The 1,109,032-nt window shown below is 47.2% G+C and overlaps 15 protein-coding genes, 1 long non-coding RNA gene, 1 other non-coding gene and 4 pseudogenes across 103 annotated transcripts; 12 read left to right on the top strand and 9 right to left on the bottom strand.

Annotated features, from left to right (window-relative positions):
- Positions 1-11,359: 11,359 nt before the first annotated feature.
- Positions 11,360-18,358, bottom strand: LOC113268544 (SCAN domain-containing protein 1-like). Of its 4 annotated transcripts, none has more exons than XM_026517113.4 (3): positions 15,428-15,575; positions 13,528-13,613; positions 11,360-12,300 (listed from the first exon to the last, which is right to left on the bottom strand). In XM_026517113.4, exon 3 carries the CDS (start codon positions 12,266-12,268, stop codon positions 11,816-11,818), a length of 453 nt encoding a protein of 150 aa, XP_026372898.1. In that variant the 5' UTR covers positions 12,269-12,300; positions 13,528-13,613; positions 15,428-15,575; the 3' UTR covers positions 11,360-11,815. The 4 variants fall into 4 exon arrangements, with proteins under 4 accessions (XP_026372898.1, XP_044246492.1, XP_026372897.1 ...); XM_044390557.3 differs by lacking the exon at positions 15,428-15,575 and adding an exon at positions 14,017-14,121; XM_026517112.3 differs by lacking the exon at positions 13,528-13,613 and having other exon boundaries at positions 15,428-18,358.
- LOC113268223 (proproteinase E) lies at positions 15,751-28,109 on the bottom strand. The gene is made up of 8 exons (XM_057305505.1): positions 28,067-28,109; positions 26,857-26,942; positions 25,666-25,763; positions 25,409-25,543; positions 24,128-24,264; positions 23,640-23,782; positions 22,876-23,028; positions 15,751-15,792 (listed from the first exon to the last, which is right to left on the bottom strand). The coding sequence occupies exons 1-8, from the start codon at positions 28,107-28,109 to the stop codon at positions 15,751-15,753; spliced, it is 837 nt and encodes a 278-aa protein (XP_057161488.1).
- A 24,030-nt stretch (positions 28,110-52,139) lies between these two features.
- On the top strand, positions 52,140-52,427 carry LOC113268616 (cytochrome c oxidase subunit NDUFA4-like; annotated as a pseudogene).
- Positions 52,428-55,208: 2,781 nt separating this feature from the next.
- LOC113268617 (uncharacterized) lies at positions 55,209-56,166 on the top strand. Its single transcript, XM_026517211.4, has one exon. The coding sequence runs from the start codon at positions 55,265-55,267 to the stop codon at positions 56,111-56,113; it is 849 nt and encodes a 282-aa protein (XP_026372996.1). The 5' UTR covers positions 55,209-55,264; the 3' UTR covers positions 56,114-56,166.
- Positions 56,167-66,097: 9,931 nt separating this feature from the next.
- Positions 66,098-163,366, top strand: HSPG2 (heparan sulfate proteoglycan 2). 6 transcript variants are annotated; one of them, XM_044390572.3, is made up of 98 exons: positions 66,098-66,230; positions 98,759-98,894; positions 99,459-99,503; positions 105,549-105,658; positions 105,764-105,822; positions 106,101-106,261; positions 107,320-107,370; positions 107,800-107,928; positions 108,186-108,440; positions 108,526-108,645; positions 110,448-110,579; positions 110,721-110,865; positions 110,958-111,109; positions 111,202-111,348; positions 113,780-113,943; positions 114,429-114,608; positions 114,705-114,901; positions 115,010-115,157; positions 115,870-115,997; positions 116,475-116,561; positions 116,652-116,710; positions 116,889-116,956; positions 117,828-117,968; positions 118,099-118,275; positions 118,453-118,632; positions 118,754-118,872; positions 119,526-119,637; positions 119,816-119,929; positions 120,013-120,140; positions 120,473-120,559; positions 121,026-121,075; positions 121,401-121,495; positions 121,808-121,948; positions 122,325-122,516; positions 127,607-127,699; positions 127,976-128,056; positions 128,272-128,502; positions 130,158-130,271; positions 131,906-132,033; positions 132,141-132,227; positions 133,204-133,262; positions 133,450-133,617; positions 133,769-133,879; positions 135,480-135,580; positions 135,684-135,864; positions 137,003-137,128; positions 137,278-137,430; positions 137,511-137,653; positions 138,003-138,138; positions 138,221-138,375; positions 138,609-138,759; positions 139,433-139,602; positions 139,687-139,834; positions 140,230-140,381; positions 140,561-140,696; positions 140,793-140,944; positions 141,668-141,803; positions 141,945-142,096; positions 142,528-142,666; positions 142,757-142,908; positions 143,526-143,661; positions 143,780-143,931; positions 144,187-144,325; positions 144,897-145,048; positions 145,265-145,412; positions 146,463-146,614; positions 147,056-147,197; positions 147,457-147,608; positions 147,969-148,110; positions 148,227-148,367; positions 148,731-148,865; positions 149,109-149,290; positions 149,889-150,084; positions 150,342-150,521; positions 150,833-151,093; positions 151,278-151,482; positions 152,028-152,125; positions 152,526-152,792; positions 153,299-153,408; positions 153,610-153,757; positions 153,847-153,963; positions 154,604-154,715; positions 155,399-155,543; positions 155,636-155,735; positions 155,899-156,008; positions 156,112-156,220; positions 156,780-156,878; positions 157,209-157,430; positions 157,926-158,170; positions 158,512-158,683; positions 158,786-158,908; positions 159,013-159,069; positions 160,820-160,895; positions 160,973-161,051; positions 161,196-161,266; positions 161,442-161,525; positions 161,907-162,010; positions 162,142-163,366. In XM_044390572.3, the coding sequence occupies exons 1-98, from the start codon at positions 66,168-66,170 to the stop codon at positions 162,312-162,314; spliced, it is 13,263 nt and encodes a 4,420-aa protein (XP_044246507.1). In that variant the 5' UTR covers positions 66,098-66,167; the 3' UTR covers positions 162,315-163,366. The 6 variants fall into 6 exon arrangements, with proteins under 6 accessions (XP_044246507.1, XP_044246506.1, XP_044246505.1 ...); XM_044390571.3 differs by having other exon boundaries at positions 117,807-117,968; positions 133,453-133,617; XM_044390570.3 differs by having other exon boundaries at positions 117,807-117,968.
- Positions 163,367-163,697: 331 nt separating this feature from the next.
- LDLRAD2 (low density lipoprotein receptor class A domain containing 2) lies at positions 163,698-171,644 on the bottom strand. Its single transcript, XM_026517212.2, has 5 exons — positions 171,563-171,644; positions 169,378-169,821; positions 165,225-165,356; positions 164,060-164,227; positions 163,698-163,927 (listed from the first exon to the last, which is right to left on the bottom strand). The coding sequence occupies exons 1-5, from the start codon at positions 171,642-171,644 to the stop codon at positions 163,698-163,700; spliced, it is 1,056 nt and encodes a 351-aa protein (XP_026372997.2).
- Positions 171,645-192,249: 20,605 nt separating this feature from the next.
- On the top strand, positions 192,250-282,490 carry USP48 (ubiquitin specific peptidase 48). Of its 8 annotated transcripts, none has more exons than XM_026517121.4 (27): positions 192,250-192,664; positions 220,122-220,242; positions 221,196-221,352; positions 225,737-225,864; positions 226,450-226,574; positions 227,076-227,184; positions 229,247-229,380; positions 230,068-230,150; positions 235,208-235,387; positions 239,096-239,224; positions 240,434-240,583; positions 244,784-244,981; positions 246,126-246,240; positions 247,114-247,244; positions 250,063-250,134; positions 256,481-256,605; positions 256,764-256,886; positions 257,160-257,221; positions 257,458-257,568; positions 258,897-259,027; positions 259,380-259,486; positions 267,692-267,796; positions 271,896-272,051; positions 276,577-276,702; positions 278,156-278,204; positions 280,838-280,864; positions 281,944-282,490. In XM_026517121.4, the coding sequence occupies exons 1-27, from the start codon at positions 192,531-192,533 to the stop codon at positions 281,964-281,966; spliced, it is 3,111 nt and encodes a 1,036-aa protein (XP_026372906.1). In that variant the 5' UTR covers positions 192,250-192,530; the 3' UTR covers positions 281,967-282,490. The 8 variants fall into 8 exon arrangements, with proteins under 8 accessions (XP_026372906.1, XP_026372907.1, XP_026372908.1 ...); XM_026517122.4 differs by having other exon boundaries at positions 192,313-192,664; positions 239,099-239,224; XM_026517123.4 differs by having other exon boundaries at positions 192,318-192,664; positions 247,117-247,244.
- LOC123002006 (guanine nucleotide-binding protein G(I)/G(S)/G(O) subunit gamma-5-like) lies at positions 206,141-209,077 on the bottom strand (annotated as a pseudogene).
- Positions 223,549-224,128, bottom strand: LOC113268548 (60S ribosomal protein L23a-like; annotated as a pseudogene).
- Positions 282,491-291,578: 9,088 nt separating the features above from the next.
- On the top strand, positions 291,579-356,109 carry RAP1GAP (RAP1 GTPase activating protein). 10 transcript variants are annotated; one of them, XR_008956779.1, is made up of 26 exons: positions 307,060-307,090; positions 309,088-309,123; positions 327,938-328,031; positions 334,210-334,245; positions 335,256-335,303; positions 336,266-336,304; positions 336,789-336,974; positions 339,289-339,392; positions 339,673-339,751; positions 340,105-340,158; positions 341,230-341,313; positions 341,544-341,644; positions 341,777-341,906; positions 342,965-343,120; positions 343,578-343,649; positions 344,309-344,395; positions 344,835-344,972; positions 347,039-347,170; positions 349,014-349,091; positions 350,062-350,171; positions 351,146-351,259; positions 352,671-352,794; positions 353,785-353,887; positions 354,205-354,339; positions 354,610-354,651; positions 355,077-355,358. XR_008956779.1 is itself a non-coding variant. In XM_057305365.1 (26 exons), the coding sequence occupies exons 4-25, from the start codon at positions 334,228-334,230 to the stop codon at positions 354,616-354,618; spliced, it is 2,070 nt and encodes a 689-aa protein (XP_057161348.1). In that variant the 5' UTR covers positions 307,063-307,090; positions 309,088-309,123; positions 327,938-328,031; positions 334,210-334,227; the 3' UTR covers positions 354,619-354,651; positions 355,077-355,358. The 10 variants fall into 10 exon arrangements, 6 of the variants coding, with proteins under 6 accessions (XP_057161352.1, XP_057161350.1, XP_057161348.1 ...); XM_057305365.1 differs by having other exon boundaries at positions 307,063-307,090; positions 354,236-354,339; XM_057305369.1 differs by lacking the exons at positions 307,060-307,090; positions 349,014-349,091 and adding an exon at positions 291,579-291,659 and having other exon boundaries at positions 354,236-354,339; positions 355,077-356,109.
- Positions 356,110-368,701: 12,592 nt separating this feature from the next.
- On the bottom strand, positions 368,702-420,146 carry ALPL (alkaline phosphatase, biomineralization associated). Of its 4 annotated transcripts, none has more exons than XM_026517131.4 (12): positions 419,977-420,146; positions 385,733-385,899; positions 383,172-383,291; positions 382,690-382,805; positions 381,369-381,543; positions 380,397-380,572; positions 377,196-377,339; positions 375,219-375,288; positions 373,059-373,193; positions 371,035-371,226; positions 370,397-370,516; positions 368,702-369,694 (listed from the first exon to the last, which is right to left on the bottom strand). In XM_026517131.4, the coding sequence occupies exons 2-12, from the start codon at positions 385,791-385,793 to the stop codon at positions 369,429-369,431; spliced, it is 1,575 nt and encodes a 524-aa protein (XP_026372916.2). In that variant the 5' UTR covers positions 385,794-385,899; positions 419,977-420,146; the 3' UTR covers positions 368,702-369,428. The 4 variants fall into 4 exon arrangements, with proteins under 4 accessions (XP_026372916.2, XP_044246520.2, XP_057161362.1 ...); XM_044390585.3 differs by lacking the exon at positions 419,977-420,146 and adding an exon at positions 396,701-396,805; XM_057305379.1 differs by lacking the exon at positions 419,977-420,146 and adding an exon at positions 392,866-393,158.
- A 58,526-nt stretch (positions 420,147-478,672) lies between these two features.
- TRNAE-CUC (transfer RNA glutamic acid (anticodon CUC)) lies at positions 478,673-478,745 on the top strand. The gene has a single exon. It is a non-coding gene; the product is annotated as a tRNA-Glu (tRNA).
- A 9,715-nt stretch (positions 478,746-488,460) lies between these two features.
- ECE1 (endothelin converting enzyme 1) lies at positions 488,461-611,506 on the top strand. Of its 5 annotated transcripts, none has more exons than XM_026517133.4 (19): positions 488,461-488,622; positions 541,711-541,797; positions 550,416-550,557; positions 555,364-555,576; positions 569,857-569,978; positions 571,688-571,834; positions 572,947-573,012; positions 574,084-574,275; positions 580,043-580,185; positions 581,463-581,577; positions 586,253-586,363; positions 587,928-588,026; positions 588,510-588,587; positions 590,093-590,196; positions 594,696-594,806; positions 595,508-595,575; positions 596,372-596,562; positions 598,851-598,946; positions 599,630-602,159. In XM_026517133.4, the coding sequence occupies exons 1-19, from the start codon at positions 488,620-488,622 to the stop codon at positions 599,804-599,806; spliced, it is 2,265 nt and encodes a 754-aa protein (XP_026372918.1). In that variant the 5' UTR covers positions 488,461-488,619; the 3' UTR covers positions 599,807-602,159. The 5 variants fall into 5 exon arrangements, with proteins under 5 accessions (XP_026372918.1, XP_048077778.1, XP_044246517.1 ...); XM_048221821.2 differs by lacking the exon at positions 599,630-602,159 and adding an exon at positions 608,321-611,506 and having other exon boundaries at positions 488,475-488,622; XM_044390582.3 differs by lacking the exons at positions 488,461-488,622; positions 599,630-602,159 and adding exons at positions 495,051-495,352; positions 608,321-611,506.
- Positions 611,507-625,207: 13,701 nt separating this feature from the next.
- EIF4G3 (eukaryotic translation initiation factor 4 gamma 3) lies at positions 625,208-959,048 on the top strand. Of its 50 annotated transcripts, none has more exons than XM_048221828.2 (37): positions 625,208-625,516; positions 625,862-626,042; positions 714,236-714,311; positions 744,779-744,907; positions 791,728-791,823; positions 793,223-793,336; positions 796,781-796,813; positions 807,557-807,736; positions 808,318-808,432; positions 816,612-816,709; positions 818,898-819,020; positions 835,455-835,563; positions 841,289-842,128; positions 867,855-867,955; positions 872,368-872,614; positions 882,589-882,722; positions 884,289-884,408; positions 884,793-884,903; positions 890,392-890,562; positions 897,222-897,419; positions 909,057-909,203; positions 909,644-909,880; positions 911,112-911,216; positions 913,001-913,133; positions 915,972-916,066; positions 918,305-918,398; positions 919,945-920,005; positions 922,093-922,313; positions 924,010-924,128; positions 929,104-929,276; positions 935,280-935,405; positions 936,938-937,019; positions 938,881-938,979; positions 949,043-949,189; positions 954,368-954,449; positions 956,174-956,320; positions 958,258-959,048. In XM_048221828.2, exons 5-37 carry the CDS (start codon positions 791,794-791,796, stop codon positions 958,437-958,439), a joined length of 4,974 nt encoding a protein of 1,657 aa, XP_048077785.2. In that variant the 5' UTR covers positions 625,208-625,516; positions 625,862-626,042; positions 714,236-714,311; positions 744,779-744,907; positions 791,728-791,793; the 3' UTR covers positions 958,440-959,048. The 50 variants fall into 50 exon arrangements, with proteins under 50 accessions (XP_048077785.2, XP_048077795.2, XP_048077781.2 ...); XM_048221824.2 differs by having other exon boundaries at positions 625,319-625,516; positions 867,855-867,943; positions 919,888-920,005; XM_057305219.1 differs by having other exon boundaries at positions 625,320-625,516; positions 835,458-835,563; positions 867,855-867,943; positions 919,888-920,005.
- Positions 959,049-972,652: 13,604 nt separating this feature from the next.
- HP1BP3 (heterochromatin protein 1 binding protein 3) lies at positions 972,653-1,007,147 on the top strand. Of its 7 annotated transcripts, none has more exons than XM_026517151.4 (13): positions 972,653-972,785; positions 978,101-978,296; positions 978,741-978,840; positions 981,660-981,813; positions 983,620-983,779; positions 986,099-986,242; positions 988,158-988,238; positions 989,303-989,457; positions 996,589-996,679; positions 1,001,481-1,001,640; positions 1,003,033-1,003,144; positions 1,004,765-1,004,878; positions 1,005,331-1,007,147. In XM_026517151.4, exons 2-13 carry the CDS (start codon positions 978,201-978,203, stop codon positions 1,005,623-1,005,625), a joined length of 1,662 nt encoding a protein of 553 aa, XP_026372936.1. In that variant the 5' UTR covers positions 972,653-972,785; positions 978,101-978,200; the 3' UTR covers positions 1,005,626-1,007,147. The 7 variants fall into 7 exon arrangements, with proteins under 7 accessions (XP_026372936.1, XP_044246354.1, XP_044246355.1 ...); XM_026517152.4 differs by lacking the exon at positions 972,653-972,785 and adding an exon at positions 973,159-973,359; XM_044390418.3 differs by lacking the exon at positions 972,653-972,785 and adding an exon at positions 973,538-973,956.
- A 12,508-nt stretch (positions 1,007,148-1,019,655) lies between these two features.
- SH2D5 (SH2 domain containing 5) lies at positions 1,019,656-1,025,939 on the top strand. Its single transcript, XM_026517155.3, has 9 exons — positions 1,019,656-1,019,742; positions 1,020,086-1,020,166; positions 1,020,659-1,020,733; positions 1,021,803-1,021,949; positions 1,023,184-1,023,432; positions 1,023,594-1,023,768; positions 1,024,040-1,024,148; positions 1,024,626-1,024,785; positions 1,025,636-1,025,939. Exons 1-9 carry the CDS (start codon positions 1,019,656-1,019,658, stop codon positions 1,025,837-1,025,839), a joined length of 1,287 nt encoding a protein of 428 aa, XP_026372940.1. The 3' UTR covers positions 1,025,840-1,025,939.
- A 3,265-nt stretch (positions 1,025,940-1,029,204) lies between these two features.
- KIF17 (kinesin family member 17) lies at positions 1,029,205-1,071,400 on the top strand. The gene is given in 16 exon segments (XM_057305102.1): positions 1,029,205-1,029,456; positions 1,035,157-1,035,303; positions 1,036,342-1,036,443; positions 1,040,830-1,041,019; positions 1,043,889-1,044,341; positions 1,046,939-1,047,048; positions 1,050,974-1,051,121; positions 1,052,567-1,053,120; positions 1,054,470-1,054,568; positions 1,055,186-1,055,397; positions 1,056,879-1,057,110; positions 1,066,825-1,067,083; positions 1,068,079-1,068,146; positions 1,069,321-1,069,438; positions 1,070,526-1,070,539; positions 1,070,541-1,071,400. Coding segments are annotated over 16 exon segments (3,102 nt in total). The 5' UTR covers positions 1,029,205-1,029,225; the 3' UTR covers positions 1,070,706-1,071,400.
- Positions 1,065,418-1,073,114, bottom strand: LOC130542265 (uncharacterized). The gene is made up of 2 exons (XR_008956709.1): positions 1,070,920-1,073,114; positions 1,065,418-1,067,223 (listed from the first exon to the last, which is right to left on the bottom strand). It is a non-coding gene; the product is annotated as an uncharacterized LOC130542265 (long non-coding RNA).
- A 214-nt stretch (positions 1,073,115-1,073,328) lies between these two features.
- Positions 1,073,329-1,081,780, top strand: DDOST (dolichyl-diphosphooligosaccharide--protein glycosyltransferase non-catalytic subunit). The gene is made up of 11 exons (XM_026517162.4): positions 1,073,329-1,073,618; positions 1,073,830-1,073,940; positions 1,077,533-1,077,619; positions 1,078,593-1,078,696; positions 1,078,832-1,078,926; positions 1,079,240-1,079,333; positions 1,079,768-1,079,916; positions 1,080,287-1,080,434; positions 1,080,954-1,081,074; positions 1,081,180-1,081,286; positions 1,081,377-1,081,780. The coding sequence occupies exons 1-11, from the start codon at positions 1,073,468-1,073,470 to the stop codon at positions 1,081,524-1,081,526; spliced, it is 1,317 nt and encodes a 438-aa protein (XP_026372947.1). The 5' UTR covers positions 1,073,329-1,073,467; the 3' UTR covers positions 1,081,527-1,081,780.
- A 980-nt stretch (positions 1,081,781-1,082,760) lies between these two features.
- On the bottom strand, positions 1,082,761-1,102,579 carry PINK1 (PTEN induced kinase 1). The gene is made up of 8 exons (XM_026517161.4): positions 1,102,122-1,102,579; positions 1,091,920-1,092,201; positions 1,089,911-1,090,011; positions 1,086,547-1,086,729; positions 1,085,951-1,086,114; positions 1,084,876-1,085,003; positions 1,084,277-1,084,513; positions 1,082,761-1,083,449 (listed from the first exon to the last, which is right to left on the bottom strand). Exons 1-8 carry the CDS (start codon positions 1,102,515-1,102,517, stop codon positions 1,083,192-1,083,194), a joined length of 1,749 nt encoding a protein of 582 aa, XP_026372946.1. The 5' UTR covers positions 1,102,518-1,102,579; the 3' UTR covers positions 1,082,761-1,083,191.
- LOC113268190 (distal membrane-arm assembly complex protein 2-like) lies at positions 1,098,970-1,101,915 on the bottom strand (annotated as a pseudogene).
- Positions 1,102,580-1,109,032: the final 6,453 nt, after the last annotated feature.

The following is a 1,109,032-nucleotide window of genomic DNA, read 5'->3' as shown; positions in this document are numbered from 1 at the left end:
CCAACCGCTTGGCTTTTCCTGCCTTTATTCTGAGAACAAGGACTCGCTTAGCACTTTGTCTTTTCTCTTGTCAGGTTTTTGTCAAAATGGCCCTCCGCAACCTTTTCACAGCCCCAAAAGGCAGTAGCGTTACTACTAGACCCCAGTCTACCCCTTCCCTTGCTGCCAGCCTCGACTCCAGACTCCTAGGGCCTCCTCCCCACCACCCTTCCGGCTGCAGCTGCCTCATACTAACGGGAGGAGCAGCCCCTGGGTCTCCAGCTCCATTTCTCCTGTGGGTACCAGCCCAATGTCCATTCCTCCTTCCGGTAACAGCACTTCCGTTTCTGCAGCAGCCCCTCCCCCCAAATTCTCAATGCCTGTGGCTCTAGAGTTGACTCTACCCCTAGGTGCAGGGATAGACACGTGACCCAAGTTTAGCCAGTCAGAGAATTTTAGCAGCATTTCAGCGATGGGCAAATGACCCAATGAGAACCAGTGAGATTCAATTCTGGAACTTTGGTCAGAACTGTCCACTTAATGAATTTCTCTGCTGAGGGCAGGATGTCACCATGGCCCTGCTGGCAGCCATCACCCTGCTGCAAGGAGAGATACTGCCTGAGAATGGGACCACAAGAGAGGGCAAAAAGAGAGCAGAGACATAGAGACGGTCAAACCAAGTTCCACTGGCATTGTTTGAGCCCTTGGATCTAGTCTTACTTTAATTTTCAGTCACATTAGCTGATAAATTCCCTCTGCTGCCTGAGTCGGTTCCTGTCACTTGCAACTTCAAGATTCTGCCACCACGCCCCTCCATGTCCACCCTGGGATCGTACTTAACACCACCTTCTAGATTATTCCCAAATCTCTTCTTTCTCTAGGCCCTATTCCCACCCCCATTTCCAAATTTCCAGGTATTCACAATCCCATCAGTGCCACTGACACCATCTCCATTTCCCACCTGTTTCGGGTTCCGCCGTGCCTCTATCTCCTTTGGGCCGCTGCACCCTTGTACGTCCAGGGACTCCCAAACTTTCTGCATCATAGGTCCCAAAACTGCAAAGTTAATATCCCATTTCTAGAGGCTTACTTTGACAATCTCTGTTTTAATTCATTTTATGCAGCACAACCTTCACCTTCCTAGATCTCGGCTCTTATTAAGTCCCTTTCCAGCTCAGGAACCCCAATGTTTTTAGCTTTGCCTTCAAAATAAAATTCAAAGTCCTTTAGCCAGGCATTCTGTGTCCTCTGTAATCTGGCACCAACTTGCCTTTCCCAAGTTATTTCCCTTTCCCCTCTGTATTAGTCAGGGTTGTCCAGAGGAACAGAAGCAACAGAAGGAACAGGGTGGAGGGGAGGGAAAGAATGGGAGAGAGAGATTGATCTGTATTGGTTTGTATCTACCTATCTAAAAAGATTTATTCTGGGATGCCTGGGTGGCTCAGTCAGTTAAGTGTCTGTCTTTGGCTCAGGTCATAGTCCCAAGGTCCTGGGATGGAATCCCATATCAGGCTTCTTGCTCAGTGGGGAGCCTGCTTCTCCCTCTCCCTGCTGCTCCCTCTGCTGTGCGCTCTCTCTCTGACAAATAAATTTGTTTTTCAATCTAAAAAGATTTATTCTAAGGAATTGACTCACACAATTAGAGAGGTTGATAGGTTCCAAGATTGTATGGCGAATAGACCTGAGACTCAAGAGAACTGATGGTATGGGTCCAGTCCAAGTCCTCAGGCCTGAGAATAAGAACTGATATTTCAGTGGCAGTCCAACAGGCAGCAGGCTCAAGACCCAAGAAGAGCCAATGTTTGAGTCCAAAGCCAGGAAAAATCTCTGTTACTGGACGGAGGGTCAGCCTTTTTTGTTCTAGTCGGGCCTTCAACTGATTGGATGAGGCCCACCACATTAGGGAGTGCAATCTCTTTTACGTGGTCTACCAATTCAAATGTTAATCTTATTCCAAAACACTCTCACAAACAGGTACACCCAGAATAATGTTCAACCAAGTATCTGGGCCCCCATGGCCCAGTCAAGTTGACATTTCAAATTAACCATCCCACCTTCCATCACACACCTTGACAGTGTGTGCGTGCTGCAGCAAGACTGAATTACCTAGTATTGTGCATGTAGGTACCATGATTTCTTGCCTCCATGCCCCTTCTCATGCTGTTCCCCTTACCTAGAACACCTTTCCCGCTCAACCATGCTACCTATCAAGTCCCACTCACCTTCCCACCATGAACTATACCTTTTGCCAACAGTGACCCTTGCGTCCTTTCCCACTTCTGTGCTTCTGCACAACCAGCAGTTCCCTTCCCCATCTGCCAAACTCCTATTCTTCTCCCCTTCAAGGATTAGTGTGGACCTCAGCTCCTAAGCCTTGCCTGATGACCCCAGGCAACCAATCATTCCTATTACACTTTGTATTTAAAGCATACTGTATTAAAATCCTTTGTATCTGTGCTAATTAAACCATGAAGCCATGAGCAGGCAGGGATCTTACGTATTCCCTTTTGTATCCTTTTACCTAATTTCCTGGCACACTGCCAGCCCTCAAAAATGTTTGATAAATACTGCATGAATGAGCATACTGCCACTTCTTCCACAAAGCCTGCTGTGCTTCTGGCTGCTAAAGCGATCTCTGCTTCTTCGAAACTCCCACAGCATTCACCTGAGGATTTCTTCAGGCTGTCGCCTGGTGGGTCATGTCGACCCACGCTTTCCCCGCCCTACTGTAAGCTCCCAGGGGCGGGCTCAGTTTTGGGTGCATTTGTGCACCCCTCACAGTGCTCTTCAGGTGCCTTACACATAATGAGGGAGAGAAGCCTCAACACTGCCTTCTCTGCCAAGCGCCGAAGACCGCAATCCACCACCACCTCCGCAGGGCCTGCCAGGATTTACTCGAGGGGGGAGGATCGTCATTAAGGAGGCTCTCCTTTGTGGTCCTCGGTCTTCGGATTTACATGAGAAAGTCCTAATTTAAGACTTTCCATGTGATTCATAGGCGATAAAACTATAAAGCAAGGAAGTGATTATTATAAAAATCCGGCTGCTGGCACCCTCTAAAGGAGCGTGCAATCTGGAAGGGGTGGGGGGGTGTTGTTGGCGGTGGTCTATTTCATGACCTCGGTGGCGATTACTTGGATGTCTGCTTTATAATCATTCGTTGTGCTATACGTTTGTTTTATGTGCTTTTCCTCATGTGTAATATTGCATAAAAATAAAGGTTGGAAATAAACAAAAATTAAGTCTCACCGTTGTAACTAAAGGGTTGCTGTTGTGTACGTTCCTATCACTGAGATGCAAGCCTACTCTTCCCTCCTGATTTACTGGCCGGGTCTTCCCCTCCTTTGGCTGGTCATGGTCATGGCTCGGGCCGTGCCAGCAGTTCCACTCTGCTGCCAGGACTCCAGCAGGGCTCCCAATCTGGCCTGCCACACCAGAGGGGATAGGCCCTCCCAGGCCCTCAGCTGCAGCTCTTCTCCATCAGCTCCAACTTAGGGACTTCATCCCTCTGAGCCCCTCCTGCTGCTCAGCCTCCCTCCTCCACTTTGTGCCACATCATTATGCTTGTCCAGGGACCTGGACCCTTCTTGGAGTCAGAGAAAGGACAGGAACTGACCAAACCTGTTTCCTACCTGCCTTTTCTCTAACTGGCCCAGGCTTGCCTCCTTCATCTCTGTTGCAATCTCTGGTGGAGACAATCTGGGTCACTGAAGAAGGGTGCATGAGATAGGATAGGGGAGAGGAAAGTCTAGAAATGACTGAGCAACTCCATCTACACTGGTAGGGTTTAGTAAGAACCCAGAGGCACATGGTATGGTGATGAAGTTTTAATGTGAAAATGATCTGAGAATCATTCATGTGAACCAATTGGTCATGAGTGTGTCGTGACCAAATTGAACAGTGTATTACACGCTAGGCACCTCGGATGTGAAGATAACTGATATCCCCTGCTTAACCTCTTCAGTGGCTTCTCCTGGCTCTTGTCCACCTCTCCAACGTCCTCAGAACAATGCACCCACTCACTGGGCTACAGCCATGCTGCCTCCTTTGTCATTCCTCATACAGAACTGAGCTTACTGTGCCTGCCTCAGGGCCTTTGCACTTGCTGCCCTGAGCATTCCTGCTCTGCATGAGCCTGCTCCTTTTCATCCTGCACGTCTTTGCTCAAATAGCAACTATTTAAGGAGACCTCCTCCCCACCCAGCTTAGGGTAGCAGTTCCAACCCACTACCAAACCATGCTGCTTTCTTTCTTTCATAGTCTTATCACTCTCCAAAATGATCTCACCCTTTCAGTATTCTTACTCTCTATCTCTCCCCATTAAAAAGAAAATTCAAGGGCTTCTTTCACCACGGTACCCTCAGTGCAAGAATGTAGTGTATACTTAATAATTACCTGTTGAAGAAATACAATGAATGAAGACATAATCTCTTCTCAAGGAGCTAAGGTCTCATGGTGAGACAAACAGTAATCAAAACTAGTGCTAGGACAGGGGTTTGTACAAGTATCTAGGAGAATCAAAGAAAAGCAGAATATTCATAAGGGTTATACTTAACGTTTACTAAGTACTTCCTATGCTCCAGGCATTGTTCTAAGTATTTAATATGTATTAACTCACTTGAAATTCACAAGAACTCTGGAATATAGAAATTATCACCTTCAACAAAAACGAGGCATGAAGAGGTTAGGACCACTTGCCTGAAGTCATATAGCTGGCAGGTGGAAGAGCTGAAATTCAAACCCAGAGCCGATAAGGGAGGTTTCCCAAAGGAGCGAGGTCTGATCTAAATCTAGAGGACCGGCACAGGCTGGCCAGGCCAGGGTGGGGCGTGCTGACCACTGGGGGAAAGAACAGGCATGTCCAGGCACGCAGGCATGGAAAAGCAGGAGGCTCAAGAGGTGGATGAATCTCGTAGACGTAATGTTGAACACAAGAAAACAAACACGGAAGAGTATACACCGTGTGATTCCATTTGGTTCAGAAACAGGCAACAGTACTCTATGGCAGTAGAAATCACAGTAGCTTACCTTCCAGGAGACTGGAGACTAGGAAAGGGCCTGAGGGAGACTCCTGGGATGCTGGCTATACGTTGTATCTTCATCTGGACAGTGGTTATGGGGATACGCTCACTTTGTACAAATTCATCCAGTCATACAATTTCCAGGATGCATGGTACACTTAAATTTTAAAAATTAAGGGTCACCTTGGCAACAGTATTGGCCCCCAAACCAAAACCCTTGTGATTTTTTAAAGAGGTGTAGAATATTTGTGAGCCTCGATGGTGAGGTTTAATGGCTGTGGATAAGGAAAGCAAAGAAGGGTGCCTGGCTGGCTCAGTCGGTGGAGCGTGCCGCTCTTAATCTCGGGGTTGTGAGTTCGAGCCCTAGGTCGGGCGAAGAGATTACTTAAAAATAAAATCTTAAAAAGAAAAAAGCAGAGAAATGGGATGGAAGAAATAAGAAGCTAAGAACAGGATTTAATGTGTAGAAATTAGAAATGGGAAGATGGAGAGCTCAAGAGAGGCGCTCAGAAGAAAAGAACAAGATCAAAGGGTCACCTGAGAAAGCATCACTAACTGAATCTTCCCCTATCCGGCATATTCAGCTACATCAGCAGCTGCTGGATGTTTCTGTGCTTCCGGTGCTGTGGGAGGGTGACCCTAGCTGGGAATAAGACAGGAAAAAGACAGGTGTGGGAGCTGAAGCTCAGGGAGGTGACATGACTTGGTCTGAGATCACACATCTTGTAAGCACTGGAGTTATCTTTTCCAGAGCCTCCAATTTGTGCTAAGACAGGCCTAAAGCTAAGTATTGGCCCCACTTGGAGGCGGGGTTTTGGCTCAGAGGAAGTGAAGGGGAGGCCCTGGCTGCTTTGGTGGTGTCGGTGGCTTCCTGCCCATGAGACACACCCAGCTTCTAAATCACCATTCTGGGCAGTCAGGTTGTTGCTAGGCACCCAGGGGGCCCTTGAGCTTTCAAGCAGAGCCAGCCAAGGGCAGTTAACTTCACCTCATCACAAGGTCAGGTGCAGAACAGAGAGGGAAGCCCGCCACCTGAGTGAAGCCTTTCCTTTTTTGTTTACCTCCATCCCCAGCCCTCCCACAGTCCCCCTCCCATGGTCTCCTGTGAATTCTAGTTGTTTGCGCTCTCTAGAAGGAAGAGCCTTCAACCAGGCAGCAATCAGGTGTCTCCTACAAAAATCAAACTGTTCCTTGAGGATCCACCATGGGCAGGCCCTGCGTTGGAGGCCAAGCACATAGAGATTCCCTCTTGATGGAGCCCACAATCTGCCTAGGGACACCGACTGGACGCCGCACCACTGTGATCCCTAGAACAGGACGTGGCATATCGGGCACACCACATACATTCGCTGAATGAACAGGGACTGTAACTAAAGCTAAGGTGTTAGAGGGGCTCACAGGAGGGCTTCTGATGCCAATTGGAGGCAGAAATCAAAGAAGGCTTCATGAAGGTGACCATGCCCCTCTGCGTCATAAAGAATGAGTAGGAGTAGGCCGGCAAAGACTGGGGGAGGCCTAGGGGAGAGGCATTCCAGGCCAAGGGAAAATGTCCAATTAACGCCTGACCGTGGGTGGAAAATGCTGAGCAAAATAGTCAAGCCATTGTCAAGAGCGTTGAACTGAGCTGCCCGTGGAAAGTGACCACACATGACGCTCCTGGAAGGGCCAGTTACACTGGAGTGCTCCAGCCATCACCGCCATCCCAGTGGACTCCTCATGGCCCCCACAGCCCACGGAGCTGGCCTCCTCCCCGGCAGCCAGGCCCTGGCACCCACTCACTGCTCAGGGAGGAGCTGCCCAACGGATGACATATTTTTCCATGACACCAGCCAGTTGCTAGGAATCTCGTATTACCTTGTGGTCCCGACACTGGTTTTCACCAGCGGCCATCTGGCAGCAGCATTTTTCAATAACTAGATGAAATTATTCTTTTGCAGAACTTGGGAGCCAAAATAATCACAAAGAGAGAATTAGACACAGGACACAGTTGAGAAGGACTTCCCTCTGGCTCTTCTGCATTTTCCTCCTCCTTCCTCTCACGGAACTAAAAGCGTTTGGGGTTCTTCAGAACTAGGCTCTAGATGGACTCAAGAAATGACCATGACAGACGTTAGTGGTAGCTGGGTCGTGCCGACTGCAAAGAGAAAGCACAGGCATCATCTCGGAGAGCGGCAAGAGAGCTAGGGAATGACTGTCCTCTCAAATCCCCACAGAGCTCCGGAAACACTGGACTCGGTCTGCTCTTTGAGATCCAGGCGGTGTAACCTCAGGGCAAGGGCATGGGGCTGGAGCCAGATGAAAGGGAGATGGACTCCAACCTCTCCTCTTACCGGGTTTGTTTGGGACAAGGAACTCATCTGTAAATTCACTTCCATGGGGAAGAGCTGGGACCACAGGGCTGCCAGGAGACAGGGCTGGGCAGCTGTGAATTGTACCAGTTCTGGTTTCAGGATGTGGAGGTTGAGGGGTTGAGGCGTGGCTCCATCACTTACCTCTCTAAACCTCTTATGCTTTGGAGGCTTGACCCCATACCTAAATCCTCTCCCTTGCGTTTTTTACTGAAAGTATAAGGCTAGGTATTAGCCATATAAGGAACTACTCTGCAGCTGCTTAAAATTTTTTTTTTTTTAAGATTTTATTTATTTATTTGACACAGAGACAGCCAGTGAGACAGCCAATGAGAGAGGGAACACAAGCAGGGGGAGTGGGAAAGGAAGAAGCAGGCTCCCAGCAGAGGAGCCTGATGGGGGGCTCGATCCCAGAACACCGGGATCACTCCCTGAGCCGAAGGCAGACGCTTAACGACTGAGCCACCCAGGTGCCCCCCCCTTTTTTTAAATTTTTTTAAAGTTTTTTTTTTTTTAAGATTTTATTTATTTATTTGACAGAGATAGAGACAGCCAGCGAGAGAGGGAACACAAGCAGGGGGAGTGGGAGAGGAAGAAGCAGGCTCATAGCGGAGGAGCCTGATGTGGGGCTCGATCCCGTAACGCCGGGATCACGCCCTGAGCCGAAGGCAGGCGCTTAACCACTGTGCCACCCAGGCGCCCCCCCCCTTTTTTTTTTAAAGATTTTATTTGACAGAGAGAAATAGCCAGCGAGAGAGGGAACACAAGCAGGGGGAGTGGGAGAGGAAGAAGCAGGCTCCTAGCGGAAAAGCCTGATGTGGGGCTCGATCCCAGAGCGCTGGGATCACGCCAGATGCTTAACAACTGCGTCACCCAGGCGCCCCTAAAATTTTCTTTTTAAATAAAGCAAATCTCTGTATGTTGATAGCAAGAGACCCCAAGACATCCTGGGCAAGAAAAATGTATAACCTAAACATACATGGTATGTATTTCATGTAAATAAAAAAGGGATAAATGTGTGTGCGCACACGTAAGTGCTTACATCTGTGTAATTCATGTTTTCTGGAAGGATACATAACAGTTAATGGGCAGAGAGACTTTAAATTTTCCTTTTATTCCCTTTTACACTGTTGGATTTTTCTAACCTCATGCAAATTTATCTTTTGCTTTGAAAAATGTCAATGGGAGTTCCCTAGAAAGTGAGATTATGGGCCATTTTTGTTTTCATACTTATTCTGTATCAAATGAAGCTAAGAAATTATTCTAAATTGTAAGCTAAGGCTCAGGCCAGGATGCCAGGGTCTTGGGATGAGTACTCAGCAGGCAGTCTGCTTCTCCTCCCTCTGCACCTCCCCTTGCTTGTGCTCTCTCTCAAATAAATAAAATCTTAAAAAAAAAAAATTGTAAAGATGAAAAAAAAAAGTAAAAGAAGAAACATCTTGCATGCAGGAGATTCTCAAGAGATGCTTGTTAAATTCCTACTTCCAGACACTATAGAAAAAGCCTGAGACTAGGGGGACAGAAATCCCAGGCTCAGATCCCCCTCCCCCATTTCATTGGCCATACTGTGTAACTGGTGAATCTCAATTTTCTTATCTGTAAAGCAGGTGGATTTATACGAATAGGTAAAGTCGGATGCCGATAAGGATTAAAGGAATCACAAATGCATCTATCCTAGCACACAGTAAACCATCTGAACAGAATGCTGGCGTTGGAGATGTAATTTTCATCTTTGTATCAAAGAACTTAAGATTTGCCAGAGTAGGTGGGTGACATTACGCAAACATATACAGGGAATATGAAACCCAATTTTTTAAAATTTTAAGTAGGCTCCATGCCCAAAGCGTGGCTTGAACTCATGACTCTGAGATTAAGTCGCATACTCTACCAACTGAACCAGCCAGACGTTCCAGTATGAAACCCAACTTACACCACTTCTCTTACAGCTTTCTCAATTCAACACTGAGCTTGAGAGACCAGGGATCCAAAGGCAATCTGTGGCAGATCTGTGATGAACTCTCCCATTAAATCAGTAGTTCTCAACTCAAGGCCAGCTTGCCCCCAAGGAACATTTGGCAATGTCTGGAGACATTTTTGGTTGTCACATCAGGGGGGTGCTACTGGCATCTGGTGACGAGAGACCAGGGATGCTGCTGAATGTCCTATAATACATAAGACAAGCCTCCACGGAAGAGAATTCTCTGGCTCCAAACTGCCCACGTTGAGAAAATCTGTGCTAAGTCCACCCAGCTCAGGACACCTCGGCTGTCAAGCCATAAAATCCCTAAGGTGCTAACTTCTGGGTCCACCTGGAAAGTCGGCTCCTTTACTTGCCCACTATATTCCAGATCATCCAAGCAGCTGAGGAACTGGCATAGGACAGGAAATTCTTCACATCAGGAGTTCCTGATCTTTGCAGACTAAAGGAAATACCATCATAATGCTCTGAACAAACAGAAGTATTGGAGATACTCCGACCCTACCGTGGTTACTAACTTCTTTGCCAATGTTAAACTTTACTCTCAGAACTAGGAATAGAAAAGCTTCACCTATGGGGCGCCTGGATGGCTCGGTTGGGCTATGACTCGAGCTCAGGGTTGTGAGTTTGAGCCCCACATTGGTTGAGATGACTTAATAAAAAATAAAATCTTTAAAATAAAATGGTTTTAGGGGCGCCTGGGTAGCTCAGACAGTTAAGCGCCTGCCTTCAGCTCAGGTGTATTGGGATCTCAGGGTCCTGGGATCGAGCCCCGCATCTGGCTCCCTGCTCTGCAGGGAGCCTGCTTGCCCCCCTGCTTGTGCTGTCAAATAAATAAATAAAAATCTTTAAAAAATAAAATAAAATGGTTTTAAAAAGAAAGAAAAGCTTAACCTAGTCAATAAAAGGCACAGTTTACCTTCTGTAAGTTTGCTGCTCCCCAAGCATTCCCACACTTCCACTCAAGGTGGGGTTCTATCCAGTGACCTCCCACTCAAGTTCAATTAAAATCTCACTTCCCTAACTTGCCTATTTCCTCTCTCCTCTGCTTTTAATGGATTTTTTTTCTAACAGGAAATGTTTTGGGGGTGCCTGGGTAACTCAGTCAGCTAAACCTCTGACTTCAGCTCAGGTCATGAACTCAGGGTCCTGGGATTGAGCCCCACATCAGGCTCTATGCTCAGCAGGAGAGAGATCTGCTTGTCCCTCTCCCTCTCCCACTGCTCCTACCCCTGGGTCGTGCTCTCTCACAAATAAAATCTTAAAAAGAAAAGAAAATGTGTTTTCTTAGCGCTATCTCAAGATCAGATACCAAAAGGAAGACTAGTTTTACTAATGATCCTACCCACAGAGCTCAACGTCTTCCTCTCTCTTCCAAAACTATACACTTCTCCTTTATACTGGGTCTGGTATTTGTATCCTAACATCTAGACCAGTCCCGAAGGCACAGGAAGTATTAACACACCAGGAGAATAACCATGAGTTCCAGCTTGGAGCTAACTGGTCCCTCTACCAAAGGTTAGCTTCCGAACTGGCACCAAGTTGGTTACAGGAGCAGATGTACTAATCCAAGAGCCAGGCCAGAGGCAGAAAGGTTCCTCGAGACTGGGTCACACTGATGAAAAGCAGCTGCTGTTTACTCTTTGCCTGTCACAACCACAGCTACTGACCGCTCTGTCTCGGCGGTCAAATAAGCACAGGGCTTCACACACAGAAAACCAGGATGACCTGTTTCAGGAAGAGCAGGAGACAATGGTCAAATGGCTTTAAAGTGAGTCCTCTTGTGGGGGAGACAAGCTGTGGAACACACGCCATGGACACGGGAAAAGAGAAAATCAAACAGATCTAAGAATTACTTACCTCTGAGGACCCTGTTTTATCCCCTTCTCAGTTTTATTTTAAATTCTGACTGCACACAAAGGCCCGGCCTGTTCCTATCTTATCTCTAGCTCACATCTACTCCTGATAATTATCTCAACTTTCTCAAATGCTGAGTAAAAGCTAAACTGGTAAATCACCATGGGACACTGTGATGAAGGACCAAACTTTAATATTTCAAGGACATCTAAAATGAGTTACTGGTGGGGTTACAGAAGCTTCCATTCATGCCACCACAGCCAAGAATCAAGAATTCTGGAAGTTGAAGCAATTACCTCTTTGGATACATAACAATATATTAAAGCAGGTCAGAAAGTGCAAAAAAGGAGGCATTCAGCAGAGCAAGAACAAGCAACAGGCTGATTGTCCTAACAGGACAGTCCTAACAGAAGCTCTTTCTGGAGCTCAATCCTGGGAATTAGAGCTGCCTCAGCCAGAGAGAGGTCCAAACATGGGTTTTGATGGATTCTTATTACAACTAGTCAAAGGCAAGCTATAAAAACAAACAAACTGAGGTTCACTTTTCCCCCATGACTGTCATTGGCTCTTGCAACAGAGAGAACGTTTGGTTACTTCTCACATGTAGGCTGGGCAAGAACCCGTGGCAGGACTTAGCCAGTGATTCTGACCCCAGGCTGACATCTCTGGGCCCGAGCTCGGAGCTCCTCGGGCAGGACAGCCTGGAACTGCTCCTGCACCAGCATCTCCACAATCTGCTCCTTCGTGTGAATGTCGGGTCTCAGCCACTGTCCAGCAAGCTCCTGGAGCTGTCTGAGGACATCCCTGGGCCCCGCCGCATCCTCATAGCGGAATTTTCGGAACCTCTGCCTGGAGGCTGCCGCGTTGGGAGGATTCCCTCGTGGCATGGTCTCAAGGTCTTCAACAGAGTCTTCATCGAGGCTCTCTGGCGGAAGCCCAGAAGGCTCTCCTGGAGCCTGGACCTCGGGAGCCGATATTAGGACAACTTCTGGCTCCTCAGCTATCATCTCATTTGACGGTGACCTTATTTCATCATTCTGGACTTCTCGATCTGTGTGTGTCTCTAGGTACCCTTCAGCCTCCATTCTGGAACTCTGGAAAAGGAGGTCGCAGACTCCTGAACACAGAGAAAAGACAGGCTCAGCACAAACAGACCAGAGACCGTTAAAAACAACTTCCTCTCATGGATCTGATCCAGACCCAAGTTCCATCAGCTTTCCAATCTTTGCAGGCTTTCTTAATAAAGCTACTAGGAATTCTATTTTTGTTCCTCTGGATCAATTGACACAATTGAGAAAAATGTGTCAGTGGTTTACCAAAACCAAGAATGTAGATTCTCAAAGCAGGAAGAATGAAGAACACTGGCCTCACTAACCAGAGAATCTTCTAGAGGATCTTTCATCCATTTTCCCTGCATCACAAAGTATTTTACACATTATGCTAAAACAAAAAAACTATGTATGCACATGAGTTATGGGGGGGGGGGGCTATAAAATCACGGGTGTTTGCTTCTTCCAATGCCTTTTATGGAGTTATGTCCAAAAGCAAGTTATGAGAAAGTACTAAAATATAAGAGATAAAGGTCTGTTCATTGACATCTACTCTGCTGTCTTCTCTTACCCCCCTCATCTCTTTCATGATGAAAGAGTAATAAGTGTTAAAAAGTACTTTAGGGGCTGCCTGGGTGGCTCAGTCAGTTAAGCATCTGCCTTGGGTTCAGGTCATGATCTCAGGGTCCTGGGATCAAGCCCCAGGTCAGGCTCCCTGCAGGGACCCTGCTTCTCCTTCTCCCCCTCCCCCTTCTTCATGCTCCTGCTCATTTGCTTGCTCATTCTCTCAAATAAAATCTAAATAAATAAATAAATAAATAAATAAATGAATAAATGTACTTTAGGAGCTACCATCACAGTTAAACCTAAGCCCCCCCTTTACAAAAAAGAAAGAAAAGAACAGAAAAGCTTCTATGTTAAGATCAAGATCCTAAGTTCCTCTAATCAGTCTAATCAGGGCCGCCTGGGTGGCTCAGTTGGTTGAGCGTCTGACTCGATTTCGGCGGCAGGTCATGATCTCCATGCTCAGCAGGGAGTCTGCTGGAGCTTCTCTCTCTCTTTCTCTCTCTCTCTCTGCCCGTCCCCTGCTCGCAGGTACGGGCTCAGGTGTGCGCACGCGCTCTCTCCCTCTCTCAAATAAATAAATAAAATCTCTAAGTTCCTCTAATCAGTATACGGGAAACTGAACTAGTCGGAATCCTAGTAGCGTATGTGCCCAACTCTTTGGATGCTTGTCAGCTCTAGGATTAGGAAAACAACTGTAGTGGGGAGGGGAGGAGGGGCACACTAAATACCTGTAAAATCCCAGAAAAAATGGCTTTGCTTCACTTGGGTTAGGGCCTCACTCCGAGAGAAAGGTTATGTACAGGAAAACCACAATCTATGTTATTAAAAAAGAGAGAGAGACTTCAAGTGACAGTACAGAAATGATAAATTTACACATCAGGGTATGTCCAAAGAGTTACAACCCCTACCATGGGGTCAGTTTTCAAAGGCCATCTTTTTTCATTAACAAACCCCCTCCCCCAATAATTAATTCCTCCCTAGTCCATGAAGCAGGAGTGTTGACATTTAAAATCCCTCCCACCTCAGGGAGTTTCTCAAATCTGTTCCCTGGGTAACAACCAACAGAGGCCAACAATCACCAACACTGACCAGCTGCCCTGCATTAACTAGTTCTCAGCTCCTAGTCACCACTTCTTCAAATGTTTCATGACCTATTTTCTAGGAACTTTGAATTGATTCTAGACCCTGCAGTTTGGATATTCTTGGAACACACTTACTCTTCTCATATTATCTGGGTTTTTGCTCAATCAACAGCATGCTCTCTTCCCCAAAAGTACGCTGTCACTAATCGACAGTGATGAAGCCCAAAATATCCCCAGAACTCAGGGGTACCTTGGAGAAAAAGGAAATATTTAGTCAAGGAAAGGTTGGCTGAAAATGTGAGAAAGCAAAATCCTGGGAACCTAAGTGACCATCAACAGGGAAATAATTAAAGTACTGTCAGCCATTCGGCAGAGTAAATGCAGCCTAATGAGGCATGAACTTGGCCTGTGAGCGCTGACACAGACAGACGTGCATAACACATCACCACCTGACTAAAGGCGCAGTATGATCCCACCTGGGGAAATTAAAATACGTACACAAGCATACATGACCCGATCTATGCACAAAACTACCTTCAATTGTACTTACTTTTGAAGAGCAGAAACAGAAGACACATTTTTCATGCCATACCTTTCTATGTTGCTTTCTTTTTAACTACAACTACGTATTACTTTCCTAATTCAAAAGGAAGCAAACATTCTCCTCCTGCCCAAAACCTTTGAGTGAAAAACCCCTAACACAGTTAGGAAAACACCCTTTTATTACTTCTTCTAGCTCCCAGTCCCGGAGGTCTTTACAGCCCCGACTTCTAAGAATAGTCTCAATTGTCAGGAGGCCAGTTCTCAAGGCTAGATCTGAAAGATGGACCAACTCCACGATTTGCCCAGCTAATAAATCCTATCAGTTTTAGAAGACCAATGATCAGACACAACGCTTACCCTCATCCGTTAAGAATGCCGACTCATTGAGCACTTACTTCCTAGCTGACACTGTGCTGAGCATTTTACACTCCGCTGTGTGATCCTCTCAGCCACTCTATAAACTCTCGATACGACTCTCTACTGCCCCAGCAGTCTCTATTAACAACAGCAGCAAACGATGCTATTGAGTTTTACACGCCAGACACTCCGCGGAACATTTCCCTCATCCAATCCTCCCGATAACCCAGTAGGACAGTTACTGTCATTTCCATTCACACGGGAACAAACTGAGGCCCGACGAGAGGGGATTTGCCCAAGGTCACAAGGCCAGGAGGTGATGGGGCCACCCCGCTGAACAGAAAATTCCCGGCGTCTAGGCGGGGTGCTGAGCCGGGCTCCTCCCACCATATGGGCGCGGCTCCGAGGGCCTCGGGTGGACTGGGAAAAGTCTGGCGCTCCAGACCAGGACCTCCTCCTCCCGAGCTGAAGCGAAATCCAAGACCACGCCAGCCCGAGCGGCCCGCAAAGTCCCGGGACAGGGCTTCTCCGCTCCGAGGGCAGCTGCCACCACCGCCGCCGCGGCCCCCAGCTCCCAATACACCGTGCGCCGGGAAAAGAGAAGCGGTCGGGAGGGATGGAGGGAAGGAGGGGAGGGGGCGTTCACCTGAGCAGGTGCCACCTCCGAGGGTGGGGGGAACGGGGGCGGGGGCGCCTCGCGAGCCGACTCGATGCCCGAAACCGACTCCAAGAAAAGGAAACCAACTACCCGGCGCAGAGCTTTGTAGCCCGCCGCCGGAACCGGAAGTGGCGCCCCGCCCGGAAGTTGGAAGTGAAGGGGGAAACAGGGTAGAGGGGGCGGAGTCTCTCTAGGCCTCGGCGGTGCTCCCAGCTCCGTGGTTTTAACCCGTGGTGGGCTTTGGGCCTTCCTCAGTGCTCAGTTCTCCCTGCAGTGCGGAGCTGTTGGTACCGCCTAGGCAGCTTTTCCGCCTAGGGGAGGTTCTCTGATTTTTCAAGCCGCAGTTTGCCCAGCTGCAAAGTGGAAAGAGGTCGAATTGGGAATTGAGACACTCCAGGAGCCCGCCCGCAGCTGACTCAGCGCCCCACCCTGAGGTTACACCCTTGAGCCTTTGCACCACCCGGAGGAAAGAAACCAGAATAGAGGGCTGGGTGGCGGCTGTTTGGAAACGGTGGTCCTGTGTGGCACCCCGTGGAATCATTTCACGGGCAGTGGGCACGGTCTTTTTGAAGTACCCTTGCCTCACTGTACCCAGACAGAAGTGGGCAGTGTCCGCGTGGCTTTGTCAGTCTGTCTGTCCTGTGTATGGAAGGCTCAGTCTTAGCCCTGTATGCCTCTTCCCCGAGACTTTCCAGTTGCGGATGGTTAAGAACTGAAGATTTGAAGTCACGCTTTGCTGGTTTGAGTCTGGGTTTAGGCTGGATTTGAGTCGGGAGCACACATGTTAAAATAGCACAGCCTGTGAGAGGAAGTGCAAAGATGCTAACCGAGGCAGCCCTCCCACGTCCTTGCTCTCAACCCTGAAGGGGAAGGGACTTGGCTGTTAGGGACAGGCGCTCAGGTGGCCCACCCATCTCTCCTCCCATTTGCCCTATCCAAATGGGACAGGCTAAGGAATTAAGAGGGGCGCTCCGAAGACCCCTGCTGGGTTATCACAACCCTCCCCCCAACCTTCCCTACCCTCCACCCTAACCTCCCACACCCCCCACTCCACCCCACTTTACCCCCAGCCAGTGTCCCTGGTGAAGAGAAGATGTGCCTTTTGTCTATCCTGCCACTGTGGGTCAGTAAACCTCTAGATTGCCAGATACTCCAGCTGATGGTTGGATAACCAGAGCTCCTTGCTATGCTCCTACTCCTACCTCTGCTAGTGACTGTGGCCCTTCCCCCACTCACTCCTACAGGGCAGTTTCCACCTTTCCCCTCCTCTCAGCCTTGGTTTCCCCATCCGTAAGGGAGAGGGTTGCACTACATTAAGGACTTCTAGTTGCCCTCCCCCCCCCCATCCAATTCTTAGGTTCCTTAGGAATGCTTCAGGAAAACTCCTGGAATGGGGTGGGGGTCGGAGACTGGGCAGTGCTTTAGGTCCCAGAGCAGCTCCAATTTCACAGGTTTATAAATTTATATGAAAAGTATATATGTTGTGGCTCTGTGTAAGATTATCCTATCATTCAGGATAAAAATGTAAACTTCGTACTTTGCCCACATTCCTCATCTGTCCCCATCCTCCTGTTCACTCACTATGCTCCAGGCACGCTGGCCTTCTAGTTATTTTGCAAACCCAAGAAGCTCCTCATCACCTCTTTGGTGATCTCTGCTTGTGGTGCCCTTTCCTGACATCTGGTCATCCCGGTTCCAGTTCAAATGGAGCCTCTCTCGAGCAGCCTTTACTGTCCAACCTCCGCCCTTTCTAAAGGCATCCATGCAGTCCCTTTGTAGCCTGTTACTCTGTATTGTTATTATCTGTTTATTTTCTATCTCACCCACTCGAAACAGTGGCCACAAGGCCAAAGATCTTGACTATCCCGTCACCATGTCTCTGGCACCTAAAACTGAACATAAACTAGATAAATATTTATCAGATGAATCAATGAGTGAAGGAATGAACAGAGAAGGCTTGACTTTTATGATAATGTCAAACTGGTAAAGACCATGAGGGACACAGGTGTAGTTTAACAAAGTTAGGATCATTAACTTGATGCATCAAGCACCCAGAGAAAGCATGGGTGTCTCATGAAATAAAGGAAGAAACAGGGTTACTGTAGGATTTGGGGGAAGATTGGAATTTAGGAGAAATTGAAATGAGGCCATGTTGATAGGCTCAAGGCAAACCTGGACCTGTAGAAAGGGGTTAGCATCTAGCTTGAGGTGAGAAGTAGATTCATGGTCCTGTATCCTTGGATACCACAAAGTTAAGATAAATATGGACTGTTGTGTCCAAAATCCTCTTATTAGAAGCTCTGCATCTGGCTTGGTAATCCAAATATGGCTCTGACCCACTGGACAAGAGTGCAATTTTTCATCTCACTGACATGGTCTCAAACAGCAGAGTTTCTCAGCACTGTATCTTTGCTGTTCATTGACAAAAGGTTTGATAGAGTCACATTTGACAGAAATCACTCGATGCCTCAATCATTTGGATATAAGGCCCCTCTAGAGCTCAACTCTTCCCATCCCGAAGTGACTCCAGCTCCTTGGGCCCCACATCACTCTGGGCCTTCATCAGAACACCTCCATCCCTGCTTGGGTGTACCTGTCAGCTTTCCAGCCAGACTCGGGGCTCATCAAGGGCCTGGCCCAAGTTTGGGTCATTTTCCTCTGTCCATGCCTGCCACGGAATACCCATAGCTGCTCAATCTATGTCCATCGATCTAACCATTGATGGGTTTTCTGAATGTAAAGAAGAGGAAGTGGAAGGAGGCATACCAAGATGATAGCAGTAGCTGTGTAAGAGACAAGGGAATGATGTGGGTGGTTGTTTAAAATCTCCCAAAGGGGAAGTTCGTAAAATGTAGCCAATATGAATGTTATGAAAAAGGAACAGTGAACGGAATTGCTGACTCTTTTAAGATTAAAAAAAAAAAAGAATTATCGACATGTTAATGAGTTTTAAATGAGAACAAAATTATTGACACCTTGTGATTAAGGAGAAGGCAACACAGCATTGATCCTTTATATTTTCCAAAGGGGATAAAGTGTTGATGGGGCGCCTTGGTGGTTCATCCAGTCAAGCCTCTGCTTTTGGCTCAGGTCATGATCCCAGGGGCCTGTGATCCAGTACCGCATTGGGCCCCCTGCTCAGCGGGGCGTCTGCCTCTCCCCCCACTCATGCTCTCTCTCACTTTCCCTCTTTGAAACAAATAAATACAATCTCTAAAAAATTATAAAAACATAAAGGTTGACATTGTGCTTTTTCAAAAGGTAGATTTTCTTCATGATTTAGAAAACAAAAATAAAAAGCTGTTGGCATTGACACTCTAATCATTACTCAAAAAATTAAATTATTTGGGGGGCACCTGGGTAGCACAGTCGTTAAAAGCGTCTGCCTTCAGCTCAGGGCGTGATCCCGGCGTTATGGGATCGAGTCCCACATCGGGCTCCTCCGCTGGGAGCCTGCTTCTTCCTCTCCCACTCCCCCTGCTGTGTTCCCTCTCTCGCTGGCTGTCTCTCTGTCACATAAATAAATAAAAAATAAAATCTTAAAAAAAAAATTAAATTATTTGGGCACCTGGGTGGCTCAGTTGGTTAAGCGGTTGCCTTTGGCTTGGGTCATGATCCCAGGGTCCTGGGGTCAAGCCCCGAGTTGGGCTCCCTGCTCAGTGAGGAGTCTGTTTCTCCCTCTCCTTCTGCCCCTCCCCCTGCTTGTGTTCTCTCTGCCCCTCTCTCTCTCTCTCTCAAATAAATAAAATCTTTTAAAAAATTAAATTATTGACTATATGGTTTTTAAAGGATTTGAATCATCAAGACTTGGAAATTTAAAAAGGAATATTGAATTATTGATCAAATTGTTGACGCTTCTAGGCAAGATTTCCAAACTCCCTGTTGCTCACCCGTGAGGAGGGTGTCAGCAGCTAGCCTCCCACTGAGGCTGGGCGGAGGGCCCCTGAGGGCCTGTACCCAGCCACAGGGTGGAATTTTACAGGTCCGACTGCCCTTTATCCTAAAACTATTTGGGGAAACTGTCCAAGGGTCCTTCCCTGACCCAATAGGAAACGGCAGATCCTCAGCTTTGGCACCCCTGCTGTGGCCTGAGAACACCTGTTACACGTCACCTGGGACTACCCGGCTGACTCAACACCACTGAGTACCATATGCTGATTCCAGAAGTTCTCTCATCCTCCCCCACACCCTTGTCATGCAGAGGTCTCTGCTCTGCTTGAGTCAGTTCCTCCCTTGTCCTAACTCTGGCCTTGCCAGACCAGTTCTTGGGATTTAGTAGCAGCTGAAGTGGGGAGTATGGGCTGGAGGAGAGTTTCCATGGGGGAGGGTTCAGGAATGGTTATGGAGAAAAGTGGGGAGGCAGTCGTAATGCATAGGGACAGTGGATGGGAAAGGAAAAAAGAAGAAAGAAAATTTTATGAAGTATGGTTGATATAATCACTTTGGAGAGCAACTTGGCAATTGAAGCTGAAAATGAGCACACCCTCCTACCCAGTAATTCCATTTCTTGGAATATACCCTAGAGAAACTCACACATTTGTACCTGGAGATATGTCCAAGGACATTCACTGAAGCACTATTTGTAATAAAAAAAAAAAAATTGGCCCTGCTGTGAATGTCCCCCTGTAGGGTGAAAAGGGTAAGTAAATAGTGTTGTGCAAGAGGATACTCTTCAGAACCAGCAGCAATGAGCTAGAGATGTATAAAGTAGCATGGAGAGCCCTCAAGAGACAATGTTGTGTGAAAGAACCCGGTTGCGGAATAATACATACAGCATGAAGCCATACCTGTACTTTTTTTTTTAAAGATTTTATTTATTTATTTGAGAGGGAGAGAGCATGAACAGGGGGAGAAGCAGACACCCTGCTGAGCAACGAGGACTACGTGGGGCTCGATCCCAGGACCCTGAGATCATGACCTGAGCTGAAGGCAGATGCTTAACCCACTGAACCAGCCAGGTGCCCCACTATGTGTGTATGTCTAAAAACCAAAACAATGAATACGTCGTTTAGGGATATTATATATGTGCTTTAAAAAATATATAACAGCATGGAGTGGAAGGATAAATGCCCAATTCATTTCATTAGTAAGTATAAGTTAGGTCAATGCCACCGTAACAAACACCCCCAATCTTAGTGGCCTTATAACAACAGAGTGTATTTGTTACTTGTGCTACGTGTCCATCAGGGGGCACAGGGGGCTCTGCTCCATGTCTCCGCACTCTGGAACCAGGCTGACCTGCCCTTACCATGGCAAAAGGAAAGACAGCTCTGCAAACGGTCCCACCTCTCAGATCTTCACTTGGGCCAGAGGGAGCCACATGGACCAACCCACCTTCACGGGGCAGGCAAGAACGATCCTGCTATGTGCCCCAAAGGAAAACCAGGGCTATTGGGTGAACAACCCCACAGCTGTGAGGATGTCCTCTGAGTACAAAGGGACCTCCACCTTAGTAATGTAGTTATTCTTCTAGAAAATCTGAAGCAAAAATGTGGACTTTGTTAATGCTGGAGGGAGGCTACATGGGTGTTTCCTATATTATTCTCCATGCTGTATCTTTTAAACGTTTTTAAACTAGAAGTGTAATTTTTAAGAGGAGGGGCAATGGGGCAAGAGCAATATTAAAAATGATAAACATGGAGCGCCTGGGTGGCTCAGTCGGTGGGGTGTCTGCCTTTGGCTCGGGTCATGATCCTAGGGTCCTGGAATTGAGCCCGCCTTGGGCTCCCTGCTCAGCAGGGAGTCTGCCTCTCTCTCTCTCCCTCTGCCTGCTACTCTCCCTGCTTGTGCTCTCTCGCTCTCTTTCTCTGTCAAATAATAAATAAAATCTTTTTTAAAAATTATAAACATATATCCTTGCTGAGCACATGTTTGCCTCCATAGTACCCAGGAGGAACACGACTGAAGGACTTCAGTTGTTTCTATGTTGCCCCTGGCTGTAGGGCAGCAATGTTTTGGCCCTCAACAACAGCCCCGTGGGCTCCGACCCTGTTGGGCATTGTGTGTGCTTCTGAGTGTGTCGGCTCCCAGCCACAGCAGGGCTCCGGACGTTGTTTTCCTCACGTCTGTACTCCCGGCCCTGAACTTGCCACGAAGAAGGTACCTCCTAAATGTTTAATGAATGACTCTGATATGCTCATTTCTATCTCAATAATGAGCTGTTTCAGGGCAGGAACGATGTCGCCCTCCCCCTCTGAGCCCACCTCAGGAACAAGGTATGAATGCTTGTTGAATGAATGAATGAATGAATGACCACAGCCCTCTTTCCCTAGCTCATCAATGGAAGCAGAAAACATGTGGCCCTTGGCACTCCACCAAGAGCCTTCCAAACGGCCGGCAAGGGCGGTTTGTCTACAGCCTCTTCCATGCTTTTCTGCCCGCATTGAAAACCCCAAGGCGATATGTGGCTGTACAGGATGGCCAACTTCTCGGGACTCGCCTACTTTCACCGCCGCAAGTCCTGTGTCTCGGGCACTCCCCCAGTCCCAGGCAAACCGGGACGGTTGGTGACTTGATAGCAACTCCTCTCTTCTCTCTGGACCTCGTGTTTTTCTCATTCTCATGAGAGGGTTGAATCTGGGCTCGCCTCTTACATATCAGCTCTCAGATTTTAGGAATAGCCTGGAAGGGAACAGGTGAGTCAAAGAAAAAAAGAGAGACTCGTGTTGGGGTTTTCTGAGAGATCTTTATTTTTTACAAAGAATGTGGATCAGCACTGCCACCCAGGCCTTGGTTTTAGTGGCTTGATATGACCTAGAAAAAGCGGGGAGACCCAGAATAGTCTGGTTAGGGGCAGATTCTGAAGCCATATGGAACTGAGCTCGATTTCCAGCCATGCCACTCATCAGCTGTGTGACCCTGGGAGAGTGACTCGACCTCTCTGAGCCTCAGTTTCCTCGTCTGTATGATGGGATGTAATCATAGCACTCATCTCACGGGGGCGGTTGATGAAACTGTTAACTAAGGATGTTTAAGTAGTTTATCAATGGTGGCTATTACTGCGATCAGGCACGATATTAACCCTCCCTGACCAATCGTTCCCAGGTAAGGTTAACACTTTCACTAGGGCCTGAGCATCTCAGTCACAGCTCTCCCCACATTTCATGATTATTGCTCATTTAATCGTCTCTTCCCCACAAGGCAGCCCTTTGACATATTATCGCTCTATCTTTCAGGACAGGAAAAGACTTGGACCAAAGAAGACATTTCATAAACACTTGTTGAAATAAGGCAGTTCAGCCATAGTTCAAAGCTCCATCCAGAAGCCACTGAAGTTGTTGGGGCCACACCGTAGCTGAAAACATCCCCAAAACCCTCTGAACAGTGTCTGAGGGCCCCTCTGCTCCTGACCTTCTGGGATCCTTCCAGCCCCTCCTCAGGATCTGAGCCTCTCCCAGCCCAGCACGGGGGCCTCCCGCTCGCCCTACCCCGCTCACCTCCTCAATCCAGTCATTGAAGGCCGAGACCCGTGTGAACACTGTGGGCTTCTTGATGGTGTTGCAGCCGAAGGCAGACACAAAGCTGGTCACACCGTGGACCTGCCAGGAGCCGTCTGCTGCGGGGCAGTTGAGGGGTCCCCCAGAGTCACCCTAGAATGGTCAGAGAGCAGTGGAGAGCTGAGCCATCTCTGAGATGGAAGGAACTGGTTCTGACCATGGGGGTTTTGAGAAGCCGCTGGGTGACTTGACCTCTCTAAGCTCCCATTGGCTTCTTTGGGATGGGAACTAAGATCCGTCCTACAGGATCTTGTGAGAACAAAGTGAGATAATAAATAGATGATCTGTTTATTAGCCCAGGACCTAGCAGAGGAAGCAATCGATAAATGGCAGTCCCCGTTATTTTTACTACAGCCAATTATCCTATTCTTAATCCTGCTCACTCCTAATGCAATGACAGTACTGTTCTATCCTAACTTCAGGACCATGGAGTTGAAGGTGACTTGAGAGATCATGGTGTCAATGTCCCTTGCTGGGCTTCAGGGGAAGCCCAAGGACCCGGTCACATGATTTGCCCCAGGTCAAGTCCGTGTGAGCTGGGACCAGAAGCTGGAGGTCAGGCCGATGTGTCTGGACCACACTGACTCCCTCCAAGTCCTGCCTGGTCTGGAGGTTTAGTGGGGCGAGCAGGTAGGATTTCTCGTCCGCCTCCTATAGGCAGCTGGTGGAGCTTCCCCCAGGCCCTGCACTGCGAGCTGACTCACGTTGCACCCGGAGCGGATGTCCCCGCCGGCACACACCATGGTCTTCTTCACGGAGAGACCCCACCAGTCCAGCCTGGAGCAGTGCTCATAGTCCACCACGGGCAGCAGGGCCTGCTGCAGCTTGTCTGGGAGCGGCCCACCCGCTGTGGGAGACACGGTGCTCAGTGGGGTGCCGTGGGGGAGCCGGGCTGGGGCTGGGGCCTGCGAGTAGGGCTGGGAGCCTCCGAGTGGGGTGGGGGGTGGGAAGGCAACACTTCTAGGCTGATGGGGACTCTCCTCCCACCAGAGGGTCCTGCCTGCTTTGTCCACCATAATATCCCCAGCACCTGGCACACAGGAGACACTACAAATACTCAATGAACCCACTGGTGTTTGGGCAGATGGGGTGGGTGGGGGGGAGAAGGTGCTCCTGCAGGAGGAATGGCGGCCCCCAGGCCCTGTCTTCCTGCCCACAGTCCCTGGGGCTGGCAGGAGGGGTCAGCACGCACTGTAGAGACGGCCCCAGCCACTGATGTAGCAGGGTGCCCCGTTGGGCAGGATGTCCCCGGCCGGCGGGAGGCAGGCGAGCTGGACAGTGTCCCCCAGCTGCGCACTGCGTGAGAGCTTGATGAGGGCGATGTCATTGCTGGGGAGGAGGAAGGAGTCAGGAAGAGTCAGGGGAGCCTGGTCCTCCAGCCAGACCAAGCCCCACCTGCTGGCTTTTGCCGCAGAGAGTTCACCTCTAGGATGTCCCGCTGTTTCTTTCCCTGTCTCCAAATCGCATGTGTTTTTAGGGCAGAACAACCACCCACCCGACCCTTGAGCCATGCTGACCCTCGGCCTTCCTAGCTGTTGTCAGCTTTTATGCTGAGGTTTGCACGCCTCAACTGTGTCAGGACCGTGGACGTCTGGTTAAAACACAGGTTGCTGTGTCCCACCCCGGGTTCCTGATGCAGTGGGTCTGGGTGGGTCCTGAGGATTCACATTTCTAACAAGTTTCCAGGTGATACTGGTGCTGCTGGCCTACGGACCACACTTCGAGAAGCCCTGCTATCAGTCTTCATCTGCTTGCTTGTCACTCAAGTCATTGCACCTGGGTCCCCTTCACTCTCCCATTCCCCAGGGTCCCGTGAGGATTGGTCAAGGTCATGACCATCACGCCCCTCTCTCCTGCCCTGCACTTGCAGGTGTTCTGCTCCCTTCTTGACCCTCACCAGAAAAATGCTGAGCTACCCAGACACATGATTTTGCACATGCTTGAGGGTCTTAGGAAGCCCTGCTTTAGTGTTCTGACCCAGTGATCATCTCCCTGACCTTCAAACCACCCAGGAGGGTCAGCAGGTCACCCTTGACATATGGTATAATTGAGGCCCCAGAAGGGCAGTGACTTGCCCAAGCCGCACAGCAACTTAGTGCTGGGGCCTGATTTTCAGTCCAGGGCTCCTCCCTTTGCCCACAGTGCTGCGAACCCAGGATGCACTGGACGAATGTTGGCTAAATGGCGGAACCCTTGGGAGAGGAGATGCCAGAGATGTCCTGGGTCCAAGTCAACTAGCCAAGTGGACTTGGGGGAGTTCCTGGCCCTCCCGGAGCCCTGCTGTCCTTCCATAAGGAGAGAGGTTTAATGTAGATGGTCCTTAAAGGCTCTCTTGGCTCTGACCCTCAGTGTGTGGGACCAGGGCCCAGGCTGCTGGATCCAGCCCCACCGTCCCTGGGAGTCTCCTCAGAATCGTCTTTGGGTCACGGGGGGACCAGTAACCTCTGGGTCCTAGGCCTAAGCATCCACTCACCCACAGGCCACGCAGTTGGAGTTCCAGAGTGGGTGCACGAAGAGGTCCCCAGCATTGATGGGGATCACCTGTTCGTAGCCTTCTTCTTCAGCCCGGTTATACTCGCCCAACACCACCTGGTAGGTCAAGGAACTCCTGCCGGTGGAAGTCAGGTCAGTCTGGGCCTGACTGGCCTGCCTACCTCCCCTCCCACATCTGCCCACTGCCCCAGCCCTCCTGGTTCTCATGCGGAGACAGGGGTAAGCAGAAGAACTTACGAGACACAGTGGCCTGCAGTCATGACCCAGTCGGGGGCGATAAGGCTGCCGCCACAGGTGTGATGGAAAGCTCCATCCTTCTTGTACTGCAGGGAGACCTGGAGGCAAGGGAGGGAGGAGCCTAAGTGGTCTGGGCCCCCAGTAAGGGCTGATATCCATGGCTGTATAGGTTGTGCACTGCACAACTCTAGAGGGCATCGTTCATGCAGAATGGCGTCCTCTAGAAATGCACAGAGTTCCACCTACACGACCGTATCATCCATGGCTGCTTTGATACTACCACGGCAGAGTTAAGTCATTGCAATAGAAAACATACGGTTGACGAAAGCTAAAATATTTACTCTCTGGTCCTTTACAGAACAAGTTAGCTGACCCCTGCTGTAGACCAATGCTATCCAGTAGAACTTTCTTTTTTTTTTTTTTAAGATTTTATTCATTTATTTTTGCAAGAGAGAGAGAGCATGAGCAAGGGGGGATGGGTAGAGGGAGAAGCAGACTCCTTGATGAGCAGAGAGCCTGAGGTGGGACTCGATCCCAGAACCCTGGGATCATGACCTGAGCCTAAGGCAGATGTTTCGCTGACTGAGCCACCCAGGCGCCCCCTAATAGAACTTTCTGTGATGACGGAAATATTCTGTATCTTGGCTGTGCAGGGTGGTAGCCACCGGCCGTATGCAGCCATTGAGAATTTGAAATGTGGCTAGCATTGAGCAACTGAATTTTTAACATTATTTTAAGTTAACATTAAGTTAAACAAATACATGTGGCTAGTGGCTCCTGTGTCAGTGCAGGGGGTCTGGCCCTCTGTGCCCCACTGACCCCTGTAAAGCACTTCATTCCTTTAGTGCTCTCAGACCTTGTAGCCTTGTTGTATAATTCGAGGAGTCTAGCTAGAAATGTCTACCCCAAACCTCCCTCCCTAAACACAGTGCCTGAAATTCCACTATTCGTGCACCAAATAAACATTGCCTTCTCCCCAGATGCCACTTCTGACTTGCCAACAGCCCAGGGAGGGTTACGGATCGGGTGGACAAGACTTCCATGTGAAGTCGACTGTCCAAGAGTCTCCTGGGCTTTGGAAGCTGAAGAGGACACCGTAAGTGAAGCATTGTGGTCAAGACTGAATCCCTTGCAGTCAGAAGAGGGTGCAGAGCCCATGGTGAGAAAGAGCGCCACTCGCATTGCTCTTACCTGCCAAGGCCAGCTGTAGGGGACTGCGTCCTCACCATTGACAACGCGGGCAGAGGGCTGGTAGGAAGGTTGGCCACAGCCCGAGGCTGGAAGGGAGAGTGGAGACGTCAATCAGCCAGAGAGTCCCCCCAAAACATAGAAAAGGCCTGGGTCCCAGTTCTAGGTGCACCACACGCTGATCGTGTGACCTGGCGTAAGCGCTGTCCCCTCTCTGGACCTCTGCAGCCACATATGAACAGTGAACATTTGGACTAGAGCGGGGGTTTCCTGAGTCCCAGGAGGCTAGGAATGGAGATGTGACCTCCTTCCACGGCAGGATTGAAGGAGCTGATGCACTTAGAACCGTGTCTGGCGCCCAGCGAGCCCTTGCGAAGTGATAGCTAATTGTCATGAAAAGCGGTGGCTTTGGAATAAGACTGCCTGCCCCTACCTCTAGCGTGGACTACTTTACTTCTCTGGGGGTCAGTTTCTCCATCTGTAAAATGGGGATAATAATAGTACTTATCACATGGGCCTGTTACAAGAGATAATATAAGAAAAAATCCTTAGCATTCCCTGGCATACAGTCAGCACTCTTACATTACAAGAGATAATATAGGAAGAGGATAACAAGAGATAACATATACAGGATTACAAGGATTACAAGAGATAATAGGAGAAAAAATCCTTAGCATTCCCTGGCAGGGATTACAAGAGATAATATAAGAAAAAATCTTTAGCATTCCCTGGTGTATAGTAAGCACTCAATAAGCATTATCTGTTATTATTACAGTCAGTCAAGGGAGACTGCTTGGAGGTGGCCCTGAGCTAGAATATAATATGGTGAAGAGACTAGGAAAAGGCTAGACCACAGAATATGGAGTGGGGTAGGGGGAGGGAGAGAAGCATTGGAGGGTTACGCAGAGGAAGAGAAATTCCAACCCAAGTAATCTAACCGTAGAGCCCAAACTCCTCACAGTTAGACTTTCTTCACCGTCCCCAATGAGGAGTCCCACCACAGTGCTTTGGGTACCCCAGTCTTTCTCCTGAGCTGTTCCATCCATGGCTCCCCCTCCATTGTCCTGCCCCAGCACCAAGCTGAACCCCCCAATCATGCCCAGTTACAAGCTGAGATCCCGTCCTGTGGAGCCAGGTGTCGGGATCATGAGACTCAGGGTGGGTGACAGATTTCAAGGGTCCCTGGCCAGTGCAGCACAGGGTGGGGTCTTACCAAGGGCCACAAATAGGAGGGAACTCAGCAGCCGGAGCATCATGAGTTTTGAGACGATAGGAAAGGCACACATAGCCTGGGACTCTAATATAGGGCAGAAAGCAGATGAGGGGGGCACATTGGGACCCATTCCCAGAACAGGTGGTGGAACGCCAGCTCTCTCATGGTCCAAGGCCATGGCCCCCACCTGCTGCACATGGGGCAGTCACAGCCAACAGGAAGACCCAAGGTTCTCTCCAACTTGTGGCTACACAGGTGGCACTGAATGGCCAGCTGATAACGGGGGAGGGGGAAGGAGAGGTCTCAGCAGAACAAGCCAACCTCTTCCAGAAGAGAACATGGGCTCTGGAACTGGTCAGACGTGGGTTCAAATCCTAGCTCTGCCACCTCCAGGCTCTTCATTGTTGGGCACATGGCTTAACCTCTTCGGACCTCAGGTTTCTCATCTCCAAGTCAGGAGCTATATTAGTGTCTACCTCAAAAAAAAAAATTGTTGAGTGTTTTCTCCATATCAGGATGTTATAGGGGATGGAGCCATGAGCAAGACATGGTCCCAGTTCCCCTAGAGCTTGAGTCTAGTAGGGGAGACAATGACAAATCAGCAAAAAGAAATAAAGGCTACTTTGTGTGTGTGTGTGTGTGTGTGTGTGTGTGTGTGTGTGTGTGTGTAGTTTAAAGAATAATAGTAAAATAGGGGCGCCTGGGTGGCACAGCGGTTAAACATCTGCCTTCGGCTCAGGGCGTGATCCCGGCATTCTGGGATCAAGCCCCACATCAGGCTCCTCCGCTATGAGCCTGCTTCTTCCTCTCCCACTCCCCCTGCTTGTGTTCCCTCTCTCGCTGGCTGTCTCTGTCTCTGTCAAATAAATAAATAAAATCTTAAAAAAAAATAAAATAAAGAATAATAGTAAAATAAATACCTTTATTCTCACCACCTGGCTTCAGAAATAAAACATTATAATTCCTCTGTGTATCTCAACCCTATGACATTCTCTTGCTTTCATTAGATTTCCACATACATGTGTATTCCTGATACACACATATGTATTCCTAATACATTGGCTTTCCTTTTTGGCCGTCTATGTGAGTAGAATCACACAGTGATCATTCACTTGTGATGTCGTTTTTACGTTGTGTTCCATATTGGTTTCTGAAATCCATCCATGTTGATGCATGCAATTGATTTTACTATTTAGTAGTCTATACTCCAAATATTCCAAAATCTAACCAATCTATTGTTAACGGATATTATAGTGTTCCTCATTCCTTGCTTTTATGGAAGTGGTTCACATATATCTACTCTACGCCTTGGATAAGAACGAACGAAACATGGGGTATGCAACGGTCCGGCTGTACTATGTAATGACAAAGAGTCAACAGTCTCATTAACAGGGAATGATGGTTCCCTGTATTGCACTGCTGAGCCAACTTCTTATTGGCATTCTTAATTGTGTGCCCAGCTGTGAGGTGTGAAATGGTGTTTCACTGTGATTTTAATTTACATTTAATTTATCACAAATGAGGTTGAGCATCTTTTATTTTCTTTCTTTTTAAAGATTTCATTTATTTATTTGACAGAGAGAGAGAGTGATCGCAAACAGGGGGGAGTGGCAGGCAGAGGGAGAAGGAGAAGCAAGCTCCCCTCGGAGCAGGGAGCCTAATGTGGGGCTTGATCCTAGGACCCTAGGATCGTGACCTGAGCTGAAGGCAGACACTTAGCCGTCTGAGCCACCCAGGCACCCGAGATTGAGCATTTTTTTAAATGTTCATTGGACATCCATATTTCATCATCCATGAAAGGCCTATTTATGTCTTTTTGCCATCCTTTTAAAACATTTTTTTGTTTGATTTATTTAAATTAAAAAAAAACCTGTTCACTCATTTCTCCTACCCCCACCCCCACCCACTCTTGCAACCACCAATCTGTTCTCTGTATCTATGAGCCTGGGTTTTCTTTGTTAAGAGTCTATGTATAAAATAGACCATATGGTATTTGTCTGTCTCTGTCTGACTTATTTCACTTAGCATGATGCCCTCAGAGTCCATCCATGTCACAAATGGCAAGATTTCATCCATTTTTATGGCTGGATTATATTCCATTGTACGTATCTCACATTTTTATTGGTTCATCCATTCATAGGTAGAGACTTAGGTTGTTCCTACATCTTGGCTACTGTAAATCTTGCAGCAATGAACATGAACTGCATATATCTTTTTGAGTTAGTTTTTTCATTCTCTTTGGATAAATGCCCAGAAATGGAACTGCCGGGTCATATGGTAGTTCTATTTTTGATTTTTTAAGGAACATCCATCCTGCTTTCCTTAGTGGCTGCACTAATTTACATTCCCACTAATAGTGTGCAATGGTTCCTTTTCTCTGCATCCTCGCCAACACCTGTTATCTCTGTCTTCTTGATAATAGCCATTCTAAGTGCACCTGGGTGGTCAGTTGGTTAGGCATTCAACTCTTGATCTTGGCTCAGGTCTTGATCTCAGGGTTGTGAGTTCAAGCCCTGTGCGGGGCTTCAGACTGGGCACGGGGCCTACTTAAAAAAAAAAAAAGCCATTCTAACAGGTGTGAGGTGATATTTCACTGTGGTTTGAGTTTGTATTTATGGTGATTAATGGTGATTAATGATTAATTAATTCTGGTGATTAATAATATAGAGCTTCTTCAAGATGCTTACCACTTATGTTTTCTTCTAGGACTTTTATGGTTTCAGGGCATACATTCACGTCTTTAATCCATTTTAAGTCAATTTTTGTGTACGGTCCAGTTTCATTCTTTTCCTGTGGCTGTCCAATTTTCCCAGCACCATTTATTGAAGAGACTGTCCTTTCCCCAGTGTATATTCTTGGCTTCTGTGTCATAAATAAATTAATTGACTGTATATGCATGGATTTATTTCTGGACTCTCTATTCCATTCCATTGATCTACGTGTCTGCTTTTATGCCAAGTCCATACCGTTTTGATCACTACAGCTCTGTAAGAGTTGAAATCAGGGAGCTTGATGTCTCCCGGTTTGTTCTTTCTCAAGATTGTTTCCAGTATTTGAGTTTTGTGGTTCCACACACATTTTAGGATTATTTATTCTGTTCTTGTAAAAAAATACCATTGGCATATTGATAGGGATTGCCCTCAATCTATACATTGCTTCGTGTAGTATGGACATTTTAACAGTATCAATTCTTCCACTCTATGAGCACAGAACATCTCTCCATTTATTTATGTCTTCTTCAATTGCTTTCATTAATATCTTGTAGTTTTCAATATACAAGTCTTTTGCCTCCTAATTTATTCTTGGGTATTTCGTTCTTGTTGATGCAGTTTTAAATGGGGTTGTTTTCTTAACTTTACTCACCGATAGTTTTTTGTAAGTGTAAAGAAATGCAACAGATTTTTGTGTACAAATTTTGCATCCTGAAACTTCATCGAGTTCTTTTTTTGATAGAGTCTTTAAGATTTTCTATATATAATATGGTATCTGCAAATAGTAACAGTTCCATTTCTTCCTTTCCAGTTTGGATGCCTTTTACTTCTTGCCTGATTTCTCTGGCGATGACTTCCAATACCATGTTGAATAAAGTGGTAAGAGTGGACATCCTTGTCTTGTTCCTGATCTTAGAGGAAGAGCTTTCAGCTTTTTACCGTTGAATATGATAACCACTGAGTTAGCTGTGGGCTTGTCATATATGACCTTTACGATGTTGAGAAAAGTTCCCTCTACACCAGCTTTGTTGAGAGTTTTTATCACAAATGGATGTTGAATTTTGTCAACTGCTTTTTCTGCATCTATTGAGATGATCAATACCTTCAGAAGGATCAATTTTTACCCTTCATTTTATTAACGTGGTGTATCTCGTTGACTGATTTGTGGATGTTGAGCCATTCTTGTATCCCTGGAATAATCCCACTTGATCATGATGTATGATCCTTTTAATGTATTGTTAAATTCAGCTTGCTAATATTTTGTTGAGGATTTTTGCATCTATGTTCATCGAGGACATTGACCTCTAATTTTCTTTTTTTGTGACATCCCCGTCTGGTTTTGGTATCAGGTTATGCTAGCCTTGTAAAACGTGTTTGGAAGAGCTCGAGAAGGATTGGCATTGATTCTTCTTTGAATCTTGAGCAGAATTCACCAACGACATCATTTGGTCCTAGCCTTTGGTTTGTGGGAGGTTTTTGATGACTGATTCAATCTCCTTGGTAGTCATTGATTTGTTCAGATTTTCTATTTCATCGTGATTTGGTCTTGGTAGGTGGTATGTATGTTTTTATGGCTTTATCCATTTCTTCCAGGTTGTCCAGTTTGTTGGCATATAATTGTTAATGGTAGTCACTTATGATTTTGTTTTTCTGTGGTATCAGTTGTAACATCTCCTCTTTTATTTCTGATTTTATTTATTTGAGTCCTTTCTCTTTTTCTCTTGGTGAGTCTAGCTAAAGGTTTGTCAACTTTATCTTTTCAAAGACCTGATTCAGTTTCTTTGATCTTTTCTATTGTCTTCTAAATCTCTATTTCTTTAAATTTCTATTTCTGCTCTCATCTTTGCTATTTCCTTCTTTCTACTAGCTTTGGACTTCATCTGTTCTGCTCTTTTCTAGTCCCTTGAGGTGTAAACCTAGGTTGCTTGAGGCTTTTCTTGTTTCTTGAAGTAGGCATTTATCACTATGAACTTCCCTCTCAGAACTGCTTTTGCTGCATCCCACAAATTTTGGTACGTTCCATTTCCATTTTCTTCTGTCTCAAAGTATTTTTTTTTATTTCTCTTTTGATTTCTTCTTTGAATGAATCCATTGATCCTTCAGTAGCATGTTGTTTAATCTTCACATATTTGTGAATTTAACAGTTTTATTCTTGTAATTGATCTCTAGTTTCATATGACTGTGGTCGGAAAAGACATTTGATATAATTTCAATCCCTTTAAATTTATTAAAACTTTCTTGTGACCTAACATATGATCTGTGTTCCATGTGCACTTGAGAAGAATGCATAGTCTGTTGCTTTTGGATGGAATGTTCTGTAAATATTGGTAAAGACCATTTGGTCTAACGTGTCATTTAAGGCTGATGTTTCCTTATTGATTTTCTGTCTGGATGCACTATCTATCCATTAACCTAAGTGAGGTACTGAAGTCCCCTCCTATTATTATATTACCATCTATTTCTCCTCTTATGCCTGTTAATATTTGCTTTATATACTTAGGTGCTCCTATGTTGGATGCATACCTGTTTACAGATGTTATATTCTCTTTTTGGGTTGGCCCCTTTATCATTATGTAATGCCCTTCTTCGTCTGTTCTTACACTCTTGGTTTTTTTTTTTAACACTCTTTATTTTAAAGTCTATTTTGTCTGTTGTAAATATAGCTACTTCAACTTTCTTTCAGTTTCCACTGGCATGGAATATCTTTTTCCATCCCTTCACTTTCAGTCCATGTGTGTCCTTACCTCTAAAGTGTGTCTCTTGTAGGCAGCATATAAATGGATCTCGCTTCCCCCCCCCCATTCATCCACTCTATGTCTTTTGACTGGAGAATTTAGTCTATTTACATTTAAAGTAATTATTGATAGATATGTACTTATTGCCATTTGTTAATTGTTTTGTAGCTGCTTTTATAGTTCCTCTTTTCCCTTTCTTCTCTTGCTCTCTTCCTTTGTTATTTGATTACTTTTTTTAGTAACATGCTTATATTTCTTTCCCTTTACCTTTTGTGTATTTACTACAGGTCTTTATTTTCTGGTTACCATGAGGCTTACATGTAATAGCTTGTATCTATATCAGTCTATTTTAATTTGATAACAACTTAAGTTTTATTCCATTCTAAAGCTCAACGTTTTTACTGGCAGCAGCCAGAACATCATGAGCTATGAGACGATAGGAAAGGCACACATAGCCTGGGACTCTAATATAGGGCAGAAAGCGGATGGGGGGGCAGATTGGGACCCATTCCCAGAACAGGTGGTGGAACGCCAGCTCTCTCATGGTCCAAGGCCATGGCCCCCACCTGCTGCACATGGGGCAGTCACAGCCAACAGGAAGACCCAAGGTTCCCTCCAACTTGTGGCTACACAGGTGGCACTGAATGGCCAGCTGATAACGGGGGAGGGGGAAGGAGAGGTCTCAGCAGAACAAGCCAACCTCTTCCAGAAGAGAACATGGGCTCTGGAACTGGTCAGACGTGGGTTCAAATCCTAGCTCTGCCACCTCCAGGCTCTTCATTGTTGGGCACGTGGCTTAACCTCTTCGGACCTCAGGTTTCTCATCTCCAAGTCAGGAGCTATATTAGCGTCTACCTCAAAAAAAAAATTGTTGAGTGTTTTCTCCATATCAGGATGTTATAGGGGATGGAGCCATGAACAAGACATGGTCTCAGTTCCCCTAGAGCTTGAGTCTAGTAGGGGAGACAATGACAAATCAGCAAAAAGAAATAAAGGCCATGGCTGTGGTGGTAGATGTTCCGAGGAGAATGAAATGTGGGGGGCTGGGGAGGGAATTGGAGTAACACTTGTGGGGGGGGCCAGGGAGAGGGACGTTCTGGCTGAAGGGTAGTGTCTGATCGAGTTTTAAAGGGTAACTAAAAGCCAGCCATGGGAAGCCCTGAGGGAAAAGCACTCCAGGAAGGGAGGACAGCCAATGCAAAGGTCTGGAGGTTGAAATGGTTTGGCTTGTTCAAGGAGAGAGGGAGGTCAGAATGGCTGGAGCAGAGCAGAGAAAGCCGAGTGGTAGGGGGTGAGGTCAAAGAAGAAACAACTCCTAAAGCTGAATTCACAGGTGACCCAGCACTTCCGCTCCCGGGTATGGACCCTGGAGCAAATCCTTCACATGTGCCCCCAGGAGGCGGGGACAAGAGTCTTCCCAGCCCTGTCTTCAACCTTCAACAGGGAAATCGTAGAAACAACTCAAATGCCCATCACGGTGAATGGATGAATATATGTGGGACAGTCGCAGGACGGAATATTGATCAGAAGTCCAAGAGAATGAATCACAGTGACATGTGCCACAATGCAGACCATTTCTAGGAATATCGGTTAAGAAGAAAGAAAACAGTCCCAGAAAGTTAAATGCTGCTTAAAACCCCTACTACAGAGTTTAAGACAACTAAAAATAAAAATATACATTTTAAAGAATGCCAATATTGGGTGAATAAAACTGTAGAAAAAGGCAAGCAAAGGCGTGAGGGGCACAGGGTTCTAGATAATGGTTGACTCAAGCCTGTGGTGGGCACAAGGATAGGCTAGCTGTTGCCGGAGTTCTAGCTTTGCTTTGGTCATTTTTGTTTTGTTTTGTTTTTTAAGATTTTATTTATTTATTCGACAGAGATAGAGACAGCCAGCGAGAGAGGAAACACAAGCAGGGGGAGTGGGAGAGGAAGAAGCAGGCTCATAGCGGAAGAGCCTGATGTGGGGCTCGATCCCAGATCGCCGGGATCACGCCCTGAGCCGAAGGCAGACGCTTAACCGCTGTGCCACCCAGGCGCCCCTGGTCGTTTTTGTTTTGTTTTGGCTTTCTTGAAGGTTAGTTTTCATACAATAAACCTCACCAGTTTCAACTGTAAAATGAGTAAGTTTCGGCAAACATATACGGCTAAGAAACCACAACCACGACTAGCATGACCCAAAATTTCCCTCCCACCTAGCTGCTCTCTATCCCACCCCCACACCCGGCCCCTGGCAGCCAGTGGTCTGCCGTCTGTCTCTTTAGTCTCACCTTTTCTATAATCTACATACAAACCGAAGCATACAATACGTACCTTTCGTTTCTGGGTGTCTTTCGTTTAGCATAATGCTTTCAAGTTTCATCCACGTGAGTATGTTAGATGTGCTAACATATTATTTAAAATAACTGTATGTCTAACCAACTAAAAGTAGCTCACGAGTAGCCTGAAACTATGATGAGAGTATGTCATGGACTAAGGCTTACGATTAATCCAATTTTATTACCTGAAATCCAAATGGCGAGAGAAAGAGAGAGTACGACAAAAAGAGAGAAAGAGGTGGGTGAGAGCTGGACCCTGCAGGACCTCTTAGCAGGTCTAATAATGAAGAGTTGGGTATTTATTCTAAGTATTAGGAAAAAGCCACGGGGCAGGGGGAGGTGATTTCCACTCTGAAACAAATCTCTTTCTGGGCGCTGCGGACAGTGGAGGATTGTGGGATGAGAGTGAGCGGGGCCAGCTGGAGCTATTTTGGTCACCCAACAAAGTGGGTGGGGCCTGGGGTGGTGGAGATGGAAATGGAGAGACATGGGTGGGATCAGGGTATATTTTGGAAATAGAGCAATCTCTGAGATCACCTCCATGAAGAATGAAGGACAGTGCCTGGCACTAAATCAGTGAACTTACTTCACATTAATTTGCGGAAAAGAGGTACCTGGGTGGCCCAGCTGGTTAAGCGCCGGAATCTTGACTGTGGCTCAGGTCATGATCTCAGGGTGGTGAGATGGAGCCCTGCATCGGGCTCCGTGCTGAGTGCGTGGAGCCTGCTTGAGATTCTCTCTCTCCCTCTCTCTACCCCTCCCCTCCCCACATGTGTGCTCTCTCTCAAAAAAAAAAAAAATTGTGGGGCACCTGGGTGGCTCAGTCGGTTAAGTGTTTGCCTTTGGCTCAAGTCATGGTCCTGGGGTCCTGGCATCCAGCCCAGCATTGGGCTCCCTGCTCAGCAGGGAGTCTGTTTCTCCCCCTCCCCCTCCCCCCTGCTCATGCTCTCTCTCTCTCTCTCAAATAAATAAATAAAATCTTTTTAAAAATTTCAGGAAAGGCTTAGCACACCCTTACTGGCTGTTGGAAATAGCCCAGGGCTTGCACTTAGTAGGTGCTCAGTAAATGTTTGCTAAATGGGGCACCCTGGCTCTGCAGACTTTCCTGAGTAATCCTTAACATTCCCCAGTGCCCCGCGCTCTAAGAATTGCCAGACTCCCTCCTGCTAGCATTACTGACTCAGTGCAGGGGTGGAGGGCAACGCTCAGTAGCTTCATGGATTCGTAAGGGCGGAATGTCAGGCGTGAGCCGGGCAGGTTTCCTCTCAGGAGGGTGCCCCCTGCCATCACAGCCGCAATCCCGTCCGCTGCTCCAGGAGCCTGGCTCCTGGAAAGAGCGTGGGAGCAACGGGAGCAGCTGTGAAAATCCTTCAAACTGGGATAAAAATAGCCATGGCCTCCCTTACCCCCTGTTCCTATGGGCCTGGACATGTTTGTTTGCTCAGCTTTGAAGCTCAGAGCCTTTCCCCAGACCCTGAACTGAGGAAGAAAGAGGGAAAGCCGAGGAGGTGGCCGGGGAGCGGGAGGGGCAGGTCAGAGACTCCAGATTCAGCCAAAGAATGTCTGAAACAGAGCCTGCAGGATGATCTGACCCTTCTCTTCTCTTCTTTCTGGCAGACGGGGACATTGAGACCCAGAGAGCTGTAAGGCCTGGCTCAAGGCCCCTGGTTGGTCACTGCTTGGCCTGGCAGAGGGTCACCAATGGTCTGGGGAAGCCCCCCCCACCCCCGCCGCCGCCGCCACGCTTCCCATGACAAACCACCCAGCCTCTATCCCGCTGGCTTTGAGCAGCTCCCACCCCTCTGTCAGCCCTGCAGACAGACATGCAACCACCCTGGCCCTCTGCTTGGTCCCAAGGGAGATGGGCCATCGACCCCCATAATCCCTGTCGGGGCATCTCGCCTTCAAGGCCCTGTGGACTCTGTCAGCTTTGCTGCTGCTGAACCTCTGGAGGCTTCTGGTCTAGAAGCAGCTGGAGCAAAATCCCAAAAGATGACCCTCCTTCTGACCCCTGGGAAGGGCCAGATCTCCCTACCTTAGGCCTTTGCAAGCCATGTCCTCAATGGGAGGTGGATGGAAATGGGTGTGTAGGAAAATACGGGGAATTGGGAAGTAGGTTGGGGGGGTGCTGCTGGGGAGACTTTTTCTTAGGAGGAAGGTGTTTCCATTATTTCTGGTTCCCATGAAGGTAAAACTTTCTCTTATTCATCTTTGAAGTCCCAGAGGCACCTGGCACATAGTAGGTACTCAACAATGTACGCATTACCTTAAAAGAGGCAAAGAATGAATGAATGAAGCTGAAGGACTCTTCAAATGCCTGACTCTTCCTACCCTGAAGGTGCCGAGGACCCTGACATTCGTGAAGGGCACATCTGGAAGCCGTCGCCTCTGTGTGTCCCAGAGACGCTCCGTGGCAGTGTTTGGATGGTGGTTCTGAGGACCAGCGTTCTAGAGGATATTAATAGATATTCCATGACAAATGGGCCCACGAGAATGGAGCCCCATGAGGCAGGCGTTTTCGTCTGCTTTGTTCACTGCTGTGGGTTCAGCTCTCAGAACAGAACCGTAGCGGGTGTACAACAAAGAATCAAAGATCAGATGGGATCGGGAAACATGAGATCAAACAAAATTCAAACGGTTCTTTCCTGCAGGACTTTTTAGAGCCTTTAAGGTGCCAGTGTTAACTGTTGGTCACACATAATGATCTTAAGTCCAGACTCTGGGGCTTCATCCCCTTGTAGTTTCCCAACTACCAGCCCCATCCCTCTAAGATGGGACAGCACAACCTCGGGGAGGCCCAGGGCAATGGCGCCAAGAAGCCACTGAGGGGACCCAGGGCAGGAATGGCATGTAGGTGTCTCTCGCCCCAAGTAAGCCACTGCCTTAGCTGGGACCTGAGAAGACTGGGGACAATTGCACTGGTGAGAGGTAGGGAGCTGGGACAGCCTTCTTCCCACAGCCAGCGCCATGCCTTCCTGGGGTGGAGCAGGGGTGGGGTGGGAGAACCCCCTGGCCCCTGTGGGAGGGGGGTGGGAAGGGGAGGCTGGAGGTGGGAAGCTCCCTCCCTCCCTGCCCTGCTGGCACATACACATGCAGTGAGTATTTGTGGAGCACATTCTGGGTTCCAGGCACTGTCCCGGTCCCCAGCAATCCTCCTGCCAAGGTGACGGCTCACGGCCAGCAGGGGTGGCCTGGTGGCGGGAATGAAGCATCAGTCCGCTGGATCCTGGATAGGCTCCCTCTGCTCTCTGCCCGGCCCCACCCTGTTCCGCTGGCTGGCCTGACAGATGGCATCAGCAGGCTCTTTTGTCCTCTGGGTTTGGTTCAGTCGGGGGAAGCTACCAGCAGAGACTGAAGGACAGGAAGAGAGAGCAGTTGGGGTGTCGATTCGCTAGCCCCCTTTCTGCAGGTTTGCAATGGCCACGGTCCTCCACCAAAGGCCAAGGCTCCCAGCAGGGGGCCTCCTTTTCCTGCGGCTACTGCCTCGGGTCTCTAAGAACCGCCTCCTCCCTCTGCCCCTTCAGGCCTAGGCTCAGTATCAGCTCCCCGTTGTTGCCGGCCTTGGGGTGCCTCACCATCTCTTACTAGTTTCTCCAATCCTGCCTGCTCTGCGATTAAATATTCCTCTATTACCCCTTGGGCTTGACCTCTGTTCCCTCCCAGACTTTGGTTTGGTTGAATGTAACAGAGATCCCAAAGAGCTGTGCAGAAGTTAAGATAGAAATGCATTCCCCTCTCACCGCCAGTGCGAGCTGGCAATGCAGCTTTGCTCTGTGAAGCCATCTGCTCTTTCCATCTCGGGGTTCCTAGAGCGTGCCCTCATGCGCAAGGCATTTATTATGGGTTCAGTTGTGGCCCCCCCAAATTCCAAGGTTGAAGTCTTAACTCCTAGTATCTCAGAACATGACCTTATTTGGACATAAGGTCGTTGCTGATGCAATTAGCTAAAATGAGGTCATTTGGGTGGACCCTACTCCCAACATGACTTGTCCTTATAAAAGGGAAATTTGGACACAGAGACAAACAGACACAGAAGGAAGACAACCATCTACAAGCCAAGGAGAGGGGCCTGGAACAGCTCCTTCCATCACAGCCTCAGAAGGAACCAACCTCACTGACATTTTGATTTCAGCCTTCCGGCATCTAGAGCTAGGAGGATACGTTCCAATCACCGAAGCCGACCAGGGAGCGGCCCAGGAGCCTCACAGGCAGTGACAGCTCCTATCCCCCCCCCCCATTCCAGACGGAGAAAGGGCAGGGCACGCCTGTGCTTTATCTTTAAGCACCCAACCTAGAATTTGCATCCATCTCTTCTGACCCAGGTCAAAAAGCAGTGCTTGGCCTCCCCTGGCTGCCCAGGAGCCTGGGAATACCCTGCACACAAGGAAAACGTCTGTTATCACTAAAAAGAAGAAAGAAAGAAAGAAAGAAAGAAAGAAAGAAAGAAAGAAAGAAGAAAGGAAGGAAGGAAGGAAGGAAGGAAGGAAGGAAGGAAGGAAGGAAGAATGGTATTGGGGACAGCTATGGGTCTCCGGCACCAAATGCCACAAAGGTTTTCAGATCTGAGCGCCAAGAAGCTCTAAGGTAACAATTAGGAAATGCACTCTCTCTCTCACAGGACTTGACTTTGAGTCCAGAAGCAGAGGGAGCACGGAGAGGTACGCCAAGGCTGGGGTTCATCCCTCTGCCCTTCCCGTGGCTCCACGCTGCACAGGCTGCTGGCTTCCTCCTCAGGCCGGAAGTCAGAAGGCTATCCGTGTCTGTCAGTGTCAAGCCAGGAAGCAGAAATCGCAATTTCATTTAGGGACGTGGTTACTGAGGTGAGGGAAGTGCTGAGAAGCCAACAGGGAAGGTGGACAAACCCAGAGATTCGCCAAGCTACTCCCAGGACGAGGGATGGAGGAAGGGGATGCTGCTAACGGGAGCACAGGAGCCAGCGCCGCCCAGCAGAAGCGGGACCCAGCCCCGGCCTGTCCAGCGGGAGCCATGGAGGAGGCGTTCCTCCAGCCCTCCTGTCTCCCACCAGTGCCTCCCACTGGCTGAACCCAGCTGGAAACCAGCGGTCACAGGGGAGGGGGGAGGGGGAGTCCGGCCTACAGGAGTCGATCTCCCCATCCCCCCTGCTCAACCTCGACACTGAGAAATAAACCCAAGGCTGGAGCTTCTGCGGAAGGGGAGGAGAGGAATGGAACTGGAGGCCTCGGTAGGGCAGGCACCTCAGAGCAACAGGGGCCTTGGAAGGGTTTTTAACAAGAGAACAACACGATGCAATGTATGTTTTCAAACTCTAGGTCTTTTTTTTTTTTTTTAAGATTTTATTTATTTATTTATTCGACAGAGATAGAGACAGCCAGCGAGAGAGGGAACACAAGCAGGGGGAGTGGGAGAGGAAGAAGCAGGCTCACAGCAGAAGAGCCTGATGTGGGGCTCGATCCCATAACGCCGGGATCACGCCCTGAGCCGAAGGCAGACGCTTAACCACTGTGCCACCCAGGCGCCCCCAAACTCTAGGTCTTTCTGACTGCTGAGCGGAAAACAGTCCGAAGAAGAGCAAGAATACCCTCTGGGAGACTAGCTGGGCTTCTGCAGAGGTTGTCCAGGTAACCAGGATGGGGGCCACGGATAAGCAGATGGCCAAGGACAGGGAAGTGCTCAAGAAAGACGGAGCCGGGGACTCACAGGAGAACCACGCGGGACACGCACAAATATGCCAGCGACCCAGTTCAGTGTCCCAGATAAACAGCCGCTACACGGGGCTTTCACCAAGCAGGCGCTCGCTCGGCGCCTATGGTGTGCAGTGCAGCCGCCACGTGCACACGCGCGCGCGCGCGCACACACACACTCGGCAGTGCCACACCGCTGGGGCTTGACCTCGCCTGGTTGCCGGCCCGCCCTTCACATGGGTACACCCCCGAAGACTATAGATTCTTAGAGGGCTTTCAGCCACAAGTAACAGATGACTCCATTCAAAGCCACGTAGCGGGCGCCCGGGTGGCTCAGTCAGTTAAGCGTCCAACTCTTGGTTTCGGCTCAGGTCATGATCTCAGGGTCGTGAGGTCGAGCCCCGCATCAGGCCCTGCGCTGGGTGTGGAGCCTGCATAAAATTCTCTCTCCCGGGGGTGCCTGGGTGGCTCAGCCATTAAGCGTCTGCCTTCGGCTCAGGTCATGATCCTAGGGTCCTGGAATCGAACCCCACACTGGGCTCCCTGCTCAGCGGGAAGCCTGCTTCTCCCTCTCACACTCCCTCTGCTTGTATTCCCTCTCTCGCTGTCTCTCTCTGTCAAATAAATAAAATCTTTAAAAAAAAAAAAAGATTCTCTCTCCCTCTGCCCCTCCCCCCTTGATAAATAAATAAATTAATTAATTAAATGTGACTTAAATGTAGGGCTTTTCTCACCTACCCAGAAGGGGGGCTGGGTGGGACACTTACCATCGGCACAGCGATGACACAGCGGACCCAGGCTCTTACGAACTTGCACTCCACCAGCACCTCCCCTCTAGGGCTGCCTCCTTCACTGTCCCAGGAGCAGACCCTGAGACAAGGATTTGGGTGCAGGTAGTTGAATTAGGAGGTGATCCTGAGAAGCATGGGTAGGGAGCAGGGAAGTGAGACAGGGAAGGGAAGGAGGCCTAGACAAGGTGTGGTGGTGGACAACTGAGACCCGATCCCATGGGGAAGTCTGGGAGCCAATGCCTCAGAGCCGACCCGTCTGCGTGTGAGGAGTCTGCGTGTGGGTCTTCCCACTCGTGTCCCCAGAGAGCACCTAGTGTGCCCGGGTTTAGATAACTCACACGCACAGCTCCACCATGCCTGGGCCGCGGTATGCAAGCACGTGCTCGGAAGCTGAGCACGTACACACACTCCCACCCCGCACACACCAGAGCACACACGTGTGGGATTCACACGCATGCGAGAGAGTGTACACCCCCCCGCCGCCCCGTTCAAACAAGCATCTGGGCCTCAATCTGCTGGAATCCTGTAACAAAATACCATAGAGTCCGTGGCTTCAACAACTTCGGAGTTCTGGAGGCTGCCGAGTCCAAGATCAAGGTGCCTGCAGATCCCACGTCGTGATTTGCGGACTTCCGGCCATCTTCTCGCATCCTCATGTGGCAGGAAGCTGCCGTGGACCTTCTTACAAGAGCACCAGTCCCACTCATGAGGGCTCTACCTTCATGACCTCGTGACCTCTGAAAGGCTTCACTTTCTTTTCTTTTCTTTTCTTTTTTTTTTTAAGATTTTATGTATTTATTTGACAGAGAGACAGCCAGCGAGAGAGGGAACACAAGCAGGAGGAGTGGTAGAGGAAGAGCAGACCCCGAGAGGAGGAGCCCGATGCGGGGCTCAATCCCAGAACCCCGGGATCACGCCCTGGGCCGAAGGCAGACGCTTAACTACTGAGCCACCCAGGAGCCCCAAGGCTTCACCTTCTAATAGCATCACACTGAGGAGTAGGATCTCAACATATGAATTCAGGGGAGACATCAACGTTCAGTTCATAACAATCTCTCACTGCTTCTTGCTCTGGTCTTTGGCTTGGGCAGGGCAAAGCCAGGAGCATTAAACATTTCTGATAAAAAGCCCACCCTTAGGAGCCCCACCTGAGTCAGAATTGGAGGGAAGTGAGGGGAGCCACAGCAGCCCCTCCCAGGCGGCAAGCCGGGATTCTCCAGTCTAGGACGTAATCTCTCAAGTTACCAGCAGGGGGTGCCCAAGAGCCATGAGCGTGTTTCAGGTTTTTTCTAATAGGTTTCCTGGTTTGTGGAAGGCTGTGTTTGTCTCTGGGTGTGTTTGAGGGAGAAGATAGGTCTCAGGAGTTCCTCGTGGGAGGTGAGCTGAGTGTGATGGATGCAGTCACCACCAATGCTAGGGACTGCATCACCCAGGCTCCAATGCCCTGGCACACCATCGAGGCTTATTTCGTGTTTGATGAATAGCTGAGTAAATGGGTGGATGACTGGGAGAACAGAGAGCAAAGAGGACGACTCAGGAGGAAAAGGTAAAGAGAGGAGAATCAGGAAGAAGGGTGAAAAGCAGAGAGAGAACGGTGGACTCGGGGGAAAGAGAAATACTAAGAAGGTAGGCAGGGGAGTCGAGGAGGTGAGTGAAGGAGGGTAGTGCCTACCTCGGACATTTGACCTGACACGTCTCTTCTCCCAGAGGCCCCCCATGCTGCCCGCCACAATGCTCGCCATCTTTCCAGGCCAGCTGGGGTTGGCACTTTCTTCAGGAAGGCCTCCCTAGCCCCTCCGTGGCGATCTGTCCCTCTTGCCTTTATACTCCCACGGCTCTGGGAGATGCTACTTGGGACCTCTCTGGTCTGGTTAAAATATGGGAGGTGGAGTCGGACAGACCCAGGTTGGGTTTGAATTCAAGCTCAACCAGTGCTGTGTGACCTTAGCCAAGAGACTTAACCTCTCTGCACCTCAATTTCCTCAGCTAGGGTAATACCGGTCGCTCCCTCGCAGGGTTTTAGTGAGCAGTTGAGCTAAACACCACTGCGCACCGGGCTTGGCATATAGGAAGCATTGAACAGAAGGCGGAATTATTATTCTTGCTTCCAGAGAGTCCCAACCTCAAATGGTCTGCCTTATTGTCAAGTTGTGCGCCTTGACTTGGGTTCAGAAAATATCGTCATCGAAACGAATAGTGAATATGTGAGCTCCCTGAAACGCTCATCTCTGCTTAATTCATTTTTTCACGTGTACAAGATTATCTGTTACAGTGTCGCTGGAAATAAAACATAACTGGAAACAACCTGAATGTACAGTAACAGGAGAGTGGATGAGGTGTGGTCTATCTGGAGAGTGCGATACCAAAGAGTGGAAATGATTGAACTAGAGCTCCATGTATCCACATGGGTAGATCTCAGAGGCGTTTCACTGAATAAAAAAGCGAATTACAGAATAAGGCATTCACCATACTGTAATATATATAGCATTTGGAAACATGCAAATGGACGATACGCCATCTGGCAACGTGTAGGGACAGAATAAGCAGGAAGAGCAATGATCATCAGAGATGGGGATGGCGGCCCCCTCCCAGAAGGGAGGGAGCAGTGTTGGCAAGGTCTTTGTGTGGCTTCAACTGTACCCGTAAGCTTATTTTTGAATTCCTTGAATATGGGATGAGACCTTCTCTGTTCTGATCTTCACGACCACCCTGAGCATGAAGGATGAGGAAGAGGTGCAGGGAGGGAAGGTAAAGTGCCCATGTTTACTCAGCCTCCTGAAGGGAAAGGTGGAAATTGAACTCAGATCTCCTGAGCCCAGCTGCCCTCTCTGTCACGCAGGCTGCTTGGGGTTTTACTGAACTGTCGGCAGTGATCTCAAGGACAAAAAAAGAAGTGCCAAGGAGCCAGGGCAGAACAGCTAAACTCCGCTGGGCTGGACGAGGAGGGTGGGCTCTGGTCCACCGGGCTCAGGGTCTGGCCCAGGCCTGGGAGGGGTTTGAGCCCAGGCCAACCAAGGGGAGGTGTCCCACCTTTCCGTCTTTCCTGGTGCTCTCCTGGTTGGGGCAGAGGTCAGAGTCAAGCCAGCCTTGGGTAGGGTCTCTGTAGTAGAAGGTAGAGGCCTCCTAGTATCTGAACTGGCTCTCCTTCTGCTCCCACAGCCTCCCCCACTTCCCACCCCAGCACAAGCAACCTAGGGGCCCAGGCGGGAGGCTCACCACCAAGGGAGCTCTAGTCCCAAAGACACCCCAGAATGCCCAACCAGGACCTCAGCCGCAGGCTCCAAATCCTCCAGGGGCAGAGATGTTCCAGCTCTTCCAAGACATGGCCTGGCATTCATTCATTCTACCCTTTCCTTCCTTCTTCCCTCCCTCCTTCCCTCCCTCCCTTCCTGCCTTCCGAAGAAAACCTACCAAGTACTGGGGCCTGTACTGGTCACTGGAAGACAGGGATGAGGGACAGACCCTCATTTCCAGGGGCTCAGTGTCTGCTTGGGAGGTCAGGTGTATGAACGGATAAGCACCCAATAGACGTTCAATACATGTTTGGATCCAAGTAAATGAGACTGGCCCATGTGGCCCAGAGAAGGGCCGTGACTGGCTCGGGTCACAGAATGGTCCAATGGCATATCTGAAATTGGGGCCCAGGACTCCAGACATAGTCTAAGCTCTTTCTACTGCACCCCACCTTTCTTGTTTGTTTTTCAAGTTGATGATTGTGAAATATTTCAAGTATACAAAAAGGTTTCAAGAGTGGTATCATGCCAGGGCGCCCGGCTGGCTCAGTTGGTAAAGCATGAGATTCCTGATCTCCTGGTTGTGAGTTTAAGCTCCATGTTGGGTGTGGAGATTACTTAAAAATAAAATCTAAGGAAAAAAAAAAAAAGCAGGAAAGAAAGATTAGCACCATGCGCCCCAGGAACCCGCCATCAAGCTTTGTCACGTCTTCCCATGACCGCTGGTGCCTCCCTTCCCAGCCTGAATCAAATGCTCTCCTTGCCTCCTGGGACATGTTTCTTTTGCAGACTCTACGTATGAGCTTCTTTAAACAGGGGCTGTGAGGTGTTTTCTGGCACCAGCCAATTCTCTGATACCCGCTGAGTATCCAACAATTCGATTCATTTCTGGCACTTTCTATCTGGTACTAGCGTCAGACCCCACCAGTGAAAGGGCTCTGTTCCATCTGACTGCCCCCACTTCAGACACAATCCCACCACCCCCTCCTCTGGTTCGATAATTTGCTAGAATGTCTTGCAGCACTCGGAAATACATGACTCATGTGTTTTTTGGTTTATTTGTTTAAAGATTTTATTTACGTATTTGTCAGAGAGCGAGCGCACAAGCAGGGGGAGCAGCAGGCAGAGGAAGAGGCAGGCTCCCCGCTGAGCAAGGAGCCTGATGCAGGACCCGATCCCAAGACCCCGGGATCGACCTGAGCCATAGACAGACGCCAAGGGACTGAGCCCCCCGGGCGTCGCAGACACTACTCAAGTTTGCCGGCTTATTATATAAAGGATTCAGATGGACAGCAGACGAAAAGGTATACAGGGCGCGCCACGTACTCGCGGATGCCGTTCGTGAGAACAGCAGATCTGGAACGGCCGTTAGAGACCATTCTCTTCCTCCAGCGGGGCAAACTGAGGCCCAGGCTGCGTAGCAAGTTCGTAACACAGCTGGGCCTAGAACCCAGTTTCCTCGTCTGTCAGACAATGAACGGCCAGTATTTACTGAGAGTCGAGAACATGCCAAGGGATCAGCCTTGTGGGGCGAGTGTTCTTATTATCCCCCGTTTACAGATGAGCAATCTGAGGCCCAGATAAGGGAAGGAAGCTGCCCGAGGTCTTACAGCTGCTAGAGCCGGTCCCGGCAGAAGCTCGCTGGGAAGTTGCTCTCCGGGAACGCAAGGCGTTTACTTCGCTCTGTAATTGAAAGGATCTGAGTCATCTAAAGCAGATTTACAGGGAGCAAGAAATTGTCAGCAGCTGCTTCCACGTCTCAGTGGGGGCCGGAGGGGGGAAAACCCCTTCATATGGAAGGTGACCTCCCCCCACCCCAGCTGAGAATCAAAGGAGCAGCTTTAAGGGGTACAGCCAAGAGCCGGAAAAGTCAACCCTGCCATTAGCAGCCCAAGGGGGGAGGCCGGAGTGGGGGAGGTGCCCCAGGATGGGGGGAGGGGGAGGAGGTGAGACAGAGCCGGGTCTCCCTCTAGCTTCTTGGCCGGAGGCCTGAGCCTGAGGAGAGAGCAGGCCAAGAGACATGACGTGAGTCATCACTATTTATTCCAGGTGGGCTGCCTTTCATCCTGTGATGGGTTGTCACCCTTCTGTCACCCTGTGCCTTTAGGGAAGTCTGTCACACACAGTCGCTGCATGTCTGTGGTGGCTGGGGGGACGGATGAGGAGTGAATAGTGGTCATGGTGGCCAGATGAGCGGGGGGTGTCCCAGAGAAAAGGTGATAGTCGCAGAAGGTGGGGCAGCAAGGGGGGGGGTCTGAGAATTCATCCAGAAGCAGGGACCCAGAGTGCATGGTGACAAGAGACCACAACAGCCCCCTGGGCTTCCTCAGAAAAAGTGGGAAAGGCTCCAAACTTCCCACGGCACAGGGAATGGCGGTTTGAGCTGTCTTATTTGATGATTAAAGGAAAAGGTACCCCAGCAAGCTGAGGCCTTGGGGGCGCACCTGTTCCCTGTGCGGAATGCTCAGCTCCGGGTCTCCGCTCAGTAAATGTCATCAAGGACAAAGCGAGGATGGCCCTGGTGGCAGTGGGTACGGCCGCTGGCCGGCAGATCGGAGCCAGATTGCTTGGGCTCATAACCCTGCCCCTGTTCCTCCAGGTGACTTGCTGCACCTGGGCCCTTCAGCTTCTCATCTGAAACATGGGGGTGCTAGCCCTATCTACCTCCGAAGGTCGGAACGAGTGACCAATGAGTGAATGCACACGAAGCACTTCGCACAGGATCGTAGCCAGCTTCCCCGGAGCAGCAGAACCGGTAAGAAGAAACACAGAGACGTCTTAGCCTGCGTTCGGGTTGCAGCACTAAAATGCCACAGACCGGGGGGCTTAAAGTAACAGCCTTTATTTCTCACGGTGCCCAAGGCTGGCAGTCTAATCGAGCCGTTGGCAGCCTCTGTGTCTGATAAGAGTGTGCTTCTGGGGCGCGGAAGCACTTTCTTGCCGTGTCGTCACGTGGAGGAAGGGGTGAGAATGCTCTCTGGGGCGCTAACTCCATGAGGGCCCCACTCTCACGACCTACTCACCTCCCAAGGGCCCCAAACACCACCATACTGGGGGTTAGGTTTCAACATATGAATTTTGGGGGGACACGAATTTTTAGTCCAAAGGTGTATAAATACATATATACATATGAAGCAATTTATTATGAGGCATTGCCTCATGCAATTATGGAGGCTAAGACCCAGGAAGGCAGGTGGCGTGGTTCCAAGAACTGAGCAGCAGACAGTCAGTCGTGTAGACGGCAATCCAGGTCTGAAGGTCTAAGAACCAGGACTGATGATGGATTGCTAGCCCAACTCAGGCAGTCAGAGAACAAATTCAACCTTTTTGTTCTATTCTGGCCTTCAACAAATTGGATAATGCTGACCCACACTGGGGTTTGCCTTGCTCAGCCCACCAATTCAAATACTAATCTCTTCCAGAAACACCTTCACCGACACACCCAGCAATAAAGTTTAACCAGACATGTAGGCACACCCATCCAGGTGACCCAGCCAAGTTGACACAGAAAGTTACCCACAGCAGCTGGGACACGGTCCGCACTAGACACATACAAGCCATTATTATTATGATTTTATGGATAAGGAAACAGAAGTTTAAAGAGGTTCAGTCTCTTGGCCACAGTCGCACAGCTTCGATGGTAGGCAGGTGAGCTGGGTCGCAGCAAAGACACACACACAGAGAAACACACCTGATGTGCCGCTTTGCCAATCCCCATGATGTAAGGATCCCCAGCATGGCTGATCTCAAGCTACCAGCGGTGTAACAACCTGTTCCCCGAATTCTGGACTATTTAACAAACCGGCTCTTGCAAGCCAGTCCGAGAGGACCCCAGCACGCCCCTGCTGCTGCCCCGAGCCTGCCGCGCACGAGGGCGTTTCACAAACATTAGCTCGTCCTGCAAGCCAGTCAGTCTACAAGGTCCCCTGAGGACCCTCCTTGTCCCTTTTACAGAACAGCAGATGGAGGTTTGGAGAAGTTCAAGCACTTAGCCAAGGTCACAGCATGAGCCAGTTACTCGCTGTCCTACTTCCTACATCTTCTCCTAGCAAGGGGGTAGATAAACCTACATATGGATATTGTCCCCACCCCCCTTAGAGGGAGTTTCCCAGGCCCCATGAAGACAGGAGCCCCTGTCCCCTCCCACCTTGGCTGCTCTACCCCCAAATCCCTAAGGTGGCTTGGCAGGAGGGAAGTTCTCGTTGGCTGGGGCTCCTGCCAAGCCATACCTGCCCCGATGCTTCTGAGCTCAAATCTGTCCTGGCTTGTACCTGCCACATGTGGGCTTGGGGAAGACTGTTTCGGCAGCTGGTGAGCAGAGGGCCTTTATCCTTGAGGGTGCTGGGGGGTGAGGGTGTGTGACTCACTGTGCTTGGGTGGGTGAAAGGCTGTAGCTAAGGGGAGGGCCAGAACCCAGCCCAGGAAAGATTTTCAGCCCTGCAGTCAAGCTGGTCCCATGCCAGGTAAGAGCTCAGGTGAGTCACACTGCTAATAGTGGCCTGAGGCTGGGCACAGATGTCTTCCAGGCGGGGTGGGACAGCCAAGAATGTTTCATGGCCCTTGGCTCTCGCTGTCCCCTGAACTGACGTGGGGGTCTCCCGCCTGCTGCTGCTGAGCTCACACTCCGGGCTGCCAAGCTCTGCTTGCTCCTTATCTTTGATGCTTCCAGGAGCCATGTGACTGAAGGGACGTGGGAACACGCCTCCCGCCATCTCAGGTCTCAGGGGAGAAGGGTAACTGCGGAGTGGCAGGTGTGGGGGTAGGGCGGGTGGGGGGCGGTTAAAAAGCAGCATATGTGCTAATGGGGCAGGGTCCTCAGGTCTCTGGAGAAGGAGGCTGTTCCCTCCATTCTGGGAGAGCCCAGAGGGATGAGATGCCCTCAAACTCCTCATGCCTGGGGTAGAGAAAGGGCCCCTGATGGATGTGGTGGGACACCAGAGGGGATAGGTAGAACTGCTGGTGGGAGACAGGGGGATGTGAGGGGGAGGGAGGGGCAGGGGATGATGCAAAGCCCAGCCGGTTTGGTAATGGAGCTAAGGAGCCAAGGTTGGAGATGGGCCCGGTGGGGCAAGGGTAGGGGGCTGCTGTGGCTGGAGACTGTGCGGGGCACCCACCCAGGACGTTCTGAGACCCTGGCAGTCATCTCTGCAGGGCTAGGGAGGGAGAGGCAGCTGGGCTTGCTGGGTGGTGGAGGATGGGGTTTGGTGGGGGACAGGGCTACAGCTGCCCACCAGCCTGTGTCTCCAGGCTGGACCCCTCCCAGCGCCACTCAGTTCACAGGGTCACTTACTGTGTCCTCACTGAGTGAGAGGAGTGGCCCCCTCGGGATAGAGCCAGAACACCAGATTCTAATTCTGATTGCCGGGTGAGCTTGGGTAAGTCTCTTGCCCTTTCTGTGTCTCAGTGACCTCATTGGGAAAACCAAATACCTACCTCTTCAGGGCGCTGTGAGGATTAAATGAGAGGGCGGAAGGTGCCGACACCTAGCACGTGCTCTACCCATGTCAGTTTCCTGGGGATGGGGCCGGGCAAGAGGTAGGGCAGGCAGCTTCCCCATCCCCCCCTCCTCCTGTGTCTTCATGCTTGGAGTCAGCTGGACCCTAACCAGCTGGCCTGACTCAAGACTGGACCCTGAAAGCCCAGGGTCTAAGGACAGAACCTCCCCTCCCCACCCGGGGAAAGGGCTTTCAGTCTCCTTGACCCCACTTCTGGCTCTAAAGGCCTCTGTGGCCCCCAGAGTACTTAGAGATCCCCTGGAGTTGGGGAGGCTGGAGAGGGACATTCTTGATCTTCTGGGACACAGCCTGGCTTTCTGGGAAGATGGAGGAATAGCACATTCCTCCTAAAATAATTGTCCTGGAGCTATTTCCAGAGGCTCTTAATGCCCAGGCCAGAAATGGCCAGTGATCTCGATGCCTGGATACCTTCAGGACAAACGCCACAGAGGCCCAGCCCTCCCGCTGGCTGCCTGCCTGCCTGCCCGGCCCCCAGCCCAGAGCAGATCCGGGCCAGGCTGAGGCCCCACAAGGGAACTGTTAACACCACTTCCCTGGTCCACTGAGTTCCCCACACCTCTTTCCTCCTTCTTGGGGGCCCTCTGATCCCTCCTCTTGGCTCCCTGGTTCAGCAACCCCACCCCAGGGCAAAAGGGCTCAGTGGCTGTGGGCTGGGGAGGCCCATGCAGAGGTTTCCATGTCACAGCACTTCACGATCCTGGGGTCGATCATTCAGAAACATCAGATTAAACCCGGCCTGGAAAGCCCACTCCAAAACAGCATGCCTGAGCCCCTCAAACACGTCCAGGTCACGGAAGACAAACAAGGGCTGGAGAACCGCTCCAGGCTGAAGGAAACCGAAGACAGCTGAGAACAAAGGCCACACGTGCTCCTGGCTCCTCGCGCAGGAGGAAGAGTCGGCATGAAGAGGGGCAATCGGTGAAATGTGGGTGTTGGCCGTCTGTAGATGATTGTGCTCTCCCACGCCAAGCATCTGTATTTGGTCCCTGTAGTGTGGAAGCATGAGATGTCTGGATGTCCGTTCATGCTCGGTGTAGGGCCTACTTAGGGCCGGGCCTCGCAGATGTGATCCGCTCTTCTCCCGGACCCACAGCCTCTGCCGCAATCATGGTCCGGCAGATCCTGGGTCAGGCCACGAAGCATCCGAGCTCGATCCTCCTCTTGGTCTTTACTGGTGAAGGGGGTCCTGGAGCAGCGCTGTGTGTCTTGTGCCTGGCATTGTTTGATCCCGATGTCAGTTGGGGTAGGAAGAATAACCCAGAACCCTAGAACGGACTGGGTCCCTGTGATCGGTACAAGTTCCACTCAGTGAATGTAGATAACAGCAAACTAAAGAAAGAAGGTCCAGACTTCCGAATGAAACTTTCACTAAAAATCCGCTTAGAATGAAGCTCTTCCAGAAACCATCTGCACGACTTTCCGCTTCTCCAGGGAATCCTTCCCTCTAAGTGCATGAAATCATGTTGGTGGGTCATGTTGGATTTACACCTATTAATAAATATCTAAAACTTGAAAGAAAAAAAAATGTCCCTGTTCGCTCAGTATGTAGGAGACACCCACCCAAGTATTCAGGGTTAAAAGATGGCTGTTGTAGGCAACTGCCTCTCAAAATAATAACGTGTGTGCGTGTGTGTGCGTGTGCGCGCTCGTGTGCGTGCGCGTGTGTGCGTGTGTGTGCACGTGCGTGTGTGCATGCGTGCGTATGTGCACGCGTGTGCGTGTGTGTAGTGATAAACGTGGCAAGAGCATTAGTAATTTGTGGATTTGGATAAGGACTACATGGGAGTTCGTTGTGAGTTTTCAGGAAATTTGAAAATTTTTCAAAATAAAAAGTAAAATTATATTTTTAATATTTGAGAGAAGGACGTGATGGAGGGAGGCTTTTCTTGGCAAATATGTCCTGGGTGCCCCTAGGGACCAGGGCGGGGTGGAGGGCGCGAGCTTCCGAGAGTGGCTGAAGAGTCCTCAGGCTCTGGCCAGATCCCGCCGCGTAGGACAGACTCTACACCGGGTCGCTGACCTCGGCAGGGAAGGAGAGACAGTGCAGTTATGTTCAAGAATGGGTCACTCGAGGGGCGCCTGGGTGGCACAGCGGTTAAGTGTCTGCCTTCGGCTCAGGGCGTGATCCCGGCGTTCTGGGATCGAGCCCCACATCAGGCTCCTCCACTATGAGCCTGCTTCTTCCTCTCCCACTCCCCCTGCTTGTGTTCCCTCTCTCGCTGGCTGTCTCTATCTCTGTCGAATAAATAAATAAAATCTTAAAAAAAAAAAAAAGAATGGGTCACTCGAAGTGACGGCACCCTGGGGAGATTCAATAAATGTTTGCTGAGCCAGTGAGAAAAGAGAAGTGACTGATGCTGACCACGGCCAATGGGAGCTCTATCAGGACCAGCACAGAACTTCCTGACTCTCTGCATAATGAAACACCAGAAAAACAACAAGGAACGCTGGAAAACATCCACCCCAGTCTCGTTTTAAAAATAGGGCTCATCTGTCCTGGAGGGCTTAGAGCGGCGCGGGCCCTGAGGCAGGAGCTTGGCCAGGATGACCTCTGGAGGCCCCTCCCAGCTGTAGGATTCCATGATTCTATGACATGGCCAGCAGTCTGGAGTGGCGGCATGAAGGTATCCCCCGTGGAGAGCAACAGGAGGGCTAAGTCATCTACCTCCTAAAGACAGAGTGAGCGTGGGAGAGGGCCCTGATGGCAGATGGGGCCCAGCCAGGGAGGGAAGGGTGGGTAACTGTGGGGGTCAGCCCTCAGTCACCTCCCGTATTTCTGGAGGAGGAGACAGGGTGGGGTTGGACCTGGAAGGAAAGAGGCAAGGGTCTGTACATTCCACTCGATTCAGACCCAAAGGACAAGGGCAGCTGAGGGCCGTAGGCTGGAAGAGGGGCAGGCAGCTGTTTTCTGGGTGGGACAGGCTCACATACTGCTCTGTGCTCACTGGGCCAAAGTGGAAAACGAGTGTCAAGCTGGCACTACTAGGGGAGAGAAATCAGAGCCTTCCCTCTGGGGGGGGGGGGAGTAATGGGGAACCGAGGGACAGTGGGGACAAGGAGGGGAGGACTCCACTGCCCTTGGCCGGAACGGCAGAGGGGGTTAAAGGGACTGAGAATCTTCTTGGTCTGGGCAGCCCTTAGTCTCAGTGACGTGCCCACATTCAGGCCACAAGGAATAGGAATCCCAAAGCCCCCTCCTCTGGTGGAGTGGACGAGGAGACTCCCCCACGGCCCGAGAGGGTCGAGACCAGATATCCTGGAAGGCTGTGACCTTACAAGTGCAGCCCCATTGGTAGACTTGTCGTACTATCTCCCCGCCCGTCATTTGGGATTCCTAAAGTCAGGATCAACTTAGCTATGGGGTTTAGCAAGCATTCCTGCCCATCTGGTTCTCCCCATGAGTGCCCCCATCCAGCAGGCAGAGCAGGTGTGGGGAGAACTCTTCCTTAAGAGACTGTGAGGGGGGCCAAAGTCACTCCGATACAGCACTGTCTTTCAGAGGTCATCAGACACACCCAGGATAGTACCTTGGCCCCATCACTTACAAGCCGTGGGATCTGAGGCAAGTCCCGTCATCTCTCGGAGACTGAGTTTCCCCATCTGTCAACCAGGAATAGAATAGTGACCACCTCCTTGATTCGTAGCAACAAGTACATGCAAGACACAAGCAAAGGGCCAGGGGCGGAGAGAGGACGGGTAATATTACATCACTTCCCGGGTACATTTTTTTTTTTTTTTTTTTTTTAGTATCAGGTACGTTGTGTTGTCATTGATTAGCTATTTAGTATTACCTGGAAAGAAGGTCCCTCTCGGTGCTTGGAATTTCCCCATTAGAGATTCAGTCCTTGGCTTTTGTGGTCTCCTGGAGTCCTGCCTTAAAAGGCAAATGGGAATTTCAGAATATGGGCCAGAGCTCACAAGGAGACTGCCCCACTTTTCCCTAAGGGTCCTCTGGCCTCGGGGTTGTTCTTGGGGTCTTGCCTTCCTCCCCATCTCTTGCTTTCTGAGGAATAGGATGTCTGTTTTCCAGTTTGAAAATCCCTGGGCCCAGGAGGAGGAGTGGGAGAAGGCTGGTGTTGGGGAGGCAGAGGGAACACGTGCGGAGAAAGCGTGCAAGGAGGGGGCAGGGAGCGAGGAGAGCTGACCCACTGTCTTCACAGGCCTCGGTAGCCAGCCTCCAGGTGAGCTCACAGCGGGTCAGCGCCACGAAGCTCTTCTGCCCCGCGGGGACGATGTCTGGACGTCTGGTGAGCCGTTCCAACACTTCCAGCCGTTTGAACCATGCCAACACTGTGTCCTCCTCAGCCCAGACTCCAGGCTGGCCCCACGGCCCCAGCGTGACCCGGGCCAACAGTCTCAAGCGCCCCCGCACCCCGAGTGGCTCGGAGTTCAGCAGCTGTGGCAGCCCCTCAGAGCAGTCCGACGGCCCCAGCTCCCCCAGGCTTCCAGTGAGGAAAATCTGCATGGGCCGCCCCTACAACGCCAAGTGTGTGGAGACCAGCCACCTGGCGAACCACCCCAAGGTGTCCAGGAGGCCCGCTGGCCACGGCAGCCCCCACTGCCTGCTCTGTACGGATCGTCCCTCGGACCCCTGTAGTCCCACCTTCCTGGACCAACTCATCAAAGGCATCAACTACCTTGACAGATCCACCAATGCCTTCTATACCACCTGCCCCAAATCATCCCTGAGCCTGCCGAGGCTTGCAGCGAACTACCTGGAACGCGCCGCCAACTCCATCCACCTGGACCACCCAGACCACTCCCTCCCCCGCAGTTACTCCCACCCCATCAGCAGCGTGGCCGCCTTCGACAACTACGCCAACACGAGCATCGTGCCGTCCAGCAGGGGTGTCAGCGCCCTGCAGTGTGTGGACGGGTCTGCCAACACCAGTTGCTCTCGCCGGATTCAAAGCCAGAGACTCCCGCCTGAGTCGCCACAGAGGCCGGGAATGAAGCTGCCCGAGCTCCCCTTGTTCAGCAACGGGATCTTTTCCTTAGGCCGGCTGCCCAAGTTCTGGGAGGCAATCCGCTCGGGCTGGAGAGCCCCCGAGCCCATCTCCAAACCCTGTAGCTGGTGGTGACATCGACCGTGAAATGGCTACATGTCCATCAGGCTGCAGTTGTAGAAAATAAATTGTCTGTGGCGAAATGCTCCCTCCGAGGCTCTGTGGGGGGGGGGCAGCCATTTAGATTGGGGGGTTATAAACTCAAGGACCTGTAGGGCCAGGAGGGTAGAAGTGAACGGGCGAACTGGGCTGGGTGGGGAGGAAATACTTGGTCTAAACCCAGCTCTCCACCGGGTTGTTGCTTTTTCAAGAGAAGCCAGGAATCTCGTGTTTATATGCAAACAACAAATTCAAAAATGTCATAGGGCTCTGTGGGCTGCAGAAAAATACTTGCAGGTGGAATGTGAAGCTCACAGGCCTCAGTTTGGAATCTCTGGTTCATATCTTGAATGGGTCACTGGGGAGTTTCCCCATGGGAAGGAAGAGACTAGCTATTCACTCCCAATCCCTATTCCTCCTCTTCTGATTTCAGGATCGTCGTTGGTGTTGATTTCAGCCCCCCTGCCCAATATGAGGAGAAATGATGATGATGATGGTGGTGGTGATGATGATGATAGCAGAACTTTCTAGAGCACTAACTATGTGGCAGGCACTGTTCTAGGTGCTTTATATATATTCTTTAAAGGATGTGGTTTTAATGACCAAGGATTAAGGTGGATGTAGAGGAACACTTTAGGATAGCAAGTGGGAGAGGCCACCAGGGCTGGTTGCCACTGGAGGGACAGCCCTTCCTGGGAAATCTCTGAAGAGTGGTTCTATCCAGGCCAGAGGAGGGCCAGAGGGTCAGAATGAAGAGGTCCCAAGTTTCTTGCTGCAAATGTCTGAGAAAATGTTCCCTGGGCCACCAAGGGCTTCAAACCTTCAGAGACTGAACTGATCTGGTTACTGAGAAGTCAGGCCTTACAACGCACCCAGTTCTCCACCATCCAGCTGGCTGAGGGACTGTGGAGACCGGGGTTCCAGCCTGGTTCTACCACTAGCCTACCGTGGGATCTTGGGTCCATCACTTCCTCTCCCCGGGCCTGTTTCCCCTTCTGTAAATGAGTAGGGTAGTTTTGATGGGCTTTAAGGGGCCCAGACTCCGATATTTCTGAGTCTGTCCTCCTAGACCCCAGCCAGGCCTGGGCTGCGAATCGAGAGTGTCCCCCCCACCCCCTCCCTTGGCCCTCAAGAACCGAGGCCTCCTGAGTCCTGAGCCAGCTGCCCATTTCAGGCCTCAGGGCCATTTCTGCGTGGCTCTGAACTTCAGGCCCAGGCCCTTCTTGCTGGAGCTTTCCTGTCTCCTTGGAAATATGAGGGCCAATGGCAGGTCAGAGTGTGGAACGGGACTGGCCTTGAAATAATGCAGAACCTGCAGTTCCACAAGATTCCATGAGTCTTGGAGGGAGTGGCCTGCTCTGGCCCAGCTCTGTGGCCAAACAGAGAAAGTGGCAAGCTTGAATATCCCGACCATGAGGTCACCGTGGTAGTCCTAGGAGAGGAGGAAGGAAGGGGGTACGGGACCCTTGGTTTACTGATTTCACACCCACTTCTATTTCATCTCTGGAGAACAAGAGATATCCTCCCTGGGTCCAAAGCTCAGCAGTGTAGTACATTCCTTTCCTCGTTTCTTGCATCCCTTCCCTCCTGAGGGAGAAGACTTTGGCCTTTGTCTGGTGGGTCTTCAGTTCTCCAGTGACCCATTCCAATCCACGTGCACATTTGTAGGAATATAGCTTATTAGAATCCACTTTGGCCCGACTCAAGAGAGGGTGTCCTGATTCCCAAATCCTCTGTCTGGCCACTCAAAGCCATCCCCTTCCTGCTCTGGGTGCATATTTGCATAAGATTTGTCCCTGACTCTCCTGGAGATGCCCACTTCCAACACAGTTTCATTTCCCCTAACCCGAGTGTAAGATCCTTGTCTAGGACGGTGTTCTTAAGGTCTCCATGGTCTAGCCCAGTTCCGGCTCACGGCAGGGACTCCGTTACTAAGACTGATTATAGGGCCGTGTGCCCAGCAGGTGCTCAGCAGTGGTAACTATCACTGTCTGGAGGATAGTTAGTGTCTTGCACGCAATGGATGTTTAATAACTGTTCATGATGGTGGCCAACACTTATTAAGCTCTTACCTATACGGCAGGCATTGTTTTAAGTGCTTTCTATGTATTAAATCATTTAATCCCCACGCCAATCCTTCAAGGAAGGTATTATTGTCCCTATTGTATGGATGAGAAAGCTGAGGCACAGAGAGGTCAGGCGTAAATGACAAGGATAAAGATGATTACAGTGTATCCAGCACAGCAGCTCTTCTAAAACTGGACGGCAGGGTCATTCTAGAGTGTTATGTGCACAGTAGGTGCTCAAGAATTATCTTCGTGGTTATAACATCTTGCAGGTAGTAGGTGTTCAGCAAATGTGCACAGTGGATGCCCAGCAAATATCATTACAGAGCCCAATACACAGTCGGTGCTCAAATGAAGTTTGCCCATCAGTGGGGGGTTGGCTTGTACTTGGAAGGGACAGAATCTCTGTGTTTTGGCCCCCCAAAATTGCTTTTTTCTTAGTATTTATTTACTTGGATACTCACAGCTCCCAAATCCCTTTCAGCAGTCACTTAGCCCAAGTCCAGAGAAAATAAGGCTCTTAGCTAGAGAAGGCTCTCTGTTCCCCGTGGCCACGCAGAGGCCACCGGAAGTCCTCCATGTCCACTGTTCAAGCCATGCATCTGCAAGGTCTGTGTAAACAGGAAGCAGCATGCTGGCGACAGAACAATGCCACGGCCCTGGTGTGCTGTCCGGCTTGTCTACAGAAGAAGCTAGGTGTCCCCACAGCAGGGGGCGGCCGGGGAAAGTCCTTCACGCCTGCAGAAGTACCTCATCATTTCTAGGGCACCCATCCTATGTTCCGGGCATGCCCCCAAGGCCTGAAGTAGAGGCTCTCAGCCCTCTCTGCTCCCTGCGAGGCTAAGTTTTAGTATCCCATTTTGCAGAGGGGGAAACTGAGGCTCAGAGAGACAAGGTGACATGCCCAAGCTCCTCCAGGGGGCACGTAGCAGAGCTGGGAGTCCAACCCAGGGCTCTGACCTTTAGCCAACGCCTCCTCTATCCAAATTGCTTTTTTTCTTAGTATTTATTGAACGGACTCCAAGAGAAAGAGGGGTAAATCTTGATATCCAAAATATGCAGTAAATTAGACAAAGCAAGGGTGGTGTTTAACTCCAGGGGTTTGGGCTGCCCCTCAACACCAGTGTTCTGAACAGGGCAGTGTTAACCTGGAATGTGCTCTCTCTGGGAAGCAGGAAACAAAGGGAGAAATTTCCTCAAAAGTCACCCGTGGTCTTCATTGCCCAATCCACTGGTCCCTGGGTCACACCGGGGATAGGTGCGTGACATTAGAATTATTTTTGTATGTTTTAAAAAAAGCTGACATAGCCCTTTTCAAACGGATCACTTGATACCACCATTCTATGATTCCAGAAAATACATGAGTGTTGCCAAGGTGCGTGTTGGAGCGACACAACGTCCTACTTCCAACTCTCACTCCCCCACCCACTTTCCCCATCCCTGAACCTTAGGAAACTTACTCTCCTCCCCCTAGCCCTCCCCCAACCCCCTCCCCCATTGCCTAGGCTCACCTCACCCCTCACTGTCTTTTCTGTCTGCCCCTGACTGGTTGTGCTGACTCTATATAGAAAACAGAAAACTAGGAGGGGGATTTCCTCTCCCCCTCAACTGCATCCACATTGCCCTCTTTTAAGGTGAAACCTCAGTAGAAGCAAAGAGCCTCAGCCGTGTGCCGGGCCTGAGTTGGTACCACCATGTTTGGCAAACTTAACAGCCTCCTGGGCCCCTCCCAACAGGGCAGGAATTTATCGTGAACAATTGAACAAAGCCGGGAACTCGGAGGGAGAAGGCACAGGACATTCCAAGAGGATTTCTCTCAAGCTCCCAAAGACAACATGTGGGAACACTGCAGAAACCTCATAACCTAGCAAAGAAAAGCATGAAAGGATGGAAAATCTGCCCAGTAGGAAGGGCCCTTCGGGCTGGAGGAAGGAACAAGGGGCCGCAGGTCAGGAGGCCAGGGTGGGAGGCCTGTCTCCGTGCCACTCATGACCCTCCACTTTTCTGGCCTCAGATCTGTGGTCCTTAAACACCGAGGGAACCGCAGAAGAAAGCACACGGATGCATACATATCCGTTGGCGGCAATGCCTTATTAGTCACAACGACCTGGAAACAGTCCAAGTATCGAACAACAGGATAGGGTTGATGAACCATGGTGTGTCGAGGAGCCACGATACCAAATAATTATTAGAACTACGATGTGCAAAGCCAATATGAGTGCTAGTCAAAGGAGCTGGCCCACAAATCGCTGACAGTTGCCATCTGCAATCAAGAGCGCGTAGCCAGTATGTACGTCTGTGCGCTGCTTCCAATATGGAGCCCGTATGGCAAGAAAAAAGTTGTCAGCTGAGGGAAACGGAGTGCTTGCCCATACAGTTGATTTACACCCTAAGCCAGTTTCTTATCTCATCTCAGACTGCTAATAAACAGTTTGGGGACTGGCACGGAGCCACAGAGCCATTTGTAAGTAGCCCTGGTCTTTTCTGACACATAGAACAATGTTTCTGGAAAGAATGTTAGGCAGGAGAAGCAAGACATGAACGGGTGCACATTACAGGGATCCCATGAGGTAAAAAGCATGCCGTGTATCGTAACGAAGGAAGGGAAATGAACATTCATGGAACACGAATGTGTCCCTGCTCAGAAGTCTTCTTTCCATAGCTGAAGCAAGAGTGCGTGGGCAGGAATGTGAGGGGGGTGTATGGAGGCCATAAGAATTCCAGCCTGGCTGGAGGAGGGGGAGCTTGAGTGACAAATTCAAATTATAGAGACCATTTATGGTCAGCTCAGGAGTGAGCTCGGAGGCAGTATTTGCAAAGCGTGTTATGAGAAACACCAGTCTTGTGAGATGTTAAAAGATTTTTTTCATAAAAGCAAATGGGCTCCTTTCTCAAGTGTCTTGAGGAATGCTGGATTTAATAGAGTTGGACAGGCGACTCTACTGGAGACCTGTTCAGGAACTTTCCTGTGTTGGTGTCCCTTGAGACGGCCAACGTGTAAGAAAGAGCACAGAGTTCCCAAACTTCTTGAGCAGGGAACCCCTTTTTGAAGGAGCATCTCAGAGGGCAGGTGGTCCATGAAGCACAGGGTGGGAACCCTGCCCCGGGCCTGAGACCCAGGGTGAGAGCTCAGCAAGGAAGTGATTGATAACGACAAGGGGTGGTGGGAAGATATCTGGAGGGGGCAGAGGGACCAGATCCAAGGCTCTTTTCAGAGAAGTCACATGTCTGCTTGGGCAGAGTTGAGAACCCAGGGGGAGGCAGAATTGAATGTGGTTGGGAATGTGGGTTCTAGAGTCAGACAGACGTGGGTATGAATCCTGGCTCTACGTCCTCCTGACTGTGTGTGATCTAGGTAAGCCACTTCGCGCCCTGGGGCCTCAGTTTCCTTGTCTTAAAAAGAGCAGTAACAAAATACTCTCACTTGCCCACTTTCCAGAACTGTGATAGTCATCAAATGAGATTCGGTGTTGCTCCACCAGTGAGGGTAACTCATCAGCCCCAAGTACAAACCAGAAGGGGGACATTCACATCTTACGCCATGATTCAACCAGCCTGGTCTTTCATTCGAGTGAAATTATTCAAACGCCCGCTCCCTGCCAGGCACCGCGCCCTTCACAGGGGATGTAGCTGGGAGCAAGACAGAAGAAGCCAGACCATCACGCTCCCTGCCTTTGTTATGCCTCCTAATATATTTTTTAAAGATTTTATTTATTTATTTGAGAGAAAGAGAGCACGAGCAAGGGGAGGGGCTGAAGGAGAGGGAGAGGCAGGCTCCCCGCTGAGCAGGAAACCCGATGATAACGATGATGAATGGGGGTGATGATGATGATGAAAATGCCGGGTCATATCCCAGGATCCTGACCTGAGCGGAAGGCAGACACTTCACTGACGAGCCACCCAGGTGCCCCGTAGTCCTCATAATATTAAATGATCTTCCAAATTATTGCATTTGTAAAAATGTCGAGAGAGAAGTTTGGGGAAGGCAGGTTGTGGGAAAGTACAGCGGGGGACATCACCTAGCCTGGGAGGGCAGGGAAGCCTCCTGCGGTGGCCTGATCTAGCTAAATGCTGGAAGATAGTAGGATGAAGGGAGGGGTAGGTATTGGGTGGGAAGTGCCCTCAACGAGGTGGAGAAGCAGGTGTAGAGAGACCAGGTTGGGCGAGGGATGTGGCTGGAGAAATGGGCAGGACTCTATCTTGCCAGGCCTGGAGGGTCCTCTCCCTCTCCACAGGAACTTTTACTGCCTGTTTAGACCTGTGTCCTCCTCTTCTTCACATCACCTCCAAGTTTCCCCTCCCCCATCTCCACCCCCTTTCGGTACCAATTTTCCAGTTCTACATTCTCACCCAAGGACACATCCTTGCCCTGCCAGCATCTGTTTGCCCACACAGGCATTGGAACCTTTGTACGAAATAGGTGTATATTTCATAATTGAATGAATACAAGTCCACAGCTAGCCCAAAGGATGCCTTTGCTCAAATGAGCAAAAGGTCCCCCGTCGGGGCAGATATAGCCCCAAAGCAGGGCCCACTTGGCTGCATACCTTTGTTCAGTGAACAACCTACCCAACCATTCATTGCAGCTCGGAAGGAAGGAAGGAAGGAAGGAAGGAAGGAAGGAAGGAAGGAAGGAATGTGAAACAAGTGAGAGGCTCTGAGGCAGAGAAAAGATTTGGAGTGGAAGTGGAAGCCAGGAAAATTTGAGTCCTGTCAATTTTGAAGTCGACCCACAAACTCTGGCTCTTGGTTCCAGAAGGCACCCAACTCCTGTCTTGTAGAAGCCAGATTTTGGCTGCTCTTACCTATCCAAACTCCTGTTGTCTCTCCTTATCTAAGGCACCTTGTGCAAGACTTGAATTGTTTCTCTCCAAGAGGATGACGAGCACCCTGAGTTATGAGTACGTACAGTGCGATTTCAGGCGCCTCCAAGACTCAGCAAAGCCCAAAAGCCCTGCCTCTGCTTCTCTTCGAAGCCATATGAGGAGATAGCCAGGCCCTAGACAAAGCAACTTGAGAACATTTACTAAAGATATCGAGGACTGCAAAGGAAAACAGAGCTGGCCAAATCCCTTAGTGGGAAGAAAAGGATGCAGAATAAATAGGTGGATGACCAGTCCTCCGGGTGGGTGGGGTCACTTTGGAAGACTTTCTAGACAGGCCATATTTTCCTGCCCTCTGTGTCAGCCCAGCTCCTTCCCGTCTCCAGTCAGCTTTACCATCTCTCTCCCCAACCTCTTTTAGTAAGCAAGACTTATAGCTCGGGTCTAGTCTTGACCAGACCTCTACAAAGGGCTGCTTGTTCCCCTTTTCCCCTTGCTCATGAGCAAATCGTCCGAGAAGCCAAAGCTCTGGGACTTAAAGGGCCCGAGGTGGGGAAAAGACACTGAGGCAGCTCACAAAATGTGATTTGTCACGGATGCTGACCCTCCACGGACAGGCAAGGCCTTGGAAAAATCCTGCCACGGAGGCTGGCCACCCGCCAACGCTGAAGTCAGTGGAGTTTTGTAGCCTTTTTTACCCGAGAGGGAGTTTCCCAGCGCCGTGCTCGCGCATCAGACTGGCGATCCCTGGGGTGAAGGCTGCACGTAGCGCTCAGATTAGACGCAGCACACTGGGTGCAGAAGTGGCTCCTCCATCCCACCGGAGCCCCCCGAGGGCACAAGTGTGTCCCCCTCTTCAGATTGGGAGCTCACCCGGGGACAGCAGTAGGAGAAATGGTACCCTCTATTGAGTGCTTCCTATGTGCCTGAAACTGTTCTTTTTTTTTTTTTTTTTTTAAGATTTTATTTTATTTATTTGACAGAGATAGAGACAGCCAGCGAGAGAGGGAACACAAGCAGGGGGAGTGGGAGAGGAAGAAGCAGGCTTCCAGCAGAGGAGCCTGATGTGGGGCTCGATCCCAGAATGTCGGGATGACGCCCTGAGCTGAAGGCAGACGCTTAACGACTGCGCCACTCAGTCGCCCCCCTTTTTTTTAATAAACACGATGATTCATTTTAGTCCTCAACAACACCGTGAGAGAGGTCTTAGTATTATTCTCCTTTTCCTATTTTCTAGCTGATGAGACGAGGCATCAAAACGTCGACGGATTTGCTCAAGATTGCACAGCGAGGAGGTAGAGGCAGGATTCTCCACCAGTCTGAGAACAACGTGAGGACAGGGACTATATCCTGCCCCTTGCCTCCACCAGATTAGGGGTTCACTCAGGGCCAAGATCAGACGTCCCTCTTCTGTCTACCCGTATCTCCCTGTTTGCAGCAGTAATAGCCCTTACTCAGTGTTGTGCCTGGCATCTGGGTTGGGGCCGGGGAGTTGGCCAAACCCTGTGGATGTAGTTTCTGCCCCTTACAGCCCTGAGCTGGTCCCCCAGAAATACGCCCCACAGGGTAAAGAACCCAATCTTTGGGGGATGGAGCATCTCTCTGGGCTGGGGGTCAGGATGCCAGCATTCTCTCAACTCCCCCCGGTGCCTGGATGGGAGGCCACAGAGTGCCCGGGAGCCTGCAGGCCCCTATCACAGGGAACACGCCTTCCGGAGCCCGGCCTGGTGCCGCCCAGTGAGCTGGGCATTTCCTTCTGTCCACAGCTCACCTCACTCCTGGCCTCAAACCCAGCCCTGAGTCTCTGGAACCTAGCAACTCTCACAGGAAACAATGGAAACTTCAGGTTTTTTTTCTCCTCCCTCTATCATTACTCAAAAGGTTTTCCTCTAAGCTACATGCACACACGCACACACACGCCGGTTTTCTCTCCACCCATCAGCCTGGGTTGCCCTGGAAATTTTCAGGCAGAAAGGAGACCTGAGCTCAGGCGGGGAGGCCCAGTGGCACGGCCAAGTGTGCTGTCCATGGGTCTACGTCCGAGGTGGATCATCAGGGACTGGGATTTCCCACCCAAGCATCTGTGACTGGGGCCTTGGCGGGGTCAGGGTCTGGGCCTGCGAGCCGTGTGTCTCTGGCACCCGGGCTGTGATTCATGTCAATCCAAGTCGGTTTGTGAGTGGTTTACGGGGAAAGTAGTGCGCGAGAGGGGCCACTTTCATTCTCTAGTGCCCACTGTAAGGCGCTGTGGTTAGTGCCGGAGAAAATGTAAAAAAGACAGGCCAACATGTGCGCGAGCAAATTATGTCTGCCTGTGTGTGAACCGGGAGCGCCTGTGCGGAATTTGTGTGTGAAAACACGTCCTGACGCTTCGGGTCTGGGGATTCACACGTGTGAGTCTGTGTAAAAACGTGAATAGGAACGTGAGCGGCCGAGTGTGTGAAAGTCGTGTCCGCCGTGTCACCTGCAGGGTGACAGTTTTGAAGATTGATAGAGTCCGAGTAGGTGAAGTCTGTGGGTGTGCGCCGTTGCAGGTGAGTGCCAAGTGTGAACGGTGGTGGGGAGGCCAGCGTGGCGTGCGTGCGTGCGTGTGTGTGGGGGGGTGAGCGTCCCCAGGTGCGCGTGTACAGGCTGCGTGTGAGAGAGCGTGGGGAGCTCTCGCGGCCCGAGTGAGGAGTCACGGCGCGCGGTGTGAAAGTGGGGTCCGTGCCGGGGTCGCGTGCGCGGGGAGGGGCGGCGGGAGCCCGCGCGCAGGGCCCCGGCCCCGTCCCATCCCACACTCCAGGCCGGGTTTGGCGGGGAGCCGGGCTGGGCCGCGGCCCGCGCCGAGGGGGCTGGGGGGCCCAGACAAAGGCCCAGTTGGCTGCGCGGCCGGCTCGGGCTCGGGCAAGCGGCACCCGCGATCCGGGGGCGGTCCGGGGGCGGGGCCTGGCGCCGCGGGGCGGGGCGGTCCGGGGGCGGGGCCCGGGGCCCGGGGGCGGGGCGGACGGCCGCGAGGGCGGGGCGGGGCGGGGCGGGGCGGGCGGCGGGAGGGGTGGGGGCGGCGGGAGCGGGCCGCGCGGTCCCGAGGACTCCGCAGGCCGGCGAGCGGGCGGCTGCGGGCGGGCGCCGAGCGAGAGAGCGAGCGGAGCCGGCCGGGCCATGGGACAGCGGGCGGCGGGCGCGCTGCTGCTGGTGCTGCTGCTGCACGGGCGGCTGCTCGCGGTGAGTGTGCGGGGCTGGCAGGGGGCGCGGAGGGGGCGCCCCGGGCCCCGCTCGCTGAGCCAGCCAAACTTGGCTGGGACTCTGGCTGGGGACTGGGGGCGCCCGCCAGGGACCCTGGGCCGGCACAGGCCGGCGCCATCCTCCGCCTTGGGGCTGTCCCAAGAGGCGCCCAGGGAACCCTGAGTGGGGCCGGGGGCGGGGCCGCCCCGCGTGAGAGCCCGTGGGTCGCCCGGCCACGTTGCTGAGTCTCCAGTCGCGCTAGGCATGGCCCGGCCTGCCATTCCTGGGGACCAGGCGGAGAAACTTCGAGCAGGGCGGGAACTTGGCCGGGCAAGGGCACCCCTTTCTGTGCCAACTTGGAAAGGGGGCACTCACTGGTGATGGGGAGCCTATCAATCCTCGCTGGAACTTTACCAGGCCGTCCGGCCCTTTGGGGAGCTAGTAACCAGGCAGGCACAAGTAAAAAGCGTTCCGGACACAACTGAGGTTTGTGTGGAACACCCACGGGCCCTGGAGTCCTACAGCCCGGAGCTTGAAGCCATCCCTGCTCCTCACTGAGTAGCTATGTGACCTCGGGCAAGCCCAAAGGGAACTCAAAATGCAGAATCTCAAAGTGTATAGCTGGAAGCTGGTTGGCAGGACTGCATGGAAGGCGCGTGGAAGTGCCTGGTACTGGACCTAGGTCTGTTTCCTAGCTATCCTCTTCCGGGGTCCTCAGGTGCAGGGGGAGCCTGCTGCTACAGCCCACTTCCCTGCTTTGAGCTTGGATGGGGCCATGCAGAGAAAAAGAATGCTTGACCAGGAGAGGCTCTGAGGACCTGAGTGAACTCAAGAAGGGTGGGGCAGGGTCAGTGGGCAGGCAGCTGGTGGCAGATGTGGGTGGGGGCACATCTGAGGAGCTGGTCCTGCCCTGGTGAACCACAGAGCCGCCCCCACCCTCTTTGAGGTGGTCCTAGGCGGTCTCTGTCCCTGCCCGCCGCCCCCCACCCCTTCTCAGAGCCAAGAGAGGAACTTTTCTCTAAGCCAGTGTTTACCCAGTGACTGAATCCCTATCCTCGCCTGGCCGGCTCTGTCTCACCTCTGCCCTCTTGAGTCACTCCTTAACCCCCAGCCCAGACCTGACCCCTCAGCTCTCTTGCCCCGCCCACCTGGAACCTCTCCGCCCCAACTCCCCATTTGCACAGGTTCCTTAATCCTCTCTCCAGCCTCTCACCCCAGCAGGTCCAGCAGGGCCCATCCAGCAGGGCCCATCCAGTTGCTTCCCAGTCTTGACCCAAACTTGACCCACATTTTTCCAAAAGTAGGCACCAACCTAGCACATGGGATGTCTTCCTTTTCTGAAACTCCCCCAGCCCTGCCCTCTGCTGAGGGGCTTCTGGATGCTGGGTCCTACCTTGGCCGGAGTGTGCAGGAGGGTGGAGTTATTGGCCGGGTGCAGGAGGAATTTCCATGGAAATTCCAGATTGCAGCCAATCATCTCGCTCCCTTGTTCATTCAACATATCTTCATTGAGCAGCATTCCATGACAGTCAGTGGGAGTCCAGGGGTTCATTCATTTGGCAGATATTGCTAAGCACCTACTGTGTACACACTGCATCTGGCACTGTGCTAGAGGCTGGGGTTTCTGGGTGAGCAAGAACAGGCCCTGTCTTCGCTTTCCCAGAACTGAGATGGGTAAATAGGCAGTTCCAATCCTGTGGGATTATAGAGTGTCCTCAGCAACCGCACCGAGGTCTTCACGGTCCCACCCCATGCTGATGATGGAGAGCTGGAAAGAGTTTGGACCCAAGAAGTCTGAATCCCAGCTCTGTCCTTTCTGAGCCTGTGATCTGGGCCTGTTTCTTCTTCCTGAGCCTCAGTTTCCACATCTGTAAAATGGGGTAAGAAGTTTATTGTACATTTTCAGTGACGTCAGGTTCCTAGCCCAGTGCTCCAGCAAGCCTTGGGCTCCTCCGCACCCACTGCCCTTTATCTTTTCTGCCCTTTGGTTCACATCCTCAAGCCATAGAGGACACAAGAGGAAGGTAAGGTGGTCCTTAGGGAGCTCAAGACCTCAATAGGGGCAGGAGACAGAGGAAGCAGTGGTCTGTGATTAAGTGTGGGAGTAATTTCAGTTCAGAGGAGGTGGTGAGGCTTGCTGGGGGTGGGGGCCAGGACTGGGTGACTCAGTGCCTGCCTTGGCCTGCTGATCCCTTTTCTTCCTGCTGGGGCCTTAGCCCTTCCTTTCTTGGGGCCAGCCGGGCCAGGAGACAGGAATCTTGAGGGGGCTGCCATGATTACGGTGTTTTTCAGGGCTGAGGAGGGAAGTCACTGAGATACCTGTTTCCTGCCTCGCCTGGGTTTCCTCACTAGGGAGGCTGTGGACGGACGGGAAATGGAGGAGCTGGAGGAGCCTCCCCTTCCCTCAGGGGCAGCGCTACTTCAGCCCTCCCCTGGACATAAGTGGCTGTCCGACCCACCCCCTGCCCCCCAGCCCCCAGCCCCTCTTGCTCTAGACCTGCTTGGGGGAGGGGGTGTGTGCTTGTGAGTGTGTGCCTTGGGGACTTTGGAGGGAGGGCTACAGGCCATAGAGGGAGGTGGAGGCTGGAAGGGGCAGAGATGGACCCCCCCCCATACACTAGGCCCAGCTCCCTATGTCTGGGGAGTAGTGGCCCCCACCTGGCTTGGCCCAGGCCTGTTCTTAGGCTGAGCGCAGGCATGTTGGGATCTGTGGATCTGAGGCACAGTTGGGGAGAGGGGTGGAAGGAAGGTGGCAGAAGGTGCCTGGGTTCAGGGCTTGGGGTGGTAGGAAGGGAGGTCTTGGGGTGTCAGGCCAGATGATGACAAAATAATATGGACAGTTCACATTTATTGAGTGCCCACTGTTTGCCAGGCACAGAGTTTCTCAACAAATTCTCACATGGCATTTCCCCTGCTCAGCTCCTCCCTGCACTCCCCTTGTTGCTCACAATCCGACTCAAGCCCCTGACCTAATAGAGCCCACAAGGCCCTTTGGGACCCAGCCTCCCCCGCTCCCTCTCCAATCTCTCCTCTTGCCAACTTTCCCTTTGCTTACTCACTCCAGCTACACTGGTCTTTGTTTCTTGACTATGCCAAACACACTCCCACCCCAGGGCCTTTGCATCTGCTGTTGCTTCTACCTAGAATGTTTGTCCCTCAAATATCTACGTGACCCTCTGCCTCCCTTCTTTTATGTCCCTGACTACTCTGTCCAACATTCTCTGTCCCCTTAGACTGCTTTATTTATTTTTTTTCTTGTTGTTATCTGGTATTTGTTTACTTATTTATCTTTCTCCTCCCGCGCACCCCCCCCCCACCAATTTAAGCTCCATGAGAGCAGGACCGTGTGTGTGTGTGTGTGTGTGTGTGTGTGTGTGTGTGTGTTCGCTGCTGCTGTCTCTTTAACGTCTGGCAGGTAGTAGTCAATAGATCTGTTGAATGCATTAAGCCATAGCTCCTGGTGTGGTCCCCATTCTCTAAGCAGAGGACACTGAGGCATGAGAGGTTTCATAACTTGCCCAGTGGCTCACATACACACATCCTCGGAGGTCCTGTGAGCCAGGCTTTGAAGGCAGACAAAGCTCTCCTCGCCACTCTGCCTAGTGCCCCACTTGCTTGTAGCTGGCGCTGACGTTGATAAAACTGTTGTCCGTGATGTTGATAAAAGTAAGAACTCAGGTCTGAGGTTGTACAGAGGCTGCCTCAGACAAGGGGTATCTAGGTCTGGCTTCGGGGACCGGGGCACTCGAGATGGGCGTGCCTTGTCCATGGGGCCTCCTGGGATGCCTGTCCTGGCGGGAGCCTAGAAAGGCCTAACTCCAGGGTGGCCATTTGTAGGATCACCTGTTTATTTGTAGGTTTGTTAGTTAATTTCCTCATCAAATATTCCCTGAGATCCTATAAATGGCTGAGTTAATCCCAGGGCCTTCAGGCCGAAGGGGGCCAGGCCGGGCCCTATCCTGTGTGGGAAGTGAGGGGGAAGAAAGGCTAGCCGCTGTGCGTGGAGCCCTCACTGGGTTCCCCTGGTTGTCCCCTGGGGGCTCAAGGTTTAGGGTGAGTCTGCAGAGGCTTCAAGGCTGCTTGGCCTTGTGGGGACACTCTCAGGAGGGGGAGTGGGCGGGGCCGCCCAAGATGTGGAGAGATACAGAGCCGTGATTCAGAGGCCACTTGGAGGCCAGACATGTAGGTTCTGGACCCTCTACCACTTGGGACCTATAGGGAGGGCTCTCAGCTCTGGCTCAGGGCCCCCTGCCCAGTCCATCCCAGCTGTGAGGGGTCAGGCTGGAGAACGAATGGGTGAACTTGACTCCATCCCCCAGCAGCTTCCCCAGGATATGGCGAGCACAGTGCCCCCTGCTCCCAGGGCCCACCCTGGCCTTGCCCCGCTCTCCCTTCTTCCAGGAAGAGGGAGGTTGGGCTGAGGATCCTAGCCCTGCTGGAATGTCGCCCCAACCCAGGCGTTGGCCTCTTTGGCCCTGCTGCCCCCTCCTGCTCCCAGGGCCCAGCCAGGGCCTGCTGGCCGCCCCAGCGCCCAGAGCTGGCTGACTGAAGCCTAGAAGAATGTGTGGAACTCGCTTCGTGGGGAGCCGCCAGCCTCACTGCTGGCATTGGGTTGGGTCCGTGTCAATAGTGGCCTCGAGAGGGGAGTGGCTTGTGGCTGCCGGGGGTGGCTGGGCTAGGGGCACCATCACGAAAGCCCGAAAGCCCTGGGAACAAGGCAGCTCTTTGAGGCCTGGGAATGTGGGGCCTTCAAGTGTCAGCCGCCCTTAGAACGCACCCTCCCCTGTTTTCCCCACGCCCGCCTGTGCCAGGGTCGCAGGGACATTAGAGCATCCCTGAGATGTCCTTAGGACAGCTTCTAGCTACCTACCAGAGCCCTTTCCCTGAGGCACGGAGGAGGGCACCCTGTTTCTCTGTTGCTCTGGATTTTAGGCGGGGGCATCTGGTGCAGAAAGGCCTACGGTGTGTGGCGAATGAATGAATGGACCAGTGATGGACGTGATTAAATATTCCACAAACTAAAGTCCCCTACAGGTGCGTGTTAGGCGTAAAATTCATTCAGCAAGTATTTACTGAGTATCTTCTAAGTGCCTGACCTTGTTTAGGTGCTGAGGTCACAGCAGGGAACAAAAAGTCCAGTTCCCTCCCCTCACATTGCTTGCATTGTAGCTACTGCGGGAAGACGGGAGGTCAGATGGCGATAAGTGCTCGCAAGGGAAGGTAAAGCAGGGAAGAGGGCGGAGAGAGTGATGAGGTGGGATGGGGCGGGGCGGCCAGGAAAAGCCTCTGAGAAGATGATGCTTGAACAGAAGCATCTGAAGGAAGTGACAGTACAAGCCCTACAGATGCCTGGGGACAGGGCATTCCAGGCAGAGGGCACAGCTAGTGCAAAGGCCCGGGGGTGTCCAGCATATCTGCGGAAAACAAGGAGGCCCGTGTGTTTGGAGCAGGGTGAGAACCTGGTCCATGTGCTGAGGGGGGACCTGGTCCATGTGCTGAGCGTTGGGGGAACCTGGTCCATGTGCTGAGCGTTGGCCATGAGAAGACCTTTGGATTTGCTTCTGAGTGAGAAGAGAAGTCACTCTGGGTGCTGTGCAGAGAAGAGGACGTGGAGGGTCAAGGGCAAAAGCAAGCAAGCCGTGATCCAGGCCAGAGACAAGGGGAACTCATACCAGGGCGATGGAAGTGGGAAGAAGCAGTTGATTCCTGAAGATATTTTGGAAGCTAGGGCTGACGGAACTTGCGGATGGATCGATCGGGCATGGGGTGGGACAGAAAGAGGAATCAGGGAAGGCTCCACAGTCTGCAGTATGAGCATCTGGAAGGATGGAGCAGACACTGATTAAGATGGGAAAACTCCAGGAGGTCTTGGAGGGGAAGGCCTAGGGATGGGGGCAGCATTGGACTGACTCAGAGCTATGGCAGTAAGCACCCCCCCTCCCACCCCCTGACCCTCAGCCCAAGCTGGGGCCTCTACACGGGCCTGTGGAGTGGGTGCAGGGGGGTCTTGCCAAAGGTGCACCTAAGGAACCACAGGCACTGGCCCCTTAGGAGCCCACAGCCTGAGCTCACGCTTAGGTATTTCTGTGTTTATTTAGAAGGTCCTGTCTTCCCCCCAGTCTAACAGGGAAGCTCCATGAGGACACAGACTCAGAATTTGTTCATTGCAGTTTACCTGGTGCTAGGCAACAGGAGGTGAACATTTATAGAGTGAATCCATTAATGGCCTTGGGAGAAGCCAGCAGGCCTAGAAGGCCCGGGCTCCTTGCTGAGGATTGAGAAGGGGCTGCTTTGGCCCCTGGGCACAGGGGAGCTGTCCTTCCCAGCCGCTGCTCTCTGCAGAGACCTGGAGAATGTGGCAGAAGCTGGGGCACCCACACTGCTGTCTTCGCCTTGTCTGTTTCCTCACTGGACTCGGAGCCCCTTTCCCCGGGCACCGTGATCGAGGGAAAGTGTGAGCTCAAAGGGCCCTGCCTTCAAGTCTTAGCTCAGCCCCAAATGGCTATGTGACCTTGGGCAAGTTGCTTTGTCTCTCTGAGCCTCAAGTCAGAAAAAGGGATCGTGAAGCCTGCTTGCTGGGTAGGCATGAGACCCTGCTCAGTGTGTGCAGTGTCATAGGTGTTTGACAAATGGTGGCTGTCCTGTGAGTAACCGTTCCTCCTGAGGGCAAGGCCAGAGTGGTATTTGACTAAGGGTTCCGAGGGCCCAGCACGACACACCCTCTCCTGATCAAAACTGCTGCCAGCTACTGACCCAGGACCCGTGCGCGGGGCTTGTGGAATGAATGACCGAGCAGGCGAAGGCCGTTGCTTCTCTCTTCTCTCGTGGTCCAAGAGCCCTGGATGTAATCGCGTCTGATCCGTCACTGCCCCCCTCCCCCCACTGCGGCCACAGCTGCAGGACAGAGTCCACCCTTCTACCCTGATTGCTCCTTCCTGGTGGGGAGCAGGAGGGGGGCACACCCCAGGGTGTGGCCTGGGAAAGGCTTGAGCCTGTGGACGCATTGTCCCCTTCCCAGATGTGTGCAGTCGGTGGGCTCGGAGCAACACGAGGAGTGGCCAAGTAACTCCCACGGGTGCAGAAAGGATGTTCGTGCAGCTTAACGGGAATGGTGAGGGGGGCTTCCTGGGACCCCATCCCAGCCCGTCCTCCTTCAGGCCCACACTGGAGGAGATAAGACCTTGCCCAGGGAGGTCCCGAGGGAGCCTGTAGCAGGTCACTTGCCAGGGCTGGCGGGGCTGCACAACCCTTACTCTGACCCCTGTGGGCTCGCAGAGAAGCAGCAGGACAAAGGGAAAAAGACACAGGAGTGCGTGGTGACCCGTCCCTCCACCCTGTGCCTTGGGCGTGGGCTGCTAGGTAGAGACCTGCCCCTTCCCCACAAGGGTGTGTTGTGACCAGGTGTTTCATTTTTTCGCATCTGGCATCTTTCCCCATCTTTCCCCCAGTCCCAGTCTGTGGGCAGGGGGAGGCAGCCTGGGGCTTGGCAGGGGGAGGACTTCAGAGGTGGCCTTGGGTGACCTCACAGATGGTCTCCTGGCATGGGGCTGGGAATTCCCAGCTGCCTCTGGTCCCTTCCCAGCCCACCTCCGGGTCCCTGACCCCACCTCTCCCTTCCCCACCTCCCCCTGCTCACCCCCCAAGCAGCCAGCTCTGGCCCCCACCTTCTGCTGCTTCTGGCCTCCCCTCCTCACACCAGCTGACTCATCCCCTCTCCTTGTTTGGCGGTTCCAGTTTTCAAATAGTTGGGAACTGGGATCATGCCTCTTCTTGGATGCCTCGCCGGGCTGGAGGGATTGAAATTCTGGCTTCATAAATCCTGGCCCCAGTGGCCTCTGTCACTTCACAGGCTCTTCCCCTTCTCCTGCTGTTTGCCTTCCTGTGACCCTTGGTCCAGAAGAACAGAGACCTCGGAGTTTCCTGATGGCAGACCAGTGTCATCTCTGCCCTGGGACCTCCGGGGTCTCCTCCCCAGTGACCTCAGTCACCTAGATCACGAGCCAGTGCCCAGTGAGCACGCACATCTTCTCTCAATTAAAACCCGCCACCTTACCTTGCGCCCAGCCCCACCCGGGGCTCTCTCCCAGCAGGCACTATTGCATAGAATCCTCCCAGAAATCTCCAGGTTGGCATTATTATCTCCATTTTGCAGAGGGGGAAACTGAGGCACAGGAGGGGCATGGCTGGCCCAATTCATCCATCACATATGCAGTACAGGTGGGAGTGGGGCCTGGGTTGTCTGCCTCCAAAGTTGTCATCCCTCCCTCTGGGGGTCCAGGCCGTTGGGTGGAGAGAGAGGGCAGTCAGGGAGGGCTGGCATAGTCAGGACAGGCTGCACGGAGGAGGCGGACTGGGCTGGCCTTGGCAGGGGGTACAGCAGACTGCATATCTGCCATGTGGGCTTATCTCGTTCCTACTTCGCAGGCTTGGGTGCCTTTTGCCCCTTGGCCTCCATCCCAACTTAGTGATAACATTCCCCCGGGAGATGGATTTGGCTTTCCCTGGGATTGAGACCCCTGGGAGCCTGGATCCTTCTCAGTCAGGTCCCAAGCTCCTTGTGGGACCTGTGGGTTTTGCCATTTGGAGTCAGTGAATTTTTGCCAAATGGGGCCTGCTTGGAGCCAGTTGCATGCCCACCTCCATCCCGGGAACCTGGGTGAAATACAAGGCACAGAACCACATGGCCCAGCTGGGAGGCGTCATCTACATATAAGTCCCAAATTGTGTCGTTTGAGCATCCCTGTGCAGTGGGAGAGTCAGGAATTTTTCCACCCATTCATTCATTCATTCATTCATTCATTGCCTGAGGACCTACTGTGTGCTAGACATCACACTAGGTGTTCTGTCTGCTTTGTCACCTCTCCCGCGTAGTTAGGATCATACCTCCATTTCCCATGAGAAGCAGCTCAGTGGGGAGCCATGACTTGCCCAAGATCACACAGCCAGGTGCAGAGGAAGGTGGAAGCTGAATCCACATCTGTCGGTCCTCGGGGAGAAATGAGAGGCAGGGTCCCTCCTCTCCAGGATCTCAGGGTCTTGCAGAAGCAGGACCCATGAACCAGAAGCACCCAGTACGCCTCCAAGTGCAGACAGGAGCAGATTGTCAGGGAAGGAAAAGCTGGACCTGGCACGAGGTACCTGGAAGACTTTGTGGGGGCAGCGGGGCCTAAAGAGCATAGAGGATTTGGCTGGTGGAGGAGGAAGGCATCCAGGGCAGGGGGCCAGAAGTCATCTGTCCCCATTGTCCCTAGATTCACATTGTTGTCCAGTGTGTGGGCAGGAAGGCCCAGGCCTGCTGCTGGAGTCGTTAACACGAGGAAAAGAATGAGAGGAAGCCACCAAGATAGCTGAGGTGACATCCATCCTGGTCCCCCACCCTCTACCTGGCCAGACCAGGAGGCAGGAGGTCAAGGCTCTGGGCTGCCACTTAGTTGCTAGCCAACAACTGACCCTCTTTCCTGGGCCTTGATTTTTCTACCCACAAAATGGACTCCTGTCTTTCTCTTTGGCTCCCTGCCAACCCAGACGAACGGGAAGGTTGAGTTCTTGGAGAAAACTGCTGGTTCCCCTCAGGGAATGGTGGTACGCCATTCTTTGGAACCTACCACGTGACCAGTCCCACGTCTTCTTTCACTGATGCTACCAGCCCCCAGGTGCCAGGCCCCGAACGAGGGACCCAGATGGACGACGTGGCTGCCTGCTCCCTTACACCTAACCTCTCCTCCCCTGTGCACCTGGGAGCCCTCCCGCTGCCGTCTGCCCACATGGGTCTCCCTCTGTGCCCCTCGGGGACCTGCGGTTGAGCTGACAGCTGGGGTGCTGTCAGTGTTTAGGGTCACGAGATTCCAATACTCCTCCTGGCCCTGTCTGTGTGATCCAGGACAAGTCGTCTGACTTCTCTGAGCTTCATTTCCCCCAGATGCAGCCCTAGGCCAGGCCCTGTGTTAGGTGTAAACCAGCAGGGGTGGATGGAGCTTTCCAGTCTGATAGGGAGGCCAGCTGGGCGGCAGACTAGTCCATACAAGGTGTGGGGGCAGGGGGCCAGGTGTGTAAGAGCAGGTTTTCAGGGAGATAATCTGGAGTCTTTGTGACTTCGTCTAAGGCCCCATTTGTTAGTAGTTACTTCATAGTCTATTCCCCTTGTGGGAGGAGGGGACCTGGGGACATGGCCCCCCTGGGCTAGGGCAGGAGAGAAGACCCACAGGGCTGGAGAAGAGAGCAGGCTGGTTTTGTTGGGAGTCTCAGATGAGCTCATGGGTGTGGAAAATCACCGGGGCTATTTATGCTGAGCCTGATTATTTTAATTTAGGAGAAATGGAAGCTGCGCACGGAGTTCGGGTGTAGGGCTCTGTGACGTTGAGTTGAGGGTGGGCCCGAAGCTCCTGTTTTCCACCTTCACCCTCCTTCTTCTCTCCCCAATCCTCTGGGGGAGGGGAAGGGAGGCAGACACCAGCTCTGGCCTGGATTTGATTTCGGGAAGTGGAGGAAAGGGTTAAGTCAGCCTGGATTTCCACCTCCTGGGTGGGGGGAGGTGGGGAGCAGGGAAGGGATGGCTGGGGCAGGAATGTGTGATAAGATCAAAGCTTTCAGCCTGCCGGGCCTCACCTTGGTTTCACCTGAGCAACTGAAGGGAATTCTCTCCGTGGAGGAGGAGGATGGAGAACTCTTGGGGGAGGGGGTTGCAGGTCCCACCCTCCTCCCTTGGGTACTCCAAAAGAAGTCCCACCCCCCTTGTTCCAGAAGGCTCAGCTCTTGCCCTGACAGGTGCTGGAAGCCCCAGGGACCACCTTTACTTGGTATATCCAGATTGGAGGGGGGGTGGTGTGCCCTCCCTACTATCCCCACCCCTACGGCTCTGTCACCCTTGGAGTTTCTGGCCAGGACTCGGGGGGCTCTTTCAGTGACCTCTTAGCCCCCCATCCGTTATTTCTGCTCCATTTAACTCCGCAGGTTATACTTTGGGATAGTGTCATGGGTAGGAGGCACAGCCCTGAGTCTAGTCTTAGTTCCATCACTTACTGCTCTGTGATGCTGGGCTAGTGGCTTAACCTCTCTGAACCTCATCTGTCAGCTGGGAATGGCGACACTTTCTTGGTGGGATTTTGGGGAAGATTAGAGATCATAGACCTCTCCTACAACCAGAAGAGGCAGTTGACAAGTAACAGGAACGATTATTTTGTGATTTCTTTTTCTCCCTTTGAAGATTGCCTCCGGTACTGGGTCCTAGGTAAACTTGGAGGCTCCATTTTGTTCTGTCCCCTCCTTCCCCGCCCTTTGAGAAGGTCCCAAGCCCCAGGGTCCATCCGTCTGTCCAGCACGCGTCACTTAGAGGTCTTTGCAGTGTTGAGAGGGGAGCACGGCAGGACAGGTTGTGAGGGAAGAGGGGCCTTGGGCTCTCGTAAATGCCCCCAAGACACCGCCCTGGCCAACTGCCCTGGTAAATACCAGGTTAAGCTGTCCGGCCAGCCTGAGTAAGCCAGGTGGTCTAAGCCACCCCCCGAGTACCAGGCCCCTCAGCACCCCAGCCGCCGCCAGGGCTCCTGCCTCAGCTCTCTGCCTTGGCCCTGCTACAGTTAATGATTATTCTGAGCAGCAGGGGACAGGGAGGCCCGCCCTCGCAGCTCCTTAACCACTGGTTGCACCCAAGGTATGTTAGCAAGCGGCTTGGGTGTTCCCCGCTTTAATGTGGCAGCCCAGCTCTGAGGCACATGGGCAGGGAGGGGGGGAGCAGGGAGTAGGGTCTTGGAGTCATAGATTGACAGGCCAGCCTGTCCTCCTGGGGCCCTGGAGACAGACTTAGGGCCCATAGGATCTCGGTGAAATGTGAGCTAGACATAACAGGCCCCTGTGGTTTGGTGCCAGCCATGTGAGCAGACCCTACAAACATACACCAGGTGAGCAAGGCCCCCTACCCCCCAGCACAGAAGAACCCCTGTGCTCCTCCTCACCCAGGCTCAGACCCTGCCAGGGAGTCCCAGCAGGAAGGGGGTGTGAAGGTTAGGGCTTTGGGGCAGCTGGGCTTGGCTTCTCACCCCCACTCTGGCACTTCAGGCTGTGTGACCCTGGGCAAGTCACTTTACCTCTCTGAGCACCCATTTCCTCATCCGAAACAAGAGAATCCTAATCCCTACTTTGCAGGTGTCAGCAGGCCGAGGTGTGGAGAGTATGTAGCTCATAGTGAGTACCCGGGAAATGGAAGAAATTATTACTGTTAGAGCTTTTGTTATTAGGAGAAAGTGAAAGTTGAATCCCAGTCTTGGGTAAAACCAGGGCGGCGGTGGCCCGTGGGTGTTGGGCCCATGGCTGGGGGATTTGGGAGGAGGCGGGGCACGGGGAGATCCCAGGAACATGTTTGAAGAGAGCATGTATGAGAAGGCTGGCGGGCTGGCTGGAGAGAACAGGGCTTTGGCAGGCTCTCTGGGTCTCCCCCAGAACCCCTCAGTGGCCCCCCCCCAGCTTCCCCCTGCCCGGGGCTGGGTCCTGAGGTTGGTACAGGCTAAGTGGGGGAGGAGGGAGAATTATGTATTTTGATAACATTAGGGCATATTCTCCCCACTGGCAGCTGCTATTTTGAGAGCCCCGGAGAGCAGGGGCTATGGTTAAATTAGGTAATGCTGCTCCAGAAGGAATGTGTGAAGCCGTGGGGCCGAGGCCGCAGTGAGAGAGGACAGTGGGTTCACTCCATATAAAATTAACTGCAACTTGGAGAAGAGCTGCTCGGGTCACTTTATAAGGTGACGGAAGGGGGAGGCCGCTGGGGGAGTGGAGGTGATGGGCCAGGGCCTCGTTTGGGGGAGCCTGGGCCCCTGCCCGGAGGCCTGGCTGGCCCAGCAGGGGCTGGCCATGTGGCGGAGGGGCAGGGCCGCTGTGTCCTCAGCTCTGTGCCTCTGGCTGCTGCTCCAGGCGGGTGGGGCCTGGGGATGGCGTGATGCATGGGGAGGATGGAGCCGCAGACTTGGCCTCGAATCCTGCTTCTGCCTCCTGCTAGCCTTCTGTGCTTGGGCAAGTCATTCAACCTCAATGAACCTCAGTATTATCAGTGGTGAAAATGGTGCCAACCCCCTGGAGATGTTTCTTTCTTTTTTTTTTTTTAAGATTTTATTTATTTATTTGACAGAGAGAGAGACAGCCAGCGAGAGAGGGAACACAAGCAGGGGGAGTGGGAGAGGAAGAAGCAGGCTCATAGCAGAGGAGCCTGATGTGGGGCTCGATCCCAGAACGCTGGGATCACGCCCTGAGCCGAAGGCAGACGCTTAACGACTGAGCCACCCAGGCGCCCCTGGAGATGTTTCTTAAGGATTAAATCTCTAGAAGAAAAAGCAGAGCTAACTTTTACTATAACCTATGCCAGGTGGTTTTCTGACTCCAAGGATGGTCCATGCACTAGCCGCTGGGGCCTCACCCAAACCCACTGAGTCAGCGTGGGTGTGCTAGCAGGATTCCCAAGAGATCTTCTAGGAGATTCCCGTGCAGAGCGAAGCTGGTCTCATTTGATCTTGAAAACCTCCCCTGTGATGTGGGAATTACTGTCATGTGTAGTGAAAACGGAGGCGTGGAGAGATGGCCAGCATAGAAGCTCCATCCATGTTCGTTCTCTTTCCCAAGTCTGCCCCTTCCTCCCCTCTTTTGGACTGGGCTAGGGCTGGGGAGAGGGATGGCTAGACTGAGAAAGTCAAGAGTATCTCCTGCATTTGAGATTTAATCACTCTCTTATCTCCATGCACCACTGGGGTCAGCACAGCTAGGCAGAGGTCATTCCAAAGTCATTCCGTACTTCCCGTCCTTGTAGAAAGATAGGGGCAGGAAAGGGGTTCTAGCCGTGTGCCCTGGAGAACAGAGAGTGGCCGCGGTCCGACAGCTCGGGGGAGCACAGCAGGGGCCGCCCAGGGTTCATTTGAGACTGAGTTCATCTAACAGCAGATATTTACAGGTTCAGTACTATGGGCCCAGCCCTGGGGAAGTATCCTCAATTTCCCCCAATTCTGTAGACTCTTTATTATCCAGAAATAAAAACGTTACGACTATTTATTTACCACTTACCACACGCCACACACTTGCATTGTCTTTCTTATCTATTAAACGCCACTGCCTGTTTCTTCCTCTTCTATAAAATGGGGCTCGTGATAATAATACCTATCTCATGGGGCTGTCATGAAGGTAGTATCTGTCACGTGCCGGGCACACAGTGTGCGTGAAAGACCTAGAAAAAGTACAAATCATCTCCCAACAAAGCGGTGCGATTACTGCCTTCCATTTTACAGATGTGTAAGTTGAGGTCCAGAGTAAGAAGGGGACTCGCCTGTTGGGATCACAGGAGATGAGAGCAGAGCCATAAGAAATGGAGTCCCCAGACTCCTAAGCCGCTGTTATAAGTCAGCTCACTTTGGTACGTGTTTATTTATTAGCCGCTAGTTGCTGCTCAGCATTGGGGTGTATCTGAAGGTTAAAATATATGCAGAAGGTGAGAAAACCCGTCCTGGTGTTTGTCCCCAAGGAGCTTTAGTTCCCGCAGGAGAGTCGAGACATTTACTCAAGTGGCTGTAATTAAGACCAAATCTCTCGTCCTATAAAAGGTAGAAATTAAGTTCTCTGGATGTGTGGGGGAGAAAGATGTCTTTGCGGGGGGGGGGGGGGATCCTGGAAGACTTCAGAGCGGAGGTGGTCATTTAGCTAGGCCTTGAAGGACGGATGAGTAGATTAGATTGGGAGGCACAGGACTAGCATTCTAGAAGGAAGGAACAACCTTCATGAAGGCCTGGAGGCAGGAAGTGTGCCCTGTAAGAGGGAGTGGCATTCAGGGGCCAGGGGCCGCGTGAGGTCTGTGGTGATAAGGCTGGGAAGGCCAAGTCCAGCTTTCTTGTCATTGAAGATTTCCAGTTTTCTCGAACACTGGCTCCTCAACCGGCCGGAATTTTTCCATCATCGTTTTGCCTTTTCTTCATGTCAAGAAATCAAAGACTTTTACAAATGGCCTGTCTGAGCTCCTGGTCCATGTGTGATAACGGGCATAGCTGACAGAATTCGGGCCAAAAGCAAGAGACTTGATGTCCTGATTAACTGGGCAGCCTTATTGCCCACACATGTACAGTTTCCGGGAGTCTTTTCCAGCATTGACAATAACCCTGGGTGGGGAGCACGGTGAAAGGGCCAGGCCTGGGTTCTGATTTCCCCTCTGTGGCTTACCGGCTGTGTGGCCTTGGGCAAGCCTCAGTTTCCTTCTTTGTAGGGTGGAGACAGCTCTACCTCTAGGCTTGCTTTGAAGGATCGGTGACGGTATAATCTGCACTGTCCACCATGATGGCTCTAGACACATGTGACTATTTAATAAGTTAAAGATTTAATTAAATAAAATAACATTGAAAGTTTTGGATAAAAAATTTAGTTTCTCCATTGCCTCAGCCACATCTCACGTGCTCAGTAGCCACAGGTGGCTAGTAGCTACCTTACTGGACCGGGTAAACAGACCATTTCCATCACTGCAGAAAGTTCTATTGGGTGGCCTTGCACGCTCAGTAAAGGGTGGCTGTTGTCATGGTTGCTGGTTCCCTGTCCCAGCTTGGAACCCCCCAGGTTGTGGAGGCCAGAGAGACCTCTGAGCCTTGATGGAGGCGGACAGGATTGTCCCTCTGTGCCTTCCCTACTTTCTCCTCAGCCCCTGGGGAGCTCTCCCTCTCCCTCCCGTGACTCCACCCATCATGTTAAAAAGGCCCCCCTTCCCCCTTAATTTCCCACCCACTCCCCTCAGCTGTCTCTGCAGATCCGCCTGGTCAGCTGCTGGCATTTGGAATCTCCATGTCCAGCCTCCGAGACTCCCACTGCCCATTCCTAGGGCGTGGAGGTGGGGGGGAAGGCCTCCCCTGGCAGTCCCCTGCTCCCAGCGGAGGTGCCTGGGCCCCTCTCGGCAGGACGGAGATGATGGTTTGTTGTGACGGGGGCAGTGGGCAGCCTGCCCGCTCTAACACTCTCGTATCTGGGCGCCAAGCGTGTTGTTTGCACTTGGCCGGGCCTCAGGGTCTGGCCCAGTGCCCTCGAGGACTGGCCTCATTTGGCACCCCTGGTTACAAAGGCTGATCGTGGGCCTCCGCCTGGTCAGGACACCAGGAGATGTCCTGGGGATGAGGGGCATGTCTGGAGCTGGAGCGCAGGACAGATTCCCAGCGGTGGCTGGGTCATGGGCGCTGAGTGGGGACAAGGCCCAGGCAGGCATAGGCAGGGTGGACACTCTTGGGGGCCAGGCAGGAGGTCACCCTGGGTGGTTCAGGTTGGTAGGGTCTCCAGCGCTCGGCATTCACACCCGTCTGGGGAGGAGCATTAGGTCTGACATGCCGGAGAAGCTCAGGATCACCTCTGAGCATCATATTCTGTCCTCCCTGTCCCGTCGGCCCCCTCCCTCATCAGCTGGGAGGTGGACAAACAGGCCTCTCAAGTCCACGAGTGCTGAGGCCACTGAGGCCCAGCAAGGCGGCATGACGCCTGCCATCACACAGCCCGTCTGCAGGAGGCGGAACTCGGACTCGGACAGCTTAGGTGCTTTTCCCATCCTGCCCCTCCCTGTGGGAGCTCTGGGGACAGTAGCCCCTGGATAGCTTGTGAGAAAGCAGGTTGGAATCCTGGCCCTGTCACTTTTTCCGTGACCTTGGGCAAGCCTCTCTGAGCCTCCTGGGCCACATCCGGGGAATGGGGATAATAATTATACCTCATTCTCAGGGCAGTGGTGAGGGTTAGGTAACTGGCCTCCTGGCTGTTTTCAGGACATTCTAAGGATGCTCCTGCCTTGGGGCCTGTACAGCCACTCTTCCCTGTCCCCTGAGTGCCCTTTCCCTGTGCCCTAGCTTCCGTCCCATCGCCATCCCCTTCCCTAAGCAGCCCGTGAGAAATAGCAGGCCTCACCACCGCAGTCCCTGTCCCCCTCACCCTGCCGTATTTTTCTTCATAGCTCTCTCGCCATTCGACAAATATTAGCTTATGGTCCTGTTGGCTCTCAAATCGAATGTCGGCTCTGGGAGGGCAGAAACCATGCGCGGCGCCTAATACCTGCGCACGTAACGGTTACTGGTTCCCTCCCCTTCTCTTCCTGGTCCTTCCGATCCCCGCCGTTAATCCGGCCCTGGCTCTGTGCCAGGCCCTGTACTCGGCAGCTCATTCTCAGCTCCGAGGATTTCACAGGGTCCCCGTCGCAGCTTTGTCCCTCGTCAGAGATGAGCAGCAGGAAGTGCTGCGGGGACTTGCCCAAAGCTAGCCGGCTGGAAGGTGGCAGAGCCGGGCTTCCAACCGGGTTAGTCCTGCCCAGAGCTCCCACTGCACCACTTCCTGGGTTGGGTTAACAAGATCGGAACTTTCACCTGGATTGGGAGTTCAGAATCTGCACTTGACAGGAGTGAGGGGATCAGATTTAAAGGTGGTTCTCAATCTTTTTGGGGTGCCCCTTCCAGCCCTCTCTTCTCCTGTGGTCAATTACAACCATTCCCACTGCCCCAGAATGACAGGTACCCTTTGACTGGGGAGCCCCAGAGGTCAACTGGACACCCCAGGGGTAGGGTAGGCCCAGGTCCTGGGCTGTCCCTTGGCTGTCTGGGGGTAAGTGGACAGGATGTTCCTGCAGGCAGCAGACATTCCTGGTCCGAGGTGGCAGGCCAGTGGGAGATTTACCATTTCCGGTAACCCGAGTCCCTGGGAGATTGAGTTCTCCCTGCCAAGGACATGCACCCTTGGCTTGCCAGCCCTTCCTGCCCTTTCCTCAGCCTTGGTCTGCCTGGGGCTTAGGACCGGCTGGAGGGACCAGCTGTTAGTCCCAGGGGTTGAGATGGGGGTCTCAGGCCCTGATCAGCCCCTGACAAAGACCCAGCCTAATGCCACCCTCCCGGAGTCCTCCTCTGTGGAGCCCCACATCCCATCCGGGGAAAGGGGGGAAGGAGGTGACATGATGGAAGGAGAAGAGCCCTGTGTAAGGAGTCAGAGACCTGGGTCCTGGGTCTGCCTCTGCCATCAACTTGCTAGGATTTCTCTTCTTGGACGTCCTTCCTTCCCCTCTCTGAGTCTTTTTTTGGCTTCCCCTTCTGATAAGCAAAGGCTTTGGGCTAGGTGATCCCTCCCAGCCCTGGCAGCACGGGACCCAGGAATCTGTTGGAAGGCTTCCCAGGCAGGTTTCACTTGAGCCTTACCTTGCCGGCGGTGGGGGCGGGGGGGGCGCATAGAAGAAATTATTCTTTTGCAGGAGTTTCTGGAGAGCTCACTCTCTGGGCCTGTGAGCTCTTGGATAGGGCAGGGGGTGGAAGGGAGGAAAGGGAGGAGGTGACAGGTTGTCCTGTTAAATCTTCATAGCAGTCTTGTAAGGTGGTCATTTTTATTCCTCTTTTACAGATTGGAAAACAGAGGCTCAGAGGGGTCAAGCGATTTGCCCAGGGCTACACAGCTAGGAAGTTGCCAGGCTAGGACGTCCAGTCAGCTCTAAGTGGTGTGGAGTGGCATGTGACCAACACACATTTCCTAGGATGGCTTTGATTTATTAACAAAATAAAAATAGTAGTCTTCCAGAAAAACCGTGAACATGCCCCAGGCTTTAAATACCTGTGCGTCCAAACTACATCTCCCAGGCTGCCTCTGACACCTGGAAGCAGCCCAGGGATCCTTTGTTAAACTGTTTCTCCACATACGCCTCGGAAACTCTGGCCAGGCGTAATTATAGGGATGCAAGAGTTCAGAGGAGCGGGAGCCGCGTGGGCTGGAGCGAACTGGAGAGGGTTGGCGCTGTGCTGGGAGCAGGGCTGTGGGCCTGAGAGGGGCCCGGGGTGGAGCTGGGCAAGGCCAGGTTCACAGGCTCCACGAAGGCTCCCTGAAGGGCCTGCAACCCCGGCCATTAGCCAGGAACACCACAAGGCCTCTCCCGGGACCCCCTGCCCACTCGACCCTTCCCATCCACCCCTCCCAGCCAGGGTCTCTGAGGCACCCAGGCTCCAGGCAAGGCATCTTCGGCCCACAGACCTTTGCTCCAGTCCCTCCCCCTACCCCCAGACTTCCTCAGGAACTGGGTAAAGGGCTGTAGGAATGAGGCCTGTGGCCTGGCCAGTGGGCCCTGCAGGCCCAGGGACCCTGGGATTGGAGCAGTTGGCAGCATGAGGACTGAGATGACCCCAGCTGGGCTGCTCCCACCCTCCTCCTGCTGTGGGGCCCTTGGCCCTGAGGCCCCAGCAGCTGTCAGCAGGGAAGGGTGACAGAGGAGGGCCAGAGGTGACTCTTCAGCCCGCCCCTTCTCCCCCTGCTTGGACCAGGCCCAGAATTCTTACCAGCTGTTGCCAGCAGCTGCTGCACTTTGTTCCAGAGCCAGCACCGGGCACCCCCCTCTTCCCGAAGGACATCTTCCCACCATCCTTCACAGTCACTGCCCCTGGGGAGGGGTTGGGGCTAATATGGGGGACGTGGTCATATCCCTGAGTTCCTTTGATCCTACTAACAACATGAAGAGATAGAAATTAATGCCCCCATTTTTACGGAAGAGAAAACAGATCCAGAGAGGCCAAGTGACTTGCTCAATATCACACAGCTACTGAGTGGCTCAGTCTAGGCTCCTGGCTCCCAGCTCAGTGTCCACCCCACTGCCTTCTTCCGAGTGTGTCGTGCAGGATGTTAGAGATGTTGAGGTTCCCGTCACCTTGGCCACTTAGTAGTTTTAGGACCCCAGGCAACCTCCTTTTTTTTTTTTTTAAGACATATTTATTTAAGTAATCTCTACACCCAGCGTGGGGCTCAAACTCACAACCCTGAGATCCCGCGTTGCACACTCCAACGACCGAGCCAGCCAGGCGCCCTTCCAGGCAAACTCACTTGGAGTGGAACGCTCATTTTCTTGCGTATGAAATAAGAATAGGACCTACCTCTTGGGCTTGTTGAGCAAATTACATGAGAGAATCAATGTTAAGTACTTAGCATAAGGCCTGGAGTGTTCTAAGGACCCAAAATGAGATCTGGCAATGTTGTCATCAAGAAGTATTAGCCACCTGTGCACCCAGCACGTGGCTGGCTCTCGGGGGGTTATGGACACATTCCACAAATATTTATATCGGTCAATAAATATTTGTTTGGTACCTACTGTGTGCCAGGTGCTAGCAAAAGAGCAGTGACAAAATAAAATTCCCATCCCTGCTTACATTCTACCCCACGTGGTGGCTGGGGAGACACATCTCATCTTAACCACAGAAGCCGCCAAGCCCTTGTACACACGTTGCTACATTAGCCACGTTTTCAGATGAGAAAATGGGCTGAGATCAGTGGGGGAGCGGAGCCCAGGACCCAGCTCTCCCGAGAGTCTTGGGCAGTAGCCCCGAGGGCTTTCTGGAGGAGGCGGCACTCACAGGGCCTCAAGACCTGGCAGGAGAGGTTGGGACGCAGCTACCACAGTCTGGGCAGCAACAATTTCAGGAAGGTCTTGCCTAGGTCAAGGCCTCTTGTTCCCCAGGGAAGAGGCCCAGCCAGAGCTTTAAATACCCCTGTGCAACCCAGAATAGCCCCCATTGTCTTGGCCTGCAGCTGGGGGACCCTGGAGGATGCTGAGGGGAGGCTGATCCTGGAGCAAGAGGAGGTCTTCCCTATATGGTAGGGGTGGTGTTTCTGGGAAGACTTTTCCATTTGGCTCCTGCAAGCAAGCCTGCCCGTGGGAAGGGTGGGAAGGGCGGAGTGCTGCCTGGTCCTGCGTGAGCAACGTGCTGGCTGCAGGGGGAGCTCCGTGGGTGGGGGACTCCCAGGGAGGGCTGTGTGCCTGAGTGAAGGTGCTCCTTTTTGTGCCAGGGATGTGTGTGCGTTGGCCCACGGGGCCCTCCATGGTGGGCAGGCCTAGCCACGTCCCCTGCCCGGGGCCTCCTGGCACCCTCTGGTGCTCCGGCTATTTTGGGCATTGGCTGTGTTCAGGTTTGGGGAGGGCTGGGTAATCCTGCCCAGGCCAAGGATGCTGGGGGCACACTCTGGACGGCCATTCCAGCCTCCTGGATCTTTGATGGCTGTAGCCTCTGCCCCTGACTTCAGCCTCAGGGGGTCATGGGCAGTGGACCCCTACGGGATGCCAGCCCCACTGGCAAGGTCAAAGAGGAGCGCCAGACAAACCTTGCCCTTGGGACGTTCCCTGCTCTCAATATCAGAATAGTTGTGCTTCCTCTAAGCAACCGGTTTATTTTGACCTCATTGGGACACGGAGTCCAGGGACTGGTCAGGTTTCCTTCCTCCCATTGGCCACTGAAAAGCTCAGAGCCAAATGAACTGTTGCTTTCCCAGACCTCCAGAAATCGGCACGTACTTTCTGTCTCCTCACCGCACTCCAGACTGTCGGTCTGCGTTTGTGTCTCCTGTGTATGTTTAATTCATCCTCTCCTGCCGTTCTGGGTGCATCTTTGTAAGCTGCTTTCAGTTTTTCTGGAAGAGGGTGGCAGGGGAAGTATAATGGTGATGGTGATGGTGATGATGGTGACCCCGCGCGGGGCAGTCCCCTGCAGCCCGATCCTGCAGGCTTGCTTCTCACTTTGTGACCCCCTCTGCGAGCCCCGCCCCCTTTGCTGGTGGAAGTCATAGCCTAGAATTCTAGAAACCTAAGGTTTCAGGATGTCAGTGTCCTAAAATGTCAAAGCCAGAAGGAAGCTTTGGGTTCATCCAAGTTGAGAGCTTTCAAACTTATTATTGAGCAGGGAAACCTTCATGCCAATCGAAATAATAGTATTTTGGTTAAATCCTGCAGTATTTTGATAAATAACGGCAAACATGGGACACTCACCATGTGCTAGTGCTATTTGTAGCATTTTACCTTTTTATCTAATCCTTACAACAGTCCCATCAGGTAGATGCTATTAGTATGAACTATCATGCCCATTTTACAGATGAGGAACAGAGGCACTGAGGGGTTAAGTGACCTTGCTCTCAGCTAGCCAGGGGCTCAGCACCAGATGTATTATGTAGAAGGTCATCATGCAAAATGGAAAAGGGGGGATTTGTTTTCACTGAAGCAAGTATTTGGGAGAGGGGGCCCAAGTTCTCTCTGTCCCCCTGACCCCCTCACCCACTCTCTGCTGAGGCCAGACTGGAAAGCAGTGATCTAGGCCTACTTCATCATTTGACAGAGGGAACCTGAGGCCTGGAGAGGGGAAGGGGCTTGCCCCAGAGAGTGGGGTGAGCTGGAAGCCCTTTCTCAGTCCCTCCTGGCTCACTCTGCTGCCTGGAAGAGTGCCGGCCGCTGAACTTCCCCTTAGAACATTCCACTCCCTGCCTCTCATGGGCACAGGGACCCTCTGAGCTTCTGCATGGTCCTAGGGGACCAGGAGTGACCAGGCACGGGGCCACCCTCTGTGTGTCCCCTCCGACAGGACTCATCTCCTGGGAGGGCAGGCTGGTGGCCAGGGAGGAAAGGGGCAGCTTCTGTCTGGCTTTTCTCAGACTCTGACAGTGTTTCTCCCCGAGGAGAGAACATACCCTTCCTGTCGCCTACCCTGGCTTTCCTCTATCGGTCCTTTATTGCATGGTGCCTTGGGGCTTTCTGTCTTCAAGAGCTCCCTTTTCAAAACCCCTGTGGCGGCGGTGGCGGCGGTGGCAGTGGTGGTGGACCGTATTTTACACTCCCTGAAGGAGAGCTGTTTGGCAGCTAACCAAGGGAAAGGGGTAGGTTTGGTGTGGGTGCTCCCAATATGTGCCCTGTGGAACCCTAGTCCCATGAGCATGAAGAAAGGGTTCCAAGTTAAGCAAGTCTGGGAAACAGTAAATAGTTGCCCCCTCCCTCGTCGTGGTGTTCAGGACCCTGAGGACTCAGGGAACCAGCTCCGCTTTGTGTAACCAGCCTTTCCCTGATGCGTTTGTCTGCAGGACCCTCCCGCCGTGTCCAGAGTTACTGTGCCTTGGAATGGACATTAGTCATGAGGAAAGGGGACAGGGGCACTTCAAAAGGAAGGGTCCCTTCCTTTTATTTCCAGCTCTGTTGCCCACCCCCCCACCCCCAGCCCAGGCCTGTCTTCAGTCATGGGCTTGGCCCTGCGGGCCCCTTCCTCCCCCTCCAGGAAGCAGATGAGAAAAGCCCTGGGGGGCAGAGGGAGCTGGCCTGCTTGGCCGCAAAGAGCAGCCGTTCCAGCCTGTTTTTTCCTGTTGCCGATGCCCACGGGAGCAGGCAGGAGTAGAGTCACCGAGGCCCGAGGCCCGGCGGCCTGGCTGCCTGGGGCAAGGCCCTTGAGCTGGAGCCACCGCCCTGCTTGCCTCTGAGACACCTCCCCCCCCAATCCCTGGGATGCTGGTCTGGGCAGGGAGCAGGTCTCTGCTCAGTGACCAGGGGCAGTGTCTTGTCCCCTCAGAAATGGGCCCCCTGGCTGGAAAGCCTGAGCCATCAGAGATGGCAGGAGGAGGGCTCGCGCAGTACAGAGTTCCTGGTTGGGAACCAGGGAGGGGTCTGGCTCCCAGTCTTGGCTCTTCCAGCTCTGTGACTCCGGCCAAGCCATCTTTCTGAGACTCAGTCTCTTCATTTGTAAACTCCATCCATTCATGAACTTAAAAGGCGTTACTGAGCAGCTACTCTGTGCCAGGTAATTGGAGGTACTGGGGACATGGACAAAGTCACTGCCTTTGTGGAGCTGATGTTAGTGGGGGTGACAGACGATAAACAGATAAACATGTGAACATGGGTAGAATGTAGGTGGTGAGATGCTGTGAAGTGACAGAGAGCTGACAATGGATTCTGGACCTAGGATGTGGTCTAGGTCTCTGTAAAGGTGACATGTGAGCAAGGACAAGAGGAAGAGGAGGAGTGGGCACATCTTGGGGGTGGTGTCCCAGGTGCAGCAAGTGCAAAGGCCCTGAGGTAGGAGAGTTGAGTGTGTTTGAGAACCATTGAGATAAGTGTGGCAGGGAGTGGGGAGAGCACAGATAGAGATGAGGGTGGAGATGTGTGTATAGGGGGTGTGTGTGTGTAGGTAGGTCACACAGGACCTGGTTACCCAAAATAAGGGTGTTTCTTCTCATCCTTTGGTGAACGAAAAGTAATGGAAAGGCCTAACCCAGCAGGTCCAGGAGGTGGTCATTGTTGTAACTGGTGTCTCATTTCATCAAAACTTTGTGGAACATTCCCCCCATCCTCCTGTAAGCCTGGCACTGTGCTAGGGGCTTCATTCATAAAATCTATGGGTAGCAACCCCAGAGAGAAGGGGCCGGCCCAGGCAGGTTGGTGGGGCCTTGAAGGCCCACAGACACTCCAGCGCGCCCTGGCAGCAGGGCCTCCTGGGTGCCAGAGAATCTGAGAACCACGCCGGGCTGCAGGCAGGAGGCAGGCACGTGAACACCGCAGGCGCTGTTGGCACCGACGGTGCTTGGCAGATAATGTTCAAGCCCTGGGGACCTTCTTGTTGGGCGGCCCAGCGCGGAAGCCATTCCCACTCGCCACCCGCCCCCCCCCACCGCCTTGGCGGCACCTGGCGCTCGGGTGGGGCGGGGGCATTTGCCGGTGACTTCCTGCTGCTTCCCTCTAGGCTGGCAGGCAGCTCAGTCAACGCCAGGGGAGGCCCATTCTTGGGGTGTCTGTGGGGCAGGAGGAGAGTGCAGGGACTCGGGGGGTGCTGAGGGACTCGGGCTCTGTGACTAGCACCATGATACCAAGGTAGTCAAGGGACAAAACACCAGTTTTGTCAAGGGACAAAGAAAGGGCTTGTTTGTGGAAAAGCCCATTCAGGGCTGGTCCCTTGACCATGCTCTGCACGCTCCCACCTCTGGGCCTGGGCATGTGCCCTTTCTTCTGCCTGGCGTACGCACTCTGCCCTTCTCCACCCTACTTAGGTGAGACCATATCTCAGAACCAGCTAATTGTCCTTTCCCCTGGGAAACCTTCCCCAGACTCCCACCTGCCTCGGTCAGTGAGGGGACCCTCCCCTGGGCCCTCCCAGCCCCCTGTCCTTCCTCTGTACAGCTCTCCCTGCACCGTGTCCTCATCACTCGGTTTAACGGTATGTCTCTCCCTTAGGAACACAGAGTTCTGTGTCTCTTTACTTCCCAGTTTTATCCCCAGGACCCAGCACATAGTAGGTGCTCAAGAAATAAAGGTCCAAGCGACTTGAATTGAACCTGATAGGACAGGATGGATTGATTATCCTTTTTTTTACAGGGAGGAAGCTGAGGCTGTCCAGCTAGGAAGTGGTCGAGGCGGCCTGGAATCTGGGTTGTCCGGCAGAGTCTGCCCTCTGCCCCTCTGGCCGCATCTCTGAGACTCATAACGTGCTCCTGCTTGGGCTGTAGTGGTGGCAGCCCCGTTCGGGTGCAACCCCAGCTCCGTGCAGAGGGACCTTGAAGGCAGAGACCGTGTCAGGTCCACCAGGGAAAGGGCCAGGCAGAGTTCTCTGGCTGCGCTCCCCAGAGCAGCTCCCCCCTCATTCCACCTGCCCCTCCCAGCAGCCCCGGGGCAGGAGGCGAACCAGGCAGGGTTCTTGTACCTGCTTCACCACCGAGAAACCCGAGGCCTGGAGGCAGTGTTATCCGTTTCAGGGAGCGTGGAGTTCAGGCCCCTTTTTCTCTTGGGACCAGGTGTCGGGGCCTCCGTTTTAGTGATGGGAAACTGAGGCACGTGGCTCTTGCTGTGCGATCCCGAGCAAGTCCTTATTTTCTCTTTCGGAACTTCACTTTCTTCTTCTGTCGGAGGGCTAATTCTCACCTCAGGGCTGTCGGGCAGGTTCGCTGGTTCATTCGTTCATTCTGTCGGCGTCGGCAGATGTTAACTGAGCACCTAGTGTGTGTCTTCTGTCTTGAAGATGCAGCAGTGATCGAAACAGGTGAACGTCACTGCCCTCCTGCCCCGTCTGTTCACATCACCAGAGATGGCTGGTGTGGAAGCCTAGCGCATAGAGCGGGCTCGCTGCAGTTCGCTGAAAGGGAAAGGTGTCGAGGGGCTTGTCCAAGGCCACATGGTGAGTTTGGGGCAGAGCTGAGACGAGAGACCCCAGAGCTCCACGTTCCCCCTCCCTTCTTCTCTGTTGAAGGCCCCGACCGGACCCTACACGGCCCTGGCTGGAATGCAGGCTTTACAGGTCACGGGCCTCGGAGTTGGAAGCAGGGGCTTGCTGGCTGCTGGGCCTCCAAGCTAGAGAGTGCAGAAGAGGGGGCCCTGCTTTCAAACTGGATTAGCTGTGTGACCTTGGATAGGTGACTTCACTTCTCTGAGCTGCTTTTCTTATCTGTGAACTGGGGACGGTGGGGGGGGGGCGGGGAGAGGAACCAGTATCTGCTTTACGGGGTTGTGGGTTTGCCTTGTGAAAACCTTATCTCGGCACCTGTGTCCTGGGAGCACTTGCTGTGCGTCTGCCATTCTTATTCGGGGGCTCCTGGTTCTTCCCGGCCAACCGGCTGGCGAAGGTCCTGCACCTTGGGAGCCTGAGTGTGGGAAGCTGGCAGGCCTCCCGAGTGGCACGGGCAGGAGAGGCATGCCAGAGGAGGCCGTGGCCACCTCCTTTCCGGCCCGGCGCCCCTCTTAGCCTGCCAGGGGATTAAAGGCCTTTTGGCCTTTGTGTCGGGCTCACCCGCCCCTGGCAGTTTGCACAACAAAGTGCTGCCCTGTCAGATTCCTTCCACTTTGCCGTCTGCTGCCCATAGACAGGGCACTGGGCAGTCTGGGGGTGGGGCAGGGCACCTTGACCCTGTATCTGGGGCCCGGGCTGTCGCAGAGCCAGGGAGCTCTTGTTGTGAGGTGACCTGGGAGCCTGTATCGTAACAGAGGGGGAGGGGGAACTTCTCCAGGTGTGTGTCCTTCCCTGAAGATCTGGGAGCCACGGATGGGGGAGGGGACACTGAGGCAGAGTCTGCGCTGGCAGGAGGCAGGTGGGCAGGCAGGGGCTCGCTTCTCCCCCGCCCCCGCACAGTCTCTGGATTTCGATGCGGTGAGCTCACTCCAGCCCAGATGCCTGGAGCCTTGCCCTGGGCAGCTGCAGCCACCCTGGGGACTGCGGTGCTCAGACCTTCCTGCCCAGCTGCGGGGGGCGGGGGGTGGTTCGTGGTGGGCTCAGCCCAGGCCTGGGCCATGGGGAGGGGGCGATGGGTGGGCTGCCCAAGTCGTATGTGAATCATGTCTCTGGAGCAGCCCGAAGCCCCCTGTTGTCCCAGAGTCCGCCTCAGAGCCAGAAGATCTCTTGAGCTTCAGCACCAAGCTGTGTCGTCACCCCCCTGCCTGGGCGCCACCCCTCTAGCTGGCCCAGAGCTTAGGCAGTAGAGCCAGACCCTTCCCTTCATCCCAGACCTGGAGGCTGACCTGGGCCTGAGCCCACTCCCCGCACTACCGGGCATCACCTCTTATCCATACCCACCTCTCACCTCTCCTCTGTGCCCACTGCGTGGTACTGATTCTAACACATACTGAGCACTTACTGTATACAGGGCATCAAGCGGAGCGCCTGGCACGCCTTTAATTTCATTATTTTCATGTGAGCCTCCGTGTGCTCCTCTCCCAAATGGAAGTAATACTGCACCTGAAACCCTGGGAGTCGGAGGTGCTTTGGAATTCAGAAGTTTCCAGAACCCTCCAGAGAAAGGTTACGCAGAACACGTGAGAACACTCAGTGGCGTCTGGGGCAGCGCCCCATGATGAAACACAGTCACACTGCGGCCGCAAGTGCTACAACTCCTCACCCCTGAGTGGAGTAAATAGGATGTTAATCGCTTCCTGTCCCTTCAGGTCAGGACTTGGCTCCAAATGTGCTTGTTATAAACTCATTTAAAAAAAAGAAAACACTCGGAGTTTTCAGAGCTCTTTGGATTTCCCTGACTACGGATGAGGGATGATGGCCCTGCCGAGCTGGCCCCGCCCCGGTCGGTCGTTGTGAGGATTCACGGAGGGGGTCCACGCGGTGCTGAGGATGGGGCCCGGCCCGGAGAGAGCCCTCGATGGAGTTGGCCGGCTCCTGTCGTCTTCTCCCTGAGCCACTGCCTTCCTCTAGCTTTGATTTTAGCAACACCAGGAACTCTTGTCTGCACACGTGTCCTTTGCAAGGCCCGCAATCCTCACTTAAGATCTTTAAAAACCCCAGGCCCCGGATCCTATATCCGTAGGGGGCACCTCCCCCTGCAGCCCCGACCTTCTCTCCCTGCTGTGCCCTCTCTAATGGCTCCACCTTTCACCTCCGTGCTGACTTCTTCCCGGCTAGCCTTGGATCTGCCCACATCCTCACCCAGGCCAGGAGAGGAGGGTCCAGCCTCTGCCCTCCCACAGGGCAGGACCCAGAGCCTCATGTGCACCCTCACCCCTACCAGGAAGGCCTGGACACAGCCCAGCCTCAGGGAGCTGTCTCCCAGAAGTTCCCCGCCTGTCTGGTATCCCGCCTGTCTGGGTACCCCCTGCCCCCCGCCCCCCACTGGGGGGCCACTGTGCCCACACCCCTGCTCCAAGCAATTGTTCCCAGCACACTAGAACAGTCCTTTGGCCTTGGCTTGTATGAGTCAGCTGCTTCTACTTCCCCCACCAGGAACCTGCCAGGTCTGGAAAATCCCCCTCTCTGCTTGGCTCCTTCCTCTCTGGCCCAGGTCTGCTTTCTGGACCCCTCCTCTCAGGCCCCGCCATCCGGCTCCAACGCCTGCCTGAGTACTGGGTTCCTCTGGGAGGAAGCCGGGCTTTCTCATCGCCGGAGATGGGCTGCAGGGCAGGAAACCTGGGTTCTATTTCTGCCTTTGACCTTGGAGCCACCCATAGCCCTCCTTGGGAGCTTGGGCACACATTGCATGGGTTCAGGCCACTGGCAGCTCAGGTGTCCCATGGGCCATCCTGGGAGCCGGTTGAGTTGGGGATGGGAACTGGCCAGCCCTGGACATCCTGGCCCTGCCCCCTGCTTAGGCCTCAAGGCCAGCCTGGAGGCCCAGCGTCAGCCGTGCCTCTTTCCTGGTCAGCAGAGGCAGAACCTAGAGGTCCTGGGTCTGTCCTGGCTCTGCTGGCCACTCACCTGGGCAAGGTATGTGGGAAGCAAGGTGCTATTCCCTCCTCTGTGAAAGGCGACCTTTCACACCTGCTCAGCCACCTCAGGGGTCATTGTCAAGGTCCAATGACACTGAGATTGAGGAAATGCTCTGTAGACTGTGAAACAGCACTGTGGTTGAAAGGTTTTGTGGAGTGACTCTCAGTGACTTCATTCAGTTCTGGCTCAGTGGCAAAAGCTTAAACATTGGAACCAAACCACCAGAGGTCAAATCCCAGCTCTGCCACCTGCTAGATCTCCAAGCAGATGACCTGGCTGCTCCATGTCCCCATTCCTGTAGTGGGCCGGTTAACATCTATAACCTGGGTTAGCATTTATAAAAATCCTTAAAGGCGTGCCTAGTATATAGTAAGTGCTCAATGCATGTTAGCGCTCTCTATTCCCAAGTAGACCCCAGACTTTCCAGATCTGAATCCAAGTTCCCTTCTATGGTCAAGTCTCAGGCTCCTTTGGGTTCTTTCCGGGAGCCTCTTTCCGGCCTGGCTCCTTCTCTCCTCCCAGATGTGAAATACAGCTGCTAGAACCTTTTGATCTTCAGCTTTTCACAAATGAAGTCTCTGCTCTTGCTGGGTTGGCCCTCTCTACGGGCCCTGATCTGACCCGGGAGCCTCAGGCCCTGGGGAGGGGGCTACAAGCAAGGGCAGGCTGGCATGTGGAAGGGCCCATTCCCTGGAGTCCTTGGGGTGGGAGGTCTTCTGTCCGGGCCCGACATGCTCTGGATTCTCTCACCCCTCTCACTGCAGATGTGTGTTCCTGACATTTTTTCCAAGTTGAATCTCACTTTGCTATTTCCTGTCCAGTCCTGACACCGCCCCCCCCCCCCACAACTCCAGGCCTGGGAGAAGCTCTGGACCTTGCTCACCACCAGAGATTTTTCCTTTCCAGACAGCAGTGTCTGGGGGGGCGCTGGGAATCTCTGTGTCTCATGCAAGCCCCCCACGGCCTGGCTTGCATGGGGAGAGGGAAGGTGTGGCAATGACCCAGAGGGAGAGCCCTCCCCAGGTGCAAAGGATCCAAGCCTGCCCCTCTAACCCCTTCTGCCCAGTGTCTATGCTCCTATGCCAGTCTTAGCCTCAAACTCCCCTTATGTCAGTCAGGACCTGCTCTGAACTCCCCTCCCACCCACTGGGAACATTGCCCTCCACCCGCAGCCAGGGAAGGAGGGAGAACCCCTCATAGGGATTGACCTTGTGGTTCTTACCCAGTGAGTCAGAGTTCTCTGTGGACATGCCACTCCATCCCTCCCACCTGGATGAGAAGGGGCCCAGGAATCTATTTCTCACCAGCTCCTAGAAGTTCTAAAGTTGATTCCTGGGTACAAACCCTGTGGACATGGCCCAGAAGTCTACCGGCCACCTAGGAGGGGGATGGGCATTGGTCCAGAGAGAGGGTGGGGAAGGAAAAGGAACAGGAGGAAGGGTTTGCCCCAGGATTGGAGGGGAAGGGGCTTTAGGCCATGGCAGGGAGTAAGTCGTGGGCAATGCAGACCTTGCACAAGTCTTGGTAGCACTGTAGACACAAAGGTGACCAAATGGCACCCAGTCCCTGCCCCCAAGTTGCTCCCAGCCTAGGAAGAGAGACTGCAGATAGACTGCATGGGACAGGTGGTACCAAAGCAAGTCAGGTTCAGGAAGCAGCTAGAATTAGAAGTGATGACATTTTTGACCATTCATTCATTCATTCATTCATTCATTCATTCATTCAAGTAGTTATTAAACATGGGGTCCCTGCCTTCAGGATGCTTCCATTCCGGTGGAGATACAGGTGATTAGAGTGTGAGCCTAGGAGTGCCCAGAACTCAGCCTGGGCACAGAGGGAACTGTGAAGGCCAAGGGTCAGGACAAAGTCTCCCAGAGAAGACTGTGTTCTTTTTTTATTTTTATTTCATTTTATTTTATTTTATTTGAGACTTTTCTTTTTAGTCATGTTTCTTGAGGTGCAAATTACATACAATAAAATGTACCCATTTTAAGGGTACGGTTCAATCAGGAGACGTGTATAGCCAGGGAACTGTCACTCCAGAAGATTCCCTGGTGTCCCTGCCCGGTCAGCCTGCCCCACCCCTGGTCCCAGGCAACTAGTGACATCTCTGTCACTGTAGGTTAGACCATTCCCCCCTAGAGTTGCCTATCAGTGGGGTCACACGGTATGTCGCCTTCTGTGTCTGGCGTCTTTCACTCATCACGTAGGCTCGAGCTTCAGCTGTGTTGCTGTGAATACCAATAATTCATTCCTTTTTTCTTACCGAGAAGTTAGAGGAGGTGAAGGTTAGCTGAATTTTGTCAGCCAGATAAACAAAGGGAGGAAGGGCATTCCAGTGGAGGGACTAGCGCGAGAAAAGGCCAGAGGCTGCAGGGACATGGGCTGGGCGAAGTCGGGGGGTGTAGGGAGGGAGAGAGACTGGCCGTCTCATTGTTTTCCTTCTCTTCCTTGGGCCTCTTTCCTGCTGCCATCACCTTGTCTAGCCAGTGAGGGCTGGGTCTGGTTTTCAAAAGCGAGACCATTTCCTTCTGGCTGGGCTGGGCTCCCCAGAGAGGGCCAGGGCCAGGGCAGGGCCTGAGACACTCATGCCAGGTTATCTGGGGCTGGACGTGCATTACGGGGCCACAGCACATCCGTGCACGCTGGTGCTTGGGGGCGCTGGGGTTCCCTTGGGCTCCCCCGGGCTGGTGTTTTCCTCTATGTTATCTGATAAAACTCCTTTGGAAGCATCTTGATCTTGTCTGATGGGCCAGAGGCATGCACTGCCCCTACCCTGAGCTGAGAAAGGCAGGTACGATGGCCGCTGGGGCCCCTCTGCTCTGGCCGGCGGGGTGCAGGGTCTCGGCAGGCCCACCGCGGCCCAGGGGCCTGAGGTGGAACTTGTGCTGGACTCAGCATCAGCCTGAGGTCACACAGAGTTGACACCACGCCTGTCCTGCCTCCGTTCCGCCCAGCCGCTGGGCTCCACCCCAGCCGCTGGGTGCACAGATGAGCTTGTCAGTGTGGCCACGAGCGAGCGGTCCAACATGGCTGGAATGTGTTTCCTGTGGCTTGGAGCTTTGGAGGCCAAGGACTGAGGCTGAAAGAGGTGGCCAAGATGGCCTGGTGGGAAACTGTCATTAGAGACAGCAGCTTCCGTGGACTCAGCCCTGATTTCCGTCTCTGTCCCCGACCCATCCTGACCCTGGCCACCCTTCCTGCCCGTGGCCCCCATCTTTGCTGGCCCAGGTTCCCCTTTACCTGCCCGTGGCCCCCTGTCTACCACCTCATGTCCTGGATGACCTTGCCTTCAAAGGAAGACAAGTCTGTCATCACTTACCAAAGTGATTTTAATTGTATCGTCTGTTTGTTTGAGGGTCCATTCAGACTCGGTGAATTTGCAGGGTCGTGCTCTGAGGCCTCCAGGGGGCTTTGGGGAAACGGAGTCAAAAGTAGTGGTTCAGCCCCAGCCTGACTCTCTTAGCCAAACCACATCTGACTTAACCACTCCAGAGCTTTGGGGTGGGACTCTGGGTCCCCCTTGAAGTGAGGGGAGGGGTCCTGGGCTTGGCGGGGGCTGAAGAATGTGACCGTCGGCTGTGTGATCTCCCTCAGGTGACCCACGGGCTGCAGGCGTATGATGGCTTGTCTCTGCCTGAGGATGCAGAGACCGTCACGGCGGGCCGGGCTGGCTGGAGGTACTCGGACCTCTCTGATGACGAGGACTTGCTGGCTGACGAGGCCTCTGGAGGTGAGCAGAGGGTTCTGGTGGTGGGGAGTGGAAGAGGTAAGGGGGTGGAGGCAGGGTTCTTCCCACGGGTCCTTAAAGAGGACCCAGGAAGCTGGCCCAAGGGGGCACCTCAAGGGATGGGCATCCTAAGCCCTGGTCCCAGTGACCCCCAGATCCTCCGCTTACAACCTGTGTGACCCTGTGACCCTGGGATGGTGGCTGCACCCCACAGCACGGGATGATGAGGACCGACGGGGAGGTGGCAGACAAGGCACAGTAGAGGACAGTCACCGCCCCTTACCGCACCCCTTCCCGGCCTCACCTGGTGACCAGTGTGCCCGGGCCCCTCCCACCAGCATGGGCAGACAGTCAAGTCCCCAGAGTGTGCGGCCTTGGTCCGTGCCCTCTCTGATGGAGGCTTCTGAGCGGACTTTTACCGGCCAGCCTCCCTAGGCATGGAGAGAGACGACAGTTCTCAGCTTTTATGACCTGGCCCACTACGTGCCAGGTGCCCCGAACCTTGCCCGACACCCAGTAGGTACTCAACAAATACCTGGTCCTGATACGTCTCTCTCCTGCTTGCAGACGGCCTGGGGAGCGGGGACCTGGGCAGCGGAGACTTTCAGATGGGTGAGTTGCGGAGGGCATAGCCCTCCCCCATTCCTGCCCCCCTGCAGAAGCCCCAGAGCAGGTCTTCCCCACCGCAGAGGTCCCATCTCAGAGGCTGAGGGCCTCAAGGGCTCCGTGGGCCTGCCTTGTGGGTGGCTTCATACTTGCCGAGTGACAGATGTGTGGCCTGATTGGCAGGTCCCTGAGGGGTAGGGGTTGGCCGGGCTCTGTGGCTGTCTGTGCCCCAGGGACAAGGCTTAGGGCCACAGGCAGGAAATGCCCAGTTATAATAGGTACTGAAAGCCAGACCCTCAGCAGTCAAAGCAAAATTCACATCTCCCAGGATGGCTCCACTGTGGAGTCCTTCCCTAGATCCCTTCTTGGGGGTGCAGAGCTGGGGACCCCGGGCAGGGGTGGCCAGGTGGAGGTGCTGTTTGGCATAGGGCATTTGGGCAGGCCAACTGAGCCGGCAAAGGGTGGAATAGCCTCACCCTGGACCCGGGAAGGACCCCGCCTTTAGTTCAGGTCACCTGCTGGGAAGCCAAGGGTTCCTGGGGTGGGAAAGAGGGCTGGGCTTTGTGGAGGGAAGAGAATCAGGCCTTCATCAGCTGCTCGCGCTGCCAGCACTCAGCGCACGGTGGAGCCGGGGCCAGGCCAGCACTGGGCCTCAGAGTCCCTGCTTCTTCTCACCCCAGGACTCTGGGCCGAGAAGGAACTACCGGGTGACAAAGCCCAGCAGCTTCGTATGGTTCCTGCTGCTTTCTCTGGAAGCCAGCGCTGAGCACTCTGTGGTCAGGGCCAAGGGTGGAGCTCGGCTCAGGCGGACCACTGGGCAGCCGCACTGCCTCCAGTGTCTCCCACAGTGGTGGGTGTGCGCCTCTCCAGGGATGGGGTCACCTCCCTTTGACTGGTGCATTGGGGGCATCCGCATGCCAGAGGGTGGTGTCCTACCTGGGCAAGTGCAGACAGGAAGGTTGGCACCTAGGTGTCCTGGTCCTGACTGTGACCTTCCAGCCGTTGGGACTCAGATCCTGCCTGAAGCTTTTCCACATGTAGGTCTTTCTGGGGCTGCAGGATGCCTGGGAGCTGCCTCTTGCTAAGCTGGGCCTGTCAGCTGTGGCCCTGGGCCTGTCCCTACTGTCCATTTGGAAACGTCTGCAGCCCCTCCCCTGGGACTGTCCACCGCGGCAGCTCTGCCCTCTCTGAGGAGTCCTTGCCAGCCCACCTCCCCTGTGAGATGCAGCTGTGAGGGCAGGAGGGGTCAGAGGTGGGGGCAGGGGTGGGGAATGGGGAGCAGCAGCTGGGCAGGGCCGGCTAGCCAGGCAGAGGCCTGTACTTGTGAGTGGGGCCTATCCGTGGGAAGACACAGGGCCTCAGACCCTCCAGGCCTGACCTGGCACCGGCCCGCTACCCTTGGGTCAGGTTCAGGCAGCTGGGCTGAGTCTGAGGCCTGGAGGCAGCGAGCGTGTGTCTCATTCCCAGGGGCTCCGTGTGCTCACTTCAGCCTTGCCCGAGGCCAGTGCCCTCCCCGTGCTGGGAAGCAAGGCCCATCCTGACCGAGTTGGGGCCACGCCGGCCATGCCCCTTGCCTGGGCTCTGGCCCAGCCCCACACCCTGGAGCCTAGCCCCTGAGATGGTGCCACCTGCCCCTCAGACAGGGCTGTGGCTCCCGCAGCCTCTGCCCCAGCCCTGTCCCACCACCCTTGTCTTTTGTGTGCCGTTACCCTAACCTGGCAGACAGCCCCTGGCTCTGACTCCCTGTCTCTGGGACTCCCCCCCACTTCCCCTCACCTGGTTTCTTTCCATCTCTAACCTGTCTGGCTGCTCTGACACCCGTCTCGGTCTCCTGCCTTGGGCTGTCTCTCTCCTCTTTGTCTTATCTGTGCGTCATCCTTCTGTCTCCTTCTCTGTCTTTCTCCGTCTCTTTCTCCCTCTCCCTTCTCCTGTGTCTCGAACCTTGCTCTCCTTCTTCCCCACTTTCTCTCTGTGTCTCTGTCATTTCCTCCTGTCTGTCTGTCTGTTTCTGTCTCTTCACATCTCCATCTCTCCCCCTGGTCCCCTCTACCTCCCTTGCTGTCCCTCCCGGCCGTTCTCTCTGCGGCTCTACTCTGCAGGCCCTGGGCCGCTCTCCTGTGGCTGGTGAGGAGTCTCCTGCCAGCGAGGCCAGGCAGCCTGCGGGGCTCCGTCTGCCTCCCTCCCCATTCCCTCTCCTCCCTCTCCCTACCTTGTCCTTTCTCCCTTTCCCCGTCCTCTCCAGCCTCTATTTTGTCACACACAAGGCTCCGAGGCTCTTTCTTTTTGGGTCTGGGGGGCCGGCTGGCCCCTGCCCAGGACCTAGCCAGGCCCCATCTGGGCATCCTGCTCTAAACACAGTGGGCGGAGCCCCTGGTCTTCCCCGACCCCAGGCGCTGCTTGGACAGAGATGAGTACAGCAGCCCCTTGGGGAAAAGCGTCCTAGAGGCTGCAGGCATCTTGTACCCACCTCAGGACTTGCTGATGCTGGGCCCACCCAAGGGACCCAGGGGCCCTCGGGGCTGGGGTTCAGGGGCCTGGGTGTGTGGCAGAGGAGTTCTGCTGAGCAGGGAGTTGGTGGGATAGTCTCTTTCGGGGCAGGGGGTGGTCACGTGGGTATTCCCCACCCCCACCTGGGTGCAGGCAGCTCCCGGTCTTCTGCCCCTCCAGCCTCTGGCTCCAAGTGAGCTGTCTGAATGGGGTCAGATGAGGGCCAGGAGGGAGAGGGCTGGCCAGGGTAGGCACCCAGAAAGCACACGCACCCCAGGCAGCTTCACTCAGTAGCAGTACCCTCAGCTCCAGGTGCTGGTTCCTGGAACAGACAGGGCTTTACCTTCTGCCCCAACCCTCAGACACTGGCCGTAGGGAGGCAGTTCAGGGTGGAAGAGAGAGGGTGCTCGCCCTGACCTACCCCTGGTCTGGGAGGAGGCAGGGGTCGGGTCAGGCTGGAGGGTCCGAGCCCTTCCCAGGGCCTCGGAGAAAAGGGCTTTGTGGAGCCCCGGCCCCCTCCCCCGGGAGCGGGCGCATTCCTGGGCAGAGGCCCGGCCTCCTCGCCCGCGCTGGGCCATGGGGCTGAGGCCAGGGGCTGGGGTGGGGGACTCTCAATGGGCCTCTGTGCCTGCTCACAAGGGGCCTCTGTGGCCCAGCTCACGGCCTCCACGCTCCAGCCACAGAGCCCCACCCACCAGGCACCCAGGAGCCCAGCCCAGCACCGTCCCTGTGTCTCTGAGCAGGCAGCCCTGCCATCACAAGCACCCTCTCTCAGTGTAGAAGTCCCCTTCTGCCCCATCCGGACATCCCAGGGCTTGCTTAGCCTAAGCCACAGAGGAAGAGGGTCCTTGCTCAGGGGGGCTTGTGCACCTGTGGGCCTGACCGAGTGAAGTGGCAAGAGGACGGGCCTTGAAGTCAGGCCCAGCCAGTACCACTCCCTGCTCTACCAGCTGCACCCTGTCATTGGTCACCTCTCTGAACCCACTTCTGCCTCAGGGACTTTGAAGCTGCTGTACCCTCTGTCCAGAATACTCTTCTCGAGATTCTTCTCCATGGCTCACTGTCTTCCTTCAAGGATCCCCTTTGAGGAGAGTCCTTGCCTGGCCACCCTGGGAATGTAGCAACCTACCCCTACCCCAACACGCCCTCTCCCCAGCCCCTGTTCTTTCCCCAGAGTCCATATATTTCTTGCTCATTGGTTCCCTTTCTCTTCCCACTAGAAAGTGATCTCCGGGGGCGCCTGGGTAGCGCAGTCGTTAAAGCGTCTGCCTTTGGCTCAGGGCGTGATCCTGGCGATCCGGGATCGAGTCCCACATCAGGCTCCTCCGCTGGGAGCCTGCTTCTTCCTCTCCCACTCCCCCTGCTGTGTTCCCTCTCTCGCTGGCTGTCTCTCTGTCACATAAATAAATAAAATCTTTAAAAAAAAAAAAAAAAAAAAGAAAGTGATCTCCGTGGGGACAGGAATGGTCATTTGTGGAGTTCACGGCCAGACCCTCTGCCCTGAGAACACCACCAACCACATAGTAGGCCCTCAATATAGATTTGTTAAAGGAATAAATGCCTCTCTCAGATGAGAGGTAATAAAACCAAATCCACCCCTCGGGTGTGTTGTAAAGACCAGAGACGATAATTACAGCTCAACCAGGCAGCCCCTAGTATGCCCCCGGCACTGTTATAAGTACTTTACATTTCTGAACTTAATCCTTACAGGAACCCTCTGGGGCGGGCACCACTGTTACCCCCATTTTACACAGGAGGACACCGAGGCTCACCCTCGGTGGTTAAGTACGTCGCCCGAGGTCACAGAGCTGTGAATGGCAACTTGACTCCACAGCTAAGCTTTTTTTTACACTCCGCTGGCTCTCCTGTAGTAAGAGCTCACGTTATATGGCGCCTCCTATGGCCCAGGGTCTGTCCTCGGCACTTGTACGCATTTAAACATTTGTAACTCATTAACTTGGCATTTATAATTCACACCTAAATTCGTGATTCATTATAAGATTTAATGCCGAAAAAACCTCGTAGATAGTAGGGGCTCGAGAAAGTGTGTGTGTGCACGCTAGTCTGTGTATGTAGTGAGTGTGCACACACCCGTCTGTGTGTACCGTGAGCGTATGATACAGACTGGTCTGCGTCTAGCACGTGCCAGGCTCTGTTCCAGGCACCGCGCGTGTGTGCCTGTGCGTGCCCGTGCATGCGTATGACTCGTGCACAGTCCTGTCATCTTGTATGTATAACTGCTACGTGAACTCATGAACATGATATTTAACGTGTATGAAACATTATACAGGGGCGCCGGGGTGGCTCAGTCGGTGAAGCGTCGGCCTTCGGCTCAGGTCATGATCCCAGGGTCCTGGGATCGAGTCCCACATCGGGCTCCTTGCGCAGCGGGGAGTTTGCTTCTCCCTTTGCCTCTCCCTGTGTGCTTTCCCTCTCTCTCTCCTCCTCTCTCTCTCCCTCTCTCTCTCTCTCTCAAATAAATAAATAAATCTTTAAAAAACAAAAACAAAACATTATACATATTATATGTATATGTATATATTTGCATAGTATATAATGGGTGGTCAGACAACAGTCGTGTATGTATGCTCACACCCATCTGATATGAATTTGTTCAGCCATCACTTCTTAGGCACCAACCACGTGCCAAGCACTCCCCTGGCTCCGGGGATGCAGGGGTGAATGAGTTCCAGGATGGCTGTCCTCATCAGGTCCACAGTGGGTGCAGCAGGAGAGAAAGGGGGCACCAGCTCCCGATTCTCTAGCACTTGCTCTGTGCCAGGTGCCGCATCTAAGTGCTTGGGGAGATGGTGCGTGCAAGCATGATGCCATTTATTCCCTCCAGCTCCCCAGGGTGGTCAATGTAATTAATATCCTCATTTGACCGAGGAGGAAACAGAAGCTCGGAGAGGTGAGGTCAGTGCCTGCGGTGTGGCTGACCTCAGAATCCATGGTTTTCACCATGATATCCTACAGCTCGTGTGTAACCGGGAAGGATCTGTGCAGTGCAGGGAGGAAGGTGCTCTGATGGGGGGAGCCCGGGGGCTGGGGGATCCAGAGGAGGGGGTCTCTAACCCAGCCAGGCTTGAGGGAGAAGGGCAGTTCAGGTGGTCTTCTTGGAGGAGGTGATGGCTGAGCCGGGCCCTGAGGGATGACTAGAACCAGCCAGGGAAGAGTGGGGAAGCACGTCTCAGTCACTCGTGGCAGATCCCTGTGCCAGGCCAGCCTCTTCTGGAAGCCAGCCCTTCCTGTCCAGCATCCTCTGTGCCCCTGGGAGCCTCTTCAGCACTGTCGCTTACCTTCTGGGTCAGGCTACTTCCCTGATGGTTGAAGCCCCTCACTGGAGGGTGGGGGCCTTGGCTTTGACCCTGGGCAGGCCTGCCAGGGCCACTGCAACAAGGGCTCATACGGGCAGTGCTGGGCATGGCTATGGGCACACAGGTGTCAGCCTGGGCCGGAGGCCACTAGAGACCATCCCTGAATTTCTTCCCACTGGCCCAGCTGCCTGAGGCCACCGCCTACCAGGCCAGGCCCCTCATGGTGACACTCCACTCCTCTCTGCAGTTTATTTCCGGGCCCTGGTCAACTTCACCCGCTCCATCCACTACAGCCCTCGGCTGGAGGATGCGGGCTCCGAGGAGTTCCGGGAGGTGTCCGAGGCGGTGGTAGACACGGTGAGGGGAAGAGGAAGGGGCTCGGGAGCTCCCCGAGTATGGGGGGTGCGGGACTGCCCTGAGGTGAAGGTATCTGGAGGCTGACGGTGCTGTGTCACTCTCCAGCTCGAGTCGGAGTACTTGAAGATTCCTGGAGACCAGGTTGTCAGTGTGGTGTTCATCAAGTGAGAAGGGTCCCCTGGGGGCCGGTGAGGGACGGGGTGGTGGGAGGGGGGTGACAAGGAGGGGAAGTAAGAGAAGCCAAATGGAGTGGATCTCTGTTGATGGAATTTTAGGAGTTTGGGGAGACAATTTCAACCTTAAATTGCCCCACTTGGGTCCAGGCTGTGCAGGAATAGGGAAAGAGGAGAGCAGGCCTGGGCTTCAGGCAGGGGGCCGAGGGAGGAGCTGAGTCTGCGGGGGTCGACCTCACCCTGCTCCCCTGCCCCATCCCCATCCCTAGGGAGCTGGACGGCTGGGTGTTTGTGGAGCTGGACGTGGGCTCAGAAGGGAACGCGGACGGGGCTCAGATTCAGGGGGTGCTGCACACGGTCATTTCCAGCGGCTCCATTGCCTCCTACATCACCTCCCCCCAGGGCTTCCAGTTCCGTCGCCTGGGCACAGGTAAGCCCATCCTGGGGCCTGGGGCACTTCCTCGTTTCTCAGACTCATGTGGGTCCCCTTCCAGGGTTCCCCCATGGGCTCTTCTAGCATGGGACCAGTACACCACTAGGGACTGGGAGCTCACTACCCCACGAGTCTGCTCCATCAGTCTCTCTGCAGCCCTGGCTGGGTTTGGGTGTAATCTGTTTCCTTGAACATGTGTCCAATTAGACCCAGTTTCTGCTCTCCCTCTCTCTCTCTAGACTTCTATACGCTGACAGTAGGTAATCATTCCCTTCTGCATACGGTACGTTCAGATCCAAACACTTCTGCATTTAATAATAACCAACAAATGTTTATTGAATGCTGACTAGGCACTCAGTGAGGCCCGTATGTCCAGCCTCCCATTCAACCTTCATCATTCCTGTGAAGTAGATATTCCTCCTGTTTTAGAGATTAGGGGACTGAGGCCCAGAAAGAACACGTGGCTTGTCCAGTCACACAGGCAGTAGTGGAAAAGCCAGAACTGATGCCAAACCATGTCTGTGCCGGTCTTGCCAGAACCTGTGATGAGAGGTAGTGAGAAACCGAGGCTCAGAGAGGCCAAGAAACCAGCCCACAGTCACACAGCTATCAGATACAAGGACTGGCCTTCGCTGTTGGTCAACCCGGGTTTCTCTGCACGGCACCCTGTCTCCTGCTAGGACTCCCAGACCAGTCAGGCCCCATTCATTCCCCCACAGGCTCTGCTTCTCAGCCCCGATTCCATCCCTGTCTCTCTCCTGGGAAAGCCCCGACACGTCACCGTCCCTGACTTGGGGGAACCCAGAACTGAACACACTCTTTCCCTACCATGCCGTAGCCCAACCAGAAAAAACAGTGAAACCATCACCTCTCTCATTCCACACATAAAACCCCAATGAATGCGCCGAAAGATCGGGTGTGCTCTTTTGGCATCCCCAGCTCCAGATCTGAAGATTGCTGGGCGCCCAGCCCTCTTCTCCCCACTTTTTAGGGAGCCGCCCTGGCTAGGTCCCAGGCCCCGGGTGGGCTGGTGCTGATCACACCTTCCTTTCCAGCACAGACACCCCCGCCCCCTCCGGCTGCCGTGGCGGCCGCAGTGACACCGGGTGAGAGTATAAGCCAGACCTAGGCCCAGTCAGGTACCTGGATGAGTTCCTGGAGGGAGGGGAAGGAAGGAGGAGGGTCAGATGGCTGGGCAGAGCCCACCAGCCGCCCCTTCGGCCTTTCCGCCCGTCCTCTCTGGGCCAGCTTGCGGCCTGCATGTGATGTGATGTGGTGGCCGCATGCGTGTGGCTTGTTAACTGTGTGCGGGGTTTCTGGAAGGGATGGGTGAGGCCACCGCCGCACGTTCCATGCCCTGTGTATGCTGTGATGTGTCCACCGTGCGCTCTTCTGCCTCGCGGAAGTCTGCCAGAAGCCAAGTAGCCAGACACAGGGCCCCAAAGCCTGCTCCCAGCCACGCAGTGCCTGTGCCGCCCATGCCTTCCGACCCGCCCATCCCCGCCCGCCCCACTGACCCTGTCCCACCTCTGCAGTGCCCCAGGTCTCGAGAGTGTGCACCGAGGCCGAGTTTGCCTGCCACAGCCACAACGAGTGCATAGCCCTGGAGTATCGCTGCGACCGGAGGCCTGACTGCAGGGACATGTCTGATGAGCTCAATTGTGGTGAGGGGCCATCCGGGGCCACAGGTGGCCTGCAGACACCAGGCGGGGCCAGGGCGCCCCGGGGCCTCCAAGTTTACCGGGAGCCGTGAGGGTCTGGTGCAGGCAGGGGCTCTAAGGGAGGTGGGCAGGGATACGGGAAGGACGGGGGCAATGCATGTGGCAGGGAGGTACAGGGAGGGCCAGCAGAGCGTGGGGGTGAGGGATGAGGAGCCACGTGCCGCCACCCTGTGCCAACACCAGGAGGGCTCTGTCCACAGAGGAGCCAGTCCCGGAGCTCAGCTCCGTAGCCCCTGCCCTGGCGGAGACACCACCCTTAGCGCCGGAGCCGGAGGTAACCACTCCACAGCCGCTCCCAGGCATGCCTGCTCCCCAGCTTCTGGTCCCCAGTCCAGGCAGGCCTTTGCCCTGTGGGCCTCACGAGGCCACCTGCCACAGCGGGCACTGCATCCCCAAAGACTACATCTGCGACGGGCAAGAGGACTGCAAGGACGGCAGTGACGAGCTAGACTGCGGTGAGGACCGGCAGGGTGGGGGTGGGAGGGGGCCAGGGGAGTGGCTGGGGGAGGGCTGCTGGTTGAACCTGGCCCGGTCCCCCAGGCCCCAGTCCGCCCTGCGAGCCTAATGAGTTCCCCTGTGGGAACGGGCACTGCGCCCTCAAGCTGTGGCACTGTGATGGGGACTTTGACTGTGAGGACCGCACCGACGAGACCGACTGCCGTGAGTGTGCTGCCCCCCCCCCCCGGGCCCAGCCCCCCTGCCCCAGCCCTGTGTGTACAACCGTCTGCTCTCCCTGGCCAAGCGCAGAGGCCCTGGGGACAGATTTGAAGGTTCCTCTCTCTCGGACCCCAGCGGTGAGGGCTCTTGGCTCTGAGCTGAGCTTTGTAGGAATCCGTGTGGCCAGACTGCCTGTGGCTAATGTCTCCTTGTTTCTTTTCTGTCCCTTGTTATAATAGCTCTTCTCTGTGTTATTTACACTTGGGTAAAACTCAGACAAGTGGCCGAGAGGGCTTGATAGCCTGGTGTCCCCTAACGATCTGACTCTTGGCTTATGTGGGAGTCAGAGCCTTTCCCTGATGGGCGTAAGGCTTCTTCACATAGAGCTAGTTCTGAGTTTTTTGGGCACCCATCTGCCCAGCTCTTCATCGTCTCCCCATTCCGTCGGCCACTGTTCATCTCTCCATGCACCCATTCACCCAACTCTCGGTCCGCCCGCTGTCTGTCCACACAGCTCTTCCTCCAGCTCTCCACCCACCAACCTAACACCCTTCCTTTCTCCTAGCCCGGCCCATCCACTCAACTGACATCCACCCAGCCCTCCAGACAATGTTAAAGACATTCTGACGTTAAGTGGGTGAGGCTGGAGAGTCAGACGCCCTATCAGGTAGCATCTTGAGTGCCCTGCCCTGTAGGTGAATCCGGGCATTGGTAGTCTGAGATTGAGGATAATCTTCAAATCACTTCTCTGTGATCCCGGGTCACGAGCCTGGGCGCATGCTGACATTCCTTCTGTCCGCGGGTCCGGCTCCTCCCTGCCTTCCTCCGCCTTCCCTGCCCCTCATCGGTGCCAGAGAAAAGCAGCAGCATGCCGCATACTGACAGTTTTATGGTGTCCTTCCTGTGGCTCTAAGCTTGCCTGACGAGACAGCCCCTTGGGAAAGAGAAGTAATTGAGGGCTTTAGTTGAAAAGCCCTTCTCAGCTGGGGAAAAATCAAAGGAGACCGAGTCCTTGTTGGCAGAGCGCGGGACAGAGAATGTGAAAGCTGAGTGGCCTTGGGAGGTCCTAGAGTGTTGGGACAGAAGCCCCAAGCTGGTCAGTAGATGGCTGCCTCCTGGCCTCCTCTCACTTCCTTCCCCGTGGCCTCCTCTCCTACACCACTCTGCCTTCTCTGTCCCTGTATGTGTGTCTGTCCCAAAGTCAGTCTCCCCAAGGAAAGATTTCGGTCACTGTCTCCTAGAGATGCCCAGCTGGGGCCCAGCCCTGGTGCCAGGCCAACCCCGGGCTTCTGGCCAGTCCTCAGGCGGCGGCCTCAGGCCAGGTGGCCCCCCTGGGCCAGTCAGAGGGGTACAGAGCAGCGAGGTTCGGGCTGTGGCAGGCCGCTTGTAAGGCCTTCCTGCTAGAGAGCCCCGCACCAGGCATTACCTGGTGTCTAGGGATGCCAGTCACTTTGCCTGTGCCTTTGACAGAGGTCTTGTGCTTCTGAGGCCGGCTGAGTGTGGAAGGAACTGAGTGGCTGTAGTGTGCCAGGTGTGTCTCTGTTTGGGGGAATGCAGGTGCAGCGAGTGGTGGGGACAGGGTGATGTGATGAGCCATTTGATGGCCGGCTGGTGACAGCTGGCAATGTTGTGGCAACAGTGTGTGGGTCTCATCAGGACAGCTGTGTGTCATGCGGGCGAGGAGAGTGACCCTGGGGACACCAGGGGAACGTAGGCAGGGTTGACTGTTGGGTGTAGGTGGGAGTGGGGGTGATCCTCCCTGAGGGCAGTGCAGGCTGCCCACACCGCCTGGCTCTGTCCCCTAGCTGCCAAGCGCCCCGAGGATGTGTGCGGGCCCACGCAGTTCCGCTGTGTCTCCACGAACACGTGCATCCCGTCCAGCTTCCACTGTGACGAGGAGAGCGACTGTCCCGACCGCAGTGATGAATTTGGCTGCAGTGAGTGGGGGCCGGGGTTAGGGGATGCAAGCCACGGGCCCTGAACCCTAGGGTGGGTGGGTTCCCATGGCCCTGCTCTCCTCCCCCACTCCTCCTCCCTTTGCCCTTCACACCCCTCACTCCTGTCTCCGGTCTCCCCAGTGCCCCCCCAGGTGGTGACCCCACCCCAGGAGTCCATCCAGGCTTCCCGGGGCCAGACAGTGACCTTCACCTGCGTGGCCATTGGCGTCCCCACCCCCATCATCAACTGGAGGCTTAACTGGGGCCACATCCCCTCTCATCCCAGGTATGGCTCTGAGCCCGGGCAAGGCCTGGGGATCTGGGGGACACTGGGCAGTGGCCCTGGCCTGACCCCACCTCTGTCTCGGGGCCCTCCAGGGTGACAGTGACCAGCGAAGGAGGCCGTGGCACGCTGACCATCCGCGATGTGAAGGAGGCAGACCAGGGTGCCTACACTTGTGAGGCCATGAACGCCCGGGGCATGGTGTTCGGCATTCCTGACGGTGTCCTGGAGCTCATTCCAAAGCGAGGTACAGTCGGTGGGCAGATGGGCCCTGGTCGTGGTGGTCGAGCTACCACGTGCTGGTGACCGGCTACAGCCCGCTCCCGTGCCACCCGGCAGGGCCCTGCCCCGACGGGCACTTCTACCTGGAGCACAGCGCCTCCTGCCTGCCCTGCTTCTGCTTTGGGGCCACCAGCGTGTGCCAGAGCAGCCGCCGCTTCCGGGACCAGATCCGGCTGCGCTTTGACCGGCCCGATGACTTCAAGGGTGCGTTGGCGGGCGGACAGGTGGGCGGGTGCTGCGGTGGGCAGGAGGGCGGGGGTGGGGGGCACCAGGCCTAGAGAGAGGGCAGAGAGGGGAGAGCAGCATGGGTGGGCGGGTGGGGCCAGGTTCAAGGACAGGCACAGGGTTGCCGAAGGAAGGCTGAGCCCTGCGAGAACAATACTTCGGGGAAACAAACATTTTAGGAAAAGCCAAGTCCACCCTTGACGTCTGCCTGCTTGGGTGATGAAGAGGGCGGGCTCTGGCGCCAGACGCCTTGTGTAAATCCTGACGCTCCCTGACTGCCTGTGCCCTTGGTCAAGGGACGGTCTTGTGTTTCCACTTCCTCCTCTACAAAATGGGGATAAAAGAACGACCTCCCACCTTGCTGGAAGGACTTAACAGGCTAACGTATATAAGCCATGCAGAATCGTGCTCAGTCCGTGCTAAGTGCCCCGTACGTACTCCCTGATGTCCTCGTCGTCATCCGCAGCAACCCCATCCCCAGAGGCGGAGAGGTGCCAGTGTCCCCAGAGCCCGGCTTCGGCATCTTCTCAGCCTGGGCCTGACCTGTCTGGGGGACCCTTGGCTTCTTCAGGCCTGTGTCCCCAAACCTAAAGGCCGGCAGCTGGACTCCGCTCTCTCTGGCTCTGAGAGGCAGAACGGCATGGGCCCAGATAGCACACGGACCTGGGTTCAAGTCCCAGCCCCTGTTTACTGCCCCGCATGGAGCTGCATCCCATCTCATTTTCTGCATCACAAAGGATTAAATGCAAGGAGAGGACTTAGCTGCCTCCATAGTAAGCACTCAGCCGGTGCTGTGGCCCGACACACAGTCATCAGATAGCCGGTCGTCCTCGCAGGGTTGGGGCTGTTTTTACTCTTTTCCGACGGGGAGCCTGAGGTCCTCTGAGAGGCTGTGTGGCTTCCTTAGGGTTACACGGCTGTTTAGAGGATGTTGAGAGCTGGACCCCGGGCCTGTCTGATCGGGGTCGGAGCAGTCAGGGTGGGCGGGGCTTCCAGGCTGAGCAGGTGGCCTGTGCCTGGATGGTGACTAGGATGCGGGGGACACGAAAACATCCCTGCAAAGGAGGGAGGAAGGCAGGCCTGGGGGAGCGTGGCCTGGTCTTGGGGGCTCCGCGTGGTTATTCTGCGGACGTGGATGTGGACTTCTCCATGGTTACAGGGGTTACATTTAAGAGGAAGGGGGGAAGCTGGTTTCACACAGATGTAGTCTTAGCACAAAGAAGGAATTTCTAAGAGTCAAACCTGTCCAGGGTTGGGAGGCAACGAGCCCCCCACCCCTTAGAGCTGTTCAGCGCGGTAGCCACTAACAACATGTGGCTGTTTAAATTAAAATTGATCCACTCGCTGGTGCGCCTGGGTGGCTCAGTCGGTGAAGCATCCAACTCTTGGTTTTGGGTCAGGTCATGATCTCAGGGTTGTGAGATTGAGCCCCACGTCGGGCCCCGTGCCCAGCAGGGAGTCTGCTTCGATTCTCTCTCTCCCTCTGCCCTTCCCCACTGTGCACGCAGGCTTTCTCGCTCTCTCTCAAATAAATTAATAAATCTTTTAAAAAAACATGATTAATCTCTTTCTCAGCCACATTAGCCACATTTTGAGCACCCAGTAGCCACATATGTCTAGTGGCTACTGTATTCGAGAGTACAAGCACAGGACACGTCTGTCCTCACCAACATTTTCTTGGATGGTTAGTGCTGCCCTAGGGATCTGGAAGCACGCTGTAGAGAGAAATCCTCCGTGTGTGTGTGTGTGTGTGTGTGTGTGTGTGTGTGTGCGCGCGTGCGTGTATGTTGTGGGGGGGGGGCCCTGGCGGGCTAGACAACCATCATAATGACAACAGACCATAAACAGCTGGTTTTGAGCGCTGCTTTTGTGCCACACTCTGTTTTAAGTACTTCCTATCTATTTGCTCATTTTAGCTTCCTAATAACCTTCTGAAACAAGCCAGTATTGCTTCCACTGTATAGATAAGGAAACTGAGGCCTTTGTGCAGACTCACACATCAGTGGAACCAGGACTTGGCGGCTGTTCTTCAGCCCTGGGTAGCTCTCTACTGCCCCCTGAGGGCCGTTCCAACCCTGACAGTCCGTGGAGCTGTCCTCAAACAAAAGGCTCTGAGAAGTCCTGCTACAAAGAATCCCCGTGACCTTTTCTTGACCCTGTGGTTTCCCAGATGGTTCCCAGCCATCATTCTCCAGCATTGACTTCCCCACAGCGTGCTTTGGGAAAGGCTACTCCAAAGAAGAAAAAAACTGCTTCTTTTTTTTTTTTGACTTGGGGAAAGACACTGAAGTTCTCTTTAAGTCAGATTTCTCCCAGAACTTTCCCATCTTTCTGGATAACCGCCTTTCAAGGCGGGTGTCTCGGGCAGACATGCGCTGTGGCCCTCACCCCTCCCTCTTGCTGCCCTCAGGTGTGAATGTGACGATGCCCTCGCAGCCCGGCATGCCACCCCTCTCCTCCACCCAGCTGCAGATCGACCCTGCTCTGCAGGAGTTCCAGCTGGTCGACCTGTCCCGCCGCTTCCTAGTGCATGACTCTTTCTGGACTCTGCCCGAGCAGTTCCTGGGCAATAAGGTGAGGGACGGGACTGCTGCTCTGGATGGGGAAAAAGGCCAAGCCCCACTCCCATGCCCAGAACCCGCCTGGGTCCCGCTCCCTCTGAAGCTGGCAGGCAGCAGGACAGACTCCACTCTGGGGAAAAGGGGGGTACTGGCTTATTCGTTCAGAGTAGGGTGTCTGGCCACCACGCTCAGGTTGGAAGGAATGCCGAGTCAGCTTTTAGAAAGGGGCTCCTGGACCATTCCCCCACACCAGGGATGGGATCAGTGCTCCTCCTTGGGCCTCCCTGGGCACCTTTTAGTCTACTCCCCGTGTTGGACCGAGTACCCCCAAGGCAGAGCCAAGTTCCCCCCATCTCTGCTTCGCCGTGGCCAGCTCTGTGCCAGACATACAGTGAGCTCCAGGCACCCAGAGGGAAGGAGGAAGGGCCAACTGGGCCCAGAGCAGGCATCAGGTCGTGCCCCCGGCTTCCCTGCCCTGATCTGCCCTGTCCCGACCAGGTGGACTCCTACGGTGGCTCCCTGAGCTACAAGGTGCGCTATGAGCTGGCCCGTGGCATGCTGGAGCCAGTGCAGCGGCCGGATGTGGTCCTCGTGGGCGCCGGATATCGCCTTCTCTCCCGAGGGCACGTGCCCACCCAGCCTGGCACTCTAAACCAGCGCCAGGTTCAGTTCTCCGAGGTAGGCGGTGCCTGAGCTCTCAGGGCTGGGGGGAGGGGCTACAGGCCGGGCAGGTGCTCACGTGTGACGCCTCCACACACCGTTGTTCGTATCCAGGAGCACTGGGTCCACGAGTCCGGCCGGCCAGTGCAGCGGGCTGAGATGCTGCAGGTGCTGCAGAGCCTGGAGGCCGTGCTCATCCAGACGGTGTACAATGCCAAGATGGCCAGCGTGGGCCTGAGTGACGTCGCCATGGACACCACCGTCACCCACGCCACCAGCCACGGCCGGGCCCACAGCGTGGAGGAGTGCAGGTACCTGACCTGGCAGGGCTCGAAACCACAGAGTCCCCAGCAAGGATAGGGGAGAAACAGCAGGGCCTCACGGTTCCTGTAACCACTGTCTTCGTCCTGCCCCCACAGATGCCCCATTGGCTATTCCGGCTTATCCTGCGAGAGCTGTGATGCCCATTTCACCCGGGTGCCTGGCGGGCCCTACCTGGGCACCTGCTCTGGCTGCAACTGTAATGGGCACGCCAGCTCTTGTGACCCCGTGTATGGCCACTGCCTGGTGAGTAGTGTCAGTTGGCATTCAGACTCTGGCTGGGGCAGGGAGCACAGACAGGGTGCGGGGCCCAGGGTGAAGCCTCTTGGTGCCCACAAGCTTAGCATGAGTGTCTAGAATGACTGTCATGGCTGCTGGATAAACTGTCATGACCTCTGGATGCATTAACAGAGGTATAACGTCTAGATAAGGGAGGTGAAGGTCCTACTCTCTTCCACCCTGGTCAGAACAGTCCTGGAGAATACTGTGTTAAGGATGGTCCTTAGCAAGGCAGCCCTAAGGGGAGGAAGCCTGGAAATCATATGTATTTCTAAGGAATAGTGGAGGGGGCTGGGATTATGGAGCTGACAGAAGACAAGGCTCAAGCAGAGAAAGCTACCATCTTCAAATTCCTCAAGAGCTGCATAGGGTAAGAAGAAACAGATTCCAGAGGCCTGAAATGGCCAGTGGATACAGGTTAGAAAAGGGAGGCGGGTTTAGGTCCGGATAAAGCAGGCATTTAGAACCTTCTGTGGAACAGACTGCCCGTGTGAGGTGACGAATTCCCCATCAGGATGCAGCTGGATTCTCCCCAGGCTGCAGAGCTGTGAAGTAATTCCAGCATGATGGAGGACTGGGGCAGCCTCACGTGGCCACGCTCGGAATCCAGTGTGGCCCTACACTGGGGGCGGAGGGCCTGCTCTGTAGGACCTGAACCATTCCTTCCCCTTCCTCCCAGAACTGCCAGCACAACACAGAGGGGCCGCAGTGCAATAAATGCAAGCCTGGCTTCTTTGGGGATGCCACAAAGGCCACAGCCACTGCCTGCCGGCCCTGCCCTTGCCCATACATTGACGCCTCCCGCAGGTCAGAGCCGGCTCAGGGTGGGGGAGGTGTGTTGGGGGGCGGTGGGCAGTACAGCAGGCAAGGGGCATACTCTGGGCAGGGAGGTGGGAGACCCGGGTTCAAATCCTAACCTGGTCACTAAATTGTTCCATGCCCCTTGACCTTTCTGGGCCTCAGCTTCCTTCCCCATATAATGGGCCCATCTGTCTTTCTGGTGCTACTATGAGGCTGCAGATGGAGAATAGGTGGGCAGGGGCTCAGTAAAGCATGCGACTCTTGATCTCAGGGTTGTAAGTTCGAGCCCCATGTTGGGTGTAGAGATGACTTAGAAATTAAAAAATCTTAAAAAAAAAAAAGGATAGGTGGGCAAAGATGGCATCATGTCTCATGGCATACTGTGCCATGTGGGCAACAATCATTTCCCAAGGTGGGAGTGTAAGCCCTGGCCTGACCCATCGCTGCAGCCCTGCCCCCTGTCCCGCCACTTGATACCCACAGATTCTCAGACACCTGCTTCCTGGACACGGATGGTCAAGCCACGTGTGATGCATGTGCCCCAGGCTACACAGGCCGCCGCTGTGAGAGGTGAGGGAGAGCCAGCGGGGACCGGGGGAAGCGATCTGTCCTGGGTGGGGACACGGAAGTGCCGCTGACGACCCTCCCTCTCTCCACCAGCTGTGCCCCTGGGTATGAGGGCAACCCCATCCAGCCCGGCGGGAAGTGCAGGCCCACCAGTGAGTATCACAGCCGCCATCCCCGGGCACCTCCCCAGGCTGCCCACCGGACCCCAGTCCTGGAGCCTGGCCCCAACCCCATGATCCTTGGGGAGCCATCCCTTTCTGCCACCTGTCTGGCCAGACTGGGTCTATCCCATTCCCCCCTGCCTTGCTGACACCCACTTTGTGCTTCCAGACCAGGAGATTGTGCGCTGCGACGAGCGAGGCAGCACGGGGACCTCTGGGGAGGCCTGCCGCTGTAAGGTACGCAGGCCCTCCCCTCCCCCACCCCAGGGGCCTCCCGGGACACAGCTGGGAGAGGGAGGAAGGAGGCTCCACCTTCTCCCTAGCTCCTTGGCTGGTGGGTGACAGCTTAGCTAGAGGCTCCCCCTCATGAGAGGTGGTCTGGCAGCGGGAAGGAGCTTACACTGGGGGGTCAGGTAGCCTGGGCTGAACTCCCAGGTGCTTTGCCCGTCATTCTTTGTGTGACTGCTGTCTCTGTGTTGTACCTTCGCCTTTAATGTTCTCACGCTGACGTGACCATATGGGTATTAGTGTCCCCAGTTTACAGATGAGCAACGGAGGCTCAGGGGAGGGACATCATTTGCAGTAAGAGTGGGAGAATCGAGAGTCAGTGGAAAAAAGAACTGGGCAGATTTTGGAGTTAAGCACTCCAGATCTTAAATCCCAGAATGCATGAGCAAGCCAAGGGACCTGGTGTAAATCATTCCTCCCATCCCTGAACCTCCGTTTTCTCATGGGAAGCACGGAGGTATCACTCACTTCCGAAGGTACTCAGAAGAACTGAATGAGCTGGTGGTCGAACAGAAACCAGCACAGTGCATGAAACACTCCATAGAGAGTAGCAGTAACTTTTAACCAAGTTGCTCTATTTCAAATCTACGTGTGTTTGTGAGCCCCCTATCAGCCCAAGTGAAAAGGGGGAAAAGATTCGTTGCTTAAGCTCCTCTTAATTGGGAATCACTGTTCACATGGTGGCAGCCCTGCTTATAAGTGCTTTTTCCATGGCTTTCCCGGCCTTGGGTCCCCATCCAGAAGGTGGGCAGATGAAGCCGGAAGCTCCAGGCAGCCCCTCCTGTGGGCCGTCCTGCAGCTCCCAGCTCTGTGCCCGCAGAACAACGTGGTGGGGCGTCTGTGCAACGAGTGTGTCGCCGGCTCTTTCCACCTGAGCGCCCGCAACCCTGACGGCTGCCTCAAGTGCTTCTGCATGGGGGTCAGTCGCCAGTGCACCAGCTCGTCCTGGAGCCGCGCCCAGGTACCTGTGTGGGCGGGCGGGGAGACGGCAGGCAGTGGGCGGGGCGGGGGGGGGGAACCCTGAGCCCAGGGTGGGCCACACGCCAGGGCCAGCCCCCAGCCCCCATGCCGGCCTCCTCTCCCCCTCCCAGGTGCGTGGGGCTTCTGAAGAGCCCGGGCAGTTCAGCCTGACCAATGCTGCGGGCACCCACACCACCAGCGAGGGCGTCTCCTCACCCGCGCCCGGGGAGCTGGTCTTCTCCTCCTTCCACAACCTCCTGGCCGGACCCTACTTCTGGAGCCTCCCCCCACGCTTTCGCGGGGACAAGGTGGGCAGGGGGGCGGGGAAGAGCAAAGGAACTCTGGGCAGCAGGGACAGCACAGGCAAAGGCTCGGAAACAAGAGCGTCAGGGTGCCTTTGGAGAAAAGAGGGAAGGCGTGACCGGAGCGGTGGCGGGGCCGGACCTTGGGGCCTCCGCTGAGCACCTGTCTACCCTGTGTCCCAGGTGACCTCCTATGGAGGAGAGCTGCGCTTCACGGTGACCCAGAGGCCCCAGCCTGGCTCCTCACCCCTGCGCGGGCAGCCCCTGGTTGTCCTGCAGGGCAATGGCATTGTCTTGGAACATCATACTTCCCAGGAGCCCAGCCCCGGGCAGCCCAGCACCTTCACGGTGCCCTTCCGGGAGGTGAGCCGCACTGCCTGGAGCCTGGCGTGGGGAGGGGCGGGCCCCTGCTTTTCTCTCGCTCAGGGGCATCAGTAGCCTGGGAGGTCAGGGCTTGGCAACACACGTGTCCTCTCCTTGGCAGCAAGCATGGCAACGGCCTGATGGGCAGCCGGCCACACGGGAGCACCTGCTGATGGCACTGGCGGGCATCGACACCCTCCTGATCCAGGCGTCCTTCACCCAGCGGCCAGCTGAGAGCAGGTGTCTGGGGCCAGGGCAGGAGGACGCAGGGACCTGGGGCAGTGGTTCCAGTCTCAGCAGCGTGATGCAGTGTGGCCAGAGGGCCAGCTCTCCCACATACAGGCTGTGGGGCCTTGCGTGCCTCATTTTCCCCGTCTGTAAAATAGAGATCACGGGGCTGGTCTCAGGTCGGGTGCCCTAGAAGCAAAGCCTGAGATGGGGACTGGGGAGCACACAATTCAGTGAGAACGTGGGCGAGAGGGAGAGGGAAGGACAGACGAACAAAGGAAGGGGAAGTGGGCAGGCAAGGAAGTGGTTTCTGATCCAGATTAGCCTCAGCCTCACCCCACAAGGAGCCCTGCAGAGTCATTCTGCTTCGAGGCAGAGAGGCTTCTGTACCCTAGGTCAGGCTGTCATTGGTCACCCCGGGAGAGCAAGCTCGTGTGCTCTGTCCGGCAAAGGAAGGCTCATTCTCTGGAGAGAGTTGTAGGTATAAGCCATTCGCCACGACCCTTGCAGCAGCTGGGAGATGACACCCAGTTGGGGAGCCAGATGGGGCCCCAAAACATCACAGCAGGGCCGTTGGGAGAATTAACGACGTAATCTCACGCAGAACTCCAGGGACGCCTGGCACGGAATGTGTGCTCATTCGTGGTGCGTCTTGTCACTCCCAGGGTCTCTGGTATCAGCATGGATGTGGCTGTGCCTGAGGACACTGGCCAGGACCCCGCGCTGGAAGTGGAACAGTGCACCTGCCCAGCCGGGTACCGTGGCCCCTCCTGCCAGGTGAGCCCTGGGCCCCGCCCACCTGTCCTCCAGCAACCTCCTTGATGCTTCCAGGCTCCTCCCCCTTAAGCTCTCCCATCCTCCCCAGGCCCACCCCAGCCCCACCACCCAGTGGGCATGGCCCTGAACCGGCCCTGCCCAGGAAGGCCCTCCTACTGCCCAATCTTCTTGCCTGTAGGACTGTGACACAGGCTACACACGCATGCCCAGTGGCCTCTACCTGGGCACCTGTGAACGTTGCAGCTGCCATGGCCATACGGAGGTCTGTGAGCCTGAAACAGGTGCCTGCCAGGTGAGTCCCGCCCTCCTTCCTTCCTGCCCAGGGAACGCTGGCGTCCAGGGGCCCAGCCTTAACCTACGCTCTGCCCCCTCCAGGGCTGCCAGCACCACACGGAGGGCCCTCAGTGTGAGCAGTGCCAGCCCGGATACTACGGGGATGCCCAGCGGGGGACACCGCAGGACTGCCAGCCATGCCCGTGCTATGGAGCCCCCGCCGGTGGCCAGTGCGTCCTGTACCTGCCCTTTCCCGAAATATCCCCTGCCCCCTTCCAGACTCCCTTCTTCCCAGGCCCTTTTGAGAGGCAGTGGTTAAATCCTGGCCTTGCTGCCGCCTCACTGTGTCGTTTTGTATAAGGCACACTTCACTCTCTGGGCCTCCACCTCCTCATCTGTGAAATGGAGATAAAGAGACACCCCACCTTGTTCACTCGTGTGAGAATTGAATGAGGGCTCTGAGCACAGAGCTCGCTTGCCCACGCTTCCTCTCCCTTCTCCCCTGATCCTAAAGGAAGGGCTACTGACTTTCTAACTAGACATTTGCCCCCCACACCGTCAGGGCTACCCATACTTGCTTTCTGGACACCGACGGCCACCCCACCTGTGATGCGTGCTCCCCAGGCCACAGCGGGCGTCACTGTGAGAGGTGAGGCGGGTGGTGGGCTGGGTGGGGAGTGCTCAGGAGGGGCTGCCCCAGAAGCCTCCCACTCTCCCCTTATGCCAGTCCCCAGAAGACACTCAGTTGTCTCCCCTGAGAGCCTGAATCCTCAGAGATCCAGGCCTGCAGTTCACTTCCAACCCCAGCACCCCGTGCCCAGTGAGGGCAGGGACTTCTCAGAAAACCCTCATTCTTGCTAAAGGTCCTGGGTTCAAAGCCCAATCATGCTCATTCACTGGTTCTGTGGCCTCAGGCCTGTCCCTGCTCTTCTCCCACCTGTCTCCCTACCTGTAAAATGGGTGAGTTGGGCTGATTCATTCCTTTCCACACTGTGAGGCCTGGTTCCAGTCTGAGTCTGATATGGGAGGCGGCCCCCAGCACAGTCCTGGGCTCACAGCAGGCTCACCAGGATTCCGTGGTTCTGCCCTCCCTTCATCCAACGCTTTCTCCTTAGGTGTGCTCCAGGTTACTATGGCAACCCCAGCCAGGGCCAGCCATGCCGAAGTGAGTAGGGTTGGGGAGGCTTTTGGGGTCGGGCTGCCCGGTCTCCCCCAGGGGTGGAACTAGGACAGAACCTTAGTTCTCCTTCAACCTGCGACAAGTGACTTTACCTTTCTGAGCCTCAGCTTCTTTATCTGTAAAATGGGTACAGTAAAAACCTCACCCACTCCAGAGGGCTGCTATGAATAGGTGTAATGCCTACATAGGGTAGGTGTTCAGAAATAAACACTCCCTCTCTTGGTGGTGAGTTCAATGCCCAGAGGGTGGTGGAAGTGAGGGTGCTTGGACTCGGGTTTGGGCTTCCAGCTGTGACTTCCCTCCACCTCAGGAGATGGCCAGCTGCCAGAGCCGATCGGCTGTGGCTGTGACCCCCAGGGCAGCATCAGCAGCCAGTGTGACGCTGCTGGCCAGTGCCATTGCAAGGTTAGTCCAAACCCCCCTCTCTAGGAGGCCCCGAACCACAGCCATGGTGGTCACCCTGGCATTCCCTCTCACTGTACCCTTGGGGCTGCCCCTGAGCCCCCATCACCCTTCCCCAGAGGCCCCATCGCTGCCCCACTGCTCGGGCCCCGTGGGAAATCAGGCAGCAGCGAACTGGAGCCGGGCTTAGGCATGGGGGCTGCAGAGGCTCCCCCAGAATTGCTGGAAGTGGCTGGGAGGCTGGCCTCAAAGGCTGCTGGAGGTGCAAGAGATCCCCTCGAGCTCCCACAGCCACCCTTCCATCCATCCTCCTAGGCCCAGGTGGAAGGCCTCACGTGCAGTCACTGCCGGCCCCACCACTTCTTCCTGAGCGCCAGCAACCCCGACGGCTGCCTGCCCTGCTTCTGCATGGGCGTCACCCAGCAGTGCACCAGCTCCTCCCACTCCCGCCACCTGGTAAGTGCGCATGCCCGTGCTCCGCTCCTCTCCGCGTCCTCCCTGGGGCCCGTCAGAGCGCCGGCCCAGTGGCGTCCCCTCTGCCTATGAGGATACCCATCCCCATGCCCGCGTTACGGCCCCCGTCAGCACAGATCCCAGCAACCCTCGCCCCTACCCTAACACCCTCCCTGGGACCCCATTGTCGCTTGTGTCAGCACTGAGCCCAGCACGCCTGTCTTCTCCCCGGTGGCCTCCCCATTCCCCCCTTACTTCCGTCCTAGCCCTGTTCTCAGCAACCTCCCATGACCCATCCTGATGCCGTCCCCTGCCCTACCCCCACCAAGGTGCCCACCCCTGAGCCCAGGCTGACACCCCATCCTCTCTCTGCTACCAGATCTCTACCCGCTTTGCCCCTGGGGACTTCCAAGGCTTTGCCCTGGTGAACCCCCAGCGGAACAGCCGCCTGACGGGAGGCTTCGCCGTGGAACCTGTGCCTGAGGGCGCCCAGCTGTCCTTTGGCAACTTTGCCCAGCTCGGCCACGAGTCCTTCTACTGGCAGCTGCCGGAGGCGTACCAGGGAGACAAGGTGTGATGTGCAGTGAGGGCTGGCAGGCCCTCCCCCGCTGCCGGTTCCCAGCTGGCCCTGCTGAGCCCCACGGCCAGGGGGGACTCAGAGCAGGCATCGGCCACATTGCGGTTCAGTGTATGGCCTCTGTCTAAACCCAGTTGTGCTGCTGACCAGCCAATTGCCTTTTGATAAACCTCAGCTCCAGGGCGGCTGGAGGATGAGAGATCGCGCCCGGCACATAAGACGTGCCCTCCTGTCAATGATTATTAGCCTTCGTGCAACAGATAGGTCCTGGGCGAGGCCCCGGAAACACAGACACAAAGGAGACAGCAGTATCCAATTTCATCCATTTGCTCCCTCCACCTTCCCTCATGCAGGCTGTCCGCTCTGTGCTCGGCCCTGGGCGTGATTCTAACTCTGATGATAGGTCGTATTTCTTGAGCTCTCACTGTGCGGGCGCTGTGCTAAGTGCTCGTACGTGTTGTAAGTCACCACTCCTGCCCCCGCCCTGTGAGGAAACGAAGGGGACACCCAGAAGGTGGCAGTGCTGGCCTTCAGAGCCAGGTCAGAGGCTGCTCTCGGATACTCCACTGGCCAGAGATGAGCCGTGGTTTGGTGGTGATGGGGAGGGGCAGGGGGCAGCATCCGAGGGGCCGACTCCAGAGCAGCCGGCCCAAGCGGCGTTCCTTAAGCGGTCCATGCCACCCAGTGGCACCCAGGGAAAGACCCCTGCTGGCCGAGGTCAGTGCTCAAGCAGATGTGTCCCCTCACCCCGGATCCCAAGGAGGTCAGGGACACAGGAGGGGTGGTTCCCAAGCTGCCCTTCCTTCTTCCTGGGACAGGTATCCCAGCCTCCTCCCAAGGCTGACCTTCTAGTCCTTTCTCCCTCTCTGGCTCCTCCCCTTCTGGCTTCCCCGTGTTCCTCTCTGCTGCCCTGGCCTGCATGTCACAGATGTCTCTCTCTCTCTCTCTCTCTGACTCCCTCTCTTGGCGTTTCCCCGTGCCCCACAGAGGGAGGCGTATTTTGCACGGGTGCGCTGGGCTCACCAGGTAGGCCCGTGGTCTGAGTGGCGTGAAATGGATGTGGCACGGTCGCGGTGTTCTTGGATGCTGTCAGTCCCGCATGGAGAGATGGCCAGGTCCCAAGGAAGTGTGGGTCTGCATGAAGCCAGGCAGTGCCCGATGGCCCCACAGGCAGGGCACCAGTGTGCCACAGCCCTGCGGTGCCAGGAATTTGAGCTAGGAGGGTGGGTGCCCCATCTGCTCTGTGGTCGGGTCCTGGCGCCGGCTGTCGGTGGCCAGAGTGGTGGCCGAGATGGCAGGGAAACTAACTTGATGCTGAACCACGTGTCTATACCTGGCCCATCAGGTTACCCTGGCACTGCCTCCCCAGCAAGCTCCATTAACTCTCCGTGTGCGTATGCCCCTTCAGCAGCCTGGAGTTAACCCCTGTGTGCCAGCCTGGAGGGGGGAGAGTGCGTCTTCCTCCCCAGTCAGTGTGGGCCTTTCTAGCCACAGTATCCATGGGCAGAGGACACTCCCCGGGGCTCCCACGCTGGGGCCCTGGGAGGTCTGAGGTGGCTTGTGCCCTCCACCCATCAGAACCTCACGTCCCTCTCAGAGGAGCAGTTGCGGACAGCCGTGACAGCTGGGAGGACCATGGGGCCCCCAGAGGGCAGGGGCCGGGCCCAGCGGCTATCACAGGTAACTCAGGGCCGGGACAGGCTGTGTCTGGGGCCCCATGCAGACCAGAGAGTATAGTTCAAGCACGAGCCCTGAGCTGAGCCCCTGGCCTTCCTGAGCCATTTGCCCCCAGGCCAGGCCTCAGCCTAATGCCCAGTCCACTCCAGTGTTGCCCTTGGGAAACATTCCAGAGCTGTGAATGGCTTGGGCTGGCACCACGGGCATGGATGACAAGTGAGGCCTAAGGAGCGGCCTCCCCAGCCACAAAGGCCCCTTGGGCCGCCTCTAGCCACTCTAGCCTGAGCTGGACAGAGCCGTCTGCCTATGTCTTGCTGCCGGGTATCCTCTGTATGGGCTTCTCCCCACAGTCATCTGGGCCCATCCCAGGAGACCCCCCGGCTCAGGAGGAGCAAGAGGACATCCGGAACAAGGGCCAGAAGGCCAGGCCCTCGTGAACAGTTAGCACAGAAGCAGACGGCCCACTGGGCTTGCTGCGGCCTGCCGGGAGGCAAAGCGTCATGGTGTCCTCTCTGTCCCTCTCTGCTCCTTTCCTCTGTCCTCCCTCTCCCGGTCCCCCAGGTGGATGAGGCCCAGAGGCGGATGGATGCTGAGATCTGGCAGCTCCTTTCCAGCTTTGCTGCCCGCCCGCACCCTCCCGCCCCGGGGCTCTTGCGCCATCCCCAGCCGGCAGCTGCTCTGCAAGCAGCCCCGCTTTCTTCTTCCTCCTCCTCCTCCCCCTCCTCAGCTTCTGGGCCTTCCTCAGCGGGCTCGCAGGTATGTGCCAAGGTGCCCGCCGAGAGACCCCCCACCCACCGTGTTTTCTAGACGTCAGTTGTTTCTGAACCAACTTCACAAAATCTGCCATTTCTGCCCACTCCCTCAACTATTATTTACTTCAAATGTCCCTTTATTTTATTATTTTTTTAAGATTTAATTTTTTTAAGTAATATCTACACCATGCAGGGCATGAACCCACAACCCCAAGATCAAGAGTCTTATGCTCCCCTGACTGAGCCAGCCAGGGGCCCCTCAAAGTTCCCTTTAAATCAATCACATACCGACTCATTTGTGCTAGTCATACATTTTCCAATACACAATACCCACGACATCTTAAAATGTTTTCTGCTGTACCGTGTAAGTCATCGCAGGGTCCCCAAGAGGCACACAGCAGACGCGAGGACACAGCAGCCCAGCCATGCTCCGTGAGAGCAGTGGAGGTGGTGTCTGCGTCCAGGGATGGGGAGCAAGTTGTCCCAAGAGCAGGGCCAGAGCTTGAGCCTTGGGCTGGGGGCTTCTATCCCTCCGCCCCCCTGGGCTTCCCTGGAGGGTCTGTGTGTGCGCGTATGCGTGTGTATGTGTCCCTGCCAGGACTGTAGCTGTGCTCTCGCGTTCCCCCACCCCCACTTCTCCTCCCCCCCCACCCACCCAGCAGCTCTCACCACCTGTCCTTCTGTCCTAGTTCTCTCTCTCCTATGAAGGCTTCTCTCTGCTTCCTGGGAGCCTCTATTATTGGCAGCTGCCCCAAGCCTTCCTGGGGAACAAGGTAACAAGGAGTTGGGGGGTAGTAGGGTATCATCGAATCCCAAAATAGTCGAGAGCCCTTTGTCAAAGCCTTTTATGACACAGACGGGTAAACCAAAGGCCAGAAAGGGAAAGGGACTTGCCTGGGGTCCCACGTGGGGCTGAGACAGTCTCACCCACGAGGCTTTACCCTGTATCCGGATCACTGACCTAGCCCTCAGCTCTGCATCCATTCCTTCGGGGGGCATTGATTTAGCCCTTCCCATGCGCTATGCTGCGTATGGACAGAAGACGACCCTGGCCTCCCACAGCGCACTGTTCGTCTGGTTGTCGGTCCTGTCATCACCAGCGTCATCCATATCCTTGCTATTACCTTTGGCGTTAATGTTAGGATTGGCATCAGCTCTGTCTTGTTCCAAAAACAAGAGTGCATCTGAAGAATACGTATAATAGGCAGTAAAATATTCAGAGAAGCAGACAGGACAGAACGTCGTCCAGGAGGAATGAGACTAAGAAAGATGGGCGAAGGCCGAGGGTCGAGCCGGGAGTCATGAGCTGGCAAGCCTGCAGGCCGGGTGCTCGCGGGCACTCTGTTCAGGGCAGGGCTGTGCACAGCCTGTGTTACTTCGTCTCCATGCTACCCTTCAAGCTACTTCTTACTGCCATTTCCATCTGAGGAAAGTAGGGCTCAGAGAGGTTAAGTGACTTGTCCAAGGCTATCCAGCCAGGACAGCTGGACTTGAACTTGAGAGATGGCTCCCTGAGCCACCCTCCTGCACATGCCTGCAGCTTGGTCCTGGATGTGGCAATGAACTTGCCAGCATCCCAGGCAAGCAGGAAACTAGTTGTTTCGTGGTTATCCAGTTACACCTCTGAGTTCCTTACCTCACTCTGAGCTTGTAGAGAACATGCTCAGGACCGATGTAGCTCATACCCAGCCTGGCATGTAGTCAGTAGGCATTTAATAAGTGCTCACCAACTGCATGAACACATAGGCCAGGCCCGACACACGGGTGTTGATCTGAACACCTGCCCTGGTGGCAGACGAGAGAAAGTCCTGGGGCAGAGCCAGGGCCTTGGCTGCCCCGTGAAAGCCCTCAGCAGGAAGCCCAAGGACTGTTCCAGTTACGAACAACAGAAAACCCAAGTCCAGATGGCTTGCATGCGACAGAGAATCTATTGGCTCCCATAACTACAGAATCCAAGGACGCTGGCATCAGGCATGGCTGGGTCCGGGGGCTCCTTGGGACTTTCACCTCAGTTGGCATCATTCTCTGGCTTCCAGTCTGTCTAGTAAAGGGAGTGTCTCTGTTCCAGTAGAAAGAGCAGACGTGCCAGGTTTTCGTGACCATCCTGCCTGGAGTGGAAGGGAGAGTAGTAGAAGACACACCTTGACCAGACTGGGCTCTTGCCTGCCCTCGCACCACATGGCTTCCCTGTAGGACAGAGTTACCTTTAAAGGAAACCAGGGCTACTGTTTGCAGAAAGCGGGGAAGTGGAATCCAAGCAGACTAAAACCACCTGCCCGAGAGACAAGACCTCCGAAGGCCCACCCTCAGCCCTACCCCCATGGCTGGGAACTTTTGAACTTTCTGCGGCCTGGCAGTGATGGTCACTCTCAGTACCCCTGTCTACTTTGTGGGAAGTTTCTTCAAATGGAAAGGGGCTTGAAGCTCGTTTGCTGAGTCATCAAGCCTACTCAGGGTCCCCACCAGCAGCTCTAAGACTGTGAAGGAACTGAGGGATGTCCTGTCTCCTGGGCCACCAGAGGCCATGCACAGGGGCCTCTGGTTGAAGGGAGGGGACAGCACAGGTGAAAACCACCTTGAGAGGCTCTGCCCACTGGCCAGTAGGGTCACTGAAGGCAGAGTCAGGCTGTGACTACAGGCCTTGCCTCTTTGCAGGTGGCGGCATATGGCGGGAAGCTGCGCTATACCCTCTCCTACACGACAGGGGCGCAGGGCAGCCCACTCTCTGACCCCGATGTCCAGATCACGGTGAGCACATGAATGCCGGCCGGGAGGGCACCCTCGGTGTCCTTTCAGCCCAGCACTCTGCTGGCCCGGCACGAGCTGGGGGGCAGAGGCACATGCCCTCCACCCCCACCGCCCGGTTAAACACTACCCAGCTGCTAGAAGGGGGCAGTGAGCGCGTACCTGATTCCTTTGGGCACGTGAGCTTGGGAAATCGGAGACGTGGGAGGCTGGTGGAGGTCTCCCCTGTCCCTGAGAGCCTCTTGGTTCCCCTTCCCAATCCCACTGCTCTCTCCCCAGGGCAACAACATCATGCTGGTGGCCTCCCAGCCGGCGTTGCAGGGCTCCGAGAGGAAGAGCTTCGAGATCACTTTCCGAGAGGTGAGGGGCCCCCAACCCCACCGTGGCTGACCCTCTCGTACTGCCCACCCCACTTTGGAGCCTGACTCTGACGCCAGCTACCCCTGCCTATCCCCAGCCAGTGCCTGGAGGCCAGGGGTTAGGGTAGGGGGTGCTGCGGGAATAGCACACGAAGCCCAACACCCCTCACCCGCACTTGTTGTTGTCCGCCCTCCCCCCCCCCCCCCGCCACCCAGGAATTCTGGCGCCGGCCTGATGGGCAGCCGGCCACACGGGAACACCTCCTGATGGCGCTGGCTGACCTGGATGAGCTCCTGGTCCGGGCCACATTCTCCTCGATGCCACTGGCAGCCAGCATCAGCTCCGTCAGCCTGGAGGTGGCCCAGCCCGGGCCCTCCGAGGGACCCCGGGCCCTGGAGGTGGAGGAATGCCGTTGTCCCCCAGGCTACGTTGGTTTATCCTGCCAAGTGAGTGTGGCCAACCCCAGGTGCCTCCGCTTTAGTCCAGCTGGGTCAGCAAGCTGGCCAACTGGCGTCTCCGTGGCCTGTGACAACTGCCATAACGGTCATGTCCTGGGTGGTGTCCTGTTTATTCCTCCTGACACCCCTGAGGGATGTGGAATTACCCCCTTTGAACAGATTCTTTTTAAATAGAGGTTCTGAAGGGTGAGTGGCTTACCCAAGGGCATCCAGCTACACTCAACCAGGGCTAAGACCCAGCTCTGGCTCCCAGGGTGCCCCCCAGAGACAGGGAGACAATACCAGACACGAATTAGCCGGGACCAAAGCAGAGCATAGACATGCCTCAAGGAGGTAAACAGCGTAGAGCAGGGTAGGGTTCTGGGCGGGAGGGCAGAATTAGCAGAAGCTCAGAAGGAGGAATGTATGGGGAAGTAGCCTGCAATGCAGAAGGGACCCCCCCCCCCGGAAAGCTGGGGGGGCAGGGTCCACTTCCTTAGGCTCAGAACAAGGCTCCGTTCAGTAGGGAATGCCAAGCTGTGAAGGGAGTGCTGTGATCTGTGCTGAGCCTCAGGAAAATTCCTCTGGCCTGGTGAATGACCCCAGTGGGGGAGAGACGGGGAGTCCTATTTAAAGGGAAGTCAGCGGGGGTGGAACAGAGGGCTGTCAGTTGCAGAGAACCCAATGGCATCCTCCGGGTTTGGCTGGAGGCCGTGCCACCGAGTTTCTAGGCATATAGCAGGTGACCGGTCCACACTGGATGAGTGAGCTTGGAACTGAGGAAGGGGGATGGAGGGAGGGGAGGGGGCAGAGCTGCAATGCCAGGTGGGCGGCCTGAAGGTCAAGTAGGGGACCAGCCAGCTCCCGGACTCAGGAACTCCCCGGTAGAAAGTCCACGTCTCCGCCGTTTCACATCTGTGCACCTTTGCTGTGGCCACAAGAACTTTCAAATCCAAATATATGAACTTCGCATCCTTTGAAGTGAGAAAATTTAACACATTTTGAAGAAGCCCTGGGGAGGGTAGCATAATCCCATGTGCACATTTTCTGCAGCAAAGCAACACAGATTTCTAAACATCCCTTTGAAATAGTTGGGGAGGGAGGGCCTGGAGGGTTTCAAAGGAGGAGTAGTGAATAAAAATTCTTTGTCTTCAGAAGCCATGATTACTCACTTAGGATGTGTAAAAACTTCCTCCAGCGTATGTATGTGCCTCTTTCACTTTATTTACTGAGTATATAGGTGAAGGTGAAGACCTCCAAGGGATTATTCCAAACCTGGGTCTCCTGAACCTTGTGTTTTCATCAGAGTTAAGTTTGTCAGTAGAGACCCTGCCACAATTTTCAGGCACCAAAAGGGCAAATGGAGAAGGGTTCTCTGTTAAGGGTGAACTGCGATTTCGGTAACTCCAGAGTGCCTGGGGTACCAGGCAGGATGGGGACAGACACGGTCCCAGCTTCAGGAGTGTGGAGAAAGTGAACACAAGGACAGGGAGGAAGGTTCCGGAGAGAGGAGGCTGTCGGGGAGGGGAGCTGGGCCTGGCATTTTCCCAGCCTAGAGCCAATGGGAGTCTAGACTGGACAGATGCTGGAGGGAGAGGATTCTGGTCTGTAGGCTCCAGATGGGACCGCAGTGGAGATAGAGACCAACCCTCCTCTCTCCCCAGGACTGCGCCCCGGGCTACACGCGCACGGGCAGTGGGCTCTACCTCGGCCACTGTGAGCTGTGTGAATGCAACGGCCACTCAGAACTGTGCCACCCAGAGACTGGGGCCTGCTCGGTAAGCCGCACGCGGGGCAGAGATCGGTTTGTCCGGGCCTGGGTGGGGCACCGGGGCTGCCTGGGAGGCAGGGAGAGGTGGGCTTGGTAAAGTAGGCCTAGGTCCAGGGGCGAGGTCGTGGAGCATGGCCTGTGCGACACAGCGCCTGGACCAGCAGTTCTGGGGGGGGGGGGGGCAGAACGAGGGAGTAACATCTTTATAAAGAAAACTTTGGTTCCTGCTCTGTCTCTATCACCAGAGTGACACTTGTTCTCTGTGGAGGCATCAGGCTACAGAGACAAGCCAAAAAGAGAGTAAAAATCCCCTATAATCCTACCACCTGGAGGTAATCACTGTCCGCATTAGTGTGGGTGGGACTCTTTTGTTCTTTTTCTGGGCAAATATTTACACATATCAATATGCCTTTTGTTTTACAAATAAACATAGCATCATTGTGTTTGATGATCAGCTTTTTTGCTTACAAGTTCATGAACGTCTTTACAGATCATTAAACACTTGTCTGGGAATTTTTCAGAGTGGCGCGTGCGTGTGTGTGTGTGTGTAGAGCCCCCCAGGGTCAAGGACTGGGTGGTTGACAGACCCACAGCTAAACACAGAGCAAGGAACAGGCTCTGTTAATAAAACAAACATGAACCTCATTGGAGGAGAACATAAAACACAACACATATTTTTATGATGAAGCATGAATTACAAAGCTCTGTCCCCACCTACCCAGGTGTATACCTTTACTTTTCTGTGATGTCAGAGGTTTTTGGGTAGAAAAATGTAAGGAGTACAATCAAGGGAGTCTGCTTCTCCCTCTCCCCCCCCCCCCTCGTGTTTTCATTCTCTCTTGCTCTTGCTCTCTCTCAAATAAATAAATCTTTTTTAAAAAGTGCAATCAACATCATCCTTTAAAAAAATTTTTTTTACTGGGGCACCTGGGTGGCTCCATCGGTTGAGCATCCAACTCAGCTCGGGTTGTGGTCTCGGGGTCACCGGATTGAACCCCACATGGGGCTCCGCGCCCAGCACAGGAGTCTGCTTGGGATTCTCTCTGTCTCCCTCCCCCACTGCCCCCTCACTGCTCACCTATGCTCGCTCTCTCTTTCTCTCAAATAAATAAACCTTTAAAAAATTTTTCGATTAAACTTTTAATTCCAATATGGTTACCATACACTGATATATTGACCTCATCCTTTTTTTTTTTTAAAGATTTTATTTATTTATTTAACAGAGATAGCCAGCGAGAGAGGGAACACAAGCAGGGGGAGTGGGAGAGGAAGAAGCAGGCTCATAGCGGAGGAGCCTGATGTGGGGCTCGATCCCATAACGCTGGGATCACGCCCTGAGCCAAAGGCAGGCGCTTAACCGCTGTGCCACCCAGGCGCCCCGACCTCATCCTTTTTGATAGCTATGGAGGTAGATGTTAGTTTTCATTTATGCGGTTCTCTGTTCTGTTTATTTCCAGGATTTTGCTGTTATAAACACCACTGAGGTGAACATCCTGTAGTGAGATCTTTGTGCCATTCTACAATGATTGCTTTAAGATAGGCTCACAAACAAGGAATTTCCAGACCAAGGGATTACAGAATTGTACAGTTTTTTGTCAATGTTGCCAAATGGCGAGTGGCCAACATTCTCGTGCCTTGCAGCAATGCCAGCACAACGCCGCCGGGGAGTTCTGCGAGCTGTGTGCACCTGGCTACTATGGCGACCCTACTGCGGGGACACCAGAGGACTGCCAGCCCTGCGCCTGCCCACTGACCAACCCGGAGAACATGTGCGTGCCCTCACTCAAGGCCCAAGGAAGCATTCCCACTGGGGGGCGGAGAGAGCAGGGTGGAGAGTGGGCATCCCATGGCCTGACCTCTGCCTCCCCTATCCCAGGTTCTCCCGCACCTGTGAGAGCCTGGGGGCTGGTGGGTACCGCTGCACGGCCTGCGAACCTGGCTACACTGGCCAGTACTGTGAGCAGTAAGTTTGCAAATAGGATGGATGGGGGGGGTTATGGTAGACTCACAGGTGAGAGCCCTGGATGGTGTTGCCCAGAAAGGTCCCTGCTGGGATCATATCTCTCCCCTGCCCAAAACCCTTCCAAGATTCCCCATTATCCTTGGGCCAAGCCCAAGCTCATCCCACTTTTGACACCCAAACCTACTCAAGGTGGGCTTAACCTCTTGACTTCTTGATGTTCGGGTCTTTCCATGTGCTGTTCCCTCTACACGGAACATTCTTCACCGTCAAACCTCCCCTTTCTGGCTAACTCCTGTTTAGCCTTCAAAGCTCAGCTTCATTCACTCATTGAGCACGTTTTTATTGAACATCTACCGTATGCCATGTAGCGTGCCAAGGTGTTGGAGATAAAGTGGTGAACAAAACAGATTCAGTCCCAGGCTGTAATGGAAAACGGGCAGCAAGCATCATACAAATACATCATTACGGGCGGTGGGGGGGTTCTCGGGAGTGCAGTCTGCTCCGAAGGAATGTAACAACTCAGCAGGGCCACCTCTGGGGAGCCCCTTGATTCTCCAGGCTGGATCAGTGCCCCTCGTCTGTGTCCCTCACTCTCATTTACATAGTTTCCATATTGGTTTCCCCACGACTGAGTTCTTTAAGAGCAAGAGTGTCATCATGTTCACGGTCGTATTTTTGTAACCTAGCATCGTAGTTGCTTAATAAATGTTTGTTGAATGAATGTTTCCCTGGAGAGTAAAGGCCTTGTTAACCCCGTTATCCAACCTGCTGACGTTGCCCTGTGCTCCCCTTTCTCAGCTCAGTGAGGCCCTGTGTTGGGGCCTCTTTGGTCTCTAAAGTCCTTCCAGAGTTGTGAGCCTCCCCACCCCACACTGGGCCCACCCCCCATGGGCTACTGGCTCCCCAAGTCCACCGTGAGGCACTGAGTCCCCTGGGGCTGGATCCTGACAGAGCTGGGCTTTGCTTCTCCTCGCAGATGTGCTCCGGGTTACGTGGGTAACCCCAATGTGCGGGGGAGCCGGTGCCTGCCACAAGGTAAGTGGGGTCATGGCCTCGGATGAGGGGGATGGGCAAGGCAGTGAGCCTAGGGAGTTTGAGAGCTACTATGTCCAGGGGAGAGAGGGCTGAGGGTGGGCATGCCAGTCTTTGGGGAGACAGACTCAACACAATGCCGCCTGTTGGGAGCCTCCTCTCTGAATGATCTCTCCTGTCCTTCCTCCAGCAGATGCAGCCCCACTGGTGGTCCAGGTACATCCGGCTCGGAGCATAGTGCCCCAAGGTGGCTCCCACTCCCTGCGGTGCCAGGTCAGCGGGAGCCCACCCCACTACTTCTACTGGTCTCGTGAGGATGGGCGTCCCATGCCCAGCAGCAGCCAGCAGCGACACCAAGGTACCCAGGGCCCCGGGCCCCTCAGCTCTGTGAGCCACCCTAGCGGGAGAGGAGGCACAGGCCTATTTACTGGGATCCTGTCCTTACACCCAGGACCAGGTGGGAGAAGGGGTGCCTTTGCCCTGATGAGCTCCTACCCGCTCCCCACCAGGCTCTGAGCTCCACTTCCCCGGCGTCCAGCCCTCAGATGCCGGCGTCTACATCTGCACCTGTCGTAATCTCCATCACGCCAACAGCAGCCGGGCAGAGCTGCTGGTCACTGGTGAGTCCCTGTTCCCTGCCCCCCCACGCCTGTCTTGCACGGCTGGACTGTGGACACAGGCAGCGGGCACGTTCCTCTGCTGGAGGGGGTGGTGGTGCTTGGACAGGGGTGCTGGCCGTGGACATAAAGAGATGATGGAGTAGAGGCTAGTTTTAGGGGCAGGATTGGCAGGACTTGGTTGTGGTCAATGAGGGAGCAAGAAAGGGTAGGCTAATGCCCAGGGGTCTGGACTCCAGCAGGTGGGCAAATGAAATGCCATTTACTGCGATGAATAGGCTTGGTGGGAGAGTGTCTTCGCTGGGGCTCCCCCAAAGCTGAGTCTGGGGTGAGCATGTGCCTGCCAGTGGTTTATTTGGGAGGTGAGGTGGGGCAGGAAAGAGAAGGCATCCCATAAAGGGCACGTTACCAAGCACATTCCCACTGGGAGCCCTTGTTGAATGCAGCCAAAGAAATTCTGCACCTTGGAGTTACCCCATCCCAGGGCTGATTGACTGAGGCCTCTTCTGGGAGCATCAGGTCCCCTTCATTCTACACCACCTCAGGGGCGGGCAGGGTAGTCTTCAGGGGCCTGAGAAAGACCTCAAGCGTAGAAATGCAGCGGCTGGCAGAAGTCAGGCAGGCGGGCTCTGAAGTGACAGGGCAAGGGGACGTGGGCAGGGCGCCAGCAGCACCTGCTACAGACAGGTCAGAGGGCATCACAGTGTTGGTCTGGGACTTGTTGACATTCGAGGTATTTGAGAAAACATCTAAGCAGGTACATCAGGCAGACATTTGGGGATGTGAGTCTGATATTCAGGAAAGAGGCCCTAGCAGAGAAATGAATTCGAGAACTATTGGCATAGAGATGGTGTTGAAAGCAAGTATAGACAACGTTATCAAGAGTCTTGGCTCTGAAGGAAGGCCAAGAAATGGGGCAGTAGCTAAGGAGAGTATCAGGTCAAGGGAGTGTTTTTGAAGGTAGAAAATTCTAGAATGATCCATGGAGGGGGAGAGAGGACGGACTGATGTAGTAAGAGAGAGCACAGCCCCGGGAGGAAGTCCTTGGGAGGGGATGGAAGGACAGATGGGGCTGGGTGATGGGAGGGGAGGATCTCATCCTGCGGGGACCAGGCAGAAGTGAAGGTGGGTAGGTTTGGGAAGATGGGCAAAGTCCTGCTTAGTAGTTTCAATTTCCTCAGTGAGTGTGAATTGAAGCCCTTAGCTGTGGAAGTGGAAGGGGATGAGGGCGGGTGGAGAGGTTGGCAGGAGGTGAGAAATCTTTGGGGAGGATGGAAACTCCAGCCAGGCAGAGGAGCCCAGCTGGAGCAAAGCAAGAAGTGTTAAGAGCGGTTTTGTGGTCTGTGATCCTGAAGTGGAGCCTGGTGGACTCGTGGCATGGTGCTGTCTGATCACAGCCCGTGGCTGCTCAGTGACCGCAGCAAGAAGGTGGACCATGGGGTTGAGCCAGCTGAGGGAGGGAGGCATCAGGGAACACAGTGGAATCGAAGCTAGCCTGGGAAGGAAGCACCTCCCAGACAGGAGGATGGAGAGAGAGAGAAAGTGGCCACAGGACAAGGGCCCGGCCAGCACCCAGCTCATGGGGGCCCTCCTGTCCCCGCAGAGGCTCCAAGCAAGCCCATCACAGTGACGGTGGAAGAGCAGCGGAGCCAGAGCGTGCGCCCCGGAGCCGACGTCACGTTCATCTGCACGGCCAAAAGCAAGGTGGGCAGAGCAGGGCCTGGACCTCAGGGAGGGAGGCCCCGCCTTCTGGTGTCTCCCGGCTTCACCTCTGACCTCCAGTCCATCCCCCCGGCCCCTCCCACAGTCTCCGGCTTACACCCTGGTTTGGACCCGCCTGCACAACGGGAAGCTGCCGGCCCGGGCCATGGACTTCAACGGCATCCTGACCATTCGCAACGTCCAGCCGAGTGACGCGGGCACCTACGTGTGTACCGGCTCCAACATGTTCGCCATGGACCAGGGCACAGCCACGCTGCATGTGCAAGGTACACGGGGCATTTCATGCCTGCCCCCCCCCCCCACAGCCTTCCCCCGTGCCCGCCAGGACCAGCGACCATGTCTTCGTTCAGCTGACAGTTCATCAACATCCACGGGGTGCTAGGTCCTGGCCAGACTGAAGAAATGGGGGAGGGGACAAACAAGAGCTCCACCCTCCTGCACTGCACATTCTTGTGTGGGTTTTTTTTAAAAGATTTTATTTATTTGACAGAGAGAGAGCGCACAAGTAGGGGAAGCAGCAGGCAGAGGGAGAGGGAGAAGCAGGCTCCCCGCTGAGCAAGGAGACTGACCCTGGGATCATGACCCGAGCTGAAGGCAGATGCTCAACTGACTGAGCCGCCCAGGCGCCCTGCACCGCGGGTTCTGATAGAGATACAACAAGCCTGGGAACAAATGAACAAGCAGCGTAATTCCACATGGTGACGAGGGCTGGGATAGGAATAGACAGTGAGCCAGGAGAAGGGTGGCTTCCCTCCGTGGGGTGTTCAAGCTGGGCCTCTCTGAGGAGGTGACATCTGGGCCGAGAGCTGAAGGAAGAAAAGGTGTTCAGCCACTTGAAGAGCTGGCAGAGTGTTCTTGGCGGAGGAAGCAGCATGTGCAAAGGCCCTGAAGCAGGAACATTTTGATGTGTTTGAGCACCAGCAGGGCCAGCGTAGCTGGAGCGATGGAAGAGGGGGCAGGTGAGGGGCGCTGGGGTGGCTCAGTCGGTGAAGCATCTGTCTTTGGCTCAGGTCAGGATCCCGGAGTCCCAGGATCAAGCCCCAAGTCGGGCTCCCTGCTCCGCAGAGGAGCCTGCTTCTCCCTCTCCCTCGCTCCTCCCCCTGCTTGTGTGCGCTCTCTCTCTCTCTCAAATAAATAATTTTTTTTTTAAAAGTGGGGGTGGTAAATGAGGAACTTGAAGATGTGAGCCAAGGTGGATCACAGCAGGAGTTCGGAATTTACCCCAAAAGCTCTAGGGAGCCACGGACGGGCCTGAAGTGGGGAGGCATGAAGATCCCATGGATGCTTTCAAAGCTCCCTGTGGCCACTCCGTGAACAGCCACAAGGGGCTTGAGTAGAGGCAGAGAGAGCAGCAAGGGGGATGCTCCCCACCCTGACCGCATACTCCCTCTCCTCCCCCGTCAGCCTCGGGCACCTCGTCCGCTCCCGTGGTCTCCATCCACCCGCCGCAGCTCACCGTGCAGCCCGGGCAGCTGGCCGAGTTCCGCTGCAGCGCCACAGGGAACCCCGCGCCCACGCTCGAATGGACAGGTGAAGCCATGGCAGGACAGCCCCCAGGGCCCGCCGCTCCTGGAGGTGGGGGGGTGGTCAGGGGCCGGACTCGAGGCTGTGGGGTCTGCAAGCCAGGGGGTCCGGCAGTGCCGGTCCCAGTGGGTGCTGACCCCACCTCTCTCCGTCAGGGGGCCCTGGGGGCCAGCTCCCTCAGAAGGCACAGATCCACGGTGGCATCCTGCGCCTGCCAGCCGTCGAGCCCTCGGATCAAGCCCAGTACCTATGTCGTGCCCATAATAGCGCCGGGCAGCACGTGGCCAGGGCTGTGCTCCACGTGCACGGTGAGGGGACAGGGCTGAGGGCGGAGCTTGGGAGCACCTGGGCGGTCCAGAGGGATGTTCTCACAGGGTTCTGTGTATAGGAGGCAGTGGGCCCAGGGTCCAGGTGAGTCCAGAGAGGACTCAAGTACACGAAGGCCGCACCGTCAGGCTGTACTGCAGGGCCGCGGGGGTGCCCAGCGCCACCATCACCTGGAGGAAGGAAGGGGGCAGCCTCCCCCCACAGGTGAGGAGATCCGTCTGGGCCAGGCTCGCGGTCTCAGCAGAGTCCCAGCACCTGCCACCTTCTCTTCCCACCTTCCCACCTCCACTTCTTTCCCTGTTTCCTCTCCTCCTGGTTTTCCTCACTTCCAGAAAGACAGCCTGCTCAGACCTGCTGTCGGGCGTACCCTGGCAGCTAGCAGCTGTCGGCCTCTTGCTTTGCAACCTGGCTGTGCCCTCTGTGTCCAGTTGGGCCCTAGTATTGGCTCTGTGCTTGCCTCTACCTTTCATGCCCCCCTACCCAGCCTCACTGGCTAGCCCTCACCAGGCCGCCTCGCCCCCTCGGGCAGCTGACCCTTCTTACTGTGCGGCAGGCCCGGTCCGAGCGCACAGACATCGCCACGCTGCTCATCCCGGCCATCACGGCTGCCGACGCCGGCTTCTACCTCTGCGTGGCCACCAGCCCCGCGGGCACTGCACAGGCCAGGATCCAAGTGGTTGTCCTTCCAGGTGCGGGGCCTCTGGGGACTAAAGGAGTGGGGAGGGCAAAGCAGGGCTCCCCAAGGCTGACTCAATCCCCCTCTGGCCCCAGCCTCAGGTGCCAGCTCCCCACCAGTCAGAATTGAGTCCTCATCACCGTCTGTGACTGAAGGCCAGACGCTGGACCTCAACTGTGTGGTGGCAGGGCTAGCCCACACCTCCATCACGTGGTACAAGCGAGGAGGCAGCCTGCCTCCCCACAGCCAGGTATGGGGGTCCCTGAGCCTGTGGCAGGGCATCTGGGGGTGGTCCTTCACACAGCCCGGATGCTCTCCACAGGCAACAGCCATCCCTGATTTCCCTCCTTCTCCAGCTTCTGTCATGGGGCAGCTCAGGGCCGAGCCAGGGAGAGCTTGATGAATGACTCACCAAGGCTCAGAGGGAGTGGTGACTACAGCCCACCCCCGGTCGTCACATCCCTCTGTCCTACCCTGTCCCAGGTGCATGGCTCCCGGTTACGGCTTTCCCGGGTTTCACCAGCTGATTCTGGAGAATACGTATGCCGAGTGGAGAATGAGTCAGGCCCCAAGGAGGCCTCTATCATCGTCTCTGTCTTCCACAGCACCCATTCAGGTCCGAGCTACACCCCAGGTGAGGAGGGTCTCCCCACTGTTCCCAGGGAAGGTGCCTGTGGTCTCCTCGGTAACCTCAGGACAAGAGGGGGCGCTCTAGGCAGGCTCTGGGGATGTGAGGGGACTGACGGTGAGGATAAGGTTGACCTGGCTTACCTGGGGCCTCACGGTGAGGATACTGTCTCAGGAAGTGGCAGAGTCAGGATTAAGCTGAGCTGGGAGCCAGGCCGACCTGGATTTAAATCCTCCCTCTACCCTTCATCGGCCTTGAACTAAGTTATGTCACATTTTAGGGTTCAGTTCCGTCATCTGTGAAATGGGGACAATAGCACTGCCATGTGGTGTGAGCAGATGACAAACACTGTCTAGAAGAGAGTTATGACGTAACTGTCTGCATCTGTTGACCCGGCCTGGGCACTGAAGGGCTTTGGTTGCCCGCCGGCCAAAGCAGCTCATCACAGATCAGGAAGTCATAGGTGGACAAATGGGCCTCAAATTCGAATTTGGAGGTGGGTGAGGGATGGAGGGGCCTGACTGACCGTGCTGAGGTAGAAAAGCCTGGTCCCAGCCTTAGAAAGGCTTCCCATCTGCCCTCCCAAGCTAGGGCCTGGTCCTGTCCCAGGGCGCTCTGCCCCAGGGCTGTGGGACTGGGGCTCGGGAGCCCAGGCCCCTTACTGGTTCCTCTGTGTCAGCTCCTGGAGGAGCCCCAGCTCCGGGCGGCGCCCAGCCCATCCGCATCGAGTCCTCCTCCTCCCATGTGGCTGAAGGGCAGACCCTGGACCTGAACTGCGTGGTGCCCGGGCAGGCCCACGCCCAGGTCACATGGCACAGGCGCGGGGGCAGCCTCCCCGCCCGGCACCAGGTACAGCAGCCCCCAGGACCAGCCTGCTGGAGGGGTGGAGAGGGCCCCTCCGGCCCCCTTCCAACCCTCCTTGTTTGCACTCAGACCCATGGCTCGCTGCTGCGGCTGCACCAGGTGTCCCCAGCCGACTCAGGCGAGTATGTGTGCCGCGTGGTGCTTGGCTCCGGGCCCCTGGAGACCTCTGTCCTGGTCGACATCAAGGCCTCTGTTTCGCCTGCGGGCTCCATCCCTGGTGAGTAACTGCCAAGGACAGGGCATGCAGGAGGGGCTGAGGGCCTTCCAAGGTGCTGAGGTCCTAGCGACTGCCTGCCATTGGGAGGGTGGGAGCAGGAGCTGGCGACTGCGCTTCTCTGAGTGACACGCTGTCTTCCGGTCACTTTGCTCTGGCCACACAACTGCCTCCTCTTTCTCTCCCCCAGCCTCAACCACCCTCTTCTCCCCCACTTCCTTGCTCCCTTCTGCAAGGCTTGACCCCTGCCCTGGCCCTCTGCTCAGGGCGGCTCAGCTGAGGACATCAAGCCCAGGCCACCAAACCCCCAAACACATGAGAGCTTGGCCGGACTCTGAGGTGGACCCCCTAGCCCTCTCTCCTGGGGGCACGTGCTACCTTTGCTTCTTTCCCCACAGCCCCAGGACCTGTCCCTCCTGTCAGGATCGAGTCCACATCCCCCACAGTGGCCGAGGGGCAGACCCTGGATCTGAGCTGTGTGGTGGCAGGGCAGGCCCACGCCCAGGTCACGTGGTACAAGCGAGGGGGCAGCCTCCCTGCCCGACACCAGGTGCGCCATGGCAGAAAGGCGGGAGGGGCTGGCCTGGCTGAGCTCTGGGTAGTGAGTTGAGGGGGTCCTGGCCCCTGAGCTGAGCGGCTGGCCGTTCCCAGCTCAGAGGAGCAGCACAGAGGGGCACCTGCTAGGCTGTGGGAAGCCCCGCTCTCACACCCCTGCCCCTGGCTGCCCAGGTCCGCGGCTCCCGCCTGTACATCTTCCAGGCCTCGCCAGCTGACGCAGGCGAGTACGTTTGCCGGGCCAGCAGTGGGATGGAGGCCTCCATCACAGTCACAGTAACCAGGACGCAGGGGGCCAACTTCGCCTACCGTGAGTGGCGCCACCAGGCTGGGCTGGGACAAAGACAGGGGTAGGCGGGGGCAGCTGTAGAGAATTGGAGTGACCGGTGACCATCTTCTCCCCCAGCTCCGGGCAGCTCCCAGCCCATCCGCATCGAGTCCTCCTCCTCCCATGTGGCTGAAGGGCAGACCCTGGACCTGAACTGCGTGGTGCCCGGGCAGGCCCACGCCCAGGTCACGTGGCATAAGCGCGGGGGCAGCCTCCCCGCCCGACACCAGGTACAGGCCTGGAAGATGGGCAGGCCAAGAAGGGGACGGGAGGGAGGCCCTGGGTGCTGGAGGTCAAGGATAGAGGCTGGCTCTTCGGAGTCAGGGAAAGCCTTGGAGCCCATCGCACAGGTGTCTAGTACAATGGTTAGAACCCAGACTCTAGGACTGGCCGGCCTGGGCGTGAATGCTGCCCCCACCGCTTACCAGCTTGTGCCCTTGAGCAGGTTTCTTAACTTCTCTGTGCCATAGCTTCAGCGTCTGTAAAATGCCATCTGTCTTACAGAATTGTCTTCAGGGTGAAGGCACTTCACATATGTGCAGAGTGCTCCGAGCTCTGGCAGGCAGAAATCGCTGAGCTCTTGTTCCCCTGATACCGTGGTTAGTCGTACTGTGTGTTATGGAGTTCAGGTGCTATCAACTGCAAGATGCACTGGTAGTTTTTATACCGCTAAGGAATCAAAGCTGCCACTTGCGATTGTAAAACTATTCACTGTAAGACACGTCTTGATTTCAGAGGCATTAAAAAGTGTGTCTTAGAATCGATGGAAGGTGGTATTAGCCCAGTTCACCATGGCTCCTCCTGGCCACCTAGTACTCTTGGGACGAGTCTCTCCCTAAGCAGGACGGAGCTGATGGTCAGGCCCCAGGGGTCAGAGGGCGAGGCAGACATGCAGGTTACGGGTGCAGGGGTCCCATGAGGGCCCCCTCTGAGCTCACCTCCATTCCGGCCAGACCCACGGCTCACTGCTGAGACTACACCAGGTGTCCCCAGTTGACTCGGGCGAGTATGTGTGCCGCGTGGTGGGTGGCTCGGTGCCCCTGGAGGCCTCTGTCCTGGTGACCATTGAGCCTGCAGGCTCTGTACCTGGTAAGCAGTCCGGGGGGGTAGGGCAGGGCTAGGGGCCCAGCCGTGGGAGATACTGGCAGGATCCCACGAGACCAATAGCCCTTACCTTCACTCACAGCCCCCCTCCTAGCCAGGGATTGACCCTCTGCCCTCTGTCCCCAGCGCTGGGGGTCATCCCTCCTGTCCGGATCGAGTCGTCCTCCTCCCACGTGGCTGAAGGGCAGACCCTGGACCTGAACTGCCTCGTTGCCGGGCAGGCCCATGCCCAGGTCACGTGGCACAAACGCGGGGGCAGCCTCCCTGCTCAGCACCAGGTAGGAGGCATGGAGCTAAGGGGGAGCCTGAAGGACCCTGGTGACTACAGAGGGAAGCACCCAGGCTTTGAATTCAGGCATATCTGAGTTCAGACACTGTACTGCCACTTTGCCTGCTGTGTAACTTTAGGCCACTCATTTCATCTCCCCGATCCTCAGTGTCCTCCTCCGGCAAGTGGGCTCACACTGCCTACCTCCCCAGCCCCATCGCACGTCAGTGAATGTTGGTCACCCACTTCTTTTCATTGGACCCAGTCCCGACATGGGGGCAGGGGAATCAACTGGTCATGAATGGTGGTCTTTCCAGGAAGAACTCCTCTCTAGTCCAGTTGACCAGACCGGGCTGGGAGCAGGGCCAGGGAAGGGAGCAGGAGCCTGGCTGGGAGCCCCAGGGCCTGACTCTGAGCCTGACTTCCTCCTGCCCTGCCCAGGTGCATGGCTCAAGGCTGCGCCTGCCCCAGGTGACCCCAGCCGACTCTGGGGAGTACGTGTGCCGTGTGGTGAGCAACTCGGGCACCCAAGAAGCCTCGGTCCTCGTCACCATCCAGCAGCGCCATGGCCCCTCCCACCGTGAGTATCTCAGGGGTCATAACAAACAGTGGGGGGCCACTAGGGCCACTCAGCAGCTCCCACACCCTGCCTCCTGTCTCACCCTCCTAGCCCAGGGTGTGGTGTACCCCGTCCGCATTGAGTCGTCCTCGGCCTCCCTGGCCAATGGACACGTCCTGGACCTCAACTGCCTGGTGGCCAGCCAAGCCCCCCACACCATCACCTGGTATAAGCGTGGAGGCAGCCTACCCAGCCGGCACCAGGTATGAGGCATTGGGTGGGGGCGCTAAAACTGGGCACACTGGCCCTGACCGGATTCAGGAGGGCTGTCAACGTCTTTTCGGTGCTCATTTAGTCATTCAGCAAACATCGAGCATTCTTACTCGATGGGCTCTGGACCAATGCTGAGGATACGTAGATCTGCCCCCGTTGGATCCCATCTTTTAACAGAACATTCTAGGATTTACTCACTCACTGAATGTCCCTGAGACTCTGCTCCAGGCCAGGTCTGGGCCTGGCACTCACTAAGGATTCCAAGTGGAACGAGGCAGTGCCTAGCCTCAGGAGCTCATAGACTAGCGGACGAGGCCGACACGCCGTGTGGCGGCAGCATAATAGAAACCACAGCAGGGCACTGCGGAGGCACCAGGGATGGCCTCAGCAGGCTTGTGGCCCAGGTGACCGGTGAGAACAGTACAAAGGCTAGAGGCACTGTCCACCCCAGCCCGGAGCCTCAGGAAGGCTGCTGAGGGAGTGCTGAAGGACGCCCAGGTGGCGGCCAGCCCAGGCAAGGCCACGAGGCTCCTGGGGTCCAGGGCAGCAGCACCCACAATGCGGAGGCATTGCCCCCACCCACTGACTGACACGTGCTCCCCCTCAGATTGTGGGCTCCCGACTCCGGATCCCCCAGGTGACACCTGCCGACTCGGGCGAATATGTGTGTCACGTCAGTAATGGTGGCGGCTCCCAGGAGACCTCACTCATTGTTACCATCGAGGGCAGCGGCTCCTCCCACGGTGAGAGGGCACAGGGCAGGCGGTCCAGGCAAGTGAGTGCAGGGGGAGGCAGACAGGGCCCTAGCGCCGTCACTGTTGCCTGACTCTGGCTGTGTGGCCTGTCCATCTCTGTCTCCAGTGCCCAGCGTCTCCCCACCAATCAGGATCGAGTCCTCATCCCCCACAGTGGTTGAAGGGCAGACCTTGGATCTGAACTGTGTGGTCACCGGGCAGCCCCAGGCCACCATCACGTGGTACAAGCGTGGGGGCAGCCTTCCTGCCCAACACCAGGTACAGAGTGGAGCCGGGACCACGAGGGCAGAACCCCTGCCCGCCGGGGCAAGCATTGTGGGGACAGACCCCACAGGCAAAGAACTGGAAGTGAAGCCCTCAGTGGCAGTCCCAGGGCAATCCTCCTTCCTGCCCTGGGTAGACAGAGGGTGGCCTCAGCAGGTCTGATGAGGGAGGCCAGGGAGGAGGCCTGAACCAGCTGGTGACTTCTTGGCCCTTGGACCCCTCTCCTGCTCCTTCCCCATCTGCCCCCAGGCCCACGGCTCCCGCCTGCGGCTGAACCGCATGTCTGTAGCTGACTCGGGCGAGTACGTGTGCCGGGCCAACAACAACATCGATGCCCAGGAGGCCTCCATCGTGGTCTCAGTCTCCCCCAGCGCCGGCAGCCCCTCTGGTGAGTCTGACAAAGGCCCAGGAAGGGACCAGGAGACGCAGGAAATGGTGCTCCCTGGGGAGTGGGTAGTCAGAGCTGTCACGTGAGGGTGGCAGTCCGGGGCAAGGGCTCTGCAGCAAGGTGCTTGGGTTCAAATCCTGCCTGTGCCACTAAGAGACTTGAGGGACTTCCTCTCCTCCCTCGGCTTCGTTTTCTCGTCAGCAGCGTGGGGATGCTGGTCATTCCAGCCCCACATTGCTGTCACTATGGTGACCACTGGCCACACGTGGCAATGACAGTTGAAGTTTAACATTCACGTCATCACATTTCGAGAGCTCCAAAGCCACATGCAGCTAGCAGCCGCCGTAGTGGGCGGTGCAGAGGAGAGAGTGTGTCCATGGTCAAAGGCAGTTCATGAATTCTGTGAGGAATAAATGAGTTCACACACACAGAGTGCTTCCAAGGGCGCCTGGCACGCTGTGAGCGCTTAGTAGGCGTTAACTGTCGTTACTACCTTGGGCGACAGGGGTTTCTATGGCTGAGACTCCTACCACCCCAGCCAGTCGTTCCCAAATCGCTTCTGTGCCTGCAGTCCCTGGCGGTGCTGTGCCCATCAGAATCGAGTCCTCCTCCTCCCACGTGGCCGAAGGTCAGACCGTGGACCTGAATTGCGTGGTCCCTGGACAGGCCCACACCCAAGTCACATGGCACAAGCGTGGGGGCAGCCTCCCCACTCACCACCAGGTATGGGAGTTGGGGGGCTGGACGTGGTGGGAGGGCTGCTGAATGTGGGGGCCCTAGCTGGTGGCCCTTCCCCCAAGATCTACTCAGGAAGAAAGCGTGGGAGCCCCTGGGGGCACAGGGCCTGCCCAGGTCAGAGGTTAGATCTTGGCTCCAGCCTTCCAGGATCCTGGCTGCTCTTTCACTCTACTCCTGTTTCCCTGGCCTGCCCTGGCTTAGACCCACGGCTCCCGGCTGCGGCTGTACCAGGTGTCCCCTGAGGACTCGGGCGAGTATGTGTGCCAAGTGGTGAGCGGCTCAGGCCCCCTGGAGGCCTCAGTCCTGATCAACATCGAGGCCTCTGGCTCCAGCGCTGTTCCTGTCCCTGGTGAGGATTCCTGTGTTGGGGCTAGGAGGCTGGAGAAGGGAGGCAGCCGGGGAGAACCAGCAGGCAGAGGTCGGGAGCCAGGTCAGGTGGGATGTCTAGGGCCTGAGAACCAGATTTGGGAGGGAGCCTGGCCTATGTGGGCTGGAGGCCCAGCTCCTCTGTCCGCACTCTGAGATGTTGCACAAGGGACTCCGTGCCTCACCTTCCTCCTCTGTGAAATGGGGAGAGCAGAACTCTCGCAACAATAGGGCTGTTCCCTAAAGGCTGGAACTGCACCTCTGCGGGTACACAAGGGTGATCTGGAGGGGGGGCCCTGATGAAAATCTTCCGCATTAGCGGGGGTATATTAGAGAAAAATAGCCATATACAAAACCTGCTATGATTTCAGGTTAATCATTGCCTGTGATGGGGCTAAGTATTTACAGGTCTGTTAAGTGAATCAATCGACAGGAAAACGTGAGTAATTACTACGTGGCTGTAGCAGATGCAATCATAGTGTGGGAAGCGCTAACTGATAAACGTGGTCTAGCATTTACGAGATGCTGGGCCCTGTTCTGTTTACGTGTTTAACCCATTTCATCCGCACGATAACTGTTCGAGGTTGGTGTGACTGTTCTCCCCATTTTACGGGTGGGAAACTGAAACACGGAGAGGTGAAGTCGCTCTTTGAGGGTCCTACAGCTAATACATGGCAGACCTGGGTTTTGAACCCAGGTAGTCTGGCCCCAGAGTCTGGGTTCTTAGGCACGCATTGCTCAAGTTTGAGAAAAACAAGTGACCTGTTTGGAGGCTCCTGGCCCTGGGCCCTGGCCACCGGTGGTGCTGGGAGCACAAGAGGAGATAGTGGGGCAATGGTCTGGGGCGTGCCATTTCCCCCAGGCCAGCCCAGCTGCCCCAGGCTTCAGAGGAATGGGCAGTGGGGGGGTGGGATCAAGGCCATCTCTCCGTATGGGGTCTGGCCCCTGGTCTGAACATCTGGGCACCCAGGAATCGGGACTGAGGGCAGAGGGATGGGAGTTCCAGCTTACTGACCTCCTCCTGTGCCCGCAGCCCCAGGCGGAACCCCGTCCATCCGCATTGAGACCTCCTCTTCCCACGTGGCCGAAGGGCAGACCCTGGATCTGAACTGCGTGGTCCCTGGACAGCCCTACGCCCAGGTCACGTGGCACAGGCGCGGGGGCAGCCTTCCTGCCCGGCACCAGGTACGGGGGCTGGAGAAAGCAGGATGTGGGCACTCCCCACCCCACCCCACCCCTGCCCAATAGTCCTATCTCATTCTAGTCAGGAGGGAAGGTGGCTCCAACATCCAGGGCTTCGGGAAAATTGCAGCAGGAGATCACTGGGAGTCAGGAGGTCAAGAACAAGCTGGGCACAGCAGAGCCACCCCCGGGCCGCCCAGCACCTGGGTGCAATTAAAAAAAGGCACCTGTTACTCAGGATGTTAGACTTTGTCCTACCACAGAAAAGTCATAAACGTGCGCGGCAGTGTCTAAGGTCTCAGGGGGTCGCCCTGCACGGGATGCAGGCCTCACAACTATACGTGACAGTCCTGGGGTGTATGTACCAGAGGGCTCGGGCATCTGAAGGCCGTGGCTGCCAGCCCTCTAGCTCACTGTCCCCGCCCTTGCCCTGATGCTGGCCAGGTCCACGGACCCCTGCTGAGGCTGAATCAGGTGTCCCCAGCTGACTCTGGAGAGTACTTGTGCCGAGTGACCAGCGGCTCAGGCACCCTGGAGGCTTCTGTCCTCGTCACAATTGAGGCCTCCAGCCCAGGCCCCATTCCTGGTGAGTGACAGGAGCAGGGGGTGATGCTGGGACACAGGCTCGGGGAATCCCTTCCTGGTCTTGCTCTCTTCCCTGCGTTTCCAGCAGGGCTCTGGCTCTCTGCTCCACGAAGGTCCTCCAGCCCCTCTCCCCAACCACGGGGGACCAGCCCTGGGTCTGGGTGGCATGAGCCCATGGCATCTTGTCACTGCCACCACCTTCAGTCCCCGCCTTCCTCCCTGGGAGCCTTGCCCTTCTCACCCACTCCCTGTGCCCCCAGCCCCGGGACTGGCCCAGCCCATCTACATCGAGGCCTCCTCCTCCCATGTGGCCGAAGGACAGACCCTGGACTTGAACTGCGTGGTGCCCGGGCAGGCCCATGCCCAGGTCACATGGTACAAGCGTGGGGGCAGCCTCCCTGCCCGGCACCAGGTACAGGGGCCTTATGGGGAGCGTTCCAGGGCAGGCAGGGTTCGACCTGCATTTGCTTTCTGCACGGCAAACATGCGCAGCCCAGGGGATGGCATGCTTTGGGAGCAGAGCTGCTTGGCGGAGGAGGGACCTGAGTGCTCTGGCCCCGCTGCTGAGTTGTCCCCGAGGCAGCTTCCTCCTCCATAAAGCAGTCCGGTGGGACATGGAGGATCCGGGAGATGAAGCTCCCTCGTCACTCCCAGCTGGAGCCCTGAGCTCCTGGGACGCAAGGGAGGACTGGGCCACTGGCCCCACGGGCTTGGGGACTCGCCCGGACCCCAGGGCTTTGGCGTGATGGCTGTCCCCTCCTCACTACCGCAGACCCACGGCTCCCGGCTGCGGCTCCCCCACGTCTCCCCTGCCGACTCGGGCGAGTATGTGTGCCGTGTGGCCGGTGGCTCGGGCCCTGAACAGGAGGCTTCCTTCACAGTCACCGTCCCACCCAGTGCGGGGTCCTCCTACCGTGAGTGTGGCAGACGCCACGGGCGGGGGGTGGAGGGGAGACCACGGAGCTGAGGCAGGGGGGTCATGCCAAGCCGGCCCTCCCGAGCCCAGCCCCCTGCCTGCCTCGTCCCGCAGGCCTCAGGAGCCCCGTCATCTCCATCGACCCGCCCAGCAGCACCGTGCAGCAGGGCCAGGACGCCAGCTTCAAGTGCCTCATCCACGAGGGGGCAGCACCCATCAGCCTCGAGTGGAGAACTCGGAACCAAGAACTGGAGGGTGAGCCGGGGGCGGGGGGTGGGGGGGGGCGGGGGGTGGGGGGATGCGGGGAGGATTCTGGAGGCAGGTATGAAGGTGTCATCCCCGCTGTGGGTGGGGCAAAGGCTGAGCGTGGCACCAAACTCAGCGTGTGAGTCTGGCTGAGGCCCCTCCCCTCTGGGGCCTCACTGTCCCCATCTGGATGGTGAGGGGGCTGAACGCCAGAGTCTCCAAGGACTCTTCCATCTGCCACCTGAGACCCCGTGAGCTAGACACACCCAGGCTGGAGGGGTTGGGGACACAGGGCCAAGCTATGCCTATTGGCAGCACAGAAGCATGAGGAGAACCTCACTGACCCTACCCTGCCCAATGCCAACTCCGCAGACAACGTCCACATCAGCCCCAACGGCTCCATCATCACCATCGTGGGCACCCGGCCCAGCAACCAGGGTGCTTACCGCTGCGTGGCCTCCAACGCCTACGGCGTGGCCCAGAGTGTCGTGAACCTCAGTGTGCACGGTGAGCAGCGTCGGCCCGCGGGCTCTGCCTCCCTGTTTCTAGCACTGATTCTGAGCACGCAGCCTCCAAGTTTAAACCCTGCCTCTGCCGATGCCTCCCCCTTGGGCATTCTCCCTCTCGGCCTCAGTTTCCACATCGGTGCAGCACAGTGCCCACCAGGCGGTCACTGAGACAGGGACCGTGACGGTGCACGTGACAGGCGGAGCCCTGCACGCGCATCAGCGATGCCATTCCTCTGGGCAGGGCCCCCTACTGTGTCTGTGCTCCCCGAGGGCCCCGTGCGGGTGAAAGTGGGCAAGTCCATCACCCTGGAGTGCGTCAGTGCTGGGGAGCCCCGCTCTTCGGCTCGCTGGACCCGGATTGGCGCTCCCACCAACGTGGAACAGCGGATGTATGGGGTCGTGGACAGCCACACGGTGTTGCAGGTGAGGCCCCAGAGGCCGGGGCCATTTCATCTGTGGGTCTGAGGCCCAGTCAGGGCTCATCCTTGAGCAGATGCTTGGAGGAAAGGGTCATGGTTGGGCAGGTGGGTGATGAACGGATGGAGAGAGAAAGAGAGGCGTGGCATAAGTGGTTGGTGGGTAGATTGGAAGACGGGCAGGAAGAAAAAAGGTGAAAGGAAGGAAGGAAGAATGGCTGGAAGGATGGATGGATGGGTGGGTGGGTAGGTGGGTAGATGGGCGGATGAATGGACGAAGTGGATGGGTGGGTGGATGGATAGGTGAGTAGATGGGTGGGTGGGTGGAAGGGTATGTGGGTGGGTGGGTAGACAGTTGGATGGATGGATGTGTGGTAAGTGGATGGGTGGGTAGATGGGGGCTGGGTAGGTGCGTTGATGGACGAGTGGATGGACAGACTAGTGGGCTGGGTGCCTTGAGTGTGAGTTCTCAAGCAGCCAGTCAAACAGGAGACCTGAATGCAAAGGGAAGGGTGGACAGAAGAGGTGAAAGCAAGCCAGACCTGGGGGCTGATGCCCAGGTGCCCATCCGTGCCCACCTACCCAGCATCCTTGCTTTCTTCCAGATCTCATCAGCAAAACCATCAGATGCGGGCATCTACGTGTGCCTGGCTCAGAACGCACTGGGCACAGCACAGAAGCGCGTGGAGGTGATTGTGGACACAGGCGCTGTGGCCCCAGGGGCCCCCCAGGTCCAAGTCGAAGAAGCCGAGCTGACCATAGAGGCTGGACACACGGCCACCCTGCGCTGCTCGGCCACAGGTGTGGACGGGGGCTGGCACGCAGGGCAGGCAGAGCGGTGCCGCCCTGGGGCCTGAACGGTAGACGCGAGATCTGAAGATGGTATCGTACCCAGGGAGGGGACTTTGTTGCTGGCACCACCCAGTGATGGCTGAGGTGCCCACGTAGGGACCCCCATGAAGGGCTGAGATCCCCCAGTCGCTGCCTCACCAGCCTCATGCCCAGCTCATTCCTACGGCAGCCCAGTGACCTCTGTGGTCTTTCACTCCACTCCGCAGGCAGCCCCGCACCCACCATCCACTGGTCCAAGCTGCGCTCCCCGCTGCCCTGGCAGCACCGGCTGGAAGGTGACACACTCATCATCCCCCGCGTAGCCCAGCAGGACTCAGGCCAGTACATCTGCAATGCCACCAGTCCCGCCGGCCACGCTGAGGCCACCATCGCCCTGCACGTAGAGAGTAAGGCCCCTCCTTGGGCTATCCTCTCTGCCCTGCATGGAGGTCTGAGCCCCCAGTCGGGCTACACCCTGGACAGAACCCCGGGAGTACCGTGCAGAGGGCCCCGTGCCCCTCAGCCCCCTAGATCCTGCCCTAGTCTGAGACCCACCTCCCCTCCTGGGCCCCTTGCTTCCCTCATCCCCAGTCCTCCGCTTCACCATTCAGCTTCCCCGGTCCTTCGGCAAGTCGCCTGCATCCAACACCTGCTCCCGCCCTGCTCTGCCCCGCCCTGCCCTGCCCTGCCCTGACCTCTGTGTCCGCCCCCATCCCAGGCCCACCGTACGCCACCACAGTCCCGGAGCACGCCTCGGTGCGGGCAGGGGAGACAGTGCAGCTCCAGTGCCTGGCTCACGGGACACCCCCGCTCACCTTCCAGTGGAGCCGAGTGGGTGGCAGCCTCCCCGGGAGGGTGACCGCCAGGAACGAGATGCTGCGCTTTGAGCCTGCGGCCCCCGAGGACTCGGGCCGCTACCGTTGCCGGGTCACCAACAAGGTGGGCTCGGCAGAGGCCTTCGCCCAGGTGCTCGTGCAAGGTGAGCAGCCCGGCTCAGGCAGGGCGGAAGAGGCTCCTAGGAAAAGCGTCCCTTACACGTCAGGAGGGTGTTTTCTGGGTCCTGGGAGGGGGAGGTATCAGGGATCTCTCTCTCTCTCTTTCTCTCTCTCTCACACACACACACACACACACACACGCACAGAACCTCATACATGTCCCCGCAGGCCCCTCTGGCTCGGTCTCGGCCACTGCCATCCCAGCAGGATCCACGCCCACCGTTCAGGTCACACCTCAGCTGGAGACCAAGAGCATAGGGGCCAGCGTCGAGTTCCACTGTGCCGTACCCCCTGACCGGGGCACTCAGCTCCGTTGGATCAAGGAAGGGGGGCAGCTGCCTCCTGGCCACAGTGTGCAGGATGGGGTGCTCCGGTGAGTCAGGGGGACAGGCCAGACGGAACTTGAGCACCCCAGCCCAAGGGGCAGAAGAGGGGCGGTTAGGATACCTGTCTTGGGGGGCTCAGCATGAAACCGTGTCCTTGGGCAAGTCACTTCCATTCTCTGATCCTGAGTGTTCTCAGCTATACAATGGGTTATATGAGACTACATGAGATTATCCAAAGCACTCGAAAGGCCTTCACTAAACAGTGGCTCATATTTGTATCCTTATCAGCAGTACAGGGGGGCGGGAACAGGCTCCGAGGCCGGGTATAGGCACATGACCCAGATCTCAGCTCTGCTGCTCGGTAACTGTGTGATCTTGAGATCTGACCATAAGGTCTTGACCTAAAATGGGTGTGGTGACATTGGTCTGCCTGCCTGCCCTATCTCACCGCCTACCTACCTCATGCGGTTAGTGGGAGACCAGAAGCTTCCATCATGTGCTAATCTCTGATGGCTTTGAACTTCCCCGCCATCGCAAAGCATTCTTGTCAGTTGTTTTTATTCACTGATGTCTTACTATTTTTTCTTTACAGGATCCAGAACTTGGACCAGAGCTGCCAAGGGACATATATTTGCCAGGCCCATGGACCGTGGGGACAGGCCCAGGCCAGTGCCCAGCTGGTTGTCCAAGGTAGGATGGTGGCTTCAGGCCTCTTCTAAGAGCGGGAGACAGAGATGACGGGACACAGGGGCTGTGTTCCCCGGAAAGCCCCTTAAATGTCTATGAATAAAAAGAATTACTTGATTGTAACTTGCTTGTGTCCAGCATAGCACGAGGGGGCTTGACAAATACTGCAAGGGAGGGAGGAAGAAGGGAGATGGGTGGAGCGAGTGGGTGCTCAGACCCACCAAGGAAGCAGGACAGCAGACCCCCAAGTGAGTGAACCTACGAGCAGGAGCAGACGAGCGCGTGTGTTCCTGAGCGAATGCGTGAGAAAGCACATGGGGGGGCCAGGCGCCCCGGGGCTCACGTCCTTGGGCTGGCCCGCGGCAGGCTGGCCTCACTCTGCCTCTGCTCCCCTCCTCCCCAGCCCTGCCCTCTGTGCTCATCAACATCCGCACGTCCGTGCAGACCGTGGTGGTTGGCCACGCCGTGGAGTTCGAGTGCCTGGCCCTGGGCGACCCCAAGCCTCAGGTGACATGGAGCAAGGTCGGGGGGCACCTGCGGCCCGGCATTGTGCAGAGCGGCGGCATCGTCAGGATCGCCCACGTGGAGCTGGCGGACGCGGGACAGTATCGCTGCACTGCCACCAACGCCGCCGGCACCACCCAGTCCCACGTGCTGCTGCTTGTGCAAGGTGAAGGCCGGCAGGGACCACCACGGGGACAGGGGCATCGGCAAGCAGATGTGTAGTCCTCGCCCGCCAGAGCACCTGCTCTGATGACGGAGCCCCACCGCCCAGTCTGATGGCAGAGGCGACATGAACACAAAACAGACATAGGAGAGTGAGAAGGAGCCGGGGACGCAGGGCCAGCACGCATCTGCGCTGTCTTCAAAGGCAGCTCCTTTTCACCCCAGCCTCCATGACCTGCCCCCAGACTTCCCGCTGCATACTGTCCTGGTGCCGCCTCCTCGGGTCCCCAGGGGGTGGCACAACTTTCTGCCGGGGTGTGTTGAAGAGTCCCGGGCTGCGGAGTCCAACGGACCCATCGCTGAGCCCTGACTGCCCAGTTCCATGTGTGCAACCTCATCTGGGACATGGGGACGCAGCGCCTCCCTTTGGGGGCTAGTGTGAGGATGGAACGAGTCAGGACACAGGCTGGGCTCTCAAATGGTGGCCATTGTCTCCTTCCCTACTCTTAGCCTTGCCCCAGATCTCAACACCCCCAGAGGTCCGTGTACCTGCTGGTTCTGCAGCCGCCTTCCCCTGCATGGCCTCTGGCTACCCCACTCCTGACATCACCTGGAGCAAGGTAGGTGCTGGGTAGGGGTGCAGCAGGCATGCCTGAGGGGCAGGGACCAGGCCTTCACGGTCTCGGTGCCCCCGGGACCTGGACCGGGCTTGGCACAGAGTCCGTGCTCGGTGTTCAAGGGAGGGCCTGAGGCGAGACGGGAGGCAGGCCCTGCGGAGGTGCGGGCCAAGGCCAGGCTCCAGAGCGCGCGTGTGTTTGCAGCTGGATGGTGACCTGCCACCCGACAGCCGCCTGGAAAACAACATGCTGCTGCTGCCTTCCGTCCGACCCCAGGACGCAGGCACCTACGTCTGCACGGCCACTAACCGGCAGGGCAAGGTCAAAGCCTTTGCCCATCTGCAGGTGCCGGGTAAGAGGACACCTTCCAGACTCCCGCCTCGGCAGTGCGCTGCCCGCTGCCTGGGGGGCATGATTTCTAGCCGCGTTCTCTGCCCGCAGAGCGAGTGGTGCCCTACTTCACGCAGACCCCCCACTCCTTCCTGCCACTGCCCACCATCAAAGACGCCTACAGGAAGTTTGAGATCAAGATCACCTTCCGGCCCGACTCCGCCGATGGTGAGCGGGAGAGGGGCTGCCGTGGGGTGGGGATCTCCCGGAGTAACCGCCGCCACTGTCTGAGATATGGTGGCCCCCGGTCCTACCCACCTCCCTCAGCTCCCTGTCCTGGGACCCCCAGGCCTGCCATCTGGGCCTTGTCTCGTGCCTCCTCCTGTCTCTATGCCCCACTCCGCAGTACTCCCACCACTGACGGGCGCACCCACACCCAGCCTCCTGTCCCGGCTTCCGGTTCATTCTGTCCTCCTCCTTCCCTCTTTTGTCTCCGTCTCTCAGCCTTCCCTCCTCTCTCTCTCTCTCTTATTTTCTCTCTCTCTCTCCCCTCCATCTCCTACGGCTCTCTGACTTTCACTATCCAGGCCTCCTTCTCTACTCCGGTGAGTCTCTGCCTCCCTGTCCTCCTTCAGGTGGGCCCCCCAGTGTGAGTAAAGCAAATGCCGTATCTTTAGGGGCTCTGAGCCAGTCCTGTGTAGGGACATCCAGAGACAGTGAGAAGGCCCTGGCTGTGCGGGGCGTGCGGAGGGAAGGACGGGAGCCGGGGAGTGAAGGCTCCCTGGCTGTGGTCACTCACTCCCGGGGCTGGGCGGACAGGGAGCCCGTGGCTGGCGGGAGGCTCTGACACGGCTGTGCCCCTCTCCAGGGATGCTGCTGTACAACGGCCAGAAACGGATCCCGGGGAGCCCCACCAACCTGGCCAATAGGCAGCCCGACTTCATCTCCTTCGGCCTCGTGGGGGGAAGGCCCGAGTTCCGGTGAGACCCTCGCCCTCCCCATTTACAAGGGAAGGGGGCTGGGGGACTGGACTGCAGGGCTTTGGTCAGGCACACACCACCCCGGACCGAGTTGAATGAAGGAGGAAGGAGGCCGATACGGCGGTGACCCTCGGTGACCGCCTGATCTGCCGGAGCGGGCACAGTGTGTCGACCAGGCGCAGGAGGCCGCCGCGCAGACTTGCACAGACCCACGGCCAAGATGCGCAGTGATGTCGGGGCCTCTTTCCCGGGTGGGGCTCCTGCAGACCAGACTCGTTCATTCACTGGCTCAAAAACTATTTGCTGGACACCTACTCTGTGCCGGGCACTGATAGATCACGTTCTGGCCTTGGGGGGTAGATACTGCGGTTGGGGGAGAGCAGCCATAAAGGAAGAAAGCAGCAAGGTGATCTCCAGGGCCATGGAGCCAAGGGCGGTTAGCGCCCTGGGGCTGCTCTGGATAAGCTCTGGGGATGGGGGGGGTGAGGGGGGGATCTGGGGAAGGGGCAGGGATGGGGCGAGCTGGGCATGGGTGATAGGGTGGGAGGACAAGGCAGGGACAGGAACTAGATCAGATCTGCAGGAAACGGTGTCATTACCTCTCCCCAGGCTGGGCCTCCTGCCCGGCCCTTCTGACCAGCCCGTTATGCTCTCTCCCGCCCTGGCTCCACCCCGGGGAGCAGGTTTGACGCAGGCTCGGGCATGGCCACCATCCGCCACCCCACCCCGCTGGCACTGGGCCAGTTCCACACCGTGACCCTGCTGCGCAGCCTTACCCAGGGCTCCCTGATCGTGGGCAGCCTGGCCCCAGTCAACGGGACCTCTCAGGTGAGACCCCACCAGTCCCCCACCCCGTTTCCAGCCCCCTTCCCACCTCTGCCCAGCCCCTGCCCGCCACCCCCCGCTTCTCCACTCCCCAGGGCAAGTTCCAGGGCCTGGACCTCAACGAGGAGCTCTACCTGGGTGGCTACCCTGACTACGGCGCCATCCCCAAGGCAGGGCTGAGCAGCGGCTTCGTAGGTGAGCCCCCCCCTGGCCCCCATGCCCGGCCAAGCCTTGGCTGGCTGGCTGGCTGGCAGAGCCCCTGGGAGCCTGGGCGAGCGCTGCGGGGTGCGGGATGGGGCTGGGCAGGCCTCCTGGCACCGCCCCCCCCATCGAGGCTGCTCCCGCCCCCCCGCCCCAGGCTGTGTCCGGGAGCTGCGTATCCAGGGCGAGGAAATTGTCTTCCACGACCTCAACCTTACTGCGCATGGCATCTCCCACTGCCCCACCTGCCGGGACCGGCCGTGCCAGGTAACCCCACACCGCACGCGCCGCCTCACTGCAGGGGCCGCCCCGTGGGAAGTGGGGGAGAGCCGGGGGGTTCTCTGCCTGACTTCCGGGGGCGGCTTCACAGAACGGGGGCCAGTGTCAGGATTCGGAGAGCAGCAGTTATGTGTGTGTCTGCCCGGCCGGCTTCACCGGGAGCCGCTGCGAGCACTCCCAGGCCCTGCACTGCCACCCAGGTGTGTGACCCCCCCTTCTGATCGCCGCCACCCCCGGGCGCTCGCCTCTGCCCGTAGCCTCCCCTCCATACCCACCCACCCCACTGCTGACCGTACTCACCACACTGTAAGTACTCGCCCCTCCTCCCAGATACTGACTTCCGTCCCTGCCACCCTAACACCCACTCTGCTCCCCAAGTTCTCACCCCGTCCCTGGTGCCCAGCTACTCATCCTACCCCCGTCACTGCAGCCAGGCAACCCACCCCCCCCAACACCCCAAGTACCTACCACCTTCCCATCTCTCACCAAGGCACTCAAACGGTGACCTGCCTCCCGGGTACCCAGCACCCCACACTGTTCCCCCATCACTCTTGCACTTCCCTCCCATGCTGTCCCCCGCCCAGCCTCCTTGGTGCCCCCCTACCCTGCTGTCATCCATTCCTCCTGCCCAGTCCCCTGATGCAATCCTTCCAGGCTGGCCGAGGCCCTCAGGTGGCAGTAGGTAGGGCTGAAACATCAGGACCCCACCCTCTCCCAGGCCACTTCAATGTCCTTCTCTCTGGCCCTTGTGTCCCCCAGAGGCCTGTGGGCCGGATGCCACCTGTGTGAACCGGCCTGATGGCCGAGGCTACACCTGCCGCTGCCACCTGGGCCGCTCAGGGGTGAGGTGTGAGGAAGGTGAGTGGGGCCGGGAGGGACGGGGAAAGCTGGGCGGTGACACTCTGAGACCACAAAGGGCCCTGTGGATGCTTACATGAGTCCGGAGCCAGAGGGCCTCAAAGTCACCTGGCTAAGCCTCTCCCCGGTCTGAATCTCTCCCATGACGGTCCGTGAAGGGCACCCCCCCCTTCCTGGAGACCCTTCCAGCATGGTCTGTGGTGCCCGAGGGCAGGGCCTCCTGTGCGGCTGCAGCTACGAATCAGCTGCTGCTGAGCCCCGGGGTCTGCAGCGAGCCGGGCAGGGACGCCGGTACCCCCACTGCCCCTGGCTGAGCTGTGGCTGCCGCAGGTGTGACGGTGACCACCCCCTCCATGTCGGGCACCGGCTCCTACCTGGCACTGCCCGCCCTCACCAACACACACCACGAGCTGCGCCTGGACGTTGAGTTCAAGCCGCTGGCGCCCGACGGCATCCTGGTGTTCAGCGGGGGCAAGAGCGGGCCTGTGGAAGACTTCGTGTCCCTGGCGATGGCCGGCGGCCACCTGGAGTTCCGCTACGAGTTAGGGTCAGGTGAGCACGGGACGCCAAAGGCAGATGGGCTCCAGGTGCCAAGCTCTGCGCCCCCCTGGGCTCCCTGAGGAGGGTTGGAGGAATAACTTCAGAAGTCAGACAGACCGGGGCGCCTGGGTGGCGCAGTCGTTAAAGGTCTGCCTTCGGCTCAGGGCGTGATCCCGGTGTTCTGGGATCGAGCCCCACATCAGGCTCCTCCGCTGGGGGCCTACTTCTTCCTCTCCCACTCCCCCTGCTTGTGTTCCCTCTCTCGCTGGCTGTCTCTCTGTCAAATAAATAAATAAAATCTTTAAAAAAAAAAAAAAAGAAGTCAGACAGACCAAAGTCCTCTGTTCGTTCACGTTCCTTCTCTGCATGTGTGACTCTAGGCAAGTCCCCTAGGCCTCTGTCAGGCTCCTCCCGGAATACCCTACTGGCTCAAGTCCCTGGGCGGGGGGGGGGGGGGGGGGGGGGGGGGCCTCCGCACGCGCCATCCCCGTCTGGCCTCCTCCCCAGGGCTGGCTGTGCTGCGGAGCCCCGAGCCGCTGGCCCTGGGCCACTGGCACCGAGTGTCTGCCGAGCGTCTGAACAAGGACGGCAGTTTGCGCGTGAACAGCAGACCCCCCGTGCTGCGCTCCTCGCCGGGCAAGAGCCAGGGCCTCAACCTGCACACCCTCCTCTACCTCGGGGGCGTGGAGCCCTCCGTGCGGCTGCCCCCCGCCACCAACGTTAGCGCTCACTTCCGTGGCTGCGTGGGCGAGGTGAGGAGCAGGCTCCGGAGGCCAACAGGGGAGGGGAAGGGAGAGGACAAGCTGACCCTACCCCCCCTGACCCACACCCCCGCGGTGAGCCCAAAGCTTCCCGTCGAGCCCGGTTCCCTCCTCTGCGAAACGGAGAGAATTACACCTCCTTCGAGGAGTGACCGCGCTGCTGGACATCCCTGGCATGCAGGTTCCTCCCTCGCCTGTGCTGGAATCCCACGTCACCACTCATGTTCCCACCTAGGCTCCCAGCTACCCTCCGCGGCCTCCTGCCCTGCGCTGGGCCCCTTGGCCTCTGCCCCCAGCATGCCCGGAGCCCCTCAGCGTCCCTGTGCCCACAGGTGTCAGTGAACGGGAAGCGGCTGGACCTCACCTACAGCTTCCTGGGCAGCCGGGGCATCGGGCAATGCTATACCAGCTCCCCGTGTGAGCGCCAGCCTTGCCGGAACGGCGCCACGTGCATGCCGGCCGGCGAGTACGAGTTCCAGTGCCTGTGTGCGGATGGCTTCAAAGGTGTGCGGGCCTGCCTGGCTCCAGCGGGGGCGGAGAGGGGGGGCGTGGGGTGGTCAGCGAGCCGCTCTGGCCCACACCCGCTCACTGCGCTCTGGCCCACAGGAGACCTCTGTGAGCACGAGGAGAACCCCTGCCAGCTCCGTGAGCCCTGTCTGCACGGGGGCACCTGCCAGGGCACCCGCTGCCTCTGTCCCCCCGGCTTCTCTGGCCCCCGGTGCCAACAAGGTAATTGTCCTGGCTTCTCCCCACCTCCCTCTCGGGGCCCTGGGAGGGGGCACACGGAACCCACAATGTCTGTGCCCACCGACTGCACCCGCCTTTCCTCCTAGGCTCTGGACAGGGCACAGCCGAGTCTGACTGGCATCTGGAAGGCAGTGGGGGCAACGGTACGTACTTGCTGTGGCGAGAGGCCTGTCTCCTCCCTGGTTTCCCATCTCAGCCCCTCTCCCAGGGAGCCCACACTCTTAGTTCTGGCCTATGAGCAAGACAAGGCCACGTGAGAGGCTCACCGGGCTTGGAGGAGCAGAGTGAAGGAGCCCAGCAACACAGCTGGGTCCTGCCCTGTACTTACGGGCTGCCTGAGCTGGCTAGGTGGCCCCGGGGTGAGTCCTTGAGCCGCCCTGACCTCAGTTTCCTCCTCTATATTCACACATCCTGTCAACAAACTCTTGGGTGCCCGTCCTCGGCCTGGAAGCAGGAAGTAGGTGATGAACAAGGCAAGACCTTCCTTCTCAGGGGTTCCACGGTCTATTTAAAAGCAATGATCGTTTTTAAAAAATCAGTGTTTACTGAACATTTGCAGACGCTGGGCTAACTGCTTATGGATACCCATCTTCTCGTTTCTCATTAATGTGATAGGAGAGTTAGTGGTAGAGTGCCTAAGAGCATGGGCTCTGGATTCAAATCCTAGCCCCGCCACCTATTAGCTGTGTAACCTTGGGTGAGTCCCTTACCCTTCTGGGCCTCAGTTTCCTTACGTGTGAAATAAAGAGACGTAACATTCTTCCACGAGGGTTAGATAAAGGTTTGCATCAGGATACAATTATTAACGTACTCAAAATGCTTAGAACAACATCTGGTCTGCAGTGGGTACAGAATGTTAGTCTTTGTTAACGTTATGTCTAAGCTATAGGATTATTGTAAGGATCCAGTTAAATGAAAGGATGCTTGCAGCTGGCTGTGACACTCCCCTCACGTCGATTGGCACGTAGTAGGTGCTTGGGAAATGTTCACTGTTCGCATCACTGGGCGGAGGGTGGCAAAGTGTCCCCTAACCTTGTAGGCCCGCAGGGACCAGCACTGGCCTGTGGGACGGGTCTGAGCAGGTAGGGCTAGCAATGCTGGAACCACACACAGTGTGGACGTTGGGGCCTAAAGGTCTGGGTTGCCATTGCTGGCTTCCCACTTTCTGGGCAGGTCACTCACAGACCACCCCCCCCCCAGCCTATCTTCACCTCTGTAGGAAAGCAGGAACACAAAGGCTCTGAACATTTTATGTGCCACGGACCTAGGTGACCAGCTCTCCCGGATTGCTCAGGACTGAAGGGTTTCTCGGGATGTGAACTTTAGGAGCTAAAAACAGGACAGGACTCAGCCGATAGGGACGATTGGTCACCCTATCTAGACCCACTGACTACATAAAATAAGATACATAGGATTTCAAAGGGAACCAATTGTGCTGAAATAGGTTCTGAAAATATTATAAAATGTTCTGATTTGTAACATACGAGCTGCTTGTATGAACACAGTACGTAATGAGATCGAGTGGTGGCCCTAACGGCTCCCACAATTTCGGGAAGCTCTGAAGCATCTGTAACCAATGTCACGTGATAAGGAAAAGTGTTAGTGACAAGTGCAGGTCCCACTTCGGCTCCTCGGGTCTGCGGCCCCCACGCAGAGTGGAAGCAGCTGCTACGTTTCAGTGAGAAGTGAGTGAAGGTCGAGCGACAGTGTCTCCCCGTCCAAGTTCACAGGCCCCTGACTTATGTCCATAGCCCCCTGGGGTCTCTGGAGACTGCAGGCTCAGGGCCCCCCTAGGCGCACACGTTGGGGTGCAGGTGGGGGTCCTGGAGCCCGTACGGTGGCCGCTCCGTGCAGGCGGGCAGGGGCCTCACCATCCCCCACGTCGTCCCACAGATGCCCCTGGACAGTACGGAGCCTATTTCCACGATGACGGCTTCCTAGCCCTCCCTGGCCGCATCTTCTCCAGGAGGTGAGACGGGTGGTGGGGGAGCCGGTGGGTCCAGGGAGGGGACCAGGAATCTGCAACTTCTAACTCCTCGCGCACAGCCTGCCCGAGGTGCCGGAGACCATCGAGCTGGAGGTTCGGACCAGCACGGCCAACGGCCTCTTGCTCTGGCAGGGCGTGGTGAGTGCGGGCGTCCGGCCCGGCCTTAGGGTCCCCAGCCTCCTGGTGGCCAGGGCCGTGAGAGCGAGGAGGGCGGAGGCCACAGCGGGAGGGGCCTCAGCTGTCCAGACCGGGAACCCCAGCGACCCTGTGCTTCCCTGGCAGGACGTGGGAGAGGCTGGCCGTGGCAAGGACTTCATCAGTCTCGGGCTTCAGGACGGGCACCTTGTCTTCAGGTGGGTCCGGGCACCTGGCCCTTCCTCCCCATCCCTGGCCCCCCACACCCCTCCAGAGCTTCCCCTCTGCTCAGTGCCACGGCTCCTCCCATGAGAAGCTGCAGCCCCCGGCACCCCAGCCCCACACACCAGCACCGTCTGCCCCGCTCACGCTGTCCTGGGCCTGTGACTGCAGCTACCAGCTGGGCAGCGGGGAGGCCCGCCTTGTCTCTGAGGACCCCATTGACGATGGCGAGTGGCATCGGGTGACCGCACTGCGGTAAGAGAGCCCGCCTGGGCCCTGGGGCGAGGGGTGCAGAGTTCTGAGGTGGGACGGGACGCGGCCCCCCGTGTGCAGGGAGGCAGGCTCCGAGCTCTGGGAGACAGAACTGGAAGCCAGGGTGGGCAGAGAGCCCACCAGCCCGAACACAGACTTCAGGGAGGGACTGAACACTGTGGGGGGCGGGGGGATAAGCACCCAAGGGGACGGGTGACAGCTGGGGGAGGTGCTAGGAAGCCGTGTTTGTGGGGCCAGATCTCATCCAGTGGGGAAAGGAAAGAGCTGCGAGCAGGGGCAGGCTTTCCTGTCTGGCATCTCTGCGGCAAAGGAGAGGGACTCTTGGAACTGATGGGGAGGGCCCCGCCCCCATTCCACCAACAGAGAGGGCCGGAGAGGCTCCATCCAGGTGGACGGCGAGGAGCTGGTCAGCGGCCAGTCGCCAGGCCCTAACGTGGCCGTCAACACCAAAGGCAGCGTCTACCTCGGTAAGTCCCGGTCTCGGGCCTCGGTGCGGGGCAAGGGCGGGACTGGGGCCCCTGCAGAGCTAGGACATGCAGCCTTCCTCAGCCCCTGGGCTCCGGGAGCTGACAGGCCCCGTCCTCCCCCGTCCCCGCAGGCGGAGCTCCCGACGTGACCGCGCTGACCGGGGGCCGGTTCTCCTCGGGCATCACGGGCTGTATCAAGAACCTGGTGCTGCACTCGGCCCGGCCCGGTGCCCCGCCCCCGCAGCCGCTGGACCTGCAGCACCGCGCCCAGGCCGGAGCCAACACCCGCCCCTGCCCGTCGTAGGCAGCCGCCCGCCCCAGACGGACTCCCGGGCAGCAGCCCGGCCCCACAATGTCGAGTATATTATTAATATTATTATGATGAATATTTTGTAAGAAACTGAGGCAATGCCACGCTTTGCTGCTGCTGCCCTGGGCTGGACTGGAGGGTGGGCACGCCACCCCCCACACACGAACGCCCCCGGGCAAAGCCGCAGGGTGGTAGGTGGGGCAGGTGGGATGAGAGCCGGTGCCTCAGAGGGCCGCCAGGACTCGGGGTCAGACATGGTGGCCGAGGGGGCTCAGAACTGTCACCACCGATAGCCCCTCGCCCCGCAGAGCTGGGCTGTCCAGTCCGGCAGCCCTCGGGCAGCCCTCAGTCCTACAAGAGCCAACCGCAGCCCCCAGCCTGGTGCCTCACCAGCTCCCTGGAGCAGGGGGCGTCGCAATTGCCTTTGCCACCCTCCTCCGGGTGGGGAAAGCCCTTTAGTCCGACTGTGGAACAAAAGGCAGCTCACCCCTGGGCAGGCCACCCCACCCCGCCAGCCCACGTCCCTGCCTCTTTCACCTCTGCCTAGCCAGCCGGGCCACCTGCCCCTGGCAGCCCCCCCCCACCAAGCCCTCCTGGCCTGCATCCCCCCATCCCGCCCTCCCCCAACACCTCGCCCAGGGCCCCTGCCCTCCGGGGCGGCAAGGGAAACTCTCCCCCAACCCTTCCCAGGAGCTGCTACAGGCAGAGCCCAGCACTGAGAGGGTCTCCCCGCCCACACCAGCCCCTATCCCTCCACTGATCTGGAAGTGAAGGCCCAGGGGACATGGAGGGAAGAGGGCACTGGTGGTTGAAGAGAGTTAGTGCCTTGGGTGGGGGATGCCAGGACTCATGACTGGGAGGGACAGGAAGGGGACATGACAGCCCTGCCCCATCTGTGGGAGCCTGAGGGCCCAACTGGGAGCACGTGCCCGCCCCACCAGCAGCCTGCAGATGTGGGGTCAGGACGCCTGGCCCCTGTGTCCTAGAAGGGACCCTCCTGTGGTCTTTGTCTTGATCTTTCTTAATAAACGGTGCTATCCCCGCCAGAGTGGTCTCCCGGGCCTCTGACTGGGGCTGGACTCGGTGGCACCTGAGGGGGGCCGAGGGGGGCAAAGCCGGGCAGGTGAGTTCTGGGAGTGGAGCAAAGCCCCTGCCTCCCGCCCCTCCCAGTTCCAGCAGAGTGCCAGCGGCCTCCCGAGCTGCGGGGCCGCTTAGCTCCCGTGTACCTCACGATGACCATGAGGCAGGAGAGGAGCAGACTGAGTCTGAGGGTTTGGTGACGTGTCCAAGGTCAGGTGGGCCTCCTGGGGATGGGGTAGAGAACCCTAAGTCCGTCTGACCCCAGAGCCCGCCCTCCTGTGTCTGAAACCGCAGCCTCTAGGGATGTCCCCCCTGACCCTGGAAGTCCGGCCCACTGGGCTGCAGCCCCCCAGGAGCCACCCGGCCAGGACATGCGTAACAGGTGGTGCAGCTGGGGCAGAGGCCGTGGGCACCAGCCCGCCAGGCCAGCCAGTGGGACGAGCAGCAGCACCAGACGAGACCCACGAGGAGGCCAGCAGAGGCTAGGACCAGCGAGGAGACCAGCGCCACCCCTCGGAACCGGGGACCTGCAGAAAGAAAGGGAAAGCCCACTCAGGCCCCAGCCTGGGCCTGCTGCCCTGTCCCTGTCACGTGGGGGGGGGGACACGTATGACCTTGGTGGGAGGAGTGGGAGCAGGTGGGAACCAAGAGCTATCTACCTCCCGGAGGAGCTGCTGCATCCTGCTGTTCAGGGGTCCGGCCTGCGAGGAGGGTCCTCTGGGCAGCCATCTGGAGGGTTTCTGCAGACCTGAGAGCCGGGGAGAGCGTCAGGGGCTTGGACGCAGGGCCATCTGTACTCCCTGCCTGGCTGGACACCAGAGAGGGACCTGCAGCGGGAAATAATAGAGGAACACACAGAACTTTCCAGGGCTTGACTTGGGCTCATTGAAGCCTCCCCAAGCCTGTCTGAGTTTGTTACTATTAGTATTTCCATTTCGCACATAAGGGAAGTGAGGCACAGAGAGGTGAAGTCGCTTGCCCAGGTCACAGAACAGGAAGTGCAAGGGGAGGACTTGAGTTCATGCAGTCCAGCTCCAGCGCCCGAGGTTTACTGATATTGCTACTTCTCAAGAAGGAGAATGTGTCTGTACTGAGCATTCTCTGGGCACCAAGCACCGTGCTGGATGCTGGGCCCTTTACCTGTGGTATTTCACTTAGTTTAAGACAACTCCAAAAAGTTAGGTTTATCAGCCCCTTCAGCCAGGTGTTTTTTTGCAGTAAACAACCTGTTCAACAGTACATGGCAGCCCTGTTTGCAGGATGTGGCATCTTAGATTCCCAGGAAGGAGCTTCCTGGGTGGCCTATTTTGGTCCCCCCTGTCCACAGAGGTCATTTCTGGTTATGCTACTCCCTGACTCTATGACCTTGGGCAAAACATTTCTCCTCCCCTAGGCCTCAGTTTCCCCCATACATAAAATGTAGGAGTCAGACTGGACAATGGTTTCCAAAGTAAGTCTTGAAGGTCCAACTCAGGTCCCTTGGTAGGACATCCATCAGCCAGGGCCTGGGCCTCAGGGTCCACTTAGAGCATTTCTCCTTTTGATGTCTTAGTCTCTGCGAAGTTCCACTTAGGAAAACTTCTATCCCTGAAGTATCATTTGGAAGCAGCTGGATTAGATCATCTCCAGCATCATTCGGGCTCTAACTTGCTCTGACCCTTGAATAGTCCGGCCTACACAGAGTCCCCTTTGTTTCACCTTATTCTCTCCCGCCATGCCCCTGCCTCCGCACCCCCCCGCCCCCGCCCGGAGGTCCTGCCTTGGGAGTTAGCCCCAGTTTCCCTCCTAGCTGCTCAGCACGGCCGGGCCTCACCCATCACTGACCTCTGCAGTCTGCTGGTGGCCAGGAAGCCAGGTCACTACCGTCACCGCAGTTGTCCACACCCCAGCGATCGCACACCAGGCTCGGGGGAATGCACCTGCCATTCTGACAGCGGAAGTAGGCACCACAGGCTCCTGGGGCCAGGAAGGGAGGCATGAGATGAGGACCCTGAGCCAGCCCGTGACACACAGGGATGCATAGCCCTATCGTGAGGGAACGTGGGAGCCGTGAGCCGCAGAGCGCTGCTTCCGTGTGCGTGCAGATGAAAGCACGCGTGGTGTTTCATGGGGGACAGGTGTATGGTCATCAGGCTGACGCTGACGGCTGACATTTACTGAGTCCCTATCCTGCGCTGGGCAATGGCTCTAAGCACTCCACTCATACCCCAGCTCCTGAAGTTCTCACGATAATCCTATGCGATACACACGGTTACTACCCCCATTTCAGAGATCAGAAGACAGGCACAGAGAGCTTAGGTCCCTTGGCCAAGGCTACACAGCTTGCATCAAAGGAGCAGAGGAGGAATCCAGTCCCGCGCTCATAAACACTGGCAGACAGCGGGGGTGAGCGTGTATCTCCAGTGTCCCAGCGAACCCGCCCACTCCCAGCAAATCCTCGCTCGTGGCGTGCCACTGCCGTCGGCCCTGCCTGGCCTTCTGTCCTCAAAGTAACTGCATGGCTCACTCCCTTCAGGTCCACACCCAAATGTTACCTGACGGGGGGCCCCTGAGCTCCACGTGCGAACGGCACGCTACCCCCCCCCCACCAGCGTTCTGGTCCTCCTTGTCCTGATTTCCATCCCTCTGCAGCACTCCTCACCCTGGCAGAACATGGATTCACGTGATGATTTGTTTATGGTCTGTCTCTCCCATCGTAATGTCAGCTCAGAGAGGGCGGGGGCTTTTCCTCTGTCCATGGCTGTCTCCCTGGAGCCTAGAACAGCCCCTGGCACACTGCGGGTGCTCCCGTAACATTCGTTAAATGAATGAATACGCACGCAGGTGAACGAATTGTATGACTTGATGCGCAGGGTGTGCAGAGAGGTTGACTTACCCAGGATCCCATTCTGTGGAGAAAAGCTGGTGCAGGTGGGGTTGCCCAACACCCTGATTCAGGGGTGGGCGTGGGAATCAAAGTGTTCCATTTCCTGGCCACAGAAATGGACACATGACCCACATGACTAATCAGATTTGGCCCTGGGACTTTTGCTAGGACCATAAGAAAAGTTGCTCGCTCTCTATTTTGTTGAGGTTAGAGCTATGATGGTGACCATGGACTTGGAGCTGCAGGGTCATCTTGCTGCCGGGTAGAAAGAGAAGCTGCCTGGGGGGGGCGCCTGAGGGGCTCAGTCCGTTAAGCATCTACCTCCGGCTCAGGTTATGATCCCAGGGTCCTGGGATTGAGCCCTGCATTGGGCTCCCTGCTCAGTGGGGAGTCTGCTTCTCCCTCTCCACCTGCTTGTGTTCTCTCTCTCTCTCTCTCTCTCTCTCAAATAAATAAAATCAGAAAGAAAGAAAAAAGGAAGGATGGAAAGAACGAAAGAAGGAAGGAAAGGAGGGAGGGAGGAAGGGAGGGAGGGAAGTGGTCTGAGATGGAGGCCAAACATACGCCCATAATGCGAAGACAGAGAACAAGGAGACAGAGCCCAGGTGTCACTACTTGAACTGCTGGATCCAGCTATACCTGAACCCACATCTTAAAATCCCAGTTATAGTAGTCCCTCCCCATTCTCCTTTGGCTAAACCAACTTGAGTTGGGTTTCTTTTGTCTACAAATGAAAATGAAGAGTATGTAGAGGTATGCAGGTGTAAGAGTGAATGTGAGAGGAAACATGACCAGAAGTAGGGTTGTGCGCGGGCAGTCGTATGCGGGTGTCGAGGTAGGTGTGCATGAAGCAGGCAGGCTGTGCCTGCTGGTGTGAGTGATGGGGACTGCGTGTGGCCTGAGGATGAACCTTTCTTCACTCAAATGACAAAACTGATCTAAAGAAGCCAGAGCTGCGATAGGGCTTCGCCACTGCCTCCTTCTGTCGGGAGTCCAGTCCTGCTAACACAGAGCAGCGGCAACATCCCCAGCTCCCTGGCTGACAGCTGCACCTTGCAAGCAGGCAAGGCCACAGGGAGAAAGGGAGGGAGCAAGAAAGAAAGACAGGGAGAGAGGGGTTAATTCATCAGCCAGGGAGAGCTGTTTGCAAAACGTCATGGGCCCCTGGCGGGCTACAGCCTACAGGAACCAGAAAGGAGACCCCAGGCACCACCAGTCTTGGCCCTAAGGATTTAGTGTCCAAATTTCATACAGTTCCTCCCAGAGCCAGAGACTAAAGGGGAAGAGAGAAAGAATCTAAAATCCAAAATTCAGGGGCACCTGGGTGGCTCAGTCGGTTAAGCATCGAACTGTTGATTTTGGCTCAGGTCATGATCTCAGGGTCGTGAGATCGAGCCCCACAACGGGCTCTGAGCTGGGCCTGGAGCCTGCTTAAGATTTTCTCCCTGCCCCTCCCTCCCACCCCTGCTCTTGCTCATGCACACACGCTCTCCCTCTCTCCCCCCAAAACAAGTAAAAATAAATTCTTTTAATTAAAAAAATAAAATCCAAAATTCAGACGAGGCACCAGGCCAGGAGAGAAGAAGGTGGGCCTTGTCTAAAGAGACCATGAAGCGGCCCAGGAGCTCTGCCAACCCAGCTCAGTGTTCAAGGGCTGTCCAGGGCCTGGCACGTTGAAGTCTAGCTCCTGGTGAGCCTGCGCCGGCCTGCAGACAGCCCCGCGCTCTAGTCTCCAAGTGCTCGCAATCCCACGTTTAAGTCCCCAGCCTGGATAGCTTGCCAGCGTTGGCAATAAAGCTTCTCTGTGCTTCTGGAGTCTTCTGGGTTTTGGCAGCTCGCCTGCTCTCCATCACCGGACACAGCCTCCACTGCGACACAGGGGAGTGTCTCCAAGCCTGGGGGCGCCTGCGGGGGCTAAAGCCTGGAACTCAATTGGAACAAGAGCCGCTAAAATCCCGCTGCTCCACTTGTAAGCAGGGAGGCCTGGGAGCCTTACCTACCCTCCCCGAGCCGTTTCCCATCCAGCAATCCGAGGGCGAGAAGACCCGAGCGGTGCGCCTGCGAGGAGCAGACAGATCTGGCATGCGGAGCGCGAAGGCGAAGCTTAAGAAACGCTCCCGAATTACTACGATCAGTTCCCTTCCCTGGCTGGCCCTTCCCCAAGAGTCCTCGCTGGGCCCCTCTGCGATCAGAGGCTGGGCCGGGACGGAAGAGCCGCGTGTGAACTTGAGAGTGCGTGCATTGTATCTCAGTGTGCAAAGCGGTACTGCCTGTGGACGAGGTGTGTGATGTGGACCGTGCGTGCGTGTGCAGTGTGTGAGGGGCGTGGGTGTGTGAGGTGTGTAAGTGAACACGAAGTTGTGGGTTGTAGGCACATACAGTGTGTGTGAGTGTGGGGTTGTGTGAATGTGTGCAGGGTGTGAGTGTGGGTGTTGGGGTACGACGTGTGTGAGTGTGGGGTCACGTGAAGGAGTGTGCACGGTGTGTGGGGTGTGTCCAGTGTGTGGGGGTGTTGAGGCATGAGATGTGTGAGCAGGGGTCAGTCGTGTGAGTGTGGGGTCATGTGAAAGAGTGTGCACAGTGTGTGAGCGCGGGTGTTGGGTGTGAGGTGTGTGAGTGGGGGGGGTCGCGTGAGTTAATGTGCAGGATGTTGGGGCCGCTGGGTGTGAGTGTGGGAGTGTGGGGTGGTGTGAATGAGTGTGCAGGGTGTGTGCGGTATGCGTAGTGGGCGTGGGTGTTGAGACGTGAGGTGTGGGAGTGTTGGGGTCCCGAGAATGAGGGTGCAGGGTGAGTGTGCTGTCGGGTGTCAGGTGTGGCAGTGTGTGGGAGTGGGAGTTGGGAACGGGTGAGTGTGTGCGGGCGTGCATCAGGCACTGGTAGGGGGGCTGCCACACGCGGCCCTGGGAGTCAGATTTATGAGGTTGGCTCTGGGGTCCCGAATGGCCCCCCTGGGACCGAGCTCAGCCCGGAGCCAGTCCCGTCCCCCCGCCCCCCGCGCCCAGGCCCCAGCCCCTCCATCCTCTTGCGCTGCAGGTGCCACACCAGTGACCCCAGGCCCGCAGCTGCCCCCGGCTTGGGGGCCCCCGGTCCCGGCCAACAGCCCCCACCCACCCAGCCGGAAAGAGGTGGCCTCGCCCACGAAGTCCACGCGGGGCTGCCGGCCTCTCGTGAGCAGGCGGAGGCCCAGGAAGGGCCCGGAGGACGCCACCGGGGCGGGGATGGTGAGGCCGCAGAGAGGGGCCCCCAGGGGCCGCGGCGCCCCCGGCGGGCCCTCGTAGAACTGCAGGTAGGACCCGGGGGCGCACGGGTCGGCGGGCTCCGGGGAGGAGGCGTTGGGCGCTGGGGACCCTTGGGGCGCCCGGGCCGCCAAGGCCAGACTGTAGACCAGGAAGAAGCGGAACTGGAAGCGGATCCTGTCGCCGGCGGCCGCCGCCCGCATCCAGAGCCCGCAGTCGGTGTCCGGGGTCGCGAAATAGAACTTGCGCGAGGCGGCGTGCGAGCGCAGCAGCAGCCCGGCCCCCTGCCACGTCTGCCCGCAGAGGTCCACCAGGTCGGCTGCAGGGAAAAGCACGGACCCTGGAACCGCGCGGCCCGGTTCCGAGCCCTGCCCGCTGTGTGACCCCAGGTAAGTCGCTCACCCTCTCTGAGCCTCGGGTGCCTCCCGGGTAAAATGGAAGGATTGCCCAATCTCAGAATTTTTGTGAGGGTTGAATAATTTAATTCAGGGCCTCAATCTCTTACTCAAAAACTCTAGGATGTGTTTCAGAATTTTCCAGATTTTAGAAAATACCGTGGCTAATATAGGAGATTATGTTGCAGTCCTCCGTGATCACACACACTTTCTAGAGCAAGTCTACAGACATAACCCTAAGCAGGACAAATAAAGACAAGAAACGGCCTCCTTTCAGTTCAAGTCAGGTGTTGCCAGTAAATTAGTTAAGGAATTTTGGTTTTCAGAGCTTTTCACATTTTGGAATTGAAACTCAAGGATTGTGGGCAGGTAAGGCTCAGTGCTTAGGACAGTGCTGTGCATTTAATGACTGTCACAGAAGCGTTAGCTATTTTTAGTGTCTTCTCTGAGGATGGTAAGACTCAACCAGGCACCTGCCCACCCCACAGCCTTTCCCTGTTGCTCCTTGCTAAAGAACCCTTATATCTCTCAGCTGCGGGGGAGCCCCTACCAGCCCTCTGGTCATTGGCCTCAACCAAGCTTTGTAATTCTAATTCTATTTGTGGGATTTAGGGATTGGCATGCGACCTGATTCTGGCCAATGAGATTGAAGAGGTTTGCTGAGGGCTCCTGGGAAAGGTTTTCCTCTCTGATTAAAGAGAAAAAAAAAGAAAAGGGAGAGCGGTGTGATGAGGAGCTTCTTTCTTCCTGCTTTTGAAAGTGGTTGATTGAGGATGTAATGGCCGGCACCATAGCAGCCATTTTGCAAGGATGAGGTCATGAGCATCATGGAAACCATTGACATGGTTGAGCTGCTAAATTAACCATTTCTGGAATCATCTATGGCCACTCTTCTTAAGTGAAATAACAAATGTCCTTATGGGTTAAGCTCTGTTAGTTTGGTATCTGTTACTTACATTCTGAAATATCCTCACTGCTACAGAGTTGTTGTGAGGATTGAATGAGATAATGTGTAAATAAACTAGCTCTGATTTTTGTAAGGATGGAGAAGAGGATTTGGCTTTTCTGGTGCATGGTGGGGGCACCTGTGGGTCTAAGGGACCAGCCAGAATGTGGGTCTTTGGGGAAGAAATTCACCATCAGGGCTTGGGATGTGGGAGCATTTTCTCAAATCTGCATAGACCTAGTAAAGCCAGAACCTGCCCTGGAGGCCCACGGGGGAGGAGGGAGGTTTGGAGAGTGAATGAATTGAGCACCTTCTATGTGCCAGGCGCTAAATATCTTACACATGTATCTCATCTTACATGCACAGTAATAATAGTCCCTTAAGGAGCAAGGGCCCTTATTCCCACTTTGCTGCTGAAGAAACAGACCCTGAGACGTGAAGCAGTGATATAGCTGAGAGTGTGGACACAGACTGTCTGACCCCAAAGCCCACGGTTATGTCCGCTGCCCCCCCCCCGACATGCACACGCCAGACCCCTGTTTCTGGGTGACTTGGAGCTCCAGCCTCCCAGGGGGTTTTGGGGTACCAAACAAGACCAGGCACAAGGCTTCCCAGCCTCCTCCAAGTCAAGGGGTCCCAGCCCATCATGAGGAAACCGTCTCAAAGGGTGGTAGGACCCGCCTCTCCTGCGCACCCCTGCCAAGCCCCCTCGTGCTCACCTGTCTCCAGAGCAGACGCCGCCAGGGCAGCCGCCCCCAGCAGAAGCAGCGTTTGGGGCAGCTGCGCAAGATGGGCCTCCATCCAGGCCCTGCTGGGCCCGGCAATGGGGCAGACGTGCAGAATCCTCAGTTTGGGGTCCTTGGGGAGACTAGGGTGTGGGGGCTGGCAGACAGGCTGGCAGGACACAAAGAGCAAGCCCACCAGCCCTCTGGTCTCTTTATAGTGATCTTTGTGCTCCAGATCCTTCTTCGATCAGGATTGTGTCTAGGGTTGCCATGGAGATTTGGGGCTGAGGCTGGAGCCTGGGGAAAGAAGGCGGGGAAGATGTCCGCTCAGCCCCTGCCAGACAGGAACCAGGAAACTCAGATCCGGTTCACCTCCAGCTCAGCTCTAAGGTGTCAACTTATCCAGGGAGCAGCAGCTCTCGGAGGCCCAGGACATCAAAGGGAACTCTGAGGGCCCTAAAGAGGCAGCAAGTGGCGAAGAAGCACTGGACCAGGAGTTCCTACCCCAGGGCCTTTGCACTCACAGTTCCCTCCACTTGGAATGCTCTTCTCCCATGTCATTCTGTGGCTGGCTTTTTCAGGTCACTCAGGTTTTGGCTCACATGTCACCTCCTCAGACCACACTTCCCAGACCACCTCTCAGTCTGCAATGGCGCTCTCCCTCCTTGTCACTCAGTCACATCTCCCCGAATTTATTATCTCAGCACTCACTCAAATTACTTGGCTAACTGATGTCTTGTGTGTATTATCTATTGGCCCCACTAAATGGCACAGGGCAGGCATCCAGAAAATAAGAATAAATGTGTAGTATTGAGCACATGACCTCTCTTTTGCTGGGTTCAACTTCCCCATGTATAAAAGAAAGGGCTTGGACCGTTTTAGGCTTTTCCAAACCTTGTTATTAGACCAATGTTTTTCATGGGGCACAGGGCTGGCTCAGTCAGTGGAGCATGTGACTCTTGATCTCGGGATCGTGGGTTTGAACCCCACATTGGGTATAGGGATTACTTAAAATTAAATATTTTTTTTAAAAGAAAATTTTTTTCTAAAGTTTTCTTACATGGAACATTTTTTTTAAAAGATTTATTTATTTATTTGACAAAGAGACAGCCAGCGAAAGAGGGAACACAAGCAGGGGGAGTGGGAGAGGAAGAAGCAGGCTCATAGCGAAAGAGCCTGATGTGGGGCTCGATCCCAGAACGCCGGGATCACGCCCTGAGCCGAAGGCAAACGCTTAACGACTGCGCTACCCAGGCGCCCCTACATGGAACCTTGTTAAAAAGATTTTATTTATTTATTTGAGAGCAAGCACGTGTCTGAGCAGGGGAGAGGGGCAGAGGGAGAGCCCTGTTGAGCAGGGAGCCCAAAGTGGGGCTCCATCTCAGGACCCCGAGATCATGACTGAGCCTGCCGTGGGGTTTGATCCCAGGACCCTGAGATCATGACCTGAGCCAAAGGCAGACCCTTAATCGACTGAGTCACCCAGGTGCCTCTACATGGAACCTTTAATATATAAATGATAGTTCCCACTTCATAGGTTCGTTGTAAGGATTGAGTCGCTTGATACGAGTGGTATACTTAGAATAGTGTCTGTCACGTAGTAAAGGGCCAAGTGCGTGCTAGACTGGATGATGGCGCCTAACGTCATTATTATTTAAACAGAAGTGCACCCTGTTTCAAGAAGTCCCCACTTGTAGCCTTTGAGACACCACCTCAGAGTCCCAAGACTCTATGGGAAGGTTGAAACCAGTGGCCCTGGGGCACCTGGGTGACTCATTTGGTTAAGCGTCTCCCTCTTGGTTTTGGCTCAGGTCATGATCTCAGGGTCATGAGATCGAGTCCCGTGTCGGGCTCCACTCTCAGCACGGGGTCTGCTTGACCCTCTCCCTCTGCCCCTCCCCCCACTTGTGGGCTCGGGCTCTCTGTCTCTCTCTCTTCCTCTCTATGAAACAAAAGCAAAGAAACAGCCGCCAGGCCCAAAGCTGTCTAACGGCTGTCCCTGCCAGAGCCGACATTCGAGCTGCTCTGTATGCCGCCCGAGGCTAGGCCTGGGGGCTCAAGAGGACCCGAGTGGGCTTCCGCGGGAGCTGATTTACCATGAAGCCTGTGAAGATTAAGCTTTAGGACACAGTACTTGCATGGCGTTATATGTCTTTATAAAATTTGCAAAAGTGAGACTTTCTAACCACGGTCAGACCACTGTCTCTTTCCACCCCGTCTGCTCCGTCACACCTCGCTTCAGTGCCACGGGCGTGTTTGCAATCTTGCTCGCTAAAGGAGGGTTGGTTTGGGTTTGGGAGGATATGTGAATGGGGTTCTGGCTGTTTCGGGTCTGGTTTTACTATTTCTGGATGCTCCAAAACGCTTCCGGGAATATTCCTCAAGCCCGTTGTGCTGTCCTCCCTGCTCTTGTGCCGTGAAGGTGCAGAAGCAGAGACCCTTGTCACCCCTGGCCCGCCTGCTGGGAGCATGTTGGAGGAGAAATAAGGTTTGCAATGTACGAAGCCGGAAGCTACTCTGGAAAATCCTTCCGAACCTCATAGCTCACCTATGTAAGACGCTTGATAGAGGTTATCCCAAGTTTGACAACAATCCTTTTTTTTTTTAAGATTTTATTTTTAGGGGCGCCTGGGTGGCTCAGTCAGTTAAGCATCTGCCTTCGGCTCAGGTCATGCTCTCAGGGTCCTGGGCTCGAGTCCCACATCAGGCTCTCTGTCAGTGGGGAGCCTGCTTCTCCCTTTCCCTCTACACACTCTCTCAAATATTTTTTTTTAAATTTTAAATAAATAAGTAATTATTTTATAAGAAAGCTTTAAAAAATTTTTTTAAATAAAAGAAGGATATCATTTCCTTTTTCAAATATCACTAACCTCTGTTACAGGCATTGGAGATATTTCAGGGAACAAAATGAACAGCACTACTCGTATGGAACTTACATTCCAACAGAGAATAAATGAGCAAAATGTGTAGTGTATTGAATAGTGATAAATATTTTTTTAGCCTGTGTTGTTCCTGATTTTATTAATTTTTAAAATTTATTTATTTTTATTTAAATTCAATTAACATATAATGTATTATTGTTTTCAGAGGTAGAGGTCAGTGAGTCATCAGTCTTATATAACACCCAGTGCTCATTACATCACGTGCCCTCCTTAATGTCTATCACGCAGTTCCCCATCCCTGAATAGTGATAAATATTAAGAAGAAAAAACATAAAGCAAGGTGGGGAGATGTGAAATGTCAGAGAGCTGCTGAAATTTTGATAAGATATTCTGGGAAGGTCTCATGGAGAAGCATCTTTTGAGTGAAGGTCTGAAGGAAATGAGGGAGCCAGCCATGTAGTTATTTGAAAGAAGGGGGAAGAGCAAGTGCAAAGGCCCTGAGGCAGGAGCATGCCTGGCACTAGCGACAACGGCAGGGAGGGAACGCAGTGACAGGGAGAATGATAGGAGATGAGTTAGCTCAGTAAGGCCCTTAGTGGTCCTTGTAAGGACTTTGGCTTTTTCTCCAGCTGAGACAAGAGCCACTGGGCAGGGCCAAATGAACCAGAGAGGAAACTATTTTAATAATTCTAGAAATGATGGTAGCCTGGACTAGGATGGCAAGAGGTGGTCAGATTCTGGACATATTTTGAGGGTGCAGCCAGTAGGATTTGCTGACAGGTTGGACTTGGTGTGAAGGAAAGAGGAGTCAAGGATGGCACCCTGGGTTTCAGCCTGGCATCTGGAAGGATGGCGTTGCCATAACTGGGATGGGGGTGGGTGAGGATCTCAGCTTAGGACACATTCTGATGGAGATGAGCGTTAGACTTCCCAGGGGAGATGACAAGTGGCAGTTGGATCTCCAAGTCTGGAGTTCGGGGGGGAAGTGTGGGCTGGGGATATAATTTGGGGAGCAGTTGGCATGTGGATGGTATGTAAAGCCACATGGTGGCCCCAATCCTTTTCCTGGAGGAATGCAGCTGGCAGCATGGGTCTGGAGAAAACGGCCCCTAGGGGGCAGTCAAAGCCAATACGAGGATGAGGAACGGCGCTGTGCATCCTAGAAACAGCCGCTGGGTGGCAGTGGGATGCCCCTCAGCTTAGAGGCCAGCTATGGTGGCACCTCCATCTGGAAGCCAGGGGCTGGGCATTTCAGGTCTGAGTCCTAGATGTCTTCCCTACACGTCCAGGGAACTATAGAAAAGGACAGTTTTCCTGCCCAACTGCTGTGTCCTACTTTTTCTGTCCAGTGGGTCAGCAAGCCTGGATCATCTCTAAGGGCTCTTTCCCCCAGACCCGCTCTGAGTCTGGAATATAGGCTGATTGCTTCTGCACGGAGGATGTCACATCTCCTCTGTCATTCTTTCCTGCAACTGACAGTCTGATAAGCTACTGGCAAATAACTGCTCATTGATGCCAATTCCAAGCCTGGGGCCTTGAACACCTTCACTCCAGAAAAGCCCGGAGGCTATAACCATCTCCTTTTATAGACGAGAAGCCCAAATCCAGAGAGAAGAAGGGACTTGTTCAGAGCAGCCCAGGAAGCAGGAGGTAGATCTAGGACTGCCCGTTCCCTTGGCGCTCCAGACCCCAATTTTCTTCTTATTACGTCATCCCTTGAGTCATAATTTGATTCCTGGCAAGGACCTTGAGTCCTACTAGATGCCGGTGTAGAGCGGTAAAGGACACACTTCTGCCTCTAGGCAGCTCAGAGCGCAGCAGGCAAGCAAAGCGAAGTACAATTCAGCATCATGAGAGCCAGGGCTATGGGAACAGAGAGGGCGAAGCCAGCCTCAGCCGGAGCAGAGAAGCCAGAGAACAATAAAATTAGCAAGGATTAATAAAATGAATAAATGATCATTATTACTAACAAAAATTAGTATTAATAATAATTTATCAATGCTTTCTATTTGCCAGGGATTGTTTTCATGTATCCATTCATTCATTCTTCACAGTAGTGCCACGAAGTGGGTATTAGGGTCGTCCTCATTTTACGGACACCTGGGTGGCTCTGTTGGTCAAGCGCCTGCCTTGGGCTTAGGTCATGATCCCAGGGTCCTGGGATTGAATCCCGCATCAGGCTCCCTGCTCAGCGGGGAGCCTGCGTCTCTCTCTGCCTGCCGCTCCCCCTGCTTGTGCTCTCTCTCTCTGACAAATAAATACATAAAATCTTTTTAAAAAAGAGAAGAAGAAAGAAAGAAAGAAAGAAAGAGAAAGGAAGAAAGAAAGAAGCAGCCTGGCATCCCAGAGGAGGAATTGTCTGAGCTGAAATCTGAAGTCTGAATGGGACCTAAGCAGGTGGAGAGAGGGTCAACAGTGTTCTCAGCAGAAGAGTCAAGAAGGCTTGGGAGAGCCCACCCTTGTACCTTTTACCAGGCAACCTGGGACAGTGCCCCCTTCTGGTCACAGCAGGTGCAAGTCTCCTCAAGCCAACCTGGTGTTCAGGTTCAATACCCAGCCAAGAGACAGAACTCAGGGTCTTTCTGACATCCAAATCCGTGTTCATTCCATGACTACAGTGTCAAGCAACCTTCCTCAATATCGAGTCATGCAAAGAGGTAGTTCTTCTCTTTTGGTTACCCATATTATACCCCCATATATTATTCATACTCTGCAATACAGAACTCAAGGATGAAGCAGTGAGGTCACAATCATTGTTACAGGATTCGAAAAGAAGGCATAAATAGGTGGACTTGAACCCCTGTAAGTCATCAGTGTGGCCAGAGGGAAGATGCATACTGACAGCTGAAACAGAAATAAAAATGAAATATAATGTGCAAAATTAAAATGTACAAGATTACAAAATAAAATGTATGGCGAGCCCTCATCTAACACATTAGAAGTCCCAGGAAAGAGCTCTGCATATCCAAGAAAACACATGTCTTCCACAGGTTCTAGTGACATGTTTTTTTGCAATACCAATACGTCCAGATCACCAGATCACTTGGCAAAGAAAATGATAGACGTTTCAGAAGCGAGTCCAGAGACATATAAATAGCCTTGTACTTGCAGGGATTTGAGAGTGTTTAACTCCCTTATACATTACTACAAACATGATATTATAATTAGAGGGACAGATAGAAAACATACAATAAGTTGAACGGATAAAATCATAAGATACTTAGAAATAAAAGAATGGACAGTTGCCCACCATAAAATTGTAAAAAAGAGTATCTTAGGGGCGCCTGGGTGGTCAGTCGGTTAAGCGTCTGCCTTCAGCTCGGGTCGTGGTCCCCGGGTCCTGGGATTGAGCCCCTCGTGTTAGTCACCCTGCTCCGCAGGGAGTCTGAGTCTCCCTCTCCCTCTGCCCCTCCCCCTACTCTTGCTCTTGCGCTCTCTCTGTCTCTCAAATGAATAATAAAAAAAAAAAGAGTATCTTAGTTCACACTGTAGGTAAATTCTAGTCATTAGAGGGAGCACCGCACCAGAGTCAATTAATGAATACATAAAGGACATAGCCTAGGATTAAAAAAAAAGAGAGACCCTAAAATTGATAGGATCATTTGGCTACTGGGGAAAACAGACTCCATGTTAAATAATCTTTTACAATATATCAGATCACTAGGGGGAAAAGCCTAAGACTTTCCACAAGGCTCAAACAACACACGTCCTTAGATGAACTAGAGAGGGCCACGTGGCATCATTATCCTGAGCACCTGTACCACCAAAGAAAACAAGAGATTTCCATGACTCATGGTCTTGCTGACGGGTCACTCTGGGTTAGATTCTGAGAATCAGGCATAGCACTCTTTCTGCCGACTGGGCAAAGACATTTTCTGATACAGAAAACTAGCCCAATAGAGAAAAGGGGGTGGGGCGCCTGGCTGTCTCCATCAGGGAACATGTGACTCTTGGTCTCAGGGTTGTGAGTTCAAGCCCCACATTGGGGGTAAAGGTTACTTAAAAATAAAATATTAAAAAAAAAGAAGAAAGGGGCAGCAGTCCACCCTTGCATTACAGGATACGGTGGGACCAATGGTAGCCCCAAAATAAGAACCAAGTAACTCATCTTGGTATGAGCTCGATTCAGTGCTGACCAAACAAAGCGGGTCACACGAGGTCTTATTCACCTCAATGGAAATGATACCTAAGGGAAAGGGCAAAGCAGGGTCCTCCATGGAGAAGGCAGTGTCTCAGCCTTTACTAGACTTGCCCCATGAGCAGAGGGGGTGGGGAAGACCTGGACCGCCACTCTTCTGGTCTGAGCTGACACCAGGGCATGGGTGATGTGATGGCCCAAGAATGGGAGTGCCCCGCTCATACCGCAAGATATCCCGTGGAAAGCAGCAGCCCTAAATGCAACCACAGGAGGAACCCTGGCAGGCAGAGGGATGGACAAGGCAGCTCAGTATGATGAATCAAAGTCAGTACAGTGGCCAATAAGTCAGAACTTACGCAAAGGACATCCTGAAGTTATCTTGAAATATGATCCACGGGCAGTAGCCAATGGCCTAATAATTCGGTGCCCCAAATGGAAAAATAGATAAATGTCTAATAAACAGACAATCAGTGTGGAGAAAACCAATATACACCAGGTCTGACAGTCATAAATAACAAGGGATCCTGTCTTAGCACCTAGAAATGTAAAACTCAAGAAGCGACATACAATGAGAAAGTAGAGAAATTAACTGGGAATATAACATCGAAAATGGTTAATTGACAGAATTCTAGCTAGATGGGGCCCCCAAACAAATGCACAGTTGGGCACAAACCCATCAATGAAATGATGAAGGGAGAAAGGTGGTCCTGAAACAGCACATACTAAAACATTGTCAAATCTGCCAGCCTTTTCTAGGTCAGTTGACAACAGAAAAGAAGGGCACACAATTTGAAGAGCTAGCAGAAGAAAAATCTGGTGGACAGAGTATGCCGAAGCCATGACTGGGTCACCAGGAGACCAGAAATGGCTGTGGCGGATACTTCTCAGGACTGGGGTTTACATAGATGCTAATGGCACAGTGCCAGACATACAGACACTTACTAGTATCGATGGAATCCCCCCACCGCGCCCCGGGGCCACAGAATCAAACCAGGAAACTAACTTTACAGTAAGGCCACGGGTCTAGGCCAGTAAGAAGAAAATCTGATGCCTCATAATCCTACAGCAGCAGGAATGGTAGAAAGTTTAACGGGGTTACTAAGGAAACACCTAAATCCAGCCTAGGGTGAAATAAATAGAAAACAGAACAGTGTTCTGGCAGAATAAATTGTCTAAATTACATAACAACCAACTATCCTGACACCCTCGAGCTATGCAAACAGCCAAAATACAGACCTCTAGGGGCACCGGGCTGGTACAGTCAGTAGAGCATGTGGCTCTGGGATCTCAGGGTTGTGAGTCTGAGGCCCATGCTGGGTGTAGAGACCACTTAAAAAAAAAAAAGGAGGTGCCTGTGTGGCTCAGTTGGTTAAGCATCTGACCCTTGATCTGAGCTCAGGTCTTGATCTCAGGGTTGTGAGTTCAAGTCCCATTTTGGGCTCTGCACTAGGCATGGAGCCTACTTATAAAAAAAAATTTTTTTTAAGATTTTATTTATTTATTTGAGAGAGAGAGAGACTACCCAAGGGGGGGGCAGAGGGAGAGGGAGAAGCAGGCTCCCCGCTGAGCAGGGAGCCGGATGTGGGGCTTGATCCCAGGATCCTGAGATCATGACCCGAGCTGAAATCAGACACTTAACTGAGCCACTCAGGTACACCCCCACCCCCCCAAAATTTTTTTAATCTTAAAAAAAAATAAAGAGGCAATGAATGGAGCTATGTCTCTGTCTTCCTGCTTGGCAAAACTCTGTGCCATGGACACTTTATGGGACTCTTTTTTTTTTAAGATTTTATTTATTTATTTGACACAGAGAGAGACAGCCAGTGAGAGAGGGAACACAAGCAGGGGGAGCGGGAGAGGAAGAAGCAGGCTACCAGCGAAGGAGCCTGATGCGGGGCTCAATCCCAGAATGCTGGGATCACGCCCTGAGCCGAAGGCAGATGCTTAATGACTGCGCCACCCAGGCGCCCCACTTTATGGGACTCTTGATATAACCGCGGGGATTGGATACATTGCAATGCTATCAAATACTTAAAGAATATGCTTGTTTGCTATGATTCTGATACTGATTCAGGTCTGTTGTAAAGCATAAGTGTAACTAACAGTCAGGGTGTGAACTCTAGAGCAGATGTGTTTGTAAATTATGTCTCAGTCCTGGACGCAGCTTCTTATCTTTTTGAGTAAAGTCTACCCTCAACGTGGGGCTTGAACTCAGCACCTCAAGACCAGGAGTCACGTGCTCCAGCAGCTGAGCCGGGCAGGCACCCATGCCACAGCTTCTAATGGATTCCAGCTGTGAAAGGCTGCCTGCATCCCACTGAGGGCCAGCTCACACCTCTAACAGTGTCAAAATATTCATGTAGTTCCGTAAAACCTACAGTCCGGTGGCGAGGTGACAAGAGCCAGCATGTAAGGTAATCGTAGTAAGGATCGACATATTAGGGCTTGCTAAATTGCCCATAACCAATCAGAGCAAGAGTGTGAACAGCACAGAGAGCACGATTATAAACAGTCTAATGGGTTGGGTGGTGTCCACGCAAACTCCATGCCCCTCCCACCCCAATCTCAGAATGTGACTATTTAGATAAAAGATGTTTTCCAGATGTCAGGACTTTAGATGAGATACTGGATTAGGGTGAGCCCTAACCTCAGTGACCAGTGTCCTTGTAAGAGGAGAAGCCACACGGCGACATACACAGAGGAAAGATGGAGGCAGAGCCAAGGAACATCAGGAGCCGCCGGAAGATGGAAAAGGCCAGGTGGAAGCCTTCCTCAGAGCCTGCGGGGGGTGCATGGCTGTGCAGGTAGCTTGATTTTGGACTTTCAGACTCCAGAATGGTGCGTGAGTTTCTCGTTTGAAGACGCCCAGCTTTAGTCATTTATTATATAGCAACCCTCGGGGACGAGTCTGCACAGAAAGGGAGGTCTCCCTTATGAGCTTCCTGACCCTGATGCCCCTTGCTCCCACCCACAGCAGAGGGCACACTGGGGGCGCCTGGGCTACGCATCTGACTCTTGGTTTGGGCTCAGGTCATGTTCTCAGGGTCATGGGATCGAGCCCCATGTTGGGCTCCACGCTCAGCACAGAGTCTGCTTGAGATTCTCTCTCTCCCTCTGCCCCCGCCCCACTCTTGTGCTTGCCTCAAATAAATAAATCTTTAAAAAAAAAAGAGAGAGAGCCCACACTGTCCTTCACTCTCCAGATACTTGAGGGTCCGACTCTCGTCAATGGATCATGCCAGATCCAGTCCACAGCAGTGGTCTAGGTAGTGGCTGAGGAGGAAGAGAAGGAACACGGAACATTCATACTGAGAAGGCAACCGCCACACTCACCGCCGAGGGGTTAAGACACCGTGGCCTTTTACCCTACCCAGTGTGGTGTCTCTCCCGAGTGGATGGGGGACCCCGAATGTGCGGCGACTTGATCAGGTGGAAGCCGGTCGCGCTGGCGGCTGAAGAATTCAAGGGAGGTGAAAGAATTCGCTGGAGGCAGAACAGACGAGCCGGAAGTTTATTAAATGCACCACAAGGGAGCAAAGGAGAGACTGTGCAACTGAGGCAGCGGCTGAGGGCTGTTTTTAAAGAGGAAAGGTGAAGAGGTAAGGCCTTTTCCCTTATTGGTGACTGTGCCTGGTTTAAGTAGCCCATTGGTCAGTTAGGGCCCATGGATGTTTTGACGTGAGTCCTCTGATGGGCCTTTCTGTATTCAGGCAGGGGGGTCACTGCGCCCCCCCCTACATTCCATTGCTCAAGCCTGTTGACTCAAAGCAGCTTCTATACCCAGAAGAATATGTGTGGCTGGGGGCTGGTGTATTAACAGGGAGGTTTATTCTAAGTGGAGAAGATACTATTATATTAGGCAACCCTTTATTATATTGAATAATTCTGTAGTAAATATACTTTTCAAAAGGCTGCCTCCAGAGGTGCCTGGAGGGCCCAGTCAGTGAAGTGACTGACTCTTGGTTTCGGCTCGGGTTACAATCTCAGTCTCGTGAGGAGTCCCGTGCGGGGCTCCACGCTCAGTGGGGAGTCTGCTTGAGATTCTCTGTCCCTCCCGCCTCGTGCACGTGCTCATGCATACACGTGTGCGCTCTCTCTGTCTCAAATGTATCTTCAAAAAAAATTACATTCCTTAAAAAAAAAAAAAAAGGCTGCCTCTGGTCAGCTCCCACATTACTACATTAAAGCCAGTGGAGTTCAAAGAACATGGTTCACAGAAGGTCTTGGCTCCTCCCCCCACAATAGTTGTCAGTGAATAACCTCTGGGTATACCAGTTCGCACTGCAGATGTCGAAGGGAGACCCAGCTCTAGGATGTGGTCATACCCATGCTGATCCACAGTGGTGATGAGGAAAAGTGTCAATATAGCGTCTTCAGGGCCCACAGGAATGGTACTTCATGGATGAGGCAGCCCTCACTCCACCCGTCCTCCTCTTCCTCTGGTGGTGAGACATTCCAACCCTTCACTTCCCTTTTTGGCTTGGTGTTTTCCCCTCTCTTCCCAGTATTGGAAAATGATGACATTAAAAATCTGCTTGTGCTTTATACCTACGTTGTGAGTCTGCCTAGATTTCAAGCCTCTCTCATCTCAGAAAAAGAATTTACTTTTAACCACAGCGCTGGAACTAAAACAGTAATCCTTCGGGCGCCTGGGTGGCTCAGTCAGGTGGGCGTCTGCCTTTGGCTTGGGTTGTGATGCCAGAATCCCGGGATCCTCAGATTGAGCCCCACGTTGGGCTCCCTGCTCAGCGGGGAGTCTGCTTCTCCCTTTCCCTCTGCCCCTCCCCACCATCATGCTCTCTCTAGCTCTCTCTCTCTCTCTCTCTCTCAAATAAATAAATTAAAAAAAAACCCCAGTAATCCTTATTCAATCTGATACACATTCATTATTTAGCAAGTATTTCTTAAGCCTTGTCTACTATGGGCTGGGCACTGTTCTGGGTGCCAGGAACATAGCAATGAACGAGGCGATATGGTTCCTACTCTTGAGAGCTGACAATGCGGGAGGACCTCAATGAGCAAGTAAACAAGATCAAAATAAACACAATCACTTTTTTTTTTTTTTTGAGTAATCTCTATACCCAACGTGGGACTCCAGCTCATGACTCCGAGATCAAGAGATGCGCGCTCTTCTGACTGAGCCAGCCAGGTGCCTGAAACACAATCACTTTATTTAGAGAGAGGAAGCACACGAGCTGAGTGGGGGAGGAGAGGGAGAGAATCCCAAGCAGACTCCCCATAGAGTGCAAAGCCTGACATGGGGCTCGATCTCACGAGCCAAAACCAAGAGTCTGACGTTTAACAGACTGAGCCATCCAGGCACCCCCCACCACCTTCTCAAAACAATCACTTTAGATATTGTGGTAAGTATTAGGAGAGAAATAAACAAGGATGTGACAGTGAGGGTGCGAAAGGGAGATCTACTCTTGACACGCTGGGCCAGGACGTCTTCTCTGTAAAGGTAACATTCGAAGGGAACAGTGCAAAGGCCCTGAGGCAGGAAAGTACTTGGATACTGGGCTAACTCACAGTGAATGAGGGAACAAACAGTACTATAAGGTTGAAGTGATGAGTGGCCAGATCATGGAGTGCCCTTAGTTTTACTTTTATTCTAACCAGGGCACAGGAGCGCAAGAGCACCTGGCTCCAGAGTCCCAGACAGATCAAGTTCAGCCACTCACCACTGACAAAATCTAAAGGCAGAGAGACACAAGTGGTAGTGAAACGAGAAAGGATTTCCGTGAGGCCCACACTGGGAAGACCACAGACTGGTGTCTCAAAGACTGTCTCCAAGGTGCTGAAACTACTTCTAGGTTTATAGAAAGAAAATGTGGGACAAAGGTCAGGTGGGTACATGTGGGTGGGCAGTGAAGGTCAGATCAGTCGTAGTCTTGGGGTCAGTCACCCCGGTCTTGCTGGCTCGGGGCAGTCCTCGTTGCTTGAGGGGGTAATTGTGGCTCACATCTGGGGATGCCTTGCCTGCGTGGTCTTTTGTCTGAGTTAAGAGATAAGCTGGAAAGAACTTAATCAATTAAAAAGTACAGACTGAGGTCAGAATGGAGGTAGTTCTCTTTCATTACTACTGTAATTACCACACTTAGCAACTTTGAACAGTTTACAATTCTGGAGGTCAGATGTCTGAAGAGGGTTTCTTCGAACTAAAAATCAAGGTGTTGGCAGGACTGCATTCCTTGTGGGCACTCCACCAGTGCCTTTCCCAGCTTCTAAAGGTGCCTGCATTCCTTGGCTTGTGACTTCTTCTTCCACCTTCAAAGTCAGCTGGGTAACATCTTCTCGGGCTCGGACCATTCTGCCTTCCTCTTACAAAGACCTTTGTGGTTACATCGGGCCTATTCAGGTAATCCAGAATAATCTCCCCATTTTAAGATGTTTAACTAAATCTCATCTGCGAAGTCCTTTTTGCCACATAAGGTAACATATTCACAAATTTGTGGAATAGGACGTGGGCATTTGTCTTCCTCTCTTTGGGCTTCTATAACAAAAATACCATACCAAAATAGAAAAAAATAAAATCCCTTAGACTGTGTGGGTTTACCAACAACAGAAATGTATTCCTTACCGTTGTATAAGCTGAGAAGTTCAAGTTCAAAGTGCTCACAGGTTTGGTCTGGTGAGAACTCATTTCCTGGTTCATAGATAGTTGTCTTCTCAGTGTCCTCACATTGGTGGAAGGGGCAAGGGAGCTCTCCGCGGTCTTTTTCTCTTTTTCTTTTCTTTTTTTTTTTTTAAAGATTTTATGTATTTATTCATGAGAGACAGAGAGAGAGCAGAGGGAGAAACAGGCTCCCCGTGGAGCAGGGAGCCTGATGCGGAATTCGATCCCACGACTCTGGGATCATGACCTGAGCTGAAGGCAGACATTTAACTGACTGAACTACCCAGGTGCCCTCTCTGGGGTCTCTTACGAGAGTGCTAATCCCACTCATAAGGGCTCCTCTCTCATCATCTAAGACCCCCAAAGGCCCCACCTCCAAATACCATGACACTGGGCATTAGGATTTAACATGTGAATTTTTGGGAAATGAAAACATTCAGTATACGGCAAGAGCTTTGGGAGAGGGCATTATTTTGCCTACTATATAGCCCTATAGGTCATGAAAAGGGGGTTAGATTTTATTTAAAGTGTGAAAGGGAGCGCCTGGATGGCTCAGTCGGTTAGGCATCTGCCTTTGGCTCAGGTCGTGAGCCTCGGGTCCTGGGATCGAACCCTACATCGGGCTCCCTCCTCGGTGGGGAGTCTGCTTCTCCCTCTTCCTCTGCCCCTCCCCCCAGTTTTGTGCGCACTCTCTCTCAAATAAATAAAATCTTTAAAAAATATATAAAGTGTGAAAGATGACAAAATGGAGTAACATAATCAATTTATGTTTATATTTTTTTTATTGACTGATAGAGAAGTGGGCTCAGGACAAAGGCTGGCAAAATTCCAGCTGTGATGCTGTGATTTTTAAGAAATAATGCTGGTGTCCCTCCATGCCTCCCAGGGTTCCTAAACCCTTGGAATTTCCTAAGTAGTTAGAGTGATAAAGTTGTCTTTTGTTATTTGTAACAAGTGCCTTCCGACCACACCTAACTTTATGTTAATGAGGTGGCTTTTGGAAAGCCCCTGGGTCATGTAAGAACCCGGCCTGGTTGCCAGGAAAACCAATCATGATGAGACGGCTGGAATTACCATCCACACTCCCATTTCCTACCCCCCCCCCAGCCTGGGGAGTGGAGATAGAGATCAATCATCAATGGCCAATGATTTAATAACCCTGGTTGTGTAATGAAAACTCTATAAAAACCTAAAAGGGTAGGGTCCAGAGGACTTCTGGGCTGGTGAACAGTGGAGTTGCTGGGAGCTTCATGTGTCCAGAGAGGGTATGGAAGCTCTGTGCCCCTTCTTAACATCCCTGTCCCTATGCCCCTCTTCTCTCTGGCTGTTCCTAAGTTACATCCTTTTCTAATAAACTGGTAATTAGTAGGTAGAATGTTTTCCTGAGTTCTACGAGCTGCTCTAAGCAGATCAGTCAAACCTGATGAGGGGGAGATGGGCACCTCAGACTTAGCCAGTTGGTCAGAGACACAGGTGAGAACCTGGACTTGCAGTTGGGAGGGATGTGTGTGTGTGTGTCTGTGTATGTGTGTATACAGGCTTGAAGGACGGAACCCTCAGCCTGTGTGATCTGGTGCTATCCAGGTAAATAGTGACAGAATTGGGTTAAACTTGTAGGACATCCTGCTCGTGTCACAGAATTGCTGGATGTGTGGAAAACCCATACCTCCGTGTGAGAAGTGAAGTGGGAGTGGCATGTAGGGGGCACACATGGGAATGAGTGTTTACCTTACATGGCTTTTCGAAAACCAATAGAGGAGGAGGCAGCAGCAAAGAAGACCAAGAAGGAGCCGCGACTGAGGGAAGTGGAAAACCAGGAGAGGATACTGCCTAGAAACCAAGAGAAGGACATTTCAAGTCTGAGGGCTGAGAGAAGACCCCTGGAGTAGGTAACATGGAAGCCACGCCAACCTTGATGAAGGCAGCGGTAGAGGAGTGATAAGGTCATAAGCCAGATTGGAGTCGGTTGAAGAGTGAACAGATGAGTTAAATCGGGGCGCCTGGGTGGCTCAGTCGGTTATGCGATCAGCTCGCGATTTCAGCTCCGGCCATGATCTCATGGGCTGTGGGCTCACGCCCAGGCTGGGCTCCCCGTTGAGCAGGGAGTCTGCTTGAGATTCTCTCTCTCCCTCTACCCCTCCTCCCGCCATGCGTGCTTTCTCTAAAATACTTAAAAAAAAAAAAAAAAAGATGATTTAAGTCAAGAGTCCTGGGCTGTCCACCACAGTAGCCACGCCCACACGTGGCTAATGAGCCCCTGAATGAGGCCAGCTTAAACTAACGTGAGCTGTAACTGCAAAATGCACACGAGATTCCTAAATACAGTGTGAAAAAAGGGGAGTAGTTCATCAATATTTTCAATACTGATTTCGTGTGGAAATGTACACATTTTGGATATATTGGGTTAAATACATTGTTAAAATTAACTTCACCTCTTTTTACTTTCTCTTAAAAGATTTATCGAGAGAGAGAGAGAGAGAGAGAGAGGACTCATGTGACAGCAAGCATGCAGGGAGGGGCAGAGGGAGAGGATCCCAAGCAGACTGTGCTGAGCTCTGAGCCCAACGCGGGGCTCAACCTCAAGACCCTCAAAGCATGACCTGAGCCAGAATTAACAGTCAGACGCTTGAGTGACTGAGCCACCCAGGTGCCCCAGATTCTCCTTATATCTAACAGTTGTTCCTTCTGACCTTCTTTCTAGGGTCCTCCTCCTGTTCCCAAAACTTATTAGGTGAAGGAGCAGGCCATGGGGCTGTGCAGAAGAGAGTTCCAGGCAAAGGAAGCAGCCAATGCAAAGGAGAAGGCAGTGGTGTTGGAGCAAAGTTGGGGAAAGGGAGAGTAGTGGGAAATGAGGTCTGGGCAGTAAGGTGTGGAGGAGATGGCCTTTGTCATTTATTCTGAGGGAGACAGGAAGTTTAGGAGGTTTTTTAAGCCAAGGAATGGCCATTTGGTTTACATGCAGACTACAAAGAGGCAAGGGTGAAACTTGGAGACGAGTTAGGAAGCTTTTGCAATAGTGGTTGTATTCTGTATAGATTTTGAAGGCACAATGGCAGGATTTGTGAAAGGACTGGGTGGGGATGTAAGAGAAAGATAGGTTAAACCTGTCTCTAAAGTTTCTGGCAAGATAAGAGTTGCCATCTGCTGAGATAGTAAAGTTTTTGAAGGATATTTGGGGGCAACTGTTAGTAGAATAAGGATAGGTTTTGGACCTGTGAAGTGCAGAAGACTATTGCATATGGGAGATGTCAAGGAAGTAGTAGGGGATGTACACATTTGGCATTAGAGGAGTAAGGTCAAGTCTGGAGATACAAATTTGGTAGTCATCAAGCCACAGCTGGTATTTAAAGCCATAGGAGATCAGATCATCCAGGGAGTAAATGTATTAGAGGAGAGGTCCACGGACAACCCTATGCCACTCAAGTTTACAGGTTAGAGAGAACGAACCAGCAAAGGACACTAAAAAAGAATGACCAGTGAACCATGGAGAAAGCATGAGGTCTTGCAACTTAAGGACAGGTTGCAGGGGAAAGAGTGAAAAATGGGTCAAACGCTTTGGATAGATCAAGCAAAATCGAGTGTGAGCTTACCACTGGATTTCACAGTGTGACCTTCATATGAGTGGTTTTGGGGGTGATAGAGGCAACAGCCTGATTTGGAATGGGTTTAACAGGGATAGGAAGAGGGGAACTGGAGAAAAGTAAAGACAACTCTTTCCAGTTCTGCTATAAAGGGAGGAGAGAAATGGGACAGTAGCTTGAGGGGGATGTGGGAGTCAAGAGAGTGTGAAACTGGGGAGAAATCACAGCATATTTGAATGCTGACGAGAATCATCCAGCAGAGACTGAAAAATTCATAGCGCAGGACAGTATATCCTGCAAGACTCGGAGTCATGTCTGCTGTCCTGGCCTGGATGTCCCTGATGGGTCTGAAACTGCTTGAAAGCATAAAGTTGAATAAAAGTCTAAATGGCTGTACTAATGCTTCAGCAAAGCTCAATTTTAAAGTAACCTTTTTCCCCTCTTCCGCAAACTTCCCCTCCTCCCTTACCATCCTGAAGACAGGATGAGGGAGGCCGGCAGCACAACACAACTGCTGTCACACCCAGCTAGATCCTGTATTTCCCTGTAACTCTCCCAGCCCCTTCCTCCAGGGGTGGGGGGCTCGAATTTTTTAAAAGATTTTTAAATTTATTTGAGAGAGAGAAAATGAGCAGGGAGAGGTGCGGAGGTAGAAGGGCAAGCAGACTCCCTGCAGAGCGCAGAGCTTGCCATGGGGATCTGCAAGAGGCTTGATCCCAGGATCCTGGCACCCTGACCTTGAACTCAACCTACAGAGCCATGCAGGCGCCTGGAGGGCTTGCAGTTTTTGAAGGCCGTAGCCTGCTGTGGGGCCTCCTTTGCCTGGCAAAGCAATAAAGCTATTGTTCCTCTTTATCCCCACTCTGTCTTCCTGTTCTATTTGGGCTCTGAATCCTGGAGATCGTTTTTTGACAACACACCTAAAATGCAATACAGCTGAGCCTTGAACTGTGTGGGTCCACTTTACTTTTTTCGATAAATACAGTACAGTACTGTAAATGTATTTTTCTCTTCCTTACGATTGTCTTAGTAACATTTTTTCTCTAGTTTAAGAATACGGTAAAAAAATACAGTCTATAATACATAGAACATACAAAATGTGTTAAAATTGTTATCGATGAGGCTTCTGGTCAACGGCAGGCTATGAGTAGTTAAGTTTTTGGGGAGTCAAAAGTTACACCCAGAATTTCCACATCACCGGAGGTCAAGGTACAGCACCTGGTTCAAGGGTCTACTGTATATTAAAAATTGAAATCATCATCTCCCTCCCTGTCCTGCGCTATGAATTTTTCAGTCTCTGCTGGATGATTCTCGTCAGCATTCAAATATGCTGTGATTTCTCCCCAGTTTCACACTCTCTTGACTCCCACATCCCCCTCAAGCTACCATCCCATTTCTCTGCTGCTGCTGCTGCTTTAGTTCTATCTCAGTAGGTAGAAACTCTTAATTACCCAAGTTAGAAAACTTAACATAGCAGTGACTGCATGGTGAATAATACGACACAATTTCATTGTGTGCAAAGTGAAACAATGAATGTCACAGGCAGTTACAAGCACCAAGGAAAGGGCTATGACCCATACTTGAAGGTCAAGTAACACAAAGGTGAGTAGACACTGATTAGACCAACATCAAGTTGTAGCAATTCCACGTCCTAAATATCTCTCAAATTTGTCTTCTCATGCCATATCTATTAAGAAATAGGACTACCCCCATTTTGACCTCAGTCTGTACTTTAAGTTCTTTTCCAGCTTACTAACACAGGGAAAAGACCCTGCAGGCAAAGCATCCCTTGATGTGACCCAAAACTACCCCCTCAAGCAACAAGGACTGCTCTGAGACAGCAAGACCCAGAGTGATTGACCGGAAGATTCATCTTCATTGCCCACCCAGATGTACCCGACATTTGTCCCACATTTTCTTTATATAAACCTAGATGTATTTTCAGCACTTAGGAGACAGTCTTTGAGACACTGGTCCATGATGTTTCCGGTATTGGCCTCACTGAGATAAATTCCTTTCTTATTTCACTACCGTTCATGTCTCTGCCTTTGGATTTATCAGTGGTGAGTGGCTGCACCTGGTCTGTTCGGGACCTCCAGAGCCAGGTGCTTTGACACCCCAGCCAGGTTACAAGTACATTACCCCAGTTGAAGTCTTCATTATCTCTGGCCTGTGTTATTTCAATAGTCTTGTAAGAGGTTTCTGGGCCTTTGACCTTGACCCAGACTGAGGAAGTCATATAAAATGCAAATCTCCACTGTCTCTCTCACCAGCTTTAAACCTTTCAAGGCATCTCTCAGAAAAGGCAAGCCTGCTCCCCATGGCTTACCTCTCACCTCTCCCTGTCTCAGAATTTGTTTTCTCCCACCAAGAAGTTTGTAATGTGCCTTTGCTCCTTGGGATTCCCTTTGTAATGGTGCCTTTTTTCTCTCCTGGCTAAGTTCTCATCTTTTAAAGATGTGGAAATAACCTCTTCTGGTAAGCCTTTTCCCAAGTACTGCAAACCTTCCAAGGCTGGGAAGGGTATCTCTGTTTCTACTGGTCTCCCCTCACCCACCTCCAATGGCGGGGACCACGTCTTATCTTCGTCATGCTTTCAGCAAATATTTGTCTAATGACTAGCACACTTTAAGCATCAAGTCCAAGGTTACCCAGCTGGTAAACTGCTGTGTCAGAAGTTAGTGCTTAGACCCCTGGAGGGCTCACATTCAAATGTAAAGTTCTCAAAAATCTTCCCTCTAGCAGTGCCCTTAACAGTTTGCAAAACATTTCGTTAAGGCTAGTCTTTGTATCCTGGGGCGGGACTTGTAAAAAGGCAATGTTTCTCAACCCGGGAGCTAGACAGGAGCTTCAGGAAAAGACTAAGAAATCATCAAAAGATTAACAGCAATGAGGAGGATCAGCCAGCTGCAATGAAGACCCTCCCAGCCCGAGAAACCCCACCCAGGACCCCCCCAACGCCCCACTCCACTTCGAGGACTACAAATCCCAGCATGCTTAGCATCCAGTGAGTGACAGCACGGAACGCACGCCGGGACACGTAGTCCAGTTCTAGTTCAGGAAAAGCCCAGAACGTCCCGTGACGTCAGGAGGGCTCGGGAAAGGAGTCGGAACCGGTCCAGGCTCAAGTTTAATCATCCTCTAGAGAGCCGACCGTGGTTGTTTTGGTGACCCGATTTCAGGTCCTACCCCGCAGTCCAGCGGCCCTATGGTGTGCGTTGGGTAGCTTCTCGCGTGACTCCTTCAAGGTTAAAGGGGAAGTACCAAAGAGCAAGAATAGGCAGGCTTCTGCCCTCGAGCCGCCGGTTTGTTAGGGTAGTGGTACGCAGGACGCTAGCCTAGCCAGGAGCTGAGACGCTCCTTCCCCAGCAGCGCCGGTGAGGACGTGGCAACACCATCCCGAACAGCCGCTTCCCTTTCCTCCTCCCGGCGGGCTGGAGGCGCGGGGAGGCGCAAAGGCTGCTGGGAACGCGCATGCGCCCACAGCGACGGGGAAAATACATCTCCAACGTCTGCGGGCGCGGGGAGTGTCGGGTGTCGGCGGCGGCGCTTTGCGGCCGGTCGTGCGGGTCGGGCGCGGGCGGGCGCGGCGGCAGTGGCGCGCACAGGTGATTGACTGGCCAGCTGGCTGAGGAATCGCCTGGTCCCCATTGCTGGCAGGTGGCGGAGCCCATTTGGGCGGCGGCAGCAGCAGCAGCGGCAGCAGCGACGGCCCGGCTCGGGAGGCGCTTCTCGGGCCAAGGCCATGGCCCCGCGCCTGCAGCTGGAGAAGGCGGCCTGGCGCTGGGCGGAGACGGTGCGGCCCGAGGAGGTGTCGCAGGAGCACATCGAGACCGCCTACCGCATCTGGCTGGAGCCCTGCATCCGCGGTGTGTGCAGGTGAGGCCCGCGCACCGGGCCTTGCGCCCCCTCTCGCTTCGGACCTTGGAAAACCGGACCGGGGGCCGGGGGTCATGTTGGGGGAAAGAGGACGGCGGCCAGCTGTGTGCATCTAGCAGGCGCGGAGAGGAGCAAGGTGGAGGCTTCCTCCTTAACGCGTCTGGGCGACCTGAGCAACGCAGCCATCCCGGGCTCGCTGCACGGAGGTGATGCTGCTGAAAGCCCTTCAGAAAAGGTTCTGGGTTCTTATCTAGAAGATGGCGGTGGAAATGGTTGAAGGCAGGAGCTGAGAGCTTAGCAAACGTTGTTGATTGTTGTATTTTGGCCACGGCTCGGCTTTTTCCATTGTAGAAAGGGAACTTCGTCGAAGTGAGTTTCATCACAGTGTATGTTTTATTACTGTTGACGGTGAAGGCTTGGTCATCTTAATATTAGTTTTGGATAGGGCAGATTTAGAAGAACGTATGGTTAGCCTACGTCATCGGTATCCTTCACCCCCAGTTGACCTCCCGTCTCTTGTTAATCTGTTTTAGCCTTTTTTTGGGGGGGGGGGTCGTTTAGACTGCACCACTTTACCAGGTACGAAGTTTGAGCTGTGTAAGTTCTGTCCTTCACTTCTGCTTAGCCCTTGAACCTTGCCTTTCCTTTTAGTTCGAATTCTTAGGCATTGTTCCTGTCTCTTCTGTTTTTCCACCTTTTAACGCGGGAACTATAGTTTTTGTTCTGGAATGTTGTTGAATTGACTTGGCCAAGCCGGGCATGCTCAGTAACCATACTTCAGCAGGCATTTAGTAAAGGCTTTCTGGAGTTTTTATACTCGGCGGCGGGATCCAGGAGGAATGGAAGTCAAGGTCTCAGCTTTGGAATTAAAGTCGAGTTTCAGAAGTGATTGCAGTTAGGGAGCTTCCATAAAGCAGACGAATAATTCCAAGCTCTTGGGTGTCTGGCGCACAAGGAGGGCACATGAGACTCCAACAGTAAGTACTGGAATGACAGAGTCTGTGTATAATAGAATTTATTAAGCGTCAGTTAGTTTCTCAACATAAGTAGATTCCAGAGTAACCAAAAAAATACTTTCACTGTTATAATTCTGATTTTAACACAAGTAAAGGAGTAGAAATTGGCTGGGATCGCTGTAAGGGTAATGTCATAGTTTTAAGTTACAGTTGCAAGGTTTGTATCCAAGCAGGGTTTTTGTCTTTTGGGTTTTTTTTTTGGCATTGAGATATAAGGCACATATTGTATGATTCACCCATTTAAAATGTACTGCCCAGTGTTTATTTGTGTCTTCACAGGGTTGTTCAGCTATCACCACAATCTGATTTTAGAACATTTTTGCCCCTTCCCACCCCCATGCTCTTTAGCCATTAGATTGGCACTAGGTCCTCCCCTGTACACCACCACCCCAAGCTCCAAGCAACCACCTATCATCAGCTTTCTACCTCCTAATTTGCCTATCTTGGACATTTCATGTAAATAGAATCATAAAGCAAGTGGACTTTTGTGACTGACTTTTTTCATTTAATGTTTTCAAGGATGGTGCGCGTTGTAGCACGTGTTGATATTTAATTTCATTTTTAAAAATGTAAAATATGCAACAAAATGTAATATTTTAAAATATACAGTTAAGTGCCATTAAATACCTTATAAGTGGTACACCTGTCACCATTGTCTAGTTCTAGGGCTTTTTTTTTTTTTTTTGACCCTGGGATCCTGACCCGAGCTGAAGGTAGATGCTTAACTGACTGAGCCACCCAAGCCCTCCCGCTAGTGCTTTTCTGTCACTTTAAAAGAGACTCCATATCCATTAAACAGTCACTTCCCATTTTCCCCTCCTGTCCCCCCCAGCAACCACTGATCTTTCTGTCTCTGGGTTTCTCTACTCTTAATATTTCATATGACTGGAATTCTACAGTATGTAGCCTTTTTTGTCTGGCTTTCACGTAACATGTTTTCCAGTGTCTTCCATGTTGTAGCATTGATCAGTACTTTATTCCTTTTTGTGGCTGAATAATAGTCCATTGTTTGGATATATACCATATTTTATCTATTCATCAGTTGCTGGACTTAAAAAATTCCTCCCCCCCAACTTTACTGAGGAATACTTGACGAATAGATTTGCCTGTATTTAAAGTGTACAACGTGATGATTTGATATACATACACGTGGTGGAATGAGTGCTAAGATCAAGGTAGGGTGGTTTTGTTGTTGTTGTTGTTTTGTGTGTGTGTGTGTTTTAAGATTTTGTTTGTTTGACGAGAGAGGGAGAAAGCACAAGCAGTGGGGAGTGGCAGGCAGAGATGAGAGAGGGATGAGAAGGGAGCCCAATGCAGGGCTCCATCCCAGAACCCTGGGATCATGACCTGAACCAAATGCAGACGCTTAACCGACTGAAGCACCCAGGCACCCCTAAGATCAAGGCAGTTAAACACATCTGTCACTTCACATAGTTAACTTGATGAGCGTTTTTGTTATATCTACTTCCTGGCTACTGTGCTGCTATGAACATTTGGCTACAAGTCCGTTAGAACACGTGTTTTCAGTTCTTTCGGGTGTCTACCTAGGAGTAAAATTGCTGGGTCATGGTAATTATGTTTACCTGGGCAACTGCCACACTGCTTCCTACAGCTGCTGTGCCGTTCAGTTTACATTCCCACCAGGAACACATGGGGGTTTCAGTTTCTCTCCATCCTTGCCGGCACATGCTACTTTCTGTTGTTTGCCTTCCTAGTGAATTTGAAGTGGCATCTCATTGTGTTTTTGGTTTGCATTTTCCTAATGACTAAGGAATTGAACAGCTTTTCATGTGTCTGTTGGCCACGTCTCATTTTTTAATTTCCAGATAATATTCCATTTTATGTATGTACTTTCCACATTTATATATCCATTCATCAGTTGATGGACATTTGGGTTGTTTCCACTTTTTGGCTACTATGAATAGTGTAGCCAAGAATATTTGTGTAGGGGTTTTTGTGTGGATGTATTCATTTATCTTGGGTATATCTGTAGGAGTGGAATTGCTGGGTCATAAAACTATGTTTAACATTTTGAGGAACTGACAAATTATTTTCCAAAGTGGCTGTGCTACTTTACATTCAGTGTATAGGGATTCCAATTTCTGCCCATCCTTGCTCTTGTTTCTTTTCTCTTACACCCATGCTAGTGGGTGTAAGTGGTATCTCATTGTGGTTTTGATTTGCATTTCCCTGCTGACTAAAGTTCAGCATCTTTCATGTGCTTCTTGGCCTTTTCGTGTGTATTTGGAGAAATGTCTGTTAAAGCCCTTGGCCCGTTTTAAAATAGGGTTGTTTTTGTGTTATTGAGTTGTAAGAGTTCTTTATATTGTATACAAATTCCTTATATTTGTAAATACTCCCATTTCTGTGGGTTGTGTTTTCATATTTTTGATGGTACTGTTTGTAGTAGAAAAGCTTTTAATTTTGATGTAGTCCAAACTTTCCTTTCTTTTTTTTTTTTTTTTTTTTTGGTTGTGCTTTTGAGACCGTGCATAATCTGAGGTCCAAACAATTTTTATCCATATACTTTTTTATGCTTTACATACACAATTGCTAGGAGATTCCAGAGCTGAAGAGGTGTTTAGTTCTTCTCAAAGAGTAAATGAATTAAGACTATTTACATTTCTGAAACTGCTTAGTAAAATCATGATGAAAGGAATCTGTACTAAATCTTATACCTACAGAGTTCTGCAAATATTATGTATCTTACTTTTTTTAAGATTTTATTTGTTTATTTGTTTATCAGAGAGAGAGAGAGAGAGAGAGAGCGCACAAGCAGGGGGAGCGGCAGGCAGAGGGAGAAGCAAGCTCCCCACTGAGCAGGGATCCTGACCTGAGCTGAAATTGAATCAGAATATTAACTGACTGACCCAGCCAGGTGCCCCTTAATCACACTTTTTGATCTGATAGGTGTCCTCTGTTAATTTGTTTCTTTTTGTGAAAGTTAGAATTTTGATACAAAAGTTTCAGTCTGGACTAACTTGTACCAGTGTATATAGGAGTATAATGTCTATTTAGCTCTCATTAGAGAAACAGTACCGATGACTTATAAAATTAAAGCATAAAGAAATGTAACACATTCTAGAAAGTCAGTATCATGCCAGTTGACTTCTCAGCTCTAGTCCAAAACCCTTGGGAGGGCTGCGAGGCCTCGCTCCGAAGCTTCCTTCGTCCAGCTGTTCTTCATTGATGTTGTTCAGCGGCAACTCCTTTCTCAGTTGGCTCCCGTTTCCTCACTTTAGTGGTATTGGCCCCCTGTGCCTTGCTAACTTTCCCTGACCCTCAGGGCAAGTTAGGGGACCGCTTTTTAATTAAAACAAAACAAAACAAAACAACCTTAATGCAAATTTTATAAAATTTTTCAAAGATTTATTTGGGAGAGAGTGTGCCTGCTCGCAGGGGGAGGGACAGAGGAAGAGAACGTCCAGTGGACTCCCCCCTGAGCAGAACCCAACACCACCAGCCTTGGGGGGGGGGGTGTCTCCATCCCACAACCCCGAGATCACAAGCTGAGCTGAAACCAAGAGTCTTTAGCTCAACTGATTTCGCCACCCAGCATGGTAAGCAGAGAGGGTGGTACCATAAATCGCTCCCCCTTATCCAGCTTCAACGGTTGTTGACTGATGATCGATCACTTGTTTTATTCCCATTGCATGTTTTTTTATTACTTAACACAACTTTAATCTAAAAATTGCCGTTTTTATGCATCTTATTGGTTTAAATAGGTGTTTTGTGTTCCATGAAATTTGGGTCCTTATCTATTCTTGTTCATGGTTATGTATTTTTCTGCTGTCTGGCATTTTAGCACTTAGAGACTACTGAGTCCTTAATGTTTGTGCAAAGTCAAAGCCCTCCTTAATCTCAGGCTGACTAACCATTGTTAAAACAGTATGAATACTGTTTTTTTTTTCTTCTTCTTTCTGTATGTCTTTTAAATTCAAATATTTGAGTATCTGTTGTATATCTTACTGGAGTAAATATTCATTCTTTTATTCAACAGATAATTTTGGCACCTACTATGGGTTTGGTTAGCATTCTGGAGTGGCTCTGGGATAAAGCCTCAGAAGATGAAGTTCCTTCCTTCATGTCTCATATTTTACAGATAAGGCGGAATATAATCAATGTAATTGTTATTTTAGAAAAAGGGAAAATGTCACACTGCATACTTTCTGCCGTTTGTTTTTATTTGCTAATATACCTTTTTTCCATATTAGTGCATCTAGAAAATTTACCTTATTCATTTTAATAGGTATGTAATGTTTCATCGTGTAGAGCTTGATGTATTGCGGTTCAGCCAGTTCCCTGTTGGACCTTCAGATTCTCAATTTTTGATATTATACAGATAGTGCTTCTGTGAACATCCCTCTGTATGTAGCTTGGTTGAGTGAATGTTTTCTTTTCTTTTTTTTTTTTTTTAAGATTTTATTTATTTATTTGACAGAGAGAGAGACAGCCAGCGAGAGAGGGAACACAAGCAGGGGGAGTGGGAGAGGAAGAAGCAGGCTCATAGTGGAGGAGCCTAATGTGGGGCTCGATCCCAGAACGCTGGGATCACGCCCTGAGCTGAAGGCAGACGCTCAACCGCTGTGCCACCCAGGCGCCCCTGAGTGAATGTTTTCACTTAGGTTGCAAGATGAGAAAGAGAAAAAGGGCATGATGATCATTTAAATTTTGATAGGTGGTAAAGGTCATAGTATTTAATACTGAGTTCTTTTTTTTTTTAAAGATTTTATTTATTTATTCGACAGAGATAGAGACAGCCAGCGAGAGAGGGAACACAAGCAGGGGGAGTGGGAGAGGAAGAAGCAGGCTCATAGCGGAGGAGCCTGATGTGGGACTCGATCCCATAACGCCGGGATCACACCCTGAGCCGAAGGCAGACGCTTAAGCGCTGTGCCACCCAGGCGCCCCTAATACTGAATTCTGTGTCACCCTGTTTCCCACCCCAGGCATTCTTATTTCAAACACCAACTTTAATAGTGAAAGCATGTTCTTTTCCTATGCCTTTTTTCCCCCCTGGCATTGAGCATCTTTTTTATATGTTGGCCATTTGTATTACTCCTGTGAATTGTGTGTCCTGGATTGTTGGTCATTTTCTTACTGATTTTCAAGAGCTTATTGAATATTTCTACTGAAGATCCTTTTTCCTCACTTTTTTTTTTTTGACTGCTGTGTTTTTGTTTTTTTCCTTTTCATACATTAAAACTCATTTTTATGTGGTCAAATTAATCAATGTTTTTCTTTATGGTTTTTGAATTTCCCGATTCCAGGATTATAGAAATATTCACTCATGTTTTGTTTTAGTATTGATGGTTTCATTTTATGTATTCAGTCTTTGTCCTTTACAGTTTAATTTGATTTAGGGAGTGAGATTGGGATCCAGCTTTATTTTATTTTTTAGCCAAATGGCTACTCAATTTTTTTTTTAAAAGATTTTATTTATTTATTTGACAGAGAGAGACAGCCAGCAAGAGAGGGAACACAAGCAGGGGGAGTGGGAGAGGAAGAAGCAGGCTCCCAGTGGAGAAGCCCGATGTGGGGCTCAATCCCAGAACGCTAGGATCACGCCCTGAGCCGAAGGCAGACGCTTAACGACTGCGCCCCCCAGGTGCCCCCCTACTCAATTTTTTTAAACCATTTATTGAATAAACTAGTCTTCCCTCACTAGTTAAAAAGGCCATCTTTATTATATGACAAATTATTACATTTACTTGGGTTTCTCTTTCATTTATTTTTATTTTTTAATTTATCTTATTAATTTGACTCATTATCTCTGTATTATAACCACAGTTCCAATTACTTAATATTTTAAAAATATCTGATAAGGTAAGACCCTTCTTAATTCCTCTTAGAATTTTTCTAGTGTTCTTATTTAATTAAAATTTATGTTTTTACATACAGAAAAGTACACAAATCATAAACATTACACCGGGGTAAATTATCACAAGGGAAAGCATCTGTGTAACACCAAGATTAAAATGTTGCTAGCTTTCCAGAACACACCCATCTTTCATTTACGGCCTCTTACTGGTCTTCCTCAAAAGTAACCACTACCCTTACTTTGTACACCACAGATTATTCTACCTATTTTGAACTTTGTATACAATTAATTATACATTGTAGTTCATTCTGTGTCTGGCTGCTTCTGCTCAGCATTGTGTGATTTGTCCATGTGTGGGTAGCAGTAGTGTGTTCATTTTTAACACTGTGCAGTATTTCATTGTGTTACAGTATACTTGATCCTTTCTGTTGGAATGTTCATTTGGAATTTTTCCAGTATTTGGCTGTTATGAATAAAGATGCATCTTTTGGTGTCTTTTGGTACCATATATATATACACATTTTTTTCCATATACATTTTTGATAAAAGAGGACTTCCTGGGTCATAAATGTTTATTTAGCTTAATAGATAATGCTGGACTGTTTTCCAAAATGATTATATCACATTCCACTCTCCTGAGTACTGTGTGAGAGAGTTCATTTTCTACAGATCCTCACCATAATTGGTTTGATTTTAGCCATTATGATGGATGTGTCGTGGTATCTCATTGTGGTTTTAATTTGCATTTCTCAAATGACCAGTGAAATTGACCTTTTCATATTCAACTATTTACACATCCTCCAGTGGGGTGCTTGTTTAAGTTCAATTTTTTAAGCCTCATTGAAATTTTTTTTAATTTATTTTTTAAGGATTTTATTTTTAAGTCATCTGTACACCCAACGGGGGGCTCAACTTACAACCCCGATCAAAAGTCGTGGTCTACCAGCTGAGCCAACCAGGTGACCCACCTTATTCTCTTAATAGCATCTTTTGATGAACAGAAGTACTAATTTCATTATAGTCCAATTTATCAATATTTTCCTATATTATAGTTGTTGCTTTTTGCATGTGTTCTGTTTAAGAAATCTTCACCTTTCTCCAGGTCCTAAAGATACCATCCTCTGTTATCCTCTACGAAGCTGTATTGTATTGTCTTTCAGAATGAAATCTGCAGTCCACCTGGAATTGATTACTTTATTCTTGTCATTTGGGAAGTGAGGGCCTGGGAGAATTTAAGGGTTTCCTGTTCTCTGTGACCTTAGCAATGTAGAAGAGTGTTGAATGACTGCTAGTGGTAAAGATCTTTGATGATAGAAAAAGTAGCGATTCCAAGGGAAAGGGAGGACATACCTAGGGAAAAATAAAAATTAACCAAATGAGACTTTTCTTTTGAGAATCCTCTGTACCTCATATATTTTCTCTTGGCTTCCAAGGTAATTCTGTAATTATTAAGAAAAAGTTATTCTTCTCTTTGGGATGGTCTTACAAAGAAATAGAAGAAAAAACCCATTTCATCTAAAATTCTTGTTTTCTCTGTAATATTAAAAAAAATTCCTTTAACTTTTTTTGGTAAAAGTAATTGAGATTTAGAGTCCAGGACGGCACAGGGTGCTTTTCCTGTGGCTTTGTTTATTACACATCACTGATGTGCACTCCAGTGTGAGAGGTATGGATACGCTAAAACGAAATGCAGTTCCATTGAGCTTCTACGGAGCCTGAGCTCCCTGCTGACTTGAACTCATCTCAAATAAAAGTCACCACCCAGAGAACAAGATTGAAATATTTTATTTTTTATTTTTATTTTTTTATTTTTTATTTTAAAGATTTTATTTATTTATTTGACACACAGAGAGACAGCCAGCGAGAGAGGGAACACAAGCAGGGGGAGTGGGAGAGGAAGAAGCAGGCTCCCAGCGGTGGAGCCTGATGTGGGGCTCGATCCCAGAACACCGGGATCACGCCCTGAGCCAAAGGCAGACGCTTAACGACTGAGCCACCCAGGCGCCCCAAGATTGAAATATTTTAATATAATTCCTTTTAATTTTTCTGCAGATACGTAAAAACAATGCCATCATGTTGTTACACGCATTTGGAAAGGTACTTTTTAACTTAATACTAAGAATGTGTCCCCAGGGCGTTACAGAGTTTATAAAAGAACTAATTTCTAATCATTGCATATATTTCATTTTACATGCCCCCAAATTTAATTTTTCCTTTTGGGCCTTTATTTGCCCGCCTCCCTTTTCCTCCCCCCTTCTTTTGTTAAGCTCTTTTTTGTTAAGCTCTTTCCGAGCACCCTTATAACTAAAGTGTCTACTTTGTTTACTTTCTTGGAATAAAGATTGTAAAAGTTACATGAACATCCCTTTTCTTTTTTTTTTTTTAAGATTTTATTTATTTATTTGATAGAGAGCCCTCACGAGTGGGAGGGAGAGAGAATCTGAAGCAGACTCCGCGCTGAGCTCTGAGCGCTTGATCCCACGACTGAGATACCAGGACCTGAGCTGAAAGCAAGAGTTGGACAGGTAGCTGACTGAGCTACCCAGGCTCCCCAGAAGTTAGATGAACATTCTTAAGGTTTTTGGTATTTGCTCCCACCATCTGTGTACGGTACCTGAACATCCCCGTCCCTCTGTGTCCTTGCCATTGAGTATGAAATTTTAAAAACTTTGTGAGTTCTGGGGCACCTGGGTGGCTCAGTCAGTTAAGCATCTGCCTTGGGCTTGGGTCATGATCCCAGGGTCCTGGGATCGAGCCCTGCACTGGGCTCCCTGCTCATCAGGAAGCCTGCTTCTCCCTCTGCCATTCCCCTGCTTGTGTTCTCTCGCTCGGCTCTCTCAAATAAATAAAATCTTAAAGACAAAAAAAAATTTTTGTGAGTTTATAAATGATATCTTTTGATATCAAAATGATATCTTTTGATTATCAGTGACATTTGAAGATACGGTTTTTTTCAGACGTGAAGCCTTATTTCCCAAATTGTATAAAGCCTGAGAAACTAAGTCCCACTGTAGGAGGGGAAATTTTTTTCCAAGTTTTAATGGTTAAATAAGCCTATCCACATAGTTGGAAAACTTTTGACTTGCCAGTTAGCACCTCTGTCCTACCTCCCGGCATTTTTCCTTTAATACCAATTTGGGGGATATCCTATTAGAAAGTAGATTCATAATTTCTGAGTTGGCTCACTTTTTAAATCCCTTTTGCGTGGCTAATTACCTTTCTCCAATAGAAATTTGAATTTTAGGGCAACTGACTTAATATGCTAATTACAAGAGTATTTGGTATATTGATCATTTTTATAGGTTGCAGTTTTTGAATCCCAGGTTAGTGGGGTATAACTTTTGAGGTTTGGGAAAAGGAAGATACTTCACTTTTGCTAGGTCGCAGAGCCTCAAAGGTTGATTGGATTCTGAAACTTAAAAAATATGTATTTAATTTTTTTTATATCCAATAAACTATTTAAAGGACTGTCAGCACTCCCGTCCATGATATTGAACGTAAGGTTGGTGTTGAATTTTATTGACTTTGTCAGTAGCTGCTCAAACTTTTTTTGTCCAAGACTTGTATATGTATGTCAGAGAACTCCTAGAAGAGGGACATACGTGCCAAAGGACCTGTTTTGGGCTGTTCTGTTTTTATTTTTGCTTAAATCTTGCATGCCTAATACCTGAGACTTGGATACAATAATGCCTGAAGAAAAACACTAAAATTTTCAGTCATTAGAACCTAGAGTTCAGGTTATCTTGTTTCTCCTTTATTTTCACTGCGTCAGGAAAATAGGTGCTTTAGTAACTTAAGTAAACAAGTTTCCTCTTCAATAAAAATTTAAAGTAGAATAATTTTATGTGAATAGTTGATAGTCATAGAGTTTAAATAGGAAAATGATTTTTAAAAAGTATACATTGAGAATGTGCATTCCCATGGCTGCCCCCATCAGCCCATTCATTCACATCCTCTTTAAGGAACAACCTTTATTACTTCCCGATTATTCTTTCAGTGTCTCTTTGTGTACGTAAAAGCAAACAGATATTTTCTTACTCTTCCCCTTTCCTACACAATGTAGCATACTGCATACGCTCTTCTATACCTGTAGACATTTCTGTATTAGTAATTAAAAGCTTTCTAGTTTTTTGTGTTTTTTTTCTTAAAGATTTTATTTATTTATTTGATAGAGCGACAGCCAGCGAGAGAGGGAACACAAGCAGGGGGAGTGGGAGAGGAAGAAGCAGGCTCATTAGCGGAGGAGCCTGATGTGGGGCTCGATCCTAGAACGCCGGGATCACGCCCTGAGCCGAAGGCAGACGCTTAACGACTGCGCCACCCAGGCGCCCCAAAAGCTTTCTAGGTTTTTTTCGTTAAGTCAAAAGGTTTAAACAATTGAGGTAAAAGTATATACACTGAAATGTTCCTATTCATTCAGATTTTTACAGTAGACTCTATTTTTGTATTTTGTATTTAGGGTCATCTGGTTTTTTTGTTTTGTTTTGTTTTAAGTATGCTCCATGCCCAGTGTGGGGCTTGAACTCCCGACCCCAACATTGAGAGTCACATGCTCTACCGACTGAGCCAGCCAGGTGCCCCCTAGACTTTATTTCTTAAACGTTTTAGGGTCACAGCAAAATGGAGTAGAAGTATAGAGATTTCCCAGTACCTCCTGCCCCCACACATGCCTGGGCTCTCCCACTATCAGTGTTCCCCACCAGAGGATTACATTTGTTTTTGTTCTTGTGTTTTAAGATTTATTTATTTATTTTAGAGAGAGCCCACCCAAGCAGGGTTGGAGGGATCTGGGGGGAGCGGCAGAGGAGAGGGAGAGTCTCAAGCAGACGCCCCACTGAGATTGGACACTCAGCTGAAATGAAGAGTTGGACACTCAGCCCACCCAGGCACCCCCAGAGGGTTACATTTGTTAAGTCGATGAAACTCCGTTCACACCTCATTATCACCGAATGTGTATGGTTTTGGTTTTTAATTTTAGGTTGGTGGTTTTTTCTTCCCGACACTTACTTACTTAATTTTTTTTTTTTCTTCTCTCTCCCCCCAGTGTGGGGCTCAAACTCATAACCCCAGGATCAAGAGTTGCATGGTATACTCACCAGCAGGCACTCCAGTTTTGTTTTGTTTCTTAATACTGGAAAAAAATAAGTGGCATTTGGTACTATTCCAATTTTTCCCCCGCTGGATTTTTTTTTTTTTTTTTTGGTTTTTATTTAAATCCCAGTTGGTTAGGGGCGCCTGGGTGGCACAGCGGTTAAGCGTCTGCCTTCGGCTCAGGGCGTGATCCCGGCGTTATGGGATCGAGCCCCACATCAGGCTCCTCTGCTATGAGCCTGCTTCTTCCTCTCCCACTCCCCCTGCTTGTGTTCCCTCTCTCGCTGGCTGTCTCTATCTCTGTTGAATAAATAAATAAAATCTTTAAAAATAAATAAATAAATAAATAAATAAATAAATAAATTCCAGTTGGTTAACATACAGTGTATACTAGTTTCAGGTGTACAATATAGAGAAATAAATGCAGTCCTTAATCCCCAACACCTAGTTAAACTGCCCCCCCCCCCCCCCCCCCCCCCCCGTTTCTGGTAACCTTCACGATGTCTGTAGTTTACATTAGGGTTTGCTCTTCTGGGTGGTGTGTACATGCTCTGAGTTTGGACAAATGGATGATGACGTAACATCCACTATTACAGGTTCATAGAGAGTAATTTCACTGGTTAAAAGTACTCTGCCCTCCCTATTCATCCTTCCCTCCTTCCTGACATCCCCCAGCTATACTTTTTAACTCTCTCCATAGTTTTGCTCTTCCCAAAATGTAATATAGTCAGTACGTGCCATTTCATACTGGCTTCTTTGAAATAGTAGTATGCAGTTAAGCTTTTTTTCGTGGCTCGGTAGCTCGTTTCTTTTTAGTGCCGTATAATATTTCATCGGCTGTACTATGGTTTATTTGTTCTTTATCACCTACTTATCCTTTATCACCTATTTATCACCTACTTAAGGATTTCTTAGGTACTTCAGAGTTTGGCAGTTCAGTGCAGAACTGCTTTGTAAATATTCGTGTGCAGGCTTTTGTGTGGACATGTTTTCCACCCCTTTGGATACATACCTAGGAGCACAATGAATATGATTGTTGTGTTGTATGGTATAAGAGTACGTTTATTTTTTTAAAAAACACTAAGTTTTATTGTATGCTGCTGCCTGTGTATGTAAAATAATTACCTTTGGGAAGTAGAAATTTATGGAAACTCTGAGAGGTAGAGGTTAAGGACTGACAAAAGTAGAAGTTATATATATATATATATATATATATATATATATATATATAGCAAGTGTTATAAGGATTAGCGTGTTTTAGAAGTTTTTAAAAAGATTTTTTTTTTTGTTATTTGAGAGAGCGAAAATGAGAGCACAAGCAGGGGGAGAGGCAGAGAGAGAGGGAGAAGCAGAAGCAGGTTTCCTGCTGCGCAGGGAGCCTCCCAGGACCCTGGGATCCTGACCTGAGCGGAAGGCAGACACTAACCGACTGAGCTACCCAGGCGCCCCTAGGGATAAGCTTTTGTACAGGCTTCAAATTTAGTTCTCCTTTGAATATTCACTGGTTCATGAACAGTGGTTTAGAAAACTATCCAAAGATTCATTTTACTACAAAAAGCAACAGGCTTTCTGGGGTCTCAAGGGATTCATACTTGAAGATACACCAGTTAGCAGGGTGTCGGGCGTTCTGCAGACAGAGCTGTTCCAAGTCTGCAGCTGGCTGGGAAGCCTTCCTGTGGTTCAGCCCGGGTGGAAGGCTTCCAGCCAGAGCTTCTGAACCGCTGTCTTCATAGTGGCAGCGCTGCAGGAACCGGATGTGGTGCCCCCAGCAGTGCGGCAGGTTCGTCCGCGTGTGGATGGGTAGGGTCGTGGGTCTGCGGGGCCAGATGGTGGGGCAGCCAGGAGTATGTTTAATTTTGTACAACTGAGCAGAACACCAGACAGTCTTCCGAAGTGGCTGTATCGGTTTGCATTCCTGCCGGCGACGAGAGCGCCTCTGGATCCACATCGTCACCCCCATTCGGTATTACCAGTGTGGGGATTTTGGCCGTTGTAATGAGTGTGTGGTGGTATTTCATGGGTGTTTTATTTTATTTTATTTTTTTAAAGATTTTATTTATTTACTTGACAGAGATAGAGACAGCCAGTGAGCGAGGGAACACAAGCCAGGGGAGTGGGAGACGAAGAAGCAGGCTCATAGCAGAAGAGCCTGATGTGGGGCTCGATCTCATAACGCCGGGATCACGCCCTGAGCCGAAGGCAGACGCCCAACCGCTGTGCCACCCAGGCGCCCCTCATGGTTGTTTTAATGTGCATTTCCCTGCTGACATATGACAGGGGGCATCTTTTCATATGCTTATGTCTTTGGTGCTGTGTCTGTTAAGGTCTTTGGCTCATTTTTTGAAATCAGGTTGTTTTTCTTTATTTTTGAGGTTTGAAGAGTTCTTTGTATTTTTTTTTTTTAAAGATTTTATTTATTTATTTGACAGAGATAGAGACAGCCAGTGAGAGAGGGAACACAAGCAGGGGGAGTGGGAGAGGAAGAAGCAGGCTCATAGCAGAAGAGCCTGATGTGGGGCTCGATCTCATAACGCCGGGATCATGCCCTGAGCCGAAGGCAGACGCCCAACCGCTGTGCCACCCAGGCGCCCCTCATGGTTGTTTTAACGTGCATTTCCCTGCTGACATATGACAGGGGGCATCTTTTCATATGCTTATGTCTTTGGTGCTGTGTCTGTTAAGGTCTTTGGCTCATTTTTTGAAATCAGGTTGTTTTTCTTTATTTTTGAGGTTTGAAGAGTTCTTTGTATTTTTTTTTTTAAAGATTTTATTTATTTATTTGACAGAGATAGAGACAGCCAGCGAGAGAGGGAACACAAGCAGGGGGAGTGGGAGAGGAAGAAGCAGGCTCATAGCGGAGGAGCCTGATGTGGGGCTCGATCCCGTAACGCCGGGATCACGCCCTGAGCCGAAGGCAGACGCTTAACCGCTGTGCCACCCAGGCGCCCCTCTTTGTATATTTTGAGTAACAGTCCTTTATCAGATGTCTTCCGCACGTTTTTCTCCCAGTCTGAGGCTTGTCTTTATTCTCTTGACAGTGTCTTTCATAGAAATTTTAATTTTAATGAAGTCCAGCTTATCAGTTCTTATTTTCGGGGATCTTGTAGTGGTGCTGTATCTAGAAAGTCATCACCAAACCCAAGGTCATCTCGATTTTTCTCCTGAGTTATCTTTGGGGAGTTGTATTGTTTTGTGGTGTTCTGTATTTAGGTCTGTGATCCATTTTGAGTTCACTTTTGTGAAGGGAGTTCGTGAAGTTTTGATACGTAATCACCATCCTAATAAGTAGAACATTTCCATCACCCCAGAAAGTTCTTTCTTACTGTCTTCCACCTCGTTTCCGTCCCCCTTTGGTAATCACTAGTCTGATTTCTTTCTACATAGATTCGTTGTGTCTGTTCTTGAACTTTGTATTAATGGACTCTTCACGGCTCCATTACTTTTTTGTGTCTGGATTCTTTTGCTCAGTATCATGTTTTTGAGAACCACCCACGTTGCGTGTATCAGTAGTTTTTTGAGGGAGAGGGGCTGACTAGTATTCTATGATACAAATTCATCCTAATTTGTTTATTTTATTGATGGACATTTGGCTCATTTACAGCTTTTAACTGTTTAAAAATTGCATATAAACTTTCATGTACAGTTCTTTGGATATTTGCATCCATTTCTTTTGGGTCCTCATTCTTACAAATAGTCACATCGTATACCACTCTTTGGATTTTCCATAGCTTATTCAACCAGTCCCCTATGAATAGACAGTGGGCTTGTCTTCAGTCTTTTGCTGTTAATAACAATGTTTCGATATATACCTTTGATTTTAAATTGTTTTTGCGTGTGTGCGGTAATCTGTAGATTAAATATCCATGTGGGATTACAGGATGTCAAGGGTAAATGCATTAGTCATTTCAGTAGATGCTGGAAATTGTTCTCCGTAGAGATCATTCCATTTTTTAGCCTCCGTAGCAGTGTATGAGAAGCTGCCTGTTTCCCCATGGCCTTGTCAGACTTTGCCAGACTGATAGGCGAGGCAAGATGCATCTGGGATGAGCTAGGTTATGCCGTGGGAATAAATAACTGCCCGATCTCAGTGATTTAAGACGACACACGCTTCTATCTGGCCCAGGCTATGTGTGGATTACAAACTGGGGGCAGGTTGAGTGGAGGTGAGGTGGCTCCTCCTAGTCGCTTGGATATCTGCTACTTGGTTGTAGCCACCGTTTGAAACACTGTCAGTTCCTCTGGATGGTTTCAGTGCCAGCAGTTAAACGCGTGCCTCATTTTCTGCTCACAAGTCATTGCCTGGAGCTTGTTTCTCAGTCCCACCAAAGATCCAGACAGTATCTAGAGGGAGAAAGGAATAGTGGGTGAACTGCCCGGGTGGTTACCATACAAGGTGTTTCCGTCCCCTTTCATCTTGTGTTCCTCTGACAGCAGAGATGGAGCTTTAGGGCCATTTGTATCTTCTTGAACTTCCTGGTATGTCATTTCTCCGTTTTTATATTTTTAGTTTTTGTTAATCAGTTTGTAGGAATTCTTTGAGATTTTTGTGTGTTCTTGACAAGAGTTGCATAAACCTTTTTTCAGTTATTTTTTGGCTTTGCTTATGTATTTGCTATGCAGAATGTTTTTATGAGATTGGATTAAGGTAACTTTTCTTTTATGGCTTCTGAATTTTGAATCCTAGTAAGGTCTTTCTCATTCCAAGATTATAAAGAGATTTGTTGATGTTTTCTGTGTTGTTATGATTTCAATAAACATTTGCATCTTTGATTCATTTGGAATTTGTACTGAAGTGTACTGTGAAGTGTGAGTCTAACTTGGTCTTCTGCAGAAGCTACCTGGTTGTCCTAACCACCATTTGTTAGAGGTCCTATCTTTATTTCCACTGATGTGAACGCCTTTATTGAATACTAAATTACCGTATGTATTTGGGTCTGTTTCTGAGCTTTTTTTTTTTTTTTTTTTTAAGATTTTATTTATTTATGTGACAGAGAGACAGCCAGCAAGAGAGGGAACACAAGCAGGGGGAGTGGGAGAGGAAGAAGCAGGCTCATAGCGGAGGAGCCTGATGTGGGGCTCGATCCCAGAACGCTGGGATCACGCCCTGAGCCAAAGGCAGACGCTTAACAACTGCGCCACCCAGGCGCCCCTGTTTCTGAGCTTTTTATTCTATTATGCTGTTTTGGGTTTTCAAAAAATATTTTATAAGTAGGCTCCACGCCCAGGGTGGGGCTGGAACTCCTGACCCTGGGATCAAGAGTGGGTGCTGTACCTGCTGAGCCAGCGAGGTGCCCTCTATTATGCGGCTTTGATTTGGGGGACGTCATCTTATGATTCAGTATCTAGTAGGGCTTAATTTCCCTCCTGATTATCTTTTTAGGAGTTTCATTTCTGTATTTTTGCTCTATTCCGTACTCTGCTTGATTTAATAAAATTCTTCTAATCATCGTATAAAACTTACAGTCCGTGAAGGTGCACCGTGTGTATCTCATGGCCGAGGATGATGGGAGTTTGAGAAGTGTGTCATGAAGTGTTGGTGGTTTTGTTTTGTGTGTTCTGTTTGGGTTTTTTTGTCCAGCAGGAGCTAGTACCTTGAGGTTCTCCCTGACTCCCTTCTCAATTTGAAATCATGATGATGGAAGGAAGAGGGGCTCTCTTTAGGGGTCTGGTAGGCTGCCTTTGGTGACCTTTGGAACTGTGCTTGGACACTGAGCTGTACCTTGTAAAAGAAGATTTATTGACATTGTTGTAATAGTTAATTTGCTTTGTGGATTTTTTTTGTAATCTACTTTATTTTTATTTTTATTTTTTAAAGATTTTATTTATTTATTTGACAGGCAGCGAGAGAGGGAACACAAGCAGGGGGAGTGGGAGAGGAAGAAGCAGGCTTCCCGCTGAGCAGGGAGCCTGATGGAGGGCTTGATCCCAGAACGCTGGGATCATGACCTGAGCTGAAGGCAGACACTTAACGACTGAGCCACCCAGGCGCCCTTGTAACCTACTTTAAGAAATTGAAAACTTTGGGTGAAAGTTTTATTATTTTATTTATTTATTTATTTTAAAAGGTTTTATATATTTGTCAGAGAGAGAACACAAGCGGGGGGGTGGGGAGCAGCAGGCAGAGGGAGGAGGAGGCCGATGCAGAACTCCATCCCAGGACCCTGGGGTCATGACCTGACCCGAAGGCGGACGCCTAACGACTGAGCCCCCCAGGCGCCCCGAAAGTGCTCATTTTAATACTGCCAAATGTTTCAGAGCAAGCTTACATCTTAGAAGGATGAAAGAGAGAAACTTTGGTGAAAGATCTAACCTTCAGACCCTCTCAAAGCAAAAAGCTGCTAGAGAGCCAGTCACTCCTCCTCAGGGTGGTAACTGCACTTCAGGAAACGCGGCGAGCCAGGATCCGGATACCTTGTCTGTCCTGTCTGCCGCCTGCTTATTTTCTCTTGGCTCCTTTCGGTCAGAATTCAGGATTTCACATGAAATGAGGTTGTTAGATGAATGACCATTTTATGAAATTCTAGATGTGAGTATTCTCAAAGCATTTATTTGTGATTTCCATTTTTCCTTTAAAAGCAAAAGATTTTAAATGCAACTGCATTCATAAAAACCTGGTTTCTTTTTCCCCTCACCACACCAGAAATGATCAGTGACAAGTGCTGTTGATTTGACCTCTTACCAGAATTAGCATCTTATATTTCCGTTCCTCATTTCTTATCTAACAGCATTCCCTTTAAATTTCCCTCACTGGTGTCTCTCTCTTGCGTGCACTCTCTCTCTCTCTCTCTCTCTCTCTCTCTCTCTCTCTCACACACACACACACACACACACACACACACACACGAAGAGTCAGGACTTAACACTGAAAAAATACCTTAGGGGCTTAAAACTTGCCTTATTAAGAAACAGGAGGAGCCTTATAAGAATCATGTTTATTGACAAAGCAAAACTTGTAGAATTTTCAGGTGATTCTTAGAAGCATAATTAGAGGATCTTTCTAAAGTGGAAATCCTATTTCTTTTCTTTTTTTTTTCCTTAAGATTTTATTTATTTGAGAGCAAGAGAGAGCGTGAGCGGGGTGGAGAGGGAGAAGCAGGCTCCCTGTGACAGGGAGACCGATGTGGGCCTCCATCCCAGAACCCTGGGATCATGACCCAAGCCCAAGGCAGACGCTTCACCAACTGAGCCACCCAGGCGCCCCGCAATTATTTTTCTTCTAAAAACCTTTTACTGGCTCCTTGTTCTTCCTGGACGAAGTCCAAGCTCTTTTCACGGTATTTGCGGTCTCCTGCGAGCTGACCTAGCCCCTGACTGCTGCAGCTTCCTTGGCCTTCCCGCCTTCCTCTCGGCAAAGCCGCCGGCTATGCTGCGCCGCCAGCTGCGGGAAGGCTTCCTACCCCCTTGGAGATGGCAGGGGAGCCTGCATTGATTTCCCCTTGCTTGCTCCTCCAGCCTTCTGTGTCCATGAGCACTCTGCCCCGAATGCTCTTTAGTTCGCCTCCCACGTGGGCTGAGTTCCTGAGCGCCCTTGGAGACTTTCACCTTCACAGCACTGCCTCCCTTGCTGTGGGATCTCTGCTGCGGAGTCCCGTGCTTGATGCCACCACTGCATTTATGTCTCTGAAGCTCTCCTTTTACCTGTCACCTCCTGGGCCGCGAGCCCTTGTTTGATGCCTAGGACTTGGTCTTTCATTTCAGTATTCTCAGGCCCTGTAATTATCTGGGCATCTCCGTGTGACAGAATGTGTCACCCTGTGAAGTCTGGTTGCTTTTATGAGATGGTAGGTTTGGGTTATATAAAATGATAGTGTTTACTCTTAACTCCTGTGTGTTGTAACCTATCTCGTGGACATTTATTGTTGGTGACTTGAAAGCGCCATGCAGCAGCTCTCTGCCATCCGGACTGGTACCAGTCACTGTCCCTTCCACCTTGTTTGCATTGACTTCTGCTCTCACCAGAGGTTAGAGAATCAGAATGGTCTTACTGCCACACGTGTTACTCAGATGTTCTGAGGGGATTCAGATTAACCAAAATATAAAGTATGTGCCAAAATTTGCTGGTTTGGTGTTCCTGGAATTTGTGATAACTACAAATTAGGGTAAATATGGTTTGAAGCTGGTTTTTGTTTGTTTCTGTTTTTTGATTTTAAGTAAACTGTACCCCACACATGGGTCTCAAACTACCAGCCCGCGATCAAGAGTCTTGTACTACCGTCTGAGCTAGCTGAGGACGCCAGAGGCTGGTTTCTTAACATTTCAATCGATCAATTGATCGATCTAAACATTTAATGCTATAAATTCCCCTCTATCCACTAATTTAGCTGCATCTCACAACTTTGGTATGTTTTATTCATTTCAGAGTGTTTTGTAATTTCCCTTGTGGTTTCTTTTTTCATTGAAAAAAATGTAAAAACATCACTCCCCACCCTTAGAAAAATTAAACTCATAATGGGTAACTTTGTATCCTGTTTATTTAGAATTCTGTCTTGAGCAGGGTCACATGTCTGAAAGTATCGCTTGAAAAGAGTTTTAATGGCTGCATAGTATTCCATCATATCACTGTACCACACTTTAACATTGTCACTGTGGTTGGGCAGGTAGCTTGTTTCTAAACAGTTTTCTGTTACAAACAACACTGACAATTTTCCTGTGGTCGGGCATGTAGCTTGTTTCTAAATAGTGATGATTGTCTTTGAAAGTGTTTGTTGACATCTATGTTTGCTTAGGATACATTCTTTAAAATGGTGGTTCTGGGTCAAAGGATGCGAAGACCAGTAAGTCTTTATTATATATGTATTCGGATTGTTTTTCAGAAAGTTTGTGATGCATTAGGCAAAGCTTCGGTATAGTCAGATCTTCACTTGACGCAGGAAAGTTAGCATGCCTGGGCTGTGTGTGAAGTGATGTTCCTAAGAGCTAAGAAAGTAAAAGGTGATGAGGAAAAGCAAGGAATAGCTCTTTAAATGACCACTGAGGGGGTGGGACTCTCCCACCCCCTCTCCCATTCAAATAATGATTTTTTCCCAACTGTATAGCAACTGTGAAATCACTGGCTATGAATTTTTGTCCATTGTGTTGGAAGATACTCTTAAATGACAGTTCCTTGGAGATCTCAAAATGGCTCAAACTTCGTCTCTTGGCTGTGGTTAGTACCAGAGGAACGTAGTGGTTTGTACTCTAGACGCGTCACCGGTGGTTTTCCAGTCCCCAGCCAAACAGTGTTTGATTTGTGGAGAATTGTTTTCATTCTTTACAGTTTTGGCCATCACTGCAGACCTTTCCTCCCCTCCCCCTTAAAAAAAAAGATTTTGTTTATTTATTTATTCATTTATTTTTTTGAGCTCGAGAGAGTGCACGAGCAGAGGGAAGGGCAGAGGGAGAGGAAGAAGGAGACTCCCCACGGAGCAGGGAGCCCAATGCAGAGCTCCATCCCAGGTGCTGGGATCATGACCTGAGCCGAAGGCAGACGCTTAACCGACTGAGCCACCCAGGCGCCCCCTCTTTCCCTTCTTTCGCCCACCATCTAAAGGGTCCCCAAGTCTTGTTGATTTCCTCTCATTGATAAACTTGAATTCAGCTTTCCTGCATTCTCATTGCCACTAAACCGGTTTAGGATGGCATCCTCCACTAGGATTGCTGGCAAGGTGTTTTGCTGGCCTAAAATCACAGCAAGTCATGTCACAGCTGCTTAGCATGTCATACCAAACATTTGGGAACCTGTCCGTTGTCAACCAGTTCAGCCACTTGGTGTTCTGCTATCACACGGTTCTGGAAGAAGTACCCATTGGGATTCATCATTGTTTCATTGCCACAGTGTTGTGTATTCTGTGGATATATGCCCAGGAGTAGAATCATTGAAACAAAATATTGGTGTCATTTAATATTTCGAGACATTTTCCACATTTTCCCAAAAGGGTGTGTTTAGTTATTCTTCTTGCGGCCAATGAGTGCACAACGGCTCTCACTTTACCTTAGTTCATCCTTGGAAAGGTTTTGCTGATTGGGTAAGAGAAGACATCTTTCATGACTGTTTTAACTTTGCTTTTCTCTGGATTTGAGTGTTTTCCCCTGTGTTTGTTAGCTAGTCTTATAGAAAGTTTAGAGGAAGAGAGACAGTCACTTTTAAGAATTAGGTCTGACAGAGACTGAAGTGGCTTTTGGAGTGTTGGTAACAGGAAGAGCTTTAGTTAGTATTTGTTACTCCTCGACACAAGTGATAGAAACTTGAAACTAGCATAGGCATCAGGAAAATGGCTCAGTTAAGAAAGGTCAGGGTTTTTGTTTTCTGTTTTTTTTTTTTAATTCAGGGAAGCTTAGACAAATAAGTCATGGGTAAGGCAGGGATATAGTTGGGCCAAGGAGTGTTTCTGGAAACTCCTTCTGTTTCTGCTGCTTCTACAAAGCATGTTGATTTAGCGTGTTGATTCCTTCCTAGACAGCCAAGCTTCCCAAGTCCCACTAACCAACGCCCCCCCCATCCCTCACTTCCCATTTGAAATATCTTGAGAGATTTTTGTGTTTCAGTGACAGATTGGGGCCGCATCTTACCAGCTCTTGCTAGTGTAGCCAGGGTGCAGGGGCGCAAGAGTGCCTGGCTCCAGGGGTCCCAGACAGACCAGGTTTGGCCACTTGCCACTGACAAAATCCAAAGGGAGAGACCCAAGTGGTGGTGAAACGGGAAAGGAATTTATTTCAGTGAGGCCAACACCGGAAAGACAGGGGACTAGTGTCTCAAAGACTGTCTACTACGTACCATAAATACTTCCAGATTTATATAAGGAAAACGTGAGGCAAAGATTGATGGGTAGGTGCAGGTGGGCAGTGAAGGTCAAGTCCGTTGTCATGGGTGGCGTTTTGCTGGCCTTGGGCAATTTTTATTGCTTGGGTTGGGGACTGGTTCCCATCAGGGGATGCTTTGCCCACGGAGTCTTTTGCCTGAGATAGACAAGATGGAAAGAAGGATTTTATCAATTAGAAAGTTCAAGGTCAAAATGGAAGTAGTTGAAATCCTTTTGCTGGAACTATAGGACCTGAGTAAGTTTGTTCTCAGAAAAAAGGGCCTATAGGGCAGGGGTAGATGAGTGAAGAAACTTAGCGCATACAGTAACACAGTAGTAGGCATCTGCCACATAAAACAAAAACTTATTATTATTTTAATCTCTAGACCCAGTGTGGGGCTTGAACTCACAACCTGAGATCAAGTTGCATACTCTACCGAATGAGCTGGCCAGGAGCCCCTTCTTCTTAAGCCAACAAATGTAGAAGTGTAAATGAGATGGGAGAGGGGGAGAGAGCCAGAGGAAGAACCAGGTTGACTGATCTTCAGGCTTGGTTTTTGTGATTTGGTTCTCTGATACCCCTGTAGGCAGAAGGAAGGATTTCTGGGAAGAAGACCTGTGGGGAGTGGGTAGAGGATACAGTTGTTATAAGGTTGTAGAAGTTTCTATTTCAGAGAAAGTGAGTGGCATCACTCTAGATTAAATCAGGGACACTTGTGATGTGGAAAAGAGTTATTTGGTTTCTAAGCAGCGGTTTCTTGGGTCAGGTAGGTAATATAAGTGGGTCAAGTTGGCCGGGATATTTACACAGTAAACAGGTTAGGTCTTTACATGCAAACATGTGTGCCTGTCTTTTATCTTAGAACACTCAGCCTTCTTGATTTCTTTTTACCCTTTGATAGAAATAAGTACGCAGAAATATTTTTCTACTGTAAGAAAATTGGTACAAACATGATGAGAAATGATACTTGACAGCGTGGCCTACTCCTCCCGTGGATAAAATGAAGTTCAGGGCATTGGAGACTGATGAATGGGAGAGGTGTTCTTCTGTAGGGGGATGCTAGCCTTCTGTATTGGTATTCTCCTTTGCTGCTTAAGTTGGCTTGGGAGTAATAGCTTGTAATTAGAAACGTTTTTACGACTTACGCCTCTTAAGTAGATTCTGTACTTCTCCAAACAAGACAACAAACAAAATACTGGGCTCACGTACAGAAGGCTTAGCTGATATTTGGAAAGCTTGAATCCATTAGCTTAACTGCTTTCATTGCAAAGCACTGCCATTGGCTTTTTGAGTTCTTACCTGAAAGTGTGGCCCTAGAGACCCATATAGTACATGGGCTCTTCCTGGGGCTGGTGCGTTGTCACTGCTTCATCTCGTCTACACAGTGATGGTGTTCTAGCCGATTGAACACTTAATTCACTAATACCTAGCCAGCAATTAACGTAAGAAGATGTGTACAAACAAAAAACAGTGCCAGCGTTCGAGAGGAAAATAATGCAAATTGCTTTCAACTTCTCACATCTGTTTCCAAAGTCTTCTCAGAGTTAAAGAAACCCTGTTGTGGAATTTTTAGGTCATGTCTGGAGCCAACTTTGGACCAAGTTGAGTGTACAAGATTTTGGGGCGGGGAGGGGGGCAACGGGGACAAGGAGAGAGTACTTTTTTTTAAAGTTCAGAATCACCAGAGAGAGAGAGAGAGAGAGAGATTGGGAGAGAGAATGAAAGGGTTTTTAGCCTGGAGAGGTAGGTAGAAGATGTCGCTGATTCTGGAGGCAAATTAAGGTGTTTTTAAAAATTACGTACTTTCAGTAAACTCCGTGCTCAGCATGGGCCTCAAACTCACGACCCCCAAGATCAGGAGTCACGCACTCCTCTGACTGAGCCCGCCAGGCACCCCAGGACAGCCTACTTTCATGTTTCTCTCTTGCTGTTGGGAACAGGAAAGTAAAACCCAAATGGTTCCATGAGAACAGTCTTCTGAGAATGAGGTGTGGGTGGAAGCCATAGGAGAGTGCTTGTCCCCACAGCCAAATCCTGTGAAAAGTCTTAGCACATTCTTGTTCAAGAGCAGAAGGAACAAAGGAGATTTGACATCATACTTTTGAAAAGCAGATTTAAAAGAATAAGTACCTACTGATTTTGAGAGGTGTGTTTTTACTCTAGTTGGCAGTACTGTCTTTTCTGTCCTAAGGAACGTGAGTCCAGGGCTGCTTAGCTGTCATTTTCTTTCTTCCTTCCTTCCTTCCTTCCTTTTCTTTCTTTCTTTCTTTCTTTCTTTCTTTCTTTCTTTCTTTCTTTCTTTCTTTCTTAATTTTTATTTATCTGTCAGCACAAGCGGAGGTGGGGGAAGGCAGAGGGAGAAGCGAGCTCCCCGCTGAGCAAGGAGCCCGACCCGGGACTCAATCCCAGGGCCCCAAGATCATGACCCGAGTTAAAGGCAAATGCTTAACTGACCACACCACCCAGGCTGTCCCTAGCAGTTCTTTTCTTTTCTTTTTTTTTTTTTTTTTAAAGATTTTATTTATTTATTCGATAGAGATAGAGACAGCCAGCGAGAAAGGGAACACAAGCAGGGGGAGTGGGAGAGGAAGAAGCAGGCTCATAGCAGAAGAGCCTGATGTGGGGCTTGATCCCATAACGCCAGGATCATGCCCGGAGCCGAAGGCAGACGCTTAACCGCTGTGCCACCCAGGCGCCCCTGTAGCAGTTATTTTCTTGTTAAATCCTTGCCCTGCTTCAAGGAAAAGATTCTAGGTTACTTTCCAGTTTTTTTTGTTTTGTTTTGCTTTGCTTGTTTCTTCGTGTCTCTTGCTAGAAGAGAAAAATTAATTTTTGTCTACAGGAAGAATGATTTTTTTTAAATTTATTTTTTAAGACCAGGAAGACAGGATGTTTAAGCAGAACACTTAAGAAAATTCCTTACTTTGGAATATGTAGTACATTCCATAGCTCAAAATCTTAAAAGTACAAAAGGTGATGATGGGGGAATAAAGAAATAATGGAAATTATTGGGCCCTAGAATGCTGGCATTGTGTTTGTTTGTACCTGGTCTCTGAAATTAACTGCTGGCCAGGTAATTTAACGGCAGCTAGCAAGTACAGAATTAACCTCCTTAGAGATAGGGTGGTTTCCATTTTATAGTATATCCTCCTGTCTAAATAAACATGTGTACCACACCCATTTTTAAACATTGTTTTTGTACCTTGTCTTTTCAACTAATGACGTTGCGTATCATAACATAAAAAGTTTCCTCCATCTTCTCCCTTGACTACAGAGTGGTTTCCATTGTTTGGTATTGGTGATGTTTCCAGTCTTTCACTGCTGTCTGTAAAGCTTTAGTGGCTAAGCTTCTGAAACTTTTGGAACATAAAGATCTAATAATTTCCTTTGTAGCAAAAATCCAAGCTCGTGTGCTGCAGCCATTTGTCCCTTTAGTCCTTTTTAATCTGAAAGGATCACTCAGTCTTTGTTCATTTCATGACATTGACATTTTGACATGTAGAAAGCTCATCAAGGTGTTTTTGTGTGATGCTGCCTCATGGTTAGATTGAGGCTGTTGATGTTGTCAGGAGCGTCCCAGAAGTAAAGCCGTGCTCAGTGGGTCATACCCGCAGGGACCCACCACTGAAACTTGATCTATTGGTGAAGTGGTGTCGGCCAGCTTTCTCCACTGAAGCGTTCTGTTTTTCCTTCAGGGATTAATAAACACCCGGGGCTAAGATACTTCGAGACTGTGTAGGTATTTCATTACTCCCTGTACTCGACTCTGCACACTCACCTGTACCAGCATCCATCCATGGTGATTGCTTGATTTGGTGTTTGAACCTTTCATCTTTACCCTGAGGACACTGCTAAAGGAGCTTGCTGATGACTGCGTGCAGTGTACTTGGGTTCTTCCTCACCCCCCTTGCCTTCATTGTGGAGATGTTATATAACTGAAATGTGTTTGTTTGTGTTGGATTTAGGGTCCCCCCATCCTTACTTGTGTGTGTGCGCATGCGTGTCACATTCCCAGAGGCCCCCCGTTTCCGCAGCGTATGTATATTCAGAAAAGTGTCACACACCCCTCCAGTTTTTACCTTGAACCCACTCGTGTTCTGAAGGTTCTGAAGGTGACCACTTTTACTGGTCTCTGGCTTAACCTTTTGGTTTCTTTTTGTTCAAATGAGCAGACACATGTATATTTTCTTATGCCCCCATCTTTCTTACGCAGGAAATAGCGTACTATACATACTGTTCTGCACGTTGCTTTCTTACCGATACATCCATCCGTAGAGGTTTGTCCTGTGGTTCTCCTGTTACAGTTGCGTGGTACTCTGTTGTGCCCAGGTACCGTGTCCGCTGTTGGGTCATCTGGCTTCCCAGTGTCTCACAGTTACAAACAGTGCTGCGATGACTAACTGGGGGGCTATTTGCGCAGATACATCGGCTCGGCTAGAGGTGTGTCTTCAGGGTGAATCCTTAGAAATGAATTGGCGTGTGAAAAGGAAGCTGTATGTGTTGTTTTGTTAGAGATTGCAGAAGTCCTCTCCCTGGAAGTGCTGTACCACTTTGGATTCTCGCAGCAGTAAATGAGTTCTGTTTCCCCACAGCCTTACAGTTGAGCGGGGTGTTACATCTTCTCAGTTCTCCTCATTTTATAGATGAGAAATAGATGAAATATGGTATGTCATTACAGTTCTAATCTGCATGTTTCTTACGGAACTATGGCATTTCTTAATCAGACAATAACTTTTTTTTTTTTTTGTAGAAGAAACTGCAAAGGAAATCCGAATTGCTTGGTTGGGATTGGTGAGCATATTTGGTTAGGAGAAATAGATGAAAATAGTTTCCATAACATTGATGATCCCAACTGTGAGAGGAGAAAAAAGGTAAGTCGTCCTTTTTTAAGTGATCACTATGGGGTATTCCTCTGGGTTTTTTGTTTATTTGTTTTGTTTTTTTTTGTTTTGTTTTGCATCTGTGATCAGAAACTGTTACTGACTTGGGGGAACCCATGCAGCTTGCAGATAAGCAGTGGAACTTAAACTGCTTGAATTGGAACGGTTCTTAATGGTAATGCTTTAAATCAGGTGGCCATATATCCCAGCAAGCCTATAGGTGATAATTGTAGTTTAAATGCTGATTCTGCGTTGGCTTTCGTATTGTTCATTTTATTTTGAACTCGTTTTTAAACGTCTCTTTAAAGGAAGTGGTAAGTCAAGGAAACAAGCTCCCATTAGTGCTATTACCACACTTTCTTGGGCTTGTATTTTTACGTATTATACATATAACTGATAGTTTTACTTTTTTTAGAATCCACATTAAGATTTTCTAACCAAAAAGCGTGGTGTTCACAAAATAGTCAGCTATATAGATATTTTGTATATTAAAAAGAATGATTCTTTGTAAGTTCAGGAATCCTCAGTCTTTGGAAAAAGTTGCAGCCAATTCCCCCTGCTCCGTTTCTCTCTGATGTATAGGATAGAAAGGAGCTTTCGTGGAAGTTTTGCTTTATCATTCTCCTCAATGTTGACAGTTTAGGACTACAGCAAATGAAAACCCTCTGTACACAGGTTTAGAACGGATCTGGCCTGGAGCCCGCTGTTTTAATTTTAGATGTTAAGTGGCCAGAGAAGACTAGAAGACTGGGGATGCCAACCCAGATGGGGCTTTCATGAAATTATGTCCTACCCATGGCCAGGAGAGCCTTATGTGGTTATGCCACGTTGGTTGGGGTGCTGTTAACACATTTTTTAATCTGAAATTTAAAAAATAATTCCTCTTATAATTTTTTTGTGTAAAGGGAAGTTGGTTTGTAATTGTAAATTTTGTATTTTTATAGAACTCATTTGTGGGCCTCACTAACCTTGGCGCTACGTGTTATGTCAACACATTTCTTCAAGTGTGGTTTCTCAACTTGGAGCTGCGGCAGGCACTGTATTTGTGTCCAAGTACCTGTAGTGACTACATGATGGGAGATGGTATCCAAGAAGAGAAAGGTTAGTGGGGTGGGGGTGGGGCCGGCTCCCTTCACAGCGTTTTGCCAGCTAGAACACTTTGCAGATGCAGGAAACTAACTTCTGAGTGCTCGTTATGTGCTGGGCCTGGCGGGAGGAGGTCCTTTGTAAACATTGTCAGGATTCAAGATCGGTTTCCTTTTTTTCTGTAAATTTATTATTTATGTACCGAAATGGCTCATATTCAAGTGAAGGAAATCCATTTGATGATTCTTATATAGCTTACAGCTACAGTTTCTCTACGTAATACGCCGTGATTGTAGTCCATTAATTTGTAGTGATTGGTAAGAATCAGTTAATAAAGCAGACAAGGATACTCTTTTCTCCCTGGTTTGAGAGAGTTAATACTTCATTGTGACCACAGGTAGTCTTTTGTCCTGATTCCCAAATACGCCGACTTCATTGATACCCTCTAAAATTGAGGTTAAATTCCCACTAACCTTGGCAAAATCAATCACCAATAACAGCTACACTCGTTTAGAGTGTTTTTAGACTGAATCAGTGTCAAACTATTTCCATTGCAGTTACTTAGTTTATTTCATGAACAGTATGTGGATTATTATTCCTGATTGATACTTTCTATTTAGAGATTATTCTCTTTAAGATGGAACTTTCATGGAATAAACCAGATTTTTCTCTTTCTCAAAGCTGAGGGATGGAGGGCAGTGAATGTCTGAGGTTACATAGGTCTGAGAGCTCCAAGTTGGGGACTTTGGCTCTTGCTTCCATCTGTAAATCCTGTGCTGTGTCTTATATGATCGGGTTTGGGCACATGCTCGTGTCTTTGACTCTGAGAGGGAATAGGTAGAGCCCTGTAGACAATGGGTAATGCTTTAGAGTCTTGGTCCTTGTTAATAGTGGTCTGCTTCAGAACACAGTGCTTACGGGGCACTTGGCTGGCTCAGTTGGTAGCGCATGTGATTCTCGATCTTGAGGTCATGAGTTAGAGCCCCACGTTGGGCGTGGAGCCTACTTAAAAAACAACACAGGGCTTAAAAAAAATTTTCCCCACCCCCCCCTTACAAATTCATAAGATTATTTCCCCAAAACTTTACTTTTATAGTTCTGAATATTTAAATCTAGATTAATAATATATTAAGTGTTTAAAGTAGTACGTATGTAAAGGATGACTAATGTAAAATGGATCCTTTTTGATTTTTAGTTATTTTGCTGAAGTATATATTTCCTAGTGAGATGACAGTTTCATAACAAGTGAAAACTAAATTTCTGTTTTATAAAATGATGTATCATGGCCTCTTTTGGGTATTGTGAGTGTAACGTGATCTTCAAAAAAATACATATTTTTAAAAATTTCCAAACACATGAATTTTTATATTTTACCAAAGGTGTTCCTCACCTTGTTCTCTGATAAGAGTGTGTATTTTCTGCTCCTATTTTAATAGGTACAGTGAAAGTGGGGTGGAAAGGCTTTGTGTTGGATTTGATGGGATCTGAGTTCTGCTTCCAGTTCAGTCACTCCCTTATTTTACAGATAGGAAAGCCACGGGCCCCTGGGTAGTACAGTTGGTTAAGCTTCCGAATCTTGGGTTTGGCTCAGGTTGTGATCTCAGGCTCATCTAGGATCGAGCCCCACGAGAGGTTCCGTACTTTGTGTGAAGTCTGCCTGAGATCCTCTCCCCCATCCCCCTGTCCCTCCTGCTCCGTCTCTCACTTTCTCTAAAATAAATATTTTTAAATTTTTTTTTAAAGGAAAGCCAGCAGAGGAGAGGTTATTTTATTACTATTTTTTAATTTTAAGAGAGAGAGCATGTGGGAACAGGGATGGGAGCAGAGAGAGAGAGAGAGAGAGAGAGACTCAGGCGGATTGCATGCCAAGTGCAGAGCTGGTTGTGGGGCTTGATCTTATGACCCTAACAGCCAAAATCAATAGTTGCAACCTCAACGGACTGAACCACTCAGGTGTCCCAGAGGAGGAGTTATTTTGGAGTTAAAAGTATGAAGTATCTAACCTGTAAGATAGGAGCGTTGGAGTAGACATAAATTTAGCTTTTAATGGCCCTCAAAGCCTTTGCACCCCAGGAAGTAAGATTTTTACATTTATTTTATAAACGAAATGTTGACCTACGGAAATTCACAGTTGGTAGTAAAGAGAAACCATTCGGAGTCCAAATAAGAGACAGAAACGACACAGTAAATTGAACAGAAAGAATAGGGAATTATTATTTTATACACACACACACACACACACACACACACATTAAGGTGTTTTTTTTAATGGTGAATTTATATTTGGACTTAGCCAGCTGGACTCAGTTTAGATGATCCCGATTTTGTTGGCAACATCCAAAGCATCATAGTCAGGAACCAGTCGAACATATGCTGCCTTTCCTCCATCAGGCCCGATCAAGGTGTTGACCTTGGCCATGTCGGTGTCCTAGAGCTTCTTCACAGCCTGTTTGATCTGGTACTTGTTGGCCTTGACATCCACAGTGAACACAAGTGTGTTGTTGTCTTCTATTTTCTTCATGGCTGACTTAGTAGTCACGAGGAAGTTGATGATGGCATAGTGGTCAGGCTTGTTTCTCCTGGGGGTGTTCTTCTGAGGATATTTGGGCTGCCTTTGGAGAGTCAGAGTCTTGGGTCGCTGGAATGTAGTGACATGCGGACCTTTCTTCTGCTTTTTTTGTGTGTGTGTGACTGTGGACGCCTTTCAGCACCGTTTTTTGACCTTCAAAGCCTTTACTTTGACTTCAGTTTTGGGAAGAGCAAGGGCCTCCTTCTTAGCATTTGGTGCCATCTTTGTGAAAGGGGTATATTAAGTTTTTTTGGATATTAAGGTGTTTCTTTTTTGTTAAGTAGTCTCTGCACCCACTGTGGGGCTTGAACCCCGAGATGGAGTCACATGCTCTACCAACTGAGCCAGCCAGGGGCCCTGGATTGTTTTTATATCCTACAAGATAGACTGTATTTTTAATTTTGAAAACATACATATATTACTGGAAGGTTTTTTTGAAGGGATTTTTTTAAAATTGAATTATAGTTGACAATATATTAGCTTCAGGTGTACAGCATAGTGATTCGACAATGACATATGTTACAAAATGCTCCCCAAGAATAGGGAATTATTAATAGGAAATTAGAGTAATGGGGTGAGTGGTTAGTAAGAATTAAAGAGGACTTGAAAAAATATAGGACTAGCAGATGTAGGGAGCAGTCACTACCCCCAGGGCAAAAAAAGAACACCCCAGGGGTCTCTTCCTAACCTTTGCTCAGGCCTGAAATCTGGACCTCTGGAGAATGCCCTGTGCAGGCTCACTAGACGGCTGAGAAGGTGCTGAGATGCTTCCTCCGTAGGGACCCCTACTTGAGACTGTCTACAGGGAGATCCTGGGTCTCATAGTAAGTCACCTGCGAGGGTGCTGAAGAGGTCATTTGTGAGGTGGTCATTCCAGAGGAAGTGCCTCACCAGAGGCAGCCTGCTTTGGCCACTGCCAGAGGTGGCGCTGCAGGAAACTGCTGGATGCTGTTGGCTGCAGGAGCCTGGTGGGGCCGGCACAGCTGAACCCTCCAGTGCCCTCTGCTGGCAAGACGTAGCCTTGCGCAGGCTGGTAAAGGAGAGGTGTTGGCCTAGCTGATCCGTGTTATCACAGTGAGTAAAGCAGGCTGGTGAAGCACAGAAGATAATGCTCGAGTCTTTTGGGGCTCTTGAGATCCACGTTTCCTATTTAAAATACCTTCCCGACACACTAAGACTTGCCGCTCTAAAATTGTAGGATTTTAAAATACATCATTATATTCATTCAAGTTTGAATTCTGTCACTTGCTTAACTTATGATAAGTTTACATTAATGAGATTATATTAAAATATTTTGCCATCTTACATGAATGGTAAATACAGTCTGTGGTTTTTATATTGGACTGAACATTTCAGTGTGATTTGACACTAGAAAGCTATAGTCACGGTAAGGCACAGTATAACTCTTTTTTTTTCTTTTTTTTTTTTTTAAGATTTTATTTATTTATTTGAGGGAAAGAGAGAGTAGCCAGAGAGAGCACAAGCCAGGGGAAAGGCAGAGGGAGAAGCAGACTCCCTGCTGAGCAGGGAGCCTGATGCGGGACTCAGTCCCAGGACCCTGGGATCATGACCTGAGCCGAAGGCAGAGGCATAACCACCTGAGCCACCCAGGCGCCCCGTAATGCATGTATGACTCTTGCCATGAGCCATGGCTGCCTCATTACTTCCAAAACAAATGTGATTACTAATTCGTTTCTATTAAAGCTTTAGAACTATAATAAAACACTAATATGCTGTAAATGTAAGGGTGCTTAATTATGATCTCATGTAAAGAAGTACATATTTTAAAGAAAAGTAGCAGTTTTCTAAAAACAACATGTTTTTTAACAGATTATGAGCCTCAAACAATTTGTGAGCATCTTCAGTACTTGTTTGCCTTGTTACAAAACAGTAATAGGCGATACATTGACCCATCGGGATTTGTTAAAGCCTTGGGCTTGGACACAGGGCAACAGCAGGTAAGAATCCTTAAATTCTATTGATCTTTTTTTTTTAAATTTATTTATTTATTTGAGAGAGGGAGAGGCAGCACAGTTGGGGGTGAGAGGCAGAGGGAAAAGGAGAGAGAGAGAGAATCCTCAAACAGACTGCCCACTGAGAGCGGAGCCCGATTTGGGGCCCAGTTCCAGGGCTCTGAGATCGTGACCTGAGCCGAAATTAAGAGCCAGACGTTTAACCTACTGAGCTGTCCAGGTGCCCCAGAACCTTTGTTTTTGTTTTTTAAATATGAAAAGGTACCCAGGCGTTCCTTAGAATGTTTGTAGGAGGAAGTGAAATGAAAGGCTTTTTTAAAAATGAACTTTTTTCTATGTTGAATTAGAGCATTTATTTAACTGTCCAGCATATTACACATTTTCCTTGATTCCATTTCTGAAAACTCACATGTGAGTACAAACTGATTCAACATAGCTCTAGTCCTTATTTGAAAATGCTAAGTTCAAAATAGAGCTAGTTTCTGGAACATGTCACTTATTGCTGTTTGTATCAGAAGTTGAAAAGCAAGGTGTGGTTTTTCTTTTTATTAATCCAAACTTGCATTGTAGGATGCCCAAGAATTTTCAAAGCTTTTTATGTCCCTTTTGGAAGACACTTTGTCTAAGCAAAAGAATCCAGATGTGCGGAACATCGTCCAACAGCAGTTCTGTGGAGAATATGCTTATGTAACCGTGTAAGTGTGTTTCAGCTTTCCCACCATGCATTGTCTTCTAAGACTGGTACTCACACGTTATCTGATTTTCAGTTCAGTTCCAAGTTACAGCTTTCATGGGCCATGATGGGGCCAGTAATATTTATAGTAATTCCTTTCCATGGGAACATGTAAACAGCTGACGTGGTAGATGCAGTTGAACCCATTGAGATATTGAGAGCTGTGTGTGGTTGAGCTCTCACCGTGCACTTTATGGCTGTGGTGTGAGCTCAGAGAGGGAGATTGGAGCCAGTAGAATACTGAAAGTGAATGTAAAAATGCCTCTTGAAATTTTTCCTAATCATAAACTACATGGCTCACCAATCACTTCCTGTTTTTTATTTTTAAGATATAGTGTAAATAATTTCTATGAAAGAAAAACAAGGTAATAGATGCTTCTTTTCATAGTTCTAGAGTGTAATACAATGGAACTGGATTGTTTTCCCACTCTGATCTTAATTTTATCGCTCTGTTTTGTTATAGTTGCAATCAGTGTGGCAGAGAGTCTAAGCTTTTATCAAAGTTTTATGAACTGGAGTTAAATATCCAAGGCCACAAGCAATTAACAGATTGCATCTCAGAATTTTTGAAGGTATTCGAATTTTGGCGTATATGTTTCTGCTCATTAACCGTTAAATACTACTCTGAATGTTTTTGATTTAATGGCTAAATTCATTATTAGCCTTTTCCACATATGAAGTGTCTGTTTCTGTAACGATCTGGGAGAATCTTTGTAAATTTTAAAGTGCTGAAGCAGGCTCTGCAAATAATGTGTTAAAATAATTGGGGCTCTTTCCGTTATTTTACATGTAAAGTTACGTGTTAAACCTTGGATGATTAGGGGTGGTAGAGTGTTTAAGGAAATCTAAACTCTACTACCATCTGGTTAATTTCATTTAAGGAGAACTACAAGGTGTGGAACGCACATCACTATGATCATTCTTCAGCCCCTCTGCTCCGTATCTCTTCTTGCTGTGTATGTGGATGCATGTGGAGGGAGGGGAGGGGCTCCCTTTCATTCTGAGTTGGGAAGGCTGCTCGGGGAAACCTTTGTACCAAGTGGGAACAAGCACATGGCATAATAGACGAGTTCATCCTATAGCTTAAAATATTTTTGTACCTTTTTCCTTTCTTAGCCTGCTTCAAATACTCATTTACTGAATTCATTCAGCTAGATACTGCTGGAGTGCTTTACTGTGTTTACACACTGATTCAGTGCTTGGTGATAACCCTGGCGGGCGAAACCGAAAACTTTTGCCTTGTAATGTAGTGGTGTGGGGACTGGGGACGACAGTAAAATATGCAGTGTGTCACCTAGAATAAGTACTAGAGAGAAAAATAAATCTGGGAAAGGGGATGGAGAATGTGGTAGGGATGAGAGTAGGGTTGGTTGCAGTTAGAAATAAAATGATGGAAGGTGAAAGAGTGAGCCATGGAGGAAATGGGAGGAAGTACAGGGCTTGAGACAAGAATGTGCCTGGTGGCTTGTGGAACAGCGAGGTCAGTGTAGTTGAAGTGGATAAGCAAGGGGAGAAAGATATGTAGAGGTAACTAAGGATCATACCCAATGGACCCTGGTGGGCCTTGGCCTTGACTTTGAGTACCGTGAGATGCCATCGGGGGATGGTAAGCATAGAACTACATCGGTTTGAACAGGATAGTTCCGGGTGCTGTCTTGAGAATTGCCTGAAGGTGGGGCAGGGGCAGGCAAAGGATTGATGCTGGCTTTGACCAAGGATCATCTGAAGAGGTGATAGTAGTGTTGTTTGGATTTTCGATGTATTCTCAAAGGAGGGCTGATACCCTTTGCTGACTGGACATGGAGAGAAGGGGAGGAGTCAAGGATTACTAAATTTTGACCTGAGCGCCAGGTAGGATGGAGTTTCCAAAATTGCTCTGGGAAGGACTGTGGGAGGAATAGGCTTGGGAGAGAGATTGGGAGTTTGCTTTGGGGTGTGTTAGATTTGAGACATGTGGTTCAGGGGTTTTAGGGCTGGATAAAATCAGGATTGAGAGAGATGAGGACCGAGGACTGAGCCTTCAGCCATTTCAGACACAGGGAATCAGGGAGATAGGAGGAGCTGGCAAAGGATGCTGAGTGGGAGGACTGGCCAGTGAGCTAAGAGGACGTAACAGGAAAAATTTAAAAAGAAACCACTAAGCTATACCACTGAATTTCCCAAGATCTTTTAGCTTTATCTCGTCCGCATGATTCAGCAGTTTTAACTGTGTGTGTGACTATGTATGTGTGTGTCTGTGTATGATTTTGTATATATGTAGTTTTGTGTTCTCGTGCCCATATGTAATCTTAAATTAATTTTGTTGCATCAAAGTACATACAATTTTTTTCCCGTAGAGAATCTACTTCCTTAGATTTCCCAGAAGTGGGATTATCAGGACAAAGTGTCTTTGAGGATTATTTTTAAAAATCATACATTTTGGAAAGAGGCACAATTTTAAATCACCGTATGCAAATTAATATCACTGCTAAGTCGTGCCTTTTCTGTGTCCTTCATTACTTGGAGTGGCTTGATCGTCAACAGGTGGGGGGGCTGTTACTTGAAATTATGCTATATACGTCAGAGATTTGATCACTTTTTAAAAATCTTTCCATCTTCTAATTTTTTTTTAAGTAATGTCTTGTTTCTGATCAGGAAGAAAAATTAGAAGGAGACAATCGATACTTCTGTGAAAACTGTCAAAGTAAACAGAATGCCACAAGGAAGATCAGACTGCTGAGCCTTCCCTGCACCCTGAACTTACAGCTGATGCGGTTTGTCTTTGACAGGTAGGTTCTAGGAGCAGCCCTGTCTGTTGCTCGTTGGGGACTCGTGTGTGCAGGTTCTGCCATAGACAGGTGAAGTCCTAGAATGCCTTTACAGTTGGAAACTCTGGCTTTGGGAATGAGAGTTGTAGGTGGGACCTACCGTTTTGGTTTTATCACAGTTCTTAAGGAAGCCAGCCATATCTGAGCGAGGACTAGAAAAGTAGGGAATCCTTAGCTTTATCCTATTAATTATTAAACACTGCAAAGGAAAACAAACATGGGTAAGAACTGAATTATCTTGATGTTCTGTATTTTTGAATAAGAACTAGAGTAAACTTCTACTTATTACAATCTTCTACCCCACCCGACCCCCATGGGAATATATCTTTGATTTTGTAATTAAAATAAAGGCAATGTTTGCACATGCGCGTTACTTCTATGAAGCAGGAGCGTCTGTGGTTCTCTCGTGATTATATTAAAACTTCTGAACATAAGTTCGGAATCAGTACTTTAAATTCATACTTCTAACTTCTTCTTTTCCGCCAATTGTAAGACAGCATTATGTTGATAATCGTACAAATTTTTGAGCAAGATTGCTGAGTGAAACCTACCTAGGTACCATTGAGTTTATTAAAATAGCTGGTAGAGCTTATACATTGTTTTATGATTGTTTTACATATAAGTATAATTAGCTTTCCTCTTGGTTAGGCAAACTGGACATAAGAAAAAGCTGAATACCTACATTGGCTTCTCAGAAATTTTGGATATGGAGCCTTATGTGGAACATAAAGGTAATATTTTTACCGAGCAGTGATCATTGTAATGCTCAGAGACTGTAACTTGTGATCAGCTTGTGATGAATACAGAATAGCATTTGATAACTATTCTCTGCTAACTCTTGTCTGGGAACAAAGGCTTTTTAGGCGAGCCGAGATGTTACTTTCATTTTCCATGAGTAAGTACACTGCAGAGATTAGATGGTTCATCAATACCTACAAAAGAATAAAAGGGGGAGAAGGTATTTTACTGTCTGAACCCACGCGTGGTCCCTTCGTGTCAATACCATGTCTGTAGTTCCTCATAAAATGAAGTCTCTCTGAGTTGCCTCCATTCGTGTTTTTTTTTAACTTTATCAAAAACTCTGGGTGGCATAATCCCAATATTTATGCTGTAATTCTCCCTGTCTGTGATGACTGATGAGTTCCAGGATGCTGTGACATAGTATCAAGAAGAAGTAATTTACAACACCTGTTCCTTTTGGTTGTCGTCACCTTACCATACAGGGCGGTGCTTGATAGAGAGAAAAAATGTGGCCCTTTCGTGTCTCTTGCCCTGACTGGAAGGACTGTTTCCCTTCCTTTCTCAGCTTGATCTTACTATTTATTAAATTTTTAATATAGAAATTATATCATCATTTTTGTCTCTTTCCATAAAAAGCTTCTGGAGGCAACTTACAGTAGCAACAAGCCCTAAAAACCTTTGAAAGAAACACTTGGGGAGGTTGGGGAATGATGTTAAGTATTTCAGCTTTAAAATGTGTGATGTTCTCAATGCTGTGGTTTGAAATTTGCACTCGGTGGAGGAGGCAAACGGCTGGAGACTTGGCCCCTGGGCTTGGTTATTATTATATCTGATTGAATAATAAACTTCGCTGTAGTTCACTTTCTGTAGTGATTTGCTTCCTGCCTGCTTTGTTCAGGTAGTTGTTTGAAATTAGAGATGTCTGCTAGCTTAGTGGTGTCTCAGGGGCCAGAAACTTAGATGTAAAATTAGCACTTTCCTTAACTCCACTGCATGATTTCAAATAGTTCTTATTATTGTTACTAAGCTTATTATGTATTTGTCCAATTTGTACTGTAAGGAAAATAAGATGATTAGGAAGTAGACATGGTAGGTCAAAAAACCTGTAGAAATGTTTAAATTTAGTGTCTTTGTTGACTAAATGTAATAAACTTTTATTTTTTTTATTTTTAAATAATTTTTTAAAAGATTTTATTTTTAGATAGAGCTTGCAGTGGGTGGGAGAGGTAGAGACATGGGGTTCATTCCCAAGACCCTGAGATCATGACCTGAGCCAAAATCAAGAGTCAGATGGACGCTCAACTGAGCCACCCATGCGCCTCTAAGATTTTAAGTAGTCTCTACACCGAACATAGGGCAGAGTGTGCAGCTCTTGATCTCAGGGTCATAAGTTTGAGCCCCACATTGGGTGTGGAGCCTACTTAATTGAAAAGACAGAGAAGGGGCACCTGGGTGGCTCAGTTGGTTGAGCGTCTGCCTTCAGCTCAGGTCGTGATCTCAGGATCCAGAGATAGAGGAGTCTGCTGCTGCCTCTCCCTCTGCCCCTCCCCTTGGCTCCTTCTCTCTCTCTGTCTCTCAAATAAATAAATGATACCACAAAAAATAATTAAAAAAATAAAAAACAGAAACAAACAAAAAAAACCTGTAATTCTATCGCCCAGACTGCCAGTATATATATTTTCCTATATTCTAATTGATACATGTCTGTACACACATATCCACATAAAGCTGAGAAGATAGATCTAAAAGATGCTCTTTTTTTTTTTATTTTTTTTATTTTTATTTTTTTAAAGATTTTATTTATTTATTTGACAGAGATAGAGACAGCCAGCGAGAGAGGGAACACAAGCAGGGGGAGTGGGAGAGGAAGAAGCAGGCTCATAGCGGAGGAGCCTGATGTGGGGCTCGATCCCGGAACGCCGGGATCACGCCCTGAGCCGAAGGCAGACGCTTAACCGCTGTGCCACCCAGGCGCCCCAAGATGCTCTTTTTTTAAAAAGGAGAATTCACTTGTTTCTTTAAATCGTGCACCTACAGATCTACATGGATCTGTAAACCAAGGGGTTCCTGTTCCTTGAACCTTTAGCACCTGACTGACTGAACGGCCATATTTTGGGGGGGATTTTAATAGTCTTGTAGGTCACGTTGAAATTTGGGAACTGACTGAAATTCACGGAATTTCCAAAGAAACCAATTATATTTAAATACAGTTAGCAAAACACTAAGACAACCTTATGATCCAATAATACAGGTGCGCATTAAAGAACAGGTCCCACTGGCTGTTTTAAACTACCAGAATTCTGAAGTTGTTAGTATAATGAATGGATGCGTGTAAATTCAGGTGAACAGTGGTGTTGTGACATGAAAATTTTTGTGTTGTCTCTTGGTAATTCCGTCACGGTTACTGCTTCTACGAATTGTGTGGTTTGTTGTGACGATTTAATTTAGGGAATACTTCTGTGGTCTTGTCTTCACCCTCTCGCAGACACCCGACGGCGGGCACACCCTCACTCGTCCTGCCGTTGTCTGCACCATACGTGTTGCTCTATCCACTTATACCTTTTTATAATAAAATATAATGCATTCATCATAAGAGCCCAGAATACAAACGTGTGTGAGTTGCAGAATTCTCACAAAGTGGCCGTCTGCGTGGGCAACATCCAGCTCCAGAAACAAAACTTTCCCACGACTCCAGAGTCTTTTGTGCCCCTCCCACTAACAACCCTTCTCCGTCCCCCCAAATCATAGACATTAATCTGGGTTTTATGGCAGTCAGGTCCTTTATTTTTATTAATTTTTATTTTTTAATCAATTATTTTTTGCTTTAGTGTTTCACAATGTAAGCTTGCATTCCTAAACCTTACAGTTGAGTTTCCCTGTTTTCTCCTGGGACAGTGCGGGGTGAAACCTAACCCATGACGAAGTCTTGCACCGTCTGCTTCCGCTGCGCCCTCATCCGGGTTCTTGCTGGAGCTAGGCGGAGAAGGCCCCGTCATACGTGTGTGTCTGTCTGCCTCTCTAGCTTTTCATTTTGAGGAATTTCAGATTTATACCAAAACACTGAATCCCAGCCTAGATCTTTAAACTGGATCAGTTAGTACAGTTACCCTTAACGTAAATGCCGGTACTTCCTCGGATTCAAAATTGCATCACTTTTTATGGTTCTCTGTTACTTGACCCGATAGATCTTCTTTCCTTCCTTCCCTTCCTTCCTTTCCTTCCCTTCCTTCCTTTTTTTTTTTTAGATTTTATTTGAGAGAGAGCACAAGCAGGGGGAGCAGCAGAGGGAGAAGGAGAAGCAGGCTGCCTGCTGAGAAGTGAGCCTGATGTGGGACTCAATCCTAGGCCCCTTGGGATCATGACCTGAGCCGAAGGCAGATGCTTAACCGTCTGAGCCACCCAGGCGCCCCTGAATAGATAGATTTTCAAGCTTCTCATTTCTTGAAACATAGAAAGCCTGGTTTTGTAATCCATGACTGATGTTGGAAGATTATGCGGGCTGATTTTTGCTCTCTGGGTGGGTTCTTTTAATGTTGCTGTGTTTCTTCTGTACTTGGTTATCTTTGATTGCATGTTGGTTATTGCATATGGAATTTTTTTTTTTTTTAAGATTTTATTTGGGGGAGAGGGGGAGAGAGAGAATGAACAGTCGGGAGGGGCAAAGGGAGAGAGAGAGAAGCAGACTCCCTGCTGAGCAGGAGACCCTCTGTGGGGCTCCATCCCAGTACCTGAGCTGAAGGCAGACACTTAATGGACTGAACCACCGAGGCGCCCATATCCTAGTGTTTTAAATTATTTTCAGCTTGGGTGGTTTAGGTGGGTGTTGATCTGTATCACTGAATCCCCCACTGAGCTTCAAGAATGCAGCGGCTTTGTCCTTCTACTCAGCTGCCGTACCCTGTGTTCCTACAAGTGTGCGGCATGTTTGTTGAATGAGTGATTGGCTCTGCCTTGTGACTCACCTCTTGACGTTTGAAGGAAGTTACGATGATGAAATCGTCAAGGATATGTGCACAGATTTTTTGCCACAAAGGTAGTAATTATTGTTTAACGTTAATAAAATGCTTCCGGTTTAAATGTCCATCGGTATGGGAGTGGTTCAATACATTGTGGTACATTACGATAAATTTCAGAACAGTGTTTAATGATGTGAGAAAGATGTGAATGATTTGTTAGAAAAACCTGCAGGTTTCATTTTTAATAGTGGTTATGTTTGTATTGTGGGGTTGCTAATGAATTACTTGCTTTCTCATTTTTAATAATGTGTAGAAGTGATGTTTCCCAGTACATAAATAATTTCCCCCATAATTTGTTTAGAAGATTTTTTTCAAATTATATCTGGAAATGTCAATATTCATTCATTCATTTAATGTATGGGTAAAGTCTTCTCTTGCATAAATCATGTGCATAATATATAGACTCTGACTTGTCTTTGGTTATTTCAAGTGAAATAAATAGGAATTTTAAAATACGAAGAAATCTCAGTGCAGAATCATTCTAGATTTTTAATGTTTTCTCTCCTGGTTGTTTCCAGTTATCTTGGCTTATTTTGGTAGCCATTTTTTTTAATGACTTACCTCCAGTTGTTCCTAAAACATTTTTCTTCTTTTTTTCCTAGAAACAATAGCTTTTTAGTTTCACACTCCTACCTGGTTAGTTTGTGTAAGTAATTTTATAACAAGAATACAAACAGTTGATTCTTGGAAGGCGTACAGCTCAGCCAGTTTGCAGAGGGGCAAAGCCTGCAGCAGAATAGCTTTGTAATCCTGACCTGGGTGCCCAGAGTGCCAGAGCTTTCTTTCCATCTGTATATTTTGCAGAGAAAATGGAAAACTAATGCAGTGAGCAGCTTAAGACGTGTTTACTACATTACTTCGTAAAACTAAATTAAAAAATCTTAGGTGACGTGTATTTTGTTGTGTTGTTTTGTTTTAGGGGACATGTTTTGAATTCTCTGAAAACCGTTTTAATCATTACAGTTCAGACTCAGGATATAAGAAGAAATACTGTTCTGCAAACTTTCACTTTCTCCCTTCTCTTTTTCCAGGTGGGTCCTATGTGTATGAACTCAGTGCGGTCCTTATACACAGAGGAGTGAGTGCTTACTCTGGCCACTACATTGCCCATGTGAAAGATCCACAGTCCGGTGAATGGTATAAATTTAATGACGAAGATATAGAAAAGATGGAGGGGAAGAAATTACAACTAGGGATTGAGGAAGATCTAGGTAAAACCTTTAAGTTGTGAGTGCCCTTTTAAAATATAAATTTTTCTTTTTTTTCTTTTCTTCTTTTTTTTTTTTTTTTCTTTTCTTTTTTCTTTCTTCTTTTTTTTGAAACTGGAGATCTTTGTGATAAATTCTTATGGTCCAAGATTGGGTTCTGGGTTAGCAAGGATATTTGCATTTCTTAAACACACATAAAATCTCTGAACATCTTTTGTTAGCAATGCCTGAATTTTAAAAAAAAGTTTTTTTCCCCCGGAGATGGTTTCAGTAATGTTTTCAGTGCAGTTTGAAGGCAAATATTCAATAACCAGTTTAATTTTGGGTAAGAGGGGATGGAAAGGGGAGAGGGTAGCAGGTATTAAGCTTAAAACGATGAATAGTAGAGTTAAAGTAGTAGGATTTGTAGTCCTTTTCTTTGTGTTAGGAGATTTATGTTAGGGAAATAACTCTAGCAGGGGACCATTGCTGTGAGAACAGTGCCTACGCCTTCCTGTGAAGTATCTTTTCCCTTCCCTGGAATGTGAGCAGGGCCTCGGGGGGGGGGGGGTAAGCTGCTTGCTGTTTTGTAGTGATGAGTTCTGCCATTGAGAGTACTTGGTGAATAGCTGTTATCACGTCCATGTTCTTGGGCCGGAGTGCCCCCTTATTCCCTACAGAAGTGAATGGTTCTTCCAGTAGGAGGCATCGCGGCTGAGCTTCTCATCACTTTATTACCGTGTGTGTCATTTTGGGGTGAGGTTTGGACTGTGGGGTCTAAATAAGAGAAAAGATTGGGAATAGATGTGTGTCTCCTGCCATTGTTCTTTCTTAATGAATCAGAGCCACTTTCCCAAGGTGTCAGGAGAATGGCCGTTGGAGTTGGCTTGTGAAGCATATGGGGAATCTTTCCGTGGGTGGTTAAATGGGACCAGGTTTTTGTAATTTAGAGAGAGAGTTTCTATTTTTAAATCACATTTAGGTGTTTATAGATAGGTATTCAACTATGTTACTCCCACTTTTAATACTGCGGTTCTTAACATTTGCCCATATATATATATATATATATATATTTTTTTTTTATTAGACTCTGGGTACAAAACTGAGAATGTGGCTTTAACTGTTCTTTACTGAGGTTTATTTGATTTGTCTTAATTTTAGTCAGAGTATTGTAGGATTAAAAGCATTGCTAAGGCTGTTTTGTTTATCTTCTACATATAGACAGTCCTAAATTTTAAAATAGTTCAAGAGAAAGAGACTCCACCCTATCAGGATCCCATCCCAATGTTTTAATACCTCTCACTGCTGTATGCAATGTACATGGCAAATTTCATCTGTTTGATCAAAAATAGAAATTCCATGAGTCACTTATTCTTGTATTCTATCATGAACTTCTTTGAATTGGTTTATATTCCATCTCACACAAAATGTCGAGCATGTTGGGGCGCATGGGTGACTCATTCAGTTGAGGGTACAGCTCCTGATTTTGGCTCAGGTCATGATCTCAGGGTTTAGGATCAAGCTCCGCATTAGGCTCAGCGGTCAGTGTGGATTCTGCTAATCCCTCTTCCTCCCTGTGTTCCTCCCCCTGTTCCTCCCCCTGTTCCCTCATGGGTGTTCTCTCTCTCCCATAAATAAAATCTTTTTTATTTTTTTAAATTTATTTTTATTTTTTATGTTTTTAAGATTTTATTTATTTATTTGAGAGAAAGAGACAGCCAGCGAGAGAGGGAACACAAGCAGGGGGAGTGGGAGAGGAAGAAGCAGGCTCCCAGCGGAGGAGCCTGATGTGGGGCTCGATCCCAGAACGCCGGGATCACGCCCTGAGCCGAAGGCAGATGCTTAACGACTGCGCCACCCAGGCGCCCCTTGCACTAAATCTTTAAAAAAAAAAAAAATAACAAACATGTTAAATCTTAATACGTTTTAGTTAGAAATGCCCGACCTCCTCTTTACACGCTCCTGACATTGTTAATTCCCTGTAGTGGTAGTCTTCAAACTTTTTGTCCTGTGTTCCCTACAAGAATATTGAACAAAGTTGTGTTCCTGAACGTTTTATTTTTTTGAAGATTTTATTTATCTGAGAGAGAGTGCCTGTGGAGAGAGGTGCAGAGGGGGAGGGAGAGAATTCCAAGCAGGCTCTGCATGCAGCCCAACACAGGGCTCAATCTCAACCCCCTGAGACCATAACCTGAGCTGAAACCAAGAGTGAAGTGCTTACCTGACTGAGCCACCCAAGTGCCCCTCCCTGAACATTTTAAAATCTGATATTTTTTATCATAATTTTAAGTAGCTACAGATGATGTGATTTCTGACAAATAGTGAAACTGCAACATCACTCTTTTAAGAGAGTCCAAATGTAATTAGTAACATAGTACCAACTTTTCAGAGACAAATGTATGGATGGATCTTTCTTTAGAGGAAGACATTTTTTAACCCTTACCCTTTCTCCTGGTAGTATTTACATTATAGCTGACCATATGGGATTTTTTCCTAATGGAATATACTTAAGATTTCTGTAACCATAAGTCTCTAAATAGTTCGAAAGTTCTTTTGGATTGAGCTTTTTAAAATTATAAATATCACCTCATACTCGATCAATATAAGTATATTAATAAACTTTTGAATTAAACACAAAGCAAAATTTTATTGTAAACATTTCTTCTAATGACATGGCTAAAACTTTTAATCTCTGGGTGAGAGGTTATGTCTTTCTTTCGTTAAAGTGGGAGGATAACTGAGAGAGGAGAGGCAGAAACCATGAGTGGAACCGCAGTGTGGAGGTGGGTTGATTTTAGAAAAGAACATAGTGAATTGAAGATCTGGTCATTGATTTCCCCAGAACTAAGCAGGATCTCACCCCCCTCCCCCAGAAGGTTACCCTGGCATCCTCAGCACCATTTTGAAGATCACGTTCATCTGATAGACTTGACATTCAGAACACTTAATGTTTCTACTTGCTACTGAATTCACAGATACTAGTGGCTAATCTTTATGCTCATTACAATAGCATTTCATTTTAACGAACATGCCATTTTGTTAAGTTTTTATTTTAATTCCAGTTAACCTACAGTGTTACCTTAGTTTCAGGTGCACAGTATAGTGATTCAACATTTGCATCATTCAACATTTGCATCCGACACCCGGTGCCCACCACACCAGTGCACTCCTTAATCCCCACCACCCATTTAACTGATCGGCCTACCCTCTCCTCTCTGGGAACCGTCTGTTTGCTAAAATAATCTGGATTTATTTTTATAATCCAAGACCAACATTAAAATAAACTCGTTGCAGTAGTACCTTTTTTCTGCTTCTAGGTTTGTCTTCATGAAAAATAGTACTTAACCATCTTTTAAAAATGGAATATGGTACACAAGGGGGTAGGGCATAAACCTGTTTAAATATTCAGACATCCAACAAGCATCCTGAATTTGTATTGCCGTTTAGTGTTCTAGATCCCTGTTAAAGTATCTTAAATGTGAGGGCGCCTAGCCAGTTGCTAGGGCATCTGGCTTGTGGTCTCGACTCAGGGTTTGATCTCAGAGTCATCAGTTGAAGCCCTCTGTTGGGCTCCACACTGGATGTTGACCTACTTAAAAAATAATAAATAAGTATCTTGAATGTGTATTTGTAAGAATTGTGTCCCGTGGCCCTTCTCCTGCCCCTCCCCTGCAAAAGCATCAACTGACCATAGACATTCTAATTTAGTTACCTTTTATTCCTCCACCTCAGCAGAACCTTCTAAGTCCCAGACGCGTAAACCCAAGTGTGGGAAAGGAACGCACTGCTCTCGAAATGCGTATATGTTGGTGTATAGACTACAAACTCAAGAAAAAACCACCACAACTGTTCAGGTACCAGGTGAGCAATTTCCCAAGATGATAGAAGGCAAGTACTGTAGCATACCGGCGCTCACAGGAAATCACTGCTTTAATTTGTCAAGATAGGTTCATTGCATATGGTAGATGTTGATGAAAGTAGATATAATCACAAATTTGCTTTAAAGTAGTGAGTTTTAGGGCATCTGGGTGGCTCAGTTGGTTTAGCATCTGACTCGATTTCAGCTCAGGTCTTGATCTCAGGGTCATGAGTTCGAGCCCCGTGTTGGGCTCCACATTGGGCATGGAACCTACTTAATAAAGTAGTGAGTTTTGGGGGCACCTGGCTGGCTGTGTTGTGGGTTTGAGCCCCATGTTGGGTGTAGATTACTTCAGTATTTATTTATTTATTTGAGAGAGAGTTGTTGGGGGGGGGGGTCTCCTCCTGAGAGGAAGCAGGGACGAGAGGGAGAGAATCTTCGAGCAGACTCCCGGCTGAGCAAGGAGCTCAGTATCATAACCCATGAGATGATGACCTGAGCTGAAACCAGGAGTCGCACACGTAACCAGCTATGCCACCTAGGTGCGCCAAAAATGAATTCTTTAAAAAAAAAAAAAAAAAAAGTGAGTTTTCAAGCTAAAGGAGCCTTTAACGGAACTATTCCACTGACCCCTCCCCTCCCAAAGACAAGCAAAAACAGTTTAAATTCTATAGGTAAGCAAAACATGTATTTAAAGAGCCATTTGGTTTTATTTGGTTTAATTTGTAAAGCATACAAATGTGTTTTAGCCATTTTAATTAATTTTATAGATCATCTTTTTAAAAAGAACAGTTGTAGGCTGCCTGGCTGGCTCAGTTGGTAGGGCATGGGACTCTTGATCTCAGGGTCGTGATTTTGAGCCCCACAATGGGCGTAGAGCGTACTTAATTTAGAAGAAGAAGAGTTGCTACTGGCCTGAAGGCAGTCTTCAGTTGTCATTTTACCTAATACTGTCTGTGCTCTGTGGCATCCTCAATTTTGAGTAGTATTTCTGAGCCATTTGATGGCCCCAGTTGGCTGGTGACATCATGGAGACCAGGTCGGGCGTCACCCAGCATTATTCTAATGGCTGTTACCAGTTTTACTTTGCCATCAGGAGGAAGTTGCCACCAGAATCCTAGCCAGTATTTGGTATAATTCAGACGTTGGCATGGTTCTGTGTGTTTGAAAACAGGCAAGCGTTATTTTTTTGTCTTTTCTGTTTTGAATAGCCTTTCTTCAAGAGCTGGTAGACCGAGATAATTGCAAGTTTGAGGAGTGGTGTATCGAAATGGCCGAGATGCGCAAGCAGAGTGTGGACAAAGGAAAAGCTAAACATGAAGAGGTTAAGGAGCTGTACCAAAGGTTACCTGCTGGAGCTGGTCTGTAAGATATTCTGGGACAGCACTGTTGCCATGATGTGCCTTGTTTCTTTCATGTTCACAGATGTGTATGAACAGACTTGCCCCTCCCCTTTCCTATAACCACTCATGCCAGCTTAATGACTACAAACTGTGTAAACCAGCAATAATCTGATGTGTAGCATTCCATAGAATCTTCATTATCATGTACTTTTAAGAACGGGAAGCTCTTAATAAATTACAAGGTTTAGGTCAGCGCTCTGCATATATATATATATATGTGAGTCTTACAGATGTTTCTGTTCTGTGAGATACTAATTTGTTCTTAACAAAAGATCTGATTGGGTTACTATGGAAGCATCTCACTATGTTGTTTCCTTGCACAGTTTGTGCTCTGGCCGTATTAACTGGCATTCTTTTCTGAGTGCTATTTTTTACGATACTATTAGACTAATTTGAAATTTAATATCAATATTCTAAGAATAGGAGAGCTTTCTGCTGACCCCTAATTTCTTAAGAATTATCCCACGTGAGCCAGCCCATCCCTTTACTGTGTATGTTTAATGCAAGTTTACCTAGTGCCTCAGAAAGAAAACCCCAACTTTTCCAGGCTGCTATGCCATTAGTAATGATACACTGTCTTTGTCGTTTCATAGACAGAATTCCCCAGGCCCAATTCCTGCATAAAGAAGAGGCAATTTAATCCTAATTTTAGAAAATAAATACTCAAGCATAATTGTACTTGTGGCTTGTCTTTTTCATATCTTAATTTTGTATTACTGGTGTAACTTTAAACAAAAGATGAATATAAATTGCTAAATCTGTAAGAAAAGCTCTTAAAAGTTCTTTCTGAGCTACATCTTTGATTCTGACCTTTCTTTGTAACCTGTTCCTCTCACTCTGTCCTAAGGGTTGGGATTATTCTGAAGAGTTAGACTGACCTTAATTTTACTGGAAATGATTTGGAAATGAATATGATTCAAATCTCTAAATTTATTCAAAGGAGTTGAGACCTAGAAATCTATTTTTTGAACTGTATTCCCAGTTTCCTGCATTCATTAGACGAGAGAAGGGGACTTCCTGAATCTAAAGTAAAATGCTGTTTTTGAACCACTCTTTAAAACTACTGCGTGGCCCAGAGGTGTGACGTGTCAGGTTAACTAACACATACTTGCACTTCTCTTGGCTGTTTCCCACAGAACCAGTGCTTATGTTCTTAGAACATGTCTCTGTATCAGTACTTTCACCAGTTATGAACTTCATAATTTTCTTTTCCCATTTGCAGTAAACTTACAGAGTAGAAAATCTATGTTGTGCTAAAACGTTGAAAAATCCCAAAGCAGATGATTGTGGTTTTGTGCTGCCAATGCAAGTCTTTGTTATACATTTTCTAAATCCTCTGTGTGTTTGTGAATATATTTAAAGAAGAGTCACTTTACCTGAAGTAATAAGCCTCATTGGGAACACAGACCCTTTTGGTCCTTTTTATTAAAATAAATGCTCTCTAAATAATCTTAAATTTTATCTCTAGGTGGAGTGTTACAAATATTTTTGATGCCACAGTCTTTCCTGGACTTTTATAACTCCCCCCAAAGAAAATTCCTATGTTCAATCCAGGCATTAAAAAAAATAAAAATAAAAATAAATTTACGAGTAACTTTCACCAAAATGTACATTTCCTTCACTAAATATTTTAACAAGTGCTTTCCTGTTTTGCCAAATGCCGAGATTTTAAACACTTCGGTATCTCCAACTTGGCAAATAGAGTTCTCATTCCTTTTTGGTGGTTGATTACCATGCCTTTGGAAGGCGGTGCTCAGATGGTTTTTGGATCACAGTTCATAGAGAACCTGCCATGAGTCTTTGTCTAGAACAGAAGCATCTGCAGTATAAAGATATCCCAGAAGCAAATCTGCCTTAACCGTTGAGACTTGTGCTAGACCCAGGTCCTCAGGGATACTCTTGGCAGAGATTGATACCAAACTCTTTTTAGTAATGGAAATTGAAAATGAAAGAAAGAGAGACCTATGTGACCACAGTCACTCTTCCTCCGAGAGGTCCTTCAGCATACTAAATCTAGAAAATGGGCAGAATGAATAATAACGGTATTACATCAGAATCCCAGGCCCACTCTCTGCTCTCCTACTCCTCTTACCATAAAATCAGGCATTTTTCTAATTTTCATATCTTACATTTAATTCATGTGAAACTGCCCCAAACCAGAATACGCTTCACTTGGAAGTTTTCTGTATGACTCTAGTAGGGGATCGGAGCATGTCGTCTTGAACAGACTGCCTTTGAACCACGTTGTTGTCATAGCGGTCCCGGGCATGGCCGCCCTGGGCATCGAATCCCAGCAGACAGCCCTTGGCCAGCTGTGCTTTGTGCACATGCAGTTTTCCTAGATTCCTTTCCTTGTGAGGGTCTGGGTCCTTACGTGTATTCTTCCAGTTAGCCATAGCAGGTGTTGTCTGCTCTGCTCTGCTCCCCTCCCCAGCTCCTGGGGAAATGAGAACACCTGCCGAATTATTCTCGAATGTGGCTCTGTGTCACAGTTCTGTTTCCCCTCCTTTGATGGCCTTTAGATTAATGAAGATTTTAATCTACGTGACTGTATTTGGGAAAAGATGAGATACGCTCAAACTTTGATTTCCCTTTCTTGGGTAGAGGTCATTTGTCTTTGCATTCTTAAGATACCCAGTGTACTCTGTCCCTGGCAGATTAAACGTGATAATTGGCAAATAAAATTGGGAAGTATTTTGAATTTAACGAACCACGCCATTATATATTATAAAGTGCCACGACCATGGTAATCTATACTGAATGTTAAGGTCTCCTCTTTATATATTGTGTGAATGTATGATTAACTTTTCTATATCTCTTTTCTTCCAAAAAGCTCAAAATGCTTCACTTATCTTATCTTTTACATTCAACAACATCCCCGTGAGGTAGGTAGAAGGCAGGTATTATTACCTTCATTTTACAAATAAAAGACCTGAAGCATAGAGAGTTTAAGTGACTTGCTCAAGTTCAGTTTCTTGGTGGCAGAACTTGGATTAGACGTTGGTCTCAGCTTGCAGTCATGAGCTCTTTCTCTGCGGCTGCATTGGGGCTGACCGCTCGGAAGGCTCTCAGTTGGCAACGTACAGTCTTAGCACAAATAAGGGATGTGACGATGCCGAAACTTGGTTTTGTAAAAATTGAAATGTCTCAAACTAAACTTGAAATGGAAATTAGTTTTCTAGACTTGTAGTATAAAAGTGGTCAAAATGGGCTTTGAGTTGAATTGTCTATCCCTCAGATCTCATCAGCAGTAGTACATAATACAAATACGTAAATTCAATTTCTGTATGTTTTCTTCTATGTTTTATGCTGGGACTCACTGGAGATCTTTGTAAGTAATCAAAGCTGGCCCTTTGTCTTTAATTTTGACTTTTAGGGAACTCATGGACTCTGTTTTCCCAAATGAAAACTCAGTTTGAGGTGGTTTGGTTTTGTCTTAATTTTTGCAACTTCAAAATCAGTAACAATTGAATTCTAGTGTACTTCATCCTGAAACTTGTTTAAAATAGCTTACTTTCTTGAAATACACAATAATGTCATGAATAGCTCATGATACAGATTGGGGAGGGGAAATCAAATACGTTTTAATTGACATCAGTATCCTCTTGGATGGAGAAAAGTTCAGTGGTTGAAACTGGCTTATGAAAGTGTGGTTATAGCTGATGAGGTTATTCTAACTTAGAACTCAGACGTTTCATTTTCAATTCCATGTGTATATCACATATTGGTGAAAAGTGTTTATGAAAATCATTTATGAAATAAACATAATAGGGAATGAGGTTATGTGATTTGCGAGCTGGCGTGGAGCATGGCTTTATAGTTAACAGTCGTGGGTGTCCTGATCAGAGCTCTTCTGTGCTGTCAAGCAAGACACTTCTCTCTGTGGATGCCTCTTTTGTAGAATGTGGTTAATAATACCAGCCGATCTCATAGGGCACTGTGCCGATTCGTCCCTATCGTACACAGCTCCTTGAACTAGAAGAGGGGTAGTTAAATGGAGCTTTGTGTCACAGTCCTCAGACATTTTCCCTGAACAGTGATGCTTCTGATTCTGCTAACTTTGGACAGAGTTTGCATTGTCTTTTGAGGAAAATGAATGTATCACTTAGTCAAAAAGCTGTAAAAATACATAGACTCTTTCCTTTCCTATCTTCTCAGAACCCTATGAGTTTGTCTCTCTCGAGTGGCTTCAGAAGTGGTTGGATGAATCGACACCCACCAAGCCTATCGATAATCACGCTTGCCTGTGTTCCCATGACAAGCTCCATCCTGACAAGATCTCAATTATGAAGAGAATATCTGAATATGCGGCTGACATTTTCTATAGTCGATACGGGGGAGGACCAAGACTAACTGGTAATTCGGGGTGTCTTCTCTGCGTATGAAGTAATTCATGAAGCCTCACCCTGTGGTCTCTGATCATCTGACCCAGACTGTGCCAGCCGGTCCAAATGTTCTGTATGCTTGGCAGACAGGATTTGCTAACTAAAGAAGTTACGTAACACTATACATCGCTTTTCATTGAGTTTCCATGTTTTCCTCCCAAAGGAGACAGAATTTTCTTCTTTTGAGAAAACCATCTGGTAGTAATTTGTTACTTTGTTCAGTATACTCTTCAGAGTACTTGAACCTTGGTCTGGTTGATGGCACGTCTTCTGTAGATTGTTACTTAGCTTATGAATGGAAGCTGCCTGATTCTGCTTTGAATTTAGACCTTTAGATAATGACATAGTATCCATAGTGTCTTTGGTTCTGGTTGTCTCGCCTCAAAACATTTTTCTTTTTAATGAGCAACATAGGCCCCACCTCGTATCCATAGGTGAGTCTAATAAAAATTGTGTGATCACCCTCCCTCCTTTCCCAAATTAAATGCCGTTTTCTGAATGTGTACAACTTAGAGCATAACAACTGGCATTTTAACTGCATGATCCAGGCCTTCTCTTGTACACACCTGGAGTTTTGCTTTCTAAGTTTGTTTTTGATTCATGATCAATGAACTAAGCTGTGATAAGATCTTTCATAGAATCACATTTCATAGGATTCCTACAACTGTGAGTTTTAAATCGGCCCTTGGTGGGTTTTTTCCCTCTTTAGTGTTCCGTGTTTTGAAGTGTTCCAATATTTCATACTCGCATGAAGCTTTCAATTAACATTACATTTGTACTTGTCAGGTAATGTTGTCTCCCCCAACCTTAGAGCCTCAGTTATTTAACTCTTGTAAAACATGCATCTAAACCTTGGAGAATACTGTGCTTCATGGCATGGCCTGTTTTAGGGTATTTAGACATTTCATCTCTCATTGTTCTTTCTTTATGCAGATAAAAATTTGCTGTCTTGAAATCTGTATCACCTAAATAATTTAGGATATGTACCAGTTTTCTCTGTTGTCAAAATCGTGACTTTGCTTTAGAACTGTGTTCTGTGAAGTCCTGACACTTTGCTCACAGGTAATCTGCGTGTGAACGAACTCCCGTTTGCTCTCCCTCTCTCTCGCCTCTAGTGAAAGCCCTGTGTAAGGAGTGTGTGGTAGAACGCTGCCGCGTGTTGCGTCTGAAGAGCCAACTAAATGAAGATTATAAAACTGTTAATAATCTGCTAAAGGCGACGGTGAAGGGGTATGTTACACAGTGTTTACTGTTGATGATAAACCGAACTAGTTGGAAGAGGTAATAACCGAATGGCTCGTAATTTATAGACAGTAGGAGTTAGGGTTTTCGAAGGAAGAAGAGTAATGATGTGGATGACAGGGAGGTTGGATGTTTTCAAAGATGCCCAAAGCCGAGTCACCCAGCCTTTGGGACTGCATTCCATCCGTTAGAAAAGTAGAAGCAGAGGTGCGGAGCTGAGGTCTGACCAGACCAAGGCAGCGTGTTAGTGTGTGTTCATACGTGGGGTGTCCCTCTAGAGAGGCCGGAGTGTATTAACGCAGGGTACCCAGGGGAGCATCCTTGGCAGAAATACCCAGCAGACCTGGAGTCTGTCGAGTGCCGCTCCCTAGCGGGCCTCTGGACCCAGGAACCAGTAAGCTCGGATGGCATCTGTTACGGCACTTGTTACATCTGGGTTTAACTTCCGTTATATATTTTCCAAATAAAGATTAACCTAGCTCACTGTTTTTGGTCATTCTGCAAACAGCCTCATGACCCTTTAAATGTGTGTTTGTACGTGGACGTGGATGTATATACGTGAGGACCTGTACGTCTTTGGGAGTGGACGTCAAGGGAAGGAAAGTAGCCCGTTGAGTTGTGTTCGGCCTGAACATAATTGAGGAAGCAGGATAAGATTTGGGATAAAAGCAGCATCTGAGATACCCGCATTTCAGTAGCGAAGAGTGAAAATGGCCAAAACGTGGGAGTGGGTTAAAAAATCATGTGGACCGTAGCAGATTTGGAATGTTTGTAGTTCATTTTAGTTCATGACCCTCACACGTAAAGAAGGGCCGTTAGGAAATGTGCCTTGCGTGATTTCACGTGGTCTCTGTTCCGCAGCAGTGATGGATTTTGGGTGGGGAAATCCTCCCTGCGCAGTTGGCGCCAGCTCGCTCTGGAACAGCTAGATGAGCAAGATGGCGACGTAGACCAAAGCAACGGGAAGATGAACGGCAACACCTTGAACAAAGGTAGTGCGAAAAGTCTGTGTGTGCGTGCTCGTGGACGGCAGCGCAGAATTCCCACCCGTGCAATTTTAGGGGCCAGTTTTATTAAACCCGAAGCTCTCCGGTGTCTCGGAACAAATAAAAGATTGTTAAGTTACTGAAATTGAGCACGGGCTCAGCAGCTCACATGAGGAATTCCGGGTACCCAGGCATCCTTTTTGCTCCCGGTCTCTCTAGTTAATCACGTGCAGAATTCTTTTTAATTCTGCTCCGGGCTAAAATTCTTAAGAAAGGTGAGTCTGCCACCAGTCACATAGTATATCGTCAGCTCAGTATGTTTGGTTATAGACTATCTGCCACATTTACAGGCTGCCTTTGGCAAATAAAATGAGCCTGTGCTTCTGTGGTTTTCATCCAGGAGGGAAGGCAGCTTCTGAATAGCGTTTTGCTTATAAATTCTTCTCAGTTTTCTGAAGCTATGCTTTCAAGTAGGAAATTATGTTAATATAGGTCAGCGACTAAATTGAATTTTATAATCAGTGTTTCATAAGATACAAGGGGAATTAAGGCTCTAAAATTATTCGTAGGTTTAAAATGGAAGCTGGTGGTTTGATCAGTCTATTCAAGTACAATTAGTGACCCTGAAGCGATTGTCTCACCTAGTGTTCTTATCCAAATATCAGGATCTACGTACATAGGTTTTTAAAAATTATCCTTTGAATAACGTTAACATTCTTACTGAAATACTCTGAATTTTCTTGGTGGGGTCTTCCGATAAAACTACCTTTTAATTTTTTGTATATTTTTTTATTTTAATAAATGTACTATGATTTTTTTTTTGAAGGGTAGTTAACACAGCATTGTATTACTATCAGGTATACCACACAGTAATTCAACAAGTCTTAACTTTTTAAGAAAATAAAAACCCCAAAGCCACTATTTGTGGCTTTTTAACATTTTCAAATTTAAGAGTTTTTTTTTTTTGGTTAAAAAAATCTTTTTTAAGATTTTATTTATTTATTTGATAGAGAGAGAGACAGCCAGTGAGAGAGGGAACACAGGCAGGGGGAGTGGGAGAGGAAGAAGCAGAGGAGCCTGATGTGGGGCTCAATCCCAGGACCCTGGGATCACGCCCTGAGCCGAAGGCAGACGCTTAACCACTGAGCCACCCAGGCGCCCCTGGTTAAAAAAAATCTTGCTCTGCTATACAATTCATGAACTTAACTTTAGTTTCAGTGTTATTGCCCTGTCATTTAAAAACCGTATTTTTAGTAGCATCATGTGACCCAGTGTGTTAAATATTAACTTGGTGCTCTTTTAAGCTTCTTGATGTGTTAGTGGTCCTTTTTCTTTTCTTTTCTTTTCTTTTTTTAAGCTTTTAAGTAATCTCAACACCCAACATAGGGCTCCAAATCAAAACCCCGAGATCTGAGTCGCACACTCCACCAACTGAGCCAGCCAGGCACCCCAGTGATGCTTCCTTTTACGTAAAGTCAGATGCCGTAATTGAAAGTATCTTGATGCTGGCCTAGCTTGAAAATCGTTTTCATGTTGGTTTGAGAGTAAAATGCTTCTCTTCTCCCCCTTCCTCCATTCAGAGATTTTAAGAGCTTAAAGCAGTACAGAAGGAACAAAGTAAAATCTCTGCAAGCCTTTCCTCCAGATACAATCATTCTAAATAAGGTTTTGTTTGTTTAATATTGGCATTCCTGTAGATGCAGTTGTACAGTTTCCTCTGTTAAAGTATATGGTGCTTTTTATTTAGTGGCTGTATTTCATTGTGTGGACGTATTCTTTTTATTTAACTGGTTCTTTTTTAGTTTTGTACAGTTAATGTGTACGAACAGATAAAGTGAGCGTCCTTATGTATGGTCGTACGTACCTCTTTGCATAAATTCCCAGAAATTGTTGGATCAGAGGATTACACCCATTTATAATTGCCATGTACTGATACGTCTTGGTAAATTTTCTCCAGAAAGTACACGGGGGCTTGTTTTTCCATGCTTTTGTCAACATAAAGAGTATACCTTTCACATCAGCTTTTACTAGTCTGATATATGAAAAGTGACTTAGCTGTGTCAGGGCTTTGCCTTTCAAAATTACCATCGAGATCAACCACGGTCCTTTATTTGAGAAGTTAGTTGTATTTGTGTGTGTGACCGAGAGTGTCCTTTCTATGCCCAGTTTTCTACTGAGCTTTTTAATGATTAGTAAATATTCTTTAAATGTCTTATGTACTTAAATTAAAACCCATGGGTAACTATTCTAATCTCCTTAGACTTAAGACTTTCTATTTGACTGTCTGCCTGGTATACACAACTACGAATTCATGGTGATACAGTGTGGACAGATAGGAAAAGTGGATATTGGAAGAGAAATGTTAACGGGAAAAGCTCAGTTCTTAATATATATTTTTGATGTTAAAGGTTAAGTCCTTATTTCTCATTAGTCTTCTCTGAAGCTTTCTGTTCAACCCCAAAAAGAATAGGTGGGTGAAAATGACATGACATGTAGATGATTAACTTGGTTTATGATCCCGTATTCTGAATAGCTTGACTAGAACTAATAGAAGGATATGTATTTTTCAGTTTGAAAAAAGGAACATGTTCTTGCATAATCTAAATCTTGAAGAAGTAAAACTGCCATTCAGGGATTTTTTTCTTTCCTTTTAAGGGAAAGAAATATAACACTTCCTAGCAGGAGCATGTAGGAATCACTTGGGTCTAATTTTTAGAATGTTTTAAGTTTTCTTTGTTCAAAATTGCGCACAGTCGTATCTCTGCTACTTTGAACTTCAAATGTAACAGCTAGAGTGGTTATTATCTGTATTTCTTTTGATTAGATGAATCAAAAGAAGAAAGAAAAGAAGAGGAGGAGGAATTAAATTTTAATGAAGACATTCTTTGTCCACATGGTAAGCTAGAAGCGTACCTCTTCCGTTGCTAGTCTGACGTCAGCGTATCATAAATGTGTTGTTCAGTTTTTTGCCACGTTTCTTAGGGATTAGGCCCTGACGTTGAGTAACTGGCTTTCTAACCTGTGCTTGAATGTTAATGTTTCCTTTCTTTTACCCTTTTTAGTGGCAGTGCCTCTTACATCTTTGTTCTTTCCTTGCAAAAAATTTTTTTAAAAAATAGGATTTTCCCATATTTAAGAGCAGAAACTTTTTTGTCACTTGCAAGGACTAAATGAGTTTTAAAAATTTCAGTTACATCCCATGACTGTGAGTCTTTGTTCTAGTACATTTTCAGAACAGTGTTTATACATTTTTTAATATTATTGGAGCTATTTCTGGTTTCAGTTCTTATTCGTTCATTGACCAGCTGCTGTGTGCTGTGTACTCTAAATAATACTTTCCGGGTTTTCATTAATCTTATGTATCTGGTTACATATTTCTTGTCGTAGGGAGTGCTCACTTCTAACGAGTTACTTTTTGCAAGGGACTCATTGTATATGAGATGTGGTTTTCCATTCTGTTAACGCTCTGAAAGTCAAACAGGCATCTGCTTTTCAAAGCCGCTTACTACGTAAGTGTCCCCCCAGCCCCTGCCCCCAAATGTGTCCAGTTCTTGTTTCATTAGTTCATTATGAACCAGTGCATGGTATCTGAACACCTACCCTCCAGCACACTAAAATCCTTTTATATCAGGAGTCCCTGAGGATGCTAGTGATAGTAGTCGTCACTGGAGTGGCACTTGTATGCTGTCTCTTGGACATCGTAGCACTACTTTAGCTGACTAGTTGAGGGACCGCGCTTGCTTGTTTACTGGCCATCTAGCTGGGAGGGGGGATCTGTGGGTCCCAGGCCCATCTGTCCTTCCTGTCCCATCAGCCTGCCTCCCGGTCGGCCCCGCTTGCACCGTAGCGCACAGGAGGAACACAAATGCAGAGAAGGTACGACCTCATGCGTGGTCGACGGACTGAGTAGGTAGAAGAAGGTGAAGTGAGTAGCCAAGAGTAGATCAGTTTTTCCTCCTGATGCTTTCATACCAGCTCTTCTTTTTCCTTTAACCATCACAGTATGGATATAGACAGTGGGGTACGTTTCTCCCTTTTGAGAATAGGGGAGTCTGTGGCACAATGCTGACTTTCCTGCTCAGCGCCTCCCAGCTGCTGGAAACAGCGTCAGAACTCGGACCGTCATCTTACTCCTTAACTCACTGACCTTTGCTCTGTCTTCCCACCTCTTGTCTCATCTTGTCGTTTCAGGATTACAGTTGTGACAAAAAGCATGGCACAGCTGAATGTGGTTTCAGGACTTGTGCTGCACTCCTCAGCAGAAAATTTGCTCACGAGAGCTGGTTTTTAGGTCTTTAGCTTGATCTCAACTCAGTGGCTATACTTTATCTCGTATTTTATTTTATTATTTCTTTATGGAAGTTGTACCCTCAGCAAGGGGCTTGAACCCACGACTGTGTGATCAGGAGTTGCACGCTCTACCCACTGGGCCAGCCAGGCGCCCCTACTTTATCTAGTGGTTTAAAAGGGTGGTTCTCATGATTGTTTTTGTGGACCTCACTTTTCAGTGTACTACGCACATGGGACCTGGGTTTTCAGGTGCAGGATATTGGATCTTACTTAGAAACCCACTTCACTCATTAGGTTTATCTTAAAACTCACTCTTGGGGCGCCTGGGTGGCTCAGTCGTTAAGCGTCTGCCTTCGGCTCAGGGCGTGATCCCAGAGTCCTGGGATCGAGCCCCACATCAGGCTTCTCCGCTGGGAGCCTGCTTCTTCCTCTCCCGCCACCTCCCCCCCGCCCGTGTTCCCTCTCTTGCTGGCTGTCTCTCTCTGTCAAATAAATAAATAAAATCTTTAAAAAAATAAAATAAAATAAAACTCACTCTCGAACTGTGGTGGTGGTGGTGGTAATAGCACTAATCGTAGTAAGAGGGTAGTGGACATGAACTGAATGTTTACCTTGTATCCAGTAGTTCTGTATGTGTATAGATATTAACTCGTTTAATCTCTACAACAGCCCTGAGTTGTATTACTGTCAGTCCACCGTACTGATGAGTGAGTACATTGAGGCTCAAGGAGGTGAGAATTATCTACTCAAAGTCACCACACTTGTTGGGTAGTTTTGCAAAGCCTAGGTATGTAAGTGTCTGTTGGAAATTATTTTTCGTCAAAAACAGGAAGGAATTGCTTTTTTAGCGTAACGATTGTCCAAAGCCATTCTTTTGTAGGTTACATTTTGTCTTCCATTTCTGGCAGCTCCTAAGATTTTTGTCTCCAGCATTGTGACATCTCACCTCAACCTGCCTTGGCGCGGGGGCCCTCCCTCATCGGTCGTGTGAGATGCTCTCTGGATGCCGTGCGCGTGGCTGCGGCTGGTGCCAGCGAGCTTTGCTGTTGGGCCCTGGCTGGGCTGTTGTTCTGGGGGGTTGCTCTTCATCTTCCAGTTTCCTGCTTGGAAAGTGCAGACTGGGCTGTCAGTGCTCTGGGGTCATGAGAGACCAGAGGGTTTGGGAGTCTCTGCCTTCTGTGTGGAAACCTTTACTTAACTCCGTCTCGGCTCATGACCACATTCATCCGTGCACTTTGTTCCCTCGTGCATAGGCCAGGGGCTGCATGTTGTCAGAGAAGCCTGGGCTGTTCTGTGGATAGAGTGGCTGTTATCTATAGGGCATAGAGGCATGAACTGAGAATTTCACTGTCTCCTAAGTACAGGCTTTTGCTCTGTTCTCCCATTTTTTAATGCCATCTGTACTTCTGTGTGCTCCCAATTCCTGGGTCACTGGGGGGCAGTTGTGCAATGTAGTAAATCTGCTTACTTCCTGAATTTTGCCAATTTAAAATTCATTTTTCTTGTGTCTCATCCATTTCCTTTTAAGCTTCAAAAATTTTTGTTGGCATTGCTCCCTCTGTGTTCTCTTTATCCATCATTATGATTTTATAAATTTTTTAAAAAATCCCTTTACTCTGGGGGCGCCTTGGTGGCTCAGTCAGTTAAGCAAGTATCCAACTCTTGATTTTGGCTCAGGTCATGATCTCAGGGTTGTGAGATCGAGCCCCGTGTTGGGCTCCACACACAGTGGGGATTCTCCTTGGGATTCTCCCCAGAGAGAGAGAGAGCTCTGCCCCTCCCCTGCTGCATGCACACACATTCTCTCTCTCTCAGATCCTTTTTTTTTTTTTTTAAATTAAATCCCTTTACTCTGGGTTAATGTTATTTAGGAGGCACTGAAAGTCCAGTTTGAAAATTTCATTTTTATCAGGATGTCCTTATTTTGAATTTGCAGGTTTTTTAAGTCCCCCATATATCTATAAAGCCCTGCGTATATTTAATACATCAGAGATTTATGTGAGTTAATCACTGGATTACATTCCATTAGGAGATTTACTGAAGCTGTAGGGTTCAGTATTTACTGCGGATACTGTTTATGCATCAGGCTCTCTTACTCAGTTCATTTTGTATTCATTTAAGTGGATAACCTTCCTATAACCTTTTTTTTTTTTTTTAAGATTTTATTTGTTTGACAGAGACACAGTGAGAGAGGGAACACAAGCAGGGGGAGTGGGAGAGGGAGAAGCAGGCTTTCCACTGAACAGGGAGCCCGATGTGGGGCTCGATCCCAGGACCCTGGGATCATGACCTGAGCTGAAAGCAGACGCTTAATGACTGAGCCACCCAGGCGCCCCTTCTATAACCCTTTTTTAAAAATAAAATTTATTTATTTGAGAGAGACAGTGCCTGCATGCTAATGAGCTGGGGAAGGGGCAGGGAGAAGCAGACACCTCCCCACCCCCCGTGAGCTGGGAACCATCCCCCTGCCCCCAACATTGGGCTGGATCCCAGGACCCTGAAATTATGATGAGCCAAAATCAAGAGATGGACACTTAACCAGCTGAGCCACCCAGGAGCCCCTAAACCTTTGTTACTACACAATTTGCTTGGCAATTGGGCAGTTTTTTTGTTTTGTTTTTATAAGTTCTTCAGATGCTCTGTACCCCAAGTTACTATAGTTTGAACTAGACTTTGTGGGTGAGGGTATTTATGCACAATCTAAATTCATTGTTTACTAGATTCTGTGTTGACAGGAAGAATCCTCTGGGCTTAGGTTATCTAGTGTGGTTGCTGAATTTGATCTCTCATGACTGATTTGATCTTGTGTTGGGAGATGTTATCCCAGGATGAATTTCATTGGTTGGTCTTTTCTTTTCAAATTTAGGAAGGTGATACTTATTACAGGATACAAGTCTAAAAATTCATATACCACAGGTAAAAGTTAGTGGTTGTGAGGTCATAAACAAGATTTAGATGCGTCGTCATGGCGACACTAAATTTAGAGACCTGACAAGTACAGGGGAGGACTTTGTTTATTCAACGAAACTGCAATGAAATGATTTATTGAAATACTCTTCTGACTTCAGAAATAAATCTAGGTGGTTCTTTATACACATCCAGCATTATAGGTCATTAAGTAGAAATGCCCTTCCATCCCATCAGAACAAGGGCAGCACGTCCCCAGTGACAGGAAGTCCCATTCCAGCGTGTGTCTGTGTTACTGTTCCTTTGTTCACCTACCTTTTCTGAACCACATGCACATGGAGACAGCAGGTGCGTAGTCTCAGTCCTTGGCAGGGGGAAGAAAGAAACCACTTTAAAATCATAATTGCCTTAGAGTTCTTTAAAATCAGATTGTGGAAATCTCCTGTCATCTTTTTTGTGGCTGCATTATATTTCACAATCAGGATACACTAAATTAGAATCTGATAATCCAATTAACCTTAAAAAAAAGTTCCCCGGTTGTCAGAGGACAGACGTATGGGAGTTAGGTCTTCATGACCCGAGGAAATTTAAGTCAACAGTCTACTCAGAAAGAAAGTTAATTTTTACAGTGGGACCTATTTTCTCTGATAATAAGTTTTCTAAAGCAACCTTTTCTTGGAGCGTTCAAAGCTACTAAATAAGAGGTGGAACGTAAGATGATGCATTTTGAGGTGTGAGACATTTTGGGGTTTGGATGAGACAGACCGGAGGTCATATCCCAGCTTCCTTACAAACAGCCTGTGGTGGTGACTGTGTACGTCAGGGTCACCGATGCTCAGTTTATTTTGTAGAACCCGTAAAGCAAAAATGATGATACAGTGCTTTAAAAGTCACTGGCTTTATTTTTCTTAGTCGCAGGGGTAGAAACAAATGTATGGCTTTGAAAACTTAACGATGGTTTTTTGGGTAATGACTGCACCTAATAACGGAAGTGCAGGTCACTAATTTATCGACCGGGGGCAGCCGAAACAACACGGAAGTAGAAACAGAAAGGGAGCGAGGGGTAGAGAAGGGCAGACAGGACCCCTGAAAGCTGGATTTGGGCAGGCAAGCAGTAAACTGATGTGGGGCGCCTGAGATGGGGAGCTGCTGCCGCCTGGGCATTCCTGGGATCAGAGAAGAGGAAGGGGGGTGGTGCTGACTAGTATTCTCCTCTGAGATTTTTTTTTTCTTTAAAATTGATTTATTTCACAAAAAGCAAGTGTGTGGGGGTGGGCAGTGTGAGCGGAGGAAGAGAGACTCTCCCGCAGACTCCCCGCTGAACGAGGAGCCTGACGCAAGACTCGATCCCACGACCCATGAGATGATGACCCAGTCCAAAACCAAAAGTTCAGGGCTTAACTGATGGAGCCACCTGGGCGCCTGGTCCTCTGCAATTTTCAGAGATCCCTGGGGATTGGGGTGACAGCAATAGTAAGCAAGCCAATTGGATTTTGACAGGAGATGGTTTTGTGATTGAACAGAGCTTCCTTTATTAAACTTTGAATTGATAACGTAAGAGAGCGGTTCTGGTAAGGTTGGACCCAGCCTTAAAAATATTATTTGGGTGGGGGGGGGAGAAACCTATAGGCAAGTGTGGCATTTGAGTGTGAGTGGGGGTGCATTGCTGTTGAACAGCCTCTCCGGGTGGAGGGTACCACGATCCCCAGAAGCCCTTTTCATTGCTTCCTTCACTGGCAGGAAGAAAGATGGGAAGTGCCCGGCTCTAGTCTCATACAGTTGTTTTTTTTATTGTCTAGTTTTTCAACCACAGACCTCGAATAAGGACGTGCAGGAACGGCTAGTTCCTTTAGAATGAAATAACCTTAAAGATGATATTTAAGAGCTTTGAAACTAAGGAAAGAGGGAATTGCAGGAAAGTCGGAAGAATATCTACAGATATTTCTTAGGTCGAAGGAATATGAAATAGAGTTTTAGAGGCTCTCTGCTGACCTTTTAGCTTTTTTTAATCCCCCAAATATAATTTTTTTTTTTTTTTAACTCAGGGGAGTTATGCATATCTGAAAATGAAAGACGACTTGTTTCTAAAGAGGCTTGGAGCAAACTGCAGCAGTACTTTCCAAAGGCTCCTGAGTTTCCAAGTTACAGAGAATGCTGTTCCCAGTGCAAGGTACTGAGGCTGTGCTGCCATCTGGGGAAGTCATGCCGCCTCCCTGGATTGCCTGCTCTGGAGAATTGACATTGTACTTCCGTGGGGGGAGTAGGGAGGAGGCAAGTGGTGCTGTCAGCGGGGGGTGGTTGATTGCTTCTTGCTTCATTGTCTTACAGATTTTAGAAAGAGAAGGGGAAGAAAATGAAGCCTTACATAAGATGATTGCAAATGAGCAAAAGACTTCTCTTCCAAATTTGTTCCAGGACAAGAACAGACCATGTCTCAGTAACTGGCCAGAGGTATAGTGATCCCCACACAGGAGGATAGACTTCATCTTACCTTTTTAGGGCTCTTGCCAAAATCCCAGTGAACTGTTTCAGACCAGCCCAGAGTGTCTCTGATTTTCGTGGTTTAGTTGTCTAATTGGAGGATTTACTCTAGCTTACGGTTTCTTGGCGGAGGGCTATATTTGCATTATGTTTATAAAACTTGAAAACGGAGAGTGACAGTATATTATTTATGTTATGGGTACAGTGAGTTAATGGGCATTTGCATGTTATTCTCTGTTCTAGGAAACGGATGTCCTATACATCGTGTCACAGTTCTTCGTAGAAGAATGGCGGAAATTTGTTAGGTAGAGCCCTAAACGTTCTATTTTCTTTTTCTCTTGTTGTTGATTCTAGTATTTTTAAGAATTAATAGATTCTGATCACAGTACCTTTGATGGTTACTTTTTTAGCATGTACTAAAATTTTCTTTTGTTTACATTAAATGGATTAAATATATTTCAAATGTAAAAATAATTATCTGAAACATCTTGAGTGATTGCCTTAGTGAAATATATTGATCCTCCTTGTCTCACTTGAGTAGAAAACCTACAAGATGTAGTCCCGTGTCGTCGGTTGGAAACAGTGCTCTTCTGTGCCCCCATGGGGGACTCATGTTTACATTTGCTTCCATGACCAAAGAAGATTCTAAACTGTGAGTTTCTTCTCTTCATGTGATTTTTCTAGTGATTAATAATGAATGTTTAGGTAGTTTTTATCTGACACAAACAGTGTATTTGAAGGTTCTAGGCCTTTTCTGAATTGTGGGTTTTGTCCTTTCATAAGCTCTACTAGAGAGAGCACTTCCCTTAAAAAAAAAAAAAAAAAAAAAAAAAAAAAAAGGCAAGACTGTTTGTCTATAGAAGGGGAGAAGCTGCCCAAGGTTGCCTCGCTCTTTGTCTCTACCTTGTCCTTCCCAGAGCCCTGCTCTTCTTCCAAGCTGCCGGTTCCGGTACCACCTCTCTAGCGGACCTCTTCCAGCATCCCATAATCCCAGGGGCTCTCCTTCCTTGTTTTTCCTGCAGCCACCAGGCAGGCTTCAGCAAACAGATGAGGAGGAGGAAGGCATTCTGCACCAGAGCAGAGCCACTGAGCTGGTCATCTGCAGGTCTCGGGTCTTAAAGTCAAAATTTTTGTCCCACTCAATCTTACGTGCTTCTAAAAGGGCTCATGTCTGAAATGCACCTGTGATGTTGCCATTTTATCTTTTCAAAGAATTGATAACTATGTAAGAGAACATAGAATGGCTCTGACGTTGCTTATAAACCGTGAACATTGGAACTCATAAATAACAGTTCCTTTGTGACTAAGCGTAGAGGTAGGGAGTTTACTATTCATGTTAACACTTTCACATCATTTAGGGAAGCTTACAGTTAATATATTTTTCCTTCTAGCTTCTCCCCTAGCTCTTTTTTTCCTTCCTTCCTCTTTGTGGGGGTGGGGGAGTGTTGTAAATGTTAGACGTCAGGAGAGTATCTGTGATAATACAAATGTGTGTACGGGGCAGCTTTAAAGTTAAACAATTCAAATAAAACCTAAGGCCCCTCAGTGTTAACCTCTCTTCTCTTCTTCCTCTTCTCTGTGCCTTTGTTCACTCACAATAAGCACAGGCCGGAAGTTGAGGGTTACCATGCTCAAAAAGTACTACTTACAAAGTAATACTTTGCATATTAAAAAAAAAATTTTTTTTTTTTTTTTACAAATGGACATCATACGATATTTATCCTTCTGCAGCTAACTTCATTCAATTTTAGTCTGTGAGATTTAGACGTGTTGATTCGTGTAACGTGAGTCTTGACGTTTCACTGCCCTAGCCACCCTCCTTTTGTATGAAGAAAACTGTTCGTGGTTGACGATGATGTATCTTTACCTTCTTGAATATTGGTCTTCGTGATTTGGTGATTTGGGTTTAGGAGACCAATGGATTCTGTTAGTTCTGTTAATTTCCATGTGTCTTAAGGCATGTTGTGTTTTTTTGCACAGTATAGCTCTCATATGGCCCAGTGAGTGGCAAATGATACAAAAGCTCTTTGTCGTGGATCATGTCATTAAAATCACGAGAAGTGAGGTGGGAGATGGAGACCCTTCAGAAACACAGTATATTTCTGAACCAAGTAAGTTGTCATGTTTGTTCATATAGTTAAGACTTGACATCTTAAGAGAGAAGGAGAATGTGTTACTGTTGTATTCCCTATTTAAAATTAACGAATATGTGTTCAGGTCCTAACTGGTACACACCAGGTGGGAATTACTCTATACCCCTCTCATTATTTGTATGTTTACTAGTTGATAGTAAATGAATTTCCTCGCCGGCATTATTATTATACAACAGAATAGAACAATTAATAGAAAATAAGAGCAATAGTTACTTAATGAATACTCACTGGTAACTTTGCTGTGTGTTTATAGGTTTTTGGTTCTTTTACATTAATTCCCCCGCCACTTCTGTTTTACTTTGTTTTTCAGAACTCTGTCCAGAATGCAGAGAGGGCTTATTGTGTCAGCAGCAGAGGGACCTACGTGAATACACTCAAGCCACCATCTATGTCCATAAAGTTGTGGATAACAAAAAGGTACCGGTCCCTCTCGTGGCCATGACTAGTAATGATCAGTTTTGCTTTTTGACTCACTGATGGATTTTCACGGATGCCTGCCTTAGATCACATTTTTATTTCCTTGGAGCTACTTGGCGTAAGAATTCACGTTGGATAAGAATTCAGAGTGAATACTTGTGTGATTATACGTGGATTTAGTCAGTTATTAATTTGATACGGAAGTAATTATTGAACGTCAGCTGTGTGCCAGGAATGGTCTTGGTGTAGAGGGAATACAGTGGTAAAGAAAACAGACCAGGTATCTGCCCTCAAGAATATTTGTACCTAGTGAGGAAGATGAAGAACAAACCCAGAAAGGGAGATGGTTCAGTGTGCCAGCGTAGGAAGGTTGTGAACATCTCCTCCTCCCAGGATCCAGCAAATCTGCAGCATATACGGAATAATTACCTCTGAAAAGAACTTGAGAACTAGCTAAACAGCTGCTCTGCAAAGGATAAAAGGGTCTCATCAAGATGGGTAGGAGAAGCAGAGATACGATCTCACCAAAAACACTACCCCCCAACACAGCAGCCCACCATGGGGAGGGGTCTCACAAATACGGAACTGCTTCCTGAGGAGAGAACAGTTTGTGCCCCACATCAGGCCACCCAACCCTGGGACCTACACCAGATCGAAGGCCCCAAATGGCTTTGAAACGAAGGGAGCTTCCATCCAGGAGAACCATGCAGCTGTAGAGAATGGAGATTATGCTCTTTAAAGATCTCGTGTGCAGGATGACTTAGTCTGGCACCCCATGCAAAAGCTGCAGTTTGCCAAAGGCCTAAATTATATGTGAAGGAAATTCATTTGCTAATCTTAAAGCATCTGCCAGAGGAGTTAAAGCTTGTTGGGACTCTCTTCAGGGGCTGGAGCCACTGTGGGGCACCATTTTTAAATTCTCCACCTTGCTAGTGCCCACAGTGGTGGGTACCAGTTTTGTACTCTCTTACCTGCTAGTGCGCTACGCACTTGCTGTAGACTGCCACAGCCCCACCTCCCTGGGGTACCCCAAAGCCAGCAAGCATCCAGTTTGTCAGTGGGATGCCCACTGGGCACTGGATTCTTGTGGCCAGAAGGGATTTGCATTTCTGGCCCAACACGCCCAACAGTCAGACCGTTTCACAGACAACCTAGAAGTCGAGAGTTAAACAGTAAGGTTCAGTGCTTATACAGGGCCACCCATTCTTGAGACTGGGAGTGAGAGTTTCACCTAACACATAAGAACAAATGGTCAAGCAAAAAGAGGAAACACAGGAATATGTTCCAAATGAAAGAAAAAAGATAAAACCCCCAATCAAAACCTTAACAAAACAGACTATAAGTAATTTACCTAATAAAGTGTTCAAAGTATTGGTCATAGAAATGCTCTCGGAGGGGCGCCTGGGTGGCACAGCGGTTAAGCGCCTGCCTTCGGCTCAGGGCGTGATCCTGGCGTTATGGGATCGAGCCCCACATCAGGCTCTTCAGCTATAAGCCTGCTTCTTCTTCTCCCGCTTCCCCCCCCCGCTTGTGTTCCCTCTCTCGCTGGCTGTCTCTATCTCTGTCAAATAAATAAATAAAATCTTTAAAAAAAAAAAAAAAAAAAAAAAAAGAAATGCTCTCGGAATTTGGGAGAATATGGATGAACACAGAGAAAATCCCATCCAGCGAAGAGATAGAAAATATAAAAAGGACCAAACAGAAGTCACAGAGCTAAAGAATGCAAGAACTGGTCAGAAAAATACAGTACAGGGTTTCAACAGGAGACCAGATCGAGCAGAAGGAAGGTAAGTGATCTGGAAGACAGCGGGAGAACTCAGCCAGAGCAGTAAAAAGAAAAAAAGAATTTTTTTTTTTTTTTTTAAGTAGGCTGCATGCCCAGCGTGGAGCCCAACGTGGGACTTGAACTCACGACCCTGAGATCAAGACATGAGCTGAGATTTAGAGTCGGATGTTTCACCTATGGACCTACCCTACCCAGGCACCCAAGGGAAAAAGAATTGTAAGAAATGAAGCTGGCTTAAAGGACCTGTGCCACAGCATCCAACAACATTCATCTCACAGAGGTCCCGGAGGGGGCAAGGGAGGGATGGGCAGAAAACTTCTTTGAAGAAGTAATGGCTGCAAATTTCCCTAATTTGGGGAAGAAAATGGACACCTGGATCTAGGAAGCCTAGAGAGTTCCAAACAAAATGAACCCAAAACGTCCCACACCATGACACATTATAACTAAAATGTGAAAAGTAGAGAATCTTAAATGTAGCAAGGGAAAAACAACTTTTTCATACAAGGGGAACCTCTGTAAGACTTCCAACAAAAACTTCTCATGTCAGAAGGGATTGATAATGACTTATCTGGAGAACTGAAAGAAAAATACTTCTAAGCAAGAACACTCTACCTGGCAAGGATATCATTCAGAATTAAAGGAGCGATGAACAGTTTTCCTGACAAGCAGAAGCTGAAGGAGTTCATCACCACTAAACCAGCCCTCCAGTGAACAAAAAGGGTACCAGTTAGTAATAAGAAAACATGTGACAGTAAAAATCTCACTGGTAAACATAAATACGTAGTAAAGTGGATTAATCACTTATAAGGCTAGTCTGAAGGTTAAAAGGCGTAGTAATGAGTATAACTGCAATAATTAGTTAAGGGATAAAGAAATAAAAAGATACAGAAAATGACGTTAAAAACAAAACATTGGAGGATTAAAAAGACAATTATGTGATGAAGTTTAACTTGCTATCAATTTAAAATACACTGGTATATTATATGTAAGTTGTTAATGTGAGTCTTAACGTTAACCAAAAGCAAAAATGTATCATATATACACAAAAAATAATGAGAAAGATCTAAAAAAAGTCATCAAACCACAAGGGAGGAAAGCAAGAGAAGGAACAGAAAGGAACTAGAAAACAGTCAAATTGGCAATAAGTATATACCTATTAATAATTACTTTAAATGTAAATGGAATAAATTCTCCAATCAGCCGACAGAGTAGCTCACTGGATTAAAAAAAAAAGAAACACAAGATCCATCTTCCCATCTATATGTAACCTATAAGAGACTTATGTCAGATATAAGGACACACAGAGACTGAAAGTAAAGGGATGGAAAAAGCTGTTAACATGCAAATGGAAACCAATAGAAAGCTATGTATATCAGAGAAAAGAGATTTTGAAACAAAGACTGTAATAAAAGACAAGGAGCATTTGTAAATATGCACCCAACATAAGGAGTACCTAAATATTTAAAGCAGATGTGAACAGAGTCAAAGGGAGAAGTTGACAGCAGTGCAGTGCTGCTGGGGGCCTTTCGTACCCCACTTTCATCAATGAATAGATCATCCAGACAAAAAAATCAGTAAAGAAACTGATCAGTAAAGAAAGTCTTAAATGACACATTGGACCCCGAACTTAATAATAGATACATACAGAACATTCCATCTGAAAACAGGAGAGTACCCATTCTCAAATGGACGTGGGCCATTCTCCAGGGTAAGTCATACACTGGACCACAGGTCTCAGTAAATTGAAGAAGATTGAAATCATATCAAGCATCTTTTCCAGCCACATTGGTATGAATCTGGAAATCAATTACAAGAAGAAAACTGGGTAAAAACCTAGACGAAATGGTTGTATTTTTGGAAATACACAATTTTCTAAGACTGAATCGTGAAGAAACAGAAAAACTGAATGGACCGATTACTCGTAAGGAGATTAGTCATTAATCAAAACACGCCCAACAAAAATCCAGGACCAAATAGCTTTACTGGTGAACTCTACCAAACATTTGATGAAGATTTAATACCAGTCCTTCTCAAACTCTTCCAAAAAATTGAGGATGAAGGGATGCTCCCAAACTTATTTTACAGGGCCAACAAGGATACTGCATAAAAAAACAAATCACAGGCAAGTACCCCTTTGAACACAGATGCAAAAATTCTCAACAAAATATTAGCAAACCGAATTTAACAGTACATTAAAAGGAACATACGGGGCGGCTGGGTGGCTCAGTCAGTTAAGTGTCTGCCTTCAGTACAGGTCATGACCCCAGGGTCCTGGGATTGAGTTCCACATCGGGCTCCCTGCTCAATGGGAGCCTGATTCTCCCTCTCCCTGTGCCTGCTGCTTCACCTGCTTGTGTGTGTGCGCTCTCTCTCTCTGTCAAGTAAATAAAATCTTAAAAAGGGAGGGGGAAGCATACCCTGTGATCAAGTGGGAATTCTTCCAGGGATGCAAGGATGGCGGATCTGCAAATCAGCGTGACACACGTTAATAAAGCGGATAAAATCATGATCCTCTTCATAGAGGCAGAAAAGGATTTAACAAAATTCAATATCCATTTACTTACTTAGTGAAGTTGGAGGGCACAAAATAATACATAAAAAATTTGCAGAGCGCCTGCCTAGCTCAGTCCTAGAGCATGTGACTCTAGATCTCAGAGTTGTGAGTTCAAACCCAACTTTGGGCATATTGCTTACTTTAAAAAAAAATTAGTTCCATTTTTATACATCTAGCAACGACCTATCAGAGAAATTAAGGAAATAATCTCCTTTAGAATTCCATCAAAAAGAATAAAATACGGGGTGCCTGGGACGTTGAGTGTCTCTCTTTAGCTCAGGTCAGGATCTTGGGATTTGGGGATAGAGCCATGCTTCCAGCTGCTTCTCCCTCTGCGCCTCCCCTGGTCATTCGCTAGCTCTCATAAGTAAAATCTTAAAAAAAAAAACAACTCAGGAATGAATTTAACCAAGGTGGTAAAAGATCTAAACGTTGAAAACTACGGGACTAATAAAATTGAAGAAGATACAAATGGAAAGATATTCCTTGCTAATGAATTGGAAGAATTAATACTGTAAAAATGTTGATATTACCTAAAGCAATCTACAGAATCAGTGCAGTCCCTATCAGAATCACAATGGCATTTTTTAAAACAGAAATAGAATAAAAACAAACAACTCTAATTTTTGTATGGAAACAAAACAGATCTTTAATAGCCAGAGTAGTCTTGAGAAAGAAGAAAAAAGCTAGAGGCAGCACTCTTGGTGATTTCAAACTCTATTACAAAGCTACACTAACCAAAACGGTATGGTATGGGCATAAAATCAGACATGTTAATTAGTGGAATAAACCCAAGCATATAGGGTCAGGTATTTTGCCACAAAGGAGGCTAGAATATACACTGGGGAAGGAATAGTCTCTCCAGCAAATGGTGCTGGGAAAAGTGGACAACCATACGCAAAAGTACGAAACTGGACCACTGTCTCACATCTCATATAAAAATCAACTCAAAATGGATTAAAGACTTGAATGTAAGAACAGAAACCATAAAACTTCTAAAAGAAAATGGGCAACAAGCTCCTTGATGTCCCTCGTAGTAATTTTTTCGATTGATTCCAAAGGCAACAAAAGCAAAAATCAGTAAATGGGACTACATCAGTCTGAAATCTTCTGCACAGTAGAGGAAACCATGAACAGCCTACATGGGAGAAGATATTTGCAAATCGTATATACCATAAAGGGTCATAATCCAAAATACATAAAGAACTCATACAGCACAAAATTGGATACAAAATTGGCAGAGTCTGAATAGACATTTTTCCAAAGAAGAAATACAGATGGCCAGCATCCTCGTGAAAAGAAGCTCAGCATCACTAATCAACAGGGAAATGCAAATCTAAACCACAATGAACAGTCACCTCACATCAGTCAGAATGGCTGTGAAAGGGGTAAGAGAGAAGCATTTGTGAGCCTGTGGAGATAAAGGGAACTTTGTGCACTTTCGGTGGGAATGGAAAATGGTGCAGCCACTATGGAAACAGGATGGAGCTTCCTTGAATTACTATATGATCCAGCAATTCTGCTTCTGGGTATTTATCCAAAGAAAACAAAAATGTTAAATCTAAAAGATATATGCGCCCCTGTGCTCAGTGCACCATTATTTGCAATAGCCAGGATGGAAATAACCTAAATGTTCGTTGATAGATGAAGGGAAAATGAAGTTCTACTTGTGTGCCCAATGGAATACTATTCAGCCGTAAAAAATAATGAAATCTTGCTTTTGGGACCACATGGATGGACCTTGAGGGTAATGTGCACATTAAATAAGTCTGAGAAAGTAAATACCGTATGATTTCACCTGTAGATAGAATCTAAAAAAACAAATAAAACTCATCGATACAGAGAATAGATTTGTGGTTGCCAGGGTGGGTGTGGGAGGATGAGTGAAATGGATGAAAGGGATCAAGAGATACAGACTGCCAGTTATAAAATAAATTGTGGGTTTATAGAGTATGTATGTGTATAATGGTGGCTCTGGTCAATAATATTATTGCAAATTTGAAAGTTGCTTAGAAGTTCTCATCAATAAGGGGCGCCTGGGTGGCACAGCGGTTAAGCGTCTGCCTTCGGCTCAGGGCGTGATCCCGGCGTTATGGGATCGAGCCCCACATCAGGCTCCTCTGCTATGAGCCTGCTTCTTCCTCTCCCACTCCCCCTGCTTGTGTCCCCTCTCTCGCTGGCTGTCTCCATCTCTGTCAAATAAATAAATAAAATCTTTAAAAAAAAAAAGTTATCAATAAGTTTGCAACTTTATAGGGTGGCAAAGGGTAATTAGCATTATTTTGGTGATCATTTCACAATGTGTACAAATGTCAAATCATTGTACACCTGAAACTGATGCAGTGTTGTATACTAATTACATTTCTATTTAAAGAAAGATCTAGAACATCCAATCAAAAAAAAAAAAAAAACAGGAAAAAACCCCATGAATTCATAAGATGATGACACAGGAATGAGTGTTTTTGAAGGAAGCCTAGCAGGGTAACGTGGGAGACCGGCAGAGGTAGGGTGGCAGTGTTAGATGGGAACTGGACAAGAAACGGGTCTTGGAGGAGTTGTTCACCTGAGTGTCCACTGCAGACGTCCAGCCTGTGAAAGGTACTTCAGGCAGAGGGATGAGCCTTGTGGGCTTAAAGCGGTAGAGTCAATCATGTGTAGAGCAGTCCTGTCCAGTAGAGCTTTCTGTAGCGATAGAAATGTTCTGTGTTTCCACTGTTTGCTGTGGTAGCCATTAGCCGCATGTGACTGGCTATGGTGACTACGGAAGTGAATTTTTAATTCATTTCATTTTAAACAGCCACACGTACCCACTGGCTACCACAGCGCTAGCCCAAAGTGAGGTCTCTTCCAACAAAGGGTAGTGATACGGAGCAAGGGACAAGTCCTGTCATGTTTTATACGTCATACCAAGGATTTGGGCTTTTATTCCGTGTATAGATGTAAGCCACTGGAGAGATGCAGGCAAGATCATGGTGTGAATAGATTCATGCTTTAAAGACGTGACCCTGGCCGTTGTGTCTGGAGGCCAGTTCAGAGCCTCTTGCCCTGATCTCTAAGAGCAGGTGAAGGAGAGTTGGTTGTGTTTTGGGAGCAGGGGTGTTAACACTTGCTGTGGATTGGATTGGCAGTATTTCTGTTAGGAACGGATGGCCCTTAGGTGGATCCTGACCTAGATCTCTGGGCATGTCATTAATTTGATTCCAGGATTTTGGGAATTAGAGAATAAACTACATTTTATTTGACGCTTGTTACCAAACACATTGTTTTAGGAGGATAATTTACAGATTTTGCTCTTAAGGTCTTGGGCTTCACAGGTTGAACTAAGGCCTTTATTTCCTCATTTGCTGAGAAAGTGCAGTTAAACAGTATCAATTCTGTGTTTCCTCCTCAAGTTTTAAGTCTTTGTGCCTATTCGTCCATGTATACACTGGTATCTAAAATAGTATCCAACTTATCTAAAGTTTCAGTATTTATTTTGAGTTTTTAACGGTATTTCATAATGTAAAAGAGCATTTCCTCCATCCTTCCTTTTCTTAAGGAGGTATTGTGGCTCCCGCTGTCTGAATGGTTTGACAGTCCTCATGCTAGGGAAAATTTAGAGCATCTTTGAACTTCCGCAAAATAACATCATTGTAAAAGCTCAATGATAATAACTCGTTCTGCAGATACTGATTACGTTTATGGTGACCACATTACACACGAGTAAATCCTAGGATAAAAGCTAACATGTTAAAAGAGCACAGGAAACAGCCCTTGAGTCTCCATCCTCTGCCAGGTCTATTATCCCACCGTTGATAAAGCCACAGCACCAGCCATAGCCTGCCCTGCAAGGGTCTGACCATCTTGTCTCTTTGTTTGCATTCAGGTGATGAAGGATTCAGCTCCAGAGCTGAATGTGAGTAGTTCCGAAACGGAGGAGGATAAGGAAGAAGCTAAACCAGATGGAGAAAAAGATCCAGATTTTAATCAAGTATGTGTCGAAGCTGCTTTTTATTGTCCTACCTTCCGCCGTTCTGAAAGCAGCCAGTCCACGTCTGCAGACATTTCCCATCCCTTCCATGGGATATTGGTTCTCAGCTCCCTTCTTTGTTTGCCCTCTTTGCTTCATTTTCGTGGCACGCAGTTGCAACCCTGATTTCTCTCAAGAAGCCGTGAACTGCATTATTCCAGAATTAATAATACATTTGTTGCTACTGAGTAAGAAAGGTTAAAATACAATACAATTTTTTAAATCTCTTGCCTGAAAAGAAGACTAAAATGAGATCCATATCTTGGTTTGTTGTTTAATCTTGGATTAAGTATGAAAAAATTAACTCAGTTTCCATCATTACAAACAAAATATGCTATGGTCTTACCAATGGAGTTTATAGAAGAGATTTCTGTGTCTCTTAAAGTGTTAATCAAATGACCAGGTCAGCATTCATCTTTCATATTTCATTATGATACATTTAATTTTTTTCTTCTTAAACTGTCTGTTTTCTGTGTATTTTGTTATGATTTTCTATCCCACTTATTTAGTTACTTGAATATATTCTGCATATTCATAGTGTTATTGGAGAAAAGTAACTTAAGAACAGGAAATAAGTTGGGAATATGGTTGATATATGGTGTGGGTAAGTTTCAGCTTCACAAAAAGTCAGACCACTGTATTCCAGGGTATTCTGTGGATACCTTAAATTCATGGAATTTGTACTTTAATTAGAGTTTAGTTTTAACAGATGAGACATGCATTTTCTTTCTTCACTGCTAAAATACAGTAGTCAAATTATGGTTCACCTTCTCCCTGAAGGACTGAAAGTGTTATCGTGGCCGTCTGCCCTATCTGTGTCTGTTACAGAGCGGAGCTGTCTGGGCTTGTTGGGCTGTCTCTATACACTGATACTGTTACTTCATTTTCAGCATCTGAAAAGCCCCCTTGACTTGAGTCTTGGTCTCCCTGAGGCAAACGTTACTTGTCGATTTCCACCTGGTACAGAGAGATATTCCATTTGTTTTCCATGGCCTGTTGGAGCCCCTCACATGCTCGCTACGCATACCTGTGGAAAAGGACAGAATCGGGCCCTTTGTGCACCACCCTGCTGACCATGATTTGCCACTCAGTCAAATGTGCGCTGTAGTCGGCCAGCCCCGGAGGGCCCCTTGGCTTCAGAAATAGCCAAACCTGTACATGTTACAGGAATGCAGACTGAACTTTGACGGGACATTGTAAATCCTGTGCTTACTCAGACCTTTGTAGATGTAGGCCTAATGTTTCTTGGGATGGTTTTTGAGATGATCTCTTGTTTGGAGTTGGCGAACATATCTTTGTGGGCAACTTCTAACCGTGTTTGTCGTGGCCCCATCGCCTCCGACCATCCATCTTGCAAGGCAGAGATGCACAGACTAGTTTATGTGCTCATTCGAGTTGCTACATTCAACTCAGTGGGTACTGGGCCGTGGACATACCCACCAGACTTAGGGCACTGTTCTCTTGCAGCGCTCGGCTGGCAGTACGATATCGTTTCAGTGATTAGGTCTTGGAAGTATGGTTTACTGATCAGTTGGAAATCTCTTTTTTCCAAGTCCGTTGTCACTGACTCATTTTTTGTTCTTCTGGTAAACTTTGTAAAGTTACTTTGTGAAGCTTGATATGTATCTTCATACTGTCCTTAGCTTCTGTTATTTCAAGGTTTGCTTTTCAGCCTGAGTTATTTAGAAAACTCTTTGTATTTTCAAGTGATTTAGATTTTTGGGAAGCCGGTTTTTTTGAATGTCTGGTTTTGTTCATTGTGGTTATAACCACAGCAATTTTTAAAGAGTGGATGTGGAATTACTCTTCTCAGTTGTGGATGACAACAGATTCCATATTTACAAATATGATAGAGAATGATGGGAAACATTGCCTTTTATGCTGTAATTTCTTTTATCTGTACATTATAATTTTCTCCTGTCTTCCCTCTCCTTGTTTGGATATTATAATACTCTAGAATGTTTTAAATATTTTCTCCCTCAAAAAAATCTCAAGTGTGACCTTCCTTTAGAAGAGGAGATGGTCCCAGAAGAATGTCATGCCTTTCAGAACTTCAGCATGCTGACATTTTCTTTGTAACGTGTTTTGGTATCTCAGTAGATGGAGAGCATCTGCAATTGCTGCTTAAATCCCTGTAACAGGAAATGATGCATCTGCGCTTGTCCTTAATGGGGAGGAACAAATCCCCTTTTTTCCTCTAAGCTAGATCAACCCGGTCCCTTTGACTTTGACCTTCTCTACAGTTCAGGTTAATGATGCACCCAGTGTTGGATATCACTTAGGTCACTGAAAGCCGTCTAAAACCAGTGGGCTGTTTTTTGTCAGATAAGTTGGATTTAAATTCTGTTTTTTGTTTTTTGGGTTTTTTTAAAATCTGGGAAAAGCTTTTAGACCTATTTAAAATCAGAGCCATTAAAAAAATATATAATAGCTTGTTCAGTGTCTAGGGATTTATTATTTGGTTGTGTTTTGTATGTCTATAGTAAAATTTTATTTCATCGTAGATATTTTTATTCTTCCTAATTGTGGGACTTCGGTGCAGCTTGACCTTTCCTTTCAAACAGTGGAGATTGAGGAAAATGATTCACTTTATTTATTTTTAACTCCCCTTTCCATGTAACTTTTTCTTAATGACGGTTAGAACCACCTGTGTGTCTCCGTAGACTCAGGGCTAGAGCTGAACCTTGCTTTGTGTGGTGCCTAGCCAGCGGGTGTCACCCTGAGCCAGAGCTCTTCTGTGCTTGCATCCTAATCCTCTGCTTTGTAAACCTCTGGAGCTCTGTTCGTAATGAGTATGCGGCATCTGTGTCCATAATGACCCCTAAACCGCTCTGCTCATGCCCCGCGAACGCTCAGTGGCAGCTGCAGAAACCAGAGCCGGGGCCTGGGGGTTACCTCATCCAGATGTAATTAACGCAGGGAAAAATTGTTTTAAGGAATCTTGTTTCTCTCACTCCTTGGCCTGGTTAACAGAAGACTCTTGACTGTTAACCTTCTTATGAGGCTTTTATGGGAGTGTCATAGAAAGGCATTTGGTCCTTATCTAAATTTTTTTCTGAAGACTGCTGCATAATTGAATTCTGTACCCGTCTATATTCCTGTACATTTTGCCAAACTATCTTTAGCTAGATGCTGTCCGTCATGACTTTCTACCTCTAAATACTTAAACCAACAAATAATTAAGACAGTGTCTAATTACCTGGACTCAAATTTTTCCAGGTATCCCAAATACGTCTAAAATAATATTTTCCCCTCAAACTAGCATGCCGTCAAGGTATGCATTTATCGTTTCTAGAACATTGGTCCCACCTCCTCACCCCTTTTCTTTTTGCCTTTGATATTGACTAGACACCAGTTTGATTTCTTATAGATTGTCCCACATCCTCGATTCAGCCGATTACCTCCTTATATTGTTGATGTTCCTTTGTTTCTCTGTTCTCTATATTTCTGTCCTTTGGAAATTGGGTCTAAATGCTTGAGATTCCGGTTTAACATTTTTGCAAGAATATTTCACAGTTGAAGTGATTTCATGATCCTGTCAAGAGGCACAGTGTGTCATCCTGTTTTTAGTTAAACCAAGTTTGATGTCTTTATTAATACTGTCTTTTGTTTTAAACTTCTCAGCTGTTTCCACTTAGCTTCCATGCAGTTCTCAAAGGAAGAAAATGTGTAATACAGACATTAGGATTCAGGTTGTTTATGGATTAAATGTAGCAATCTTAAAGTTCTTTAGTTTATCACATGTGTTTTTCTGATTTAAGGTCAGACATACCACTTTGCTTTTAAATGTCCTTTTAATAACAATTTTTTTTTAAAATCCTGGAGCTTACATGCAGTGAGAGGTAGATCTCCCTTATTTCCTCCCCACCCCCCCCCGCCCCGTTTTCTGTGGACCTGCTAAGAACGAATCTCCGGCGAGTTTCTACTGACTGTTGACACTGAACTTCAAATGGTCAAGGGACCAATAAGTAAACCGGTTTTGCCTCCTTGATGAACGTAAGTGCATGAGTCACAGAGTGGATAATTTCGGTGCCTTGTTTGTTTTGGATCTTTATTATAGAGCAATGGAGGAACAAAGCGGCAAAAGATAACCCATCAAAATTATATAGCCTATCAAAAGCAAGTCATTCGGCGCAGTATGCGACATAGAAAAGTTCGTGGTGAGAAAGCACTTCTTGTTTCTGCTAATCAAACATTAAAAGAATTGAAAATTCAGGTGAGGAAAACACAACTTTCATTTAAGTGTGCTCTGGACCTCAAGGACCTTCACGAGTTCCTGCTTCCCCCTGTCCATCTGCGTCTCTCTGTTTTCTTTCATCGCCGGCCATTTTAACCTCTTATCTGCTCATAGTATTAATCCATTGAGAGGGGATTCTTTTGATTTCACAATAATGCCTAAATGGAAATAACTCTTTTTTGGAAAGACTTAAAGTTTTTAAAATAGCCGAGAATCAGGGGCGCCTGGCTGGCTCCGTTGGTAGAGCATGCGACTCCTGGTCTCAGGGTCATGAGTTCAAGCCCTTTGCTGAGCATAGAGACCATGTAATTGAAAAATAAAAAGTTTTTTAAACCAGACAAAATAACCAAGAATCTTTCTGTGAAGGTGAAGGTGGTTTGGATCGTGAAAACGTGAGCAGGTTTTGAGTAGCTTTCCAGTGATGAGAAGCAGTGAAAGCCATCTCACTTGCTGCGCACCGAGGTTGTTCCAGAATCATCGTTCCCTCGCTTTATCGTGCCCTATGTTTTCCTTTGACCACTTGATAGGTATTCGCGCCGATTACCAAGATGTGCTGTGAAACGGGAGGGGAATTAAAAGGCAGCTGCTTCGTTGTTGATTCACTCCGATGAGTCAGGATTCTGGCACAATATTTTTGGTGTCAGATAAGTCTCCTTGCTAGAATTTTAAAGTTACCTTTTACCACCTCTCTTTATGGAGCGGTGTTTTCCAAACTGGTTTTTGAAGATTCGTTTTAGATCATTTTCTTCCCCATGCCTCCCCCCCGCTCCCTCCAAACAAGCATTGGTTTGCACGTCAGTTCCGTGAATGCAAAGTAGGCGTTATGAAAATGCCTCGTGATTTTGTTATTTCTTGGTATCAGTACAAACGTGGTATAAGTGAGCATGGCAGTGGTGTGTCCCAAACCTAGGCAAGAGGGGCTGATAAGTTCAAGATGTCCATGAAGAAAGTCTGGCCCCTCATCTGTTTCAGGCACTGATACATATCCAAAAAGTTGACCAGATTTCCCTCTTTGCCGCTTTCATGTGGCGTAGTTTACTGGTTATGCATTTTTTTCTTGCTGCTGATATTTATCATTGTAATTGAGGCAAAAGTACAGGCTTCCTTTGAGGGTGTTATATGTTCCAGATTGTCCTGGGAACAGTATTTCCCTTGGTTGAACCCGTGGCTCTGAAAATAAACGTGTTGGCATAATATCTTTACTCTGTTATTGTACCTTTTACGTCTGAGAAAGCTTGTTTCTGTCACCGGCTTTTTGCCTGTCAGTGGTAAACCTCGAACATTCAAAACCTTTAAATTAACAAAAAGAGCCCCTGTGGATAAAGACATTCAAAAGGCCTATGCTGCTTTCTGCTTTTATTATGGACTACGATTTTTGAAGAACAAATCAAAAGTCAGCAGAAATATCCTCTGTGTAGGAGCGTGTTACCTGCCCCGAGCTGCTGTTTGAAGCGAGCCACAGTTCAAATGAAACCCCCGATGTGCTCTTCCTGGATGGGTCCTTTGCAAGCGTCCTTCCTCCACCCCCCACCCGGGCTTTGAGGCCACTGTGATCCAGAGTCAAAACAAAGGGCAGTGAGATGTAATTTTCCCTCGCTGCTCAGTGGTGGTGGCTTTGAATGCTTCCACTAGACGTGACCTTTTGCCTGGCAGCCTGGCCAGCGTTGGGGTTTGTAGTGGGCATGCGTGTGACCCTCAGTTAGTGGTGGTGGGTGAGGCTTTTTTTTTAAAGTATTAATGTCTTTTTTTATGTGTGACGGAGCCTTTCCTCTAAGGAATATTATATTTCCAAGTTAATAGGAGGACAATCTTTGTAAAATTGTAAATGTTTTATTCTGGACAAGCCCATTTACAGTTGCTTAAAACCTTAAGTAGCTTGCTTTGCCTGATTATTAATTCATCCACCTCTGATACCGTAAAGTAAATGGAAGTACAATTGATTCATTTCCTTTTGCAGAAGATATTCGATGTTTAATTGTTATTATTTCATTTTCCCAAAGATAGGCTTTGAGCGGGCGATGTTGCCTGCCTTAGAGAGGAGGAAACGTTTTCACAGAGGTTAAATGGCTGGCAGCTAAAGTCACTGCCCCTGGGTTCCCTTATTTTAGCCACCCCCACCCGACACTGTAGCAAGCAGTCCAGAGCCGCTCCCCGTTAGGGAACAGGCTCTCGTTGTTCCTTGTGTGCTCCGTAGGTCAGGGGCGCTGCACCTGCTTGATGAAGCAGGCCCATACGAGAGTAATTATACTCAGGCGTCTTTATGGTTTATGAATTACTATACCAGAGGCCTCCGTGCCTTTGATTGCCCCGTTGCCTCGTTCTGAAAGAGCGTTTTCTCCTCACTAGTGAGTACTTGTTTATCTTCCATAGCACCCCCCCCCCCCACAGACCTGTCTATGCCTCCAGCTGTCGAACCCTTTCCTCTGTCCTCCCCAGATCTGACGTGTACCTTCTGCCACCATCTAGGCCACACTGTTTTGTCCTCGCTCTCTGAACCCCTCCAGGGTGGGATTACTCACCGGCTTTTATATTTCCAGCACAGAGCAAAGCATCCGACTCTTGGTGGCTTCGTGATAAAAGCTTCATTAGTTGTTGAATGAAGTTAACTAAATGTCCTTGTCTGTGTCCTCAAAACCTAAAGTACTAAGCATCAGCCCGTCAGTGAAGGGTGCTCGTGGCTGGAGGTGTTTGCTTTGTCCAACCTCATGGCTTTGGGGATGTGAGCACGCGTTCCTACAGTCCTGAAGCTGTGTCGTTGCCCTCATTAAACTGGCCCTGGACACCTCCACTGGAACTCTGTCTTCCTCCCGGGTCCCCTTTGATACCCTGGGGCTGGTTACTTCCACCTGATGACTGTGCCTGGGTGGCTTGGGTAGACGTGTCCTGGTGTGCTTCTTACCCACCAGAAATACATCCGTGGATGCCCAGACAGATCAGTGACGGTATCAGTGCCCGTTAGCCACAGATCCAGCTCTGTTTTGTTTAAGATTATTTACTTGACACAGCACGAGAGCACACACAAGCAGGGGGAGCGGCCGGCAGGGGAGAAGCAGGCTTCCTGCTGAGCATGGAGCCCGATGTAGGACCGATCCTAGGACCCTGGGATCATGACCTGAGCTGAAGGCGGATGCTTAACAAACTGAGCCCCCCAGGCGCCCCGATCCATCTCTGCTTGTTTCTCGGGAGCTGATGTCCTTTTGCGAAGGCCAGTTAAGATTCTGGCCTAATAGGGAGAGGGCCAGTGTTGTTATCCTGGTTCTTCTTTTTCTGTGTGCCATTATTAAAATCACATTTCTGGTCATGATCTTCTCAGCTTGGAAAGCTCTTGGGCCCTGTGATACGCACAGTCGGCTCAGGACTGCTCTGTCTTTCCAGATTCAGAGTAGAGGGGTAGAGTGCGTATAAAGGTAGAATAGTGTTCCCACAACATCATGGATATTGGTGTAATAAAACATACATGTCCTAAAATACACGAAGCATTGAATAAGTTATGAAGCATTATAAAATGAATACTGTTTTTAAAGATTTATTTTAGAGAAGGGGGAGGGGCAGAGGGAGAGGGAGAGAATTTTAAGCAGACTCGTAGCACAGAGCCCAATACAGTGCGCGATCTCACGACCCTGAGATCTCAGTGTGTGCCAAAACCATGAGTCACTCAACTGACTATGCCACCCAGGTGCCCCTAAAATGAATATTCTTGAACTCACCCTCCAAGTTACGAATTAGAACTTACCATTGAAGGTGCCTGTGTGCTCCCGTCCAAGGCCAACTCCTCCTTGCCTGCCCACTGGTAATTACTATCTAGAAATGATAAAAATAAGACATTTTTGTGATGTTGACAAAATGTTTATTATGCATAACAGTGTTTCTGAATGTATTTAATTTTTTTTTTCTGAATGTATTTAATTTTTAACAATTGTCTTGAATTAGGATGGGGTATACATGGTCCTTTCCCTAAGAAATTCATAGTTTGATTCCTGGAGACAAGACTGTCTAAGAATATACAGCGGTCTCAAGAGCTGAATTATACAGTCTAGGCTTGCTAATGGAATCAGAATCGAAAGAAAATCCAAATAGCCTGCTGGCTAATTTACAGATGGTCTTATGAAAGAATCTGGACTTGACAAAAGAACGTGGGGCCCGGACATGATGAGGGTGACTGTGATTTCCTTGCCCAGGCCTTAAAACCAGAGGAGCTGTCGGCATGGTCCACCTTCTCCGATTTCCCCACACCCCACTCTGGGGGAGGTGGCGAGGTGCCGAACAAAAGGCTCTGTGGATCTAATTGTTCTCTACCAGACCTCCCAAGGATGTTCCCAGATAGGCTGGGATTTTAGTCTCAGTGGGAGTGTAGCCAGTGGGCTGATTGTAAAGAGTAGTATCTTTTGTAGTCTGAAGACTTGTTTGTGTTTTTTTTTAAAGAATCCATGTGTTCATTTATTCAAATAGGGTGTAAGTCTCAGTATTTTGCCTTATACAAGCTATTTTTTTTTTATTGGCACAGATCATGCATGCATTTTCAGTTGCTCCTTTTGACCAGAATCTGTCAATCGATGGAAAGATTTTAAGTGACGACTGTGCCACCCTCGGCACCCTTGGCGTCATTCCCGAATCTGTCATTTTGTTAAAGGTAGGTAACGGCTCCTTACCTGAGGAAATTCTAGAAAGTTTTGATGTCCGGCACCTACGTGCAAACCACTGGCAGCGATGGTTAAGATTGCCTGTGTTCCTCGGCAGGGTGTGGTGATAAGCAACCGTGGTGAGTTCTTGCTGGCCTCTGGATCGCGCGGCGCTGGCTGAGCCACAAGAGACTGAGAGGAGGTCCAGACGTCGTTAGTTCTTGTGGGGTTTTCATAATTGTTGTTAAAAATAATAGATATAGATTTAGCCTCTGCCCAAACTTCTAGATCAGCAGAATTACTTAACCATACTTCTGTTAAAGCATCGTCTCTTTTCCTTCGTCTTAGAAGTACCAGCCAGTCAAGCTGGGAAGCGAATATAAGACACGAGGTTTGGCCACGACAGTCAGAATACTTTTGGTTGTCTTAATGGGATTCTTGTGCAGGCCATGGAGATTGACTTCGGATAGAGTAGATTCAGGAGAGGTAGAAAGTGTTTCAGGAAGGAGGGGTATCTGAGCCAGCCTCATCAGCCCAGTGCTCCCCTTTTCCTCTCCCTAAGGGCTGGGTTTCATCGCTTCCCTTTGCCTCTTTGGTTTCTCGGCTAGAGGTATCCCCACTATGCCAAACACCACTACGTCACGCGGTAGAAGATTTGTTAGGGTTTTGAACTGTGAAATATATGCGTTTCATACCCTGGAGCCTCGGTTCTGGGGAGATCCAGTTGGGCCCTGGAAACGAGAAGCACATCCATTCCCGCTCCTCCACACGTCCGCGCAGCCTCCTCCTACCACCCGCCCCCTCCCTCTGTTCACTTTTCACCCAACTGTAGGTTTTGGGGAATTACTTTGAAAACCTAAGGTTGCCAAGTCCTTAGGGACTCTACGTCCAAAATTCTCAGAACGGCCCATGTTAATCAAAGGGCTTGCACTTAAGACGGGCAGCTAGAGTCCACGCTGGTCATGGGGCAAAGAGGCCTGCGCAGCTCCCCCCGCCACCAGCTCGCACTCCGTGCTGGCTTCCGTCCTGAGAAGGCAATGGGTGTTTTGTTCCTAGTGGCGAGAAGGGACACAGATGTCTTTTAAAGCTAACCTATTTTTAGGGGACCAGTCTGACTTGGTTTCAACTCACTCTGTCACCGTCACCGCTGGCTTCCTAGCTCATATAATTCATCTGCATTTAGTAATCTGGGGATCTAAACATGTCCACGTCGAGAAGTGTTTTGAGGAGCAGGAAAAGAGTGCCGCACATAATGGATGGTTTCGGAGGTGACGGGTCTAGACCTACGTCGTTGTTGGCCGGGGCATCCCCTGTGAGTCCTGGACATCGCTGGCTGTGCTCGAAGCCTGTTCTCTGCTACACAGTGCTGCATCTGGGCCCGACGCGGGTGAGGAGGGTCTGGCCTGCTCCTGCTCCAGGCTCCCGCTCCCTGAGGTTTTGAATTGTCTTCCTTTGTCTTTCTAGGCTGATGAGCCAATTGCGGATTATGCCGCAATGGATGACGTCATGCAAGGTAAAGACAAACTTATTTGAGGAATTTGTTGCTTAACTCGTTAGAATGAGGGGCAGTTACACCTAGTGAAGCTTTTACTTTTAACTTTGAAAAGGTTCTAAGTGTTGATAGGGCGGGATCTTACAGCATGTGTCTTAGAAGCTCAGAGAAAGAGAAAGGTGCGTACAAAAATTGGGGAAATGGAAAGCCAAGAAAAGAGTAGTAATTATTTAGCTGACCTGAGGAAACCGGCATACAGGGGAGGTCTGCAGATGGAAGAGGTCTGCAAGAAGCAGTTAACTCAGATCGCAGAGCCTGAGACCAGAAGCAGGGAGACCGCTCACAGCCCCTCCCGTGACAGCCCGTCACTGCTCCTTTCCCCACCTGCGCCTCATGTGGCCACCAGGGGTGTGTGTCTCAGCGCTTCGAGCAACTTAAACCACAAAGGCGAGAGCGAAGCTGTGAGTAACACATAGGAAGGGCAGCCCTGGCTTTTTGTTCGGATGATGGCAGCCACCTCTCCCTCCCACACAGGAGGGAGGAGATCCCACTTGGGGGATAGTGGCCAATTCAAGAATGTCACCTGCAGAAATCTATTTTTCTTAAGTGGTTCATCTTCGTGCCCTTCAGGGAAGCCCCCCCCCCCCCAGCGCCCCCTGAACAGAGTCCTCACGCTTCAGTAGGCAGAAGGGGCAGCTCCAGGCCACCGGGCAGTGGAGGAATGAGAGCATGGAACTGAAAGGTGTCTGTCAGCAGACTAAAAAAGAAAAGGAACCATAGAAGCAGTTGATGCAGGACACGTAAGAAAGCTTAAAAATTATCTACGCATAATACAGAGAGACCACACAGCGAGGGGACTAGATAGAAGGAACATTCAGAGAACAGAAAGGGATTTACGAAATTAAAAAATGATTTCACCAAGGGCCCGATACCGTAAGTGAAAATCTAGGGATGGGAGGACCCTAAAAGCATCCAGAGATGCGAAGGAAAATGAGTCCCGTTCCTAGGATGAAGAGTCAGAAAGGCAGGTGCATAGAGCTGTGCCCAAAGGATCCTGAGGAAAATTGAATTCCAGTCAGAATTCTACAACGAGACACGTTATTCTAGCCTCACGTGAGATGGCTCTTTGTGAACACGCGGGAGGCCTCAAAACACTTCCCTCCAGCGCACCGTTCCCAGGTACTGCGGGAGGGTGCACTCCTCTTAAACAACAGTGTAAGCCAAGGAGGATTTTAATGGTGGAACCAAAAAGTAGGGGTCCAACATAGGAAAAATGCCCTAGACGATGGTGAAGGCAAATCCCGGGAGAGGAGCTCTGTGGCGGGAGGGGTGAGCACCCCAGTCCAGGTCGCAGCCGGGGGCGCAGGCGGTGGCGGAGGATGTCCACAGGGCAGCATGGAAATGACGGCTGCCTGCCTGGACGTCTGCACGTCTTCAAAAGAGCTTCTGCTTGAAGCGGAGATGGTACAGAGAAAGTGGAAGTCATAAATAACACAGCAGGTACCAAGACCAACAAAAAGTCCTACAGAACAGGAAATACAACCAAGTACGCAACGGGGTTCGGCTGTGAGTGCTGTACATGGAGTAAAAATAATGTGAATACCGGAGACCCACGCTTAGAAATGATCTCTGTCAGGAGGATAGATGGGTTAGGGGGCAGGTGGCGCGTAAGAGCTGGTAGAACTAAGTGTTTATCTTTCGTTGAGGAAGTTGGTAGAGATCATCTAAAGTTAGGAAGTAACAATACAGTTGACCCTTAAGCAACATGGCTTTGAACTGTGCAGGTCCACTCATACATGGGTTCTGGTTTTTTTTCAATAAGTGTATGTACAGCACCGTGAATGTATTTTCTCTTAAAATTTTCTTATTTTTCTCAGGGCTTCTTGATAGCTCAGTCAGTTAAGCGTCTCTTGATTTCAGCTCAGGTCACGATCTCAAGGTCCTGGGATCCAGCCCCATGTCGGGCTCCCTGCTCAGCGGGTGTCTGCTTCAGGATTCTCTCTCTCCCTCTGTCCCTCCCCCACTTGCTCTCTTAAAAAAAGAAAAATAACTTTTTTTTCTTTAGCTTACTGGATTGTAAGGATACGGTCTGTAATACAAACAACATACAAAGTATGTGTTGAATGACTGTTGGTGGGTAAAGCTTCCAGTCAACTTTTGGGGGAGTCCAAAGCTATATGTAGATTTTTGACCATGCAGTGAGTCAAGTGCCTCCAACCCCGAGGTGTTCAAGGGTCAGCTGAATAAGCACATTATCTGGAAATAAAGTCCAGAAGAAAGGGCTACCCGAGTTCAAGTGGTTCGTTCTGGAGTGTGGGAATGGGGGGAAGCGGGGGAGACACGGCTCCAGGGGGCATGGGTCACATGGCTTTCTCCAGGCCTGCCTCCCCCGGTGTCCTGTCTCTCCAGTTACAACCATTCTTGTACTGTGTTTGACTTTTCAAACGATGCACGTGTGTTGCTTTGGGGAAAATAAAAACAAAGATCATCATCTGTTTATTCTCACCCAAACCTTCAAAGGTAATCATGGGTGAGTAAGGTACTTAGAAGTTATTTTAGACTTATTGTCTTTAGGCATCGAAGTGATATTACCGTTGTCTGTCCCAGCAGTCTTTTCATTTTGGATTTTTTTTTTTCTCTTTCTTTTTTTCTAGTATGTATGCCGGAAGAAGGGTTTAAAGGTAAGTTACATTTGTCATGTTTTGTTCATGAATGCCAGAGTCCTACTGTAATTTTCTCTTAAAGCGAAGGCTATAATTTGATTTTAAAATTTAATTCAATCTGAGCCTCATGACTGAAATTAATTTTCGTTAAATGCATTTTTTATTCAAGCTTCTTCATTATCTTTTTCAGCACTCAGGCCTCAGAGAGGGCCTGTGTGTTCGAAATACAGCTGCCAGATGCCCATTTGCTTTCCCTTTCTCGTTTGAGGGGCAGGGCGGATGGGGAGGTTGGGGGATTAGCTAGCGGCATTTCGACCTTTATATTGACCTGTTCCCAGTTCCTTCTGTCAGTCTCATCTTAGAGGAAAACAGTGTGTGTATCACTGGTAAGAATTCGAGGAAAGGAATTTGCTGAATTATAGCCGGTTCAGTGAAAAGGTTTCCTCTATCTGTTGAGGATTCAAGCATTTCTTGGATTATTATTCTGGACGGAGGCGCGGTGGTGTGTAGTCACCTCACGGCCGCTATAGTTAGGTACGCCAATGACGTGGATTAATTTGTCAAATACAGACCTTTGATATTTACAGATTTAACCGTTGCCATCATGAATCTTTTTGGCCTACTCCAGAGGTCCGTGGCAGCTTGTGGTTTTGCCAAGGAGTGAGTCTGAATCAGATACCGGGGGTTCTTTGCTAAAGCAAATGAGTGAGCAAAGCTACTGGCCTAAATAAAGCCTTCGTCTCAGTGCAGCTTTGTTGTCTGCACGTTTCCACTCCAAAGAAACTCCTGATGTGGTCAAAACAAAACAAAACAAATTCTTTATGACAAATGGCCATCAAATGAAAGCGTCAATAAAATCTGATTAACGTGTGTGAAGATAACCGCGTAGGAAACACGTGGCTTTCAGCAGAAATGTGATTTAGCTGAAAGCCTGGAGTCTGCTGATATTTTTTCCTACCCTTCAACGTCAAGGGGCTGCTGCGCTCGTTTGTTAAATTTGGATATTCCCTGTTGATGATGCGTTCTTGGCAAGTGGAATACATGAAGTCTTACCTTTCGGTTCACAACTGTACCTCCACGTGTGTTTCTTTTCCCAGGTACTGGTCTACTTGGACATTAATCTTTTGAACACTTGCTGACTGCTAACGAAATGACCAGAAGGGAAGAGAGGAGTTTGGCATGTTAGGGCATTACCGAAAACGTGGATTTAAGAATTAAACCATTCTGTGACTCTTCCAAAAGGCAGAGAACTATTCCGAAGCGACTGTCCCAAATGCCTTATGTCAAATAAAGCAGATTGCACTGAAGGACATCAGACTTGAAGGAAATGTTTCAAATTTTATATTGAAGGGAGGGTGGTGGGTGGGCGGGGGCAAGTACAGATCGAAGCAGCTTAGTAGCAGTGACAGTAAATCATGTTTACATACGAGATTTATAGTCACGGGAGGGAATAAAGTTCTGTTCTATCTCCTTGCTCGAGTTTCATACCAGATGCATTGGTCCATAAAGGATTTGTACCACAGTAGATGGGACAACATTCTGCTCTGAACTAAAAAGTAATTCTTTAGAGACATAACCTGCTTACCAATACCTGTCTTTGATTCATATTTTACTTTCAATAAAGCATGAAAGTGAAGAACTTGCTGTAATCGTGGAGAAGTGTCTTCAGATTAGCCCCCTCCCCGCGTCGGCTCCAGCGCACCCGCCCTACGCACGGCCCAGTGGTCTCTGTCTTAGTGTTGGGTCAAGGAGGGGGCACCTGCATGTCTCCTGCAGGGAGCAAGGGTTGGTGTCTCAGTTTGGGCTTCAGGGCCTTGGCTTTCCTGCATTCAAAAAAGATGCCAAACTGTATACGTGTGATAGCACCTTCCTCCAGTTCCGCTCTTGGTTCAGAATTGGGAAATCAAGTATACCTTGCACTTTCGAAAAACCTGACTACCTTATCAGAAGAGTATAGTGGACTGAAGTACGTTTGGATAACACAAGGTTTTAAAAAACGTATTCTGCCCATTCTCCCAAGTCTACCGTTTTTTGGATCTCGCTTCTCTCTTTGAAAGCCTTCCTCTGAAATGCCCAGAAAGGAGCTTTTAGATCACTTCGTTTAAACAAGGGGAAAAAAGTGTATGGATGGGGTGTGTTGTTTTATCCAACTCAGGATTATTAACAGCACATAACCAAAGCAACATACTTAAGAATATTGCGGGGGGGGGGGGTTAAATGGGACTTAAGATGAGTGGGTTTCACTGTTTTCTGTTGAGTGTATGTTCATGTTTGGGGCAGTGATGCTGACTCAGGCGTCTCTCTGGCAAACACTTTTTTTAAGCCTTGGGGTTGTGCTAGGCTCCACCCTCCCCCCATTTACTCGCCTGAAGATTTAAATTCAAATAATGGATGGGGGAGGCAGGTTTCAATTTGAGGACTGGTAACCTCGGCAGATCCCTTTTGAATAGCTCCGAATAATTATGGCTGTTTGGTAAAATTACAACTTAATGCTTGTGTTTCCCCTCTGCGTTTGCAATGTCTCCAGTCTATGCCCCCCTTACGAGGTGGGGGGGGGGGGCATCTAATGAGCCTGTGTGGGCGAGTGAGAGCTGCACACAGGACCCTTGAAAGCCGTCCTAGGAACCAGCTGTTCCTGTGTTCGGTCAGCATAGGGAGTAGACTTGGGAGTTGAGATTGCCGATAGCTAATGCTGAGTTTTAGGTCCCAGTCTTTTATTTCATTCCAAAGAAATGAAGCTGGAACGTAAAAGTATTAACACACCAAGCAACTTATTCTTTCCCAAGGTCAAGACTTGTGAGCAAGTTCACTTAGTGCTCAACGGAGCTGCTTCCCTTTCCCTGCAAAGAAGCTGTTCGGCCGAAAGTTCTTTCTGGGGACTGACACAAGCATGTCATGTTACCCCCAGAAATCTGATTCCTTTTTTCCAATTTGCTGTTTTTAACAGTTTTAACATGTATTACTTGAGTCTTTTCCCCTTATGCAATGATACAAAATAACAGCCTCTGGAAGTCTTTTAATATGACCACCCAGTCTCTGCAGTGGCTCCTGTATTAACCTGCGGGGGGTGGGGCGGCGCTGGGTCCGCAGGAAATGGCGAAGCTGCAGGCAGTCTTCCTCTGCCCCGCACAGCTCACCTCGTCCGGCCAGCGCTACTCATCGCGGTGCCGTGGAGCTTTATGGGAAATGCAGGAGGGGCGCCTGGGTGGCTCAGTTACGCGTCTGCCTGCAGCTCGGGTCAGGATTCTGGAGTCCTGGTATCTGAGCCCCACGTTGGGCTCCCTGCTCAGTGGGGAGTCTGCTTATCCCTCTTCTACTCCCTGGGCTCATGCTCTCACACGCTCACTCACTCAAATAAAATCTTGGCGGGGGCGGGGGGAGCGGAGGATACCCTGGCTGGCTCAGCTGGAAGAGTGTGTGACTCGACCTCACGGTGGTGATGCCGTGGCCCATGTAGGGTGTAGAGATGACCTGAAAGAAATGCAGGAGCGCAGGCCCCAGACAACGAGACGGCATCCACAGGCCGCACCTATTCTCCTGGAGGTTTAGAAGACTCAGCCTGGGGCCTAGGGCTCCCAGCCAGGGTGAGCAGTTACAAAGAGCTGTATGCGTGTATTCAGTGTCCTTGCACTGCCACCCTTGCCCCTTTGCACCGGGAAAACAGGTACAAGGTATAACCCAAAACCCAGTTCTTGCTTCACATTTATAAATAGGTGGAGACCAATTGTCTTGCGGGCTTTGACCACATTGAAGTGCAGAGACTATCAGGTTTTGTTTTTTGTTTTTTAAGATTTTACCCATTTATTTGACAGCACAAGCAGTGGGAGCAGCAGGCAGAGGGAGAAGCAGACTCCTCACTGAGCAAGGGGCCCGGTGGGGGACTCGATCCCAGCACCCTGGGATCATTACCTGGGCCAAAGGCAGTCGCCCAAGCGCCTGAGGCACCCCGGCGTCCCTCCGTGAGGTTTTTACGCCATGCACCAGAGCAGTTCTTGGTAGAAGGTGTTAGGAACTCTGAGATTTTCCCCCTTAACGTTTCTGACCACTCCTTAAGACCAAACCACTGTGTACTGCAGGCCATGCTGGGACAGCTTGTTGACATTACCTGAAATACGGGTTGCCATTTGGACATCTTCAGTCCCTGGGGAAATCTTCCTGTGTATTAATGAACCTGGTTGTTGAGAATTACTCTTACCTTTCTGCAAAATTAAAAAGAAATGAGTGTCCCTTTATTTCCATGAAATCCTAATCCAGAGTGAATTTGTTTGACTTTCAGTCTCCAGTGAGTGGTCTGTGCAGTCACGGACTTGTTGATCAGACCCTGGTTAATATTTGAAGCTGATTCTGGTTCTGAAGAACCTGTTTCAGATGCCCGGGGGATGATTGATCTCTGTCCAAACAAGCTACTGAAGTGAAATGAGCATGAGCTTTAAAGCCTGTCCTTCCTGTTACTGAATCATGGAGGAGTATCACATCCTTTCTCTCTGGCCTCGTAACGTTCTGTTTGCTCAGTGTTGCAGGGGACTGTGAACAGAGTTCAGTCCGATGAAAAGCCAGCATTTTCATTTTAAGGAGATTATCACCCATTTGTCAACACCCTGTGTCCCACACCCACCTCCAAGGCACACGGTTTTGTCACCAGCTACATCTCTGATTCTAAAGGCTAACAGTTCACCGCCCCCAAGCCCCAGACATCGTGTGCACACGGGTATTGCTGGGGATTTGATCAACATTCTTGGGATGCGTTGTTCATGAAAATGCAAACTGTAAACATTCGTACATGGTACCACTTAGCTATTTCCCTGAGTCCATGCCAGGGCAAGAGTCTAGTAGGGCCACAAAACCACCTCTCCGTCTCCTACACCCTCAGACCTTTGGTCTTTAAGGCTGGCTGTTGGGCCAAGGAGTCTGCCAGCTGGTCGGTACGGCACATCCATGTGTAGGTGGGTGTTGAAATGGCAAGTCTGAGAAGTCGTGTCACCTGTTTCCAGATAATTCTACCATTTACCGTGTAACTAAGCAAAGTTGCTTTGCTTTGTCTTAGTTTCCTTGTTTCTTAGAAGGAGGCCATATTTGCTGCCTTGTTTACCCTCCCACACTGAAGATCAAGCGGTAGTAAATGTCGTTGGGGTAGAGTGCTGTGTATTATTCTTTGTAATTAGAATAACTCTAGTCCTTGTGAGGGAACGCCATGGAATCTTCCCACAAGTCTTCTAGAAGGAGTCATGGAGCCACATTGCTAAGCCTCCCCGCACCCCTTCTCTCAGAACTTCAGCGTGCACCTTATGCTGGAAGCCCTTAGAGCTGAAATCGTGACTGGACAGGTGTTCAATCATCCTGTTACATAAATCTTTCCTCTTGGCCGGTAAGGAAAATGAAGCTAATGGCCAGACCGTAAGCTGCCTTGATTCTGTTTACAGGGTCATGTTGAAAGGTATTTGAAACACGTTTAGAATGTGTGTTGAAGATTTATGTCTTTGTGATGGTCAGGTCCTGCCCTAGAGGGGAGCTTCCGATGTTTTGATTGTCATTGCCAAGATCGTGGGGAACAGGTGCCGTGAGCTGCAGAGGCAGGGCTGTGGGGGCACCGGGGAGCGCGGTGCAATGCGGAGGAATCACGTGCTTTTCATTTTTTATATACCTCTTGAGACTTGAGCGAAAAATATTATTCACGAGTGGAGTACGTGGAGAAGGCATTTCTGTGCTTCCCCTTCCCCAACAAATACGCCACAGACCGGTTTTACCAAACGTGTACAGCATACGGCTCACCAAAGCACATCAGTTTTAAAAACGCATACGTTTCAGGCGAATTGGTGACATTTCTTCATATGGTAAGATTTAAGTATCTTTTCGGAGCTTCGTGAGATTTTGGGAAGAAGGGGGTTGCAGATTTCATCTCAGAGTGACTTGCTAGGAGCGGTATGACCTCTTGTAGGTGACACTGGTCTGCCTTCCATACTGGGACCTCCCGTTACTGCCCGAGCCTTTGCTGTATCCCGCCCAGGAGAGGCCAGAGCACGATCCCCGAAGCAGCAGCTCCTGTTGCCAAATGCCATCTCACAAGCATAAGTGACATGTTGGCTCTTCCCATACTGTGTTTTCACACTTTCTCATTCATGAAGCTGTCTGAATTTTCCCTGAAGTTAGTCCTAAGAGCTTGTCCGACGTAATTACTGTATTGATCTCAAATAGAGGGCATCGTCTGTTCCCACCCCTCCCCACAACACGCTGAAGGAAAAAAAAAAAAAAACAAACCAGAAATCCCTGCTTTCAAGAACTTGGCTAAGACTGCCTAGGCCCGGGCCTGTGGAGTGAAACCGTCTCAACCAGAGCAGGAGCCAGGCTTCTAACAGCAGCTGGAATGGCAGCTTGAGTTCCAGATCTGTGTTCTTCCTTGCCAGGGGAGGCAGGCCCTGGGCCGCAGGAAGTGGGGGACACACCCCAGGGAAACTGGCAGGCCTAGGCGGCCACTGCCTGGGTTAAATCATTGCTCGTTGGCACACTGACTTCTGCACACTCATATCTTGGTCCCCCTCCTCCCTTCCGTTATTCTTCCGGTTTATTTGTATATAGAACCAAGGGAACACTCAAGTGCTACTAGCTCTTTCTATGTTCCTGGACAAATGTGTTCCCCTTGGGGCGCAAGTGTTCTCCCTGAAAGGAAGTTGGATGTGTCTAAGTTGTCAAACATGACCTAGCTGGGGGGAGACGCCGGGCCCTGTCTCTGCGGCTCCACTCCCACACCCACCTACCCCCTTGAGGACGCACTAGGGAGTGCATTTGGAAAAGCACCCGGCTAGACCCCCTCTAAGGACTTCCCTCCTCTTACCAGTCTGCAAGCTGCCTCTTTGGCTGGTTTATACCCCTTTTTTCGCGGCGTCTTCTCCCGTGTGCAGCATGTGCTGCTTCTCCGGCTGAACGAGGACCCAAGCAGTGCTAGACTATCTAGACTTCTGGAGCTAGAGGGAAATGTTTATTTTTGTCTTACTGGGAGCCAGAGGTAGGGCTGGGCTGGATCTTTCTTAGGTCTGCACCAAAAACTGCTCTGGGCGCAGAAAAGGAATCAACCTATTTAGTGCCTGACTGTTGTCCCTGAGTGTGGGAGCTCGAGCCATCTTCGTTCTCACTGTCGCCACGGTAGCCACATGATATGTTCTCAGCAAGGAAAAATGAATGAACACCAAGATCTGCTCTGTGCCGGTAAGACCCCTAGAGAGAGCTTTCTATTGCCTTGGTGTGACCAGGGCTGCCCCCACCTTTGGGCTTGTCTCTTTTGTCCTCAAAATAAGGACTCCCTGGCTATGTTCACATTCATGAGCCAAAGACTTCTGTAACCCCACAGTGGGGCCCCCGGGGCAGCCAGCGTCAGCATGGCAGCCCCCCCCCCCCATCCTGTCTTGTTCTCAGTGGGGTGGAGCTGTGCCCCCAGCCATCCCTGCAGCTCTTGTTTCCCAGCCCCTCCTAGACTTTACTCCTGCTCCATGCATAGCACACCTTAGGGACCCACCGCTTTTGAGGTTTCTTCCCCTGCTTTTCCTGCTGGGCAGCCCCTATCCCCACTTTTCTCCCCTTTGATCTGGTGCAGGGGAGGGGGACGGAGAGCGGGGTTCTTTCCAGGAGGCAGCTGCCCCTTTTAGGACTCCCTCGTGCATTATTCTGAGTTTACTGTTGTGCCACCCACGTTTTCATTCTCCAGCCTTCTTAGATGTCAGATTTTTTGAAGCCAGCTTTCATTTTTCAGCAGTCGGGAGGGCAGGGGTGGCGGCTAGGTTGCAGTGTATTAAGTGTTTGAAAAAGAAAAGGCTTGTGCCCAGAGGCAGCCATGCGTGAGCGGTCAGTCCTGAGTGGTTTGGATTGAAATAGGCCAGGGAAAGGAAAGCTCTGGGGCCTTTGTCCAATCTTCCCTTCAGTCCCCCGGCTCCATGCCAGGCTGCGTGCCCAGCCCCCTATGGCACGTGTTGCCTTCACCCCAGGGGCCCTGACAGTCTCAGAATGGTACCCCCCAGAACACAGTGGAGATTATAAGCCTCTCGCACTGAGGTTTTCTGTAAAGAAAAACGCTGTAATCGAAAGCTCCTTGATTATAAAGAAGGAATAGAGAGGCTTGGCACAGCAGAGCCTTCGTTCCGTGGCCTACTCAGCCAGGGTCGGGTATAGGCCGTCCCCCTGTGCCAGTAGGACCTTCTTAGGCCCTTGGGGACCTTGGAGTCTGCCAGTCCAGACCATGAAAGGTCACAGCTGCAACTGCTCACTTAGTGTGTTTTCGCACCACTGCTGCCTCTGTCTGCCCCTCTTGTGCTGTCTCAGGTCTCCACTCTGCCTCGGCCTCCACTCACAGTCTGGAGTCGTACCATTAGCCATGAGCTAATTACCATTAGCCAGAGTTAGGAGCCCATGGCCTCACTGTTTCACAACATGGAGGGGGAGTAGTCGAAGCAGGAAAAAGACACAGGGACTGTGATCCGAATTGAATTCAAGGATCCATCTGGCCCGGGGTACAAAAAAGCTGGAGGATGGGAGGCGATGTGGTGCTTCTGAGAACTCTGGAATCTCTGTGTCCTTCCTGAGGTGTGTGAGCCCAGCCGTACTGTAGGCCAGCCAGGCTTCCAGTCCTGGAAGGCCATTAGGCGTTCAGCCAGCCTGTCTCAAATGGGATTTTATTCCACCAATCATCTGCCGCTACCTGTGCCCTAACGAACACACCTGTCTGGGGCAGTCGGTAAGCCACAAGTCCCTTCTGCACCGCCATCCCCAGCAGTGCCTTGACCAACCTCATTTCACTGCTGGTTCATTACAGCTTTGAACCCACTATACAGCGCTCATGGATCCTGGGGGGGATCCAGGTGCAGTGCTGGGCAGGAAATCAAGGGCCCCCTGGGGTGGGGGTGGGGGGCTCAGAGTCAGCAGGTGATGTTCCAAGCCTCTGGCCTCTGGCCTCAGTCCCAGCAGTTGTCTTCCTCTTGCCCTGACAATCTCGTCCTACCAGCGCTGCTAGAAGGCTTGCCTGTGGCCCAGCAGCACCAGCCACACTGCTTGGCTTCATTAGAAGGAGCTTGAGCTCCAGACCCTCTGCACCAGGCTCAGGCCACGCCCATGCTGTTCGAAGTCTGAGAAGCCCTGGGCTGGGGCCTCTTTCCCAGCATGGCTGGCGAGAGCTTGCAGGAGGGAGAACTGGACGCAAGGACTGATCACACTTCCCCTCTGCCTGTTTGCATTTGCAGGTGGCGTTGGAGGTGGCATGAGCATGAGCCATGTCCTCATTATTAATTACATTCTCTTCTTGGTTGGGTGAGAGTCTTGGTGGAGAAACATGGCCCTGGTCCCAGCACCCATGGGACTGAAAGCTCAGGGGCCTGTGTGTCCTGGTGCAGAGGCTAGCGTAAGGGTTGCTGTGGTCCCAGATCTTCTCCTTAATGAAATGCAGTCCTTGTGGCTGGAAGGATGGAGGGTGGGTGGGAGGTGGAACTGACAATCCCCTGTTAAACACAGCAGGTGCTCAATACAGAGGTTGAATAAGTGAAGACAAGGCTTGAGTCCTCCCTCACTTGTCTGTGAAGTGGGCCTCCTGGCCTCTGACCTCAGAGGGTCCCATTGGCTTGGTCCACTAATTCTAAATGGTTGCTGAGATGGAGGTTTGTCTCCACCTTTTGCAGACTCCGTTTCCCCAGTTATTAGAGCAAGGGAGTGAGATCCAGAGGTCTCAAAGGTCCCCTCTAACATCAGTGTTATATGTGACTCGGGGCATGATCGTGGGGTCACCAAGCATACCCCCGCCCATGGTCCCCCAGAGCTCTGGCCCTGAAGACACACAGCCCATTCCCTCCATTCATCCAGGGTTGCTCTTCAAAGAGGAGCCCAGGGGAGAAGAAAAGGGAGATGTGTGACACAAGTGGAGTTCCCCCAGCGAGGCCAGGGAGCTGCTGCTGCTGACTTGCATGTGACCTTGGGCAAATCTCTTCCCTTCTCTGGGTCTCAGCAGGTGAACTAAAGTGATGCTTGTAGCCCCTATCTGCCTGAGCTTTCAACTCTCATCCTGACCCCACCTGCCCCTGCCGCTGGTCCCCCCACTTCTTCTTTAGAGGCCAAGGCTCGCCTCCCCCTTTCCGGCTTAGGCTGGGAGTGGGGAGCGAGCTGCCCAGTCCAGGGAGGATGTCCAAGAGCCGCTAACCGGCTGGGGGTGGAGTGGTCACGACGCGGCTGGCTGTTGGAGGACTCACACTAAGCTTCCCTGTGCGGAGGACGCGATGTTGGGGCACAGGCTCCTGGCCCACCTAACCCAGCGCTTCTTCCTTCCTCCCTGCCCCTGCAGACACGCGGAGCACATGGGGGCCTAGGGCGTGTCCCCCACCTTTCCCGTCACCCCCACTGACCCCAGAAGCTGTCCCCCTCCCCTTTGAGCACCAGCTATTGGCCGGATCGCTGGGTCCTCGCCCGGGCCCTGCCACAGTCTAGCCACGTAACCTTGAGCCAGTCTTTGCGCTCTCTGGTCCTCAGTTTCCCCACCTGTGAAATGGGGGCACAGAGCGCCCGCCGCCGGGACCGCTGTGAGGGGCGCCGGGCGCGCGGGGGCCGGCAGGGCGGGGGCCTCCGCTGCTCCCGCTCCCTCGCCCGCGGCTCGGGCTCCGCAGTGACGGGGGGAGCTGCGCCGGGGAAGCAGCGCTCCGCGGTCACGTGACGCCCCCCCTCCCCGAACTGCGGCGGCGGCGGCGGCGGCGGCGGCGGCGGCGAACGCGAAGCCGCGTCCGAGCAGAGCTGCAGCGGCCGCCGCGGGCACCGGAGTGCCGAGCCCAGGACGCCCGGCCCAGGCCCGCGGGTGAGTCCGCCCCGCCCGGGTGCGGCCCGGGGACGGGGAAGGGACGGCAGTACCGCGGGCTCCCCTCGGCCGGCCGCCAGGACCCCGCGCAGGCGGGGACCCGGGGCCCGAGGGTCGGCGGGAGGGGGCGCGGGCCGGGTTGGCCACGGCCGGAGGCGGGCGTGGGGGGCCAGGCCTGGGCTGAGCCGGCTGAGCGCCCCCACCGCCTGCGGGACTTGGTCCAGGAGGCCGCTGAGGGGGCGCGGGTCCCACCCCCTGCTTGGGTGGGAGTCCCGCTTGCCCTCGGCCTGGGGAGGGGGCGCCGTGGGTGCAGGAGGGAGAACTGGACGCAGGGGCCCGGGCCTTAACGCCCCGCAGGAGGCGCTCCGGTCCTCAGAGGACGGAAGTGGGGGTCCTCAGGGCCACGACCCTGAGCTGAGAGGGCGGTGATGTCCTTGCTTCCCCGGGGACAGGGCGCACTCCCCCCGCCCCTGTCTCTAACCCGCCGCGGAGCAGGGCACCCGCGTCACGCAGTCGGGCGCCCCCTCGCCGCCTCCCTCCCCTGGCTCCGCAGGATCTGAGGACTCGGTGGGAATCCACAGGGCGGTCCCTGCGCCCCGCAGACGCTTTGGTGCCAGCCTTGGGGTGCCTGGGCTTGGGCGCGCGCGCCAGCGCGCGCACACGCGCGCACACACGCGCGCACACACATACAGACACACACACACACCCCAGCTCAGGAGGCGAGAGCCCTCTCTTCGTGGCGGTTAGACCCCAACCTGTGCGTGACCCCCAAGTCCTCGCTGGGGCCATAGCACAGGCCTGGGGGTGGAATCAAGAAGGACACCCCACCCCTCACACATGGCACATTGGCATCTGTCCCCGTGCTTCACTCCGTCCCTGGCGTAGTCAGAGGCCAGCAGGAAGGGCCACTGAGAGAAGCTGGGTCAGGACAGAGAGAAGGCAGAGGGGAAATGAAGTAGGAGGCGTCATTTCCTTCCAAAAGGGAGCTGGGTCCCAGGCTCTTCGCTCACCCTACCAGGCTGGCAGTGGTCCCTCCTTCCTGACCATGTCTGGAAGAAGAAGCTGGGGGGTGGGGGTGGGGGAGAAGGGTCTGTTTTCTGGTAACGGGAGAACATCAGCTAAGTTGATCCTGAATGGGAAGAGGGCAGCCACTGAGTGGGGGTGGGGGGTGGTCTTGCCCAGCTGGCCCCAGAAATCCCCCTATTTCTTCATCCAGGCCTCAGCCACCCCCTGAGCTCCCCTCTTGCAGTTGGAGGGTCTGGGGAAGTGGAGGGGTGCCTTAATGGCCTCAGAAAGGATTCTAGGTAAGGATTAGTCCCCAGGGGGCACGAGCACCTTTCCCATGCACAGCAGTGTCAGGTGGGGCGTGTGCGCGCGTGCATGCACACTGAGGTCTCCATTGCGCAGATGAGGAAACTGAGGCTTCGAGAGGCTAAATAAACTGCCCAAGGTCACGCAGTCGCCTCTGCTGTGGTTAGCATCAGTCATCTGACTCCTGATCGAGGTGGATCTTTGGGGGTGAGGGGGTGGGGTCTGTGCCGAGTGGAGTGGTCCGCTGGTGCCCTGTGCTGCTTGGGGCGGTGAGGGTGCATCTGGAGGGAGGTGGGGAGGCTGGCTCAGGTTAAGGAGAACCCCTCCACCTTTCTTCAGGGGCCAGAACTCAGACCTTCCTCTTCTCCCAGACCCGGCGCTTGCTTGGCTGCCCCTTCCCACAGCCAGATGGTCGTTCCCAGCCTGGGACTCACAGCTTTCCTTGGGTAAAGCCTGCTCCCCTTCTCTGTGATGCCTACCGGCAGGGGTCTCAGGAGACCCCTCTCCTGGCACTATGCACCTTCCATCCCCTATGAGACAAGGAGGATTCTTCCTTTGGCCTCTCGAAATGCAGAGGGTCTGCTTGGCCCCCCGGGGGGTCTTTACCGCTCAGGCCTCAGGACCCCGCGGCGTCTGTGCTGGCCTGGAGTAAGGGAGCCCTGAGCCCCTGCGTTAGCTCCCTCTCAGCCCACCCCACCCCCTGCCCGGCTGCCACGTTCCAGAGCTGAGAGGACTCCTGGGGCAGGTCTGTCTTCCACACCACCTGTCTGTCTGTGGAAGCCTTTGTCCGGCAGCCACACAGGCTGCGGAAGCAGCCAGACACCAACGAAAACACGGCGCGACTCACACAGACCCCGAGACCCAGACCCAGGCACATGCACGCACAGGCCGAGACCCCTGCCTCCCGCACTGGCGGACGCTGCAGACCCCAAGAGACACCCTGCCCAGCACGCAGACACACAGAGATGGAGGTGGTTGTGGCAAGGAGAGCCTCCTTAGAAGCCCTCGTCGGACTGACAGCTGCTTCTGTGAACCCCTCCCGGGCACACGCGTGAGCCCTACACGCACACGGGAAAGAGCACAAGAAAGCCTCACGCCCTTAAAAACACACCCGGCAGATATGCACCCACCCACACCCGGGCCACCACGGGTGCACACACGTGTGCATTACATCAGTTTCCTACGTGTGGGACGTGAACTCCTCATCACCCTGGGAGGGGGTGGCAGAGGGCCCTCTGACCGCCCCCCCCCCGCCCCAGCAAAGCCTCCTCTTCCTTCTTTTCTGCTTCACGTGAACCCCGCTCGGCTGACCCTAAGAATGCTGGGAGGGTGCCTGGTGTTTCCCCCTCCATGTACCCTCCTCTCCTGCCCCCCCCACCTGCCAGGTTGCCACAGGAGCCTCTCCACCCTGCTGCCCTTCGGCTGTCCCTGAAAGTGCTGCTGCACAGGCCCCTCCCAGGACAGGACACCCCGCAGCGCAAGAGGCCCTGGAGTTCCCTTTCCTTTGCCACTTTGCCAGGAGGCCTCGCCAAGTGCTGGCTTCTGCTTTGCCCTCCCAGCAAGGCTGGGGGCCAGCTGGTGCGAAGGGAAGGGAATCCTCCGAGATCCTCCGCCAGGCCGCGCCCCGGCACCCTGGCTGTCCCCCCGGAGGGGCGAGGATCGCTGGGGAGCAGCTTCTGAGAGATGCGTGTGTGGGCTCTGATAAGGTCTCCAGGGCGGACAGAGGCTGCGTGGGGGCGGTAAGGGGCTCTGGGCTTTGCCATTCTCATTCGGGCACTCAACCTCGGCTTGCCAGAGTGCTGGTTCTGAGGCCAGGCCTGGCCCTGCCTCTTGCTGGCTGGGTAGTCCGGGCAAATCAGCTCCCTTCTCTGGGCCCAGCTCCAGCTCTGGCACGCAGCTCAGCCTGGCCAGCGAGGGTGAGGTGTGAGGTGGCGGCCCTTCTGCCAATGAGGAAAGGAAGTTTGGCTCTGCTGGACATCGTGGGGCGAGATGGGGGCCCCTGGCTAAGGACTTCTAGCAGATTGAGAACTCTAGGTCCACACTAGGTGCAGCAGGGGCTGTCAGCCCTGGGACTTCCTGGGATGGCCACGCCAGGGCCAACAGAGGGGCACTTGCGCGCAGGCAAGGGGCTGCCATGGTAGTTTAACATCTGGAGGGATTTGTATGCCCCCAAACGTGCTCTATTTTTAGGGCTAAGACTAGCACTTACAGGCAGTGACTCAGAGGAGGAAGGGAGAAGAGGCAGAGGGGTGCTAGTGGAGAGACACCCCAAAACAGGGGAGTCCCACTGGAAGAAAGGAGCCAAACCTAAGATCCTCGTGCCGTGAGCTGGCACAATGGCAGGGATCTCATTGGCGCACTTGGTAAGCATTCCCTGAGCCTGTAGTGTGTCCTAGGGACTGTGACAGGCACCAGGGCCACCAGAGATGAGCTGAGTGTGGCATCATTTGCCCCCTTCCACAGCCCAGTGTGATGTTACTGTGACCACATCTCAGAGGAGGAAGTAAGGCTCAACGAGGTGGAGAGCTGTGCCCACCCTACTAGTAAATACCTTGCCAATAGGAGCCCCCCGCCCCTGCGCAGCCTTCTGGAAGCAGACCACCTGACTTAAGGCAAGTTAATTCATCTCCCCTAGCCTCTTTTTCCTTTTTTTTTTAAAGACTTTATTTATTTATTTATTTGAGAGAGAGAGTGGCAGAGAGGGAGCACGAGCAGGGGAGGGGCAGAGGGAGAGGGAGAAGCAGACTCCCATACTGAGCAGGGAGCCAGACGTGAGACTCTTTCCCAGGACCCTGAGATCATGACCTGAGCGGAAGGTAGACGCTTAATGGACTGAGCCACCCAGGCGCCCCCAAGGCTCTGTTTCTTTATCTATAAAGTGCGATCACCCACTTTATTCACGGATGGGGCTGTTTCAAAGGTTAAAAGAGCCTGATGGAGGCCAGTACTCAAGGCAGTGCCCAGCTGCTCATGGCGGGGATTTGTTGAGAACTAAAAGGAGGTGGGCTGGGAGTCATCAGGGATCCAAGTCCAGTCTCTGCTGTGTGACTTCGGACCAGCCACTTAGGCTCCGTGTGCCTCCTTCCTTCTCCATAGACCAGGGACGCTGAGCCCTTGTTCGCCTGCCTACCTGGGAGTGTTGTTTGTGCAGATCACACATGACGGCTGGGAGCCGCTTTGAAAAGCACAGAGCTGAGCGCAGAGATAGAAATGCACGGAAGGAAAACCAAACACCAGGAAAACATGAAGAACAATCTATTTTAAAAACTTCAAATATTTTATTACATCGAGAAAAATATAAGGCTTTTCTTCAAGGTTTTGGGGTAGTGGGGATTTTTTTCCCGTGACTCCACATTTCCAAGGCAGTTGGCATTGCGATCCCAGGAGGTGGCTGGCTCCCCCAGGAGGGGTCAGTGCCTGACACACGGTGGGCAGTCGTAAGTGGTAACGGGGGCTCTTCGTGGAATTATGAGCTGCATAGGGACAGGGGAGTGATGGTGCTTCTGGTGGCGTGACTGGCTACAGCATGAGAGGTGGGTATCGGGACACCAGCTTGGCTCCCGTGGAAGGGGCGTGTAGGGATGAGCTGGAGTCAGCGCATGGAAGGCCTTGAATGCCGGGCGGAGGAGTTTGCGTTTCCCTGAAAGCCAGTGGGGAGACCCGCAGAGGGACCGGCTGAACCTTCCATGGGCAGGCCTTGGGTACTTTCTCACCAGTCCAGAGGGAGGGGCTGGCCTGGCACAGTTCTCTGCCCTGCCCCGCTGTGTAAGAATGGCTCCATTGGCTGTTGCCCTGAGTCTAGTTTTCCTCGTGTGTGCAAAGAGCATCTTTCCATCTCTGAGACAGGCGAGAGGACCGAGGCACCAAATGCTCAGGGAACTAGGGGACTGCCATCTCTGCTGGAAACCAGGAGACCCATGTTCCCCTGCTCACCCCACCCCACTAGTTGGGTGATCTCAAGCAAGTTGAGCCCCCCTTTCCATCTGTGGAATGGGCGGCTGCGGTTTCTGCCTTTGTAGCGCGGCTCTGATGAGACTTAGCTGGTAAGACGATGCGATAAATCTGTGGCTCAGCTGTGTTGTGTCTCTGGGGGAATCGTGCTGTTTCTTGTAACTACCTGTTCCCCAGGCTCCCCTGAGAATTTGGGGCTGCTGAGATTTGGGGTGGACAGTGGGCAGGGACAGACTCTTGAGCCGCCAGAGAGGCCGTGACCTGCTCAAGGCCACAGGAGCCACACGCCTGCCGCAGCCCGGCCGTTGTGGGAGGTGGAAGGGGCAGCCATGTGGGTCCAGCCCTCTGCTCTGCTCCTGAGTTCTTGGCCTCAAGTCTGTGAGGGAAAGCTACCCTGACCCCCAGCTCGGAAGACAGCCTTCTCCAAGGTCCCACTCCTCTAAGTGAGGGCTTTCGGGGTGGGGTGGAGGCGGCCGATGGAAGGTGACCTCGAGAACTTTTCTCTTGCATGCTTGGTGCTGGAACTGCTGGGGCAGCCTGGATTCCCTCATTCTCAAGAGTAGGCTGTGCCATCTACCTGCAAGGGACTGCCCTGACGAGGCCCCCTGGTGGTGGGCAAACCTCCACCCTCCTGCCTTTTCCTGATCTCGGAGGTCCAAAGAGAGGCCATCCAGCCCTGGCAGACTGCTCACGTCAGCCCCGGCAGCAGGCTGTGGATACCACGGGCTGAAAGCTCTGCGTGTGTGGCTCCAGCCTTGTCCCATTCACCACCTGCTTCTACCTGAGATATTGGAGCTCTTCCAGGTGCATACAGGTGTCCTTGCAGTCTCTCCTCTAGGACCTCATGCCCCTAGCCACAGGACAGGACAGAGCCCTTGGGGCAGAGCCTTCACTTGTCCCAGTCACCAGGCAGGCCCCCGCACTTCCCTGGCTGGGGAGGTATGGCCTGCTGCTGTCCCCTGATGGGCAGGAGAAACCTGGGACCTGGCCCCTGCCCCTGCCCCCGTGCCACATTGTTGGAGCCTACCCTAGGTCAGCCAGGGTGGGGACTAGTTAGCCAGCTCAGAGATAACATAACAACCACCAGGAAGGTTCTAGCAAGGGAGAAGCAGAATAGAGGCTGAGTGATAGAACACAGGTGGGGGGCATGAATTGAGTCCTTTCAGTATGTGGGCCTCTATGCTAAGGAACTCATTGCATGGATCTCATTTAATCCTCAGAGCAACCGTTACTAGACCCACTGAGACTCAGAGAGGTTAAATGGCCTGCCCAAGGTCATCCAGTTGGTGTGTGGCTGGAGCTGAGATTTGAATTATGGGCTGTCTGACTCCACTTTTAACTGCTTTGGCCTACTGCATGCAGAATTAGATGGGGCTAGGGGAAGGGTGCAGTAGAGAGGAACAGGCCGAGCCCTTAGGGAATGGTGGCAGTTCTGGGCAGGGGTGGGGAAGGGTGTTCACACTCTGGGGCTGTCCCCACACCTTGAAGACACAGCCCTGAACCTCCCAGGTCCTCCTTCCTCCTTTTCCCCTTCGCTGTGGCCTGTCCCTGGGGCTCAGCGCCCAGGCTGGGTTGGGAGAAGAAGATGAATGGGGAGATTTTTTTGCAGAGGTTCCCGGGGATGTACAATCCCACAGACCCTGGCATCTCCTGGCCTGTGTCTGCATAAATTCCCAGCTTAGAAACCGAGAAATCCTCAGCATCAGAGCTGGAGAGGAGCCCATGGGATCAGCTGGTCCAACCCCCTTGTTTTACAGATAATAATTATTATGATTACACCCGATGGTAGCAATTCACAAAGGGCTTTCACATCTGGGGTGCCTCTTATGCACGCCAGAGCCCTTGGGGCTGGCAGAACTCGGGGGGTGGTTGTTAGTCACCTCCCCACTTGGCAGCAGAGAAAAACTGAGGCTTAGGGAGGCCAAGAGATGGGCCTCAGAGCACACAGCTAGCTTTGGTCCTGGGCTCCAAACCCAGATCTCTCCTCCCCCTGGGCCCATTGCACCATCCTGGGACCGCCGAGGCTCAGAGCTCATGTGATGTGGCTCCAGGACTATCTCTGCATTAGGGGCAGGCCAGGGGGCAGTGTCTTGGGGGGCTGGTTCTGTTCTGAGATGTGTGGAAGCGGGAACAGGGCGGGTATCAGTGATGCCCGCCTTCCTCCCTGTCATGGGAACACACTTTCCTTCTCTGAGCTGAGGGGCAGAGCTGTTCCCTGGAGGTCTCCTGCCCGATGTGTCTGGCTGCCCCAGAAAACCAGACTGAGAATGTGCCTTGGAGAGCCCTCATTATACAGAGAAGGAAACTGGGCCCAGAAAGGTAGGGGCCTGCCCACAGTCACACTGAGCCAGTGGCAGAGCTGGGCCTGGGACCCGGGTCTCATGACTCAGTGCATGGCTATGCCAGCACATGTCCAGTAACAGTACCAAAGATAACCTCTACTTATTGCATGCCTATTGTATGCCAGGGCTGAGCACTTTACATTGAATCCCAAAAACAACCCTGTGAGGTAAGTGCTTTTATTATCATTACCATCCCTTTTACAGATGAAGAAACTGAAGTTTCAAGAGGTTATGAAAATGGCCCAGAAGGTGACAGAGGCGAGAGTTCAAACACAGGTCCATCTGACTCCAACCCATGCCTATATCAACCCCCAATGTAATACGATAGGAATAAAATTGCTTTCATCTTTCTTTTTGTTCGATAGCCAACCTAAGACATCATTCATTCATTCACTGAACATTTATGGAGTGCCTACTGTGCTGAGGAGACCAGGGAGCTGATCCGGAGTCCGCGGCAGGGAGCCGAGGCTCAGAGATGAGGCAGGGAGGCTGTGGGTCTCCAGATTTTCCTAAACTCCCAGCCTCCATGCATGATGGCTGCCTCTCCCCCTCCTCCTGCCCCCGACCCCGCCACAGACTGTGCATTTTTCCACCTCTTTCTTTGCTCTCCAACTCACCTGTGGAGCACGCTGCAGCCTGATTTACCCTGTGGAAATGGGGGCATGACTCAGCAGGGGCCTCTGGATTTTGTCCATCCCCAGGAAGACCCCGCTGACAATGGCATCAGCAGCCACCACCGTGCATGCCCTCCGGGGGCACAAGGCACTGGGCTAAGTCCACTCTGTGCACCACCTCTTCTACCAAGCGTCATCGCTCTGTGAGCTTCCAGCTAGTGTATCTCCGCTCTCTGGAGGCGGAACTGAGGCTTAGGGTCCCACAGCTCAGGAGTGGGCTGGAGCCCCACTCTCTGGCTCTCATGTCTGTGCCCTTACCCGATGGCTCACGCTGCCCTGCTCCGTGTCCAGGCTCTGTGCCCAGGCTGTGTGGCTTTGCATTTAGAAACCAGGTTCCTGGAAGGCAGGGCTTCAGCCAAACAACAAGTATTTATGAAGCACCTACTTTTGTGCCTTGGGGAAGTACTTTGTGAGGCTAATTCTGCGGGGATGGGGAGATAAGAGTTCCCCTGTGAGGGGGGGGGGTTCCTGTGCAACCACCCCATCCAACCCCTGACTACAGGAGGCTTTCAGGCCTCCAAGGGTGTCACGGCAGAGCTGCAAGTGCTGTTCGAAAGGCTTTCTTCTTGGCAGGAGTCCCTGAGCAGGACTCAGAGTAGAGTTAAGACCTCAGAGGGTCTTATAGTCACTTCTACTTCTACTAACCCTGGGGCAAGCCCCTCAGGGCCTCAGTTTCCTGGTCTGTGAACAGGGGGTGATAATTGCACCTAGTTTACAGGGTGGTCAGGACGACTGAATCAACAAGAATGCTTGGTACAGGGCCTCGGGAACTATCGCTGCTCTTACTGAGCTGGGGTGCCTGCATATGTGATGGGGGCGTCAGAAGCTGGCTCTGCTCTGTTTACAAGCCTCAGTTTCCCCATCAGTCACCGCTGACATAGAACTCTTGCATGATCTGGGGCTTTTGTGGGGATCATAGAGGATCCAGGGCGCGTAGGTGCGGCCCTATGATCTGCACACGAAGAGGAAACGGGTCCCGGGGGAGAGGGGGCGGCGGGAACACGGTGGGCGGCGGCACAGGTGCCGCCATTGTGGCGCGCAGGTGTGCCATTGTGGGCCGGGAGAGGCGCGGCAGTTCGCGCTCGGGAGAAGGGAGAGGGCAGTCTCTGGGGGCCACCTCCGCACGAGGGGAGGAGTGAGGAGTGCGGGGGGTGGCAAATGCGCAGCCGAGAGCACAAGACGCTTCCTTCCGGCGCCCTCGGGGCCCTCGCTCGCCCCAGGAGAGACGCCCGGGGCGCTGTCCCTGGTGCTGGAGGCCGCGTAGCCCTCGCTCTGCAGTTCCCAAGATAGCCAGCTGAGGGCGCCCGGGACCGCGGCGGACTCCTCAGGCCCAGTTGAGAACACGGTTTTAAAACGCGTTCTTTATTTTCCTGTGATGGTATTCCTAGATAATAAGCCTAGCTACACACCTAATTTCAAAAGCCAAACAATATACTGCCCTAAGAGAGGTAAAGGCCCTCTGCTTCCATAGATAAATACTGTGGCATGATCACACCACAGGAATTAATTAAGTAACCAAATGCTTGCACCCATATATATATCTCCTTTACATTTAAGGGCAGAAAATATTATTGCTATACCTGATTGCTAGTTCAGAATGGCTTCAGTAGTTGCATCTTTGGAAGATTCAGTATGTATTAAACCCACACTAAAAAATATTCGAATGTAGAGGCCCCTGGGTGGTTCAGTTGGTTAGCCCGACTCTTGATCTTGGCTAAGGTCTTGATATCAGGGTCATGAGTTCAAGCCCTGCATTGGGCTCCACGCTGAGCATGGAGGCTACTTAAAAACAAAACAAAAACACCTCGTATGTAAAGGATGGGATAAACAGGCTTTTCAAAGGATATTCAATGCACGACAGGTCTTTCTTAGGTGGGACTGTCCTGACAAAGGTGTCCTGGCACCCACCCACTGAATGACAGTCGTGATCCCTAGTAATTGCTAAAGACCAAAACCACCCTCTTGTATCTCTCTAATGCCCTTTAGGGGGCAGAGCCACCCGCATTGAAACCACCGTTGTGGTGGGGACCTTAGCCAGGTGAAGAGGGGTTCTCAGAATCCCAGACTGGCTGGGTGGGAAGGGCTGGCACTTTAGGGGATTGTCAGGGTATCCTATCTCCTGTCGTCGTCGTCTTCTTCTTCTTCTTCTTTTTTCAAAGATTGTATTTATTTATTTGACAGAGAGAGACAGCAAGAGAGGGAACACAAGCAGGGGGAGTGGGAGAGGGGGAAGCAGGCTTTCTGCTGACCAGGGAGTCTGATGCAGGGCTCGATCCTAGGACACTAGGACCATGACCTGAGCCGAAGGCAGACGCTTAACAACTGAGCCACCCGGGCACACCTAACCCCCGTCTTAAAGATGAACCGGTGTAGGTCCCAATTGGGAAGGGCAGAGCTGAGGGCCACAACCCAAGTGCTAGGCAGAGCTGAGGGCCACAACCCAAGTCTCCTCCTGGTACAGGGTTCGGTCAGCCCAGCTGCCCTGGGTGGAGCTCTGGGCATCAAGCAGTCTCCCTTCCACTTCTGCCTCCCTGCCCCTGAAAATGCCCTTAGCAGGGGGGTGGGAGAGGGAGGCTGGCTGGATTCCAGCCTGTAATGTATGAGACGGTCCTTGGCCTCCCCTCTCCTTGGGGATGCAGGAATTGCACACCTCTGGACCCCCCGCCCCCCCAAAAAACCATCCTCTCTCCAACCTCTGTTTTTTCCCAATAGTTAGCTGGGCACGCTGTGTGTGTGAGTGTGTGTGTGTGTGTGAGATGTGTGTGTGTGCATGTCTGTCTGTATGTGTATATTGTGGGAGCATAATGTGATCTAAGGGTGTGTGGGCCTGTGATGTCTGTGCATGACATGTTGTCCTCGGTGTGTGTTCACAAACACACGCATGTGTATGCAAACGCACCCACAGTCAGTAGGTGAGTGCACACTGATTTGGGGCCTGTGCGTGAGTGTGATTTGACCTTTGTGTGTGTGTGCGTGTATGGGGGGGCTTTGCAATGTAGAGCTTGATATTTACGTAAGCACATCTACACGCATGTGATCTTGATATGATCTCTCTAGGTGCGAGCCAGACATCTCTGTGCACAGTACAAGGGCAAGTGCACACATGACCTGGTGAAGGTTCTGCGCAGGTGTGCAGACCTTATCTGTCTTGTTCATCCTCTATCACTGGTGCCCCAACAGCGTCAGTCACACTAGGTACTCAATATGCACTTGCTGCGTGTTGGAAGGAAGGAAGGAAGGAAGGAAGGAAGGAAGGAAGGAAGGGAAGGAGGGAGGGAGGGAGGGAGGGAGGGAGGGAGGAAGGAAGGAAGGAAGGAAGGAAGGAAGGAAGGAAGGAAGGAGCACCTTCATGTGTGTCTGTTTTTTCCAGAAGGCTTTGTTCTCAAGGCCCCTCGAGGCCCATGGTCCATAGGGTGAACAGAGACACATCCTCAATGGTGGGGACCCCCCAGGAGACTCCTCTGGGAGTTCAGGGTTTATAGCATCTTGGGATTGGGTGCATGTGGCTTGGCTAGAATAATGATGCCTAGAGTCCATGGAATTCTCTCAAGACAAATGCATTTTTCCATTATTATGTCTTTAACCCATCAAAGTGAGAGTGGGTGTTTTAACAGATGAGCAAACTGAGGCTCAGAGGGAAACTGATTAATGCAGAGCCACACAGGAGGCGGCCTGGCTGGGCAGGACGCCCAGGAGGTTCCAGGCAGATATCCTGAATGGGGAACAAGAATTGACCCTCCAGCTCCATCTGGAGCCTGGGCTAGAGATCCTCCCAGGAGTCTGCCCCTCCCTGTTCTCTAACATGTCCCTGCTGAGGGTTGAGAAGGGGGGGTTGGAGGCAGGTGGGTGGAACTCCCAGAGTTCAACCCAGGGTGAACTTGGAAAGGGAGCACTGCAACCCTCCACCCCTGCACCCCTCCCTCCTCCTTCGCACAGTCTGGCACCTGTTGGAACAACTTGGGTACAAATCTGAACTGAACTGTGGAGGGGGGAAGCCTGGCTCTGGTCTCTAGGTTAGAGGCTGGAGGGGAAGGAGGAAGGGAGCTCTGTCCCACCCCAGGGGTGGCAAGGACTTCCCGGTGCGAGTTAGGGAGCCTTAGCTCTGTGCTCACCTGAGACTATTGCATTCCCAGTGGAGGCTGGACGTTTGGGGGGCTTTAATGATGTGTTTGAGGTTATGCAGCTAGGAAGCGTCAGAGCCTGGTCCAGCACCGACACCCTTACTGCACTGCATCTGTGTGTCTATCTGTCTGTCTGTCTTGGAGGTTGTGCCACTTGCCCGCACAGAGATCTGCCTCATTCTTTCCGGCAGCTGCATGACACTGCATGGTATAAATGGACCTTAATTTACTTATCCGGTTCCCTCTGGATGGCCTTTAGTTTTGGAACTCCTACTGAGAAATCTTCACTACCTCTACAAAATCGGTGACTTCATGTCCTTCAGACCAATGACAAAAATGATACGCTGCAAGTGTTATACTTAACAGACACGAGCTCTTCAAAGACTATTCTCAGTGCTTTGTAACTATTAACTTAGTTAAGCCTTGGCAAAACCCTCTGAGGCGGGTACTGTTATTTTTGTCATCAACCCCATTTTGCAGGTGAAGAAATGGGGGCACGGAAGGATTAAGTGACTTGCCCAAGGTCACGCAGCTGACAAGTGGGCGAGCTGGGATTTGAACCCTGGGAGGGGTGAAGGATGAAGATCTAAGCACCTGTCTCCCTGTCCCTTTGTCCTCGGCCATCTATCTTCAGGCTTACATGCTGTGATGTGGCAGAGGGTACATTCTCGGCAGTGGTCTTGCAGGTTAAGAAAGCGCATTTAAATTCTGCTGTTGCTTGAGGGACCAGAAGCCGGCCAGGGAGTGTCCTGTGCATCCCTGGCTGAGCGCACGTGACCCCCACCCCCACCCCACCCCCAGCTCTTGCCAGTGAGCCAGCTGCAGCTGGTCGGAACCCAAGAGCCCGGAGCCCACACTGGGCCCTTTGTCTTCGGTGGGAATCCTGCAGCCCCCACAGCCCCTCTCAAGGGCCCACTGTCCCAGCACCGGCAGGGCCTCCCAGAGGCCAGGCCCGGCTGGGAAACTTGGCACATTGGAGACTCCTTGGCCACCCTGCCAAGTGGACATGCGGAGTCCACTCAGGAATTATTCCCACTGAAGAGACAGACTGACAAGGCTGAGGGCCGTGTCCAAGGGGGTGCAGCAGCCTGGATAGGGCTGGGGTCTTGGGTCCCAGTCCTAGCACTGTGTCTACCCCACCATGGCCCAGGCCCAGCTCCTGGTCCCGCATCTCCCCCAGCTCTCTGGGCACCCATGTGCTGCTATCACTTAGGAAGGGAAGACTTCCCCCTCCTCAGCTTGCATGCTCCTAGGGCTTGCCTCCCGGGGGGCCTCCTGGATTGCCCTGTGAGGAGTGGGCTTACCTACACTGGCCTGGCTGGTCCCTCCACCCAGGAACCTGAGGCCCTGCCCAGAGCAGAAGGGGCCCAGCCTTGGCTCCGGAGCCCCCTGCCAAGAGGGAGCCAGATGCTCTTCTAAACACCAAACCGAGGGGATAGTTCTAGGCCCGAGGAAATCTCTCTTGCCCTGCCTGGCCTTTGAACAAGGGGCTCTTGAAGGCTCCTTTGCCCATCAGAGTGTGTGGAGAGAAGGGGTCCAAGGTGGGGGCAGGGAGGGAAGCTGGGGGCTGACCCCAAGAGAGAAGTAATTGCTGTGAACCAAGGTCTCGGTTTCTTCATGTCTGAAATGGGAAGACCAGCGTTTCTCTGCCCGTGGGAGGCCAACTGTGAAGGTCGGTTCGCAGACCAGTCGTTTCCCAGGGGAAGCTGGGGCTACCAGCCCTGGCCCGGGGCCCAGGTGAAATAATTCCTGAAAGGATTCTGAAGAATCCCTGCCACCCTATCGCCCTGCCCTATTGTTGTACCCTTTGTCGTCCTTCCTCCCCCTGCCTCCTCCCCCCACTTCTGTTCTCCGTGCATTCCCTTAGTCAGAAAACCCCACAGAATACCTCAAGCCTCTGAGGGCTGCCCTGGGGTAATCCCTTCCTCTGTGGGGGCCAGACTGGGCATTCTGGAAGGGGTGGATGAGTCCCGGGGGGCATGACCAGTATCCCATGTGTCCTGACACATCTTTAGCTGGGGGCGGGAGAGACAGCTTGCTGTAGGGTGGATCACTGGACAGGATGCTCTGGGTGAGCAGCATGCGGGGTGGGGGGTGTTCACAGTGTTTGTTGAGTGAGTGAGTGACCTGCTCTAGGATTCAGAGCCCAGTTCCTCCTCAGAAGCTTTCTGAGTGAGGGAGGGAACCTAGTGGGGCATCTCCATTCCTGCCCCTTTGCTCCTCCGCCTCACCGGGCAGTGGGGGGCACCTAGGAGAGCGGGATGAGAGTGGGCAATAGAAGGGCATTCTGGAGACTGTTCCTTCCTTCACCCATCCATTTCCCGGAAAAGCAGAGCTTTTGACTTACAGCGCGAGACTCATGTAGCAGCCTTTTACTGAGCACTTACTGTGTGCCAGGCCCGGGCTGAGCACTCTGCAGGAATTAACTCCCTCCACCACCACACGGGTGTGTGTGTGGGGGGGGGGATAGCTCCATCTTACAGATGAGAATGTTGAGGTTCAGGAAGGGCAAGGACTTGCCCACAGGGCAGACCATTTAGACCCTGGATTCCAAGTTCTTGACCCGGCCCGCTGCGAGCTTCCCCCTGGCGATGGCCAAACAGACCCGCCGCCACCGCCTAACGGCTCCGGAGGCGCTGGAACGGGGTGTCGCCCGCAGAAGCGGGTCTGTAGCTCCGTGCGCCCGGGTCTGGGGGTGGAGGATCGCTCTAGGCCAACCAGGGCCGGTCGCCCCGCATCCCGCATGCCCCCCTCCGAGGTCCCCACTCGGAAAGTCCCGCGAAGCCCCCGCCCCCGGCCCGCGGGCTGCGCGAACAAGCGGCCCTTTCTGCGCGCGGCGGCCCCCGGCAGCTGGCCCGCGGCCCGCGGGGGCGCGGACAATCCCGGGGCTTGTGGCCGGGGCGGGGCGGCCCGAGTTGCCAAGGTGACCCGGGCGCGGGGAAGGCGGCCCCGGCGCGGCGCGGGCTGGCGGGCGGCGGCGGCGGCACCATGAGCGGCCGGAAGCGCAGCTTCACCTTCGGGGCCTACGGCGGGTAGGTGCGCCGGGCGGGGGCGCCCGTGTGCGCGCGGAGGGGCCGGCCGGCGGCCGCCGGGGGGCGGTGGGGGGGGCTCCGTCCTCGCGGGCTGGGGTCTGCGTGTGAGGGCGGCGCGTTGGCGGTGAATCCGCGTGTCTGCGTGCGCGCCTGTGGGTGCCGGCCGGCTGTCCGCGGACACCCGTGGGCGCGAGTGCACGGTGGGCCGCTGCGTGCGTGAGCGCGCGTCTGCACGTGACTGGGGTGCGGACCCGGTGTGTGTGCGCGCTCCCGAGTCAGCGGGAGGCCCTGCGGGAACCTCTCCTTGGCCTCTGAAGTTGCGGGGCCCCTTCAGTGAGGCTTTGGAAGAAGAGAACCTAGAAGCCATCAGCAGGCCCATGCCCACCTCCCCTTGTCCCCCGCCCCCCGCCCCGAACTCCGGGGCAGCCGAGCTGCCCCTGTCTCCTGCCACCTGGCTCTCAGAAACCTCCTCCTCCCGGGGCTACTGGCTGTCTGGGCTTGGAGACCTAGGGCCCGGGAGGCGGAGTGGTGGCTGGTCCATCTTAGGGTCACTGTCCCTCCTCACCCCAAGTGTCCAGCTAAGAGAAGTGCAGAGGAGGGCTGGGGGGATTCTTGCCTTAGGCAGAGATCTGGTGAATTGGAAGGAAGACTGGGGAGAGAGACGGGCTGGAACCCCTTCCCTGGCCAGCCAAGTCCGATGACCTTCCACGTGGCTCTGCCTCCTTGTGGTCAGGGAAACACACAGGACCAGCCTTTGGGGTGCAGAGTGATTCGCGCTCACACACGTAATGCTGCTGGCACAGAGCAGGTGCTCTTTGAGCTGTGGGATTGTGTCCTTAGGGCCACTCCTTGCTGAATGCCCACCCTCCCAAGGGACCCTGGCAGAGGGGCTGCGTGGGGTGGGAGACAGGCTTCCCTCCCAGTCTGGGGCCCTGCTAGCTGCCAGGTGATGAGAGGAGGCTGGGGAAGTCCCTTGTCACTGACATGGATGGGGCAGGCCAGGGAGTGGGGCCAGGTTCTGTTGTGGGAGCTCGGGCAAGCCCTGGCCTCTCGGGCCTCCCTTGCCTTGTCTGCAGGGTCCACATGAGCTGATCCCTAGGAGACCCCAGCCCTGCCTCCCCTGCTGGCAGAGTCTGGTTTGGGGCCCCTCCCCCATTCTCCTCTGGCCCCTGGGCAGGAGGCAAGAGTTGTTTGTTGTCCCAACAGCTGCCCAGCCTCTTGGCCCCCAGCTGGGCAGGAGGGTGGAGCTCTCTCCAGCCCTCCCCAACCTCAAGGTGCCCTCAGAAGGCAATGTCTACACCCTCCCTCTGACGCTGAACTTGGAGGGATTTGGGGAAAACAAAGTCTGGGGGTAGCCCCTGAATGCCGGGGCTTACGTTCCTCCTCTGGCTCTGCTTTGAGGGGCAGGGTGTGTGTGTTTTGGGGGTAGGGGTGGGAGAGGAAGCCCCTTATGATCTCCTGCTCCCAGATCTCCAGTCATGTGTCCCCTGGGTGAAAACGAGTGAGCTCCAGCTCTGGGAGGGAGGCAGGCCGCCAGGAAAGGGGGGGCAGTTCTTCCTGCCCCCATAAACCATAAATACCCACATCCTTCGGTCCTGTCTGGAAACACTCTAGCTGTCCTCTGCTGCACCCCTACATCCCTGCTCTGACCCCAAACTGCTGTAGTCACTGTCCCACTCCATCTGTTCCAAAACCTCCCACATTGACCCCCACCTCTGCCACCAGTCTGGTCCTGGGCCCCTGCTCCCCTACCCCTGTGCCCCCAATCCTGCCTTTTCCCCTTACTCTTTCACCCCACACCTTCCCGTGTCCCTAACCTGACACTGGGGCCCCTGCAGCCTATGGGGGATGGCGACAGTGCATCAGGCACCCAAGAAACTCTACCTCCTCCAGGCCCCGCAGGCAGGGTGGTGGGCGAGTTGGGATTGGCCTGGTGTGCTAGGTAAGGCTAGAAAAGGGCTTCCCCCTCATTGGCTGCCCCTCTTGCTGTGTTTCAGAGTGGACAAGTCCTTCACCCCTCGCCGGAGTGTGTGGTGAGTACTGGGAGCTCTCGGGAGGGGCTGGGTGCTTGGCTGAACCTTGGGGACATTCCCAAAACATTACCACTCCCTATAATGACAGACCAGACCCCAGCCACCCTCTCCAGGTGATGGAGAGGGCAGACCCTCTTACCGGTTAGTTCTTCCTCCGCCTGTTTTCCCTACAATTTTTCTAGAGCTCCAACTTGGAGGCAGGCAAATCAGGTTAAATCTTAGCTCTGTCCAGTACCCGTGTGACCTTAGTGATTCACTAACCTCTCTGACCCTGAGTGTTCTCATCCGTGAAATGGGGGTTAAAATGACCACTTAACAGAGTGTAAAATTGTAAAAAACAAACAAACACCTAAAAAACAAAACTAGGGCCTGACATACGTTAGGCCCCCACTGAAAGTGCTTTCTTCCTTCTCTTCTCTCTTCCTTCCCACCTCATGGCTCCTGGGGGGTTGCGGGTGCCCTTAGCCCCAAATCCTCTAGTTCCAGCCCTTCAGCCCCCCCACCCTGCAGCGCATTGCCCAAGCCCAAGGCTGCCCTCCCTTTGGAGGAAGAGGGGCCGCTGTGTCTGCAGCTTCCCCAACAGTGAGAGCAGTGGGTGTAGATGCAGCCTCACCTCGGGATTCACAGCGCCCCCGATGCCCAGCGGGGGGGGGGGGGTCCTCCCAGCTGCCCTGGTGCCAGCGGCACACGGGCCCAGCTGGTTGCTCCGGCTGCCCCTTCAACTCCAACGGGAGAGCTCCCACTTCCTGCCCCTGCTGGGGGCTTCCCGGGGTCCCCAGGCCCTGCAGCTACTAGACAACTCCTGTCTAGCACCATTGCCCCACCTGCTGCAGAGCCCCCCCCCCCCCCGCCCTTCCCAGGAAGCCACACCTGGGGTGGGAGGCACACAGCTGCCCAGGCTGAGCTCCAGGGCCTGCCCTTTTATCTTCCTTTGAGGCTCTCTGTGGAACCGAGGGCCAGTCACTCCCCCTCTCTGGGCTTTATCTCCTGCTGCTGTGCCCGATCAATTTGAGCCTCCAGTAGTGCGAGACCACATGCTAAGCCCAGAGCAGGGACGGGGTGGGGGGAGATACAGATAAAGTGAGGCAGATGCCATCCCTTTCTTCAAGGGCTTCATTAAGAATGTCCTAGCAGCTGGTGCTTGTCAAGCACCTGCTGTGTGTACCAGGTGCCATTAGTATCCTCTCACATAATCTCTACCCCATCCCTGAGTTAGGGACTGTTACCTCTAATTACAGATAAGAACAGTGATGCACAGAGCAGGGAAGCGACTTGCCCAAGGTCACACAGCTATTCAGGGGCAGGGCTGGGATCTGAATCTTAATCTTTCAGATACTGCAGAGCCTCGAGTCTCATGCACTCTGTCCCAGGGCCTCAACACCACCGGGTGGGTCTGAGCACTTGAGGGGGGACTTGAAGATGGAGAGGTAACCCAGAACACCTGCTCTAGGGAGCCCTGAATGAAGCGTCAGAGATGAGGGCCCGGGACCGATGGTAACGGACCATCTCTGTGACTTTGGGCGAATCCCTTCCCCTCTCTGGGCCACTGGTGACAAACTTCTGGAGTAGGATTTTGGAATCACCAGGATTTGGCCATTGCCCGCAGTGCCCCGCCCCACACCCTCCTCCCTGGAGATGCTGTCCAAGGTGCTAACCCCTAAGGCCCTCCCTTCTAAGCCGATTGATGAGCTCCCAGCCCATGCCGGGCATGTAGTTACTGCTCTGTAAATGGGGGTCATTTTGATGGTGAATTATGACTTCCTGGCCTGTGATTCAAGGCCTAGATCCACCTCCCCCTTCCAGTCTGGGACTCACTTCTCTTGTGACCTGCATTTCTGATCCGTGGGAACACGGCCTCTGAGAGCCCCACCTCCGTACCTTTGCTCACGTTTTCCCATCCCCTTGGCATGTCCTCCCCTCCCATTTCCACAAGCCCTCACCACGCCTCCAGCCTACCTTTATCACTGTGCATTGAGTGTTTTCTTTCCTGATCCCCACGCTCTGTCTTTCTCTCCTTAGAATAGCTGCCCCTGCGTAATGTGTAGAGAACACATTAGTGCTCATCCTGGGGTAGTGGAAAGAGCATGGCCTCGAGTCTGACAGATGTGGACTTGCATCTGCCTCACATGTCAGTGGTGTGACTTCGGGCAGGTCACGTCCCCTCTCTGAGCCCCACTGGCTGTTCAGTAAGTGTGGAACTGGATCTCTCGGTGAGCTGAATGTGTCCATATAACGCTGTGGTACAAGGCAGGCTCTGAGGACCTTGAAAGCAGGGGTTCCTTGAGTTACTTTTGACGTAGGCCCATCTTCTAGCACGAGTCACCAAAAAGGTGGGCTCTCTTCTTCTCATCTCGCTGTCCTCTACACAGCTCCCCAAACCCAGGAAATGCTTAACAAGTGTCTGTGGAGTTGAATTAATTGTGTCCAGAGAGTGGAACAGTTGAAACTGAAAACACTTGAAAAGGCCGGGAGGGCTTCCTGGAGGAGATGCGGTTTCCTCCACCCTCTTTAAAAAAAGGATGAAGAAGTTGGGGCTTAGATTGGGGAGCAGCGAGGACAGATGTGATCATGGCTGGACTTCCCTACCCCTCGCCCCTCAGCAGCAGGTTACCTGCTGTGGAGAAGCTCAGAACAAGTGTGAAAAAAGGATGAGGCCCAGCGGCAGGATTACGAGCTGGTGGGACAGGTGGTGACCCGGGTTCTGCAGGCCTAACGGGGTTTGGACATTTAAGGTGGATTCAGATGGTGGGGCGAGGAAGGAGCTGGAGCGGTGTCAGGGTGGGGGAATGGCTAGGTAGAGTTGTGCAGGGGGGCGGTTCTGGAAGAGGACCTTAAAGCTGGGAGCCCGAGAGGGGGAAGCAGGACCCAGCAAGGATTAAGTGCCAGCAGCATGTCAGGCACTTTCTCAGGTGGTCTCGGTTGTGATGACAGTCTTGCAGGTTGGCCTTAGTGTCCCCATTTTGGAGGCCAAAACCAAGACTAAGAACTGGTGAGGGCTGGGTTTGAATCCAGCCTTTTTTTCCTGCCAAGGAAGGGGCCTTGGCCACACGAAGAAGTCACAGGAATGAGGGAAGTTCTAATTACAGGGTGAGGAAGTAGAGGAGAATGAGATGACCCTGAGCACCCTCAAAACAGGGGTCACTGCCCAGTCCCACGTGTCCCACCAGGAAAGCCCTTCTGGTTGCCCAGATATCTCCCATTGACAGTAATGGTACCAGCTGCTCCCATATATGAAGCTTTTCCTGGGTCTCAGACCCTGGGCCAAGCACTTCAGCTGAATTATTTCATTCCATCCTTATACTAGCTTTATGCAGTAGAGACGATTGGAGACTATTACCATCCATTCCCCATTTTACAGATGAGGAACCTGAGGCTCAGGGAGGGCACGGGGCTGGCCCCGGGGCACACAGTGAGTGACAAACCAAGACTGGCAGCGTGGTCAGCCTGGGCCCATCGCTTTAGCCCTTGCTCTCTCGGATGCTGCGTGTGCTGAGTGTGGGGCTGGGGTGGGTGGCCCCTGTCCTCAGGTGGCTCTGCTCTGTAATCACTGAGCTGGAAGCCTCGGGGGCCTGTGTGCTGCTGCAGGAAGCATGAGGCTGGCCTCATTAGTGGCTCTGAAATGCCAGGCAGGCACAGCCCGCTGGGCCTCCTCATCTATTATGCATGTGGTGGGCAGGCCCCCGGCGGGCAGCTGGCAGAGCACAGGATGGGGGAGCCAGCAGCTGCTTCCTGAGTCCACACCTGCCACCATACCTCTGGGCAGGGATTCCCCCAAGGCATGCCAAGGCAGCTCCTGCCTTACCCTCCCTGGCCCAGCTTGGTAACGGAGACCTACTGTGCCGATTGCCCGTGCATTGGCCTGCCCATCCCAGCAGCCACTTCTGAGAGAGGCTGCGACCTTGACTGCACTGGGGGTCACTTGGGAGCTAGGGTGGGCAGAGACAGGCTGAAACAGAATCTTAGGTGCACAGGCTCCTGGCGGCCCAGAACCTCAGAGCGATAAAGTTGCCGTCACTTATTCACTCAGCCACAAGTAACTGGCGAGCAGCTGCCGTAGGCCAGGCCCATTTCTAGGGACTGCGGATTCAACAGGAAATGAGACAGGCCCAGGGCCGGTCTTCGGAGAGCTTGGTTCAGCCAGAACTTCCCCTCTTGGAGCCTCAATTTCCTCGTCTATAAAACGGGGACCAGAGGAGACAGGCTATAAATAGACAAGAAACAAACCATGATGCTTGTGCTGAATTTTAAATTTAAGCAATCTCTACACCCCGTGGGGCTCGAACCCACAACCCTGAGATCAGGATTCCCACACCCACTGACTGAGCCCTCCAGGCGCCCCCGGCTGTGCTGAATTTTAAAGCAAGGGTTCATGCTACCAAGAGCTGATCCTTACCTAGATCTTACTGCATGAGGGGCTGTGTTCCAAAACACTTTCTGTGGATTGATGGATTTAATCCTCACAACTGCCCCATGAGGGAACTACTGTTATTACCCCCGGTTTAGGGCAGAGGAAACTGAAGCAGTAGAGGGTTGAGTAGCGTGTTCAAGGTCTCTTGGCAAGACTGAGATTTGAACCTAAGCAGCCGGGCTCCAGTCTGCATAGCACCTTGTGCTGTGAGGCTGAAGGATGATCCAGGGAGTCGTGGAAGGCCTTCCTGAGGGGGTAGCATTTGAACCAAAACCTGAAGAATAAGAGGAGCTGGATGTGGGAAGAGTTAGCCAGGGGAAGGAGGCATTCTTGACAGAGGGAACAGCAGGCGCAAAGGCCCTGAGGCAGGAAGCTTAGGGTGTCTTGGAAACAGGGAGGAAGCCAGTATGGCTGGAGGGATGAAGGAAAATGAGGTCGGGGTGGTTTTGGAGAGAGAGGAGGAGGTAGATCGAGCAGGGCCTGCCAGGGGTTCGGATATAATGTCAGTGACTGACATGCAGAACGATGGAGTCTCAGATCCTGGCTTTGTGAAATCTTAGAATCAGAGAATTTGGGCCTTCTGGAATCTTTGGAGGTGGAAGAGACCTTTGAGATACCCTCCTATGACCTCCCACTTAGCAAGGAGACTTTGCTTTGGTTCATGACCCCTTTGAGTATTGGGATGAGGTTTTGGGGGTCCCCTGAGAAAAATGCACTTTTATTTCAAGACCTCCCGGATCCCTCCATCCCTCATTGAGACCATCATGATCTCCGAGCAGCTCCTTGACTAGTCCTTCCTTGCTCACTCCTACTGACAGGAGGTTCATTACCCTCGAAGCAGCCCATTCCATTGCTGGATATCAAAAATTCTTCCACACTTACTACCAGTTGCCTGAGCCTAGATGTAGCCTCTGGGGCCTCTGATCGCCCACAGTGGCCCTTTAATGAGATAAGGATGGGGATTATGTCTCCCCAAGTCTGTTGTTTCTAGACTCAACAGCTACTTGTCCCAGCCCTTTCTCATTTTCATCCTCTGTTCATCTCAGCTCTTGCAGGCCTTGAAGCCCTTTATCTTCCTCTGGGGCCAGGCAATGCCCCCTTCTAAGGAAGGCCATTCATTTCCTTCTGGGGAGGGGGAAACTCCTGGGAGTGAGCCCAGACCAGAGAGACCCCCTCTTCCAAGAAAGAGCCCTGCTAGCTTAGGAGACAAGAGAAGATCCCCTCCAGATGGGTTTTGGTCCAGGGACTGCTGCTGTTTTCCTGTGTGATCTTGGGCGGTGAGTCCCCATTTCTGGCAAGTTTCCCCATGCCTCCCCTTGGGCACAGTGAAGCGACAGAGAAGGTCCGTAAGCTCTAAGGTTCTCAGTCTGGTGGGCCCTGCTTGCCTCACCATCCCAGCAATGCTCAGACTCAGGTCCCCGCCTAGGTGGTGCACGGGAAGGTGTGGGTTCTGTTTTGAGGCAGCCCTGAGTTCAGATTCCGACTTCCGTTTTTCTTACTTGCTGTGTGGCCTTGCAGACGCCAGTCCGACTCTCTGAATCTCAGATTGGCCATAATAATAAGAACTGTATTGCTTACCCCACGGGAGTATTAGAATGAAATAAGTCCAGTGTGTATACTCAGTGGATGTTTTCCCTCTCGCCGAGCATTTGCATTTTGAGAGAAAAGCCTCATTACACCAAAGAGAGACTCATTAAGATTCTAGTACTGGAATCTGAGGCACTATTGAGGTGGTTTGGTTGAGAAGCAGTGGGGACTTTTCTAATATTCCCAAATCCCCTAAAGGCTTTCCTCAGTTCAGGGTCTCCCTCAAGGCAGTCATTCATTCATTCAGCAAATTAATTCAACAAATATTTAATGTGGGGATTCCCTCTGAGGGCCAACCAGACACTGGGGACGTGGCATTGGAGATGACAGACAAGGCCACTCCCCTTATATAGTTCCCGGTCCAGAGCAGGAAATGAGGAAAGAGTTGGTTCAAACAGCGGTGATAAGCGTCCATTGGGAAGATGTGGGGAGTTCTGAGAAGGACTTCTTCCCCACATCAAGGAATCGGGGGTGGGGGGCTTCCTGGAGGAAGCAGCCCAGCAGCACTGTGGAGGGAGAAAAGCATGTGATAGCATGTGCTGGACACAGGACAGAGCTGGACCTGGCAGCTGAAGGTGGGAGAGGTAGCCATCAGGTCATGTCCCCGCAAAGCCCCACTGGGACTTCCTGTGGGTGCTCCAGAGGGTCTGAACCCCCAAGCCACCACTGGGTAGAGGCCTGCCAGGGCCCCCCTCACCCGCTTTCCTTTCTGCTCCTGGAACTGCTCTACACTGTGCTGCACACGGTGTAGGTTTGCTTCTCTGGGGCTCATTTTTTTTCACCTGTAAAATGAAGAAAACAAAAGTACCTCCTTCGAAGATTATCGTGGGGATGAAACGAGATTGTGTGTGCCAAGGTGGAAAGCCTCTGCTGGCCTGGGGGGATGTCAGCGATCGTGGTTATTGCCATGTCGTTCTTATGTGCTGGGCCCTGCAGAGGGGGCAAATTGTGTGAACTCTGCCCTCTGGAAGCTCACTAGCTGCCAGGAGGGGAGAGCCATGTGCATATGAACGAGCATGCTCTCCGGCCACGGGCACCAACCTGAACTGGCCCTAAGAACTGGCTGATGCAGCCGGACAGGCCTGCACTGAGTCCCGGCTGGGTGACCTTGCGCAGTGCTTGCCCTCGCTGATCTGTGGTTTCTTCCTTTGCTCAGTGGGGGTGTTCATGGTCCCCACCTCAGTGACAATGAGAGCAATCACAAGGTACTTTGGAAGGGCTAGCCGGTGCATCTGCTTCAAGCCGCATGCTTCAGGAGGGATGAAATGTTCTGGGCCCAGGTGACCTGGAGAAACATAACCCTCACTCTCTGAGGCTTGTTTTCCTGCCCATAAAATGGGAAGATTAGATACAAAACACTCTGATGTGCTGGGTTTCTAGCAGAGTCAGATAGTCCTAATCTTGACTGGGTCTGACTGTTTTGCTGTGTGATCTTGGGCCAGAGACTTAACCTCTCTGAACCTCAGTTCCCACACCTATAAATAGGGACAATCTTCACCTCACAGGGTTCTTTCATGGCTTCCATTAGCCATTTGTTCATTCGACAACTACTTACTGAGTCCCTACCATGTGCCAGGTAGTGTCTAGGAACTGGGCATACAGCAGCAAGTCTGACGGACATGATGTCCAGCCTTGTGCAGGTTACCTTCCAGGGCAGAAGACAGGTGCAAAATGAGCTAACAGACAAATTAGGTAATTTCAGATGGGTAATGGGTAATGAGTGATGGGTGGGTGGGAAGGGGACCCCCTCGGCTGAGAGTATGAGGGAGGGCCTCTTGAGGCCTGAGTGGGAAGGAGCTGGCCATGGGAGGGGTAGTCCAGAAAGACGGCAGAGTGAGTGTGTGTAAAGGCTTTGAGGCAGGAGCAAGATTCCTTGCCCCACCCCAAATCTGGAACATTCCAGATACTCTCCTGGCAGCGGCTGGAAGGCAGCTGAGCAGCCAGGGGCGTTGGAGGCCTACCTTCTCTCAGATCAAGAACTGTTGCTCACGAGGCAGGGCTGGGGGAGGGGTGGGCACTGTGGGCAGGCATGCAAGACAGGCTTGGGTTGGGCTCCGAGTGAGCAGAACGTCCTCTGAGCTGGCAGGGGTGGAGCCCGGGCCCACCTGGCTGCCCTCCTGCCCTGAAGTATTGTGGGGTCTGGCACAGACACCCTGTGCCTGCCTATTTGGGGAGGGGTTTGGGACAGAGGGCAAGGGAACTTACGCTTACTTTCTCTCTCACCCCAGCCAGCCTGGGTCTGGGCACTGGCCACAGTGGGCCAGAGGTTCTTGGAGAGGACCCCCTCATATGCACACGCATGCACACACACACACACACACACACACACACACACGGTTTCCATACTTACGCTCACGGACTTGACTCTTGTCCACACAGCTTCATCATGAACATAGAGTTATACCCAGTCACTCCTGGTGCAGAGCATTACTGAACATCGACTGTGTGCTAGGCCCCCAAACAGATCCCGTCCTCACCTGAAGAAGCTCCATTTCTAGAAGGAGAGATCGGCAGTGATCTGGGTCACGGCGGGACATGTGCAAAGCAAACTGGTCCATCCCTGAGGGCCCAGGACAGGCTTCTGGGGAAGCCAGTCAGGGGAGGGGCGGTCTGGCCCAGTGTGAGGCGGGGGTTCCAGAAAGCCTGGAGAAGAGGGTAGCTAGCACATGCGCTGAGATGGGGGAGCGCGGGGAGCGGGTAACAGGTAGAGGGTGTGGTGTGTGCAGAGGCCTGGAGGTGGGCCAGACACGCAGAGGCCTCGTGGGCCGCGTGAGGCCTGCAGGCGGGGAAGAGCCATGGAGGGCTTTTAGGCAGGCGGGTGACGCGACAGATACAAACGCGCTCGGATGCGAACCCCCACACGGCCCAGACACGAACACTTTCTCTCCCACCCACACTTCACGTTCCTGCCAGGCCTCCGTCGACATCCTCGCCCACGGAGACACACACCCTTTCGCACCACCAGGCAGAGCTGCAGAAAAACCCTGAGCTGGCTTCTGGCAAAAGTGTCAGACGTTTGCCCCACCGGCTTGCTGAGTGTGTGTGGCAGGGCCCTCTGACCCAGCGGGATCGACCTCCGTCCAGTCCACATCTGCACGGCCCTGCGCCTGCCCCCTGCACGCACAGGCACGAGCGTCACCCTCCCCTGCACGTGGAAGGGGGCTTCTAGCTCAGGGAGTACTTCTCCATGCATCCTCTCATCGAATTCTCCCAGCAACCCTGCAGGAAAGAATCATCGACACCATTTTACAGCCAGGGAAACAGGCTCCAGAGAGGTCAAGTGACTGGCCCCAGGCCACACAGCTAGAGCTTGACATTGTCGGAATTTGAACGCAGGTCCATCTAACTTCTAGATGTGTTCAATGGCCCATCCAAACTGTGGGTGTGCGTATCAGCTTTCCAGGCTCTCTTGGAGAATGTGGCAGGCAATCTTCAGTGACAGATTCTTCCAGAAACAGGTTGATGAACATGGAAAGTTATTTCGGGACCCTGTGTGTACCCCCCCCAGTGACCCTCCGGGGGGTGGGGGTAAGGTCAGTGGTGGGGCTGAACACCTGCTAGCCTGCCAGCCAGGGGCAGCCCGGGGCAGAGAGCTGAAGCCCTGAGCGGAGTCTACATTTGCATTTGCAAATGAGGCAGACAGCCCTGTCCCCCCGACAGGCTAACCCCAGCTGGCCTGGCTCCCAGGACATGACAGCTGAGGTCTCGGGGCACAGCCCTGTGCCCAGCTGCCTGGGCTGCTTTTCTCCTGCCTTCTCCCTTCCCTGACCCACAGAGAAGCTTGCCTAATGCTTAATGTAGGGGAAACAGTGTGGGCTTCAGAGTCAGCCAAAACTGGGGATACAGCCCAGCTCTGTCACTCCTGGCTAGGGGACTTCGGCCATAGTCCTTAACCTTCCGCCATGTCAGCTTCTCCTCCTTGGAATAAGGAGTGAAGAGTATCTCCTTCTCAAGGTGACTGAGAAGGTAAGAGTCAGCTACTCAGAGAGCCGACTAGTAGTAAGTGCTCAGATTTCTTTTCTTTTTTTGTTTTTTTAAGATCTTATTTATTTGACAGAGAGAGAGAGCGCGAGAGAGGGAGCACGCACAAGTAGGCAGAGGGACAGGGAGAAGCAAGCTCCCTGCTGAGCAGGGATTGAGCAGGACTCAATCCCAGGACCCTGGGACCATGACCTGAGCCAAAGGCAGATGCTTGACCAACTGAACCACCCAGGCGCCCAGTGCTCAGGTTTTCTTAAAGAAATCTCCCCGCCACCCCGATTACAAAAATAGTTAAGTGTTCATTGTAAAAATCAGAACAATGCAGAAAAATATATCCTTAGAAGGCCAGAGTGCCTAGTGGCCCTGCTTCTCAGAGATAACCCATGAGAACTTTTACATTTCATTTTAAATTTTTACAAGTGAGGTTTTTGTTGGGCAACTTGCTTTTTTCTAACTAACAATTCGCCTCAAACCCCTTTTCCCATCTGGACAAGAGGCCTCCTTTGTGATCGCTGCGTGGCAGTCCATGCTTTGCGTGGGCCTTGACGCATTTATCCAGCTTCCTTTGAATGGACGTTGGGGTGGTTTCCAGATGCTGGCCACTGCACACGCTGCGGCGGTGAATGTCCTTTGTTCATATATTTTTGTGCACGTGTGTATAAATATCTAGAAATGGAGTGGCTGGGCCAAAGAGTACGCACATTTTCATCTGGAACAGGAGCGGCCAAAACCGTGCAGAGAAGTGGTAGCAACCGATGGGCCCCCACAGACTTGGAAAAGCCCACTTGCTCAAAATCATGCGAATTTACCCACTGCCTCTGACACCCACCACGGACATCCTAGAGCCATCAAGAGGCATAGATTCCAAAAGTGGGAGGCCCCTGGAAGGTCCGGGAATACCCAGCTGCATGCTCCCCTTACTCCTCCCGTCCCCACACCTTAGAACTCTCCCCACTACATCCCTGCGTGGCTGTGCCTGCCTTTGCTCAGTGCCTTACACGCTGGATGTTTTACTTTTGGGCAGCTCCAGTCTGCCTTCTCCCAACTTCCACCCAGGAATCCTGCCTCAGTCCTCAGCAGCCCACAGAGGAGGGGAAGAAGGAAGAAAGGAAGAGAGGAGAGAGCCCCGGAAAGGTTCATGGTTAATGCTGATAATCTTTGCACGGATGAACTTATGCAATCCTCATGACAACCCTTTGGAGGCAGGCACTGTTGTTATCCCCATTGTATAGATAAGAAAATTGAGGCTCAGAGACGTTAAGTCACTAGCCCAAGGTCACACAGCCATTAAGTGGCAGAGCTAGGATACAAACTCAGGCAGTCGGGCTCCAGAGCCCACACCTGTGAGGCTACACTGCCTCTCCAGGCAGGAGCCTGTGATTATTGAGCACTACTGTATACTCGGCTCTAGGCTAGTCAGACGGTACATGTACCTCGAACTTCTACACAACCACCTGGCAAGGTAGGTCTTCCTATTCCATGTTGCAGATGAGGAAGCAGGCCCAGAGAAGAGAAGCAGCTTGGAGGAGTCGGCCCCCTCCGCAGCCCCCGCCGGGCAGAGTAAGGCCGCCAGGGTTCTGGTGTACCCAGTTCCCAGCAGACTCAGCTCACAGGGTCTCATTCTCCCATTCATCCCCCTGGAGGATATCAGAGCTGGGCCATAGCACTGTCTAATCGGAGTCCCAGTTGTTCTCCGTGGACTGGAGAGGTCGTGGTGACTTAATCCTGTCCACACGGTGATTAGGGGCAGAGCCAGGGCTCCTCCTTGTCACCTGTTGTTAGGAGATGGTGACCCTGTCCCTCTCTGAGGGGGTTTCACCTTGGCCTGGCAGGGACTTCTGCTCACCAGCTGGGCCTGGGGCCCCCGAGGAGGCGAGCCCACCAGCTAGGGACGGATTAAACAAGGCCGCAGCATGGGAAGGCTCAGGGTCCGGGTGTTGGGGCCCAAGGAATGCTGAAAACAGCTAGAGAACAGTGGGGCGGGTGTCCCTGGGGCTTTGCTTGGAGGTGGGGGAGGTCTGGCTCACCCTGTTCAGACGCCAGCACCCCGACCGCCGTGTGGCCCAGAACAGGGGGGCAGGACGTGAAGCCTGCATGAGTGACTGAGCGTAGGAGTGAAGGGCAAGTGGGGGGTGGGTGGATGATGGAGCGTGTGAGTGAGGGAATGCGTGGCGTGCAGAAAAGGGAGCCCGACCCCCTGGGCTGCAGAGGCAGGGAAGGATGATGAGGTTAATGAGGGAGGGGGGTGTAGGTGGCACTGGTCCCCAGTCCGTGGGGCGGGAACGGCCCAGCTCACAGGCTCGCTGGGCGCTGAGGGTGGCAGCCTGTGGCAGGCTGGTCAGTGGGGCCCATCCTGCGCCCACGGGCCAAGTGGTGGAGCAGCGGGTCGGAGCTTCAGGGGCGGTAGCTAGGGCAAGCCACCACCGCCATGCTGGCTTCAGGGTTCTCCCGTGCGGGACGGAGGAGATAACGTTATCTGCCTTAGGGGCCTCGGGAGGCTGTTGGCAAGGTCTAGCGTGAAGGAGGCAGTCTGTAAACTGTAAAGTACCAGGCTGGGTCAGCAGCTGTTGTCCTTACCCCGGCAGGAAGAGGCCCCGTGGCTGGGTCATCTCGGCGTCACTCCTCCCCCGTGCCCTGAGTGCAGGGAGGAGTCCGTCCCAGGGAGGTGCGGGAGGTCACGCCTAGGCCACAGCAGAGCTCCTGCCAGTTGGGCAGGGGAGGCGCTGGCGTGTGGCCGGTGGATGGGAGGCCCAGGCCCAAGGTGCTGTGCCCCCAGGGTGGGGGCCGGTCCCATGACCTAATCTTGGGGCTGCCAACCTGCTATTTGCTCAGGAGGCCACCTCCTGGCCCGGCTCCGGCATCCGGGTGTCTTGGCGCTCAGCCAGCATGGAGTGAGGGTGGGGGCCCCAAGTGTTGCCCTCCGGCTCACCCCCTCTGCCCAGCCTGGAGACTGAGGCCTGCTTCTCTCACTCCCGGGGGGCCCCGCCAATGCTACCGTTTGGTGGTTGTGGGACCCCTGGCCCATCTTGCAAACTCACTGACCCTCTGCTTCCTTATTTCTGAAAGTCTGTGATGGTAACAGCAGCCCTCCATCAGAGTTGCTGTTGTAAGGACTACATGACATCACAGCGCTTGGTTCCCCCACCCCCATGCTCCCTCTTGAGTCCTGGTAGAGGTCAAAGGTGCCTGGGGTAAGGAGAGCCCGGAGTGGCCATGTCTGTGTTCCTCCCCTCCCTGTGGGCCTTGGGGGAGGGGGGTCAGGCTCCCTGGGCCTGGCTTCAGAAACTTGCTCACCGGGCTGTCCCTGGCCACCTTCCCTGGCACCTTGGCAAGGCCAGGGGCACGCGGAGGGGGGGGGCAGTGCCGGATGGTTGAGCACTGGAGACAATGGGCCTCTGTGGCCCACAGGGGAGGGGGCAGTTCCAGGGAGTCTCTAGTCTCCGGTGTCCGGGAGATTAGAGTCCCCTCAGACCTGATACCACGGCTGGGAGACACAGGCAGCCCACACACCCCGAGGACCTCTCTCAGGGGGGTGAGGGTTCACAGGAGTAGCCCTCTATACCTGCTTTTCCCCTTGAGGTCTGTGCCCTCTGCTGTCCCCCGCGTGGTAGAGCCGGTTAGTTTCAAGGAGACCAGGGAAACTCAAGGGACCCTGGCTTCTGTGCCCAGCGCTGGGCTGGGCTGGGCTGGACCCCTCAGGCCCCGTCCTTCCAGTCCCCCCAGGTCCTTCCCGGCCCTCTGTTCTCTGGCTAGCTCAGCACTCGCTCTTCCCTCTGGTTTCCCAACGTGTGTGTGTGCTGTCCGGCCCCTGTCCGGCTCCCGTGCTCCCTGTCACAGGCTTCCTGCCTTGATGGCCATATGTCACCTGCTCTGGCCACCAGTTTGACCCATTTACAATGAACTTTAAAGCACGAATAGTTCACCAGGCCCCAAAGAAGAAGAAGGGGGCCCCCAGCAGAGGGAACAGGCTGTCCAGAGGCTCAGCAGTGAAACAGTGTGTCTTATTTGGAAAACTGCTTGCCGCCCAGCCAGGCTAGGACAAGGCCACTGGGGCAGGACAGGAAGGGTGTGTGTGTGGCCATGAGGCTAGGACAGTCAGCAGGGACCGCACCCCCCCCCAGGGTCCTCCATCCAGCAACTAGCTTTGGGGGCCACAAGGCCAAGTCATGCCCACAGGACAGCCCAGCCACTGCTCTAGTGCCTTGAAAGGGTGGAATTCTCCAGGAGAGTGGCTGATGATGATGATGATAATAATAATAATGATAATAATAATAATAATAGCAAAAGCTTCTCTAGTGCTTACTCTACTCTGTGGCTCACAGCAGCCTTATAAGGGGGTATATTATTACTCATTTTGCAGAGGGGGAAAAGACAGAACCCTCCCACCAACTCTCCAGCTGATTAACAGGGGGGAAGCAACTCAGGAAGGCATCTGGCCAGCTTTCCTCAGCCTTACCTAGCTCCTTCCACCGTGCCTGGATCTGACCTGCAGTTTGGCAGTGGGCAGAACCACGTGGCGATGCCCTCCGACCCCAGTGTGGCATCTGGAGCCCTGGACTGATGGAAGGCCTGGGTTCTGGTCCCCAATCTGCTTCTGCCTTGCTGGGTGACCTCGAGGTGGTGGTTTAACCTCTCTGAGCCTCGGTTTATCCTTCTGGGGATTGGGGATCCTAGCGACTGCCTTATCTCCCGCTCCAGTTCCGGTGAGACTCCCAGGAGTGAGCAGATAAAGAGCACTTTTGAAAAGTACAAAGAGCTGTACTCACGACAGTGAGATTATTATTGTTACCTCGATGTGGAGATAAGGGATGGGAGGAGGTGCAGTGACAGTTGCCAAGAAACCCGGGAGCTGTCAGCAGTGGCTTCCGGCCTGGCCCATCCCACTCAGGAGCTGGGCCACTGGGCCCCTCCCCAACCTCCTGCTGCACCCTTTCCCTGGGAGAGATGGGTGCTTCGGCGGGGTAGGGAGCTGGGGCCAGCTGGCTGGCGGCCAGGCACCTCCAGGGCCTGAAGGTGACCCTGGAATGTGCCTGGCCCAGATGCCAGCTTGGCTCAGGCTTTCTGTGTGACCTTGGGCAAGTCACCTCCTCTCTGGCTGCCACCTTTTCCTGTGCCCAGGTGTCCTGTACCTGGAGGCAGGTGTTCAGGCCAGACAGGGCACGACTGGATCTGGACCTAGGGAAGATGCTTGGTGGTGGCTGCCGGAGCCGGGAGGGCTGCCACGGAGAAGCCCCTGGGAGCCAAGGCTAGGTGACTGGACTGAGGTCCTGGGTTGAGAGCAGCTGTAATGTGTAGTGGAAGAACCTTGGGCTGGAGTAAAACCTCTGTTCTACCCTTTCCCTCGTGTGACCATGGACTTGTCGCTTAACCTCTCTGAGCCTCAGTTTTCTTATCTAGAGCAAAAGTGGATAATACCCAACTTCACAAAGTTCCCATGGTGCTCGGATGAGATGATAGATGGTACAGTGCTATGCAGATACGACTTTGGTCATGGCAGGGGGAGGGGAAAAGAGGGGCGAGCTCCCCACGTCCCAGCACGCTGCAGGTGCGGGGGAGAATGCAAAGCATTTTAAGCTGAGCCAGGCCATAGGGTCAGGAAAGTTTGCAGAGAAGGGGGGAGGGGCAGACCCCACGTGAACGGAATGGTGAAGACCAGGAGGAGACGAGGGTGGGATAGAGACAGGGCTGGGGGGAGGGGGACTGGGGGGAGGTTCAAGTTCCCAAGAGGGACGAGAGGGATGGAAATGGCCAAGCTGGGGGAGGTCTGCAGAGGCCAGAGGCAGAAGGGGAATGGAGGGGGCTAGAAAGATGGGGATGAGATGGGTACGAGGTGAAGGAGGCTGACAGGGGGAGGGGAGGCAAGGGGACACGGCAGGGTATGGGTGGGGAAGAGACAGGCTGAGTTTATTCATCCCTGCCAAATTATTGATTGAGCAACTCGTATCTACTCAGGGTCAGCAGAGTGTGGCATTAGGGTACCTAGACCCAGATGGTGGAGGGGTCAGATCATCCGTGTTTCCCTTACTGTCAGCGTGACCTTGGACAAGTTGCTTAAGCTGTCTGTCTCTTAGTGCCCTCCTCTGAAAGACTGACGCCAAGCAAAGCAGTTAGAGCAGAGCCTGCCCAGGGCACCTCCGTCCAGTATCAGCGTTAGCTGTCCTTGCTATTACCACTATCATGACCTCTTTGATGCGACCTGCGGGGGCCGCCCGTGCTATGAAGTTCAGACCTTGGGCTCTGGAGGGACAAACCTGGGTTCCAGTGCCTGCTCTGCCTCCTTCACTGTGTGACCTTGGGCAAGTAAACATACCTCGCTGAGCTTCCGTGTGCCCATGTGTAAAGCCGGCAGTTTTTGAGCACCTGCCTCACTGGGTTTCGGGGATGATTGAGTGAAATCATATAAGGCACAGGTGGGCTGTGGCTTTTGTGATTACTGTCCTTCTGTTCCCTCAGGGCTGGGATGGATGGGGGCAGGCAGGGCCCAGAGCCTCCAATTCCTGCTCTGTCCCCATTGTGGAGCCCCTCCTGCCCTTGAGGGCCCCCCAATGACCTTGTAGGTGGAGGAGTTGGCTGGCGGGGGGAGGGGGCTGGGTACGGCCTGGCCAGTCAGGAACTCGAGAGTTGAGGGCCTTGGCGTAGGGTCAGAAGTCAGACCCCACCCCTTGTCTCGAGAGACCTCCCTAGTCCTGTGCCAGCATGAGCAGTCCTGTGTGGGATGGGCACTTGGACATGGGGAAGCTCAGACTGAGAGGGTTCTGGAAGGGGAGTGTGGTAGGGAGCTATTGCCAGGCCGACCCGCAGCAGCCACTGTCTGAGCCTAGGGGCCTGAGAGGGGCAGACAGAAGGACACCACCCCAATAGCTCGATCATGGATAACAACCTCCACGGGGCACCACCCATGGAGGCCACACCACTGTCCCCATGTCCCTGCCACTAAGGGGACCCAGCAACCCCAGCACTTCCTGGCCCCTGGGCAGCCTCTGGTCTCCATCCTACTGGCACTGGCCTTGCTCAGTCAAGGGCGTAGGCTTTACAGGCGGCTCTGTCACCCACCTGCTAGGGGAAGCGGCTTCACCTCTCCGAGCTTCAGTGTCTCCCTCTATAAAAACAGGGATAAATACCGCCAATCTCCCAGCACTGTAGCGAGGGTGTAAAAATGCTTGACACAGTTCCAGGCACATGACCCAGGACTCAACGAAGACTCCTCAGGGCAACCTCAGTGGAATTGGCCTGGACCATTTCTGTGGGCCTCTCTCTACTCCCCTGGCTCCAGTCTCTTCTCAGGTCAGCACCCTTTGCAACCTGCAGGGACCTAAGTTCAGGTATTTCCTTGCTCACACACCTCCAGTGCCTCCCTGCTCCCAAACTCCATCCATTCATTGCTTCTTTCTTTATTTATCCGTTCAACAAATACTGAACAAGACCCTAACTCGGGGACCCAGAATTTACCATGAATGAATGAATACCAAAGAATTCATTGAGTAAAGACCTACTAGCTGCCCCGGCTCTATGAAAATGTTTTGGAAGCAGAGGCTGGAGGGTGTGTCACTGACCCAAGGTCACACAATAGGTAAGTGCCTGGGAATATCTTCCTCACACTGATGCCACGGCTTGAAATGCCACTACCACCATCTCTGTGTTTCTGGGTCAAGCACTGCTTCGTGTAGGCCCCACTTTAAAGATGCCCGCAGCCCTGAGAGGGGGAGAGGCATCTGCTGTGTGCGGCGGGGCTGTGGATGGCTCCTCTGGGCCGGTTCTCCTACCAGAGAGGCTGGGCTGAGGGGAGTCAGCAGGGGGGGCTCGGAGGGTCCTCGGGGTCTCCTTCCTAGGCCAGGTTCCTGCAGGCCCTTCCCCTTTTAGGGTGTGGCAGTCCCAGCTCCACCTGACTCAAGTCCGCCGCTGTGGGCTGCTGAGGATTGTTTGGCGGCCTGAATGACTCACCCTCTCAGGACCAGCCTCAGTGGATGGGACCCGGGCGGGGGTGCAGCCACGTCAGGGTGGCCCTAGGCAGCAGGGAGAAGCCAGGCCTGCTCGCCCAGCCCTGGGCTCCCAGGTCTCCGGAGCCACTGGGCACTTCCTCTCCCTGACCCCGGAGGTAGCCTCCCCAGCAGGCTTTCTAGGGTGACGGGAGCTGACTTCACCCTCACCAGACCTGCTTCCTTTCCTCAGGGAGGGGAATGGGTGTGGGCAAAGAGGCTGAACTTGGAGGCAGGCCTCACGCAGATGCTGGCTCTGCCCCTGACCAGCTGTGTGACCTCTGCATGCCTCTGGGTCCTCATCTGTTAAGTGAGAATACCAGTGTGGTGAGGAGTCTGCCCTCAGGCCTGGAAAGAGGGGCTTGGGACAGGGCCCGACACACAGTAGGCCCGGTGGGTGTCTGCTATTGTTATTGTCATTGAGAACAGTAATAGCCCAAGTATTCTCTCAGTCCTAAGGCTGCGTCTCCCTGAAGGCTCAGGGAGGGGTCTATAGGGGTTGCTTAGTACAGAGGTCAGAGGACTCAGCCCTCTATAGCAACCCTCACTGTCCCCTGCCCCAGTCTACCCATCTTCAAAATGGGCTGTGGACATCCTCTCGGCTGGAGTATGTGTTGGGAAGGGAGCTAACATAGAACTTGGGGAGAGACCCTGTCCACATTTCTGATCTCTGGGAAAGGAGAGCCTGTTTGGCCACCCTGTTCCAGAAACTTCTCCTCTCCCTCCTCCTGGGGAACCCAGGACCCGCCCCCCCCCACCCGTGAAATCTGTCCCCCAACTCAGAGAGCAACTCTTCCTCCCAAAGTTCACCCATCTCCCAGCTTGGGGCTCTCCCTGACCACAGACCCTTTCTGTCTTCCAGGAGGAGTGATGGGCAGAACCAGCGCTTCCCTCAGGCATTAGACCTGCCACGCGCGGACTTGGTTCCCCCCCATCCTGCTTCACTCTACCCCAAGGTAAGTGCCCCCTCTCCACTGCCTCTGCTCTGGAGACCCCTGGGGCCGAGGGGTCATTAAAAAGGGCCACTGGACAGGGTTAAAATGTTCCAGCAGATGCTGCTTAGGGTTTAGCTCCCCAAAGGGACACCACTCCTCATCCCTGGGTGGGTTGGACCTGGGTCTGTGACATTGCTGGGGAGGGGGCCGAATGGCTGGGAATAAACCAGCCAGCCATCTTCATTATCAACATCACCACCAGCCTCCCCATCTGTAGCCCGGGTATAATGATAGTGCCCCGCACAGAGCAATCGTGAGGATTAAATGAAAAAGTCCCAATAACACGTTCCGTGCGCAATATCCGGCACAGGGTAAGAGCTCTATAAATGAGATCGTCAGAATCAAACGTTTGCGCGGCCCTTGATCTGGGTCAGATTTTGTGCTGGGCGCTGCTGGGCCAGAAATCCATCTGACACAGACACTGCCCTCAAGGAGCCAGAGTCCAGGGGAGAGACGAGTAACTGAACAGCTTAGCAGAATACCAGTAGCAACCACTAGCATTTACTGAGATAGACTGTGTGCCAGGTGGGTACTTAATGCTTTACAGGCACCATTTCATTCCATCCTCAAACTACAGGTACTACGTGATAGCTACTGCTATTAGTCCCATTTTGCAGATGAGAAAATCAAGGCTCAGAGAAGTTTAAGTTCCTTGCTTAAACACACAGGTTAGGATACGATGGGGCCGGGACCGGAACTCAGGCCGTGTGACTGGAGTGCCTGGCCTTGTGGCCTCCCTGATACAGAAGGTCATAAGCCTTCATCTCTGCAGTACACTTTTCAGCTTCTAAAGCATGTCCTCAGACATCACGCCTCTTGGTCATTTCATCAGACCTTGGGTAGACAATCTCCAGATGAGAAACCAGATGCTCAGAGAGGTTTTCCCAAGGTCACACAGCCAGGAAATAGCCAACGCAGGGCTGGCCAAGGGCCACGTACCTCTCCTCAGCCAGGAAGGCAGACGGCCAGGGACCTTAATCCTTGTGGGGGACCACCAACTCCAAGGGAGTCCCAAGTGGGTGTCGTAGGGCAACATCAGGGGGTTCCTGAGACCCTTGCCTGCTCCCTGTGTCTGGGCAAGAGCCCATGAGAGGCCCATGTGGATCCTGGGGCTTGGCAGGAAAGGAGCAACTCGAGGGCACCTGGGTTCATGAGGCCCCCAGTCCCTCTCCCCCTACGCATAGAGGAGGAGGTCTTGGTTCTCACCAAGCGCTGTGTGCCCTTGAACCATAGCTCCCCCCCGCCCCCGGCCTCAGTCTTCCTATCAGGAAAATGAGGGTAGGAACAACCTATCACCCTGAGTCCTGCCTGCTCAGACAGCCTGTGGCTGCCTTTCATGGATTAGCTCCGAGCCACCTCCCCTCAGGCTTTCTGGCCTCCACCCAGTCAGACAGAAGCCTCCATTTGTGCCGACACAGCTCAGACAGCAGGCTCCAAACCGATCCGTCCGGACAGCCCCCCTCCCCCAGAAGCAAGATCCAGTCTGTGGATATCCTCCTTTGACACAGAGGGAAACCAGAGTACAGAGACATTGAGTGATCCCCCTGGATGCCCAGCAAGCCTGTGGTGGGGCCAAGGGGACCCAGGCCTATGACACATTCTCCACGCCCCTCCTCCAGCACCCCTAAGTCTGTGCACATTTATCACGTAGGTGCAGCCAATCTGAGGGGCAAGTCAACCCCCTGTGCCAGTGGGCAAGTCCCTGCTCCTCTCTGGATCTCAGTTTCCTTGTGGGTAAAACAGAGGTGACAGTTCCTTCCTACCCACCTTGTCAGCTTTCAGCTGGGTGATGACTATGAAACTGACTTTGGGAAGCAGAAATCAGGAAGCTGAACTGTATCAGCAACGTTACGTTCCCAGGGCAGGATGGAACTCCCAGAAGGGACAGTCCCCTCTCATTGGAAAACCACATTTGTACAGACACTGAGCTCTTCAGGGCTCTCTCACCCTGCCCCCCACTTAGGGATTTCTCCACTCAGGAATTCAGAAATCTACACACGTGTATATCACAGTCTACCCACGCCTGTCCATGGACATGTTCACACGTCTGCAGATGTTTACAGAGACTCGCACACATACACAAGCATATCTATACAGACACACATGTACAAATGCGAATACAGATACCCGGGATGTCCATGCACACACAGCCACAGTGGGCCCCAGAGTCACCCACATACAGCTGCATGCACATGTGAATACACCCACCACTCTGCCTGTCACACAGATGTCTCCAGTGATGCGAGCAGGTCTTACCTCCTCCCAGTGTGGGAATGGATGTTTTCTCTGGCTGCATTTCGATGGGTGCCCGGAAGCGCTCAGGCCTGGAAGTGCCTGCATAAATCAATATTTGCTGCTGTTAATTATTAAAAACAAAGCTACACCGTGTCTGGAACACACATCTCCAGAGTTCCCACTGGCTCCCCAGGCTCCAACCTGACCCAGGGCCAGGTCTGGAGGAAAGGAAGGTCCAGTGCCTTCCTTCCAGGAGACCTTAGCCCTGGAGATGGAGGGCGGTGGGCAGCAGCTGGCAGCTCCTGCGGGAAGCTGAAGAGAGGTTGTGCACTGAGCTGGTGGGCAGCCCTGCTCCTGCAGGGTCCAAAGCAGCTGGTGTTGACTTGGCCACAGCTCAGGAAGCAATTGCTGCTTTGAGGAAGGGGTGCTGAGGGCAGGGCCCTGCTTCTACTGTACAGTGGCAGACACAATGCAGGGTCAGCTGGAAGGGCCTGCAGAGGTAGGAAAACTGAGGGCTTTATATTTTACAGATGGGGAGACTGAAACCCACTGAGGTGGCAGGGACTCACTCAAGTCCGCTCAGCAAGTTGTACTAAGGGCAGTGCTAGAACCTTCATGTCCTGAAGTCCTGGGCAGTCCCTGTTCCCTCCCTCCCCCAGGATCAGGGCAGTTAGGGTCCCGTGTGGGCACAGGACCTGGGGAAGGGAGGGAACAGGCCAGCCACTGGCAGGCGTTAAGGGGTGGGGGGAGATGAGGAGGGAGGGGAGAGCAGCACCAGGCCTTTCCCTGGATTCCCAGTTTCTGCCTTTTCCTTGCTATGTGAACCTGAGCATGATATTTCATCTCTCGAATCAGTTTTCTGTTCCGTAAAACGGCGATAACACCCGTACCTCCTGGACTGTGGGGCGAGGTCACCCTTGCTAAGAGTGCAAGATTAGTAGAGGCTCAAGGAGAGCCCTCTGTCTACGAGGTAACCCTCTCCTCTTCCTGCCTAGCTTCACAGCCTGTCCCAAGAACCCCGTCCTTGAGGCCCTGAGGCGGGGTAGCCAGAGTCTGGGAAGATAGAGAAGGCGGGGTAGGGGCGCGCTGAGTATAGCCTGGGGGCTCCAGGGGGCTCTAAGCGTACAGCGCGCGGGCGAGAGCGCGCAGGCGCAGTGTCCGGGGACGGCGGGCCGGGCCGCGCGGGGGCGGGGCCTCAGGTGTCCCCGCCCCGGAATACTGTGTCCCCGCCCCCGCGCCGCCCGTACCTGGCGCCCCGCCCCCTCCGGGCCCGGCCTCCGGGCGAGCCCAGCTCGGGCAGTGTGCCGCCGGGAGCCCGGAGCCCAGAGCACGGAGCTCGGCGCTGCGGGGCCCGGGCCGGGGCGCGCGCGGGCGGGAGCCGGCCGGGCCAGCTGAAGCGCCGCCGGGGCGGGGGCCCGGCCGGGCCAGGCTCGGGATGGCGCAGCCGCGGCCCCTGGCGCCCCCCGGCCGTCCGCGGAGGGGCTCGCTGCCCGCTGGGGCCGGTTGGCAGGTGAGGACGAGGGCGAGGGCGGCCTGGCCGAGGAGGTCCGCGGGAGCCAGCTCAGGCCGACTTCCTCGAAGCCGGGCAGGCTCTGCCCCAGCCGGGGTGGTGTGCGAGGCTCCGTCATGGAGGGTGTGTGAGCTTCTGGGCTGATACCCGGGCACGGCGGCCACAGAGCGCAGCCCTGCCCTGGGGTCCTGGGCCTTGGGCTCTTTCTCGAGCCGCCCCCGGATCGGAGTGCCCGTGGTGGCACCGTGGCTCTGGGCTACCGTGGCACTGTGCGTGCGTGAGTCCGTGTGTCTGTTAGCCTCGGGACTACTTCACCGTCCCCTGCCCCTTTTAGGAGGGGTCTGAATGTCACAGTGTAACTTTGCGTGGTGCTCCGGGCCACTTTGCTTGCAGCCTGCCATGTGTCGGGGCGTCTGCTGCGTCTGTGAGGCTGTAACTGCGGGTGTCACTTGTTGCTGTGTGTGCTCTCTGCGTGACAGTACCATGTGTCAGTGTTTATGTGGCCGTGACTCCCCGTGCATTGTTCCTGGCCATTGTTCCCTCAGGTCTCCCCAGGTGGGGTGCTCTGGGGGCCAGCAGTGAGCCCACATCACTGCTGGGACTGTGCTGGGCCGAGGCGGTGGGACCCAGGCTCAGATGCCCATGCTGCGGTTGTACAGGATGTTGAGTTAACAGGTGTGTTTGTCTACCTGCAGGTGTGTCAGTGGTTTCTGCTGTGGCTCCTGGGGAATTGTCTCTTCCACGCTCAGAGTGCTGGGTGTGGCCGTAGGTGACCGTGGGTCAGTGTCTCCCGTGGACTCTTGTAGTGCATTTACAGGGTGGGTTTTGCCTCTGGGGGCAGGCCTCCAAGTGTGCACACGGGGTGTTTGTGACTCGTGATCCTCACGCTGTGTGCGTGCGTGTGATGGGTAGTGTGCACTCCAGTGGGCGTGAGGGGGTGTGTGTGAGGGTCAGACCTGTGCCCCACACCCTTGCTGATGAACCACTTCCACAGTAGCTGTGTGCTTTTTTTCACCCTCAAAACTCACTCAGTGTTGTGGGGTCAAGTCCGTCATGTCTGTTACCGGGGTGCACGGCTCTGTTAGGGAAAGGTGAGCTTGTACGTGGGAGTGGGGCTCTGCGGCTCAGTTTCTGTGAACACAGCTGCCCACATCTGCGAGGGCATGTAATGGTGTGTCCCGGCGCACAGACGTGAGAGTGCTTTTGTGGTTTGTGTAGCTTTGTGTTTAATTACTGACGTGCACATCTGCACAGGGGTGGGTTGGCATCTGCGTGTTTGGCTTTGTGGGACATGGACCTGTGTGTGTGTGAGTGGGTGTGCTGTTGTGTGATTTAGGACGCTGACATGTGTATTCGTGTGTTAGCATACGGCTCTGAGGCTCAGAATTGGTGTGTCAGACCCCCTGGGTTTGGAGGGGGGCGGTTTATGTGTGTTTGCTTTCTTTGGTACAGTGAGAGTGTGTTTAAATATTGGTGTACAAGGCTGTGGGTGTTCAAGCAAGAGAGAGAGAGGCAGTACGTGTTTTCTGGTGCACAACCCCATAGCACATGTGTGTGAGCTCAGGCGGTGCCCCACTGGGTGGCAGGAGCCAAATGAGTCGAGGCCTTGGAAGTGCTAGGGGAGGGACACTATCGTGGAGACCTTAGGGGCTTCCCAGGCCCAGCCCCCAGCCCCGCCAACCGGCAAGGATGCCGCCTTCCAGGAAGGCTCGTAGGGAGTTGGCGCTGGAGAGGCCTGAGCTGCCAAGCACAGCTGGCAGATGCCCCGATTAACCCTGCGTGTGCCCTGGCTGGCCTTGGGAGAGGCTGGCTGTAGGGGGAGGGGTAAGGGTAAGGGGATGCGTGTGGACTCACACACAGCTGTTGAGCCAATGGGACATCCCAGGGCTGTCTCCCCAACAGCCCCCCGCCCATACTGCTTGCAGGGGGGTGGGGGTGGGGCCCTCTTCCAGGAGAGGTGGGTGGAAACACAGACCCTCCTGGATCCCAGCTGTCTCCTCTCTGGGGCTGGGACCTGGGATACTTGGCCAATCCTGGCACTGCCAAACTTGCAGTGACATGGGGGACATGTGTCTCTCCCCTAGGGTCACAACCGTCCGTGTCTGAGACAGCAGCCTCCTTACTCTGGGAAGGGGACTGAGTGGGGTGGGCTGCCTGGGGAGGGCTCTGGGCTGACTTCACTGAGCAGTTGGTCAAGCCCTGCGGGTCATCCGCCCGGAGCTCCCTTCTACAATGCCCTCTCCACTCCCTCTTGCTGCTCAGACAGGCCCATGGTGGTTGGTTAGAGTTGGAAGGACCAGGAGGGCAGGGGTGAGTAGAGACTCCTCAGGGGCTTAGCAGGGTCAGCTGGGCCAACCCTGAGGACTGACCTGCCCTCCTCCATCTCTGTTGCAGAACACAGATCTGTTTGAGATGATTGAGAAGATGCAGGTGAGGCTGGCTCTGTTGCCCTTTTTGAGGGGCCGTAGAGGGGACTGGGTGGGGGTGGGGGCCCTTTATGTCTCCAGCTCTACACCTCTCTGATGATGGGCCAGGAGCCCTCAGCAGACTGTTCTGGGAGGAGGTGGTGGCGGTGCATTGTCCTGAGCCCTCAGTCTGGGGGTCCAAGTAGAGGATGGGGACTGGGAGTCTGACCCATGGGCCCAGACCCACTTGTGTCCCCCTGCTCCCATCCCTGTGTAGGTCCCCAGCAGGACTGGGATCGGTGCCTCATCCTACCCCCCCCCCCACATACATACACACACACTCCCACCCCCATGCATTCACACACATTTCCCATCCCCCAAGAGGCATCCCAGACTCCACAGGACCCCAATCTAGAATGGGAGGAGGGACAGATGCCAGGGCGCAGGGCAACCCAAGGCTGTGCCAGGGGCAGGGGGATGTGCCCCACCCCCTCTGCCTGACTCCTGGCCACCTTCCACTCCCAGCCCTAGTCTTCCAGGCCTCTGTCTGGTGCATGGCTGTGTGTTGGGAGGTGGGCAGAGGGGTGGGGCAACTTGAACAAACCTCAGGAGCTTTCCTTCCCATGTCAGTTCACCCTCCAAACCCTTTCTTCTGCCCCTTCCTGTTTCTCTGCCTCTCTCACTTTTTCTGTCTCTACCTCTCCCCTCCTCCTCCTCCTCCTCCTCTCTCGCTCTGTCCCTCTCCTCTCTCTCTCAAAACACATCTTTGTAGATGCAATGGCCTCCACCCCCCACTCACACACTCGCGCGTGCAGGCCACCCCTGCCCCCAGTCCCAGCGGCACACATTTCCCGCACAGAGCCCCCAGCCCTCCCTGCAGAGTCCTGGGTAACCAAGCCAGCCGGCACCCTGCCCCGGGAGTACTCCCACATAGCCGGGCTTTCCCCTCCACAGGGGTGTGAGCCTCTGGTGGGGAGCAGCGCCGGTAGCAGGTGTGGGAGGGGTATAACGGGATGTGTTACCTTCTCTCTGCAGGGAAGCAGGATGGATGAACAACGATGCTCCTTCCCACCACCCCTCAAAGTAGGTCATGCCCCACCCCCCCACCTTCCTGTGGCTGTCTGCCCGTGCTGTCTGCTTCCCAAGCAGCCTTTCCCAAGGGCTTGGGATCTGGAAGGGATGGGGAGACTCCCTCCCCAGGTGCGATCAGCCGTTGCAGGAAAACTCAAACCCAGGACCCAGGAGGCTTCTGCCTGGGAAGGCTGATGGGGAGGGGAGGAGAGGAGGAGAAGGGAGGGGTGGCCTGGTTATCCACCTCCCCCCCCCCCCCCCCCCCCGGCAGACAGGAAGGAGGGGGTGGAAGGAGATGGGAGAAGGCTCCTGTTTAGACTCAGAATTTTCTTGGGGTGGGAGTCGCATCTCCCCTCCAGGTAGGCATATGTTTCTGTGGTTGATTTGGGACCTCGACAATCCAAGACTGGTGGCTGGGCCTGGGAGGCGGGGCGAGGTGGGCCCAGGGCTTCAAGGTGAGGGTTGAAGGGGGAGTTCATGGGCATATGCCTGCTACTTTGTCCAGAGCAGGGGTTCTCAAAGTGTGGTCCTCAGACCAGGAGCATCAGCATTACCTGGGAGCTTGTTAAAATGTAAATTCTTAGGAAAAAAAAAAAAAGAATGTAAATTTTTTGGCCCCACCCAGACCCTGGGAAACTGGGGGTGGGGCACAGCAGTGTGTTTAAGGAGACCTTGAGGCCATTCTGTTGCGCTGAGAACCGCTGGTCCTGAGGTTTCTTCTGGGGAGGCAGTGAACCTTTTTCCCAAGGCAGAAACAGGCCCAGAGGAGGCTGCCAGCACTCAGTGAGCTAAGTTTACCTCAGACTCTGCCTCAAGGGGTCACCCCCAGACAAGCCCTGGGGAGATGACACAGCCCCACCCCCACTCCCAGCCCGGGTGGCTGGCTGAGCGATGGGCATTCTGGGGAGGCTGGAAGTAGGTAAAGGGTGAAGACCCCACCCCAACTGGGTCTCTGCCGTGTTTGTGTTTTGTAGACGGAGGAGGACTACATTCCCTACCCAAGCGTCCACGAGGTAACTGGCTGGTCCCCCTGGGCCCATCCCCGCCCTGAGCCCCAGAGGCGCCCACAGAGGGAGTCTGGATTCTCAGGTCCTCCTCCCTGCCAAGGAGCCTGATCAAAGGCCTTGCTGTGGGCACTAGAGCCTCAGCTTCCAGGCCCAAGTCTTCAGAGCCCCTGTGAACCCTTAGGCTTCTAATCCAAACCTTTCAGCCTCTTGGCCAAGGTCATGCTCCCAACTCGACCTTCCCCCAAGTCCTTATCCTTGGAGACTGGAACGTGGGGTTCCATGTAGCCTGGGTCTGTGCCTGCAGTAGGAAGAGAGGGGCTGGAGCAAGTCTGCTGGAGGGGGTGGATGCAAGCCCTGGGGCCCACGTAGGCTCTGGTTCGTTCCCTGGCACTCCTGAGCCATGGCAGAAGTGGCCCACTCTGAGTTGGGGGGTTGTCCTGGGGCCCTGGTAGGGTGCAGCGCGGTGGCTTTCAGCTGAGTCCTCTTTCAGGTCCTAGGGCGAGAAGGACCTTTCCCCCTCATCCTGCTGCCCCAGTTCGGGGGCTACTGGATCGAGGGCACCAACCACGAAATCACCAGCATCCCGGAGACAGAGCCGCTGCAATCACCCACGGCCAAGGTGAAGCTCGAGTGTAACCCCACAGCCCGCATCTACCGGAAGCACTTTCTTGGCAAGGTGGGTGGCCCACCGGTGATGGGGGCCGGGCCTGGGAGGCAGCCAAATCCGTGGGCTAGGGCTGGGTGATAGTCCCCGAGTCCCGGGTCTCAAAACATTTGTGGTGGATTCATGCATTCATTCAACAAACATTTATTGCAAAAGGCAGTATTATGCCGTAGCGGTTCACAGCAGAGGCTCCTCCACGGCGTCACCCTGGCTCTCTCACTGGCTACATGAGACGCTGGGCAAGTCACTTACCCTCCCTGTGCCTCTGCTTCTTCATCCATAAAAACCGAGATGGTGAGGACACCCACCTCGTGGGGTTACTGCAAAGCTTTAACGAGAACAATGCTTGTAAGGTGTTTAGAATGGTGTCTGGCATTAAGTGAGTGCTCGGTCGAGGTTGGCAAATAGTGAACCAGCTGCGTGCCCAGCCCTGTTCTAGGTGCCAGGTATGCGGCCCAAACAGAACAGACCCAGGCCGTGCCGTCAGGTGAGGGCTGGGAGAACAGTGCGGTGGACGGATGCAAGCCCCTGCCCCATCTCCAGCCCCAGCGCAGGGCTCCTGCCTGGTGACAACCTGTCAGAGTCAGCGGGTGAGACCGTGGGAGCCGGAGGGGAGGTCACATGCTGGGATCGAGTGTGTCAGGTCCCATGCCAGGTGCTCAATCTATACCAGTTTACAGCCCAGGTGGGGAGAGGGGTGTGGGCTCTGGAGTCTCAGGGCCTGGGTGTGCATCTGGACTCTTCCATTTTCTGATGGTGTGACCATTTTTGATGGTGTGACCTTCCTGAGCCTGTTTCCTCATCTGTAAAAACGTGGATCAGAAACGCACGTATAAAGTATAGAGAACGACGCTAGGCACAGAGGGAACACTTCATCAGTGTTAGCTGATAATTACTGATAATCTTCATAATTACTCTGTGAGATCAGGGTCGTCCTAGTTTTTACAGAAGAGGAAACTGAGGCTCCTAGAGGTCAAGTGTCTTGGTCAAGGTCACACAATTACCGAGCTAGGAATTGGACCTAGCTCCGGCTGACGTTCCATGAAGACATGCCGGGAGGGCTCATGCTCCGAACTCAAGGGACTTGAGGACCTCAGTGCAGCCCTCCTTGCCAAGTGCCTGCCACTCCCTGTCTGCACTTGGCACCAAGCATTTGGGGGGTTTCCATCGCTCTGTGCCCAGGCTGGGCTCAGGGGGACTCTTGGCTCCAGGTTGACTCAGACTGTCCTCGAGCTGTGGATTTGTGGGGCACATCTCCTGCCCCTGCCCCTTTCTCCACCTGCCCTCTGAGTGCAGGTGTTCCCGTTTCAACAGGACTTAACTTCCAGGATGACTCCTGGGGCGGGTGTGGCCGGGAGCCAGCCCCACTCCCAGGGCCAGGGCCAGGGCCAGCAGGGGGAGCCAGGGCCAGGCTGGGCTGGCGTATCTTGGCACTCAGGACTTCCCCATCCAGAGGTGCCCGCCCTGGGCTCCTCTCCGGGGGGAACCATTCCTGCCGCAGCCCCCCCTTAGGCCCTCTGCAGGTTTTCTTCCTAGCCCTGTGGCTCGTCCAGGTGAGGAAGGAGGGTGGGAACCTGCCCGGTGAGCTGCCCAGTGTGTTCATGAGATGTTTCACTTCCTGTTTCTCACGGGCCCTGGCTCCAGGGGCCACAGAGCCACAAGCTGAGCAATCAGTCAGAAGATTTTTATTGAGCACCTACTGTGTGCCCAGCCCTGAGAAGGGCAGGGGCTGGGAGATAGGTACGCAGGTACAAATGTGGTCCTGACTTTGATGAGGACCCAGACGGCCCAAGGAACTGCAAACATTCATTGAACACCTACTCTCTGCTAGGCTGTTTAGCTCTTTCAGTCCCTGCCACCATCCCACAAGGTGGTTGGCCTCCCATTTTGCAGAGTGGGAAACTGAGGCACAGAGAGGTGAGGGGACCTTCTTAGGCTACCCACCTGGCAAGTGGCAGAGTGGGGATTTGTTTTAAAGATTTTATTTATTTGAGAGAGAGCGTGTGCGCAAGTGAGCACGGGGGGGGAGGGGCAAAGGGAGAGGGAGAAGCAGACTCTCGGCTGAGCGAGGACCCCAACGGGGGATTCAATCCCAGGACCCCGGGATCATGGCCCGAGCCAAAGGCAGACGCTTGACCAACTGAGCCACCCTGGCGCCCGGCGGAGCGGGGATTTGAATGCAGGTCTATCTGATGTAGAGTCTGCCATTAGCGATGACACCGGCTGCTTGGTGAAGGTCCCCCTCTGGGAGTGAGTTGGCTTTCTGGTCTGGTTTCTGGAAGCCCCAAGCTCAGCTCTCTCTCCCGGCCCCCACCTCCCACCACAGGAGCATTTCAATTACTACTCACTGGACACTGCCCTGGGCCACCTTGTCTTCTCACTCAAGTATGATGTCATCGGGGATCAGGAGCACCTACGGCTGCTGCTCAGGTGAGGGTGCGCTGGGGGGACCCTGGGGCAGCAGGGAGGGCTGAGTTCTTACAGTCTAAAAGCCCATCTCCTTGTACCCGCTCTTCTAATCAAGGCCCAACGAGGGCAGGGATTTGCCTGAGGTTGCTCAGCGAGTTTGCCCCCCAGCCAGGCCAGGCCCCATCATCACCTCTGGTCCTCCCTCCCCCTGGGATGTGTCCCTTCGGGGCTTACTTTGTCCGGAGGGGCTTCCCTCCCTCTCCCGCTGCCTAGCCCCTCAGCGTGGGCTCTCTCCTCCCAGGACCAAGTGCCGGACACACCATGATGTCATCCCCATCTCCTGCCTCACTGAGTTCCCCAATGTGGTCCAGATGGCAAAGGTGAGGCCTGTTTGGGCACCCCAGCTGGGCACAGAGCTGGGTGCAGCTTTGCCTGTGCACATGGTCCTCTTGAGCCCCAGGTCCTAGCCCTGCCTCCGAGGTCCCACCTCCCCTGTGTCCCATGACGCTGCCACACAGCTGTGTGTTCTGGGCTCCTGTTCCTGGCCCGTGTGCTTTTCGATCACTTGAGAGCACCTTTGGATAAGGGGACCCCAGTTCTCTTCACCCCATCCTGAGCAGCAATGAGCCCCCCGTCCTGCTGCAGACTCAGCTACTCCCTCTCCTTCCCGCTGCTGTCCTCCCCAGACGGTGGCCAGGGGGCCCTCCCTTCAGCCCCTCCCTTCTCCCTGCAGCTGGTGTGCGAAGATGTGAACGTGGATCGATTTTACCCTGTGCTCTACCCCAAGGTACAGCTGCATCTGGGCCCCGCGCCCTGGGCCGGGTGGCTAACTAGGGAACTGAGCATTTATGCGGCACCTGTTGTGTGCAGGGTATTCCCCCCAAGTTCTCTCACTCATTCCACATAACAACTGTGCAAAGTCTACGGTTGGCAGAAGAGGAAGCAGAGGCCCAGAATGGCCCTGTGCCTTCTCCGGCGATGCGCTGCAGACGCAGGAGGCCTGCCTGTAACCTTAGTGCCGTCCGCCCTGGAGGCAGGCCTTACTTCCAGGAACTGTCAGTGCCATTTGGGGACCCTCCCAAGGGCAGTCGGGGCTCCTGAGCCAGGGGACTCCACTTGGCCTTGCCTTCGGACCTGAGGGGATTCGGGGAGAGGGAATAACACAGGTGCCTGCACAAATGCTGCCCCACAGACACCAGCTGTGCTCCCAGCTCCAGCGCTGGCTTTGAGGCACTGTGGCCACGTGGCGAAAGGATGGGGGCTTGACCTTAGTGAGTCGGGGTGCTTCCTGGAAGAGGTGGCCCTGAAAGACATGTCAGCCCTTGTGGCTCTGACTGCATTCTGACAAGGCGCGGTAGGTCCCTGAGGGGTGGTGTGGTCCAGGAAGGGGCCTCACAAATCAGATGTTACCTTTCAGGTACAAAAGGGGCAACTGAGGCCCAAGGTAAGGGGAACGCCTCAAGGTTCCACAGCAAGCTGGTGGGACTTGACTCATTCTAGAACGATGCTGTGGGTTTCCAGAGGAGCCAGGGAACAAGTTGGGTCTTACAGAATGGACTCGAGGGGGGACCTGTGGGCAAGACTCAAGAACAGGGAGCTTAAGCTTTGGTTGTGAGTTCAAGTCCCCGCTCCACCACTCGCGAGCGGTTGATCTTAGGCAGGTCACAAGTTCCTTAAGCTCTCTGAACCTTGGTTTCTTCATTTGTAAAATGGGGACAGCAGCAGTGTCTCCCTCACGGGCCTGTGAAGATTAAACGAGGTGACATAAGTAGACCCCACACGGCGCTTAGCACGGAGTTAGAGCAATAAATGGTGGCCTGTCAAAGCGGCCATCTCACCCCTGGTCCTCTGCCCCCAGGCTTCCCGCCTCATCGTCACCTTTGACGAGCACGTTATCAGCAATAACTTCAAGTTCGGAGTCATTTATCAGAAGCTTGGGCAGGTGCGCTCACTTCCTCCTCCCGGCTCCCCCACCGCCTGGCCCAGGATCTGGGGCCTCAGACCTTTGCCGGGCGAGGGCTCCTGCCCAGGGACTGTGCTTCCCAGGAGCTCAGGGTTGGGGGGAGCCCAGAGGTCCTCGTCCTGGCCTGCTCTGGGTGCGAGTGGGGGCTGGGGGGCGGCGGCTACTCAGGAGCGCCAGCTCCGTGACCTCTGCGCTCCCTGTGTCCCCAGACCTCCGAGGAAGAGCTCTTCAGCACCAATGAGGAAAGCCCCGCCTTCGTGGAGTTTCTCGAATTTCTGGGTCAGAAGGTCAAACTGCAGGACTTTAAAGGGTGAGCATTAGGTGGGAAGAGCATCGCTTAATTGGACCCATGCCCTCGGGCAGGGAGGGAGCCCCTGTCCAGGCCCTGTGGAGGCCTGGCTGGGGCTGGAGACTGAGCCGTGGCCTGGGGGGCCTGGGGCAGGTTCCGAGGAGGCCTGGACGTGACCCACGGGCAGACGGGGACCGAGTCTGTGTACTGCAACTTCCGCAACAAGGAGATCATGTTTCACGTGTCCACCAAGCTGCCCTACACAGAAGGGGACGCCCAGCAGGTAGCCTGGGCACCCACCCACCTGCTTCCCCCCGTCCTTCTGTCCCCCCACTTATCTGTCCATTCAGTGTTCACCACACCAGGTTCAGGGGGCCCTGGGATACAGACATGGAAACGATCCATTCCCCCACTCGTGGGCTCTAGTGGGGGCAGGGTGACGTGCTGCGGCGGTAGGGAAAGCCTGTTTCCACATCCATGCAACAGGGATGACACTGGCACTGACCTCGTGGGTGAGCGTACATGAGCGAATGCCCACAGAGCGGCTACAACAGGATCTGGTACATAACAAGGGCTCAACAAATGGGAGTTAGCGTTTTTACAGGGAGGGAGGGGCACTGTGGGGTCACACGGGGCACGTAAACTTGGCAGAGATAGGAGTCAAGAAAAGCTTTTAAGATAAAGTGATTTCTAGGCTGCAGAGGAGCTGGGAGAAGGTGGGGGAATGTTCCAGAGAAAATGGCTTCCACCTTCTGCACAGGGCTGGAGGCGAGGAAGTGCAGGGCATATTCTGGGAGGTGAACACCGAAATTTGTCGACTTGTCCTAAGCTTCCTGCAGGGCTGTCCACCGGACCCCATGCCCCCACCCCAGGGGGATAGATAAAAGGGTAGTGTGAGAAAAATGGAATATTGTGTTTTAGTGTCTTTTAAGTGTCTTCTAAGAGAATCCTGTGTTCATCTCAGCAACATGAATGTATATGCTGAGTGGAAACTCTTTGTTCCGGGGGCGGGGGCATGTTTGGGGTATTGAGACAGAAGGAGGGCTGACAGGTAGAGCCTGGAGCCCAGGAGCCCAGGGTTCGAGTCCTCTAACTCACAGCAGGTCCTTACAAGTCCCTTCTCTCTTGGCCTCCGTTTCCTCATCTGTCACAGGATTCCGAGAAAACTAAAATAATTTTAAGACAAGTTTCTCCTGATATTTTTTGGGGGTGGAAGCGAATCCTCAGACGTGCCCTCTGCGTACCCCAGACCCTCCCACCGTCCTGCGGGCACCTTTCCTTGCCTGCGCCCGGCGAGCCCCTCTCTAGCCAGGTGGTGAAGGCCTGTGGCCCTGTGCTCAGTTGCAGCGGAAGCGGCATATCGGGAACGACATTGTCGCTGTAGTCTTCCAGGACGAGAACACACCCTTTGTGCCTGACATGATTGCATCCAACTTCCTGCATGCCTATGTGGTGGTACAGGCCGAGGGCGGGGGGCCTGACGGCCCGCTCTACAAGGTGGGTGATCACGGAGCCTCCCACGGGTATCAGCCGCAACCCCAGCCCCAGCACCACCCTGAGTCACTGTGAGACCTCCCTGAGCCTCAGTTTTCCCACCTGTAGATAAGGGGACTGTCCAGAGGGCTCTGAGCCCCACTCTTGCTCTGTGGATAGAGGATTCCCATCCTGCCCTCTCTGCCCCCTCCCCAGACTGTCCCTACTCTCCTCCACCCTTTGGCCTCCTTGGCCTTCACTATCCTTCATGACCCCTGAGATCTCCACCACTTCTCACCACTCAAATTCAGGACCAAGGATGGAGGGGCTGAAATCCTGGGGTTCACTCACCCGATCAGCAGTTACGGAAACTTCCCCAGCAAGGGGCAGGCCTGGCACCCAGGAGGGGGCAGGACAGGGATGAATTAGGGGTCTCTGGCTGGGGTGGGGGCTCCACAGGAACTGCTACTCTCCCTTCCAGGTCTCTGTCACTGCTAGAGACGACGTGCCCTTCTTTGGGCCCCCCCTCCCGGACCCCGCTGTGTTCAGGAAGGTGAGGGGCAGTCCCCAGCCACCGTCATGGACAGAGCAAGATGAAATGGGTGGGGGCTGAGGGGGGCACACATTCTGCTGTAAGAGTCCTGAAGCCCCACTGTGTGCCAGGGCCGCTGGGCTCCCCTAACCACGTAGTTGGGGCCTGGTTTTTCCTTCAAACTGATAAAAACTGTGATCTTTACTTACAAAGTCACGGAACAAACTGCACCATTGTTCTAGATTTCTCATAGCAGAGACTCTGTGGCCTTTCCCAACTGCTATTATCTTCTTGACAATCACAGTCTTCTTTCTTCTAAAATGTTTGGGAAGGGGGCACACGTTTCTCTCACCTGTCAGAAGCCACACTTCCAAGCCTTGGCTCCAGACCCCTCTCTTCTCCCCCAGACTGAGGCAGTAGGAGACCCCAGCCAGCCCCGTACATCTGTGAGGTTTGCTCTCCCGAGGGGTGGGCAAGCATGAAGGGCACAGGGGGCCCTCACAGGTACGTAGGCTGGAGAGCTGAGGCCAAGGAGGCGTCCTTCTGGGAGTGAAGAGAACGACCCCAGGGCCCCAGCAGGGCACAGCTCAGGGACTCCAGCCTCTGAGTCACTGGGGCTCAGCCCCTTGCCTCTGTGTTCATCTGAGCCCCTTTCTCCTCTCCACACTGGGGGCTCCCAGGGGCCTGAGTTCCAGGAATTTTTGCTGACAAAGCTGATCAATGCTGAATATGCCTGCTACAAGGCAGAGAAGTTTGCCAAACTGGAGGTGAGGATGGGCTGTTGGGCTGAACCCCTTCCCCCAATCTAGGATTTCAGCCCTGCGCGCCTGGGGAGGGAAATGCCGTATTCAGACTTTGGCCTGAGGGAGAGCTGTCTGGGGTGGGGGCGGATTAACACGTGAGCAGGGCTAGGGTCAGGGGAGAGGAAGTGGGGCACTTCTGGGAATATGTGAGGAATGTCCCAGGAGGCACCCGCAGGTGGGCAGGCTGGCACAGAGGGCACCGTGGGGGAGGGGGAAAACGGGATCAGGACAGGAGGAGCCTTGGGGCCTGCTGGAGCTGCGGAGGGGCCCAGGGGGAGCCAGCGTAGGCTCCGGGGGCCCAGGCCCACTCCCCACTCACTCAGAGAAGGTGGCCAGGATTCTAATTGTGGAACGAGGGTCCGATCACTGGGCTCTCCCGTGATGGCCTCCACCTGGCCCACAGGAGCGGACACGGGCCGCCCTCCTGGAGACGCTCTATGAGGAGCTGCACATCCACAGCCAGTCCATGATGGGCCTGGGCGGCGACGAGGACAAGATGGAGAACGGCGGCGGTGGCGGCGGTTTCTTCGAGTCTTTCAAGGTGAGGGGCTAGGGTCTACCTGGGGCAGAGGGGCCGGGGCCCGTCTGGGGTGGAGTCGTGGGGGTGTGGCCGGAGGCGGGCTCGTACTGGGGGTGGAGTCGGGGCGGGGTTATGGGCAAGGTGTGGGGGTGTGGCCGGAGGCGGGCTCGCATGGGGGGTGGAGTCAAGTAGAGGGCGGAGCTAGGGGTGGAGTCGGGGAGCAGGGAGCCGAGCTAGGAGCTTAGGTGGCAAGTACCTGGGTAGAGTCTGGGTGGTGGCGAGCCTCAGGGAGGACCTAGACTTTAGGGTGGCGCGCTGACTTGGGAGGAGTTAATGGTTGGGGGGGGGGGTGCCTAGGCTTGGGGGTGGAGTCTACTTGGGAGTTCTGCGAAGGTTTGGAGCCTTCTGGGTGGCAACCGGGTGCCTCTGGTGGTGGTTACCAGGTCAGCAGGCAGAGAAGAGAGGAGGAGGTGTTCTCAGAGGGAAAGAAACAGAAGTCTGAGGTGCGGCCTGTGTGACCCTGTGACCTGGCTGTCTCTGGTTTAGCTTACGGTTAAGAGCACTGATGCCCAGTTCTGCCACTTACCAGCTTGAGCATCCTCTGAGCCTCAGTTTCTTTCTTTTTTTTTAAGTTTTATTTATTTAAATAATCCGTGCACTCAACATGGGCTCAGCCTCAAGGCCCGGTGATCAAAAGTCCCAGGCTCTTCCTGCTGAGCCAGCCAGGCACCCCTGAGCCTCGGTTTCTTTGCCTACAGGGTAGGGCAATGGCAGTTTACCGCATACGCTGTGGAGAATTATTTGTGAATGAGTTAGATTAGTGCGACATAAATTCAAAGCAAAATGCAAAACCCTGTCTATCTACCTCAGCGGTTGCTGTCCAAAGTAAGAGGCAGAGGAGGGGGAGTTCCTCCTCGACCCACAGGTCCTAGACTCCCCCAGGCTGCAGGTCCCCAGGCCGTGGCTTCCTTGCCATGTTCTCCTCCACCCACAGGAGGGGACCGGCCCATCCTCCAGGTGCCCCGCTGGGCCTGTTGGACCTCACCCTTAGGGCAGGCAGCAAAGCTGGAGATGTGGGTTTGGAGTGGGTTTGCATAAGGGGATTGGCCCAGCTGTCCAGGCCTGCCCTGGAACTGGGGGTGCCTGGGTGGCACAGCAGTTAAGCGTCTGCCTTCGGCTCAGGGCGTGATCCCGGCGTTATGGGATCGAGCCCCACATCAGGCTCCTCCGCTATGAGCCTGCTTCTTCCTCTCCCACTCCCCCTGCTTGTGTTCCCTCTTTCGCTGGCTGTCTCTATCTCTGTCAAATAAATAAATAAATAAATAAATAAATAAATAAATAAATAAATAAAATCTTGAGACAGGGGCTTGAGGAGAGCCCTGCCTCTGTCCACTGGAGACAGGGAATGGGGTGGAGTGAACGTGGGTCTGGGGTGCCTTGGGGGAGGTGGGGCTCCAGTGGTCCCACATCTCTCATGGGTGCTGGACAGTGGACCTGGATTAAGTCGGAGGCAGCAGAGCCCACAGTTAAGGGCACATGATTTGACATACTGGTTCCAGGCTTGTCTCATATATGTAAAATGGGCATGATAATAGTGCCTACCTCGTAGGGTGGATTGAATGAGTGAACGTAAAGTACCTGGCCCCATAGGAAACATTCAGTACACACTGGCCAAGAAAAGCAAGGAAAAGCGAGAGGAAGGAAAAAAAAGAAAGTAGTAAAGAAAGCCTTACGGGACCCTAAGCGCAAGAAATTGAGGTTTCTGGACGGCTCTCTGTGCACGCTCAGGGTCATGCCCCAGCATCTCCTACAATCCTTGCAACAGCCACATGAGAGTCATAGGAGGCTCAGAGAGGTGCAGTGGCTTGTCCAATGTCACCCAGCAAGTTGGTGGCGGAGCCAAGGCCCAAACTACCCTTAGGCACCATATGGACTTGCCCCTCCTGTGGCCTCACAGACAGGGACTTCCTGGGGTTACCCAGAGTGGTATTGGTGGGGAGGGACCAGATGTCCGGGCTCCTGGGTTTCCCAGGGGAAGGGGGCCTCCTAAAGTCTGTGCCTCCTCCACTCCCACCCCACCTTCACAGCGGGTCATCCGGAGCCGCAGCCAGTCCATGGACGCCATGGGACTAAGCAACAAGAAGCCCAACACCGTGTCCACCAGCCACAGCGGGAGCTTCGCCCCCAACAACCCCGACCTGGCCAAGGCAGCTGGAATAGTGAGTGCCCTCCCCCAACAGGCCTCAGCTCTCCCCCACCTCCGAGGCCTGCCTCCCTCCATTACCCTGCTGTCTGAGTGCCCATCCTGGGTTCTAGACTCAGTCTAGCCATGGCTCTCCATGGGGGCCCAATGTCCAGGCCACGACAGTGGGGTGCTGAGAGCCTGCAGCCCCCTTCCAGCTCCTCAGCCCTTCCTTCCTCCTGGTCCCTTATTCAGGTGACTTTCTGCGGGTCAGCTCTGGGGCTCCCTCTATATGACATTCCTTACTGAGCACCTGCTGTCTATCACATGTTGGGAATTGGGCTGCTTTGCGGGCACCTACTGTCAAGCCTTGAGCTGCTGGGAGCACCTACTGTGTGTCAGGCTGTGGGCACGCACTGTGTGTCAGGACGTGGATTTCTGTGTGAGCGCCTGCTGTGTGCCTGGCCCTGAGATGCTGGTGGGTACCTACTGTGTGTCAGGACTCGGGCTGCTATTTGAGCACCTGCTGTGTCAGGACCCGGTTGCTGTGTGGACGTGTACTGTGTGCGCATCTGCTGTGGGCCTGACCCTGAGTTTCTGTGAGCACCTGCTGTGTGTCAGGTCCTGGGCTGCCGTGTGGGCATCAGCTCTGTAAGTATCCACTGTATGCCCAGCCCTGGGCTCTTGTGTGAGGACCTACCACGTGTCAGGAGATGGACTTCTGAGCACAGGGTATGTGCTAAGCCCTGGAGACCGGGGGATCTTTGCTGCGTGTCAGGAAGCGAGCTGTGGTGGGAGCGTGTTCTCTGTGAGCCCCTTCTTCCGTGTGCCTGGCCCCAGGCTGCTGTGTGAGCACCCACTGTGTGTCGGGGCCTCTGTGGTTATGGCTGCCTGTTGTGTGTTAGGAACTGGGCTTCTGTGTGAGCACCTACTGTGTGACTACTTCCTGTCTGCCAGCCTCTGTGGGATTCTGCTGCTAAGATGGGGGGTGGGGTGCTGGGCACACAGGGTGGATGAGGCCTTCAGCTGTGGGCCCATCTGCTTTCCACCGCCCAGTGACCACCCCTGACACGGCACCCGCCATCTCTCCTCCCCATCCGCCGTCTTTCTTCCATCCATCTGTCCGCCGTCCTTCTGTCCTTTATTGACTGTATGCTGCATGCCAAGCCCTGTGCTCAGTGCTGTGAGGCTGTGTCACATGGCAGGAGGTCCCCCGGCCCCCCAGCCACCCCTGCCCCGTGGTCTGGCCTGGCCCGGGGAACAAGCCGGGGCCTCTGCTGGCCTGCAGTCACCAAGCCCACTGTCACTGGAGAAGCAGGCCCACCCCCTCCCTTCCCGCTGAGTGGCTCAGCCTCCTGTGGGTGCTGTCGAGGGGCCCTGGGGCCGGGCCAGGCCAGCAGCACCCACCATGGCAGTAACCAGACCCATTTCTGTTTTTGTTTTTGTACATCTCTCTCTTCCGCTGTGACTCCTTTTCCTTCTGCGTCTGCATTTTCCCTGATCTACCTTCCCTTTCTCTCCCCGCTGCCCCACCCCCACCGACACCTGTCTCTTCCCTCCTCCCGCCCCCGCCCGCACTGTTCTCTCCCTGCTTTCTCCTCCCGACCTCCCTGTTCTTCTGGCTCTGTCTGTCTGTGTTTCTCTCCGTGATCTCGTGTGTGTTCCCCCATCTGTGTCTGTCCGTGTCACTGTCTCCTCCGTCCGCTGTGCCGCCCCTTCCTGGCTGTGTCTGTCAACCCCTTGACTCACTGTTGGCTTGGTTTCTCTTTGTCCGTCTGTCCTTCCCCCCTTTCCCTGTCTTACCCCTCCCACTGCCTCCATCTCTCTCTGTCTCTCTCTGTGTCTGTCTCTCTCTGCCCTTGCCCTCTGCTGCTTGCCAGTCATTGCTTATTCCTGGGAAAAGCGCGAGTAGATTCGGACGCCGGGGCAGTGCCATAGGCATAGGAACGGTGGAAGAGGTTGTCGTCCACGGGGCCGCCGGCTCTGGAGGCTGCCTGCACGTGCTGTTCTCTGCTCGCTCTCAGGACGGAGGCCATATTGGGGACGTTGCCCCCCCCTTCCCCCTGGGCCCGGCCCGGGGCTGTGCAGGGTGGAGTGCCAGCAGCTAGGATGGCACTCGGCACCTGCTTTGGGGCCTGGTACCTGCGCCAGAGCTGGTGCCCCCCGCCGCCAGGGGCTTCTGGCCCTGCCCTGGCCCTTGGGACCCTGGGCGAGTCCCTGCCAGGATCTGGTACCCAAAGACCCTATGCCCAGCTGCACGTCCCCCAATATCGCTAGTTCTGCATGGAACGCCATCCCTCTCCTGATTCCCGACCCCCCGCCCCGCCCCGCACCATGAACCGGCCTGGGGGTTCCTGCCTCTCCATGCCTCCCTGGGGCCCACCTTCCTGCCTCCCCAGAGAAGCTGGGGCCTGCTTCTGGGGCCTGGGGCCTCCCATCCTACTGTGTTTAATAAACCAGGGGAGGGAGGGTATCTTTCAATGCTGGGCCAGAATCTCCCCCAGCTAGTTTGGAGGTTCCAAGGTGGGGCGGGGGCTTGCATTGCAATCTCCACTCTTTCCCCATGACCCTGAGCCTCCAGGTCCCATGACAACATGGGGGCAGAGAGCTGGGAGCCATTCTGAGGTCTCGGCCTCTTCCCATCCCTGCCCAGAGTGGCTGCCCAGCCCCCTCGGGTTCCTGCCCTTCCCCTGGACTAAGATTCCAGGCCCCATGCTGCTGTGTGATTTTGGGGGCCCTTGCCCTCCCCAGGCCTGTTTCCCTATCTGTGAACTTGGAGGGCTGTCCCTGGAGATGGACATTTCTCTCCTCCTTTCTTGTTCCATTGTCTCTGCTTCAGGGCCTGGGGCAGCAGGGCCCCAGGTGGCATGTGGGGGACAGTGGCTCTCTCAGGGCAGGTGGGCACTGAGTTGGGGCCTTTCCCTGCAGTCACTGATCGTCCCTGGAAAGAGCCCCACGAGGAAGAAGTCGGGCCCATTTGGCTCACGCCGTAGCAGTGCCATCGGTATTGAGAATATCCAGGAGGTGCAAGAGAAAAGGTGGGTGGGCAGGTCCCCTGTCTCCTCCAGCCCCTTTCCTGGCCCCCGTGCAGGGGCAGAGTGAAGCAGGCAGGAGGGAGTGTCCGCTCTTCTGCTTCCTGTCCCTCTCGGGGCAGCTGTACAGTCAGGCGCCTGCTGCGTGCCAGGCACCAGGGCCAGCTTGTCACCTACCGTGAGGGGCGTTCATGTCAGTGGTTCTGCTGGCTGCGCAGGGGGTCACACCTTCCATGTCAAGATGCAGTAGGTGAGAGAGCGCAGGGGCCTGCCCAGGTCACGCAGCCAGTGAGGCGGAGCTGGGATGGACGGCCTGGTCTGCGGGGTCTGCAGGGGTGCATCTGTGTGGGCAGGGCGCAGGCAGCATGCCACAGTAGCTGCAGGACAGCCCCTGGGAAACAGGGCATAGTTTCTAAATGTGAATCCTGTCTCTGCCACACTGGGGCTGTGTGACCCTGGAAGTGTCACGATACCTCTCTGAGCTCCACCGTCCCAATCTGGAAAATGAGGCTAAGAACACAGCCAACAACACGGGCTGCTGTAGAGGTGCGGTGCGGGGCGCGTGATGCAGGGCAGGCGCACTGAGTCCTTGGGAGTGGAGGCGGTACCATCTTCATGGCCACGAGAGCCCGTAATCCTATGAAGCCTGGCTTCAGAGCTTGGCTTTGCCATGGACATAGCTGTGCACCCCTGGGCAGATTCCTTCCCATTCTGGACCCCAGTTTCCTTACCCATGACAAGCATCAGGAGGGGAGGACTTGAGGAGTGTCCCGTCTTCTGTAGGCGCTCCAGCACGGCCTGCTTCTTTCCTTGGCCAGGCCAGCCAGGTTGCTGCAGGGACAGCTCTGGGGTTGGCCCCTGAGGATAGAGGGTATGGGGACGAGGCAGGAGGCACCCGGGACCTCACCACCTGGGCCTCGGTCTACCCTCGATGCCAGGCCCAGTGCTGAATCCCCCCGCTGCCCCCGTGTGCCCCGCAGGGAGAGTCCCCCCGCCGGCCAGAAGACCCCAGACAGCGGGCACGCCTCACAGGAGCCCAAGTCGGAGAACTCATCCACTCAGAGCTCCCCAGAGATGCCCACGACCAAGAACAGGTTGGGGTTCGGGGCACGCCGAGCCAGGGGGCTTGGACTCACCCTTTCCAGTCCCTGCGTTGGCCTGGGGCTGCCCGGGAGCGTTGGCAGGGCCAACGCTGGCAGTCCAGAGGAGCGTGACCTGATGAGCTGTTTCTAGATGGTGACACAAGAGAACAATGAAGCAGGGGATGGAATGGGGACTTACTGGGGGGGGGGGAGGGGATAGTTGGTGCTCTGGAAAGACATCTAGAAACGGGGGAGGCTTAAGCTGAGAGCTGAGTGAGGAACCAGCCCTGCCAAGACTGGCATGGCAGAGGGAAGAGGGCTCTAGGCGAAAAACAGCAAGTGCAAAGGCCCTGAGGCATGCCTGAAAGACAGAAAGAAGAGTGGCGCAGTTGGAGCTGAGTGAGGGGCTGGGCCCAGGCAGACAGTTGTGCTGGGTGTTGCCGGGAATGAGGTCAGGGAGGCACGCGGGGGTTAGATCCCGGCTCCGGAAGCCCTATGAGAACTTCACATTTTACCCTCAGTGGGGCCAGGGAGGAGCCTTTGGGATTTTAGTTAAGAGGAGTGATGTTTCAAACCTGACTGTGGTTGCCACATGAAGAGGTGGGCTGGGGAAGAATGGAAGTAGGGGGAGGCCCTCCAGTGCTGGGGCTCAGCCCCCTCCGGGCTGGCTCTGGGAGTGTCTAGACTCCCAGGCTGTGCTCTCCTGAAGAGTCAGGCAGGTGAACAGAGAAGAAGACACGGACGACAGGGACAGGGAGAGACAGGGCTCGCAGACCCAGAGTGGGGAGATCCATTCCCACCCTGAGAGGAGGAATTGAGGAGGAGACCCTTGGCTGAGTTTTGAAAGATGAATTTGCTTTTTGGGATTTGAGGGAAGGGGTGAGACTCCAGGAGACACAAAGTCCCGAGCTTGGAACAAAACTGAGAGGGTCGAGAGTAGACTGGAGTTGGAAGGCCTGGGTCCAAACCCCTGTTCTCCCACCTTTGGCTGGGTGACCTTGGGCTATGCGCCCACTCTCTCTGAGCCTCGGTGTTTCCTCATCTGTAAGATGGGTCTATGAATGATAACAATGAGGTAACTCTGCTAAAAGCACTTGAAACAGTGCCTGGCACAGAGCAAACACACTGGACCCTAGTTTTTCTGTTAATAGTTACTGTTATTACTGAATACCTCGCCAAGGGAATTAGACTTTACTGGGGTGATGGGGAACCACCAGGTGGTTTTACTCAGGGGAGGGGTGTGCTCAGATCCGTGAATTCGGAAGGACAGTGGTGGGGGGAGGCTCGAGGCCTGGGCAGCTGTCATGGGGGCCACAGAGGTGCCTGGGTGGCTGCAGGCTGGGCCTCCCAGGGCAAGGAAGCGGGGTGTGGCCCAGGAGGTGCCCAGAGCAGACGCAGGCTGACAGGGTGCTGTCTGTGGCAGAGCGGAGACGGCGACCCAGAGAGCAGAAGTGCTGAAGGACTTCTCCCGCTCCTCGTCCAGTGCCAGCAGCTTCGCCAGCGTGGTGGAGGAGACCGAGGGTGTGGACGCGGATGACACAGGCCTGGTGAGAGGCCCAGGGAGCTGTGCTGCTCTCCAGCGGCCTGCAGGGCGGCTCTTTGGTGCCTGTAGATACTCCGGGCAGAAGCAGGAGCCTGGATGTGGCTGAGATGAGATCAGGGGACCCAGCCCAAAGGAGTCATGCAGACTAACCCCCCCTTACTCTGAAGACTTCCATGGCTCCCCAGTGTCGTCCCCAGAGAGCCCCATCTCTGAGGGCTCCATTGAAGATCCAGTCCCTCCCCAGCTTCATCTCTTCCCACCTTAGCCATTCCGTGCTCTTTTGCAGCCCCCCCCCCCCAGCATACCAGGCTTACCCCACCTCTGGGCCTTGCACTTGCCGTCTCCTCAGTCTGGAACACTCTCCCTGCCTCCTCTTTCCCGCTTTGTCTGACTGACTCCTACTTATTCTTCTCGACTCAGCCTCACATCACCTCCTCCTAAAAGCCTTCCCTGATTTTCTAGTCCTAGGGTAGGTTGGGAGCCCCCCTCTTCATGCTCTCACAGACCCCTGGGGCTTTGCCCTTAGCACCCTTATGTCATTCTGCATTCAACAAAGCTTTAGCGGCCCCCTCTTCCTTGCCAGGCCCAGTCCCAGGTGCTACAGTTGCAGCAGGGAACCGTGTGGACCAAGGCCCTGCCCAATGGGGCTCAGAGTCTAGGATTTTAAGAGTCTCTTCACAGGCTGTTTTGCCTCCTAGACCTCACTGTCTGAGGGCAGGGATCCCGCCTGCTTTCTCGCACTGGCTTGGCCCAGGATAACACCAGTGAATGTTGGCTGAAGGAATGAATGGGAGTGTGTGGTGTTTGCCTCCCACTCTGTCGTCCTGTGGTCTCCCTGGGGTAGACATTGCTGGGCCCCCTTCCTCTTCACAGGGGCGCGAGGGTGAGGGGTTGTGGGTTGCAACAAGCAGAGGAGGCTGGGAGACGGGAGGGGAGCCCAGCCAGTGCGTGGATGAGGGCTAACCTCCCTCTTTCTCTCTTCCCCCATCCCCAGGAGAGCGTCTCATCCTCAGGGACACCCCACAAACGGGACTCCTTCATCTACAGCACGTGGCTGGAGGATAGTGTCAGCACCACGAGTGGGGGCAGCTCCCCAGGTACCAGGCCACAGGCAGCTTCCCCTTCCAAGCCCCTTTTGCAGCAGGAGGGGGACAGGGATGGGCACAGAGGGCGGAGACTACTTCTCATGCCCCAGGTGGTGGGTGTGTGATGGGCCTGCCCCTAACAGAGGAGACAGTGGGTGGGATGATTGCGGGCTGATGGCTTCTGGAATGGTCTTGGTGGATGATGGAGGAGGGGTAAAGAAGGGAGGTAAGGGAGGGGTTCCCCAAGGGAGGGACTTGGCACGGGCGCGCAGCCCTGGTGCCCACCGGCCATCCATGCGTCCATCTCCCTGGTGCCTCCCCGCGGCCAGTGAGGTGGCTCCCTCCTGCCCCCCTCCCCAGGCCCCTCACGGTCACCCCATCCCGATGCCGGCAAGCCGGGGGACCCTGCGTGTCCCGAGATCAAGATCCAGCTGGAAGCGTCTGAGCAGCACAGCCCGCAGCTGGTACGTGCCGCCACAGGGCGCTGGCTGGGCCCCTGCGGCCAGCCTAGAAGCTGCCCTGTGGGAACGCTCCCCCACGAGGCAGTCGGCCCTGGGGGAAAGGGGACAGGTGTCCAAGGGGACCGGGGGTGGGCGCCGGGACCAAGAGGTCCCCCGAGCCAGGAGGGGCTGGGTTCATCTGGCCTGGGCACAACCCGTGTCTTCTGCTTGTCTGTGTCTCCTGCCCTGTGTCTTCATCTGTCCTCTCACCTGCGTCGCCGGCACTCTGTGCAGGGCTGTTAGCCAGGCTCCCGCTCTGAAGGTGAAACTGAGCAGGTCAGACCCAGTCCCCGGCTCTTGTTTGGTGGGGAGAGGGCAGGAGTGGGCAGGAAGGGGGGGTGGCTCCTCCCTGTCCCTCTGCCAGTCTCCCCGGGGCTGAGAGCGATGTGTACCTGGATTCAAACCTCTGCCACTCGGATGCTGGGTAGGACTCGGGGAGGGCGCTGGCTCCTCTCTGAGACTCCGTTTCCTTCTCTGTGCAGCGGGGCCAATCCACGCTGCCTTGGCCCACGAACTGCGGGCAGGAGTTGTTGGGAGCCTGCAAGGCGCTTGGGAATTGCGGGGAGGGAGGGGCCTGCTGGGAGAAGATTCCCAGTGGGACCAAAAGACCCAGAGAGAGCCCGGGACTGCAGGGGCGGCCCCTCCCCCTCCCACTTCCGTCTCCCTGCCTCGTGGTGTGTTCACCTCCCTCTCCCCTGCAGACAAGGCCGCAGAAGCACAAGGTGAAGATGCTATCGCAAGTCCAGGTGGATAGGACCTCTGCCCCCAAGGCCAGCACCCGCCTGTGGGCTGCCCCCGCCCCCACCTCGGCCACCCGGCTGGGCTGTCTCTGCGGGGCGGAGCCATCCAGACCTGGGAGGGGGAAGCTGCTGGCATCATCCCCACTCCCGAGGCTGGGGCAGGCCGTGGTCAGTTGAAGCAGAACGCCAGGCCTGGCTTGCCCCCACTCCGGGCCCTTCATCACACCGGGGTGCCCCTCTCGACTCATGGGGAGCAAGATGGGAGGGGAGGATCGAGATATCTCAGTGCGCACAGAGCCGACCGTGGAGGCAGTGGGATGTGAGAAGAGCACTGGGCTGGGAGTCCTGAGTCCTGGCTTCCAATTTGGGTTCTGCTGTGTGACTTTGGGCAAGTTGCTGTCCCTCTCTGGGCACCTCTGCTGCAAATGGACAAGATTATTTCAGAGGTCATTGAAGACTGTGATTCCATGCACCTGCCCCAGAATGGGGGGTTATCCTCCTAGGGCCCCCCCCCATCGCCCTACCTTGCTTCTTGGGTTCCCTGGGACCCCAGGTGGGCTGAGGGGCTGGGAGCTGGCTATGCCCGTTGCCCCTCCTGGACCCTCAAGCTCTACCACAGATCTGCCGATGCCCTGTCCACTGCCTCCACCTGACAGACAAGTGACCCCCCTTAGGGGAAGGGGGACCTCCCTGGCTTCTCAGCCAGCACCCAGCTTAACCCCTGCCATCCCATGCTCTGGGCACTCTAGGTCGAGGGGTCTCAGCTGGCCTAAAGTTGTGGGCTTCGCCTTTGCGCCCCCCGCCCAGCTCCCACGGAGGGGGCAGCCAGGCACAGCTGCTGTGAGCCCACATCCTTGTGTGTGTCTGTCCACACTTTTTAGGCACCACGCCAAAGGCCAGCCTTCCGGCCCCAACACCCATTTTTGAAGCCCCCTGTGGCTGTGTGTATGTCAGTAACAGTTGTACAAAATAAATTCTATTTATCGCTATTGTACCCCGGGTTGGGCCTGGCTTGGTGTGAACCCTGCCTGGACCGACTCCAGACAGACCTCAGTGATACCGAGGTACCAGCCTGTCTGTCCCCCTCACCCCACCCTTCAGAGCTGCTGTTAGGCTCCAGGGGTACCTCCACGGCCAAACCACAGGTTCTGTGACCACCAGGGTGCTTCCTTCCCATCGTGCTGCCCTGCCCCCCACTCTGTTCCCCGTCTGCAAGGGGGGGGGGAGTCCGGGGGGGGGGCGTGTCCTGGTGCCATCTCGTACTAGCTGAGCGGCCTTGAGAAACTTGAGCCATGATTTCCACTTTTGTGAAATGGGAGCAGTAGTATCTCTCCCAAAGGCTTGTGATGGGGGTTCCTCGAGCTGGTGTATATCAAACACCTGGCCCATGGTCTGGCACACAGTGGGAGCTCTGTGATTGCCTTCCCGCCCTCCTTTCTGTTGCTCAATGAAGCCCAATAATTTTCTTAATATGGCCACCAGGGGGCGCCAAGGGATAGCTTACCAGGACTGACCGGACCAGGAAAGGGGCTCACGGTGCTGGACAGTTACAATTAAAGATACTGAGTGACGGGGGTGTGCACAGACCGGGGGGCCCAGCCTGCGTGAGAGAGTCATGGAGAAGACTCCGCAGCAGGGGTGCCCAAGCATCCTGGAAAGGCCGAGGAAATTCCCTGGGGCAGGGAGCGGCAGGTGCAAGTGTGTGGAGGAGAGTGTCTGGAATTGGGAAGATAGCAAACAGGATTTGTTTTTGTTTTTTGTTTTGTTTTTTTCAAGATTGTATTTATTTATTTAGTGCACACGAGCAGGGGTGGGGAGGGGGCAGAGGGCGAGGAGAGAGGGAATCCCAAGGAGACTCTGTGCTGAGCACAAAGCCGGACATGGGGCTCCATCTCACAATCCTGAGATCATGACCTGAGCCTAAATCAAGAGGCAGGCATTCAACTGACTGAGCCACCCAGGGGCCCCGCAAACAGTTCTGAGTGATGGGAAGGTGACAGGGTAGAGATGAGGCCAGGGCCATGTGGCCTTGAATGCCAGACCAAGGGGCCAGGGGTCTGTGCTCAGGGCAGCAGGGAGCCATGGAGGATTTGAAACCCGGATTGCTATAGACAGAAGCTGGGTTGCTGGTGGAGACCAGCTGGGCAGTGCCAGGCAGGTAAGGGAGGGTCAAGGAGACAGTCTTTGGAGACAGAGGGCAGGAGGACAGTGGGCAGGCCTGGAAGGACTAGGGGGCATGAGCGTCTGGGTGAAGGGCCTGATGGGATGTGGGGCTGCGGGAGGGGGGCATCCAGCCTGGGTACTGGGTGAGGGGGTCCCCTCTGAGGTAGGAGTGCAGGACGAAGAGTAACTTGGGGTGGGCACATGCCTTGGCCTTCCCGACAGCTTTGCGGCGTCCCCACTACCTACCACAACCCCCACACCCTCCCCAGGACAGTGGTGAGCGCACCCCCCAGGGGCTGCCATGCTTTTCCTGACAGTGGCGCTAGGATGTCTGGGGCCACCCAGGGGCTGTGACTCACACTCAATCCCTAACCACACCCACCCGGTTTGGCTCCAGTCTCCGTGGGTCCCCTACCAACCGCACCCCCTCCCCTGCACAGCCTCACCCCAGTCGTCTAGCCCAAACTCCCCCTCCCATCTTCTTCTCAGTCTCTTGCCCTGTCTCCTCCCATCCCACCAGCGAAGGGCCGAAGGGCCGGCAGCCACAGTTCAGCACCAAGGTCAAGAGCTTAGCTGAGTGCCTTTACCTCCTCTCTCTGTGACTTGAGGCACGTGATTTTGGCTCTCTGGGCCTCAGTTTCCTCATCTGCACAGTGGGAGTGCTAATAGTTCTGACTTGGGTCCCTTGACATGAGGATTCAGGGGTGCAGCCCCAGCACGTGGTGTGCCCTAAAAACAGTGTGCCTTTTGGGGGGCAGAGGCAATGATGAAACAGGGACCATAGCCATAAGCCGCCTCAGAGGACATGGGGTCGGCTCTCTGTGCGGAAGATAGAGTAGCTGGGGCCGGCCTGACGCTGCTGTCCAGACCTGGGGAGAGTGTGATTGCCAGTGGCTCCCTTGAGCCTCAGCTCCCCGGCTTTGCTGGGACTGCACGGGATTGAGCAATGCACCTGTGCGCTTCCCCACGAGCTCCGCAGCTGAGCTGGAGCGCTGGGGTCGCAGACACGCAACCTTCCCTTGCCTCTCGGCCTGCATGGTCCGTGCCAGACCCCCTCTGTGGCCAGGGCAGGCCTCTGGGCTGAGTGTCAGGCGGGGCCCCACCCATCCCCAAGGTGGGGCCGGGGGAGGCTGAGGATGAATCCAGCCTCCGGGATCAAAGTGTCCAACGCTGTTTCTCTTGTGCCCGCGCCAGCTCCGTGCTCACTCTGGGTTCTGAGGTGGGGAGGGCGGGCCAGGACACTGACCCGAGGCTGGAATTAGGGCTTGGGTGGGGGGCACCGGGCTCCGGGAAGCCGTGGACTCTACTTAGAAATAACTCTGGTGTGGAAATGGCAGCCAGAGGTTCCTCCAGACGCAGGAGGCAAGAGGTCTCCTGTGGACGGACTTGGGCTCCTGACGGAGCTGACACCCGTCTCCCCTGCATCCGAGCTGTTATCTGTCTCTCCAGGGCTCAGCTTCATTGCCTATCAAAGGAGGACAAAGCCTCACCTATCGCTGTGAAGAGGCTGTCATGGCTTCTAAGGTGCCTGGCATAAGACCCGTGCCCACAAGGAGGGGTCCTCCCCTGTCCCGTAGCAGCTGGGGTGCCCATGGCCATCCATGGCTAACCCCGAGGTGACTTTGCCAAAGAGACGGCCACAGGACCAGGCCTGCCCAGTGCCAGGGGACTGGGACCTGGACGTTCTCTACTGCTTAGGCCACAGGGGGTACTTAGCCAGGGACCCTGGAATGTAGAGGTCCCTCCCTCACTCCCTGTACCCGCCCTGCCAAGGGGACAGCCAGGGACGGAGCCTCCTGAAATAACCAGATCTGGTTAGTGAGGCTAATTTTAAAAGCCACTCTGGCTGCCCCATAGGCCCTTCTGGGAAGCCATGAATGTCCCTGTGTTGCCCCTGGGAAGCAGGGTGAGGGGAGAGCAGCAGGGGCTGGGGATGGCCTCCCACCCCTGACTGTTAGGGCGGGAGACCCCGAGCTGCCTCTCACTGCCTGCCTATCCAGGACCCAGAGTCCCAAGTCCAATGTTGGGGTTCAGGGGCCCCAGCCTCTACCCCGATCCACTCAGGAAAAACCCTGGTGGGCTCTCAGGACCCTCCAGCCCCTGAGCTGGTTTCCATGAAGCAGTGCTGGGCAGGGGGCCTTAGGCTCTCTGGCTCTGTCTCAGCTCTCTCCCACTGTCTCCATTGTTCACGCTCCATGTCCCTTTCTCTCTGGATCTCTGCCTCTGTCTCTGACACTCGAGGTCCCTCTTTGCGGGGGCGGCTCTGTCCCCCTCTCTCTGGGCCCATCAGGAAGGAGGCCAGACAGCATTCCTGACAGGCCATAGGCTGGAGTGTGCATACCAGGGGGAAGTGGGTGTCCACCTGGGAACTAGGGGCCTGGTGGGGAGGACAGCAGTCCTGGAGGCGGACAGGAGCTGTAATGGGGCAGGCAGGGGCCATGTCCAGGCACGACGTGGGCCATCTGGACAGGCCAGGTGCCCGCAGAAGGAATGAGCCCCAGGGGTAGGGTTGCCAGATTTAGCAAGTAGAAACACAGAGCCCAGTTAAACTTGAATTTCAGATAAACAAGAAATAATTTTTAGTTTCAGTATACCTCATGCAATATTTGGGACATACTTATACTAAAAAATCATTCCTTGTTTATTTGAAGTTCAAGTTTAACTGGGCATCCTATATTTTATCTGGCAACCCTAGCCTGGGAGGCTCCAGGAGTGAGCCGAGAGGTTTCTCAGGAATGGCAGGTTTTAGAGCCCATGGGAGCCCCAGCCTGGTGGGGAGAGCACAACCATGCCTGGTCTCATGGTGGGGGCACCCCTTCTGCCCACAGGGAGATTTTAATTTTCTGGGGGTGGGGACCATCCTTGGAAGATCGGGGGCAGGAGGGGACCATGACCCTGACACCAGGCACCACATATGGAACCGCAGGCATCAGAAGGCAGGGTCTGTGTATGTTCCCCGCTGAGCCGCAGGGCCTAACGCGGGGCTGACACATAGTAGGGGCTTCATAAATATTTGCTGAATGAATGAAGAATCCACTCACCCCATCCCCACGGGAATGGGGATGCTTGGCCAGCAGGGGGCTCCAGCAGCCTACCTCGCAAGCTCCTAGGAGCTAACTGGTGTGTGCAGGGCCCCCATCCTGGGGGGTCCCCAAAGTGAGCTGCAGAAAGGGAGTGAAGGGCAGAGGGGCTAGAGAGAGGAGGCTGGTGTTTCCCTATGGCATCCGGGCCCCAGACTCCACTCTCAACTCGGAGTTCAGCCTGGGCAAGAGTGTGTTGGGGGGTGGGGACTAGGGCAGGGTGACCTCTGGCTTCTGGCATGGGGGTTGCTTGGGACTAAGGAGGGGCAGGCCACAGAGGTGTTCTCAGGGCTCCTTAGTGCGGGCACTCGGACAGCCGGCGGGATTCCTGGGACCTGGGTATTTGGGGACCCTTGTTTCTGGAGAGCTGAAATTGGCCTTTTCCGGTGGGCTATTAATCTCAGGGGACTCCCTGGAGGGATTGACTATGCTCTCCCACACCTCCCCAAGAACAGAGTCCCTTAAATAGCCTTTTCATTCCCTGATTCATTCATTCATTCATTCATTCACTCATTCATTCATTCATTCATTCTCTAACTCACCCACCATCACCGCTTGCTGCGATGACCCCGCTTGGGATCTTGTGCTAAAAGGACCTTAGCAACTTGTCTGGGCTCAGCAGAAGCACACCTGTTCCAATGCCCGCACTGCCTCTGGCTCCCTGTGCAATCCTGGGCAAGAGACTGAGGACCTGGGCTTTGCCATCCCTGCAGTGGGGATGAGGCCCCCAGCTCCCCGCTGGGGTAGCTGAAGACAGAAGATGGTGCCTGCCCACAGCAGGTGCAAGGTGGGGGGGCTCATCCTGATCGGTGTTATTATCAGTGTCCTCCTCGGGAGGTCCCTGTGTGCCGGGCAGGGAGCTGCCACTGGCCCCGAGGCCCTGGCTTCACGGCCAGTGTCATGCCGAGGTTTCATCATCTCAGCCTCCATCCCTCCTTCTCAGGGAATGTCATCTCTTTCAAGGTACCTCTGGCCTCCAGATGCAACCATGAATCTTTCGGGGGGGAAAACCAGAGGTGGGGACGGAGCTTGGATTGGCCATCGGAAGACAGGGCTTGGGCCCGGCCCCCTCTAACCTGCAGTGTGAGCTGCAGCTTGTCTCTTCCCGCCCTGGGTCTCAGTTTCCCCAGTTGTACAGCAGGGGGGGGGTAGGGCTGGACACCCTCCATGCCCTGGAAGGGGCCTTTCTGTGTGTCATCCTGTTAGTAACGGTTTAGCTCCGAGCCTATAATCACATCTGCCCTGGGAAGAACTAACACAGCGTTTCTTTAAATTGGGCTCTAATTGCGGCTTTTAGTGAAGTCAGATGCTCCCCATCCCCCAGCTGGTCTGAATCAGGGAGGTTGTCCCGACCTGCCCTGCCAGGCCCAGGAGTCCCCTGGGATTGTTCTAGCTGTCATGGAGCCTGTGACGGGTCAGGGACTGATGTCTCCCAAGAACCCACTGTGTGTCAGGCCCTGAGCCGGGCACTTTCCATCCAGAGGACTCTGGGTCACGTCTCTACGTCTGTGGGAGGCAGGGGCCCCTGAAACCACTTTTCAGAGAGGAAACTGAGGCACGGAGAAGTGTAGTCACTTACCCAAGGCTGCTCAGCTAGGATGTGGCAGGGTTCGGATTTGAACCCAGATCTGTTGGATTCCAGGGCGTTGTTCTCAGCCTGAAGCTGAGGAGCCACACCCCACCCCCAGCTCAGTCAAACCTCACTCCTGGGGGGCTCTGCGGGGGCAGCAAGAGTCGCCTGAGCTCCTCCCCTCACCCGGTCGCAGCTTTTTCTGTCCACATGTGACCACAGCCACTCTGCTCCTTCCCCACTGGTTGCGCCTGGAGAACAGGGTGTTGGTGGACGTGGCCAGAGGCAGCTCCCCTCTCCTCGGGTGGGGCAGGGGCCTGTGGTTTCCCTGTTTGTTCTGGAGATCCCAGCCGCTTCCCTAAGGAGACAGCTAGCGGTTCCCAGGCCACAGCCCCTCGGGTGGAGCCAGACCGCGGCTGGCCAGCCCAGGAGCACTGCCCGCCAGCCCCACTGGGCTCTGCCAGGCCCTGGTGCTGGGTGGTCTGGGCAGGGGCCAGTGGGGGCTCGATCCAGGCTGCAGGACAGGAGCCGGGACTGGGGCCAGGCTCAAAGCTGCTCTGCCAGGGACTTGGAGGGGTCCCGAAGGCTGGGGATGGCTGGGCAAGGGGTAGAGACAGGCGTGGGGCAAACGTTGCCTTGTGGGGAGCCCAGAAGGGAAGCCCAGTTCCATCTGAGGCCCTCAAGAGAAACACATTCACCCCCTCCAGGATTATCTCTGTTGGATGGTTTCAACTCAACCACAGAACTGGTTGAGACAGCAGCCTACCTTAGAGCCCAGTGGAGAAGCCCGGGTGGGAGGCAGAAGACCTAGATCCCAGCTCTGCCCTCCTCTGGACCTCAGTGTCTCCATCTGTACAATGGAAAGGGGACAGGAATCCATGCTTGACAAGAGCTCCTCTGCCTGGGTACGTAGTAGTTGAGGGGTGGGTAGTGCAGGCCGGGAGGATTTCAGTTGTTCCCAGATTCATTTCCAGAAGCTTCTGGCATCACCTCCTCCCCGCCCAACACACACCTTGGACGAAACCCAGAGGTGAGCACCTGCCAGAGTGGAAAGAGCTCCTGTGGATTTTGGAGTCTGACAGACCCCAGTTCAAATCCCGGCCACTGGCTGCCTGTCATCTTGGGCACATCAAATTCTGTCTGTGCCCTACAACTTTAAATGCCATCATGACCCTCCTTCTGTCTCCAACTGAACTTCTCCACTGAACTCCAGACTCTTCCTTCCCAACTACCTATGGGCATGTCCGCCCCCAAGTCCAATGGGCATCTCTAAGCTAACGTGATCCAAACCACATCTGTATTTTCTCTCCAAATCTGTTCCCCTATATCCATAAATGGCACTCCACCCAGGTGCTCAGGCCAAAAATTCAGGGGGCATCCCTGGTTCCGCTATTTCCTCTGCTCCCCACAGTGAGCCCATCAGCAAGCCCCGCTGGCTTTAACTCCCAAACATGTCTGGGATCCAGCTGCTTCCCGCCACCACCACACTTAGCTGGTCCAAGCCACCACCACCTCCACCCCCAGCGACAGAAAGTCCTCCAGCCTGCCCTCTAGCTTCTACTCCTGGCATCCCCGGTCTCTCCTCTGCACAGCAGCCAGAGCGATCTTTCCATAGCATAAGCCGAACCACATCTCCCTCTGTGTCTAACCCAATTTACTGTGTGACTTCACACTGGCGTTTCACCCTCTCTGGGCTGTCTTCCTCCCCGGCCTCCAGCCCTGAGCTTTGTCTGGGGGACAGTGGCAAGAGGCCTGTGCCCCAGGAGATCCCTCAGGAGTGGAGAGCAGACAAAGGGCCCACGAAGCGCCAAGACTTGCCATGAGAGTAGATGTCAGGACAGTAACGTGCTCATGCCCGGGGAGCAGGCAGCCTTGCGAGCTGCTCAGGCCTTGGCCCAGGGCTCTGGAGGCAAAGTGGTGAATGGTCACATCTCACACTCCTCCAGATCCTGCCTCTGGACCCCTCCCCACCCCCCCGCCCCCGCCATCCTGGCCAACCGTCCTCAGGGCGCAGCCTCTCCGTTGCCATTGTTTCCCAACCAGGTGACCTGAGTGGGCAGGAGGCTAATTCTAGGGCCCTCAGCCAAAGTGTGCAAGCCTGGGCTGACCCCGGAGACCCTGGAGCCAGCCACTGTGGCCTGGGCAGGTGGAGGCAGGGGCTCTGCTGGAGGCCTCCGGGCATTCCTTACCAGGGTGAGGACACCGGCCCCACAGGACAGGATCTCCGCCAATGATGTCCCACCCCTGCCACCTTTGCAGTTACATTCCTGACCCCTCCTTGCCGCTCCGTACCCTGCCAAAAGGAGCGATGGGGATGATCAAATCCCCCACCCCGGGGCCACAGTGCTGGGCCTCACGCCCTCCATCATCCCCTGTTAGTGGTGTGGCTTTGCATAAGTCACCAATTTCTCTCTGCTTCTGTTTCTTCATCTGAACTGGGGACAGACACAGTCCCGCCCTCTGGGAGGTGGGGGGGGAGATAAATGGGTTCGGTGTGCTGTGAGGCACTAGGAACAGTGCCTGGCTCTCTGGGGACACCATAGAAATGTTGGCGAGTGTGCCCGCAGCTCGGCTTCCAGTGATCCTTGGCCTCTATTCCAATGGGTAGGAGGGACAGGTGGCCCTGGCTGGTGGTGGACCCCAACCTGGCTTGCCCCCCGCTTGGCTGGTGCGGCCCATGTCCACTCCATCTCAAGGCTGGCACAGAGGGCCGAGGAGCCAGAAAAGCGCCTGGAGTCTCGCTCAGGGCAGCAGCACAAGGAGGCCCCAGGAAGCCACCCAGAAACTCCAGAAACTCGGGAGCCCAAATCCCCTTCTGAGAACTTAATCCCTCCAGCCCCCCCACCCCCACCCCCAGATCAGCCGGTGCTAGATCTTGCTGGGAGGTCTCGGGTTAGCCACCAGGGTTAATTATAAACTCCGGTGGCTTGGGGCTCTTACTACCCCATCGAAGGGCTTCTGTGGCTGATGGGGCCTGGGTTGTTTTCCTTGGAGAGATTAGCACCCAGAGGCCAGGGAGGGGACATGGGCTGGGAGTCAGGGGGACCTAGGTGCAACCTGTAGCTGTCACTTTCAAGCCGCGGGCCCTGAGCAGCTCACCGTGCTCTGCCAAGCCTCTCCTTTCTCTGCAAAATGGGGATGACGTCACCTACCTCACAGGGTGATGGGGGGAGCATATGTGGCAAATGTACCCTCAAGGTGGCAACTTCACTGCCACGTCTTGGGGGCTTAGATGGGTGTGTGGTGCATAGTAGGCATGTTGGGCCCTCCTTCCCTCCGTCTCAGAGTGGACAATTTGCTGATGACCTATTCATTCGTGTGCTGGTCTGGCTTCCTCCTTGACAAACAGGATGGCACTCTCAGGCCCCTATTTGGGGTTTGTTTCCCCTCCCCGTCTCCAGGGCCCCGGTTTCTTCTGCCTGGTCTACTCTAGCGGTTTCCTTGGGCAGCCAAGACAATCTTCCAACAATGATGCTCTCCCCCCAGCTCTCCAGGTGTTCATGGTCCACCTGCAGCTTCTTGGAATGGCATCTGAGACTTCCTGCCCATCTGTCCCCATGATGTCCTCTGAAGTCTCCTCTGTACCCTCACGTCCTGCCTCAGTGCTCCTTGGCCTGTCAAGCCCCAGCTCGCCTGTTGCCTTTCCTGTCTCTGTGCCTGCCCCGCTGTGCTCCCCGCCGGTTAGGTGCCCCCTCCCTGCCCCCACAGCTTCTAGCTTCCCCGCTGCACTGGGATGGCTTCTGGTGATCTGTGTCGTGAACAGGAGCTTTCCGAGGACAGAGTCTTGCCCGTTCCCAGAGGAAAGCAGGGGCCGTGAGCTCAGTCTCCACCGGGACCAGAGGGGTAGCATCTGTCCTAAGGTGCTTAGCATAAGAGTACCAAGAGCGCTGGGGACTGTGGCAAACGGGAGAGCCATACCCTTGGATGGGCAACCCCCTCTTGGCTCTGATCAGCCATTACCTTGCAGAAATGTGGGGCAGTAAAGCCAGATCTTCCAGTTTTTTCAAAAAAGCCAGAGACTTCATTTCCCAGCCTCTTGGGCATCTAGATGGGGTCATGCGACCAGTTCTCACCAATGGATCATGAGGGGAAGCGATGTGTCACTTCTAGGAAGAAGTGGTTAAAAAGCATCCCTTCCCCCCAACCCGCTCATCGACGTGCTCTGGTGAGAGAGTATCCAGCCCTTGGACGAGGGCAGAGCCACAAGGTGGAAAGAGCCTGGGTCCCTGTCACCTGACGGGAGGCACCACCAGATGTTTGAGATAGAAATAAACTCTTCATTGTGTTACGTTCTGGATTTATCGTTAACAGAAGACAGGGTTATGTGGATGCATAGAGGTGGATTTGTCAGCTCCTCTTTGTTCTTCCTCCCATGAGAAAGCATCTGAGGGCATGGAAACCCGTGCTGGAGGCAGACGGTCCCCCTTAGCTTCTAATGGGTGCTGGTGGGTGGAGCTGGGACCTCTGCCTACCACCATCCCCGCCCCCGCATGGATTCGTTACAATAAAGGTGACAAGTAACCGGAGAGTCATCAGCTTGGGTGAGGGGAGCATGGGTGCCCGAGCACCACGGATTCATCTTGAAGCCCACTGTGCAGACTCAGGGTGGGAAGAGCTCCCTGCTCCTCGTGGGAGCCAATGCTCATTATACGCTCGAGACTGCACGGGGCACTCTCCGTTCAGAAATAGGAAAGCTAAAGAACTTGCCCTAGTTCATAGAGACGTGCTGCCCCACCTCGCAGACTCCCAGTCCCTGCTTTCCAACCCCCTCCGTGTATCCCAAGTTTAACAGATGCTGTTGGTGCCTTGTTCGTATCCTCTGAGCATTTAATGTTCCAGCACATGCAGGGACGTCGGGGGGAGGTGCTCTCTCAGCCCTTCAAGGGCAGGTTGGAAGTGCCAGGGTGTTCTCTTTCCAGGAAGCAGCCCTTAGCTAATGATGGAGTTGGGGAATAAATGCCCCAGCTCCCTCACTCAGCGGTGGGAAGACTGAGGTGTATCCTCTAGGGGGTCTCCCTGTGGTCCCCAGTGGGCTTGAGCCCCAGTTGCCCTGATGGCCATCTGCTTCATGTTACCTTTGATCAGCTTCCTTCCCTTCCCTGTCCCACTTCCCCACTCTCCGCCTGGGGTCTTCTGGGCTCCTTTTACAAACCACCAGCAGGCACCTCTCAGGGTCTGCCTTTGGGAAACCCAACCTAAGACACGAAGTACGGTTTGCACCCTGAGACACGTAAGTTGATTTCAGGTGGCGCTGGTGAACTGTTGAGACTTGACGGCTCACCTGCACATTTAAACAAGTGTTTAGGAAATAATAGTAGAGATAGGACAAAAATCGGCAAGGTGGTATGAGGGGTCTCTTTGCCCTGGAGGGAATGTGAGCGTGTAGTTTTAATTTTCTGACCCGCCATCGCCATGGCTGTGCCTCCCTTTTTGCCAGGACTGCCGGAAGTTGAGAGAGAAACCTGCTCGATTGCATTTTCTCCCCGAAGGAGGGCCCCCTTCAGACATGGTCTGTCAGCTTTCCGAGCTCACACTTGACCTGTGTGAGTCACCAGCACTGGCTGCGTCACAACCTTGTTGGCAGGAGGTCGGAACTGTATTACAAACAGATGAAGGATGTCACTAAGTATAGGAGCTTTGAAATGGAATGTAGCTCCACAACTTGGGGGACCTTGAGCGATCACACCACCTCTTGGACCCTCGGTCTCCTCATCTACAAATGTGGATGACGGGGGCCTACTTCCTAGTGGGGGGGTCCAATAAAGCATCAAACACAGAGCTTGGCAGATAAGTGATCAACGTCAACGGTTAAGATGATTACCATTATAAGGACTGTCATCCAGTAAGGCAAGGAGCAAACATGGGACCCTGCATACCCCAACATCAGGTGCAATCCTGAGTCTGGGACCCCAGGCCTGATCATCAGGAATGGAAAAGAGATCACAGTCACCAAGCCAGGCTGAAGCTCTGTGAAGGTAAGGGGTAGTCTGTGTGGTTCGCCATAAAATTCTTAAGACCGGCTACAGTGCCTAGCACCTGCCCAACGCAGTTGACCCTTGAACACGGGGGTGAGGGGTGCCAACTTCGTGCGCAGTCAGAAATCCGTGTAGAATTTCTAACTCCCCCCAAATTGAACTATGAACAGCCTCGTACTGAATAGAAGCCTTATTGGTAATATAAACAGTCGATTAACTGATATTTTGTATATTATACGTAGTACAGACTGTATTCTTGCAATAAAGTCAGCTAGAGGAATGAATATGTTATTAGAAATCATAAGGAAAATACCGTTACAGAACTGTACTTATCCAAAAAAATCTGCAAGTGGACCCATGCAATTCAAACCTGTGTCATTCAAGGGTCAACTGGATTTGTTGAATGAATGAATGAATGAATGAATGAATGAACAAATGTACGAACAGCTCCACTGGGCCAAGGCATGTGGCTCCGTCTGTAGGCGCTGTGCGGCAAGGGCGTCATGGGGCCCTTGGAGCCCTTCTTGCTATGCGTTTCAGGGCATTCTTCTCGGATTCTCACAGCAACCCAGGACTGGGCTGTGTCCCATTTTATCATTAAGAAAATGGGGACACAGAGATACAAAGCAATTTGTCCAAAGTCACACAGGTACAGAGTGGATAAGCCCCCAGGTCAGCAGGCAGCCCCTTCCTCCCGGCCCAACGCCACCCACACTCCTGAGCCCGGAATCCAGTTCTCTCCCAGAGAAACAAGGTTGTTTCTTTCTCTTCCTCACTGACCACAAAGACTCAGCTCTGTCCTCAGAAATATTTGGAAAGTTTTATTTAAATGTTTTGTGTTCCCTTTTAACCAACACCAAAAAGAGAAAAAAAAAATTGCAGTTCCAAACAGGAGTGTCCCTTCAGAGAGGAGTGGGCATGCGTGTTAAGAGCTGAGAAATGTCTGCCTGTCCAGGCTGTTCTTCCCAGCCCAGGAAGCCCTGGGGTCGGATGGCCAGTCCCAGTTCACTTCCTGGGAGCCCCCAGTGGCCCTGGCATGCGTGAGCAAACCCCCGTCCTGCGGAGACGAACAGGGTCTCCCCGGCAGGTAGGGAAGTGAGCACGATGGGGCCTGGTGGTTCCAAGAGGGGAGGGGAGTGGGAAGGTCAGATCCGGAATGTTCCATGGAAGCTCCAGGCCTCCAGCTCTGGAGAAGTGTGTTTGCTAGAAAAATAAGAGCTTTGAGAATTCTGCAGTCTGTGTTCTCTGCCTGCCCGAGAGAAACCTACTCTGTTGGCCAAAGGGGCAGCAGGGAGGGAGCAGAGGCCGGAGGCAGGAACTGGTCTGGCCCCAGTGGAGGATTCCAGAGGGGAGCGAGGTGGGCAGCAGACTTTGGTTTCCTGGGTCCTCTTTCTGGCAGCTGTAGAGGCTATGAAGGCCCCCGCCTACCTGGCCCTTGAGGTGCGGGCTCCCAGGCGGTGGGCCGCGCTGAGAGAGGGAGGATGGCTATCTGTCATAGGCTGGTGGGTGCCTGGGCCCTGGGCCCTCAGAATAGGGTGCCCAAGGGAAGCAGGGTCAGCAGGAGGAGCAGGGGGCCTGGAGAAGGGCCACCTGACGAGCTGGCCGAGGCACAGTGGTCCTGGTTGGCACCGACGCAGGCCGCGTAAGCCATCACGTGGGCAATGTAGTTCTGTTCGTGGACGCCATGCAGCAGGTGCGCCATGGGACCCTTGGCGAAGACCGCCACGTCCTCCCCACCGTGGGTCTCATAGCGCAGGGGCACGGCGGACTGCGCCTGGTAGTTGCTGTGAGCTGTGGGCCAGAGGAAACACGGGCTGAGAGCCTGCCTGGGGGCTGGGCACGCTGCAGCGGCTCCTCCCCACCCTTCCAAGCTCGCTCCAATGCTCTCCCTTTATAGAGGAGGACACGGGGGCTCAGTGCAGGGACGTCACTTTGTACAAGGGCCGGGCCAAGTCTGTTCTGACGCAGAAGCCTACCCTCTCGACCCCCATTAGAGAATAAACCCACCTTATCCGGGCTGTTTAGATGAGAAGGGAAGAGTCAACCCAGGAGAGCCTCTCACCGTTGGTGGCATAGCTAGACCCCCAAGGACTACTGGGGCCATTGTGAGTAAATGAACATTCAACAGCATGGGACTAGATGAGAACGCGGAGAAGGCTCAGATTTGGGGAATTACACAGCCAGTAAGAATGCCAGCGTAACAGCGACAGGTGCCGGGTACCACGTTAAGCTCTTCAGACCCACTTAGTCCTTCAGCAACCTTGGGAGGTAAAACTCTTTTGCGGCAGAAAGGGAAGCAGGGAAAGGCAAAACTGCATGCCCGAGGTCAGAGCTGCTCCACGGTAGAGGGGATTTGACTGGAGACTGTTCTGACTCAAGTCCTGGCTCTTTGGAGCCCCCCACCCCAGCCTTGGCCATGAGCCTACGGTGTTCCCAGGCCCATCCCCACGGGGTGCCCTGCCCCCTCCCTGCCTCGGATTCAGGCAATCTCACCGTAGTCCACTGTGTAGATGTTCTCTCGCTCACCGCCTACCACCTTGTAGCCAGGCCCATTGCCGTACAGGATGGCAGTGAAGGGCTTATTGTCTGTGTCGCTCACCATGGGGGCCAGACCTGCACAGGAAGGCATCGGCCCAGGAGTCATCTTGGAGCACCAAAACTATAGTCTGCCCCCCACCCCAGGTCCTAGCTTGGCAATCCCTAGATCCCCTTTGAAGAACCCTGAAACACTCCATGAAGCCACTTTCCAAACCGGATTGATTTCCCATCAACTCCCCCGCTGTTTTCACTGTGCCCACATCCCTCCCTGCTGCTGGTCCACCTGTCCATCCATCCATCCACCCATCCATCTCCTCCCCACGCTATGCGTCTATCCTCTCTCGTTCTTCTATCCACCTATCATCCAGGTAGCCAGCCACCCACCCACCAGAGCACTCACTTTACTCTGTCCCCTCATCCTGTAACTGCCCCCTGCCCCCCCCCCCACAACAGTACCTTCTCTTTCTTACCCGATTCTCAGAGTCCCACACATGCCAGGCCCTGAGCTTGCTGGGTCTCCCAACCCTACTCCTGCTCCCCGATGGCCAGGCCCTGGGAGTGCCCCGTGCCCAGCCCAACCGAGGTCCACCTACCAAAGATAGAGTTGCCACGGGGGGTGTACCCGCCAAAGGTGAAGACGTGAGAGTGGTCCGCAGTGACGATGGTCAGCGTGTCTTCCAGGGAGGTCATGGTGCCTGCCTTCCCAATCGCCCGGTCCATCTCCACCGCCTCATGCAGCGCCAGCTTGGCCTTGCCCTCGTGATGCCCGTGGTCAATCCTGCCTCCTTGAGACACCAAGGCAAAGGCCTTGGGTGAGGGGGAGGGGAAGAGCTGCGCCCCCAGGTCCTGCCACACTGTGTCTGGAGGAACCACTCTTTGATGGGGGCCACATGCCAAGTACCGCTCCAGGCACATCATGCCGCCAGCCGACCTCTACAGCGGCTCCGAGAGGACAGGCTGTGGACCAAGGGCCCACGCGCGGAGAACAAAGTCAGGATTTTAAAACAGACCCTCCTGACTGAAAAGCTGGTGTTCTGTCCACCACTCGGCTTCTTCAGCTGCTCGAACGAGTCTGAGACCTCCGACGGGTGGAAACAGAACCAGCGTGCCTCAGTGCCTACTGGGGGCCAGGCCTAACAAGCTGGTGTCTCGTTTCCCCTTCACAACAGTCCTGGGCAGAGATGGGCACAATCAGCCCCATTTATAGATGGAGCCAACTGAGGCCTTGGGTGCGGAAGTGACATGCCCAACATGGGATGACTGGGATTTGAACTCGGGTGTAACTCATTCTCCGTGCCTGGGCCGTGCACATGACAGGCCTTCGTAAAGGCCTCTGAAGCCCGTGCCACCTCTCCGAGGTGGGTGCAGGAGGCCTAGCTTTGCACTAAGGCCTGCATGACCTAAGGCGACCCCTCCTTGACTCCAACAGGAGGAGGCTGCCCAAGCGGACACTCCCAATTCTGAGGGTCCTGGGCCTGAGCCTCACCACGCTGGCCTGGCGGCCTGGCAGGGTGCGTCCTTCCTTTGTTGCGGTTCTGGGAGCAGTCACAAAGAGGACCGCTCCCAGGGGAGCCCGGGCTCACCACCACTGGTTCCTGGCTGGCTCCTTGGCGGCACAGGCCCGTTCGGGCCAGGCTGAGACTGCCATGCTTGAGTGGGAACCCCGGGGTTTGGCAAGAGAGCCACCAAGCCGGGCGGGCGGCCACTGGCCTCTGGAAGGCAGAGGGGCCCAAGTGTGTGTATATGTGTGGTGAGAGTGTATGTGCAAATGTGTGTGTGTGTGTGTGTGTGTGTGTGTATACAGGGAGAGTTCAGTGAGGCAACATCTGGATCCATGGGAGACAATGGCTGTTAGAACTTTGGAAGATTCCGGAAACTTTATCACTTCCTCACACTTCCTATTGTTATTGACTTAGCTATTGTGTAATCATAATAATGGTAATAATAGAAACACGGAAGATTTATTTTCTGCTGGGCCCTGTTCCAAGTACTTTATGTCTCTGAACGCAATGGATGTTAATAACCCTTCTAAGACCATTTTTGGCCTCATTTTATAGAAACGTACAGACAGAGGTCACACAGTACCAGCAAAGAACCCAAGCCTGACTCCAGGGCCTCCCAACAGCTCTGGGAAACCCCGTGAACGTTGCCATACAGCACTGCCAACTACTGAAGGGACCGGCTCTCCCAGTCTGGGGGGCCTGGGATATCTCAGGGTCATGAATCTGACCTTGACCCCACAAGGGCCTGGTAAGAGCAGACGCCTACCATCCAGCTGAGAGCTCCTGCAGATTGATCAGCATCTGCTGGGGAGGACCCTGGACCTGTCTTTTGGGAGGAGTGAAGCTGAGGGGTCTCAGGGAGGGACCCCCAAAAGGAAGCCTTCCACCTCCTCTTCTGGGAAGCCTTCCCAGACTCCTCGGCCTAACAGGTTATCCTTGTGCCCAAAGGAGCACAGCTTGCTGGGCTGGGAGCTTCAACACCACGCACAACCCATCTTCCCCAAAAGGAATCTCCCCTTCTCCCCAGAAGTGGGCGGTTGTCTGTGAGAGTTGGAACACCCCATCCCCAGACCCAAAAGCTCCCAGGGAAGTGGCCCCACAGCCAGGGGCCCTACCTTCCACCAGCAAGAAGAAGCCTTTGGGGTTCTTGCTCAGAATCTTGACGGCTACCTCCACCATCTCGGAGAGTGACGGGTCCGTCGTGTTGTTCCTGTTCAGCTCGTACTGCAAGTCCCCCGGCTCAAAGAGACCTGAGGAGGAAGTGGATGGTGAGTTTTCCCGTGACCCTGCCAGGGGGACCCCCCGCAAGGAGCCTGGCTGTCTCAGGGAACACAGCTCCCCACACACAACTTGGGGTTAGAGCAAGCAGGGAGGAAGCTTGCCCTCAGGGGGGTCCAAACTGCCCAGCACTTAGGGAGCACTGCCTCCTTTCCCCTCCACAGCCACACTACGGCAAGGGGATCACCACGTCCATTCTACAGGAGCCTGAGGCCCGGGTGCTCAGTAGCTTGGTATTTTCAGCTGCAAAGTGGGCGATCTGAGATTTAAATCCACCAGTGCAGTCCCAACTCTGAAGGGCTCCGGACGCAGCACCACAACCCCCAGGCAGAGGACCATGGACTCAACAGGGCAGCCTGGGTGTGTACTTACACGTCATGTACACGTCAGGCTTGAAAGGCATAATCCCCTGTGCAGGGAAGTAGCAGAAGGTTTGGCTCACTGTCCCTTCTGTTCCCTGAGCTTGGTTTTCTCACTTATGAAATGACTGATCCATTCCTTGCCCAAGTCGTAAGATTCCACATGTACCAGGTTGGTGCTTCCTGCCCTAGATGTTCTTCCAGAACACCTTGCCCCTTCTGGGACCATGTGTGCAGCCAGACGAGAGCGCCAATGATAGAAGGCTCACTGTGTGCCACATGCCCTCCTAACGGCTTCGGAAGCACATAGGCACCAGCCTCCAAGATGGCACCCAATAATCCCTGCCTCCTAGAATTTACGCCCTTGTGTGTCCCCTCCTAGGCTAAGCCTACCCCGCATATCCCACAGAATACTGCAGAAATGGCTTCGGCCTTGCGTATTCTTCTGGAGGAAGCCAGCCGCCCCGCTGTAAGGACAGCCCACCAGCCCTATGGAGAGCTCCATATGCAAGGACCTGAGGCCTCCTGACAACAGCCCGCACAGCTTGCTAGCCATGGGAGCAAGACACTTTGGAATCCCCGGCCCCAGTCGAGCCTTCGGATGACTGCAGCCTCATGGGAGACCCAGCTAAGTGGCTCAATATTCCCGACCCCAAGAAACTGAAGTAATAAATGTTTACTCTTGTTTTATTTTTACTTATTTTAGTCTTTTGGTTTACTCTTCTTTTAAACTGTTAAGTTTGGAGAGAATTTGTTTTGAGATAACAAGTAACTTATACAATACATTGGCTCCTGTGTACTCAGGACAATCCTGAGGTCATTGGCCCCATCTTACAGAACGGTCACTATTCTCACTTTACAGAAGAGAAAACTGAAGCACAGAGAGGAGAAATCACTTGCCCAACGTTGCGCAGCTTATGGATAGTAGAGTGGGATCTGAACCCAGCACTCAGCTCTGAGATCCATGAGCGTGGGAACTTGCACAGTTCTCCACAGCCTGTGTGCGGCATGGGGTGTCTGCTGTGTGACCCAGGCAAGCAGTGTGTGTGTGTTGGGGGGGGATCCTCCAAGGTGCCCAGCTTTGAGCCCATAACCTCCAATGACACACCCAGGACCTAGCGACTGTGCCCCTTGGGGAAGGTTTGCAGGGGACTTTGCCACCACTTGCTGGGCCCAAGAGCCAGGTGGGACAGGGGACCCAGGTGTTGGCATGGTGGGGCTCAGGGCCTCACTCCACCAAGCCAGGGCCCCTCCTTGCTTCCCACTTCTTGGGGGATGACCCCCAGTCAAGACCAGCAGAGACAATCTGGCGGGCTTCTGCCCGGGCCACACAGCAGGGCTGGCTCCAGGCCTCCTGCCCCAGCCAGGGGTCAGAGTGACACACTGCAGTCTCTTCCCAGCCCGAGCTTCTGTTTCCCTTTGTGCTCAATGGAACCATACACTCTTCACAGGCAGCAGATTTCAGGCCCAATTCTGTGAACCAGAACCCCTTCCTCACCTCTCCCAGGTCCTAGAGCCTGAGAGCAAAGGTCCCTAAGTAGGGAGAAGGCCAGGGCCTTGGGCCCCCAGGTGCTGGACTCACAGCCCCAGCCCCAGAGCACCCAGCTGGGTGTCCTCCACTCCACCCACTCCACTTACCCAAGAGGTAGTCCACAGTGTGGGGGTCGAGGGTCAGGAGTTCGGTGCGGTTCCAGACGTAGTGAGAGTGCTAGAAGGAAGGGCCTGTGTCAGCCATGTGGGGCTCGGGGCTTGGGAGGACTGACCCCAGCTGGTCTCAGGGTCTAGGGAATGTATCTGTTTCCTTCAGCCATTTACTAATCCCTCCCTGCGGATCTACCATCTGCCTTCAAGAAATGACAAATAGGCAATTCTAATGCGGGGGAATGAGAATGGAGAGATGGGGGGGGGGTGCTGTGAGCCCAGAGGCAGCATCAGGGAGGGCCTCCTAGCGGAGGTGATGTCCTCATGGGGCCCTGGAGGACAAGAAGCCAGTGATCAGCCTGGGGTCAGGGTAGAGATTTCAAACAGCAGGGAGGGATCATGGAGCCAACAAGAGGAAGATACACGTCACCAGGGGCCTGCAGTGCCCATCAGGAGGTGAGGGCTGGGTGGGTTATGGAAGCTGTGGCAAGCCAGGGAGGAAGTGAAGCCCTAGCATCTGCCCCAGCGACCCCACTGGAGAGGGTGATGAAGGAAGTGTGGCTGCCCCCAGACAGAGGCCACAGAAGAAGCTGACAGACTTATGTGGACATGGCACCACTCAGCACCTGGGCCCGGGACCATGGGACGGCTGGGAATGAGCTGTGCATCCCCTGGACAGCCCCTTGCCTTCTCTGGGCAATGACAATGGGATCTGTGGTTCTGGAGCCTCAGGGGCTGTTATGGGAAGGAGGGGGGAAGGCTGAGGAAGTGGGGGCTTCCCCTGCCCTGCTCTGCTTTGCTGAGCTGGTTCTCTTGTGTCGCCTCATTCGGGTCTCACATCAGCCCTACGAGGGAGGTACTGTTATTCCCATTTTGCAGACAAGGATACCGAGACCAGAGGACAGAGCCACTCAACAGTGAAGGGGAGTCTGGCTCTAGAAGGGTCCAATCTCTCCCTCTTGGAGTCTACACTGAGCTCCGGGGTTAAGCACCTGCCCAAGCTAGAAGGGTTCAACCCTGGCCCCCCTGTTCCACGTAGAGACACCCGAGGCCAGGAGGAGCAGTCTCTCTGCCTTGGGCCGGGAAGGGGCTCAGGGCCAGGCCGGCGCTGACTCAGACGAATGGAAAGGGTTCAAAGCGGCTCAGTCCCACCCTCATGCACCGTGTGGGGGCCATCCTCAGGCCCCTGCCCCCACCTTGCCTTTGGCCCAGCCCCATCCCACAAGGCCCCCCCGGGGGCCCGTCCTGGAACCCTCAGAAACCCAACCCCAGAGTGACATCAAAGTGGCTCCCAGGCCGCTCCCCACCGTCTTCAGTCCTGACCACAGTCATTTCCAGACCCCATCTGCCCCAGGCCCAGCAGCTGCCAGAGCCATTCCAAGGAGCCTGTGCTCAGGCCCTTCCAGTGCTCTAGGCTTCCTTCCCCAGCACGTGCCCTTGGCGGGGCCAAAGCCAAGTCACGATGGAGGGCTTCCACCTCCCACCACGGCTGGCACACTCCCCTCCCTGCCACCTCCACCCCTCCTCCTCCTCCTCCTCAGGGCTTGTCAGCCCCTCCCTTGTGGGCTGTCCCCTCTGGGTTCCCGTAGGGCCTGGGCTTCTCGCCATCCAAGCACAGTGACCCACAGTGACCACAGTCCCTTGACCATCTGATTCATCCTCTGGAATTCATGCCCGGCGAGGGGCCCTGCACACAGTAGGGACTCAAGTGCTCTGAATGTCCATGCAGGTGATTCCGTGGCCCACCCTCCTCACTGCCTAGCTCTCCGGGGTGCCCTCCCCTGAAGGGAGGAATTGATTGATCACCTACTATGTGCCACTCATGTATCTGTTAGACCATTTGGGCCCATCAAGGTAAGAATTACGACCCCCCTCCCCACAGAGGAGGAAAACAAACCGGGATTCAGAGAGGGGTCGCCAGGCCCCTCCCACCACAAGCCAGCCCCGCAGCCACCTGGCCCGTGAATGGGTCACCTTGTGTCTCGGTTTGAAGCTCTTCCAAGTATCGATGAGGTTCAGGCCGTCCAGCCTCGTGCCCCGGGACTTCTCGTCCATCTCATACTCCACATCGGTTCTATTCTTGGGGAACATGTACTTCCGGCCGCCCCCCATGATCACCTACAGGGGACAGGAGCCATCAGTACCCCAGGGTTCCAAGCCTCAAGAGCTGGGCTCCTGGAGGAGCTGGTGATCGTGCGCGGATGCTTTTCCAGCTCGGAGAGTCTTGGTTCGATCCACACTGCCCACCCTGAGCTTCTGCTTTTCCACTTGGGGAGATGAAATCATGACTATATCAGGACCACGATTTGGGGCTTCCAGGTGAAATACTGGAGGTACTGGTAACTTCTCCCACCTGGCTTTCCAGAAGCCTGACTCTGCTCCCACTCATCTAAGAATGACACCGTCTATGGAGCCCTCACGGCGTGTCAGGCTCTAAACACTTCAGATACATTATCTTCATCAACTTCATTACCAAAGCTGCAAGGGACCCGCACGGCCTTAGGCAGGATTCGAACCTGGGGCTTCCCTGAGCCCAGCACGGGGGCCCTGGCACATCTGCAGAGCTGAGGACGGGGACGCCAAGAGCCTCCTCTCTCCGGTGGGAAGCAGCACGCCGCAGGCGAGAGGCCTCTGCCAGGGAGGTCTCGGGGCAGCCCGGCCGGGAGCTTGGGCAAACGGCGGCCAGCGCTCACGTCTGTGTAGTCCCCGCCAGGCTAATTTTACTCACCACGGCTGGTGTGCGCGGGCGGACGGACGCGGGACTGTTTGTTTTCCTTGGGAGTCCATGTTTGAAGTCCTGACTATTTTTAAAATGGGGCCAAGAGCATAACAGCCCACCGCCTGTGGTGACCGCCACACCGGTGTCCTCCTGTCACCGCGGGAGCCGGGCCAGGCCGCCGCCCCTGGACACCTTGGGAGAGCGGAGCCCAGCTGTGGCTGGCCTCAGACCCACCGCCCCAGGCCTGGCATTTCCTAGGTTCCCTGCTCTGTCTTCCGCTTCACTCCCTCCTGAGAACCCAGGAGTCCAGGCGGATGGTAGGGGTGGGGAAGGCGCCCGGGGCCTGCCTGGGTCACAGGGAACTGGAAAGGGCACAGGCTTGGAAGTCAGACTTGGGTTTGACTCCGACTGTCACTTACGGACCGAGGGCCTGTCACTTCACCTCTCTGAGCCTCAGTTTCCTTATCTGTAAAATGGAAGCGACACCCAGCCGCAGGACGGCCGCAGAAGGAAACGCAGTAATACAGTTACTACCACGGACTCCCAGCCCCCGGGCGGCCCCGGCGGAAGGTGTTCCCGCTGGTAGAAGCAGCGGACATCAGAGCATTTCCAAAGAGGCGAGCTCCTCACTGCCGGCCCCAGCCAGAAGCTCTGGGGGCAGGGCAGGCTGTGCAGGGAAGGAGAGGGGACCCCGGGTCACCGGCCCCGAGCTCCCCACCCCCCGTTCCCACAGAACCTGACCCCTTGGCATTTTCAGAGTGGAAAATGAAGCCCCCAATCTTCTTGCCTGGAGCCTCATTTCCAGCCCCAGCAGGGACTTCACACGCTCATTAAACTCCCAAATAACAGACTTGCTGTTGGCTTTGGGGTTTGGGTTTGTGTCTTTCTTTCTTTCTTCCCTTTTTTTTTTTAGCAAAAGATATTTATTTTCAGGGCGGACACCAGGAGTTGTGTTTCATGTGCAGCCTGGGGGCCGGGGGGCTTCGGGGTGGTGGAGAGGCAGGAGTGGACGGGAAGGAGAAACGGGAGAGAGGAGGAGACAGGAACGGGGGCAGTCTTAACCCTGGCCCCATCCCCCCCCCTCATGCCCCCGCTCGTGCCCCAGTGACCCGACGACCCCCGTCCACCCTCGTCCCACAGAGAAGTCTTCCCTAAGCTCCCGTCCCCCTCTGAGGCTGCTCCTGGCACACGTCCCCGAGAAGTAGCCCCGTAATTACACCCCGCACTTGTACAACAAATGTTCTCACATCCATGACCTCATCTCGGCCTCCAGCGTCCCAGGGAAGGGGCAGGTGGGGCTCGCTATCCTTGCTGCACAGGTTGGGGAAACTGAGGCTCAGGAAGGGAAGCAATTTGCCCCAGGATGTGCGTCAGGTGGAGGCAAAGTCAGGACAGAGGCTTGGCCTCAGATACGTGCTCACTAGGAGGGGTTGCCGGGACTGTTTGTCCCGAAAGGGGGTGCTCCATCCACTGCTTGGAAAAGGGAAATCATGGGTGAAAAGAGGGGCCTTGGAAATTGGGGTGGCACATGGGGGACACAGGGTGGGTCTGGGAGCCAGTGCATTTGTCTGGTGGTGGTAGAAACGGGTGAGGGGGAGGTGGGACATGGGGGCTTTCTCTGAGCCTCACTGGACCCCCATTTTAGTTTCAGGGAGCTGAAGTCCCCTCGCCAGACCCCAGGAGTGGGTAACAGAGCCTAAAAAAGGAATAAGCCGGAGGTCCTCAGTTAAGAACAGAGTAGGGACCCCTCTGAGCACCAAGGGAACAGCATCTGGGCTGTGGGTACGCACAAGCCAGCCTGGGGGGCCGGGGCTAGGATTCGGGGCAGGTCTATGTGGCTTGTGCATAATGCCACCACCTTCTGAGAACCCACCAGGCATCAGGCCTGACTAAACTCTTCAGGGCTTATTTCATTTGGATCTTGCAATGGGCCGATGAGGGGAGGCACATGTCCCACACGGGCCGTCAGAGGCTGACCCAAGGTCACACAGCTAGCAAGCAGCAGGGCAAGGATTGGAGGCCCAGAAGTTTAAACACTAGCGTTTGTGCTAACCACTGCCCACACCACCTCTTCTCCGGGCTTCCTGGTTGGGCGTACGGGACGTGTGCCTTTCTGTGCCTGTGGGCATGTGCAGGGCAGGAGCTCCCCTCAGATGGCCACTGTGTCACCCCTACCTCCCATGCGGGCGGGCGGGGGTGGGGGGGCTGGTGGTGCAGCTCCAGATCCCAACTCACAGAATAATCCCTGGGCGCCTGATTCTTGGGGTGTGGTGGCAGCCACATCAGGGCTTATCCCTCAGCCCCACCGTGGAGAAAGCCTCCGAAGCTTCCCTGCCCCAACCGCAAATCCCCTAATGGGCTGGGAGCCTCCCAGGTGTGTGGGGAGCCAGGCCGGCCGCTTCTCCTGAGCCAGCAGAGGCCCCGCCTCGCAAGCCCGCCTGCACCCCCACACTCGCCTCGATGTCCTTGACGTTGTGCATGAGCTGGTAGGCAATGTCCTTGCAGCCCTGGCGCAGGGCCTCCGGGGGCATCTCGTTGTCTGAGTACCAGTCCCGGTCAGCAGAGTGGGCGTAGGCGGCACTGGGGGTGGCGTGGTTTACTCTCGTGGTGGTCACAATGCCCACAGATTTCCCTGGGGTGTGGGATAGGACGGTTGGTGTCGTCTGGGGATGGGGCTGTCTAAGCAGTCTTCTTCTTCCCTCTCCTGACTAAAGACTGGCCCCCCCACCCGTTCCACTGACTGTCTGGGCCTCAGTTTCGCCACCAGTCCTGCGGGGGTTGGGGGGGGGGGGACGGTGGCTTCTGAAAATCCTGGCAGCACAGCTCAGACACTTTGCCTCTGTAGCCTCCCCTTCCTGATGGTCCTTGAGCTGTGAGCACCTGGGCCGGGGTCCTCCCCTCCTTCATGCACCCTGCAGAACAGAACCCCCTCCTACAGGAAGCCCCCTGGGTGCCCTACAAGAACACAGGGGCCTTCTAAGGGCTCTCAGGTGGTGTGGCTCTGTCACCTTGTCAGTCAATCTCATACCCTGACCCCAGAGTTCCCGGGACACAGGCCAGGGCCTCCCACTTCCAGCGATGAAGGGAAAAGCAGACACTGATCTCCCACAGGACCAGCACCAGGTGACGTTCTTTACCTTCCTCATACCATACCGATGAGGGGGCTATGTTCACACCCATTTTACTGTCAAATAAATAGCTCAGGGAAAGGAGCCAGGATCGGAACCCACATCTGAGTAACCTCTAAGCCACTAGCCTTCCCGGTCATGGAAGGGATTCCATGAGTATCTCCCAGGCTCTCAGCCACCAGAGCTTCAAGAGCCCTGGACAGCATCTTTCTCTGCCCTCTCCCCATTATCCAGTGGGATAGACTGAGGCCAAGACAGGTCATAGAGCCGGACCCCACTCCCGCCACTACCCCCACTCACCGGCGTCCTTGGCCCAGTGCAGGATGGAGGTGACCTCGTTCCCCTGAGTCGTGTTGCACTGGCTGCGCTGGGTTGCTGCGCTCACCCCCACGGTGCCCTCATTGGCCTTCACCCCGCACAAGTACGCAGTGGCCGTGCCAGCGCTGTCAGGGACCTGAGCGTTGGTGTTGTACGTCTGCAGGTGGGAAAGGAGCCTCAGGAATCAGCTGGGCCTTGCAGGCAGCCTTCACCTCACCCCCACTCACACCCCGAGGACTGGGGCATGATGGAGACAAGAGAGGCCTCCTGTGGCCTTGGCCAAGCCCCGCTTCCTACCGAGGTCCCCCCAGAGCCACAGTATCACCTAGCTGCTTGCTTCCTGCCCCCACGCCCTGTGCCCTGGCAGCCAGCGCAGCAGGAAGGGGCAAATGCAGCCCTCCAACGTGCAGACCAGTGGGGGCCGGGTCACTCAGGCCTCTCTCTGGGTCTGGGGCTGTAGGAGCCAGCCAGGGGGCGGGGGAGGCAGGGAGTCCAGGCGAAGGGGGGGTTCTTAAAAATGTGACATGGGGGAAGCTGGGGAAAAAGGAGAAAAATGGAGGGGGGAGCAGGATCTAGAATGGGGGAAAAGGGGAAGAGGCCTCCCCTCCCCCATTCAGACCTTTACTTGAGACCCCGAAACTATTTGCCTGCCTTCCTTCCCCACCAGCCTGAGAGCCACAGAAAAAAATCCCAGCCCCCGCCATCCCCCCAGAAGTGAGCCTTGAGCCTGACCCAGAGTGTCCAGAGGATCTTCATTACGTAACGCCCCCACTGCCGCCCCCACCGTCCCCACCACCAGAGACCCCAGCAAGGAGAGCTCCCGCAGGCGCCTAAGGAGGGAAGGAACGCAACAGGACCAGCTCAGAAGCATCTACGCCACAGGATTCCGTGCACAGCAAGGACAAGAGCGGAACAGCTCCTCTGTGGTGCTCGAAGTCGGTGGGGGCCGGGGGGGACCAGGGACTGGAGGAGAGCAGGAGGACAAGGACAGAGCCTTCTGGCTGCTGTCCCGTTCGGCTTCTTAGCCTGGAAGCTGGCCACACAGCCCGGTGCAGCTGGTGAAAACCCGGCTGGGGCACGTGCACTTTCCTCTGCGAGGGTTATACTTCGATCGATTTTTAAATCGACGACTAAGACCCTCCAGATAAAGTCTTGGCAAGCAGCTGTTGCTCTCATTTCACGGTGGGGCCACAGAGACCCCAGGAGGGCAGACCGCCTCGCCCGCGGGCCTGATTCCCCGGCCCTTCCTTGGTGCGGCCAAGCTGAGAGGTGGGCAGCCTGGGCCCGTGCGGCCGGAGCTCACCTTGGACAGGGCCACGTAAGGGAACTTGTCCATCTCCAGCCTGGTCTCCTCCCCGGGGCTGTGGTGGAGCTGACCCTTGAGGATTCGGGTGGCTGTCACCGTGGAGACACCCATCCCTGCAGCAGGGGAAGGGGGGGGGGGTTGCTCAAGTCTCTCAGGCTCTGTGCCTCTCCATCTCGGGCACCTACGATTCTCTGGTTTAGGGCCAAGGCTGGCTGGGGAGTGGGCCCCAGGGCACGGGGCTCTGTAAAGGTGATGCCATGGCCCCTTTCCCCCTCCCCGCCCCAGACCCTCAGGGACTGCCTGGCAGAGAGCAGACAGACCTCTTGGGTCCACAGCCTGGCCCCCCATCCCCTTAAACATGCTCCCCCCCGCCGGGGTCCCAGCCTCTTCAACACAGCCCCCTCTACCGCAGCCTGGCTCCCTGGGCTCTTACCCAGTGCCCCCACCCAGCCGTGTCCTCGGGGGCCCCCAGACCTCACCATCTCCCAGAAACATGATGACATTCTTAGCCACGTTGGTGTTGAGCTTCTGAAGTCTGAGGGCGTATTTCAGGGTCTGCTGAGCTTGGTCTCTCCAATACTTGGGGTCTTTCTCTTTCTCTGCAGAGACAGAGAGGCAGAGTTATCTGGCAGGGGTGGGGGGCAGCTTCCTGTCCCCAGACATTTCGGATACCCCAACTTCTCGTGCCTGAGGGCAGGGCTGCCTGGACTTGGGGGAGGGAGCCGGGGGTGTCTGTCTCTGCCAGCCAATGTGTGGTCTGTAGACCGAGGCCAGTCCAAGGCTCAGAGACACCAACCAGCGTGCCCAGGACCACGCAGCTCGGGCTGCACTGTCCAGAACGCACGCTGTTTCTTTCCACCCAGTAGAGAGACATTCTGCTCAGGCAGCAAACGAATTGTGCAAGCACAATGAGGAGGGTAATGTTTAATCTGTTCAAGAGAACAAACTACTTTCACCTGAAGGAGTCCCCAGAGGTTTCCAGCCATCAATTATAAACTCTGCCTGGCTTACTCATTAAAGCCAGCAGAAACCTGAGTTAGCAACAGTGTTGATAGCAATACTGGAAAGCAAGATTGCCTTTTGTTTAACGAATCCGATTTAAAGGAACCACGCACAATCTCACCCCTGTTAGGACGAATTAGCAAAGAGGGGGGTGTTCTGTGTCCCTAATCTTGAGAAAAACCGGACACCAGGACCGCTCTTCTCCCCCCCCAACCCCCACCCCCATCCCCGTGCGTCCAGCAGTCAGTCCCCCAATGGAAAGAACACCGCTGTCTGCTGACAGACCTCAATGACAACCACAGCTGTGCCAAGGACACCCACGGGGGCAGGTCACACCTCCCCGAACCTCTACTTCCTTCCCTGTCAAATGTGGTTGTTTGTAGATTCAGGGTTACTGTGCGGGGCAAGGTTCAATAAATGACACACTTGGCCCCCAGGAGATCACTGTCCCCCACCCCCAGAATAATTCCACACCAGACCTGGAATCCCTTGTTCCTCCAAGCAGAGGTCCCGCGGACTTGTCCGCACCTCCCCGCTGGCAGCCTCCAGGGCCACCGCTCTTCGGAAGGGCTCTGCTGACTTCAGCCATTTCAGATGTCACAGGCAGAGCCCCCTGCTGGAGTCTGGGGAGACTTGGCCCTCCCATCCAGCTGTGCACCTTCAGGCAAATTCCCACCAACTGAGTTTCTGCCCCCAGGGAAATGGGAGTCCGTAGCTTCCCAGGGGCAGTCTTAGGGTTGAGATCAAATCTCAAGAAACGTCGGCTGGTGGTTTTGATCAGGGCTGGCTCCCATCTCCTTCTGCCTTCCTCCACACCTGCCACAGGGGCAAGGTGTCCGTCGCTCAAGGAGCTTCTCCGGCCATTTGAGTGCTATCTGGCTGGTGACGCACATCTTCCTGTCTTGATTCACCGACAACCAGTCCCTCCCTCCCCTTCTCCCAACGTTCGGGCAGACACCCCCGCCCCGCACCCAGCCAGCGGCTGGGCTGACATCAGCCTGCCCTGCACCCATTCCTTCTTGATTCCAGCTCTGATCCCAGTCTGCCAGGCTCCCTGCTCTGGATGCTCCCTGTGAGACTGGAAAAGACCGGCGAGAGCCCTTGTCTTTTCCACCAGCACCACCCCCCGGGCCTGACACTGAGAAGGGTTTAGTGGGTGTGAAACTGACTTCATTGTCGGAGGACTGGCTTAAGCAATCATGGCTTTAGACACCTGAGTAGCAGGGGGCCATTGTTTTTAGAGAACATTACATGACACGCACAAGTGCTCAGAATATAATGCTACGTGAAGAGTACTCGGCAGTATGTACAATGTAATTCCATGTACCAGAAGTTCCAAACAGGCTCAATTCACGTATGGTGGCAGGAGTAACCTGATCACTTCCCTCGGCTAGGGGGGCGGGCTTGGTTGGGGAGTGCATACAAAAGCCCTTAGTGTCCCATAATTGGAAATGTTCTCTCTTAATCTGGATGGTGCTTGCATGGGGATAAAATAGGTAAGAACTCATGAAGCTCTGCATTTTGAATTGGTGCACTTTCCTATAAGTTATACCTATTAAAAAAAAAAAAGAGGAGGGGCGCCTGGGTGGCACAGCGGTTAAGCGTCTGCCTTCGGCTCAGGGCGTGATCCCGGCGTTATGGGATCGAGCCCCACATCAGGCTCCTCCTCTATGAGCCTGTTTCTTCCTCTCCCACTCCCCCTGCTTGTGTTCCCTCTCTCGCTGGATGTCTCTATCTCTGTCGAATAAATAAATAAAATCTTAAAAAAAAAAAAAAGAGGAGACAACGTTAACACCACTACACACCCATCAGCATGGCTAAAATGGGACAAATACAAACGATCGAATCACTGAATATCTGAAGACGTTTCACGTTGTTGCTTGTTCATCTTTTCACTTTTCATCCACTTACCTTCCACTCAGGTGGGCTTTGAGTATAAAATCCTTTGGATAGTTCTATACCCTGAACAGACATTGCCCTCCTCCTATCCCACCGGCACCAGGTTTCCCCACCCGTCCGCCTGGGTCCTCCAGCCTACCTGGCACGAAGGAGTTGGTAAGGCAGGTGCCAACAGCCAGCACTAAGAAGAGAGAAATCATGGCGCCCTCTCCAAGACCTGTGTTCTCTCTCTGGCCCAGAGGTATGATCAACGTGGGTAGGAGGGGATGGGTTGGCAGTGGTCAGATGTTAATTGATGTTCCGATCCTAGAAATTAAAGGAAAAAAAAAATGTGGGCCACAGCTCCAGAATTCATTCCTCTATTCACTTACACATTCACTAATCCATTCATTATTTGTTGAGCATGGATCACCGGCCCAGCATGGGGCTGGGCACTGGGACGCAAACCCAGGCAGCCCCTGCCTCAGGAAGCTCAATCACACAAACCATCGCGTAAGCATAGTAAGTTCCATGCCAAAAAGTGGTTCCTTCCCCATTTCCCAGATGAACTCCTGCTTCCGGTCCATCTGAGCCTAGAACCCAGAGTTTGGTCTCCCTGTGTAATGCTTCCTAAACTGCAGCATGCACCAGAATCTCTTAGAAGGAAACAGGCCCAGGGTCCCCCTGCCCTTGCCCAGACTCTTGAGTGCATTTCTACCAAGCTCCCAGGTGAGGCTGCTCCTGGTCCTGATTCTGACTCGGCTACAGCCTTTAATGGCCCGTGTCCCAAGCACCTCAGAACAGAATCTACCCTTTCTTATAGGGACAACCACATTTGCCACATTCTCTTCTAGAACTTGGCATTTGTGGTGAGATATAGAAGCTATAGGGAGGAGCACCTGGGTGGCTCAGCCGTTAAGGATCTGCCTTCGGCTCAGGTCATGATCCCAGGGTCCTGGGATCAAGCCCCACATCGGGCTCCCTGCTTGGTGGGAAGCCTGCTTCTCCCTCTCACACTCCCCTTGCTTGTGTTCCCTCTCTCCCTGTCTCTCTCTGTCAAGTAAATTAAAAAAAAAAAAGAAGAAGCAGTAGCAGCAGCAACTATAGGGAACAACACACAGGAAGACTGCCTGCTGAGGCTGCCCATTTCTGGGTGGTGACATTTCAGAGGGCTCGATTGCTTTTTCACTGTCTTTTCTACATTTCCCAAATTTTCTTCTGTGTTGAGATGTTACCTTTAAAATTTTAAAAAGCTGTTAAACACACACACACACACACACACACACACACACACGGGAAGGAAATACACCAAAACATTAACTGTGGTTTTCTCTGGGCAGTAAGACTATGAATGATGATTTCCTCTTCTTTTTATTATTATTATTTTTAATTTTCCAAATTGCCTAAAATGAGCATGTATTCGATAGCATAGGAAAGTTTAAATTGTGGTCATCGTGTCTGGATCACAAGGGGTAACCCCAACTGCAGCTGAGAAATGGACCAACCCCACTGTGTATAAATGCGGAAGAGGAGAGACTTCAAATGGCAAGCGTTTCACAGTAAAATGTTTCCACCAAAACCCGAGGTACAAACGATTATTCCATTTGCTGCGGGAAACAGCGGTGATGTGTATCTCTGCCGTTGAGTGTCGCCACAGATAAGAAACCACTCGGCCACTAGCAAAGGGGATCTCAATTCAACCTTAAAAATGTGCGTGCTGGGGACACTGGGGTGGCTCAGCTGGTTAAGAGCCCGACTCTTGGTTTCTCTTAGGTCAGGATCTCAGGGTCATGAGATCGAGCCCCGCGTCAGGCTCCCGTGCTCAGCGGAGCATCTGTTTAAGATCCTCTCGCTCCCTCTCCCTCCACCCCTCCCCCTGCTTGCGCGCTCGCGCTCTCTCTCTCTCTCTCTCTCAAATACATAAATCTGAGGGAAAAAAAGTACACACTGCATTTCAGTGCCCAGGTGAAGGCTCACTGGCACCCTACCCACAAAACACCGGGCATTCACCAAAATCGCCATCCAATTGCACCCTTATGCTTTCCCGCCCCCTTCCTCATCCACCTGGCTCCTTGATGGGGGGCAGCGGGGCAGGCAGGACCTGAAGGGAAACACTACCTCTGACATCTACCAGCACTTTACTCTGACAGGTATGATTTCTGATTTCTTTGTACTCTACCATTTTCAAATGTTTTTTGTTTAATATTTTATTTATTTGAGAGAGAGACTGAGAAAGAGAGAGAGAGAACAGGAGCGGTGGGGAAGGGGTAGAGGGAGCAAGGGGCCCGATGTGGGGCTCGATCCCAGGACCCTGGGATCATGACCTGAGCCGGAGGCAGACGCTTAACCGACTGAGCCCCCCAGGCACCCCTTTTTCGAATGTTTCTAGAGTAAACCCTAACATCAAAGAGAATGCTATTAAACTGATAAACGATATCAATACATTACAGTATTATTCCAAATAGCTTAAAAACCGAGTCACCTCTTTCAGGAAGCCTCCCGGACGGCCACTCATTCCAGGTATCTGAACTTCATACCACCTCCATCACTGTGTGTACGTCCCTGTTTTAAAAGTAATCCTTTTCTGGTCCATTTCCCCCACCACACTGGGGGTTTCTAAGAGCAGGGACTGCCTTGTCTGTCCATACTTCAGTGCTTGGCAATATTGGTAAATATTGACATCAGTTGAAAGCCAATACTCTAAGGAGGGAGGCAGGGGGAAGGGAAGTATCACCTCCAAATCCTTCCTTTGTGTGTGCAGAGAAGTGCACCTGTTGGCAGGTGCATGGGGTATAACTAGGACATCCGTTCACTGCCAGGGGGTGTAGACTAGTACAACTCCTCCGGAAAACGGGAGGCATCTACCAAAGCTGAAACGTACATATGCCCTCTGACCCATCCATCTCCAACAGAAATGCACACATGAGTTCAACAGAAGACGAGTCCAAGAACATTCGCATCAGCCCTGTTTGTAACCACCTCAGAACTGCTCCACCTTCAGAAGGATGGAGAAATACGTTGTGTGAGTTCACAGAATGGAAATCTACGCACCAGCGAGGATGGATGATCGATAACTCCACGCAACGACGTGGATGAATCTTGCCAAGGGAAGTCGATTGGAGGAAGTCAGTCAAAGAGCACAGAAAGTAATTCCCAAGATACAAAGTATAAGGACAAAGCCAGGTGTTAGAAGACAAGATAAAGGTTACACTTGGGGGCGTGGAGACTGAAGGGGGCACAGGGGACTTGCGACTGATCTGCGGGCTGGCTATGTGGGTGGATTCCGTCTGAAAATCCAACAAGCTGTCCATGTATAATAGACACTTTTCTGCATGAAAAGTGTGTATATTCTACTTCAAGAAGATAAAAACACCACTAAGAGCTTAGGCAAACAATCTGTAAACACAGACAAATGCAAATGACTGCACGTCACTGTTTATGAAGACTTCCACCATGATTTCTCACTAGTAACCCCTACAGCGACAGAGGGGGGCTGTGCTCTCCTTCGCAGGTGAGAAAACCAAGACTCGTGATAGTTTACGACGCACTGAGAAATAGGACTTAAGCCTCTCTGCCCCTCGGGCCCAAAACAAACAGGGAAATGAGGAAAAATAAAAGTCAAGGAAGGGTGGCCCCGGGAGATCTAAAGGGCTCATCCGGCCTGCAGGACTATTCTTATGTCTCTCTTCTCCATCGGCCTGATGCTCGGGAGAGTAAACACCATTTTCCCCATCGTTGAGTCCCCAGCCCTGTGCACACAGACGCAGCTCTGTCAACACTAACTTCATGAAAAGCCTCAAGATTCAGGCTGGAATGCTCTGAATTTTGGCCCCAGGGATGTGGCCTTGAGACCCCCTGTCCTAAAGACAGACAGGTGCCTTCTCCTCACGCTTTCTCCCACTGCCTCTGCTTGAAAAGGAGAAGGGGCTGGAATCTAGGAAACCCTTCAGAAGCCAGAGTCTGCTCTGCTGGCTCCCTCTCTTGGCCCCCACCCCCACCCAGAAGCTCCAAGCCTGCTCTCTGGCAGCCCTGGTGATGGGCACGGTGGGGCCCAGTCTGGGGCTGCAGGGGCCCCGGCAGCCCACCACCCTCTGCCAATACTCTACTAGCTCAGAACGGAGCCTCCGAGTGTGTGCCAGCCCCACCGCCCCCCACCTCCCAGCTGGACCGTCTCTGCCAGGCTCCCAGCTACGTGCTCTGATTACTCATGACACGGACGCAGAAGCCCTAACTGGGCTCTGGCCCCTGGAGAAAGAGCAGCTACTTGGCAAGTCAGGGGAGGGAGCAGAGGGGCTGAGCCTTGGCCCTGAGGACTGACTCAGCATACCGGGGGCAGAGGGCATGGGAGCCCCTTGGAGTCAGGCAAAAAGCCAGTCCTGGGTGGCTGGGTCCCAAAAGGTCCAGGGCAATTGGCTGAGACAATTCACTACCATTCCTTGGGCACTCACATGCTACCGAACACTGAACACCGTGCTAACAATCCATCTGGGTCTGTCTTAATCCTCACAGCCGGTGTCATTAGCCTGTTTTACAATGTAGGAAACTGAGCAAAGGATCTCGGCTAGCCCGTGGCCAAGTGCAATTCAGTCCCCGGCTGACTCAACCTCTCTGGGCCTTGGCTTCCCCACCAGGGGTAGGGAGAGAGACCAGTGCCCACTCTTTCTCTGTCCCACAAGAGCAAACTGTAGCCACATGAGTTTCGCAGGAGGTCCAGGCGGGAGGGAGTCAGGCCCCGCGAGCTCTCCTACCTGAGTGGCCTGGCCAGGCGGCAGGTGAAAAAGCAGAGCAGGCTCAAGGCCAACATCAGGAAGATGAGGCTGAGGACCGCTGTGAGGACCACGTCCAGGGTGGGGGACGGAAGAGCCATGCTGGGGCAAAGAGGGCCCCACGGAGCACCCTGTACGCACCCAGGCACACTAGACTTGGGCACTCACTCCAAAGCCCTGGGTCAGTGGCTGTGACCTGGCTTTGTTCCTTGTGGGTAATCTTTTGGGGATTAGCCTGGGAGGGATGAAACGGGAGGGGTGGGGGTGGGGGGTGGGGAACAGCCCATGAAGCTCCCCTCCCCCCAAGCCCGGCCTCCCTCACCCCATGCTTGCTTGTTCAACTTTGTTCATTCATTCTTCATTCCCAAACATTTAGTGAGCACCAGCTGTGTACCTGGCTCTGGTCTAGGTACTAAGGACTCATTGGGGGAACAGGGTAGACACAGTCTCTGACTGTCCTGGAGATTCCTGACCGGCCAGGGTAAAAAAAGCAGCTACTATGCAGTGGCCATTGTGCTGGTCACCCTGTGGGATAACAGCACAGACGGCAGCGGATCCCCGGCTGGCCAAGGCCATGATCGGTGACTCCTCTAAAGCAGGGACAGTGGCCGTTCCATCCCATTTACAAGCCCAGGAATGAGACTGCCCTGAATCAGCCAGAGGGGGGAAGTGATGTCCAGAGTAAGAGGGACTACCCTTATTGAGCACCCACTGTGTGCCTGGCCCCGTAAGACAGGCATCAGCATCCCCGTTTCAGGACGAAGGAAACAGAAGCTCAGAGGGGCAACGTTAGAGCTGGGCTTTGAACCCAGATCTGCCAGCCTCCACAGCCTGTCACCCCAACCCCTGCACTTCCTCTGAACTGGGATAACATCAGCCCTGCAGGACAGCAGCCTTCAGTAAAATCCCCAGCTATCCCCGGAGAGTCGGCACACACAGGCTGCAGGTAGCTGAAGATAGTGCCTGCCTGAAGGTCCCTTACGGCTTCCGAATTCTCCCTCCCCATCTCCATCTCTCTTGGGTCCCAACAACATCTCATCAAGCCGGGATGGGGTTACAGTTCCCATTTTATAGACTGAGAAACTGAGGCTCAGAGAAGTGAAACCACTAGACATAGCCAGAGCCTGGACACAACACAAGCTGTGTGCCTACGAGACCAGGCCTTTTCTAACTATGCCTCCTGCCACCTGGGACACCTCAGACCACATGGTACAAAGCACCCAAGGACAGGGGAAGAGGCTTTTACCCTTTCATGCCAAGAGGTCCCCTCCTTCTGTTCCCAGAAGGGCCATTAAGCTCACCATGGAAATAGGAAATCCAGTGGTATGACTCCACAAAAGCCTTTGCTTTCTCAACAGGCCCTTAACTCAGATTGCGTCAGACCCTCACAGCATGCCAGTGATCCAGGCAGGGTTGGCTTATTGGCTCCATTGACAGATAGGGAAACTGAGGCTCATGAGTAAGGTCATTTGGCCCAGCTATCACAAGGCCAGCACGTTTGGGCCAGGCCCCAGCCCCACCCCACCCCACCCCCAGCTGTGTGACGCCCGGTCAGTCCCCGTACCTCTGAGCTTACACCCATCGTCCACGTGCTCCAGACACTGAGTGGGACATACCTTGACCTCAGTTTAGCCCCTGTTATCAACCCTGAGAGCGAGATCATTTGTCTCCCTTCCCAGGGGAGAGAAGGGAGGCCTGGGCAGTAGTGGGGGGCAGGGCAGACACAGTGGTGGAGATGATCCAGGCTTACACAGATGGAAGATGTGCAAGAAGGAAGATGACCACACCCTGCATAGAACCCCTCAAGGAACCTACCTGGGGGTCACCCCTGCTCCAGGCTCTCTCCATCACAGCTCACCCAGAGACCCTCCCTGCCCCACCCAGCTCCCCAGGGCCTGGGACAGCTCTAAGACTCCTCCACCCTCCAGCCTCCCAAATCAATAGGAGACCCAAAGAGTGTCACTTATGCTACCCAGCCTTACCCCGCTGGGCCAGAGGGCAGTTCCTGTCCTTAGGGAGCCTCCAGGCTAGAAGTCACAGCCCTGGAAAGTCTGCTTAAAAAAGCAGATTTCCCCAAACCGGGCCATAAGAATCATGTGGGGGCGAATGCAGCTGGGGGCTGGGGCAGGGGGGGGAGTCCTATTCCCAAGTGGTTTCCTGGGGAGGGGGTCAGTCTGGGAAAAGTATGAGGGTGATGGAGGCGTTCTTCACAGTGATCGCGAGGTAGCTAGAAGTGCGTGTTTGTATCTGTACAACTCCAGCCAGGGGCTACGAGCCCCCACCCTGCCTGTATTGCTAGGTGCTGAGGACCAGAGAAGCTTTGCGTGAAGGGAGCATAGAGAAAGAAAAGGGTGTGGCTGATTCAAATATAAAAGGAGATTAAAGAGACACACCAACCCCCAAATTCCCATTCTCCCCACAGGACCTACCGAATCATTCCGTGAGCAGACGAGTTTAGGAAACACTGCTTTGCAGACTGTCCCATTGCCCAGATGGGAAGACTGAGGCCTAAAGAGAAAAGACTTACCCTGGTTGCCCAGCTCCTTCCCACGGACACACACAGGGAACAATCAGAACCAGAACAGGCGGAAGCCAGCGCCCTCTGGGCGTCAAGCTGGGCCTTCCTGGCTCTTTGAAGGAGCTGTGGCCACAGGAAGTGCTGAGTGTTCCCTGAGCTGCCGGCAGGCTGGGGACCGGGGTGGGGGTTGGCGGCCCACTACAGCACCGAACTGGGCTGTAGCAGCTGCCTGGGGAGGAACATCTCAGCTGCAGGGTCAGAGAAAGGGGACATGGAATCCCTCTCTCAGCCAAGCCCAGCGTCTCTGGCAAGCCTTGCTGGCCAGGACTTTATTCATTCACTGATGTGAAGTTATTTATGGCTTCCATGAAACAGCCTCTGGGTGTAGGGCTCAGGAAAGAATGTGTGGTGGTCAAAGTGGGCTGCAGGTCAGACCCAAGGAGGGACTTCCCCAGAGGGCAGTGGGCCAGATGCTGGGGACAGGGCAAAGCTCAGCCCTCCAGCTGCTGAAACACTCCATCTGGACAGAAAACAGATACGCGCGTGCCCGGGGAGGCACAGTGTCAGCCCCACTGGCTGCCAAGCCATTGCGTCTTTAAGGCTCAGCTGAGACACCAGCTGTCCCCTGAGCAATTCCAATCTCAACATCTCTGTACACAGTGTTCCCTGGTCTAGAATGTTCCCTGCTCTCCACTCCATGAAATCTTCCCATCATCCGTCCACCTTGATAGCTCTTCAGAGCTGCCCTGCACCCCACCTAAGCCCATACAGCGGTTCTGGCTCCTTCCCAAGCTCCCAGAACCTGGGGCACTCAAGACCTTGGTCACCCCATCAGTGCCTTAGGGAGCCACTGGTTGTCACCCCCTTACCATGGTTTTGCTGATGGTGGCAGCCCCATGCCGGCAGAGCCGGGCACACAGCCGGGCGGCCAGAGAATGTCGGCAGGTGGGGGTGAGGGTGGTGGGGTCACGGGGTGAGTGGCTGAAGATGCAGCCCAGCAGCAGGAAGAGCGAGTCCTGGAGCCAGGCCACCGGGCTCAGACCCTGCCTCTGCCCCCGCCAAGCTAGGTAGCCAAGGGCCACTGGCCCCACTCCTGTGTGTCTTGGGCTTCTCATCTGCAAAGTGGGAGACTAACAGGAACCACGGGGTTGTTGTAAGGATTGCAGGAGTTAATAGACGGACGGGTTTAAACAGACCACAGGGCATGGTAAGTGTTGGGTGACTGTTGGCCAGCAGTGGCATTAGGAGTGGGGGAGGATGGACGGATATGCAAAGGATGGGCAAGAAGAGGGGCGCGTGAGGGTCTGGAGCAGAAAATGGAATGACCGTTCTCTGAGCACTCGGCCAGGCAGCTAGTTCTCCCAGGGCTTTCCCAAGACCCGCTTGTCTGGAAAGCCCCACCAGAGACCCACTGCACAGCTAAGAGTGGCAGGAGGAGGGGAGTATTTAGTGAAGGGGAAGGGGGCGAGGTTCCAGTTCTTCAAGTCGAGGAAACCACCCACCATGAAGCCTGACGTGTTCTTTTCCTCTTGAAGGGGAAAGACAGAACATTCAGGAATGGCCAGGAAGGTTCCATGGATGGAGTGGGAGGAAGGCCAGGCTGGAAGGATGAGGGGGTTGAGATGAACAGAGACAGAGGGTGCCCCCGACAGGAGAACAGAGGGGGTGGCCCAGACCAGCCACAAAGGGCTCTGCTCGAGGAGCCCGGCCCGGTCGAGAGCACGTCCTGCGAGTTGCTGCACACAGACACGCTAGCCCATCTTCCAGGTGCAGATGTGGAAGCTCAGTGGCATCCGCCACTTGCCCGAGGCCACACAGCAAGCTGGAATCAGAGGTCCCACAGGCCTGGGTTCCAGAGCCAAAGCTTTTCTGGGGCTCCCGGGGGCATCTGGATGGTCTGGATGCCACAAACTGGCTCTGTGGGCAGAGGACTGAAGCCAGTCAAGGTCCAGCTGGTGGGAGGAGAGCAGACAGGGCATGGGGGCGGGGGGATGGCAGGGCCCAGAAACCCATGCCTGGGGCCTGAGGGGTGGCTGAGAGCCTGGGTGGAGGAGGTCAGGGATGGTTGCTCTATGGGCACACAGGCTTCCACCAACCCACAGAGAGGACATGGAAGCGTGGGGGCACGTGCTGTGTCTCTGAGCTGTTTGCCACCTCCCCGTACTTGGGGTACACTCAAGCACTCCTGTGGCAGGAGCCCCTCTGCTACCAGGACACTGGACTGTCCCATCCTCGCTCTCACAATTGACAAGATGAAAAGGCAGGCACAGGGAGGGTACACACCTCCCTAGGGTCACACAGCCCATCAACAGCAGGGACAGGTCTCCACAGGAACCAGCTACGAAGTGGGGACAATGACTACTTGGAATTCCAGACGTTAATGAATTGTGTCACCTGAAGAGAACCATTCCAACTGCGCCCATTCTAAAAAGCCCTCTGTCACACTCTGTCATTGTGTTCCGAATAACGGCAAGCCTATTCACGGCCCTCACCGGCGGCCAACCATTGCTCGCCACACGTTACCTCCATCCACTCGTTTAATCCCTACCACCCCCTGCCACGCAGGCACTGTGACTACCCCCATTTTACAGGTGACAGAGCAGAAGCACAGACAGGTTAAGGTCCCTTGCCCAAGGTCGCAGAGCCGGGAAGGGGCCGAGCCAGATTTCAACACGCCTTGCGGATGTTTCTGTCTCCCAGGGCCAAGCGTCGCGCAGCCGGCCAGCCTGGGAAGGAACCAGGCTTGCTCCAGCTGGGGCGTGGGTATGACGCGTCTGTGGATGAATGGACCATGTGCAGCTACTACCCGGCTCAGGCTCCCTGCACACTCATCCCCTGTCACCCCAGTCCCCTGAGGGCGGGCTTCCCCTTAGCCCCACTTCACAGAAGAGAGGGGAGGGAAGGGGAGGTGAGTTACAAGAGGTCACGTGGCGTGAGTGAGCCTAGACAAACGCCTCCTCCCCACCCCACCGCACCCCTACTCCAGGGGGTCCTCCCCGGCTCTCCCCACTCCCCACCCCCGAGGCCCACGCACCCTGGCCGCCTGCCCCTGGGAGAGGAAGCCGCCAATCCACAGCCCCCACGTGGGCCCTGAGAGGGGCCGCGACAGCTCGGGACGGGGCAACAGGCAGTGAACTTGTAACCCGCTGGGGAGCGGCCAACACAAGCAGCATCCCTGGGTGGCATGTGCAGGGGGCTTGCGAACGGCGTGCTGGCGTCAGAGCCCGGAGTACACGCATGTTCCCAGAGATAGCGCGCTGCAGCTGGCCCTGGGTAAGTGCGTTCCTCACATTCCCAGAGAACCTTCCAGCAGGAGGAGGAGACTCCTGCCCCTGGTGCATTTGCCCGTGACCCCAGGAGTGGCAGGGCAGGGAGACCGCCTGGCCCTGCAGGAAACCCGAGCCCATGGAAGCCAGGGTCCCACCCGAAGGGTGCACAGCTCAGCAGGGTCCCCATGGCATACGGGTTTGGCGACCGGGGGCACGTCACTTCATCTTTCTGGGCCTCGGTATCCTCCCTTGTCCCAGGCAGACCATCGCCGCGTGTGCCTATGTCACTGTACAATTGTAAGCATGAGAATGCAATAAACCGGAAGAGAAAGGCCCAGGGCTTGGCACATTAAAACACTCAGCGTTAGCTGGTAGCAGTGGGCAGAACGAGCATGCCAGGCCCCGTTCGAAATGCTTCACATGCACTGACTCGCCTAACCCGCACAGCAACCCTCGCGTATGTGCCGTCATTGCTCCCACGGTCCAGAGAAGTTCAGCAACTGGGCCAAGGTCACACAGCTACAAACAGGACACAATGGAGATGGACAGGGAGAAACTCTTAATGGAGCACCTACTATGTGCTGGAGCTTTTGGTCCCGCCTTCCAAGGATCCTGTGAGGTGGGAATTACCAGCTCCAGGTCAGGAGACAACACTGAGACTCAGGAAGTAGGAGGGAGGAGCAGGGTCACACAGCCATCGCGTGGGAGAGCTGGGATCTGGGCCAGGCCTGGCTGGCTCCACAGCCAGTGTTCTTGCTACTACCCCCATTCCAGCCATCTGCCAGGACAGCTTCCATCACGGGGGGCAAGAGCCGAGGCCTTGGCCACCCCAGGTACAGGGAGCCCCGTGTCAGTGTGCCAGATGGGCCCATTCTGCCTTTGCACGTGTGTGCACACTGTGGAGTCCCGGCAGTGAGTGCTGCGGGACATGCATTGTGTGTGTGCCCAGCCCCTGCCCCACCATCCCAACCACCACCCTAAGTTAGGCTGCTCCCTCCGCCCCGTGACCAACTCCCCTTGGGCTGCCTCCATAAGGGGAGGGGCTTCCCTTGGTCACATTAGCTCCCTCCCTCCCAGGTCAGCCTTTCCGGGTTTGTAACTCCTCGGAGAGGCTGAGATGGGCAGGGGCAGCCCAGGGGTACAAGTCAGGGTCCCGGCCAAATATTCAAGAGCTGTTTCTTCACCTGTGAAGCAGGGAGAATAAGTGCCACTCTGCCTCCAATATCAGCTTCTTGGGAGGAAAGGGACTTTGCGAACTGTGAAGTGCTGTGCAGACAGCTTTCCTCTGATGACCATAGTGGATATCTGCTGTAATCTCTGGCCACCCGGGATTCATTTCCCCTTCCCGACAATACCGTTGTTTCCTTGGACAGCAACCCTCCCCCTTTCAGCCCTGTGGTCTGAATGGGATTGATCCCCGCCCCCAGCAGCTCCAGGTGGGTCCTGATTGGCTTAAACTAGAAGACGCTCTCCACCTGGAGGGTGTGTTGTAAGGGTGAGGCAGTGGGGAGGAGCACGGCATGGAGCCTACAAATGGAGCAACTCCTTAGAATCTGGAGTCTTGGGTAACACTGCTTGAGTCCCTGGATACAGCCATGCCTGAAGCTCGCCTCTGAACATCCAGGTTACATGAGCCAATTAATTCCGCTTATTGTTTACTTTGGATTTCCTGTTTCTTGGAACACAGTCTGACCTTAGAACTCTAGTTCAGTGAGGTCTTCTGAGGCCCTTATAATGTAAGCAACCACATCGTGTCCTACTCAGCCAGCTGTTCCGACCAAAGGAAAAAGCTTGCAAACAAGTTAAAGATGGGTCAATCAATTTCAAGTGCATGGTTAAATAAGAGTCCAACTGAATACAAGTTAGGGTTTCTTTTTGGAACCTGTAAACTCTTGGACAAGACCTGTCTAACAACCCTACCATAGGCAGGACTGAGACCCTCCCCTTCCAACAGCTGTTGTTAGTGGAGTTTAACTCTTTGACACGTTCCAAGTGTCTACCATGTGCCTGGCCCTATGCTCGGGGCTGCAGGTGCAAACTGTGCCTTGGGGGCCCTTCAGTCTAGTGAACACATTTTTACTGGGTTTTATACAAAAGCCCAAGATCCTTCTGCTGAAGAGGGGCAAGGCCAGGCCATGCTCTGGGATCTGCCCGACTCCAGACCCAGCGCTTTTTCTCCCAGCCGTTGGGGTGCAGAGTTGGCACTGGGGCTGTCAGCTTGTGCTGCTCAGGAGAAGTCAGAGTGGTTTAAAGAGCTGAAGAAGAAGGGGGCGCTGGGCTGGCTCAATCAGTAGAGAGTGTGACTCTTGATCTCAGGGTCATGAGTTCAAGCCCCACATTGGATGTAGAGAGTACTTAAAAAATAATAATAAAATAAATGCAATTTTAAAAATCTAAAGAAGAAAGCCAAGTTATCATGGGCTTCCTGTTTGCCTGAGGCTCTTGGCTCCGTGAGAAGCCCAGTGCTCGACCCATCCAGACTGACTATCCTATGGGACTCTGCTCCTGCAGGCTGTGGCCAGAGAGGGACCAGGCACCCCCCAGAAATCTAGACTCCAAATGCTTTCACAGGCAGCCCCAGGCACCCCAAATGAGCTGTCCCAGCCTCTACCCCACATCTCTAAGATCCAGCTGATACTGACCAAGCACAGCCTACATGCTAGGGCCTTCCCTACTTGTTATTCAACCAATATTCGGGGAACTGCTGTTTACTGAGCACCTACTATGGCCAGAGGATATTCTAGGTGCTGAACAGAACCGCCCAAATCCCTGCTGGGGTAAGCAGACAACAAAGAAGGAACAAAGTCGGCAGGATGCCAGGTGGTGCTAAGCCTGACGGAGAAAAAGGAGGCAGGGAGGATGAAGGGATGGTGGTAGCAGTTTTAAATAGAGAGGTCAGAGAAAGGCTCACGCAGAAATCATCTCGCTGTGGGCCCTGCAGTAATCCCTCGCAGCTGAACATGTGATTCCCAAACTGCAGATAAGGAAACTTCCGGAAGCTTCAGGATTAAATCTGGTGTCCGCCTACATATGCTAATCTAACTGGGAGCTGCTGAGCTCCCCATGCCCTCTCCCCTAACTCTACCAAATGCAGATGCTGTGAGCAACGCTCCGAGAGGCAAAGCCACAAGCCCAGACCCGCAGGAGCACGGAGAGGCCGGGGTGCAGCCCCGGGGCCACCCTCTGCGGCTGCCTCTTCCACGTCCGCAGGCCTCGCCTTCCATCTTCAGCTCTGGGCTTGTTGAAACTCAAGCCTCCTCTTTGCTGATTCCCTGTCCTCCAAGAGTCCCCCTCCCTTTCCCAGAGCCCCTTTGGCTCTCTATCCCAGGTCATATGAGCCCCTGATTAACTTCTGGCCCATCACTAAACCCACATTTGTGTGAAACCTCCTGAAGACATCTGCGCATGGCCAAGGGCGGGCAGAGAGCTGGAATACACGTGTAAGGGGGTGGGAGCTTCTCACTGAGCGTTCCCATCTGGATCTGTCTGGGAATCCCCAAACCCACCGCGTACTCTTCCTCACCACTGGAGCATAGCGGAAAGACCTTGGCCATGGAGGAGGCCGACATGGGTTAGCCTGTGCAACTCTGAAAGTGACTCTGTGTCTGGGGCTGCAGGTTCCTTATCTGTCAAACAAGGTTAGTCAACCCCGTCTTGCAAGGTTGTTGTAAAGATAAGATGCCAAGGAGTATCTGTGAAGAGATAAAACTCAATAGAAAGTGTATTTAGACAACATTTAGCAGGCCTGGCAGACAAACAGCAAGAATTTGTTGAACTGAATAGAGAAGGTTGCATAATGGTGAACCACCACCAGCCGGAGCATAATAGCTGCATTTATTATGCTCCTACCTTCTGAGGTAGGCATCCCCAGGGGGAAAAAAAAGCACAGAGAGGTTAAGTAACTTGCCTACAATCACACAGCACGCAGTGGTAGGGCTGGGACTAGGAACCCGGAAATGTCCACCTGACCGTGAAAGTTTGTACGTGCAAAGTACAAACTTTCAACCATTATGCCAGGTTAGTAAGCTGAGACACTGAAATACAGTGATTCAGGGCTGACCCAGGAAGGGATCGTGGGCAGCCCCACTTCAGAACCTTCGCTCTTAACAACCCCATGAGCCTGTCAGAGCCAAAAGGGACTCCAGGAATAATCTACCCTGACACTCTCGTACTTTTTCCCCAGCACGTTCCAAAGTCCAGAGAGGTAGTGTGACCGTCCCGAGGTCAGCCAGCCAGTGCGCTGAAGAATCAGGACACGCAGGCAGGTTTCCTGACTCCAGAACCCCGTGCCGTCACTGTCACTGAACATCACACTGACCACGAGGGGCCATCAGGGAAGGGGTCTCAAGAATGCACAAGAATTTTTCCAGCAGAAGCGGAAGGAAGGCAGTGTCCGCAGAGGAAACAGCCCATGCGAAGTTCTGGGGGCCGTGAAAGGCTTTTGGTTGGAGAACAGTGAGCTATGAGGTGCATGCAAAGGTCGGGGCAGGGGCAGATGATGGGGTTGGTTTTTCATATTAAATATTATTAAATATTTCCACTTTGTTCTCTTATTATTTTAAAAGATCTTATTTATTTGTCAGAGAGAGTGCACAAGCAGGGGAGCAGCAGGCTCCCCTCCAAGCAGGGAGCCCGATGCAGGACTCGATCCCAGGACGCCAGGATCATGACCTAAGCTGAAGGCAGACGCTTAACTGACTGAACCACCCAGGGGTCCCGCGTTATTTTTGTTTTTAATACTTTCTTATTCTGTTCTATGCTGCCAACATCTTTTTCTTTTTCATGCTTCTAATGCTTATTTAAAATTCTTAGTCCGGGGTTGCCTGGGTGGCTCAGTAGGTTAAGCCTCTGACTTCAGCTCAGGTTCATGAGCTCAGGTCATGATCTCAGGGATGGAGTCCCGCATCCCCGCCCTCTCTGTGCTCAGCAAATCCCTCTGACCCTCCCCGTCTCCTGCTCAAAGCGCATGCTTGCTATCTCTCAAATAAATAAATACAATCTTACAAAATACAAATAAAATTCTCGGTCCATCTACTCTAATATCGCGGACTCAGCGGTAGCCCTCATCACTGCGTTGTTTCTGCCGCAGCCCCTGTGCTGCAGCTGGGGGCGCAGCAGCTGGCCGTGCAGCGGGAGCGGGCATGACACACACTCTTAAAACTAACAGAAGAGAACACATCTGGCTCCTGGACCCTCTTCCTCAAATTAACACCCAAGTCACAAAACAGCAAAACACCAAAACGTCACTAAGCCTAGGAAATTATGAAGAAAACGGAATCTCCTGGGGAGATGGAAGGCGGTTTTAAACTGGTGGATGCAGGGGGTTGGTGCTGCAGCCAGGGAAGGAGTGGGAGATAGTCTTCAGGGTGGTGGAAAATATTACAATAGAAAAGAGAATTGGTTTTGACCTCTGCTCTTACCTGTTTGCATCAAGCCTTCCCCAGCACGCCCACTGCCCTGGAACGACCAAAGCGAGCACTCTTGCTCGGACATGAGCGTCTGCTCAGGCAGATGGCCTGAGTGTCTGCTGGCCTGAGTGTCTGCTGGAGTGAAAGCAGGGGAAGGGGCGCCTGGCTGGCTCAGTCAGTAGAGCACTGGACTCTTTGATCTCAGGGTTGTGAATTCAAGCTCCAAGTTGGGTTCAGAAATTACTTAAAAGTAAAATCTTTTTTTTTTTTTTTTTAAGATTCTATTTATTTGCCAGACACAGAGAGAGCGCATGCACGCACAAGCAGGGGGAGCAGCAGGCAGAGGGAGAAGCAGGCTCTTTGCCGAGCAAGAAGCCCGACGTGGGACTTGATCCCAGGACTCGGATCATGACCTGAGCCGAAGGCAGATGCCTAACCGACTGAGCCACCCAGGAGTCTCAAAAGTAAAATCTATTAAAAAAAAGAAAACCACACCCAACATCCTTGGAGTGAAATCAGGGCAGCACAGCAGGCAACGTGGGACTGCGGGAATCAAGAGGAAATGGACAGGCCTCCAGTCTCTCCACCACCCCCTTCCCTCCAGACCTCTGGGCTGGTGGATTCTGACCTAACCAGATAGCCCCCTTCCCTGCCCGCTGCTTCCTGGGGTGCTGGAAGTGAGGCCCAGTCCCGGGGCACTGGGTTACCTGGGGAGGGGTGTGGCAATGCCAAATTGAGGGTCTTCATTCCAGGACTGTCATCTCCTTGGGCTCACTGGTCAGCAACTAGGGTCAGGCTTAGATTCCAAGCCCAGTACACAGCACCAGACAGAATAGCTGAACCTAACCCCCACGCACACACACCCGACCCCTGAGAAATGAGATCACGGGTTAAAGAACAGGGAATCCAAGGAACACAATGGCTTCAAAACAAACTGATGAGATAGCACTGCCATCAGCTGTATTCCACAGATGGACTAAGAATTTCATATAAGCATTAGAAGCACACAAAAAGAAGGAAAGATATTAGCAATAAGCAGCAGATCAAGTGTTCGAGGACCAAAGCAGGAATATTCTGTATGAAAAACCAGTTGAAATAATAAAGGCAGAGTGGAAACAGGGAACAGATACCAGGCGGGGAACACTTCCAGGAAGCCAGGAAGGATTAAGAAACAGAAAAGATTAAAGAGAGGGTAAAACATCAGTTAAAGTTAAAACATCAACCCCAGCCCTACTCCATTAATTTGAAATGGATCATGAACCTAGTTATAAAAGCCAGAACCACAAAGTTTCTAAAAGAAAACATAGGAGGATTTCTCAGGGTCATGAGATCCAGCCCTGCATCAGGCTCCCTGCTCAGTGGGGAATCTGCTTCTCCCTGAGCCCAAGCTTCCCTCCCTCCCTCCCCTCTCTCTCCCCCTCCCCCACTCACACATAAATAAAATCTTTAAAAAAAATAAGTAGACAAGACACATAATGCAAAAAAACATGTCTAGTACGTATAACTGACAAAGAACTGTACCTAGTAAATAAAGAACTACTAAAGTTAAAATCAAATGATTAACCCCCCAACACACACACGGGGAAAACTGCTCAGCCAAAGACTGTGAACAAACACTGCCACAAACAGATGTATTTCAAAACCATGATGCTACGTGAAAGAAGTTGAACACAGAAGAGTATATGCTGTGCAATCCATCCATATGAGACTCCAGAAAAGACCAATCTAATCTAGGGGGAAAGAAATCAGAATAAAGATTGCACTTGGGAGGCAAAATGGACTGGAAAGGGGCATGAGGGAAACTGCCAGAGAGATAGAAATGTTTTTTTACATCTTGGTTTGGGATCACGGTTACGAGGTGTGTATACTTGTCAAAACACACGGAATTGCGCACGGAACATCTGCACATTTTATTGCATGGAATTATACATCAACACAAAGAGAGAGGAGGGTAAGTGCCAACTAGATATTTCAAGAAATAATGAAAATAACCTTAGAACTATGAAAGATCTCCCCTTCAAAGGGCCCCAGATATACCAAACAGGACAGAGAAGGAAAAATGCACACTTAGAAATATTATAGTATCAAAAAGACAACAAAACATTCTAAAGTCTACGGAAAAACAGGTCACTTACAAAGGAATGTGTGTCAAATTGAATTGACCAAAGGACCAAAGGAAAAGAATTTGAACCAAGAATTTTATATCCAGCTAAACTGTCATTCAGATGCTAAAGATTACATTGAAAGGCTCATGTTGGTCCAAAAAGACATCTTTTTAAAAATTTTTTTAAAGATTTTGACAGAGAGAGAGAGAGCACGCACAAGCAGAGGAGTGGGAGAGGGAGAAGCAGGCTCGCCGCTGAACAAGGGAGCCCAATGTGGAACTCGATCCCGACCCTGGATCATGACCTGAGCAGAAGGCAGACTCTTAACGACTGAGCCACCCAGGCACCCCTAAAAACCTTTTTAGTAGCTATTTAAGTAATAGAAACAAAGTCCACAGGTGATACTAAAGATATGTGAAGGCAGAGCAAATTTTATAATGAATAAAATTTAGTGTTTTTTTTTTAAAGATTTTATTTATTTATTCGACAGAGAGAGAGAGACAGCCAGCGAGAGAGGGAACACAAGCAAGGGGAGTGGGAGAGGAAGAAGCAGGCTCATAGCAGAGGAGCCTGATGTGGGGCTCGATCCCACAACACCGGGATCACGCCCTGAGCTGAAGGCAGACGCTCAACCGCTGTGCCACCCAGGAGCCCCTAAAATCTAGTGTTTTAAAAAATTCCCAGATCAAAGAAAAGAACAAGAACATATAACTAAGAATAACTCAGCGCTAAAAAATCTGGAAAATTGGGGCACCCGGGTGGCTCGGTTGTTAAGCATCTGCCTTCGGCTCAGGGCATGATCCCAGGGTCCTGGGATTGAGCCCCACATCGGGCTCCCTACTCCGCTGGGAGCCTGCTTCTTCCTCTCCCACTCCCCCTGCTTGTGTTCCCTCTCTCGCTGGCTGTCTGTCTCTGTCGAATAAATAAATAAAATCTTTAAAAAAAAAAGTTGGAGGTTCTTCTAAAAAATAAAATCTGGAAAATTTTAATGTGCTGTCACAGGGGCTGAGGGACAAGTCAGTGAATATGAGGGCTTAAGAGAGAGACTGAGGAATATAAGCAAGTGTTCATCTGGTCTTTGTGTGGAAAAACTATAGCTGACAATCTTTTTTAAGTAATAAAACATTAAAATGAAAGAAAAAGCAAGACAAATTGAAATAAAAATGTAGGAAGGCAGAAACAAAAGTACCCAGACATATTCTTTTCAGGAACACTCAAAACATTTTAAAAATTGATCACATACCAGGCCATAAAGCAAGTCTCTTTTCTATTTTTATTTTTAAGATTTTTTTTAAGTACTCTCTACACCCAACATGGGGCTCAAACTCACAAATGCAAGATCGAGTCACATGCTCTACAACTGAGCCAGCCATGTGCCCCAGGTCTCTCATTTTATTTTAAAGGAATAAAGGATTTTAAAGGATGCTTTATTATTTTTTAAAGATGTATTTATTTATTTATTTATTTATTTATTTGAAAGAGAGAAACAGACAGCACGTGGGGAGGAGCAGAGGGACAGAAGCAGACTCTGCTCTAAGTGCAGAGCCCCACTCAAGGCTCAATCTCACAGCCCTGAGATCATGACCTGAGCCGGAAATCAAGAGTCACACTTAACCGACTGAGCCACCCCGGCGCCTCTCCAAGTCTCTCATTTTAAATGACCGGTTTCCACACAGCCCACATTCTCTGACAATGGTACAATTAAGTTAGAAGCCATGTTCTTTTGTTTTATGTTCTTTAGAAGTCATGTTTTTAAAAGGACAAACAATTCCCTATACACTCAGAGATTAAAATAACTCACGCATCAAAGAAAAGTCCTAGTAGAAATTTGGAATGACTCAGAACTGAGCGATAACAAAAATGTTTATATATCAGAACTTACAGAACACAGCAAAGAAAGGGTAAAAATTAATGAGTTAAGGGGCGCCTGGCCTGCGAGCCTGAGTGGGTTAAGCATCCAACTCTTAGTTTGGGCTCAGGTCCTATCTCATGGGTGGTGGGGCTGAGCTCCTCATGGGGCTCCACCCAACAGGGGACTCTGCTTGAAGATACTCTCCCTCTATGCCCACCTCGCTCCTCTCTCAAATAAATAAATGGCTGTAAAAAAAAATATTGGGGGCATCTGGGTGGCTCAGCCGTTAAGTGTCTGCCTTCGGTTCAGGTCGTGATCCCAGGGTCCTGGGATCAAGTCCCACATCAGGCTCCGTGCTCAGCAGGGAGCCTGCTTCTCCCTCTGCCTGCCGCTCCCACTGCTTGTGCTCTCTCTCACACAAATAAATAAAATCTTTAAAAAATAAAAATAAATACAAAGACAGACAGCTAAATTGACCTATATTCAATTTTAGAATGTCAGTTTCCAGAATATGATTAGACTCAGGAATATAAAGAACTACGGCAAACCCCTAAGAAAATGCCAAAAAAAAAAAAAAAAGACAAATAGAAAAATGGGCAAAAGACGTTACCAGAAGAGGACTCACCCATACTCACCCATACTTACTCAACCTTACTGGCAATCCGGGAATTGCCAATCAAGTCTACAGCAAGAAGTTGTTACACTTACTGGATTGGGAAAAATGAAGTCTGACAACACCATGAGTTATAGAAGACGCAAACAGCAGGACTTCTTACACGTTACTGGCGGGAATGCAAAGAGATCCAACCATTTTGCTCTTATCTTGTAATGCTGAACAAATTTTCATGTACTGTATGACCCAGCAATCCGTGGCTAGGTACACATCCGACCTGCATGCATTAGAGAACAGGTACACGAATATTCGTAGGTACTTTTTCTACGCTAGCAAAAACCTGAAAGCAACCCCAATGCCATCCACAAGACATTAAATAAAATTGTGAAATAACTACCTGGTGTATTTATCACATACACAGCAAGCAGTTAAAACACACACACACACACACACACACACACACACACACACACACACACACACCAAAAAACTACTACAGTGCCTGGGTGGCTCAGTCGGTTAAGCAGCCAACTCTTGATCTCAGCTCAGGTCTTGATCTCAGGATTGTGAGTTCAGGCCCTGCGTCTGGCTCCATGCGGGGCGTGGGGCCTACTTCAACAACAACAGCAAAAGAATTACAGCGACAATTGGATCAATTCCAGGAGAAAACCAGGTCCAAGGAGATTATTTATATGAAGTATGGTATACCTCTGTTAAGTACATATAGGGGCGCCTGGGTGGCTCAGTCAGTTAAGCGTCTGACTTGGGGTCAGGTCATGATCTCAGGGTCCTGGAATGGGTGGCAGGCTCTGTGCTCAGCGGGGAGTAGCGGGGAGTCTGCTTCTCCCTCTCCCTCAGCCGCGCCCCCCACCCCACTCGTCCTCTCTCTCTCAAATAAATAAATAACACCTTCATAAATAAATAAATAAATAAATAAATAAATAAATAAATAAATAAATAAAAACTGGGAATGAGAAACCCTAGATTCAGGAGTGATTACCCCACATGAAGAAAGATAGTGGGAGGAGGTTGGAGGAGCTCAGAGAAAGCTGTATATTACGTCAATATCCTACTCCTGGTAGTGGATGATGGTTCCTCGGGGCTTTTTTTTTTTTTTTTTTTTTTTTTTTAAAGATTTTATTTATTTATTTGACAGAGATAGAGACAGCCAGCGAGAGAGGGAACACAAGCAGGGGGAGTGGGAGAGGAAGAAGCAGGCTCATAGCAGAGGAGCCTGACGTGGGGCTCGATCCCGTAACACCGGGATCACGCCCTGAGCCGAAGGCAGACGCTCAACCGCTGTGCCACCCAGGCGCCCCTCCTCGGGGCTTTAAACTGATTTACTTGTTTATTTTGAAGATTGCTGGCGGGGAAGGGGCAGAGGGAAAGAATCTGAAGCAGCCTCCCTGCTGAGTGCATGGGGCTTGATCCCAGGACCCTGAGATCATGAGCTGAGCTGAAATCAAGAGTCGAATGCTTAACTGACTGAGCCACCCAGGCTTAAATTTATTTTTAACAATAAAATAGACAAACAGCCACCATTGTGGACCAGTGAGTGCTGAGAGTGCTTGATACAAGGATCATGTTTCATCCATTGAAAGATCCCAGGGTCCATACAATCACTCAAATGAAAACAAAAATGCTCAGTGCTGGACATACACTCTCTCATGGCATCCTCAACAGTCTATGAGCTAGAAACCATTACTGTCCCCCCTTTATGAGTCAACTGACGTTCAGTCACTTGGCCAGGGCCAATTATATGGAACCCAGTCTGCATGACCCTTCACCAGGTCCCTGTACCACTGAGCCTCACCTTCCTCCTGTCAGACTAGGCAACATATGTTAACTTTCTTGGCAAACACTAGGTGCTTAATAAATGTCTGCCTGAATTCAGAGGGGCTTGTGCGGGCATACTGGCGAAAAACTGGTTGATGGCTATGGGACCTACATCTAGTCCCACCACCTCCCTTTATGATCTGGGGAGGTTCACTTTCCCTCCCCGGGCCTCAGCTGCCCCGTCTGTGCTTGGAGAGGGCTGCAATGGCAAGTCCCAAAGGCCGCTCCGACTCAAGCTTTCTCAGGGGCCATCCAGCAAATGCGAGGTCACCCAACCCCTTATTTGTCCTGGCCGCCCCGCTCGTTCTTCCACAGCTGGTGGGAGGTCTACAAGCTCTGGGTCCTGCCCACTTCTCTGACATCACCTCCTGGTCCCAACCCCGCACCACTCACCACTCACACCTTCTCTGCCCTGCTTTCCCCCCTCGGGGCTTTTGCACCGGCCCAGTCCTCTGCCTGGAAGGCTCTTCCCCCAGGAGTATGCTGGGCTCACTCCTCCTTCTTCAGGTCCAAGGCCACATCTTGGCATCTATTCCTTCCCTGCCCCGCCAGGTGAAGAGGCCCCCAACCTAAGGCCACCTCCTCCAGAAATCCCTTGTGGTCATTCTGCCCAAGGCTTAGTGAGAAGGCCTCCTCTGGTCCCATGGCTCTTGTACTTCCTTCATCCTAACCACCTGGATCTCTGTAGGGGTCTGTTCACATGAGCATCTCCCCAAACACAGGATGTTCTCTGAAGGCAAAAACTAGACCAGAGTCATCCATGAATTCCAGCACCTAGCCCTTGGGCCCAACAGGTGGTTGAGCTAAGAAAATATTTGTGGAATGAATGAATGAATGAATGTCCTCCACGTTCAACTTTTCCCCCTTCCTGACTCTGCTTCCTCCTTTCTCCACCCTGACAGGTGCTAGCAAGTCGACACCCAGGTGAGTTGATGAGCAAGGCCACTCCAGCAGGAATATCCTGAACCAGGGGAAGCCCCTTTCTCCCCCCTTTCCCCGCCAGGAACCACTTGAGGCCGGGAGGGGACAAAGCAGAAGGCCAGCACTGCATCTTACAGGAATCCTCTGGGGCCTGCCCTGGCCAAACCAACAAGACAGGCGTTCTCCCCATATTTCACCCTCCATGACGGGCTGAGGAGGTTGGCGGGCCTGCCTCAGAGCCCCAGCTAGAGGCCTGGCACAGCTGAGCTCTCCGCGGCCAGGTGCCAGCTGGGAAACACTCAATTATTCAAACCACGGTAGCTGCCCTAGAGGAAAGGATCCACTTCCTCCAAAAGGGAGAAGTGGGACAGGCTGGCCAGCCCAGGGATTCGGTGTTGGAGGAGGAAATCTCGGTGCAAAGTTCTCACATAAGCCAGTGCTCTGACATTTCCCAACCCAGGAAGACCTTGGAAGGCTGGGAATAGAAACCCAGGAGGGTCAGGCCGGAGGCCAGCTCCCCGGACCGAGGCTGGGGCCAATCTCCCACTGAGGTTTCTGAGTTAGCAGCGGCTTCAGCCAGGCTAATCGCCCTGGACTCCCCCTGACCCTGGTTCCCAGAGACTCCGGGACTGCCCCGCTGTGCCCCCTACCCGCATCTCCCCCTGCCCCCAGGAATCGCACAGGGGATAGATAAACTTTGCACTCCTCAGCTCAGGGGGCCGGGAAGCGCCATGCAGTCTGTGCCTGCCCTGCGCCTCCTCCCCAAGTCTGGCTCCGGAAGATCCAGGAGGTTCAGGAGTTTACACATCTGGCCTGCAGAGATTTATCTAGTATTAAATGGTTACGGGCCCATACTCTGGAGCCAGGCTGCCCAGGTTCAACTTCTGGCTTAACCACTTAATGAGCTGCTTGACCTTGAGTCCCCTTCTGTGCTTCCATTCTTTCCCTTTAAAACCAGGGATCCGAGTACCTACTCTGTGGGGATGCGAAGACGCCCAGACAGACACGGGCGTGTTGAACACTTACTTCGCAGGGCACGCCACACATAGGGCTTCGGTGAAAGGCCACTCTCACTATCATTATTAAATACACTGAGGTTGTTTGCAGCCAGGCCTGGAACACTCTGGACCAGACATCTCCAGACAGACACCCCAGAGCCAAAACCAACCTGCTCAGCCGACCGGGCGGGAAAGGGGAAAGGCTCCAGGCTCTGGGTCCAAATCCCAGCTCTACCACCAACCGGCTCTGTGACCCTGGGCAGGTTAGTTAACTGCACTGAGCCTCGTTTCTGCCTCTGTGCATTCGAGAGCCCAGCAGTACCTCCCTCCGAGTGGTCACAGTCCTTCCCCACCTGGGGAGGTGCTAGTCCCCATTGCTGCTGGCTGTGGGGAGCGCCGGGTAGTCAGGGAGCTGACACACACTGGGGCTATCCCAGGCAGGGGTGAGGTGACTGGTTGGTTTCCCTTCCTGGAAACCTCTGTGTAGGCCCTGCCTCAGGATGTGATGTGCGAGTATTCCTTCATTCACCAATTATGTATTAAGTGTGCACTATGGGCCAAAAAGCATGGTACACATCGATGTAGCAGATGACGGCCGTTACTATTATTAAATAAATGAAGATTGTTTGGCACTGAGGGTACATCTGTGAACAAAACAGATGAAAAGACCAGTCAGAGGTAATCGTTGGGAGAACCCACACCTGACTCAGGGCCTGAGCCCCCAGTAGGGAAACTGGCTTGTCCTGCTGCCAATCGCTACCAGACTATTTATGAGTTGGTGTCATCAGTGGAGTTTCGAAGACACCAGCGGTGATGTAGGAAGGGCAGAGGAGCTCATCCTGGGGTGGCTCAGGTGTCAAGCCCAGCAGGACAGCCTCCACAGGTTTCCCATGGTAACAGAGTCCAGCTGGGCTGGGGAAAGCCTCGCCAGATGCGGCAGTCTTCCGTTAACCCGAGTAACAAGCACTTGCTGAAGGCAAGCACCTCGCGAGACACGGGAACTCACCAAGGATTCAGATGGGGCTCCTCCCTCCGGGAACTCACACTGCGAGGCAGACACTGCCTAGATGATCAGATTGCTGGAGTCTGGGGAACCCATCTGGGGAAAGACATTAGCCTGGGATCCTGATCGGAATCTGAGCGCTGATTTTTGCCATTGGTTTGACCTGAGCCTCAGTTTCCCCTTTTGCAAAATGAAGACAGTATTTTTTTCTGGGGTGTTTTAAGGATTCAGTGAGGTCATGAATTAATAAAGGGCTTTAAAGGGATGCCTGGCTTGCTCGGTTGGAGGAGCATACAACTTTTTTTTTTTTATTTTATTTTTAAGTCATCTCTATACCCAATGTGGGGCTCAAACTCACGACCTGAAGATGAAGGGTCGCACGCTCCACCGAGCCAATCGGGTGCCGGGGAGCATGCCACTCTTGATCTCAGGGTCTTGAGTTTGAGCCCCATGTTGGGTGTAGAGATTTCAAACAAATAAATGGGCTTTAAAAATGGAAAAGTATGGGGGCGCCTGGGTGGCACAGCGGTTAAGCGTCTGCCTTTGGCTCAGGGCGTGATCCCGGCGTTGTGGGATCGAGCCCCACATCAGGCTCCTCTGCTATGAGCCTGCTTCTTCCTCTCCCACTCCCCCTGCTTGTGTTCCCTCTCTCGCTGGCTCTCTCTCTCTGTCAAATAAATAAATAAAATCTTAAAAAAAAAAGGAAAAGTATGATAGGAACCTGGGCACTGAGGTTGGGAGTATCATAGTGACTCACCCAGGGTCACGTGGCTGATTAGAACAGGAGCTAGGTAGGCCAAGCCCCACCCCACCTCCGTAGGCACCGCTCCTGAGTTCCCGGGATCCTGCCTCCCGCCCTTGCCCCCTGGGGCCAGCCGTCCAGCAAAGCCCAGAACAGGTAGAACACTAAATCCCCCGGTGCAGGGATTACCATTTCTTCCCTTGGGACCTCAGGCCCGATTTTCTACCCTGCCAAAGCGGAGATGCCATTTGCTGGGCTGTCCCCATCGGTATGTGGGAGGCGTCGCACACACGGGGAAGAGCGCTCTCCACAGGTAAAGGCCTGGCACGCTCACAAAGGAAAAGGGAGGATGGTGAGCTGCGAAAGAGCACGGAGCGGGGAGGGAGCCAGCGGCAGGGCTGCACAAACGTGAATTAAAATCTGGGCCGCCCCACTGAGTTCACCAGCCCAGGCAAATCAGGCAAATTGCTTCACTTCTGAGTCATTTCCTTCACTTGAAGAATGGGTTGCTAGAAGGATTAAAAGTGTATATATATATATGGCACTTAGCAGAATGGCTCGGGCATAATAAATATTCATAACATATTCAAAATATATTTAAAAAGTCATTAATTCTTTTTAAATTATTTTTTTGTTTTTTTATTTGAGAGACAACACAAGCAGGGGGAGCGGCAGAGGGAGAGGGAGAAGCAGGCTCCTGCTGAGCAGGGAGCCCGATGCCAGCTCGATCCCAGGACCCCGAGATCATGACCCGAGCTGAAGGCAGACAGACGCTTAACCGACTGAGCCACCCAGGTGCCCCAAACGTTAATAACTCTATTATTAATCTACCATTATTACTACTATTAGTACTATTATAGAGGGTGGGGGAGGGTGAGCCTAACTCTTCAAGACTATCAGCAACTAGCCTCTTTCTTTCCACTCGCACTGTCACTGCATTGTCACCAGCCCTAGAAGCCAGCACCGCCCCCTCCAGGACTAAACATGGGCACCACTGTGTGCCCCAGGAAAGGTCCCCACCCGGCACCCGAGGGGAGTTCTGGCCCAGTCCAGCTCTGAGCGCCTCCTGCTTTCCTATACAAGGAAAAGGAGACAGAGGAGCAGGGGGACACTGACCTGGGAGCCACCCTGGGCCTGTCCCTTCTCCACCCTCCACACAATGACAAGATCCAACAATGACAAGATCTAACTTGGTTCTGGGATATCCTTCGGTCTTGTGTGCCAACTCTGATTTGTTGATAAGGGCTGCCTGGAAACTACATTTAGAAGGAGCCCGAAGTTCAGAAGGAAAAGTAACAGTGGTTGGTTAGTGACATCTGACTTGGGTGTAACTACTTGCCATACATGAACGAGAAAAGCCCGAAGGCCTTGCCTCAATACCGGCCCCGGTTGTCAGGTGGGGGAACTGAAAGCCAAGAAGGAAAGGGACTTGCCCAAGGTCACACAGCAGGAAAAGGGGCAGGGCTGGGATTCAAACTCGGGCTCCCCTGGCTTTCTGAGGATGCTTCCGGCCAGGACTGTCACTTCCTTCCTCTGGACTAGAAGAGGGGGTGTCCAGGCCCATGGAGACCCACAGTCTGAGGAACAGAAGCTGCCACCCAAACAGAACTGCCTACTTGGGTCCCCTCCCCCCACCCCTCAGGCCTCCGACCACACTTTGCAAACCCCAGAGGCAGATGGTTCCAGTGAAAACAAAGGTAGACAGCACCGTCCCTGTCCCCTGAGCGCTTGTATCCAAAGATCTGAATTCAGATGCTAATCTGATTAAGCAAGACAGCATGAGACCTGGATTTGGTTATCTTTCCCCTTTCCAGCTGTGTGTCGTGCAAAAAGTTACAGAGCTTCTCTGAGCTTCAGTTTGCCCCTCTGTAAAATGGAAAAGCGGACAAAAATACAACACGGTCATTCAAAGTGATTAGCTCAGTGTTCCTGACTCAGAGTAAGCCCGTAGACGTTCATTTTCAGGACTGGTTAAAGGGGGGAAAAAAAGAAAAAAACATCATTTTCACACAAAAAAATTATTCAGGATCCAGGCAAGGGTTTGGACGGGCTGTTGAGAGGAGCCCTGTTCATCTTTGATAGCTGGCTAACTGAACTGAAATATTACCAAGTTTGAGGATTTCAAAACAAGTAAGGAACCAGATTCTTCTAGGAAAATGGATTGTGTCATTTACATCACAGAGAAGGAAGCCGCCCTGAGTGGGTGGATTGGCAATGGTAGGGGACAAACATGTCCGCTTCCCACTTCCCAGCCGGGTAACTTCGTGCCTCAGTTTCCCTCCTCTGTAACGTGAGGATAACAGCTCTGGCCACACACGCCTGCTGTTAAGACCAGATGAGCAATTCCAGGTGAGGCACTGGGCCACCCCTGGCCTGGCAATGTTAGCAGGTATTAGTTCGCATTGGTACGCGTGGCGGGGCGGGGGGCACTCACTTAAGGAGGTAGAGAAAACAGCTACAGCAGTGCTAAGTAGGACGGAGGGAGGCGAGGAAGACTCAGAATCCGCCGAGACACTTTCTGCCCAGAACGGTGGCAGGTGGGTAAGTTATTAACTCCCGTATGTTAAGAAGCCGGTGGTAAGTCAACGAGGGGAGGGGTGGAAGGAGAAATGGTAAATGATACTCAGAACGGCCAAGCCGGACAGTTCAGTGACAGCCAACAAGAGGCCTGGGGGATTACAGGACAGAGTCCCTGAGCCTCAGCCTGAGATCTGAGGGGGCAGCCACCCTGTTGTTTCCTAGACAAAGTGAAAAGATGGATCAAAGAAGGCAAGAGACTGACTTAACAAAGTCACATGGGAGACAGATCCTTTTAAAGGCTGGATTTACGGCTTTTCAAATAAAAGCCACCTAAACACTTTTTTAAAGAACACAAAATGTTTGCTGAGCTTTGCCCCGCAGCCTGCACACCTGACCTGGACCACAAACTGAGACCTAGGAGGATGCAGTTACTTCTGTGGAACTCCACCCACCCACCCCCTGGGGTGGGGGCAGGGCATCGCTACAGGGTCAAGGAGGTCTTATTCCCAGAAATAGCCTCCCAGCCTCCCCTCCCCTCTCTTCCCTGGGTCAGAAGTACTGGGGAAGGCTTTGAACCCATCATGCCTACCCTCTGAACCTGTCTCAAGTGCAAAAGCGCAGGAGGTGGGGAGGAGGCAAGGGATCAGAGATAATGCTGAAGGTACCTGGTACCTGGCAGGTACTTAACAAAATGCAAACCCACACGGGGCACATTTCTGAGCTCCTCCACAAGCACAAGGACCCGGGGGCCGGCGGTTACTATCAGGTTGTCAGGTGGGGTCACTGACCTCCTTGTTCATCTTGTACCCCCAGAACAGTTGTGGAGACCTTCTAGCATTTCGCGTCCAGGCAGCAGCTTCCAGACCCTCCCCCCCCGTATTTAACCATGAGGCTTCGTGGCCTCCCACACTGCCCTCGAGCTCAGTCACAGTGACTTGGAGGTCTGTGCTGCCACCACGACCCCTGCCTGTCATGGCTAGGCCTTGGCACTCAGCAAAGGGGGCCCAACAGAGCCCTGGGTTTGGAGTGCAAGATGGTGTTCCCTGTCTCGGAAAGTGAGTGACACCAGCATGCAGGGCTGTTGGGAGCATTTAGACGAGCTGGTACTAGTCCAGGAGTCCCTTCCCTGAGGGAGCTGCATTGTCTGCACCCAGAAGCACCCACAGCTGCCTGTCCCCAAGTGGGTAGGCCCCGGGCCCAGCGACCTGGGTCCTGACAGGCTGCTGCCATCACCCCTCGACCTCTAGAGCCCTTAGGTTCTTCCCGGGGACCATCAGAGCAGGAGGAAAGCTCCCTCCATGTAGCCACAGAAGAGGGACTGATGTCTACGTGTCCCACATTCCTACTGTGCGCCCCCTGAGGGCTGCCCCAAGCCTCATGCAGTCGTTCAGATGAGATCTGAGCCCTTCTTCCAAGGCCTCACAGCACCTCGCCCGGAAACTGCAAACTCAGAAGGGAGGCAGGTCCTGTCCATGAGATAAGTGGGCGTGAGGGCGAAGGGAGCCATGCAGACTTCGGTCAAGTGGACCCAGCAGCAGCTAATCAGCTCCAGCCACGGTGGCCAGGCTGGGATGCGGCCCAGTGTGGCCACATCTTCTGATCTTTCAAGAGAAGTAAAATGAAATCACTGGGCTGAGTAACAGCAACAACTAAATCAATGGGTTCAAATCAGTGCCGAAGTCAACAATCCACCACAGCTGTCCCCTGCCCCATTTGGAGGGCAGTCTGTGACGGACCTGCAAGAACCTAGGCCATAAATATGGGAAAGCCAAGTGACGAATGAGACCCATTCCTAGCCTTGCAGATGTCAGGCATTTGGGCTTACCGACAAGGACGCGAGGCTCAGAGAGGAGAAGTGACTTGCCCAAGGTCATACCAGCAGTGTTACCAACAGCTCAGGACTAAAACCCTGCTCTCCTGCATTGAAGATCTTTTTCCTACCAATCCACGCTGTCTGCATCCTCCCTGAATAACTCTTTCTTTTCAAAAAATAGATACACTACGGATGTACTATGGACATGAGACACCCCAAATTCAAGACAGTGGTTCCTTTTGGCAAAGTCCTGGACCTCAGAGCAGAGAGACTGAATTCCCAGTCCAGCTCTGCCCTAAGCAGCTGGGTGACCCTGGCTGAGCTCCTTCCCCTCTCTGAACCTCAGTCCCCCTGGTCTGCAAGCAGCCAGTTGACCAAGCCAGCTTCTAAACATCTTCCAGCTCTGAAATCCCAGGCATCTATGAGGTATTCTCACTGCTCCGTACTTCGTGGTCGCAGACGAATATAAAAGAATAATAATAATAATAATAATAATAATGGGGAGGGCAAGCCCACATTCGCTGGGAAGGAACACTACAATTTTTAGTGAAACCTGACTCCTGGTTACTGGAATCCAGAAAGAACCATGGTAAGACTCAGGCAGTTTAACCACCATCCAACAGTTAAACAAAAACACATCTGGTTTAACTTCATTTTCCTCATCTCCTCCCCAACCCCCTACCCTCATCTCAAATTTTACCCCTTAATTTGAGAAGTCAAATTAAATGCAAACAATTGATTTCATGCCACAGTGAGGTTGAGAATTTCAGCATGGAAAACTTTAAGCATGAACTTTTTCTGGGAGCAATCATGAAATGTTGGGGGGTGGTATGGGAAGGTGAAAAATATAGAGGCTGTTCTTGAATATTCTTTGGACACTGAACATTCATTCTATCAAAGTTACTAAGGGCCTACTGTGAACCCAACACTCAGAGAGACCAAGTGATTTGCCTCAGGTCGCACAGCGAGGACTGGAACCCAAGATGCTGACCCCAAAGCCAGGATCTCCCTGGCTGTCCGGGCCTTTTTACCTAAACAGAGCCTCTCTCAGGCCCTATGGATCCCCTGCTAGTGGTGCAGGAAAATACCCGGGAACACAGAACTTCTCAGCCACCAACTCTGGTTCATCTCAGTGCTGGAAAACCATTTACGATCTTGCTGGCGCCTCAAAGCAGCTGCAAAGTACACATTATTAACCCACATTACAGATGATTTCCTCTCTGTGGCTCAGAGAGGGAAAGTGACTCGTTCAGGGTCACACAGGAAAGCTGGGAATGAACCTCCAATCTACTGTCCCCAGCAAGCTACTGCCCCCAGTCCTCTAAAAGTCAGGATACCTCTAGAAGGAAAAAAAAAAAAAAAAAATGAAGCCATACGGCCCAGCCCAGCTCCAGCCTGCCTGTGACTACATTGCCCTGGGAAAGCTGAGTCAGCATTCCTGCGGCCAGGCCACGCGCAGATTTCTGAGTGCTGGTTCTTAGCCCAGCTTGCTCACTCTCCCCGAAATGCTCTCTTCGAGCTCTGGGGTTTGTATCGATAACTTCAGTTGGGCCTGTTTCCAGGCAAACTCTGGGCTGTGCTACTGGATTCTACTCCTAGATTAAGAGGACCTTATCCCCAGAGACGGGTAGAACACAGAGATCATTGGACTTGGAATTCTCGCTACCTGGTCCCTCACCCCAGCTCCGCCGGTAGCATCTGTGTGTCCTCGGGCAAATCCCTTCTCCTAAGACCAGTTTCCTCATAGGAAACATAAGGCGAGGCCAGCATCTAGCTTCCAGGGAATGTCGGATATGTTAGCCGCTGGACGGGCAGGGCTTGAGTTCTGTTTCACTCCATTTCCAAGCTAGGACCCAGTGAGGCAGAAGAACAGGCAGAGGGTGGGAGGCCCTGCAGAGAGAACAGCCCCAAACCTGTGCCCAGCACAGAGCTCCAGGCTCCTGACCAAGGCCGTGTCTAGGATGACAGGAGGTGGCTTCTGAGTACGGGCAAAGGCACCGTGCCATCCTCCAGGGCAGCCCATCAGAGACTCGGCAGAGCCCAGGTGAAGGTGGGTGACCAGGAATCAGGGGCAGTGAGTGACATAACCGTACACCCAGGGTTAGGGTTGCATTTTTTTTTGCTGAGATTACAGCTGACCGTAGCCAACATTTTCTGAAGCACAGACACCAGCTAAACACCTTGCACGCATTAGTCGTACCCAGAACTGACCACCGGTAGGTAGTTTATTGATGTCCTCAGCTTAAAGATACTGAAGCACAACAGGGGACAGAACTCGTCTCAGGTCACACAGCTAGGTTGCCTGTTCTATTAGTGAGAACAAAACGCTGGCCAACCAATCTTACATGTGTTATTGCATTTTAATCTCCTTTGTGAATTCCTTGATTCCAATTCTATGTGAATGTCCAAATATCGCTCCGTTCTCTTCATTGCTCTTTGGCCAGCACCTAGAACAGGGCTTGGCGCAAAGCTTCATATTTGCTGGAAAAAAGTATTTTGTTTCTGGCCTCAGTTCAGTTTTATTCCTCCCAGGAGTCTTACACACGAGGCATACTGGACACTCACACCTGTCTCACTCCATGGGCAGGGAAGTTGGGGAGCTGTATTCAGGGACCTCTTCTGCTTAGTGAATTCAGGGGCATGAAGTTCAGGAAGAAAAAAAGGGACAGAGGGCCAAGATGGGCAGGGAGCAGAGTAGGTGGCGTGGGGACAACACAGGTGGGGAGGACTGAACATTTGGAGAAAGCGGGTTTGGAGGGTGGGTAGGAAGAGAGTCGGACCTGAGGCTCTGCTCCTTTGCCTCTTGAGGGGTAGGGTGGAATCGGGAAGCTAAGGTTGGGTGGGTTAGAGTCTGGGTTCGAATCCTAATCTCATCAGTTGCTTAATGTCTGTAAGCCTCAGTTTCCCCCTCTGTAAAACAGATGATGCATGCGAACTGTTGGAGCAGGCCTGGCACACAGCAGGAACTCAATGAACAGCTGTCATCCTGGCTAGTGTGGGAACCAACCCTTGACTCCCTGGGAAGCCTGCCCACCTGCGGCTCCCCCCCCCCCCAAAGCCCTTTCTGGCCTGAGAACGGCCCCCTCTTTTGATCTCTAGCGTTTTCCTCCTCCAGCCAGAGGCCTTTGTAAAGGCCCCCTCCCCATTATGTGTTGGGAAAGGGTCAGAAGGGACAATGACAGGGCTTTTCTCAGCTTCCACTCCCATCATTGTGACCAGGCACTGAACTGTTTTTTAGTTAAACTGGGCATGGGAACCAACTCTGGGCGACCCACTCACCTGAGCACTGCCAGAGGTGATGGCAGAGCCAGAGGGGAGTCGTAGGCTCCCTCGCCTTCGACGGCTCCAGAGTTTTGCCCTCACGGCTGCTGTGTCCACCCCAACTCCCAAACACCCACTCGCGAGATGTCCCCTCTCCCCACACCACCCCCATCATGCGGCTCCCGGACGCCCAGCGCCTCCCTCCCTCTACTCATCCGGGTTCTGGCCCAAACTACTTTTTGGACCCCACAGGGACACACCAGCCTCCTCCCCAGGCGGCAGTGGCGTGATCAGAGGTTCCCCGGTGGGAGGCATTGGCAGGGCACCAGGTTGGTTGCTGGGATTGGCAGCCTGAGTCTCTTGATCTCCCACCAAGGGGGTATCATCGGGGCTGCTCAGTCACGGGACACCCGGGAGAGGCGCGTAGATGCAAGGTGTAAGTCCCGGGCAGAGACCCGGAGGCAGGAGACCCCAGGGCTACAGCCGCAGCCCCGAACACGGTCCCCCTTAGCTCGCGGTCCCCGCGGGCGCCACGTCCAACCTCCAGCCCGGCTCGGCGCGCTGCCGGGAGCCCCGGATGCGCGCGAGACGGTAACGGGACAGGTGCCTGAGGGTCCCGAATGAGCTGCCCTGGGTGGTGTGGAGGCGCGGAGGTCCGCGCCCTGACATTTATATCCATCCTCGCCGCCAACCCCGACGAGCAGAGGATGTAGGAGGGGCCGGGATCGACCACGTCCCCAGGGGTCCCGGAGAGCCGGGGGACGGCACCGAGTCATTACCTGAGCAGAGCTCGTGGGCGAGGAGCTGTCCTGGGACAAGCGACGTGGGGTCGGTGCGCTGGGACCGACGGCGCGGAGTGGCGGGAGCGCAACGCTGCCGGGGCCACCTCCCCCGCGGGCTTATAAAGGCGGCCGAGGGGCCCGGAGAGCAGCCGGGGCAGCCCGCCCCCGCCCCCGCCCCCGCCCCCGCCGCCGGCCCCAGCCCGGGCCGCGGCCCTCCCCGCCCCCGCCCCGCCCCCGCCGGCGTTCGGCCGGCCAACCGGGCCACGCGGCCAGGGCGCCCCCTGCCGGGAAGCGGGCCGCCCCCCCCTCCCCGCCCCCCACGCCCGGCTGCTCCGGGAGGGATGGAGGGGTGCGGCAGCTGCCTGCTCCTTCCCAGTCCCGCGCGCTCCCGGGCCCTCTCCACCTCCAGGCTTCCCGCGGGGCCTCTGCCCCTCCCGCTCTGCGAGGTCGGGCGGATTCCCGCCTCTGCGCGCGTATCCCAGTCTTCTTTATCTTTGGCTCCAACTTCGTTCTCTGTCTCTGTGGTCTTCCTCCTGCCCTCGGTCTTGTCTGCCCCTCTCTGTGTGTCTGTCTGTGTCTGTCTACCTGGCTTTCTTCGGGTCTCTCCATATTTCTATCCATCTTTATCCACGTGTCCTCTGTCACTGTTCACCTGTGTGTCTGACTCTCCCTGCCCTCTCTCTCCTCGCACTTCAGCCCAGACCGCTAGCCCTCTTCCCTGCTGGTTCTCTTCCCTGCCCTCGGACTGTCTCCTTGGCTAGGGCCAAAGGAAGCGGAGGATGACCTAGGAGGGGTGGCTTCCGGAGGGGAGCCTCCGCTGGACAGGGGCTGTTACCTCTTCTCTCCTGAGAGGGAAGGGGCCAGCCAGGGTTCATGCTGACTTGTCCCAGCCAGAGTCCGAGGCACAAGCCTCCTGGGTGACAGAGGAGGAAGCCACACTTTCCAGGCAATGGAGTCAGACAGCCGGGGTTCAACACTCCACCCTGGTGACCTTGGACAAGTCACTCGGCCCCTGTGGATCCCTGCTGCTCAGCCGGCAGACACTGTCCCCCCTGGCTTCCCGCACCACGTGCTGGGAGAGTCATATGAGACAGTGGTTGAAAAGTACACAGGAAACTCTAAAATTCTAGATAAATGTGAGGGGGGTGGACAGCAGCAGATGCTGAGTGCTATAGGCCCCATCCCTGCTCCCCAGGGACCAGCCCCCCCACGCGCAGGTGTGGGGAGGATTTGCACCCTTTCCCTGAGAAGCAGACTGAATTAGAATTCTGATAATCTTCCGCCAAACCCCTAAGCTCGGTTTGAATGATTCCAGTGACAAAGAACTCACAGCCTCCCAAGAAAAGGGTATTCTTAGTGACCCTTAGGGCTGCCTGGAGCAATTTGTGCCTCTAACCCACAACAGGCAGAGATTTGAAGGCAGTCATCTTGGGTCCCCCAGATCCCTGCCATCCTCAGTATCTAAGCCCCAATTTTCCCGCAGCCACCTTTTCCTGAAGGTGAGAAGGGGATCAAGTCCAGAGCCAAGGGGAGACCTTGTCAGCACCAGCAGAACCGATACCAGCCCAGAACCCCGTTATTTGCTCCATGGCAGCTCAGGGCCAGGCATCCTGCATATAGTATCTCCCAACAATCCCATTTTACAGAAGAGAAAACAGAGGCCCAGAAAGAGCAGATGCTTTATCAGTAAGATTGGAGCCAGAACTGGGGCCTGGCACCAGAAACCAGGAATGTCTCTGTATTTGTTTTTCTTCCTGTAGTTTTAGCGATTGATAATGTTTCTTTATTTATAGGAATGATACAAACTTTCTTCCTTTTTTTTTTAAGAAATTATTTATTTATCTGACAGAGAGAGACAGCCAGAGAGAGACAGTCAGCGACAGTAGGGGGAGTGGGAGAGGAGGAAGCAGGCTCCCATCAGGGAGCCTGATGCGGGGGCTGGATCCCAGGACACGAGGATCACGCACTGAGCCAAAGGCAGACGCTTAACAACTGACCCACCCAAGCGCCCCCAAAGTTTCCTTTTTGACATAAGTTTTTTAAAAAGTTGATCAAAACATTGAGTAAATATTATTTATTTATGTATTTCATGGGTCAGGTTATTATGGTGACAATCATGGAGATGGCAAATGGGTGAGGTATAAGAAATACAACACTTTTGCATAAGACGCTGTGGGTGAAAAACATCCAGAACTGAGCCCAGAATCCGGGAGGGGCTCTGTCGTTGCTTACAAACGCCAAGGAAGGGTTTAGTGATACCAGGAAGCTTGAGATGGTGTCATCATCAGTGAGCCGGGGGCAAACCCGCAGGCATGGAAAGTCTGCCTGTCGCAGCCTGGACAGAGGCTGGGAGGCTGAGCCAGCAGGAAATTGGGGGAAGCCCTTCCCACCTATCATGAGTCCCCAGCACCTGCCCCTGACTTCTGATCTCCCCAAAGCCAAGGCAACAGCTCTTCTAGTTGCACCACATGGCCAGCTTTGGGCCCTCTGTGTCTGGGTGATTTTCCCCAAGGTACCACCCTAGCTTGGGAGTCCACTGATGGGTTATCAACAAGAGGAACCGCTGCCTGGGCAGCCCTGCCACCTTCCTCCCTTACCTCTCCTATCCTGCTCCTGGGCTTTGTCCCGCAAGGAAAATTCAACTTAGGTGGGGGCAGGGGACACCCAGCAGCCATCGTTGCCCCTGCTTCCTGGGTACCTCCCCTCCTGGGGCTGTCAGCGTAGCAGCCAGGAGGCCTGGGTGGGAAATCAGGAACCCCACCCTCCAACTCTGCCCTAGCTTTCCGGGGGGGGGCTGAGAAGGTCACTCTTCCTGCCTCAGTTCAGATGCCCTCTGGCTGGTTGGACTGACAATCTCTAAGTCCAGCTGAGATTCCAGGATTCCAGGACCCTTGGCTGGTTGTAAGCAATTCATTACATTAGGTTTCTCCAAATCTATACATACCTTGTCTTGGGGGCTCTGTTTCCTTGTCGGAAAAATAAGCAAATTGGACTGTTTGACCTCCAAGCTCTCTTTGCTCTAAGAACTAATGATCTAATGATCCTCACAACAGTTTTTTTTTGTTAAGATTTATTTATTTTAGAACGAGAGAGAATGAAAGAGAGAGACAGAGCACGGGCAAGGAGAGGGGCAGAGGGAGAGGGAGAGAATCTCAAGCAGACTCCCCGCCTGAGCCCACGCTGAGCCCATCACGCCTGATGTGGGGCTGGATCTCAGGACCCTGAGATCATGATCTGAGCCGAAAACAAGTGTCGGACCCTCAACCAAGTGAGCCATCCAGGCGCCCCCGACGAGTTTTGTGCGGTGGACAAGGCAGGTATTGATAATCCCCACAGATGAGGAAACTGAAGGCCAAAGATGTTATTTACCTGAAGGTCAGGATCAAAGCTGGGGCTTTTTCTATTTTTTTCTACTCATTCATTTTTTCCATATTTATTAAGAGCATGCTTTGAGCTCCCTGCTTTTAGCAAGGCCTGAAGTTTACCAGGCATCAGAAGCCAAGTTTCAGGGGCACCTGGGTGGCTCAGTCAGATGGTTAAGCATCTGCCTTCAGCTCGGGTCACGCTCCCGGGGTCCTGGGATTGAGCCCCGTGTCAGGCTCCCTGCTCAGCGGAGAGCCTGCATCTCCCTTTCCCTCTGCTGCTCCCCCTGCTTGTACTCTCAATCTCTCTCTGTCAAATAAATAAAATCTTAAAAAACAAAAAACGCCAAGTTGGAGGTGAGAAGGCAAGGAGGCCCAGAGTTTTAATTCTCAATTCCACTGCCCCTTGGGGGGCCTCCTGCAGTGGGAAATGCTCTGATGGGGGGCACATGTGGGTCAAGCCCTGGGTGGAGAGGGAGGAAGGAGAAAGAACAGAGAAAGAAGAGACGCCAACTCCGAGGTTTATTTCTTGCCGGGGGGGGGGGGGGGGGGGGGGGGGAGTGAGGTGTCAGCTCTGACACGGGGCTGGGGAAACACTCCCCAAACTCTAGGAGGATATTTAAAGGGGATGGGAGTGGGAAACGCTTTGCCTATTTTGACCCTTGTATTCGAAGGATCGTTTTATCTCAAGCCCAGGCATGACCGAAGTTTCAGCCAGTTGCCTCCCAGCGCCCCCTCCAGCCCCACCTTCGACTCTAGAATAATGAACTGAGAAGACTGAGGACAAGGCACTTTCATTAAACAAACAGGATGCCCAGCACTACTGAAAACTGACTTCGTGACAGGTCCTGGTCTGTCCTTTGTCCCTATTAACCCATCTATTCTTACTCCTCACAACAACCCTATTGAGTGCTCTGGACTTCGTTCCCACGTTACAGGTGAGGAGACGGAGGCATATACATGCTGTCATTGGCGGACGTGCCCGCCAGCCTGGTGGGAAACTCGATCTCTCTTGTTCCTCTCCGCGGCATTGAGGCTGCGTGGTGAATGTCCCTCCTCGCTTCTCAAAGGCAGGAGCTCTCGGATCAGAGAAGCTTAACAACTGGGTTCATTCAACCAATATTTATTAGATGCCTGGTCTGCGCCAGGCACTGTTCTAGGAACTGGGGACACAAGTGAATAAAAGATTTCTGTCCTCATGGAGCTGACATTCTGCTTAGGGAAGACATAATAAACAATAAGCGTTATAGATACGTGTATTATCGAGTACGTTAGATGTTAAGGGAGTGGGTAAAAAGCTACAAGGAGGAACAAGAGTGCCAAGTGGGGGCAGACTGTGCCAGTAAATAAGGTGTCCAAGGGCCAGAAGACGACACCGCAGCAAAGATGAAAGGCAGGAGAGAGCCAGCTGGAGGCCCCCCAGACAGTCAGAGGAGAACCTGAGCTGCCTATGTGTGATGCCGGGGCTTTTGAGCTGTCTGTGACATGCCCTCCCAGGACCCATTCTCCCCTCCAAGCCTCGTCCCCGCCCTGGCTTCCACCCCAGTGCTAGGTTTATTCCCTAATCCCGCCCCAGCCCCTGCCTTAATCCCATCTGAAGCCTAGTCCTTGCTCCAGCCCCCATCTTCTCTTAGTCCAATCTTTCAGGCAGTACTAACCCAAGGTGTCCTTTCACAGCACAGCTCCATCACCAGTTCCAGGTCCCTCCTAGCTGGCAGCGTGCAGCTCAGTACCCTAAGAACAGGCCAGTCCCAGCTGCTCTTAAAGGGAGCTCTCCACACAAAAGGGGAAGCCCGCTTGTGAGAAACCCCATTGTCCAGGGAACAATGTCCCTATTTTGTCCTTTATTTCTAAAAGGACTTGTGAGCAGGCTCTGAGCTCCGAGCTCCCAGCTCTGAAAGGGAGCGTGTTGCTTCCTATTCTCAGCCCTGGAGAAGTCTGCACGCCAAAAGGAAGGGTCAAGGGCATCTTCTGGAGGCTGGATTCCAGAGGCCAGAGTAGATTCAGGCAGGCCCGGCCTTCGCAGTCCCGTGGCACTACCAGAATGGAGGCAAGAGAGAAGCCATCTCTAATAAGTAGTAGAAAAGCTGGCTATCCCCAGGATAGCAAGGGAAAGCGCATTCTCCACACCGCCCCAACACACAGGGTTCTCATCATCTCTCATCAAATCTTCCCTGAAGATTTGTCTGTCCTCCTGCCTGTGCCCCGGCCTATCTACCCACCTCCGTGTCTTCCCTGGACACATCTGAGATGGGACTTGGAGATGTTCCCGCTGGAGGCTGCACCACTTTCGCCTCTCACTTCCTGTTAGATGCAGTCAGGAACCTGAGGATACTTTAGGGCGTGGACAATAGCAGGCCGACATTGGTAGATTGAGCTTTATGAATAAGCAACCTTAAATTCTACATTTAAAGGCTTAGTAAGTGTCTAATCTATTTGCTTTTAGTCAAATACATGGGTTAGTCACCCAAGCCAGAGATTGCCACATCTTTGCATCCAGAACATGGCCTATCTCCTGACAACTGGCCTTGGGCTCAGTGCATCCCCCTGCCCTTGGTTTCACGGGTGGCCTTCACCTTGATATCTTAAAGCCATGGCAAGGGTGGAGAGGTACCACTGATCGGCCTCTTGTCCCGAGGCTACATCCCGGCAGAAGCAAAAGAGTAGGATTGGGCGTGTTTATCAGACAAAGAATGCCTGACAGGATATGCTTGCGAGGGACCTGGGGGGGTTCAGTTTTATCTCCTGCCAAGGCTCGCACTTCCTGGCATGCGCTTACACTAAATACAATTTGACGTAGAAAGTTCCCCTTTTCAACAGGAATTCTGGACCCACCATCAACTTGGATTGTAGGTAGAAAGGGCTTCTCTTGGCAAAGCTCTCACACTTCCTTCCTTCCTTTCCAACAGGCCTATTTCCAAGGAATCCTGTCTCTCTTGCAGGAATTTACTAATGACTACAAGAAAGGAACAACCATTCCAAAATCTGGAAATTTTCCCGCAAGTCTCCTTACAGAGCAGCCTTATAGGCACCTGGCTTGAATTCTAAGATTCAAAGGACTCTGTCACCACCAGCTATTTGAGAAATGCCAGCTTCTCAGCCAAGAGCCTGGGGGCCCCCGATGCTCTCGCTACCTCCTCAGCCCCACAAACTCTGGGGTCTACGACTCACAATGTCCCATCTCTGGCCCCAGTTTCTTTATCGGCTAGGAAGTTGTAACTGACACAAACTCCACTTCTCACACTGGTCCTGAAAACGGAATTCACTGGCACACGGAATGAAAAAGTCTATGTTCAGGAGAGAGGCGTTTCTCAGTGGCCCAGTGATGTAATCGGGACCTGGTTTTCTTTTTCCATTTCTCAGCTCCTCTTCCTCCTTCTCGTCCTGGTCTCATTCTCACCCAGGCCAATGTTGCCAGCTTAGAGAAATCACCTTTAGTATATCCAAAAGAGCAGAAATCTATTTCCCCAAACAGACACAAGTCTTAGGATTGACCCGCCCTCCGTCGTGGACTCCCTAACACAGTCACCACAATGACTGATCCAAGCCGATCCAGGCCCACCGGTGGAGATGGGATGGGATTCAGTTCACCCAGTCTGCTCTGAAAGAAGAGGGGAGTGAGTGCTGGGGAGACAACTCACAAATACCCCCCACGCAGTGGCTTTAGGACTTAGGCAAGTACTCACTCGCTTGCATTTATGGAGGACTTTATACTTGCCAAAGCACTTAGAAGTAAACAATAATAAACGTATTTTATATGTGTGAAGTACAATCTGTTTTAAAATATATAAATCATTACGTTCATGCTAGAAAGTTTATTTTATTTTATTTTAAGATTTTACTTATTCATTTGACAGAGAGAGCGAAAGATCACGAGCACAAGCAGGAGGAATGGCAGGCAGGGGGAGAGGGAGAAGCAGGCTCCCAGCTGAGCAAGGAGCCCAAGGCCGGGGCTGATCCCAGGACCCTGGGACCATGACTAGAGCCAAAGGCAGATACCGAACCAACTGAGCCACCCAGGTGCCCCTATGCTAGAAAGTTTAAATGCAAAAGGAAAAAGTAAATCAAAACACCCTGTAATCTTGTCACACAGAAATATCCCATTTAACACCTTGGTATTTATCTTTCCAGATTTAAAAACAAAACAATACAAAAACTCTAAAGAATGGGATCATAGGGGGCACCTGGGTGGCTCATTCAGTTAAGCGTCTGCCTTCGGCTCAGGTCATGATCTCCAGGTCCTGGGATTGAGCCCCGCGTCGGGCTCCCAGCTCAACAGGGAGTCTGCTTCTCCCTCTCCCTTCGCTTCTTCCTTTGCTTGTGCTCTCTCTCTCTCTCTCAAATTAATTTTAAAAAATCTTAAAAAAAAAAAAAAGAATGGGATCAAAGGATACACACTGAGGGTCCCTGCTATTCTCATGTAATCATGTAAACGTTTTCCCAATCCCTACCAGGATTTTAAACCCCCTGGATGCATTATCTCATTTTTTCCTCTGGATAGGAATTATTATGAATGATCCCCTTCTACAGATAATGAAACGGAGGCTTGAAGAACAAGTCAAGAGCAGGCAGTCGGCACGCAATTCCGAGCCCCTGACCGTGGCGCCTCACGGCCTCCGAGTAGGAGAGGAAGGATGCACTACTGCTCATTCACGAAGTGCCCAGCAAGTGCTCCTGGAAGGTGAGAGTGACCATGTGCCACACTTTCAGGACAGTTCAGTCTCCTTTCCAGCCTCCTCCTTGGTGGTTCCTGAGGGCTCCAAATATTGAGAGGAAGGAAAGCCAGTGGTTTAATCTTTACCACCCCAAAGTGCAGTGTCATGGAAACCCAGGGACTCCAGACTCTTCCTCTATCTCTAAGGGTGGGGGTGGTATTGAGGGGAGGGCAGAGGGCAAACACTTCACCTCAGCTGCCAGCTCCTCCAGCTTGCCTTGTTCTGTGTATGTGTAGAACTGGAGTAAGCATGTGATAGTTGGTATCAGAAGGCCTGAGCCCCTACCTCCCAGCACCTTCTACTGAAAAGGCTGTAGTGATAGATAGTGACCCAGACTCTGAATCAGACTGCATGGGTTCAAATGTGGCTTCACGTATGTGACCTTGAGCAAGTGAGCGGTGTGACCTGAGTTCCTTCTGCTGTGAAATGGTCATAGTACATACCACATCGAATTGTTGAGAAGTTTAAGATAATCTATATAAACCCCTTTGGAAGGGTGTATCGTACATAATAAGCATTCAGTAAATATCAGCTACTACCATTATCATTTTATTAGCTATCTGTAATGAGGATTCTAGTTGCAGGTAACAGAAAACCACTCCCGCTGGACTAACAGAAACGAGGAATTTACTAAAAGCTTTGTCCATGACAGCCAAGGGCAGGGAGGCTGCCAGGCCTCCAGAAGAAACTGGAGGCAGGGATTTGATAAGTCACCACCAGTCCAAACCACTTCCCTTCTCTGAGTTTCTCTGCACCTGCTTCACGTTCCTCTCCCTGAGGACCAGCTTCCCCGCTTCCCTGCTTCCCAGTTTTTGCAGCCGGACCTCGCCTTCCCAAGGGCTGCCTACCAACGTGCAGAAGGCGTTGCAGTGCGGGTGCCCAGGAGAGAGAATCGGATTGGCCCAGCTAGGTCACATGGCCAATCCTGGGCCAATCAACTCTGGACGGGGCGGGGCCACGCCGTGCCGACATGGCAGCTCTTGGCAAAGGAGTGGTGGGCTTGGGAGTGGGGCTAGACACCCAAGTGATGGGATTCCCTCATCCCACTTTGTTCCTTGCAAACCACTTTTACTCCTTGATTCTCAAAGTGAGAAACCATACTCTTGTCCTCACTCCACACTTATGTAGAGGGCCTGCTTGCCATTTCCTTCGTCCTGGGGGAAGCCTGACTGCGGTACCCATTGCTCTAAGTAGCCGGCCCAGGACACCCTGCACGCGCACGCGCAACCCCTGGACACAGCTGACTGCATCAAGTTCAGCCAGAACTTGGACTTGTCTTCTAACTCCATCTGAACTAAGAAACTGCAAGGGGAGGGCAGTCGTAGATCAAGAGAGAGGGAAGGTCAGGTTCCCCTTGGGGGGGCGGGGGGGGGGCATGTGGAGCCGGGCGGAACCTGAGGACGTGGAGCATGACCATGGAGGGAGGAGAAGGGCGCAGTCACTCAGAGAGAAACTGAGGTAAGAGTGACCTGCTGCCTGAGACACTGAGCGAGTAGCTCCAGTCTCCGCCTCTCCCGTCTCTGCCTCCAGCACAAGAGGCCTGGCAGAGTTTAATTTCCTGGGCTCTTGGAGATCCCTGGAATTTCCAGTTACAGCCTCACAATTCCCTCTTACCCCAATTTTTGTTTTGTGTTACCAAAAATGCCCTACCCGGGAAAATTCACTTCCTCATTTCTCCCTAAGAGGAGCCACAAATCATCCAACTTCCTTATTTCTTCAGGGAGCGAAGAGAAGCACCCACCCCCTTATTTCTCCAGCTTAAAGCCACTGGGGGATGTGCAGGCCTGTGCTCATGCATGTGCCTAGAGCGTGCACCAGAATCCCATCCATTTAAGGACACTCCAAATGCTGGTTCGCACCACAATACTCTTCTTGTCTCGGTATCACCTGATCTTCCCAGGAGGGAGGACATAGAAAGCAACTTGCCCAAAATGGCCTCTAGAAAAGAACATTATGGTCTCCCACCCCGGAGCGTGGGCACTGCATTCCTGAGGGCAGCACGGGAGGGTCCTTAGAATGGGGGACCTTCTCCTGGCCTCAGAGTTGGGCTGGTCATGACACGTCAAAGCAGGGCCAGAGTAGGACTTTCAGGAAATGATTTCCTCCAAGCACCAGTCTTGGTGCTTCTGCACTTAGATAAAGGAGCCGATACAGAAGCGAGTGTATACCAGACAACCATTCACCTGCAAACATTCCACCTGCCTGGGAGTGGCTCTACCTAGCTCTCTTCCTCCCCTACAATCTCCCCACCATGCCTAAGAAGCTCAACCTAGATCGGGTGCCGCCCTCTTCTCTCCTCCAACAGGTCTTCAATGAAGAGCTATTCAGATTCAATGAAGATTTTTTTAGCACCTACTGTGTGCTAGGACCTGTCTATAATTAAATTATACATGCACTTAGTCTCCCCCCTTTTTTTTTTTTTCAAGTTGCTCCACAAGGGGCATCTGGGTGGCTCAGCCGGTTGGGTATCCGACTCTTGATTTTGGCTCAGGTCATGGTCTCAGGGTTGTGGGATTGAGCCCCATGTCAGGCTCTGGGCTTCGCAGGAGTCTGCCTGAGATTCTCTCTCTCCCTCTCCCTCAGCCCCTCCCCCTGCTTACACTCTCTCTCTACATCTCTCTGAAGTCAACAAATGAAATCTTTAAAAACATTTTTAAAAAATAAAGTAGGCTCCACGGGCAACATGGGGCTTGAACTCATGACCCCGAGATCAAAAGTCACATGCTCTAATGCGGAGCCAGCCAGATGCCCTGAGTCCCTCCTTTTCAGGAACCGGTGGTAACACTGAAATCTTATTTATGAAATGACAAGGTTGGACAAGGCATGGTCTAGGGCCCTGCCCTGCTCTGATACACTGTGAGGTGTCTCGTCACAACTCTGCATTATGATAATGACTGGTAGACTATTTTCTTCTTCTACACCTGTGTTTCCTGATCTCTCCTTGTCCCCAACACAGAGCGTGCGCGTGGAGTAAACTGGGATTGTTTGCTGAAAATCCAGCTAATCCCGGGACAAAAGGCAAAGTCCTGACTCGCTGCCTAAAAGGCTGATGTCAGACTACCAGCACAGAGTGACCCTGACAGGTGACACACCAACATTCTGATCCTGGGTGCAGCAGCAGTCCCCGGCAGGGCTAGGTCATACTTCCACCCTGCCCCACCCTCCCTTAGCAAGCAGCGTTTAGGCTAATGTGCCCAGGACACCAGGAAGGTAAAAGAATCTCCCCAAATCCAAACAAAACTCAAGAACATGGGGCGCCTGGGTGGTTCAGTCAGTTAAGCATCTGCCTTCAGCTCAGGTCATGATTCCGGGGTCCTGGGATTGACCTTGCATCAGGCTCCCTTCTCAGCAGGGGAGTCTGCTTCTCCCTCTCTCTCTCACTCTCTGTCAAATAAATAAATAAAATCTTTCAAAAATAAAATACAGAAGTATAAACTAGTTTTAATTTTGGTATACCTGTTAGGTATATGTTTGTGGTTTAATGTTATTTATACTTCTAATCTCATGAGAAGAGGTTGGAAAGGGACACCACAGTGCTCAGGCATCTGAAGGTCTAAAATGGGTCCTGATGCTGGGAGTCAGGTCCCTAATCTTGGGACTGGTGGCCCCAAGTCATCATCTTTCTCTGAGTGGAAGGACTTGACTGTTCTCTTATCACTGTCTCTTAAAATATCCTAAGACCTTAGTTGCAAAACAACACAGTATCAACTGAGTCCAAATAGTTTTGTTTCTATTATTGTTTTCCCAGGGGGAGGGGTGGGAGGGAGGAAAACAGTCCCCGCCAAAAACAATAACAAAGTTGTTAATTATTTTTTTTATCCTAAGCTGGTCCTTTGCCACTTGATCCTGGACCAAAAAAAAAAAAAAAAAGAAAAATCTCTAGGGTATTTTGGAAATAGGTGGGACATGGATTCCACAGGATAGTTTTGAGTCTGTGGCGCTGGCTGGGGACAGTGTGTTTCCTCTTGCTGACCTCTAGAGAGCTGTTGGCACGCCGTGTGTCAGCACCCGCACTCCTACTGGCTGATATACTTCTTCAAGGAGATGCACTTTTCCTTTTTTTTTTTTTTAACTCCCATCGATTTATTTTAGAATTAAATCTCTGTGGTAGATGGAAAGCCAATCTCATTTGCCCTAAATAGAAGGTAACCGTGACCATAGATTGAGCGAATTCTAGCTTGAATCTGTTGCCTGCCAAAGACTTTGAGCCAGTGGTAGGGAGGTGTTAGAGATATCTCATAGATTGATAGACTGAAATGAAACTGAAAAAGGAAAGCCTCCTCGATATGTGATTCGAGGTTACTTAAGACCACAGTCTGGGGGCGCCTGGGTGGCTCAGTCGTTAAGTGTCTGCCTTCGGCCCAGGGCGTGATCCCAGAGTCCTGGAATCGAGCCCCGCATCAGGCTCCTACACTGGGAGCCTGCTTCTTCCTCTCCCACTCCCCCTGCTTGTGTTCCCTCTCTCACTGGCTGTGTCTCTCTCTGTCAAATAAATAAAAATAAAATCTTAAAAGAAAAAAAAAAGACCACAGTCTGGGTATCACCCCAAATAGTTTCCTACTCTGGGTTCTATGAGGCTGTGAGCTCCCTGAGGGAGAGTGTGATAGGTGGGTGTCCTTTGTTACCATGGCAGCCCCTGGCCAGCTCTTCCCTTGGAAGTCTAGTCTGCTGGGGGAGGCGGGGCGGGGGAGGCGGGGGGAGGCTGTGCAGAAGAATGGGAGCAGAGTTTCACTGTCTTGAACTGCTTCTGGGTCCTGGGCTCATACAAGCAGGGTGGGACTAGGGACTTTTGTCGCCTTGGTCTGAACCAGAGGGCAGGGTAAGGCAGAGCTCTTCTCTGGGAGCACAAGTCCCCAACACAATCCCTGAATTGGCCTGTTGATATTTGTCATTCTTAAAGAACAATAATTTGTTGCTACTTCTCCCACGGGCCCTGGCCAGTGTGTGCTTTCTCCCTGTTTCCAGCATTCAGTGCTAATTACCTTTGGGGGCAAATTGCCAAGGGTTTGAATGGGATGTAATTATTTTCCCAGTTTAGGAATTTTATCCCCTCCCCATCCTTGGGTGGAGGGTGGAAGGGTGCTTTGAAATTCAACTTTGCCAATTACATCAGCATCAGTTTCCCTTTTTTCCAAATCCCCGAAGCCTGAGGGGTTTTAGAACCAACCTGGATCTCTCTGTTCTGATACCTAGTTTCTGTCTTGCCTGAGGGGTCAGACAGCCACATTGGAACCACACTTTTGCCCTTGAGCAAAAGTACTGCCCTCTCTGAACTTCTTTTTTTTTTTTTTTTTTTTAAGATTTTATGTATTTATCTGACAGAGATGGAAACAGCCAGCGAGAGAGGGAACACAAGCAGGGGGAGTGGGAGAGGAAGAAGCAGGCTCATAGCGGAGGAGCCTGATGTGGGGCTCGATCCCATAACGCCGGGATCACGCCCTGAGCCGAAGGCAGACGCTTAACCGCTGCGCCACCCAGGCGCCCCCCTCTCTGAACTTCTAATGGGAATTCATTTACGCTTCAAGTCAATCTAATAAGTAAATCCTCACAATAGCTGTAAAGGTATCCCAGGCACATAGTAGGCATTCAGAAAAGTTCACTTTTCCTTTCCGTTTTAGTCCTGACACCTAGGCTTTCCCAGTTGAGAAAGGGACCACTATTCCCAGTTTGATCCCTGAAGCTGAGGGAAACAGCGAGTGGGTAAAGCATCCCCTCCATGCCCCCCACCCCCCCATTCAGGTGCTCGGCCGGCCTCAGCAGTCGCTGGTTACTGAGCACCTACTGTATGCCAGGCACCACACACGGTCAGCAGGGCGGCTGCTGCCTCGGATATTTTTGTGCTTTCAGGAAACAGTTTCTTGGCTTCATTCTTGCTGGCTCCGTCTTCCGTATGAGGTATGAAATCCTTTCCAGAATGCCCAGACATGGATGTTCCCAGATCCTCAGCCGTGGAGTATTTCTAACCACCACCTCCGCTCGCTGTCACACACACACACGCTGGAATTTTCCACCAGATCAGCAGGTGCTCAGAGCAGCATCACTACCCCTTCCCACCCCATCCAGCTGTCTGGCCATAGCCGGTCTCTCTACCTAGAACTTCAGGGGAGGTAACAGGACCCAGCTTCTCCCTGACACCTCAGTCCTGGTCTCCTGCGTTCCTGTCTCCCTGGCACTGCCTTTCAGCCATGGTCACACCAGAAACCTGACTGTCCTCCTTGTCCCTCCCTCCCTATGTCCAGACCATCTCCAGCTCCTGTTTGTTTCACATGATAAATCCCTAAGTATGTCTAAATTCTGACCACTCCCCTCCACCTCCCCACCCACCATCCTACTCAGGGCAACCAGTTCCTCATCAGGATGGCTGCAAGGCCTCCCCAGGGGCTCGGGATAGAACACCGCTCTCTCTTCTAAGGGCAGACCTGATCACCTCATGCTCCTACCTCCATCCCTGCCAAAAAGCCACCCATGGCTCCTCCTTGCTCTCACGCTAAAGACCTGATGTCTTCCTTCAGCTGATTGGGCCTATCAAAGTCAGGCCCTCACTGCCATAGCTACACTTGGCTCCTACCCGAGCCTTCCTTTCGTTCCGTGAATGCATCATGCTCTTTTCCTGAAACAGGGCATTTGCACATCCTGTCTTTTCTGCCTGGAAAGCCGTCTTTACTCCCTAAAAGCCTTTCCTCATTCTCTCCTATTTACTCGTTTTCAGCGAAAGGATCATCTCCTCCCAGATGCCCTCTCTGATTAGCAGCCATGAGAGAGTTCAGGTTCCCATTCTACCCTGTTATTGAACTGGGTTCATCATCCTAACTTTAATGTGGTTATTTGTTTTTGGGTTTGTTTTTTTTAAAGATTTTATCTATTTACTTGAGAGAGAGAGCAACCACAAGCAGGTGGGGGGGTGTAGGGAGAGGCAGAGAGAGAAGCAGACTCCCGGCTGAGTGGGGACCCTGATGCAGGGCTCGATCCCAGGACCCTGAGATCATGACCTGACCTGAAGGCAGATACTTACCTAATTGACTGAGCCACCCAGGTGCCCCAGTATGGTTATTGATTACCATTCATCTTCCCTCTTCCCCTCTTGACTGTAACCTTCAGGCAGGCAGGGACAGTGGCTGTTTTAATTCACATTGTTTTCCCAGAGCTTAGCACCTGACACACAGTTGACACTCAGAAAGTGTTTGTTGAGTGACTACATGATTGAACAAAGGTTGTTTCGAGAATTAAGCATGAAAGAAGGTGAAGAGGGAGTTAATATTTGGTAGGCGGCCACGTGGCACCAGGTGCCTTAGATAGTTGTTCTAATTTTCACTAATGATACACTTTACATTTGAGAAAACAGATGCAGAGAGATTCGGTAACCAGCCCATAGTACACAGCTAATAAATGGTAGACTTAGATAAGCGCAGGGTCTATTTACCACCAGTGCTCATGATCTCACCCTTTCCCCAGTCTGCCTCCAAGTTAAAGAAGTGAAGGGAGGGGCAGCTGGGTGTCTCAGTTGGTTGAGCAGCTGTGGCTGGCTCTTGATTTTGGCTCAGGTCATGATCTCAAGGTTCTGAGATGGAGTTCCGCGTCAGGCTCTGCGCTCAGCATGGAGTCTGCTTGAATTTCCCTCTCCTTCTGCCCCTCCTCACTATGGTCTCTCTCTCTCTCTCTCTCTCTCTCAAATAAATAAATAAATCTTAAAAAGAAAAAGACTCAAACTGCCAAAACGGAATTAAAAAAAAAAAAAAGAAAATCTGAATAGACATATAACAAGTAAAGTAGTCAAAAAGTTCCAACAAAGAAAAGCCCAGGCGTAGATGGTTTACTGGTGAATTATATCAACTGCTTAAGGAAGAATTAACAGCAGTCTTTACAAAACACTTCCAAAAAGTAGAGGAGGGAGCGCTTCTCAACGCATTCTATGAGACCAGTATAACCATGATACCAAAGCCAGATGAAGACATTAGGAGAAAACAACAGAGCCAATATCCCTTGTGAATATACATGCCAAAATCCTCAACAAAATAGTAGGAAACCAGGGGTGCCTGGATGGATCGGCTAGTTGGGCGTCTCACTGGTGATTTCAGCTCGAGTCATGATCTCAGAGTCATGAGATCGAGCCTCGCATTGGGCTCTGCACTCAGCGGGCAGTCTGCTTGGGATTCGCTCTTTCTCCCTCTCCCTCTGCCCCTACTTTCTGTCTCTCTCTCTCGAATAAATAAATAAATAAATCTTTAAAAAATTAGCAAACAAAAAAAATAATAATAAAAATAAAAATAGCAAACTAGGGGTGCCTGGGTGGCTCGGTCAGTTAGGTGTCTGCCTTTAGCTCAGGTCATGATCTCAGGGTCCTGGGATCTCAAGCCCCATGTCCAGCTCCTTGCTCAGCGGGAGTCTGCTTCTGCCTCTCCCTCTGCTCTTCCCCCTGCTCATATGTTCTCTCTCTCAAATAAATAAATAAAATATTTTTTTAAAAAGTAGCAAGCCAAATAAAAACAATATATATTATAACCAAGTGGGACTTATCCCAGGAATTCAAGACTGATTTAACATACAAAAATCAATCAATGCAATTTACCATATTATTACAATGAAGGACTAAAACTACAGGATCATCTCAATTGATGCAAAAAAAAAAAAAGCATTCTAAAAGATCCAACATCATTTCATGATAAAAACACTCAACAAACTAGTAGAAGAAGAGGATTTTTCTCAACCTGACAAAGGGCATCTACAAAAAACGCTCAGCTAATATCATATTGGTGATGCTTTCCCCCTAAGATTAGGAATAAGACAAGGATGTCTGTTCTCACCACGTCTATTCAACATTATACTGGGGGTTCTAGACAGAGCAATTAGGCAAGAAAAAGAAATAAAAGGCATCTAGATTGGAAAGGAAGAAAAAACCATCTCTATTCTCAAATATCATGATCTTGTATATAGAAAATCTTAAGGAATCTACTTAGAACTAATAAACAAGTTTAGCAAGACATAGTTTTGCAGGATACAAAATGCAATACAATACAAAATACCAATATACAAACATAAATAATATTTTTTTAAAAGATTATATTTATTTGTCAAAGAGAGAGAGAACACAAGCAGGGGGAGCAGCAGTCAGAGGGAGAAGCAGGCTCCCCGTTGAGCAAGGAGCCCGATGTGGGGTTCGATCCCAGGACCCTGGGATCACAACCTGAGCCGAACGCAGACGTTTAACCAACTGAGCCACCCAGGTGTCCCAACAAACATGAATAGTATTTCTAAGCACTAAGCAATAAATACTCCCAAAAGTGAAGTTAATAAATAATCCCATTTATATTATCATCAAAAAGATTAAAATACTTAGGAATAAATTTAACCAAGGACATGGAAGACTGGTACACTAAAAACTACAAAACGGGGCACCCGACTGGTTCAGTGGGTGGAGCATGTGACTCTTGATCTCAGGGTTGTGGGTTCAAGCCTCATGTGGGGCATAGAGCTTACTTAAGTCAGAAAAATAACATACATACATACTACAAAACATTGTTGAAAGGAATTAAATAAATAAATAGAAAAATATCCCATGTTCATAGTTTGGAAGACTTAATATTTATAAGATGGCAATACTCCCCAGATTGGTGTAAAGATTCAGTGCATTCCCTATCAAAATTCCAGCTAGCATTTTTGCGGAAATGGACAAGCTGATCCTAAAATGTATATGGAAACTCGAGGGACCCAGAATAGCCAAAATAATCTTGAAAAAGACCAAAGTTGGAGGACTCAAATACTGATTTCAAAACTTATTACAGGGGCACTTGGGTGGCTCAGTCAGTGTCCAACTCTTGATTTCAGCTCAGGTCTTAATCTCAGAGTCATGAGTTCAAGCCCCGCATTGGGCTCCACACCGTGCATTGAGTCTACTTAAAAAAACAAAACAAAACAAACCCCAACTTACTATATAATTACAGTGTTCAAGATAGTGTGGTATTGGCATAAGGATAGACAGAGGTCAGTGGAATAGAATTGAGAGTACAGAAATAAACCTATACATTTATGGTCAATTGATTTTTTTCCGAGAGTATCAGGACCATTCAATGGGGAAAGAATAGATTTTTCAAAAAATGGTGCTGGGAAAACTGGATAGCCACATGCAAAAGAATGAAGTTGAATCCTTTCCTTACACCGTATACAAAAAATTAACTGAAAATGGGGGTGCCTGGGTAGCACAGTCGTTAGGCATCTGCCTTCAGCTCAGGGCGTGATCCCAGCGTTCCAGGATCGAGTCCCACATCAGGCTCCTCCGCTGGAAGCCTGCTTCTTCCTCTCCCACTCCCCCTGCTTGTGTTCCCTCTCTCGCTGGCTGTCTCTGTCAAATAAATAAATAAATCATCTTTTTACAAAATTAACTGAAAATGGATCAAAGACCTAAATGCAAGAGCTAAAGCTGTAAGATTCCTAGAAGAAAACATAAGGGTAAATCTTCATGACCTTGGATTTGGTAGTAGATTCTTAGGCACGATACCAAAAGCATAAGCAACAAAAACAAAAGTAGATAAGCTGGACCTCAACAGCATGAAAAACTTTTGTGCATCAAAGGACACCATGAAGAAAGTGAAAAGACAACCCACAGAATGGGAGAAAATATTTGCAAGTCATATATCTGAGAGAGGTCTAGTGTCCAGAATATATAAGAATGCTTACAGGAGCACCCAGGTGGCTCAGTCGATTAAGCATCAGACTTTTGATCTCAGCTTAGGTCTTGATCTCAGGTCCTGAGTTTGAGCCCGACACTGGGTGTGGAGCCTACTTAAAAAAAAAAAAAAGAGTCCTTACAATGCAACAACAAAAAGAAAAACAACCCAATTTTAAAAATGGGCAAAGGACTTAAATAGACATTTCTCCAAAGAAAATATACAAATGGCCAATAAGCACATGAAATGATGCTCTGTCATTAGTCATTAGGGAAATGCAGCTCAAACCCACAATGAGATACCACTTCACACCCATTAGGATGACTAACATGAAAAAGAAAATACTAAGTGTGAGGATGTAGAGAAACCGGAACTCTCACACATTGCCGTGGGACATGTAAAATGGTACAGCTGTTATGGAAAAGAGTTTGGCAGTTAATCAAAATGTTAAGCATTGAGGGGCACCTGGGTGGCTCTGTCAATTAATCGTCTGACTCTTTGTTTCCATTCAGGTCATGATCTCTGGGTTGTGAGATTGAGTCCCGTGTAGGGCCCTGTGCTCAGAGTGGAGTCTGCTTGGGATTCTTTCTCTCTCCCTCTCTCTGTCCCCACCACTCACATGCTCTTTCTCTCTTTCAAAAAAATGTTAAGCATAGAATTGTGATGTGACCACTGATTCACGAGAATTGAAAACAAGTGTTCAAACAAAAATGGACACACCAATGTCCACAGCACCATTTTCACAGTAGCCAAAAAGTAGAAACAACCCAAATGTCCATCAGGTCATGAATGTGATGAGGGAGCAGAAGGCTAGCTGAGGACAAAGCACAAGCTGACACCTTGCACCCCGCCCCCCGGGTGGGATATGTGAGACATTCCTCCAGGAAGCTCCCAACTATCTTAATGTTAATGCCTTGCTAGAGGGAAAAACAACCTGAACTTGACAATGGCAAGGCCTAGGGTGTCCTGTGAGTCTTCTTTAACATATGAAAATCGTTTTGAAACCTCCCTTTCCCTTACCGCCCCCAACCCCATAGTATATAATCAGCCACCCCCCACAACCCAGGGCAGCAGCTCTTTCTGTGCTGTCCCCGTGCTTTAATAAAACCACCATTTTGCACCAAAGACGTCTTAAGAATTCTTTCTTGGTCTTCAGCTCCAACCCTCACCCCACCAAGCCTCACCTATGTTCCGAAACCACATCATATGGCCCCCAACGTGGGGCTTCTGGGTCTTTTCATCTGGACTCAGCTTCAGTGCAAACTTGGTGATTACTTTCTCTTCTCTTCCTTTATTCTCATTTTAGGGGCTCTTCAAGGAGTCCGGTCTTATTGGAACACTTTCCTGCCGACTGCTCAGGCCACAGTCCTCTAGCCCGTGGCTACTCTATGGGGAGGAGAAGGCCTGCCTTTGGGCTGGAAGTTAGTACCCTGGCCGGGATGGTAATAAGACCCAGAAACTTGATGCCCTCTCTTCACTCCTGTCCTTCTACAAAGTCGTCTGTCTTGGGCAGGGGACAGCCACCTAAGTCAGCAGGATGGCTGCCAATCTTAAGACTCCCATGTGAGGTTTCCTCCTGATTGAACTAATGTGATCCTCTTCGCATCCTTGCTCTAGCCACTTGTGGCCGCAGGACCTCTGCTAGGAGCAGCCGAAACCAGTGCCCGACTGAACTAAAGCCCAACTGGGGACTGTTTCCTAGGGAAGCTGGCTGTAAAGACTACCTGTGTTGGAATGTCACTTAGAACCATGATGGATTTCTGTCTTCGGTGTTTTCCATCAATGTCCTCTATTAACCACTAAAATTACAAAAGTGCATAGTTTCCCCTTATAAAACTTTTCTAGTGTTCTCCATGGGTTAAAAATGGCAGGGCGATAACATGGTTTCAGGGCATAAGACGGCATGGCACGGTATCACAGTCCATTCACCAGGCACCCATCCGTAGCCTAGGACGCAATGGGGTAGGGGAGGGACGCCGGCATCCCTCTGGGGCCTTTTACAGCAGGAATGCCTTCTTGGTGAGGGAGAATGGTGATCAATAGTGATTTTTGTTTGAGGGATGCCTCTGGTCGCCTTTGACACACGGACCCTCTGCCATAGGCTGTGTGGGACGCCACCCGGCAGTTGGGGGGGATTTGGTAATGCACCTTCTTTACTCTTCTGGGAACATGGCCTCAGTAGGCTTCTTCTTCTGTTCCCAAGGACTCTTCCATGGAATGCTTTTTAACCCACTGGATACAATTCGGACTGCAAAATTTAGGAAAGGACTGGTCTCCTGTAACACTGTATGGCCTCGGTGGGATCTATCAATTAGATCTCTTCTGCAGGGAAGAGGGCAAATAGAAGTGCCCTAGGTCCATCCAGGCTTTCAGGGCTCTAACTCAGGACCCAGACCTAAGGGCCTCTTGCACAGCGTGTTTGGCTAGTAAAACGCCCTGCTGACATATTGGATGATAATTAGCTGAATAGGCCTCCTCTGAGTAAACCCAGGTTGCTGCAGGAAACACAGGCCATCCCAGAGGAAGGGGACTCTGGACTCTCTCTCACTGCTCTTCCTAAATAGATGTGGGGGCTTTTCCCTCACTCATTTCCCGGGTTAATGGCTATAACTGGAGCCATCTGTGGTTAGTCTCCCTCAAGATGGGCACTTTAAGGAATATTCCCAAGCAGCTGTCAAAACTCCCTTTGTTTTGGGGAAATTCCGTCTTCTCCAGCCTGACATGGCCTGCCTAATTCCACTTGTTGGCAGGGAAACATGGCGTCCGCTCCTCTGTTGAAGCTCATGAGCTCTAGAACCAGGAACCTCAGCCTTCCGGCCTCACTTCACCTCTTCTGCCTCCTCTGCTCCCCCGTCCCGTTTCTGCACCACCTTGGGTGCGGCCTGCAGAACTGGCTTCTAGACCATCCTCGGTGCCTCAGGCACCATGGCTCCTTCTCCCCTCGCTGTCAGGGAGCGAAGAAGAGCACCCCGTGGACCCCACACCGCCCACTCCAGATTTCCCCACCAGTGTCTCAGGTAAAAATAGACCTTGGGGAGGATCCAGGTGGAGCATGTCAGTATTTAAACTGATGTAAGTTTATTGGTTTAAGACAGACATGTCTTTAAGGGTGTCAGCACTAAATGTGAAACTTTGATTCTATCAAGATTTACTGAAGGTCAAATAAGCTCGTGTTATCTTTGTTGCAATTTGTTAGCAAAAAGATGATCTAAAATGATGGTTAGGCTTGTCTGTCTCTAGTTTTCATGGGTAATGGTTAAGATAGCTTTCAAAGTCTTTGGTAACCTGAAACTTTAAAGTTTCGCTTGGATGATACGTGGGATTAAATTCATTGGACGTCTAGGTCTTTTCCAAATAGGATACAATGCTAAGCCTTGAGTACTGGACATAGGTTTGTGCCTTTGACTACTTATTGCAAAAAACGAAGGCTATTTTTCTGTCGATCAGCGTGCTTTGTGCTTAACTGAGTCACAGATTTGCCGTCTGAAGAATTTTTGTGTCACAGTTCACAACCGGTTACTACTTAGTCTTCACTGGAGACTAAGGTTTCTAAGAAAATGCAAAATTCTACTAAACGTAATGAAGACTGATGGAAATAAGGGAAGCAACTCTCTATGTAGGAAAGTAGGAGATATGTAAGAAAGTTATAAGGAATGGGAATGCAATTTAGGTAAAAGAAGGTAATTTTGTCCTAAATAAGATGGTTGTTTGGAGAGAAATGGCTTGGACAAAATCTGAATGCAGAAGAAAGCTGTAGAAGGTTTGTGAAGGGAAATCTTTGGAAAGGAATTTTAGGTGTGGTCAGGACAGACTAAGATTGAAATGAATGGATTTTTTTTTTCAATATTTTATTTATTTGTCAGAGAGCGAAAGCACAAGTCAGGGAGCGGCAGGCAGAGGGAGAGGGAGAAGCAGGCTCCCCACTGATCAGGGAGCCCGATGCGGGGCTCGATCCCAGGACCCTGGGATCATGACCCGAGCCGAAGGCAGATGCTTAACTGACTGAGCTACTCAGGCATCAAGAAATGAATGGGGGGCGCCTGGGTGGCACAGCGGTTAAGCGTCTGCCTTCGGCTCAGGGCGTGTTCCCGGCGTTGTGGGATCGAGCCCCACATCGGGCTCCTCCACTATGAGCCTGCTTCTTCCTCTCCCACTCCCCCTGCTTGTGTTCCCTCTCTCGCTGGCTGTCTCTGTCTCTGTCAAATAAATAAATAAAATCTTTAAAAAAAAAAAAAAAGAAAGAAATGAATGGACTTTGGGGCACCTGGGTGGCACAGCGGTTAAGCGTCTGCCTTCGGCTCAGGGCGTGATCCCGGCGTTCCGGGATCGAGTCCCACATCAGGCTCTTCCGCTATGAGCCTGCTTCTTCCTCTCCCACTCCCCCTGCCTGTGTTCCCTCTCTCGCTGGCTGTCTCTATCTCTGTCGAATAAATAAATAAAATCTTAAAAAAAAAAAAAAAGAAATGAATGGACTTTAAAAGTACATTGGTGTAAGATTGAAAGTCTACTTTCTCTCTGTTAAAAGGACAAAGTTTTTTTGAATTGTTGGTCTGCTTTTTTTTTTTTAAGATTTATTCATTTATCAGAGAGCACGAGAGAGCACAAGCAGGGGAGGGGCGGCAGGCAGAGCGAGAAGCAGGCTCCCTACCGAGCAAGGAGCGGGATGCAGAACTCTGAGATCATGATCTGAGCCGAAGGCAGAGTCTTAACCACCTGAGCCACGCAGAAATCCCGTTGGTCTGTTCTTGATAAGAAAATGTAAACAGTTGTTTTCTCTTTGCCTGCCCAGAAAAACCAGTTTCTATGTTTTGCCTTTGTCGTGCTTGGAACACCCCTAATCCTATTCAGGCATGTGCCCTAAAACTTCTTAAGGTTTTAACAAACTCCCAAGGTTTAAATTGTAAATAAAGTCTCTTTAACCCATCAGGCCTTTTTATTTTGGTCTGTTAAGTCACTCCGGAAGTACTGTTAAACAAATGACAGCCTTATGTTATATTTGGGTAAATGCTATAACCATTCTACAAGTTATATGCAATTCCTAACGTTTTAATGCTTTAATATAAGGTCATTACTTGATATTTTGATTGTTGAAGTGTGTGTGTCACCGACATAACCGGATGTCCTTCCAGCTATATTGTAACCTCTCATCAGATCTCTAACCACGCCCATTTTTGAGTCTTTTGTCATTGATAGTTATTGTTTTTATTCTCTTGTAAAATGGTTCATCTTCAAAGAGATTCCTATAAAGGATTTAGGACAAATACAGGTTTTTAGTATCTTTAAAATTCTAAAACTGAAATGCGTAAGAATTTCCAGAACTAACTAAGGCTTCATTCAAACTAAACAAGAAGTACTAACATGGGACTAAGTGAATTGAGGAAAAAAAGATTATAGTTTTTTGTATCTTTTGGTTGAAACATTGCTGGTTCTCTAATATTTGCTCTTCCAGGCTAAGGAAACTTTCTCTTAAGACATCAGTGACATGCAGAAATAATAAAACAAATTAAAGCATTTAACTTTTCTCTCTACCTGAACTCTCTGAAATTCAAAAGGTCTCAGTAAATATTATTTCTTCCACGGCAACCATAGTCATTTGCCTAAGTTCAATACGAATCTGTTCTTGTAACAGAACACCTTTGGAAACATTGGTCATTTTACCGAGGCTTTGACTGGAATGTCATATTTGAGAGAGACATGCATAGCCTCAGATATGACCAAACAGCTTTCAGGAAGGTTGACTTTATGAAACCTGGAGCCATAAAGCCCCTTGGAAATGTTGGCCTGAGACCTTGCTTCAGAGCTCCCAGCAGCCGCACCAGGTGAGTAGAGCATGTCGCTTCCTGGCAGGTGCAGGAAGCTCAGGGTACTTTGGGGACCTCGTGGAGAGGAATCCGCCCAAATCTACAGGTATCACAGGCACGTCTGATGGCAGTATTTGGCTTGGCTTCTGGCCTGGAGAGGCAACCAAGAGTTCAACCTAAAGATTCCTTAGAAAGTTCTAGCAAAGCAGATTCTGAAAGATCTGTGTGATCGCTCACTATTCTTGCTGAGCTTATATAAATAATTAGGCCAAGTTTGTTAAAACTGGACTAGTTTCGCAAGCAAATTAGTCTTGGTTTGGCTATCTCTGGAAATGAAGGTCATTTTAGAGAAAAAATAATGTTTTAATAACCCACTTTTGTGGATGTTAAATCCTAGTTTTGATTGTCCTTAAATGTTTGCTTAAGCCAGACTACTTGAGTAAACTTCGGAGAAGTTGCCATAAGAGCTCATGTATGGACAATTTTCTTGCTTGTTATTCTGTGGGGATAATAACAGGACCCCATGGGCCTATGATTATTTGAACAGCTGAAAAATGGGACTAATCCCCCAACAACTGAATAACTCAACTATCACCTTGACCAGTTCCATGTAGCTGGGATGATGACATTTTTCCTTAAAAACCAGAGCATACCCCACTCCATGGGGTTCACCGGACTTATGGAGATAATGGATGGCCCCACTTTCTTTAAGATTGGATTGGATAATGCACTTGGGGATGCCCTTATCTCTTGACAAGTTTTCTCCCACTTGCCAGTGATTCCTTATAATTAGGATATTGTTAAGACTGGACCTCAAACAAAGAGGACTTCCTGATGGTTTTATTCCTTAGTCCTATTTGTCCCAGGAACTACTTCTATTAATGTAAAATTACAAGTAGAGACTTTAGCCAAGCATACAGTGATCACCTTTAAGCGTGACATGGCAGTCCATTATATGACTGGCTCCTGGCTAGGACCTGATGGCTATGTGACTCTAACTTGTGTCCCTGGCTTCCCCCAGGCTGGATAGGCTGCTGTATGCTGGGTTTTGGCTGGATGCAGGGATGCATTGTCAAACCATCACCAACCCAGCCAACCTTCCAAATTTAAAATGATGACGGACATGTTCTCCATCTCATTGGTATGGTCACCTAGCATCCATCTTTGTTTCCTCTTTAAGACTGGAGGGTGCTGTTTGGCACATAAGCACATGGTCAAAGCCCTAAATGGTACTCGACATTTCTCTATTGAATACGAAGGTAATACAAATGTGTAAAGCAGCTTTACAAAATAGAATGGCATTAGATGTTTTAACTGTTGCCCGTGGTGGAACTTGCACCATCATAAAAACAGAATGCTGTGTATACATTCCGGGTGCAGAGGGGAACGGGGAGTGACTGCCTAATGGGTATATGGATTCTTGTGGAGGTGATGAAAATGTTTTGGAACTAGAGAGTGGTTCTGGTTGCCCAGCATTGTGAATTTACCCGGAGTCAGTTTAAAGTGGTGAATTTTATGTTATGTGAATTTTATATCACTAATGATTAAAAAAAAAAAAGGAATGAAAGTCTGATGCTTGCTACATGGGTAGACCTTAAGAACGTTATGCAAAGTGAAAGAATGCAGTCACAAAGGGCCACGTGCTGTATCATTCCGTTCATGGATGTCCAAAACAGGCAAATCCATAAAGCCGGGAAGTAGACTGGTAGTTGCCCAGGGCTAGGTTGACGGAGGGGGATGATTGGGAATCAGAGAGGGAGTCAGTGCTAATGAGCACGGGCTTCTTTTTAGGGGGACAAAAATGTTCTAAAGTTAACTGTGGTGATAGTTTCGTCAGAGAAGACCTCCTTCTGCCCTATAGTTCTTCTAGCTAGACCGAGAATCAAATGGCATGAGATGGACTCATAAGAGAAAATCAAATTTAACAGGTATACGTAAGGGGGAATGCACACAGACATGGAAATTCCAAAGACTGGCAACCTGAAGCTTGTATGAGCCTAGGAGAGGGGTAGGGGCCTGTGGATACAAGAGGGGAGGAAGACCATTAGCAAGAAGGCGAAGACAGATGTTTGGAAAAACAAGGGTTGCTGTTAAGTGTCTCGGGTAAAGGGGAGCCTCTGTTAACAGCTCTCTTCCCAGTGCAGGCTCTCCTTCCCAATGTAAATTTAGGCAGCCGAGGGGGAGGCAGAGAGCTTTTTTGGCATCCGTTGGGTTTTGATTACTTTTAACTCAAAATAATCTTTATGCCAAAGTGGCTCATCTTGGGGCAGCCTGCCCTGGGCCTCTACAGTTTCACAGCTCTGTGAATACAGCAAAAAAACCCACTGAATTGTGTACTTGAAGTGGGTGAATTGTATGTATGTGAATTATATCTCAATAACTTGGCTTTAAAAAAATTCTCAGTTGTGATATTGGTACCCTAATTATACAGGAAAATGTCCTTGTTCTGAAGGACTATAAACTGAAGTATTTAGGGGTGGAGTGTCATGATGTTTGCAACTTATTTTCTTTCTTTCTTTTTTAAAATTAAGCTTTAATTTTTAATTCCAGTATAATTAGCATACAGTGTTAATATTAGTTTCAGGTGTACAATATAGTGATTTGCAACTTATTTTCAAGTGGTTCAGCAAAATAAAAGAATGTGTTTACATACGATGTGAGAAACAAAGGCAGAAGAAAAATGATTGAATTTCCTTACTACTTACAGCCCATCGGCTAGTCCTTGAAACAGGCAGAGTGATATTCCTCTAGGGAACTCAACTGCCTTGATATTGACCCTTTGCTTAGGGCAAAAGGCAATCTTAGCCCAACCCTGTGTGTCTACTTTAAACATATACAAACTCCTTTGGAAGCTCCCTTTATCTCTACCCCACCCTTCCAGATACATGTTAGGAATCATCTTCCAAGCATTTGGCTCACTGATATATATCTGAAGGGTCTCATGAATTAGGGTTTACTAAATGAGGTAGGAAAGACAATAGGATTCAAACCTGACGGCCAAGAAAGAATTCTTGAGATGTCTTTGATGCAAAAAGGTGGTTTTATTAAAGCACGGGGACAAGACCCAGGGGCAGAAAGAGCTGCACCAGGGTCATCAACAGTGGCCCATTATATACTTTCAAGTTGGGAGGGGGTTAAGAATAGCGTAAGTCTCTAAGGCATTTTGGAAGCAAGGTTTCCAGGACCTTGAGGGGGCTAGCTATTGTGGGGAAAAGGTCATTTATTACCATCTAAGAAAACCTGAGTCATGAGACCCTTCAGATGACTATTGGCGGGCCATATGCTTGGGGATGATTGCCAACACGTATCTTGGGGGGGGGGGGGTAGAGATAAAGGAAGTTTCCCAAACAATTTTTTTTAAAAGATTTTATTTATTTATTTGACAGAGAGACAGCCAGTGAGAGAGGGAACACAAGCAGGGGGAGTGGGAGAGGAAGAAGCAGGCTCATAGCGGAGGAGCCTGATGTTGGGCTCCTTCCCACAACGCCAGGATCACGCCCTGAGCCGAAGGCAGACGCTTAACTGCTGTGCCACCCAGGCGCCCCCCAAACAATTTTTATATGTTAAAGTAGACTTACAGGATTGGGGAGGGGGGTGTCCGGGCTAGGACTGCCTTTTGCACTTAGCGAAGTGTCAACATCAAGGCAGTTGCGTCCCTAGAGGAATGTCACTCTGCCTGTTTCAAGGACCTGTCAATGGGCTGTAGGTGGTAAGGAAATGTAATAATTTCTTTTCTGCCTCTGTTCCCACATCACTAAACAATAGTAAATGACCTTTCCTAACAATAGCTAGCCCCCTCAGGATCCTGGAAACCTTGTTTCCAAAGTACCTGGGTTATGCTATCCCTAACCCCCTCCCAACTTGAAACTATATAATCAGTCACTCCTTGCAACTTCAGTGCGGCTCTTTCTGCCCACGGGTCCTGTCCCCATGCTTTTATAAAACCACCTTTTTGCACTAAAGACGTCTCAAGAATTCTTTCTTGGCCATGGGCTCTGAACCCTAACATTTTTCCTACATCGCATAAAGCTGTGCGATCCAAAGCAGTAACGGCTAGCTACGTGTGACTCTTTATGCTTAAATTTAAATCAGTTAAAAATAAATAACTCAGTTTCTCAGTTACACTAACCATATGTTAAGTGCTCAGTAACCACCTGTTACTAGTGGCTACAGTATCGGACCGTGCAGGTATAAAACATTTCCATCTCCATGGAAAATTCCTATCAGCCAGGGCTGACATATAGAGAGAGAAAGCAAATGTGGTAAAATGTTAGCAAATGGTAAATCTTGGTAAAAGACGTATAGGGGTTTCTGCGGGACAACTGGATGGGGTGGAGGCCAGTAGCGTGGGTGATGAAAGAATTCAGCCAAGGCAGAACAAAGGACATAGAAGTTTATGGAACACGCGGCAAGGGAGCAGCAGGCGGGACAGCAAAGGAGACTCTCTGCTGGGAGGCAGTGGTGGGGGGCTGCCCCCCTCTAAGAGGGGGAGCGAGGAAGTATGGGAACGTGTGGAATTTAATTTTTTTGATACCTGTGCCTGGTTGTAAGTAGCACATTGGTCAGCGAGGGCCTACGGCTCTTTTGAGGTGGGTCAGCCAATGAGTCTGTTTGCATTCAGCCGGGTGGTCACTGTGGACCCTTGTACCTTACTCAGGCTTCCGTTGCTCAAGCCTGTTGCCTAAAAGCGACCTCGATAGTTTCTTGTATTACTTTTTCAACAGAGGGATGGTAATAACGTGGCAAAGAATTCCCAATATGCATTCCACGGGCCTACCCACCATGTGAATCCAAGTTCTTTGGAAACTTCTAGATCTTTGTCCCCGCAGTCTGTTCTGTTTGTTCAACACTTTGTTCCTAGGATCCTCTCCCTAAAATTTAGTGTGTGATGCTCTTTGTACCCCTGTTCATCCTCATTTCTTGGAGAGGTATGACAGGGTAGTAGTTTTAGAACCAGAGAGACTCACATTTAATTCCCTGCTGTCACTAATTAGCCATCGCTTGTAAAATGAGGCTGAGACTAGCGATTGCCTCTCCTGTTATAGCAGGCTTTTATGGGTCCGAGCACAAAACAAGCACTAATTACGGGCAGCTAAGATCGTTCTAGAGTGAGGAAAAGTTGGGCTGGCTAAGACTGCAGGTGAACCAGCCTAGCTTCTTACTTGGAGGAGTTTCCAGTATAAAATGGTCAGCCACCTGCTGGGGGAGCCATTCTGACTACTGTGGCTCCTGTTGTGTTAGCAACAACAACAAAAGAACAAAGAACAAGTCCTGTGGCTGGTCAGTGAAGTTAAGTGTGCCCCTCTTCTGGTGTTAAATGTCCTTAGTTTCTAGATGATAGAGCTAAGTTGCCAGGAATTGTGATTCTTAACGCCTTTAGTGGTAATTCTATATCCATCCCTGTGTTTTGTCTTTTGATGGCATGCAGGTTTGTGAAACCCCAAGTCTGGGAAACACTCATTCAAGATACACTTGAAGCTGAGGGGTGGGGAGTGGCCAGAGAGAGCCCAGCCCAGCAGTCAATAAATTGAATTGACCCGGACATTTGCATTTTCATAACGAGTCAGGGAAGCAGTGGACATTTGACTTCCAGAGTCCAGAACATATTTGCATTGTATTTTGTTTGAACGATTGCCTGGGGTGGCCAGGAGCTGGCATTTCCTTCCTGCACCTCCAGCTCCGTGTTACCAGATTTGGGATGGAGAAGGGCAAGGGTGAGGTGAGGCTCTAGGCAGCAGGAGAGAGGCAAGGTAGGGGGGACATGGGCTGGGCTGGACCCCTAGGGGTGCTGGAGTGCTCTCTTTCCAATGGGTCTGGATCCTGTCCAGTGACTTCCTTGCTTTGTGACCCCGGGCAAATCAGTTCAACCTCTCCGAGGCTCCATTTTCTCATCCATTAAAATAACATCTCTTCCCAATGTCAGAGAGTTTCTGTTTTTATGCTCAAGTTGAAGGCTTGGTTACTTCAGCTGTAAATGGACATAAGGGAGCCTGGGTGGCTCAGTCGGTGAAGTGTCTGCCTTCGGCTCAGGTCATGATCCCAGGATCCTGGGATTGAGTCCCGTATTGGGCTCCTTGCTCAGTGGGGAGCCTGCTTCTCCCTCTCTCTCTGCTGCTCCCTCTGCTTGTGCTCTCTATCTCTGACAAATAAATAAATGTAATCTTAAAGAAAAGAAAAAAAAGAAAGAAAGAAAGAAAACCATAGACCCAAAATGGTATTCCTTGGGCCAGGCCCAATCACCAAATCAGAGCTTAGCACTTCACCTAATTGCAGTTTCAACCTCCCCCAGAAATGTAAATCTTAACCCATCAATCAGGAATTTCCTTTTTTTTTAAAGATTTTATTTGTTTATTTGAGGGAGAAGGAGATCATGGGGGGGGGGGGGCGGGGAGGAGTAGAGGGAGAAGCAGATTCCTGGCTGTGGGGAGACCAGGACTCGATCCCAGGACCGTGGGATCATGACCTGAGCTGAAGGCAGATGCTTAACTGACTGAGCCACCCAAGCACCCAGGAATTTTCTGATATGCACCAGTGAAGTAACCTGTCACATGGGTCCTCTCCACCCCCTCCCCCCACAAGGAAGAAGAGGTAATCTGCATGATAAGACCCCCTGCCCCTTTTCCTTAGGGAAGGTGATTTTGCTGGAACCAACCTTTCTTTTCTTTTGCTTACAGCTTCCTTGCCCCTTTGCTTCCTATAAAAACTTTGCATTTTGTAAAACTCCTTGGATCACCCCTCTGCTTGCTAGCTGGGATGCTGCCTGACTCATGAATCATTTACTGAAGCCAATTAGATCTTCAAGCTTACTTGGTAGAGTTTTATTTATTTATTTGTTTATTTATTTATTTTTTAAAAGCTTTTATTTACTTATTTGACAGAGACAGCCAGCAAGAGAGGGAACACAAGCAGGGGGAGTGGGAGAGGAAGAAGCAGGCTCCTAGCGGAGGAACCTGATGTGGGGCTCGATCCCAGAATGCTGGGATCATGCCCTGAGCCAAAGGCAGACGCTTAACGACTGCACCACCCAGGCACCCCTAGAGTTTTATTTTTTAACAGATTTTTCTATGGATCTACAATCCATCATCTGCAGTCTGAAGTTTATAAAGCTCTGAAAATTCAAGTGTTTTATAAGTTTGCCATCAAAACACATGTGATAACAAAACCTAATCTAAACTGATGCCAAGTCTTGATGGGTTAACTCATTTATTATGAACATATTTTTTAATTAATTGATTAATTGATTGATTAATTATTGTAGAGAGAGAGAGTGAGAGCAAGGGAAGGAGCAGAGGAAGAGGGACAAGCAGACTCCGTGCTGAGAGGGGAGCATGATGCCAGGCTCGATCCCAAGACCCTGAGATCATGACCTGAGTTGAAACCAAGAGTTAAATGCTTAACCGACTGAGCCACCCAGGTGCCTCCATTTATTATGAACATACTAATGTACTGAATTACTGGATAAAGCCACAGAATATGCACCCAATCGCCTTTCTAAAATCGGAAAATTTTTGAATTCTGAGTCACCTCTGGCCCACAGAGTTTTGGATAGAGGACTTTGAGCTTGTTGTAGGGGCATAAAATGACATGGCTGTGGTCAAAGCCAGGGTTACCTGACTGCAGGGTGTGGGGAGACCCTTGGTGCTGCAGGAGCCTTAGACGGGAGAGATGAGGAGGAGGAAGGGAGACCTATCAGAGGTCATCTTGGTTATAACAGAAACTGACACTGGCTGATTTAAGCAGCAAGGGAACTTGTTGGAAGGGTACTGGTTTGTTCCAGGGTGTTGATATGTGGGAGAACCAGGCTCACAGGCCTCGGGGCCAAGAAGCCACTGTTGGGGAGCAAGAATTCTTGTGCCCTCAAAGATCCTCCTAGCTAGACTAGGGGTCGAATTGACATGAGACAGATTACCAGAACATCAAATTTAATAGCGCATGTACAGGGAATGCACACGGACATGGAAATTCCAAAAACAGTCAAGCAAAATGAGGTATCCATGTCATTCTGAACTAGGAAGGGAGTGGGGGTCTGGGGTTTCAGAGGAAAGGAATGCACTTCGCAGCACAAGAAGAGCGGGTGTTTGGAAGGTAGATGTCTGTCCTGCCATACAGATGGGTCACTGAGATAAAGTTTATCTTCGTTAATAATCCTTATTCTAGGAAAGACCCCCAATTTAGATTCCAAATTATGGTTATGGGAGGAACAAAGTTTGTTTGTTTTTTCAAGACTTTATTTATTTGAGAGAGAGAGAGTATGCGCGAAGGCAGGGGGAGTGGCAGAGGGAGAAGCAGACTTCCCACTGAGCAGGGAGCCTGGTGCCGGGCTCCATCCCAGGACCCGGGGATCAGGCCCCCAGCCAGAGGCAGACGCTTAACCGACTGAGCCACCCAGGCGCCCCAGGACAAAGTTTTTTTTGAGCCTGCAGGGTCTCAAGTGCCTTCAGCTCTAAGTAATCCACGGCCACAGTGGCACATTCAGGAGTGGGGGAGGGCTGTCTTGAACCCCTTCACCACCCAAATCACCCACGGAACTGGTCAGGTGAGTAACCGCCCAGCCACAAGGCCATGGGCTACAATGCCAGCTGATCCACAACTGACACCAGTTGGCAGAGACCACGTTCCAGGGCCTAGCTGCTGGCTGCCCAGTCTGCAAGGAAGCTGCGAAGACAGAGGCATTGGGGTGCTTGGCTGGTTCGGTCGGAAGAGCATGTGACTCTTGATCTCAGGGTTGTGAGTTCAAACCCCATGTTAGGTGTAGAGATTACTTTAAAATCTTTTAAAAAAAAATTTAAATAAGAAATAAAATGGGGAGTGCCCGAGTGGCTCAGTCGGTTAAGCAACCGACTCTTGATCTCAGCTCGGATCGTTGTTTTTTTTTTTTAAGATTTTATTTATTTATTTGACAGAGATAGAGACAGCCAGCGAGAGAGGGAACACAAGCAGGGGGAGTGGGAGAGGAAGAAGCAGGCTCCCAGAGGAGGAGCCTGATGCGGGGCTCGATCCCAGAACGCCGGGATCACACCCTGAGCTGAAGGCAGACGCTTAACGACTGAGCCACCCAGGCGCCCCAGATCTTTTTTTTTTTTTTTAATTTAAATTCAATTAATTAACATATAACGTATTATTTGTTTCAGGGGTACAAGTCTGTGATTCATCAGTCTTATATAATACCTGATGCTCATTACAACACAAACCCTTCCCAATGTCCATTACTCCACCCCCACCCCCTCCGGCAACCTTCAGGCTGTTTCCTAAGACTAAGAGTCTCTTGTAGTTTGTCTCCCTCAGCTCAGATCTTGATTTCAGGGTTGTAAGTTCAAGCACCAAGCTGAAGACTACTTAAAATAATAATAATAATAAAATAAAATGGGAGGCATTACTGCCTCCTGCTATGACTCCAAAGGAAGAGATTCCTCTAGAATAGGAACCAGAATTCAGCTGCCAGTCAAAACAAACAAGAACGGGTAAAGGCTCAGTAGCAACAGCTTCCCAGAGGAGGGGTGGGTTCTCCTAGGGCCGTGAAGGGTGAGCAGACAGCTGGAAGTGTGAAGGAGTTCAGAATCTGGACAGGGGCCTGTAGGCCTGGCTAGACGGTGTTTACTAGATGACAATCACTGAGCTAAACACTTCGTTCTTATTTAATTTCATAACTGCAGGTGACAGAGAAGCTATTATATTAGCATTTTGCAGACCAGACTCTGAGAATCAAAGAGGTTAGGTCAACTTGCCCAAGATCATGCAGCTAGAAGGTGGCAGAGCTGGGATTTGAATGCAAACATGGAAACCTCGCCCCTCACACCTACACTGTACAGGAAGGAAGTAGGTTCCATACGGGGTGCCTATTCCTATCAATTGGTAGTGGCTACTTGGAGCCTGGCATCGGGAAGGATTCTGAGGTTGTCTCTGAGATATAATGTAAGAAGGACTATGATCAATTAGTGCTTTCTTTTAAACAAATTTGACCCAAGAACTCAAAATTCACATGTTTTCAAGTGGACATGCAACATTTATCCCAACTGACCATAAACTGGGCTATAAAAAAAAAAGACAACACTTTTCGAAAGATGGGAATTATTCAGACTATATTCTCCATCCATGAAAGGAGCAAAATTATACATGAATTACTAAAGAAAAGTAGAAAATCCCCAACTGCCTGGAAATTAAACATTACACTGGTCAAAGAAGAAATCAAAATGGAAATCTAAAAACATTTGAACTGAATAATGTAGGTATGACATACTGAAATTGTGGGGTGCAGCCAATACAACTCTTGGAGGAAAAATCATAGCCTTAAAATGTATATGTGTGGGGGTGTGTGTGTATATATATATATATATTAGTGGGGTGCCTGGGTGGCTCTGTCAGTTAAGTATCAACTTGATTTCCGCTTGGGTCATGATCTCAGGGTAATAAGATTGGGGCTCTGCACTCAGTGGGGAGTCAGAGGCTGCTTGAGATTCTCTCCCTCTCCTTCCGCCCCTCCCCCTTCTTGTGTGCTCTCTCTCTCTAAAATAAGTAAATAAATCTTCTTTAAATAATGTATATATTAGAAAAGGAGAAAGGCTTGAAAATTAATGATTAAAGCATCCATATCAAAAGCCTGAAAAAGAACAGCAAATCAAATCTGTGGGGGAGGGAAATAATAATAGAAAAGAGTAGAATACAAATCAACAATGCTGAAAGTCGGTTCTTTGAAAGAATTAATAAAATTGAGTAAGTCATAGTACCATAGGCCAGATCATAACAGAACATGTGCCAGCTAGTATCTATTTCTTTTTTTTAAGTTTTAGTTTTATTTATTATTATTTTTTAAAGTAATCTCTATACCCAACATGGGGCTTGAACCCACAACCCCAAGATCAAGAGTCGCATGCTCCACTGACTGAACCAACCAGGTCTCCAAGTAGTATCATTTCTAGAAACTTCTATCTTTAATATGATATAAAAATAATAAAGTATTAGTTACATTGGGGCACCTGGGTGGCTCAGTCGGTTGAACATCTGACTCGATTTCAGCTTAGGTCATGATCTCAGGGTGGTGAGATTGAGCCCCGTGTCAGGCTCCATGCTCAATACAGTCTGCTTAAGATTCTCTCTCTCTCTCTCTCTTCCTCTGGCCCTCCCCACAGCTCTCCCCCCATTCATTCTCTAAATAAATAAATAAATAAATAAATAAATAAATAAATAAATAAAATCTTAAAAAAAAAAGTATTAGTTACATGGAATTTGAGCAAGGTCAAAGAGACACCGAATGTTTAAGGGATGATGGGTAAGTCAGTTTGGTTGGAGTTAAAATACTATAAAGGCAGATGAACTAGTCTGGACTCTGTTGTAAGTGACAGAAGAGCCCAGATGAAATTGTCTTACCCAGAGACTTCATTTGTTTGCAAAGCTGAAAATCCCAGGGGGGATTCTGGCTTCAGGCACAGTTGACTATACGTGTTCAAATGGGGTTGCAGCGATGGCTCTTGATGTGTTTTCTGTTCTTTCTGCACTCATTGCATTCTCAGGCAGGCTCTCCGGCCTAGGCTGCAAGGGCAGGAGGCTACTCCGGTGTTCCCACGGTGATGGCAGAAGGGCAAGAGGACAAGCTCAGCTGCACAAGCCTTTTTCATGCATCCACATGTGTCTTGCTAACACTATTGGTCAAAGCAATTCTCATGGCCAAGCCTAACATCTAGGGCTGGAGACATTCTCTCTGCCCATCTAGAGGATATGACAAGGATAGAGAGTGAAAAATTGGAACCATTATTCAATCCACACAGATACCAACTCAGTATTGGGCTTTCTGGGTCATAGGGTACATGCATGCTTAATCTCACTTCCATACTACCTGATTGTTCTCCATTCCCTCCCGCAATTCACAAGGGTGGGTATTTCCCTAAGTCTTCACCAAAGCTCAGCATTGTCCAGCTCTCTCGTTTTTGCCAGCCTGATGGATGTGAAATGCTTTACTTTGTGTGGTTCTGATTACGTACGCCTCTAAGCAACCCTCACATCTTGTTGGTCATTCGGATTTCCCTTCTGTGAGTTGCCTGTTCATATCCTTTGCTCATTTTCTCTCATGTTTTGCTTCCTTTTCTTGTTGATTTGCAGGAGTTCCGTGTACAGTCTAGGTATTAATCCCTTTTTGGCTTTAGACATGGCAACATCTCTTACATGTTTTCCATCTGTTAATTTTGTTTTTAGGGTCCTCCACTCAACAAAAACCTTTGATATAATCAAATCCAGCATTTCTTGTCTTATGACCTGTGCTTTGGGTCTAATTTAAGAGGTACTTTCCCCTATGTCTAAATCACAAAGATATTCTATGTTTTTATCATTCACATTTAGGTCTTTCATACATCTGGAATCTACCTTTGTGGTGGGTAAGGGTATGAAGCGAGTTTTCTTTTGTTGTTTCCCATATAGCGAGCCAGTTTTCCCAATACCATCTACTAAAAAGTGTGCTCCTTCTTTGAATTATGGTGCCACCCTTGTTATATATCAGATTTGTCTTCCTACCTACCTGCCTTTTTTTTTTTTAAAGATTTTATTTATTTACTTGACAGAGAGAGAGAGAGAGAGAGAGAGAGAGAGAGGACAAGCCGGGGGAGTGGCAGGCAGAAGGAGAGGACTTCTGGAGAAGAAGAAGAAGCAGACTCCCCACCGAGCAGGGAGCCCGATGCGGGACTCGATCCCAGGACCTCGGGATCATGACCTGAGCCAAAGACAAACACTTAACCGACTGAGCCACCCAGGTGTCCCAAAGATTTTATTTTTAAGTAACCTCTACACCCAATATGGGACTCAAACTTACAACCCCAAGATCAAGAGTTGCACATTCTTTTGACTGAAACAACCAGGCATACCTCTTTAATAGAATTTTTAAAATTTCACCTTAGGGATCTTCTCCATTCCTTAAATTAATTTTTAGATACTTTAATGTAAAGTTTATGTCTTTAAAATTTTTTTTAGGTTTTTAAAATTTTTGAAATAATTTCAAACATACAGGAAAGTTGCAAGAACAATACAAAGAGGTTTTCTTCTTAAACCATTTGAGGTTGCCATCTGATGCCCATTATTCCCACATACTTTATTGAGTATTTATAAACAAGGACAGTCTCATATGTAGCCACAACGTAATTATCAAAGTTGGGAAATTGACATTGATACGTTAGTACCATCTTATCCTCAGACCTCATTCAAGATTCAATAATTGTCTCAGTAACATTCTTTATGGCAAAAGGAATCATGTGTTCAAGACCACACCTTGCATTTGGTTTTTATGTCTCTTTAATCTCCTTCAGTTTGGAACAATCCTTCAGTCTTTCTTTGACTTACATGACCCTGATACTTTTGAAGATCACAGGCAGGTTATCTTACAGAATGTCCCTCAGTTTAGGTTTGTCCGATATTTCCTCACGATTGGATTCGGTTGTGCATCTTTGGCAGGAACGTCACGGAAGTGATGCTGTATCCTTTCCATAGCATCCTCTATCAGACGGCACATAATTTCAACTTGTCCCGTTGCGAATGGTGTTTACTTTGATCACCTGATTCAGGTGGTATCTGCTAGGTTTTGCCATTGTCAAAGTTACTCTTTTCCCCTTTTTAATTAAACGTATTTTATGGAGTGGTGTTTTTTTTAAAGATTTTATGTATTTATTTGAGAGAGATCTGGTGAGAGAGAGAGCACAAATGGGGGGAGGGACAGAGGGAGAGGGAGAGGGAGAAGCAGACTCCCCGCTGAGCAGGGAGCCTGATGCAGGGCTCGATCCCAGGACCCTGGGTTCATGACCTGAGCTGAAGTCAGACACTTAACCGACTGAGTCACCCAGGTGCCCCTGGAGTGGTCTTTAAAAGTATATAAATATTCTATTTTCATCAAACTTTCAGTTTATACATGAATTTATTTATAGCAATATGGAGTCATGGTTTTCTATTTTACTCAATCTGTTACTAATATTTATTTTGCTTTCAAATTGTCTCATTTTTGTGTAGTGGGAGCCCTTACAAGTTGGACATGTCCATTTGACGTGTTCCCATCATTCGTTGAGCACTTCCTCGCTTCTCTTATAACAATATGATCTATGCTTGTTTTCTACTTTCTCTGCCCCAATCCTGGAATCGGTCATGCATCCAAGGAGACCTGGTTCCTTTCGCTGGAGAATGATAGTTAGAAGCCAAGATCTGAGTACCAGGAGTGCTCATTGCTGTTGGAGTGTCACTGCCCCCAAGCCCTCAGTGGACAGAGCAAGAGAATATAGGTCACTCTCTTCACTCCGCTTGGGCTCCAACGTCTCATGCCAGGCATCCCCCATGCTGGATGCCCTCCTTGCCCCACTTGGGCCCCAACACCCCAAGAGGCCACCCCGTCTGCACAGATGTCACCTTGTGCCCCATCCAATGGCTTTAGGACTGAATTTTTTGGGAAGGGAAGGGAAAAGAAGAAAAAGGAAGAAAAAACAAATACCCTAAATACTTCAGTATTTTATTTTCCTTTATATTTTCCAGTTGGTTATTGCTGATATGGAAAAATGCTATTAATTTGTATAAGTAAGTTAGGGCGCCTGGGTGGCTCAGTCGGTTAAGTGTCCATCTCTTGATTTCAGCTCGGGTCCTAATCTCAGGGTTGTGAGATCAAGCCCCACATCAGGCCCTGTGCTCAGTGCTGAGTCTGTTTAAGATTGTCTCTCTGCCCCCCCCCAGCTTGCACTCTCTCTCTCTCTAAAGAATAGAATAATTAATTAATTAATTAATAAGAAATTTAAAAAATTATAGGTAGGCCTTTTATTGGGTTATTATTGTATTATTTTTTCTTCTGTCAGTGACTACGTAGTCTGTGGATAATGACAGTTTTAGCTTTTATCTTGTATTCCTTACACTTCTTCTCCTTTTCTTTGTAATGTCAGCTACAACCCCAGGGCTAAATTAAACAGTAGCTGTGGTATCAAGCATCTTTGAGTTGTCTCTGGTCCTAGAGGCACCTAACGTTTGTCCATTAAGACAAACATATTTTCTCTAAAAGTTTGGTGTATAATTTTTATCAAACGTTATGGGTTCTTTTCTATTCCTAGTTTAAGAATATTTAAAAACCATAAATTATTATTGAATTTATTAAAAGCCCTTTGTGGGTATGTGTGCCTATAATGAATCACCTGTAGTGATTTTTCTCCTTCAGTATATTAATTAACGGAAAATTTAACGATGAGCTTTCTGATTATTAATTCTCCTTTCTTGTCTCTAATAAACCCTGTTTGGCCATAATTTATTTTTAAAAAAATTTTTAATATATATTTTTAAAGGGCACCTGGGTGGCTCAGTTGGTTAAGCATCTGCCTTCGGCCAGGTCATGATCCCAGGATCCCGTTCAGCAGGGAGTCAGCTTCCCCTCTGCCCCTCCCCCCACTTGTGTACGCACATGCACTCTCTCTCTCTAATAAATAAATAAATCTTTTTAAATATTTATTTGAGAGAGAGAGAGATAGCTAGAGCACAAGCAGAGGGAGGGCAGAGGGAGAGGGAGAGAGAATCCCAAGCGGACTCCCCACTGTGTGCGGACCCTGACGTGGGGCGATCCCAGGCCCCTGAGATCATGACCTGAGCCAAAATCACAAGTTGGACATTCAACCTCCTAAGCTACCCAGGCTCCCCTGGCCATAATTTAAAAAACAAAAAACACAGGATTCAGTCAGCCAGTATCCTTTTTAGGATTTTCATCTTTCATCTTTATGTTCGTAGGCCAAATGAACCTGTAATTTTCTTTTCTTGTCTTGTTTATTTTTCCAATTTTGAAAGTAAGATTATACCACCTAATAGAACGTGTCAAACAGCCCCCTCCCCCGCCTCCCTTGATTCTCTAACTTTAGAGTTGAGACTCTGATACCCAGAGGAAGGGACGATTTGACAAAGATGACACAAGGAGGGGGTGAGGGATATTTTCTGTCCTGAAAAGGATCCCTCTTGGAGATGACACTCGGCCCGGCCTCCTTTGTCAGGCAAGAATGCTCCAGACGCTACATGGTTATCTGTTCTCAGCTCCGCCAGTCGGGGAAAAGAACCCTAGGATCTTGAGTTTGGGTCTTTGCTTTGCCACAGGACTTTGCTCCTCTTTAAAATGAGGTCATAGGGTCAGGCAGCTCTGAGGACTGCTCTGTCCTGACTTGGCTGAATTTGCAGCCTGGTATGGATCCCCCCTGTCCGAGAGAAGAGGCTCCGGGTGAAATGTCCACTGAGACAACAGGCAGGGGAGCATAGGGACCTGGGAGAAAGAAGAGAAAAAAACAAGAGGCTGCCTTACCACCTACTGGCAGGGGACTCAAGCCTGGGGGGCTGCAGCCCCATCCCAAGACTTCCCTGGGTCTCCAGAGGCTCCATCTATGGAGAGGAGGGCTTGAGGCCTGCTGCAGGCAGCTCAGCCTGCACCCGGCTGCTGGGTCGGAGACTCTGACATTAGGTTGTGTCCTTGGCCCTGGCTCTCCTGGAGTCTGACTGGTTCTCCCCATCCTTCCTCCCTCAGCCCTTCCACCCCCATGGGACTTCTCTGCCCCAGATCCCCGCTCTGCTTTCCAACTCCCATCCTGCAAAGCCCTCACGCCCATTTCACTTCCCATCTCCCAGCCCAAACCGCGGCCTGAACTCTGCCCTCTTCAAGCCAGCACAGCTCTCTTCCTTTCCCCTAAGCTCAACCGAGTTCCTTTTCTCTTTTTTTTTTTTAAGATTTTAAGTGATCTCTACAGCCAATGTGGGGCTCAACCCTCACAAACTCACTGACCAAGAGTCAAGTGCCAGCCAGGCACCCCAGCAAGTCTCCTTCTTAAGCCGGACTGGGTTCATCCCGTTCTCCTCAGAACAGCCCTGCTCACCCAGCATGGTCTGGCTTTGGGGGCAAGGAAATAGCTAGTAGTTTGTCTATTTTCCTTTTGGCTCATCAAGGCTGTTGCTCCCTTCTGCTCACAAAGCAGCCCTTACTGTTGCCCAAGACGTGCCATGAGCCCTCACACTCCTTGCTCCCCATCCCACCTGAACTGCCCCCCCACTCCTAACCCTGGACCCCACCCAAATGGGGTTCCACGCTGGCCTGGGCTCCCCCTCGAGCCTGCATCATTGCGGGCTTAAGTGCCTAGAACCTGAGTCGTGTACCAAGTCCTTCCCTGCGTGGTCATGCTGCCCCCTGCTGGTCAGTCTGTTATAAAACCGGACAGGTTTTCTAGGTTGTGCTCTTACAAGTTGTAAACACTTAACACACTTTATCTAATTAAATCTTCACAGCAAATTCATGAGGAAGGTTCTGTTATTATCCCCATTTTACATGCTGGAAACTAAGACAGAGACACAAGCCCCTTAACTAGGGGTAGAGCCAGTTTTGAACCCCCTGCAAGGAATAACGAGGACAGCAGCTCATAACCTGGCTCTTCCTTAGGATCCAGAACTGCACTGGGCTCTTTAAATACATCTCCTTAACCCTGTCTCCCACTCTCCACAACCTGGTATCAAAGCTATCAAGGTTCTCCGTTTGCCCCACGCCTTCAACACTCCTTCCACAGACACAGCCTGCAGGCCTCCCCCCTCAGCTGGGGATCCTCAAACGCCCGCAAAACCCCCCACACCTGCCACCTTCCCCAACCCCCCTCCCACCACCCACCCCTGGCCTGTGGGTCCCAGCCCCCTGGTCCCATTCCTTCCTGTCTTCACCTAATTATCCCCTCTCTACAGCGCATTCCACCCTCTAAGCCAGACTGCCCCCAGATGTTTCACATGCTTAAGTCTTTCTCATCTTAAAAGCGCAGGCACACAACCTCGCTCCCCACCCCCACCCCTGGACTCAAGTTACCCTCCTGTTTCTCCTCCCAGCAGAGGTTCAGAAGAGCTGTCTGCGCTCACTGTGCTCACCTCCCTGCTTCCTCCTCGTGCTTGTACAGCCTGGCCCCCTGGGGTCTTTGCCCCCCCCCCCAACTTCACCGAAGCACCCTGAGGTCTCCACACAGTCCAAGTCACCAAACGCGGTGGACATTGCTCAGGTTCAGGCCACTCCAGGTCTTTCAGCAGCACTTGGCACTGTTGGCTACACGCTCCTTCTGGAAACACGCCCTCCCTTGAGGTTTTGGCTTCTGACCCTCCTCCCACCCCTGACCCTCTGTTCCTGGCCTCCTGACAGCCTGCAGTACTGGACCTGGCGTGAACTGCCCGTGCTCCTCCGAGCTGGGTCCTGGACCCTCTTCTTCTGTCCCATTCTCTCTGCCTGGGCTGTCACACCCACGGACAGGCCGATGACTCCCAAATGGACTAGTCTAGCCCAGTGTGTCTCAACTGCTTGGCGTTGACATGTGTGATGGCCACCGCGAGGGAGGGTGCTACTGCCATCTAGTGGCTAGACCCACAGTGCACAGGACGGGCGCCGCGACGAGGAATTACCGCCAAGATTGAGGACCCCATTCTAGCCTAGCCCCTGCTCTGAACCCCAGGTCGGAACATCCAGCCACTTGTACCATATCTCCATTTGCGTGTCTCAAACGTACCTCAAGTCCAACCTATCTGATCGAACTCATTCTCTCCCCCGGTGACCTGATTCTCTTAGTGGTCCTCCCCACCGAAAACCTGGGAGCCATCCTGGAAAGCTCCCTCTCCCTCACCCCACTATGCAGTCCATCACCAGGTATTGTCCGTTCCATCAGCATCTCCAACACTATTCCAGGTACCATCATCTCTGGCCTAGGCTTTTAAGAGAAAACATCCTGTCTGGTCTCCCAAAGTTGCCTCAGGGGCCCCCTCCAGACTTTTCAGCCCACAGCAGTCAGAGTGGTCTGTGTCACAGTGCCAGTCTGATTATGACACCTCTGAGTTTGAAGCACTGATGGCTTCCCATTGCTTTTTGGACCAAACCTTAACACAGCCTGCAAGGCCACATGTTCTGGCCCCTGCTAATCCCCCAGTGTCTCTTAGAGCCCCTCACACACCCCTCTTTGGACTCCCTTCCACTCCTGGGCCTTTGCATATGCTGTTCCTGCTCTGTCTGGACTGCTCCCTCCCACCAGCACTCCTTCACCCAGTTAGCTACAATATATTCACCCGTTAGATCTCACCTCAGAGGTCACCTCCTGAGCGAGACCCTACATGACTCTGGAGTCCAGGTCAAGTTCTATGATAAACTCTCTCAAAAAGCCAGGTCTCAGGGCACCTGTGGCTCAGTAGGTTAAGCGTCTGACTCTTGATCTCAGCTCAGGTCTTGATCTTGGGGTTGTGAGTTCAAGCCCCATACTGGCTCCATGCCTAGCAAAAAAAAAAAAAAAAAAAGCCACATTTCTTTCCTGCCAGCAACTTAGTTCAGCTTGTAATTCGACTCATTCATGCAACAACTTGATTAATGTCTGTCTTCCGACTTGACTCTGTGCCCACCAGGATGAGACCACATCTGTGCCTGCTCACCAGCCCCTAGGGCAGGCCGGTCACATGGAGAGGGGTCAATACGATCTTTGAAGGATAGAGTGAGTGAAATCCGATCTTTCCACCTGGCCACATAATGACCACACCAAGAAGTATCTGAGTCATCATATCCCTCCCCCCCGAAGGGCTTTGCTGCCATTCCTTCTCACGTTCAATTGCTTGTTACTAAAGCAATCCATGCTTGTGGAAAACCAGAGAACACAAACAGGAGGAAGATCGACTCCTATACGATTTTGCAGACTGCTTTCAATCCCTAAGCAATAGAACACGACCAATAGGCATAGGTGGGCTTCAGGAGCTATATTTCTGTAATATTGTTTTTCTTGCAAAGCATCCCACTGTATGCAAAGCATCCCACTCTCTCTCAACAGGCCTGCTGCATTAGAACAGCTGGGAAGCATGTTAAAATACAGCCTTCAAACTCCACGCCCAGGAGACTCTGACTTGGCTCCCAGGTGTTGCTACTTTTTATTTACATTTCCCCTGGAGATTCTGACACACACACCAGGGTTAGACCCCATGGACTGAATCAAATCCTCCATTTTTTTGCCACAAAGGGAGAATCCAAAATTTTGTTATTTCTTATACAACGATTAGAACCTTACGCCGGCCCTAGCAAACATTCTAGATTATTTGGGAAAGCTGATTCCCGAGGTGGCCACTGATAAGGTCGATGGAGCCATACTGCCAAACTGCTTGGAGTTTTCATTCAACTAGGTCTCTTCTCCATAGTTGAGTCCATGTGGACTGGATCCGGAGGGGTGAGGCAGTGGATGGGGGAAGCAGGATTTTCATTTCTTTACTTTGTACCCTTTTGTCTTACTTAGGATGAAATCCAAATCTTGAAGTTGGCCCACTAGGCTCCCCCACAATCTGGCCTCCTGCCTGCCTCTCCTGGCTTACCTCTCTCTGGGCGATGACGGCTCTGGCTTCCATGTGACTCCCAGTGACAGGTGCTGGAGTTGCTTCCCTCCTGAATGGGAGGGAACATCTCTGGAACATTCTTTCACCAAGCCTCACCTTCCTTGTGAGGTGTGACATTCACTTTGAATGCCCCTCTCCAGAGGGGGTTTCTTTGGCCTAATCTAGGGTACAGCCTCCCTCTGTCCTCTCCCACAGCCACCTGTGCTTTCTAACCTTCTGGCTCCATTTATAATATGTTCAGGTGTGTGACCATTGGCTGTTGTTGGCTTCATTCGCTGGAATATAAGCTCCCTGGGAGCAGAGGCAGACGTGGCTCTTTGTTCGCTGTGAACCCAGCACTAGCCTGACATGGTAGGTTCTTAGTACATATTCATTAAAGGGATCCAAAGATGGGGGGCCTGGGTGGCTTAGTCGGTTAAGCATATGCCCTCAGCTCAGGTCATGATCTCAGGGTCCTGGAATCAAGCCCCGTGTCGGGCTCCCTGCTCAGCGGGGAGCCTGCTTCTCTCTCTCCCACTTCCCCTGTTTGTGCTCCCTCTCTCTCTCTGTCAAATAAATAAATCTTTTTAAAAAGTGGGGGGGGGGGAATCCAAGGAGCCGAGGTAAAGGTATTACTCTCCCAATTTTTAAAGAGGGTACAACAGAGGCCTGAAATCCAAAGGGACTTCCCCGATGTCCCCCAGCAAGTCAGTGGAGCTCTGGGATCTCACCCCAGGTCTGGAGACCCCCCCCCGGATACAGTGCTCCCCCACCATCCCCCCTGAGGTCCCGCGTTCTTACCCAAAGTCACTGGGGTCACAAGGGGGACCCTGGATTCACACCCTGGCCTCTCCGTCTGTTCTTTCTACTACAACACACCACAGCACACACATTTTTGTGGAGTACCTACTAAGAGCCAGGCACCATGCTGGAAGCTGGGGGGGCAGAAAGAACCAGCAGACACGTTGCTGCACTCCTCGTGCCCACATCCCGGTGGGAGGAGGAGGAAACAGAGAAGTCCAGTAATAATTATGAATCCTGATATCAGCCTCAGGAACTTAGCAAAGTGTCCTAGGTGTCATCCATGGTATTCCCTGCCTCCAAGCATTTGGAAGTTTATTCTGTCCCCAGCCTGTCCCCGAGGCCTCCCTAGCGGGCTAATGCCGGCCCCTTTCTCAAGGCTGACCTTTTGACCGCATTCCCAAGTGCTCACTCCAGCTCACCACCAGGGGGCAGCTGTGCTCCATCTCCAGCGGTTCCCTTGCCAGCCCAGCTTGGGGGGTCGGGGTGGCTCGTGCCAACCAGAATCTCAGACTTGGGGTTGGCGGTTCGGGGCTTCCGGAAAGAAGCAGGAAGAGGGGAGAGACGGGGCTAAAAGGTGCCCTGGGGTCCACAGCCGGGGAGTCTTAGGGAATGAGCTGTGTCCAGACCCGGGGAAGAGTTTCTCCGTTGTTTTCCCTCCCTTACCCTCGTCCTGCGCCATCATTCATTCATTCATTCATTCATTCATTCATTCATTCATTCATTCATTCAGTAAGCTTTAAAACAGCTTGATGGTGGTAGAGTGTATATGCCATGAAGCCACCCTTACTGAAAGTGGACAATACGATGTCTAGTGCACTTGAGGAGCTGTGCCCCCGGTGCCATCAACCTATAGTGGAACATTTTCATCCCTGAAGAAGCCTGGTACCCATGCAATCGCTCTCCAGCCCTCCACCCCCTGCTCCTCTCCCTCCCCAGCCCCAGGCAACCACCAATCCACTTTCTGGCTCTATAGATTTACCTGTTCTGGGCATTTGCCACAAGTGGAATCACAGAATCTGTGGTCTTCTGGGACTGGCCTCTTTCACTTAATATCAAGTTTTCAAGATTCACCCAGGCTGTCGTATGTGTCAGTACTCACTTCTTTTTACTGCTGAATAACATTTCTTCTCTTTTTTAAAAGATTTTATTTATTTATTTATTTATTTATTTATTTATTTATTTATTTGTTAGAGAGAGTGCACAAGCAGGGGAAGCAGCAGGCAGAGGGAGAAGCAGGCTCCGTACTGAGCAAGGAGCCCACCTTGGGGCTTGATCCCAGGCCCCTGGGGTCATGACCTGAGCTGAAGGCAGACGCTTAACCGACTGAGCCACCCAGGCGCCCCACAGTTCACCTTTCTAAAGAATGCAGTTCGGTGGTTCTTAGTGTATTTACAAGGTTGTGCAACCATCACCTCTCTCTAATACCAGAACGCTTCATCACCCCCCAAAAAGGACCCCATACTCATTAGCGGTCACTCCCCCTCCCTCCCCTCGGGCCCCCACACCCACGCCCTGGAAACCACTAATCTACTTTCTGTCTGTCTCTATGTACTTGCCTGTTCTAGACATTTCATATAATGACATCACATAATATGTGGCCTTTTCTGTCTGGTTCCTTTTATTTAGTACTATGTACTTTTGAGGTTTGCCCGTGTCATAGCTTGTATCATTACTTCATCTCTTTCTGTTGCTAAATAATCTTGCGTTGTAATGACATACCACATTTTATTTACGTATTTGTCAGCTGGCAGACATTTGGGCTTTTTCCCTTCTTGGCAATTATGAACAGCGCTGCTGTGAGCATTGGTGAACAAGTTTTTATGTGGGCATATGCTTTCATCCCTCTCGCGTCTGTACCTAGGAGGGGAATTGCCCGATCATATGGTAACTTTATGTGAAATCTTTCTGAGGAGCTGACAAACTCAAACTGCACTGTTTTGCATTCCCACCAGCAAGGTATCAAAGCTCTCAATTCCCCACATCCTCACTGTTTGTTGTTGTCGGTGTTGGTGTTTTACGGTAGCCATCATAGCAGGATGAAACGTGATCTCACTGTTCACCCGGTAAACTTTTCACTGAGCACCTACGGTGGGCCAGGCCCTCCTCCGGGTGGACAGGACAGAGATGGGCCTGCCCTCCTGGGGGCTCCAGATCTCCTGGGGATTGGGCTATGAAAGAATCGTGCGTACATCGACTGGAGAAGTCCAGGCAGCACCAAGTGCTACGAACCCTGAAACAGACTCACGGATGGGGGGGGGGGGCAGAGCTACATCTTCCAGGGGACCAAGGCAAGGGCCTCTCCAAGTGGTGGTGGTAAGAAGGAGCCACCCCACTGAGCCCTGAGGATGACCATCCCAAGTATGGGGCCAGCACCCTGGAACCCGATGAGTTTGGCATTTTCTGGGAACATCGAGAGCACCATGGCTGGAGCCGAGTGAGCAGAGGGGAGTGGGGAGGAGAACGGGTGGCAGAGGTCACGCAGGCCTTTGGAGGCTGCTGTGAAGAGTTGGAATTTGACTCTGAACTTGGTGAGAAGTGTTTAGGTTCTAAAAATCTCCCTCTTTCTGTGCATAGAGAAGAGGCTCTCGGGAGAGGAGGGCAGAGCGGGGGGAGAGGGTGGGGAGCCCACGGAGGCAGCCCGGGGAGGGGTGGTGGAGGCTTGGAGGAGGGGCTGGGGCTGGATCTGCTTTGGAGGTAGAGCAAAATGATTGACGGCAGGATTGGATGCGAGGTCTGAAGACCGGAGAAACGGCTTCTTGCGGCCGCCCCGCTCAGTTCGGCACACACGCAGTGAGGCCTCCACGTGCTGATGGACTCCGCAGACCCACCCGGACCACGACAGATACTTGTCTGCCGTCAGCCATTCATTGCCCGAAGCCATGCCCCGGCCGGCTCGCCCTGCCCTCCCAGCCTTCATTCCTTCCTGGTGCCCCTCCCAGGGTTTCCAAACCTGAGCCGAAGATAAACAGGCTCTCCCTCTCCGACGAAGGAAGGAGATCCTCCCCACCCGGACGGTGTGGAGTGGGATTGTTTTTATTACGCGGTTCCTGACAACAGACAGCGAGGCACAAACTCCTCGGGCTTCCGTACAACCATCAAACCAAGTTGCAAATGAATCACGAACACAGCTGCAAACCCGGTAACATTCAGATGAGCGCCATTCATTTCGTGTGCTGGGTGATGATGTTTGTGGAATCAAAATCACGCCTTGGAATTACGAGGCTTTTGCTGGCTCTGCCAGGGCATTGTGTTTTCTGCTGGCTTTTGTTTTTACTCTGGAGTTCTACAAAGCTGTGCGGGCTGACTCCTTTGGGTCTTTCCCATTTGGGCAAGGGGAACCCGCTCATCGGGTGAGCCCCTGGGCTCATCATTTGGTCTCCCTTGCTGTGGGCGTGTCATCTTTCTATATTTTAAGATTTAACCAGGACTTTTCTGGGTTTTGTTTTTTTTAAGATTTTACCTATTTATTTGAGAGAGAGAGAAAGCTTAATCTGGGGGAGAGGCAGAGGGACAAGCAGACTCCCTGCTGAGTGCAGAGCCCAACACCGGGCTTGAAACCACGACTGTGAGGTCAAGACCTGAGCTGAGATCAAGTGTCCAACACTTAACTGACTGGACCACCCAGGCACCCTAAATATAATTTTTTTTTTTGCTTTAAAAAGGAATTTATTTTTATTTTTTTATTTTTAAATTTTTATGTATTTTTTTTCAAGATCGTATTTATTTATTTGAGAGAGAGATAACGAAAGAGAGCGCGAGCAGAAGGTGGATAGAGGCAGAGGGAGCAGCAGACTCCCCACTGAGCTGGGAGCCCCACACGGGGCTGGATCTCAGGACCCTGGGATCATGACCTGAGCCGAAGGCAGACGGTCAACTGACTGAACCACCCAGACACTGCAGGAATTTATTTTTATAATCCTACAGTTGAAATTATTTCAGTTAACAGGGTGTGTGTGTTTGTGTGCGTGTGTGTTATTTTGGCGGTGGTTGTTTCAGAGTCAATAAAGTTTATTTTTCAGGTCTGAAAATCTCCTAGGCCCTTGGAATTCTACCAGGCCCGAGGGCTGAGCTCATGGCCCTGGAAAATTAACTGGCTCGTGGCTGGAAAATTAGCAGGCTAAGGCCTGCTTCCTTCTCTCCTCACCCGCCTGAAACAATTAAAGTGGGGTTGTTGGCACTCACCAGACCCTGAGCACAGACCAACGTGGGCACTGAAATAGGGTTGGCGGCTCTGGGTTATGAGGCCTGGGTCATTTGGAGAAGTCAGAATATGATTATACTTGTTTTTACATTATCACTAAAATGAAATTATTAAAATCCTAGTGGAGCCAGGTTCCTGGGATTGCTCCTGACGCTCCCAGTGGCCAGAGAGCCCAGTCTGAGGCCCCACGTCCTGCATGAGTCCTGAGTGTCCTGAGGCTCCCAAGTCCTGCGTGTTGTATGGGTAGTGCCCCTTTCCAGAGGTTTTTCTTCCTTCCCCTCCCCTATCTGGTGCCCAAATGTGCTAGGAGCTTCTCCACAGCCATCCTTTGACCCTACTGTTGTCTCTGCCCAGAGCGCCCTCCCTGCAGGTTTGTAGACTCTTATTTTCTTTAAGGTTTTAAAACATTGCACAGGTAGGGGCGCCTGGGTGGCTCGGTCGGTTAAACGTCTGCCTTCGGCTCAGGTCACGATCTCGGGTCCTGGGATCGAGCCCCACAGCCTGGTTCCCTGCTCGGTGGGGAGTCTGCTTACTCTTCTCCCTCCGCTCCTCCCCCCGCTTGTGCTCTCTTTCTCAAATAAATAAAATCTGAAAAAGAAAAAAAACCCAACATTGCACAGATAATACATGCTCACTATAGGAATATCTAGAGGATATAGGAAAATAAAAATAGTGATCTCGCCAATAGAAATAATCATGATTAACTGATTATTTGCTATATATATATATATATATATATATGCACACACAGTACTCTTTAAATTTTAGTTTTCCCCATATTTAAGATTTTATTTTTAAGTAATCTCTACACCTAATGTGGGGCTCGAACTTACAACCCCGAGATCGAGAGTCACATGCTCTACCGACTGAGCCCGCCAGACGCCCCAACTCCACGTTACCTATTTATATTAACAAAACTTAATGAATGGTTTTTTTTTTAAAAAAGTGTATTTATTTATTTATTTGAGAGAGAGAGAGCACGAGCAGGGGGAGGGGCAGAGGGAGAGGGAGAAGTAGTGTCCCTGCTGAGCAGGGAGCCTGATGCCGGACTCGATTCCAGGATCCTGAGATCATGACCCGAGCTGAAGGCAGACGCTTAACCTACCAAACCACCCAGGCACCCCTGAATGTTGGTTTTTATTTTTTTTTATTTATTTTTTATTTTTTTAAAGATTTTATTTATTTATTTAACAGAGATAGAGACAGCCAGCGAGAGAGGGAACACGGCAGGGGGAGTGGGAGAGGAAGAAGCAGGCTCATAGCAGAGGAGCCTGATGCGGGGCTCAATCCCAGAACGCTGGGATCACGCCCTGAGCCGAAGGCAGACACTTAACCGCTGTGCCACCCAGGCGCCCCCTGAATGTTGGTTTTTAAATGAAGTATGGCAAGCAAACAAAAATATGGAGAATACCGTAACATACACCTATACTCACAACTGGTTTTGACAAATCTTCATGTTTTTAGCCTGTTTGCTTCAGCCTCCCCCCTTTCAAAAAATAACACCTAATAGTTATGGTTGAAGCCCCCTGGGTGCTCCTTTGCAGTCCTCCGCCCCCAGGCACCCCTTCCACCCCAAGTCAGTCTCTCTCACAAGTTTGGGGCTTCTCATTCCCGTGCATGTTTTGGATATTGTTTTTTTTTTTTAAAGATTTTATTTATTTATTTATTTGACAGAGAGAGAGAGACAGCCAGTGAGAGAGGGAACACAAGCAGGGGGAGTGGGAGAGGAAGAAGCAGGCACCCAGCGGAGGAGCCTGATGTGGGGCTCGATCCCAGAACGCCGAGATCATGCCCTGAGCCGAAGGCAGACGCTTAACGACCAAGCCACCCAGGCGCCCCTGCTTTGGATATTGTTAAACTTCAGATGAATAGCGGAGTTCTGCCTACACCCTTCTGCGACTGGCTTCTGGGTTTGTCACATTGTAGAGGTGTGTTCGTGTTGACCCGTCACCCTCGTTTGTCCGTTCGTATTGCCATTCCTGATTCTGGGGAATGAAGAGACCAGTTTCTTTACTACCTCCACTGATGATTGCTTTTGCAAATCATGCTACAGAACATTCTGGCACAAGTCTTCTTGTGTATAGGAACATAAATCTCTCTGAGATAAACACCTATGAAAGCATTGCATAAGGGCACGTGGAGTATCAACCTTCCTTTTGCTTAATTCAACCACAAATTATAAACTCTTTTCCATTTCAGTAAGTATCCTACGTCATTATATTTTTTAAGGTTTTATTTATTTATTTAAGGGGAGAGAGCATGAGAGAGAGCAAGAAAGTGCTAACACGTACCCGCCTGCACACGCACTAGAAGGGGGGAGGGGCAAGGGAGAAGCCGACTCCCCGCTGAGCAAGGAGCCTGATGACCTGGAACTTGATCCGGGACCCTGGGATCACGACTGACTGAGCCACCCGGGCGCCCACATCAATATATTTTTAATGGCTATAGAGATTCTGCCAAAAATTTCTCAACATAATTATGATAGGTATAATTAGTTCCAATAAAATCTCTGCAAGGGACTGTCTTTACAGCTGCGGTTTTGTGCATATCTCTAATTATTTCTGCAGGAGAAATTCCTAAAGGAGGAATTTCTGGATCAAAAGGGATATGAGTTTTCAAGACCGACTTCTCTGAGAATTTTTTTTTAAAAAAACAGATTTGTTTAAAGATTTTATTTATTTATTTATTTATTTATCAGAGAGAGAGCACAAGCAGTGACAACGGCAGACAGAGGGAGAAGCAGACTCCCCACTGAGCAGGGAGCCCGACATAGGACTCGATCCCAGGACCCTGAGATCATGACCCGAGCCAAAGGCAGACGCTTAACCCACTGAGCCACCCGGGCTTCCCGAGAATTCTTTTTTTCTTTTTCCTTTTTTTTTTTCTCTTTGAGAATTCTTGAACCAGATGTTCCTTCCACCAGCTTCCACCTCCTACGAGGCTAAGAGGGCCTGTTTCCTACAAATCTAGCCTGCTTAGCTCCTTACAAGCATTGGCCTCTGGAAATCTTACCTGTCCTTACACCCTCACCTCTCCTGGCCCTTCTCCTGGTCCCCGAGCCAAACTCTCACCTGTGGACTCCTCAGCCCTTCATGACTCCTGTATGGCATCCATCACGTCCCCATTTCCTCTGCAGTCACTGGGTATGTTTTATCTTTCCCTGCAGATGTAAACATTTTAATACCAGGAACTCTGTTTTCTTCATTGTTATTCTTTCATAATTTATATGCCACTAAGTAACATTTACAGCCTCTACAGGAAACTACACATACAGACCGTTAAAAAAAAAATACATGGACCGCTGGATATATTTGATAAAAATATTCTAAGTCAATGAAGTTACTGCATTTCCATTTCATTCTACCCAGCGAATGTTTGCTGAGAAGGTTCCCTGGGACAGGGCTGCCCTGGGCTCCAGGCGACCCGAGGCAAGCAGCCCCAGTCCCTGCCCCCAGGAGCTCACAGTTAACCGAATGCGGCTCTGAGCATCCTCTCAGCCAAGGCAAAAAAGGAAACATAATGTATAGTCTCTGATTGCTGATTGAAGAATGAAGGCCATTGCAGCTGGGAAAGACGCTTTACCCTGGTGTTACGGTACAAGAACGATGTGTCAGATAGGTGCTGCTATGTGGACCTGTGTTTGGGGTGATTTCTTTAGCAGGCTTTTACTGACAGGGCGGTGATGCTCCGTTCTGGGTGGAGTTAATTCCTCTATCATCTTCCAGACAGCCCAGGGCATTGTATTAAGACATCGTTCTGCAAGGGTCCTTCTTGGGGGTGAGGATGGGGGTTCCACCCGTGTAGCTGTGGTAGAGAGTTCTGCCAGTTTAATGTCAACGCCAGAGGAGGACAGCCACTGAGAGCCTCCCACCGCCTCCTAAGCACTGTGATTTGGACAGTGCTAGGCTCCTAGTAGGGACCTGACCACATGCTGATTCAGCCAGCATTTATTTTATTCATTCATTTTATTGAGTACTTACTATATGCCAGCTATTCAGGCTACATCCTGGGGAGAGTTTGGTAAAAAAAAAAAAAAAAAAAAAAAAAAGACATGGTGATACTTCATACATTGCGGGTGGGAATGTCAAATGGTACGGCCACTGGGGAAAACAGCTGGTAGTCTCTGAAGAAGTTGAACAAAAGCTTAGCATATAACCCAGCATTTCCACTCACAGGTCTCAAGATATGTACCCGAGTGAGATGCAATGTCTGTCCACACAGAGACTCGCAGGCTAACGTTCATAGCGACAGATGCTACAGGCAAAAACTGGAAGCAATCCGAAAATCAAAGAGGTGAACGAATGGATAGACGAAACCACATCCACGCCAGGAACACTCCCCAGCCAGAGAAAGGAGCCAACCACCGCCACGCGACGACAGGTCGAAGCTCAAAGACTTCGTGGGAAGAAGCCAGACCCGGCTCCTGTAGCATGTGAGTCCGTGTGTGTGCCGTTTCCAGAAAAGGCGAAACCAGGGAGACAGAAAGCCCAGCAGTGACTGCCTGGGGATGTGGGAGGGTGGGGAAGCAGGGACACCGAGGGAACTTCTCGGGGTGACGGAAATTCGAAAACTGGCTGGCGGTGGTGCTCACACAGCTCCATCGATTTACTAAAAATCACTGAATTATCCACTTAAAATGGGTGCATTTTGTGGCATGTAAGTTTGACCTCGTGAAGAGACGGGACGAAACACAAAAGACGCAGCGGTCCCCACATCTGGAGGCTTTGTAGTCGAACTGGAGAGAGACAATAGGTAAGTCATGGACAGCTAAGCCCGGAGTGGTGAGTTCTGACAAACAGAATGCAGGAAGGACAGGGTTTACGGTGTTGGAGAAGAAAGGGGGGGAAGCTCCGCAGAGAGGGTGGCCAGAGAAGGCTTCTCTGAAGGACAATGGTGGGACTCAGGCCTGCAAGGAAGAGAGATAGGGAAGGTGCTCGGGCGAGGGCCCAGTGTGGTCCGGGGCCTGGCGGGGAGCCTGAGAGCCGTGCTTTGACTCCCATTTGTAGAGTTTTACAAGGGTGCCCTGACCTGTCAAGACCATGTGGCACATGAGTGTTGGGGTGGGTGCTTAAAGACTGTTTTATCAGAGAGAGAGAGAGTAGGGGGAGGAGCAGAGGGAGAGGGACAAGCAGACTCCCCACTGAGTGCAGAGCCCAACACGGGGTTCCATCCCAGGACCCTGAGATCACGACCTGAGCCGAAACCAACAGTTGGACGCTCAACCGACTGAGCCCCCCAGGCGCCCCGGGGTGGGGGTTTAAAACAAGCTCTGCTTGTGCCTTAAGTCAGCGTGTTCTCACAGGCAGTGCCAACACCCCCGGCCACCCACGAGCTGCCCGGTCTGTCCACACTGGCCCGTCGCTGCCCCAGGTGTGGGGCATGGTGGCTAGCGGAGGTGCCTGGGCATGTGCTAGGCAAGGAGATGGCTGAGGTATGGGTGACTTCATGCTGCCCCGAGCCGTGAGTCACGGAGCAGGCATGGCTGTAGGACTCCCCCCCCCCCCACCAACTGAGGGGCCCTGCCTGGGCACAGGCAGCCTGGGATACCAGGGGAGCCACAGGCTCTAAGTGGACCCACCCACACCCCCTGTGCCTGTCCAGAGCCTAATGTTCCCGAGGGAAGACGTGGATTCAAACCCCCACAGTCCACTTCCTGGCTGCATGACTTTGGACTTCACGGAGCCTTGCTGTCCTCATTTCCTGGATAAGGTGTCAGTGTATGGGAAAGGGCGGATCTGGGATCAGAACCCGCACCTGCTTGGTTCCAAAGCCCTGCCGGACGGCGTGGCTTCTTGCGGTAGGCCTCAGGGAGAGGCTGGTTCACTGTTCTCAGCCCTGACCGTGCCATCGAGTCATGTGGGAGTTCTCTAAGCTTTGGGACCCGCTCTCAGGGGTCCAGCCCTGACTGACCTGTGAGGCCCAGGCTACGGTACATTTCAAGAGCTCCTCAGACCATTGGAATGGGCTGCCAAGGTTGAGAATCACTGATCCAGCCCCTTCATTACATAGATGAGGAGACTGATGCCCAGAGATTCCGAGTGACTGTCCCCATCCCCAAGGTCCTCCGGCTCTTTGCAGGGGCAGCTAGAAGCCTCCGAACTCTGCCCTCCACACGGAAGACCTGCAGCGAGCATGCTTGGAGCCACAGGGAAGAGCAGGATCTTTGAAATCAGAGAGAGGTGGGTTCCATCCTGGGTTGTCACTTACAGGCTGTGTGACGTGCGGCAAGTCACTTCACCTCTCTGACCCTCGGGATCTTCATCTATGAAAACCAGGGTTATGTGAAGGCTGAACAAGATGGGGTAGGTGGCGGGGGGCAGGGGTGCTTGTTAAACAGGTTGCTTTCCCCAGCAGAGACCTTTAATACGGTTTGATAGACATTTATTGAGCACCAGCCCCAGCCTGGTTCCTGTTTCTGGCGCTGCAGAGCTGGGGTCAGACAGGGGAGACCGACAGAGTCCACAGAGCGAACAGCCTGGAGGTGCTGTCTCAGCAGTGACGTGGTGTGGGAGCACAGATGCCGCAGCCCGATCGGACTTGAGGCTCGGAAGCGGGTGTGCAGCCCAGGGGTGACGGCATCAAGGGCCTCCCCCCTCGCCCCCAGATTTGGGGAAGGAGCATTTATTTACTAACTACTTTATGCTAAATCTTTTGCTTTTGTTGACTCACCTAAACTTCAAAACACACCTTCAGGGCAGGTAATATCCCTCCCGTTTTTATTTTATTTTTTAAAATTTTTTTAAGGTTTTATTTATTTATTTGACAGAGAGAGACAGCCAGCGAGAGAGGGAACACAGGCAGGGGGAGTGGGAGAGGAAGAAGCAGACTCCCAGCAGAGCAGGGAGCCCGATGTGGGGCTCTGAGCCGAAGGCAGACGCTTAACGACTGAGCCACCCCGGCGCCCCTATCCCTCCCATTTTAGAGATGAAGTTCAGACGAGGAAAGAGCCTGGTCCAGGCTCATTCACATGAGGCCAGAATCCATTCAGAGAGTTTGACTCCGGAGTGGAAGTTCGTCCCACGATCCCCAGCCCTCGTTGGATGGTCTTTTTATGGGTCCTGGCTTAGACCCCAAGTTAGACCCCAAGTTTTCATCCACGGCTCTGACTGGCTGGGCAGCCCCTGGTGAGTTCCCATGTAACTTGGTAGAGCTGAGCAGGCTGGTTCTGCTTCAGGGGCCCCTGGATCAATGCCTGTCTCCTGCCCTCACCTGCCCCGCTGGCCCAAAGGTTGTAGCTACATTGGATAAAGACACCCAGGGGTGGGATACAGCTCCTGGCCTGGGACTGGCAGGCCGTGCCTTGCCTCTGAGGCTAGCTCCCCAGGAAAGCTCCTGAGAATGGGAGAATTCAGGCTTCCGGTTGAAAGCCATTTCACTGAGTGGCAAGGCCTGGCCCAGCTCTCCCCAGTCCCAGCCCCAGCTCACCCACTCGTCCTCACTGCCCTAGGGGCTCCAGCCATGGAAATTTCTTCCTGTGCTCCTGCTCCCTTCCCATGTCTGGATCTTTGCACAGGCCCTTCCCACTGCTGGAGCGCTCTTTCCTTCCTTGCTGACCTGCGTGCTCCTTCCTTCACACTCAGCTCCTCCCTCTTTAGCATCCCTGACCTCCCACCTTGTCAAATATCTTAGCGCCAAGAACCTCTTTATGTAACCGATCACCGTTGCTAAGTTGGTCCTGCCATCCTCTGCCTCCTACCTGATTAACCTTCTGCCACCTTGGCCCACTCATATGTCCTACCCCATTCCTCCGTCTCTCTCTCTTTAGCTGTCAACCATCAAATTCACATTAGGACACGTTTTTGTTTATAACCAACATCTCTTCCATTTGCAAACATACAATGAGGTAGCTGCTCAGTGTTAAAACAAACATTATTAAAAACTCAATTTAAAAAGAGAGATTGAGGGGCACCTGGGTGGCTCAGTCAGTTAAGTGTCCAACTCTTGATTTCAGCTCAAGTCATGATCTCAGGGTTGTGAGCTCAACCCCCGAGTGGGGTTCCACACTGGGTGTAGAGTCTGCTTAGGATTCTCTCTCTTCCTCTCCCTCTCCCGCTGCCCCCTCCCTCTCTTTAAAAATAAAAAATAAAAAGAGAGATTGAAAGCCATTAGAAAGAGATAAGGAGAAATCGACCAGGTGCCTGGACTGAGTTAGTTAATGAGATGACTATATAACTTATCTAAGAGCTTCCTGGCAGCCAGGGCAAAAACGAAAATCTATGAGGTTGTAGTAGTCTGGTTCTGGGGTGATTTGGTTCTTTATAAAAACCCACATTCTTACTTCCTTAAATGAGAGGGGCTGTATATCAGAGTGCGGCTAGTGGCAGGGAAGGCCTTTGAGGACATGGTTTTCTCTGCACTCCTGTCCCCTCTGGCAGTCTCCCTGTGTTCTTCTCAGCTGATTCTCAGGCATTTCTTCTGCTTCGCTGCTCCAGCCTGGCCTACTTTCTCAGCCGTATCCCTCTGGTCTCTGCAAAAATAGAGGGTCTCGTATCAGCAGAGGTGTTCAGACTTTGGCCAGGTGACCTGGGTAGGGGGTGGTGGGGGGTGGGGGGAACTGCCAAGGAGATTCATAAACTGCAAAAGGGACTGGAATAGATCACTTTTCACATCTTGTTCAGGTCCAGCCTTCAGGATCTGTGACTTTGCGCCCGGGGAACTGAGACTCCCACACAGTTCAAATCCCACGACCGCACTGCAAGGAATTGGGGGCGGGTGCAGTGGCAGCGTGTGCCTGCCTTTGTTTCTGTATATCCCTACCTGAGCACAAGCAGAAAGGGGTTTGAAGCTGCTTGGGGGCGGGGGGGGGGGGACACAAAACGGGGGCACCCGGCTGGCTCAGTTGGTAGAGCATGAGACTCTCAATCTCGGGGTTGTGGGTTTGAGACCCACATTAGGTATAGAGATTACTTAAAAATTAAATCTTAAAAAAAAACACAAAACCAAATCAAACACCCCCCAAACCCCAAATAAAACAATTACATTTACCAGAAGATGAAAATAATTACCAAGTATCTCATCTCAGCATCCCCACTTGCTGGCTGTGTGACCTCAGGCAACTTGCTTCGCCACTCTGAGCCTCAGCTGCCTCATTTGTAGAATGGGATACTAGTAGTACCTACCCTCATTAGTTATGGTAGAATGCAATACATTAATATGGAAGAGTCCTTAGCGCAGTTCCTGGCTTATAGTAAGTAGGCAATACACTTTAGCAGGTATTATTATTACATAATCTCACTATTTGCTTCTAAAAAAGTAATCTGGGGGGAAGCTGGACCACCTTAAGTCTCGTCTCAGCCTCCTTTGAATTAGAAATGTCAGGTACCCTCCCAAAAAAACATTGAAAACGAAATTTTTTTTGAAAATCAATTTAAATATGTATTCAATTCATTTGAAAATGTTAAAGGAGATCTCATTTATAATCTCAATAAAGCTTGCTTAAATTCGCTTTCCTCTCCCTTTCTCTTTTTCTGGCCTTCCCTCTTTCCCTCTGTACAGCACAGGGGCCCCCACATCTGTGTTCTGATTCCCTCAAATGCTCCCTCGAAGCCCAGGCTGTGCTGGTTCTTGCCTCGCTGGCCCCCAGCCCCAGCCTCTCCCCAACTTTTTCCAACCCAGCAACTTCCACCCTTGCTCTCCTAGCTTGTTTCTTTTCCCCTCCCTCCACCTGTTCCCCAGATCCGCAGGATAAAGCCAGGCTGTGGCTGCCTGACCTACAGTTTCCTTCCTCAAAGCAGGGGAGGAGGGGAGGCTACGAACAGGTGGGTAACGTTTTTCCTTTCACAGAATGGACACACATCGGTTAGTACAGCTCAAGACAGAATCACGACAAGGAGTTAGCCGTGGTTAATATGAGAGGGGTGGGAAATGGGCGACTTTTTCTCTATTGTATTCATTTCTGCATTATTTTTTTTAAAAAGATTTTATTTATTTATTTGACAGAGATAGAGACAGCCAGCGAGAGAGGGAACACAAGCAGGGGGAGTGGGAGAGGAAGAAGCAGGCTCATAGCGGAGGAGCCCGATGTGGGGCTCGATCCCATAACGCCGGGATCACGCCCTGAGCCGAAGGCAGACGCTTAACCTCTGTGCCACCCAGGTGCCCCTCATTTCTGCATTATTTAAAAATGAGCATGTATTAATTCGATTTGAAATCAGAAAAAAACACAGATTTATTTTATTTTTGAAATTAAGGAAATCAGGGCAAAGGGAGAAAAGAATAGAAAGAGTAAAGCAAACGCAGGGTTAATGTGAGTGTTCAAAAGATATTCTATGGGTCCTGTATTTAAATCGTGTAAAGTACCCAGTAGGGGGCCCAGCGGCCCTTAATAAATAGCACCTATTGTTGCTCAGGTCTTAATAGACCTCCAGTTCCTCCCAGAAACTCAAACTGCCCAGCTGAATTAGAGTAGCTGGTGGCCCAAGGGGAAGGGGTCAGGCTGGGACATCCTTGTCCCCAGGTGACCTCTCTGCAGGGTTAGATGAGTCAAGAAATAGCTTAATTGGATCTGACAAGCTCGACCTGCCCCCTCCCCGGCCAGCATCCTAATGGGCTCCTTGCAACGCGTTCCCGACTCCATCCTCTCTGACAGGCTGGCGCGTGTGCTTCAGGAGAGTCTGTTCTCGGAGGGTCTGGTGTTCTCTGGCAGCTCTAGACTCTAGGAGCTGTTCAGTTATGGAGGAAGAAACAAAATAAAAATTTAAAAGCCCTTATAACGAGTCTCATTCTGTGTGCATGCCCGTGGGCTGTTGAGTTTGTTCAGACTCTTTTTGACTTGGTCCATGGTATCAGTGAAAACACACACACACACACACACACACACACACACACACACACGAAATCAGTCAACCGCTAAGGAATCTTTGGGCACCAACTGTATACTAGACATTACTGAACACCGTTCTGTACAAGATGACGACACAGACAAAGCAAAGAAGAATAATGCCAAAAGCAATCATTACCATTTATTGAAGGACTGTGCAATGTAAGCCTCTCCACAAGTTCTGGCACATCCTTCTTGGACTCTGGTGAATCCTGAAGCTGAGAAACCACAGCCAGACTCAAATGCTAGGTACCTCTGAGGCCCTCACTATCTGTGGCCTGGCCAATCAGAACTGTTAGCCACAGTGATTTGCAGAGGAGTGGACACATGTCTCAATAAGAGCTAATGAGACTCAGTTTTGGGGAATTTTGTTGGTTCTGTTGGGAAAAGAAAGTGCTTATTTCTGCTGAGAGACTAGGATGCATGCCAGGAGCTGCTGGCAGCCATCTTGTGGTCATGAGGAAAGAGAATGAGGCCGGCAGAGAGGAAAACAAAACGTCTTGAGAGATGGGTAGTGACATTGAATCCTGACCATCTCATCTGAGTTCCTCAGTGCAACCATGCCTAAAGCTAGCTCTACCTCTCTATTCCAGTTTAAGTTGGGTTTTCTGCCAGGGTTTTGAGCCCTGAGGCTCTGACTGAGCCATCACAGTGCCCAGGGACCGGAATATCTAGAGGAAACACCCGTCACCACTCAATGTATAGGAATCTGACAAGGGAAACATGTTCTCCTGCCATATAGCCGCCCGCATCTCTGTCAGAGGGCGCAGTGAGCCCGCAAATGCTGAAAAAGCAGCACAATGTCAGCAAAGGGGCAAATCCTCTCAGACTAGCTGTGCCTCTTTGGGGAAGTCACTTCCCTCTCTGAACATTCATTTTCCTCACTTGCAGTGTGGGGTGGGGTGGGAATCAGCATCTACTGCATAGAATTGTTCCAAGAAGGCTGTTAAGAGGAGGCGAGCTGTGGGGATCCCTAAGGAGTTGGGGGTTAGGGTCAGCATTCACAATAAACCTTTTCCCTTGTTCTCCCCTGGGCAGCCTCAGACCAGGGACTGTCTCTCCTGGCGGAATGGAAAGGACTTGGCCACAACATCGGAGGCTTGGTTTCTGTTCCCGGTTCTGCTGCTGCCGGCCTGGGGAGTGAATTTGCCAGGATCCCATCTTGCTCACTGCTGTCTCCCCACAGCTAACTTAGCCCAGTTCCTGACTCGCTGACAGAGCGTTTCAGAATGCCCACTGCGTGACCGAAGAAAATGTGGTCAGGAGACGTGACATTTCTTTTTTGTTTTCGGAACATGTCACAATATCATATACGGGCATACCTCATTTTCTTGTCCTTTGAAGATACGGTGTTTTTCACAGATTGAAGGTTTGTGGCAATCCTGTGTCCAGCAAGTCTGTGGGTGCCATTTTTCCACTGGTATTTGTTCGCTTTGTGCCTCTGTGTTCCATTTTGGTCATTCTTGCAATATTTCAGACTTTCTCATTAATGAATTAACTAACTAATTAATTTTTAACTCAGGGCCCAATCTCATGACCCTGAGATCAAGACCTGAGCCGACATCAAGTCAGACGTTCAACTGACTGAACCACCCAGGTGCCCTATATTTTTTTATTTTTTATTTTATGGGTTTTTTTTTAGATTTTTTATTTATTTATTTGACAGAGAGAGAGAGACAGTCAGCGAGAGAGGGAACACAAGCAGGGGAAGTGGGAGAGGAAGAAGCAGGCTCCCAGGGGAGCAGGGAGCCCGATGTGGAGCTCGATCCCAGGACCCTGACACCGCGCCCTGGGCAGAAGGCAGACGCTTAATGACTTAACCACCCAGGCTCCCCTTATTTTATGTTTTTAAAAGATTTTATTTATTCATTTGAGAGAGAGAGAGAGAGCATAAGAGAGCACAAGCCAGGGGGAGGGGCAGAGGGAGAGGGAGAAGCAGGCTCCCCAATGAGCGGGGTGCCCAGCACTGCTGGCTCGATCCTGGGACCCCGGGATCATGACCTGAGCCAAAGGCAGACACTTAACCAACTGAGCCACCCAGGTGCTCCATCCCCTATATTTCTAAAAAAGTTTTATTTATTTAAGTAATCTCTACACCCCATGTGGGACTCGAACTCACGACCCCAAGATCAAGAGTTGCATGCTCTTCTGAGCCAGCCATGTGCCCCAAACTTTTTCATTATTATATCTATCATAGTGAATTGTGATCAACACTCTTTGATGTTTATTGTAATTGTTTTGGGTCACTGTGAACCGTGCCCATATAAGAGAGCAAACTTTATAAGGCAGGAACATTTATCGATAAACAGTATGTGTGTTCTGGCTGCTCCACTGACCAGCCAGTCTCTGGTCCCTCTCCCTCTCCTTGCGCTTCCCTATTCCCTAAGACACAACAATATTGAAATTAGGCCAATTAACAAGCCTACAATGGCTTTCAGGTGTTTCAGTGAAAGGAAGCATCACGTGTCTCTTACTTTAAGTAAAAAGCTAGAAATGATTAGGCTCAGTGAGGAGGGCATGTTGAAGGCTGAAAGAGGCTGAAAGCTCAGGCTTCCTGCACCAAGTGGCCAAGTTGCAAGTGCAAAGGAAAAATTCTTTTTTTTTTTTTTTAAGAGTTTATGTATTAATCTGGGCGCCTGGGTGGCACAGCGGTTAAGCGTCTGCCTTCGGCTCAGGGCGTGATCCCAGCGTTCTGGGATCGAGTCCCACATCAGGCTCCTCCGGATCGAGTCCCACATCAGGCTCCTCCGCTATGAGCCTGCTTCTTCCTCTCCCACTTCCCCTGCTTGTGTTCCCTCTCGCGCTGGCTGTCTCTCTCTCTGTCAAATAAATAAATAAAATCTAAAAAAAAAGAGTTTATGTATTAATCTGACAGAGAAAGACACAGATAGGAAACACAAGCAGGGGGCAACAGAGGGAGAGGGAGAAGTAGGCTCTCACTGAACAGAGAGCCAGAGATGCAGGGCTCCATTCCAGGACTCAGGGATCATGACTTGAGCCGAAGGCAGATGCTTAACGACTGAGCCACCCAGGTGCCCCCAAAGGAAAAATTCTTGAAGGAAATTCAAAGTGCTACTCCCGTGAACACATGAATGTTGAGAAAGTGAAACAGCCTTATTGCTGATAAGGAGAAAGGGTGAGTGACCTGGACAGAAGATCAACAAGATGCCCTTAAGCCAAAGCCTCGTCCAGAGCAAGGCCCCAACTCTCTTCGATTCTGGGAAAGGGGAGGGAGGGGAGGAAGCTGCGGAAGAAAAGTCTGGAGCTAGCAGGGGTTTAATGAGGTTTAAGGAAAGAAGCCGTCTCCGTAGCCTAAAAGTGCAAGTGGAGGCAGCAAGATCTGAGGTAGAAGCCACAGCAAGCTTTCTAGAAGATCGAGCTCAGATATTGAGGAAGGTAGCTAACCCACAGCAACAGATTTCGGTGTGGATGAAACCACCTTCTGTTGGAAGACGATGCCGTGTAGGACTTCCATAGCTGGAGAGGAGAGGTCAATGCCTGGTTTAGAAGCTTCAAAGGATGGGCGGACTCTCCTGTTAGGGGCTAACGCAGCTGGTGACTTGAAGTCGAAGCCGATGCTCATTTACCATTTTGAAAATCCTAGGTCCCTCAAGAATTATGTTAAATCTACTCCACCTGCACTCCACACAGGGCACAACAAAGCCTGGATGACAGCACACCCGTTTACAACATGGTTTGCTGAATATGTTAAGCCCACTGTTGAGTCCTATTGCTCAAGAGAAAAGGATTATTTTCAAGATATGACTGCTCATGGACAGTGCACCTGGTCACCCAGGAGCTCTGACGGAGATACGTCACAAGATGAATGTCGTTTTCATGCCTGCTAACACCCCTTCTGCAGCCCGTGGATCAAGGAGTAATTTTGACTTTCAGGTCTTATTAAGATTATTCAATGCTGTTTAATATGCTTATTTAATATTTATGATTCTTGAATAATATCCAAATTATTTGGAGCTGGGCAAAGTAAATTGAAAACTGTCTGGAAAAGATTTGCTATTCCAGATGCCATTTAAAAAAATTCTTTTTTAAAGATTTTATTTATTTGACAGGAGAGACAGCGAGAGAGGGAACACAAGCAAGGGGAGTGTGAGAGGGAGAAGCAGGCTCCCAGCCGAGCAGGGAGCCCAATGTGGGGTTCGATCCCAGGACCCTGGGATCATGACCTGAGCCGAAGGCAGACGCTTAACGTCTGAGCCACCCAGGCGCCCCTCCAGATGCGATTAAGAACACTCATGATTCATGGGAAGAGGTCAAAATAGCAACATTCACAGGAGTTTGGAAGAAGCTGAGTCCCACCCTCGTGGATGATTGTGAGGGGTTCAAGACCTCATTGGAGCACATAGCTGCAGATGTGGTGTGAAGAGCAAGAGAGCTAGAACGAGAAGTGGAGCCCGAAGTGGGACTGAATGGCTGCAATCTCATGATAAAACTTCAACAGACAAGACATTGCTTTTTATGGAGAAGGAAAGAAAGTGGTTTCTTTTTTTTATGCTTTATTTTTTAAAAAAGATTTTATTTATTTATTTGACAGAGAGAGAGAGCCAGCAAGAGAGGGAACACAAGCAGGGGGAGTGGGAGAGGAAGAAGCAGGCTCCCAGCAGAGCAGGGAGCCCGATGTGGGGCTCGATCCCAGGACTCCGGGATCACGCCCTGAACCGAAGGTAGACGCTTAACGGCTGAGCCACAAGGCGCCCCAAGAAAGTGGTTTCTTGAGACGGAATCTATTCCTGGAGAAGGCATGGGAAGATTGTTGAAAGGACAACAATGGATTTAGAAGAGTACACAGAAATATTATGTGGTTGATAAAGCAGTGGCAAGTTTGAGAGGAATTACTCTAATTTTGGAAGAATTCTACTGTGGGTAACATGGTATCAAACAGCATCGTGTGCTACAGAGAAATCGTTCACGAAAGGAAGAGCCAATCAATGCGGCAAACTTTACCATTGTCTTATTTTAAGAAATCACCCCAGCCACCCCAGGCTTCAGCACCCACCACCCTGATCAGTTGGCAGTTATCAACATCGAGGCAAGACCATTCACCAGCAAAAGATTATGACTTGCTGAAAGCTCAGGTAATGGTAAGCGTTTTCCAGCAATAAAGTAATAAAGTATCTTTTTTTTTTTAAGTTGGCTCCATGCCCAGCGTGGAGCCCAGCTCAGGGCTTGAACTTAAGACCCTGGGATCAACATCTGAGCTCAGATTAAGAGTCAAATGTTTAACCAACTGAGCCACCCAGACACCCCCAAAGTATCTTTTTTTAAATTAACTTTTTTAAAAAAAGATTTGATTTATTTATTTGCGAGAGAGAGAGAGGGCGTGAGTGTGCAAGCTGGGGGAGGAGCAGAGGGAGAGGGACAAGCAGACTCTGCGCTGAGCGTGGAGCCCAATGTGGGCTCAACATGGGGTTCAATCTCATGACCTTAGGTCATTACCTGACCCGAAATCAAGAGTTGATGGCTTAACCAAGTAAACCACCCAGGAGCCCACCCCAAAAGTATCAGCTAATTAAAGTATATACATTGGGGTTTTTTAATATAATGCTATTGCACACTTAATAGACTACAGTATAGTGTAAACATAACTTTTATATGTACAAGGAAATCAACAAATTCATCTGACTCGTTTTATTGTGGTATTTGTTTCATTGCGGTGGTTTGGAGCCAAACCTGCAATGACTCCAAGGTATGCCTGTATGAAGAAAAATACACAGACCCTCAGGAAGCTTCACAAACTGAGCACATCCCTGTACTCAGCCCCTCTGTACTTTCCAGCACCCAGAAGGTTCCCCCTTGCCAGTTATTTCCTCCCCAAAGATAATAGTAGCCTGACCTCCCAACAGCATAGATTCATTTTGCTTATTGCTGAACTTTATATAAATGGAACAATCCTTAATATTGTCCAGTGGTTTGTAGCTCACAAGGAACCCACATGTACATTAACTTGTTAAATGTTCACATCAGTACAGGGAGGGGGGTCAGGAATTCTGAAGTCCATTTTACAGAGAAGAAAACTGAGGCTCAGAGAAGAGAAGGGAATCCACCACAATCACACTGCTGGCAAGTGGAGCCAGGACAAGTGGGTTCCATTTTTGCGTCTCCCTGGATCTCAGAATGTCTTTCCAGGCATCAAGCTACAATTCCCAGGAAGATGCTTGGCCAGGAATCTGAAACTAGCCCAGTCCTGGACAGCTGATGGTATGTTACCCAACCTCCAGGATGGAGAGAGTGTCTGGGACAGAGAAGGTCTGGTCACCTTTAGGGCAAGACCCAGCCCTCCCCTCTCTACCTTGCTTTCTGTCTGCTGCACTCAATGCACTTTGTGAATTTTGACAAGTGACCCTCCTCCCTATGTCCTTCTTTCCACATTAAGGAACTCATAGTGCTGTTGAATGGAAGGGGAGAGATTTATTTCTACAGAGCCCCCGGTCGCTTCTAGGTTGCCACACACACTGCCCAGGAACAGATGGTCCCCTTTGGAACCTGGCACTGTGTGCCTAGACCTCTCTCCTGCACGCCCGGAGTCATCTGAGCCAGCTCCTGAGCAGGGTTGCTGTCAGTGGTTCCTACACCCTCTCCTGGCAGTCGGTGCCCTCTCTCCCAGAATCCACCTGTCTCCTGCCATTCAACTCCCTTGCCCCATAACCATGGCTGGGAGGCAAGATTCCCCACATCATTCCCTCTTGCCTTAGGAGCCTTATACTTCCTTCAAAGCCCAAACCCCATCTCATCCCAGAGGGCTTTTTCTCTGCTGAACATACACTCATTATGCCTCTTAACACATTGGTTTCTCTCTCTGGACCCAACACAAATATAAGTTATCACAAAGTCATACAAATAACACACTTTCACCACACAGATTTTCATCTCTCTTTCTCACAAACTAGGCTCTATCCACAGTGTACCAAATCACAGCCATGTCCCCCTTGTGTGTGCACATGCACACATGCACCCACAACACCACAACACCACAGGGATTTGGTCTGTTTGTAACAGGGACACAAAGACTGCTTATACCACACGGCAATGCAGTGCGACAGGCCCCATAAGGCACAGGTCACACATCATACAAATACACAGACCCACACCCTTGCACCCTGCCCTCTTTGTCCTTCACTCTCTTACACTACACTCAGTAGAGACAGTTTTTACCCCGGACACACAAAACGCATAGGCACGGAGAGCCATCAGTCCTTCTCTCTGCTTCCCTCCCACCGCCTTCTCTTGCCCCTCTCTCTTACACACACACACACACACACACACACACACACACACACGGAAGCTCCAAGTAACAAACCCCAAATATAGTCAGTCTCTGCTTTTCCGTCACAAATAAACACACAGGCACGCGGGATCCATCCCTCCCCCGCTTTTTTCTGTACTTCTCCCCACCCTCCTCCCCTCCCGCGCGCGCGCACACACACACCCCACATAAACACACGCGCAGCTGCAGCGCCCTGGGTCACACTGCCGAGCAGGCGCCAGGCAGGAGACAAAGGTCGCCGAGGCTCCCGGCGCCGCGCACCAGACGCAGCTGAGCCGCTCCCCCGGCTCCGCCTGCCCCCGAAGCCGGGTTCGGCGAGGTCCCGACCCCGCACCCCGCAGCCCGAGGCCCCGCCTGAGCCAGCCGCTGGGTCCGCACGCAGTCGCGCTCCCAGCCCGGCGCACGGGGGGTTAAGGAGGCGGGGGGCGGGGCCTATGCCGGACTCGGGGCGTGATTGGCTGCGCGGCCCGGCCCCCGCGCCCCGCCATTGGCCCCTCTGCGGGCCCGCCTCCCCGGGACTAGGCGCCGGAGCCGCGCTCGCCCGCGGGGAGCCGAGCGCGCGGCCGGGACTAGCAGCCGCGCCGTCCGAGGATCGCGGCCGGGAGCCGGGAGCTGAGAGCCGAGATCCGGCCGGGGGAGCGGCGAGGTGCGGGAGCGGAGCGCGCGAGCTATGGTGAGTGCAGCGCCCTGCCCCGCCTCGACGGCCCTGGCGGCCGCGCCGCGGTGAGACTCGGCCGGGCTCGCGGGGGGCTGGGCACGGGCTGAGGCTCTCGCTCGGAAGGCGTGGAGTCGGGGGGCGCGCGGGCCGGGCTTGGCTGGCCGGGCGGCGCCGTCTCGGTTCCGTCGGGGGCGGCCGCGCCGAGCTTGGATCTGGGCAGCTGGCCCCGGCCGGGTTTGTAGGGCTCGGGGTGGCCCATTCGGTTCGGGGACAGCTGGGGCAGCTCTAGTCTGGGGCGTCCGGAAGTCCTAGCGGGGAGTGGAGACCCCGGGCATCCGACCTGGGTCCGATACAGGGGTCGGGGGCAATTGCGGAGCGGCCGGATCCAGTTGGACCTGAATGTCCCGGGACGCCGAGGTCGGTCTGGGGCTGAGGCTGGGCTTGGGGCATCGTGGGTGGCCGAACCTAGCGCATTTCGGAGGGCTCCGTAGAGGTCGAAGTACTCGGGGACAGCTTATCCCACTATGGCCTAAGGCAGTGGAGATTGGAGGCAGCTAGGCTGGCGGCTGTCAGAGACCAGGGAACACTTGAGGACCCTGCTTTCAGTGACCGGCTCTCCCCAGCATCTCCCAGTAATGGGTCCTCAGAGGAGGGGATTGCTGAGGGCGTTGGTCAGCGACACCAGGGAGAAGGGACTTGGCAGGGGGATTTCATGGGGGTTTCTGGAGCCCCAGGAAAGAAACCCATTTGGTCGAAGCTGGTGTGTTTTAGGGTGGGGTGTTGTCTCTGGAAGGAAAGCTTGGACCTTTCAATAATCTCTCTAGGGCCTGATGATCACTTCTGCATCATGGGGGTAGAAGCCACCTACTTCTCTTTGCTTTCTTTCCCCTGGATGGGCCCTTCTGATTTTCTCTCCTAGTCCTGTTCTGTGCCCTGTCAAGTGAGTACAAGTCACCAGGTGGGGTCTGAGGAGGGCGTGTGCCAGTGATGATGGCTGCCAGTCCCAGGGATACAGCCACCTCCATTTCTCTGTGATGATGCTGTCAAGCCTGAAGGGGTCCATGTGGGGCCAAGATGGGACCCCTGTAGGCATGAAGAGTCCCCCAGTGATGCCCCAGGACCAACCTCTGCTCTGCCCAAAGCTGGCGTCTCCTTCCAACATCGCTTTTCCCTCCTCTCTCCTCTCCCCACCTATATCTGCCTCCCCCTCTGCCCTTTGCCTGTCCAGAGTCAGTAATAATGAAATTGTTTCTTAGAGACCTTCTTGGACCCAACCTACCTCCTTGGTCAGGAATCTCTCCCCTGTAATGCTCTACTTGGACAGTTCCAGTGGCAGGGAACTCACATGCTGTGGCCTGGCCCTTGATTTAAGGTCTCAGCATATGAGCACTAAAAGGGGGTGAGGCATTGAGGTCATATCATTCACTCTGTCTTCAAACCCACCCTGACCTAAGTTACTCAGAAAGAGCTTTTTCCTCCTTAGAAACCACCAAAGAAAGGGAGGGTGTCTTGCCTTGGAGATACTTTTCAGAGCCTTACAACCTGAGAAACCTTCCAGGCTTTAGCATCAAACAGATCCAGGTTCGAAACCTGGCTCCCCCACTTCCCTGCAGGGACTTGGATCAAGTCGAACTCTCACCTCTGACCATTAGTTTCCTCATCTGTGAGAAGAGATGAAAGGTCTTGCTTGCAGGGGTGGTGTGGGGATTTGGTGAGATAACCCAGGGAGAGTGCTTGCTCAAATAGTTTTATTTCCATTCTTGTACAACCTTGAGCTCAAATTGGGAAGTTCTGTGTGACATCTAACCTATTTGCTAGTTGGGAAGAAGGATTACAGGTTATCATGAGGGGAGAAGAAGGGGACAGTGATACTTAGAGAATCAGTCCTTTCTTCATCATTCAGCGAAGATTTATTGAACACTTACTATATTCCCTATGCTAAGGAGGAAAAACTGTTATCAACACGGTGTTAGGGGAGCTTCTGCGAGTCCATAAATGTCTGTGAGGATCCTCAGGCCAGATGGCATATCTTTGGGAGAGGAGTATGATGCCGGGCGAGGACTTCCTCCTGGCTGGAGAGATGAGAGAAAGCTTCACTGAGCAGGTAGCATCTGAATTGGAAAGAACTTGCAGGTAGGGGAACCTCTGTGAACTGAGGACCAGGGGCGTGAGAGCAACGAGGAATCCTCTTGGAAAGGCCAGAATGGGGCTTGCCTGGCATCTGGACCTGAGAGCCAGAAAAGAGGAGAGAAATTGGGCAATGGACATGGCTGGGGCCAGACGGCGAAATGCTTAGGCTGAGGAGTTGGAGCTCTACTTGGGACTGTCGACCCACCGAGTGTGGGGGTGGGTGGGTGGGGTGGAGGCCGATGTCAGGCCTCCTTGGCCCCTGTCATTTTGGTTTCCCCTAAACACGAGTCCCTGTGCTCATTCCTGAGGTGGGGGTGATTCAGGGCTGCTAAAGAGTTTATTCCTTGGATCTCCTGCTTCATGGGTTTTAAACAAATCCTGCGTTCCCTCCCCTCCAGCGTGGCCAAGTTTCCCCTAGCCCCCAGGTTCCTAACAGGACTCCTTTGAAGAGTGGGTGGGCTCTTTCCTCTTGTCCTGGCTGAGTGTCCCCACTGGTCCCCAGCTCCCCACCCAGGGCTCTAACCCCTTGGTGGGTAGTCAGTGCAGTTTTTAAAGGCCTCAAGTGGACACCCCCCCCCCCCAGTGGAGGCTTGGGATGAAAAGGCTTCTTCTATCTCCTGTCTTCGGTTGTCCTCATACCACCCAGCAACAGGCAGAGAGGTGAAGGAGCTTGCCCAGGGTCACACAGCAAGATAGGGTCAGACCAGGCACAAGCCTCCTGTGTGATTAGAGGGTTACCAGGCAGACAGGTTGGGAGAAAGGAGGCCCAACCCAATGTTCCCTGTCTGCTGTTGTGGCGCCTTGAGAATGTTCCTCCACATTCCAACCTAGGGGCTGAGCTTAAAGCCACAGCCGAGGGTTGGGAATCATCTTTACTGTAGTGGCTGGGTTGAGGACAGGGCCCACGCCTAGGTTTGAACACCGGACATACCACTGGCTTGCTGTGTGACCTTAGGTCAACGCTTCCCCCCTCTCCGCACCTCCTTTCCTACCAAGTGGGGCAGATTTGTTTCCTTCATAGGATAGCATGAGGATACAACCTGGGATACAGTGTAGAAATGTTTAAGAACTTGAGGGAAGGTGTTACTCTTTGAAGATGGGAGGCCAGCCACATGCCCCCTGCACGTGTCCGCTCGGGCTCACTCCGGCTTCCCAGAGCCTGGCAGTACCCTTCCCTCTGCGCGTCAGTGTCTATGCTGGTACCCAGGTCACTCAGCTTTCCTGACATTGCTAAGAGTTTTGGTAAACAGGCGTGTCATTAATTTTTGTTAATGACGAAGTAGATTGTTTCCTAGGCAGAATTGGAGAGACCAGGCCCTGTGGGGAGCAACAAGATTTGAGTAGCCAGAGGGCTGCCTACAAGGTGGGTTCAGCAGAAAGTTTCAGGCATTGGCCATGACATAACCCGCTTGGCTAAAGTCCATACTTTGATGTCTACTGTGAGGGAGGAGCCATCAGCAAAGGTTTACGACTTTTTGTGTTTCCACTCCATTTTTTTCTTTTTCGTCGACTAGGTAAGCACCCCGGCCATGGTCAAAATGCTGTGTTCATTCATTCATTCAGCAAACAAGCCTGCCTGGCACGGTACCAGGCGTCGGGGCTGCCATCAGCATGAAGGAGAGCGATAGAGCTCTCTTCCACAGTCTGGCAGACAGGCAGATAAGGAGCAGGAAATTAGAAGTGGAACTGCGGTTGCCAAGGAGACGTGCGGGGTGCTGGAGAGCAGATAGGGGAACCTCACCTGGGGATCAGACAAGGCTCCCTGAGGACATGGCATTAAAGCCGTGGTCTCAAGAATGCATGGTCTAAAGGATGCATGGATTCCAGGTGGGGGGAGCAGTAGGTGTGAGATGGGACCAAACATGGTGCCTTCAGGAATTGCTGAGTCTGGAGGCTGAGAAGATGATGCGTGGAAGGTGGCCCATGATACGTGGAAGGTAGCCCGGGCAGGTGCATGCAGGGAGGGGCTTGTTAAAGATTCGGGGCCTTGATCCTAAGGACAGTGGGGAGCCACTCTGGAATTCAGAGTATGGGGAGTGATGTGGTCAGAGTTGCGTTTTGAGACAGGCAACAGGCTGCTTCGGGGTAGGAGGGGTGAGGCCAGGAGCTGGAAAACCAGTTAGGAAGCAGGCGGAATGGTCCTAGGAGAGACAGTGGTGGTCTAGATACTAGTTACTGCCTCCTCTACCCGACCCCACACCCCATCATGCTGCCCAGAATGTGCAGTGAAGAGAGGGGAGGCTGTGGCCCCAGAGGTCTCACAAAGCCCCTTTCCCTGTGGACATTGATTGACCGTCCTCCCGACATCCTTTCCTACAAACAACCAGTGGGGCTCCTGTCCTCATGGAACTTTGATCTAATGAGAAGGACGAAATTCCAAATGGCTCTAAAACCAGGTGAAATATGATAGTGCCAATCTGGGGATACAGCTCCAGAGTCACCCTGGCCAGGAGTATGTATCAGGGAGGGCTTCCCAGAAGAGGTGGCATTTGTGCTTCCTATGGCAACAGTTCATGGAATGGGATGCTTCCTAGGAGGCACGTTTTAGAGAAATGAAAATAAGGAAATACTCTCCTGCCCTTAAGGAGTTATAATCTGGGGGTGGGGGTGAAGTTTAATGAACAACCAATGCTGATTGAACCCCACAATCAGTGAGTGGCATTGGGGGTCTAGGACCTCAGAATTCTGCCCTTTCCCCAGGGGTCCCCAAGGGCTTAGGTCGCAGAAAGATCCACAGGCCTGTCTTGGCTCACTGACAAGCCTTGGAACAGCTCCCTCCTCCCCACAGAGCCCTTGGGGGCTTCCTTGGGGGAGATGTAAACAGAGGAACAAGTTCCTGGAGTACATTCAGGAAATTAGCTGAGGGAGGATCTAACTTCAGGGCTCAGAGACAGAGAGGAGGCCCTGGCTGCTAGGTCTTACAACCATAGAGTGCTTGTGTTCTAACCATCGAGTTCAACTTCCCCATTTCATAGGTGGGAAGACTGAGGGGCAACATGAGGACCTACCATGTGCCTGGCACTTAAATGTAAACCTCTCTGACCTTCACGGGAACCCCAGGAAGTAGGTTTATCCCCAGCACAGAGCCGTGGAAGCTGACACTCAGAGATCACTTAGGGAATTAGGGACCGGAACCAGGCCGCGGCCTCCTGATTCCTCAAGATTCTGGCTTCAGTCCTAAGCTGCCACCCACTTCAGCAGAAACTCTGCCTTCCCAGGAAAGCCCCCTGGGGACAGGGATGGGACTGCCCGGCAGCGGCCAGAGGCATTAGGAGCTGACTGGGGCCGGACGTTGACCAGGCTGAAATGTTGTTATTTATCTTTCACCTTTGCACAGCCCTTGACAGTTACCCAAGCCCTTTCCTCCCCATTCACCGACTGTTCTTGGGTCCCACTGCCAATCCGTGGCAGAGCTAGGACTGAAATCCAGGCCTGTGACTCCCAGTTCCCACGCCATCTCCCTGGCTCCTGGCCTTGCCCTGTGGGCCGCAGCCCAGGCCCGCAGCAGCCCCCTAAGATGTCCCAGGCTTCCTGCCCACGGGCCCCCGGGGAGCACAAGAGGCAACCCCTGGCCCATAAGCCTCCTCCCCCCATTCTCCTCCCCACAATCTCCTTTTCCTCCTTGGTCAGGACAGGACGGGTGTGAGGCTGCAGCCCGGAGGAGTAGGGTTACAGTGTAAACACCATCATGTCAATATTTACCTCTGCCTGGAACCAGGCCTCCCTGCCTCCCACACGCTGCCCATCCAGGTGCACGTGGCCCGCTCCGAGGCTCCGGTTGCTGAAAGCCAGGCCAAGGGTAGAAATGTAGCTTCCAGGCCAAGCCCTGCCACGAACCCTTAGTGTGGCTCTGAGCAAGACACTCTTCCTGGGCCTTAGTTCTCCCGTCTGTAGCGCCACGTGGCTGGAGCGGACCTACTCCGGGGGCGCTTGCCGCACTAACGCGCGGGATCACAAGCGTGATGCTGTGGTTCAGGGCCCGGGCCCGAAGCGGGGCGGACCTGGGTTTGAATCCCTGTGCCCCCACTTCCTCACTGTGAGGCCGTGGGAAGTCACATAACCCCTCTGAGCTTCTGTTTCTTCCTGTGTAAAACGCGATGTCCCTATTTTGGAGGGACATTGGTGAGGACCCACGAAACAGGCCCTAGCTCTTGGCACAGGATAAGAACTGAGTACGCAGTGGTGATGGTGGTGGTGGTTGTTATTCCGAATAAACATTTTATGATTCTCTGAGTCCAGACACAGGATTACGTCACCTGTGAGCTGGAGCCAAGGGTGGGGTCTCTAACCTCAAGCCCTCCTGGCCCTCTGGGGCCACGGGCTGGGTCAGGGGAGTTCGGGCGTGGAGAAGGCCCCTTGGTCAACACCACTCCTCGCCCCTCACCCCCAGCACACAGCTGCCCGGCCACTGGGGCTCCTTCTCATCGGGCGGAAGGCCAGGGCTGCAATGACCTCAGAGATCTGTGGCAGTGAGGGGGTGAGGGAGGGTGGAGGGGGTGGAAGGCGGAGGAAGAACGCGTTTCCTAAGCAGCCCTTTCACAGAAGTCCAGTCCACACTTGCTGTCCCCTTCAGCCCTGGAGAGGAGGCGGCTGCGCGGGGACCAGTGACCTCGAGGTATGGGGTGGGGAGGGCAGGGAGGTGGGGACTGGACTTTTTGCTGTGTCCCTTTGGACACCGCGTCACCTCTCTGAGCTTCGTTTTCCTCCTCTGACGTGGAGATATCGGGGCCTCCTCCGTACAGTGGTTGGAGGTGTTCATCAGATGCTGTTCCCGAGGAAGCCGGCTCAATCCCGACACACAGCGGGCCTCCATGGTGCCAGCTTCTCTTAGGATCGTGGTCACGAGAACCATCTGCCTGTCCTGTTCTGTGGGGCTGTGCGCTTCCTAAGGGCAAGACTGGGCATTTTTTAAGTCAGCGTATAATTTCCTTAAGTAAGATGCACACGTCTTGTGCAGCTGTTTTTACAAATGTATACACCTGCGTAACCGCCACCTAGAGCAAAACAGAGAACATTTCCACCTCCCCAGAAAGTTGCCAGGTGCCGCCTTAACCATCACTGTCTGCGACAGGTGGCTGCTGATCTGCTTTCTGTCACCCCAGTTTCGCCTGGTTTTGAACTTTATCTGCATGAATTCATAATATATACTCTCGGGTCTGGTTTCCTTCAGCTTCCATCCACAGCGAACGGTTTTCTGTCTGCCCATGTCATGGCATGTGCCAGAATGTGCTCTTTGCAGGCTGCCTGGCGTCCCACTGAGCAGATGTACACGTGTGTCCATGGACGATGTTCCTGTCTGGGCAGCCGTGACATTCCCGTGTGTCTCTCAGTGGACCTACGCACTCATTTCTCGGGGGTGGGTATTGGGAGGGGGCCCGCTGGGTCTGTGTGTCTTTCACTCTCGGAGAAACTACCAGGCGGTTCTCCAGAGAGGAGTCTATTTTCTGAGTGTATTGTTCACCTCTGCCGACAGGCCCAGCGTCTAGCCTGGAGTAGACTCTTGATGCATGTTTTCTGAAAGAAGAAAGGAATTTGAGACCTTTCTTTGTCTTAATGCTTCAGATCCCCTCTGCTGGCCCTGCGCCTGCCCTCGGGGCCTGGCAGCTCTGGGCAGGCACTCTTCCTAGAACCTGGGCTTTGAGTCTCACTTGTCATTTCTCAGGGCAAGGAGGAGTTCCTGGATCTGGAGACCTTATGCCGTGAGGCTTTACCAGTCCATGTGACCTTAGGTAAACCCCTTCCTTGCTCTGGTCCTCAGCTTCCCCTCCTGCACAACATTGGGTGGATTGAAGGTTTCCCCAGCTCCCCGGTTTCTGGTGGGCTCCCCTCATTTGGGAGGCATTCGCTCATGCTTTTTCACCTCCAGGGTTGTACCTGCTCCACGGATGAGCCCCCGCTGCCCTGTATCTCTGTGGAAAGACCACTGAGGAAGTGGACAGGCCCTTCATTCTTGGTATCCTTACTAAGAACCTCAGTAAATCCGTCCTCTCTGGGTGAGAGCCCTCCAGGTGGGTCCCTGGCCATGGGAGTCTCTCCATGGAGGCCTTGCAGAAATGGCCTGGGTCTCAGGTAGACCCAGGTCACAGTCCTGCCACTTCCTGGCTGTGTGACCTTGGGCAAGTCAGTCTACCTCTCTGAACTCCAGCATCCTCATCTGCAGAGTTGTAAGGACAAAATGAGATCCCACCTCATTGTAGGGACCAAAGTGGATGGGGCAGCGAAATCCTGCCCTTGAGGAAGTGTATCGTAGGGGAGGGAGCCAGAGACCACACAGGCAAAGCAACCAACCAGAAAGATCACTTCAGAGAAAGGAAAGAAAACAGAGTGATATAGTGGAGAGTTAGCTGAGAGGTGGGGAGGAAGCTAGTCAAATGGGTGGGCAAGGAAGGAGGCGACATCATGCCGAGTCCCAAAGGATGAGGAGAGGGCAGCTGGGCAAAGACTTGGGAAAGGAGAGTTCTGAGCAGAGGAACAACATGTGCAAAGGGCCTGAGACAGGGATGCGGGGTTTGGCACGTTTTGGGCAGCAAGAAGGCTGATGTGGCTGGGCGGAGGGAGCAAGGGGCAAAGGGGTAGGAAAAGGTGGACCTGGAGGGGCCAGGTCATGCAGGACCTTGTCAGGCATGGGGACAGAGGCTGGGGGAGTTGGCATTTTGTTCTGAGAGTAATGGAAAACCATTGAAGGGCTCCAAGCAAGGGGGTGACTGGTTTAGGTTTTGCTAAGGCTCTGGCTGCTGTGTGGAGGATGAACTGCAGGGGGCAGGAGTGAGGCAGGGAGGCTGGCGTCAGGTAAAAGGGGAGCGGAATCTTGGTGCTTTTCACCTGTCCTGAGGGGGAGGCTTTTCTCACTCCAGAATCTGGGATTTTAGCAGCTCTTTCAGAGGATAGGAGAGAGGGAGACAGGGCATCCGAGATGCCACAAGGCGTTCCGGCCACAGAGCATGGTGGGCGAAAATTGCCTTTGGCGAAAAACCAGCAAAGGTTTTTGTCCTAAAACCTCCACTTGAACTTGACCTTCCAGAGTGAACTCGGGATTCCCCCAAAGTGACCACATTCCCACCACCCCAGGCCATGGGGACCCAGAGAAACGGTCCAGAAGGGTGCGGAGCCAAAGCCTGCCTCCCCCACTTCCGCACACCCTGCCGAGAAGTGAGGGCAGAGGAAGTGGTGGCTGCGAGGGGTTGCCCGGCCCCTCTGCCCTCGGGGCTCCTGCTCCCACGGCCCGGCTCGAGGGAATCTTGTGGCTTTGTGGTTCTGGGTGTCCTGGCTGGTTTGGAGCACGAGGCAGCCAGAAGAAGGCAATACTTCGTGTTTTTCTGCGGGTGTGGAGTGGGTGGCTCTCTGGCATCCTGCTGGGCTTCCTGGAGTGGTGGGCGGGGAGAGGGCAAGAGGGCATGGCGGTTCTCAGAGTCACAGAAGGTCGAAGTGGAAGTGCGACTTAGACATCATCTAGACCAACCTCTTGGGGGACGACACAGGCTCAGAAGGGGACAGAGATTTGCCTGAGGACAGGGAGTTAGAAGCAGGACTTAGACCCTGGTCTCCTGGACCCCTAATCTAGTGCTCTTTCTGGTTAAGATGTGGGTTTCAGAGCTGGACAGACCTGGGTTCTTATCCCAGCTAGGTGACCTTGGGCCAGTGACTCTCTCTGAGCCTCAGTTTTCCCCCCTGTGGAATGGGGTAATAGTAACATCTTTCTCACGGTGGTGTTATGAAGAATGGTTGAGATGATTCACGTAAAGCAGTAAAGCTCGTGGGGTGGTGCACATAGTAGGTCCTCGGTAATGGACGCCATTATCAACACGATTACTGCTGTGGTTCTGTCATTCTAAGCCTTGTGACATGCTGGAAAGAATGTCTGGGGGCTAGCCTTCACTTGTGCTGATTTCTAGTTCTGGTGAATGCACTGAAGCAGGGGGGTGAGGAAATTGCTTTCGTCAGCCCACCCCACGGCTGCTTGCTTATTTTACTTCCCCATATAGTTGGGAGACCCTTTAACAAGTTCCTTAATTACCAGCACCACCACCCCAACACACACACACACGCACACACACAACTCAGGTGGGCTGGAGCTGTTGGGTCTGTCTCCAGCCTGAGTAAGGGACAGACAGTCAGCAAATACAGGCCTAGGATGGAACGCTGCATGGCTCCCCATCTTCGGCGTCAGGTCCCTGCACTCACTGATTCCTGTTTGTACAATGTGGCCTGAGGCTTAAGAGCGGGGCCTGTGGGATTGACTTGAACTTGAACCCAGGATCCACCACCTAGGTGTCATAAAGGACCTTTTAGCAGGGAAGTTTTCTAGTCTGAGCCTTGGGCTTCCTATCTGTGAAGTGAGGGTAACAACCACCTCCCTGGGTGATCACTAAAATGAAATGAAGCTGATGTGATCGGAGCACGTGGGGTGCGTGTTCAGTGCTCGACTCAGAGAGGTGGGCGTCATGATAACAACATCAGGCCTACTCCTCTTTCCACAGCTGTTCTTAGAAATTTTCTTGACCAGCTCCCGCCCATCTGTCATGGATTGCCACAGCCGCCTTCACTTCCCACCCTGGACTGCCTTCCGTCAGGGCACAAGTCACTTTGGGTGAGACTTCCCACCCTGTCACGTCTCCCTGCAGGAACACAGATCAGGAGCTGGAGCTCTGGGACCAGCCTGCGTAGGTTTGACTCCCAGCTCTGCCATTTACCCAGGCAGCCTCAAGCAGAGTCCTTCATTCTTCGCCTTGGCCTCTGCCTAAGGAAAAAGGGCATAATAATAGTACCAAACTTCATAGAGTTGTTTAAACAAGCAACATAATTCTTGTAAAGTGTGGGATCCATGCCTACCATACGGGAAGTGCCTCGTCTCTGTGAGCTGGTTTTCTTTCTAGATGGAGTTCTAGCAGAGCCCCTACCTTCTCCTCTCTGTATTCCCAGCCTCTGGTGGGCTCAGGAGGGATTTGGGGGGGTCTCTAGGCAAATGTGCTATGGGCACCGGGGAGTTGTCTTACCAATGAAAGGGGCCTCCCCGGGAGGACTGCGCTTGGAGCCTCGGTCAAGGACTCAGGTTACATTGCGAGCTTGTTTATTTGGCAGACATTCCCCGCGACTCTGCTCTGTGTCAGCCTGTGCTGGGAGAAGGTGCAGACAGAGCTGTTCCGAGCGAGCCCACGGTCCCGGGGTGAGCCCGGGAAACGCGGCTGTGCTGCGGTTAGAACACGACCAGCACAGGGCTGGGCACGCTGCTTCAGAGGACGCTTTCTGGGGCCGCCGACACCTGATGATCCCTTGGGGGGAAATGATGTCTTAACTTCTGCCCACATTAGGGTTTTCTTCAATCCTCTCTTTGTTCTCAGGCTTCGCTATTAGGTGATGATAACGGTGCTCATGGCGTTATTTGCTGTGTGAGGCATAGTGCTAAATGTTTTATGTGATAAATTCACTTAGTCCTCACATCAACCCCATGAGGTATTTATTATTATCCCTATTTTATAGGGGGAAACTGAGGCACAGAGAGGCACTGTATCTGTCTCCGTCAATAAGCGGTAGAGGAAGAGTCGAACCCCAGTTTGGTCACAGAGCCCAGGTTCTGAACCACTACGCTGGCATTGCTTCATGGTTTCCCCACAGTCCTTAGGACCAGGCAGCCTCGTGGCCTCAGCACTTCACCTTCCGTGGGAGCCCTTTGCAGTCGGCACAGGCGGAGAAATGAACATTAGGTCTTTCTGTGCAGCCTTCCTTACGCATCGGCTCTGGGATGAGCAGATTCAGACCTTCAGGAGAAGGATCTGGAAGTTAAAATCTTAGAGAATAAAGGGTCTGTTTCCGGGAGAGGAATAGGGAGTAGGGTGGGAGGCATTTAGTGGGGGAAGGGAAGGGAACTAAGAAGCTGAGAGAGTTGGAATTCAAACTGAATCAACATTTAGCTGAGTGCGTCCTCTGTACCAGATATGAGGGTGCCCTCCAGGAACTCCCAGGCCTGTGGAAAAGATAGACAAGCCAACAGGTAAATTCCTGAATAGTATTTGAGTGTGTGGGCAGGAGCCTTTGAGGGCCCGGAGAAATGGATGACTAACTTGGCCCAGGGAGATGATACTTGAGTTGGGTCTTTTTTTTTTTTTTTTTTTTAAGATTTCTTTCTTTATTTGAGAGAGAGCATGAGCGAGAGAGGGAGAGAGAGAGAGAGAGAGAGAATCTTAAGCAGACTCTGAACTGAGTGCGGAGCCCGGCATGGGGCTCGATCTCATGACTCCGAGATCACGACCTGAGCCAAAATCAAGAGTCGGTCGCTCCACCGATTGCACCACCCAGGCGCCTCATTTGGTTGGGTCTTGAAGAATGAGTAGGAGTTTGCCGGCCAGCTGGAGCCAGTAGTGGCCGAGCCAGAATTTAAACCCGAAGAGTCTGTCTTCAGAGTCTGTGTTCTCACCCAGCAAGGCATGCTTGGGCCCACTGCCCTGCAAGGCCTGACCTTGGGAGACATGACTCTTCTGGTCCCAGGTCTCCAGGGCCCTGGACACCTAGCCAGTCGTTCCCCATAGAACCCCTGCTTCTGCTCCTCACAAACCTGGCTGACTGCCCCTTCTGCAAGGGCACCGGCCGCTTGACCAGCCTCTCGGGGAGGGTCTCTCCGCCTTCCCTGGATGGCCAGGAATTGTGGTGTGTGAGGACACACACAGTCCACCCCCAGAGCACTTGTGGCGGCAGAGAAGGCACGGGGAGCCGGGGAGCTGGTAAAGCACTTCCTCTTAGGTTTTCCCCCTCCCCCTTCATCCCATCTAGCACCTGAAGTGTACTTTGCATAAGGCACTTCCTCAGATTATGTCAGCAAGCCTGGCAGGTGAGGTTGTTTATCACTATTTCAAAATTGAGGAAGGCAACTCAGAGAGGTCAGGCCGCTTATCCAACAGCTAAGCAAATGCGGCTAAGCAAATGCGTAGACAGACCAGAATTTATGCTTTGATTTGTCTAATCCCAAGGCCTATGCTCATGGTTTTTGTTTTGTTTTGTTTTTCTTCAAGATTTTATCTAAATTGAAATTAGTTCACATGTAGTATGGTATCAGGGGTAGAATTGAGTGATTCATGAGTTGCATAGAACACCCAGGGCTCATTCCATCATGTGCCCTCCTTCGTGCCCATCCCCCACTTACCCCATCCCCCCCAAGCCTCCCCTCCAGCCACCCTCAGTTTGTTCCCTAGAGTTCAGAGTCTCTTATGGTTTGTCTCCCTCTCTGTCTTTATCTTATTTTATTTTTCCTTCCCTTTCCCTATGCTTATCTGTTTTGTTTCTTAAATTCCACATATGAGTGAAATCATAGGGTATTTATCTTTCTCTGACCCGTGCTTGTTTTTAAGCCATTAGGAAGCATATCAGTTTATGATGGACCATGTGCCTTTCTGGTGACAGATGCTCTAACCCCATTCCTGATAACCTCTGGGCTTAGCATCAGGGCCCCCAGGAGTTACACGTTAGTGGTAACAGCAATAAGATTGCATTGGTTGCCATGCTTCTCAAACTTGAATGTGCATGAAAATCATCAGAGATCCCGGGGGCACCTGGGTGGCTCAGTTGTTAAGCGTCTGCCTTCGGCTCAGGGTGTGATCCCAGGTCCTGGGATCGAGCCCCACATCAGGCTCCTCTGGTGTGAGCCTGCTTCTTCCTCTCCCACTCCCCCTGCTTGTGTTTCCTCTCTCGCTGGCTGTCTCTCTGTCAAATAAATAAATAAAATCTTAAAAAAAAAAATCATCAGAAATCCTGGTTACAAATGGAAATTTCATTGCCCTTGCCCCAGACTCTGATTCAGTAAGTTTGGAGGGAATATAGGAACCTACATCTCTGACAAACTCCCTGATTCTGATGCTGGTGGGCCACAGATCACACTTTGGAAATCCTGATTTATTGCATGTCTGCTCTGGGCTCAGCATTGTCCTGGGCATTTTGTCATTTCAACCATCAGAACATTGCTTGGTAGCACAAATGGAGGCAAAAGAAGGCAGGAGCCTGAAAGACATTTCTATCAGTCATGGTGAAGACATTTGTAACCAATCTGTCTAAAGTATTAATTTAATCTTCAGGTTAACAGGATCAGAGGAGCACCTGCCTGGCTCAGTCAGTAGAACACGCGACTCTCGATCTCGGGGTTGTGAGTTTGAGCCCCATGCTCGGTGGAGAGATTATTTAAAAAGAAAATCTTTTTTAAAAAAGATTTTATTTGTATTTTGAGAGAGAGAGAGGGGAGAGCGCGAGTGGGGGGAGTGGGAAGGGACAGAGGGAGAGGAAGAGGGAGAGAAGTAGACTCCCGACGTGGGGCTCCATCTCACCACCTGAGATCATGACCTGAGCCAAAATCAAAAGCCAGACATTTAATTGATTGAGCCACCCGGGTGCCCCTAAAAATAAAGTCTTAAAAATCTAAAAAAAAAAAAAAAAAAGATCTGGAAACTGAGCCTCAGAGAAGTCAGGTGACTTGCCCAAAGCCAAACAGCTTGTAGCAGCAGAGCTGGGATTATAACCCAGATCCGTCAGCTGCCAAGGCTGGTATTCTTCCAGTACCCCACACTGCCTCTTTTGTATGCTCTCGCACACAGATTCTTAGAGGCACAGAATCCAGCTCCACTAACCAGGTGAACATGGAAAGGTAAATATGGGAAGATCAATGGTGACAGTAGCTACCATTTACTGAGCACCCACTGTGTGCAGACACAGGGTGGAGGTGGTGAGCACACAGACATGGTCTTAGGTAATCGCACGGATCTCTAACCATGAGCGGGATGCCCTGTGAGCTTCTGTCAGGAAGCCCGTAGCAGGCAGAGGCTCAGGGGAGACCAGGGGGAGGGAAGACAGCTGTGAGGAAGAAACATTTGAGAGGAGATCTGAAGGATGGGTTAAGTGTTATCCAGCTAAAAAGGTGGAAAGAAAGATTCTAGCCGAGGGAATGAGATGTGCAAAGGCCCTGAGGTGGGTGACCTAGAGCATGCTCAGTGTAGCTGGAGTAGAAAGCAAAGGCAGAGTGACCCAAGTTGAGGCTGAGGGGGAGTCAGGGGTGGGCCCCCCAGGCTGTGTAAACCGGGTGAGAGATCTGGACCTCATCCCAAGAGCAGTGGAAAGCTGTGTGTGTGTGTGTGTGTGTGTGTGTGTGTGTGTGTGTTCAAATCAATAAATTTTAGGCTTTATTTTCTTTTATACCAAAAGACCCCATTTAAGCTGGCAAAAGAAGAAAAGGCAAAAATTTACAACCAGCAGGGTGGAGGGGTGCCAGCAGGGAGGTGACAGGATCTGATTTGCCTTTTATTAAACTCACTCTGGCTGCTGACTGGAGGGGGCCTTGGAGGAGGGGGCAAGAATGCGGGTGGGAGGGGTGGTTCAGCCCAGGCCCGCGGTAGTGGCAAGGGAGAGGCAGAGACACTGAGGGGTCCAGTTGACGGTGATCAATTGGGGTGGGGCAGGGGATCCGGCCAGTGCTTTGACGGGTGAGAACAGAGCCTACGAAGGCGTGTGAGCTGCTCTGGGTCGGGGTCACGTAGCTCAGCATCGAAACTCACATCCCAGGGCCTCCCACAAGACTGACTCCGGCCCAGATGCCTGGCAGCCACGCCTGCAGAGTTCCTCCGGGCCTGGTGTCTGGACCCCCTCCCTGTCTCCCCCTCCCCCAAAGACTGGTGGCTTCTAGGGAGGGGGATGCTTTATGTGCACAGATTTGGTCTTTGAAACATGGGGGGGGAGGGGCAGTGCTCTGACCTCCAGATTCTTTCTCTGTGACCTCTGCACTGAAGCCCTCCCCAGGCTTTGAAGAAGTCCACAGAAGTGGGGCTGGGTGGGGGCTGGAAACACGGCACACAAACAGCCCCTCACTGGGCCGGGGGAGGGGGGGTTGTTCCGAGGCTCTGAGGAGATGCCCTGCGTTGGAGAGAAAGGAGCCACAAGAAAGCCTGGGCCTACCTCGCTGCCCAGTGGGGTCTCCCCAGGAGCAAGGAGATACCCTTTCCTCCGAACCTCTTGAAGTGGAAACTGCCGGCTACCATTTTAAGATTTGTTTTCTTTCCCCAGTTAACCTTGTCTGGCAAATAAGACCACGGAGATGTTCAATTAAGTGAACTTCTAGGTCTGCAGGCGTCTCCCCACCTCCCACCCTTGTCTAAACCTTGCCCCTTCTGGGATCCAAGAGAGCTCTAACTCCGCTCTCATGAAAATCAGCCCCTCTGTATCTGAACCCTCATTTTTCTTAGGATTTGGAATCTCTTTGGGGTTCAGGCTCCTTTTTTCTAAGGTTCTAGAGCCTACTCACCTCACCCTTCTCCCTGGGCATTGCCCTGGACCTTGGACCCGGGCCTGATCCCTCTCTGGGGACTGGCTCCCTTGCTCTCCTGGAGACCACCCCTCCCTCCACTCCCACGGTGTCCCGGGGTTCTGTATCTCCCCCAGCGACCGGGCCCTTCTCACCCTGATACACAGTAGGCACTCAAGAGATGTGCTCTCCTCCTCCTGCCACCACCTCCCTGGCCCAGGCCCCCTGCTTTGTGCCCCCCCCCCTTAGCTTCCCCACCCTCCCCCGCATGGGTATTTTTGCTCAGGGAGTAGTGTGCTGTGTGGCAACCGAGCCTGGAAAGCAGCTATTGTTGGCTCAGAACATCAGATGGAAGAAAGATGAGGGCTGAGAAGGGGCAGGAAAAACATTCAGTGCTACTGGCTCAGCCCCCTGGTCCTGTTGGGTCAGGGCGAGGCAAGTTTAGGACAAGCCTAAGAAAGTTCCCTTCCCACAGTAGGGAGCTCAGTTCTGGAAATCATGGCACTGGTGTGAAACGGGCAACAGGTTTGAAAATGAGGTAGGTTGGTGTACAAGCCACTAGCGGCCTCACGGAGAAGCCAGGAGCTCCTTGAGGCTGTGGCCGACAACGGGAGGCCAATACCCAGACCCCTTTATAACTCTTTCTAACACCTGTTCTCAGGGTTCCCTGACCTGTCTGCTCCATGGAGCGGGACCAAGGAACCACAGTTTAGTGAGCTTTCACGTTGAACCAGGCCCTGGGGTGAGCAGCCTGTGTGTTGACTCATTTCCTTAGAATCGACTCTCAAGGGATGGGTCTTACTGTGTCCCCATTTAACAGACGAGGAAGCTGAGGCTTGGTGAGGCAGGGTGACTCCACCAAGGCCACACTGCTTAGAAGCAGCAGAGCCAGTATTCTGGCTGGCTCCAGGGCCAGAGTTTCTTGTAGGCTCCTAGGAAGAGTCCCATATCAGGGCGGAGGCTGGGTGTGCTTCTGGCTCAGAAGGGCCATCGGCAGGGACTAGAGAAGGCCCCCAAAGGCGGGTGAGCAGAAGGTTGCTCTGAAGCCCCGTCCAGGAGTCTTCCTAGAGGGCGGCAGCTGGTACCCTCTGGGGAGGGCAGGCAGCTGGAAGCTTGTTTGGAACTGGGTGAAGAGTGGGCACTGTTGTGTCCTCAGGGCACTCACGGTGTTACTTTCATTCCGACTGTTACTTCTGTCTCCTGGAGGGGAGGTCGTGGGGGGCAGAGACCCTGGCTGTCTCAACGCACTTGCCGTCAGCAGATGCCCAGTGAAGGATGAGCGGAGGAGGGCGTGACCTCACAGGGCAGAGATAAGGAGGGGCTCAGGATGGGGGACAAGCCATCCTGCGGCCAGTGATTGTTCATATTGTCACTGGGGACGCATTTCTAAGTGCTTAATGCCAGCTAACGGAGAAGTAGAATTGAATATATAAAATTACACTTTGCGATCATCCGACCCCAGCTATTGTAGGATGTGCTTCTTTACAGAACAAACCCTGAACAAAAGTCGGTGAGCATTTATGCTGGTGGTCTCTGATCCATCCACTGAAGAGATTGCTTAATAGGAACCGTTTTTTCCTTCTTTGGTGATTTGTGAATTCGCTTGCTGTCCCCAGGTGGCGGTGAGTCAGCCATAAAGCTCGTCCAGGAAAGTCCAGAGGAATTTTCTTCTCCATCAAGTTCCATTTGAGCAATGCTGGGTGACACCCAGTGACACGCTCAAGGGTGGGTTGGGAGATCCACTGGCCATTTTTCTCTGCCGTCTCTGTCTCCATTTGTCCCCTGCCTTGCTGGGGCCCAGAGCCACCTCAGCTAGAGCCGGCAGGCAGGTTAGTGACCCTCGGGCTCCCCCAGCCCGACTCAGCCCAGCCCTGGCCCTCTCTGGGGGAAATATGAGTCATTTCTTCAACCCTGAAATGTTTCTCTTTATGCGGGAAGAAGGGGGAAAAGGTCAGGGGTGGGGAGACCCCCGTCTCGGTCTCCTCCAACCTTGTTTCTCAGCTATGAAGAGTGCTCTAGCCGTGGATGGAGGGGTCCCAGGGCGATGTTGGTGGGGGCCGCCAGACGCTGTTAAGTCAGTAAACCACATCCCTGATAGCCATCGAGGTCACCCCAGACAGAACCGTGCTGGGCTGAGCCGGTGGAGGCTCCCTCCCCTTGACCAATGCTGGTCCCCCTCCCCCTTCCTCTGCCCACCCAGCACCCTCAGGGGGCACATGCTGGCCCATTCTACCCCTGAACCTCTTGAACCTGATCAAGTTGAGAAGATGCACGGAGGGGAGGTACAGCAACTCCGTACTGATGAGTTGGAGGGGTTTGGAAATCCGGCTTTGGCAAGGGCGCGAGCAGGGTGGGCTTGATCGGGCAGTGATGTCTGCCGGAGCCCAGGCAGGGGCGGCACGGTGCTCCTAACCGCCTTCCTCAAGAGGAATGAGGGGCCTGCGTCTGGTCCGAGACCCTCCCCCCAGGGCCCCCATCCGTTTCTGGGCGACCTTGAGTCAATTGTTTTACCTCTTTGAGGCTCGCTTTCTCATCTATAAAACAGGGCAAATAAATACCACCCACAGTTGTGAAAAATAAATGAGAAACCATCTGGAAAGCTACCTTATTTCCTTGGAGTCCTTGCTTAGATATCACCTTCCTGGCCACCCTGGTGACAAATGCCCGCCCTTCCCATTTTCCGTCCACTTCCGTCCCCCCACCACTTGATTTTTCTGTCTCACTTACCACAATCTGGCATACTCCCTGTTTCACTTGCTGATTTTACTTTCTCTGTCCCTTCCCACTGACATAGAAGGATTTGGGTCTGTCTCGTTCCCTGCTGGGTCCACCTAGAACAGCGCTGGCACGTGTGGACACATAAATATTTGTCAAAAGAATGAATGACTGTGAGTCCCTGGCCCAGTGTCTAGCTGGTTGTAGGGCCACAGAGTTTTTGGTCCCCCTTGCCTCCGCCTCCTCTCCAAGTTAGCTTATCCACTCTTAAGGCTTCGGGCTTCATTTTAATTTATTTTATTATTATTATTTTTTAAAGTAACCTCTCTGCTCCATATGGGGCTTAAAGTCATGACCCTGCGATCAGAAGTTACATGCTCTTCTGACTGAGGCACCCAGGAGCCGCCATGCTTAAGTTCCATATTTAGGCGTTTCATACCACTACACGAGACTGCCCTGGGGAATATAATGGGCTACTTCTGTAGCAAAATCAAAAGGTACTATTTTGGAATAGAATGTAGAATGGGCATGAATTTTTATTTTTAAGATTTTATTTATTTATTGGGGCGCCTGGGTGGCACAGCGGTTAATCGTCTGCCTTCGGCTCAGGGCGTGATCCCGGCGTTATGGGATCGAGCCCCACATCAGGCTCCTCCGCTAGGAGCCTGCTTCTTCCTCTCCCACTCCCCCTGCTTGTGTTCCCTCTCTCGCTGGCTGTCTCTCTCTGTCGAATAAATAAATAAAATCTTTAAAAAAAAAAAAAGATTTTATTTATTTATTTTACAGAGAGGGAGAGGGCACAGGCAGGGGGAGCAGCAGGCAGAGGGAGAAGCTGGCTCCCCACTGAGCAGGGAGCCCGATTTGGGACTCCATCCCCGGACCCTGGGATCATGACCTGCGCCGAAGGCAAACGCTTAACCGACTGAGCCAGCCAGGTGCCCTGATTTTATTTTATTTTTTAAGTAGGCTCCATGCCCAATGTGGAGCCCAATGTGAGGCCTGAACTCAGGACCCTGAGGTCAAGACCTGAGCTGGTCAGATGCTTAACTGACTGAACCACTCAGACTGTGGGTCCCTGGCATGAGTTTTTTGGGGGTTTTTTTGTCATGAATTTTTAAGATTAAAAAACATGAGGGCTTTTATCTGTGTCCTCAGACCTCCCTGGGCAAAGATGAAAGGCTCTCTGGGAGCCTTTGGGAGAATGTGAGGGGCCCTGGGTTTTGAAATGACTCCAGCCTCGGAGTCCTCATCAGAGATTTCAGCAAACACACACGATTTCCACCAGGGTGCAGATCCAACATCATCCCACCGGGGGCCGACTCCCCTTCTTGACGCCCACCACAGGCTACCCGGTTTCTTTTTCTTGGGAGAGTCAATCCATGGGACCAGGAATCCTGCAACTTTTTTTTTTTTTTTAATAAGCATCTTCTTTTGGAGTAATTTTTGATGAGCAGACAAGTTGCCAAGATGATGAGAATTCTGGCATCCGCCTTCACCTGGTTTCCCCTGATGGTAGCATGTACGGACCATGGTGCCCCCGTCAGCCTTCAGCGGCCCGCATTGCTGCATTACCGTTAGTGAAACCCCGAGCTCTGCTTGGATTTCAGCAGTTCTTGTGGCAAGGTGCACACCCAGAGCACCACGTCACATTTTGTCCTCATGTCGCCTTAGCTCCCTCTGGTCCGTGACAGTTTCCCAGACTCTCCTTGTTTCTTACAGCCTCGGCCGTTTTGAGGAGTACTGAGCGGGTGTTCTGTAGGGTTTCTGCCACCGCCTGTCTCAGATGCCTTCCTCTCTGTCCGCTACACGTTGGAATGGTCCCCAAGGCCATTGCCTCTTCCTCTGCCCTGGACCCTGCCGGCCTCCTTCCCTAGTGGAGGCCACCTCTGCACTGACCGTCCTACTTCCCAAACCTGTGCTCTGCCTGCCCTGCTGACCTCGTCAGTGGCACCGCTGTGCACAGTGGCCTGAGTGGAATTCGAGGTGGCGCCCAGATGCGACCTTGACCAAATTCTATCAATATTCTGCCTCCCTTCCCCTTCCTCCCACTCCTTGTCCTTGCTGGCCTCTGTCGGCCACCTTTGCCTGGATTAAGGCCAAGCCTCCTTTGTGGCCTCCCTGCCTCCAGCCTTGCCCTCCATCCTTTCCTCCCCACTGCAGCCTCAGCTAGCTCTCTGAAACACATGGCGAGCCCCGTCACTGTCCTGTTTCAAACCCTTCCATTGCTCCCCATTACCCTGGGAGCAAGTCAGACTCCTTCATAGGAACTCTAGGGTGTTCTGGGCCTATTTCTTTGCCTGGTCCTTGCGTATTTCTCCAGCCTCCTTTCTGGCTGTCCCCGGCCTGTCCTCCCTGCTTCAGCTGAACAGACTACAGCTCCCCCACCTCTACCCTTTTGCATGTGTGGTGCCCTCGGCCGGCCGTTTCCTGCCATCAGAATGTGAGTTCCACGGGTGCAGAGACCTTATCTGGCTTGTTCTCACTGTCCCCACAGTACCATGGGCACTGGCACATAGAAGGTATTTGACAGATACCTGTGAATTAATGTGAGGGGAGCCACGGGGGCAAGGTGCTCTTCATCAGATAACCTCAGACAAGTGTGAGATTGCCGTGGTGACTAATGCCGGGAAGTCCTGGTGCTACGCATGCTTGTGATGGGAGGATTTGACCTTGTAAAGGTCAGGGGGAGGATTTGACCTAGTAAAGGTCAGAGAGGGCCTTAGATCACTCACTGTGATCTGGAGGAGAGGTGTTCACTGGCTGGGAGGGGAAGAGCATTCCAGGCACAGGGAACAGTGTGTGCAACAGCCCTGGGGTGTAAGGGAATAGGAAGGACTAAAGGAAAAGCAGAGTGGCCGGGGGGGCTAGGGTAGGGAGGGTGCAGACTTTTGAAATAAGGCTCAACAGGATGGGAGGGCCAGAGCCTGAGGTGCTTGTAGTTCATCATTATTTTTGGAGCAGGACGGGACCATTGGATGGAGTCAGAGTGACAGTAGAGAGAGGGAGAGAGAGAGAGAGAGAGGAACAGTGGGAGGTGGAGGGAGAAGACAGGGAGAGAGGAGGAATGGTGATTGTGTCCTTGTGTCCACACTGTGCAACAGTACAAGTCGTGTAGCCCATCTGAGCTCGTCTCCTGTCTGTGCAAGTGGGGACAGAATCTCCTACTTGACAGGGTTGTCGGGTGGATGAAGTGTGGTACACACAAAGTCCTTTACCCCATTACGGTGCATAGTCGGCCGCCTGATGAATATCAGATTTCCAGCCCTTGCACGCAAGCCGCGAGAGCATCGACAGGCCCTGGTTCACAGCTCAGCTGTCCCCTTGGCTCAGGGTCCTTCCCGGTGCTGCCCGTCTTCCCTCTCGTCTCAGCAGCCCAGGGCTATTCCTGCTGGCCCCCACTGGCCTCTGCCCTGGAAAGAGGGTGGTGCCCTGTTCTCCCTCCCAAACCAGACCAGCGCTCTCACCAGCAAGACGCTGGGGTCCCCACGGCCTGTTTCTCCCTGAGTCCTGCAGGGCCCCTTGAGCTGCCCGAAGCCGGGGAGGAAGGGTTGTTCTGGTAATTTGCGGACCTACCCCGCCCCATCCACCTGTTCACTTGCTCTGCGCTGGCAGTCGCCACCATCTCCCAAGTACCCTGGTGTAGATGCTCTGTAGTCATCACCCTGTTCAAGCCACAGGCAGTCATACAAGGCGTGGCTCAGTCAGCATCCGCTTTTCACAGATGAGGATACTGAGGCCCAAAGAGGTGACATAGTATCTCCAGGTTCAGGTTCTCATGGCTTGTTGGTGGCAGAGACGGACTGAAAGCAGGTCTGTGTAACCAGAGACCTGCCACCCTGCACTGCCTCCTGTTGGACTTGGACATCGAGGGCACTGGGATGGTCTTTTGAGATTAGCAGTCTGTGTGTTTGTTTGTTTGTTTTAAAGATTTTATTAATTTATTTGAGACAGAGAGAGCACAAACAGAAGGGAGGGGCAGCGGGAGGGGGAGAAACAGACTCCCCGCTGAGCAAGGAGCCCGATGGGGGACTCGATCCCAGGACCCTGAGATCATGATCTGAGCCGAAGGCAGATGCTTCACCGACTGAGCCAGGCGCCCCAGCCTGTGTTTCTTAATGCAGGTGCTGTTGGCATTTTGAGAGAGACGATTTGTGGTACTTTGCAGCACTGTTGTACACGCTGTGGGAATTTAACAACTGTTAATCCAATTAAACGTATGGTAATGTTAATCCCAGCTAATATTGAGGGCCTCGTGTGGGCTAAGTGCTTCACCTACATATTTTCATTTAATTTAATCAGATACAGGTACCGTTAATAGGGCCGTTTTACAGATGAGGAAACTGAGGGTCAGAGAGGTTAAGTGATTTGCCCAAGATTGCACATCTAGCTAGAAGGGGCATTTCAGCTTGTGCTTCTGTCTTTCTTTTTTTAAAGATCGATTTATTTGTTTGAGAGAGAGCATGAGAGAGCACGCATGAGTGGGAGAGGGGCAGAGAGAGCGAGAGAGAGAGACAGAATCTCCAGCAGATCCTATGCTGAATGTGGAGCCCAAAGACATGGGGCTTGATCCCAGGACCCTGAGATCGTGACCTGAGCTGAAACCTGAGCCAAAACCGGAGTCAGATGCTTAACCGACTGAGCCACCCAGGCGCCCCTGAACTTGTGCTTCTGTCTTACAGAGAAGGCCCAGAGAAGGCAGATGATCTGCTTAAGGTCACATAGCCAGTTAGCATCAGGGATGAGATTTGAACCCAGGGCCTGTCGAGCAGTGCTCTTTTCATTCCACGTGGTGCTTAGAAGGACGGAGAGGAGCGCTGGCCTGTGGTTGGGGGAGGACATCTGCCATGCTAGCCCCGGGCCTGGGCCCTGGGAGCCTTGCAGCCTTGGGTCCACCACTGTCCCCTCCACCTAGACAGCTTTGTTGTGTTTGCTTGTGTCCCCTTTCCATCATTCCTTTCTGTCCCTCTGTCACCACTGAACTCATGCCCTGGGCTGGGCCCATCACCCCCCTCCCCAACCCTGACCTCAGTTTTTCTCTGCAGTCTTGGGAATTATCCTTTTCTTTTGTGCATGGGACGGTGTAGAGACTCTGGTGACAAAACTAGTGTGACGAAGCTGCCAGCTTGAAGCCAGCCATGTCCTGCAGGCTCGGGAAATGTTCCCTGACTCTGAGCCCCCTTGTCCTTCCCGACTCTGTTCTCTGACTGTCCCGCTGTCTGTCCCCCTTCTCGGATTCTCCTCACCAGCTCTGGGTATTTCTGTCCTGGCCCGCCTAGCCATTAAGGCCAACTTCCAACTCCCAGGGCCAAACGGCAGCACCTCCCGGGCTCCTATGCCAATAGTGGGCACCGCCATTTTCATCACCAGGCCTGGGGCCTTGGGATGGGGCACACGGGAGGAGCCCCAGCTTGTGCCCTCGGCCTGCCCTTTGCACTGGGCTGTGAACAAGGCCGGCTGGTCTCCTGCCCTCAGAGCATCCTCTGTGTTGGATCTCTTGGCTTCTGCTGGGTGAAGGGCCACCAAATTCCCCACAGGGTGCCCATAGTTGTGGCAAGGAAGCATCTCTCAGGAGGCCAGAGGTGGGCAGCACTGGCCCGTCCCCAACCCTTAGAGAGGGGAGCAGCTCTCAGCTCAGCTAGAGTACTGGGTCTCCTGGTTTCACCCACACACACGCCTGCCCCCAGCACATCTCGCTCGACGCTGCCCTGTGACTAAGCTCTGAGCCTCAGTTTCCTCATCTGTAAGTGGAGCTACATTGCTGACCTCAGAAGTTGTCCAGCTGTCCCTGTGAGCCATGTGGAGGTAGTTGTCAGGGAGCCTGGGGAAGCTGCCCTGGGAGCCTTGGGGAGGAGGAGGGGGGTGTGTCCAGACCAACGAGGGGTAGCCAGGGACTCCACTCTGTTCCATTTGGACTTGGGAATCAGGCAGACCCACCCCTCCTAAGCAGAATGGTCTTGAGGAAGCGCCCTCCCCTCTCTAAGCCTCAGTGTCTTTTTCTCTAAAATGAAAATAATTCTTCCTGTGTGACAGGATTGCTAGGAAAATAGAATAAGATATAGTAGTGTGCAAGCCCGGTGCCTGGTCCAGTATACAGCAGGTGCTCATTAAGTGTTGATTACCAGGGAAGGCACTGACCAGCCACGGCTGTGCAGGGAGGTGTATTTCTTGTGGTCAGCCCTGCCTGCCCAGGCTTAGGTTCCTAACAGACCCCCTAGTGGGCATGGCTGCTGGTCGCCCCCAGGACATGCGTCTGCTGTGAGGAATTCCTCTCGTGTTATTCACACAGAGACTTCCCCAGGAAGGCCGAGCCCTTCTCTGTAAATGTCCCAGCCTGTTATCTGGCCTTCGCTGAAGGCCGTTATCGATTTCTGGTTTGTGTTAGGTTGTTTGTGTCATGTCTTATCTCCCTCGGGAGACAGGGGCAGCCTGGTGAGTCAGAGCGGCCTGGGTCCCCAGGCCTGCCACTGATGGGCTGTGACGTCAGCTCGCAGAGCCTTGGTCTGCTCTATAAAACGAGGATAATACTTCCGGCACAGGATGGTCATGAAAATGCCTGACAGAACCTGGCACGGGGTAGGTGATACGTCAACAGTGGCTCCCCCCCTTCTCCAAACCAGGAGGCCCAGAAGCCACGGGACCGTACGGACTCTGACCCAGGGCAAAGAAGAACATCGCATCCGATCTGTCCTAGACTTTGGGACAGTGGTGACCACACTGCTGAGCGCCAGGCTGCTGGCAGCTCCTAGTACTCCTGTGGCCTGGAAGAGGCTGGGACTTGAGGAAGAGGCATCCTCCGAATGGAGGAAGGGCGGAGGGAAGACACCACTGAGGCTCCCGTAGGGACATGGGCGAGTATGGAGGTCAAGTGCACAGGCCGTGGATCAGGCACACACTTCCTCACCTACTAGGGCTGTGTGACCCCCGTGTAAGTGACTCAACCTCTCTGAGCCTCAGTTCTCCACCTGAGAAACAGGGATAATAATGCACCCTATCCCCCAGGGTCGGTGTGTGACATGATGACATGATGCATGGGAAGTGCGTGGCACAGTCTGGCCAAGAATTTCCTATTACTTTTTTTTTTTTTAGGATTTATTTATTTATTTTAGAGAGAGAAAGTGTGAGCAGGGGGTGGAGCAGAGGGGGAGGGAGATGAAGGGGGACAGAATCTCAAGCAGACAGAGCCCGAGGCGGGGCTCAATCTCAGGACCCTGAGATCCTGATCTGAGCCGAAACTAAGAGTCAGATGCTTAACTGACTGAGCTACCCAGGAGCCCTCCTGTTACTTATTTTTAAGATGGGCTCTCAGGGCCCACTGGCTTTTTGGCCAGATTCCTCAAGTAGCCATCAAAGAGTAATTATTTAAGAGCTGATTTTTTCAGCACCTTCCATGAGCCGGGCACTGTGCTCAGCGCCTTCCTCACCCTACCCCGTTGTTCTTCACTGTCCCTGTTGTCCCCGTTTTGTAGATGAGGAAACCGAGTCGCTGAGAAGCGGGGTGACCTGTCCAAGCCAACACAGCTACCAGAGCTGGCCCCTTCTGCCTTTGCCCCTGCTGCGGAGATAGTGGTAGACTGCCCTAGGGTATCTTGCCAGGTGGCAGCTGGACGCCGCCAGTCCCCAACACAGATCGTGGGGAGGATCTGTAAACAGCGGATCTGGAGGGGGGCAGAGGCCGGAGGAGTGCAGCCCAGCCGGGAGGCAGGTGGTCTGCGGAAAGCTGGAGGCAGGAGCTGTGTGACCCTGTGTGTTTATCCAGCCTGTCCCCCGCAGGCACGGGGCCCTAGCTGGCCAGTGTAAACATCCGGACTGCTTGTCGGCCTGATGGGGGGCTGAGGAAGCTGCGGAACCAGAAGCAGGGCCTCCGGGTGCCAGCTTGGTGCCAGGGCAGCTGAGGTAGACAGCCAGGGAGGCAGCACGTAGGCAGCATTTATTGGGCACCTCGTATATGCCGGCTCGCTGACACACACCTCTCGTGATGGCTTTACAGCAGCCTCGTCCGGTCTGTTGTGTTATTTTCACTGTGTGCGGGACTGGCCGGGCCGAGGAGGGCCACGTGACCAGGACAAGGGATTTGGCGGGCTCCGGTTATGCAAGCATGTGGAGAGGGTCTGCTAGATTGATTAGACCTTAGCTGTCCTCCCATCCATGTTCAGATGGAGGAATGGAAGCCCAGGAAAGGGAGCTGTCGGCCCCCGGGATTCACAGTGAGGGGCTGAGGCAGAATGAGGCCTAGGTCTGCAGGAAGGATGCCCCCAGTCCGGGCTGCTCTTTATGAATAGGGGGTGGGACCGGGTTAGGCCAGGGCCGAGATGAAGTCAGAATGTTCCCCAGATGCGTTACAATCTGAAATCAAATTTCACAGCCACCCCCACTCCCTTCGGCCGCCGTCTTGGAGCTGCGCCCCAGAAATGCCCTTGGGCTCTCAGGAACTCCGATAACCTCGTGGGCTTGTGCCAGGGAGGGTAGTCTCCCTGGGCTCCAGTGGCTGAGACCCCGTGTGGGGGCTCCCTGCTCCCCTCTTATGGCCGCTTTTCTGCCTAGGTGCTACCCTGCCCTCCCCTACACATGTCCCCTCACCCTGGTTCATGTTTGAGTCCAACAGGCAGCCACTTAGATTGTGCCAAAGCTGGGAGGAGTCCCATAACTCGTTAAATATACATATGACTGACCCCTGGGGTGTGCCCCTGATGCCTTTGAGATGCATCTCCGTGGGCCGAGCCTGCCCTGCTGCCAGTATTCTCCATCACCGCCTGGAGAAAGAGGCCATGGCGGCCTGGTTTAGGGTTGAGAGCCCTGAAGTCACACCCCAAGCCTGGATTTGAACAAGGAGATGGACGCCTGGACTCCATGCTCTGGGCCACACCCACGGAAGCCTGGGACCTGTGGAAGTTACTTCAGAGGGTTGCTTTGGGTATAAGGTGGCTGAGCCTCCCCCTTGAGAATGAAGAGCAGGGTCTCAGGAGAGGCCGGGGCGAACAGGGCGGAGAGGGAGCCCAGCTGTCCCGTCCAGCTCGCAACAGGGAGGGGTCCCCACAAGCCCAGGAACAGAGTCTGAGAAGGGAGTGCAGCCAGCCCAGGCCTGTGACTTTATGTATCCTGGTCAAGGGACCAAGACTGGCCAATGCCCAGAGCCCCTGATGCGTCACCAGTTAAGAATCACTGAAGGCCGCTCCGGGCTTGGGACAAGTAAACCCTCCCCTCCCTTAATCTGAGGCCTGTGGACCGCTGCTTCTCCTCCGCCCGTTCATTTTAGGAGACTGTCCCCACAGCAAGAGCAATAGCAGCCTCTGTGTGGCCAGGCCATGCGACTGTACACGGGCCTGACCAGCACAGTCTCGTGGGATTCTCAGAAGAGTCCTGGGGCTGTTGCGGTCCATCCCCACTTCGCAGAGGAGAAAACTGAGCTCATCCAACAGCAAAGTGCTGGGCCGGCTTTAAATCCCAGTCTGTCCGCCTCTACAGCTCATGGCTTTTTTTGGCGTATGACACAGTATTTCAGATATATAAAAAGCACAGAGTTCAGGAAAAACAAACATTGGTGAACCAACCATCCAGTTTAAGGACTAAAGCATTCCAAATGCAGCCTAATCCCCCGACATGTTCCTACCTGCTCCCATTCCCTACCACCCCCTCTTCCAGAAGCAACTACTTTCTTGAATGACTGCCTTGCTACTTTGTCTGGATGTTTCTTCCTCCCCAGGTGACACATAGTATTGCTCCCTTGAAAACTAGAAACCAGTGGCAGGAGGCCGTGTGTTTCCTTCTGCAGCCTGGTCTTCTCCCTCCGGGCTGTGTTGGAGCTGTATGCAGTTTATTTTCGGGGCTGTGTAGTATTCCATGACATGGACCTGCCGGGATCCATCCGGGCTGCTGTAGACAGTCATTTAGGTGTTTCTCATTAACTGTTTAGATGTTGCTGGGGGGGGGGGGAGACTTCCTTGTCCATGTCTCTTGGTGGACATGGGAGAGTTTCCAAGGTGTATGTATATATTATCTGTATTAAGGCCTGGGATCAGATAAGCCCACCCTACCTAAGACTCTTTGCTGAGAGAATTGACCAACCATCCGAGGGGACCTCTGCTCTGAGAGTGAAAGCCCTCCTAGGATCGGAAATATTGCTCTGTTTTGTTTGCTGCTATGAGCAGCGCTGAGGACAGTGTCTGGCCCATAGTAGGTGTGCGGTGAATATCTGTCGACTGAACGAGTGGCTGCGTGCCCAGCACAGTGTAAGACGCTTAACATTCATGGTCTTAACCATCTGCTGGGGGGATGTGAGGAGGAGGACGGGGCGGGGGTGGGGGTTCTTCCCATTTTGCAGCTGAGCCAATTAAGGCTCTGGAGAGGTGGCATTCCCAAAGTCCCACAGCCCGTACCCAGGCTGACTGACTCCAGAGCCTGCACTCTTCCCCCAGCCTAGGTATCCCCTGAGGTCGCCTGTGTAGGCAGGGAAGACAGGGCAAGCAGGAGCTGCTTGTAATGCCTCGTTGCCTGGATACAAGTGCTTAGGGCTTTCAGAGTCATCCCGGAGGCTGGTGGAGTGAGGCGGGACCAGCTGGTTGTCACCTTTGGCCCGGGGGTTGGGGCTAAGTGGCATCTCACCTCTGGGGCTGATCTGTGGGGGACTGCAAAGGTTGGAACCATGCTAGCCTCAGGATCCAGATGCACTTGGTAGGAGGGACCCATCCCGCAGGAGGCCCAACTGAAGAATCAGTCATCTGCTCGGAGCACGAGTAGAACTGTCTTCAAATCCCTGGCCTGCCGCTTATTCACTGTGTGATATTAGGTTAGTCTGTCGAGCTCTCTGAGTTTTATCACCTGTCTCTTGCAGAGTTATCAATAGTTTTAGAATTGAGTGAAACAACCTTAGGACAGTGCCCAGGAGGTAGTTTTTTTTTTTTTTTTAAGATTTACTCATTTATTTGAGGGGGGGGAGAGAGCATATGTGTCCCCCCCGTGCACATGAGTTGGGGGAGGCAGAGGGAGAGGGACAGAGAGAATCTTCAAGCAGGTTCCCCGCTGAGTGCAGAGCCTGACACAGGGCTCCATCCCAGGACCCTGAGATCATGACCTGAGCTGAAACCAAACAGTAGGACTCCCAGCCGACTGAGCCACCCAGGCGCCCCTGAAGGTAGTTATTAATTACGGTATGGGGGGAAGGATGTTCTAACTAGAGATACGTACAGATCACTACACGTGCACACAGTTGGGGCAGCCTAGGACACAGAGGAGGACTTCATGGAGGAGATGACATCTGATCTGGGTTCTGAAGGGTGAGTAAGAGTTCTCTAAGCTAAGAAATAGGTTATGGGTCAAGCAGCCTCTATGTGTTCTGTATTGGACAGACTGAGAGACTGTTGAGAGGGATGTCCTACCCGTTGCTTACAAAAACACACGAACGTTACTTACAACTTGATAGAGAAACATGATCGTGTGAAGGAGGTGCAGGCTGGGTACTGAGTGAATAGAGAAATCAGTGGTGCCCAGGGGCGGTAAATAGACTAATCGAAAAACATTGGTGCCCAGGGGTAGAGGGACGTGTAAACACTCTGGGCTGGGGCATTCAGGAAGTCTTCCTGGTGGGGGTGGGGGGTAGGACTTAGATGAGAAAGGAAGACAAGATAGAGAGGGGCTGCCTGACACTTGATTTCCTGGCTGGACTGGGTCAGAAAAGGGGTGCCCGCAGCCTGGCAGGGACTGAGGACAGACCTCAAGGGTTCTGGCAGCAGCCCGGCTGTGTCCTTGTCACCAAGGCTTGTGCTATTCTCTCCCTTGGAAGAGAAGAAAAGTTGTTCTCAATTGTTAATTGTGCAATTGCAAATTGGTTCCTGGGCTGGCTGAGCAGGAGCCAAGCCTCAGCGTGGGGAGGAGGGAGCTGGGCTGGATGGCTATAGAGCCAGGACTTTGGGGGCCCAGGAGGGGGTTTGGGAATGCCGCTGGGTGCTGTGTGCCTGTCCCAGGCAGGGATACCTCCTGGCCCAGAATTCCCACTCTGTACTGCAGGATTCTGTGGTACTTAAGAGCTTGGGTAGAGCTGGGTTTGAACCACGGCCTCCCACCAGCTGTGTGGCCTTGGACTGGTTACTTAACCTCTCTGTGTCTCCACTGCTCGCCTCTCACACAAGGTTGCACTCAGCACTGGGCCTAGAATGAAGTCCTTGCTCAGGAGATGGTGTTCGTGGCTGCCGCCGTGGCTGCTGCCGTGGCTGCTTTTACATGTTAGCAGCCACAGCGCCCATACCGCCTCTCCAGGAGCCAGGATGTTGCTGGGCTGTCACATTTGTGGCGGCTTCGCAGCCCATGCCGTTAGGAGGCAGAGAAACTTGAATTCCTGTGCCTTTGTCTTATCATGGGGTATCTCCCTAAATCTCACCACGAGCCCATGATGTAGGTTTGCACGTCCCTGTGATATGTATGAGGAAATGTGCTCAGAGAGGGGAGGCCACTTGCCCAGGGTCACACAGCAGTAAATTATAGGGATTCATGCCCAGGTCTCTCTACTCCACAACCTTTGCTCTTCCCACTGCGGAAGGGGTGGGGGGAGAGCCCGTCTCATGGAATCACGGCCTAGCACCTTCCCTCCCTTCATCACCCCTCCACTCCTTTTCCTGTCACATCCCCTGTCCCTGGTTCTCCACCCCCTCCTCAGCTCTGCTCTGAGCCTGGGGACCACTCTGGGCCAAGACTGCAGATGGGGCAACGTGTGTCCAATACAGCCACTGCTCCCCACTGTCGGCAGGATTCGGGCCTCCTCTACTGCTAGGCATTTCCTCCCAGGCTCCCCCCAGCCTCCTGGCAAGCATGACACATGTGTGGTGAGGGGGGTAATGTGGACCAGATGCGAAGCTGAGCCTGGGGTGGGCTTTGTTAGGCGGACATTCCTGGTCACTGAGGCAACGCCAGCTCGGTAGCATCTGGTTTGGCGAGGGTCCACCCTGATTGGCTGGGGCTGGATGTGGGGAGGTGTCCTCCCACGCGGCCTGGGCAGCGTGGCAGGTGGGGACCAGCCCTTCATACTGAGACAGGATTTCAGAGTCCAGGAGGGAATATGGGGGCAGAGGGATGGAGGGAAGACAACAGGGAGTTCAGAGTCAGACAGACTTGGTGTCGGGTCCTGGCAGTGGGCAGTTTTCTCATTTGCGAAATGGGAGCCAGTGCTGGTACTTTCCACAGACGCACAACAGAACCGAGTGAACAGCAGCATGATGTTCACAATGCTTCACGTGCTTTTGCTCATTCTCGTGCCACCTGGGAGGGCGGTGCTCTAAACCTCTCTGTTTTACTGGTAAACAGGCGCAGAATGGCCATGCCACCTGCCCAAGTCAGACAGGTAGTAGGAGGCACAGCTGGGATTGGGTCCTGGGTCCTGGGTCCTGGGTCCACCACGCTCCTGTTGCTACGTTATGCTGAGTCTCAGTGTCACGGGTGACGACGTGTGGGCCAACGGCTGTGTCAGCTGGCCATATGCTGGCTTGCCCCCGAAGCCTGTGCTGTTGGTGGCATGTGGGATGGGCCTCCTGGGCTTATCGATGGGTGAACGGAGGAGTGGACAGACTTTGGGAACATTCCTGCACATGGGGTGAGGGGAGGTACTGGGGTTGTGACCCTGTGGGCCCTGCCTTCTGGGCAGCTAGCCAGACCTGCCGTGGCCCTGAGGGGGCCAGGGAGCCCAACTCTGAAAGCAGTAGTCCCCATTCCCCCGGTCCCTACTGCACGCTGCACGCTTTGTCCATATTCTCTCGTTCAATCCTCACAACCACCCAGGTTGCCCTAGATCATAACACATATCTTTGGAAGCTGGTTGGACCATCGGTCCTACTGACGGCAAAACTGGAGCCCTTTCCCACGGGCGCAGCAGTCTGGGGGCCCGTCTCCTGCTTCCTGCGGGATGGATTCCACTCTCCTTCTCAGGGCGTGTTTTGTTTTGTGTTGTTTTGTTTTTTGTAATGAAAAAGTATGAGGTTTTATTAGAATTGTGTAATTCACATACTAAATATTTACATAAAAATAAACACAAAATTGCAAACATATTTGTTTTATCATCCAAGTCGTTAGCTTCATGGAATTACTTACTGGGATAGTTACAAGATAAAATTCCCAATCCTGAATGTTGGTAAGGAAATACATATAGGAGCAATAGGAGAAAAACTTAATTCTTCCTTCCGAGAAGCAGTGAAAAAGTAACCTAATTGCCCCTTGGGGATTGTCAAAGCTTTCCTAGAACTCCTGGGGATAGATCCTTTTGTAACACAGTGAGAACTAAAACTACATCCCTTTACCAACACACAAGCCTACGATGAGCTTTCTTTTCCAAACGTACAGATGTTCGCAACTCTGAACAGTAGGTTAGTGAACTCAGCTCAAATGTCCCTACCATCCATTTCCCCGAAAAGGCGGTTCCAAAGAGGGGGAGAATAATCTATTACCTTTTTTTCACTTGAAAAGCTTGAGTAAAATTTTGAGGAGGTTTTTTTAAAAGATGATTTTGACGATTGTAGGCAGCGGGTTTTGGGTGGGCTCAGGGTGGGATCAAAAAACCCCAGACTAAGATTCTTTTTTTTTTTTTTTAAGATTTTATTTATTTATTTGACAGAGAGAGAGACAGCCAGCGAGAGAGGGAACACAAGCAGGGGGAGTGGGAGAGGAAGAAGCAGGCTCCCAGCAGAGAAGCCCAATGTGGGGCTTGATCCCAGGACCCTGGGATCACACCCTGAGCCGAAGGCAGATGTTTAACGACTGAGCCACCCAGGCGCCCCACTGAGCCACCCAGGCGCCCCCAGACTAAGATTCTTATCCTGGTTCCTGGTTGGCCCCTTGGGCAACTGCCTCTACTTCTTTTTTTTTTTATTTTTTTTTATTACATTATGTTAGTCACCATACAGTACATCCCTGGTAACTGCCTCTACTTCTTTTTTTTTTTTTTTTTTTGGAAAGTGATTTTTTTTTTAAGATTTATTTATTTGAGAGAGAGACAGAGACAGCACATGTAGAAGTGGTAGAGGGAGAGGGAGAGAGAATCTCAAGCAGAAGCAGACTCTCTACCGAGCACGAGGCCCAGCTCGGGGCTCGATCCTTGGACCCTGAGATCATGACCTGAACAGAAACCAAGAGTCAGACGCTCAACCAACTGCACTACCCAGGCGCCCTCTGCCTCTACTTCTTGTCTTGTTTTCCTCATTTGTTGAGAGGGGTTGATCTCCAGGGACCAGAGCTGAGTGCTGGGAGGCCAAGATGACGGGAGCCCTAGCCCTTTAAGACTGCCTGGTCCAGTGGGTGGGACAGCCAGGTACCCAGTGCCAAGTCACCTGGCAGCATGGTGGGATTGGTGGGGGGGTGTGCAGGGTGCCTGGGAGCATAGGGGAAGGAAAGCTCACAGAGCCAGGGTGTCAGGGCGATGGCATGGGCACACATTGTGTCTGTCCAGCTGCTCTCCCTCTCCTCCTGCTGACGGCAGCCCTTCCCTTTGGGAGTAGCTGGGTGCACATCCCAGGGCCTTGCCTCTGCCTCTTCACAGGGAGGACGCATGAGCCAGGCCAGGCCCATCAGAGTTGTTCCCTAGGACTATATATATATTTTTCTTTCAAGATTTTATTTATTTATTTGAGAGAGAGAGAATGTGCAAGAGAGAGAGAGCATGAGCAGGGGGAGGGGTCGGGAGAGGGTGAAGCAGGCTCCCTGCTGAGCAGGGAGCTGGACCCTGGGGTGGGGAGGAGGGGAGGACTCGATCCCAGGACCCCCGGGATCATGATCTGAACCGAAGGCAAACGCTTAACCTACTGAGCCAGCCAGGTGCCCCCCTAGGACTCTGCTTCAAGACAGGGAGAAAGAAGGGTTCTCTTCTCTAGGGCTATCAGCTGCCAGGAGGTAAGCCTGGCCCAGTCTAAACTCAGGAGGTGAGAACGAGGGTGACACAAAGGGAAGGAGAGGGAGGGGGGAGAACCCAGTAGCCTTCTCTGAGCTCCTGGATCTCTTCCTGTCCCAGGCCTGGCCCCTCCCTCCCCTTCATGAAGCGCAGGTCAGGGCATTGGCTTTGTTACAAACCCAAGCTAGAGCTGGGTTTCTGGCACTTACAACCCTGAGGGTCTTGACCAAGCAGGGCACAGAGAGGAGGTGGCATTTGAAGGAGTTGAAAGAGTTTGGGGGACAAAGAGCAGTGGCAAGGTTTTGCCAGGCAAAGGGGGCCGGTGGGAGAGACGTGATCATGACCTGGCTGGGGGGTGGCCGATGATGACGTCTGCACAGATATTAAAGCCTCGTGAGCCACGGGGCAGAGCGTGGACACATCGGCTCATCCATCCATCTGCCCATCCGCTCAGCTAAGCAATCCAGTGCTAACTGGGTGCCAGGCGCTATTGTGAACACTCCACGAAGAACAACTTGTACCCTCCTAACCACCCAGTGAAGTAGGTACGGTTATTTCTCCACTTCACAGGTGCGAAAAGGGAGGCACGGGGAGGTGGAGTGACTTGCTCAAGGTCACATAGCTGGTAAATCCGAATTTGAACCCAAGCAGCTTGGCTCTAGAGTTTATTTTCTTAACCACAGAGTAGGAGTGACCCCCCCCCCGCCCCCCGGCCGACCCCAACTCCAGACCAGAGTTCTTTCTGTGGAACTCTGTGCCTTGTGCCCCAGTGGGGACGAGACAGGCCCATGCCCGAGATGTGGCCCCAGAACCTCAGAGCCCCAGTGGGGCTTGGGAGATGGACAAGGGACGGTGTGAGGGTCCCCTGGATTCTCTCAGAAGCAATGGGGTGCCCCCCTGGCCCAGTTCCAGTCCCAGCTAGCCAGGAGCTAGGGCCAGGCTCCTGTCAGGCACCCCGCTGTCCTACACTTTCTCCAGCGATGATAACCTCCAGAAACAGTGAATGACGGGCTCCAGCTGGGTCTGGCTAAGCCCTCGGCAGGAGGTCAGTAACGTGAAGAAGCTCTGGCTTCCAGCCCAAGTACTGGAGAGTTTTAAAGCCACTCCTGACAGGGGAGGCCCTGGGTGGCAGGAAGGGGAGTGGCGGCAGAGCCCTGGGGAGCCCTGGGGATTGTCAGCTTCAGTCCATGGCTCCAGCTTGCCTCAGGCTCCAGCACCTCTCACGTGCCAAGGGCTTTTCCCTTCAATTTAACAGAGGTAGGGAGTGTCAGCCCCATTGTCAAATGAGGAGGTTGGGGCTAAGTGACTTGCCCAAGGTCTCACAGCCACATTTCCTAGGTCCTTGACAGGCTCTGGACAGCCTCACTCCTGCCTCTTCAGTCTCATGCCTGACCTCAGGATTCTGGAACACATACCAGAGCTCAGGTCTCCCAGCCCTTTCCACAGGACACCTTTCCTCATCTTATCTCCAGTTCACAGAAGGAACTTTTCCCCAATGAGAGTACTTTTCCATTCCTCCAAGGGAGGAGGCCAGCAGCCCCTGGGAATCCTACACAAGTGGTCTCTGGGGGAGGGGAATAGGGGATTAAGGCTTCTCACTGTGCTCCAGTCAGGCCCTGGCAGGATACGTGAGAAAGGAGGCCAGCCAGTCCTGAGAGCCTCCAGAAATGCTTGTAAAAGGAAAGTGCTGAGGAAGGAGCCACGTCAGCTGGGGGCACAGGAAACACTGTTTAGCCTCAAAAGAAAAAGGTTAGGCCTCTGCGAGTGGAGCAGGGAGCAAGGTTCTCCAGGTAGAGGAGACAGCATAAGCAAAGGTCCAGAGGTAGAGAAGTAGAAGCGGTGTTCTAGGGGAAGGGCAGCAGTTCCCATGTGAGCGGCTGGAGCTGGGTTATGGTTCCATGCATGAGTGGGGCAGGCAGGTTTCTAGAGGTGACCCGTTCTCGACCTTCTGGGGGAAACCAGAAGGGACATGACCCATTGGGATATTAGGAAAACAGGGAGCCAGGCTCTTCCTCTCTTCTGAGCCAAGATCATCCTCCCAGATTTCTGTCCCATGCGGGTGCTCAAGTCAGGCTTAGGCTGGTGGCGGGGGGGGTGGGCGGTGCGGGGGGCTTTCTAGCCTTCCACAAAGGCTAATCTGTCCCTTCCCGTTTCCTGTCTGGAGCAGCAGCCCCCAAGGGGGCACCATCATCGGAGCAGGTCTGGGCTGGGCTGGTGAGGCAGAGCTCCCACTCCCTCAGTTGTTTTCCTCAGGGAGTCAAAGAATGCTCTAGAACTGGAGCCCCAGAGCTAGCAGGGGTGGTGACCAGAATGGCTCCCGGGGTGCAAGGAAAGGACTCCTGGTGCCCCCGTGCTCCCAGCATCCTCACGTCCACAGGCGTAGTGATGATGTTTGAAGGCTGCCTTCTCTGACGCGCTTACTCTGCGGCATCCACTGCGCGTGGCACTTCCCACAGCATCTCATTGGCCACTGCTAACAACCCAGCAAGGAAGCCACTAGGCTCTGAGACGTGGCATGACTCGCTCAATGTCACAGTTCCCAAACAGCTGAGCTGAATGTGTCCGACTTCAAAATCTGCACTCCCACCCGTGACATGGAGACCCTGACTCCGACCCCTCAGAGTTGCTATGAAGAGAGAAAAGTGAATTAAGGGGAGCGAGCCCCCACCGGGAGAGAGAAAGTGCGGCAGCCAGTGTTGCCTGGCCCTGGCTGCAGACATGTGGACAGCAGTCCTGAGCAGCAAGTGGTCCAGGAGCTGATACACTGGACCTAGAAGGAAGGGGAGGCTCTGGGTGCAGGGAGACGATGGGCCATCAGCTGCCTGTGGTCATCCTAGGCCCAAGCTGGCTCTGTCCTCACTACCCAGCCCTCAGCAGTCATGGCAAAGGCATGTGGGACTTTGGAAGGAGCACTGAACTGAGAGTCCAGAGGCCTGGCTTTTGGTTCTGGCTCTGCCCCTGATTCAGCTTACTCAGGGGGCTTCCTCTTGGGGCCTCAGTTAATTCATCTGTAGAATGGGATGGGGTGGGGTTCAGACAAGGCTCACTCCCCTCCAACCACACTGCCCTTCTTCCTGCTCCTTGCACGCTATGCTTGGTGCTGCCTCTGGGACTTGTTCTTGCTGTTCCCTCTGCCTGAAGTGACCTGACAGCTGACACCTGTCATTCTGGTTTCAGTATACATGTCACCTGCTCACAGAGGTCTTCCTCCACTCCTCCCTAGGAGCTCACTACCATGCCGCCATCCTGCTGTACTTTCTTTATGACACAATGAGGCAGTCTCTGCAATGAGCCTACAGGGTACTGGGTAGGGTTAGAGACTAGAGTCAAATTCCCTGCGTTCCAATCCCAAACGCCAGCACTTAGAGTTGCATGATCTTGGCCTTAAGCTCTCTGTGCCTCAGTTTCTTCACCTATAAAATGGGGTCAATAATAACACATTATTTTTGTAAGGATTAAATAAGAAATGCATTAAAAAGCGCCTGTGCTTGGCATACACAATAAGCACTCAATAAATGTTAGATGCTGTTATTATTTTTTTTTTTAAGATTCTATTTATTTATTTATTTGAGAGAGAGAGAGAAAGCACAAGTGGGGAGGAGGGGCAGAGGGAGATGGAGAAGCAGATTCCCCACTGAGCAGGGAGCCCAATATGGGACTCGATCTCAGGACCCTGGGATCATGACCTGAGCCAAAGGCAGATGCTTAACTGACAGAGCCACCCAGGTACCCAGATGTTGTTATTATGATAACTCTTAGCAACATTGTTTATTGTTGGTCTTACCGATTAAAATTCAAGCTCCTAAGACAAGGACTTTGTCTTGTTCAATGATGTGTGTTAAGCATGGAGCTCATTTCCTGGCACACAATAGGTGCTGAATAAATATTTGTTGAATGAGTGAACAAACAGATCGATGAGCCCTGACACCCCCTCTTCTAAGACACCCCATGTGGTTGAGGATGGAGAAAGGTGGGTGCTGGGAAGACGGGGCAGGGCCCTGAGCCAGGTGCCCTCTCCGCTCCCAGCAGCCCCTATGGTGGGCCCCATCTTGGCCTGCCCCGATGGGGGTCCACACCCTGCAGGACAGAGGGGTCTCTCTGGGGATTGAGGTGACTCCCTGTCCCAGCCACCATGACCACAGCAGCGTTTGCGTGTGTCTGATGCTGTTTCTCAGCTCAAATTCTGGTGGCCAGGCATGGGGGCCAACGTAGATATTTCCCTGTGCTCAGCAGCCCTCCCTCCTGAACCCGCGGAGTTGGGCCCAGCACTGCCACCCCCTCCCCCAGTTTCAGAAGCTACTCTCACAAACAGAACCGCCCCCAGCGGCCCCTCCCATGCCTCCTACCTGTTCTACATCCGTTCTCCTGCAGGCCTTTTCTTGGCCACTGGGACTCTGAGCTCCCGTGAGGACAGTGCCGTAGGTGCCCAGGCCTGAGAGGGAGGGAGAGAGGGCTGTGCGGTCATCTCTACTGACAACACCAAGCCTCCGAGGGGAGATTCGCTGGAGGCCCCACAGCTGGCAAGGACCAGAGCTGGGTTTCAAACCCAGGCCTCACTGTGTGCTTCTCCTTTCATTCATTCATTCATTCATTCATTCATTCATTCAGCTGTTTACTGAGCACCTCCTCTGTGTCGGGGCACTGCCGTGATCGAGGTACCTGCCCCAGCGGGTGATCCAGAAGGGAGCCTGGGCTTTGTAGCTAGTGCAAACACCAGTGCCCTCGATAGAACTTGCTGGGCTATGCAGACGTACTGTATCTGTGCTGTCCATGAACCATGTGTGGCTGTCGAGCACTTGAAATGTGGCTAGTGCAAATGAGGAATTTAATTTTTTTTCTTTTTCTTTTTTGAATTTGATTTTCTTTTAAAGATTTTATTTATTTACTTGACAGAGAGCACAAGCAGGGGGAGCAGCAGGCAGAGGGAGAGGGAGAAGAAGACTCCACACTGAACAGGGAGCCCCAGGCAATGTGGGGCTCGATCCCAGGACTTAACCGACTGAGTCACTCAAATGCCCCCAGGAATTGAATTTTTAATTTTAATTTTAATTTCAGTAGCCACATGCGGCTAATGGCCACTGTGCTGGACATCATGGGTCTGTGCAGTTCTTCGAAGATCAGTCATGGCCTCAGACTGTAGGTCTCCAACTCACATGTGAGTAGGGGGACCAGGTTGATTTCCTAGGGGCACCTCAGGCTTCTTCTTTGTGGGTGTATTAAACTCATGGCGTTCTCTTCACACCGCGAAGGAGTTAGTCACCGTTTTCTTTGAAACGTGAGACCCTCCTGACCCATCTTTCAGTTTCAGCTTCTTCTTTTCTTATCAAGGTGTAAGTTACGTCCAGTGAAATGCACAGGCCGGAAGCAAACAGTTTGATGAGTTTTGACAAACAGAGACACGCGTGAAAACACAGTGGAATCAAGATACGGGACATTTCTAGAACATTTCCATTCCCCCAAAAGGTTCTCTCCTGCCTCTTTCCAGGAAGTCCTATCCTCAGAGGCAACTGCTATTGTGATTTCTGTCACCATAGATTCATTTTGCCCTGTTTCAGCCTCACATAAATCATTTTCCCACTCTAAGACAAGGGGACAAGAAATACTTCTCTTTTCTCTTTGTTATAAAAACCAGAGCACTGCATGATGACAAGTGACAGCTGACCCTGGGTTGCAGCAAGGAGGAGGAGCCAAGGAGGAGTGGGGTGGGGTGGGAGGGCTGTGGGGCCCTGGGGACTTGTGGCCTGTCACCAAGGGGGCAGCCCCTCCTCGGCTCCAGAGGAAAGCTGAAAATACTGATTTTCGTGTAGACTCTCCTAAATAGGGGAATTCAGACCCTTGTACGTCACTGCAGGCCAAATAATGCACACCTGTGGGCCAGACTTGACCTGTGGGCTGCCAGTTGGCGAGTTCTGCCTTGGGCTAATCAGACTGTTAGCAATAATAATAGTGATCTTTGTTAAGTGATTCCTTTGTTAGAGGTCCTCTTCTAAGTGTTTGATGTTATTAAGTCATCTAATCCTCCTAACAACTTATTAATAAATCCATTTTACAGATGAGTAAGCTACACCAGAGAGAGGGATTAGGGGACTTGCCCAAGGTTATAAAGCGAGGACTTGGCTGGGATTTGAACCCTGACTGATTCCTGAGGCCACGCTCATAACTCCCCTTGGGAGTGAGAGTGGCGGGAGAGGCTGCGGGGTCGATCACGCCACTTGGGGTGCAGCTTCGCCAGCTCCCCGGGGCGCCACCACCCTGAACAGGCAATGAGAGCATGCCTCAGCCCCGCCCGCTGGCACTGCCCTGGCACGGGCAGTGTGCAAGTTCAGACACCTCAGCTGTCAGTTGGTGGAGTCCTGATTGTAGGAAGTGCTGGGAAAGCAGCCAGGGGTGGGGTTGGGAGGATCAGAGCCTGGCTGATGCCTGATGAGGCTCTCGGGGATCACTGGGCAAGCGGGGGCAGAAGGAGCAGAAACATGGCAGGGGGAGAGCCCAGGCCGGGGAGGGAGGCAGGGGAGAAGGGAAGGATCAGCCAGAGGGGCCCAGGGCCAGGCCAGGGTGCTGCTGCTGGGGGAGCTGGGGGCTGGAGCATCCCGGCTGGTGTGCTCATGCCCCCAGCCCCAGCCCCAGCCCTAGCCCCTTTCTGCACTTCATCCAGACAAGCCTATGAGGGAAGTTTGGGCAGAGGAAGATAAGAATCATCAGGCAAAACAATGCTGCATTTCTATCACCCCCTCTCGCCTTGGGGAGGGGGCCCAGGAGGAAACAGCCCCAGCGAGGGTACAGCCAGAACCCGAACCTGGACTCCTGGCTTCCACTCCAGTGCTCCTTTTGCTCCATTTGGCCATGTCCCTCAGGACCAGGCGTTGTGGGAAAAGAGGGTCTGTGGTCCCTGGCCGGGGAGTGTCCCAGCAGCCTGAGGGGAGTGGTGGGGACAGGCCAGACCCTCCCCTCTGGCTCTGCTGTGTTACTGAGCCAGGCTGGCAGGAAGTGAGTGCTAAGAGAGCATTTGCCAGTGTGTTTGTTTTTTTCCAGTTGGATCGTCCTACCCACCTTTGCAATATGTGTTGTTATCATATATCCCTCATCTTACCAGTGAGGAAGCCAGGCTCAGAGAGGTAGAGATCATCGCCGAAAGTCATTGTCAGGAGCAAATGAGTGATGTCTGTAGAGTGCTTCGTGCCGTTCTGGTGCACGGTGAAGGACGGTGGGCCATTGGCCAGAGGAGGGATGTGGTGGTGGGACCGGTTAAGGAGGACCTCTTGGAGGAGGTGACATGGAGCTGGGCTGTGGGGAGCCCCGCCTTTCAGGCGGCTGGTTCCCCTAGGGTTAAGGTTGTTTCCTGAGTAAGCCATGATGCTAGTTGGGTCTCCTCACTGAGGATGCCGCCTCCCACCAGAAGACCCAAGTGACGTGGGCTGGTACCCTAGGCTCTCCCCACCAGGGAGCCCTCTGGGCCTGGCTGTATATCCTGTGCATTGTGAAGGGGCAGCCCGGCCTTGGGGTGGTCACGGCACCCCTCTGAGCCCCAGTTTGCTCATCTTTCAAACAGGGACAGTGCTGCTTCCCATGCAGGGTTGTGGTGAGGGCCTGGCACGAGATGGGTGCTCGGCAAACAGGCACCACAGAACCTCCAGGAAACCGCTATTGAATTGAATTGAATTGGACTTTTAACGTCAAAGGACAGACAGATCCCCATCTAGCTGGATCCGTACTTGAGCGCAGAACCGAAAACTCCCTGAGAACCACGGCCTCTGAAGGCACGTGCTTTAGAGGATCGGGAGCCCCTCACCCCGCTGGAGCTGTGTCTCCACGGATGAGGGCACTAGGGGCAGGTTTGCCTTTAGTTCTTGTTGCCCCAACCCCAGAGCAGCCAGCACTTACTGAGTGCCTGCTGTGTGTCAGGCGCCCCCCGGGCCCTGCGTGTTGTCGTCTTATGCGGGAGGCCGCAGGCTCCGTGACGGAACGCCGGGGACTCGGCCAGTTCACGGTGGACTTGGGACTTGAACCCATGTAGTCTGGCTCCAGACGGTGCTCTTAGGGAGAGAAAATAACCTACTAGAAGTAAGCTAAGAACATTAATTTGGGGCAGGCTTTCACAGTCGCAAAGGCTTTGTAGGCCTTGAGTCAGTGTTGTCCTGATGTCACCAGATGAGAATGGTCTTATCACTCGGGGTCTTACTGTGAGGCAGCCGGGTGCTGTGACCTGCTCGGGGCCACGTGGCTAGGCTGGACTGTGGGTCCCGTGCTCTTGCCCTGGCTCCTCAGCCAGCTCTTGGGAGGCCATTGTCCAGCTTGAATGGCGGCGGCCAGCAGGCCCCAGTGAATGGCACTATGGGCGTGGCCCAGCTGCCCCCCCCTCGTGCCCACCCAGTGCCCACCCCCGGGCCCACCCTCTGGGGCAAGCACCATCGTGGCCCCAGGCCACCACTCCCAGTATCCACCTCACTTTAGAGCCATCAGTTTTGAAGAAGCAATGTAAAGGAGTGATTTTCAAACTCCATTCCTGGAACCCTTGAGGAAGCCAGTTTGGGGTCAGGTTATGGGGTCATCGAATACCTAAGTGGCAGCTCCGCGTACATCTCTTTTGCATTTTGGGTTGCCATGTTAACTTTGTAATATAAATATATGATTAAAAATGTATGTGCTTGTGAACCACCGTTCGACTCCAGCAACTACCTCCCCATTTCACAGATGGAAAAACTGACTTCAAAGCCCATGCTTTCCCCATAAAGGATGATAACATTCAGGCAGTGTTCTGTTTTTCAGCTTGTTTGACCCTCCCACCCCTGTGAGGGCAACACCATTGTCTCCCTTGTACAGACGAGGATGCTGAGGCTCAGATGGAGTGGTTTGCCCCAAGATTAGAATCCAGGGAGCCCCACTCCCAAATCCACACTTTCAGCCACTCCCAGCCTGACGGGAACACCTTCTGTCTGTGTTCTGGAGAGGGGAAGTCGCTTGCTGAGGCCCAGCATTAAGGCACCATGAGACCTAAGGCCAAAATGTAGATCTCCTGCCTCCCAGCCCAAGCCCAGGCCTGCTGTCCACGACATCACTGGGGCCAGATGGGGAGACGAGCAGCCCTGTGTGAACCCTGGCTCTGTTGGTCACTGGCTGTGTGACCTTGGATAAGTGAATGACCTCTCTGAATCTGTTTCCTCACTTTAGAAAAGGGAGAATAGGGCCCATGTCACAGAGTCATCATGAAAGTTAAACAGGATCATCCACGTGAGTTGGTTGGCGTGGGGTCTGGCACAAACCGGGAGGGCCCCAGCCACCCTCCGTTCATGGACCCAAGGAGTCCCCAAAGCTTCCTGCCTTACCTGCTTCCTCCTCCCTCTTCCGGGCCCTCACTAACCACCCACATAACACAAATACTAATTATAACCATTTCCATGAGCTGCTTCCTGGCTGAGCCTAATTATGGGGTAGTTCAGGCATGACCATGATAAATATCAAGTGAGGCAGATTAACTTTGTCCTAAGTTTTATGTGATTAGATCAGCAAATTGTTCAGGGACACGTGGTGTCCTCAGCTTGGGACTTACGCAGACTGGTCATCCTGCACAGCATAGGGCCCCCTGCAGGTTTCAGGTCTGTTTTGAACTTAGTGCTTAGAGAAGACCAGAGCAAGTTGGCCCTTTAACCCAGCCAGGAGGTGATGCCTCAAGTGGGAAGGATGGACCAGGTTGGGGCTGCCATCTTATTTGTTGTCATGGCAAAACCACAAGCTTTGGGCATTGGTGCACCTGGGCTGCCATCTGGGCTTTGTTATTTACCAGGTGTATGACTCTGGGCATGTTACTAATGCTCCCTGTGTTACAGTTGTTTTGTACTATGCAGCGGGGAAGAGGCAAGGAGATACTTCGTGCCAACAAGTGCCAGGCCCAGCACCTAGCATGTTCTAGGTCCTCCTAATTGTTCCTTCCCTTCCCATCTTCTGTCATTCCCAGCAGGATGGGATTCGTGTTTCCTGAACCTACCGCTACCCATGCTAACGTTTCCTGGGTGCCGCTTCTCTTAAAGCACTGGACTGAGGACTTTATGTGTCTTATTTTATTTGCTTGTATAAAGACCCTATGGAGTAGGTACCATTATCATCTCCACTTGATAGACAAGAAAACCAAAGCCCAGACAGGAAGTGGGATGACTTTGTCAGGGTCACACGGCTGCACTTGGCTGTCGGTCACTGTGTTGGGATGAGATGCTAGAAGGTCATGCAGGGTGCTGCTGGGGAGGAAGGTCACAGTGAAGTCCGAGAAGGCTGCCTGGAGGAAGGTTCATCTGAGCTGAAGAGTTAGCCAGGGGAAAGAGGTGAGGAGAGGCCTCATGGGCAGAGGGCAGTGGATATGCAGAGGCCCGGCAGCAGGAAGCGAGGTGTGGCTAGGGGACTAACTGTACATATTCGACTGAGCTTCAAGCATGTGAGGGAGGACTGGTGAGTGAGAAGCTCAAAAGGAAGGGAGGGGAAGGAGGGGAGGTTGGAAGCCAGGCCTAGGCCCCTGCTTTTTTTCTGCCAGTTCCAGGGAGCTGGCGTGTGAAGGAGGAGAGTGACTGGACCCTATCAGTTAGTTTAGAAAGTTCTGCTTGGAGCCAGCTGCAAGATGAGGGACTGGGGTGGGGGTGGGGGGGTGATAATCAGAGATCAAGCGGGTCAGGGGGCCAACCCGGAAGGCTTCCAGGGGGAGGAGGGGCAGAGCCTAGGAACCCCCCCCGGAGGGGCAGAGGTGACAGACGGAGGCTGTCACATGGGGGGACGTGGGGAGAGGCATGGTCAGCGGTGTAATGTGTGGCCCGTATCAGGGAGTAGGGAGGAGGTTGCTGGCCAGGGTTGGGGCTTGGGCATGGGCTGGCCTCCCCAGCAGCACTGAGGTGGTTGGTTGGCAGCACAGAGTAAGGCTCTCAGTGCCTCCCAGGGCCCCCAGGCAGGTGAGTCAACATCGGGCCAAGTAGGGGAGTGTTTTCCAGCTCCCTGCATGTGTGGGCATGTCTCCTCTGCCAGCGTGCTGGGGGAGCTCCGCCTGGGACTCTCTGGTCCAGACCAGGGTGATTGACTCATGGGCTGGCAGGGCCGCCAATGACTCTGAGGAGGCTGTGAGCAGCCTTGGTCTCCCATGGACGCTGTGTGCCCTTGGCCTTCTGTCTGTCTCTGAGTCTCACTTTTAGGCGTTCCCTGCCCCCAACTCCTGTCTACCTCCCCCCTTTCCCTGTCTGGCCTCCAGCTCCATCTGACCCCCTTGGTAGTACCAAGTGGAGTCTCCCTCCCCATCCCCCACCTCCTCTTCTGTGTTCTGTCCACACAATACAACGCAGGGCAGCCTGTAGTCTCCACAGAGGTCGGCCTAGGGAGCCAGGCCTCAGGGAGGTGGCCCAAGAAAAGAGGAAGAGGCCCTGAGAGGGTCAGGAAGGTATGAGTCGAGCCCCAGTTCTGCCACCAACGGGCAAGCTGCTTCCTTTCTCCAGCCTCGGTCTCTACATCTATAAAATGGGGGTCCCAGGGCTTATTCCACAGGGTGCTCATGAGACACAAGTAAGATCAGATAGGAGCACCTGGGTGGCTCAGTCGGTTAAGCGTCTGCCCGGCTCAGGTCATGATCCCGAAGTCCTGAGATTGAGTCCTGAATCGGGCTCCCTGCTCAGTGGGGAGTCTGCTTCTCCCTCTGCCCCTTTCCCCGCTCGTGCTCTCTCTCTCTCAAATAAATAAATAAATGAATTCATAAAAAAAAAAAAAAAAGATCAGGGTATAATAGAGCCTTGAGAACTGGGCAGTGCTGGGCTTGCGTCCATGTCGATGACACTTTTATGTTTTTGGGGCAGCAGTTGTGGCATTTAAAAAAACAAACATTTTATTGTAGAAGAGTTCAGATTTATAGCATTATTGAGAAGGTGGTTCCGAGAGTTCCCTTACACCGCACGCCCAGCTTCCGCTGTTTTTAACATCTTATATAGGACATTTGTCACAATTGACACATTATTACTAACTGAATATACTTTATTCAGTATATTCTATACTTTATTCAGATTTCTTTCACTTTTACCTAATGTCCCTTTTCTGTTCTGGGATCCCACCTAGGACACCCCATTACATTTAGAGTCCTGTCTCCTTAACTCCTCTTGACTGTGACAGTTTCTTAGACTTGCCTTGTCTGATGACCTTGACAGCTTTGAGAGTACTGTTGGGTATTTTGTAGAATGCTTCTTCATCGGGATTTGTCTGCTATTTTCCTCCTTATTAGAGTGGGAGAACGTGTGTTGGGGAGCAAGGCCACAGAGGTAAACTACCACTTTTGTCACATATCAAGAGTACCTACTCTCACGGGGCTTATCGCTGTTGATGTTGACCTTGGTCAGCAGGGAGTCTGTTATTTTTGTCCTGAGCACAACGGCACGGCTAGAGTCAGGCCAGTGTTGGCTGAATGAAGGCCAAGATCAGATATGTGGGCGAGGGTAGGGGCTCCTGGGTGGATCAGTCAGTTAGGCGTCTGACTCTTGATCTCAGCTCAGGTCTTGATCTCAGGGTCATGAGTTGAAGCCCCCACGTTGGGCTCCATCCTGGGCGTGGAGCATACTTAAATAAAAAAATTTAAAAAAATATATGGATGAGGGCAGAAGTAAATGGGAAAGGTGAGAGAGGAAAATAAAGAGAAGCAAGTGTGAAGTGGGTTCACTTGGGGCTGGGATACAGTGCTGTCTGTATACCAGGCTGTCCACAACAACCCTTTCTCCAGATATGGAAAATGAGGTCCCAGAGGGGAAACGACGTGGGCCCAGGATCCTGGGGTTGGGCCCGGGTCTGTCTTGACTGCCTCACCCACACTGCTGAATAAGTACCTTGACACTGCATTACCTGGAGAGTGGATTAGGGAAGGGGCATTCCTGCTAGAGGTTGCTTATAGTTTACTTTATTCTGCGAAGGATTCATGATGGGTTATGACCAAAACTCATTCAATAAGATAATATGCAATCAAAATGGAAAATCAGGATCAGAGAAAACAGACTGAAAAATGTGGACAAGGAAAAGGCTGAACATAAAGACCAGGAAAGTGCCCATAAATGAGTTTCTGATTTGGCTGCCAGTTTCCTGGCAGCCAAGAAAAAAAAGGGATCTGAGCCAATTCCTAGGATTCCTAGTATCAAAATAGGAATGTTGTGGTAAATTTAAAAAGAAATTAATCAAATGGAAATTTCTCCTCTAAAAGACTGAGCAGTGTAATAGGTGACATAATAGTGATAATAAGCATCACATGGTATCATCTTCAGGAGTGACAGCCATATTTTTACTGTCTTGTCCCTTGCCTGATATTGTTCTGTTTGATTTTACGTGATTGTCATCAAGCAACTAAACTCTACTGTTTCTTCTTTGTTGAAGTCACTGATGCTTATATCCTCATGAAAACCCGAGATACAAGTTATCTAGTTATCTGTATACCAGGTTGTGTGCTGGGTGCCAGGGCTGGAAAGTAGTAAGAGGATTGTTGCCCACCCCCCAGGTCCTCTCCATCCCAGGCATGGAGGTGCCCAGACAACGCCTGCACATAATACAGGTGCCACTCGGGGGGGCACACCATGGGGAAGGAAGTGGGGAGGGCTTCCTGGAGGAGGAGACAGGCCAGAGATGGAGAACAGTGGTGGGGAGGGGGCCCAGACCTGGGAGAGGGGGTATCAGCCGTTGTTCCCTTGGGGGTGAAGACCAAGTCCTACTTGGAGCTGCCCCTCAGCTTGCAGCCCAGGCCTGACATGCATCAAGAACTCCATGGACTCCCATTGAGTGGTTGACTCCTGTGGGGCTGGGTCAGGGTCAGGGTCAGGGTGGCGACCACACACCTGAGGGGCATATGGAGGATGGACCTGGAGAGGGAGGAGTTCGGAGTTCTTTTGGTGGTGAGGATCGATGGAAGGTTTTTGAGCCTTGCGGTTGTGTAAGTGATGACGGAATGAAGAAGCAGAACTAACAGCGAGCACATGCTGTGTGCCCAGCACTGCTCTAAGCACTTCGTCTGTTTTAAGTTCCTCGAGGATGGCAACAGTCCTGCGAGAGAGCTACAGTGATTGTCATCCCCATTTTCCAGATGAGACAGCTGAGGCACAGAGAGGCTGTCACTTGCGCAAGGTCACACAGCTGGGAAGTGGCCCCGGGGGCAACTGAACTGAGGTTCGGCTCTAGAACTTCTACCCACGCTGTTGTTGTGCCTCTTGACTAATAATACTGGACTAACACATAACGTGAGTGCATGTGAGATGACCTATGGGGACCTCACGGATCCCAGCCAATCACGAGCTCCTAAGACAGGAACTGCGGGAGCAGAGGCTTAGAAAGACGTGAAAACAGCTCAGAGGGTGTGGCCAAGGAGTCGCAGGCCTGCGAATTTCACTGGGGACTGCTTTTCCTGCCTCTGGCACGCTCCAAGATTCCTTGAAGATCCCCCGCCTTGGGCAAACCAATGGCAAGAACCATCAGAATGACTCACGCCGTGGCAGCAAATAGGATCACGCCCAGGTGTCACTGGGCTAGAGGACTTTGTTGTCAGAACCATGGGAGCATTTCTACTATTTCTCATTTCTGGTCACCCCAGGCCTTTGATTGCCACAGGGTGGGGTTTCCAGGGCACCGTCACACCCCTGTCTGGCTTTCACTACCTTCTCTGTGAGGCTGGAGGCCTGGGGCCGGGGAACGAGCTGTGGTTCCCACTCCTCCCAGCCCAGTCTCCACCTTCTCGTGAGCATCAGGCTCCGGGGGGCCGGGGCAGGAACGAGCAGATCAGGGCAGACTCCCCACAGAGCAGCTGTGTTCTCCTTTCCCTGGAGCCGCAGGGTCGGGCGTGCTCCCCGCACTGCAAACAAGGCGATTAGCCAGCTCGGTGCCTGGACTCCGTGAGGGTCCCCCCTGAAGAAGCAGCTCCCCCTTCCACAAAGAGCACAGGACTAAGAGAGCAGGACCCAGGTTCGAGGTCCAGCTCGGCCACGTCCTAGCCGTGTGGCTGGGGTCCTTGGAGGCAGCAGCACGAGGTCAGGCAGGCAAGCATTCTCATCCTGGGCCTCTCGCTCTCCAGCCAGGTGACCTGGGCGGCGAGGGAGGGGTTGTTGAGTCCTGCCTCCTCCCGCATCCTCGGTCTTCTCTTTGGGAGCCTGGCAGAACGTTCTGGGGTCAGGAGCTACATTTTGTCAGGCAGCACAGAGCAGGTTTCTTGCCTGTCCAGCACCTCCCTCCCACTTCTCCTGTAACATGGAAGTGATACCCTGCTGAGGCCCCAGGTGGCTGTGGGGACCCAACAGGACAGGGAATGGGAGGCCCCTTCCGGCTCTGGCGGGGTGTGGATAGAGGCCACCATTGTTGGTGGAGTGGCAGTCGCTCACAGGCTGGGCCTCCGTGCTCCTCGCCGAGCCAGCCAGGCTGCATCCACGTCTTGGGTGGGTTCAGTTCACTGCAGAGCCCGAGGCAGGCGTCGTAGGAGGGGCACCTCGTCTTTTGTGCCCTGAAAAATAAACAGCTCTTCATCGGAGCGGATTTCTACTTGGGAGGCATGTGAGCTTCTTCACCATCCATCCGCAAACAGGCTGCAGTGGGACGCCGGCGCCGGTGGCCTGGCCTTGGCGCCCGGGATGGGCTTCCAGCCTCCCTCCCTGGCCTCCTGCCTTCCCTCAAACTCCCGTGGAGACTCTAGCTGCAGATTTGGCCCTGGGGGAGACAGGGCCTGAGGAGCCCTGGCCCCTGCCTTCGGGGTCCCCCCACGTAGAGTGCTGTGTGCTTCAACAGAGGGAAGCATGAGGTGGGGGCCTGGGTGTGGGGGGACACTGAGCAGGGGACCAGAAGCCACCTTGTCTGGAGGGTGGTGAGGAGAGCTTCCTAGAAGGGGTGGTCTCTGAAATGAGATAGAAGGAGGAGGAGCCACTGCTTCTGTCCCCGGGCAAGTTACTTGCCTGGGCCTCAGTTTCAGGCTCTGTAAAAGGGGCCAATAATACTCAGAGGGAAGGGCTAGAGGTTTAAATGGGAAGATGGATGTGAAAGAACTGACAAATGCCACATGCCCCTAGGTGTCTCTGAAACAGTAGCTGCTGTGCCAGGCTGGGAAGCTGTGTGGTGAATTGAACTTCTTTTTCAAGGGTCTTTTCCTCGGGTGGGTGACACCTGTTACTTAGTGTAAGCAAGTGTCCTGGTTTCAGTAAAAGTCCAGCTGTAAGCCAGGAGGAGGTGAAGAAGCATTGGAGTCCTTTCCCTCTGTCTCCAGTGGCTAATGGGAAGTCCCCCACCCCCTGGGAGTGGGGCAGAAGACTCCAGAATTAAAAATCTTCCCATGTACCCCACCTCCCCCAGGCCTATGCCTGTTCAGTAGTTTCCTTTGTCCTTGGACATTGCAAAGTTGGATTGTCAAGGACTTAAGGGCACTGCCCCAGAGTAATTTTCACTTCCCCTCCTCTTGTGCCACCATTGATTTGAACGTCTGGTGAGCACCTACGGTATGTGAGGTGATGGGGATTCTCTGTGCCAAACAAGGTCCCAACCCTGATAAAGCTCATAATGCTTGCAGAGTTGGGAGGGGATGGATCAACGTAAAATAAAATAATAACAAAAGACTACAGTAAATACCGTAACGGGGGGAAATGGGATGTAACAGTATTGGAGGGGCTGCTTAGAGTGGTCAGGACACTGGAGGAGGTGGTGATTTAAGCTGAGGTCTGAAGCCGGAACTGGCCATGGGAGGAGTAGAGACGAGGAAAGAATGTTCCAGATAGAGGGGATAGCGGCTGTAAAGATCTTGAGGGAGAGGAGAAACTTGAGAATCTGAGGAACTGAGTGAAGGCCGAAGAAGTTGGGGCCTGAGTGAGTGAGCTGGGGAGCAGCACGAGATGAGGGTCAGGGGTGGCCAGGGGCTGTGGGCAGACTGGTAAAGGGACTGTCCTTGCAGAGTTTTAAGCAAGGGAATAGCAAGATTAGAATGTCCTTTTAAAGGTTCACTCTGGGTGCTGAGAGGGCCAAAGTAGAAGCAGGAGACCGCCGGGAGCTGTCGCTGTGACCCCCGAGCAGTCACTCCACCCCTCTGAGCCAGTTCCTGCACACGTGTGTGGCTTGGGAACCATATATGGGAATGAACAGATGTGTACTGAGGGAAGCTGAAAAATGTATAAATGCAGGGGATTCCAGGTCACACTGGAAGCGGAGGGTCCTTCGGGAAACTTCTGGGTTAGACTTCTCTGAGGTGGGAAGCGGAGTGCTGGGTACCTAGAGTCCCTATCTGAGCACCCCACATCTGAGAGAGCCTGCTTTTCCAGCCCAGGTCACAACGGCTGGGGAGGGAGCACCTGCTAGAGATTCTTGCCTCCTGAGACTGAGGTGGAGGGATGGGTCACCTTTCTGGTTTTTGACTAGCCCTAAGCCTCTGGAATTTTCTGAAATTCTCTGGCTTAAAATCCCTGAGCTAGAGGAAGAGGGAAATGAGAGGGGAGACACCTGCCTTTTTTACTCCACCTCCCTCCGCCCCAGTCTTTCTAGCTCTGATGGGGAGACTTAACTTGAGGCACCTAAGGGCCACTGGGGGGTAGAACCTCTCTCCTGACAGTTGTGGTCCAAATTAGAGGCATCTTTCTAACCCGCGACTGCTGCTGTGTGCCAACCCCCTTACCAAAGGGAGACTTGGGGCTTCCCAGGAGGAGGGGCTGCTGCGAGGCCCCTTCCCGCCGGCTAGGGGCTGGCCGTGGGGGGCCTCCCCCTGCCCCGGGTCTCCCCGTGGGGCCATGGAGGGAACCGGCAACCGCGCGCCGGTCAGGCCCCGCCCGCGAAGGTGGCGCGTTGTCCGCCTGGCCCGCCCCGGCCAGCCTGTCGCGCAGCGGCGGCCGTGGTGGCGCTGGGGACCCGGCGTCGGGGGGCGCAGCATGCGGAGCGGGTGGCCGCCGCGCTGTGGGCGCTGGGGGTGAGGCGTCGCGTTGCACAAGCGGGATGGCGGGGAAGGGGAGGCGGGGAGGAGCGGAGGGAGGCGGGACCCCCCCTCCCCCGCCGCGGGCCGGTCCGTGGGCCGGTCTCGGTGTCCCGGGCGGGGCGGGGCACGCGGCGGCGCCGGGGCCGCTTCCCCATTCTCCCCATTCGCCCGAGAGCCATGGAGGCGCTGAGGGAGTCTGTGCTCCACTTGGCTTTGCAGATGTCGACCTACAAGCGGGCCACGCTGGACGAGGAGGACCTGGTGGACTCGCTGTCCGAGGGTGAAGTGTACCCAAACGGCCTGCAGGTAGGAGCCCTGGCCCGCTGCGAGCCCCCAGGCAGCCGGGCATGCGCGCTGCTGCCTCCCCCGCCCCCTACCCTGCCAGCCCGAGAGGGGGCCGTGCCAGCCTGGCGGCTCAGGGCAGCTCTGGGCAGCTCTGGGCTCCGTGGGGGGAAGGATGCCTTTCCGGGGCAGAAGTGCCTCCAAGGCACTGGGCTCCCTCCACCCGGGTCTCCTCCCCAGCTCTGGCTGTCCCCCAATCCTCCTGCCACCTGCCAATGGGACTACAGCCCCTTGGCAGAGTTGAAGCACCCTATAGAACTGAACTGGACCAGTTACCTTTCACAGGAAAGGCAGTCCCTGCGTGCTGAGGGACTTGCCCAGGGACACACAGTCTAATAATGGCAGAGTTTAAAACTGTCCCAGTTTTAGCATGGAAAGCTCTGTGTCCCTGGAAACCTCTCAGTCCTGGGCAAACCAGGATGGTTGGTCACCCTATCTGGTAGGCATGGCCCAATTCTTCCCCTTTTCCCCAGTACCTGAATTTCCTACAGGGAGGAAGGCATCTTCTGCCCCCTCTTTCCTTGCCTCTTTGCAGCCTACTCACGAAACCCAATTCCCCCCCTCCCCAGGGTCTGTCCCTGTGGGACTCAAACATGCCCACCACCTCCCTACCTTGTGGCAGAGCAGTGAGCATGGCTGCTTCCTGCTCTCCTCTCCCTGCAGGGCCGAACTGGGACAGTGTTGAACAGGACCTCAGCCCTGGTGGAGTTTGGACCCAGGCAGGTGGGCGGGAGCGAGTTGGAAGTAGCAGGAAAACTTAGGGGGCCCTTGATCTGGCTCCCGAGAAAGCAGCCCAGAGAGAGGAGCAGGGCATCTCAGTCCAGGAGAACTGCCAGGTTGACCAAGGGAGCTTTGGGGAATGTGTTGGGGCTACCCAGTGAGCTGACACCAAATCACAACTCATCCAGAGGGCAAGCTTAGGGTGCGTGGAAATGCAGGCTGCCAGGCCCAACCCTACTCAGGCACACCTCTTAGAAGCTGGAATAATAATGCCAATAAAGGAAAACAGCACTGATGGAGTCCTTCCTCCAGCCTGGGTAAGTAGGCCCAGGGAGATCCAAACTCATGACTGCAAGTGGTCTGCACACTGGGATATGGCACCCTTACCTATATAATCCCACATCATCCCACTTAACTTTCAGGACCACCCCTATGAGCTGTAGGGATTACTGTTCCCACTTACAGAGGAGGAAATCAAGGGCCTGAATGGGGATACAACTCGCCTTAGGTCACAGAGCAAGAAGTCTGGGAGTGAGAGATCCACACAATCTGTCTAGACCTCTTCCCTGGGACCCTTCTTGAGAGGCTAAATCCAGCAGGAAATTAGATTTCTCTGGCAGGCACTTTTCCCTTTACAAATCAAAACAGAATCTAATCAGCAATCTTTTCAGTGTTATCTTGCACAGAAGGTTCTAAATATATCAGCACAAAAGCACTTCAGAATTCACAACAAAATAATAGGCCATGTTGTCATCACCATAACATAACAGTAGCCCACATGGGGGTAGCCTTTTTCAGGTCACAAAGTGTGTTCATCTGCTCCGGGGCTGCCTGGCAGAGTGGAAACAGCCCAGTCTCCGAAGCTGGGGTCCCCGGTGTGAATTCTGACGCCGCTCATGGTCTTGGGTGAGCTGTTTAACCACTGAAAACACAATTCCCTCATCTGTAGCATGGGAGTAAAAGAAAGTAAATGTAATGCCTCTTATGGGGCCTGCTAGGATTATTGTTGTTTTTATGACCTATGAGGTCAGGGCCCCATGGCTATGTTACAGATGATGAAGCTGAGGCTCAGAGAGGTTGGGGACATTCCTGTGGTCACAGAGCTATCATGTGTTTGGAGTGCAGTGTTGCTGTCCCTACACCAATCTGCCAAACTGGGTACATTGTCTGCTTTTTATACAGGCAAAGCCAAAAAGGTTGCCCCAAGGACTTTGGGCCTTTCTGTGGGGTACCCAATCCGGCTTCCCTTGAGCTTCCACGACTTCCCCAAAGCAAGTGTGAACTAGCCAGTGCTTGAGTCAAGAACTTGGTCACCTCAATTTATGAAGCGGAGTTTTCTATTCATTTATTTTTTTTTAATTTTTAAAAGATTTTATTTATTTGACAGAGAAAGAGACAGCCAGCGAGAGGGGGAACACAAGCAGGGGGAGTGGGAGAGGAAGAAGCAGGCTCCCAGCGGAGGAGCCTGACTCGGGGCTCGATTCCAGGACCCTGGGATCACTCCCTGAGCCAAAGGCAGATGCTTAACGACTGAGCCACCCAGGCGCCCCCATTTTGTTTTTAATCATTGGAGTTATATTCCTCCCAATATAAAGACTTTACGTGCTTATTTGTGAAAAAAAAGATAGTCGAGTATACAGAAAAAGATTTAAAAAGAACTAGTAATCCCAGCACTTGAGAATAGCCCCTTCTGGTTTTCCACATTTGCACACGTATATTTTTAAACCTAATTGAGCTCACTCTAAGTACATGATGTTGTGCTGTGCTTGTTTCATTTAATGCCCCTTCATGAGCATTTTTCCTGTTGTTTAAAAACTCCCCAAACATGCTGTCATTAAAAATTATAATGCCGTGGGGCGCCTGGCTGGCTCAGTCGGTAGGGCATGTGACTCCTGATCTTGGAGTCGTGAGTTTGAGCCCCATGTTGGGCGCAGAAGTTACATAGATAGATGATAGATAGATAGATAGATAGATAGATAGATAGATAGATAGATAGATAGGCGTAAAAAAAAATATAGTGCCTTACAGTACCAGTTTATAAAAATATATGTACTCAATCTGCTAAGGTTGGACGATAGGCCCAGTAACTAACATCGTAGGTGACCATCCCTTAGCCCTTCGGGTAATTTCCTATGAGCCGATGCTAAAACACAACTGCTTCTTCGAATTAAGATCTTTAAAATGGGGGCGCCTGGGTGGCACAGCGGTTAAGCATCTGCCTTCGGCTCAGGGCGTGATCCCGGCGTTCTGGGATCGAGCCCCGCATCAGGCCCCCGCATCAGGCTCCTCCGCTGGGAGCCTGCTTCTTCCTGTCACACTCCCCCTGCTTGTGTTCCCTCTCTCGCTGGCTGTCTCTCTCTGTCAAATAAATAAAATAAAATCGTTTAAAAAAAAAAAAGATCTTTAAAATGGCCCCCCTCCCCCCCTCCCAAATCTCTCTCTTTGACGGGCTACTATAGAAATAAGCTACTTGATTTTTTCCGATTTTGAAGCCCTTTGGTTCTGGAACTCCAAAGTTACCCATACCAATACCAGTAAATGAAAACGTCCGTCTCTCCACCAAACTTGACAGCTTTGTTGCTGAATATGCTGGCCCAGTACTGAATGTAGCTGGAGCCACGTTCTACGCGTCCTGCACCTAAAAAGCTTTTTCTTTTCCTTTATCTCATATTTAGGCCCACGTTAATTGTGATCCACTAAAATCAGTCACTGCAGACCAAGGGCCGAATTTAAAGCCAGGTAGCCCCAAGGCCTCAGCTTGGCCTCTGATGGGCTGTGAGACCTGAAAGCAGCTCATGTAAACAGCTTTTTTCGTCAAATGGGGTTAATATTATTTTTTAATTTTTTAAATATATTTTTTCAAGATTTTATTTATTTGTGAGATGGAGAGAGGGAGAGCGAGAGCACAAGCAGGGGGAGCAGCAGGCAGAGGGAGAAGCAGACTCCTCACTGATCAGGGAGCCCGATGTGGGACTTGATCCCAGGACCTGGAGATCATGACCTGAGCCAAAGGCAGACTCTCAACCGACTGAGCCACCCAGGCGTCTTGGGATTAATATTATTAATCAACAGTTGTTGCAAAGATTGAATGAGGCCGTGGAAGTGAAGCCTTGTGCGTAATGCACAGAAAATGGATTTGGTTGCTATTGGGATTGTTACCGTGACTCACCAGGCCAGAGATCTCAGGATGCCCTAAATATAACCATTACGCTCTCGGTAGCCCCTGCTCTGCTCAGACCCGCTGCCTGTCCCCTACTCCACACCCCAGCACACACCATTTTGGTGGCTCCGAAGGGATCAGTAAGTGATACCCGCAGCCTCAGCTGGGGCGTGGGCGGCCATGACTGCTACCAAAGCCTTTGAAATTCATGCTGCTGCTTGTAAAAATCAGTTTCTTCAAAAGGAGGGAAAGCTGAGATATTTCATTCTTAGTGGTGATTTTTCTCATCCCTCCCCCCCCACCCCGCCGTGCCTCACACAGGGCTGTCCTTCGAGGGTGATTTCAGGGACAAGCCCACTTAGTACTTTAAAAAGACCTCTGTGCTCTCCAGGAGTCCACCTGTTTGAGCCTTATACTCCTGGCTTTCGAGTTCTTCTAGAATCTGAGATGGTCAGACCTGGGATGGTCAGACCTCATCTAGCTTCCACATTTTAAAGATGGGAGGTTGAGGCCCAGAGGTGCCCTCCCCCACACACAGGGTCTTGATAAAGTCAAGGCTGACCTTTAACCTCCCTTTTCTCATGCCATGGGCAGCTGGGTGTTCTTTCTGAGAAGCAAAGAGACCTGAAAAGTGCCTCTTCTAGATACTAGACTTTTGTTCCTGTGTCCTGGCAGGAGTCCCCTCCCCCACAGCAGGCACTCGTGTACCCTGTTACAGGTCACTGGAAGAGAGTCAGCCATGGGGGGCCGGCGGCCAGGTAGGGCTCAGGGAAGAAGCAGGGAGGACAAGACAACATTATAGCTCTGCTCCGGGCTGGCCCCAGTGACCTCAGCTGGAAGTCCACTGTATAAAAGCTTGGCTGGAAGAAACTCCCCCAGCCTAACCCCTTTGTGGTAGCGGGTGCCGCACTAGGCTGAGCTGTCATGGTCTGTCTGCTCTGAGAGGCTGACTTGAAGCCGGCAGCCTGGTCACCCTGCCAGCCCTCGTGGGGTGGCCAGGCTCTTGGGCTGCAGGGGATGGGCTCCCTGCCAAGCCCTTGGCCAGACTGACTCCTGTTTGCCTCTCTATGCAGCCCAGGTCGCTGGGGGCCCTGGCCGTGGCTAAGCAAGGACCTCTGCCTCCCTTCCCGCCCCCCTGCTTCCTCTGGACAGCAGGCTCTGCCCCACTCCCCACCCCTTCTCCTGCTGGCTTGTCTCCTGGGCCCTAGGCAGCGGTGTCCCATGTCCCGTCCTTGCCTGCAGAACTCGTTCTTGCTGTAAGCCTAGGTGAGCCAAGCACTCACTTCTGTAACCGAATATTTATCCCTCATTAGGGCTTTGTTCCCTTGGCTGTGGAAGCTCTGGGAACCCCTGGGTTGGACAGCTCAACTGTTTCTCTCTCTCTCTCTGCTTGTTTCGCTTTGTCTATGTTTTTCCTCCTCTGTCTCCCCCTCTACCTCTCTCTTTTGAGGGCATCCTTTTCCTTCAGTGTCATTCTCTGTCTGCCTCATGTGACAATAAATAGGATGTTAAGCCCACCCGTGAGCTGAGCGTTTACAGTAATTCTCAGCTCCATCTCCCAAGCATCAGTTCTGCTCCTTGGCTTGTCGCCACTCCCGGTTACCTCTCCCGAGAAAGAGTGGGCTCCCTGCCACTAATCCTCTCACCCTCCGAGCCACTGCAGACCAGTCTCTGGTGAGCAACATGCTCTCGTTTCCAAAAGGAAAGTGAGAAAGCACTCGTGTCCTCCCCTCGCTGTGACCTCATCTCGCTGGATGCTCTGATGGAGGCAGGGCAGGGACCGCAGGCTCAGAGAGAAGGGCCTCGCAGGCTGGCCCCGTCCACTGCACCAGGAATTGGATGCCTTCTCCCAGAGAGGCCTCTGGGGGCCTTCTGCCCCAGGGGGATGCCTCTAGATTCCTTCTGCCCTCCGAAGAGGAGGCTTGTCAAGAAAGCAGCAGGCCCCCAGCCAGTCAGCACGAGTTGAGCGAAGAACATTACGAAGGTTAAAAACCCTATTTTCCAATTCTGTTTGCCATTTCTTCCTGGAACTGAATTTCTAATTTAATTTGGACTTAATTCTGATTCACTTTTGCAGTGAACCCCATCTGTTTGCTTGACACTAAACAATGAGGCTCAGCTCGATTTTCTGCTCCTTGGGGGCAGCCTGGCCACTGGGCTAAGGCTGAGGGTTCTGGAGAGAGATGGGTTTTCTCACTGTTCACCCTCCTCCCCCACTTCCTGTGTTTCTTCTGGAGCTGATACGGGTGCCTACTCTTCGGGACGTCGTGAAGATGGTATAGCGGCACCCAGCAACAAAATGGAATTAGCACGACCCCAGGCACATAGAAAGCACTCAGGTGTTAGCTGCCTCTATTACTCCTTTTTCCTGCCCTCTGTTCCTCTCATCTTCTCCCTTCCCTTCCTCTTTCCCTCCCTTTCACCTGACTCCCCACACTGGGTGGTGCTCCGCCCCCCCCAGACGCAGATGCGGATGGTGAGGTGTGTCTGCTTCCCCTGGCCTGACGGCTGTGCTCTCTAGCTTCCAAGAGCCAGCACCAGGCGGAGGGGTGCCTGTAAACCAAGGCCCCCCTGCCTCTTTGCCTGTCACCCCCTCTCCCCTGGTGCCGGGCCATGATACGCGGGCATGAGGGCTCTCAGGAGCAGGCAGCCAGTGAGGCAGGCCAGGGACAGGGTGGCAGGAAGAGAGAAATGTCGGTGCTTGCTTCACATCCTCTGGGACTTCTCTGAATAGCAGTTCCCAAGGGGAGCTGTGTGAGAATATGGATGCCGAGGAAAAAGCACTTCATAAACCTGCCAGTGCTGGGGACGTGTTAGCGCTGCCCCAGGCTGACTCTGCACCGGGCCCTCCTGGCCCAGAGTTTTAACTTCACGGCACTGGCATGCTCAGAAGCTGCGTGGCTCACATTTTTTTTTCTTTTTCCCCGTTTCTCACATTTTCAGATCCGTTCTTCAGAAAGGGGTTTTGGGCAGTGGTAGCCTTCCTTCTACCTGACACAGCTGTCTGGGTGCTGGAGCTGCCTGGCTGTCCTCGGAAATACAACTAGGCCCCAAGTTCCTTTTGTTGGTTTTAGAACGCAATATTTTTTTTCCATAAGAAGTTCTCATGTTCCCCTTTCTCTGGTGCGGCAATTCGCAGTCATTTCCTGCCCAGAAATTACGCGGTGATGACAGTGAGGCTGCGCGGCGCCCTTCCCTAAGGTGACTGACCTCAGATCCCCACGTGCCAGCGTGAGGCTCCCTGAAGGCTGGGACCTGGCTCCCGGAGACAGGCACCCCCTCAGCTTTTGAGGGGGGCACTTGCAGTCAGAGTCTGAGTTTCCTCATCTCCCCTGGCAGCTCCCCACTCCCCGCCCTCTGGCAGCTTGGGTCACCCCCTGCATGCTCACACCCCATCAAGCCTTACTCCCTCCACCTTGGACTTTCCAAAGGGGCAAATCCAATCTATGTCCTTCCAGCCCTCCAGAATGAGTCCATGTTCTTTAAAGGGGCTTACAGGGCCCCTTAGGATCTAGGCCTTACCTCCTCTCCCCTTTCCTTCCCCATTCACCTGGCCAGCTCCTACTTATTCCTGAAGACCCAGCCCAGGCATCGCCATCTCCAGGAAAGCTTTCCTGACTGGACCCCACCCCACCCTCCACCCCAGTCTGTTCTTTATCTGCCTTCCTGCTGGACTGTGAGCAGCTGAGAGCAAGGGAGTCTGTCTTCCTCTCAGTATTTCCAACATGGCCCTGAGCCGGTGCTCAGCTCTTGGCACATGACCTCGGTGTCACTGAGCCGAGCCCCACCTTCAGCCCCCTCCTGTCCTGTGGCCCTGGCTTTTGCCGGAAGCACCTCTCACAGTGGAGGGGAGCCCAGGGCTGGCCTCTGGTGTGAAGGCCTGGGCTGAGGGCTCTGAGTGCCGTTGGCCAGTGTGTCCCTCCTCAGCCAGGAGGGCCCCGCCACGCCCTCCACTTCCTCTCATTGTGCCTCCCTTCCTGTTTAGCTAGACTGTTAGGCTGGGGACATTTTTCCTCCCTTTGACGACCTGCCTGAACGGAGCTCTCTCTCCATTGCCTCTCCCCTGACATCTCCCAGACATACGTCTCTGATCCCCTGGTGGGCTCCAGAATCAACAGACTTGGGTTCAAATGCCAGCTCTCCCCATTTAGCTGTGTGATGAGAGGCAGGGGCCTCACCTCTGTGAACATTTTTCCTCATCTATAAAAGAGAACCAGTAACACAACCCTCACAGGACCGTAAGGGTGTAATGAGCAAAGGATGTCCGCACTCCTGGGAAGTGTGAGCTGTGGCGTGTCATCCTGGCCTGCTGGTGTGGGGGCTCTGAGAAGAGCCCAGCTGGACGCTCACTGGATGCCTGCAAGTCCAAACATCCTGTTCTTTTTTGAACTCATTACTGGAGAAACAGGGAAAAGCTGTTATTTTTTTTCCTTCCACCCATATCGGGTAACACAAAACACATAAGTCCGGCTGGGTTGAGCTGCTTGAGTCTGTTGTTTAGGAGCTAATCCGAGCTGCTGAGCAGGGTGGCGGTTCCTTTCCTGGATTAGGACCAATTCTGTGGGAACCGGACCACCCCTGAGGCAGGAGGGTGGCCCTGATGGCTCCCCGGGGCCTGGGCCTGCCACGGAGCCCCTTGCTCCTGGGGAAGGGGGGCCCAGGGCTCACGTCCTCCCCACCGCTCCTGCCCCCTTCCCTGCAGGTGAACTTCCGCAGTCCCCGGAGTGGCCAGAGGTGCTGGGCTGCGCGGACCCAGGTGGAGAAGCGGCTGGTGGTGCTGGTGGCGCTTCTGGCGGCAGGATTGGTGGCCTGCTTGGCAGCGCTGGGCGTTCAGTACCAGACAAGTAGGTGCCTCTGTGTTTTGTCGTGGGCTTGACTTACCCCTGGGCCAGAGGGCTTCCATGCTTAAGCGACAAGGAGAGAGCGAGGTCCGGCCGGCTCGGTGCTGAGATGGTCTGAGACATGGGAGCTGGATAGCGTGGGTGGTGTAGAGGTTTTGGACATGAGTCCAAACAAACACTGGCCCAGAAATTGATTGTCTTTGTGACCTTGGACAAGTCACTTCATCTCCCAGAGCCTTGTGTCTTATCTCCCGTGAATGGGGAAAATGGTGCCCAATTTGGGGCTGGCCCTGAGGGTTAGAGATAATGTCTATCACATACCCGGTGCCTACTAGGACTTCTTTAATCCTAGCTGTGGGTGCTATCTTTGTTAGGACGTGAGCTGATGAGACTCACAGTCTGACACTGTCCGCCATCCTTAGTTCCAACAAAATAGCAATGATAGCTTCCGTTTACTTAATACTTTCCATGGACCAAATACCACACCTCTTCTTTACAAGCATAATCTCTTTTCCTCCTCACAGCAACCCTATGAGGTGGGGTTACTTTGGGCCCCATTTTACATCTGAGGAAGCTGAGGCCCTGAGACTAGGTGACTTGCTCGAGGTTACGTGGCTGGTGCACAAGGGAGGGGGCAGCTGGATTTCAATGCAGGCTGGCAGGCCCCACCTGCCTTTGTCATCGTGGTGCACCCCAGTGTGTGTTAGAACCCCCAGAAGAGCGGTCCTGCCACGGCCCAGCCGGCCTCATCTGTACACGCTGTAATCACATCTCTGGGTCTGGCCTTGTTTAGCAGTGTGATGGGGACCGGCTGATCATACTGTCCGGAGTCTGGGGCTGGCTCTCTGTGTCTGGCTGAGAGTATCCAGCCGAGTACCTCATGTAGAGTTGATGTTCAGTAAGCACTTGTGGAACTGGAAAGGGCAGAGCCAAGTTAAACAACAAGGATGGGGGGTCCAGCCAATTCCAGGATTTCTCACACCCTGTGCCCCAATATCTAACTTTCTGATAGCAGGTGGCTGGTGGAGCAGCCTCTGGGGCCTTCGCTCAGGGTCCAACCCCACCAACTGGTCACCTGGTCACTCATCCCATCAGAGAGATTATGACCCTTCCCAGGACCTGGGACCATTCACCCCAGGCTTCACCGAGCCTTCCCCACTGGAGAGTTGCTGGCCTACTTGGGTGACCATGCTAGACTGGGAGGGGGAAGGAGTTTGAGGGCCTGGAGAGAGGGCAGGACCTCACCTCGGTCATCCTTACATCTGCCTGTGTCAGGCACTCCAGCAGCCAGTGTTGCCCTGAGACTTCCCCAGGAGTTCCCGGAAACGAGAAGGGAGCCCCCAAGGGCTAGATCCTAGTGCTCAGGCCCACGGGTGGGGTCCACGGGGACCAGCCTTGCTTGAGCCTCTATCCTGGCCCCTTCTGGGCTGCAGGAGAAGTTTCCCCAGCCTGGACCAGGTTGAAAGGAACTCCCCCCTACCCCGGGTGAGTCTTGGCCAGTGATCTCACGAGCCCTGAGCCAACCCATGTGTCTTCATTGGCTGCCTTGGCCTGGGACAGCAGTGGCCACCCCAGAAATTGACAGTAGCCTCATGACTGTCAGCAGGTGCTGGCATGGGCCACACCTGAGCAAACATCAGGCTAGTTAAAGTTCATTCTCCGATGATTCTGTGAGACCGATCTCAAAGTCATGTCTGGGCCCCTCATCCATATTTACCTACTTTCCTGCTGCACCCCCCGTTTCCAGAAACTTGCAGGTGCTTTACAAACAGCCGCAGTAAAATACACAGATTCTCCCAGAAAATATTCTTAAGTGTCTTACTCAGTGTTGGGGCCCAGCACCGTCCAGACGAGTACCTGTGAACTAAATCTGGGCGGTTCCTGCTTCTTGACTGGTCATGCACATCCTCAGAGGAAGAAATATTTTCTGCGTCTGCAAGTGGTGACCAAGTGCTGGACAAAGCTCATTTCATTCACTCATTCATTCATTCATTCAGCGCACACATACGGGACCGCTGCTGGGTGCCAAGTACAGTGCTGGGCAGAGGAAACAGGAATGCGAGTAAGGTGCTGGCCCTGCCCTCAAGCTCACGCTCCGGTTGGGGAGGGAGACAGGGAGACAGCCACGACACAGCATAGTCTGCCCTCAGCCCACATCCAGGCAGCCGACCGAGGGGCCCAGTGAGGCACGAGGGTCTGGGGAAGTTTCCCTGAAGAGTTGGAGCCTGGGCCGAATTTTGAAGGTGTTGACCTTGATGTTGAGGAGAGGGGCCTGGAAACAAGTAATTGATCAAATATGTGTTAAGTCCCTCCTGGGTCAGGAATAGCTGGTAAAGGATTTATAAACCGCTAAGCAGTTAAACCACTAAGTATTGCTGAAGCACCACCTCGGTCCCTTGCCCTGTACCTAGCAAAGTGGGGGCTCAGCGACCCATCAGGCCTCTCAGGAGACTGGTTTCTTGTTTTGTTCTTAAACCCAAGTCCCCTGATGATAACCTCAAAGATCACTCAACCCAAATCCCTCCCTGTGGCCCTGTCTCCTGCACACGCACACGCACACTCACGCTGGCACACCATTTCTGACAGGCCTTGTTCCCTGAGGATCACCCTCCTGCAGTCTGTCTCCGGGGCATTCCCTGCAGCCAAGGTTTGGTCAAGCCCAACTTCCTGCAGTTCGTTGTGTAAAAACAATAGGTATTCTTTTCCCTTCCCGAATTGAAGTTCTGTCATAATAGTGAATAGGCTTTTTAAACTACACAGAAATTCTCTTCCCCCACCCCCACCCCCAAGATTCTGGTACATTTCCCCAGTTGGGGAGTGGGCCGTGCAGCCCGGCTGGAGATGGCCTCCTCTAGAGATGCTTTTAAATGGCACCATACCCCTGCCAGTTCCTTTCTGTTTTCATGCCTGCCAGCTCAGAGCTCAGTCATCTGTAATTGTTGTACAGTCTGCTGCAAACTAGTAATCCCCTCAGAATGAGGGGACCTTGATTTCTGTGCTGCTGGGTGGCTCCTCTGAGCCCTTCATCAGCCTGCCAGATGTGCCCGTCATCCGATGGTAAAAAGCCCCCAGGCCACCCCAGCCCGGGCTGATGCTGTGCTCCCCTGCCAGAACCGTCATCCTTTCCTCCTTCTGAAGGTTGGCCTGGGGACGTCGGGCCCGGCCACGAAGGCGTCCACCATCACTGTGACATCAGGACTGCTGTGCTTCCTCACTTCTAGATGGGGAAACTGAGGCTTGGGGAGATGAGGTCCCCTGCTCAAGGCCCACAGCCAGAATCAGAAAGCTGGGATCTGAACCCAGGTCTAAGAGCCTCCAGCCCCTGCCCTGCCATACTTCCCCCTGTGCAGTAGGAACGCTGAACTTGCCAGAAGGACCACACCAGCCCCCGATGGGACCGGCAAAGAGGCGGTGAGGGAAAACAGAGGGAACCTGGCCTTGGAGTTGCTGCAGCGGGTCAGAGCTGCTTCAGCCTCAGCTCTCCCACTCGGCAGTGTGGCCGTGCTACGTTCATGCACACAGAGCCTTGGTCTCCCCCTCTTTAGCCGGGGCATCACACGTGATGTCTGCAGTGAAGCCCGAGTGAGATAATGAACGTGAGTCAAGTCCCTCTTGTTGCCAGTGTAGTCTCTGTCAGCCGAGAACCCACTGGGCCTGCATTCCTAGTCACGAGGCTGCATCTCCCGCCACCTTGGGCTGGACCACAGTCAAGGCTACCCAGTTTGGTTCCTTTGCTGGAGCCCCCTGACCAACCTTGAGGCAGGGATCCAGCGCCTCTTCTTGCTTCTGGCCTTCCAAGAGCTCTCACTGCCTCTGCCCATGTCCTATGAGAACTGGCTCAGAGGAAGTGGATTCATGGGGGGCACTTGTAGTATTTGGCAGCCCTCCCCACTGCCCACCTGCACCGACTACCATCCCTCCCCAGGGAGGCACCTGATGGATGGGGCCGCCCGGGGCCCACCTGTTATTGCTGGGATAGCCCCCCTTCAGGCCCATAGGAGACAGAGCAGAGAGAGGATGGGGCTTCTACCCCATTGGCCATTGAACAAGCTACTTAGCTTCTCTGTGCCTCAGTTTCCTCATATATAAAAATGGCCTTAAGCAAAATGGTCCGTTCAGTTTGTTTCATTTTTATTTGAGAGGCAGTGAGATAACTCTCCTGCCTTTTACTCAGTCGGAATGATTTTTCAGTTTCTTCTGTTCCTTATAGGCTGTCCTTCGCCCTACGTCCTGGCACCAAATTGTCTGTAGCACCCAATTGTCGTGGACTAAATACAGTCAGTTTATGTTTGCAGAATGACAGGCATTTCTCCTCTGGTTATTTAACGTTTCTTCCAAAATGTCTGTATCTCCAGCTAAATTATTAGCCCTCGAAGGAAAAGGACTATGCCTTTTATATCCCTCACCGCCCCCAACCCACACACAGTCACCACTCAGTGAAGAACCTGGAAGATACTCAGTTATTATTTTGTTGAATGAATGAATGCATGAACAAGTGAATGAATTTGTTGAGCATCAGGGAATAATTTTTAAAAATTAATGAATATTTGTGGAAGGAAGGACTGATTAAGAGAAACACCTTGGTTCTGGGTCCTTTTCAAGCCACAGAAAGCATTTCAGGCAGCTAAACAGAAATCTTGTTTTACAAGCCAGGAAACTAAATCTATTGAAGTCAATTCTCTGTAGAAGTCTATGACCATCCAGCTCCAAGTCTGTTTGGTCAGGGCTGGGGCGGGGTGGGGCACCCCAGGCCACCTGTACGCCTTCTCCCTGCCCTTCACTTGGCCTCTTGTCCTTGACCCCTGCCAGGAACCCCTGCAGTGTGCCTCAGCGAGGCCTGCGTCTCAGTGACCAGCTCCATCCTGAGTTCCATGGACCCCACGGTGGACCCCTGCCAGGACTTCTTCACCTATGCCTGTGGTGGCTGGATCAAAGCCAACCCCGTGCCTGATGGCCACTCACGCTGGGGGACCTTCAGCAACCTCTGGGAGCACAACCAAGCCATCATCAAGCACCTCCTCGGTAAGCGCCCCGCAGGGAGACCCGTGAAGGGGCCGCAGAGGAGAGCGGTCAGCCGGACCCGCCCGGCCAGGCCTGGTGAAAGGAAGAGCTTGACAGAATGGGAAAACAGGGGCTTTGGAGTGGGTGAACCCGGGTTAGCATGTCTGCCCTGTCAGTCATTGTGTGGCCCTGACTAAGTTACTTGTCTCTGGGCCTCAGTCTCTATAAAAATGGGACTAATACACGGGGGTGCAAGGCACAGCATAGGGAGTATGGTCAGCGGTGTTGTAATTGTGTTGTGTGGTGACAGACGCTAGCCACACTTGTGGCAAGCACGGCACAGCGTCCAGACTTGTGCAATCACTGTGTGGTACCCCTGAAGCTGATATAACATGGCGTGTCAACTAGATGTCAATTAAAAAAAAATTTTTATTTAATGGGACTACTACTGCCCAAACTTGAGAGTTTTGAGACGGTGGAGGCCTCATGTAAAGGGTTCTCACGGTGTGTGCGGCACGAGGAGGCACGTAAGCTGCAAGCTGCGGCTCAGTTTGCCCGGCATGGACGGTGAGCTCTGAGAGTTGTGAGCCAAGGGAATCAAGGCTGAGCACACCTGATCAGATTTTGGGGTTGTGAGCGGATGAAAATGATAATAACAGTTTATCGGAGGGTTGTCCGTTGCAGGCAGGAACACCCCTTGGGCTCGAGGTGATTGGTCTTGCGCGATAAACCATCTAAAGTTCTTCTCTTTGCACCTTGTTAGGCCTTGGGCACCTCTAGTTGACCTTGGTGTTGGTGGTTTTGTCCTTAGATTAGAGCCCCGTGTCTGTCTTGCTTGCAGGGTTATCCCCAGTTACTGTTTGTTGAATTAACGCCTGCCCATTGGGGTGTCAGCTGCGTGAATTCACAGCACCCACCACCACATGTAGAGGTCCCAACTCGAGCCTCTTGGCAGCCAAGACCTTCTCCATCCCTCTCCTGCTGCCCCGGCCCCATCCTGGGACCCTAAATACTGGGAGAGGCTAGATCATGAAAAGCCATCAATGACAGAACTTAGATTCAACAGATCCTAAGTTTGTAAAAAACCTGCAAGATACTCAAAAGTACGTAAAATATATGAAGATACCCCAAAGGGGACAGATCTTCTCAAAGGGACAACAAGCCTTCCTACAAGACAGGAAGAGATTTCAACCTGACAATCGTGAATTTCAGGCAGCTGTGTCTTTCAGAGGCCTGTGGAAATGGGCGAACCGGTTTAGGAGACCTTCCTTTCTTTCCGGCCCCAGCCCGGGGACGGGGAGGGATGTGGCTGCTGGGTGAGACCCGCCCACCATTCTCTCTATTCTCTGCAGCCCAGCCTCGGGCTTGTGTCCCTGAATCATAGCTCGGTGGTACGTGGAGACCAGGGGGACCCAAAAGAACCATGTGTGTCCAGAACAGCAAAGCCCCTGCCTGCTTTATGCTCTCTAGGTGCCTTTGAAAGGGGGCACAGCCTTTCATTTCAGAACTAGAAGCTTAACAGGCAAATATGTCTGGGGCTGCCAGACTAGAACTTGGGGATGTCCCTTCTCCAGCACGTGAAGACAGCTGAGGACTTGGCAGGGACCAACAACCAAAGAGGGAGGATAGTTCAAGTAGGATGACAAGATGGGCCAGAGCCTCTCCTTCGATCACCAGGACCTGGGTTCAAACCCTGCCTCCGCGACTTACTGTGTGATCTTGAGTCAGTGACGTGACCCCTCAGGACTTCTTCTCTCATCAGTAGAGTGGGTACCGGGCCTCCTCCAGGTTATGAAAATAAAATGGGAAAAATGTATTTCAGGTGCGTTGCTTAGGCCTGACATATCGTGCCGGCTGCTGTGTCTGCGATGTTATAGCTATTGTATGGCCATTATTCACCTTTGACCTTTGTGCAGCACTTGACAGTTTACCGAGCTTTTTGTAGATGTCCTCCTGTTTGATCCTGTAGGGCAAGAGCGAGGAAGGTGTCGTTCCTCCCATTTGAGAGATGAGGACACTGAGGTCCAGAGCGGTCCTCAGCACACGCTAGCAGGTGGCACAGCTGGGACTTGTCTGACTCTGTCCCGGCCGTGTGTCCTTTCCCCATCTCACTCCACCTCCTTCAGACAGGTAGACACGTACGGCTCCCCTCCTGTCCTGCTGGCAGCGTGCAGCCTGGGGATCTGAGGGCAAGAGGGAAAGAAACTGGTGTTTGTTGAGTGGCTGCTTCTTGCCATGCTCTGTACCAGGCTCTTTCTGTCCACTGCCTCCTTCATCCTCACAACCTCCCCGGGACTTCGGAACTGTTGTTCCCATGTTATAGGAGAAGTAGGTGACGCTGCTGAGGGGACACTACCAGTCCTGAATGGAGAGGGGCCCCAGGGCTGGGGAGCAATTAGCATCGAGAGGGGGTGGAGAAGAAGGGCAGACGGGCCCTCTGACTTCCCAGTCAGGCCCAGGACTGGCCCTTGTGTGTGGTGCCTGCGGATCCTGCTCCAAGGAGGACCTTGGGTCTTTGCCAGGACTGAGTCCATCCCCCTGACCCGCCCCCCAGCTGGCAGGGCCTAGGAGGAGCGGGCTCCAGTCCTGGGCTCTGGCCTTACCTCTGTCCCGTCCTTGAGAGTCAGGGTGTAGGTGGGGAGCTGCGCTGAGCTGAGCACAGAACAGCCAGAACCATGCGTTCGAGCCCCTGCCCCTGGGACCAGGGTCTGCGGGGATCGGGAGGCCGGGCTGCAGGGTTTTGAAGTAAGGCCGCCCTGGCGCGCCAGCTTATCACTCGTGTAGCCTTAGCCAAGTGACCTGGCTCCTCTCCAGCTTACTTTCATTACCTATAAAATGGGGATAATGGTGCCATCAAACGCAAGGTTGCCGTGAGTACTGGCTTGTATGTGCGAGGTCAGCGTGCTTAGCACAGAGCCTGGCACCCAGGAAGGGCTCAGCAAAGCAGAGCCACCCTGCCCGGTGTCCTGAGTGAGCTCCAGTCCTGCCCTCTCCCTGACGAGCTGTGTGACCGCAGACAGACGACCCAGGCTCCTCAGCTCTTCGTCACTAAGGTGGGAACTAGCTCAGAGCATTGAGGGGGACATTCTAAGGATTAGTGAAGTGGTCCAAGAAAGCCTAATTATTGCTTATTTTATTTCTCACAGAGGTACTGCTGTGGACCGAGTTATCAGGGCATATCCATGACCATGCTAGGCTGTTCACTTGTATTATTTTATCAAAGCCATGGATGTATGTCCCCACGGTACAGATGAGATTCACAAATACTCACGAAGTGATGAGACTTAGCTGAGATTTAGCCCCAGAGCTGTGGGACCTCAAATTTACAGTCTTTTTCCGTCAACTCCCCTGAGTCAGATTCACCATGCGGAGGCCACAGAGTGGCCCAGAGCCACAATTTGCCAACCTCCTTTCCCCAGGAGCTGCTTGATTAAGCTCTCCAGTCTAGTGGGATCTGGCCGGGGCCTGATGGGCATAGTAGGTGAGGTCAGCCCCAGGTCATGCTGACCAGGAGCTTCCGCAGAAGGCATATCCTGGAGTCCCCTCCCCACCAGCCTCACTCCTGGGAACTAGTCTAGAAATGGCCCCTCACCTGTGGGCCTTGATACTTGGCACTTTGGCACCTGGAAACCCCTGCAGGGGCAGGAGGCAGGTGAGTGGGTGACAGAAGATGCAGGAACATGGGCCAGTGCATTCCTGGGCTCAAGGCCAGGCTGGTTTCAGCTTCCCCAAGACATAGGAGTCGGCCAGCAGGCCTCGTGGGGGAGGGGGCCTGGAGCTGGTGTGTAGTGTGCAGGAGGGTACCCAGGCTGTCCAAGCTGGCCTGGGTGGGCTTCTCTGGCAGCAGAAGGAATGCTCAGAGTGCCGGCATCACCTGGCCAGGCAGAACAGCTATTACCACCAGCTGGCTGTGGGACCTTGGACGAGCCACTCCTTTCTCTGAACAGTGAATTCACAGGGGCTCCCACAGAGGAAATCCGGGTGGATCTGTCACTGGCGCATTGAACTCTGCCAAGTCCCACCGTGACACCTCCTTGCAGCCCATTGGCTGGGAGGCGCGACCTCGGCTGCACGAGACAGAGATGCCTCACCCAAGAGACACTCTGCCTCCCACCCAGGTTGCCGGCTTAGGCTGTCCTCATGGGCCTGGGGGAGGCAAGAGCGTAGAGTCACTTCATCAGGGCAAGGATGCAGCTGGACCTCTCACCCCTAGGCTGGGCCTTCCCTCAGGCTTTCCAGCTTGTGCTCTGACCCCAGACTAACCTGCCGTCTAGACTACCTGCCTCACCCCTTCCGATCCTGCAGGACTTTTCTCAAACCTGCTTCCTCCGTGATGCACTCTGGGGCTACCAAAGGGCTTCTCTAAGCTCGAGCTACAGTTGCATTTTATGTGCCCGTCCTATGTACTATGTTTTCTTTTCTTTTCTTTCCTTTTTTTTTTTTTAAGATTTATTTACTTATTTGAAAGAGAGAGAGAGCACAAGCAGTGGGAGCAGCAGGGAGAGGGAGAAGCAGGCTCCCTGCTGAGCAAGGAGCCTGATGCAGGACTTGATCCCAGGATCCTGGGATCATGACCCGAGCCGAAGTCAGCCGTTTAACTGACTGAGCCACCCAGGCGCCCCTGTGCTATGTTTTCTATTACAATATTAATGCATGCAAAATTAATGCCTGGTTTGTATAATAATTTGAGCATCATGGATTCCACAAGGAATTCGTGGTCTCCCTTCCTTGTACCCCAGCGCCAGTCTGCCGGAGAAATGGAGACAGAATCATTCCATCAGCATTAAATTTGTCCATGTCTGTGACTTGGCGATTAATCACGTCGCCCTGTGCCATCGCTTGTACTTCTTCTGATTTGTTTTCCTAGCAGTTGCTGTCTAACTTCATTTCTTCTCCCCCTGCACACTGGAAACCCTCTGGACAAGATCTGTGTCCACTGTGCTTTCTCTTCGGTACTGTGTCTGCAGCAGCGTGCCCATCTTACCTGTTTCGGGAAAGGCAGGGGGTGTCCAGGGCTTCTCCGGGGTGGCTGGACTGCTTCAGTGCTACCTCTGGTTTTCCGAGCCAGCCTGCAGGAAAGGAAAGGAGCACAGAGAGCGCTCAGGCCCCTGTCCTAGCCTCAGCCACTCACATGTGTGACCTTGGACACGTTACTCAACCTTTTGCCTATAAATTGGGCATGGTATTACTAGCACTCGCTGGTGGAAACTGTTAGGACAAGATGCCCACACGCAGCTACACCCACACACAGAGAAAGCAGTTCCTTCTCTCAGGGAAGCCTGAGAATGCTTGGGTTCAAATTCCAGCATGTGGAGTGTTAGCTTTGCCTCCCTAGGCAAGTTCCTTCCTCTCCCTGGACCTCGTTTTCCTTCCCTGTGAAATGGGGTGATAGTGTGACCTCAGGGTGCCGGTGGGACGCTGAGAAGAGCTCAGCCAGGGCTGGGCCTGCGTTACCAGTAATGGTAATGGTCTTATCGTTATTTTCGTTCCTCTGCAGAAGAAGGTGCCTCGTTTATCAGCTCCCCCTCTTCCCCTCACAGGATGGGGCTCCTGAGGCCTGTAACTGCTTGAACTGAGTCTGTGGTTTTATCTGAGACAAGGGCTGGTCTTGCCCTGATGTGGAGTCCCACATGCTCCCGGCCAGATGGTGCTGCTGCAGCACGGGGACTGCAGGATCCCAGGGGGCCCCGTCCCCACAGTCCACCCAGCTGCTGGGGATTTCATTTCCTCCCAGGGAGTGGTGTGGAAGAGGGTGTTCCAATGAAAACTCCCAGAGGAAGAAGTGGGCCGATTAGATGGTATGCTGTCTTTCCTCTTTGGGACTTTGGGGAAGTGACTGAGGAAGTTTCTGGAACTCAGGGGCCCTGGAAGGAAGTAACCCAGGCAATTGGGAGCCCTGTTGTCTGGCTCTGCGCTGCCAAATTACATTCATACCCTGGGGCCCCTGGAAGTGCCACCATATTCAAAATGTGGCCCCTGGCTCAGTCCTGGGAGCTGCACTGTTGATGGCGCCTAGCCTCCTTCCATGGAACCCTCTCCTGGGAAGTAAACACAAGCGGGGAAGTCTCCAAGGAGACCAAGGTTTTCCTCACGAGAAAACTGTATGTGGCTGATTTCACTTTGAATCAAAGCCTCCTCCTCAAACTGATGTGATTGGTATCTTTCCCTGTGGAGCTTCCAGAACATTCCATCATTCATTCCTTCGTTCCGCAATTATGTATTATACGCTGGCTATATGCCAGACATCACTAGGTGCTGGGTTGGCGTGAGGAATAAGGCAGCCTTTCCTTACATTCCAGCCGGGGGGACAGTAAACAAATAAATGAGTAAATAAGTAAGACGGTTGCGAAGAGTTAGGGCTTTGAAACAAGTTGAGTAGGATGCAGGGCCGGGAAGAGAAGAGGCCACCGCAGCCACAGCGGTCTGGGAGGGATGGGCTTTCAGAGCAGGAACACAGGAGCAGAAACTCGAGTTAGTTGTGAGAGAATAGACCTCATGGATGTGGGGGGAAGTTGACGCCCAGCAGGAGGACGGCGAACACAGTGGCAGGAGTGCGGGAGCACGGGGGAGAGGGGCAGGATGCAGACGGGAGCTGGAGGCCCAGATCGAGGGCAGTGTTGCTCAGCCTTTTTTCATTATTGCCCCCTCCCTGAAATTCTTTTCTGTTTTACTTTATTTTTTTTAATTCGATTTATTTAAAGAAATAAAAACAGTTCACCCATTTCTCTCACCCCCCACCCACCAACTCTGGCAACCACTCATCTGTTCTCCATATCTATGAGTTGGTTTTTGTTTTATATATATATATATGTATATATGTATGTATGTATAAATTACACATATAAGAGAGATTATACAGTATTTGTCTTTCTCTGTCTAACTTCCTTCACTTAGCACCATATCTTCGCAGTTTATCCATGTTGTCACAAATGGCAAGATTTCTTTTTTTTAATGGACGAATAATATTCTTCTGTGTGTGTGTCTGTGTGTCTGTGTGTGTGTGTGTATGTCTCTACGTCACATTTTCTTTATCCATTCATCCATCAATGGGTATTTAGGTTGGTTCAATATCTTGGCTGTTATAAATACTGCTGCAGTGAATGTGGGGGTCCAGATAAGTTTTCGAGTTTGTGTTTTTGTTTTCTTTGGGTAAATACCCAGGGGTGGAATTACAGGATCATAGGGTAGTTCTAGTTTTAATTTGTTGAAGTGCCTCCATACTGCTTTCCATAGTGGCTGTGCAATTTACATTCCCGCCAACACTGCACAAGGATTTCTTTTTCTCTCCAGCCTCGCCAACATCTGTTCCTTGTCTTTTTGATACGAGCCATTCTAACAGGTGTGGGGTGATATCTCACTGTGGTTTTGGTTTACATTTCCTGATGACTAATGATAACAGAGCATCTTTTCATGTACCTGTTGGCCGTCTGTCTTCTTTGGAAAAATGGCTGTTCAGATCGTCTGCCCATCTTTTAATTAGATTTTTTTTTCTTTGCTGTTGAGTTGTAGGAGTTCCTTATGTATTGTGGATACTAGCCCCTTATCAAACGTATGATTTGTAAATATTTTCTCCCACTCAGTAGGTTGTCTTTTCATTTTGTTGATGGTTTCCTTTGTTGTGCGGATGCTTTTTAGTTTGATGTAGTCCCTCTTTTTTATTTTTGCTTCCGTTGCTTTTGATTTTGGTGTCAGGTTCAAAAAGTCATCAGCAAGAGCGATGTCAAGGAGCTCACCACCTGTGTCTTCTAGGAGTTTTATGGTTTGAGGTCTGATGTTCCAGTCTTTAACCCAGTTTGAGTTCATTTTTGTGTGCGGCATGAGATAGTGGTCCAGTTTCATTCTTTTTCGTGAGGCTGTCCAGTTTTCCCAAAGGCTTACTGAAGAGACTGTGCCTTCTCTGGCATAGATTCTTGGCTCCTGTGTCATAAATTAATTTGCAATGTATGCATGAGTTTCTTTCTTTCTGTCCTATTCCATTGATCTCTGTGTCTGTTTTTATGCCAATGCCATAATGTCTTAATTACTGTAGCTTTGTGGGGCGCCTGGGTGGCTCAGTCAGTTAAGCGGCTGCCGTCGGCTCAGGTCATGATCCCAGGGTCCTGGGATTGAGCCCCACATTGGGCTTCCTGCTCCGTGGGGACTCTGCTTCTCCCTCTCCCCCTGCTCATGCTCTCTCTCTCAAATAAATAAAATCTTTTTAAAAAATTCCTATAGCTTTGTAATATAGCTTGAAGTCAGGGAGTGTGATGCCTCCAGCTTTGTTCTTCTTTCTTAAGATCGCTATGCCTAGGGGTGCCTGGGTGGCTCAGTTGGTTAAGTGCCTGACTTCTGCTCAGGTGGTGATCTCAGGGTCCTGGGATCGACACCCTGCCCCCCATGTCGAGCCCTGCATCGGGCTCCATGTTCAGCGGAGAGTCTGCTTGTCCTTCTGCCCCTCCCTCAGCTCATGCTCTGTCTCTCAAATAAATAAGTAAAATCTTAAAAAAAAAAAAAAAAAAAAAAAAAAAAGATTGCCATGGTTATCAGGGTCTTCTATGGTTCCACACAAATTTTAGTATTTTTTGTCCTATTTCTTTTTTTTTTAAGATTTTATTTATTTGAGAGTGAGTGCAGGGGGAGGGGCAGAGGCAGAGGGAGAAGCAGACTCCCCACTGAGCAGGGAGCCGACAACGATGTGGGGCTCAATTCCAGGACCCTGAGATCATGACCTGAGCCGAAGGCAGATGCTTAACCAACTGAGCCACCCAGGTGCCCCTGTTTATTTCTATAAAAAATGCCATTGGAATTTTGATAAGTATTGCAGTGAATTTGTACATTGTTTCGGGTAGTATAGACATTTTAACAGTATTACATCTTCCAATCCAAGAGCACAGACTATCTTTCCATTTATGTGTCTTCTCCAGTTTCTTTCACTAATATCTTGTAGTTTTCAATATACAGGTCTTTCACCTCCTTGGTTAAATTTATTGCTAGGTATTTTATTCTTTCTGATGTAATTATAAATGGGATTGTTTTCTTCATTTCTCGTTTTGATAGTTCATTATTTGTGTATAGAAATACAACAGATTTTTGTGTATTGACTTTATATCTTGCAACTTTACTGGATTTGTTATATAGTTCTGACAGGTTTTCGTTGGAGTCTTTAGGGTTTTTCTGTATATACCATCAGGTTCTCTGCAAATAGAGACAGTTTTACTTCTTCCTTTCCAATCCGGATGTCTTTTATTTCTTTTTCTTAACTAAGTGCTCTGACTACGACTCTTGGTGCTTTGTTGAGTAATACTGGGCATCCTAGTCTTTTCCTGATCTTAGAGGAAAAACTTTCACCATTGAGTATGATGTTAGCTGTGGGCTTGTCATATATGGCCTTTGCTGTGTTGAGATACATTCCCTCTATACCCACTTCGTTGAGAGTTTTTATCATGAATGGATGTTGAATTTTGTCAGATGCTTTTTCTGCATCTATTGAGATGATCATATGATTTTTAGTCTTCATTGTTAATGTGGTACATTACATTGACGGACTTGTGAACATTGAACCATCCTTGCATCCCTGGAGTAAATCCCACCTGATCATAGTGTATGATCCTTTTAATGGTTTATTGAATTCTGTGTGCCAATATTTTCTTGAGGATTTTTGCATCTATGTTCATCAGGGACATTGGCCTATAATTTTCTTTTCTTGTGGTGTCTTTGGTTTCGGTATCAGGGTAATGCTGGCCTTATAAAAGGAGTTTGGAAGAATTCCCTCCTCTTCTGTCTTTTGGAAGAGTGAGAAAGATTGATATTAATTCTTTGTTGAATGTTTGGTAGAACTCACCAGTGAAGCTGTCTGGTCATAGACTTTTATTTCTCGAGAGGTTTTTGATGACCGATTCAGTCTCCTTTACTAGTCTGTTCAGATTTTCTATTTCATCATGATTTAGTCTTGGTAGGTGGTATATTTCTGGGAATTTATCCATTTCTTCTATGTTGTCCAAGAAGAATATAAGAATACAAAAGATAGGGGCGCCTGGGTGGCACAGCGGTTAAGCGTCTGCCTTCGGCTCAGGGCGTGATCCCGGCGTTATGGGATCGAGCTCCACATCAGGCTCCTCCACTATGAGCCTGCTTCTTCCTCTCCCACTCCCCCTGCTTGTGTTCCCTCTCTCGCTGGCTGTCTCTATCTCTGTCAAATAAATAAATAAAATCTTTAAAAAAAAAAGAATACAAAAGATAATGCTATATACCTGCTTATGTACTGTATGTACACATGAAAGGGTAAGATGTTTCTGCTCCCTAAGAGCTAATTGTCTCCCCCTTTGGGGGCAATATTTTCCCTGTTGAGAATGCATGATATAGGGCCTTATAGATAATTTAAGGAATTCGTATATTCCAGAGCATATTTGTTTCTTTTTTTTAAAGATTTATTTATTTATTTTGGTGGGGGAAGGGCAGAGGGAGAGGGAGTCCCAAGCAGACTCTGTGCTGAGCGTGGAGCCTCATGTGGGGCTTGATCCCACAACACTGAGAACATGACCTGAGCGGAAACCAAGAGTCAGACGCCCAACCAACTGCGCCACCCAGGGGCCCCTCCAGAGCATATCTGAACTCAAAGTAGTTTAAGACACTAGCTCTGTAAACTCCACACCCAGGGTTCCGCTTCAGTGTCCAATAGACTTCTTCAGCTAAAAATGTCGAAAACTGAAGTGCTTATCCCTCTCCCCGTCCCTCGTCTTCCATGTCTCAGTTAGCAGCGACCCCTTGCTCCAGTCCAGGAAACTCAGCGGCATCTGTGACTCCTCTTTCTCTCACACTCCAGCTGCTTCTCCCTCCCTCTCTGCCGTCACCCCAGCCCCAGCCCACATCATCGCTCACCTTGTCTGGCGCAGTGGCCTCCCACCTGGCCATCTTGCTTCAGCCCTTGTACCCCCAGTGCCTGCCAGTCACAGGTGCCCTATGGGAGAAGACGAAGGAGAGGAGGTGGGAGGATGTGCGGGGGGTTGTCCCAGTGGGCTCCATGAACCAGAGAGAGGCAGGGGGAGCCATGGAGGAGCTTGACCTCCCAAAGCTCCTGCCCCAGCCAGTGTCCGTGTGGGAATACAGGGGGTGTGAACACCAGTTCCTGGTGAGGCCGACGCTCCTGTCCCTTCCTGCCCCACCTGCCTCATCTCCTGCCCGTGCCAGTCTCTGTCAGGCACTGACCTCGTCACCCTCTCGATGCCCAGAAATGGCCTCCCTCCTCATCAGAGGCCAATACTGGGCTCTGTTCTTCCAGCAAACACTGCCAAGGGCTGCCATGTGCCCTCCAGGTACAGGCGAAGAAACAGGGATGACTGGGACACAAACTAGTGGGTGAAGTGGTCCAAGCACAGCCCCCACGTCCATGCCACATGGAGCTCAGCTTTCAGCCCAGAGTTCAGGCAAGGGCTCCCTGGGCCTCCCCCTGCCATCCTTTCTCAGGCCCTCCGGACTTTGTCCTCAGAGCTCTCGCCCCAGATGCTTTGTGATAGTCTCACTGCTGTCTGTCTCGCCCACCAGGCTACAGGCCTCACGTGGACAGCCCTGAATCCATGTGGCCTGCTGCATTCTCCCCCCAGCCCAGCAGCCACTGAACCACAGGAACTCAATAAACCTTTGTGGGAAAACAAGTAGATGTGAGGTCCAGGGTGTGCAGCTGAGAGGAAGGAAGTTTGAACTCATCAGGAGCGGCCTCTCAGCAAGGAGAGAGGGGGTGTGTGCTTGAAGGAGGCGTTCAAGTGATAATGCCCGGGTTTCTTGGGGCAAGATGGATGCCTGGGACTCCCTCTAATGAGCACAGCCAGGCCGTTCCTCCTCCCGAGCCTTTCTTTGGGCCTCTTATCTCAGTGGCCTTGGGCGGGGGGGAGGGAGATGCCAGAGCACACACAGCACACTCCCCCGACCCTGGCATCTCAGGGTCATGGCCAGAGCTGCATGTGGATGCTGAGATGCTGCTTCCAGGCTGAGCCAAGCTTTCCCTTCTGAGAGCCTAGCTGCTGAGAGCCACTGTCAGAGAAACCAGGCTCCTGGGCGGGGGGGGGGGGGGGGGGGGGGGATGGAAACTCCCCCTTTGCTTTCCCTGCAGTTCTGCTTTCTGAATCTGAGAAGCAGGGAGAAGTCCAGCTCTCCCCATTTTTGCCCTCCTCTCTGGGAACCCTCCTCTTGTGCTCTGGAGGGGCATGGGGGGCACACAGGTATTTCCAGGCCTCAGCAGTATGGCAGCCTGTGGTCCCCAGGGCTGTGTGTGCCCTCCATAGCCCCTCGTCACTCAGGCCCCTGGACCTCTGTCTCTCTCGGGGTTCCTCTGTCTCTACATCTCTCTTCAGACTGGTCCAGGCCTTTAGGACTGTCACCCTGACTTCAGCAAGATGGGGGTGGATACTCTCTGCCCAGAGAAAACCATGATGCTGGTTATGGTAAGAATTGAGGGGAGGGCAGGTGGGCTCTTGGGACAAGGGCTGGGAGAGCTGAAGTTACCTCATGCCCTTTGCACCATGGGCCACACTGAACAGATGTGTTTTCTCCAGACATCATGCCCTTCTATGCTTCTCTTGTTTCCTCAAATTCCCCAACTCTCTCCAAACCCAGGGCCCTTTCCCCACATGTCTACCTGGTGAATAACTTTTTACCTTTAAAACAAGCAGCTTGGGGTGCCCGGCTGCCTCAGTCTGTGGAGCGACACCTGCTCTCCGTGTTGTGAGTTTGAGCCCCACATTGGACATAGAGCCTACTAAAAAGAAATTTTTTTAATTAAAAAATAAATGAAAGAACCGGCTCAGAGCTAGAGCCCCCCTGGCCCCACACTGGCCACCAAGGGTGTGACTTTTCTCTGGGTTCCACAGCCATTCGCATTAACCAAAGCACTTTCGTGTCTCCGGGTCATTTCTTTGCTTGACTGTGTTTGCCATCAGACTATGAGCTCCCAGGAGGCAGAGAGCGAGCGGGTCTTTTTCACGTCTGTAAAACTCCTAGCCCAGCCCAGTGCCTGGCACTTGGTCGGCGCTCCATGCTGGGGCCTTCTCGAAAGAGCATCTCAGGAGAGGCTCCGTGGAAAAGATGGCCCCTGGGAAAGGCCTTGAAGGTTGTAGGGTTTCGACAGCGCCCCAGACAGGAAGGGCCAGGGGGAGCTTTTCCTTTATGTCTGCTTGTTTGGTGTCTGTGTCCTCACGCTAGAAAGGAAGCTCCATGGGGACGGGGACATTGTCTTTTGCGTCCCCGAAGTTTGCATAATACCTAGCACAGAGTAAGCATCTGATATCTATTTAGTGGATGAATGGCTAAGGTTCTGCCAGAAGTCCTCATGGAGGAGGTGGGGTTTGGGGAGGGGGGTGGTCTTTGAAGGAAGCAAAGGAAGGAGTTTCTGGGTCCAGGAGAAGTGAATTTGAAATGAGGAAACGTGGCTGGAGCAGGGAGGGAGGAGGTCCCCAGGGAGGGAGCAAGGTGGACGAAATTGAAGGGGTCAGGGACCTTGGTGTGATCTGGAGCAGGGCTCTGAGACGAAGGCTTAGGCATAGGAGCCCCAGCACAGAGTAGGTCCCTCGTGACCTGAACAGGCACATAGTAGGTCCTTCATGACCTGAACAGCAGGAAGGGGTCGCCTTCGCTGGGCGCAAGCAGGACCCTGCCCTGCGCTGGTGCACGTACAGGGGTGTGGCTCTCAGAGGGTGGCACCTGGGCCAGGACACCAAGGACAGGGAGAAGGGGATGACCAAAGTCTCCCAGGTGTCCTGGTGGAAGGCTGGAGATGCTGGCTGCTGAGTTAGGAAGAGAAATGGCAACAGCACTCTGAATCCACTGTAAGTCTGATGAACAAGGCTAGCGCCTCAGAGGAGGAAGGGCGAAGTAAACTAGTGCCTGAGGCCTTGGAAGCTTCCATTCAGCTCCGGTCTGTCACAAGAGAGGTCATCTGGGATCTGAGAACCAAGACAGGCCTCTGTCCCACACACCAGCCGGGGGCGTTTGGGCCACGCACTGGCCAGCAGGGCAAGCAGGCTGTCCTGTTGGGTGGCCCGAGCTGCCGACCAAAGGACATGTCTGCGAACCTGACTGGCAGGGACAGAAAAACATGGTATGCTCTTCCAATTGGCACTCTGCAAAAATTAGGAAGCACCTCAGTTTGCCAGGCTTTGCCCAGGGACCGTCATGAACCCGCTGTGGCTGAGGCCTTGCGGCTGTCCTGACAGGCAGAAGTCCTAGGTCTTTTTACAGCTGAGCACACTGAGGCTCCCAGAAGGACTCCCCCGGGGCCACCCACGGAGCAAATAGGGGCAGGTTGCAAACTGCTATCTCTTGTCGTTCCAGAAAACTCCACGGCCAGTGTGAGTGAGGCAGAAAGGAAGGCCCAAGTATACTACCGTGCGTGTATGAACGAAACCAGGATCGAGGAGCTCAAGGCCAAGCCCCTGATGGAGCTGATTGAGAAGGTGGGTTCCTGGAGCCGGCCTTCCTGGCTCTCCTCTGGCCTGAGCCACCTGCCTGCCCCCTCTCAGGAACCACTGGGGCCCGGCTACCTCACACCTGCAACCTCCTCACCCAGCTGGACCGTAAAACCTGTCGAGGCTGAGTGTGTCTGAGTGTGTGTGTGCACGCACATACGTGTGCTCATTGCACACACACGTCTGCAGGTGGGAATCTCTGTCCTTGTGGAGGGCGTATGTGTCAGCATCGTTGTGGATGTCTGTCACGTGTGTGTGTCTGTGCATCTGTGTGTGGGATGGAGGCCATATTCCCAGAGAAAATCTTTCTCCATCTTCCTGCTTCCTTTTCCTCTGAGGGTGTGTCTGTGCGTGAGGAGGGGTATGTTCCAGAAGGACCAACAGAGAGTCTTGGATCAGAAGCAGAACCTCCCCCTGTGAGAAGGGCCCCACTTACCCCAGGCCTCCCCATCCTCCCGCAGGGGAGGAGTCGTTCTTGCCCAGCGTCTCCCAGTCAGCCTTGGATGGACCCTTGGGGGCTGCCCACGGCTAGTCAGGCTGCCGGGCATCCACAGAGGGTGGCCATGGGTGTTTTCTGGCTGTCCCATGCTCCCTCAATGCCCCGCCTCGTAGCTTGGTTCCGGGAAGGCATTGCAGCAGGGTCGGGAGCTGTGGGCACCAGGGACTGGACAGCCCTCCCCTCTGGCACAAGCCCCACCTGCCAGTGTGTGCCAAGCCAGGGAGACTGAAGAGATGACAGAAATCCCAGCTCTGGGACGCCTGGCTGGCTCAGTTGGTAGAGCATGCGATTCTTTTTTTTTTTTTTTTTTAAGATTTTATTTATTTATTTGACAGAGAGAGAGAGACAGCCAGCGAGAGAGGGAACACAAGCAGGGGGAGTGGGAGAGGAAGAAGCAGGCTCATAGCGGAGGAGCCCGACATGGGGCTCGATCCCAGAACGCCAGGATCACGCCCTGAGCCGAAGGCAGACGCTTAACGACTGAACCACCCAGGCGCCCCAGACCATGCGATTCTTGATCTTGGGGTCATGAGTTTGAGCCCCATGTTGGGCGTGGGCCTACTTGAAAAAAAAAAAAATTCCCAGCTCTGAGAGAAACTAGAGACCACTGCTTTGTCAACCTTTTATTTTTTTTTAATTTTTAAAAATATTTTGTTTATTTACTTGACAGAGAGCACAAGAGGGGGGAGGAGCAGAGGGAAAGGGAGACGCAGACTCCCCACTGAGCAGGGAGCCCGATGTGGTACTCGATGCCAGGACCCCGAGATCATGACCTGAGCCGAAGGCAGACTGAGCTTCACCGACTGAGCCACCCAGGCACCTTTTTATCAACCTTTTGAAAAAAATACGGAGCCTTTTTCTCCCATAAGCACAATGGAGTTTATGCTTTAATAGAATCAGAATCACGTGATTCGGAATTGGAAAAGTGACCGGGGCACGGGGAAGGCTCCCTCCCATCCCCGTCCCCAAGCGCAGCTGCCGCGTGGATTCGTGGCTTACTTGTTCAGGACGGGTTTGCTCCAGGTGGCGTCTCCTGTGTGCTGGCCAGAAACCCTGATGAAGACCATCCCTTTCATTTGCTCTTGGGAGGTCAGATGACCGCTCCAGGGCCACAGAGCCGGTCGGTGGCGGGAGCAGAATTCACGCACGGGTCTCCCTGCCACCTCATCACCTCCTGGTTCCCTCTCCCTCCCCACAGCTAGGGGGCTGGAACATCACAGGTCCCTGGGACAAAGAGAACTTCCAGGAAACTCTGCAGGTGGTCACTGCTCACTACCGCACCTCCCCCTTCTTCTCCGTCTACGTCAGTGCTGACTCCAAGAATTCCAACAGCAACGTGATCCAGGTGAGCCGGCCTGGAACCCAGGAAGAGGAATGTGCATGTTTTGAGTTTCACCTCATAACCTGTTTCGAGTTTTGCAGGTGCCAGAATAGGGGCAGACTTGCCCTGGGCGACAGGCTCCTGGTTTCTGAACCTGGGTTATTTCTGGAGGCTCTGAACCGTGAGATTTTTATAGGCGAGAAGTCACGAAAGAGCAGGCTGCCATTTTCGGGTGGGGGATGGGGGGGTCACCGTGGCACAGATGAATCTCTGAGATTCTGATTGGTCACTGTGGGCCCCAAGAGTGATGTCAACTCCTGGAGACAGCTAAAGCCACCTTCTGGTCCCCCATCCTCAGCCCCCAGCCTTTGTGGCCCTGCTTGAAATGGCTCTTGAGTCCATCTCTTCCTGCCAGAGCCTGCCCTAGACTTTGTGTCGGCACACCCAGGGAAGGCCCTGACTGCCTACCCTCAGACGCAGAAGCAAGGAGCCCAGGCTGGGCTGAGGTTCCCACCCAGCTCTGTCTCTCCCTCATCGTGTGACTTCGGGCAAGTGCCTCAACCTGTCTGAGCTGCAATTTCCTTATCGATCAAACAAACTGTAGTAACACCTGCTCTAGGTACGTCCAGGTGTGGCCACAAGGCTCTGCTAATCAGGGATTGACCCTCCCCTACCTGCCAGACCCTCAGCACATCCTCTCCTGGCAATCTCTCCGTGAATCCTCATTCCAGCTCTGAGAGTGAGATTCTGTCTCCCCTATTTTCCAGAGTAAGAATTGGAGGGTTGGAAAGGTTCAGTAACTTGACGAAGGCTATGCAGGGTGGGAGTGGCTCTTAACCACTGTGCCATCTTGGGAAGTACTTCATGAGGTAGAAGCACTGTGCCAAGCCTAGGAGGGGCTTAGAGAAGAGGGAGGCTCTGGCCTTTCAGAAGGGCCCAGAATCCCTGTGTTTGGGCAGGTATGCAGCCAGACATCCCCTCCCTGGGTGGACGCACCCCAGAGGTGGCCTCCGCTACCAGCTCCTGCTCCTGCTGGGGCCCGGGCTGGTCCTGGGTTGCCGTGTGCCAGCTTCCCCACGGTGGACAGTGGACACCAGTGGCAGGAGCTCCCCTCTCACTCCTGCCTCTCTCTCCAGGTGGACCAGTCCGGCCTGGGCTTACCCTCAAGGGACTATTACCTGAACAAAACTGAAAATGAGAAGGTAAGTGTGCTTCCGAGGGAGTGGCTCCCAGCCACGCCCCACAGCGTTTTACCCCCTTGGTGTCCCCTCGGGGTCCACACCTGTGTGGGTCTTTGAAGCTGGGGTTGCACAGAGGGGTCACTTCCTGATGGGTGCTGGCAGTCCCTGGCAGGGGAGGGACTCCCCCTCCTCAGGCTGGCTGTTTTACATTCGTGGGCACAAGAGGCAGGGGACAGGTGTCCTTCGTCCCCACTGTGGAGCAAGACAGCAGTAATGGCCGCTGTCATTTATGGGTGCTAGGCCTCTTGTATACTCCCCTCTGGCCCTCCCAGTAACCCTTCAGGTACAGAACATCTCTGAACTTCCTTCACCGCGTTGGCCACGTGGGTATTATTTTTACCTTGCCTTTTACAGAGGAGAGAGCAAGGCTCAGAGATGCTAAGTGACCCACTCAAGGTCCCACAGTGGTGAGGCTGAGAGTCACATTCAGACCCGCTAACCCCGAAACCCATGCCTCTCGTGACGTCCTGGGGAAACCTCGCCTGAGATTCATCATCTCTCCCCGCATTATCCTCCCCCTCGTACTGAGCAGGCACCTGCTGAGTGCCCGATGCTGGGGGGCTAGTGGTGCCTAAGAGGGGCACGGTCCCCGCCCCACGGGGCTTGGAGTCTAGCAGGGGAGGCGGACATTGATCAGCCACCCAGTTAGAGGCATAGTGACAAATTGCGATAGCTCGAGGGTGAGCTGAGAAAGTTGGACACGGGAACCTAATTTAGACCTGCGGACACAGGAGAGAAGTGCAGCTCAGAAAAAATGTGTTGTAAGAACTGAAGGATGGTCTGTTGGTAACTTTCACGTGCCGAGCGTCCGAGAGGGGGTGTGGGCCGGCACTGCAGGGACCCACGGCCCGGGGACCTGTGGGCTTTGTCCTGAGTGCCGTGGGCAGCCAGCGAAGCGGTTCAGAGCCAGAACCATCTCTGCAGCGGGTGGGCAGTGGTTTCCCTCGCTGGGCTGGCCCCGCCCCGCCCGCCACCCTTGTCCCCTGGGCCGTGGGTGGCAGCAGTGACATAACGCGGGTGCCGGGCCCACAGGTGCTGACGGGATACCTGAACTACATGGTCCAGCTGGGCAAGCTGCTGGGTGGAGGGGACGAGGACGCCATCCGGCCCCAGATGCAGCAGATCCTGGACTTCGAGACGGCGCTGGCCAACATCACCATCCCCCAGGAGAAGCGCCGGGACGAGGAGCTCATCTACCACAAAGTGACCGCTGCCGAACTGCAGGTAACGGGAGCCGGGGCCAGGCCCAGGGCTTCAGAACTTAGGGTGCTGGGCAGGGGTTTTTGTACCCACTTCATCAGATCCTCAGAACAACCCCGTGAAGCAGGGATGGTTGTTACCCCAGTTCGCAGATGGGAAAACTGAGGCTCAGAGAGATTCAGTTACCTGCTGGAGGTCACACAGCTTTTCTGTAACAGCATTTACCTGGGGAGGCTCTAGGGTCATGATGATAATTGCTCACACTGATTGGGCATTTCCGGTCTCGAGCCCCAGTCACATCAAATCTGGTGTACAGCAAACGATAGACGTGAGGGGTGGTGGGTTCTGTGGTCGCCTCTCCCTTTTCCAAGCCAGGAGGTTGAGTGACATGTTGAAGGCCCTGAGGCCCCCAGAGTATCAGGGGAGCTGGACGTTGGGCTCAGACCTGGCTCATGGGATCTCTGCTCTTGACCATGACCCCTGGCAACCTCCTAGAGGAGTAATGGGGTTACTTCCTCCCTGTCACTGAGTGTAACCCAACTGCGAAGCCCGTGGCCCCTCTGCCAAAGGCTGCCCCCTGGTGGCTCCTTGTGACTTGCAGGTGGTGAGTTGAGGTGATTGCCTGCCGGCTCCATCTTTCCAGTTCATGGTGTGTTGGTGTCTGGTCTTATCCAGGTCCCCAGCGTCACAGAGGAATCAGCAGAGTGGCCTTGGCCAGTCTTCCTGTTTCCTGCCATTGCCTAGGAATGCTTGGGGAGGCCTGCTTCCCCACTGAGGAAGATGGCTAGGCCACTTGTGTCCCACTCGAGCTGGGGTTCCACCAATGCGTCTCCCCCTCCTGCTCTACCTTGACTAGCCAGGTCCTGCCCATCCATATGAGTTGGCTCATTTCCTCTCCTTTCAGGAAGAACACCTAGGTCCCTCCCTCTGACAGGTATATATGGGGCCATCCTTGGGGCCTCTCTCTGGAGGTACTTCCAGGCTAGGGAGGCACACCAATGAGGAGACAATCCCAGACCCATTGCTGAGTGCTTTGGGAAAAGGAGGAGGATCCTAGGACAGGGAGAGGGCGAAGTCAGGGAACGGGGCTCTGAGGAGTGGGTGAACGGTCTCCAGGCTGGCCGGCTGTCCCAGGTAGAGCTGCAGCCCAGGCAAAGCCAGGGCTGAGGATAAGAGGGCCACTCCTGGGTGCCAGCTGCCCGTTAGGTCCCCAGAGAAGTTGGCATTGGGGTGAGCGGGGCTGTGTGGTTGTTACGGAGATCAGCAGACTGTTGACTACCATCTGGCCCTGTTTTTCCGCTCTGAGGCCCAGAGGTCGGAGGAGATGCTGTTTGTGCAGTGCAGTTCGGTTTGCTCCAGCTGCCGGCTTCTCAACCTACAGAGGGCCCCAGCAGCCTCCCAGCCCTCACAGCAGCCGTGATGCCGGCTGACTACCCCGAGCATGGCAGAGAAGACACGGCAGCCCTGAGCACATCCGCCCAGCCTGGCTTCCAGCTTCTACCCCTGGGCACCCTGTCAGATTGCTTTTCTCTTTCCTCCTCCCTCCCTGCTGCAGAGCGGCCAGGGTGGGGAGGACGTTAGCAGAGGGACGAGCCCTGGGCTTGGGGTCAGAAGACTGCTCTGGCCCAGCCCACGATGTGCCGGGTGACCCTGGGCAAGTCACACAACCCCCCTCTTCACACCTCGATTTCCTTCCTTGTAAAATGGGGCTTTGCTGGCTCCTTCGCACCTGCTGTGTTCCAGAATGCAGAGACAAATGGGCAGCCCCTGTCCCCATAAGGGCAGTGGCTCTTTACTCTGGCCGCAGAGTTCTTTGAGAACAAGTTGAAAACTGTGGAGTGTCTCCCAGAGGAAGTGGGCATATGTAGATATAAAAAAAATATCTAACATTTCAAGATTAAGTCCTGGATCCCTGAAGCCTAGTATCCTCAAAAGGTATCTTTACCTGGGATTTCATTTTGTAAACGGACACGCACAATTCAAATGTATTATAGGAATCACTGTTAGTATGATTCCTTTGTTGTTGGTGATGCCAGCCCACGTCTCCAGCACTCAACCTATTTGATTCCTTCCAGCCTTGGACAGAGACTATCCTGCTGTTCCCTGGTCTCTGGAAATTTGGTTCTCTTCCTATACCCCAGGCAACTCTGGGAAAGGTGCCCCAGCCTTCACAGTATGGCTCTAGGCTAGCCCCACCAGAATACAGAGTGGTTCGAGGCTGGCCTCCAGCAGAGTCTGAATTCAGAGCCATGAATCAAACATCCTTCTGCTGCTTCTCTGGGGGGCCTGAGGTCCTTCTCATTCCTCTCTAGGACCTTCCACACCAAAAGTTGTTTGGGAATGAGCCCTATTCTCTGCTCTAAATTCTCCAGCTGAGATAAAGTCTGATAGCATCTTTCTTTTCTCTTATTTGCAAGCCTACTTGAGCTGGTTGGTTGGTGACCAGCAGGACCCTTTGGCTGCAGGTCTGGAAAATAGAGCTGACTGGTGTGCCCCGAAGGATTTGAGTCAGAAGTGGAATGTCCTGGTCCGTTAAAACAGCCGTCTCCATGGAGACAGATCGAGGCACACATGTCTAAGTTAGGCATTCACTAAAGCAAGATCGAAAATGTGAAAATTTTATTATTCAACATGCACCTTATCTGGGGTTGTGGGAATTTACCTGCACAGAACACCTGCTATCCCTAAAGAAACAGGCTTATGTTAAATACACAGGGATTTATCTCCACCTGATGGTTGTGCCCTGATTAGAGTGTTCCAGTCGCCTACAGTTTGTGAAGCTCTCGTTAATTGTATAAACAGTGACATTTTGTAAACTTGGTGAATTTCCCAGGCGTCTTTGCCAGCAGGTCATAGAGGCGCGTGTCTCTCAGGGCCGAGCCCTATTTGACCATCTCATCTGGACACTCCCAGGTTCGCAGCCACAGAAATGTTATGGAGAAGCCCCAGAGGTTGATCTGCCTGGGGGGCTCCTGCCAGGAAGAGAGAGCAAATGGACAGGCGAGGGAGAGAGGCCACTCGGGTTTGATGAGCAGACCATCCCCACGAGGTCCAGAGCAGCTGACCATGGGGGGTGGGGGCTGGAGAATTATTGTCTCCGTTTCAGAGAAAGGCTCCAGAATGACTCGAGTTCCCAGAACTGGTTCACGGTGCGGACTCTGAGCCATGTCTTCTCGCTCCGAGTCTCGCTCGGGTCATCTTGCTGTCGGGCCGGCCGGGATGTGCTGGAGCCCACTGGGCTCAGCTCTGCCCAACCTCATGGGTAGTTTGCAGTGGGTCGTGGTGCGAATATGAACCCCCCCTTTGCCATCCATAAAGTGGGAGCTGCCCTCCTCTGTCCTCTGAGGTCCTTGCTCCCCCGCAGCTGAGCTGCCCTTTGAAACCGGAGAGACGAGTGAGCCCGGATATTAGACACGCACAGTCACCGGTTAGCTATGGGACCCCAGGAAGATTGCCTTAGCTCATCCGCAGAGTCCGCGTCTGTTAGGTGGAGGGTTTTATGACTGCTCTCTCACTGAAGGCGTCGTAGGGATTGACCAGCAGGTTATAGAGTCACCTGATGTTATGGTTTGATTTCATATTATTGATTGATCTTACCATCCAAAGGCCATGTGTAACACGTCTCTCACTTTCTTTGTCTTTCGTTTTGCCCTTTTTCAAGGGAACAGAGAACAGACTTCGAAATCATTCAAGCCCAGACCCAGTCTTGGGAGGCCTTGAGAATGAGGACAGTAGCTAATACCGATTGAGGAGTGGTTGTTGCGTACCAGATACCATTCCAAGGGACTGGCACGTAGAAGCACCTTTGCTGTATCACACAGTCTGTGTAGTCCTGGGAACACTGCATTCTAGAGAACCACAGGACGAAAAATTAACTAAAAATAACAAGACATATGGGAAAAGCAGGACTTAGAGCGTTCCAGTTGCCTGCAGTTTATGAAGCTCTCGTTACTTGTATAAACGATTACAGTTAGATTCAAAAGTTGGGCAACTTTAAGGACATGACGCTCAGCGAAATAAGCCATTCACAAAAAGACAGACGCTGTATGGTTCCATTTACATGAAGTAGCTAGAGCAGTCAGATTCACAGAGACAAAGGAGAATAATGCTCCTGGCGGCTCAGGGGACGGAGCTGGAGGGATGATTGTTTAACAGGTGTAAGTTTCCGTTTTGCAAGATGGAATCTGGAGACGGATGGTGGTGATGGTTGCACAAGAGCGTAAACGTACTTGAGGCCACTGGACTGGGCACTTAAAAATGGTTAAGAGGGCACATTGTCTGTGTGTGTGCCTCGCCACAATTAAACCCAAAAGGTGTGCAAGTCTGTAATCAGAGCAATAATGGAACCTGGAGAGAGCTCAGTGTGAGTGGAGGCTGCCCAGTGGGAAGTGGAAAGGCTGGCTGTGGACACGGAGACTCTGCAGATGATGAGCCCTGGGCAGTGGGGCCGCCATCAGCTGGGCCGAGAGCAAGCTAAGCTGTTCGAAGCTGCGAGTTACTCCAAGCCGGCCAGTGCCTCTTTGGGGGGCGAGCTCCGTGGCAGGCACTCGTTTTAAATTATCTTAAAGTAGAGCTGACTAGGGGCGTCTGGGTAGCTCAGTCAGTTAAACATCCAACTTTCGATTTCAGCTCAGGTCAGGATCTCAGAGTCGTGAGATCGAGCCCCACATCGGGCTTCACACTCAGTGCTGGGTCTGCTTAGGATTCTCTCTCTGCCAATCTCTCTCTCCCCCTCCCCCCCAATAAATAAATAAATGAAATCTTATTTTTTAAAATGGAGCTGACCAGGAAAAGCTTTTCCTTTCTTTTTCTTTTCTTTTTTTTAAAGATTTTTATTTATTTATTTGACAGAGAGAGAGACAGCCAGCGAGAAAGAGAACACAAGCAGGGGGAGTGGGAGAGGAAGAAGCAGGCTCATAGCAGAGGAGCCTGATGTGGGGCTCGATCCCAGGACTCCAGGATCACGCCCTGAGCTGAAGGCAGACACTTAACGACTGAGCCACCCAGGCGTCCCAAGGCTTTTCCTTTCTTGCTGAGGGTTGTCCTTCTGAGCTTGCTTGTTCAGATCCTGCGCCTGAGAAAAATCACCTGGAGACCAAAGCATTGACACCTTACACGGCTGTCAGTCTGGAATTTACCAGTCCTGTAGACCAAATCACATAGAAGCGGATTGGTATTACAGAAGCCCATGCTGAGTAGAACAGACAGCATTAACCCTTTTAATCCTTATGCCAAGCCTACGAGGCGAGTTCTATTACGATGAGACCACTTTTCAGATGAGACCCTGAGGCACAGAGAGGTTCATCCACTTACTCAAGGTTACACAGCTAGTAAGTAAGAGCGCTGGAATATGAACCCAGGCAGTTTGGCTCCGATGCTCCGCGGTTTTCCATTACAGGCCTGTCTGGACTCAGTCTCTTCATCCATAAAGTGGGAATAATGGTACCGACCACACAGGCCTGTCCTGAGGTCCAACTGAGAGAAGACGTGGGAGTTGTTTGCAGTGGCGCCTGGCGCGGGAGGGGTGACGAACGGCAGCTGCTGCTGCTGCTGTCCCCGTGTCCCCTGTGTCCCAGCCCAGCTCCGTTTCAAGGTGAAGTTGGTGTTTGGCTCCTTAGGTTCTGTCTGCAGCATCCCTGACGGAAGCCAGGAGCCTCAGTCCTCAGTGTGGTCTCTGCCCAGGGCTCCGTCGGCGCCCAGCTCTTCGGAGGCACGATGAGAAGAGCACCCGGAACCCTGGGCACAGAGGAGCAGCAGCCCAGCTGGAGTGACCCTGTCTCTTCCCTTCCAGGCCTTGGCACCCGCCATCAACTGGCTGCCCTTTCTCAATACCATCTTCTACCCCGTGGAGATCAACGAGTCCGAGCCCATTGTGGTCTACGACAAGGAGTACCTGGGGCATGTCTCCACCCTCATCAACAACACGGACAAGTGGTAAGGGACGGCCAGTGGCCTGGCACCCGCCCCTCGCAGCCAGCCCGTGGGGTCCCACACTGCCCTGCTCTTCTCAGGCCAGACGGGCGGGGGCAGGAGGGACAGACTGACTCAGGAGAGTGGGCCCTGGGGAGAGGCAGCCGGTTCAGATCCCAGCCCTTCCACCCACCAGCTCTGTAGCCTTGGTCAAGTCTCGCCCTTTCTTGGGTTTGGGCTCCCATCATAAACTGGGAATGGAAATAGCGCCTACCCTGTGCAGATGTGAGAACCGAGTAAGGGAATGACACGGAATGGGGCTCCATGTTCGCTGATATTTGTAGGTAGTATTTAAGATTTTTAAAATAATTTTAAATATTTGTTGTGGGGGTTTTCGAAAAGTACAGAAAAAATAGAAAAAAAATTAGTATTTCCCGGACACTACTGTTGATTCTGTGGGGTGTGTATGTGTGTGTTTGTAAAGAAGAGAAAGTGCGGGGGGGGAGGCAGGGAGATGAATTTTCTAATACATGGTTCCTTTTTCCCCATCCTTGTGACCACATGGGTAATCTGCTTTTCCCTGACCTTCATCAAAACCATTTCCCCCATGTTGTCCCGCATTCCCTGTGGACCTCCTTCTGCGTGGCTGTGCACCCTTCCATCAAGTATTAAGTATGATTACTGACTCGCTCCTTCCCCTACTGCCACACATTTAGGTTGGTTCCAGTTCGAGGCTAGGTGTTCACTGTAGGGTGACTTCTTTGCAAAGGTGACAATAGCCACAGATGATTCTCTGTGCCCTGACTTCTTTGCAAAGGTGACAATAGCCACAGATGATTCTCTGTGCCCTGAGGGAAGGGGCAGTGAACTCTCTTTCATGGAGACCTTGGCGGGGTGGCCAGAGCTCCCTTTCCTGCCCCTCCTATTCTGAGGCCCCCTCTCCCATCTCTGGCCTTTTGGCTGGGACATCTCCCTGCTCCAGCCCAGTAGCACGCACCATCCAGGGGGAGTCTCCATGCTGCTGCTCCACAGCTCCCAGACAAAAGGCAGCTATGTGACAAACACACGTCACTGCACTAGGCATCAAGGGGTGTTCGAAGAGGACCCAGGCTCTGCCTTGAAGAGCTGACATTCCGTGTGCTTAGTAAGCAGTAACCCGCCAAACTGGGGTAGGTGATGGGGGGAAAGAGCCTGCCATTCAAAGGCCAGGTTCTAGCGCCCCCTAAAGGTCAGTGGGGGGAAGTGCTGTGATGCTCCCAGCTCTGGGCCCTTCTGAGCGGTCTGATCTCCTCTCGCCCCAGCCTGCTAAACAACTACATGATCTGGAACCTGGTGCGGAAGACAAGCTCCTTCCTTGATCAGCGCTTTCAGGATGCCGACGAGAAGTTCATGGAAGTCATGTACGGGACCAAGAAGGTGAGCCTGTTACTGTGCGTTCTCATTCACCTGCTGAGCGCCTACCGTGTGCCAGGCCCTGGGTTGGAGGCTCTTGCAACCTCCGTGTCCCCCAGAGCCGTGGAACTTGTGAGGGAGGTAGAGGGTAGGCAGAGAATGGAGAAGGCCTCTGAAGGGATCTACTCGGATGTCCCTGAGCACACAGGACTGGATCTAAGCTACTTGGGGGTGGACAGAAGCTTCCAGAAGGAGATGATTACACTGGGTCTTCATGGATAAAGAGGAGTCTTAGAGGGGCACCTGGCTGGCTCAGTCGGAAGAGCATGCGATCTCAAGGTCATGAGTTTGAGCCCCAAGTTGGGTGTAGAGATTACTTAAATTAAAAAAAATTAAAAAAAAAAGAGGAATCTTAGAGATTTAGCTTCTTTACAGCAAAAAGTGGCTTCTGTTCTCTCTGTTCCAACCCCTTCTCAATGATGTTGATAACGAACACTTTCCTGTAACTCATGTGGTCTTCATATCCCCGTGTGGTGGCTGTGATCATCATCCCTATTTTATACAGGGGACCCCCAGTAATACTGCCCCTTCCCCATAAACACAGAACACTTGGTGTGGCCCCTGGTCGATGGTAAGATGGCGCAAGTGTTCACTGCTGTTACCCTCCTAGGCCCCAGACCAGGTGGTCTGCACCCTCCTTCAGATGCCCCCATGATGACCCTGGCAGTCCGTTCTTTCAGAGGTCCCAGGGCTCCAGGACCCTCCCTCCCTCCCTCAGGACCCCCCCCCCCATATCGGAAACTCCCTGGCCACTTCCACTCTTTCTCCAAGGAGATGGCTGTCCCCCTCTCATTCCTGCAGCCAACAAACAGGACAGGGGTCCTGTGTGTGAACACGGAGACAAGAGAGGGGGGTCTGTGCCCCAAGGGCCCACGTCCACTGCAAGAGGTCCGCATATGTGCTGATGGGACACACCAAGTCAGGGCCCCAGGGAGGTGCCCCAGCTACAGAGCAGTAGGGGCTGGGGAGCCAAGCCCACCCAGCACACCCTACCTCACCCAGGATGGCAGCTAGCCAGACCCCGGGGGACAGGCAGAGCTGGCTTTAGCTTGACCCTGCCCCCGTGGCCCTTCGCAGAGTCCAGTGGAGTGGTCAGAGCCAGATAAGGGCTGGCAGAGAATGACAGGATGTGGGTTCCTGCCTCCAGTCCCAGAGCTCATCCTGGGAAGAGTTCTCCTTTTCTGTCCCATCCCCACGTACACCCACCTGTGGCAGGAAGGGGACTGAGGGAGAGGGTGGCTGGGAATAAGAGAGGCTTCTGAGGGCACCACGGGGCCTCAGCCACGACAGCCGCCTGGCCCTGTGGAGAAGGACCAGGGGAAGACCGGCTTTCCTGCTCCACCTGCACCTGCCTTGGACCGACCTGGGTGAGCCCTGGGTTACAGATGTGACAAGGCACGGACTCTGTCCCCTGGAGCATGTGGCCTCCCAAGGGGACTTTATATAGGAGGCGTCTGACCAGGACCCAGGATGATAGTTACAGAGACACCTGTGTGTGGAGCGTGCACCTGCGTCACTGTTTTCCTACCAGGGTGCAGAGCAGCAAACAAGCTGCTGGCGGTGAGGGCTGCCCAGGTCACCCAGCAAGGAGGCAGCCAAGCTCAAATTCAAACCCAGCTCTGGCTGACCGTGGCTTTTTGACACTTTCAGCCACTCACTAATGATGATGATGGTGATAATGACGACGGTGATAAAAGATATTATTATTAGATGTTTGCCTTTTACAGGCAGTATGTCACCAAGTTCCTATAACAGCTCTGTGTTAGGAGCTGTTATCATCATCCCATTTTATAGATGAAGAAACTGAGGCTCTGTGAAGTTAAGGGACTTGTTCAAAGTCACACAGCTCGTAAGTGGGGAGTCTGTTCTCAATCCCAGCACATGTGAGTCCACAGCACACACATGAGCCCTACCCCCACTCAGCCTCTGCTCTGCAGGCGCCAGAAGTTAACATTGAGCTTCCTGGTGGTTGCAGGGGGGCCAGGGGCAGGGAGGGGGCATGGGGAGCTGTTTAATGGGTATGAAGGTTCACATTTGTAAGATGAAAGGTTCTGGAGATTGGTTGCACTGCAGCGCGAACATGCCTAACACCACTGACCCATACACTTCAAACAGTTAGAATGGTAACTGCTGCGTATTTTCCTATGGTACATGGATAGATGGATAGACAGATAGACAGATAGATAGATTCCTATGGTAGATAGAGTCCTATGATAGATTCCTATGATAGATAGATTCCTATGATAGATTCTTATGATAGATAGATTCCTGTGATAGATAGATAGATAGATTCCTATGATAGATGGATTCCTATGATAGATAAATTCCTATCATAGATTCTTATGATAGATAGATAGATAGATAGATTCCTATGATAGATGGATTCCTATGATAGATAGATTCCTATGATAGATAGATAGATAGATAGATAGATAGATAGATAGATAGAGCGAGCTTCTCTGGGGCAGGCTCAGAGGGCGGGGTGCTGCTCTAACCAGTGGGAGGCTAAGAGCTGGCAGGGAGGCCTTGGCAGAAGCAAGGGCAATTGGGAGGCCCTAGAGGTGGGAGGCTATGGGCCAGGGTCCCTGTGTGCCCCGTGCGTGGTATAAGGAAACAGCACGGAACTTTGGGTCAGAAGATCTGTGTTTGCAACGCTTCTTCTAACCACACAGCCTTGGGCAAATCACTTCATTGGAGCAGAGGGCTCTGTCTTCCCAAATGTGAAAAGGAGTAACTAATCCCTGGCCTGCTGCCCAGGGTTTGTCTGGGATTACACAAAGGGATCCCCGAAAGTCTGTCCCAAAGGCTAACGCCCTCCATGCCACGTTCTTTACCTGCAGACAGGAGCACAGGGGGTACCTGCTTCATGGGGTTATTATGAAGATTAGATGGGTTAGGTCCCGCATCCAGTGAACACCCAGCAAGCATGAACTACTGTTGCTGCCACCATTGCCATTATTATGCACCAGGTGCTCCTGGGTGTTTCGATTGAGCCCCTCGAGGGCGAGGCCCAGGGCCAATTTGTCTCAAGGTTCAAAGCACCTAGCATAGCCCGGGTACAGAGGAACTCTCCAGAAGGCGCTGGGCATATGAATGAATGAATGAATGAACGAACGAACGAATGAACGAGTGGGCTTATGCAAAAGCTCTCCTGAGATGTCAGTAAGACTCAGTTCCTGACTCAGCCATCAGGGCCTGGGGCCTCCAAGGAGCCTGTGCGTTGGAGGTCACCCGGTCCTGACCTCCTTCATGGGCAGCCTCAGCCAGATATCGGCGGGTTGTGGGGAGGGGAGGGTGTCTAAATGGATACCTGGGTGGGAAAGCTTAAAAGAACTTGGGCCACTAAACTCGGGGAAGGCTGAGATGCCCCTTACTTCCTTCCCTTCTTCTTTCATGGAAGAAATTTCTTCAGCTAAGGTGTAATTTACATGCCGTAAAACGGGCAGTGTACGCTAAGTACACGGTTCAGTGGACAAAGGAAGTCGTCCACAGAACCAGAGCCCCACTCAGGATAGAGACACCCCTGTCGCCCGTTCATCCAGCGTCCCAGCAGCCGCCGGTTCCCTGAAGCCCGTTTCCCGACGGCCCCCAGGGTGGGTGTGGCAGGGCGTGGGCGGGTCGCACATCACCCGCACTTGTGCCTCTGGCTTCTCAGCTAATGGCTGTGAAATTCAACCATGTTGTGTCTATCAGTAGTTCACGCCTTCTCGTTGCCAGGTAACGTGCTGTTGTGTAAAAATACCACATTTTGTTTATCCAGCCGCCTGTTGGTGGGCATTTGGTTGTTTTCAGTTGGAAAACTGTTGGGAAGAGGCCGCCCTGAGCCTCGTGGTTTTTACCACCTGTTCTTCAGGGTCAGGAGGCCCCACGAGGGATTTAGGGATTTCCGGGAGCAGGGCCAGCCCTGGTGGTCACGGAGGGCTGCCAGGGCAGGGGGGCCAGTGGGGCCAGAACCCGCGTGGGTACGCTTCCCAGAGCCCAGCTCCATGAGGCTGCAGCCCACGGGGCACCCGCTTCCAGTCCGCAGAGGTGTCCGGCGGGCTTGTGGGCAAGACCGCGCCATCCACGCCCTGCCGCGTAGCCGTGCCAGCCCTTCCTCTAGGAGGCTTTCCATGGGGTCAGGTCCTGGCCTTCTGGAAGGTTTTCCTGTTGCACGAGGGTACACAAGGTAACTCTCAAGTCTTTGCCGCCAAGATTCTCTGCCTCCCCCAGGGGGCAGGGCAAGGTAGGGGTGGGGGCGTGGGGTGTGCGGTCAGGTATGTCAGAGCCCCGTCGCTGTCACACACCCCGCTCGCCAGCAGAGCCTGGACCAGTGACTTCCCCTTGTTCAGTCTGTCTCTGTCCTCGTCTGGCAAGGCCCACAGCCCCGCCTTCCAGGTTCACTTCGATGGCTCGGGGAGATACCATCCGTGACGTGCAGCTGAGAGCCTGGCGTTCAGGAAATAGTAGATGGTGGCGATGAGCGATATTCCGTGGCCTCTTGGGCCAGTGCCTAAAATAACTTCCACTGCGTCAGAAAAGTCTCCCTGAGGTTCTGGAAGGAAGCACAGGCCCCAGCTGTTGCTGCTTCCTCCCAGACTGACAGGGGTTGGGAAGAAGAAGGATGGAGCCCAGTAGCCCCTCTCCCTTGTGTTTCCAGACCTGTCTTCCTCGATGGAAGTTCTGCGTGAGCGACACAGAAAACAACTTGGGCTTCGCCCTGGGCCCCATGTTTGTCAAAGCGACCTTTGCCGAGGACAGCAAGAGCATAGTGAGTACCTCCCCCTGCACACGGGCCGTGACGGCGCACCTGCACTAGCCCCTCGTGAACTTGGCCGCCTACGCTCCGGTCTGCTCTTGACCTTTCCTACTCCAGGCCCCGGCTCCAGCCTGCACTCAAAGGTCCTGCTTTCTAAAGCCCTGAATGCTGTGAGGCCATTCCAGCCATCTCCACCCCCACCCCCAGGGGGAACGAAGGGCCCGGTGACATCTTTTGGCAGAGCAGCTCTGGCCTAACGGGTGACATCTTTCTTACCCCATGGGGTAACCCCATGTTCTGGATGGGCAGAGGAACATCTTGGAGAGGTGCATGAAGACAGCCGGGCCCCAGTTCAGATCCTGGGTCCATCAGCTCCTGGTTCGGTGATTTGGGACAGTATTCTCCCTTCACTGGTGACTTGGAAGCGGGGCTGTCCATCGTAGCAAGACAGGAAGTGAAATGCTACACACAGGGGCGCCTGGGTGGCTCAGCTGGTTAAGCATTCGCCTTCAGCTCAGGTCATGATCCCAGGGTCCTGGGATTGAGCCCCACATCGGGCTCCCTGCTCGGCGGAAAGCCTGCTTCTCCCTCTCCCTCTGCCACTCCCCCTGCTTGTGCTCTCTTTCTCTCTCTCTGTCAAATAAATAAAATCTTAAAGAAAGAAAGAAATGCTACACACAGAGAATGCCTGGCAGAAAACAAGGGCTAGGTAAATAGTAGCTGTTATATTTTTGCTACAGTTTTTATTACTAATTTTAATTACATAGATATTATCTGCACTCAAACGTTAGCAGAGACTTGCTTTCCTTACGCGACTCTCCTGTGAGTGGCTGGTACAGAATCTTTGTCTAGTTCTGTCAGCCGTTATCCCCTCTACTCTTTCTGCTGTGCGACTTCCTTCTTCTGCTCTAGATTCTTTGGGCTCTGAGTCTGCCTCTGACGTTATTGCCCTCGACAACAGCTGTTCATCTCCAGCCTGAAACTGCTTGTCAGAACTTGGGTTCTCTATGGGGCGCCTGGGTGGCGCAGTCGTTAAGCATCTGCCTTTGGCTCAGGGCCTGATCCCAGCGCTTTGGGATCAAGCCCCGAGTCAGGCTCCTCCACTGGGAGCCTGCTTCTTCCTCTCCCACTCCCCCTGCTTGTGTTCCCTCTCTCACTGGCTGTCTCTATCTGTCAAATAAATAAATAAAATCTTAAAAAAAAAAAAAAAAAAGAACTTGGGTTCTCTAGATTTTAAAACCCATTCCATCAAAAAGGGATCCTGTGGTCCAGTAAGTCTGAGAAAGGCTATGAATTTTACACTCTCCAAAAGAATCGAAGTTCATGTTACACACTAAAAGCTCTGAAAAGTCCTGCAGAAGAGAGACTTTTCCAACTTTCCCAAAGCTTGTCCTGAGTGTCTGTGGTGTTGATGCTCTGTTTATGGAAGTCCAGTCTTGTCTTGCAGGACTTAAGCATTCTGGGCACTGAGGAGCCTGAGGCTTTGAGCTGATTCCTGAGTTTAAACTCTGGCCTCCTTCTGCATGGGGTGCCCACCCAGTGCCCAGACCTCACTGGTCAGCTTCTGTCTCCTCAGGCCAGTGAGATAATCCTGGAGATCAAGAAGGCGTTTGAGGAAAGCCTGAGCACCCTGAAGTGGATGGATGAAGACACTCGGAGATCAGCCAAGGAAAAGGTGAGGTTGGCCCAGTGCCAGAAGTGGTGGCCGAGGCTTCCCGCACAGAGGGCAGCAGCCACAGATGGAGGGGGGTGCACGAAGGGAGACCAGTCCCATCTGGTGAGCACAGCAGGAATGCTGTCCTGCCTTTGGGGGTGAAAATTCCAGCAGGATGGAGGGACAGCCTTGAACACACGATTACATTAATGACTATATGAAAATAAATGGTGTTGAGCGTGTGAGGGGAAAATGCAGGGAAGTGTGACATGTCTAACAGAGAAAGAAGGGTTTGGTATAGTCCAGAGGGTGGCGGCCAGTAAAGGCTTCCGTCAGGGGAAGCAGAGACCCAAAGGGTGAGTAGAAGTCAGGCAAGAGAGGGATCTTTCCAGAAAGTGATGCAGCAGCCCTGAGGGGAAGGACCTGCCCCTTTCCTTTGGCCCAGAGCCGGAGTGCAGCCAGGCCTGCGGAGCGCTCAGTGTCCTCCGTATCTCTCCCGTCCAGGCAGACGCGATCTACAACATGATAGGCTACCCCAACTTTATCATGGACCCCAAGGAGCTCGACAAAGTGTTCAATGACGTGAGTGGCTCCCACCCTGCCCCCTTGCATTCCCGATTGTCCCTGGAGGTCCCCGCGTGGGGAAGAGCAGAGGCAGGCTGGGTCCACGTGGGATGCGAGAGGTACCTTGTCTGTCAAGGCATCTCAAGATGCGGCGGTGTGGGGTGTAGGGTGTGGGGGTGGATCGGGCACGAGGGAGCTGTTCTGTGCCCCTTCTCTCCTGGGCCCGCTGGAGGCCCCTGCCTCCCTGCAGCCACTGTCAGCACCCAGCAGTTAGGACCAAACGATGCCATGTGCCCTGCCGGACGCTCCATGTGATTGGGGTGGGGGAATTATGGAGGTGAGCAGACCCTAGGAGGGACAGACAGAATTGAGGCCCCTAAAACAGGAGGAGGTGGAGAAGTGGAGCCCTTCATACCACCTCTTCCTTCCCGGCCCCCCAGATTGCCTCCTCTCCCCAGGGTCTTCCCCCACCTTCCCAGAGAAACTTGGACCTCATTTGGACCTCCAGATGCTGATGGGAAAAAGGAAGCGTGAATCCCAAATGCACCTTTAAGCTTAATTGAGGCAACAAGGGTACTTGATATATTCCTGGTCTTAGAACTTTGGCAGGTCATCCCCGTAAATGGATTGTGCTTCTGTCCTGAAAGATGGTTTTATATCTTCTTGTGATTGGAATTTGTGAAATTCAGGCATTTTTGCAATTATAATAAGCTCTCCTCATGGTTCTATTTAAAACCTAAGAATATTAAAATTACTTCCAAGAATATGGGACTGACTCATCCCGCCGCCTTTGTCCTTGAGAATAATTTAAGATGCTCCGGGGTGTCACGACACAAGACCTGGGGAGACTCCTGGGGATAGCCCAGGCACAGCCCACAGGATCAGAGTCCTGTCCCCAAGGGCCCAGCGTTTTACCAGAGCCCTGACGAGAAGCCAGAAAGCTCTGGAGCAGATCTGCAGGAGTACCTTGCCCCTGAAAAGAGCCGAAAGGCTGGGCAGTATGCTGAGGAAAGCGTGCAGTGATGCCTGTCCCCTGACATTTCAGAGATAGACCCCAGCTTGATTTGTGTGCTCTCCTGTGTGGTAGCTACTAGCCACTACTATTTAATTAATTAACATCTAAATTAATTAAAATGTAATTAAATGTACAAGTCACACTAGCCACATTTGAAATGCTCAGTAGCCACACGCGGCTGGCGTCTACCGTACTGGATAACGCAGGCCTAGCTCACGTCCATCATCGCAGAAAGTTCTGTTGGACAGCGCTGGAGAGATTGGCTGATTTCCAGTGAAGCTCTCAGTGTGTCCTCAAACGGGAGAGGGTGCCAGGCCCCAGCAAGGTCAGGGCCAAAGCAAGAACCCAAGCCTGCAGTCCCGAGCCTTCCATTCCTGTGGACCAGCCCCATGACCTCGTGGGGTCTGAGCTTCCTCAGTTTTAGAAGAAGGAGTCTGCATTTGAGGAGGCGAGGGGCCTCCCAACCCCGGGCGGGTTCCATCTCCTCACCCTGCTTCCTCTCGTCCAGTATACTGCAGTCCCGGACCTCTACTTCGAGAATGCCATGCGGTTTTTCAACTTCTCCTGGAGGGTCACTGCTGACCAGCTCAGGAAAGCTCCCAACAGAGACCAGTGAGTCCCGGGGCCTTGCTGGGAGGGTGCTGGCTTCCCGAACACAGGGGTGCCCTGGGCTGAGCATGCCTTTGTCACACACGCACCGATGCCAGACGTAGCTGTCACAAGCACCGTCTGAGGAGTGGGGACCGTTGTTTTCCCACTCTTCAGAGGTAGAAACTGAGGACCGAGGAAGTGTGCCCAGCCAGGAGCTGGGACCGGCCCGGGTCTCTGTGCCCCGGCACCCAGCCAGCTGGCAGAGTAGCCTGGCCTCACGGCCCCAGCTCCGCAGCTCCAGCATTGGGAGCCTCGGCCTCCTTATCTGCAAATAAGACGGGAGGAGCCATGTGACGGTCACGTGTGACCAGGAGCGTCTGGCACAGGGGAGGCTCAGCTAGCGAAGATTCCGAATGGGCCCCCAACAGTTGTGGTTCCCAAACCTTACTGCACAGCAGGACCCTCTGGGGAGGGTTTGTTGTTGTTGTTGTTGTTAAGATTTATTTATTTATTTGAGAGAGAGAATGAGCGGGAGGGGCAGACGGAGAGGAAGAGAATCTCAAGCGGATCTGCGCTGAGCATGGAGCCCGAGATGGGACTGGATCGCACCACCCTGAGATCATGACCCAAGCCAAAACCAAAACTTGGAGGCTCAACCCATTAGATCACCCAGGTGCCCCCCTGGGGGAAGTTTTTTAAAATACAGCTTCTTCCTGGACCTCAAACCTTCTTAAAATAATCTGGAGTGAGCCCTGGTTTCTGTCCTTTTTTGAGCAGTCTCCTCGGAAAACTCATATGTTGTCGTCCCAGCTCTAGCTCTCAAAATAAGCTCTTTCCGCTGCTAAAACATTTTGCAGAATAAATCTTACCAAAGGTGGAAGCAAGAATTCTCTTTGCTTCTGGCGCCCCCTCGTGGCCAATGAGAGTTTGAACATCTCTGTTTCCTCTTAAGATTTCTATCTCCTACAGAGGAACCCCCTCCCCTAAATGTGCCGGAAGGCGGTTTTTTATTTCCAGAATATGGCACAGGTACTGCCACAAGGTTATGAATTTATCTGAAGTCTTTTGATTTAGCTTAAAATTTTTCATTTAGGGGCGCCTGGGTGGCTCAGTCTGTTGAGCCTCTACCTTTGGCTCGGGTCATGATCCCAGGGTCCTGGGATCAAGCCCTGCATCGGGCTCCCTGCTCAGTGGGGAGCCCGCCCCCACTCGTGCTCTCTCTCGCTATCTCTTTCAAGTAAATAAATAAAATCTTCAAAAAAAATTTTTTTTTTCATTTAAATTCTGCCTCCTGAGGGTGCCCATGTGGCTCAGTCTGTTAGGGTGTCTGCCTTTGGTTCAGGTCATGATCTTGGGATCCTGGGATTGAGCCCCAGGTCATCTCAGGGTCCTGGGATAGAGGGCCACAGCAGCCTCCCTGCTCAGCGGGGAGTCTGCTGCTCTCTCACCCTCTGCCCCTCCCCCTGCTCATGTTCTCTCTCTCTCAAATAAATAGATACAAATCTTTAAAAAAAATAAATTCTGCCTCCTGCCCGTTAACGTAGCCATGATTATTTGAATATAAATATGATGTTTTCAATTTCTATCTTTCCATGGCTTCAGGTACCCCTCAACACCTCTTCAGGGTCAGCTGGAGGAGACAGAGTGACTGTCTAACCTCTTGGAGAAAAAGTCCTTTCTGTCTCACTCCACTCATCACTGGCCTTCCCCTGCACACCAGAAAAATTATCGAGTGGGCAAATGTTTCTACCACCAGGGTCCCTTCTATACTCTCTCTCCTTTTTTTTTTTTAACTTTTATTTAAGTAATCTCTGCATCTAACATGGGGCTTGAACTCACAACCCCGTGAGTCTCCTGCTCTTCCAATGACCAGCCAGGCACCCCCTTCTACACTCTTGAAAAATTATTGGATCCCAAAGAATCTCTTTGTGTATGGAGATTATATCAATTTAATGTAAATTTTATGAAAAATAACTATTTTTAAAAAAAGTTTAGTGAGAAAAAAAATTATTACTTTACTTTCTGCCTATTTCTTTAATATCTGGTTTGATAGAAGACGGCCGGATTCTCATATCTGCTTCTGTGTTCAATCTATTGCAATATATTGTTATGAAATGTATAAAGTCTAGGGGCTCCTGGGTGGCTCAGTCAGTTAAGCATCTGACTTTTGATTTCGGTTCAGTTCATGATCTCAGGGTTATGAGATCGAGCCCTTTATCAGCCTCCACACTAGGTGTGGAACCTGCTTAAGATTCTCTCTCAGGGGGCGCCTGGGTGGCTCAATTGGTTAAGCGTCCAACTCTTGAATTTGGTTCAGGTCGTGATCTCAGGGTGGAGGGATTGAGCCCCCTGTTGGGCACCTTCCTCATCGAGGAGTCAGCTTGAGATTCTCTCTCTGCCCCTCCCCCATGCATGTGTACTCGAGCTCTCTCTCAAATAATAAATCTTTAAAAAAAAAAGATTTTCTCCCTTTCCCTCTGCCCTGCCCCCCCCAAAGAAAATCTAGTCTCATGCAGATACGAAGTTGGGAAAGGGAGGGATGCTTTAGTAGACTTTTCTGTTACTTATGCACATTCTTCATCGATTACACCAAAACTCAGCAAGTAATCATTTCTTAAAGGTTAGTTGTACTGTGGAACCTGAGCCCAAATCATGAACCTTTCACACTCTGTTCCACTAAAGTCTGTCAGTCTGTCTTGTACTTTGAATGGATATTTTACCCAGCCATGATTTGTAACGTCACGCATGGGTCATTTGGGCCAAGGCTTGCTGACTTTTATATACTTCTAAATAGTGACATTTTCCTTATACCTTATCCGAAAAAGTCCACCTTTGTTCATATCACTGTTGACCTCCTGAGAGAAGGTTTTTTTTTTATGTTTTTTTATTATATTATGTTAGTCACCATACAGTACATCCCCGGTTTCTGATGTAAAGTTCGATGATTCATTAGTTGCGTATAACACCCAGTGCACCATGCAATACGTGCCCTCCTTACTACCCATCACCGGTCTATCCCATTCCCCCACCCTCTATCCCATTCCCGCACCCAAGAGAGAAGTTTTCAGCAACTGATGAATTATCGAACTCTACATTTGAAACAAATGATGTACTATATGTTGGCTAATTGAATTTAAATTAAAAAAAAACTTTCAGTGTCGGAAAGCTTTCAAGTTTATGGTAACTGATACAAGTTCTTATAATTAATTTTACTAATTAATTTTTCCTTGAAACTTCAAAGTTTTTTTTGAATTTTTTAAAAATTTTATTTATATATTTGAGAGAGACAGAGAGGGCACAAGCGGGGGGAAGGGCAGAGGGAAAGGGAGAAGCAGACTCCCCGCCGAGCAGGGAGCCCAAAGTGGAGACTTGATCTCAGGACCCTGAGATCATGACCTGAGCCAAAGTCAGACACTTAACTGACTGAGTCACCCAGGCACCCCTAATGTTTTAATTTCTTTAAAAAATTATTTATTCTTATTTTTTTAAGTAAGGTCTACGCCCAGTGTGGGGCTTAAACTCACAACCCCAAGGTCAAGACTCCCATGCTCTACCAATCGAACCAGCCAGGTGCCCCCAAAGTTTTTTTTAAACCTTGAATTTTTATCACTGGCAACAAATGATGTCAGTTGTTTCCCTCGAGGTGATAAGCTCACTTCATTTTCAAGAAGTTGTCTGCGGGATACCCAAGTCTGAAATGCCAGTTTGCCCGTCATCCTCACAAGTGCAAACGGGCTCCCATGAGAAAAGCTCAGGTGCTTATGCGGACTTCCCATCCGTCCACACTGCATATCAAGACACTTCTACTCAAGGGTCTAGATTTAATGAAATTAAGTAATCGTGGGGCGCCTGGCTGGCTCAGTCAGTAGAGCACGCGAGACTCTTGATCTCGGGGTCGTGAGTTCGAGCCCCACGTTGGGTGTGGAGATTACTTAAATAAATAAAACTTTAAAAAACATGAAGTACTTGTGCTGCTTCATCAGCGGGGTTCCTCAGTGAGATGGGTTCGTTTGTCCTGGTGAGGAAGGCGGGGAGCCCGGGAACAACGGGGGCCGCCAGCTGGACTCACACGAGGGCTCCGGCAACTCCACCACCATGGCTTTTCTACCATCAGGGCAGACGTCACCACGGCGGAAAAGACAAATCACATCTCAGTATTATTACGGAAGATAGTTTTGGCCTCGAAGACCCCCTGAAAGGGGCTTGAGGACCCTCCTGGTGTCCACAGACCACGCTTTGAGAACTGCTCGGCGGCAGTGGCCTCGCATTACGTAGCGGTCTGTCTGGCTCTTCCTAAGAGCTCGCTGTTCCGCTGTGTGGTGCGACATGGGCTTTAACTGGTCCCTTTCTTTGCAGACCTGTGGGTGTTTTCTGGTTTTCCCCTCAAAAACTGTGCTGCTAAAGCTGTCCTTGTCCTTGTGTGCCCTTGGGGCTGGGGTTCAGGCCCTCGACACGGCCAGGCGGGCCGCCGCACGGGCCTCCCCGCAGCCGGCTGCGCTTCCACGTGTGTTTACGTGCAGGTGGAGCATGACCCCACCCATGGTGAACGCCTACTACTCGCCCACCAAGAACGAGATCGTGTTTCCCGCCGGGATCCTGCAGGCGCCGTTCTACACCCGCTCCTCGCCCAAGTATGATGCTTGTGCTGCTGACACCCCAACCCCCCCCCGCCCCTCCGTGGACACCCAGCCCGGCCCTGGGGCCCACAGCCGACCCCACGAGCCGCCGGTCTGCCCGAGGGCTTTTTGTCCCACTGGCCCAGGGAGCTCGGGACTGTCAGAAACGTTGCAGAGGGAACAACGTCCTCACTCCCTGCGCTTCCCTCCGGGGGTCCAGAAGGGGTCTGGAAGCCCCTGCATGGGGGAGCTTGGGGGCATGTGGTGAAGTCGGGTGCCCTATCTAGGGGAACGCCCCTCTAGCTGTGTTGCGGAGCAGTCACAGCGGGGGGCGGGTGGAAAGTGTGAGAGCAGGGTCTCAGAAAGGCCCTGGGTTTGAATCCCAGGTCTGCTCTTTGCTGAGTGCGCGGCCCTCGGGCAAAGTGATTGGACCGCTCGTTCCCAGTCTCGGTTTGCCTATCCAAACAGTCGGGCACTAATGCCAAAGAGGCCAGTGCAGTTCGGTGGGGCATTAGCACAGTGCTTGGCATCCAGGGGGTACAGGCCGACCACAGGCCACTTGCCCAGCCTCTGACTAGCCTCAGAGGTTTGGCTGGAGGCTCAGGTTGTGGCCACACCCCCAGAGAGCCCACGGGACCCTGCTGTGCCTCCAGACCCAGGAAGCGATGTCCCCTTATGGCGTCACCCTCACCTTTGTGTCCTCCCCCCCCCCCCAGGGCCTTAAACTTCGGTGGCATTGGTGTTGTCGTGGGCCACGAGCTGACTCATGCTTTTGATGATCAAGGTACGGCTTCCTGGGGTCCCCTTCAGACGGGCCACATCGGCTCCTGGCTGCACTGCTTCTGCTTTGCTCTCATCACCTCCAAAGGCCTGGAGACAGAGGGGTCTGGCTTCAATCCTGGCCGTGCCCCTGCCCGTTAAAGGGCTTAAACAAGTCCTGTCCTTTCTCCAGGCCTCCTCATCCTTGTCTGTAAAATGGGCATGATGACTGCAGCCTGGTGTGGGGATTGCAGGGACCGTGTCAGACACGGGGGGCTCCTGGAAGGTGTCCCGTCCTCAGGAGGGGATGTTAGTAGTCACCAGGGAGCTCACATTTCTCCAGCACTCCAGAGACTTCTCTGGGCCCACTGCCATCAGAGGAGTTGAGGTCATTTGCCTCCTCACCAGAACAACCAGAATCCTCATTCATTCCTGCCTTGGGGACCTTAGAGGTCGGGGCCTGTCCTGTGATCCCAGTGCTGCTGACTCCATTTCCCCCTTCTGGGGCTCAGCGTCCGAGGCCCTCAGCCAGCCTTGACAATGAATCCAGCTCCACTGTCACTGTAAACATGCTGACCCTTTGCCCGCATCATGTTCCTCTATCCTCTCTCCCCCACCCCCACCCAGCTGCCCAGCTCACTGTCCCAGCTCCTCAGGCACCCGGGCTGCTATCATCTCCCAGGTGCTGCTGGGTGGGGGGCGAGGGATCCCCGGGGGGATGGGCGGGTGGACCCACTTCTCCCCAGGCAGATAGGCGCAGTGAGCTCTGCCTCCTCCTCCCCCTCTCCCCCTTGACCTGACGCTTCCCTCGGAACCTACAGGCCGAGAGTATGACAAGGACGGGAACCTTCGGCCCTGGTGGAAGAACTCGTCCGTGGAGGCCTTCAAGCAGCAGACGGAGTGCATGGTGGAGCAGTACGGCAACTACAGCGTGAACGGGGAGCCCGTGAACGGCCGGCACACGCTGGGGGAGAACATCGCCGACAACGGGGGGCTCAAGGCGGCCTATCGGGTAAGAGCTCACTGCCCACACACACCCTGGCCCCGGCTCTGGGCCTGTGCCGGGGTCTCCTCAGGAAAGGGTCTCTACAGGCAAGCGGGAGCCAGCTGCAGCCGCCGCATGACCTTCTGTGTGCTCCTCTGTGAAACGGGGGGTAGTGGGGCCGACTGAGAGGTCTGTGGCAGTCCCTCGCCCAGGGCCTGGTGCACAGACGGCCTTCCAGACTTGAGTCCGGCCCGACTGACAGATCCAGGCAAGGGCTTAGGCTGGAGCCATCTGACGACCTGCTGGTTCCTACCTTGGCAGGGATAGGCATCACTGATTCAGGCAGCCGTGGGCCCGGGAGGGGAGGGGAGGGGAGGGACACTGGTCATGGAGCCAGTTCCGAGTTCCAGCCCTCGTTCTGGGGAAAGTCACTTAGCCCCCTTGTGCCGCAGTGTGCTTGGGCTGTCCGAAGGATGACAGACAACTTGGGCGCATGGCCTGGTCCAGGGTGACACTCAGAAAGGTTAGCTGAGTTGGAAGGGAGAGAGAATGCAGGCCACGAGAGGAGAATTAGGTGCCTATCAGAGCAAGACAGAGCTGCCTCCTGACCGTGACAGTCAGAGCAGAAGTACCATGAGGAGCCATTTATTGAGGCCTTATTATGTGCCAGGCTCTGCTCAGTACCCCACAACTTTACCATTAGCTGCTACAACCCCCATTTGGCAGGTGAGGAAACTGAGGCCAGAAACACCAGGTAACCTGCCTGAAGCCCATGAGTCAGTGAAAATGTACTGTGAACCTTCTACCCACTACGGACTGTCAGGCACTGGAGATTTTGCGCCAAAACAGACAGGGGTCCTGCTCTCCCACAGCTCACAGTTTGCGTGGGGCTGGGGAGAGGGGAGGAAAGCCAGCACACACCTAACAAATAAGGAAGATCATTTCGGGTACTGACAAGATGAAGAATATAAAATAGGGCAAAGTAATAAGAATTAGGGGGCAGGGGGGCTAGGGTAGGCCTTCTGGAGGGGATGACATTTGAATGGAGACCTAAAGGATGAGGAAGGGGAGGCAGGGAAGCTGGTCTTCCTGTCTTGACCTTACCAGACTATGTCCATCTCCACTTCCTGTTCTTGGGCAGGGGTGAAGTGCAAGGAGGGGAGGTCAGAGGAGGGGCTGCGGCCAGAGCTCACCGGGCCTGCGTCGGCAGATCAAGGAGCTTGGGTTTTGTTCTGTACAATGGGAGCTGCCACAGAATTTTTCAGTAGAAGAATGACATGATCTAATTTATCCTTTAAAATCAGGGTTAGCAGGGGGCTCAGTGGGAAGAACATGCGACTCTTGATCTCGGTCGTGAGTTCGAGCCCCACCTGGGGGGTAGAGATTCTTAAATAAGTAAAACTTCAAAAACAAAAAACAAAAAACCCAAGGGTCAGCAAACCTACACCCTGTGGGCCAAATCCAGCCCTCAGCCTGTTTTTGTAAATAAAAATGTAGGGGGACCCCGCCAGGCCCGTTGGCCTCCATGCTGTCCGCGGCTGTTTTCACACCACGACGCCAGAATGGAGTAGTTGCACCGAGACCGTTTGGACTCCAAAGCTGAAAATATTTACTCTCTGGCCCTTGGCAGGAAAGTCTGCCAACCCCGGCTTTACAAGGATGACTTAAGATGTTGTGTCGGGAGGGGGTTGGAATTGGACCAGCTTGAGTCAAGGAGTCTAGTTAGCAAGGTGTTGTGAGATTGTCCAGGCAAGAGAAGGGATGAAGCTATGGCAGGGGTGAGAAGTGGCCAGATTTAGTTGGTTTGGATAACTGAACAAGCAGCTCAGGGCTCCCGGCTGGCTCAGTCGGAAGATCGTACGACTCTTGATTTCTGGGTCGTGAGTTCAAGCCCCACGTTGAGTGTAGAGATTACTTAAAAATAAAATCTTAAAAAAAATAAGAAAGAAAAAGAAGCTCAAAGAAGAACTCTGGGGTTGAGGCCCGAGCATGTGTGTGTAACCCCTCGTTCTGTCTGTGCCATGTTAAGTCTGGAAACTTGGAACGTCTTGGAAAGCCAGCTGAAGCCGTGAATACAAAAATCAGGGAAGAGGCTGGGGCTGGAAGTGTGCACCTGAGAGCCGTGGCCATGCAGATGGTATTTACAGCGTGAAGAAGATTGCTTCTCCAGGCTGAGCCGGGGCCCAGACGCCCCCAAACGCGTCCCTGCCCCAGCAGGGTAGAGCTTCCTGAGACGTCCTGCAACGGCTCCCCATTGTGGCCCTGTTTGCTCCTGTGTCGTGGGAGCCCCTGAGCTTTGTTTTCTCTGCTCTCAGGCCTACCAGAACTGGGTGAAGAAGAACGGGGCCGAGCAGACGTTGCCCACCCTGGGCCTCACCAATAACCAGCTCTTCTTCCTGGGCTTTGCACAGGTGAGTTCATTGTAGGAGAATATGCCAAACTCAGGCACATTTCTGCCATCTTGATAATCCAGGAGCTCTGAGAGCCAAAAGGCAAATTCCCCTCATTTGAGAACCTTCTAGCTCATTGGACTGTCCATAGTACATCTGATACTCAGTAAGAAGACAAGCTCCCTGCCAGTAGAGAAATCTGATGAAGGGCCATGAATGCCATGGAAAGGTTTCCTGTATCTGGTAGATGCGTGGATAAGTGAGTGCTAAGGGCCCTCTGGTTCAGGGGTTCTAGAAATTTCCTAAACTCAAGATGCCCTAGGATGTCCCTTGAATTGGCATTAATGTATAGTCTTCTGTTAGTGCCCAGAGCCACCAGGCCATTAGACAGTTTTTGCTCTGTGCAGGAAGTGAGTGACCTGGACTCAGTTCAGGGTTTTCAGACTCAGTTCAGGGCAGAATCCTTTGTTCAGAGGAAATCTAATGCAGAGGCCCAGGACCGACAGAGGTGACCGCAGTAGAGGATGCTGGGATGGGGGACATACCAGCCCACGGTCTCTTCCCTACCCACCTGGTCACCCCTCCGGACTCCCAAGGGTCTCAGAACCAGGTAGGGGCTCATTCCCCTGCTGTCGTGGTTGGGGGCAGTCTGGTGGTCTCTGGGCGCCACAGTGACCCAGCTTCTCCCTTGTCGCCTCACAAAGGTCTGGTGCTCTGTCCGCACGCCCGAGAGCTCCCACGAAGGCCTCATCACCGATCCTCACAGCCCCTCCCGCTTCCGGGTCATTGGCTCCGTCTCTAACTCCAGGGAATTCTCAGAACACTTCCACTGCCCGCCTGGCTCCCCCATGAACCCTCATCACAAGTGTGAGGTCTGGTGAGGGTGGAAACACCTCGAGCCAAGACAGAGGATGAGCCCCCGGGGGGGCCCACGAGGCCGCCTTTCCATCCAGCGTCCGAGGTGTCGCCCTACCCCCTGGCCACCCAGGGCCCCCCTACCCCGCACTGGAGGGTTTCCAGCTGGAGCTGAGCCTCTGATGTGGGTTCTCAACACAATCCGAGATTTGATCCCCTGTGAAGACCCTGTTGTCCCAGGCACACGTGCGTCAACTCTCACGGGCATTTGGGTGACAGGCTGGCTGCTTACCAGGCCTGGGCCCCATACTGACAAGGGCAGTGGGACATGGCCCCCCTGCCCACATCCAGCGCCAGAAACGCCACAAATACCACTGTGTCAAATGCTTTAAAGATATATTTTTGGGGAAACTATTTTTTAAACATTGTGGAATACACTGGAAATCTTCAGGGAAATAACGCATTTAAAACACTTTTTTTTTTTTTTTAGGAGAGGATTGGTATATTTATTATATTCTGTTTTTCTAAATAACCTGTGGATAAGGGAAGCCCCACTGATTTACCCCTCCTTTCCTCACTCGCTGTGAGGTCGGCTGAGGCAGCCAATCCCCCGCCACTGAGCATGTCCCCAAGTAGAGAGCTGCCCCAGCCCTTGGTGTTTGCAATTTCAGCCTCTGTCACCTGGTTTTGCGGTCACAGGGTGTGAAGAGAAGAGGTGTGGAGGCCAGGAAGGGGCAGAGGCCAGCTCACAGACACTGCCCCTCACAGCTTGCCTGCCTCTGTCCCCAGAGTCCAACAGTGGGAACCCCAACGAGGACAATCTGATCCCCAAAGTCGCAGCAGGAAATTGATGGCTGTGGCAGGATGAGGCCAGCTCATGGCCTTCACACCCAGCCCCGGGGCACCCGAGCACCCTGGACCTGGATGTCAGGAGCCCTGCGAGACCCAGCCCTCCATCAGATAGGTAGCCTCTTTCTGACCCTCTCCTGGCTGCTCCATGTGTGGCCCAGGGTCCAGTTGCCCTTGCAGCAGCCCTCCCATCCCAATGACTTCGAGGTCTGCCTCCTGACCCTCTTCCCCACGGGAAGGAGAAAAGGGAAGTCCACTCTCCCGTCCTGCAGAGCCCGGATCCTCCCTCTGGGCTCCGTCCTGCACCGCTGGCCTGGGCTTGGCTCCCAGGACCACCGCCAGCCCCGCCTGCCCGCCCTCCATCTTTAGTGCCTTAGCCGAGGCCGCAGCCCAAGCTCCACCCAAGGAGACAGCCCTCTGCCAGCTGCCCGTTTGCCTCCTCAGTGAAGCCTTCAAGTGTCCTGACTGTAATGCAAGGCCATACCCCCCCAGTGTCCACAGAGCTGCCCCTCACGGCAGCCCGGGAGCTCTAGCCTGCGGGGCAGTGGCACCAAGGTCAGGAAGCTGACGGACCCGGGCTTGCCCGGAGCCCCATCCCCCTCAGCCCCTGGGGCTGAATCAAGACAGTACTTGTAGCTGGATGCACTCCTCACTTGGAGGTGTCCTCAGCCAAGGAGGACTGTGAGGGAAAGGCTCCCCCAACACGGCCAGTCTAGCCTGTAGGGAACCAGGAATGGCGCCCCCCTCTGAGGCCCCGGTTCAGCAGCTCCGTCTGGGGGAAGCAGGCCCCTGTGGCTGAAGCCAGAGCGGCCAGTGCCCGTCTCGGCTCTGCCGCCTCGGCACCCGTGGCCTGGCCGTGCTCCCTCAGAGCACTGGCCGCGCCCCGGCAGCCGGGATCCCCCGCGCAAGAGGACGAGCCAGCTCCCGGCAGAGCTGCGGCGGGGCGGGCTCCGGGTGCGGCCCCAGGTCCCCACAAGCTCAGGCCTGGTAGCGCTTCGGAGCAGAGGTAGGACAGGCGCCAGAGAAGACGGGGAGTCGGGCTGCCCACGCACCCCGCCACGCAGAGGCGGGCCTCCCCAGCCCCGGCGCCCTCCGGCTGCCCCCTCCGCCGCCACCCTCCCTCCGGCCCGCCTTCCCCATGGAAGCTCACGGGCCTCAAGAGCGTCGCGCGCCACCACGGCCTGGAACGTCCCCTCCAGAAGCAAGTGTCCCGGGGCTGAGGGTTCAGCCGGAGGAGCGTAGACTGCATTCACTTCGGGGTGTCCGAGGAACCGCAGGGGGGCCAGGGGAGAGGACGGCTGCGGCCCAACAGGGATGGAAGCAAAGGGAGCAGCCCCCACGGTCCCTACCCCTCCAGAGCTTAACGAAGCCTGAAGAGATGGGCGGCTGCCCTCTGAGAGACACCCCACCTCAGGCCCGGGCGCACGGACGTGGGGTTCGGGGCTGGGAATCTATGTTTTGTATTATGTTCTGTGCTACTGTAGTTTGCGTGTGGCACTCTTGTAACTCAAATAAAGTACTTGTACCGAGCGCCGCGTGACTGCGTGTGTCCTCCCGGGGCGGTGTGCGTCCTGTGCGGCTCCGGGGGTGCCCCTGGCCAACACAGCTCCCCCCGTCCTCGCGCATGCAGTGGGGCTAACTGTGCCTCCTCCCCAGCGCAGAGGCCTTGGACCCTGACCAATGGCGGAAGGTGACTCAGAGCCTGTGCCCGGCTGGCCATTCTTCCTTCGTCAGTACGATCCTGTGAGCACTCCCTGCTGGGGAGAATGATGCATGCCAGCTGTGGCCAGGGGGCATCCTGGTAAAAGTAATTTTTCCATGATCTTGGAGCAGAGGGTGTCAGCAGTGGGTTTCCAGGCCTCGGATGCTTGGCAGGGCAAAAGGAGTAGGTCAATTCAAAGAAGTTCAAGGAAAAGTGTCTGACATACACTCGTGCCTCCCCCTGGGCTTTGTATATATTCTTCCCTCTGCCTAGAATGCTCTTCTCTGACTTCGCTGCCTGCTAAACTCCTGCCCGTCCTTCAATGCCCAGCATAGCATCGCCTCTTCTAGGAAGCCCTTCCTCACCCCAGATCAGGTGCGATCACACAGGCTTCCCTCTCCTACCAGAGTGTATTCGTGCCAGGGCTACCGTATGAAGAACCACAAACTTGGTGGCTTACACAACCGAAATTTATTGTCCCACAGTTCTGGAGGCTAGAGTCCAAGGTGAAGGTGTCGACAAAGTTGATTCCTTCTGAGGGATGTGAGGAAGAATCTATTCCAGGCATCTTGCCTAGCTTCTGGCGGTTTGCTGGCCATCTTTGGCGTTCCTTGGCCTGTAGAAGCATCACCGATCTCTGCCGCCTTCTTCACATGGTGTTCTTCCTGTGTACGCATCTGGTATGTGTCCGAATTTTCCCCTCCTTTTTATAATGACACCAGTCGTATTGGATCAGGGCCCACCCTGATGACCTTATTTTAACTAATGACATCTGCAGCGATCCTATAAGGTCATATTCTGAGGTACTGGGTGTTACAACTTCAACATATGAATTTGAGGGGACACAATTCAACCTGTGACACAGAGGTTCCAATTCTCTGGGCTATGAAAGTGCCTGTGCCATCTCTAGCAAGCCAGTGCCTGGCACAGACCAGCCACAGAGTAGGGCTCAGTGACTGTTGGTTAAGTAGGTGGGTGGACAACTGGGTGGATGGGCGGATGGGTGCATAGGTGGATGGGTGAATGGATGGATGGATGGATGGATGGATGGATGGATGGATAGGGGAAGGGATGGATGGATGGATGGATGGATGGATGGATAGGGGAAGGGATGGATGGATGGATGGATGGATGGATGGATAGGGATGGATGGATGGATGGATGGATGGATGGATGGGTAGGGGAAGGAGTGGATGGATGGATGATTGGGCAAATGGACGGATGATGATGATGATGGATGGATGGGTAGATGGATGCGTGGGCGAATGGGTGGATAAGTGGATGAATGGAAAGACGGCTGAATGGACAGGTAGCCATAAGTAATGTATCATCAAGGGAGCCATCCCAAAACACACCAGTGCCAGAGAGAATGAGTCCAGTGGGCTGGGGTAAGCAGGAAAAACTAACTGGAGGGCAGAAATTTCAGTTGAGCCTTGACTGAAGGGGGAGAATTGGGGTCATAGTCTGAGCTGGATAGAGTGATGACGTGAGCAAGCACCTATTCAAGGGGCAAAACTCCTCGCCCTGCCTTGCTTTAAAAGGAGTAAGTCATTTCTCAGTTTCTTCAGCTGTAAAATGGACATTTATCTGTCTTCTCTTCGCTGTGACCCACAAATACTGGGGAGATATGAGGCTGCTTGAGACAGTGATGCACTCTGAACTGCTCAGAACATTCACACTAGGTGTGTGTCTGAGCCCATAGCCCCGCATTTCTCACCCGGATGGCTCAACCGCATCCCCTCCAACCAGCTGCCCTGGGAAAGCAGCCTTTATAAAGATCACATCACTCCCCTTCACCAGCTCCCCCCTGCACTTACCTGCCCTAGGACCTGAACTCTGCCCAAACTGCCCCCACTGGAGGCCCCCCTTGCCACCTTGAGCCTTCTTTTTGCACCTTACACAGCCCGTGTCCTTCCCTGCCTTCAGAATGCAATGTCCTCCACACACCCTTGCCAAGGGATGAATGAATGAATACATGGATTTTTTCCTTAAAGCTTCCACACGTTGTGTGCCTGCTGCGAATCAGGCTGTGTGCTGCGTGCTCACACATCCCCTCCCTGAACGCTTACGGCAGATTTCGAAGACGGCTACGGTGTCACCCAGATCAGAGGGGAGCCGTGGCAGAGCTGAGTTCGGAACCCAGGCTGCTAGAAAGGAGCTGCTTGGGAAAGCATAGGTGGATGGCAGAGTGGCTGGCTGGCTGGATGAGAGGCTTCTACAGAACAGTGATGGCCCGGGGACCACACACACACATACACTCATGCACGCACGCCGAGGTACCTAAGAGAGAGACGCCATTTTTCCCTGCAGAGGGCTGTCCCCTTTTCTCAATGACCAAGTGAACAAGCCCCTCCCGCCCCCCTGCTCTGAGCCCTGGGGCCCCAAGCAGGAATTAAAACCCCAGCCTGACCCTTTGGGGGTTTACCCTACAGCTGAGGAGATGAGCAAATACTTGCCAGGAGCCTCTAGAGCTCAAGCAGATGCTGTTCTGGACTTGGAGCAAAAAGTCACCGTGTCAGCAAAGGGGCTCAGCAGGGGCTCCCTGGAAGGGTTGGGGAACTGCGAAAGGGAGGCACTGGAGAAGATACTAAACTTTAAAGAATCTAGAACAATAATAAACCCAATTTGAAATGGACAAGACCTTTACAGAAAGAACTATAACACTTCACTGAAGAACATACAAGAAGACCTGACTAAACGCACAGGAACACCCTGGTCATGAGTGGAAAGGTTCACTGTGATCCACAGTGTTGATTTTCCCCAAGTTAATCTATAATGTCCGTGTTCTCTCAACCAAAATTCCAAGACAATTTTTCGTGGACCCTGGTAAGCCGATTCACATGGAAGAGGAAACACGCCATGGCCAAGACAATTTGGAGAAAGAACAATGAGGGAGCCGGCCCCATCAGGATCTGCTACAAAGCTCTAGGAAATAATAGAGTGTGGGTTGGTGTCAAGAGAGAGGAATTGGACAACTGGCATTTTTTAGAGAGCCAGAAACAATTCTGTGGCTATGTGGGGATTAGCGTAGGATAAAGGAAACCCTTTAAATCAGCTGAGGAACGATGAGCCATGTAACAAATGGTGTTAGGATATATACTCGGGGAAAAAATGAATCTAGACCTCCCCTCCCTCACGCAATTCTCACACACGGTCACAGCAATAATTTCTACAGATACTAGAGAACTAAGCATATAAAAATGATCGAAGTATTAGATAAAATTTAACAATGTGTTTATAACTTTGAGTAAGCACAGCCATCTTTCAAAAACACAATAGGGACGCCTGGCTGACTCAGTCGGTCATGCGACTCTTCATCGCGGGGTCCTGAGTTCAAACCCCATGTTGGCGTAGAGCCTACTTAAAAAAAAAATTGACTCATAAAGCAAAACACAGTTCTAGGGTGTATACCAGAGACGCTACCAAAACACAGTGATTCAAAAGGTGAAGAATGAAGGGATGGACACGGATTTATGAGGCACCTGGAAACGAAAAGGCAGGGTCTGCAGCCCTGATACCAGAATTCAAGCAAAACAAAACATTTAATGAGAGAAAGACTTGTTAGAATGCTAATGCCACATTTCGCAATGCAGATGTAATAGCTAGGAAGGTCCACACACCAAACGACACATCAGTCCCCTCCCTGAAACAGACAATGGTGAGCGTTCACATGGACACAAATAGCTTCGTATTCTTCGCCCATTCGAGGAAGTCTATCCATATGCTCCTTCCCTAGACCTCCTTGTCACCAATTTCCAATCAGGTTCTTCTCAAGTCCTTTCCCATCCAGGTAACTGTCGGGCAGAGCCTATGAATCAGTACAGATCAGGCTTCTGTACAGTTTATCTTCCAGGCAAAACGAACAATCAGGTCACCCCTTCGCTTGACGTTCTGCCCCGTGGAAGGATCTCCCTTCACCTCTGCTCTTCGGGGATGTCCCAGAAAGGGGCTATTGTGCTGTACGTGACCACTTAGTGCAGAACCATCTGTAAATCAGGCCTAGGTTTTCTCTTCCTCTGTCAGCGTGGTGCAGAGATTACTCCAGAAGGCCACGAGCGTGGGCTTGGAGAGAGGAGGGAATGCAGTGAAGGAGGAGTCATGTACACTTGGGCCACTTCCTCATGCAATTACTTGCGTCTTCAGGGCTTCCTTAAGCCCAATCTCAAATATACCAGTCCCATTTTTAAAAAAAGCTTTTATTTATCTATTTATTTGAGAAAGAGAGAGGGATAAAGTGGGGGTCAGGGGAGGAGCAGAGGGAGAGGGACAAGCAGACTCTGTGCTGAGTGCAGAGCCCAATGAGAAGCCCAATCCCATGACCCTGAGATCATGACCCGAGCTGAAATCAAGAGTCGGATGCCCAACCAACTAAGCCGCCCAGGCGCGCCGCTACCAGTCCCATTTGATAATGAGTGTACTGCCCACTCTTGTGGCTTTGTGGCTCAGACAACACCCTATCCGTGACGGGCAGCTCAGATCGCCTGGTGACTTGGGGGCCCGTGGTGACATGCCCAACAGCAAGCCAAGAGTTGTCTCTCAAAAAAGGAGTAGCTACCCACCGAGGGTGGAAGGGTCTGACAAAGGCTCCATCTTTCTCTGCCAGTGACACTCGAGGAACCATGGGATCCACTGGACCACCTGATCCATACAGCAGAGCAGTGTGTTGGGCAGCCTAGACCTGTCGTAGAGCCTTCTCTTGTTCTGGGCCCCACTCAAGACTAACAGTTGATCAGGTCCCGTGGTAAATGGCCCTGAGTAGCATTCCTCAATGAGGGTTATATTGCTTCCAAAATCCAGAAAAGACCTGTTAGGTCTTATGCCTTTTTTGGGGGTTATAGGATGGGCCAGATGCAATAATTTGTCTTTTACTTTAGAAGGTTTATCTTGACAAGTCCACACTACTGGACCCCTGGGAATTTCACTGAAGCGAAAGACTGCTTTCTGTGGGATTTATCTCCCACCCTCTGATGCACAAATATCTTCTTTTTTCAAGATTTTATTTTTAACTTATCTCTACACGCAACGTGGGGCTTGAACTCATAACCTCGAGATCAACAGTTGCCTGCTCTACCGACTGAGCCGGCCACGTGTCCCTGATGCACAAATCACAGGTGTCTTAACCAATGTCTAGAGTCGCTGTGATGTCCTCTTCACTGGGCCAATCAGCCTAGTATCGATCATGGACCAGCGTGATGTCTTGAGGGAATAAAAGGCAATCAAGACCCCTGGGGACGAAATCATGACCTAGGCCTGGAGAGTTGCGAGGCACCTGAAGAGGGACGTTGGAGGTATATTGCTGGCCTTGACAACTGGAACAAAACTGCTTCCTGTGCTCTTTACTATCATGTGTTGAGAAAAAAGCATTTGCCAGGCCAATAGCTGCATACCAGATTCCAGGAAGCTATGGACTGAATGTCTAAATCCCCCCCCCCAAATTCACAGGTTGCCATCCTAAGCCCCACCATGATGGAATTAGGAGGTGGGGATTCTGCCTGCTGCTGAGTATATCTATTCCAGTTATGCATTCCAGAATGGGGAAAATAGCCCCAGGATGGATCCCAGTCAGACCTGAGCTAACAATCCACTGATCACCTGACCTCCGTGGTCCCTAGCCTGACTCATGAACCCTAGTGACATTTTGGATCAGTTCAGAGCCAGTGTCTGGAAATCTCTGGAAAGACTGATTATTTCCTTTCCCCGAGTACACAGTCACTCTGGCAAACATGCCTAGGTCCCTTGGGGGAAGGGTGGGAGAAAGATCACCAGTATAAATTTTTGGCAATCTAGCAGATCCTCCTTCAAGGGACACCATCCCCCCCTTTATTCAAGGGGTTCTGGGTCTGTGAACTGGTTCAAGACTGTGAATTGATCGAGAGGCCCTGACTCTCTGTTTTGGTGATTCAAGTCGATTTCTGTTTATTCAAGCTGGAAATCTGCTTGTACAGATCAAGGAAGGATTTAGTAGATGGCCTATCTTCTTCTCCTCTAGGGACCCTGCAATCAGCTAGCCAACGCAGATGTCTCTGTAAACTAGACTATTCGGATTGCTTCTCTGGCATTGCTGTCCATCCCAGTAACCATGGCGCACCTTGTGTTTGGTAAGTAAATACCAAGCCTTGATGCCTGCCACTCCAGCATCTCCTTATCCCCATGTATTTAGAGATCCAAGTTCAGTAGCAGAAATTCCCACTGCAATTTCTGACCCAAAGAGAAAAGACACCACAGCTGCTGGAGTTCCTCTCACAAATGTGTTTGCCACAATGGTGAAGGGGAGGTCCTCTGGACCCTCCCATGGTGGGTGAGTAGGCCTTCCTTGACAAATCCACCCCGATGGTCCAATCTCCCTAAGCCTCGGATATTTTGTTCTGCAGCGTATGAAGACAGGTCTGGCATTTGAACTTCATTTAATCTGTGACCACTTTGGGTCTGTTTCACTCAACCAACCAAACTGTTAGAGTCCTATTAAGTCCTTGTGCTAAAACACTAAATCCGGAATATGCGTTTCATGGATTCATACAGCAGAGATAGCCAGATAGTAAATACTTCCGGCTTTGCAGACCAATCTGTCTCTGCCAGTACTAGTCGATTCTCTTACTGGAGCACAAAAGCAGCCATAGACAATCTGTAAATGGGAGTATATCCCAATAACATTTTCTTTATGGACACTGTAATTTGAATTTCATATATTTTCATGTATCATGAAATATAACTCTTCTTTTGATTTTTCTCAGCCATGTAAAAAATGTAGACACATTCTAGTTTACCAGTTGTACAAAAACAGCAATGGGGCAGATTTGGTCCACAGGCATAGTTTACCAATCCTTGCCTTAGGGTTTACAATCGTATCTTCATTACTCTCAACCTGATTTCAAATAATATCACACTACTTCATATATAGTGAAAGAAACCTTACAACAGTATACTCACAATTCTTCCCCCCCACCCTTTTATGTATTATTGTCACACATTTTATTTTTCTATACACTATATAAACTTTTTAAAAAGTTTTATTTATTTAGCGGCACCTGGGTGACTCAGTTGGTTAAGCTTCCAACTCTTGATTTCTGCTCAGGTCATGATCTTAGGGTTGTCGGGCTCTGCGCTGAGCATGGGGCCTGCTTAAGATTCTCTCTCTCCCTCTCCCTCCATCCCTTGGTCCCTCCCCCCCCACCAAAAAAATTTCTTTTATTTAAGTAATCTCTACACCCAATGTGGGGCTCGAACTTGCAACCCCGAGACCAAGGGTTGCGTGCTCTTCTGACTGAGCCAGCCAAGCACCTCTGTTTTTCCATACACTATAAATCTCCACTGCACTGTTATTATTTTTGTTTTAGATAGTTAATTCCCTGTTAGGGTGACTAAAAATAATTTAAACATGTCTTTTATATTTCCTTTCATTTTAACCATTTCTGAAAATCAATATTCCCTTGCATAGCGCCAAGAACCTGTCTGGTATCATGTCCTTCCACTTGAAAAACTTCCTTTCAGATCTGGTGGTACAGCTCAGCTGGCAATGAATTTTCAGCTTTTGTTGATTTGAAAAAGTCTTTCATTTTTTAAAAAAATTTATATGCAGTAAAATTGAGTTTATTTGTATATAATTCTGAGTTTTGAGACCTGGATAGAATCATATAATCACCAGAGTCAGGATACAGAACAGTTGTGCTTTCATTTAAAAAGAAAAAAAAGCTTTTATTTTGAGAGAATTATAGACTCATATGAAGTTGCAAAAAATAGCATAGAGTTCTGTTTACTTTTCACCTAGATTTGCCCAATGGTTGCATCTTACATAACTATTGTACAAAATCAAAGCCTATTATTCTCAATCCAGCAACATTAGGGCAATATTATTAAGCAGACTTAGTCAGATCTTATTTAGATTTCACCAGTTTTTACATGCACTCGTGTGTGTGTGTAATGGTATGCAGTTTTATTCCATGTATGGATCCATGGTACCAGCACCTTCGTTTTTCTACAGTAAACTCTATGCCCAATGTGGGGCTCAAACTCCTGACCCTGAGATCAGGAGCTGCACATTCTGCTGACTAAGCCAGCCAAGCACCCCTGGCACCTTCATTTTTGAAAGATATTTTTATTGCATACAGAATTCTGGGTTGACAGTTTCTTCAGCACTTTCAGATGTCAATTCACGGAGTGACTGCCTGGCTCGGTCAGTAGAGCATGCGACTCTTGATCTTGGGGTCATGAGTTCAAGCACCATGTTGGGCCTAGAGCTTACTGAAAGAAACTGTAAACAAACAAACAAACAAACAAGCTGGTTCATTGCCTTCTGCTTACATAGTTTCTGATACGAGGTCTGCTGTCATTCTTACCTTTGTGCTTCTGTAAGTAGCAATGTCTTTTTTCCCCCCTCTGGCTCCTTCAGGATTTTCCCTGTAGTTTTCGGTAGTTTGACTATGATGTATTAGGTGGTCTTATTTTTGCTTTTTTGTTGCTGGAGGGTAATTTGTCCTACTTGGGTGTTCTCTGATTCTTAAAGACCTACAGTCGATGTCTTCCACCATTTTTGGAAAATTCTCAGCCATTATCTCTTCACATATTTCTTCCCACTCATGCTCTCTCTCTCTTTTCCTTCTGGGATTTCAATTACATGTGTATTAGATCATTTGATATTGCCAAATTGTGGCTCTTGGATGCTCTGTTCTGTTTTTTGGTTTTACACTTCTTTTTCTCTGTGTTTCAGTTTAGATAATTTCTGTTGACCCATCTTCAAGTTTACTGACTCTTTCCTTAGTTTTGTTGAGCCTACTGAGGAGCCCATAGAGGCATCCTTCATCTTGGCTACTAGGATTTTTTTTCTTTTTTAATTTCTAGAATTTCCATTTGACTCTTACACCTCCCATCTCTGCTGAAGTTCCCTATCTGTTTATGCACGTGATCCACCTTTCCTACTAGCACTTTTAACATATAAATCATGATTATATTTAAAAACCCTTATCGGGGGGCGCCAGGGTGGCACAGCGGTTAAGCGTCTGCCTTCGGCTCAGGGCGTGATCCCAGCGTTATGGGATCGAGCCCCACATCAGGCTCCTCTGCTATGAGCCTGCTTCTTCCTCTCCCACGCCCCCTGCTTGTGTTCCCTCTCTCGCTGGCTGTCTATCTCTGTCAAATAAATAAATAAAATATTTTAAAAAAAATAAAAATAAAAAAAAATAAAAACCCTTATCGGAGCACCTGGGCGGCTCAGTTGGTTAGGTGTCCGACTCTTGATCTCAGCTCAGGTCTTGATCTCGGGGCTGTGAGTTGAAGCCCTATGCTGGGCTCCACACTAAGCATGGAGCCTACTTAAAAAAATAAATGAAAAATAAATAAAAGCCCTTGTCTAGGGGCGCCTGGCTGGCTTAGTCAGTCAAGCATGCAACTCTTGATCTCTGGGTCATGAGTCTGAGCCCCATGTTGGGTGTAGAGTTTACTTTTAAAAAAAAAGCTGTTGTTTTTATTTTTAAGCCCTTGTCTAATCATTTCAACAACTGAATGATTTCTGAGTCTGGCTTGTTTGATTCCTTTGAACATAAGCAAGTGTAAGAAGGCCAGTGAGGCTGGAGATCAGGGAAAGAAAAACTGCAGAGAGAGAGAGACAGTGGCCATGGGGCAGTGTCCTTCCAGCCATTATGGGTATTGGGCTTTATTCTAAGAGCAATGGGAACTATTGGAGAGTATAAGCAGGGGAGTCATATGATCAATTTTGGGTTTTTAAAATGTCTTCTTGTGGTATACAGAGAATGGAATGTTTGAGGGCCAGAGCAGAAGCAGGGAGACCGATCAGGAAGCAGAGGAAGAAAGGGGAGTATGGCACATCCGGGGCAGCAGAGAGCCTGTACCTGGACCCTGTGTGCCATTTCCATGTCCTTCCAGCACCAGGAAGGAAAAAAAAACTGGTTCTAGAGAGGAAGTTTGAAAGGGAGTTCGAGGTTTCTTGCTAGTTTTAAAATATGACCACCAGAGGGCGCAAAATCCTAAAGAGACGCTTGAACTCGGACCTGGGTCCATCTCCCCCCCTCCCCCCGACCCCCCGCCCTGCATCCTGGGACTTGGGCAGCCAGTCGTGGACCCCTCTCCTTGTCCAGTCAGATGGCTGATTCTAGGGCTGACAGGAACCAGTCTTCAGTCCCAAGGGTGTTGTGTGAGAAAGCAGTGAGTAAACTGAAGGAATCCTGGAGTGGGAGCCTCAACATGAGTTCTAGCCCCTTCCCCACAGCTCCCTGACTTAGGCAAGTTACATCACCTCCCCGAGCCCGGTATCTGCAAAAATGGAGATAATTTTTGCCACTATTTCCCCTTTTACTTCCCAGTCTGGCCCAGGCTCTCATCAGAGAGAGGCTGTGTAATGTAGGGACTCAGAACGTGGTGTCTGAGGCTCCCGGGATTATTTCCCATTCCAACCACAAACTAGCCAAACTACCTTGGTCAAGTGACTTTACCTCCTGAGAGCCCCAGTTTCCGGCTTTGTTAAGAGGGAACCCTAACACATCCCTTGCACAGTTGCAAACTGTGAGATAATTTCCCTAGGTACTTAGCAGAGTTGCTGGCTCGTAATAATTGTTCCAAGTATGTTCATTATCCCGCTAGAAACTGGACTCATTCATTTCGGGCTTACTTGAGTCTCCAAGGACTGGGACTCTGCTGGTAATTCCTTTAGTGGCTTTTAGCAAGATTCCTTCCCTTTTCTGAGCCTCAGTTTGTCCAACAGAAAAAAAAAAGGGAGGTGGGATTCGAACGAATACTCAGCAGAAACCCTTTTAGCCCTGACATTCCAGGCTGCTTCGATCTCCCTCCCTCCCTCCTACCTCCCCTCCCTTCCTGTCTTTCTTCCATTTAACCATCACGTATTCATTCACTCAGCAATTACATATTTATTGGGTAACTACTATATTCCAGGTGCAGGACATAAAACAGACCCACATCAAAACAGGTGTCATCCACGGAGAGCCAGCCCGTGGGAAGCATGTTTGTTCGAAAAGCCTCTTTGCTTTCTCTTCCAGCAATCAACCGTTGCAGGTTATTTCATGTTTGGAACAGGAAAGAATTGTGCCAAGAGTTTATTTCTGTGCATTTCCGTGTGGCTGTATACACACACACATTTATATATAACGTTTGCTGCAGCGTTGTCATGGGAACCGGGTTTTGGTCTCCGGGCCTGAGGGATGCCTGTGCGTGGAGGAGCTTTTATGGAACACCCCCTGCATGCACTTTTGTGTGACGCTCGATCCTGCTGGGAGAGTTGCCCCAAGAGCCTTTGTCGGCCCTTTTGATCATCGCTGCCTATTTTTCTCATTGATCTTGTCGGATGTGAGCGAATTGGACTGAGGGAACTGAATGTCAAGCTCGGTGATTGGCAGGGCAAGATCCTCTGGGACATTTGCCAACTAGCAGCGTGGATAGGTCAGCTCGGGCTTTTTTGTCTTCTTCGACCCTTGATGTGGGAATGTTTAAGGCTTTGGGGAAGACTTGGATGAGAAGACAAAAGCAGCCAGGGAATGTGTTTTCAGGACGACAGCTGCAGCAGCCACTTTGGGACTTGGCAGGCGGTGCCAGAGTGGGGAGGGGCCGAGTGCCAGCTGGAGGGAGGGAAGGGACTCACCATTCGCCAGCAGCTTCTCGGGTCTGGCCCCATCCTGGGTGCTTTGCGGATGTTACGTCCTGGGATCCTGGGATCCACCCTGTAGGATAGACATCGTGCTTCCTAGCAGGAGACTGGCACGGGAGGCAGAGGAAAAGTGGCCTGGCTAGGGAGTGGCAAAGCTGAGATTCAAACTCAGATTGGGCCTGACCCCACAGCTGGGCTTTACCCACTCCGTTGTGCCACTGGATGACCTTCCACCGCCAGGTTCTCCTCGAATCTGGGCGGGGAATGGCAGTCCAGAGAACGGAGTCCTCGCAAACCCCAGGTATGAGGAAGAGCTGAAGGGAAGAGGACCCCATTTACTGATGACCTGTGTTCAGTACTGGGCTCAGTCTTTCCACCTCACAGCTCAGCTGGAACATTGAAACTCCTCTAATCCCTGTGCTGATGAGAGAAATCGAGGCCCAGAAGGGTGAAGTGACTTAACTCAGGCTCAGAACTGGGTTTTGAGCCAAGGCAATTGTTTTCCCAAATGAAAGCAGAGAAGGCCACTCCAGAAAACCTGATATGGTGGAGGACTCCAACCTGCCCAGATAGTGCTCCCCCAAATCTACCAGAGTAGGGTGACACTCAGGAACTCAGTCAACACCCATCCCTCCATTTATGGAGCTCCTCGTCCGTGCCAGGCTCAGTCTGGGTACGGGGCACCCAGCAATGAATGTGAAAGTCACAGTCACTGCTATTGGGAGCTTACTGTCTAGCACAGGGACCGCCATGAGACAAGTAAGTTTAAGTGTAAGAAGGTCAATGACACTACAGGTGCGAATAGCAGGGACTGTTGGCCTGGGTGGAGGGGGGTGTTTGCATTTACTTACAGGAACCTTCCTGACACCTTGGCTCAAGAAGACTGAGAATATAACCAAGTGCTAAAAGTCGGCCATGCTATGGCATGAAATGAAAGAAGTTTCTATTTTCCTGATGTTCAGATGTGATACAAGCCATTTACAGCTTCATTGACAAGATAAAGAGGTTAAGGGTTATTGACTACTTACTACAGCCAGGTACGAGGCTACAGAAGCCCCCTCTGAAGACAGTGTGATGGAAGCATAGGAAAATAATGCCCCAACACAAAAGTAACAGAAGACAGGAGCATCTGGGTGGCTCAGGCAGTTGAGAGTCTGACTCTTGATTTCGGCTCAGGTCGTGCTCTCAGGGTTGCGGGATCCAACCCCATTTCAGGCTCCATGCTCAGTGCAGAGTCTGCTGGAGATTCTCTCTCCCTCTCTCTCTGCCCCTCCCCATGCTTGCTAAGTAAATAAATAAATAACATCTTTTTAAAAAATAGTAGCAGAAGGTAGGAGCAATTAAATCTGTCTGGGGGAGCAGGAAGAGAATGGAGGAAAGTTTGTCCCATAGATGATGCTCGAGCTGGGTTTTGAAGGATGAATAGGAGCTTGCTAGGCAGTCCAGGAGCCGGAGACAGTCCAAGTGGTGGGAATGATGTATGGAAAGACTTGGCAACAGGAAAGTGCATGGCTGTTCGGGGTACATGTCCGTGGGGAAGGGGCAGGAACTGAGGGCGCAGAGATTGGTAGGAGCCAGATGTAGTCAGGCACGTACCCTGGTCAGGAACCTGGGCTCTATCCAGTCCTCGCTTAGCCTGCATAAGGGGGAGAACCATGCATCTTTTTCAACTTCGCCACTACAGTGGAAGAAAAGGCGTGTAATGAGGGTAGGGGAAAAAAGCATGATTGCCAAATTTGGGAAACTGAAAAATGTCCATCTGCAGAATTAATTCTAAATCGCTGCTATTTTCATTCTCACGCCAGCGGGAAAGGCAGAGCCTAGCAACGCGCCCCAGCCACTTTCCAGGTGTCTGGAGTGCCAGCAGGCCAGGCCAGGCTAGCAGGCTGGCTCCCGTGGAGATCATCAGAGCCAGTTCGGAGCTTGGTGCCAGCTGTGGGCATCTGGAAATCCAGCTTCCTCTTCCAGTCATTGGATAGGGGGAAAAGAGAGTCCAGGATTTTCCCAAGGCAGCAAACTTGGCAGGATGATTAAATAGCATCCGGCTTGACAAGAGCCAGGGGAAGGCTGGGCCACCCAGGGTAAGGGATATGGTTTCCAGACTCAAGATGGGATATGTGGGTGATTGTGTGAAGTCCCTTGCTTTAGAGAGGGTTGGAATACTGTGAGGCGGGTATTAAAGACCTCTCAGGGGGCCAGGCCCAGTGGCGGTGCAGGTTGATCTCAGTAGATTTGGTGTAGGGGGTTCTGGTAAGGCCTGGCATCAGCAAGGTGAAAGGCTGCCTTGCCCCCAGACCCAGCAGCCGCCTCCTGAACATGCTGGGTGGTTAGCCAGACAAGAAAGGAAGCAACCCCTGTTATGGTTCAGGTCCCAGGTGCGGGCAGTATTAGTACTCAGAGCTCTATCAGAGTGTTATGGGGATTAAATGAGTTGATACATATAAAGAGTTTTGCTCAATGCCTGGCTCATAGTGAATGCTCAGTGACAGCGGTTGTTTCTATCAGCCAGCCAGGCTGATGGTTGGTTTCTGCTTGCTAGCTTACTTAATACTCATGACAGCTCTCGGAAGTAGGAATTAATAGGTGAAAAAAATTATTGTTATAGTTGGGGAAACTGTGGCATCGTGGGTTTCTGGAACTTGCTCAAACACGCAGAGTTAAAAATGGAAGAGAGGAAAGAACTCGTATGCCTCAACACCAATAAAAAGACAAACAGGGAGGGGCGCCTGGGCGGCTCAGTCCATTAAGCATCTGACTCTTGATCTCAGGGTCATGATTTCAACCCCTGCATTGGGCTCCACAGTGGGTGTGGACCTACTTAAAAACAAAAAGCACAAACAGGGAAACGCCTGGCTGGCTCAGCAGGTGGAGTGCCAGACCCTTGATCTTAGGGTTGTGAGTTCACGTCCCACATTAGGTGTCGAACCCACTTGAAAAAAAACTCAAATAAAATTTTTTAAAAATTCAAAAATGGGCAAAGCACTTGAATAGACATTTCTATAAAGAAGCCCACCTGGGTGGCTCTGTTGGTTAAGTGTCTGCCTTCAGCGCAGGTCATGATCTCAGGGGCCTGGGATCGAGCCCCACGCTGGGCTCCCTGCTCAGTGGGGAGTCTGCTTCTCCCCCCCCACTCATGCTCTCTCTGTCTCTCTCTCAAAAGATAAATAAAATCTTTAAAAATTAAACAGAATTACCATATAATCCAGCAATTCCACTTCCGGGTTTATACCCCAAAGAATGGAAAGCAGTAACTGGAATGGGTACTTGCATACCCATTCTGAAAGGTCCATTGATCTCTGTATGGACGAACAAAATGTGGTATATCTATGTAATGGGATATTATTCGGCCTTAAGGAGGAATTATGTGCTGATACATGCTGCAGTATGGATGAACCTTAGAAACATACTAAGTGAAATGTGCCAGATACAAAAGGACAAGTATTGTGTGATTCCACTTACGCAAGGTACCTAGAGTAGTCAGATTCATAGAGACAGGAAGTAGGATGTGGTTGCCAGGGAGGAAGAGAACAGGGAGTTACTGTTTAACGAGTACAGGAGTTTTGGTTTGGGATGTGGCAGAAGTTCTGAAGATGAACAGTGGAGATGGGCAGTGGTGGTGATTGTACAACAGTGTGAATACCACTTTAAGGCCACTTCATTGTACACTTAAAAATGGTTAAAGCGGGGGCACCTAGGGGGCTCAGTTGGTTAAGCACCTGACTCTGGGTTTCAGCTCAGGTTGTGATCTCAGGGTTGTGGGATTGAGCCCTATATTGGGCTCCCACTGAGTGCAAAGTCTGCTTGAGTTTCTCTCTCCCTCTGCCCCTCCCCGCCGTGCTCATGCTCTCTCTAAAATCAATCTTTAAAAAAATGGTTAAAGTGATGAATGTTATGTTGTGTATATCTAACCAAAAGTTTTAAAAAGTTGCAAGAAGGAGGAGGAAAGAAAAAGTAGCAGAGTTGTAATTAGGACCGGGCTCTATCTGTCTCCAGGGACCCCTGGGATGGTTCCCTGGATTTGCTTTCCCCTTTCTAGGAAAATGCTCCCAATTTTTTTTTTTTTTCAAAACTTACCAGCAAAGGGACGCCTGGCTGACTCGGTTGGTGGAGCACGGGACCTTTGAGCTCAGGCTTGTGGGTATAGAGATTGATCTCAGCCCCATGTTGGGTGTAAAGATTACTTTAAAAAAAATCTGAGGGCCACCTGGGTGGCTCAGTTGGTCAAGCGTCTGACTTTGGCACAGGTCATGATCTTAGGGTCTTGGGGTCGAGGCCTGCTTTGGGCTCTACCCTCAGAGGAAATGTCTGCTTGTCCCTCTGCGCACCCAACCCCTCCCCCCATGTGCGCACATGCTGTCTCTCTTTCTCAAATAAAAAAATAAATAAAATCTCTAAAAAAGTCATAAAAAACAACAACAGGTGACCAGCAAAGCGAAAAGAGGTATCTTGGTGATGACGGACACACTCAGATGTAACAAATTCTTTTTAATTCAAAGCATTTGCCAGTGGCGTCCAGCTTGAAGGACAGGCCTAATTTTGCTCAAGTTAGGTCGGAGGATGGAAGTGCGGAGGAGTCAGAACGGGGTAACTGCGCTCTGTCCTCTCCACTCCGCACCTGGTCCCACAACCTGTATTCCCACAGCATTTGTCATTTTGTGTCCAGGCGACAAACATTTATGGGATACTCCGATTTGTGTTTTCTCAACACCAGTGCTCAGACACCCGCTCGGGGTCCTCCAACTTAACTCAGTTTTGATACCATCTACCTGGAGATGGCATCAGATCCCACAGGTTGAGGGTTCGGTCCTATGGGACCGCCCACCCCCCTCATCTCAAAGACTGGCTGCAAGGCCAGCTTATCCCCCGTGCTTCTGACCTACCCGCTAGAGATCAGAGGTTCCCATGATCCCTTCCTTGGGTTTGATTAATTTGCTGGAGCGGCTTACAGAATTCAGAGAAACGTCTTACTCACTAGACGAACAGTTTATTATGAAAGGATGTAACTTGGGAACAGCCAGCTGGAAGAGAAGCACAGGGTGAGGTGTGGGGCAGGGTCTGATCAGCCATCCCTCTCCAGGGGCGCCACTCTCCCTGACTCTCCGCATGCTCACCAGTCCAGAAGCTCTGTGGACCCCATCCTTTGGCGTTCTTAACAGAGGCTTCATTACCCAGGCATGACTAAATAAATCATTGGAACTCTATCTCCAGCTCTCCTCCCCTTCTCAGAGGTCCTGGGGTGGGGCTGAAAGTTCCAACTCTCTAATCGCAGGGTTGGTTCCCCTGACAACCAGCCCCCACCCCCCATCCTTAGGTGACCTAGGGGCTTTCCAGAAGTCACATCGTTAACATAACAAAAGACACCTTTATCATTCTAATCGCTTAGGAAATTCCAAGAGTTTTAGAGCTCTCTGCCAGGAACAGAAGGCCAAATATAAATTTCTTATTACAAATCACAATATCACGAGCGCAGAATACGTGTCAGGCTCTATTCTATAACCTAGAGATACACCAGTGAGCAAAACAAAGTCCCTCCTCTTCTAGGGCTAACATTCTGGGGGGAGGGGAGAGGTAGACCCTGAACTCATCAATATGGAAATGTCGCATGTCAGATGGTGACAGGTGTCACGAAGGAAATTCAAGCAGGCCAGGGTGTGCTGGGGATGGGGGTGGGTTGCTAATTTATATGGGATGCCTGGGAAGCCTTCTCTGATAAGGTGGCATTTGAGCAGAAACATTAAGGAAGTGAGGGAATGTGCAGGGCAGCGATCCCAAGGACAGGCAACAGGAAATGCAGAGGCCCCGAAGTGGGAGTGCGCTCCGGATAAAGGAACATCACGAAGGCCCGTGCACGAAACAGGAGGAAGAGTAGGATAGAAGCTCAAAGAGGTCAAGGTGAGGATGGGAGGCAGAACTCCTGTAGGGCATTGTAGGCCATTGAATAGATTTTTGCTTTTACTCCAGATAAGAAGAGAAGACAGTAAAGGGCTCTGAGCAGAGAGCTGACATGATCTTCACTTTTTAATGTAAAAAAATTATGGGGATTACTTAAATTGTAGGTCCAGTTAGCCCTCTCTCCTCCCCATTAGCTCTGGCCTCCTATTCCTCTTAGGGGCCCAGCATGGGGCCTGGCACGTAGTGGTCACTCAGTAAATGCCAGTTACATGAATCCTGAAGATCCCTTGCTCCAGAGGTATGCAAGGCCAAGACTGGCCAATGCTGGAAGTAGGAAAAGGCCAGGGGGCTGCAGCAGACTTCTTAATGGGAGGATGGTATCCGTGGCAAAGGCCTTGGTCTAGCAGTGAAGAGAGGCTGGAGTTTCAGTTCTCTGCTCTGCTGCTCCTTTGCTGTGTGACCTTGAAAAAAATCCTTCCTCTCTCTGGGCTCTATTCCTAAAACCAGAACACTGGGTAATATTATCTTTAAGGTATTTTCAGTCCTGACGAGACTCTATGATAATACTTAAAAAAAATAATCGTGGTAAAGTACAAATAACATAAAGCTTACCATTTTTTTTTTTTAAAGATTTTATTTATTTATTCGACAGAGACAGAGACAGAGACAGCCAGCGAGAGAGGGAACACAAGCAGGGGGAGTGGGAGAGGAAGAAGCAGGCTCATAGCGGAGGAGCCTGATGTGGGGCTCGATCCCATAACACCGGGATCACGCCCTGAGCCGAAGGCAGACGCTTAACCGCTGTGCCACCCAGGCGCCCCTAAAGCTTACCATCTTAATGAACCATTCTGTGAGAACAGTTTTTGCCCCTTCTTGTATCCTGGTGAAGCTGCCCTATCTGCGGCCGCAAGTGGCTGGTGCGAGCTGTGATCGCTTCCAAGAGGAGTGGCTGAGTGATGGAGAGCCATCCCCCACACCGCGGGCAAAGGGGCAGGACAACTTGGTTCCAGGACCAGTGAGAACCGCAGCAAAGTAGAGAAGCTGCCCCCTTCCTGCCCTGGAGGGAAACGGACGGGAATTAAACTTTGTCAAGGTGCTTCTTAGGCCCCAGGCCCTGGTGATGTTCTATGGCTGGGCTTTAAGTCTTGCTTTAATCCGTGAGAGGCAGACCTCCTGGGTCATTTTGCAAATGGCCCAGAGAAGTTAGAAAACTTGCTTAAGGTAGTACAGCTGGTCTGTAAGGTTAGAATCCAGATCTGGGTTGAAGTTTAAAACCTTTGCAAGGAATCACCACTCTCACGTGGCACCCTACCCCTGGGCCCTGTGATGTCTGGAAAGGCCAGCTTGGCACAGCTCTTCACTGAAGAGCCTTCATGGCTGATTACGAACATGCTTACTGTGGGCAAACAATTTCTTTACTTTGCCCACTGGGGCTTCTCTCCTTCCACCCCTGTCCGCTTTAGATGGATGCCCTGAAGTGTCTCCTTCCTCAGTGTTCAATCCTCTTTTTTCATGTTTTTAAACCTTCTTGACCTACCATCGCTAGGTCTTAACTGACGAGGGTCTAGGTCTCGGGTCACAAAGGTTCATGCCCAGCTCTACCCTTGGTGGATATTCGCATGACGCTGAGTGGAACAGCAAATAATATACAAACCCCTCTGTGTCTACTGAAGATGACTTCTGTTGGCATATCATGGCTTGTCTTTATGCTAAAAGGCCAGTCCCCTCCAGGAGGAAAAATGAAGGGGAGACAGAACTCCAGCTTGCAACAATATTTTCAAGTTGTCAAATAAGAAATGAAGGGATCCTCCTGAGCCCAATCTCCAGTTCACTCAGAGAAACAGAGCACTGACTCCATATGATAACAAATAAGCAAAACTCTATCACCCAGCCATGAGATGGATAAACCAAGTCTTAGTTGTCTGCTGGCTCTTTGGACGAGATGGAGAGATATATTCATTCTGGGGAGGGGGGTGTAGGTCTGTGTTGGAGGCAGCGTGGTGGGCTCTGGGAATAGCAGAGGTCAAAGGCACAACACTCCCCTTGTGAGCTATTGGTGCCTGCCCTGGGATAGTCTGGTCCTTCCCTTTCTCTGTACAGTGAGGCCCAGCCTGGGCTCTGGGGTACCCAGGACTATAGGGTAACATGAAATCCTCTAACAATTCACAACTATCCTGCCCTTCAGCAAGTTTTACGTCCTATTTATTGAGTGCTAGAAATTCGGGATATTTTAAATGCCTAAGTAATATACACGACAACTATTATGAGCCAGGGACTGCGCTAAGTGCTTTGCATTCGCTGTCTTTTTTTTTTTTTCTAACTTTTTTCCCCCTTAGAGAGAGAGTGTACAAGCAGAGGGAGAGGCAGGCAGAAGGAGAAGCAGGCTCCCAGCTGAGCAAGGAGCCCAATGCGGGACTCAATCTCAGGACCCTGGGATCATGATCTGAGCCGAAGGGAGACACTTAACTGACTGAACCACCCAGGCTTCCCTTGTTTTCTTTCTAAAATTATTTATTATTTAAAAAATTTTTAAAGGATTTTATTTATTTATTTGTGAAAGCGCACGCGTGCTCCAGTGGCGGGGGGTGGCTGGGCAGAAGGAGAGGGACAAGCAGACTTCCTGCTGAGCGTGGAGCTGATGTGGGTCTTGAGGAAGGATTTCATCCCAGGACCCTGAGATCATGACCTGAGCTGAAATCAAGAGTCAGACACTTAACCAACTGAGCCACCTAGGCGCCCTTGTATTTGTTGTCTTATTCTCATGATAGGAGGTAGAATCTATTTTACAGATGAGAAAACTGAGGCTCAGAGAGGTTAAGTGATGTCTTCAAGGTCATCTAGCTAATAAAAGGCAGGGCTGAGAATCAGACTCAGGTAATGTGATTCCAATGGCTGTACTTAGTTGCTCAAGAAGTGTCCTGAGAGCTAAGCATCCGCTCCCTTGGGAGCCTGGAGGCAGGGTGCCTCACACAGCCTGGGCAGTGAGAAAAAGATGCCTGGAAGAGGTGAGGCCTGAGCTAACTCTTGAAGTAGGAGCAGGAATGAGCCCATGGACTGCAGGCGGGCGAGGATGGTTTGGAGTTACTGGTCATAGGAGCAGTCTGTGGACGAGCCCCTGGGGGAGAAGGAAAATGGCTTTGTTTGTGGCAGACTAAGCTGGCTGCTGCTCTACCCATGAGTGGCGGTCTGGAAGCAGAGCCCAGGTCCGGAGGGACCTTCAGCTTGGACTGGGTCCTGAAGACAGTGCGGGAACCTTGGAGGGCTCTCAGCAGATAAGTTCACAGAACCAGCTTTGCTTTTTGAAGGTGCCTCTGGCCACACCTGGGGAGGTTGCTATGTTGAGGGAAACGCGGCATATCAGACTCGAGTCAGATGCCTCGGGTTGTACACCAGCCTTTCCACTTAAGAGTTACACAGGTTGAGGGGCAGGTGGGTGGCTCAGTCGGTTAAGCGTCTGACTCTACATCTCAGCTCAGGTCTTGATCTCAGGGTCGTGAGTTCAAGTCCTGTGTTAGGGCACGGAGCTCACTAAAAATCTTTTTGTATGGATTGCTTCCTTACATCTTTGAGCCTCAGTTTCTTCATTTGTCAACAGGATAAAATAACACCTTGTATAGTTGTTGAGGGAGTAAGAGTTAATCTAAGCAAAATGTTTAGCAGAGTTGTATCCTGGCACATTATACATGTTTAATAAATGCTAGCTGCTCTGTGAGAGGGGTGTTGAGCAGGGCCATGCTTTTGGATGAAAGAACAGTCTACCCTTTTGACTGCTCTCAGTAAGCCTCCCCTCATTGATTGCCTGGGGGCAGAATCTTATCAGGGACTTTTACATTATTTTGCCCAAGGTCTTTCCGTTTTAAGAGAGATAATACTCACAAAGTGCTTAGCAAAGATCAGGCCCACAGTAATCACCTGATGCTTGTAGCTATTATTAAGTTAGAAAATGAAACTGGCTTAGAAAAGAATAGCAATTAAGCAATTATCAGTCTGTTATCACTCTAGTGTAAATGAGAAGCCAGATTCTTTCCTGGGAACAGGTTTTGACTGGGATAAGGAAGTCTGAGATCTCAGAACACCAGGAAGGAGAATCTGGGGGAACTGAACCCCTTGGGAATTTTTCCTGGAGCCAGTCATGCCGGAGAAGAGCAGAAGATCCAATCCTAAATCATCAGGTATAATAAACCCAAATGGTTTGGGACTCCAAAGAGTATGAAGTAACTCCTGTCTTCTAGTCTGGAGATGGGGGATGAGGCATATGGAGCTCTCAGGGACTGTCAAGAATTAAACACCCACTATATGTAGAGCTTTATGTGAATTAAAAAAAAAAAGCGATATGAAGCAGTATAGCAGGAGTCCTAACCAAATTCAAGTTTCGACTCTGTCAACTATACTCTCTATGTGACTTGGGGAAAGTCTCTTGCCTGCTTTGAGCCTCAATTTTCTCAGCGCTTCCGTTGTGTGATGGTATTGCACCTTCCCGAGCCTCAGTTTCTTCATTTGTAAAATGGGTACTACATCTTTCACAGGACTGTATGAGATCATGCGTATTAAGTGCTCTGTGCCTGGTAACCAGTCTTACTGGGATCGCTCCGTAGATCCCTGCGATTCCTTTCCACTCAATCACCTGTGCCAAGCGCAAGGCCCCTGCTCGGGGTAGGGTGTGCGGGGAAGGGCTGGGTGGTCTCAGTCAGCCCAGTGGGGAGCAAAGGACAAATGTTACCCCGGCATAGGACACTGGGGAGCTGCTGGTCAAGGGGCGCTCCGGTCACGGGGCAGGCCTTGGACAAATCCGTCCACAGAACCCTCAGTCTAGGCTGCTAATTAGATGAGGGTCGCATCAGGTCCCAAGGCAACTTGGAAAATCGGCCAGGTTCCTCCAGAGGAAGGTGGAATTCGGCTCCAGGCTTGGCTCTGCCCCTTCCCGGCCGGGTGACCTTGGGCCAGTCACTTTTCCTCTCCGGGCTTCAGGGTGCTCTGGAAGTGAGGCTCCTCGTTCTAGTCACCTCTCGGAGTGTAGGAGGGTGAAGTGTCGACACAACGGACGAGAACTGCCTTAGGGGCCGGCGAGTGCTATTTATTATGCTAATAAATGCACGCAGCGGGCTCCTTTCCAGCGGTTTCACTCTGGTTAAGCGGTTCCTTCCACTGTAACCGAGGTTTCTCGCCTCACCGCCTCCCGCCCTGCGGGCAGGGCTCTGCGAACCGCAGGCTCCAGGGCCGTTGCCATTGTTCTTGCAGGCTGGGCGGCAGGGGAGGGCTCTGGCGGACCAGACCTCGCCTTTGGTCTCTGCCTCCACCCCACACCCCCGCGGCAGCGAGCCTGGGAAGCCCCCCTCGCCGATCATTCCCGAGGAGGCGAGTCAGCCCCAGAGATCGCCCGAACGGCGGCCGAAGACGCCCCCGAGCGTCTCCGAAGAATCCCGACCGCTCGCAGTCTCCGGAAAGAGCCGAAGGCGCTTCCCACTCTCGTTCTCCCGAGCCGCTCCGAAAAGGCCCGAAGTTTTCCGAGCGGCCGTCCGGCCGGACTGCTGGAGGCGGCCGCAGCGCCATGTTGGATGCTCTGCTCGTTGAGTGAAGAAAATCCGCCGGCATCGCCTGAGCCCCGCTACCGAGAAGGGCGCCGCTTCCCCCGGGGAGGGGGATAAAGACCCCCGCCGCCGGCCCATGAGGATATTGCCGTGAAAGGTCCGGTCTCTCCGCCTCCTGCCCCCGCCGGGTCCGGCCCCCCCCCTGGGGTCGCGTTGTCACGGAGACCGGCAGCCGGTGGTGCTGGCCCGCGGGGCGGCTGCTGCTGCCGGCGGCGGCGGCGGCGGCGGCGGCGGGCGTGTGTGACCGGCCCCGGCCCCCTCCTCCTCCTCCTCCTCCCAGCCTCCCCCCAGCCCCCCGCTCCCGCCGCCTCCCTGGGTCTGCCCCCATCCCGCCCCCCCGCTGCCCCCGGCCCCTGCACCCCGGCGCGCCCGGTCCCGCTCTGGGGGGGTTGGTGGCTTCGCTTTGCCATGAGTTTACCGCAGAAACCGGCTCTGAAATCAGGCTCAGCGGCTGCAGCAGGAACCGGACCCGGCACCGGAGCGGCGGCGGCGGCGGCAGCAGCGGTACCGCCTCCTCACCCGGCGGCAGCAGCAGCGGCGGCGGCAGCGGCGGCGGCGGCGGCGGCGGCAGCGGCCCCTCCTCACCCGAACATCAGGGCCCTCCAGACCCAGGCGCCCCAACAGTATCCTTTTCACCTTCCTGCCGGCCCTTCGGCACCTCGCCGCAACCCGGGGGGCCGTGGCTCCCCGGGGACCCTCCTGCCGGCCACCGCAGCCCAGCCGGGGAAGGGGCTGCTGCTCGAGCCCCCGCGGCCGGCTCGGCCGGGGCTTTCGGGGTGCTCCGGCGGCACCAGGCCTGCGGGGAACCCTGGGACCCTCTGCAGTACTGTGAAAACTAGCTCCGCTCGGCCTGGCCTCTGCAACCCTTCCCTTTTAGAGCTGGGGGACCCTTCCCCCCTTCTCGCTTCCCCCCCCCCCCGCCTCCCCCCGCCCCCCTTTATTAGGCCGAATTTGCTGGTGCCTGGGACCAGCCCTGCAGGGAAGGCTTTTCTCTTGATTGTTGTGAGGACTACACCCTCCTCCTCCTCCTCCTCTCCCTTCTCCCCCTGCAGCGGGGCCTGGTGGGCTTCCCTAATTGTTATTATCAGTACATAATAAACTTTATTGGTAAATTTCCTGTTTCAAACTAAGCTCAGTTCGTTTCTGAGGTAAGTCGGATTTTAAACCTACGGTGAAAATGTACAGAAAGCACCCCCTCTGGCTAATGTTTAGCGATGGGGGGAGTTGTGATGTGGTTTGTGGTGGAACGCGATCTGAGGAGGAAATGTTACACCGGACGCTTCCCTGTCTTTGACCTTTTTAAAGGAAGAGGAAGTTAACTGACATTACCCATCACCCCCAAAAGTCTCACTTCTTGGAAGGCTTGTGTTATGATGGATATTTTTAAAGGCTTTAATTTCCTCTTCTTAGGCCTGATGTCTAGAGGGGATCAGGGCTTCTGGAGGAGAGTTCTAGTATTGAATGAATCTAATTTCGTGTTATTTGCTCGATTGTAGAATTTTTGGACAGCTTTGATTGAAAAGACTTGATGACCAGGTATTTTAGTCAGGAACTAGCCGGTGAAGGTAAAACGTTGAGTTCATGAATTCCACGGAGATTTAGAAAGGTATTACCTACCTGAGAATAACATTTCATCATGCACCTTTCCCTTCCCCCCGCTGTTGTATTTGTGTAAATCAATAAATAACCATTGGATGTTAGATGTGTTGTGTTTTTGTATTTGTGTCATTTTGTGTTTGACTTCCAGACAGAGTAGGGTGTTTGAGCAGATAACTACCATGAAGTCCACGGATGATTTCACAGTCTGTAGTTTGATTCTTGTCTGTATCGATTACTTTGAGAAGGGAAAGGTATCTCCCTTCTAGAGTCATTTCAGGTCATCCTTTCGGTTTCTGTCAAGTGTCATTTTCTCTGTTCTTTAAATACTGTTATTCAATCCAGGCGGTGTGGCGCAGAGTAAAGATAAATTCCATTCCAGTGTGATGTGTGTACTGATTTCATAATGTTTTTATCCTGCATGATTCTGTTCAATTAAGAATTTTTCACGGATGAGAATGCTAGTGATACCTTAGTGTTGCTCATGGAAAATCTGGTTCCTTTTGAGAAGTATCCCTAGTCGCTTTACTTTGGGGGAAAAAGGGTTGGCTGATTTGCCTACTTCAAGGTCTCGGAGTTCATTGCTGGATCTCTTAAACATATCTTCACTTAATGCTTTGTGAGTTTGAATTCCTTTCTAATTTCAGTCTTTTTTTTTTTTTTTTTTTTTTTGGTTTTGATTGCCCATACTTGGTTAGGGCTATAAGTTTATGTACTGTGTCACGAAGTAAATTCTTCATTACCTGTATTTTGGAGCTATTTTGGCAAGTAAGCATTGAAAGGAAGCCCATAGTGTGTGTTCTTGATGTACAAGGTGATAAGTGAGGACCAGTGCTTTGGTGAATTTGTTGGCTTTATTTGGACATAAAGAGCTGTGACTTAAGTGTTTCAAGTGTGCTTTTTCTCAATGCATTTCACAAAGGAAGGACTTATAAAAGCTCTGAGTTGGTTGCAACACAGAAGTAGTTACTAGTACTGCAACAGTTGTTAAAGGGCATAAATTTATTGTGTAATTTCCATTGGAGATGATTCTTACACTTATTTGTAATAATATGGGTAGTTGGTTTTTATATGGCTTTAAGTTTTTACTTTGTCTCATGTTATAGAAGAAATTAAAATTCTTGATGTATTTCACAATTCTATTATCTTACTGCTTTACTCACTGAAAGGTTTCAACTAGTAAAATCTAAAAGTTTGTATAGTAAATGAGGTATAGGATCATTAGAACATACCGATGATGAAGCATTATCGGTGGTAATGGGGAATTGGTTAAAATGGATTGAAACAGAGCAATTCTGCTTTTCTATTCTGAGGAGGTGTGGGAATTTGCATTTGTTTGATGAAAGTGGTCATCATGTGGTAAGTTGATACACACGAAGCTTTGAGACTGGAGTGCAAAGCTGGAGTTGCTTTTTCTATGGCTTGGTTAAATCTCCAGTTTTTCAAAATATATTGGTACAGTTGTGTTTGAATTAATAAATTCATATAGTATTTTAAATTTATAAAAATACTGAAAGGAGATTCACCTGACCGTGTCCTTCATTTGTACTTAGTGTTCAAGTGACAAATCAGAAATGAAGGGGAATGTTGGCAGTAATGAATTGAAATATAAACTAGAACCTGCCTCTAGGCATCATTATTGCATGGCAGGCCCATAAAGCCATTTTAGGCAGAAGCCTTTGACTGCAAAGAGGCAGGGAATGAGGCCTGGCAAGGAATGGGACATGATGGAGGGTGGCAGGGATGGTGAGGGATGAAAGAGGATAAACTCTGCTGTGAAAAGTGCTACTGGTGAGGGAGGAATATGCTTAGAATTTTTATAACATAATCCAATATGAATAGTTTATGAAATTGGCACTTCAAGGTACTTGCCTTGAGATATGCTCTCCCCAGCTTCCCAGTGTGAACTTCTCAGAAGCTCTGTTGAGCATCTTAAAAGTGATTCTTAACCTTTTCTGGGTAACAAACAACTTTGACATTTTGATGAAAGCTTATAGACCCTCTCCACAGAAAACTGTTGCTTACATTTTCAGGGAGTTCTTAGGCTTCCATTAAAAGCCTAGCCCTTTGGATGGAAATTGCTTACCTTTCAGATAATTAAAGATAAATGAGTTTGAATTTGTTCAAAATAGTTCTGACTTAGAACAATTTTGCAGTCTGTTATGAATACACAGTGTTCTATTTATATGGAAAGACTTCAGGGTGTAATTTCTCTCAGAGCTGCTGACACTTCTGGGGAGTCTAGTTACTGTTTTGGGGCAGCCAGTTTGGTTAAGAAAATCAGGGCAGTGGGTTCTTTGAAGGAACTAAATTTGGTAAAGGCCTGTGGCAACCAGAAAATGACCTCTGTCCTCAGCTATTTTGTCTTGGGTATAACATATGTTAAAAACAATATGCCCATTGAGGGTATTTTTTGTATTTAATTTTCTTTCTTTCTTTTTTTTTTTGTTGTTTTCTCTGTTGATTTTCAGTTTTATAGATTGAAGCCAAAAGCATTTTTTTCCTCTTTTTTGTCTCTTGACCAAAGCTAAATCTGCATAATATTAACAATAGTATTCATTTATTGAGTGCCTTCTATTCTGGGTACTATACATGCATGATTTTACTTAATTCTCATAATCCTAATGAGGTAGGTACTGTCTCTATTTTACAGATGAGGAAACTGAAGAGCAGAGAAGTTAAGTAATGTTCCCAAGGTTGTCCATCTAGTAAGTGGTGGTCCGCAGTTCAGACCGTGGTATGACTGGCTCCAAAGCTCATGAATGTCCTTTTTACTATGCGTCGTTGCTTCTTATAAAGTCTGCATATGAGAGTGGGAGGTAGCTAGGGGAAGGTCTCTATGCAGTAAAGAGGCTCTGTGGAGTCATCTAAAATGCCATGATACTGTATCTTGTTTTAATTAGTTCATAGCCACAGACTGTAAGACATGTAGGTTATCTTTACCTCATTGAGCCTTAAAGCGTAATAGGCCTGCACATTTGATTCAGTGCATGTTTCTGCTTGTTCAGAAGTTAGCAAGGCCTCCAGCAAAATACTGTTGTTAACTAGCAACTAGAACTCTATATAGCTCATGAAGCAGCCAGCAGTCTCTCTACTCTTAAGCCCTACCATCAACAGAGATGGATGTGTGCTCTTCAGGGCAAGATGAAGATGCGGAAGGAAGAATGTTACTTAGATGCCTGAGTCACATTGGCTCTTGCCTCTGCTGCTTCTACTCCCTGTCCTAGGCTTACAGGTCTTAAAGTGGGGTATTTTTTTGTCAAACTGTGAGATTAAACCATTGAAGGACTGATATGTTACTTTTCCACATTGGGGTTTCTGATAAGATTTTTACAGAAAGGTCTGCTATTAAAAAATATTTGAAAACCGCGGGTTTTTTTTTTTTTTTTTTAAGATTGATTTATTTGAGAGAGAGCATGCGTGTGCGCGGGCACGCAAACATGAGCAGAATTGAGGGAGGGGCAGAGGGAGAGGGAGGACCCTGGGAGCATGACCTGAGCTGATGAAGGCAGATGCTTAACTGACTGAGCCACCCAGGCACCCCTGAAAACCGTGTTTTAAATCATAACAAGATTGCCATGTTTTAGCCATTTATATTGGAGCTTCAGCGTAAGTGGCAAGTTTTAAAATTGATTTGTTCATTTATTGAGCCTGTACTGTATGCCAAACTCAGTGCTAGGTGTAGGGTTGAAAAGCTTTTTGCCTTCCGGGTGCCCGAGTGGCTCAGTTGGCTAAGCGCCTGCCTTTGGGTCAGTCATAATCCTAGGGTCCTGGGATCGAGCCCGACATTGGGCTCTCTGCTCAGCTTGGAGCCTGCCTCTCCCTCTTCCTCTGCCTGCTGTTCCCCTTACTTGTGCTCTTTCTCTCTGTCAAATAAAATCTTTAAAAAAAAAAAAAAGAAAAAAAAAAGAAAAGCTTTTACCTTCAAAAAACTTGGTCCCAACAGGTAAGTGACAATACCATGAAGTAAGTGTGATGATAATTCTGCTGTAAGAGCTTAGCCTGGAGGAAGGAGGAATTAGGGCTTCCTAGAAAAAATTGACATCTGAACTACATTAGAAGGATGAGTAAGAATTACCCGAGGTTTACAGAGCTTTCTTCTGCCAGCTGACTTACCAGTTCTTTTGCTGTTGCTGCTGCATAGAACTTGAGTAAATGGATTTCTGTCATGTTTCAGGTTTTTAGCAGGAGCAGAGAAGCTAGGGGAGGTAGCCTACAACATGGCAATCAAAACACAATTGCCATAGATTCAAAGTATCATCTGTACCATAATACCAGGAATTAGAGTATGAGAAGATAATTTCAGATCTGGTCTCTTGGTCTCCTTTCCACTCATCTTATAATACCTTCCTGCTCTTCTGATAACTAGATTTTTGGCTTGAAAACTAGCCTTGAAATATAGGTAAATTTAGCTTTATGTATCGAGAAGTGTACCTGATTTGTAGTAAAAAAAAAAAAAAAATCTGGATTTGAGTTTGGCTTTTCCGTTTTTCAGAGGTGTTATCTTGGACTAATCACATAAATGCTCTGGGCGTCAGTTTCCCTTTCTCTAAAATGAAGGAGTTAGACTAGTTTATTAAGTGACTCTCTTGAATTACAATGGCTTATGATTTCTGAAGATTATGGTGTGAGGTTTGTTTTGTTCTTTCAAGTAGGCGGGAAGGATTTGTAGAGACCTATTAATGGATTCTTTGTCTGATGGTCAGACATTGATATTAGAAGTATGCTAACATGGATCACAGGAAAGGCAACTTGATTGCATAAGAAGCCTCTGGTTTTTGGCTTATTAATGTTAGATTTCGTTAAACAGACCAATCGCTTCTTGGCCTTTTGGTTAAGATCAAGTGTAGTCAAACAGACTGAAATGCCTCTCTGACTTAGGTAGTGAAGATCGTGGGATGGCTTGGGACCATAAAATAAGGTTGCCATGGCCAGCCAGATGCTGGTTGCTCTGGTTGATAAAGTTAGTTCATTATCAAGTATGAGGGAAGGTAAGTTCTGGAATAAACTCTTGTGATGAGATACAATCTATTTTTACTTTAGGAATAATAATTTGAGCTAATATAATAGGAAACTGTTTCCTGATTCTTAGCTAGGTGCCTGACTTCAAGCAGAGTATAAACTGCAGCTGAGATTTACATCGATGAAATATTGCAAGATCCCAGGCAACTTCTGAATTCTCAAATGGCTTTAGTTCTTTGGCTTGCTGCCATCCAGAAGGAGTTTTTCACTCTCTTGTAGCCTCAGCTGAAATTTGAGACCGTTTTAACTATTTTAAGTACGTTTGAAATTTGTCAGTTTTTATGACCTTTATTAACTAGTAGTAGTTTTGTACTTTTTCAAGCCTGTGTGTGTTCCCTCTTATGAGATACTAAATTCTATCAATAGAATGTGAGGTCCGTAAAGGCAGAGAATTTTGTCAGTTTTGTTTGCTGTTGAATTGGCAACCTCTAGAGCAGTACTTGGCAGATAGGAAGTCTGTAAATATTTGTTGAAATGTTGATTAAGTTAGAGTCTGGGAATCAGTTTTAAGATAAGTTTTAGGGCTAGTATAGATGGCATCACAACTCACATTTAGCATTCAAGGCTGCCCTAAAATTGCTTTGGGCTGTTGTGTAATTGAATTGATAGTAGTTTCATAATTTTGTTTGAGATGACCCAGTTTACAAAGTCATCTAATGTGGCTGAGTTGCCTTTGAAGTATGGATACTGATGATGAGGGTTGGTATAAGGCCAAAGTGGAAAAACTTGTATAGTCAAATGTTACTATGAAAAATTTTGTTTTGTGATTATAAGAACTAATGTAGTTGAATCAGGAAATTAAAAAAATATGGAAAAGTAAAAAGTCATAATCTTAGTATGTGGAGATAACTACTGTTAACATTTTGATATATTTCTTTCTCGCACTTTTTTCTATGGGCTTTATTTAATGGGCTTAAATTCTGCTCTTTTGTTGTAACGTAACTTAAGGTCAAATTACATAAAAGGGATTTTTTTCTTTCTCTTTCTTTCTTTCTTTCTTTCTTTCTTTCTTTCTTTCTTTCTTAATACTTGACAATTTTATTGCTAAAAAATGTCCTTTGGAGGGACAGCAGTATTTGTCTCAGTCTCTCTCATCCTGGCAGGGTCCCCAGGAGTGTTTCTGTTACTGTAGAGGGAACAGGGACCGGGGCCAGGGTGGGACTACATATACAATTGTGTCTTGCTTCCTTTGTTACTTAACTATCTTTTTTTTTTTTTAAAACATTTTATTTATTAATTTGACAGAGAGACAGCAAGAGAGGGAACACAAGCAGGGGTGCAATCCCAGGACGCTGGGATCATGACCCAAGCTGAAGGCAGACGCTTAACGACTGAGCCACCCAGGTGCCTGTTACTTAACTATCTGCCAGCAGAAAGTAGGCCCTAGAAAATAGCATATAAGAAACAGAATTTGAACTGAAAGATGATTTTAAAAAACATTAAACAAGAGCTTAAGACTACAGTCAGGGCTTAGATGGGCAGAGAGGAATGGATTGTGGTGAGTGAGTAATTAACATGAACAAAAGTTTGGGCATGAAATAAGCATGCTGTATGCTGGGTTGTGAGGATCCTCATCAGTGTGCTTGGAGTGGAAGATTATTGTGGTAGAATATTTGAAATAATGGGTTTAGATTGTAGAGGGCTTTGAATCAGTTTAGGAGAAGGTTAGACTTCATTTGTGTGAAACTATTATTTTATTTTTTTTAATGGCTTTATTGAGCTATAGTTTGGATACCGCACAAGCCACCCATTTAGAGTGTACCATTCAGTGGTTTTGAGTATATTCACAGTTGTGCAGCCATCACCAAAATCAGTTTTAGAACTTTTTAAAAAAAGATTTTATTATCTGAGAGAAGGAACAGGGGGAGGGGCAGAGGGATAGGGAAAAGCAGATCCCTGCTGAGCAGGGGCTCATCAGGGTCATGACCTGAGCCGAAGGCAGACCTGAGCCGAAGGCAGATGCTTAACCGACTGAGCCACTCAGGTGCCCCAGTTTTAGAACATTTTTATCACTCACAAAAGAAACCCATTAGACTCCCTATTTCCCCCCAGTTCTTTCTGCCAAAGGCAAGTACTAATCTGCTTTCTGCCTCTGTAGATTTGCCTATTCTGGACATTTCATATAAATGATACAATACAGTAGATAGTCTTCTGTGACTGGTTTCTCTTACTTTGCCTAATGTTTTTAAGGGTCATCTGTGATGTAGTATGTTTCAGTACTTTTTTAAAAACTGCTGAATAATGTTCCAGATACCACATTTCCTTTATTTATTCATCATTTGATGGATATTTGGGTTGTTTCAACTATTTTTTTGAAAGATTTTATTTATTTATTTTTGAGAGAGAGAGATCACAAGCAGGGGGCAGGGAAGAGGGAGAAGGAGACTTCCCGCTGAGCAGGGAGCCCAACAGGGGTTTGATCCCAGGGCCCTGGGATCATGACCTCAGTGGAATGCAGATGCTTAACTGACCAAGCCACCCAGGTGCCTCATCAACTTTTTGAGTATTACGAATAATTATGCTGTGAAAGTCTTTGTGCAGATGCAGGTTTTCATTTCTCTTGGGTATATACCTTGGAGTGCAGCTGCTGGGTTTTATAAGGTAACTCCATGTTTGTTTTGTTTTTAACATTTATTTATTAGAGAGCCCGCACACATGAGATCAGGGGGAGGGGCAGAGGGAGGGAGAGAGAGAATCTTTCTCGGGCAGATCTCATGACCCTGAAATCATGACCTACCCCAAGATCATGACCAGAGCCAAAATCAAGCCACTCAGGTGCCCCAAGGTTAACTCCAAGTTTAACATTTTGAGAAGTTGTCAGACTTTCTCCAAAATGACTGCACCATTTTCCAGCACTTGTCATTATCTGTCTTTTTTTCATAGGACATCCTAGTGAGTGTGAAGTGGTATCTCATTATGGTTTTGATTTGCTTTTCCTTGGTGGCTGATTGAGCATATTTTTGTGTGTTTATTTGCCATTTGTCTTTGGAGAAATGTCTGTTCAAATCCTTTACCCAGTTTTTTCTTTTTACCTCTGCCCAGTTTTTACTGAGGTGGTCTTTTAATTATTAAGTTCTTAAGTTATTGTAAGTTCTTTATTCTGGATCCAAATCCCTTATCAGATACATTTACAAATTTATATGTGTATATATGTGTGTGTGTGCACAATTTTTTAAAGATTTATTTATTTAGAGGCACCTGGGTGGCTCAGTCGGTTAAGCATCTGCCTTTGGGTTAGGTCATGATCTCAGGGTCCTGAGATCAAGCCCCACATCTGGCTCCCTGCTCAGTGGGAGTCTGCTTCTCCCTCTCCCTCTGCTGCTCCCCCTGCTTGTGTTCTCTCACTTGTGCTCTCTCAAATAAATTTAAAAAATCTTAAAAAAAAATATTTATTTGAGAGAGAGAGAACGCATGTGCGTGCGTGTGCACAAGGTGCTGGGAGGGGCAGAGGGAGAGGGAAAGAGAGAAACTCACGCAGACTCCCCTTGAAGCACGGAGCCATGCTCTACAGGGGCTCAACCTCATGACCCTGAGCATGACCCAAGCCCAAATCAAGAGTAGGAAGCTTAACCGACTGAGCCACCCAGTTGCCTCTACAGATGTTTTCTCCCATTCGGTAGGTTGTCTTCTCTCGCTCTCTCCCCCTCTCTTTCTTTTTGAAGATTTTATTTTTAAGGAATCTCTGTACCCAACTTGGGGCTTGAACTCACAACCCCAAGACCAAGAGTTGCATGTTGTACTGACTAAGCCAGCCAGGCTCCCCTCACTTTCTTGATATTGTCCTTTGAAGCATAAAAATGTTTAATTTTGAAGAAGTCAAATTTATCTGTTTTACTTTTGTCACTTGTGCTTCCTTAGTGTGTTTAAGAAGGCTTTCCTTAACCCAGAGACATGGGAATTTACTCCTTTCTTTTCTTCTTTCATAATTTTACCTCTTAAATTTAGGCCTTTGATCCATTTTGAGTTAATTTTTATGTATGCTGTGAAGTAGGAGTCCAAGGTTATTCTTCTGCATGGGACTATCCAGTTGTCTCAGCACTGTTTGTTGAAAAGAATATTCTTTGAATTGTCTGAGCACTTTGTAAAAAATCAGTTGTATTTCTTTTGTTTTCATTTTTTATTTATTGGGAGACTGACATGATGAAAACTTTTTGAAGATTTGTTGAGGTGTGCAGGTTGAAATAAGGAACAGGAAAGATTAAGAGACTAGGAATGATACCACAGAACTACATTTGAGGTTTTATTATCCATTAAGTGTTTGAAATTTCATGAGGTGTGCTATTTATAAAATATGACCTATTGAGTAAATGAACTTTGATCATTTTCACCTTTTGTATAATGCCTAAAAAAATAGAGCTACTCAAGAGAGATTTTGCCTATCTGTATTAAGATAAATTCCTATTAAGCAGTGATAGCTTTGTGAAGAATAACATGAAGGCATTTGACTATTTTGCTGTGCTGTGAAGAATTGAAATTGTAAGTTACAAATTCTTGGGTTATTGTATTTCATATAGAGTATTAGTTCTGCCTAGAGCAATTATATAATTTTCAAGTTAAATTTGATTTTTTTATTTATTTGGTTATACCCTCAGGCTCTTCTAATGTGTATATTTTTATAAAGAAATAAAATTGGGAAATACTGCTCACCTCTAACGGAATTCTTTCTGCTATTCAGGAAAAGACTACGTTAATGAAGAGGCTTTTTATAACCTTTCAAGTCTAATAAAAACAGGGCTTTGGATGAAAATTTTCTACACACACACATAGTCTCTTCAGTGACTTGAAATATATGAGAACGGAGTTGCTGATTTTTTAAGAATATATCTACTTTTTAAGTTTTATAAATTAGTATGCATGTTTTTAGCTTAGCTCATTAAATATATGAAGGAAGTAGGTCTTAACCTATGTAAAATTTTAATGACCTCAAGTCCCTGGTTAATATTGTTGAGACTTTGAGGCTAATATATCATATTCATCTGATAATTTCAATATTATATTGTTGATCTTTTTAAGAAATATTAGAATTTGGAACCAGTCCAAATTCCTGAGGTAATTGCTGTTTCAAAAGTAGACAACAGAGTACTTGACCTTAGCTTATTACATTTTGTGTTGTGACTGGGCGAGTGTACTCGAATGTGGTACATTTTAGGCAAGGCAATGAAAGCTGAATCCTGCTCTGGAAAGTCAGTGTTTTTATTCTTGACTTTCTTTTGAAAATCATAATTACTTTTTTTAAAGGTTTTATTTATTTTAGAGAACAAGTGGGGAGAGGGACAGTGGGAAAGGGAGAAGCAGGCTCCCCGCTGAGCAAGGAACCTGATGCGGGCTTGATTCCAGGACCCTGGGATCATGACTTGAGCTGAAGGCAGACACTTACCCGACTGAGCCACCCAGGTGCCCCTGAAAATCATAATTAAAAGATACAAGGATATTAGTATGTATTGACTCATTTTCCCTTTACGTAATCTTCTTTGGGGATCCCTGGTCTATCTTTCTGTTTCCTCCCCCAGGGTGTTTGTTCCTGAGGTTGAGGGAGATTGCCAAAGCATCAGGTTTGTACAAACTCAAACTGATTTGAGGTGTTTAACAACAGTGATCACTTTGACTTACCAGTAGGGTGACCAAAGATCTCCTTTCTCCTGTAATGGCCCTGGTTTGGATGGTAAATTAAACAGTCATCCTATCTAGTAACCATTATATATAGTTTAGAAAATTAGGAGTCTTTATGCTACTTCTATATATGTTACTAAAATATATATGTTTTGGGAAGCAGCAAGACATTTTATATCCCTTGGTCTAACAATTTGTATTTGATCTTGTAGTTATAAAGTCTTTGACATTAGCATGTAAACTAAATAGGAGCAAAGTATTGTCAGTCTCTTTTAAAAAAGAAACTTATAAACTGATTTTAGACCTACAGAATACTTGCCAAAATAGTAAGAGTTCTCTCCTGTCCCTTGTCTCCTTCCCCTAATATAAAGATCTTGCGTTATCATTGTACAATTATCAAGCACAGGAAATTAACATTGATACAATATTATCAACTAAAGTGCAGACCTTATTATAATTTTTACCAGTTTTTCCATTATTCTTTTTCTGTTTCAGGATCCCACATTGCATTTGGTTATTACTTCTCCTTAGTCTCCTCTAGACTGTAATTCTCTTTTTAATCCTATATTTATCAAACACAGAGTCTAAGTACAGAAAGTAAGTCTGCCCGTGTTTTTGTGAAATTGAAGACTTTGGTCTGCCTATCATGAGGATATCGTGTGTGAAAATTAGTGTCAATGATAAGGACAATTGTGAGAGCGCTCCAACTGGCAACATAGCCTTCAGAAACATAGCTGGTCACCCTTCCTAATTTTTCTGAATATTTGGAGAGAAGAGTAGGTTTTTTTTGTATTCCAGAATCATTTTTATGAAAATGGCTTAGTTACTATTCAGTTGAAGTCTCATCTGAAGGGAACAGGATGACTAGAAATGGCAAGGTTAGGATGCTCAAAGGAGAAGGAAAAAAAATAATGGAATCTTGAGACAAGAGAGAAGTAGAAAAGGGAAGGAAAATTTTGGTCATTGTTTTGATTCCACAGATTAGGTTAATAGTGCCTGATGCTTAGTAGACACACAATGATTTATTAAATGGCTAAAGGAGCCAAGTGTTTATTAAATAACTGCATGCACTAGCTGTTGATGGAGATACAAAAGAATCCTGAAGTGTGGGGCCTCTGCCTCTTAGGTTCTCCAGTCAAATAGTTAAAGAATTTAAGGTGCTCCCTAAATAGAGGTAGGAGGTCAAAGGCCTGAGAGATCAGTGAGGACTGGAGGAGTTAGGAAGTAGGATTTGGGTAGATTGAAAGAGGAAGGACATTTATGGTTGAGGGAAAAATGCTTTTATAGCAGCTAGGAAATAGGGCTAGGTGATGTGTTTAGGGTAGTCAGAAGATGCACTTGACTGAAAACCTAATGTGTAATGCATGTGACAGTTGTGGAAATTTTTTGATACCTGTTTTTTTATCTTGTAGCAAGCAGAAGTTTTTGAAAGCCTGATACCTACTAACACGTTTGGTAGTTAGAGGAAGATGAAGTTGGTGCTGGGTGAATTGAGATCAATAGGAAGCATGAAGACTAATATGCTAGGCCCACTGAAGGTTTTCCAGGATTTTAGTGATGCACGTCTAGTCTAGAGGGAGATGAAAAGGAAAGGGTGATTATATCATGGAAGCTCTCAAAGGAAGAAAGCTAGAGATTTGAATATCCTTGGTGAATGAAAAGAGCTAAAACTGACTCTGAGGCTTTGAGACTGGAAAATGATACTGTTGGTGATGGAGTAAAGAAGATGTAGGATTTGATTTTATATCATGTTTTGAGGTAGTGAGCAGATAAATTCAGTTGAGGTCATGTTGGATTTGACATGAATGGAACATCTTACTTGGTTAAGAGTTGGAGGTGAACTGGACATGTTTAGAAATAAGGAGATGGAAGTCAGGTGAGCAGAAAGGGCTGGAAAAACAAATTTGTGGAAATACAAGCATAACAGAGTGAAGAGGAAAGCAAAGGTTCTTAGGGTTCCATGCAGCACCCACCGATGTGACGAGGATGATGAAATGACAGAAAAGAGGAAGCAGCGGCTGCCAAGAGGAAAGAGAACCCTGAAAGTGTAGTCTTTTACAGCTTTCCAGGTTAGCTTTATGTAGATGGGGAAAGTGACATTGAATAAGTGACAGGTAGATTTTTGATTTAAACTCTGAACTTTGCCTGTGTAATTGTTTCTACATTTAAGGAAGGTTAGAGACTGAACAGAAATTCTTTCCAGCGTTTCTTTGCAAGCCTAAAATTAGTCCTTGACGGGCATTGGTTTGGGTATTTATATTTAAGTCTATACTTTGCTTATTTTGCTTAATTTAAAGACGTTTAATTTGCTTCTATATTTAAGTCTATACTTTGCTTATTTTGCTTAATTTAAAGAAGCTTAATTTGCTTCTATAATATTCACATGTATTATAAAAAAAACTTTAAATGCATTTAAATCACTACCTACCTTGGCTACTCAGAGGCTGCTATTGGGATTCTGGGCAGCAGTTACAAAATCATTACTTTTTTTTTTTTTTAAAGATTTTATTTATTTATTCGACAGAGATAGAGACAGCCAGCGAGAGAGGGAACACAAGCAGGGGGAGTGGGAGAGGAAGAAGCAGGCTCATAGCAGAGGAGCCTGATGTGGGGCTCGATCCCAGAACGCTGGGATCACGCCCTGAGCTGAAGGCAGACGCTTAACCGCTGTGCCACCCAGGCGCCCCAATGAAATCATTACTTTATATCCACTTTTTTTTTTTAAAGTAAACTCTAGGTCCAGTGTGGCACTTGAACTCACGACCCGAAGGTCAAGAGTTGTATGCTGTATTGACTGAGCCAGCCAGACGCCCCTAAATCCGCCTTTTTTTTTTTTTTTTTTGAGAGTGCTTGAGAACTTGAGTGGGGGGGTGGGGAAGTGGGAGAGGCAGAGGGAGGAGAGAGAGTCTTAAGCAGGCTCCACACCTAGGGTGGAGCCTGATGCAGGGCTCGAGCTCAGGACCCTGAGATGACCTGAGCCAAAATCAAGAGCCAGATGCTCATCCAACTGAGCCATCCAGGCACCCCTAAATTCACTTTTTTTTTTTTTTTAAGATTTTATTTGTCAGAGATAGAGAGCACAAGCAGGGAGAGTGGCAGGCAGAGCAGGCAGAGGGAGAAGTGGGCTTCCTGCTGAGCAAGGAGCCCAATGCAAGACTCGATCCCAGGCAGAAGGCCGCTGCTTAACCAACTGAGCCACCCAGGTGTCCCCTAAATTCACATTTTTAATGAAAGATCTTTATATACTGATCAGGAATTCAGCACAGCATGATAAACTCATTGTTACCACTCTTGATTGATAAATTTTAAGCAGAAGAAAAGGAACTGATGTTTTGGTTAGTGAGTCTTTTTCTCATTATTGTGGATTGACTTATAATTTCTTAGGCTTTTTGAGATAGTGAAAATAGCTTGTGGATGATGAATTTGTGGACCTAAGGAGACTGGCTTAGAAATTGGGAACTGCTTAGTTAGTCCAATATTTGTACCAAATGGGGACTGATGATTTGGCAAGCTGTTTCACATGGACTATAAAACAAAGCAGAGTTGGGATACATTCTCCATAGTTGGTGGGTTTTTTTTGTTTTTTTTTTTTTAAGATTTTATTTGTTTGACAGAGATAGCGAGCGCAAGCAGGGGGAGCAGCAGAGGGAGAGAGAGAAACAGGCTCTCCACTGAGCAGGGAGCCCAATGTGGGACTCTGTCCCAGCACCCCGGGATCATGACCCGAGCCAAAGGCAGACACTTAACCAACTGAGCCACCCAGCCATCCCTCTCCATAGCTTTTAAAGAAAAACTTGTTTTCTTGTTTATGTATTCTGGCTTAATCATTCAATAGATGTTTGTTGAGCATTGAGGAGTTAGAAATAATAGTTTTTGCCCTCGAGAAGCTTACTAGCGCAGGAGACATATTTAAGAAGGTAAGTAAACAGGAATCAATAAGCACAGGGCCTGTGGGAGCTCTGAAGGTCGTTTATCTTGGGGGTGGGGCTGGAAGAGGATTAGGAAGAATGAAGGGAGAGGCTTCCTGGAGAAGGGGATACCTCTAAGCTGCATCTGGAAGTATGAATGAGCCATATGAAAGAGTCGTAGGAAAAAGGGTATTCCAGCCAGGAATTAGCACATACAGAGACTCAGTGAAAAATGACTTGTTCATCATTGGTAGGCTAACAGTTTGGAGGGGAGTAGTGGACAGGTAGAGGCCGTAGAAGGGGCATTATAAGCCAGGCTAAGGAGCTTGTCCCTCAGATGACAGCGGGGAGCCATCAGCTGTAGACTAGGGGGATGATATGGTCATTTTGAGTTTTAGAAGGACCAATCTGGTAAGTTATTAGGAGGCAGGATTGAGTTAGGTATTTGTAGTAAATAATTCAAATTCAAGATTGATGTGTGAGTTATAATTTTTACTTAGAACTTTTGAAAGTAGGTTGTATATACTTTTCCTAAGGATGACTTTGAGTTTGTTTACTTTTTTATCTGCAATTTTCCAGGTTTATGAAACATGCTTAGATATTTTTGTTCAAGAAAACTTGTAGCTGGGATGCCTGGGTGGCTCAGTTGGTTGAGCGTCTGCCTTCGTCTCAGGTCATGATCCCAGGGTCCTGGAATCAAGTCCCATATCGGGCTCCTTGCTCAACGGGGAGCCTGCTTCTCTCTCTGCCTGCTGCTCCCCCTGCTTGTGCACTCTCTCTGTCTCTGACAAATAAATAAAATCTTAAAAAAAAAAAAAAGAAAACTTGGGGCGCCTCGGTGGCTCATATGGTTAAGCATCTGCCTTAGGCTCAGGTCATGATCCTGGAGTCTGGGGATCGAGCCACATATCCGGCTCCCTGCTTAGTGGGGAGTCTGCTTCTCCCCCTGCCATTCACCCCACTCGTGTTCTTTCTCTCTCTCTTGCTCTCAAATAAATAAAATCTTAAAGATTTTTATAAAAAAGGAAAACTTGGAGAAATATAAATTTCCATGGTCGTTACCCAACTGCATCAAAGATCACTTGAACTTCTGTATATCTTAAAAAGTAGATATGGTTCTGATTTAAGTTAGTGTATGGTTAGTAGCAGATTCATAGTCGATAGCTTGTAAATTTATATGTTTATAGTTTATAAGGCATATGGTCTTGATACTCAAATAATGGTGAATAGTACCTGCTCAGTATAAGTTAGGGCACCTTTTGTCAGAGTGCCTTATGACACTAGTGATATATACATAGATGTATATATATATAAGTAGCTAGACACCTCTGTAGGTAGATATATTTATATCTCCTTATCAGTTCAGCTAGGAATTTGAAATACTAGGTTAATTTGACTGCTTTCAAAATGAAAAGGGAAATTAATTTAGGTGTAATGTCTAGATGAGGTGTTGCATATGAAACCAGAAAGCAATTGGGAGGTGTTTTTCAGTTCAGTCCTTCATTGGAAATTACAACTCTGAAAAATATATTTGGAAGGGGTCCTTCTTAGGACTAAAGGATTCTTAAAGATCAAATCGTTTTGGTTCTGAGAAGTGAAACTGGGTTGAAAATACTCAAAACTGCAACAAGAGAAGGCAATTCCATTGAGTTTCAGGTTGGTTGCCTCCCCTGCTCTCTCAGAAAAGATTAGCAATTCATGTTTTGCCTGCTATTTTCAGTTCTGTTGAAGAAGCTCTGAACTGTGCTTTAAATAGTTAAAAGCAGTGTGTGTGTGTGTGTGTGTGTGTGTTTTAAATGCCTTTTTTTTTTTTCGTATTGGAAGCACTTTTTCTGTGTCTGAGCATGTATAACATTAGTAGTCTTTGAAGGGACCTGATTATTGTAAAAGGAAGCACATTCCTAGTTGCAGGAATGGTTTTTGAATGTTCTTTTAGGCATTTACAGTAGTTGTGCTTTGAGAAAAGAGATTGTTCACTGTGCTTTAGGAGCTGGTAGCTAAGTCTGGTGCTTCTTAACCCTTAACTAAAAAATGGGGCTTGCTGACAATAGGTGGTTTTACAGGCCTGTGAAACCGACAGCATGTTCAGCAATGTAAACAATGGCAGCTGTCTTTTGCTGGCTTCTCTGTTGTTGGAAGTGTAATGAAACTGCTTCTCACAAATGGCTTCACCTGCTGACTCATCATTCAGCCCCTAAACAACCATAGTGTCCAGCATTATTTAATGCTGGGATTGAGAATAAAAGGAATCAGAGTCTTAGAATATGAGTGTTGGAATGGATCATGGAAATCCTTTAACTCAGCCTCTTCTCAGTTGGCCTCAACTATCAAAAAGAAATGTCACACACACACACACACAAATGTCACTATGGTAGGTGCCATAGTTGACAGCTGTAAGAATTAGTGATACTGCTATTCAGAGTGCCATTACTGTCTTCCGAATGATCAAGGACTTTTCCCTTCTGTCTAGAAATCCTTGAGATGTGGTTTTTAGCTTTCCTTCAAATATAACACATTATTCTGAAAGTGGCTGTAAGTGACCGTTATAGGGGCGGCATGCACTTAATGCCTACTATAGACTATAGGAGGACTTGTGTGAAGAAAAAGATAGTGGCACTGCCCCTGATAATTTTCTTGTCTAGTTAGAAAATAGTTATGAGAGAGAAGTGGAGAAATTTTGGAGCCAGTTTATTAACAAGTGTGTAAGCTGATTCAGCTGATACTGACATTGTGAAGGAGGCTTATATAAATTTATGTGAGCTCTTACAGCAGTGATTTAGATTTTTTTTTTAAGGTTTTATTTTTAAGTAATCTTACATCCAACATGGGGCTTGAACTCAAAACTCAGATCAAGAGTCGCATGCTTCACTGACTGAGCCAGCCAGGTGCCTCACTGATTTAGATTTTTGATGCAAAAAAATCACTTTCAGAAGTGAAAACTTCTAATAGATTTTATTTTATTTTTAAAGATTTTATTTATTAGAGAGAGAGTGTGTGTGTATGTGTGTGTGGGCAGGGGAAGAGAGAAGGAGAGAGAATCTCAAGTAGACACTCACAGTGCTGAGTGCAGAGCCTGATGACAGGGCTCCATCCCGCAACCACGAGTTCATGACCTAAGCTGAAACCAAGAGTCGGAAGCTTAACAAACTGAGCCACCCAGGCATGCTCCCCGCCATAGATTTTATTTCTGTAAATTGGAAACCATACTCCAGGAAACTTGATGGCAGATTTTCTACAGACAGCACAATGAAAACCATTGACTTAAAACAGCATTCTCAGATTTTTTTATCTCAAGACTCTTTTACGCTATTAAAAATTATTGAGGATCTTAGAGAGCTTTTGTTATGTGGGCTATATTTGTTGATCTTTACAATATTAGATGTTAAAACAAAATTTAAAAATATTCACTCAGTTAAATAACAATAACAAATCCATTATATTAGCATAAAGTGTGACAAATGAAAAATAAATTTTTCAAAACAATTAGAATAGTAGCATTATTTCTGCAGATCTCTTTAATGTCTAGCTTAGTGGAAGAAAACTGGATTCTTACATCTACTTCTGCATTCTGCCGTATGTTTCGTTTGAAGGAAATCTTGTCTAACTCAGATACGTAGTTGGGAAGGAGAGGAGTGTTTTAATGTTATTCTCAGATAATTGTGGATTTTCTTTATTACTACACCCAAACTAGTGTATAGTTTCTTAAAGGTTAGTTTCAATTTGGAACCTGAAACCATGTCCTTGAACTTCATGCAGTTAAATCTATTGGTCTGATTGCACTTTGAATAGATCTTTTCACCATGTGTGATTTTTATAACACCATGTGTTGGTCATTTGGAAAATATTGGTTCATTGGGTTATGTAGATTTTTCAAATGTTGATTTATTTCATTATACAATATAAAGTCATATCAGTTAATATCACTATTGATCTCATAAGAAAGGCTTTGGAGAAGTTCTTGAACTCATGGTGGTAGATACTGTCACCACTAATGAAGGGTGGAAAGGTGATTGAAGTTGAATTAGGAACCAGTCTTTGGGTTGAAAGGAAATAAACTTCATTTTCACAAAGAAGCGTCCTTGGGCGCGGCGCCTGGGTGGCACAGTCGTTAAGCATCTGCCTTCGGCTCAGGGCGTGATCCCAGCATTCTGGGATCGAGCCCCACATCAGGCTCCTCCGCTGGGAGCCTGCTTCTTCCTCTCCCACTCCCCCTGCTTGTGTTCCCTCTCTCACTGGCTGTCTCTGTTAAACAAATAAATAAAATCTTAAAAAAGAAGAAGAAGAAGAAGAAGAAGAAGAAGAAGAAGAAGAAGAAGAAGAAGAAGAAGAAGAAGAAGCAGCAGCAGCAGCAGCTCCCTTGGGTGCCTGGGTGGCTCAGTCAGTTAAGTGTCTGCCTTCAGCTGAGGACATGATCTCAGGGTCCTGGGATTGAGTCCCGTATCGGGCTCCCTGCTCAGCAGGGAGTCTGCTTCTCCCTCTCCCCTTCCCCCCTGTTTGTGATCTCTCTCTCTCTTTCTCTCTCACTCTTTTTCTCTCTCAAATAAATAAATAAAATCTTAAAAAAAAAAAAAAGCTCCATGTTGAACGCCGTGAAGAGAGGGAGTTTTACTGTCCTCGTTTCTTAGTGTTAAAAGGTTTGGCTAATTCATCTAAGGGACACAAAACCAGAAATAGTTGGCCTTTTCAAATAAATTTGTTAACCCAAAGGAATTTCTGTGACAGAATGTGTAGGTATACTTTTAAGCATGGCTGCTCTTACTAAGCGCTTGGTTCTCTGTCACTTACAGATCTGGGTGTCTTTAGAACCTTTTCTGAGCCTTTAATCTCCCCATCCTCCAATTTGAAGATGGACCTCTGCAATGTCCTATTAGAGTCCTAGATCAGTTTTACATCATGGAATTGCTTTCAGTGCTTTCCCAGGCTCTGCTATTGTCTTGTTTGAACTTAGTCTGTTTTACTAAACCAGTATCTGGGGTGAGACAGAGAATAAAATGAATCTCTTTTCCCAAGTGGAGTGGATGAGACAGTTTGACAGAGGATTTTGTTTCATGTCTCCCTAGACTTATGTAACAGAAACTGGCTACTGTTATGTTAATTTTTTTAAAAAAAGATTTTATATTTGAGAGAGAGCATGCACACGTGAGCACTCGAGTGGGAGGAGGAGCAGTTGGAGAGGGGCAAGCCGACTCATGCTGAGTGTGGAACTTGAGGTGGTGCTTGATTCCACAACCCTGAAAACATGACCTGAGCCGAAATCAGGAATTGGACACTTAACCAACTAAGCCACCCAGGCACCCCATATTAAATTTTGTTAATGTCCTAAAGGGATTACTTCAGCATATATCCAAGGATTACTTTGAAATTAGCCTTTTTTTTAAAAAAAAATACCTTCTGTTTTTATAGACTTGTACTTTTAAAGTTGGTGTTCAAATAAAATTCTGATTGTCGTCACACCATCATTTATAATAGTGGACCTTTTGAAACATGCTAAAGGCCTAGTAATGGGATTTTGGGGGAAATTGTGGGCTGTATATGCATTGAAGTATGATATAACCCTTAAAAATATTGCAGAACGTTTATTGACATTAAAAAAATCCAGGGGCACTTGACTAGTTCAGTTGGTAGAACATGTAACTCTTGATCTCAGGGTCTTAAGTTCTAGACCCATGTTGGGAGTGGAACCTACATAAAAAAAAATTAAAATTAAGAAAGTCTGCATTTATTTTGTGGAAGCCAGTTAAAAATAGCATGTCTGATCAGACTTTATCTTAAAACTATTTTAAAAGTCCTTGGTTAAACAACAGTGTTCATAGGGTTATCTCTATTTGCTGGTGAGATTTGGTGATTTTTATTTAACCATTAACCTCAGGGTCATGTGTTCAAGCCCCACATTGGGTATGGAGCCTACTTAAAAAAAGAAAAAAAAAACATTAAAAAACCCTCCAGGTATCATTTTTATAATCAGAAAAATAAAGCTATTTCTATTTTCAGAAATGAAACTAAGCTAAAATGTGACTCCTTGTAAGTTCTTCATTCATCAAAGACGTTATATTCATTATTTTAGGAGAGTAAAGAGGATTTAAAATACATTTTTAAAGATTTTATTTATTTATTTGACAGAGAGAGACAGCGAGAGAGGGAACACAAGCAGGGGGAGTGGGAGAGGGAGAAGCAGGCTTCCCTCTGAGCAGGGAGCCTGATGCGGGGTTCGATCCCATGACCCTGGAATCATGACCTGAGCCGGAGGTAGATGCTTAATGACTGAGCCACCCAGGCACCCCTAAAATACATTTTTAAATTTTCAACAGGGAATCAAGGGAGAGAGAGGGCATGTTTTTGGTTAACAAGTAAAAAGGAATTATGAATTGTGTGCTTCAGGTATTCTGATTAAATTAAAACCAAGAGACATGGATTAAACTAAGAGTTACCATTAAAAAAAAAAAAAGCCTTTTAACAATGTGACAGATTTGTGCAACATTTTCTCGTGATGCCTGTTATTTTGTTACAGAGTTTGCTTTTTAAAGTCCTTTGCCATCTTGTTCTTGGTGTCCTGGCTTTCATCTGGGGCTGCAGCAGGGGTGAGCCAAAAATGGCTGCTGCTGCCGCAGGGGCAGGCATCGTACAGGACTAAGTGCTGTGGTTCCTCCCACGATGCAGGAGGAGCAGCCTGGGGAATGGGATCTGGGTCAGGATTCTTTTAGAGGTTGTTGCTGAGAATTGGGCTTTTCTTGTGGAAGAGTTACTATATTGCAGATTCTGTTGTTGGGAGGGATTTATAATTTATAGCTTTAGCAGGGGCACCACCCATTCTCTAGAGGAGTAAGAAATCTTAGCATATGCTGTCATTTGCTGAGCAAGATTGGCTGTTTCAGAAAGTAGTAAGGCTAATCTGTCTGTATCAGTTGATGACAGAGAAGTGTCCAGCATGACAGTGCTTTCTGACTTGGGTGAATTTACTGAGTGGACACCATTTCCCTCAGGCACAAAGTGGATGGCGTATAGTAGAGGATTAAAAAGATCTGTCCCTGTGCACAGCTCCTATGGGGAGTACTGTGCCACATCCAAAGTCAACCTAGAAGGTTAAGGTGAGAAATGGGGAGTGATTTGAATAGAGAAATGAAGTTGCTGCATGTGCTGCTTAAGCCGCTCCCTAGAGTGAATGCACTGCCGTCTGTTTGTGCTTGAGTTTCTGTCCTTTCTGCTTGTGACTAGAGATGGATATGATGTAGGACCACTGGGATATGCTGCCTAGCAACCAGTGAGATGTGGTATATCTGGATAGACAGTGACACAGTAATTCATTCATTGCTCTCTTAATATGACGAAGAGAAAAGGCTTTTCTGCTTTAGGAAAAAAAAAAAAAGAAGCTCCTTTCTGCAGAACAGCCATGTGATCATTGTAATAACACACAGGAAAAAAAATCATTAACTCCATTACTTCTTGATAACTATTGTTAATATCTTGATATATTTCCTTGAAGGAATTTTTGTGTGTATATGTACGTATTTATGTATGCATGTGTTGTCATATATGTATTTATGTACATATATTTATTTGCATAGCTGTAAATCATTCTGTAAATCACTTTATTTTATTTTATTTTTTTTTTAATTTATTTATTTGACAGAGAGAGGGAGAGAGCACAAATAGGGGGAGCTGCAGGCAGAGGGAGAGGGAGAAGCAGGCTGCCAGCCAACCAGGGAGCTCATTGTGGGGCTCGGTCCCAGGACCCCAGGATAATGACCTGAGCCAAAGGCAGATGCTTAACCAACTGAGCCACCCAGGCGCCCCTATTTTTTGTATTTTAGCATTGATCTATTCCCATTTCAATAAACATTTTGAGTGCTTTAATAGCTTTATAATATTTCTGTATATGACTGTGCTATACTAAAGACACAACCCGTATCACTGGATTATTAAGTTACCAATTTTGCTACTAAAAGAAGTGCTGAGACTAACATCTTTGTGTATAACATTTTTCAGTATATCAGATATTTTCTTAATGAAGTAAAAATTACTGGGTTAGCAGGTGTGAACATTAGGGTAATTGATGTATATTGCTGTATTTTTGCCAGCATTAAATATTCTAGTTTTTCAATTTTTGTGAATTTGATAGTTGAAATGATATACAATTTTAATTTGCATTTCTTTTATTACTTACAAGATTTAGTTTTTTCAGGGCTCCTGGGTGGCTCAGCCAGTTAAGCGGCTGCCTTCGTCTCAGGTCATGATCCCAGGGTTGATCTGAGCATGCATCAGGCTCCCTGCTAAGCAGGGAGCCCGCTTCTCCCTCTGCTGCTCCCCTTGCTTGTGCTCTCTCAAATAAATAAATAAAATGTTTAAAAAAAGATTTAGTTTTTTTCTCCCACGTTAACTTTTATTTCCTGATTTGAAAATTATCTGCTCATATCCTAGGCTCATGTATTTATTGAAATCTTAGGTGGGGTTGAAAACTTAGTAAAATAGTGCATGTGTATTATAAAGAATACAAATCATATCAATTTATGTATCTACGTTGCATATTTAAAAACATGAAAAACTCTCCATTTCCACTCATTATTATAAGCTGTCACAGTTGACGGTTTGGTGTGTCTGTTCTTACAGATCTTTTTGTATGCATTTATAAATAGAGAGGAATAGGGGAATAGAGGAGAACGGGGGAAGAGGGTGGAGGAGAAGGAGAGAGGTGGAGGTTTTTAGAGGATGGGCTCTGGAGGTGGACTTCGTGGTTTGTATCCTAACTGCTGGAAATGTGAAGAGTGATCTTGGGGTATTTAGAGTGCCGCAGATCATAGTCTCAGCTCCCATGGTTTAGTGGCAGTGTACCTTGGGAAAGTGACTTCACCTCTTTTGTGGCTCAATATCCTCATGTGTAGAAAGGGGTAATTATAGACTCTAGTGCCTCAGGTGGTTGTGAGGATTAAATGAGTTCGTGCATATAAAGTGCTTAAAATTGTACCTGGCACTTTATATAATAGAGTAATGTAATGGCTATTACTGTTATTATATGATATGTTTTGTTTAAAAACATAAGGTGGGATTATACTGCACAGGCTAGTGACTGCTTTTTCATGTATCTTATAAATCTTTGCCATATTGCTACATACTGATTATTCTGTAGTTGTACCATCATTTATTTAAGTCTTTGCTATTGATGATGAATATTAGGTGTTTTTTTTTTTTTTTTAAAGATTTATTTATTTATTTGACAGAGAGACAGCCAGAGAGAGAGGGAACACAAGCAGGGGGAGTGGGAGAGGAAGAAGCAGGCTCCCAGCGGAGGAGCCTGATGTGGGGCTCGATCCCAGAACGCCGAGATCATGCCCTGAGCCGAAGGCAGACGCTTAACAACTGCGCTACCCAGGCGCCCCAATGATGAGTATTAGTTTAGTTTTTAGGTTTTTTTTTCTTTTTTTTGTATTAAACTTTGTAGTACCTTTCCTTGAACATATGTGTATTTTAGTGGGATGGAGTCCTGTAATTAGAACTGCTGATTTGAAGGGTATGTAAATAAAAAATAACAGAAATTAAAATAAATAAAAAACAAAAATTTGGCAATTGTTTTTCATATCTAAGAGCTTTTGCTTTCTCCTTCTCCTTTCCCCGTTATCAGTAGCAGTGATATCATATTTTATGATTAAAATATTATCTTGACTACTTCCCTAGGTACTATTTAGAAACTTATTTATTTTTGAGATTTTGTTTATTTGAGATAGAGAGTGATGAGCAAGATTGAGAGAGAGTACACAAGCAGCAGGGGATGTGGGGTGGGAAGTCGGGGGTCAGAGAGAGAGGGAGAAGCAGACTCCCCACTGAGCAGGGAGTCCAAAGCAGGGCTCGATTCCAGGACCCTGGGATCATGACCTGAGCCAAAGGCAGAGGTTTAACTGACTGAGCCACCGAGGCACCCCACTAGTTAGAAATTTAAAGAATCTTCTGAGTCCTGTGCCATTTCACTACAGGGTTTTGCTTTTTCTTCTTGGTTCTTCACTTCCTTTTTTAAAGTTTATTTATTTATTTATTTTTAAGTAATCTCAACCCCCAGTGGAAATGAAAGTGGAAATCATTTCTCATAAGATAATTCATGTTAACAAGTTTGCAATATAGTCAGCTTTCTATATATTTGAGTGTGGGGCTCAAACGACCCTGAGATCAAGAGTCACACACACTACTGACTAAGCTAACCAGGCGCCTTGGTTCTTTATTTTCTTAATGTCTGGTGATTGGTAGTTTCCATTCATATTTATGAGTGATGAGGTGGATCACTAGTTAGTTGGGTAGATGGATTTCTTGCAGCTGGGTCTCTCCATAATTGAATGTTGTCTTCAAGTTTTGTGGGTGGTGCCTGACACCAGGGACAGTTTACTGTATTTGTGCTTTTGTTTTCTCTTGGAATAATTAAAAAAAAAATTTATTTAAGAGAAAGAGAGCATGCAAGAGTGGGGGGCGGGGGAGGCAGAGGGAGAGGGAGAGAGAGAATCTTAAGCATACTGTGCTGAGCGTGGAGCTGGACGTGGGGTTTAGTCTCCCAACCCTGAGATCATGACCTCAGCCAAAATCAAGAGTTAATTGCTTGACTGACTGAGCCCCCCAGGTGCCCCTCTTGGAATAATTTTTAAAAGGAAAGTATTGCTAATGAAAGTAGAAATCATTTCTCTCAAGAATTCATTAAAAATAATTTTTTTAAAGATTTTATTTATTTATTTGACACAGAGTGAGAGAGAGAGAGATCACTAGGAGGGGAAGTGGCAGAGGCAGAGGGAAAAGCAGGCTCCCGGCTCAGCAGGGAGCCTGATATGGGGCTCCATCCCAGGACCCTGGGATCATGAGATCATGACCTGAGGCTAAGGCAGATGCTTAACCGACTGAGCCACCCAGGCGCTCTTCTTAGGATAATTCATGTTAGCAAGTTTGCAATATAGTCCGCTTTTTATGTATTTGTATACTGTGTATGTTTTGTGGAATTTCTCATGCACAGTGTTTTCCAGATATATTTCAGTTATGATTTTGGACCCATATCTTCTTCTCACACATAGATTGTGAAGTAGAAATCTTAAAATTTGTAAAATGACATCTCTCTGGGGAATTTGTTAGCTTTTGAAGAACTGAAGCTTATTTTGCCTTACCGGTATTGCATTGTACTTCTAGGCTTTCTAGTTGAAATAAAAAACTCCTGGAGACTTTTAATTTTTCTCATGGTCACATCATTGGATGATAGCTATTGTCCTCATCTCTTAGATCATTTTCACCTGTTATTTAAAAATAATATCACCTTTCTGATTTGTATGCCTAACTGTTAAAACCTTATGTTTGCCTTTTATGTATTGTAATTTTTAATCTTTCAGAATTCGTGAAATTGCCTAGGTTTTGGTATGGAAACCTGTTTTGTAGCCAAATTTTAGCTATAGTATTGAATACTAGGTAATTGAATAGTTTTAGTGTGATCTTACCATTCAGACTTGAATATGTTTTCCTCAAGTGACATCTCAATGTATATTATAATTTTGCTTCAGATGCATTAATTTGATAAAATATGAGGTATGAAGTACACTTGATACTTTAAGAGATGTTGGTCAGGAACACTTAGAAAAAAGAGCAAAACTGTAGAGTTGAACATACCTAGGTTCTGGTTCTGTCATTTATAATCATGTGGTTTTTGGCAGTTCTCTTGATGTTTTTATTTTTTATTTTGTTTTTTATTTTTTATTTTTTTAAGATTTATTAGAATGTGAGCACAAGCAGGAGGGGGGGCAGAGAGAGAGGGGGAGAGAATCTCAAGTAGACTCCTCGCTGAGTGCAGAGCCCGATGTGGGGCTCAATCCCATGACCCTGAGAGCATGACCTCAGTCGAAATCAAGTGTCAGACACTTAACTGTGCCACACAGGCGCCCCTCTCTTAATGTTTTTGAATTTTGAATTTTAGTTTCCTTCTCTGTAAGAGGGGGTAATGATACCTCTCAAGTTGACTGTGGATTAAATGAAATCCTCTCTACAAAATACTAAGTGTACTGTCTGGCACATAGTTGGTCTAGCCAGTAGAAAACAAACATTTTCTAAAGACTTAAACTAAACACAGGTTACAATGTTTATCAATACTTGTTAAGCTCCTCTTATTTTGATAGCTGTATCCAGGATTTGTAGTTTGAGAACCCTGTATTTCAAGGCTCAGGATATAAAATGCTGGTGAGAAATAAGTCTGGCCTGATACAGGTACCTCTTGGTGGACTTTTTGTAAAGCTAGGACCCATTCTTTGTCTTCTAAAATGGCTTGTTTATTATAACCTATTTTATTTCATCAAAATTTATAGCCTGAGATAAAGAGATTTTGTTTTATACTAATTAGGCACAAATGAGTCTAATTTTTGTTTTTAAACTTGTCAACTACCCCAATATACCAAGGTGCTTTTATTCCTGGAGTGTCCTGTTCTGTTTCATCTTAAAAATGATTGAAGCGGGGATGCCTGAGTGGCTCAGTTGGTTAAACGACTACCTTCAGCTCAGGTCATGATCCCAGGGTACTGGGATTGAGTCTTGCATCAGGCTCCCTGCTCAGCAGGGTCTGCCCCTCCTCCCCGCTCATTCTCTCTCTCTCTCTCTCTCTCTCTGACAAATAAATAAAATCTAAAAAAAAAATGATTGAAGCAGATACCGTGATTGTTGAGGGAAGGGATGTTATCTCTAAAAGATAGCTCATAGATCTTTCAGTCTCTATTTGGAATATCAGAATCATACCTCAGAACAAGAAATTGTTTCATTTCGTGGTTTATTTGCTATCTTAAAAATATTTTGTATGTTTATTTTGTTTTTGTTTTTTTAAGATTGTATGTATTTATTTGAGAGAGAGAGAGGGATGCCTATGTGGCTCAGTTGGTTCAGTGCCTGCCTTCCGCTTGGGTCCTGATGCCAGAATCCTGGGATCGAGTCCCGCCTCTGGCTCCCTGCTCAGTGGGGAGCTTGCTCTTCCCTCTGCCTGCTGCTCCCCCTGCTTGTGCTCTCCCTCTGCCTGCTGCTCCCCCTGCTTGTGCTCTCTCTCTCTCTCTGACAGATAAATAAATAAAATCTTTAAAAAGAAAAAAAGGGAGAGTGCACACGTTGGGGGTAGGGGCAGAGGGAGGAGAAGCAGACTCCCCGCTAAGCAGGGAGCCCAGTGTGATGTGAGGCACAACTTGGGGCCAGATCCCAGGGCCCTGAGATCATGATGCCAGCTGAAGGCGCCCCAGTTTTGTATGTTTAATAAATGTTGGGTATAATGAGTTTTACTTACTTTGTACTAAAAAAGCAATAGATGTATCTTGTATGTTATGCAAATACATTGGTAAGTAAAATTGTGGTTTCATCCTCCTGTTTAGTGAATGATATCTTTCTCTGCAGATTATGTTGTATGCTTATTTTCACATTTTTTAAACTAAAATTGGATCGCATTGTATATGTTGTTTTATAGTTTCCTTAATATATAGTTTATATATGTAATACATGTTTATATATATTTAAGTGTAGTAATGCTTAGTACATATAGTTTCCTTAATTAAGTTTTCTTAATATACCAGAACAATTCTCTATGTCAGTAAGACATATCTGTTGTAATTTTTTGAAGTGATTAGAATTCTTTGGTATTATGGATGTTCCTTAACTTACTTTTAGTCAATTCCCTCTAATTTGGGTTATTTCCATTTTCTTCTATTGTGAACCATGCTCCACTAAACATTCTTATACGAATACGTCTTGTACTTCAATAGGTATTTCTGGGAAAAAATTATAGAAGTAGATGAAAAGGCACGAAGAGAACTATGTCAAAGGATGATATAGACCAAACGTTATGAACATTAAATACTAGCTATTGTGAGTTTTAATGGTTTGGTTCCTGGTTTTATTTAGATGTTTATTGTTTTTCTTCTTTTTTATCTTTTATTTGTATTGTTTTGCTTTATTATAACAAGATGGGAAAATAGAATGATATTTGTTATAAAAGGGAACCAGAAAAAAAAGGAACCAGGACTTTTAAAAAAACTGTAATTTTCCTATTTGGCCAAGGAAATAATATATCTAAAATCCTGAATTATATAGTAACTTTTTTTTTCTTGTTAGCCAAATACTTTTTTCAAGTTTTCTATTTTTAGCAAACTTACCAATTTAAATTTTATTCCAAAAAAATGTAACCTTTAAAAAATAATATAGCAGCAGCTACTGATAAGAAAAGCTTGAGTAAATTTTAGTTGGTAGCTAAAGAATTCCTGAATTTGTGCCTAAATTGAATAGAATTTGGTCCGTTGGAACAGAGTATGCAGATTTAGATAAGTAGAATTCATACTTGTTTAAGTGTGAGCTTATTCGAAAGAATCTAGATGACTGATTTTGTGCCTCATCTGTATTGATTATCTTAGTTTCTCATATATGTCTGTAACAAATACAGGTGGAATTAAAAGATCTTGGAATTATTAGGGCAGACTGCTTGCCTTGAGTCCTGCATCTCCTTAATCTTATATTAATGACTGTAAGCACTTTGAAGGCAAAAACTATCTTCTTTATCTGAGATGACAATTAAGAAATCACTGATGGATTTTACAAAATGGTAATTTTCTTGACAGTGTGTTTTCTTTATTCCTGACAGTGTGTTTTCTTTATTCCTGACGTTGTTGTAGACTGATAGTAAATATTGTAAATATTCATAAGAAAGTAATCTATGAGTCTGCAGATTGCACTGTCTTTACTTAAAGTTTGTCATTAAGTGACAGTTTTTAAAAATATATATTTTTGAAACCTCATACTTATTATGAGATATTTAGACAACACAGAAATGTATAAAGTAGAAAATGTAGCATCTTAGGTAGGCATAATCTTAATCTTTTTTTTTTTTTTTAAGTAGGTTCCGTGCCCAACATGGGGCTTGAACTCACAACCCCTGGATTAAGAGTTGCATACTCTACTGAGTGAGTCAGCCAGTTGCCCCCCCTTTTTTTGCTTCTGGTAGGGGGAAAAAAATCCGTACATACAGAAGGGAATTTTATTTCTTAACTCAAAATAGGATTGAATTATTCAAACACACAAACACTATTCTGTAGCTTGCCATTTGCATTTAGTGTCTCATAGATATCCTATAACATTACACAGAAAGAGAATCAGTTTGGTGAGAAGTTAAGAGCCTTGGTGTCTGGAGCTGGACTGTTGGTGATAAATCCCACTTACGTAGTGCAGTGTTGGACAGAGTTTTTTTGCTGTGTACATTAGTTTTCTATTTTGAAAAATGGGAATGATAATTGTTACTAAGACTGAGTCAGCATTAAAATGTAAGGTGCTTATAATGTTTGGCATATGATATTTAGCTTAATAAATGTAAGCTGTAATGATTATAATTCAGCTTTTCCTCATTTTAAACATACATTCTATAATATGGATTTAAGACATTCATTAAACCATTCTCAAATTGATGAGCAGGTAACTAACTGTATTTTAAAGGACCTTATTTTTCCTGGGTGATTTTTAAATTTTTTTTTTTTTTTTTAAAGATTTTATTTATTTATTCGACAGAGATAGAGACAGCCAGCGAGAGAGGGAACACAAGCAGGGGGAGTGGGAGAGGAAGAAGCAGGCTCATAGCGGAAGAGCCTGATGTGGGGCTCGACCCCATAACGCCGGGATCACGCCCTGAGCCGAAGGCAAACGCTTAACCGCTGTGCCACCCAGGCGCCCCTAAATTTTTTAATCTTTATTTTTTTAAGAGAGAGAATGCGTGTGGATGAATGGGAGGGAGGAGCAGAGGGGGTGGGAGAAAGAGAATCTTAAGCAGGCTCCATGCCCAGGGTGGATTATGAGCTGAGCCGAAATCAAGAGTCAGATGCTTAACTGACTGAGCCACTCAGGTCCCCTCCCCTTGATGATTTTAAAGTGTTGTTTGGTTTTTATTTTAGTAATGCAACAACACTTTTTTGCTCTTGGTTCCTTAGCTCAAGTGCTTAATTGAAACTTCAAAGCTTTCATTAAACAAGGAAGTAATTAACCATCTTTCAGTCCTAACCCTGAGTATGTCTGCTTTCCTCAGATCCCATTTTGTGCAGTTTGTAGATTAGTTTCATTTTCAAATGGTAGTATTCATGTCATCCATTGCTAAAAACTGCTTTCTTATTTTTATCTTTTTATAATCTACTGCATAAATATTTCTCCTGCCCAAGCTATTGGGAACTTGAATTTTAGTGAAAGGAAAACATTTCATTTTTCCTGCTGTGCTGTTATTTTAGTTTATTACCCTCTTTGTGATTGGAAAATCAATTTGATTCAGATGTCTAGAGAACATTGTATTTTCCTGACAAAGACACTTTGTGATGCCCTCTTGATGAGAGAAGCCAGTGTAAAATAAATTGGGAGAGTGTGTTTAAGAATTTAAGAACTACGGGGCGCCTGGGTGGCACAGCGGTTAAGTGTCTGCCTTCAGCTCAGGGCGTGATCCCGGTGTTATGGGATCAAGCCCCGCATCAGGCTCCTCCGCTATGAGCCTGCTTCTTCCTCTCCCACTCCCCCTGCTTGTGTTCCCTCTCTCGCTGGCTGTCTCTATCTCTGTCGAATGAATAAATAAAATCTTAAAAAAAAAAAAAAAAAAAAGAATTTAAGAACTAGGGGCACCTGGGTGGCTCAGTTGGTTAAGTGTCTACCTTTGGCTCAGGTCATGATCCCAGGGTCCTGGGATCGAGCCCCCTAATCAGGCTTCTTGCTCAGTGGGGAGTCGGCTTCTCCCTCTCCTCCCCACTCATACTCTCTTGCCATCTCTGTCTCTCTCTCTCTCAAATAAATAAAATCTTTTAATAATAAAAAAAAGAATGTAAGAAATACTGGGGTACCTGGGTGACTCAGTCATTTAAGTGTCTGACTCCTGATTTCGGCTCAGGTCATGATCTCATGGGTTGTGGGATCGAGCCCCACGTTGGGCTTCATCCTCAGTGGAGAGTTTGCTCGAGATTCTCTCCTCCTTCTGCCCCCCCAACTCGCATACATGCACGTGCTTTCTCTCTCTAAAATAAATAAATCATAAAAAAAAGAATGTAAGAAATACTAATTTTTTAAATCATTGAACCAAATTAGCATTTTCATTAGACTTGAGTGATCCAAGTAAGGAATCTTTTTTTTTTTTTTTAATTTAGGAAAATGCCACCTTAATTAGCATAATTTTAAGCACATGGTAAGGATAGAATAGTAATACTGAATCTTGGTTGCTTGTTGGAATCAATTTTGCAATTAAAAAATATATAGACATTTTCGGGGCGCCTGGGTGGCACAGCGGTTAAGCGTCTGCCTTTGGCTCAGGGCGTGATCCCGGCGTTCTGGGATCGAGCCCCACATCAGCCTCCTCCGCTATGAGCCTGCTTTTTCCTCTCCCACTCCCCCTGCTTGTGTTCCCTCTCTCGCTGGCTGTCTCTAACTCTGTCAAATAAATAAAATCTTAAAAAAAAAAAAAAAAAAAATATATATATATATAGACATTTTCTGAATCAGATTTTGGAGTTGGGGTTTTAGATATGCAACTAAAGTTAGGGACTCCTGGTGTAGAAAATTGGAATGATCTATTGTGAGTTAATTAGGTCTTGCATAATATTTAAGGGATGTTAAGTTAGTATTTTCTTAATTATTTTTGGACAGTGCCTTTTTTGAGAGCTTTGAGTGCTACTGGCATGATGCTTGCTGTTGGATTTGGTGTCTCTTGCTTATTAAGATTCTTGATTTATAATGATCAGGTAATGAATGCTCACTTCTCAGTGGACATGTCCTTTAAGTTTCTTTTCTAGAGTAATACTGAAATAGAGTTTGGCAAATGACTAGAGGAGGATTCTTTTTTTTTTTTTTTTTTTTTCATTTTGAAATAGCTTAGTTCTGGGACATGGTAAAGTGAAAGTGCAAACCAGGCATTTTGCACCTGACATCCTCTTAGAACCTGAAATAGTTTATTACCAGTATCTAATTAGACAAATTGACAAACTAATGGGCACTGACAGCCGTTATCTGTTTTCTTCCCTGCTGTGAAGGGAACTTTCTTAATTCAGCAAAGTTTATTGTGTGCAGGGCTTTGTGCTAGCCCTGTACAAATGAGTAAGGCGTAGTCCTGCCCTTGTTGCTATTACTGAGGATTATTAGAATTACCATAAGCCTGCCTAATATTTAAAAAAAAATGTGTGCTGTAGAAGTGAATGTGTTAACGTGTCTTTCAGTGTGTAATGAAGAGACTCCTTGATTTTAATCTGAATTCTTCCACTAACTAGCATATTGCCAGGTCCTGAGCCATTGTGGCACTCTGAGGTGTCAGGGATCTAATCTCTGTCTTTTGAGCATGTCCTGTGTTGATCAAGTGAACCTTGTGGTTCAGGAGGACTGTGCCAGCTCCAGTCTGTAAGTTTGCATGCCACTTAGCAGGAAGGAGAAGGGAGAGGACAAAGGGATGCTTCTTCTCTAAAAGGGAATTTGCCAGAAGATTCATACATCACTTTTTTTGTTGAGGAAAGAGAGGAAAACAAAAATTGGGGGTCAGCTAGCAGCTTCTAGCATATGTGGTTTTTTTGTTTGTTTTTAAAGATTTTTTATTTTCAGGTAATCTCTACACCCAACATGGGGCTCGAACCCACAGCCCTGAGACCAAGAGTTGCTTGTTCCACCCACTTGAGCCAGTCAGGCACGCCCTAGCATGTGTAGTTTTTATGAAGATATGTCCAGTGAATGATGGGCTCATAATGGGTGCTTAGTCAATGGTAGTTTATGATGTTTTAAAATTTAGTTCTTTCAGTACTTCACTTGTCTAGTTCTTTGCTCCACTATGTACACCTTGGAGATTTATGGAAGAGAGGGTGACAGCTACACCTCTTAAGACAAACAGCATCTTTCTAAATTAGCTTTAATTTTTTTGAGCACACAGCTACTCAAATGAGACAGTTGAACAGGAGTTCATTAAAACTGTAAACAAGTCTGTCACACATTTGCTAGTGGTTGAAAAGAAAGATAGTGAATGAAGTAGCTGTCTTAAGAGGTAGTTTGGGCCAAATGGTTCTTTTTTTTTTTTTTTTAAAGATTTTATTTATTTATGTGAGAGAGAGATAGCCAGCGAGAGAGGGAACACAGCAGGGGAGAGGGAGAGGAAGAAGCAGGCTCCCAGCCGAGGAGCCCGATGTGGGACTCAATCCCGCAACACCAGGATCACACCCTGAGCCGAAGGCAGACGCTTAACGACTGCGCTACCCAGGCGCCCCAAGGGCCAAATGGTTCTTATACCAGCCTACCCAGCCACCTATAAAAGATTTTTAAACAGTATGGTTGAGTCATAACCCAAGTAACAATTATTTTGTAATAATATATTCATTTAAGGTATTCAGTAATTACCAGTAAAATCTTTGTTAGCTATGTCAAAGAAGGGTGAAATTCCAAGTAATGAACTTAAATAGTGGCAATGAAGGTAGAATGAATCTTCACAGGCGATTTTCAGCTACTTGCTCTCCCCACCTCCAAGTTCATTACTGTAAAATTACTGTTTTACTCTGCATTTTTATAAAGTTAATATTTTTGAAATACAGTTTTCCATTATTTAACATGTCTGAGTAGATATGAATATTTTAACAAGCTATAGAAATAAATACGGAGGATGAAAATATATACAGGAAAAAAGAATTATGTTGCTGAACATTCGTTTCCTTTCCCTTTTTGTATTATTATAAAGTTCTCATATCATTTGACATATTCTATTAAGAGAAAATTCAGCTCTAGATTTGATATTTTCTGTTTTCACAGTGGAACATTTAAAAGCTTTCTTGTCTCTCTAGATATAAGAAATTAGATATATGAAATCCCTACAAAGGAGGGATTTGTGCCCTTTGAAAAACAAAATTCGATATTTACCTAAGAATTTGAGGCTGGGGACACACAGCAAGCTACATAAGTTAATGTCAAAACAATATAGGGGCTTGTGGGTGGCTCACTTGGTTGTGTCCGACTCTTGATTTTGGCTCAGGTCATGATCTCAGAGTGGTGAGATTGAGCCCGGCTTTGGGCTGCATGGTCAGTGGGGAGTGCTTCTCTCTCCCTCTGTCCCTTCCACCCCACTTTCTCTCTCTCAAATAATAAATAAATCTTAAAACCAATATATTTGTCAGTCTTTGTTCTAATAACACTTTAGGATTTATTACACTGAATTTGCTTTTACTCAAGGTGAAGTGATAATAAGAACTTAAGAGTTATCCTTTTCATTTATGATTCGTGATAATGAAAATCTCTTAAGTACAAACACTCCTACTTTAGTTTTTATTTAAGTACCATTTTCAAGATGATAGAAGTGATTTCATTTTTATTAGAGAAGCAAATTATCTTAGTTTCACTTTCAGTATTTATGTTCTAACCTTGTTACTTGAATTATATTTCCATTGAAAATAATTGCTAAATACTTCTGCTTTCAGTTTTAGTTTCTTGTATTTGTGGCTTCATTGAAATCTATTCTGACTAGTAGGAATAAATTGATTCTATGTGATTATCTTATAGAGACTTATGTGACTTATGCGATTATCTTACAGAAAGATATGTAAACTGCCAGTGAAGCATTTAAGTAATGTGTTAGAGTTTGTAAGGATAAACTTAGAGTCTTACATAATGTAGACAAAACTTTGATGTCTAACTTTGGAGAGTTACTTGACCTTTTACTGGTGCTTATCATTCCCTTTTAAATGTAGACTCTTCATGTTTTGAATAATATGCTTTAATTCTGTGAAAAACAGAAAACTCTCCTGGTTTTCTGTGCACCAGCCTTTTCTTACTCTTACCTGCTTGATCTGCTTCTAGCGTCTGTTCTTCTCTTTGGGGTTATTTTAACTCTCTGTGCTCAGTCTCTTCTTCTGTAAAATTGATTAACTAGGGGCGCCTGGGTGGCACAGCGGTTAAGCGTCTGCCTTCGGCTCAGGGCGTGATCCCGGCGTTATGGGATCGAGCCCCGCATCAGGCTCCTCTGCTATGAGCCTGCTTCTTCCTTTCCCACTCCCCCTGCTTGTGTTCCCTCTCTCGCTGGCTGTCTCTGTCTGTGTTAAATAAATAAATAAAATTAAAAAAAAAATTTGATTAACTAGACTGAGTTAACTCTTTTTTGACCTGTTTATTTTATTAGCCTATGTTTAGGGCAGAAATTGTCCCATAATCCTTTCTTTCCTCTTCCCTAGAAATAGGCAGCAGCCCTTTTTGTTACTAAGGGCTTTCTTTGAGGCAGTACAGAGAAATATGTGGGGAAAGGGTGTTGATAACCAAATAAACTTTAGCAATAAAGAATTACCAGAGGAGTCTGAAATATAATTGGTATTAGAAACAGTCTTATAGGAACTCCTTTCCTTTCATTGCCTGCTTATTGGATTGGTGCACAATTAAACATTTTTCTTCCTACCTTTTCTCCCTCAGAATAATAGTCCTATTAGTGGGGCACCTGGGTGTCACAGTTGGTTAAGCATGCCTTCAGCTCAGTGAGATCAAGCCCTGTGCCAGGCTCCCTGCTCAGCGGGGAGTCTGCTTCTCCCTCTGCTTTGCCCGCTCCCCACTTGTGCTCTCTCTCTCACTCACTTTCTCTCTCAAATAAAAAGTTAAAAAAAAATTTGTTTAAATAGCTACATGTAACTGGGTACTGCCCTCTTGGACAGTATAGCTTCAGATTATCCATTCAACCAGCAGACATTTTTATGAGCTCTCAGTGATAATGCCCAGCATTATGTTCAGTGCCAGAGGTACTATGATCTGGCAGTATGGTGAGGGAGACAGACAACTGAAGTGGTGAATGTAATGAAGTGTAATAGTTGGTGCATTAAAGAAAAGCACAAGGTTATAAAGGAGCATAGATACCAATTTTTACATAACCCAGGCTAAGGGTGGATCACATTGGGGGTGTTCTTATGCCAGAAGAATTTTGTGTCGAACATCTGTTTGTATTCTGCTTGGGTACTGAACTCAAGTCAATCCTTGTTGTGTTACAGTATCACTAAGGGCTATGGAACCACTTGGCCTTTATTATTATTATTATTTTAAATATTTTATTTATTTATTTGACAGAGACAGCCAGCGAGAGAGGGAACACAAGCAGGGGGAGTGGGAGAGGAAGGAGCAGGCTCCCAGCAGAGGAGCCTGACGTGGGGCTCGATCCCAGAATGTTGGGATCACACCCTGAGCCGAAGGCAGACGCTTAACAACTGCGCCAGCCAGGCGCCCCTGCCTTTATTAAGTGTTTTGTGTCAGCGCTGGTATTTTTGTGCTTTAACCCTGGGCCTTGTATAGAATTAATAGGTCTTCATTTGTTTGTGATGAGATTAACTTTATTTCTCTTGTGAAAATCTGTACAACAGAGTTGTAAATCATTAAGGCTGCAGAGAAATCATGACCTGAGCTGAAATCAAGAATCAGATGCTTGGGGCGCCTGGGTGGCACAGTCGTTAAGCGTCTGCCTTCGACTTAGGGCATGATCCCAGCGTTCTGGGATCGAGCCCCACATCAGGCTCCTCTGCTGGGAGCCTGCTCCTTCCTCTCCCACTCCCCCTGCTTGTATTCCCTCTCACTGGCTGTCTCTCTCTCTGTCAAATAAATAAAATCTTAAAAAAAAAAAAAAAGAATCAGATGCTTAACCGACTGAGCCACTAGGCACCCCCAAAGTGGTTACTTTTAAGTGTGTGCAGTTCGGGGCAGTTTCTGAGGCCATGCCTTGCCCCCAGATAACATTTTGTTTGTGTTATGAAGTACTGGCAACAAGATTGATTGCCTTTGGTCTGTGATTCTTGGCCATATATATTGCATAGGTCCTTGAGGTCAAATTTCTAGGGCTTTAGTTTTATGTAAGAATATGGGTACTGAGGAGAAGAGTTAACAGTTTTTACAGATTCTTTAGGACTGATGATTATCTGAGTTCTTACAGAGTTGGGGGAATACCCAGTCACTCCTTAGGGCCCAGGCCCCTGGATGTCAAGATTCATTTTTAGTCCTTTTGGTTTGATCTCTTCAGAGCCATCTCAGAGCCATGTAAATCTCCTTGGCTTGGGTGAGGAGGGTATTAAAGATTCTCTCTTTTTGCTCTTACTCTGGTCCTCATTTTTCTTCAGCTCATTCTGGAGGAACTCAGGTCAGTATAAGTTATGTACCTAATGAATTAATTGTCATGCCTTTTCTCTAGACATTGAAGAGTAAGAGCTTTGGTTTTTAGCCCCAGGGGACAGAGTCTAGAACAACGCACTTACAGGTAATTTAAATGGGTTGCATTCATGGGGCCCTGGCTGGCTCAGTCAGTAGAACATGCAGTTCTTGATCCTGGGACCATGAGTTTGAGCCCCACATTGTGGGTAGAGTTACTTAAAAAAATAAAAATAAAAATGAATGCGTTGCATTCATCAGTAACTATATTGTTTCTCGGATGTTTTAAAGTTTATGTCTTTCATTCTTCTAAAAAGAACTTGGATTTTGATGATGTGGTATGGTTTTGATGAACTGTGGTACACTGAGCTCTTCTTTTTTTAAAGATTGATTTATATGTTTAGAGGGAGAGTGAGCAAATGGGCGGAGGGGCAGAGATGGAGAGTGAGAATCCCAAACAGTGTGGCTCAATCTCAGGACCCTGAGATCATGACCTGAGCTGAAACCACGACCAGACGCTCAAGTGGCTGAGCCAGCCAGGCGCCCCCACTAGGCTCTTTCTAGTGTAATTCATTGTAATAGGAGGAGGAACAATTTTACTGTCTTATCAGTCTAGAAGAGTGGAGTTTGTGATTTTGATTTGTTGGGCTAATGAATTTTTTTGTCAAACTTGTAAACACATACTTCAGGTAATTAGAATTCTGACAGCATAGATCTTTTCTTTAGATTCAGATTCAACTAATCAATACTTTTGAAGTGCATTATTACTTTGATTTTTTTATAAATTATTTGTTCGGTAGAAATGCGTGAGCCACCTATGTTGTTTTAGGTTTACTAGTAGCCATATTAAAAAGTAAAAAGAAATAGGTGAAATCAAATCTTTTCATTTTATTAAAGTTTTTTATTTATTTAAGTAATATCTGCCCCCCGTGTGGGACTTGAACTCATGACCCCAAGATCAAGAGTGCTACTCTCCTCCAACTGAGCCAGCCAGTCTCCCCAAAATCAATTTTAATAACATATTTAACCCAGTATATACAATATATTGTCTTTGTTTTTTTAAATACACTAATCTTAAGTGTACTTTATGATTTTTCACATGTATACACTTGCTTTTTTTTAAGATTTTATTTATTTGTCAGAGTGAGAGAGCGTGCAAGCAGGGGGAGCAGCAGGCAGAGGGAGAAGCAGGCTCCCCACTGAACAAGGAGCCCAATCAATCCCAAATGTGGGATTTGATCCCAGGACTCTGGGATCATGACCTGAGCTGAAGTCAGAGTTGGACATTTAACTTACTGAGCCACCCAGGTGCCCCCAAAATATTATCATTTTAAATTGTGCTCATTATAAAAATTATTAATGACATACTGTATTTTACATTCTTTGTACAAAGTTTTTCCACTCCAGTGTGTGTTTTACACTTACAGCGCATCTTATCTTGCAGTAGCCATATTTTAAATTCTCAGTAGCTCCATGTGGCTTAGCGGCTACCTAGAGAACCATGCAGTTCTGTAGTGTATCTGTAGGATAAATACTGCTTTACTGTCTGCTTTCAGAGAGGACCGAGACTAGCGGGGCTGAGGGCAAGGGAAAGGATGAAGAAGAGGACCTATGTGGCAGGGAGTACCAATCAGTAGGATGATGCTTCACACCTCTTCCCATCTGGGTTAGTTGCTCTACAAACAGCTATGGATAGATTTGTTATTTCTCCACTAAACCAGTTCCTTAAGGCAGGAATTATGTTTTTTTGTTTCTATTTCCCTAGGGTTTATCAGTGCTTGGCACAAAGTTTATTACTTGTCAGTAATAAACAAATGCTTACTAGAAGTCTATACTGAGAACAGGGAGCTTTAAACCCTGCCTGTGAAGATTTGTAGCATGGTTTATTGCATTTCTAGAAGTTGGATTGATGAGTGTTGTGTCACTCATACTAGTTATACATGTATCCATTCCCAAGGTTATTCCACAAATTGGGTTAAAAAATGTATACACCATAAGGAATAAGTCTACATGCAAAGATTCTACAGTTGGTAAATACTGATACACAGTGTCATATTTTTTGTATTTTACTTTTTTTTTTTTGCCATTAATAATAACTGACATTCAATGAACATATTCTATGTGGCCTATACGTTTGTTTTTAAAGATTTTATTTAGGGGCACCCGAGTGGCTCAGTCATTGGGCGTCTGCGTTCGGCTTAGGTCGTGATCCCAGTGTTCTGGGATTGAGCCCCGCATCGGGCTCCCTGCTCAGCCGGAAGCCTGCTTCTCCCTCTCCCACTCCCCCTGGTTGTGTTCCCTCTCTCGCTACCTGTCTCTCTGTCAAATAAATAAATTAAATCTTAAAAAAAAAAAGATTTTATTTATCAGAGAGAGAGAATGAGAGAGAGAGAGAGAGAGCAGGAGAGGGGGGAGGGTCAGAGGGAGAAGCAGACTCCCCTCTAAGCAGGGAGCCAGATGCGGGACTTGATCCTGGGAGTCCAGGATCATGACCTCGGCTGAAGGCGGTCACTTAACCAACTGAGCTACCCAGGCTCCCATGGACTATACACTTTTTTTGTTCCATTTAGTTTTTGTAATACTGCTGTGGATAGGTAGGTGGTATTGACCTCATTGTATAGATGATGAAAATGGGTTATACTGTTTTCTGTTACAAAATGCACTTACTGGTCATGAATGGAATTAGTGCATAAGTTTAATGTGTATGGTGGGATATATTTTTCCTTCTAGAATCCATAGTAATAGTGTGACTGATGATTATATTTTACATAAAATATACATTTTTGTCTAGGGAGATGCAGAGGAGTACATCTGGTTTGAAAACTTTAAAAGAAGCTACTTTGAAATACTGCAGGTATTAAAAAAAAAAAACAAACGAAAATACAGCAAATCCATGTATCCATTAGCCAGCTACAAACAAAATGTCATCAGTATAATCAAAGCCCTTAGCATGTACCCTCCTTGATCACTTAGCGTGTACCCACCTTGGTCCTCTCTTTCGTTGGAGGTAATTGTTTTCCTGAATTTGGGATTTATTAGTCCAATGTACTTCTTTATATACTTACTATATATTTGTGTAACAATTTTCCAAATCTCTTTAGTTTTACTTATACTGCAGAAGAAATCAGAATTCTTAAGTCACAGTTGCTGTGTGTATACTTTTTAAGCCTGTGAAGTATTTTCTGAACTTCTAAATTTTATTTTTTGGATAGAATTATTAAGTTTCATTTTGAGAAATAGGAACATTTCATTTCAGAGAGCATTCCTCAGTATTACTGGCCGATATTTTGAACTCTTAAGATTTTTATCTCCTAAAGGCTAAGGACAAGACCATTTTAAATTATTTTGCTCAGTGAAGTAAAATTCGTACGTGAGGTTTTTATTAAATACGGTCTCTTCACTGTTGATAAGCATAAGCAAAGAAGAAGCAAATGACATTGGAATACACAGTGAAAATTTAGTTCAAAGACTAGGGATAATGCTATATGATGATAGTGACCTTTAAGGATCTAAATTCTGATATTTCTACTTCCTTATCCATAATGGGAATAGTGGTGCTTGTGTTATGATAATGGAGAGGACTAGAGTATTTAATATACCTTGAACCACCGTGAGTGCTTTATTATTAGGATATCAGATATTTTTCAAAACTTAGCATTTGTGGTCTTTAGTTTTATTTTTTTAAGATTTTATTTATTTATTTGACAGAGATAGAGACAGCCAGCGAGAGAGGGAACACAGGCAGGGGGAGTGGGAGAAAAAGAAGCAGGCTCCCAATGGAAGAGCCCGATGTGGGGCTCAGTCCCAGAACGCAGGATCAAGCCCTGAGCCGAAGGCAGACGCTTAATGACTGAGCCACCCAGGCGCCCCTGGTCTTTAGTTTTAAAAAGCTGTCTGAAGTCTCAGTCTGTTCTTAGCCTTTTTTTTAATTGTTGGAGAAGATAGTTATGAATGGAATATGTAAGCTAGAAGATGTTCCATTTTGATTTTTTTTTTAAGTAAACTCTACGCCCAATGTGTGGTTCAAACTCATGACCCCAAGATCAAGAGTCATGTGCACTACCAAGTAGGCCAGCCAGGTGCCCCTGCTTTTTGTTTTTTCATACTCTTAAAGGTAATGCTATGGTAGAAGGTAGAACTATTTTATTTCTTGATTGGTCTGCATTCACTTTTCTGTAAGTAGTGGTGATATTCCAAACTGGAGTGGTGCAGATATCAACCATGAAGAAAGAAGGGTTTGTGCCTGAACTCAGCCCTATCTGTAAAGTTCAATATTATTTAACTATGGTACATTGTTATTTTTAATAGGATTTTTTCCATCTGAAACAAAATAAATGGTTCATAATGGAAAATTTGGAAGCTTTAAAAGTTGTGAAGAAAAATCAACCATAATTCTGTTATTCAGAAAGAACAGTTTTTTGGATTTAGCATATTTCCCAAGGTTTATTTCATTCTCTTTTAATTGCTTCAGTTCCTCCATAGTAGTCTAAGCCATAGATTGGATGAGAAGTATCAGTGTTAACAGGTAAGGGTTTTTAGTAGGATATGAAGGAGACGATAAACTTTCATTTGAAAAGTGAGGGAAATGTTTCAATGTTATGGAAAATAACCTCTGTTTTTCAACCTTATTTTGGTGTCAGAGACACTTTTTACCATGTTTATGGCATTTCAAATGAAAAATATCTAGCATTGTTTATCTTCAGTTTGGCATGGAGAACACTATTTTTATTGGTAGTGATCTTAATGTTGCCTTCATTATGAAAAATACTTTTCCTGCGTGTAGAATTCTGGGTTGACAGTTTTTTTCTTCTACTACTTTGAAGTAGTAAAGAAAAAAAAAGTCCTTGTCTTCTGGCTTGCATAATTTCTGACAAAATCTGATGAAATTTTTATCTTTGTTCTTGAGTATATTTGTAATATCCACCCCCTCACCCTGCCCCCAACCCTTTAGCGGCCTTCAAGCTGTTTGACTTTGATGTGGCTAGGCATCTGTGTTTGTTGATTGGTTTTATATTTATACTGTCTGGGATTTCTCTAAGCGTCTTGAATCTGTAGTTTGATATCATCCTTTACTTCTGGAAAATTCTTTTTTTTTTTTTTTTAAAGATTTTATTTCAGAGAGAGAGCTTAAGCGGGAAGGGGGAGGGCAAAGAGAGAAGGAAAGCAGTCTCCCTGCTGAGTAGGAAGCCTGATGTGGGGCTCGATCCCAGGACCTTGGGATCATGACCTGAGCCAAAGGCAGACACTTAACTTACTGAGCTACCCAGGCGCCCCTATTTCTGGAAAGTTCTTGACCATTATCTCCAAGTATTTCTTCTGCCCTAATCTCTCTCCTTTCTCCTTCTGAGACTTCATTTTGTATGTAGGTTAAACCATTTGATAGTGTCCCTCAACATTGGATGCTTTTTTGCTTTCTCTCTGTTTCAGTTTGGGTAATTTTTATTCATGTGTCTTCATGTGTCTTCAAGTTCATTGATTGTTTTCATTAGCTGAATCTATTCTACTATTGAGTTTGTTGAAAGAATTCTTTATTTCTGACACTGTATTTTTTATTTCTGGCATTTCCATTTGACTTTTAGCCTCCCATCTCTTTTCTGAAATTATTTCTCTGTTCATGTATGTTGTCCACCTTTTTCACTAAGTCCTGTAACATACTAATGATCATAATTAAGAAAGAATCCTATCTGATAGTTCCAGTATCTGAGTGATCCCTGAGTTCAACTTGTATTGATTGCTTTTTCTCTTCAGTATTGGTGGTTTTTGAGGTGTGTATGTCTCATAATTTTTATTTAAGTGTTGGGTATTGTGTGTAGTATAGTAAAGACTGAGGGAAATGGTATTTCTTCTTGAAAATGGGTATACCTCTTCTATTGGGCCATTGTGGTGGGGTGTTGAGTCAAATTCATCATGAGTTGAGCAGTCTGTGGGTTTATTGTTGTTCTCATTATCTTCAGTGTACCACAGGCTTCAAAGTCTTATAGTGGTGGCTAATGTTAGCCCAGTGGTAGAATGCTGTTGCTTGCTACTTGTTTTTAGAATTGTGGATGTAGTTATTCTGGTTTAGCCTCAGTGTTAGGCTTCAGTGTCCCCCTTGGCCCCAGAGATGGGGCTTTATCATTGTTCCCTTTCCTCCTTCCTTTGACAGTCAGTATTTGCCTTGTATTTGTGGTTGTTCTTGGATGGGGTTTCCTGCCCCTCACCCAGCTTTAGGATACTTCTGCTTGGTGTACCAGTGTTGGATCCTAGGCCCAAAATGATTTCTTACCCTTCCCCAGAGAGGTAGAGGAATTTGCTTATCTTCTTATTCTGGCAACAGTAGATGTTTGCCAGTGTCCTGGTAGTGTGAATGTTTGTTTCCAGTGGCCTAAGATTTTTGGTTCGTAGGAGAAAAGGATCTGGGGAAGCCGGTGGGTCTTCGTGCCTATTCTCAGTGATGGCTGATCACCTCCTGCACTCCTGTGATATTGAGTGGGACTCTCTCTGGTTTTTTGCCATGAATCTAGTCTTTCTCATGAGCACCTAGTGGAGGCCTTTAGAAAAGAGCTTGTAAGTGAGTGTAGACTTCCATTTAATCTAGGGCACCCAGTAGCGAAAGTGTTAGGCTAGTCTACACTTAGCTTTTAGGACCTTATTTTAGGTATTATCATTTCCTTTTTTTTCTTGTAGTCGGCCATGTGTGTTCTGTCCTTCATTGGAGGGCCTTGTCTGTCTTTGGAATTTGGTTGCCTCGCCAACATTAGCAGTCTCTGATGGGCTCAAGTAAAGTTGTGGTATTTTCGATTATATGTCGTCTTCTTTTAGAGTGGGTGTCGTATTCTTTGCAGTGTTCTGTATCTTAAGCAGAAACGGAAATCTAATGATAATCTTTAGAGTTTATCAATCTATGCTAAACTTTATTCCTAGAAGGATTCAGTGTGGTTTACAAAAATACTTGAGATAACACTAGGTGAAAAAACTAGGTAAGGAAATCAAAGCAAAGGGAAAACAGGATGGGGATAAACAGACAGGCAGACGGACAGGTAGAGCTCGAGTATTTTACTGAAATGAATGCCAGAGGCTCTGGATGGTTGTTGGATGTGGGTTGCAGATTTGGATCTGAGCTTCATCGTGATGAAAGCAAAGTTATAAGATTGACAGTGTTCAAACTTCTAGTATAAATTTATTTTCATGGGTGCCTATTAAATGTAGGAAGAAGTAGTTTTTACTTTTATTGGCATATCTAGTAGAATGAACTATGTAATATGTAAGACATCTGTTTTTAATATAGATACTTGTCTTCTTAACCTGTACTTATTTCTTTTTAAGTATATTGTATGTAATTTTCTCACATTCCCTGCTGGAGGAGCTGGGTAATTTCATCAATTAGTGCTTGATACGAGGATGTAAGATGTTAGTTATATGGCAAACGGTTTATGAGATAGTTGCTGTTAGAATTTCAAGAGTCCTCAAAACAAGCCATTAACCTATTATTGCTAGGAAGTCAGGGTGGCCTTATGCGTAGGTGGGGTTAAGGAATTTGCTCGTTTGTTCATATATTCAAGATATGTTTATTGCATACCAGCTATGTGTCAGGCATTATATTAAGAGCCTAGGATAAAACAGTGAATAAAAACAAGCCCTTTTCTAACTAAACCTGTGTTATAGCAGGGGTAGAAAAATAGTACTAAGTATGTCAAGTCCTGTGGTAATAAGTGCTATGTGGAAAAATAACGCAGGGTACGAAGACATTGGAGGGTTTGTTACTTTGCTTAGGGTGATCAAGGAAGTCTCTTTTAAGGGAAAATTGAAGAGAGATATGAAGGAAGTGGAGCTTTAAGCTATGGGGATGTTAGCATATCTGTGGGCGGAGTGTGTCAGATAGAGGGAACAGTAGGTGCAAAATTTCTGAAGTATATACCTTCTACACACATTTGAGGCAGCTAAAGGAGGCAAATATAATTTGAGATGAGAAAGTCAGGGGCCAGTTCATGTAGGCCCTCATAGAAAATGGTAAGGATTTTGGATTTTATTCTGAGACGAGAAACCATTGGAGGGTTTAGAGCAGAGAAATGATATTTATATGACTTTTGTAAGAATTAGTCTGATTTTACATATAATTACCTCCCTAGATTCTGTAGTTAATATCTTATAGTGCTTTACCGAATCATTCCATTTGTGTATAGCTACCAGGAAGACCCTGGTTTCTTCCAAAATACTTGTTCTATATCCTAGAGAGTATCTTAAAATTTACTTTTAGAACATTTTTTTTATCTTAAGTAATTTATTGTTGTGATAAAATAGTGATAATTCCAGAAGTCTAAACTATATTTGGCCACTTATTTATTAAGGTATATTGTGATTGAGAATTCAGTCTTTTACTGTTTTCAGTGATGCTAAAGATGCTTGATGCCTCTGAGGGAAGGAGGGGGAATGCCACAAAGGGAGACAAAATAGGGGAGGGTACAGAAGTGACAGTTGTAAGGGCAAACTCAACTACTTCATGGGTTGACCTAGAGTCATCTCTGTTCATGTATTAACTGTGATACTTGATGTCTTTGTTTCCCTTATGTTGATGTAATGTTTGCTTAAGTCTCTTCAGCTTCAGAATTAATACTTTATACAAACATAGCAGGGTATTGTGGCTAAGAGTATGGACTCTAGAGTCAGAATATTTAGGTTTGAATTCCAGCCTAGAAGTTTTTTGTGTAGTTTTGTTTTTGCTTTTCTGTGCCTCAGTTGTCCTCCCTGAAATGGGACAAAATAATGGAACTTTCCTTCTGGGTTTGTTGTAAATGAATTAATGTGCATAGAACAAAGGCGGGCATAGTAAGTGGCTAATAATGTAAGCTATTTGTATTATATGGAATATGTAACCATAAGCCTTTGTTTTAAGGGCCCTTTGTCATTAACGAAGTGAGGTGTTTCAACGTGTTTAAATACTATTTCTAGGATTTCATGTTTGTTTTTGTTTCACAGTAATTTTGTCAGCAGTTGAATGATTCTGATGGAATGTGCTGTCTCCTAGATCATCAAGATATGCCTGGTTCAGTTTTCTATTTTGAAATAAACTAGTGACCATTAAAATTTTAAGTGTTAATATGTCCCTGAAATTGGTCCGATACTGGGTATACATAAATAACTTGTGTTTGAATAATTAAGCCGGTCATATTTGTAGGCTAATGGAGCATCTTGATTAAAACTCCCGCTTTAGGGGACGCCTGGGTGGCTCAGTTGGTGAAGCGTCTGCCATCAGCTCAGGTCAGGATCCCAGGGTCCTGGGATTGAGTACTGCACTGGGCTCCCTGCCCCGTGGGGAGTCTGCTTCTCCCTCTCCCTCTGCCGTTCCCCCCTGCTCCTGCTTTCTCTCTCTCTCTCCAATAAATAAATGAAATCTTAAAAACTTTGTTAGTTAGATCTGTAATTATCAGTTTTTACATTCCAAGAGCTTAGTTCTTTAAGCATGAAGAACTGTCATGCTGTCTTGTTTGTTAAGGTGACCACAGTATTATACTTCTAATTGTGTCTTCTCTTTTAATTTACTTTATTGTAGTGTAATGTAGATTTGCTTAGTTTTTATTTAAATTCCAGTTAGTTAACATACAGTGTTATATAAGTTCCAGATATACAATATAGTGATTCAGCACTTGCATACAACACCCAGTGCCCATCACAAGAGCACCTCTTAATCCCCATCACCTATTTAACCCATTCCCCCACCCACCTCCATTCTTGTAACCTTTAGTTTGTTCTCTGTAGTTGAGTCCGTTTCTTGGTTTGCCCCCCTCTTGCTCTTTTTATTGTATCACCTCTTTTAAAAAGCTGTTCTTTATATCTCATAAGCTCCATATGCATAAGTCAGATTTGATCTTTTATATATTAGCATTTTAATGGGTACACAGTTATTGAAAAATCAGTGGCTTTAAGTGGATATATAATTAAATTTGCCTCTTGTTCATATTTATAGTAGTGATGTTGCTTTTTTGGTAATGTCTTTTACTTTGGATGTAGACTTGTTTTTTTCACCTGGAGGAGTTGAAACAGTTAATTGATATGGAGGTAATTTTAGATCTAATTGGTATTAAAGAAGGACAAAACCAGAAAATACTGTAGTGACAAAAAAATCATAACTGAAATATTAACGTCTCCTCCCTTTTTTGTTTGTTTGTTTATTTAAGTCATCTCTACAGCCAATGGGGAGCCTGAACTCATGATTGTGAAATCAAGAGTCATATGCTCTTTTGAGTGAGCCAGCCAGGTTCCCCCCTCTCCTTTTTTGGTTAGCAGTTGAGAAAAGGTACACCTTAGCATGTATTTTCACAAAAATGAAGGTCTTTAGTTCAACCTATTATTAATTAATTCATTATATTAAAGGTTTTTATTTGTTTATTTTAGAAATAGAGAAAGCACATACGTGTGCATGTCCAGGTGGAGGAACAGAGAGGGGTGGGGGAGAAGCAGAGGGAAAGGGACATGCAGACTCCACGCTGAGGCAGAGACCGTGGGGGGGCTTGATCCCACAACCCCAAGATCATGACCCAAGCCAAAATTAACAGTTGGATGTTAAATTGAGCCACGCAGGTGCCCCTGACCAATTTTAAATGGTTGGTATTAATCTTATCCAGAGAATTCAAAGAATTATACTATTTAAGTATTGAGGAAAATAGTTTGTTGGCTGGCCAAAATGAATGCCACTTGAATTTGAGGAAGAGATATATAATATTTTGAGATATTTGAGAAAGAGAATATGATGTTTTTCCAGTGTCTTAATTGATCCCTAGACCATCAGAAACTTTATGTACCAGAGCATTTCAGTCTTCCAGTAATTGCCTTCACTGTATGCACTTTGTCATCACTGGGATTATACCACTGAGTGGTATTCCTGTTTTTCATGGAAACTGTGGCAGAATTTTACTTAATTATAATCTAGGAAATAAATTTTTTTTCAGAGAAGTTTTTTTTTTCTGTTCAAAATAAAAAATTGTCGGGGCGCCTGGGTGGCACAGCGGTTAAGCATCTGCCTTCGGCTCAGGGCGTGGTCCCAGCGTTATGGGATCAAGCCCCACATCAGGCTCTTCCGCTATGAGCCTGCTTCTTCCTCTCCCACTCCCCCTGCTTGTGTTCCCTCTCTCGCTGGCTGTCTCTATCTCTGTCAAATAAATAAATAAAATCTTAAAAAAAAAAATAAAAAATAAAAAATTGTCTAGTGCAGTGTTGTATGTAAGTGATAAATTACTGAATTCTATCCAGAAACTACTGTTGCACTGTATATTGGCTACCTAAAATTTATGGAGCTTCTGTTTTGATGGGAAATGGCATATATGGATTTTTTTTTTTTTTTTTAAGTAGGCTCCACACCCAGTGTGGAGCTGAACAAGGGGCTTGAACTCATGACCCTGAGATCAAGACTTGAGCTGAGATCAAGAGTCCAAGGCTTAACTGACTGAGACACCCAGGGGCCCCCACCTAAATTTTTTTTTTTTTTTTTTAAGATTTTATTTATTTACTTGACAGAGATAGAGACAGCCAGCGAGAGAGGAAACACAAGCAGGGGGAGTGGGAGAGGAAGAAGCAGGCTCCTAGCAGAAGAGCCTGATGTGGGGCTCGATCCCATAACGCCGGGATCACGCCCTGAGCCAAAGGCAGACGCTTAACCGCTGTGCCACCCAGGCGCCCCCCACCTAAAATTTAAGTTAAAAAAAAAAAATTGTCCAGAGCATTTTGTTTCCACCACTTTTTTTTTTTTTTTTTTTTTTTTTTAAATCTTTGGTGCCAGTAAGTTTTAAGCCAATTTTTGGCCTAAATGCTCTGATCTATTTCAATTTAGGTGCTAAAGGCATCAAGTTTTTCTTTTTTGATTGATTCCTTTTTTTTTTCCCCCAAGTGTCTTGTCTTACATTATTTATCATTATTATTTATTTAACCACTGGCTCAGAATCATTGTAGACTAGGGCAGATAAAAAGTTTGCAAATCTTTTGAGACTCAATAGATGTTTTACAATCTTCAAATATTTTGATAATTCACTGTTAAGAGAGAATGAGGAGGGTCACGAAGACATCTCAGAAAAAGCCTGGTATCAAATGAAACAGCAGTTTCTAGAGGGTTTTATTTTTAATTGGGATTAGATTATATGACTCTTAAATTCTATTTCCAACTCTACAGTTTTGCCTTCACACGTGGTTTTGGCTTGTAAATTTCTAGCCTACAAATTCATCATGATTTAAGTCTTGCCTGAGTCTGAAACTCAGCATTGCTACTGGTATAAGTGCAATTACACATTATTCACATGTGTAATGCAAACTGGCAGACTAAACCCCCAGCTGATGTGTTAAATGCACTGGAAAGAAGTTTTTCACACATTTAATTCGTGTTATTTTCTTACATGAAAGCGTTCAGTAGCATTGGCCTGGACTGTAGTAATTGGATCACAGTTGAACTTGAGTTAGTCCATACTAAAAAAAAAAAAAATCTTTTGTTTGACCTGGCAGGAAATTTGTCCTGTATCTGTATGCTAACTGCCTTAAGTATTAAAACATTATGTATGTGAAAGCATATTAAATAATGAGATGTTTATTTGAAAAGCATCAAGTTTACATTTGTGACTAAATTCCAACTAACTTCTGACATTCACAAAAAAAAAGTCCTCCTTCTCTCACCCTATTCTTCAGTACTGGTAATGAATCAACAGAAAAAGAAGTTACATGGTTTGAATTAGTCACTTAGATTTTGGTCTTCCAATATATAGGGAAATAGAAATTATTTGATGTCTTAAAAATGTTCTCATGATTTTGTTTTCATCTGGCAAATAAAATTTATTGTTTGGCATAAAGCAGTTTTCGTATAGTATAGTGGAAGAAATGCGTTACTCAGAGCTTACCTAAACTCCTTTATCTTTTCGAATTGAAATATAGCTTTGTTTAAGCTTCTCTCCGGTCCTTAAGTCCATTATTTATAAATACATGAATTCATTACAGGGGGAAACAGGGGGGTGGCCACATGGCTTCTTTGGAATTGGAGCTCAGGTGACCTGGGTTGAATCTCTGCCCTGACTCTTACTAGCTGTGTGACTGTGGGAAAGACACCAAATGTCTGTGTTGCTCAGCGTCCTAATCTTTAAAATGAGCTTAATAGCAATTACTTCACAAGTTGTTTTGAGCCTTAAATGACAAGTAGCATGTACATGCTTAGCATGGAGCCCAACTTGGAGGGAGTGCTTAGTAGTGTCTTTCTGTTGTTGTTGTGTTTAATTTTCTCATTCTTCCTCCAATGCTCTGCCATTGCTGAGAGCCTCTTTTCTCCAAAGTGGCAACTTTCTCCTTACCTTCAGCATCCCCCTTCATCCCAGGAGCAGATTGAAGTGGAGGAATTAGCCTTTGGTTTTATAGCATAGGTACATGTTCTTACTGAGCTTCACATTTTTGAATGTGAAACTTTATCCCCACCCCCCTTTTTATGCTTCTCACCTGACTCCTCAGTGGGGCGTTGAAGTAGGACTTTGAAGTTGTAGAATAGTTTTCAGTGGTCACCTGAGTATTTAGGATATCTAGGAGATCCTTTGGGGGTATCCAACTAGAACACTCCTGTCATTACTCATCTGTGTGACAAGTTAATGGATGGACCTAATAGTTTGTAAATTCTACTTAGCTTATTGTGTCTTCTCTCTTACGTACTGGGAAACATGTGAGGGAAGTGAAATAGGATTCTTTTAAGGTAAACAAACTTAAATATATACATTAATAACAAATTATGTTATTTAGGTGTTTTGTGCATTTAGTCAGTAAATACAGTTGACCTTAGAAAAGGGAAACTTGAAGGTAAGAGTAGTCATAAAATACTTTGTTGGAGAGAAAGGATTTACATTTGGTCCTGAGGACTACTTAGGACTTGTGGAGGAGCTAGGTGATGAAAGTGAGGCGAAGGTGTAGGAGGGGAAATGAATACGGCATATTTAGAGAGCTTTGAAGGAATAATAAAACCCCCAAAGCTAACATTTATTGAGCACTGAGTCTATGCCAGCTACTGTGTAAGGGATTGACTCATTTAATCTTAACAGCAACTCCATTTTACATATGGGGTTTAGAAACGTGGCCATACTTGGCCATAATGCTGCCTCCTAAGTTTGTTATAATGGAAGAATTGTGTTTGTGCATAGATGAAGTTTATTTGTTGCTGTGTAACCATTCCAAAACAATTGTTAGTGAACATCATCATAATTTTCACATACTGAAAACAACGGTGTAGAAAAGCAAGAAATGTATATAAACAGAACCACAGAAGACCCCCATGTTTCTTTCCAGTTGGTATCTGCTCCCACTGACCTACTTCTAATAGCATAGCTTATTTTTTGTTAGTTTTTGAAATTTGTGTGAATCTAATCACACACAGTTTTCTTTTTTGTGTCTGGTTTCTTTTACTCAGCATTGTTTGTGAGATTCATACCAGTTGTATATCATTGTAGTTCAGTCATTCTCATTGCTGTGATTTTTTTTTTTTAAAGATTATTTAATTGAACTCTAAAAGCAAAGTTGAAAGATTTTTTTTTTAGCACAATAGAATACAAATGGAATTAAACTTAAAATTTTTTTAAAGATTTATTATATGAGAATGTGCATGAGTGGGGAGAGGGGCAGAGGGAGAGGGAGAAGCAGACTTTTAAAGAAGCATTGAAAGTATGTATAAGGTTCTAAGCTTAATAACAAAAATGATTCATGGCTACTAAAGAATATACTGTTTTAAAGGGCAAGTTAGTTGACATCTGAAATATCAATCTTCTGAAAAAATTTTTTAAAAGATTTTATTTATTAGAGAGAGAGCATGTGCAAATGTGAGCAGGGGGAGGAGCAGAGGGAGAAGGATAAGCAGATTCCGTGCTGAGCTCAGAGCTCCACTTGGGGCTGTATCCCACAACCCTGTGATCACAAGCCCAGCCGAAATCAAGAGTCTGAGGCTTTAACTGACTGAGCCACCCAGTTTCCCGGAAATATCAACCTTTAAAATACTCCAGGTGGGGTGCCTGGGTGGCTCGATCAGTTAAGCATCTGACACAGGCTCAGGTCATAATCTCAGGGTCCTGGGATCCGTGATTCAGGCTCCCCACCCAGCAGGGAGTCTGCTTGTCTGTCTCCCTCTGCCCCTCCCTCCCGCTCATGCATGCCGTCTCTCTTTCTCAAATAAAATATTAAAAAAAAAAAAAAATTCCAGTCATGTATTTGTGGTCAGTATCCACACGTAGGTTTTCTTTCTCATTTTTCCTTGGAAAAAACAGCATTAAAGAATTTTATGAAGAAAAATACTGTATGTTTGCACTTACATGTGGAATCTAAAACAAAAACAAAACCCCAAAACAAAACTCATAAAGAGAAGAGATTGGTGGTTGTCAGGGGTGGGGGGTGGGCAGAATGCATGAAGGGAGTCAGAAGGCATAGATTTACAGTTATAAAATAAATAAGTTGTGCAGATGTACTGTATACCATGGCAACTATAGTTACTAATACTGTATTGCATATTTGAAAGTTACTAAGAGAGTAGATCTTAAAAGTTCTCATCATAAGAAAAAAAACTATTGTGATGGATATGAATTAGACTTAACCATGGTGATCATTTTGCAGTATACACAAATGTCCAAATCATTGTGTTTTACATGTGAAGCTATTATAATGTTGTATGTCAATTATACCGTAAGTTAAAAAATGAATTTTTTGAAGGTGGAAGATGGAGAACTTTTTGGAGGAGTACAGGAGAATAAGTAGGTTCAGTGATGATCTGAGCTGAGGTGGAAAATCTTGGAGTGAGATTGAAATTAACTTCATCCTAAGCCAGACAAAGAATACCAAAATGTTCATTTTTTGTATGTTATGAATGAATGATTCTTTTTTTTAAAGATTTATTTATTTACTTTAGAGAGTGAGCGTAGGGTGGGGGGAGGGGCAGAGAGAGAGGGAGAGAATCCCAAGCATACTCTGTGCTGTGCTCGGAGCCATATGTGGGCTCGATCCCAAGATCCTGAGATCACGAGGAGAGCTGAAACTAAGAGTTAGTTGCTTAACCTACTGAGCCATCCAGGTGCCCCATGAACGAATGATTCTTAATTAGCCTGGTTTAGGTTCCACAGAATCACATATTTAAAAAGTGTATTTTTTTTTCCACTGCAGATGTTTGTGGGTGGTGTCAAGATTAATGGAGTTGATGCCTTTTTTGATCTTTGCTAAAAAAATGAGAAATGAGAGTAACCACAGATGGAGGCACACACACCCTTATTATTAATTATTATGAGTTTGAAAATGCGTGTGACTGGGAAATCAATGATAAGAGAGCACAGCAAAGGAAACTTCGCAGTATCTCCTCCTCCTGTTTTCTATGTTAGGACATTTTCCATATATGTAAAGCCTTTTAGTTTCATGTGGGTAGTTCTTCCTGTGTTTCTCATCAGTACAGATTATTTCACTGTCTTAGCTAAGAAGAGCAAAGCAGTGGAAATGTAAGATGTAAGATATAAGGATGTAAAATTCTACCTTGTTCTTCATTCTTCCTGTTCTTCATGAAACTATTTCTACGTTTGTGTCTTCACTCAACTTCATTTGGAAGTTGTCTTTTCTTTTACAGATATCCCTGTCATTTTCTTTTTGGTCCTATTTCCATTCCCTCTCGCATCTCTCAAGGTTCCTACTCCATTACTTACCCTGGCTGCATTCTCTGTCAAGTGCACGTACTTTTTTTTTTTAAGATAGTATTTATTTATTTGAGCGAGAGAGAGGGCGAGCAGACTCCCTGCTTGGAGCATGGAGCCTGACATGGGGCTCCAACCCAGGACCCCGAGATCATGACCAGAGCTGAAGTCAGATGCTTAACTGACTGAGCCAACCAGGTGCCCTTCACGTGTGTTCTTGACTTTGTTGCTGAATCCTTCCCTTGTGCCCATAACTTGTTCAGAACTTTTCTTTATCAACTGTACTTTTTTGAGCTGCTGCTAGTTGAAAAGTGTTTTGGCTAAGTTTCTTTGAATACTTCAGTGTTTGTTCTGTTTTGTTTTGTTTTTAAGTACAAAATTGCTGAAAGATTGTTCTTTACTTGCTGTTTCCGTGTTCTTCATCACTCATTCAAAAACATTAACTCTGTACCATTTGGCTTCTGCTCTTGTTTTATGTCAGTTGTTCGTAACCTCACCTGCACATTGGAATTAGTTAGAAAGAGTTAAAAACCTGAATATCACTTCAAGATTTAGTTCTGATTTTGTTCTAGAGTATGGCCTGAGCATTAGGATTTTCATTTTATTTATTTATTTATTTTTAAAGATTTTATTTATTCATTTGAGAGAGAGACAGAGCACAAGCAGGGGGAAAGGCAGAGGGAGAAGCAGATGCCCCACTGAGCTGGGAGCCCGACACAGGGCTTGATCCCAGGACCTGGAGATCATGACCCGAGCCAAAGGCAGATGCTTAACCATCTGAGCCACCCAGGCAGCCAGTATTGGGATTTTTTTTTATTAAAGATTTCATTTATTTATTTGTCAGAGAGATAGTACAAGCAGGGGGAGTGGCAGCCAAAGCAGGCAGAGGAAGAAGCAGGCTCCCTGCTGAGCAAGGAGTCCAATGCAGGACTGGATCCCAGGACCCTGGGATCATGACCTGAGCCGAAGGCAGACACCTAACCGACTGAGCTACCCAGGCGTCCCACCATATTGGGATTTTTAGAAGCTGTACTGATGATTCTAATGCGTAGCCAAGGTTGAGAACCAGTACCTTGATTCAGATCACAGGACATCAAATTGATTCCCTTAACAAGTTAATTCTTAGAGCCTGAATGAGTGTATTCTTGGGACTTCCTCTACTGGGAAGAAGCGTTCTGTGCTTCTCTTCAGCCTCAGGTGAGAAAAGAGTTAATGATTTGAAGGTCTTTTCACACCAGTGGCTCTTTTCTTATATTCTCTGTATTCCACAAGATAGCTGGTTAGGTGATTGTCTTTTCTTCCAACCCAGCTGTCCTAGGGGCAAGTCCCAAGGTCTTGGGCCAGTGGGAGTAGGAAGCCCATTTTATTCTTGGGCAAAAGCTGAATTCTGTAGTCTAGCTTTTATTAGTAGTAAAGCTGACATTTTTATTTCTCTCTGACAGTTCTTTTTCTCTTTCAAGGGGTAGAAAGATGATCACATTGGTTCCCTCATCTCAAAACATGCTGCTTTGTCATCCCTTCTAACTTCTTTGGGTTTAACGTAGTCACCAGCAGAACTTGGGACCTTTGGAGTCTAGGTCAGGGTTTGTCTTGCAGGGCTTATTGTTTAGAGGAGAGGGAACAAAAATGGCCTGCCACATGCATAGGGACACCATGTCTTATCCACTAATGTGAAAAAATGGCAGTAGTGTCCATTCTGTGGGCTAAGACAGGTATGTGGGAGGAAGAGAGCATGATCCCTTGTCCAGTTTTTCAGATTTGGTCTTTGGCTCTTGTTTTGTTCCATATAATTCTCCAAGGTTTATCTGCTCCTATAACTTTAAACCTTATCTTTAAGATGATAAAAATCCATACTGTTTCTTCACCTGGACCTTTGCCTGAATACCTGCTGCATGTTTTCTCTTAGATCATTCTGTAATTAGTTCATGCTCGGTAGGGAGATAGTGTTCGGTCATAAACATCAGCAAACCTAGATTATAATCTTAACTTTGCCATCGACTTACTTTGTGGCCTTGTTTGGTGACTTTCCCGAGCTTCACTTTTTTCATCTGTGGAAGAATGTGGGTAGAATTGGGAGTCTTTTCTAGCTTCGCCATCCTATGACTTTCTGATCTTTTGTGGACCTTGTGTTTATTTGCACTACCCATGCCAGTCAGAATAAATCATCTTAGAATATACCAGGTACATTCTTGTCTCTGTGTTTGTGTTTTCTTTACTTAGAAAGCCTCTTGGGGCGCCTGGGTGGCACAGCAGTTAAGCGTCTGCCTTCGGCTCAGGGCGTGATCCCGGCGTTATGGGATCGAGCCCCACATCAGGCTCCTCCACTGGGAGCCTGCTTCTTCCTCTCCCACTCCCCCTGCTTGTGTTCCCTCTCTCGCTGGCTGTCTCTATCTCTGTCGAATAAATAAAATAAAATCTTAAAAAAAAAAAAAAAAAGAAAGCCTCTTGGTCTTTTACTTCTTAGTCTTAACCTTCCTGTACAATCCATTTCAGTCTTTTCTTCCTTGTGGATGGTTCCTGATCATTGTAGGGCACAAATATTTCTTTGTTTTCTGAAGTCCTATACAGTCACTGACATTACTGATTGGCATTCCTCAGAAAACATCTTGAATGGTTGTTATACACATACATAATTTAACCAAATCATAAGCTGTTTGAGGATGAGACTGTGTTTTGTAGTATAATGCGCTGCATTATGTACATTTATTAATGTACATTTATTAATTCCCCTTTACCCTTTTATATTCTAGTTGCCTAGTATATGCTTTGTCCATAATAGCCATTCACTATTACGGCTTTACAGATTGGTTTGTAGTCACCCTTCCTAACAGTTAGAATGGATATCTATCACATTTCAATATGAGATTGAGATTTGATAGCCTATAAAGGGAAAAGCCTGTTTTTTTTCAAAGTGTATTTAGTGTGAATATTAGTGCAGATTACATTGTGAATTTGTTCATAACATTTAACGAAACCATCCACTCCCCTCTTTCTTTCAAAACTTTTGCTTTACAGTTTTTAATTTGTTTTGTTTTTGAGTATATGAAGTTATTAAAGCCTTAGGATGAAAATGTTATTACCAGGATTTTAACTGGTTTTATATAAACTCCAAGAGGGTGGGGACTTTGTTGTTAACCACTCTATCCTTTGTTGTTAATCACTCTATTCCTAAAAATGTCTGGCATGAAGTAAATATTTGTTGAATGAACGAGCGAGTGAATGAATGTGACTAAATCTTAACTGAAAGTATTTATATTCTCTGTAGCCCTGCATTGCATTTGAGCTGAAGAATGTAACGTTTTATTGTATCTGTTTCTTTTGTGTGGGAAGACCAGATGAGCAGTGGGTTTCAAACCACACTCAAAATTTGGCTTGTGTCTCTTTTTCAGATGGTGTGGTGTATAAGACTGAAGGTCAGATAGGATAGGCTGGGATGGTGATCCCAGTGAGGTTGTCAGTTAAAGGGTTTGGCAAAAAGTAGGATCAATGGTATAAGGCCAAAATAGTGGGAGGAGTGTCCTAGAAATTAGGAATGCTGAGAACATACAGTGGGGTGGACAGATGGTAGGTGGTCTGGAGGAGCTTTGGAGATGAGGTGTGGATAACCTGCAGTGATTCTTTTCCTGGGCTCCATAACAGACTTGAATGTTCAGGTCAGGATCTGTCAAAGGAGTAACATTTTTCTTTTTAAAAATATTAGAGACACAGTTAGAGTATACACCAACAAGAAGGAAATACTAATAAAAAGGAATATGTCTCCTGCTGTTTGACCCTAAGTGTTTCAAACTTGAAGATTTTACTTTTATCTTCTAGCTATATATACACTCCTAAGGAACAAAATAATTTTGTATGGTTTTTCTGCCTCTGTGTGTGTGTGTGTATGTGTGTGTGTGTGTGTGTATGTAATACATATGTGTATTTTTTATTTTAAATTTTTATTATTTTAAAGATTTTATTTATTTGAGAGAGATACAGTGAGAGAGAGCACGAGCAGGGAGTAGAGGGAGAAGCCTACTCCCCACTGAGCAGGGAGCCTGATGCGGGACTCTATCCCAGGACACTGGGATCATGACCTGAGATGAAGGCAGATGCTTAACCAACTGAGCCACTCAGGCGCCCTTATATGTATTTTTTTTAAAAAGTATTTTAGAGATGGAGAGTGTGAGTGCACATGCATGAGCCAGGGGAGGGGCAGAGGGAGAGGGAGAGAAATCCTCAAGGAGATTCCCTGCTGAGTGTGGAGCCTGATGCATGTATTGATTTTAGGACCCTGAGATCATAGATGGAGTTGAAATCAAGAGCTGGGCACTCCCCCCAACCAATTGAGGCACCCAGGCACCCCAGATTTGTGGGTAGTTTTAAATTTTTCTATTTTACAAAGTTTTGGTAATATGCTTATAATCTGAAAATCATAAAAGAATCAGTGGCCGCTTATTTTTCTTGGGTAACTTTTTTTTTATAGATTTTATTTATATGAGAGAGACAGAGCATGAGTAGGGGTGAGTCGGGTAGAGGGAGAAGCAGACTTCTTGCTGAGCAGGGAGCCTGATGCGAGGCTCAATTCCAGGACCCCGAGATCATGACCTGAGCCAAATCAGACACTTAACCACTGAGCCACCCATGTGCCCCTAGTGCATATATTTTAATTGGCTCCATTGTGTGAAATTATATGTTAAAAATGGTCTTCACATATGGAAAATTAGACCACATGGTGCTGTTAGTTAACACTTGGTACATTTATTTTCTCTATTTTATAACTTTTCTCTCATGTAATAGTTATTACGTTTTCATTATTGTGAATGACCCATGTTTAGGAATTTCATTCTCCTTTCTTAAACCTATGGTGATTGGACATTTTAGATTAATTTAGAAGCAGTTTTTAAGAATTGTTAAAAATGATAGTATATGTTTGTGTGTAGAAAATTTGTGGAAAGATGCATTAGAAACTTGACTGTGGTTACCTGTAGGAGAAAAAGACTAGGTGTTGGAAGGTACTTTTTACCTTAGATCCATCTGTTCTGGTACTTTCTACGTTATATCCTCTGCACTATTTGCAGTCTGTTTTTTTTTTTTTTTTTTTTTAAGATTTTATTTATTTATTTATCTGACAGAGAGAGAGACAGCCAGCGAGAGAGGGAACACAAGCAGAGGGGGTGGGAGAGGAAGAAGCAGGCTCCCAGAGGAAGAGCCCGATGTGGGGCTCGATCCCACAACGCCGGGATCACGCCCTGAGCCGAAGGCAGACGCTTAACCGCTGTGCCACCCAGGCGCCCCCTGCAGTCTGTTTTTTTTAAGGATGATCAAGTGCTCTTATAAAAACTAGTTAATAGCTCAAGAGATCTGTAGACTTACAGACTATGGTTATATCTGTAGTTCTGTCTTATTTTCAAAATAAATAATGTTTACTCCTTCCTTTTATTTACCAAATAAATTTAGCTGGTGTTCTTTGTTTTTAAAATACATTTTTAATTCTTGCTGAATACCATTTCATTTCAGAAGTCAGTATGGTTTCCAGAAAATTGTTTAGAGGCCTTTTGGAACCAGTAGAAGATTTATTCATTTGGAAATTATGACCCAGTAAAAATGAGGTTGCAGACTATATATGAATTTGCCTTTTTTATTCTCCACTGTCTGTGTAAAGGACATTTAGCTGTGTGACCTTCAGCATGTTACTTAACTTCTGAGGCTATCTCCCTCCCCCCTTCGTTATTAGACATTTATTTTTGTAAGATTATCTCCCAGGACTTTTCCAAATCTCTGATTCTACAGTTTGCTACTCATTTCAACTCAAAAGACAGAATTCAATGATTCTTAAAGTAGTGTTACAAGCAAAATTTCTATTTAACAAAAATCTGCATAACTTTCAGAATAAATGTTAATTATTAAAATACATTTGCAATCTGATTTGTCTCATTGGAATGCTAAACTAGAGCTGCTGAAAGTCATCCATATGCATATATCAAACCTTGAGTCATGGAGGGGGATTTTGAAATGAGAATTTCCAGCACTGAAGACATACTAACTTTGTGTGTATTTTAAGCAAATCAACATTTTCATTTTTAATCTTAATACTGGAAAATGAGCCTTTTCTTTGTTCAGAACCTCAAAAGAAGTGGTGTCTTATGCCAATTGTAGCTTCATAGAAATTATACAATGGGTTATCAGTAAAATTTAATTAGACTATAACAGCTTCTTTCACTAACTTGCCTTTTGTTCTTTAAGGTATAGCAGTGAAGAAAATGCTTATGGTCCACACCCTGGGGGTTTACTGTTTTCATAGTAAGTAGAGTAAGCAGAGTACACTGAAACTGACTTGTGAGGTACCTGTTGTGAACCTTGAACTGTTGTCTTTGTTAGAGAACCTCTGCTGGTTATTTGGTTTTTCGAAAAACATTTGAGCGAAAAAATGAAATGTCTTTCTTAATTTAAACTTTTCTGAATACTCTTCACGCTAAAGGGGAGGAGATTATTATTGCTGGATTCCAAATTGGAAGCCAAAATACTTTATTTCCTCTGTGGTTTTCTGAATGAACTAGATTGAAATTGTCAGTGTGAAATAGAAATCCAGGTCCTAGAATTTTGTTCGGTAGTGAAGTAAGATGTAGTATAATCAGGGCACATGAGTGCTTTTTTGCTGGTGTGTATTAATAGACAAAGACTGGGTAGCTGCATGCTTGGGAGCTTTTCTGTGCTTTTACAGTCTTCATCCTTATTGTAGCCAGGCAGCTGAGGAGACATCCCCTAAAGAGGCAGAACTCCCATCCTCCCTCTTTTGCCTTTTTTTTTTTTTAAACTATATACTGGGACATTCAATGGTCTTACATTGACCAGAAAGACAAAGAGTGCTTTCATACTCTGGGGAGTTTAGCCCTAGCCGGTGTGCTGGGCCTTTGTTAGGGCTTGCACTAGGCCTTTCTCTTTCACCACCCCCACCCCCCAGTCTCATTGTTCATACTTTGCAGCAGCAACAGGATCAATTTTAGAATTTTACCTCCTTACTTAAAAATAAACAGTTGCAAAAGCAAAATCCAGTATCTTGTAATGAAAAATGTAAAGAAAAGTAAAGTTTCATTTCCTCTGGTGGTTTTTTGGTAAAGAATATGCCATTACTGCTTACGTGCCACCGTGCAAGACTTGATCTTGTTGACGTTATTCTTTGTCATTTAAAAAGTCAAAATAAACTTTCATTTTTGTATGGCTGTGTCTCATCTAACTCATTGATTTTATTTAAATTCAATTAGCCAACATATAGTACATCATTAGTTTCAGATGTAGAGTTCAGTAATTCATCAGTTGTGTGTAACACTCAGTGCCCATCACATCACGTGCCCTCCTTAATGCCTATCACTCAGTTACCCCATCCCCCCACTCACCTCCCCTCCAGCACCATCTAAGTCATTGTTGATGCTTGATATTCATTCATGAAATAAAAACAAGAATCTTTTTCACCTCCTGAGTGGCTCAGTCGGTTAAGTGACTGTCTTCGGCTCAGGTCATGATCCCGGGGTCCTGGGATCAAGCCCCACCCATATCGGGCTCCCTGCTCTGGGGTGGGGTGGGTGTCTGCTTTTCCCTCTCCCTCTGCCGCTCCTCCTGCCTGTGCTCTCCTGCTGTCTGTCAAATAAATAAAATCTTTAAAAAAAAATCTTTTTTTACCAATGTCTTATGATTTTTAAATTACTCAGTGTTTTATATTTTATTAGATAATATGGACTTTTTTTTAAGATAATATGAACAGTTAAATGGAGTGCCTCTTGTCCCAGTTGACAGGAAGAGGGTAATAGTGTTGCCTTTGTCCTACATTTTGATTATATAGAAGTAAACCATCAATATGAAATAAGGAAAAGTTATTTCTTAAAATTTTTATTTATTTATTTATTTATTTATTTATTAATTAAGTAGGCTTCACACCCAGCATGGAGCTTGAGGTGGGGTTTGAACTCACAACCCTGAGATCAAGACCTGAGCTGAGATCAAGGGTTGAATGCGTAACTGAATGAGGCACCCGGGTGCACCCCTCCCTTAAAAAAAAAAAAAAAAAGGATTTATTTATTTATTTGAGAGAGCTAGACCATGGGGGAGGGGCAGAGGGAGAGGAAGAGAGAAACTTAAGGAGACTCTCGCTGAGCAACTCGGGGCTCCATCTGACAACCCTGAGATCACAACCTGAGCTGAAACCAAGAGTTGGATGCTTAACCGACTGGGCCACCCAGGTGTCCACCCCCCATTTTAAAAAATGTTTTATTTTTTAAGTAATCTCTACACCCAGTGTAGGGGCTTGATCACACAAGATCAAGAGTTGCATGCTCTCCCAACTGAGCCAGCTAGGCACCCCTAAGCAAAAGTTATTTAAGATTTATTTATTTATTTGGGAGAGAGACAGTGCATATGGGAGCAAGCACAAGTGTGGGGGGGGGTGAGGGAGAGGGAGAGAGAGAATCTCAAGCAGACTCCCCGTTGAACGCAGAGCCTGATGCGGGGCTTGATCACGACTTGAGCCCAAATCCAGAGTTGGATCCTTAACTGACTGAGCCGCCCATGTGCCCCCAAAAGTTATTTTTAAAACAGCACATTTGGATATGGAAACTTTATCAGATAGAGCTGGGCTATAGTTTACAATTTTTTTAAAAGTAGGCTCCACATTGGGCTCAAACTCATAACTGTGAGATCAAGACCTGAGCCAGATCAGAAGTCAGATACTTAACCAACTACCATGGCACCCCTGAAATTTTATTTTTAATCCAATTTTATTTTTAATTTACTCAAATTATCTCTGTTGTCATTTTTGTTCTACACAGATGTTTCATCTTTTAATGAGATATTTTATGAATATAGAAAGTTACAGAATAACGTAATAAACAGTAGTGCACATACCACCCAGCTTGGTTGTATTCGTATTCTTGAGAGATTTTGGAGGGTTTTATTGAACCCTAAATGTCTTTTAAAATCGGTGTCCTATGAAAGTTTATGATTTTTTTATTTCCTTATCTGTCACTGATTTTCCTCTTAAGTCATTTGTTAAGGTAAACTTAGTGAGTGACAGTCTGTTAACCTTGCCACTACACAGTGTCTGCTGGAAAGTATTTGTGAACATTTTAAGTTCTGTTTAATAACCTCAGGGTTAAATATATGTACTAAATGTTTAGATGCTAAGGCTTGGTAGTACATATCCTGTGAAGGGAATATAATATACAACATGGTGAAAATTTATTCACAGTGTTACTTAAGCTGTTACATAAATAGGTAGTTGAACTTTGAGGGAAATTCTCTATTGTTTTGTCATTGGTTCTGCTGCTATTCTGATTTTATTTTTTCCTTGTGAATTTGTTTTTTTTGGGATATAAGGGATGGGTTGGGAAATGTCATGTGGGTTATGCCCACCAGGTAAATGTCCATTCTAATCTTCCTGGGATAGCTTCGGGAGCATTCTCTTTTTCTTAGAGCTGCTGCTCTTGCTGCCAGCAGCCTCTTCAGGTCCACTGCTGAGTGGCTCCTCCTAGGAAAAGAATTTCCTCTTCTTGTTGTGGATGCTCCTATTACCAGCCTTTTCAGCATCACTAACTGGTGGTTCTTTGGGGAAGGATTTCTTCCTCTTGGGAAGATTTACACTGCCAGCTGTCTCTCAAGATCGGTACTAACCAGCTCCTCCTTGGAAAGAGATTTCTTTTTCTTGGGTTTGGAGGCAGAGACAGATGGGTCTTCCATTCCATTCTCTTGTGGAGTCTCCTGGGCCTTTTGCTTTTTCTTCTTTTTGGGTCTTTCGCTTGTCTCCTCACACTCCTCCAGGGTACTATTGCTGTTTTTCTGGAGACACAAGGGTGAGGGCAGCCAGCCGTTTCTTCTCCTTCTTCAAGCATTTCTTCTCTTGCTTCTCTAGCTTCCTAGCCATCTCAGCAGCCATTTCCTCTGCCTGAACCATTGCTTCCTTCGTGACATCCAGATTCTTTTGTGGAGTCTCCTGTCTCATAGAAGGACAGATGCTCCTCAATTTGCTCTCGAAGCTTCTCCCCAAATACACTTGTGGGCACCTCAGAGAAGCAAGCACTTCGCGAGGCAATACTGCATTTGTTTGCCAGGTATCGGGAGATGCGGCCTTTGTTCTTGGCAGCTGCTTAGGCTAATGAAGGTGGAGTGGAAAATGAGTCCATGTTTTGGGGTGTTACCCTTCATCTTCAGGGCTCTGGAAATCTGGTCCCTTTGCTGGGCCTGGAATCACTCAGACACCAGTGCTATTATGCTTTTTATAGTAGAAAGAGGAATTGCTCTTGGAGGTCAGTATTAGCAGTGGTTTATTATATGCCCAGCATATACCAGGTACTGGGTTAAATGCCTTCCGTAAATCCTCTAACATGTTTCTTGACCCTATGAAGTGTAGGAACTATTATTGTCCTCATTTTCCAGGTGAAGACACATATTAAAGATGTTAAATGTAACTTCCCCAGAAGTCACACAGCTGGTAAGTAAAAGAACTGGAATGCTAAAATCACATTTGTGCTCTAGACTGATGTGAGTAAACTGCCTCGTGAGTTCAGTGTTTTTAGAACTGTTGTAATAAACCTCTTTGAGACATTCTGAATTGATGTATTTCAGTTAAATTCTGGACTTCTATTTGAAGTATGTTCAAGTTCTTTGAAACCTAGATCTTGGCTGAAATTATTGGTTCTAGTTTATAGATTAAAGGGCTTTGTGTGGGATGTATGTGATTGAACTCAGAGTTCTTGGACTGGATTGGAGCCACCGGCTTGGTCTGTCTCAGTTGTTGTACCCATTCCAGACAGACATCTCACGAGGTGTGGGTGTTCAGCTACTTAACGTGAAGCTAGAGAAAAGGAAAAGAGGTTTAGGAGAAGTGAAGAACAAAGAGTCTTTGTTTTTCTAGTGGTTTGAACTATACTGATGAGTGATGCCGTGTTGGAAGGGCATGGAGTGTAAGATCCAAAGGATGAGGTGAAGATGGAGAGCTACGTGACCCTGGGCTGAGGCCTAGATGGAACGGCTACACTGGGGAAACAGTAGTAAAGGCTGCCATTGCTACATTTATTTTAGCATTTTATACTAAACTTGGACTAACAGAATGCATTGCAGCATAAATTACCAATTTGTTCTTTTTTTTCAGAATGAACTTTAATGAGTAATCATCTTTGCTTCTCAAATGCACAGTAGTTCTCTGTCAGTGTGAATGAAAAGCCCTTTGGATTTTTTCATGACCTCATTTGACGACCATTTTTGCATGAATTTAGCATAACTACATTTATGGGGTTCTCTGGTGCCCTTACTTAGGAGCAGTGTGCTTCTGGCCTGCTTACCTAGATTTACAATGCTCTAGGATTTTTATTCTGGATATTAGTAGTATTGAAATTCTCCTGGCATCAGGGGGCCTTTTTTGTGAAAGAATACGGTTTTCATAGGATAGCATGCTATTTAGAGGCAGAGGTGAGGTCGGAACTATTTTAGTAATTGTTCTGAGATATTTTTTCCTTTTTCACTTTATTGACATTTTCACTGATGGTGCAAAATCATGGGTGGGTCACATTGCTGGAGCCTTAGCATGAATCAAGATAGTGGTACCAAACTGTACTTGTAATTATTGTGTTCTTCACCAACATGCATTCTCAACAGAAAGCAAAGGTACCAGTTTCACTTAATATATTTTTTTGTTTGTCTTAATATCTTTCATTAAACAGTAAAACTTATTTTATTAAATCTTGACCCTTCAGTAGACATCTTTTTAATGTTCTGTGTGATGGAATGGGAGGCATGCATAAAGCACTTCCGTTACATAGTTGTCTAATAGTGGCTTTTTCTTTAAGATTTATTTATTTATTTTAGAGAGAGAGAGGCAAGCGAACGCACGAGCAGGAGGGGCAGAGGGAGAAGGAGAGGGAGAGAAAATCTGAAGCCGACTCCACACTGAGCATGGAGTCTGACATGGGGCTTGATCTCTCGACCCTGAGATCACAACCTGAGCTAAAACAAAGAGTTGAACGCCCAACTGACTGCACCACTCAGGCATCCCTTCAGTAGTGGTTTAAACCACTTGTGTGAGTGAGTTGTAGGCAGAACTAACTACTTTTTTAAAAATCTAAATTTATTTTTTAGAGGGAGCGTGAATGGGGAAGGAGCAAAGGGAGAGGGATAGAGAGAATCTTAAGCAGGTTCCACACCCAGTGTGGTGTCCGATGCTGGGTTCCATCTCAAGAGCCTGTGAGATTGTGACCTGAGCTGATTTCAAGAGTCAGATGCTTAACTGACTGAGCCACCCGGGCACCCCTAGCCACTTTTTTTTTTTTAGTTTTTTATTTCAATTCCAGTATAGTAAACATACAGTATTATATTTCACTAACTGCTTTTTTATGTAACACATTTTAACTTGAAAGAATGATAAACTATATTTAGACTTGGATATTTAGCAGACATATTTTCAGAAATAAATGAGTGTGCCTGTCACTTCAAGGAAAACTGTTGCCAATAATAAAATTATAGGTTTCAAGTGAAAATTAGAATATTGGAAACTTGTGTCTGCCACCAAGTTTCACAGCTTCCCAATACTTAATACTTTTCTGAGGAAATCAGTGGTGATTTTAACAGATTTTATTTTTAATACTATACAATGAAATGTGTCAACATTTGGAAAATCTGCATAACTTAATGTACCAATATTTCCTAGATGATCAATGCAGATGTTCCAAAATTATGCATAGGTGAAAGATCCATTTAAAATGCAGTGTAGAACAATTAATTTTAATGTAACTGTGTATGAAATGTTAGTATGGTTTCAGATTCCATATTGTCTCTAAAAAGAACTACCACTTGTCAAGTTTGGGTGTAATAGCAAAAAAGAATATGCACAGTTATCAGGAAAGGCTATTAATATACTACTCCCTTTTCTAAACCACGCATTTGTGTGAGATTAGATTTTATTCATAGGCTTCAGAATAACATGTTGCAACAGATTGAATGCAGAAGCATATGTTAAGATTCAGCTGGTCTTCTAGTAAACTAGATATTAAAGACATTAAAGAGATTTGCAGAAATTTAAAACAATGCCACTGTTTCCCCTAAATTAAAATAAAAAATGTTATTTATAGTAACATGTAATTGTTTTATTATTGGTACCTCAAAATAACTTAATATTCAAAATTTTTCTTAGTTTTAATTTCTTTCTTTTTTTTTTTTTTTAAAGATTCTATTTATTTATTTGACACAGAGAGAGAGAGAGAGAGAATAAGCAGGGGGAGCAGCAGGCAAAGGGAGAGGGAGAAGTAGGCTCTCTGCTGAGCAGGGAGTCCGACACGGGGCTCGATCCCAGGACCCTGAGATCATGACCTGAGCTGAAGGCAGACGCTTAACCAACTGAGCCACCCAGGCGCCCCCTTAGATTTAATTTCTATTGTGGTAAATGTACACGGATGTAACCCATTTAAGCCAAAGCTCTTTAGGTTCCGTAATAATTTTCAAGTGTAAAGGTGGTGACACCATAAAGTTTAGAAACACTGAAGTAGATCATCTTAACAATTAAAGCTGTCGGGGCGCCTGGGTGGCGCAGTCGACTGTTAAGCGTCTGCCTTTGGCTCAGGGCGTGATCCCGGCATTCTGGGATCGAGCCCCACGTCAGGCTCTTCCACTGGGAGCCTGCTTCTTCCTCTTCCACTCCCCCTGCTTGTATTCCCTCTCTCGCTGGCTGTCTCTGTCAAATAAACAAATCTAAAAAAAAATTTTAAAAATTAGAGCTGTCATTTCTTAGTCCTTGTTATTTTAATGAAGTTACTCTTTTACTGGAGAAAAAAACTTTTCCTACTGTAATCAATTTAGATGTTATGGTTAAATTCTGTGTTAAGGATTATATCCAACACCTCATGTATTATTTAATTTTTATTGGTACCCTATGAAGTATAAGTACTATTATTATTCCCATTTATAGATAATAAAATTTAAGTAACTTGCCAGAATCATACAGCTAGTCAGGATTTGAATCTCAGTATCTTAATATCAGAGTTTATATTCTTTTTTTTTTTTTCCTGAGCGAGAGTACGCACTCACGGCGAGGTGGGAAAAGGGGGCAGAGGGAAAAGGAAAGAGAGAATCTTAAGCAGGCTCTGTGCCCATTTTGGAGCCTGAGTCAGGTCTTAATCTCTGGATCCTGAGATCATGATGAGTGAGCCAGCCAGGCGCCCCACCAGAGTTCCTATTTTTTGTTTTTAAAGATTCACTTATTTTTTAAGAGAGAGAGAGTGCCTGTGTGGGAAGGGATAAAAGGGAGAAGGAGAGAAGCAGACTCCCTGCTGAGTGTGGAGCCCTGAGGTGGGGCTTGATCTCAGGACCCTGAGATCATGACCTGAGCTGAAATCAAGAGTCAGACCCTTAACCAACTGAGCCACCCAGGTGCCCCCCCAGAGTTCAGATTATTAATCACATAAAACGTTTGTCTTTATTGCCTGCTTTTGTCTTAGATTTAATTTCAGTTAATATTAACAGTTATATCTAAGATGATATTTACTTATATAATATCCTCATATTGTTTTATGTCTTTCCTCTTTTTCATAAAGTTTTTCTTCTGTACTTTTTAAAGTATAGCATGGAAGTCAAAGACATAGGGATAGAAACAGTATCAGTTGAGTGTCTGCCATATTCTAGGAAGTGTACATCTAGCTTAATCTTCATAACAATTTTGTAAGATAGCTGTTACTATTTATGAGGAAATAGGGGGATGGAGATTCAAAGTCAGGTCTTACTCTTCCTAAAAGTGATTACTTACTTTGCATTCTGTCTGCTCCCTCCCATGCAACATGAGTGGGTAGGGGAAAATGGGGGCATTCAGCTCTTATTTTCTGCCCATTTTTTTCTTTTTCTTTTCCTATTTCCTTTTCTCTGTATACCTACTAGAGTCTTCTAAACATGGGTCATCTGGATTGTTGGTGGCCTCTCTTCACAGACTGTGTTCTGTGCTGCCTGCAGCTGGGTAGGTTGGCTGGAAGAGACACAGGGTATCTAGGATTTAGGTACTTCGATTTGATCTTTGAAGCAGTATCTGTACTCTTGGGAGATGCTTGGCTGGCTGGAGTGCTATGTCTTCACCCGAGGATGTGATCCTTTTGGTCATTCAGACCAAGACTTATTTTCGAAAATAATCCCTACTCTAAAAGCCTTTTTCAAGACAGAATCAAACAGCTTTGGATTCTAATAACTTTGGAATGAATTTGCTTGGTGAATTCTTCAGCCAGGGATTTTATAAACAAGTTTTTTGTCTAGTTGGAGAAGGGACATTAACATAAGGAAAATGAGAAAATGTCTGATTATTCTTCTCTTATATAGGATACCATTTATTGAACACCTAGTATGTACTAAGTTGTTTATAAAGATTGTATATTGTAGTTAATCCTTACAATAGTTCTTTGAGGTATTTCCTGTCTCCTTTCCTAAATAATAGGATAACAGAAGCTAAATGAAAGAAACATGTGATTTCTTACAGCAAGGTAGGGAAACCAGGAATTTAGTCCAGGTAGTAGCTGGGAGTTGAAAAGATTCAGATTAGTGGAGGGAAGCGGGACGGCTTTCCAGGCATTGGGAGTTGTAAGATCAGTCAGGAAAGAACCTGGCTGTTATTTAGGAGAGGTTTCAATTTGGGGAGTAGAAAATAAAAATTAAGTAGGAAAGCTTCCCCGGTAATCAAATCACAGGATTTGCATTTGGAAGTGAAAAACAGACGGAGAGTCGTTTATTGTTCATTGATAACCAGTGTTGTTCAGGAAGATTGAGCTGATGGTAACTTTTATGAATTGAAGAAAAGAGACTCTAGTTAGGAAAATGTAGGCAGCTGCTGCAAGTAGAGAACGAAGATCTGAATTGAAGTGGTGACCATGGCCTTGGGCAAGGGAAGGTGAAGATAGGTTCTAGAAAAATTACAAAAATTGTATAGAGAGGAAATTGAATGAATTTACAGGCTGGAATTGTATACTGGCAATTGGCTTACACATTAGTTAATAATTGGACTGTTGCTGTGTTGAAGTAAAGGTAGTATTGATTGATCCATTTTAGCCAGTAGGATTTTTTTAAACACAAAAATGTTTAATGCAGTAGAGTTTGATATATAACAAACTGGGTTTTGGGTAGAATAATTGTATGCATCTTGGCAGAGGAGACTATAACTAGTGTGGTACTGTAACATTTGGAAATTAAGTAATAGAAAAGAGTGGTTGGGTTGTTTTGTGCACAGAAGTATACTGGTAGTGGTGGGATGGTTAATTCTGAAGCTGCATTGTCAGAATTACTGACAAAAGTCACTCTTAAAAGAGCCATATCAGATACCACTGTACTGTGTCTCAGTAAGTCCAGCACAGTCACTTTTTCTTCGTGGTTGTGCTTCTCCCCTTGTCATCCAGTAGTTGTTTTTTTTTTTTTTTTAAAGATTTATTTATTTATTTATTTGACACAGAGAGACAGCGAGAGAGGGAACACAAGCAAGGGGAGTGTGAGAGGGAGAAGCAGGCTTCCTGCCGAGCAGGGAGCCCGACATGGGGCTCGATCCCGGATCAGGACCTGAGCCGAAGGGAGACGGCTGAGTCACCCAGGCACCCCAGCCAGTAGTTGTTCATCTCTCTTTTTCTCAGTTTCTTTATTCTCCATCATTTTGTCTTCTGTGTCTCTAATTCTCTCTTCTGTCTCATTTATCCTTGCAGTTAGAGCCTCCATTTTTGTTATTGCATCTCATTAATAACCTTTTTGATTTCGACTTGGTTAGATTTTAGTTCTTTTATTTCTCCAGAAAGGGATTCTCTAGTGTCTTCTATGGCTTTTTAAAGCCCAGCTAGTATCTTTATAATCGTATTCTGAACTCTAGTTCCAACATCTTAATTTATGTCCATACTAATTAGGTCCATGGCAGTCAGTACGGCCTCTTGTTCTCTTTTTTTTAGGTGAGTTTTTCCGTCTTGTCATTCTTGTAGAAAGTGGTCACTTTTCTATTTGAAGAGTTGGAGCTATTCTTTCCTTAGATCTCCGGTTGAGTTCTTTGCGGGTGTTCGAATGATTTGATAGCTATCTAGCTGAATTCCTGGGATCAGACAAAATTAAGGTCTCCTTCGCTGCCGCCGTCTTGACTCCATCCTGCATATTCTTACTATCTTGAGCTCACTTTTTCCTCCTTCCAGTTAAGTTGAGCAGTAACTGTTATGATGAAACGATGTATTTGGGGCAAAGCATATTCCAGATATCAGTATAGACACCTTGTACATATTTATACAAGTGATGAGTTTAATGTTTGTTAGTTTTATGTTCACCAAGCCTGTGATAAGCATCTTTTAAGTTAGTGCTTTTAAAATCATATGTTTATAGGGGCGCCTGGGTGGCACAGCGGTTAAGCGTCTGCCTTCGGCTCAGGGCGTGATCCTGGCGTTATGGGATCAAGCCCCACATCAGGCTCCTGATATGAGCCTGCTTCTTCCTCTCCCACTCCCCCTGCTTGTGTTCCCTCTCTCGCTGGCTGTCTCTATCTCTGTCAAATAAATAAATAAAATCTTTAAAAAAAAAAAATCGTATGTTTATAAAATAGTGTTTACAGATGATAAAAAAAATTCAATAGGACAAAAGTCTGTGTATAGCAAAAATTAAATCTTTTCACCCTTAGTCCCTAGTTGTGTTTCTCAGAAGCAACTACTGTTAACAGTGTCTTATGTGTTCTTTCAGAGGTGTTCTGTACATATGCAGCTTCACAAACATTTAAATTTCTCAAACCTTCAAATTTATTAAATATTTCTAGGTACCAAGTGATAGAAGTTGTTCCCAGTCCTTAAAAAATATAACAGGAATACTTTTTTTTTAATTTTTAATTTTTTAATTAGGCTCCATGCACAGCATGCACTTCAGCATGGGGCTTGAATTCATGACGCTGAGATCAAGACCTGAGCTGAGATTAAGAGTCTGATGCTTAACTGAATGAGCCACCCAGGTATCCCTAGGAATAAATGTTAATGGAGAACCAGGTTATAGATTTTGTTTTTAAAGATTTTATTTATTCATTTGAGACAGAGTGATACACAGAGAGAGCATGAGCAGGGGGAGAGGCAGAGGGAGAGGGAGAAGCATACTCCCCACTGAGCCAGGAGCCTGGCACAGGACTCGGCATGGGGCTTGGCACGGGACTCGATTCCAGGACCTGGAAATCATGACCTGATCCAAAGGTAGATGCCTAACTATCTGAACCACCCGGGCGCCCTTGGGTTATAGATTTTTAATTCTGGTTTTATGGTTTCCAAGCCATGTAACCTATGACAAGCTAATCAATCTTTGTATAAATACTTTTTGAGGCTTAATAAGTATTTACAATTGTATGCAACTTTACTTTTTTTAATAGCTAAAGAAACCATTTATAGTATTATTAGTTAAATAGTTACAGGCAGTAAATCTTGAGTATCTGGATTGCTGTTTTCTTAAGATTTTTGTTTATATTAAATTAGACCTAGGAGCACCTGGGTGTTGCAGCCTGTTAAGCATCCGACTCTTGGTTTCAGCTCATGTCATGATCTCAGGGTTGTGAGATTGAGCACTGTGTCAAGCCCTGAGTTAGTCTCCATGCTCAGTGGGGAGTCTGCTTGAGATTTTCTCTCTCCCTCTCTGCCTGTTCTTCCCCCCTCCCCAACTCTGTCTCTCAAATAAATTTTTTTTTTTAAATTTTAAAGATTTTATTTATTTGAAAGAGAGTGAGTGAGAGAGAGCATGAGCGGGGGAGAAGGAGAAGCAGGGGAGAGGGAGAAGCAGACTCCCCTGCTGAGCAGGGAGCCCGACGTGGGGCTTGATCCCAGGACTCTGGGATCATGACCTGAGCTGAAGGTAGTTGCTTAACTGAGCTGCTCAGGCACCCCTAAAATAAATAAATCTTAAAAAAAATTGGCAGACCTAGAAAGTATCCAAGGTCCTTAATCTACATAATCACCAAGTTTAGAGGGAGACCAGCTCTACTTTAGCCTGATTTGGGATTGTATTGGTCTGGAACCTTGATGTAAAGAGAAGGGTATACTGAGATAGGGAGCAGTGAGCAGAATGGGAGCAGCTTTCATGAATTAAATATTCATAATGTGTTAGCATTGTTTGGTTTGAAGCATTATGCGAGTTTAGAAGTTCTATATACCTACCTATACTTGAAGGTATAGGTACCAAAATATACCAGAACCACCTAGAGGTTACTCTTTATTAAAATATTATTTGATCTTTATGCTAAGGCAGGCTATTTGTGGATAAAGAAAAGTTTATCTGTTAAAGTCCAGGAGTCAGTGTTTGGATATTTTTCTTGGATTTGTGTTAATACTAATTATTGCATGCATTTCAGATAAGAAAGGAGCTCAAGCTCCTTTGATTTGGGAACATCATCATTAGATAAGAGTAGGTTACTGATAAGTTTTTTCTTGCATTGCAAATCATTCTCTTTCTTGGTGTCTTCTGTTTCCCAAATATTTGTTACCTTTCTGATCTTACTGTTCAGATTTATTTTAAAATCACTTTACAAGACTGCCATCTTTGAAGAATGGCATTTGATTGTTTTAAAAAATTTTTTGGGAGGACTCTTAAATTTATACCTGTGACACTTAATACATAGTGATTATATCAGCCTGGAATTTATGGAAGAAAATCATCTTACCTATCCCATTCTACATAAGAACATAAAATCTGTTGGAAAACATTCTGTTTGATAATTTTTAATTACTTATTATTATTATCAATGTTTAAACTTTTTAAAATAGGCTTAATGCCTAGTATGGAGCTCAATGTGAGGGTTGAACTCACAACCCTGAGATCACAAGCTGGGCCAAGATCAAGAGTCATAGGCTTAACCAACTGAGCCACCCAGGCGCCCTTATTTTTATTATTTTTTAAGGTTTTTTTTTTTGTAATCTCTACACCCAATATGGGGCTCGAACTTACTACCCTGAGATCAAGAGTTGCACACTCTACCAGCTGAGCCAGTGAGGCGCCCCTCTCTTTGATAATTTTTATTGTAATGTGCTTCACTTTCAGAATTTTTTAAAGGGATTTATTTATTTTAGAGAAAGATAGAAAGGATGAGAGTAGGGTGAGGGACAAAGGGAGAGGGGGAGAGAGAGAATCTCAGGCAGACTCCCTGCTGAGTGTGGAGCCGCATATGGTGCAAGAGCTCATGATCCTGAGGTCATGATCTGAGCCAAAACCAAGAGTCTGATGCTCAACCTACTGAGCCACCCAGGTGGTCCTGCCTTTGATCTTTATCAGATCTTTTTTTTTTGGGAGAAAAATTAGATTGACTCAAATTTTAAGTGGTGGGGTGCTTTGGAGATACATTTTGTTCCTAAAAGGGTATTGATTTTCTGTATAAGTCTCCTTGGTAGCTGGCCTGGTGGGAACAAGTATTTTCAGTAATCTGACTTCTTCTTCTTTTTTTTTTTTTTTTTTAAGATTTTATTTATTTATTCAACAGAGATAGAGACAGCCAGCGAGAGAGGGAACACAAGCAGGGGGAGTGGGAGAGGAAGAAGCAGGCTCATAGCGGAGGAGCCTGATGTGGGGCTCGATCCCACAACACCGGGACCACGCCCTGAGCCGAAGGCAGACACCTAACCACTGTGCCACCCAGGCGCCCCAGTAATCTGACTTCTGCACGTGATAGTTGGGTGGATTAATTGAGCTAATGACACTAGTGGGGCTGGATCCCAGGACCCTGTGATCGTGAACTAAGGTGAAGTCAGATGCTTAACCAACTGAGCCCCTCCTTTCCTTCTTAATGCAGTAGGAAATCCTGTTGATTTTACTATTTAAGCTTGGCTTTTTCTGTTTATTTCCACTACAGTCTTCCAAGCCATCATCAACTCTTACCTAGACAATTGGTATAGTCTCCTAACTAGTCTTATTTCCTTTCTTACTGTCCTCCAATTAATGGATCTTATTTCCTCTTCTTTACCCTTTTATTACTGTAAGTGTATCCTTGCAGTCACTATTCACTCATCCTTCTCTAGATGAAATGAATCATATTCACTATTCTCTTGGGGATTCTTTATAACTTTTCCACAGTCGTCTTAAAACAATTTTAAAAAGTTGAGCAATAGTTAGGGAATACGGAGGATTTAACATTCCTTTTTGGTTGCCTCTTTGCTGTTTAAATAGTGAACATTAGATGTACGGGATGGGGTAGTTGGCAGTATTTGGAGTATGGAAGGAGATAGGGAGTGAGAATAGAAGGCAGTTCAGGGGGCCGTATGGACTGGGCTACTGGACTGCTATCTTCTAGTCTGTTGTTATAGTACATTAATACCACTGAGTAACTTAGATGCAAAAATCAAGTGTAGGATCAGATGGCAAAACAAAATGAATCCAAATCTGCATGATAAAATGAAACAGGTGCATATGTAAAGTGTTCTGTGTACATTGAAGTGGTTGGTTATTATGCACAGAATGCCTCAGACATGACTTTGTGGCAACTTTATGTGGAAAGAAAACACATGGAAAATTGTTTATCATAGGCAATGTGAAGTAGAAAGCAGTTATGAAGTAAAGAAAGCTTACGTAAACTGTGGGTCATTGATAATAGCAAAGTGTCTCCAGTCCACTTTACTCTTACAGGATTATGCTACGTCTGCCTCTTGGTGAGTGGTCAAAGGATGTGAGTGTATTTCACTTGGAAAAGAGTGAAAGGAGATTTATTAACAGTTCTCAGATATTTCAAGTGTTTTCCTGTGGAGTAGGGTACAACTGTGTACGTGGAATCCCTGCATTTGATGTTAGGTTGAATAGAGTGGTGAGACACTTAAAACTGTAATGTGGTACAGCTTTTACTGTTGATGAATTCACCGTGATTCTTTACCATGTGAAGTTATTTCTAGTGGTCAACTTTAATCTGTGTTACCATTTTTCTAGTGTCCATAAATACTTTGACTCATTTCTAAGTACTGTAATTAAATTTCCTCTTTGGTACATCAACAAGCAGTATTGACCCACAGGTTTAGTGTAAGTGTGCTTTGGCTTGGGTTTGTGGCATATGGATAGAAATGGATCTTTTAGAAGTTTGTTAGGAGTCATCTTAAAAAAGCTGGCTGGACAAGTTTCCATATTGCTAGATCATTAGGCAGGGTTTCGGGAGATTCTTATACTAATAAGATCCTATATTGCTTTCTGGCAGTGAAAGAAATGCAGTTTGCTGAGAAATCCAGCTACCCATTTTCTTGTTGGGTACCTGATTCATTATTATGTTGAATAATACTTTTCCTTTTTTGCTCTGTGAATTTTTAGGATGAGACTTACTTTTAACTTCATTGGACTAGATCACATTGATGAAACATTTTGAGTATATGACTCCTTTCTGCAATATTCTGGGTTCTGGAGATAGAGTGGTAGACAAAACAGATAAGGTGCTTGCCCCAGTGTGGAGTTCTTACATTATTTAAAAATTGTATTTATTTTTATTTTATTTTTATTTTTGTTTTTTCAAAGATTTTATTTATTTGACAGAGAGAGAGAGAGTATGTACAAGCAGGGGGAGTGGCAGGAAGAGGGCTCTCTGCAGGGAGCCCGATGTGGGGCTCAGTTCCAGGATCCTGAGACCATGACCCGAGGCAGATGCTCAACCGACTGAGCTACCCAGGCACCCCTTAAAAATTTTATCTTAAAATTACATACAATGATACCCACTTTTTAGGTAACAGCTTTATTGAGATATAATTTACATACCACAAATTTTGTTCGTTTAAAATGTACGATTTATGAGGAGGATGCCGGGCACAAGCAGGAGCTTCCGTGTCCATTTCTGAATTCCGTGCAGTTACATTTTGCTGTGAAGCGATTTGCTTTTTCTACCATTATGAAAGAGGAACAGAGAGAGAAGACATTAATAAAACTATATAGACACTAAAAAAACAAAAACAGAAAAAATAAAATGTACAATTCAGTGGTTTTTAGTATATTTACAGACTTGTGCAACCATCACCACAGTTTTAGAACTTTCAGATTACCTCAGAAAGAAACACATATCCTGTAGCCGTCATTCCCCCTTCCCCCATTTTCATCAGTCCCCCCAGCCCTAAGCAACCACTGATTGTTCTGTTTGTACTTTTTGTCTGTAGATTTGTCTAATTTGGGTAGTTCATTTAAGAGGAATTGTACTGTATGTAGTCTTTTGTGACTGGCTTCTTTCACTTAACTGTATGTTTTCAAGGTTCGTCCATGATGTAGCATGTGTCAGGTCTTCTGTTTCCTTTTTTTGCCAGGTAAAATCCCATTGTATAGGTATACCTCATTTGGTTTATCCGTTCTTCAGTTGATGGACATTTAGGTTGTTTCTACTTTTTGGCTATCGTGAATAATGCTGATAGGAACATTCATAACAAGTTTTGCGTGGATAATTGTTTTTATTTCTTTTGGATATATAACCAGGAGTGAAATTGCTGAGTCATGTGGTGACTCTATTGCTTAACCTTTGGGGAAACTCCGTTTTCATTTTTTGTAGGTATATAGTTCAATGAATTCTGACAAATGTGGAGTTTTGTAGCCCCACGGCAGTGAAGATACAGAGAAGTTTCATCACCCAGTTGTAGTCCTTTGGTGCTCTGTCTTTGCAGATAACCTTTCCCCATGCCCTAGCTCCTGGCAATCCTTGTAGTTTTGCCTTTCCCAGAATGTTGTATAAATGGACTCAAAGTCTTTTTTGAGTCTAGTTTCTTTCACCTAATTAGCAATTGATAATCATTCATGTTGTTCTGTCAGTAATTCATTCCTTTTCAGTGGCTGGTGGTATTCCATTATATGGGGGTACCATATTTTATCTATTTTCCAGTTGAAGATAATTGGGCTATTTGCCCTTTTTGGCCATTGTGAATTAAGATGCTATAAACCTTTGTGTTTAGGCATTTGGGTGAGTATAAATTTTCGTTTCTCTTGGATAAGTATGTACAAGTGGGATTGGTGGGTTATATATATAAATTTATGTTTAACTGTGTAAGAACTGCCAAACTGTTTTCCCAAGTGGCTGTACCATTTTGTGCTGTGCCAACAACGAAGTGTGAGATTTCCAGTTGTTCCTCATCCTCAGCACTTGGTGTTGTCATTTTGTAGACCTAAGCTAATAGGTGTAAGTGATAGCTCACTGTTGTTTTAATTTACACTCCCTAATGACTAATGATGCTCAGCATCTTTTCATGTGTCTGTCATTTGCATATCTATTTTGGTAAGGTGGCATTTGTTCAAAACTTTTGCCCATTTAAAAAAAGGTAGTCTTTCTGTTGAGTTTTGAGAGTTCTTTATATATTCTAAATACAAGTCCTTTATCAACTATGAGACTTTGCAGGTATTTTCTCCGTTCTGTATCTTCTCATAACAGTATCTTTTGTAGAGCAGAAGTTTTTAATTTTGAGATATCCAGTTCATCAATTTTTTTCTTCTTTTAAAGAGCATGCTTTTAATATCACATCTAAGAACTCTGGGGTTAATCCACAGTCACAAATATTTCTTCCTATAGTTTTTTCAGAAAGTTTTAGTATTTAAAATTTTGCATTATGTCTGTAGTACATTTTGATTGTTTAAGAGATGAGGTATATGACAAAGAGATTCATTATTTTGCATATGGTTTTTTAATTGTTCCAGCGGCATTTGTTGAAAACTATGTTATTTTCTTCATTTATTTGCCTTTGTACCTTTGTAAAAAATAAACTCACTAGGTTTTTGTGGCTCTGTTTCTGAATTTTCTAGTCTATTCATTGATCTGTCTATCCTTTTGCTGACACCACACTGACTTGAGGTTCATGGGTTTTAAGATTTGGATGTTTCTTCTATGCTCCCTTCATTTTGTTTATTCAAAGCCAGAAATGTCATTTTTCCTATCATTAAAAACAAATCTGTAATTTTCTTTTATGTAGGAACAACATAGAGCAGTATCCCAAATTCATGAGTCATTTCTTTCTTCCTATCTGGATTTGTGAGCCACAGTTTGACCCACAGAGAGAGAGGATTTACCATGCGGGGATAATGTGGGAGATTGTGTACATTCTTTCCTAGGAATATAGACTGAAAATGATTGCATTGCATACAGGTCTACACGATCACCATTGTCTGCATCATCCTAGTGTACTGCACCATGCCTATGAAAAGAAAGATTCTTATTCCTTCGACCCCAGAAAGAAGGTAGAAAATCAGAAAGAGGTAGAATCATTGATAGAATCCCCATACATTTTGTACAGAGTAGTAATGTCAAATCTTAAGGAATCAAGAAAATCTCCTTTAGCGCTTCCATAGTCAGTGGTTTTTTAATTTACTTATTTTAAAAATTTATTTAAAAAATTTTGGTAACATACATAACCTAAAATATACCATTTTGACCTTTTTATTTTTTAATTTTTAAGTTTATTTTTAGTAATCTGTACGCCCAACATGGGGCTCAAACTCTTGACCTCGAGACCAAGAGTCTACCAACAACCAGGCACCCCTCCCCCCCATTTTAACCTTTTTAAAATGTAGAGTAGTGTGACATTAAGTACATTTATGTTGCTATGCAGCCATAACCACCATCCATCTCCAGGACTTTTTCATCTTTCCTAACTTGTCATTGTTCTTTTTAAAACCCAAGTTCTACTACTGGAATTTCAGAACATTGCAATTATGATCTCATCTTCATATTACATTTAAAAAATGGTCTACCAGTGCAGGTAAATGTCAAGTCCTTGGAAAATGTCCAAAGCTTAGAGTTCTACCTATTAAAAACTTGTAGCCAGCAGTAGAATGTCCAGTGAAGGTTGACTTTTGTCATATGTGAATGGCTAGCTCATTCAGTTCTTTTTTTGGAGGATAGCTTTTAAAATCTGTCAAATGTATGTTCCCTACTTGTTATTATCTGGATCCATATCCAGAGAAATATGGCATACCAGCATATTTTCTTTGGTTATTATCTAAGGCTATTTGAGTGATTCAGATATAGGATACAAATGGAATTGCTAGTTGCACTTCATCCTTCTTAATGAAATTTCTTAGATATGGGCATTTTTGAAGGGAGGGGGGTACTTTGTTGTGTTCTGCTTTTGCTTTGTCACATGGATTGATTATGTTTTAAATTGAGTGTTAGTATAACATTTAAATATTTGTCTTAGAATTAAAAGTTTGAGAACTAAAAGCTAGGTTTGAAATTTGTGAGTATATTGTTCTTTTTTCATGTGTATATCACTTTGTCTCATAGAAAGTTTATATTTTTGTCTTGAGTAGAAGTTATTAACAGCATGGTCAGCAGCCATTTTCTTGGCAACATTGTTTTTTGTTTTTATTTTTGTTTTTGTTTTTGTTTTTTTAACCCATTTAAGCGTATGTTAAAGTGACTGCCAGGAAATCAGTTTCTGAGTTAGTAGAAATCCAGAGTTCTGAGTTAGTAGAAAACCAGAGCCAAAGCAAGGGCTTTTCTCACCAAGCACTTTGAAACCAACGTTTCCAAATTTGTTAAAAAACGCAGTATAATGGTTCTTAGTTGTTAACATTCATATGGTGATTTCTAGAGACTTTTAGAGCAAAAACAGGATGGGAAAGAAGGTATATAGGCTTTTTGAAGTTTCCAATTCCAGAATAAAAAAGGGTTCAGAAAACTCTCTTTCTGGTAAATTAGCAAAAACTCTGGAAAGAAAGCCAGAAGTTTGAATATTTATATATTTTGCAGTAGAGATATTAATGTGTTAAGGGGTGCTGCCATAGATCCTACTAGAGGTGTTATATGATGTAAAAACTGTGTTAGCTTTCTACCAGTGGGAAAAAATCTGAATTTGAATAAGGGATTTTGGACTTAAATTAACAGCCCAACATTGAATTGAGTTGAAATAAAGAATAAAATTGGCTAGTTTTATTTCACTGCAGTTTCAGGGGTAAAAGATACAGAACAATGAAGAAAATTTTGGTTTTCTTAGAACATTGGTATCTTTTTTAAAAAACACATTTTCTTATAGACTCCAGAGTTAAAGCAGGAGTAGTGTTTAGGTTTGAGAATGCAGTTTTTGTTTTGCTTTTGTCCATTCAGAGTTACTAACGTTGTGACCCCTGAGATTTTTATAGTTGCTGGGTAGGGTCATTGAGGATGTTGTACTTTGTGGGACATTTTACATGCTTGATGTCTATGCTTGACAACTTCAAATTAATTCAGCCCTGCGTTATAACATGCATTAATCTTATCAGCATAGTTTTGTGCTAGGGTTTAAGATGAGCTCTCTCTTTGGTACCACCTAGGTAAGTAGTAATTAGCTTAGGGTACTTTACTGTTCCTTCTGAAGGTTCCATTCTGGAATTTGCTTCTCTTACTGCTCTACAGTTTCTAGAGTAGTATATCTCTAGCCCTTATCTTTTATGAAGCTTTTCCCAGTGTAGGAAAGCGTTAATTTGAAATAAAACATTATTGTGATAAAACATACATATCCTAAACTTGGCCATGTATACAATGTTTTTAGTGCATTTATGGATATGTGCAGCCATTACCACAGTCAATTTTAGAACATTTTCATCATCTCAGAAAGAAACCCCATTCCTCTTAGCTATCCGCTCTCTCTCTTCATTGTCCCTAGTCGTAAGCAACTACTAGTTTTTCTGTCTTTGTAACTAACCTATTCTTAACATTTCATAAAAATCGAATCATATAATATGTGGTCTTTCGTAACTGACTTCTTTCATTTAGCATGTTTTCAAGATTCATCCATGTTGTGGTATGTATTAGTACTTCATTTCATCTAGGCGCCTAATTTTTAGATTGACTTTCTATAACTAATCAGTTAATCAGTTTCTATGTGCAGCAGATCTCAAACATTTCAAAGAATATAATTTTGGACTCAGTATTTTTTTTTTTTTTAAAGATTTATTTATTTATTTATTTGACAGAGATAGAGACAGCCAGCGAGAGAGGGAACACAAGCAGGGGGAGTGGGAGAGGAAGAAGCAGGCTCATAGCGGAGGAGCCTGACGTGGGGCTCGATCCCATAACGCCGGGATCATGCCCTGAGCCAAAGGCAGACGCTTAACCGCTGTGCCACCCAGGCGCCCCTGGACTCAGTATTTTTTGAAACATTCTGAATTAATCTAGATAATTTTCTATATCATAAACTGTGACACAAGATTTTTTTTTTTAGAATTAAATTTATACAGACTGTGTTTATTCAGGTTTTTTTTTAAGAGAGAGAGGGAATGGGGGAGGGGCTCAGGGAGATGGAGAGAGAGAATCTTAAGGAGGCTCCATTCCCAGTGCAGAGCCTGATGTGGGGTTCGATCTCACAACCCTGAGATCATGATAGGAACTGAGATCAAGAGTCCGTCGCTCAACCGACTGAGCCACGCAGACTTCCCTATTTATTCAGTTTTGACTAGTTCATTTCCTTTATAATGCTAAGTTAAATTTTGTTTTGTAGGGGTAATTTTCAAAATATGCTAGCTTATTTAAATTGGATTTCTTTAATTTTTAAGGTGCGTATCCCTTAATGAGTCAGAACTAATATTAATGGGGATATAGCTATTTCCAAAGCAACTGTATTTGAAACAGTGCTCCTTTTGGAGAAGTCATATATATCTTTGTGAAACAGGGTGTAATGTAGAAATTCTGCCCTTATCCTTCTATCTTATACAAGTTCTTTTCCTTTTTCATTATCATACTTTTTTTTTTTAAGATTTTATTTATTTATTCGACAGAGATAGAGACAGCCAGCGAGAGAGGGAACACAAGCAGGGGGAGTGGGAGAGGAAGAAGCAGGCTCCCAGTGGAGGAGCCTGATGTGGGGCTCGATCCCATAACGCCGGGATCACGCCCTAAGCCGAAGGCAGACGCTTAACCGCTGTGCCACCCAGGCGCCCCTATCATACCTTTTTTGATTTCATATATAGAAAGAAGGAGAGGTGCTCCTGGCTGACGCAGTAGGTAGAACATGCAGCTCTTGATCTTGGGGTTGTAGGTTTGAGCTCCACGTTGGGCGTAGAAATTATTTAAAAGTAAAATCCAAAAAAAGAGAGAGAAGGTGTTAATTGACTAGCATTACCATATTGCCATAAGGCTTTAATAAGAAATAATGCAGAAAAAGATATTTACCATTTATTTGTTTTCATCTCCTGAAATCAGTTGCCCATGTCTTCTCTAAAGTAATTTGTGCAATGGGATTTGTACTCTTGCTTTCCTTTTCGATGAGGCAATAATAACTTGAGGCTGTCACTTTAAGAATATTACTTATGCTGAGCATTGGCCAATATTGCTTATGCTGAGCATTGATCCAGGATAGTAGCTTTTCTTACAGTGGACTGGGCAAAGTTTAGGAACTTTCAGCTGGGAGTTGTAAATGGAACATTAGTGTTTTAGCATACTGGTGGAAGATTTCTGTTGACTTTCATTACTTGTTTTCTAATTTCTCAAAATCTACCTTTTGAAGAGATCCTGATTACAGGTCCGACTCAGGGTCAGATATGATCAAGAAGCTTCATCCTAATGAGAGTTTATCATTCATGAAATTTCAGTACACATGTATGCTTAAAAAATTATTGGTCCCTTCTTTTTTTCCTGATATAAGTAGGAAACATTCAGATCATTATGTAATCTAATAGATCTTTGAATTTCTTTGATGAAATTTGGTCTTTGAAAATATTTTATCTGCCTAATTGACATTTAATGTGGAGAATATGTAATAAGTACTATAATAATCAATTTAGAGTCTATTGTGTTGTAATACTCTTTAATCTTCAAATTTTATTTATTTCTGAAATTCGTTAATTTTTTATTAAAAAATGGGGAATTAAAAATATTTTGCATTTGTATTTCTACTTAGAGTCTTAAATTCAGTTATTACATACCATCTATCTAGTTTTGCTAATGATTTTGCTTATATTTCCTAATGATATAACTCACAGCAGTTTGAACCACAGAAGTGGCAAGTGGGTATGCTTACTGTATTTCAGTTATGAGATTTAAAAAATAAAAACAATATGCTCTAGAGCACTGCACATGCACATTACACTGCTCATTGATTGAATTAGAATTTTAAGTGGTACTGTGAGAAGCCGTTTGCTTGCTACCTTGAGCTCAGGGGTAAATAAATAAATACTAGTGATTTATGCTGGAGATACAGAGGTTGGTAAAAGCTGGTAAGAAGCTTAATGTCATGCAGAATTAGGAGGAGATATGTTGTAGTGAAAGAGCTTTATATGGCTGTCATTTCTTTGAATTCACTTATTTATGGAGAAAATGCCTAGAAGTGCCTATTTCTTACAAATTTATAGAGGCTGTTTTTAGTGGAAATGGGGCTAAACAACTTACTTGCAAATTACTAAAGTTAATTTTTTTATTGAGGTACTATTCACATACCCTAACATTCACACTTTTCAAGTGTACAGTTCAGTGATTTTAGCATATTTATGAAGATAGGCAATCATCACCTCTAAGAATTAAAGGAGAAAATTGCTTTGTAAAATAAGCTCACTTGGTTTGATACATTACCTGCCCAGTCTGTAGTACTAAGTATTCATTTGCCGTTTGGCAGATGATTCAGTTTGGGCGAAGAATTTGGAACTTTCTAGAAGTGTTGGGGTGATATTTCATTGAATCTTCTGTGAGATGAACTGCTCATTTAGTTCTGTCATGTGGATGGGGCAACCATATTTTGACTAGGTTGTGATACTGGTTTTTACTATGGTGTAAAGTATTCTGTCTGTGGACACATTGATATAATAGGAAGGGTGTGGTCTCTATTTTATTAATTAAATGAATTAAATTAATTAAAGAAGAGTATGATCTTTAGAATTCAGGAAGACATGGCCTGACTACTTAGTCTCATTAACTTGGGTAAGTTACTTCTTGCTGAGCCTCAGTTTACAGGAGATATTGTAAAATGGTTCAGTGAAGACAACATAGTTGGTTAGGCTTGCAGGCTACTTTAGATTCAGATCTCCTGACTTCTATTTTCAGTTTTCTTTTTTACAGAACTATGTTTTTGTTTTAAAATAAGTGATTTTTACTCAGAACTTCTTTTTAAGAAACAACTTATTAATCCACAGTATTCTGTTAGTGGTTTACAGAGAATAAAATAAACAAAATTAAGATTCTGTATTTGTGGCCCAGGAGAAAGAATGTTTGTTACTGGGACTATTGACCATATATATGATTGCCTCTTTACAAATCTTGTAATTATATTTTAGCCAATAAAATAACTAATAGAAATCAGGAAACTTAACCTTCCTTTGGAAGATTAAATGGTGTGGCTCAGCTTTTGGGGTGTAGTACTGAGAACTCTCATTTGACAACTTATTCTCATAGTGTGAGAATTAACCTTAGCTAGAAAAAGCAATAGCTGTTGGCTTTGCAGAAGAAAAAAATGGTCTTATATTTTCCACCATTCATGTAACCACAATGCAGAACTGTAATTCAAAGAAAGTTTTATTTTAGCCAAAGGTAATCTTCATTTTGAGAGAATTGACAAGCTCATAATGAAGGACTTTTGTCCTGAAACTTGTTAGGCTTATGTTTTCTACATTGCAAACACGTATATAGTTTGGATGAAGTAGTTCCTTTATGAAATGCTTTGGCTTTGTTGTTTCTTGCAGCATTTTCTTTTCTTTTTTTAAACTTTCCAACTACTGTTTACTTCACTGAAATCTTCCAGCATTTTTTTTTTTTAAGATTTTATTTATTTATTCGACAGAAATAGAGACAGCCAGCGAGAGAGGGAACACAAGCATGGGGAGTGGGAGAGGAAGAAGCAGGCTCATAGCGGAAGAGCCTGATGTGGGTCTTGATCCCATAACGCCAGGATCACGCCCTGAGCCGAAGGCAGACGCTTAACCGCTGTGCCACCCAGGCGCCCCTCTTCCAGCATTTTAAATCAGTTCTTTGTGTCTAGGCATTTATGACAACTTGAACTGTGGTCTGAGGTTGCTGGTTTTAAGAATTGTCTAGAGACTGGTACATCGTGTTACTAATTTTGAATGACTAAAGCTTTGAGGGTTTTTGCTTTATTTTCCCTCTCCCACCTCAGTAAACGGTTGCTACTTACATATAAAGAATTTATCTTCTAATGATTGAGATTTCTCCAGTTTGTGGTCATTTATATAAAATTATTATTTGCAGCTGTCATTTTGTTTTTCAAAATGTTTCATTGAATTAGAATTAGGACTGGAGAAGTATGAAGTTATTTGTTAGGTTTAAGGAAGCATTCTGTTTCATTTTGGGTTTATTATATTTATAGTCATTTTAAAAAATATATTTGAATTATTATGGAAACACACAATACAGTTACGTAATCCTACTGTCTGGAGAGAATTGCTATTAATCTTTCGATTGTCTGGTTTTTTTGGTTGTTTTTTTTTTTTTGGTTATCATTCTTAAAGAAGTAAAATATCACTTTACCAGGTAGATGGAGCTCATATCATTTGGTTTTGAAGCTGAGTAAAATGATCGTCTTTTGTCTTTTAAGAGAATATCCTGGCAACATGCTGAAATATTTTAAATATTATGCTGGAGATTTTTTTTTTTTTAATGGGGAGTTGGTGGGTAGATGGGGAAAGTTGCAGCTAAAATAGAAAAACAAGGAAACAATTATATTCGCCATTTCTGTGTAGTTAGCAGAACAGACTGTGTCTTTGTCAGTAATTTCCATGTATCTTCCTGAATATCCTGCTTATACTTCTTCAGTCTTTTTCTCTAGAAAGTAAAGGTGGTGGATTCTCATCCTGGACCTAAAGTGTGTAGGCTTGTGTAATTTTATTTGTTTTGAGTTGCCATGGAATGTTTATCACGGGAATCGCTTTTGGAGAGATTGATCTGATTACATTAAGAAATTTGAAATATTTGTTTTCCAGTTTTGTGGAGAAGTATGAGTAACCTTACTAATTGGGTGACGAAAGTTGGGTCATTGACAGAACCTTGTGATGGTAATTTTCTGTTAATGCTAAAGCAAGACATTTTCGAGTTCTCTTATCCTTAACTCGCTCTTCTAGAATCCCTAGAGGACCTGTGCAACAGCCCCTCGAGGACCGAATCTTCACTCCTGCTGTCTCAGCGGTGTACAGCACGGTGAGTACCTGAGGTCTGCTGTTGCAGTGCCTAACTTCTTGCACATGAGTCTTTGATATCACAGCAATGTTTGTTTGATTGGCACGTAAAAGGTTTTTGGCAAAAGGTTCATTAGAATCCCAAATTGAATTAGGTTTTTTTAATATAAGAAGAGTGAATAGGCCTTTTTCCCCATCATCTTAACTTAATAGGTAAGTGTGAAACAAACATTGTCTTAAGATAACATTGGCTCATACACCTGCCGTCTTTTTCCTGTTTTTCATCTTTCTCTAAATCCACTTCTGGCCTTGTCTTGTGACTTTTTAGGACATCGAGTTTTAATTTTCTTTTTTGATATTAAACATTTTTTAAAAAAATTTTAGTATTTAAATGTTTTTAATTTTTTTCCCCTTCTCTGATTACAAAAAAAAATTGCAAAAAAAGTTTGGAAATGAGAACAGTGGTTTTAATCTGGGAAGTTTATTTTTTTATGTTAAATGATTAATTCAAATTCATAAATGAAGGGAAACTTAAAAGGTAGAGGATGAAGGTCATAAAATTAAAAGCAGATTTCAGGTGTTTCACAGTGAGCCTAAGGGAATTTAGGGAGAATGGATGAGTCAGATATCTTTTTATTATTTCAGTTCATCATACCAATAATTCCTCATACTCCAGATTGAGTGCTTTAAAGAAACTCAGAGTGGTGAGAAAGATTAATAAATAAGTCATTGTAATCTAAAGTGGTATGATAAAGCAATGATTCTTATCCTTTTGGGTTATGAATTACTTTTAGAATCTGAACGTAGCCACAATGCTTTCTTCTCAAAAAAGAACATATACCCAGTGTTTATGTGTAATTTCAGAATTTCACAAATATTCATAGGCCATTCATCAGTCCAAGGTTAAAAACTTTTAATTAGAGATGCAAACGTGTTATATATGGGAAAGGAAGAGGGCACTTCATTGAGGAAGTGGCACTAAGCTGGAAGGTATAGAACTTCTCTAGGCCGATACGGAGGCACTTAATGGAATGGCCAGTAGTCAGCTTAGTGTGGCATGTGTGTTAAGTTTTGTAGCAGAAGTAGAGATAAGATGGTAGATGGGTTTTGGAGGTTTTAGGATTGTTATGAAGAATTAGAACTTTATTGTGCAGAAATGGGTAGGATGGTTTCCCTGAAACAAGTCTCAGTTTATGCCTGTTATAGATCAATTAACACTTGTAAATTATTTGAACCCCTTGACTCTTAAAATTGATTCCATTTGGATGACAAATTGCTTGATCATCCTAGTGACTGAGAACCTTTAATTTACATGGAAAAACAACCTTTAATTTTTTTCTGGCATAAACTGTCTGTAGGCCAAAGGGTTTTGTTTTGTTTTATTTTGTTTTGTTTAGTTTTGTTTCGTTAGTACTGACCTTAAGGGCACCTTAATTTTTGTCGGCATAACTCTTAAAATATATATCTTTTTCTAATTATAAAAGTACTCTTTGCTATTCAATTACTATTTTCAAGATTAAGTAAAAGAGGAAAATGAAAATTTTTAGTAATCTTGAGTGATTTTTAGAAGCAACTACTATAACCATTTTTTTTTTTTTGGTTTAGTTTCCTGTGTCTTTTTTTTTCTGTGTTGTAGGCTCTGTATAAGATATTCTGTCAGCTTATATTATAATGTTAGCTTTTCCAATGCTAGTTGAAACATATAGTTATAAGTAATAAATGGCTGTTTATTTTGTCATAAGAATTTAATATTCACTGAACATTTGACAAATATTTCTTGAGCTTTTAATGTGTGTCAGGCACTGTTTGGTGTTATGGATGTAGTAGTGAGCAAACCAAACCCATTGTACTCATAGAGTTTATACTGTTCTGTGGGATAGAAGGAAAGTAAACAAATATATGTGCATTATAGTAGTGGGTAGGAATAAGTGTCTTGATGAAAATAAGTAGTATTAAAGGGATGGAGAATGACTGGATAATCCTGGACATTCTGTCTAAAGGCATTTAAGTAGAAAGCTAAGAAGTGAGGGAGTGAGCCTTGCAGATTTCTCGGAAAAACATATTTCCAGTAGAAAGAACAGTAGTGCAAAGGCCTAGGGATAGCAATGTGCTTAATGTCATCTTAGAACTGCAAGGAAACTAGTGTGGTTGGAGTGAGACAGGGTGGGGATAGAATTCAAACTATCTGGAACATATGGGGCATTATTTACCATGGTAATTATTTGGATTTTAATCTAAATGTGATGGAAAAAAGCCTTTAGAAACTTAAAAGCAGTAGGTCTGAATTTCTGTTTAAAGGCCACTGTAGCTATTCCTTAGAGAGTAGACTGATGAGGGCAGGTGGCTGGTGGTGAAATGGAAGCAAGAAGATGAATTAAGAGGTTATTATAGTAAAACAGGCAGAAGATGATGGTGGCTTCCTCTAAGGTGGTACAGAAAAAGAGATGAGTAGTGGAATTTGGTATGTATTTTAAAAGTAGACTCAGTAGGATATAATGATAGCTTGGATGTGAGATGTGGAAGAAGAGTAAAGGGTTTTGTTAGGGATTTGGCCTGAGTAACTGAATGAATGTGCTACTTTTCATGCAGATGAACACTGGATGAGGACCAGGGTTTTTGTTGAGAAAAATCAATAGATGTAAACATTATGTAGGTGAGAAGTTAAACATTAGGTTGCTTCTAATATTTCCGTTAGAAATAACTTACTTGAATTTAAAGCCTTTTCTGAATTTTAGATTATTTTTGTAGAATAACTTCCTAGAAATGAAATTACTGAGTTAAAGTGTAGACATGTTTTTGAAATTCCTCATAAATGAAGACATGTGACTTTGTTAACTTAGTACTTTGCAGAGGAGGTTATCCAAATCCTGTGAACGATAGCACAGCGCGTGCTACAGAGTTTACATGTCATGTTTTGAAACAAAAGTTTTGAATTTATTTTTGAGTTAGATCAAATTTGACTTTTATTGTTTGAAGCCAGTGCCATATATATAGTCCTTTAGTCAATGAAAAAAGTGGGTGCACCAATTATATATAGTGCCTATTCTGGAATGAAAAGAGATTTTATTTTAGGCAATATAAAGTTACCTTAAAATATGGCAGTCTTCACTTTTTTGATCAGTTGTTTCCATTCTTAGCAATTTAAGTCTTTGCCTCACTTTTACAGTGTTGTGCACATTAACTGAATGAGTAGGAGAGTAGTGACCAGGTGCTTGGACATTTTTAATTCCCCTTCTCAGCCCCAAGATTATGTATTGGTCACTATTTCTCTAGTGTCTAGGTCCATTAGCATCATTCCTGTGTCATAAAATAAAGGCTAACCCTCAGTTCACCTCCTCCTGCCTCACTGTATGGTGCCCATATGTCACTTTAATTGAGTTGGTTGAATTCCTTGAAAGGCAAAAATGAATCTTGGCCAGTCTTAAAAAATTATACAATCAAAGATTTTACTTTTTTATGTCTGTTATATGGGCTTTATGCCCTTATGTCAGCATTTTAGATAGATTTTCTGCTTTTTTTAAAAAAATGTTTTATTTATCTTAGAGAGAGAGGTGGGTGGGTGGAGTGGGAGAGGGAGAGAGAATCCTAGCAGTCTCTGCACTGAGCTTGGAGCCTGACATGGGGCTCAGTCCCAGGACCCTGAGATCATGAACTGAGCCAAAACCAAGAGTTTGATGCTTAATTAACTGTGTCACCCAGGCACTTCAGGACTCAATTTTTATAAAGCTGTCATGTTACATGTTTTAGGCTGATTATCATTTATTTATTTATTTTAGCCTGATTTATAGAAGTTTCTCTTTGGAACATTTATCAGGGATGGGAGAGATACTTTTGTCATTATTCCTTATTAGCCATAATTACATAAGAGTGATTCATTATATGAAAAAAAATAAAGCCAGTAGTTTTTAAGCTCTAGTAAGAGAAATATATGTTATATGGTAGAGAGGAAATGGCGAAACTGAAGAGGAGTGAATTAATTTGAAGTATATTAATAACTCTCTTAATTGGCATGTTTCTGGAAAACAAACTATGAAATTTTTAAGTAGGCTCCATGCCAGCATGGATCCCAACATGGGGCTTGAACTCACCACCCTGAGATCAAGACCTGAGCTGAGATCAAGAGTTGGTCACTTAACCGACTGAGCTACCCAGGTGCCCCTAAGCCAGTATTCTTAATATAATTGCAGAAATAAACTTAATACAAAATTTTGTGGAATAATGACTTCAATACAATAAGCAGTAATCATACATATTCTGGTGGATTGGAAGAGTTGTGTTATTAACTGTTTCTGTAAAAATCCTATAGATAATTCAATCCGAATAAATTAATCCTTAATGCTGTAACATTTCATGATCCTTTTAGCCAGCTTCTACTTTTTTTTTTTTTTTAAGATTTTATTTATTTGACAGAGAGAGACATAGAGAGGGAACACAAGCGGGGGGGGGGGGGGGGGAAGGGCAGAGGGAGAAGCAGGCTCCCCGCTGAGCAGGGAGCCTGATGCAGGGCTCGATTCCGGGACCCTGGGATCATGACCTGAGCTGAAGGCAGGCTCTTAATGACTGAGCTACCCAGGTGCCCCGCCAGCTTATACTTTTGAAGTTTTGATTCTGTCATACTGTAGATGCTTTTATGTTTTTTTCCCCAGTCTCTGATAAATACTGAGTAGGCCAACATGTCAGTGGAAATCCCTGTACAGGGACAAAATTTAGCATGGACCGATCAATACTCCTTAGACAATTGTATCCAGCAAGATATAAATCCACTTAATTGTCCTATAATCCAGCCCTGAATGACAATCCATTTTTTTCCCCAGTGGTTAATATGCCAGTTTAAGTGATGATTTGTTTATGTAGACTTTATTTTTATAAACAGCTTTATTGGAGTATATTTGACATACAGTATATATAGTGCCAATGATTTAAATATATTTGAAGTGTATAATTTGGTAAGTTTTAACACGTAAATACCCATGAAAACCTTTGCCACAATCAAAATTACCATGTATCATTCTTAAAAGTTTCTTCCTTCCTCTTTGTAATCTTACCTTTCCACCTTCCCCCACCATTGGTCAGCTTTCTGTTATTGTGGATTCATTTTCTAGACCTTTATTAAAAACTGTAATAGGAAAAGGAATAATGCAATAGGTGCTGGTTGTTCTTTGATTTTTCTTTTGTTAGGTTAATTATTTTGAGGTATTTCCATGTTGTGTTAATTAGTAGCTTCTTCCTGGGAGAAAAAGTAAACATTATTATTATTATTTTTATTTTTATTATTATTATCTTTAGAAAAAGTAAACTTTAGGCTTAAAATTTATGGCTGACATAATCACATATTCTGTATGTTCTTTTCCCCCCGAAGGATAGAGTTTCGTTTTCATTAAACATATTGAAAATCATGTGATTATACAGTTTGGTTGTTTTCTTTTTTAATACAACATTGTATTGTAATTAATTTCCCACGTTATTGCGTAACACTTGTAAACATTATAAGCACAAACATAAGTTTCAGTATCATGTCAATGAGGTAAACAGTAATTAACATAATGAGTAAATTTAAAAACTGTTTGGTTTAAAGATTCCCTTTATTTTCTGTTATAAAAATTTTGTGATATGTACATATGCATAAATAAAATACATATATGTGTGCATATTTTTGTTTAAATAGGATTATTTCTCTAGGCTAAGATTCTCAAAAGTAGCCTTAGTATGTTAAAATAACACACACTTTAAAGATACTTAATATTTTTGATGTATTACCCAGTTATGGCAGGTTATGTTGCTGCAAACAGTATGGGAGTGTATCCATTTCATTTTATCTTGAGTTTCAGGTGTTCCCATTAAAAACATATTTTCTTTTCTTTTCTCTTTTCTTTTCTCTTTTCTTTCTTTCATGAGTAGGGGGAGAGGAAGAGGGAGAAAGAATCTCAAGCAGATTCTGTGCTGAGCATGGACCCATTGTGGGGCTCGATCTCACAACACTGAGGTCCTGACCTGAGCCGAAATCAAGTCTGTTGCCTAACCTACTGAGCCACCCAGGTGTCCCCAGGTGTTCCCATTTTCAAATGTGTTTGCTAACTTAATTGGTCAAAAGTGCTATTTCACAGTTCACAAAGGAGAAAACTAGCAGGTTTTAAGTGGCTGTGGAAGAATGTTTAACATTGGTAAAACGATGTCATATTTTGTCTATAAAATTACCAAAGGTTTAATTATTACCCATTTCTCAGTTGTAGAAATGTAATAATTAGGAATGTTTTGGGACTTTTTAAAAGCCTTTTAATGTTTTTTTCCTGTACAATATTTTTACATTATGGAGTATAGAAAAGGAATGAAATTTTCCTGTTGTGACAAAAGGATTTTGTTCTAAGAAGATTGTAGTTTTACAGTTATTGTTGTTGTCCAGTAGCATGGCTGATATGTGACCATAGCTAGAAATCCAGATTTTTGTGTTTGAAATTTAAATAAAAGATGAAAATCACATTCCGATAGTTCCTTTTTTTAATACAATTGTGGTAAAATATGCTTAATATAAAATTTACCATCTTAATCATTTTGTTTTAAAATTATTTTTTTTTAAGTTTGTTTATTTGTTTAATCTGTACACCCACCGTGGGGCGCGAACTCGCAATCCCAAGATCAAGAGCCACATGCTCTTCTGACTGAGCCAGCTAGGCATCCCCCATCTTAATCATTTTAAAGTTGTACTAATACATTCACATTTTTGTGGAGCCCCATCACCATCCATCCCTAAAAGTCTTCATTTTAAAAACTGAAACTCTGCCTATTACAACAACAACAACTACTCTATAACAACTCATTTCCCCTCCCCCGAGTCTCTGGAAGCCACCATTCTACTTTCTTTTGTCTATGATTTTGACTAGTATAAGTACCTTGTGTAAGTGGAATTATATAGTATTTGTCTTTTTGTGACTTCTTTATTTCACTTAGCATAATGTCCTCAGTGTTCATCCATGTTGTAGCACATGTCAGAATGTCCTTCCTTTTTGAGTCGTGTGGTTATCCAATTTTCCCAGTACCCTTTGTTGACAAGACTCTTTCCCATTGAATGGTCCTGGCATCCTTGTTGAACATCATGTGAGCATCCATGCGAGTATTTATTTTTGGTGCCTGTATTGTCTTCTGTTGGTCTATATGTCTGTGTTTATGCCAAAACCACCCTGCTTTTATTACTATAGCTTTGTAGTAAGTTTTGAAATCAGGAAGTGTGAGTCCTTCAGTCTTATTCTTTTCAAGATTGTTTTGTTTATTTGAGCTTTCTTGAAATTCCATGTAAATTTTTGGATGGATTTTTTTATTTCCGTGAAAACCATCATTGGGATTTTGGTAGGGGTTGCATTAGGTCTATAGATCACTTTCAGCAGTATTGACATCTTAACAATATTAACTCTTTCAATCTGTGAACATGAGATGTGTTTTCATTCATTTATGTCTTTAATTTCTTTCAGTGGCATTTTATATTTTTCATTGTAGAATTCTTTCACCTTTTTTGTTAATTTCTAAGTATTTTATTCTTTCTAAGGCTGTTGTAAATGGAATTGTTTTCCTCATTTTCTTTTCAGATTGTTCATTGCTCATGTATAGAAATTCAACTGATTTTTGTATGTTGGCATAGTATCTTTCTGCTTTCCTGATTCATTTGTTATTCTGACCGTTTTCTTGGGGAATCTCTAGGGTTTTCTACGTAGATGATCATATCATCTCAAACAAATAATTTTACTTCTTTTTCAGTTCAGATGTCTTTTGTTTCTTATTCTTGCCTAATTGCTCTGGCTAGGGTTTCCAATACTATGTTGAAAAGAAGTGGTGAAAGCAGGCATCTTTGCTTTGTTCTTGGTTTTAGAGGAGAAGCCTTAGTCTTTTGCCACTGAGTACAAAGTTTGCTGTGGGTTTTTCATATATAGCTTTTATTATGTTGAGGTAGTTTCCTTCTATTTTTAGTTTGTTCAGTCTTTTTTATCATGAAAAGGTGGTGAAGTTTTTTCTGATCAGGTGGGTTTTCTCCTTCATGTTGTTGGTGTTGTGGTGTATTATACGGATTGATTTTTATATATTGAACTGCCCTTGCATATAAGGAATAAAACTTGGTCATGATATATAATCCTTCTAATATGCTATTGGATTCTGTTTGCTAGTGTTGTGTGTCTTTTGTTGTTTTTTTTTTGAGGATTTTTGCATTGTTATTGGTCTGTTGTTTTCTTGTAGTGTCTTCATCTGGCTTTGATATCAGGATCATGCTGGCTTCATAGAATGAGTTAGGAAGTATTTCCTTCTCTTCAGTTTTCTGGAAAAATTTGAGAAGAATTGGTATTACTTCTTCTTTACATGTTTGGTAGGATTTCATGAAGCCATCAGGTCAAGGGCTTTTCTAATTTTTTGGAAGTTTTTTGAGTACTGATTCATTTTCCTTACTAGTTACCTGTCAATTCAGATTTTCTGTTTCTTTGTGATTTAGTCTTCATAGATTTTGTGTTTCTAGGAATTTGTCTATTTCACCTAGGTTAACCAATTTGTTGGTGTTTATTATATTCTTAATATTGGCTGTTGATTTAATGTTCAATTCAGAATTCTCTAATCACTTGAAAAAATCTAGGTCAGTGGTTCTCAGCTAGAGATGCTTTTGCCCTCCAGGGGACATTTGGCAATGTTTGGAGACATTTTTCATTGTCACAGTTTGGTGCGGGAGTGGGGAAGGAATGCTTGTGGCACTTGAAGGCTGGAGACCAAGGATGCAGTTAAACATCCCAAAGTGCACAGGATAGCCTCACAACAAAAATTATCCAACCCAAAATGTCAGTAATGCCATGGCTGAGTAACCCTGATTTCTATTTTACGTAAATGTTAGTAACATTATCAAGATTACTTAAAATTGTTAATGCTCAATCCAGCTAGTATTTGTTGAATAGCCACTATGTACTATATAACTACTGGGAGAAAAACATTGATATGAAAGTGAAAACTAATGAGAATTGTAGTAAGTGCTTTGAAGGAGATACGCAGGGTATAAAATTGATAAGAGTAATTTTTTTTAAAAGATTTTATTTATTTGAGAGAGAGAGAGAGAAAGCACGAGCAGGGCGGAGGGAGAGGGACAAGCAGACTCCAGAGGGAGCAGGGAGCCTGACATGGGGCTCAATCCCAGGACCCTGGGATCATGACCTGAGCTGAAGGCAGACATTTAACCGACTGAGCTATCTAGATGCCCCAATAACAGAGTAATTCTTAATTAGGTATGAGTGGGAAGCTTGAGAAGGTGGCATTTTAGGATATCTGAATCATGAGGAGAATTCAGCTCTTCATGGATAGGGAGGAAATGTGTGAACCTTCCAGATAGATTTTCAGATGCTCTAAGGCATTCAGATGAGTAGAGCTCTGCTGTTTGTGGGAAGCTCAGTGCTCTGGAGATAGCACAAGATGGGATGCTGGGAACTGGTGCTGTCCATTAAAAGCATGCCTGCTTAGAACTTGAAATGTGGCTAATGTGACCGAGGAACTGAATTTTCAATTTAATTTTCGTTCACTGAAATTTAAATAGCTGGTCGTGGTAATCATATTGGAAACTGCAGCTCTAGAGAGTGACAAAGTCTAGATCATGCTAATTTTGAAAGGTTCCTGAAAGATTTGGATTTTATTCGGCATGTAGGAGCCATTGAAGGATTTCAGGTATGGATATAATGTGATTAAGATTTAAATTATAAAAATACTTTGATATTTATGGTATTAGTGGATGAATTGGAATTTACAGTTTACATGGGGAGCAGAATGGATAGTGGTGAAACGAGGCTAACTGGCTCCAGAATCCTACCAGTTATATTCAGATCCTGGTGCTTTCACATAGCTGTTGTGTGTGTCATTGAGCAAGTTTCTTAACTCGTTTGTACCTCACTTTCCTTCCTCATTAATGAAATGGAGATAGTTATTATTTTCATCTCAGAAGGTCATTATGAAAGTCAAATGAGACAAATCCATTTAAAACTGATAAAGCCTGATACGTAAACATCATTCAGGTATTCAGCAACTGCTGCCACTGTCACCACTCTAGTTTTACCACTATTACAACAAGAACCAGGGAACTACTCACTGCTCTTATCATCCCTTTGAAATGACATCTGAACAAGCTTAATGTAGTGTTAGATAAAATGCTTATGTGTTCCATTTTAATGTGGCTTTTAACGCTTTAGTATCACACAAGATAATCTTTGGAATGTCTAAATTTATTAAAATAGGAAAGTAAGCTCTTTCCTTTAATAAACTAATGTACATTTTAGAAAACTAAAAAAATTAGGAGATAAAAATCTTGTAATGTTATTACCCATGTGTTAAATACTGTTCACTCTTTTTATATTTCCTCCTTTTTTTCAGTAACTGCTATACTGTTAGATACATTGCTTTATTTTTAATAATTTCATACAAATTTTTTTGGGCTAAACTAATCTAATTTTAACAATGTTGCCAGGAATTATTGTAATTCTAGGTTATTGTCACCTTATTTTTATAAATTAGTTGTAAAAAAGCTAACAAAAATTAGTACTATAGAAAGGTAGTCAGTTGAGCTAAGGCGTGTATTTCTTTTATTTCCATGTAGTTTATTTTTTTATTGAAATGTAATTGACATATAACATTGTAAATTTAAGGCGTACAACCTGTTGATTTGATATATTGTATATTGCAATATGATTATCACCATTACCTTAGCTAACACCTCCATCATGTCACATAATTATTCTTTTTTATGGTGAGAACATTTAAGGTCTAGTCTTTTACAACTTTCAAGTATGTAATACAGTATTTTTTACTATAATCACCATGCTGTGCATTAGATCCTGGAATCTTTGTTTGGCATTTCCCCAATTCCTCATCTTTCAGCCCCTGATAATCACCATTTTACTCTTTGTGTCTATGAGTTTGTTTTATATTCCACATAGAAGTACTATCATAAAGTATTGGTCTTTGTCTGTCTGACTTATCTCGCTTAGTATAATGCCCTCAAGATCTATCCACGTTGTTTCAAGTGGCGGATTTCCTTCTTTTTTTATGGCTGAATAATAAGTGAGTGTGTACATACACCACATCTTTATCCATTCATCTGATGTTGAAGTTGTTTCCATATCTTGCCTGTTGTGAATAGTGTTGGAATAAACATGGAGTGCATTTATTTATTTATTTATTTATTTTAAGAGAGGGAGGGAGGGGAAGGGGCACAGGAAAGAGGAGAGGCTTAAGCAGGTTCCACACCCAGAGCAGAGCTCATTAGGGGCTGATCTCACCAACCCAGGATCATGACCTGAGCTGTAATCCAGAGTTGGATGTTTGACTGAGCCACCAGGCGCCCCAGAGTACACTTATCTTTTTGATATCTTGTTTTCATTTCCTTTGGATACATACCCATATGTGGGATAGCTGAGTCATAGAGTCCAGCTGATTATAAGCCTTGTATTATTTTTTAAAAAATAATGTTTCCATGCAACATGGGGCTCAAACTCACAATCAGGAATCAAATGTTCCACTGACTGAGCCAGCTAGGCAGTCCAAGCTTTGTATTATTTTGAGAGATCACCTTGGATTTAATTTTACAAAAATTTGTAAGATACCTGGGATTGAGTATATTTCATCATTTCCTTAGTTCTTCCTGGGCTCCCCTTTTACTAACATCTTCAGAATGTTTTATAAGAAAGCTCATTCTGGGGGCCCCTGGGGGCCTCAGTTGGTCTAACTTCAGCTCAGGTCATGATCTTGGGGTCCTGGGATCCAGGCTTTCTTTGAGCTCTGTGCTCAGCAGGGAGTTTGTCCCTCTTCCTCTGCTCCTCTCATACTCGTGCTCGCTTTTCTCTTTTTCTCAAATAATAAAAAAGCTCATTTTTAAAAATTTATTTATTTATTTTTAAATTTGACAGAGAGACACAGCAAGAGAGGGAACACAAGCAGCGGGAGTGGGAGAGGGAGAAGCAGGCTTCCCGCTGAGCAGGGAGTCCAATGTGGGGCTTGATCCCAGGTCCCTAGGATCATGACCTGAGCCGAAGGCAGACGCTTAACGACTGAGCCACCCAGGCGCCCCCCAAAAAGCTCATTCTTAACAGTCACTAATAACATCAGTCTCCTTTAGACAGATCTCACAGTCAGTTTCATCAAATACTTATGAAATGCTGCTGCTGCTGCTGCTGCTGTATTTTGTTGTTAAAAATATGCCAGCTAATTAGGTCCAGTCTTTTTTCTATATTTGACTTTCTTTCTAAACATGGAATAAGTTTATTTATCTCTTGTAAAATTTATTATTTATTTTTATTTTTTAAAGATTTTATTTATTCGACAGAGATAGAGACAGCCAGTGAGAGAGGGAACACAAGCAGGGGGAGTGGGAGAGGAAGAAGCAGGCTCATAGCGGAGGAGCCCGATGTGGGGCTCGACCCCATAACGCCGGGATCACGCCCTGAGCTGAAGGCAGACACTTAACTGCTGTGCCACCCAGGCGCCCCATATCTCTTGTAAAATTTAAAATGTGTTTGAAGTTTACTTTTCTGTGGCATTATAAATACAACTGAAAAACTGGCCTCTTGGAGCTTGCTATCATAGCTTAAATATTGAAAATGTGGCAGTGATAAAGAATAATTGAGATAAACTTAGTAAATGTTTATTGAGTGATAACTGTGTTCAAGGTTTTGTGTCAGATAATATGGGAAAATGATGGTGAATACTGTGATTCTTATCGTAAAGAGTTCTTACTTTACCAGGCCAGATGGTAAACATTGTTTTAAGTACATATTGGAAAATGAGGAGGACACATTAATGACTATATAAATTAGACAAGTGTATGTAATTAAATAATAAGTAATATTTATTGGTAAGAGTTATCATGGGTTCTCATTAGGCAGAAGTACTTGGAGTAGTGGAGCATATAGCTGTTCATCAGAGAAAGAAGAGGACTAGATGAATTTTCAGCCATCAAATGCAGTTGGGCAGAAGGTTTGGACTTTATCTTAGTGGAAGTAGGGTAAGGAGAACATATTCTAGTTAAGTCCTTTAAACTGGATGATGAGAGTACTGCTCCACAGTGTAGTAAGGCATGAAATGTATATAAGATTGACCACACGTGATCAGAGGAGTGGACTATGGGGAAACTGGTGGAATAGTTTATAGAACATTTTCTTTATCATTATCAGTTACTGATGATGTAACACTTAATGAGCACTTACTATGCACCAGACATTATTCTAAGCACTTGCATTAACTTATTTAATCCTTATAGCAAAGGTATGAGGTAAGTATAATTATACCCCCTGTATTAGTTGGGGAAACAGATGCAGAGATGAAAAATCTTGCCCAGCTTCATCTAGCCAGTAAGTGTAAGGGCTGGGTTTGAACTCAGGGGGATGTTTAACATTTATTGAGTGATACTTGTGTCCTAGGCACCGTCCTAGGTGCTGTACGTGCATTGCACTGTTTAATCCTTAGGATAGCCTTCGTTTACAATTAAGGAAATGGGCTCGAAGAAGTTGGATAATTTGAGTACAGGTCTGTCTATCTTCACAGCTCATGTGACGTACTACATTTTACTGTGTGGGAAACTGCCTTCTCTTTGTTCAGCTCTCACAGGTAAGATAAAAAACACTACAAAACTCAACATTTTTAGGATCAGGACTCTCGATCATTTGATGAAAGCTATGGATCTACTTTGCAGAACAGTGAACGTATAAACATACATATTTTTATTGCAGTTTTAAGAGAGTCCAAGGATCCTTTGAATATAGTGAAAGAACCCTCACAAGATTCCTTGCTCTAGTCTAGATTACGTTTCCTTTGCAAGGGTGCTCTGTTGCACTGTGGTCCTGATTCTCAGCATAGGGAAGTAGCCCTGTTGTTACTTTGTACGTTGTATGTTAAATGGACCTGCTTTATTAAGATTTACCTACCCTCCTCCATCTTGAAGTACCTTTTTTAGCTTTTATTTATGTGGAGCTTATTTATATCCTGGTTTTTTAAAATTCTGGCTCTGCTTTTCTGCCTGTCTTGGTATCTGCTGAGTAATGACATTTATGAAAATTAGGATTTCTTTTTAATATTTAATGTGGATTTGCTCATTAAATGTTAAATCACATGCCTAATTAAAATATTATTTAATATGTGTTTACCTTATTTTTCTCCTTCAAAAGAAGGATTAACCTTAAAGATCTAAAAGTTGTTCTGTTGTTAAATGTCAGTTATAAATTGCTTTTGAATTTCTCAGATAAAAAAATCATAGGAACAATACCCAAGACCTTTAAGGTCAAAGAACTTTGAAAATGTTTCATTAAACTCTCGGATATTCCCTTCAGGTCCATTTATAAAGTGTTATATGTACCATTGTTAAAAACAAAACAACTGATAGAGACCAATTTAAAATAAAATGAGTCCTAGGGATTTGGACTGTCATAAGTAATTGTGTGGTAAATGGAGTTGTAATTATTTCAAGGAAAAAGAAAACGAAAAAAAAAAAACCATGTATTTATTATTGCTGTGAAGTTGGTGGCATGAATAGCGAGGTCATTTTTTACTGCAAGCTTTGATAGACATGAAATGTTTAACTACAACCTCATACAGTTCCCTTTTTATCTTTTAAAAGCACATTCTGGCTATCAGGAATCCTGTAGGCAAGAGGTTGTGAAGGATTAGCATCTTTGTCCATTGTGTCGTTCTGTGTTTGTTTAATTGCCATATAGCATGCAGAGTATTCAACAGATGCGTGTTTAATTTCTTTAACTGTTATACATCCCAAAGAACCTTTGACTGTTGGGAATTTTAAGATTTGTAAAATCAGCAATATATTTTGAGTCTTTATTTGTTCAATAAGCATTTGTTTAGTAACTTTTCAGAAAATTCAGAAAAATTAGCATGTGTGAAATATTTCAGATCTTTTTTTTTTTTTTTTAGGAATCCATTTATTTATTTGACAGAGAGAGACAGTGAGAGAGGGAACACAAGCAGGAGGAGTGGGAGAGGGAGAAGCAGGCTCTTTGCAGAGCAGGGAGCCCCACACAGGGCTCCATCCCAGGACCCTGGGATTATGACTTGAGCCGAAGGCAGACGCCTAACGACTGAGCCACCCAGGCGCCCCTCAGATCTTTTTAAAGATTTATTTACTTGAGAGTGAGAGAGTGCACGTGGGCATGTGCGCATGTGTTGGGGGAAGGGCAGAGGGAGAGCATCTCAAGCAGACTTCCCACCAAGGGCAGAGCCTGACGTGGGGCTGGATCCCAAAACCCATGAGATCGTGACCTGAGCTGAAACCAAGAGTGGGATGCTCAATCAGCTGAGCCACCCAGGCACCCCTTTATTTCAAACTTTTAAAGGCCAATTCAGAGTTTTCTCTTGATGAAGACATTTATCGAAAAGAAAAGAAAGGAAAAGAAAAGAAAAGAAAAGAGGTATAACAGTGAAATGTATGACTAAAAGATTATTAGACTGATTGATAGTCAACTGGGTTGGCTAGGAAGCTTTCCGGAAGAGGTCTTGATGCCAAGTCTTTCTGAATATTGGCCAAACATTTTATCACAAATGCTAAGTATTCTCCAGAAGAAGATAATAAATTACATCACAGAAAAAGAGTTTGGGGGGCAGCTGATTTTCTTCATGCTTATGTTTTATGTTAGGTTCGGGGGGAGAACAAGTAATAAGAGAGAAGGTTCACTTATTTTGTGTACTGTGATGATCTTTGACTCCTCTTCTCTATGGGGTCATGTATCAAATGTCTCACATGCCTTAGGCCTGTTCCAGAGCAACTTAAATTGATTTTGATAATGTAATTGAATTTATGCTTGTATATAGTTGAATACCAAGTTTTAAGTTCTAATACCTTGGAATTAAAAACAAATTTACTTACCTTGATTAGTTATATAAATGGTTCATTAGCCACAGAAAGGTCAGCAAAAAGAAAGCAAACCAGAATTTAAAAGAAGTTAAGTTGTAAAATGAAAAATGACTAGTACTATTGCAGTTGTTAAATCCATACAGTAACCTCCCAACTGATATACAACCTTGTCCAGAGTGGAAAGCTAAGAGTTACTAGTTTTTATGTGTGAAGGTAGTTTTACTAAATGGTTGGATTATCTATTTGTAGAATAGATACTCCTTACCATTCTCTGTAATTTTTTCCTAAGACAGCAATCCCTAAATTTGATTAAGGTTTTACTATTGACTTAGGAAAAGACCTTGGAATTTTTTTTCCTTTTAATTCCAGTATAGTTAAGATACAGTGTTGTATATTAGCTTCAGTTGTACAGTATAGTGACTCAACGTTGCAATTCCCTACTCTGCCTCCATCTTCCCTCCCAAAAGCAGGACCTTGGAATCTTAAAACAGTCCTCCAGGCTACTGTTAGCAATGAAAGAAATAAAAAGTCCATTTGCTATCTTAGCTTACTCCCTTTATGTATTTTAAGGCAGCTCTGGCCACATGAGTTGTTCCTGGTATTTATGAGTTGATATTCTAAATCAGTTTTACTGTCAAAAGAGCCAAAGTATAAATAATGAGATTTGGTGGAATTAATAATACATTATTTATACTTAATCATCTGAGTGGCCACTTGTCTTCAGGCACTGTCATAAGTGCTTGTTACATCCAGTCCCTTTCCATAAGTACTACAAGGAGGCAAACAGATAATGAGAATCACAGTGATGATTGATTGCTGAGTGGTGACATGGGCAGAGGATAACTGAACCTTGTTTTCCTCGGGTACATACATCATTGGCTTAAGTAGGATTTCATAGTTCAATCTGGAAACCTTATCAACCAACCAAGTTCCGAATACCAGATTTTGTTCACTATAAAATTGATGTGTTCCTGCTTGAAAAAAGTGAAACTCAGAAAAGTATAAGAGGGGAAAAGAAAAAGACCCACAAAAAGGGTCATGCCACTCATTTTCACATGTTTTTTGTAGTTGTTTTGTGGTACACTTAAAAAAAAATACTTTTGAAATTAGTGTACCATGATTTCATATTCCTCTTTCTTGCCCTAAAATTATAAGCAACTTCTTGTTAAAAAAAAAAAAAAGTCTTTCCAAATATATATTTTAAGGATGTAATTACCCATTCCCCAAGGGATAATATATTTTTTACTGTTATAAATATCGTGTTTAAATAATATTTAAACAGCTGACTCCTAGCTTTAATTTTCTTCTGACCAAATAATGCCAATTTAGAAAAAAACAGAAGATGAAAGTGTGAAGACAATGGAAGTCCACCATTATCTTATTTCCCAGAGAAATACCTATATAGAGTGAGATTTTTCTAGATGTTTTGTATTTTTATACACATATATAAAATAGACACAGAAAAATTTAAAATACAGATATAACTTTAAAAACCTTTTGTTTGTACTTAATATGTATTGCTTGTAAATTACATTTTTTATCTTAGTATATCGTGCTTATCTTATCATGACATCATAGAATTATACGTCTTAACTCCTATGATATTTTTAGTACCTTAGCTTCTTAATGGCTTGCATCATTAAATAAAAAACTATATCATGAGAATTTTGGTTGTATTGAGAAGAAAGCAGTTTTAGGGGTGAAGATGTTTATAAATAAATAACAGTGTTCCTTTTATACTTTCATTTATACAACTAATCTGTTGATGGGCACTTTGGTGATTTTTATGTTTTTTTTTATAAATAATACTGTGATGAACATCCTTATCCTTGCCTATTGATCTTTATTACCTTGGTGATTTCTTTATGATAATTCCTTTTTTTTTTTTAAAGATTTTATTTATTTGACAGAGCATGAGAGCACATGCAGGGGGAGTGGCAGAGGGAGAGGGAAAAGCAGACTCCCTGCAGCAGGGAGCTTGATGGTGAAGGCAAATGCTTAACCGACTGAGCCACCTAGGCACCCCTTTATGATAATTCTTAACAGCTGCTTAACACTTATCCATCTATTTAATGAAAACAGAGAATGCATGTGGTTTTTAAAAAGCAAATAATAGGGGTACATGGCTGGCAGAGCATGCAACTCTTAATCTTGGGGTTGTGAGTTCAAGCCCCACATCGAGTGCAGAGATTACTTAAAAAGAAAATCTTTTAAAAAAATAAAAAATGCAAATAATATAGAAGGGTTTATAATGCAAAGAAACATTCCCCTACTTACTCTTCACTCTCCAGCCGTGCCCTACAGTGGCAGTCCTGCTTTTAGCTAGTTTTGCTTTTAGTTTCTCTGGCATTACCTCTGTATCTCTAAATAAAACAGTTTTCTACTAGTGTTTGTCATTACCCATTAACTCTTTGCTTTGATGACTGGTGTTTCAGTTATTTTACACTCCTCCCCTCTTTCCTCTGTTTACTCTCAATATAGTTAGGTCACTGTTTTGGTCCCCTAACAACTAAGCAGACTTTTAGAACATACAGTTTGGACTCTTGATAGAAATCATATTCTAGTCTATTCTATTTATTTGGAGAGAAAGTGAGAGTAGGGGGAGGAGGGGCAAGAAGGGGTAGAGGGAGAAGGAGAGCGTGGAGCCCAACCTCATGACCCTGAGATCATGACCTGAGCCAAAGTCAAATACTTCACTGACTAAGCCACCCAGGCGCCCTAAAATGAAACAGAACAGTGTTATTTTGTTTCTAACTCCTATTTCCTTCTTATCTGTTGCTTTTTGAACTCTTACTCTTTTTGTCTGATTTTTTTTCTGGTTTCACGTTTAGTAGAATTTCTGTCGTTAACTCCTGTATTGAGGTAGAATGATAATCTCCATGGTATCTTTCCTGTGAGATTTGCAGGAGCTCTCATATGGCCTCTGAATAAAGTAGACTAAACTGTAGGGAAACCATCTCTGTTTCTAATCCAAATGTAGTTTTAGGTATGGTGTCAGTCTGTTCCCTTGGGATTTTCTCCTTTGTACTGTTTGAACCTGAATTATGTTAAGAGTACTGAAAATCTGGTTCTAAAATGTATGTGGGTGCTCCTTTCGGAACCGAAGATCATTTCCTTAGAGAATCTTCATCAGAGGATATAGGAATTTATTTCATTATACAATCAGTGAATTACTCCATTTTCCACTAACCAGTGATTCAGTGTTAATTTCCATTTTATTTGTTTTTGACAAGGATTTCATGATTTGCTCTTAGTTCTGCTGCACTTTTTGCTGATTTGTTTCTGTGACCATATCAATGAAGAAGATATAGTGAGTTAAAGAGCTTTGTTACCTCATGCTATCCCTCTAACTTTTACAATTCCTTCGTATGCTAACATAGCTAAGAGAAACTGATCTAAAACTCATTTATTTCTTCTTAATTGAATATTTTTATGTTCTAAAAATAGTCATTGTGCACATATGTAATACAAATTCATGTACTTCATGCTTACAGATGCACTATATACCAGGTTAAATTGTGTATTTAAAAAATAACTTGTGGGTGCCTGGGTGGCTCTGACTCTTGGTTTCAGTTCAAGTCATGATCTCAGGGTCCTGGGATTGAGCCTTGCATCGATCTGGCTCTGCGTTCAGTGTGGAGTCTGCTTGAGGATTCTGTCTTCCCTATGTGCAGGGGCTCGCTTTCACACACACACACACACACACACACACACACACACACTCTCTCTCTCTCTCTCTCTCTCTCTCTCAAAAATAAATAAATAAATAAATAAATAAATAAATAAATAAATAAATAAGGATTCTGTCTTCCCTATGTGCAGGGGCTCGCTTTCTCTCTCTCTCTCTCTCTCTCTCTCTCTCTCTCTCTCTCTCAAAAATAAACAAACAAATAAATAATTTGTATCTTCTTATAAAGATTTTTATGAACCTAATGTTTAATTTGTGGGCAGAAATATTAGTAGGTTCCAATTTTTCTGTATTAGGCATTATATTAGATACTCTTCAAAATTTATCTCTTATTTTCAGTACATCCCTCTAAGATTTCCTCATTTTATATGGTGGGAAAGTGAAACTTCAAGTTATTTGCCCATAGTAATATACCTGCTAAATGATAGAGCTGAAATTAGGTATGGTTATATTTTCTCCACTGGTATTTTTGGTACCTTAGCTTTTAACATATGAAAGAAGAATAGAAAAAACAACATAATAGTAGTAGCTAAGAGACATTGCTAAGTTTGTTTTGTGTCAGTGAAACCCATGATCTGAAGTTCAGATTAGGTGAGTAGGAGAAAGTACTTCAGATTTGGCCATGTCTTTTCCTGCAGCCAGACATGTTTCTTCATAGTTTTCTTGTTGATGCCTTCAGTTCCTGTGATGTATTGCAGGTAGAAACTGTAAGTCATCTCTGAAGCTCTTGATTAAAGTTATTGTTATTTCTCAAAGTCTTTTTTTTAATTGAATCCCATGTGAAAATCATCTCCTTTCCCACTACCTAGCTTATTTCCTCAGCTCTAGCTTCTGTCTCTTTCTCTCAACTTTATTGAGATAAAATTCAAATACCATATAATTCACCCATTCAAAATCTGCAATTCATTGGATTTTATCATGTTGAGGGTTTTACAGCCATAAACACAGTCAGTATTGGGACATTTTCATTACCCCAAAAAGAAATCCTGTGTCCTTATTAGCCCATCACCCCCAGCCCTAGGCAGCCCCTAATCTACTTTCTGTCTCTTACAGATTTGCCTCTTCTGGACATTTCATATAAGTGGAATCATATAGTATCTGGTCCTTTGTAATGACTTACGTCTCTTAGCATAATGCTTTTATCGCTGAATAGTATCTGTTGTATGGATATACCATATTTATTTAGTCTGTTGGTAGGTAACTCCAGATGGTTGATATTTGAGTTATTTCCACTTTTCAGATACTATGGATAATGCTGCTATGAACATTTAGTACACTTTTTGTGTCAACATTTTAGCTTCTCTCTTCTCAACATAAAATAGAAAAGAGGTGAGATTTTAACATTTCAGTGACTCCTCTTTGCAGAAAGCAAGAAATTAAAATATCTTAGTGAGGATTATGTAATTTTTCACAACTTGGCTATAAAATCAGGCTGCAGTTGTACCAGTCCCATTTCTCTCTATTTAATTCATTCTCTCTTCCTCTGCAGACCCTTTCCAAAGAGAACCCTTTTTCTGTTTGCAGAACATGTTTTGCCTTCTTACCCCTGTACCCATTAACTTTCTTTTTGATATCCTGTCTCTAAATCTTGTTCTGAACTGAAGCTTTTCACTTCTCAAGTTGCAAGTCAGATGTCACCAAACCTTTCCAAAGTTTCAGACCTGGTTACTTCTGGTTTTCAGCAATACTTTAAATGTACATCAAATAGTAATTATCACATGATTTGTTTCTTTATTTACCTGTGACTTCCTTTCTATTGGAGCTCCTTTCAAAGACTGTTTTCTCTGTCTAGCTTACTACAGTGCCTGACAGAGCATTGAAGCTTACAGTTGACTGTAAGACAGAGGAGGTAAAAGAAGGGATCATATCGAATTGGTTTGTATTATGATTTCTGCATGGTATGTCTTCTGTCCTTTATAATCTGTCTTAATATCAGCAGACCCAATATTTTTTAAAAAATTGTTTTCTGTCTATTATACCTCAATTACAAACAATACTGAACCAACCTAAAAAAAAATCTATTGTTGTGTCTTCTCTTTCCCTGTGGTCCTAAGTCCTTGTCCTTATTGATCCTAGGACTGCTGAAATTGGCTTAATCACCTTTGAAATTCTGAGATTCTAAACTTTTTTTTTTTAAGATTTTATTTATTTATTTTGAGAGGAAGAGAGTGAGAAAGAATATGAGCAGAGGAAGGGGCAGCGGGAGAGGAAGAAGCAGACTCCCTGCTGAGTCGGGAGCCGGACTCAGGGCTTGATCCCAGGACCCCCTGATCATGACCTGAGCCGAAGGCAGATGCTTAACCAACTGAGCCACTCAGGCACACCAAGACTGAATTTTTAAAAAATTTTAGTTTAGGGCATTACCGATTTACTCAATGATAATCTTGGGGTTTTTTTTTTCCTTTTAAAATTGTAAACAGAAAAAAGAAACCATATTGATTCCATAGAGAGAGTGACTGCTTCTTGAGTATGTACTGATTAATACTGACCAAACTGGTCCAAAAATAACTTTTTGCTTTGGTTTTTGCCTTCCTGGTTTATAAATTTCAAAACTTTTCATCTTTTCATTTGCCAGTTTTCATACTTAGCTTAGAGACTATCTGGAACTTTGATAATGAACCTACCCCTATATTTATCCTCCTTCACCCTGACTCTTCTCTAGAGATTAGAGTCGTATATTCCACTGACTACGTATCACTTACAATGGCATATCTAATAGGCATCTGAACCTTTTTTTTTTCTTTACTGTTCTCCCTCTAATCCTTTCTATTCCACAGTAATACCTCCTACCACCTACTGTTTTAAGTCTGTGGTAGAACTGCTGGTGATAGGATCTGTTGGCTTGAGTGTTTAAATATTACTTGAATTATATAAAATTGCCTTCTTTTAAAATATCAGAAACACTTGAATTCCTGGAATCTTGTATGGTTCAACCTGATTAAGTGTAGCTAAGAATAGAGCAAAGAGGAAAGTCATTTACTCTCTTTCTTTTTTTTTTTTTTTCTAGAGAGGGAGAGAGAGATGTGGGGAGGGGCAGACGGGGGAGGGAGAGAGAGAATCTTACGCAAGCTCCATGCCCAGCACAGAGCCCGACAGGGGGCTCAATCTCACCACCCTGAGATCATGACCTGAGCTGAGATCAAGAGTTGGGTGCTTTACTGACTGAGCCACCCAGGCTCCCCTCTCTTCTTTCTTGTTGGTAGGTGGGCATTGGTAGTGGTAATGTCAGAGAGAATGTGAAAAATGTCATGATATTAAGGAAAGTTTTCTGGTATCTAGTATGGTGCTCCTTTTTAGTTGAGTAGGCCAGCTTTTATGTATTTCCCAATATCTGTAATAAATAAATAACTGTAAAGAGTGGGAAACAAATGGTCTGAAGGAAACACTAGTATGATATGAAAAACTAATAGGGAAAACTACTTACCCATCCAGATGCTAGAGGATCATAGTATTGAAAATAACCAAGTAAGGAAAGCTTTGGAATCTTTCCGGTCTACCCCAAATTGAACCTGGTCATTTCCATGTGGGAGCTGAAGCTCTTGGAATGTTTTAGATTACCTCACTAAATAAACTTTATCAGAGTATTTAAAAAAAATCAATGATGGCTTCTCAGATATAAAGCATATGCTCTTTTTACCTTTATATGTATCGTTTGTTGTTGAAAACATTAATATTACTTGATAGGAATTCTGGAGTTTTCTTTTGTAATCCTTTTAGTAAAGATTTAATTACTATGTATTTTTAAGCACTGTGTTTTATTGCATATATTATATATTAGGCATATATGTGCAGTAAGTAAAAGCATAATGCTTTATATATGGGTGTAGAACATTTAAGAATATATCTGTATTCAGTCAGTGCCTATCTAGAATCCAGTCACAAGTCTGTATGGGAATGCTTCTTTAAAATAGAAGGTTTATATTTCATGATAATCATGAGGGTACCCCTAGAGCCAGATTCATACACTGGCAGCCTGGGTACTTAATCTCTATTTGGCTTGTATAGTGTTTTGGAAGTTAGGGAAATTTCATGTAAAAATCCTTATTTTGGGTTTCTCTTGAAAACTTGGAAGATATAACATTACTTATCTGGAATTTCTGAATGGCAGCACTTTGGCTACAGCTGAGTGTCTGAGTATTTATTGTCCTTTGAAGTGTTGGCCTTTCTCCCCAGTTCTCCATAGTCTCCGCTCCCTGTTGCTTATACCTGGCCGTTTTTCCTCCCCATATGTTTCCTTCATGGTATTTCATGGATCTGGAGTTTATGAAAGAATGATCACGTTCAGGAAATATTAATGTTTTCTATATTTTAATTATTCTTTGAAAATTGTAGTTTATGTTTGATAACTTTTTTTTTTTTTTAAAGATTGTATTTATTTATTTGACAGAGAGAGAGACAGCCAGCGAGAGAGGGAACACAAGCAGGGGGAGTGGGAAAGGAAGAAGCAGGCTCCTAGCGGAGGAGCCTGATGTGGGGCTCGATCCCGTAACACCAGGATCACGCCCTGAGCCGAAGGCAGACGCCCAACCGCTGTGCCACTCAGGCACCCCATATGTTTGATAACTCTTAATTGGCCAGAATATTTTATCAAATCAGGTGATTTAGTGCTAAATAAAGTTTATAAACTTGACTAATGTTCGTTTGCATTATCTTTATGGTTTACCTTTATATTTTCAAAAGATCCTTTAATTTATATTGCTCAGCAATCACCAAATACCGATTTTTTATAGGAAATTTTTTTTTAAAGATTTTATTTATTTATTTGACAGAGAGAGAGACAGCCAGCGAGAGAGGGAGCACAAGCAAGGGGGAGTGGGAAAGGAAGAAGCAGGCTTCCCAGTGGAGCAGGGAGCCTGATGTGGGGCTCAATCCCAGGATCCTGGGATCATGCCCTGAGCCGAAGGCAGACGCTTAACGACGGGGCCACCCAGGCGCCCCTATAGGAAATTGTTTTAAGGTAGAAATCTTGAATGAAAATTCACTAGTGAGCTGAAGTTTTCACTAAGTCACAGTTTTAGAGGTTCCCTCTCTTGTGCCAATATTTATTTTTTTCATATACTTTCTACTCTGTAATGACATTATAACTTATGCTAATGTGACTAATATTTTACTCCAGCTATTGGGTAGTTTGCTTGTTTTTGTCTTTAATCTTTTTTAGGGAGTAGAAGGGATTAAAATGTACATGCGTAAAAGTGCAGGAAACTAAAAGACTTTAACAAGTCATTTTAAGGCAGAAATCGTGTATCACCTCCCAGGTAGAAAAAATAAAATAGTGTGTGGTCTTGCCTGTGCACAACTCCCTCTCTTCTCAAAGTAATGTATCTGCCTTAAAAAAAAAAAAAATCCCCTGCTTTTATGGACAGTTTTGCCATCCATGTATGTATTTCTAAACTAATTTTCTTCTTTGGAACTCTTTGGGAATCATACTGTATATATTCTTTATGGTTTATGAGAGTCCTTCAGGTTGTGTGTTGCTCTAATTTTTCGTTGAATTTCTGCATAGGAAAATAGTGCATTATTGGTCCATCCTCCTGTTACATAATAGGTGTATTATTTCTAGTTTTGCTTAGTAAGACCAATACAACTATGAACATTTTTGTACATGTATCTTGGTGCACATTTTCCTGTTTCTTACAGATGTATAGCTAGGAATGGAGGAGCTGGGTCATAGGGTATGCCTATTTTCATGGTTAGTAGTTAATACCACATTCTTTCCCAAAGTGGTTGTACAAATTTACACTCCCATCAGCAAATGAGTAAGAATTCTAGAAGCTGCGCATTATTGCCAAGGCAAAAATATACTATCTTTAAAAAATAAAAAAGTTTATTGGGGGGGTACCTGGGTGGCACAGCGGTTAAGCGTCTGCCTTTGGCTCAGGGCGTGATCCCGGCGTTATGGGATCGAGCCCCACATCAGGCTCCTCCGCTATGAGCCTGCTTCTTCCTCTCCCACTCCCCCTGCTTGTGTTCCCTCTCTCGCTGGCTGTCTCTATCTCTGTCAAATAAATAAATAAAATCTTAAAAAAAAAAAAAGTTTATTGGGCATATTATCTTCTAAGCTTAAATACAGTACACCAGTGTACTTCAAGAAATTGTTAATTTTGCTTTGGATTAATATTATGTGAAAGACAATAGGGGCGCCTGGTGGCTCAGTCGTTAAGCGTCTGCCTTGGGCTCAGGGCGTGATCCCAGAGTCCTGGGATCGAGCCCCACATTAAGCTCCTCCGCTGGGAGCCTGCTTCTTCCTTTCCCACTCCCCCTGCTTGTGTTTCTTCTCTCACTGGCTGTCTCTCTCTCTCTGTCAAATAAATAAATAAAATCTGAAAAAAAAAAAAGACAATAATCTTTTTAGCTTTGGAATTGGTTAAGTAGTTGTCATAATCAGCTATTTTATACCTCTCTTCCCTGCCTCTGTAATTGAGATGGTAGTAATATGTTTGAAATAATGGGGAAACATGTTTTTTGCTTTATATGAAAACTTCTTGCCTCTACCTTCGAAGTATATGGATTTTAACAGTTATGATCTGAAATGAAATAATTTAGCCAGAGAGAAGAAACTCTAGTCAGAGATTTAAAGTTTCAGTAATCATTTATTTAGGAATATTTTGAAAGAAGTATTCCAGGTTTTGTGTAACTTTGATTTTTGTCCCCAACAACTTCATTAGTCCTTTGCCATTTCCTTGGGTTAGGCTTGTGTTAACAACTTACATTTTGTATAATTTCTAATTGAAGCTAGTGACGATATTAAGCTCTATAATACACTAACAGCAAACATGTAGGGTGTTATGCACTGTGACATCTGTAATGGGGGTCTTTTTGCATTAAATAGAGCACAATTGTAGCTTAGAGATTTGTTGCATGTAAGCAGTTTGTTTCTAGGGGAAAAAATTTCTATTAAAGATTTTTATTTATTTGACAGTGTGAGAGAGAGCGTACACAAACAGGGAGCGGCAGGGAGAAGCAGGAGCAGGGAGCCTGATGCAGGGCTCGATCCCAGGACCCTGGGATCATGACCTGAGCTGAAGGCAGATGCTTAACTGACTGAGCCACCCAGGTGCCCCTAGGAAAAATTTAGAATGATATGATTTTTGTGGTTCTTCTATTACTTTTTTTTTTTTTTTTTGAAGGTTTCTCGCAGAAGCAAATCATTGAAGGAAACAGCATTGGTTTCATTTTTTTTTTCTGGTGGGGAGTGGGTGTGATTTGTCATCTTCCAAAATTCAGTCACATGTCCTTTTTACTTCCTTGTTTGTAGATAATGCCTGCCTATGTGAACATTTTTATTTCCTTCAGATGATCCTCAGAAGGGGCCCTTTGGCAGGCCATGGGCCCTGGAGGGTTTCAGGCTGTGGCCTGAGGTAGTTCCTGTGTTCTCTGGCCACATGGGCTCCCTGGTCACCTGGCCCTGCTCTTTCCGTCCTCCTCCGCAGGGACCTCAGCTCCCATCCCTGGCAGAGAGATGCTAGCCCTCCATGCCAGCTGCTACCCCTCTCCTATTGTTTGATACAGATTTATTTTCTTTGGCTTGTTTTTATTAGTAGAAACCCCCAATTTGGGGAGAGAGTGCCCTACTAGCATATACAGTACCGAAGGATTTCTGCAGTTTGGCATAGCCATTTGGGAATGGCAGAGGTTGCACACCTCAGGGATATTTGCCTGTGCAGGTTGTTTTTCATTAGTGCTTGCTTTAAGGACACTTTTAATGTAGTAATAGCACAACACTTTTGGCTTTGGCAAAATACCATATCCTTTCTCTCAAACATTTGTATTTTATTGGCTGATGCAATACTCTTAAAAAGTACACTCAAGCAGTTTTCAGGGAAAAATGAACCAGATGAACACTAACCTTTGTCTGAAATCATTCATGTGGGGTTTTTTCCATCTTTGTCAGTATATAGAAGAATCTCTTTATAGTTCTAAAGAGTGTATTTTTTTTATTCTGATTATTTTACGTATTCATTTCTATTGGTAACAGTCCACATCTATGTATATTTTATGTCTTTAGTCCACTTGTTACTTTATTTTCCCATTATTTGCTATTCCTACCTTTTTACTATCATGTATAGTGCTGCTGGATAGATCTTTGAAGTTCCTAATTTTTTAAGTGAGATTATTTCATTAGGATATGTACCCCAAACTGGAATCATTTTTTGGGTATTATTTTAATGCAGTTGTGACACACTGCTTTATAGTTTTGGAGACAAGGCAAACTCATTCACAGTACCTACCTATATCCTGTTTCCTTAGATACCTGCCAGTAGGGTCAAGTTTTTTTGTTTTTTGTGTTTTTGTTTGTTTTTGTAAATTTTACTTTTGTTATTAATGACATGCATGAAGTAATATGTTTTAATATTCTTTTTTTTAAGGATATTATTTATTTATTTGTTAGAGCACAAGCAGAGGGAAGGGCAAAGGCAGAGGGAGAAGCAGGCTCCCTGCTGAGCAAGGAGCCCGAAGCGGGACTCACAAGGAGCCCGATGTGGGACTCGATCCCAGGACCCTGGGACCATGACCCAAGCTGAAGGCCGATGTTCAGCCAACTGAGCCACCCAGGCGTCCCAATATTTATTCTTAGTAGCAGTTTATTTTTTATGTTTTCCCATATTATTAATGATTTATTATCCTCAGTAAACTTAATCTTTGTTTGTTTTATCAGGATGAATTGGAGATTTGATCTAACATGGATTTTATATAGCTAACTTCTTTGCTCTCACTTTATTTCATTATGTGAATTTCTTTTTTTTAATGTTAAAATATACATCCATTTTGATGTTTTACTTTAGCCATATATTAAAATAGTTTATTCTAAAACGTGAAATAAGATACATTTATAAAACCTCATCAAGGAGAAATTGGCTTACAAGAACGCATTTCTAGTTATTGGTTTTCTAGAGTAATTGTTTAATTGGTAATTCAATTTTTATCCTTTGAAAAATTTTCCTGAGATTTATAAATGCTATAGCACTTCACAGTAAACCTTGTGTCCATATAAATACAATTTTCACTCAAAATTAGAAGAAAAGTTTTTCAAGAAAATCATAGAACTATTTAAAAAACAAGAAAAATTAAATACAATTACTTTAAGTCTTAAACTTTTGTTAGCATCATTCATATCTCTTCTAGCCTGTAAGCTTTTTGCCTCTAGTTAGTTCTCTGTGAATCCATTTAATTCGGCAGTGGGTTCAGGTAGCTGAGCCTGTAGGTATTTAAACTGTTTTAGGTAGACATAAGGGATTCTAAAGTTAGGTTAATGGGGAGTAGACTTTCTTTAGAGCTTCTGACTGAGTGAATTCCAGGAAAAGCTAATATCATTTGGAAACCACTTTCCTTTCTACCCGGGGAGAGTTTTCAACTGTGAGAGAAATCAGGGGATCTGAGAACTTAGATAGAGAAAATATCTAATTGAATGTTATCATTTCTTTGAATTATGAATGTGGGCAACAACTGTCACTAGTGCTTATTTTTTTAATACATTAGTAAAGAACATATGTTACTGTATCACAAATTTATCTTAGTATTTTAATATCTGTATTTCAATATAATTAGTTTTGTCATTGTCCTATGTATTTTATACATTTAAAAATATCCTAGGAGAGGTCTATAGTTTCTTCTACTAGACTGTAAAAGGTTTCATGACCCCTGCCCCCAAAATCTGAGAACCTCACCTTAAGGAGAATAGATTCTTTCACATTTAATGACTACAGAATTGCCCCCCATTCATGGGCGTTTGCCAAACTGTCATGCTAGTCTGGGTTAGATTGTGGTAGAGATGAGCTGGCTAGGATTGATTGCTAGGCTTTAGGAAGGGGCTTGGGTAAATTGTTTTCATTTCCATCATAGGCTGATGGGCAGTTTATTGCCAACGATAAGTGGGGAAATGTAATTTTTGTTTACTTAAAAACACATGCTAATTATTTTTCTATACAAGTTCATGACTATTGAACTATATTAGAAAATAAAAATGAGGAAAAAAATACATGTAATGCTTTCTGTTAAGATCTTTTTGTATCTCCTTACAATCTTTTTAATGACACATACACCTGTGAGTATGTGTATATGTGTGTGCATTTTATATATACACATATATGTAGACATAGAATGGAGGCAAAGATATATGTATAGAAAAATACACACATGTGACTGTACATGTATATTTAGGTGTACTGCTTTAAAAAATGAGATTATACTCCATAAGTTGCCCCATTTTCTTCAGGTTTATTGAGGTATAATTTTGCATAATGTAAAATTCACCTTTTTAGTGTGAGTTCTTTGACACCTAGAGACATGTAGTCCCCACTACAGTCAAGGTACAGAACAGTTACTTCACTCTGAAAACAACCTCGTGCCCCTTCTGTAGTCATCTTCTTTCCCTTGCAATCATTTATTTCTTTTTTGTTTCTTTTACAAAATGTCACATAAGTGGCATTGTACAACATGTAGTTTTATGTTTACCTTCATGCATTTAGCATAATTTTCCTTTAAGATTTTTGGTTTTATTTTATTTTTGTGTGAAGATTTTATTTATGTATTTGAGAGAGAGTAAGAGTATGAACAGGGGGAGAGGTAGAGGGACAAGCAGACTCCAAGCTGAGCGTGGAGTCTGATGCACAGCTTAAGCCCAGGACCCTGAGATCATGACCTGAGCCGAAGTCAGATGCTTAACTGACTGAGTCACCCAGGCACCCCTAATGTTTTTGGTTTTAGATTATGCTTCAAGAATCTTTTATCAAACTGATGATAATAGTTACATTTGTTTTTTTTTTTTTTTCTCATCATTCTATTGCTGCATTTTGAAATTTTAAGTCTTTAGTCCATCTGGCACTTACTTTAGTATAAATAAATTGTGAGGTAGAGAATTTAATTTTAAAAATTAACTAGTTCAGCAATATTTATTAAGATTGGGTTACTAGTATAAAACTCTTACTAAATATTGATTTCCTCACAGGTAACACAAGTAGCAAGACAGCCGGGACCCCCGACCCCTTCCCCTTATTCAGCACATGAAATAAATAAGGGGCATCCAAATCTTGCGGCAACGCCCCCGGGACATGCATCGTCCCCTGGACTCTCTCAAGTAAGATAAAATTTATATTTAAAGAAATTTCCATATAAAAGCAGTTTTTCTGGTTTTCTAAAGCAAACTTCTGAGCAGTAACATACAACATTACTTGAAGAATGTTTTTATTTAATTTATTTATTTAGTATTTTTTTAGACACACCGCTCTAATGTGGCTGCTGACAGTTTTATACAATTATATTTATGGAGTCATTCAAAATGAACTGTCAGTGATATAGTGATATTTAATTTTCTTTTTTGTTGTTTAAGAAATTAGAGTATGGTTGTAAAGTCCATTTAAAACCCCACAAATCACGTTTTTGCTTTCTAGTGTGTAATCTGCTAGTCTTCCTTCTTCTCTCTTTTTGGTGGAGTGGTGGTGGTGATTTTCTACTTAAAAAGAAATGGGTGTTTTTACCTCTGAGAGCAATTGTGGTGGGCTTCTTTGTTGGTTGATTTGATTTTTTATTTCATAAATAGGTATTGGACTTTCTTAGACTTAACATTATGTTGGATTGCTAAAGAATGTGAACTTCATAGTGTATTTCCAAGTAACAGGTGCAGGGGACTTGAAACACTGTTGTAAGAAGTCACTCTGGGTCCCCTTCATTTTAAGCCATTTCCCAAGATACTGATTAGCTTGTACCATTCCACCGTTACATGCTCGTTTGGTCTTTGTTGTGGTTAAGAGCTAGAATTATGAAGTCTCTTTTAGGAATGTGGAGAGAGACAAGCTATTTGACCCATTCTGTTTGAGACTATCAGTGTTTATACATAACAACTGCTCCTTTTAATAATGAAAACTTTTCAGTTGTTGCTTCCATATTTTAGGCCTTTTAGAACTTACATAATAAGAGAGAAAGTATTACTATTCAAAGTAATGCTAAAAGCTGGTGATTGTAAGTTACAGGGCTGATTAATGTTCGTTTAAAGACTGTAGAACATTTGGAGAAGGAATGTACAACTTGCCAAGCCATGATTGATATTTTAAGAAATACATAAATTAATTTGCACTTAGTTTTATGCTTAAACTTGGTTTAAATCATTCCTGTTTAATTTTGAGTTTTAAAACTAAAATGTCAAAATGAACTCTAAATTGTTTAAAAGGAGGTTCTTGTGTTCGTTTTCATGGCACTGAGCAGAACCACCCAAGCTATTAATATTTGTGTATTAGTCCAATTCTAATCATGAGGGAAAAACTAGTAATGTGAGTAGGGAAGATTTAATATAAAAGATTATTCAGGGGGTACTGTCTGGCTCAGTAGGTAGAGCATGTGACTCTTGGGGGTTGTGGGTTTGAGCCCCATGTTGAGCATATAGATTATTTTATTTTATTTTATTTTTAATTTATTTATTTGACAGAGATAGAGACAGCCAATGAGAGAGGGAACACAAGCAGGGGGAGTGGGAGAGGAAGAAGCAGGCTCACAGCAGAGGAGCCTGATGTGGGGCTCGATCCCATAACGCCGGGATCACGCCCTGAGCCGAAGGCAGACGCCCAACGACTGCGCCACCCAGGCGCCCCTAAATTATTTTAAAAAAGAGATTATTCAGTATAACTGAGGATTGGAGTAATGAGGGATTGGCTTATTAAAGAAAGAACTCTAAAGAATATACAAATGGCAAATATAAGGAGCAGATGCTTATCCTGGGACTGAGACAGAATAGATATGAAAGAGCCTTCTTCTTTAGGGCTGATATTGGAGAGTGCATGGCTGTGGCTCACCTCATGGTATAGAAGTCAGTGTAGTATTATATCAGTGGAATTTCATAGAAATCCTTCTGGAACTTGATGGAAATGTACTCTGTTGAGAGTTGGGGAAAGCTGGATCCTCTAGTGCCAGTCTCCTTTAGCAAAGAGCTGCTGCAGTGTGCAGTGGCTAGAGGCTCCTTATATAGCATCTCTGTTTACCAGAGATACTTTAGATAACCTTGAATATGCCGGATTATAGGTCCCACGTGGTAGAGCAGCTTGCATCACAACTTAAAACTTGCTGCAGGGTCTTTTGTTCTGTTCTTCACTCAAAATTGGAAACCCTACAGGTGACTTTGTAGATAGGTCAAAGTGAAGCACACTCGAATGTGTAGTGTATGTTGTTTTTAAAATTCATAAAAAGCCTACCAAACCTTGTGTCTCTCCCTTTTTTTTTTTATGGTAGTTAGTGTTAGGTAAGAGACTTCTCCCCCATCTTGGGCTGAAATCCAGACCTTGTTGAATAGGGCATGATGTGGCTCACCGAGTGGTAGAGAAGTTGTTGTGGTGAAATGGCAGTGGAACTTACTAGAAACCCACCCTCTGCAACTTGCCAGAATTTTGCCCTCTGGGGTGGTGAGGGAAAGCTCTTCACAGGTAGGTTTCTTAGAGGAGGTATTTTGCTGCCTAAGAAGATACCAGGGGTCGTTGTTAACCATTGGGCCCTGCTGTCTGCTGCGCATTTCTGTAGCAGCCTGGCACTGAAGATGTGCCCTCTAGGGCAGCTGAGCACTGGAGAAGCCAGATTCTGGAAGAGCCACGCGTGGTGCAGGAGCTTGATGTGCAATCCAAATAGGAACCAGGAATCAAAACCCCTTCCTCCTGCACTATTTCTGTAGGGCCCTCTATTGACAGAGCTTAACATTGTGTCAGCTGAAATGGAAGAATATTTAAAATACTTAAAAATATTTAAATATTAAGGAGACCAGATCCATTTTGACTGTACAGACAAACAAGATAAATTTTGAGCTTAAAAGGCTAGCAACTGATCAGTGGCACATAAGGGGAATAACTTAATTTTCAGTTTCAAATTATTGTTTCAAGTTGTGATTTGGCCTAGGCAGTTGGCTCAAAACACTTAAGTTTTCTGAAAGACCTTGCTCCTTTAAAAATGCATAGTTTGCATTTAAAAAAGAAAGATCTCCCTGTGGTCTCAGTTGTTGAGCCCACAAATGCCTTTATGTATGCAATTTTATTAGTTGCCTTTAGAAGTCAAGAGTACATGAATTCTAGAAGAAGGTTCATCAGGTATTATCTATCTTACTTTTGAGTTTGTGGTCTCTTTTGCTACCATATTGCCTATTTGATGAAGGAACCCAGTAAATCACACCTGGTCACAATCCCCTTTCTTTTCTCTTCCCTTTCAAACAGAGGCTGACTTACAGGGATTCATTTGTTTCCTAACAATGTCTTAACCTCTGTTGATAGAGTGAGGAATTTTTTCTGAGTGGCATGCTTGGAAAATTGAGGAGTTTTGTGGGAAACTAAGTCTCCTTAGGTTTAACAGTTGACATACTCATGGATCATAATGGAAAGCAGAGCCTTCAAATAGAGGAAAAAGGATTACAGGCTTGGCCTGAAATAGGCCTAGCTTGTGGGGCTGTCTTTCACTTTCTGGTTACATGATATTGTGTAAATTATTTAGTATTTCTAGAAGGTGGTTTCATCATCCGCTATATAGGTGAGAATTAGAATTTGACCACCGTTCAATAAGGTTATTATGAAGATTATATAAAATCCTGCCTTAGAATAGGATATGCTAAATACTCACTAAGTGGCATTTACTATTTTCATGCCTGTCAGACTTGGTTCTCCTCAGGATTCATTTGTGTGTGCGTGTATGTGTGCATGTGTGTGTATGTGTGTCTCACTCATCTAATTTAGCTACATGACTGGTATTATTGTGAAATTCAGCTCTCCCCAAGAGTTTGAGATCTCTTCCAAGTCTTTGCTTTATCCTTCGCAGGATAAAAGAAGAGGCCAACCTTGGTCATTTTCTTTTAGCAGTTAGTGTGGTTTATTATTATGCACAAATCAGCTGAAGGTAAGAATAAAGATACTCCTTTAAGCCATATGCCCTTTTTGATGAGTCTCACCCGCTTCTGTGAATCTACCTGTCTTTGTGACTTAATGTTTGACACTAAATACATCTATTAGGATTTAAGTGAAAGCACCTAAGTTGAAGAAAAGTGAATTTCATAGCTTTGAAACATAAAAGAAGGAAAATATAGAAAATTGCTCCGCAGTCTATATTTTTTTCTTAAGATTTTATTTATTTGCTTGAGAGAGAGCAAGCAAGCATGCATGAGGGGAGAGGCAGAGTCAGAGTGAGAGGGAAGAGCAAACTCCCTGTTGAACAGCGAGCCTGATTCAGGGTTCCATCCCAGGATCCAGAGATCATGACCTCAGCCATCTGAGCCAACCAGGATCCCCCCTCCCCCCGCCCCCTGTCTATTTCTTAAATCATCAGTGGCAGCCTCTTCATCTGCTTCTTTCCCTTCCAGATAGGATTTTACATATGTGTATAAATTGGCACATGCCATATTTTAAGGCTTTATTTGCATTTTCATTGTTAAATGACTTCTAAATCTTTCCAGTCCTCTCCCCCCTGGAGGTTTTTGGGGTTTTTTTTGTTTTGTTTTGTTTTTGTTTTTGTTTTTGTTTTAGAGTGGGGGAGGGGTGGACAGGGAGAGGGAGAGAGAATCTTAAGCAGGCTCCTCTCCCTCTGTCTCATGACTCTGAGATCATGACCTGAGCTGAAATCAAGAGTCAGAGGCTTAACCAACTGAGCCACCCAGGGGCCCCCTCTGGTGCTTTTGTTTAATTAAAGTGAAGAACATTGGACTATTAGTCTATAAGAGATTGATAGTTAAAAGGATATTTTCAAACTACAGTAAGTTTGAGAGACAGTCTTTTTAGGTGTGGATTCTTTTCACTTACCGTGGAATGGCAGCACTTTAACAGTCTCTAAACCCAAAATGCCCTTACTTTGGAAATGGTGAAGAATTTGGAATTTAAAAGTGTCTTTTGGGGCAGATTTCAAAGTAAGTAGAAAAATGTAGAAAAATGCAATCTCCAGGAGACCTGAGTTAAGAGTCTTAGCCCTGCCAGTATTATTTCAAATTTTGACCCAGTGGAAGTTCTTATTAATGCGCGGTTTTTCTCTTTGTAAACAAATAGCTTGTGTTAAATGAGATTGGAATTTCTTTAAGGTCTTCGTGGGTTTTATTTTTACTTTTTTTAAGGTTTTGTTTATTTATTTGACGGAGCACAAGCAGGGGGAGCAGCAGAGGGAGAGGGAGAAGCAGGCTCCCCGCTGAGCATGTAGTCCGATGCTGGGCTCTTTCATGATCTGAACTGAAGGTAGATGCTTAACCAACTGAGCCACCCAGGCGCCCCTCTTCGTGGGTTTTAGAAACTCTTTCAGAATAGGCTGTTCTTATTATGACAATCTTTTGAATGCTGTGTTTTTAATTTAAAATTAGGCAAACTTTTACATTGTGTTATTTTTTATCTTTTTAAAAAATAGAAGTTTATTTGGATTATCTTAAATTACTTAAGCAAAACAGATTTTTTTCCTACTTATTGCTTAATTGTAGTTACACATTTGCTTTAACTCAGTTAATTTTCACAGAATTGAGCTAAATTACCAAACAAGGAGATCAGACTGGCACTGATTACCAGGTTCAACATCGAGGCCTTTTTTTTTTTCTCTTAATGTCACTGTGTGTGTGACTCCTAAGCTATGTTCACAGTAGCTAGTGAGAAAGTATGGTCAGAACATTGCCAAAGAAGTGGAGCGATAGGATGTTTTCTGTATGCTTCTGGAAATTTCTATATTTTCTGGAAATTTCTTTTGGTTTTCCTTTCTTCTGAGAGATCAACTCAGTCATGTTTTATAGTGGACTGAGAATGGTGATGGTATATGATCCCCTGGTTCAATTCTTCACTGTTTCTGGAAATACTGAGCAAAGGACTTCTTCATCAGGGAATAATTCTTGGTCATGAGATTTCTTCTTCTTTTTTTTAAATTTTATTAAGCTTTTTAATTCCAGTATAATTAATACAGTGTTTTATTAGTTTCAGGTGTACAATACAGTGATTCAACAGTTGTATACATTGCTCAGTGCTCATCATGATAAGTGTACCATGATATTTTTTTTAAACACTATAATTTTCATTATTAGTACATTTCAGATGACTCATGGTCCCTACAGTGTCTTCATTTTATCCAACTTTCAGACTTTAATTTCCTTTCAGAAGTCTTATTTTATTACAGAAAAATTCTCATGTTTCTTTGCAGTTCTTGATTGACCGATTATTTTAGGCTTTGCAAATTGCTTTTTCTTTACGATTAAGATAGTGATTTTATTTAACTGCATGCAAGCTTTTATACTTTTTTGTGTTTTTTTTTCTTTCATGAAGAAAATAAATTCTGATTTGACAACTCTGATAGTCTTGCTTATAATCAGAATAAAATAGAGGAAGCTTTGAAACTTTTTTCATATTTCATTATTGAAATAGATAAGTATTGAATTTCTATAAAAAAAGCAAAGCAAAGCAAAATTTATTGTGTTTTACTCCCCTTTCCCCTATGGAACGCACCGTGGCTATCTAAAGCAGTCTTTTTTTTTGAGATGTGTGGTGCTTGGAAGCTGCATTTCCACCACATAGGGATTTGACGTGGGTTCAGAAACCTGCAGTTCTGACTGTATTGAACTGGTCCTCATGGTGCCAAATCATCTGTTTCTTTTTTTTCCCCTAATTGGTAATATGTGTACTTAAAAATGTATACCTTGTTGAAAACTTACTCAACACATATTGTCCTTAAACTCTTTACCAATTAACAAACCTTTACAAGTGTCATTAGTATAGAAGTTACAAGGAGCTATAAAATATCCAGATCATTTATGTCTGTGGTTTCATCTGGTATATGCTAGATAATTATGATAAGCTTTTTCCTCTAATTGTTGAGACTGTTTTAATGTTGTAATATTTGATTGGAGAATTTCACCTGTCTTTTTTTTTGTTTTTATTATTAAAACAGTTGTAACCATATTTATAAAGTAGGACTTCCAAATGTTTTTCTGTCAGGTGAATTTCATTTTTTATGGTTTTATAACTTACCATGAAACATGTCTAAAGTAATTTTTATATGCTTGATCATCCTTTTCATTGCATGTATCGAGAAAAAGAATCCCAGTGATTTTCATTAAAAATTTCCTTAGTTAGTTTTAACTCTTGCTGCAAGGATGATAGTTAAGTTGTAATTATTATTCAGATTTTTGTCACCCTAAACTCCAAGTTCTAGATTCTGTTTGGCAAATTTATAATACGAGAACTTATATTTTGAAATATAAAGTATAAAGAGTGAAAGTTTTAATATCCTACATTAATACAACCTTGTTTTAGAGGGCCAAGGAATTTTGTAAGAATCAATCTGTAAAGAATGTGATTTCATAAACATTTCTTCTGTTGTCTTTGATACAGGCTCAGGTTTTGTTGATGATGTTCGTTTTTATCCAAGCTCTTTGAGGGAGAAAAAGGTTTTAGGATTCTATCTTTCACATCTTTGGAGTTGCTTCCTCTGGACACATCCTGAGAGGAGCGCTGCTTCCTCCTTCTCCCCTTTCTCTTATCTGAGGATAGTCCACACACAATGTTACATTAGTTTCAGATGTACTGCATAGTGATTCAGCAACTCTATACCTTACACTGTGCTAACCACAAGTGTAGTTACCATCTGTCACCATACAGTGCTATTCTAAACCTCTTACTGTATTCTCTATGGTGTAAATTTTATTCCTGTGACTTATTCATTGCTTAACTGGAAGCCTATATCTCGTACTCCTCTTCACTCCATTTGCCCATTCCTCCAGTCCCTTTCCCTTTGGCAACCATCAGTTTGTTCTTTGTAATTATAAGTCTGATTCTGCATTCCTGTGGCTACCACTCATCTGTTTTAATAGGTAGTGCATTCTCTCAGCGTTTTCCTTGTAAGTTTACCACTTTGGAATTTCACATTTCACTTATTTCCCTTAGTTTAAGAAGAGAAATTCACTTGAGTGCCATCAATCTATTTTTCACTGGCTGTGACATTCAGATTTTTTAGATTTTATGGTTCTGAAAATTGCAACTTCAGTTCAGCTACAGAAATTAGCATGTGCCAGTAAATTTTGTGATGGGAGATTGAACAGGTGAATTTTAAAGAGAATCAGGAGATGGAGCAGACTGACAATTCAAATTGCTTGTAATATTTCCCACAGAAATTCATATTCCATTTGTCTTGGTCTGCCTGAGCTGCTATAACCAAATACCATAGACTGGGTGGCTTAAACAAAGGACATTCATTTCTCATATATCTGGATGCTGGGAAGTCCAAGATCGAGGTACTGGCTGCATTGGTTCCTTGTGAGGTCCTTTTTGGGTTGCAGAAGGCCACCTTCTTGTTATGTTTTCACATGGCAGAGAGAGAGAGACATGCAAGCTCTCTGGGGTCACTTGTAAAAGCACTACTCCCACCATGAGGGCCCCATCCCCATGACCTCATCTAAACCTAATTGTCTCTCCAAATGTCATCACACTGGGGATAAGGCTTCAATATATGAGTTTTAGGGGTGGGTGAGGGAGACACATGATTCCATCCGTGATACCATTTATGTGATTCAGAGAGCTGTGGGGGAAGTGGGCTGATAAGACTATGGGAGAAAGGTCTGCATATGGGGTAAGTACCAGAGATAGGTAGAATATTGACCTGCATTTAATTGTACAGATGGGTATATGTGTTTATACCCCAGATTAATGGAGTGGGGAGGGGAATCAATTTGCAAGGAATGAAAGAAGGGAGAGGAAAGCTTATTATGGGAGTACATTTGACCCTTGAATGACACAGGTTTGAACTGTGTGGGTCTACTTATATGCAGATTTTTTTTTTATAAATGCAGTGCAGTACTGTAAATGTGTTTTCCTTATGATTTTCTTAATACTTTATCTAGCTTTATTATAAGAATAGTTTATAATACATATACAAAGTACATGTTAATCCACTGTTTATGTCATTGGTGAGTCTTCTGGTAAACAGTAGGCTTTTAGTTATGTTTTCAGGGAGTCAGAAGTTATATGTGGGTTTTCAACTGTGAGGGACGGTCATTGCCTCTAATTCTTGTGTTGTGCACGGGTCAACTGTATTTGTTTTATTACGGATCAGATGATTATTTGAAGTGTTTTGCTAACTACAAGGTATGGTGTTTAAAAGCTAGCATCTTTTTTTAATTTTAATTTTTTTTTATTATGTTATGTTAGTCACCATACAGTATATCATTTGTTTTTGATGTAGTGTTCCATGATTCATTGTTTGCATATAACACCCAGTGTTCCATGTAATATGTGCCCTCCTTAATACCCAATCACCGGGCTAACCCATTCCCCCCCTCCTCCCCTTTAAAACCCTCAGTTTGTTTCCCAAAGTCCATAGTCTCTCATGGTTCGCATCTTAAAAAAAAAAGCTAGCATCTTTATAGAACTAAGAATTGTGAATTTCAGTGACTCAATAGTCAACGAAAAGCAGACAACACACATTATGTAACTTTGCAGTAATTTTAAATTCTGTCAGTGAATACTAAAGGAGAAGTTAAGTTATATTTAAAGGAAGTAGAATCAGGGTGCCTGGCTGGCTCAGTCAGAGCACCATGCGGCTCTTGATCTCGGGGTTGTGAGTTTGAGCCCCACGTTGGGTGTAGAGATTACTAAATATTTTTTAAAAATAAAGCAAGTAGAATCAAGTAATATCAACAATGAATATTATACATCGATATATAAAATGACTCTTATGAAAATAAAATGTTATAATTCACTTACCAGATTTTTTTCTCAATGCATAAATTTCTTTACTATTCCTTTTTCTCACATGTTCATTTACACTGATAGATGTGAGAAAGAGCTAAATCTGATTTTAAACATTTTTTATTTTTACTTTTTTAAATTAAATTCACTTAGTCAACATATTCATCGTTAGATAAATAAAACACATCATTAGTTTCAGATTTTAAACTTTTTTAAAAAACATTTTTAGGTGACCTTTAAAGCTTGTTTATTTATTTAAGTAATTTCTTACACCCAACATGGGGCTCAAACTCATGAACCTGAGGTTAAGAGTCACATACTCTTCCAACTGAGCCAGCCAGGCGTCCTTGATTTTAAACTTTTTATTAATTGATGAACCCTTATTTTTTTCTCAGTGAAGAATCGTAAACTCTTATGCTATCTCAGTTTTCCCCTTCTTATATTATGTGTTTCTGTCTGCCCAGTATTTTGGTACATAGGTACCTTAACTAGGTGATATGTAGAAGAAAAATTATGTCGCCAGTTTTTTGTTATACTTCACAGGCAAAATAAATCTCCTCTTCAGTTCCCTTTCAGTGATGCTCCATTTTCACATACTGCACTATATTATTAAAGACTCTGTTTGTTATTTCAATTCTTATTCTTGAGCACCATTAAAATTGCACATCTTCTTTTACAGTTCATTTCCAAAATTTAAGTCTACCCATTGAGTATAGTTGACAACATGATAACCTAAGTAGTTTAGCAGTGCAGCTTAATATTTTGTCAGGGGAAAGAAAACAGCTGTACTAAGTATTTCAAATAGAGGGGATTTTTTTTTTTTTTTGAAGATTTTATTTATTTATTTGACAGAGAGAGACAGCCAGCGAGAGAGGAAACACAAGCAGGGGGAGTGGGAGAGGAAGAAGCAGGCTCCCAGCGGAGGAGCCCAATGTGGGGCTCGATCCCAGGACCCCGGGATCACGCCCTGAGCCAAAGGCAGATGCTCGATGACTGAGACACTCAGGCGCCCCTCAAATAGAGGGGATTTAATACATAAATTTTTTATACCAGCTGATTGATTATCAAGGAGGTGCTGAGGTAATCCAGAGATTAATAACCACAGGAAGCAGCTAACATGCCTAATGCTGGAGGAATGAAAGAAGTGGTGGTGTTGCCAGACCTAGGAGCTTGGAGGAAGGGTCCTTGGGGACTGTTACTGACACTTCTGAGAAGGGAGTTAATACAGGTTGGTCCTTAGACAACAGAAAGTCTGTAGGTGAGAGAATTAGGTGAGGCTGGTACTTTGTGCATGCCTGTCTGTTTGTTGTCATCTCTAGTGGCTTTGAGAGGCTGGGATCTGAATGGAGCTGGTGTCAGGAGCCATGCTGACAGGGGGTGAAAACACCCTCCTACTTATAAGGAGGTTAGAGCTAAAAAGTAATAGGTAAGTAACTTGGCACATACAGTGGTAGAAGGATATGTAATTTCCTTACTAGTAAAGAATAAGGTGGAACCAATGGACCCCAATGAATTTAACAGAAGACAGGAAAGAAGATAATACAAAGTAAATGTGATAAAATAGTAGGACTATTAAACATGTTAGTCACTATAATAATAATGAAGGTAAATTCCTCTATTAAATAGTGACTCAAATTGGTCAAAACCTAAAATTTAGGAATATGCATTTAAACATGATACAGGACGATTGAAAACAAAAGTATGGAACCATTACTGGGAAAATGCTAATGAAAAGAAAGCAGGCTTAAGCAGCCTTTACAAGTTAACATAGAATTCAAGACAAAAAAACCTATAGGAGAGAGAGAATTCCTATAATGAAAGATTTAATTCCTAGAAGATGTACATCATAAACTCTTATTTTCTTAATTTGTTTAGAATATGTATAAAGCAAATGTAAAATAAATTGAAATTGTCAAATCCATAATTAGTGTGGGAAAATGACATCTTAGAGAAGTGGACAGATCAGTAAGTATAATCATGTAGATCAGGTGTTGGCCCTTCTCTCTCTCTCTCTTTTTCTTTAATTTTATTTATTTATTTTTAGAAGAGAGAGCACAAACAGGGGGAGTGGCAGGCAGAGGGAGAAGCAGGCTCCCCGCTAAGCAAGGAGCCCATCCCTGTGTGGGACTTAATCCCTGGACCCTGGAATCTTGACCTGAGCCAGAAGGCAGATGATGCTTAACCAACTGAGCCACCCAGCCAATCCCCCTCTCCTGTTTTTGGTACATGAAATTTTACTGGGGGGGCGCCTGGGTGGCTCAGTCAATTAAGGGTATGTCTTTGGCTCAGGTCATGATCCCAGGGTACTGGGATCAAGCCCTGCATCAGGCTCCCTGCTCAGCAGGAGAGCCTGCTTCTCCCTCTCCCTCTGCTGCTCCCCCTGTTTGTGCTCTCTCCCTCTCTCTGTCAAATAAATAAATAAAATATTAATTTTTTTTTCCGGAACACGGCCGTACTAATTTATGGATTTTGTTTTTGTGCTACAACTGCAGAGTTGAAAAGTTGCTAGAGATTGTATGGTCTGTAAAGCCTAAAATATTTGCTATCTGAACGTTCGTAGAAAAAAAATTGCCAACCCCTCACAAAGATCAGCACACTTAAGCTGTTAAGGCCAGCTGGTAAAAATTTGGGTTTTGTGGCCACATAGTCTTTTGCATATTATTCTCCTCCTACTTCTCCCTCATTCCCCTCCTCACATTCTTTTCTCTCTCTCCCCCTTCTCCTCCCTCAATCCCCTCAACACCCCCTTCCCTACCTCTCTCCTCCCTTCTTCTCTTCCTTTAAATATGTAAAAATTTTGTTCAGCTTGCCCTAGAAAAACACATGCCAAGGGCCATAGTTTGTCAGCTTCTGATCTAGGTAAATGATACAAATAGTTGAACTGGTTTTTAAATAGATAGAGATATAAATACATAAATAGTACATATATACCAGCACAGGAATAATATGTATGAGAAATTTTGTATATATTTAGTCATAAAAATATAAAATGATAAAAATGATTGAGGATATCCGTGATTTGAACGTCGGAAGTATCAAACTAACAATATGTAGATAACTTTTTACTGTTTCAACTAAGGTAAAAGATTTAAAAAGCTACTGATAATTTCATTGAAATAATAATTATTAAATTTGTTTAAATATCTTTCTTCTTGTTAACTAAGATGATGCTTTTTATTTTTTCAAATACTCAAAGGGCATTTAAAAAATTTGATCATGTTAGGCTGAGAGAAAAATGCTAAATTCCAATCATATTTACATCCTTTTTTCCCCTTATTTTTTTTTACATCCTTTTTTGAATATACAACAGAATTAGAGCTTAACAACCAAAGAATAACAAAATCTAAATTATGTTTAAGCTAAAACTATACAGAACATAATATTTTTTAAAAAGCTTATTAGAATAATGATTTATTTTAGTTGAACATAATTTTATGTTTTCATAATCTTAAACATAATATATAGGAGTGAATAACAAAATCTATTTTTTGGAAGTTTATAAATCTCTTGAATTAAATACAAAACCAAAACAGTGAATGTTATCTTTGGAAATGAATGAGAGATATCACGTCATATAAGAATTTTGTGAATCCTATTCATGTGAATAAAGTGGTATTCAGAGGAAAGTGTTTAGTCTTAAAGGCATATAGTAGAAGATGAAAAACACTGAAAATAAATGAACAGGTGATCTGAATGGAAAATTGTTATGTTGTACTGGGATTGTAGGTTTTCTTTAATTCATACCTGTGCTTGGTGTGCTTGTTATGATGGTGTTGATTCTAAACACAGCTGTAAATTGCCACAGTGCTTTATCTGTTTTAATACCAGAATCAAGAACTTTTGTGTAGTAACCAATTTTCCTTTTAATATTTCTAGCTTTAGTTGGCCAACTTACGTTTACTGTCATTCAGAATATGCTCCTTTTGATAATAGCAAACTTAATGATGGTCAGAAAATTTGTGTGGGTGAGGAGGGGTTATATTTTCATGTCACTAATGATTAGTGACGTTGAACATCTTTTCATGTGCTTTTTGGCCATTTGTGTATATTTTTTGGAGAAATGTCTGTTCAAGTCCTTTGCCCATTTGTTAATTAGGTTTGTTGTTGTTGAGTTGTAGGAGTTCTTTATATTTAGATCTCAATTCCTTACCAGATATATGATCTCATCAGTTGCCTTTACACAAAAAATTTTAAATTTTCATTAAGTCTAATTTGTCTGTTTTTTCTCCTGTTGCCTGTGCCTTTGGTATCATAACCAAGAAGCCATTGGCAAACCATTTCATTAAACTAACTGTAGTATGGACTATTGCATTTCTTATTAACTTTTAAATTTTACATATGTAGAGATTTTGTCCTTTTGGAAAGCAGTAGCAGGTTTAGAGAAAAATGTCTTGGGTTACCAAGAGGAAAGGCATGTTTAGAAGGGATGATAGATATACTACTAGAATGTGAGCAACAGGTGTCAGTAATAATACTATCGGGGTGAGAAAAATCCCTGTAAGTCCAGCTGCTATGCTCAGAAAGAGTGAAAAATTTCAAGGGCTGCTAAGTGTTAAGGGTTCATAGAGCATATTAAGGTTCACATTGAGAGTTAGAGAAGTTGGATACGGAAGTGATGACTCAGAAGCCAGCTGGCTTATTTACATAACCATTTGGCAACTTTTAAGAAGGAAGGGAAGGAGCAGAAAAACTGGAGGCTGGCCAACAGGCGAAGAGAATAAGTATCAAAGACCTAGAAGGCATTGTTCCACTATCTCTTTGGTTTTGAGAGTGATTATTTTTTAGCTTGGATAACAGTGAAGTTTTAGGAAGATATAAAACCAAAAGAGGAAAACAAAAAAACCACTGTTGAAATGCATACTAGAAAATGAGATTATAGAACTTTGTACAATTTATAGAAAAGATTAAAGCTATTAAAAGCTGGTTGCATACAGAAGGCACCCTACACTGAATCTTTGTGTTCTTAGTTTGACTTCTCCAGAAGCCCTAAGAAATACAGTTTTCTTGGGGCGCCTGGGTGGCTCAGTCAGTTTAGTGACTGCCTTCAGCTCAGGTCATGATCCCAGGATCCTGGGATCAAGTCCTGCTCAGACTCCCTGCTCAGAGGGGAGTCTTCTTTGCCCTCTCTTTGCCCCTCCCCCCAGCTTGTGCACTCTCTCTCTCTCTCACTCTAATAAATAAATAAGATCTTAAAGAAAAAAAAAAAAAGGAAATACAGATTTCTTGAAGAATGGCTATCCTTAGAGGGTCTTTGAAAAGATTATCTTACATGAGAAGCCATTGCTATAACAGACTCTATAAGTAGATCTAAGAATCTGAATAACAAATTCTCAAAAATTTGAACTTTTGAACAAATAAGGACAGTGGTAGGAAGACCTGACTGTGGAGAAGTAATTTTAACTAAAATCTGTCTTTCCTAATATAACTTGAATTATAACAGTGTGCACTAGTGTTTATTGTGTGCTCATCAGATTACAGTATTTGAGGATAATAACTTGGTGTGATAGTTTAGAGTTTAGAGTTTTCAGAGCATTTCTCAGTTTGCTGTATTTATTTTATTATTATAAAAACACTATAAAATAGATATGATCATTCCCATTTTATATATTGGGAAGGTTGAGTGGGAAATATGAAATGATTTGCTTCAGGACCTTATGTAGCGTTGGTAAGGGATCAAGTCCATATCCCTAGATCCTAACTCTTGGCATTCTTCCTTGCTTTCTCATAATTCACCATAGTACTTTATTTCAGGTTTAGTTTAAACAAACTCTGCTTTCATAAATACTTTTAGGAATACAACCACCACTTAACAACATTATTTTTATGAAATAGTAAAAACAGTTACCCGAAGCAACTTAAATTTGCAAACTTGGGGCTTTATAAAAATTCAGCCACACAATATTTAGGCTTCTGGTTCTTAAATGTAGAGCCACATATCTAAATCTGGAATTCAAGAAATTATTGGAGAAGGAGGTAGTCTTAACAGATATTCAGCAGGAGCTATAGTGAAGATTCTATCCAGTGTGACGAATGGAATGGGGAGTCTGGCTAGGAATGTTTTAGATGAAAAGTAGGAGAAGAAATCAGAAACTAAATAAAGGTGGGAGTGATGGAGGGAGAGAAGTAGTAGAGATGTAGAAAGTATAGGAGGTGTGATAAATAGCGGATATGGACATTGGAAGCACAGAGCCAGGAGTGCACAGATTATAGAATACTTTTGTTACCTGGGAATTCAGTGAACCAGGCACTGAATTCTCCTTTACAGTCAGACCAGTGCTTTTAGTCCAGTACCCTGGGGGAGCTGGTACTGGTAGTTAAGCTATGGAGGGAAAAGCTAAAAAAGGAAGAGTATATAGTTAATATTGTGGGAAAGCAAGTAGCCTGTCAGATCTCGGTATATTGTGAAAGCCATTCTATCATGAGTCCATCATTGTCTAGTTGAAAGGCGAAAACCATAGCATTTAAATGTTGAACTAATATAAAGAATACAGAAATAGTTGTAAATTAGGCAATGTTTTCCTGTTCCATATAATATCACTGCTCAGAAATGAGAAAAGTATCAGTGGTTCTCATCCTGGTTGCCATTAGAACCTTCCGTTGCCTGGGTCCCATTCTTCAGAGATTTGCATTTAATTGCTTAGTGTTGAGAATGAAAGCTGTGGAGCAGGAAGTACTCCCTAAATGACACTTGTTAGGTGTTCTTTGCTGTATGTAGCTTTCAGTGAAAGGAGTACTTTTAGATGACATACAAATTTAATGAATTGGGCCATTAATTTAGGGAAGGTGGCTTTGAAAAATCTCTTCTATCTAGTGTCTACAGGAAACTGTTAATAACGTCTTACTGGTGATATACTTTGTATCACAGTCTGTATTCAAATGCTTTTTACAGTATTGCTAATGTATACTGATTTATTTTGATGATAGAACCAAATTCTGTCCTGACAGGTGTTGTATAATTGGGCCTCCTAATACAAGCAGAGTAAGAGCTTATTGGTTCCAGGTGCTTTTGGTGTCAGTACAATCAACTCTTCCTGGATTTACAGCTGCAGTACGTTGTTTTCAAATTTTAAATGGCAAGATTTTCATTCTTCCATATAACTAGTACAGTGTCTGAACCATAAGTAAGTCCTTAAGTCTTTGATGGATGAAAATAGCCCTAAGTGAAATTTTCCAAAAGTGTCACTTTGTGGCTGTTTGCATGGCACTTCAGTTGGCTAAACAGACAAGTTTTGTTCTGACTGGCACCTTTAACTTTTTTGTACAGTTCAACAAAACTTTATTTTACAGGTACAAACTTAACTAAAAAAGAGCCAAATACTCTTATGTTGCATCCCCAGAGTGCTGGCTCTGAGGAGATTTATTTTGAGGAAGTGTGTGGGAATCTTTTCTCAGTGTTCCAGCTGTCCTTTATCATGAATTAAATCTTTTTTAAAGATTGTATTTATTTATTTTAGATACAGTGAGAGAGGGCCTGCCCATGAACAGGGGGAGGGACATAGGGAGAGTAGAAGGGACAAGCTGACTCCCTGCTGAGCATTTATTGAGGAACTGGAGGCCAGATTTCATCCCAGGACTCAGAGATCATGACCATAGTGCTGGTCAGATGCCCCATGAATTTAATATTTAAGATTGGATTCCTAAGCTGTAAAAGTCCTTGGTCAGAATACCATGACAGGAATTTGGGTTTTTAAAAATTAGTTCAGTACTATATTGAATATAGAATTTTTTGCCTTTTCTTAGCAAATGATTTCATTTTCTGGTCTGAATATTCTCTGAATTTGTGGAATCACAAATAAGATTTATATAGAGTTGTGGTGGTTAGGTACAAAAAAAGACAGACTCTGAGTAATTGATTTTATATGGTAAGGTATTTAAAGAAATGTAATATGAGAGATTAAGGTTCATCATTTTTTGTGCTAATTATTTCAGTTTACAGAATATGTTGTGAAATCAGTTTATTTGTCAAAATTGTCTCATTCTAGAGTTCTGTTTATTGTAATTATTTCTAGTATTGGGTTGATCAGAAGACTGGCGTAACAGGTACAGCTGTTGAGATGGGTGATGGATGATGGTAAAGTACACTTCAGTTTGTGAGGATAATGCTCATTAAATATCTCTTTGTGAGGTAAGAAAGAGTAAGAGTAATTGGATGGTCCAAATGCAGAATGAAACACATATTATGACTTAATGAATACTTGAATTGCCTAAAACATTCATTTAAAAATGTCCAAAAGCCACAATTAAGTAAGAGCAGTGTTTGTGTTAGATAACATTTAAAATATAGCCCTTTTAATTTTCTAACAATCATGTCTCTGGTGTTGAAAAGAGATTCCATTCAGAAATGAATACTCTCTGCTGGAGTACTTTTGAAGAGACTTCGAGTACAGCCCAGCAGTTGAACAGTGATAGAGTCCCAGCAAGATTTTCTCTATTGATATAACTTCAACGAGAGATTGATCCTCTAATCTTTCCATTTTTTCCATGGCAGAGAGCTCCACCCCCACATCCAAAGTACAAACCACAGGAAAGAATTCTCAGTTTGCTACAGTATGAAGGCTGCATTACAGGAAGTGAAGTTTCTTTTTAAAAAATACAGGGTCACCTGGGTGGCTCAGTCAATTGAGCCTCTGACTCTTGATTTTGGCTTTCAGGTCATGATCTCAGGGTCATGGGATCAAGCCCCGCCTCAGACTCCACGTTCAATGGGGAGTCTGCTTGGGATTCGCTCTCTCCTCTGCCCCTGTGTCATACATCTACCCCCCCCCCCCGCCTCACTCACTCTCTCTAAAAGAAACAAATCCTTAACAAAATATACAGACCAGGGTATGAATCCCAGTTCTACCTCTTATTAATTATGAGAACTTGGGTAAGTTAAACCTCCCTCCAAATGGAATTTTTTGGTTTTCCCGTGCCTATACAAGTTATGTTTATACTATATTGTAGTCTGCTAAGTGTGCCATAGCATTATCTCTAAAACAAACAATATATGTAACCTTAATTTAAAAAAACTTTATTGCTACAAATAATTGCTAACCATGCTAAGCTTTTAGTGAGTATAATCACTCATCACAGATCACTATAACAAATATAGTAATGAAAATGTTTGAAATAATTGTAATATCAAAAAGTGACACAGAGATATGAAGTAAGTGACACAGAGACATGAGCTGTTGGAAACATGGCACTAATACACTTGCGTAACGTAGCATTGTCACAAACCTTCAATTTACAATAAAAGCAGTATCTGCAATGTGCAATAAAGTGAAACACAATAAATGAAATGCCTGTACCTACATCACAGGCTGGTGTGGAGAATTAAATAACGAATGCAAAGGTCCTGAAAGCCCAGTAAATATTCGTTGCATCTCTTGTGCTAAAATAGTTTTGGAGTATTTAACATTGTTTTTTTAAGTTTGTTTGTTTTTATTTTCCCACTGTTGTGGTTTTTTAAAAATTTTTTTAAAATTCCAATTACTTAACACACAGTGTAATATTAGTTTAGGTGTACAATATAGTGATGCAACACTTCCATACACCACCATGCTCATCACAACAAGTGTACTCCTTCATCCCCATCACCTGTTTTACCCATCCCCCCACCTCTGGTAACCATCAGTTTGTTCTCTAGAGTTGGAATTGATTTAGGAAATGAATTACATGTTGGGGCGCCTGGGTGGCTCAGTCGTTAAGCGTCTGCCTTTGGCTCAGGGCGTAATCCTCGCGTTCTGGGATTGAGCCCCGCATCAGGCTCTTCCGCTGGGAGCCTACTTCTTCCTCTCCCACTCCCCCTGCTTGTGTTCCCTCTCTCGCTGGCTGTCTCTCTCTCTGTCAAATAAATAAAATAAAATCTTAAAAAAAAAAAAAAAAGGAAATGAATTAGTTGTCTTCTCTGGCATGACATTTTAATGTCATGTTTATGGAACTTTCTCTAAGCACTTTAAAATCATCTTATAACTGTTCATTAGTGCTGAAAACCAGACCTTGCTACATAGGCACTTATATCATTAGATATTGTTTAATTATTAGTTTGACTATCACTGTATTTATTATGCCTGATATATTTCTCCTGCAGAATTGTTAAAAAAAAAAAACACAAAAGACATGGTGACTTACATCTCAGGCAAAGCTGGTATTTAGAGTGGTTTAGAAATCCCACAGTGTAACCACTCAGTAAGCCATGGTAATGACCCAGATGTTACCCAGAAACATTGTGAGGTTCATCTGTGAACTTTTCCAGAAATCATTCAGCATTGTTAAGTGTCAGGCAAACATTATAGTACACGAAAAGGAAAAATTCTATCTAGTAGGCACATCTATTATTTGCTTTGAGAAGTAGTCCTCATTGCATTATGATGTATTTGGAAAAAATTCCAAGTGCTCAGTTTCTGGTTTATGCATGCTCCGTTTTGTTTTGTGACGTGTGTTATGGCCTCTCATTGGTGGTTCTTTACCGTTTTCTCCTCTTTTTGCCATTTGTTCAGCTCTCTGTAGAATCCTGGGCAAAAGAAATTAAAGGTGACATCTGATCCATTGCTATTAAGTCTTTGAATAGAGTTAACTCTTAATAGAATTCAGGATGAAAAAATTTGAAAATCATACCTGAAATGATAACGTGACATTTCTATAAAGTTTGTTTTCACCCCTGTTGTAAATCCGTATCATAAAACATTTATTTCAACAGCTGAAATATCTTTTCCTAAATAAATCAAAAGCAAAGCAAGAATTGTTCTGCTTTACGACCGTAATGGGAGAAGTGGGGTGGAGGAGAGATGATACACTATCTGTTAGTATTTGGGTAGATTAATTGTATTTTGTTTTACCTGAACTTTCATTCAGATTTATCTCAAGTCATCTATTAGAACCATGCTTTGGATTAGATAACTTTGATTTATAATACACATATTTTTAATTTATTAGATGAGCCATGTCATTGGGAATGAACAGTTCTGTAGAAGATGAACTGGTAATAAGACAAATGTTATGAAAATCTGTCTGGAGAGATTTTACTGGATTTTTTTGAGAATTAAAAATTATAAGAAATTAAATGTTTGCAGGAAAATTCCTGTGCTGTATTCCTAGTGTTAGGGCTATAAGATAGTGTTAGAAGGGACCTAAGTAAGATATAGGAATCCATATAGATTTATCCCAGTAAATAGGATTTATGTGGTTTAATTTTTCTTTAAACCTTTTTTAAAGCTCTTTTATTGACTATATGTCCTTCCTACTTACCAGAATTTATTATTAAGATGATATGATTGAAAAAATAGCCAAATTTTCGTAGAAAGCCATTCTTCCCACAAATAATTTGGATGCCTGGTGTTTGTATAGTACATACTGTGTGCTAAGCACAAATGGCTGTTTTTGGAAAAGGCCATCTCACAAAGTTAAAACAAGATAGTTATTTTCCTTATAAACTTCCAACTGTGTATTTAAGTCACTTACTTCTGAGAAGATTTAATATTTCAAAGTTTTTGTGATGATTCTCTAAATGCCAGAATACTTCTAGAATCAGAAAACTTGCCTTCTGCTATTTATTTGCTTATCTGCTTATACTTTTATTCCATAGCCTTTAGAGTGTTTACAGAATCTCTGCTGCTGGACCTCCTGTAAAGGTCCAGTTATCAGGTTTCTGACTTAGCACCCATTCCTCCAACTCTCTCACCCTCCCACTGTCTCCTTACTCTCTGGAAATTTAGGTAACTTACTTTCCTAGAAATCTTTTCAGGTTGATCTTATTAGTTTTCTTACATTCTTTATATCTTAGGAGGCAGGCATTGTTCTGCCCTTCACTACTCTCTAGGTCCTTTCCCTGGACCCATGTGCAATTAGGGATGATAGCGACAAGAGGGCAGTATATGTCATGCATACATCATGCATATACTGCCCTCTTGTCGCTATCATCCCTAATTTTGCTGGGCAGATTTCCCCATTCTTTGAGGATTTTAGCATTTGGCTCACAATTTACTTCTCCACTTTGCTTTCTGCCATCTACCATGAGGACTTCTGGAATTCATTTTTGCCCCATCCAACCATTGCTGTGGACTCTTAGATTCAGCCTCCTTTCTCTCACTTCCCCAGAGCAAACATATGTGGATACATAGAGAGCAACCCATATGGACATGGTCTATACCTGCATTGTCCAGTACAATAGCTACTAGAGCCACCTGTGGCTTTTGAGCACATGAAACAGCTGGTGCAAATTGAGGTGTGCTAGAAAGTGTAAAATACACCAAGTGTCTCAGTCCTTATAATGCATACAGGTTGAAATTGTGGGTATATTGGATTAAATAACATATATTACTAGAATTAATTTTGCCTATTTATTTTTACTTTTTCTAATGTGGCTTCCAGAAATTTTTGAACTACTTAATTGGCTTGTATTTCTGTTGAAGAGTGCTGGTCTCAGTCTGTTCTCTACATAGAACTATTCTACTTTTGAGTTTTGGAAAGTCTAAAAATTATCTGAGCACAGCCTTTCCCATGTTCAGTCCTATTATTCCTATTTTGCGGCCTACAACCCTTTAAGTCTGTAATCCTTTCCTAGTCTCAATATGACAAGCTCCTTCCCAGCTTCACATTCCTCTTGTTTAGTCTTGATCCTATCATTAATCATTATTATCGCCCAGGTCCCTTTCTTTCCTCAGTTTCTTTATTTTGGCAGTCCCCATCCCTGAATCAATCTAACCTAGCAGGTATTTTCTTCTATTCTGGCTCCCAAGATGCTGTAGAAATTCAAATAACTGTGTTGATGGACTTTGTAAAAAAAAATGTCTATTTCTTAGTATAGCTAGCCTAAGATAGACTAAGCTGTAATTTAGCCCTTTGGTAAGCCTTTAATCATCACTAACTGATTTCCAGTTATATCCTGCACTGTGCTTTCATCCACACCAGTGTGGTCACCAACAGCTTGACAGGCTGTACACTGTATAGCTCCTGAAGTCCTGCATTTGGTAGCCCAGCTTCACCATTTCCAGTCCTTCTGCGAGCTTTGGTTGGGAGCTCCTACTGTTTTAAAAATTACTGTGAAATACATAATCTTACAAGAGAGTTATTGTAACATGTTCCATTTAAAAGTATAATAATAAAATAACTGACCACCACTCACCATAAGAAAATAATTACCAAATCTTTGAAGCCCTCTTGTGCTTCTCCTTTATCTCAGCCCCCTCCTTTCTCCCTACAAGGAACCATTATCTCCAAGTTTATGTTAATCCATACTTTGTTTCACCACTTTTGTTGGTTTCCTTATACTTCTGTTGATGTCAGCAGATTGAAGTTCACATTCTGAATTAGCCATTATATATGTGACCTTGGGAAAGTTACTTTATGTCCTGTGAACCTGTTTTCTTCTTATTTTTTTTTTAAAGTAAACTCTACCCCCCCAATGTGGGGCTGGAACTCAGGACCCTATTATAGAGTTGCGTGTTCTACCTACTGAGCCAGCCAGGTGCCTCTGTTTTCTCATTTTTAAAATGATTTACTGTCTCAGTTGGTGAAGCATCTGGCTCTTTATTTATTTTTTATTTTTTATTTTTATTTATTTTAAAAATATTTTATTTATTTATTTGACAGAGAGAGACAGCGAGAGAGGGAACACAAGCAAGGGGAGCGTGTGAGGGAGAAGCAGGGTTCCTGCAGAGGAGGGAGCGCGATGCGGGGCTTGATCCCAGGACCCTGGGATCATGACCTGAGCCAAAGGCAGACGCTTAATGGCTGAGCCACCCAGGTGCCCTTTTTTTTTTGTTTTTTGTTTTGTTTTGTTTTGTTTTTTTGAGCATGTGACTCTTGTTCTCAGGGTTGTGAATTTAAGCCCCATGTTGGGCGTGGAGCCTACCTTAAAAAAAATCAAATAAATAAAAAAATGATTTACTTCATAGAGGTTGTGTATAATTAAAGTAGATATGTGACTGGTAGTAAACAGACTCTCAATAAAGGGAGTTTAGGTCCCACCTTTCAGAAGCTCCATTTTTGTATTTTAAAGATTCATTTCCTATTTCAAGTATGCTTGTTTCAAATTGTTTTCTGTTATTTGGTCTTATACCCTGGGTGATCTCATCCGCTCTTGCTGCAAGGACTGTTTGTTGGTTTGATGCTGCTGATTTCTAGATCACTCTCTGTAGATGACTGTGCTCTGCATGTGTAATTGCTCTCTATGCATTTGTACCTGAGGGTTTCTTCAACAGTTAAAACTCAACATAATACAATTTAATTTATCACTGTTTCATCCAAAGCAGAGAAAACAGCTAATGAAAAGAAAGACATTAAATGAAAATAACCTTGATATGTTTCAGGGAAATAAATACAGACAATGTGGCTGAAACGTAATGGGATATGAGGTGAGGTCCAAGAAGTAGCCTGGGGCCCAATCATTTTCAGTTTTTGTTGTTTTTTTTTTTTTTTTAAGATTTTATTTATTTATTCGACAGAGAGAGAGACAGCCAGAGAGAGAGGGAACACAAGCAGGGGGAATGGGAGACGAAGAAGCAGGCTCATAGCAGAAGAGCCTGATGTGGGGCTCGATCCCAGATCGCCGGGATCACGCCCTGAGCCGAAGGCAGACGCTTAACCGCTATGCCACCCAGGCGCCCCCATTTTCAGTTTTATAAGTATCCTTATCTACCCATCCTCAAACCTTGGAGTGTCTGTTTCCTTACCTCTTATATAGTTGTGAAGAAAGTCCTGCCATTTCAGTATGCTAATTATCTCTCAAATCTGCCTCCTTTGTCTAGATTCATTGTGGTAGGCTAGATTCTTTTTTTTCTAAGCTTTTATTTATTTATTTGAGAGAGAGAGAACTAGAGAGAGCATGAGTGGGGGGGGGGGGCAGAGGGAGAGGGAGCAGGTGACTATCTGCTGAGCAGGGAGCCCCACACAGGGCTCAATCCCAGGACCCTGGGATCATGACCTGACCTGAAGGCAGACACTTAACTGAGCCACCCAGGTATTCTGTGGTAGACCAGATTCTTAATCATCATGTACACAGACTATGACTATTGCAGTAGCTCCCTGACTCGTATCTGTGATGCAGATCTCTTTTCCAGGACTAGTTACTGTTGTAATAGTTCTTTTTATTTAACAAATTCAGTGATATTACTGCCTTGTTTCACATCTCCTGGGGTTCCTTTCAAGGTAAAATCCTTACTTATTTTTACACATCTTTTTAGTCTGGCCCAGTCTAATTCTGTGGCCTCACTCCTCACCTGCCACTCTGCTCTGCCATTACTGACCAGTTTCAGGGCTCTGCAGATAAGCCCTGCTTTTCCAAGTCTTCATGCTGCTGTTAACACTTGTTGTTGTGCCTACATATGGTGCCCCTCTCTTTATGTGGCTGACTCCCCTCACCCATCCATCCATGGTCGAACTGTTCCCTGTGGAGGTTCTCTGGAAGTCTTCTCTGAGGAAGAATTAATCCATTCCTGCTTTGCTTCTTGATGTGGTTTTCACACTCCTTATAACATTTTCTATCTTCTCTTACAGTTGAGTTAGGTAAATCGTAAATCCCTTGAATATAGGAACCATGTCTTTTTCAACTTTATTTCTAGGATTCTAGTTGATGTTGAATAAAAAAGTTGATGAATCGCTACATTTTAAGTAATGTATGTTTTGAGGGTTTATTTCATTCCAATTTGAGTGAAAAGCTTTTTTGTGTTCAATGTTTTCCATTGATGATACTACTAATTAGGATCCTCAGAGGAGAGGAAATCTAAGCAGTTTTGCTTTGTGGCCTTGTTATTTTTAGTAGGAGACAAGAAGATAGACCACTTCATTCAAGGATGCTTCCAAAAGAGAACCTAGGGTATGTATTGGCAAGTCCAAAATAAGCATAAGCTGTTTGGACAGTGCAGTGATAACTACTTTCACCTCCAGGTCTACTGGAAAGACGTGTTTTGCTCCAAAATAGACCTGACCTAATTGAGTTGAAGCTTGCTAGCCTAATTAGCCTCCTGTTTTTGCTTGTCTTTGTTTTGTATTGTCAGGAGCACTTGGCATATTGGTTGGGGTGGAGGTAGAACCATGTGATTCCTAAAATGAGCTTTATCATAAGCTGGTTGGGAAAGCTTTCAGGGAACTGTAACTTATTAGTGGGAATGGGAGAAGACGCCAAGTGTTGTGGTAAGACAGAAATTTCCACTGAGTTACTGGGAGCAGGAAGGCTATTGGTGGGTGACTCAGCTGTTTTCTAAACCTGTCTCATGTGATTGAGTGTGCATGATGTCTGTTTATTCTCGGCAGAGTAAGTACTAGGGGAGTCACATTACACAGCAGGCATAATGTTTATTTAACCAGCTCTGTGATGATCTAAAAATAGCTTGTAGGGGATTTTTGTTTTCTCATTGCATTTAGCATCATAAGATAGAAAAATCATAATGGAGACTCATTGGTGAGGGCTTTTCCTTATAGATAGCTTTGAATAAATAGTTGGCCAATACTGTTTCAATTCTGTGAAGGTAAAGATGAATGCCTTGGTATAAAGGACACATAAAAGGTTAGGAAAATAAAGTCTTCTAATTTTCCAGAAAATAATTCTGTACAATTACAATTTAGCTTGTATTCTGGACAGATAGACATTTTGGGTGCTTCAGGTATTTATGTGCTAAAGTTTTATATAGGAACTTTGTTTCCTTTTTGTGAGGTTATAGCATATGTCTTTTTGAAATGGAAATGTTGATGTGGTATATATATTTGCTGGATTGTATGCTAATATTAAATTATGATAGTAATATTTTTACCTTGATTTTCTTGTTTTACTTACCCTGTACTCAAGATTCGTGCTATCATGTACGGTAATTGGGTCTTTCAGTGTGTCAAAATGTTGTTGTTATTACCCTGTGTACCTATTTATATGCTTGGCTCTGAAAGAGAAAGCACTTGGAAGTCTCAGTGTATCTAATAATCATAATCTGTTCATTTGTTTGGGAAGCAGTGAGTCCCTGTAATTTATTCTTTTTGACATATGAGTGTTCTTGCTCTTTGAGGTGCAGCTTATGCAGCATATGAACTTGTGTCTCTGAGATTATTTCCAAAGGGAAAGGGAAACTGGATTCATTAAGAAGAAATAAATGCCAGTATTCTATTTACAATACTGTTTAACTGAGTGGGAATATTTGATAAGTTTATTAGCCTGTAAAATTACATTACTTATGATGATTGATGCTCTATATAAAGTGGGAAATACATTTTCATGGTTGATGAAAAAATGACTTGTGCATTAAACAATTATTGTGCTGTATTTGCTTCATTCTGTGTTTCAAAAAATATTAAGCAAACATGGGAGGATTTAAGTTTTTATTTTCAATATCACACCGTTAGAATATTTACTGGGATTTCTATTTTGGCATCTTTTTACATGGTGCTGTCACTAGGAAATTAATATACCTGGAATGGTATGTTAGAATTATGGAACTTCTAGGGGTGAATGGGTGGCTCAGCCAGTTATGCGTCTGCGTTTGGCTCAGGTCATGATCCCAGGGTCCTGTGATCGAGCCCCGCATCGGGCTCCTTGCTCAGGGGGGAGCCTGCTTCTCCCTCTCCCTCTGCCCCTCACTCATGAGCACCTGCACTCTCTCCTCTCTTCTCTCTATCTCAAATAAAGAAATAAAGTCGTAAAAAAAAAAAAAAGAATATGGACCTTCTAATTTACTGCAAGTGGAGCGTGACTTGAACACCATTTGAAGATAATTCTAACAGTTTCACTGGCTGTATGCGTGTGATCCCATACCTGCCCTCATCCCCATAGATAAATAACAAGTTTGTCATTTCTGAGTGTTAAAATTATCTGGGCTTGAAACCTAAGGACCAGCCATGATGCTTGGGCATGTTGCCAAGAACAAATAAGAAAATGATTTCAAGTGGACTCAGCTGTTCCACAGGAAATAAATTCAGATTTAGTGAAAGAGAAAGTAGTTCTCCAGTTCCTGTCATATTGGAAGTTGCAACAGATATTCCACTGAATTCTGATTGACACGCAGACACAGTGTTTTCCTCTGCAGTGGAGGATTATTTGTTTCCTCTAGTCACTTGTAGTGTTTCTTGATGTCCAGGGAAGGGGGTCTGTTTTTTTTTTTTTTTTTTTTTTTTTAAGATTTTTTTATTTTATTTATGTGACAGAGAGACAGCCAGCGAGAGAGGGAACACAGCAGGGGGAGTGGGAGAGGAAGAAACAGGCTCACAGCGGAGGAGCCCGATGTGGGACTCGATCCCGGTACGCCAGGATCACGCCCTGAGCCGAAGGCAGACGCTTTTAACGACTGCGCTACCCAGGCGCCCCCTGTTTTTGTTTTCTAATAACACCTCACACTTTGTGAGATAGGAAAATACATATTTTGGTTGGGTTAGTTTCTCCTTGTTACTCTCCTTTCTTGGAAATAAAAGATAAGAACATGGTTTTTCCCTTCACTGAAATAGAGGGAAGGGCATTGTGTTTTGTGCAGACTACTAAATGATTTTCAGATCTGTTATATAGTGTTGTATAGCTAGTAATCATTGATGAATTTCAAGTTGATTACAGTGCTGTATCAAGTTGTCAGTAGTTTAGGCAGGTCTGCTTTACCAAGTACTGTTGAAAATGCAAGAAGTTATAGGCAAGTATACGTAAGTATATATGTACAAATATGTATGATTCTGACAACTTATTGATGAAGTTTAATAAATTTTGTTGAAACGATGTTCTTTGTGATCAGACTTTGAGCTAGAGTAATGCCGATACTTTAACAAAGGTTGATACTTAAAAATACAATGATACATAAAATTTTTTAAATTGTGAGATAAACATAAAATTGACAGTCTTAACTATTTTTAAATGTACAGTTCAATGATATTAAGTAAGTACAGTGATGTTTTCTGCCATCTCTCTCCAGAACCCTTTTTATCTTGTAAAACTGAAATTTTGTAGCCATTAAATAACTCCCCATTTGCTGCTTCCCAGCTGCATCTGGCAACAGTTATTCCATTTTCTGTCTCTAGATTTGACTAGTTTAGATATTTCCTAAGTGGATACAGAGCTTTGTCTTTTTGTGACTGGCTTGTTTCACTTAGCATAATGAATGTCCTTAAGCTTCATTGATGTTGCAAGTGTCAGAATTTCCTTACCTTTTGTGACTGAATGTTATTCCTTTGTATATATATACCACATTTTGTTTATCCATTCACCTGTTGGTGGACACGTCATTCACTTCCACCTTTTGGCTATTGTGAATAATGCTACTGTGAACTTAAGTATAAAAATATTCCTTTGAGGACCTTGCTTTCTAGTCTCATGAGTATATACCCAGAAAAGTAGAGTTCTAGGACTACACAGTAATTCTGTTTTTCATTTTTTGAGGAACTGTCATACTGCTTTTCATAGTGGCTACACAATTTTACAATACCACCCAAAGTGCACAAGGGCTCCAGTGTTGTATACATCCTCACCAACAGGTGCTATTTTCTGTTTTCTTTCTTTTTTTTTTCAGTAGTTATCCTAATGTGTTTAATTTGTTATATCATCATAGTTTTGATTTGCATTTCCCCAGTGGTTAGTGATGTTGAACATTTTTTCACATGGTTATTGGCTATTTGTGTACCTTCTTTAGAGAAATGTCTATTCAGATGTTCCTATTTCTCAATATGATTGTTTGGGAGTTTTTTGTTGTTGAATTGTAGGATTTCTTTATATATTCTGTGTCTTTTTTTTTTTTTTAAAGATTTTATTTATTTATTCGACAGAGATAGAGACAGCCAGCGAGAGAGGGAACACAAGCAGGGGGAGTGGGAGAGGAAGAAGCAGGCTCATAGCAGAAGAGCCTGATGTGGGGCTCGATCCTGGATCGCCAGGATCACGCCCTGAGCCGAAGGCAGACGCTTAACCGCTGTGCCACCCAGGCGCCCCTATATATTCTGTGTCTTAACCCCTTATTAGATACATGGTTTACAAATAATTTCCCCAATTTTGTGTTTCTTTTTCACTCTGTTGATTGTGTCCTTTGATTCCCAGAAGTTTTGGTGTTTGTTTTTGTTAAATTGAAGTATAGTTGACATGCAGTGTTATATTACTTTCAGGTGTATAACATCGTGATTTGATGATTCTATACATAATGCAGTGCTCACTACCATCTGTCACATACAAAGGGAGTCCAACGTGGGACTCAATCCCACGATGCTGTGATCACGACCTGTGCCAAAAGCAGATGATTAAATGATTGAGCCACCCAGGCACCCCCCCCCATATATTTCCTTATAAGATTTTTATATTTTTAGCTCTTTGGTTTTGGTCTTTGATTCATTTCCAGTTCATTTTTATATATAGTGTAAGATAAGGGTCCAGCTTCATTCTTTTGCATGTGTTTATCCAGTTGGTTTTTTTTTTTTTTTAAGCATAATTTGTTGAAAGACTGTCGTTTTCCTTCCCCATTGAATAGTCTTGGCACCCTTTTAAAAATCATTTGACAGTACATATGAGGGTTTATTTCTGGACTATCTGTTCTCATCCATTTGGTCTGTATGTCTGTCTTTATGCCGGTACCATATTGTTTTGATTTCTATAGACTTGTAATAAGTTTGAAATCAGGAAGTATGAGACTTCCAACTTTGTTCTCTTTTCCAAGATTGTTTTAGCTATTTAGGGTCCCTTGAAATTCCTTATGAATTTTAGGATGGGTTTTTCTATAACTACAAAACGTGTCATTGGGATTTGGATAGGGATCACGTTAAATCAGTAAAATTCTTTAGATAATTCTTTACACTATGAAGTCTTCCAGTCCATGAACATGGAATCTCTTTCTGTTTGTGTTTTCTTTCATTTCATTCATTAGTGTTTTGTAGTTTTCAGTTTACAAGTCTTTAACATCCTTGACTAAGTTTAATTCTATGTATTTTGTTCTTTTTGGTACTATTGTGAATGAACTTGTTTCCTTAACTTCCTCTTCAGATTGTTTATTGTTAAAGTGTAGAAACACAACTGATTTTAGTGTGTTCATTATGCTGCAACTTTGATCAATTCGCTTAGTAGTTCTAACAGTGTTTTGTGGAATCTTCAGGGTTTTCCAGATCATGTTGTCTGTGAACAGAGATAATTTTGCTTATTCTTTTCTAGAAATTTGGATGCCTTATATTTCTTTTTCTTGTCTGGTTGCTCTGGCTAGAATATCCAGTACTATGTTGAATATTTGTGTTGAAAGTAGGCATCTTTGTCTTATTCTTTTTTCTTTCTTTGTCTTATTCTTGATCTTAGAGGAAAAGTTTTCAGTCTTTCACCATTGAGTATGATACCAGATGTGGGCTTTTCATGTGTGGTCTTTATTATATTGAGGTAGTTGCCTTCTATTTCTTGTTTGTTGAGTGTTTTTACCACGAAAGTGTGTTGATGTTTGTCAAGTGCTTTGCCTGCATCTATTGAAACGATCATGTACTTTTTCCAAACCCTTTTCTTCTTTCTGTTAGTGTGGTGCATTATATTGATTGCTTTTTGTATGTTGAACCATCCATGCAGTCCAGGAATAAATCCCAGTTGGTCATGGTGTATACTTCCTGATTTCATGTGCTGTTGAATTCTGTTTGCTAATATTCTGTTGAGGATTTTTGCATCAGTATTCATCGGGGATATTGGTCTGTACTTTTTATTTTTTAGTTATCTGTTTTTAATTAGGCTCCACGCCCAGCTGACTGAGCCACCTAGGCAACTCGCAAACCGATCTTTTGAGTGAAGAATTAAATCTGTTTATATTTAAAGTAATTATTGGCAGGAAAGGATTCGCTGTTGCCATTTTGTTATTTTCTTTTGTTTTTATTTTTAAGTAATCTCTACACCCAAATGGGAGTCAAACCCTGAGATCAAGAGTTGCATGCTCCACTGACTGAGCCAACCAGGCACCCCATTTTGTTATTTACTTTATGAATTAAAACTCTCTCTTTTTTAAAAATCATTTTCCCCCTTACTGTCTTCCTTTGTACTTAGTTGAGTTTATGTAGTAGCATGTTTTGAATCACTTCTCATTTCCTTCTAGTGTATATTCCTTAGCTGTTTTCTTTCTGATTATCATGGGGATCACATGTAACATCTTAAGGTTACAGCCATCTCTTTAAAACTGGTAACAATTTAACTTACAAGTAGCTTATAAATACTCTACTTCTTTTCACCTCTGCCGCTTCCTTCTTTTATATTACTGGTGTCACGGATTATATCTTTCTGTATTGTATATACACTAACATAGATTTATATTATTTTATGCTTTTGTTTTTTAAATCCTATAAAATAATAAAAAGAGTTATGAGCCAGAAGTACAATAATACAGGTTTTTATATTTGCCCATGAATTTAACTTTACTGGAGAACCATATATTTTTCTGTGGTTTCCAGTTACTGACTAGTATTTTTGTTTCCACTTTCAGGAGTCCCTTTAACATTTCTTATAGGACAAGTCTTGTGGTAATGAACTCTCTTACCTTTTGTTTATCTGGAATTTTCTCCCTTAATTTTGAAGGACATTTTTTAGGAGCGTAGTTCTCATTTGACAGGTTTCTTTCTTTCAATTGTTTGATTATAATGTGCCTCACTTGGAGTTTATTGAGCTTCCTGTATGTGGGTGTCCTTGTCTTTCTTTGAATTTAGGGTATTTTTAGCCATTATTTTTTCAAATTAGGTCTCTTCCCCTTTCTTTTCTCTTTTCTCCCATAATGCATATATTGATTTTTTTTTTCAATGAGGTCCCTTATATTCCTTAGGCTCTGTTCACTTTTCGCCTCCTACTCTTCCTCCTCCTCTTTCTCCCCACTTCTCACACGTGGTAGTGTCAGTGGTCCTCCGCTCAAGGTCACTGATTCTTTCTTCTGTCTATTTAAGTGTGCTGTTGAACCCCTCTAGTGAATTTTTAAAATTGAGTTACTGAGGTTTTCTACTCCAGAATTTCTGTTTCTTTCTTGCTTTTTTTTTTTTTTTAATACTCTGATTTGGGCTCTTTTTAAATTTTATTTATTTATTTATTTTTATTTTTTCTCTTTTTTTAATATTCTTTTTTGATACTCTGATTTTGTTCATGTATTGTTTTTCTGGTTTTCTTAGGTCTCTCTGTTTTCCTTTATTTTTATTGAGCCTATTCTTGAAGTTTTCGTCAAGTAACTCCAAAGTCTGTGTTTCTTTAAGGTTGGTTTCTAGAGATTTATTTTGTTGCTTTGACTGGGGAATATTTCGCTGTTTATTTGTATGCCTTGTAATTGAGCATTTGAAAAACAACTACACCTCCTAGTATTTTGGGCCTGGCTCCTTGCAGGGAAAGGCCATCACTCATCAGTCCAGTGTGAAGGCATAAAGGTCTTCTCAGGCATTTTCTGTTCATATATCTTCCCGGTGCCTGTGTGTGTGGTTTCCCTCCAATTCCACTATATCCTGGCTACTTTTAAATGTCTCAGTTTCCCAAAGAGTCTTACGCCTGCTCCTTCTCAAGGCCTTAAATGTTCTGTTGTATTCCCCTTCCTGTAATCTCTTACACCAGATGCCTGCAGCTCTGAAGTCTCCCTGCAGTTCTCATGTAGCTCAGCAGGTGCCAGTGCTTTCTGTGGGACTCCGAGTGGATATACAAACTATGCCACTGTTTGCATCAGTGCTCTGACTATGGTCAAATAGAAGCAAGTCTCTTAGGCAGCCCCTAGGTAAGCCAAGTCAGAATGTTGCAAACAAGTTCCAGTCTTTCTCTTCTGTCCCAAGGGAGAAACTGGGAATTAGGTGGCTTCCTCCGACTATGCTATGCCTGGGAGGTGTTTGGGCAGGGGCAGGCAAAAACGCCACTACGTTTCCTATTCTTTTGAATATGGTTGTGTCGAGCTCAGGAAGACACTTTCCACAAGATTGAAGGTGCCTGGAAACAGAGTGGATGGAAAATTATTTTAGGTTCGCAGTAAAGCACAGGACCTGTGGAAGTATGGGAGAGTGAAAGCAACTGTTCCACAGCCATCAGGAACGGCAGGTGTGTTTTTGGGTTTTTTTTTAGGATGACTTAAGGATAGAGAAGTAAAGTAAGTCTTTAATATTTTCAGAGCAAGAGGAGGGTCACTTTTAACTTTAGTTAATCTAGGTCAGTGTTTTGAAATGTTTTGATTGAGGACCTCTTTATACTCTTAAATAACTCTGGGGTTCTTAGTATTTTTTTCATTTTATATCTATTAGTATTTACTGTATAAGGAGTTAAAACTGAGGAATTTAAAAATATTTATTTTTAAAGTAAAAATAAAGTTCATATTTTTGTACACATCAATAATATATTTTTATGCAAAAAATATTTTCCAAAACAAAAATATTGATGAGAAGAGTTGTATTGTTTACAGTTTTGCAATAATAGAAGTTAGGTAGAATCTCATTATCTCTTTCTTCATTCTAATTGTTGCAATATATTATTTCAGCTGAAGTATATGAAGAAAATACAGTCTTACACAGGTGTGTAGTTTGGAAAGGGAGAAATTTTATACAATCCTTTTCAGAAACTTGTAACTCTTTGAAACTATGTCACATTCAATAAGTCGTAATTTCTTTAACATTATTTCCATTGTAATTCATATTAGTGAACCATTGGTACTTTGGTATGTTAAAATCTTCTGGTGTGTCTTGCACTTGAATTAATTATTTACTATTGTATGATTTTGTTACATCGCACATTCGTCATTCAAAAAATACTGCTTCACTGACTTATACACAAAACTTTTTTAAAAAGATTTTTTATTTTTATGTATTTATTTGAGAGATAGAGCGAGTACAAGTAGGGGGAGGGGCCGAGGGAGAGTGACAGACTCCCCGCTGAGCAGGGAGCCTGTGGGGCTCAAACCCAGGACCCCAAGATCCCAAGATCATGACCTGAGACAAAGTCAGATGCTTAACTGACTGAGCCACTGAGGCACCCTATACACAAAACTTCCTGTTAGACAGTATAAAAAAAATCACATTCTCACCTAAATATTGGGGAGGTGCCAAGCTAATAGTGACAGATACGTATTTTCAGCAGTCTAATTTTTATTTGAAAGCTTTAATTTTATTATTGGTAACAAATACTTTTCATTTTCCTTGACGTGACAGGCCCGTTTTCCTCATTTTTAACTAAAATGTCTGCCACGTACCAAAAATCTTCATAAGCATAGTTTGTCATTTATTCTTTCAAATAAAATGGTGTCGCATGAAAAGAGCATGTAGTTCAGCTTGTAACTTAAGAAGTAACATAAATGCTATTTCTCAGTACAGACATCTTACTCCAGTATACTTCGGAAGTGTTCTATTTATCTATTTGGTCACACCAAGTATTAAAAAAGACATGTGCTAAAGCTTCCTTACTACATGGTTCCAGTTTCGTAACATTTTATTTATGACCAAATCACAGAGATGAGAATAGACTTGTGGTTGCCATGGATTAGGTGCATGTGAGGTGGAGGAAGGAAGGAGAAAAGAGAAAGGAGAAAGAAAAGAAGGTGGCTGTGGCAATGATAGGGTGGTCTGAGGGATCCTTATGAAGAACCTGTTCTGTATTCTGTCTGTAGTAGTGGTGACACAAATCTATACATGTGATAAAATTGCCTATCACTAAATACAGAAATGTGTATGTCCATAAAGCTGGTGAATTATGAATAAGACTGATGCGTTGAATCAGTATCATTTTTCTAGGTTTGTTGTACTGTAGTTATATGTTACCATTAGGGAAAACTAGATTAAGAGCATCTGTATGGAAACTCTTTGTATTATATTTCAAACTCCATGTGAATTTATAATTACTCAAAATAAAAAGTAATAACTTACTTTCACATAAATGACATTAAGTTTTTGTGTTTTGTTTTGTTTTGTTTTGTTTTGTTTTTTTTGAGTACATAGAGTGTGGAAGTAAAGAATATAAGTAGTCTTACCCACCTTGCCTTTCTGTCATTAGTGCAAGTGTCAGCACAGGCTAATAGTAGCTTAGCATTAATATTATGAAAACTTTTTACCTGGCAGACTCTGTAATTGAGGTCTCAGGGATGCCCAGACATCTGCAGTCCACACTTTGAGAATCAGTGGCATAAAGCTTCAGCCTTCATTTAGCTGAGGAAAACAAGCAGTTTACTTAAGACTGTGTATGGGTCTCTGTGTCTCTCTCCAGTGTTTTATATTGTACTCTTTGTTGGATATTACTGTACTTCTGTGAAAACACAGAAATGGATGTTTGTAATGATATAAATGGCAGACCTGAGAAGAGTAAAACTTTAGAATTAACAGCTTTCTATATCTAGGCTGTACAGTATGGTAGCAACTAGTCCTATCTGGCTATTTAAGTTTAAAATCTAAGAGATAAATGTGTATAAATAAAATTTAAGTGGAATAAGTAGTTATGGAGTTCTAGTTTTGCATGATGAAAAATATCCTATGGGTCTTTTGCACAATGTGCATATAGTTAACACTACTGTCCAATTAAAAATGGTTGAGCTGTAAATTGTATTATGTGTTTTCTACCACAATAAAATATTTTAATTTTTTAAAAAGATTTATTCATGAGAGAGAGAGAGAGCGCATGCGCGAGTGTGTGAGCACAAATGGGAGGGGCAGAGGGAGAGAGAATCTTAAGCAGGGTGTACGCTGTGGAGCCTGAAGTGGGGATCAATCTCACAACCTGAGCCGAAAACAAGAGTCAGATGTTTAACTGACTGTACCACCCAGGCACCCCTGATATATTTTAATTTAATAAATTCATTTAAATGAAATGAAAAATTTGTGTTTTCAGTTGCATTAGTTAGATTTCAACTATTCAGTAGTTTAATGTGGCTAATGTCTGCCTTATTGAACAGTTTAGATGGAGAACATTTACAATTGTTGCAGAAATTTCTATTTACATTGGTTGTATAGCACTCAAGAAGATAGCTCTCAAGAGTTTTAGGTGCTTGGAAGCATTGTGGATGCCAGCATGGTTGGAGTGTTGGTCTAGACTTTATCTTAAGGTATTATCTTTGCTTTTCTGGCTAGATTTAAATGTCAAATATTTATTTGTGTGGTGGAAGAGTTTCTCACTATTTATATTCTATAGTTGCTAGTAACAAGCAGGAAGGAACACATGTATATGTACACACTTATAAAGAAAAATTAGAGGAGTTCAGACCTTTTATAAATTAATAATCAATTGTTTTAAAAATTTATTGGTGTAGTAGTCTTTTTTTATGATTTTAAAAGGTATTCCCGGCTCTGAATGATAGAAAAAGATTTGCCTCTAGCACCTTTACATTTTTATATTTTACATTCCAACATTTTAAATTAATAATAGAATTTTTTGGTACCATGAGTTGAGGGTATGTGTTAACCTTTCACCTGAAATTATTATCCAGTTATCCCAGCACATTTTATTAAGTAATTCTGTGTATTTTTCAGTATTTCTACTGACTCGAAATGCTATTAGTGCCTTATGTATGTATTTGTGCTTATTTCAACATTCTCGATACCATTCATTCCATATCATTACATGTTCTTCTGTATCTTTTTTAATGACTGTAAAAGATTATACTCTGTGGCTGAGTAAATCATTTTTACATCTATATCTGTCTTTTATTGGTTAAATTGTGAAGTTCTTGAAGGTTAAAAAACCTGCAACCATAAATCTTCAGCCTCATTTATGTACATAGCCCACAGTTATATATAGTGTCTTCTTTGTGTTAGATTTCAGTAAATACTTGATTTAATTTTAATTATAATTTGTGAAATGACATTTATGTTCCAAGAATATTTAGAACTTTACAAAATATAGAATTCCTACTGTATTTTCTGGCTGACCTTGTTTTTTCTATCATGTGAAGAGGAAGCTGAAGGATAGAGGTTATTTTCATGTCTTTATTATTAAAGTAATCAATTCTTTTGATCCTTGGATAAGGAAAAACATGTAATACAGAATTGTATAAAATAGAACCCATAAGTTGTATCCTGTACTTTTTTCCAATTCCCATTACTGTGAAGCAGCTGATGCTGTTTGCTTAGTAAACTAAGTTTGCTCAGGAAGTCATCTTATCTAAAGTTATGCATTTATGAATATATTTTATGTATCAACAAATCTACACAAGTAAGGTGCATTTATATTCTCTGATTGACTGTGGTATATATTTTCACCTCTTCCCTAGAAAAACATGGAAATTTAGCATGTCTCCCCTTTATTTGGCCTTATGAATATATCTGTTCCTTGAAATAGATTTGTGTGTCAAACAGATAAGCTTATTTGAAATGTCAGAATATGAAAACACTAATTCAAAAGGATATATGCAGCATTATTTACAATAGCCAAATTATGAAAGCAGTCCAAGTGTCCATTGATAAATGAATGGATAATGAAGAGGTGGTGTGAATTGTTGAATCACTATATTGTACATTGAAGTAATGTAATACTGTTGTTAACTTTACTGGAGTAAAAATTTTTTTAAATGAAATTTGGTAGGTATTATCTAATAGTTCTTCGGAAAGTTGTGGCAACTTAATTGTTCTTTTTTTTTTTTAAGATTTATTTGAGAGAGAGAGTATGTGGGGGAGGGGCAAAGGGAGAGGGAGAGAAAGTCTGAAGCAGACTCCGCGCTGAGCATGGAGCCCCACATGGGGCTTGATCCCGTGACCTGTGACTTTGATCAAGTCCTGAGATCACGACTTGGGCCAAATCCAAGACTTGGTCTCCCAAACAATGGCACCACCCAGGTGCCCTGCAACTTCATTTTTCAGTCAGATTTGGATGTTCATGCACACACATTCACAATATTGAATTTAGTCATTATGGTAGTATTTGTTGCAGGTGAAGGAAGAGTCTTAAGAGAAATAATCTTTCATCTCTGAGTTAAATGTGAAGTGCTTAGAATAGTGTCTAAAACATAGAGATATAAATGGTTTCTGTTAGAATTTAAAAAAATGTTTATTTTACTATTATTATTATATTATTAAAGATTTTATTTATTTATATGAGAGAGAGAGCACAAGCAGGGGGAGTGGGAGAGGGAGAAGCAGGCTCTCCGCTGAGCAGGGATCCTGACATGGGGCTCAATTCCAGGACCCTTGGAATCATGACCTGAGCCAAAGGCAGATGCTTAATGGACTGAGCCACTCAGGTGCCCCTATAATTTTTTTAAAATTTATTTATTTGTTTTAGAGAGAAAGAGCAACCAGGGGAAGGGGCAGAGGGAGAGGGAGAATCTCCAGCAGACTCCTGCTGATCACAGAGCCCATCACAGGTCTTGATCCCAAGACCCTGAGATCATGACCTGAGCTAAAATCAAGAGTGAGACACTTAACCGACTGAGCCAGTCAGGTGACCCCTGTCATAATTATTTTTGTTGGCTTAAGTCCATTGTATTATATTGTAAAAGTTGAAAATCCTTCTTGATTTTTTTTCATATATTTGTATTTTAAAAACCATCACATCTGGACCTAAGATGCTATGTTATGGTGTTCTGTCTTATAATGGAATTTACCCTCAGATTTTTATCTTTAAATATCCAAATCACTGTTTCTTAAATAGTTATTATGGACTTAAAGGTTATGTCTGCCGCACAGAAACTGTTTTGGTTGGCTTTTTTTACTGACATTCTGTTAGCAGTTTGTCAGTTAACACTATTTGCTAGTTTTTGTTGTTACTGTTGTGTTCTTATTCCCCAAGTTGATAAAAAAGTATTAGTGACTTAGGAAGGTTTATTGAAGCATAAAAGTAATGATGAAAATGAGAATGCAAGTCTGTAACTCATGTAAACTTGGACAGTGAAGTGATTGGCAATTTAAATATAAATAATTCATGTATATGTACTTGGAGAAGTAAGTCTCTGTAATATCTGTGAGGGTGCAGAAAGACAAAGTACAAACAAAACCTGTGATGACTGTTGAAATGATACTCTGTTGATCTGCCCCATTTGATATTATGAAACATGTTTATACAATGTTCCTATTTAAATATTTGCAATATTTTCCAACAAAGTATAGTGGTATATTAAGTAAGTTATTCCAGAATGACTTAATAAACTTGGTGAATCATGTCATTACATGCAGAGAAGAGAGAAAAATACCTAGATGCATCTTTCACAGTTGCACTCTTTGTAGTATCAACAGGTACAAGTTATATCATTCCTACGAAATTTCTAAAACCAGCCGCAAAGAGTTGAATAATCCTTTGAGAGAAAGCTAAGTGAGCCATTGGCAAAATTCCTTTATCTGTGCTTCTATTAAAATCCCATAATGGCACAATGGCATACATTGTGAAAGTGGAATCACTTCTTTGTGTGGCTGACATCAAATACTGTCCTTTGTGTTTAGATGAAACTGTAGAATATGAATCTGCTCCTGGCATACATATAATTTGAGTAAAAGTAGGACTTGATTATTTTTTGTCTGTTTAAAGTAGTAATTCTAAGCTAAAGGAAAATAAATTCTTCTATTAGTATTCATTTTAATACCAGTGATATAGTGCCAGTATTGACAGAGAACCAGCTATATGTGTTGGCAGGAATGGTGCTATTACCTAACGCAGGAACTTGTGCCTGGATGGTAATTCACATGCCACTTTTTCAGTTAACTGTGGGTGTGTTGAAGATATTAGTAAAAGTTTTGAAGAAGTTCAAATATGGCCATTATGCATATTTTCAGCATCTTCTCTGGAAACAAATTAGGCTGCTCTTCCTTTCTGTAGTATTCTAGCTGTAAGAGGGCAAAATTCTCACATAACTTCTTGAAGGATAGAAAGAACATTTCTGTATTTTTTTTTAATAAGTTGTACATCTTAATATTGTATTTAGTATCTTTACAGTCAAGCTTTTGCTTCAACCAACATCAACTAAATGTTGAGAATGAAGTGTCAAGATTTCCTAAAACCAGTGAGCCTTACCGCTGAGAATATGGCTTTCTTAACATTTGATCACTTTAATTTTATAAAGAATGAAATTGGTGCTGTATTTTACAACTATACCCAAATGTTGTCATCAAACGTGATGAAATAATCAACTTAGAGTGCAGATAGAGTTGATAAGAAATCCACTTACCTCTCTTGGAGAGGAGGCAAGATGGCAGAGAGGTAGGGGACCCCATTTCAGCTGGTCCCCCCAAATTTAGCTGGATATCTATCAAACCATTTTGAACACCCACGAAATCAGTCAGAGATATACGAATATGTATCTGAATCTCTACAAGCAGAAAAGTGACTGCTTTTTGCAAGGTAGGACGAGCAGAGTTGTGAATCGGTGGAGAGATACCAGAAGATAAACAGAAAGGGGAGGAAGCCTCCAAGAGCTGGCTCTTGGAAAGTGGTATAACACTGGAGTGCAAAATCAGAACCCTTAGAAATTTGCTCTAGTGAGAGACATCCCTCTCTGAAGGGGGCTCTGGAAATGAAAAGGCAGAATTCTAGGTATAGCATTGTGGTCTCAGGTTACAAGGGACCACATAGCAAAAGGGGATTCCTGAAACAGTAGGGTGCCCAAGCATTGGAGCCAGGAAGCAGGTTATGATCAGCGAGCCCAGGAAGGGACTGTAGGTTCAGATCACCATAAACCGGGAGCCCAGGCAGTTGATAACCGCTCATTCCTTGAACAGCCTGAAAAAATCTGGAATCCGCTCCTGGGACCAGGCAAAAACTTACAGAATGGTAGTGGCCGGGAAAAGGCTTTAGAGCAGAACCCAGACCTGATTCCGGACTTTCAGGCGCACGTACAGCTGCTCAGGGTTTTAGAATCACAAAGCAGTGGCACTCCTGGGCCCCTGAGACTACCTCTGAGAGAGTTGCTGTGGGTGCGCATTGAGGAAGGCTGCAGTTTTCAGCATTTCATGCAGACGTGGAGACTGTTTGTCCTGGCAGGTCTATTAAAGAGAGCAGACAGATTTTTCTGCTCTGGGCCAGAAGTTTGGCTGTGGCCATTTTTGCTCTGATCCTCTGAAGAGACGGAGAAAGCACCCAGGGAACAAAAGCCACACAGAAGATGGTTTCCACTGAGCCCGTCCTCTTGACGGGGCATCTCTGCACAGGCAGGGTTACCCAAGAAACAGTGTGGCAGGCCCCTCTGCCAGAAGACAGGCTGGAAGAACAGGTAGATGACAATCCTATGGATCCTAAAAGACTGTAAAATCCCAACACCAGGGGAAAATTGTATATTGAGCTCCAGGTGTGGCCTCACGACTTGTTTATTTTTCAGATATAATTCTCCTTTTCTTCCCCCCCACTTCTCATGCTTTTTCTCTGTTGTATTTTTCTTTTTCCCTTTTCATTTCAACTAGATGTCTATTATATCAATTTATTTTTCATAGTTGCTTTTTAACTTGTATTTTTACACATCTGTATTCTTTATAGATACATGCTTTACTTTAGACTTTTTTCACTCAGTTTTACCTTTTTATATATACAAGTTTTACTTTCCATGTAATTTTGGGATGTAGTGTCCTCTAACACACAGACCAAAATACACCCAGGAATAACGGAAACACCCTGCTTTGTCCACACTGAGAGATTATAGCTCCCCTCCCCCTCTTTAAATTTTTAAATTTTATTCTTGTGTTCCATTTTGGCTTTTTCGGTGGTGGCGTGTGACCACTCTGGATTTTGCTAGGGTGCATCTAGCTTGGGTCGTGATTGATATTTTGGACTCTGTTCATTCTTTCAACCATCCCTCGACAGAATGATGAGGAGGAGGAACTCTGAACAAAGAAAAGAACCAGAGACAGTGTCCTCCAACACAGAACTAAGGGATATGGATATAAGCCAGATGTCAGAGATAGAATTCAGGATAGCAATCATGAAGTCAATAACTAGACTTGAAAAAAAGCATTAATGACAATATAGAATCTCTAAGGGCAGAAATGAGATAGAATCAGGCCGAACTTAAAAATGCTATGAATGGGGGCGCCTGGGTGGCACAGCGGTTAAGCGTCTGCCTTCGGCTCAGGGCGTGATCCCGGAGTTCTGGGATCGAGCCCCACATCAGGCTCCTCCGCCGGGAGCCTGCTTCTTCCTCTCCCACTCCCCCTGCTTGTGTTCCCTCTCTCGCTGGCTGTCTCTATCTCTGTCAAATAAATGAATAAAATCTTAAAAAAAAATGCTATGAATGAGATGCAGTCTAAACTGGATACTCTAAGAGCCAGGGTAAATGAGGCAGAAGAGCAAATCAGTGATCTAGAAAAAACTGATAGGAAGGAAGGGAGCTGAGGAAAATAGGGAAAGGCAGCTAGTAGCCCATGAAAATAGATCAACGAAATGATGCCATGGAACGTTCCACTGTCAGAATTATTGGGGTCTCCAAGGGGGTGGAGAGAGAGAAAAGACTAGAAGGTATATGTTGAGCAAATCATAGCTGAGAACTTCCCTAATCTGGGGAGAGAAGCATTTTTGTCCAAGAGATAGAGAGGAGCCCTCCCAAAATCAATAAAAATAGATCAACACCCCAACATATAATAGTGAAGCTTGCAAATCTTAGAGCCAAGGAAGCTATCCTGAGCACAGCTACAGGGAAGAGATTTCTTACATATGGAGGGAGGAACATTAGAATAACATCAGACCTGTCCACAGAAACCTGCCAAGCCAGAAAGGGCTGGCAAGACATATGCAGGGTAGTAAATGAAAACATGCTGCCAAGAATACTTTACCCAGCAAGGCTGTCATTCAGAACGGATGGAGAGAGAAAAGCTTTCAGGACAGGCAGAAATTGAAAGAATAGATGACCACCAAGCCAGCCCTGCAAGAAAAATTAAGGGGGATTCTGTAAGTGAAGAGAAACCCATGAGTCACATAGACCAGAAAGAAACAGAAAATCTGCAGAAACGGACTTTACAGGCAATATAATGGCATTAAATTCATATCTTTCAGTAGTGACACTGAATGTAAATCGGCTGAATGCTTCCCTGAAAAGACACAAGGTTTCAGATTGGATAAAAAAGCAGGACCCATCCAATATGCTGTCTATGAGAGACTCATTTTGAACCTAAAGACACCTCCAGATTGAAAGTGATGGGATGGAGAACCATTTACCACACTAATGGACCTCTAAAGAAATCTGGGGTAGCAATTCTCTTATCAGGCAAATTAGATTTTACTCCAAAGACCATAGTAAGAGATGTAGAGGGATACTATATCATATCTAATGGGTCTGTCCAACAAGACGATCTAACAGTTGTAAATATCTATGCCTTCAACATGGGAGCAGCCAATTATATAAACCAATTAATAACCAAATAAATAAACATATTGATAATTATACATGAATATTAGGAGACCTCAACACTCCACTCACAGCAATGGACAGATCATCTAAGCAGAAAATCAACAAAGAAACAAGAGCTTTGAATGACACATTGGACCAGATGGACTTTGTAGGTATATACAGAACATACCGTCCCAAAACAACAGAATACTCATTCTTCTCGAGTGCACATGGAATTTTCTCCAGAATAGACCACATACTGGGTCACAAATCAGGTCTCAACCGATACCAAAAGATTGAGATTATCCCCTGCATATTTTCAGACCACAATGCTGTGAAACTGGAGCTCAACCACAAGAAGAAATTTGGAAGGAACTCAAACACTTAGAAGTTAAAGAGCATCCTGCTAAAGAATGATTGGGTCATCCAGGAAATTAAAGAAGAACTTAAACAATTCATTGAAACTAATGAGAGTTAAAACACATCGGTCCAAAATCTTTGGGATACTGCAAAGGCAGTCTTAAGAGGGAAGTACATAGCCATCCAAGCCTCTCTCAGAAAATTAGAAAAATCCCAAATGCACAAGCTAACCTTAGACCTAAAGGACCTGGAGAAAGGACAGGAAATAAGGCCTAACCCAAGCAGGAGAAGAGAAATAATAAAGATTAGAGCAGAAATCAATGAGGTAGAAACTAGAAAAAACAGTAGAACTGATCAACCAAACTAGAAGCTGGTTCTTTGAAAGAATTAATAAGATAGATAAACCTCTAGCCAGACTTATCCAAAAGAAAAGAGAAAGGATCCAAATTAATAAAATAATGAATGAAAGGGGAGAGATCTTGACTTACACCAAGGAAACAGAAGCAATTACTAGAAATTATTACCAGCAATTATATACCAACAAATTAAGCAATCTAGAAGAAATGGATGCATTCCTGGAAATTTATAAACTACTAAGACTGAAACAGGAAGAAATAGACAATCTGAACAGACCAATAACCAGCAAGGAAATTGAAGCAGTAGTCAAAAACCTCCCAAAAAACAAGAGTCCAGGGCCAGATGGCTTCCCAGGGGAATTCTACCAAACATTTAAAGAAGAAATTATACCTATTCTACTGAAGCTGTTTTAAAAAACCGAAATAGTAGGAAAACTTCCAAACTTGTTCTATGAGGCCAGCATTATCCTCATCCCAAAATCAGACAAAGACCCCATCAAAAAGGAGAATTACCGACCAGTATCCCTGATGAACACGGATGCCAAAATATTCCTAGCCAATAGGATCCAATAGTACATTAAAAGGATTATTCACCCCAACCAGGTGGGATTTATTCCTGGGATGCAGGGGTGGTTCAACTTTCAGAAATCAATCAACATGATAGAGCACATTAATAAAAGAAAAGACAAGAACCCTATGAAATAGCCTCTAGCCTTCTAGAGTTTAAATGTGATACATACACATAAACTTGATTTTTCAAACAGTCCTAAAAATGATCTTTGATGAGAAATCTGTGGCTAACTTTTGGGTCATATTTGATACAATTATCACCTATTTGGTAGAGGTGAGATACTTGGTGTCATAATTTTCAATTTGTGGTCAGATTTAGTACACCTATAGTGAAAAGGGAAATTAACCTGATGCGGAACCTTAATGTCAGTTTCATTAATTGTTTTATTTTCATTATTTAAAAGTTATGATAAACTTTTCAAACATTAGCTTTGAAGATTTTATTTTTTATTTTTTGATGTAATCTCTACCCCCAATTTGGGGCTTAAACTCATGACTCCAATATCAAGAGTTGCATGCTACACTGAGCCAGCCAGGCATCCCTCAAACATTGTGTTAAAGTGTTAATCCCAGCTGAACTGCCACCAAATGGTCAACAGATGCTAAAAAATTGTAGAATTTTCTTTTAAAGCAATTAGAATACTTTCTAGAGATACCATTTACCTAGTTACCTTGGATAAGACACTTGTATTTTTTTTTTTAAGATTTATTTTTTTATTTGAGAGAGAGAGGAAGAAAGAGAGTGAACTCACCAGTGGAGGAGGGGTCAGAGGGAGAGAATCTCAAGCATACTCTCCACTGAATGTGGAGCCTGACATGGGGCTCAGTCTCTTGACCCATAAAATCATGATCTGAGCCAAAACCAAGAGTCATACAGTCAACTAACTGAGCCACCCAGGTGCCCCAATACTTGAATTTTCTGACCTTTGATTTCCTCATTTGTAAAATTGGCACCATGGTAATAAAAGGTGATTGTATAGTAATTGATTTTTCCTTATTTAATCTTAGCTTCCTTGTGAAGTAGATTAATTATTATTTTTTACATTCATGGGAAAAATGAATTACTTACCCAAGTAAGTGGCAGTTGTTAGGATTTGAAGCCAAGTTCTGTGATTCCATGTCCATTGCTATTGCCAGTATTTCAGTTTAAACATGTTACAAGTTTTTTGCTTTTTGGTTTTGTTCTGGCTTCAGTAGCACATAGAATATTAGTTTGTAGTATTTAACATGGGTTCATAATGAAAAGCTTATACTCTTATTTTCAGAAAACCTATGGTAAATTAGTTCATAATGCCGCTTATCCCGTGCTTTTATCTAAAGTTCTTATTGACTGTAGATTTTTATGTAAAAAAAAAAAAAAAGGGTCATGTAAAAGGATTAAAGTGTAAGCAGTGGAAGAGAACAGCAATAATATAGCAGTTAACCTAGTGAACTGCTCAGTTTGCTCTGGGATGTCTTCCTCAATGGTTTTCTTTGCTCATAGGTACTTTGGAAAGCTCACCACAGCAGTAACAAGTTCTCTCAGCCATGTTTGATTTTGTTTGTGGCATGGTCTGTCCGTTTCAGAAATAGATAAATTGACAGTGAGTGCTCTTTGTACTTCAGTTATCAAAATCATTGTACCTAGTCATTGGGTTGCAGATGTCTCCTTATCAGGAGGTTTAAGGTAATCTCTAAAAAATGTTGCTCTGATTCTGAATTGCTTCATATTGTGGTAAAGATAAGTTTTTAAAAGTAGAGCTGTAAAGCATACTAGTAAATACATCTATAAATTTCTTTTTAATACTTTGAGTTGTTAGGATTTGCCATATATAGTCAAAATATGATATTGTTCTTGTCATTTTTTGACAGACCCCATATCCCTCTGGACAGAATGCAGGTCCAACCACGTTGGTATACCCTCAAGCCCCTCAGACAATGAATTCACAACCTCAAACCCGTTCTCCGGTAAGTACACAGAAGCTTGTTCTAGATAATGTTCTCCATTTAAGTTTGTGTTTTTAGTAGCTTGGGTTCCTTTGGCTAAAATTTTTACTTGTTTTTGGAAACTTGTTCCAAGGACAATTTATTATTATTATTATCATCATCATCATCATTATTATTATTACTGGTTAGCACTGCATTTTCAGACTTCTAATATAGGAATAATTTAAATTTATTGAGAGGAAGAAGAAATGGAGCTTTTTATCTTCTTTTATTTTCCTGTGGCATGATTTTTTTTTTAAATCTGGTTGCATTCAAGTTCATTTCAGTTCTTAATTTGTTGTACTGTTCACAATTCAGGAGGAGAGTAAAGCACAGTGATTTTAAAAGTAAATCAAATTTCATTAATTAGACTCTCAAATTTCAGTGGTTTGGGAAGTAAGATTTCCGAATTAGTGTCACTAGATCAGTCCTTGCCATTTGACAGTTTGATCACTGCATGACGTACACCAATGGTGTATTCATTTTTTCAGATGGTAAATAAATTGTCATACAAATTCAAGTGCTATCATTCTCTTTGCTCATCCTTTACATGGATTGCAATAAATATTGCAAAGACTGAGAATTTACTCAAGGTTCATCCTTCTGTTTCACAAATGTATATAGTGGCTTCAGCTATCCATTCCTTAGAACGTCGTTTCCTGCCCTGCATGACTAGTTTTTGCCAGACGGTGCTTCTGTAACATCTCACATTGTATCTCACATCCCTACTTGTATCTCAGCTCTGTGTTTTCCTCAGAATACAGGTATCTTCTTTTGGTTCCCCACCCATGCTTTTTTGCCTGTAGTATAGGGGTATTTCATTGCATTAGCTCCTATTCATTTGGTTTTATGCATGAACTGAGAAATGTTGAAATGTATGAAAGATTGCTCAAAGAACTAGAGATCATAGACTGCACCAAAATGTAATCTCTTTCTTACCCTCTTCCTGTCTTCCTTTTCCCGATTGCCCTCTTTTCCAATACCTGTTCTTAGATCCTGGTTCTCCCCAGGGGGTGGAAGAACCTTTCTAAAGAGGTGGGACTTTGGTCCTAGTTGCCTATTTGCTTGTCTTTTTTTTTTTTTTTTTTGCTGAAATGATCAACAAGATGTCTGATGCAAGTTGTGTTCTGAGAGTGGTTTGGGGATGTGGATACTTGACTACTTGGTGTGGGCCTGAGATCTCAGCAGATTAATTTAGATAGGCCCTGCTTCTAGTCATTAAACATGGGACATTATGGTAAGCTCTTATTGCAGAGAATTCTATGGCCCTCTTCACCCCCATCCCCCTTTTATAATTATTGAAAGAAAAGAAATTTACATGGTTAGAACTGGCGCAAAACCTGACTGAAGAGCTGCATCTCTAAACCAGTTTTTTTGACAGCCCAGCAGAACAGTGCCAATACATTGCACAGACAACTGGAAGAGGAGGAAGGTTTTGGAACAGACTCCCGTTTACAGGTCCTTGGCTGGAAGAGGCTGGATAAAATACTGCATTGTAAGCAATATAACAAACTGTACTTCTTGCAGGCAGTGGTGCCTCTGGCACTCATTATTTTTGACCACATCCATTTATTGGCTGATGAACAGAAATGCTTTGATTGCTTCTTCTCTGAAAGTCTAACCTAGCATGGCAGTTTCTGCCAGGCGTAGTGGGGAAAATAATAACAAATTGGGTGGGTTGTCTTGATTGCGAATTAGACAGGAGTAATTTGGGGTTTAGATTTTTCTTTATTTTAAACTCGAAGAGGGATATCCCTTTCAGATAAATTTGATTTTAAAAGATAAATTTCAAGGCTTCTTTTTCCCTCTTTCCATTTTATAATTGAATATCAAAGAGGAAATTGTCTGTAGTTGTCAGCCATTTTTCTGTGGTCATAAACTCTTCAGATACTATCCTCTATGCAATTTTTGCCATCTGCTCTGCTAGTGACCATTACCACCCCCATTACTAAAAACCACACACATAACATTCCATTACATATCCCAAAACAAGTGCAAGACTAGCAAACACTAGACTACTCTTGCTTATTGTTTTGGGTCCAGTTTTCTTTATTTCATTTGTGTTGGGGCTGGGAGGGTGAAGTTGGGATATGAAATTTGACAGGATTGCATTTTCTTTCTACATCCCAAGTTGCCATAGTCTAGTCTCATCCATCCCACAGCTATCCCAACTGGTGAGGAGAGGTAAGCTGTTGCACTAAGGAAGGGACCCTTCCCATGGCTTTGTAGAGCAGCTAAAGCTTACTCCATTCTATTTCTGCATTAATGGGCCATTGGCAATTGCACAGTTTAGGCTATTCTGTTCTTCCCTGGACAGCGGCCTTTGCAATCCAAGTGGCTTCAAGTGGCCCGCCCTCCCTCTTTCAGGTTATCTTTGTGTCCATATTTCTATTTGATGTATAGTATCTTAGTTAAATTCATATCATTGAAAATCTTGTTTAAAAGCAAAAAGGTACTGATTAGCTACCTATCTGTTCCATTTTCTGGTTATACTGGAACTCTTTAAATAGCCTCCAAAATCTCTATTAAATGCCTGATTGGAAGAGGGGGAACAGTTTGGCTTTTGCAGTAACCTGTATCCACTGGTTATATTTTGTGGTGCTAAGTGCCAAAGATATATCAGTGTTATGTTGGCCATGCCCTGTTGCCAACTGTGCACAGAAGAGTGAGTGGGTGGGTGGGTGGGATTAACATTGGATCCAAGTTCACAGAAGGCTGCTTTCCTTAATATCTACAGTCCTCACCATCTTAAAGACCCCTTAAAAAAAAAAGAAAGAAATTAAAGTTTCTATTTTTAATATGAGCCAGCAGCGACTACAGTTTGTTCTGTTGCTTACAGTTACCTGTAGGATTAAGACTATTGTCATTCCAAGTGGAAAGCTCAATAGCCAATGGTGACTAGTGCAAAATAGACTAGGGTACTTTCCCACTAACTTGTGTTTTGTTTTGTTTTGTTTTTAAAAAATATATGTGTAATTTCATAAGGTACTCCTCTTGCTCATAGAAAGTTCTCTTTTGACTGGAACCTTCCAAATACATGAAGTTGCAACTTATTTTAGAGCCTTAGAAATGGGACCTTTCTGTGGAACAGTGATAAGACAGGTACTGCTGTACTCAGGTTACTTTTTTAACGTGGCCCTTCTCTCCCATTTTCTTCAAAAGTGTCATGAAGAAACATCTCACTTCTATCCCCTACTTTCATACCACATGGGTGGTATTGCCTATTCTTGAGACTTGATGTCCATAGTAGAAGTATGGTCTGTTTTCTTTTCGTAATTGGAAAACTGAAAATATAAGACCTCAGTTTCTGTGAAGAGAAAAAGTTCTACAAGAAGTAAAGCTGCCCTTATCATCATTTCTGAAAACTCTTTTACAGTAGTTAGCCTAAACATACTCTAATCACAGGTCATCAAGAGCTCATTAATTTATGCTGAATAACTTCGAATTGTGATTAAGACACATTTCATTACTTGAAAAATAGGTGATGTTTTAGCTTCTAAGGTGAATTCTTAATGAAGTGGTCTTCAGCCAACTGCTACGTTGTGGCATGTGCTCCACTGCAATATTTTTGAAAATTTTTATATGAAATAATGGCATTTGGGGAAATAATTCCACATCTCTTCCACGAAACTTAAATTCTGAGTATGAGGGATTGTTTCATGGTTAATCTTCAGTCCGATTCACCTGCAGTGATGAGTTGATGGAAGGAAAGCTCTCTAGGAAGTAACTGAAGACGTATTTTAGTTTCTTAAATGTATTACATTAAAGCCCTGTGTGGTTTGTGTTCAAAACCTCTTTGTAAATATTTTCTTTTTACTATTAAAGAGGGTGGTTAACATTTCAATAGTTAATGTATTAGTAGCCAGTACATGACACTTTGTCCTGAATAGTTTTCTTTGTCCTTTTTAGTGAAATCACATTGGAGGTCCAGTTAATGCTCTGGTGAAGAATTAGTTGATCTTAGAGGTTTAGGTTTTAAAATTTTGTCGGTGGAAAAGCTTTTTCTTTCATTGTACGTTAGGGAAAGTTGGAGTGTGTATTATCTGCTGTCAAGCACTCTTTTGGGCTAAGGAGTTATATTTTCTTTTGTTTTCATTCTCAATATCAGATAGCAGTAGGTACATATGGACAGTGTTGTGCTGTTGTGTATAAAAATTGAAAGATTTGATTTCTTTTGCTCTTTTTTCTTCTTGAGCTTATAATAGTACCACTTTGATTAATCATGTTAAGAGAGTGATGTTCTTTACCAGCTATTTGCTTTGGTATGCCTGATATTAAACTTTACTAGTTAATTATATTTAAATATATATATAGTTATTTATATATTTAAATATATATTTATATATTATAAATATGCTTGTATATTTATAGATATATAAATGAACTTTTATTCTTTAAGAAATAAAGGAAGATACTGAAATTTCCATTTCATGTGTAAGATACCCCATTAAACTTAAGTAAATTTTAAATCAGTTCTGTTAACATTATTTCCCGTTGGACATTTTAATTACCTCCTGGCTATTTCTTTTATAAAAGCTTTTCTCATTTCCTCCAGCTATATCAATTGCATAAGCACCCTTGACTTTTTCATGTTTGTCTTAATATAATCACTTAGTATTTCAGACCTTCTTTTGCTTTATTTTAGGGTGGTTTTTTTTTTTTTTTTAAATACTCCTATCACAGAGGTACCCTTACGTGCCTAACAGCTTAGCTGTTTCTCTCCCAGCTGATAAATGGCAAACTATAGCTGGTAGTGGTGTTAACCTGTTGAATCTTAGTACCTGTCTGTCACTGTCCTGCAGCAAAGCTTTGACTGTTTGTGTTTTTTTTCTTGTGGGTTTTTTTCTTTTGGCATATTGTGTGACATTTTGGTTTTTGTTGTGGTGTTTCTGACTCTTTGTGCCTTTCCTTTTGTGTTTGTTTTCCCTCCTTTTCTCAGTTTGCAGCGGGGCCTCGACCTGCCCATCACCAGGTACTGTACCCTTGCCCCTTCACTATCACCCTTAACTAATAGGTGGGGGCTTTAGTAGCTGCTGACCCTTAGAATGCTGCCATTCCAGGGAACCACCCAGCCTGTACTCTTCAAGAGTAGCTGCATCTCCTGTGATTCTGTTCTTTTTGTCCTTCACTAAATTTCACAGCATTTTGTTATTAACAAACCCATTCCCTTCTGTTGATGGCATAATTTAAAAATAATAGAGTATCTTTTTTCCCCAAAAAATAATTGCTCTGAATTTAGGGAACCCTGAAAAATTTTAGATATAGTAAGCCCTCACAGATTTTGTGGATATACGTGTTGTTTAAATTTGACTGGAACAGGCAACATTCTAAGGGTTTTCTGTTAACATTCTGATGTAACTTGTATTGATGTGTATAAAATAGCATTAGTATTTCTAAAATCACTTAATCTCAGTTACTAACTTAGATCTAATATCAAATTAATGGTAATACATATTCACTTGCTGCATAGAATTATTCTCAGGATACATAGAAAATAAATATCTTATTTAATTTTAATATTTATAGCCTGTTGGTTCTTTTTAAATGAAGTGATTGTATAAATTAAAACTGAAAAATGTATATGCTGCCACTTATTTATTTAGCAGGAATATACTAGAGGAGGTGGTTTGGGGGGAAAAAAGCCTTGCAGGGTTTTTCCTTCCAAATAGCTTCTTATAGAATAGTGTCTTGAAACATTTTCTCCGGCTACTGTTCCCTCATATGTAAAATGGGGCTAAATACCCTCTGTATTAGAGATAAGATTCTTTAGGTATCTGACACAAAGTAAGCAACAATAAGTGGTAGCTGTTTTTGATATTATTATGCAATCTAGTATGGTTTGATAAAATGAGAGAAATTTACCCATTGCTTACCTGTGTTTATCATAGTTAGAATTCTTATTACTGAGTAAATGGACATGGTATAATTGCAGGATTTTGTTGTCTACCAGTGATTTAGTATAAGGCTCTATTTCTCAAAATAAAGTCTTTTCAATTTAGATAATGTGAAAACCAAGCAAATTCTGAGGTGCTAAAGACACTTTGCAGGAGAACTCAGATGTGCTTGTATGAAGTGGATGGCAATTCTTTGGATTAGATGAAGAAATAAAATTCGGGTATTTTTTAGTATCAAAAGATAGTGTTGTTAAAGTACTTTGAGAGTTTGCCGTTTGGTGTCAACTAGACCTAGGTTTAACTCTTATTAACTGGGTGGTTTTGGGCAAGTTACTCACTGGTCTCAGCCTCAGTTTTCTCATCTGTAAAGTGGGGACAGTATTAGTACCCATTTTAGGACTGATTATGAAGAGTAAATGAGATAATGGAAGGAAAATGATAAGCAGTGTTTGGCATATACTACAGATCTATGGGGCAAGATTACTAATAGTTAAAAAGAAGATAAGTCCTTAAGTAAAAAGATTGATTATAAATTTTATAAAATATTTAGTCAAGTGTTACAGAGGCAAGGCTTAAATTTTAGTCAGCGATCGAGCCAGAGAGATACTCCTAACAGAGAAACCTGGGAGATCTCTGCTCCAGAAGTAGAGTAGAGAGAAACTATTGATTAAGAAAAACGATTTCTGAGCTCCTCATATAAGGCTAAGTGTTTCTATAATTTCTCTTCCATCACAATGGTCCTCAAATAGTGATGTTGTATTTAAGCCTTTATAAATAGTCTTCTTTGGGAAAATTTGTTTTCTGAACTTTCTTCTGAGCTTAAAGGCTTGTGATACTCTTTGTCTTTCTTTAGTTCCAAAATCCAAGGAAAACTTAAAGGAGTCTTTGTGAGAAAAGGTTGATTTCATTTCTGAAATCATTTTCATGTGTAATGATTTAAGAAAGCATTGGCAGATTGGTCCTTTATTTAGCTATAGGATGATGCTTGTGAAATTATGGCATGTTTCAACCATTAAAAGAATAGAACTCCATATGTGTATATACTTACTATTTATTCATTAGCAAGGAAAATAATTACTTTTTGATACTAGTTCTTGAAGATAGATTCTTGAGGTGCATCATAAATCCAGAGCATTATTACTTTTGGATACAAAAACTTCGGGTGGCTGGCTGCTTTTTACTCTGGCATTCCTCCTTTCTAAATAGCAGTTAAAATTTTTTCATTACACCAGAGATAATTAAATGAGTAAGGAAACATACAACTTTGGTTGAAGCAGCAGCAGGAATTAGTTCCTGTGGAGAACTAGAAGAGGGAAGGCTATGGGGTTGAGGCGGCACCGCAGGGCAGGAGCTGGCTGAAGCAGTGGTGTGGCCTATAGCAAATTGTTAGGAAGAGTTTGCTCTACTATATCCATGGATGTACAGGCCAGTTTGGTTTGTTTCACTTATGGAATAGATATTGGCATTTTGGGTGGGATAACCAGTTATGAAAAGCTTTCCTGTAAGTTGCAGTTCATTTAGCAGCCTTAAGACTCTAAATGCCAGTAGAATTCCCCCAGTGACAATTAAAAAACAAAACAAAAAACACCTTCATGTATTTCCAGATAACCCCCATGGTGGTGATACTATTTCCCATTTGAGAATTACTGGTTGAAGTCTCTATTTAAAGCGATCTTTGCCTCAAATCTAAAGTCAAGTAGAGGGGCTCCTTGTGTGGCTCAGTTGGTTAAGCGTCTGACTCTTGGTTTTGGCTCAGATCGTGATCTCAGGATCACAAGACAGAGCCCCATATTGGGCTCGGTGACGGGCATGGAGCCTGCTTAAGATTCTCCCCCTCTCCCTGTGCTCTCCTCTCCCCCCTTCATAAAGGAAGGAAGGAAGGAAGGGGAGAGAGAGAGAGAGAGAGAGAGAAAGAAAGAAAGAAAGAAAGAAAGAAAGAAAGAAAGAAAGAAAGAACGAGCAAACGAACGTACGTCAGGTAGAGGTTCATACAGAAGGAGGTGCTTATAAGACAAAACAGTACATAGAGATTTACATAATGAGAGCAAACAATAAAAAAAACTTTGAGTGGTATATAGAGAATACATTTTTTAAAGGGGAAAAACATCTATGTCCTAGGTTATTTTTGGTTTGTTGTGAATTGAAGGCACAAGTGGTTTTTTCATCTGTAGTTGTTTTCTTTGGCCAGAAAAAATTAAATCAAGGGTTAGAATTAGCTTTGAATAGTTAGACTTGGTGAACAGATTTCTCATTTCTCCTTTATTGAATTGTTCATTAGTGGCTACCTTTCTGATCACATATCCTTTCACACTATGATCTTATTTTTTTTATACAATAATTTGATGCTGAATGATGTTTCCTATGATTGTTGTTTCTAAAGTCCAACAGTAAATACGTAAGTTTTTGTGAATGCTTAGTAACAATTGGTTCTATAAATATTATGAAGAAAAAAAATATTGTTATTTAGGTAAGCTAATTGGAGGTAATTGCTTGTGAAATGAAACCACGATTGTCCAGTTCAGTAATCTAGAACCTATATATGTATTTTTTCTTCTTCGTAAAATGAAGTTAACTGAATTGAAATGAAACAAATAAGATTCTGGATAGTAATATTTTTAGTTTAATAGGACCAAAAAACTGTTATAGAATGTATTTCTTGGAACTACTTTTATTTAGAGTATCTTTATGTGTGTCCAGCCAGAGCTCTTACTGAGTCCCTCAAGTCAGGGATACCATGCTCCAGTTAAAATTATGTCAACAATGTCTTCTTCCAGTACCATTAGTTTTTGGCTTTTACAGGGCTTCTTCAGATTAATTAGGATGTTCTATTCTTTTTGCATTTTCTAACCTGAAGAGAGCTTTAGATTAGACTAACAGTTTTCTTCAAAGGTAAAAGAAGTACTAAGTAATTTTATATGCAAACACCCGTGGCTTTAGAAATATGTCAACTATTTTTAGTCTGATGTTTGAAAATCCCAAGGTAATTAGAAACTGAAAGAACAGAACGTACACTCATAAGTAAAGCAAGTCACTTGGTATAATGTAGATTCTGGCTTGTTATTGATTTCATGTTTAGTAGTTGAAATTTGTGTAGTTGTGGTTTAAAGTTACTTGTGTTCCTGTCCTTATTTTACTTTTGGGTTTCACAACAGAGATCAAGTGTTGGTTAAATACTATGGCTGAGTAATCTTTGCATTTTGAGAAAGACCAGGGAATTGGTATTTAAAAGTGTTCATAGAACAAAAACATTTTGCAGTGTGTTGATATGTGATTTTAGTTCCCATAATATTCACAAATGTTGACTAGTATGCCATATTCAAAGCAATTGAATTTCGTGTAAACGAATAAAAGCTTGATAAAGCTTAAGAGTATTTTGCATCAAGGAAGTATGTTACCTAGTGGTAAGCAGCATTAAAACTGTGCATGTTTTCCTGTTGTAGTTTTGTTCTTTTTGCTAAAAGATTAAAAGAAAAAACAGCTGGCTTATGTTGATTTTTTTTTTTTCCATCATTACCCTTAAAGGTTTTTGTACTCAAAGTGTGTTGTTATGTTTGAAGTCTTAGTTTCTGGTAGAGAAATATTTGTATTGCTCTAGGCAATTTCTTAGATTTGGAGAGTAAAATAGATGAAGGCTTAGGGCTTGCCTCTGGGGCCAGACTGGCATATCAGTTTAATGGATATTACTTGGAAATAAGATCAAGCATTTATGCAGTCTTATGACCAGTCCTCTTAGATTTTTCAGAGCTTAATGTAAGTCAGGAATAGGCAGTTTTATCTAGTGCTCTATTCAAAGAGTTGTAGGGTTATGGCAGAGATAGTAAAGAAAATACAGGTTGGGAGTTGGCATAACTAGGAATCTTAGCTTTACTACAAACTAACTTTGGGCCTCAGATTTCTTTTCTGAGAAATGCATAAAATATGCTCATAAATGAAAAAATATTGAAGTGTTAGAACAACAGCACCTGTTTCCTAAGGGTGTTGTGAGGATCAGAGTACCTGCCTGTCACAGTCCCTGGCACATAATAGATTCTTGGTAAATGTCAATTTCCTTTAACAGTGACACAGCCTGCCTATCTTTCCCCCCTTTCTCAACCTATACCTATGAGCGAAGTACTCTACAAGGATGCTCATTTCTCAGAGTCTGCATCATGGTCAGACAGAACACCTTCTGACCCTGAACAGAATCCTAGGGTTTTTTCTTCCATCTGACATAATCCTCCATGGCACTACTGTCTAGTAGAACTTTCTGTGATGGTGATGAAAATGTTCTGTGTCTGCGCTGTTCACTATAGTAGCTACTAGCCACATGTGGCTATTGAGCACTTGAAAGTTGCAATGCAACTGAAGAACTGAATTTTTTATTTTAATTTAAGTAATCAAATATGGCAAGTGGCTCTTGTATTGGACAACTCAGCTCTGGGGCTTACATCTTCTAATTCTTAATGAAACATAAATTATGTGATAATGGCCACGTGCAGGGAAAGTATAGAAAGAATTTAGAATGTAATAGCCTTCATTATAAAGTGGTATAAGTCAGCAGAATATCTGGTTGATACTTGAATGATATCCCATTATGGGGACTCTTCACTGCTTGTTCCTTTATAACTTGTGAGAAAATTATAGCACTGTTATTTTTCTCACGAGTGCTTTAGAATTTTTGAAGACATTAACCTAAAAAATTCGCAATTGCAAATCTTACTATTCCTCTGGTAGACTGAACTATATATTGCAGAAAGCTAGGGATTTCAGAAACATATTTTTGATATAGTTTTTATTGCTTTGCAAATTAAGTATTCCGTAGTGGTTTTTTTTCCCACATAGGAAGAACTAATGTGATTGAATATGATTTTTTCTAGTTGCTAAAAATGAATAGGTAGTTTTCAAAGAATGTCGAATTATTATGTACTTTTTTTTAGAGATATACTTGTCTTTTGCTGATTTTAGGAAGAGTGAAGTCATGAGAAGTGATAGAATTACCAGCATATTCAGAAAGCATTTATTACTAATGTTATTGGCCAGGAAATTTTAGGTAATGGTATAATTATCACATCTTTAGAAGGATTTTCCAAGAGGTAGCGTTTTCCTTCTGGCTTCTAGAATGTTACAATGAAAGTCATCTATCATGAATACTCCAAATTCAGCCTCTGTTTTAAATGTTACCTAGCCCTTTGGAAAAGGTGCGCAAATTACCACCTCAGGTGAGGGCTGATTCTTTCCCTGCCATTCTCCTGGCATACTAGTGGACCACTGAAAGATAAAAGACTTAAAACAGATTGAAATCAGGTTTGGAGATGATACTTACGTTGTACACAATTCCTCCCTTCTCTGCCTAGCCTTTTACAGCATTTTCATCAGTGACTTGGATTAATGACATGCCTGTCAAATTTGCTAATGGTTATGTGGTTTTGACATTGTATTACACATTTGGAATCCAGAAATATCTGTACAGTCTGAAATGATGGGTTGAAATTAGCCAGATATATTTTCAAAGGAACAACGTACATGATTCCCTATCTGAACTTCATTACACAACTCTAAGAGTACATGCAAAAGTGAAGAGCATGACTTGTTGCCAAGTTATATATAAAGAAGACTTAAGGGTTTTACAGGATTGTAACTCAGTACCAATCAGTCGTAAAATGTGGTTGACAGAAGAGCTCCTGTTATTCTTCATTATATTAATGGAAATATAGTCAGCCAGAATAAGAGAGAGATGTTGCTCTTTCATTTAGCAACAGATAAATTTATCGAGTGAGGCCAGGTACATTCTGGGCAGACACCACCTGGATATTTGTGTTTGGTTCTCTATTAGTGAGGCTTTGAACTGTGGGACCATATTGAGAGAAAGCTGAAGAGGGAATTCAGTATCTTGGTTGGAGGGACAGGACATGGAGGGTAGTAATTGACTTTGAACAAAAAGTAGACATTGGTGTGAAAGTTGGCAGTGATGGCTGTCTTCACATAACTTAGAGATTTGTCACTTCTTTGGAAGAAGGATTTGTCTTTGGTGTGATTTTAGGAATATTTATTGGACCAGAGGGAAGATGATACAGAGAGAAAAATTTGGAGCCAGTAGAAGGAAAGTCAGAACTCCATTTAATAATGAAATGGAACTATGTCTTCAGTTACTCAAGTGTTGTAACTTGAAGGGCATGTCAAATAAGAGATTTAAACTTTAGGTATATGGTTAGACTAAATGGCTTGTACTACTGTCTTTCCATCCAGCATTCAGGAGAGTTTGATCAGTGGAGAGGAAAAGGGATTCAGAAGCATTGCAAGCAGTTTGGGAAGGCCCATTCACATTCACAGGTTCTTTTTAATAACCTGTGGTTTGCTGCCATGCCCACCCACAGATTTTTAACTTCCTGCACCACTATTAAATCTAACTCTAAATTTACAATTGAATGGTAGGAGAGAGTACAAAAAAGAGAATCCACCTCTTTCCAGCCATTACACCTTTTCTAGTCCTATAGATAGTAGAATCTCCTCTGTGGAGGGAGGAGGGAGAAGAATGAAGAAGGGAAGGAACTTCTTAAGGGGGGAAAATAAGCTCCAGATAGCCTGTCCTTATAAAAATCTTAGTGCAGTGAGTTTGAGTAAAAGGTCTGTTAAATGTTGGACCAAGGATGTAAAAGCATATGAATAGGTGTCTGTTACTATAAGGGAGATAGAGAATTAGAGTCTTGTAGGTAGAAGAAACTTATTTTCCTGAATAATAACCATGAATTTTGTGAAGTAATTGATGGAACATTTTTCTTATCAGGAATGTTACGATTGAGGGATATGCCGCCCATTAATGTAGTTGGATAAAGGTCTCACCACATCCCTTCAGCCTTAGAAAAAATTTCTTTTGACTGTCAACAATTGTTTGAAAATACGAGGGGTGTTCCATTTCATGAGAAGTAGAGTGTGTTAGAGTTATGCACCTAAACCCGACTGTGTTTCAATTACAGGTGGGAGACCTTTAGGACGTTAATCTCCCTGTCCCTCAGTTTCCCCATATATCTAATGGGGGTGTTAATAATATTACCTGCCTTAGAGGTTTGTTGTAAGAATAATTTAATATATATGTAAAATAATTAGAGTAGTACCTGGTAGCTAGTAAGTGCTATATAAATCTTCAGTGTTATTTAATGTGCATAATTGAATACACTTTTCTGCATTGCTTCAAAGCCAAAGTCTTAGTTTATAAAAAATATTACATGTCCACATAACCATAAATTGTGTTTTCCTGGGTTCAGCTGTATGTTAATATTAGCAGTATCATCAGAAACACTTGTTTCTCTTTTAAAACCACTGAAGAAAACAGGCTTCTGAATCCTCCTTGAATAAGCTGTATTCTCAGCTATTGTAAACGGGGTTAAAAACCCCAGCAGAGAAGTTGGAAACTGGTGCCAAGAGAAAGAATCACATACAGTAAACTGTGCCCATATCTGCTTTTCTTGCTCTGCACAAGTTAATAGCACCATGTCTCTTCAGGGAGTAAATATGCTTACAAAATTTGATTATAATATAACCATAGTGGATCATCACCTGTTGTGTTTGATACTCTCCTTGTCTTCGCTGCCCTCTAGAGTTGGTGGAAAAGGATCTTTCTTACAGGAGTAAGATTTCTATCCACTGCATCTAACATGGAGAAATGCTTATTAAGTTGAGCAGATGAATGGCTATCCTCTCTTTAAGGCCTGTACAGTTTTGTGGCTTCTGACATATTAACCAAGTTATAAAAATGTTTATAATTTTTCGTGAAGTGTGTTTACAGCTCACATACGTTGATAAATAATAGATTCTGCCTGCTGTGTAATTAAGAGAAGTGACATGTAGGATGGAAAGTTTACTAGTTCAGTGTTCTTGGTTGCAGCAAACAGAATTCTTGCATCTGTCACCAAAATTGTGTCAGTGGAGATAACCACAAGACTATTGTGTTGGTGTGGCCCAGCCCAGGTTCCTGTTATCAACTTTGCTTCTTGTACTTTCTTTTCATCTCCATCAACTCCTCTCTGTGGCCTTCCCCATCTGGTTCTCCCATCCACTCTACCACTCCATTCTCTGCTGTATTGTCTCTTGCTTTTCTGTGACTTAATCTATTTAGGGCTTTCTTTGTCCTGGGTTATGAAGGGGATGAGCCTTGGACACTGTATCCTAATTCTTCCAATTCAGCACAAGATAAAAAGTTATTTCTTCTACTGTGTGTGGGTAACTTGATGATTAAGAGTAAGACCGGGTAAGACCTGAGTGGGCCCAAAGGTCAAAGCTCATCCTTGCTTTATTTGGACCAATCGCAATCAATATTCATGTCTGGAATTGTGAGACAACTCAAGAGATTTTGGAGCTAGACCACATTTTAAGACTAGTTTTATGTTTCCCCAGTTTAAAGCTTTAAGTGTCTTCTTATATGCCGTGTTAGTTGAGAAGAGTAGGTTTCTGTCCTGAAGGGTCTGATATATTTTGAAAAGTTTATTTCTTAGGATGTTTGCAAACTTTAATGAGTGGCACTTTTATTATTAACTCTTTTCTCCATTAAAGATGGAAAGTGGGTCATAGAGAAGCTAAATAACTAACGCCAAGTCACATAATGGGTGTCTGTAGAGCCAAGAACAGGAATCAGTCCCATCTGTACTTGCAAGAAGACATTTTCTTTCAAGCTATTATAACTTGTGGCTACTATTAGAATATTTTTGCCCCAGATTTATTTATATTCAATTAAGTGTGATTCAGTTCTTCAGTTCCACGTGTCCTTGAATTCTCAGTGGAGAATTGTCATTCTGATTTTCTAATCTTCCTTCTTCTCCTATTGTTACTAAATAGAAAGATATTTTTGTTGAGCTGCATGCTATGTCCTACCCCTTCCTACTGATCTATAAGCTTTTCCATTGGCTTTCTTTCTGTTTCCTGCTGCTTTCTTGCTTCATAATTGAAGGGAGGATTCAGACCCATCCAGGTAACAATTACTGGTTCTGCATGGCCTCTTTACTACTCTGTTCCCTTATTATTATTACAATGAGATTGATTGTTTGCTGATGAATATACATGCATTCACGGTGGGAATTTACTATTGGTATATTGTTTCAAGGCTTTTAAGCCTACAGTTGAGAGCCATAAATAACTACAGGTACTGGCTGCCATTTGATAAATTTATGTTCTGCTCCTTCTAGACCATTCTTAAGCCTGTCTAGATTTTCCATTTTTACTGCAGACTATTCAAGAAAGCAAAATTGGGTTCAGTTTTTAATATGGTGTTGCCACTTTTTAGAAAAGAAAGGCCATTCCCATCATGTGACAAGCAGCATGTGACAACTCTACTGGTAGTTTTGATTTAACTTGACTCTGATAGACTGAGATGAAAATCTTTATGTCTAGAAATATTTTATAAATTACTTGAATGGTGGTTTTTTAGGGGACTGCTTTTAATTTTTAATAAGTTGATTATAAGCCACCTACTCTAAAATGAAAGAATAAGTACTTTTATACAGTAGAACAACTTATAGAGAGCCTTTTGTTACATTTTATCACACATCTAAAAATTAATAATTATGGTATATAAATTTTCATTTAAAATAGCTGAGGCTTCATTTTAAAAGTGAGACTGCCCTACTGTTTTCATATGTGTGACAGCAGTGATCAAAACTTGACTTAACGTGCCTAGTGTAGAATATTTTTAGTGATCCCAGCCACATGCAGTTTAGCCTCTTTTCATGTATATTGTATTTCCAATTCAGCTGGTAACATTTTTATTAGTGGGAAAAAGGAGAAAGCTCAAGATAGTAAAATTTACATATTCCCTTTTGTAAAAAAATAAATATTTTTTCTCCCCTCCTCAGTTTTTTCAGAGGCCTCAGATACAGCCTCCTAGAGCTACCATCCCGAACAGCAGTCCTTCCATTCGTCCTGGTGCACAGACACCCACTGCAGTGTATCAGGCCAATCAGCACATCATGATGGTTAACCATCTGCCCATGCCGTACCCAGTGCCCCAGGGTCCTCAGTACTGTATCCCACAGGTAAAGTATCTCTCAGGTCTGTGTGGTCCAGCAATAGAGTGAGAGTTAACCCAAATTCTCATCAGAGGAAGCAGGGAGGGTGGGTGATGGCATCGGTTTTTAGTGATAGGTGAACTTTTCTGTAAGCTATGTCTGGCCATTTTGTCATTTTCCATAATATTGTAAGGAGATATTTCTGTATCTCTTAAGTTTTTCTAAGATGTTAGAGAAATTATTTTTATTTTCTAGCTTTTGCCCCATCCCTTTCCCATATCCATCTGCTCTAAAACAGACTCAGTAATTAAGCTGTTCCGCGATAACATTCAATTTCATTGAAAGCTACCATCCTGAAATAATTTTACAGTGAGCTGATGTCTGTCTGTGCACTGATTTACTGTATGGTTTTTACCTAATGCACATCTTTCTCTTCATTCTCATTGCATCTTGATGGCAAGCAAGCATTTTTGAAAGTATTTATTAACCAGGAGTTTTCACCTTATTTCAGTAATTCTCTTACACACACGCACACACACACCTTTATTTTTTTTAATACTAAGCCATCTTCATATTATGTATAAATATCTTTAATTTCTCTTTTCTAGTACCGTCATAGTGGCCCTCCTTATGTTGGGCCGCCACAACAGTATCCAGTTCAGCCACCAGGGCCAGGGCCTTTTTATCCTGGACCAGGACCCGGGGACTTCCCCAATGCTTATGGTAAGTATGAAGTATTGAGCAGTTTTTGCTAGTTACGTTTATTTTGTTTTTTCATTCTGCTGATCAGTTTAGGTAGTGAGGTATAATGGTATAAAGAATTTTTAAATAAAATGTTGCAAACAGTTCTGAATCTAAAGCTTTTTAGAGAGTGGTTTACAAGGAAAGAGTATTACAGAAGTATATTTAGTTAACGACACTTTCTGAAAGAGCCGGTAATTCTGTTGCAAAGAACCCGTGTCTCAAGGTTCTGAATCTGCAGCCAACTAACTCATCATTACCTGGATTTTTATTGGATTTTTGCTGATGGAATAAATATACAGTTGACTGTTAAACATCACAGGTTTGAACTGTTTGGGTCCACTTATACACTGATTTTTTTTTCAATAAATACAGATGGTACTGTAAATGTATTTTCTCTTGTGATTTCCTTAATAACGTTTTCTTTTCTCTAGCTTATCTTTTGTAAGAATATATATATGTAGTACATGTAACATACAAAATATCTGTTAATCAGCTGTTTACTTTATTGGTAAGGCTTCCAGTCAGCGGTAGGCTGTTAGATAAGGTTTTGGGGCTTCAAAACTTATACATGGATTTTGGACTGCATGCAGGTAAGCAGAGGGTGCTCCTAACCTGTGTGTTGTTCAAGGGTCAGTTATCTCCCTTCCATGATTTCTTTTTCTCCCAAGCATTTATCACCATTTACCAAAATGTTTGTTAACATTTTCCTGCTAGAATGTACTGTCCACAAAGGCAAAGAATTTTATTGTTTTGTGTAGGTATTGGAGTGGGATGACTGATTCCTTTTCTGCAAAATTGTGGTAAGATCTGTGTCATAGGGAGGTTATAAGGATTAGTGAAATGAAAGTGCCTTGAAAATCACAAATATTTTTAATGTAGAGAAATAAGTGCCATGTTTGTACTTTGTTTGTGAACCAGTACTAACATAGAAAGTGAATTCTAAGGGATAAAATCAGCAAATACTAGAAAAATTAAGCTTTAGGATTCAGTAAGCTTGATCTTTTCTGTTACCAGTAAGGGCATATTAAAAATTTAACTTGTTCTTTTAAGATATAGTAATCTATTATAGATAAACAGGTCCACTAACCAATTCCCTAACATTGGGATTTAGTGTCTCAATTAAAAACCTTTACATCAGAATTAATTGGTATTAGACAGCCCAAGAACATTTCCCTTAGGTTTTGAGGTGAAATAGGCCAAGGAACCAAGTATTACCTGGTTTTACTACTTCTAGAGAAGGGAAAACCTTTCTCTTACCTTGGTTACTATTGCTTGTGAAACTTGCAGTACAAAATGATACACTTCATAATGTCATTAAATATTGCAAGTATGTATATGTGAAACATGGCTTTACTGAAGTATTTTTACTAGGAAATATTTGATATTTTCAAAGCAACACATTTTACATATATATGTTTTAAAGTTAAATAATACATGTGCATCACCCAGCTTTGACATAGAATGTTACCAGTAGTGTTGAAGTGTCCCTTGTGTGCCCCTTGAACTTATTTTGAACTTGGGGTTTTCATACCACCTTAGTGTCTTTGTACTTATTCTATAAATTTAAATACAATTAAAATTTTTTTTCCATTTTAAAAAAGATTTTATTTATTTGTTTATTCATTTTATTTGAGAGAGAGAGTGTGCAGGGGGAGGAGCCAAGGGAGAGGGACAAGCAGATTCCCCGCTGAGGGCAGAGCCCAGCATGGGGCTAGATCCCAGGACACTGAGATCATGACCTGAGCCAAAATCAAGAGTCAGACGTTTAGGGGCGCCTGGGTGGCACAGCGGTTAAGCGTCTGCCTTCGGCTCAGGGCGTGATCCCGGCGATCTGGGATCGAGCCCCACATCAGGCTCTTCTGCTATGAGCCTGCTTCTTCCTCTCCCACTCCCCCTGCTTGTGTTCCCTCTCTCGATGCCTGTCTCTATCTCTGTCAAATAAATAAATAAAATCTTTAAAAAAAAAAAAAGAAAAGTCAGACGTTTAACTGACTGAGCCACCCAGGAGCCCCCAATTAAAATTATTTTGAAGTGTAAAACTGGTGGTTGATATTATCAAAAATTTATTGAATAGAAAAACTGTACGGTGAGACTGGCTGTCAGAGTAATAAACATGCTAAAATCCACAGAATTTTCTCTTTCAATTCCATGTTGTAATGGGAATGCAATTGTATCTTCTAATTCACAAAATCATTTTGAAACGTGTCTCACTGAATTCTAGTCTGTTTATTTATGCATTGTATAAATGACTTTTTGATGCAAAATGTTGTCATTAAAATTCTATTATAAATCTGTGCCAGTCCTCTTTATTGCTCTTAATACTACTGCAGTATATATAGAAACAATATAGATGAGTTTACTGGTAGGGAAATATTTTGCTGATTTGTATACACAGTATTATAACATATTTGGCTTTATTTATTTCTATTACATACAAACTGTATTTGTTTATTTTCACAAAAAGCAGGATTTTGAGGGGCCATTGTATCTCAGATATTGTTGATGTCTGTTCCCTTTGTTAGATATTCTTTCTCCCCCAGGAAATTCTTACGCAAATCCAAAATCCATCAAGTAAGCAGTTTGTCATCTAGATTAAAACAGTTTACCTAGTTTCATTAAGATGAGTAAAACAATCTTAAAATAATTTCTCATTATGAAAGTAATCAAGTTAGTGAGAAAAATACAAATAATATAGAATGTATAAATTTGAAGTAGCCAGTTTTTTCCCCTTTCTCTACTCCCTAAAGAAATGATTTAACAGATTAATTCATACTTTCTCTTTTATATTTAAATAATTTTTAATACAAATGGCCACATACTATTTATAATGTTCTAAAACTTTGTTATTTTTTCCCCCATCCCACAATATATTCATGGATATCTTTCCATTTCATTACCTATAGAATTTCAAGCTCTTCCATTTTAGGGATGAATCATAATGTATAATCCAGTCCTCTACTAATAGGCTTAGGTTATTTTCATTATTTGGGCAGATATTTTAGTTTTAAGGCTTATCACTGGTTAATATGCTTTTATCAGACTTTAAAGTTCTGATCCAATAGTTCCCACAAATTATAGGTCCTTCAGGTGTACCACCTTGGGGCAGCTTTCTGGCTTTATGGTCTAGAAGACCATAAACATCCCTGTTACTATTTTCTCTTTTTGGAATCTCCTCTTCTCTTACCCTTCCACTCCCAATTCTTCATTTCCCTCTAATCCTCATGTCACCCCTTACTCTCCCTCTTCTTCTTCCTAATCTTGGGTTCGGGTTAAAAGCAAGTATAAGGAGTGGAATCCTAGTTCTCTGTTCTGAAGCACAGCAGTCCTGTCTTCTAGGGCAGAGGGCCTTCCTCTCCATGAACTGGTAGGGAACGAATCCTAGTCTTGTTCCTTCCTGCCCTACTGGTGGAGTTGGTGAGTTGGACAGTCTGTTTGGTGAAGTCTTAGTTCTTTGTCCTTAGCTTACAATTCACTCTAGGGTACTAATATTTTACTCCTCTTTTCAGTTTAAATCTTGAACAGTGATTCTCAAAGAATATTTTTTCCCTACTGAAGTTCAATAACAAAGATCATAAAACTCTATTTATAGAGTATAATTCTTGGAGTGTTTCTAAGTGTTGAAGAAAAATAACTAATGAGTAGTCTTTTATCAATGTCACTTTTCAGCTTTTCTCTCATTAGTGTTTCTTAAATATTTTGATGCCTGTTATATCAGAAAAATACCTCATGAAGACTGAAATTATTTCCAGGCAAACGCTAGGGGTGATGGCCCAAGGTGTAAAAATTTGGGTTTGGGAGCAAAGAGGTGTGGTTAGCAGTGATAGCAATACTGAGAAAGAAAAAGAAAACATTGAGAATTTACATTGTTAAAAGGTCCCATTCTGGGGCACCTGGGTGGCACAGCGGTTAAGCGTCTGCCTCCGGCTCAGGGCGTGATCCTGGCGTTACAGGATCGAGCCCCACATCAGGCTCCTCTGCTGGGAGCCTGCTTCTTCCTCTCCCACTCCCCCTGCTTGTGTTCCCTCTCTCGCTGGCTGTCTCTATCTCTGTCAAATAAATAAATAAAATCTTAAAAAAAAAAAAAAAAGGTCCCATTCTGGGATGCCTGAATGGCTCAGTCAGTTAAGCATCTGCCTTTGGCTCAGGTCATGATCCCAGGGTCCTGGGATTGGGTCCCTGATCGGGCTCCTTGCTCAGTGGGGAGCCTGCTTCTCCCTCTGCCTGCCACCCCCCTGCTTGTGCTCTCCCTCTCTCTCTTTCTCTCTCTCTCTGAGAAATAAATAAAATATTTTTTAAAATAAAAATAAAAGGTCCCATTCTTCTTTGCTTCAAACCAGTATACTCTCCCTTTATCTCACTCTACCATGTGATTTCTTCCTCCCCCTTTCATTTTCTTTTCCATTCTTTTCCTGAGCTCTGTGGGACTTGGGCACCTTATTCAGCTCCTAAGAGCTGAGGGATCCATTCATTGTTTCCCATGTTGTGTGGAAATGGGAAACTTTCTGACATCTGAAGTTGAATTTGGTGGTGTTTTCATGGAGTGTTAATACTGTGATTGTTGGGGCACAGTTGGTTAAGCAACCAACTCTTTGTTTCGGCTCAAATGATGATCTTGGGGTCCTAGGATCAAGCCCTGCGTTGGGCTCTGTGCTTAGCTTAGAGTCTGCTTGAGATTCTCTCTCCCTAACCCTCTGCCCCTCCTGCTCGTGCTCTGTCTCTCTCTCTAAAATAAATAAATAAATCTTAAAAAAAAAAAAGTACTGTGTTGATGGATGTGGTTGTATACTGACGTTATTATTATGGGATATTATGGGATAAACTGATTTTTATGTGCTGACCTGCATACTTAATCACTATCTTTATATTTGTTTCTATGGGAAAATTCAGTTTTGATAGGTTTTTGGCAGACCTGCAATGTATAAGACGGTGTGTTAGGTATTTTGTAGGATGTAGGTGTTGAGATATTTTCCTTGCCTTTCAGGATCTTACAGTGCATTTGTTAGATATTTGTGTTTGGGGTTTTACGATTGAGAACAAATCTAAATGTTGACTAGACCACTGGTTCCCAGATTTTTCAATATCCTGGTCAAATAAATTTTTTAAAAAGTAAAGTAAAATAAAGGAAGAAATATACAGAACTACTACCTTTTTAATTTTGCCACAAAGGCATTCAAAGAAAACTGTTATTTAATGTCAGTAGCATTTCATATAGGAAGGCTGTTTGAACCACAAAGGAACAAGACTGAAATAATTTCAAAACAGTAACAGTCCTTTCCAAAATGTCAAATTAGCAAGCCTATAGTTGTGGCTCTGTATGTGTTAGTATAGTAATGTGGTTATTATTGTATAAATTTTGCCATATATCATTGACACATTTTGTGTAAACTGGGGATTGGAGAACCACTGATTGAGAACAGGGATCAGGGGAAGAAAAGGGTGAGCCCTTTTTCTAGGTTTTGCAGACCATATGGTCTCTGTTGCAACTATTCACCTCTGCCATTTTAGTGAAAAAGCAGCCATAGGTAACAGATAATATACTGTATATAGGTGTATTTCAATAAAACTTTATTTATAAAATTGTACTGAATTTTAGCCTATTGTCTTTAGTTGACATACCCCCTAATCTAGATAAACCTGCTACATTCCATGCATAAGAGGTCGGGGACATTAAGTAACATACCTAATTAGTAAATGGTATGTGAAAGTTATTCACATTTTTAATAGAATAAAATAAGTGTTTTTAAATGTCTCTGACTATATAAGAAGTTGAATTAGTATTTTATAAAAGATAACCATTATTTGATAGGGTGGAGGGCCCACTCTGCTGGGGTCCTCAGTTGACTTGATATTTTACTAATTGTGTTTAACCCCATTATCAAGATACCCTATGCGGCCAGTTTTATTCAGCTGGTATTTATAGCATGTGTATTATATGCCAGTTTCTACCCCAGTCATGTTGACTCAAAAAATGTTTTATTAGAACAATCTAATTTTTTTCTTAAAGGGATGATTCACCTTTTGGGTCTTATGTCACTTAGTTTAAAAAATACGGCAAGGTGAGCAGACTGTATTGCCTGTCTAGCAGCATTTGAAACCAATTTTAGGAGATTGTTTTCTGAGTTTTAGAGCTAGTGACCTTATAGGGTAGCATAGAATCGCTTATTTAAGCTTGACTTTGACAATAGTGTATGCACTACCAGAGGCACGGCTAATAAGGTGTTTTCTCTTTTTACATTGAAATCATTGAAATCCTAGCCATGCCCCCTGTTTAGATCTTCTCCAAATTTGGCTAAGACCTGCAGAATTCTGGTACCTGCAAATGTGGTACTGCTTCCAAGAAATTACCGCTTAAAGACTGTTATGACGGTGGGAATGGTTTGAAGCTGACGATGACAGTGATAATAGAACCAACATTATTTGACTGTTTACTAAAATATCAAGGATTTTACCTGTATTAACTATCTATACCTTCATGTTTTTCCTTCTTGTTATCTTTGACTCAACCATCACTGCTTCTATCAAAAGCCAGACTTCTACTTGTGCACGGGATCCCATCATGTACACATTTAAGGCTATTACTCCAGTTGTTCTATTCTCTCTTTCTGGCATTATCATTTTCTCTCTCTCTCTGCTGAGTTAGTCCCTTCGGCATACAGGTATATACTGTTTCATTCCCATCTTAAGACAAACAAAAACCCCAGCCACTTTTCTGCTTCTCTTTATAGCAGAATTTTAAGAAAAGGAGTTATCTATGCTCAGCTGTCTTCATTTCCATCTCATTCACTGTTGAGCCCAGGATACACTTTCCCGCCACGCCCCCCAGTATAACTTTTGTCAGGGGCACCTATGCATTCTACTTTACTTCAACCACAGCTTTGATTTTCTTTTTCATCTCCTTTGCTAGGTTTTCTTCATACCTGTAATTTCTGAACAACATAGAGTGCCCCAAAATTTCGTCCTTGGGTTCATTCTCTATTTGTACTAATTTCCTCAGTTACCCAAGTCTCATGGTTTAAGTGTTGTCCATACTCTACTAATTCCAAAATGGATACCTATTCTCTGACTCCAGACTTGTGTCTCTTCCTGCCTGCTTGCTGCTATCTGTCTAGTAAGAATCTCAAACTTTACATGTCCAAAATTGAATTCTTGATTTTTAGGCCCTAAACTCTTACTCTTCCTCTAGTTTTCCTCATCTCAGTAAATAAATAGCACAGTAAATAGCATTTTCATTCTTCCACTTGCTGCAACAAAAAACCTTGAGTTTTCCTGGATACTCCTTTCTCTCATAGTCACATCCACTCTGTCAGCAAATCTGTAGGTTCTACTTAATGTATCTAGTATCTGACCCTTCCTGATCACCTCTTCTCTTAGTACTCTGGCTTAATAGTAATTATAATAATAGTCAAAGTTTCTAAAGTTAAGAAAGTATTCATTAAGAATACAAGGGGTGGATGGAAGAAGGTAATTTCAGGTAGAAGGACAACATAGTCAAAGGTTTGAACAACGTCAAAGAGATTAATGTACTCAAGGGATAGTAGTAGGTATAAGTTGTTGCTAGAGCAAAGTTATAGTGCTAGAGAATGGTACATAAGATAGTTAAAACCCTGGAATCTGGACTCAGTATCAGACTTTATTTTCCAGCTGCTTGTTCTCAGCCTTTTTTCTGCTTGATAGTATGATATTTGCTAAGCCTTAAGGGTGGTTCCCTATGACAGTGGTTCTCTGTAAGTAGGGAGAATAATCAGACCACTCCCACTCTACAAGATGATCATACATATTCTCCTGACTCTGACCAAACCCCCACACAAAACATATTCACATCACAGGGAATGGGCAGTCCCCCGGAACAGATTTTTTAAAAGCAGTGCTATAGTATGATCAGTTTTTTTGAAAGGTGACTCTGATGGCAATCTGCAAGAGTTGGTTATTTAGTCGTTTTCATATCGGATGCTGACAAAAAGATAGGTGTTTCTGAGTTTTGGGGAATCATTCCTTGAGCACTTCCGTAAATAGAGGGGAGCCAGTGGATAGAGATGATTAAGAGGAATGTTTTTGTTACTTATTATTTTAACTGATTGTCCGGAGACACAGTGCCATTAGTAGTCTTATAGTGGTTGACAAAATAACTGAATGCTTCATTTTTTTCCTAATTCTTTAGGAACGCCTTTTTACCCAAGTCAGCCAGTGTATCAGTCAGCACCAATCATAGTGCCTACGCAGCAGCAACCCCCTCCAGCCAAGAGAGAGAAAAAAACAGTAAGAGATATTTATTAAGTTTTCTTATTTTAAAATCGAATATCCACTCCTGTGTCAAATAAGTTTACCCACAGCTGTAATCATTATTCATCTGAGTTCATGAATGACTGCCATTTTTTGTTTTTTGCTTATATGCTTACCGCTAGACCTAGACAATTTATATGGACATATAAGTAGAAGTTACAAGAACCATTTGCTTAATATCATTTTTCAACATGCACTGAGCTAGTTATGCTAGATGGCAACATGCCTTCTTTAGAACTGGGAGGGTTTAGTCTGGTAAGATCTTACTAAGTGGGAGAAATTTGAGCTCTGTTTTCACGTACTGATTATTGCCCTCTAACTTCAGTCCTAATCAGCTCTACATGCAAATATGAACTTACGGGGGAGAAAACACCACAAGCGAAAATGAGCGAGATGTTAAGGACAATAAGAAAAATCCTTCCTGGGCGCCTGGGTAGTGCAGTCGTTAAAGCGTCTGCCTTCGGCTCAGGGCGTGATCCCGGCGTTCCGGAATCGAGTCCCACATCGGGCTCCTCCGCTGGGAGCCTGCTTCTTCCTCTCTCACTCGCCTGCTGTGTTCCCTCTCTCGCTGGCTGTCTCTCTGTCACATAAATAAATAAAATCTTTAAAAAAAAAAAAAAAAGAAAAGAAAAATCCTTCCTGTGGAATAGATTTATTTTTAGAAATAGCAGAATTTAGAAAATGTATCCTAACTGTTTTTAGGAAGTTACAGGGGCTTTGCCTCTGTCTAGTAAGGCAGGCCCAAGAAAATTAGAGTGTAGTAATATGAAATTCACATTGCAGGACATCCTGGAGAAGAGTGGCTTGTAATCTCTTACCCATTAGGACACACAAAATGGGATTCACAAGGGTGAGATATGTGGAAGAGATATCATAGCAATCAGTACTCTTGAAAGTGCTGTCATTTAATAAAAATTAATAAGGTTCCAAACTTTGGCTCTTTTATTATCAGAAACAAATTTCTTGTGCAGACATCATAATAAGCAGGACATGCCCATGTATCAGGACACTGAAGGTGAGAAAGTATGCTTTAGAAATGTTGAAACAGATGTTGGATGTGAAGAACACCCAGGATGCAGAAACATTAATGAAGAAGACGATGTAAATGGAAGACATAATAGATATTACTGAACAAGAAAGTAGAACAAATGAAAGAGAAGCAATATTTAAAACTGTAGTAGAGACAAGTTTCTGTATCTGAAAAAATAGCTGATATTAGAAATCTTACTGAAGAATTCCCCAAACAGCTTCCAGATCTAGGTGGTTTTATTAATGAATGGTTTGACATTTCCAGGAAGCCAGGGTTACCTTGGTGTCACTCTGGAGGTCATGATAGCAGAAGGGGTCTTTAGGTCTCAGCACTGTCAGAGGATGGAAGGCCTAGACCCAGGTGCTCCATCTCCTTTGCAACACCATTTCCACTGACATCTGTAAGCATAGTTAGCCTTTTAAAAATTGAAAGAACACCATACACATTGTTCTGTATCTTGTAGCTTTTTACTTACTAATATGTTTGGATGATCATTCCATATCAGTACACGTAGATCTATTTCATTCTTTCTGTTTGCTTTCTATTGGTTTTTAATTGTAAGGATGTAGCATAATTTTTTAATTACTATGTTCTTGATCAGCCTTGAGCTTGTTTCTGTGCCTTTGCTCGAAAAGCCACTATTGCAGTGAACATTCTTATATACATATATAAGGTGTCTGCAACATAAATTATTCCTAATTACTAGGATATGTGCATTTTTCATTTTGTTAGAGACCCATTTACGACCCCTAAAACTTTATTCTACTGAGTAACATATATTTTAAAATGATTTTATTTATGAATCTTATGTTAAGCATTGTAAATTAAATCAGTTAATTTGGCAGCGCTTACAAGACAAGCGTTAATACTTTGTTTGCCATTTTGACCTAGAAATTCAGCCAACTGGTTCTCATTTTAGCTTGTTATTCTGATTAGTTCAAGTCAGAACTAATGTCCTAAATTTCTTTGAATGACCCCCATATGGTTCTGTGATTGAAATAAAGTCAAATGTGGTGATTATGAACTTTGATATTTGATAGAATTCCCAGTTTATACCTTTAACATATCATATGCCTATAAATGTACTACATAGTTACCCATCTCTCAATGTGCCATCTTATTCTGACCTTATAGATAAGAATTCGGGACCCAAACCAGGGAGGGAAAGACATAACAGAAGAGATTATGTCTGGAGGTGGCAGCAGAAATCCTACTCCTCCCATAGGGAGACCTACTTCCACACCTACTCCTCCTCAGGTAAGACAAAGTGAGCCGTGAGGGATGACGCTGTGTATTTGTTCACTAACCTCTGCTGGTCTCTTCTTTTTTCTGTAGGCACTCTCTGTACTTCTCATGTCCATCAGTTCTCTCATAGCCTCGAACATCTAAATGATATTTAAGCAGACGTGTTCTTTTTCTTTACAAGTTGTTATAACTTCCAGATTTTTATTGGTAATATTTCTATGTAATGTCTCTACATTCAGAGCATAGCTGCTGCCACTCTTCCTAATGAATTATTGCATGATACCAAAAGGAGCTGCAGTTCCTATGGAAACCTCATCAATAATTGAGTATTTCATGTTTCAGTATGGAGCAGTAGGAATTAAATGCTGCATGTTGTGTTCATGAAAACTTTAAGGTTGAAAATTTAAACATTGTTACTTAACAGTATTGTTTGGGACTAGTGCCTGTGTAATTCAGAGCACAGTTAGATGTATTTTAGGTATACCTCTTAACCCTTTAGGCCTACATAAAGGAGCTTTTTGATTGGAGGGTGTCTTCTTTAATTCTTTACATGGGCTATTAGGAAATTCTGTCAGCTAAGCATCTTTTCATTCCTTTTGCAGAATGTGGTTATCATGGTCTTCTATACGTTCATTTTCTTGCTTTTAGAAATCAAAACATTCCAAGAAGAACTGGAATTTAGAAAACTGCAGTAGAGGTTGGAAGTCACCAAATTTGCCAGGATTTTGATTTCATCGCTTGGTCACTTTAAATTTTGATAAACCATTCAGAAGAAATGAGTGGTTTTCAAAACTTTAAAATACCTAAACTGAGAGCTCAGTGTATAAGACAGATAAAATGAAAGGTAGTAAGGAGTAGGGGGCTGCTTGCTTCCCCCTTTGTGGCTTGATGGTGAGGTATTCCTCAGGGCCTAGTTTATGAACAAGTAATAGGGATGATTTTTTTTTTTTTTTTTAAGATTTATTTATTTGACAGAGATAGACAGCCAGCGAGAGAGGGAACACAAGCAGGGGAGTGGGAGAGGAAGAAGCAGGCTCCCAGAGGAGGTGCCCGATGTGGGACTCGATCCCGGAACGCCGGGATCACGCCCTGAGCCGAAGGCAGACGCCTAACGACTGCGCTACCCAGGTGCCCCAATAGGGATTATTTAATATCATTTTAGAATGATGGACTGTTGACTTGATTTTAAGTAGCATAGGTTAAAAAAAGTTGTTAAAATTTTTCTTAAAAATGGAGATCACAAATACATGGCTGAGTTTAGAGCCCCTTGAAAAGGTGTGAATTTATTTAATTTCCTCCCTGGAAGTGAACATGGGACGGGTAGCATTTACACATGGAAGCTTTCTACTTACGTGCACAGTTAGGTAAGGGCATACTACAGAAAAACCTGGAATTGGTTGATTAGGGCAGTTAAATTTTGATCTCTGTTTTCCCCCATTAATTAAAATATCGTTACTTTCAAGCTATATACTTGACAAACTTTTGTTGATTTGTTTTCAAATTCTCAACTCGAATATGTCTTAGTATATCTTTTTGCATTTTAATTCCCTCTGGTTTGTTTTTCTTTAATATTACCAAGCTTGATATCCTACCCTCTTTTGGTTACCCTTAGCTACAGAAATCCTTTTGCTCTCTATTTTTCACCAGAGACCACCCGCCTGAATGAATACAAGTGTATGTGTTTGTGTAAACATAAAGCACATTAAATGTATGCTTTTAATTGATAAAGGCCATCAGTCAATAATCACAATGCTGGTAATACTTCTTGATGTGTAGTATTGTCATGAAGCCTCAGTTTATTTTATTAGTTATTTGCACTTAAAACCACATTTATTAATGTGTAGCCTTTCCAGATGCATGAAATTCATGAAGTGCACACATAGCTTTTTAATGGAGACATACGTACTAAAAACATTTCATTTTCCTTTTAAAAACAACCACATGTTGGGGTGCCTGGGTGGCTCAGTCAGTTAAGTGGCTGCCTTCGGCTCAGGTCATGATCTCAGGTCCCTCTGCCTGTTGCTCTGCCTACTTGTGCTCTCTCTCTGTCAAATAAATAAAATCTTAAAAACAACAACAACAACAACTGCATAAGCATGACAATGGCAACTTGTCTTCAGTTTTGGAAATATATAGAGTGGTGTACATCGAGTGGGGGAGGACATCCCTGGGTCAAGTAGGCAGTTATTACTTCCTGACTGTTATGTTATGTAAAAATGTTGACCCAGTGTTTCAAAAGAAGCTAGAAATCTTTATTTATGTAAAAAAAAAAAAAAAAACCTGCACATTTTAAATGTTGACAGCTAATTCTACTAACAAATAGCACCTATACCAGCCGAAGAAAATCTATTAGGTTTATCCTAAAGATTGCTAGTTTACATCTGTGGTCTAATTCTAGATAGATCCTGTACCACATTCTAGTTATTAAGACTGCAGATGAGACGACCCTCTGCATTAGAATTTATGACTGAATAGTAAGTACTCTGTTGCTTTTGGCCTTTCATATATCTGCATTAAGCCACAATTGCAGGTGCCATGAGTAGCAAAGCCTTTCCCTATCATTGAGGTCATCCCAGTCTCGTTAAGTGAGGCAAAAGACACTTATTAATATATGACTGGACCGCCTGTGGAGTGTATACAAAGAATTATGAATGCACAGAAGTGATCAAGTGGGACAGAATTGCAGCACAGGCTCAAATTTGTTAGATCACAGGAACCTGTTAATGGTGGTACTGGTGTGATAGTATAGGGGAGGGATTTAAAAGCTTTGCCTCAGAACCAAACATACTTAGCTTCAAGTCCTAGTTCCACCACTTAATTTTGTAACTTTAGCCAAATTACTGAATTTTCCCGAGCCTTAATTTCTACATTTAAAAAAAAAAATGAGGAAAACAAAACCTATCATATAGAGTTACTATACAATTAAATGAGAGTAAATACCTAAAATTGATTGAGCTCAGGGCACAGTGAGCATTCGGTACACACTTCCCGTTACTAATATTGCAGTCGTTGTTAGTGCAGGAGGCCCAGAACATGACTGGAAGATTCTGGAAAGGCTTCACAGCAGAGATGACATTTGGTCTGAGTTCCCAGATTGTTATTCGCACAATGAAAAGAGAGAGAAGGATATTCCAGGCAGAGGGGCAGCATGTGCAAGAAAGTGGCATGTGGAGGTGGAAAATGGGATGAAGGGAGATGATTGTCATTTCATGTGATAGATTAGGGAGTTAGCTGAAAGGAGAGGAAACTAGTTAGAAGAATATATAGCAATTGGTTACTAAGTAAGGATTATACAGTGACCTTGTAATTTATCATCTGAATTGGGGCAGTTTTAAAATGCATGGGGATGCTGTGAGTCATTTTGCTGGAGCAACAGGCATAAACCAGTATTGTCCAGGCAAACAGGATGCATGGTTCCCCTAAGTAAAAGAGAGAACAATAAGAGGTTGACTCTTCCCGCTTAAATGCCTGGATTTATAGTAAAATATAAAATGGAGTATACATGGGGATGTTTGAAGAGGGAGATAATGAGTTTCATTTTGACAAGCATTCAGGATAAGAAAGAGTTAATTTAGGGAAACTGTAGTACCTGTACGTGAGGAGAAGGGAGAGGAGAAACAGGCTTTGCTGCTACTGTTTTTGCCCTAAAGAGTAGATTGAATTTGAAATTGTTCTGCTTCCTAAGTTTTAAAGTGATCTATGGAATAACACCTGAGGATTTTATGTCTCAAATATATAAAAAATACACACGTGTATACATGTGCCCATTCAGGTGACCACAGTGCACTGAGAGAGGTGCATGTGTAGACCTCATCAAATACTAGAACACTTGCTGCTGGTCTCCACTCTGTCACTTAGATTTATGACCTTAGGTCAGAATGTTAAGTCCTTTTAACCCCTACTTTTTCATCAGTAAGATGAGGGATTATAGTAAGTAATCTACAAGTTCCCTTTCAAGCTTTTAAATGTTAAAGTGGGAAAGAAGGGGGATGTTTTTGTTACTTTCCCTCAGCATCACGATCTCAGCTATGTCTCTGTTGTTGATAGCAATAAGGCAAGAGGAACATTTCTGTATTAAGAAATGTGCTAGATGCCTGAAAGTTTTTATGGACCCCTGGATAAAAATAAATACAGGGGCACTTGGGTGGCTCAGTTGTTAAGGCATCTGCCTTTGGCTCAGGGCGTGATCCCAGGATTCTGGGATTGAGCCCCACATGGGGCTCCCTGATTGGCAGGAAGCCTGCCTCTCCCTCTCCCACTCCCCCTCCTGGTGTTCCCTCTCTTGCTGTGTCTCTCTCTGTCCAATAAATAAATAAAATCTTTAAAAAACAAAAATAAATAAATACATGATGCTGTATTTATCATGTATTGGCTTCCAGAATTGTTTACTTTCAAAGGCTGGGGCCGTGAATCCAAATCACTCAATTTTTTAAATGAACTACTTTATATATCTTCCTTCCTCTCCCTACTACCTTTGTTATCTTTTCTGTTTTAAAAATTACTCTTTAAAAAAAATCACTCTTACAATGAAGTACTCAGTCCTATGCCACAGGGTGTAGGAGCAGAGAAAAGGTTGGAAACTATGGCTTGCTGGCATATCTTAGGAAGGGTATAGCCTCCCCTGTCATTTGGGAAAATTGCCAAAATCAGCAAGTCATTCAGTCTTTTGAAGAGCTTCTTATTGACTTGATAACTGGAAACCTTAAATTCTGACCATTTGTTCATTAGTTTTATGGTTTTAGCAGTAATAGTTAAGTTAGGTTCTGAAGCTTAGACAATGATACAAGTAATTGTAAAGTAAGTAGCTAAGTTCCTACATGAAGAATTTGAAGGAGATACCTACGTAATATAAACAAACCCAGTTTTAACTTTCATGTTTTATTTTTATTTTTTGTTTTTAAAGATTGATTGATTGATTGATTGATTTATATGAGAGAGCTTGAGCGAGAGCACTTGCATGCACAAGAGAGGGTAGAGGGAAGGAGAATCCCAAGCAAACCCCACGCTGAGCTCCATCTCAGGACCCTAAGACCATGACCTGAGTCGAAATCAAGAGATGCTTAACCAACTGAGCCACCCAGGCACCCTCAGTCTTAGCTTTTAAAATGTCGCCTGTCGACTCAGTCATAGCACTAATGAGTTAATATCCTTGTCTATCTTGAAGCATATAGGTATGCTTTTGTCTTAATGTTGTCTCCAGTAATGGTAGTGTTCATTGAATTAAATCACATCATTTTTCATCTTTAATAAAATAATTTCTCATTAGTAATCTCTTTTGACTTAAAAATTATGCTTTTTGGGGTGCCTGGCTGGCTCAGTCTATAGGGCATGTGATCTTGGGGTTTGTAAGTTTGAGCCGCACATTGCGTGTAGAGAGAAAGAAAGAAAGAAAGAAAGAAAGAAAGAAAGAAAGAAAGAAAAAGAAAAAACAATACTTTTCAATAGTATGGAAAGCATTGTAAACTTTAATCAGGTATCTAGGTGGGGGGGTCAATTCTCATAAAAGTTTTAAATGAGATGTCACAATAACAAAGACCCTTAGTGGTTAGGGTTAAGCTGTTCTGTTGTTGAAAATGAATTTGTATGTGGACAAAGTCCTACTTGAGTCATAAAGCAGGGTCGTTGATTTCATCAGGTCTGTCTCCAACAGGGTTTTGTAAAAATGTCCTGAATTTTTAATAAAACCGAAATTCTCTAGCTTCAATTCCTCTGGGAATTTCCTAAAGCCAGAAAACGAAATTTGACATAAGGCCATTTTTGAGGTACCTTATCTTTTTGGAAGCTGGTGGAGTAAATGCGTTTTAAATTGTTTGGCATCCATAAAGATCCATTTATGAGACACATTAATGTTAAATTTTATGTTCAATGATTCTTCATTCTTTCTTGAACGATGTTTTTTCATAGTTCTTCAAATTCCGTGAAAGTTTTTGCTTATGTTATAGTGGTGTGATTTTACCTTAGATACTCTAAATCTGAATCCCAATTATAAAGAAAGTGTAACTTCAGTGTTTACACGTGTAGCACTGTTCCTGTCCCTTGCCACCTACTCCCACTCAGACATTGAACAGTGGTGTAGCTTGCAATCTTCCAGTAACTATGATGTCTATAGATCTAGGGGTCACAGGAAGTGTTATAAGAGATCACAAGAAACCTTCAGGTTTCATCTTTTATCTGTTATTGAAATGTATTTTCAAAATTAAAAGGACTTCAGTTTTGTATGTGTAAAATCTTCATTGGAAAAGAATAGTAAAGGAAGAAATTGTAGCCTTAAATCTTACTACTGAGAGTTAGCTGCTGTTATCTTTTTGGTGACTATCCTTTCAGACATCTTATAGTGCATATATGCATATCAATATCTATAATTTAATATATTTGGGTTCATTCATGCCATTTTATAAATACCATTTTTTCAGTGATCATGCAGAAATATTCATGTTTGACTACAGGTATTACTATAATTTTTATTGGTTACATGGTATTTCATGGAATATACCCTTGTTTATTTAATTAATGGGTATTTTTATTCTTTTCCTGTTTGTCACTAATACTAACAATACTGTGATGAACAACTTTGTGAACTTATTTTTGGGTTATGATGTTATCTGCCCTCCAGAAATATACCAATTAATCTCTGACCAGCAGTTTAAGAAAGAGCCCTTTTACTTATTTGATATATTTTTTTTAAAAAATCCCATTTAATTTTTATTTATCGATTTGTGGAGCTAAGATTTTTGACGTTTGCTGGTTGTTTGTGTGTATATGAAATATCCTGTCTTTTGTACACGTTTTTTGGGGGTGATGATTTTTCTCTGATTTGTAAGCATTCATTAGAATTCCCTTTGACTTATGTAATATTTTTTTCCTAGTGTTTCAACCTTTTTTTTTTTAACCAAATGGTTTGTCTCTTCTTTCAGTATTAATTATTGAGTAGTTCATCATTGCCTCCTTGTTTTGAGATATTGTTTTAATTATTTATTGAATTATCATATATACCTGAGTTTGTTTCTGGAATTCTATATTCCACTGATTCTGTTTTTCTTTTTTAAGATTTTATTTATTTGTTTGAGAGAGAGAGAGAGCGAGCACGCATGAGCTGGAGGAGGAGCAGTGGGAGAGGGTGAGGGAGGGGAAAGAATCTCAAGCAGACTCTGTGTATTGAGTGTGGAGCCACGTGGCTTGATCTCACGAGCCTGAGATCATGACCTGAGCCAGAATCAAGAGTCAGATGCTTAACTGACTGAGCCACCCAGGTGTCCCTCCAGTGATCTGTTCTAATACCATTATACTGCTGTCTTAAATACTATAGTTTATAAGACATTTTAATATTTTAGAGAGAATTCCATCCATATTTTTCTAGTTTTTTAGACGTTTACTTATTTTATCCCTCCTTCCCCATTGGAACTGTAAAATCATTTAAGTCTTACAGATTAGCCTAACAGTTTTTATCTTGAGTGTCGGGTTTCCTTCATTGTTCCTGACACCTTAGCAACCATTCCTTGCCTTCAAGGGAGAGATTCTCTCTATGGCAGATATAAATTGTTTTATCAGATTAGTGTTTTCATCAATCAGAATGCCTTTAGCCTTAGCATAGATTATTCTGTTACTATTTTGCACCCTTGTGCATCACGCATTTAGGTCACCTCTTGGTTTTATAAAGACATTGGAGTTTCTGAACCCTGTGTTACTGTTTCTTCAGGTGTTTGGTATATGCCTGTATTTTCTTTTTTTCAGTAAATTATCCCGCAGTCTACCCCAGTTGCTGAGATGATAAACCTAGAAGTCTTCTTTAGATCATCTTTATCTCCCATTCCACAACCATTATATCAGCAAGTCCTGTGTGGGTCATTCTCACCACTTGCACTGCCACTGCTGGATTCTAAGCCACTTTGACCTCTCCCCTAGCTAGTGGTCACTTCCCTACTCTTCTCCTTGCTTCTGTCTTGCCTCTTTTCTGTTTATTCTTTTAATTTTTGTTGAGGTACAATTGACATGTAACATTACATGAGTTTCAGATGTAGATCATAATAATTTGATATTTGTATATATTGCAAAATGATCACCACAAGAAGTCTAGTTAGCATCTGTCACAATACATAGTTTCAGAAAAACTTTTTTTTCTTATGATGAGAACTTTTTAAAAAAGATTTATTTATTTGAGAGAGAGCGAGCACAGGGAGGAGGGGCAGAGGGATAGTGAGAGAGAGTCTTAGGCAAACTCTGTGCTGAGTGTGGAGCCTGATGGCGGGGCTCGATCTCACGACCCTGAGATCATGACTTGAGCCAAAACGAAGAGTCAGATGCTTAACTGACTATGCACCCAGGCACCCCTATGATGAGAACTTTTAAGATCTACTCGCAGCAACTTTCAAATCTGCATTGTAGTATTATTAACTATAGTTACTTAGTTCCTTATTTTTTTTTAAAGATTTTATTTTTAAGTAGTCTCTGCACCCAATGTGGAACTTGAACTCACAACCCTGAGATCAAGAGTCACATGCTGTACTGACTGAGCTAGCCAGAACTCCCTAGTTACTTATTATTAAGTATATGACTTACTTTTAATTGGACATTTGTACCTTGTGACCTATTTCATCTGCTCCCACCCCAGTCAACCCTGTGGCATCACCAGTCTGTTCTCTGTATCTATGGGCTGCTGCTGCTGCTGCTTTAATTCCACATAGAAGTAAGATCATACAGTATTTGTCTTCTCTGACTTATTTTGCTTAGCGTGAAGTCCTTAAAGTCCATCCATGTTGTTGTAAATGGCAACATTTCATTATTTTCTATGGCTGAATAACATTCTAGTGTGTGTGTGTGTGTGTGTGTATATACCATCAATAAATATTGATGGACACTTACTGATGGACACTTAGGTTGTTTCCATATCTTGGCTATTTTATTGATGGACACTTAGGTTGTTTCCATATCTTGGCTATTTTAAGTAATGCTTAGTGGGCTGCATATATCTTTTTGATTTTGTGTTTCTGTTTTCTTTAGCTAAATACCCAAAAGTGGAATTGCTGAATCATATGGTAGTTCTATTTTTAATTTTTTTTTTTTTTTTAGGAATCCTCAAACTTTTCCCATGGTGCCCATACTATTTACATTTCCCCCAACAATGCACAAAGGTTCCCTTTTCTGTACATCCTTACCAACACTTGTTAGTTATTTCTTGTCTTTTCGATAATAGCCATTCTGACATATGTGAGATATCTCTTTGTGGTTTTGATTTGCATTCCTCTGATGATTAGTTATGTTGAACACCTTTTTTTTTTTTTTTTTTTAAAGATTTTATTTATTTGACAGAGACAGCCAGCGAGAGAGAGAACACAAGCAGGGGGGGTGAGAGGAAGAAGCAGGCTCCCGGTAGAGGAGCCTGATGAGAGGCTCGATCCCATAACGCTGGGATCACGCCCTGAGCCGAAGGCAGACGCTTAACGACTGCACCACCCAGACGCCCCTGAACACCTTTTCTTGTACCTGTTGGCTATCTGTATGTCCTCTTTGGAAAATGTTCAGATCTTCTACCCATTTTTAAAATTGGATTGTTTTTTGGCCATTGAATTTTATGAGTTTTTGACATATTCTGTGTCTATTCTTTATACAACAGCCATAGTGAGTTGTTATAAAACATAAATCTGATCACATCCCTTCCCTACTAAAAACTAGCCAATGTCTCTCTGCTGGTGACTAAACTATATAATAAAAGTCCATACTTCTAGAATTTTAGAGGTCTTTATGAGGTCATACATTATCTGGCTTTTGGCTGCTTCTCTAATCCCCTTTCCTATCCTTCTCTTCCTCCTTCATGACAGTGTATTGCTACTGGCTTTCCTGCCCTTGGTCCACAAGCTTCGTTCTACATTTCCACTTTTGTTCTTGCTATTCCTTTTATTTGAAATGGTCTTCTACATCCCAAGTATGTCCTTGTCTCCCTTTCAGGTGTCTCTTCTAATATCATGTCTTCAGGAAAACCATTCTCGATCACTTTAAAGTAGTACCTTCACACCCCTTTCACTCTCTGGTCTTTACTTTTCTTTAATTTCATTCATAGCAATAAGTTTTGTCTGACATACTTTATGCTTATTTTCTGGCTTATCGTTTGTCTCTACCACCGGAATGTTAGCTCACGAAACATAAGGAGCACCATGTCTTATTGAGCTCTATACTCCCAGCACCTAATTTAATGCATAATCCTTGATAAGATAGTTGAATTGTGTGAAGCTCTTTTCCATAGAAGAGAGAAAATTCTTGTTTCAGAGCTGCCAGGAACATAGGATAATGGGGTGAAAACACTTGTCCAATCAATCCTGAGATGGGTTCCACCATTTAAATAGTAATTTCAGGGGCGCCTGGGTAGCGCAGTCGTTAGGCGTCTGCCTTCGGCTCAGGGCGTGATCCCAGCGTTTCAGGATCGAGTCCCACATTGGGCTCCTCTGCTGGGAGCCTGCTTCTTCCTCTCCCACTCCCCCTGCTTGTGTTCCCTCTCTCGCTGGCTGTCTCTCTGTCACATAAATAAATAAAATCTTTAAAAAAAAAATAGTAATTTCATGTTACTTAAAATGTTTTGAATAGAATTGGTAGTTTCTTGGGAAAAGTGTAGAAAGAATGAAAGAATTGATCATGTGGTTGATGCCTTTTCTGATTCGTATATCTTGTGACCTATTAGATTCTAGCATTAGAATTCAGTGCATTATTGTTACTGTTACATTATTGCTACGATCATTATTTATTGTGCATTATTGTCCTTGTATTGAAATAGGTATTCATTATGTCACTCTACAGATTGCTTACATAATGAGTACTCTTTTGATCTTCAGGCTACATACCCAACTTTCTGCTTGAACTCTATGGTCAGGTATCTCACAAGCATGTTATACTCAAAACTTGAGTTCGTGGTCTTCCTCTCCCCTGCTTCTTGACTGCCAAAACCTGATGTCTCTTCCAGTGTTCCCTATCTCAGTGACTGGCACACATGTCATAAACCAGCAATCTAATGTATTTATTTTTATCCCTCCTCTCCTTAGTGATTATACCTACCATAACTAATCAGTTACCAAATCTTGTCAATTTAAGTCCTGTATTTAAGTAAATTTATTCACACACACCCTTTATTTGCATCATAATTATTTCTCTTGGACTACTGCAGTAAACTTATATGTTATATCCTTATAACATTCTTCTTTCCCTCCAGTTCATTCTCCATGCAGCAGTCAGAAGGATCTTTTAAAAACTTAAGTCTTACTATATCACATTTCAGCTTAAAATCTACTCCTGGAGCATTGTTGAGGGGTTAAGGACCAAGATGCTTGGTGTGGCCTGTACTTCTCACACCAAGTTCCCCAGCTCTTCCTGTGTTCCTCCCCTGCTCTCCTAAAAGCGGGTTGATTATTTAATACACCTCCCTTCTGAGCCTTCATATGTGCTGTTCCTTCTGCCTGACCTGCTTCCTCCTACTTCCTCCCATATACCTCCCACATGCCTGCGTTCACATTGATTCTTTGAAATTCAGCCTAAATTTTGCTTCCTCAAAAGATCCTCACACACATACAAATTCAGGACCTCAGAGTATGTTATCTCTGTACCCTTAACTACTCTAGTGTAGCATTATGGCCTTGGTAATTAAATGATTAATTTTGTGGTTTATTTTTTTAATTTGATGCAAAAATAATTTTTTATGGAGGTATAATTGATGTAGCATATTACACTAGTCTCAGGTGTAAAACATAATGATATTCAGCCCTTGTATATATTGCAAAATGATCATTGCAGTAAGTCTGCTTAACATCTGTCACCATATGTAGTTACAGAATTGTTTTTCTTGTGATGAGACCCTTTAGGATTTACTCTTATCAACTTTCACATATGCAATTCAGTATTATTAACTAGTCACTATGCTGTACATTACATCTGCATAACTTATTTATTTCGTTAACTGGAAGTTTGGACTTTTTGATTCTCTGCCCATTTTGTCTACCACTCACCCCCCCCTCCCCCCCCCCCCCCCCCGCCTCTGGCAACCACCAGTCTATTCTCTGTTTATGTGAGCTTGGTTTTGTTTTGTTTTAGATTCCACACATAAGTGAGATCATATGGTATTTATCTTTCTATGTCTGATTTATTTCACTTAGCATAACACCCTCTAGTCCATCCATGTTATCACAAATGGTAAGATTTCATTCTTTTCTATAGGTGAATATTCCGTAATTGTGTGTGTATATGCTTTATTCTTTTATATGTTTCTGTTGATAAAAGTGCTTTGATGCAAAGATTTTTGTCTATTTTAATCAGCAGTGGGTTTTTAATGTTTAATGTTCCTTCTGGTAGACACCAGAAGGAAACACACACAGAAGACTTCCCTCCCACTTATAAAAGAAGCAGGTTTTGGACCTCTTTTCTGGCACCATTTATTATTATTTTACTTCTTAATCTTCATAATATTTCTCAGGGCAGGGTGGAGGAGGGCTATACTTGTTTATTCCCAGGATTTATAGATGTTCAAAAACATGAGGTATTAGCACAATTATTATTTTTTTTTTTAATGATTTTTTATTATATTATGTTAGTCACCATACAGTACATCCCCGGTTTCCGATGTAAGGCTCGATGATTCATTAGTTGTGTATAACACCCAGTGCACCATGCAATACGTGCCCTCCTTACTACCCATCACCGGCCTACCCATTCCCCCACCCCCCTCCCCTCTGAAGTCCTCAGTTTGTTTCTCATAGTCCATAGTCTCTCATGTTTCATTCCCCCTTCTGATTACCCCCCCTTTCTTTATCCCTTTCTTCCCCTACCTATCATCCTAGTTCTTATGTTCCATAGATGAGAGAAATCATATGATAGTTGTCTTTCTCTGCTTGACTTATTTCACTTAGCATTATCTCCTCCAGTAGCACAATTATTTTTAAATCATGGGATACGAGAAGTTCAAATACAGTCTCTTGTAATAACAGTGAATTATATCAGCATCCTGTTATATTTGCATTACTACTTAGAGTCCCTAGTTTCTCTTGGTGAATTATAATAGGGGTCAGCAAATATTTTCTATAGAAGGGCAGATAGTAAATATTTTCGACTTTTCAGACATAGTCTGTTTCACCAACACTCACCTCTGCCATTGCAGAATGGATGTGGCTTTAAAAAATACGTAAATGAATGGCCATGGCTGTTCCAATAAAACTTCATTTGTGGATACTTAAATTTAAGTTACATATAATTTTTAAGTGTCAAGAACTTTTATTCTTTTGATTTTTTTTTCGCAACTATTTAAAATGTAAAAAACATCTTATGGGTGATACAAAAACAGATACGTGGTCCCTGGGCCATAGTTTGCAGATACTCTGTCTATAACTACCTCTGTGCTTAATCATCCTGTCATATACAAGATTAAAATAGGTAGTAAAGGGAGATGGCCCCTTTCTGGATAGAAGTAGTGTGGGCCATATAAAGAGATGGGAATTCTTAATTGTACAAAGAATTATTTAAGGACAATTCCACATTTTGTTGCCTGTTTTACCTACTGATAAACACTATTTAATTTTCCAGTATTTGTGCCCTAATGTACCATTATCTCTTGAGGCCAGTACTTCAGATTTAATATTAAAATCTTAAACAGAGTAAATTTTATTTTTTTTTCAACAGAGTAGGTTTTAAAAATAATTTTTAATGGAAATTAATTTCTTTGTTACTATCTTGCCATATTGTAAGTTTCCTTGTAAGTGTAGTTGAAAAATGAGAGAGGTTTTTTCTTCTGCCAATTGGAGCCTTAATTTTGAAACATGTGGGAGTAATTGAATTTAGCACTGACCTAAATTATGAATTGTAACAGTATGTACTTGTCACATGAACCCTAACCTTTTAACTCTGACTTTCTGAGCATCTTCATTGAATTATTTGATATTTTTATACTAATTGCTCTTCCAGAATGATTTTTATAATAAATTTTCACCAGTAGCAAATGTGAATAAAGTGGAGTGATTTTGCAATTCCTCAAATATATTCTGAGCAGGGTACTACCTAAGTTCTCCAGCTACCCAAAACTTCGTTTCCGTATATGGATTCAAATGCGTACAGCATTGAATATGATGTCTTCAGTCACAATATTCCAAGTTTGTTTCCTGATTTTTCTGATTTATCAATTAGCTAAAATAATCCATGATTAATTGTACTGTGGAACGATAAGGAACTCTTTGTTACAGGCTGTTTGTGGTTATTTCATTAGGTGAAAAGAGATGAAATTAGAGGTTAAGCTAAAATTCGAGATTATCCTACATTAAAATTAATCAAAAACAAGGTGAGAGTATTGAATTATATTGATGTGAATATTATGTTTTCATTTTCTGAATGCTTTCAGAGGCTTAGAGAATGTTAAACCTAAATGGGACTTCAGGATCTTTAGGAAGATCTTTATTTAGTCCTTTTCATTTTACAGCTGAGGAAACTGAGAGGTCCTTTCCTAGCAGGTTGTGGTTGTGTGACTATGTTCTGGATGCTTGGGTTTGGAACTGGGATTTAAACAGCATGTTATCTCATTCCTTTCTTATAAATGTTATATGCAAAATCTTCCTAGGACTTTGTTAATTTAAAAATGTCTATGCAGTTATCTCTTGAATATGATTGCAGATATTTTAATCTGACCTCAAAAAATTCTCTGATCAACACAAATGTATAAGTATCAGTAGCCTTTTACTGTCTAAAACATCTCACCTTATGTATAGCTGTCATTTTGGTGACCTGGTTTGAGCAGTTACCCATTTTTTGGGCTATTAATTTCCCAGGCAACTGGAGTAGTTAATATTTTCTTCCTTTTAGGTAAATAATACAATTTACAGGTCTTTATTTCCTGTTTAATAAATGCTAAGTAACTTAGGACCTTTCCTTTGTTCTAGAGCTATTTCCAGCCTTAGAACTGAACGGAGTCCATATTTTCATTTATAGCTATGAAGAGGTCCTAATTTTTGAATTTTAGTAAAACAACTTTTTTCCCACTGGAAATAAGGATTCAGAACCATCATGGCAGTACTATTCATTTATTTGGCTACGATTCAGAGTGAAAACAGTAACTTTTCATTTTTTATATATAGAAATATAATTTTAGTAGTCTTTATTTAGAAGTAATTTGGAATATGAGCACTCTCACCATCTAATGAATAGGTGAATTTTCCCTATTCCTGTTATTCTATACAATCCAGATATGATCAAATGTAAATTGCATGTTGTACATTCTGAAAAGTAGTTACTTAAATAACATATAATAAATGGTATGCATCCGAACTGATTTATTTTATTTTCTATTCCTATTCTCAATGAGACTTATTGATTTGGAAATATTTTTTATTAACACTTTTTCAAGTGGCCCTACTCACCCCAAATTCATTCACACCTTAATTCCCCTTCATGTCTAAAACACACACACACACACACAACACACACACACACACACACACACAGAAAATCAGAATTGTGCAGGGACTCTGCTCTGATAGCACTGATAGAATTCAATGTAGGAGATTATGGCTAACGAAAAAATGACCTTACATCTCTGAGGAGAGACATAGCTTTGTATTTCGGCTTTTGTGTAACCCTCAAATCCAGAACAAATATCTGCATGGAAAGTGATGTAGAACAAGTGTTCTTGTCCTTTCTTGTGTATTTCCTGTTCCCTCCCAAGTTGAACAACGACTACAATTTTTTCAACCTACTCCGCTAGGATTTCAGGGCTATTTTTGATTCCAATAAAGTGACTGAGTGAAAATGAAGAGTTTCCTCTTAGCTCTGAAAAACAGATACTTTACTAAGATTTCTGACTCTGAGAAGATACCATCCTTGTCCCGGAATCTAAAGACATTTTAAGGGGAAAATGCCTTTAGATACTTTACAAGTTGCATTTTACCTGTGTGATTATATGGACAAATGACGAGGATCACCCTTCAATATTGTTTTCTTGAATCAGTGACTGGTTTTAAAACCCATCATGTTTTGTTTTTCTAGCTTTGCTAGGTAGTTTATAAGTGAAGTTGACCACATCCCTTTGGTCTTTGACTTGGAGGAGGTTAAATTCCCTGTCAGATGTGATGTCTGCCATTAGGTGGAAAGTCTGTCCTTAGAAGGAATCCTGGAGAATGCATTTATACTAATGATTTTTTATGTTGTCTTCTCTTGCCGTGGTTAATAGTAATCATCTCTTTTCCTTCCCCTTTTCTGCTGCCTCTTTCCTTTTCTTGCTGTCTTCCGTACTTTTTGAATTATTAAATTGGCCTATATATTTTTTCTCGCTTTCCTTTTTCTTTTCTTTTCGTTTCTTTCTTTTCTTTTCTTTTCTTTTTTTTTAATTTTGTGATCTCCTGCCCCACTCTGTGTTCCCCACTTGCTTGGGTTCCATATTGCTAGTTTTTATGTTCGCACGCTCATTATCACCCTTTTTTGTACTTCAAATCCCAGCAGCTGTCCAGCCAGGTCCCTGAGCACAGCCCTGTGGTTTATGGGACTGTGGAGAGCGCTCATCTTGCTGCCAGCACCCCTGTCACTGCAGCTAGCGACCAGAAGCAAGGTTTGTGTATAATTGTTTCCCCCCCTTTTTTTAAATAATTAATTATATTGTCCTCAGCATTTAAGAGCAAGAGTGGAACAGCGGAGGGTTATTTAGATACCCACTTGTAAACAAAGCTTTGAAATGGAAAATCAAAGCGTTCTACCTCTCGGAAAGTAAAATAGGGTTGATGAGTAAAATTTTTTATTAATGCCTCACTGCTGATATATATTTATAAGTAAAAACTTAGTTGTCTGAAACTGGTTGTGTTTTTGTTTTTTGGTGGGGAAGGGGAACAAGGTTGGGGAAATAAAGTATATATTGCTTTACAATAATAACATCATTTTATTTATATATTTATAATATATCTGTGTATCTTGCTGTTTTTAAAAACATGAAATATTTCTTCTTACAAATGTGGCTTCTGTGGCCTCAGTTCTGTAGTACTGAGTTTATTCTGGCTACATCATGCACTAGTATTTAGTCTTGATGAGTCATTATACTGTGTATCTTAATCATACTGAGGTCTCTACTCCTGTTTACCTTGAACATGAAGTGTAAAATGTTTGTTGAAATAAGTACACACATTGCCTTTTTGGATTATCATAGAAAACTGTAAGGGAAAGCTCATGTCAGAAAATGGGATATCACAGTCTTTCTTTTCTTATGTAGTTGGATGTAGGTTGACCTTAACCAAAATTGGGGAAAATTGGAAAAACACAGGGGAAAACATGTGACTTAGAGCATGCTTCTATAACGTTTCTGACTTCATTGTAAGAATGAATTGAAAACATATGTGATTTCTAATTTTGTGATTTATCATTCCTCTAACACCCTTCACAGGTGGATGTTAGTAAATGTATTTTCTAAAAATTACTCCTAAAAAAGTACTTGGGAATTGGCACATAACCTAAGCAACGTTATTTAATATTACTGGTTTTTTAATAAGTTTTCGCACTTAGAAACTTACGTTTGATTTCAGTGTTTTCTAGAGCATACAAAGATAATAGGATGTTTTTCCCCTTTAGTATTGAGGAACCTAGTAAACTTGAACAGAGATATATCCTTTACATTGTTTTATAAGATTGTTCCAAACCAAAAAATAGGTAACAAACCCTAACTTGGCATGCTTCTAAAAGCTGCTCTGTCAGATACTTCTTTCAGCAGTGTGGAGTCAAGTTTTTTAATATGAAAGCCATTCACCTTGCAGGAGGGAGTGCACTTGGTAGGTATTGTAGAAGACACTTTCTGTCTCCAATGAGAGCATTTTTGAGTCAAAAATCAGAATGTTTTCAGAGTAAAGAAGAATTTTCAGGGTATTCTCTTAAAAACTTCATTATTTAGTTTGCACAGTTATAATCTTTTTGCTAGTTAGAACTATGCTGAGGACATTGAATACTTAGCATCCAAAGAGGCCTCACAGTTTATCTATCCTCTATGCAAACTTCAGCTGGGCCACGATATAAAGAATTCATAAGATGTCTTAATGATGATAGCTCCGCCCTGCTACAATTTTTAGATTATGAAACACCTTCATTTTGTCACATTTAGGCCTTGATTTCCATAAGGAAGAATGCAGAACTCTAGGTTTCTTCTCGGTTTTTTTAAGCTTAGTGGAAATTTAAATAATAAACATTCCAGATTGATGTTCAATATAGATATGGGTGCATTGAAAATGTCTTAGGTAACCTTGATGAAAAGAAAAACCTGAATTTTAAGCAATAAGCATATTTTGTAGTGCTTATAAAGAACTCTGGGGGACTACTGCCGTTTCCTTCTTAGGACCAGTTGTTTTCCAGAAAACTCAGTTAATTCTGTTTCTAATTGTACCATAGTTTGCCAACACATAGAATAGTTTTCAGAGTGATTTTTAAACCAAACATATGTAATTCGAGTAACATTAGAAAGGGCTTAGCAATTTTCAGAAAAAATTTTTTACAGTTAAGAAATCTAAAAATTTTCTTAACTCTAGATTCCTTTTGAAGTTAAAGATATGAAAATGTACTGTTTTCAAAGATTGCTAGATTACCTTCAGAAAGAATAGACTCTGCATTCTGCAGTCAGATTGGTTTTTCTCTCAATGGAAATGTCATTACTGTGGGTTTGCATTGGGTAACAGAATCACATGTTAGCCCCAAAGTCTCCTACCAGCTTGCTTCACCCAAATACTTCTTTTTCCATATACCTTTGTTTTTTTCCCCTGAACTGGAAAAATGTAGGATTTGGAATCATTTTCAAGTCCCAACACTGACCAGTTATATGACCCTGGACCTATGACTTAATCTATAAAACACTCAGTTTCCCCATCTGCAAAACAGGAACATAATAGTTTCTACCCTAGCAGTGGTTGTAAGAGTTAAAGGACACTGTGTATGTATGTGTTTGACCCAGTTCCTACCACATAAGAAGTGCTTAATAAATGTGAGCTACCATTATTAAACTTACGGTTTTCTCAGAGTCTGTGATATGAACAGCTGAAATGGTTGCATGAACAGCAAATTGCCAGACAAATATGACATTTCCAATTGCTTGGTACTTTATAAAGATACAAAGACACAGGGAAGAACTTCAGCTTGGTTTGTAGAGAGAAAGCCATTGAATTAAAATCATCAATTGGCGTTGATGATGCCTAGACACAGCTTGATTGTTGTTTGCCATTGTTTGAGTAGGTACATCAGCCCAGTGTGTGGAGAATATGGTATGGACAGTGAAATACAAATAAAAGTTATTTGTTCCTTAGTTTTAGCCTTAGTGCCTTCTGAAATCACTCAGTACAGAGGAGATATTCAGTGAATGATTATTCTGTTGTAATTCAACGATTTATAGCAATGTTGTTCAGTTGGGGCTCCCCTGGAATTTAGGACAGGACTATTCTCTGTCAAGTGAGACTGTCCCTCAAGTTGCATGATGCTTACTGTTCCTGGTCTGCATGGTAGACCTTCTCAGTTACATGAGATTCCTGGCAACCAAAAGGTACCCATCTGGGCAGTTGGTTCCACTGCCATCTGAGAATAAAGGGAGCAGTTTGTTCCTTATAAATATGGCATTCATTGTATAAACTATGGATAAGTAGAAAGAGAAAATATCTCTCGTCTCATTATCTAGAGCCATTGTTAGTAAGCTTATTTCCAAACTTCCCAATATGCATATGTTAGTCGCATATATTTTTTTAAGTTACCAGATTAAGTTTATGTTCTACATACAGCTTTGTGCCCTGCTTTTTAAAAAACGTATCTTTTATTATAAACAACTTTCCATATCAATACTCTTTTAAAAGCCTATTTTAAATGATTGCATACTATACCATTATATGGCCCACACTGTTATTTCTTTAATAAATCCTTCATGTTAGACATTTAGTCTATTTCTCTCTCTTATTTTGTTGCTATTATACAGTGTTAATATAAATAGCCTTAAATCTTCCAGATCTCTATCTTTGCTCCCTCTTGCATGATTATTTCTTTAAAAAATTATTAAAGATGGAATTCCCACAATTTCCTAAAGATGGCCAAATGGTAGAGATATTTGTAATGCAGTATATTAGATTTCAGACTATCATGGCTTTGCAAAGCATACTCTTAATAGTAAAAGTTCTTAGATAAAATCACTGTTCTTTATTTAGATTAACTGTAGTATACTTTTCAGCTTTTGGTATTAAAACTTGAATGAATTAAAAGAGGCTTATTTCAGAATGAGGACCTCTCAAAATAAGGGTTTTTTTTGTTTCTAATTTTCTTCAAGTTAGATTTTTCTCAAGTGTATATAGAAATTTCAGTCCTATGTCTGCTTTTGTTTGTTTTTGGTATCAGATATTTTACTTTTCAAAATTAATAATAGAATTGACATACTTACTAGATTATTAATGTGAGAATTACTTTTTACTATTTACTGCTTCCGGGTTTCAGTGTTTATAAAGGGTGTATTTAATGTGCTTTCACAGTGCTTTCATGTAATCTGGGTAGCCCTTGTAGCGTTACCCCAGTGAGTTGGAAATTATTTTTGTAAGCAATATTTTAATAAATGTGTATTTATTATATATTTCTCATATATATATGTAATAGACAGATTTCTTTAAAATATTTTTGTCTTTTGCCCTGATAACATAGTCTGAGGGATTTGGCAGTGAGAGCCTAATGATCCTGTTTCTCCTGTACAATAAATAGGTGGGGTTCAATTTAAGAAGCGCTGGTCTCTACACCCATAAATTAAAATGAATTTTAAGGCCAGCAAAAGTAGTTAATGAACGATGAACGATAAATGATATTTAAAGGATGAATTATCCTTTTAATACCTAAATGGTAGTATTTACCATCTTCTTCTCTGATTAACAGAGCATATTTTCTATGACAAACTTAAGTACAATAATTTATTGTAAAGACTCATTTTCACTGATGCATAAAGATTTTTGGCAGAGAAAGTGAAGTCCCTTTCAGTTTAAACTGTCTTTTAGTAGTGCTTAAAATTTTTGTTGTTTGATGAACATACTCATGAGTATCCGTTTTTCCAGTGGAGCCTGTTTATCATGCTGCAGAAGCATCAGTCTGGAAACCAGTCTCAATCTCCTTTGGCTTCATCCACTCTGGAATGAATCACATATCAGTTTACCTAGAATTTTAGAATATGGAAATTTTCATGAATTACAGTTTCTTACATGTTTCTAGTATACCTTTATTGTGATCATCAGTTTCTTGCTCTCATTCTTTTTCATCTATACACAGATATGCACTTATATAGTCTCAAGTATTTCAGATGTATATATCATGTTCTTTTTTTAATTGGACTTGATTATCTGAATATTAACTTTGGTTTCTCCTTGAAGAATTTTTTTTACAAGATAAATTTTCATTTTTATATTTTCATATTTTTTCTGGTTACATACATGCTGCCTCTTTTGAAAAATGAAAGTTAATTTGCAAATGAATTTTTATATTCAGGGACTTGATTTCACAGATAATAAATTGCACTGATAATAAATCACACCATGATAGCTTCTCTTAAAATATAGGTTTTTTTATACAAGTAATACACATTCTTTACAAAAATTCTCCTAAATGCAGTCATATGTAAAATAAAAATACCAATCTATAATAATTTAATCTGTACTTAGTTGTTCTTCAGCTGATCTGCCACTATAGTGTATCCTTGATAGAAAAGTCTTCTATAGGGAGCAAGATACATAGAAATGAAGGTCTTTACTTTAAAAAAAAAAAAAAAAAAAACCTATTCCCATTTCCGGATGGCTTAGCTTCAGTTTTTTTTGTTTTTTTTTTTTTAAAGATTTTATTTATTTATTTGACAGAGATAGAGACAGCCAGCGAGAGAGGGAACACAAGCAGGGGGAGTGGGAGAGGAAGAAGCAGGCTCCTAGTGGAGAAGCCTGATGTGGGGCTCGATCCCAGAACGCCGGGATCACGCCCTGAGCCGAAGGCAGACGCTTAACGACTGCGCCCCCCAGGCGCCCCCTTAGCTTCAGTTTTGATTAACTTTTTCATTGTATTCTTGATATAATTATTTGGTTAATTGTTGATTCCTCCTTTTACTCCAAAATAAACTTTATATTTGCTGATGATCAAGTAACACCAGGTATAACTAGAAAATATGGAGTGGCAGAGTAAGTCTAATAATTTGGTCTGTCTTCTGTTGCCTATGATTTCAGGTAAGAGATTAAAAGAACTGGCCCAAAATAAAACAGTATAATCTCTGATCGAAGAATTATTCTTAAACTCTTTTGTTTTTTCTTCCCCAGAAGAGAAGCCAAAACCCGATCCAGTGTTAAAGTCTCCTTCCCCAGTCCTTAGGCTAGTCTTTAGTGGAGAGAAGAAAGAACAAGCAGGCCAGACATCGGAGACAACTGCAGTAGAATCCATGCCAGAGCTTCCTCTGCCTCCATCACCTACCACTGTTTCTCCACTTGCTCGAAGTACAATTGCTTCCCCCACCTCTGCTGGTCTTGGCAGCCAGCCAATATTTGCCACTGCTGTAGATGACCGGTGTGAGCTCTCTTCCTCAAAAGAAGACACAATTCCTGTACCCAGCCCTGTATCTTGCACAGAGACATCAGATCCATCGCCAACAGATGTAATTGATGATGATATATGCAAGAAATCTTGCAGTGTAGCACCTAATGATATTCCACTGATTTCTAGTACTAATCTAATTAATGAAATGAATGGAGTTAGTGAAACATTACCAGCCACGGAGAGCATTGTGGAAATAGTAAAACAGGAGGTGTTGCCATTGACTCTTGAATTGGAGATTCTGGAAAATGCCCCAGAAGAAATGAAAGTGGAGTGTGTTCCAGCCCCCATTACCCCTTCCACAGTTCCTTCCTTTTCTCCAGCTCCTCCAACTCCTCCAGCTCCTCCTCCTCCCACACCAGCCATTGTTTCTGCTGCTGCCACTAATGTTAGTACTGCTGGTGTTCCCACCGCAGTCCAGAGGGTCTTAGAAGAGGACGAGAGCATAAGAACTTGCCTTAGTGAAGATGCAAAAGCTACTCAGAACAAAATAGAGGTAGAAGCAGACGGGCAAACAGAAGAGAATGTGGATGCTCAGAACCTAAGTTCAAGAAAGAGCCCCGGCCCAGGTAAGCTCTTGTGCCAGTAATTATTTTATGCTTGCTGAACATGAAAAAGAAGCAGTGTTTGAGTTATTTTTTAATTGGCTACTTTCCTTGACTTCCAGAAACATCAAATGAATGCTGACATTCGTAGTCTGATTTCTTCAATGGTGTGTTTATGTTTTAGTGCAGCCTGCAAAAGAGTTACTCCATTGTCTAAAAATGCAAATGAAATTTCAAATATACAAAATGCCTCCAAGGTATATGTCACTGTACATGTGTTTTTTGTTTTTCTTTTCTTTCTTTTTTTTTTTTGCCTCGTTCATATGAATCAGTTCTTCAGTGGTTAATTTAGTAGCTTTGGGGCTGGAAACCAATTAAAACAAGCATACTGTATAGTCCTTAACCTATCTTCTCAAAATTTTAGAACCCAGTCAATCCTAAATGTAAAGGAATTCATCTTTTCTTTAATCTGGGATTTAGAAAAATAGCCATCACAACGTCAAAGTTTATAACTAGTTCTGAAAAATGAAAGTGCCCTCTGTGATTAACTCACAGAGAAATTTAATGCTCTTCATATTTTCCTTTAGAGGTTTCATTTTTTTCCTGTAATACTAATTTTATCATTATTATCATTAATATTGTCAGAATATTATATTCTTCCCAGTTCAGAATCATTTAGTTATTTAATGTAGCATCACCTAGGATCTTAGGAACTTAGGAATATTGGATTTTTATAATTTTTTTAAAAGATTTTATTTATTTGAGAGAGAGTGTGCAAGAGAGAGAGTGTGCATGAGCTGGGGGGAGGGGCAGAGGGAGAGGGAGAAGCGACTCCCCACTGAGCACGGAGCCCAACATGGGGCTGTCCCAGGACCCTGAGATCATGACCTGAGCCTAAGCATACACTTAACCAACTGAGCCACCCAGGTGCTGTCCCTTTTTTTTTTTAGAGAGGGAAAGAGAGGTGGGGAGAGGGGGAGAGGGAGTGCGAGTGAGCTGGGGGTGTGTGGGGAGGGACGGAGGGAGAGGTAGAGAATTTTAGCAGGCTCCACGCCCAGCACAGAGCCTGACTCAGGGACTTGATCTCCCGACCCAGAGATCATGACCTGAGCAGAAATCAAGAGTCGGATGCTTAACCAACAGAGCCACCCAGGTGCCCCTGAATTTTTATGATTTTAATAAAAAATTATCTGAGGCTGGGGTGCCTGGGTGGCGCAGTTGTTAAGCATCTGCCTTCGGCTCAGGGCGTGATCCCAGCATTCTGGGATCGAGCCCCCACATCAGGCTCCTCTGCTAGGAGCCTGCTTCTTCCTCTCCCACTCCCCCTGCTTGTGTTCCCTCTTTCGCTGGCTGTCTCTGTCAAATAAATAAATAAAATCTTTTAAAAAAAATTATCTGAGGCTTACCAAGTAGAGTCATTAGCCCATAAGAATATGGCTTTGAACAAGTCAGCATAGCCCATCTGGTGGGTAGTGCCCCTCACAGTATATTTTGCTCTCTGTATACCTCTTAGGTTAAATTATACAATTAGAAAATTGCGTGCTCCCCTAGCAGTTGATCTAGAGATGCACTGGGTGGGGAGGTTTCAGTCATCAATATCCTTCGTGTTTATTGGTTTTTTTTTTTTTTTTTTTTGAGCTATCTAATTGATAGGGAAACTCAACAAATCAAAAACCTGATCCCTAGTTTTAAGATACAGCTTTCCCACACAGCTCAGTTCTTGAGGCAGTTTCCTCCTGAATTTCTTAGGGGGGGTTGTCTGGTTCCTTGGAACAGTAGAACATCTATTTCAACATAGTGCAGCAGTGCAAGTGGTGAGGGCAGAGAGTAATTTATCATAAAGTTTGTGAATCACCTGTTTCCTGAAGAGACTGGCCTCCATCACATCAGAATTCCAAGTGTCATCACTATTTTAGGAACCTTCTTTCTTGGTCGGGTGATGACCTGAGGCTTTATGAAAAAACAGTTTGGACGGCCCCAGTGAATGCCCCCAAGGAACACTCCTTTGTTGGAGAACAATAGTTTGTTTGACCCTTCATTGTCTCCTTTCACATACCCACCTGTGAGTTGTCATCCAGCAGCTAGTAATGTGGTAGTTACAAAATTAGGAGGAGCTATTGAAGACAAGTGTTTAAAAAAACAAAGAAAACAAAGGACAGAAAGATAAAATAATCATAGGGAATACAAGTCAGAGATACAAACCATACCGGAGTCCTGAAATAAGTAAAGAAAGAGCCCACACCAAACTCATACTTCTACTCATTCCTGACAATGTTTGGTTTCTTAGCAGTATGTCAGTTAGGTGGCCTGATATTTGCAAGACAGTGCCCAGGGGATAGATGGACAGACAAACAGATTTTAGGGCAAGTAATTTTCATACCATGGTTCCTTTTTTTTTGAAATGCCAATACTCTGGGAATTAGTAATATAAGTCACTAGCAGCTTAGTGAAAGTATGTAGATACTTCAGCAGTAACCAGAGGATAGCTAGAAAAGAACAAACTGTCTTTTGCATGATTTAGGGGTGAGGGTAGAGTTTGGTGATGTCAGGAAGTAAAGTGTTCGGGCACTTCTCTAGCTTTATGATTTTTTTTTTTAATATTTTATTTTTATTTATTCGACAGAGATAGAGACAGCCAGCGAAAGAGGGAACACAAGCAGGGGGAGTGGGAGAGGAAGAAGCAGGCTCATAGCGGAGGAGCCTGATGTGGGGCTCGATCCCATAATGCCGGGATCACGCCCTGAGCCGAAGGCAGACGCTTAACCGCTTAACCACTGTGCCACCCAGGCGCCCCTAGCTTTATGATTTTTTTAACCTATAAATGTATTATATATAATAAAAGAACTAGAAGTTGTGTGATATCCCTTGATTTCTTATACTCTTCAGAATTCAAAGTAAATGAATCTGAAGAACCCATGTAAATAGCACTTTTTAAATTATAAAGCTGCCAAAACATTCCTGGCCCTCTTATTTCTGTACAAATTTTTTAATGTTGATGCCACAAAAGTTAACATTAAAAACTTAAATTATCATCACTCTTGTAGATATATCCATTTGAAGTTGTCCTGTTCTCGGTGACTACGATCTTATTTCCACTTACTCATTTAGCACCTTGTTAACTTTGAGAGATTATTAAATCATAACAATTTGGTTTGGATATCAGTCTTTTGTTGTTGACTTTTTAAAAAAATTATTAACTTGAGAAAGAGCAAGCACGAGCAGGGAGAAGAGCAGAGAGGGAGAGAGAGGGACAAGCGGACTTTGCACTGCATGCAGAGGCCCATCGGGCTCCATCAGGACCCCAAGACCATGATCCTAGCCAAAACCAAGAGTCCAACACTGAACTAGACCGAGCCATCCACAAACCCCGGTTGTTGACTTTTGAGAGTAGGTCTCACTGCATCTGCCTGAGGATAAAGCACTTTAAATCTTGCTTCAGAACACATTTGCTTTTGACAGATGTGATGCATAAAAATACTTAGTAGTTGGTATAGAGATACTTGTTTAAAGCTGTACTGTCAGACATTAGTCATATAATACCTTTTCTTCTGCTGGAAAACATTTTCTTGCAACTATTCTAGATCATATTTCTGACTGGAACAAACTACAGCAATTCCGGATGCTTAGGTGTTGAAGAGCAAGCCCTGTGAAATGAGAATTGTGTTTCTGTTCAGTGTACTTTGAAAAGCATCAGAGATTGGCCAGACTTTTGATTATTTAGTTCATACGATCACTTCAGTAATTAAAATCCGTATTAATTGGATATTTCTTGAAGTGTTAGGGTTTTTATTATGGTTTTGTGTACTTGTTGGGTGATAAAAGAGAGTTTCAGAACTTGTGGAAAAACATTCCCCACTCATCATCCAGCAATTCATTGTTATATAATTTCCTGGAGGGTGTACTATGTAACGTGCATACCGTGTGATATGAACTTTTCACTTTTGAAAATAATAATGAGTTTAGTTTTTTTATTATCTCTATTTGATATAAAAATATTATTTGAAATTCCTTTGGCAGAGGGATGTTTCTAATCTTTTATAGTGTCTTCTGGCTCTTGCTCATAGTGCATTGTTTCTTCATATATGTTATAAACTTGTTTTATGAATTCTTCTTCAGTAAAACTTTCCTGGATGTATATTGTGGGCAGGTCATCCCAAAGCAGGTTTGTGTTTGCTTTATTTACCGCATGTCTTGAAGAAAGCGTTAGCTAGACCTTAATCTGAGTTTAATGCCCTAAATCTTCTTTCATATTCCAAACAACGTGTGAAGGCATTCCTTGTGGATACAATTTTTCAGGATGACAACAGTCCCTTTCCAGTTAGGTGAAACCAAGCATCCTTCTTTGTCTTTACTCTGTATTGATTCACTGTTTTATTTTGTTCTCTTTTATTGTTTTAGCTACCTTTTCAATGAAGCTGTCACTCTATTAGGAGTCTCAGGGGTTTTTGTGAGAACCTCAATTCCAATCCTCACTTCTCTGGGATCCAAGATCTTTTCTCTCCCACATTGATGTTAAAATGTAAACTCCTTGCTTTTAAAGTCTGGCATAGCATCCCACATCCCTGGTAGTGTAGTGACTATAGTAGTAGCAACAACTCACCTTGTTTATGTGGCTTCCAGGAGTTTCCCTTATATTCTTGGAAGCTCAACTAAGGTTGAGGGGTGGTTTCCAGAGTCTGTAGGTTGCAAGATGAGAGATTTATTTCTCAAATGGAGGTACGTTTGTATGTTTTGGTGCGTGTTAATAAAATACTGATCCATACAGCCAGTGACATTGCTGTTCTCTCTTGGTTTTGATTCACTTCAGTATAAAATGAGCATAGTTTAACTCAGGAAGATATGTTTTAATAATAATCCTTGATTCATTTTCACCTGTGAGAATATTCACAGTACCTTAAAAGAAATAAAACATAAGTAAGCATAAAAGCAGAGAAATAAAAGCCTTTCAGTTTGGGTAGACTAACCTGAGTCTCATGTGTAAAACGATGATCTGAAGGTCAGCAACAGGAATTAAGAATCTGAAATTTATTTTTGCCTTTGCTCAACATACACCTTCTAAGAAATATTTTAAACATCCTGGAATATTTAGTTCCTGCGGCTAAAAGCAGATCACCTGTGATTTGATGTGCCACAAGCCTAATCCCTCCCTAATCTACATCCTTATAATTTGATTTCTCATACTCCTCTAGAGGAAATACGTTCTGAAGCCTTATGGGCAGGACTTCTTACATGTTCCTGGTTCCATGTTATCTATCAAAATCAGGAGAGCAGTCTAAAACAAGGGCTTTTGCCTCCCTTTTTCAGAGGCTTGAGTTTGAGTGATCCTTAGGGATAAATAAATTAAAATGATTGACTTTCCTCAGCTTATTTATAAAAATACTTGAAACAAAGCTGCCTGAAAAGTACATTTCTGCCATGTGATTTCTACTTTCTTGTTGCTCTTCACAGTGAAATCTTAAAGCATTATCTGGAAAATACTGGGGTTGGGTCAAGTTCTTTATGTATGTATGTATGTATGAGAGACAGAGCAAGCGAGAGCATTTGGGGGAGGGGGGGCAGGTGTCAGAGGGAGAAGCGGACTGCCCAGTTCCCAACGCAGGGCTCCATCCTGGGACTCCGGGATCATGACCTGAGCTAAAGGCAGACATTTAACTGACTGAGCCACCCAGGTGTCCCTCAAGTTCTTTTATATGCTGGAGAATGAGCCCAGACACCTAATGGTGGAACGTACTAACAGACTCAAGTGCCAAGCCTTCTGGCAGGCCCCTTGTACAATCTTTCATCTTCATATGATAGACACTTTGCTACTATTTATAGTAGTTGATTTCTTTGCAGCATGAGTCTCAAAAGTTTCATTCATTGGATATTAATAAACTTAATCATACATCTCCATGCATAGACATGGATTCTTTGTTCAGAATTCAGCCCACTTTTCCCCAGACTTAGTAATTTACTTCCAAAAGAAACCATTGTGCTTACCTGCTTCCAGACGGAGTGATCCAGACAGCTTGGGGAATGCTAGTCTCTGTTGGGCAAAAGAGAGCTCTCTCCAGGAAAACTTAGTCTTGCTAAAAGTGTTTTCTTCTTCCAGTGCTTATCTCCAGCTTGCACACAGTAGTCTTGAGTCTTGTTTCTAATACTTTTGACAAGAAAATTTGCCCTACTAGTGCAAAAGAGGATCCAAAATACATTTTCTTCAATGTATGTCTTTTCTCTATTTGCTATTGCTGTATTAGTAGTACTTGCTAATTTTGTTGGAATCATAATAAAGTCGTGTTACTTTTTTAATTTTTACAGAGTCTTTTGTCAGGCATTAATCTTATGATTTAAGCAGTTACTCCTGGGATGGAGTTGTTCCTATTTTGCTGATATAAAAAATAAGCCATGCAGTGGTAAGTTAGGTTTCTCAGAGTCATAGGAAGAATTATAACTCAAGCCTTCCTTTACCTCACATTTCTGTTATTTTTTCTAACATGCTTTCCATATTACTATAAAGTTCTTTGAATATTTTTGGGATTTAGGGGCTTGTGACCCACATTCAGAGGGAGATGTGGAAGCCCACCTGTTTCAACTATACAGATAGTTAATGAGGGCCTACTATGAGTCAGTTGTTATTCTGGGCATTTGTGGTTTCTAAGAATTGAAGAATCCAAAAGATCTCTGCCTTCATAGTATGTTAGAAAGTTTGTTTTATTTTGTTTTTTAAGATTTTATTTTTAAGTAATTCTACACCCACCATGGGGCCAGAACCCACAATCCCGAGATCAAGAGTCACATGCTACAGTGACTGAGCTGGCCTGGTGCCCCGTATGTTAGACTGTTTTAAGTGATATAAAAATAATCAAGCAGGGAAAGGAATGTTGGAGAGGCAGCAGGTTTTAATGTTTAAATAACATGATCATAGTTGTAGTCTTCAAGGAGTATGAGATTTAAGTAGAGATGGAGGAGAATGATTATCTGAGCTATTCTCTTGTGAAAATCTGTGGTTTTCCTGCAGCTTTTTCCTTTGAGAAATGTTGGTTAGCTATACCCCATCTTCTCTATTCTTAAATTCCAGTAGGCAGAGTACTACTGGACAATACCTGCCACTGTGAATGTAGATATATCTACCAATTCATGCTCTCTGCCCAGCCATTCCTATATGACTTGCCTTTTATAAAATCCTACACTCGGCCCAACCCTCCTCACCCTCAGCAGATGACCTTGTATCTTTGTTTAGAATACTGAATACATTAAGTATGCCTTTTTTAACCTTCTGCTGGAGCTACTAACGTGACTCCATCCAAACTCTCATCGGAGTTTCTTAGTTGTCCCTTGCAGTCTCCTATATATTCACTGCCTTAAACTTCTTTGTCCTTGTAAATCTGCTGAACACACACCCTCAATCCTACACATCCATTTAGCTGCCACTGAAACTCGCTGTTCTTGTCTCATCCAGGTTTCCCAAGAATAGTCTATAATTTTGCTACTTCTCTGTTCACTCTTAACTAACATCATCTGCTTTCTGCCCCCAGCATGCTGTCTTATGGTTTTTTCACAAAATGTAACACTACTTGTTGCTCTCTCCTTTTTTTCTTTAGTAAGATTTATTGCATATAATTTCTTTGCAGTTAAGTTCACTCCCTTTAGCATTCATTTCTGTGAATTTTGACAGACACATAAAGTCGTGTAATCACTGCCACAGTCAAAATAAAGAACAGTTCGCTCACCGAAGAGAATTCCCTTATATTTGGGTCATGTTCTAATTCTGTTATCATTCAACACGTTCTTAGGTTTGGTTTCATCTACTCTGATGGTAGATGGCTCCCAGTGGTATATGCAGATGACTTCCAAATTTTTATCTCCATACTCAACTTCTCTTCTGAGTTTCTGTCTTCTGTTTCCTGTTGCCCGCCAAATATCTCTGTTTGGGAATCCCAGAGCTATCATGGATTTAACGTGTCTACTGTTGAACTAATCACCTAGTTCCCTAAACCTGTTCCTTCATCTCAGTTAATGGCACTGGCTCTACATAAGCTAAAATCCTGAAGCCGCTGTTGATGGACTTATTGCTTGAGTTACTCATCTTTCGTGTATAATCATTAATAGGGTTCTCTGATTATTGCCTGATACGGTTGTTGAATTTGTCCTCTCCTCTCCGTTTCCTGCTCTCACTGCCTTAGGACCTTTCATGCCCCTGGCATGTCCAGTTTTGCCCCCCTTCAGGTTCATTCTCCACCAGGCAGTCGTCTCTTTAAAATGTAGATCTGATTTTACCACGCCTTTTTCATATTTCTGCTTAAACCCTTTAGGATGTTGGGTGGCATTGGGGGGCATTCACCTTCAAAACAAACTCTACCCTTCTGCTTTTTACTAAAAGATCTTCTTGTTATATTTAGTTATAGTAATAATCTTCTGAATATATATGCATAGGATCTGTATGTTACTTTTTGTGTATTTGATTAATCTCAACACTATCAATAAAGTGTAGCGGTCAAGATCAAGACAACAGTCAGACATGCCTGCACCTTAGCCTTCCCCCTGTCTGTCTCTGTGACCGTGGGCCAGTTTCTTAACCTCTGAATTTGTTTTCTCGTCCAGAGTTTGAAGATGACAATTGTATTTACTTCATAAAGTTCTAGTAAACATAAAATGTGATATATGTAAAGCACTTAGCACAGTGTCTAACACATGATAAGCACTCTGTAAATGTTAAATATTAATACTTCTATTTTCAGCTAGTATTAAGGGACCAAATGTTCCCTTTGAACTGTACTAATATTACACAGAATAAATGGGTGTCGTTATCACTGTCCTTAGGAATTTATGTTCCAAAGAAGAGAAGCTCAACAAGATGATACCACCTCAAGAGTTCTTAATTAAATCCTGAGCATGAAATGGTAGAAAGTCCTTCACAATAGTCCCTTATGTGTGTATAAATTTGATTATAGAGTCTTTTGTGCCCATTGTATCATTTAACCTTCACAATGGCCAGACACCTCTGATGGTGACCTCTGCTGTCATTTGGAAGGGAGGAGGTATGCTTAGAACAGTGAATTTTACCAGGAAAATCTATGCCACTGAAAAGCTTTAGACATGCGTTTAAGGAGAGGATACTAATAACATTAACTTCATGTTTAGGTCAGGAATAGAAAATTAGGAAAAAAAGCAGAGAGAGAAAAAGGAATGGGAAAAAAATGAATAGCCCCCAAGTGAAAACAACCTAAAAGTCCATCAGCTGACAAATGGATAAACAAATTGGAGGGTGTGTGCATATATAATACAGACTATTATTCTGCCACGAAAAGGCATGATGTACGGATACATGCTGAAACATGTATAGACCTTGAAAACATCATGCTAAGTGAAAAAGTCACAGAAGACCACATATCGTATGATTCTGTTTATGTGACATGTCCAGAATGGGCAAATTCTTTGAGACACAAAATAGAATTGTAGTTGTCAGAGGTTGAGGAGATGAGGAGGGAGTACTAATGGCTATAGGCTTTCTTTTGGGGATGATGAAAATGTCTGAAGTTAGATAGTGGTGATGGTCGCACAACTCTGTGACTATGCTATTGTGAGATAATAGAAAAAATATATATATTAAGGATTTGATTTATTTATTTGAGAGAGAGAGTGAGCAAGAGAGTGCACAGGAGCAGGGGCACAGGGAGAGGGAGAAACAGACTCCCCTGCTGAGCAGGGAGCCTGATGTGGAGCTCAATCCCAGGACTCTAGGATCATGACCTGAGCTGAAGGCAGACGTTTAACTGACGGAGCCACCCAGGTGCTCCAATAGAAAATATATATTGCTCTCTGTCACCCATTACAGGCACAGAGCTCCTAAAACCCGTGTAATTTACTAAGTGATAAGAACACTAGGAACATCCTCTTGTTCTAATTTTGGTCTTTTATCTCCATCAATGACACAGGGCTCCTAAAAGCCTTGTAAATTTCTAAGTGGTAGCACTAAGATCGTCTTGTTCTACTGAGGGGACTCTAGGTGGAGTGCTGGATGGCTCCTGGGTGGGGGCTGGTAACCAGAAAGACCAAGTCATTGGAAGTTTGGAATTTTCAACCCCATCCCCCATCCTCCTGAGAGAAGAAAGGGACTGCATATGGAATTAGTATTTGATCATACCTATGTGAGGGAGCCTCCATAGAATCTCAGGGGTAGGGGGTTCACAGAGCTTCCAGGCTGGCAACCATGTCCACACCAGTAATGAGTAATGTACAACAACTCCAGGGATGGAAACTTCTGTACTTGAGACCCTCCCAGACCTCGCCCTATCTATTGATATCTCTTCATCTGACTGTTCATCTGATCATTTGTATCTTTTAATAAACTGGTAAATGCAAGTACATGTTTCCCTGAGTTCTGTGAGCTGCTCTAGGAAATTTATCGAACCTGAGGAGAGGGTAGTCATTGGAACTTGTGATCTATACTCGGCCACCTGGGCTTTCGACTGGCATCTAAAATAGGAGTGAGGAGAACAGTCTTGTGAAACTGAGCCCTAACCTGTGGGATCTGACATCCTCGGGTTGATAGCGTTTGAATTGGGTTAAGTTGTGGGACACCGAGTTGGTGTCATGGAGAATTGCTTGTTCTGGAGGGGAAAACCCCATATATTGATGACGCAAAGTGTTCCAAGTAGTAAAGGAAACACATGATAGGAAATAACTGAGTTTTTCCCTACAAAGGGAAGTGGAAAGACTGGAGTTTTTCCATTACAGCTATGAACAACTGAATTGTATGCTTTAAAAAGGTGAACTTTGTAGTACATTAACTATTTCTCAGTAAAGCTATTATTTTAGAAAAATGAGTAGGACTTCGACTGGTTGTGTCACCAGCATATATAAGGATCTGTCAGAGACATCAGCCTTAGAATTTAATGCTAAAAACCCTGAAGCTAGAAATGAATCCAGTTAGGGAAGTTACGGGTTAGAAATTTAGGAAATAGATTTCAACAAAATCATCATAATCAACAGTACCAGACATGGAGGAATGTTGGGGTACAACCAAAAACCACATTGTTTTTTGATGTATTTTATGTCTGAACTGTGTATTATTTTTACTCTTTCTTATTGTTTTACTAGTAGCTACATCTTACCTGAGTTTGAGAGGGTGTTCTCAGCTAGGTAGTAAATGCACCACTGTAGTAGCTATTCTGGGGGCATTCACTGTTTGATGTCACAAATATGGAACACCTGACTGAGCTGTGAGAGCAATGTCGGTATTTATGGATGAAACACATAGGGGATCTGTGTTTTAGAAGTAATGATTCTGCATTTCCTTAGTGCTTAGTTAGCTTAGTTCTTGTATATTTTTGCTTCACTTGAGCCACTCTGGATAAATCCTACAACTTGACCTTTCTTGTCCTTCCAGCTGTCCATCCCATCCATTTATCCACCCAACTGTTCAATCCCCTGCCTTTCTAGTCCGTTTCATAGACTAGCAGATTATTACCCCAGCTATCACAGCTCTTTCTGCTTTGAGATTTCTCCTGGAAACTCTCCAGTAAAGTCTTCCAGAGAAAATAGTTTCTCTATGTATTTATCCAAGAGTTGTATAGACAGTTGTTATTTCAAAGGTCTAAGATCAGGACTCTCGGGTTAGCCTTCAGCTAAGGCCCTGTGTTAATCCTCATCTCTCCCTATTTTACTTTGTTTTGGCCAGTCCTTCACGCCTGTTTAATAGTTGCGAAGTCCCACGTTGTTGCCTTGATGCTCTCTTCTCAGCCTACAGCATGCTAAAGAACCTGTTGACAATTTTTTCAGTATGGTTGTCTCCACAAAATTTTCCATTCTGTAATTCCTCGACTCCTAACGCCTAAATATAATTCTATCAGTTCACAATATTTGGGAACTCCGTGATCTTACAGAGAGACAGATGTGTAAATCTAGGATGGGTAAGGTGAAGAAATGAGGAAGTACATCTGTTAGGGTGTGTTTTATTACTCATAGTGGCTCCCCCAGATTAAGGTTTCAGTAGTCTTGGGCACTTTGCAGAGCACTGGCAATGTGGTCTCAGGGATGGTCAAATGGGAAGGTGTTTTTTTCACCCATTTTCTTGCATATTCAAGGCAATGAGCCTTAGTGTTGAATTAGAGGTGAAAAGCATTGAGTAAACAGAAAGATAGGTACTTGTGTTGTAGTCTATTGTCTAATTATCTGTGCTGTAGTGATTGACATTTCTTCATCTGCTGGACTTACCTTCAGTTGCAGTCTATTTTGATTATGGTAGCAGTGGTACAAAAGCATTTGTTAAAATGCAGAAATGCCTAGATTAATGCAGAAAGAGCAGTTAAATACAATACAGACACTTAGAAAATATGCTGATGGTCTCACTGGAGTCATCTTTCCTCTTACTGCTGACAGAATTGCATATGCACTGTCCTCTGCCTTTTGGGAACAGATCTTTTCCTTTAAGTCACTTTGCCATTTTATTTTCCTCATGACTTGACGTACTATGCCCTAGTGGTGACAGAGAAACTGTTCTTCACACTGCCCTCCCTTGTTTAACTCCACATCCTCTCCTGCTACAAAACAAAAGACTTCTTAACCAAAATTTAAATGAAGCTGGAATTCAGATGAGAAGGTACAGGAACAAGCCAGAGTTAAGAGTCAGGGTGTTGTGTTGGGAAGGGCTTTTCAGTTACATCTGTGTTTTAATTCTAGCTCCAACCTCTCTACTGTTCCTGGGGTTGGGGCAATTGAGTTAACCTGTCTGTATTTCAGTTTCCTCATCTCCGAAATGGAAATAATATACTTTGTATTGCAGAGAAGGAGACTGAACCAGTGTTTATTGTTGTAGAGAGACATTAACTTTGGATTGGATTTTGCTTGAAGGGCATTTATTCATTAACAGGAGACCAGTAAGATGCAGTCCTTATCCTCAAAGGGCTCACACTATAATATTGAATTCTTTTTTTTTTTTTAAGATTTTATTTATTTATTCGACAGAGATAGAGACAGCCAGCGAGAGAGGGAACACAAGCAGGGGGAGTGGGAGAGGAAGAAGCAGGCTCCCAGGGGAGGAGCCTGATGTGGGGCTCGATCCCAGAACGCCGGGATCACGCCCTGAGCCGAAGGCAGACGCTTAACTGCTGTGCCACCCAGGCGCCCCTATAATATTGAATTCTTAACTTGTGTTCCTGTCTTTGTGTAGAATAGCAAAGACACATTAAGTGTGTTGGTGGTAAAATTTTTAGTGCTGGTGGGGCAGGAAATGGTCCTGCAGAGTAGGAGGTAAATTCCTAGCTTTGATATGCTTCAGAAACTAGAGAAACATGTGGTCTTAAAGACTGTGAAGTAGGTGATTGCTCGTGGTGGATTTATTCTCATCCAAGTGAATCCACTTTATTTTATTTTTTTAAGTTTTATTTATTTAAGTAATCTCTACACCCAGCCTGGGGCTCAAACTCACAACCCCTAGATCTAGAGTTGCATACTCTTTTGACCAAGCCAGCCAGGCTCCCCCGAGTGAATCCATTTAAAAATCTTTGGATCTTAAAGTTCCACATTCTTAAGTTTTTGAGTCATTATCAAAAAAGAAGACTTTTCCTTGCCTTAATTTCAGAATAATTAAAATGCGTGCTTTCTTTCATGGTTTTTGTGTTGGTGTTGTTTCTAAAAACAACACATATTCGTTAGAGAAAATTCATTATAAAATTTTGAATTTTGTCTTGGCAAAAAGAAACAGGACAATGGGTATATAAAAGGTTAACCTGTCTGCAGAGTACCTGTGAGTTAAAAAAAAAAAAAAAAGAGGAAAAAAACCAATAAGCTAATAGAAGATTGAGTAAATAATAAAAATAAAAATTTATAGAAAAAAAAGAATAGCCCCCCCATAAAAAAGAAAGAGAAGAAAAGATGCCTATCGATTACAGAATGGGAAATACCATGTTTTAGCTATAATATCAATACCTGTGAGAAGGGAGGAAATACAACTCATGTATTTGTGTAAGAGTTACTTTTACCTTTCTGGAGCTAAATCTGGCAAGAAAATAGCAAAATATCTTTTAAGAGGAATTGTACGTATCTGCTCTGGAATATTGTGCAGCTAATATATGAATGAAATAGAACTGTGTGATAACCTGGAGAGACTTTCATAATAAATTAAGGGAAAATAAAGCATTTTGCAAAATAACTTTTATATGACTCCATTTTTCTATTTAAAATAAACGTATATATTTGATTATGATTATTCGTATGAGTCATTAAGGCGTGGCCAATTGTATACCAAAGAGGGTTAATGTTTACCTCATGCCACTAGAGTTAGTTGGGAAAGGAGGTATTACCTTTATATTTGTTTCAATTGTTACTTTTGTCATTTAAAAAAAGAAAATTAATAGATAAAAAGCAACAACAGCTAGGAAGGAAAAAAAGCCCTTGGAGTCCCATTACTCGGATGTACAGATATATATTTCTTTTCATAAATGGAAGAATACTATACAAGCTATTTCAAAATCTTTAAAAAACACTATCATTTTTTAGCAGGTTTATAATAGATACATGGATATGCTTACGTTTTAATTTTTTTTAGAGACCACCCGAGCCATTTTAACACCTTTATTGAGGTGTAATTCTCATAAAGTTAACATGTATATATTTAAAGTATTGTATTAGTTTTGACATATGTATATATGCTCATGAAATTATTACTGCCATCAAAGTAATAAACATAATTATCACCCCCCAAAATTTCCTTATACCTCCTTATAAATCCCTCTGAGCTGCACTATGCTCACTCCATTCCAAAGGGAAGCACTGATATGCTTTCTGTCTCTGTAGATTAGTTTATATTTATTAGAATGTCATATAAATGAGGGGCGCCTGGGTGGCACAGCGGTTAAGCGTCTGCCTTCGGCTCAGGGCGTGATCCTGGCGTTATAGGATCAAGCCCCACATCAGGCTCCTCCGCTATGAGCCTGCTTCTTCCTCTCCCACTCCCCCTGCTTGTGTTCCCTCTCTCGCTGGCTGTCTCTATCTCTGTCGAATAAATAAATAAAATCTTAAAAAAAAAAAAAAAAAAAAAAGAATGTCATATAAATGAAATCAGAAAGCAGAAACTTTGATCTTTTTCACTCAATAGATATATCCATATTGTTGCATATGTTAATAGCTCATTTTTTAAAAATTACTAATATACTATGGAGTACCATAATTTGTTCACCTATTGGTGGACATTTGAGTTGTTTCCAATATGGAGCTATTAGGGCAGAGTTCTGTGAACATCTGTGTAAAAGTCTTTTTATGGATATATTTTGTCATTTCTCTTGAGTAAATACGTAAGAGTGAAATGGCTTGGTTCCATGTAAATGTATGTTTTAACCTTTTAAGAAACTGCAGACCATTTTCCAGATATTTGTGCCATTTTACATCCCCACCAGCAGTGTATGAGAATTTCAGGCTCTCCTTTCTCTGGTGAATTTTCTTAAAACCTTTTCCCCAAATATGTTATGTATATTATATGTGAGTCTTTTTGGATTTTCTGGTTTTCAATTGATGTAGTTTTCTTTCTTGATGCTAGTGCCACACTGTCATGATTTCTGAGGCTTGTAATAATTCTTGTAATGAGATAGTATTGAGTCCTCCAGCTTTATTCTTTTTCAAAATTGTTTTGGCCATTCTAGGTCTTTTGCTTTTTTATGGTAATTTAAATTTTCGCATTTTTTATTAAGTTTTTTATCTTAATTTCAGCGCAGTTAACTACATTAGTTTTAGAATCAGTTTCTCTACAAATATTTTCTACAAAAAAGCCTGTTGGCTGGGGCGCCTGATTAACTCAGTCAGTAGAGCATGCGACTCTTGATCTCACTCAAGTCCCATGTTAGGCATACAGCATACATTAAAAAAAAAAAAAAAAGCCTATGGGAATTTGATTGGGTTTGTGTTGAATACTATAGATAGAATTGATATCTTACAATATTGAATCTTCTGATCCATGAACATGGCATATTTTCACAATTTGTCTTCTTTAATTCTCTCAGCAATGTTTTGAAGGTTTTAATGTACAAGTCTTTTGTAATTTTGTCAAATATATTATATCTTTAGATCCTGTAATAAATGGTATTTTTTGTTTCAATTTTTAATTTTTCATTACTAGTATTTGGAAATACAATAGAGTTGGGGTTTTTTTTCAGTCTCATATTGCAATCTTGCTAAAATTCATTTACTAGTTTTATTAGCATTTTTTTGTAGAGATTTCTTTGGATATTCTATGTAAGTACTTTTGTCATTCCTGAACAAAGTTCATTTCTAACCGGAGGCACCTTTAACTTCTTTTTCTTGACTTACTGCTCTAGCTAGAAGTGGTGAAAGTAAACATTCTTATCTTGGTCCCAATCTCAGAAAGAAAGCATTTAATCTTTCACCATTAAGTATGATGTTAGCTGTAGGTTTTTGAATTGTCTGGTCGAGGAAATTCTTTTTTATTCCTAATTTTCTGAGAGATTCATTATTTCAGTCAGGGATAGAAATTGGATTTTATTGAATGTTTTTCTTGTACATGTTAAGATGGTCATGGTTTCTTTTGTTAACTATTTGGTTTATATTACTTGATATTTAAATAATAGACCAACTTTGCTTACCTGAAATAAAATTTGTCTCTGACGTAGGGTTGGTTGGTTGGTTTGTTTTTGTATTGTTGAATTTGGTTTGCTATAATTTTATTTAGGTTTTTTGGCATCTTAAGTTCATGAGGGATATTGGCCTGTGGTTTTCTGATAATTTTCATATTTGGGTCTCTGGGTAATGTTGACCTCGTAGGATGAGTTGGTAAGTAATCCCTCCTCTTCAGTATTCTAGAAAAGTTTATATAGAATAGATATTATTTCTTCCTCAAATGATTAGTAGAGTTGACTGATGAAGCCATGGGAAAAATAGGTCCCATAATGAGGAGAAAATGAGTCAATCAAAACTGATTTGTAACTGATATAGCTGTTAGAATTAGCAGACAAAGTAGTTATTAAGTACAGTTATTATAACTGCATTTCACATGTCAAAAAGTAGTGACATCCATGGCATATTTAGAGAAACATAATTGATAGAAGCAGTAGACAGAAATTAGGAAGGCTCTAGAAGACTTCAGTAGCACAATCAACCAACTTGACCTAATTGACACAAAACACTGAAACAACAGATACATGAGTGCAAATGGCTACCAAGATTGACCATATTATGACTTAAAAACAACTTTTAATTTCAGAGGATTCACGTCAAAGCAGGTATGTTTTCTGACTAAATGCAATTAAATTGGAAATCAGTAAGAAAAACATCCCTGGAAAATCCCCCAAATATTCAGAAATTAAATTACACACTTGTGCATAATCCAAGGGTAAAAGAGGAAATCAAAGGGAAATTATAAAGTATTTTCAACTGCATGGAAATAAAACCCAAATCAAAATTTGTGCTTGTATACATTTCCTGTTGCTGTAACAAATCACCACAAGCCTGGTGACTGAAAACAACACAAATTTATTATGTCACAGTGTGGGAGGGTCAGAAGTCCAAAATTAGTTTTATTGGACTAAACTTGAGATAGCAACAAAAAATGTATTTTTTTCTGGAGACCCTGGGAGAGAATCTGTTCCCTTGCTTTTTCCATCTTTTAGAGGCTACCTACATTCCCCTTGGCTGTGGCCTTTTCTCCATGTGCAAAGCCGGCACCATAACATCTTTCAAATGTGTCTGATTCTGTTGCTTCCATCGCAGTTGTATGGACCCTTTTGATCACATTGGGTGTACTAGGTTAATTAAGGATACTAGGAGTCTCCCCATCTTGAGATCCCTTAAGTTAATCACATCTGCAAAGTCACTTTTGTCATGTAAGTAACCTATTCATAGGGTGCAGTGATTGGGACATGGACATCCTTGGCAGTACATTGTTCTGCCTACCACACTGCTCATGTAGTATTTAGGTGGCAGTTTAACCACTAAATGCACATATTAGGAGAGAAAAACGGCTTCAAATGAATGACCTCAGGCTCCATGTGAAGAAACTATTCAAATAATAAATACTGTAAGATGAATAAGGTCTGAGATCTAATGTAAAACACGGTGACTATAGTTGCTAGCACCGTGTTATGTAACGGATATTTGCAAAGAGAAAAGAACTTGGATGTTCTTACCACCCCCTCCCTAAATAGATATGTGGCGTGATAGATGTGTTAATGAACTAAATGGAGGGAATCTTTCCACAGTGTGTGCATATATCAGATCACCACAGTGTACACTCTGAATGTCTTAATAGTTTATATATCAGTTATACCTCAACAAAGCGGAGCTTTTTTTAAAAAAGAAAAATTAAATCCAACTGAAATAATAAAGATAATAGGGGAAATTTAAAAAATAGAAAACAAAACAGTTAGGAAAAAAGACCAATACAATGAAAAAAGTAATTATTGAGAACATTAAAAATATTATTATCGCTTCTCGGCCTTTTGGCTAAGATCAAGTGAGAACATTAAAAATATTAAACCAAAATAAAAAAATGAACAAACCTACAGTTTGACTCTTACCTTGACAACGTGTAATGTTAAAGCTGGAAGTAAAAAAATTTGTTTTTAATTTTTACATTTTTATTTTAATTCCAGTTAACATACAGTGTTATATATTAGTTTCAGATGTACAACGTAGTGATTCAACATGGAAGTAAAAAATTTTTAATTGTGTTATGGATGTATGTTTTTGGTGGAATTCTGTCTAGAATCCTCCCTTTGTTTTCTTTTTTGGTTCCAGCACTAGACCCTGGACAGACTAGTTTGTACTATTTAAACTTAGTGAAGAACTCATAGAGCATTTTAACATATGACAGGAAGCACGATCACCACGCCATCCATACATTTCAAATAGTCACCCCTGAGAAGATGCTGAAAAACAATGACAGACTTATTCCGTAGTGGTTTTTTTTTGGTTAACATCTCTCAGTGACCCATCATTCTTATGTATTTTATCACCATTATTAGGTTTTCTAGTTCAGTACATCTCTATTGTAAAAACTTACCCTTCTCTCAACTGGGTTCTTCTTTGCTCTGCCCCAGTTTCTTAGAAAAATGATCGAATTTTCCTAGGTTTTCATAAGGATCTGTGAAAGAATAAAAAGACACATTAGGATCCCCAGCCTCAAGAAACTTTAGATAAAATTCTTGAATATATTATAATCAGAATGATTTAATGCCAACTTCTAGGAATTAAAAACCAGGATCTAAAAAAAAGGGAAATAACATGTGAAAAAATGATAGGAAAGAGAAGAGATTAGAACTGGGTGTTAAGTGTGGGAACTCTGATTGGAAGTTTCATTATTGGAACATTCTACTCTTTATATACAACCCTGTGACAATGTAGGAGGCCCTTCAGTAGTGAAGTATCTATTCTTAATAAGTCTTCATAGTGTTGTGTTTCTTCAGTCCAGAGACTCAGACTCTGGACACACTCATCTTAAATCTTAGAGCTAAGGAGTTCATGTTATATTCCAAAAGCATAAAGAGCTAGAAAAGAGACTTTTTATAATTCAGGGTCTCTTATCTGGATGTTATGTGGCTACAAGATCTTTAGCTGATTTGTGCCCTTTAGGCACTCCTAGACCATCTCATTCTTATTACTGGATCATGGGGGAAAAAAATTAAAACCTCCCAAACCAGAAAATGCTCTTCACAAATGTAGAAAAGAAAATAGTTTTATTTTTGAATAAGCATTAAGTGAGCATCACATGCAACCCACTAATGAGATTACAGAAGAATGAAATCTCACCCTTTCCTGAAGCCAGGCAAATGAAATTCATCACATACCTGTTCTCAAGATAATGATAATTTGTCCTCATGTAGCAAGACTGTACCAGCACCATTTCTGTTGTATCTAGTTCATCGGAAATTCTCTTTGTAGTTGGGATGTCCATCTGTGTTAGTCATTTGCCTTTAACCAGAGGAGAAATTAAACTCTGCATATGTTTATGATAAGCAGGTAGTTGCCTAGAAGAAACTCCCATGATTACAGGGAGAGAGATGGCTCCCAGACTCTTAAGAAAAACATTCCTGAGTCCGCCAGGAGTCTTTTAAAAGGATATTTTTTAAAAGGAGCATTTAAAAAGATATATGTATATATCAGACGGATAGAGGAAGGATTTACAATTACAAGCTTTCTTTAGGCAAAGATCTGAGAAAAGGGAAAGTAGAAAAGGTCTTTTCCCTTTTTGGCACCAGAAAAAAATTGAAATTTTATTAACCCTTAACAGTTTACTGGGCACTTACTTAACTACTGAAGAAATAAGTAATAAGAAGTGGTCTAGTAAAGAAGCAAGTTCATATACATCTACCATGTACATGTACATTACCAACATGGTATCGTCAGTAAAAGTTGTTTTCAGATTTATAATGCATAGCTAGTGGAATACTTGCGACTAAAAGTTTACCTCTCCTGTGTGGTCACCCCTTTCGCATTCTTTTAATCTCTGTGGAATGATGATGCTTCCACTTTTTGGTATAAAACAAATGCTGTCAAAGAGCTCCATGAGTTCTCCAAGTCCACTGTAGATCAAAAAACAAATGTAAAATTCTAACATCTTTGGTAAGATTAACAGGTTTATTTTTTAAAGATTTTATTTATTTATTTATTTATTCATCAGAGAGGGAGCAGCAGGCAGAGGGACAAGCAGACTCCCTGCTGAGCAAGGAGCCCAGTGCAGGGCTGGATCCCTGGAACCTGGGATCATGACCTGAGCCAAAGGCAGACACAGCTGACTGAGCAACCCAGGCATCCTGGAAGGAGAAGATCAACAGTTCTTAAAATTTATTTCAGTAGTATTTTTATAGAGAACAGCCCTAAAATCGAGAACAAAATACTTCCACTTCAGTCATGTAAGATAAAACAAGATTGAAACAATGAGTAAAAATCTTCACACTCTCTGGTTTCTTCAAACTTTAAATTATTGTTACAAATATTGAAGAACAGAGGAAGGCCCCCATTGTTCAAATATCGTAGTCTGAGTCTTAACATTAAACTTCCTCATTTCCTTCCAGACTTTACGTAAGTATTTTACATGGTAATAAATGTAATATGGATATAATTTTTTATTTTGCCATTTATCTTTTTTAACTTAATCTGTTTTTAAGCCGTTAGCCTAATCTAACTAGCCCAAAGCCAAATCTTTGCTATTAGAAGCAGCTCATAAAAATCTTTGCTGTGAGTTGGTCCTGGTCAGTTGGTTGACACTTCAGCAGTGTAATTCCATCTTAAGGTGCACTTCCTAGAGACTAGTCAGGAAGTTTTTCTTTCTTCCTACTTACTCTTGACTAAAGTGACTTAATAAAAGTCACGTACGTCTAGGCCTTTTATAGTTCTTTATTGCCTATTATTTTATCTTTCATGATTTACTTGCTTTCAAATACCAACCTGTGAACTTTTCTTTTACTCACTTAATAAAAATGTAGTAGATGGAACATACAAGAATTTTGACTAAGTTAATTTGTTATGACAGTTCCTACTGAAAGATTGAAACTATAGAGGTTTACATTCTTGTTTGCAGTTCGTTTTAAAAAAACAAAGATTATAAAACTACGTAGTGTACATATACTTGTGTCTTTTAAATGCTGGCAAGAAATTCGGCCAAAATTTTCACAATATCTCAGAAATAAAGATATTTTTTTCCAATTTTTTATCTGTCTAAATATATTTATAAGTGTTCCTCAGTGGATTTATCTTTCTTTTATGATTAGAAGAAAATACATGTGGGGCACCTGGCTGGCTCCGTTAGTAGAATGTACGACTCTTCATCTCTGGGTCATGAGTTCAAGCCCAACATTGGGTGTGGAGCCTACTTAAAAATTAAGAAGGAGAAAGATTATAAATATTTTTTTATAAAACCCTGCATGTTGGAAAATATGTAAGGAAGCTGACTATTTCCATCCTTTTTACTAAATTTCTACCCTCCAAGCTCCTCCTCCCAATTTTGGGGAATTTTTCTAAGTCTTAAGGTGAGTGACAGTCTGTGTATATGTAGGAATCGTGACTGGCAGGACTAAGAGAAGAAAGAATAGTCTAGATACAGAAATAGCATTATGCTAGTGATAGGAGGCATGTGTGTCATCCTTGTACTTACTACACACCATTGCTGACATCTCTTAGAGTCAGGAGTTCAGACTAGTAACCAGGACTTTCTTTAGCACCCATACTCCTGCAAAGAGACAGTGTATGTTCTCGATCGTGTTTTACACACACACCATAGCTCTTCAGGATGCATTCTGTCTCTGTCTCTTAACTATTGATTATTGATTGTGATCTATTGATTATTCTTATGTGATCTACCATTTTACATAATAGTTTTTCTCAGTATTCTAATTATGTCAGGCTTCAGGGAAGACTGCAAAATTACATGGGTTTAGGGGCGCCTGGGTGGCACAGCGGTTAAGCGTCTGCCTTCGGCTCAGGGCGTGGTCCCGGCGTTATGGGATCGAGCCCCACATCAGGCTCCTCCGCTATGAGCCTGCTTCTTCCTCTCCCACTCCCCCTGCTTGTGTTCCCTCTCTCGCTGGCTATCTCTATCTCTGTCGAATAAATAAATAAAATCTTTAAAAAAAAATTACATGGGTTTAATAAAACTCAGTCAATTTATGAATCTTCTCTGTTAGCCCCCTTTCTCCAAGCCCAGCACTTACCTCCTGAGTTTCAGAGGGAGAGCTGTTAGCTTTTAATTTGCAAGATTAGCACCTGACTCCAATAGAGGCCATATAAAAAGTAAATGAAAAACAAGGGACTCTTCTACTTACAGGAATGACTTGTCAGGCCTTTACCAGATGTCATTAAAATGTATTGCATTATGCTTTCTTTTTTAAAATGGAGTCATTACCAGTTACAATAGTTTTGATAACACAACTTTCTGGAGTCTGTATTCCATTCCAGGGGTGAGAGCGGAAAATGGGAACATTTCTAACTTGATGCAGTCTTGGCATAAATTCTAAAACCTCTGTAAGAGAAAAGACAAAAAAGCTTTCTAAAACCCAATCATTAAACTTGTCTGTGTCCCCAGTATTTTTCTGAATTTCTCTATTAGTCATTTCCTAACAAGAGTACTCAAGGAAAACATCATTTTTCTGCCAATAATGTAAAAATTGGCAAAAGTCTTGAAATCATAGTATTGCTTTTTTGTTTACGTTTCCTTATTTTGTATTTTAAAGTAGTGGAAATTAAATGTGCCTTTAAGAGTTGGGTTGTTATGAGGGGTAGGGGAAGCTGCTCTAGGTATCTCTAAATTATGATCATTATGAATCTCATACAGAGGTTATCACTTGTCCTATGGTGCTTTCATTCAAGACAAGGGGGAAAGAATCCATGTCTTTGTCTTGGGAATGTCAGTATTACGTCTTTTACATAGAGCTGCTATTTCTTTAGTCAACAAATTTAAGTGCCCACTCTGTGTAAGGAACTCTGCTTGGCATGGTGCGTGATGCCTTAAAGAATACTTTCAATAAAAGAATAACCCAGTCAGATCAATTATTTATAAAGGCCATCCATCAGTATTGTATATGATGTCTTAAAGTAAGAATCAGAGACAGTTACGAGACCATCTTATAGTAACACCACTGCAATAATATGGGCCTAATCTAAGGCGTAGTCATTGGGAATGGACTAGATAGGACAGAACAAATCTGAGACAATGTCTTAAATGTAATTCTCTTATTTTAGCTAATTCAAGATTAATTGTCCGGTAAATCAGAGTTGATGTCTCTGTCTTCCTCCCCACTCTTCTCTCCTCCACACTACAGCACACCCAAAGTTTAGCACACCTCTCCATCAGTAATGGTAGGAGAGGGGATGTATATCATAATCTCTCCAGACACTGGGTATGTGTGTATCTGTGTTGAGGTTTTCAAAAGACTGCATAGCTCCTAAAGAAGTGTGTGTTTTCTCTCACTTCTTTTCGTGAATTACTACTTTAAATCAGAACTTTAAATAGCCCCTTAAACAGAGTGACAATTTCTGCTGCATAAGTAGCTCTTTTTTAAAAAGCATGTTAAATGTTATGTTGTCCCTGAAAGAAATGGGTATTTTGGGGTTGTTTTTTTTGTTTTGTTTTGTTTTGTTTTGTTTTTGATGGTTTTCGGTTGTGGGTACGGTTGATATATTCTTAAAAAATAAAGTCTGTCTATGTCTTTGGTTTTTGTTGTTTGGAGGAAACCACTCCTGAGTGTATATTTGATACCAAAGAATCCTCCAGAAAATGGTCTTCCCCTTTTCTCTGAATGGAATTTAGAGCCAAATTTATGCACATATGAAATAAAATTTAAAATAAAATGTACGTGTTGCCTAAACTTTAACTCTTAAAAAGGATTCTGCTGTGGAAGCAGAATTATTCACATTTTGAAGAGATGCACATAAAACAGACTGGTTATATAAAATCAGAAAATCCATAAAAAATGAAAAGGAACCACTATATACATACATACATACATGAATATGCATATACAATATAAGACTGTGAGGCAGTAGGAAATTTAAACTCATGCATGGTTACCATAATCTTAATTCCATACTTTGGGAAAATAGTTTTCTTTGAGTAGGTCACCGAGAAAAATAACAGTCATCTAATGTTTTCTTGTCCATTACAGTCCATGAGGGGAAGTATTAAAAAAAAAAAAAATTGAGGTGTGTGTAACAAAGGAGATTTACAAGAGTATTTTTTATGATGGTGCAATAATTTTGAGAAGAATGATAAATGTTTCCTTTGCCTTGTTCCCCAGAACAGTGTTAAGTGTTCATATTCTGCTGTTCTTCTGAAAAAGAGTAGGCTGTCCAGAGAGATTGGTTGGTTTTGCTTGATGAGTGATCTTATATTTCTGTAGGCAAACAACAGTACAGGGTACCTTTCAGCTTTGTGTTTATTCACTTTTGGTAATTATTTGTTAAGTGGCCTTTCTTTGACTCTTCTCCCTACCCATCTACCTGTCATACCTCACTTCTGTCTGTTGACTCATGTGTTGACTTCTGTAGGATCCTTTTAATATATTCTATTTGCTATCTGATGTTTAGTCTTTAAATTGTACATCCAAATGCTGAATGATTTTGTGGAATTTGCAAGCCAAATGAATATTTAAAAATCCTTTGTAGACTTAATTTTCCATCTAGAACTTCTGATACAATATAATCAGTAAAAATTAGGTTATCTTTCTTGATTTTCTCCCCAGCAGTATGAACAACTAGACTGACAGTATTGATCTGAAGTGAGACCTGAGTGCTGTAGAAGTGCGCCTAGCTAATGAGATCTTAGTCAGTGTTCTTTTGTTATCTAGAAAGCTTTAAAAAACAGAAGCTGGAATTTGATATTTTTTGTAGTTTAAAGGAACCTTAGATACCATCTAATCTCACTCCCCTCTTTATAGTTAAATATGCAGGTACCTGAGAAGTGTGACTTGCTTTAGATCACATAGTTAATTAATAATAGAAGCAGACCCAAGTCTAGAATTGGCTGGTGGGCCAATTTCTTGTATAGATACCACATACTGAATTATGTGTCCTAACCATGAAATAGGAGGAACCTAGGACACTGTTTGGAAGGCTGTACGTACTGATGTGAACAGTTTGTGCCTAAGAAATGTGCCGGTGCGATCTCTGGGCCACAGCCACACAGTTGTTCACTTGATCATTCAGCTGTTTCTTCCACATGGGTGAAGCCCTCTTGTGTTCTGCTAAATTTGAATACAGGTATCATTTTAGACTCGGTATTTCCAAACATCACTTTGCAGTGGGAAGTAATGGCCCTGATCTTGTATTTCAGCTCAGACAGCTATAACTGCACCAAAGATGTGGAAGAAACCAAAAGATCGGACCCGAACCACTGAAGAGGTGTTAGAGGCAGAAGTGGAGGTAAGGGGCAAAGTAAGTCTCTTTAGCTTATCTTCAGAGTAGTGGTGCCATTTCCTAAGACAAGTATGGTTTATATCTATTTTTTGAGATACTGCTTTTCAAACAAAACGTGATATATCGAGCTGAGTCTGATTGGTTTTGGTCCACCTACAGAATTTTAAAAAACGATTTTTGATACCATGTTCAGTTTCATCTCATTCTTGTCTCTCTTTCAAAATGGCTCTTCTAAAATGGCAAAACTAAGTTACTGCTTAATTTTTTATTAATCCCCAACCCCCTCAGTTGAATTTTTCCTTCTGTTAGCTAGATGGAAAGGCTACTCTGATAAAGAAAAATGGAAACTTTTTTTTTTCCCCAAATACTCAGCAGCAGTGGTGGTAGAAATCATCAAGTACATTTTCGGGAAATTCATTTTGGATCTGTCATCTTTTAACTGCATCCCAGTAACAACTTTTCACATATGACTTGTCTGTTTGAACTAACCCATACCAGATTTTGCTGTAGGTTACAGCATGACAAGAGACCATGTAAGGAAGAAACAAGGGTAGAATTAGTCCTAAGGAGTGTCCTATCAGTTTCATAGTCTATAATCTCAGTATCCTTAGTGCTATGTACTGAAGCCTATAAATGAAGAGTAATCTAAAAAATCTGTATGTTGCTTTTTTCTTTATGAACTCTTAACATCTACTCTATTAAAATAATTTTTATTAAATGCATAAGGTGATTGCATTAGAATATACAGATTATTTTAAAGTGACTTTAAATGCATTTATTTCAAAAGGCTTTTCTATCTAGTTATAATTCTTACCCTTTCCAAGCAGTTCACAGTACCCCTTTGTTACTTCCTCCTGTCCTGTTACTGCTCTTACATGATGCTCTACTGATGTCACAGTTAGTTCCATAGCAACCACTAAAATGTTTCATAGAAGTGATTTCAGTGTGGTTATCAGGGGCTAAGAATTGGCAGGAAGTTGTAGAGGTGCAAATAGTTGCTGCACTTGTCTTGCAGCTGACCAAGAAAATGTTGCTCCTACAGCGAATAAAATACCTTCCAGAGGCAGGGGAATCTCATACATTCCTGGTATGGCTGTAAGAGCTTCATAAACTGGTTTCTCTTTAGATTCCGCTGTTTTTTATTCAGTTTCTTCTGTTATACTTCATATTCCTTTGCTAGATTTCTAAGCATTTTTTAATATTAAACAGGTAGGCCAGCACTATTGCAAATATTCATCCTCTTCTTTAGGTCAGGGTTTGGCCAACATTTCCTGTAATGGTCCAGATAGTAAATAGTTTAGACTTTGTAGACTATATGATCCTTGTCACAATTTCTCAGCTCTGTTACTGTAGCCCAAACACAGCCATAAACAATGTGCAAATGAATGAATGTGACTATATTCCAGCAAAACTTCATTGACAGAAATTGAAATTTGAATTTCAAATAATATTCATGTGTCATAAAATATTCTTCTTTAGAATGTTTTCAGTGACCACAAATGCAGAAACCATCCTTACCTTGCACACTGTACAGAAACGGGATGAGCCAGATTTGGCCCATGAACCATAGTTGGCTAAAACCTGCTTCAGGTTGTTATTCTTCATACATGAGAACAGTTTTGACTCATTTTGAATTAATCACCTTTTTCTTAACCTGATAGTTTAAAAGTATAATAAAAAAGAGTTTGATTATTTGCACACAGACCTTTTTTCCCCCCCCAGAAATCCAATTCCTTGTCTTTCCTATAGTTGAGCATTTATTAGAGTAGTTTAGTGCATACTGTCATTATCTTTATTTTCACTGATCCTCAAGCTCTCCTTTTCTTAATAAATTTTTCTCAGCCTTTAAAAGAATGTGTTTCAGATATTAGCGTATTTTAGGTTATATATTGGGCTGTTAAATCATTGCGAATATTTTATCAAATTCTATAAATTATACCCTAGAAGGGTAACGTGAAGGGTGCTTCATCTTAAAATTGCTGGTCAAGGTATCTTAAAGTTTGTTTTAAAATATTAAGATATTTCGTCAATTATTACATATATAGTTGTCTGGTCTTTCTGGCACTTTAAGTACTCATGAGTTCAATAGGAAGTTTTATCAACTAACGTCTTCTTTTAACAACTCCCTATAAAAGTTTAACCTTTAACAGTCCAGCCAATAAGGTGTTTCCTTTCTTCAATCTGGTTTTGTTAGTAAACATTTTAGGAACTGTTAGATAGTTACAAACAAATTTAAGAGAGCTTCATCCAGCTAAAAGAAAAATAATCATCATAAATATTTAATGCAGCTAATTTTGTGATTCCCTTGAAAAATATCCTTCTAACAGCGTTCCTCAGACACCTCAGTGATTTTGTGTTCTCTGAATTATGCTTTGTCATTCATGGAACCAAGTTTCTCTACACCTCTTCTTCCAGTTAGAAATCAGCTTTCCAAGTAATACATTCTCTACTTACATCCAATAGACTTTCTTTTCCTGATTTTAGGTACAGAGAAGAGGACATTATATATTTTTTCTCTAACATTTTTCCTCATTTTATAAGCTCTGAAAAAAAAACTCCATATAATTGTATAATGTAGTTATACTGCTCTTTAATAAGTTTAAGTACCATTGATAGACTCTGATGCCAAATTATTAAAGATCTTCTTGATGATCTATACTTAATTAGAAGGTGACATTGCAAGGTCATTATAAGTTAGACTACAATAGAGCGTAGAATAAGAAAGAGTAAGGTTGTTGATTTGTGATTCAAACTTGGGAGATCTGTTTTTTTCTCAAACTTTAAAAGATGCTCACTCTGCGCCATGTTTTAAAAAGAAATAATTTCAACCTTTATTTTCTTGAAATTTTTATGTGTGTCTGTCTTTTGATGGTTTCCATGTTGTGTTTTCCTGTTGCGGGAGTAAAGAAAGCACACGTGCACATACGGGGGGTGTGTGTGTGTGTGTGTGTGTGTGTGTGTGTTTGCGAATTTGTGTTTGTATGTTAGAAGAAAATTGACTAGTAGTATACCTGTTATAATATTTCACTTATGTAAGAAAGTAGGATTTGTAACTCTTTAATTTTTTTAAAAAAAACATAATTTTATGAATCAATTGGGGTAACCACTTGCTTGTGTATATGACGTTCTTTTATAAAATCCTCTGTTGAATGAATTCAACAGAGCCTCTATTTTTTGCTTTCCTAGCATGAATTTATCAGTTAGAATGTCTGTTTCCTCTGAGTGCTTCTTCCAAAGGCTTGTTTTTTAAAGCGCTTACCCTTCATGATAAAGAAGGACATAAAGTTCATGGACAACTTTGCATCAAGGAAATTTGATGGTTCATACATGGCCCTCAAGAAATTTTTTTTTTAAGATTTTATTTATTTAATTTTTTAATTTTTAGAGAGAGAGAGTGCATGCAGGGAGAGGGGCAGAGGGAGAGAGAGAAGAGAATCCCAAGCCGACTCCACGCTGAGCAAGAAGCCTGTCATGGGGTTCCATCCCACAACCAACTGAGCCACCCAGGTGCCCCAAGAAATTAATTTTTGTTTAATATCTGAAACTGGTGGTCAAAAATCATCTGGTGAATAACTTCAATTCTATTTTGCTTTTTATAAAAGTAGGATGCACCCGTGGCACATGGGTGACACAGAGGTTAAGCGTCCCACTCTTGGTTTTGGCTCAAGTTGTGATCTTAGGGTCTTAAGATCCAGCCCCACATCGGGCTTCGTGTTCAGCATGGAGTCTTCTTGAGATTTTCTACCTCTGCCCCTGCCACCTGTGTTCTCTCTCTCTCTCAAAAAGAAATAAAAATAAATCTTTAAAAAATAAAAATAGGATGCACCAGAACCCAGGTTTCTCCCTCTGTAGAGGAATATATGCCAAGCACTTTTCCATATGTAATTTGAATAAGGGTACAACCACAGAGAATTCTAAGAACTGATAAAACAAAGTAGATTTTAACTAACAAGTGACCTCCTTGTAAAACAAGAGATGATCAGCTTTGTAGGACCGTGATACTTTATTCATCAGACTCTCCATTTAGCAGCAACAGGAACACAAAAAATACCTTCTAATGTTTCTTTTTATATTTGCTGAGCCTTAGTGGCAAGAGTAGGAGTGCTTGATTTAGATTTCTGACTAGGACTCTTTCATATCCAACAAGTGCAAGGATTAACAGTTCTTTCCATTCTAACCTTTGGTACATTTAGATTTCATTAGTCATGTTAAAGCATTTCAGTAGCCATGTGACTTGTCTTCTCTATGCCAAGAGATGAAATGAGAAAAGTGTTTTAAATAAACTTAGCATTCTAGTACCATTTGCTGAACACAGACATCCTTTTTTGTAGTGACATGTTTTCTTGTGTCTTTTGAGGGGATAGGTGTAGATTTTCATGCATATTTACATGGTAAAAATCATGTAACCTCTGTGTTCATTTATGCTTTAGCCTAAAGCTGAAGAGGAGCTTTCAGGTGACAGAGTACTTGAATCTGAGCAGGATAAAATGAGCCAAGGGTTTCATCCTGGAAGAGACCCCTCTGACCTAAAAAAAGTAAAAACTGTGGAAGAAAATGGAGAAGAAGCTGAGCCTGTACGTAATGGTGCTGAGAGTATTTCTGAGGGTGAAGGAATCGATGCTAATTCAGGCTCCACTGATAGTTCTGGTGAAGGGGTGACATTCCCATTCAAACCAGGTAAGTGAATCCCTGCCCTCCTGTGCATGTCTTTCCTTCTCACCTTCACTGTTATAACCTACAGCAGTGTTGGCTTCTTGTAGAGAAGTATTGGATGGAAGATAAGAGGCTCATCATAGTGTAATATTTACAGAATAGATTAGCAGGCATAAGTTAGTGACTAGCAAATCCTGGGAGTTCTCTGTTGGCGGAAGTGATATCTGATGCCAGTATTCTGCTTTTACTGGCGTTGGAAGAGCAGCTGGCAAAGGATATCAGTGTTAGGCTGGTGGAATTCGACAAGAGGAATTTAGTTTTATTTAGGTTAATTGAAAGGACTGTTTCAGTTCTCTTTTGTGCTCATCATTTCACAAGCCTTAATCACTTACTACATGTAATACACTGACATTTTCTACTCTAGTCTCTTCTTTTTAAAATGTTGGGTATGGGGTGCCTGGCTGGCTCAGTCAGTAGGGCACGGGACTCTTGATCTCAAGGTCATGAGTACAAGCCCCACGTTGGGCGTGGAGCCTACCTAAAGGGAAGAAAAGAAAAAAAAAGAATTTAAAAATGTTGGTTGTGACTCACTAATTTCAAAATGGAAATGTGTTGACAGAAATCACTCTGTAGAGCTGAACTGTAATCATTAGAAGCAGTGTGAGACTAGCTTATTAAGCACATGCAGTATGAGACGTGCCCTGTGAAATACATGATAAGCTCCAGAGGCTCTTTCATCTTTAGGCACCATATAGTCCATTAAAGTCTCTCCCAATCCTATGGAAACTGTGGTTGACTTTGAGATTTTCGGAGTGATTTGGCATGGACTTGTGGGGAAAGATGGTTCATTTGATAGAAGGTTTGGGATAGGTGCAACGTTTTTCTTAGTCTGACAAATCTGAATGACTTCTGTGTGAGATTGGGTTTGAATGTAAACTACAAGACATCAAATTAATCTTAGACAGAAATTAGTGACGTACAACCAACATTTTTGAAAATGGAGAATAAAAAATTGCCATTGCATTACAGGAGCAAGGGTAATATTGTTTTAAGAAATATTTATTTCTTTTATTTAAATTTGTAATTTGTTCTGAGTCATAGAGTCATTATATTTCTTATTGTGAGTTGTAGTAAGAAATGTTTGAAAGTCACTGATTGATACCACCTTAATATACTGATCTTTTCACTACCTGTAAACTGCTGCCAATGGGCTTTATGAAATTGTAGGGCTATGCTATAGTAAAAAAAAATTTTTTTCAAAGATTTTATTTATTTATTTGACAGAGAGAGAGACAGCCAGCGAGAGAGGGAACACAAGCAGGGGGAGTGGGAGAGGAAGAAGCAGGCTCCCAGCAGAGGAGCCTGATGTGGGGCTCGATCCCAGGACCCTGGGATCACGCCCTGAGCCGAAGGCAGACGCTTAACGACTGCGCCACCCAGGCGCCCCCTATAGTAAAAAAAAAAAAAATTTAACTTTAGGACTCAGTATACTAAAATTACTTCTAAAGATCTAGGCTTGTGTCAGATCACAAAGCACTTGTGGCTACCACCAGTCCTTTAGGAGATCGAGACACTATATTGTCATTTATAGAACTGTGTCAGAGTGTGTGTGTGTGTGTGTGTGTGTGTTTTGTTTGTTTTTTGAGTAAGCTTTTTGCCCAACATGAGGGTCAAACGCATGACTCTGAGTCCCAGTGCTCTACTGACTGAGCCAGCCAGGCACCCCTATCAGTTATATTTTTATCCTTCAGTTTGGCAAGGAAAAAGTACCCAACTATAGGCTCCAACTATTTTGAATAACTAAACTGTAATATACCCTCACAGTAATTGGAAAAAAGGCAATTTAAAATTTTTTTTTTAAGATTTTATTTATTTATTTGACAGAGAGCACAAGCAGGGGGAGTGGCAGAGGGAGAGGGAGAAGCAGGCTTTCCTCCAAACGGGGAGCCCAATGTGGGGCTCAATCCCAGGACCGTGGGATCATGACCTGAGCCAAAGGCAGACGCTTAACCGACTGAGCCACCCAGGTGCCCCAGCACTTTAAAATTTAGATCCCAATAAACTGCCTGCCTTTTAATGAATATAATAACATATTAAGGATTTGGTTGAAAATATCTGTGGTGTTCTCACAAACCATCATGAGTCTATCACCTACATAATAAGAATCACTAATATAAAAAAGGACCCAGAGTACTATCATGAAGTGATCTGGGGCGTGATTTCGATAAGAGTTTTGTTAATTAAAAGAAAAATACTGGGGAGGAGTTAAGATGGCGGAGGAGTAGGAGACACCGTTTTCAGCCGGTCCTCCGAGTCGAGCTGGATAGGTACCAGACCAGCCTAAACAACCACGGAACCAGCCTGAGACGCAGGAAGACGCATCTGGATCTCTACAAATGAACATCTCCAGCGCTGAGTATTGAGGTACGAAGCGGGGAGCCATGAAACTGTGCACAGATATCGGAAGATAAACGGAAGGGGAGGGAGCCGCCGTGTTCGGGCGCCGGGAAGCGGTAGCCACTTGCACGGGAGAGCAGGCGGGGCTCGCGGACGGCACCCGCAAAACAGCAGACTGAGACCGTGAGCCGGGTGCGCGCGCCACCAGGCATCTCGCGGAACCCCGGAATCCCGGTGCGCTCACTGGATCCAGACTGAGACCGGGAGATCCGGGAGCGCGCGCGCGGGGCGGCTGGCGGCTGGCGGCATTAGAAACACAAAGGACAGAGACGCGCCGGCCCTGGAAGTGAGGGCTGGGACGCCGGGTGTGGGGCGCACATCCCGGGACGCTGCAGGGTTGAGCAGCACCAACAGAAACAGAGTTAAAGTGGCCAGAACATCAGTGGAGAACGGGCCGCAATCCCTCTGTTCTGTGACAGAGGCTGAAATTTGGCCGCTGCTGCTCTGACTCTCAGAAGAGGCACAACAGACCGCCAGGGAAAGCCGCCAGAGAACAAAAGCCTGGAAATACCGGCTCAGAGAGTGCCCATCCCCATCCGCCCTCGCAGGGGACACGGAGACTCTACCCAAACAGGGTTGCCTGAGTATCGGCGCGGCAGGCCCCTCCCCCAGAACACAGAAGGCAGGCTGAAAAATCAAGAAGCCCACAACCCGAGGTGCCGGGGTGGCGCAGTCATTGAGCGCCTGCCTTCGGCTTAGGGCGTGATCCCAGCGTTCCGGAAAGGAGTCCCTCATCGGGCTCCTCCGCTGGGAGCCTGCTTCTTCCTCTCCCACTCCCCTGCTTCTGTTCCCTCTCTCGCTGGTTGGCTGCCACATAAATAAATAAATAAAATCTTTAAAGAAGAAGCCCACATCCCTAAGATCCCTATAAAACAAGGGGCACGGCCTGGGACCCAGTCAATAATTTGGGCTCTGGAAACCCCGCAACCTCTCTTCATCAGAATGACAAGAAGGAGAAGCCCCCCCCCAGCAAAGAAAAGACAGTGAGACTGTGGCCTCTGCCACAGAAATAATGGATATGGATGTAACCAAATTATCAGAAATGGAATTCAGAGTAACGATGGTCAAAATGATGAGTAGAATTGAAAAAAGTATAAACGAAAAGGTTACTGAGAATATAGAATCTCTAAGGACAGAAATGAGAGCGAATCTGACAGAAATTAAAAATTCTATGAGCCAAATGCAGGCAAAACTAGAGGCTCTGACAGCCAGGGTCGCAGAAGCAGAGGAAATGGTTAGTGAATTGGAGGATGGGTTAATAGAGGAAAAAATGAAAATAGAAGATGGTCTTAAAAAAATCCACGCCCACGAATGTAGGTTACGGGAGATTACTGACTCAATGAAACGATCCAATGTTAGAATCATCGGCATCCCCGAGGGGATGGAGAAAAACAGAGGTCTAGAAGAGATATTTGAACAAATTATAGCTGAAAACTTCCCTAATCTAGCAAGGGAAACAAACATTCGTGTCCAAGAGGCAGAGAGGACCCCTCCCAAGCTCAACCACGACAAACCTACGCCACGTCACGTCATAGTGCATTTCGCAAATATTAGATGCGAGGATACAGTATTGAAAGCGGCCAGGGCAAAGAAATTTCTCACGTACCAAGGCAAAAGCATCAGAATTACGTCAGACCTGTCTACACAGACCTGGAATGAGAGAAAGGGTTGGGGGAGCATATTTAAAGCTCTTTCAGAGAAAAACATGCAGCCAAGGATCCTTTATCCAGCAAGGCTGTCATTCAGAATTGATGGAGAAATAAAGACATTTCAGAATCGCCAGTCACTAACCAATTTTGTAACTACGAAACCAGCCCTACAGGAGATATTACGGGGGGTTCTATAAAAGTAAAAAGGCCCCAAGAGTGATACAGAACAGAAAGTCACAGCCAATACAAAAAAGACTTTACTGGCAACATGGCAACATTAAAATCATATCTCTCAGTAATCAGTCTTAATGTAAATGGTTTGAACCATCCCATAAAACGCCACAGGGTTGCAGATTGGATAAAAAGAAATGACCCATCCATTTGCTGTCTACAAGAGACTCATTTCAAACCCAAAGATGCATCCAGACTGAGAGTAAGGGGATGGAGTACCATCTTTCACGCAAATGGTCCTCAAAAGAAAGCTGGGGTAGCAATTCTCATTTCAGATAAATTGGATTTTAAACTACAGACTATAGTTAGAGACGCAGAAGGGCACTATATTATTCTTAAGGGAAGTATTCAACAAGTGGATATGACAATTATAAATATATATGCCCCCAACAGGGGAGCAGCAAGATACACAAGCCAACTCTTATCCAGAATAAAGAGACATATAAATGAAAATACATTAATAGTAGGGACCTCAACACTCCACTATCAGAAATAGACAGAACACCCTGGCAAAAACTAAGCAAAGAATCAAAGGCTTTGAATGCCATACTCGACGAGTTGGACCTCATAGATATATATAGAACACTACACCCCAGAACCAAAGAATACTCATTCTATTCTAATGCCCATGGAACATTCTCAAGAATAGACCATGTTCTGGGACACAAAACAGGTCTCAACCGATACCAAAAGATTGAAATTATCCCCTGCATATTCTCAGACCACAACGCTCTGAAATTGGAACTCAACCACAAGGAAAAATTTGGAAGAAACTCAAACACTTGGAGACTAAGAGCCATACTGCTCAGGAATGACTCGATAAACCAGGAAATCAAAAATCAAATTAAACAATTTATGGAGACCAATGAGAATGAAAATACAACAGTCCAAAACCTATGGGATACTGCAAAGGCAGTCCTAAGGGGGAAATACATAGCCATCCAAGCCTCACTCAAAAGAATAGAAAAATCTAAAATGCAGTTTTTATATTCTCACCTCAAGAAGCTGGAACAGCAACAGAGGGACAGGCCTAATCCACGCACGAGGAAGCAGTTGACCAAAATTAGAGCTGAAATCAATCAAGCAGAAACCAGAAGTACAGTAGAGCAGATCAACAGGACTAGAAGCTGGTTCTTTGAGAGAATCAATAAAATTGACAGACCACTGGCAAGACTTATCCAAAAGAAAAGAGAAAGGACCCAGATTATTAAAATTATGAATGAAAAAGGAGAGGTCACGAGGAGCACCATTGAAATTGGAAGGATTATTAGAAATTTTTATCAACAGCTATATGCCAATAAACTAAGCAATCTGGAAGAGATGGAATCCTTCCTGGAAACCTATAAACTACCAAGATTGAAACCGGAAGAAATTGATTCCTTAAACAGGCCAATTAATTATGAAGAAATTGAGTCAGTGATAAACAACCTTCCAAATAACAAAACTCCAGGCCCGGACGGTTTTCCTGGGGAATTCTACCAAACATTCAAAGAAGAAATAATACCTATTCTTCTAAAGCTATTTCAAAAAATAGAAACAGAAGGAAAGCTACCAAACTCATTCTATGAGGCCAATATTACCTTGATCCCCAAACCAGGCAAAGACCCCCTCAAAAAGGAGAATTACAGACCGATTTCCCTAATGAATATGGACGCCAAAATCCTCAACAAGATACTTACTAATAGAATCCAACAGTACATTAAAAGGATTATCCATCACGATCAAGTGGGATTCATACCTGGGATGCAAGCGTGGTTTAATATTCGCAAATCAATCAGCGTGATACATCATATCAACAAGAAAAGACTCAGGAACCATATGATCCTCTCAATCGATGCCGAAAAAGCATTTGACAAAATACAGCATCCTTTCCTGATTAAAACCCTTCAGAGTGTAGGAATAGAAGGTACATTTCTCAATCTCATAAAAGCCATCTATGAAAAGCCTACTGCAAATATTATTCTCAATGGAGAAAAGCTGGAAGCCTTTCCCTTAAGATCAGGAACTCGACAAGGATGCCCACTCTCGCCACTATTATTCAACATAGTACTAGAAGTCCTTGCAACAGCAATCAGACGACAAAAAGGGATCAAAGGTATTCAAATTGGCAAAGAAGAAGTCAAAATGTCTCTCTTTGCAGATGACATGATACTCTATATGGAAAACCCAAAAGAAGCCACTCCCAAATTATTAGAAGTTATAGAGCAATTCAGTAACGTGGCAGGATACAAAATAAATGCTCAGAAATCAGTTGCATTTCTATACACGAATAACGAGACCGAAGAAAGAGAAATTAGGGAATCCATCCCATTTACAATAGCACCAAAAACCATACGTTACCTTGGAATTAACTTAACCAGAGACGTCAAGGACCTATATTCTAGAAACTATAAATCACTCTTGAAAGACATTGAGGAAGACATAAAAAGATGGAAAGATATTCCATGCTCATGGATCGGAAGAATTAACATAGTTAAAATGTCCATGCTACCCAGAGCAATCTACACTTTCAATGCTATCCCGATCAAAATACCAAGGACATTTTTCAAAGAACTGGAACAAACAGTCCTTAAATTTGTATGGAAACAGAAAAGGCCCCGAATCTCCAAGGAACTGTTGAAAAGGAAAAACAAAGCTGGGGGCATCACAATGCCGGATTTCGAGCTGTACTACAAAGCTGTGATCACAAAGACAGCATGGTACTGGCACAAAAACAGACACATAGACCAATGGAACAGAATAGAGAGCCCAGAAATGGACCCTCGGCTCTTTGGGCAACTAATATTTGATAAAGCAGGAAAAAACATCCGGTGGGAAAAAGACAGTCTCTTCAATAAATGGTGCTGGGAAAATTGGACAGCTACATGCAAAAGAATGAAACTTGACCACTATCTCACACCATACACAAAAATAAACTCCAAATGGATGAAAGACCTCAATGTGAGACAGGAATCTATCAAAATTCTAGAGGAGAACATAGGCAACAACCTCTACGACATCGGCCAAAGCAACCTTTTTCATGACACATCCCCAAAGGCAAGAGAAACAAAAGATAAAATGAATTTATGGGACTTCATCAAGATTAAAAGTTTCTGCACAGCCAAGGAAACAGTCAGAAAAACTAAGAGGCAGCCCACGGAATGGGAGAATATATTTGCAAATGACACTACAGATAAAGGACTGGTATCCAAGATCTACAAAGAACTTCTCAAACTCAATACACGAGAAACAAATAAACAAATCAAAAAATGGGCAGAAGATATGAACAGACACTTTTCCAATGAAGACATACAAATGGCTAACAGACACATGAAAAAATGTTCAAAATCATTAGCCATCAAGGAAATTCAAATCAAAACCACACTGAGATACCACCTTACGCCAGTTAGAATGGCAAAAATAGACAAGGCAAGAAACAACAATTGTTGGAGAGGATGTGGAGAAAGGGGATCCCTCCTACATTGTTGGTGGGAATGCAAGTTGGTACAGCCACTCTGGAAAACAGTGTGGAGGTCCCTTAAAAAGTTAAAAATTGAGCTACCCTATGATCCAGCCATTGCACTACTGGGTATTTACCCCAAAGATACAGACGTAGTGAAGAGAAGGGCCATATGCACCCCAATGTTCATAGCAGCAATGTCCACAATAGCTAAATCATGGAAGGAGCCGAGATGCCCTTCAACAGATGACTGGATTAAGAAGTTGTGGTCCATATATACAATGGAATATTACTCAGCTATCAGAAAGAACGAGTTCTCAACATTTGCTACAACATGGACGGCACTGGAGGAGATAATGCTAAGTGAAATAAGTCAAGCAGAGAAAGACAACTATCATATGATTTCTCTCATCTATGGAACATAAGAACTAGGATGATCAGTAGGGGAAGAAAGGGATAAAGAAAGGGGGGGTAATCAGAAGGGGGAATGAAACATGAGAGACTATGGACTATGAGAAACAAACTGAGGACTTCAGAGGGGAGGGGGGTGGGGGAATGGGATAGACCGGTGATGGGTAGTAAGGAGGGCACGTATTGCATGGTGCACTGGGTGTTATACACAACTAATGAATCATCGAGCCTTACATCGGAAACCGGGGATGTACTGTATGGTGACTAACATAATATAATAAAAAATCATTATAAAAAAAAATAAATAAAAATTCCAAAATACTAAAAAAAAAAAAATAAAAGAAAAGAAAAAAACATAAAAATAAAAGCAGCAACTTCTGGAAAAAATAAAAAATAAAAATAAAAAATAAAAGAAAAATACTGTGACATGCTTTTCTTATCCAACAAAAATTTCAGGAAGTTCTCCAACTTTATATAAGGAGATTAGGATTGTGAGAAATGATAGCAGTAACAATAGCCATAGGAGCAAAGTGAGTGCTATGTCGAAAAACTAATTTAAAATTAATATTAAAAATATTGGTGGGAATAAAAATAGTGCCACTACTATAGAAAACAGTATGGGAGTTCCTCGAACAATTAAAAATAGATAGACTTATGACCCAGTAATTCTACTTTTGCGTGTTTACCCAACAAAAATAAAAACAGAAATTCGAAAAGATATATGCACCCCTATGTTTATTGCAGCATTGTTTACAGTAGCCAAGACATGTAAGTAACCTACGTGTGCGCTGATAGATGAAAGGATAATGAAGACATGTGTATATATACGTGTATATGCATGCGTGGTGTACACACACACAGTGGATTATTAGTCAACCGTAAAAAAAGAATGAAAGCTGGCCATTAGCAACAGTGTGGATGGATCTAGAGGATATTATGCTTAGTGAAATAAGTCAGACAGAAAAAGACATGCCATATGATTTCACTGATATGTGGAACCTAAAAAACAAACAAATAGAAAAACAGAAATATAAATACAGAGAACAACCTGTGATTGCCAGAGGATAGGTAGATGAGGGGTGGGCAAAAAAGGTAAACAGATTAAGAGGGTCAGACTTCCAGTTACAAAAAAGTTATAGGGATGAAAAGTACAGCATAGGGAATACAGTCAATAATGTAATAACTTTATATGGTGACAGATGGTTAACTACACTTTCTGATAGTGAGTGAGCCTATCATAATGTATGTAATTGTCAAGTCACTGTCTTGTATACCTGAAGCTAATACAATATTTTGAGTCAACTGTACTTCAAACATAAAATAAACCATAGTTAGGGGGAAAAATTGTTTGTAGCTACTTTTAGCCTTTTCAGAATCTCACAGAAGTTATTTGTATTTGTTTTGTGTCCTTTTGCCTTTTCTCCCCTCCAAAGTAACATTTCCAAGTGAACAACCAAAGTATCCTTCTTTTACATGAAACCAAAAAGTATCATAGATTCCTTATTTCTGAGGTATTTAAAGGCTTGGTAGTTTATTTAATGAGTTTTATTACATGTTTCTGGCCAAAGTCTGCTTAATGTGTATATTAAGTGGTTTCTATAGCAGTTTCAGACTATCCAAAGGTATTCAGAAGGGATAAAGGAACATAAGACAGTTTAAAATGTTCACATGACATTTTCTGACAGTAGCTCAGTGTTTGCTTTGTGTTTTAGTCTATGACAGGGTAAAGTAAATATCGGAATCTAGTTTGTACTCTTACTGGTTATCCATATAATGATCTTACAGAGACTCGTCTATGTCCCTTTTTCTAGATTCCTGGAAGCCTGCTGATACTGAAGGCAAGAAGCAGTATGACAGGGAGTTTTTGCTGGACTTCCAGTTCATGCCAGCCTGTATACAGAAACCAGAGGGCCTACCTCCCATCAGTGATGTGGTTCTTGACAAAGTAAGCTGTATCAGAGAAAGTTCTGCCTTTCTGTAGGGAACTGGTTTCAGTTATCAGTACAGCTGTGTGAAGTACGAGCAGTTTTTAGGACTTGTTAGACTAAATGTGTTTGAATTAAAATATATAATGTTTAAGTATTAGAGTTTTCCTACATATCGTTGGATTTGGGGTTTATTGTAGAGTACTGTAAACTTGGGGTTTGGCCCATATTTGAGTGGTAACGTTTTAAAATTCATTAATTGCCTGCTTATTATTGCTATTGCCTAGTGATGTGAAAAATGTGTGTCTGCTGGGTTAATATGGCTAAAGTGATGTGGAGCTGTTTCTTCACTGTTCTAAAATTTCAGTATGGAATTAGAATGGCATTGAGGACAGGTCAGATGCCTGAGTGTATTTGGCAAATCAAACTTAAGTGGTAATCAACATAATTCAAATAATGTTATATCTCAAAATTTCCCTAATACATACTTATAGTGATTACTTTTCAGTTTGGGTAAATAAATAGGTACCTTTTTTCTTTACATCTGATCTTAATGGTGCATACAGGAAATTAGTACAGTGTTTATTTTGTCTTTATTAAATTAAAAAAGAGTAGAGTCAGATGTGTATCTGCCCAAGTAATTTTATGTGTATCAGTGATGAACCAATAATGATGACCAAGCTTAAAATATTTTTGTTTTGAAAAGAAAATATTAATCCTTATTGAAGTGTAGAGGGTAACTATCTATCAGAATGAGATCCACCTCTTTTTGAGATTTCCAGCAGCTGCTTACCAAGACCTTATATGTATTATTTTCCTCTTTTACAGCAACAGGTTTTCGTATTTCTCTTGGTATATAAGTCTTCTCTCTTAGGTACTTATGTGACAGTGCTATTTTGAGACTACTTTAGAGGGTAGGTTTTACATACACTAAATTAGATTATCCTCTAGAAAATATTCTTTCTTGTCTGCCTACCTCATTGGTTTCTAACTTCACCCAATTATTAGTTGATTTCTCCCTGAGCATTGTTTCGTCTACAGTCACAATACATGCCTATACGAAGCCATATACTTCCAACTAACAAGGCAGATTGAGTGAGATTTTAATCGAGTGATCACACATGAAAAATACCTCCTTTAGAGACTTACTCTTCACTCAGAATATTTGCTTTGCTAACCATAAAACGACAGCAACAAAATTGACATATGTGATAGCAGGATTTCAAAGCAAGTCCTCTGATGTCCTGGTGAATATCTTGGAAAAAATCCCCAAATTTGTCCCTAGTTCATAGGATCTCATAGCTTTTCTTGTGCCGTTCTGCTGGTCCTTGAGTGTCTATTGAGCCAATATACTGATTGTGTCTAGCCTCTCCTCAGAAATTTTAGGCCTGATCAGTCCCAGGGCACCAGAAAACAATTGCTGGCCTAAGTCCAGAGAAGCTACCATGGTTCAGATTGGACTTCGCTGCCTCAGAAAGCCAGTCCTCATCATTTTAGCTGACATAACTTTTCAATCTGAGTTTTTACTTTTTTTGCACTGAATATTTTGAAACTTGTGTTAAGCTTTCCTTTGCTTCTTCATGCAGATCAACCAACCCAAATTGCCAATGCGAACTCTGGATCCTCGGATTTTGCCTCGAGGACCAGACTTTACTCCAGCCTTTGCAGATTTTGGAAGGCAAACCCCTGGTGGAAGAGGTGTACCTGTAAGTGCAAGTTCCCTACAACCCAATTAGTTAGAAACTGTCGTAGACTTCATGACATCTTGTCTAACGGCAAGAAAGCGGCTTTTTTTCGTTGATTCCTCTAACCAAGAAGAAGTAGAAGAGGTGAAGACTGTCTTTTTTTCCATACTAATATTAAAGCAAATAAAGAATACACTTGAGTCATTTTTACTTGAGAGAAGCTGGTCTGCATTAATTTGGTCTTGATTTTTTTTTCATATTTTTTCAATTGAAATGAACTGCAGATGGGTTAAAAATAGAGCCAACCTTAAATAGGATTCCTGTTTTATTTTGAGGTGTCCTGATATAGTTGAGATCTCTGATGATATTCAGCTAATGGTCATCTCTTTGTCTTTGTTTCTACAGATTTGCAAAGTGCAGAGCAGGCATGGATTGCCAATTCTGGAACAGAGCAAAGCCCCAGCTTGCACTCCACTGGCGATGTCGCACCCACCCCTGAAGAGCCTGCCTCTAGGGGTGCGCTGAATCCTTTTTTTTTTTTTTAACAATAGTCTCTGGTGTTATGATATTTTCTGTTTTGTTTTTCCCACTTACTATAGGTTGTGAAGTCAATATATGAACAAATGACATGTATAAAAGAGTGCAGTATTGGTAAACTGCAGGTTGCCTTTACACCCCCAGTGGCAGGCTCTTCAGCGGTAGAAGTGACATCACCAGTGGAGTTATGCTGGGGCACTGCACTGTGCAAGATGTGGCAGGCTGTGCCTACTCCATGCTTTGTAGACTTGCAGAAAGCGTGGGGGAAAGTTGCCAGTTATGTGACTACCTGTTTTTCCCAAATTGGAATGGTATAGAGAGCACTTAATTTAAACTTCTGGAGGAGCTTGGAGTTTGACATACATTTGCAGATCACCCTTTTAAGACTGTTTTATTGTAAAAATATTTTTATTTAAGGTGACACTTTTTATTTTCCCATCACCTTTTTATTTCTGGAATGGCAACTTTTGAAACCTGCTTTGAAATAAGACTGTACCATCAGGAAACAAATGTCACTTTGTAGATATTTGAATTATTTGTTGTTTGCCTGCAGCCAGTGATTAAAAATATTTCAGTGCCTACAATATGTTGAAAGCTTTGTAAAACCTACAGAAAATCTCCTTAATTTGAAGCATGTTATTTATTGAGCATTACCATCTTAACAGTATCTCTTTGTGTGATACTCTGTTCTCACACAGGTTGGAAATTTAATCTTTATTTTCTGTAAATACTAAATTAAAAATTTTCTCAGGTTTTAATTACCTCAGCCGAAAGTCTTAGAAAGCAGCTTTCTAGAAACCATTTGATACCTTATTTTTCAGCATTATTTCCCTTTTTGGTGATGTAAAGTTGTATTTCTGTTAGTGTTGATTTTTGTTTTTGTTTTGATTTTGATTTATATCTTTGTTTTGCCAAACATTGGAAATAATGTTGATGCCATTTTGATAGTCTCTGGTTAACAGCATCTGTCATTATCATATTGCTCTTGTTTTGTTCATACGTCACTCACAGGAGGTATGATTTGCCACGTCTCCTCCTCCAGCGTATACTGCCACTTTTCATCACCAGCTTGCTATTGTTTAATAATTAGATATAACAAAAAGGAAGTGCTGTGGATTGAGAATAAGCTATGTGTCTTTCAAAATATTGAAATTAGAAAATTAATTTTAAAATTACCACAATGTATGTTTGCCCACTAATCTGTCTGCTTACATATGTAAATGAGGTGTTTGGTACAAAGTAATGTGATTGGAAATGAGCCATTATCAGGAATTTGTAATGTCTTGAAAAAGGTCAGCTTTAGTTACTTCACTTTCTTTAAATAGCTCTGTCATGTGCCACAAACTAATTTTTAAGTAAAATTGTGATCCGTCAGAGTATACTGATATGTTAAGCCTAATGCAAGTAATTATTCTTCCAGCATCTCCCGTAGCTAACAAACATGCCTCACTTAATTTGTCCGGCTTACCTTGGCATATTGTTGTGGATTCAGATGGGAATTTCGTAGGATATAGCTATGTAACATATAAAGGAACAGTTAATAATGCTGTTTGGGAAAAAAAGCAGCAGTCCTGCTCTTCATCGTTTTTGGTTCTATACCTCTAATCATTTTTCCCAGCCTCCCAATTGGCTTATAAATGATTACCATCCAAAAATATTAAGATCTACTAGACGTACGCTTCATGGTGTGACTTAAGTAACTATGACTCCTACTATAAACTTCTCTGCAAAAGACTTGAATGGGTAGCAGTTGTTTTAACATGTCATATGCAGTTACACAACGTTTTCAAACATAAAGGTCTTTTGATGGATTAGTAACATATAAAGCTGTTGGAAGCACTCAGGCAGTATGCTCTCTCTACTTTTTTAAAAAGTCAAATTACTCAGCAGGTGTGATGTTAATTTTAATAGTAATCTGGGCAGATATCACAAAAAGTACCCCAAAAGACATGTATTGAGGAAGAGACAGTGGCCCTAGGCTAGTAATTTACCATTCATATTTATTTCAGTTAGCTTTTAGGTTAGCTGAGCTATTACAAAAATTCTAAGGACAAAGAGGTTTCCTGAGCTTATATCATCCTTCCCTTTCTCCTTAAAGGAACACTTGGCTATTTCTCTTTAAAACTTGGTAGGATGAATATTGGTCCTGTTTTCTTTGGTTATTCAGGTAAGCAGAGGAATTTAAGGTTATAGTGTATGAATGAGATAAGAGCAATGTATACTGAATTCTAAAACAGAGATGGGTATGATTTTTTATTTAATACATTTAAGAAAAATACATGAGAGTGGGTAAAAAAAAGTAAAACTCAATTCACCTGGGGAAAAAACATGCAGCTCACTAGTTAATGCCAGATTTTTTTTTTTTTTTTTTGAGATTTTATTCATTTGACAGAGCAAGGGAGCACAAGCAGAGGGAACAGTAGAGGGAAAGGGAGAAGCAGGCTCCCCGCTGAGCTGGGAGCCTGATGCAGGGCTTGATCCCAGGACTGGGATCATGGCCTGAGCCAAAGGCAGATGCTTTACCATCTGAGCCACCCAGGCACCCCAGTCAGTGCCAAATTTTGATGTTTCATTTGAGTTGTCACATTTTTGGACCCTGAGCACATTATACCTTAAAATTCCTCTGCCAGCCAGGAAGTTCCCTTTCCAATCTGGATTGTCTGTCCTTTAAGCAAGGAGACTAGGCTCATTTATACACACACACACTCCATAACTCTTTAATTTTATGTGTGTTTAGTAAATAAATCATTCATTATATATGATGCATCTTTTGAAGGATGCTATAAATTTGACAATTTGTATTAAATTTTCCACACGCGCATGCACACATAAAGGACATGAAATGTTTAAGGTTAATTCTATCTATATAGAAAACACTTTTTAAAAAGTTCTTTTTCTTCTTTGATATTGATGGTAACTTACTAGTTTTTAAGGTCCTTTTATATGCCTTATATCCCTGATCCTCATAATAACTTTGAGGCATTTAATGTACGAGAAAGCCTAAGTTCAACAAAGTTCAGAGACTTGCTCACAGTAACTTTGCTCATAAGTAGCAGAATTGAACTCAAAGTCCACAGTCCTTTAATCTTGTAATCTGCCTCTTTTTTCCGCTGTACCATAGTCCTTCCAAGCATTGATGTTCCACACAGTGATTTCATTTTCAGAGTATAAGCATGAGTACATTAGAGATTCGTTTATTAAGTGTGTTAAGCATTTTTAAGTATAACAGTTCTGTTGAAGACTCAATATTCTTGGTTACATATTTGTGAACAGTATCTTTCTTAGTTATATCTAGTGAACTAAATAATAATTTTCAAGGTTGTCTTGGAAACTTGCACATAGGTTATAATACCAACTTTTTATCTGGGACTAACAGCTTATGTTATCTTTTCAAAACTCACTTTCCTTTGAAACATCGTTACCTGTTTAGTAATATTTCTCACATCACTATGCAGTTCACTTGAAATCCATACATATTTGTCATGGAGTGGGTAAAGAGATTTGGCATAAGTCCTATTTACTTTCTAGATTCACATCTCACTGCATATTCATTGATGTTTCTAGTAAATACTTTTTGGAAATGGAAATTTCATACTTCATTCAAACATGATTAAAATTATATCCCCAAATTATGATTACTATGGCTCTTATCTGATTTTGACGTAATTACCTTGCATTACACCAACTAATCTTTGTTCTTGACAAATTTTTATGTGCAAATTCATGGATTAATTTAAATCATCCTGTGATATAATTGTTTATTTGAACCTGTCCAAGCACTGAAAAAGATTTTAACCCACACTAGTTGTCCATTCTAGTTTACACTAGAATATAACCTGAATTACAAAAATCAGATAATATTTGGTGTACTGCATTCTCTTATCAGAATTGTTTTGTGTGGGCTACTATATCAAAGTTTCAGTTATAAATAAGTGTTTTTATAGTAGTACTGTCCAGTTTAGCAACTGCTTCCTGTTGGTAGTTTTCCAGTGTGATCCTCTTCAGTTCTTTTTTAGTTAAACTGTGTGTGGTACCTCCGGTTTTTTAATGTGTACCAAATACTCTGAGATTGTATCATTTATGCTGAGTACTTAGCTGGGTATATTTGACAAGATTGTTGTGTATTGCCCAGGAGTTCTATCTTTTGATCCTGATACATGCTTGATACTGCTGTATCTGATTAGGGCAGATGGCGAAGTATAATTCTGAGAATGAGTGTTATTTAAAGGCTTTCAATCTTACCAGTTTCGGCCTCAGAACCTGTTTTTTTATATAAAGCATGAAATTTAAGTTTCTACTTCCTTCTCTGAAGTTTCATATAAATTCAAAAGGGTAGTATTGGGGCACTAAGTGAGATATGATTCTGATCTATATGTCTTGTGTGAAGTTTTTTTCCTTCCCTCTTGAAGTTTAATTACAATATTTACTCAGCATTTAGAAAATGGTATATCAGGGCTCCTGGGTGGCTTGGTCAGTTAAGCGTCTGACTCTTGATCTCAGCTCAGGTCTTGATCTGAGGGTAATGAGTTCAAGCCCCGCTTAGGCTCCATGGTGTGGAGCCTATTTTAAAAAAGGAAGAAAGAAAGAAAATGGCATATCACAAAACGGAAAGGCTGTCAATATGCAACAGATCTGGAAGGAACAGAACTTACTGTCAAACCAAATGTTTAATTTTGACAAGCTATTTCCTGGCATCTAAGGTAGCAACTGTTAGGGACATTTTAATACACAGAGTGCAACTTTTACTTCATTATCTCTTGCAGTAATTGTTCTTAATTGGATGGCCATTATGACATGCCAGCAAGTGTTTTTAACAGAGTGAGTATAGTGGGACTCTAGCAGGAACTAAGAACGGACAAAGAGAAGAAGACATTTTTTTCAGGATACAATTTAGTTAAATCTCATTTAATGATTTAAGAAAGACTTATTTTAGTATTTCTGGCCCAGGAAATTTAGAAGGATCCATTCAAATCTGTAGTAAGGCTGGATATCTACGCTATAAAGAATTTTTGTGATAAAATTATATTTGCATTTCACATTGGCAGTATAGAAACCTAGTTTTTGAAGCAGTTTTGTAACTGTGATGATTACTGCCTGTGAATTTGTATAATTATTCAAGTGAGCAGTCCAAAGTCACACAACTAGTAAAAAATAAAGCTTCAGTTTGGGGGTACTCTTTTTTGTTAGGAACAATAGCAGTATCAAACAAAATTTTCCATCACTTTGTCTAAATTAGGACTTCAGGATTAAAAACTGGAGTAGTGGAGAACATTACATAGATGGTATTCTAAGGTTGTCCTCTTACCTTCTCCCCCCAAAAAGATCACATCTAAATTGAGTGCTTAATACCCACCTTTGCATCTAAGAAGTGTTTAGTGTGATCATCAGGTTTGACTTGAGCAGCACAGCAGAGGCAGTAAATTTTAAGTACACTCTGTAGATATAATAAAGAATATTCTTGTCCTAGTTGTTGAACGTTGGACCACGAAGATCTCAACCTGGCCAGAGAAGAGAGCCCAGGAAGATCATCACAGTCTCTGTGAAAGAAGATGTGCACCTGAAAAAGGCAGAGAATGCCTGGAAGCCCAGCCAAAAACGAGACAGCCAAGCTGAGGATCCTGAAAACATTAAAACTCAGGTGGGAAGAGAAGCACATTCTAACATTGTTTTGGAAATATAATGCTGTTGTTTTGATTTGCTTTAACTTATGTTATTTTGTCCTATTAGTATACCTAGAGATTTTAGTTCAAGATTTTTGGTTTTTTGGTTTGTTTTGTTTTGTTTTGTTTTGTTTTGTTTTGTTTTGTTTTTGCTTTTAAAAGCGTTATTCTAAAATCTTTAGCATAATGTGCCAGACAACATACTTTTTTCTTGTTTGGTTTTCAAAATAAATACTATATCTAGGGGGTTTCTGTGTCATAGTCTTTGATCATTTAGGCTTAGATCAATGCTTGCTTTTCTTAAAAATGTGGTTTTAGATTCTCAATCAGTACCCTGTGCTAGTGTAGTTAGCATGCTGCTTTATGTCTCCTTGTCAGGCCTTCATTTCTAATAAGTTAGAATTTAGAAACCAAGCTTGTTTTGGAGTCTTTGGAATGAAATTGAATTCTTTGCATCTTTCTATGCATACCTGCCTGCAGAACTCGTAGGGTAAATTGAATGAATTCCTTTAATCCGAACAATTATTTTTTTGTGTGAAATTAAGTCTTCATTCATCATTTGCTGTACACACAATGCCATTTCCTATACTTGGATTACCTCTACTACCTTTTTTGGATTTTTTGTTTCTAGGCACCAAGACTAGAGTCTCTTCTTGATTTTTGCACCTGTACCAGAGTTAGGCACTACAGATCATATGCTGACTTGTCAGTGTCTCGTTCCTTAAATATCTTTCCTCTCATTGTGAATAGTTTAATACAGCAGCCAAAAGCTTCAGCTCTGGAGACAGGCAGGTTCTTTTAGGCAAGTTCTTAATTTCGTCTGTAAAATGAAGATACTAATATTATCTACCTCATAGGGCTACTGTGAAGATTGAATTAAGTAATGTAAAGCAGTTGGCATGGTTCCTGGAGCCCCCAGCACAGAACCACAAACATAGTAGATACTCAGTATACTTGATAAACAAATAAACTAACCAAAGAAGTTGTTGATACAAATCAAGACCAAGATGAACTTATTCATCACAAAGCCATGCTGTCAACCTTTAATTGGCTGCTTGTCTTTGTTCATCTTTTTAGTGATTTCCCCAGATATTTGTCCCTAAGAACATCCTTCTCCGGATTCACTGAAATCAAGTACCTAATCTTTCCCGAATTTCTTCTCAATGTATCTCAACCTCGTTTTAGAAATACCATCTGGATCTCTCCCTCCAGTCCCTCTGAGAAGTGCTGATTGATAAGGGGCCTAAATGGCTTGCAAAGATAGGTAAAATTCCTGCTGCATCTTTATCATGAAGATGAAGAGGTCTTGTTTTAGTAGTTAAGGCACTTATATTAGTGCCTCGTTTCATTAGATTCTTGCAGTAGCTATGAAAGTGGGAATAGATATTTTCCTTCTTTTACATATGAGAAAACTGAAGCTTCGAGAAATTAAGTTACCCCAGGTGTTGTGGAATAATCTATTTGTTGCAACTTGTAATCTGCCTCTGTTTACTTGGTAACAAAGTTCTCCCTATTATTGGTTAAGTTTTATTTCAGAAACATAATTTTACTGTGTTGAGGTATCATTCATTAATTGGATAAGTTTTCTTTAGTAAAAAGATAAAGCAAATCCAGTGGAGAATTAATAGGCTTCTTTTTCAGGGTGAATACAATCGTGTTGTTATTGATACTTTTTCTTCCAAGTATGGTGGATCTTTGCTCCATTCCTTCTCTTTTTTGTATACATCACGTTGACCTGGTGCTCCTGCTAATCCTGTTTGTTTACTTTTTTGTCAAATGAGTAGTTTTATTGTTGCCTCCACTTCCAAAAAACTCTTTCACTCTAACTTCATTCTTACCACTGTATTTTAACAACACTATGACTAATACCGATGATCTTGTTTTTCCTGTATCGTAAGGTTTCATCTTCTCCTTGAGGCAGTTCTAGGAAATCATTGCCTTATGATTTGTCTAGACTTCAACTGCATATATTACTGTGGTGGTTCCACTGCTGAGGTCCCCTGCTTATGTCTCTCTTCTCTTCTCTTGCTGCAACAATTCCTACTGCTTCTGCCTGACTCTTCTACCTGAAGGACTGATTTTTATATCTCTACCCTAGCTTTTAACCTGTCTTTAATGACCTCATTTTCAAATAAAAAAATAAATACCTCATTTTCTCTCACAACTCACACACTAGTCCTCTGATCTTTCCTTGTTCTCTATTCCCAAAATAGAAAACCCTCACTAATAACTCCTTCCTAAAATGTTTTCCGTTTCTAAAATGTCTTCTTCCCTTTCTTTTTACTTCGCTAGTTGTTTTCTTTGTTGTTTGTGGTTTTTAAAGATTTTGCTTATTTGTTTGAGAGAGAGAGCATGAATGTGGGGGGGCGGTAGTGGAGGAGGAGGGAGAGGGACAAGCAGACTCCCCACTGAGCGGAGAACCCCCATGCAGGGCTCGATCCCAGGACCCTGACATCATGACCTGGACACTTAAGTCAGACATTTAACCGACTGAGCCACCCAGGCACCCCTAGTTGTTTGTTTAGTTTTAGTTTTTATTTGAGTATAGTTAACACGGTCACTTAGCCAGCTCTTTTTATCCTTCATAACCTGACCCAGTTCTCATTTGCTGACTAATGCATTGCCTCTGACCTCTCTTGTACATAAACTGCTCCCTTCTGTGGCTCCTAATCCATCTGGTGTTTGCTCATTACCTCACTTAAAATTATCTTGTCTCTGCAGCTGAAGTTCAGTGGTCTGGAACACAGTAACTGTGCCCGATTCTTTATTTGTACCTAACAGAATTTGTTGGGCCCCAAGTAGATATCAGTTACCGTGAATTAATGATTTTTAATAAAGTTGTTGTTTGATGGCCGATTTCTTTTTTCATTGCGGTATATGTTACTTTCAGTTAATACACTGTAATGATTTAACATTTGTGTATATTACAAAATGACCACCACTATTAATCCAGTTAACATCTGTCATCATGCATAGTTACAAATTCTTTTTTCTTGTAATGAAAAGTTTTAAGAGCTACTTTCTTACCAACTTTCAAATATGCAATACAGTATTAACTGTAGTCACTTTGCTGTTCACTACTTTAATAAATTACTTTTTTTATCCTAGTTTTTAAGCTTAGATTATCATCTGAAATATTTGAGATATTTGCAAGTTGTGGGTTTTTTTCTCCCTCCCTCCCTTTTTCTTTCTATCCTTTCCCTGCCCTTCCTTTCCCTTCCCTTCCCTCCTCTCTCCTTCCCTCCCTCCCTCCCTCCCTTTGCCTTTAGTAAAAGTCTTTCTCTCTTTCTCTCTTAGATTTATTTACCCTAGAGAAAGAGAGCACAGGCACATGTGCAGGTCAGGGATGGAGAGAGAGAGAGAGAGAAACAAGCAGACTCCCTGCTGAGTGTACAGCCCAACATGGAGCCCCATCCCAGGACCCTGAGATCATGACCTGAGCCAAAACCAAGAGCTGGCCGGTTATTGACTGAGGTGCCCCAAGGTTGTTTTTGTTTTTGTTTTTTCTTAAAGCACAGGTTGTCTTAGACCTCACCAGTATTCTCAGTTGATAGAGGCAATTGAGAGAAGTTTGGTGACTTTCCCACCCCTAAGAAATTTAATTTTTTTTATAAAAGCAGTGCTGACTCATTGCTGAAAAACCTAACTATATAATTTTTAAAGATTTAAATAGATTTATTTACTGTCTCCTTCGTAGAGGACACGTATCTTAAAAATCCTTATATTCAGATATCAGTTTTTATAAATAAAAAAATATAAAATATAACATTTTATAGGCCTTTTCAGCTAAATCATGGTTTCATGGATTTTTGCAACTTCATATTTTACTGAGGCATAATTTACATTTAGTAAGCTTTACTTTTTGGTGTATAATTCTACAACTGATGAACACACACAGTCATGTAACTACCACCGCAATCAAGATATGATATGTTTTTATCAGACCCCAGAAATTTCCTTGTGCTACTTTATACCCATCTTTTCCCTGCATGCCCACCTCTAGCAGTCACTAATCTGTCCCAATAGCACTGCTTTTTCCAAAATATCAAATAAATGGAATCATTTTGAATATAGCTTCTTTCACTTAGCATATTACATATGAGATGCATCTGTAGTCATTACATGTACGATTATTTTTTTATTACCTATTAGTATTCCATTGTTATAGATATACCACAGATTGTTTATCCCTTCACAGGGGAAACAATTTTCAGGTTTTGGCCATTATAAATAGAAGTGGCACAATCATTTATGTGTAGGGTTTGTGTGAACATAAGCTTTTGTCTCTTTTGGGTAAAATTGTAGCTATGACATCCATGAATTGTCTGGTAAACGTAGGTTTGGCTTTATCAGAAAATGCCAAACTGTTTTCAAAGGTTGTTATTGGACCATTTTGCATTTCCACTGGCAAGGAAGGCGCAAGACTCCCGATTATTCTGCTTCTTCACTCGCACTTGTTATTTTCTGCTTTATAAATTTGAACCATTCTAATGGATGTGTGGTAGCATCGCGTTGTTTTAATTTGTGTTTCCAAATGAAATAATATATTGAATAAACACATCTTTTCTTGTTCTTTTATTTGCCATTCTTGTATCTTCTTTGATAACATTTCTGTTCTTTTGCCCTGTTTCATTGGCTGGTGGTTTTCTTATTGTTGATTTTTGAGAGTTCTGTGTATATTCTGGATACAAATCTTTCATCAAATGTGTGTTTCGCAAAAATTTTCTTCTAGTCTGTGGTTTGTCTTTTCATTCTCTTAATAGTGTCTTTTGCAGAAATGAAGTTTTTAACTTTGATCATGTTGAATTTATCAACACTTGCATTTATAGGTTGTACTTCTGCTGTCATATCTAAAAAATCTTTGCATAACCCAAGAATACAAAATTTTTCTCTTTTAGAAGTTTATAGTTTTAGGTTTTACATACCTGTCTGTGGTCCAGTTTTAATTAATTTTTGTATTTCATGCAAGGTATGGATCAAGACTTTTTTTTTTTTTTTTCTTTTCCTTATGTATATCCAGTTGTTCCAGCACCATTTGTTGGAAGGATTATCCTTTCTCTCAGTGCCTGGGTGGCTCAGTCAGTTAAGCATCTGCCTTCGGCTCAGGTCATGATCTCAGGGTCCTAGGATGGAGCCCTGCATCAGACTCCCTGCTTCTCCCTCTCTCCCCTCCCTCCAGCTCGTACTCTCTCTTTTTCGCTCTGTTCTCTCTCTCAAATAAATAAAATCTTAAAAAAAAAGATTTTCCTTTTTCCATTCAGTTTTCTTTGCACCTTTGTTGAAAATTAGTTCATCATATATGTGTGAATCTAGTTCTAGACTTACATTCTGTCTGATTTATGTGTCAGTCCCCTGGCCAATACCACACTGTCTTTGTATATTAAATATTGAAATCAGGTTGTATGAGTCCTCCAACTTTGTTATTTTTCAAAATTATTTAGGCTATTCTGGCTTTTTTTCCCCTTGTCTTTTCACATAAATTGTTAAATCAGCTTCTTGATTGCTATCAAAAACTCCAAAACCCTACTAGGATTTTTATTATGATTATTTTAAATCTACAGATCAGTTTAGAGAAAATTGACAACAATAATGAATCTTCTAATACATGGACGTGACCTAGATCTCTTTTTTTAGGTCCTCCTTGATTTCTTTCATCAGTGATTTATGGTTTTTATCATATAGCTCCTATGGATATTTTGTTAGATTCTTAACTAAGTATTTCATGGTCTTGGTGCTACTGTAAACAGTAGTTTTAAAATATATAATTTCTAGTTGTTTGTTGCTAACTTATGGAAATAAAATTGCTATTTGTATGTTGACTTACATTCTGCAATGTTGCTAGACTCATTTATTAGTTCTAGTATCTCTTTTTGTAGATTCCTTATAATTTTCTACATAATCATATCATTTATGAATAGAAGGTTTTATTTTTTCCTTTACAATCTGTACAGGTTATAGTCCTTTTTCTTTGCTTTTTTGCACTGACTAGGACCTCCAATATCACTTTGAATAGGATGGTGAGAATAGGCATTCTTGCCTTATTCCTATTCTTAGAGGGAAAGGAGTCATTTTTTTACCAATAAGTAGAGTTATAGATGCTTTTTTTTCTAGTAGAGGAAGTTCTCTTCTATTTTTAATTTGATGAGAGTTTAAAAGACTCCTGCCTAGTATTCTGTACCATAATTTATATTGTATTATAATTTAGACAGATTTTCTATTTTAGGACATTTAAGTTATTTGCTATAAAGGGGTACTGATGAAAGTCATTGTGGCTGAACTCTTTTGTACCTATCCTTAAATATGAATAAATTCTAAAAGTATAATAGTTGTTTCAGAATATATATCATAGTTTTAAAGCTTTTAATACACATTGCCAAATTGCCCTGAGAAATGTATCAGATGATACTCCTACCAGTAAATATACCTAATTCCTAGAATTCTCATCACTTATGGAAAAGAAGTGGTATAATTGTTTGATGTTTGTTAAAATAGATGGATTTAATTATTTCCGTGATGAGTTTACAGTCCTTGTTAATTTGGTAAGTTGAACTTATAAATTATAAACAAAATATTAATCCTTACAGAAAGAATCATCCTGTCACAGTTACTATAACACTCTTTTTTGTGGCCCTTCTAGGAACTTTTTAGAAAAGTTCGAAGTATCTTAAATAAACTGACACCACAGATGTTCAACCAACTGATGAAGCAAGTATCAGGACTTACTGTTGACACAGAGGAGCGGCTGAAGGGAGTCATTGACCTGGTCTTTGAGAAGGCTATCGATGAGCCCAGTTTCTCTGTGGCTTATGCAAACATGTGTCGATGTCTAGTAACGGTAAGAAGAGAGGAAGGAGTAAAACCAGAAATCTCCAAGAGGTATATTCTCCCCTCACTACACATTCTTCCCAGAAGTGTTATTGGGGCAACATAAAGGGGAGAATATATTTTTAGCACTTTTTAATATAAGGCTCTCAATGTATAAAAGAATCTTGCTTTATTAAAATGTATCCTCACCTCTGGAGAGGACATGGAAATAGACTGAAATAGGCCTGATACGGTCCTACCCATTGTGAGCAATACTGAATAAGTTTTAAATTAGTAATGTGAAATTATTGGCATGAGCAACCTACCTCTCCTGTTGTTCCTCTTATGGAAATAAAGTGAATGCTTACATTCACATTTAATTCAAAACTGAAAACATATTGGTTCTAATTTGAGCCTCAGTGAAAATGATAGGATAGTTATGGTCATAAAAAGTTCAAAAGTAATCATTTCATCTTTTAGAAACTATTAGATTTCTTTCTCTTTACATTGTCCACAGCCATTTAATCTCTACAGCCTGTCAAATCTAGGGCAAGACAGAATGGGAGACCAAAGAACTTCTGGTTAGTGTTCATTGTCCTCTATTCTGCAGTCAGAATACTACCATGTACCATCTGTGTTTTCTCTGCCTGTTACTGTTACCCAGGTACTTGTGTCAGAAACATGTGTCCTTTAACATTTGGGTTTTTTCTTAATTATCACAATTCATTGTCATTTGCCTTGTTATGAAAATGCAGAATTCTGCCATTCTCCCAATATTTTTGAGTTCCTGATAGGTAAGTCTGTTGTGACCTGGAAAAGTTACTTCTTCTGTCTTTAAGGAATTTAAAATTCATATTGGAAAAAAAAACAACAACTAGCATTTAACAAGAAAATAATCGCTTAGAGCATATTCTGTGACATTGCAATATGTTGATGCTAGAATGTATGTTCTAGACATAAAAACCAAGTAGAACAAAAAAGGAATGTCTTTGTTATTGGTAGAGTGACAAACTGCTTCTGTGAAGCAGGTGGAGTTCAGGTTGGGCCTGAGAGGATCGGGGTGGGGGGAACAAGTATAGAGCAGGAAGAGCTCTTGTCTGAGGTAGCGCATGCAGCACAATAGTCACAGACACGGGCTTGGTGTCTAACAGTTCTGGCTTTAAATTTTAACTTTAAATTTAAATTGAAGTTCCTACTCTGCAAGCTGCTGACTTAAAATAATAAGCTTTATAATAAACTGTAATTAACTGTTATAAACTTTATAACTTTATAAAATTACATTACCTGTTTAACCTCATTTTTTAATCCATAAAATAAGATTAAGTCACACAATTTGAGGCCATTACAATAACATGAACTTAACAATAAAATAATTTAGGGAGAGTGTGCATGTAAAGTTCCTAGCTCGGTATTTGACCTGTATAATTCCTAAGTAATTCAAAATTATATTGGTGGTGGAAAAGATTGCAAAGGTCTTGACATGCTGGCTGAATGAGGATGTTTGTAATAACAAAAACTATTTAGCACCTACTGGGTTGCATTTTGGCTAGATGCTTTACATATATTATTGTTAATAGCTATTATAACCCTCGAAGGTCAATATTATTAGCCCCACTTTACTGAACAAGAAACTGAGGCTTAAAAAAGGATAAGTAACTTGCTTAAGGCCACGTAACTAGTAAGTGGCAGTGCTAGAATCCAAGTCTAGGATTATTCAGTCATTTGCCATATTGTCTTCTAACGTACCATACCATAGGTATCTGAAGGCAAACTAATTCTCCATCTCATGCCTCTCATTTTCCTTGTGGCAGCCATGACATCTTGTAGTCACTCATTAGTACTAGGACTAGATCCCAGATCTCCTGGCTTATACTTTATTGCTCTTTACTAATTTTAGATTTAATCCTATAGGCAGTGAAGGATTGTTATTTTTTTTTCTTAAAGATTTTGTTTATTTGAGAGAGTAGGGGGAGGGGCAGAGGGGGAGAGAGAGAGAGAGAGAATTTCAAGCAGACTCCCCACCAAGAGGGGAGCCACATGTGGGGCTCCATCCCACAACCCCGAGAAAACAACCTGAGCCAAAATCAGGAGTTGAACGCTTAATTGACTGAACCATGCAGGCGCCCCTGTTAATGTTTTTTAATAGAAGTATATTCTTGATGAAAATGGCCTTTGGGAAGGCCTGGCAATAATAGAAGTTAGATTAAAATAGAAAGAAATTATAGATAAACCAACCACTTATGTGAATTTTGTTATGATTCACCCCTTTTTAAATAAGATTGATTAAACTTTACTGGATTATTTTAACTCCCAGAATAACCTTTTGGAATGAGTCCAGCAGTATAGGGGTATTCATAGAGAATGTTCGTACAGCCGCATCCAGTTAAACTTGCCTTTGTGAATGGTCTGTATGTGTATTTCCACAATTTTATTATATTCATAAAATCATATAAAAACATATACATATATATAAAGAGAATACTTTTGGTTTTGTAGAAGTTACATTATATCATATATGTATTTTTTTGCTATTTACTTTGTTTTCATTTAATATGTTTTGGGCATACTCCTATATCACTACAGATAGATTTTACTCCTACTTTTTTAGTAGTTGCATAATATCTGAACATTATACACACACACACACACACACACACATACATATATATACCATAATTTCCCCAGCCTTTTCTCTCTCTCTCTCCCTCTTTTTCTTCCATGTTGTTTCTAGTTTTTTGGTTTTGGGGGTTTTCTTGCAACCACAAGCAGCACTCCAATAAACATCAATGTATATTTACGCTTACATGTTTAAGCTCTTACTTTTTTAGTATAAATTCTCCCAGAGTTATATACCAAATGATACAAGTTTTTGAACTTTTTTTTATTGAAATAACAGACATACATGCTATTTGGGAAAAGAAAAATTCCTCATTTGTTGCTTTTATCAGATTTAATGATACAGTTTCTTCATGGCTGATTTTAAGCCAGTGACAGTTTGACAGTTAATTCACAAAATTTTGACTGAACAGTTGGCTCCCATGAACCAGAATGAGCTAGCTGTAGCACACCATTACAACATGCATATAGAACACATCATTAGTGTACAGCTCAGTGTGTATCAGTGAAGTGAGCATACCTACCACCCTGGTCATTAAATAGAACTGTACCGTTCCCTGTTCCTTAAAGGTAACCACTGTCATGACTTCTAATACTTTTGAGGTACCGAAGGCCTGAAATGAAAGGAGGCAATGGGAATAGAGTCATCATTGGTTCCTACTGTGTAGGAGTAAACCAATATGAAAATCAAACAGTAATGGGAATAATGAAAATCTAAATAAGAAAAGCTAATCTTTTAGGAGAAAGTCGAGGAGACTATCTTCATGAACTTTGGTGGAAATTTCCTTTAGCAAGATTAAGATTGAAAATGAGTAACAAAAATAATATCAGATTTAACTATGAAAATTTGCAATCCTTGATGTGCAGCAAATGATGCCATAAATAAAATAAAAAGATAAAGCCACAGTGTGGCAGAATCTATTTGGAATACATAATAATTGATAAAATATTAAAATGCAGAATTAAGGAGAAAAAATCAAATCAATGAGAAATAAAATAGCCCAATTAAATGGGCAATTTATAGAATGAAAATCCATTAGCTGATGAATTTAACAAAAGATATTCAGTGTTATTCATGACTAGGGAAATAACAAATAAACCACAATTCTGTAGAAGTCACACTTGTTAGAGTAGAAAAAAAATGAAATCATTAATTTTAAAGTGTTCACAGATGAATACAGTCACTTTGGTGAGTAATTAGACAATAATGTTGAAGATGTTTGTATACTATTCCTCAGGAATTTTACTTCTTGGCATATACCCCACAGAAGTTACCATATGTACATAAGGAATCGTTTTTAAGAATGTTTATTTTTTGTATTGGTTTTAATAGTGCGTAATAGGAAACAAATGAAAGAAGCCTAAACCACACAATAAGTATACCACAATTAATTTGGCCAGTGAATTTGAATAGTAATATATATACTAGTGAATCCTATATTTTAGGTTGGGATCCCAAAGGACTGCATGTTTGAAACAGGGGTGAATCAGAAATTGACCTGCTCTCACAGGGACTGTGTATAGCTCAGCATCAAATAATCTCAATCCTTGAATTTGGATGGTAGTGATTTCTGAGTGTGTTAGTGCCTGCTAAGTACCTGGAAGAAGCAAGCACAAATTCATTTTTAAAACTATCGTTTAAAAAAAATGAAAACTGTCATATTAGTCTTCAAATTAATTCTGTCTACAATTTTTCAAATAGGGGCGCCTGGGTGGCACAGTGGTTAAGCGTCTGCCTTCGGCTCAGGGCGTGATCCCGGTGTTATGGGATCGAGCCCCACATCAGGCTCCTCCGCTATGAGCCTGCTTCTTCCTCTCCCACTCCCCGTGCTTGTGTTCCCTCTCTCACTGGCTGTCTCTCTGTCTGTCAAATACATAAATAAAAACAATTTTTCAAATAAAATGTCCAGCACATAGTTAGAAATAATAAGTCACACAAGGGAAAAAGATCACCATGAATGAGAACCAGCAATAAACAAATTCCCCACAGGGACTCCAGATATTGGCTTTTATCAGGCACAAAATCAAATAACTATATTATGTCCAAGGTAATAACGATAGGTTGAAATTTTTAACACAGAAAGTATCAAAAGAACTAAATAGAAATCCCAGAACTGAATATATAATAAAATTTAGAACTTAATGGATTGGTTTAATAGGCGATTAGATACAGCTGAAATAAAGAATTGTGATGTAGAAGATGGGTGTGTAGAATCTATAATGAAGCACAGAGAGACCAAAAAATGAAAAATACGAAAGGGAGGGTAAATGATGAGGAAGATTCCATAAGATCCAACTTTGCATTAATTGGAGTCCCAAGAGGAGAGAGGAGAAAGTGGGAAGAAAGCAATACTTGAAGAGAGTGGCTGAGAAATTTTTCGTAAGTACCGAGATGTTAAAGCCACAGATTGAAACGATTTCCTATAATCCCAAAATGAATTTTTTTAAAAAAAAGTGAAAATGAAGGAAAATGTTTAGACTGATGATAGTAAAGCAACTTACAGTAAAATATAGAAAGTAACCAGGGTGGGGAGGAGATATTAAAAAGAACAATAATTTGTTGGTAGTTTTCTTAGGACACAAATGTCACTGTGTACAAAAGAAAAGATTGGTAAATTGGACTACATTAAAATTAGCATGTTTTTCCTCAAAAGATGCCATTAAGGGAGTAAAAATGCAGAACATATATTAGGTAGGAAAAGATAATTGCAACACAAAAATCCTGTGAAGGGTCTATATCAGATTTTTTTGTTAAGCTAAAAGAAATCGATGAGAATAACTCAGTGTTCTAAATAGACAATACGGGGCACCTGGGTGGCTCATTCGTTAAGCGTCTGCCTTCGGCTCAGGGCGTGATCCCAGGGTCCTGGGATCGATCCCCGCATTGGGCTCCCTGCTCCGCAGGGAGCCTGCTTATTCCTCTCCCACTCCCCCTGCTTGTGTTCCCTCTCTCGCTGGCTGTCTCTGTCTCTCTGTTAAATGAATAAATAAAATCTTTTTTAAAAATAAAATAAACAGGGGCGCCTGGGTGGCACAGCGGTTAGGCGTCTGCCTTCGGCTCAGGGCGTGATCCCGGCATTATGGGATCGAGCCCCACATCGGGCTCCTCCGCTGGAAGCCTGCCTCTTCCTCTCCCACTCCCCCTGCTTGTGTTCCCTCTCTCGCTGGCTGTCTCTATCTCTGTCGAATAAATAAATTAAAAAAAAAAAATTAAAAAAAATATTTAAAAAAATAAAATAAAATAAACAAATAAATAGACAATAAACTTACACCTTACAGTTCACCTAAAAGGTCACCCAAATGACCAACAAACATGATGAAATTAACCAACTAGATATAAAACTACACATTAACTCCAGATTGCTAAACTTACCAGGGTTTGGCAAATACGTGAAGCAAGAACTCAAGCACTGCTAATGGGAATATAAAGTGGTGACGGCCACTTTGGACACAAGCTCAGCTGTAAAAGCTGAAGTTGGGGGTGCCTGGGTGGCTCAGTCAGATAAGCATCTGAGTCTTGATCTCAGCTGAGGTCTCCATCTTAGGGTCATGAGTTTGGGCCCTGCACTGGGCTCCACACTGGGCATGGAGCCTACTTAAAAAAAAAAAAAAAAAAATGCTGAAATTATTTTTCTGCTCTAACAGGCATTCATTTCCATTCTTAAGTATGTACCCAACTGATAAACCTACATTTCTTATATACTAGGCAACGTATGCAAAAATGTTAGTAACATTTTTTATAACAGATGAATAAATAAAAATATTGTAAAAAACAAAACCAACCCCCCATAACAGACTTTGGGCATAAAATAAATTCAAATTGTTATTCTTCTTTTCATGCATTTATCCACTTAAAACATATGTCTGAGAGTCTGTGATGTGCCAGGAACCATTCTAGGCACTGGGAATTTAGCAGTGAAAAATCAAAAACAAAAAAACAAAAAGTACCTGCCCTTAGGAGTTTACATGCTTATGGCGTTCTTGAGATGTGGATTTTGATTTGAGTTATGATTAAACAAAAGCACAGCAATCTAAAAGTACCAACGATCCAACTAAAAATTTTATTTAGCTACAGATTTAGATAGAGGACAACATTCCCTCTTGTCCACTCTTCTCTATTAGCCATTCAATTCAGTTGTCCTCCTCCTAAGAGAAGTACTGAATTCTAGTTAAATGTTTTGCAGTTCATAAAGGGAAGCTTTGTTTTTATTTTTTATCTCCGCTGTGGTAGGCATGCATGCCTCATCTATAAAGGTAGGCACTAAAGGCAGATTTTTGAGCATTCTGTGTCCTGTTATACCATTTTCAGAAGTTTCAGTGTTGGCACTCTTCAAGTGCTTTAAATACAAACCATGCAAAGAATGGGAGGATTGAGTATAGGAAGAGACACTAAGAGAATGAAGGAGACACACTTACATCTTATCAGAAATAAAGCCCAGAAGTACAGACCAGGAAAGTCAGCTTTGGGCAACAGCAAGTGGCTGGAGTCAACTGGAGGAGGAGGGATGTTCAACTCACCTGATGAAAAATGAAAAGTACTTTGAAGAAACGTTGAGGAGAAATGACTTACCCTTTCATAACTCTCTTTTGAATCTTGTGGGCATCTCTCAGAACTACATACCCCTTCAGATGTATTGAACCACAGATACAGTTTAATAGATGTGTTCGTAGTACATTCAGAGTATGTTTGTTCAGCTTTAACAGGTGATTTCGCTAAGGTCAGGACATAACTACTGTTGGAAGATAGCATGTCACCAGGGACTCGTGAGTGACAGTTGGACAATTGATTTATTACTGTTCACTTCACATGTTAGAGTTAGCATGAAGGTGCCACTACATTACACTAGTTATTCCAAATATTTTACCTCGTACTGGAACATGCTTCAGGAGCAAAATGGCTCATGGGCCATGGGTTCCCACTAACATTGTTTATGTTCTGAGAGCTTTGAAAATCTGGACCACACTAAGCAAGGCCAGGGCTGGTCCTTTTATATTCTAGTCTCTTACTTGACTACCATAATTAACACACAGCTGGCAGCCCTTGCTGATTCTCTGTGAGTTTGGTCCTTTTAGGGATAAGAAGGATTTACCTTCAACACTAGCAAATACACCAGCAGTACGGGCCCCGTTGCTTAAAGAAAATGACCACCTGATGCTGACAAACATTCATATCTAAGATTGCTGGGTGACTGGTATGTGGACAGGTCCCATCCCAATATGAGATGATGAACCATTAGTTTACGGTGTGATATGTTATACTGTTAGTTTATAGCTGTGTAAAAATGAAAAGCCAGGTTCTCTCCAGTGTATCTAACTTACTGAACAGCCTTTCTGATATAGTCCCCCTGACTCCCTTACACCCTGAGAAACCATCTCAGACAACCCATTTAAAACACATGTCTTAGTTTTGATTGTGGACTACTGCTTAATGAAAATTACAGTTCTCACTGTTGCACATCTTTTTTTTTTTTTTTTGCTATTATCCATGATCACACTTGCAAACATCTACCTTTTCATTGTTACAGACTATATGTTTGTGTCCCCCAGCCCCAGTTCATATGTTGAAGCCCTAACCCTCAGTCTGCCAGTATCTGTAAGTGGGGCCTTTGGAAGGTAATTAGGTTTAGATGAGGTCATAAGGGTAGAGCCTCCATGGTAAGATTAGTGCCTTTATAAGAAGAGGAAGAGACAGTAGAGCTTCCTCTGTCCACTTGAGGATACAGCAGAAAGCCATAAATCAGGAAAAGGGTGCCCACCAAGAACTGAATCTGCTGACACCTTAGTCTTGGACTGAGAGACTGTGAGAAATAAATGTCTGTTGTTTAAGCCACCATTCTATGGTAGTTATTATAGCAGCCCTAGCAGACCAAGACATCCACTCATCATATCTGTTCTAACTATAAACAATTTCGTTGGGTCTCCTGACTAGTCAGTGTCCAGCAGACAACACAGGCTGACTTAATGATGTCATAACTGTGTTGAATTTATCATCTCAAGAACAAAAAAGTTACCATGCAACACCATTCTCAGAGAATATGTTCTCACTGGCCTATTTCCATATTTCCACCACCCTGTTAATCATCCCTGAGGACATTAAAACCATGTTCCAAAAGAAGTCCTTAAGAGGTTGTGTAGCTAGGCTTTCATTCATTTGAAGATATATGTACTTGCAGATCTGCGGCCATTCAGCTGATTATTTAGTTTTAATATTTCCATTTGATTATATCTAAAAAGCCTCTCTACAATCATGTTTTTTATGACTTGTACATGTGAAATCTCCTATGATCATCATTTTGGGATAGCAAATACTCATATTTCTTGCCATTTGTGCTAATTGCTTGGTGAGCTGATTTTGACACCCATGTTATTACAATTTAGATTACTCTTAATTTTTAATCATAAACATGTCAAATGCAGCTCTAAGTATATAAATATAGCTATATTAGTTTATTAGACTCTTGTTGATGTGCTAGCCACTATCATTTGCATTACTTAAACTAATCTCATATAATCCTTCCAACAGTCCTAAAAGATAGATGTTATCATCCCCATTTTTAGAAAGAAATAGAGGTTTGGTGGCAGAGCAGGGAGTTCATGTTTCAACAACCGTTTTATAATGTCCCTCAGTCTACAGTCATTGGAATGTCTCCTTTTGCAGATGAAGGGACTGAAGCTCAGTGTTCAGTGTTTCAAATATCCCGTCCTCCTTTGTGACTTACAAAGTGCTTCCACTAACCCTATTTCATTGGATGCTCAAAGCTGTACTCTAGGTTAGACTTGGGTATTGTGTCTCCCTTGTTTTGGAGGATGAAACTGAAACTTGGGTTGAAAGAATTGCCTTTGTTTAAAAGTAAGTAAGCTTATCTTCCATTCCTTAACCCAACACTTTGAACACAGCCTTCCCTACATAAAAGGTCTAAAAGGCATAGCTTTTTACATCCTTTGTGTAGGAAAAGCTCTCCCTTGCCTTGTGTCGTTTCTACTTGTTTCCTGTAAAGCAAACTGTCGTGAGTTGTATTTATTTAATCTTTTTGATTAATCTTTATTCTGGTCCCTCTCACCATGAGAGCATGGCGTGGATTTTCATACTGTTGTCCACATTCTGTCCATTTTCTGCACATTACAATCTGTAATACAAGAAACATCTCTTTAGGGCTGATAGATTGTGGTGCAGCCAATTTTTATCTTACCAGTTATGTCCATAGTATTAATGTAGATGATGCTGGTAAATATGCCAAGAAGCTGGATAGAACTTTTTGGCTGGTTTACTGTGTTTCTATAAAGCAGCAAATTGGAATCAACTGCTGGGGGTTTTTTCCTGCTGATTTTTAAAAGTTTTAGTTTGTTCTGGAACCTAATATCATGTTGTTGGTCTGTTATATACCACCTTGCTCATGGATATGCTTTCTGGTTTTCTTTTGTAGTATGTTGTTGTATGTTCTGGGTCCTAAATAGAGTCCATTTTTGGCTTTTCTTTTGGAAAGCCTTTGCTTTCATGTAGCATTTCTTTTCTTGAAGGCTGATTAAATGCCTGCCTTCCTGTGCAATCGTGGAGTAGGTCTGACTATGAAATTATCTATAGTCACTTGAATGTGTTTGGCTTGAATTTGGAGATAAGGACATGTTAGCTTTTTTATGCTTGTTGAAAAAATATTTGATGATGTTACCCTCTTCCTGAGTTAATATTTCCAGCTGAAAACAACATGTAATGAAACATTTGCTCTCTTGATTGATTAGAACTGGACTTGTTGGGGCACTTGGCTGGCTCAGTCGCTGGAGTGAACAACTCTTGGTCTCAGGGTTGTGAGTTTGAGCCCCATGTTGGGTGTAAAATTACCTAAAAATAAAATCTTAAAAAAAAAATCCTGGACTGTTAAATGGTCTTTCATGTATCGTAGGCCATCTGTTGGAGAGTGTGTCCATCAGTCCTAGCACAAATCCAGTATAGCGTCATAGTCCTCAGTTCTCAACAAGTTTCTCTAGCCATTCAATCTTAATCAGCAGCTGTCCAAGTTCATTCTGGTTGATAACATTAACTCTTTTGTGAGTGTAAATACAATGCATTCTGGTTTTTTACCAAGTTCTGCCATTAAACTTAGGGCAAAGACCATGCATTTCAGAACTTTGGGAGCCACTTTGTGATTCCAGAAAATCAATTCTGCTGTGTTACTCAGTAACTGTTCAAAATGGTGCTTAGGGGGATTGCATCTGTAAAATGGTGAATTTTAGTCAATCAGTGCACCAGTCCACTTTCTTACAAGAACATCTCTGTGTTTGGTTACCCATAACCTTGAAGATAGGAGCTATTGCTGTTATTAGAAAGCAGTTCTGAGACTCGAACGGAAACCTTGTAAGCATCTTGTCTCCACATGGTCTATCCCCTCCAGTCTGGGTCTTCCTGTGTTTTAAAAGAATGTTTCTAAGGTGGCCATTTTTTAGAGTGAACTTTTGGAAAACTAGTATTTTCTTTGGACACATAAGAAATAATTAGTAAACATAGTGCATTGATAGTCAAGGTTAGTACCAGCATCACAGTGTTAATGACATTCCCCTGCAGACAAGATACCTCAAAAATCCTCAAATTTGTCCTCCCCACCTTTTGCTTTTTTCTAAAATAAGGATCCCACCCACAACAGTTTTCCTATGGTCATGCTTTAGGTCATTTCTATCTGTTCCTTTAAACCAAAGTACCTACAATGGTAGTAAGAAAAACAAAGGTAAAACCCTGTAGAGTTACAAAGGTCTAGATAAGGGCAGAGTTGTAGTTGTTATTTAATAAGACATGGATTTCAAAGTCAGCTAGAGGCACAACCAACCATAAGGATAGAGTACATTTATATGAGAGGAATGTATATCTTTTCTGTATAAAATTGCAGACCTCTTAACACTAAAACATGAACTGCCTAAAAGCTAAATTGTGTACCTCTTGTAGAAGCTTACCTGTAGTTCATTCATCATTACCTGCAGTTCAGTAAAGAAAATAAGTATTTTGAGAGAATCATGAATGTTGTAAGTAATCTTGATGCTTTTGCATTTTCCTGTATGGATGCAGCTGAAAGTGCCCATGGCAGACAAACCTGGTAACACAGTGAATTTCCGGAAGCTGCTACTGAACCGCTGCCAGAAGGAGTTTGAAAAAGATAAAGCAGATGATGATGTCTTTGAGAAGAAGCAGAAAGAACTCGAGGCTGCCAGTGCTGTGAGTATTTGCACAGAAAGGCAGTGTGCTCGTGCTCTCTGAGTGTTACCGAATAGAATTTTCATGAAGCTGGTTACATCTCCCTGCTACTTCAGTAGATGACTGTGGCCCTTTTTTCGTGCGGAGACATTATGTTGAAGTTTAGAGGACTGCTTTATTCCTTTTAGTGCCACCTGTTAGAGCAACTCAACCTTCTAAGACAGGAATTCAGAACCCAGATTTCAGAGAGGTCACTGTATTCCAGAAATCTCCTGAAATGGATGCAGAGTTTTGGGTGTAGTTCAGTTTTCTGAAGAGTAGGTCTGTAGTTGTTGTCAGATTCTCAGAGTGTCCCTGACTCCCACAAGGGATAAGACCATGAGTCAGAGCATATGTCTTAGCATCTTGTGTGCAGTATGGTTGTCTTCATCAAGCTCCTGTTACTCTTCCTTATACAACAGCCAGAGGAGAGGACAAGGCTTCATGATGAACTAGAAGAAGCTAAGGACAAAGCCCGGCGGAGATCCATTGGTAACATCAAGTTTATTGGGGAACTCTTCAAACTCAAGATGCTGACGGAAGCCATCATGCACGACTGTGTGGTGAAGCTGCTGAAGAACCATGATGAGGAGTCCCTGGAATGCCTGTGCCGTCTGCTCACCACCATCGGCAGAGACCTGGACTTCGAGAAGGCAAAGGTGAGCACCCTAGTCTCAGAAGCACCCAGTGTGGCCTCTGTCAGTCGCCAGAGCTAGAACCATCAACAGGAGTGTTCCATCTCACCCCGGCAATCTAGGCTGCTGCTTTGTCTTCTTTTGCCCTTCTCATTGTCCGTATTTGGCCAATGAGCTCCTTACTACCTTTCCATCATGGTAAGAAGTGAAGTGAACCCAAATTATATAAAGGCCAACTTGTGAATTGTTCAGATTATTTGTCCCTTTTCCTTTTTCTGTATGACCATTTCACAGATCATTTTTATGTATAGCAAATTGTTAGCAGAAATAAGAGGACAATAGCTACTGTAGTTCAGGACTGAGGGTGTTATGGAAGTGAAGACCTCATAGTTTTCTTAAGTTTATGCTCGAATTAACCACAGGGCTATCTAACCATAATATAAGAAATCATTAACAGGGGCGCCTGGGTGGCACAGCGGTTAAGCGTCTGCCTTTGGCTCAGGGCATGATCCCGGCGTTATGGGATCAAGCCCCACATCAGGCTCCTCCGCTATGAGCCTGCTTCTTCCTCTCCCACTCCCCCTGCTTGTGTTCCCTCTCTCGCTGGCTGTCTCTATCTGTGTCAAATAAATAAATAAAATCTTTAAAAAAAAAAAAATCATTAACAATATTGTGACTCAAACATAACATGGTGCTCTTCAAATAAGGGGTAGGAAAATTAGAAATGCTTTGAAGAAATAATATTGGAAATGTTCCATAACATCTGAATCAGCTGAGATTATGTTTGTGACAAAAAATCCCAAATATCAGTGGTTTATGCAAGATTGAGGTTTATTTCTCACTCATGTAAATAAAGTTCAGAGGTGAGAAGTCTGAGGCTGGTCTGCTGGCTCAGAGGTGATAAACAGTCCAGTTCCTCCAGCTTAACATTCTGTCATCCCCAAGGTATAGCCCTTGTCCTTACAGTCTCAGCAGAGAAGGTTGGAAAGGGGCAAAGGACACGGCCACCTCTCTCTTAAGGAAGGTTCCAGGGGCTGCAGCATGACACTTCCATTTGTATTCTCTTTGCCTGTCACATGACTACAGCCCTTGGAATACATGACCTTTATTTTGGGCATCATATTGCTCAATTAAAAATTCTACCTCATTGTCTTTTGGCTATAAGTTGTATTCCTAGGCCATTTAAAAATGTTGTATGGTAAAATTACACTTGAATTCCTCAGCCAGGTATACTGAATGATTTTGTCCCTTGCAGCCACGAATGGACCAGTATTTTAATCAGATGGAGAAAATTGTGAAAGAAAGAAAAACCTCATCTAGGATTCGATTCATGCTTCAGGATGTGATAGACCTAAGGCTGGTAAGTAGAAAAATGTAAGGCAACTACTCCAGTCTTTTTTAAGGAATTGGACTGGGGAGGATGTCCTAGTATGTACATGTGTAAAAACAATGCTGCAGGAAGGACTTCCAGAACTGAATTGACACGCTTCCATGACAGAGTTGTGTGAAAGGATACAAAGCATATATATGTGCCTCTTACATTTCTTCTCTCTACACTAATTTAGCCACATTGCATTTTTTAAATTAGTCATTCTGAATTCAAACTGTGGTCAATTAAATTTAGTTTTCGGGTGCTAAATAGTCAGGAGTCCTCGTCTTTAAAATGATTATATTTAACTTCCCTGAGCCTTACATATTTATTATCTAAAATGGGGATGTTGCCTACCTTGCACATGTGTAATAAATCTTCAATGAGGTGATTTTGTGAAGTGCCCAGCTCATAAGAGACGTTGGTGTTTCTTCTCTGTTGTTTTTCCTGTGTATCCTCCTGTTCTGCTGCAGCTGCTTCTCAATTTCTCATAATAGGTGCAGTGTTTACCACTCCTACCTCTTTTCTCTCTTCTTATTGACTGCAGCTGCCCCTAGAGAAAGAGAATGCAGGTCCTAGCTCTTCCCTGCCCTATACCCAGACCACATAGCACTGGTGATGGTTCTTTATCTTGTTAATGGTTAAATGTGACCTCACGATTCTTCTTATTACGCGAGCCACTACCAGGTGATCAGAATTTGTGTGCTGATTTGAACCTATTTGTCATCATTGCCTCTAGCAAACATAAATAAATGTAAAAAAACTTCTTCACCTGGGCCCTCAATTACTTGTACTTCTATCAGATGTTGGGATTATGGCTGGGAAGGAAAGGGAGAAGAATAATTGTAATGAGACAACTTGTCTTGTCCTTAATAGGATAACCAAAGGGCAGAGAGGTGGCACTTTGTGCACGATATCAGAACCAGGATTTGGGAGGAAGAAAAATGCTAGTCATTCTTGATTTAGAGCCCCCATGGAATGTGATATGAGTTAGGTACCAATAACCCAGATTAAGACAAGGCCAAAGAATCCTGAGCTTTCTTGATTCCTTTTCTGGCTCCTCCTCACAAATATACAAGACAGTTTTTAAAAAAATACATTTGAGGGCTGCCTGGGTGGCTCAGTCGGTTAGGCATCTGCTTTCAGCTCAGGTCATGATCCCAGATCCTGGGATCACGTCCCGCATCAGGCTCCTTGCTTGGCAGGGAGCCTGCTTCTCCTTCTGCCTGAACTCCCCCCCCCCCCCCCCGCTTGTGCTCTCTCTCTCTGACAAAAATAAATCTTTAAAAAAATACATTTGAATCAGTCTTTCACACTGTCTTTTTATTCATTGGCGATTGGAATACTCAGTATACAGTAGTTAGAGTTGATAGACACAAATTTAATTTTGTTTTAAAGATTTATTTATTTGAGATAGAGTATGCGGGAATAAGGGGCAGAGGGAGAGGGAAAGAGAATCTCAAGCGGGCTTCCCGCTGAGCACAGAGACTGATGTGGGGCTTGATCTTACAAATCTGAGATCATGACCTGAGCCAAAATCAAGAGTCTGATGCTTAACCGACTGAGCCACCAGGCGCCCCAAGACTAATTCTTTGTCTCTAATCTCAACCTGCACATGGTGCCATCTGTAAGGCAGATGAAAAAAGTACTGTAGTACAGATTTTAAATATATTTTTACACTTTCCCAGCAGTGAGAAGTATAAAATAGATTTTCAGAATTTTGTTATGTTCATTTTTTATTTTCTAGCTGATAATGTTGTTTTCTCCTTTTATAGTGCAATTGGGTATCTCGAAGAGCAGATCAAGGGCCTAAAACTATTGAACAGATTCACAAAGAGGCTAAAATAGAAGAACAAGAAGAACAAAGGAAGGTCCAGCAGCTCATGACCAAAGAGAAGAGAAGAACAGGTGAGGAGTGGAGTCCACTGGGGTGTTAGGAAAACTAGGGAGATGAAGGACAGATATTTAAGAATTCTGTATTTAGATGTGAAATGACATCAGAAAGAATAAACCAAAGAATAGAGTGGTAATTGGTAAGTGAAGCAGTTTCACCTAGAGACTGGGTTTTGAGTAAAAACCAAGAATGCAAGACTCAGCATGGTTTCTTTAGCTACTTTAAAGTCAGTAATCAACAAGACTTTACTGAGCATCTTCTGTATAGTCAGTATTGGTGAGGGATATAAAAAGAAGTGTAAGTTAGTTTCTTTTCTCTGAAATCTTACAGTTTATCTGGGAAGGCAAAACTAATAAAGGGAACATTTGTCAAGTAGAAGATAATACCAATTATGAAATGTATTCTCAATTAAGATTGTTAAAACTCAGAGAAGAAGAAGAAAGATAGAAAACTAGAAGAGATCTTTATTTGAGGAAGGCACCCTTGAACTGGGTCCTGGTGGATGCTAAATATTTGGAAGGAAAGGAATAATTTGTCATGAAATTAAAATAAACGTATATTGTAAAGAGGCATAGGCAGCCCTGATTGGAGCAAAATTTTAAGCGTTCAGAATCAATGAGAAAATGTTTGTCTGGAGGAATGGAACCAGATTAAGAACTTATGACTTTGTACACGGTAGACATTAAGGAGCCATCGTAAATTTTTAGACAAAGGGATAATGTCATGCTAGTGGTATGTAAATAAAACAAGTCTGTTGCTTTTCACACGATGAATCAAAGGAGGGGTACACTGAATTCAGAAATGTGGCGTTGCTGAAATCCTGGTAACAATAATTATAAAAAGAAGAAATGGGGGAAATGTGAAAGGTGAAATAGGAGGCATTTTACACCAGAGAAAATAGAAAGTTCATTGACTAAGTTTAAGAACATTGGAAGAAGAAACCTTTTTTAGAAGGAAAATGATCGTTCTTCTCATAAGCCTGTTTAGTTTGAGAAGGCAGAAGGTCATCCAAATAGGAATGCTTGTTTGTCCACTGTGCTGTTGCATGAGCACGGTAGTTACTGGGTCATGTAAGTGTAAAGGTTGAGACCATAGACTCTGGAGCCAAACTGTCTGGGTTTCAATTTCGGCTCTCCTACATCCTAGCTGTATGACCTTGCAACAAGTCACTTAATCTGTAAAATAGGTAATGGTTCCTAGGATTTGTGTGAGATGAAGTGAGGCATAATATGTAAAGTGTTCAGCATAGCAACTGGCACATAGTAAATACTCAACAGCCATTAACTGTTATTTATCACAGACAGTAGAGCTCATAGTGAAGTTACAAGAGATGAATCCTCCATGGAAGAAAGGGTACTTTTAAGTTTCATGGGACACCACACTTCCTCACCTTCCTCACCCTACAACCTAGTACAGTGCCTTTCATGTAATGACTTTTATTTATTATTGAACTAGATTGAAAGCCCAGTCCATGGAAAGATGTCCACAGATGACTAAAGGAAGAAAAGAACTCTTGGAAAAGTGACAAATAAAGAACAACTGGAGAGGAAGGAATACTAGGATATAAGAAACAAACTAGAAACAAGTTTGTTCATGATCAGTAATATCAGATAGCACAAAGAAAATCACGTATTTGAGGATCAGAAAAGCTTTTGGATAGACAGTTTGGTAGTCTTACATTCAACAAATATTAAGTGCCCATCACTTAACAGGAAAGACAAAACCCCTTCCTTCATGCAGCTTACACCGTACCAGGGAGACAGACAATAAATGCTCAAATAAAATATGTAATTTTGTCAGATCACTTTATTCTAGAGAAGAAGATAAAGCAGAGAGGGAGGGAGGAAGTGTGGGTGGTGCCAGGCTTGGTGGGTAAAGGTGCAATTTTAAATAGGGTAGTTGGGGTGCCTGTTAAGTTGAAATTTGAGTGAAGACCTGAAGCAAGTATGAGGGAATTAAGCCATGTGGGTATCTGGGGGAAAGTTTTTAGGCAAAAGGAATAGTAAGTAAAAGCACCTGAAGTAGCATTTTCAGGGAACAGCAAGGAGGCCAATTTGGCTGAAGCAAAGAGCCTAGGGAGTGAGGATAGTGGAAGATGGGGTTTGAGAGGCAGGAAGCTGGATTACTCAGAGCTTGTAGGCCATTTAGAAGTAATTCGGGTTTTTTTGTCTGAGTGAGATGGAGTGTTTTGAGTAGAGAAGTGACAGGACTTGACTTACACTTAATTAGGGTTATGCTGGCCACCATGATACAGGCAGTTGAGGTTGGAAACAGTGGAGCTAGTGAAGATGTTTTTATACTAATCGACCAAACGTTGCTGATGAAAACCAAAATGGTAGTGTTGGTAGTAATAAGAAGGAGTTAGACGCTAAATATATTGTAAAGGTTGAACTGACAAGATTTGCTGCCAGGTCTGAGAGAAATAAGAATCAAGGTTTCTGCCTGAGCAGCTGATGGATTGGAGAAGCAGGTTTTGGGGAAACAATCCAAGTGTACTGTGTCATTTGACACTGTTAAGTGAAATAAACTTTGTAATAAATAATTTCCATCTGATTTCTCCTGAAGTGTTCTAATCATGCACCATAAGCACTAGATTTGGCCCTTCTGTGCCTAGCACTGAATCTCTTATATCAGTTAGTTCCTCCTAGGTCAGCTCTCAATGGTATTTCTACCTGATATTTTCATGTTGTCCTGCATGTTAGACTGTCAGCAGTGCTTTAACAATCTCTTTTGTCCTTTTCCTTGACTTTCATCAGAACTGCTGAGTTGAAAATACTGCTCACTCTTCACTGTCAAACTGAATAATTGTAATTATTCAGATGAGAGACTGGTTCACTCTGTTCTCCCTGCAGGTGTGCAGAGAGTGGATGAAGGTGGATGGAACACTGTACAAGGGGCCAAGAATAGTCGAGTACTAGACCCTTCAAAATTCCTTAAAATCACTAAGGTGAGTATGACATTTAAAACACAACTTATAACAGCCCGAGAACATGACTCTCAAAATTATTTCTTGCTCATATAAAATAGCCATTTTGCAGATTTTATAAGGGAGTGTTTTTTTTTTTTGTTTTTTTTGTTTTTTTTTAATGCTTTGCTTTTCCACAAGTCAGTATTGATCCATGTATTCTTACTACTTGTCCTAGTGTAAGTTCTCATTTCTTGGAGGGTTTACTAAGGGGGAAGTGACGAGTTTTTAATTCTTAAAGTTAAGAGATGCTTACTGTAAGAGAGATGATCATAAAGATACTTTAGTAGCTATAAATTATAAGCTTTATACAATGTATCCTTAGCTCTGGGGAAGAAGCAACTGCCTGTTTAAGCCTAACTTGAAAGTAATTAATGGTTTGCCATATCCAAGACCTGAAATTAGAAAGCCCAGAAGACCCACTACTAGAAATCATTCTGTGATGAAGATTTACTATATTCTACCTTCCTCTCTCTTGAGAATCCTTGGGCAGTAAGAGGAAAGAGGTTTCTCTTAGCAGATGTTTTCAGCAGAAGTTGATCACTGTAAGTCAGGTGAAAACCTTGGAGAACATAGAGAAAGCAGCATTATCTTTTGCTAAAGTGGAAGCTTCTACAGCCCAGTGAGTTTTACAAATCATTTGCAAGTCTAGTTTGATCCTTCCTGTGTAATAACACTTTCCATAGTTCTGAAAATTGGCAGCCTACCAGTAGGATACTAACAGCAATCTAAAGCTAATGTGGAAACATCAAATGAAAGAAGAGAACTGACAAAGAAAAAGACTTTGAGAAAATTGGAAGAAGATGGGCTATGTCATTTTCATCTTCCTGTCAAAGTATTGCTTCAGGATAGAACATTCCGTCTCTAGGTCGCTCTTGATTTTAATTAACAAGGATCCTGTTCTCTAAGATTCTGGTACATTCTTCTAGTTATTTATGTCTCAGTGCAGGGATTCCATTGCTGAATACAGCTTTGATTCCCATCCACTTCTGTTTCTAGCAAGAGACTATTTTAACCAAAATTTTACATTAAGAGAATCCCTCCCAACATCAACCCCAACATCTTTGAAAATTATATCAGTTCTTAATAATAATACTTGTTTGATGCTATAAAAAAGAATAGTGTTGGTATTAAAACTATAACATTATTAATATTTTGCAAGTTTGTAAATTCTTTTTTTAACAAATTTTGTGTATATTCAGATAGTTACAGTATAGGTACTCTACTTAAATACCCTAGAGAAAGTTCAAAACCATTAAACAAATGCATTGTTAACTGGGAGAGATTTGTGTGAAACCATGTGGTAGAGCAAGGCCCCACTATTAGAATTTATGAACACTTTTATTACAAAGAGCTACATTGCAGCTTACTGTGGTATGTGTTTTCTAATAGTATTACATTTTAATTCTATTGACCTGTGCTAAAGTTGTGTTTGGGGGATTAAACCTTAGAGAGGCATCTTAACTTCCTGTCTAATATCCTATATTCACTTTTTTCTTATTCCCTTTTATTGATTACTGCCATTCCACTTCTCCATCCTTAGCCCCCACCTATTAGGCTTTGCTGAAATATGAAATCTTTGTGCCATCTGACCTATTTTCTGACAGTAGTGTGAAGCGATTAATGAGTTAATTTTGCAATATACAAAATTTATATATTCACTGGGCATTACTAGACAGGACGAATTACTAAACATGGCTTACATTTAGTCAAATGGTGTACCATCTTAGAGGACCTGAATGCATTCTCCAGACTAGTGATTCCAAACTGTTTTTTGGAAGCTAGAGTCCAAGAAAGTAGTTTAGGGTCCACCAGATTCCCACGTGAATGTGAACAGCTCCAGTTTGTATTTCTTAAGTTGGCATTCCAAGGACTACTTTTTTGTTGTTGTTGTTGCTGGAGTTGGTTTTCACTGCACTGAAGGGAAAAAGAAGATAAACCATTCTAGGGGCACTTGGGTGGCTCAGTCAGTTGAGCAGCTGACTCTTGAATTCGACTCAGGTCATGATCTCAGGTCGATGAGATCGAGCCCCTCACTGGGCTCTGTGCTCAGCGGGGAGTCTGCTTGAGATTCTCTTTTTCCCTCTCCCTCTGCCCCTCCCTACCACTCCCATGCATGCTCACTGCCGTCTCTAAAATATAAATAAATCTTTATGGTAAAAGAGGACAAACCATTCTAGAATGTTGCCTGTAATTGGTTTGTGGTCACTTACGTTACAGCCCACGATTGATGAGAAAATTCAGCTGGTACCTAAAGCTCAGCTGGGCAGTTGGGGAAAGGGCAGCAGTGGTGGAGCAAAGGCAAGTGAGACTGGTAAGTATGCAGTGTCCCTTCTCGGGAACCCGGATGTGGTCTGTCAATATTCTCCTTATAGCGCATTCCCACAATCATTTATAATGGTTTTAGGAAAAGATCTATAGACAAAGTGTGCCCAAATTTACTGGTATCCCTCTCACTATGGATCCTTAGGTGTTTTAAATATTTACAATTTTTTTAGTTCAGTTAGGCTATTTAAGACTTTAATCTCTTAGGTTCCTTTGTTAAAGTGAATGTTCACAAATTCATAATTAGAGAAATTACTAGTAACCCAAATGAAAAAGAAAATTCATTTTGCTAAGAAAAAGAATTATAAGAGGGAGTTGTAAAAGAATTAGAGTGAAATATTTTTCAAAATTTTTATCAAAAGTCAGATTTTGAGATATTTGACCTTACGACTCAAATGTTTAGATCATCACAAGCACATCTTTTTAAAGCTAAGGAGGTCCAATGGAAAGTAAAAAACTTCAATGTTAACCTCCTTTCCATTTTTTCCTTTTATTAAGTAATTTTGACCTTTGATTCTTTAAATTTTAAAAGATTGTGTTACTGGGATGCCTGTGTGGCTGTCAGTTAAGCATCTGCCTTCATCTCAGGTCATGATCCCAGAGTCCTTGGATAGAGTTCCACATCAGGCTCCCGGAGCCTGCTTCTCCCTCTGCCTGCTGCTCCCCCTGCTTGTGCTCTCTCTTTCTCTCTGACAAATAAATTAAAAAAAAAAAAAAATCTTTAAAAAAAAATTGTGTTATTCAATACTTAAGCCCACATGCAAATTTCACATAATATAAATACATAGGATGTATATTAGCTTTTGTAAGGGCAATATTTTGTTTTTGCTTGCCTCCCTCCTTCCCTGTCTACCACTCCCACCCTCTTCCCTACCTAGGATAATTGATGTTTTTTAAGCAGCAAATGGTTGTAATGAACAAAAATTTCTAAGTTTTGGCGTTTTTTTACAGACAAATTCCTTCTTTTTTATTATTTAATTAACATGTAGTGTATTATTAGTTTCAAAGGCAAAGTTTAGTGACTCATCAGTTGCATATACTACCCAGTGCTCATTACATCAAGTGCCCTCCTTAATGCCCATCACCCAATTACCCCATCCCTCAGACAGACAGATTCCTTCTAACATTATGCTTCTAAGTATCGTCTATGGACCAGGAGATTGACATCACCTTGTTAGGCTTGTTAGAAATACCTAACCTCCAGCAATCCACTTTCCTCCCAAGGGAGACAGATGAATTAGAAGCTACATTTGAGGGGCGCCTGGGTGGCTCAGTCGGTTAAGCGTCTGCCTTTGGCTCAGGTCATGATCCCGGCATCCTGCTCAGCAGGGAGTCTGCTACTCCCTTTCCCTCTCTGCTCCTTCCCACCGCTCATGCTGTCTCTCAAATAAATAAATAAAGTCTTTTTTTTTAAAAAGAAGCTGCATTTTAGTCATGTGATTTGTATTTTTTTTCCCCTCAATCCTCAACACCTATAGATGCCTTACGGTCAAGTGCTTCCAGTTTAAACAGATTCTCTGCTTTGCAACCTGCAGCGCCTTCAGGCTCCACAGCATCTACACCTCTAGAGTTCGAGTCCCGACGCACCTTAACCAGGTAAGAAGCCCACTCTGTGTTAACTCAGGACTGACCTACTTGTCATTATCTGTTCCCTTGGTATCATTCTGTCTCTCTGTTTACACACACACACACACACACACACACACACACACACACGAATGCCCACACAGACCGTGATAATCATCTTTATGGCATGGATACCTTTTATCCCTAAGGTTGATTTTCTTTCTCTTTTCCTTCTTTGATCTTCACATTTTGTAATTTCCAAGATAAGAACATAATTGAGTGGTAGATTTGGGATGGGGTGGAAAGGAGGAGCAGGGTACCTGGCAAGTTTCTGATAGTTTGTTTCTTAAGAAACCAGACCCACCCAAATAGCCCTGGACGCTGGTGGAGGGCTTGCTGAACTAATGCCTCAGTATTCTCTAGATTAACCTAACACTCCGAAGCACGTGAATTTAAGGGCATGATACCCTATCCGTATGTTTTTCTGTCATGCTGTTCTTCTAGTTATATTTGAGGCTCTCTTTTTTTTTTCTCACTATTCTCTGTGTTGTACTGTTTTTTCTACTTTCATTTTTGTACGATTGATACAGGAAAGTGTTCTGTTGGTTTACAGAGAATGAATAAAGACCTATAGAATAATGACAGAAAACAACATTTTTTATTTTTTAAGATTTTAAATTTTTAAAATTTTATTTAGGTAATCTCTGCATCCAACATGGGGCTCGAACTCATGACCCCAAGATCAAGAGTCACACAGTCTATCAGCTGAACCAGCTAGGCACCCCTCCAAAAAAAATTTTTTTTTTAATTTCTTTTTTTTTTTTTTTTAAGATTTTATTTATTTATTTGACAGAGAGGGAACACAAGCAGGGGAAGTGGGAGAGGGAGAAGCAGGCTTCCCGCTGAGCAGGGAGCCTGATGCGGGGCTCAATCCCAGGACTCTGGGATTATGACCTGAGCCAAAGGCAGACGCTTAACGACTGAGCCCCCCAAGTGCCCCACCCCTCAAAATTTTTGATGTAAGTGCTTTTAGCGCTGAAGTTGCTTTAAGCTCTTAAGCTTTCTTTTTATTATCGTAATCAGTTTGACCAGGTAGACTTTCTAAACTATGTTACTGTTCCCTTGTCTTCTGCAACAAAATATACTTAGCATAATTAAATTTTTAATGATGGCTCAGATTGCCATTAAGCATCATTTGTGCTATTGAGGTATTTGTGACTCTTCGCCCTGCCGTAAATTGCCCCTGATGGCTCTGCGTTTTGAGTACTTGTGTATGTTCTTTCAGAGGTTAGATCATTGTTGTGCCTCTAGTCATTTCTCTTCTTTCCCTTTTAATTTGCTGCTCCTGATCTGCCATGGGCCAAGGAACTATTTGCCCAGCTGATTAGAATTGTCTGTATAGGGAGTAAATAGGGAGATAGGAAGATTCTCTCTTAAATAAAATGTGTGACTTTGGCCATTCAAAAACTACTTCCGGGGCGCCTGGGTGGTGCAGTCAGTTAAGCGTCCAGCTCTTGGTTTCGGCTCAGGTCGTGATCAGGGTCATGGGATTAAGCCCCACATTAGGCTCAGCACAGAGTCAGCTTGGGACTCTCTCCCTCTTCTTCTGCCCCTCCCTCCTGCAGTCTCAGTCTCACATGCGTGGTCTCTCTCTCTCTCTAAAATAAATAAATCTTTTTTAAAAAAACTACTTCTGCTGGTTTCTCAAAATATTTTGCTTATATTTGAAGTTTCTGAATAAATTCTGTAAATTTGTAAGATAACGATACCATGTTTGGTAATTCTCTCACTTTTTTAAGCTCATACATTCATCACGGTCTTTATTCTTAAAAAATTTTAAAAACTAAAAGAGTTGCCATTAGCATTTTAAAATTTTAAGTAGTATCCCTTTTAACATTTGTGAAAAAATTAAAAGCATGTTTATCATTCTCTTGAAAGCATTGATTTTATTTGTTTATATAAATACAGTTTAAAGTATAATTGGTGCCACACACCTTTGAAGTTATGTGTGAAAAATTACTCTGCATACTTCTAGAAAGTCTAAGTGTTATTTTATAATTTGAATATGTAGGGGAAAGGGTGTTCTTTCTTCTGAAAAGTGTATTTTGTCTTTTAAGTCGTGGAAGCATGGGCAGAGAGAAGAATGACAAGCCCCTTCCATCTGCAGCAGCTCGTCCCAATACATTCATGAGGGGCAGCAGCAGCAAAGACCTGTTGGACAATCAGTCTCAAGAAGAGCAGCGCAGAGAGATGCTGGAGACCGTGAAACAACTTACAGGAGGCATGGACGTGGAAAGGAACAGTGCTGAGGCTGACCGAAACAAGGCCCGGGAGTCAGGTGAGAGACTTGATGCATGTAGATAGGAGATTTGGGCTTTAAATGTGGAATGAAAAATGCAGAGGAGACCTTGTGCCTGTGTAGATTTCAGAATCAATGTGTGATAATAACACACTCTGGTGTCTTCAGAGGTTAAAGGGCATCTTCATAGTTTTGTAACATCGTTCTCATTTCCCAGGTTATCCCTTTCTTCAACAGTTTGTAAATTTTCCTCTTTCTCTAGTGTGATGGTAATGAGGGCAGCTTGCTGTATTTTAAGCAATCTGAATTTCTTACAAGTTCTCGAAATAACAACTCACTGTGCATTAGAGTGCATGTGCTTTGTAGAGCCCTCAAATGTATGAAAATTCTCACATTATTGAGCCACTGCAAGGCAAATCTAAGAGGAAATATCAGATCGTCTTTTGTTACCTTAATCTTGGTAATTTCTGTGGTTTTTGTACATGTTTTGCATGTGTATGATTAGAGGACCAGCTCCAATAATGCTTTAAAAATTACTATCATGAATGTAACCTGTGTTTCTGTTTCCTCATCTGTTATATGGGGATAGTAAATGTACCTCCCCTATAGAATTATGGTGAAGATTAAATGAGAAGTTATTACAGGTAAATACTTAGAACATTATCTGATAAAAAGATTTTTCAGAAGGTACTAGGTATCATGATGATGATGACAGCAAGAATGAAAAATAGTTTAAGGTAATTTTCAGCACTCTTAAAATCTTAATTCTGAAGTAATACTGGTTGTTTATAACATTTTTATAGCTTTCAAATTTGTTTCAGTATTTAAACTATGTTTCCTAACTATAGTCTCTAAATGGATTCAAAGACAAATTGAAATGTCTTCTCCCAACTCTAAACTCCAGATCTTTTAGCTTTAGGGACATGTAGCTTTCTTATCTATGGTAGGTATTTGGGGAACATAACAAGATAGGGCATGAAAATATCTTCTGTGTAGTAAATAATATAGCACAGCTGTCCTCTGCATGTTTATTGTCTGGATCATTCATTTATTCACTGCGTGCACACTGACCACCTAGTGAATTGTGGGCACTGGATCTCCACTCTCAGCCTTCAGTCGTATACATGTACAAACTGAGAAAAATGCTATGGAAGAGAGGAGCAGAGTTCTAAGAGAGTACTTAACAAAGGAACTATCTAGAATTGACACAGAGGGACGTCAGAGAAGGCTTCCCTCAGGTCTGATGGACCACTAGGAGTTAAAATAGGTTTATAGGGAGGGATGGGTATGGAGCAGAGAGAAAGAGCATTCTATCCAGGAGGAGCATCATGAGCAAAGTAGTAGTAAGTACGTGGAACCATGGCATGTTCAAGCAACTGCCAAAGGCCAATGTGGTTAGAGCTTCGTGCGTGATTGTGCAAGCTTCATGTGCTCCTCACCATTGAAGCAGTGGAGAAGAACCAAAATGCAGAAAGGAACAAAAAGTCTTTAATTATAAGTTTACCATATCCCTATATTCTTTTAATTGTAGAATATGAAGTTACTTAGTGTGTATCTGTGCTACAATAAACATTTCTCTTTTCTGCTTTTAGATGTCTTGCCTTGTCAAATTTGTATCTTTTAATGCTTTTATGGAAAAATCAATGTAACAACACATAAATATTTTCAACCATAATCCCACCATTTTAATGATAATATTTGTCATTTTTACTTTCACTTTTTTTAACCTCACTAGTAGTGAAACCAGAAATTCCAGCAACATCAGCTCCTGACAAGCCTGCATTGTCAGAATTGGAGATGGAGAAGAAGTCCAAATCTATCATTGATGAATTTCTACATATTAATGATTTTAAGGTAAATGAAATTAAAAAAAAAAAAAAAAAAGCAACACAGAAATCCCCATAACAGATACAGTAACTTGGCTCTGGTCTAAGTCACTTGTCACTAAGACTTAAAGTGAGTAATCCAAGTCCCACAGAGTTCAGTTTGCACAACTCTGATGCACTCTTGCGAACTATTCTCTTTTAAATTGATAACGGAGTTCCCAGGATCACATGGCAGGAAGGGAGAATGGCCACCAGTCCATCCCCATGGCGGGATAACCGCATTGACTTTGATACTCATGAACAGAAAACAACGCATTACCGTTATTAGGAATTCCTGTCTCCCTATATATTGCCTCTCATGATCTTTACAGTCACTTTATCATCATTCTTGCTTTGAAGTATGGCTGATGTTACTTTTTATGTATTTCTTAAGTAGAAAACTGAGGCACCAAGGAGTAAGCACTGTGTCAGGGTGAGACAGCCTAAGTGAAACATTCAAGACCCAGCTTTGAATCTGCCATTCTTCAGCTTTAGCCTTCTCTTTGATCTTCATTTTAAGATAGTGAATAAGACAGACATAATACCTGACTTCATGAGCCCTATAGTCTCGTAGCAGAGACAGATCATAAAGACTTAACTCCACAAATAAGTATTTAAATTGTAGTTACGATAAATGCCAGTAGACCTATGGGTCTTAGAAAGATCATATAATAGGACCTAGTTTAGTGATGTGGAGTCAGCAAAGGCTTATCTGTTAAATTATTTGTCAGATATATTAACTACTATTGCTTTGGCATTATATTAAAATTTCTTTCAAAGCTTACTTGTTCTCTTGACAGTGTAGTCATTATCTGCTTTCTCTACTTAACAGTCACCTTGGTTAACTATAGCCCAGTTTTCTAAAACCCTCAAGCCTCTGAAATTGTCCAAAATTGAGAAGAAGTACTAAGAAATTTTGATGATGAGCCAGGTAATTGGAGAGGATATACCCCGTCAGTGAGCAACAAATACTCTAAAAGGAGAAAAGTATGACGCTATGATGAACTGGAGACACGGGGAAAAAAGACCTTAGTAACACCTATGTGCAACAGGAGGGCTCTCTGAAAAATCATTAGCCCTAGGCCACGCCTGCAGGATGGAAGAAACAGATTCAATTAGGACTCAGGAATTTCTTTTCTTTCTTTCTTTCTTTCTTTCTTTCTTTCTTTCTTTCTTTCTTTCTTTCTTTCAGATTTTATTTATTTATTTGACACAGGGAGGGAGAGAAAAAGAGCACAAGCAGGGGGAGCGACAAGCAGAGGGAGAGGGAGAAACAGGCTTCCCCCTGAGCAGAGAGCCTGATGTGGGGTTTAATCCCAGGACCCTGGGATCATGACCCAAGCCGAAGGCAGACGCTTAACCAGCTGAGCCACCCAGGTGCCCGAGGACTCAGGAATTTCACTGTACAATATACAAGGCAGCTCTGCTGTGCAGTGATGATAAGAACCAGGTAATATTGTCAGATGTAGTAAGGACTTACTATGTGCTAGGTGTGCTGTTCTACATATTTTATATGTCTTAGTTCATTTAATCCTCAGGAGGATCACCCTTCTGATGTTAATATTATTATAATAGCCCATTTTTATAGGTATGGAAACTGAGAGGCAAAGATGTAAAATAACTCGCTCTGGGTCATGCTGCTGCTAAGTGGCCAACTCAGGATATAAAATTAGTTTTCTAAGGGCTCCTGGCTGGCTCATTCAGTAGAGCTTGTGACTCAGGGTCTCAGGGTCATGAGTCCAAGCCCCACATTGGGAATAGAGATTACTTAAAAAAGTAAAAATGGGGCACCTGACTGGCTCAGTCGGGAGAGCATGCAACTCTTGATCTCAGCGTTACAGGTTTGAGGCCCATGTTGGGTGTAAAGATTACTTAAAAATAAAATATTTATAAAAAATAATAAAATTTAGGCTTCTAGTTTCAGAGCATAGACTATATCTTATTACCTTTAGCGTATTAGTATGTTGTGCTAGAGGCTTACAGAGCACATCCTAAGAAAGGTTTTTCTAGCATCTTAGTAGGTGTTATTATTATTAAAAAGTTGGGGTGCCTGGATGGCTCATTTGGTTAAGCATCCAACTCTTGATTTTGGCTCAGATCTCAGAGTCCTGAGATTGATCCCTGAATCAGGATTCCAACTCAGCGGGGAGTCTGCTTGAGGATTCTCTCTCCCTTTCCCTCTGCCCCTCCCCCAGCTCGTTTTCTGTCTTTCAAATAAATAAATAAATATTTTTAAAAAATAATACAAGTTTAATATTTATTGTTTGTATTTTGTCCTTCGCAGTATGCCTAGTCCTTATCTTATGTGCGTTCCTCACAGTAACTCTATGACAAGAAGTTAAGACTAAAAGATTTTTGCACTCCTAAACTCACAGAGTAGTAAGCAGCAGAGCCAGGATTCAAACCTACATTTGTCTGGCTCTACACCCTGTGTTTTAGACTTCTGTGATATATAGTTATTGAGTACCTAAAATGTGCCAGCCACATTTTGGAGAAGACTGCCTGGATATTCTGTAGTGTATATAGTGAACAACATAGTCTACTTTCGTGGGTCATTTGTGGAGCTTACCATCTTATGGGAGATAGCTAATAAATAAACAACAAATACAAAAGAAAAAAGAAAAATAATGTTTCAATGCAGAGAAGTAAAACTAGGTGATATGATAGCCAGTGATTGGGCAGTCACATAGCTAACAAATAAACGACAAATACAGAAAAAGAAAAAGAACGTTTCAGTGCAAAGAATTTAAAACTAGGTGATATGATAGCCAGTGATTGGGCAGTCACATAGCTAACAAATAAACGACAAATACAAAAAAAGAAAAAGAATGTTTCAGTGCAAAGAATTTAAAACTAGGTGATATGATAGCTAGTGATTGGGCAGTCACAGAGACCATAGGAGGTGTCAATTCATCTAAGTACTGAAGGAAATAAGAATCAAACCATGAGAAAATCAGGGAAAGGGCAAGATTACGAATTGCTGAGACATTTAAAAGTACCATGATACAGGGGCGCCTAGCTGGCTCAGTCAGTAGAGCCTGTGACCGTTGATCTCGGGTTTGTAAGTTTGAGCCCCACGTTGGGTGTAGAGATGACTTAAAAATAAAATCTTTTTTTAAAAAGTACAATGATACATTTAGTTGACCCTGTATGCAGATTCAGTGAATAAATTCCCACTGGAAGACACTTAATCACTTCATGGAGCAGCTGGCTGGCTCAGTCGGAAGAGCATGAGACTCTTGATCTCGGGTCGTGAGTTTGAGCCCCATGTTGGCTGTAGAGATTACTTAAAAATGAAATCTTTAAAAAAAAAAATGAAGACATTTAATCAATTCAGGTTAAATACTAAAGATACGTGCATTCATTTCCATGCTCTCCTGAAAAAAGCGTTATAATGATGATGGACTTTAAAATGAGGAACTCACAAGGGTAGAGAACACAGGGAATAGACAGCAGCAACATTCTGGAAGTTAGAAATTAGAAGGATGGGTGGTCCTTTATTCAATAGGCTATGAATGTGCGTAAGGTGCAGATGGGGCTGAAAAAAGAAGGATTGATTGGTTTAAAGTGGATATAAGACATTTTTACGTGACGCCTGGGCCAAATGTTTCCAAAAATGCCAATGTCATAAAAAGATAAAAAGGAAAGAAAGGACTGAATCTAGATTAAAGGAGTCTAAAGAGGCTTCATGCATCCTGACACGTGATGTCGGGTTTTCAGTTGCATCCTAGAACAACAAAAGGCTATATTGGACATTTGGGGACAGTTGTGGAAATTCTGAATATATGCTATATATCAGATAGCATTTTTTTAAAGATTTATTTATTTATTTTAGAGCAAGCAAGCCTAAGTGGGGGGGAGGGGCAGAGGGAGAAAAATCTCAAACGGGCTCCCTGCTGAGCGTGGAGCCAAATGCAGGGCTCCATCTCATGACCAATAAGATCCTGACCTGAGGTGAAATCACAACTCAGACACTTAACCGACTGAGCCACCCAGGCCCCCTATCAGATAGTAGTTTTATTGACATTATATGGATATTAAAATTCTTACATATATGTAAAGAGAACTAATGATGAATCTCAGTTGAAGTGAAGCTATATATGTGTACATTGTACTATTCAATTTCTCTGTAGTCTGAAAGTTTTTTAGATCAAGAGTGGTTGTGAGGGAGGTATGAAATAAAATAGCAGAGGGAGAATAAGCAGCGGTGAGAAACCTAGATGTGCCTTCCTCCCTTCCTCAGTCAGGAGGCTGCCCTTCTTACATGCATCTTCCCCCTCAGAAGAGCCACTCTCTTCAGAGGTTCAAACAAAGGATTTGGGATTCAGACAAAGTTGAGTAGCTGAGGGTAGGGAGGCATACTGTTGTATTGGTGATTCAGCAACCCTGGCTGCCAGGCTTCAGACATACAGACCTACAGATCACCCTGTGGTAAGGACCATTTCACAAGCCCCAGACGCCAAGAACTTCCTAAAAGGTTTTAGTACTTATGCTAACCATATTAACTTTCCTATGAAGGAAGACCTTCCCTGAAGACTTTGCAGATATTAACATAACCCAAACAGATATTATCTCAGTTGCCACATTGAGTCCTTTGATTCATGATATTGAATGTGTTTCATAATATGCCATTTTCAGATTTTTAAGTGATCATAACACAGGTAAATGTTTTGTAGAAAAATACATTTTTGACTCTGGTTCTTTGATCTTTAGTAAAATTGTTAACCTAAATACATTACCCTTATAAAGATCCTCTATTCTTTTGTTTTTATATATGACTAATTTTGCCCATATCAGCCTGCAATTTACCAAGCTATATTAATGTTTAAGAAAATATTTGAAGACTCTCTTGTTTGTGGAGCTTTCTACCGACTTTGTCATAAGTATAAGATTTTAAAGTTATTCTAACACTCTAGTAATGGGATCCAGGTTTTAGAGTAAGCTTTTATTTGCTGTTTGAACAGGAAGCCATGCAGTGTGTGGAAGAACTGAATGCCCAGGGCCTGCTACATGTGTTTGTGAGAATGGGAGTGGAGTCCACCCTGGAAAGGAGCCAGATCACCAGGGATCATATGGGCCAATTACTCTATCAGCTGGTGCAGTCAGAAAAACTCAGCAAACAGGACGTTTTCAAAGGGTCAGTATCCTCTTCAAGAGTGGTATTGAGTTTCTAGGCTCTTGAGTAGTGGTTAATTTTAAAAGTACGTATATTTTTAAGTATTTATTTTCATAGACTAAAATTATGTCCACTATAATGTGTTGATGTATAATATGTTGATAGTATGTTGGTGGAGATGATGGCATTTGGTAGATTGTACTGGGCATAAAGTTTTTCTCCTGGTTTCCTAAATTTTATTGTTAGACCTGTGTTACAGTATAAGTAAAGTAGCAGAGACCACTTAACCTTGGGGAAACTCAGGCCCTCACCAGGCCATTTACATGGAAACCCTGCATGTTCTTTGAGGAAAAAGCTTTTTTTGCGTGAGGAAAATTCTGGAAAATTGAAACCCAAAAGCCTTATCCTTTCAATAAACCATGGTTATTTGGCCAATGAATGCTTCTCTGTGTACTCTAGCCCCATAGAAGGAAGTTAACTCCAAATTGTTAATGATTTAGTCTGTTCCAGATTGGTTTCATTATGATTCTTGTTGATGGCTGCTTTGATGAAGTCTGGCTGTCACTAGTGTTGTATATGCATCAGATCAGGTTCTAATATGTTTGTGATCATCACATGTGAATGGATTGGTTTCTTCCTGGTATAGCCCAGAATCTTACCCAGGCTTAGGTTCTGAAATCAATGTTCAAGGCAAAAATTGCATATGGTAAAAAATTTTGTTTTAGGAGCCATGTTGTGCAACTGTAAACATAAAAACACAGCCAACACTGCCAGGTGCCCACTTTCTAATCAATCAGGAACTAAGACCTGAAGGCTGAACATCAGATTCGCATATCACATTTCATCCTCAACATTTATGTTCATTGGGTAGAATGGCAGTAAGAATTCTGCACTATTTATTTTTCTCTTTGTAAATCATTTTGGCCAAATTCATAGTACATTCTTGTAAATTAAATGCTCATGTGATGAAATGCCACTGTATGTCTTTCAGATATGGTCAACCCCTTAAAATAAGGTAATCATTAAATGCCAAAGTTGAATGTATTTAGGAATAATTGCTCATTTGATTTTGTGAGGAACGATGACAATGTCTTCAAGGTCCTAAAAAATATATATTTGCCCGTAGGGTGATTAATAAGCTATCTTTCAGCAATAAGGTAGTTTGCGATGAACATCAACCTTAGTAAGTAGTTACCTTAGTGAGAAACTATGGCTGAAGTTGCTGTGATTGCTGGCCTTTATGACCTAGATGGTTTCCCCATTTCAAAAAGAGAAATCAGTTCACTCCAATTGTAAATAGAGCAAATGAAACCTAGATGGTTTCCCCATTTCAAAAAGAGAAATCAGTTCACTCCAATTGTAAATAGAGCAAATATCTGAACCCTCACAAATAAATTGAGTTCTGTGCCTAGCCAACTCTAAATTATAGTTTCAAGCCCTGCAAACTACAGCTTAGGTCATGATTATGTTAATTTATAATTATTTGCTTCTTTCTCTTCTATTATGATATATTCACCAGATAATTTTGTAAATGAGAATGCTGGGGTTACTATTTACCCTTTCCCTCTTTCTTCAAATTATACTCTTAAGTTTATTTGTATCTGGAAAGACCTCAGGAAGTGGGGTCTAGCTTCATTGCTTCATTGAACTTGTGAGGTACTAGCTTGATTTCTAGGCTATCTCAGATATTGGTATTTCCCTTTGGGGGATTCCTTGAAGAAAAAGTGTCATAGTCAGACATCATGTCTACACTTTCATTGGTGGTGGTGCTGTTGCTGCTGCTGGCAATACAACCACCACCTTTTATTTATACTGAAAATGAGATTAACACTTCTGTGTCTCAGTAGCTACTTCATCTTCCTCTATCCCTACTTCCTTCTGCAGCTAGAGATAATGCAGTGACTCCAGACCTCGCTTTTGATACTTTGTTAGACCTAACCATGCCATCCTTAGGCCAAGACCTCTATGAAGACCCCTGTTCCTTCCTAAATGGAGAGGCCCAGCAGTTTTTTCAAAGATGGGCACAAAGGGATAGCCACTTGCCATTATTCACCAAGAGCTTTCTTGCGAATAGATCAGAGTTTCTCATTTACTTCTAAAGCCCAGGTTATGAATAGTTCATACTGTCCAGAGAGGCCATTTCATTTGAGCCACAGAGATACCCTGAGTCTTCTGTTTCTTTAGTCCCAATATCCGAAGACCTCTGTCTTTACGTAGCATTGGGGGCAGACATCTAAGGTCAGCTTCCTAGGATGCTGCTATCCCTTACATGCCAATTTCTAAGCAGTTTTTTTTTTTTTTAAGATTTTCTTTATTTATTAGAGAGAGAGCACAAGCGGGTAAGAGCAGAGGAAGAAGCAGACTCGAGCAGGGTGAGGGGCAGACAGAGAAGGAGAAGCAGACTCTCCACTGAGCAGGGAGCCAGAAACGGATCACGACCTGAGCTGAAGGCAGACACTTAACTGACTGAGCCACCCAGGCGCCCCTTCTGAGCAGTTATTAAAGCTGTTTCTGCCCAGCTCCCCAAGCCACAGATGACGGAAGGTAGAAGGCCTCCCTGTTTACTGGGCCCTGATCAGCCAACTATTAATCTGCCATTTCTTCTACAGAACCCTTCAAAGCATGCACTACTACTAAATTCTAATACTAGACAGAAGTTTCAAAATAGGTTCTCTGTGTCACATTGTTTACTAGATAGTTTATCAACTCCAAGCATAATTGTTGCCACTTAGGTATAAAATATAATCCCCAAAGGGCACTTGAGTGGCTCAGTCAGTTAAGCATCTGGCTCTTGGTTCCGCTCAGGTCATGATCTCAGGGTCATGGGATTGAGCCCTGCGTCGGGCTCCACGCTCAGTGTGGAGTCTGCTTGAGATTCTTTCTCTCCCCCTCTCTCTCTGCCCCTCCCCCTGATCATGCTCTAGCTCGCTTGGGCAAGTGCTCGCTCTCTCTCTCTCAAATAAATAAATAAATCTTACAACAAAACAAAAACAAAAACAAAAACATAGGGGCACCTGGGTGGCTCAGTCAGTTAAAGGCCTGCCTTCAGCTCAGGTCATGATCCCAGGGTCTTGGGATCAAGCCCCACATCGGCTCCCTGCTTGGCAGAAGGCCTGCTTCTCCCTCTTCCTCTGCCTGCTGCTCCCCCTGCTGTGCTCTCTCTCTGTCAAATAAATAAATAAAATATTTAAAAACAAAACATATTCCCACAAAGGCAACATCAAGCCATCTCGAAATTTTCAGGACTTAAACCTAAATACTTTATGATGCAAATTAGATAGGTTGGTTGGCAGATATATTATTGTATAGGCAGATATGTTTCAAACAGTGTTGATATATTCATTCTATAACATGACTTTGGAAAACGTCTTTCTTAAAACTATCTAGTAAAAACAGTTGTGTGCAGTTCACTATTAGCCATGGAATTGGAATCTCTTTGGAAGTGTAGTAAATAAATGAAAACCAGCATGCTAAAAATTGGAGTTGTCAATAGACACACAGTATGTACCTTCAGGAGGAAGTTTGATATATTAGTGTTTCACTTTGGGAGACAATTTTTGGAGAGAAAATTCTTATCTCCTCCTCAGCTACTTTGGGGAACTTTTCCTGCCACTTACGGCAATTCTACCCTGCTATTCAGAGCTTACACAATGCAGACTAAGTTTCAGATGAAAAATTGCTGAGGTGCAAATTTAAAAAAAAATTGTAGAGGGGCTGGTTGACAGTGGAGACCACAGTTGCTTACACAGATAAGGGCTAGCTTAAAAACTCTTCTTTGTTGTGAGCCTTTAAATACGATACAAAAGTGTAAAAAGCTTTCGTCTTCATTTATTTCTTCCTTTTACCTGTAATTAGATTTTCTTATGACCGGTCATAATAACACTTGAACTGTCTGATTTTTAGATGTCCTCGCTCTCTTTCTCTTATCTATATCAAGATATAGTTTTTAATTTTCACAATGGAAATTGTGGGAGATGCTGCTGATAATACAATTTCCAATTATGAAAGATTGCTTTGCCTTTTCAGCAGATTTCTGAACAGAACTTCAGTGAACTAAAAAAAAAATATTTTTTTACTTTCAACTGTGTATCCCTTAATTAAATTTTAGATAGGAACTCAGTATATAAAGTAAATAAAAGTAGAGCCTCTGTAGTTGAGATGGAGGGAGGGATGCCTAAAGTCCCACCTGTGGACTTCACCAAAGTTTAGTCCATCGGGTGTAACGGTCACTGTATACCAAGAAGCAAGGGTATGGTGTAGCTCTGTTTCATTCAGCCAGCAGAAAATGTGTATTATACAAGGCATTGTTATAGGCTATGTAATAATGCAAAAGACATAAAGATAATTACCTAGGAGCTTTTGTACACCATGTGTTTTTCTTTAAAACAGTGTACAAAAAGATTTAGGAACTGTAGGTCTGAAGAGAAATAAGTCTCTTACAAGCTTGTTCTACAGAAGCCCTATGTTCAGCCAAATATGTTTTTTATCAGCAGTATGGATTTGACCAATGATTATGTTCTACAGACTGTGTCATGATGAACTGATTAATCAAGAAATAGAAAACGAAGGCAAGAATATGGGTATTGTCTAGTTGTGATATGAGATGAAAATCACAGGTCTACTGCTGAGAGACCCAGACAGCTACAGACGTCTCATGAGCTCATTAAATAGCTTAATCTATGCCACTAAGCCATAGAACGTGAATTGACATTATAGGATGATTAGCCCAGAAATCGTGGAGTCCAGCCAGATTATGTTCCATCAGTGACACATTAACTGAGCTTAAAGGGTGCACATAATGAGAGAATAGTCAAGTTATCTGTTGTACAGCAAGTAGATGTCAAATCATTATGAGCTGTGAGGCCAGAAAGTTGGCATTAAGGATTCATGAGGTCCAGTGTTAAGTAATGTCGCAGAGCTACAAACTGTTTTGAAATGGCACCTTCAGAAAGGTAACCCTGCCTGGTACTCGTATCTCTTTTTAAGTGAGAATTTTTAATGATGTGTAGACCTCTATGGTCGGTACACAGAGTGGCGTACTCTAGCTATAAACTGAACTACAGTGAAAAAGCACGCATTTTCCGTATGCAGAGATCCGGAAGGCTGTGAAGGCAAATACACCTGCCCGTGCCCCAACACTTCCTCATCCCTTTCCTTACAATTACATGTATGTCCTTTACTTAAATTTACTTTTGTTGTTGTCCTTTTTAATATGCTGTATATGGGACTAATTAACAAAGTCTTGCATTATGTTTTTATATTTCTAAATGAATAGCTGTGATTTTTCACACTAAATAAAACTGTACTTATATTTTGTATTTGACTTCCCCAAGTTTTATATTTAAATACCATTTATTTTATTTCACACTGAAAAAATTTTCATAGCATGAAAGCCTGAAACCATTAGCTTTTATTTAAAGGTACAACAGTTTTTAATATGTCATAATGATAATATTATTAGTAATGTTAGCAGACTGTTTTATATCCAACCAGTTTGTTTCCGCATTGTATGCTTCTCAAGGACAAGGATTTTTGTCCTTTCTTCTCTTTGGGTCTAGTCTGCATTACACCAAAATTTTCAGTCAGTGCATCTGACTGACCCAGGGAATATGATACTCAACTGTAGTGAACTCATTAGATAGTGCAGGATTAGATTGAATATCTCTTGCCCCAGAACTTAACATGGCTGCCTTGTTTTCATCCTGAAATCTTCCAAGTGTCACCTTCATACGGAGTTACCCTCTGACCCCCTCTAGATTGGGACATTCTGGTACCATAATTCATATTCTTCAGTTATTAGCCCTTTCTGCAAGCATGCTTTTGTTTGTGCTGTTTTTTCTCCTCCACTAATATAAGCTCTTGAAAACAGTAATTTATTTGTTTACCAATTACTTTGTGCCTAGCATAGTATCTAACATAGTAGGTGTTTTAATAGGTATTTGTTGACTGACTGATTTTTGGTCTCTTTATTTAATCTTAACTTTTGAATTATATTTCTGTGAATTTTTCTCTGTTCTTTTTCAGTTTTTCAGAAACATTGGAGTTGGCAGATGACATGGCTATTGATATTCCCCATATTTGGTTGTACCTTGCTGAGCTGGTGACCCCCATGTTAAAAGAAGGAGGAATCTCCATGAGAGAACTTATCATGTAAGTTGTATTTGCTTTTTGTTTTTGTTTTTCTTTGTGTGTATGTGTGTATAGCAAGCTAAACTGATGCCAAACTTAACAGCTAACTCTAGCGTGACGCTGTTCCCTTGGTCCCTTTGGAGACTCTTGGATGCAGCCTGTGATTCTTTACAACTTCTCATTTCAGGGGATTAAGAAATACAAACTGTCAGCTACAAAGTAGATAAGTCATGGGGATGAAAAATACAGCGTAGGGAATATAGCCAATAATATTATAATAACTTTGTATGGTGACAGATGGTAACTACACTTGTCATGGTGGGCATTGTATTATATATAATTGTCAAATCACTGTGTTGTACACTTAAAACTAATACAACTATACTTCAATTAAAAAAAAAGACATTTCAGTATAAAAATGTTACATTACACCGTAGTACAGTGGAGAAATCATGGGGATATGATAACCCTGTGGTCCACTGAGGTTAGCAGTGTTTGTAGATAGGGCTCCAGAATCCCTTAACAGGAAAGTCATTGCTCCGAGAAACTTAATGTTAATCTGACTTTTATGTCTGTCATTGTTCAAATGCTATGAGAAGTTATTTCTACGTAACAGCTTGTCAGACTAACACCTGCATAGTACATGCTCTGCTTATAATAAACGGAACTGCATCTTAGGCATTCCTAGATTTCGGACAGGAGTTGGAAATTGTTGCTACATTGTATAGACTAATTTTTGCTAAACTCTTCTTTACAACATTAGTATTTCCCCAAAAACTGCTCATACAGTGAAACTCCACATAATATGTGTCCCTTTTGTTTGAGACTCACAGCACATTAAAGAATATGAGGATTCTGTAGTAAAAACAACAAACACTATTTAAATTTGGGCGCCTAGCTGGCTCAGTCAGTAGCGTATGTGACTCTTCATCTCATGGTCATGAGTTCAGGCCCCACATTGGGCATAGAGCTTACTTAGAAAAATAAAATATAAATTAAAAAAAAATTTAGCTTTGTTTAATTTAGCATTGCCTCACTTAATTGTAGAATCCTTTTCTTGGGGAATAATTATTCATATCCTATGGAACACAGTGTGGGAAATACTGATTTAGACTATGAAAAAAAATGGTCCCTTTCTGTTTCATCCATAGTCTAAAGAACAGCTTCCTTTCTTAAAAATACTTTATAACTAAGCTTTGCAACTCCTTTTTACCTAAGGTTCTTCTTTCCTTTAGGCTTGAAGTGGTATTTATGTAAATAGATGATTAAGTGAGACTGATCATTGCATTGCTTCTATCACTGGGGCAATTAAAGAAAAAGGTAAAACCCAGGAATTCTAAGGTCCCTTTCCAGCTTCTCCATGAAGCATAAAGTGCACTTGAAATCTGAATTACTTCTGCTGATCATTACTTAGAGCATGTCCTGGGGCTTTCTCTTGCCCATTATTATTTAGGTTGCGTAGTATCTGTTCTTTTGGCACACATTGTTTGCCTACTGTTCTAGAATAGGGAATTTGTTCAGAGGAACTTAATCATTACTCCTGTCTTTTACAGAGAATTTAGCAAACCTTTACTTCCTGTTGGAAGAGCTGGGGTCTTGCTTTCTGAAATATTGCACCTTCTATGCAAACAAATGGTGAGTGTTAAACCGAGTGTCAGACTCAACAGCGTATTAGGAAGGGCAGTGATTTTTGATCTTGAGTTATCTGTGAATAGCTTAAGTATCACTGTGCAAGTATTTCTATAGCCTTTTATTTTTTGAAAAGAAGAGTGAGATCTCTGTTTCAACCTAGTTTCTTACAGAGGTGTATTTCTCCTTCTGTTGGAAAGAATTATTTCAACTGGATTTGGTATAAGTCAAAAGAATCTCAAAATAATGTTGTATTTGTGGCTGGTAATTTTATCTTCTTGAAACAAAATGGCTACATTATTTATGCTTTTTAATAGATTGCAGTGAAAATTCCTTGCTTTCAGAGAAAGGTAAGATGCCTAAAATGATTAATTTTATTAATTTTGGATCTCAGGCTAGGTAATCTGATTAGTAATAGGAGTTAAAAATGATTCTACAGGATTGTGAATTGCTGTCTTAAAGTTTAATTTAATTTAGTTTAATAAATACCGCACATTTCTCTGCAAAGGTCTATTCCAGGATCCCAGTTTACAAAGATAACTAAGCCTTCAAAGAATTCATAAACTAGAAAGGGAGACAGCCAAGTCTAAACCAAGACTTTCAAAAGATTGTACCAGTGCTCTATTAGAGGTCTAAGAGGTTGGGAAAGTGGTGTTAACACCTGGAGTGAGAAATATCAAAACAAAACTCATACGTGAAAATTCTGGGGTGATTTCTGACTTTCAAACCAGAGCCAAAGGTATTGGGATGATAGATTTTATTGTTTTATAGGCATCAGTAACACTGTTTTGTTTCGTTTCTCCCTCCGAATGTACAGAAGTCCCTTTGTATTACATCTCTGTACCAGTTATTCATGGATGGGTGCACTAAATAGCCTGGTCTACTACAACTAGTTGTAGTTGATTATTCGTTGTTAATACTGTTTGCTCGATGGCACTAGAGTTTTTATCAAACCCTAATTGGTAGGTCCAGAATTCCTTCCTCCTTTCCTAACCTACTTCACTTTAGTCCTTACTAAAAACTCAAATTCTTTCTAACTTTTATATGGAGAAACAGAAAGCAAATTCTCATTTCTCCTAACCAAGTTCTCATAGAGCATAAATTCTGGAGTCAGCCTGAGTTTAAATCCTGACTCTGGTAAGTTATCAGTTATGCCTTGGGCAAGTTATTCTATGAAATAATCAATACAGGTTTCATAGCCGGTAGCCGAGGCTCAAAGGCTAACATTTCCCTTTATCACTGTGACTTCATTCAGGCAGTGAACTTGTACCTTCTCATCAGTTTCCAACTGACAACAGCTCTTCTCTGTTGTTTCTTGGGCTCAACCTTGTTCCTCTTGCCCTTGAAATACTTCTCATTCCTGGTTCAGGAGCAGCAACCTTCTTAGTCATTCTCATGTTAGCATAATTGTGATCTCCTATGAAAGGGAGGGATTACATTGAGGCTTTATGATTGTCTTTAATAGCAAATGTACATAACACTATCTAGGAAAAGAGACACTGACGACTTTATGAACTCTGAAAATTGGACTTTTTTTAGGTGCTTATATTCATAAATCCCAAACGTGAGTTTACAGTTCCCCAGATTAGTCATCTGATAAAATAAGTTATTGAACCTTAAACAGCTGTAGTGCAGCCATTCACCGTTACATTTGCATACATTCAGACATCTTGGTGTGAAAGCCAGGAGTCCTGAGAAAATAACTGCATATTAACTAGGGAAAGTTTTGAGTTTTCAGTCTTTACAATTCTATACTCTTGACTTCAAGCAAGCCTTCTCCTCTCCTCCTCCTCCACATCCCCACTCTTCCTCCTCCTCCTTCTATCACAAAGTAAAAGTAAATGGATTGGACTTATCTCTGTTTTAGAGCCATAAGAAAGTGGGAGCCTTATGGAGGGAGGCTGACCTCACCTGGAAGGACTTTTTACCAGAAGGGGAAGATGTACATAATTTTCTCTTGGAGCAGGTAAGTAAGAACAAGGCTTCTGCATTCCTGTTTAATAGTAGCTGGTTTGTTTCATAGAATAAATGAAGGTGATTGCATTAGTAGTTCAGTCATTAAAATTAGACCAAAATAAAAATCATGGTCAAGATGTCATTTTAGGGGCACCTGGGTTGCGCGGTCGTTAAGCGTCTGCCTTCGGCTCAGGGCGTGATCCCAGGATCCTCTGCTGGGAGCCTGCTTCTTCCTCTCCCACTCCCCCTGCTTGTGTTCCCTCTCTCGCTGGCTGTCTCTCTCTCTGTCAAATAAATAAATAAAATCTTTAAAAAAAAAAAAAGATGTCATTTTACGTCCATGCTTTAGGGCCACTCCAGCTGTTCATTCATTAGATGATAGATAAAAAATAAAATTTAAAGGATTTAGCCACACACAGAAAACAAGCTACATATCTCCATGAACCAGAAAGGAAGTTGATAAATAAAGCAGGGGTAATAGGGCTAAAGCTATAAATCTTCTGAGCTCTAGGTCTAAAAGCTAGTAGAGACAGGCAGAAATTATTTCTGTGAGGTAATGGAGACTAGTATGCCTCTTACAGGGCAGAAAATTAGAGGATAGGCTTTATCCATGAAACCATGTAGGAACTCCATAGAAAGATAAATGCAAGGAAATAGACACAGTCGTAGAGCCAAAACCTTAGCAAGGCTGTCCGCTTGGTAACTGGATCCAGAAATCCACAACAAGGCAGACGACTTCACGGTCAGTATAATCTGGTTCTCAATAAGGAATTGTGGAGGATCAGATAGAGGCAACCATAAAAATATTAGGTGAGGAAGAGTGACAGAGAAAGGAAACAACTCCCTCTCAAAATGATCCTGCAAGGGACGCCTGGGTGGCTTAGTCAAGTGTCTGCCTTCGGCTCAGGTCATGATCCCCAGGGTCCTGGGATTGAATCCCTCATTGGGCTTCTTGCTTAGCAGAGAGCCTGCTTTTCCCTCTCTTCTGCCACTTCCCCTGCTTGTGCTCTCTCTCTCTCTCTGACAAATAAATAAATAAAATCTTTAAAAAAAAAAAAAAAAGATCCTGCAAATCAAGTCCTAAAATATAGAAAAATTGAAGCTAAGACAGCCAACAAAATTATGAATAAGGAGGGAAAAAAAATCACTCTTAGGTAAAAATGAAAATAAAGCAATCTGAAAATTATTTTAAAGTAAGTATATTGTGCTGGATAAAGACACCGCGTTAGGTTGCTGTGGACATTAACTTCCTGGATACTCTGGAGAGCCCTCCTGCCAAAAGATAAGAGTCTAGATAAAGCATAATTTATCTTACATTGCTGGGTTCGTAGAAAGTGAAGGTAATTTGTAAGGAACAAACCTAATAAGTGAGGGAAAAAGCCAGAGATGAAACCCGAACTTTTAGCAATAAGCACAAGTGAAGGGCATGTTGCTCAATGCCATTATAAGTGCTACCAAAAATCTTGGAAGAGGTTGAAGTGGCCCTAATTCAGTATTACCCTGTCCCCCAGAAGAAGCAAACCAAAATTCTTTTTGGAAGAAACATTCTCAACTTGGGTCTCTTGATTATTTTCTACAAATTAACAAAACCTAAATACATGGATTAATACTTAGAGCCCATTTAACCTGTAATGAAACAGGTAGCAATGAGTGAGAGTAAACAGATAATAAATGGTAGATTTAGACCCCAAAGACTTGAAATAATGGAATTCTCACTCAGAATATGACATAACGCTGTATGCAAAAGAGGAATTCACAAAAATGAGCAAACAAGAAGAAACTAGTGAAAATGACTGAGAAGATTTGAAAAAACCGAAGAAACTATGGTAGATTTGTAAGAGATGCTATGAGATTTAGAGGGTAGAATGAGAAAGTCTAACATATGACTAATTGGAGTCCCAGGAGGAAAAACAGAGTGAATGGAAAAGAGGCAATATTTGAAGAGACTGGGACTGAGACTTTTCCTGAACTGATAAAACAAGAATCTATATAGAAAGCACATGTATACTACAGGGGATAATTACATTTCAGTGAAACTGCATAATACCAAAGACAAAGAAAAGATTTTTAAAGCAGCTAGAGAGAAGTATGGTACCTACAAAGAAACAGAATTTACAGTAGCAACAGTGAAAACCAGAAGATGGTGGAATAATCTCAAAGTGCTGAGAGAGTATCAGTTAGAATTGTCTCTCCAACTAAACTAACCTTTCAGAATGTGGTGGTAACACGTATTTAGAGACTTAACAACACACTTCTAAATAACCCATGACTTGAAGAAGAAATCATAAAAGATAGTAAATATTTGATTGAAAATGAAAAAATACAACATTTCAAGATTTGTAGGATGCAACTCAAGCAGTACTTAGAGTGAAACTGTTAGCACCTGTATTTAGAATAGAAGTGAGGTCATGGGTCAGTGACCTCATTTTCAACCTATGAAATTAGAAAAAAGAAGAGCAAATGAAGTTCAAAGGAAATAATAGAGATCAAAGTGGAAATCAGTGAAAACAATAGTAGAAGTCAGTGAAGTCAAAAGCTGATTCTCTGAGAAAATTGTTAAATCTCCAGCCAGGCTAATCAGAGAAAACAAAATTGGAAAAGAAGGTACAAATTACCAATAGAAAGAATGAAAGAGATGAGGTTATACAGTGTCTACATGTAATAATGGATCAGAGAAATTTATGAATAATTTTTATGCCAGTAAGTACATCAATTTAGTTGAAGTGAACAAATTTCTTGAAAGGTACAAACCACTAGAGCTAACTCAAGAATTGGTAACCTGAGCATCTATTACACTGAAGTAGTTAAAAAACATCCCCACAAAGAAAAGTCTAGGCCCTAGTATTTTCACTGTTGAATTCTATCAAACATCTAAAGAAGAAATATTGCCAGTTCTGCAAAGAATTCTGTACCAATTCTTCCAGAAAATTGGAGAGATTACTTGCCAGCTCATTCTATAAGACTAGCTTACTCTGGTAATAAAACCAGACAAATACAGTTAAAGAAAAAAAACTTTAGGGGTGCCCGGGTGGCTCAGACGGTTAAGCATCTGCCTTCAGCTCAGGTCATGATCCCAGAGTCCTGGGATCCAGTCCCACATCAGGCTCCCTGCTTCTCCCACTCCCCCTGCTTGTGCTCTCTCTCTCTGTCAAATGAATAAAATCTTAAAAAAAAAAAAAACTTTAATATTCTTAATAAATGCAGAGACAATTTCTCAAGAAAATTTTCACAGGTCAAAGTCCAACATTATATTAAAAGATTAATACATTACAGCCAAGTAGCATTTATTATGGGGGAATATTATGATAACATATGTTATAAAACATTCAGAAATCAATGTGTGGATGTATGGAAGATGAGGGAGTAAGCAGCTCCAGAATTACTCCTTCAACTGAAACAACTATTGAACTAGCAAGATGTGTTAGAAGGAGCTATTTTGGAATTGTGGAGTCTAGTCAGACATGTGTGCTACCAACACCAGGGGAAAGCTTGATAAAAAAAGAATCTGGTAAATTTCAATAATCTTGGCATTTTGCATAGAAGCTATTAACCCCTGGCCCTGTGGTAGACAGTTGGGGAGATGGTGGTGCAGCTTTCTTTTGCCAGGTTGAGAAATGAAGACCTTGTCCTCTAAAGATTGGTACTATGCCTTTTAATCTTCCTGGCAATTTACTGAGGGTCTGGTGTAGGGCCCAGCCATTGTTTTAACTGCTTAGGCCAAAGTGGTATCCTGAATGGTGTCTGTCAAAGAATTTAAAAAAATAGATGCATTTGTCTGTGGTCCTACCCCCCCCCCTCCACCCCACTCCACCCTTTTCTCATTGGATCCATGCTTTCAGTGAAATCTCTGCAAGGTCATTGGCTGTATAGGGAGATAATGGGTCAGAGACTGTAATGACCACACACAGAGGAAGGAATGTAGTCTTTGTATAAAGGTCAGTAAACAGATGACTACAACAGTCTGATATCCAGAGTTACACATTACAAAATTCAGAATACCTAGTTGCCAACAAAAAATTACAAAGCATATAAAGAAACAGGAAAATATGGCTCATTCACAAGAAAAAAGAAATTGATAGAAAGCATCCCTGAGGAAGCCCAAATGTTGGACATAACAGACAAGAAATTTAAATTAACTGCCTTAGATATGCTCAAATTGCTGAAGGAATCATGGACAAAGAACCAAAGGAAATCAGAAGAATGATGTATGATCAAACTGGTAATATCAATAAAGAGGTAGAAATTCTAAAAGCCAAATAGAAATTCTGGAACTGAAAGTTGTAATAGCTAAAATGAAAAATTAAGTAGAGGGGTCCAACAACAGATTTGATCAGACAGAAGAAAGAATCCACAAACTTGAATATAAAGTAGTTGAAATTGCTCTATCAGTCAGAGGGTCACTGATTTGGCACTAATTTGCTGTCATAAAAATCCATCTTTAATTTTTGAAATGAAATTTCTGGCGTTATATGAAACTATGAGTATCACTGAATTTTTTAAATAAAAAAAATCCCCATAGTTTTGTTTTTTTTTAAGTAAACTTTATGGTAATACATATTGGAAAATTAATTCATTAAACATATAAAGGAGCATTTAAAAGAATTGCTCAGTTTGAGGAGTAGAAAGAAAAATGAATAGCACCTGGGGACCTATAGGACACTATCAAGCATACCATCATGGGCCTTAGAGAGTCCCAGAAGGGAGAAGAGAGAGAGAGGGGACAGGGCAGAAAAAATATATGAAGACAAAATAGCCAAAAACTTCTCAGACTTGATTAAAGATAGGAATCTGGGGCGCCTGGGTAGCGCAGTCGTAAAGCTTCTGCCTTCAGCTCAGGGCGTGATCCCAGCGTTCTGGGATCAAGTGCCACATCGGGCTCCTCCGCTGGGAGCCCGCTTCTTCCTCTCCCACTCCCCTACTGTGTTCCCTCTTTCGCTGGCTGTCTCTCTGTCACATAAATAAAATCTTTTTAATAAATAAATAAAGATAGGAATCTACGTATCTAGGAATTTCAGTGAACTCTAAGCAAGATAAACTCAATGATATTTACCCTGAGATATATTACATTGAAACTTTTGAGTGACAAAGATAAAAATCTTGAAAGCAACTAAAAAGAAGTGAATTGTCTTGTATGAAGAATCCTCAATAAGATCAACAGCCAATTTTTCATCTGAAACCATGAAAGTCAAAAGATACTGGGATGATCTAGTCAAGAAATTTAATAATTTTCAGGACACCTGAATGGCTTAGTCTGTTAAGTGTCTGACTGCAGCTCGGGTCATGATTCCAGGGTCCTGGGATCGAGCCCCCAGTTGGGCTCCATGCTCAGCAGGAAGTCTGGACCTCCTTCTCCCTCTCCTGCCCCTCCCCCTGTGTGTGCTTTCTCTCTCTCTCTCTCTCTCTCAAATGGATAAATAACGATTTATAATAACTTTAAACAAAGAATTTTACAAATGGCAAAATTCCTTTAAAAATGAAGAGGAAGTAAAGCATTTCCAGATTTAAAAGCTAAGTGCATTTGTCACCAATAGGCCTGTCCTACAGGAAATGCTAAAGTGAGTTTTTGAGGCTGGAACAAGAGAACACTAGATAGAAACCCCAAGTAATATGAAGAAATAAAGTTCACTACTGGTAAAGGTAGCTACATAGGTAAATATAAAAGGAGGTATTACTGTGTTTTGGTTTGTGGCTTCTCTTTTTTGTTTCCTATATGTTTTAAAAGGAAAATCCATAAAATAATAATTATAAATATGTATGAACAAGCACACAGTGTATAAAGTTATAATATATAAAAGTAACATAAAGATGGTTTCTCACAGCATTGCCATATGACCCAGCAATTCCACTTCTAGGTATATATCCAGAAATAGGAAAGCATATGACACTCAGGTTTCAAATAAACCTGGATTCATGTTCCAGTCTTACACCACTTCATGTGACTCTGAACAAATTACCTGATTTTTCTAAGCCTCAGACTCGTCACCTAGGATATGTTAATGGTACCTACCTTGTAGAATCTTTATGGGGATTAAATAAGATAATGTTTAAGAAGCACTGAGCACAGAGAAGTAATCAATTATGAATATTGTTACTAATAAAAATGTTTAAAGGGCAATTAGAAAAATTAAGTTTTAGAACTGGTCTTCCCTATCCTGACTTTTGGCTTTTTTCTAAAATACTTGGTTCAGTGCCTTTTTTTCTGGGGACCCTAGTACATTCTGCAAGAGGTAGCGATGAACTGATCCATAAATTTGAAGCCCAGCCTTCTAGGCTCCAGAAAGATGAGATAACTTATGCAGAAACACAGGGGTTCTGAGATGCAAACTTTACAGGGATGATTACAAATTTTACAGCTTACCACCAACTCCCTTTGGCAGTGGTAAAGGCTTTCATCTTCAAATTTTTATGTCATATTTTATTAATGAGCAATTAAGGTACCTCGTGTTTGATTTTTATTGTTGTTAATTGCTCTCAGATTTTCAGTTATTTTTGTAGGTTTGGAGTCGGTTAAGCTGGTATTCTATATAGTTGCTCTAACCTAAGAATAAATATGGAAAATGTTTCAGGATTTTGAAAAATTGATTTCCTATTCTTAAAAGAACTTATGGCCATCATCTTTTGTTTTTGTGTGTATATTGAATTGTGGGAGTAGGGTATTTAATTTATCAACATCAAATCAGAGAACTTGCAATTATTGAAGCATGTTTCTAAAACTTCGTAGGAAAGTATTACTTTAAATTGCTACATAAATGGTAAAGACAATTTTTAAAAATTTTTTTTATTATATTATGTTAGTCACCATACAGTACATCCCTGGTTTCTGATGTAAAGTTCGATGATTCATTAGTTGCGTATAACACCCAGTTTAAACAGTAGGATGAATTTTTTTTCCCCCACAGAATTTAAGGTAGCTTTTCCTTTGTGGATCTTGGGGGGGGGGGTGGGTATAGGAATATATCAAAGTCTCCAAAGGTATTAGAGAAAAGCTGGTGCTAATAATCTTTAATATTTTAATCTATTGGCTTTGCATAGTGAAACTTCATTGAGTAAAGCATACTTCTATATCACATTGCCTTATACCCTTGAAAATTACCAATGATTTTGATTTTGATTATTTTTAACTACACCTCCAAGAATTGAACAATTATGGCAGACTTCCTTTTTTTATATTTAGTGTATGTGTATAATCATAACTTTATGTACATGTGTCAGAAGGCATAAAAATCATCAAATTTTTTCAAGTATTATTTAACAGTTATGGGGAAATTTACATAACATCCAGTTAACCATTTTAAAGTGTACAGTTCAGTGGCTTTTAGTATATTCACAGTGTTGTGCAACCACCACCTAAAATATTCTTATTGCAAAAGAATTGTTAAAAATTTAGATTAGTGTAGATTGCTCTGGGTAGCATGGACATTTTAACTATGTTAATTCTTCCGATCCATGAGCATGGAATATTTTTCCATCTTTTTGTGTCTTCTTCAATGTCTTTCAAGAGTGATTTGTAGTTTCTAGAATATAGATCCTTTATGTCTCTGGTTAAGTTAATTCCAAGATAATGTATGATTTTTGGTGCTATTGTAAATGGGATGGATTCCCTAATTTCTCTTTCTTCAGTCTCATTGTTTGTGTATAGAAATGCAACTGATTTCTGAGCATTGATTTTGTATCCCGCCACATTACTGAATTGCTGTATAATTTCTAGTAGTTTGGGAGTGGATTCTTTTGGGTTTTCCATATAGAGTATCATGTCATCTGCGAAGAGAGACATTTTGACTTCTTCTTTGCCGATTTGGATACCTTTTATCCCTTTTTGTTGTCTGATTGCTGTTGCAGGGACTTCTAGTACTATGTTGAATAATAATGGCGAGATCCTGATCTTAAGGGAAAGGCTTCCAGCTTTTCCCCATTGAGAATGATATTTGCTGTAGGCTTTTCATAGATGGTTTCTATGAGATTGAGGAATGTACCCTCTATCCCTACACTCTGAAGGGTTTTAATCAGGAAAGGATGCTGTATTTTGTCAAATGCTTTTTCTGCATCTGTTGAGAGGATCATATGATTTTTGGCTTTTTTCTTGCTGATATAATCTGTCACACTGATAGATTTGCAAATGTTGAACCACCCTTGCATCCCAGGGATGAATCCCACTTGGTCATGATGATTAATCCTTTTAATGTACTGTTGGATTCTATTAGCAAGGATCTTGTTGAGAATTTTGGCATCCATATTCATTAGGGAAATCGGTCTGTAATTCTCCTTTTTGATGGGGTCTTTGCCTGGTTTGGGGATCAAGGTAATATTGGCCTCATAGAATGAGTTTGGTAGCTTTCCTTCTGTTTCTGTTTTTTGAAATAGCTTTAGGAGAATAGGTATTATTTCTTCTTTGAATGTTTGGTAGAATTCCCCGGGAAATCCATCAGGCCCTGGCGTTTTGTTTTTAGTCATCAGAAGTTTGGTTTTTTTTTTTTAATAGTAGTTACATAATTGGAGATTTTTTAATTCTTTTTTTTTTTCAGATATTTTTTTTAATTCTTCTAAATGAAGAGATAGCTCTTCCCAATACCCTTTGGGTTGTCCATCTTTAGATGTGCCCTGTGGTTAGATGGTATTTGATTCAGGATTAAATTACCTCCTGGAAAATAGGGTATGTCAAATCTGTGAATTTTTTTTGCCCACATGTAAGTACTGTGAGAGCAACTGTGATGCTTATACTTTGTATCACTGGTATCAGGATCATAAGAGAAGCTCAGATTAGTGTGTGAGCAGCACACTGTTAGGCAGTGGAAACAGTGCGTGGTCCTGCTGATTTAGGGCATTTCCCTTCCAGGTTAGTGGGTGGACTCTACCAGGTGTATGCTCCTAGAGTCCTTTTGGTGCCCAGCGCAGTGCACATTCTTGGTGCTCTGAGCCCTTGGAACTGGCTGAGGTTGGTGATGGTCTTCCCGTCTTAGAATAAGGCCTCCCAGTAGAAGAAGTAGCTGAGTCAGAACTGAACTCCCAATCCCCACCCGCACCCCCATCTCTGACTCTAGAGTCCATGTATCTGTGCTCCATCAGGCTGCCCCTTGTGGGGCCTTAGGACTTAAGTATGTGGTAGAGCGAGCCAGTGTTCTGGGAGAATTTGAAAGTGTGTACACTGTTTTTATGCTTTCCAGAGTCATTGTCATAGATGTGAGACAACAGTCAAATAACTCTTGTCAAGTATTTAAGACAAAGTGAGAGTAGCCTTGGACTACCAGCATCTCAGAACAGGAGAGGCGAAACCAGTGCTCCTAACAGGGCTGCAGAGCTCTTTACGTGTGTTCAGGGAGCTTCCCTGGGGCCCTGTATGCCCACCACATGCCGTGAACAGTGGGTGCGGATGGTGCTCTGAAGGCTGACGCAAAGGCATTTCTGCACTGGGTTGGACCCACACAGGCCATGATGATGTGGTTCATTGCAGTGACTACATATTTACAGTCTTCCTCCGTATCAGAATATTCAGTCCTTTGGAACTGAACGATTTTTGTGGGGAAAAAGATCTTTTGTGCAATACTGATAAAACCCTTTGTTTTTGTTGTCCTCCCTACAACACACTGGTTGTTCAGGAATTTTATAAAATGGCATCATTTCTCTGCCTTGGATTCAGAATGGTCAGGAAGTGTTTGAAGGACCTCACCAAATTTAGAATTTTGACAGCTGTTCTGTGGCAGTGCAGTACTGATATTAAACCAAAGGCTACAGAAGGAGTTAAATTGTACCATCAGTGTTCCTGCCCTGCCATAGAGCTGTGTGACTGCTAGGAGCACAGCGGAATGATTTGGAGGGAGCATAGCCACAGAGATAATTTTAGGGGTCTTGCTGGTTTTTTGTTTTTAAGGATAATCAGAGATAGACAATATAAAAAGTTGGAGAAATATTCAGAAAAGTAGTAGAGTGAGACTCTTACAGAGCTATAAATAAAAAATAGCTTCAGCTGATCATTTGGACTCTGTATAAAATAGAACATATAGCCCATGACTTTGTTTTCCTCTCAGGGTGTTACTAATATTGACTTACATTAATACATACAACATTTTATGTTTCAGAAGTTGGACTTTATAGAGTCTGACAGTTCCTGTTCCTCTGAAGCACTTTCAAAAAAAGAACTCTCTGCTGAAGAGCTGTATAAGCGACTCGAGAAACTCATTATTGAAGACAAAGCGAATGATGAACAGATCTTTGACTGGGTAGAGGTATAGAGATTATAATGTCACCTTCCCTGATATCTCTACAAGAATGATTCTTGTGGGATCGCTTTCATTCACATACAGGCACACCTCAGATAGTGCGGGCTTGGTTCCAGACCACAATAAAGCGAATACTGCAATAAAGCAAGTCAAATTAATTTTTTGTTTTCTCAGTACATATAAAAGTTATGTTCACACAATACTGTAGTCTGTTATGTCTGTAATAACATTATATCTTTAAAAATGTACATAATATCTTGAAAAATACTTATTGCTAAAAAATGCTAACCATCATTTTCAGTGAGTCATAATCACTGATCACAGATCATTATAATAAATACAATAATAATAAAAAGGTTTAAAATACTGTGAGAATTACCCAGATGTGACACACAGAAGTGAGCAAATACTGTTGGACGAATGGTCCTGATAGAATTGCTTGATGCAGGGTTGCTATAAACCTTTAATTTGTAAAAAAAAAAAAAAAAAAAAAAAAAAAACCACAGTATCACTGAAGTATGATAAAGCGAAGCACAATAAAACAAGGTTTGCCTGTATCTTCCCTTTTATTTCATAGGAGTATTTAACCTTGATGAAGTTAGTTTTTATTTTTTCCTGTATGTGTATTTGAAGCTATAAGGCTGTTTTTTATTTTTAAAAGATTTATAGTCTTTTATAAAGTCAAGTAAAACTATTTAAAACTGAAGCCATTTTTCTGGGTCTCTTATTAGTTTAGGATATACCCTTTATTTTACTATTCAAAAAAAAAAACTTATTTTGGGTGCCTGGGTGGCTCAGTTAATTAAGCATCTGCCTTCAGCTCGGGTCATGATTCCAGGGTCCTAGGATCGAGTCCCACATCAGGCTTTCTGCTCAGCGGAAAGTCTGCTTCTCCCTCTTACCCTCTCTCTCTGTTCTCCTTCTCTCTCTCTCTCAAATAAATAAAAATCTTTAATTTAAGAAAATACATATTTTTTCTAAATGTTCCTGCATTTTAAATACTATTCTGGATGAAATTAGTAAATAATATGTAATTATTATGAATTGTGTTGGCTTTCATCTTCATAGTAATTCTCCCTTCTGAAAATTTTGAACTTTATTTTTCTTGTGGAATGTATTGATCATGTCTCTTTTTAATCTGCTACTGTTTTCCTTTAGTGATTCTTGTTTATGTAAGTATGTTTTATTTGTACACATTGTCCATGGGATCATATAATCAAGTTGAAAGAAAGTCATGGAGGGCTAATCTGGTCCTCTCCCTCTTGGATAAATCCTTTTTTGTAGTCCTTGAAATGGGTTGTTAATTCTTTATTTACTCGTAGGCACTGAGAAATAATGAAACTTCTGATAATTTGGGGTTTTTTTAAATCTGTTTTCCTTCATGTCTGTTCAGGACAGTAAGTCTATCCTGTCACTTAGTTGTGATTCTTTTAATTAATTGTAATAGTTTACCATTGTATCCCTGTCTCCCTCTCTAGGTTCTCTCGTTCCTTTCTTGAAATCCAGACACTTGTCTGGTTACTCTTACCCAGACATAGCCTGGGTTTTCAGTATCCCTCTCACAAGTGCAGTTTGAGCATGATAGCCAGATGTGATGCAGCAGTGTGCAGTTAGACTCTGCTGTTCCACTTTTTGTTTTGGACTCTGTGCTTCTGGCAGGCTCACCACACTGAACTCAAATTGCTCTTTCAGTCATATAGCACCCATTCTTTCATGTTCTACAGTTTAGTCATCTCTCCCATCTGGAACTTCAGTGCATTTGGTTTTGGAACCAGAATGGGGCTTTTAAAAATTATTTCTGCTTATGTTCATCTTCTTAAATTAGATACAAGTTTTTATCTATCAGGACATTTTAGATTCTGACTTTGGTCATAAAATTTTCTTGCCATCTCTTTCACTTTATATCCTCCTTCCATTTCATTAATATGTCAACTTTATCCTTATCCACGTTATGGGTAAAATGTGTGAATGGGGCAAAGTAGCTTCCTTTCAGGGACAAGATCCCATCCCCACCCCCATGGACACTTCCAGCCGTTAACTTGTTTATTATTTCACATTATTTTACTGTCCATCATGCCCACAAGGATACAGCTGCCATTATATAATTTGTTAGAAGCCTTACTGAAGTCCAGGGAATATATACCTATATCCATCTGAGCTACTGTATACTAATCAAATCAGAAAAGGAAAGGAGGTTAGTTTAGTATCACTTGTTTTTCATGTACTTACTTATACCTCTTGGCATAACCATATCTTTCCTTCTCTAAGACTTTTAAGCCATTTACATGGTAGTTTGTTGTAGGATTTAGCATGGAATCAGCATCAGCCTTTCTGGTATATTATTGACATGCCTTATTTTCTGTTTTAAAAATCCAGTCGGGGCACCTGGGTGGCTCAGTCGGTTACACATCTGCCTATGGCTCAGGTCATAATCCCAGGATAATGGGATCAAGCCCCACTTCAGGCTCCCTGCTAGTGGGGGGCCTGCTTCTCCCTCTCCCCTCGCCCTTCCTCCCTGCTAGCTATCTCTCTCATACTGTCTCTCAAATAAATAAATAAAATCTTTAAAAAAAATAGAAATCCAGTCAATGTTTACATATTTAACATTATTCTCTTTTGTCGTGATTTTTCATAGATCACCATCATTTCACCGATTTGGTCTTTTATGTTCTCATGTATTGCAAAATGATGCTATTTTCACCTCTTCATCGATGTTGGGCTTCACTTTTTTATATCACTATTTATTCTGCCTATTCTGGACCAATAATTATTCTCCTTACAGAGAAGACAAAGGGTAAATTTCACTGAATGTAGATTATACTAATAAAGATGATTTCTAAAAAAAGAAAAAACAAAAAATGTAATAGTAGCTGGTTCATAGTATATGAAGACATTTGTTGCTCTGTGTCTGGTACCAGAATTATGTAAATCTGAGTTTGCTTTTCCAGTTAGCAGACCCATCTGCCTTCTTGTTCTTGCCCATTTTTGTTAAGATATTTGCTTAATCTGGGGTGCCTGGGTGGCTCGGTTAAGCGTCTGCCTTCAGCTCAGGTCATGATCCTAGGGTCCAGGGATCAAGCCCTGCATGAGGCTCCCTGCTCACCGGAGAGCCTGCTTCTCCCTCTCCCTCTGCTGCTCCCCCTGCTTCTGCTCTCTCTCTGTCAAATAAATAAATAAAATCTTTAAAAAAAAAAATCTTTGGGGTGCCTGGGTGGCTCAGTCATTAAGCGTCTGCCTTCGGCTCAGGGTGTGATCCCGGCGTTCTGGGATCGAGCCCCACATCAGGCTCCTCCGCTGGGAGCCTGCTTCTTCCTCTCCCACTCCTCCTGCTTGTGTTCCCTCTCTCGCTGGCTCTCTCTCTCTCTGTCAAATAAATAAATAAAATCTTTAAAAAAAAAAATCTTCGCTTAATCTATAATGTTTTCGACACTATTCTTCAGGTCTGTTGTATTCTTAAATACTAGAATTGCAATATTTAGCCTTATTTAGGAGAAGCAATGCAGTTTTTATCTTTTTAAGAAACAGTCAAATGGTTTGGAAGTGGTATTTATTAGCTAATTCTTTTTAGCTAATCTGTTCTTTTTTTTTTTTTTTCAGAAGTATTTGGGAATTTCAAATGATATTCAGTAATTGAAATAGTTCTATCAACCTATTTTTAAAGTATCGTTGAACCAGAAAGTAATAGTGTGTTTTTATTCTCTCATTTATTCTTCAAAAATAATTGTTCGGACTTTGCGAAAGTAATTTCTGGACCTAGACCAGCCTGGCTTCAGTCTAAATACAGTTTGTTTTTTACAAGGTGTAAACCAGCAACTGGCTATAACACATAAATCATCAGATCTTTTATATGTGGCGCTTGCCCCATCCTATCCCCATCCTCAGCTGTTAGCAGTGGCACCACATGTTTCTGTTCTTTTGGAAAAGATTGGTAATGAAACCTCTTACTGTATAACACAGCCCTCTGTGTACAGTGCTGCTGGTATCCTACAGAGCTGGCCATCTGATTTGTTAACCCCTCTTAACTCTGCTCTCCCCAAGTGATGTTTGAGGTTAGGTATTCAACAGAGAGCTGCTAGTTAATCTGTGTCAGTTTTAAAAGTCATAAGCATTTAACTCATCTCCAAATATCTTTGAAATTCTAAGCTTTCTGACACAGAGGTTTACAATGACATCCTAAGTTTTTTTCCTGGCCAATCATTTTAAGGCTGACCCAGTGGAAAATACTATGCTGTGCTATTAAAAGAAGCCGAGACAAGCATTAATTCTGTTCACAGGCATAAGGAACATAAACTTTGAAAAGTGTTTGAAATACCTGCCTTCAAAATGTGTCCTTTTGTTTGTGTTTTCCTTCTGCTTTTCATCTGGCAGCATTTTATAGCAAGATCTGTCTTTTTTAAGGAGATGAGATCTTAAGAGAAACTAAGAAACAAATTTGAGGCCCATTTTCTCTACTTAACATATCTCTAAATACATTGTTTCCGCTATCCTTAGAAAAGAGTAACATTTTTCTCACCACCATCTGAAACATTTGAGACAATGCTTGAGTTTAATCTCTAGTTCACATTAAAATTAAGATAAAAAAGCAATGTTAGCACATCTAAAAATGGTTGGTTGCACACCACTCAGAAAAGTAGTCACTGGGGGCGCCTGGGTGGCGCAGTCGTTGGGCGTCTGCCTTCGGCTCAGGGCGTGATCCTGGCATTGTGGGATCGAGCCCCACATCGGGCTCCTCTGCTGGGAGCCTGCTTCTTCCTCTCCCACTCCCCCTGCTTGTGTTCCCTCTCTCGCTGGCTGTCTCTGTCAAATAAATAAATAAAATCTTTAAGAAAAAAAAGAAAGAAAAAAAGAAAAGTAGTCTCTGAAACACTGTTTGAGATCATCTTAATATGAGTTATTTATTGAAGAAGAAAAATGTTTTTAGATGATTGTACTTCCATATGCACATAGTGCACAGCACTGTATAATTGAGCAAAATATAGGCAGCAAACTGAAAACTAAATGCTGCTACTTAGAATATTTTCAGACAGAACTGGTGGTAGCCCAAGTATTTTCCAGTGAATCTCAAGATTAATGTTTACAAGAATGTCACCCCATCTGTCCCTAGTGCCAGATGAGGCCTGCTTTGAAATAATTTCTCTGATGTCCAAGGATACTTTTAACTGTTCCATTTACTTTTTATTTCAGGCTAATCTAGATGAAAGCCAGATGAGTTCACCTACATTCCTTAGAGCTTTAATGACAGCCGTTTGTAAAGCAGCTATTATAGGTAAGTAACATTTCTGAAGGCAGCTCTTAACATCTGAAATCCCCGTTATGTTAACTGCTGATGATATGGGTCTGAGTTTATATTGTCTTCAAAATTTGCCCTGTGAAACTCATTTTCTGTGCAAATGGGTGCCATTTCTGTCTGCAGTGCCTGGCCATCTCAAGCAGGGGGATGAACAGCTGCCGGGCCTATAGAAAGCCCAGATCTGAGCAGCTACTGCATGCCTCCGGGGGTTTCCTACTCTGTTGGATGTGGTTTCACCTTTACCTTTCACCTCCAGTATCCTCCCTCTACCATTCAAGATTTATAATGAATGGGTTGAATACTCTTAACCTAGTATCAATGAAGGACTCATCGTCTCAGCAGAAACGCCATTTTATATAAAAACATATATGAGGAGGGGTGCCTGGGTGGCACAGTCGTTAAGCGTCTGCCTTCAGCTCAGGGCGTGATCCCAGCGTTCTGGGATCGAGCCCCACATCAGGCTCCTCTGCTAGGAGCCTGCTTCTTCCTCTCCCACTCCCCCCTGCTTGTGTTCCCTCTCTCGCTGGCTGTCTCTGTCAAATAAATAAATAAAATCTTTAAAATATATATATATGAGGAAAGAAAACACCAGTTGTTTCTTTTGCTTTATGTTGACCTTAGATGATAAGACAATGTCACTGAATGTTAATCACATAGGTGGATAGGATTAGGGTTGGTAGAAACCCTAAGTGTTTAATCACAATTGTAGGGGTGGCTCAGTCAGTTAGTGTTGGACTCTTGATTTCAGTTCAGGTCATGATCTCAGGGTTGTGAGATTGAGCCCCTTGTTGGGCTCCTCGCTCAGCAGGGAGTCTGCCTGAGATTCTGTCTGTCCCTCTCCCTGTGCCCCTCCCCCCCACCCCGTGCTCGCACACGTGCTCTCTCTCTCAAAGTAAATATTTTTAAAAATAAAATCAGAGTTGGGAAGTATAAAAGCTGCTTTAAAAAACAAGATTGTGGGGGCGCCTGGGTAGCGCAGTCGTTAAAGCGTCTGCCTTCGGCTCAGGGCGTGATCCTGGCGATCCAGGATCGAGTCCCACATCAGGCTCTTCCGCTATGAGCCTGCTTCTTCCTCTCCCTCTCCCCCTGCTGTGTTCCCTCTCTCACTGGCTGTCTCTCTGTCACATAAATAAATAAAATCTTTAAAAAAAAAAAAAAAAAAAAAAAAAAAAAAAAAGATTGTGTTCCAATGCTAACTTACAGAGGAAATAAAACTTCATGCTTCTTGGCATTGAGGATGATTTGCTCAGCCTCTTTTTATTGTGCCTTTACCCCAAAAGGCCTAGATTGTATGTGTTGTTTGCCACTGTTAGAGTTAGTCCTCGCCCTCCTAGTAATAATAAAATGGTTCTATTTTACCCTTCTGAAAAGATTAGCATGAACTATCACTTTAATTTCCTTTTTAATGTTTCTTTTGTAGTTTGGAATGTCACAAAATCACTGTCCTTGTTTCATTATGATTAAAGATAAAGAATGGGGTTTTGAGGGAACCCAGCACTCAAAATACATCTCCATGTATTTCTATTATTTCAGGAAGAATATCCCATTAATAATTTCAGAATATCTTAGATTTCAAAATCTTTTCCTTGGACCCCCTTGCTTCCACTTTCTTTGTAGTCACATCTTACCAACTCAGAAAATTAAAAAAGACTGTGTGTTAACTCCTTAAATGTAACGCTTAGTTCTTGTATCACCTGTAGCCGACTGTTCTACCTTCCGAGTGGACACTGCTGTTATCAAGCAGAGGGTGCCGATCTTACTCAAGTACCTAGACTCAGATACAGAGAAGGAACTGCAAGCACTTTATGCACTACAAGCGTCAATAGTAAAACTTGATCAACCTGCCAGTAAGTTACCTCTTACAATTAATGCAACCAGTGGGTGAGATTTATCCAAATCAGGACTTCAGAGATGCTTTGATGGGTTTTGAACAGTGCATAATAGAAAAATCACTACTAACAAAAGCTCAAATAACCAATAACTTTAATAAACCTGAATTTTTTATGTACTTTTGTGAGAAAGTGGTAATAAAACTGGTTTATATTAGAGATTTAATCCTCACTGTAGGGCAGGTCTTCCTAAGTGTTGGAAATGTATCTGTACCATGCAATATGGTACAATATATTCACTTGAGCTCTTGTGAATGTGGTTATTGTGATTCAGGAGCTTAATTTTAAATTTTATTTAATTTAAATGTAAATAGCCCCATGTGGTTAGTGGCTACCCTTTTAGATACTCCAGAGCATCTTGGTGATAGCATACATGCATTACAGTCTTTCCCCTTCTTTGACACAGGTCTTAGTAATGAAAGAGGATGATACTCTTCAGAATCCTCAGACACCCAACAAAGACATTAAGGTGTTTTAGACTAATTTTCACTTCAGGGTTATGATTAATTCTTTGCTAACGAGATGAATAAGGTAACCTGGACCACCCAAGTCTTAGTGATACTGGTAAATTAACTGAATTAAATCTTGAAAATTCAGTTGAAACTTGTGAAAGTGGATAGTTGTACAGGGCAATTTCAGAGATGACATTGAAGTAGCTCTTTGGTACTTGCTTAGGTTGTATCTGTTGCTGGGCTTTCCTTTGCTAGTGCTGATGAATCCCTCTGGGGATAAAGGAAAAGATCGAAACAAATAATCCTCAGGCTGTAACTGAGGAGACTCAAAGTCTGAATCAGAGAATTAACTGACTTTGATTTCTCTTTCTCAGGACCTTTGGAGGGTCATTTAACATTATGACTTCCTTTTTCTGTTCTTATAGGATAAGGACTCATTCACTTTTTAAGAGATGAAATTGACGCTATATGCTCAGCCAGTCAAATTAAAGTATCTCCCATAATTATCAGCTTTAATAATCCCTGGAGAGATGTTTAATTCTAGATTTACCATCAGTAGAATCTTGGCCACTTGTTTCCATATCCCTGTAGACCAACCAACGTTTAGAGAATGAAAAGTGATTTCAATATTAGCTTAACTAATAAAATTACAAAGATAAACCCAAAGAAAAATTTTAATATGACTCATTCTAAGCCTAATATTTATTATCAATTTTTGTTTATTCTATTCCTCCCTCCATTCGTATGAATGGAGGCTGACTTTAAATGAACTTAAGAGCCCATAATGAAGGGATTAAAAATAAAGAATATATAACTTTACCAACTTTTTCTCTTTTTTGAACAGTAATATAAGTCAAGTTTCCACTGTGGGAGCAAAACAGAAAATTGAATTTGCCCAGATCATCTGGGCATTGAAAAGAACAGGCTATTGTTTCTCTGGATAAAATCCAGATGAGATAGTTTTTATCCATATTTTCCAAATAAAGTATTACTCTTTCCAGTTTGAAAGCAACATTAGAAGGGGGGAAAGTACCTTTTGCCATTTTCTTCCAAAATTTGTAAAAATTGTATATTTTTATTGTAAAACTTCAAACAATGGAGAATGTATATAGAAGAAAGTGAAAAAGTTATTCTTGTATTTAATTTTTATAGTGTGTAGTTTGAGAACTACATAATATCAAACATCTCAGCACTATCAGAAAAGAGTTCAAATTGAACAAAATAATAGCAATAAAAATAATTTAGATTGCTTAAATCTTTTTCCTGTCCTTTAGACAAGTCGTTTTGCTATTATACTATAAAGAGGGAATATGATGAATTGTTATGGATGTTCTCCTCTAGGGGAATTCACGTGCATTCACTCAGTCATTCCTTAGAGATACAGTCTCTCTGTCACAACTACAACACCTCCAGAACTGATGGTATATTTTTACTTCCTTGCAGATTTGCTACGGATGTTTTTTGATTGCCTATACGATGAGGAGGTGATCTCTGAGGATGCCTTCTACAAATGGGAAAGCAGCAAGGACCCTGCAGAGCAGAATGGGAAGGGTGTGGCTCTGAAATCTGTCACGGCGTTCTTCACGTGGCTGCGGGAAGCGGAAGAGGAGTCTGAGGATAACTAAAGCTTCAAATACACAAACGAAACAAAAGAAACAATTTAAGTATTTTTTTAAAAAGTTTCACGTCTTCGCCAATCACAGTGCAGCAAGGCCAATTCTCGCAGAAATCCCCACGTGTGCACGAGTGGGAGAGGGGAAAGAGAAAAAAGGTGATCATGGAGGAAAAAGGTACTGGAAAAAAGTAAACTTCAAACCTGAGGGCGGGAGCACTAAAACCAAAATACATGTATTATTTATAGAAAATATTTTCTGTTTTAATCTTTTCTTTTTAAACAAGGACTCATACTTTAAAAAAACATCTGTTTAGCAAAAAAAAAAAAAAAAAAAGTTGAGAACTTTTAATTTATTTTAAGGACTGCAAATGCCAGTGTAATTTTTTAATTTGCAGTTTCTGTAAACAACTTGTATAATAGAAAAGCAGAGAAATAAATTTCCCTCCCCTTCAGATGCACCTCACGTTTGTTTTAAAGCATAGTAGTTAGTCCAGATTTAAGAAGGTTTGGGGTGAACAAGGTAAGAAAGATTTTTTTTTTTTTTGGCATCAAATCTTTCTGCCTGCCTCTCAGCTTGCTTCAGAAAATTAAAAAAAAAAAATCACAATAGTAATCAAAACATACATAACCTTGGAACAGAAGGAAATGCTGTGGACCAGAGAACTCCAAGAATTGTTTAAAAAATTAAAAAAAAAAAAAGTGCTACCCTGCGAAAAGTACTCTTAATACTTTTGAAATCTTTAGAGCAACTTTAAGGCTTGTAAATACATAGAACAAATATTTAAAAAAAAAAAACAAAAAGAAATTGACTCAATACTATTTCTTTTCACTTTCAAAATATAAAGAACAAAATAAAGACAAACATTGCAAGTTTAAAAGAAAAGTAAAATGACTTCTCCTTTTGACAGCTGCTGCATGTGCGCCCATCTCTGGGAGGTGCTGTCTGGCTATTCGTTGTCTAATCCAAATCACTCCTGAGGGGGTGTGTGTGTGTGTGTGTGTGTGCGCGCGTGTGTGTGCACGTGCGTGTGTGTGTGTTTACAGTCGGAAAAGGCAAGCTACTTTGTGGGTAAGGAGGGAACTTGTATTTGGGTGGGAGAGCCTCTCGGGAAGTCCAGAGGAAGCTTCTTTCCAACTTCAGCTAGAAATGCATTCAGGATGGGAGCAAACCTAAGGGCAAGTTTTTAAATAACTTAGTGTTCCACTGTGTGTAGTAGGACTAGGGAAACTCATTCACTTTGAAACTACCACTAATTTTAAATCATCAATTACCTCTGATGCTTAAGAAACCCAAAGATGTCTTCTAAAGAATGAAAGAAACCAAAGCTAAGTTTTGCTTTTTAAAAGTGGGTATGGGATTTAAAACCAAACCGATACCATGTGTGAAAATCACATTGTTCCCAGCTTCAACTTCACTCAAGCCAGTCTGGTGAGTATACAACCAACTGTGTTTTAAGCCTGTTTCTCCTACAGATACTGGAACACTGTGCTTTTTTTGTTTTTTCTTCTTTTATGAGGTTGCAGTCTCTACAGATGGTTTTCCATTTCAGTTGTTCGTAGGGCATCCCCCTACAAAATGTATTTATGAAGAAAGCCAGGGCTGCTCCCAAATAAACAGTCTTTGTATTTTGTATCTGGATAACCAAAGAGTTCTTCTGGCTTCCATCTCTGAAGAAATATCCACATTAAGAGACTTGGCAAGACTTGTGAAGCAAAGAACAAAATTTTCCATAGCAATAAAACGTTTTTCTTCAGAGTGTAGTTGAACACAAAACAGGATCCTGTTACGTGAGCCCACAGAGCCCATTCCACAGTGGTGGAAAGCTGTTCTCGAAGAACCAAGTCCTGGAAGTCTTGTGACAGACATGTGACAGCATCTGTCATAAAAAATGGGGCCTGAAAAGCTGTTTTGGAGTCTGGCTGTGGGCTGTGCCTGGAATCTCTCAGTTGGAAGAAGTAACATGATTCTATGATACACTGAGTTTTAATAGCTGCCAGAAGCTAAGAGAATTCTGATCCAGGAATCTCCTGAGTGATGGAGGTTTTTAGGTGTTGGTGGCACTCACCGGGTGTAGGGGGTAGTTTGGGGAAAGCAGGGTGGTGGCTGCCTCTTGGAAGTCAGTGGCTACTGTTTGCAGGGCTCTGGCCTTCCGGTAGTAGTGAGGGCCTGTTCATCAGTATTTTCGACGTGGACAGGTGTCAGTCAAGAATGGAGGAAAGAGAATATGATTTTTGAAAAAAAATTCAAGAGTTGAAAATGCTTCTGTACAGTAACAACTAATGTTTGAAATCTCACCTAAAACATGAAGTGTGATGAAGACTGAAGAGACTACAGACTAATATTTGGGTATTTTACTGCTTTACACAAGGAATTTTACTTATGGGGAGAAGTGTTGTTAGCTAATGGCAAAATATGAGCAAAGTGGGATAATTGATCCCTGCTAATATCAACTGTACTGCAAAGCACCATCATGCTTCTGACCCTCTTTACAGTGTTCTTACTGGAAAGCAGGGTTTGGTGGAATTTGGTTTAGAGTAATAGGTGACATGGCCAGCAATGACATGCCCCCTACTCCTTCAGGCTTTCACAAAAGCTCTTTCACCGGTTTTCACTTTGGTAACAGGTTCATTAATTTAAGTTTAGTTCATTAATTCAGGTGTTTCATGGCTGTATTCAAACGAGTTAACATAGCTCTTCGGTAAGTTAAATGAGAATTTTTCTTCTTCTAGCAAAAGAACATGATGCCAGTTTTCAAAATAAACTCATTTTAGATTCTTGCACAGATGAACAAGCCAGTTCACAGCTGCATCATAAACTTGATTCATTCAACAAATATTTACTGAGCATCTACTGTGTACTATGTGCAGGGAATATAACTCTGAATAACAAATAGTCTCTGCTCTCATGGAGCTCATATTCTTCATGAAAAGAAAAAAAAAAGCTAGAGGTTTACACATGCTTCATCAACATCCTATCCCACTAAGAAATGTCTGCCCCTCATTACCGTGACAGATCTTTGGTTGGTTTTTGTCTTATTTTCATATTTCAAAATGCATTCTAGATGAGTTACAAGAATTATATCCGAAGACCATTTTCTGTGTTGTAGAACCACTCTCCAAACAAGTTACGGTTCGGGGGGGTCGACGTATTTTTGTTTCAAATGGCTCCATTCAAGTCAAATGGATTCTAAGGTAGAAAAAATAGTCTTAGGCTAACGGATCTAATTCTGTGTTTTCATTACTCAAGTTTTGTTCTTTACAAAAAAAAATGTGTAGGGATTCAGATGTTCCATTTTGACCATGCCATTAGCACTTATGAACTCCTATGTTGCCCATTTTGTGGAGAGGAACACTTTGTATTGCTTTCTTCCTTGTTTGTGTTGCTTTTTCTTGAGACAATTCATGTACTATAAAGTTCACCCTCTTAGAGTGTACAGTTCAGTGGATTTAGTATATTCACAGTTGTGCAACCATCACCGCTGTCTAATTTCAGAACATTATCATCCTGCTAGAAAGAAAACCCCATGCCCTTCAGCAGTCTGTCCTCATTCTCTACTCTCCTCAGCCTCGGGGAACCACTTAATCTACTTTTTGTTTCGATGGATTTGCTTATTCTGGACATTCCATGTAACTGAAATCCTGCATTCCATTGCTTTGTGTTTGGACTTATAATCCAACATTTAGCAAATGTTCAAACCTCACAGGTGTTGGCAATGTCAAGGACCTGACTGCAGGGGTTAGACCCAGATTTTTCCCTGCCTCTTTTTGTTCTCTGTCACTTATTTTCATATAATTGGCAGTATATTTACAACCATCAGCTAATTCTGAGTAAATTCCTGAGACTTTCCTTTTGTCATCCTGTGGACTTGATGTATATGACCTCAGATGGCTGACATCCTAGCACTGGCAACTGGGGTCTGGTCTTTTTAACTTCTCATTTATTGCTACTTGAGTAGTTTTCCTTAGGATTGAAATTCCTATGTGAATTAAAGCCTACTACAGTGTACTCTATAAAAGTTAAGATGTAGCTTCACTTGGAGTCTGAGGTTTTATGTGTCCTCTTCATTTAGGCACATTTGCCTCAAATACTGTGTGACTTTTTATCGAACAGCTTAAAGCTGCTTGTCATGAGAGTAAAATTGCTCAGTAAGGAATAAAAATGCCTTGAGACAAAACCTTTACCACCAGTTTATCCCAGTTCATTAGTCTTAACAGAAGATCGCCTTCAGTCAACTGTAAGCTTGAGCTATAGGTCTCCATATCGTCCAGTAGTTTAAAGAGAGAGACACCATGTGCTCACCAGCTTCAAATATGAAATGTATTCCTAGGAGGGGAAAAAATGATAACCTGTTAGTGTTGGGACTACAAAAAAAAGAAGAAGAAAGACATGGTTTTATATTAACAAATCACAAAATGATTTACATATCAAAGAAATAAGCTACAGAGAATCATATGCCAAATTTTTTAAAGAAATATTTTGAAATAATTTTAGACACAGAAAAGTTTCAAATGTATACAGAGTTCCATATACCCCTCATTCAGTTACCACTATTATTATCATTACCTTACAAGATTTGTCAAAACTAAGAAACCAGCATGCGTACATTGCTATTAACTAAACACCAGACTTTTTTTTTTAAGTCAGCTTTATGCCCAACATGGGGCTTGAATTCATGACCCTGAGATCAAGAGTCACATGTTCTACCAACTGAGCCAGCCAGGTGTCCCAAACTCCAGTCTTAGAGTTTTCCTAATGTCCTTTTCCTAGTCCATGGTGCAGTTCAGGATACCACATTGCATTTAGTCATCATGTACCCTTCGTGTCTTCTGGCCTTTGACAGTTTTTTAATCTGCTTTTTTGTCATGACCTTAACAGTTCTTGAGAAGTTCTAGTGAAGTATTTTATAGAATGTCCTTCAATTTGGTTTTGTCTAGTGTTTTTTCTCATGACTAAACTGGAGTTACGGGCTTGGGGTCAAAATACCATATAAGTGAAGTGCCCTTACCATATCAGGGGGTACATAATACCCATGATATCATTGGTGATGTCTAACTTTGACTGCATGGTTGAGGTGGTGGTTAGGGTCTCCACTGTAAAGTTACTTTCCTTATTTCCCTTTCTTATTCTAGTCTATTTGGAAGATAGTCACTGAGTCCAACCCACATGGGAGGAGGGAGGAGAGAATTAAGCTCCACTTCTTTCCTTGAGTGAGGAGTATCTAAAATTATTTGGAATCCTCATGCAAGGAAGATTTGTCTCCTCTATCATTTCTTTATTCGGTTGTGTGTGTGTGTAAATAAATAAATCACTACAGATCATGTATGTTTATTTTATACTTTGCGTTGTAACCCAATAGAACATGATTTCGTTGCCCAGATTACCAGCTTTGGCCTTGGGAGCTCTTTCAAGTTAGTTCACGTATCCCTTTTACATTCCCTCAGACTTCTGATTTTAGAGCACTTGTGACATTATAAGATACTACAGGCATATCTTGTATTTTCCTTGCCCTAACCTTAGGATCAGCCATTTCTTCAAGGAGCCTTGCTTTCCTTTAGAAAAATATTATTTAGACACCAAGATCTGGCCACTGGGTGAGCTCATTACTACTGGGGTGTGTCTGCATCTAGGTCTGCCAGCATTTTAAATTCCATTTTTTACTGAAGATAAGATCTTGCCAGGTGAGTAAGCCACTTTCACAGTAACACTATGACTTTTAGAAAATATTGCTTAATTTTTTATATAACTCTGGTTTCCAAAAGACTCAACTGTGTAGATATTCCAATCATTCTTTTCCTCATTCTATGTAACAAGAAAAAAGATTGGAATTATCCCTTTATTTTCTTTCCCAATTAGCTACCTAGCAATATTCAGTTTACCAAGGGACCATAACAATGCAGTATTAAAATGTCACCTGGGTGACTAGTTAAATAATAATGGAAATTGTTAGATAACCAGAAGTTAACTGACAATTTAACTACTGCATATCAAAACTTGTATGATGCCGCAGCTAAAATAGCTTGGTGGGGGGTTTTTGTTGTTGTTGTTGTTGTTTTAAGAATTTATTTGAGGGGCGCCTGGGTGGTTCAGTTAGTAAGGTGACTGCCTTCGGCTCAGGTCATGATCCTGGAGTCCCAGGATCGAGTCCCTCATCTGGCTCCCTGCTCAGCAGGGAGAAGCTCTGCTTCTCCCTCTGACCCTCACATGCTCTCTCCCTCTCTTATTCTCTCTCTCAAATAAATAAAATCTTAAAAAAATAAAGCCCTAAAAAATATTTTATTAGAGAGAGACCATGGGTGGAGTTGGGGGGGGGGAGAATGAGAATCTCAAGCAGACTCCACACTCAGCAGGGAGCTGGATCTCAGGACCCTGAGATCTTGACCTGAGCCGAAATTAAGAGTCGGATGCTTGATTGACCCAGACACCCCTAAAATAGGATTTTGAAGTAAGTGTAAATCTTAAATGCATTTATTAGGAGACATAAAAGTGTTAAATTGGGCCATCAGAAGAACCACCTGGGGAAAAGAAATGTTACCAGGTGGATATCAGGAGTTTCTACAGGAAGAAGTATGCTGTAGTGGCAAAGAGATCCTGACTGGGGTTGGGAGATCTGTGGTCTAATGCTGATGCTCTTTCCTGGTCACTTCACCATTCACTCATGGGCTTCCCTGTCCTCCCTAGAACGGGTTCACTCACACCAATCGTATGAGCACATCCAAAATAACTGCTGACCAAGCTTAACAAAGTCTTGATGATAACAGGATATTAAACTTTTCAAAGAAGTTAAGAATATCAAGGTTCTCTAAACAAATCACCATCTAGCAGGTGAATTGTACTACCACTGATTTCCTTTCTGACTCTTCTGACTTGATAAATATAGATCTTCTGGCCTGAGGTCCTAGGAAACGATCTTTGCCCAAGCTCAAATAGCTGTCCTGCCTTAACTGCTTCCTAGAACATAGAATAATGGTGCTCATCATTGCTGCATGTTAGATTCACTTGAAAAGTTTTTAAAAATACAGGGGCACCTGGGTGGCTCAGTCCATTAAGCATCTGCCTTCAGCTCACTCAGGTCATGATCCCAGGGTCCTGGGACTGAGCCCTGCACTGGGCTCCCTGCTCTCGGGGAGCCTGCTTCTCCCTCTCCTCTCACTTGCATGTGTGTGCATGCGCTCTCTCTCTCTTAAATAAAATCTTTTTTTTTAAGTTTTTAAAAATACGAATCCTGGGACACCACCCCACACCAGTTATTTCAGAATCTCTAATGATAAGACCTGGGCATCATTTTTTAAGTTCCCTAGGTGATCCTAATATGAGGCAGGATTGAGACCACTGCGGAATGGTTTACCTGGTTTGCCTAGCAGCTTAGACAATATATATTTTCAAATATTTTAAAGATATTTTTAACTGCAGGGTGTTAGGACACACAAATATAAATGGCACATTTTGAAAACAGTGCTAAGAGTGCATATAATGAGTACCCGCTGTAAACAAGGATTCAGAAATGCTTCCTGCAAGAAGAGAATTTTAAACAGAAAAATAGTTAAAGGGGTGGTCAAGTAGAAGGGATCATGAGTGCAAAGGCTCTGTAGTAGGGGGATGCATGGGATATTTGAGAAATGAAGAAAGAGTGGCACAGTATGGTGAGAGTTCACTTTCAGATGCAAAAATGGAATTTAAAACATGCACATCACGAATTAATCCAGACAAATCCCTTCTGGACAAATGGGTGAAAAGAACTTTCTGAAACTTGCCTTACACTCTTAATTTAGTAGAATTCAATAGAGACCAACCTTGGTCGTTTTTGCTTTTTTTTTTTTTTTTTTTTTTTTTTAATAAGTTCTCAGCAAAAGGAATGGCAGTACTTTCCAGTCCCCAAATTGAGCCACACAGTGGACTGGAATAACTTAAGGCTCTTTGGAGTGAGCAGTTACCTTTGTATCTAAGATGAGAGTCATGCAAAGTGTGGGCCATAGACCAGCAGCATCAGTATCACTTGTGAGCTCATTAGAAATGCAGATTTAGGGGCACTTGGCTGGCTCAGTCAGAGGAGCATGTGATTCTTGATCTCAGGGTTATGAGTTAAAGCTCTACATTGGGTGTTGAGATTGCTTAAATAAAAAAAGAAATGCAGATTCATGGATCCCACCCTACTAAACCAAAACTGAATGAGTGGAAGGAGCCCAAGAAACTTAAACTCTTCAGCTGATTCTTAGGAACCCTGAAGTTTGAGAACCACAGCCTTGAAGTACTGCACATCCCTGCCACGGTTTATAAAGCTCTTCACCAAAAGCTAACTAAAAACAAGCACTCATTCAGGCTTTTGTTTGCTCATCCAGAACACAAAAACAATAAGCCCTTCTTACATCACAGTATCAATGAGCCAATATATGTCAAAACACTTGGTGAGCTGTGGCTTGTTATGCATTCCAGGGTTTCCTCTATCTCACCAGCCCTATGACCTCTATGAGGTGGTACTGCTGCTTTTCCATAGGTAGGAAACTAAGTGTCACAGAAGTCAGGTACCTGGCAAGTGTCAGAGTTGAGATTTGCACTTGGTTTTCTAGGAGGCACTTATTTCCAAAAATATGCTTGCTCTCCACCAGAAGTCTTAATCCACACTGGGGAAAAAGTGTGGATATACTTTGAAGAATTGGAATTGGAAGAACAGGGGCTTTACTATAACTTTGCTTGAGTTGTTTAAACCTCGGTTTATTCATCTGTAAAATAAGGATAACTCCATCTACCTCATAGGGTTGTTGAGTATATTAACAAAAGATCAGATCAGGCACTCAGCATTCTGCGTGGAATACCTAGGGCACACCCTACCTGTGTCCAGTGTTACTTTTCTACCACATTCTACAACCTCCGTCGTATTCAGTCACATACAATTAAACTATACTATGTTCAGAACCATAGGAGATCATGGTTTGCCTATCCACATTTCTTTAATACTCCCCGTACAGCTCAGATTTTTTCATTGTCTTGTTTTCCTTAGCATACGCTATGAAGTCTCAGGCTTATCCTTTGCTAACAAACCCGAGGGGTAGAAGTTTTTAGCTTCCTCCTTTCCTAGGATTTCATAAGTCATTGCAACAAGGACTAATGGTTAGTGGCCTCTACAAGTTACACATTGCCCTACCTAGAATGAAAGAAAAATTTGACTAGTTTTTGCTACAAAACCACAATAAACTCTTAAAAATGCTTATCTTGCAACATCCCACTCTGGCCTTGTTCCTGCTGTCGGAGATGCTGTCTACTTCGGATACAGAGACAACTATACCAAATAAGTTTGCCAGTTGATTAGACATGTATTCTAGGTTTTTTGTTTAAGTATCATAGACCCAACTAAGAATATAAAGCAGAACCACAAAAGTTATGTTAAATTTAAACATCATCATATAGGGTCTTTTTGGTCAAAATGTATTATCTGTTGGAAAGAGACAGGGGCATTACTGATAAATCAGTTTTAAAACTTGAACTAATAATCTTGAGTCTTGATATGTATGGTTCTCAAGATTATGCCACTCTGTCTGAACTTTGGGTTGAAACTTCTACAGCCCTGCTGCAAGTGTTTTAAGAATACTCAAAGCCAGGGGTGCCTGGGTGCCTCAGTCGGTTAAGTGTCTGACTCTTTGTTTTGGCTCAGGTCATGGTCTTAGGGTCGTGGGATCAAGCCCCGTTTCAGGCTCCATGCCCAGCATGGACTCTGCTTGTCTCTCTCCCCCTCTGCCTTTCTCTGTCTCTCTCTCTCAAATAAATAAAATCCTTAAAAAATAAATAATACTCAAAGCCAGTATTCTCTGGTTTTCCCTTTTTGAAAAGATTCCATTCCCTTATCACCATGCAGTTTCACTTTTTTTATAAAAGGAAAGGATCCTTTCCATCACCATCTTTTCAGAACTTTTTTTTAAACAAATGGACCCAATTTCATAATTCTGAAGCTTTTAAAATACTGTTTTGACTCACGTTTTCCTTTAAATTACTGGGTTTCAGGGGCGCCTGGGTGGCGCAGTTGGTTGGGTGTCTGAATCTTGGTTTCAGCTTAGGTCTTGATCTCAGGGTCGTGAGATCAAAATTTGTGTTGGATTCACACTCAGTGCAGAGTCTGCTTGGGTTTCTTTCTTCTCTGCCCCTCCCCCCAAAAAATAAATCTTAGAAAACATAAATTCCTGGCTTTTACTGAATAAAAAATCTTCCCATCTAAAGAAAGTTTCTCAAACTACCTCATAACCACAAAGGAGCGATGTCTTACGATAACAGTCCATTTTGCTGTGACTTCTCTGGTTTAAAAACAAAGTCCTGCCTCCCACTAACGGTCAACCTCCCCCTATTAGGTGAACCAGAATAGTTGGTTACCCTGGGTGTCACTGATCTGACCCATAGCAATCTCTGGCCACTACCACAGGTCTGGTTGCCTTGCAGTCCTCTTACTCCAAATAAGTTAAAGCAACAAAGTAGGAGTGGAGGGAGAAGAGTAGTATGGTTGTCTTCAGATTATACAGTCAAAACAAAACTGGGTATGTTTTGCTTTTTAGTAAATCTGGCAAATAGAGTCTTTAGTCTGTTCAAGTGCAGTTGTCTTGCCTCTGGTGTTGGAAAGGGGAAAAGACAGTTCAACACATACGGTTTCCGCAACCTGACATGAAAACAAGCTTGAAAGTAAATCCTGTTTTCCTTAGAGATGGTAGGACTAAGTACCTTACTTACCCTGGTTCTAGATTCTATTCCCCACTGAAGGATACCTGTAATAACATACCCAAATGTTTTTGTTGCCTTGAGGACTGAACTGTAACTCCATCCAATATGTCAGATACTTCAAACTAAAGGACAACTGTTATTTAAAACCCTTATCCTCAAAATAATGGTAAACTCTTGACACTAACATTCTTCAGACCCCCTCAAGTACCTAGAAATGTTGACTCCAAAGGGCAAATGACATACAGGGCGGAGGTTGTCAAACTGAATGACTAAATTAATCATTGGCAACCAGCGTTAAAAAAAAAAAAATAGCTAGAATAGAACATGTGAGGGTGTTATTTTGTAAACCTATTTGGTTTTTTGTATAACTGGTTCGTGATCTTTTATCCAAAACTATTGGGACCAGATATCTTTCAGATCCAGAATAGTTTAGAAATAGTTTATAGTTTAGAAAATAGTTTATAGTTTAGAAAAAAGTTTCATAGTTCGATGACTGCTGGGCTGAATAAAATTATTGCCACCAGTAAGTAGGGGAAAGTGCAACATTGGTAGAGAAGGACCCAGGGTAATTGTTTGTCTCTAAACCAGGGTAGTGGCCTCAGGTAACCAGAAACAATAAGAAAACCATGGCGGGGGAATTGGAGGAATAATGTCTTTTCATCTCCTTTTTTTTTTGCCCAATAGTGCAAATCGTTAATTCTCTTGCCATCTCTTTCCAAGCTGCAACCAAATTGAGAGTCACGGCCAGTCTTTCTGGCTGGAAACCAGAAATGTCAAGTGACTCCCAACCCTGCCAGGACCATACATTCTTAAGGGATCCAAGCCTTGTCCTAGCTGTTGGTTACTTCTGCATGAAATTGGAGTCCCTCAGCCTTGATTTGTGGGGATAATAAAGATCAGCCTTGCTAGGAACAGAAACCTCTCGCCACCAGGCAATAAAGAATTATTCCTCAAGTCTCTCCTTATTAACATGAGGTGGAATATGTGTAAAATAGGTAGACGAAACTCAATGTTCAGCCCCATGACTGCAATACATAGCTCTGCTCTGGAACACTTCTGGAATCTGCAATTGTTTCAACTTCCCCTGTCCTTATGCCCAAATCTCTAAAGCCACATGTTTTGCTTTTCTATGCAAAAGAAGACGTTTTAGCCTAACAGACTTAAGTATCCCTTAGCTTTAAATTTGGGGGACAGTGAAAAACTATTATTGCACTGACAACAGGCCATCTGCAAGTCTTGCTGTATGCTAAAAGTTTCAACAGGGAATTGGCTTCTGAAAAAGTGGGTGTTTGTTGAAAACTAGAGATGATGCAGTTGCATTGTGGGGAATTCTTAACACTTGCTTTTCTAGTTCACAATACCCTACATTTCCTCGTGTTTCTGGGATTTCAAGTCATTCCTGTATCCCAGGTGTTCCTGGGCAGAATTAAGTCATCACAGACAACAGCATGTTTACTACTTCTGTCTGCTAGAAGTTCCTCTTCTAATCAGACACCCAGAATTCTTACTCTTCTGATCCCTGACTGTGAAAGAGAAGGCTTTAGAGTATCAAGTTTAGAGGTGGAAAAACAATGAATTCTCAATGATCTGCGAGACTTGTATGTTAGCTCTCCTTGGCATTAGCACTTTAAAAGTGCTATAGAAGAGAGTGAAGCTTAAACCAAAGTAATGAATTTCTGAATGTGGGAACTTCAAGCGCTCTAATACCAGTTTAAGAGAGCTCTGTGAGCACAGGGGTCTTCCAAGGCTCTGACGGTAATCTCCCTACACTCCGTAAGAGCTCACCTGCTCCTAAACTTGCCAAGGTGTGTGCTCCTTCCAGCTCAAACCAAACAGCCGTAAAAGCTTAACTAATTAGTACAAAATTCATCGTGTAACTCTTTGACAAATACAACTGAATAATATTTTTACAGTATAGCTCAAAGAAAGCCAAGTGAGATAAGCTATAAGACCATACCCCCATGGAGTCTTAACTCAGATGGAGCTAAGTGTAAAAATCAAAACCAGCCAGGAGGTTACATTTAGCAGGCGTAAAATGCCTCAACCAATATATATGTACAGTAAAAAAATTTAAAATCCCTTTGTAAGTAGAAAACTTAAAACTTTGGACTTCAGCAAGTGTAGCCTTAGTGCATGGTTTGCGTGTGCACCCTTGAGGAAGAATTTAAAGGTTTTCCCTTCTTGGGTATACATGTTGTAAACAATAGAATAAAGGGGTGTGTGTGTGTGTGTTAAGCAAAAGTCTGTGGAGGAGAAATCTAGTTTGCTCTTAACTAGGTCAGCTTCTTGCATAAGATGGGGCTAAAGACATTTTAGATGAAAAGAACAAAGGTAAGATGTTTTAAGTATATGAATACATAAAAATGAAATAGAGTCCGGAAACAGGGTTACAAAGGACAGAAAGGTTGATAAAGAACAAAGGAATTGAGCAGGACAAAGAAATGGCACAAAATGACTGAAACCCCTTATGAACAGGTTGAATATGACGACAGAGTGCCAGAGCATTGGTAATGCCATCAGTGAGTAGTTTTGGGTGGTGGTTGTTAAATTTTATACAGCTCATTTTGCAACTGATGGAGTGAGTGGATGGTTATGACTGGGAAAGCTGGTGAGATAGTTAAAATGCTAATTATACAGCCTAAGGACTGGGCTAGCAAGTACTTAAATGGTTTCATAATAAATCTTTAGAATGATTAGAACATGCATTTGAGTATTGGCCACATTGCTGCGAGCCTCGGGGTAATTCTAGTGTTTATCATTTCCCTATATTCATTACTGGCACTACCTATCCCACCATGAAACACCTACTAAACCTTGGCTTTGAAAAGTTATATTTTTCAACAGTATGTACATTGCCTAAGTCCGCTGATACCAAAGTAATATGACAATTCAAAAGTAATTCCCTCTTTCCTGGTGCCAGGGTTTACTTTTTGAGAACCCTTCTTGCGTATGCAGATTAGGAGGCCAAAGAAGAAGATCCTTTCATAGATTAGAAAAGCAACTTTTCCGGTTCTTTTCCTGAGTCACTTCTCTGCTCTGTACTGTCGGATACTTAGGAACGAATGTGAAGTACCGAATTTACCGCTATCTGGTTGTTCAATTCTTCCACGGTCATCAAAGAAAGGCAGTTTGTTCTTGTGCTGTGGCTAAATTGAGAAGCAGGAGATGCCAGCCCCTCTAAAGGCAGACGGTTCTCCAAAGCAGAGACCCGGTTAAGACCAGGGACCGAACTAGAGGGTAGCGAAAGGGAAGGGAGTGAAACGAGCGCTCCTCCGAGGAAAACGAAACTGCACCCAAGCTAACGGGCATCACCTGGCAGTGCCCGGGGGAAGCGTGGGCGGATGCAGGGCCCCCTCCCGGACGTCCTCCCGTCCCGGAGCGCCCTCTCGCGTCCTCGCACACCCGGCCGGGGAGGCAAGTCGCGCGCGTTCCCTCGGCTCCCGCGGGCTGGGGGCGCGGGCGCGCGCGGGGGCGGGGCCGGTGCGGGAGTGCGGGTGCGCGCGCGCGCGCGCGCGCGGGGCCGCGGGCAGGGGGGCGGGGCGGCAGAGCTCGGCGGCTGGGCCTGGAGGACAGCGGCGGCGGAGACGACAAGCGGCAGCGGGAGCGGCGCCGAGAGGCCGTACAGAACGCGGGCGCCAGGAAGGGGGGAGCGCAGAGGTAACGCAGGACGAACAGGCGGGCGGGGAGTGGGCGCGGGCTCGCTGGACCCCGAAGGCCAGTGGCCGAGGCCGCTGGCCCGGGGCGCCGACGCCGCTCCCAGAGTGGAGGGGGCGGGGCGCTTGGGTCCCCGGAGGTGGTGCCTTTTGTCTTCCTCTCCCTGCCGCTCCGCCCTCCCTCCCCTCTCCCCTGCGACCTAGCCCCCTGCCCCTCTCGTTGACGCCTCCTCCGGGGCCCTCTGGCGCGCGCGCTCCCGCCCTTGTTTTGTTTGGACTTTGGGGGAGGTGGGGGTGGCCTTTCCCTGGTCCAGGGCCCTGCGTCTCAGCGCGCCTGCTCCAGCGTCCTCCCGCTGCGCTCCGATTGGCTGAGGTCTTGCGCATGCTCCCGAGGTTGCGACGGACCCCGCCGCCGCCCCCGCCCTCCCCTCCCCCTCCGCCTTCCCCTCCCCCTCCCGCCCCACTCCCTCAGAGGTTTTCGGAGCGGGTTCGAAAGATGCCGGCGGCGGTGACTGGCTGCGGCGGGCCCGCCCCCCGGCTTCTCCGCCCCCGCCGCCGCCATTACGGAGCTCCCAGTGGTGAGTGCGGGGAGCGCTAGTGCTCGCGATCCGCCGCTTCTTGTGTCGCGCGGGCGACCGCTGCCGGGGTCGTGGCGTCGGCCTCGGCCTCGTGCATCCCCGAACGCGAGACCCGCGCCCCGAGCCGCCGGCCGCGCGGAGCCCGCGCCGCAGCTCCTCGGTGTCCGCCGCCGCTGAGCCCTCTCGTCATCTGCCGCGCTGTCTTCCTCTTGGCCCCGCGCTCCCCCGCCTCTGCTCGCGCCCCGCACCGACCGCTCCCTGCCTCTTTGTCTCGGCTGCTATGTTCCCCCTGTCTCTCAGCGGTCTGGGCTGGCGTGTCCGAGCTGCTGCTGCTGCTCCTGCGATGCGGGCTTGAGCTTTCGTTTTCCCGTCTGGCAGGCCCAGAGCTTGTTACTCACCGCACCTGAGAAGGTGTGGTTTTAATTTAAAAAGTCGAACTCGTGAATATGAGCGTTTGTCAAGAGGTGGAGGCAGGAGTGCTGAAGTGAGAGCCTCAGATCTGAGATTTGATACCGAATTGGCCACTGTCTGTGACCGAGAACGGGTCACTTAACGTTTTGGGGGGAGTATTCTCTCCTGCACGGAGGACTGGACAAGGTGAACTTGATTGCCCCTTCAGTGTACAAATTCTAAATTCTCTTTGTTGTTTATTATGCTTCCTGACTTTTCCTTACACTGAAAAGTGAGAATCCAGTTAGAGATACGTCTAGGAATTCGCCTGGGACTTGATGGGCAGCTCTCGTGTCTTAGAGTGAAATTAGACGTGACTGGTTTTATTTCTAAGATACTTTGATTTTGTTTTATCTGGCATGGGCATAAAACTTCTCCGAGCTCTTTTAAAGTTTTTATTGCTCTTCTGAAAAGGTCAGTTTAATATGTTTCAAAGTAGAAGTAACATTTTAAAGGGTTTTTTTGTTGTTGTTTTGTTTTTTGTTTTGTGTTTGGTTTAGCTGAGTTTTTAAACTGACTTGGACGATTTGGAGCGAAAAGTTGGAGCAAGTATCCTGAACTGTTCATAGATAGATGAAAATCGTGACTGTTTAGGCAGTTAGGTTGTCATTGTCTTTCAAGGGGGGCCATGTAGTGTCCATACATACCATCTGTGCCCAAGGTAGACTCTAAATTAGGTACATACTGATTTGTTCAAGTGTAAAAGTGGGAGGGGAAGTTGCCAGCAAATTACTGGCATGCTTTTTGTGACATTAGTATTAAGTCTGTATACAGTGGAAGACTTGAGGTTGCAGTTTGATATATTCTGTGCATATAGCTAATGATTTTGTAATTTATAACCTATTGCACACATTTTATGGTAAAATATGAAATAATATTACGTTCCCTAAAATGCATATCTTCGAGCTCCTACTGATTTTTGCTTTCTCATAATGTAGAGAAAAATAAAAACTCTGAAATTCTAGACTTTATCACTTTTTTTATTGCTTGCATTAAATTAAAAACAATTTAGAATTTCCTTTTACAAAGCCAACTCTTTTTATAGTTAATCTAACATTTAAAAAAAAAAACCAGATTGGAGACCACAGGAAGACCACGTAAACCACAGGTAAACTCAGATTGGTCTTGGCCAAGAACCTAACTTTTTCATCTGTTCATCATCCTTTCATTTAACAAATATTTGTTGAGCACCTATTCTATGCCTTGTGTGTTCTTAGGCACCAAGTATGCAGCAGTGAACCAGCTAGATAAGAGCTCTGCTGGGGAATAAGCATGGTAGCCTAAAAGTGTGATTCAAAAGTGCAGCAGCAAAAAGTTAAATTAATAGGTACATGTTGATGATAAGACAGTGTGTTAACCATCCATATAGGTTTGTTAGCTCTGTAACAAGCATTCAACATATTAATTAACTCATTAGCCAACCTATTAAAAAGAAAGTATTACAGACTGAAGCTTTTAAGTTCCATGACCCTTACCAAGGAAATTCAGAGCTGAGGCAAACATTTTTATTTTAAAGTAAACCCTATGCCCAATGTGGGGTGGGAGCCCACGACCCTGAGATCAAGAGTTGCACTCTCTACGGGCTGAACCAGTCTGGTGCCTCTGAGGCAAACCTTTCTTAATATTTATCCCAAATAACTTTGAGTTTCATTTTTTAAGTGTTCTTCACATACACTAAATATAGTAATAAGTACTTAATTAGATGGCATTGTTCATTTAACTTTAATCCCCCAGATTTGTCCAACACATTATGTGTTGGACACGGTTATAGGTGATGCAGATACAGTGTGAATTAAAGGTCCTAGCCCTTGTAGTGCTTATAGTGCATTTGAGAGAGATACATAATAAACACATATTTTGAGTTTCAGTTGGTATTAAATGCTAAAGAAACCCAAAGAATGAGAAGGATGGGAGGCCTTTCTGAGGGGTGTGACATTGAGCAGAAACCTGATGGAAGTGTCTAGGAAAAGAGTGTTCTAGTTTAAGAGAACAGCAAGTGCAAACACCCTGAGTCAGGGATGAGCAGAGCACAGTGCCAGCGCCAAAAGAAGGTCTTTGTGTGTGGAGTCAAGAGAGTAGACTGACTGATGGGTAGAGTAGTAGGAGGGGAGATTAGTAAAATAGGGGAATGGTAATTGGGAGGTTTTAAGCAGGAGAATGTCAGGATTGGTATTTTTGGTGGATGCAGCCAGGAAGATTGGCCAACCAACTTTTTTTTTTTTTTTTTTTTTTTTTTTTAATTCTATCCTGGGCCTACTTCTTATCTGGCCTAATTTAAACTGTCATTCTTGTCCTTGAGTTAATGATGTCTGTTGTCTTTATGGACCATGTCCTTATTGGCCTGACTTTAGTTTCATCACATTGGCGTGAATAGTAGCTTCCTTTGTGTGCCCCCTCCCCTTTTAACTCATTTTAGTTTTGAGTAATTAGTGACTATATTAGACTGGAAAGGTTTTGATACTTTTTTCAGTATTGTGTTTACAGGGAAAATGTTTTTTTCAAGATATCCTATGAACAAAGACTCCTGAAGGTTTTGTTGACTTCACAGTAGCATTTTCAACGTAGCTAGTGTTATCATGGGTTAAGAAAGATGAATCATTAGCCATATCACTTTACCAAGAATAACCTGATTGTGGTGGTGTACTTCTCTATAGGGTTCACATGTGAAAACAGCAGATTTGCTTAGTGTTTTTTTTTAATTGTTCAAGAAAATATATTCCTGTGTAAGTGCTAGTTGCATTAATGAGAAGGTTTTTGTATTCAGATTATTCCAAGATAGACTTGTAGGTTTCAGAGGCCTAAATAGTGTTCTTAAGCCCAATGTGGCCCTCTTTTCACAGATCAAAAACAATTATTTTTATTTCTGTATTTTATAATTCTTTGAAGTGAATTGCTATATGAACACTCTAGTTTTTATAACAGTTGATAATTTTAAAAATATTCATGAATATTACTAATTTCTCTTGATAAGTTTTAGAGCATCATGAATTCTTTCAGTTGCCTTTGCTTGCAGCTGATTGACAGTTCCCAAGTCTGGCATTGCTCTTGGGGTTCCCATAAAAAGATTTTCCCTGTAGGGGCGCCTGGGTGGCACAGCAGTTAAGTGTCTGCCTTCGGCTCAGGGCGTGATCCCGGCGTTCTGGGATCGAGCCCCACATCAGGCTCCTCCGCTGGGAGCCTGCTTCTTCTTCTCCCACTCCCCCTACTTGTGTTCCCTCTCTCGCTGGCTGTCTGTCTGTCAAATAAATAAATAAAATCTTTAAAAAAAAAAAAAAAAGATTTTCCCTGTAAATGTGAAAGCATTCTCTGTGGGTTTTTTGGATTTATCCTAGTTGTTGTAGCTTGGGTCTATTTTCTGACAAATTGAAAGTTCTTGAATTCCTAAGCAGGGTCAGAGCTTAAAGTAGAGGTTGAATGACTAGTCTGCTGTTCTCCAGCTCTTTGTTAATGTTCATTAGCACAAAGGTCTAAACAAATGATCATTTTCTTATATTTTGGAGAGATTTTTATTTTAAAATGTCATTGAGTCCCAGAAGAGGGTTTTTGTTGTTGTTGTTGTTGTTTTTGTTTTTTTGTTTTTTGAGGGTTTTTGTTTTTTTGTTTTTTGAGGGCAGAGAGTATTAATGATCAGGTAAATTTGAGTGACTACGTGGGTTTTATCTTTGAATGTTTAATTGTGTTCTTTCTTCTGTGCTAGTTTTTCCTACTTTAAAAATAACAAATAAGGTCTTGGAAGCATACTTCTGTTCTCCTAGGTGATGGTCTAAATTTGCTTCTCTAGGTCTGGAGGCTCTTAGAGTATCACATTCTTCAGCAGGATTTTTGCCCTTGGATTTCTTATCTAATGGAGATGAAGTCAAGGTTGCAGATAATTTTCCTGATCCGTTTGAGAACAGTTAACAACAAAAGCCTTCTCTCTTCAGTAATTGAGTAAACATTTGACTAAATTGTTCCTCAGTCTGCGTATTCTGTCCTTTCTAAATTCCTGATGGTAGCCAGAGGGGAATGGGGTTAGGCTCCTTAGGAGCTATCTTGTCCTCGTTGCCTTTGTTCATGTGGAAGGTGCAACAGCTGCTGTGGCTTGTGCGTGCGTTTGTCTTAGTGGCTGCTTTACGTAGTCTGTATTTTGATGGTTGATTTTATCTTTCTGAATGATAACTGATCAAGTCATCTGTCACTTAACTATAAGTTTTATAGTTAATTTTTCCCCCTTTGGATGTGTATTAAATTTAGACATTTAGTTTAGTTTTGTTTCTGTTAATCTTCACACCAGGTCTTTTCTGTGCTTTAGGTTGACTCTTCACCACACTGAAACCATTAGGAAAAATCCTTGTGGTTAACAGCAGAGGCTTCAGAGTGTAACCTGTACTCGGGCCTAGAAATTATTTTAAATGGCGACTGATACGTCTCAAGGTGAACTCGTCCATCCTAAGGCACTCCCACTTATAGTAGGAGCTCAGCTGATCCACGCGGACAAGTTAGGTGAGGTAGGGGCTGACACATTCTTGAAGCTCACTCTTGGATCAGTCCCTGACTTCAGGCCCTGCTGGGTCCTTCTTGGTACATGTTCCTTTCCTTACTTTAGGGAGTTCTGGGTTGTGAATCTAAAAAAATCAAACATACAAAATTCTTTTCATCTTCCCTTTCCCCTCAAATTCCTGAGAAAACCTCCAACCTTCTAAGTTTATTCCGAATCAAGTATAATTACCTGTTTCCATTTGAAATTCTAGATAAAATAAAATATTTTGAGAAGTACTTCTTAAAAATTCTATTTATTACTTCAAAAAAACTTGTTGAAAGTAATTTGCATCAGATCCTGGAGTCGACTTGAAGAATTCTCCTACATCTTCTGACACCCAGTTAGGCCCCTTGAGAAAGAGAAAAGAGAATTTTCCGTATGCATGTGTGATTATGGCTGTCTCTTTTCTTAGAAGGTAGAAGATAGCACCATGCCGATTCGTCGAACTGTGAATTCTACGCGGGAAACTCCTCCCAAAAGCAAGCTTGCTGAAGGGGAGGAAGAAAAGCCAGGTAAAGTAAAGCAGTAAACAACTTAAAATGGCAAAAGTTTTTACTCCGGTTTGGAGTATCCCATAAATTCCTTTGAACTTAATGGTTCTTTTTTCAATGGCTATTTTGGGGGGGACATTGAAAGAGAGAAGTGGTACTTATGTATATGTCACTTCCAGACCAAAGTGAGCAAAGTAAGAATTTCATCTTGTCTCTAAAGAGTTTTAGAAGGCAAAAATCTCATGTTCTTGGAATTAAAAAAGAAAATAGTTGGCGAGAACAGGAACTGTCAAAGAGTAGCTTTTGGGCATACTGTCGTGGGGATGAAGGCTGTGGAAGAATGGGGGACTTGAGCCTTCAGGATGGACAGTGCGGGGTCACCCAGAAGTCATCATGAGGCTGTAAGGTAGCAAATGGGCGATCAGAGTATTGGTTTGTATTCGGTGTTGGTGGAGAAAAGATTGTCCAGACAGAGTTGGGAACATAGTGAATCAACAGAAACGCAGAACCATCAGCCTGGGTAATAGTGCTCCCTATGGCATCTCTAATCACCCCTTCTTCTTTTCTTGTTTTTCTTCTTGTGACTTTTTTCTTTCTTTCCTTATCCTTTTCCCCTTTCTCCCTTGCGTTTCATCTTTGGTTTGCCAGGGATGAGCACATAGTGCCGTCCCTGTTGTGGCTATTAGAACTAAATATTTGCTGACCAGCATAGATTAGGAATAAAAAATATGTGCACCCTGTTACCTTTATCCCTCCGTGCAGGAATATACTCTTTTTCCAGCTGAACCTGGGTTTTGTTTCAAAATACTCAGGTGAATAGCACAGCCAACTTGGGTACACGGGCCTAAGGCACTTGGAAGACAGGAAATCAGCATATGAAAAAATGAGAGGTGTTGGTGAGGTGAAATTGGTTATTTTGTCCAGCACAGAGATAAGCCACTTGATGGCCCATCTTAAGCCACATTTGCTTAACAGTCAGCTAAAGCCACTAAATCACTCATACCAGTTTTCAGAATACATGCTGAGAGTTCGAGTATTGGAAAAGTCAACCAGGAATTTAGAAAGGGTCAGAAGTCACTTCACAAGTTCTGTGTGTAGTCTCCCATTATAGCATTTTGTATATAAAAATATTGGACTTCACTCATACTTTAAATTTTATAAATCCTGCATTTCACAGAGACAGACACAATAGTTTAATGAATTGGAAATAGTGTCTTATACATACTGCATACTCAGTGTCTTTTGAGTTACTGCACCTTTATTAATCCATCAACTATTCAGTTATTCTTGAGAAGAAAATATGAAATTGAATTTATAGCTCTACTGTTAGAGTAAAACCCAGTAAACGGTTTTTTTCATCCTTTTTAGAATAAGGCGATATATAAGTAAACATAATGACTAACTACTAGTAAGTTCTTACGCACGCAGGAGTTAAATCAATGGGGCGAGGGGCAGTAAAAGATACATACGTGATTAAAAAAATACATCTTACAGTTATCTGAATCACCAGATACCATTGTTAAAATGATGTGCTAGCTTTGATACTTTGCGAAATACTTCTAGAAGCAGCAGGAGAGGCCAAAGGAGGATGGGAATCATGCTCATAGTGCAAGGGCACGTATAAAGCATTTTATACAATACCCACGATAAATCTGTGAAGTAAGATTACTAAAACTTGGAAATATCAAAGAACTTGCCCTAAGATAGCAGCCTAGAAAGTTACAAGGACTGAACTTGAATCCAGGTGTGTCTTACTCTAAAACCTCAATTTTGGCTAAACCTATATGGGAGGATTTTCAACTTACATGCAACTCTGGTTGAAGAGCGTAATCGAGGATGAAATGAACAAATGATAGTTGACTGTCCTGAAATTCATAGTTTAGAATTTTAATTTGTTGAAAATTAGAAATTCCTTTAGAACTATATATATGTGTTTTGGATATAAGAAGGAAGTGGCGTTTTTTCTCTTAGAAGTTTTCATCGTGATAGTAATTTGTTCACATAATTTTTTTTTTTTTTTTTTTTAAAGATTTTATTTATTTGACAGAGATAGAGATAGCCAGCGAGAGAGGGAACACAAGCAGGGGGAGTGGGAGAGGAAGAAGCAGGCTCATAGCAGAGGAGCCTGATGTGGGGCTCGATCCCATAACGCCGGGATCACGCCCTGAGCCAAAGGCAGACGCTTAACCGCTGTGCCACCCAGGCGCCCCCTGTTCACATAATTTAAATGACCAAACTCTTCAAGCCTATACTTTTATTTTTTTGCCTAAGTTTTGCTGCTGGAGAGTCCTTTTCTTTGAAGTCCCTACTTAACCATATTTGGGGTACTGTGTTTTGTAGTAACTGCTTAAAGAGACATGCTGAGAAAAAAACAGATTAGCAACTGCAGACCTCACTGTTCCCCCTCTTGGATTTCTGCACTTGCCCCAGTCCTTTAACGTGGAAAATAGGTGTTAATTTCCTGTTACTCATTCCCTACCTAAGATTTGTCTGTTAAATTATGAAATAGCTGATTTCTTAATTATGAATCTCATCATTAATATTGCAGAGAGTGGACAAGAGATTTGATTTGAGGTAAAATGAGTTTCTCTTTCTGTATAATTGCCTGGCCCATCTCCTTTTCTCACATAATGGTCTGGATAAACAACCCACTGAATTGGCAATTTGAGTGACCTAAAGAAGGAAAGAAAACTGCAACTGATCGTCATTTGTTCGTTTTAAAATACATCTGTCAATTGGAACATTTGGCTTTTCTGTTTAATAAATTAGACTTTTACCCTTTTATTGATTTGGGCTCTAATATATCTACTTGGTGCAAATCTGCTCACCTGATTTTTTAGAACCAGACATAAGTTCAGAGGAATCTGTCTCTACTGTAGAAGAACAAGAGAATGAAACTCCACCTGCTACATCTAGTGAGACAGAGCAGCCAAAGGGAGAGCCTGAGAATGAAGAGAAGGAAGAGAACAAGTCTTCAGAGGAAACCAAAAAGGAGTAAGGAGTTATGCCTTCTTGCTATTTATAATTGAAGACTATGTAAATGGACTGTAGACCAGATTGTTTTAAGGCTTTATAACATTGGTTTATGCTAGATATTTGCTGTGTACTTGGATTTACGTTTTAGAATTATTGTTTGAAATAGGTTTGTTATGTAGTTATATGGCCTATTAGAGTTTGTAGTAGTTATCATAATAGTGGTTTGAATAACTCAAAATTCATTGCTCTTGCCTTTGGAATTTTTTTTTTGTGCTTAGAATTCATTGTGGGAGTGTCTGATATTTTAATCATTGACATAATTTCAATAAGAAATGAAACATGACTCTAAAAATCTGACCTGGGAAACGCTTCACCATTTTATTCCTGCCTCTGCCTCTGTGAGTTGTTTTTATATGCTTTGTTAGAAAACATTAATCTGTAACAGCTATTGCCAAAGTCCCCTAAAACTCTGTGTATGTTTGATGACGTATTCATCAGTTGGAGGGTGACTTTGAGAATCTGAAAGTGAAATTTGCTACTGGTCATCTGTACAATGTGGTGGCAATTCTTTTTTATTTATTTTTTATTTTTTGAAGATTTTATTATTTGAGAGAGAGCGCGCGCACACGAGGGGGAGGGGCAGAGGGAGAGGAACAAGCAGGCTCCCCGCTGAGCAGGGAGCCCTGTGTGGGACTCCATCCCAGGACCCTGGGATCATGACCTGAGCCGAAGGCCTATGCTTACCAACTGAGCCACCCAGGCACCCCAGCAATTCTTTTTTAATTTAAAGTTTTTGGTTTTGTTTTTTTTGTTTTCAGGACAACTGGTCGCGTTCTGTCTTTTTCATAGTTGGTCAGAATTGTTAGGAATTACTTTTTAAATAAAAGAATAACTTAGTAATAACAATACTTTCTGGGTGTAGTCCTCAGGGATCCTTTATAGGTTTAAGTTCTCTGGACTTTTTTTTTTTTTTTTTGGAAGGAAAAGAAATCCTGTTAACAGTTTAGCATTATTATTTATTTATTTATTTATTTATTTTTAAGATTTTATTTATTTATTCGACAGAGATAGAGACAGCCAGCGAGAGAGGGAACACAAGCAGGGGGAGTGGGAGAGGAAGAAGCAGGCTCATAGCGGAGGAGCCTGATGTGGGGCTCGATCCCATAACGCCAGGATCACGCCCTGAGCAGAAGGTAGACGCTTAACCGCTGTGCCACCCAGGCGCCCCAGTTCTCTGGACTTTTTAGCAGCTACCCTGTATTTTAGGTGCATAGAGTTGTTATTGTTTAGAATACAATTTGTGTAATGCTTTATGGCTCACAAAATTGTTTTTACAAACATAATCTCATAATTCTTGCAATAAACTTGTAAAATATTTGGCCTTATATTACTGTTTTACAGCTGAGGAGGCTGAGACTCAGGTCACCTGCCAAGGTCATATAGCTAGTAAATGTGAGAGCAAAAACCCAAACCCAGGTCTTCCAACGTCACAGCTCGAGTTCTGAGCTGTGCTAGATGACAGCTGTTGTAGTTGTTAGAATATGTTTTAAAATTCTCATTTCTTTAGTGTGCCGGCCCTTCGTACCAGTGCTAATTTATCTGACTCCTCTCTCCTGCACCTAAGAGAAAACACCTTTTTGGTTCATTTATAGTATCCAATTTTTTAAAAAGATTTTATTTTGTGAAAATTTGCTCATTTCCTGTATCACTTTAGTGTGGAAATAAAACATTAATTTTTATCCTTCCCTTGTCTATTCTTCTTTCTGACTTTATATCTCTTTCTGCAGAGTTTACTTTGCATAATAACAGTTCTTTGTTTTAAAGTGAGAAAGATCAGTCTAAAGAAAAGGAGAAGAAGGTGAAAAAAACAATACCTTCCTGGGCTACCCTTTCTGCCAGCCAGCTAGCCAGGGCCCAGAAACAAACACCGATGGCTTCCTCCCCACGTCCCAAGATGGATGCAATCCTAACTGAGGCCATTAAGGCAAGTTTTTATTACAAGCAGTTCATCTTAGATTTATTCTGTTCATTTTTGGGTTATTTGAAAATGGCATATTCCTGTCCAGACATAAGAAATCTTGCTCTGCTTCCTAAAAGATACTTAAATAGAAGAAAGCCATTGTGAAGTTCATGTTTTGTTTTTGTTTTTGTTTTTTTTAAGAAAATCACATGGTGAGCACTGTTAATTTTTTAATTCAAATTTATCATAGCAAGTATTTTTAACTTTAGATTTTGTTTTTTTTGCTAAGTTTATTGGTTAAGTATAGTATTTATTTGAACGATGAACCTGTTAATTCATTCAACAAACATTTAAGGACTAATTTCTCTGTATCTGTAACCCTGCTAAGGATATAGCAGAGAATGAAACGAACAGGGTCATCTTTGTCCTTATGAAGTCTGATTGTGACTGAGAGTAACTGAATAGCATAGAGGATTTTTATTTTAAAAAGATACATTATCTTTAGGTCCATTTTCAAAGCTGAGTGTCTAATACTGGTAATAGCTAGCTTTCTCACCTGAGTTCTAAGAAACCCTCTTCATCATCAGAAATTTTCCTTGCACAGCTGTATGACTTTGCTGTAATCCACTGACTCCCATTAGCTTACGGGTCCTCACGTAGCTTTCTTAAAAGGTTATCTTCTAATCTGACCTTGCCTTTTTTGTTTAAGTTTTTCTGGTTACTTTTACCTTGCTATTTGCATGATAAGATGATAATCTCACCAGCTCTTCTTATCATCTCATCATGCAAATTAACAAGACACCCTCATTTTAGGGACCTTGTTGCTGGGACCTCAGTCAGAATTGGGGAAAGAGGGATAAAGACCAATGTAATCAAGGGTGGTGTACAGAGAAAAGAGCAGCCTCGTGGTCATTCGAGAATGACACATAAACTGGAAAAGATTTTGCCTTCAGACCTCTCCCTGCACTTTTTCAAGAGTGTTTCCAAGTCCTTAAAACTTTCTTGGTCTAGATAGCTTGACTGTAGTGAGATCTCTTTTCTTCGTATAGCCTTTCTTCCAGGATTTCACTTCATGACCTCTCAGCCTATATTTTGAGGAGTAGGGTTACAATGAGGTTGGAGAAGGACTAAAATTTTTAAAATAGTGAAACAGAAAATTAAAACAGTACAATTAAGCGTAAAGAATAGTTTAATTCTGATTGTGCATATTTGTACAAATGAGTGCATGTGTGTGTGTGTGTTCCATGCAATGTAACAAATCATGATTTCAGACCATTGATTCCATCTCGTGAATAAACAGGAGTCCTGACGTCTACTTCCATCTCAATGTCAGTATGGTGGAGCATGGAATTGTTTTAGCATTAGAGAGTTCTTTTCTGCTCAGTGTTCTTTGTATTTTCTTAAAAGATCAGGAGTAAACTTTAATAGGTTGTAATAGATCAGAGATACTTGCTTGAAGTAGGTGAACCATATTAACACACCTTTGTTGTATGTGGTACAATTTTTCTTTATTGTCAAAGTATATAAAATAGCATTCAACCAAGTGTTTATCCAGTGAGAATGAATAAGTGCCACGTTCAGTTTATAGACATTGGCAACAAAAAATTGGTGGACTAACCCATTAGGTAGATAACAGATGCTCCTCACATGAGCTTCAAAATGAAAGCATTTGAAAAAAATTTGCCACCTTCATGACTTAATTACCTACTTAAGTCTTCCATGGGCATTAATCAAATGGAATATAGATAAATTGGATGGAAACAGAAGAGGGCATTTTAAGTCACAATCGAATGCCCTGATTGTTACCCAAAACCCTGCCTACGATTTTGCCATCTGTAAACCAGTTTTATGCCATTTATTCAGATTGTCTTTGCTTATGTTCTCTGGTGACATTCACAGAAAGCCTACAGAGAAACATTGGTCCTGGTGTGCTTAAAGCTCATTCCATAAAATGAACCAGAGCTGTAGTCCTACAACTAATAAAACGTTCTGTTTTCTTCATTTTAGTGCTAGAGAACTGTCTTTTAAATACAGAATAGAATTAAAATGGAAAAAGGTTCTTCCTTGACACACAGAATGTTGTTCCCATGTTGTATCTACTTTTTGCCTGTCTTGAGCTAAATTAAAATTATTGTTGTGAAAATACTGTATTTCTGTATTTCTCAACAGCCATGATGAGCTGAAGTTACCTGAAATGCTATTCATTCTTCCCTGCCATTTTTATCATCCTTTGTCAAGTTCACCTCCAAAATAATTTATTTTGAAACATGTGTCAGATTCTCTGTCTAATGAAAAGCAGCTAGTATAAAGTAATGTGTGTGGTTTGGTAAATCTGTTTTCTAGGCATGTTTCCAGAAGAGTGGTGCATCAGTGGTTGCTATTCGAAAATACATTATCCATAAGTACCCTTCTCTGGAGCTGGAGAGAAGGGGCTACCTCCTTAAACAAGCACTGAAAAGAGAATTAAATAGAGGTGTCATCAAACAGGTATTAAACAATTATTGGGGGATAAGATCATTTCAACATGTATTAACTGTAAGTCCACAATAACATTCAGGCTTTTTGTGTCATCTTGTGTAAATTAACATGATGATAAAATGCTTAAGCTTAACCTAGTTTTATTATTTGAGACTAGGTTTCAGAATCCGGGTGCCAGTTATCTTTGATAAGCTAATTCTTCTGGAGAGCAGAAGCATTATGATAGTGTAATTTGTTTCTAGTGTTCCTTGTACTTTTATAAATTTTATGCACGCACAGATGCATGAGCTGGGGGTGGGGGGAAGGATGGGCAAAGAGAGAGAGGGAGAAAATCTTAAGCAGACTACAGGCTGAGTGCAGAGACCTACACAAGGCTTGAGATCATGACCTGAGCTGAAATCAAGAGTCAGATGCTTAATCAGCTGAGCCACCCAGGTACCCCATCATTGGATTTTCTTTGGGGGCCACTTAATGCTTGAGATCATGTAGTACTGAAGATGAGAGGTGGGGTTAAGGAATCATTTTATTGCAGCAGCAAAAAATTTTTCTTGTCTTGTGTTTGTTTTAAAGCCTAAGTTATGTGACTAGACTTACTACTGTTATGTATTTGTAAATAAGTTCACTTTAACTTAACAGTGTTAAAGCTTGTTAGGAGCATCAGAGAAGCCTGAGTAAATTGAGACTAGTACTAAAACCAATATTGATTTCAGGCATAAGTCCATGTTATTTTGCTTAGTACATAAAAATATTGCTTAGATTCATAAAAATTACCACGATCCCATGGTAGTGGCAAAAATGGTTCAAAGGACCTATTTAACTGCATTCCAAGAGTCCTGTTGCCTTTCTTTCATACCTTTCTGCACTATTTGATTAATACAGAATTCTGTGCCACTCAGGCATTTAAATTCTGATTAGGAACTTTCAACAAGTACTTCATTCTACAAATACATATGGTTCCTGTGTGCCAGGTGCTTGGGGACCCATCAGTGAGTAAAGCAGATTCCTGCTGTGAAGTTAACCTGTTAACAGCTTTCTCAAAATGTTGTATAACTGATATTTGTATGGCCTTTAAAACAGTCCCTGATTAAAAGGTATTATCTAACCAATGTAAATAGAACCAAAGACTTGTCCTCTATCATAGTGTATGTCAGCACAGTTTATGAGCTGGCTTCGTGGGGGCTTTTTTTGTTTTTGTTTTTGATGAAATATAGTTTATGACCTATTCTTGCCTCATAGGCTGACCTCAGTTTGATGCTTAAACAACAGTTTATAGGCTGAAAGCATTTCAGCTCGATTGCTGCATTCGTAGTAGCACAAATAAAGCTAAGGTGTGGAGGACTCAGGTTAGTGCCAGTCAGCTTTAAAGTTCTATGAAAGTGCTTTGTAAACTGTGGAAATGTGGTAAGACTTAGACATACCATATGGGGTGGCTAAGAATTAATTAGATAAGTCTTCCCACGTACAGTAATAATCACTAATGGGCGATCCGGGAAGTGCTGTAGTTTGAGCTATAAATCTATAAACTTTTGCCAAGGAATGATCTTCCTTTCAAGGTAGAGGTTTTCTCATTTTCCCCAAGAGGTTGTCCCTTTTTCATGGTACTTTTTTAGGGGGTGGAAAGCTTGTAGACTAACCTGGTATCACAAAAGCATTCTTCTAAATTTCGTAGATGAGGAAACAACCTCAGAGGCTTTATGGGGTTGTCCAATATTGAATGGCTAGATGGTTACCATAAATAGGATTCAATCCCAAGTCTTTCAGTCTATCCATTGTTCTTTTTTCTCTGAAGGGTTGAACAGGACTTTACATTAGTTCTTGTATCACCATGCCCTGTACTTTTCTTGGACTAGTATAAAGGTATAAATATTAATACCAGAATAATTTAAAAATATTGATTATTCCAACTAAAATTAATTTATCTTAGGTAAAAGGAAAAGGTGCTTCTGGGAGTTTTATTGTGGTCCAGAAATCAAGAAAAACACCTCAGAAATCCAGAAACAGAAAGGTAAGTCTATACCACAGTTTGAGCACTGTAAAACTATTTCTTCTACAAAAAATAGCAGCATTGACGGAGTGTTCACTGTGTGCCAGGCACTGTGCAGAGTGCAGCCTTTTCTGCTAAGGCCTAGAGAGGTCGTAAGTGATTTGCTGTCAGCCAGCTAATGAGTAGAAAATAGGCAGTGTGTAAATCCAAGCACTCCAACCCCAGAGCCCATGCACTTAACTGCCATATGTTCAATTATAGGCAACTGTATGAATTATACCACTTTTAATGAAATATCTGTTAAACTAAAAGGGGCATATGAGTACGTCTTTACCCAATATTAGACCCCAAAACTATACCCAGAGCCTTTTTCTTTTCTTTTTTGTACATACTAACATTTCTCCTCCTTGAGATACATAATTTATGGAAAGTATTTGTACAATAATAAAGTGAAATATGTAGTATTTCCTCTGTGTCCGTAACTGAAATCATGACTATTTCTCTACATCTATGTTTTTGCAACTCCAAAGATTTTTGTACTTTTTTCCTAAAACTTTGAATGAAATGAACTTTTTTACAGTGCTTTTTGGTGCCGCATGATCCTTCTTGTTCTTTGTTATTTGAAGGCTAAGAGTAAACTAGGACCTTTAACTGAAATCTACCATTTCTTTTTCTTTTCTTTTTTTTTTTTTTAGGAGAGGGAGGGGCAGAGGCCCAGGGAGAGGGAGGGAGAGAGACAATCTTAAGCAAGCTCCCCACCCAGTACAGAGCCCGATCTGGGGCTTGATCTCACAACCCTGAGATCATGACCTGAGCCAAAATCAGGAGTTGGATGCTTAACCAATTGAGGCACCCAGGTGCCCCTCTTTTCAATTTTTATACATACTTTAACTCTCAATTTGAAGTTCTTATCTCAAATAAGTTGCCACACAAGTGCTATTATACCCCTGTGGTATATTTATTTGAATGTGGAAAAAAGTTTTCTACAAGTTAGTTGATTTGGCAGTCAATTTAGGAAAGCCCTTGAGAAGCATTTGAACAGAGAACTCTGTATTCTGTAATGATGATAATTTTTGATATTTCAGAACAGAAGCTCTGCAGTGGATCCAGAACCACAAGTAAAGTTGGAAGATATCCTCCCATTGGCCTTCACTCGCCTTTGTGAACCTAAAGAAGCTTCCTACAGTCTCATCAGGAAATACGTGTCCCAGTATTATCCTAAACTTAGAGTGGATATCAGGTATGAGCCGTTGGCCTAGACTTTAAGTACAGATGTCTGTGTTATTCCCTTAGCCCTTTTCTCATGAGAAAGGAGAAAGAGTAAATATTCAAGAAGGAGAACATTTAGGGGCACCTAGGTGGCTCAGTCAGTTAAGCATCTGCCTTCAACTCAGGTCATGGTCTCAGGGTCCTGGGATTCAGCCCCACGTCAGGCTCCTTGCTTGGCAGGGAGTCTGCCTCTCCCTCTGCCTGCCTTTCCCCCTGCACGTGCACTTTCTCTCTCTGTGATAAATAAATCTTTTTTTTAAAAAAATGAACACTTGGGGGCGCCTGGGTGGTGCAGTTGTTGGGCGTCTGCCTTCGGCTCAGAGCGGGATCCTGGCGTTCTGGGATCGAGCCCCACATCAGGCTCCTCCGCTAGGAGCCTGCTTCTTCCTCTCCCACTCCCCCTGCTTGTGTTCCCTCTCTCACTGGCTGTCTCTCTCTGTCAAATAAATAAATAAAATCTTTAAAAAAAAAAAAATGAACACTTGGGTTGACTTTCACGTTTTGGCTATTGTGAATAATGCTGCTATGAACAATGATGTACTCATGTCTCTTTAAAACCCTGCTTTCAGTTCTTTGGGGTATATACCCAGAAGTGGAACTGCTAGATGATATGAAAATTCTAGTTTTTATTTTTTTGAGGAACTGCAATACTGTTTTCCACAGCGGCTGTATCATTTTACATTCCAGCCAACAGTGCACAGGGGTTCTAGTTTTTCCATATCCTTGCCAACCCCTGTTTTTCTGATTTTTTTGATATTAGTTATTCTCAGTTGGTATGAGGTGATTAGTGTGCATTATTTTTAGAGTTTGAAACATAAGAGAATTCAGGTTTCTATAAACCTCTACAGAGACATAGTATAATATTTTCATTTAAACATTTAAGGTAAAATTCTGGGAGAATTTTGGTAGTAATTCATTTCTAAAAACGTTGCCACTTACAAATACCTAGATTGATCATTTAGACTGTCACGTGCTAATTTGTGGATTTATGGAGATATATTAATTTGTTTAAATTTGTAGTTCACAGAGTTTGTTTTGAGTGTGTTTATGTGAGATCTTTGTTGTGATGACTTTTGGAGAACTGTCTTCAATCCAGAGTCATTTCCATGATTTTTACATTGCATACACATTGTCCTGATATTGTTTCGTACCAGTATTTACTTGCATTACTGAGGCATGCAATTAGAGTTGCTGAAATTTCAGCCCAGACACCGTATTTTCAGAAAAGCACTTAGTGATCTTCAGAGTGCCCAATTAAAGAGTCAATGAGGGGCGCCTGGGTGGCACAGCGGTTAAGCGTCTGCCTTCGGCTCAGGGTGTGATCCCGGCGTTATGGGATCGAGCCCCACATCAGGCTCCTCTGCTGGGAGCCTGCTTCTTCCTCTCCCACTCCCCCTGCTTGTGTTCCCTCTCTCGCTGGCTGTCTCTATCTCTGTCAAATAAATAAATAAAAATCTTTAAAAAAAAAAAAAAAGTCATTGAAGTGGTACAAAAGAAAAGGGAATCATAGAAGCACAAAGTTTGAAATTAATATTCTGATTTTTTCATATTTTTTCTGCCCTGAGTATGACCCACAGATAGAGCTGTGAGCTAGAAATGCATGTATGATGCATTTAAAGATGGAAACACATTTCATATTTATCACTCTTTACTCTCTGGTGACTGGAGACCTTATCTTCTCCCAGCTTTTTTCTTTCTTACCATACTGCTCTACTCACAGCAGACCGGTTGTTGCTAGCAGCGTAACTTTGCTCCATGTCTAATCTGTAGGAACATTTCCTGTCCTCATCTTATGTTGAAACAAAATTTGATAATAGATGGGTTACCAACCCATAAATGGTAACAAACCTGAAGACCTTTTCCTATGACTTTATTATTGGTAACTTTTTCTTTTGAAACCCTTTTTCCTTTTACTTCTGTGAAACCATAATGATTTTCTTTACCTCTGACTGTAGTGGAGTCTTGTCATACATACAGATAATTCAGTCGTACTTAAACTGGTGAAACAAAAGAACAAGAAAAATCCAGTTTTAAAGTATGAGTTATTTGTACTTGCTATCTAAAATCTTCCCCCGCCTGCCCCCCCCCTTTTTTTTACTTATTTTTTATTCTTCTTAAATAAGCTCTACACCTAGTGTGGGACTTGAACTCACAACCCTAAGATCATGCCCCTGAGAGTTGTATGCTCTACTGACTAAGCCTGCCGGGCACTCCTCTCCCCTCCTACTTTTTTAAACCCACTTTTGTCATACTTCACCCTCAGCCACCTTACCTGAATTACTTTTTCCTGTCAGTGTCACTGATGACCTCCATGTTGTAAAGTTTAGTAGTCTGTTCATAGTCCTTAACTTACTTACCGGTCTTCACTGGCGTTTGACACAGTCAAGGACTCCTACTTCCTTTCTTCGCTTTCTTTAGTTGCCTTGTAGGACAGCCCATCTTCCTGATTTTCTTCCAACTTCACTACCCATTTTTTCTCAGTCTCCTAAGGATTAGACTTTAGGCCTCTTGTCTTTTTTTTTTTTTTTTTTTTAGTTGTTTTGGTTTTTGTTTTGTTCTGGTTTTTTTTGTAATCCCTACACCCAGTGTGGAGCTCAAACTCATGACGCTGAGATCAAGAGTCTCATGCTCTTCTGACTGACCTAGCCAGGCTCCCTTCTTGTCTTTTCTATCCACATTCACTTGGTAATTCTTTTCATTGTCAAAGCTATACACTGCTGGGGCGCCTGGGTGGCTCAGTCAGTTAAGCATCTGCCTTCAGCTCAGATCATGATCCCAGGGTCCTGGAATTGAGCCCCACATCAGGCTGGCTGCTCAGCGGGGAGTCTGCTTCTCCCTCTGCCTGCCGTTCCCTCTGCTTGTGCGTGTGCGCTCTTGCTCTCTCTCTCTCTGTCTCAAATAAATAAATAAAATACTTAAAAAAAAAAAGATACTAGTAATTTACAGATATATAAATCTAGCCCATACCTCCCTCCTGGCTGTACATTCACTTAGACAGATGTTTATTTGCTGTCACTTCTTGTGTTTCTGCCTTGACATATTCAAAACTGAACTCTTGACCCCCTTCCCCCAAAAGCTTTGTGTCTTCCATATCTTATCCACCTTGGTTAATGGCGACATCATCTTTCTAGTTGCTGAAGCCAAAAATATTGGTTTTGTGCTGTTCTCTCCCACACCTCCATCTAATCTGTAAGCATTTACTTTGGCTTTGGTGTTAAGATACTATGATAAACAGACCTCTTCTTTTTTTTTTTTTTTTTTTTTTAGGATTTTATTTATTTATTAGAGCGCACAAGCAGGGTGAAGGGCAGAGGGAGAAGCAGACTCCCTGTTGAGCAAGGAGCCCAATGCGGGGCTTGATCCCAGGACTCCAGGATCATGACCTGAGCCAAAGGCAGATGCTTAACCGATTGAGCCACCCAGGTGCCCCTAAACAGACCTTTTTTTTTTTTTTTTTAAAGTTTTTATTTATTTATTTGACAGAGAGAGACAGAGAGGGAACACAAGCAAGGGGAGTGTGAGAGGGAGAAGCAGGCTCCCAGCAGAGCAGGGAGCCCGATGCGGGGCTCGATCCCAGGACCGTGGGATCACGACCTGAGCTGAAGGCAGATGCTTAACGGAGCCACCCAGGCACCCCTCAAAATGACGTTTTATAGTTGGTTTGTTCCAGTCAGTGTCCAGACATGGCCCATACACTGCCTTTGATTGATGGAACCACCCAAAATACATCTGCAACCTTTCCCTCCTCTCCCAGCATTCAGAATGCTGCTTCTCTGCCTTATTTTTCTCCATACCACTCATCACATTCTAATATATACTACATCTGCCTGGTCTTTTTAAAGTTACCTGTCTACCCCATTAAAATGTCAGGATCTTGAAGGCCAGGATTTTTATTTATATTGTTCATTTCTACTTCCTCCAAGCCTAACACATGGTAGATGCTCAATAAATATTAGTTGAATAAGTGAACGAATGAATATGGGCATTTCACCTGGCCATTCCACAAAGAGTATATATCCCGGAGCATGTGAAATGAGACACGAATTTCTGCTTCCCATATACTAGAGGCTGTAGAGCATTGTGGTTAAGAGCACAGACTTTGGAACCAGACCCCTTAAGTTTAAATCCTGATTCTGTCATTTTCTAGCTTTGTATCACTAAATAAATTATCCCTCCGTGTCTCAGTTTCCTCATTGATAACAGTGTATCAATAAGGTTATTAGGAGGCTCAAATCTCTTAGTACATGTTAAGCACTTAGAACAGTGCCTGGCACATAGCTAAGTGTTCAACTCATGTTAATATTATGTCTCAGTTGCAACATCGTTTTCATGGTATGAACATTACACTGTGCTAAATATGATTCTAATGTTTCAAGAGTATTTTTTAGGGGCACCTGGGTGGCTCAGTCAGTTAAGAGTCCCACTCTTAATTTCGGCTCAGGTCATGATCTCAGGGTTGTGAGATCAAACCCCATGTGGGGTTCCGTGCTGGGTATAAAACCTGCTTAAGATTCTCTCTCTCTCCCTATCTTTGCCTCCTCTATCCCCCCCCCAAAAAAGTTAAATTTTAAGAAGACAGTGTTTTTTTATATAATATGCAAGTCACCTCCTTAATTTGGTAACAGTGATTTTTTGCAACCCTAAATTAAAAACTGGGCATGTTGGGTTTACATAGACACTTTGGGTTCATTCTAAGAAGGTACCTTTAGAAACTTTCTAAAGGGTAGGGGCGCCTGGGTGGCTCAGTTGGTTAAGTGTTATGGTCCCTTCAGCTCAGGTCATGATCCCGGGGTCCTGGGATCAAGCCCCACAACAGGTTCCCTGCTCAGCAGAGAGAGAAAGACTGCTTCTCCCTCTGCTGCTCCCCCTGCTTGTGTCTGTGCACGTGCGCGCTCTCTCTCTTCTCTGTCAAATAAGATTAAAAAAAAGAAAGAAAGAAACTTTCAAGTTTTTCTGTTGACATGGCATTAGGAATCATTGTGTCTGGTATAACTTCATCATAGTCTCTTTTCGATTTTCTCTTTGCCTCCACCAAAATAAGAACATAGCCCAAGATTCGGCTGTATGCCCTCTACTATTTCTCTAAACTTTTTAATCTCTTTGGTGACCCTTATAACACTTTCAACACTAAGTAATATCAAGAGTCTTTTGATCTTCTTAATTCCATTTATGCATTTCTTTTTTTTAAAGATTTTATTTATTAGAGACAGCACAAGAGAGAGCAAGCACAAGCAGGGAGGAAGGGCAAAGGGAAAGGGAGAAGCAGGCTCCCCGCTGAGCAGGGATCCGACGTAGGACTTGATCCCAGGACCCTGGGATCATGACCCAAGCCGAAGGAAGACACTTAACGGACTGAGCCACCAGGTGCCCCATTAATGCATTTCTAACGGACTGATGTAACTTTCTTATTTAGATGCTTGCAACTCAGAATCCTTGCTACTATCAGCTGCATTTTTGTTTTCCATCCCTTACCATTGATTCTCTCTGTGGATGGCTTTCATTTTAATATCTCTCAGTGCAGACTGATTTTCTCCACGGTTGAAAAACATGGCAATCAGCAATCACCCATTATTCCCTGCTTCTAATTAAACTGGTGTAATTATCTAATTAGAAACAAACTTTGTTATAATAATAAAAGTCCCTTGAATTTGCATAGGGCTTTATAAAACACTTTTGTTTACACTGTTTTCCATAATTCTTAAAATAGACTTAAAAATATATATTCCTACCTCAGTTTTGCTTATCCAGGGTTACCTGACTGTTCTCTGGGAAAGCTAGAACTTTATTTTATTTTTCAATTTCACACTTCTTACCTTTTCCACTGTTCTGGGTATCTTATATTGGAAAGTGCAAGCATAGCACAGTGAGTAAGAACGTAGAATCTGGAATCAGCCTGCCTAAGTTTGTAACTGGTTCTTCCACTGCCTAGCTGTGTGACCTTGGAGAATTGACTTTTCTGTGTCACTCAGCTTTTCCCCATCAGTAAAGTATGGGCAATAATAGTACCTATTTCTTGGATTTGTTGTATTTTCTGGTTTATTCCACGCATATAAAGCATTTCAAACAGCACTTGGCACCTTAGTAAGTGCAGAATGGTGTGATGCAGACTATAGAATTTTTCAAAACAGATCTGTGCCTGGAAATTGGCAGTAAGTTAAAGAGATGGGGCTTGATTAGGCCTAGAAAAATGTAGAAATTTTTTTTTTAAGATTTTATTTATTTGTTGGGGGCAGGGGAGAGAGAACACGTGCACATAGTCCCCTTTAAGCCCTACGTCCGCTTGATCGGTTTGTCCCTGCACCTAAGATTCCCCACCCGTCTCTCAGACTGCTGCTCCTTGACAGGACTGTCCTGTACTTGTTCGTTTGTTTGTTTGTTTGTTTGTTTGTTTGTTTGAAAGATTTTATTTTTTAAGTAATCTCCACTCAACTTGGGGCTCGGACTCACAACCCCAAGATTAAGAGTTTCATGCTCTTTGGACTGAGCCAGCTAAATGCCCCTTTTATGTTTTTAATGATACTCAGTTTCTTCTTTCCTGCCATTTGGTTTTGATGACCTAGTGGTGTTTGTGTATTTTAAACTATAACCCTCTTAAGACAGAGACACTGTTAAGAACAACCAATTTTCTTTCCCAGGGAATTATATTTTATTAGGCTAACCTCAGATACTGGTTTATAAAAAATGACTCCATTGTTTTTGTTAGTGTGTTACGTACTTTTTAAAAAATCTAGGAATTTTGCCTCAGAGAATTTCAGAGTTGAGTGGGACTTTAAGCATACACATGCTTTGCTTGATTACATAGTTTGGTTGCCATTGTGGTTGATGGAAATAAATGGAGGGTGTTTGGAGTGCCCTGAAGTTCGGGAATTGGTTGTGTGTGGTACATGGTTCTGTGTATCTGGGTAATGACTTGACTTCTTTGCTTGAAAAAAAAGAATGCCACTTTTGTTAAGGGTGTCAGTACTTTATTTTATTGTCCATTCTAACAAAGTACCACATGTAATAAGAATCAGAACATAGTTCAGGGAATAACCCTGGATTTGTTTCTCCAAATCTCTCCTTCATTGATCTATTGATCGTTATTCTTTTGTTTTCTCTGCAGACCTCAGCTGTTGAAGAATGCTCTGCAGAGGGCAGTAGAGAGAGGCCAGTTAGAACAAATAACTGGCAAAGGTGCTTCTGGGACATTCCAGGTTAGAGGCCGAAAAGGATTATAGAGAAGTGGTTCTCAAAAGTTTTGGTTTCAGGACCTCCTTATACTCTAAAAATTTTTTGAGGACCCCAAGAGGTTTTTTTTATGTGGGTTATACCTATCAATATTTACTGTATTAGAAATTAAAACTGAGGGAATTTCAAATATTAATTTAAAAAAATTTTTCACATTAGCATGCGTAATACATTTTTTTGTGAAAAATAACTATATTTGCCAAAACAAAAAAATTGAGAAGAAGGGGGTACTGTTTATTAAAAACTTGCAAAAGTCTTTAAAATCTTGCTTAAGACAGCTGGTATCTGTTCAACACATTTTGGATTATATCCATGAAGAAAATTCACCACACATAGAAATACAGTTAGAAAAGCGTGGAGTAGTTTAAGATAATTTTCCAATAGTTGTGGATACTATGATACTCTACCAAAACGCAACTGGTGATAATTTTTTTTAGAAAAAAATATTTTATTCACTTATTAGAGAGAGCTGTTGAGCATGTCGGGGGTGGGAGGGACAGAGGGGGAGAGAGGGACAAGCAGACCCCGCACTGAGTGTGGAGCCCGACCCAGGGCTCAGTCTCACCACCCTGAGATCATGACCTGAGCCGAAACCAAGAGTCAGAACAAATGATAATGTTTTAAATAGCTTTATTGAAGTATGGTTTATATATCATAAAATACATTCATTTTAAGTTACCATTTATAATTCTATGATTTTTAGTAAATTTGCAGAGTTGTACAGCCATCACCACAGTCCAGTTTTAAAACATTTCATCACCCAAAAAGTTCTCTTGTGCCTATTCGTAGTCTCTCCCCAGTCTCATCCTCAGCCAACCTACTAGCTGATTTTCTCTTTATATAGATTTCCCTTTTCTACACTTTCCGTAGAGATAGAGTCATATAGTATGTGGTCTTTTGTGTCTGGCTTCTTTCACTTAGCACACTGCTGTTTGAGCCTTGTCCATGTTGCGACGTGAATCAGTGCTTTCATTCCTTTGTATTGCCACATGGTATCGCATTATGTGAATCTAACACTTCCTGTTTATTCACAAGTTGATAAAAATTGAGGTTATTTCCACTTTTTTTACTCTTCTGAATAACTTTGCCTATGAACATTTACATTCAAATCTTGGTGCAGACACGTTTTTATTTCACATACATAACTAGGAGTGTGGACTTGCTGGACTATATGGTAAATTTATGTTGTGAGAAACTACCAGAGTGACTGCATCATTTTACATTCTCACCAGCAAAGTGTAAGGGTTCTAGTTTCTCCATATCTTTGCAAACTCATGTTACTGTCTTTTTAAAATTCTAGCCATACTGGTGGATATATAGTGCTGTTTCATTGTGGTTTGGGTTGGCATTTCCCTAATGATTGCTGATGTTGACCATCTTTTCATGTGCTTAATGGACATTTGTTTATCTTTTCTGGTAAAATGTCTATTTAATTCCTTTTTCTGTTTTTAAAGTTGGGTTATGTGTCTTATTGAGATATAAAAGTTATGCAACTAGGGGCGCCTGGGTGGCACAGTAGTTAAGTGTCTGCCTTCGGCTCAGGGCGTGATCCCGGCGTTATGGGATCGAGCCCCACGTCAGGCTCCTCCGCTATGAGCCTGCTTCTTCCTCTCCCACTCCCCCTGCTTGTGTTCCCTCTCTCGCTGGCTGTCTCTATCTCTGTCGAATAAATGAATAAAATCTTTAAAAAAAAAAAAAAGTTATGCAACTAGATACAAGTTCCTCACTAGATACATGGTTTGTAAATATTTTCTCTTAATCTGTGGTCAGTGCTTTTGCTTGCTTAATGGTATCTTTCGAAATGCAAAAGTATTTAATTTTGATGAAAGCCAGTTTATCATTTTTTAAAATTGCTTCTGCTGTTGGTGGTGTAGCTAACAAATCATCACCTAACTTATCACCAGATTGACTTCTATGGGGTTTTTTTAAGAGTTTTTTTAATAGTTTTAGCTCTTACATTTAGGTCTATCCATTTTGAGTTTTGTTTGTAGTATGAGGTAAGGATATAAATATTTATGTTCTTGCATGTGGATATCCAATTGTCCTAATGCTATTTATTGAAAAGACTGTCCTTTGCCCACTGAATTGCCTTGGCATCTTTATAAAAAAACAATTGACTATAAATGTTAAGGGTTTATTTCCGGACTCTGAATTTTGTTCCATTGATCTATATGCGAATTCTTTTTTTTTTTTAAGATTTTATTTATTTATTTGAAAGAGAGAGAGTGAGCAAGAGAGAGAGCATGAGCAGGGGGAGGGGGAGAACCGGATTCCCCTGCTCTGCGGGGAGCTTGATGTGGGACTCATGACCTGAGCTGAAGGCAGTCGTTTAACCGGCTGAGCCACCCAGGCATCCCTGTATGTGAATTCTTATGCCAGGATCACACTGTCTTGATGACTGTAGCTTTGAAAACTTTGCAGTAAGTTTTGAAACTGGGAAATGTTAAAATGTAGGTTAAAAAAAAATGTTTTGATTATTCTGGCTCTTGTGCATTTCCATATGAATTTTAGAATCCATTTGTCAGAAAAGCCAGCTAGGATTTTGGTAGAGATTGCATTGAACCTATATATCAGTTTGGGAAGAATCATTATCTTTATAATGTTGACTTTTCCAGTTCATGAACACTGTCTTTTTATTAAGATCTTTAACTTTTCTCAGCAGCATTTTGTAGTTTTCAGTATAAAGTTAGTCTTAACATTTCTTTCATTAAGTTTATTCCTAAGTATTTTATTCTTTTTCTATGTTATTGTGAATGGACATATTTTCATTTTTAGATGTTGCTAGCCTATAGAAATACAATAGATTTGTCTGTTGATTTTATATTGATTCAACTTTGCTGAACTAGTTCTAGTAGTCTTTTTTGTAGGGTCCTTAGGATTTTTTGTGGCTTCCCTAGGATTTTTTACATAGAGTCATATCGTTTGCAGATAAAGACCATTTTACTTCTACCTTTCGAGTCTAGATGTTTTGTTTTGCCTTTTTCTTGCCTATTTGCACTGTTTAGAACCTCCAGTACAGTGATGAGAGCAGACATCCTCATCTTGTTCCCCATCTTAAAAGGAAGACATCAAGTCTTCCACCGTTAAGTTAGCTGTAGGTTTTTCATAGATGCTTCTTAATCAGGTTAAGAAAATATTTTCCTCTATTGTTTGTTGGGAGTTTTTATTATGAACCAGCTGTTGGGTTTGTCAGATGATTTTTCTGTGTCTCTTGAGATGATCGTGTGGTTTTTGTCCTTTATTTTGTTAATGTCGTGTATTACAGTAACTGATTTTGTAGTAATTCCTTAAAGGTTACTTGCCATGTAGAACCTGAGACCACATCAGTGACCTTTTTGTATTCTTGCCTTAAAATCTTTTCATCTTGAACTTTTGAGTGGATCTTCTAACCATGTGTAATTTTATAACATGGTCATTTGAAAAATAGTGGTTCACTGAATTTTGCAGGTTATTAAAATATTGTTACATTTCATCAAACAATAACAAAAGTAACGTTATATCACCCGCTGGCCTCATCAGAACAATACTTAAGGACTAGGAAATTACCAGGCTCACCATGGTGTAAATACAAGTGTTCCGTGATTTTAATTTTTTCTTTAAAAATTGCTTTTTATGCCTGATAACAAATACTGTTATCAAGGGAGAGGTTTATTTAATACATTTTCAAGAGAATGTCTACCAGATGCCCAAATCCTAAATAACTATAGTTTAGCTATTAGTTGTTTTGTCAAGTAAAAAAGGGTGTTCCATGAATAATGCAGTTAGTTCAGCTCAGAACTCAATCACTGGGGGTGCTTTTCCTTGAGACCACCATCATACCTCCATATGCAGCTGACATGCTCTGTGTGTTCTTCCCATCGCATCCCATAAAGTATCAACAAGACATGCACTTGGGTTGAGATTTAATAAAATAATTTTTGCTACTTCATCAAGGTCATTCCTAAGTAAAATTGACTTTTTTTTTTTTTTACCCACAAGTGCATAGCAATAAAGAATACAGTAACTGTTGGTACATTTTTTTGTCTCCTCCTTGATTTACGGTAGGGTGGCAACAGTTTAACCCACCATTGTTTTTCTACCATCAGTGCAAATGTCACCACAGTGATGAAGGCACATCACATCTTAGTATTACTATGAAAATAGCTTTGAACTTGCAGATCCTCTGAAAGAGTCTCAGGAACCCCAGAGGGTTTGTAGACCACTCTTTGAGAATCTCTGTTGTAGACCATAACCTGAGTTTGTCCTTTTACCCTTTTTGCTTAATGGTGCTGATCTTTGTTCCCCATCCTTTTGTCCTTGGAATATGCTATGGAATTTTCTGTTGTTTGATACCCTAAATATTTATTAAGCTTTTCCTTTGCTATTTTCCTTACAGGATTAAAAAGGTTATTATTTTTATAACTACTGCGTTTTTCAGATTGAGACAAAGGACGTATTCTCAAAAGTATCTTATTTATTGGGGCATGACAAGTTAACTTGCTTATTGTGGTAGAGCTGTTACTCTGTTTGAGTTAGGGTAGCTGTCGCTGTTTTAGATTGGATGGAGGGGTAAATGGAAAGAGGGAATATCCATAGGAGGGTTGGGACTCCTCAGTTAGATTGAATACCTGATGAGTGGGAAGAGAAAGTCCCTAACCTGACAATTTATTGTAAAACATATCTGTGCTAATGCAGGAACTCCGACCCACCTGGTGCAGAGGAGTCTTGTCTTGACCTGCTTTGGGAGAGTGTTGTCTTGATGCTTTTCTCTTCCTCCTTGGAAAACAGCTGAAGAAATCAGGGGAGAAACCCCTGCTTGGTGGAAGCCTGATGGAATATGCAATCTTGTCTGCCATTGCTGCCATGAATGAGCCGAAGACCTGCTCCACCACTGCTCTGAAGAAGTATGTCCTGGAGAACCACCCAGGGACCAATTCTAACTATCAAAGTAAGATGAGGAGTTGTGTGCATCTACTGGGATCAGGGGAATTATCTTGTTAAAAGTTTTACAGCTTGTGCTGTTAATGACAAAACATTAAGTACCGATTGTGAAAACCAAGAGGGAACAACAGCTTTACAAATTTATTGTTTACAAAAAGAAAAGCAAATGATCAAGGCTTATCCTTAATTTACAATGTCAATTGAAGATTAGGATTTGATTTTACTTTGCTGTAAAATCCCATATTTGTTTTTATCGTAATTTAGATAAATCCTTGGTTCAGAACACCCCTCAAGTATAGTATCTTTTTTGCCTTTCTGAATGTTTTACTAAAACATCTAATTTCACCTTGAAACCAAGCCAGTGTTTTAAAATATGGCTTATGTTACTTCTCATTGCCTTAGGCCCTAAAACAGAAAATACTTTTTTTCAGTAAAGTGTATTTACCCTGTAAGGTGGAGATTGGAGATTAAAAGCCTTACCCTAGCAGTACTATCACATACAGATTAGTGAGTCTGGGTATTTTTTCAGTGAGCTACTAGAATAGACATAGTGGTATAGGGTAAGGAAAGTAGAAAATAAGTAACAAAATGCAAACTAGACTATTATTTTAATTAAAAGTAATTTTGAAGTCTTAATAGACTTTTAGCATATATGCAGTATGAATTTTTTAATGTTATAGAAGAATGCTTTCTGGTCATTTTTTTCATACATTCCTTTGAGAACTGCTGTGTGACTTTTTTTTTTTTTTTATCTTTCCTTCCTTCCTTAAGATGTGTACTGTGTTTACTGTGTATACTGACCCTTACAGACCATTTCATGATTTTCCCTTTTGGTCAAGTATTAGAAGAGAAGATGAAGTTGGTTATTTAACCATTTCTGTTTCACGGATATTGCAGCTATTTTTTGGACACTGAATCACTGTAAAATGTAGTTTTGATGGGTCTTTGTATGAAAGATGAGAATTGGTAAGGCCTTTAGAAGCCATGGTATTGTTCTGTTGTTTGTTGATCTGTATCGCTGTTCTCCTAGGTGGTTTTCCTAGTATAAACGGTATTCAGTGGATGTTTGAATGGAGATGAGAGGTTTAGTTTTAAGTTGGCTGTTAATCATTTTTGTGCCACTGTAGGGCATGTCACTACTCTGGGTTCCTGTTCTCCTTCCTTTGAAATGAGGAACTTGACTTAAGGTCTCTAAAGTCTCTTGCTGTGACAATTTAACCTTTTCAACTTTATGGGCACTTAATTAATTGTTAAGTGAATTATTAAACCCTTTGACCACAAAGAATTCCCTTAGCACATGTCAACATATCTGTGACAGTAGATTGATGTATAACTGATTGTAGTTGAGGGAATTAATCAAATTGAATAAACTTTCTTCATTTCTAAATTTTTTATTCAGTGCATTTGCTGAAGAAAACTCTGCAGAAATGTGAAAAGAATGGGTGGATGGAACAGATCTCTGGTAAAGGATTCAGTGGCACCTTCCAGCTCTGTTTTCCCTATTATCCCAGGTAAGTAGCTAGCCCATAATGTGAAGTAAAATCTTATTCTAGGTTACAGGCTTGGTCTTAATTTATTAACTTACTACTGTTCTACTTGAAAATAAAGACTACTTAAGGCAATATTGCTTTGGGGGGGGGGTGTTAAGGTTTATTTATTTATTTATTTTGGAGCATGAGCAGGAGGGGGAGAGGGAGAGAGAATCTCAAGCAGACCCCCAGACTGAGCATGGAGCCCGACTCAGGGCTCAATCTCATGATCCCTGAGATCATGACCTGAGCCAGAGCCAAGTGTTGGATGCTTAACTGACTGAGCCACCCCAGGTGCCCCTACCTAAGGCAGTATTGTTTTAGAGTAAAAGCTTTTCACGTAAGAATGGCAGGATGTTGGTATCCTGCCAGAGCTATTGTTTCTTTGAGGTCCTTGGCCATTTTTATGCTCATTTGTTCTTTATTAAGTAAATGATAATGACAAGATTATTAGAGGATTAAGAATGTTTTAATTGTCCATCATTTGGGGCACCTGGTGGCTCAGTCCGTTGAGCGTCTGCCTTCCACTCAGGTCATGATCTCAGGGTCCTGGGATCTGCCCCACCTCTGGCTCCCCGCTCAGCAGAGTCTGTTTCTCCCTCTCTATCTGCCTCTCCCCCTGCTCATGCCTTCTCTTACTCTCACTCTCTCTTTCTCTCTCTCAAATAAATAAATAATCTTTTAAAAAATTGTCCATCATTCAAGGAGGGAGAGCATTGGCTGCTTCCAAGAATCCTAATTTGCCTTCTCCATACTACAGAGACAGGGCCATTTCCTTGAAAATCTCTTTTATCTATATTTATTACTGCACTAAAAAATATATTGAGCACCTCCTTTGGGCCAAGCATTGTCCTGTGCACCCATGCAATGGCCTTCTTATACTTTCATTTCTAGTAAAGTGCCATGACATGTACTACTAAAACCCTATTTTAGCAAGAATATAGTGTAGTTCCTTATATTGTACCTTGTTCACAAGCCTAGGTAGGTGTTACTTGGTTGGTTGGATATTATTTGAATTTTTCAAACATTAAATTTAATTCTTAAAGTCGAGCACATAAAATCTATAATTTAAGGAATTAATCAATGGGATCAATATTTCTATCAGTAAGAGCAAAGAAAATTAGAAAATCCTTGCTGAATTTCTCCAAAACTTTGAAAAGATTCAGCCTTTATATTATTTTGAGGTCTTTGTTTTTGAGGTCTTATATTATCTTGAGGGCAAAAATGTATACTGCTGTGCAAACTGTTTGCTGCCTTATGGACAATTCACTGCTGTATATTCAGTGGCTAATACAGTAGTGCTGGACACACGTCAGGAGCTTAAATAATTGTTTGCTAAGTCAATGATTAAGAATCAATTTTATTAAATGGCAGGAGGAAGGGAATGAGGTATGGTCTGGGACTTCTACAGATTTGTTTTAACTTTGTGTGTTCAGAATAGGTTAAACTGTAAGTGATACTTGTAACATGGCATTTGGAAGGGCAGGAAGAAGTGGAATGTCCGGGAAAGAACACCTAGGTTCACATTTCTCCCTTGTCTTGTGTAGGACTTCTCTTTGACCTGATTTTACCTAATTTTTCTTTCCTTTTCTCTTTTCATAGCCCAGGAGTTCTGTTTCCAAAGAAAGAGCTTGATGATTCAAGAGATGAGGATGAAGAGGAGGATGACTCCTCAGAAGAAGACTCTGACGATGAAGAGCCTCCACCTAAGAGGAGGTGTGGACTTGGGCGAGGCCCTTCTGCCTAAGCGCGAAGAATGGCAGGAATAGTCACAGCAACTTCACAACGCAGGAGCCCTCTCAGAAAGTTCTTTGTGTAACATTTGAACTTATCTTCTTAAAAATTCAGGGGCTTTGAACTTAGGAAGCCCCGTGAATATGTAATTTACCGTTTGGTCAAATATGTATATCCATAGTGTTGGTTATTCAAAGAAAAATAAACCCCTATTTTCTTAGTAAAAGCATCATGAATTATGTATAGACTTCCATGAATTGGTTGAATTTTATACAATTTTAGTAAAGGCTGTAGTTTAAAAATAATCCCATTCCTATCCTTTACATAGGTGACTTTTATCTTTGCTCTGTCTTTTGTGGCACAGTAGCTGCTCACCCCGGCAAAGTGAATCTCTCAAGTACTAAGTGTCGGCCTTTGCTCTTTGGTTCTCACAGGTTGCAGAAGAAAACCCCAGCGAAGTCATCCGTGAAGGCTGCATCCGTGAAGCAGAGAGGATCCAAGCCTGCACCTAAAGTCCCAGCTGCCCAGCGGGGGAAAGCTAGGCCCCTACCCAAGAAAGCCCCTCCCAAGGCCAAAACTCCTGCCAAGAAAGCCAGACCCTCATCCTCAGTCATCAAGAAACCTAGTGGTGGCTCTTCAAAGAAGCCTGCAGCCAGTGTGAGAAAGGAAGTGAAATTGCCCAGCAAGGGCAAATCCAACATGAAGAAATCTTTCAAAGCAAAAAAGTAAATTTTATAGGGAAAAAAAAGGGTATCATGATAAAATTCAGAATCTTATTTTCTAAGGTCAGTGTGCGTTTGTTTTAGTTTTGATGCTTTTAAAATTACATTTTTTTTCCTCCCCTATGAACATTGTGGGGAGGGAATATAAATAAACCAGTTTAGGCATTTGTTAGCTTTAGGTGCTGTTCTTGGTGCCTGCCCCTTCCCTCAGTCATTTTAATTTCTGCGATAACTCTGGATTTTCCTGAACTGTATAATCTACACTTGTCATTTTTTTCTCCCTCCACCCAACCCTCTTTCTTTTTTTATGGTCAGCTTTGGCTTTTTTTTTTTTTTTTTTTCCTCCTTCCAGCTTTATCTAAACAGTTGCAAAGATTTTTATATTTGTAGAAAGCATCAAGAATAGGATGCTGGTCGGGTGCTGGAAGTAAAAAAGAGGCAGTATATAGCACTGACTAAATTGTAAAGCCTTCTGCCTGGAGACTCCAGTTATAGCTGTAATAATTAATCTTATTTATAAAACCACTCCACTAACCCTCTCTCTCCAATTATATAAATACAGAGACATCTTAGCTTTGGGAATAAGCCAAAAATCATTATGATTTCATTAGGTTCTGAAGACCTGTGACTCCTTTGGGCCACTTTCACATTGGTAAATTCACAGGTATTTTTCACCGGCCCAGGGCATTGCATTCCCTCAACCGCAAGCACAAATTCCCTCCACCACTTGATTCTTGACTGAAGGGGAAATACAGGAATATATTGAATTTGTGATTTCTGGTGTCACCTGTGTTACCAAAAACCAAAACATATAAAATCTTCTTGATCAAATGTTTAAATATATTTTTTAATATTTGGAGCATGAGTTGTCATTTCCAGTTTGCCTTTTTTATAAGGAAATGTTGGAGAGTTACATCATTGCTAATGTAGAAATGTTAAGTGGAAAACCATACAATTTGCTAAAATAAACTAAATTCCAGATTCATCTGTGGGTTTTTTTCCCCTCCTTTCTTTCCACAGCACTTTTGATATCAAGCAAGTAGCTTCCTTTTTGAGATATTAAAAAAAAAGAAAAGAAAAAAATAACAAATGAAGCCCGACTACCTAACCCTTCATCATTTGTATTTGTTTTAGTATCGTGCAGTTGTGTTCAATAGTACTTAGCTTTCTACTTGGGAAATACTGATTTCCGGTTATCATTTACCCTCCCTGTGGCACTTGACATTTTAATTGTCTTAAACTTTTTGGTGTACACCTTCTGGCCCCTTTGAGTGCTGCCAGAGGCACAAGATACTTATGTCATTCATTCCGCTTGCATTGTCTCCTGGGATCTCATCTGCAGCCTAGCGTGTGGCTGGGAAATGGACTGGAGAAAATTGGCTTGAAGTAGATGCATAATCATGTGTGATCCCATCATGAGCTCATTGGAATTTGTGTTGCATGTAAGGCAATCTTTCCTGTTGTAAATCTTCCTTTTTTTATGTACATATATTTTGAAAAATATGAATAAACATGAAATTTTAAAGCTGCTGAACTGTAGCTTATATTTTAAAATTTCTAGTATATCCTTAGAAGTAGCTAAGTTGCATTCGCTTGAGTCTTTTCTACTCCTTGGAATAGCTGCCATCCATTTTCCTCTTTTTATTTATTTTATTTTTTTTAGCTTAAAAAATTTTTTTTAAAGATTTTTGAGTAATCTCTATACCCAGTGTGGGGCTTGAACTCAAACCCTGAGATCGAGTCGCCTGCTCTGCTGACTGAACTAGCAGCATGCCCCCATCTTCCTTTCTAAATACAAGCACCAGTTTATTTGCTTTGAATTCTTTATATGGATGGTAAATGATGTTTCTAGATATATTGAACCTGCTTATTTAATGAGTAAGAGGTTTAAAAAAAATCATTTTGCGTTTTACTAAGATTCTTCAAGATCGTAGATTCCAGTTTTCTGTGTTTAATGTTCACATATATTCTTGAGTTAGAAAAAAAATACAGCACTGCTGAAGGACTGGTAAACCCTACAGACCTAATTCTGTTTTCTGTTACGATTTTTGGCTGATAATAATTTCTTAGTATGGGCGTTGGGTACCTCTGCTAGGAATTCTCTACCGGGGTCAAAAGTTGGAGGATTTTGGTTGGTTTCTTTGTGTTACGGTACCGCTTTTAAAAAGATACCCTGAATCACCTGGTGACTGTTGTACATCAGGTGCTCCAGCGTCGGGTAAGACGTTTAGACTAGATCATCCGAGATCCTTTCCAACGCTGACATTGTGTTAACTTCACGAAGTTTAGGTTAGGACAGAGGGTCACTGCACTCTTTAGTGAAAATCCCCATCATCAAAGACATGCACCTTACTTATGCTGAGATAAAGGAATGTTTGGGTTTTTCTCCCTTCCAGGCATCCTAAAGGAGCAGAACACATAAATTTTACTTCCAAGTTACAGAAAGGAAGACAGCAAACTCAAAAGGTAATCCCAGCAATTTCCGGCATGGATCAGTGGCTTCGTTTTCTCTGTTAGTGACTTACTGAGCTCAATTACAGTGTTTCATGTATCCGTAAACCACCTACAAACTAGCTTTGGTAAATGAATCTCAGAAAGTACTGGGAGAGAGATTGTCAGCTTCTTAACCTACAAAATGAGAAAGAAGAGCTACCATTGCAAAAAAAAAAGTGGAGACCTTTTCTTAGTAAAATAAAAGCATTCAATACAGATTCTAACCATCCCCACGGACTTAATTAAAGGAAGCCTGGTCCAATATAAATCTTAGAAAACAGATGTATGTTTTAATCACATCTATGGGGTATGATTAACCAGAAAATTACATGAAAACAAGAGCTAGGTAATATGCCAATACCTTAAACATTTTTTCCATCATTCCTGTGTTACAAAAGCTTGTCAGCCCTAGTCTAGGTTTGCTAACCGATTTTTGTATGAAATTCTTCTTGCCCAGACTGTCATAACTCTTGCCATCCCGAGGGCTCAGGAGAAAGAGGTGAAGCCAGCCATATGCATGAACTGCTGTATTTAGCCAACTAAGAAAAACTTGAAAAATTTAGGATTGTTGAGATTTCTCATCTTTGAAACCTGCAAAATCATATTAATTTATTTCTCTTTGGGTTAAGCAAAAATTCTAATTTTGTCCATGACAAGAAATTCTGTTCTTAATTGGAAAAAAAGATCATTGTTAAGCCGTTCCCTCAGAGGCTCTGGTGGATGGGACTTCCCAGTGTGCAGTTTGTTTTGCATTTTCATGGTAGAACAGATGGCCACTCAGTTCTGCAGAGCTGAAGCCAAAGGACCAGAACTGTTCATTTAATCCTGGCAACCCTATGAGATGGTAATTATGTATTATCCCCACTTTACAGAAGGGAAAATTAAGGCACAGAATGTGGTTCAGAAACTTGCCCCAGGTCATAGTAAATGGCAAAGCCAGAATTAAAGCCAGGCTCCCTGAATGCAGAGCCATCTCTAGCTGCTCTGCTCTGTTGTCTCCCGTCGGCAGTTCTTCAGGCTTCTGAATTCTCCTCCTAACCTGCAGCCCAGTGGACCCTGTGCTCTGTTCATGGCAAACAAAGGACTTAAGAGTAGAGAGGATTTAGAAATGCAATGAAATGTATTAAGTTTGCTTCTAGAATTTGCTTAAGTTTGATAAGAACTATTAGAATTAGATCTCAGATTCCTGGGAAATGTTGTCTATGCCTCCCCTAAGTTGTATTTTGGACACTGTACAAGTACTTGGTCATTCTCAAATCCTAGCTTTGGGACACATTCTGGTTTCCTCACAGTTGACTTGCTACAGGCAAGTTCTTGCAGTTCAAAGGACACTGACACTTGTGAAAGCTCTTTCTCTAGGAGCCACAGCTTCTTTCAGAACTTTGACATTGCCAAGTAAGCTGCTTTCCCCCTCTTTATGAACCGTAAATTTATACTTCAGGAGGGCCTACCAAGAGCAGTGCCAGAAGGGGGATTGTCTGACAACTGAATCTTGCGGACAGGATATCTGCTTAGTAATCATGAGCTGGCATATTAGTAATCCTTGCTTTTAATACTCATGATTCTGATAGAAACATTAGTCACCTGGTCTCCCCTGCTATCGTTGTTTGCCCCCAGTACCCACAAATCTCTTCCCTAAACCCCAGAAAGTTACACAGCATCCTTGCTCATCCATTTTACTGTTTAAGAACTTTTGCTCTGGGGGCGTCTGGGTGGCTCAGTCATTAAGCGTCTGCCTTTGGCTCAGGGCGTGATCCTGGCATTATGGGATCGAGCCCCGCATCAGGCTCCTGCACTGGGAGCCTGCTTCTTCCTCTCCCATTCCCCCTGCTTGTGTTCCCTCTCTCGCTGGCTGTCTCTCTCTGTCAAATAAATAAAATCTTAAAAAAAAAAAAAAAAAACTTTTGCTCTGATGACATTCTTCTCACGTCAGACCTAAATCCCTTACACTGCTTGTTTGTGTAACTGAGCTTTGCTGGTGCAGTGTATAAAAGAAGAGGTTTTTGTCATTTCCACACTGAAATAGACTCCTGACTAGAGTGCATTGCTCAGGCCACCATCCTAGCATCCGTAGCTGTGGCCCTTGGAGGCTGTGTCACTTACCAGCTGTGGGGCCTTGGCCAAGAAGCCTCATCTCCCTGAGCTTTCATTTCCTTGTGCGTAAAAGAAAGGTGTTCGGGGCGCCTGGGTGGCTCAGTCGTTGAAGCATCTGCCTTCAGCTCGGGTCGTGATCTCAGGGTCCCGGGATCAAGACCTGTATCAGACTGCTCAGTGGGGAGTCTGCTTCTCCCTATCACTCTCCCTCTGCACGTGCTCTCTCTCTCTCTCAAATAAATAAATCTTAAAAAAAAAAAAATCTAAAGAAAGGTGTTCGAATCCACAGTTGTTTAGTTTAGAATAACCACCTGAAGGTAGTGTGAGATAATCAAGTGTCAAAGAACTGAACCATGTTCACTACCCTAAGGTTACTAAGGCATTTTAGAATTTTAGGCAAGACATTTTTTTTAAATAAATGAGCTAGAATATCTTATTTCACGAGTTGGGTCTTGTTTAAATTACTATTCACTGTAGTTTCCTATTGCTAGGCACTGCACACTATCTCAAGTCCTCACAAATAAATTCTCAAAGATGTGTAATATGAAACCCCAATTTGCAGAAGCAAATAAGTTTAGCTAATTTTCCCCAGATTAAATGTGTAGTAAGTGATGGAGTTAGACATGAACCCAGGCTCGGTAGACCTGACGCCCAATTAGCTCTCCTCCCCACCGTCCTTTACCACAAAGTAGTAGAGACCCTTGATAGTTCAGGGAGCAAAACCTCCGGCCATAAGTTACAACAGGATCATGCCATAAGATTAATGGGAAGTGCTTAGCAGATTTTGAAATTAGGTTTTTAAACTGCTAGGAGCGTGTTAAAAGATGAGTAAAAAAAAGAGGAATCAGTCATAACTTTGAGTTTCAAATGCCAGGGAGCAGGAGAAAAGAGCAGCCAGGTGATCGAGAGCTAGGAGTGCCCTCTAAGCTGGGGTCACCAGAGGCCTAGGTAGCCATCAGCTGTCATCTGGGTCAAATCTAGGGCCTTAGCTGGCTGTGGGTGAAGAGAGGCTCAAAGAAAACTGTGCCTGCTCCATGTGCAATTTTTTTTTTTAAGTTTTATTTACATAATCTATACACCCATCACGGGGCTCAAACTCACAACCGGAAGTTAAAGTCACATGCTCCTTCCATCTGAGCCTTCCGGGGACCCCAATTTTTTTAAGCTCCATTGAATACTATTACCAGCTGGTGTTTTTCAACATAGTCATTACTTTAGGTAGTATTTGGTATTACCTGCCTTTCTTTACTTTCCAAAGTGTATCCTGGACTCCTCTATTTTATCTCTTTGGCAACAGTCTCTAACAAGTGTTTCTGGAGAAAGGTCCTTTTCAGACCTATAGTTTTCAGTTGGGAAAGTACTAGGAACAATTCCTTGTTCCCCTGCTCAAATAGGGTACAGGTGGCAAGATAAAGTGCCTATTTCTAGGGCACCTGTTTTATTCCACAGTATTGGGAGGGATGCCATTGTATTAATGGTAATATTGAAACAAAGAGAAGAAAGTGCAAAATCCACAATAGTTCATAAGATAGAACAAGATTCCTAGAAATAATGCAGCAGCAGCACTTTGGGCTTTCACAGGTGGTCCTCAGGGGGAGTGCCCATTCCCTCTCCTCCAGAAGCAGAAACGCACAAACTGTGACCCCCTGACTGGTGCCTACAGTCTGTGTCCCATTTGGAACTAACAGTGCAACCTCAGGCAAGGCACTTAACCGCCTGGTTCCCAACTGGAAAAGTGATCCCATTTCTCTGGTCCCGTAAGTTCCACACTTTGCCACACCAGAATACATGGCAAGAGGAATCTGGCCACATAGTGTTGTGGTCCCCCACTTTTTGAATGGGTGAAAAGGAATCTTATTTTAATCACAGTATTAAGGAGGCTCGGGCTGCTGTGAGAAAGTAGCACAGACCCAGCAGCTTGTCTCACAGTTTTGTCCTCTGGAAGTCCAGGATGAAGGTGGCAACAGCGCTAATTCTTTCTGAGACCCAAGGAAGATCTGTTCCAGTCGCCTCTCCTCGGCTTATGGATGGCTGTCTTCCCTGTGTCCTCACCTCGTCTTCCCTCTCTTATGTGTCTGTGTCCTCTTCTCGTAGGGACCTGCCCCCATGATACTGGGTGGGTGCCCACCCTAATGACCTCATTTTAATTTACCTCTTTACAGACCCTTTCTTTGAGTCCCAGTCCCATTCTGAGGCACTCAGGGTTAGGACTTGAATGATGGGGGGTTAAGGGAGGGGATACAACCCATAACACATCTCTGGGTTTGGGGGTGGGTTTTTTTTGTTTGTTTTTTTGTTTTTGGTTTGTTTTTTTCCGTTGTTTAATCTTTGTTCTCGGTCACTTTGGGAGGGTGCAATATTGGGGGTAAGTTGCAGGGACAGCCATTAGGACCCACCTTAGAGAACGGAATTAATGGTGCTGGAGGTTGAAAGTAACTATCAACGTGAGGTGGTGTGACCGAGCAAACGGATGGGAGCTTGTGCTGTGAAAACCAAATGTGGAGAAGCTGCTGGGCCCAGGCCTGTTGCAGGCTCACCACCTCAGTGATCAGATTTGAAATGAGGTGATGTTTCTTCCCACTCACATTCGTCAGCTGGCGACTCCAGTACAAGATTCTGGGATTTTAGAGAAAAGGGGGAGATTGTGAGAGCAAGCTCACACCTGTAGTTCAGTCAACGTCATTGACTCATCAGGAAATAACCAAGACCCGGCCATGCGCCCCAACGTGTTCAGGGCTCATGAACCCAAGCGCTCTGGCTTGCCTTGTTTGTCATTTCTTCCTGTGCTGAATATAGATCATTCCTTTGGGCTTCCTGCAAAAGTGAGTCATGAATCCAATGGTTGAAGTTCCACCCTGATGGCTCCAGGAGCTGTGTTGTCATGAAGGCAGGATTAGAGACATGGGGCGGATAAGGATGCAGCAGTGACCGGCTTATGCTGCTGTCCTGCGTGGATCTAGGCTGGCTTGCCCCGGGGATGGCTGACACCCGCCAATGTCTGTTTCCTTTGATGCAAACATCAGCTTTTACATCTCACGTACCTTGAGTAAGGCTGCGTGCACAGTAGAAGCTTGGAGTTTCTGTGCTTTTAGTGGAATTAGGTGAACTGATTTGGTAACCTGGGGGATTGCTCAGATGAAGTTACATCACTTTGGTCCATAAATAAAAATGAAGGAATGAACTTCAGATGTATAAATGCATTTGGTTTGGAAATGCTCTATCCCTGGGTAAGGATGAAGACCAATACAAAGGGGACCCTCAGTGGTCAGAAGCCAATGTAACATATATATTTTGCACGTTATCTTTCCAGATCTGTGGTGTTTTGTTGTAAATCTCAGTATCTCTGGGACCTAGCCCAGTGCCTGCTACTGAGACCTTGACCTGTCCCCTTATCCTGAGAAAGGTTTAGAAAGCACAATTCTCTTTCTGATTTGCCTATTTCATCATCTGATTCTAATTCCTTGGTCTTTGTTCATTTTGACCTGAAACGAATTCCTGTCCCTATTTTATTTTATTTTTTTAAAGATTTTTAAAATGTATTTGTCAGAGAGACAGAGAGAACACAAGCAGGGGGAGCGGCAGGCAGGGGGAGCGGCAGGCAGAGGGAGAAGCAGACTCCCCGCTGAGCAAGGAACCTGGTGCGATGCGGGTCTCCATCCCAGGACCCTGGGATCATGACCTGAGCCAAAGGCAGACATTTAACCCTCTGAGCCACCCAGGTACCCCTCAAGTAAATAATCTTTAAAAAAAAACTTCACATGCTTTTTTTAAAAAAAGAAAGCTAGTGAGAATTAACCTTTATCTTTTGTGTACCCAGAGTTTCATAAATTGGGATTTTCAAAAAGCAGGAGCAGCTTGTAAAACATCTAGATCTTTCTCATCACTGGATTCAAAGCCATCGCATGGCTTCAGCGAAGGGTTTCCTAGAGCACTTGATACGTGTTCCATTAAACACCTGCCGGAAACTCAAGGATGAAAGTGAAGTCTAACACCAGCTAGTATTAATCATGGAATGTCTCACTTACTGTGGGTCAGGTACTGTGCCCAGCACTTTGCGCACACAATTCACTGGAATCCTGACGTGGCTGTGAGTCAGGTGTTGGTAACATTTACAGACGAGGCGCTCAGGATTAAAGTGATTAAGGTGCTTGCCCAAGGTCCCACATCTAGTAAGACAACGTGCCCAAATTTGGGACCAAGCCTCTCGTCATTACACCCCAATGCCGCCTCTGGAATGGCCTGCAGATGCTCTGGGAGACAATGCGCATGCCCAGTGGCTCAAACCAGCCTCCTCCCGGAAGTCACCTGAGGCCCTGAGCCCCAGACCTTGTTTCTCTGCCTCGCCCACCTCTGTCAGGGTGTTCCCCACTGGCCCTGAGCCCACCTGTCTTTCTGAGGAGTGGCGCGCACAATTTCAGGTGTTTTCTCTCTGCGGAACTCACGCTTCCCATACACCAAAGGCGGGGCTGAATCGGGTTTCGTATGTATATTTTGGCACCTACAAGGTGGGTGGCCTGAGGGGAACCGAAGTGCTTTCCAGGTCAAAGCTGTAACGAACCTGAACACCGGTTTGCCCCCATCTAAGTGGATTTCCGCGCCGCCCAAAGGATAGGGTCATGTCCCCTGTGCAGGGACCAACATTCACGCTGAGCTGGGCAGACTCGGATCCTCATAGGAAACCGGCCCGGCGGGAAGAGGATGAGGGAGAGGATGCGCGATACCCACTCCCCTCCGACGCCGAGGGAAGGAAAGGTGGGACTGGAAGGAAAGGTCCGGGTGCCCCTGCCCCGGAGGCCTGGTCCTGAGTGCATTCACTCAGTCGTCGAGACGACAATCACTGAACGAACCAGGCTCGGTCCTGCGCACTGGGGATGGAGGACCCTCCTGATCAGTGCCGCTGGCACTCTAGTAAGAGGAGTGGGGTGACCAGCGAGAGTCGCGAGGGCTCTGCAGGGGGTGGAGAAGTCACTGGTGGTCTGGGAAGGCTTCCGGGAGGAGGAGCTGCTGGAGCCGCGGCTTGGAGGAGGAGGAGCTAGCCAGGGGGCAGGCGAGGAAGGTCTCCTCAAAGAGGGAACCGTCAGCGAGGTCCTGTGTACTCAGGTTCATCAGCGGGAGAAGAGAGGCCCGCGGTGGGCAGGAACTGCCCCTCAGGCCCTTTAAGGCGGAGCGCCGAGGCGCGAGCAGGCGGGGGCGGGGCCAGGGCCCCTCGCGGCCGCTGATTGGGCGGCGCGTCTAATCGGAGCGGCTCCGCGGGCGCCGATTGGTGGGCAAGGGCCGGGCGCCGCCGCCAGGTGATACGGGGTGCTGGTTCCCGCGGCCACGTGGGGGGCGCGCGGGCGGGGGGCGCCGGGGGGCGGGCGGCGGAGACGCGCAGGGCGCGCCGGGGGTGCAGCGCCGAGCTGCGGCGACGGGACTGGAGACGCTGCGGCCGCGGTGAGTGAGCGCGGGGGCGCCGGGCAGGGGCCGGGGCTGGCGGATAGCCGCCGGGAGCGGAGCTCGGTCCCCGGGCGCAGAGGTGGGAGGCGGTCTGGGATGGGGAGGAGCATTTCGGCCGCTTCCTTCCATCACCGCCACCGCCACTATCCATCACCTCCGCCGTCACCTCCGTCCGTCCGCCAGCGTCCTGCCTCGCTCGCCCCTGCCCCTTGGTCTGTCCAGGGAGTTTCTCTGACCCGGTCCGGGGACTGTCAGCCCAAAGCCCTGGCAGCACTCCGCAGGAGTGACAATAATCGCAGGACTAATGACCCACACGGGGAGCCTTCGGCCCCGCTTAATCCTGGAAACAGCACTTTCCGCTCCATGTCGTCTGTTCGGAGAGGCCATCCTCGACCACCCTGTATTAAATAGCACCCCCCCCACACACACACATCACATATCCTCCTCTCCCTACTATATTTTTCTCCAAATCACTTAAGACCCCCTGAAATGTTGATTTCCAGTACTGTCCCCCCAGCCCTGCTTGGGCGGTCCCCAAGGGCTGGGACTTTGTTTTGTTCGCCTGACACATTGTTGACACTTGGAATATTTTCAGAAGGAGCAGATAAATGAACAACCCCAGGAGGCAGCTGCTATTACCATCCCCACTTTACAGGTGAGGAAATGGAGGCTTGAGAGGTCTTGTGGACCTCACAATCCATGATGTTGATCTTGACCTCTTGCGGCTTGGTCCAGTCCCTTCCCACCTGGTGGCCTAGGGCAGGTGCGGGTGGCAGCAGAAGTGTGTTGGGACAGCAGGGGGAGGCTCTTTTATGTGGCTGAACCAAAGGTAGTGGAGATGGGACAGGTGACCAGAGTGGCTCTGGCGGCCCCAGACCATCTGGGCAGGGAGGCAGACTGCAAAAGCAGCTGTTGTGCTGATAAGATCAGTCCCCAGCACCCGAGGTGTTCCGGGCAGCTGGGTAGAGTAGGACTCACCAGACTCCCATGGTGGACACCCTGTTACTTGGGAGAGCAGAAGGACACTGCCGTGGCCTAGGGGATAGAGCCCCCAGAAACCCAGGTTTGCTTCCCTACTCTCCCTTATGCTGTGTGACCTTGGGCAAGTGGCTTCACTCCTCTTAGCTACCCTTTGCTAAGCCCAGAGTCCAGGCCTAGTGGTCTCCCAGGATGCTATAAAGGTGCCCCTCCGCCCAAGACTCAACTCAGCTATGGTGCGGTGCAGTAGAGGGCTTCTGTCCTTGACCCTCGAGGCAAGTCAACACACCCAGTACCCTGTCTCTAAGCAGGACCACCTGGAAATTCTCAGAGGAGCAAAAGAAGAGTCCCAGCCTTATTCCAAAGGTGTCCCCCAGCCAGGTTCCTGTGTAAAACCGTGGAAAATCAAGTGTGCTCCAAAGAGATAAGTGGGTGTTTGTGCCCAGAATGAGTAAGCAGGTCTGTTTCTGGGGTTCTGGTACCCTCACTTGTCCCTTGGGCACCTCAAATCCAGGTGTGGGGCTGAAATGCACTAGAAGGGAGGGAGAGGAAGAGAGAAACTTCCAGTTTCCTGGGGGATGGGTAAGGATCAGGTGATGGTGGGGGGTGCTCCCCCCCACTGTCTGGACAGTGGAGTGTCCCCAAGAAAGCTGCCGCTTTGGATCTGGAGGGAGGAGGCCTTCGCAGCCCTAGACACAGCTGTCTCAGCATGTGTGAGAGGAATGTGAGTGTGCCTGAGAACTCGTGTGGCTCTTTGCCGTCTTACACCCTTAGTGTCTGAGGGGCTGTGTTAGCACAGGCAGGATGGGAAATGTGCTCCTCATCGCTCCCTCCTCCCATCCCTCCTTTATCTATTATTTTGTCTTGGCTTCTCTGTTCCCACATCCGCTGACTGCCTTTCATCCTCTGCTCTTTCCCTCTCTCCCTTTTGCCCCATTTGTGTTTTGGTCTTTGCCTCCGCCTGTGCGGCCAGGGTATCCCAGCCCATAATGTGAAAATGAAGTCAAAAGGTGAGTTCATGGGAAGCCCCATCTCCATGCCTGGAACAGCGGCCACATAGCTTTGGGGCCAGTTCCACATCTAACTTTGTTGGATTTAGACATAAAAAGGAAACTGAAAAGAAACTAAAAGTAAATAAAAAACCATAAAATGGACAATAGGTAATGGACACGATGTGACAAATGATCAGGATCAAAAAGTGGAGGCTGTGAGGCCAGAAAAGCAGGAGGGGAGAGGGTACAGGAGGGAGGAGCCAGGAGGGCATCCGGGGACCATGCAGCCTTTATCTCTGGCTCTTCTGGCGCTGGCCGCTCACTGAAAGTGAAGTAGGGGGTTGCTCCCAGAAGGTAGTGCGTGGCTGCTGCTGCCCACCCTGGCTGAGCCTGGGGGGAAGGTCTGGGCGGGCAGAGGTAGGGGCCATTCCTGGGCTCTTGGGGCTGGGAGTGTCAGTTCCTGAGCACCTGCAGGAAGGTGGGGTCAAGCATACCCAGGACACACCCATTTCCTGCCCAGCGCCCTGATACCTGCTTTCTTGTGGAAGAATCCTGGCTCCCAGGCAGGCCTCTCCTTCTGCCTCGCTCTCCTCCACCGGGAGGTCTTCCTGTCTTTCAGTGTAAGGAGGGCCCTGCAAGTGGTCAGATCTCGCTGTCCACCCAAGCTCCCTCCTGAACAGCAGGCTTTGGGGTCTCCCCATCCTCTGTGTACCTGTTAAGCGTCCCTCCAAGCCCAGCTGGCATCATGTTGGGTGCCTGCTCCTCCATTCAGTTCTGGACGCCTCACATGATCCCAGGCTTGGGGTTGAGGACATGGAGGCTCAGAGAGGTGGGGCTATTTGCCCAAAGTCACACAGCATTTGGACCCAGATTTCTCTGATCCTAAGTGCCGTGATTGTAAATAGTCTGGTGAGTAGCCAGGCAGGATGGGGGATGGAGAGGTGGGGTCTAAATTGGCCCCAGGAAAGACTGAGGTTGCTGAGTCATGGGGGACCCAGGCAGAGGCAATCAGCCATTCTTTCTCAAGATGCCTTGATTCTGAGTTCACTGTGCACCAGCTGTGGTCATGCGCTCTGATGGGGAATGAGCACTATCCCTGTCCTTGAGGACAGTCTAGTAAGGGAAGTTTCCTCCTCTCTTCCACTAGTGGATCTGGGAAGGGGGCCCCACGAAAGACCAAAACCTGGGCCGGGTTGGGGGGCAGGGCTCCTCAGCCCCCTGGGGGCTTCAGTTAGGCTGGCTGAATGAGCCAGGGCCTGTGAAGCATGTCCCTAGCCTCAGCAGCTCAGACCATCCAGCTGATGGGCCGCTCCCATAGGTCACAGAGCTCCTGCCCTAGAACCTGCTATGGCTCCCCACTGCCCACAGGGCCCAGCCTAAATCCTCTTGGTGTGACACTGAAGGCTGATCCCACCCTGGCTCTGGTCCACTCTTCTGGTAAGGTCTGCCCAGGGGCTCGGCTGCTTTCCTCCGTGTGCCTCTGCGGATTGTTCTGGCAGCTGTCATACCCCTCCTCTCAGGTGGTACCTTCCCAGTTTGCCCTCCTTCCCCTGGGACAGGCTGGTTACATGTCCCTCGCTCCTACTTCCACCCCGGGGCAGGCCCAGGCCAGAACACAGAGGTGGCCTGCCATACCCCTACCTTCAGCTCTTTCCCCAAAGCGCGCTCCTCAGTGAGGCCTTCCTCCCTGCAGCAACCCCCAGCCTGCATTTCCCTGCCTCCTCTCTCCTGTATCACCATCTAGCATATTCCATATCTTACTGATTGATTCATTCAGTGTCTTTCTTCCACACAAGCATGTTGGCTACCTGAGGGCAGGAGGAAGTCTGTCGTTTTGTTCTGGGCTGTGTTTTTCCCCTGTGTCCGCATGCCCTGGACATTGCCTGGCACATAGCAAGGGCTCAGGAAGGATTTGCAGGATGAAGGAGCTCACTGGCCTCTGAGGGGGAGCAGTGTGGCTCGAGTACCCGGGAGCCATCCTTTCTCCCCCTGCCCTTTGCAGCCTCCTCTCCCGCGGAGCTTGAAGCTGGGCACCCTGGGGGCCATGCAGAGGGCTGGGGCAGGGGGCCGGAGGGCCTCTGACTGCGGCCCTGCCCCTCACCGGCCCCGGTGCATCAGCAAGTTCGCCCAGGTGGGTGGGGCCGCCCTCATGGGGTGTGCTCGTGGGCCGGGACTGAGTGCAGGTCCTGGGGGGTGGGGAGGAGCTATTCCTGTCTTCCCTCCCAGCCCCAGACTCTAGAATGTATGTGTGTGCACAGATGAGAAGACGGGGCCTCAGAGGGGCAAAGAGGCTTGACCAAGGCCACCTGCTGGGAACGCAGCAGAGCCTACTAGACCCCAAGCCCAGTGCTCTGTCACTGTCCACAGCTTACCCGACAGAGCAGAGTGTGTCTGGGGGGAATCTGGAGGATGGGATCAGGACCATGGTCCTGACTGCCCTGCCTCCATCCCACTTTCACCGCACCCCCAAGCAGTACGTGGGCTCCTTCCCCGTGGACGACCTGGACACCCAGGAGAGCGTGTGGCTCGTGCAACAACAGCTATGGGCACTGAAGGTAGGGAGCTGGGGCGGGCACGTCCCTGTCCCTGGCAGGGATCACAGCCTGGGAAGGTCAGATGGCCACAGGGGCCATCTGACCCAACGCCCCAATCATAGAGATGGAGCAGGTGAGGCCCAAGGAGGGATGGGACCAAAGCCATTCCGAGAAGTGGGCCAGTGAGGGCCACACCCAGGCTCCTGGAGCCGTGTCCCTTATGCCCCGGGACCCCTTCCCTTGGGCAGTCATGACCTGCAACCCAGTGGAAGCCACAGATGGGAGATGTGGGGGATGGTCATAACAGGGCCAGCTATGGCCCTGGCTGCGGGGTGGTCTGCCAGGCCCCTCCACACCTCCCCAGCTCGTGGAGAGTCCACTTTCCAGGGCCCAGTCCCTTGGCAGCCGGGGTGGAGCTGGCTGGCCAGCCTGTGGTGACCGGCCCTGAGGCAGGGCAGGGCAAGGCATGCCGGGAAGGTAATGCCTGCCCCCGACCAACTCTCTCCCTCCTAGGATTGTCCCCGACGCCGGGCTGTCATCCTGAAATTCAGCCTTCAGGGCCTCAAGATCTACAGCGGGGAAGGCGAGGTAGGAGCCTGTGTGGGTGCAGGTGAGGACTGGACGGGACCAGTGTCGTTCTCCCGCAGAATACACCCAGCCCTGCGCCAGCCCTCGCACGTCCCTGCCTCCCCAGCCTGCTCTGGGCCTTCGGACTTCCTCTCTCCAAGGGCCCAGCCCTCAAAGCAAGGACTAGCCATGGTTTCTCCTCCATCTCAGCCCCAGCCCCGGCCCTCCAAAATCTCTGGGCACTTCCTCCTGGCCTGAGAGTCAGGGTCATCAGCCCCGGGTTTCTGCAGACCCCTGGGCTCTGGGTAGGCCTGCCCAGGTTGGCCGGGGGGCTGTGGGCAGACTCAGGCCGGAGGCCAGTCAGGAGCGCCTGCCTGATCGCCGGTCCTTCTTGTCGTGGGGCCAGCCAGGGTGTGTTGAACCCTAACCTGTGCCAGGCTGTGGGCCCCACAGCCCCGGGGCCAGCCTCCTCAGACCGGTGTGACTCATGCCCCAGAAGTGTAATTCGCGGGGGCCTCGGGGTCAGGTCCTGGGCACTGGCATGAGATCTCACTGACCTCCCACCCACAACCCCATCAGAGGGGGGCACCGTCCCCACTTAATAAGTGTCACAAGGGCTCAGAGGGCTGTGCTTACCTGCCCAAGTCACCCAGTGTGTGTGGCAGAGCCAGGATTCAAACCGTGGTCATCTGACTCCGGAGACCAGGCCCGCACCCCAGGGCCCACTGCCAACTGCCTTTCTCCGTGGCCCTGCAGGCTGTGAGTGCTTTGCCACTCAGTTCTATGGCATGGGGTGGGGGACAACCCAGCCAGCAGGCTGGCAGTGGGGAGTAAGGGACTGAGCTGGGAGGCCATGGGAAGGACGAGGGTTCCCATGTGAAGCAGGGTTTGGGCAGGCCTGGAAGGAGGGAAGAGTTCTTCCCCCAGGAGCCGGGGGGTGGGGGTGCCCTAAGCTGGGCACCCAGGCTGGAGACCAGGCCCTGGAGGCCAGCCAGCAGGTGTGTGTGGCCCACAGGGCTGGCTCCCCCGGCCGGCAGCTGCAGGCCCCGCGGCGGGTCTGACGGAGGCCGTCCCGCCCGCTGCTCCCCAGGTGCTGCTCATGGCTCACGCTCTGAGGCGCATCCTCTACTCTACCTGGTGCCCCGCCCACTGCCAGTTTGCCTTCATGGCCCGAAACCCCCAGAGCCCGGCCAGCAAGCTCTTCTGCCACCTCTTTGTGGGCAGCCAGCCTGGAGAGGTACTTGGGGCCCAGGGCACGGGAACCTCCACCAAGGCCGGGGGAGCCGGGGGGGGGGGGGGACGTGCGTCGGCGTGGGCTCCAGGGACCGAGGCCCTGGAGGGCTCCGCTAAGCTGGCCGGAGTCCCCTCCAGGCGGGCACTCTTGCCACACCAGCTCCTTCTGTAGCCCTGCCCACTGAGGACTCCACAAACGCAAGTTAGTGACCTAGGCATTCCCCGGGGTCTGGAAGTGGGGATCAGGCCACGTGCTTAGAAATTGGGTGGTCACACTGCCAGGCCTTTGCTCCTGCTATCTCTCAGCCTGGAATTCCCTTCCTCTTCTGGCAAGTTCCAGCTTGCCCTTCAGGGCCAGCGCATGTGTCTGTGAAGCCTACCTTGAGTCCTCTGAACCACTCTTCCTTCTGAGGTCCCGGGACATGAACCACACTCTATGATCGGTCTGTCCCTAACTACAGACAGTGGATTTCTTTGGGAGCAGAAACGGGGTCCAGGTCTTGAACGGCCCCCCGTGGGGCCAGTGAGTGAGTGGGTAGATCCCAGAAGTCAAAGCCAGTACGACCACCATGAACAGCAGAGCCTCGGCAGCCAGCTGTGTGGCCGGCAGAGGCTGGGCTTGGTGCCGTCTAGCAACATTTGCCGTCACCCCTGTATCTCAAGCTCTCTGTGGGCCACTGGAAGGACAGGTGGCTGAGACACTGCCCTTGATCTTCCGGAGCTCACGGTTCCAACATGTTGGAGCTGGATAATGTGTGTGTGTGGGGGGGGTAGAATGTACTGGCCCAGAGTGATGGGTTTATGCCGGGAGCTCTCTGTGCTCCAGTAGAGGAGCACAGGGAAGTGGGGATGGGGAAACTGAGGCATAGAGGTGCCATGCTCTGCCCAGAGTCACTTAGTAACAGAGCTGGGACTGGATCCCAGGTTGCAGGACTGGAGGGCCCGGGCTCGTAGCCAGTGCTCTAAGGGTACTGACATAGGGTGGGGTAGTCAACCCAGCTCCAAGCATGATGTCTGTAACAAAGCAGATGCTCGGGATTTGTTAAATGAACAAAGGAAGCTGGTGGGGGGACTGCGTGGTGGTGAAGTTTTGAGGGATGAGTGGGAGTTTTCCCAGGAAGAATGGGGAAGAGGATCCCAAGCCAAGGGGCTGCATGCACTAACGGGGAGTGGGTTGATGTCTAAGGAGTTCCCCAGGAAGCCCGTCCCACCTGAGCCAGCCCCGTCCTCCTTCCTAGGTCCAGATCCTGCACCTGCTGCTCTGCCGTTCCTTCCAGCTCGCTTACCTCTTGCAGCACCCAGAACAGCGGGCACAGCCCGAGCCCTGCCCGGGGTCTGCAGGGGACATGCCCCTGAAGCCACTGTCCAGCCCTGGGGGTCCCCCTGGCCTAGTACGGGAACCCTTCGGCCGTGATCAGCTCTCCCAGAATGTGCACGCCCTGGTCTCCTTCCGGCGGCTGCCGGCAGAGGGGCCTGCGGTCAGTGGGGTACGCAGCACCCCAGCCAGGGAATGGGCCGTGGAGAAGGGAACTGGGTGAGGGTTTGGGGGTCATGGGAGGGGAACACGGCACATTCGTGGGAGGGGCTTTGCCGCACCCGACATGGGCCTGAGTCCGCCTGCCCCTGTGGGCCCCTCTTGGTGCCTTAGAAGGAGCTGCCAGAGTCAGAAGGCCGTGGGGGCCCCCGCCATGCCCGCCTGGGGAATCCGTACTGCTCGCCCACGCTGGTGCGCAAGAAGGCCATCCGCAGCAAGGTGATCCGCTCTGGGGCCTACCGAGGCTGCACCTACGAGACTCAGCTGCAGCTGTCGGCTCGGGAGGCCTGTGAGTTGCAGGGGCGCAGGCCTGGGTGCACCCGTGTGGGTCAGCGGGCTGGGCCTGCGTGTCCACGTGAGTGGGCCTCCGGCTCTGCCCGCCGGGGCGGCCGGGGTGGCTGTACAGCCGCGGATGTGCTCCAGCCGGCCCGTGGCGGTGCGGGGGCTGCGCGGGGATGTATCTCGGCTGGGGGCCCTGGTGAGGAGACGCGCAGGGCGGGGGTGGGGTCCGGAGCGGTGCCACGGCCTCTCTCGCTCTGACCCCTGCCTGGTCTCCACAGTTCCTGCCGCGTGGGAGGCGTGGCCCCGGGGGCCTGGTGGCCCCTCGTGCCTGGTGGAGAGCGAGGGCAGCCTGACGGAGAACATCTGGGCCTTTGCTGGCATCTCCAGGTAGGAGGGGCCTGGCCTGGCTGGTGTGCGGCCCCTCGGGGTGGGCCGAGGAATGGACTGTGGGCTCCCCCAGGGCCCTGACGTGGGCACCGTCCTGGACGAGGGCAGCGCCATCCTGACCTTGGTGGCCCCGGGCCAGGGGCTTCCCCCACTGGGCCTGTTTTCTCGAATGTGAAATGGGGATGATCACAGGTCTGTGGAGAGGATCAAATGGGGTCATTCAGGGAGAGCTGGCAGCACCTCGCCTGTCACAGGGCAGCGGCTTCCTAACCGCCAGCTCTTCAAAACCGCCCGGGCTGCGTCTCGAAGCGGTCAGCAGTCAAGGACCCCTGAGACGCCCCTCAGGAAGGAAGTCTAAAACCTTCCCTTCGCGGAGGGCCTACTCTGGGTCAGGCCCCGTTTCCGGTTCTGCCCTCGCCCGGGGGAGCGACGTGAGGCCGGCGTCCCGCCCTCAGCCTCTTCCCGCGGCCCCCCCAGGCCCAGCGCCCTCGCCCTGCTGCGGAGAGACGTGCTTGGGGCCTTCCTGCTGTGGCCCGAGCCCGGCGCCAGCGGCCAGTGGTGCCTGTCGGTGCGGACGCAGTGCGGCGTGGTGCCCCACCAGGTCTTCCGGAACCACCTGGGCCGCTACTGCGTGGAGGTGAGCGCGCCGGCAGCCTGCTCCGCCCGGGCCCCGCCCCAGCCCCGCCCCGGGCCCGCAAGCCCCGCCCTTTCTAGCCCGAGGTCCGGAGCCGACTGGCCTCATCACGGTACCCCATTGGCTCTCTCTGGCCACACTCCTTATTTAACTAACCCTGCATCTAGTTTGTCGTTGGGCCTGCTGGTCCTGCCTTCGGGCCTGCAGAGGGGGCTTTTTTTTTTTTTTTTAAGGTTTTATTTAATTATTTGATAGCGCGTGAGCACAAGTCGGGGGAGCAGCAGAGGGAGACGGAGAAACAGACCCCCCCACTAAGCAGGGAGCCGGGCGCTGGGCTTGATCCCAGGACCCTGAGATCATGACCTGAGCCTAAGACAGGAGCTTAATGGTTGGAGCTACTCAAGTGCCCCCAGACGGGCTTTTGGAGGGAACCTCCAGTAGTCTTGGGCCCAGGCCATGCTTCCCATTTCTACAGGAATCCCAGCTTTGAAAAGTGGTTTTCCCACACCCTAGCCCATCTTTTAGCCAAGCTGGAAACTGACTCAGAGGGGGCAGGCGCTGGCCTAAGTTCACCCAGCCTCCGGGCTTCCGGGTCTGGAGTCTTGGCCCGACCATACGTTTCCAGGCACTAGATGTGTGCCCTTCTACAGGCTGAATGGCTCAGTCCTGTCCAGGCTGGCAAGAGAGAGAGAGAGGAGACAGTGTCTGGCTATGCGTGAGCAGGACAGTGACCTCTCTGAGCTCAAATTTCCTCCCTTCTGAAGTGGGGCAGGATCCCTTGTGAGGGGTGGTGGGAGCGCAGAGCGGAGCCATGGGGGAGAAGAAGCTGGAGCTTCAGCCCTTTCCGCCCTAGCACCTGCCTGCCGAGTTTGCCAGCCTGGAGGCCCTGGTGGAGCACCACGCTGGGACTGAGCGCAGCCTCTTCTGCTCCCTCGACATGGGCCGTCTGAACCCCAGCTATGAAGAGCAGGACTGCGGGCCCGAGGGCAGACCCCCCCGGACACTGCGGCCCCTTGGCCATGCCAAGTCCGAGGCCGAGCTGCAGGGCCTGGGCTAGGAGGCTCGCCCCCTGGCCCTACCTCACCCTGGCTCCTGGGTCTCAACAGGCCGCCCTGCCCTTCTGCCACCCTGCTGGTCACCAGTTCCATCCAGTCACTCTGCCCCTTGGACCAGTCTTCCATCACTTCACTGCCTGTGGTAGGGGGAGCCCTGACATTGGGGATCACCGGTGGGTGGCGTCTCGTGAGATATGTGGCCTGCCAAGATTGTAGGAGGGGCAGGCGGAGCTCCAGGGTTCCATTCACTTGCTGGGTGACTTTGGATCCTTGTCTCTGGGCTTCACTTCACTCCTAGGAGGGAAGCTTTCTGAGGGGAGCAGGAAGGTTTGTTCATGAGGGATGTGGCCCTCTCCTAAGGAGGCCAGGCCTTGGGGCCCTGACCGGGAGTCTCCTGAGAGTACCTGACTGAGGTAGCCAGGCACAGGAGGGAGAGTTGTCTGGGGAGGCAGGAGTGAGTCCTCACCGTGGGCAAAGACTTGGGGGTGACCCACCCTGTCCAAGAGAGAAACAAAGAGAACTTGGAGGAGCTGACAGGCATGGTGGCTGGGCCGAGCTGCACCCAGGCCAACAGAGCACAGCCTATGTCTCACAGCATCCGATGTTAAGGGAGTCTTGCATTCAATTCTATGAGTTCCATTCATAGGAATGAGGCTTAGGGGGGCAGAGTTGGGCAGGATGAACAAAGAACCGTGCCCCCCCACAAGCCCGCACACAGGTGGACACCTGTGTGTAGAAAGGACGTGAGCCGACAAGGCAAAGAATCTCTGTGCTTCTTAGAAAGGCTGGTTTGTCTCTAGTCAAATCCACAGGGTTGTGATTCCTGCCCCCACACCCCCGAGGACCACCAAGACACACACACCCTACACACACACACACACGCACGCACGCACGCACGCACGCAGGCTCATTTCCTTTGTCCATTTGACTGGGAGGGGCCGGTGATGAGCCACAGGCGTACGGGGTGACCAGGGTCTTATTCAACTCACCCTGCAGGCCAGTCTGGGTTTCGGGGCTCCCTGGGAAGCCACCTGATTCTGTCCCACTTCCCATAACGCGACACTGGCCATGGTTGTCAGGGGCCACCTCACCAGGCCTGCCCCACTGGGGATAGGGTCAGAGCAGAACCATCCAAAGGTGGAACTGATGTGAGGGGGCCCTGCCAGAGGGGCCTTGGCCTCAGCGGGCAGTGGGGGTACAGGGAAATGACTCTGGCCTAAGGCAGTGGCCCTGCAGTGACTGACAGATCCAGGTACACTGCCCCTTCATAATAAGTAAGCTCGAAAGACGGACACGAATACCGAATTATTTAGGGAGCAAGTTCACTTTGGATGAACTTCTATTCCCGAGGCAGAGGCCGAGTCACAAATCTGGGGGCTGCCCTCTCTCACATCTGGGAGTGGGGTGCGACTGTTCTGTGCCTTGAAAATGACGGATTTCTGACTCCTGGGAGGGAGAGGGGAGCCCTAATGGAAGAGAAAGAAGGGAGGCTCCGCAGGAGGTCAGGCCTGGGCTTCCAGGCCTTAGAGCCTCCTGCCCAGGAGATGGTCTGGGCTGGGGACCATGTCACTCTCCTCACAGGGGATAGCAGGGGCAGGAATCAGTCGTCTTTTGGGATTTCTTCTCACTGGAACTACAGCACTGAGTTTACACTGAATGGGAGTGGGAACTGGGACTCAGTTTACAACCATTTCCACCAGAACCCATGGTCCCTGGTCTCTCATGGGAGGCCTGGTCTCGCATTTCCCTGGCAAGGAGAGGGGTTTGCTGATACAGTGTCCAGAATTACGGCACCGAGACATGCGCTTAGGACCTGGTGACTGGCCCAGGCTGAGGCCAAAGCCTGCCTCTGTGAGATGGGTTGTGTTGAGCACCTCCTCCATGCAGACAAGGTTTCAGGAATGTTCTCAAAGCACTTTAACATTCCTTCACGCAGTATTCATCACGTGGTATGCATAGGGTAAGGTTTCTGACCCACGTGTGCAGATGCTTCAATGTCTTTTTTTTTTTTTAAGATTTTATTTATTTGTCAGAAAGAGGGGGAACACAAGCAGGGGGAGCGGCAGACAGAGGGAGAGGCAGGCTCCCCGCTGAGCAAGGAGCCTGATGCGGGACTCAGTCCCAGGACCCTGGGATCATGACCTGAGCCGAAGGCAGACGCTTAACCGACTGAGCCACCCAGGTGTCCCGCTTCAATGTCTTAATCATAGATCAGTTTTCTTTTTGTTCTAACCAGCACCACCTGAGTTACCAGCTCTCCTTACTGTGTGGACTTGAAACAAATAAAATGCATCTCTTCAGATTGTCTAGTACAGACTTTTCCTTTGAAAGGCACGGCCTTTGTCCAGTTCGCCCGTCTGGGTTTGCCAGCCACCCCTTGAGCCGGCGCTAAATGGCGAACCAGAGGGATCCTGTCCTCAGAAGCTCGGGATGTCGTGAAGGAATAGGGCCGGCAGATTTATTCAAATGATGTCTCTCCTGTTAAAACCTTCAGTGGGTATTTCTTGCAGGAAAATGACAGACGCTATTCTGGCTGGAGGGACTTGGGCTGAGCTGGGGATATCAGCCTGGCAACCTCTCCAGCCAAAAGACTTCGGCTCTCACAAGCAGTTTGTGTTGTTGTTGTTGTTGTTGTTGTTTAACCTGCGTCTTAGAAAAAATGCAGGCGGCATTAGAAGGAAGCTTTGCTCTGTCGGAGGCAGCCCTCCCCTGAGTCAGTAGAGGGATGTGGATAAAAGGCAGCACGGTACCTGTCGCCTTTCTCAGTAGCTCTCTAACTACAGCGTGAGGCCCCGCCTCCTGTATCTCTCCCCGGCCTAGCTGGGCAACCTCGGGCAAATTGCTTAACCTCTCTGAACTGGGCAGTGGGGATTAGAGGAGAGAGTTGACGCTCCCGCAAAACGGGCCGCCCCGGCCCACCAACAGGTAGGGGACGCTCCTGTGCGACTCTCTCAGCGGCTGGGTGCCGAGAACGCGCCGAACCCTCAGGAGCCGCCGGCTGTGACGCCACGGGCGTTGCCCGGCAACCGCGAACGCCGCGGCGGCGCGCGTGCCCGCGGGCGGCTGGGGAGGCTCCGGGGCCCGGGTTCTGCGGCGGCGCCTGCAGCGCGGATCCCCCACTGCCTTCTCCCCGGGCCGGGCCTCAGGGACGGGCGAGCCCGGGCGCGGGAGGAGGCGGCGGCCCCGGCTCCGGTCCTGCGACCCCCTCGCCGCGCCCCTCCTCCTCTCGGGACGCCCCCCCGAGGAGTCCCGGCCCCCGGCCGCGGCCCCGCCCCCGACGCGAGGCCCCACCCCCCGGCGCTGGCCCCGCCCCCCGGCCCCGGCGGTCGCGAGTCTCGGCCGCGCCGCCCACGTCGGGCCGCGACCCGGGGACCTCCGCTGCGGCGCCATGGCCTCGGAGTCGGTGAAGGTGGTGGTGCGCTGCCGCCCCATGAACCAGCGGGAGCGAGAGCTGAACTGCCAGCCCGTGGTGACGGTGGACTCGGCGCTCGGCCAGTGCTTCATCCAGAACCCGGGCGCCGCCGACGAGCCGCCCAAGCAGTTCACCTTCGACGGCGCCTACTACGTGGACCACTTCACTGAGCAGATCTACAACGAGATCGCCTACCCGCTGGTGGAGGTGAGGGCGCCCGGGGGGCCGCCGCCCGGGACTGGGCAGGCAGAGCTTGGGGCCACCTCAGGGGGCCTGAAGGGATGGCACTGACCCCCGAACTGGGCGGGAATGCCCTTCTGGAGGCAGTAGGTGGACACCCACAGGTTGGGCTGAAGTCTTTGTCTAGGCAGGAGACAGCTGGAACCCACCTACAACGTCCACATCCGGGTATACACGGTCCGCAAGGCCAAAGCTGGCCCTCGTCCCCCCCCCCTCCAGCTCCCTGCCCACAAGAACTCCAGCCTCCAAACTACTTGCCCTCCACCAGCATCTGAGAACTCGAGGACTTCTCTAAACGCTCTAGCCACCTCCCCCAGCCTCCTCCTCCTCCTGTCTTCCCAGCCCGTGGCCTCTGCTTTCTCCCCTCGCATTCAGATCCTCTCTCGTCCTCCCTCATACAGAGATCTCTGCTTCCCTCCTTCTGCCTTTGTCTGGGAGGAATGGAAACCTTTTACCTTTGGTCTAACCCATCTTCATCTTCCGCTCAGCGGTCGAGGAACAAAGAGGCAACACCACTTCGTCACCCTTTATACGGCTTTTGCTTTCCAGAGCACTCACACTAGGTTGCTTGTACACGGCACGGATGGGGAGACTGAGGCCCAGAAGAGGGAAACCTGCCCAAGCTCCCTGGTAGGTTTCTAGCAGAGGAGTGGCTGGAACTACGCCTCATGTCCTCTGGCCAAGGGCTCTTCCTTTGTACCAGCATCTCCCCAGCTGTTCAGCGAGTCACTAGTTAAGTGAGATGTCACAGGTTGTCCCAGGAAAAAAGGAAAAGGTTGGGAAATGCTGCGTACACCCTCCCTCGCTTGAAGCTTCACGAGGCACATTAAGATACCCGAGGCTCTGGGGAGCCCTGCGGTGAAGAAACTGATTTGGCTTCCTGAACTCGGTGTTTCCAAAATGCACTTTAGAACCTTTGTTGTTGTCGCTTACAGGCCAATTAACATCCTTCAGAGCACCGCCTTCGGCTGCCTCGTCTTCTAGCAAGGCTCAGTCAAAGCCCTTGAGACTGCTGAAGTGTTCTGAAGCCCAGAATGCCCCAGTGGTCAGGACCCAATGGAAATGATGCCCGGGGGATGAGGGCAGCCCTCCCTAGGTTGTGGTCCCAGACGCTGGGGATGGCCAGGCTGTCCCTCTGCTGTCCGGCACTCCCAGGCTGGAGGGGACCTGAGGGGCTGTGTCTGGTCCCCCTCCCCCTCCCCATTGGGTTCTTGAATGTCCCCCCAGTGTCAGGAGTTCACTCTTCCCAAAACAGCCCCTTTCCCCTTTGCTTCTTGGCTTCTAGAAGACCATTCTGCATGGTGAGTCAGAGTCTGACCCTGAAGCTTTCAGCCACCTGCCCTGACTCTGTCCCTGAGGCCCTACAGACCTCCTCTGCTCCCTTGTCCAGGATTGGCCCCTTAGAGATTCCAAGATTTCAAGATTGGGTCCTCGTTGGTCTTGTCATGGGTTTCTGCCTCATCCTGGGAGTTATCCCCTGAGCACGCTTCCCTCATCAGGGTCCTCAGGAAACCCCAGCCCAGGGTGGGAAACACTAAGGACACAGTGGCCCTATCACATCTCCCCTCTGGTGCTTCCTCCTGTTCTGAGTTCCACCACTACTTGGGATTCTCTGCCAGACACCTGCTTCTGGACATCCCTAGAGCCTTGAACTCCACACAACAGTTCATTTTCATTCATTCATCCATTCAGCTAGCAAGTAGCAGCTCCACACCAGACCCGTCCTTGGCTTGGGGAGCACAGCCCTGAAGGAGGCGTGGACTCTGCCCTCCGGAGCTCATGGTCGGGGGGAGGAGCAGCTAAGCTAATAGCTATCATCCAAGGTGATGTAGGGGAGGAGAAACCTAGGGCACATTGGCGGCTAGAGAACCTGGGCTTGGAGGGCATGGGAAGGGAGCGGTAGGCTGGGAGGGCTTCCTGAAAGTGGTGAGGTTTAAGTTGAGACCTGAAGAATGAGAGGAGTAGGCCAGGTAAGAAGGTGGAGGAAAGGGCCTTCCAGGTGGAGCCTTGCATTTGACTCTGTGGACATGTATGGAGCTGGAGTCCTCACCCCTGCTGGGGAAACTGAGGCCAGGAGTCTCACAGAGAGTTAGGGGCGGTTTTGCTACCCAGCACAGTGCATGGTCCTGTGCTCCATCTTGCTTCCTCCCATTAAATGAGCAGCACGCAAAGCACGGCTCAGGTGGCTCTGAGCTGGGAGCAGTTAGGGCCAGGGGGCCATGTGTCTGCCCTGCGAGGCTCTCAGCCCACTTCCAGCCTCTCCCAGGGCTTCTGCCACTTCCACGGGGCCTCCCATCCAGGCCCTTGCCTTTGGGTCCCTATTGCACAAAGCCCCCAGCACTTCTGACCATCCCTTCCTGCTCTTTTCTTTCCTGCCTCTCCAGCCCTCAAATCCAGTCCCTATTCCTGATCTTCTCTGTCCCTGGGTGATCTCTTTGGCTTTCCTGGGTGCTGCCCACTCAGTATATTCTCGCCAGAACCCCTCACCTCTGCACCTGGCCCTCCGCCTGGTCCCTGCAGTCTTTCCCAGCCGGTGACCTTGCCATCGGCCCCTTCTCCCAGCTTCACACCGTTGGCCTTCGAGTTGCCCCTGATGAGCCGCCCCCAGCCCACCCCCAGCTAGGTACCGCGGCTTCTACCATGCCCAGACATCGATGCAGTAGAGGCCATGGGATTTGGTCCCTGGATGGGCCATTCAGCGGTTCGCTTGGGAAGGAGTAGAAGGGGGACATGAGGCAATTTAGGGCAGATACTCTTAAAAATTTTTTTAAGTGTATTTATTTATTTCAGAGAGAGAGAAAGCACGAGTGGGGGGAGAGGACGGAAGCGAGGGAGAGAAGCAGACTCACCACCGAGCACAGAGCCCCGATATGGGGCTCCATCCCAACACCCTGAGATCAGGACCTGAGCTGAAATCAGGAGTCGGACACTTGACCGACGGTGCCACCCAGGCGCCCCAGGACCGATGCTTTTTATTCAGTTGCAGTAGTTATGTGTTTAATGTAAAGTAGGAAAAATATTTCGCACATCCAACCTGTAATGCCATTTCATGGCAATTACTGCTGAGGATGACAGCAAGTTAAAAAGAGAGTCAGTTGGCCGTGATTTCCTGAAAGTCCGCTGGCCAGTGGTAGAGCAGGGAGACGTGCAGACCCGGGCGTGGGGGCGCGGAGGGGCCCACATTTCGGACCTATTCCACGGGCCAGCTCGTCCCTTGCGGGTCTGGAGGGATCACTTAATGGGTGAAACCTTTTTGAAATCTTATGTTTTGCCTTAGAAAGGCATGTAAAATTGTTTCCTACTTCGCTCCAGAACAATGCTCTCTGTAGAACTTTCTGCAGTGAAGGAAGTGTTCCGTATCTGGGCTGCCCCTGGCCATACGTGGCAGGTGAGCCCTGGAACTGAGGCTAGCGCTACTGAAGACTGAATTTTGATTTTGTTTAAAGTCGAGTTAAATCTGAGTAACTACAGGTGGCTGGTGGCCGCCACACTGAACAGCACAGCTGCAGAGCGACGATTTCCAGTAACGTGAGCACATACTTAAATGTTCTAGTAACCACAGTTTAGTTTTTATTTTATTAAGATACTTGTTTTATATATCTGATTTGTGATAGGTGTAATTTTTTAAATTTTTAATTTAGGGGCGCCTGGGTGGTTCAGTCGTTAAGCGTCTACCTTTGGCTCAGGGCGTGATCCCGGTGTTCTGGGATCGAGCCCCACATCGGGCTCCTTTCCTGGGAGCCTGCTTCTTCCTCTCCCACTCTCCCTGCTTGTGTTCCCTCTCTTGCTGGCTGTCTCTCTCTCTCTCTGTCAAACAAACAAAATCTTAAATAAAATAAAATTTTTAATTTAATTTTTTTTTAATTTTTATTTTTTAGAGAAAGCGTGAGCAGGGGTGAAGGGCCATGGGAGCTGGAGAGAGAAAACCTTAAGCAGGCTCCATGCCCAGCACGGAGCCCAGTCTCACGACTCTGAGATCATTAGCTGATCTGAAACCCAGAGTCGGACGCTCAACCGACTGAACCCCCCAGGCGCCCCTCTAGTAGCCGCATTTTAAAAAGGGAAAGGAAACAAAGTGAAATTAGCTTTATTTATTTGTTTTAAAGATTTTCTTTCTTTGGGAGAGAGAGCCAGCACAAGAGGGGACGGGTCAGAGGGAGAAGCAGACTCCCCGCTGAGCAAGGAGCCCGATGAGGGACTCGATCCCAGGACCCCAGGATCATGACCTGAGCCGAGGGCAGTCGCTCAATCAACTGAGCCACCCAGGTGCCCAGAAAATTAGCTTTAATAATAGAGTCTATTTAACCCACTATATCCAAAATATTATTTCAGGAAAACATACTAATAAACGTTGTCATTATATCGTAACAGATATTTTCCATTCCTCACGCACAGTCTTTGAAATCAGCTGTGTGCTTACACTGTGGCATGTCTCCATGCCAGAGTGTCAACAGTTAAAATGAAATGAAACAAAAAATAGTGAAGTTTAATGAAAAACATTTTATACTGAAACGTAAGTGAACTAAAATCAAATCAAATCAATTCAGGTTCTCAGTCTCGCTGGGCCCATTTCTAGCGTGGCTGATGGCTACCCTACCCGCCAGTGAGGCGGTCTGTATTTTTGTTACGAGTACCTTCTCCGGGTTTGGGTGACATTGATACTCTGGGCCCTGCACCGTGTTGATCCCCGGGCTGCAGGTGTCCCCTGCTCCGAGGAGCCCGGCAGGGGCTCCGGGCCAGGTGATTGGTTTGCCTTTGCCTCTGCCCCTGTCCTGCAGGGGGCTGTCTCTGTGTGCAGCCCCCCACCCTCTGATGAGGTGCAGGACCCACACAGTGGCCAGGGCTTCCTTGGACAAAGGAGAGGTGCTCGTCCAGTTCTGCCCGTAAAAATGAGGCCTAGTCCTCAGAGAAGCTGTGAATCGAGACTTCCGGTCTCCTTCAGGAGTGGTCCCTGGGGATCCCAAACCCCACGGCGGTCCGCAAGATGGGTCTTTGCAGGGTCACTGGGAACAGATGCCAGGTGGGCCCCTGGGGCCTGGGAGCAGCTCTCCTGTGCCGACACAGTCTTCCCCCTCCCCCATGCTGAGTTCTGGAATCAATGAGCTCATGAGCTCTGCGAGGGCAGGGACAGGGGTGGCGCCTTGTTCATTGCTGTGTCCCCAGCCAAGCATGGTGCCCGCGCCTGTGGAATGAATAAATGTGTCTGTGAATGAAGACCGACTTCAGGGTTGCTCCCGGTTTCCTTCCTTCCATCCCACCCCTCGTCCCCCTCCACCTGCCCTCAGCCTCTGACCGCTCTGCACTCCGTCAGCTTGGAAGGCCTTCCTCTTCCTGACACCTGCCAGAGCCCCAAGCCACCTTTTAGCTACCCTCCCCCCGTCCGCCCCACCCAGGAGGCTCTGTGATCCCCCCTCGCGCTCCCTCTCCTTGCCCCGCTCCCCGGACTCCTGGACGTACACCTCCGCTTGCCTCGCTTGCCTCCTGTGAGGTTCATTGTGTGTGTCAGTCTCCCCAGCAGGAGGTGAGCTCCTTGGGGACAGAGCTGGGACTTACTCATCTCCGCGCTGCCTGCCGGCCGGGTGCCATTACGGCCGGAGCCCCGGGGAGGGGCCCGAGTCCCGCTGGGCCCGGCCAGCTGAGCGGCACGGCCGTGGTCCTCCCGTGCAGGGTGTCACCGAGGGCTACAACGGCACCATCTTCGCCTACGGCCAGACGGGCAGCGGGAAGTCCTTCACCATGCAAGGCCTGCCGGACCCACCTTCCCAGAGAGGCATCATCCCCAGGGCCTTCGAGCACGTGTTCGAGAGTGTCCAGGTAGGGGCCTCGCGGTGGGAAGGGGCAGGGCTGGCACTCAGGGCCTGGGGGCTCCCCAGACGTTCTGGGGACTGGTCCTGGAGCACGGGTGCCCCACCGCATGGACCGTAAGCGCATCGGAGCCTGCCGTGACCCAGACCCGGCCGAGCAGAGGCAGGCTCCGATTTCTGGAAAGGGGAGGGGAGAAGAACTTCACTCTGAGAAAATTCTGCCTCCCAGTTCCATGTTTTACTCCTGCCGTTTTTGGATTTTAACATTTCACTTGCTGTCCCACGCGGACGCGATGATCCCGAACACCAGCCCGAGAAGGGGCTGTGCCAGTCAGAGCGTCCCTTTTTTGTTAAGCGGTTGCTACAGACCAAGCCAAGTGCAAAGCCCTTTGCATCAGTATCTCACCGAACCCCCAACCTGGCCCAGGAGGTCACCATTGTCCCCCTTTTTGAGACAGGGAAGCCCAGACTTATCGCCCTTCTGTGCTGGGCAAGATCAGTTATCCCAGTGTCCAGGCTGCAGGTGCGAATTGCTCTGGTGGTCACTCCTGGCCATGAGCAGAGATTCCTGCCTCGAGGAAATGGCAGGGAGGGGACTGTGACCCCGGTCAGCGCAGAGCCGGCTGTACCTGCTCCCAGGACTCATTTTGGGGCCCCACCTCCGCTGAGGAACATTCGCGACAAGGAGGGATCAGACCATAGCCAGTACTTGGTCCTTACCTGTGGCCTCAGTTACTCTACCTGGATAATGGGGAGGCCTCTCCCCTTTCCTTTCCCATGAAGCTGTGGAGAGAGCATGAGACAGTAGCACTATGAGAATTGTGTAAGTCAGAGAAGCCCGGGGGCCCACGAGCTGGAGAGGAGGGGCGGGCAGCTAGGCAGGCAGGCAGGGCCGGGAGGGGTTGGGGACTCCCCTCCTCATGACGTGGTCGCCTCTCCTGTCGCGATGTCCTTTCATGATGTCCTAGTTGAGGAGGGCATAGGTGGCAGGGTCAGTGCTGGCAGCAGGCGTTCAGGGGTCTTTGCTGTCCCTGTCCACACCCTGCAGTGTGCAGAGAACACCAAGTTCCTGGTCCGGGCCTCCTACCTGGAGATCTACAATGAAGACATCCGTGACCTGCTGGGGGCTGACACCAAGCAGAAGCTGGAGGTGGGTGCGGACGTGGCCTGGACAGGGACGGGCAGGTGGAGGGGGGGCTTCCTCAGAAGCACAGGGAAGATATCCTGGGGGCACAGGCCCCTGTTCAGATGAGAGTGGGGACTTCTGAACTTGAATTCTGGAGCATTCTCAGAGTCCCTGCTGCAGGAGAGGGGCTCACAGGCTTACCCCCAACCACACAGTGGGGGGCTGGACCTTACCTGGGGTCATGCCACCATAGCTGGTGAAGGAGATGGAGTTTTGTGATAGATTTCATTTGAAAAATGGGTTCTACTTCTAAAAAAAATTACTTTGAAAATCTCTAAGGGCCGCAAAAGCTAGAAAGAAGGTAATGATTATCAGTTATTGAACACTGTTTGCAGACCGCTTGAGACATATCGCCTTATTATGAGTCACAGTGATCCTGTTGGGATCCTGCCATCCCCAGTGTCCCAGTGTGGGATGGGACGCTCAGACGGGTTAATTCACTTGTCTAGATGTGTGGCCAAAACTGGGCTTGAACCGAGGTCTGTCTGACTTCAAGGGCCTGAATCTCAAACATCCCATTTCACACCTGTTCGTGGCTTCAGATTCTGGGACTTTGTTTCCCTTTGCAAGCGGTCTGGGGTGGGGGCACCCAAGGACCGGTGACGTGACCCTTATAAAGTGAGGACTGAAGAGGGCAGTGAGGACGAGCTGCTCACAGAGCCCGGCGCACAGAAGGCGTTCAAGTGCAGTGGCATTAGCTGCTGTGAGGGGTCCCACAGGGCAGGCAGAACTTGGCTGACCCTTTGGGGAGCCCAGTGAGGTCAAGTGACCTGCCAGGACCAGACAGGCAGTTGGTGGCAAGGCTGGACCCAGGTCTGGGCCTGAGTGTGAAGCCTGGATTATGTGTCCTCTCTGGGACTCTTTAAATGCTGGGTGGGCAGGGTCAAGTCCAAGAGGTGGGAGGCCAGCGGGGGTGTGTGTGGGGGGGGGAGGCTGAGCTAGTCCTGTGGCCAGAATGAGGGTGGCTGCCCCTGACTCCCATGCTCCCCAGGGCACATGCCTTGACAGCCACAGGAAGGGGGGGCAGAACCAGGTGAAGGGGCTGCTGCCGATGCCTCCCGGTCCTCCTGACCCCCGGGTACTTCTAGATTGGACAGAATGTCTGAATCCCCTGGTCCCCCCCACTCCCTACCATGTGGAGGGGGCAGGGCTATTTCCCTACTCAGCTTGAGCCTCCAACTTGTCCCCTGACCGCCCCCCACTGGCCCTGGGTTCGCTGGGGTGGGGGGAGTCTGTGAGTTCCTCTCTGACGTACGACCGCTCTGCGATCCGAGTGAACAAATCAGACAACGGGCAGCAGCTGTCTTGAAAAATGTGTGTGTTCTGGCCATACTGGGGAAAAATCTCTAAGAATTTGGGCTGCAAAGACCCTTAGAGAGCTTCTTGTCTGCCCTTTCCTAGTACAGATGAGGAAACTTGAGTCCCAGGGAGGGGAAGGGACGGGGCCAAGGCCACACAGCTGATTACTAGGAGCGGTGTTTGTACCAGAACTTGCGGGATCTGAGTGGTCAGGTGCTTTCCTGCCAGAATTCTTGGGGATCAGCAATATAGGGAACCCCCAGGACACTAAGAGGCCAGTAGTGGTTTCCGGCCAAGGGAGGCACATCCATCAGTTGATTCATTCATGCAGCAAAGACCGGGAAGACCTCCGGGTGCCGGGTGCCAGGCCACGTGCCACAGCGGGTCCACACAGGTGTGACCTCTCTTCCTTCCAGGCCCCATCCTGACAGGCCCGGCCCCTCCTCCTCAGCTCTTGACAAACACAGCAGCGCTTTGCCCTTTCTGTGCAGGAACCTCCAGCCGCCCACCTGGAGTCTTTCTACTGTCTTCTCCATCCTGGAGCTGGAGCTGCTGAGTCATAGCTCAGCCTCCAGACAGGAAAATGGGGGGGTGGGGAAGAGGAAGGCAAAGGACATTGCTCCCACGTGTCAGTCCCGAAAGGCCAGCCTGGGGGATCTGGGCCCCCTGCCAGCCTGCACAGGTCTGCACCCAGACCCGAGTATGGCATGGAGGACCCAGGCCGTGAGGGCTGGCCACTGGGCCCCTGCCCCATCTGGGCCCGAGGCCTCAGGCTTGGTGAGTCAGGCTGCCCGGGGGCCGGGGGCTGGGGCTGCCAGGGACAGATGCGCTCCGGGACACTCCCTGCCTGTGCCCTGGGGGGTGTGAGCCGCTGTGTCCTAGGAAGGTACAGAAGGGTGCAGCCTCAGGAGGAAACTGAGGCTCCAGGCTCCTGGGTAAGACAAGCTGCCGGGCACACGGTCAGGAAAGGGGGAGGCTGGATTTGAATCCAGGTGGCCGGGGCCCCACAGCTTGGGCTCTGAATCCGTGCTTAACACAGGGCCTGGTGCTTTCAGTAATTAGAGGTGAGTAGATCAGCTGGAGGGAGGCATTTGGAGAGGCGGAGTTTCCCTCCCTCCCCCAACCTCCACCACCCACCACCCTGAGGGAAGCAGCCCACACTGGGTGATGGAGGTGAGACCCTCGGGGCCTCTCAGTGTATTGGGGGGAAGTGTCAGGAGTCCCTCCTCCCCAGGGTTGCCTGCCCCTTGCTGGCCACATCCCAGCCGTTGCCCTGGTGCCTGGGCTCTGAGCCGGGTCGCAGGGAGTAGTTGGTTGGGCACTCAGAGCCTCCCTGGGAGAGCAGGGCTGAGACCGAGGGGGGCCGGGATTGGGGGGGGATCCAGAGGTTGGGGAGCAAGCCTTCCAGAGCCTAAAAATAGGGCAGTGGCATCCCTACGCAAGGGCTTGCCTCCCCGCTCCCATTCCCTGCTCCTGGGCTGAGCCGCGCCCCTGATGCCCTGTGCCGGTGGCGCCCCTCCGCGTACCCGCCAGACTGGCTTTTAGCTCCATCCTCTTCTCCATCCTCGTCACGGGCTTGCAGAAATAGGATTCATCTGACCGATGAGGGAACCGGGGCCGAGAAAGGCAAAGTGACTTCTCCAACCAGCAAGTGGCAGAGCCAGGCCTCTAACCTGGGGCTGCCCGACTAGGGACCTGCGGCTCCCGAGGCCGAGGCGGGAGCACCGGCTCACTCCCCAGGGCGCAGGGCCCACCGTGTGCTGGCGGCTTCCAGGTCCTGGGAGTGCTGCGGAGGTGAAAGTGGGCGGCAGCCCAGGCCGGGGCCCAGGTGCTGGGAGCCAGGCGCTGCCGGAGCATTTCAGGCCGGCTTCAACCACCCTCTGTTTGCAGGGTCTCCTGCTTCTGTCCTTGGTGCTCTATCCCTACCCCCACGTCCTAGGTCAAGGTCAGCCCTTTGTCATTTCCAACCTCGGTCACTGCCTCTCTCCATACTCCACCTCTGAAGTCTTCTATCTCCTGGGACCCCGTTGCTGCCCTGGTACTAATAGCTCTGTGACCTTGAGCAAATCCCTTCGCAGTCTGTGCCTCAGTTGCTTTTCCGTTCTGGGAAGCCCAGAACGTCTGGATCTGGGTGTTTCTCCACACTTGAGCAGATAGGGTGAGCCTGTGTGCCCCCCTCCCCCCGCCTCGATGCAGCAGAGGCCTGGACCCACCTGGCACCCCGAAGCCCCCTGGAGCAAAGCACTGAGCCTTCTGTGGCTCAGACCAGCAGGGACATGACTTGTCCTGGTTCTGCTCTTGCCAGAGTGCTTGTATTTCCTCACACTCGAAAAATACTGTGCTTCACAGCTCTGTGTCAGCCACAAAACAACTTGGCTGCCTGGAGAGGAAGCGGGGAGCAGTCAGATAAATTAATTACTCGCAGCCGTCATGCTGAGGACTGGAGGCCTGTTTGAGCTGCGGGCCAGTGGGAGTTCTGGGCAGCAAATGGCCCTTTGCCGGCCGTGATCCAAGGGCCTGGGAACGTCCCTGTTTCCCTGGACCCACAGCAGAGAGGGGATCAGGAGCCGTGTCGACAGGGCAAAAGAGCAGCTTTCCGAGCCCTCGGGTAACTATGGGGTCAGCCCCTGGAAGCTGAAGGTCCCAGTCTAGAAAGCACCTTCATAATAATAGCACCGCCAACAGTGCAGACAGTGGCTGCCACGTCCGGAGCACTGGCCATGTGCCAGGCCCTGTGCCAAGCCTTGGACGGGCCTTATTTGACTGACTCCCCACCACATCCCTAAGAGACGGGTATCTCATACCCATTTTACAGATGTGGAAACTGAGGCCCGGAGAGGCTGAGTTATTGGCTCAAGGTCCCACAACAAGGAAGAGGTGGGGTGGGTTTGAGGCTGGTTCCGCCTGGAACAAAGCCCCTGCCTGTTGCAGGGACCTTGAGGTGTCAGCCCGCACTGCAGGAGGACGGAGGTGGCCTGAATTGGGCCCTTCCCCCGATTCCTTGGGGATCCCTGGTCCCACCCGGCTCTGACCTGTCCCTCCTGCCCACAGCTGAAGGAGCACCCGGAGAAGGGGGTATACGTGAAGGGGCTCTCCATGCACACGGTGCACAGCGTGGCCCAGTGTGAGCGTGTCATGGAGACGGGCTGGAAGAACCGCTCAGTGGGCTACACGCTGATGAACAAGGACTCCTCGCGCTCCCACTCCATCTTCACCGTCAGCATCGAGATCTATGCCGTGGGTACGTGCAGCTTGGGGAGGGGGTGGGGTAGCCAGAGCCGGGCTCCCACTCCTGGCAGCCGAGACTCTTCACCTCCTGGGGCCTCGGGGGCCCCATCAGAAAGGGGGAGAAGCTGCTCGAACTGCCTGGGGGACACCCGTGAGGGCCCTCCTGTGCTAGGGCCCGTGTTTCCAGGATAAGCGGCATCATCAACACCACCGCTAGCGGCTCATCCCGAGCACCGAGTACGCGCCACGCGGCTTCTGTGCGTGAGCCCATTCTGTGCGAGAGCCCACTCTCCTTACCACAGCCCCAGGAGGCGGCTATCAGCGTCATCCCCATTTTACAGATGAGGAAACCGAGGTCCCGCAACTAGAAAGCGTCAGAGCTGGCCCTCGATCGCAGGGCTGTGTCCCCAGGGTGTACCGCCTGCACCGTTGGGAGTCTTCTCTTTCTCTGCAGTGCTCCCCACCCTTCAGTCACCTCCCGCTTCCCCCTTTCTGGAAGAGTCCCTGAGGAAGGGAAGAAACTCATACTTATTTCTGGCCGCCAGTAGCGCTGTGCTAAGCACTTCACAGTGTTCCTTCCTTCTTCCGTTGCTTCCTTCTCTTTGGCCCACGGAAGTCCTAGAGGCAGGCGTTCTAATTGCCATTTTTCAGATGGGAAAACTGAGGCTCTGAGAGGTACAGTGGCTTGCTTGTGCAGGGTCTCACTGATAAGCAGGGGAGCTGGGATTTGAACCCCCGTCTCTCTGATATCTGGGCTTTTCCCAGTAACATGGCAGCTGCCTCCAAGTCCATCATGAATAGAACTCTCGAGAGCACTGTAGTAGGAAGCAGCCTCGGCCCAATCAGAAACATAACTCTGGAGAGATCCCCGACCCAAGGTCAGTGGCGGGGTACCTCCTATGACATTGCCCGGCATGTGTGGTAACCCGGCCCCAGGCCAACCGTCTGGGGCTTGCTGGGTCTGAGTCTCCCCACAGTGCTGACACGGGTTGGGCAGGGTCAGTGAGGCCACAGCATCGTGCCGTGAGGCTGCGGGTGGGGGGCAGGGATAGGACAGGGGAGGACAGATCTGGATGGAGGAAGACAGAGTGCCTTTGGGGGTGCCTCTTGGTCTTTGCAGAAGGGTGTGAAGGATGGGGCAGGCTGCCTGGAAGCAGGCTTTTAAACAGACTTATTTTTTTAGTTTCCTTTTTTTTAGAGAGCGAGTGCGTGAGTAGGGGGAGGGGCAGAGGGAGAGGGAGACTCTCAAGCGGACTCCACACTAGGCCTGGAACCTGACGGAGGGCTCCATCTCATGACCCCAAGATCACGACCTGAGCCAAAATCAGGAGTCGGACACTTAACCACCTGAGCCACCCAGGTGCCCTATAAGCAAATTTGAAAGGTGTTTATCATTTTCCTTATAAGATAAGTTCAGTAAAGCTATTTAGGAATTAGAGAAAGGTAGGTAAAATTACCCCTAAACACAACTAGTAGCATTTGAGTGTATTGGGTTTTTTGGGTCCTTTTTATCCTACGAAGTTTATAAGCACAATCGAACTCTACATTGTATTAAGTTTCTCCCCTGCGCTCCATTCCCCACGCCACCCCTGAGCATCTCTCCGGCCCTGTCTTTGTGACCATGGGTGCCAGCCGGAGGACGGCGCATCTCTAACGCGCTTTTCTAACCAATCCTTAGGGGGCCGTGAGGTTGTCTCCTGTTTTGGCCTGTTGCAAATAACGCCAGGATGGACATCTTGGTGCATCAGCCCTTTTCTGCTTTTAGAGTCATTTCCTTGGATGCCATTTCCAGGAGTGGACCTCCTGGAGCGAAGGGTACAAACCTGTTAAAGGCTCCTGGTACATTCTGCCGAGAGCGCAGTTTCCATCCCTCTGTCCTTCTGCCGCTTAACAAAACAAAACACCTCAAACCTCGAGCCCCTCACGTGTCCAAGCCTCTCCTGGGTGCCAGCCGGACTTGCTGTTTCCTTACTCCAGGCTGCTGTGCGTGGTTTCAACCAGCAGGAGACCAGGACGAAGCCCCCTGCCCCTCCGCCTGCCTCCCTACCCCCATCTCATTGGGAACGGAGTCAATCGGTTTTTCCCAAGTTTCATAGCTACTAAGACACAGAATCAAGACTGGACCCCCAAGTTCGGTGTCTTCCAGACCTGAGCCCCTCTTACCAGCCAGTGCCCGACTCTTGTCACCCTCAACGCTGGGGTCTGCCTTGTCCGCACAGCCTTGGTCACCACAGAACTGGGCTTGCTCTCAAGGGGGATGGACCCCTGCTGTGTGCTGGGCCCTGGGTCAACTCTGTAAAAATGTGCTCTCGGTTTACTTTACTCCTCCCAACAACCAGCCTGAGTGGGGAGCTGCTGTTAGTCTCATTTTGTGGCTGTGAGAATTGAGGACCAGAGAGGTGCATGGCTCTGCTAAGGTCACACAGCAAGGAGGAGGCAGCGCTGGGCAGGGAACCAGATCCAAGAGCCTCCAAAGCCAATGTCTTTTGCAGGGAAGGATACAAGGCCCTGGGTGACCTAGTCACACACCCCCACCCTTGGCCTCACAGGAACTCTGGGGGAGCTATTGTGATCACTGAAAGAAATCCCATTGCGCTCAGAGAATAGTCTGGACCTTCCAGCCCCTGCTCCCCGAATCAAGCAGCCCTGTGTTCTGACCTTGGGTCCACTACTTAGCAGCGGTGTGACCTTGGGCCAGTTAGATGCCTTTCTGAGCCTTGGTCTCCTCTTCTGTAAGATGGGTTCAGTGATAGCGCCTCTCTCAGGGGCTCTGGTGGCTAATGTGAGACCCCCGGTGGATGGGAGCGCTCGGTGCCTGGTGGATAAGTGCCCCACGCGGGGCTCACCGAAAGCCCCTCACCCTCCACCCGGTCCATCCGCAGACGAGTGGGGCAAGGACCACCTCCGGGCCGGCAAGCTGAACCTGGTGGACCTGGCGGGCAGCGAGCGGCAGTCCAAGACGGGTGCCACAGGGGAGCGGCTCAAGGAGGCCACCAAGATCAACCTGTCACTGTCGGCCCTGGGCAACGTCATCTCGGCCCTGGTGGACGGGCGCTGTAAACACATCCCCTACCGGGACTCGAAGCTGACGCGGCTGCTGCAGGACTCTCTGGGTGGCAACACGAAGACGCTGATGGTGGCCTGCCTGTCACCTGCAGACAACAACTACGATGAGACGCTCAGCACACTGCGCTACGCCAACCGGGCCAAGAACATCAAGAACAAGCCGCACATCAACGAGGACCCCAAGGATGCCCTCCTGCGCGAGTACCAGGAGGAGATCAAGAAGTTGAAGGCCATCCTGGCCCAGCAGATGGGCCCCGGCAACCTGTCAGGTGGGTCCCAGGGAGAGGAGGTGGCAGGAAGGGCCGGGCACTGGGGACAAAGCCTCCTCCCTTGTTTTCTGCCTCCGGCTGCCCGTCCGAGAGATGCAGAAGCAGCCCCATCTCCTCGCCGCTTCCTGTGAGCATGGCTTTTGAACAGCCAGAGGGAGCCCGCTTGGTGATGGCCAGATGGTAACCGCTCCCGGTGGATTCAGGAAGAGGGCTGTTTGGGCTGTTCCTCAGACACGGCGCTGTGGCCGGCTCTCGACTCCAGCCCCCACCCCACCCCCCCCCGGCTGCCTGCTGTCTCTGTGCCACATCGTGATGCTGTGCGAGTGCCGAGGTGACTCACTCCCCCGCGTCCCACCCCCACTCAGGCACCTTGTGATCGCAGCTCTCACACCTGGGTGTTCGGCTGTCATCTGGCATGTAGAAATCTACAGGCTTCGCGGGGTCCTTGCAAACTCCAAGGCTTTCTTTACCTGAGAATCCCTTGCGGAAGGGAGCACAAAAGAGCCTGAGTCTGTCTATTCACTCATCCACCTCCCTACCCACCTTCCTTTCTATCTATTTTACAGACCCATTCATCTACCCACCCATCCATCCACCCACACATCTATCCATCTACCTGCCTGCCCAACCACCCACCCACCCACCCATCCACTCACCCATCCAGCCACCCACCTACCGACCCACCCACCTCCCCACCCATTTATCCACCCATCCACTCACCCACCCACCCATCCACTCATCTGCCCATTTCTCCATCCACTCATCCCCCCACCCGTCTACCGATCCATCCACCCATCCACGCACCATCCGCCCAGCCAGCCAGCCATCCACTCACCCCACTTCCCCACCTCTGCCCCTACTCCCCACCGGGACCTCTCCTCTCTCCTCACCCACTCCAGGGGTGGCATCACCTCGTGGCTTTAAACACCGTTTCTGTGTTCCTGGCTCCCATGTGGCCCCAACCTGGCCGTGTGATTTGTGTCCAGATCTTAATTCATAAAGGGGACTGAGTGGGCCCTCTGAGAGGTCCGTGTCACACTAGAAACAAGAGGATGGCACACCTCACGGGGCCACGGGGGGAAGCACCAGTGTTGGTCAGGAGGCAGGGAGGAGCGACGGGGAGCCGGAGCCGGATTTGGAGCCATTACTGGGGTTTCTATGGGAAAGTGCGGGCAGGAGCAACAGCCTAGGACTGGCTGGTCTGAAGGGTTCCTGTGGGTGGGGGCACAGGGCAGTCCCTGCTTGTCGGGTCCTGGCCCCCGGGGGTTTAGGGCAGGGGAGATCCCAGCTGGGAGCGTGAGTTAGACAGAGGGGTGGGAGGGGCGTGGACTTGGCGTTGATTGGTTGGTAGGCGAAAGGTGGGCCAATAGCTTGTCCACTTTCTCTAGGAATTAGCTGGCCCTGCGGGGGGCTATCTCCTCCTGGCCAGCAAGTCCCCCGTGATACCAAACATCACAAAATAATAGACAGTTTTAAAAATGATTGTTACACAGTGTCCTCTGAATTCCAGACTTGAATATCCAGTTCAGTGATCCCTTAGAACTTAGCATGTCTGACCCTAAGCTCTTGATCTCCCCCAGCCTGCTGGTCCCCAGGCAGGTGATGGCAACCCTTTCCTTCCCAGTGTTCAAGCCCGAAACCCTGGGGTGGCCCTTGGTTTCTTGTTTTTGCTCAAACCCATATCCAATCCAGCAGTAGATCTTGTCTCTGCCTTTAAGACTTTTCCAGAATCTGTCCTCTGCTGTCCTAAGTCACTAGCATGTCCTACAGTAGCAGAGCACCCCCACCCTCCAACAGGTATCCAGGTGTCTGCCCTTATCCCCCTCAGTACATTCTCGACACAGCAGCCACGGAGGTCCTGTTCAAATTCAAGTCCTTTTACTGCCCTGCACACACCCTCCACAGCCTCTTTAACCGAGTCAAAGCCAAAGTCGTCAGCATGGCTTCCAGCATCCCCTTAACCACCACCCCACTCCCTCTCTGAGCTCCTCTTCACCCATTCTCTCCCTCCCTCATTCTGCTCCAGCCACATTGGCTTCCTGGCTGTTCCTGGAACAGTCTGGTCCCACGCCTGCCACGGGACCTTTGCACTCACTGCTCTCTTCTGTCTATAAAGGTCTTCCCCAAGATCTCTGCCTGTTTCTCCCACTTCCTTCAGGTCACTGCCTTTGCCTTACCTTACCTAAGAGGTTCTCCCTGAACACACTGTTTAAATTGTACCCCCATCCCTTGGTTCTTATCCTGAGCACCTTTCCTGCTTTCTTTCTCTTGCTAGAACATGTCTGCTTGTAACATGTTAGCATTTTGCTTATTTGTTGTGTGTTCCTTCTTCCTCTGATTGAAAACTCAACGTGGGTGTGGAGTTTTGTCTGTTTTGTTCAGTGCTGGTTCCCCGGTGCCTAGAACGTGCAGGTGCTCAAGAAATATTTGTTGAATGACTGTGTAAATTAGTATTTTACGTTGAGACGTGCTTGAAATAAATCCAACACTGTGAAGTGTGTTTTGCCTAAGCACGTGGTTCTCTCTTTACGATTTCTGCTTGGTTCCTGCAAACTTTGTGCACCTTGGTCATGGCCCTCCTTCTGTCTTTCCCCCAGCCCTGCTGTCCAGTCCGGTCCCCCAAAACCCAGTCCAGACTGAGGAGAAGCTGATGCCCCCACCTGTGATCCAGTCTGACACAGAGGCCGAGAAGCAGCTGATCCGGGAGGTAAGACCCTGGGGAGGTGGGAGAAAGGCAGGCAGGTGGGGCCCCGCAGGAGAGAATCTGCTGAATGATATCATTTTACCCCACCATCACCGTGGGGTTGGTACCACAGTCTCCTCTTTGGAGCTCAGAGAGCCGAGGCTCAGGGAGGGGCTGTGACTTGCCCAAGGTCACGCAGCTAAGGAGCGTCTGAGCTGGGATTTGAACTCAGGTCCTGACTCCAGAATGCAGCCCATCTCCTGTCAGGGCCTGCATGGGGAGCACAGGGAGGGGGGTGGGGCATCTGCAGGGGTGCCGTCTCTCTTCCGTACTCTAGGAGGGGGTGGCTGTGGTTTGATGGAAATGGAGGCCTTCCTGGTGGTGGGAATGGCCTGTGCTGAGCAGGGGGGCAGAGCCGAAGGAGTTGGCTCCCAATGCAGGTGCCAACAGGCCAGAGGCTGAGAGCCAGGAGGCCTGGGTGGGCAGTGGGGAGCCCCCAGGCACCCATTTGACCTGTGGATAAGTGGGGTGTTGGCTTCCCAGGAAGAGCTGTCACGTGGGGGCACCTCTTCCTCCCCCAGGTACGCCTTCCAGTGTCTCTGGGAACCAGCAGGGCAGCTAATAATACCCTGATTACAGACACCGAGCTGATCCCTAGTGAGGGCTTATGCAGCCAGACTCGGCAAGCCCCTGACTCCCGGCTTAGACTCCGTCCCGACTCCAGGCCCTGCTGGTTTCCGGAGATTTCTGCTATTTGAGGGCCCCAGTCAGACACCTGAGCATGGGGTGGGACACTGGCTTTTTCCGGAGAAGGAATGCCAGGCAGGGACAGCTCTGCAGGTACTAGGGCATGGATGTGTCGGCAGCTGGGCCTCTGCCCCTCAACTGTAAACTCCATTATAAGCCCTGGGGCCCCTGGGAGCCCTGGAGAGGCTGTGGGGGCCTGGGGCCCAGCCTCTGGGGGGCAGACTGGGTAAGACCTGGGAGTCTGAGTCCTGCGGGCTGGATGGCTGGGAGAAATCGGCCAGAGTCCCCAAAGGCTGCCCATGATAGGCAGAGGCTCTCACGGTGGCCCCCAGATGGACTTTGTCCTGGCCCCACGAAGGTTCTGGGAGCTCAGCTGCTCCTTGCCATTCCTCTGCTGGCCTGGAGGCTCCTGGGGCGGGGCCAATGTCAGGTTCCTCTCTGGAGCCCTGGACCCGGCTCCTGGGGAGGCATGGGGAGGGGCGTCTGTTGGGGATGGCTGAGCCCAAGCCCGCAGAAAGAGAGGAGTCACGTTTTGGGGGTTCCGAGTGGGTTTTGGAATCATGTAGCAACAGGTGACATCAGTCACAACACAGTAGGGCTGGGAGTGTTGGCCAGGGGCTGGGATGGAAGCTTCCCTGCATCCCCCCTCCCCCCACCAGGAAGCCGGTTGGGTGGGGCAGGCACCCTGGCCGAGGGACAGGGTGCCACCATCCCCTCCGGGACCCCAGAGAAGAGACTCTGCTCCAGGCTGGCAGCTCCAAGGAGCCAGTGATTGGCAGGCCCTTCTGCCCCAGGGATGGCAGTTGCTGGCCTCATCTTCACGGGAGAGCCCCGTGGCCGCTGCCTCCAAGCGCCACCACCTGTGGCCACCGAGCGTCCTCTCAGCTGTTTCTTCTGTGAGCCACACTCGGCAGAAGAGTCGAAGGTGCCTGTCTTCCCTCTCGCATTCCTTCCCATTTCACTTATGACTGACTCATGTTTATTGAGCACCTACTATGTGCCTGGAGCTGTGCTTTCCTTTCCCATCCAGAACCAGTCAGGACACTCGGGATGGGGGGGGGGCCTCTGTGTGGGGCGACCAGGGCACCAGGCCAGGGATGGGCTCCACCACAAGTGGGAAATGTGACTCTGTGGGCTTCAGTCTCCCGGCTGCACCAGACAAGGCGGGGAGCGGATTTGGACCAGAAGATTCCTAGGGTCTATCCCGCTTTTCCGTTCTGCAAGTCCAGTTCTTGGTGGGCTCCGTGCCCTGGGGCAGGCTGTTTAAGCTCTCGGATCCTATTTGCTCATCTCCAGGAGGCTTTCCTGCGGCCGTGGGAGTGGGAGCTGCGGGTGTCTTCTCACCACTGGGCTGCGGCCCTGGCACCAAGCAGGACAGGGCGGGGCTGGGTTTGCAAGCGTTTCCTGAGCCCCTGCTGGCGCTGGGCCCTGTAGCTGGGGGTGCGCAGGGGGCCGTGGGACAGTCGTTCTGTTGCGAGTGTTGGAGCACATTCTGGAACTGCGGGGGTGATCTAGTGCCGGGAGAGAGTCCGCGCTACGGGAGGGAGACGGGGATGGGGAGCAAAGTCAGTGAGCGGGTGGGTTGGCCCCACGGTTTGTCCGCTGTCGCAGGAGGACGGGGAGCTTTCAGGCAGACCTGCAGGTGGACGGGAAGGTGTGTGCTGGGATAGTGTTCTCTGAGAAGGGAGAGGTGGAGGGTTGCAGAGGGAGGGAGAGCAGGAGGACCCAGGAGGGCGCTGGGCCGCTGAAGAGGCCCACTGTGGTTCGGGGTCACACATGTGCAGCTGGGACTGGAAGTTGGTACCCGCCGTATGTGTGCACGTGTGCATGTGTGTGCGTATGCATGTGTGTGTGCACGCGTGCACCTGCGTCTCCAGCCAGGTCTCGCCGCTGTGCAGGTGTGACGAGGCTGAGGCCTGGGTGTCACTGGGGCCAGGGCCGCACTGGGAGGGAAGTGTGGAGGGGGCTCTGTGGGAGTCAGTGGTGCTGGCTGAAGGAGGAGTGTGGGGTAGGGACCGAGCCCCTCTGGGGAAGTGAGGAAGCCAGGGCAGGGGGGTGGGGGGCAGTGAGAAAGCAGATGGGGTGTAGGAGGTCTCCTCTGGCCACCGGAGAGCTGCATGGTTCTGACAAAGTCACCTCCCTGGGCCCCAGTAACCCCGCGTATTGCGCTGAGGCTCAAATGCATCTCAAATGGGCCACAGAATGCGTAGTCCCATATTAATGATCCTCTGTCCCCTTCTGTCCCTCCTCGAGAGCCCAGGTCATAGTGTCTGTGCCGCTGTAGAACTCTGGGCTTGTTCTGTGCTTCTGGAAGGGTCCTGAGGAATTGGGCGTGTGCAAGGGGGCTCTCCGTCCCCTCCCCCTGTCCCATCCCTCTGGCTCTCTCAGGGGCGGCTCCACGACACAGAAGGTCACGTACTGTCATCAGCTTGCACCCCCGGCCGCGCCCGTGGGAGAAGTGCATCAGAAGCCTGAGCACTCCGGTTATCCTTCCCGCCGGCAGTCTGCTTCCCTGAGCCCCTCCCTCCTCTGTGCTAGGCGACAAGGCTGCAGGAGGGGATGGTGCTGTCTGAGAGGGTGGTCAGGGAGGGCTTCTCGGAAGGGGTGTTACTGAGCTGAGGCCGGAAGGAAGAGCTTGCTGGGGGGCGAGGGCAAAGACCCCGAGGCAGGGGGACGTGGGCCAGTCGAGGAGTGGAAAGTGGGCTCTATGCCCAATGTGGCAAAAACGAGATAACAATCATCTCAGGGTGGGCCGTCCAGATCTCTGGGGACTCGGTCAAGTCGAGAGGCTTAGATCTGTCCTGTAACATAGGAAGCCATTGACACATGGTCTAGGGGCCCCTGGGTGGCTCATTGGGTTGGGCGTCCAACTCTGATTTCAGCTCAGGTCATGATCTCAGGGTCGTGGGATGGAGCCTCACATCTGGGCTCTGCGCTCTGCTGGAGGTTATCTCCCTCTGCCCTCTTCTCCTCCTCCTCTCTCTCTCTAAAATGAATGAATAAAATCTTTACAAAAATGTAGATAAAGTTCAGAAGGGCCTTCACCAGCCCATGTCGCCCCCGTGTTGTGTAGGTAATCTTAACTTTGTTCTTTGGGCTTATTGGTATTTCCCGGGTCGTTTGAATGAAGAAGGCAAACTGAAAGCCGCCTCGTGGAGTGGTGACCTGACGCTGCCCCTCCTCGGGTCCCCCCGACTCCCAGGAGTACGAGGAGCGCCTGGCCCGGCTGAGGGCCGACTACGAGGCGGAGCAGGAGTCCCGGGCCCGGCTGGAGGAGGACATCACTGCCATGCGCAACTCCTACGATGTGAAGCTGTCCACGCTGGAGGAGAACCTGCGAAAGGAGACAGGTGCGCGCCCGGCCCGGCCCATCGGGAGGGTGGCCAGCTGGTTCTCCTCCCCATTTTACTAACTGACCTTTATCGAGCACTTCCTACACTCCAGGCTCAGTTCTAGGTACTCCTCAGGACAGCCCAGCAGGTAGGTACCACCATGAGCCTCATTTTATAGGTAAGGAAACTGAGCACAGAGAGGATGAGTAATTTGTCCACGGTCACACAGCTGGTGAAGTGGGGTCAGGATTGGAACCCGGGCAGTGTTCTCACCCACCCAGCCTTGTACCTGGGAAGCCTTAGCCCCAGGCTGGGCTCTGGCCCAAGGCTGATTTAGCATTACAGCATATCACCCATATTTCATGGGTAAGTTCCTTCCCCCCGTTTCTGCATCTTCTAGTCTTCTCTCATTTTTGAGCCCCTCTGTTACCAAAGCAACCACATCCCCAAAATAAGGATTCAATTATTAGCAAGAACTTTCACCTTGCTGAAGATTTTCCTTGTCTTTTTGACATTCTAGAACATTCCACCCTACCACTATCATCCAAACACCTGCGCTGCCAGGCTGCTCAGTCTTCCTAATACTCACCCAAATACTATAAAATCTACCTTGTAATGACAACGATATTGGTGGGTGCCATTTATTGGGCTTTGCTCTGTGGCAGGGGCTGGGTGCCGGATTCTCCCTCAACGAGTGAGGGGGCACTGAAGCCTCACATTGCCAGTGTGCAAACTGAGGCTTGGAGAACTTCCAGCCGCTGAGCTAGGGAGAGGATGTCCTCTTTCAGCAAAGGGAACGTCCGGACTCTCTCAGGGGAGCCCAGGACACAGTGACAAAGCAGTGGGTGGATGTAATGCCCATGAGCTGGGAGCCCTGAGAAGGCCTGTGGGATTGCAGGCTCGTCCACTCTGGCAGACGCAGAGGAGAGGGAAGGGCAGGTTCTAGCATATTCTGTCCTTCACAGTGTTCCTCCCGTCCAGTTTGAATATTAGGCCTCCAAGTGGTTTTATTTGGTCTAACAATCATCCGCAGTGTCCATTTAACTCCTACAGATCTAGCATTTCCTGTGGACGAGAGCCCTGAGCGGGATGCCCTATGGGGGCCTCTCAGGGTCTCGGGTGTGAAATCTGCTTGCTGATCAGGAGCTCTCGGCCTTGGAGGCCATAAGACCCACAGGGCAGTCACCTTCTGTGTGAAGAGCAGCCCCAAGGCCACGAATGGCTGGGGAGGTCAGAGAATGGAGAGCTCCTGGTGCCAGTCAGGGAAGACTTCCCAGAAGAGGAGGAAGGAGATGGGGTCTGAGTTCTGACAGAGGAGAGGGCAGAGATGGGAGGCCAGTATTTGGGGGCCTGGGAGGCTCTGGCTCTTAAGCCCGTCCCTTAGAGACGGTGTGCTTGGGGCCGGCCGCCAAGGGGTCGCTGGCCCTCCTCCGCGAGGAGCTAAAGGGAGTCTCCGTTTGCAGAGGCTGTCCTCAAGGCGGAGGTCCTCAAGGCGCAGGGCACGGCCAGGGCTGAGTTTGCCAACAGGTCTGAGTCCTTCCCCGCGTTCCACTACGAGATGGCCGTGAAACCCGAGGTCTACTCCATGCCGTGCCCTCTGCCCAACGAGGACGTCTCCAGGCCTCAGGTTTCTCGCGGGTTCGAGGAGCTGCGCACGGCGGAGACCTCCAAGTCTGACGTGTCTCTGGGGTCTGAGGAGTCTTCCACGCTCGAGGAGACCTCTGTGTCCGAGGCCTGCCCTGGGCCTCAGGAGCCTTCCCGCGTGGGGTTCTCCATGCCCGAGGCGGAGGCCGAGAGCAGACACCTTCCAGAGCAGTCGGTCAGCGGGAAGGCCGTGGACCCCGCGCTGCAGGCGGGGCCGGTCCCCGAGGAGGAGCAGCCCTCGCTCGCGGCGCTGGGGCTGTTACCCCGCCTGCACGACCCGTTCGCCGAGGTGGAAGCCAAGCTGGCCAGGCTCTCCTCCACGGTGGCCGCGCCCGAGGTGCCCCAGGCAGACACAGCCAGGCCCCCCGCACAGGTAGCCGATGTCACACGGGATGCCACGTGGAAAGTCAGGCAGAGCTCGGCGGGGGTGGGGGGGGCACACGTGTCACCGGGCGCGCACCGATGTCCGTGCGGGGGGCTCCCGCTTGGTGGCCGGCCCACGGGCGCTGGTCTTCGGGGGTCCGGGAACCAGAAGCCCTGTCTTGTGGACAGCGATAGGGAAGGGGGGATGGAGATAGGGGGCTTTGCCAGGTGGGCACCCGGTCTGCTAGTGGAGGGACACCCACCTGAGGGGTTAGCCGAGTTGCCATGGTTACACTGAGCTTCCAGGCCTGAAGGAGGGAGCCGGGGGAGGCTGGGGGCTGCGGGAAGGCTGCTACCTTTCAGGGACCCCCCCCCCCATCTGGCGGGGGCTGCTCTGCCCTCCTGTCGCTTTGCTGGGTGCCTTCTCCCCTTTCCACTCTCTTTCATGGTTTAAATTCTCTTTCCCTTCTCTCCCTTCTGTTCTTCGTCCTTTGCCTTCTTTCCTTTCCTTTCCTGTGTGTGTAACAAAGAGCATAGGCCTTTGAGTCGGACAGACCGGGTTAAATCCCAGCTCGACCACTCACATAGTTGTGTGACCTCAGACGGTCACCTTTCTGGGCCTCAGTTTCCTCTCCTCTAAAATGGGGGTGCCGACACGTGCTTCACCTGAGGCAATGCAGGTGATGCTCCTGGAGCGGGCTCCCTCCCTGGTTCTCTCTTCCCTGCTCCCTCCTCTCCTCGCCCCTGCTCCCCTCAGCGGGGACAGGCAGGAGGAGGTGGTGGCTTGGTGAGGCACTGGGCTGGGGCGTGCGGGGCTGAAGGGGAGGTCAGGGAGTGGAGGATGATTCCGGCCCACTGTCCCTCTCCTTCCCCCACCCCGTCCTCCTACAAGCACCCCTCCCTGACGGATCTGCTGGGGCCTAGTGTCCTTAGGTCTGAAGCTGAGTCAGCTGACTGCCTCCTGCCCGGGCCTGTGAGTCCCCGCCCCACACCCTGGGCCAGGCCCTCAGGTCGAGGGAGGAGTCCCAGATGCCTGGGTCTTCCTGTGACATTCTGGGCCTCAGTGTCCTCATCCCTGAGACAGGGACTATGACCCCAGCCCTCCCCCAGCTTATGGGAGCTGGCCCGTCGCAGAGCAGTCCTACCTCTTATTATTGATGGATTAAGAGGCCACTGCTCAGTGATTTTCCAACTTTGCTTGGCCTTGGGAGCCTGTCTAAAGCAAGGAGGCCCGGTGTGTGCTGAGGGCGAGGGCTGCAGGGTGGGGGCCGGGGTCCCCGAGGCGCTGGCCGGGAAACACCTGGGTCCCATGTTGAACACTGCTGCTCTCAGACCCCTCCCTTTTCTCTTCTGCTTAAGAAAGCACAAGAGGCCATGGGGAACGAGAGGAAGGCTTTAAATCGACCCACATGTGTGGAGAGAGAAAACTATCTGCCACCCTCTGGACTGGATTGCTGGGTAGGGGCTGACGCACTTGAGGTTCTCAGTAGATGGGAGATGGGGTGGCCAGGGGCGCCCTGGCTGTAAGGTGACATTGAGATGGGACCCAAGCAGGAAGAAGGGGCCAGGGCAGAGCATCAGGCCGGGGGATGGCATGTGCCAAAGTTCCGTGGCTGGGAAGATCTTGACTTTCTCAGCAATGGAAAAATAAGACTAGAGAAGCAGCAGGGTGGATAGAGCAGGGGGTTGGGGGAGGCAAGGAGGGGCATGGAGGGCCCGAAGGCCATGGAAGAAGCTGGATTTTCCTGCAAACGTACTGGGAAACTTTGTAGGGTTCTCATCGGGAAAGGGCTGTGATGGATTTGTATTTGGAGAAAATTGTGCTAGCTGCCATGGGGAGCCTGGGTCCTGAGGGGCAGGAGAGCAGGACGGAAACTGTTCTGGGGTGTTGGAGGAAATGGTGGAAGTAGGAACCTGGTCGGGTGCATGTTTGTATAACTGGGTGCCTCCGAGCCAGAAGTGATCGCCCTGGGCCGTGAGGGACCCAGCCTCTGCCATCTGGGATTGAGGCCACTGGGAGTTTGTGTCCAGGGACCGGCCTCTCTGCCTCCATCTTGGTTTCTCTTTGTGCTCAGGAGGTTGACCAGGGCCCAGAAGTGGCCGAGGAGACGGTGTTGACAGCAGAGCCTGGCATAAGGGCTGAGGCTGAGGCCCAGGTGGCCTTGGAGGCTCAGCCTCAGCCTTTGCTGGCCATGACCAGTGTGAGAAGGGACAGTGTGGGCGTGGAGGTGGCGGTGCTGACTGACGACCTGCCGCCTGTCGTGGACCAGCAGCAGGTGCTTGCCCGGTAAGTGCTGGTGCTCGGGGCTGGTGGGACCCCGTGGCAGGGCAGGAAGGGGCTATGCCCCGGGCATGGGGATGGGAGTGCCCATAGAGTCTTCACTGAGCCTCCTCTCTGCTCCTCCTCCTGGCGAGGGTGAAGAGGCCCTGAGCTCTGGGGATGGTACTAGTCAGCGGGGCGGGGCAGTGCTCGGCTCGGGGAACTGTACAGGTGCCACCAGACTCCCTCAGGCACCTGCTGGGGAACAGCTGCTCTAGGAGAGAGGGAAGGGACTGTAGCCTGCCTGGCATTCACAGGAATCCCAGGGTGGGGCAATGCAGGCTTTCCTCGGCTCCCAGTGAGCCTCCAGTGCCCTCCTGATGAGAGACCTGCTCACCCAAGTGACAAGCCACCCGATCACCCTCAGAGGCTGCCTGCCCTGGGAGCTGGGCGTTCTTCTCTCTGTGCCACTTAACATTTCTGAGCCTTGGTTCTCACTTCTGTAAATGAGACTAGTGTCAGGCTCACCTCCATGACAGCCCCATGGCCAGCGGGTCAGCCTCCTCCCATCAGTGGCAATCTCAGTCCCACAGTCCACAGTTCAAACATGAACTGAGCAGGGGCTGCGTGCTGGGAACCAGGACGCAAGGATGAATGAGCTGTCACCTTGTCTTCAAGGACCCCACGGTCCAGGGGGAGGCAGCTACCCAGGCCCAGGGAGGGCAGCTTATGTAGCGCGAGAAGCAAGTGTGTTGTGCAGTCGACTGCCTGGGCTCCCGTCCGCCTCCATCACTATCTACCTCTACCACCCAAGCCAACTTGAAACCTCCCTGTGCCTTAGCTTCTTATCTACAAAAATGGGTGATAATAAGAGCTCCAGCCTGAGAAGCTGAGGGTCAAATGAGACCACGCCTGCTGAGCATCAGGCCCCAAGAAAACTCTCAGCACATGTGGCGGTGTTCAGGGTGTGGTCTGGAGTTCGATCAGGGAAGCCGTCATTTTCTGTTTCTTAGAGTAGCTTTGCTTAGCTCCACCTGAATGAGGTTTGCAGGACAGATGCCTCAGGGTGGCATCGAGATACAGGGCACAGCCCAGTGGCACAAAAGTGCAGCGTGGGGGAACAGCCTGGCTATTGGGAGAGCGCGCAGCGAGGAAAGCTAGAGCGAGCTGGGTGGGGGGCTGCAGGGGGAGATGAGGAAGCACCAGGCACCAGGGCTGCTCTGCTCTCACAGGGTGCTGGGGAGCACGGCCACCAGCCTGCTGCGCTGTGGGGACCATGGGCTCGGGGAGGCCTGCGGCGGGTGGTAGGTAGTTGGCTCTGGTCCATGGCGAGGTGCTCGCCCATCCTGTTGTGCGCACAGGCCTGGGTGGATCTGCCGGGAACCCGGGTTGGACCCCGTGCCCGCGTCTGGGAGGGGTTGTTGCGAGGCCCCCACGACGTCCGGCTGGACAGCACACGTGCTGATGGCTAGGTACCGTCACGCGCGCCTCCTTCTCCCCGCCGGCAGTCTGCAGCTGTTGGAGCAGCAGGTGGTGGGGGGCGAGCAGGCCAAGAACAAGGACCTGAAGGAGAAGCACAAGCGGCGGAAACGGTACGCGGACGAGCGCAAGAAGCAGCTGGTGGCGGCCCTGCAGACCTCGGACGAGGACGGCGGTGACTGGGTGCTGCTCCGCGTCTATGACTCCATCCAGGAGGAGGTGCGGGCCAAGAGCAAGCTGCTGGAGAAGATGCAGAGGAAGGTGAGGCCCCCCCCCACGCCCAGGTGGCCCTGACTCCGCCCCTGGCATCTATCCAGCGCCTGCTGTGTGCCTCGGCCGCCCTGGAGGCAGCCCCGGTGACGGACGGACGCGTCTGCTGTGCTGGGAGAGTGTGTGTGACCCATGGGACAACAGAGAAACAAGGGGGACAGCGCCAGACAGCGATAGTGAGGGAGTTCTAGGGGAGGGTGGTGAGGTAGGACAGACGTCCGGCTTCGAAGCCCACGGCCAGGAAGGCTGAGATGTCTTCGGTGCAAAAGGTGAGTTTATCAAAGCAGGGGGACAGGACCCCTGGGCAGAAGGAGCAGCACCCGGGTCATGAGGAGTGGCCCGTTATGTATTATCAAGTTGGGAGGGGGTTAGGGATAGGGCAAGCCTCCGAGGAATTTTGGAAGCAAGGTTTCCAGGACCTTAAGGGGGCTAGCTATTGTTGGGAAAAGGTCATTTATTACCGTCTAAGAAAACCCGAGTCATGAGACCCTTCAGATGGATATGGGTGGGTCATATCTTGGGGTGTGACTGCCAACACGTATCTCGGGGGGTTTAGAGATAAAGGAAGTTTCCAAAGGAATTTGAATGTTAGACTTACAGGGGAACGCCTGGGTGGCTCAGTCGGTTAAGCATCTGCCTTCGGCTCAGGTCATGATCCCAGGGTCCTCAAATCGAGTCCCACATCCGGCTCTTTGCTTAGCAGGGACCTTGCTTCGCCCTCTGCCTGCTGCTCGCCCTGCTTATGCTCTCTCTCTCTCTCTGTCCCTTTCTCTCTCTCTGACACATAAATAAATAAAATCTTGAAAATAAAGTAGACTTACAGGATCCTGCGGGGGGAGTGGTCAGGCTAAGCTTGCCTCTTGCCCTCAGCAGAGTCCTACATCCAGGCAGCTGAAATCCTACAGGAATGTCCCTCTGCCTGTTTCAAAAACTTGTCAATGGGCTGTAGGCAGTAAGGAAATTTAATAATTTTTCTTCTGCCTTTGTTTTGCAAGTCAGGTGGCTTTATTTTTTATTTTTTCTTGGATTGAAGTACACACGTGCAAATCACAAGTGTGCAGCTTCACTCATTGCCACGAAGTGAACGCACCCGTGAAACCAGCACCCACGTCGGGGGACTGAATATTAGCGGAACCCTAAGTTCCCAGGGCCACCTTGGGTGGGGGGCAGAGAAGTTTTTCTGGAGGCAGTGACTTCTGAGGTGGGACCTGAACCTTAGGAAATGCAGGGCCAGGTCGTGACCGAACGAAGAGTCTTCCAGGCCAAGGGAGGGGCCGGTGCCATGTATGAGGTTAGCGGCTCCAGGAGCAGAAGGGAGGCGAATATGACCGAGGGCAGGGAGGGAGGACAAGACAGAGGAGGAGCGGCCATCTGCTTCCCTCGGCGCACCCTCGGGGGCTCTGGGCTCTGGGCCCTGACACGTCCCCCTTGGCCGGCCGCAGGGCACCCCTCGTCCCCATCCGACGCTGCCAACGCAAGGATCTTGCCAGAGCAGAAGCTGATGCTTTTCCTACTCCGAACACTGTAGTGTTTGGCTATTTTCATGCTTGTTCTTAATACCCTTTTTGTTTTCAGCTAAATTTGTTCTTCCTGGGATATCTCATAATTTGGTCTATGCACCTAAGTTTTGAAAAATTCTTTCTGGAGTTCAGTTAATGTCCCATTTTACACCTTCTTCATTTCGGTCCAGTTGCACTCTAAGGATTTTGGACTGCTGATTTGAAATGTTCATACGTGTGAATTGGTGGAAATTTTATTCACATCAGGATGTTGGGCTACGTTTTGGTTCTGTGTGCTCGTGCTTTGGGGGGTTTTTCTTCCGCTGAAATGCTTTGATTTTCATTTTCTGCTTCTAGAGCAGCTTTGACTAGCTACTTCTGCTCTTGTCTGTGTAGTTTGCAGTGTCTGGTTTTTCTACACTTTCGGGACCAGCTGAAAGCAGAGGTGAGGGTTCGGGCGGCTGGCCGGTTTTGCTCAGTCAACAGCACGCTCTTCTGTTCCTATAGTGAAGTGCAGTGTTAAACAGATTGCCCCCTACTGCTGTGGTAGTTAGCCTCTCACCGCAAATAGAGTTGCCTAAAATAACACAAATTTATTATCTCACAGTTCTGTGGGTCAGGGTCCAGCTCCAGCATGACTGGTTCCTCTGCTTAGAATTCCATACGGCTGAGACCAAGGTGTTGGCAGGGCTGCATTTCCTTCAGAGATTCTAGGGAAGAATCCATTTCTTCCAGGGTCATTCAGGTTGTTGACAGGATTTAGTCCTATGTGGTTGTAGGACTGAGGTTTGCATGGCCTTGCTGGCTGTCCGCTGGGGGTCATTCTATTTCTAGAGACTGCCTGCCTTTCCTACCTCCTGGCCCCCCTTAGAATATATGTGCTGCCGAAGCGAGCACCCTGGCCCCCCTTAGAGACGCCCAGGGCCAGCCCCTCCTAGGCTTCAGCTCTCTGACTCTGCTCCTGTCTCCTTCGTCTGAAGCATCTCTTCTTCTTCTTCTTTTTTTTTTTTTTTTAAGATTTTATTTATTTGACAGAAAGAGAGACAGCCAGCGAGAGAGGGAACACAAGCAGGGGGAGTGGGAGAGGAAGAAGCAGGCTCCCAGCGGAGGAGCCTGATGTGGGGCTCGATCCCATAACGCCGGGATCACGCCCTGAGCCGAAGGCAGACGCTTAATGACCGAACCACCCAGGCGCCCCTGAAGCATCTCTTCTAACCCCTGTCCTCTGCCGGGGTCTCTGCGCCCCTCCCGTAAGGCCCCGTGTGGTTATACTGGGTTTACCAGATGATCCAGGATAATCCCCTGTTTTAAAGTCAACGGTTTAATAACCTTAATTCCATTTGCAAAGTGCTTTTTGCTGTAAGAGAACATAGTCATGGGCACGTACCAAGGGGTGGGAATCATAGGGGTTGAGACCTTGCCTTCCAGATTTTGCTCTCACTTTTGGGTTCCCTCTCTCTCTCTCTCTCGGTGGGAGGGGTCAGTGTGTCTTTCTTGATTTTCTCTTGTTTCTGCAGGCCTTTTATTTGCACCTCAAGGGGTCTCCCACTGATAAACACCCTCCAGAAGCAATGCCTTGCAGAGACTAACCCCTCGGTCTCTCCAGAGACTTGCAGAGACTCTGTCTTGCAGAGACCAACCCACATTCCGGTCTCTTCCATTGATTTCTAAGTATCCGATCTATCGTCAGTATTTTCCTACTCAGAGTGGGGCTTTCTCTTTTGGGGAGAGATGTTATCTGCCTTCCAGCACCTTCCCCTCCGGAGGCCCTTCCACACTTTGCTGGGTGCTTTCCACTCATCCCCGCCGTGGGGCGGCCCACCAGCTGGCTGCTGGGCTTCTGGTATTGCAGACCCGCTGGTGTAGGCTGGGCGGAGGCTGGTTTCATTTTCTCTCCTGGTTCTGTGTGCTGTTTCAGAGGGTCTCCCTGGAATGATTCAGATTTGGGTAGCTGCCGTTATCCCCAGGTATCTAGAACTTTTGTTTGTTTGGGAGAGAGCACGAGCAGGGAGGAGGAGCAGCAGGCAGAGGGAGAAGCAGGCCCCCGCTGAGCAGGGAGCCTGACGTGGTGCTCGACCCCAGGACCCTGGGATCATGACCTGAGCCAAAGGCACATGCTTAACCGACTGAGCCACCAGGCGCCCCAACTTTCTTGTTTTAATAGAAGCAAACATATGTGTGTGTACAAATCTGCTACCCACACACCTACATAGTCTCCCTTCTTAGGTCAAAGTAGCTACAAACACACTTTCCTCCACCTAGACTTTTTTCACCCAACGATACATCCTGGAGGTCGCTCGGTAACAGTCTCGAGAAATATTCCTCATTCCTCGCGGCACTCCATCACACGGGTGTGTCATTGTTTATTCCAACAGCAGCTCGCTCGCTCTCTTTTTTTCTTTTCCCAAGCCCACATTGGGGCTTGGACTCACCGCCCTGAGATCAAGACCTGAGCTGAGATCAAGAGTCAGACACTTAACCAACTGGGCCACCCGGGGGGCCATCCCGGCAGCTCTCTCTTGATGGACATTTGGGTTGTCCCTAGTCTTTTGCTGTGACAAAGAGCTCTGTAGTGAGTAGTCTGTACACACACTACTTTCGGATTTGGGGTCGGTTTCTTTGGAATTGATTCCTCCAGCTGGGACAGAGGAAACGCATGTGTGATTTGGGCTGTTGCCAATTTCTGCTCCGCGGGGAGAATCCTTTTGCCTTTCCACTAGCACGTGCGAGCATGCTTTCGGGTAGCCTCGCCGGTTTGCGTCTTTCTTACTATTGAGCAAGGCTGAGATTTCTTTTCATGTGTTTTAGGGATGATGGCAGTTCTTTCCCTCTGAACTGGGTTCACATCTTTTGCCCATTTTTCTGGTAGGCTGCTGCTTCCTTTCCCCTCTCCACTCGTAGAAGCTTTTTAGAGCAGAAGTATTGTAATTTACATCAGGAATATTAATATTCCTTGGTCTGTGGCCAGTTTCTTCATCTGTGAAGTAAGTTGGAAATGTTTTTGTTCCCGTTTCATTTGTCTTTTTACACGCTTTATGGTATGTTTGCCATACAAAAGAATTTTTTGAAGTTTGTCCAGTGATCAACTTTTTATTATTGCGTGGAGATTCTGAGTTTATGCCTCCTTCTAGAACTCATATAGCTTCTTGCTTGCTTTTATTTTTATTATTTATTGTAATTTTTTTTTAGGCAGATAGAGAGAGAGTGAGTTGGGGGAAGGAGAGGGAGAGAGAGAATCTCAAGCCGACTCCCCGCTGAGCGAGGAGCCCGATGCGGGACTCAGTCTCATGACTGTGGGATCGTGACCTGGACTGAAATCGAGAGTTGACGCTTAACTGACTGAGCCACCCAGGCGCCCCATCTTTCTTTCTTTTTTGCATTTAAATCTGATTAACTTGATTTTTATCCTGGTGCCTGGGTGAGGCGCTCATTCCATTCTATCCGTTCCACACGGCTCTCCTTGTTTCCTAGCACCGGTTCTCGGAAAGCCCATTTATTCTCCACGAACGTCAGCTGCTGCCTTGATCGTATGCTAAAGTTCTGTAAGCACTGAGATGTAGTTCTGATTTTTCTATTCATTTCTCTTGCTCTGTCTATTCATGTACCAGTGCCAACCATTTTATTAGAAATTTAGGGGCTTTTTAATAAGTTTTATAATTTTATAGGGCTAATTCTCTATCAGTGATTTTCTTTCTTTCTTTTTTCTTTTTTTTTTTTTTAAGATTTTATTTATTTTTTGGACAGAGAGACCGTGAGAGAGGGAACACCAGCAGGGGGAGTGTGAGAGGGAGAAGCAGGCTTCCCGCCAGCAGGGACCCCGATGCGGGGTTCGATCCCAGTACCCTGGGATCATGACCTGAGCTGAAGGCAGACGCTTAACGACTGAGCCACCCAGGTGCCCTCTGTCAATGATTTTCTATTCCAGGTTTTTCCTGGATATTCTTTCTTGTTTGTTTGTTTTTTACAAAATGAACTATAGAAACAACAGGGCTAGTGCAAAAGTAAAAAAGGGAGAGAAGTAAAGAAAAAAAGTTGGTGGAATTTTTTGGGGAATCACATTATATCTATACATTAGCTTGATGATACCCTCATGAGGTTGGATTTTTCTGTCCACAAACATGGTATGTCTTCTGTTAATTAAGACCAATTTTTGTGTCACTCAAGAGTATTTTATAAATTTCCTCTCATAGGTTTTGAACATATCTTGTTAATTTCACACCTAGATATTTTATGATATTTGCTTTCCTCTGCCAGGTATCCTGTTCCATTATGTCTTCTCACTGGATTTTATTTGTAAAATGAAGCCTATTGGCTTTAAAAAATATTTTTAAAAAATAATTGTGAAGTAAAAGGGAACACTTCTTAACTTATTCTATGGGGCCCATATCACCTGATAACAAAACCATACAATGACATACCAGGAAAACTATAAACCAGTATTTCTTTTATCTTAAGATTTTATTTATTTATTTGAGAGAGAAAGAAAGTGAGAGAGACCACAAGCAGGGGGAGCAGCAGGCAGAGGGAGAGGGAGAAACAGGTTCCTGGCAGAGTGGGGAGCCTGATCCGGGACTCGACCCCAGGACCCTGGGATCATAACCTGAGCCGAAGGCAGATGCTTAACCGACTGAGCCACCCAGGTGCCCTACAGACTAATATTTCTTATGAATATAAACACAAAATGCTCCACAAAATACTAGGAAACCAAATTATACATCATGCCAAAGTGGGATTTATCCTAGGAGTGCAAGGTTGGTTTAGTATCCCAAAATCAATTAATGCAATATACCATATCAATAGAATAAAGGACAAAACCCACATAATCATCTTAGTGATGCAGAAAAAAGTATTTGAAAAAATTTAACACCCGTTATGATAAAAACACTCAGGAAACAAGGAATAGAAGGGAGCCTCTTCATTCTGATAAAAGGCATCTATGAAATGTCTACAGATAATATCATACTTAATGGTGAAAGATTGAACGCTTTCCCCCTAAGATTAGGAGCAAGACAAGGATGTCTGCTCTCACCACGTCTAGTCAACGTTGGGCTGGAGGTTCTAGCTAGGGCAGTTAGGCAAGAAAGTGAAATAAAGGCCACTGAGATTGGAAAGGAATAGATAAAACCATTTCTATTTACAGATGACATGATCTTTTGGGTAGAAAAACCTAAGGAACCCACTAAAAAAAAAAAAAAGCCCTAACTGCTAAAATCAATTAACAACTTCAGCAAGGTTGCAGGATTCAAGATCAATAAGCAAAAAGCAATTGTATTTCTACGTACTTACAATGAACAACCCACAAATAAAATTAAGAAAACAATTGCGTGGGGCACCTGGCTGGCTCAGTCCATAGAGCATGTGACTCGATCTCAGGGTCATGAGTTCAAGCTCTACATTGAGTATGGACGCTACTTAAATAAAAATGGATAATATCCATAAACATCTAAAAAAACACAATTCTATTTGCAATACATCAAAAAAGAATAAAATACTTAGGAATAACAAAGGAAGTGTAAGGTTGATATTCCAAAAACTATAAAACGTTGTTGAAAGAGATTAAGAATACCTAAATAAATGGAAACACACCCATGTTCATGGATTGGAAGACTTAGTATTGATAAGGCGGCAATACTTCCCGAACTGATCTACAGATTCAAGGCGATCACTATCAAAGTCCCAGCTGGCTTCTTTGCAGCAACGGACAAGCTGACCCTAAAGTTCCTACGGAAATTGAAGGGACAGAAGAGCCAAAACAACTTTGAAAAGAACAAAGTTGGAGGATTCACACTTCCTGATTTCGAAATTTTTTTTAAAAGATTTTATTTATTTATGTGACAGAGAGACAGCCAGCGAGAGAGGGAACACAAGCAGGGGGAGTGGGAGAGGAAGAAGCAGGCTCCTAGCAGAGGAGCCCGATGTGGGGCTCGATCCCGGAACGCCGGGATCACGCCCTGAGCCGAAGGCAGACACTTAACAAATGCGTTACCCAGGCGCCCCACACTTCCTGATTTCAAAACTTACTACAAAGTTACAGTAATCCAGACTGCGTGGTACTGGTATAAAGACAGTCATAGAGATCAATGGCATGGAATTGAGAGCCCATAAATAACCTTCATGCTTATAGTCAGTTGATTTTCAACAAGGGAGCCAAGGTTATTCAGTGGAGAAAGGACGGTCTTCAATAAATGGTGTTGGGACAACTAGATGTCCGTATGGCAAAGAATGATGTTGAACCCCAACCTTACACCATATACACAGATTAATTCAAAATGGATCCAAAACACTAAATGTAAGAGCTAAAACTATAAAACTCAAAGGTGTAAATCTTTGTTACCTTAAATTGGACATTGCTGGGACGCCTGGGTGGCTCAGTCAGTTAAGCAGCTCCCTTTGGCTCAGGTCATGATCCCAGGGCCCTGGGATCGAGCCCCAGGTCGGACTCCCTGCTCAGCGGGGAGCCTGCCTCTCCCTCTTTCTCTGTGCTCTCTCACTCTCACTCTCTCTCCCTCACTTTTTCTCAAGTAAATAAATAAAATCTTTAAAAAGATAAATTAGACATTGCTTTCTTAGGTATGATACCAAAAGCACAAACAACAAAGGAAAAAAATAGATACCTTGGACTTAATCAAAATGGAGACTTTTATGCTGCAAAGGATCAGGAATGAGAGAATACAGCCCATAGAATGAGAGAAAATATTTGCAGATCACATATCACAATGAAGTGCTTATATCCAGAATATGTAAACAACGCTTACAACTTAAGAATAAAAAGACAAATTAATCCAATTTAAAAATGGGCAAAGGATCTGAACAGACAATTCTCCAAAGAAGATAAACAGATGGCCAATAAGCGCAAGAAACAGTGACCAACAACACTGGCCACCAGGGAAATGCAGATGTGCAATGCAGAACTACCATTTAGAGGGGCGCCTGGGTGGCACAGGCTACGTCATTTAAGCATCCGAGTCTTGGTTTCGGCTCAGGTCGTGATCTCAGGGTCACGAGATCGAGCCCCGTGTCGGGCTCTGTGCTCAGCCTGGAGTCTGCTTGAGATTCTCTCCCTCTCCCTCTGCCCCTCCCCTCTGTCTCTCTTGAATAAATAAATAAATCTTTAGAAAAAAGAAAAGGAAGTCCTGACACATGCTCCAGCATGGATGGACCCTGAAAACACTGTGTTAAGTGCAAGAAGCCACACACAAGATTCTATATCGTGACATGGAATCTCCGGCATAAGCGAATCTGGAGAGACAGAAAGTGGATCGGCAGTCGCCTGGCGCTGGGGGTTGGGGAGAAGTGGAGGATGAGTACCTGTGGGGGTGGGGTTTATTTTTGGATCATGAGATGTTTACAAACTGGCAGAGCTGATAGCCGCACTACTCGGAATGTACTAAAAACCACTGAATTGTACCTGTTAAATGGGTGAATTGTATGACGTGGGAATTAGAGCTCAGTGAATCTGCTACAAAAGTCACCATGAAGGGTTCCAGATGTATGAAAATAGACAAATCTTCTTGCCATTAACACCACGTGTCTACCATCCATTAACTGCCCACGTGTGTCCTACCAGGTAGCCTCTGTTCTCACCTGGTTACAGGTGATGACCATTCCCATGAACCTAAAACATCCTTCTTTACTCATCAAACTGCCCTTTGAGGAAACAGACTGTGCACCCAGGGGTCTTGGGGCTGGGGGAGAGCACGCTTTACCGCTGCAGCTGGGAGTCACCCTGCAGACCCAGGTAGGAGATCGCAAAAGCGCGGAGTCCACGGTCAAATCAGGCTGGCTCTGCCCTTCAGTCCGATGTCTGTCACATGGTAACTTGACCGTGGCCACGGGAGAGCGAGCGCTGCAGAGCCTGAGAGTTAATGCCTCCGCTCCTCTCAGGAAAAGGATTTATACAATTTTCTGACACCGTTTAGGACGTGGTGACCCCAGTGTTATGTGTGGAGCCTTCCCAGGGGCTCCTGGATAAAATGTGTGTGGGGGGGATTGTCCCCGGGGGTCGGCATGGTGGGAGGTGGGGGGCTGATGAGCGGGTTCTTTTCCTGTTTTCTGCAGGGCTGTGGACACAGTCAGTGCTCATTTAGTGCCGGGGAGGGGGGTGGGCAGGTGGGAGGCCGGCGCGGGTAGACGGGCGGGTGAGGCGCAGGCAGTGGGTGCGGAGGGCGGCCGGACGGCGACTCAGCTCGTGACCCCTTGCTTCCAGCTCCGGGCGGCAGAGGTGGAGATCAAAGACCTGCAGTCAGAGTTCCAGCTGGAGAAGATCGATTACTTGGCCACCATCCGCCGGCAGGAGCGGGACTCCATGCTCTTCCAGCAGCTGCTGGAGCAGGTGCAGCCCCTCATCCGGCGGGACTGCAACTACAGCAACCTGGAGAAGATACGGCGCGAGTCCTGCTGGGACGAGGATAGTGGCTTCTGGAAGATCCCCGAGCCCATCATCCTGAAAACCAGCCTCCCAGTAGGTCAGGCACTCGGCTGTCCCCTCGGGCCTCCTCCACGCAGCTTGCCCTCCTGCACGGTGACCTGGAGCCGGGGCCCCGGCCTTGCTGGCTGTGGGTGCAGCAGCTGGGGGGAGGGCCTGGGGCTCCAAGATGGCGGGGGCCTGAAACAGAAGTAGGGTGTTCTGGAGTCAGACAGATGTGGGTTGGAATTCTGGCTCCACCGCTCCCTGTGTGGCCTCTTTGGGCCTCAGTGTCCTCATCTGTGAAATGGGGATTAGTAACTGCACCTTCCGTAAAGATCGCTGGGTGGCTTAGCGTGTGTTCCTGCGTGTGAACCCCTCGCGCCATGCCCGGCACATGCTCCGTCTGATCACTGTCACGGTCATCGTTCATTACCTCCCCCAACAGCCTTGGGGCAGGCAAACATGATCACACCTTTTACATCCGAGAAGATGGAACCTCGGAATAAGTGACTGAAGCAGAGGCCAGTCAGAGCAGTGAGTCGTAGGACCAGGGATAGAAACGGGTTCACCTGCTTTCGCCACTGATTTCTGTGTGACCTTATGAAGGTCACTGTTTCTCTCTGGGCCTTGGTCCCAGATCTTCACAAAGAAGGGGTTGGGTGAGGTGGTCTTGAAGGCCCTTCCACCCCCGCTGAGTCTCAGGTCCCACGGTCTCCGGCCTCACAGTTGGGAGCACCCCTGGTCAGAGAATGTTCCTTCCGGTCCTGCTTCTCTGAGTTTAGGGATGGACAGTCCCCCTGCGGGAAGGCGGGGAGCCCAGCCATCTCCATTTCCCAAATGCAGGGGTCGGCAGGGTTTCCCCTGCCTCCACAGGCCTGCTGTGCTGCAGGAAGCAGGGGAATGGCTGCTTTGGCATCGGAGCCCTCCTATTGTCTGTGTCCCAAAGTCGTCCCTTGGCCTCGGCTCCGGAGAGTGCTGCTGCCTGCCCTGGCCCTCTGGCCCACAGACGAGGGACCAGGCAGCAGTGACTTCAGCTTGTGTTTCTCATAGCAGTTCCAACAGGGCCACAGAACAAGGCAGTCCGCAAAAGCTCTGCAGCAGACAACGGGGAACCAGGCACGGTAAGGCCTCTGGGAGGGGGTGAGGTGAGGGGAGCTGGGGCAGGGGAGGGCTTGCGGGTCAGCATCATACTTTCACCCCACCTGAGGATCAAAGCAGGAGGCTGAGCCTGGATCTTTCCGGTGTCACTCTGTCGGCCCCTCCCCCGGCTCTGGCCCTCACGCCAAGGCACTTAGGGTCCTAGAGACCAGAGGGCAAGTAGGTGGTGCAAGGTAGCCCTTCTTGCTGGCGAAGGACAGGAGGTGGTCTTCAAGCCCAGGCGCCGGGCCCGTACATTCTGGTTCCCTGCGCCCTTGCTGGTATCCTCGGACCAAAGGGCCCTCGAGGATCCACGAAACAGTAATAGGGCTTCTGAAGTTCCTTTGCTCTCCTACCTCTGTTGTTTCTATGACAACAGAGATATACCTCCCGCAGGCGGAGGTCAGGAAACTTCCTGTAAGCACACCGTTCTGTGTGCTGCTTTACTTGTCCGTTAGGCTTCCCCTGCAAGGCTAGCTCCGGACTCAGGCAGGTGCTCTCTACGCGGCAGGGAGGGTGGCTGCCGGCCGCTGGTGATCCCAGAGGAGGAGACCCAGTCTCTTACCACACCCTAAACCAACACTTGTGGAGAGATTCTGATGAGCTCTGCCTGGGTCAGGGGCTGCCATTGGACCAGGGACTCTGTCCGGAAGATCTGTTTCTGTGGCTGGTTCAGTCTGGGTCACAGGTGGGCGAGAAGGAGAGGTGGTGTTAGGGCACTGTGAACGATGGCCTCGCCAGGACCACGTCGAGGGGGAGAAGGGTGGTCCCTGAAGGCAGACTCAGGCTGAAGCAAACAAGGCCATTACAGTGGTGAAAAATCAGTCTTTGGTGAGGAGAGTTGGGGATTCCAGTTCTGATGACTCTGATTGTGCCCGTGGGCTGAGTCCTGTATTCATATTCTATGAATATGTCGTGATGGGTTTGGGCTATGTGGTACCGGAGAGCAAGGCACTTCCCATCCCAAGGAAGGGGGGTGGCATAGGCTTGGCCGGAGCTGTGACTCTCCTGCCCTGAGCTGCCTGGATCCCACCCCAGGAGTAGGGTCCACAGCGGGGGCCGGGAGGCTCAGGGCGGCCCCCACCCCACCAGGCTTGCAGAGGTGAGAACTGTACAAACAAGGGGTCTTGACCCATCGAGGATCCGGCCTCTCAGCAGGAAGAAGACCGCTACAAGCTGCTGCTCAGCCGCAGCGACAGTGAAAACATTGCCAGTAACTACTTCCGGTCCAGGCGAGCCAGCCAGATCCTCAGCACGGACCCCAAGAAGAGCCTCCGTGAGTGCCCTGCCCGCCTCCTGCCCTCCGGCCCCTCCCGGGGAGAGTCCCTCCCGGCCCTCTGCCGAGCGGGAGAGGCATGATGATGGGTGGACTGGAGTCAGGCCCGGGTTGAGAACCCCTTCCCACCCCTGAGCCTCAGTTCCCTCGGCCGTCCGCTGAGATATGCCTACCTCCCAGGGTTGGGGGAGGTGAGGGGGGGAGCGGCCCAGTCCAGCGCCTGGCACATGGCATGTGCTCCGTGCCCAGACTCCCTCTTCCTGTCCCCCTTCGTCTCCTGGCGCAGAGCCGCCGTGTTCGGTTCCTCTGCCTCCCCCGAGCACGGCAGGCCTGCGGCACACAGCTGGGTGTCCTGGCATGGGCTGCCCGGGTCTGGCTCGGGGGCTCACCAGCTTCCGCAGATGCCAGTAGGGTGGCTGACAGGGCCACAGAAGGGGCACACAGGGCCACAGAAGCAGAACACTTTTAAAAGCAAGAGTGACAATCACTTTGTTCTTCCATTTTTTGTTAAGATTTTCTGTCTTTGAGCGAGAGCCTGAGAGCACAGGGGGAGGGGCAGAGGGAGGGAGAGGCTTAGGCAGACTCCCCACTGAGCAAGGAGCCTGAGCCCTAAACCAAGAGTGGGACGCTTAACTGACTGAGCCACCCCGGTGCCCCTCGTTCTTCCATTTCTAAAAGCAAAATCAAAGGCCACGGAGCTTTTAATAAAATAGCCACGAAAAGCAAATCTCAGTTCTACGTTGAGACTGTTGAGGAGGCGGAATTCAGTAGAGTTGAGGACCAGGAGGGAAAAATAGCACCGGAAACAAATGAACGTCAGTTGAGGACCTGGCACTGCGCCCATGCTGCCGATGAGGAAACTGACGCTCCCCGACGTCACACTTGCACGCAGCTGGGCCCCGAGTGCAGGCCTGTCCGGCTCAAGATCCGGGGCTGCCGGAGTCTGAGTCTCCAGAACTCCGAGCTCCGGGCCCAGACCGTCTGGGGGCCCAGCTGTGGGACCAGACCTCCGGCTGGGTGGGGTGGGGCGGGCTCCCCATCCCCGTGTCCCCCTGGCTCACTGGCTGCTCTGCCCCCTTCTCCACAGCGCATCACAGCTCGCCCCCCCGGCCTCAGCTCCCCACTCAGCAACACCGCTGCCGTCTCGCCTACCCAGGCCCCCGAAATGCCCCAGCCCCGGCCCTTCCGCCTCGAGTCCCTTGACATCCCCTTCACCAAAGCCAGGCGTAAGAAAAGCAAAAGCAGCTTTGCCAGTGAGCCTCTGTGAACAGGGCCTCCTGCTGCTGCCCTGCCTTGGGGGCTTCTGTGAGACTGCCAGGCCCCCAGGGCAGCCCCAGCCAGGCCTCCTCCCCCCTGCCCCCAGGGTGTGCAGACGCCCGAGGGGGTCCTTGCCCTGGGAAGAGGCTTTCCCTTCTCTGTCACCCGTCCTCGCAGAGGTGCGCTCCGACTCCCCATGCCGCGCCAGTGTTCCAGCCGCTCACCTGCCACAGCTCGCCGTTCCTGCCCACCCGTGTTATTCCGTGCCTCGATGGGCTCAGAAACCTCAAGGCGTTCACCAGCAGCCCCGACGGAGTGGGCAGCAACTTCCGTGTGAATCAAGGACAGCATCTTGGGGATGGACGATCGTGCCTCGGTCCACCAGCTCCCCTTCCTGGGGGAAGCCGGATGGCGTGGGCGCGGGAGTCCTGGAGCAGCTGCTCCACTGCACACGCCCAGCTGTCGTGGCCTAGAGGAGGCTTCGCATGAAGCTGCCCCAATAAACTGCCTCTTACCGATAAGCTCCTTCCCCAGTCCTCTGACGGTGTCACAGGGGCCCCTCCTGCCACTGCTGCCTGGCCTTCACGGGGAAGCCCTTTTTGGAGCAGTTTCTTAACTACCCGATGCCTTTAAAACAGGCCACAGGCTTTCTGCCACTGCCCACACTTGTGAGTACTAGTGCATTTTTCTGAGGAGAGCACCTGAACTGTCATTAGATTCTCAAAAGATTTGTGAGTCAGGAAAGCAGAGTCCTCGTTTTGGAAAGTAGGGATTGTGTCTTGCTGAAACCCAGAAAAAGGCCAGGTTTTGACAGTCCTCAGGGGCTGTGCTGGAACTGGATGCCCTGATGTGGCCAGAACCCAGGCCGTCGGGGCTACTGAGGACACACTCCTCCCCTTGGCCTTCGTATCCCAGGCCTGGCCTGCAGGAGGGCCCAACCATCGAGGGAAGAGTCTTGGCCTTTGGTTGAAGAGGAGACTCATTTCACTCCGGGCCCCATCTGTGAAAGGGGAACAGCTGCCTCCTAGGGACATTGTGAAGGTTCAGTGAGATAGTCGGTGATGTTCCGGGCACATAGCAGGTGCCTTGCCTTAGTCCCCCTTGTTCGTTCTCCTCCGTATTTTGCAATAATGACTGTGGCGGATCCACAAGCCACTTGCCAGGGCCAAACTCACGCCCTGGAGCAGCTGGGGTGGAAGGTGCTCGGGCAACTGCGGAGACCAGTCTAACTGCAGGCCGGCTGCAGTACCCACGTTGAGGAAGGAAGATCAGGTCTTTATGGGGGAACAGAGTGCCCTTGTGAAGGGTGGCGCAGACATAAAGGATGGAGATGATCCTGGGAGGCTAAGAGGGGAATGGCGGGGGGCGTGAGCAAAGGCAGGAGGTGGGGAGTTTGTTAAAGGTTGGAGACTTGCCACAGGGAAGCCCTGAGCAGTGTTGAGAGGAGGATGTGGCTGCCGAGATCAGTTTTGGTGGAGACCTGAGTAAGGAGTCTTGGGTGTCCCCGAGCTGTGGCAGACTCCTAAGCTACCAAATGGCACCACTGGGTCTGAGTTTGGGGTGGACTGATGTAGGATCATATGCAGAAGGGCAGGCGCGCTGAACTGGGGCGCCTGAGGTAGGGGTGAGGCTGAACTCGCAGTGGAGCCAGTGGAGATGGAGAGGAGGTAGAATCAGTTAAGGAGATGGATGGAGGGAGATTTTGACTTTTGCCCCCACATTCTTGGCTTCGTGGACAAGTGTGAAAGGTCAAAAAAGATTAGCTACCTTCTCTCTCCACAACTACCTTCACCATTTGCTGCAGAATAGTGGTTGGGACCCAGAAAGCAGCTGAAATCTTGGCGCTGCTTGTGGTAGCTTTCACTCAGACCCATGGTGGGGCTGGGAAGAGCCCCGCCAATTTAGAAGGGGTGGGAGGCAGCACTACTGTCTGCACCAAGTGCTTCAGAAGCTGCCCGAGAGCTCCCGCCAGCCCAGGCTTTTGCAAAGGCACGCAGGTAAGCGGGAGAGCTGGGCCTCGCTATCATTTCTATTTGCAGCCTAGGAGAGAGGCCTGGAGAGAAGTGAAAAGCCCCAGCAGCAAGGTCAGTGCGGGGGGTGCGGGGCGGTGCTGGGAAATGAACCCAGCTTGAGAGTTTCAGTCGGTAGGCCGGTTCGCCGCCCATCCACGCCGGCTCCAACGTGGGCCACCAGGCCGGGCAGGACAGGCCTGTCCCAAGGCCCCTGGGTCCGTCAGCGGAAGGAGATTCAAAGGGCTCCTGTCCCTCATCTTAGTTTTCCAACCCTTCCTCCCTGGAGATGGCGGAGGTGGGGCCTGGTTCCTCGTCCCGAGTCGATCCTGGTCCTGTGAGGACCACCGGGGAGGTGGTTTGTGGTGGCCACCACCGCCGCAGGTCCCGTGAGGGACTTGCTGGTCGATGAAGAGGCGGGACCGGGGCTCCGGGCGGGAGACCGGATTGGGCGGAGCCTATGGGCGCTTGGCCTTGTTGATTGGCTGCGGCTGCGGAGCTGTCTTTCTAGGATTGAGCCTTTTCCTTTGAGGAGGCGGAATCTCTCGGCCTTCCGCCAATAGGGTTCAGGGACTCCGCCTCCAACGGGGCATTTCCGGTGGTGCTCCGGCTCTTCTCCGTCTCAGCGGCGGCTTAGGCCCGCCCGGCCGCGAAGTACCAGGATCGCTTCCGGGTGTTACTCCAAGACCACGAGCTGCGATTGGGCGGCCTAGACGGAGCACTTCCGGTGCCCAGGTGCTCGGGTTTTGTCTGGAGGAGGAAGATGGAGCCCGGCGCCGCGGCCCGCGCTTGGTCTCTCCTGTGGCTGCTGCCCTTGCTTTGCCCGGTCTGCGCTAGCGGTCCTCGCACCTTAGTGCTGCTGGACAACCTCAACGTGCGGGAGACTCACTCGCTTTTCTTCCGAAGCCTGAAGGGTGAGACCCGGGCCCGAGGCGGCGGGGGAAAGTCGGGTTGGAAAGGCCCCCGAGCCCGAGGGCAGCGACCTCCCTTCCTCCTTCCCACTGGTTTTGCACGAAGGGGCTGCCCGCTCAGGCTTCTCGCTCGGGTGGGGGGCGGTCGTGGTCTCTGCAGCGGTGCTTTCCCTTGGCGTCCAGTCTGCCTCAGCTCCCTGTTCTTCTCGTCCAGACAGGGCCTTTGAACTCACATTCAAGACCGCAGATGACCCCAGCCTGTCCCTCATTAAGTACGGGGAGTTCCTCTACGACAATCTTATCATTTTCTCCCCCTCGGTAGAAGGTAAGGGCTGCACGTCGCTCCCAGAACTGGGATTCAGGGCCCACGATTGATTGATCGCTTTCATCTGGATCTTGTTCATTTTTTGGCCATGGCATGGGTCACCAGCCCTGGGCTCTGCTGCGGCCAGGGAAGAGGGAAATGTTCACTTCTAACCTGGGCCCAGGAGGGAATGTCTCCTTTCTAAAAGGCACAGCTGAGGGTTGTGGGGTCAAGTGTTGCACAGACCATGGAAGCGCAGGTCCTGCTACTCCTGAGAAGGGGATTTTCTCTATAAAGGGCCTGATAGGAAAGATGGAGAGTGCCGCTGCTTGGGTTGGCCTGTGTGGGTAGAGAAAATGGCATGCTATTAAATAGTTTGCCTGCAGAGGCATTGTGATAGTTGATGGTAAGAACTGAGATGGAGTCACAGTTTCTAATGGCTAGAACATTAGCCATAATCTAGCCCAGCCCCTGTTGGAGACTGGACGGGTGTGTCCAGGGCCTTAGTAGAGAGCTGGTTGTTGAACAGAATGAATGTCTTCACTGGCTTATCCAGTTGATACTTCAGTATTCCTGTGACAGAGAGCTTACAAGTTGTGCTCAGGCAGATGGGAGTGTCACCGAGAAGGAAGCGAGCTGTGGGTGAGAAGGGTTGGGGGAAGGCCGAGCTAGGCTCTTGCTTTGGGAATGTCAGAGAACCTAAACAGTGTTTCGTCATTTCCGTACCTCCTTCCTATTTTTAATGTATCCCATATCACCTGTTAGTAATTGCTTAACGTTCTCTTTAAATTGACCCCTTAAAAAAAAAAAAAAAAACTATAACAACATTTTAAAGGAAACCAGTAAAGAACCCAGTATCAACACTAAAAATGGAAAGCCAGTATCATCACTTCCTTTCAGTAGAAGGTAACTGTAAACGCTGTAAGTTCTAGCCAGCTTCTGTTGCCTGCTGAAGGCACTGAGTCCGGGGCTTCCACTTTTTTTTTTTAAGATTTTATTTATCTATTTGACAGAGATAGAGACAGCCAGCGAGAGAGGGAACACAAGCAGGGGGAGTGGGAGAGGAAGAAGCAGGCTCATAGTGGAGGAGCCTGATGTGGGGCTCGATCCCATAACGCCAGGATCACACCCTGAGCCGAAGGCAGACGCTCAACCTCTGTGCCACCCAGGCGCCCCCGGGGCTTCCACTTAAAGGAGACTAGCAAACGTTAGAGAAGTTGTTAAGATTAGTATCAAACTAAGACATTCTCTTTGATGGAGCAAGCTTGAAAAATAATTGGAAAGGGAAGAAGTCTCTCTGAGATTCAGCGTTGTTTAAAGCTCTGCCCTACGTCACTGTTGGACCTTTTCTGTGCCTCGCACAGTAAGTCCCACATGCTGCAGGAAAGCTTCGGGCGCTCCTGGGAAGAAGGCTTGTGGCGGGGGGGGGGGGGGGGGGTGGCGGGATTCAGGGTAAGAGTTTGGCCCTGGCTCCGAGGGCCCTTCCGTGGCACTGTGACTGCTGTTAGCCCTCTCAGGCCTGAGAACCCTGGCCTGGCTTCCTTCTCCATGCATCGGTGGCTTCGTCACTGATTAGGAAGCTCCCAAGTCCCATGCAGTGATGGCCATAGAAGAATGATCCTTAGCACATCCTTTGTACCCAGAAAAAACTAGGTCCTCTCTTATAGATGGGCACATGGGCTCAGAAAGGTGGAGGGGTTTCCTGGATTCAAGCCCAGGTAGCTCCGTCTCACAGCCTGGGTTCTTGCCACTGCACAAGGATTTCTCAACAGTGGCGCTTCTGGACATTTCAGACTGGATAATTCTTCATTGGGGGCGGCGGTCTTGTGCCCTCTAAGATGTTTAGCAGCATTCTGGGCCTCTGTGCACTAGATGGCAGTACTCACCTCCAGACATTGGTCTTAGGGCAAAATTCCTCCTGGCTGGGAACCACTGTCCACCGTAGTGTACCAGGAGCTGCTGCTCAGTTGTCTGACTCTGCCTGGCCTGTCTGTAGGAGGGTGGATAGATGGCTTTCTGAATGTAGTAGAAGAGGTGTAACGTCCCCAGGTACAAGATGTTCTGTCTGTGCCTGAAAGTAAGGTAAGCTGCTTTTTGTTTTTTCCTGAAAATTACCCCTCAGAAAAGAGGGCCGTTCTCATAGTCGAATCTTTACGTAGTCATGTTATGGATGCGTAATGGACAGACTTCTCTATCCGGTGTCAGTACACGGTACTCCCACCCTTCATGTTGCTTGGGCCGGAAGTCTTGGGGTTGTCCTTTGCGCCTCTCTCTCTCTCTCACAGCCCGTATCCAGTCTATCACAGGCCCTGCTGATTTTATCTTCAGGGTAGGTGTGCAGGCCCACCTCCTGTCTCCCTGCTTCTCTCTTCCCTCCCTCCCCTTCTCTCCACTCTTCACTGCCTGGGTTATCACAGTGGCCTCCTAACCCACTGCTCTGCTCCCACTCCAGTCCCCGTACCCGATTTTCCACCCAGCTGCCAGAATCGTCCATTAAAAATATAAAGCAGGTCGGGTTGTTGTCCTGTTCAGAAGCCTCCAGTGGCTCCTTATGGCCAACCTCACGGGGGTCTGTACAGCCTCGTGAGCTGCCCTCCCCATTTCGGCCGGCCTCATTTGCTTTTGCTCTCCCCTTCGTACACCAGCCGAGCCACACTGGGCTCCTTGCTGGGACAGGCTCACCTGCCTCGAGGACCTCGCCCCCGTCGTTCTTGATGCCCCCTGTGCTGCCTGGGCCACTCTCACACCTCAGATGCTACTTGCCCCGGGTCTTCCCTGACCGGAAGCTCCCCCTCCCTCCTACTGTCCCTTTTTTTTTCTGCACACAAGAAACAATGTTCACGTAATGCCTAAGTGAATTCCTGAGCACTCCCTCCATTACTTTGTTGAACATCAGGATGCGCTTTGGGGAAGACTCTTGATCTGGTTCTGGGTGCTCATGGCAGTCCTCTGCCTGGATTGACTGACCAAAGAAAGATACCATCTCATAAGTACAGAGGTTGGAAGTTAATGAGCCTTTTTGGGGATCACTTTAATAAAAGCAGTCTACAAAGTGGTAGACTCTCTGTTATGGCTCTCGTGGATCTAAATCATAGGATTAATAAGGAAAGAAATTACACATGTTGGCAAAAGAGTACTAGTGTCAAGTGACCGCATCATCCTAGATTCAGAAGGGCTCGTTCTCAGACAATTTAGATGGAAGTGAAATTGATGGGCTCTGGCAAACTGCCAGCCCCAAGTAGCTCCAGTGATGACAGAGCTACTGATGGGAAAGGCACAGGTGGTGAGTTTGAGTGAAGTTGTGTCGTGAAACTTGAGTGGGAAAATGCAGCATTTCTGAACGTGTATTTTATGTGTGACTTGAGATGTGTATAACTAGCTTGACAACTATAATTCGTGTTTGACTATGTCATTTATACTTCTGAAAGTTAAAAGTTTATGAATTCAAGTCTTAAGGATCTTCAGTTTGGGAAAATGGGCATATATGGCCAACGGGCATCTCCTTTTGGGCTGCAGAGGGCTCTTCTGGGATGGGTTGTGGCTGGTCTGCAGTCCCCGCTCCGCAGCCACGTCAGAGGAGCAGTCTGGCTTACTGATCTGACACTTCTTTCAGATTTTGGAGGCAACATCAACGTGGAGACCATCAGTACCTTTATTGACGGTGGAGGCAGTGTCCTGGTGGCTGCCAGCTCAGACATTGGTAAGTCTGACTTGGGAAGGTCTAATGCTTTCCATCATTTCTCCGGGAAGCTTGGCGAGTTCTACAAATGGAAGCTGCTAGATTGGTGCTCACTGGACAGTGAGTGCGGGAACTGCAGAGCCGTTCAGTCCCTCCCGTGCTTTCCTGTGACCAGAACCAGGGAGATGTGGGGCCTGTTGGGGCTGGGGACCCTGTTGTTTCCCGGTTTTTTCCCTTTTGTTTTTGTTCATGTTGGTGGAGCGTCCCTTATAAAAAGATGACAGGTAGGGGCTACTTGGGCAGGCCCCAGAGCATTTTGATAGATTATTTTTTTGTTTCCTATTTTGGAAATTCTCAAAGATGCCTGGAAGTAGGGAGAGAGCAGTATCCTGAAGCCTGCACGCGTATCACCCGGCTTCAGCAGGCATCGACACCTGGCCCGTCTTGTTTCATTTTCTCAGCATTGACATGTTTGTTTTTGTTTATTTTTTTTAAAAGATTTTATTTATTTAAGAGAGACGGCATGAGAGTAGGGGGAGGGGGAGGGAGAAGCAGACTCCCCGCTGAGCAGGGAGCCCGACATGGGGCTTGAGACCATGACCTGAGCCAGAGACAGATACTTAACTGACTGAGCCACGCGGGCACCCCAGCATTGCCAGATGTTTAAGACCATCCTGGGTGGGCTTCTTTTTGGGGGTGACGAGGAGGAGAGAGAGGAGAGAAGTCCTGTGAGCCAGGCTCATTCAGGTCAGGTCTGTCTGGGGTAATTTGCCCAACGTGGGCTTTTGCGTATTGTGGGTGGAGGCGGCCTGGTGGTTGTGTGTGGTACCCGTTCAGGTTCTGACCCTGCAGTCAGAATACCTCAGCCGGGTGAAACTGCAGGGCTCTGGGGTGACTGGGAGAGAGTGAGTCACCAGGATGCCAGGGCAAGTGACACTGCTTGGCCCAGGGTGCACCGTAAGGGCTGAGCCAGGCGTTTCTTGGGTCTGTGCAGGTGACCCTCTTCGAGAGCTGGGCAGTGAGTGTGGGATTGAGTTCGATGAGGAGAAAACGGCTGTTATTGACCATCACAACTATGACATCTCAGACCTTGGCCAGGTAATCAGGCCTGTTACCTTCCAGGTTTCAGGCCCTTAAAGCAGAGCTCAGCCTGGAAACCGAGAGGAGGTTGGGAGGGAGTCCTTGGCGTGGGGGCACCTTTCCTGACCCCCATCATTCCCTCTGCTGCTGCAGCATACACTCATTGTGGCTGACCCCGAGAACCTGCTGAAGGCCCCAACCATTGTCGGGAGATCATCTCTGAACCCTGTTCTCTTTCGAGGTGTCGGGTGAGCGAGCAGGCGCAGGGCGCTAGAAGCCTGGGAAGGACGGGATCACTTTCTTTTGTGAGGAAACGAACCCAAACTTGATGATTTGGGGGCATTCCCTGGAGGGGAATCCCTGGAGCATGTGGGTGAAATTAATTTAGGACACTCAGAGCCAGACTTCATTATTGCGGTGAGAGGAGGGCTGCTGTTGTAGCAGGGGCTCAGCTGTTGAGAACACAGAGCTCATCTCTGTGAAGAAATGGCCTTTAGGGACCCCAGGTCTTTGGGCTCAGTTCTCAGAGTTGGTGTTCGGTGTCCTCTTTTCCTTCCACAGGATGGTGGCTGATCCTGACAATCCTTTGGTATTGGACATCCTGACGGGCTCTTCCACCTCATACTCCTTCTTCCCGGATAAACCTATCACCCAGGTGAGGTGCAGCCTTGAGGCCTGTAGATCCTGGGCCTGGTGGTAGAGCACTTTATTTGAAAATGAGAAATGGGGCCCCTGGGTGGCTCAGATGGTTAAGTGTCTGACTCTTAATTTCAGCTCAGGTCATGATCCCAGGGTCGTGAGATCGAGCCCTTTGTTGGGCTCCATGCTGCATGTGGAGCTTGCTTGAGATTCTCTCTCCCTTTCCCTGTGTCCCTTTCTTTCTCAAGAAAAAAAGAAAGAAAGAAGGGGAAAAAAGCACGTAGGACAGCCCACTCTGCGGGGGCTGGGAATGAGAGCTTGGTGGAGGCAGGAAGGGGCCGAGGCAGTGGGGCCTTAGGTGCTGCCCTCAGGTAGGACCTGGGTGGTTGCGGCCCAGCTGCCTGTCCTTTGCCTGGGCTCTCCTGGATGACGGCCCCCTGTCGTTCCCAGTACCCCCACGCAGTGGGGAAGAACACCCTGCTCATTGCGGGGCTCCAGGCCAGGAACAATGCCCGGGTCATCTTCAGTGGCTCCCTGGACTTCTTCAGTGATGCCTTCTTCAGCTCTGCAGTGCAGAAGGCCGCGCCTGGCTCCCAGAGGTGGGTGCTGGAAGGCTCTGGGGGGCCTGGGAAGAAGGAGCCTTTTAGCTGGAAGGGTCAGAGGCTAGCTATCTTCAGATACTTGAAAATTATTTGAAGACTTGACTTTGTTGCTGTGTTACTGGTGTTGGCACTCCAAACTTCACGGTAGTAATGGCTTCTCTGGAGATGTTCCGACGTGTATTTATTGCACAGGTGACTTCCAGAGCAATACCATCTGACAGCTTTTCCGTGCTCCCTTTAAGCAGGATACCTAGATATGTATGGCCCCAGGCAGAAGCTAGTTTTGTGCAGTTTATCTTGATGAATAGGGACTTGTCGTGAAGAAGTTGGTTCTAGTGCTCTGGCCTCTCGTTTTCCCCTTCTGCAGGTATTCCCAGACAGGCAACTACGAGCTCGCTGTGGCCCTTTCCCGCTGGGTGTTCAAGGAGGAAGGGGTCCTCCGTGTGGGGCCTGTGTCCCACCATCGGGTGGGTGAGACGGCCCCACCCAACGCCTATACTGTCACTGACCTGGTGGTAAGAGGGTCTTGGAGCAGGAGGGCCCCTGGGGTTTTGGCCAAGTTGCTTCAGCTTGAAAGCCTTTTTTGCACATTTCTGTGATGGGCTTAGTGGCCTAAGGAAGAAGAAATTCATCTCTACCCCTAAGAGTGTCAGTGGAGGTGCAGAGTGCCTGGCACACAAGCCACTGTCTAAAGAGACCTTTGAAGGGGTGTGGGTTTGCCGAGGAAGTGCAGGAGCGGGAGGGCTTCGCCAGTGCACGCTGCTGGGAGCCGGATTCACTAGAGAAACGTTGGAGTCGGGTCTAGAGGATGAAAAGGGGTAGGCAAGAGAAGTGGGGGCGGGGGGGCAAGACAGCAGGGAAGGTGGCAGCAGGGAGGCCCGAGCGCACCTGGCCCACTTGCGAGTGGAGTGGTCTGGGTGCAGACTTGGATGGCCCCATGCCGAGCTGTGGCTGGGAGTTCCTGCCAGGCTCACGAGTGGTTCGGGGCCGCTCTGAGGGTGGTGGCAGCCCGGCTGACCAGCCTCTTGTCTCAGGAATATAGCATTGTGATCGAGCAGCTCTCGAATGGCAGATGGGTCCCCTTTGACGGCGATGACATTCAGCTGGAGTTCGTCCGCATCGATCCTTTTGTGAGGACGTTCTTGAAGAAGAAAGGCAAGTAGTTGTGGTGCACAGGAATGCTGCAGGACGACAGTCCCCTGGGGCTTGCTCTTGTGCAGCAAGAAACCCCTCCTGCTTACGGTCTCGGATCTTCCCCAGGTGGCAAATACAGCGTCCGGTTCAAGTTGCCTGATGTGTATGGAGTGTTCCAGTTGAAAGTGGATTACAACCGGCTAGGCTACACGCATTTACACTCTTCCACTCAGGTGAGCGTACGTCACAGTCCCCTTTTTGGCCAGAGTGGCCCCGTCTGGGCTGCTGGGTGGCCAGGGCCTGTCACCTTGGTCCTGTCGTAGGTGTCCGTGAGGCCACTCCAGCACACGCAGTACGAGCGCTTCATCCCCTCGGCCTATCCCTACTACGCCAGCGCCTTCTCCATGATGCTGGGGCTCTTCATCTTCAGCACGGTCTTCTTACACATGAAGGAGAAGGAGAAGTCTGACTGAGGGGGCAGAGCCCTGGGACTCCTTAAAACACGCAGATGGGGCTTATGTAGGATTGGGGCTTCCTTTATGGTGGGATTTGTGTGTGTGTTAAGCTGTGTGACAGTGGCACAGCCTTACCTCAGGGGGAGATGCAGCATTGAGTACCAGGGGGTGGGGGTTAGAGACTGATTTTTAATGGAGTTTTTCCACCTAATGCTAAGTGGTATTTTTCATATGTGGTCACTCTCATTTCTATGATAAACATTGCCCTCCAACTTCGTCTGGCCCCGTGTGCCTTGCTGTGGTGGGAATGCTGTTGAGCAATGGTGAGACACAAAAGCGTTGCTGCCGTGGCCTGCATTTCCCTAAGTGTGAAATCCTAGAACTTTGGGGGAGAGGACATAGTTAATAATACACGAGGTGTTTGACTTTCTAATAGGATTATAGAGTTGACATGTATGTGTACCTTGCTTTAGGCAGTAGTTGATTTCTAAAAAGCATGTGTAAAATTCTATGTGAAATCCCGTCCCCATTGTTGATCTCTACTCACAGAATTTTGTCTTTATTAAGGTGTAAGAATCACTCTTAAAGCCACATCTGCAGTTCAGAGCAAGTAGGTGTTCTTCGGGTGTAAATGTGCGTTTAATCCTTCATAATTCCTGTAAGAAATGCTAGTCAAAAGACGAATCAGCAAGTAAACCACCACAGTTAATTTCCATTTCATCACTGCTTCTAGCTCTGTTAGACTTGATTCAGTAGCTGGAGGAGCTCCGTGAAGTACTTCCTCAGAGACACCGCCGAGCTTTCCAGGCCTTGCTGGCTGTCTTTTTGTTCTGATACCTGAATATACTGACCTGGGCAAATGTCTGCCTTAGCTCAGGAAACATGCACACCGAGGTCCTGGCTGCCACTTTCAAATGAGCCAGAGTCCATTCCTGGGGTCTCGTGCTGCCCTAATAGCCCCTGCCTTGCCTGGACCCTCTTCGAACAGATCCACGCGGCCCTGGACTTCGCAGAGGTCTGTGAGGAAGGTAGGGCTTTTTGGCCCACAGTTAACACCCAGACCCTCTTCTCAGCTGCAGATTTGTACTCCGATCTTACCATGTTGTTAGCACTTACAGGGGGCCTAGTGATTCTTTCTAGAGTTAGGCCCTAGACCAGGGGTTGGCAAACTATGGCCTGTGGGCCAGTCTGGCCTGCAAGCCAAAAGTGGTTTTCACATTTCTAAATAGTTGAAAAAAAACTTAGTGACACATGAAATTCAAATTTCAGTATATTTACATATTTCAGACTGCTTTTGTGCTGTAACAACAGTGGCGTAGCCACGACAGTTGGAGTATTTACCATCGGACCCTCCGCAGAAAGTCTGCCAGCTCCTCTAGCTCCGCTCTAGTCCAGGTTCCCACAGCACAGGTGAGAGAACCTCACACAGGTTACACGATGCACCTAAAATCGCACAGCTAGGGTGAGTTAGTTAGTTAGTAGCTACAGACCATGAACTTTGCCACCAGGGGTTCCTTCCGTTTGCCAAACCAGAGGCCTTCTCTAGCGCTGACCAGCCTCTCCGCGCCCTCCTCCTCGCGCCGCCCGCCCTCGCGCCTGGGACCCCGCCCGCAGCACTCACAGACCAGCACCACACAGACGTTGCTAAGCTCTTTTAGTGAGACACCAGCTACAGCGGAGCCCTCACGGGGCTGCTCTCCAGGCGTAGAGGAGCAGGGCTGCCTGGCACAGCGCTTCATACTCCAGGTTGGCTAGAAATAACATCTTCATCTTGGTTTCCACGCAGCTCTTTTCTGTGAGCCTGTCAGCCAACAGAGTGGCAGCTGACTGCTGGAGGAGCCAGCTGATCATCTTGTCTAGTTTTAGGTTCTTCAGGGCTAGAGTATGTTCACCCCAGAGGCTTAAATGAAGTACGTTAGCAGCTACTCGGGCAGATGGTCTCTGCAACAGGCAGGGAAGCGGAAGTTTAGAACATCACTGACAAAGCATTCGACCCACAACCCGATTTGTTAATGAATTCTCATTTTAGGGTCTTCCCTTCTCTGGCCCCAACCAAATTCTTGTCCACCCCTTTATCATCTCTCCCTCCTATAATACTATTCACTCATTTGACACCTTCTGGCTGCTCTCTACCCGCTGTTCCAGGCTTTTCCAGGTACACACATATGCCCCTGGTAGTCTGCGTTGTTGAAACAACCTCCCCCTCAAGAAAGGCCCACAAACCGCCTGGGTCCTAGCACGTTCTGGTGCGAGGGGTCCTCTCATCATTCAGTAACTGGTAGCAGTGAGCACGGGCTGTGGCCCTGACAGCATGCCGCCCAGTAGGAGGAAGTGGCAGAACAGTTTGAACCCTATCTGCCTTTGTGCCCTTCCACGAGGCATGCCAGATGAAGTGGGCCTGCCACGGCCAATCACGGCTTCATATATGCTAGCCTTTATTTTCCCTTATTAGTTTTGAAATGTCCAGATCTGCTCTTGGAAGAGGTCTTTACATGTCTCATTAGGTGTCACCTGTTCCTATAAGCTACAACTCCATTAAACATTTCTTAAAAATAGATCCTCTTCTAAGTAACTAAAGCCAGGAAGAGTTGCATTGCTGGAATTCTGATTTGGTGGCTAGCTCCCCTACTCGTGTTTATACTAGTTTGTTCTTCTGTACTTCACCTTTATCTTTCTAAGAGGAGCTGTCACTCTAGTCTTGCCCAAACCTATCTTTACTCTGGAACATAAACCTCCACAATCCCTGCAAAACCTGGGGATGACCTCACCTTGCTGGCCTCTCGCTGGAGCAGTGACCTCACCAGCTGTCTTGCCTCCAGAGGCACCGACTCAGGCAGTGCGGGCAGCTGAGCCTCCTGGTAACTGCGGCTTTCAAGGTGGGCCCTGCCCTGGCCATAAAAGGGATTGGAGAGCCCAAAGATTTCATAGGCGAGTGTACCCACGGCCCAGGCATCCGCCTTGCTGTAGTCAATCACCGCTTTGGGGCCAGGGCAGGCGGTGGACACCTGTTTGGAAAGGCACAGGTGAGCTTCAGGCTGCTGGCATACTGAACGCATTCCTGTACCTACACAGCACCTGACTCGTGGGCTAATCTGAACTCTGTCCCAAGGAACCTGGAATTTGAGTGAGTTGTGGCTCAGACCCAGAAGAATCTGTTTAGGCTGTCTTTGTGCCGACAAAACGGGCATCTCCTGTGAACATCAGGGAGGGCCAAATTAACACATGGGGCAAGGGACTTGTGCCAAATTAAGGGTCAGAAAAAACAAGGTGCTGCGTGGGTAACGAGGCAGCGAGTCTCGTCCTCTCCGTCAGTGGAAACATGATGAGAAGTCCGCTGACGGCATGGGACATGCCCCATGGGACTCACCTCTGGGGCCATCAGGCAGCCGTTTCCGCCCCGATCCACGTACCAGCTGGTAAAAGGCAGCTGCAGGCCGGTGCGCTCGTCAGCCAGGCAGCAGCCGAAGTCAGTGATCACCAGCCAGGGGCAGCCATCTGGGAAGGGACAGGCAGAGGTGAGGGACTAATCTTCTCCGAGAGTCCTTCCTAGGAGCTGCTACAGACACCAAGGCGTAGGTGAGGGGCTAACAGGGACACAGTATCGGCCCGGGAATGCAGTGCAGTCATCCAAGGCTGGGTGGGTGGCCACTCACCAGAGCCCTTAACAGAGCACTCAACAGGAGCACGAGTGTGCCTCCAGGGAAACTAAACCCCTCAAGCAAAGAACTGGATAGAAGTTTGGCTCAATGTAACGGATCAAGTAATCAGAGCTATCCCAAGACTGAAGGAGCTGCTCCTGGTTTACTCAGCAGATGGCATTTGGCTCTAAGAGCTCTTATGCCCCAAGGATCTTTGATCTGAACTTGAAACCCCAAATCCAAACCTAAGAAACAGGTATGTCAGGATTTAGTTATCTGTGAAAGGATTAACACAGACTTCCTTTAAAGAGCTAGTTCCTCTAGCAATTTAATAGCACGTGACTTTAAATCTTCTAGCCCAAAATTTACCGGATCTACGACTCCCCTTTACAATATCGCAGGTTAAGTGGCCATCCAGCCTCACGTCAGTGCTTCCTGTGTGGGGACCTGGGGAACTCATTATTTCCAGGGGCAGCTGGGCTTACATGTGGACAACTCTTTGAAAATTCTTTTTCCTACTGAGCTAAGTCTCTCTCTTCTTTGAGAAAACTTCCACCACTGAGGTTTTTCTGTAAGTGGGCAACAAACGGGAACTCGGGGACTATTAACCATCACTCCGCAAGCCCCACAAAGAACGAAAGCCTCCATTTTGAAGGAGGGATTGCTCATCTCTTGGGTACAGAGCTAAATTAAGACACAACTTCTAATAGAAAATAAAATCCAAAGAACAGGAAGAGTCCTAAGTGTCTGCAGACCTGAAGTCTGGTGCCCCTGGAGAGCTGGGAGGGTGCAGCCGGGACCCACCTGCATCCAACTCCACGAGAATATTGTCAGATTTTAAGTCTCTGTGTGCGACGCCCTGTTGAACCAGATGATCCACCGCCTCCAGCAGCTGCAAGACCATCACCGTGGCGAGGCGGGGGCTCGGGGTGTTCTCACAAAGGTACTGGCGCAGCGTATAGGGGTAGCTGGTGGAGAGGGTGACAGGGCCTCTTGATGGAGTTTTTTTTATCCCCCCCGCCCGGGCCCAATATTCTTTGTTACCACCCATTATCCTGAAGTTAGGAAGGGAGAGCTGGGGCCCCACATGATGGAAGTAATGGTACAGATACTCCTTCCTCCCGCCAGTGACCGCAATGCCAGGAGGTACAGAGGATTAGGGAGGAGAACTGTTTTTACACAACTGGTAAGGCAAACCATAGAGAGGGGACAAGAGTCAAATGGACTAAAATCACTAGTGAGAACTAGGTTCTGAATGAAGAGGAGATTCTGTTTTCATGAAAAGTCACCCCAGAGACACCCCGCTTTCTGGGACAGTATGCCCTCGGCACAGGTGAGGGTCCTCCTCCCTGCCACCCTGTGGCTCCAGGTACACAGAGGCACGACCAACTCCTACTTACTTCTTCATAACAAGGAAGAGCGTCCGCCCGTGGCCCAGGCCTTCGGGGTGAAGACGTGGGGGCAGCACGTCAGGGTAGTCGACCAGGGCCCCTGGCAGCAGTGGTACTGAGGAGGTGAAGGCACGGAAGACCCGGATGATGTTGGGATGAGGGGCCAGTTGCTTGGGACCTCCCTTGAATCTTCTGTTTCAGCCAAATGGGACAAACGTAGGAGTCCAGTATCAGATACAACAGTTGGAAAGATAATTATGCCATGATAAATACATTCACCCATTTTTTAATTTATCAAATGTGTACTATAGATCTGCTATATATCAGGTGCAGAACCTGGTGTTGGAGTGAAAAAACAAACCCCTTCGGAATGACTTGTCATATTTAATGACTCCGCTGGTCCATCCGTCTGTCCATCCATTGATCCCATGCAGCAGAATACAGTGGTGAGACTCTGGAATCAGACTATATGGTTTGAATTCCAGGTCTGCTAGGGTAAGCCCTTGGCCAGGTTACTTCTCTGGTCTCAGTCTCAGTTGCCAAAGGGAATAAGGTAGTAACATAAGTTATAAGGTTAATACTTATATAAAGGACCTAGAATCTGATGGCAAGTTCTAACATAACCCTTAACATGTAGTATGAGCTCAAACCTTTGTTGAGGGGCGCCTGGGTGGCTCAGTCAGTTAAGCATCTGCCTTTGGCTCAGGTCATGGTCCGAGGATCAAGCCCCACATCCCTGCATCGGCCTCCCTGCTCAGTGGGGTGTCTGCCTGTCCCTCTCCCTCTGCCCCTCCCCCTGCTTGTGCACTCTCTCAAATAAATAAAATCTTTAAAAAAAAAAAACAACCGACAAAACCTTTGCTGAAAGAATGAACGGACACAGATGCAGTTTGTGGTACAGAAGCCATCCTCCCCCTCGGGGAGCCTCACACCCACAGCCCTGCTGAGGTACAGTGGCTGTGTTCTGGGTGGGTGAGTCAGCCTGCTTTGCCCCACCTCTCAGCCAGTACGCACTAGGTGGGCACCTGGCCTCAGGGCAAGAAGCCTGCAGTCATATCTGAGATACAAATGGTTGGTGGGAAAAGGGATGGGGGCCAGTTAAATTATCTTTTTGAGGAGCACTAGTGAAAAGACATGGTAGTAACCTAGCAGTCAGGAATGGAGCTGAAGGTGAAGGGTGCTATAAGACTTGCTTGGGGCCATGGGAAGCCAAAGAGATGTTGAAACCAAAGGCACACAAACACGGAAGAGCTGTGGGGTAAGAACTGAGGACACGGGGTGGGGGCGGGGGGAGGTGATGGCAGAGAGCAGAGAAAGGAGAAGCCCAGAGACATGAAGACAATACTGAGGGAGCAAGATGCCCACCCCTGTCTTAAGACGGGCCTCAGTTCCCGAGCTCTGTGGAGCCAGTCTCTGTGTGGCCTACTGCTCTTTCTCGAGTCCACCTGAGTGCACCCCATAAGCAGTCAAGGGATTTAAGACTTGTTCCTAGCCTTGGGCCACTGGGGCTAGTGGGAGAATCAGGATCACAGCAGGAAAGCTCTGCCCGGTGGTTGTAGGAGCCTAGGGGAAGTGTGGCTGTGCAAGGTGTGTGTGGGGGGGTGTGTCTGAACTGAGATGTGGAGTGGGACAGGAGGCTGTGAGGAGGGCAGCCCAAAGAGAGCTAACTGCGTGTAGAGAAGACAGGCACAGAGGAGCATGGTGCATTTAGGGACAGTATGAATTCAGTATGGAGCACGGGGTGTAAATGGGACGAGATCAGAGATCAGGCGGGAGAGGTAGGAGCAGATCACAAGGGCTGAGCCTGAGGTCCCTAGAGGAGCAGAGGCTTAGACAGAAGTAAGCCCAGAGGGGGCGCCTGGGTGGCTCATTCGTTATGCTCAAGGCGTGATCCCAGAATCCTGGGATTGAGGCCTCATCAGGCTCCCTGCCCCGCTGGAAGCCTGCTTCTTCCTCTCCCACTCCCCTGCTTGTGTTCCCTCTCTCGTTGGCTGGCTCTCTGTCAAATAAAATCTTAAAAAAAAAGAGAGAGAGAAAAGAAAAGAAATAAGCCCAGAGCACTCTCAGGGACTGAGTCGCTGGTGTCGTCAGTACTTTAGGTAACAGACCCTCTGTCACATTCATGGAGCCATTCGATGGACACTTACTGAGCTGCAGGGCTACGCAGAAAACAAAACCGAAAAGCCCTGCCCTCAGAGTGCGCGTCGTACAATGGGAGAGACAGAATAAACAAAGACATCTCTGATTTAAGGGCAGGTGGTGATAAATGCTGTGAAAAACGGAAAGCCGGGTAAGGGGCTGGAGGCTGACAGGGAGCACTTCAGACGGGAGGTCTGCGCAGCCTCTGCAGCGGAGACGGCAGCGCTCACGCCCACGCGCCGGCACGGCAGCAGGCCCAAGTCTTGAACACAGACGCCTGACGTAACAGTCGCCCCCAAAAGCAGCAGCCATTCCCTACAAAGCGGACTTTCTTTTCCCCACAAAGGACTAAGAGGAGGACACCAAACCCACCAAGCAGCTGCTTCTGTTGGCCTGCGCGGCCCCTCAGTCACACGAGGGCCTTCCAACCATGGAAGGGGCTTTTCATGTGCTCTCTCCAGGCCCCGTGCCTCCCTCCCGCTTCTGACAGCACGAGGGCTATACACCACTCCGCTAGTAAGCTGCCAGATGCAGCTCTTCCCGGTGGTCTGCAAACACGAAAGTGAGCACACCTGTCACTGCTCAGCACTCATCTCACCGCCACACGCCAGCGCCTACAAAGAGCTAGGAGTGTGGGTGGCCATCCACCCCCTCGTCCCTCTGTGGAGAAGGCCTCTTTGCCTACTTCTCTGCCCAAGTGGTGCCTATTCATCTTCAAAAGGCTGTGCTGATGGTCCCTTTCCGAGGCCTTTCCGAATGGGCTCCCCTCAGCCCCTGAGCATCCATGATTCTAGCACTTACCACCCTGACCTCTGCTCCCAACTTGTCTGGTTCCTCTGCCACACACACAACTCTTGGGGAACAGGACACATTTTTTTTAAGCTCTTTGCACTGCCAAGACTGGAATGAATGTTACCTGCATTGGGAACAGAGTTCAGTTTGTATGAATGGGTGGCATTCCACCTGGACATGACTTAAGAATCAGAAGTCAGATCAATTTTGGGGCATTTTGGGATGGGCTTCTCTCTCTGCTCCAGCCACCTGCATCTTCAGTTGGAGTCAGATGATCTGCAATCTCCCCCAAGCTGAATTCTCCAACGACACAGCCACCATTAACTACATCACTCGTGAGCATTCACTATGACACGTCTGTCCGACACCGCTCTGAGGACACAGGGGAGGATTTTGTTCTCAAAGAACTCCCAGCCAGTCTAGCAGGCAGATGCGTGCTTACCTGTAAGTGACCGCTCCGTACTCCCCAGCCAAGGCCGCTCGACTAGCTGGGACTAGCTCCTGGCTCATTGTGCTGAAGATGGCTTCACTGGAGGAGCCCGCCTGGAACACAATCCGAGTTCAGGGTTACACAGACCTGAGCATGTCCAAGGCCTTCTTGTAATCTGGACCAAACTGCTACTGGCTAGAACTGTTTGGGGTTTGTTTTTTTTAAGATTTTATTTTTAAGTCATCTCTACACCCAATGTGGGGCTTAAACTCACAACCCCAAGATCAAGAGTTGTGTGCTCCACTGACTGAACTAGCCAGGTGCTCCTAGAATTGGTTTTGACGTTCAAGATAAGATAAACTCTCTGGGGGTGCCTGGGTGGCTCAGGTCATGCTCTCAGGGTCCTGGGATTGAGCCCCATGGGAGGGGTGGCCCTGCTCAGCGGGGAGTCTGTTTGTCCCTCTCCCTCTGCCCCTTCCCCTGTTCCTGCTCTCTCTCAAATAAATATCTTAAAAAAAAAAAAGATAAACTCTGAAATAGCAAGCCAACCTAGTCTCTCCTGGGAGAGAGGGTGGAGATGCCACCTGTGCCAACTCCCAGGGGGCTTCAACACCACACCTCAAACTCCTGGCAGCTCAGGTGCCCAGGGCAGGAAGAGATGGCAAGATAGGGTGAGGGACTATTCTTCCCGCCATCAATGCCTCCAGTCACCACCAGGCTCAAACTGGCCACTGGGTCACTAAGACTCCCCCTTGCAGGCTGCCTTCAGCGGACAGGCAGAGCCAGACAAACCCGCCCCGGGGAAGGCTGTGCTGAATCACAGGACGGCCTTCCCCAGCCCCTCAGTAAAAAGGAACAATAGCAAGAACCAAAGACAGGCAAAAGCACCCATTTTCCTTGTTTCATTCCAAAGTGCTTTCCGATCCTGTGGAACCCGTTAGGAACGCCCTAGGAGACGGAGTCAAGTCATTTAGCTTTTGTGAGTGCAGTACGTGGCATGCCCATCTGGAAGTTCTGATGCTAACCCTGGCTGTTTCACAGGCAAAGGCCTTGGCTGCTTGTTAGCTAGTCACCTAGCTTGGAAAGGCATAACCTTCATCCTCCAGATCAAAACCAGAAACTGCATTCTTCAGTGTCCAGCACGAGCTGCCATGACTGTGTCCCATCTTAGGTTTGGGCGGATGCTCTGGGCAGAAGGAACATCGGGTCTTAATTTTCTAAACCCACAGCGAGAAGAGAAAGAAATTGCTCTAGACGAAATCTTTGTTTTTGTGGAGGGAAAACACTCAATTTCTCTAAGCCTTGAGTCCTCCCAGAGTTGAGAGCAGGGAGGTGACTAGCAAGCCTCTGATCTGGAGGAGGAGTTGAAGGGGGAGTCTGGAGGACAGGAGTGTGGCCTCTCCTCTCTAGTGAGGCAGGTCAGGGGAGGGAAAGAGGGAGGGTGGTGGGAACGGCAGACCTGAATTCAGCTAACTGGATCAGCTAACTGGATCAGGAGGCACCAGGGGCTTAGGCACCTACTGCTGTGTGTGGCCCAGACCACAAGCATGGGCATCGCCTGGGAGTGGTTAGAAAGGCAGAATCCCAGCCCCAACCCCAGGCCAGCTGACCAGAATCTGCCTTTTAACCGGATCCTCAGGTGACTGGCAGACATTACAATCTGAAACTGCTTCAGACTCTTGCATGAGAGGGCGAGGAAGCCTAGCAATACGGGCGCCCATGCTGTGGAGAGCCCGCCTGTCTGCCTCCTGGGAGAAAGCACTAGCACGTCCACCAAGATTGGGCCTCGCTTGTGTGTGTGTGTTTTTTTATTTATTATTTGAGAGAGAGAGATCACAAGCAGGGGGAGGAGCAGAGGGAGAAGCAGACTCCCCCGAGGAGCATGGAGTCCACGTGGGGCTTGATCCCAGGACCCTGAGATCACAACCTGAGCAGAAGGCAGACGCTTAACCGATTGAGCCACCCAGGTGCCTGGTGTTTTGAGAAATGCCCAATTCAAAGATGAAATGCCCCCTCCTCACCGAGATATTCCACATCATCTTGATGGCTAAGGGAAAGGCAGGGGCCTGTGAAGCTGGCTCCTCTTCTCGTGGAATGACATCTGGGCCTCCGCCTGGAAGAGGCCTGATGCTCTTCACCACCTCCAGGTTCTGGGGCAACACAGGCATGGTGGCTTCATACACAGCAGCACTGCAACCCTTGCCAATGGATTGCCCTATCAGATACTCCTCCAGCCGGAAGCCCTGCCAGCGTCTGGTGTCCAAAGGGCCAGGCAGCAGCTTGTTTTTCTGGGTAAAAATTGCCTGTGAGGAACAAAACATGCACAATGAGTCAGGATGCCTAGTAAGACTCAAGTAAAGGGTGGGGGGGGGGGGGAGGGAAGTAGAGCCAGGCAAGGCCTTCACTGACAAGATGAAGAGCTAATAAAAACACAATCAAATTGGGTTTTACTGCTCATCCTGGGGTTAGGCCAAGCTACCTTTCTCTCCCATTGTTCAGAATAATTTTTTCTCAAACTCTGTACCTTCACTGCAATCAGAGCACTGCGTTAGTTAAGAGGTCAAAACTTCTAACTTCTGCAGCTGGCACACCTTGCTAGTCAAGCTCCCAGCACAACCTTGGAGGCTCTGGATTACAGAGACAGCTCTCTGTGCAAGGGCCGTGGCAGGAAGCTACTGGATGGTTCTCAGGAGCTGTGGATGGGCAGCTCTCCTTATATCTTCAGAGGAATACTAGGGTTGATGTTTGATTAAGTCTACGTCTGCTACTAAAGGGGCTTTGGTATCTACTTTTTAGTGTCTACTATAAAGGGTTTTGGAGTTTTTGTGTGGGCTGCCAGCCTGGCACCTTGATCTGTCCGATCGTTCCCTTGGGCAATCAAGCAGTTCCATTTTTGGTGTCCTTGGCAGCCAACAACAGCTGCCTCTTGGGCTCCAAAACAGCTCTAATAATTCTAAAATATCTAAAGTCTACCCCAAGTTGCCTATCTTCAGTTTGCAGGGCTTCAGGAGAAAGCTACAGGGAATGAGAGAAAATTGGAAACCTTAGTTTGGAGAATCATAACCAGATACTGGAGGAAACCAGAATTCAGGATCCAGCCCAATTTTAGAGGGAAACAACAAACACCCAAAGACAGTTACTCTAACTTCCCCAAATGTGTGATTTCTCTTTCTAAAATCACCCTCATTTCCACCAAAGATAGCCAAATTAAGACTCCAGTTTTAACAATCTTGGCCTATTTATTTACATAAGTGCTGCAAGAATAAATAGTGATTGGCCATATAGGGTTTGCTTTATTTTTAAACAGAAAATCTGCTTTGCTGGAACTTCTCATAAGGAATTTCAGACCAAACTTTTAATAGTCTCTCAAGGCTAAGAAACCAAGCCAAATACCTGCCATCAGACTTTGCCAGCAATACCTATAGATTCGGGTAAATTCCTCTCTTCTTGAGGTCCCCAAAATAACCTGAGGTTCCTGCACCTGCCAGGACATGACCTTCTTTGTTCACCTGGTAAGGCTGCTGGGAACCCTATAAGCAAGGTATTAGGCTGATTCTTCCAAGGGGCTTCATTGGCTGCATAAAGTCAACCTTAGTTCCTTAAAGCTGTCTGGTCATATCTGAGCCTATACATGTCACCTTCAAAGAGGATATTCCAGGCAAAGCCTTGATAATACAACTAATGTTTCCAATTGTGTGTTATCATAAGAACAGATTCTTAACTGAACTTATGCAAATAAATATATTGCCATGAAAATAGAGAATACTCACTGAGAGTTTCTGAATCTGGAGGGATCAGGTGGGGAGAAAAAGATAAATATTTCATATTTGTTTACAAAGGTATATTTTACCAAATTTCTGCAAGTCATAACAACTTAAGAGAAAAACAGTTTCCTTAAATCTGGAAAAGCAAACATTAGAGAACCAGCAACATTTCAAATAAGAGTAATCATCTTCCTCAATTCATTCAGTCCCATGTTACTAATTCTTGTTCTGCTTGGTTTTACGATCTTAAGGTATCAGAGACCTGTACTTATCAAAAGTCCTTTCCATGAATCTCCTTGAAGCTGAAACGTATCTGTAATAGCATCAGAGTAAAACAATGACTATAAATGACAAAAGACTCAAAAATGGCCAGTTTTTCTGTGACACACATTTCAATAATTAGAACAAGTGATGACATTATACCAGGACATATCAAAACCTTAGGAATTTTATATTTCTGGAACAGTTATCGCATTCATCCATATAACAATAATCTAAGGTTTATCACCCTTATTTGACAATGCTTCCCATGTAATATGACATACCAAATGAACAAGCCTCATTTAATAAAAAAAAATTCAGTTAGAAGTTAGATCTTGGGAATTGGGTCAAAAATATAAGGTTTTAAAGCACATGCCTAAATAGGATTACAGATCATTACAAAACTTATACTTAATTATCTATTTAACCAAGGTGGCAGTAAGATTCTAAAGGCAAACAGAGCTCTCTAAAGGGCAAAACTTAGCTCTTTTAATATTAAGATTCAACTGTCTGAAGTAAAGACCTAATAAAGACAAAACACGGAAACTTTTCTTCTAGGAAGATTAAAAAAAAAGCCTTTGTTGGGGCGCCTGGGTGGCTCAGTCGTTAAGCCTCGGCCTTCGGCTCAGGGCTTGATCCCACAGTCCTGGGATCAAGCCCCACGTCCGGCTCCCTGCTCTGCTTGGAGCCCGCTTCTTCCTCTCCTCCCCCTGCTTGTGTTCCCTTCTTGTGTTCCCTCTCTCACTGGCAGTCTCTCACTGTGTCAAATAAATAAATAAAATCTTAAAAAAAAAAAAAAAAGGTCTTTGTTTATAATTTCTTAAGAGTAGACCAATAACTAAGAAAATGGACATTTTAATAGGAAAAACATATTTCAATTGTACTGATGTACTTCTGAGAGTAAAACTCATTCATTCCAACAAGATGAAATTTTTAAAAAATGTATGCAGTCCCTCTGTTGTCCCTCCCTGTCATGGCCCATGCTGACGTACTCTCACTGAGACAGGGCCAACCGGGGCGCTGCATGGATCTGAGCCTTTGTGGCGGGTGCTGGGACGTGCTGGCCAGAAACTCCATCAGGAATGAAGGACCTTCAGCTGTGGGAATGTTGCCAACAGTCCTCAGCTCTCAGTGGTCATCAGGGAGGGCCCTGACTGAAGACAGTGGCCTTGCTGAGGTCATGCCCTCTTCCCAGGCGGTCCCATCCAGTGACTGTTCAATAGGAGCACATAAAATCCAGTGCTTTGCCCCAATTTCGGATGGTTCTGAAGGGTCATCAGCTTTTGGAACTCCTCGGAGAATGGGCTGAGGCTTCTGTTAATGTTGTATCACTGTTTGACCTCTGCCTGATCCTGTTCTTTTTTTTTTTTTTTTTTTAAAGGTTTAAGATTTTATTTATTTGACAGAGATAGAGACAGCCAGCGAGAGAGGGACCACAAGCAGGGGGAGTGGGAGAGGAAGAAGCAGGCTCCCAGCGGAGGAGCCTGATGTGGGGCTCGATCCCATAACGCCAGGATCACGCCCTGAGCCGAAGGCAGACGCTTAACTGCTGTGCCACCCAGGCGCCCCCCTGATCCTGTTCTAACCACCTGTCTGTTCCCCACCTGTTGATCACTCCCTAATAAACTTCTTTACTAATCTCCAAAATCTTGGTCCTGACCATGAACAAAGTTCCTTTCCAAAGATTCCTTTCTCACAGACCTTCTACAACTTTTCTTCTTATATTCAGGTTTTGTCCTAAGTTTTCCTTCTTAAATAATCAGCCACAATTTCCTTGCATACAGAATTGTTACCCTTAATAGAAGCCAAAAGCAAATGTTTGTTCTCAACAATTATGTCTAGATTATCCATAATACTTTATAACATGAACCTATCCGACTTTCAGTAAATACAGGCAGAACAAAAGTTCTAACTCTACTACTGGCAACTTTAAAAACATGTCCATTGTGATTAAACCAACAACTTTAAATTAGCTTTAATATTGAATGTTCTCACAGATCACATGAACCTCAAAGTATTTTTCTTGGTATTGGAATGCCCAATTCTTTTTTTTTTTTTTTTAAGATTTTATTTATTTATTTGAGAGGGAGATTGAGCACAGAGGGAGAGGGAGAAGGAGACTCCCTGTGGGGCCTGATTCAGGACCCCGAGATCACGACCTGAGCCGAAGGCAGATGCTTAACCAACTGAGCCATCCGGAGGCCCCTAGAAGGCCCAACTCTTACAACCATTTGCCTTTACACCAACTAAATTGAGCTCTTCTACAAATTACTATTAGCAACACCATCCAGAGGTAGAGAAAAAAAAAAATCTCACATTTACAAAATACATACACAGACACACAAATATACAAATGAGAGGCAAACAAAATCTTAAAGGCCCAATTTCCAAATATATCCTAATGTACGGCTCTATTAATTGGGCATTTTTCTCCAGTCTAATGAATATTATGATTAAGCAGTGCAGCAAAACAAAGACTGCCCAAGTATGGGCTGCATTGGGAAATCAAATTCACTTTCTATTTTCCAATTAGAACATGGCTGGTTTTGTCCAAAGATACCAAAAGCTGCAGCAACAGACAAACCAAATGGGGCCCTGAGTACCTCTGTGAGCACGGGTTCCTCCCCCAAAGCCAGGGCTTCACCCACTGAACGGAGCAGCTTCCTAGCCAACTCTCAGATGAGGAGGCCACGGCTCAGAGAGCCACACGGATCCCCCTATTCGGAGGCAACCCACCAGGAAGAGGAAATAAGCTCACATGGCCTTGCACACGAAATACTCACCAAGAGACACGTGTCCAAACCGAAGCCAAAAACTGCTTCCTTGCTGCAAGAGTTAAATTAGATGCCCAAAGTTGGCAGTGCCCAGTGGGGGCGGGAGTCTGGGGACAGTCCCTAGGACAAAAGCCTAGGCAGTCGCTTGGACCAGTCACCGCATTCCCCGTACTGGCTGGGGGTCTGACCAACCACTTGCCAAGAGCTCCCTCTCAGCAAAATCACTGAGACAGTGAGTGCAGCAAGGTAAGGGTTTTTTGTTTTTGTTTTGTTTTGTTTTGTTTTTTGAGAGACCACCAAATAAGAAGATGGGGGAAGAAGCTTCAAATCTGCCTCCCCCGGGGAGAAGAGTCAGGGATATTTCAAAGCAAGTGGAGAAAGTCTGGGTAAAAAGCTGCAGCTGCTGCTTATTAGTCCCATTAACCCCTTGGTTACCAGTTTCGCGTTCACACGTCACTCTTCTGCTCAAACACCTAACTCAAGCACCTTGGTCTGGTGCTTCCTATTTGTGAAAGCTTTCACTGGGCTCTACTCTGCACTCCCACACTCATCTTTCACACGCCCCTCTCTGTGCTTGTTTCTGTGGAGTCACTCTGCCAGGCTCATCCCTACTCATCCATCAAGTCCCAGCTGAAGCTCCTCCCTCCTCTAGAACCAGACTGGACAACCCAGTCCACAGCAACCTGTCCTTCTGAAGCATTCCTACAGCACTGGGTATCTATAAGCTAATACACCTTGTATGAGAACTTTTAACAAAAAAAAAAGTCTATCTTGCCTTGCCAATTAGTTTCTAAACACCATGCAGCAGAAGCAATGTTCTGTAGAGTAATCCTTTATCAACCATGGCTTTGAGAATGAGACATACTTTTTTAAGTTTTAATTTTGAAATAATTTAGGCTCACAGGAAGATGCAAAAAAAAAAAAAAAAAAAAGTACAAAGTATCCTGTGTTCCTTTACCCAGTTTCCTCCCACGGTGACATCTTATAAAGCAGCAATTCAGTATCAAAACCAGGACAGTGAATTGGTACACTGCTCTCAACTAGACTACACACCTTACTCAGTTTTTACATCTTTTTAAACCTGCATTCATTCGTGTATGTGTGCAGCTCTATGCAATTTTTTTTTAATAGGTGAAGTTTAATATAAAGAATTAATTGAAGGATGCCTGAGTGGCTCAGTTGGCTAAGCATCTGCCTTCGGCTCCGGTCATGATCCCAGGGTCCCGGGATCGAGTCTTGCATCGGGCTCCTTGCTCAGCGGGGAGCCTGCTTCTCCCTCTGCCTGCTGCTCCCCCTGCTTGTGTGCTCACACTCTCTCTCTCACAAATAAATAAAATATTTTTTAAAAACAAAGAACTGACTTTAACAGCAAATTGGAATAACAAGAGAGTCACTGGTAAGGTGCCTCGGCATCTACTGGAAATCCTTCTTCTAGGGTGGGTGGAGAGTCATTCACAGGAGGCACCGCTCTCTGGAACTGTTGGCAAGGGGGGGAGGAGTGCCAGGGGAAGCTGCTGACCACCTGGCACTTCAGGAGCCATGTGCTGGGGAGGCCACATGTAATGCAGGTGCCCAAGAGACCACAGAGCAAGCACATGGGCGGGGAATCAGGAAGCAAAAGCCTTTCCTCCTGTAATCTCTCCTGAGCCCTCTGCGGACAAACCTTGTCACTTAGCAAAGGAAAACTATTTCAAAGGCCCAGGTCAATTTTCATAGAGCAAACAAGAAAGCGGAATTTGGAGCTGGGTCAATAAACTGGTAAGTGGGAACACCGCGGGACTTAGGGCACTAGTGAGTGTAGGGCATTTAGTGAATGTAGGCCGGGGATGCTGTAGCGTGTGGTGAGCTGAGCAGCCTCACAGGGAAGAAGCAGCCCTGAAATACGCCAGGAGCTCCTGTGTACCAGTCAGGGTCCCAGCAGGAAACAGCAGCACACTCAAGTACGGATACTTTGAGAAGAGTCTCTGGACAAAGAGCAGAGTTTCTGGACATGGTAGTGGGCAGGGTTGGGAAACCACAGGGGAAGTGCAGCTCCCTGGGGCTGCTTACGTCCCCCGGGCCTGAAGAGGTACAAGAAACAGGCTGCTGGAACCCAGGAGAGAAGCAAAGCATGTGGGAAGAGCTGCCCGAAAGGATGATAGGAGCTGTGACCTTTCAGCACAGGGTGCAGCCAGCCACAGCCCCTGAGGTGGGGAATAAATACCCCAACCTTATGCCCTCCCCTCTGACCTGCCATGCCACACCCCTCATCCCACACCAACCCCCACGCTGAGTGAACCCAGATGGAAGCCAGAAGTATGGAGAACTGTGGGATGCTCCACAGAGCCTGGCTGAGATCCAGCTTGATGGGGAGGGGGCCGAGGGCTAGGCAGGGATGGGTGGGGCTGGCTGTGTCCCTAGACTGCTCTTCTGGCCCCACCTTGAGGCCCTGAGCCCAGTCAGCCCCCACAACCTCGCAGTTGGACAGCATCTCCTCCAACAAGATCTGAGTGAGGGCCAGGTTGGACACGGCAGGGAGGTCTGAGACATCCAGTCTGCGGAGGTTCAGAAGCTGTCCAGGCCTCGGTAGTTGGCAGCACAGCTGCTGACATTGACGGCCTCTAGAAGCACTGCCTGGAACTTCAAGAACTTAAGAGAGAAGTGGCCATGCTCATTTGACCATATCCACTCCTTGTCCTGAAACTTGACTGTGCCTCCCTGCTGCAGGACGTTATAGGCACCCCCGAAGTATGGGCCATATCGCCCCTTGATGTAGGTGGAAGGTCGATTTTTCTGGTGCACCGTCAATACCTGCTTTCAGAGCAGGTGGTCTCTCAGAACCTCCACGTCATAGAAGCGGTCAGCCAAGAACTGGAGCAGCAACCTCCCCTTCTTCTGATTGCCCTCTGGGGCCATCGCGCTGCCCAGGCCATGGATGCCACCGGTACTCCCTTCCAGACCAGAGCCCCCAGGGGCAGGGACTCTTAAAGCCCCTAAATTCTTCCTTCAACCTCCCTCCAGTCTTCTCTTAGCCTGCTGCAATCCTGCCCTGGGTGCCGCCATCTTGCTAGGGGTGCCAGCTCTATCCACATTGATCCCACGTACAGACTGGTGTCATCACCACCACAACCAATATTCAGAACTGTGCCATCACTGCAGAACTCCTTCACGCTACCTCTGTATCTGCACTAACCCCACCCCGCCCCTGTCCTCTGGCAACCACTTATCTGTTCCCTGTCTCTACAGTTTCATCATTTTAAGAATATTATAGAAATGGAATCACACAGTATGTACCCTTTGGGGATTGACTTTTTTCACTAGGTGTAGTACCCCTGAGGTTTATTTAGGTTGTTATCTGTATCAGTAGTTGATTCCTGGTTATTGCTCAATATTTATGTACAGATGTACCAGAGTTTAACAATTCATCTGCTGAAGGATGTTAGGGTTGTTTTTAATATTTTGCTATTATGAATAATGCTATGAACATTCATGTACAGGGTTTAAAATTATTTTTACAAACTGTGTTAAAATATACATAACATAGGGGCACCTGGGTGGCACAGCGGTTAAGCGTCTGCCTTCAGCTCAGGGCGTGATCCCGGCGTTCTGGGTTCGAGCCCCACATCAGGCTCCTCCGCTATGAGCCTGCTTTTTCCTCTCCCACTCCCCCTGCTTGTGTTCCCTCTCTCACTGGCTGTCTCTATCTCTGTCGAATAAATAAATAAAATCTTTAAAATATATATATATATACATAACATAAAATGGACTACTTAAATCATTTTTAAATGTATAGTTCAATGGCACTAAGCACGTTCACACTGTTGTGCAACCATCGCCACCATCCACCTCCAGAACTCTCTCCATCTGGCAAAACTGAAACTCCATACACATTAAACACTAACTGCCCACTCCCTCCTCCCTCCAGTGCCTGGTAGCCACCATTCCACATTCTGTTCTGTGAATCTGACTACTCTAAGTACCTCATTAAGTGGAATCATACAATATCTCTCCTCTTGTGACTGGCTTATTTCATTTAGCATGATGTCTTCAAATTTCATCCATGTTGTAGCAGGTGTCAGAACTTCAAGGTCCAATAATACTCCATTGTATATAGACACCACACTTTGTTTACCCATTCATCCATCCATGGACATCTGGGTTGCTTCTGGCTATTGTGAAAGCTGCTGCTATGAACATGGGTGTACGAACATCTGCTCAAGTCCCTGCTTTCAGTTCTTTGGGGCATATACCCAGAAATGGAACTCCTGGGTCAAATGATAATTCTATTTTTAATTTTGGGGGAACTGCCATCATGTATCCCACATCTACATCTACTGCTGACAAGGACAGCAGCTGGGGACTAGACCAGATGTCACCTGTCACCCAAACTGGCCAGAGCTCAAACATGAGACACTCTGGTGATGAGTAAGAAGAACTGGAACAAGGGCTGGAAACCAGGAAACACGGGAGACACTGCCCAGTCCTTAATCAGCTGTGTCCTTGGGCAAGTCACTCCGACCTCAGCCCTACCCTGTACAACGCAGGCGCTGTGCTAACTCCCTGAGTGGTTTCACACCCCAGAAGACTGACCTCCCTGGAAGAAATGGGAATTGGACCAGCAGACGACCTTCAGACCTGAACCACAACAATGGCTCTTCCTGGGTCTCCTTCCTGCCTGACTACCCTGCAGATTTTGGATCTGCCAGCCTCCACAACTGCAGAGCCAATTCCTTAAAATAAATCTCTCTCTTTTAAAATAAACATATGCTATTGGTTCTGTTTGTCTGAACAAGCCTAATACAGATCTTGGTTGAGTAGAAACACAAGTCTCTGAGCTATTTTAAGCATTTACAAAGCCTCCCCTCCCCCATATCCAGTGACTCCTGATAACTTTACACAGGTTAATTAAAAACGGTTAGGTCTTATGTTTTCTACTGCTGTTCATAGTTTTTACTTTGGCTTCAGCTATGTCACTAACTGGCTAAACCGCGGAGGCTTAGGTTAAAGGCACAGGCTTTGGAGAGTCAGGCTATGGGCACTGCCCGCTAACAGCTGTGTGACTTTCAGCAAATTACTTCACCTCTTTGAGTACTTCTCCTCGTCCACAACCTGGGGATGACAACTACCTTCAGGAAAAGAAGTGTTATGATTTAATTGTCATTACATTTTAGAAAATTTACACGAAGCCATCGGCCATGGTACAGCGGGCACTAAAATTAGCAGATGTCTCCCAGAACATGCCGTTTGAGGAAGAGAACATGTGAGGTGCTGGCCCCAAATCAGGAGACCAGTATCACTGCAAATGAACCTCAACTGGTGATGTCCCACGCATTTCCAGTTGGGACCGATGTAGAGCTAGACCCCACGGTCCCAGGCAGGTGACTCCCAGCCCCGCCCCCGCCCCGCCCCCACACTAGCCCCGCCCCGCCCCGGGCCGGCGCTCACCTGGATCTCCTGACAGGCCGACACCGCCCGCCGGCCCTCCGCTTGCTTCTCCTCGATGAGCCCCAGGCCCAGCCCGAAGGCCAGAAAGACGGCCCGGCCGCAAGGGCCCGCGCCGCCCCGGGCCCGCACCGCAAACTGCCGCTGGAGCCTCGCCGCCAGCCCGGCCACCGACTGGCGGAAAAAGCGGTAGCGGTCGGGGAGCCCGAGCCCGAGTCTGCGCGGCTCCGCGCCGGGTCCCGCGGCCTGGCCGGGGCGTTCTCCGCGGCCCCAGCCCGCCGCGGGGCCCGGCCGCTCGGGCCGCCCCCAGCCGTAGGCCGGGCTAGGCTTGGCAGTGAAGCGCAGTAGCAGCGCTCGGCCCAGCTGCAGGCCCCGGCCCAGCGCCTGTCGCACCGCCATGGCGGCACCGCGACCGGGTTCCCAGCCGCCTCAGGCGTCCGGGACGCTCCGCACCACAACAAACTTCGGGGCGGTGCCTCTGCGCAGGCGCGGGCGCCGGGGGCGGGGCCGCCGCTCCGGCGGTTCCCGGGTTGGGCGCGAGGGGGCGCCGTGCGCGCACCTGCGCGGCGGGTAGCTTCTCGGCCGGCCGTGTGCACTTTGAACCTGGCGTGGAGGGATTAAGTGTTATGAGTGTGACCAGCGCTGGTCCTGGGCAAAATCGAGAAACTGAGAAAGGAAACTCATATGTATTGACAATCACCCCCCGCGCCAGAGTCTTTACATCTGTTAATTTCATTTTCGCCCATGAACGTCATTTTTATAGATAAGGAAACTGAGGCATGGAAAGGGTGGTGACAATCTGTGGTCACATGCGGTGTCAGAGCTGAGATTAAAGTTCACGTGGCCCTGATTGTTAAGTCCTTGCCCACTGTACTATATGGATGAGGGTTTCTGTGATTTGTCCTGCCTAACCGACCACCCAGATCTGCACCCACACAGGCAGGCTAAAGAATGTCGTTTGTGAGACTTGTCCTGCATGAGTGACCTTGGGAGCCTGGTTAGTTGACATTAGCTGGCCTCCAGGTCAGAACTGGCCCTTCTGGGGGTGACTGGGTGGCTCACTCGGTTGAGTGTCTCAGCCTTCTGCTCAGGTCATACTCTGAGGGTCCTGGGATCAAGTTCCAACTTGGGCTCCCTGCTCAGTGGAGAGTCTGCTTCTCCTTCTCCCTCTGCCCCTTGTTCCTCCCCCCTCCACTTGTGCTCCCTCTCTCTCTCAAATAAATAAATAAATAAATAAATAAATAAATAAATAAATAAAATCTTAAAAGAACTAGCCCTTCTGGTCTGGACACCAAAGAGCTATAAATCTTGCCTTATATCCCCTTCGGCTCCAGGCTGGGCTGGCCCCCCAGAGTGGAATCCGGAGGGGAGGCAAACACATCCACCTCAGGCTCCTGGAAGACGTAAAGACATGGTAACAGAGGAATGCAGCTTGCTCCAAACCGCATGCAGGAGAACAAACGTTTAACTTCAGACTCCATTATTTGCCCTATAAATATGGCCCTTATGGGGAGGGTCAGTTGGAAGTCTCACTTGAGGGGAGGACGCTCCCGCCCAGGCCTCTCAATGGGGACTCCAGCCTGGCTGTCTCCACGGGGCTTCCCCAGCTGATGAGGTTGCGTGTTGTACGTACCCGAGCTGATGTAACTTTGCCTTATTCTCCTCTACTGCTTACTACTACCCTTGTCTGTGTGTGGATTCCTTTGTTTTTCCCTTTCCACTTCTGTTTCTACTCGGTTTTTATAATAGTAATAAAGTTTTCCTTTCTCAAGACTGCAAATACAGCTATTGTGAATTCTTTTCCAAAACACCCACCCCCACCCCTCATGCCATTAGGGCGCCTCTCTCTACAAGCCCATAGTCCTTTTCCCTTCTTAGGACCCTCAAAGAGAAATCTCACCCGAAGTCCACATTTTTCCGATGAATAAGCTAAGGCCCCAAGACATGGAGCAACTTGCCCAAAATCAACTGCCTGTTAATAGCAGTGCCCTGGTACCCAAAGGCACTGTTAGGAATGGCTGATAAAGGGATTTGTACTGAGTGACTTCTTTTTTCTTTCCTTTTCTTGACTTCGTTTTTAATGGGAAACTTCAAACATACGCAAAAAATAGAATTTAGTGAAACCCATATACCTGTTATCCAGCATCAACAATTACCCACAAACAGCCATTATTTTATTCATTTATACCTTCCTAACCCTCCCCCCATTACTCTAAAGCAAATCCCAGACATTACATTTCATTTACAAATACTTCAGTATCTATCTTTAAGAGAGAAGAATTCTTAAAAAAAACAAACAAACACAAAAACACCATTAACCATACTATTATCATCTTTAAAAAAATTAACATGAACTCCATAATAACACTTACTCTGCAGTTGATATTCAGATTTCCCCATCGTTTTATTTTGTTTTACAGTTATTCAGATTGGGATCCAAACAAGGTCTACATAATTTATTTGGGTCAGTGAGTTATTCTTTAACAAGAAACGAAGCTATCCTTCAGGACGTGAATTTTGTGGTGTTGCCAGGTTTTAAATGTGCCTGTAATCATGGGTAGCTCTATTCCTTACCGCCAAGGCTCGGTGTGAGTAAGAGACCCTGGAAGGTGTGTGAAATGGTTGGGTAGGCATGGCCAGATCTCTGTGTGTGTGTGTGGGAGTGAGCCTCCAAGGCAAGGAGACATTTGTCTAGCCTGAGACCCACCTTGGCATTGCTTGAGTAAATAAGCACAGCCTAACCCATTTATTTCAGAGCTCACTTGGTCCCTCAGGACAGCCGTGGTTCCACGCTGTGCAGTAAGCAGGGATAGCAGGCTAGCCTGTAAAAGTAAGGCAACTGCAAAATGCTTCATCTTTGAATTGGTGAATTTATTTTTTTTCAAGATTTTTTGAGAGAGAGAGCACATGCGCGCGCGCGCGCACACACACACACACGCGCACACACACACACACACACACACACACGAGTGGGGGTGAGGGGCAGGGGGAGAGGGAGAAACAGGCTCTCCGCTGAGCAGGGAGCCCAACTCGGGGCTCCATCCCAGGACCCAGGATCATAATCTGAGCTGAAGGCAGAGGCTTAACCGACTGAGCTACCCAGGCGCCCCTGAACTGGTGAATTTAAACACGTTGAAACTTATACATCAAATGGGCACCTGGTATTTTCACTCCTAGGTATAGACCCACAGGAATGCATACATATTTCCCCAAGAATGTTTGTAGCAGCACTATTTCACATAGTGTAAAACTGGAAACAACTCAAATGGCCACCTACAGTAGACTGGATAAATTTTATGTTCACCCAACGGACTACTAAACAGCCATAAAAGTACCTACAGCTACGTGCAACGGCATGGATATATTTTACAAATATACTGATCAGTAGGGAAGGCAAACATAAAAAAGAACGATTAATACGATTCCACCTGCATAAAGTTCAAAGGCAGGTGAAACCTATCTCCAGTGTTAGAGGTCAGGAGAGTAGTTGCTCTTGGGACGTAGTTACTAGAAGCGGACTCAAGGAGGCATTTAGGGGCTGGTGACATTCTCTTTCTTGATCGGGGTATGTCCATTTGACGAAAATGCATCTAGATGTATACTCTGGCTTGTGCAAGTTTCTGTGTGTAATATCTCAATAGACATTTTCCATCAACACCTTTTTAACATTATGAGCACTTCTTTGAAAAATTTGGTCTAACTCATTCATGGTCTCAAGTTTTTTAAAAAATGAACTTTTAGTTTGAATAGTGTGTGAAAGTTCACAAAGTCTACTCCACTGTCTTTGAACTTAGTGGTTTCCGACAACAAACACGTGTTAATAATGAGCTTTGCTGTTATCGTAAACTTGGAGTTGAACTCTTCTCTGCAGCAGCGCACATCTGAGTCGGCCTATTTCTGAAACAGAGGATGGGACTTACCATTGTTTAGGGATTAGGGAGCATCTTCACTTCAATTCTCCTGATGATGGTGTGGAGGGAGAAGCAGGACCCCAAGAGAGAGCAAAAGGTTTCAATCCCTTTCTTCCACCTTAAATATGAAGTCAAGGGACGTGTAAATACTGCAGGGAGGGGCGCCTGGGTGGCACAGCGGTTAAGCGTCTGCCTGGCTCAGGGTGTGATCCCGGCGTTATGGGATCGAGCCCCACATCAGGCTCTTCTGCTATGAGCCTGCTTCTTCCTCTCCCACTCCCCCTGCTTGTGTTCCCTCTCTCGCTGGCTGTCTCTATCTCTCTCGAATAAATAAATAAAATCTTTTAAAAAAATACTGCAGGGAGTCAATCATTCAAAGAGTTCTGGGCCCGAGGCTTGCTTGGCCATGGGGTGGGCTCCTGGCTAGGCACAAGTAGTCAACTGTTTCGGCTGTGTGCGTGTGTGTGCGTGTGCGTGTGTGTGTGTGTGTGTGTGTGTGTGTTATTATAATGATTTTTTATTATATTATGTTAGTCACCATACAGTACATCCCCGGTTTTCGATGTAAGGCTCGATGATTCATTAGTTGTGTATAACACCCAGTGCACCATGCAATATGTGCCCTCCTTACTACCCATCACCGGTCTATCCCATTCCCCCACCCCCCTCCCCTCTGTAGCCCTCAGTTTGTTTCTCATAGTCCATAGTCTCTCATGTTTCATTCCCCCTTCTGATTACCCCCCCTTTCTTTATCCCTTTCTTCCCCTACTGATCATCCTAGTTCTTATGTTCCATAGATGAGAGAAATCATATGATAGTTGTCTTTCTCTGCTTGACTTATTTCACTAAGCATTATCTCCTCCAGTGCCGTCCATGTTGTAGCAAATGTTGAGAACTCATTCTTTCTGATTGCTGAGTAATATTCCATTGTATATATGGACCACAACTTCTTAATCCAGTCATCTGTTGCAGGGCATCTCGGCTCCTTCCACGATTTAGCTATTGTGGACATTGCTGCTATGAACATTGGGGTGCATATGGCCCTTCTCTTCACTACGTCTGTATCTTTGGGGTAAACACCCAGTAGTGCAATGGCTGGATCATAGGGTAGCTCAATTTTTAACTTTTTAAGGGACCTCCACACGGTTTTCCAGAGTGGCTGTACCAACTTGCATTCCCACCAACAATGTAGGAGGGATCCCCTTTCTCCACATCCTCTCCAACAATTGTTGTTTCTTGCCTTGTCTATTTTTGCCATTCTAACTGGCGTAAGGTGGTATCTCAGTGTGGTTTTGATTTGAATTTCCTTGATGGCTAATGATTTTGAACATTTTTTCATGTGTCTGTTAGCCATTTGTATGTCTTCATTGGAAAAGTGTCTGTTCATATCTTCTGCCCATTTTTTGATTTGTTTATTTGTTTCTCGTGTATTGAGTTTGAGAAGTTCTTTGTAGATCTTGGATACCAGTCCTTTATCTGTAGTGTCATTTGCAAATATATTCTCCCATTCCGTGGGCTGCCTCTTAGTTTTTCTGACTGTTTCCTTGGATGTGCAGAAACTTTTAATCTTGATGAAGTCCCATAAATTCATTTTATCTTTTGTTTCTCTTGCCTTTGGGGATGTGTCATGAAAAAGTTTGCTTTGGCCGATGTCGTAGAGGTTGCTGCCTATGTTCTCCTCTAGAATTTTGATGGATTCCTGTCTCACATCGAGGTCTTTCATCCATTTGGAGTTTATTTTTGTGTATGGTGTGAGATAGTGGTCAAGTTTCATTCTTTTGCATGTAGCTGTCCAATTTTCCCAGCACCATTTATTGAAGAGACTGTCTTTTTCCCACCGGATGTTTTTTCCTGCTTTATCAAATATTAGTTGCCCAAAGAGCTGAGGGTCCATTTCTGGGCTCTCTATTCTGTTCCATTGGTCTATGTGTCTGTTTTTGTGCCAGTACCATGCTGTCTTTGTGATCACAGCTTTGTAGTACAGCTCGAAATCCGGCATTGTGATGCCCCCAGCTTTGTTTTTCCTTTTCAACAGTTCCTTGGAGATTCGGGGTCTTTTCTGGTTCCATACAAATTTAAGGACTATTTGTTCCAGTTCTTTGAAAAACGTTCTCGGTATTTTGATCGGGATAGCATTGAAAGTGTAGATTGCTCTGGGTAGCATGGACATTTTAACTATGTTAATTCTTCCGATCCATGAGCATGGAATATCTTCCCATCTTTTTATGTCTTCCTCAATGTCTTTTAAGAGTGATTTATAGTTTCTAGAATAAAGGTCCTTTACGTCTCTGGTTAAGTTAATTCCAAGGTAACGTATGGTTTTTGGTGCTATTGTAAATGGGATGGATTCCCTGATTTCTCTTTCTTCGTTCTCGTTATTCGTGTACAGAAATGCAACTGATTTCTGAGCATTGATTTTGTATCCCGCCACGTTACTGAATTGCTCTATAACTTCTAATAGTTTGGGAGTGGCTTCTTTTGGGTTTTCCATATAGAGTATCATGTCGTCTGCGAAGAGAGACATTTTGACTTCTTCTTTGCCGATTTGAATACCTTTGATCCCTTTTTGTTGTCTGATTGCTGTTGCAAGGACTTCTAGTACTATGTTGAATAATAGTGGCGAGAGTGGGCATCCTTGTCGTGTTCCTGATCTTAAGGGAAAGGCTTCCAGCTTTTCCCCATTGAGAATAATATTTGCAGTAGGCTTTTCATAGATGGCTTTTATGAGATTGAGAAATGTACCTTCTATTCCTACACTCTGAAGGGTTTTAATCAGGAAAGGATGCTGTATTGTGTGTGTGTGTTCTGATCTCTTTTATCAGGAGAAACTGCAGGGCCCTGGTGACACCCCACCATGTTATTTTAGGAGAGACATACATAGATAAATAGATGAGTTTCTTTCCCACTTCTAGGGGCACGTAGAAATCAGGTATTGTCTTTTTTTCAACGGACCTCAGAGAATTTTAAATTACAATTTTAAATGTTCCATTGAAATTGTCCTTT

Source organism: Ursus arctos, unplaced genomic scaffold (assembly GCF_023065955.2).
Source record: "Ursus arctos isolate Adak ecotype North America unplaced genomic scaffold, UrsArc2.0 scaffold_32, whole genome shotgun sequence".
Classification (NCBI taxonomy): Eukaryota; Metazoa; Chordata; class Mammalia; order Carnivora; family Ursidae; genus Ursus; species Ursus arctos.
This window is presented reverse-complemented; position numbering and strand designations above follow the sequence as displayed.

Coding starts and splice junctions, on each gene's coding strand:
- LOC113268544 (XM_026517112.3), bottom strand. CDS start 12,268: ATGGAGGCTGAAGGGTACCTAGAGACACACACAGATCGAGAAGTCCAG.
- LOC113268223 (XM_057305505.1), bottom strand. CDS start 28,109: ATGATGCTCCGGCTGCTGAGTTCCCTCCTATTTGTGGCCCTTG. Junction 25,544..25,665: donor ACTGCAGGCCACTGTGTCTC/GTAAGTTCTTCT, acceptor TTCCACCGGCAG/GAGTTCCTTGACCTACCAGG. Junction 15,793..22,875: donor TCAATGACTGGATTGAGGAG/GTGAGCGGGGTA, acceptor TCCACTTTGCAG/CTGGGCAAACTGCGGCTTGA.
- LOC113268617 (XM_026517211.4), top strand. CDS start 55,265: ATGTCTGGACGTCTGGTGAGCCGTTCCAACACTTCCAGCCGTTTGAAC.
- HSPG2 (XM_044390570.3), top strand. CDS start 66,168: ATGGGACAGCGGGCGGCGGGCGCGCTGCTGCTGGTGCTGCTGCTGCAC. Junction 116,957..117,806: donor GGGAGGCCTGCCGCTGTAAG/GTACGCAGGCCC, acceptor GCCGTCCTGCAG/CTCCCAGCTCTGTGCCCGCA. Junction 120,141..120,472: donor GGAGCCCCCGCCGGTGGCCA/GTGCGTCCTGTA, acceptor CCACACCGTCAG/GGCTACCCATACTTGCTTTC.
- LDLRAD2 (XM_026517212.2), bottom strand. CDS start 171,644: ATGGAGGCCCATCTTGCGCAGCTGCCCCAAACGCTGCTTCTGCTGGGG. Junction 169,822..171,562: donor GGCGTCTGCTCTGGAGACAG/GTGAGCACGAGG, acceptor TTTTCCCTGCAG/CCGACCTGGTGGACCTCTGC. Junction 163,928..164,059: donor TGCAGCAGCTCCTCCGGGAG/GTAGATAGCTCT, acceptor TTCTTTCTGCAG/GTCCCCGGTTCCGAGGGGTG.
- USP48 (XM_026517121.4), top strand. CDS start 192,531: ATGGCCCCGCGCCTGCAGCTGGAGAAGGCGGCCTGGCGCTGGGCGGAG. Junction 259,487..267,691: donor AAGTTGTGGATAACAAAAAG/GTACCGGTCCCT, acceptor GTTTGCATTCAG/GTGATGAAGGATTCAGCTCC. Junction 267,797..271,895: donor AAGATCCAGATTTTAATCAA/GTATGTGTCGAA, acceptor TCTTTATTATAG/AGCAATGGAGGAACAAAGCG.
- RAP1GAP (XM_057305365.1), top strand. Junction 336,975..339,288: donor GGAAGCACTTTCTTGGCAAG/GTGGGTGGCCCA, acceptor CTCCCACCACAG/GAGCATTTCAATTACTACTC. Junction 341,907..342,964: donor CAGAAGGGGACGCCCAGCAG/GTAGCCTGGGCA, acceptor CCCTGTGCTCAG/TTGCAGCGGAAGCGGCATAT.
- ALPL (XM_026517131.4), bottom strand. CDS start 385,793: ATGATTTCTCTCTTCTTAGTGCTGGCTGTTGGCACCTGCCTTACCAAC. Junction 373,194..375,218: donor CACTGTGGACTACCTCTTGG/GTAAGTGGAGTG, acceptor CTTCCTCCTCAG/GTCTCTTTGAGCCGGGGGAC. Junction 371,227..373,058: donor CTTCTTCTTGCTGGTGGAAG/GTAGGGCCCCTG, acceptor TGGTGTCTCAAG/GAGGCAGGATTGACCACGGG.
- ECE1 (XM_026517132.4), top strand. CDS start 495,185: ATGACCTCAGAGATCTGTGGCAGTGAGGGGGTGAGGGAGGGTGGAGGG. Junction 574,276..580,042: donor TGACCGCTGCCGAACTGCAG/GTAACGGGAGCC, acceptor CTTCCCTTCCAG/GCCTTGGCACCCGCCATCAA. Junction 594,807..595,507: donor TACACCCGCTCCTCGCCCAA/GTATGATGCTTG, acceptor CCCCCCCCCCAG/GGCCTTAAACTTCGGTGGCA.
- EIF4G3 (XM_026517135.4), top strand. CDS start 791,794: ATGAATTCACAACCTCAAACCCGTTCTCCG. Junction 882,723..884,288: donor GTGATGTGGTTCTTGACAAA/GTAAGCTGTATC, acceptor TTCTTCATGCAG/ATCAACCAACCCAAATTGCC. Junction 935,406..936,937: donor TCCATGAGAGAACTTATCAT/GTAAGTTGTATT, acceptor TGTCTTTTACAG/AGAATTTAGCAAACCTTTAC.
- HP1BP3 (XM_026517151.4), top strand. CDS start 978,201: ATGGCGACTGATACGTCTCAAGGTGAACTCGTCCATCCTAAGGCACTC. Junction 983,780..986,098: donor TCCTAACTGAGGCCATTAAG/GCAAGTTTTTAT, acceptor TCTGTTTTCTAG/GCATGTTTCCAGAAGAGTGG. Junction 996,680..1,001,480: donor GTGCTTCTGGGACATTCCAG/GTTAGAGGCCGA, acceptor CTTGGAAAACAG/CTGAAGAAATCAGGGGAGAA.
- SH2D5 (XM_026517155.3), top strand. CDS start 1,019,656: ATGCAGAGGGCTGGGGCAGGGGGCCGGAGGGCCTCTGACTGCGGCCCT. Junction 1,020,167..1,020,658: donor AACAGCTATGGGCACTGAAG/GTAGGGAGCTGG, acceptor TCTCCCTCCTAG/GATTGTCCCCGACGCCGGGC. Junction 1,023,769..1,024,039: donor GCTGTCGGCTCGGGAGGCCT/GTGAGTTGCAGG, acceptor TGGTCTCCACAG/TTCCTGCCGCGTGGGAGGCG.
- DDOST (XM_026517162.4), top strand. CDS start 1,073,468: ATGGAGCCCGGCGCCGCGGCCCGCGCTTGGTCTCTCCTGTGGCTGCTG. Junction 1,079,334..1,079,767: donor CGGATAAACCTATCACCCAG/GTGAGGTGCAGC, acceptor TGTCGTTCCCAG/TACCCCCACGCAGTGGGGAA. Junction 1,081,075..1,081,179: donor GACGTTCTTGAAGAAGAAAG/GCAAGTAGTTGT, acceptor GATCTTCCCCAG/GTGGCAAATACAGCGTCCGG.
- PINK1 (XM_026517161.4), bottom strand. CDS start 1,102,517: ATGGCGGTGCGACAGGCGCTGGGCCGGGGCCTGCAGCTGGGCCGAGCG. Junction 1,092,202..1,102,121: donor CGGCCTGTCAGGAGATCCAG/GTGAGCGCCGGC, acceptor TGTTCCTCACAG/GCAATTTTTACCCAGAAAAA. Junction 1,083,450..1,084,276: donor TCCAGCGAGAGGCCAGCAAG/GTGAGGTCATCC, acceptor TGCCTGTTGCAG/AGACCATCTGCCCGAGTAGC.